General features: G+C 46.6%; 1 protein-coding gene across 4 annotated transcripts; it reads right to left on the bottom strand.

Moving 5' to 3' along the window:
- Window positions 1-16398: 16398 nt before the first annotated feature.
- ANKFY1 (ankyrin repeat and FYVE domain containing 1) lies at window positions 16399-929105 on the bottom strand. Of its 4 annotated transcripts, none has more exons than XM_069614723.1 (25): window positions 929031-929105; window positions 812957-813149; window positions 715611-715729; window positions 591293-591428; window positions 572027-572150; window positions 570515-570664; window positions 569126-569291; window positions 524607-524811; window positions 506371-506439; window positions 418195-418394; window positions 409545-409642; window positions 358064-358289; window positions 356136-356234; window positions 201984-202137; window positions 165435-165603; window positions 116661-116779; window positions 115760-115916; window positions 105490-105690; window positions 101972-102148; window positions 101023-101170; window positions 93906-93996; window positions 88910-89034; window positions 85306-85452; window positions 24244-24334; window positions 16399-17492 (listed from the first exon to the last, which is right to left on the bottom strand). In XM_069614723.1, the coding sequence occupies exons 1-25, from the start codon at window positions 929038-929040 to the stop codon at window positions 17360-17362; spliced, it is 3507 nt and encodes a 1168-aa protein (XP_069470824.1). In that variant the 5' UTR covers window positions 929041-929105; the 3' UTR covers window positions 16399-17359. The 4 variants fall into 4 exon arrangements, with proteins under 4 accessions (XP_069470824.1, XP_069470823.1, XP_069470822.1 ...); XM_069614722.1 differs by lacking the exon at window positions 929031-929105 and adding an exon at window positions 928686-928719; XM_069614721.1 differs by lacking the exon at window positions 929031-929105 and adding an exon at window positions 835114-835216.
- Between the last annotated feature and the right edge of the window lie 148845 nt (window positions 929106-1077950).

The raw sequence follows: 1077950 nt of genomic DNA on the forward strand, positions 1-1077950 counted from the left end.
TACCAAAGGAAGAGTAGTACCGAAAGGAACCTCCCCTCCATTGCTGTCCCCTAGGACAAAAAGGCAGAGGTTGACGTACTGCAGCGCTCAAAGACTTCTCTGCAGCTTTGTAGGTCGGCAACCTCTCAAGGCTCTCGTCAGCCTTGCTGCCAAACAGATGAACACCATCAAAGGGCATGTTCAGAAGACGGGATTGCACATCAGGAGCAAACCTGATGTGCAATCCTGACAACCATGCACACCTGCGTATCACGGTGCTCGCAGCCATGGACCGGTTGACACAGTCTGCCATGTCCAAACCTGACTGAAGGGATTCGCACATGGCATCCTTGCCGTCTTGCACGAGGGCTAGAAAACCATACCCTCCTTCCCTTTTGGGAATATGCTCAGCCGCTAAAAGACGTACAGTTCCACAGAGTGTGTGTGTAAATCTCGCTAAAGCACAAGTGGAGTTTGCTGACTTCAACGCCATACCCCCAGCTGAAAATACCTTCCTCGCCCAACCATTGAAGCACTTATGTCCCTATCAGGAGGGATGGTAGGGTATGCAGCCTGCTTCGAGGAGGCCGTAGCCGCCTGCAACACCAAACTCTCCGGAGTAGGGTGCGTCAATAAGTAGCAGGGGTCACTACTGGATGGGCGGTATTTCTTCGGAAGCGATTTATAAACTGCCGGTAGACTCTCCGGAGCAGTCCAAGTTGCCACCACCCTCCTTTGCAAAGCCATGTGAAACAGCAACACTGGGTCAGTGGGCGGACCTTGATCCAGGATGTCCGTCGAATCATCCTGAGCAAAATCAACAGGTGGAGCAGACCAGCCCAAGTATTCTGTCACCCTTGACATGAGACGCCGATAGGAGGAATCTGCATGAGCCATAGGCTCAGGTCAACCAAACTCCACCTCCGGAGAGCTATCAAGGCCACTAGCGTCATGCAATGACTGACGAGTTCCTCCATCTGACTATGCCCAGACAAAAAGGGCATCAGGGACATCAGGAGGCACAGGCAAGGCCATCTCCTCATCACACAGTTCCTCAACCTCTGAAATATCCTGTAAAGGTTGGAAAAACTCCAATCTAGGAGGAGGAACAGAATAGGGCTCAAAAACAGGCCTCATAGACTTACTGATAGCCTTCCTCGAAGGTTCCACAGCCCTCAGAGGCACCCCGTCAAATCCTCCACAAACGGCGTCGAGGGCGCCAAAGGAATTGGCGTTGACGTCGACCGAGGCGCCGACGGCTTCGAAGACTTTTTCGAGGATGGAGCCCCGAGAGTGTCCCTCGACGGACACGGCGCCGATGGCGTCGATTACTTCTTCGAAGCAAACACGTTTGTAAAAAAAACAGAACTGAGGCTACGGGCGCCGTGCTTCCTATATATAACATCCAGTGATGTCGACCCTCGACGGAGGCCCTCGAGGGACAACGGATCGACGCCATTGACGCAGGACGCCCTCTGCCGAAAATTTTCCAAAGCAACACAGCTGTGGACATTACCTGTCAGATGTGGAATACGTCGGAGGACACAACCCCCTCGAACAGGAGTTACAGATAAGCTACTTATCCATTCTCCAGCATTGGATCTTTCATAGATTCACATGCTGTGAGTAGATTACAAAGCAGTATTAAAACCCAAAGGAAGGGCGGAGGCAAGCTCCATCCAGAAACCTACCAGAGGATACTAAATGTACACAAACATGTTCTGAAGAACATACTAGCCAACAGTGCGCACTGCTGCGGAATCTATCGACACAGTAGAACTTGGTGAACGTGTGCACCGATCTCCAGGTGGCAGCACTGCAAATGACTAGCAGCAGAATCCCAGAGAGAAAAGCAGAAGTAGCAGCCACCTTTCCTGGTGCACACGGGCCAAGGTATCCAGTGATGTTAACAAATAACATTTTTAACGAAACAAATACCAAAAATCTGTGAATTTCTTAAAAAATATATATATGGGGGTGGGGCTTGGGACCCTCCAAATTAAAATAATGTTAAAAAAAATATTTTTTCGCCATTTCATTTTCGGTAAAAATGTTTTAGTTGTTAACGAAAAATGTTACATCACATGGAACCACAGACAAATGTCACAAAAAGCTAGTCCATTTGACGGAAGTACTTTGTATGAGCAACGTAGTACTTAAGGGCTCGTACTACGTCCAAGGAATGTAACAACGGTTTCGGCAGACGATGTAGATGTGCCAAAGACCACTGGTAAAAACACTGGCTCATTAAATTGAAACGTGGATGGAAGCTTTGGCAAAAACATAGGGTTAGTGCGTAGGATGAATTTAGCCTTCTGAATTGTCAAACGAGAAGCTTTGATAGAAAAAGCTTGGATTTCACCCACTCTACAGGCTGATGTCATGGCAACTAAAACAGCAGTCTTGCAAGAGAGATGTTTGAGGGAAGTCTTGTGAAGAGGCTCAAAAAAAGTGGTGTTATAAGCCTTGACAGGACAACGTTCAATTCCAGTGAAGGTGCTGTACGCCCGACAGGCAGGAAAGACCTAAATAAACAACACAAAAATATCTTTACCAACCATTGAGGCCAAAGGGAAGAAACGCAAGGGGCGCAGTTGTACTTGGATATAGCGGCCAAATGCACCTTAATAGAGGAGTGTGCCAGACCTGCTTGTGCCAGAGATAGTAGATATGGCGTTCTGCACCCGGGCAATATGAGGCTGTATAATGTTGGCTTCTGCACCACACCTGAAATGCTTCCATTTACTCCTTAAACATGCCAAAGTGGACTGAGCGTGAGCCAGAACCTCCAGACAGACTTGTGGTAGTGCGATTGATTCGAACTCTTAGGAACACAGGTGCCAGGCCATCAGATTGAGTGAGAATGTGTCATGATGAAGCACCGATGCCTGGTTCCTGGATAGCAGACCTTGGTGTAATTTCAGCCTGGGTGGCGTTGCCGCTGCATGGGCCACTAATATCAGTTTGCCCCACTATAGTCTGAAAGTGTTGATGACTTGCGCCACTAGCGGGATTGGAGGGTATGCGTACAGGAATTTCCCCTCCCATTGAAATGCAAAGACGCCCCCTAAGCTCTCGGGGTGGGGAAACCTGCTGGCGAAGCATTTGCACCACTTGTTGTTGTAGGTTGAAAAGAGGTCTATATCTGGCATGTCCCAATTCTGGAACATTTTGTGAAGCTAATCATCGTGAAATTCCCACTCATGAGCATAGCTCCCTGCTGAGAGAGTCTGCTATGGTGTTTTAACTGCCTGGAAGGTGGAAGGGAAAAAGAAACATCTGGTGCTGCAAGGCCCAGTGCCACAGGGACTGAGCCTCCTTTGACAACTGCAGGGGTCTTGTCCCACACAACTTGCGGATATAAAACATGGACATGATGTTGTCCGTAACGATCTGCACCACTTTCTTTGTAAGAAGAGGGAGGAAGGACTGCAAATGCTGCAATGATACGTTCTCAGGAACCAGGCTGCTAGGTTTAGATTCTCTGGAGACAGGGGAACCACTGCCCCTCCTTGCTGTGTGAGCAGAATCGGCCCTTGAGACGCTAGCCTCACGAGATCCGAATACCAAACCCTGGCTGGCCACTGAGGCACTACCAGGATGAGGGGAAGGCATTGCACCTCTCTTATCTTGGGCATGACTCTTCGGATTAGCAGAGTTGGCTGGAACGCATATGCCCAAAGGTGGCTCTACTGCAGGTGAAAAGCATCCCCCAGAGAGCTGCTGGCCCTGCCCATCCGGTATGTGAATTAATCGTCGCACGTTCTGTTGTGCTTTGTGGCGAACAGGTCCACTTTCGGATGGCCCCACGCCCAAAATAAGTCGCTCAGAGCCTAGGAACATAACTGCCACTCAGAATTGTCCTCTCCCAGCCTGCTGAGTCTGTCCGCTTCCACATTGCTGTCCTCTGGAAGATTGACTGCTGTCTGATATTGTATGATAGCCCACTCCCAAACCTGGATTGACAGCCTGCATAGGGGCAGATCTGGTTCCCCTTGCTTGTTGATGTAACAAATACACGTGGAACTGTCTGTTGAATACAGACTGTTCTGTACGTGGCCAGCGGTAGGAAGGCCCTGAGCGCTAACTGTATTGCCTCCAGTTATAGCACATTCATGTGGCTGTGTCTGTCCGTGCATGTCCACAGGCCATGTACTGAGTGGATGTCTGGGGTGGCACCCCTAGACCTCAAGTGATGAATCGATAGTGATTGTCAATTACTCTGTTGCCTGGAGGAAGGGCATACCCATGGAAAGGCTGCTCTCCTGCTTCCACCATAACAGGTCCTGGTGGAGCTTTGCCGGTATGGTGATTGAGCTGAACTGAGAGCGTTTCTCTTGGTTCCATGCAGCTGCCAGGTGTAACTGAATTATCCTCACTCTGAGCCTGGTAAAGGGGATTGCTAGTAGGCAAGCCGCCATGATTCCGAACAAGACCTGGATCCACCAGGTGGTCGTGGCTGTCCAGCTGAGTAAGTGCCCAATGGCTGTCCTCAAGGAATGGATCCTCTCTGGTGTAGGGTAAATCCTCTGCTACTGCATATCCCACAGCAGGCCCAGGAATACTAAGGGCTGCAGCTGAGAATTGAGCTGGTTGATAGAAAACCCCAGATCTTTCAAAATGTCCATGAGACGTTCTGTCATAAATTGGACCGCCCCAGGTGACGTAACTCTGATCAGCCAGTGGTCCAGGTACGGGTAGACACGGTGACATTCTGTCCTGAGGATGGAGGCTATGGCATTCATCAATCTGGTAAAGACCCGACGGGTTGAATTCAACCCGAACGGGAGTACTTTGTCCTGGACATGGCGCCCCATAACCATGAACATGAGATATGAACGACGAGGCTGCCAAATCAGGACATGCAGATAAGCATCCTTGAGGCCCAGGGAACACATCCAATTTCCCTCACACCGAAATTCTGTGATCAGTGCTTGCATGACCATCTTGAATTTATAAAGGGGTAGGTACAGGTTGAGGAAAGTTAAATCGAAGGCCTGCCTGGTTCTTCTTTTGAATCACGAAAATTCTTGAAAAAAAGACTATCCTCTGTGAGAGGGGGGACCTCCTCCACTGCTCTGTTGCTGATTAGAATGAAGATTTTTGCTAAAAGAGTGGGAGCCCCAATCTATAAGGGAGCAGGGGGGTGGGGAGAGAGAGCGCGTACCGAAGGTAGAGGGAGCCAGAAACCTGTTGGAGACCACCAAGACGATCCAGGGGTCTGCAAAGTGTGTACGCCATGTCAAAACATGAGAGGCAAGCCTGCCCCCTGGAGAGCTGTGGACGCGGAAGCCCTCCTCATTGTTTCTTTCACCTCTGAGGGTGGTGCTTTGGAGAGGGGACTGAAGAAAAACCTTGTTTAAGGGACGTTGCTGCTTGAACCTATAAAGGCTGGGTGACCAGTCGGGCTGGTGCATTCTGCGTTTCTGAAAGACCCTGAACCCCCCGAAAGGTTCTACCTCTGTCCGACCTCGTTAGCGCCTGCCCAAAACATTTTGGAGCTGGGCTTGGCCTATCAGCCATGATTTAGCCGTCTGGGAACTGGCTTTATTTTTTTATTAAGCTCATCATCTGTCGAGGAGTGGAATAAGTCCACACCCTCGAACGGAAGGTCCAGAATTTGCTCTTGAGCATAGGGGTTGAACTTTGTGGCCCTCATCCAGGCTGAACGCAGCATACCAGTGGCGATGCAGATATTCCTCCCCAAGATATCTATGTGGGCCATTGCTGCCTCCATGATACCTTGAGCAACTAATTTGGCCTCAGTCAATCCTTATTTAAACGCTGCATGTTTGTGCAAAGGTAGCTCTGGGAGGAATTCAGCTATCTCTATCCATAGGCACTGGTTTGCCGCTGCAAGCATGGCGTCCACATTAGCCTGTCTAAAGTGCAGCCCCGCATTTAGGTAGACCTTTTTGCCAAAGGCTTTAAGCGTCCTGTCCTCCTTTGCCAACAGCGATGAGGTTGTGCTAGAGGAAGTAGAAGCTTGTGGCTTTGAATACATCGATGCAGCTGCTATTACAGAGGTGTGAGGCTGAGCAAACTTAAGTAGGGTGTCACCATCCGCTTGCCTAAATTTGGTATCAAGCCTTTTGTTGGTATGTTGCGTAGTATGAGGCTTTGTCCAGCCCTTTTTGGGCAAAGACTCAACATCCTTCTGGAGAGGAATACCTGACCTGGTGGAAGCTCTGAGTGTTAAGACCTCAGCTAGTATCCACGCCTCAGGCTGCTTCTGCTGGGGCTGTGCGATACCCAGGCACTCAGCTAACCCTGCCAGCCTGTCATGTTAGGCATAAGCAGACGTGGACGCATCTCCGTCGTAGTCCTCATCTGTATCTGCTCTCCCGATCACTACCTTGAAAGTCAGTCACCTTGGAATCCGTGGTATAATCTGTATTTAGCACCTGTGGGACAGAGGGGGGGGGGCCTCTGGAACCTGTTGCCGGAACGGGTCTGCCCTCTGGGTAGGCTGATGAGGCTCCAGAACTGGAGCTGGAGGAGGTGCAGGAATCGGGGCATGGGAGGCCGAGCTTGCACCGCAGCCCATGGTAACACCAAAGCCAGCGGCAGAGGAGACATCTCTTTTATGAGGCCCTTTAGAATTCCAACCATCTGCTGGGACTTTATGAGGCTCAGACATTTTTTCAAAGAACTGCTCTTTACACACTGGGGAGCACAATCTGGTGCCACTGGGAATGTGGGCTGAGCCCTGCCGGACCCCTACCTGGCTTGCATGGAGCATCCTTCTCTTAATGCTCCCTTGTGCTGCCTTATTGGCACAGACTGTATTCTCCCACAAACTAAACTCATTCATAACTAGTAAAGTTCTTTTCACATGCCTGACCCAGGGAAGGCTTTTGCTGCCCTACAGACTCAAACAGGGAGTCACAGCATCTCGATATTTACCGAGGCCTTCTGTGCCCCACAACGTAATCCAGTACAGCACTGGGTGTGTGGAGGCTGCTTCTCCAATTTGTTACCGATAATGAAGGTACAGGGTAAGCCGTGCACCACGCCATCTGAGGGGTGTGCATGGGTGTCCACTCGACCCTAGGTGGGAATTCTTGTCTTGGCATGAAGGGCGTACTGCCCTGGGTGGTTTAAGGTTGGAGCGGGCGCACCTCGTGCCGTGGCATCATTTTGTCACCTGGAGCCACCATCTTGTTTGGCTGAGCAGGAAAGCATGAGAACTCTGCGTCCAGTGACGTACCTGCACAAGCAGGCACCTGTTTGCCTTCAAGCGTAGGCTCGGTACTTGTCTGAACCTCAGGTGGAGACCTGGGAGGCCTCTATATTTTAAGAGGAAAGGCTTTTTTTAAATGAAAAAGGGTTCTGTTGCTGTCCCTAGCGGGGGAAGCCCACTGAGTTTGGAGGAAAGGGGCCAGGACGTAGCAGTACACCTTGGATAAATACAGCAGAGCAATCAGGTCCTTTTTCAATAGACATGGGATGGAAGTTGTTTCACCAGCCATTGAGCTATATCAAAAACAAGCGATTACTACAGCCCTGTTGGTGTGGAACCCAGGGGATATACCAACGTGCAGAACCTGGGTCAGGAAGGAAAATAAGTTCCTAAAGAACCATCTCATGCTACCTCAGGGTTCGCCTAATCCATTAGTACATTTAGAAACTAACGTGCAACTAATCGGAGAAGCCGCCTCCACTCATCCAGTGCTGTAGTGGATTAAGTTGAGGAGCAGAGAAGGTGTTGGTAAATATCGAGATGCCATGACTCATCTTTTGAGTCTGGAGGGCGGCAAACACCTTCCCTGGGTCAGGCATGTGAAAAGATTTTTACTAGTTATGAATGAGTCCGTTTGAGGAAGAATACAGTCGGTGTGCATTTTACTATGTGTATTTTAGTTGTGTAAACGTTTTATTATTAATTATTTGTGTTGGTTAAACATAACCTTTACAAAATCCAAAGTTAAATACAAAAAATAGAATAAAACAGAATTATAAATTGTAAAAAAAACAGAACAAAACATACATTATCACTACTGACTCAAGAAATCAAACTAAGGAAACTATACAAAACAGAACAGACCAAACACATTTCATATATCAAAAAATGAAGTCCCATCTATTAAAAGCATACATATCTAGCGATAGTACACGTATATATCTGAAAATGAATTCATTCTATTGCTCTGCATTACGAACCTCACTATTACACCTCACTATTACATAAAGGTAATATCATGAATAGCATCAGCAATCATTATAAATGGCTCCTGACTATACCCCTGCAGCATTCCTTACGGATTATTCATTTCAACCTCAATGTTCCATTCTCCACAGGCAACGGTGAGGTAATTTCATACTTTTTTGCTGTCAATTTACAGATGTTATTCAAAAATCGCACAACAGCAATCTGGAAATGCAACATTTCCCACCAAAGCCAATCAAGGTTTACATGTCCTGTATTGTACACAAACTTTTCAAAACATCCTATGCGTTCCTATCTCAATGCGGTACAGTCAATCAATAGATGTTGCAGGGATTTGGTTAAGACCATTGACTCCACAGAACCTGCACAATGACGGAGTACCCCTTCCCTGATCCCGCAAGTCTGTAATTTCTCTAGTCAACATCACGTTAAATCTGAAACGCATAAAATCTTCGTCACAGTCGTTTATCTGGAAATGTGGTCAAATATGGCTCCAAAGTCCTCCCTCTTTTGGAATACGAAACCAGCTGCTGATAAAGACGGGTTTTAAGAACCTTGCTGACTGCATTACTCCAATCCATATACTCAGCAAGTTTTTTCACTTTATCCGGATTAAAAATTAGGAGCTCACAAAATACCTCCAATTTTGTCAAGAATTCCAAGCACACTGCTTTCAAAACCCTCAAGTAACCAGAGGAGCCATTCCGTAAGCCACTCCCCATTAGATCATATAGGGTAGCTTTCGGGCTGGTAATCATCTTTCTAAAGAGGGAGACCCTACGCCACATGACCACATTTCCCATTGAAAGTAACCCCATTGCGTCCAGAGGAACACACTTGGGTAGACAATTCAGAACCGACCTCAATATACGTGCTTCATATTTCGGTAATTCCTATAGTAGCTCTAAGCAGTAGCAAACGTGGTATTATCTTGCACTTGTAGTAGCGTAGAGTTGGTAAAAAGGAAAATTTCCCCAATTTTTTATACATTTCTTTTATCTGAGCTATTTGCGATCCAACCTTCTCTTATAGGTATTGTTGACAGTGTGCTTTCTTTGTATCACCAAAGATGGGAAAGCCTAGGTAGAGTATAGACAGCCTTATTACCAATCTTTCGTGATTCAGGTACCAAGAGTACTTTAGCTCCCCCAGACCTAAAGGGGAGTCGCAAGATGACTGTTTTTTTTTAGGATTAATCAATAGACAATTGGTCAATGTGTAGTCTCTGAATGCGGTCAGCAGATGTTCCAATCCCCGGGGAGTGTGATCAAAAAGCATGAAGTCATCAGCATAAGCTGTCCAACTGATCTTAATTCCCTCGACCTTAGGTGATGCAAATGCCGCTGCCTCAAGCCCGACATTGGCGTCAGACACATAACTATTAGAAATAGTCGGCGCAAACATACACCCTTGGCATAGGCCATTTAACGTGCTAATGGGAATGGAGAGCGCAGCAGAGTTATTAAGCCGTACTTGTAGCTTTGACCCCCGCTTGTAGATGATACAAAATTGAGAGTAAAGAGGAAGGAAGACCAATTTGCTTTAGCTTACCCCAAAGAATGTTTATATCTATCATATCAAACGCCATTGTGAGATCTATAGAGGCTACGTAGATGGGAACACTGTTGGCTTTCCAGGCTTTATTTTGGAGTATCTTCAGCAACAAACGACCCGCATCTGTCCCAACGTTTTTTCCGAAAGCCAAATTGGAACTTAGACAAGATGTTATTTGTATCCAACCACTCTTGGATGCGTTTTGAAACTAGACCAGATAAGATTTTTGAATCTGCATCCAATTGTGCAATCAGCCTATGGCGGGGCACGCGGTGTCTCCTTTCTTATACACCGGAACTATATATTGTAAATATGCCAGGTTCCAGGTATAGTCCGTACGGATACAATGGGCCTCATTACAAGTTTGCCGGTCCGGGAACTACGGTACTGGTAAGCTTGCCAGTACTGTAGTTCCTGGACCGGCAAACTATGAGTTGAGCTCACGGGTGCCTTTCTGCCCGCCAGGTCGGATCTGGCAGACAGAAAGGCACCCGCGAGCACAGCATGTCGGATGCACCGGCACCGTTATAAACGGTGCCGGTGAATCCGACCTCCCCATTCCATTCAGCCCTATGGGGCGGAATGGGGAGCATCTTTTTTTCTGGTGCCCGCAAATGGGCAATTAACGTGTCCGGCGGGGCCAGAATGCTCCGGTAATTGCCCATTCACAGGTGCCGGAAAATATTCCAAGCCAAACTTGTAATGAGGCCAAATGTCTCTGAAGAGCATTAAGAGAATTTTCGACCACAAGTTCACGTTTTCTTTAAAGATAACATTAGCCAAACCATTTGGCCAGCTGCCCTAGACATTGAAGCCTTCCGTAACAGGGTTTTTATGTCCTCCTGTAAGATTACAAAATTCCACGCTGAATTTATAACTGACAGTGGAAGATGACAACAGTTCTTCGAGGGAGCATATAATACACTGAAATGACTGTCCCATTGGGCTTCCGAAATATAAGAAGATTGCACAGTAGCTTGGGATAGGATCTTACTGTTTACCAGTGCCCAGAACGTTCTAGAGGAATTATCCCTTAGGGTGGTAAGCATATTTTCTATGTGCTATGCGGATGACACTCAGCTCATTTTCAGGCTACCCTCAGCCACCTCTTCTCCCTCCCTCATCTCGGACTGTCTGTCCGCCATCCAGGAGTGGTGTACCACCAATGATCACTGCCTTAATGCCAGTAAGACAGAGATTCTCCTCATCGGCACACCCGCTCCCTCCTTTCCTGTCACTCTCTGGCCGGTCTCTCTTGGCCCTCTTCCTGCTCCCACCTGTGAGGCTTAAAACCTCGGGGTCAACTTCGACTCCACACTCTCCTTCTCTCGTCACATCTCTGACATCTCTAAGTCGTCACACTACCAGCTGCACCTCCTCAGAGGTATTCTTCCTTTCCTCTCCTTCCCCCAGAGGCTCACCGTCTCCAAAGCTCTGGTTCTCTCTAGGCTTGACCACTGCAACAGTCTCTTTCTAAATCTGCAACTCATCCAGAACAGGATTGCGAGACTTGTTCTTGGCCTCAAGCCCAGGGATCGTATCTCTCCAGGGCTGAAATCTCTGCACTGGATCCCAGAGGCTGCGAGGATTAAGTTCAAAACCCTCTGCATTGTCCAGAACACCTTCTGGGGCCCAGGGCCTCAATACCTTCAACCCTCTCTGCCTAAATATCTTTGTTCTCGAGCTCTTCGCTCATCCACCTCCCACTCCCTCAGGGTCAGTCGCTTCTCCAAGCAACGAGTTGGTGGTAGAGCTCTTTCTTCGGCTGGGGCCTCCCTCTGGAACAGCCTCCCTGCCTCCCTGAAACTTGAGGAAAATCCTCTCCGGTTCCGGAAGCACCTCAAAACCTTTCTCTTTGCTTCTGCTTTTTCTCCTCCTCTCACTTGCTGACTTCCTGGCTGATACTGAAACTGAACTGGTTACCTGGCCACCCTCTGATCTCGGGCAAGGGTCCCCTCCCCTGCCAGTCGCACCCCAGCACTGGGGACTGTTTTCTATTCCGTACAGTCCCACTATCAGCACTTGACACAGGATGTCTGCACTAACTCTTGCACTTGCGACCTGCTGGCCGTACTTACTTATTGTCTATGTATTCTATTATCACATGTTTCACACTGTCCCCTCACCCAGCCCCCCGCACATTCTCCTTTCCCCCTTCCCATGTACTTGCGTGATCTGAATGACACCTGGCCTAGTAGGATCACAGTCTGTGGTCACTCTGTTCCCCCTCCCTTGCCTCATCGCGCCTTGAAACACTTGTGTATAGGCACGTTATAAATGCCAGCCTAATAGAGGGAGGCTCAGTGACTCTTCATTTTATTCTTCCAATTGTTATTGACCTTTTTTTAACACCTCTTTCTCTGTCGAGGAAAGGCCCATCTTCGCAAGATACCTCAACTCCTTTAATCTACGACTTTTCAGATGCTTCACAATGGGGTCATAAATATGAACATGTTTACTTTTCCCTCCATTAAGTTATAAAGGGTACGCTGTGTTTTTTATGGTGGTTTGCACATAATGGAAAAAGGTATCGGAGGTATAAAGAGTTAACGTCTTACCTATTTTAGAGGTTATAAAATCAGACAGGAAGACAGCATTTGTTTTAACCACGTTGTCCTTATGCCACACTATGCGAGTCTGGGCTGGATTAACAAAGTAGAGAGGGATACGTCCCATAACACTTTTTCCCTCAATCCCCATCAAACATCAACGCCAACATTTTGTGGTCACTATAATCAGTCCCTGTTTGATGAAATGAAACAGCTAAATCCAACAAAGGTTTCGAAAGATATATGTAGTGTATTGTAGAAGAGAGATTTGCATTAAACCATGTTGATGGGTCCAACAAAATGCTATGTAGATCACTAGCATTGTACAGTCCCCAATCCTCAAAGAAATTGCCCCAGTCTCCCCTGCACCAATTTATGTGTACAACCTGGGAATCCCCCCTACACTGGGGTTATTTGGGGAAGAGGTTAGTATATCCAATTGTCTTCCGGTTGAGTTTCCTCCTTTCCTGTACCCAGGTATTTCCACATTTAAATCACCCACAGCAATAATGAGGTCAGAGCATAATTCATGACATTCTTCTAATATGTGGCCAAGAGTGACCAGGGAATCAATCAAATTGGTGTTGAGACTCCAATATATGTTAACCACTAAAATACTACATGGGGCCAAGTTATATTCTAGCTGCACCAATATGGCTAAACACCACATTGGAATACGAAAAAACTTTATCACTGTCGATCCCACATCCATTTGGACTGCGACAGAGGGCCTTCCTCTAGGCCCCTTAGATGCTAGCTCAGAGTAAACTATGAATCCATCTAAAGCATAAATCGCAATAAACCAGGTCTCCTGCAGACAAACAACAGAGAATTTCAATAAACTGGAACACAATTCTGGTGATTTTTTTAAAAACCAATTGCCCCTCGATTTTCCAAGACAGTAGGGCAAATTTACTCTCTGTGTTAACTATTCGGTTTCAGACCCTCAAAATATATGATAGAATCCCGTAGGGTCATTGCAAGCCACCGTAGACTGGAGTTGTCAGTAAACGTTTTATGAACTATATGGTTCTTATAGCGAATAAAGTCTGAATTGAAATGAAGGAATCCACCTCTCAGACTCCCTCAACTCTCCCCATCACTATTGACTCTCCATCTTCGTCCTCTTAGATCTCCCTTCTCCTCACCCTCTCCTTAAGTATCAGAAACTTAAATCGATTGCCTCATATCTGTTGAACCCATCTTTCTCAATTTTAAGGCACTATGATCACTGCACTTTTATCCCCCGATGGTGGGTGTCCATGTCTCAGATCTTCTTTTCACCTTTACACTTCCTCCCTCTGCAGTTATCTTCTTGTTCAGGTTTCCCATCAATAATTTGCTGATGACATACAAATCATCATTATATTTTCAGCCTTCATACCGGTGAACTATCGTCCAGCCTCTCTGTCTCTTTACCATACATCATTCGATGGCTCTTAGTGCCTAATGCTCAATTCCCCCCCCCCCCCGCAACTGTTCTGTCCTTCTATTCCCAGTTTCCTTTCACCCTAATGTGCTTTTCCCAAAAGGATTGCAACCTTATGGTCGTTTTTTTTTGGAAACCATCTTCAGCAGTTCAACAATGGACTGTCATGGAGGCTAGGATGAACATCTTAACCGTGCAGGAACTTTGCATGCTGCTTACCCATCATTCCACCAAAACATTACTCTCCATTACTCTTACTTTTCTCACTCATCTTGGATACTGCTTGAGCATGCACACCTCTCTACCCCTTTGCTATTCTGAACAAAGTACTGAACGTTATTTTTGGAACACCCCATAACCTCTCTAATCCTCTTCCGCCACCTCAGTGAAGATTGGCTATACACTATTGATCTCCTTCTCTTCTTTGAACCCATCCATTAACTTAGCCCAATTTGACTAACTGAATTTCCTGCTACTCGCTCCCTTTTACTCTTTGCCTTCAAGCACCTCTCAACCTCTCTGTACCAAGTCTCCCCAGATTGCCTTCTACGTTCCACGTACACTTTGCAGACGCCCTTCCACTGGAATCCTCGACCACTAGAAATCAAAAATATCACCAGGGTTTTACGGTTTTACATTAGCTTTAAAAGGTTCCATGTGATGTTAATGATTCAACAAATAACGAAATCTTTTATAACAAATTAAAAATAACTTACTCGTTTCCCCAGCTTTATTACACCAAGCACCCTTCCCACCCCTTTTAATCCCTTACCCACCTCCATATATACTTTAAAGAAAAATTCATATTTTTTCTTAATTTTTAATTTGTTATAAAACTGATTAGTTATTATCAATTAGTTGAAATCACTGTATACCGCTTTAAAAGACACTGCCTTGTCCATGAAAGTTCTCCCATGCATTCATCCAGCATCAGCCACTCCCCAATCACCAGCTAATCGCCCATTGTATATCTTTGTAAATAAAGTGGTTCCATGTGATAATAACAAATTTAAAGATAATAAAAACTTTTAAAACTAATCATGAATAACGAAACAATATCATTTGATTTTCTTTTTTTAAATTTGGGCCCCCCCCAAACCCAGTTTCCCTACCTTTATTAATCCCCCCAACCCCCTCACCCCTTTTAATACCTTACCCCACCCCCATATATAATTTTAACCAAAAATTCGATATTTGTCCATAATTTATTATTCGTTATAAAAGGTATTGGTTATTTTCATATAGTTATAATCACTGTATACCAATAAAGCTTAATTTCTGTAAATAGTTGATCCACCTCATCAGTAAGTTAGTCTGTTATTGTTCCCATTCTTCTATATACCAAGATTCCTCTGCCCTCAACTGTTTCCCGGGCTGTAAAAACTTTGTTGCCTACTACCGTAAAGCACCATTTTGTAAGATTGCTCAGTCCTGCTTGGCTACCTTTGACAAGACTTTATAGCAGAGGAACCCCCCATCGCTAATAAATACAAATATAATATTGGAATGTCCACCATGATAGCACAAACAAGGAGGGAAAGATGTTTGAAGTAGCAGCAAGGCGACATGAGACACTCCACAAAACACCAAAAATCATTAAATACGTTACAATCTGGATCCAGTCCATCAAAAAAGCCATTAATGTGCAAAAAAGAGCTGTAACTATTGTCTAAGTTGACCATCATGCCTTTCAGCAGCTTTGCACAAGATAAAGGAAACTGCACACATTTTGCACCCATGTATTTGCACATGTGCAGTTTCTGCCTGCACTCGAGGTTACTACTTGCCGAGTTCTACTTGTTCCTTTCGGACCAGCAGTCTTGGAACCACCTCAACCCTGCAGCTTTTCGTGTAAAGAGCAGTTCTTCCAACAACTCCGAGTTCCTGTGGGACAGAGAATTCACCCTGCTGCCACCCTTTAATGAAAGGAGGTAAATGTAGCACAGGAGAGTTTGGCAAGGAGTAATTGGAGAGCATTCCAGAAGAGCCTAGCAGTGGCTTATAAGGTCTTCTGAATGCATGGAGAACCCCAAAAGGAAGTATGACTGCCAGTAGGACAGACGCAGGGCAAGGAAGTCAGTTGGAAACTCACATATCCAATCCTACCATCATTTGATTGTGTTCAGGTGCACCTTGGTACACTTCCTATAGGACAGGGCATGTGGGGTAGACGGTCGTCTCAGGGACTTCACATTCATGACCACAAAACAGACCCGCTAGCCCTCTGTTCGATGCTGCTTTCTGAACCAGGCTATTGCCTGGCATGCTGGGGTGTCTCAAAGCTCATAGAAACAACTGTATGGTGCCAAATTAAACAACAGGTCAAAGGTGTTGCACAGTGAAAACGTTGATTGTATATTTCTAAAAAGAATATATTTCTATAAATAATTGGACCAACAGGGCATTTCTACATGGACTATCCTCCTAACGACATAAATCAATAAACCAATTGATACTTTTTTTAACGTATGGTTAGTTTTTTTACCACTAGAGATTCTTTTTTTATTCATTCTATGCCAAATAGATTTAATTGGTAACTGAAGCGAGTGACCGCTTTAACTGCAATTATCACTGACAATTATTCTGCAATGCATTCAATACCACAATCTAAATGCATCCAATTGAAAAATGCAGGTCCCACTCATTAATTTACGTTGATTTATCTTGTTACCCTTTGCCCATTTCTAATGCAAACATAAAAACAAGTTGTCGAAATGTCTGTTACATGATTGTAGCTCCAATATTTAATGTGTATAGCAAATTATTAAATTGTACACATATTTTGTATGACATTTTAGTGTTTTAAACCGTTTCACAAGAGCAAATAGAAATGTATTACCAAGAGCACTTGTACTCGATACTGGAAAGTAGGACAAGAAGAGGAATGGAAAGAATTAAATGTAGTGAGTGGGGAAAGAGGGAAATAATCTAGATGGGAAAAGCAGACTGAAAAGGGATTTCTTTTGCTACTCATAATGTAAGGAGACAATATCTGTTGATCGTTAACTGAAAGGAATAGAGATGTCTCCTGAACATGCTACAGAAAACAAGGGAGATTGCTTTACTATGGAGTTATCAAAATGTTGAATTGCAATTTTGATCACTTAATATCATACACAGATTAGTCAGGTAATAAAGCTTTCTGTTATAAGGCCACAGTTCCTTGGCTATCCTTAAAACGTAACCCTGTTTGAAAAAGTCCTCCTTTCTATGGGCAGTTCACCTTAATATCTAAGACGGAGTCTAAAACTGATGGAAAATGTGTTGTGAAGACGACGAGCAGAGGCTCAGCAGGACTTTGAGTCCACAGCCATGTGCAATGCTGACCAACATGCACCAGTTGAATCCTTCCATAATTTGTTCTGTGCAATGAAGGACAGCAGGTAAACCCTGTTACTATACGTTTTTCAGACCCTACAGCTGGGCGCACTGAAATGAACGTTATTGCTCCGTTTCCAAACGCCCAGTCCAACACATGTTAGCATTTAGCAATATTTAGCACAGCTGGATACATTTACAATCGTACACATGATTTCTTTTGGAATATATCATAGTTGGTCCTTTATGACGTCACTCTGGTGAGAAAGGAAACCATCTTCCCTCGGTCTTCTCACCCTTGCAGGGCCTGCCGACAGAGCTGTTCGCTTTGGAAGAGAATAAAAAAGTTCCTCCAGGATACTAAGAAACTCCACCAAGTGTCAGGACATCAAAGCAGATGTTGCAAACTCGAACAGGTTTGTTTAAATCAAACTTAATAATTGGTATCTCTCTAGTTGAGCACCTGTGACAGAGTAGACGCCCACAGTGCCGGCTGAGGAAGAAAAGAAACAGGAAGATAAGCGGTTATTTGTAATCTTCTTCAACAAGCACAGAAAGATCTCTAACATCTGGGGTTGTTTCTTTCGACTCCGACTAGAGTGCCACCAGTACAAGGCATCTTTGAACTATGTAAAAGTAGGACTACAAAACCTATAGCATATAAAATATACTGTTAACCTTGTACTCATTTAACTCAGTCATCGCTAAAGGATTTCTACAGAAAATATTTAAATAACAAAAACACATATACCCCGCATCCCCCACCCCCCAAGTTAAAGGCTCCAAGTTGCTTAATGCTCTTTTTATTTGATGAGCATGCTGTGCTACGTTTCAGGCCTGCAACATCCTATTCATTACCCTAATTTCAGGCACACATGGTGCTCAAGCACAAATCAAAATCAGTCCAGTTTGTTGGAACAACAAGATGGCGGATTGTCTAGGTTACCAGTCTAATAAAACACACGAGCCTAACGTTCCTGTCCCTTCTGAACACATAACACAACATACAAAGATCTTCAACATACAGCATGATGACCCTTGCAAACATTCCTCATCTTTGGCCAACATGATACGCTACCCAGCTATACATGCATATGAAATGCCACACAATCCTCAAAACACCTGCCGCTCTCTTCCATCCCACCCAAACAACTCAACCCAACCTGTCACTCTGCTCACACCCACCCAGGAATAGATGTTTTAATCCTTCCTATTTCACTGCAACACCCAATTATATATGTGTTTTCTTCCTCCGTCCCAACCACCATTGGCTCAGCTATTAAATAAGTATAAGTATCTTCATCTAGTCTTCAACCTTTTTCCCAAACAAGATTTACCTGGAAGTCCTCATCTCTGTCACTATTAACATTTTCTATCTTAGGTGCTCCTCGTAGAGTATTTACTGATGGCTTTTCAGACAGAAGCGCCCATGGCAGGGGTTTCTCCATTTCATGTTAGCTAAAGGTTTAGTCCATTTAGGATTTGCATCTGCCCCAATATCAACTGTTCTGCATGAGGTGCACTTACACTGCAACAAGGCACTGCTGCGTGCATCAAGGACCAGGAGACAAAAAAGGCCTGCAGAAAGGACCCAGCACTCGGTACATACAACTAAATGCAGACTTTGCCTCCTAGCCCTTCACACACACAGGGTAGCTACTTGCGGATAACTTAGATACACAAGACACATTGACAACAGACACTGGTTACCCCACACCCTTACAGCCAGCTCATACTCTCCAACCGCCACGACCAACGGTCAGCACTGGAACCCACAGGAACTGAACAGTCCATCACATACATTCCACACTGACACACTGCCATCACCAAGTACAAGTGCCCAGACCCACAAGACAAAGACCCAAGCTATAACATCTCTCCTTCTGTTAACAGAGACCCAAGTTCTAATATCTCTCCCTCCGTTACATTAGAGACCGAGCAAAAAGGTTAGCAAAACCTCAACACACAGAAACACCAAACTATAACAACATCTATCCCTCCGTCACCACAGAACCACCAACAGGACGGAATACTAGAAGTGACCAGCACCACTAAAACCATCTGTCCCAACCCCCGCCACATGCCCCATATGCCCACTCACAAAGTGGGTACTAAAGTAAGAAGGCGCTAAGGACGCATAAAAAGGAGAAAACAAAAGGCAGATCCAACACCAGACTAGAGCCCAGACACTGCGATGTCCGAGCACAAACAAAACCACGGGGCGTGGCAATCAGATGATAACTGTACCCCCAAACAACTGGTGCTAGAAAATGTATGAGCATCCTAAATATTCACAAAAAAGCGGTGAAACAAAGATACCACCAACAGGATGAGGCAACGATGAGCCCCCCCCACATATTCGTCCACAAAAAGGAAAGCAATAAAAACACCAGTGCCTGCAACCAGGATAACAAAATGATGAGCACCCAAAATATTCCACAACATGAAAGCAATGAAACAAAGATGACAAAGATAGAACAACCCAACTACAAGCATGTATATGAAATACACTTGCTTGTGTATGCAAACCGCAAAGGCAAATGAATGATTGTGTATGCAAACCTCAAAAGAAAAATGAATGCCCAAGCAACCATAACCACACCACTCCTGACCCGCCAAAACCTGTCCGCCAAAAACCTACACCTGGGAAGAAAGCAAATTACTCCAAACTAGAAAACCCATGGCAAATCCTTGCACCAGAACTCCCTCGAACCAGCCCCCCCAAAAAACAATGTCTCTTCCTTGCATCAAGCCCCAGCAACGTTAGTTGCCCCTATCACCATTACACTGAACCAACCGGCACATGAAACTTCCTTGGACCATGGCCTAGACACCTTAAATACCTCCAAAAGCATTACAATGAAACCAAAACGGCATCCCCTTGCACTGAACGGCCAACATACAATAGCCCCTATAATCATGTTGACAAAATTCCACCCATCACATATGACAAATAAAGAAAACCCTTCTGACATTTCCCACACTCACGCAACCAACGTGACAAAGTCCATATTGACCTTAACTCTTCCTTAGACAAGGTGGGAACAGGTCCACCCGAAACCCATGTTGCTGATGACTTATTATATTATAATTGTCTTGCTTTTTTCCCACTACCCGGCACTCACATGGCTGAGGTCATCCAAACCCAGACACCATTACGACCCAACATATTGAAATACACACCAAGTCCTTTTTTCTTTTTTAAATCACTCTGCACCCACAAGTCCAGAATGTCCAAATCCTGACATCACGGAGGGCACCTCCCCTTACTGGCTACCCCAGGATCGAGTAGCCACCTGGGGAAAACCAAACCAAAAAGCAAGATGCGAGTCCACAACACCAACACCCACACACAACTCACGCCACAACAGGCCTCAAAACCTAAGCACGATCCTGTTACTGCCCCCTAAAACTAACCTAAACCCAATAAGAGGCCAAAACAGAAAGCACAAACAATAGAAAACTGGCCTCACACCGACACAACTGATATGCTACTCGTCTTCATCCCCAACATTGAACCTCCTGAAGTCTATAAACCAGTCCCAGAAATCAGGATCAAGTGCTCTCATGTTCCAGGAAATCTTCCTGCACCTCAAACTCCCAACATGCTCTGCACAGTTGGGACTTTCGCCACTCTGCTATACCAGCCACACCACTTTGAAAAGAAAACAGGACCTCAATAACTTGCTGTCCACTGAAACCAGTCACCAACTCCAAACACCTCCTTTTCACTGCAGAAACCCTCTTGCAGCAAATTCCACCAGAACTACACTCTGCCGCAAATCCGCCCCTCATGAAACGCCTGCTCACAGGCACACAAGAAATGTCCTGAACTTCCTTTCCCTTGACCGCAGCACTGCGAACACATGCAGCATGACATTCCACGTGATGCCACCACGTCGTCACGACCACTCTGCTTGACGCCATTATTCTGCCTCCAGCTGCTGAGAACATCGGACCACCTCTGCGCTCTGTCAGAAAACGTATGGCTGCAGGTGCACCCTCAATGTCCCGGTCCTTACTTATTTGGCACCACCTTCCAGAGCACCTCAGGCCCTTCGGAAGCCTTATGGCACCAAGCGCACCCACCATTGCCTGTCCTGGCTAACTTGGCAAGACCTTCCAGAAAGCCTCAGGCACAACTCCTCGCCCCGTTCCTTGTCCTACACCAAAACTCACAACTAAGTGCAGGCTTTATTGTCTCCTGGTTCTTCATGTGGGATAGTTACAGATGGGTAACTTGGACACATTGACAACAGACACTGGTTCCCCCACACCCTTCCAGCAAGCTCCTACTCTCCAACCACCACGACCAACAGTCAACCCTGGTACCCACAGGAACAGAACACTCCATCACATACACTACTCCTTGCTGACAAGACAGGCACTCTGACATCACTAAGTACAAGTGCCCATATCCACAACATAAAGAACCAAGCTATAACTTCTCTCTCCCTGTTAACACAGAGACCAAATTAAAACATCTCTACCTCTGTTAACACAGAGAACAAAGCCATAGCAGGTTTCCCCATATCACGTAAGATAAAGGTTTAAGTCCATTTAGGATTTACATCTGTCCCTAATATCACTTGTTATGCATGAGGTGCACACTTCCACTGCCATAAGGGATTGGGTATTTTGCTTACCAACTCTCCTGTTTGGGAATCCGGAAGGCCATAGGTTCAGACGGTGCAGATTGTTCTCAATTTTGATTAACTATATCACAATTGCTTACAAATGGAATTTTAGTCCGAATGGGAAGGGCCATTGGTAAGCACTTTCTGTGCTACTGGGTTGGTCTAGGGTGGGCTGTCATATCCATTGCCAGTGATATTAAAGGCATTGTGGCGCAATGGCATCTAAATGTTGCATTTTGGAATGCCGTTGTGCGTAGTGCAGATAACAGTTGGGAATCCGTTAATTGTGCCCTTGCGGATGGACCTGTGTTGGGGTCGTCCGTGAATAAACTTGTGTTGTTCACCATAAGTGTTACTTGGGCCTTGTGACAACTTGTGTTGAGTGTGGCCCGAGATAAATCTTTGTATATTTGTAATTCACTGCTTTGAGATTTTCTTTGGCTTGGTAGCTGTACAATCACGCAAGCACGTCTACAGTGGCTTTGTTCGACTGAATCTATGTGTTGAACTGTTGGGAAGCAGTCTCTCAGATGTTTGAACGGCCATGAAGGAATATTGCCTAAAGAGCTCACGGACACAAGTCAGTATGTTCCTGTATTCGTATCATTCTTTCAGCAACCTGATCTTTATATTTTTCAAAGCTTCATACTTGTCAAACAGACCGCTTTTTCCGATCTAAGATCTTGTATGTAATCTTGCACCAGGGTGACAATTTTGGTACAGTGCAGAGGACATCTTTGTCCAAATTGACACTTTCTCAAAGCAAATCAATCTCTTTCAGTTTCTTCATTTTGTTAATCGTACTGATAAGTCAGCTCCCACATTTATTTCTTTTGATACCGCAAGGTCAAGAGTCCTACCACTGTGACTGCGGCAAGAGGCCAAATATGATTTTTTATTTCCCCAAAGCATTTACTTGACTTCACGCAGGTGAGTACAAAACCAAGGAGCCATCAGGGATACAAATGTTGAGGTTCCTAATGTCTCTCAAAATCAGGGTACACAAAGCATCCTGTTTTGTCATGGGGGTACACACACGTACACACACACACCCCTCTCCCCCCACTGCTACCTGTATAGCACAGGTAAAGGCATTACTTGGGGGTGGCTCTACAGAGCTGTTAACGTCCTGTGTAATGTGCTGCGGCCAGACTATGTCACTGACATGTGGGCGAATGTGATGCAAATTGCACTCTGAAGGGGGGCTTTCCTCACCTGCTCCGATTATTGTTAGATACGAACAGAAACTAACATCAACAAAATGAACGACAGATGCTTTATCTGATTTGGCCCTCTTAATGGGTCAGCTCAGAATCTGTGCCCGGATGCGGCTAGTGTTGAACAATGTTTGGGAATGCAAGTCAAAGACCAGGAACAAACCGTAGCAATTTCCAACGATTGTGTGGCAGCCCCAATATTTGAATGGCTGCATCCCTAGGATTGGACACTGCATTTTCTTCTCCAGCACTAAATCTCCCACTAAATGTGACCCTTCATTTCATGACGATGTGGCTTAAGTTGCAGCTTGATTAAATAGAACTGGCTCAATGGTATTGCCAATCCATTTTTTTGTTTTATAATCCGACTATATGTACACAAACACATGCACAATCAGTACCAGTTCTTTTCATCCCTACAAACCTGTGAAAGATAAAATAAAGTTCCATATGTTCGTGGGTACCTCTATGTTCAGAAGTACACGTGACCTACAAGCTCCAGATTTACATTCCACATTATAAAATGTAATGTTAAGGGTCAGCTAATAGGTAGCAAAAATGTCACAGCCACATCAAACATAGCCCACATATTCACATGACAGTTGAGCTGTTTCAAAATGTTTCTTTGAAGTACTTTGATAAAGATCAGGACAGACTACATTTCAGATACATTTTCCTTTTTTATCCTCTATAATTCTTTTCCGGCTATCAGAATATTAGCGCCCAAAATGTCTAAATCACTGTCCAGGCATAAAGCACACTGCTACCTGACTACAACTTGCTCTTCTTGCACATCATCACCTAACTTAACACCATTTCAATTCTCTCACACAACCAACTCTAGCCACATATTTAGACTCTCAGCACACAACAACCCCACACTTCACTCCGGCATATAACATATCCCTAAAATTACTGGCTATCCTGAGGTCTGTCTATTAATGTTGTAAATACTCGGTCATCATTATGTATGCAATGGCAGGCTACAGTCTAACGGAAACTCAGTAAGGTGCAGCTACCGAAAAAAAACACTCACCACTGAGACCACACACGACGTTTAGCATTTATCAAATAGTAAAGTAACCTAACATACTATACAATTGAAAAATAATATACACAAATTAAGCAGTACTTCTGTTAATTGTTGTACATTCAAGGTACAATAAATGTGCTTTATGAAGATGTTAACTGGCATGCAAAAGCTACCCATGTTTCAAGCCTTTGAAGACTGCATGCATTATATCAGACAATGCTTGCATAGAATTTAAATTTGCTTCAATAATAGCCTTGCAATAGTCAACGAGAATGATACCTTACAATAATGAAACAGTGCACGCATTCATCTTTCAGGATTCCCTTTAGGTGAATATAAGTAACAAGAAGTCTTTACCAGTGGTGTTTCCTTGTTGTGACCCCAAATTTAGCTGCACACTCATAACAGTTTGAGCCATCACACCATGGAGGTTCCTTTGTAAGCATATCTGGAGAACACAAAATATGTAAAGTAAAAGAAAAACACTGGGAGAAGCACATTTGAACCATCTGCAGCATATTCTCTTCGGTGGAACAAGATGCAAACGAAGGCCCCACAAGTATTCGTGTTAATTAGCAACCAGGTATGCTTTCTTTAAGGAGACACTCTTGAATTTTGTGGGATCACTCTAAACTGCGTGTTCTAATGACCATTCTTAAGTCCTTAAAGAAAAAAGCCGGCAGCGAGTGATACCATTCCCTCAAACTTCCCACAAAGTTTGTAACAAATATACAAAAAAATCGTAATTCGGAAAGATATCTCGTGTTCACACCATACAGTATATCTATAATTTTGCTGATATAAGTCCAATATCACTATTTCTCAAGATAATTCAGAAATGTCACTCCAAAAGATCCATTCTCATGATGTTTCACAAATTTGTATGCTTTTAATTCATCAAGGAAAAAACAGCCATCAAGGAAAAAACAGCCGACATGTGTTTCGACCACTGGTCGTTTTCAAGGCTGCACAAAATTATAAAATCATAGAATACATGGATTATTCAAAAACCATACCATACCATTTAGTGTGACATGTCAGGTCAGGATGTGGGAATGAATTCACGCCATGATCAAAAAGTATTAAGTCGATGTGAAAGGAAAAGACATAAATTAAAGCCACAAATTAGTATTTCACTCTGTACTGTCTGAAAACAACACTCTTATTTAAAACAAAGTTATAGGAGTAGCAGTTAAAATTCATGGTGTTATTCTCATACATATTCCAGATTAGTCCATATGGTGCAAATACTCCTCTTATGATCTTTACCCTTACACATAAAAACCAAAAACTTCCACACCTTGTGAAGCCATTCTAACATAACCAAAATGTGAATGTCCGAAAAAGCAAATTGTGGGTATATCTCCATTCCCATGTTAGTATAATGTTAAACAAATATATAATTCAATTTGGGCTTACCCCATATGTGTTTTTTTATTATTGACTCTCTAAATTGAGGTTAAAGTGTCAGTTGTTCACACGTGGTCTTCTCTTTGAAAACTGAAAAATCCAATCCTATTTGGAAATACCCCATAATTATTGCACGATCACTTTAAAAAATGAGAAAATCCCCAAAATTGGTATCAGGGAAAAAGGGGGCAGCTCACCCACCTGTACGGATGAGTCTGATAATTCAGATTTTAAAAATACGTTGATAACTCCCATATTGTGTTCTGTGCGATATATAGGATCCAAAGGCCAATTTTCTCCTATAAGATAATAAATTCAACTCAAATCTAAATTTAAACTGCGTATACTATTAGTACAAAATATCTGGACAAAGGCCTGGATGATTAGATTAACAATTGTATATTACCATTAATACATTTTGGCGATTATCTGAATGTTGTGTCATTACCAAAAAATGTTTTCCTTTCAAAAGAATAATATATTCAAATTATCGCCCATTCAATCAGTTGCTGCAAAAGTGAGTCTTCTCCGTGTCAGCATCTATCATTCAATAGCCTCCCGGATTGCAAATGAAGGCATGAAGACCCCTTTGTTTCTTAAACATATTGTATAGTACATACCTGGTCCAATCTGTGGGCTAAATCCCATCCATCCGCTTACTACAGAAAGCTCCCACGAGTATCGTCTCCTCTTAAATACACTGCAATGCGCGAATGAACGCGCCGCACCGTGATGACGTCACGCGTAATTGTACGCGTGACGTCAGAAGTAAACGCCTAGTATCTCTGACGTTCTATGCGGCGTCTCTTGCTGCCAGTTCCATCAGCAATATGTTAGCTTATTTGCTAAGGCTCACGCACGATTTTTATCGTTTTAAAATGTAAACAACCACTAGTTTCACTGACTTTCTAAGCGGCATTGCTTACCCCCAGCTTTATTATCAGTATGTTAGCATATATGCTAAAGCTCATGCTCGATTTTAATCTCCATACTGTGAATGAATACCACTTACATAAAGCTATCGTGATGATACAGTTCCTTTGGTTCTATATCCCCTGATACTGGTAAGCTTGGCAGTACAATATTCATATCAAATTGTCCATATCAATATAATTTCCTCGTTAGTCTAGTTCTCCAAAGATTCACTAAGCCGTTCTTGGCGCGTTTCCTCAAATAATTTGTATTCGATGGAAGCATTCTTTTAGAAAATTCTATCTTACCATTGATATATTACCTCATTCGAAAATATGTATCAACAAGGACAATAACACAAGATCTAGTTCATTAATTATTAGTGTATTCCTATGTGTATTCTACTCAGACAAATGGATTTTGCCAAACAAAAAAGTTTTGCTTTCTTAAAGGGGTATTAATGCATCTCCATTATAACCCTCCCACCATATTCACATATCTTTGTCATAATTTCATCATCCTAGAATAGGGTAGAATGGCTTCACAATGTGAAAAATATTTCATTTTACCTCATGAAATTGCTATTACTTCTTGACAATGTTTCACAAAAAAACATGCATCTCATGTTCCTTGTTAAGGCCAAATATGGTACTCTGTAAAAAAACGAGATTAGTTTACACTCCTGTTGTCTCAATTTAAGCCCAAGGTTAGCACCACGTTTCCCCATCTTCATTTGCATAAATCCAATAAATCTTATTTCCTCCTGATTATCAAGCAGCTGTTGTTCCTGCCAATGTATGGCCAATGGTGACTTTGGATCAGTATTTCTTAAACTGGCCAATTGTTCCCTTATTCGAACTCTCAATTGCTTAATAGTGCTACCAATGTACAGTTTACCGCATACAAGATAATGGCATAAACAACATAGCACCTTTTGCAATTAATGAACTCATTGATCTTGATTGTCACTCCATTAGCATCAGTAAATTAATCACAATTCGCATGAGCATATTTACAGTGGTTACAGTTGCCACATTTGAAAAAGCAATTTTTTCTACTCAGCCTAGTTTCTTTAGTGTTATCGTCCTTAACATTCAAAAAAGAAGGACTCAATTTCTGTTTAATGGTATGCACCCTTGTAAAAGTAAACTTAGGTTTTTCCGTAAGAAAAGGTAGCAGATCCTTATCAAGTCTCAAAATATCCCAATGTTTGGACACCATTCTATAAATTATAGAGGAATCCTGTGAGAATTGTGTAATAATGGAAATGTGTTCTTTTCCTGGTTTCTCTTTAACATACTCATATAGGAGTTCAGCTTGATTACACTCCTTATACTTGTCAGCTGCTTTCTTTATGCATCTCAAATTGTACCATCTATTCTTAAATCTGTCCGTCCGCAACTTAGACTCATTAAGGTAATCCAAATCCAAGCTACAATTTCTCCTGGCTCGATAACATTTCCCAGCTGGAATATTGTCAATTGTAGCCCTCTGTTGACTGCTTTGAGCATAAAGAACAGAGTTGACCTCTGTTGGTTTACGGTATGTTTTAGTTTGAATCTGCCCATTCTCTACAAACATATGTAAATCGAGAAAATCAATGTTCTGTGGACTCGCTGACCCAGTAAAGTTTTTTTTTTTTAATATATTTTTATTTTATTTTTTAAGGTCAAACAAACACACTACAACCGTTTCAAAACATAGAAAGCATCATATTTCAACACATTTTCAAACTCCCCAACTCCCCCCTCCCCCTTTAAACTAGAGCCAGTTCTCACATATCATTTACAGGAACATCACTGGGTGGCACACTACCTAGACTGCCATCAACCGGGTCCTCTGTTTCGTTGTCACCCTGGTGAGGGTTTGCCAACGAGGCCACCAATTGCCGCCAGGCCAACAAGGGCCCTACTTCTTCTTCGCCCCCCCTGGTGACCGCTTCAAACCAGACTACGGATTCAGCTTCCGCCCATCTCAAGAGGTCTGTCCACCACAACTCCACCCTGGGTCTATGGGTCGCCTTCCAGCCCATGGCGATCCTACGTTTGGCCAAGACATAGGCCAGGTCCTTCATCTTGCTTATGTGTTTCAAATGCCGGGGTCTAGGGAATAGTCCAAGCAAGCATGACCAGGCCGATTCCACATCCAGCACTACCCCCCCGCCAGCCAGTTTCGTCTTGACCTCATTCCAAAATCTATGCACCTCCGGGCAAGCCCAAAACATGTGTAGCAATCCCGTGTTCACCTCCCCACACCTGGGGCATTGCTGTATAGCTGATCCCCCCAAACTTTGCAATCTTCCCAGGGGTTAAATAAGCCCTGTGGGTAACATACAACTGAAGCTGTTGGAATCTCGCGTTATGGGACACCTTTTTATGGTACCTCTGGGCCCGTTCCCACTGCCCATCCGTCATGGGTCCTCCCACCTCCTCCTCCCAATCTTGTCTCAATTGGAGCAACTCCTTCCCTGCCCTTGCCCGCAGGAGCTCATATATCCTCGATATTTCGTGCCCGCCCTCCGATACATCGTACATGGTTTCCAGGGAGGCATCTGGATCCTCCGCGAGCACTGTCTCCGGCCATCTTTCTCTAGTCTTTTTCACCAGCCTAGTGTAGGTTATATATTGGCCACCATGTACTCCCGTCTCTTCCTGCAGCCGCTGAAGTCCACCGCCTCCCCTTCCTGCCATATGTCCCTGTTCCCAGTATCTGCGGACCGATTCAAGTAGTTGGGAGTCGCTCCCACACAGAGCCGCCAAAGGGGCCTGCTGGGAGTATGGTTCCGAGTCCCCCCCGATCTTCCATGTCCTGTGCCAGACCTCCCAGCCCAACCTCAGTAACCGCCCCCTGCCCACCAGTTTATCTCTGCCCAACCACACCACTTCCATCAGAAAGTATGGGGCTGTATCTTCGCGCAGGAGCCTGGCTTCTGCCGAATCTTCAGTCGAGAGCCACCTGGCCACATACTGCAGCTGCCCCGCCAGGTAATAGAGTTCGAAGTTAGGCAGGCCTATCCCCCCCTGTCGCACGGGTTCTGAAGCTTCCACAGAGCCACCCTCTTCCTAGAGCTGCCCCACACAAAACCCCTACACACGCTGTGAAGTTTCGCGAATAGGCTTCTATGTATCAGAAACGGGACGTTTGTAAAAAGGTGCAAGAGTCCAGGCAGGACCACCATCTTGAGCAAGGCCGCCCTCCCCATCATGGTCAGAGGCAGTCTGGACCAAAATACCATACTGTTCCTAATCCCCTCTATCGCCTTTTCCGTGTTGTGCTTGTGTTCTGTCTCGATCTTGTGGTAAATGTTTATTCCCAGATACCTAAATGTTACGGGCTGCCATGGTATCGGCAGAACAGGCAGCCTCTGCAACGGCACGTTCCTATATCTACCCAAAGGGAACAGGCTGGACTTTCCAGGGTTCACCGATATACCAGAGAGGATGGCGTACCGTTCTATCACCTCTAGGACGTACTGTAGGTTTTCTTCTGGATAGCGTAAATAAAGGAGCATATCATCCGCATATAATGATATCAAATGCTCTTCACTGGCCGTGTTTATGCCCACCTCCCCATATTGTTGACGCAGGCATATTGCCAGCGGCTCCAATGCCAGTATATATAGCATTGGTGACCAGGACATCCCTGTCTGGTCCCCCTGCCCAGTTGCCAAGAATCTGAGACCGTGGACCCTGTCTTGACCCTCGCCATCGGGGTGCTGTAAAACAACTGTACCCATCTGAGGTATCCGGGTCCCACTCCATACCCCTTCAGGACCGCTTTCAGCCAGGGCCATCGTACCGAGTCAAAGGCCTTGACCGCGTTTAACGACACTATGGCCAGCTCGCCCGTGTCCTCCTCAGTTTGGTCCATGACATGGTGTAGCCTCCGGTGGTTGTCGGTGATGTTCCTGCCCGGAACATATCCCGTCTGATCTGGGTGTATCAGTTTCTTAATCACCCTTTTCAGTCTATAAGCCAGCACCGCCGTGAGTATTTTGCTGTCCTGGTTGAGCATGGACAACGGTCTGTAAGACCCGCACTCCACGGCCGGCTTGCCTGGTTTCAAGAGTGGGATGATTACGGCCTCACGGAGAGACAACGGGAGTTCTCCCTTCTCATAGGCCTAGTTGAAAGTGGCAAGCAGTGGCTGGAGCAACTCTTGCTGGTATGTTTTGTAGAACTCGCTGGGCAGCCCATCCGAACCCGGCGCCTTGCAAGTGGGCAAGTTCCGAATCACTACCTCCAGCTCATCCGAGGTGACGAGTAGGTCCAACTCAGACCGTTCTAGATCATCTAAGGTGGGCAGCTCAATGTCCCCCAATGTGTCTAGTATGTCTTGACCCATATCCTCCCCCGTGTCCTCATACAAGTGTCTGTAAAACTTAAGGAATTCCCCATTTACCTCTTTCTGGGTGTTGCATATGCTACCTCCTTCGCCCTGAATCTCGCTAATCACCGAGCGGGGGGTCTTACTCTTGTACAGCCAAGCCAGCAATCTGCCCGGCTTATCGCCCCCTGCGTGTATCCGCTCCGTATATTTCCTGTAGCTGAGTCTGCACAGTCTATCCCAGAGTGCACTACAGGACAACTGTAGCTCCTCTACTTTAGTTCTGTTATCACGAGCGGTGCTCACGCAACACGTGAGCTCCTCCAGCTCTCTTTCCGCCTCCCGGAGCTCCCTTTCAACCCCCCCCTGTAGTCCTTTAACTTGGGAAATAGCTACCTCACGCACCACCACCTTAAACGCTTCCCACAGTGTGCCCACAGAGCTTACGCTTCCCGTGTTTTTATCAAAATATTCTTCAATGGCGTCTCTCAGGCCCTCCCGAAACCCCTCATCCTGCAGAGCCTCGGTCCTAAGTCTCCATGTAGGGATCTGCGGGCGTGGGGGCTGGTGTCTCCAGTCTACCACCAAGGGTGAGTGGTCCGACAGCACTCAGGCCTTGTATTCTGCTCCTTCTATTTCTCTCACTATCCCGGCTGTTACAAACATGTAGTCTAACCTTGTGTACAAATCATGTGGCGCTGTGTAGTGTGAGTACTGTCTATCCGTGGGATGCAGCCTCCTCCACGCATCCTCTAGGCCTAGGTCTTTCAGTAGGGTACTCAGCGCATTAGCCACCGGTGCCATTTTTCTTGCCCTATCCTTGGACCTATCCATACTGGGGTCTATGGTACAGTTAAAGTCCCCCCCCCCACACTACCGTACCCCCCGCCAGGGGGCCAAGTTTACCGTAGAGGGTCCTAAAGTAAGCCGCTGTATCGTTATTGGGGGCGTACAAATTTATGATGTGTATTTCTCTGTTTTCCAAGAGACCCGTTACCACCACCATTCTACCCTCTGGGTCCACCGTAGAATCAAGCACTCGAAACGACACGTGGGGCGCCACCCAAGTGACGACCCCTCTGGCATACGCTGAGTATGCCGCCCAAACAACGGTGCCCTTCCATTTCCTCCCGACCACCTCCAGCCTTTCCATAGTGAGGTGGGTCTCTTGCAGCAGGGCCATGTCTACGCGCATCCTCTTTAAATACATCATCACTTTGTTGCGTTTAAGATAGCTGTTGAGGCCCCGTACATTCCAGGTCACAATTCTGAGATTACCTGATGCCATCTAGTCGGTCTATCTCCGTCCCATCCCTCCCCATAATGTTCCCCATGTAGGGTCGTTTCCTGGCTCCTTCCCTACTATTAACAAACCGTGCCCCCCTCCCCGCTTCTCCAACCACACACCACTGCACACAACTCCCCCCCCCTCCCCCAACAATAGCCCAGCTCCATCCCTGGATCTCAGGCCTACCCACGTCTGGACCCGTCTCGTAACCAAGAACAAGGACCCCGCGGGGTGTCACCAATCTAACAGTGACCTAACTAAGTATACTACTATCGGGTGCAGAGGTTGCTCCCCAGGAGCTCCCAGTCATCTGTTTAGGAGAAGTGAATTCAACGGGACCCGCCGGCAGATGCTGTGACTTCCCCCTCACAAGCACAATATCAAACTATATTCTAGTCCCAATGTCATAGCTATGGCCTCACGGGAGCCTCTGCAGCGTGCTACTTATCTCCATCCGCTTCTGTCTGGGCATCCGATTTCTGTGGTCGACCTTGCATATCGAGCCATTCCATCGCGTCGCTCGGCGTCTCAAAGAAGAGGGATCTGTTCTTATGGATCACCTTTAACCTGGCGGGGTAAAGCAACATGTAGCGGTGGCCTGCCTCTCTGAGCCTCCTCTTCACCGTTCCAAAGTTCATTCGACTCCGTTGTACAAGCAGCGTGTAATCCGGATACGCTGTTATATTCGCTCACCCCCTTTCTATCGTGCCCCCTTTCCAGAAAAATTCGAGAATCTTCTCGCGGTCACGATAGTTCAAGATCTTAGCAATCAACGGCCGCAGGGGGGCTCCTGGGGCCGGTCTCCTGGTCAGGGCCCTGTGCGCCCTTTCGACCGCGAACCCCTGGGTCAGCTCTCCGCCTGTGATCTCCTGCAAAAGCATGGTTTCAACGAAATCCGTGGGGTTCGATCCTTCCATTCCCTCCGGTACCCCCACTATGCGAATGTTGTTGCGCCTGGTGCGCCGCTCCGCCTGCTCTGCTCTGTCCTCCAAATTGCCCACTCGCTGCACGAGGGCATGAAGTTCCTTGGCGTGTGTATTGCACGCCTCCACGGTCGGGGTTAACTCCTGCTCCAGTTCCCCAGTACGCTCCGCAATCGTTCGCACATCCTGGCGCAACAGGTTCACTTCTTCTCGGACCGCTCCTATCTTGAGGTTTAGGCCCTCTTGCAACTCTTTCATGGCCAGGCCCAGCTTCGTCTCCCAGGCCACCTTCAGGTCAGCAATTGCTGCCAGCACCTCCTGGATGGTACCCGGTGGGTCCGTCGCCGCCGCAGGGGTTTCTTTGCTCTTGCCCCCTTCCGCGCCCGAGGGCGACCTAGCATAGGTCTCCATCGTAGGCTGCTTGATCCGGGGTCGCACCACCTTGGAAGACATCCTGTTGCGTCGATTGAGCCCATATGCCCAGCTGTATCCTAGCGGGTTCAATCTGCTAGTCCGCCACAACCCATGGCCTCTGCAGTAGGGGCTCGCCCTTATGTTCTTGCTTTCAGCCCGAGGCGCATGCGACCCGTCTATCTGGTTGGGCTCGCCCACGTTCCGACCAACCTCGTCTTCCTCAGCTCGTCGGACCTTTTATGGCCCTTTGTCCACAGGCGGCCATCTTGGGTGCTCCCCTTCCTTTGCGCGACCTCCAACTTCTTCGGGGTCTAGTTCCGTGAATATGCAGTCCCGCCGTTGGGGAGGGCACGCACCGTATGCCCCCCACTTTCATACACCTTTAGATGCACCGTGGGCTTGAAAGTCTGCCAAAAACCATCACTTTTTTCCCAGGATCAGGATCGGATCATCGGGAGCTCCTCCAGGGAACGTCCTCTCACGTAGCCATCAAGCCACGCCCCCTGACCCAGTAAAGTTAATACCAAATTGATTTTGGTTAGTATGCGACACAAAGGTTTCAAATGATTACAGGGACCCTTTCCAAACAATTAAAACATCATCTATGAATCTCTTCCATGCTAAGAGAATTGTAGCAGAACATTTGGAGCTAATACAGCTAGGGTATGACGAGATTTCCTAACAGAGGATGAAAAAATATTCTTGACTAACACAGAACCCACTATGCCAACCCTTTATTTCTTACTTAAGATACATAAGACTTATGAAATTTTACCAACAGTCAGACCGATAATGAGTGGTATAGGGTGGGTTACAGAGGGCATGTCCCAATATCTGGATGAAGCCCTGAAACCCTATGTTGTCAAAATGAAATCCTACATTAGGGATAGTGTTAATGTCTTACAATTCTTCAAGGCCCTCAAATGGGAATCAGATTATCTTTTGGCCACTTTAGATGTTTCAGCGCTTTATACTAGTATAGACCATGAACTACAGTTCAGACACTGGACTTTACTTTTGGAAACTCATCTGCTTCTTATATGCAACACATTCATATGCTCAAAAGTTTCTTAAAATTCACTTTAGACAATAATGTTTTCATTTTCAATGAACGATACTATGCACAGGCCAAAGGGGTTGCCATGGGTGCCAAATTTGCACCATCCCTGGCAAACCTGTTTATGGCCCAATATGAAGAAACACATATTTATGACCAAGAATCGTTCAAAAACAATCTAATAGCATGTAAGAGATTCATAGATGTTTTAATTGTTTGGAAAGGGTCCCTGGAATCCTTTGAAACCTTTGTGTCGCATACTAACCAAAATCAATTTGGTATTAACTTTACTGGGTCAACGAGTCCACAGAGCATTGATTTACTCGATTTACATATGTTTGTAGAGAATGGGCAGATTCAAACTAAAACATACCGTAAACCAACGGAGGTCAACTCTGTTCTTTATGCTCAAAGCAGTCATCAGAGGGCTACAATTGACAATATTCCAGCTGCGGAATTTTATCGAACCAGGAGAAATTGTAGCTTGGATTTGGATTAACTTAATGAGTCTAAGTTGCTGACGGACAGATTTAAGAATAGATGGCACAATTTGAGATGCATAAAGAAAGCAGCTGACAAGTATAAGGAGTGTAATCAAGCTGAACTCCTATATGACCATGTTAAAGAGAAACCAGGAAAAGAACACATTTCCATTATTAGACAATTCTCACAGGATTCCTCTATACTTTATAGAATGGTGTCCAAACATTGGGATATTTTGAGACTTGATAAGGTACTGCTACCTTTTCTTACGGAAAAACCTAAGTTTACTTTTACAAGGGCACATACCATTAAACAGAAATGGAGTCCTTTTTTTTAATGTTAAGGAAGATAACACTAAAGAAACTTGGCTGAGTAGAAAAAAATTGCTTGTTCAAATGTGGCAACTGTAACCACTGTAAATATGCTCATGCGAATTGTGATTAATTTACTGATGCAAATGGAGTGACAATCAAGATCAATGAGTTCATTAATTGCAAAACGTGCTATGTTGTTTATGCCATTATCTGTGTGTGCGGTAAACTCTACATTTGTAGCACTATTAAGCAATTGAGAGTTCGAATAAGGGAACAATTGGCCAGTTTAAGAAATACTGATCCAAAGTCATCATTAGCCATACATTGGCAGGAACAACATCTGCTTGATAATCAGGAGGAAATAAGATTTATTGGACTTATGCAAATGAAGATGGGGAAAAGTGGTGCTAATCTTAGGCTTAAATTGAGACAACTAATCTGTTTTTTTACAGAGTACCATATTTGGCCTTAACAAGGATCATGAGATGCATGTTTTTTTGTGAAACATTGTCAAGAAGTAATAGCAATTTCATGAGGTAAAATGAAATATTTTTCACATTGTGAAGCCATTCTACCCTACTCTAGGATGATGAAATTATGACAAAGATATGTGAATACGGTGGGAGGATTATAATGGAGATGCATTAATGCCGCTTTAAGAAAGCAAAACTTTTTTGTTTGGCAAAATCCATTTGTCTGAGTAGAATACACATAGGAATACACTAATAATTAATGAACTGGATCTTGTGTTATTGTCCTTGTTGATACATATTTTCGAATGAGGTAATATATCAATGGTATATCAATGGTAAGATAGAATTTTCTAAAAGAATGCTTCCATCGAATACAAGTTATTTGAGAAAACGCGCCAAGAACGGCTTAGTGAATCTTTGGAGAACTAGACTAACGAGGAAATTATATTGATAAGGACAATTTGATCTGAATATTGTAGTGCCAAGCTTACCAGTATCAGGGGATATAGAACCAAAGGAACTGTATCATCACGATAGCTTTATGTAAGTGGTATTCATTCACAGTATGAAGATTAAAATTGAGCATGAGCTTTAGCATATACGCTAACATACTGCCAATAAAGCTGGGGGTAAGCAATGCCGCTTAGAAAGTCAGTGAAACTAGTGGTTGTTTACATTTTAAAAAGATAAAAATCGGGCGTGAGCCTTAGTAAATACGCTAACATACTGCTGATGGAACTGGCGGCAAGAGATGTTGCATAGAACGTCAGAGATACTAGGTGTTGTTTACTTCTGACGTCACGCGTACAATTACGCATGATGTCATCATGGTGTGGCGCGTTCATTCGCGCATTGCAGTGTATTTAAGAGGAGACGATACTCGGGGGAGCTTTCTGTAGTAAGCGGATGGATGGGATTTAGCCCACATATTGGACCAGGTATGTACTATACAATATGTTTAAGAAACAAAGGGGTCTTCATGCCTTCATTTTCAATCCGGGAGGATATTGAATGATAGATGCTGACAGGGAGGAGACTCACTTTTGAAGCAACTGATTGAATGGGAGATCATTTGAATGTATTATTCTTTTGAAAGGAAAACATTTTTTGGTAATGACACAACATTTAGATAATCGCCAAAATGTATTAATGGTAATATACAATTGTTAATCTAATCATCCAGGCATTTGTCCAGATATTTTGGACTAATAGTATACACAATTTAAATTTAGATTTGAGTTGAATTTCTTATCTTATAGGAGAAATTGGCATTTGGAGCCTATATATCGCACGGACAACAATACGGGAGTTATCAACGTATCTTTCATATCTGAATTATCAGACTCATTCGTACAGGTGGGTGAGCTGCCCCCTTTTTTCCTGATACCAATTTTGGGGATTTTCTCATTTTTTAAAGTGATCGTGCAATAATTATGGGGTATTTCCATAAGGGTTTGGATTTTTCAGTTTTCAAAGAGAAGACCACTTGTGAACAACTGACACTTTAACCTCAATTTAGAGAGTCAATAATAAAAAATCACATATGGGGTAAGCCCAAATTGAATTATATGTTTGTTTAATATTATACTAACATGAGAATGGAGATATACCCACAATTAGCTTTTTCTGATATTCACATTTTGGTTATGTTAGAATGGTTTCACAACGTGTGGAAGTTTTTGTTTTTTATGTGTAAGGGTAAAGATCATAAGAGGAGTATTTGCACCATATGGACTAATCTGGAATATGTATGAGAATACCACCATGAACTTTAACTGCTACTCCTATACCTTTGTTTTAAATAAGAGTGTTGTGTTCAGACAGTACTGAGTGAAATACTAATTTGTGGCTTTAATTTATGTCTTTTCCTTTGACATCGACTTAATACTTTTTGATCATGGCGTGAATTCATTCCCACATCCTGACCTGACATGTGGCACTATATGGTATGGTATGGTATGGTTTTTGAATAATCCATGTACTGCATGATTTTATAATTTTGTGCAGCCTTGAAAACGACCGGTGGTCGAAACACGCGTCAGCTTTTTTTCCTTGATGGCTGTTTTTTACTTGATGAATTAAAAGCATACAAATTTGTGAACCCTCATGAGAATGGATCTTTTGGAGTGACGTTTCTGCATTATCTTGAGAAATAGTGATATTGGACTTATATCAGCAAAATTATAGATACACTGTATGGTGTGAGCACGAGCTATCTTCCCGAATTACGATTTTTCTTTAAGGAGACCAATACAGTGGTTTTAGCTGGCATTCTTAATTCCCCATGGGAATGTATTGTGAAACAAATGAGTTATAAATAAATGCAGCTACTCTGCAAGCAATCACAGTGTTATTTTCTGATAAATACAAATAAACACATGCCTTCTTCTGAAGAGTCTCATCTAGGGGCATATTTTTGGTCAACCTAAAGCGACTGCAGGATTAGGTTGCTAGGAAAGCCATTAGACCAAGTGTAGTCAACCACGCTTTAAATGGCTTTGTTGCAAGTGGTAAGAATGGACTCCCTTGATTGTTGAAGCATGGCTCAGAAGCAAAATGTCTCCGTCTAGCACAGTGGTACAAACATTTTCTTATTTTAAATATATTTTTATTAGTTTCACAGTTGGAGCAACAACACTACATTTCAACATTTGGCAACCTCTGAAGAGATATATAACAATCGAATTGCAACAATTTCCCCCTCTCATCCCTCTGCTTCTTGTACATCAACTCTCCAGACTCCCTCTCTCATCTGTATTCCTCCGGGCCTCGATATGTCCGTATCAGTTACGTTTTGAAGGTCAAGGTTGGGAACGTTTGGTCAAAGTCCAAAAGAGGTGACCAGAATGCTTGGAATTGGTGGAGTTTCCCTTCTTTTGGCCACTAAAATGTCCCAGACCTTGATCCACCATCGCACTAGGGCTGGGCCTTCTACTGTTTTCCAGCAACGGGCGGTAGTGATACGCGCTGCCAGCATAATGAGTCATTAACTTCACCCGAGCTCACAATTTTGGGTATACCCCTTCACATGGCGCCCGTAGTAACAGGGTCCTTGGGCACAGCAGGAGGTGACTACCAGTAACGTCTTGGATCACCTTTATAATGTTCTCCCAGAAGGTCTGCATTGGGGGGCACTCCCACCACATATGAAAATACATGCCTTGCGCCCCACAATTCCACCAACAGGTAGGTGGGACCAAGGCCAGGAAGTGGTGAATCTGTACCAGAGGATACCACCACCGGAACAACAATTTTAATGCGCCTTCATTGTTCGTCATGCATTTGGATGAGGCACGGCCTCTGGCCCAGCTCTCCGTCCAGGCCACATCATCCAGCTGAAGGCCCAGATCCATCTCCCAACGGAACAAGTAGTCCGGGCGGCGCAGAGATAGGAGATCCTCCCGCAAGAGTCTATACCATTTTGAAATCCCTCCCTTGTGTGTGGCCTCCCCAACATTAAGCTCCAGTGGGCTCAGGGGCCGCGTGGTTCTCTCTCTTATATCGGGATGAGTAATCCAGTGGCAGAGCTGGATGTATGTGAACCTATCCGCCTTGGAGAGGTTAAATTCTGTTTTACAATCTTCGAAGGAGCGCGGGTGGCTCTCAGCTTAAAGTTGTCCCAAAGTGATTAGGCATCCACCTTTCCAATGTTTGATTGCTCCCTGCGGGACACCCGGTGTGAATGCTGGGTTGCCAAAGACTGGGGTGAGTGGTCATATCCTCTAGAGATCCTCTTTCTGCATAGATCCCCATCCCATACATTCAGAGTGGCTTTCGTCGATGATAACAGATGAGGCCATTGTTTACGCGCTAAGTGGGGAATAAAGGGTACGAAAAGAAGGGCTGGGGGCATTGAGCTTGCTCTATCTCCAACCACCTCAGCGCCGGGGTATGCGCTGTCCACATGGGTAAGTGGGATAGTTGGGTGGCTTCTGCATATTTCCATAGATTAGGGACCCCCAGGCCCCCCCAACCAGGATCCCCCCATAGTCACCCTCCCAGGGATCCTATATTTCTTCCCCCGCCAAATGAACCCCAGTAGTTTGTGTTGCAGTTTTTCTATTACAGGTTTGGGGACCTCTATTGGAGGGATGAGCAACAATATAACAACCGGGGGAGGAGGTTCATCTTAACGGCAGTGATCGGCCTACCAATGACATTTCTTGTTTCGCCCACCTTTCCAAGTACTGTTCTAATGCCTTGATCAAAGAAAGAAAGTTGGGCCCATACAAGTCCCTCAGAGGGGCCGTCAAGTGAACCCCTATATAGGCTACACAAGTTGTGTCGCAACGGATCGGGCAGCTAGCCTGGACGGCCCTTATTTTGTGTGCGGACAGGCCCACCCCCAGAGCCGCTGATTTCCCAAAATTAATGTCAAACCCATCTAACTACCCAAACGCGTGGAGATACCCGTACGACTGCCTGCAGGGAGGGGATGATGTTAGTAATAGATAAGAGCACATCATCGGCATATATTGTGATTTTATGGGGAGAGTTCTGTATCACCGGGGCCTGAATAGTATTATTCTCTCGTATGTGTTGGGCCAACGGCTCCATAATAAGTGCAAACAGGAGGGGCGACAACGGGCATCCCTGGCGCGTTCCGCAGGTTAGAGGGATTGGGGATGAACGCTCCCGATTGATCTGAAAGGAGGTATTCAGGGCGAAATAGATGACGGCTATCGCCTTTCTAAACTGAGGCCTGAAGGTGAACGCTTCCAGAGTCAGGTGAAGAAAAGACCAGTCCACCCTGTGAAATGCTTTTGTAGCCAGTAGGCCAGTTTCTGATTGTTATGCGTGGTCAGTTCAATCAGATATAACGCCTGCCTGATGTCTCCTGTTTTCCAACCCTGCATGAAGCCTGATTGATCAGAGTTAATCAGTCGGTGGAGGAGGTGGGCTAGACGATTCGCTAACACCTTTGAGTAGATGTTAGCATCAATATTCATGAGCGAGATTGGCCTATATGAGGCACAATCCTTAGGGTCCTTCCCCGGCTTCAGTACCAGAATTGTTAGAGCTTCGCCTTGAGGGAGTTACGCATCCCACCTCCCGAACTAATTAAAAAGGGACTTTAAGGGAGCAGGAAGTTGACACCTAAACAGTTTATAGAATCTAGGTGAAAAGCCATCTGGGCCCGAGGTACGAGACTTCAGGGATTTAATAACAGCTACCACTTCCTCCTTTTGGATCGGCGCTTCCAGCGCCACCCTATTCTCCTGTGTCAGCTGAGGTAGGGAAGCACTTGCAATGTATTGCCTCTGCTCTTCTATCGATCTGTCCACCTTGGCCATGTTCTCCCGAGAGTGGTTTTGTGCAATCTGTAGTTTCTCCTTTGCTCCATATTGGGTTACCCCTGCATGGTTCCGGAGGCCCGTATTAAAGTTTTGCCTCCTAGTTTTCGCTAGTTGCCTCGTCAGAAGGTGATTGGCTTTGTTACTTTTAGCATAATAAGTTTAACTGATAGCAGGGTCTGCGCTGTCTCCTCTGCATACAGGGCCTCCAGTTTATTACGTGCCACCTGAAGAGCAGCATGAACCTTCGGGACAATCCTCTCTTGTATTTGCTTTCAATTTCCCTTATCTCCTGCGCCAGGTGGGCCCTTGTCTGTTTCTTCCTTCTGTAATATGCTGCAGTGTGTGCTATTAAATGCCCTCTGATAACCGCCTTTCATGGCGTCCCAGGTTGTGGCCGGGGAGGTCAGTTGCATGGTGTTTTCTCGAAAGTACTCTTTCATTGCTTTTGCCACCTCATCTTTTAGGGAGGGCCGTAACGTTCAATATCGGGTTGTACAGGCGCCACTGTGGTCTGGATACGGGGGTCGGATTCCATGATCTAATCTGTAGTGACACCAGGGCATGATCTGTGAGAACCTTCGGGGCGATGCCCACCTTATTCGTGGAGGATAGGAGCTGGGGCGAGAACAAGAGTAAGTCAATGCGTAAGGATGTGCGGTGGACGTGCAAAATGGAGTAATCCCTTTCCTCTGGGTGCAGTAACCTCCAGGCATCCACCACACCCAGGGATCTAAACAGATGGAGGATTCCCAGTGCGATTTTATATACTCTGGGGGCTGGCGCATGTGATTTATCCTTGTCTGGGTCAGGGACCCCATTGAAGTCTCCTCCGATAATGACCTGGCCTTCTACGAATGGGAGGAGAGCGGACTCCAGGTCTACCAGAAAGCGTTCCTGGCCCTCATTCAGGGTGTAAATCGAAACCAGTGAATACAGTTGGCCCAGAAGCATCCCTTTCACACCTATAAAACGGCCACCAGGGTCCGTGATTGAGTCTAATTCATGGAACAGAACATCTTTGGCCACCAGGACAGCTGTCCCCCCTTTTTTAGTGCCTCCCGAGGCCAGGAACTGTTTCGGGAAATCTCTACTTCGGGTCTCCATGGTCCTCCGGCAGCAGGTGGGTTTCCTGGAGGAAGATCACTGCTCCCTCTAGATCTTTCAGACGTTTTAGTATGGATTTCTGCTTCACCAGTGAGTTGAGGTCTTTGGCATTCAGAGTGACGAAGTTCACCTCCTGGAAAGGCGTATCCACCCTCAACTCGGTTGACCCTACGGGGGGAGAACAGAGGGGGAGGGGTGAAATGATCAGAGGTTGCCATTCATAATATAAGGATATCTGCAAGCCCGCTCCAACTGAATTTTCCTTCAACAGAGAACTATCAAACTTTGAACTGAGTCCGAACCCTGGACTCCAAAGTGTTTTACTGCCACAGACCATCCGCAGTACACTCCAAGGGCCTCCTGGTGACATCCACCTTGGAGTTGGGCTTAGACTGTGTGAAGCCCACCCTTCCTAACTTCATATTTCCTGATTCCGTAAGCTCCGTCTGACCAGCCATCCGGGGCGTTGGGAGAGGGCCATATAAGCATCAGAGTCACCACAGCGTTCTGTGACCCGAAGTTGTGGGCTGTAGGGACCCATCATCTCCTATTTTGACTCTTCTGGCCCCTTGACCAGGTTGGGCGTCTTGTTTTCGGGGGAGGTCATCTGTATTTCCTGTGGAGGTGAGAGAGGAGCCACCTTCTTTCTCCAGTGAGGTGGGATTCAGGATTTTTCTGCATCTTCTAGATGTGCTATCGTTCGGGAGACCCCCTTGTAGGAAAACTGGACCGCAGTGGGGAACAAACAGCGATACCTAATCTTTTGATCTCGGAGGAACAGCGCGAGTGGCCTAAGGGCCCTCTGTTTCTGTATGGTCACTGCAGCTAGATAATAGAAGATCTGGAGGGTAGACCCTTGAAACGATAGTTCGTCACGAGAGCGGCCTATTGCCATTCGTCGTATAGACGGGAACTCAGGTATCACATCTGGCAGCAGTTCCGTGTCCAATACTCTGCAGGGATGCAACCTGTGGGTGCGATCCAACAAGAGTTGGGACTTTTCAAAGTGTGGCAGAAGGGATTGAAAACGGTCCGCTATGTATTCTGCCAGGTTGTGATCAGGAACCGAATCTGGCACTCCCCTAATGTGCAGGTTATTTCGCCGGGCCCTGTTCTCCAAGTCCTCCTGCTTGTACTCCAGGATCTCGTTTCTGTCCGTCATGGCACGGATCTGTTGTTGAACCTCAAGAAGCAAAGCTGCGTGCTCCCGAGTCAGGTCCTATACTTCTCCCAGTCTCTGCTCTGCATCAGTCACTCTTTGATCCGTATGCTTGAGTTTGGTGGTAAGTTCCGTCATACAGGAGAGGAATTCTGATTTGATGTCCACCATAAACGCCTGAATGTCCTCCTTGGTGGCTAATTGTCCGGTTCCTCCAGGTGATGCTTGTGGTGTAGATTTGGGTGTTTCCGGCTTCTTTCCTTTTCCCCCCAGACGCAGCATGGTGGAGATATCGCCGCGTTTCAGAGCCTTAAGGTGTTTAGCCATATTGGTGCTGTCTCTCTGCACTCTGCCGAACTCCTGTCAGTGTCAGTGTAGCAGGCACTTGGAGGGAAAGATCGCCAACCTTTGCCCTTGTTATGGGGAGCGGTCCACTTCCGGCTCTTGGCTACTGCAGCGCTCGTTGGGGTGCATCCAGGGCTTAGTGGTTTTGAGATCCGTTTTCTCTATGGTGGGGGAGGGGAGGAAGTCTTGTTTCTCCAATCCTCCAGTTACCCCTGGTCCATGCAGGGCCGTCTTGGTAGCACATGAGCTGTTCCCGCAAGTGCAGATGGCTGACGGATTCCCAGACAGTCCAGGGGCCAATACTAGGAGAAGCCATCTTCTATGTGGGCCCAAAAACGTTCCCTGCAAGAAGGTGATGGGGGAGAGCAGTCCTCCCATCCCACCGTAGGCTTCCCAAGGTTTACCGAGTTCAAATTCTGAGTGCACTGGCCAACCGGAGTTCTTATTTTACTATTCCTCCCATCAACACTCTGTGAACAGTGTGGTGTGATGGGGGGCAGCACCTTCCTCCTTACTCAGCGGGCTCAACAGTATAATACCCTCATGGGAGGATAGCTTCTCTTCTTCGGCTCCAGCCCAATTCCACCACCTGTTCACCAGCACTATAGTGCCGTCTCCCTTGGTCTTGGGGATTACAGTGTGGCACGTACCATGGGAGCCGCTGACTGATATTTCTGGCGGCGAGAGGCGTCCTCTTGGGATGCACCACTGGTGCTTCCAGCTGCGTTGTTCTGTGGGGCTTTGCATTTTTTCGCCCTGCCTGACACTGGGCTTCAGGATCAGGTATCAAGCTGTGTCCGCATGGGCTCTGCACCTCGCCAGGGGTGCAGGTCTCATGCCAATTCTTGGTGGGAGGGAGAAGCGGGATGCCTCCCGCTACTCCACGCCGGTGTTCCGGGAGAGCTGGGTCGACTCGTGGGGCTCCACCGCGCCACCGGACACTGGGTTCTTATTTAAATACCATGCGGCGGCTGCCCGGGCACTGCGCCCCACTCAGGTCTGGGTCGCACGCCTTGCCTTGGCGTGGGGGAGGAGCGGTTTGCCCCTAGCCACTTTGCGCTGGTGTTCTGGCCGCCTCACTGGAATTACAGGCACCTTCTATGAGTTAAAGTCGCCCCCTGATGCTGGGCGCGCGGTTTCCCTTGGTGTGAGATGGGGTTAAAGCCAGCCGTGGGAATCCATTATTCACCCGCTCTACAGTGGACAGCCTCTTCTTCTTTCATCTTCCGTACGTCCGTCCACCATCTTGACATGCTGGGGCTGCGGTCGCAGGCTCAACCACAGATTTCGGGCATTATTTCTACACGATTTTGTCCCGTTTTGAATCTGCTGATAAACAGTGTCTTCCTATCACGAGAGATGGCTTTAACGACGTGTATGGTCAAAGGAAAACAGGGATTATTGATCAGGCATCGGGCTTCAGATAGAGGCCATTAGCAGAGCAGCCACATCAGTGACGCTGCTGGCCACGCCCCCCAAACATTTTCTAAATGTTCACATGCAGAGGGAGCACATGTTATGTTACAGGGCTCTTGTACTGCTCCAAATAGCTACTGTAGTGGTCAGAGCCCCCAGGTGTGTTAATTACCAGTGCTTGTCTGTTCACTAACCAACTCTGTCACTGTCCTGTCAGCAAGTGCTTTGATACATTAGCCCAGAAATGTAGATACATCACAGAGGTTTGTTACGTTATGTTTAAGGTTTATAACAAGCATACGACAAAGAGAATTATGTCTAGGTGCTGCCCACAGAAGACCAGGAGATAAGAGTCTAGGAAGAATTAGAGATTGATACAAAAATAATGTGTGATGATGTGAGAAGACCTACTACCTGGCAGGGACAACTGCTATATTAGGTACTTTACGTTTTCAGAAGTAAATGCATTTGTTGCTTAATGAATTAACAGTAAAAGCATAATGGAATTGTTAACATAGACTCAGGTCACCAGGCTCTGTGCAAGTTTCTAGGCTTGAGTTAGCTGCTCTAAGTTGTATATGAAGAACAAAGAGCATAAAATGGCTGAACACACTGCTAATGGGGTTTTACTGATAGATTGGCAAAATGTTTTACATTTACTTGGGCAAGAGCTCCATAAAATCTGAAAACATATATGCGGTTGCAAGGCTAAGCTCAGATGACACTTTTTGGGTCTGGGTTTGTATTTCTATTGTGCTAGTTCTGACAAAGAACTATCACCACCATCTGTGACCTGTACAAGCTACCTCTGTCTAATAGTAGGCAAGGTAGGATGTTGTCCATCCTAGAGACCGAGGCTGAATATGGAGTAAGTTGCTTACCTGTAACTCATGTTATCCAGCATTGATATCATTCATGGATTCACATGCTTTGAATATTCCCAGTCGTCGGGCTGGGAATCCTCAGTTAGACACGTCCTACTCATTATATATAAAGAAAAAAACAGGAGTGTTTTGTATTCTCTCCATGTCCTTATGGGTGCATTTCGCCGCATCCAATGGGAGTTGAGTATCCAGCTCCAACCCTTGAGGATGTCCTCAGATTCTAACCCTGGAGTGACTACCTACAGTGTAGCCTTTATACTTGGGGCGGAGGAGGGCGCATGTTAATCCATAAAGGATACCAATGCTGGAGGACAGGAGTTACATCTAAGCAACTTACTCGTTCTCTAGCACTGGCTCTTTCATGGATTCACATGCTTTGGATAGAATACATAGCAATTCTCAGTACAATAGGACGGTGCGAAGGATAAAGGCTTACCTTACTAGAACAGGCACTGAAGGATGGGTCTTTCGACACTCTGGGCTCTGCTGCATCTTGTCCCTCTAAGCAATGGTGCCTCGTGAAGGTGTGCAGCAATGCCCAGGTAACGGCTCTGCAAATGTCTGTCAGCGGGACACCCGCCTACATGGCTATGGACACCCCGGTCGCACTGGTGGAATGGGCGCGTGCAGGTGCTTTTAGTGGCTTCTTGGCTTCTTCATGGCATTTTGCTATCATGGATGTGATCCATCTGGCTATTCCTTGTTTAAGGATGAGTTTATTTTTGCTCGATGGACGAAAAGCCACAAACAGTTGTGGTGTATGTATGAAAGACTTTGTTCTATCTAGATAGAACTTCATGGCTCCTTTCAGGTCTAGAGAATGTACAGCCACCTTCCCTCGTCACAATGTTTTTTGAAAGAAAGAGGGCAACACAATAGTGGAATGTACATGGAAGTCTGTGGGCACTTTAGGAATACAGTGCGGGTTTGTCTTCAGAATCACTTTGTCTTCAGTAAACCGGAGGTATGGTTCGTTGATCGACAGTGCTTGCAGATCTGAAATTCTCCCGGAAGAAGTGATGGCCACTAAAAAGGCTACTTCCCAGAAGACGTATTTTATATGTGCCGTAATTAGCAGCTGGAATGGTGGCTTCCTGAGCCCTGTTAGTAATGTATTGAGGCTCCACAGTGGTGGGATTTTCTTCACAGGTGGATAGGTACGAAATGAGCTTTTCATGAAATGTTTGACAATCCTTTCACTGAATAGAGAAGCACAATCTCTTCTTCTATTGTATCTAGAGATAGCTGCTAGATGTACACGGATAGATGTATGTCGAGTGGAATTGGGCATTTCTCTGACATGTGTAGGAGGTCCAAGTACCATAGCGGTCATGGCCACGCTGGAGCAATGAGGATAATGCGGCAGGAGTACATTGTCATCATCTAGACTATTATGTGTACTACTCGGATCAGGGAAAGGCGTATGTGAACAGGTCTTTCAAAACAGTGTGAAAGCGTCTTCCAGTGAATTTGACGGTGGATGCTTGCTGGCCAATGTTAAGAGGGATTTCTGAACTCTGACCTGGGGGGCAGAGGTTCAGAAGGCCAGCCTAATATCTTGGAACAGGGTAACCTTCTGGACAAGCCAGACCAATTAAGGTAGCATTGGCGGCGGTCAAGACTAGGTCTCAGGAGGGGTGAGGGTGACTGAAAGACCTCAATGAGCACAGAGTAAAGGACACGTACAAATCACTCCCAGTCAGGTGAATATATATTAAAAATACAAATACATTTATTCAAGGCCTTTGAGTTTCAACACAATAGTTATTGAGAATAATACTCTTAAACCAACACAATCCCACTAAAATACATATATACTAGACCAAGGGGCAGAAAGAGTTAATGCACAAAATGGGTCCACAACCTAGAAAAGGGAAGGGTAGTGCAAAGAGTCTTTAGGCAATTTTGCAGTAGTCACAATCCTAACTGAAAGGCAGTCCAGTCTCTAAGAAGAGGGGAGCCTATTACTCAAATGTACTTGCAATGCTGGCGCATGCGGTAGTGCAGATGGGCAAAAACAGGGTCCCTTGTAGGGTCTGTAGCAGCTCAGGAAGGTGGGTGAGGTGATGCAGAATAGGTTACTACTATTTGTGGAGGGTCTCCCCGTGAGGGCAGAACAGGTTCCAGGAGTTGGGAATAGTTTGATAGCTCAGGCAATCTGTGGAAAGGAGAGGGGCACTTGTGCATAAAAATGAATGAATGCGCTAGGGGCCACAGTTAAGGGTTGCAATTACTCACCAACACCCGGCACACTCAAAACCAAACTTCGGCAGTTGAGTCCACTTCAGTTGCAGGTTCAAATGCGGAAATTCTGTGACTCTGCGGCTTTCAGTAACAAAGTTATAGCGTTGATTCCCAAACAGAACAGTGGCGATTTCTCCGTTCCTGGTGGATGGATCAGGACAGTTTCACTGTAGCAGGCTTCAGGGCCCAGAGGGGCACAGCTGTAAGGCACCTGCAAAGTTAGTCACCACGGCTGGGCAACACGGTAACTGCGTGTACTCCGGTGTGGGTGCTCTCTCTTTACTCCAGACCTGGGAACGCCAAGTGTATGAAATTCGGTGTGAGAGTGCCGTGAACACAGAGCCTGCGATGTACCAACTTTCAAGGGCCTCCTCGAAACGGCGGCGGTATCGGAGCAAAGGTACTGCGCAAGCTGGTCAGCCCACTGGTTGGCCCAGGGCCACTTCCGAGAAGGCTTACTTGCAGGGTTTGATGAACATGCCGAGAATAGTTGGTCCCAGTATTCCAATGGGTCGAAGCGTCTTCACAGACCTTCTAGTTCGATCAGATGGAGAGGGGTTCAGAGGGACGACAGCGGGCTCAGAGTGCCAAACCTTCCAGCTGGTCACCAGCGGTTCCTCGACTCAGCTTCTTAGTTTCAGGATACTTGGATCCTATCCTTCATTCAGTGAGAACTCAAGAGATTGACATGGTATGGGTGTTTGGAGCCCTCTCTTATCCAGAATCTCCTTCGCGCCAAAATGAAGAGGACCCAATGAGAGATGTGTTCACATACAGGCACACCATATGTTGACCAATCACGGACCACGGCAGTCCCAGTCATTCACAGCACACCAGACTCTCTGGCACCCAGGATGTGGATTGCAACTAGACAGTCCAGCCCACATCCTGGAAGCACACACACAAGACATGCAGAAGCCTGCGAAAGCTTGCATTTCCCGGGAGAATGCATGCCCAAATAAGGACTGACCCGGGTCGGCTCGACCTGGGGAAGATGAAGGGGCAAGATGGCCAAAGGACAGGACAAAGAAACTCGTGGCATGGCCATTTTGGAGCCAGGCCACCTATTCATGCCAAACGCTGTAAATGCGGTTTACCTGGCAGGAAAGGGTTAAAACTACATGAAAAGATAAGCTGTCACCAGTCCTGCCCAAGGCACATCTGCACTTCTCCTAAAAAATCCTTTGAGAGTGTCTAGGGCCTTTAGAAATGACCGTAAAACCCAAGTGCACTATACTGTAAGGTACATTGTGCACTTGCAACATGTTGCATAAAAGTTGCAACATTGACAAGGACTAAGGGAAACAAAGTCTCCCAGTACTGACCGTCTTTAAGGGCATGTCAGTTTCCCCATAATAAAGTGAGCGAAAAGTCCAGGCGAGTGCAGCCAAAGGCTGTGCTCCACTGGCAGAGTCAGACTATGGTGTAAAACAGCAGCAAAAAGTAAGGGGTACACAACTGGAGGGAAAACTTCACATGAAATGGGAATCTTTCCTAACAGCGAAGGATTAGCATTTTTTGTTCTGTTGATTTGCGAATAAGTCTATGTTAGGGAGAATTCTCGTTTCTGTGCTAATTCCCTTCAACCTTAGAGACCCCCCTAGCTCTTTTGCTGGACTTTAGGACTTTTTAATTTTAACCCTGGAAAAGAGTGAGCCCTTTTTCTCACTCTCTCATATATTTTGATCCGATTTAAATTATCTGTTTCCTTTGTTTTTGGAGTCTGACAAACTCCATAGGCATCTACTTTTTGTATGGTGACACACAGCGCCTTCAGTGAGTGCAGTGTCACAGAGAAATCCTTTAGATTTCTCATAAGGTTTAAAGACCTTTTCTTGGGTGAACTATAGTTCCCAAGAATAGTAAAGTGAAAGTGACTACTTTTCTCTTTGTAGGTCCAGCACAACCCATCTTATGTGGAGTGCTGGGGGTTACTTAGTAGCCCCTTTCCCTGCTTACGCATGTCACATTTTTTATGTTACCCTCACTACTTTAAATGGCTGGTGACAGTGACAGTGGTTTAATTTTCTTACCATTGTGCTTTTCTACCGCAAGCTGAATCCTCCGCTGCAGTATAGCACCCATGCGTGACCATTGTGTCAAAAGGGCCCAGTCTTCTTTTTTCGCCATTTCTCATTTGTGAGGTATTTGTTGGTTTTACTCTGCGTGCCAAACCAGGTTTGAGCCCTTTGTTCGATTTGTCTTTGGCAGGATTCAGTACTGAAACCTGCCTCTAGCTCCAGTGTGTCTGGAAGGGCAGGCAGTGAGGCAGGTGCCTGAAACTCCCCTGTCCTTTGTCTTCTTGGTTACCTGAATGCACCCAGTCCTGATTGGCCGGCTGGCTGTCCTTGCAGCTCTGAGTTTTGACCACTGGGAAGAACAACCCAATGAAGAAACTGTGAACTAAGCTTGTTGCAGCCTCCTGGACCGTTGAACTGCCCGGTGAAGCCCTACTGTTGTGCTGGACTTCCTTTTTCTGATTGACAAGAGAAGCTCCGGATAGAACGACTTCTTCCCTGGGGTTAGTGGGACCAACTAACCCCGAGACAAACTTTGCTGGAAGACCTTCCCAACTGGCTGTACTTCTTTGCTGCTGCTGCAAACGAGTGCCGGGGGTTGAGAAATCTGTAGTGGAGTGCAACATCTGTAAGCCGGCCAAAAGCTCCAGGAGTCTCCTGAGGACTCCCCCCCGAAGCAGGACGACCCAAGCCCGAGTCATCTCACCAGAGTGCTGCACTCAAGGAAGCCCAACGGTGTCCAAGATCCGTGGTGGTGCTGTTTATATTTAGATTTTTATATGTGATGTTATGAATTGAATAGGAGTTTCGAAATAAGATGTGGTGAAATGCGATAAACTGTGTATAGTATGATTTGATAGATCGATTTTAACGTAATTGTGATATTGTTATTTTTGTGAAAAATAAAAATAAAATAAATAAAATGTTTAATATTTCTCCATTCCTTCGGGTGATGTTGGAGACCCCCCCCCATCCTCACGTGCTGCGTTTATTGCAGGTCTCAAGTCATGCCTGTTGGTTTTGTCTTCTGCCTCTTTGGGACGAAGACGACGGCCTATGTGTTCCTATACTCCCTGGACCTTGGTATGACTTTCTGAAACCCTGTCTTAATGCCAGTAAAATGGAGATCCTTCTCATTGGGACTTCTGCTCCCGCTTTCCTTCTCACAATCTGGCTGCCCTCCTTAAGCCCTCTTCCTTCGCCTTACTGTGAGGAAAAATACCTTGGTGTCATCTTTGACTCCACGCTCGGTTTCATTCCGCGCATCTCTGACGTGGCCAAGAGGTGCCACTACCAGCTGCACCTCCTTAAAAGTACTCTCCCTTTCTCACCTATCCCCAGAAGCTGTCTCCAGAGCTTTGGTTCTCTGTAGGCTGGACTACTGCAACAGCCTCTTTCTCAATCTGTCTTCCACTACTCTCCGCCCTCTGCAACTACTGCAAGACTTATCCTTGGCCTCAAGCCCAGGGAACGTATCTCTCCAACCCTGAAATCTCTCCACTGGCTCCCAGTGGCTGCAAGGATCAAGTTCAAGATCCCTGCATTGTCCACAAGGCTTTCTGGGGCAAGGACTTGCACTACATGCAATGCACTGTTCCTAAATACCTGCCTTCTCGAACCCTTTGCTCAGCTACCACCAACTCTCTAAGAGTCAGACACTTCTCCAGGCAGAGAGTGGGGGGTAGATCTCTCTCCTCTGCAGGTGCGCCTCCCTCTGGAATGGCCTCCCTGCCCTCTCAAACGTGAGCCGCACCACCTGAAGTTCCAGAAGCAGCTCAAAACGTTCATCTTCTCCTCTGCTTTCTCTCTCCCTCCCCTACTGACCTATCTGTCTGCCACACCGACTGGTTGCTTGGCTACCCTCAGCGTCTCACTGGGTACCAGGCTCTCCCTTGATTGCCTCCCTGCACTGCCTCTGGGCCTTCCACGCACTAGTGGCTGTAACTGTTACCTCTACAGTCCCTTGCCTCCTTTGCATTTACCGAGAGCCGCACTGCCCTGTGCTGCACTTACTCAGAGCATGGCTGCCCTGCTGTCCCCATTCCCTCTCACTGGCACGTCTCCCCACGCCCCTTCCCCTTGCACTTCTCCTTCTTGCACTTGCACAATCTGAATGACACAAGGCCTAGTAAGATCGTTTGTCTTGTCCTTCCTCCGTCTTCCCTCCCTTGTCTTGCCTAGAAACACTTGTTTACTGGCACGTTATAAATGACTTATCATATCATGTGCACAGAGGCCATCAGCTCGAAAGCATGCTCTGCAAAGCTTCAAGAACCACGTTGAGGTTCCAGACAGGGTGCGGTCTATGCACCAGAGGGAAAAGCCTAGACAACCCCCTAAGGTGGGCCTTAACCACTGGATTGGCTGCCGAAAACACATGCTCAGGGGAATTCTTTTAAGCTCCAATGGCCGCCAAATAAGTACAGAAAGTACCCACCTGAACCCCAGAAAAAGCCAGGTGTGCTGAAAAAGCCAGTACGTCATCCCGAGGACAGGTGGCAGGGTCCAGACCCTTGTCACAAGCCCAATGGCAGAACCTAGTCCATTTACTCTTACAATGGGCCCTAGTTGAGGGCCGCCTGGCCTGCTGAATGATGTCCCAGTTGTCATCCGAAAGTTGAGCATGTTGAAGCCTCAGCTGGTCAGGAACTAGGCCGCTAGCTTGGCCAGGTCTGAATGTTTCCCCTCCCCTGCCCTGCTGTAGCAGGAATCCCCTGCTGGAGATTGGAAAGTGGACGGAACCCTGGGAGCACAACTGTAGCCGATTCGAAATCCAGGGTCTCTAAGGCCAGTGGGGGGCAATCAGGATGAGGCTGCAACCTACCGAAGCCCGAAACTTGCAGAGGTCCGTTGGAGCAGAGGGGTGGGCGGGAATGCATAACACCTGCAGCTGTGCCAACAGATCTGGAAGGCATCTCCCAGATCTGCGAACCCCCAATGCTGGAACAGGGGCAACAAGGAGTCGTCGTGCATCTCCCACTCTTAGGTGTTGAACCCCAAACGGCTCAGCTAGTCCGCCTCTGCATTGCTGTCTCCCGGGAGGTGGACTGCTGAAATCCAAACCTCCTTAGCCTCCATGCAGAGGCGGGGGGAACGGGTGCCACCCTGCTTGTTCAGGTAAAACACTGTACTAGAATTGTCCGTCCTGACCAGAACAGACCTGTTCCTGATCAGGTCAAAAACGCCTTGAGGGCCAGGCCCACTGCCCTGGGCTCGAGCAGATTCATATGCAGAAGGGCTTCCAACCTGGACCATTCTTCATGAATCGTGTAGCCTTTCAGCATAGCCCCCAAGCCCGAAAGAGAGAAGTCTGTCATCACCACCACGGTCAGCTTCGATCGGGTGAAGGGGGCTCCCACTGAAACATTGCAGGCATCATCCACCAGCGAAGATCAGGCAGTAGGAGCGGTGGTATTGGTATCCTGTCCGACTGAGACCCCGTCTCCTGAACCTAACTGGCCGCCAGGTGGAGCTGAGGCAAGCGTGCTGTACAGTGAGCATGCAGGAGGCCATCAGGCCCAGAATACGCTGAAACCACCATGCTGAGCTGGTCGACTTGGCCAGAAAGTGCCCCACCGTCTTGCAGAGGGACATGAGCCTCTCGGGCATAGAGAACACCTGTTGAACCATAGTGTTCCAACGCACCCCTAGGAAGAACAGCTCCTGAGATGGGCACAACAGTGACTTTCTCTGGTTGAGGGAGAACCCCATCTGATGAAGTATATCTGCCAGTCTCTGGCAGGAGTGCGTCAGCCCCTTGGGTGACCCCGCACTCACCAGCCAGTCGTCCAAGTAAGGGTACAGATGATGGCCCTCCAAGGGGAGAAGGACCGCCACTGCGTTCATCAACTTTGTGAAGACATGAGGGGCCGAGTTCAGGCCGAAGGGCAGCACCTTGTACTGAAGGTTGAACGACATAATTGTGAACTGTAGAAACTTGTGGTTGGTAGATGGGTACGTACAGGTACACATCCTTGAAGTCCAGAGAACACATCCAGTCCCCTGCACACAGAGACTCGGCTATGTGCGCAGGAGTAGTCATCTTGAAGCCTTCCAGTGGTAGACAGATTTAGAAATGACAGATCCAGGATAACCCTCAGGCCAGTCTGTTTTTTCTTGGGTACAGCAAAAATCCTGGAATAGTACCCAGAGCCCCTGTCTGAAAAAGGAACTGTTCTATCGCCTGAATCCCCCCTTAAAAGAGCAGGGGACCCGATCTGACAAAGTGGAGAAGAGGATGGTAGTGGGAAAGGAAGTAGAAGACTGAAGCCCATGGAGACTACGGATAGGATCCATGGGTTGCTGAAAAGACGCTTCCAGGTGTCCTGAAAAAGAGCCAGAGGCCCCTCGCAGGCGAGCTGTGTTCGCCGACCTTGACGTCACTGCTTCTTGGAGTCGGAGGCGGGGGCAGAGGAGGGGTAGGGGAAAAATCAGCACAAAGTCCTCTGCTGCTTCCTCCTGTTGTCACGAGAGACCTGTAAGGCCTCTGTTTACCGCAGTCCCGAAACCCCTTCAAGCCGGAGAAAGCACAGGGTTTGAACTCAGTCCTGGTCTGGGACTGAGGGAAGGATTTCTGCCCAGGTTTTATCAAGATGGCCAAGGACTTGGCGGTTTGAGTTCTTTGTTGTCAACTCGTTATCGGTTGATGAATGAAAAAAGTCCACGCTCTCGAAGGGCAGATCTAGGATACGCTCCTGCACATTAGATGAAAACTTAGTGAGGTGCATCCATGCTGTCATTCTCATCTTGACCCCAAGACCTCTGCTGGCTGTGTCGATGTGGGAGACCGAAGACTCCATGAGCCCAGGCATCTGGCAAGACCGGCCTTGAAGGTGGCTTGCTTGTTCAAAGGGCGGTTGGGAAGTAATTCCCTGAGCTCCCGCCACAGCTTCTGTATAGCCACAGCCAAGAGGGTGTCTGCGTTGGCCTGCAGTCCTGAGATGGAATAACGGTGCTTTCCTAAAGACCCGAGGACCTTGTTCTCCTTGGAGAGACAACTGGAGGTGGCTCCCATGGAGGAAGATGACAAAGACGATGGTTTGGATATAAGGAGGCCGCAGCCACCACCGAAGAATGCGGCTGCGGGTTGGAGGCCAAGAGGATTGGCTCCCCGCTTGGCAGCCGGAATCTGCTGTCCAACTTCTTGTTCATCTGGACGATGGCCCTGGGCTTCTCCCAGACCTTTCGCGCCACCTGCAGGACATCCTTCTGGAGAGGGATACCAGACTGGATTGCGGTGCACACTCCTGCCCGAGGATCTCCCCCCCCCCCCCCAAGTGTCAGAGGGACCCCCAAGAACTCTGCCATGCCCTGAAGGTGGCCATGAAATGTCTTAACAAATGCAGAGGGTTCATCGCCCTGGGCGTCGTCATCGTCCCCCACTTTTTACAGACCGAGGGGAGTCCGGGCCCTGGGACACAGATGCGTATGGGCTCCCCTCTAAGTCCAGAACCGAAGACAGGTCCAACAGCTGTTCAGGGGGAGGCATTGGTGGTACAGGAGGTAGAGGGGATGGATAACCGGCAGAGCCAGGACCGGGGCCGGGACCGGCACTGGAAGTGGTAGCGCTGGCAGCACAGGAGGAGTACCCAGAAGAGGGGGTTGAGGAGGTGCTACCTGCGGGATGACCATCATAATATCCTTCAGGAGACCATTAATCTGAGGGGAACGCATGAGGAAGAGCGAGCGTTCAAAGAAGCAGGCCACGCAAGACGCCGGATCCCTAGGGGCCCGGCCTTCCAAGGAGCATGGTCTCGGCTTTAGATCAAAGCACTGATGTACGTGTAGTCGTAAGGCTGTGATGGGTAGATGTATCCCAGAGTAGAGTCCAGAGGCCTACACTGTAATATTCGCTGCGGCTTCAACAAGGAAGGGAGCTGGGATCATCCTGCCATTCAATGGGCAAAAGAACTGTCGGCCCTCAGCTGGATCCAAGATGCCCGCCGATCAGACAGGCACCGCCACATGCCTCTCTGCCATTTTGAAGCTTTGCACCACACCCTTGGCAGGTGGGCGTGAAGGCCCTGAGCCAAGAGAGGCCTCAGACCCGGGAGGATACAGCTTGGGTCTTGCACCCGAAGCAGAGGGGTCAACCTCAGAGATCACTCCGGGAGGCGCTGAGCCCTAAGCAGACTGTCCTAACTTGTCTTCACGAGAAGTCCTGGTGACCAAGTCCTTAAGGTGGGGCAGTGAAGAGGTGTGGAAGATCTCCTTCCACTGTGACAAACTATTCTTCAATGCCCTGTGACCAAGAGCAGTGCAAGCCGAACATGTGTCCCAGCGATGGTCAGGCCCCCAAACACTCAAGTCAGAGTGCGTGGGAGTCTGAGGCAGGTAACGAGTGGTCACATGAGGAACATCTCATGAAGCCTCCTGCAACCCGCATGCGTCAGTGGAGGCGGGGCACCAAAGGGAAGTTAAGTAAGATTGAAAAAACAAAACGGGGAGCAAGCGGAAAGCAACAAAAGTCTGCGCTGGCTGCCAGGTCCGACACCGTCCATGTGAAAAAGGGACTGAGGTGAGGTGCCAGAGGGTGGGACGTTCTCGTGCCCAAGGCTGCGCCCCACACGCTATACTAAATTTAAAGGGGAAAGTCAGTTTTCTGCTGCCAAAGGTTCCGGTACCGTCCCCAGGTTGGGGGACGCCCCATAAGGATGGAGGAAAGGGGACGGGACGTATGAGTATAGCCGGTCTCCCTCAAACAGGCATATCTAGTAGCTTATTTTGGATGTCTGTATGAAGTCTCTGCAGTGCAAACAATCATGTCTGCAGAGGAGCACTCCATTACCAATTTCCTTAAATGTGGTTTCTGCAATGTCCACCGCTATGTTGATGTTATGGTTAGAAGCCTCCTGTCCCTCATTAAGGATGGCCAAGGCTCCTTTACTTTTTCTTAGGCAAATGTTCCAGGATGGGTGCCATTTTGTTCCACATTTCGCTGTGTTAGTGAGCCATGATTGCTAAAGCGTTGGCTGCTTGGACAGTTGTTGCTCCAATGGACAAGAGCTTCTTACCGAAGGCGTCCGTCTTCCGTCCCTCGATGTCCAGACAGACTGAGCATTTGAAACCTTGTGTCTGAGCTTTTCTTCCTGCAGCTGCTGATACTACTGATTCTGGGGTAGGCTGTGCTGTAAGGCACTGGGTGTGGAGTCCAGTGCCCTACAATTTTTTTTCCAGCCTACCTTTGAGGGCCGGTTCTCAGATTGTTTTTTTCATGAGAAGAAGGCCAGCCATGATCCAAGATCGGAAATTGAGATTATTGACTTACTTCTTTTGGTATGTGAGGGACTATATTCCTCACAAGCCGTTGCCATCATTATGCAGAATGCTCCTACTTCATCAGGAGGAGATTGCTTGGTTGGCTCCTTTGGTACTGAATCCCTAGGAATGTCATTGGTATTCCAGTCGTCGTCCTCCAGCGAGACAGAGGTTGTGGAAACTGTATCCTTTGCGTCACCATCGTGTCAGTCCTAGTCAAGTCGCCCTCTTCTTGGTCATCCCGTGTGGGAGGAGTTGGTTTCCCTGGTGAATTCGGTGGGATAGGTGACCTGCGTCTTAGGGTAGGCGACCTCGCCGTCGGTAGGGTTGATCTTTAGGGTGATTTCTTAGAGCGACCTTGACTGCTGCCTAGTGTGAGGGGTCAGAAATGAGAGACGGACACAAAGTGGTGCTGTTTTCAACATTTGCCATTTTAATTAAAATGAAAAGGGGTTAGAATAAAGGCTCATCTGTCCCGATCCTAATAAGAGTGTCCCTGCCTATGAAACTAAAACTAAAGCAAGCTAACGTTGTGTCCAAAATATAGCTGACCCTCACACTAACATACACAATGAAAGGGTGCAAGTTAAATGTCTCTGTTTCCAACTCAACAAAAATGTGTAAAGTTCAAAGGTGTCGTTTGAACAAAGCAATCCTTGTGTCCAGGGGTTGGTTCCCTTTCTCTGAACTAATTCAGGAAAACTGTTGAGTGTTTTGTTGCAACAATGTTCTATTCAAGTCAATGAAAATGTCTTTTTCAAAGCACTTTTCTCAGGCTGGCAAAACAAATGTCTGTTCCATAGAACACTTTTCTCAGGAAGGAAAATATGTTTAATTCCACAATTGCTTCAAATGCTAATGTATCTCTTTCACACAACTGTTCAGAATTATAATTTCCTGGTATAATCCCCTGTCAGAAATTGCCCCCTTCTGGTTCTTGTAGATCCCCTGGTGTACTCTCCTGTCAGGTATCTCTTTCCAAAAAGGGCTAATCGCCTGATGCATATCTTTCACCAGATCTTTTCAACAATGATCACTTTGCTTTAAAATATAAACACAGTTGCACTTCTTCACTGGTTATACATTGACTCCAGGAATCACTTGTTCTAACTTCCCCCTTCCCACATATGAGAGTTTGTTCAAGTTCTGTCAGTCAACCTTTTTCTTAATATCTTTTGGCAATGGTTCCAAGTTTCCTTAAATTGACATCACATATAAGGAAAATTGTACCCCTTTTGGCCTTTAATACTACTTGGTCGGTATTCAAAATAACGCCCCAAGTATTCATTAACATGTTGGCACGTCCCTGGGTTCCCAACTCTTGTGGGTTGACTTCACCAGTGTAATGTGCAGCTGCAGCGAAGGAGTTTTGTTGGGAAGGCTTCACCTGTCAGGCAGAGTCCTCTCTGTCACGTCCCTTAGGAAGCGCTGGTCCTTGTGGTGCCGTTGGGTCCAGAGGTATGCAGCGTCCATTTTTAGACCTAAGATGGCGGCCACTGCTGTCTGTTGCAGTCTAGCTGCTCTGTTCCGACACGGCAACTCGACTCCACCCTCTCGACCAAGCACAGCATATCTGTCTCTTTCTACAACAAGCAGGCACGTTGCTACTCCTTCAAACCAACGCTACATAAGTTCGGACCTAGGCTTTGTCTATCTGTCCCTATTACTATATTGTGTGTATTTACCTTCTACTTTCTGTTTCCAGTATCAGCTCTCATTACTCCCCAGCCGTAAAACCGCTACCGCAGTATTTCCACGAGCAGTACGAACTCTCACGCTCTCAAGGGAAACTTCCAGGGTTGCCTCAGTACTTCAAACAAATTCATCCCTCGGTCACATCTGAGGTACGAAGGGAGGGCCGGCTCTTTCTTTTTTCCCTCATACGGTGAGAATTGTTCTAACGTTGTTCCCTTCCCTCTCTCAGCCAATCTTATATTTCCGCCACTCTCGACAAACAGCGGACTACCTATTTGAACCACTGTTCAGCAGCCAGTCCGTTCCTTATCACAGGTACTCCTTGTCTTCAGAGGTACACATACTTTTTCTCTCTCTCAGCCCGATTTAACTCCTTCCTTCTATCATAGCGAAGTCTCCCGAAAGCAGAGTCTCCTGATTCACGTACCATCTCTTTCCAGTCCGCTACAAGGTGTTAAACCCGTCCTGTTTCCTTTTCACCATTTAACACTGTCCGAATCTAAACCTACTAATACTTACTGTGTCTTATCCATTTTCTGATATTAGACAGTACGATGTAAACCGACCTTGAAATACAACTGCTAGAAGACACTTGAAGCATACGAATTTACAAACACGCAGGGTCTTCTTCCCCCCCGTCCCCCAGGGTTTCCCTGGGATCTCTCTCTGTCTCCGGGGCTTTTGCCATGGGGGAGGAAGGAGAGTTCAGGGGAATTCATATCAGCTTCATCTTACCTGAAATCTGGTCACAAGTGGGTCCAAGAATTCTTCTCTGTTGGTGAGTCCACTCTAAGGTTTATTTCCTTGTCATTGCCACTGATGAAGAGTGTTTCAACAAATTTGATGTTACAGTGATTACAGTTAGCAACGCCTACTAAACAAGAGAAAAGCAGTGGTTGTGACGGGAGGTGAGACTTTGAGTAGCTCCCCAATTAAGCTTAACTTCAAGATGGACCCGGCCCAACAGCAACAATTGCTGACAGCGGTTCAGTCTCTGACCGCCGAGGTACAATCATTAAAACAGGAAAATGCTATCTTACGCCAACATATGGGGAGAGCTCCTAGTTGCTCTGAGCTACCCCCTGGCCTAATTCCCGGAGGTTTATATGACAATGATCCCCATAAGCTGAAATCTTTCATTGAAGCTTGCACCGTTCAATTTTCATTTAAGGCTGCTTTCTTTCACAGTGAGAGGGATAAAGTTGGTCATATAATCTCCAATTTAACCATTCCAGCCTTAGCTTGGGCCACACCATTAGTCACTACTAATAATCCCTTATTGGATTCTTATCCGGCTTTTCTGAATAGCCTTAGGACTATGTTTAGTAGACAAGAAATCACGATCTCAGCTCAGGAACAACTCTTGGACTTTAGGCAAGGATCACAGGACCTACTGTCTTATTTCACTAGGTTTAAACAGTTGGCATCGGTCACTTCCTGGGCTGATGACGCTCTCATTACTCTTTTTAGATGAGGCCTAAATGAGGAGTTAAAGGATGAGGTGTCTCGAGTACCTCGCCCCCCCTAATCTCGCGGAATTAATCTCTATGGTAATGCAAATGGATTACCGAATACAGAAAAGACAGAGAACGTCGAAGACCCAGAAATCCACGATCTACTTTTGATTTCATCACCATTCCCGCAAGGGCTCCAACAGATGAACCGATGCAGATTGGTACAACACGAGGTCGTCTAACTCCGGAAGAACGTAACAGATGTCGACAACATAATCTTTGTGTAACGCTCACCTGATTCCCGCAGAGGCGCCGGTCTTGACTGGGTGAATGCCGTATCTTCAAAGGTGATGTGTAACACACGGTTGGCTCTTTGGGCTGGACCTCTGTGCACTGTATGTCTGACTCGAAGAGTAAGATGTCTGCAGATAGAAAATATGGGATTAATGAACTGGGGTTATTGGGTGCCTCTCTCCTCTTCCCTTTCTCTTCTCCTTTAGAACCCCAAAGGTTAACGCCCTCACCTTAGGTAAGTGAACGCCGTCTGCCTCGGGGCAGGGTGCCGTAACCAGTTTCTTCACTGGATAAGGGTGCAGGCCTCTTGACCTCAGAGGACTGCTGTCCGTCGTTAACTGCACGAACGGTAAGTTCTGGGCACTTCAAATGTCTTAAAAGTCTTTTGTAATGATATCTCTTGTTTTGCAGGGTTCCGGCAATGGCGGATGGCGGGCTGATGAGAGTTGAGGATCGAACCCGCGTGAGGAATAGAAGCGCCTGGAAGCACGTAAGTAAGCGCTTGTAGCCTGCTTCACGATGCGCACTATCTGTCCCTTTTATCTTGCAGGTACAAGTTCGGAGCTTTAGAGAAGCTGAAGGGTGCTGGAATACCCACTGGATTCGGCGTGGGAAGGAGTAATGGCACGTGAGTAATAAAGTTGCCCAATGTCTTTAAACGCACCTTCTTTTGTCTTTCAGATGCGGGATGCAGCGCCGAAGGCCTCCGGAGCGTGCAAAGAGCTGGTAAGCTTTTGTCTTTCAGATGCCGGAATGCAGTGCGAAGACCTCCGGAGCCTGCGAAGAGTAGGTAAGCCTTTGTCTTTCAGATGCCGGAATGCAGCGCGAGGCGTTGGTGACAGCCGATGGACCAGGTAAGAGATGCGCTGCCACTGAAGACCGTAGTGCTAACCTGTTCTTTCTTTGTCTTTACAGGTGCTGCTGAAGACTGGATTCCAGGATGGTAAGCCTTTGTTCCCTTAGGCCCAGGATCAGAAGCAGAAGACACGATGAGCGTTCTGCTGCAGAGAATGCAGAATAACACAAAGCAAGATTCATCCATCGGGTGTGGTTTAAATAGCCTCCTGTAGTGCTTAGATGTCTCCTTCCACAGCCACGCCTAGGTAAGAAAAGAGTTCCTGCTTTCCAGAAGAGTTCCAGTGTTCTGAACCTAGGGAGTGGCTCCTGCCCCACCCAACAGGAAAAGTAGTCCCAAACAGAAGAGGATCAGGGGTTCAACTGGCAGGTAAGTAAGCAGCATGGTCTGCTGCAGGTAAGTCCACCCAAGCATTATGAGCCCGGCGCTTCCAGCGCTGGGACTGGGCATCTTTATGAGCCTGGTGCCACTGGCGCCAGGACAGGGTCCAAAAGGTCCCAATTGGGACTGGCTGGCACTCGGAACCGGGGTTATGGGTCTGCTTCCAAGGGAGTCGGGCAAGTCCTGATCTTTTGGAAGCAGAGATCATGACACTTTGTATGTACTGTGGGGCTAGGGCTAAGGATCATGCCGTTCAGAACTGTCCCGTTACACAAGGTCGTCTAACTCCGGAAGAACGTAACAGATGTCGACAACATAATCTTTGTATGTACTGTGGGGCTAGGGCTAAGGATCATGCCGTTCAGAACTGTCCCGTTACTCCAGTGAGGAGATCGGGAAATGCTCGTTCTCTACTGTCGGGGGAACCACAGATAGGGAATTGAGAAACGGTTCCTCACCTTTTCATGTACCTTCTCAAGTCACTGAAATTCCAGATCTTCCAATGGTCGTTCTGCACATTACTCTCCGATGGGATACCGTTGAACCCGTGGATGTACCCACCTTGATCGACAGTGGAGCTGCCGGTAATTTTATAGATCTTCAGTGGGCTCAATGAGTAGGAATACCATCCTCATTAAAAATGCTAGCTATTCCAGTCGAATCAGTTGACGGAAGTCCATTGGTATCTGGTCCTATAACCAAACAAACAACCTCTACATATGAGAATAGCTTCCCATAGCGAAACCATCACTTTGGACATCATCCGGACCGCCCATTATCCAATCATACTTGGACTACCTTGGCTCAGGGTTCATAATCCATATATAGACTGGACAGCAGGAACCCTCTTTATGGGGTCTGAACATTGTATCAAATACTGCCTTTCGAGTGGTGCTTTAGGGTTTCATCCTGGACCTTCTTTGCAAGAACGTAGGCCAAATTCTGCTATCCTTAACCATATTCAAGGCATTCCAGACGTCTATCAGCCCTTTAACACGGTATTCTCTAACACTGAATATGCGGAACTCCCACCTCACCGGAGAGATGATCGAATTGATGGCAGATGCTCTTATCCCATTTGGGCGCATGTACATTTTGTCCTTGCAGGAAAAGGAAGTCCTAAAGGAATATCTGCAAAAGAACCTGCATCATGGTCTTATAGCAGAATCAACTTCCCCAGCAGGAGCTTCCTTATTTTTTGTTCCAAAAACGGATACTAAAGAACTTCGACCATGTATAGACTATCGTGGATTGAATAAGATCACAATCGCTGATAGGTATCCTATGCCTTTGATCCCTGACATACTTGAAGCCGTTCAAGGAGCTACTATCTTTACAAAATTGGACCTCCGCGGAGCTTACCACCTTATCCGAATCTGAGCTGGCGACGAATGGAAGACGGCATTCCGAACACCCTTCGGGCACTTCGAATATCGAGTCATGCCCTTTGGCCTCTCAAACACCCCTGCCGTCTTCCAGCGTTTCATGAACCACATCTTCTCAGATCTTCTTCTTCATTCGGTGATCGTTTATTTGGACGGTATTCTGATCTTCTCTTCATCCCCTTCTCAACACATTCAACATGTTATGGAGGTACTCCAAAGACTGTCCGATAACCACTTGTACTGTAAATTGGATACGTGTGCGTTCCATAAGGACAGGGTGGCATATCTGGGTTACATTTTATCTATGCAGGGAGTCTCCATGGATCCACGAAAGGTTTCTGCTATTACCAAATGGGCAACCCTTGGGAGTGTGAAGGACCTTCAGAGATTCCTCGGGTTCGCCAATTTTTTCTGGCGTTTCATCCCTAACTACTCAGAGGAGATCTTGCCTATGACCGCTCTTCTCAAGAAGGGAGTGCATTTACTTTGGTTGGATGTGGCTCAACTAGCTTTTGACAAACTATAGATGCGCCTTGTCTCTGGTCCGATTCTTCATACCCCAGACCAAACGAAGAGGTTTATTGTGGAATCAGACGCCTCTCACCATGCATTGGAAACTGTTCTGTTGCAGGAAAACAAGCAGGGGATAGAGTGTCTGGTAGCATACATGTCTAAGACTCTCTCACCTTCCGAAAGAAATTATACAGTCCTCGAAAAAGAACTGCTGGCAATCAAGCGAGCCTTTGAGGCTACTTGGAGCGTGTCATGCTATCGAAGTTCGAACAGACCATAGTAACCGTCGAGCACTACAGTATGCTCAGACTCGAAATAGTAGACAAGCCCGCTGGGCGCATTTCTTTTCCCGTATGAGATAACTTTTACATTCATACCTGGCAGAGTCAACCTCAAGACCGACGCCTTGTCAAGGAAGGATTCCACCTTTTCGAATCCTTTTCGGTGAGAGCCAATATTTCCCAAGGCTCATTTTCTGCAGATATTAACTACATTTTTACAATCCGTCTCAGAAGCTACAGCTCTGCTTCTGAGAAATAATCCTACAGTATTTAATGACTTGAAACTAGTGCTGTCCCAGGGTTGCGCCTACCGGGAGAAAGGATTGTTTTTACCATCTGAAGATCTGAGAAGGATGGTGTTGCAATTGTGTCATGACTCACGAATAGCAGGACACTGCGGAATTGCCAACACTATGGAACTGGTACAACTGCATTTTTTGTGGCCCGAATGGGCTAAGGATATCCAGGATTGTGTCTCGGCCTGTTCAATATGCCTACAAACCAAGACACAGCGTACAGCTCCCCAGGGTCTTCTTTCCAAGATGCCTGTTCCGGTCCGTCCTTGGTAATTCATATCTACCGATTTTGTGGTTGACCTACCTGTTTCCGAAGGGTGTACCGCGATAATGGTGGTCGTGGACTATTTTACAAAAATTGCCCATTTTATTCCACTTCCTCAAGTTCCCACAGCCACTCAAATGGCAAGGATATTCATCGCCCGGATTTTCTCTCTTCACGTACTCCCGGAAATTATTGTCTCGGATTGAGGACCACAGTACACCTCTCGATACTGGCGTCAGATCTGTAAGTATTTGAAGATCAATAGGGCTCTGAGCTCTGGATTCCACCCACAGACCAACGGCCAGACCGAGCGTCTCAATCAGACACTTGATGGGTACTTACGTTGCTACATTTCGGCCTCCTAAGACAATTGGTGCGAACTGTTGCCCTTGGCTGAATTCGCTTACAATAACTCAAGACATTCTGCTCTGAAGACTAGCCCATTCCATTGTTCATACAGATTTCATCCGACCTGTTTTCCTGTGGGTTTATCTTCTCCATCTAAATTTCCAGATGTTGATAGTTTACTCTTATGCATCCGGGAATGTCAGCAATCCACTCAAGCCTCTCTTCTTGCTGCCCAAGAACATGTCAAGAGTTTTGCCGATGGACGTCGCTCCCCGGCTCTGCTGCTGGCTCCGGGGGATAACGTATGGTTGGCATCCTGCTTTCTGCCCCGCAATCTGGTGCCGTCCAAATTGTCGCCCACGTTTTTTGGTCCTTTCCCTATTCTTCAACGGGCGGGATCTGCTGCTTTCCGACTTCAGCTCTCTTCCTCATGGTCCCGGATTCATCCCGTTTTTCATGTCTCCCAAATCAAGAAGGATGTGACAGATCGTTTTGCTTGACGCCGGAGTTTTCGTCCCCCTCCAATCTCTACGCCTGTGGGTCCTGAATACGAGGTTGCCGGTATTTGTGACTCCCGAATTTATCGGGGTCGTCTTCGGTATCTGGTTGATTGTTGTGGTTATTCTCCCAAAGACCGGTCTTGGGAGCCTGCTTTTGCTTTGCATGCCCCGGATTTGATTTGACGCTTCTATCGTTGTCATCCGGGTAACGCGGGTTCCCTGACCCTTCAGAGGGGGCATACTGTCACGCCCCTTAGGAAGCGCTGGTCCCTGTGGTGCCGTTGGGTCCAGAGGTATGCAGCATCCATTTTTACACCTAAGTTGGCGGCCACTGCTGTCTGTTGCAGTCTAGCTGCTCTGTTCCCACACGGCAACTCGACTCCGCCCTCTCGACCAATCACAGCATATCGGTCTCTTTCTACAACAAGCAGGCGCGTTGCTACTCCTTCAAACCAACGCTACGTAAGTAAGGACCTAGGCTTTGTCTATCTGTCCCTATTAAGATATTGTGTGTATTTACCTTCTACTTTCTGTTTCCAGTATCAGCTCTCATTACTCCCCAGCCGTAAAACCGCTATCGCAGTATTTCCACGAGCAGTACAAACTCTCACGCTCTCAAGGGAAACTTCCGGGTTGCCTCGGTACTTCAAACAAATTCATCCCTCTGTCACATCCGAGGTACGAAGGCAGGGCCGGCTCTTTCTTTTTTCCCCTCATACGGTGAGAATTGTCCAAACGTCGTTCCCTTCCCCCTCTCAGCCAATCTTATATTTACGCCACTCTCGACAAACAGCGGACTACCTATTTGAACCACTGTTCAGCGGCCAGTCCGTTCCTTATCACAGGTACTCCTGGTCATCAGAGGTACACGTACTTTTTCTCTCTCTCAGCCCGATTTAACTCCTTCCTTCTATCATAGCGAAGTCTCCCGAAAGCAGAGTCTCCTGATTCATGTACCATCTCTTTCCAGTCGCTACAAGGTGCTAAACCCATCCTGTTTCCTTTCCTCCATTTAACACTGTCTGAATCTAAACCTACTAATACTTACTGTGTCTTATCCATTTTCTGATATTAGACAGTACGATGTAAACCGACCTTGAAGTACACCTGCTAGAAGACACCGGAAGCAGACGAATTGACAGACACGCAGGGTTTTCTTCCCCCCGAGGGTTTCCCTGGGATCTCTCTCCGTCTCTGGGGCTTTTGCCATGGGGGAGGAAGGAGAGTTCAATGGAATTCATATCAGCTTCATCTTAACCTGAAATCCGGTGACAAGTGGGTCCAAGAATTCTTCTCTGTTGGTGAGTCCACTCTAAGGTTTATTTCCTTGTCATTGCATTAAAGAGTGTTTCAACAAATCTGATGTTACAGTGATTACACTCTCGGGTTCCCTTGTCAGCTTTTCACTGTTTTACTGATGGAACCATTGCCACTCCAAAGGACTGCATCTCCTCGGTCCCAAGGCGTACACCACGCTTCTAGTGGTCCCACCAGGGCACCCGCTATGCCTCTACCAGAGTTCCTCTCTCCTGGTCTGCTAAGCCTGCAGGCGGTTGCCGGTAAGCGTTTTCTTCTTCCTGCACAGCTCGTCTGTGAATCTGCCTCTGCCTTTGCATTCGCTTCCCGCTCCGCAGCTCTCCTTACCTCTCCTACTTGTCTGCAGGTGATTTCCAAGTTTAAATGTCCTACGCAGCTGATTGTGAACCTGACAATTACACTGCACGTTGCACTTGGGATCACTTTCATTCCATATTGACTCCTTGCTCCTCTTCTTCATCTAGGTATTTGAGGCTTTCTGGGACTTGGAGTCCAAAGGATTTTTAGACTGTTTTAAGTTACATTGTTGGACCCTTTTGTTTAAATGACCATCATAAACATTAGATGTTAGAGTGCTTGGTACATATGAAGAGTGAATAGATTTCTGTTCGGTTGAAGGGCTTTTCGGGGCTTTACCACTGGAGGGTTATGAATGATGACAGCATGCCATCAGGGATTCTGGGATTAAAGAGTCTTCTTCACTGGATAGGGAAGAATACTGTGTCTCTCCTGTTGGAATCGCCACTTCTCCCCGACAGCCATCTCCTTCCATGTGATCCACCCCTAGGATACCACCCAGAGGGTCAGGATCAGGTAGCAGCTGCCTTTCCCTAGTCACATGGGAGGAGATGTTAGGCTGGGGATTAGTGGTGACTCCACAGGGTTCATAACACTAGCTGCTGAATCCCTTTCCCTTCGTGGGGGAGGAGGTGGCTGAGTAGGTGGCGCTTATGGGACAGGCAGGCATTTGTCCAATTGGGCTAGCATCCATGGATGTATGCTAGGCCCTGGAGTAGGCTTTGGGCCCGGAACCTGCACCAGAACTGGTACCAGCATTGGTGTAGGCCCTTGTGGAGTTGCACTCCCTTTGGAGAAAATGAGTCATTGGATTCCGAAAACACAAGAGAGCAATCCTGTTCAAATTCGGAATCTATGTGGTATCTTATCTGGCATGAGCTCAGAAACCGGTGTTTAAGCTGGTGAAATGGATTGAGGGGAATGCAATTGTCACCCTACGCTTTAGCATCCACTTTTGCCATTGCTCGCTTATCTTTTCGTGAGGGTTTTGTTTTTTGTCCCCCTTTGATGGGGCAGCTGGTGGTATGTCACCCTGGGTTTGTTTAGTCACCAAATGATGGTTAGGTGTGATTGCTGTAACAGTAATTTTCAAAACTATAGTTGGCATCATATTTTGGGTGTTTTACCCTGTGCAGTCGTTGTCGGGCTTTCACTCAACCCTTTTTTCGTAATGTCCGTTGCAGCAGTCTTTGACGGGCAGCTTGTTGGTGTCTTCATAGACCATGTCTTGGGCCCGCTTGCAAGATCGGTCATTGACACTGTTTTAGATCCGCCGGTCATTGACTGTGTTCGCGATCCAGCTCTGTGGATGGTCGATGACGGTGCCTTTGTCCCTGCTTCTGCTGGTGGTCTTGCATGTGGTCGTTGATGGACGACCCATCGACGATGTCACAGACGCCTTTGTTGCTCATGTGAGCGGTCATGACGTTCTTGTATCTTCGACGTGAGGGTCTTAAGTCTGTGGACGGTGATCGACGAGTCTCCAGTCACAGGCCCTTTTGCCATAGTTGGTGAGGTTGTGGTCATCGACATTGTTTCATTCGGAGCCACAGTTTTATGGTGTTTCTGAAACTGTGGTTTTTGTGGTCTTTCCTCTGACCTAAATCTCCTTTTGAGGCTGGGAGGTAACCTTCTGAGATTGTCTTCCTGCTGCCACACTTTGAGGATTCTGCATCAGATGGGGGGTACTTGCCATCATTGAGTCAACACACTAGCCTCCTATGCCTAGTGTTTTTGTACTAAAAGCTTGGCATATCTCGCATTTATCTGTAGTGTGCTTGGGATATAGGCAATAAATACTTTCTTTGTGCCTGTCCCCCACAAACATTTTTCATCCCACATGTAACACAAGGGTTAAACACCAATTTGTTTAAACCTGCTCTCCATGTTAAGCACAGATCTGTATATTTATTTGATTTAAGTATTTCCAATCTGTAATAATCCAATTGAAATGTTCTCTCTGGAGAAAGGTGAGAGGACTCCACTTAACACGAAGTGTGATTAGAATCTGAGAATAGCCTTGATGGGTGAAGCTGGATATTCAACGTCCCATTGGATGAGGTTAAATACTCCCATAAGGATGTGGACAGATTGTAAAACACTCAAGTTCTTTTCTTTATATATAATAAAGTAGGAATTATGTAACTGAGGATTCCCAGCCTGATGACAGGGAACATTCAAAGCATGTGAATCCATGAAAGGTCCAATGCTGGAGAAATATGACAAACATTACATATATGTAAATGGTCTTTCTGATGCTTGTATCTGCTTAGATCCACATGCTTGTTTTAAAGTGTCTTTTTCATGAAGTATTCTAACTCCTGCTATACATTCATAGTGTCTTTTCATAGGTCTGCTACACCAGGTGGTGGGAGACCCATCAATGTCCTTGACATTCTCTTTACTGGTTTTCCGTATACTTTCTCTTCCAATTTGTCCCCTGACTTTTAATCCTTCATATTCTTAATAGTCAACTCTCCTTCGATTGGGATGTATTATAGCTTTAATATTGATGTGACACCACCACTCTTGGGGTCTCTCTATTAGGGCCTACTTCTCTCCTTCTTAGGTCTCTAGCCTTGGTGCTAGGCGTTAAATCGCATCTTTTCACAGGCTTTTGTTAAAGAATTCCAATGTTCTCCAGCACTGATACATGATAACTTTCTCAATATGTCCTTTACCTGGAGAAGCCCCTCTTTGGTGTCTTCTAATCTGATCGATAAAGGTGCTCAAACTTTCTTAAGATCTTATTTTCAAGGTTATGGATAACATTCTGTGATGAATCCAATGCAGTATCACTGTTTCTGACGGCGACGACCTCCCATGTGGCCAGGGGACAGCAGCCACTACCTGATCCTGACCGTGGGGGGCGGCTAAATAAGGGAGGATCGCATGGGAGGAGACAACCTCCTGGGAGAGGTCATGGCTTAATCGGATGAGACACGGTATCCCCCTTTCCCCCTACAGAGACGTTGCTAAGGGGGGGGGCGCTACAGTCCTGGGTCTTTTTGGTTGTAGCCCCGGATAGAAGCTCAGGGGATACAAGCAAAAGGATATCTAGCCCAAAGTCCCAACATTTCCGACATCAGCGTAGCCCCAGATCTTTTCCAGACTTAGCAACACCCCTGGCCGGATGAACCTCCCATTTATAACACTATAATGGTCTATTGTGATTCCTCCCCTGCTCCTCTTATTTCAACCTACAGACCAATCCTCCATGACTGACCTGCCATCAAAACCTATTAAGAATAATCATCCAACAGTGTTTTGTAAGTTACCGAAAGGGGACTACTATTCCGAGAAACACCATAGCACTGCGACGAGGAAGAGGAGAGGAGGAATGCAGAGCAAGAGAAGCCCAGGCACAGGCAGTGCTCTAGCTGCTGGAAGCTTGTACCTTTGCCCGGGACATTCAAATCAGGACCACCAGAAACTATGGTGGACTGCTAGTTGGAGTGGGCTGCTTCCTTCTGTGCAACCGACGGACTGAAAGAGGGCCGGTGGAGCCAACCAGCTCAGGTGCTGAGAATCAGAAGACTGTGTGAAGAAGGTTACACACAGCGATAATGTCAGAAGTCAGCACAGGCGTTCGCCGGTGACAGGAAGCAGCAATACACATATTGGAGACCTGTGCAAAGCAGAGAAGCCCAGCTGGAGCAGCGGGAAATAGGGACGCTGAAAGCCGAGGACCACGAGGAAGAAACCAACCTAAGAGTGATACCGGCAAGCTGCGAAAAGGAATGCCACGAATGGCTAGTGAGTCCCCGCTGGGACAAAGGGAACACCCGGGCGTATTGGTGAGCATGCCGCATGAGAATAATTGAACATAGCAGAATGGCGAGAGCAGAAGAGCCGTTTGCTAAACCTGAAAGAGAGAAGGGGAAAGGGTATTTTCTAAAGAAAGGACTCTTTAAAGTTTGCAAGTATAAGCCGCATATGCATGTAAGAAATACTAGCAAAACAGTTTATCACGCACAGAGTGAGTATGCCAATAAGGCCAAGGTGGTGAATTACCAAGATTGGAAGTGTAAGCGAAACACTAGCAAGCCGACATACAATGAACAGACTGAATTAGCCAATAGTGCTAATGTGGTAAATTATCAAGAGTGGAAGTGTGGACAGAGGCAATTGCAAGAGTACAATTACAAGAAGCCCTGGCAGGAGATTATACCAGGCAATTACAAGTGTGTGAATGGAAGAAGCCATGGCAGGAGAGTATACAAGGCAATTTCAAGTGTGTGAACAATAAGAAACCCTGGCAGGGGGATATACCAGACAATTACAAGTGTGTGAATATAAGAAACAGAGAAACCCTGGCGGAAGAGTACACCAGGTATCCAGACAAACCAAAGGCCAAATAAAGTTGTGTATAATTTTGGTATTGATCAAAAGAAACGACAAGGACTGTTATTTGTAAGAAAATGTGAAGAAGAATCCAGAGGAAGGGAGACACCCTCTGGAGCAAGGAACAATATTCTTGAGAGACTTTCGTTGGAGCTACCCATTTCTTTTTCATGTTTGAAAATGTCCAGAACACTGAAGACCAAATATATTATCCTTTTCACTTAAGACTTAATCTCCTTAGAATGTGAGGATCGGATCATAATAGTACTTTGGACACGGGACGATTTTTTGTTTTGGACATTTTGACACTGACAGATACAGTTCAGGTAGGGAATCATCTCTAATGCAGGGACAGCGAGGCATTTTCCCCAACCCTTTTTTATTCATCAATAAAAGGCTTTAGCCAAAACTTTGTCCAACTTGTCGTCGAGTTTCATTCCTGACACCTCACAGTTCCTTGGTATTTCTCAATATGCATATTGTGCTCTCTCACTGATTCACAGACCAACCTCCGGTTTCTCCAAATGAATGCATATGGTCTTGGTTACTTCCCCTGTCAGTGACTTCCCGGTACCTTCTGTCGATTTGGGGGTCTCCTGGTGACTCACAAGCACCCAGCGGTTCCGCTCACTGAATGCATGAAATCCCAGGTGCCTCCCCCTTCTCAGTGCCTCCCCAGAACCTTCTCTCGACACAGGTGGCTTCTCGGGGCTTAGCATCCGTATATGTTAGTTTGCTCTCTACTGGTTTCGCCGCGGACTCCCCCTCGGTGTTCTGCAGTGCTGTTGTAATCTGCGCAGGTCTGCAAACAGGGATTGTCTGTCTCCCATGTTCTCTTTGGTCCTGGCATTTTTGTTTGGGCCCCAGGCCCATCACGGATCGTCCTTGGTCACGCCACCATGTCGGACGGTCTTCCAGACTCCATTCTCACAGCTTTGTCTCTGCCGTTTGCTGCGCAGTGCATCCAGTGTCTGTCTTTGGCATTCACGCCTTCTCGAATTGCCCCAGGCTCTGCGGATCCTCACTGCTCCATCCTGCCAAGGCATATCTACGTGAGAGGGTTTCTCCTGCGTATGGCTCCCTCTCCTCCTTTGTGTGCACCTTGGATGCACACAGGTCCACGCTCAAGGGGATGTTCCCTTTTCCTCCATGTGTCTTGTTTGATCCAGCATTACCTGAAGCCAAACAAAAGGAAGGCCCATTTCCTGTTACTGAAAGTAATCACATATAGGCAGATAGTATTGCTGGTATAGGGAGTTCCTTGTGGGAATGAGAGTCCTTGTCCCCTAGAGGCGAGTCACTCCCAGTGAGATCCCGCTTGCTCAGACCCAAAGGGATTGTCTTGCAGAGCAGGCTCATCTCCCTACCCTCAAAGGGGATGGCTCCCCCCTGAGAAGAAGGGGAGAATATTCTCGATACGTCACACTATGTACCTTCTACTCCCAACAAGGGGAGGACGGGTAGGCGCCTGTGAATCTAAGCAGATACAAGCATTAGAAAGATGCTTACAGGTATGTAATGTTCGTCTTCTGAGGCCAGTGGATCTGCTTAGAATCAGATGCTTTGCACAGACTAACAAACAGTACCCGGAAAAGGAAGTGGTTTGTTAGAAGGAACAGAGGCAAACAAATGTTTTAACACTGCCTGTCCCACCTGGGAGTCATGCCATGCTTGTTTATCTACACAGTAAAGTTGTGTGAACTGAACTTCATGTAGCTGTTCTACAAATTGCTTCCAAAGGAACATTTGCAATGAAGGCTAATGTGGCACCTGTACTATGTGTAGAGTGTGCTCTAGGAGTAAATAGTAGTTCCTTGTTGGCTAACCTGCAACTCCTGCTTTATGCATTTAACTATCCATTTAGAAATGGCTGTCTTTGAGACAGGGTCCCTTCTCTGCCCACTGTGAGGGAAACAAAGAACTGGTCTGTTTTTCTAATTGGCTTTGTCCTGTTGAGGTAATACAACACAGCTCTTCCAACATCAAGTGTATGTAGAGCTCTTTCTGTAGAGTTCTGTGGGCCTTAAAAAAATGCTGGCAGTTCAATAGATTGGTTAACTTTAACTTTGGTGTGTATCGTGGGTGCGTTCTTAAGACCACCTTGTTCTTATGTACTGTGACAAAAGGCTCTGAAATGGAAAATACCGGGAGCTCACGTGCCTTCTTATCGAAGTGATAGCTATAATAAACGTGGCTCTGTATGTGAGATAGCGGAGGCTTGTCTCATGTATAGGCTCAAAAGTGGTACCCATGAGCCTACTTAAAACAAGGTTTAAATCCCATTTGGGGAATGGACTTGCAATAGGGTAATAAAGTCTTTTAACCCTCTCCATGAATGCTATCACAACCAGAATTTTCCACCATGAAACTTTACTTTGTGATGTTGTGTATGCAGAAAGTGCAGCTAAACTGACTTTTAAAGAATTAATGACTAGACCTGAGTCCAACAAGTGAAGTAGATAGTGCACTATGTTAGAAGGTGAACAGTCAATGGGATTTATATTTGACTTTCTACACCATACTAGAAATTTCTTCCATTTGTTAAAGTAGCAGTGTCAAGTGTTTGGCTTACATGCTTCTTTTAATATTTCCATGCATCTGCTAGATAAATTAAGATTATCGAACTCTATGACCTCAGGAGCCAAACTGCTAAATTGGCTGTCTCTGGATGAATGGTTGACCCTTTGTTCTCTGACAGTATGTTGTAAGGGTAGGTTAGCTTCATTGGTGGGGCAAACGGACATCCTGAGTAGGTGGTAGTACCATGTTTGATGAACTAACATTGGAGCAACTAGGATAGTTGTTAAGCACTCCTGATGCACCCTGTGGTTTACTTTGTTGCAGACTGGCATGCATGAAGAACCCTAACCAACTGATCCACAGTGCTTCTGTGAGAACCTGGAGGCATAAATGCAGAATTTAGCATTTTCTTCTGTGGCAAACAAATCTGTCTGGGTGACCCCACTGTGAGAAAAATGTGTTTAGAATGTTTGAATGTAGTTCCCACTCATGCTCCGAGGGTTGATCTTTGTTTCTGCTTAGTGTGTCGGCTATGCAGTTGTGTTCCCCAGGAATGTGTTGTGACACCATGAAAATGTCCCTCTGGACTGGGTCATCGATTCGATGCTGGACTGCACCCCCTGCTGTCAAAAAATATATTGAGATTGCAAAGCAAGATACTAATAGATCTAACATCAGGAATCCATAGGAGGGCACAATCCATTAGAATGACTGCTGAGCTGCAGTACTGCCATACTTATTTCTATACTCTGTTCCGCGCACCAGTGAGTTCTGAATTGTAATACAGTGGATATTTTAATCTCGGACAACTGTTTCCTCTTGGGCAGATTGCCTTTCACTGACTGTCTTGTGGGAGTACCAGTGTCAGGATCAAGGATTGTAATTCTTGGCTCACCTGTTTGGTCTTTGTTGTTTTCTTCTTGGTGGCTGATTTCTCCTTTTTCTTTGTAGTCCGAGTTTCGAGGAGAAAGGGGCGAATCTCCCCTGGCGCCACCCTGCTGGCTATGAAGAAATGGCAGGCTGAAACCGGGGCAATCTGCCCAGAGCGAAGGCAGTCCGCAAGGGAAAGTACTGAGGTGTTTCTTGTAGTTGCCAGATGCAGGGAGGAAGTAGTCCAGGAATGATTCCACCAAACGGCAGCCAGGAAGGAGTAGAACAGTATATGCAGATTGAAGTAATCCGCTGTGATGAAGAAGGCAACAGCCATGCGGCCAGCAGAGTGAAGAGGCACAGTCTAAGTAAGCGGCAACGCTGCCAGGGAAGCAACGGAGCCAGGAAGCACAGGTAAGGTAAGCAGCAACGTTGCCAGGGAAGCAGCGGAGCAAGGAAGCACAGGTAAGGTAAGCGGCAGTGCAGCTAGGAAGCACAGGTAAGGTAAGTGTCAATGCAACCAGGGAAGCTGCCAAGCCAGGAAGCACAAGAAGACAGCTGCAAGGCCCGGGGGCGGTACAACCAGGAAGGAACAGAGAGGAGAGAACAGGTAGCGCTGAACACGGCTGAGGCTAACAACCGAGCGTCAAGACGCACTGACACGTGGTTGTACAGCGATTATCTGATGATGCTGTGCAAACAACCCTAAAGAGTCTAGTCCGCAACCATCAAGCCTCTCAATAGCGGCGGCCATGTTGGGAGTAAAGATGGACACCGCAAGGCAATGCCAGACCTTCCAAGCTGTCCAAAGCGCTGAAACATGACAGCATGCCCCCTCCGAAAACCTGTCACACCGGGCTTGCCCGGATGGATCTGGTGAAACCGGGGGACCAAGCGTGGGGCATTGATGTTGGGTTCTGGTTCCCATGACTGATCACTGGGGGGATAGCCTTTTCATTTCACGAGATACTGCAGCCGTCCTCGTCTGTACCGAGAATCACAAATTCTTGAGACTTTGTACTCGATCTGGTCATTGGCGACGAGGGGAGGAGGGCGGACCTCGGTTCTGGTGGAAGGATGGTAGGGCTTCAGCAATGAAGTGTGGAAGACTGGGTGGATTCTCTTCCATGACACTGGAAGACGTAGTCGAAAGGCCACTGGATTGATGATCTTGGTTACAGAAAATGGTCTGTAGAAACGTGGTGATAACTTGTTGGGTCTTAGATGCCTGTGCAGGTGTCGGGAGCACAGCAAGACCTTGCTCCCGATGACGTATGCTGGAGAAGGCCGACGTTTGGTGTCAGCAAGTCTTTCGATGTCCGTCCTGGCCTTTAGTAGGTGTTCTTTGACATTCTTGTGTAAGGCCACCAGATCGGTTATCCAGGCATCGACTGAAGGGACCGTACTGGGGTAAGGTAGGAGCGTGGGAAGAATTGATGGGTGAAATCCTTGGTTGCAAAAGAAAGGACTGGTTTTCATGGCAGAATGTTCTGAACTATTCTAGGCAAACTCTGCCACCGGAAGTAGAACTGACCAATCATCCTGTACCTGGGAGGAAAAACACAGAAGATATTGTTCAAGGGTTTGGTTCACCCTCTCGGTTATCCTGTTGGTTTGAGGGTGATAGCCGGATGAGAGGGCTCATTCGATTCCCAGCAGGCGGCACAAATGTTTCCAAAACCGGAAGGTATACTGAGGACCTCCATAGGATATGATCTTGGAAGGCAGTCAGTGTAGTCTGAAGATTTCAGTTATGAAGATTCTTGCTATCTCGCTGGCAGAAGGAAGCTTCGTCAGTGGAGTGAAATGTGCCATGTGTGAAAAGAGATCGATGGTAACCATAATGGTGTGTCTGTTGGATGAAGGGAGGTCCACAATGAAATCCGTAGCTATAGTTTCCCCAAGGACGTGAAGGAAGCTCCGGTTGAAGCAGGAGTCCTGTTGGTCTTTTGTTGTCGTATTTGTTTTGATTACAAACAGCACATGTCTGAATGTAAACCTGGACTTCTAGGTAGATCTTCGACCACCAGAACTGTCTTTTGAGGTTCTGTAGGGTGGCTCTCAATCCCTGATGCCCGGAGAAGAAGGAGTCCTGACAGAGGCATAGCACTTTTTCTCTTAGGTTCTGAGTGGAGACCACGAGGGCTGTAAAGAGTTAGCCGTCCTTGGATGTCAGAACCCACGGATTGGTGCTGGAAAAGTCTCTCCATAAGGCCGAGGTTTGGGTTTTTGATCGGATCTTTTCCAAAAGCACCTCGGCAACAACCACCTTGTCAGGAAACATCCTGAGAAGAGGCAGTGGTTCATCAGCAATGAAGTCCTGGTGCCTGGATAGATCATCTGCAAGAACATTCAACGAACCAGAAATGTATGATATCTGGAACTGAAACTGGGCAAAGAAATATGCCCGGTGTGCCTGGCGGCTGTTTCTACATTACAAAGACTGGAGCACCTGCAGGTTCCTATAGTCGGTTCTTACTTGTACTGGAAAACTGGCACCTAGAAGGAGGTGACGCCAATCAGTGAAGGCTTGGCGAATAGCTAGTAACTCCTTTTCGAGGACTGAATAATGTTGTTCACTGGTGCTTAACGTCCTGAAAAGGTACGCAATGGGATATTCGAGGTCATCTTCTTGTTTTTGTTTGAAGACCGCTCTTATGGCATATTCTGAAGCATCATTCTCAACCAGGAAGGGTTTGGAAACATCCGGTTGACTTAAAATAGATTCCTGTGCTGTGCTGTCCAGCAGTCAAAAGGTGTATCTTTCTTCAGAAGCAAAACAATCGGCCGAACAAGTGATGAAAAGTTCGGAATACATTTCCTGTAGAAGTTTGCGAGGCCCAGGAAGGACTGGATCTGTTTAACCGAGGAAGGAGTAGGCCATGAGGTGACAGCAGTGACTTTGGAGGGATCTATGGCCACATCTTGAGGGCTTAGGATGAATCCCAGGTATCGCACCGTGGTGACATGAAAGGTGCATTTCTCGGGCTTGGCTAGCAAATGGTGTTCCCTCAGACATCGCAAGACTTGGGTTACATGTCCTTGGTGCAAGGCTGGATCTCTCGAGTAAACCAGTATATCATCTAGGTAGACAATAACAAACAGGGACAACATGTCCGAAAAGACCCTATCCATGAAACGCTGGAACACAGCGGGGGAAATTGGAGAGACCAAAGGGCATGACTAAATACTCAAAATGACCAAAGGGTGTTCGGAAGGCGGTCTTCCATTCATCGCTGTCCCTTATGCGAACAAGATGGTAAGCCCCTCTCAAGTCCAATTTGGTGAACAGCACGGCTCCCCGCAGGAGTTTCAGGATGTCAGCAATGAGAGGCAAGGGGTATCAGTCCTTCCGGGTGCATTGGTTTTAGGCCTCTGTAGTCCAGGCAAGGACGGAGTTCCTGGGTCTCTATTTTAAGAACAAAAAACAAAGAGGCCCCGGCGGGGGACTTAAATGCACTGATCGTACCGTTTGCCAAATTGGTGTCCAAATACTCCCAGAGAGCTCTTTTCTCGGTTTCTGACAAGACAAACATCCGACCGAATGGTATAACAGCGTTCTCATCAGTTTCGATAGCACAATACTCAGGCCTATGAGGGGGCAGGGTCTGCACAATGGCCATAGAAAATACACACTCCATTCACCCAGGTCCCACCCCAAGGGTGTACCCACAACATACAGTCACTGGGAAGGCTCCAGCCAGTCTGGCCTGGACCTCCTCATATTTGGGTAAACAACTGTGCACCGATGGCCCATTGCCCAGGGGTGTTGGGTGGGTGATTTTTATGCAGAGATGGGGTCTATTCAGGGTCAATGGTAACACACAGGGGGATTGCCCCATCCAACAACATACATGGTTTGGCCCGTTCTCCAATTCAACTATTGATTTAATGCAGGGTTAATATGCATTGAGGGAACAAGTGTTGTCATTAGAAGTATCAAAGGACAACCCACAACTCCAGTGATCATTGTGATGCTGGAAATGCATTAGAGGGACAGGGCCTCCATGTCCTTGTCCTGTACTCCCTTTTGTGTGTTCTGTGTTTTTTTCTACACAGGAGTCCATGTGGGACTCCTGGCAGTGCAGCTCTTCCTCATTTTGGTTGTGGTGAACAGACCCACAGGATATCCTTATGGCACCCATGAGTGAGGGTACAACCCTGTAACCCTAGCGTATGTTTTTGGGTACCTGTGTGTGGCCCATAGAGCAGGGTATGGGCTGGTGGCAGCTCCATGCTGAATTTGACATGTAATCCGAGTATCCTTCATTTTGGGATACCCAGGCCTTGCCATAGGAATCGGTGGATTCATGATAAGAGACACAATGGCCCATGTGGCCTCTTGGTTTCTATTACCTGTTAACTTGTTTTCCCAAAGTCCTGGGAAGCCCCGACACTGTCCCTTCCCCTGACTGGCTGTTGGGTGGAAGAACCATACATGGTTTTGTGGGGAGGTGAGCCTTCCCAGTGACTGTATGTTGTGGGTACACCCTTGGGGTGGGGCCTGGGTGAATGGAGTGTGTGACCAATATGCATTTCATGTTATGGGTGTCTGGTATCTGTGTGTGTGACACAAAGAATGAGACAGCCAGGCCCGAAACAGACATTAATGCAGTGTAGTGTGCTGATAGGCGGGGTGCTTGCCCCAGTCCACATTCCTTGTTATGGCTGTCTGGATGGAAGAGAATGGCCTGAATGCACTGTGAGCCTGATTGGCTGCCTGCCTGCATGAATGCCCTTCTGAATAATTGGCTGCCTGAGCTTCGCTCAACAGTGTGAACGAGAGACAGAACAGTATATCTGGGGACCTCTCACCAGAATTGTTCAGAAGCTAAAGTTGAAACTTGAAGTTGCTTATCCTTGAAGCCCAGCTGGAAGAAGAAGAATTGCTGCTGCTTTCTTTCGACCTGATCTGAAAGCTGTCGAGTCTGCCGAGGACTGATCCGATAGAGGACTTGGCTAGGAGACCTCTTCCCGAGCAATGAGCGAACATTCTGCAGAAAGCTAATCTTTACCAAGGCACCCTAGAAGCCAGTCCCGAAAGACTGTCGACCGGAGACGTGGACCGCAGAGGAATCCTGGAGTGAAGCACCTGGACATCGAAGTCCATCGTTGTCGACCAGGGTTCCGAGGTTTGCCGTAACCACTGGAAGCCTGTCGGGTCATGTTGCCCAGAAGCGGGGACAGCTCGACGCTGTGCTGCCAACGATCGGAGCCGCAACGATCCAACTTTGCTAAGACATTTGAAACAAAGGACTTCCTTGCCATCACCGTCCACCGCGTTGTCCCGCCGCAGAAAGTCGAGGTTGTCGACGACCCGAAGAGAATCCACCGGTGGGTTTCCCGGCAATCGAAGTCAACAAAGACACAGACCAACGAAGATCCGAAAGCCAGCCGTGGTCGAGTTCCGACCATCGACGCCAACGTCGACACCAGACGCCCGCTGCCAGGCTTACGTTCTTCATCTATCTGTTTGCAGCAACAAACTCTTGTCATCGCGGTGCACCGCATGCCTCGTCGTCGCAGGACGTCCACGACCGATCGTCAACGAGCACCACGAAGGTTGAAGCTGCTCTCTCGACGACGGTGTTCACATTTTCTTCGAGGAATCTCGACGCCCTGTGGCTCCTGCTTTAAAGGAGTTCACCCACGAGGGTTCTGTCGACGAATCGTGGAAGAAACTCTGCTAAACTCAGGTACATTGGGGTAGCAGAACATTTTAGCAGGAAAGAAGACTAAACATATACGGACTGGGCTTGTTGATGCACTTTATTTACAGGTTGCCCAGGTGGGGGGATCCTCATACAGAACTGTGTCTTGGGTAGGGACAAAGTATTCTGCCATTGTTTAACCTAACTTGTCTTCCTTCCTATGTCTGATGTTGATTCACATTGCTATTGGTCTTGTATGTCATTGAAACTTTCAGCAGCTGGTGTATTTTAAAGGAGTCAAAAGTTAACTGTGGTACCACATGGACATTGTACGTATTTATCATATTAGTATTGCCAAAGCACAAAATATATTATTGATTGTGAATATATATATTGAACTTTATTTATATAAAAAACTGTGTTATCAAATAACAGTGTGTGGACATTCCTCTGTGGGGGCTTGGGGACTCTACTGTACTTAAAAACCAGCCCGCATCACCTCCTGAGAGCCTAAACCTTGGTACAATAGGGAACCTTGGCTGGGGTGCTCTGTGCTTCTACTCTGCCATGTTGAGGGCAGGAGAACAGATTCCCCCCTCCAGACTTTACAATCATGCTCATCTACTGAGGTCTTTGTCTTGCACAGATGGGCAGTTGACAAAACCCATTTATGGGAATGTTGATCTAATAGCCACCGCAGCTGAGAATACTCTATGTAATGTAATGCAGTACGGAAGGACCCAGTCCATCAGTATCATGCCCAGAACCAGCAGATTTATAGTAAATTAATAAAAGGGGAACTCCCGAGGATTGTGGTGGATTCAAATAAAGCTTCAAACTAACTGTATTTTGGAAAAAGAACGGCTCCGGTTCTTAAGGGGTACATTTGCCCTCCCTGTCGCTTTGAATTATATGCATCTCTACCCTACGAGCCAGTGGAGTCTACATTTTGATGAGGGAGAATTAGAAGGAGTGTTCGCCATATTAAAGTCTTCCAGAGTGAGTGGTCCTGATGGGCTATCTAATTATGTCTCACAGGTTGTTTCCCGTATGTAACTCCCTACCTCCTGGAGTACTGCAATTGCTGTGCGGATTTATAAAAAGGGGAGTAGGGCATGCTGGAAAATGACTACCCAATATCCCCTTTAGACTCTGCCTCTAAAGTATTAGCAAGCTTTATATAAAGGGACCTGAATGCTTGGAAGGAGCAGAATCAGCTACTCAGTCCCTATCAGAATGGATGTAGGAGATGGGTGGGTACCTCCACTAATGGTTTTATCCTTTCTCTCTTACTAAACTCTGCTGAGATAAACAGACAATTTAAGGTGTATGTGGCTGGTGTAAGGAACTCATGGTGGTAACAGTAAAGACAGACACAAGCGATCACATTTCAAGGGTGTTTATTAAACTGTAAGTGTAGGCTGGAACCATCAAATGGAAAATAAAGCAGTCCTTGTGGCATCTTGTCAAAGTAAAAAGCCTATAGAAAAAAAGACTATTGCCAATTCCTTACAACTAATTACAGAAAGAGTGTGGGATAGGGTATTCAAATAAAGGAAAAGGTGTTCACAAATAATAAGTCAGGATGCGATTGCCTTGAGATCTCCCTTCCCACGTTTTTAGCACGGGACAATGTGGGATTCGGAGCACAGCACACCCTCAAGCCTTCCCAGCACGAGCTAACAGTTCCGTATCAGCTATCAGGTTCTTCGACAGTGAAGTCTCTTTTCAATAAAAAGTCTCTTGCCTTCAAGGCCTGATGCTCTCAACAAACAAACACAAAGTTCTGTTCTATGAACACTTTGGGTGATGGCTTCACCCATGGGTCCCCCTCTTCTGGGCGTAGACCCCTCAGAAGTTGTATTCAACAAATTAACAAGACAGTTCCTTTCTCAGTCAACTTTGGGTGATAACTTTCCACCCTTGGATCTCCCTCAGCCGAGCTCGGACCCCAGATGACAAGGGGGACACTTCCCTTCCCCCTGTCTTGCAATACTTCTTGCTTCCACAAATCTCAATGCCTTTCTAAACAGATTTTCGGGCTTTGCCCTTGATTGTCGGTTTCCCTCTGCCGGGCTCACTCTCGCCGACCTGCGTAACACACTGTTCATGTACTAATCTTCACCATGCAGGATTCACTTGCCTTCGCTTTCACAATCATCTGCGGTAAGAGTTTCCTGCGTGAGCACCCACGTGGTGCCTGACTCCTCTTTCGCTGTTTTTCCCCCTCCTTCGTTAATAGTATCTTTTGCTTTTCAAAGTTCAACTTAGCCTTCAACTACGTTTCGTTCAACACAGTTTGGTTTCTTAGTGACACTCCCCTCAACTCACCGGCTGTGATGAACCGCTTGGCTTTCTTTCTCCTTGGAGTCAAGGTTGGTACCACAGAGACAAGCGTCTCTCCCCTGCTTGGTAATCAGCGGAGGAGGGTCTTGTGTACGGTTGACATCTGTTGCAATACACGTTGGCTATTGTTGGCAGACTTATTCTTTCTGCGGATGTTCCACAGGCCTTGGTCAGAAAGGGCAAGGTCGATTCTCTCCATGTCACCATCTCAGTCCGCGCCCTCCCTCTCCTCCCAGCTCCTACGTCATGCGGTCTGCCTTGCTCGTCCTGTGCTCTTGTGTGCTCTACCTTTTATCCCTGTGGGGAAGGGTAAGGGCTGTCAGGTGTGTGTGTTTCTGGTCAAATGCCTGTCCCTGGTATTGGGACACGTCAGGTAAACTGCTATGGTAATGATAATGATGTGTTATTTATATAGCGCCTTTATCCAAAGCGCTTTACAGAGCACATATTTACATACAATTTACATACATGGTGTTAGTCCGTTACCTTTTGTGTTATGCGCAAGTATTTGTGTGGAGAAAGGGGAGGGGGGCAGTGTTTTGGACTATCCTACGTGGTAGGATGGGGACAAGGTGTTTAAAGAAGGGGGATACCGCCTCTCGCCCGGTGTCTCACTCTCCAAAAACACCCATCCAGGTGATCCTTCCTCACTGGTCCACCCCCAGGAACTGGATTCACTAGCGATGGGCCGTGCCCTGGCCACTTGGATGACACATCCCGGGGACTATATAGGGCAATACCTTCAGGTTTCTCACACTAGTCTGGATCTTATATCTGCATTCAACAAGGTGGACAGGGGCACGTTGTTGGCTAAGCTTAGTAAATGGGGGATCCCCAAGGGATTATTGACTATGTTCATTTTATTCCATTCAAATAATTCTTTGAGGGTTCGGTTAAATGCAGAGGGACTGCTTTCTAAAGAAGTCCCCGTTGACCTTGGCTTGTGCCATGGGTGTGTATTTGCCCCAACCTTATTTAATGTATACATTTTGGATTTACCACTGGTTTTTATGGATGCTCCCCTTTTTCAACCAAGATTGGGTACGCTTGAGCGCGGATGAAAAACATATGTGGACGATATCCTCTTATTAGGTGAGACTCCCACTGGACTGCAGAAGCGGTTAGATCTGACTTACAAGTACTTGAATATGAATAGTCTGGTGGTGAACCCAAAGAAGACCTCTAATTCTATGTTATAATGCACAGCAGAAACGTGCAGGTTTTTTTGTGGTCTGTGGCGGCTGAGATATAAATGGTTCTCCCTCATTTATTTATTTGCGATATCGGTTTTCTCCCAAAAGCATGTTGGATTGGTGAAGCATCGGCTAGCTATGAAAATTGAGATCTTTTTAAAGCAAATGATGGTCATATAACAAAAGTTCTGTTTTTACTCAATTTGACCTTTATTCGATTTTTAATAGACGAAAGTGATTTCCGGCTATGATGTATGGCTGTGAACTGCTCACAAAGTCTTTTTTAAAAAATGTTAATGTTATAGAAGGGAAAATCTGGTGAAAGGTACTGAGGTTACCCCCCCCTATATTCTAATAGAGACCATTAGGCTGGAACCTGGCCTGTGTTCTTGGTGGGCATATCATAAATGGTGCAAAATAAACCTTTTTTTTATATATTTCACAATGATAATCAATTCAGCATTTTTAGTAAACTTGGGGTTGGGATACAGAATCGACCTTGTGTGGCCTTGTTGCTGTTTTTTGATTAATGTCATTTTTATTTAAGTGAAATTGAGTGGGTGGTTCCCCTAGCCCCAACCTCTATCAAGAAACAACTTTGTGCTACGGACAGTGAACAATTAAGAAATGTATCTTTTTTCACCCACTTGGCTGATTGGTCTGAAACCTCACATAATATGAGCAGACCAAGACCATATATTGTGAAGGCACCTTCCAGATTGTTTCGCGATGGACTAATTAGATTCAGACTCAATTGTTTTCCCATTTTACAAGTTATTAGACCCCGTCTGGGTCTTACTGACTTTACACGTAGGTTATGTAGAAAGGAAAAACGAAAATATTTACCTTTATTAATGAACCGTGAGGCACTTTTAGTTAGGAGATTGTTTAATCAGTTTCATTTTGTAGCCTCAGAGGCAGTTTGTCCAAGTGTTCCATGGAACAGTTGGAGGACTGCTGATTCACTTGCACGCTCAATTGCTCTACCAGCACTACTGAAGGATTGTATGGACAGTTTGGGAAATGTAATATATTTTAGGGGCTCTGCCAGCAATAAGGTTACCAGTGCATGAAAACTCTGCAGATTTTTATCTTGTGGGATAAGACTTGTAACCATGAAGAACATTGTGTGCTCAAATCTTATAATGGTAGGGTGCTGAATAGGGATCAACAGGTTTTGGGAATACAAAGACCTAAATAAGCAACTTTGGGAATCAGAAAACAACATCAAGGCAAATACCATTAAAAATCAACTATCTTTAGCGTCAACTGAAAAGACAAATAGTTACCTAGAAGTCTGAAGAGAAGTTGTTTGGTGGCAACCTGGTAGTTGAAAATGTTAATCCCTTGGTTATTGTTGTCTCCAAGTCGTGCGCCTGCTCTTACAATGGCTCTGCAGAGGTTAGCATTTCCCTTCATGTAGGCTAAAAGGATGACTGAAAAGGAATAAGTTGAAGCATGCATTGTATTTAATCTATAAGAGGTCTGGCACATCAAAGCTTTACAGCAGGGCAGGGCCCTCTCTTTTATCATCACAAATAAATTGGCAATAAATATTCCATTGGAAGAGTACTGCATTGGTACTCCTGCTTAAAGAAGTAGAGAAGACCTAGAATAAAAAGATTTATATTATATTCATGAATGCTGCATTTTCTAGTAGTGCATTCTATACACAGCATGCTAGTGGAATTAATCAGACTACATTTGTACATTCCATGTGATTTACTATGAATAAATCACATTGACTTCCGTGTACCTGTAAAACAAAGAGAGAAAGAGAAAGGGCAACTACGAAGAGCAACCCCTGAGATACATTACAAAAAGCTTTTTTCAGAAATCAAGCTGTCAGCTATTAGGTAAAAAGATACATGAAGGAATGCCACAAAGCAGTATCCTTAACTGGGTCGGACAGTCACCCACAAACAGCCTAAGGTCCCAGCCCAGAGAAAGTATCCTAGGAGTGTACACATCTTGAAGATCACAGCTAAAAAATATTCTTACATAGATATGGGAGAGATGCATCATAGAGACACATATATGTGGCCCTGGGCACCCCTGAGAGCTGATGTAAAGATTTCATAATGGGGAAGCAGGATCCTATGTGGCTGTACCAGTGATGATTAGTGCCGGTTGTGACTAAGTCCCATGTTGGAGGCTGGACGTTGGAAGTGGCTGCCACCATCCACTCCATGATGCGGGCCCAGATAGTGGCATACGGTGGATCCCGAGGACCCCGCATTCCATCAATGGTATTAGGTCTAAGACCACCTAAGGAACCTTCACAAACTTTGGCCGTTTAAGACTGGCCAGCCTCTCAAGCGTCTTTTTTTGTATAAAGGTTTACTATTATATGCATGTTATGTTTGTTTGATTGATATTTGCAAATAGTTTTCTGTTATTCTTATCTGCTGTAAAACCAACAAAATATTTCTCGAAAAAAAGAACAGCTAGCGGTGATGGCCCTGTATCCACCACTGTCCAAGGGGACAGCCAGGCACCCAGTCAGAACTGCATCCAAGCAGACACACTGGTGGACAAAGACCTGAGGAGTTTCAGTTTCCTCCCAAGCAGACACACTGTCGCCTTCGTATTTGTATTTATTTATTTGTATTGCGCAGCCTGCCCACGGGCATCAGGGCGCATGTTTAGAAAGGTGGTTACAAGAAAGTGTTACAGCAGGCAGTTAGAGGTTACACTTATATATACATAAACATATATAAATTATGTACAACATTTACAGGGGTAATATACAGATGCATTATATACAAGGTAGCCGGGAAGGTGCAGCATGCAGCCAGTGTTACATAGGACTGGCCGCCATAGCGTCTTGCTCATGGAGCCAGTGTTTTGTTGCAGTTTGAAGCTTGAAACTGGGGATGATAAGTGTGTGCGCTTGTGCAGATCTTAAAGGTCTGGAGGCTGTGTGTTGGGTAAAGCGCGCTGATATGTATGCCGGTGCAGCGTTATTTTGTGCTTTGTGACTAAGAACAAGTGTTTTGAGGGCGATGCGCCGTGCAATGGGGAGCCAATGTATGTTGCGTCTGGTGGAAGAGATGTGGGCGCGCCTGGGTATGTTTAGAGCAGCCGTGATGGCGTTATTCTGGGTTACCTGTAGTTTATCAATGTTTCTTTGGCTCGTTCCGAGGTAAAGGGCGTTGCAGTAGTCAATTTTTGATAAGATGAGGGTTCTGGCGAGAATAAGGCAGTTGTCCGTTGTTAAGAAGGGACGGCAAGCTGTGATCAGTTTACACGTATACGCGGATGCTGAGACTACTGAGTTGGTTTGTCTGTTGAGTGAGAGGGTGGAATCTAGGTAAATACCGAGGGTTTTAGTGACATTAGTAACCTTGATAATGTTGCCATCAATGTTTAAGGCCTCATATTTACTGTCGAGTTTTGCGAGTTTGGGCTGAGAACCTAGGATGAGTAGCTCAGTTTTCTCGTCGTTTAGGCAAAGCCCGTGGTGGGCCATCCACGCTTCGATGGCAGTGTAGACTGCATTAAGCGCTTTGGTGTCCGTTACATAATCCCCAGTGATAGGGATGAGTATCTGGGTGTCGTCCGCATAATTTGTGTAGGTGACACCCAGATAGTCAAGAATATCAAAGAGTGGTTTCGTAAATATGTTATAGAGCGTGGGTGATACGCATGAGCCTTGATGGACTCCACAGGGGACGTGGAGCTCAATGGGAGCCTGTCAAAGATGAGAGTGAGCAGGACTTCTCCCACACAGGTTGGCAGAAGAAGGCTCAAGAAAGGGCAGACAGGCTCCATTTTAGGTAAATAGTGGCCCTTGTGTCCTTTACCGCAGCTGCGAATACAGCCTGCAAGATAAGTTTCATAAAAATCAGTAGAAAATCATCCACTACCACAGCCACTCAGATAGACTTGCCACTGTAACTAGAAAGTTACAAGAGAAAAAAGAACATGATACCATGTATCCCCTCAGCTCTCCACATAAGGTTGGGTGAGCTGATCTCACAAAAGAAAAGCATAGTTAGGATAAAAAGTATCCCCCTATCCTGGCAACATCAAGTTAGCAGAGTAAAATAAAAAGAAAACAGAGAGGGAAGCTCACTTCACAAAGTGCTTTGTTGCAATAGTAAAGAGATGCCACAAATAAATGGAGGAAAGCAGACTCTTTCAACAATAACCAAAAAGGGTTTCTGGAGTCACAGGAAATAAATGAGTAAGTGGGAGAAAAAGGTTCCCACTCATTCAAGAGAGTCAGACAAAAAATCGAATAGTCCAGCAAAAAGTGCTGGAGGACTCACAAGTGGGGAGAATTACACACAAGAAAAAAATTCAAACTAACAGTACATCATTCCAGAAGTGAACACAGGCCTCACAGTAGCAATGAGAGGGCCAGTCGGGGCATACAGCAAGAGTGCTCAGAGCAGAGTCAGACCACATCTAGAGAACACCAACATGCTGCTTATTTCAACCGTTCCTTGCTTATATTTTCTTAAGTCACCAGTCTTTGCCGCCAAGCCACTTTTCAGATCATTTGCTGAAGTACAGTACAGTGACAGACTTAAAAAAAAAATGTAAATGGGAATTAGACAGTTTTTAAACATATTTTATCTAACATAAAATTAAAAGGGTGTTAAATGCACACAATACGATGCAGCAAAAATAAGGCAGTAATTTCGAAGGGTTTTTACATATCTTGGCAACAGGAGGGCATGTTTAAATCTCTAAAAAAAAAGTTATTCTTTTTTCTTTACTGTGAAGTGACTTGGGTTAGCAATCGCTCACTGGAATGGTGTACACACCCTCGAACTTCCCCTCCACAGCAAGAAAACACTTGGGACGGTTTAACAAATTCCTTTCTTCAATTTTCAACTTATAAAACTGTTTACTGCAAAATGTAACACTGCATGTTTTGCCCACCTGTATTGCCTTCAGCATCGGGTTTATTCAAAGGGTATTCCGGCATACACTCTAAGAAGAGCTCAAACACAGCAGCTGCGTTTTCCTTCCCGTATTGGCCTAAAATGTGCAGCGGCGATTGACCCCTAATACAAATCACACAAATATGCCAATAAAATCAGTGGTTATTTAGTGCAAAAACGTAGAAAGGCTGCTTTGCATCTTATATTTAATGACACCCCCCCATCGGTACATTCATACATGCATCTATTTTCGCAAACACAGTTTAATTTGTAAATGTAAAGCGTTTCATTTTTGCCAGAAACATTACTAATTCAAACCTTCATTTAAATAACTAGATCTGATAATTAAACTGGCTCATCATGTAGGCTGATAAAGTCCCAAATAGCCTACATGTTTAAACTGCTTTTGGGTAGTGGATGGCGGTGCAAGTTCACGGCCCGATCACCAACTACAAAATTAGACCACGCAGCGTCACTGTGTTTAGTAGTTTAAATCTGTGTGATACACCGAAATGTTGTACATTTTGATATTTCTGGTAGCCAAATAAAAGCACACAGTAAGAACTGGACCATTTCACTTGAATTAGGAACAAAAACGATTAACAAACTGTCAAGGATGGCACTCTGTCAAGAGTGGCACAGGGCCCCCAGGTAGGGCTTGGGTGGCTGTGCTGATGTAAGGTGACAGATAAGTACACACAGCAGGAATCTCGTCAAGAATGAAAACTAGGCAACTGTAGTTGTGAACAGAAAGGGGCAGGAAATACAAAGATACAAACAAACTGGACTCCCTCTTGGGGTGTATGCAGATATGGAAAAAGAGTGTTCCACGGACCTTTGGAAACTCCAGCCTTCTGCACAGATTACTATTACAGAGGCCCACTCTGTCTGCTCATGGCTGGGAACAACAGCTGTGGGTGTCTGTTAAACAGAAAACACGACAAGGGGAGGGGCAGAGGTTGCCTGCCGGAAACTAACAGTCAAGCTCTGTACAAAGGATCAACATAAGACACAAGAGAGACAAGAACAGAAATAACCAGGGACAAGGAAGTCTAAGAGAAATCTAGCAGAAGGGAATGAAGGAAAAAAACAGTACAATAGAAATGGGTAAACTAAAGGGGAGGACAGAGGAGTCAAGGAAGAGAAGGACAGGGATCACGAACAAGGGGTTGCAAACAAGGAAGAGTGCAAGGGAGCAGCAGCCGGGAAAGAGGGGGGCTGCAAACAAGGAAGCAGGGCTGCAGTACCAGATGGCACAAGGTACAGAAAAACTGTAGTGGATAGCAGAGGACTGTAGTAGGCTGCAAGGCAGAGAGTCCAGAGGAGCAGGACAGAGCTGTAGTAGGCGGCAGACAGAGAGCCCAGAGAAGTAGGGCAGCAACGAGCGAACCCAAAGGAACAGGGCGTTGAGGCAGAGAGACCAGAGGGTCTGAAAGCAGAAGAGAGTAGCAGGCTGCAAGGCAGGGAGCCCAGCGGAGCAGAGCAGCAAGGAGCGAGCTCAGAGGAGTAGAGCAGCGAGGCAGGGAGTCCGGAAGGCTATGGCTGTAGGCAGCAGAGTGTAACAGGCTGCAAGGCAGGAAGCCCAGAGGAGCAGGGCTGTGAGGCAGGGAGCCCAAAAGGCTAGGGCTGTAGGCAGCAGGGTGTAGCAGGCTGCAAGGCAGGAAGCCCAGAGGAGCAGGGCTGTGAGGCAGGGAGCCCAAAAGGCTAGGGCTGTACGCAGCAGGGTGTAGCATGCTGCAAGGCAGGAAGCCCAGAGGAGCAGGGCAGTGAGGCAGGGAGCCCAAAAGGCTAGGGCTGTAGGCAGCAGGGTGTAGCAGGCTGCAAGGCAGGGAGCCCAGAAAGAGCACTGGATCAAAAGCAGGAAAATGCAGCAGAAGGAACAGCATACAAATTCGAGTCAAAAGGCAAAAAGGGGCTGGGAGGACTCTTGATGCAAGAGACTGAGCTCCTGCAGGCAGCTGCTTAAATACCGCCCTGCCCTGCACTGAGGCAGGCTAATTGGCAGCACCTGGAGCAGCACACCTGAATACAATCTGCCACCTCCCTCTCTGGTCCTGAGATGGTGGAAGCAGCACTGATCCCTAGGGCTTCTGGGGATTGTGGTTCCAATGCCGACGAATGGGAATGGTCAGGAATTGATAGCTGTAGCAAGGTGCATTGTGGTACATGTAGTTAGTTGAGTTAAATAAGAAGGCACCAAAGTGACGCAAATGGGAATTAAGTACCAAAGTGTGAATAGGGGCTGTTCCAAGAGTAAGTATTCTGAAGATAAATGAATAACAAATAGTCCATGAAGGTTGCCAATGTGTGCGCCCATGGCGCAGGCATGACACAAACACAAGTGAATTGACGGTATGATTTTATATATTGTCAGCTAATGCTCATCATGCAAAAGCACAATTTGGTGCTTACATATACCCCCAGAATGAACGAGACGCTGATAAAATCAACTAGATACATCACTCCTCAGTTTAGTTCCATTACTCAAAATAACTGGATTATACTGTATATCTTCAATGGGAAAAATGTCTGCTTCAAGTTGTTGTATCGTCTTGCTGTGATGTCATAGTAGAGGACTTTCATAACCAACAGTTGTGATGTGATTTCACAGCAGGCGAAAACAGCATTTCCCTCTTGGCGTGGCCATGATAATCTGCGGCTCCGCTGTAACAATGCGTGCCAGCTTTTGACAGTTTATCAATGTTATCGGCGTCATGCAAATATGGGCTGCTCTGCAATTGTAAGCTCGGGTGCTGCCGCTCTGATAAAATTATCAGACGAATTTTGACTATATCTGTACAAGAAGTAGAGAAAGCATTGAGGGCCCAAAAAAGTGCAAAGGCACTGGTCCTGACCTTATTTCATCAGACCTGGGCATCGATCTTGTGTAAAGTCTTCAATGCAATTATTGCTTTGAGCTCAGTGCACTCCTCGAGGAAACGATCAATCATCACCACAGTGTATAAAAAAGGGTGGTCAAGAAAGCCCTGCCAGTTATCATCCAATATCGTTGTTGGATGGAGCAGGGAAAACATTTGATAGGGTAATTCTTTGCCACCTTCAGGAATGTGTGATCAGTGATCCCCTGCGGCCTTTAGAATAAAATAGGGGGACGATTGATCAGTGCTTTATGTTATATTTGTTAATCCAGAGGCACTTTGCCCTGCAAAATCGGAAATGATATGCAGTATTTTTAGATCTACGCACAGCCTTTGACTCTGTCTTCAGAAGAGAAGTTCTGTGGAATATTCTGTCAACTCGAAATGCCCCCCCCCCCACTTGGTCATGATAGTTAGGACACTACATACCAATTCTTTGGCAGCAGTATGTTACGACCTTGGAGGTGAGGAGACGCCTGTGTTTAATGTTAATAAAGGTGTCAGACAGGGGTGTGTCCTGGCTCCCCTCCTTTTCAACTTATATATTCAGGAAACCATAGATGCCTTGATGAGAGAATGCCAGGACTTACCCAAAATGGTGGATAAGAAATACCATGCACTCTTTTAAGCAGGCGATGCGGTTATTCTTTCAACTACGCCCCAAGGCCTAAAAAAAAATCACTTAATGTTTTTCTATCAAAATGCAGAGTTCTGTTTTGAGGTAAATGCTGAGAAATCTAAAGTGATGATTTTCAAACCTAAGTTTGTAAAAAGTAGTGCCCTGACAGTCGAGGTGAATGGGGTTCCCCTGCAGCAGGCTAGGTTCCGGTTCCAGGAGACTTGTGGCTGGAACTCACAGGTAGAAAAGTTGAGAACACCACTGGGGAAATACAGTGGGGCCATCAGATCGTTTCATATTTGGAACATTAGTGGTTCAGTTTCACCAGCCCTTAACCTGTATAAAAACCAAGCCCTTGCTGCCGCTCTCTATGGCTCGGAGATCTGGGGACAAGCTGCCCCAGGGAAACTGGATCTTTGGGAACGCAAGTTTTTGAAGAAACTGCTTATACTTCCCGAAAGTGCTCCATCAGCCTTAGTATATTTAGAGCTTGATGTTAATCCACTGACGTCTCAGGTGGCCCTTAACCCTGTCTTGTACTGGATATAACTATGGCAACATGGGGTGCTGGAGAGTTATCGGGACATGCAGTCTTATCTAATGACTTTGGAGGGAGGCAAAGGTTTGGGCTGGGCTGTCCATGTTTATTTTTTGTATGCCCTTGAAGAAAGATCTTTGGGAAAATCCTATAGCTTGCTCACAACGGCTTGTGAAGGGCCTTAATGATTCTGCTAAAGATAGATCCAGGGCCCGATTGGTAATGAAAGCTCAGATCATCACGACTGGGAGAGAATAAATTGAACTGGACCTGGTGCGGGGATATCAGAAGTACTTAGATTTATTTAACCCAGGTATGAAAGATCCTTGTATTTTCAGATGAGGTCGGGAATATTCCCGGTAACCTCATTTACAAAATCATGGAATATCGTGGAGTGGGGGAAATGTCCAACGTTTGGGGCAGTATGTGAAACTTTGGTACATTTCCTACTGATTTGCCCTTGTACAAAAACTTTTGAGAAAATTGTATTTGAGACCTATCTTGAGGGTTGTAGGAGCCCGTTGTGTAGTGGAAACAGTGAGCTTTCTTAGAAAGACTGTCTCCCTGTGTTGTCTTTGCAACAGCGCAATATTTGCACAGGGCTTGACTGCAAAGAAAGAGGGCCTTTAACTATATTTTAATACTGACTGCTTTATCCCTGAATTAAGGCTCGGTAGCCTAAGTACTAGAGAAGCTGTTAAGGCCTGTTCGACTGCCAAAACGTGATTCGAGGTTGCGAGCAATGCTATCCTCTATTTTACTGCTTTTATTATGTGGTTATTATCATAATTGCCTATTAAGAAAAATGTGTTTGTATGTATTGTAAATTCGATGCTTAAAGTTTTCATACATTTTTTTTACAACAACAATTTATGGGACATGTAAATAGCTAACCCAAATGATGCACTTCAAAACAAACATATTGTAGCTGGCTGCAAGATTAATGTTAGCAAGTCACCTTAGATTAAAGGCCTCAGCATCTACTGTGCACTCCGTCAGCAGGACACGGATGTTGTTGAGACGCCCATGCATAACAGCAAGATGAAGAGCTGCAAGAGTAAACAAAGAATATCACCCTGTAGCACAACTCCTGCTGCTATCCGTAGAAAAGAGCAGAGCACAGTTTAACTTGGCGGAGCTGGGCTCCAGTGCAGAGACCATGACCCTGTGATGATCGTAGCTTTTTCACTCTTTCACTCTTAAACAACGAATTAGAAATGTTCCTTTTAAATCTGAGGCAGCATCTAGTTAGGAGGTCACGCAAACAATAATTGGAAGACATATTTCTCTCAGCCAGAAATGTAGATTATTTATGAACTAAGGGTTTTTTATTTATTTTTATTGGGTATTTAGAAATGTGCCTATAGAGCAAATGGTGTTTCAAGGCGCCACAAGACAAAAAGGGGGTGGGGGTGGGAGGGATAACAGGGATGAAGAATAACAAAAACGTCCCTACTAGGCCTTGTGTCATTCGGATCGTGCAAGTGCAGTAACAAGAAGTGCAGGGTAGTCGAGGCAGAAGTGCCGGTCATAGCAGAATGTGCCAATGCTAAGGTGGGAAGGGAAGTGCAGGTCGGAGTGGAAAGCTTGCAAGTGCTGGGGAGGGGAGGAGAAAGAGGAGGGGGGAGGAAGGGACCCCCTGGGCTAGGCAAGTGCTAAGGGAAGGCAAGGTGGACAAGTGCCAGGGTAATGGAGGGAGTGCAGGAAATGAAGGTCCACATGCTAAGTGCAGGTACACGGCTGGATCAGGCTCAGTAGAGGTACAGGTCCCACCAGGCTAGTACAGGGGGAGGGAGCCAGGTAGGGCAAGTACTGGTTTTGTGAAGGGGTGGCGGGGGGGGGGATCAGGGGAGGCCGAGGTGCCGGGGTAGACTGGACGAGGAGGGCCCGGTGCCCTGAATGACAAAGGAACCAGGCAGCTAGTCAAAAATGCGGCAGAGGGGGACATTAGCTGCGAATGGGAGAGGGAAGGAAGAAGAGAAAAGGACGGTCTTGAGAAGCTTCTGGAACTTAAGTAGATCCGGTTCAAGCCTGTGAGGGGCAGGGAGGCCATTCCAGAGGGAGGCTTCTGCAGAAGAGAGCGATCTATCTCTCCCCCCGAACCCCACAGTCTCTGCTTGGAAAAATGTCTGATCTGCAGAGAGTTGGAGCTAGAATACCAAAGGGATCTTTCCAGGGAGGTTTTTATAGCGAGAGAGTTGGATGTAGTGGGGTCCCGGGCCCCATAACGCCTTGTGTATGATGCAGAGGGTCTAGAACTTGATTCTCTCAACAACTGGGAGCCAGTGGATAGATTTTAGAGCTGGAGAGATGCGGTCCCTGGGCTTGAGGCCAAGGATAAATCTTGCAGTCCTATTCTGGATTAGTTGAAGGGTGCAAAGCTAGAAGGATTTAGGCAGATTGAGGAAGAGGCTGTTGCAGTAGTCCAGCCTGGAGAGGACCAGAGCTCTGGAGACATTGCGTTTCTCGGGCAAGGTGAGGAAAGGGAGAATGTCTCTGAGGAGGTGCAGCTAAAAGTAGGCAAGGTCCGCGATGTGAGGAGAGGAGAGGAGTTGAAGATGACAACAATGGTTTTTGCCTCACAATAGGGTGAGGGGAAGAAGCCCATGGAGGGTGGCCAGAGAGAAGGAGGTAACGAGGGAGCTGGGATCCAAATGATAAGGATGTCAGTCTTACTGGTATTAAAAAAAAGTTAAAAGGTAAGCTACATAGAGATCATTAAAAGATAAATAAAAAAACATCAGGAGTATTAAATGAGACTTGATGGGTTCTGGTGAACCACTGTCCCCTAATCTTTATTAGTGTCCACCCTTTCTTGTCGGTTATCTGCAAGGACTAATTCTAGTGCACTGGATATTGGAAAGATTTTAAAGTTGGTTAGGAAATATTAGGAAAGATTTAGCTTTTTGCAATTTTCCATCTAAAGCTCCTATTGACCCCTATTCCTTTTGCTCCGTTTTTAAAACTGTTCTGACTTGTTGAAGGGAAGTAAAGCCTTCAGCTTCACTTCCCTTTGCTTTGCTTTCATGTTGGTCATTGGTATGGGGAAAATGATGAGTCCTTTAGATGATCAGTACTGGGAAACTAGGTTATCCTCTTTAATTCTTGTACTTTTTAACATTGCAGAGAGCACCTTACAGTGCAGTGCATTGCATTGGAGATACTTTTGTATCCCTTTAGCTTTTTACATATGGGAATTTTGGTTACTTGTATATGTGTATATGTGCCTAAAGACAAGCTGGCGGCAGCTGATACATTTGTACCATTTTTGCATTATTTTAAGTGTGCACATTTGTTTTAACCGTGTATGGCTAATAAACGTGGCTAGTGCCCTAAAATGGCCATGCCATGAGATTTTAGCTTGGTTCTTTGGCAATATTTGCGGGCTTGTGTTGCGTTTGTGTGTATGTTATCTGTACCAACCTACAGCTCACATCTCCCTCCTAAGATAAGCCTGGCTGCTCTGCCAGGCTATACAACCTTGAGTGGTACAGACTTATACTAGACGTTGGGGCTCTGTATACCAAGGGGAAAGTTTTATAAAGTTCTACCATAAGTGGACCAAAATGAAAGATGGTCAGGTGAAAATCTCTTTGAAGGGCCACTGAAGAATATATTGTACTCTAAAAGGCATTAAGCCATACAATGCTAAATTGCATGCGAGAATACCCACTCATTCAGGAGAACAGATAAAAGGATCCAGGAGTCCAGCAAAACGTCCAGGGGGTGGGGGGTACGCGGGGTCTCACACGTAGAGGGGATTTGGCAAAATATGAAAAATCTCCCTGACAGTGTTTGCGGCCTAACGTGGGGGCAGATACTGTCTGGTCCCAGCCCACATCTATGCCAAAGTGTGTCTGTTGCTAGGCAGATGTGGTGGCCTGAGGGTGTCCATGACTGGACAACCCCTGTCAGTTTGAAAAGTGAAGAGCCCTATCATTGGTCGGATTGGGGCAGTTTCAGCTCGAATCCATAATAAAAGGAGGACTTTTGCAGTCATTCATCAGATTGTCATTGGAGCCAATACCCCTATGAAAAGGAGCATCCTGCTGAAGTTCAAGAACTCATCAGTGCAGCCACCCTGCATTATCTTCCATCAACCGTCCCGGAGAAGCCCTGCTCCTTTGCTGATCTTCGGAAGGCCTTAATTAGTGCTTCAACTAACAGATTGGTGGGAAGAACCTGTCTTGATCCCTGCTTAATGATCCTGCCGTTGGAAATTTCCTGAACTATCCAGTGGGCTCACCAGCGTCCGTGCTGGCTACCTTGCAGCATCAGTCTTCGTCCCGAGTTAAGACTTGGGACTCTGCAGACCCTTTGCATTTGAAACAAGAGACCTCCCCCAGAAAGTGCAGTTCTCCAGTACAAAGGAGAGGCTTTGCACGACTTGCTCCTGTTCGGGTCCACTTTTCGACATTTGTTCACAGTGACCATCACTGATCTCTGCCTGCATTGTGTCCCTGGGTCATCTGTGGTCGTTGACAATGTGATAGGGTCCTTTCCTTCATCGTGCCGTTCAGTCTATAGCCAGGAACCGTCTCGCCAGAGCGCAGAACCAACGACTAGCCGAACCTAAATCCCAACGCCAAAAGGGACCTCTCTATTAGCAAACCCCAGACCTCATCAGACAGATCCAAGACATGAGGCAAGGGGCCCAGCAATTTCAGAAACCACAGAATTGGTCCCTGAGTGAATCATACGTCAGGGGGAGTAAACATAACTGTTCCTAACCCCACATATCTGCATAGGGTTTAAAGAGCGCAAAGTCCTTCTTCTACCTCTCCCTTGCCGGACTGCGATCAGTAGAGTTCTGGTCAAGAACTCCCTGACCCCCTGAACTTTAAAACATTTGATCTTCAACTTTGAAACACTTACAACTGACTGTTGGCTTTGCCAACACTTGTTCAGACTCCTTTAAAGACACCTAGCCTCCAGAAAAGATTTGTACTGGGACTTGTGACTAAGGGCAGTAGGCCCCATCTTGTATAGATATGGAAGCAGAGGTGTTGCTGGGGGGGGCTTAGGAGGCTATAGCCCTGGGTCTTTTGGTTGTAGCCCCGGATAGAAGCTCAGGGACTACAACCAAAAGGCTATAGCTAGCCCCGAATCCCGCCAGACATTAGCTTAGCCACCGATCTTTTCCAGAACTAGCAACACCCCTGTATGGAAGAAATTGCAGCTTTCCCAGGCAACACATGACAATATGGGATTTCCTGACCTGAAAAGGCAGGAAGAAGGACCAGAAACAATGTGGCCAAAGAACAAGTGAAAAATATCATGGCACTGCCATTTTGGGACACTAGCCGCTTTTAGTAGTCAGACGTGGTAAACGTGAATGTGCACACTAAAAGTACTGCAAAAATTGTAAAAATGTAACTGCTGCCACCAGCTTGACTTTAGGCACATATAAAAGTAACCAAAAATCCCCAGTCTAAAAGAGTAGGCTGAGGTAATCCCACTGCACTGCATTTTAAGACACTGTGTGCACTGTTTAAAAAGTTTCCCAAGCAGGTAAAAAGTAAAAGACAAATGGGAGACATAGTTTCCCAGTACTTATAGCCTGAAGGACTGATCGGTTTCCCCATGACAAAATGAGCAGCTGGTTTACATTTGTGTTCTATTGTGTTGATTTGCTTTGAAATTTGATATTTCTCTGTAAAGAATTAGGACAGGTTGAAAAGCAAAAGCTTGGTGGGTCCATAGAATATGGAGGCAAAGTTGCCTAAAAAAGAAATCTTGCCTATAAACCTCTACACCTACAATGCCTGGGCCTTCCTTGACGGGGCCAAGCACAGACTATTGTATCCCCAACAGATTCCAGAACACCAGCAGTTGTCTCTGATGAGACTGGTCCTCCCAGATAAGGGCGCCAGGGGGGCACGATGGCCGTTCGTTAGCCGGGTTTGGCGTGCTGTGGTCGGGCGAGCGTTTCTCTGGAAAGCGTTTCACACGGCTTTGGGAGGACCAGTCTACAATAATTTGGAACCAACCCCCTAACTCAAATGGCCTTGAAAAAGACTTAGGTTGAAACGCGCGTCGGCTGTGTAGCGATTTACCATGTCAAAAACTGCCATTCATTTCCATTATGATGTTTTCATTGGTGCAAACTAATCATGAAATAAACAACCAAACGAATGACAAAGACCTGACTCGACCATATGTCTAAATTAATTCGCTTAACAGCGACCACTGGATTATCATATCCCACCAGCGCCTAAACTGTTCCACAAGTTTGTCATCCCCACAATTCGTCCATAATTAATGAGAACCCTGGAGTTGGTTCCCAGACAAACCAGGAACAAGGCTGCAGGCTTAATTCAGGAACAATGAAGGAAGAGGTGCGCAGGAGAAATGGGAGTCCCGCCATCAATAACTCCATCAATGCAATTCTTTACAAACCATCCTGAGAAATATCTACTTGTGACATTTGGGCACAAGGCCCCAAACCATCTTAGGGTTGGACTTTATAATAGCTAGTGGAGCTGTTCTATGATTATCTTGAAGTGTTCTATTTCAAATGAATCAGAGTACTTACCTTTGTTTTACTAGTCATCAAATCAAATGCTATTCTATTTCTCGTAAGGGTAGATGTATATATCTGTTTTATAGTGTTGGTGTGACAATATTTGACTGGTGGTTTTACTTGCTTAGTGTGTATTTCAAAGCCTAATAACCTATTGTATATTCATATACATATCCGTCTAAATGGAATTATTGTTGTTGCGCTGTGTGCACTCATTGCAGCCGTAGACCACTCTCACACCGTTCCTGAGACAAAGCGTTGCTGCTCTGCTACCCGAGCTTGATTGGGTTTGGCTAAACTCTGTCTCTACCTTCTTCACCATAATAGGGTGTTCTCCCAAAATCTCCCCCACCACCAGGCCTGGTTTTGAATATCTATCTTTAAACAGACACAGGACATTATCCTCCCTGTTCCTTTGCATCTACTGACTGATCTGTAAAGTTTTAACAACTATCTCTTCTGCAATTTGGACTGAGATTGTAATGGTCAACTTTGATTCTAGTATTTGAACACTGTATGTTTTATGTATTATGATCATATTTGTTAATTACAGGTTATCTTATTGATTTTATTAACTTGCCATGCTTTTATTTTAGAATTGTGCACTAGGAAATGCACTGATGATTTGTGTTTATTTTGATAAAACCTTAGTTAAATCAATAAAAGATTATATTACTCTACAAAGAAGAAAGTTGGTTAATGTTGGTTGAGCCCACTCAGTTTTGTATCTCAGAATGTCAAAGGGCTCAATAGAAGCTAAAAGCAATGTAAGGTTCTCTCTAATCCTGCTAGAGTCAGAGCGGATACAGTTTTTCAATCTCCATTAAAGGCATATGGCATACATACGTAATCGCATGTGCAACGTGGAGACAAGTTGTTTTAAAAGCTGAGGGGGATCTGTGTGCTACTGCACTGCAGCCTGCATCACATAATTGGTAGATTGGTAGAACTACTGTAGATAAGGAAGGCAGATTTGTCTTAGGTCTCTTTAGACAATGTTGAGCTGGTCATAGGGTTAATTTATACGCCTTGGACTGTGAGTAGTAAGTTCTTCATAAGGATATCCAATCTTCAGCCAACTGGGTGGGGAGAAAATCATACTGCGGGATACTTCCAGTCCATAATAAAGCTGCCTGGATAGATAGCACATTGACGGGTAGGGACAGGAAGAAGTCATAGTAGTGGACAAGGATGTTGCAATACATCAGGATGAGGTGTATTTAGTATTAGTGGGACAACAAATAGCTGGCTTCTAGGAAATCTCTGTTCAGATGCCTTTGGCCACAACCACACCTATTCTCCTGATGGACCACTGAATGCATACACAGCTTGGATTAACAGCCTGGACTGATCGTGAACTACAAATCCTATTCCTCTTGCTGTAGCTTACACCCATCACAGTACTGCACCACACATCCTGGAGCTCTGACAGCCTCCAATAACACAACTGCTTAACCCACAGGTTGAAGGTTTAATAGCTCCTGTTACATTATAATAATTCTAATTGAACTCAAAATCAGAGGCCAAAAACCCACTATTCTTTATTGTTTACCATTATTTCCATTCTCATCTGTCGCTCCAAAATCGACTCCGTTCTCTAAAAGTACAGAGCAGATAGTGGGTAAATCCTGCTGAGCTGCTAAGTGCAGAGCGGTTTGACGATGCTTTGTTAACTCATTCACCTTGGCACCTGCAAGAAGCTAAAACCAGAGCGAGAAAAACATTAGTAATATCATTATAAAATATTGTAAATAACCAATACTTAACATTAGAAAAGGAAAGACGATAAGTACAGCATTCTATTTGGATTGAATGCCAACTGTCTGCAACATAAATGGCTGACAAATGACAAACATGTATGTTCAAAGAATTTCAAGACCACTTTTGTCTCCCTGAAAAATGCAATAATTCCTCTGAAATAAAACCAATAAAAACATTATGTCCTTAAACAATGGTGTACATTATTATTTAAAAAATACCCTCAGCGGCCAAGACCCATGTTTAAGCAACCCAGTAGATGCGATATTAACTCTTTCATTGTGCTTTATATATTTATGTCTTAATTTGGTGCAATTTAATTGTGGATGTGGACTGGCTGTGTGATTCCTAGCAACATTTGAATTAACACTAGCTGTTTTGTTTACTTAGCAGACTTAAGAAGACAGTTGAGTAACTCAAACATGCTAAAGGAACAGGCAAGTAACTCAGTAAAGGTAATGAGAGGCAAGTGATACAGTGGAGTTAACAACAGTGTCAATTAACTCACCAAAGTTAATGAGCTATGGTTAAGAAAGCCAGTAAAGTTAATGAGCAATGGTTTCAGTAAACTAGGAGTCTCTGAAAGAGATTTTCAAGTTGTAAAGTAAAGTACATTGCCTTATTGTGCATTTTTCCTGGGTGGGAGCAGAATACGCCTTGAACCAGGATTCTACACTTTGAAAATATTACAAGGGTAATTCTCAGAGTACGAAAGCAGAGTAACATAACGTAGTCTTACATACCAAATTGCGAACAATGATTTCCGAACCAGCTTGCACAGCCAGATGAAGAGGTGTGAGCTTGGAAGCATCCTGGACCCTCGAATTAACATTCGCCTGCACACTGATCAGGAACAGCACACTCTCAATATCAGAGTTCTGGACAGCTATGTGGAGGAAGTTCCGACCCTTGTTATCCACCTACGTCAATACAGTATACACTTTAACAGGCCTGTTACGAGGTAACAAATCACTCGCAACCCAAAATAACCAGTAGAACGGGCATAAAAGGAAACTGCATCTCTGAAATCATGGAAAACAACTTGAGAATAAAAACAGGGAACGCAAAAGAAATTGTATAGTCACTTTTAAGATGGTTTGTAACGAGGTGGCAGGCCAACCCTGTCAGTAACAGTCTGCTGCTCAAGTTAAGGACCCGAGTGAAGCGAGAGTCCCTTAACGCGGGTGGTGGTGCCATCCCTGCCAGGGATGGCCCAATAATGAGTGTCATATCACAATTAGCACCCATGTAGTTCATACACGGATCTGGATTGACAGCACCGTCATCAACAAGGAAATGAACATCAGAAACTACTGCGCAGTGGTGCACCGCATGGAAAGTTTTCTTTTTTAAGTTAAACACTCCATTAGGACTCGAGTATGAACTACACTGGTTCCAAGTGGTGATGGAGGAGAGGGGAAGGAGGGGAAGGAGAAGCAGGGAAGGAAAGGGGACACAGGCCAACCTCATTCCGGCAGCTCAGAATGTGGGCTTAAACCAGAGAATTCAGCCTGCGTTCCGAGCATCCCAATTGGCCAACGCCCTCTTTCAGGGGGCTAATATGTCTTTCAGCGCCTAGGCCGGGGGCAGACATTGCCAGTAACAGCCCGCCAGCCCAAGCCATGGTAGGCCCAAGCTAAGCTCGGGCCTTGGCTAGGGCTGTGACCGATCATGTCTGCACCCCTGCCATGGGGTGAAAGCCATTCGCATCCCGCGATTTAACTGGGATGCACGTCTTTTTTGTTTTTTTCGTCTTGCGATGAGCTCATTGCGGAGTGCGTGAGCCCCGCTCCTGTGGAAAAGAAGAATAAAAAGTAAAAAAGTGGCCACTGTCATTTGAAAAGGATCTTGTTCCTTTTCTAGTTTATGCCGCGGGTGCGAGCAGTGATTACAGAATTGTGCCCGAGAAAGACATGTACTGATTGAATAATCGCTATTTCTTTCTGTCGAATGAAATGGTCACTTTACAGATCAGTTGGGCCCATCGAAAATGGACCACAGCCCTACCTTATTGCAGCATTTATTTGAGAGATATTGTTCTACTAACTAAGCTCAGATTTAACTGTCTCTTAATTGTCTGACTGGCAATCCTAATAAGAATGGAGCTCTGGGTCTGGCTTCTCTCTGCCAGTTTTGTCTTAACGCACCAGAAAATGCATTCCATGTTATTTTCATAAGCAGTAAATATAGGGCAGCTCGGTACATTTATATAATTTCACCCTTAACATTGAGTGGCATTAGGCAGTGTAGACCCACCTTTATTTATTACAATTTCTACAAGCAGTAATGGAAATAGGAAGGAAACATTTGCTCCAACCCTGATAATAACAAATAGGGAGCTTAACAGAATTTTTTACAGTAGGTGTATTAATAATTTTATTTTGCTTGATGGTATTTGTTTCGTATTTCTCTTAGGATTGTCTAATTTATTTACACTTATATAATCATGCATTAACATGGTCTTTATTTTGATCTTTTTCTGGAATCTAGTACATGTGGTTGCTTTATTAAGCCAGGTTCTGTTTTAACATATCTTGTTTTAAAGTATTTACTATTGCAAGTAACGGTTTTATGGATAGTGTATAAGCATGTTTTGACTGGCAGACAGTGGGACAAATAGAAGGACAGTAAAAAGATGTGCTAGCCTGTCTATTCGGCATATCATCGAAACAGAAGGACAACTTCAGTCTCTACTGCTCTTAATGGAACCATTAGAAAGAAAGCAGTGGACAACAACTGTATTCCTTCTTTTTATGTGCAATGAGTGATTTCATTACTATCCTTATATAATGCCCCATTCAGTGGTAAATATTCTATGTTAAAGTAATGGTGATTAACAAAAAAATATGTGCCGTGCCATGAAGAAAATAAGTAAAGAGAACACATTTAAACAGTAGGTACTTCTTGTCAAGGATTATATTCAGACACTACTAAACTTGAATTATTATACAAAGGAACTACAAACATCTACATTAAATATGAAGCAAAAGATCTCCAGCAACCCGACCAAAACGGCAACTCTGGTTTTGTCTCCACATCTAATGATATGTACATTTGGGCTTAAAAAACACAAAAGGACATTTCAGAAAACGGGCATTTTATTTTGCACATATGTGACAGGTTAGAGGACTGACCCTGTTATATATGGGGCAGCAGGGACCCTTCCTGACCTGAGGTAGGTGGTCCACCATGATGTATGCCAGAGCGGCTAATACCCCAGAGACAGGGTGAAGGAGTTGGGAGGGGTCCAGCCCCTGAACCCCCCCCTATATATGTACCTTGATTGTTGATTATGGTACCACTGCCAATCACTCAATGCCCCACACCTTACATTTTGGGCCACATTTTCTTTGCTTTATTTCAGAACGGAAAGAAGTGAAAGGAAATGAGAGGGTGAGGGGGAGAGAGTTTCTGGCAAGCACCATTTAGAACATCACTGAGCCCATTCCTGTGGGATTCTTCGCACAGGACACCCATAGGAAGCCCCCGAGGGAGTTAGTTAAATAAGGCCTTGGCCTTTATGCCCTCCACCATCACAAAGAGAAGAGGGGTTACCCGTCTCTTGCATTCATGTAAACTCTGGGAGCTAGGGAAGCCTTGATTAAGGTGAAGGTAGCCCAAAGAACTAGTTAATAAAAAAACATTATTTAAGTCTACCTGCAGTCTCAAAAGCATTCTAAAGTCAATCACAAAGTGCTATTAACAAAAACACTTGAAACATCTATCAGACTCGAGAGATTATTAGGGCCATCTGTCACACATTGAACTCCTGGAATGTTCGTTTTGCTTTCAATGTATTTTTTTTGTAAGCTCTTAATGCATAATAATCAGGACACACCATGCATGACCATTACAAAATAATATTCCCAGAAACCCATTCTAGCAATGCTTAGATTAATACAAGCAGTTCACATTAACCTACGCCCTCCCACATGGATTAAGTGAATGCTATTACAAAATAATAAAGTAAAAAGGGTTGTAGCCATTAAGTAGAAACAGGAGAATTATAAGGTTCTGTGAAACCACCCTGTGTTCGAAATTACAACCAATAAGTAAACTGCAGGGGCATCAATTGAACAAAGTGTGAAAAGCCCCCACCCGTAGTAATATCTGGTTCTTTAACCATAGAGCGGGTGTTCAGCTGTCCTTGTTTCCCACATTACGATGCCCGACCGAAATGCCTGGTGCCTTTTTAATTAGATATGCCTTACAATGAGCTCTCTTTCTCTCGGTCTCAGAATATCTGCCATACTCAACTCACCTGATCAGCGGCTCCAGACTCACGTTTCAAGATCGCCTCAGCTGCCTTGTTGTTCTTGTAAGTCATAGCACAAGCAAATGGAGTCATGCCCTGTCTGTCACGTACATTCAGCTTGATGTCAGGATGAGATATCAGTAACTGAATAATAACACGATGTTGGTTGCTAATGGCAACATGAATTGGAGCCCTCCCTTCTGCGTCCTAAAAGAAAAGAGGGAAGCTGATTAAAGAAATATGCAATGCAACCGCACAGCACAGTCAAACATGCCATGCATTCAAAAAAGGAAACAAAGCAAATGCTCCAAGAGAGACCTGACCCTTCTTAACCACATCACGTGTACAGTTAATGCACATCAGAGCACTGTGTGCTACTGTATATCGCAATTGGTTTATGAAAAGTGCATCTGCAATGCCTCTAAGCATCAAACTATTGGAGCTTTGCTTTGCATGGAGGTGGTGGTGATATGGAAAAGAAAGGTAAGAGTGGCTAAAAGCAATGTAGACACTCATTCAAGCAGCATTTTAGAATGGTCACAGGACTACACTGATCCCCTGGCTAGGCAGATGACCAGGTGCAATATTTTGTTACGTGACTACTTGTCCGTTTTCAAAGAAAGAACCCAAATGATGAATAAGTCAGGCTGTCTCTCACGTCTTTTAAAACATGTATTTTACTTTAATTATCCAACACATGTCTTGTAAAAATCTTTAACCGATTCATACAAGTAAATACAATTTTCTTTAAAAAATATCAATTTTCGTAAAGAATCAACAATTAGGAATAAAAAAAACCATGTCGCAGGTCTTTAAAAATCCAGATTACAAACTCTTTCCATTAGTCGTGAGAAAACAGACAACATGCATTTCTGTTAGAAGATTTAAAAAAAGGCCTTTTCACAGAAAGAACATTCTTGCTTGTTCTTGATTGGAAGGTCACATGGCCTAGTGAATCCCATGCCAACTTATCCCCGTCCAAAAAAGAAACCAATTCACATGAATTATGAAGAGAACCTTCTATACGGCATTTCGAGTCTTTTATGAACAGAAGAGCGAGGTTATTTCATAATCTTGTCAATGGAAGGCATGCATTATGCATTCACTGGAGTGAGCAGCTATGAGGTTGTTGGTACAGTTTAGATTCCTTGAAACAAAACAACAAGGTCTCTCTACTCGGATTGTCAACATGGGGGTCCTATAAAAGTCAGTCAAACAGTGGTCAGCAATGCATGCCCTGCCCCTCTGTGATTGAAGTGCATCTCAAACACTCAACAGCTTTCTCACAGGATACCAAAACAAGCTAAATTGAATTCCCCATCCAAATGGGGTCATATGCATTTGTCTAGTTTGATGTTTGGATGAGAACAATGATGTTACCTTGTGAACTTGTTCAAACAATATGAGACGATTGAGCTAGGCCATTCCCATAGAGGAGATACCCATCCGATTAGAGATTTGGGTGGCGGAAATTGGGTTGAAAAGGGCAGTCTTCAATGCTCTCTGGACGGCATGGAGGCTATGGATGGCTTTCATGTGGTGGGACAAGGGAGATCTAGAGACAACAATCATGTAGGCCTGCTTTGTATCTCCATGCTTGGCACACATGATTGATGATGATAGATTGTAGTGGAGCGAATAGTTCTTGCAGGTAATTAGGCTGTAGGCCTATAAGTCTTTGGTGGTGCATATGATGTTTTTTTATTGTAATCGTTATGATTCTGATCTATGGGAGTTAAGTTAATTTGGGGGATTCTACAGTAATCTAGGCAGGATAGCACTAGAGCCCTTTTGAGGTTCACCAAATGACTGCACTGTAAAAGCAGTGGGATTATCATGAGCATCAAAAATTGAAGTTTAGTACTTGAGGACAGCATTTATCTGAGAGGCTAAGAAGTAGTCCAAATCAAACATGATGCTGACGTACTTCGCTTTCTGTTCCGTGGGAGGGCCAGTTCCAAGGTGGATAAAATATGCCAGGTGCAATTAGACCAACCGTTTATTGAAATACAGCAAGGACTTCCTCACAATTGACAGCCAAGGTGGTTTTTATGAACCCCTGGAAATCTAGAAGCCAGACTATATATTGCAGGTTTAATACAATTATTTAATGTAGCTTGTGGTTTTGCATTCCAAGATCTTGCTTTGGTAAAGGGAGTAGTTTCTTACCTATAACTCCATTTCTCCAGCATTGGTATCTTTCACGGATTCACATGCTGTGAATATTTCCTGTCGTCAGGCTGGGAAACCTCAGTAACTTTAATTTAGCGTTTTCCTATGGAAAACTTTGACACTTTAGTGTCCTAACGACATTCTTTTTGGGTGCTTTAGGCTACACCAATAGGACGTCTGATATAAATAGCCCCGCCCCACGGCTTACCTTCAGATTTTAACCTCCAAAGTAGAGAGAACCTGAACCAAGGTTTGCCTGCAGGGGTGTGCGGCGGGCACATGTGAATCCATGAAAGATACAAACGCTGGAGAAATGGAGTTACAGGTAAGAAACTACTCCCTTCTACAGCATTGGATGTTTCATGGATTTGTACTCCGAGACCCCTGACCGGCCCATAGAGTCGGAGTTTGCTCAGAAGCACTTTAAGACAAGATAGCAGCACCCGTGAGATTGATGGGGTGCAGATTTATTACTCCAACACCAATCAATAAGGACAACTCAAACAGTTTGGCAAAGGGAGTCTGTTTAATGATAAGTACAGAAAACGGGGAGTTATGAATATCAGCGATGATGCGATCTTCCTTCTCGCTTCAACTCCAACGATCTTCATACAAGTTGTAACATTTATACTCAAAACCCGTCATCATTGACGTGTAACACTCAAAAGTTAAGATGCAATTCTATTGGTTAGGAAAAGGTAACTTTACTATAGGTACTATATCTGTATATGGTAACGGAGTGAGGGGATTGGGTAAACACTGTCAGGTGGGCATCTAAGCCCTTCCTCCAAAATCACTACTGCAGACGTCACTAAAAGTACAACGTCCTATTGGTTCTACTAACTATAGGACCCTAGATTATTTGGTCCATTGTGATTGGGTTGGCACCAACCCCATGCATACTTTTCTACTTTGCTTAGCAGCACGCAGAATTTTCGGCCAGGTGCGAGGTGCCCCTTAGTTACCCGGCCGTCCTCCAGTCCTTGCTACAATCAATCAGAACTTTAGCAGCCATGTGTCAATTATTTCACTGCGGTTGGCCCCAAGACTGCATCTTCTGTCTGGAAAAGGTTCTGATATCTTCTTCTGGCCTGGTGCCATGCGAAGGTGTGAGCTCTCGTCTCCTCTCTTGGCTGGTCACGTGATTCAGACACCGTGAATTTGCCCCTTTTCCATCAATTTGTGTATTTGATTTTTGTCTCACACGCCACCTGCCTTCACTTTCTTATCTTGACTTTTCAGAGGCAGGATATTCTGTTCTTAGTTTCAATTAGATGTAGCTACTGTTCGTTTCTTCTATTGGTATGACCTTGGCTCTTCTGGCACAAGTTGCCTCTGCTAAGTTTCGTTTCAGCCATCTCTTCTCTTTTTGCTTAAATGTGAAGCTTTTCTCGTATGGCCTTTAGTAACCTGGGTTGATTCTGCTTCTTGTGCTAAGTGAAATATACTTATAATAAGGTGCTTCGTTTGAGGTAGATTATGTATAATGGCGCCTGTCGCACTATTCTTCTACTAGGCATAGCAAGCCGTACTGTTTTCTTAGCTTTCTTACGGTTCCAAGCATATTTACAGGTGCAAACTGGTCGAATATCTTCATCTTGCTTACAGCTTAAACTTCTTGCATTTTGACATTGTTCTTTTACTTTAAGTTCACGATATCCTTATTCAGCGTTTCGTCTCTTTGCATCATTCTCTGGTTGTCATTTCTTCTATCTGCAAGTCAGTCCGGGCCCCTTGTGACGACACCATTCGTCTTCTATTAAGGCCTTTTTTGTTTCTTCAGGGACTGTACACAGATGATCTTCATTTCGTTTCATTTGTTGATAAGGTTTTCTCAATGGGTACCTTACTGTCCATGGTTTCCTTGGTATTGGTACGTCAATAGGTGCTGTTCTTCTAATAGGTACTGGACGGAGCCCTACTGTGGCTCTCTGCCGTTTTATTTGCTCATCATATGTCACATATCTCGGTGTGAACGTTCCTGGAATTTCAAAATGGACGATTGGAGTGCAGGCTTTATTTGGGACCTCCTCTACATATTCACATGCTGTGAATAGATTACATAGCAGTATGTCCAATGTGTGGCGGTTTATCGTAGGCAAACCAACCAATAACACCCTTTAACATGCATGAGAATAAAAAAACAGCAATTGACAGAGTAAAATAGAAAACCCCCGAAGCTGCGGGGCCTACCTTACTGAAACATGCGTTGTAGGACTGCCCGTCCCACCTGCACATCTTCCACATGTTGCTGCCCCAGACAGTAGTGTCTGGTGAAGGTATGCGGCACAGCCCAGGAAGCCGCCTGGCAAATGTCCACAAGCGGTACACCATTCCATAGCACCGCCGACACCGTGGACGGTGTCGAATGAGCCTAAGGAGTACCATCACACCAGACACAGAATCTCGCCACGATCCGGCTACACTCCCGGGAGATACCTAGATGACCAAACTCAGTGGTCAGGAGCCACGTCGCCAGGCTGAGAGATGCCGGATCGTGATGCCACACTCTGCCGTCGTCCTGAGACAGGAGATCTTGGTCCGCGCACCTAGACGAAATGGCTCTTCCACCGCTAGGTGAAGGAGATCTGAAAACCACATCTGCCTGGGCCAGAACGGGGCTAACAAGATCACCCTGCACCGGTACTTCCGTACCCCCTGGATGGTCCTCCGAATCAGTGGAAACGGGGGAAACGCATACACGAAGAGGCCCGTCCACGGGAACGAGAACGTGTCCCCACTCTTGACTCCAGATGAGCCCTTCTGCTGGCAAACTCCTGACACGGTTTGTTTTCTATCGTAGTGAACAAGTCTATCAGGGGAGACCCCCACCGTCGGAAGATTCTTGCCACCTGCTGCGTCTTCAGCTGCCACTCATGCAGCTGACTGGCGTCTCTGCTGAGCGCGTCTGCCTGAACATTCAGAACCCCCAGTAGATGGAAAGCAACAATATGGATCCCTTGAGCCAGAGACCAATACCAAACCTCCTGTGCCTCCATTGACAGGACTCGGGAATGCGTGCTGCCCAGCTTCCTCAAATAGAACATAGTGGTGGTATTGTCTGTCAAAACCCTCACCACTGCTCCTCGGATGTGCAGGAGAAACGACTTTAGGGCCCAGTGCAAAGCTCTCAATTTGAGCACATAATATATGCAACGACGTCTCCTCCCGAGACCATAGGCACCTTACCTGTGACTTGTCGAGGTGTGCCCCCAACCCCATCTGGGAAGAGCCTGCAATGATCGTGAACTGAAAATCCGGCTCCAGCAGGGGCATGCCCCGTACGGGATTGTCCGTGCAAGTCCATCAACGAAGGGCTTCCACCAACCCCTCATCGACCACCAGCTTGTCGGACCATAACCCTCACCTCTGCGACCACCTGTCTGCGAGGAACTCCTGAACTCCTGCACTGGTCTCATGAACAGGCGGCAATTGGGAAGGAGCGGGATACACAACGCCATGGCCCCCAACAGCGACATGTAACTTCGGATCAAGATCACCGTACCCCCATTCCCCACTCGCCAGCTTTGGACCGCAACTTCACCACTCTCTTGCTGGAAGGCTTTACCAGGTTGTCTTGGGTAAGAAACTGCAGCCTGAGAGACACCATTTCCCTGGATGGTGTCAAATAGGATTTTTCAAAGTTGATGGCGAATCCCAGCCGTTGCAACAGGCCCATGGTCCCCATGAGGGACTCCCTTGCCCTTTCCGGCGACCACCACCTAACCAACCAATCGTCCAGGTAGGGGTACACATGATGGCCTTCCCTGCGGAGGAAGGCAGCCACCAGAGCCAGACACTTCGTAAACATCCTGGGAGAAGACTTCAGGCCAAACGGGAGGACCCAGAACTGGTAATGATCCTCTTCGATCACAAAACGCAGGAACTTGCTGTGTTTTTGCCTCATCGGGATGTGAAAGTAGGCGTCTTGCAGATCTAACGACGCCAGGAACTCGCCCGGTTGCACCAAGCGGATGACATCTTGAAGTGTGAGCATCTTGAACTTCAGGCGTTGCAGATTCTTGTTTCATGCCCGAAGATCTATAATAGGCCTCCACTTGCCATTGGGCTTTTTCACAATGAAATATCGGGAGTACACCCCCTGACCCTGCTCCGTGAACGGAACTGGTTCTATCGCCCCTTTCGCTAGCATGAGCATCACCTCCTGCCGCAAGACTGGAAGATGTGGTTGCGCCACATACACTGGCGGAATAGGGACCGGAAGACGCCGAAACTCCGACGAGTGGCCGAGACGTACTGTATCCAGCACCCAGCGATCTGATGTTATAAATTGCCACTCGTCGACATGGTTCGCCCCCCAGCAGATTGTCCATATGGCAGTCGTTGTTGAGACTTTGACTGCCTCCCTTTAGCAGCCGAGGCTTGTGAACCTTTCTTGCGCTGAGCTTGAAAGTCTCCGCTCTTCTGAGCCGACTGGACCGAGCTCCTATAGCTTTGCGACGAGTAGCTGGAGCACCCGTAACTCCGATCTCTGGAGGAGGCAAACCGGGCATTACCAGAGGCTCCACGGAAAGCCCGAAAGGAGTGAAAAGGGTGGCCACTCTGCAGGGAACCTAAATACTTTGCTGTCTCAGTATCCTCTTTCATCCCCATCAGGGCCTCATCTATCTTCTCCCTGAACAAGTGTTCACCCTCACTGGGCATATCGATGACCTTATACTGGACATCTGGGCGATAATCCACACCATTATTGATTTGCTTAAACCCTGACTCTTCCAGGTCCACTGCAATATTGATGCTGTGGTTGGAGGCCTCCTCCCCCTCTCGAACCAACAGCATTGCCTCCTTGCGGTGTTGCTGCGAGAGATGATCGAGAATCGGGGCTAGCCTGTGTCACATCTCCCCATCATACCTGGCCATAATGGGCAAGGAATCTGCAGCTTTTACTGTAGTAGCCCCTACTGTCAGGACCTTCTTTCCAAATGCATCCTTTTTCCTGGCTTCACTGTCTGGGGGCGTGACACATTTGTGTTGGCTTCTGGCCTTACGGCTGGCTGCCGCCGAAACCACCGATTCGGGTGCGGGCTGTGACACGAGACATCTGGGGTGGACTCAGGAGCCTTGAATTTCTTTTCTAGAGGGCCCTTCACCGCAGGTTTAGGAAACGGGTGGCGCATGGTGGTCGAGAATTGGAGCCAAGAAGATCGCTTTCCGTCGCTTTCCCATATGGCCGAAGAGAAAGCAGTCCTTACGTTCTTCCTCAGGAGCCAGACCAAACTCTTGTCACGCCTTCGCCATCATGCCGTGGAACGCCCCAATTTCATCCGGCGGAGTGTTGTGCCGGGCTACTAGGCTCAGGATCCATATCCTGACGGCATCGTCCCTCGTTGGCAACGAAGACACCGTCGACAAGGTGTCACGTGGACTACTCTCTGGATCCGAATGAGGCAATTCCCCCTTTTTAGGATGACTTTGTGGAGGGTCCAACCCCACCGGCAACAGCAACTGCACCGGAGGCGACTTCCTAGGGGCCTCAACAGGCATACTTCCAAACAACAGAACCAAATGACTCTGAGGCGGTGGGTGCTTCGCATCCAGTTGCCCCAACAATTACTGGAGCGTGTTGAGCACCTGCAAGGATAGCAGGGATTGATGATTTACCAACGGGTAAATGGGCGGCCCAGCCCCCATCCCACTCAACGTCGACATCTGTGCACTCTGCAGACCCAGAGCTGACGGATTGAAAAGCGGTTCATGTTCCTCCTCCATCCCTGAGGAAACAGAATAAGCAGCCGGTTCTTGTTGCAGAATGTCCACAGGAAGCATGGGCTCAAAGCCAGCAGACTGCCACGGTCCACCTGTCGGCAACAAGCCTTCCGAATCCATCTGCGTCGACGACAACAACAATGGACCATTGTCAGTCACAGTCGTGGACGGAGCCGACGACACCACTGTCGACGACGGAAAAGCAGAATGTACCGCCACCGTCGACGAGGGAACATCCGTCGACACACTCGTCGTCGGGACCGCGGCCTCCACGGTCTTAGCCTTCACCGGTGACGCAGACTTTCTGGAAGAAGAACCGGAATGGTGCTTTGAAGAATTCTGGCTGGACGAGGACCCATGATGATCTTTAGACGAGTGCTTCGAGGAAGACTCCTTTGGCTTCGCCTGTCGTTTGTCCAACACCTTTGACTTCTCGGGCCTACCACCAGACCCCTTGGACTTGTTAGGCCGATCTGACTTGGATAGCGAGGAGCCACTCGCCCCCTTTGAATGATGCGACCTGGATGTAGAAGACTTGCTACCTCTCCCCACCTCTGACGTAGGCAACTCCGTCCGCTGCTTCTTAGCAGTGGGGGGTTTCCGCCGACGCCGCTCTTCGGTGCTCAGGGGCCTTCTCCACCCTCACCGAAGACTGGCTCCCCCGGGCCGAACCCACTTCCTCATTTAGCCAACAGATGAGCCGGCGGTTACGGTCTTTCAAAGTCTTCTGCGAAAAACCCCTGGCATATGTCGCAGGCATCCGCTGAATGATGGGGGAACAGACAACAGAGACAGTCTGTATGGCCATTCTTTCGAAGACCTTCTTTAGGCTGCAGGTAGCACAAGGCCTAAACAGAGATTTTTTTCTGGGCCACAGATGACATACTAGCCGGATACAAAACGCACATGCAAAAACATGAAGAGAAACACGAGGTGATCCCAACAGTTTGAAAACGGTTGAAATCTGAAGGCAAGCCGAGGGTGCGGGGCTATTTATATCAGACCTCCTATTGGTGTAGCCTAAAGCACCCAAAAAGAATGTTGATAGGACACTAAAGTGTCCAAGTTTTCCACAGGAAAACGCTAAGTTAAAGTTACCAAGTTTTCCCAGCCTGATGATGGGAAATATTCACAGCATGTGAATCCTTGAAAGATTCAATGCTGGATAAAGTTTCTTTGCTCTGCGGTCATGACTGCCTGTTTGAAGACCTATTGCACTGCATAATATCGGGCGAAGAGATTCATCAGCTCCGCAGTGTATGAAAAGCCACTCACACAGTGTTTGAAGGTAGACGTTAAGCACATTTCTAATGTTGATCAGAGGCCTTCATTCTGTGTGCATCTGGCAGAGGATAAGGTAGAGTCACTGGTGAGAATAAGGATGGGGAGTCCGGGAGCAGAAGTAGAGTTGAGCACACTGAGACCTCCACTTCTCTCCGTTTACATACCTTGAAGCTCTCCTCTCTTCAAAATAACCATATATTTACCTATCCCATTAATGAACCGTGTGGCTCATCTTTCTATATCCACTCTCTTTTTTCGAATGATTCATATCAGTCAGCTGTCCCCGATCCACAAAGGAGTTGTTTTTAATTCCATTGCTGGGAGGGCATGATGTTCTCACTTGCAGGGAAAATGCAGCTTAGCTAGGGGGACACGGACGTACACACGGACACACCCCCCCTGCCATGAGTCAGTCGCTTGTTTGCTAGATGACGAATCCTGAACAGTCTTTAAATCACTCTACCTCCTGTACCCACCTTAGCACTTAGATCTTAAATTAAAATATGTTTGATTTCCTCAATGCATTTTTTTTACATTGTAAAATGCTTTCACTATTGTCCATACGCAACACAGGTAATAGGAAGAGTGTGCGTGTGGATTTGGGAATTTAAGCTTAGACAAAATCAAACTTATTTTAGTGATGCAAAGTTTAGGTGGTTGTAAACCAAGAAATGCACATTATTTTCTCATGCTCTATTTGAATAACGTCCATGGTACGTAAGATCTCTGTGTAGTTTGTGTGTATGCGCTTACGCTTGATGCTCGTCTTTTAGCTACTGGAAGAGTACCGCACTGCCACCAGTCTTCATTGGGATCTGTGATCTTGGCCTAAAATGCGGTTTATAAAATATATTTGCTTTTCTACACACATCAACTTCAAAGCATCTTTTTCTTGTTGATATTTCAACAGAGGATCCTAACTCGAAAGGGCAGAGACCAAGAAAGGCAGAGTTCACAAGACCTCATGATCAGATTGCTTTGTTGAAACAACGTGTATTTGAACTAGAGAAAGGCCAAGAAAGGCAAACTCATGGTGATGATGCAGATTTCTCTTACATAAAAAAGTAATTACATTATTTAATAATGTACGCACCTGTGCATTAACATCAGCAGCAAATTCAAGAAGGCACTGCACAACCTCTTCCAGTCCCCAACACGCTGCTAAGTGCAAGGGTGTCTGCCCATCTCGGGCCTCTTCCTCTCCTTCACCATTAGGGCCTGGCTTTCTGCAACTATTGACATCGCAACCACTGAGCACATAAAAAAACACACATCATAAAAAAAGAGGGCACAGGATAAATTCACCAGTGCAAACAGGATAATTTCCATCAACTCAAAACTCATCTACGTGCATGTTACTATTCACTAACTGCAATAGTCTTGCTTTGTGACATTTCCATGTTAAAGGGGTTCTAAAAATAATAGCATTTAGCAAAGTATGCAGCACCCTCATGTGTAGGCAGATAGGCAGTATAATTGTACTTCCTTCTTAATTGCAACAGTGTACCAGGGGATCTGACAAGATTATGTTTTAGAATGGAAGGGACAAATGTTTATCACCTGAAGGGAAGATGGCCAGGGTCTTCATAGGCCTTATTTATACTCACTCAAACTGCATAAACACATTTTGTCTTTTCAGTGAGTCATTACAGATATTTACGGATATGAACACACGTGGAAGCACTCACTGGTACACCGACCACCAAGTACCAACTGACAAACTTGTAACAGTCACTAAGGCTTCAATACAAAGTTTCCTATATTACATCACTCAACTGCATTAACATTCATCTGAAGACAACATATAAGACCCATATAAATTGTACACCTTGAAAAATGAGGCCTGTCTAACAAAGAGTTTGGTAACTGCAAAGCTGCATTAGATTGCCATTTATTTCTACAATGATGCCTGCCGAAGCCAGGAGAGTTTAATTAGTAAAATACAGAGAGACAACTGTACATTAAAAGCATAAAACCTTAGGCAAGACCCTCACCTGCGAATAAGGAAGCAGGCGATTCGCTCATTGTTTTCATCAATGGCTCGGTGTAGAAGTGTCTGTAAACATCCATTTGGCCCTGAACTCCAGAAAGTAGCATCGCAGCCATGCCTTACCTGTATGGAAACGTAAACAAGTGAGATCGATCGGCATGCAGAAAACGCCAAACATATCAGCGAGGAAGCAGAGTGTCTTCCTTTACCTGGGACTCTGACAGAACACCTAATCAAAATGTGATAGTAATGGAAATAATTTCTAGCCCAATGGAACAATGAGCTGAGCATTCTATCAACGAGAACACATAGAACAAGGGTCCCTTCATTACTACAGAAACAACCACTTACTATGCTCGGAGATGGGTGCAGATGCAGGCCGTTTCATAAACAGGGAATCTGAATGTGGTTCCTTTACCTGTGAATACAACAGAGGCTGCACAGACTTCCTAAACTTGTGAGCAAATTAAAAAATGGCAACAGTTCTGTCCCAAATTGGCTGTGATACCCCTTGACTAAAAATACATAGCTAACACTATGTATGCCTGGTGTAGATTCTGGTTCCTTGGAGCAGATAGTCTTGACAGCTTTGCCAAATACCAGGGTGCTGTACTGTAGAGATCTTTCTTCTCATCATTTTGAATCATTATCAGGCATTAGGGAGATTTTTGCACAATCCCCTAAAGAGGGCCTTGTAATCATCTAACCTAAAAATAGGGCAGTGTTTATCTGCAAACAGAAAAACCAGGCTGTCGAATAGTAGTAAAAACAAAATAGTAGTCGCTGAGGCAGAACAGTTAGGCTTAACTTAAGAAGGTAGGCAGCCTGACTATGAAGTACAGTTAGTCCACACAGTTAACCAAAGAAAACACCCACACTGATATACTGAAAAATATACACTTTATTATAAACTTACAAATAGAATCTCAAGCAAGAATTTTGTTTTTTGATATGTTAAATGTACCTTATAGTAACAATAGTATATGTATAAAAACAATATGGCCAGTTAATACAAAATCCACACCTAAACTATCTTTGGTGCCATTCACCCATTGGTAAGCACATCACAGGGCTAAGGGATGGGAACAAAAAGGTGAACCCTAGAAAATTAAAATGCACAGTCAAAGTTGTGATTAGGAGGACAGGGAAGGAGAAGAGCCCACAATAGACAACACCCCCCAATCCCAGAGCTCCTCTCCACTGACAAAAGACGACATGGGGGAATGGTTTGTACAGCTACAGGACAAGTTTATGTCCACGGTACAGAACAGTTTACCTCAATGAGGAACAAAATGAAGCAGGCTGTCCAAGAGCTGCAAATAGATGTGTCCAAGCTGGAGGAAAGCACAGATACCCTGGAAAGAATAGTGCAAAATGTGGAAGAGGAAGCGACTCAGAACAGTGAAACACAGGAGCAGCTGGTACGGCTAACCCATAATCTTGAAATCCAGTGTGAAGATTTGGAAAATCGCTCCCGTAGATCTAATATCCGCATTAAATATATGCCTGAATCGGTGACAGATAAAGACCTAAAATGTGCGGTGCAAGAAGTCTTCAGAGACATAATAGAGGAACAAGAAGCGGAGAGCAGGGTGGGTCCGAAAAGAACAGGGGCCCCAGGGGAAAGACCAAGGGATGTACTAGCGGCCCTCTCATCATATCCACAAAAGGAGCAGATTCTAAGGAAGGCGAGAGAGCTAGACCACATAAGGATGAATGGGGTGGAAATCCAGTTATATCAAGATTTGACCTCAGCAACACTATTAAAAAGAAGGCAGATGGCCCCTTTGGTGAAAGAATTGGTGGCAAAAGAAATAAGATACAAGTGGACGTTTCCATTTGGACTATTATTTGAGTGGGAAGGCAAACAGAGGAGAGTGACCACCAGTGAGGAAGGTCTGCATATAATGGGCCTGCAAGCGGAGGACGACGACAATAGTGGGGCCAGGTCATTGGGGGATGCACACAAGAGACCGAGAGGGTGGGATGTTGTGCGGCAAAGAAAGAAACATAACGGCAGGGGGAAAGCAGGGCACCCATTGGGGGAAAAAAGAGTAAAAATCCACGCAAAACAGACAGCTCGCTATCAGAATTGAGTAGGCGGGAGAAGGAAATTCACAAGACTATCGGAATATCAGATAGCTGGCGGCCAGGTAGGTGACCCGGCTGGGACACAGCCCAGGCCTGAGGAAGATGCAGGGTTTAGGACCCCCTGCAAAGTTCACCCCGAGTCCAGAGAGGGCAAGAAGCGATAGGCGCAACGCCCTAGCAACCTTAGGTGCCTGGGCCCTCCTCGGGATCATAGTTGAGTTACTGTTAACGGTTGAGGGAAGTTGGGGAAATTTGGGGGAAATCGGGAGGGGGAAACTCTGGAAGAGGGAAGGGAACACAGAAAGCGGGATAAAAAGGCAAAGTCAGTAGACTTGTTGAGATGGGAAAACTCAATATTTTCTTTAAATGTTAGGGGGCTGAATTCGCCGGTGAAGAGGAAGAAACTGGAAGCTTTGGTAAAAAGGGAACAGGCGAACATTCTGCTCCTCCAGGAGACACATATAAAGGCCCATGATAGACAGAAGGTACGCCTAAGAGGGTACACGATCTGGATACAGGCGAATGCGGGCAATAAAAGAGCAGGAGTGATGATTGCAGTTAAAGGGGAATTGGGGGCGACCCTCATAGACACGCAGGTAGATGGGGAAGAGAGATACGCATTTGCAAACTGCGCAATAGAGGGTTTCCGGCTCACCCTAGCGGCAATATACTCACTGAACTCTGGGCAGGACGGATTTCTCCGAGACACGCTAAGGAAACTAGAAGGATTTGCGAAGGGAGAGACAATACTGGGGGGAGATCTAAATTTGGCCTGGCAACCAAAGCTGGACAGAAGCGCTGGGGAGACTCATGGCCAGGGGGCCCCTTCAAAAGAACTTAAACTAATGATGGAGCAGCCGGCTCTGCAGGATGTCTGGAGGGTAAAGAGGGGGCAAGCAAATGGATTCACGTATTACTCGCACATGCATAACACAATGTCGAGGATAGACTACTTCTGGGTGTCGGTGGGACTGACTGGGATGATCCAGGGAATAGATATGGGTGCTATAGCGCTGTCAGATCATGCTACGCTTTGGCTGGACATTCAGACGCCAGGTAGGGGAAGAGGTCTCTGGAAATGGAAATTACCACCCGTCATTTTAACGGACCAGGTGATGGGAGAGGCAGTTGGTGACAAAATTAAAGAATACTTCGACCAAAATGACAATGGAGAAGTACCCCTAGGGACCGTTTGAGAAGCCTTCAAGGCAGTAACTCGGGGTCACATTGTAGCACTAAAGGCTACAAAAGATGAGCAGTACTACGAATGGGAAAGAACACTAGAAAAGAAAATAACAGATATTCAAGGGGAGATCGTAGCTCACCCCACGAGAAGTCTCAAGAAGGCATTGAAACACGTGCAAGGACAGCTCGATATGCTGCGCAACAAGAAGGCAGAGAGATCCCTACTCTACCTAAAGCAACGCTACTATATAAAGGCCAACAAGGCAGACAAATACCTAGCAAGACAGCTCAGAGAAAAACAGAAATCAAGGACAATCCTGAACGTCAAAGACATACACGGAAAGACACAAACACGCAACAGGGACATAGGGGAGGTCTTCAAGGCATTCTATCAAGATCTGTATGCGACAGAACACCCGGATGAGGACCAGCAAGATAGGTTCCTACAATCCCTACACTTCCCAACAATATCAGGAGGACAAAAAGTTACTGGATTCCAGGATCACAGAACAAGAAGTCCGCAGGGCAATAGCTGACCTCCCGTCCGCAAAGGCACCAGGTCCAGATGGCTTTACGCCCCCCTTTTACAAAAAGTACTCGGACACACTTGCACCAATCTTGACAAGCCTACTAAACACAATCAAGTACAGAGGAAACTTAACTCCAACAATGAACAAGGTGAAAGTCCTGGTTTTCCATAAGGCAGGTAAAGACCCTACTCTCCCGGGCTCGTATCGCCCTATAGCCCAGATTAATTTGGATGCAAAAATATATACCAGGATACTGGCGGCCAGACTATCCCCCTCCTCCCGACCCTAATAGATACAGATCAATCAGGTTTCATCCCCGGCAGGCAAACGTACGATAACCTAAGAAGAATTATCAATCTGGTAGAAAAAATAGGTATTACTCACACACCAGCGGTACTGCTCTCACTTGACGCCGAGAAGGCCTTCGACCGGGTAGAATGCTCCATATTGTTTAAAACATTGAAACACATGGGGTTCGGAGACCACTTTATAAATATGGTCAAAGCCAACTATAATTCTCCATCGATAAGAATCGCATTGAACGGGGAAGTCACGGATAGAGTGCAAATTACAAGAGGTACGAAACAGGGATGCCCACTTTCCCCGCTCCTATATGCCATTTTTCTAGAGCCTCTCCTAATTAAGATCAGGGAATCGTTAGGGGTGAAGGGGATCGAGATGGCGGGAAGGCAGCATAAAATTATTGCATATGCAGACGATATGCTGCTGGCTTTGGCAGACCCAGGGAGATCTTTACCACACACCCTGAAAGAATTGGAGGAATTTGGGGGGATCTCTGGTCTAAAAATTAACAGGAAAAAATCAAGAGATCATGCGCCTGGAGGGAGATAAGGGGACATTTGAAGAACTGGCGGGCTCTCATGGGCTAAAAGTAGCAGAGGAGGGTATCAAGTATCTAGGGGTAACTCTCACAAGTAAGGTTGACCAGATATTTAAGAATAATTACCCACACTTATTGGCTAGGGTGAAGAAAGAACTAGATAGATGATGCCCGCTTAGGGTTTCGTGGTGGGGCAGAATCCAATCAGTTAAAATGAACATACTCCCCAGGGTCCTCTATTATTTTCACGCCCTCCCAGTAACAGTCCCAGATTCCTTTTTTAAAGCACTGTCTAAGGCCATATCGGGATATGTCTGGAACAGAAAACCCCCTAGGGTGGCCAGAGCTATCCTCACAGCACCAATCAGGGCAGGGGGTCTAGCACTCCCACATTTTAAGAAATATTATCAAGCGGCGCTACTTTGGGTCCTGAAGGAATGGCTGGGTGAAGACCAAAGGACAATATGGGCACTATAAGACAGGGCGGTAGCTAGCACCCCCCTGGAGGACCTGCTGTGGAAACGCAAACAATACAGACACCCGAACCTCAGAATCAGCGAGGTTATGAGAACCACCCTCAACGCCTGGGATGACCAAACCAAGAAGGGGCTCATGACCACCCCAAAGGCACTACAGCCCAGAGAGGCTCAAATCCATGTACCCGAAAATGTCAGAAGCTTCATGGGCCTAGTCATTGCGGCATGGGCGACCATAGCCCAAAACTGGAAAAAACAAGACCGCTTTTGGTATTCACTTGGTTACAAAAAGACTGGTCGCAAATTACCATGAAAAAGATAACGCAGCAGCTTCAGGATCAGAAGAACTCCTTCATGAAGGAATGGGGGACAGTGCTGGAGTATTTAAGGTCGGACTACATGGAACAATGGTGCCCACACAATATCAAAATATCAGACATTTACGGCACGTAAAATCTTGTCCAGAAACAAAAACGAATGGGACCCTCATCTTCCAGAGGGGAGGGTGGCGAGGGGATGAGATGGGTGTTTAATGTGTTGATGTTTGTACATGAAAATAATAAAAATACGTTTAAAAAAAAAAAAGTGTGATTAGGACCGGATGTCCCAACACCAAAACACAGTCATAGGAATTCCCATACCTCTAGAGTATAGTATTATAAGAAACACCAATGCGCCACTGTACATTAAATGTAGGACCTAAAGGGAGAAACAAGGGTTAAATATTTTAACCAGCCAAGCCAGAGGCCAAATAAATGTCACAACACACTTCGGCGTATTTCGTATTTGTATTTTATTTATTTATAGAGCGCCTGGCCCAAAGGCATCTGGGCACATGGCGTATCAATTTATGAGATTCCTAGAAGGGAGTAGTTTCTTACTTGTAACTCCATTTCTCCATCGTTGGTATCTTTCATGGATTCACATGCTGTGAATATTTCCCCGTCGTCAGGCTGGGAAACCTCTGTAACTTTAACTTAGTGTTTTCCTATGGAAGACTTTGACACTTTAGTGTTCTATCGACGTTCTTTTTGGGTGCTTTAGACCCCACCAATAGGACGTCTGGTATAAATAGCAGCGCCCCCGCGGCTTCCCTTCCGATTTTAACCTCCAAAGTAGAGGTAACCCGAACCCAGGTTTGCCTGCAGGGGCGGCTTGCGGGTGTACGTGAATCAATGAAAGATACCAACGCTGGAGAAATGGAGTTACAGGTAAGAAACTACTCCCTTCTCCAGGATTGGATCTTTCATGGATTCACATGCTTTGAATAGATTACATAGCAGTACAACCAATGTGTGGCGGTGTGTCACAGGCAAATCAACCAATACCATTTTATCACATACATCAGACAACAAACCCAGCAAGTGATATAGTAAATAGGAAAAGAACCGAAGCTGCAGGGCCTACCTTATTGAAACAGGCGTTGGAGGACCGCACGGCCCACCTGCACATCTTCCACATGTTGCTGCCCCAGACAGTAATGCCTGGTGGAGGTATGCAGCACCGCCCAGGAGGCTGCCTGGCAAATGTCCACCAGCGGTATCCCAGACCACGACGACGAGGCCGTGGACCGGGTAGAATGAGCCTTTGGAGCACCCCTCAAAGGCTTGCCAGCTTTTGTGTGACAAAACGAAATTCTAGAGGAAACCCAGCAGGAAAGTCCTTGCTTGGAGATGGACTGCCCCTTGTTGGAGGGCCCAAACGCCACAAAAAGCTGCTTTGACTTCCTAAAGTCCTGTGTGCGATTCAGATAAAACTTTAGAGCCCTCTTAACGTCCAGAGAATGCAGGGCCTGTTCCGCTGGCGTGGATGCATTAACAAAGAACAAGGGTAATGCAATAGAAGCAAGTTTGTGAAATGCCGACGGCACTTTCGGGATAAAGTGTGGGTTAGTAGCCAGGAGAACCCTTGTCCTTCATAAACCTTAGATAAGGCTGGTCAATGACCAGTGCTTGCAACTCTGACACCCGCCTGGCCGAGGTAATCGCCACTAAAAAAGCTACCTTCCACGAGAGTAACTTCAAGGGAGCCATAGACATGCGTTCAAAAGGAGGTTTCATCAAAGCCGAAAGAACTACATTGAGGTTCCACACCGGTGCAAACCTCTTCACCGGAGGAAATGTCCGAAACAACCCTTTCAGAAAATGTTTCACCAAGCGATCACTAAACAGAGGAGCAGTATGGCGTTTTCTGGTAAACCTAGAAATCGCCGCCAAATGCACCTTAATGGATGACAACGCCAGGCCTCCTTCTGCTAGGTGCAACAAGTATGGGAGAACCTGAGCCGCGGAAACGTCCAAAGGCTCAATCTAAGAATGACCCTTATACCAGTCACAGAATCTTGCCCATTTATGCCCATATAAGACATTTGTGGAAGGCGGCCTTGCTGCCTCCAAGATCCGTCGACATTCTCTGGAAATTCCTAGATGACCGAACTCATGTCAGGAGCCACGTCGCTAGGCTGAGAGATGCCGGATCGTGATGCCACACTCTGCCCTCATCCTGAGACAGGAGATCCGGATCCGCTCCCAACCAAAATGGCCCATCCACTGCCATATGAAGGCGGTCTGAAAACCACGTCTGCCTGGGCCAGAATGGGGCCACCAGAATCACCCTGCACTGGTACTTACAAATCCACTGGATGGTCCTCCGAATGAGTGGAAACGGGGGAAACGCATACGCAAAGAGGCCCATCCACTGGAACAAAAACGCATCCCCCAATGACTCGGGATGAGCCCCTCTGCTGGCAAACTCCAGGCACTGCGTGTTTTCCCTCATAGCAAACAGATCCAACGGAGGATGTCCCCATCGCCGGAAGATTCTTGCTACCTGCTGCGCCTTCAGCCTCCACTCGTGCAGCTGACTGGTGTCCCTGCTGAGCGTGTCCGCTTGAACTTTCAGAACACTGGGCAAATGGAAAGCAACAATGTTGATCCCCTGAGCTAGAGACCAATGCCAAATGTCCTGCGCCTCCTTCGACAGGACTCTGGAACATGTGCCTCCCTGCTTCCTTAAATAAAACATTGTGGTGGTATTGTCTGTTAACACCCTGTCCACCGATCCGCAGATTCGGGGAAGAAACGACTTCAGGGCTCAGTGCACCACCCTCAACTCGAGCACATTGATATGCAATGCAGTCTCCACCCGAGACCATAGGCCCCAAACCTTGGATCCCTCGAAGTGCGCCCCCCCACCCCACCCTATCTGGGAGGCGTCTGCCACGATCGTGAATTGGAACTCTGGCTCCAGCAAGGGCATGCCCCTCACAAGATTGGTTGTGAACGTCCATCATTGAACGGCGTGCACTAAGCCCTCGCCGACCACCAGCTTGTCCGACCACAATCCTCGACTTTGCGACCACCTGTCTGTGAGGAACTTCTGTACCGGCCTCATGAACAGGCGGCAATTGGGAAGAAAAGGGATACACAACGCCATGGCCCCCAACAGCGACATGTAACCTTGGACCGAGACCACTGCGCCCCCTCTCCACTCGCTTGCCTTGGAACGGAACTTTCCCACTCGCTCGCTGTAAGGCTTTACCAGATTGTCCCTGGTAAGAAACTGCGCCCGAGAAACACCAACTCTCTGGACGGCGTCAAATAAGATTTGTCGAAGTTGACGGCGAATACCAGCCGTTGCAAAAGCTGCATAGTTGCCATGAGAGACTCTTGTGCCCTTTCCTGCGACAAACCCCTCAACAACCAATCGTCCAGGAAGGGGTACACATGATGACCCTTCCTCTGGAGGAAGGCCGCTACCGGTGCCAGACACTTCGTGAACGTCCTGGGGGAAGACTTCACGCCGAATGGGAGGACCCGAAACTGATAGTGATCCTCTCCGACCACAAAATGCAGGATCTTGCAGTGTTTCCGCCTCATAGGGATGGGAAAATAGGCATCCTGCAAATCTAATGACGCCAGGAACTCGCGCCGGTTGCACTGAATGGATGACATCTTGAAGGGTGAGCATCTTGAACTTTAGGCATTGCAGATTCTTGTTCAACGCCCGAAGATCTAGAATAGGCCTCCACTTGCCGTTGGGTTTTTTCACAACGAAGTACTGGGAGTAGAGTCCCTGGCCCGGCTCCGCAACCAGAACTGGTTCCATCGCCCCTTTTTCTAGCATGAGAACCACCTCCGGCCGCATGATTGGAAGATGCGGCTGTACCACATGCACTGGCGGAATAGGGACCAGAGGACACTGGAAGTCCAATGAGTAGCCAAGACGCACTGTGTCCAGCACCCAGCAATCTGATGTTATCTTGTGCCATTCTTCGACATGGATTGCGACCCTGACCCCCAGCAGATTGTCCATATGGCAGTCATTGTTGAGCTTTTGATTGCCTTCCCTTAGCCGCAGAGGACTGCAAACCTTTCTTTCGTTGAGCTTGAAAGTTCCAGCCCTTCTGAGCCGACTGGACTGATCGCCGATAACCTTGAGACGAGTAGCTGGAGCGCTGTAACCTCAATCTCTGCTGGAGGCAAACCGGGCATTCCCAGAGGCTCCCCGAAAAGCTTGAAAGGAGCAAAAAGAGCGACCACTTTGCAAGGAACCCAAGGATTTAGCTGTCTCCGTATCCTCTTTCATTCCTTTCAGGGCCTCATCAATTTTCTCGCCAAACAAGTGTTCACCCTCACAGGGCATGTCGATGACCTTATATTGGACCTCAGGACGAACGAAAGTCTGTGCACTTCAACTAGGCCTGCCGTCGGAGCACCACCTCATTATTAATTTGTTTTAAACCTGACTCCGCCAGGTCCACAGCAATATTGATGCTGTGGTTGGAGGCCTCCTCCCCCTCTCGAACCAACAGCATTGCTTCCTTTCGGTGTTGCTCTGGAAGATGTTCAAGAATCGGGGCCAGCCGATGCCACATTTCACGATCATATCTGGCCATAATTACCAAGGAATTTGAAGCCTTCATAGTCGTAGCCCCTACGGTCAAGACCTTCTTTCCAAAGGCGTCCTGCTTCCTGACCTCACTGTCCAGAGGTTTAACACATTTATGTTGGCTCCTGGCCTTACAGCTGGCAGCCGCCGAAACCACGGACTCGGGCATGGGCTGCGACACCAGGCATCTAGGGGTAGACACGGGCGCCTTAAATTTCTCTTCAAGGCGACCCTTCACCGCCGGTTCTGGAAACGGGTGGCGCATCGTGCACAGGCCCTTCTGTTACATGTGGTCGTGAATCGGCACTGAGAAGACCGCCTTCCTTCTCTTGCCCATATGGTCGAAGAGGAAGCAGTCCTTACATTCCTCTTCAGGCGCCAGCCCAAACTCCAGACACGCTTTCGACATCATGGCATGGAACGCCTGAATATCATCCAGAGGCGATGGTTGTGCCGGACTACGTGGCTGCTCCACCTCAGGGTTCGTGTCCCACGCGCCTCACCAGGCAACCCGTCGACCACAGGCGCCGCCGGATATGGAGGAGGCGGCAACCTCACATTCAGTTGCCCCAACTAAGACTGAAGCATAGATAGCACTTGCAACGACAGCAGACACTGCTGGTTAAACAGCAGGTAAAGGGGGCGGCCCAGCCCCCACCCCACTCGACGGCCTCACATACTGCAGACCCATAGCCGACGGGTCAAACACCGGCTCCTGTTCCTCCTTCATCCCTGAAGAAACAGAAAAACATAGCTGGATCCTGCTGCAAGATGTTCTCAGGAAGTATGGACTAAAAGGCGGCGGACTGCCACGCCCCACCCGTCGTCAACAACCCTTACGATTCCATCTGCGCGACAACAGCAGTGGACCCCTGGCCATCAGAGTCGTGGACGGCGCCGACCATGGAACAGTACATTGCATCACCACTGTCGATGACGGAACATCCGTCGACAGCTCGTCATCAGAACCACGTCCCTCGGCTTCGATGTCGCCAGAGAAACAGGTTTTTTGGAAGAAGAACCGGAACGATGCTTCGAAAGACTCTCGGCTGGACGAAGACTTGTGATGGTCCCTGGACGACGAGTGCTTCGACTAAGACTCCTTTGCCCTCGCCAGGTCTTTCTCCGGCACCGTAGACTTCTCGGGCCTACCACCAGACCCCCTGGACTTGTCTGGCCGACCATGCTTGGACAACGAAGAGCTACTTGCCCCTTTCGAATGATGCGGCCTAGACGAAGACTTGCTGCCTTTCGCGACCTCTGATGCAGGCAACGCGGCCCGATGCTTCTTAGCGGGGGGGGGGGGGTGACACAGACGCCGCTCGGCGCCCTTTTCCGTTCTCCCTGAAAACTGGCTCCCCCGGGCCGAACACACTTCAGAAGCTGGGTAAGTGCCCTTGTTAAGCCAGCATATGAGCCGTTGATTACGGTCTTTCAAAGTCTTCTGCGAAAACCCCTGGCATATCTCACAGGCATCCGCTGAGTGATGGGGTAGAGACAGTAAAGACAGTCCATATGACCATCCCCTTCGTACACCTTCTTCATGCTGCAGGTAGCACAAGGCCGAAAGAGAGAGTTCAACTGGGCTACCGATGACATCCTAGCCCACGAAACAAACGCACGTGCAAAAACACAAAGAAACACAAGGTGATCCCAACAGTTTGGAGACGGTTGAAATCTGAAGGGAAGCCGTGGGGGTGGGGCTATTTATACCAGACATCCTATTGGTGGGGCCTAGAGCACCCAAAAAGAACGTCGATAGGACACTAAAGTGTCGAAGTTTTCCATAGGAAAACGCTAAATTAAAGTTACTGAGGTTTCCCAGCCTGACGGGGAAATATTCACAGCATGTGAATCCATGAAAGATCCAATGCTGGAGAAAAATAGATATCGGAGGAGGTCCTCGGGGATGGCGCATCGACGTCATCGACGCAGACGCCGAAGATTTTCCGAAGCAGCACAGCTGTGGACATTACCTGTCATATATATGGAATACGTCGGAGGACCCAATCCCCTCGAAATACTTTGAAGTTATACATTGCTATCAGGCATTGCACAGCCAGGTGTGGAACTTAAGGCTACAAATATATATATCATCAGTGGCACTTTCTAAAAATCTAGTCTTTGGCCTAAAACTCCATGTACCTAAGGGGGTCCTCGAAAAATGTCCAGAGGCAGGTAAATACCTCCAAAGTTCCTCGAGGAGAGTATCAGGTCGGTTAAAATGTTCCACATAGCAATCAGTGGGACATGGTCAGTAGGCAAAGCCACAATTATGGGCAAAATGAATACCCCAAAGGTGCAGAGGAGGCCGCAACCAACCTCTCTTGAAGAGTTCCAGTGCCAGGTTTAAGATGCACTAGCTCCGGAAAGACAAGTAGTACAACAGTATTCAGGCCAAAAGAAGTCTATGGCAAACCACGGTGGAGGTGGCCTCCAGAAACCTTTGCCGATGGACCACAGAGGCCCCTGGAGGGAAGTACCTTGAATAACTCACCAACCCAGCACCAGAGGTAGTACTCATGGTTATGGTTTATGAAACGTCAGATCAGGAAAGGAGAAACGATCCGGTGAGTACAGGTCTTTTACAGATGTGTCTAATACAAAGATGTGAGTGACTTCATGCTCCAAGACCTTAAATTAATCTTTTAATTTCATCTGGTCTTTGATAACATGAAATTATGTAACTACATGGGTTAAGAGATGAAACTCCAATACATGTGTATACTTCATAACTATTTTCCCTGGAATCAGGTAACTGCTGCGAAAATGTAACAGTAGTTCAGAGTTACTAGAAAACTAGAAATAGTCAGAATGTTACACTTACAGTCCCATGGAAGAACCGCATATGAAGACTTTAATAATAAATAAAAAAAATAACAGTTAAATACCAAAAGTACCAAGCTTGGGCCAGAGCTCACTGTACCACTAGGTGATCCAGGAAAACTTCACTGGGGCAGGTTTGGCGAGTTGCAGGTAAATTCACAGTTCCATTAGAATGAAAGTGAGAGATTTAAAATGCCATCTGCTTTAGTGGAGGGAGGTCTGTTTGACCCCCACAGATCAGATTCTGCGACGGGCAACCTGAGGGAAGGCCATGGGAGACCCCAAGAAGCATTCCGAGTTTGGAAGATAGACCAAGGACCCCAGAAGAAGTTGCTAGAGCACGTGGACCCCCATTAGAAGTCTATGGGCAATGCAGAAATGACTGGTCTCAAAAGAATCTCTATGCCCACCCCAGGACCAAAAGGTAGGCACTAACGTTGGTAGTTTTAGGGTAAATGGCTTCAGCAGCACAACATGACCCAGTAAGTATACAGTCCTTTCCCAAAGGTGTAGTTTGCAGTATTTAGAACTCTGGACCAACTAGGTCAGGAAAGGAACAAAAGGTATCTGCAGGGTCTTCACCTTCAAGCCAGGAGTTAAAAATCAGGTGAGAGAGACTTCAGGAAGAAGAGGGAATCCGAGGAAAGGGCTCCCGCCAACAAGGCCAACAAAAATAGGTAGCAGCAAGGCAGCAAATGGTCCTATGACGAAGACAACGGCTGGTGGCAGCATCTGAAACCCACACTGAATATGTTGGGGGCAGTTGAGCCTTCAACCACCTTAAGGGCTTCTGCAGTGACCCACAGCCAATCAGAATATTCTGGCAGTAAACAGCAGTATAAAGCCCCAGGAACAAGTTCTGGCGTTGAGGACTCAACCCAGCAGATGTGGGGAGACATCAGCGGCTAGGACTGGACCTCCAGAGGCAACAAAACCAAACCGGGATATGCCCAAATCGCTGTACCTAACCAGTAAGGCCAGCTAAGGGTTCAAACAGCAAGAATGTCTGAAATTGTGGCAAATATGTTCTTCAGCAGCTCAGCAGACCCTCTTCCTCCTCGCTGCAAACAGGAAACCAAGAAAGTGCAACAGGGGAAGGACCATGCACAAAGGGTCTTGCCCGGGGCCAATCAGCCAATCACTTATAAGGGCTGGGGGTTGAGAGTTGCATGACCACCTATATTGGTTGATCAGCCACCCTCACAGAAAGTGACAGGGATCTATACTGGCGTTAACAAGTTAGGAACAATATGTAGGATGCCATGATGTGCTCACAAAGAGCCCAAACATGATCAGAACGTCCATTGTGGCCTTCCTTGTGGTTATCTTGACAAAAGAAAACCCTGAGACACAAAATGTCTGAGAGCGGGTTTTTAAAAACCCCTTTAAAATCCCTTGGTACATTGGGCTATCAATGTGGTAAAATGGCTTGCACCCCTTGTGTAGCCAAAACTAAAAGTATAGCTGCCATTAACGTACTCCCTAATAAATTCACACTAGGGCAAAAATTGGTAGTTTGTGAGTCACTCCTAGTCCTGCATGCCTTAGGGGTAGCACACTACTATATACTTTATATACGTTTAACAAGGGATTTTATGGCAAGGGGACTTCAAGAGAAGTAATCAAAAAAAGAGGGGGGAAAAAGCTAAATGTTGAGGGGCCCGACAATATTGTTATGTTTACAAATTTATAAAGCGGACATCCACCAGAGGCACCTTGGCACTATTTTTCCACCCAGGCACAACGCAGCCCAGGATCCAAAACTTAACATAAGAGGGTTTTCAGGGCACATCTGAATACTAAATGGTTAGGAGTGACCCTGAGTGTTTGTGGAATACAGTTCCGTAACTTGGCAGCAGTCACTGAAAAAGCTTGACCACCATTTCCAGCAAGTCTATGGCCATAAAAGGCATGGTGCACAATACAAAGAGCCTTAAGGGCAATCCATTTGTCCACAGGGAGCCGATGCAGCCTGTGTAGCAGTGGAGAAATGTGGGCTCTGAAAGGGGAACCAGTAGCTACCATCGCCCCAAGATTCTGTAAAAATTACAAACAGCGAATAAGTTATAAGGGTTCGAGCCAGATAAAGTGAATTACAATAATCAATCCGGCTCAATACCAGAGCCACCACAACTGGAGCATGTAAAGCTGCAGGGAGGAAAGGAAGTACTTTCTGATTTTTTTTTTTTTAGATGGCAGTACCCAGACTGACAGACCGCACTAGAGAGAGAGGAAGTCCTCTTCACACCCAGATCCCTGACCACAGATACCGGAATAGGGAGAGATCCTAAAGACAGGGGCCAGAAAGCAGATGTCCAAAGGGAGGTGGCAGGAGGAGGACAGACTACTAACATTTCTGTCTAGTCCCGATTTAACTTCAGCCAGTTGTCACGCATCCAACACCCCACGGCCTCCAAGCACCCCCTAAACTGAGAAGACTGATCAGGTTCCCCCAGATTAAATTGTACAATAATGTGGGTAACATCAGGATAGAAGAAGCAACGCAGCCCATGGGAGTGGATGAGACGGACAAGTGGCTGGATGTAAATGTTCCACACCACATGCAAGAGCAGCAGAAGAAAACCGAAAAGGAGGAAGAGACAGAAATGGACTCTGTCAGAAACAAAAGAAGAGAACAAAGAAAGTACTGGGCTAGCAAGACTTTCCCCAGCCAGACGGCCCAGCATGGTGAAGTTATCAACCGTATCAAAGGCGGCTGATAGATCTAAAAGAATCAGCCCACCAACTCCACCCCGATCGAAAAGCCGTGCCAGATCATTCATAGCTGACATAAGGACACTCTCGGTACCATAACCCGGTGAAAACCAGATTGAAAAGCATCTGGTCAACTTAACACTATGTGCCTGACCTCATTCTCTAGATAACAACATAGCAGACTTAGCAGTTACTCTGCCTGCACTATACCATAACTAAAACTCTAGCCACCTATCCAGATACAGGACGCTTACACATTACACAATGCTCCTTATACTATCCTATCTAGTATACCTGGCCTCCTCACTTGCCTCACTCGCCCCATGGGAACATCTCACTATGTCGCCTCTTATAGCAACTACAATACAACAATCCACTACACAATATAACATAGCTGACAGAAACCTAAGATTACGAGCAAGACTACCCAGAATCTTTGATCCGCTCATCAAATACGAAACTAACACCACTCGAGAACCTACTCGCAAACCATTCACCCATAACCACGTTAAGCACAATAACTACCAAACTAACAAAGAAACATTTGCCTCTCCCAATGCTGCAAAAAATACTACTACACATCTTAACCGCACACCTAAACTCAAAGGAGCCTTAATAAACGCTAGATCCTTAGTCGCCCACGCCATAGAAATATCTGAAGTTATCCTGACAGAAGACTACGATTTCCTAGCCATTACAGAAACTTGGCTGCATGAGGCATCAGGCCCAGCACTATCCCTAGCTGTGCCCAATAATTATACTATCCTCAGATCGGATAGGTGCGGAGCTCGAGGTGGAGGACTAGCCATCATCGTCAAAACTAAACTCCAGATGAGACTCACCCCCTCACCAACCATTGAATCTTGTGAGATAATGTCCACCAAGACACCTACAGCTAACTCACAAACCCTTAACCTTCACTTGATATACAGACCTCCAGGTCCAATCAAGAATTTCATAGAAGACTTAACTACCATCCTATCAGAAAACCTTAAAGATACTACTCAATCAATATTACTAGGCGACCTCAATATTGGCTTTAATGATATCAACGACTTACAAGCCACAGCAGCCTCCAACACCCTAACAGAACTGGGTTACACACAAAGAGTGCTTGAGCCCACCCATATCAAAGGGAGAACCCTTGATTGGATTGCTGACCACAACTGCATTATAGCCACTCTCACCATCTCACCCCAAATCTGGTCAGATCACCATCTAATCTCATTCTCCTTGGACACTGCCACCCCCAAACTGCAACAACCGTGTGCACCTCCTGCACTTACCAGAAACAAAAAAAACATGACACTAGACAAACTACTCCCCGGCATCATGCCCACTTTGGACGCTCTACCTGACAACCTTAACCCTAACAGCCTAGTGGAAGAATTTAACAATATCATGAACAAAACTCTTGACAACATCGCACCACTCAAGCTCAGAAACAGCAAGCCAAAGAACCACCTGAACAACTGGTTCACCCCTCTCTTAAAAAATCTGAGATTAGAAAAAAGGAAATGGGAAAATACATGGAAAATTAACCCCAGCCCAGAAAATAAACTGAAATTAGCTAAAATCTCTTCTCATTACAAAAAAGAAATCATCTTAGCTAAACAAGAGACCTACAATAACAGAATCACACAAGCCAAATCAAGTACTAAAGAACTGTTCACCATACTCAGAGAACTGGAAAACCCAATAACACCTCAAGACAACTGTCTTAAAGATAAAAAGTGGTGCTCCGAAATCCAGCAAGCCCTCTCTAACAAAGTCCGAAACCTCCAAAAGAAAATAGAACTAAAACGTGAGACCCTAGTACCCAATATATTACCGCCGATCAAGACACTTCCTAACTCCAAACCCACTACGCAATTCCACTTCTCCAAAGTCTCCATACTAGAAGTAGAGAAAGTAATACTCGGTCTAAAACCGTCCAACTGCAAAGGAGACTTATGTCCAGCACAACTCATCAAAGATGCCGCACGAGATCTAGCACCATTTATCACCAAGTTAATTAATGCCTCCTTTACCACAGGCATTATCCCCAGTAACTTAAAAGAGTCCTGGGTGCTCCCACTCTTAAAAAAGGCTACTCTAGACCCCACTATACCCACTAACTATAGACCTATTACTACGGTACCGTTCCTTCTGAAGATACTGGACAAGGTGGCATATATACAAATCCAGAGCTTCCTGGAACAAAACCAACTACTAGGCTCCCGACAATCTGGCTTCCGCCCTCTTCACGGTACAGAAACTGCATTGATTGACCTGAAAGCCCAAATAGACAAAGTAAGAGATTCTGGAAAACCAGCACTCCTCCTGCTACTAGACCTATCGGCCGCTTTTGATTTAGTGGACCATAAAGTCCTATGTAACCACCTAGATTCAGCAGCACACTTCTCCACTGAGGCTATAGCATGGATACAATCCTTCCTCAGTGACCGCACCATGAGGGTTTTCTCACCTATAGCAGCTGCAGACCCCATCCCTATTACCTGCGGTGTGCCACAGGGATCATGCGTTTCACCAACGCTATATAACATATTCACTAAGCCCCTGTTTGATGATTTGGACCATCTGGGTATCAGGTATACCAACTACGCTGACGATACCCAGATCCTCCTCCCACTCACAGGGGTTTACGAAAAAGATCTAGCAATGGTGAACAAAATATACAGCATCGTTCAGGCATGGATGGCAACCCATGGCCTATGCCTGAACGATGATAAAACTGAGCTTCTTATCCTAGGCACCGCACCCCTCATCAAAAAACTAAGCTCAAACTACTCTTCCTTCATCATAGATGGGAACTGCATACAAGTTGCCAAAGAAGTTAAAACATTAGGCATCTACCTTGATTCTACCCTATCATTCTCCAAACAGGTAAACTCCCTAGCTTCCTCGACAGCCTACACATGTAAGCTCATTAGAGCAGGAAAACAATTCCTTTCCCAGCACAGTTGCCTAACATTAGCCAGAGCCCTTATCATCTCTAAACTAGATTATTGTAACGCACTGTACATAGGAGCTACTAAATCTATCATAAACAAAATCCAGATACAGCAAAACAAGGCCCTCCGAGCGGCATTGAACATCCCTAGGAGAGAACACATTACAGTAATAAGAAGGAAACACAAATGGCTCTCCACCCATGAGAAAATCAGACTCAAAACTGCATCTCTCACATACAAATCCCTACACAACAAAGCCCCCCAATATCTTAAGGACAGATTCACCAGAACACACCCCACAAGACAAACCAGACTTGCTTACACCAATCGCTTACAAGTACCACGCTTTAAACTGACCACCATAGGCGGAGCTAGCTTCCCAGTCAAAGCTGCTCAATTGTGGAACGAATTACCCACTACTGCGAGACTAGAACACTCCTTTTCCAAATTCAGGCAAATTGTAATCAACTGGCTAACGACAGCAACTGCTAATTGAACCCATGATAATGCTCACGCCTGTTTGCTACACAGTATCTGCACCATACGATTGTAAACTTGTATTGTAAACTTGCACCTGTAACTGGTAATGTCTGTAACTTGTAACTGTAACCTGTAACTTATGCTCTAAGCTGTACATATTCTTACTTTCTGCGCCCTTATACCCCAGGGTCCGGTGCGCACAATAAATTCTAAACAAACAAACAAACAAATCCAAAAAATATGAGTTCTCCAGTAAAGAGCAAAGTAATGGAAACACAAGGGCCTCCATTAATTTAATGAGAAATGGCAAAAGGGAAATAGGAATCGAGTGGCCCTAGAATACCCAAAATAGGAATTCTGACTCATTAGCTAGCATTGGACCACATAATAAAAAAGGGTTGGAGTGGCAGAGGTGCTTCAGTAGAGTCTGACTGATTACAACAAGAGGTCAGAGTTCCCAGAGATCCTAAACACCAAAGTGGAGAAAAAACAAAACGTTTAGGGGTCTCCTAATAGGGACAGCAGAATCCCCCAAAATTAGATTCTGCTGTAACACCTGGGTTTGGTTGCTTGCCCCTTACATGGAAATTATAAACATGAGGAGTTACAAATCAGGCACTGGTTGCCGATAGTATATCCCTTGAAAGGTTTGAGCATCTACAGGTTGAAGAGACAACCAAGGGCCTAAGGGGCAGGCAAGACATAACATCCTGGTAGAACACAGATCTCTTATTTATCACCAAGTAGTATTTTTCTCTGACAATACCAACTGCATTGGCTGCATGGTAGGCTTGGCTGATCCTCATCATGGGGGGAAGGAGGCAAGAGGGGAGGGATTCAAGGAATTATTCTACCTAGATCCATGGAGCAGATGGTATGAGAGAAAACTACTGGTTGAGTGGCCACCTTTCGGCTACCACCTTATGATGGGGTGAGCCAACAGACAGGGAAGGCTTTTATAAGATATGGATAACCAGTCAATGCAGGAATTACACCAGTGTCAAAGGTTACTTATAGTACAGAAATACCTCCCTCAGAAGAGATGAAACAAAGACACTTGGGTCTTAGTGTTTCGAGATTAACTCTGAGCAAAGCAAATGGGTTCACCTCTAATATCATGGGAAACGCATAACAACTATACGGTGCATTTTTGAGAACCAAAGTAAAAATCATAAAATCACACTCAATCACGAACCTATTTGGAGGTTTTTGTGATGCTTATGACTTCAGAGGAATTTGAAGCTGATGCTGCCTATCATATAGTGATAACGTGCTCCATAGATGTCTTGCTGAACTGAGAGAGGACGTAAGAACCAGATTATAGTACTCATTCTCTTCAACTGAGCACTGGGTGGCTTTTATAAAAGAAAATGCTGAGGTGGACCAAATGTCTTTTTAAGTGACTTTGCCTTAGCTTTACCAACTTTGGGATCTACCAGTGCTGCAATACGTGAGAGGTTGTCAGAAGCAGGAGTTGGACAAAGAGGTGGCATTTGCAGGAATTCTATTAATGATTATATTCAAAGAACACCTAACTGATCCTACTCTATAGGGACAGCCCTGTCTAATAACTAAAGCATGGGTGCTGGTGCTCAGGATAACTCAAAAGTTTGCCCTCTGTCCCGATCACTATAAACATAACCTGAACTAAAGATGATCGGGAGGATGACTCCCTCCTCCTGATGCACAAAGTAAACACAGTTCTCCTCCTTATACCATAGCATGAGCTTATGTAGCTCCTTCCAGACTTCTTTCCAGTTGAAAGGAAGTTTCCTTTCAACTCCTTTGGTGTTAGCAGTTTCCCAGCTATTAGCCTTGTAAACACCATTGGGACGAGGGAGATTATTCCAGATGCCCTGCGTCCAGTCTTGGATGCCAGTAGTGTTAGAGATACTACTGGGATGAGGGAGATTACTCCTGATGCTCAATGTCCAATCTTTGGGGCCAGTAGTGTTAGGGATACTATTGGGATGAGGCAGATTACTCCCGGTGCTCAAAGTCCAATCTTTGGTGCCAGTAGTGTTAGGGATACTCCTGGTGCCTATGGCTGGCCCCACTCCCTCACCGGGTCTCCAGTGTTCCCCTTTACCTTTCTCTACCACGGGACACGTCGCAGGGTCTTCCCATGGCAGTGGTTCTCCGCTCCAACCTCTCTGGCAGCTACTTCCCAACTCTTGCAGTGGCTCTGCAGTCTCCTCTCCAGTCTAACAATGTCGGCACCGTTGTCTGACATGACAGTCCACCTCCTTGAGGTTGCACCACCATTATCTATCCTTCCTCCTCCTGGTTTGCCCGCAAATGCTCGGGCTCTCACAGACTCCCTTCCCTCTGTAGCAGAGAGCTTCCAGCATGCAGCTCCACTCCTTCAGGATCTCAACTTCTCACGCAGTTCGTAGTCCTAGGAATTCACTGGTTTCACACCTGTTGCTGCTACTCCTCCACAATCCTTCTCTCCCAGTTTCTAACTCTTGGGCTTTCTATGCTGCACACCTGGTCCTCTCCTCCTCCTCTACTCATTTGTTCTTTTTATACATTGCAGCTGGTTCCTCCCAAGCGGACTGTCAAAGTCTGTTTTCAGTCTCCCCTTTTTGTCAATAGAGTGTTCTTCATGTTTCCCTGGGGCCCCTTCTTCTCAGTACTTTGGCCAGAGGCTGGAGTGATCTTCATGCTGCCTCAGGGCTTCCTCTTCTCAGTACTTTTTTCTCAGACTAGTGTAATCTTTATGTCTCCTCTGGGTTTCCTCTTCTCAGTACTTTGATGAGGTTTTGAAGAGTAACCCTGTCTGCGCACAGTGTCTGCTCACAGCCTGGACTTGACTGCACTTTACTGGTAAGGACATCACAATACATGATATCGGTACTTTCCATTGAATTATAGGGGGTAAGCATGGACCTTGGTGTTTTGAGGAAAAGAGGGTTTGGGAATTCCTGTATGGAACAGGAGTCCTTACCCCAGAAGGGGAGTCTCTCCCTGTGAGGTCCTCCTGGATGTTACCATGCCCAGGGGGAATATCTGTTAGTGGCCTCACCTCCATAGCCTCACAAAGAAGGGGTCTTCTCTGGGGAGAAGTGACGTCATCCCACGATTCGTCACAAATAGTACAGGAATCTTGTGGTGGAACAACAAGTTGCAACTATTTACTTTGCAAACTCCCGGGTACAGAGGCATCAGAACCTCGAGAAGAAATTAGACAGCAGAATTGGCATCCTTCCTCAGGGAAGAACTGCAGGAAATAGTATTGCTGAAGCACAGTAACCTAAGGATCCGTGGCTTTTGTTTTTTCTTTTTGGTAACTCCAATGACCCAAGTTGCCAGGGACCTCATACATTCATATTTTTTGTATTTATTGAAATTGTGAAGTACTTTAGCAAGAAGCACTGTTAAAAGGGCATATATATATTTTTTTTTTATTACTTGTTTATAGCCTAATATAGGCTTTTCCAAGGACAGGAAGAAACTTTTATAGCTGAATGTCGGGATAGAAGAGATAGTATAGAGTCTGTGAAGTCTGGTATCGATATTACTTTACAGATTTGAAATGTTGTCCATTGTCAGTTTTCAGGATTTTAGCTGCTGCGATGGTCCATCTGTTGTTATCGCCAGAGAGAAGACGCGTCCACCAAAGGTATTCTTCGCAGAAGTCGCAATCCACAAATAAAAGGCGAAAGGTACACCTTTCTGAGGTTTTGCGTGGCAGGACATTTTATCATTAGGTGTCTTTCGGTTTCCCGCTGGTTGGTTTCCTGGCAGAGTCTACAATCAGTTGTTACGGATTGCGATCTAATTTTCAAGATTTCTCTAGTAGGTAGAATGTTGAGTCTTGCTCTGAGAAATGTCCCTCTCAGGGCTTTATTGGGAAATTCCTTTATGTATGCCGCTACCTCTTTTCTTTTGCGCACTATTACCGGAAGATGGGTCAATAGTTTGTTGGAAGACACCTGGTCTAAGGTCTTAATCCAGTCTAGGTCTTCCATCTTAGTTTTTATCCGCAAAGGGTTTTCCATCAGATCCTTTTCCATGCAAGCTATAGTTTGGAGCAGAGCTTTGTTCTTTTCACACCAGGCTGTAAGCTGAGCGCAGGCCCCTTTAGCGGCTTCCTCTTTGATCAGTGAGTAAATGCATGGACTGTCAGGCAGCAAAAGTTTTCTGAAAAGTTGTATTCGACTATTGTTGATCATAGCTGATAGGGAAAGCAAACCAAGTTCACGGCGAATGGCAGCGATAGATGTAGACTTGGGAATGTTCAAGACTGAGCGCCAAAGGAAGCCCTCCAATTTAGGCCAAATCGTAGCTGGCATTGCCAGGCATGCATCCATGCCATATACCATTGACGGGATGACTTTAGTTTTATAAAATTGGATTGCCGGCAACAGTGAAAACCTTCCGTATTTTCTGTCAATCGTTCTTGTCTGAGCTGTAAGATTACGTATCTTGGTCCATAGGACTCGCTGCATATAGGCCTCGGTTTTGGAGCAGTCGAAGGTGACGCCCAAGTATTTAAAATATTTGACTGACTCTATCTTGTTAAGAGATAAGTATGACGACAGGTGGTCGAGTTTTCGTTGGAGCCCAATCGGGGTTTGCTCGACCAGGATCATGTCGTCAGCATATAGTAAATAAGGAACTTCCATAGTGCCTATTTTTGGAGGAAAAGCCTGAACTTGCTGCAGAGTCTTTGTAATCGCCAAGGAAGGCGGTAAAAAGGGCTGGAGCCAAAGGGAAGCCCTGTTTGACCCCTCTAAAAGAGGGTGGGCCTCATTACACGGTAGGCGGAGAACCATGGCGCTATTAGCGCCATGGTTCATGCCGGTAAAATACCGGCACCGCCTTGGTGGAAAGGGGAATTACCGCCCCATTCCAAGGTTGGCGGGGCGGTAATTCCCCCTTCCACCATTGCCCTTCCCCACTCCCATTTTTGCCCCATAGGGCATAATGGGAATGGTGAAGGCGCTAATTACGGTACCGCAAATTGCGGTACCGTAATTAGCTCCCTGGGTCCCTTTGCGGGTTGGTTTTTAACGCCTGCAAAAAGCAGGCGTTAAATACCCCAACCCGCAAAGGGACCTTGTGGTAAGGATTTACCGGTACCGGTAAAATACCGGTACCGGTAAACCCTTACCGCCTACCGTGTAATGAGGCCCGGTATCTCAGCAGAAAGCAAACCATGGTGACTTAGTCGTACTCGCATTCGAGTGTCAGTATGGAGGGCTCTGATAGGGGCCAAGATGGTTTGAGGACAATTCCAGGTGGTTAGTTTCGCCCAGAGCGTATTCCTATTCACACGGTAGAATGCTTGGGTTAGGTCCACAAAAGCAAGATACACTTTAGGTGCACCTGCTCTAACTTTGCTTTTTAGGATGTTAAGGACCATAAGATTTGCTGAAGTATTAGCGTTTTTCAGGAAGCCAGTTTGAAAAGGGTCCGCGCTGACAGATTACTTGGCCCATTGTTGGAATTTTTCAAGAAGTAATGATGCGAAGACCTTGCCGATGGTATCTAATAACGCTATTGGATGATAGATAGATGGGTCTTCTCTGGGGCCCTTCTTAAAAATGGGGACCACCACCGCCGATGTCCAAGATTTGGGAATAGTTTTGTAATCTTTGCAGCAAGCAAAGATTTGACTGAGCAGAGGCGCCCACTCTTCACGATGTTGCCTAAAATCAAAGTTGGTGAGACTGTCCGGGCCCGGAGCTTTAGAAGCTTTCAGCTTCTTGATCTTTCTGATGATGTCTTCCTTGCCTGTGAGATCTTCCCAGGGAGCTGTGGAGGTCTCTTTTCTCAACCTAGTGGAATCTTCGATAGAAGCAAAAAGGTCCTTGAAGTGGGCTACCCTTTTCTCTTCACTTACAGAATTCGTTAGGATTTCATTCACTTGGGTGGCCGAAGGTCTAATTAAAGACCAGAATCAGAATTCCTTTGTTTTTTTTAAGGCCACTATCTGGAGCATTCTCTCAGCATCTTGCTGATAAAGGTTGATTCTGTGTGATCTGAGCCATGATCTGTATTTCTTATATTCGATCTGCCATAGAGACCATGCTTCAGGAGAGTTTTGTTTTAAATTTGATCTTTTGAAGTTTCTTAGCTTACGTCTTTGTTCGACGACGGCTATGCTTTACATACGAGGGCCTTTCGCTGAGTTGGTTTTAGAAGGTAGGCGATATTTTAAAAGAAGAGTTTTATAGTCTAAGGCAGATTCATTCCCTTTGCCATCCTCTACTTCTTGCAGTTCACTGAATTCTTTCGCAAGATCAGCTATATTGGAAGATGTTATCTTAAGCCGAGTTTGTTGCTGGTTAGGTTCGATGTTTACATTCCATTAGGATTTTGGGTGCAACTAGTAGTCCAACTTGTGACCAAAAGATTGTGGTCACTTTCAACGGTCCTCAGAACTTTGAATGTAGCAAGTTGTGCCAATAACGCAGAAGAGACGAAAATATAATCAAGGGTTGCTGCAGATGAGGCTCTTTCCCAGGTTGGGAACAGGAGATCTGAAGGGCCGATGGTTGAGGCGTTGTGTACATTTCTTAAGTTCATGAGCGCCTGCCACTCCGAACCTCTCTCGCCGGTTGAAGCCCTCGACAATTTCGAGGTTGACAGGTTGTTTGGATTAGGGCATTTAGCGTTCAGGTCACCACAGATAAGAATGTTGGGCAGTTGGTGGTCAACCAAACAAAAATTCGTCAATCACTACACCCACTGTTGCACAAAACGTTTGGGTAGATTCCAGTAGAGAGTGATTACACCCAATTTGATATTTCTCTTCAGGGTATATGTGTTGTGACGGTCTCGCCTATACCCTTCCTCTTCTCAGGTTCACACTGGATCTCTGTTGCACAGATCATTTATTGAATCCTTTCTTTGCCCCACTGCTTTGTACTACATAAACAATTATGTACTTTTCTAACTTGTCTCTGACCTCTTTCTGGAGTGCTCTAGGACATTTTTTGTTAAGGTTTACTCGTAGTGTACTGGGCCAAGAAAGGGTAGATTCTTCTTGTGTGTCCTTGTCTTACCATTCGCCTTCTGGATTCATTGTCTACCTTTGTGTGTGAACGTCTCTTTTTTCCTTCAGTCTGGCTGATTCTCGTTTGTTTAAGTCACTGGGTGACTTGCAGTGTCCTTCCACCTAACCGCGGGCTATTGTGTTTTCCCCTCCAGCCCATGGTATCGTATCCCCTCCTCCCTATCCACTCCGTACCTGTCGTATTGCCGTTGCAGCCCGGTTCTCTTCTCTGCCACCTGTGGCATTCTACGTTCCCCTCAGGTAGGTCATCGGTTTCCTCAACGCGGCGCGTGCCTTACACCAGCAAAGAAATGTTATATTTCTCTTCCTCTTGTTGATATCTCTGTGGCCACTATTTATCTGGGGCGGGCTCGGCTACCTTCCTTCGGTACGGATCTACTGGTGCTTGTTTCGTTGTGGCAATTCTTCCGCAAACATGGCCTTCTTCCTGCAGTCGGATCCTTATTGTGCCCCAACCCTTATGTTCATTCTGTGCAGCTGTGCGTGAATCGTGCGCCGCCATCCCTACCCCTCCAGGGACTTGCCTCACCGTAAAACCTTGGCGTTCTTCCTTCTGAGGGAGCAAAGTATCAGGTTGCCCCTTTTGATTTCCTAACACCTGTGGTCCTCTTCCATTGCGGTGTTCACTCCCCTCCATCTCTCGTCTAACCGCTCCGGCAATGCATGCTTAGTCCGCTCCGGGCTGTTGCCGCTGCCACTTCTCCTGTACCTGTCCAGTGCTACTACTATTACTCTCCCAGTCTCTCTCCTAATCGGGTTCTCTATTCCTCCTCCAACCACTCCACACTGGACTCCGTCCTTTTTCTCTTTTATTGTTGATCTTTTGAGTAGACATGAACAAGGGACAACAGTTGCATGTCTGATCTTCAGCTCTCCCTATGGATGTAGTTTCCTCGTCCCAGTACCTCGAATCATAGGCTTCGCCTTGTAACAGTACATGTACCCATATGGTATATCAGGGCCTACCCTATGAAGTGTTGAGGGAGCTTGTGGTAGTTGCCTAATCCTTTTTCCTTCTTTCTGGGACGATGTCATCTGACTCGTCACAACGGCCTGACAGCCATTACCGGAACACAATGACATCTCCACTCTGTGTAGAAAATGTGGCAGCTGCCAAATACACATTTTCAAAGTCCGAAAACCCTCCTTACGTCTCTGCCAGTCTCTTCAGACATCAAAGGAGCCTCGGCTACACAATCTGGCCTAACACTGACAGCAGTGCACTAAGGTTATCCTGTCACCCTTCAAAAATTAAATGTTTTATTTAACATTCTGGTTGCGTCCTCGATGGAGGAATGGCTAGAAAATGATTCTTCTACTGTACAATACCTCGAAACGTCTGCAGATAAAGTGCAAAATGCTACAGAATGGGCGGTGCAGGTTATCAAAAGTACAAGAAAAAATATGAAAAACCTAATTTTGAAAATGCTCAACCTAACCATCTGTGTGCACTACTAAGAAAATTGAAGCAAATATCACCCTCAATCGATGGTATCAATGAATTCAGGAAGAAATATTTATTACCCACCCCATATAATGCACCCTTCAGTGGAATGCACAGTGAGGTCTTCCACCCTGCAAATGATGTACTTACTAGTATCATCAAACAATATATACGAATAGGCCTGGATACATCCATGCATAAACCTCACATCATACCATCAGACATAGCAAAACTACATATGTCAGAAGTATTAAACAGTGACAATACAGTCTGGTTCAAACTGCAACTGCACTGTGCGCAACGAGGACGCGAAGGCCTTCGAAACTTACCTTGCAATGTCTTCACCATTTCCGTTGATGAAAATGGAAATCAATATGAATAACGACATACAACGAGCCCACGAAAAACAACGCCACATTTTCTGATCGCTGTTGAAGTTAAAGTCCTGCATGTCCAATCTGTTCTCTGGAACTTTATACTTTTAAGCTACCTACTAATGCACCGTGTTTTTATGTGTACCCCCTGGGCCTATCAAAAGCACAACTTGCCATTGCACCTTTTTGGTATAGCACCAAACCACTTGGCAAAAATGTTCTTGGTGACTTAATGAAACCATATCGGTACAAGCTAATTTTTCACAAGTTACAAATATCATTGCATTTGTGATACAGTTATTCATTTACTCGCCAATGCTGGACTTTAAAAAAGACAGATTATGTCTGTAACAGGTCATCGTTCTGAATAATCTATCAAAAGCTATTGGCAGCGTCGTGCAAGTGAACACTCTAAATGGTCATCCATTTTATCATCTACTGGATCGCTGACTCCTGCTGATCCATCCTCTTTCATATCTAACTAAACCCACCCTTCCCCATGTCCTACCACATCCCTCAGCTCACTGTTCTACTCCCTCTGACCTTCATACATAATTCCCACTTCTCCAATTGTACAATTCCTTTTCATGGCAATTAACAGTTTAATTACTGAATTCTCATTATACATTTAGTCATATTTAAAAATGGATACCCTGGCTGCTATGCCCTTTCTTACATTTTCAAAATGTCTTCTTTCCATATTAATATGGCAATTTATCCATCACTTTTTGAAAGATTTAAACTGGTCTGTTCTTCACTATTTGTGTTAAAATGAAAAATACATTATTTTCTGTCATTACTTGCTTTTCATTGTAAATGTACAATGAATAGGAAAACTATCCTCACCCAACATCGCCACCACTAAGGCAAATCTTGTACAGTTTGCAATGCAGGCTAGTGTTTCTCCCTTTTCACCCGGCATCTCACGGCAACCATTTTCTGTACAACGGACCCAGCTCCCGAAGCGGACAGCTGAATAAGGCAAGTGCTTTTATTTTTAACTTTATGGAACGGGTGCTAATAACAATAAGCACTGGTTCTAAGTGCTGGACTGGATGGTAACGGCACCAGCGCAGGCCCTTAGAACAGGTGCTTATTACCATATTCGTGTTCACCAGAATAGGGGGGCCTCTCAGAATCTGCCCAATCAGGGTAGCAATGGAACCCAAGGGCAAGGTTTCCTAGGCATATAATATCCCTGGGACTACAGATGATGTATATGCAGAGAGTTTTGTCTCCATGCATCTACCACCTTGTCAGTCGATCACATTTTTAATGACAGCCACTTGATCCATGCCATGGAAGAAACCGCCTTTGCATGGTAGGCGATGTTCAATCTATGTGAAATGTGCATGCCTAAATATTTGTAGTTCTCGACCTGTTCTAATCTTAAACTTCCCAGTCGCCATGTGAACCTCTTCCCCACATAGGCCCCGTTACCCCTAGACATAATCTTCGACTTCCCTATGTTAACTCGAAGACCATTTAAATCAGCATATTCCAAAAGGGCATCGAGCGAACGCTGGAGGCACGTTGGAGTACGGTCAAATATGACTATCGTCTGCATAGGTAATCCAGTGTATCTTTTTGCCCCCATAGCTTGGTGGATGCTTTAGTACAGCTTCCAGGGCTGAGGCAAAATCTGCCACGTAAAAATTATACAGTGATGGAGCAAGGACACAGCCTTGCTTGAGACCAACGTTAGTATGGAACAGTTTCGTGAGTGCGCCGTCTTGTGTGAGCCTCACCCTTACCACAGTGTTATCATGCAACTGCCTCACGAAATACAGCAGCATGGAATTTAGTCCCCAGTCAGACAGTTTTCTCCAGAGTCTACCCCTGTCTATGGTGTCAAACGCTGAGCTATAATCCACAAAGCGCACATATGTTTATGTTTATTGAGTTTATATAGCGCTTTACACCAAAGCGCTTTACAGAATAACAACATGTCGCGCTCTGAAACACTTGTGTACGAGCGCGATAGAAATAAAATAGCAATATCAACAGATACATTAATGAATGAAGCATAATTTACAAACCTGAAACAAACCAGTGGAACAGTATCTAGAGCAATTTGCTCAGAGATGGGAGGGGGGAGCCCCCAGGTGACCTCCTATGCACTATGGTGGTAACAGTATCCAATATGAGGTCAACGGGAAGCGGGGGAAGGGAAGCTAGAGGGGAAGGGGTATGAGGGGGAGAGAGGTAGGGAAGGAGAGTCAGGGGGGAGTGGAGAGGAAGGGCTTCCAGGGAGGAGTGGAAAGAAGGGTAGGTGGGTGTGGAGCGGATAGAGAGAGGTAGGGAGTTCCAGTGGAGTGGGGTCAGGAGTTGGAAGGAGCGGAAGCGTGAGGAGGCACAAGGAAACTTGGGGACAGAAGGGGATATAGAGACTTGTGCCTGGATTGCGTAGCATATCTGATATGAGCGTGAGAAGCACCCAAATGGCATGTTTTGTGCTGTGCCCCTTTCTAAAGACCATCTGTGTGAAATCTAGTATGGAATTTGAACATGACAATGAGGAGAGCAGATCCAGCAACAGTCGGGAAAACATTTTCGAGCTGCTGTCCAACATGGCCACTAGGCGATAGTTGTTAGGGTGCAGTTGTGGCCCTTTCTTGTAGACTGGAATAAAAATTGATTTCCACCATGTAGGAGGGTAGCAACCCATCTCACAAACACAGAGAAATAGAGTCTGTAGTAGTTCTGCCCAATACGTAGGGTCATTCATACTTAAGAACTGAGTTACAAAACCCATTATGGCCCTTGATGATTTAGACCTCACAATTATTGAAGTTATATCTGCCTCCTTCACATAATGCCAAACCATTGAGCCTATCTTGGGGCCTATTCGCATGGGGGATTTAGGCTCAGCGGATGACCAACAATTTTCCATAGTGTGTCTTTTCAGAGATGCCACAAAGCCGGAGGGCAAGCTATTAAGGGCTTTGCTGGGTCTCCCAAACTCGGTACTTGTCGAAGCCATGTGTTTAGAACTTGGATTGCCATCCTTACACATACTTTGGCAGTTGGCTGTTTGTAAATGGTGGGGTTTTATATACTTCAGTGAGAATGGCAGTTTCCTAAACTTAATCTAGTGCCAGGGCCAACACTCTGGATGCAGTGTTTGGTTTACTGACATGCAAAAACCTGTCTTAAAACAAAGCATAGACATTGGCATGAAGGGTCTATCAGACTCACTAGGTGAAGTATATGCGATGGACTTCGAAAGGAAATCGAAGGACCATGATCGTATGAAATCTATTGAGTACATCGCAAACAGGCACAAATACAATCTTTACTCCACTCAGGGAATTAATATAAGTGCCCCACGTGATTACTTGGTTAAAATTCATTCCCCACAATTGGTGCACTTCATCCTTTCTTTGCGTCTTGAAATCCTACCAGTTTATGAAAATACAGGGGCCTGGATTGGGTTGTAAAGAAGCGAGCGGCTGTGTCGTATGTGCAAGATAAACTTGGAATCAGCAAGACACCCGCTCACGGAATGTAGCAGGTTATACCCACTCTGTGAGAAGGACTACCATGATAGTGTGGACTACACCACAGACCAGTTCTGGAGTTGTATATATGGGGCAAAATCCTTGGTCATGACCGCGGCTGCATAGCTGTTACACTTCAGACTTCACCGTCGGCATCCTTGCAGAATACATCTTCGTTACAGGCTCCTCTATGGTCCAGGTACAAGCTACCATGGCGTCTGTACAAACGTCGACGTACTCCAGGTCACCTGACACGTCTTGTACGTGGAAGACGTACAGCAAGCCACGCCCCTCTTACGACTATAAAACCACTGTCTTCCAAGGGGCTCGTTGCTGCTAATTAGCGTTACTAGCTACACGCGGTTTCATCCGTTTCTTCTTCGTGTATCCCTACACGAATCCTTATCTGAACTCCTGGTTTTGACCTTTTGCCTGAAATTGGATTGCTTCGTTGGACTCGGAACGCTTCTGGATACGGCTCTCTTCAGTGTCTTGCGGTTCTTTCCTGGTTGCCGCTCTGCACATCAATTTTGGCTGTTTTCATTCGGATCATCTCAACAACTACTCAACCATAATCGTGTACTCAGGTACATATCTATTGTCTTCCATGGACATTGTTTTCTGTTGGATTCTGGGGCATTGAGTGACTTTCCTGTGAGATTACTCTTCAGTGCATATGAACGCTTTCCTGATCTGCACCAACTCGACCCTAGTGCGTCCCTCGTGCCGTCCGGGGTTACTTACCTATACTAACTTCCCTGTTTGTTATTTTCTCCTGTCGTTGTCTCCAGAATTCTGAACTCCTTATCCTGGACTCCTCCTACTCCAATATTCTTTACTCAGGTCAGTTGTTATCAATACTATAGCTAAAGTGGGAAAAGATACTGATTTAGATTTATTCCACTCATTCGTGTTATTCTTTGTAGATTATCCCGGGGAAACGCAATTCCACTCCAATATTCATATAGGTAGTTGTTCAATCATTTACTGTTCTAATCACTTGTTTAACATCAACACATCAACACTGTCTAATATCTTGGTATTCTTTTGCAGCATTGGTATTGGCGGTGTGTGTTCTCCCTGCTCTTTTATTCAATTGACATCTCTGTCTGTTCTACTGAAACAGCAGAGAGGTACATTGTGGAAAAGAGCCCCTCTTAGAGGAAGCCTGAGTCTTGTACTCAGGGGAGCTGGGATGGAAGGCTGAATTCGGAATTCTATACTACCAACATCTCCAAGGTCGTGTTCTCCGCATCTTTGACCTATTCGGAGTGGTGAGTAACAATATCACGTATGGCAATAGGTGGAAAAACATTCGGCCATACCATGAGGCTCTCCTTTTGCAAAATAGAGGATCTTGCATATGTTTGATAATTGGATTTGTGGGATGTTTTTCCTTTCTGTAATTAATTGCCTTATCTGCACTTGATAAGGAACAGAACATAGTTGAAATGTGTTTGTTTTAATTGACAATGAGTTGATCTGTTTTTAAGTCAAAAGGTATTAACCTTTTTAATTCTTTTTAGAAAATTGGTTGTATGATCACTGTAACACTTGTAATATTTGATGTGTATAGTGTAAAGGTCACGTGACCAAAGACAATTCAATTTAAAAAAATTAAAAAATGGATTATTGTGCGTTAGTATCACCTGCTTCATTCATTTGTTAGTGTGATTAAGGCCTGGAATAAATACTGTATTCTTATACATTCCTGTCTACATTGAATTATTGTGTGCTTCACTGTGTGGACTCATTGTGCATCCCTGACGCCACTCACACTCTCCTGAGAATAGCTTTGACTAATCTCCATTGCTACCTTGATTGGAGTTTGGCTAACCTCTCAGAGTTCCCCTGTTCACTCTAACTAGGGTGGCCTCCCAAAATATGTCCACCAGGCCAGATTCTAGAAATCCAGCTTAACACTTTGTATCCCTTTTACTTTTTCCTTTAGCAACTTTTTTTTTACTTGCATGATGTGTCCAGCACATCCTGCTGGCAGCGGATATTTTTCTACCATCTTTTCATTTTACCATATAATGCCCTTTTGAGTACCATATAGTCAAAATGGCTGCGCCACATGTTTTCCACCCAGCAGAAATAGAGTCTGTAGTAGTTCTGCCCAATACGTAGGGTCATTCTTAAGAACCACGTTGCAAAACCCATCTGTGCCCATGGCCCTTGATGATTAAAACCTCACAGTTATTGAAGTTATATCTGCCTCCTTCACATAATGCCAAACCACTGAGCCTATCTTGGGGTCTTTTCGCACGGGGGATTTAAGCTCAGCGGTTGACCAACAATTTTCCACAATGTGTGTTTTCAGAGATACCATACACCATTCGTTCAGATTTGCTGACCTAATACTTCATAGGAGGTACCAGAATTTCTTAGTATCATTGGTTTTAAGGATTCTGTCATTAGTCGTCATTTGCAAGCATTTTCGTTATATTTATAAGCATGCAGCCAGCATTTATACTTGGACCTTGCTGCCCCTTTGAGCTGTTTTTGTCACTAATATGAATTAGTTCATTTTTTGTTCTATCTCGAAAAGAGGCATTTAATAGCCTTTTCCTTTTTGAAATTTCCAGATTGCAAAGAAATCCTGACCCTACTTGAATAGTTTGTTCTCGAGACTAGTTTTCTTTCATGGACATTGTACCTATCTAGCAGGCATTTCAAGTCCCAGTCATATCTACTAAGATGATCCTTGTGGGTCTCCATGCTGGTTGTCAGATTCATATTCAAATAACTAACATAAGAGAAGACCAATCTAGTCTATTCCCCTGTGAGTTTAAGGACGAATGTGTACCCAGACTCATCCAGTGCTGCTTAATTGTGGGTTGGCATTCTATGTTCAGTACAGCATGGTCACTTATGGCTATAGAGCCAGCTTGCAAATGTGGTGTGTATTTAAAAATTACTGAACAAAAATAAAATCAATGCAGCTATTGTAAGTTCCATTGGACCAAATCACCATTGGAGCCCCCAAGCTGTCGACAAGCATCTCTAGGTCAAATTCTAAAAGAGCTGCTCGCCAAGCTGGGCCCCTTGTCTGGGCTGGCAAACCTCGCTTTCCCCTTTTACCTTCAGGTAATGAGTCTGTGCAGTCCACGTTAAAGTACCAAATTAGTATAACACCCGCTCGAGGACGGCTACCACACCAGATCCATAAAGTCTCTGTAACTGCATACAGGGTGAGGTCCCCGGCGAGTGGGTCATACAGAGTTAGTATTAAAGAGTGGTTCAGGGCCCCAGAGGATTTGGAAAGGGTAGCGACCAAGAGATTTGTATGAGTAGGCCTGTCACTGTGCTCAGATAGGTCATAACCAGTTTTTGCACCGATACAGAGCCCCCCTTTTTAACCAGAGCTGCTAGGCTGTGAGCCATGCAGTAGCCATCTAGTTCAAATGGGGATGTCATCCAGGTTTCCTGCAGGGTTAAAACCTCTGCTCCGATCAAGTGAGCTAACCCTCATTGGTTTCCAAGAAAATAATTGTACCCTCTAGTATTCCAAGACACAAGCTTTAGTAGGGCCGTGTCATGAGAGGGAAAAATTCAACAGGATACGTGCTCTTGGGACCAGCAGCCCTCCAAGTCTTGTGGACGTTGCCCTAGTAACCAAGCTTTCCGGCTCTGCAATGTGACAAGGATCTGTCCCAGTTGCCCCCTGTCCCCATAGTTGGTTATTGAGGGCCGCAGGGCGAAATACTGTGAGCACAAAACCCAGAGCCAGCTGTACTTGAACATGCTTGCATATGTGCTCAATTACAATAGGTGAATGAAAGGATGCAATGACCCAGTTTGTTGCACTGTATTAGCGAGGCAATTTTAGTGAGGCTATGTCTTTGCTCGTTATTGTGCAAAGGTCAGGAATAGGGTGCAGTAATCTTAAAAGCAATTTTCTACTTTAAAAAGGGCTACTGGATGTCAGCAAGAGTTCCACCAGCTTAATACGTCGAACATCTGCATACCAGGTAGAGTCATTTTAAGAAAGACATTTGAACTGTAATATTTCAGGCACGATTGTACCAGGGAGCTGAAGTAGTGGTTATTGCTCCAAATGCAAGCACTTCATCCTGATCGGCCAAGAAAGAGTCCCTATGATGATTATTGCCTGTGTCGTGTGGTTTAATAGTGGACCCTGCTGCGTGATGAGCGTGGGAACAAGAGGTTTCCTGGGGAGGTAGAGACCGATACATGGGCCGGTTGATCAGCTCGGGATACCACCCAGTTGTCTAAAGGGTCTTGAAGCGTAACCCTGCTAACTTCACCATTGGTTAACTCAGTGATAATCAGCTATGGCCCCAGTGGTGTGAGTACTTGGGGATTAATGTTGGATTTGGGATCAGTTGGTAGCAAGCCCTCGCACTGCTGTGTTGTTTGTTTCATAATAGTCCGTTTTTTTTCCAGGTTTGCCTTGGTTTCCAGTTGTTTAGCAGGCTGAGGTAGAGGTGGATAGATCAACATAGAATGCTAGTTGCATAGGGCCGAAAAAAGTGCATGTTCCTCTGAGTCGGCAAATACTCTAACAGTATCTATCCTAGCCTCAGCAAAGTCCACAGCCTTAAGTGACCTTGAGTTCAACACAGGATTTGCACAAGGAGGGCTAGATGGACCTGCCACCCCTCAAGCAATAGTAATGACTTCTGGTGTGAGTATGACCAGTTGCGCAATTGTATGGTCTGATTTTGCAAATTTGCCAAGGGGCTTGTCTTTTTCCGCCTTGCAATGCCTACTATGACCTTCATTGTCTGTAGTGCATGACATCTGAGTTGCTTTGAATACTTTGCCCATTAGCATTTTTAGAGCTGTTTTTCTTCAGCGATGCTTGCACAGAGTCGAAACAAAGCCTCAATGTTTGACTGCAGATTGTCAAGCTTGCTGGGTTTTTACCAACATGCTTTCCTTCTCTGGGGTAGATTTCCCCGTGTTCACAGAGTGTTAGTGAGCTAGTTCATCCTCCGATTCACAATCGCTTGAGGAGAAATCAGTTGTTGAAAAGAGGTCTTCCAATTCTAAAGTGCTGGAGCGTGGCGAACCAATCACGATGTTATGGTTCAGGTTCGTAGGACCCAGAGAGTTGCAGGGTATGTTCAGGCAGTGTTTCAACAATGATTAATTGTTGTCAATGTTCGAAAAACCAGGTGAGAAATCAATCGCATTGCTCGTAGGTTTCGGTACACATTCCATGTCATTACTGGAGGCAACAGAGTTTGCCACGGGACCTTTGCCGGATTATCTTCACGCAGAGCCCATGAAAATAGTGATCTTGGGCTCCGTTGTGCCCTGAGAGCCCATAAAGTCCTTTGTGTCGTTTTTCGGGCAGGGAGGGCCTCACACATCCAGCTTGCCCACTGCTCGATTTCTTGGACGTTTACCCTTGCGCTGCGCTGTAGTGCGTAAACCATATGTGTGAGAATTAAGTTTTGGCATACCGTCTGAAAAGGAGAACCAGGGTAATGACCAGAAATATAAGGTGAGTGGTGCAGGGGCAGGGTGTAGTACTCACAGAATCAGTCATTTGTATCCACGGAGTCGCAGAACTTTCCACCTTCACTTACTGCCTTGCGCGCGCATTCGCGCTGGAGATGGCATTTTGGAGGCAGAGGTAGTCAGTTGGTGTAGCAGAGCGCCGAGCTCCCAAGCCTAAGCAAGAGAGTCAGAGCAGTAAAACATTGTGCTGGTAATCCCGGAGTTCACGGCAGAACTGTAGTCGCCTAACACTTTTCGCATTCACTTACTGCCTTCACGCATGCATTTGCACTACAGATGGCGTTTTGGATGCAGGGGTATTCAGGTGGTTCTAGCTGAGCACTGAGCTCCCAGGCCAAAGCAAGTGAGTCTGAGCAGTAAAACACCTTGCTGGCAATCCCGGAGTTCACTGCAAAACTGTAGCCACCTAACACTTTCCCCCTTCACTTACTGCCTTCGCCCAATACTCAATGATAAACATGTATACAGTCACCATAAGTACTTAAAATGCATTCAATTACTTAAATCAACAAAGGAGGTTAGTATAGTGATGCAGTAAAGAAGGAACCAAGTCACAAGTGATATTCCCCAACTAAGCAGTCCGTTCCCTAAGGAGAATGGGGCCTTGTGCCCAAAAGCCATAATGCTTCTCCACAAAATGTATCTGTAGCAGGTAAGCTACTTGTTTTGGTGATTGTTCAAAAGAAGAGTGCAACAAAGTTACTAGGTAAGTAAATTGTGTTCTTATCTTTCTGATTGTACTACTCTGGTTTGACAACCAAACAGCAGTGGAATGGAAGCATAGAAGGAGACTCGTTCTCAATGTTATTCTATGGAGGACATGGGGCGACAAATGCTCTGTTTACTTACCGCCCCTGACTCCGATTTTTCCAGGTGACTTGATGGGTCAACTGGGGTGGGGGTCACTGGAGGTTGTTTTTCCCACCATTGGTTCCCGTGAAAGGTGTCCAGAAGCTACGGGTGCAAGGATTCTTCCAGTCTGGTCCAGGAGCAGAGTGCAACCCTTGGCAATAGGAAGAATGCAGGATACACCGATGCAACCCTCTTCAGAACATTTCGCAGGAGGGGAAGGCGAGTTCCAGCAAAGGCTACCACACACAGAAGATGGAAGGCATCCCTCCAGTCACGGTCTTAGAAGTCCTTCCAGAACAGGATCCCTTGAGGTTGGGAGGCTGAATTTCGTCAGAAAAGTGACTTATACCACAAGCTGGCGACCACCAAAGTTCTTCCAAGTGCAAACCTGGAACAGTGACGGTTTTAGTGAGGATTGTCCATGGGGTGGTCCAGGAAACCTTTCGAAGGCTCAGGACAGCTGGATCCTCAAGAACACGTTGAGACTGGTTGGTCCCACCAGTCCTAGGGTTGAAGGACCACCCAGGGCCTTCGCAGATCAGGTAGTCTAATGGGGCTTCACCGGGCCAGACGCAGGAAGGGATACAAGGCCTCTTCAGGAATCTTCTTGGGAACTTCAGTTAGCTGATCGTCTACAAGAGATTCTTGGCTCCTATGCTTTTCTGAAAAAATGGCACAGGAGGAGTCCTTTTATCCAAAATCTTGCCTGGAAGCAAGTCCAAGCACAGCAATGGTAAGGATCTGCCTTAAGCCTCTCCCTTTTTTTCCCCCACCCCATCCTCGCACTCACCCCCTTCCTGCCTCCTCCTCCTCCCCCCCTCCCTCCTAGCTTTGCTCCACTTCTCTCCCCCTTCCCTCTGTCATATTGCTCTACATGGTGTTTTGTTGACTGAATCAAAATTGCAATTTGCTTCTTGTTACCGTTATTGTTATAGTAAATGTATCCTGCTGTTGTTAATGTGAAGCGCTTTGGTATAAAGCGCTATATAAGCCAAATAAATACAAATACGAAAATTCAAACAGTCAGTAGTTGTCCAATCAGGGACAACTATTGGTTTCACTCATGCCCCACACATATGGAGTGGGACCAGACAGTCCCTGACAGACACACACACACACACACACACACACACACACACATTGGCAACGAGAAATCTTTCCTAATAAAATGTACCCCAGCCGCACATCACTGTAAGGTGATGTGTGCAGCTTAAAAACAACAAGGAATCTCGCAAAAGGAGACTGGTAGCCTTAGGGACTGAACAGCACCCCTAAAGCAGATGAGCTAAGCAAGCAAGGTAAGCAAAGCAAGGAACAAGTTACTTACCTGTAACTGTTGTTCTCCAGCATGGGTCTGGCATGGATTCACATGCTCATGAATATACCCCGTTGTCAGGCCCCGTTACCAATCCTCGGTAAAGAAAAAATCAGTATCAGTTTTGTTTCTGATCTGTCTTTCTTAGTAGTAACCAATCACTGGTCTCTGGGTCATACTGCCCCCAGCCAATGACTGCCCTCTCCCTAAGCCCCTCCCCTGGCAGCCATCCTCAGATTTGGTAGCACGTAAAGTGGCAGTATGACCAAGTGAAGAGCCGCAGAGGGGTAGGAGGGAGGGTTCGCATGTGAATCCATGCGGGAGAACAACAGTTACAGGTAAGTAACTTGTTCCTTCTCCAGCATGGGGTCTGGCATGGATTCACATGCTCATTAATATAAGAATACATAGCAGTACACACATGCACAACCACAGGAGGTGGCAAAGGCTCAACATTAAGTATTACATAAGCTCAACATTAAGCAACTCTTACCTCCTCACCAGGCCCACCTTCAGGCAAACAGGTTGAGCAGCACTGCTTGGCCGACCCTGGACTCCTCCCTGGAGTCCCGATTGACGCAGTAGAATCTCATGAAGGTGTGCGTCGACCTCCACATAGCAGCCCTGCAGATGTCCAGCAGGGGCACACCAGACAAGAACGCCGTAGTAGCAGCGATCGCTCTGGTCGAATGGGCTCTCGGACGGCCGGGCAACGGTCGGTTTGCCAACCGGTGACAGTGCATGATGCAGCCGGAGAGCCATCTGGAAATGGAAGCCTTCGAGAGGGCCTTCCCTTGGTTCACAGGTCCAAAGTTCACAAAAAGCTGTGACGTCTTCCGAAAACTCTTTGTGCGGTCCACGTAGAACTTCAGCGTTCTAGCTACATCCAGCGAGTGTAAAGTCCTCTCGGCCGGCGACGAAGGTGACGGGAAGAAAACTGGTACCACCAAGGGCTCGTTGAGGTGGAAGTCCGACGGCACCTTGGGCATGAAGGAGGGGTGCGTCCTCAGCACCACCCTTGTCTCGTGGAAAGTCAAGTACAGAGGCTTGCAGGATAGGGCCTGGATCTCTCCCACCCGTTGTGCGAGGTGATGGCCACAAGGAACGCTGTTTTCCACGACAGGAACTTCAACGGTGCCGAGTGCAGAGGCTCAAATGGCGGCCCCATGAGCCTGGTCAGCACCACGTTGAGCTCCCACCCCGGGGCCGGAGCCTTCACCGGTGGGAATGATCGGAACAGTTCTTTCATAAATTCCTTAACCAGTCGATGAGACCACAAGGATGATCGTCCCGTAGTTCTGGTGTATCGGGAAATCGCTGCAAGATGGATCTTGATGGAAGCATGAGCTAGCCCCGCCTTGGCCAGCGACAGCAGGTACGGCAGCACTTGAGGGGGCGTAATTCGCAGAGGGTTAATCTTCTGTGCACGACACCTCTTCCACTTGTGTCCGTAGCACTTGAGAGTTGAGGACGCCCTGGGCTTTGCTAGCACCTCCTTGCAGTCCGTCAGGATATCGTACCCTCCAAACTCTAGTGCTGCAGGAGCCAGGCCTGCAAGTTCAGCGACTCCGGGAAGGTCCGGGAACCAGATCTGTCTCGGCCACGCCGGTGCGACGAGGTTCATCCTGCACCGGGACCTCTTGAGTTGGTTGATGAGTCGGAGCAGCAACGGCAATAGAGGGAACGCATACAGGAACAGGCCGTCCCAGGGGAACGAGAAAGCATCGCCCATGCTCCTCGGCTGGGGAAACCTGGTGGCGAACCTCTGGCACTTGGAGTTTGTCGCCGTCGCAAACAGGTCGATCTGGGGTTTGCCCCATCGTTGGAAAAGTCGATCCACTTGATCCTGACGCAGTTCCCACTCGTGGCATGAGCGCAGCTCCCTGCTGAGTGAGTCGGCGATGGTGTTCTTTATTCCTGCCAGATGGAAGGGCACCAGAAACATCCCCTGTGCGACGGCCCAGTGCCACAAGTCCTGGGCCTCCTTGCCTCCCTGCTTCCGGATGTACAACATTGTGGTGCTGTTGTCAGTTAAGATCCTCACCACCTTGCCCTTGAGGGACGGGAGAAACGACCTGAGGGCCCAGAACAATGCTCGGAGTTACAGGATGTTGATGTGGAGTGACCTCTCCTCCCGGAGCCAAAGGCCTCGCGTGTGCAGATCTCTGGTGTGCGCTCCCCATCACTCCAGGGAGGCGTCCGTCATCACCGTCTCCTGATGTGCCGGGGTCTGAAAGTCCTTGCCCGCCGGGAGATGAGCACGGGTGCCCCACCATCAAATCGTTTGGCGGAAAGCCTCGTTGGGCGGGATCCCGTCTTCGAAGCTGCCCATCGCTTGTATCCAACGGGCGTCGAGGAACTCTTGTAGAGGACGCATCCATAGCCTGTACAGGCGCACCAGATAGATGCATGAGGACATCATTCCGAGCAGGGACTTGATGGATCTCACCCTGGCCGCGTCTGTGGCCAGCAGGCGCTGCACCTTGCCCAAGATGGCCTTCGTCCTCTCCTCCGACGGAGAAGCCAATCGCGCCACTGTATCATGCTTGGCTCCCAGAAACAGTGCGACCTGCGACGGAACCAGGCGGGATTTCGAGTAGTTGATGGAGAATCCCAGATCTGTGAGCAGTTGGACGGTCTTCGCTGTGTGTTCGACGGCGAGTTCTCTTGTCCTTGCACGCATGAGCCAATCATCCAGGTAGGGGTAAACGTGGATCCCCGCAGCCGCGCCGCCACTGGTGCTAGGCACTTGGTAAATACCCTGGGTGCCGACTTCATGGCAGGGCCTTGAATTGGTAGTGCCGCCCTTGGACTACGAATCTGAGAAACTTTCGGTGTCCTTTTAGAATGGCGATGTGGAAGTAAGCATCCTCCAAGTCCAGCGACGATAGGAAGTCGCCTTCCTCCAGCTGTCCCAGCACGTGCTGGAGGGTGACCATCCTGAACTTTTGGGCCTTGATGTATTTGTTTAACCGATGCAGTTCCAGGATGGGGCGCCAACCGCCTGTCTTCTTACTGACGAGGAAGTACCTTGAGTATACTCGGAGCCCTGGAGCCTCTTCGGGTCGAGCTCAATGGCACATTTCTTGAGCATCGCCCTTACTTCTAACAGCAGTTGAGGGACGTGATTTTCCTTCCTGGCCACGGGAGTAATGCTGGGCACTTCTTTAGAAATTCGAGAGTGTGCCCGTGGGCCAGGGCATCCAGCAGCCAACAGTCGGTGGAGATGGACTCCCACACGCTGACGAACTTCGCCAGCCGGCCTCCCACCGGGGTGCTCAGTTGGGGGCCCGACGCTACGGCCGGTTCAGTCCTGCTTGGAGGCGGCTTTGCCGCCTTGGCCTCCTTGACGACGAGATCCTCCTGACTTTCCGTGTCCTCTGTAGGCCTCCTGCGACGAGGAGCGGGGCGCTTGGCGGTACGTCGAGGAGCCGCCGCCGGATCCCTTGGAGGCACCCTGTCTGCCTCCGGCGTTCCGAAAAGGGCGGCCGTCGTTGCTTCAAAACTCCCAAGGCCCGAGCTGTCTCTGTGTCGATCTTGATGGCCTGAAGTGACTCATCCACTGTTTTTCCAAACAGGTTGTTCCCGTCGAAGGGCATGTCCAAAACTCTCGTTTGCACCTCCTGGCGGAAATCTGTTGCCTGGAGCCATCCCCGCCGTCGAAGGCAAACACTGTTGCCCAACTGGCGGAACCCGGTGTCAGCAATGTCCGTGGCCACCGTTATGGCGTGGTCCGATGCCACCTCACCTTCCTGCAGGATCTCCAGGGCCTCTGACCTCTTGTCGTCCGGTAGGAAGTCCAGCAGGCGAGCGATCTTGTACCACAGCTCCCTGACGTAGCGGGCCACAATCGCTAGGGCGTTGGCCGTCTTATTTTGTCGTCGCCGCAGACGAGATGACTCGGGGTCCAGCTTCTTTCCCTCGCCGTCAGGTGGGGAGGTTGAAGTTGAGGCCGTCGCCCCCGCCGCTTTCTTCTTGGCTGCCGCTGAGACGACCGAATCCGGGGTCGGTTGTGCCCTAAGGCACAAAGGGGCAGAATCGGGGACCCGGTACTACTTCTTGTACCGATCCCTCTTGGAGGGCGTTGTGGACGGGTCCTTCAGGAGAGAAAGTCCCTCTTCCCAGATATCGTCAATCAACAGCACCGCGAGGACCGTCTTCCTCTTGGCCTCGCGCCGCTGATAGAGGAAGCCTTCCTTCTTCTGTTCTTTGGGGCAGAGCTGGAAAAGCTTGGATGCCCTGGCAATCATGGTGTGGAAGGAGCCAATTTCGTCGGGCGGGGAAGCCCGAGGGAGTGGTGATGGAAGGCCCATCCCGTCGTCACCACCGTCGTCCTCCGTCCCCGTCGTGGTCGTATCTGTTCCTGTGTCATCCCTAGGATCAGGGGAAGGAGATGAAGGCAGAGCAGGCCGCAAGGGCTGGAAAGGCGGGGGGGAGGGGGTTAACTCTCCTCCACTTGTTTGGAGGGCTTCCCGACGGGCCCGGTTCTGCTGGGTCATCCGTTGGGGTTAGAGGCAACCTTGTCCTTATCTCCGTGCATAAGGTTTGGATTGCCATCAAAATGGCCACTGAATTGTCCTGAGGCTCGGGCACTGGCTGTGACGGACACAATGGTTGCTCTTCCTGCACCACGGGAGCCTCGTCGGCGCCACCGTCACTCTCTTCGTCCGCCTCCTCTGGGTTCCTCCCGTGGGACCGGACCTCCTCGAACCTCTTGTTGAGGCCCTTCACAACTTCAACCAGCTCCTCCTCAGAGTCTGTATCCGTGTTCCTAACGGCCACAGCCTCCCACCCCCCCCTCTTTTTCCACCGGGGTCTTCACAGGGGTTTTATCGATGGGCTGAAAAGAGGATTCCCAGGGAAACTCTGGGCCCCAAGGTCGTCTCCACTGGGGTAGCCTCCAAAGGCTTTGCCAGGGCCACCGCGACTCCCTCGATAGAGGCCTTAGCCGGGTGAATCAAGGCCTTCACCACCTTGGGCGCGCTTGAGGCCTTCACCTTGGGGGAAGGTTCACCGTCCCGCTCCCCCTCGGTTGATTCCTTCGAGATCGACCGGGGCCTCTCCAGAAGCTTAGCCGGGTTCTCGGATTTTCTCTTCCCTGAGCCAGAGTGTTGGCAAGTGGTTGATGGCGTCGGTGAAAGTGCGCCCTGCCTGGCAGCCGAGGAGCCTGACCCTTCTGTGCTTTTTATTTTTTTATTTTACATTTATAAAGCGCTCACACAGCCTGCAGGCATCGAGGCGCTGTTACAGGAATTGTTTGTTTTTCTTAGTTGAGTAATTGTGTTTTTTTTTGTCTTAGTTACGTATTTATAACGCGCTTAACTACAGAGGTTTCTAAGCGCGGACCCGGGGATCGAACCTGTTGTTGCTTCGTGTCGTCTTGCTTCCAAGACGCGCACGCTGCCGCTGAGCTATCCTCCTGGTGCCCGCGGAATCGTGGTGCTTTGCCTTCTGTTGGGCCCCCGTCGCCGGGGCGCCCTCACAGGACTTAGAAGACCGCTCTGACTTCTTCTTCTCACCTGCTGGGCCCTTCTCCAGTCAGCTGGCGAGGCGGATCTGACGATCCCTCATAGTCCGTTCCGACAAGTTCTTGCAAAACGCACAGTCTTTTCCACGTGCGTTTTGTCTTCGTGAAGGCAGTAGAGACATCTCGAATGCTCATCCTCCTTGAAAACATTCTGTAATCCGCATCCAGGGCAATTCCTGAACAGCTTGGATCGGGGCGTCGAGCTTCCCTTGTCCTGGGCCATGTCCACGAGGTAGGCCTCAGATCTTCTGGAATCCTCCAAGAAGCGTAACTCGACGAAACTTCGCCCTTGAGGGGCATAGAAAATTCCGAAACGGGTCCCCGTTGATCGGAAGCAGAAACGGTGGAGCTTGAGGCTCGATTGACCAGAAAAATTAGATTAAACTCCTTGAAAAAACGCTAAACGCAGTAAAAGCTCGAGAGCTATAGCACGAGGACTCCCAACACTTGAACGTGTGGTAAAAATCTGAGGATGGCTGCAAGGGGAGGGGCTTAGGGAGAGGGCAGCCATTGGCTGAGGGCAGTATGACCCAGAGACCAGTGATTTGTTACTACTAAGAAAGACAGATCAGAAACGAAACTGATACTGATTTTTTCTTTAGCGAGGATTCCCAGCCCGACGACAGGGAATATTCATGAGCATGTGAATCCATGCCAGACCACATGCTGGAGAAATGGCTCTACTAACCTTCAAAAAGTCAGGTGAGGAGTCAGGCAATATTTAAAGGTTGGGGGGAGGGGGGTTCCACTGATGTCAATGGAGGGGAAGCTGCACACAAAAAAACTCTTAACACCTGCTGACTTGCTTAAGGAGAGTTTCCTGACATTTGTTCTGGTTTAAAGATATGACTTGGTCATACTGGCTGGGTACATTGACTTAGGCATATACACTGTTTTTCTTTTTTTTTTAGTCCAGTCTGGAATTCCTGATTACTCCCTACATCTGCTGGGTTAAGCCTTCCATCCTGGAACTGTTTCCGAGCCATTTACTGCTACATCCTGCCATTTCCAAACAGGATCTTCCACTTGGCTGTGGGCTGCTGCCGTGTTCTAGGCAGTTGCTGAGAATTGACCACCTTGACAAATCTTCAGCATGGGATGTCAGAGGGTGCCTCCAGTCATTGCTGATGTCCTGGGATTGTTTGCTGCTGTTCTGCCTTCATCCTTTGCCCACCAAGTCACGGGAGCCATCTTCCCTCACATTCCCCAAGTCTTCCTCACTGAAATGTACACTTTAAGCTTGAATGTCAATGTTGTGGGAAGGTCCTTTGTTCATTTTTTGGGTCATCTGTGATGTTGCTGCCTCAAGGTGCTAATCCCTGGTCAATGGATGCTGTAAACCGCGCCTAGAAAAGAAACCCAGTACCTACCAGGTTGTTTCAGTGTGCTGGTGCACTTTTCAGTGAGAAACCCTGATGCGAGTACATACCTTTGGGTCCTGGGGTAGGCTATTTTTTGTGATTCTCACCCTCAGAAGTCTCTTTGACCGAGGGTCAAGGTTCTTTGGAGTCAAGCGTCCACTGCATTTCCCATAGGCTTTGTTTGGGGATTGGCATGCTCTGCTGAATCTTTCTCTGGGGCTTCTAATCGTCCATCAACCTCTGAATCTCCTCTTTGGGGACTCATATGCCCTTTTCTGGGGTTGTTTGCAATGGAATCTGCACTTGTGGGGCATAAATGACTTGCCTCCGTTAAGACCCATCAGCTTTCTCACCACTGATCCCCAGGGAACATTCAATCTGTACTGGAAATCTCCAAAATTGACTCTGAGAGTACCTATGTGCGTCTGGACCCTTTTCCTGCATCCAAAAAGAGTTGAATGAGCTCTGGACCAAGAACTATAATTTTAGTACTAACCTGTTAGTACTGACCTGTGATTTTTTAATGCATTTTTGAAGTCACGCTCTGCATTTCTCTAATGGTAAATGTACTTTAACATTGTAGCTACATTTGGTGACACTAAGTACTTTTCCCCAGAAATGTTTTCCTGGAATAGCTGATGCTAAAATGTATTATTCATTCTAGGAAGTCTTTGATGAAGGTTGGGAAATGTTTCCTATTGTCTAAGGCTAGGATTGATTATCATGTAAAAAATCGTATTGTGGCAGGCCTAAATGGGAACATCAAACAACTGCTTCCCATGTGCTAGGTGAGCAGAATTCAGACTAATACCATCTACACAATAGGTTTATCTATGCCATTTCTTAAATAGTGACTACTATTTAAGAAATAGTAGGGATCAATGGTTACGATTCACTCATTTTTGTAAATTTTATATCAAGGCTAATAAATAATATTTTTGATACGTTACATTAAAATAGAGTCCTCAGAAAAAAAATTCAGTTTATTTTGGTTCGATAATACCCTGGTTCAGAATGTAGGGTTTCCCTGCGTCTTTCAGTATAGCGATTGTTGGTTAAGGCCTTAGGGATTTTTAGAATATTTGCCTGTTGACTAAAATGTCTGGGTTTCTTTCCTACCTACCTCAACCTATATGCACTAGGTGCTTATCACCAGCTGTAGGGCCTTCTACATATAAGGATGGAGGCTTGTCCCTTTTGGACACTGTAGTGACTTGTGCAGGCCCATAGGGGGCTTTACTTGCTTGTTCGGTTTTGAGGTTCCCTTGTTCTCCCCACCCTGTTAATTTATGTTGGGTGCCTACCTATAGTTGTGGACCCACATCTAGGCAGTGACGTAACGGGAGTCCTTTAAGACCATAACTTTTTTCTGATACACTGGTACCTTTTTAATAGTGTTTATTATACATAAGTCTTTATTTGACCTCTATACGTGACTTAATATGGTATATATTTTTCAGTGCATCAGTGAAGTGTGTTTTCTAGAGATCTGTGTGTGGACTCATTGTACTTTTGTATCCACCTGCTATTCCTACATGAGAGTTAGACCGTGTCACTCTGTCCATGTTACTTACCGTGAGAGGTTTATTTTTATTTGTTTGTTTGTAATGCGTCGGTAGCCCGCAGGCATCAGAGCACAGAGAGACAAATTAGAGTTAGGCAGAACGCTAGGTGGGAACTAGGGGTGGCACATTATTTGAATAGATGAGTCTTCAGGTTTTTCCTAAAGATTAACAGGTTAGGCTCTGCTCTCAAAGTACCTGGAAGATTGTTCCACTGCTGAGGTGCACGGACCGGAAAAGATTTCCCGGCTCCCGTAGTTCGGGATGCCTGGGGTATCTGTAGCTTGCCAGATGTTTGAGATCTTAGAGCCCTATTAGGGATGTATCATGTGAATTTGGTTCTAAGGTAGGATGGAGCCACTCCATACAAACATCTGTGTACTAGAGTCATGGACTTAAAGAGGATTCTCTCCTCAACTCTAAGCCAGTGGAGGGATCTTCTAGCCTCTGTCACATGACTTCTTCTATTGATCCCTTTTTACGACCCGGACTGCATTGTTCTACATTATCTGGCATTTAATGATGCATTTTTTGGAGGCTCCCAGCAGCAATGAATTACCATAGTCCAAACGTGCCAGTATAATGGTTCTGGCTATTCTGGCTGCATTATTTTCTGTCAGAAAAGGTTGCATAGCTCTCAATAACCTAATATAGTATGCGTTGTTTTTATGAAGGTCATTTGCCTGAGATTCTGATCCCAAGGACGCCTCCAGCATCATCCCAAGTGTTTTGACATGGGAGACCACCTTAATGCACGAGTCTTTAATGGTAAACTCTTCAAATTCTTTGCCGAGTTTAGCCCTTGCTTGACCAGAGCCGAAAATCATAAGCTCCATTTTTTTACTGTTCAAGCACATCCAATTATCTTCCATCCATTTGTCTATCAGATTGTAGATGGTTATAATCTTTTCCTTAGATTATTATAAGGTCTGGCTTCTATTTCTTGCCAGGTGTGTTAGCACCCTTCCCTCGCATATTAAGTTCAATGGTTGTAGTTTCTTTGAACAAAGGACGGTACAAAAACGACCTTAACAATGTGTCTGCTTAATGAGTACCTCATTTATCAAAACAATATTTCATATTTTATACAAATATAAATTTGTGTGTTTATGAGAAGCAAAGGTCCCAGTGGCCAGTACTTTGCAGCAGAAAAGTGAAGGCATTATCAGCCCCTATCATTTAAATCAAGAAATGTCTTCTATGGTTCCACAATAATTATCACACACAGGCTTTATGAATACATTTATTGATCATCTTGCATCACAGAAGGAAACAAGGAATTAATTTTCTTAAAACGATAACGAGAATACTAAAACGTCTGTTGAAATGTCTCACCAGAGTCGATGCAATATCCTCCAGCTCATTCTCCAAAGCAAGCCAAAGCGGGGGATTCCCTTTTTCATCTGGTACAGACATGTCAGCCCCACGAGTGCAAATAGCATCCACAACCAATGGTAACTGGTTTTTGATAGCTAGTTGGAGAGCAGTCTCCCTATCGCGGGTCCTACAAAGGAATGGGAACAAGGCAATGAAGCCATCCTGTGAGCAGCACTTGAAAAATGAACACAACATAAAACAGGCATTCTTTGTCAGCAATCTCCTAAACTCTGATACACAAAGTGTACACTAAGGTGGAATTGCAAATGCAATATCTTCTTTATTTGTAAAAAGATCACTTGTATTAAAATGTAAACATTAACCTGCAGATAAATCAGTTTAGGAAAAGTGAACAAAAGTATTCCAAATGCAACTAAATGAAAATGCTATTCATCCATAATAAAGGTTCCCCACTAGGAGTATTTATAGATTTGCAAAATCTTCTCTGCTAGCAAAGGGTTACTCCTCAGTCAGTTGTGACTCAAGGCTGAACTAAGGAATACTGCAGGGTTGTAGGTTTGTCCTTTTGACTTTGGGAAGATAAGTGATGAAGTTTGCAAGACATTTCCATGCTCCTATTGCAATACATTTAAATAGTATAGGCATTAGTCTTTCTGAAGTGCAGATAAGAGTGTTCAGTAAAATGTTTGCTGTTGGTATCAAGGAATGTAACTTCTATATATGAAGGCTGAGATGGAGGATGCAAGGTTCTTCCCCCTCTTCAGTACAGCTGATGCCATTGCAAACGATTGAGCTACCACTGAGGGGCCTCTATAGATTGCCTGGAAAAACCCTAATGTTTTTCATCAATCCACTACTGTGGATAAGAATGAATTATCAAGAAGTTTGATAATCACCATGCACACCTATATTTTGAGTGTATATAGTAATGATTCAAAGTAGTTAAATCAGGAATAATAAGTAATTTGAGGTGCAGGGGAGAGGTGCTCAGCCTTGGTATCTAGGCTGGAATACATACATGGAACAATAGCTTCCTATTTAAGGAAACCCGCGTCCCCTGCACACTATCAACAAGAGGCTAAAAGCCTGTATAGAAGTTTTAATAGGTACAGTCAGTAGCCTAGTAGTTTTCACAGTTTTTAAATAAATGTCATTGCTTTGCTTAGCTCACAAAGTTATTCTTAAATCATCCAATTATTTCTTGACAACTTTTCTGTTTATCCAACAAACAGTAGTTTATTCATTTTATAACAACAAATCATAAATCACAATTTAATGTGGCCCAACGCGTTTCGAGTATCAATTTTCACTCTTCATCAGGGGCAATGTGTTCTGTATTCTTAACATTCAATACAATTTCTGTAGAAAAAAGTAATAAATTAATTATCTAATGATATGTATTCATGTTTATACTTTTGAAACAAAACAAGGTACTTCATTAGTTAGATAGGAGTACAAAAAATGGCATCATCGCATGTTTTCAACCAATAACATTAGTTTAAGAGATTTAGTCTTGTAACAAAGGATGAACTTATTCACCAAATGCTTGGGAGCCTATTGAGTTTATAGACAATACCATCAATAGAATCGGAGTGTGATTAGTAACCTATTAAGAAAAAAGTGGGGAATGGTGTAACAAGATCCTGTTCCTGTGCTATTTAGACATGTAAGAACTACAATGGTGACAAATGCCAAGTCACGATGTCATGTAGGACACCCCTAGTAGTCTTTTAAAGGCATCAGTGTGAACTGGTTGTAGTATTCTAAAAAAGAGAAATAGCATGGCTATATTATAAAGAAAAGGTAGCCTTAAAGGATACTTACAGTACAAGAAGGTGACTGCTGGTAAGAGGTAGAGTATGGGCATTCTCCATCCGCACCCGAATGCCAGATAAGAGTGGTATGTATATTTATAGTCGCGAGTGACGTCACCCGCGCATGCGCGTGATGACGTCACGAGCTCCAATTCTGATTGGATTTAAGTGTAAACATGGTCGCGAGTGACGTCACCCGCGCGTGTTGCGTGATGACGTCGACGCAACCAACCAACCTCACACGAAATAATCGTGTAGAGGGAATCATGGGAATTGAAGTTTGTTTTCGCATCGTACTGTATGTCAGACGGCAGCATCTGCTAGAACGCAGAATATGTTTTCCTACTGGGAGGCAAAAGGTGGTAGTGCGCCTCGTTTGTCTGTAGATGAATCTGTATATGTATGGACGCTCCCTAGATGCACTAAATGATCGTGTATGAGTGTTTCTGTGTGTTACTCAAGGCTTGAAATAGTTGAGAAAAAGTGTTAAAAAAAGTGTTATTGCACATAATAAATGTCACTGTGACCAGTGGGAGAGTGGGCAATGTATGTCCACAACCTAACTAAGTGTTGTTAGTGAGATAGAATAAATATTCAACAAAATAATAATAATTTGGTGACCAAGTAATAAAAACAAAATAAGATAAATCGTCTTAAATACAAAAGAGACTCCCATGCATTTTTCAAAAAATGGTATCAGAACACAAATAAAACTGTGTATCTAGATGAATCTGACCCATGAATGGGTGTACATTCTAAAAATCAAAGTATACACTTGTAATAATTTTATATGTCTATTATATTCCATTTGACCCCAGAATTTGAAGGGTTTTCAACCTCTTTGGTAACAACGTGTAGTTGGACATGCTACAATTTAGGGTACTTATTGAAAATTAATTATATTAAAAAACTGTATGGTATTAAAAATCAGGGGTGGTCAAAGGAATCAACAAATAAGAGAAGAGGTGCCGTGGCTGTGTTTCCAGATAAGTATACAAGCTCACAAGAATGGACCCAAATAGTATTCCTCATTTAACCCTAAGGGGTACATGGCGTCTAGTTTTTGCATCCAATACAACTCTCTTTGGGCTAAGATTTTTTGGAGATCACCTCCTCTTGAGAGTGGGTGGACCACTTCAAGAACTAGCATTCTCATTTGTGAAATGGTATGTTTTTCATCTCGATTATGTCTGTAGACCAGTGACTTCACATTTTTTTTTCTTATGGAGGATTTGTGTTCTGTCCACCGTTCTTTTACTTTCCGGTTAGTTTTTCCAACATAATATTTTCCACAGGGACAACGAATTGCATAAATCACATTTTTGGTATCACATGTTGCGTAGTCTCTCAAATTTATTTTTTTGCCTGTGTTGGGGTGTCTCACTTGATCTCCTTTTATGATATTATTGCAATGTTAGCAGTGTAAACAGGCGAATGTACCTTTTTTCTGCTTCGTATGAGTGGTCTGTGTTGTTCTTTTTGGTTTTTCTGCTTTAATCAGTTGGTCTCTGATGTTTCTATCCCGTTTGTATGCCATCATAGGGGGATCTGGAAAGAGTTCTTTTAAAGTATTATCTGTCTGTATGATATCCCAATTTTTGTAGATGATCCTTTTGACTTGGAAACTTTGGCTTGAGTACTTTAACGTATGTATTAGATTTTTGCTTTCCTTCTTTGTATTCCCTTGGAGGAGGTCTTGTCTTTCTTGTAAGTTGGTTCTGACTATGGCTTTTTCCACCGTCTCTGTTGGGTACCCTCTTTCAAGGAATCTCTGTTTCATGATATCATATTCATTCTGAAGAGTAGATTGATCTGATGTTATCCTCTTTAGTCTTAGTAGTTGACTGTAAGGTAAGTTTTCTTTTAGATGTTTAGGATGGAAGCTGCTATGATGAAGGCAACTGTTGACATCTGTCGGTTTTCTATATATCTTTGTCTTGAGTGTTGTACCTGAGCTTTCAATTGTGACATCAAGAAAATTCACCTCCGGTCTTCCTATCTCCATGGTAAAACCGATTCGGTCATTGTAGTTGTTGAGAGATTCTGCGAATTTCACAAGTTCACTTTCAGTTCCATGCCAAATCCCAAAAATATCATCTATGTAGCGTCTCCAGCATTTGATCTTGTCTCTCCATAGTGGATTTTCTAATACAAATTTGAGCTCAAACTGGTGCATAAAAATATTTGCATACGATGGGGCCACTGATGAGCCCATTGATGTTCCAGAAATTTGTAGGTAGTATTGGCCATTATATCTAAAGTAATTATTATAGAGGAGGATGTTGATCAGTTCAATTGCAAAAACCTTTTGTATATGTACATCTGAATGCCGAAGTAAAAACCATTCCATGGCTTCCATGCCATCTTTGTGAGGGATTGAAGTATAAAGACTATTGACGTCCATTGTGAACAAGATAAGTTCTTCCTCCACTAAGTTTAAAGTGTTAATTATACCCAGAAAGTGAGTGGTATCCTTTAGGTAGGTCATGGTTTTTTGTATTGAAGGTTGTAATGCAGTGTCCAGGTAAATTGCAAGAGGTTGAAATATGCTGTTTGTTCCAGCTACTATTGGTCGAAATGGTGGATCTTCTTTGTTTTTATGTATCTTCGGTAACCCATAGAACACTGGGGTCACTGGATGTTTCTGTATAAGGAAATCAGCTGTTTTCTCACTTATCCAATCCATATCCATAGCTTTGTCAACTACATTTTTGATAAGGTCCTTAATGTTCAAAATCGGGTCATCATCTAGTGGTAAGTAGGTCTTGATGTCATTGAGAAATTTCAAACATCCTGTATTGTATAAATTAGTGTCCATTAACACTAAGGCACCTCCTTTGTCGGCTTGTTTTAAGGTCAAAGTATTATCCTCTGCTAACTGTTTAATCACCAATAGTTGATGTTTACGGATGTTGCCGGTTTTTGGTGGTTCATATTTAATACGTTTTAAATCCTTGGTAGTCTTTTGTTTGAATAAATTAATTAGTGGATGATTCACTTGTGGATGGAAGTTACTTTTGTTTTTAAGTTCCAAGTATTTATGTTTATTTACTGGTTGTAAATTATCCTCAATGTTGTTAAAAAAGACTTTCAGTTCCATTTTTCGTATTAATTTGAACAGGTTGGCATGGAACTGAAAGTGAACTTGTGAAATTCGCAGAATCTCTCAACAACTACAATGACAGAATCGGTTTTACCATGGAGATAGGAAGACCGGAGGTGAATTTTCTTGATGCCACAATTGAACGCTCAGGTACAACACTCAAGACAAAGATATATAGAAAATCGACAGATGTCAACAGTTGCCTTCATCATAGCAGTTTCCATCCTAAACATCTAAAAGAAAACTTACCTTACAGTCAACTACTAAGACTAAAGAGGATAACATCAGATCAATCTACTCTTCAGAACGAATATGATATCATGAAACAGAGATTCCTTGAAAGAGGGTACCCAACAGAGACGGTGGAAAAAGCCATAGTCAGAACCAACTTACAAGAAAGACAAGACCTCCTCCAAGGGAATACAAAGAAGGAAAGCAAATATCTAATACATACGTTAAAGTACTCAAGCCAAAGTTTCCAAGTCAAAAGGATCATCTACAAAAATTGGGATATCATACAGACAGATAATACTTTAAAAGAACTCTTTCCATATCCCCCTATGATGGCATACAAACGGGGTAGAAACATCAGAGACCAACTGATTAAAGCAGAAAAACCAAAAAGAACAACACAGACCACTCATACGAAGCAGAAAAAAGGTACATTCGCCTGTTTACACTGCCAACATTGCAATAATATCATAAAAGGAGATCAAGTGAGACACCCCAACACAGGCAAAAAAATAAATTTGAGAGACTACGCAACATGTGATACCAAAAATGTGATTTATGCAACTCGTTGTCCCTGTGGAAAATATTATGTTGGAAAAACTAACCGGAAAGTAAAAGAACGGTGGACAGAACACAAATCCTCCATAAGAACAAAAAATGTGAAGTCACCGGTCTACAGACATTATCGAGATGAAAAACATACCATTTCACAAATGAGAATGCTAGTTCTTGAAGTGGTCCACAAACTCTCAAGAGGAGGTGATCTCCAAAAAATCTTAGCCCAAAGAGAGTTGTATTGGATACAAAAACTAGACGCCATGTACCCCTTAGGGTTAAATGAGGAATACTATTTGGGTCCATTCTTGTGAGCTTGTATACTTATCTGGAAACACAGCCATGGTACCTCTTCTCTTATTTGTTGATTCCTTTGACCACCCCTGATTTTTAATACCATACAGTTTTTTAATATAATTGATTTTCAATAAGTTCCCTAAATTGTAGCATGTCCAACTACACGTTGTTACCAAAGAGGATGAAAACCCTTCAAATTCTGGGTTCAAATGGAATATAATAGACATATAAAATTATTACAAGTGTATACTTTGATTTTTAGAATGTACACCCATTCATGGGTCAGATTCATCTAGATACACAGTTTTATTTGTGTTCTGATACCATTTTTTGAAAAATGCATGGGAGTCTCTTTTGTATTTAAGACGATTTATCTCATTTTGTTTTTATTACTTGCTCACCAAATTATTATTATTTTGTTGAATATTTATTCTATCTCACTAACAACACTTAGTTAGGTTGTGGACATACATTGCCCACTCTCCCACTGGTCACAGTGACATTTATTATGTGCAATAACACTTTTTTTCAACACTTTTTCTCAACTATTTCAAGCCTTGAGTAACACACAGAAACACTCATACACGATCATTTAGTGCATCTAGGGAGCGTCCATACATATACAGATTCATCTACAGACAAACGAGGCGGACTACGACCTTTTGCCTCCCAGTAGGAAAACATATTCGGCGTTCTAGCAGATGCTGCCGTCTGACATACAGTACGATGGGAAAACAAACTTCAATTCCCATGATTCCCTCTACACGATTATTTCGTGTGAGGTTGGTCGCGTCGACGTCATCACGCAATACGCGCAGGTGACGTCACTCGCGACCATGTTTACACTTAAATCCAATCAGAATTGGAGCTTGCGACGTGACGTCATCACGCGCATGCGCGGGTGACGTCACTCGCGACTATAAATATACATACCACTCTTATCCGGCATTCGAGTGCGGATGGAGAATGCCCATACTCTACCTCTTACCAGCAGTCACCTTCTTGTACTGTAAGTATCCTTTTAAGGCTACCTTTTCTTAGGCGGCTTGACCTTTTCTATATAATATAGCCATGCTATTTCTCTTTTTTAGAATACTACAACCAGTTCACACTGATGCCTTTAAAAGACTACTGGGGGTGTCCTACATGACATCGTGAAGTGAGTCTAGGTTTTATTCTACACTTCATAAATCACCACGGTACTTGCCATTTGTCACCATTGTAGTTCTTACATGTCTAAATAGCACAGGAACAGGATCTTGTTACACCGTTCCCCACTTTTTTCTTAATAGGTTACCAATCACACTCCGATTCTATTGATGGTATTGTCTACAAACTCAATAGGCTCCCAAGCATTTGGTGAATAAGTTCATCCTTTGTTACAAGACTAAATCTCTTAAACTAATGTTATTGGTTGAAAACATGCGATGATGCCATTTTTTGTACTCCTATCTAACTAATGAAGTACCTTGTTTTGGTTCAAAAGTATAAACATGAATACATATCATTAGATAATTAATTTATTACTTTTTTCTACAGAAATTGTATTGAATGTTAAGAATACAGAACACATTGCCCCTGATGAAGAGTGAAAATTGATACTCGAAACGCGTTGGGCCACATTAAATTGTGATTTATGATTTGTTGTTATAAAATGAATAAACTACTGTTTGTTGGATAAACAGAAAAGTTGTCAAGAAATAATTGGATGATTTAAGAATAACTTTGTGAGCTAAACAAAGCAATGAAATTTATTTAAAAACTGTGAAAACTACTAGGCTACTGACTGTACCTATTAAAACTTCTATACAGGCTTTTAGCCTCTTGTTGATAGTGTGCAGGGGACGCGGGTTTCCTTAAATAGGAAACTATTGTTCCAGATAAGAATGAATTATGCCAAATCGTAACTGTGACTTAAAGCATATATAATTGTCTGAAGCTCAAGAAGCAACTATGATGATTTCACCGCAATAGGTGTAGCCACTGGGTCTAACCTGTTGGGTAGTGATTAAGAGGGTATGCAGTTATAAAATCATGGCAAAATTGTAGCATTTATAAAAAATCACGGCAAAAATGCGGTGGTTTGACCCGGTAAAGGTGTACCCCATTATACCATTTAAGGGGAGCAGGGGTTGCATGGGTTACCCCTGCTCTCCTTAAATGGTATAATGGGTCTGGTGGTTGCGGGGGTGTCCCCCGCATCCTTTACATGGATTGCGGCGGCAAAATCACTGCCTTTTTGTCTCAATGTTTTGTGTAAACGGACATTTTTGCAGGTGTCCGGACATTTCATCGACAACAATTGGTCGACAGGACATATGGTCGACGTAATTTCGTCGAAAACCAAATGGTTGATTTTTAAAAAAATTTATTTTTAAGGTTGTAGTTTAGGGAAAAAAAAGTTTTTTTAGAAATAAAAGAGGTTTGGGCGGGGAACCCCCCCCCCCCAAAAAAAAGGGTAAAAATAAAAAAAATAAAAAAATTCGACCATTTGGTTTTCGACGAAATTGGTTCGACCATTTGTCCAGTCGACCAATTTTTTTCGATGAAATGTCTGGTAACCATTTTGGCAGCGATTTTAACACATGGAACCATTAAGAGCTCTCCAATACTATCCCAGTCTCTGCTATGGTCCCTTCCTCAGCCTTTGGTAATATAAGGTCCTGTAAATTGGTTGTATTTTGCTTCATCCACGCCTTTGGAAAACTCTATCCTTGCATTTCCATGGCTGTGATTCCCTGCTTTACGTTTGAGAGGACTTCAATTGTTTTTCTGTGCTCATGGTTTGTTGTGCAAGACACATACAGTTTAGTCTCTGCAGTACAAATTCATCATCAACATCTGTCCAACACTAGCTTCTCAAACCCTTCAGCCAGGTAAGTGAATTATGTGCACATATACTTTTCATTCACACCTTCCCCCCCACTTTCCCATGCATGCCCATGCTCAGTTGGAGCACTTAGAAAAAGTTACTCACTGTAGTGACTTCTGTACTCTTAGTCCATCGTCTCCTTTCCTCCATGCGTATGTGTGTCCGTCATAGGGGACAAGATCAGAGCTCTTTTTGAACAGCACAAAAAGAGTAATTCCACATGAAGAAAATGGTGTGTAGCGCGCTAAGGCGCGGCAGCATGGGCAGGGCTAGCCCCACTAACCCAGACCACTGGCAACACACATCAGTCCTTGAAACCGCTATATGGGACTCCTGGCTACAGATCTCATTTTAGGGAGACACCGGGTGGGGCATATGGTTGAAAGGAGACTATAGACTAGGAGTACAGAAGTCACTATGGTGGGCAACTTTGACTTACTCCTACATCCCATCCGCTTTCCTCCATACTTATGGGAGATTATATACAGCTCTAATCATCCTGGGGAGGCTGAAACTAGACTTGGCTCAAACCATTTTGCAGGACTGCTTGCCCGAATGTGGCATCTGACATGGCTGCAGTGTCCATGTAGTAATGTTTGCAAAAGGTGGTGGCGAATAACAGATAGCTGCTGCTTTCAAGACCATACGGGGAAGAGCATCGACACCCTGTTCCGAACCACAGGAACCAAATGGAATCGACCCTCCCACTGTGGTTGGCACGGGGCCTTGATATTAGAGACACAGGTAACAACGAGGCAGCCAATGGGTGGGAAGAGGGATTAGGGAGAGGTTGTGTATAGGAAGGGGGACGTAGGGAAACCGGAAAGAGAGTTAGGGTAACAAGGTTGAATAGGTAGCGGAAGTTTATGAAAACGAGAAACTTGATACCTTGTAACTCAAATCTCTGCGACTTGACCTGACCCGCTTCTTGCCCAAACATATAACAGTGTCGTAGTTAAACTCGCATTTCCAGCATCGTACTTCCTATACATGTAGCATGGAACATTAACTTGCATTAGCACACTGTACATGGGTTCTCCATATATCTCCCATTGGAATAATGAACATATAATCTAGAACTAGCATTCATTCCACAAACAACATTAACAACCAAAATTAGATGGCCTAACACACAAAAGCATGATGAGCACATGGTAGTGAAATTAACTAACATAGAATGGACATGGCAAGCGTGATGAAACGCACACAACTGGGGATATCCTCACATGATTTATGTTAATGTTAAAAGACATTTGTACCGCGCACTATCACCACCAGAGTGGTCCCCTGGCGCTCTGGCGGCTCTGAAAGAGGAGGGGAGGTTGAGTTAGTGGGAGGAAGCAGGAAAAGTGCAAGAGAGCAGTGATGTGCTGTTGGCGAGCTCAGCCCGGTGGGTCCGTTGGCTGGGCCTGGGGTGTTTGCGGCCGGTAGTCATTGTGTACTGTTGTGCGAGTCTATGTGTGTTTTTGTTTTGTTGTTGCAATGTAGTGAAGTTTTTGCGGTTTGTTGTGCTGTAGGTTTTGGTTGTGTTTGCTTTGGAGTTTGAGGGGTGTATGCAGAAGGGGAAATTGTTAATAGGGTTGGTTAGTTTGCGTCTCTATCCTGAATTGAGGCGCTCGGCTTGCATAGTCTCCCCTGATCTGGGTCTGACTGGCGTACAAGGTTCCTTACTCCTATGGTCCCCACCTCTAACATGCTCTCTCATAGCTCCCCTTATCCTCCCTTCATACTCCTGTGGCCAGTGCACCTGCCAATGTCAACATCTCAGGTAGTGTGGTGATTGCCAATATCTTGACAATTCCACAACACTGTGGTACCTGGCGGTAACTATGGGGCGGGGGGAAGTGTTGGAACTCATGGCCGGGTAGGGAAAGCATGAAATGAATGACAAACAAACAAATTAAATGCTTTAAAAAAGACAGCTCTTTTCCCTAAACCTACTCGCTGTAGTATTTAGACGTGTTCAACTTCACACGTTCCCCCCAGCAACTCTCTAGTTGTCAAGGCCAATATAACTTGTACAGTTCACAGTTCTTAGGGTGTAGAAGCCAGATATTGATATTTTATATCTATTGTGCTCGTACACAAGTTATTCAGAGCGTGACAAGGCAAAAGAGTGGAACAGGGGAGAACAAAACAACTATCTTATTAGGCCCAGTGACATTGAGAACGCGCAAGTGCATGGGAGAGGGGGAGGGGAAAAGTGCATGGAAGGGGTGAGAAGGGGAAAGTGTGGAGCAAATGAGAAACATAAATAATAATAAATTAATAAATAATAACGGCAACAAACAGTGGTAGTGCAGCCAGCAAGTGGCAAGTGCTGGGTTTAAGGCAGCAGACAGGGTAGGTCTGATAAGTGCAAGAAGAAAAAGGGGCGGGATTGTATGGTACAGATACAGACCGCAGGGCAAGGGGTGGCCCGGAGGCAGTGCCGGAGGGTGGCAGTGTGAGCAGGTACCTGGGCCCGGAGGACAGAGGGTGGCCAGGTGCACGGTGCCAAGAGAGAACAGATCAGCAGGGGAGAGGGGGAGCGAAGGCAGAAGCAAAGAGGAAGGACTTGAGGTGCTTTCGGAACCGGAGATGGTTATCCTCAGGTTTTAGAGTGGCAGGGAGGCTGTTCCAGAGGGAGGCCCCAGCTGAAGACAGAAATCTAACCCCAGCTCATTTCTTTGAAAAACGACTGACCCTGAAGGAGTTGGAGGTAGAGGAGCAAAGTGCTCGAGAGGGAAGGTATTTGTAGGGAGATAGCTGAATGTATTTTGGACCCAGGCCCCAGAAAGCCTTGTGGACAATGCAGAGGGTTTTGAATTTAATCCTTGCATCCACTGGGAGCCAATGGAGAGATTTCAGAGCTAGAGAGATACAATCCCAGGGCTTGAGGCCAAGGACAAGTCTTGCAGTCCTGTTCTGGATTAGTTGCAGAGAGTAGAGGCAGGTAGATTTAGAAAGAGGCTGTTACAATAGTCCAACCTAGAGAGAACTAGAGCTTCGGAGACCATGAGCGTCTGGGGGAAGGAGAGGAAAGGCAGAGAAGGATGTGGGCAAAGAAGCAAAGTGTGGAGTCAAAGCTGACCCCGAGGTTCTTAGCCTCGCAGGTGGGGGTAGGAGGGCAGCCAAGGGATGCCGGCCAGAGAGTGAGGGCAAAGGATGGTGAAGGTGTGCCGATGAGGAGGATCTCCATCTTGCTGGCATTCAGACAAAGATCATTGGTGGCACACCAATCTTGAATGGCAGTTAGGCAATCAGAGATGAGCGAGGGAAAGGAGGTGGCCGAGGGCAGCCTGAAAATGAGTTCAGTTGAGTCAGCGTAGCACTAGAAATTTGGGCAGTAAATGGCAATGCAGTGGGCGAGAGTTGCCAGGTATTGGTTGAAAAATCAGGACGAGAGGTTAGACCCCTGGGCCACAGGCAGAGCGAAAGACAGATGATAGGAAGGACCCAAGTTGGACCTCGGAGGGTCGATCAGAGAGGAAAGAGGTCAGCCTGGCCAGAGCCTGATCAGTGATACCCAGGTTATCACTGAGATGGCTGAGCAGGTTGGAATTGTTGACCGTGTCAAAAGGCAGAAGAGAGTGAGTAGGATGAGGACAAAGGGATTGTTAGAGTCAAGGTTGGAGAGCAGAGTTTCACAGATGTTCAGGAGAGCAGTTTCCGTGCTTCTGGCAGCTCTGAATCTAGACTGGTGGACATGGAGACAGCCAACAGAATTGGAATGAAGGTTATACTGAGTTATGGTCAGCTTTTCCAGGAGTTTGCCCAGAAAGGGAGCAATGGAAATTGGGCGATAGTTAGCCGTACAAGAAGGATCAGCTGTGGGTTTCTTGAGAAGAGGATGCCATAGGGAGTGCTTCAGAGGGGAGGGGAAGGATCCTGGGGCAAAGGAGTGGTTGCAAAAATCAGCAAGGGCCGGAACAAGGGTGTCAATGTGGTCCTTGATGGTTTTAGAGGAACGGGGATGAATGTTTTGACGAGGCTTTCATAGATCGGACTTGTCTAGCGACCTCATCAGGGAAGAAAAGAGGAAAGGATGAGAAGAAGGATGGGGGGAAGAGTGGCTGAAGGAGGGTCAGCAAGCACAGACAGAGAGGAGAGAGGAGGGGTAGGGGTGGAGAGCGTAGACAGGATGTCCTGGGGTTTTGAGATAAAGTGAGAGGCAAGGGCATTGCAAAGAGCCTGGGAGGCAACAGGATGGGTAGAGACTGCAGCAGAGTTGGCCAGCTCCTTGCAGATTTTAAAGAGTTCGGCCCAGTTATTAGATGCCGCAGAGACACAAGCTTGAATGTGGACTCTCTTCTTGGTGAGGACAGAGAGTCGGTATTGCTTTTGGAGCAGGCGACAGGCCAGTTTGTCAGAGGATGAACAAGAAGCCTGCCATTTCCTCTCAGCCACCCTACACTTACGTTTAAAGTGTAGCTAGGTAGGAGTCATACCAGGAATTGCACTTGGCTTTGGACTTCAAACAGATTCTCATGACAGGGGCAAGAGCATCAAGAGTATCACAAATTGAAGAGTAGAGCAGAGACAGGGCTGTGTCAGGATGTGAGACAGCCAGAGGTGGGGGGAGAAGGTGGCGGTGAAAGCCTCAACTGACATACGCTTCATGGGCTGAATGTCCGAGAAGGTAGGTGGCAGTGTTGGGGGTAGGCTTGGCTTGGGGGGAAGAGAGGGAGAGAGGAGAGGAGGGAATAATTGCTCCAGGAGAAAGGAGTGGTCCGAGGGATGGAGAGGGCGAGGTCAGAGGAAATCAAGACATCGAGTGTGTGCCCTGCAGAGTGAGTCGGGCCAGAGGGGAGGATGGACAGGGAGCGGGAGTTGCAGAGGTCACGGAAGTGTAGAGAGGAGGAACAAGGAGAGTCTAAAAGGATATGGAGGTCACCGAGGAGGAGTTGTTGAGTGGTAGAGGTCAGGAGGGAGGAGGAGAGGTCCGCCCATTCAGAAATAAATTACTAGATTTGACAAGGAGGCCGGTAGATGATAGCCACAGTAAGCGAATTGGTAGGAGTGAGAGAGAGTGAGAGAGAGAGAGAGAGAGAGAGAGAGAGAGAGAGAGAGAGAGAGAGAGAGAGCCTACAGCCAAGGCATTCAAAAGTAGGTCTGAGTGGGAATGATAGAGGCAGGAATCCACTCAGGAAAGATCAGGGCTACCCCCCCCCACCGGACCGGGAGGATCTGGTTGCGGAGAGGATCTTGTAGCCATCAGGGAGGAGAGTGTCAAAGCTTGTGACAGAGCCGGCCATGAACCATGTCTCAGTAAGACCAAGGACATCAAGGTCTAGTTCTTCAAGAAGGTGGCAGATGCCAGAGGAGTGTTTGACAGCAGAGCAAGAGTTGAGAGTGGCAAGATGAAGAAGGTTGAGAAAGAGGAGACCTAGGCAATTGTGCCTTTGGTGTGGGCCGCACACCCCAAATACCCACTTGGGGTTAATCAATTTCTCTTTGTTTCTGAATAAATTCAAAAGTCCAACTTCAGTGATGATTCAAATGTATAGTCTTATTTAATGTTCAAAATAATATATTAATTAAGTCCATATTAATTAATTAAGTCCATAAAAATATTGTGCTTAATTGGTTAAACTTCACCAAAAAAGCTAATGCTCTCTATTGAGGCAAAACAGAAAACCCATCCGGCAAGTTATAGCCCTGCCCCCTGCTCTCGTGCTTTTGAATCTGGGGATAGCAAGGAGGAGGCTGTTACTGGATCTGAGCTGTCTGTAGGGCGCTTTGTATGTAATCGTGTTGTTGAGATATTTGGGAGATTTGTTGGCAATGCATTTGTGTGTAATACATAGGGTTTTGAAAATAATTCACACCTTGATGGGAAGCCAGTGTTTTTCCTGATAGTTGAAATGTGCTCATTCCTTTTTTATTCCCAGTGCTGCTCGGAGGGCTTTATTCTGCACGAGTTGGATTTTGGTCAGGTTAGCATTGGACGTACCTAGTAGGAGTACATTACAGTAGTCCAACTTAGAGAGTACAAGGGTTCTTGCTAACTTGATGCAGTTTTTTGGTGTGAGGAATTTATGACTTAGAGAGATGAGCTTGGTGGTGTATGAGGTGGCTGAGGAGAGGGCATTAAATTGTTTGGTCATGGATAAATTGGCATCTAGGTAGACACAGAGTTTTGACCTGTTTGCTAACTGGGATCCTGGTGCCATCGGTGGTGAAAAGGCATAAATAGGCTCAAGGGAATTTATTCTGGAGGCAGAACCAATTATGTGCAACTCGGTTTTATCGTCGTTCAGACAGACTATTGTGGGCCACCCAGTTTTGGATGAGAGCATATATTTGGTTGATATGTAAGGTGTGCTGTTCATGGTGGCCAGATAAGGGGATAAGGATCTGGGTGTCGTCAGCGAAGTTCGTGTAAATGACACCCATGCCATCCAGGGCTGCGAATAGTAGCTTTGTATAGGCATTGTAAAAAGTGGGGGAGAGGCATGATCCTTGGGGAACGCCTATGGGGACTGGTATAGGGTCAGCAGAGGCTTTGCCGATGGATACTCTTGAGGTCCTGTCTGCTAGGAAGGACTTGACCCAACTAGTGGCGTCCTTAGAGAAGTTGAAATTATTAGAGAGAGTGGCACAGAGTTTGTCGCGGTCAACCAGGTGGAACGCGGCAGAGAGGTCTATTAGCATTAGGAGACAGAGTTTGCCTGTGTCTCTGTTTGCGTCCATTTGTATTTTCAAGTCGAGGAGGGCTGTTTTAGTGCTGTGTTTGGGACGAAAGCCTGATTGTCGGTCGCCCAGTAATTGATTTTGTTCGAGGTAGTTTTGGATTTGGGGGTAAGCTATTTTGTCTATTATTTTTAGTAGGAAGGGGACCGTTGTTATTGGGCGGTAGTTAGTAGAATGGAGGAGTCTAGTGTTGGCTTTTTTAGTAGAGGAGTTGCTAGCTTTGACTCCAACCTTCCGATTGTTTTGCTATGTGAGGTGCGAAAGCCTCCAGGAGGTGTGGCGTTTAGCCGACAAGTATGTTGGTGCTCCGTTTGAGACTGCTTTGTAGAACTGAAATAGAAAGCCCCGAAAAGTAGACATAAGCACCTATCGCAGACACATTTGATCGACTACATTGGATCTTCATACCTGAAGACGCCTGTGAGGGCATCTTGGAGTAAGACACAGACAACAGATTCAAAGTTCAAAACAAACACTTTTATTAACTTTAGTGTCGGGATGTAAAAACAACTATCTTGCCCAATACTATAGTGGGATTTCCCTACCAATCCAAAACTAAGGAAAGTCAAGTTCAATTTAGGAATGAACCTGTGTTCGAAATGTATACTTGCCCTCACAACTAATCTTATACAACGTGTAGGGATGTCAGCGACAACCAAAATGGTGTTCAGCATAATAATAATGTTATAATAATTGTTCATTTATAACGCGCTCAATACCAGGAGTTGTTTCCAAGCGTGGGATCCAGATTCAAACCTCTGTTGTGCCGCGTTGTCTTGCTTCCAAGACAAACAGGTTCCCCCTAAGCTATCCTTCCTCCCTATAAAGTTCAGAGCTTGGTCCAGCTTGCAGCTCCCTTCCTCAAGTATAAAGAAGTTCTCACAAAAGTCTTAAGATTGTCTTGAGTGCCAAACCAATATAGGATTGACCAATACTTAGGGTTCCCTTCCCCAAGTTCCAGAACACAGTTCAAAACACAAAATATCCTGAGGCTCTGTCCTCAAGACAATAAGTAGTTCCAATCTCAGGGTTCCTTCCCCAAGATTATATTTCAGTGAGATTTCAATATGATGGTGTTTCCCAATGTTCTTAATGTTCGGTGCCAAACTTGCACCCTCTGCATATAACTGGTCTTTGCACCACAAAATGTTCTAGTTGGAAATGGCAGTTCAGTTAAATGCACGTTTTATAGTTCATTTCCCATAGTTCCATTAACTTTGTTTTGAAATACACATTGGATTTGCTGGCCTTGTGAAAGTTGTATTCACTTTAAAGTTGATTAAACATTGGTTTCTTTGAAGTAACACTTACTGGAAATTTCTTTTAGCATCTTTATAAGTAATGGTTTTCTTTCAGTGCAGTTTTCAAAAATATGCAGATATATTGTTTAAACATTGTTTTTCTGTTCGGCATTCAATAATGCTTCAATGTTCTTGTGTACCTCTGTTATTTTCAATGAGCTTTGTTGTAAAATATCAATGCAGTTTGCTTTTAAATGTGCCCAGCGTGCAGAGACTTTTGAAAACGTGCTCTCACCTGCACGCGACCACTCCGTAACAAAGTATTTACTCTAATTGCAGAGTTAACAAGTCTTATTGTTCACTGATTTGCAAGGATACGAATCAGAGACCTTTGAAAACGTCTCTCACCATTCACGCGACCACTCTGATACAAAATATCCTTGCACGTACGATCAAACAATTGCATACCGGGTTTCTGATTGCTTAGAAACTCATTGGCTGCTTCGTTGTGAGTTCCTGCAGCGCAGATATTCCGGCCTTCTGGTCTTTGCTTTGGGGCTCCACCTCTTATACCTCAGGCACTCCTGTGTCTGCTTCTGTCCCCAGCAGAACAAGCACCTCGAGCAATAGAAAAAGGGGCAGCCTTCCGGGCCACTCTTCCCTGAACCATAAGCGTGCTGCACACAAACAGCCCCGCATTGTTCCCCTTGGCCTCTCTGCTGCTGCAATTTCACTGCCACTGCTCCTGTCACTACCACCTCTCACACTCTCATTTGGTGGGGCTTTTTATACACCTGTAGCCCTTTAACAGGATGCAGGTGCGAGTTCACAATTAGCGCTGCCTGGCCATCATTAAGGGGACATGCCTGAACTCTACTACTCTCAGCATGTCTCTTCCTCGTCCCAGTAACTAAGTGGGGAAAGCGACTAGTCTTCATTACTCCCGGTTGCCTCTTCCTTGTCTCAGTACTTTTTGTAGTCATGTATGAGGAAGTCAGGGGAGTTGATTTGTAATATCCCCTGAAAATGCGCAAAGGGTTGGTTTGGTCATTATTAGGGAAAGGGGGTTACCATGTTTCTTCCAGGGGCATCCCACTCTCAGTCACCAAAGACTCTCTTCCACTCTTGTATTTAGCCCTTTTGGCCTTCTTCCAAGTACGTCTAAATTGAGAAAATCAATGGGACATGAATAGCAATACCCAATTACCGCACCTGGAATAAAGGTTTCTAACTGAAAGAGAGGTGGGGAATACTACGTCTCGCTCAAAGGCATCCCACTTCCAATCCCCTAGGATCGCTCCAACCTGGTGATCCTTCCTCACTTGTCCACCCCGAGGGGCGGGATCCAAGAGCAATGACCTTTCCATGGCCACCTGTGTAGAAGATCCTAAGGGAGTGGAAGTGTGAATACCCTCAGGTTTCTCACATCCCCTTCCTCTATGAGAACGGCCTCCTGCATAAGGGACTAATGTTACCGGGTCTTGAGGTGGTATTTCATATTGCAATCTTTGTTGGATCACATTCCAGTCCCATACATTGTTATTTACTCCGGATATATCATTTCGCCAGTTTTTAGAGGGGGAAAAGGAGACCTTCGAGGGACCAACTTCGTGTAACGATGACGAAGAATTCGGCAAGTCGGTTCCAATAATGGTTTCCTTAATTAACCCAGGAATAACGGCAGAAGGAAAGGTGGTAATTATCCCTTTTATTTGAATGAGAACTTTCACTTTAGAGTAGATGTCCTGATTCCCATGGACATATACTGTTTTCACTAGGGAAGCTCCCTTTAGCCCTTCAAGAGGTACTAAGTCAGCCCTAACAGCAGATTATTTACACCCCGAGTCTACTAGGGCCTGTACTGCAATTCCATTAACCACTGCCGGTTCATACGTGGATTGAGTTGCAGTAACACCCAAAAAAATATTTTGGACTTCGATCTCATTTTCGAGAAGTCACATTATTCTCCCACCATACACTCAATCTCCATGGGTTCCTCTTTTCTATTTAGGGGACAATTTCAAGCTAAGTGTTCTGGTTATCTACAAGAGAAGCGGGTCACCATTTGGGGTTTGGTTGTTCTATTCTCGTCCCTTTTCAGTTCTTCCTGGGGTTTAAATTCAGGTCTCTTTTCTATTCTTGCTTTCTCCCCATTAGGTAAATCTCTGAACCGATAGGAAGTTCCATCCTTTCTTTAGGGATGAAGTAGGGTTTAGGAGATCCTTTACTTTCTCTTGTCGGGTTTGTGTAAAGAGTGAAAATATTTGTTAGCATCAGAAAGATTCTGGGTGGACTCAATGGCTAGAGAGAGCCGGTCTGTTTAATTGCAATACCGCCGGCAGGAGCGAAGAAGGTAAAGAATTAGTAAACTGTTCCAAATGTAGGTTTCTCACACGCCATGTAATAATGAATATATAGAACATTGACTAGAGAAGGATGAAGAGGATCATCCAGCATCCAGTAGGAAAAACAAGAACACTTGCTCTCTTAGAGGACGTTCTGGCTGCCAAAAGGGGTCAAATTTTTTTTTGTATTTATTCATCTATATTTTTTTAGTTTGGGTTGGTAAAAAAATGTATTTAATAAAGAAAACAGGGGCTGGGGGGGACCCCCGCCCCCTTAAAAAAAATAAGACCCTTTTTTTCTATCCTTTGACTGTCGATCAAAAGGCATTCAATCCTTTTGTTTTCGACCCCATCACTGGCAACCGAGTTCATCGATAGAAGGGAGGTCTTAGCCCCTTCTGTATGCCTCATCCGTTATGACTCTTTATGTTTCATGTTGTTTTTGTCCAGTGAGCGCTTAGAGGCCCATGGGTGTAAAGCGTAATACAAAAAGTGAATAGATAGATAGATAGCTAGATAGGTGTGCCACACCCGCCGTCCTTGTTGAGTCAGGAGGTGCTCAGATGTAGAAATGAGAAGAGGACCCCAGCCTGAGGTTGAGAAGGTCCGAGTACCAAATGCGTGTCTGCCAATCCAGGGCTATCAAGAGTAGAGAATAATGGGTCGATGTGTGAAACTTCGGCAGTACCTTCGGAATGAGCGGAAAAGGAGGCAGCGCTATGAGAAACCAGAAGGTGTCTCACCCACTAGTCCCCGGGGACCTGTCATCCAGGTGGCCAGGACACAGCAATCGCTTTTGGATCCAGTTCCTGGGGGTGGACCAGTGCAGGAGGATCACCAGGGTGAGGGGGAGTGGGACACAGGATGGGAAGACACGGTATCCCCTTCCCTGTAACACCTTTACCCCCATCCTATCAGATAGGATACGTAGGAACTCTACCCTCCCCTCCCCTTTCCAACACAAAAACTTTCTTTTATTTTTTTAATTGATTCAGCTGAACAAAGTCCACTTTACAATATATTATTCACACATTTCAACAATATAAAAGTAAAACAAACACTTTCATACGGACAGCCCACTCTGAGGGAAAACAGACAAACACCCGAGCAGTATACCTGACGTGTCCCGATACAATGGCCAGGCGAGGTTAGGCAATTACTGACCATCAGAAAATAGAAGAGACCTAGGCTAATAAGCCTTCGGTGTGGGCTGCATACATTATGTACTCTTCCTCTCCTCCATCTCTATCTGTTGATGGTGGTAATTCCGCAAAGAACACCTTCCATTTATAAATTGAGATTTTCCACAAAAAGGTATGTTAAGACATCAAAAAGCTCCATTTTGGGCAACCCAAGAACAGTAATCTAAATAGAGGTGAATTATCCCAAATAAGAACACTTTACTCTGATCCTACCATCACTATTCGCCCAGCCAACAAGCGAGGAGTCATAGTGATACTGAATACCAACAATTACAAAATGTAATGCGAACAACAACTTGGAGATATCAACATCTATGCCAAACTCGATCATGATCCTAGTACAGAGAAAAAGACCGACCTTGAACAGATCTTAGCCTTTGCAGAAGCGATAGGATGGATCTGTTAGAAAACCAGATCTTATCTATTCACTACATATCCTCAAACACCACACCTATATGCACTTCCCAAGACACACAACAACATAAGTAAACCACCTGGAAGACCAATTGTAGCGGCCACAGAAGGGATCCTACAACTGCTTGGCACATATATTGACTATTTCCTACAACCAATCATAGAACAGACACCTAGTTATATTAAGGATACCACTCATTTTCTGTAGACACTTGAGCAAATTCAACTGACTGAGCAAGATATCCTATTTACTATAGATGTTAATAGTCTATATACAAGTATTCCACATGACCAAGGACAAGAAGCAGTTGAATAGCTATTACTACAACAAGAGTCGATAAGAGCTTCCAAAGAATTCCTGATGGTGCTTTTGAAGTTCATTTTATTGAATTCCTACTTCAAATATGACAACATATTTTACCTCCAGACATCAAGTACTGCAATGGGAGCTAGTATAGCACCAGCTTATGCTAATAGTTTCATGTACAGATTTGAGACGACGCATATTCTTGAAAATCCAGGCTGGAAACCAAACATCAAAAAATTGTTACAATACATAGACAACTATTTTAGCATCCGTCATGGGACCCAGGAGAAACTCAATGACTTCCTTGTCTACATACATAGCATTGACCAAATCATTCAATTTACAGCAGAGATTGGTGACCCAGATGTACATTACCTTCATGTAGAGATCAGAGAACAAGAACTGAATATGATAACTCTATTCACCAAAGTAACTGACAGAACAAACTACTTCATAGATCGAACTTTCATCTGCCAAAAACTCGGAAAAACATACCTTATGGGCAGATGGTCAGGATCAAGAGGATCGTAAGCAACCTGGATGAATGCGAAGAAGTAGCGAAACTACAAGAAAAATTAAGAGGAAGAGGCTAGCCCCAATAAGATCTAGAGACAGCAGCTAATAAAACAAAGATATCGCAACATGCTGATCTAATGCAGAAAAAGACCAGGCGAGCAACACCAGGGATGGTGTTTGTGTCTAAATATTCGACACAGAGTCAACAAATTAACAAAAGTATTTCTAAGCACTGGAATATCCCGACAAGTGAAAAAACATAAACATTATTTCCAGAACCATCAGTTTTTTGCCTACCAAAGAAGTAGCAATTTGAGGGACTTGCTGCTTAAAACCAGGAGCTACACATGCACAACTGTGAAAGACAAACAGCAGGGTACTTACCCATGCCTAAATTGCGGTAACTGCAATAATGTTATTAAGGGCACAACAGTATTCCATCCAAGGAGAGGAGAAAAAAAAATCAGACTAAAACAATTTGCTACCTGTTTATCAGAAAACGTAATCTACTGTATCAAATATCCCAGTGGAATATATTATGTAGGGGAAACTGCAAGGAAAGTACGCATTACGATCAATGAACATAAATCTTGCATCAGGAACAATAACATGTCCTCCGCAGTAGCAAGGCAGTTCCAGGAAAAAGACACAGTATATTATATAATAATTGAGGTTTCAGGTGCTGGAGATTATCAAAGCGAGAAGTCACAAAAGAAGACACTTAGAGAAGAAGGGCACAACGTGAAGCATATTGGATTGACAGGCTGGATGCATTAACTCCAAACAGGATTAATGAGGAGTTTGATTTGAACTGTTTTCTTTAGATGGCCCATTGTACCCAATGAGCACGCATTACTTAGCAATGAATAAATATGTCTATTGACCCCATAGATATACATTTATATTTTCCCACACATGCACATTGAGCGCCATGATAAGTAGAGCTTATTATAACCGCGTAACAATATGTAATCGCCTGAGATAGTTCTAGTATTTATTTACCTTGCCAGTAACATCATGGTAACAGTGCTATCCCTTATAATTGTCTCGATATCAGAGGCTTGTACAACTGAATAGCTGTTTGCTATAAACACTTTCGTACACATTTATCATTTGACCTTAGAACTCATCTAACATGTTTATCATCAGCAGACCTTATACATACACTCATGCTTAATGAGGGGCATATGTATCACGATCTACCCTGTAGGTGTATTATATTAGAAAGTTATATTGAAAGGTTTTATGATTGGATTTTCAATTCAAGAATTCTTGAGTTCTTAATTATGAAAACACATTCTTGTGAAGGAATAATGGGGAATTACTGTGATAGAATTTGACTCCAGTCACTTGATTTTACCCATGTAATATCGTCTCTCCAAGATGGCCGACCGTGATTACTGAACGTGTTACACGTTTGCTGTTACGACGCAGCATGTTACTACAGTTTCCCTAGCAACCAGTAAATTACTCGATGTGTTCTCGTAGCGACTTCTCACATTCATGTGGAGTGGCGAACACACAAACCAGAACGCTAGACACAGTAAGCTCATCTCAATTCTAACAGCATAATGATGAGCATCAGTATAGAAAGTGTAAACTAGTGAATTTCCTACATTTTTTACAGAGAAGCTATTCAATACAGCCGGCCGTTCTACAATGATGAACATTACCAGCATTGCAGGTCAGGAACCACATTCCAGGCTCCTGGGGACGCTAACTTATACACGTTTAACTTGCTATTGAAAAAGGCACCAATAATAAGTTGGTGACATTTCAGTTTACATGACTGGTTATTTAGTACAACACGACATTGGGAGAAGGCTATATCGGCATAGAAAAGTAATGGCATAGTGAGGAATGTGAATAATGTGCATGGACAAAAAAATAACCAATGATAATGAAGAAACTCGTAAATGTTGTTCAGAGACTTGGCTGAGGGTCCTAAGCATTGATTTCTCTTTCTGTTGTTTCTTTAAATGTTTTTTGTCGTGCTGTCCGTTTTGTGGCCCAATGTGCGTTACAACATATCTTTTTTCAGATTACTACTCTGATATTGAATATAATGGAAAAATGATTGTCTGATTACACTTTGATCTCTATGAATAATAAAGAGTGGTTACATATTTGACAACACGGTTGTGAATACTGTTCAACTATTGAATGATGATATTCAACATGACCATTTACCACATGTATTGACTACTGTTTGACTTGTATGTTTAAAGATGACCTGTATACGCCCTGAGGAAGGACTTAGATAGTCTGAAATGCATCGGATGTGGGTGCATCTGCAACTATTCTAATTAAATGTAAGCCACATTTGGCATAAAGAAGAAAAAGGAGACTGGTGTGTACTAATTTTAGATACAAAGCTTGAATCTAAGATTTAAATGAATGAACATACTGGATCCAAAAATGAAGTGGTCTTTAGGGAGTGCAGCTCACACTGAAGACTAGTTGGTCTTTGTTCTTTCTTTGTTAATGCACATAAGAGCACATATACAAGGAAATGTTCATACCATTAGCAATCCATTGGCAGACAAATATACCAAAGATCACACAGTGAGAAAAACAGTAGCAGCCATAACTGGCTCAGCTACTGCAATTGGTGAGACAATGAAAGAAGCATGTTTGGACACAGGCCAAAATGGTTTCCATGTAATTATATTTATGACAGAGAACAACAAAACAGTAGTCACTATTCTCATGAGAAAGGGAGATCATATTCAATGACTAATCCCTAATGTAGAAGACGGAGAGAGAAGCTAATAGTGCAGACCCGGATGCTGTCGGCGGGAAGCAGGCGTCTCTACCGGGTTCGCCATAGAAGGAGCTATTCGGTGGCTGGAACAAGAACAGCCAGCCCGGAGAAAGCAGAGGCACTGCGTGGTCTATAGCGGACGATAATGCAAGAGGAAGCCTGCATCGGCCGAGTTGCCTATCAAAGGAAGATGTATGCAAAAGAAGCGCAAAGCCCAAGAACGAGTCCCAGGGCAGACCGGAGCCTGCAGAGAAGGTCCCTAAAGATAGAGAAAGGAATCAGGCGGCTGGTGGGGATCAAAGGGAATGTTGGCACTTAAGGGGAAGTGTCAGAGAAGCCCAACCTGAGAATAGGAGTAGTGAAAGACCTCTAGAGAAAAAGAGAATTGAGTACATAACCCCACACTTTAGAGAGTCAAGAGAAGGGAGTCGTTTTTTACCTGTAACTACATTTCTCCAGGGTTGGTATCTTTCATGGATTCACATGCTGTGAGTATTCCCAGTTGTCAGGCTGGGAATCCCTGGTTACTTTGACTTAGTAATTTTCCTATGGAAAAACTTGACACCTTTAGTGTCCCATCAACGTCGTTTTGGGTGCGTTTGGTACCCACCAGTGGGACGTTGAGTATATAGCTCCGCCCCAGCAGCTTCCCCTCAGATTCTAACCACTCAAGCTGGAGGACATCCCACTGAAGAGGATGATTGCCTGTAGGGGGTAGGCTGGAAGGCGCATGTGAATCCATAAAAGATACCAACGCTGGAGAAATGGAGTTACAGGTAAGAAACAACTCCCTTCTCCAGCATTGGATCTTTCATGGACACATGCCGTGAGCAGATTTTGTAGCAGTATGCAGGTTAGGAGGTGGTAAATCATACTTTAAAATTATCTTCGTTAATGCGAGAAGAATACATGCGCAAGAAGAGAAAGGAAACAACCCCGGAAGCTGCAGGGCTTACCTTAATGGAACAGCCATTGAAGGAATGCTCGTCCCATCTGTACGTCTTCATCGTGTTGCTGATCTAAGCAGTAGTGCCTGGTAAATGTGTGAGGCGGAAAGGTCAGAAAAAGCCCTTTTAAGAAGAGTTTGATAGCCTGTCAATGTAAAGAAGGAAAGATCTTCTTTTCCCTGTAAACCTAGAGATTGCGGATAAGTGCACTTTGATGGAAGAGATCGCTAGACCTTCTGTAGTCAACTTAAGCAGATAAGGAAGGATCTGATGAGGTGTTATAGCTAGCTGCTGCAGGTTAGGCTGCTGTGCACACTATGCACAGCATCTTTTCCATTTTCGGCTATAGGAAATGTTGGTAGAAGGAGCTCTAGCTGCTGCTAGAATCCGCCGACATTCTTGAGGCATGTTGAAATGACTGAATTCAGAGTGGTCAGGAGCCATGCTGTTAACTTGTGAATGCCTGGGTCGTGATGAAAGATCATCCTGTTGTTCTGGGACAGAAGACTGGCATGAGATCCTAGATGGATTGGATCATCCACTGCCAGTTGCAGGAGGTCCGAGAACCAGGTCTGCCCGGGCCAGTACAGAGCTACCAGGATTATTCTGCAACAACCTTTGCATATCATCTGTATCGTTTTCCTGATGTGAAGAAGCGGGGGGAACGCGTAAGCAAACATGTTGCTCCAAGGTAACGAAAATTCATCCCCTGAGAATCGGGATGTGGAATCCTGCTGGCAAATTCCTGGCACTGCTAGAGAGGGATGACCCCAGCTTGAGAAAATCTTGGCTATCTGGATGCTGTGCAGTTGCCACTCGTGTGTCTGCGAGGAATCTGCTTGCTTGTTCTGCATCCCCGGCAAGTGGAAGATCTGAAGTAGGATGTTGTGTGCTTCTTGGGGCAAGGTGTTTGATTGCATTCCGCCTTGCTTCTGTCAATAAAACATAGTGGTCGTGTTATCGGTGAGGACGCGATCCACTGACTTTTCGATTAGAGGAAGAAAGGATTTTAGAGCCCAGTGCACTGCGTAATTCCAGCATATTGATGTGGAGGGCCGCTTCCTCGGGGTCCAGAGGCCTTTGACTTGGTGCTTGTCCAAATGAGCACCCCATCCCAACTGGGAGGCATCGGTCACAATGGCTAGATGGTAGTTTGGCTCCATCAGGGGCATTACGTTCACGATGTTGCAGGGGTATGTCCACCATTTCAGTGTGTTTGATAGAGCCCAAGAGACGGTTACTTTATCTGACCAGGAACCCCGGGTTTGGGACCATCTGGTAGCCAGAAACGTTTGCACTGGCTGCATGTGCAGCCAACAGTGGGGAATAAGCGGAATGCAAGAGGACATGGTCCCCAGGAGAGGCAGGTATGCTCGGACCGTGATTCGCTTGTTTGGCGTGAATGAGTTTGCTAGTGTTATCAATGTTTTGATTCTTTCTGAAGCGGGTCTGAGCAGACTCGGGCCTGTAAGGAATTGAATTGAGTGCCCAGGAAAACCAAGTTCCTTGAGGGAACTGTGCAGGATTTTGTATAATTTATTGAAAAGCCCAATTGTTCGAGCAGCGTTTCTATTTGGTTGAGAGAAGATGAGGCTTGTTGGTATGTTGAACCTCGAACCAGCCAAGTACGGGTAGCCGTGGTGGCCCTGTTTTTCAGAGGAAGGCTGCTACCAGTGCCAGTATGTTGTTCTTGTTTAGTCTTTGTAGATCCAGAATAGGGCGCCACGTCACGTCTGTTTTTTTGACGACGAAGTACCTCGAGTATACTCCCTTTCCTCTTGCTGAGGGAGGAACTCTTTCAATGGCTCTTTTTCTTAGCATTTGACGTATCTTGTGCTGTAAGACCTGATGGTGCGGGTGAGATACCTTTATGGGAGGTATCTTGATTTGTGCGTGCTTGAACTCCAATAAGTGGCTGTACTGGATTGCATCTAGCACCCACCTGTTTGTTATTGTTTGCCACTCCTTGAGGTGGAACGCCACATTTCCCCCACGTGTCTGCCCTGAGGCAGTCATTGTTGTGCCTTATTTTGACTACCTCTCTGGGAGGTGGCAGATCCACGCTTTCGTTGCACTTGATGCTATTCTCTGTTGCGCTGGGAGGATTGGTAATTCCGCTTGTAGCCCTGAGAATGATATCTGGGTTTACCATAGCTCTTGTCACTAGAGGCTGAGAATCTTGCATTACCTGTAGCTCCTCGAAAGGAGCGAAAGGTCCGCCTGCCCAAAAGGGCTGTAAGAGACCTAGCCATGTCTGAGTCAGCCTTCATGGCTTTACGGGCCCCATCAATTTTGTCCCCAAACAGATTTTCCCTGTCACATGGCATATCGATGACTTTGTGTTGTTCTTCTTGACTAAATCGGTGCAAGGTTGTCATCTAGGGACTACTCCATTGCAAATGTGCTTCAACCCTGTTTCAGCAAGGTCTACAGCAATATTTATACTGTAATTCGAGGCTTCCTCCCGTTCGCGCAAATGCATCATGGCCTCTTTTCTCTGCTGTTCCATCAAGTGTTCCAATAAAGGAGCCAGACGATGCCACATCTCTCGATCATATCGAGCAACTGTTACCAGGGCATTCGCTGCTTTTACCGTTGTTGCCCCAATGGTGAGAACCTTTTTTCAAAAGGCATCCATTTTCCGGTTTTCATTGTCTGGCGGAGTGGCACACTTTTGCTATGTTCGAGCCTTGCTGCCACCAAAACAACTGACTCCGGAGCAGGTTGCGAGGTGGGGCATTTCAGTGTTGTGTCTGAAGCTTTAAACTTCTTCTCCAGCCTCCCTTTAACTGTCGGCTCTGTAAAAGGATGCTTCAAAGTGCAGAGGCCGCCCTGCCAAATGTGATCCAGAATGGTTATGGAAAAAGACCGCCTTCCTGTGTTTACCAATGTGGTCGAAGGGGAAACAATCTTTCTTTTCCTCATCTGGGATCAGACGAAACTCCTGGCATGACTTAGCCATCATGTAGTGAAACGCCCCGATGTCATCAAGAGGCGAAGGTTGAACCGGGCTACCTTGCGCATCTTGGTCAGGATCAGTGTCTCACTTATTGGCTCTCCGCGGAGGTGAGGAGTATGCCCACGTCTCTACAGGGATGGGTTGTATCCCTTCGATGTTGAGAGGTAACTTGATGTTCTCCGTAAGCCTGAATTGTCTGAGCTTGAGGGAGCGGAAGCCTGGCATCAAGCTGTCCCAAAAGAGACTGCAGTGTTGCAAGGACCTGCAGGGAAAGCAGTGATTGTGTGTTTGTAAGGGGGTATTGTGTATGCCTACCGCCTATTCCAGCAGGTGTTGATGGCAGAGGAGGTGTCCGAAACCGTAGAGGTGTGTCTTCCTCTCTAGATGGTCCCTGGATAGGAGGATCAGAAGTTCCTTCTTCAGGATCTAATTCAAAGACACCTGGACATTCCTCTGGTGGAGGCTCAAAATCGGATGTAATCTCATGCTACAAAATGTCTTCTGGCAGGATATCTGGGTACTCTATCTGAGAAATTCCCAGGGGAGCCCGGTTGTGCTGCATCATGGACCCCATTGGGGCTTTCAAAATACCCTTAGGGGACCATATATTGCCTTCTGTTGGTAATTCCAAAATCTCTGTTGTGGTGTTCGACGGGCCTGTAGGCTTTTCTGCAGACTATTTCTTTTTGGTTATCGACGAGGTGGTTGTCGACTAGGTGGTCGACGAGAGACGAGCCGTAGACCCTGACGAAGATGCCATTGTCCTTGTCAATGCCGTCGTCGATGGTGCTGTTACCTGGAGCTGGGTTTCCCTCATTTACAAGGTTTAACTAAGCGAAACCCAAGCAGGGTTTTACAGCCGCAATGCTTTTGACATTCTCCGGGTAAAGCGTGAATAATTGAAGAAAGGGAGCACGGTTATTCCGTCGGTGCTGAGTCAGGCTGCCTGGGAGAATGGGAAGGGCGCCCACCAGGACGGGGGAAAGATTACCTCATAGCCAGCCTGCGTAAGATTTGCAACATAAGTGGGAAGCCAACATCCTGTACCCACTACCACTTCTGGGGAACAGCATTTGGAGTGAGCTATCACACGGCACAGCAGGCATACTTATCCAGCCAGCAGAACTCCCTGTGCACCGATTAACCTTTCGGGTTCCCACCATCTCTCTGGGACCCGTGTGATGATCTATGCTGTCCAGCATCAAGCCTCTCTGTGACCGACAACCGAGTACTTGGGATACATAGCACCGGCACCGGCAGGGTCCCCTACATGGAACCCTGATGAAGGCGGACTTGTTTCACTCCAACACCACCGAACCGTGAAGCAAACTGGGAACACTCGATCAAGTCCGTTCCTGGTTTTACAGACCCTGTTCAGTCAGTTTCTGCCACGTCGGCAAAGATATCTTTTATCCTATGACCCTGGAACATTCACTGTTCAATTGAAATGACATCCCTGTAGAACATTCACTGTTCAATTGAAATTATACCCTTATAAGGGAGCCTTTGAAACCCAGCTGACTTACCAGTGCAGGAGATCTATTGAACCTTTAGCTTGCACCCAAACTACAACTGCTAAATCTATAGTGCGAGTCCATAAGCACTTTGCTCTTCTTCTATTCAATACAAAGTACTTCTGTATTTCAGCACATGTGCCGATGAAGTAACAATTGGTAGCTGCACATTAATATGCACACCACTTGTGTCAATGAAATAATAATTGATACTTACACTTAATTTTGTATACTATGCAATGTTTTTTTATTGTATTTTTTGTGATATCACTGCAAGTTGCTATTTCTCATTTGTATGTTTCAATATTTAGTATGTCTCATTTGTCTACCACATATCTCATATGATTAGAAAATAAATAATTGTTTCCTAACACTTCAATATAGAGTCACTGTGAGTCGTTATTACCTCCAGATTCATTACTTGGATCTCTTATTTATGAGACCAAACTTTAACAATTCTCTGGACAGACCTAAAACTCTGTATCTGTCCCCCCCCCCAATATCTGGTCTTGCTTGAAATGTTTGCTGGTTAAGGGTACAAATAATTGTTCATATGCTGTCATTGGAATAGACCTCGAGGTAGACTTTTTCAATGACGACGCCAAAGAGGATTTTGTAGCAGACTTCTCTGTGCTTGTCCGTCGACGGAGAAGATGAACTGGACGGGTCCGCAGATTTTGGCGATGTGTGAGAGAGCCTTTCCCCCTCGGCTTGTCCGGTGGCACTTTCGCCAACGGGCCCTTGGAACAGTGTTTGGACCCGTATGGGACCCTTTGACACTAGCTGGTGGTTTCTTTACAGGGAAAGAGTGCTTGGTGACCTTGTCAGAGGGAGTGGTTGCTCCCCCACTCCGTGACAAGCCAACCTCAGATGCCAGATAGGCTCCTTCATTGAGCCAGCAGATTAGGCATCGGTTCATGTCCTTAAGGGTTTTTTGCGAGAAACCCCGGCAGATGTCAGAGCCGTCAGTGGAATAGTTAGGGTAGAGGCAGTAAAGATATTCCGTGTGCCTTTCCCCCTCATACACATTTTTTAGGATGCAAGTGTTGCACAGCCTCAACAAGGACTTCTTAGATCCTGAAGCTTCTATGGTTGGAACTCGAACCGTCTGTATGTCGACGTCGGTTGCACCGGATGGTAAAATTTGAAGAAATCTTTTTTCAAAGAAGTATAATTTTCTCTCAGGAGCGAAACACAAGGAATCCCACCAGCTCAGAAGATGGTTGTAATCTGAGGCGAAACTGCTGGGGTGGAGTTATACACCCAGTGTCCCTTTGGTGGGTACCAAAAGTACCCACAAAGACATTGATGGGACACTCCATTACTAAGTCAAAGTAACCACGGATTTCCCACCCTGTTGAGGGGGAATATTCACAGCATGTGAATCCATGAATTATCCAATGCTGGAGAACTATGTAAATCATCATCTTCGTGACAGTCGCTAGCAGAATAGTGAACCAGGTATGTCCAATTAGCTGAATAGAGTATTACAGGTCTGGGACCAGCGAAATCTGGGTCAAGGATCCAACTTTTACATGAACTGTTGGGAAAGAAAGAAAAGTGAGAAACAAGGATTACCAGGGGAAGGGATAATTCCACCTGGGTACCGCTGAGTGTGAAGTGATTGTGAAACCAAGATACCAGGAGAAGGGAGGCTACATATACAGGAACAAGTCAAGATCCCTGGGGAAGGGAGGTATTACCTCAGGTAAATGCAAAACCACAGTCAAGAGAAGGGAGTCATTCTCTTGGCAACTAAGAAAATGTGCAATCTAATCAAGAGGCCAGAGGAAGAGAGTAATTCCCCCTGGTTTTGCATGAGAAACAGTGAAAGCCAGAGACCAGGAGAAGGGAGCCATTCTCCAGGCAGTTGAATCTTCAAAAAGGATCAAACCACAGAATATTGTGATCCAGGGGAACAGAGAAATTCCCCCTGGAGTGAGAAAATGGAGAGCTTTCTGATTAGAGTGTTACAGGATTGACAGTCCTTTGTCTGAGAAGTATTGGTACCAGGGGAAGGGAGTCATTCCCCTTGGTTAAGAACTGTGCTACCCAGTTCAGTAGAAAAAAGTCATTTTCCTGGACCAAGAACACTGACACAACCTTCTAGTTTAGTTATAAGTGTAAGGGACAGAATTAGAAATTTTGACACGTGACAATGGAGTCTTTAATTTACAAGGACATTCTGACAGACCCATTAACACTTTTGTTGAGGTAGGGAAACCCCTCAGAGTTCGTTTTTTTCTTTATTGTCTTGGTGAATAAAAGTCTATAGCAACCACTATGCCACCTGTGTGTCAGTCTCCTACTTCTGCACCCTTACAGTGAGGAGTGTGTGTGTGTCTGTGAGGGGAAGGGCGTTGTGTAGGAATGGTGAAGGAGGGGGCGGGGGAGCAATATGGGCTTCGAGCGGTAAAACCCCCAATTTAAAAGGTGAGGGCAGGTGATATTTGCAAATATTGAATGTGCACCAAATCAGCCAAATATAATCCGTCTTTTTGGAGTGCAACGTTCAATATTCACAATTCGCATCCAGGGAAGGGCGCTCACCAATCAGTTGGCTGGAACAGCGGGTGAGAATATACATTCTCTACCCACTGTTCCAGTCAACCAAGGCCCTTCCCTGGGTGGTGACAACTTTTATTTCTCTGAATGTGGGGAGGCAATAGGGAGCATCTCCCTGTTGCCTCCCCACCCCGCCCATAACAAACCCAACCTCTTCTCCATCCCCTACCTCCCTGCCCACTTACCTGCTGGACCAGAGCTTTGTGCCCCAGTCTCGGCGCTCCCCCTGCTCCCGGTCGCCATCATAGAAGTGGAAAAGAGACTTACTCCCTTCTCCTTATGGTGGCGGCCATCCTGTCCCATCACCCCCTCCTTCAGGAAATTGGCGCTACTTGCGCAGCCAATCTCCCAAGGGGGGAAAAACATTTGCATCTCAGATAAACGCTGGGGTGCTAATGGCTTTCACCCCCCTTTTAGGGGGTGGATGTGGACAGTAATGGCTTACAGCCCTTGCCGAGACCCGGGTGGCAGGCTGTTACCAGCCATGTCTGCCCCCCACAGTGGGAGTGAAAGCCATAATATCACATAGAACCCTTCAGAGAAACTAGAAGACAACCTTGGGTGAACGTCTTTGAACTGATGACCTGACAAAGAACGATCCTAATAACAGTGAAAAAAGTATTCCCCAGAGATGGGGGTGTTCCTAGCTTTTTGGTGGGCTCCATGGGCTCAGATTCCTTATATCTCTTAAACCACCCCTCTCCCCCGCCACATTGGGTTTGTATTTGGTGTAAAGTCCTGCTTACCGTAGAGCTATCTGGGGCTTACCCAGGTTGGTCATGGACAGGCTAGTATTTCTATTCTAGGCTAATTCACCTTGGGCCTTAAGGTGGGTAGCTGTTTCATAGAACATTTCGACTTGGGCCACACTTACGTCACATTCCAAATACTACTTTTGGCTCTATACTTGCTGCTTTTTTGTCCTGAACTCCCTACCGCAGTGCTACTCATCTGTGACTATGAAGAACCTTTTTAGACACCCAGAGACTCTTACTAGATAGGAATTGTACTTCTCAAGCTAGCTACAGTGTGTTTCAGCTGCTTTATGCAGATGCTCTAACAACTTCTTCCTACTTCAGTAATTACAGTAAATTGTGGGATGAGTGTGTGAAAAGTAGTGTGCAACCCATAGTAGGTTACCAAACTGTGTGTTAGATATATGTATAGAACTATTTTTACTTACTTTTAATTGCACAAAGTGTGCCTTAGAATAATACATTAGAGTACCTTTGTACTTACCGTTCAGTTTCCTTTTATGTGCCATCTTTGTGAGTGTCAACAGTACTCCCCTACTAAATTCAGCCAAACTACTCTGCCTTGCTACCGTCAAGAGAGTTGTTAAGTTAAGCTCTAGTTGAGACAAACCTGTTGCCCCAGCTTGGCTTCCCTAAGCCCCACATCATGTGCAGATTTTGAAAAACACTCATAACATGGCTTGAGTACAGGTATGCACTTAAGATGTCTAATAACTGTGTCTAGAACCCAATAGAACCTAAATACTGGCCCAGGCCCTTCACCTAAATTAGCTTTTCCCCTTTGTGGCCCCCAAATCCGAATTGCGTGGTGATTACTTTTTCTGGCCCCATCCCTCTTGGGATTGTAAACACTTCCTAATTTGCCTGTATATAAGGTAATGTAATTTAATACACATGTATACTATGCCAATTACACAATTACAACAGCTAGTTGCTTTGCTACCTTTAATATATACCTGTGAAATGTTGACTCCCTTGTTGTGTCATGTTTAACATTGTTTGATCAGGGCTCGCTTCAAAGTTGAACACAAGAGCTCCCTTAATTTTTTTTTACTTTTTCACTGAATCTGGGAATGCTTTAATCTATGAAATTCCATAATAAAAATACCAGAGTACTGCAATGGGTGAATAACAAGAAAATGGAAGTAAAATGAAGCTGATTTTCTGGCTGGTTTCTCTAAGATTAAGAACTTCATTGCGAGTACAGCAGTGTGGTAAAAAACAGTGGTAACAGATGGTAATGCAGTTCTCGCCGCGTTATAGTACCGCCGTACTACCAGGTGTTCAGCAGTGATGGGGAGGATTTACTTCCGTCAAAAAGCTGGCAGTAAATCTGTCACTTTACAGCTGAAGAGCGGCAGAATTACCACCATGGTAATTCCGCCTAAATCCCCATGGAGTCCTGGACTCCAATAAATGGGGACTATCATCTGCCACCACTTCTAATCCGGCAGGAATCGTGCTGGACCAAGTGGCGGTAACAGTGAATATGTTTGGTGGTATTTCGCTGGATTTACTGCCGAAATACCACCAAATTTGAAATACAGCCCCAGGTCTTGGTTGATGCCTGAATAAAACATGTGTTTGTTGGCATTTTTTCATAAACAGGTTTTCATAAACAAATGAGCACATCACTTTTTAGGTTTAGTGATGAATTGTGTACAATCGTTGGTTTGTAAAAAAAAAAAAAGTACAATTCCATTTTCATTGCTTCAATTGACCCTCCTGCTGCCTTTCATTCAGTAAACAGAAATTTGCTCTGGACTAAATTGTGGAACGGCGGCTACCCGATGCTCTACTGCGTCACATTGTAAGCTTGCATGAGCAGACTTTAATTCAGTTTAGATTAAACGCTGATGGGGAATTGTCTACAGACATTCCAACTTGTTGGGGGGTCCGACAGGGGTGCATTTCTAACTTGCCTCACCTAAATTGGGAAACATGAAAGTCACTTGGCTGAGCTATGCAGACAATTTTTATTATTCGATTGCACTGAGATTGTTCTACAATGTATTTTAAAGGCTTTTAACGAATTTGCGACCAACCGTTTTTTTAAAGTAATAATGAAACAAAACTAAAATGATGCAATGCACTTTAAAGAGGAAGCTGAGCGCTTTTAAATGGTCAGTACAAAATGAAGTTCTGGAAAGATTGAACAGCTTTATATACCTCGGATTTCCCATTATGTCCAGACCGCATAAATGACAAATTAGAGAATGGGTGAATACTCCTACTTCTGGTCTGATAAATCGGACAATGCGGCTAGAAGCTCACTTTGGTAAATTTTCCATAATTATTCTACCCTGCTCCCCCTGCCTCCCTCAAGCCCACTTCTGCAGGAGTCTGTCCTACATTCTGGTTTCACCATCACCATCTTGTGGCCAATGCTGGATTTGACTTTCATGGACTTCATTGATTCACGGTGCGTCACCCTTTCTCATGGTGGCCCTGAATCATGCTGTTCCCATCTTTCATCTTGTATCCAGGCTTGCAACATTATGTGTTACTACTGACTTCTGCAATTGTATTTGCTCTCCCCTCTTGCTTCTCCATTCTTTTTGACTGCTTATTTTCTGTTCTCTCCTCCTCTCCCTTTCCCCATCTCCTCCCCTCCTCCCCTTACTTTCATCTATGCACTTACTCTATCAGAATTGTCCCTGGACCTAGTATGATAGCAACCTTGTCTGTCCCCTCCCGTTACTTGTCTCCCCTCCACCCCAATCCAGGACTATCTGAAATGTCATCAGGCCTAGTACGATAGTCGCTTGTTTTGTTCCTCCTCTCCCTTTCTGCACCACTCTCCCTCACCTTTTGTTTTCTCTGGCTCTACCAGAAATGTCATCAGGCCTAGTACAGTAGTTGCCTCTCTGTTTACATTTCCTTCCCACTCTGCCCTCCCTTCCTTATCTATGCCTTAGCTCTTGCACTATCGGAAATGTCGTCAGGCCGAGTACGATAGTTAATTTCACATCCTTACTGTTTATGGACTGTAAGAATGTCATTGTATTTTCCCTTGTTCCTTCCCTTGCCTTGAAAAGCTTTGAAACACATTGTGTATAGGCGCTATATAAATAAATTATCATATCAAACTATCATATCATTGTTTCAGAATGCAACGGCCATCAATTATACTTTTTTATTGGTCTCACAATGTACACTGGCACAAAAAAGAACTAGTCTTAAGCTCCTAGATGGCTTTCACCCCACGACTATAATTGTACCTATTGAAATTCATTAAGAAGACAATAACAATGATAAGGCACACATACTCTAATTTTTGACATAAAAATGCATCAACATAACACTTTGAAATAAGTTACAAAAGGCAATACAACTTATTATTTTGTGTATTTACAAAGCTATACAGATCTTAAATGATGGTAAATGTGTTTTTCAATTAAAAATGACCATCTTTTCCACGGTTTTCAAGAAAAGTATCCACACCAAATGAATCTGTTAATTAATCTCACCTGACGTTTATGTCAGCTTGATGTTCCAAAAGGAAAAGGGCGCTCTTGCTGTCTTGCCGCTGGATTGCCATGTGCAGTAACGTCTGCCCATCTGACATTGTGTCATTGATGGACGCACCAGACCCAAGCAGCTGTGCAGCAATGGTATGCATGCCTGTTCAATGAAAAATCAATAATAATAAAAATGTTCTCGACCTCCAGTAGATGACATGGTTTAAATCAGTATCCCTTCCATGTCTTAAGCGTAGTATTCAATCTACCCATAATCCCCTACAGTGTAGCAAGCTGGCAGTTATCGCGTGGTACTCAAACTCCTAAAACAGCACAATAAAATGGCTCATGCCCTTTGAGATGGTTATCATTGGCAATGACTATTTGATAGGCACTGAACAATGCTTTACATTGTTGAATGATACTGTGGAGCCCGTCATAAATACAGAGCCGTGGCATTGAATGCCGATATATTCTCTGGGAAGGGCACTGAAAAATGTCATAAGTCCTATAATGGCAAAAGCAAAAAAGTGCACACATCCATTTACACTGACAGAAAATACCGGAACAAATAGTTAAATGGTACACCAAATACTTTCGTAAATACTTTGATCAGTGCAATGAATATTGGTATACATGTCATGAGAAAATGATTTCTGGCATTACTCCTGCGATAAGTGGATTGACAACTGCACTGGATCCTGTGTGTTGGGCACTGGAAATCAGCATACATTCTCTGATGGGAGAATAACGAATTGGTATAAATTGTGTAAAGGGGCAATGGATATTGCAATTGGCCAGAGAGATTTAACGCTGGCTTTGATTATGTGAGGTTGGCTTTCAATTGACAATGATTACAGGTATAAATTATCTTTGCTTGCAGAATAGCTAATCAAATTTAGTGCTTTCCCTATACAGTGTTCAGCTTGCTGGAGAGAGTTACCAATCACGATAGGACTTCCTCAGACCATCATCCTCTGAGGTCAATCAACTGGATACCATTACATGTGGGTATTACTACTACCTATTACTATGGTGCTTAAAAGCATGAGGAATTTAGCATGAAGCCTCAAGTAACAATTTGACATTATTAATCAACACATATGTGACTATTAAAATGCATAAAAGCATGTTGAAAAAATAAAAAGAACTGTTCTGAACTTTTTAGGGTTGGGGAGGGGGGGCCCAACCCTAAAAAGTTCAGAACAGTTCAATAGTCAAACAGTCGGTTGCCTATGGATCCCAAGTATCTGCATTTTACAGTGATCAACAGGGTTTCTTTATTAAGATATCATTAAAACGTTTATCATCAACTAGCTCTCGTTACATTTTTCACCCTAGTCACTAAGATCTGTATGTTTCTAAGGCAGGCATACAAACATATTACATTAATACAAAACATGCTCTGTCTGACCATAAGAATTCAATGAGTTGAATCTAATACTCTTCTCTGCCCCACATAAATATCTCACAGGTGCAGACTGGACAGCTGTGCTCCTGAAGTCTCTTGTCCCACAAGACGCTAGCAGAGATTTGATCCCATGCAACCTTAGGTCCATACAACACAGAGAATAACATTAACAAAATAAACAATTCTCCTAGAAGTGCAGCAGCTTGAATAAAATCTATTCTACCAGTTTTAAGTCCATTTTCCATACAATAACCTATTATCTGGAATCGGACAGCAATTATGCACATATGTCTGCCTTTCATTGTTTTGGTCTTGTAACAAATACCCTTGCTTGGCTTTGAGAGTCAGTAGTGAGGAGACCCTGGGGCCAGGCACCCCATAGGCTTCAAGATGGTGGCCCTCGGGATTACTGCACTGCAGCCTTATCTCATAGCAGGGAACAGTTACATGGAGAATACAGGTCCCAGAATACCCCAGGTCCTCAATCAGATGTTACAACTTCTTACCTCCCTAGGCATATTTACAGCCCACATAGTAACACTGGAAGAAGGCCCCAAGACAAAGGGGGGCATCCCCCAGGTCAAAATTGGACAGGCCCCTTTAAGGGATCACTTAAATATACCTAAAACCACTATATAGGCTCCCTTAGAACTAATGGGATAAATAAGGGAATCCCTTTAAGGGAACCAAATACCAGTTATTTTGCAGTCTCTTGCAAGCTCTGCTCCGCTTGCAAGAGTGCAGTGACCACTCATTTGCATGGAGAAGAAGAGCAGGTAGGCCTACAAATTATAGGGGCAGGCAACCAGCACCAATTCCTGCCTCAGAACTGGAAACCACCATCAGGGGAAGAACGTACCAGAAAATGCCTATACCAGTAACCTAAAGAGGGAGTTAGGAACTACAAGATAGCCAGCAGCCACTGGAAACCAACTCAGACCCAGAGAACTGCAACTCGCGGGAACCCTCTGGCAAATATGCACTCCTGAGTTCCTTTACCATAATCCAAGCACTGACTATATAAAACAAGACTCCCATTGAGTCAGTGTGCCGTTTAGGCGGAAGGATGACACAGCAGGGGTAGGAAGGCTGAGTTTGGAGAGAGCTCGAGGAAGGAGTGTAAAAGAAGGTTGAAGGATTCTGGAGAAGGTGACAATAGTGTAAGTATTCTGAGGCCATAGGGGCAGATGGCCCTGGGAGATAGTAGTGACAGTAAGGAGGTGGACGTTATATTGAAAAAGGTGGGATACGCACGCCCTATCTGCTACAGACGGCGAGAGACTACCCGATTCTACCGCAGGGACCTGGACTCGTGGATTTACGAGCTGCACGCGTAACAACCTTTTCGCAAGACTTTGCGTCCACCCCCGTGGGACTACACCCACACCTAAATGCCACAACCATCTGATTCATCCAGCACTTTGGCATGCTCCGGATTTGACCATCGCGGGATTCTCTAACCCGTGTCTGACGATTTGGACACCCAGACTCTTGCCCTTGGGCAACCTGATTCGAATTCACAGGACACTCTGCATATACAATTATCCCATCCTGATGAAGGCCGATTCAAACAACAGCTACACCAGCTTAGCTCTTTTTAGGCTGAAACACAGTTGTTTTGACAGTATGATTCGTGTCCCAATATCTCACTGAAGCACCATTCATTTCAGTGACCATTGCACTTTGTATTGCAAATGCACTTTTGTTGCTCATGCTCATCCTCTGTAAATGATCATAGAGAATGTATTCGCCGTGAATTTTACATCCAAATAACACATTTTGGATGCACACCATTTGCACCATATTTTGTACGTTATATGTAACCTGTTGAGTGTCCTACGATTATTGATGTATTGATGACATATGCTTTTTATGTATTAAATTTTTCGAAACAGCAGTCCCAGTTCCTATTTGACATTCTGGACTGTCAGGAGTAAGTGTTGTTTTGGGTTCTTTAACCTTGCTCATATGTGTCTTATGAATGTTTACCTACCTGGGTAGAGCAGGGCGTCAACCAGGTGCCTTTTTTCAGATTAGTCCTTATGCACAATGGGGCTTTGCAGCGCCCAACTTTAGAGTGTATTGGATAGCAGCGCAAGCACCATATGCAGTCTTTTGGTTCACGCAGGACACACCTGCTCAGCATGTTAAACTTGAGAGGTACTCAGTGGGAGAGCGGGACGTTAGATCGCTGGTAATGCCACTGCTGTTTGCAGACCCTTGCCCGTTTGACTCTGTTAGTGTGACCACACTGGTCTGGGGCAAACTATGGAGGCTCCTGGGGCTGATCCATCCCCTCCATGGTGGCATCCCCTTGTGGAACTGTATCCCGGGCCTACCCCAGAGTATGTTGCTACAGAGCGGAAGTGGGTATGCAATGGATTTTACTATGCTACAGTATGTATATGGATGCAAATTGTATTGCAGCAGATGATATACCTGGCTTGATGCACCGCAGGTCATTGCAATGGCTCCAGTACATGGGGTTACGCGAGGTGTTTTAACGCTTATGGGCAGAGTTTCCTGTTAAGCCCCCTAACTATCCCGCACTGGATTTTTGATTGAACACGCATAGTGCCACAGGAATTGTTTCATCCTTTTATAGCCTGGTTCAGGACTGCGCATATGCGATCCCAAGCAAGACCCGAGCTAAAGGGGCGCGAGACATGAACCTTGATATCACGGACAGGACCTAGAGGGCAATGTCTGCACAGACCCGAAAGGTCTCCTACAACTCCAGGTTCCGTCTGATACAGCTCAAGGTACTTCATAGGTACTACTGCATCCCGGCCAGAAACTTCTCTCCCACGCCAATACAGGGGTTTGCCCACGATGCAGGGCAACCATAGCCGGGTACTACCATATGGTGTGGGACTGTCCAAAACTCAGGGACTATTGGAATGATGTTTGCACATTCCCCACTGACATTCTTGGACATAACCTTGTTGCCTCTCTTCTATAGTTCCTTTTCCATATATTTGAAGATCTAAGGGGTTGAGGAAAAAACTTGATAGTTTTGGTTTGCTATTGGCTATGTGCTAAATATTGCTATTGTGGCTAAAGCCCACGGCACCGACAATTGAGCAGTGGCTGCGAGCAGTTACGTGGGCTAATAACACTGAAGACCAGTGGGCGACCATTCAACCGCCAAGGTCCTGTCCGACTGAGATTTGGCAACCCGTCAAAGCATACTTGCAGTGTACGCAGGGGGGAGCTTCCCCAGATTAGCCAGGCTTCTTGAATGTTTAGTCTCATGTATGGTGCCTGCTAATTGTAAGTCAATGTCTAATGTTCCCAGTTCTTCATGTCCGTATGCGAAAAGTGTGGACCTGTCCTTTGATTCTTTTTGGTTGATTTTACGCTTCATTCCGATATATGTTGTGTTCTTTTTTTCGAAACTGTGTAACCAAATGCGTTAATATAGTAAGGTTTTGTATAACAAAAATTGGCTAATAGCAGCAACCAAAAAAAGAGCTTTGTCAGGCATCAGAAGAAGAGAAAGGTACTGTGGGGATGGAGCATGGCGGTCTAGACACTATGGATTGGCCGTGCTTTGCAAGTGCACAATCCTCCCCCACATGACATTTCTTAAAGAGGAAGCGTGCACTATGCTTGCTAAGGCTTTCGGTCCTGCCCCTGTTCAGTGAGATGTTCACTTGCTGTCTCTCCACCATCACCCCCTGAAAGTCCATCCACTTCCGCAAACCAACGAAATACCGCTTAATCGTCGCCCCCAAGCATAAACCCAAACTCAGCTCCTTGATCAAAGAACTTGCCAGAGACAACCCACGTATATCCATTTCCACCCCAGTCAGGTAGGTCCTCAGGCTTCATCATCACCACCCCCCACCTTTCCTTAACACACCAGATAGCTGCCCTCACCAAAACATGCAGCATACAGCTAAACCTCCTCCACAAGATGAGACACATCTTTTGCCCTGGCGTCTTCCGCACTGCAGTCCAAGCCCTTGTCTGATCCAAGTTGGACTTTGGAATAGCTCTGCTCGCTGGACTCCACAACAGCACCCTCATCCACCTGAAAACCAATAGAACGCAGAGCACAAACTCACCCTCCACCAACCAAAACACTGACATCTCCCCAGCCATCTCATAGTTCCACTGACTCCCCATACCTCACAGAATTGCCATCTAGGGACTCTGCATTGTAGAAAAAGCCATCCATCTCAATACCCGATTCTACTGTCACAACAAACTGAAACCTATCACCCACACAACACCAGACAAAATCTTCTATGCATTCCACACTGCAAACAAACACACGCACAAAAAAATTATTCATCCAGAGCTTGGAACTCAGTACCACTGCACATCCCCACAGCACCCTCCATCACCACTTTCTCAAAAAGCCTGAAAACATACTACTTACCCACGTCGAAGCAGGCCACCCCACCTCCGCTGCCATTGCCTGCCATTATTCTCATCTTTCCTGACTGTCCTAAAAATGTTTTGTAACTTATTCTTTTAATAGCTTTATTTCAGAAATAATACATTTCTTAAAAGCACAGCAACAATAAGAAACAAACATATATAAAGACAATCAAACATGTCTAAAAAGATTTAAAACATTCATATGCAATAAAAAAACATAAAACTTTTCTTTCTGAAATGCCATGCAGTCGAAACGTTTAACAGTCACTGTAACATCAGGAAGGGTACCCAATTTAAAAAACACCAGCGCATCATTGGAGTTTGAGATCTCATGTTCAGTCACATAATCTACGATTGATTTTCTCCAGTAAGGTACAAATAGGGGAAATAAAGCAAAAAATGCTTCTCAGCCGCCACAACGTGGACAATATCCACATTTACTCGAAATGTTTAAAACCTCTGCGTCACCTCCCACCAATTCAACCTTGTAGGGTGCTTGGAGAGCCTCTGGGTAGAGCCAGCACTGGGCAATAATTAAAATAAAATACAATAAATCAGTATCAGACTTGGCTGGAGAGGAGGCCACCAGGGGCCATGCAGCAGATGGCAGCCTAGACGCTGCTGCTCCTGACTGAACAGGCCTAGAGGGGATCTGAGCCCTCCTGCGCCCCCCTACATCACAAATAGTGGTTCTGATCCCAGAACACGCTCACACTAGAAACGGAGCGCACTCGGGCCAAGTGTGGGCTTAATTAATGAAGAGGAGCGGGGTTAGTAATCTCCCTGGTGAGAGACAGAAGCCCGGCTCCGAGGAGGAGCGCAACGTGGGAGCTACACAGCCCCGCGGAGTGAAGGCTGCAGCGCAGAATCATCTGATGCAGAGCAAGGACCCTCGGTAACTGAGGCGCTCCAAGCTAGAAACAGATTGAAATGTTCCCATTGATTGACAAGCATAGAAGCGGCGGGACTCTGAGGAGACACTTCAAGCCAGCCAGCCAGCCTGCAACGTAGCAGTGACGGGGGTGGGGGGGGGTGGGGTGGGGGGGGGGGGGGAAGAGCCCCGACAGATTGTGCAGATTGTCAGCGATCCGTCGGGCCCTGCGTTGAGAGTGCTACAGGGAGAACACTGCGGGTGATGGGGGGAAGGTGATTGTCCATGAATTGTCAGACCGTTGAAGGAGACACTGTTGATGTGCGAGACCTGACTTTATATTCGCCCAACACAATAAGCGCTCACGGACGCTGATGGGCTCACTGGCAGGATGGAGGTGTGCTACCATCTGTAATCCGGAGTGGACGCCCGGAATAGTGGGGGAGAGAATGGCCCCAATCTAAGGACTTGAACTGCTGGGGGCACCAGTAATTGAGTTAAAAGAGCAGCAAAACGCATTTGCTGTAGGAAGAGAAGCTCTCTGGCACTCAGGGAGACTTTGAGGAGCTTGTGAGGGAGTTTCCTTTGAGCCTGGTCTCAGAGGCAAATACAGATTAGGTTGTCTATATAAGTAGCCACGCCCTTGGTGAATAAGCTAACACCCAACAGGACTGGAGACCTGACATCACGGTGGGGAAAGGTGAAGCATTCTGGCACTAATGGGAGGCACCAATTGAAGGGGCCCTGCAGCCTGGGTACCGTGGTTCGAGAAGAGCTACCCCTCGACACGGTCCTTCCTGAGAAGATCCTATTGGCAGTGTAAAGAGTTCATTGGGCGACAGTGCTGCTTCGGGCTGAAGTTGGTCGACTGTGGAGTACACACTAAGGTCATCAAGAGGCCTACTAAGGCCTAGCGAACTGGAAAGAGCACAAGGGTCAGCCTTGGAGATGGCCCAGGAAGCTGATACGGAAAGGGGTCACCTCCCCACCTGGCAGACCGAGGACGTGGAAGACAACACACCCGACTTTAGGGTGAGTAGTGATCATGAGGAGGGAGGCCTCTGGCGCCACACCTCAGTCCCCATAGAAGCAGCGACAATAGATTTAACATTGCCTGATGCCACCAGTTTTATTAGGGGGGAGTTTGGTGGGACGTATGGAGGAAAGGGGACTAAGAGTATGTTAGTCACTACGGTGAGTAACTTATAGTTACTCTTACGCCCCATCCCCTTTCCTCCATACTTCATGGGCGATTACAACTGAGTGTAGCCCCAGGGTGGAGAGGAGACCCTCCTTAAGCAAACAGGTTTCTAAGAACCGCCTGTCCGAAAGCCGCGTCTGCTCTAGAGCCAGCATCCAAACAGTAGTGCTTGCAGAAAGCCGAAGGGGTGGGCCATGTGACTTGCCTGGGGACATGCCGCTGGAAAGCGATGGCCGTTGCCTTGGCTCTGACCGCGTGGGCATGCATGTTGGCCGTCAGTGGCTTGTGCTGGCCATCGTAGGCTTCTTTGATGGCCAAGACCATCGAACGGGCTAAGGAGGCCTTGTTGACCTGATCCCCTGGTCTTGATCCTCCGAAGGTGACAAAAAGAGCGTCCGACTTGCGGAAGCCCTTGGTCCTGTCCAGGTAGAATTTCAGGGCTCGCCTGACATCAAAGCAGTGCAGAACTCTCTGTGGCCATCTTTGGGTTCAGCAAAAAACGTGGGCAACACATTTTCGTTCAGATGGAATGTGGACGGCACATTAGGTAGGAATGCTGGGTGCGTCCGTAGGACTACCTTGTCCTTGGGAAACATAGTGTATGGCTCCGAGGCGACCAGCGCATGGATTTCACGGATTCTGCAAGCTGAGGTGATGCCGACTAACAAGACCGTCTTAATGGTGACCGGCCTGATGTCCGCGGACGCCATTGGTTTGAATGGTTTGTACGCCAGGGCACCCAAGACTATGTTGAGGTTCCACGCGTGGTGAAGCCTCTTGATGGCCGGGTAGAGCCTGGCGAGACCCGTCAAATGTCTCTTGACAATTGGGTTGGAAGAGGAAACACTCTCCTCCTCCGAGTTTCTGTATGCCCCAGTGGATGCAGGTAGGTGCGTCAAGTGTCTACCTGCACACCTGAATGGGTGAGATGCGCTAAAAAGGAGAGCACGTCGTCCATGGAACATGTCAGAGGGTCAGAGCCCTTCGAGTCTGCCCAGTGACAGAACCTGGTCCACTTGCTTTTATACTGGGCCCTGGTAGATTTGCTCCTGGCCCCCTGTATGACCTCTAGATTAGCCTGAGAGAGGCTGAGATGTCCTAGCGTGACCTGTTCAGGAACCACGCTGTGAGGGCTAATCTCTCTGTTGCGGGGTGTATGACCCTGCCCCCCTGCTGCGCTACAAGATGTGCTGGGCCAGTTGGCAAGCGAATGGGAGGCCTCTCCGAGAGGCTATGCAGCTCCGAAAACCATGGCCTGGCTGGCCCACCATGGAGCTATTAGGATGATGCTGAGGGGGTCGAGACTCCTTGATCTTGTTTATCACCCTGTGCATCAGGGGAGTGGGCGGAAAAGCGTATGCTGTCATTCCGTCCCATCTGATCTGAAAGGCATCGCCAAGGGACCCGTGCCCTGGCCATGCCAGGAGGCGAACAGTTTGCACTTCTTGTTGCCCCGGGAGGCAAAGAGGTTCACCTGAGTGTGACCCCATTCGCGAAAGATCTCCTGCAGCACTAGGTCGTTCAACTGCCACTCATAGTTGTCCGCTCCCAGTCTGCTGAGCCTGTCTGCCTCCAGGTTGGATTCCCCGGTAGGTGTACCGCCTTGAGGTAGATGTTCTCCAGGGCCCGCTCTCACATGCTAACTGCCAGCCTGCACAGTGGGGGGATCTGGTACCTCCCTGCTTGTTGACATAGAACATGCTGGTCGAGTTGTCCGTCTGAATGAGGACGACCTTGCCCTCGATAACCGGAAGGAAGGATCTGAGCGCCAGCCAGATGGCCCTCAATTCCAGCAAATTGATGTGGTACTCCTGCCGGGTCCCGGTGCAATGGACGCAGTGGTTGTCCATGGTGGCCCCCCCAACCCTTGAGAGAGGAGTCTGTGGTGATGGTGACCTGTGGTGTGGGTTGCCAAAAGGCTTGCCCGTCCACAGGTTGCAGTCCCTGGACCACCATGTGAGGTCCGGGTGAAGCGACAGAGGAACGTTGATCATCTCTGACTGTGCAGCTGTATACTCCTCGTCCTGAGTCTCGTGTGGGGGACGGCCAAGAGGACTGCTGCCATGAGACCCAGTAGGTGTTGGTACCACCAGGCCGAGATCACTTCTCTGCTGAGGAAGTGCGGAAGGTCCGTCTCTGCCTGGGCTGCAGCTGTGACTTCTTGAGGTTCAGTGAAAAACCCAGCTTGTGCAGTGTGTTCATAAGAGCGTGGGAAGTATGGTGCACTGCTTCCGAAGATGTAGCCCTGACAAGCCAGTCATCGAGGTATGGGTAAATGTGGTGGCCCTGCGACCTGAGGAGGGCCGCCACAGAGTTCATCAGCCTGGTAAAGACCCTGGCGTCCGAGTTGAGGCCGAAAGGAAGTACCTTATATTGGAAATGACAGCCCATGATCCTGAATCGTAGAAAGGAATGATGCGACTGCCAGATCGGGACCTGTAGGTAGGCATCCTTCAGATCCAGGGAAACATCCAGTCTCCCTTGCACAATGTCTCTGCTATCAAAGCTGGCGTAACCATCTTGAATTTTTGTAGAGGTAGGGAGAGGTTGAGGGTGGAAAGGTCCAGCACAACTCTCAGGCCCACCTGGTTCTTCTTCTGAATGGTGAAAATCCTGGAGTAAAAGCCCAAGCCTCGCTGGGAGGCTGGGACTTCCTCCACTGCCTGGCTCTCGACGAGTGACCGGATCTCCGCCAAAAGAGTTGCTGTCCCATCTGTGGGAGTGGAGGGGAGGAGGAATGAGAGGCTGGGATAGGGAGGCAGTACCCTGTGGAGACTAGAGAGAGGATCCAGGGGTCCGTGAAATTCTGGCGCCAGAAATATGCATGAATAGCAAGCCTGCTCCCCACAGGAGACACGTGGACCCGAAGCGGTGTGTCATGCCTTCTTTCCCTCTGAGGCTGTTGTGGAGCAGGGGGACTGGAAAAAGCCTTTACTCCCCCCTCTTTTTGTTGTTTGCGCCGATGCTGGGATGGCGAACGGTCAGGCTGCCTCGACCCCCGCTCTTGGATGCCGCGGAACTCTCTGTACGTACGCCCCTTCTCAGAGCGCTGCTGTGACTTGGTGTACGGTTTGGGCGTGGTCTTTGTTAGAATGGATAAAGACTTGGCAGTTTGTGAGCTGTTTTTATTTTTGTCCAGCTCCTTGTCCGTTGTGGAGTGAAAGAGGTCACCCCCTTCGAACGGAAGATCTAATATGCGTTCCTGGACGTCCGGGTTGAATTTCTTAGCATGGAGCCAGGCTGTTCTTCTCATGTCCGTGGCAATACAGATGGCACGGCCCGAGGTGTCGATATGGGCCGCAGATGACTCCATGATGTCCTGCGCCACAATCTTGGCCTCCGCCAATCCTGCCTTGAATCGCGATTGGCTTTGCGCCAGAAGCTCTGGGAGGAAATCCGCAATTTCCTGCCAGAGCCTCTGGTTAAGGGCTGCCAGCATGGAATCCGCATGTGCTTGACGCAGGTGCAAGGATGCCTTGGAATACAGCTTCTTCCCGTACGTCTCCAAGATTTTCTCCTCCTTGCCTAGCAGCGCCGCCGAGGAGGAGGCTGAGGACGACTGAGGCTTGGAGTACAGTGATGCTGCAGCGATCATCGAGGAGTGTGGCTGAGGAAGGGCCGATAGTAAGAATGTATCCCCCTCCATCTGCCTGTCCTTTGCATCCAGGCGTTTATGTAACGGCTGGACTAAGTGGGGCTTGAGCCAACCCTTCTTGGCCAAGGCAACTACGTCCTTCTGTATTGGAATCCCCGTCCGGGAAACGGGATGTAGTGTGAGGACTTCCGCGAGGACACCCTGTGCTGGTTGCTCGAACTCGGGTTGAGGAAGGCCCAAATACTCTGCCAGCCCTGCCAGATGTTTGTGGAAGGCCTTTGCTCAAGATTGCTTGTCAGGGTCCTCCTCCTCATCTGTGTCCACCTGTAGGTCCGGCACCGGAGGGGTGTGCTAGGAGCCGAGGTGCAGGAACTGGTACGGAGCCGTCTGCGCAATCGGTTGGGGGGCCGGAGCAGGCTGCTGAGGCTGAACAGGGGCCGGAGGAGCCTGTACTGGGACCTGAGGCACCGGGGCCATTGGAGGGAGCAAGTCCCTGATGGCGTCCCTGAGGATGACTCCCATCTGGGGAGACTTCATGAGCCCAAGGAACCTTTCAAAGAACCTGTCCTCGCAGGCTGGATTGCTGGTAGGCGATATTGACAGGGTAGCTGGCGACTGCTGGAGCCGTTGCTTGCTGCCATATGGACGCAGCGGGAACCTGCCTTGTGTGAAGGAAGGGTAAGCTGTAGGCCACATACCTGGTTGACACCAGTCCCACCTGGGCACACGGTCCTCCACCTGCCTTCCTTGGAGCGGCGTCGACCAAATGTCTGGATTTTCTGGCGCGGCAGCCGTTTGTCGAGCTGCCTTCCACGTGCCTGCGCCGTGTTGCTCGGCTCACTGGGCCCCACCCTGTCCAGTACTCTGGCCTACCCTGTTCCTCTGGCCGAGGCCCGGTAGGCGTTTCGCCCTCGGCCGATCTGCCGGTAGAACTGCAGAAAGGCGCCCCGTCTGACATGCTGCCTGTACTAGGGCATAGCCCCTCTGGTGAAGAACCGGTAAAAGAACCTTCCGGTCCATCAGCACTGTCACCGGGAGGATCTTCTGACCCCTCGGCCTGTCGGCTATTTGTGCTGGTACCAGGACCTGGGACGCAGTCTCCCTTGCGGAGTGCATTGGAAAAGGGCAGCCCTACCTTGGGCTTGGATCGATGGTAGACAAAGTCCTTTAGGTCCTCTGGAGGCGATCTGTGGAAGAGCTCCCTCCATCTGGCTAGTCTGTTCTTCAGAGACCTTGACGAAAGCGTGTTGCACGGGGTAGAAGCTTTCCAGCCGTGGTCAGGGCCAAGGCACCGTAGGCAGAGGGCGTGGGGGGTCTTTAGTCGGGAAGAGCCCGTCGCATGATGGACACCTGCTGAACCCTGTCAAGTCGAAGTCGACATGCGCCGGGGAGGAGCGTGACGTCGGAGGACCGAGTACCCGATTGATAAAAAGACAAAAAAGACAAAGAGAACAAGTATCCGCGCGTGGAATTACATGACCAAAGCCAAAACCAGGAGCGCTGGTGAATTTGGCCCGTTCCCGTCTATGCGGAAAAGGGGACTGGGGAGAGGCGGCGGAGGGCGGAGTAAATGCAGTGCATGCTCCCAGGGCTGCCCCCCTGCGTGCCTCTAAATTTAAAGGGGAAGAAGGCTTTTTCTGGTGAAAAAGGTTCAGTCTCCAGTCCCTTGTGAGGGATGCCCATGCAGTATGGAGGAAAGGGGACAGGACATAAGAGTATGAGGGGGATAGGCCATTCATATTCAATTCGTCAGTACACAAGTCATATTCAAAAATAGACTTAATATTGATGGATATGGACTTCAAGGCTCAGGTCAAGGAATCTCAAGTGCTTAAGATCGCGAGGTCAGAACACAATTTGGTAAGGATTTCCCTAGGAAACTGGCTTGGACAGATACCTTTGGGAGGGTGGAGGTGCAATTACTTCCTGCTTAAGGATAGGGAGCTTGCTCAAGCACTCCTCACAGCGATTAAAGAGTACTTCACAAAAAATGACAATGGAGAGGTTAAGGTGCAGATTCTCTGGGAGGAATTTAAGGCTATGACACGAGGGGTTCTCATAAGGAGGGGCTCCCAGAAACAGAAAGCAAGAAAGGAACAAGAGGAATACCTCAAGACGAAAATAGGACAGATGCAACCAGAAGGAGCCAGGGTAAATACCTTACCCCAGCAAAAGCTACTAAGCTTCGACTCTAAGGCAAAACTAAATGCCATTCTCGTCCAGGACATGAAGAAGAAATTGTTATTCTTGAAATATAAATATCACAAAAAAGTGGATAAAGCGGACAAGATTTTGGCATGGAGGTTAAGGGAGGAGGAGAACAGGGAAGCAGTCGGAGCTATTAAATGGGAAGAGGGATCTATGTTGTATGACACTGCAAGCATTGGGGGGGAGTTCGCCAAACATTATGAAGAGCTGTATACATATGAATATGTGGGCAATGATTTGCAGATCGCCACATTCCTCAACCAGCTGACTCTCCCGGCTATACCGCGGGATGCGGCTAAAAACGTAGACTCACAGATTACCCAGGATGAAGTCATACAGACCATTAAAAGGATGAAATCGGGCACAGCGCCGGGCAGTGATGGGTTCTCAATGAAAGATCTACTCTAGCCCCTTATTTGGTGAGTGTCTTTAAAGCAATAATAACGGGAGACGCCTTGCCAAACACAATAATGGAGGCAATTATAGTGGCCATACAGTGATGAATTAGAGGTGATTCTCCCAGACAAACTGGCCTGGAACCCTTTTCATGTGGCCAGGGAAAGACAGACACTTCCTGATCCTGACCCTGGGAGTAGTGTTCTGCGGAAGGATCAAATGGGGGTAGAGGGGAGGTGGCTCAGGTCAGGAGGACTGGGAGAACCCCCTTCAATAACTTCCCTAGGAACCCTACAATCCTTATGGCCTACTGTAGAATTGATGTATGTAAAGAAAAAGGTAATTTGAACATTAGGTCCCACAATGCCCACAGTACTAGGATGAGGAAGAGAGATTCAAAGGCACTATACTGCAAAGTGCAGTCTAGTGGTTCGAATGACCCACACCCGATTAGGACTATTGTATATAAGACCCCCTCAGGGGCAGGCCATCTGAAGCAGTAGAAGGCGAAGCAGGAGGTGGAGCGATTGCCGTGACTCCACGTTGTACTGGCAGCAGAAGAATAAGGAAAGCAGAGACGCCAGGGCCACCGCTGTTTGCAAAGCGGATGCTTGTTCTGAGAGGGTCTCCACCTTTGAAGACCTTGCATGCAGAGGTTGCGCGGTGGGAAGTGTTGCTGGGGAACGCTTTCCCACTTATGGCCCTGAATGCACAGGTTGTGCCGCGGTAAGCATTATTTCGAAAAGCTTTCCCCATTGTAATCTGTGCTCCGGTGGCAGGCGAGCACAGGAGTATCTCTCGAGTAAGGAACGCTCCTATCCAGGCCAGTGCGGGCTGGGGAAGTGAAACGGAGCGGTTTGCCGTGTAGAGGACAGCAGAGGAAGCAGAGGTCACTGTGGCAACGGTGGGAACGGATGCGTATGCAGCAACCAGTGAGTTCACCACTGTTCATAACCCCGGTACACTCCCTAATCGCCGACTGACCATTTGTGATAACTTTGAATACTAAACTGATGTAAAGAAGTTAAAGTGGCAGAGTGAAAGTAACTTTGAATAACGAAATGATACAAAGAAGTTGAAGTGGCAGAATAAGAACTTTGGGAACAGACAAGAAGGTTATAATTGTATTTATACAGGGCAAAGTCATTACCAAAGCCAAGAAAGGGCAATACTGAAGCAAGTTAACAAGAACCATCATTGTAAAAGCCAAGAGAGGGAAATTCAGAAGCAAGCTAATTATAATCCCTATTGCCAGCGTGAAAAAGAAGCAATAGTTGGAAAAAATTTCAAGAAGCATTGTCTAAGCCAAAGAAGAGCAAATGTGATAGGCCATTTTCAGCATTTGGTTGATGTAAGAATGGGAAAAGAAGAGTAGCAGGAGAATAGGCCTCAGGATATAAAGCATTCAGGAGGAGAGAAGCATAACTTGCATTGCATGTGGCAATCACAAGAGTGGAACAAATAGCAATAATGTGAATCATGTCTTCCCAGAAGAAGTAGTCAATCCAGCTGCTGTTGCAGAAAGTCAATACTGATGTTGCAGAAAGTCAGAAGACTTTACTGTTTGAAGTCAACTTTACCACAGAAGTACTTGTAGTAATGTTAGAAGCTTTAAGTCCTGGCAAGCGAGTATACCATGGCTGGGACTTTGTAGTGGTAGTCCTGGCAGGTTAATTGACCAGAAGAAGTCACTGAAGTACTGTGGTGTGGTTAAAGGCTGTGAAGAGAATAAATGGCAAGACCACTAAAGTATTTTGTGAACTGTTGTGGAATCATCCTGACAAAACATAGTTGTTGATACAGAAGAATTGTGGAAGTATTTTGTTTTCGAAGAAGAAGTTGTTTTGAACTCTTTGCTACAAATGGAGAGAAAAAGACTTGTCGTCTCGTTGAATTGTTGGTCAAAGTCTAAGTGAAAGACTTTTTGAGCAAGAAGAACTTTATAATCAGAACTTGGTTGCAAAATAGAACTTTTCTATTGGAACTGTTGGTTGAAAATCCTGCTTTGAATCTGAGGAAGGGGACCTCACCCAGGTTACAAGGAGAAACAGTTATTTGGTTTATTTTAGAGATAACTGTTATTTATGTTATATTTGAAGTGCCATATATTCCCTTTCTGAGTTTGTTTTATGTATATGTATGAGGGACAGATTCCTTTTGAAAGAGTGTTTCCTTTGGTTTATTTTGGATAGGCAGGTAAATCCTCTTCAGGGTGGGGAAAGTGAGGTGTTTGTCAAACCTCTTTGTGTTCATAAAAGGGCATGTTATGAAAAACCTTTACCAAGTTGTCTCCCTCACATTTCTGACCCGTCACAATATACAATGAAGGGAAGGATCTGACACGTTGCTCATCCTATTATCCAATCTCCCTGTTGAATAATGATGTGATGATTCTAGCCAAAACTCTGAGCAGTAGTATTTAGGGTCTGATCCTGTCCCTTGTCCACGGGGACCAGGTGGGCTTTATTCGGCTGAGGAGGGATCCAACTATATTAGGAAGACAATTGACATGATGCACCGTGGTCAAGCTACCGATACTGATGCATGCTTGATTGCAATAGATTTAGGAGAAGGCCTTTGATAGGGTGTAGTGGCCTTTTATGATGTCGGTTGTGGGCAAAATGGGGTTTAGGGCCAACTTAAATTGGGTGGAGGCCTTGTATGGAGGGCCCACAGCAAGGGTGCAGGTTAATGACACACTGACGGATCCCTTTAGGTTATCGAGAAGGACAAGACAGTGATGCCCCCTCTAGCCGTTACTATATGCGCTCACTATGAAGCCACTGGCCGTGTCAATTAGAGAAAAGCAGTTGATTAAAGGCATCCCCTTGTGGAGAGCTTGAGTTTAAATTGTCCCTCTATGTCAATGACATCTTAGTCTATCTCACCAATGTTAGTTCCTCGCTCCCGGAACTCTTGGCGCAAATATCTAGTTTGGCCACCTCTCAGGATGAAAAATTAATGTAGACAAGCCATGCATAATGCCCATAAGGGATGGTAGGTCCAGCCTAGATTCTCGATACATGGATATGAGGGTGGAAAAACAATACATACAATACCTGGGAGTTTGCTTGACAAGGGATCTCAAGACTTTGGCAAAAGAAAATTACGACCCCATGACAGATAAAATTAAGGCAGGTCTTAAGCGCTGGGAACCATTGATATGGATGTATGACTTCCATGAAAATGAAGGGGCTCCTCTGTCATTTTTACCGATTCTCTGCTCTCCCGACTAAACCTCTGGAAAATACTTCAGTGACTTGAATAGCACATTGAGTAGATTTGTGTGGCAGAATGAATTACAAGGCCGCCCAATTACGAGTTATGTTGGAACATGAGAGGGAGGATATGAAGCCTCAATGGACCCATCTTGAGGTTTTAGAAACACTGACTGAAAGTAAGATTTCCTTTGGGCCCTGCTTAAAGATATTCCAAGGAAACTTAGAGAACATGTTGAGGGGGTCTCAACCCGCCCCCCAGCATACCACCAAGATGACAGATGCCACCAACTGAAGCAGTCCCACAGACCATAACTGGATGACATCACCAAAGTAATCATGAAGAGGCAACATGGCTGAACACACATGTAGAGATATTAGCCAGGTGCAAAAGAGCACACATGGACTGCGTGCAGAAACCTCGAATCAACTACCATGAACGGACATGAAGGCTTGGAGAGGCCTGACACACTGATTTTGCTGAGAAACGCAAAGGAGAGCTGGCAGTGCAGTCACTGTGCCCGACCTTCCCAAGGGCTCTGGGAGAGTGTTCGAGTCAGCACAAAAGGTAAAACACTTGCAAGGGCTGGGAGCTGAAATTCTTCATAAATGCAAGCAGAGAAAATCAATTTTTATGGTCCACAGACATGTGGTCTGACCCAGGGGAAAAAGGCCCATTCATCCGAGGCAGTCAGGAATTTATGTTCTCATCCAACTGAAGACAGAAGATGCAAAAATGTAACAGCACAAAGTTGGAGACTGGAAAGACCTTGCTCAAGGCCAGAGGAGTTCGCGAAGTGATAACATTAGTGGGAAACAGGCGGTACTCTGAGACCATTCTTCCCCACCCATCATTTTTGCTCACATGCTGGTAAATTTCCCAAGTTGACAAGGATCACCCTGGCCTCCTGTGGGCGGTGCTAGGCAGAGCTACCTGATATGGCCAGACAAATCAGATCATCTGCCCCCTACAGGATATACACATACCTATAGTGTTCACCCAATCCCATCTCGCCTAGAGCCCAGGAATGTACATTTTGGTTGTGAAGTCACATCGACTTAAAACCTCACTACCAGCCTGTAATGAGTTGAGAATGCATTGGAACTGCAGTATTCTGTGTGCATGTCCCTGCTTTTTAAGATGTATTAATAAAAGAAGGAATTTGTCACATTTCTGGACTCCTCCGGTTCTTGGCATGGGCGGGGAGGGATTTCCCTCGTGCCAGCTTCTGGTTTCTAAATTCTGCTTCAATTTGGCAGCAGAGGATGACTGCTAATACCCTCAGAGACAAATGCAGTCTCCCATGCATTCCTGCCTGCTCCCCGTGGCACGTCCAGAGATCAGAAGGTGGGGGTGGCAGGCTGTGGCAGTGACGGCCAGTCTGAGAGCTTCAGCAGTTCCACAGAGTTGTTGTAAGTATAGGTCCAGCAATCTGACAAATGCAGGTGGGAGGGAACCAGGGGAAAAGCTATGTTTTTTTTGTCAGTCTTTTTGTGTTTCTGTGTAAAGGTTACCCGTTCTTTAGGTGGTCAGTTTGAGCGGTCAGCTTAGACAGTCAGGTTTACGGATGGTAAAAGAAAAAATATGATAAAAAGGTTACTTGTAAATGTAGGCCAGAAAAGAAAACAACAACCCTTTAAGTTCCAAATGAATGAACAAAAACTGATCATGGTAACTGAAATTAAATATTTAGGAGTCCTAGTGAACCAATCAGCAGTAGAAACTCCCCGGATAACGCACCTGAGAACAAAAACAGCTTCATTGGCGAGACAAGGGCTTTTCATACATAGAAAATTTGGAAAATTCTCTTTGCAACCAATTCTCATATTTTACCGCCAAAAAGTGATTGCGATCCTGAGCTACGGGAGCAAGACTATGATTAATCTTGATCAATCTATCTGGGATATCTTGGAAGGCCTCTTTAGGAGGAAAATCCTTGGACTAGCGAACTCATTCCCGATTAAAAGAATTATACATGAGATTGCAACACAATCATTAAGATCAATAGTCGAGTGGAAAAAACTCAATCTGTTCAGAAAAATGATCAATGAGGATGAAATTCCAGCATACAAACTATTCCAACGAAGAAACATTACGGTGGCGAACACGGCATTAGCATTATGGAAGGATGCAATGGAAAGCGTGATGGCAGTAAACAGTATAACAATGGAGATGCTTGTGAATCGCCCTCAATGTGCCAAAAAAAGACTACAGCGAAATGATTGGATAGCTACTCTAACAGAGAAATCAAGTTATCAGATGAACTTGCACTGTGACTTGGACAATCGCGCTATCAATGTTTTACCTGCGTATTTGAAGCAATTTACAGATAGGCAAATTAGGGACACATTTATTAGACTACGATTAAATCAACTACCGAATTGATGGCAAATAACAGCCAAATACTGAAAGAGGAAGCATTCTGTCGATTCTGTGAGAATAAACAGATGCTCGAAACTACCCATCATATCATAATGAATTGCCCTGCATTAGCCGAAAAAAGAAACTGGTTTCGAGAAATGATAACAAAACCCGGGCATAAATAAACTCACTTGCCAGGACAGATGAAATCCAATACTGTCAGGGAACAACAGGAGCATTACTACGGTTATAATTCAATTTTGGAACCATATAACCATGATGAAGAGAACTTAACCTTACTACTCATAGCAGTTTTCAATGTAGTAAGGAAGTGACCGTAGATGCTTTGGAGAGGATGGACAATGGGAAAATCTGTGTGCTAAAACCTTGCTTTTTCTTATTTCTTTTTTCTCTTTCCTTTCTCTTTCTTTTTATTATTGTGAATTTTAGTATTATATGATGTTATGGATAAATGAAAAGTTTTTTTAATAAAACTACAACATTTATAAAAAATAAAAAAATTAATATATTTATGGATGAAAAACATTAGAAAATTACAAAAAGAAATGGGTTTCCTGTGAGTTAGGCAACTTAGCTTGTTCTTGAATGAGTATATGATGGTTTACCCGGGTATATTGGTTAGCGGAAGAAGTTACCTTATATCGTGGAAGGTGGTTTTCCTCGATATTACATCATGGAGGTGCATCTCTATAAGGAAATGCTATAGAAAAAGGGACCACAAGATATATTGGATTACCCTGTTAGGAGACAGGACGGCGGCCTGTCTGTTATGCTTGTATTGTTATGTTTTGGTGTATTGTGGGGTTTGAGAGTTCCCTCAAAGTATTGGCATTTTCACTCAAAGTATTAGGTTTTATTTTTGCAGGATTTCTGACATCACATATGAGGTTACTGAAAAGGACTGAATTGGCGCTTGAATTGGCTTGAGGAGGACATGAAAGAATTGTATATTGGCCTTTGAGGGCAGAGAACACAGAGAGGGCGGTGCGTGGAGCACACCCTTGTGCATGCTGGAGAGTTAGGAGGGCTTGTTATTTTGAGAGAAGTGGGTTCAACTTTTATGCTAAATGAGAAATGCATTTTGATCCATAGTGGAGCACGGAGTTGGTGGAGGACACATTGAGGTTTTGAAGTTTTGCTAAATGAAAAAAAACATGAATTCAAAGAAATGAAATCATAATAAAGTGTGACATTATTGGGGTGGGCTCGAGAACCACGTGGAAGAATGATGGACTGGCCTAGGACGGAGGTCAAAGTGAAGGCAGTTCATGCTGTGTGTGTGTTCGGTGCATTTGAACAGTGGTGTGTGTTTTTTTTAGTGCAGTTATATATGCAGTGTGCGTTGAGGAATGCATAGAATTGTGTGTGTTATGTGGTGTGTTTTGAGAAATACAGTAATTTTGTATGTGTGTCATGCCGCGGCAGTTTGTCTGGTTAATATATGTGTCTTTTCCGTGTTTAAATGGACAGATCAGCTCTGCTCTTGTTGTGAAAAGATGGAAAACTCCCACATAGAACAGTTTCTTTTTTAAGGACTTGAAGGAGATCATATTCCTGGCGGCAGGCACTCGGAAGCCATGAGCAGTGAGGGGACGGGGGAAACTCAAGTCGGCTAAGCTGGCTTTATTTAGCCGAGAAGGCAACAGTGCATGCAGCTGATTCTTTAACCTATGTTTTGGGCAACATGAAATAAAATTAAGTAAGCAAAAGGGAATTGTATTAAGCATTTTGGTAGGGAATTAATGGGGCCAGCACCCAAAGAAGCAATGTTATTTCGAGTGACGGGGGTCTGCGAGAAGCAACACACATGGGAATTTGAACATAGGAAGAAAACAGTTTGTGAATGTGAACTTTGATTGCATGGCAAATGATGGCAGAATGACTATATATGCATTTTGGAAATGCACATGAAATGAAAGCATTGCAAAGGGCAAGGTAAAGGAGACACGGTTTGCTGGAAGGGATAGGGAGGCAACTAGAGAAATGACAGTTGCAGAGAAGGGAGGCTTAGGAGATGTGATTTGGGGAGCAGAAGAGAAGATGGTTATGGAGAGTAAGTTAAGTAAGGAGGAATTATTCCTGTTTAGTGGTTGTGATTTTAGGCACTGAACACACAAGGTTGCACATTTATATTGGGATACTGAATTACATATATTTCAACATCAGCTGATGTTCCATGTTGTTGATTTCGTTTTGAACAATTCATCAGGGCAACCACTTGTTGAAGAAGAAAATGGTATTTCAGGATTTTTTAAATGTATAACAGTACACTCCTTAGTGCCATATTTTGCAGGATTAAACTCAGTTATGTCTGCATCTAGGATTGTAGACCCTCCTGTTGCCAATTAGTTTTCTGGGGTACATAGGGTGAGCACAGGTAGAAACAGATTAGTAGGGTATGAAGCGTCCACCACAATGTATAGGAACGGGTGAGATTATAAACGGTATACATAGGGATGTGTGTGTATGTATGTGTATGGTGTTGGATAAGGCAATGTGTAGTTTTTTATTTCTACCATAATGAAGCAAAACCTTTTATATAAGGAGTAATGCAGGTCTCGGCTGACATTGTAGGTGCAACAAGTGCCAGGAAATGTTGTGGAAAATATGTTATTTATGTAGGCCTTTAAGTGCCCTTAATGCTACCCTAGAGTCTGGATCCATTGGGTTGGTTATTTCCATCAAAACTCACAAAATATATGGGTAACAATGTTGTTTTGACAATGGGGGTGGCTTGTTAGGAACAACCAGAGTGGATATTTTACTTGAATGAATTTAAGATTGTGGGTTTTAATGAGGAAGGGACAACGAAAGGAGAGCGTGTTATGGGGATAGTGTAAATGGATGTGTATGGATGAAAAGACCTCCTCTGGTTCAACAAACCATTCATTTTGATTACATAAGCAGCTCTGTTGTTTTAAGGTTGACACTGTGCCAGATATTTTTCTAGCATTTCATTCGGGTACTGCGTAGAGAGACAGAGGGGATATTTTGTGTATGTATTATTTCGCCCTTGTAGGTGCTTTTATTAGCAATGAGTGGGACACTTTAAAGTACACAAAGCAAGTACACAGAGAGAAAAGGAGAGACGCTTTGTGATTTATGGGGCGAAATCGTGCTAGGAGTTCCAGATGCACTTCAGGGCGATGAGCTGGCAAAGGAATGTTTCCCCACACACGTAGTGAGGCATCAATGGCCTCAAGAGTCAAGACAGGTCCGGGATGATACAGACATCAGGCTAGTTACCATTAAGACGGCCCTCCTGGTGGGCTCAGATATAAAATGCACGTACGTCAGCTGTGCACACAATGATAACAGGAGGGAGGGAGAATGTGGGTGTAAGATTAGGACACATTTTTCAAGCATGCAAGGAAAAAAAACAAAGGTCAAGGCAAGAGAGGGGGCGGGGTGTGAACACAACCTTCGCAGTACAGTGCATAACCACATGAACAGTATGCCCAAGATCACACAGCGATAGGCGCCTGCGCCGCGAATTGAATCCACATCACAGACAACAACGGCCATTGAAGGCACTGAGGTAAATGCAGAAAGATGCACAAGAAAAGGGGTACAAAAGGCATTGGAGGGGGGGGCACATTTGAGAGGACCATGTCCCTTTTTTTACACAACGTATGTCAGCATTCTATGGCTAGAGGAGAAAGAGGCGCGCGCCACTAAAAAGGGAAGTGGTTCCACATGAAAGACACATGCAGCCAACATGACGGGCAGAGACAAGGGGCAGACTGTCACGGATACTAACAGGAGTTTTGTTCAAAGGAAGGGCACACACAGAGAAGGAGAAGTGAGAAATTAACAAACAGCTAAAAGCAAGCTCCAGAGGTGCGATGGTGAGGGGGGGGGGCAAAGCGACTTCACTAACAAGAGATAAGAATGAGGGGGTGAAGTGGAGAATAGACCCTGCTCTTGATGAAAGAGCAAGCAGACTCGTTTGCTAGCTGGAGGCGTGTCCATACCAATTGAATGAGTATTCAACATAGGTTTTGCATATCAAGTAAAACAAAAAACAAAACAAGAGAAGGAGAGGATTTGACGCAAAGTGCACATATAGGAGGGACCAGAGCGGTGTTTCATTGGGGGTTTCTGTCAAATTTTCTTTTTGGGTTGAGAGGGAAAGGGGGCAACAATGCCAGATAATATTACTGCAACAAGAGAATAATTACAGATTGAGTGAAGGAAATCAGGTGTTTAACTGGAGACAAGATCAAGGCCAGGAAGGAGGGGCTGTAGAGAAAGCACAAAGTGTGAAATAAGAATGTCTCTGCCACTAAAGAAGCAGCACATTAAGGTAAGTAATACAACATTTTGTATATTATTAATGGACTCGGAATGCGTCAACGGGTTTAGGAATAACATTCTTTCATGTATCATCGTGGGTGCAGAACAGCAATGTAAAGAGAAGGAGCAACGCTTGAGGAGGTAGGTCATTTTGGAAGGGGAGGGTAGGTGGATAGAGATTGCAGGTAGGTAATGGGGAGGTAAAAGAAGTAAGGGAGGTCCTCTATTGGTCTCTAGAGGAAGAGAAGGAGACACAGGTAAGTAACAGAAGGGGAAGGAGATGTAGAAATGTTTTCAGTGAAAAGCATCTTTTTGTACAGGACAAGAGGCACAGATGAAGCATTGCACTTAGAAGGTGGGCCTGAACAAGAAGAATATTATCCTTTTTATGGAGTGTACACAATGTAAATAAGTTAAAATGTATGAAAATATGAAATGTTTTTGTTAATGATATGAAATGTCATGTTTATATGAGATGTGTAAATGTATTTGGAAAAGAGGCAAAATAAAATGCGCGTGAGATGGAAGGGAAACCTGTGCACACATATCTGACACCTGCATGCACTCACCTATCATCCATGCTTGTTTCAGCTTCAAGAAAGGTTAGGGAGGTAGCAGATATGGTTTGCAGGAATACCACAGCACAAACAAGATGGACAAGGGGAGAAATTCCAAGAAAGAGACAGCTCATGCAAGCCTGCCAACAAACACAGCAATTCCAAAGACTAGTTCAGCGTGAATGGAAAAAGGAAAGCATCTTGGAATTTGCTTGAAGGAAACCACCATCACATTGGCCCAGAGCACAGAAATTCCCAATTCAACATATGAAGGAGCCACAAAGCAGCAAGGCCAAGGCACCACGCGCAGGAGAAGGGGAGTAACGTTCTGCACATTGCTTCATTATGACTTTTTGTCCCCATTTGGTTTCTACTGGACAGATTAATTAAACTCAAGGATGTAGACAGAAGAAGAGCAGAAGTGGCAAGAGCTGGAAAAGGACTATGTTGCTGTCGTTTTTGTTGTGTTCTTTGTTTCTCTCATGTGGTTAATGAAACAATGGGACAGCACATGCTTCAGAGAAATTAGGAGACCACTGACATAATAAATTATGTTAAGAGTAGAAGTGAAGTGAGAATTAGGTATAAGAGATGTGAAGTAGATAAAAGGAATAGACAAATAAAACGAAGTAGATAAGTAAAAGAAAGAAGCATTAGCAGCAATTACTTAGGCAATCATAGGATTTTTTTTTTTAAATGTATTTTGTCATTTGTATAGTGCACCGAACACGGGGGCATCTGGGCGCTGGCTTACAGGGGGACAGTGGTTGCCCTAGGTTACAAGAGGTTACACTCATAGGTAATACATTAAAGGAAATGGTTATAATGGTTCAGAGCTTAAGTGATACATGCAAGTTATATAGAGCTGGATATCTAACAAGGTGGAGGTGGCAGTGCCGAGAGTTGTAGGGTTTGGTGTGTTCAGCTAAATTTGGGGGTCTTATTAGAATAGCCATGTTTTGAGGGCTTTGCGGAAAGATCAGAAAGATTTGTCAGATCTTGGGACTAGAGGGAGGTAGTTCCAGAGTTTTGCCGCGATCACCGGGAAGCTGCTTCCTCCTGATTTCTGGTGCCTGTATCTAGGGATGTCAAGTAAATGCGAGTAGGCAGCTCGAGTAGGTCTGGAGGATTATGCCTTGGAGATTTTTCTGGACAGGTAGGTGTGGGCAGTCTTTGAGATACATTTGTGGGTCAATGCTAGGATTTTAAACATGATGCGTTCTTGGACGGGGAGCTAGTGGATGTTTCGTCTAGCTGTGGAAATGTGGTCATTTTTAGAGTGGTGTAGAGCTCCTCTTACAGCATTATTTTGAATGACCTGGAGTTTTTTTTAATGTTGCGGACATTGGTACCTGTGAAGAGGGAGTTGCAGTAATCGATTCTGGATAGTATGATGGCTCTAGATAGAAAGTGTGACACAGCTGTCTGTGGATAGGAATGGCCTGTAGGCATTAATCAGTTTTGCAGTGTGTGCTGTTGCTGCCGATATGATAGCATTTACCTGTCTAGTTAGCGATAGCGTGGATTCTAGGTATACACCCAGGGTCTTTACCTCTTTGGCAACAGTGATTGTATTCCAGTCAATGGAAAAGGCTTTGTATGAGCCACTGAGTGTGTTTAACCGATGTAGTGTACCTATGAGAAGTAGTTCCGTTTTCTCATCATTTAGGCATAGTCTGTGTTGTGCCATCCAGGCCTAAATGGTTTGGCATAGTTTGTTTAGCGCATTGGAATCAGTATTATAGTTGCCAAAGATGGGTAAGAGGATTTGGGTGTCATCCGGGTAGTTAGTGTAGGTGACATCCTGGACATCGAGGAGGTCAAAGAGGGGTTTGGTGTATATATATATATATGTATATTTTAGTTCCTTTATTTGTATATAGTTTATAAAAACATTTAAAAAACAACATTAAACAAAATATTTACAAGAATTATACAACTACATTTTATAGACAGCCACAAATATACCCTGAATTACACTGTTTAATCAACCATTTACCATAAAACATTTTTCATTATTTTTATAAATGCTAGACCTCTTACTTCAATCTCATTGATTCTCTATGTAGCACCATTAACCAAAAATGTTCTCTGTGAAGCCATTCCGTATTTACCAAATCTCTAAAATAGTGTTACCTATTATTTTTTTTATTTACTTGGTTTAATTGTTACTTGAGAACTTTTACAAGGCTTTCAAATCATCAATTCATCATGACATGTCTGTTAAATTAAATAGGTACTTTTCATATGCAGGTCTGGTCAATCAAGTGAAAGTTCAGAATTTTAGAAGAAATCAGTTATTCTCCCTGTCTTAAATCAGAGTTCCTGTCTCTTGCTCCAAGCTGATGATCCGAAGGAGTGATGCTACTGCTATGACCAAAGATGTTTTTTCACTGCTTATCAGCCTGTACCACCATTCTTCCTCCTCGTTAATGTTGGAAGCCTGCAAACCTTGCCCCAGGTAGATGGTTCTTTCTTTTCTTAATCCAGGGCATGACAGTAAAAGGTGTCTGATTGTTTCGACCTGGTTTATTGTTCTGCAATGTCGACAGCCGTTGGTTGCCGATAGTCCTCTGATAGCTAGAATCTCGTGTTTTGAGGACATTCAGGTGAGCTTTCAGGAATGTAGAGCGCAGCATTTTGTCCGGGAATTTAGTCAGATATTTCCATACTTCGTGATTTTTTTTTTGGGTTCGGTGGTAAATGTGATGTTAACTTATTCTTCATTGCCACTTCATATGTTTGGATCCAGTCCCATGTTTTTAATCTTTGTTTTACTTTTGATGGGTTAATTGCCAATTCTTCCTCTGAACTACCAATTTCATCCAAAAGGTTTATGTTCTTTTTTTCCCAATTGGTTAACATCCTGTTTCTGCCGCCCTTCATTTCTTTTTTGATTATTTCAAAGACTTTTGGGCGTGGGGTTCGCAGGATCTTACCATATAGGAAAAGTGAGTAACTGGTGATAATTCCCTTTAGTGACAACAAACTTAGTTTGCTTCTAATTGAGGCTATTGGTGTAGACGCTGGGAGTTTCAGAACTTTGCGCCAGTAATATCCTTCAAGTTTATTCCAAATGTTCTCATGCGTTCCTGACATCGCCTCTACTCCATAAGAGATTATAGCAGTTACTTTAGCTTTGTAAAAATGTATTACAGGGGTAAGAGAAAATCGTCCAAATTTTTTCTCTCTTGTCTTGGTTTGCACAGTTAAGGTCTTAATCTTTGCGAACAGTGTCACCTGCATCCTATTCAGTGTAATTCCCAGTTATTTGAAACTTGTTACAATTTCTAGACGTGTCGCCTTTAGGTACCACTGTTATGTTTCAGTACGTTTAGATGTTTTTTTCCAAGATCATTATTTTTGTTTTTTCAGTATTGATTTCCAAATCATTGTCTTTTGTGTACTGAAGTAAGGCGTTTAACTGGCGTTGCAAGCCAATTGCAGTTTGGTCCAGTAGGATGATATCATCCGCGTATAGGAGACGTGTCATCTTTTCTTCCCATATGCTTGGCGGAAAGGATCTTGAGTTTTCTTCTAACTCAGTGATGTCACCCATGTAGGCGTTGTAGAGTGCCAGTGCCAGTGGGCACCCTTGTTTAACCCCTCTGGTGGTCTTAATTGATTCAGAGAGTTATCCTGCTCCGTTTAGCCTTACTCTCATGATGTTTCAGAATGCAGGGTTTCAATGGGGCCCATGAGCGAGTTTGGGCAGTTCTATTTTCTGAGTTTTTATAATAATTTCTCTCGGGTGGCCCGCCATTATTTTTGCCTTTAGTACACTAATCAACATTATATTGGCTATGGTGCCTTGGTTTTTTACGAATCCTGATTGGTATGGGTCTTGGCAACCTGCATCTTTTACCCAAGCAAGGAATTTGTCCAGAGTAGTGAGCCAAATAGTTTACCAACCACGTCCAACAGGGCTATTGGGCGGTAGATCTTCGGGCAGGTATTATCGTCTTTTTTTTAAGATCAGAACTATGTTTGCGGTTTTCCAACACCCCAGTATTGTTTTCGTGGCAACACATCTTTTGATAATTTCAAAGGTGAAGTCGGCCCATTCCTCTGGATTGGATTTCAGTTCCAGATTTGTAATCCCATCTGGCCCTGGAGCTCTTGATCTGTTGAGCTTTGTTATCTTCCTCAAAATCCAATGGTTCCGTCAATGGGTGTTGACTTAGTTCCAGGGCCGCACAAGGTCGTTCAAAGAGGTCAGGGAAGTGGCTTATCCATTTGTACTCACTGACATTGTTTAACAGAATTGCGTCAGTGGTTTTTGACGTAGATTTTATTAATGTCCAGAAGTCCCTGGATTGTCTGTTGCACACGGCGCAAAGCATTGTTTCCGAGTCCCTTTGATAGAGTACTCGCCGGTATCCTATTTGCCAAGTCTTATAAGTCTTGGTCGCTGTTGTGGCCAGTTTGATTTCCACGGTCAGTTGTTTTTTTGCTCGTCTCTTGGCTCGTCACATTATTTTTCTCTTTTCCCGTAAGGTTGAATTGTAGATGTGAAGTTGTCGATCACACGGATTACCCCACATTTTTCTTTGTTGTTGATAGGGGGAAAGTAGTGGTTGATAATCCACCATAGGAAGGCTTAAATGATGTGTTGTTAAATTGTTCGCTTCGACATACTGCTTAGTAATAGAGCTTATTGCATCTTGGGTCGATCTTAGGCGTGTGCTTTGACCACAAAGTTCTACTGAAGCTTGATGGACAAGCTGTCAGGTCGTGGGTCTCTCCACAAGGATATCAGTATGTTATGATCACTTTTATGGGTTTTTTACTTTAAATGAGGTTGCCAATGCGAATAGGTCTTTTGAAACAGATATGATCGATTATCCTTCCGAGACCATCCCTTTCCCACGATGGTGTGCAGGATTTGCTTGCCTTGGTAGTTCAGTGTAAGTTATAAAGGTCCCTGATTTCCATTAAATCTGACCATTCGAGGCCCCGGTTCTTGGGTGCTGATTTGTTCAAGTAATGCCTGTCAGGTTGTCGAACTCAGTTGTCCCTTCTCTGGTATCGGGGAAATAGCGTTGAAATCCATCGCGTTAGCCTCATCAAACACTGATGCTATTCCGCTTAGGAAAACTTTATTTGGTTGTGTTTTTGGATTCCAATAGACATTAATTAATTAATTAAATTAGCTTTTCCGGTCTTTTCGTTGAATGAGGTGTTGAACGGTTCCAGGAAAGCAGCGCTGCGTGTATTAATGTTGTAGACAGCAAGCTTTTTTTCAGACACAGGGTGCTTCCAGATCGTACTGCTATCAGTAGTCCTGAGCGAGGCCGACCCTTCAAACCTCTAACCGCAGGGGAGTTGGTAATTTCGTAACCCTCAAGGCTTTGACTGGCCATTAGCCAGGTCTCCTAGAGGCATAGTAAGTCAAAGTTTCCCAGGTTTATGCCTCCAGGTGGTGTTAAGTGTCGGTGACCTCTGGTGTGCCACGAGCCCAAAGTTAGGTATTGATCGCCATTACTTTTTCCCGAGGTTTGTTCTTTTGGTGAACAGTTGGACATTTTATTTTGTTGCTACTGTGGTAGTTGTTTCGTCAGGGCCTCTGGGATCCAAGCCCATCACTTAGTTTCTTTGTCCTTTAAGATTTATGTAGCTGAGGGTTCTTGGTGGACACCTGGTTTGTCTTGGCTAAACGTTGACTTTGAATTTTGGGAGGGGGCCGTGTGGGATTCACTCGGTGTCTAGAGTGTCTTCCCAGGTGGCTAGATCCGCTGAAGCGGTTCTGGAAATGTCTCGGTCCTCAAGATCACGTTTTATGTAGCTGCATCTTCGACCAGGCTCCTTCCTCTCTCTAGATGTTTTGCGTTCATGCTCTGAAGTGAAGTTTACTAATGAACTTTTTCAACCTTTTGCTTTATTATCAAAAGTATTGGTGTCTCTGTAGTTTGTCGATCGCCTTGTATGTTTCCTGTGACTTTCACTGGGTCGTCTTGATGTATCCTCTTTCCCCTTGCCCTGTTCATCTTGGTTAGTTTCTCTCATGTTGTATCCCAGCCTTTGCAAGTGTTCCACTGCTTAAGTAGCAAGTGTTTGACTGTTAGAGATGTAATGTGAATAAAAATGCTGTCTGTGCGGCCCTTTTGACTGAATTCAATAATATTTAGGTCTTCTGATCGCAGGGATCTCAAGAGCAAGATATGTTGGAACAGGTTAATTGTTTTTTTTCGATTGAGAATTAATGTATCCCCTTTTTCCAAGATCCGTTCGAGTTTTAGAGTCCTTGTGGACCTTGTTTTGTGGGAAAATAGTGATGACTCCCTCGTTTTGTGTCTTGAACCTGTTGTACTGACTTCAGGAGTTTGCGATCTTGAGCCAGCTCCTTTGGTGCTTTCTTTTCGTCTGATCTTATGATTCTGAACTGCTATACGGTTGTAGCTTGTTTTCCAATTGTTGCGTTCATTGCTTCGTTTTCTAGTCTCAGGGGTTCTCTTTGACGCCCACTTTTTATCTCTTGTGGGTGATGTCCCCTCAGAAGGCCTGTTTAACTTAGGCTGATCTGACCTTGAGATGATGTTTGTTCTTTTATATTCTTTTATGATTGTTTTGCGTTTGTCTTCCATGGTTAAGAAAATTGGGGATTCCGGTTCTAGTAGAGCCCTTTTGTGTTTGGGTTCCACTGATAGTGAGACTCGTTTATTAATGTCAATTTTTCTTTCCCTCTAGAATGAATCAACTAGTTCAGATTCCGAATCTCCAATGGTATACTGACTGATGTTCATTAGGTCGACTGAGGCTTTGCTCTCGTCCATTGATGGTGTCACGTTCTTTGTTTCTTGTTCTTGTGATGATTGTTGATCATTTGGTGACAGTTTCCGTTTGCCACGCAGTATTTTTCTTTGTTCAAATATGGGAGCAACTCGTTTATCTTCAGTGGCACCTCTGGAACTGTTCCCACTTGGCGTTTCATGACAGGCGAGTGGCATCCCGCTCCTTTTGTCCTCAATTAGCCACAGTGTTTTCTGTGGTTTAGCAGGGAACATTGTTAGCTTTGGTTTAGTGTTTACATTTAGTAGAGACCTAGAGCTGGGTTTTTGCACAAGTGGCTGTGTTCCTTCACTGCCATTTTTAGCGGGGGCTTTTGGTCTTTCCCCCTTTTGGTCTGTTTTTCTTTGTTTTTCTTGACCTTCAGATTTTGATTGGGGTTTGTTTAACCCTTTTGGGTTTAAAGGCGTAGGGTCTAGAAATACCGTTAAATGTGGTAAGGACGCCCTGTCCTCACATTTCTTAACGGATGTCTGGGTTTCGTTTGTTTGGGTTCCAATAGAAGAACGTGGCTTATTGTATTGAGCCAGATCTAATTGGTCTATGTCTGTAGCACAGTCTTCTCCCCGTAAGGTTGTAGTGAGGGTGCATTGATCTTTCGTGTTGGCCTTCCATGCCTTTGTCGCCATGAGGTAACCCTCTATGTATGGCAATTTTGTGTGCATTAATGCAGGCATCGTAGTGTGGTCTTTTAAGGTTTAGTTTAGCGCCTCAGAGTTTACCAAATGGTGCCAATGCAATCGTGATGGCTGACATTATTGCAAACATATCTGGTTTCTTGGAGGGCGTATCTTTGCCTGCTGTCTCATGAGGTCCCACTTGGTCGTCGATTTTGTGGTGGAGTGTTCAAGGGCGATTCCTGTTTTGTGGTTGCCACAGGGTCGGACCGTGTGTCCGAGAGCTGCGGGAAGGGAGTCAAGCTACTGGCCTGTGACTGGTTGTTTAAAGTAGGTGCCAATGTATTCTGATGCAGCTCGCTGACAATGAGTTGCCGCTGAGTCAGTGTCAGCTGCTGTTTCACAATCATAGAGGAAATCGGGGACGTCCGAGTCATACTGAGGACTTGATAAGACTTTCGTGGCGTTCAGCGGATGAATTTCCACTTGGATTTTCAGGGCTGGATTGGTTTGCAGTGTGCTATGGTCTACCATAGCAGGCACGGTAGGGCCAGCATTCTCATTTGGCAGGGATTCGTAGTCTCTCGCCACAGCGATCGATTTCAATAGTTCCTGAGGGGATACGTGACTTTGGTCGCAACCCTTCCCCTCTGTTTCGCTTAGGGGTGTTTCCCCACCGGGACCTGAAACTAAGTCGCGGGGGGAGTCCTCTCCTTTCATGGAGCTATACCTTTCAATTTGTAACCGGGAGGCCACACACGGGACTGCTGGGTCAGCCGAATATTTTTCCTGGATGTTAACAGGGCTCTTGAGCTGTGCACTCGAGACAGAGTTCTGAGGTGGCCATTCAAATACTGTCTGGTGACGATGGGGTGACCTGAGCGGGGGGATCGAGGAAGTGTTATTGCCATCGAAGGGTCCCCTCTTGCCTGACTGGTGTTTATCTGTCGTTGAGGCGGGGGTGGATGATTTTGCTGGATTGGAATGGTTATCATCAGCTGCTCTTCGCCTCTGGTGCGTCCACTCCGAAGGCAGCGTCCTTCTTCAGTGTGCTTTAGTCTTGCTGTTGCTGCCATCGTTATCAGACTGCGAGGCTGCTTAACTCTGCAACAACTCCACTATTCTCCACAAGGCAGTGTGGGACAGACCCTGCGATTACTCCCATCCACAGTGTTTGTTGTGAGAGGTTATCACAGTTAGTGATGCAGTGCATGTTTTCCGCGTGTCATAAATAATGTAAGGCGCAGAGTTGGTGTGAAATCAAGCCCCAAGTCTCATTACTCAAACTGGCTCAAAGATAGTACATCCGCAGTCACCAGTAGAGTAAACAATTATCAGAGTTAACCTATTATACAAGAGCTCAGGACATAACACTATCAAGTTAAATAGTGATTCAATTTCCCACAAGTTTGTACAATGTCTGCACATACAATTTACACCTTCTCTTCAATTGTGAATGGAATTGATTTCGTTTGTTGTAAGCACATTGAATTTAAACCTCATAAACCCTATTTTCACTTTCTTACTTGGAAATTTACACTGATACGCCCAGAATTTTTTGTGGCGATACCACTTGAGCATAAATCCGGGAATTCCAAAATCTCCAATCTATTCCTCTCCCAATCCATGTTCATATAAAATTTTTACCCCAGTTTGGCTCGTTTTCAAGGACAGTCCCACATTTTCCAAGATAGTCCTGCACTCTTCCCATAGCCCCTTAATGAACCCTACCGTATCATTTGTTCCCAGCAATTCTTATAAAGACCCCTGACGCACGGTCTTGCACTTTCTGAGCAGACATAGTTTTCTCCAGGCAACTAAACTTACAATAGATTGCAACCCGATCTCATATCCGATTACCTGCAGCGGCACACACTTGGGTAGAAAGTAAAGAATAGATCGCCTAATTATACCTTCAATACCTCTATACTCCTCCTCCATCTCTTTTGGCCAAAATGCAAGCCAATAGCAAATACTAGCAAAGGCTTTACTTTTATAGAATTCTCTACACAGTGTAAGTGAAAATGTGTTGAATTTGCAATCCAGTTGTTGCTTCATTTGATTTAACATTGCCTTTGCTTTCGATTTTAAATAATTTTAATAAAATATTTTCCTGTATTTTGCCAAAACAGGATACCTCAAAAATTGCAAATTGTCCTTTACTGTCAGCAAATTGCTATCCCAGGTCCAATTAGGCTTCCTCTCACCTATTCGCCTTCCCTTTGGCTATTCTTATTATCACTGTCTTGGCCGGGTTGATCTTTAATCACCAAAGGCTAGGATTAGTCTTTGCAGACCCACTGTTGTGGCGTCTACAAGCAAAAAATTAATCGGTTTACGCTGCCCAATTCAATTTTAAAGCACCAATTTTCAGGGAGGGCAAGTTGTTTTTATCTAGCACCTCCGCGACATCTGACACGTAAAGATTATATAAGGTTGGTCCCTTATTCTCGCTCTGTTTTACATTTCCTAGATAGTAGGCCTTCTGAGTTTATGTCACGACCCTCACCCAAAACCCCCTCTGGCAAACCCATTGGCCAGGTGGAGTCAGGACTCAGGCCTCTAGAACCTGGCATCCTCTTCCAAAACCCTCTTGGGGCCACTTCTGGCGCCTATGGCACCAGGCTCATACACCATGAAAAACATGTGCTTGGGAACTACTTAATGTGTTATCAGCCAACATGGAGGCTTCCACATAGCTTGGTTCCAAAGAACCAAGCTATGCGGTCTAGTGTTTTGGGTGTGGGAGCCTAGGGACTACTTTACCTGGACTATTTTGTTGGGGCTATTTAAACCACACCTGAGCAAGACAACACGCTTTGCGTTACTTTGCAGCTTGCAACGTGACGCTCACCGTGTCCAGCTATTTCCTCGAACCTCGGAGAAGCAGAACCTGCAAGGAGACAAAAGGAACATCATTAGCAGCAGCATCTTACCTGCAGTCTTCATCTTTAGCCACTCGCAGCTAATGAGAACAGCTTCCTCGAATTTGCACGCCTCCCGGACAGAACGACCTGAAAGAGGAAGATAGAGGCAACATTAAAGAAAGCAGTAGAGACATTTGCAAGTTATGAACTGCTCAAAAGGCTTACCTGGCTGGTCGCCTCTCGGCTGGCACCACTCCAGACATTCCACTCGCGCTGAAGAACACCGTGACCTACAAGGAAGGAAAATACAGGTTAGCAAAGGCAAGACTTCGCAGCGCTGCGCATTGCGCTTACTTACCGCATCATAGCGCTCTTAATACGCCATCATTTACCAGCGGGGCTCAACCAAACCAGTTCGCCGCGCTGAAGCTCTGCATACCTAAGGGAGAAAAGAGACATTTTTAAAAAAAGAAAGGCATGCAGGATAGCAACAAAACTAAAAAACAGCAATAAGACCTACCTGAACAATATCAAACGGGCCGGCGTCAGTGAAGTACCTGGACCGCACACGCCCATTAATGACAAGGCGCCCTTGCAAAGAAAGCAGGACGGAGAGCACGCCTAACTCTACCACAAGGTGAGGAGAGGGTCCCAGAGGGGCTGAAATCATATGGGGGTGGAGGGAGGATACTTACCTCTGTCGGTCAGCCTTGAACACAGTCCTCCTGTATTTTCAGGCAGAACCTTCCCCGCAGACCACATCTGGGCAAAGCTGAGAAGCATACCAGCGAGTAACCCGGCTGAGTGGCGTCCCTGTGGATACCAGGTGAGCGTAACAGAACGCGAAGCCTACCATAACACATCCACCTGGGCGCCATGGAGACATCAGAAATGGACCAATTGGCCCAATTACTTAGAGAGCTTTGTGCTGAGGTTCATTCTGCCCGACAAGAGACTAGTGCCCTCCGGAGAGACCTAATAGTGACCAAAGAACGCACTGAAAAGATTAGCAGGCAATACTTGCAATCACAGGCAGGACAGATGCCTCTACCTGGAAGCAATCCAACGATGCAAAACCACGCCATACCACCCACTACGGTACAGATCACGTTACCTGGAACAGTTCCCCTGGCACCACCAGAAAGGTTCTCAGGCGATCCACGGCAGTATGCGGCATTCCTCAATCAGTGTGGCCTTCATTTTCTTTGTAGGCCTGGAGCATTTCCAAATGACCAAGCTCAAGTAGCTTTTGTCTCATCATACCTGAGTGGTAGTGCAGCAGATTGGTCGGTGCGGTTGGTAACCCATGACGATCCTCTATTACATGACTTTGGGGGGTTCCAGAGAGAAATGGAAAAACGTTTTGCTCGCCATACCGAGGAACAAGCAGTAGACAATTAACTCTTGTCCCTCCGACAGGGCAATCAGGACTTGTTAACGTACATTGCTACCTTCAACAGACTGGTTGCCGATGCTAGGTGGCCAGAAAACAAAAGAACCACGTTATTCCATCGAGACTTACGAGGCGAATTAAAGGACGTCTTAGCCCAGGTGGTTGATCCACCCAGAGACTGTGCAGAATTCATAAATCTGGTCGTGCAGCTAGACCACCGGTTGCAGGACCGAAAGGCAGACCGGTCTAACACGGACCCTCGGACTGTGTATGTTCGACCAAGGGAAAACACACCCCGTGTACCTGAAAATGCTGTAGAACCCATGCAGATTGGAGGGATACGGCCTCCATTAACAAAACAAGAGCGGGACAAAAGAAGACAACAGCAGCTTTGTTTGTATTGTGGGAAACCAGGGCATTTCCAGAAGACCTGTCCAGTAAAACCCCCAAGAAGAACAGTCGGGGCCACAGAGAAGGATGAAGCTAAGGAATCGGAAAACTACGAAGCTCGACAAACGTAGAGGTCAGTTTGTCGAGTGAGAAGAAAGAGTTGCTGACCTCGCACTTTGCAATACCAGTGATCTTAATTAACCACCAACAGTCGTCAAGAATGCATGCGGTTGAAGCATACATCGATAGCGGAGCAGTGGAAATTATATTGATCAAGAACTGGCAGCAGAGATGGGGCTTCTTTTGTGTTCTAAGCCAACTATGGACAAGGTAACTACCATGGATGGGACAGAAATCGCTTCCGGACCAGTAACCCAGTGCACAGCCAGGGTAACCTTGCTGTGCCAGGACGGACATCGGGAGTCTATTTCATTTGATCTCATCAAGGCACCTCAGTTCAGGCTAATACTAGGGATGCCATGGTTGGTTGCTCACAACCCAATGATAGACTGGCAGGCACGAAAATTAACCTTCCCCGGTGACTGCTCCCCTGCCTGCTATTACCAAGAGGAGAAACCCGACGTCTGTATCTCCATGACTGCCGGAGCGACAGTATCAACCCTGGGAGCAACTGATACCTTGCCCAGTGAATACCAGGATGTTTTCCGAAAGGACCAAGCCAAAACATTGCCGCCGCACAGGCCCTATGACTGTCAGATCGACCTTGTTCCTGGTGCACAAATCCCTTGCGGCAGGATCTACGCTCTCACAGAACCAGAAAACCTTCATTTGAAATACTATTTAGACCAGTACACCTTGCAAACAGATTAATCCGTCCTTCGAAGTCCCCCACAGCCATCCTTTGTTCTTCGTACCAAAAAAGGAAAGAGACTTGAGAACCTGTATTGACTACCGCGCATTGAACCCGATCACCGTGAAGAACCGCTACCCCTTGCCACTTATTCCTGAGATGCTAGACCACGTTAAAGATGCCCAGATGTATACCAAATTGGATCTTCGAGGAGCGTACCACCTGGTCCGAGTCAGAAAAGAAGATGAATGGAAAACCGCCTTCCGTACTAAGTACGGCTTGTTTGAATATCAAGTCATGCCCTTCGGGTTATGCAACGCTCCTGCGGTATTCCAATATTTCATGAATGACGTTTTAAGGGAGTTAATTGAGGTATGCGCCTTAGTGTACATAGATGACATCTTAGTATACTCAGCCTCGAAACAAGATCATGTCAGGCACGTTCGTTCAGTCCACACCAAGCTCCGTCAACATCGCTTGTTTGCAAAGCTTGAAAAATGCTTTTTTCACGTCACCGAAGTAGAGTTTCTTGGTTTTATCCTTACTCCAGGAGGCATCAGAATGGACGTGCACAAGGGAGATGCAATTCTGAAATGGCCTTCGCCGACGTCTCTGAAAGGGGTACAAAGCATGCTGGGCTTTGCGAACTTCTACCGCCGGTTCATCCCAGACTTCTCTCAGGTTGTGCACCCAATCACAGTACTATTACGAAAATACAATAAAAAGTTTATTTGGACCGAAGAAGCAGAAAAAGCCTTTCAGGAACTTAAACAAAGATTTACCTCCGCTCCAATCCTGCGACATCCTCGTCCAGACCGCCCTTATGTCGTTGAAACTTATGCGTCCAGTCTCGCAATGGGGGCTGTCCTTTCACAGAGAGACCCGGAAACAGGCCAGCTACATCCTGTGGCCTTCTGGTCGAAAAGGTTCTCACCTCCAGAGATTAATTATGCCATCACGGACAAGGAACTCCTGGCTATCAAATCTGCCTTTAAAGCCTGGAGGCACTACCTTCTGAGGGCCAGACATACCATTACAGTCATCACAGACCACCGAAACCTGCAGCCAAGGCCCAGTCCTCGCCAATTACGGTGGGCCCTTTTCTTCACCGAATATGATTATGTAATCAAATTTCGACCAGGAGTCAGAAACGGAAAGGCAGATGCCTTATCTCGCATGGGCATAGATGAAATAGTATATACAACCCCAGACCCAGTACCTATTATACCTGAAGACAAACTCTTGGGTATCACGACAGCCTTAACACAAGCAGAACTACGGAAAGAAATCCAACGGACAATGAGTCCTGAGGCCTTCCTCGCATGGCAAACTCAAGCAGAACAATATACCATCAAGGACCATCTACCCTTTTTAGGGATCGCCTATATGTACCCAAGAAGGAATTACAACAGCATATTATTTCAAACTATCACGATTCACTGATCAAAGGGCATCCTGGGATCGCCAAAACCCTAGCTAAGGTGAAAGAGAACTTTTGGTGGCCTACCTGGCGTAAGGACATCATTCAGTATATTCAGTCCTGCGGTGTCTGCGCAAAAAATAAATCTCAGAAACAAAAACCATCTGGTCTCCTACAACCACTGGACATTCCTCCAGTTCCATGACACACTCTTTCCCTTGACTTCATTACTGATCTACCTCCAAGCAAAGGGTTCAACACCATCCTTGTAGTTGTGGACTTATTCTCGAAGATGGCCCATTTTATTCCTCTCAAAGGCCTCCCAGAAGCAGCCACTTTAGCAAAAGTGTTCCTGGAGGGCGTGGTTAAGCTATATGGCTTCCCTTCGGTTCTGGTCTCTGATTGAGGCAGCCAGTTTGTTTCAAACTTCTGGAAAAAATGTTGTGCAATGGCGCAGATCGACGTTCGGCTATCCATCAGTCACCATCCCCAAACTGATGGCCAAACCGAGAGAACCAATCAGACACTCGAGCAATATTTACGGTGCATGCTGCACCACGAACAAAGGAATTGGAAAGACCTACTATGGATAGCCGAATATGCACATAACAATTCTTTGCATTCAAGCACGGGACAAACGCCCTTCTATACCCTTTATGGCAGACATCCACATACCTCTGAACTAGACCTTCCAGCCAGCTTGGAAATGCCAGCGGTAAAGACTCTACACACACACATTACTCAGGCTTTCAAAAGGGCAAAGGAACACCTTATTCATGCCAAAGAAAAACAAAAGGGATTCGCCGACCAACACCGGAAAAAGGCCCCTGATTATCAAGTAGGAGACAAAGTTTGGTTAGCCGCTAAATTCGTACCCATCAAGGGAACCCAGACCTTTCATCCCAGATTCTTAGGACCCTATACCATTAAGGTAATTATCAACCCAGTAGCCGTGAAACTGGATTTACCACCTAATCTACAAATCCACCCGTTATTTCATGTGTCCCTCCTGAAACCAATGCAACCCGGTACACGGATTGGGACACCACCTAAACCCATACTTGTTGACGGAGAACCAGAATTCGAAGTCAAAGATATCTTGGACTCTACATACTCTAGGACCAAAGAACCAAGCTATGAGGTCTAGTGTTTTGGGTGTGGCAGCCTAGGGACTACTTTACCTGGACTATTTTGTTGGGGCTATTTAAACCACACCCGAGCAAGACAACACGCTTCGCGTTACTTTGCAGCTTGCAACGTGACGCTCACCGTGTCCAGCTATTCCCTCGAACCTCGGAGAAGCAGAACCTGCAAGGAGACAAAGGGAACATCATTAGCAGCAGCATCTTACCTGCAGTCTTCATCTTTAAACACTCGCAGCTACTGAGAACAGCTTCCTCGAATCTGCACGCCTCCCAGACAGAACGACCTGAAAGAGGAAGATAGAGGCAACATTAAAGAAAGCAGTAGAGACATTTACAAATTACAAACTGCTCAAAAGGCTTACCTGGTTGGTCGCCTCTCGGCTGGCACCACTCCGGACATTCCACTCGTGCTGCAGAACACCGCGACCTCCAAGGAAGAAAAACACAGGTTAGCAAAGGCAAGACTTCGCAGCGCTGCACATAGCGCTTACTTACCGCATCATATCGCTCTTAATGCGCCATCATTTACCGGCGGGGCTCAACCAAGCCAATTTGCCGTGCTGAAGCTCTGCATACCTAAGGGAGAAAAAAGAGACATTTTAAACAAAGAAAGGCATGCAGGATAGCAATAAAACTAAAGAACAGCAATAAGACCTACCTGAACAATATCAAACGGGCCGGCATCAGTGAAGTAACTGAACCACACTCGCCCATGAAAGACAACACACCCCTGCAAAGAAGGCAGGACGGAGAGCACGCCTAATTCTACCACAAGGCAGAACCTTCCCCGCAGACCACATCGGGGCAAAGCTGAGAAGCATACCAGCTAGTAACTCGGCTGGGTGGCGTCCATGTGGATACCAGGTGAGCGTAACAGCAGGTCTTGGAATGGGTCTCTCCTAAGAACACAGCTCGCTCACAGAACAAGAGCATTATGTTCTCTGTAACAAAGAATAGTGTCTGCGCCTTCGCAGATTGCAACTGTTGCTGAATAAATGTCTTAGAAGGTGTCATTCTCGTCATAATTGTCAATCATCGAACCCTTGCTAAGTAAGATACATTATGGGCGGTTTTTGATGTGTCACTAACTGATAATATGATGGTCTTTTTGTATATATGTTACTGTTGTAGAATGTTCACTCTCTTGCGTCTCACGAGGTCTGGGTAACACACGTTGCGAGACGTGAGATCCGGTCGGCCGACTGAGACTATTTGCTTTGCAATAAACCCTAGATTTTGGGAATTGAACCTCGTGTCTGGCGTATCAGTTCGTGTATGGTGATTGTGCATTGTTTCCTTGTGCGAGGGTCTCCAGGGCCCGTCAAAAAATGGCGCCCGAACAGGGACTCTCCCCCATTTGCTCCATCGCGTACGTTGAAATTTGAGGAAGGCGGAAAAAAAACGAATCGAGGATGAGGCCGTTGAGCCGGGATCGAGAGGTGTTTGGGGCACCCCTGTGAAAGTGATGAGACTCCTTTGCAGATCTGTACACAGCCGTTCCCTGATCGACGAGTCCGCCCAGATAGCAAGAAGGCGAGGGTCCCGAAACGAGGCAGATTGAGCCAGATACGCAGACACGACGATCCTTGGTTGCGTCTGTATACGGACGAATTGCGTCTTGAGAGATTAGTTGATTGATCAGGTGAGTCATGCCCCGATTCTTAACAGCCCTGATATTGGTTAAGAGTTGCTCTTGCAAGATCAAACGCCCAGGGTAAGGTACGAATAAGGTCAAACATGCCTGGGAAATTGTCTTCCTGTCTAGTGGGATTTTTCCACTGCTGTAGACAATCTTTGGAAACTGGCCAGGCTGCGCCACCCGTAGCATCACCAGGGTTCGAGATGTATGTGAAGTATGAGTAGGGGCAATAAAGTTTTGTGAAATTTGGCATAGGCAGACCAGACACGTAGAAGATTTGCAATGGCTGAAAGATGGGAGTTTTGAGATGTCGCGAATAGAGCATTTGGAATCAGTATTGCTGCGCAAGAAAGCACGCCCTGCGACATTTGACGTCATTAGAGTCTGGAGGAAGGAAGCTAACCTCTGCTTGAGAAGCAGAGAGAAACATGCGCGTAGGTACAAATCTAATGCAGACAGAGCGCCAGAACAGGAAGAAAAGCAGTGGGATGAGGATACTAGAAGGGCAGATAGGAGCCTTCAATTAGGCATAGAAAAAATATATCCTCAACAAGAGTTGCATGCATCAGATGAACCAATCAATAAGATTTTAAATGAGAAGAGGCAAAAACGCCCCAAAAGTAAGATTGACACAATTGCATCAGTGCCCATTGCCCAACCAGAACCCACGTTGCCACCCACCCTTCCATTTGTTCCATCTGCACCAGCCCCTCCTGAACACGTGATCCCACTCCCCCCTCCACCTACCGAGCTTGAATCCGCAGCCATCAGAGAAGGAAGCGTTGAAGAAGCGCGGCCTGCACAAAGCGTGTACGCTAGAATAACTCACAGTGCGGTCAGCAAGGAGAGAAAGAGGGAGTTGAAAGAACAAGCAAAAATATATATCGATGGAAAAGATGAGGCATCGACGCTGGGGTCGATGTATGATTATAGGAAGCTCAGTGAAAAACAGGTATTGTTGGAATGCATGGGAGAATATCTTATGTAAAGATGGAAACAATTAACTGGTATGGTGTCGCCCCAGAAGTTGCAGGATTTGAATGCCTTTTCACGACTGAGAGAAAGTGATTCAGAAATTAAGAGGCATGTGGACAGGTTATTCGAGTTTAAAGATGAACTTGATGAATTATATTCAGACATGTTTTCTGCCCCAGGGTTCCGGTACAAAGAGATGAAGAAAGGGAGACGAGGGTCAGCAACATATGTACAGCAGCGATTTTGCCCGCCATCAAAACCGGTTGGTGAAGAAATGAAAATATGTACGCGAGAAGCACTTAGATGGATAATGGATGCTAGTATTCCTATATTGGAGGTGTATGAAACGTTTGAATTGTACACAATAGAGATGCAAAGGAAAGCATTACAAGTAATGATTGAGTATTTGCAAGATAGATATGTTGAAAGAAATGACCGCTGTCCCTCTGAGTTAATGACAGTATATAAGAGAGCGTGTTTGTCCGAAACTGGAAAGACTGCTCTATCCCTTGATCTAGCTATAGTACTTAATAGAAGAGAGAGAGGAGGAAAAGCTAGTGCGATATTTCCAATGAGAGAAGTCCCTCCCACTTTCGTGCCAAAAACAGAAACTCCAGGTGTCGATGGAGCTCCAGCGCAAGTAACAGAGGCACATTACACAGCACAATATGTACATGTCCCTTTCTCTTGACAAGAGGTGAATAATATAAAACAAACTATCCCTGATATAAGAAGGAATCCGTTGGGATTCTATAAAGAAATTGAATCCTATTTATAATCGGCAATTTTTAATATGAGCGATATTGACCTATTATTCCCTGTAATTCTCCCAGCAGATATATGGAAGCAAATTAGGAATGCAGATGATCATGATAGTTTGGGTGCTACTTGGGAAAATGTAATAAAAGAGGATGCGAACAGAAAAGCTGCCGAAAAGCCATCGTCAAATATGTCAGCGTTACCGGCACGAATAGTACAGAAATTGAAGGTTATAGTACCTGAAAGAAGAATTATATGGGACAAACTAACTGCATGTGTGTAAGGCAAAGATGAGTTGGCTACTGACTATTTCAATAGAAGTGTTTACAGATTTTAGTGGCCAAGATTTAAGCACTGAACCTGGGAAAAGACTATTTGTTGACAAATATGTGAGAGGGTTGTTACCTCAAATCCAAAATTTGATAATGACATCTGAAAGTGCGTGGCAAGCAAAATCACAGAGTGAGGTATTACACATGGCCCAGTACTATGAAAATAGAGTAAATACAGAGAAATAAAAAGAGCTGCAAGATAGAGTGAATCTGAAAACGAGAGTGTTACTACAGCAGGTAGCGAATAATAATAGGGGTAGAGAAAATGCACAGGGAAGAGGGAATTACTCGAACATGCATGGAGGTCCACTTGGACTAAACCAATGTGCATACGGTAAGGAAGGGGTGTCATGCCACTTACCTGGGGTGCGGAGCGCATCTGCAGGTCCCGGCGCTTCGCGTCCTGGCGCATCTACCCCCGATACAGGTTGGGGGGACCTCGGTCATCTGCGGCTCATGCCGCTTCCGGGTTTTCCCGTTCGCGTGGTTCGCGCAGGCGCGGAAGGCCGTGTTTCGCCCTCCGCGCATGCGCCGTCCACAGAGCGCTCGGAAAGTCGCAAGCTTGCTTCCCAAGCCTCGTTTTGGGCGCATCAGCACCCGGGGACAGCACGGCTTGCGTTCCAAGCCTCCCAGGTGCTGCCTGCCCTATATTAAGGGCCAGTTTGCTTGAACAAACCGCGTCTCAACGCGGTTTGTTTCCTGATCGCGTCCTCGCCTGTGTTACTCTTGAGTAGCACCTTGTCTGCCTTCACAGCCTTTTGTTCCTTGTCCTTCCTTGTTGGTGTTTCCTTCCCTTGTCTGCCTCTGGGAGAATTCTTGCCTCATTCCTTCCTTGCCAGCAGGTTCCCTGGGCCTTCTTCTTCCCAGCTCCCTTCCTGCCTTCCAGTTCTTTCTCCTTGTTCTGCCCCAGGGTTCCTAGTCCCTCCTGCCTCCTTGCCTGTTGGTTCAGTGCCTTGCCTCCTGCCTTCTCTGGAGTTACTCTGCCTACTTATCCTTCTACTGCACCTGCCAACTTCAGTTCTCTTCATCGGTCTACTGTTATTTCTTGGAGCCTTGCTGTTGTATCCTGCTGTGGATTTTCCATCCAGTCAAGACCCGCCTTCCCTGTCAGTGCTTGCACTGTCCCGACGTCACGCAAATCAGGGAAGTGGGCATCCGTGGCGTTGGGAGCTGGTTCACCACTGACCTTGTTTGAATTCAGGGTGGGTGTTGCGCTGGTTCCTCGCGTTACACATTCAGCAACCATCAGTCAGACAGCCTGGCTACTTCACCACGACCATCAACTGGAAGTTCAGGTACTCAGCGCCCACGAGATGCTTTTCTTAACAGATTGAGATACCTGCCTTCTGATTCCAAGATGGATGAAGCCCAGGAACTTCGGGAAGAGATGCGGGCCCTTCGAGCCGAGATGACTGCGCTCCATCAAGAGAACATTGGTCTAAGACAGATGGCGGCACAAGGTACAGGGGCTACACCTCAGGTCGAAGGTGCAATGGCTCATACCGCACCTATCAAATTCGATGGAGATTCGAGACGTGTGGCCGAGTTTTGTAATCATTGTAGAATACACTTCCTCTTCAGGTCCTCCTATTTCAACTCAGACAAAGCCAAGATTGGGTATATTCTGGGTAATTTGACTGGGAATGCACTTGCTTGGGCAGCGCCTTTGGTGGCTGCCAATAGTCCCATTCTCAACGACTTTGCAGCCTTCGAAAAAGCGTTCCTAGAGGTTTTTCAATCACCCAATCTGGCTTCTGCGGCACAGAATCAATTGATGGACCTCAAGCAAGGAGCCATGGACATAATAGCCTATATTGGTTGCTTCCGACAATTGGCCACCGATTCCCAGTGGCCTGAAGTAACCCAAAAGACTCTGTTTCGTCGGGGTTTGAGAGAAGAATTTAAGGATGAATTATTACACATTCCAGAGCCCGACACCCTTCAGCAACTCGTGGAACAAGTTTTGCGGATTGATCACAGACTGGCAGAACGAAGAGGAGAGAGACGTCGAGCTGAGAGGCTGTTTCCCAGACCAGCAAACACGTCTACCGGGATTCCTGGGTCTTCGGACTCCGGTCCAGAACCCATGCAGTTGGGTGCTGTGAGGGGTCCGTTATCAGAAGCTGAACGGAAACGCCGAAGAAGTCTAAGATTATGTTTGTACTGTGGAGCCGCCGGGCATTACTTGGGTACCTGTCCTTTATGCCCCCAAAGGAAGTGGGAAAACTAGAAGACCTGTCGTCTATAGGAAAGGCAACGACAGGTCTCCCTGCACTTTCAGTCCTTTCCGGCTCCTGCTCCTTGTTTCAGCCCATGCAACCTGCTGTCTTGTTAGTTCTGGAGATCAAATTGACATGGTTAGACAAAGAGGCGAAAGTTCTTGGCTTATTGGACTGTGGAGCTTCTGGTAATTACATCGATGAAACCTTCGCAGCAAGGCATGGTATACCTTTGTTTTCCCGGAAGAATGTTCTGCCCGTGGAGGTGATTGATGGGACTCCTTTATCCTCGGGGCCAATACGTCAACATACCATGGGTCTATTTATCCAGATCAAGGAACATGGTGAAAGAATCGCACTGGACGTCATCAAATCACCTTCATATTCAGTAGTTTTGGGTTTACCGTGGCTGCTATGCCACAATCCAACTATCGAATGGGAAGCACGCACTTTGGTTTTTGCTTCCGCTCATTGCCTCCGGAATTGTTGCTTGCCTGGCAGGCCTCAGAACATCGTCACCTCCACACCTCTTACAAGAAGCAATAGTCCACCTGGTCTTTGCTCATTGTTGCCAATCCCTCAAGTGTACGACGATTTTCAGATGGTCTTTTCCGAGCCAGGGGATATACCTCTACCACCTGACAGAACATTCGATTGTTCCATTGATTTGATACCAGGTTCGGTGATACCTCATGGGAAGGTGTACGCCTTGTCCTTAACCGAGAAACAGGTCTTACAGGAATATCTGGCTGACTGCATCAAAAAGGGATACATAGCACCTTCGAAATCCCCTGCTGGTTTTCCTTTATTCTTTGTGAAGAAGAAGGAAGGTACTTTACGTCCCTGTATAGATTACCGCCAATTGAACAACATCACGCGAAAAGACAGATACCCACTGCCCTTGATCCGGAATATCATGGAATCACTTCGAACAGCTCAAGTCTTCACCAAGTTAGATCTCCGTGGAGCCTATCATCTGATCCGGATAAAGGAAGGTGATGAATGGAAGACAGCCTTCAAGACTCCATTCGGGCATTACGAATATCGGGTAATGCCATTCGGTTTGTGTAATGCCCCGGCCGTCTTCCAGCGCTTTATGGACTACATTTTTAGTGACCTGATTGGCATCTCAGTTTGGGTGTATCTGGATGATATCCTCATGTTCTCCGTTACCCAGGAACAACATGTGGAACACGTCCGAGAGGTGCTTCGACGGTTGTCCCAGAATCAACTGTACGCAAAAGCAGAGAAGTGCTCTTTTCACAAGGAAAGCATGGAGTTTTTGGGCTATGTGATCAGTGGATCAGGCATCTTCATGGATCCCGCTAAGGTACAAGCCATTCAGGACTGGAACCAACCTCTCGATCTGAAGTCCCTGCAACGGTTTTTAGGGTTCGCCAATTTCTATCGGCAGTTCATATCCCATTTCTCACAGCTAACGACTCCTTTAACTCGACTAACCAGCAGCAAAGTACCTTTTCTTTGGGATTCGCAGGCCACCATGGCCTTTGACACCTTGAAAAAAGCCTTCAGCACAGCACCCATTCTGTGTCACCCCAATGACGAGATACCATACATCGTAGAGGCAGACGTATCCGACTTCGCTGTTGGTGCTGTTCTCCTGCAGAAGCAATCCGAATCCGGCATGGAACATCCTGTGGCTTATTTCTCCCGCAAACTCACTCCTAGTGAACTGAACTATGCCGTGATTGAGAAGGAGCTGTTGGCCATAAAAGCAGCATTTGAAGAATGGAGGCATCATCTCTTCGGGGGACGGCATTCGGTGGAAGTTCGTACTGACCATCGCAATTTACAGTATTTACGTTCTCTTCAGTGCCGTACCTCTCGCCAAGCCCGATGGGCCTTCTTTTTCTCTTACTACGACTTCCACATAATTTACATTCCATGTGCTCAGAACTTGAAAGCTGATGCCTTATCCCTTTCTTTGGAAGGAGACGTTAAGAGCGACTGTAGTGACAAGCCATTGATCTCTCCGAAGCATTTTCTACTTACGCTCTCACCTCATCTCCAGACGATTGTACAGGACACCATAACAGATCGAGCTCGGGCCAGCCTCTTGAAACGACCACAGATCACTGAACGCAATGGGTTGCTTTTTTATCGGAACAGATTATATATTCCCACAGTCTCTCTTCGGACTCTTGTACTTCATGGGTTCCATGATTCCCGAGTTGGTGGACATCGTGGCATAAAGGCCACCCAAGAATTAGTATCCAGGCAATTCTGGTGGCCAGGTTGGGCCGAAGAAATTGAGCGGTATGTCAAGAGCTGTCCTGTGTGTGCCAAGACCAAGACCCCAAGGAAAAGACCATTGGGGTTACTTCATCCCACAGAGATACCTCCCTACCCATGGCATACCATTGCCGCAGATTTCATCGTTGACCTTCCTCCATCTGATGGATGTACCTGCATCATGGTGGTTGTAGACTGTCTCACCAAGACTGCCCATTTTGTCCCATTTCCCAGGATACCCACAGCATCCCAGATGGCTTTGGCGTTCTTCCAGGAAATTTACAGGCTACATGGATTACCAGAAAAGATCATATCCGATCGTGGATCCCAGTTTCTGTCCTCTTTCTGGCGTCAGTTGTGTAATCATCTAGGCATTCACAGAGCCCTGAGTTCGGGTTATCATCCACACACAAACGGCCAGACTGAGAGAACTAACCAAACTTTGGAGCACTACCTTTGGTGCTTTGCTAATGCCACTCAGACCAATTGGAGAACACATCCGGTTCTTGCTGAAGCCTCTTATAACAATGCAGAACATTCCGCTACCGGACTCAGTCCGTTTTACTGTTCTTCTGGTCAACATCCAAGATTGGTACCTTTTCATCCTGTACCACCCAGTGCAATTCCATCTGCTGATCATCTGGTCGTCACCATCCAAAAGCAACACTCGTTGGCACGCAGTACTCTTGCAGAGGCACAGGTGCGCATGAAACAACAGGCTGATAAAGGGCGCACTCCTGAACCAATTTTCCAGGTGGGAGATTTAGTCTGGTTGTCCTCTAAGAATCTTCCAGTGCGTAATCTACCTACCAAACTAGCTCCCCGTTATTTTGGCCCATTCAAGGTTACTAAGCGTTTGTCCTCTGTAGCATATCGCCTACAGTTGCCACAGTCCTGGCGGGTTCATCCTGTCTTCCATGTCTCCCTTTTGAAGCCTGCCTCTGTTGATGTCCGTGGAGTGCCCGAATTTGAAGTACAGAAGATCTGTGATTCGCGCATACGACGGGGAGTACTTCAGTACTTGGTGGACTGGAAGGGTTACCCTGCCTGTGATCGCACTTGGGAACCACGCAGTTATGTGCACGCTCCCCGTCTGGTTCGCGATTTCTATCTCCGATTACCTTGGAAACCTGGGGCTCCTGGCCTTTCTGGGAGGGGCCATAGTGTCATGCCACTTACCTAGGGTGCGGGGCGCATCTTCAGGTCCCGGCGCTTCCCGTCCTGGCGCATCTACCCCCGATACAGGTTGGGGGACCTCGGTCCTCTGCGGCTCATGCCGCTTCCGGGTTTTCCCGTTCGCGTGGTTCGCGCAGGCGCGGAAGGCCGTGTTTCGCCCTCCGCGCATGCGCCGTCCACAGAGCGCTCGGGAAGTTGCAAGCTTGCTTCCCAAGCCTCGTTTTGGGCGCGTCAGCACCCGGGGACAGCACGGCTTGCGTTCCAAGCCTCCCAGGTGCTGCCTGCCCTATATTAAGGGCCAGTTTGCTTGAACAAACCGCGTCTCAACGCGGTTTGTTTCCTGATCGCGTCCTCGCCTGTGTTACTCTTGAGTAGCACCTTGTCTGCCTTCCCAGCCTTTTGTTCCTTGTCCTTCTTTGTTGGTGTTTCCTTCCCTTGTCTGCCTCTGGGAGAATTCTTGCCTCATTCCTTCCTTGCCAGTAGGTTCCCTGGGCCTTCTTCTTCCCAGCTCCCTTCCTGCCTTCCAGTTCTTTCTCCTTGTTCTGCCCCAGGGTTCCTAGTCCCTCCTGCCTCCTTGCCTGTTGGTTCAGTGCCTTGCCTCCTGCCTTCTCTGGAGTTACTCTGCCTACTTATCCTTCTACTGCACCTGCCAACTTCAGTTCTCTTCATCGGACTACTGCTACTTCTTGGAGCCTTGCTGTTGTATCCTGCTGTGGATTTTCCATCCAGTCAAGACCCGCCTTCCCTGTCAGTGCTTGCACTGTCCCGACGTCACGCAAATCAGGGAAGTGCGCATCCGTGGCGTTGGGAGCTGGTTCACCACTGACCTTGTTTGAATTCAGGGTGGGTGTTGCGCTGGTTCCTCGCGTTACACATTCAGCAACCATCAGTCGGACAGCCTGGCTACTTCACCACGACCATCAACTGGAAGTTCAGGTACTCAGCGCCCACGAGACGCTTTTCTTAACAAGAGGTCATTTGCAGAATAGAGATGGGAATGGCCCGAGAAGACAGAACAGAGGTTGCCCGGGAGCACAGGGGAAAAATAGAAACACTAGTACACCACAAAATCAGAATAATCAAGGAAATAGCAACTAGAATCAGAACCAACATCAAAATCAACAGAATAGAGTCGAGGATGGAAATGTTTTTGATACTCAAATACATACTATTCAGGTGACTTTACATCAGATGATGTATTGTTCCGCTAGGACAGCCCAGGACAGGGGTCGGAACCAGTGCATATTCCCGTTGACCAGAAAGGACCCTACGTAGAATTCAAAGTTGGGAATAAGGAGCACACTTTTCTAGTGGACACGGGTGCACAGAAGTGCTCAATAGACCATCACTTGGTTCAAGAGATACCACTGTCAGGGCAAAAGTACGTTTCAGTAGGGCTCGCAGGCACCCCAGTAATTAGTCCCGTGTCACAGTCAGTACCCATAACACTAGGTTCATTCACTGAGTCTTGCCCGTTTCTGTTGACACAAAATTGCGGCGAGAATCTATTAGGTTTAAACTTGTTGAAAAAACTAAGTGCGGTTACTCATTGTTCTCCTGATGTGTTTTTGACGATCTCACAACAAAAATGCCAGTGTCCCAATTCTTGTCCAAACCACTGCCAATAGAGTTAAGTAAGGTACCGACTTGCATTTGGGCGATGAATGATAACGATGTTGGTTGTTTGAAAATAGAGCCGGTGAGAGTTGTTTTGAAAGAGGGAGTAACATTGCCGCGTATCGCCCAGTATAAAATTTCAGTGGAAGGAAAGAAAGCATTGAAATGCATTGTTTCAGATTTGGTTATAAGAAACGTGATTGAAGAGATTACTGGTAGCACTTGCAATAGTCCAATTCTCCCAGTTTATAAGAAAGGAGGTAATGAAATTCCATTCCGTTTCATAATTGATTTACGCATGTTGAATAAAGTAGTTGATCCCCAGTTTCCATTGGTCCCAGACGTCACTACCATTTTGACAATGATTCCAGCTTCGGCTTCATATTTTAGTGTAGTCGATCTTAAGAATGCAATTTTTAGCATTCCAGTACACCAGGATAGCAGATACCTATTTGCTTTCACACTAGGAGGGCGTTCTTTCACATTCAAACAAATTCCACAAGGTTTAACTGAGAGCCCAAGTATTTATAGCAGAGCATTAAAAGAACAACGAGATATGCTAGAGCTACCAGCGGGTTGTGTACTATTGCAATACATTGATGACTTGTTGATTGCTGCTGACTCAGAAGAAATTTGAAAAGAGGGAACAGCCATGTTGTTGATACATTTAGCATTGCATGGACATAGAGCTTCTTTTAAAAAATGTCAGTATTGTCGAAAGGAGGTGGCCTATTTGGGCTACCTACTTTCGAAAGAGGGAAGAAGACTGACACCAAAAAGAATAGAGATTATCTCTGGTATGCCTATTCCAAAGACACAGAAAGGAGTCAGAGCCATAATAGGCATGGCTTCATATTGCCGGCAGTGGATAGCGAATTTCGCAATGATTGTAAAACCAATGGTGGCATTAACAAAAAAGGATGTTGCCCTACTTTTGCCATGGAATGAGGAATGTCAGAATGCATTTGATCTGCTCAAAGTTGCTCTGTGCTCAGCTCCAGTTTTGGGCACACCAAATTATGAAAAGGTTTTTAAATTATTTGTGCATGAGAATGAGGGTTGCGCGCTGGCTGTTTTGACACAGGAACAAGGAGGAAGAAATAGACCATGCGGTTATTTTTCTTCCGCGCTGGGCCCTGTAGCATGCACTTTGCCACGTTGTTTGCGAGCTGTAGCTGCAGCTGCTGCGTCAGTAAAACAAACCGAGGGAATGGTTTTGGGGCACGCCTTATTTTGATGGTGCCCCACACAGTAGACGTTCTTTTAAAAAGAACGCAGATGCAAAATCTCACATCAGCTAGATTGACGAGATATGAAATTGTCCTGTTTGCACCACATTTTCAAATTCAGAGGTGTTGCGCTTTGAATCCTGCAGAATTAATGCCCTCTCCCAATGAAGAAGTGGGTGAGAATGAATCACCTCCCCATGATTGTTTAATGGTTACTGAGGAAGAAACAAAAGGGAGAATTGATCTAACAGACACCCCACAGAAAGAGCCAGACGGAGAACTGTTTTGTGATAGTTCCTGTTTTAAATTACCTGATGGCACGTCAACTGCTGCCTACGCCATCACGACACTAAAGAGTATTGTAGAGAGCAAAAGAATTCCATACAATTCAGCGCAGGCAGCAGAGATAATAGCATTGACAAGAGCATGTGAAATTTCTGAAAATCTAAATGTAAACATATATACTGACAGTCAGTATGCATTTGGGGTGCTGCACAATTTTGGCCGACTGGGCTGAGAGGGGATTCCTAACATCACATGGAACTAAATTCCAACATGGCCCTTTGATAGCGCGATTGATGTCTGCATTTACGTGTCCAAAGCGACTGGCAATAATGAAATGCGAGGCGCATAAGAAAATAACATGTAACGTGGGAAAAGGAAACACATTTGCAGACAAAATTGCAAAACAAACTGCCACTGATTTACACATGAAAATGTTGATAGTACAGTCACAAGAAGTGCCCTGCAAGATAGAAAATGGGATTGTCACAGTCAAAGAGATGCAGGCGGATGCAACTGCTGATGAAATAAAAGGGTGGGCTAAGGGTTCCGCAGAATTAGACTTAGAAGTTTGCTGGGTGGACAAAGAAATAGAAAGTGGATGCTGCCCAACTCCTACGTAACTGCAATGGTCACCATGGCTCACAGCCCCACTCATATATGCGTGAAAAAAATTATTCAGCATCTGCCCACAGTATCGCAGAACCCGCACATAAGAAAAAATGCTGAGAGACTAGTTCAGAATTGTATGACATGTTTGCAACACAATATTGGAAGAGGAACAGCTACTGCCCTTTGAAGTTATCCATTTTGATTTCATAGAAATAGAAAGATGTCAGAATCTAAAATACATCTTGGTGGTAGTGTGTGCGTTCAGTAAGTGGGTGGAGGCATACCCGCTGAAGGACTGCACAGCAATGAGCACAGCAAAAGTTATGCTAAAAGAATACTTTTCCCGATTCAGCCTGCCACGGGTCATATGGTCAGATAACGGCCCGCATTTTGTTGCCGCTGTGATATTACAGATCTGTGCAGGCCTTCAGATTGATAAACGATTCTATTGTGCCAGACACACGATGAGTGCTGGTCTTGTTGAACGCCAGAACGCATATTGAAAAACAAGATTAGAAAGATATGTTCAGGGAGTAAACTAAAATGGACAGATGCATTGCCTTTAGCTTTGCTGTGCATGCGCACATCTGTGCAAGCAAGGACTGGACTCTCCCCATAAGAGATCGTGATGGGGAGACCTGCTCATGTGTGGTGTGCGCCGCAGCCCAGGCGTTTGAGTGAAGTCGAATACCCTGTGCTTAGTACATATTGGAACATTTTAACGCAGAAGCTTTGTTTGATTCATCAGCAGGTACAGGAGGCTCTTCCTGTCAGATATACAGGCCCGGGGCATTGTCTGCAGCCTGGCGACTGGATCATGATAAAAACTTTGAGAGGAAGTCATCACTTGCACCGAGGTGGCAGGGGCCTTACCAGGTACTCCTGGCAAGGCAAACTGCAGTCCGTGTGGATGGTCGAAAGGTGTGGATCCATGCCACCCACAAGAATTTGATCGCCATTGAAAGAACTGGCTGATCCAGACGACCAGAAAGAAACAGCTGCCCCGACTCGAAAGACACCATTGCCAGTTCAATGCCACAAATTCTGCCTGAGCCTGAGAGAAAGCCTGAGAGGATTGCTAAAAAGGAGAAAGGGCTAAATGTGGCCCAACTTTGCCCAGCTGAATCTGCATCGTCACAGGCTGACATAAAGCCTGCTTCATCACTTGCTGCATCACAGGCTGATACTGAGCCTACATCTGGAAGTGCATCCGCACTGTTCATTGATCGCACTGTTCATTGATCACACAGTACCTGGAGCAATGAGGTACAATCTGCGTTCTCAAAATCGAAAGTGATCGAATCTTTGCGGGCTTTGTTGTTGCCTCTATTCCCATAACGGATGAATTGGGAATCAGAGGCCTAGGGAAGTGGAGCGTGGGGGTTGTACCAATCTGGGAGCTTTGGAACACGGCTTCCCAGTGCTATCTTTGAAAATACAAATCAATTTGTCGATCACCCCGTGTGAAACAAGCGGGCGCTTATGGTACAAAGGCAATTGATGATTGCTCTGGAGTCTTGAGCAATGTGCTGGAGCACGATAATCTTGCCTTACGCTTAGCAATCCAGGCTGCCGAGAACTGGCCTAAACACTTTGTTAACATTTTCGAACTTGTTGGTGTTCCAACGGATGCTGCTGCAAGAAGTATTCACGACGAACATTGTTGGAGAAGAAGAGTCACGCATAATGCCTATACCTGCTTTTGCCCCCTCCTGCACCAACGCTGATGATGTAATAAATATAGAGACTATAAAATTACCTAGAAAGAGTTGCCGGAAAAAATGTGCATTGTGAGTATACTTGCGCCAGTATTGGTGGTCCCGGTATTATGGTATTTGGAGGAAATACATCCATTAGGTGCATTTTTGCCTATTAGTAATGCCTCCGTCACAGAAAACCAGGTCCATGTAATCTCTTATACTCTGTCACCAATGGAAGAGAGACACAGGGAAGGTTATGGTAATAACACGTTACTTTTGATAATAAAGATGACGCACTCAATCCTGAACAGAAGCAATTGTTGGGTGTGCACGCATTAACCGCAACATGGTGGGAAGGGAATGGGTTGGTATGTACAACCATTGCCGCTCAGTTCAGCATGGTGTGCATTATTAAGCGCACTATTTTATGGGAAATGGAATAAGAGTGAAACGGGTCGATTAGACAGGACAAACATGTCTTTCTTTGGCATAGTTTGGGTTCAATGTTCAACTTTACACAAAATGGTTTTAAAACGCCGGCTTCTGGTAGATGCGAGTAACGGTATTACTCCCATTTTTGATAGATTTCTTCCAGCAAGTAATCCTCAAAAGTGTACTTTGTTCAGATATAGATACACTTCTGTGGACCTTATATTTATGTAGATTCTTGCGGGAGAATGATGTTGACCACCCAACAAGGAGGTTGGATCTTTTTGGGTGGTTTGTAAGCCATGATTTGTGCAAATTTGACACCAAATAAAAACGGATTTTTGAAACCAGCTCTGTTTCTTTTGCAATGATTTTTCTCTGTGAGCAGCCAAATGATGGGGTTTGGCAGTGGTCTCCTGTGTTACCACTGACATAGGCACAAAGTAGATGGTGGCCTATTTTTCAGGTTTTCACTGCGCACTTTCCGGTGGCCATTATGATGTTTCTGCTGCCAGCAATGCACAGTGATGTTGCAGGGCTTAGATTAGTGGGTTAAGACATCCCACAGAAGCAGGATTTATTGCAGGAGACATAGCAAAATAATGTATACCATTTTGGGGCCAAGCAATAAACTCTTATAATATAAAGACAATTGTCCAGAATTTTGGAGAAAACAATAAATGGAACAACGGATATATTGTATAATATGACCCTGGAAGAGAAGGAAATTAGATTAATGACATTACAGAATAGGATGGCTCTTGATATAGTTTTGGCTGATCGCGGGGGAGTTTGCAAAATCGTGGGGTCAGCGTGCTGCGTATTTGTAAGTGACTCCTCCCCTACGATTTTTGAAGCAATAAAAAAAATTACACATTATGAGTTCTGACCTCCAACCCCAACAGGCGGTTGGGAGTTGAATATAAGTTCCTGGTTTTGGGGATTAATGCACTCATGGGGATGGAAGCTAATTGCCCTTTAGGTAATAATACTCAGGATCGTTATGACATGTTGTTGTTGCATACAATGCTTGCCAGACATTTGCTCCAAAATAACTGAGGGATGTGTACACATGATAACAATGAAACAAACTCCCAAGGTGAATATGAATACAAATCACGAAATGCAAACTATGAAAGAGTTCATGTCCATTAATAATGATGATGACGATGACAATTACAGTAGTATGCATAGTTTAGAATCATATACATGGTCAGAGGAAGACGCGATGTATGGTTGATGCGTTTGGCTTACGGTCAAGAGGAGGGTTTGTTAGTCTAGAAAATACCCTACCATAGCATAGATGGTATATTATGTTCGCCGAAAACCAACTGCATCATATGCTCAGCATCGCCAGTACAGAATCGTCAGCATAACCACAGAGCGTCCATTTTGTACCAACAGAATTCACCATTTTGCCATTTTTGCTTTCCCTTGCTTTTCTGTTCAAACGCTTTGCTAAAATGGATTCTATTTCATTCTGCCCCTGTACAGAGCGAGGCCACAAGTTACACGTTGAGAGACTAGCCCAGACAGAAATACACGGTTTTCCTCCCTCACAAGTCCTTGAAAGTAAGCAGAAAGGCATTTAATCACCAAACAGGTGCCAGCTGGTCTCACTGAAATGGCAGAAACTGTAGAAATAGACAGCTGAAGGCATGAATTATACACTCTTTCACTGCCCCCCTCCCTGGGCCCCTTTAGATCAAGCCGACCTCTAGCGCACAAATAGAAATTAGGAGATAGCAGGTCTTGGAATGTGTCTTTCCTACGAACACAGCTCGCTCACAGAACAAGTGCATTATGTTCTCTGTAACAAAGAATAATGGCTGCGCCTTCGCAGATTGCAACTGTTGATGAATAAATGTCTTAGAAGGTGTCATTCTCGTCTTAATTGTCAATCACCGAACCCTTGCTAAGGAAGATACATTATGGGCGGTTTTTGATGTGTCACTAACTGATAATATGATGGTCTTTTTGTTAATATGTTACTGTTGTAGAATGTTCACTCTCTTGCGTCTCACGAGGTCTGGGTAACACACGTTGCGAGACATGAGATCCGGTCGCCCAACAGACTATTTGCTTTGCAATAAACCCTAGATTTTGGGAATTGAACCTCGTGTCTAGCGTATCAGTTTGTGTATGGTGATTGTTGATTGTGCCTTGTTTCCATGTGCAAAAAGGAGGGTGGCAGTCCAGAAAAAAAGAATTCAATCACTGGTATAACCAATGGGGGTGATCCAGGACGGCCATTGGAGCAGATGAGATGGGGTAGTGGTGTCCCGCACTCTTCCAGATAACAGTAGCTACTGACAGCAAGGGAGGAGACCCTGGTGGGACCGGCGCTCAGCTGCAGTCATACAGCCTGCAGACTGTCCCAACAAGCAAGGCTGAACTGAACACAGCAGTGGAGTCGGCAGGATGGCGCAGGAAGGCTGACCTAGACTTTTAGAAGCATAAATCTCCAACTGGGATGTGTCTAATCCACTGCATACATTGAGTGTAGCCAGATGAGGGCCTAAAAATGCACAAAAGGCGCAAATCAGAAGGAAACACTTGCAGCGGGTTAGCAGATCGGCTTCTGTCGAAGATGCCCTCCTGAAAATTGGAGGGTTCCTCTATACAGAGAAAATCTGGGAAAATTACTAAAAGCTGCATGTTTAAAAAAAAAAAAAATCACTGGATTATATGGTTCACAAATAATTTGTAAAGCTCATTTTTATAATAAAAAAATAAGTTTCGCAATCATCTCCACTATTCAAAACATAAAATAAACAAAGCTTACAGAATAACAAAAGGGTACATTAATTTGTTTTGAAAAAAAAAAAACATACATTTATTAAGTATGTCAGTTTGTGCTAAACCTGAGTTTATAGCTGGCAAACATTTAAATCACTAATAATAAATATTGATACTCAATTAGTAAAAAATATAAACACAAAACTACATCTACCATTGCATCCATTGTTCAAATAATTATAACAGCTAACTAAATTGTCATAGTAACGAGTTTGGGTCCCCCTAATCACCCCATAATGGTTTTTACACCAATATCATCATCCAAGAAACTCAAAACTGACATTAGGAAGCTTTCTGACCCTTACTGGATGCATAAACCGATGCTAGAATATACTGGATATTGGTGTGTGCAAATAAGAAGTGCAAATAAGAAGGCCAAATCTGCTCACGGGTCTTCACGGGTCTGCTCACTACAGTCATCACACAGGTTAGGTTTTTACTCAGCAGAAAAGCAACCCCAGTCCATGTGGGCCGAGCCAAAGTCTGACTTATAGTGTAGTAGTATTTATTTCTCAACTTCATTGATCATTTTTTATTTATCTGTATTCAGTTCGAAAATGAACTTAAAATTATTATTAAAGTATGAATTCATAACAATATGTTGCCAATTCATCATCTGTCATACAATTATTACAGAAAAATAAAAAATTAATACATACATGTAAGAAAGTATCTCTCAAATTCTGTAGTGGTATATATCTATGGTTTTCATGACACTTTATACATCCTAAAAACTCTTAAGGTCACATAGACTTCCAACATACCGTACACTAACAATCAACCATTAGGGCCTTCAAGGTACTTTTTTACTCAACACCACACTCTATACAGGGCAATATGAGTCGACACACTTTCAGTATTTAAACACCAAGTCCAAAATGCAGATGTTTTTATCGAGGTCATATAGAGAGGGCCTAATTTGGGGCACTCAGTAAGTGTCTTACTGTTTCAATATTTTTAGGGATCTTACATATTCGGCAGTATCGACCTTCCTTCGGGATTTTCCATTGCGCCCCACAAATAGCTCTTACAGGAATATGGTTTGCGCGCATTAACAATCTAAACCGTCGTACTTCAGGGTAAGGGCAACACAACAGATAACTTTGGGGTCTCATATACGTATGTATAACTTGTTCGACTTGACTAGAACAATGAAGTTTCTGTAAATGTTCATAGCTATTAGTCCAGTCCCATTTTTTTTTTTCAAACGACGTGTAAAAGCACCTTTTAATTTTTGAAAATACGAACTCTGTCTGAAATCTGGATTCCAATTGAACGTGCCGAACAGATCTTTCACCAATTTCATAAACCCATTATTTAATTCATGACATGCTCCAGACAGTAATTGACCGCTAATTTTGTCAATAGGGGACATGCAGGTGATGTTTTAGATTTGAAGAACAATTCTCCTCTGCGTTTGAGCGCCACAGATTTTAACGATGCCAATACCAATTTGAGCCGTACATATTTAACTGAGGCGGAAAGCGGAAGTTTCAAGAGACAACGCCAAAAAAAAACTTCCAAGTACATGTAACCACTGTAAATCCTGCATCTAAAATGCTTCCAATCTATATAACACTACAGGGCAGAACCATTGTTTATAAAGCTCAAGAATGCCTCCCAGAGAACCCAGCAAGATGTTGTGCAATGTTTTCTTCGCTCATCCGCTTCCAACTCCCTCAGGGTCAGTCGCTTCTCCAAGCAACGAGTTGGATGTAGATCTCTTTCTTCTGCTGGGGCCTCCCTCTGGAACAGCCTCCCTGAAACTTGAGGAGAACCATCTCCGGTTCCGGAAGCACCTCAAAACCTTCCTTGTTGCTTCTGCTTTCTCTCCTCCTCTCCCCTGCTGAACTCCCGGCTGAAACTGCACCGGTCACCTGGCTACCCTCTGACCGCGGGACCATGTTCCCTCCAGTTGACACCTGCATTGCCTCCCTGGCAACCCCCGCACTTGGTGACTGTTTTCTGTATCCCTACAGTCCTCTACCTGCACTTGACACCTGATATCTGCACTTAACCCATGCACTTGCCAGCAGCTGGCCGCACCTTTACTTATTGCTTTTATTTATGCTATTTATTTTTATTGTCGATCCCATGTACTGCACTGCTCCCTGCACTTTTCCCCTTCGCCTGCACTTGTGCAAACTCAATATCACCTGGCCTAGTAAGATCGTTGTCTTTGTCTTTCCTCTGTTCCCCCTCCCTTGCCACGTCGCGCCTTGAAACACTTGTGTATAGGCACGTTATAAATGCCATTTCATATCATAACCTACGTACCATGAATGACATTGGTTTAGCTCTACGTGATTTGTGTTTAACTGTCTCTGGATAACCCTTCATATTAGACATTTAAATTCCTAGATATTTGTAGGTTTCAGTATATTCAATTCGCCCAAGTTCAGTAATCAGGGGAAGCGTTTTCACACGATTAGCGGTAACAAACATGGTTTTCGTTTTTTCCAAATTGATAGTTAATCCATGCTCATCTGCACAACATGCTAGGGCATTTAACATTGATTTCATTCCGGAGTATAAATGGTCACATATAACAAGGTCATCTGCATAAAGGATGGCAGCAGCAATACATTGACCAATCTTCAGAGAACTTTTAGCAAAAAGGGTAATTCTAGCGGGAAGATCTGCAAAGTCGAGGTTACAGAGTAGGGCGGCCAAAATGCACACTTGTTTCACCCCTCTTCCTATGCTCATATTCCCAGATAAAAGTCCATTGTTACCCAAACAAATCTGTGCTGTAGTCCCTGTGTGTATGGCCACTATAATCTGAAGAAGCACCCGTAGCTTTTCCAACAATAACTCCTGATTAACTTGATCAAATGCTGCGCGGAAATCGATAAAAGTAACATATACAGATGGGCTACTTTTTAGCAATGGCACAGACTATCACGAGTCTAACAAACAGATGTTGCGAATAGTAGAACAAGTTAGTTACTAACTGTAAAGTTCTTTCGATTGGATGTTCCTCCCATGTATTCCTCATGTTAGATATCTTGTCTCCCAGCTCTGCTGCTTCGGAAAACATTTTTCACCAGAGGGCGTTGTGCTCGAAGCCGTAGAGTTGTAGTCCCTCGAGGGCCGCCATCAAGCGTCGACGTCATCCGCAGTATAAAGGGCTCGAGCCGCCCCCATTAGCTCAGTTCTGTTTTTAGTGTTAATGGTCGCATCAGTTGATCAGGCTTTCAAAGTCCTTTGGCTCTTAAGGAAGTTTGAGTGCAACTGGCGTAAACTGTACGGAGGGGTAGGTTGGGAGGGTCGATGAGGAATACGTGGGAGGAACATCCAGTCAAAAGAACGTTACAGTTGGTAAGTAACTTGTTCTTCAAATGGATTGTGTCCTCCCACGTATTCCTCATCTTAGATAGGCTCCCAAAGCAGTAAGAATTTGGAGGAGGGAGTACCAAAAATTTCAATCATGGACTGAATGAAGGACGGCTTTTGCAAAGAGGCCACCTTGATATGATGTAGAGTCCAAGCAGTAATGCTTCACAAGAGTATGCATTGACAACCAGGTGGCCGCAGCACAAATATCCTGCACTGGAACACCACTCTGAAGAGCCGTGGAAGTTGCCATGCCCCTGGTTGAATGGCCCTTAGCCCATCTGGAGGCTCCTTCCCAGCCAATTTGTAGCATTCCGAGATTGCTATAATTATCCACCTGGATAGAGTTTGCTTAGACACTCCAAGGCCCAATTTGTGTCTAGTATATCCAACAAACAGTTGGTCAAATTGTTGGAAATTTGCCAGTCTAGAAATATAGAAACTGAGAGCCCTTTTGGGTCCAGTCTGTGCAATCTCTCCTCCTCTTCACTTGCATGTGCAGGAGGGTAAAAAGAAGGTAAGGTAATCTTCTGTGACAGGTGGAAATCAGAGACTATTTTAGGTAAGAAGGATGGTTTGACCTTTAGAATGACCTTGCTCGTATGGAAAATGATGTGAGGAGGCTTACAAGAGGGTGCCTGCAACTCACCCTGCGGGCTGATGTTATAGCCATTAGCAAAACATTTTCAAAGTGAGGAGCCTTAACGGGCAAGAATGTAAAGGCTCAAAAGGGGCACACATTAGAAACTTTAAAACTAAATTTAAATCCCAGATGGGAACCTGAAAAGGCGTTGGAGGGTACACATGTCAGTCCTTTTAGAAAATGGGTAACTAAAGGCATTTTAAAATAAGAAACCTCTTCTGAGGACCGCTTGAAGATAGATAGCGCTGCCAAGTATCCTTTACTAGTGCCAGCTTGGAGCCCCAAATTGGCTAAATGTAAAAGGAAATAAAGTACTGTAGGAGTATTACATAAGAATGGATCCACATTCTTATTCCTGCACCAGATAGTGAACTTGTTCCCACGACACCGATACAAGGAAGCAAAATATACATTACGTCATCCGGATGGTCCCAATCTTTATATCTCAGCCTCTCAGAAACCATGCGTGAAGGCTGAGAGTCTTGACCTCTGGATGAAAAACCTGACCTTCCTCTTGCGAGAGAAAATCCTCTCTTTGTGGAAGACGTACTGGAGGGCAGATGGACATGTCCAGAAGGTCCGGGTACCTCGTCTTCCTGGCCCAATCCGGGGCAACTAGGATCATGGTTTCCCTGAACTTTCTCAACCTCCGTATTACATGAGGAATCACGTGGACTGGAGGAAACGCGTATAGTAGTGGAAATACCCAGTCCACCACAAACCCGTCTCCTAGAGCTCATCTTGGGGGGGGGGAATTCCCTTGAGCAGTACTGTTCGCACTTCCAGTTGCCACCGGTCACAAACAGATCCACTTGAGGGGTTCCCCAAAGGGTGAAGATCTCTTGAAGGACTTCCTGAGCTAGTTCCCACTCGTGGGAGACTGTGCTCCTCCTGCTCAGAGCGTCTGCCGCTGTGTTGTGCTCTCCGGCTAGGTGAACTGCCGATAGAGAGATTCCTTCTTGCATTGCCGAGAACCAGAGCTGCATTGCCTCTCTGCACAGTGGAAGTGATCCTACGCCTCCTATTTTGTTGAGGTAGAACATGGCCATTGTGTTGTCTGTCATTATCAGGACGTTCTATCCTCATACAGAGGGCAGAAAGGCCTTCAGCGCTAGTCTGATTGCCCTCAGCTCCAAAAGGTTGATGTGTAGTTTGGACTCTGATGGAGATCAATGACCGCTGATTGTCAGATTGTTGGTGTGGGCTCCCCACCCCGTGAGTGAGGCGTCCATCACTATCGTTATCTCCGGCCATGGTTGCGAAAAAGGTTCTCCGTTGAGGCTGTTTTCCTTGCAAGCTCACCATAGAAGATCTTGAGCCACTCTGGCCGGGACTTGCAGAAGATCTGACATCTCCCCCGAAAATTGGGACCATTGAGTCCTGAGGGCCCATTGAAGGGATCTCATTCTCAATCTGGCATCTAGCACCAGAAAAAATGCAGGATGCCATGAGGCCCAGCAACCTCAGAAATACGAAGGCCGGCAGATGTTGGGCATTCGGAAATTTTACCATCTGCAGAATGTGGTGAGCTCTCTCCTCGGGAGGCGAGGCTTTCCCTGAGGAAGTATCCAGGACTGCTCCGATGAATTGGAGTCTTTGGCGTGGAATCATTTGCGACTTCTTGTAATTGAGGGAGAAACCCAGTCTGTGTAAGAAGTGGCAGGTCATGGTCAGATGCTCCTGGGCTTGTTCGGGTGAACTTGCCCTGATTAGCCAATCGTCCAGGTAAGGGTAGACATGAATCCCCCACTCTCCTGAGACTCGCTGCCACTATAGCCATCCGCTTGGTGAAAACCCTCGGGCAGAGGTCAGCCCATATGGCAGAACCCGAAACTGATAGTGAGAACCGCCAACCGCAAATCTCAGGTACTTTCTGTGCTTGAGATGGATTGGCACATGAAAGTAAGCATCCTGAAGGTCCAACAAAACCAGCCAGTACTGAAGCTGAAGAACCTGAAGGATCTGAGAAAGGGTCACCATCTTGAACTTGTCCTTCCTGAGGAATTTGTTCAAATTTCTTAAGTCCAAGATGGGTCTCAATCCTCCGTCCTTTTTGTGAATGAGAAAATACTGGGAGTACCAACCCTATCCGCTACAGGTACATGTTCTATTGCATCTTTCTCTAGCAGGGTTGAAATCTCCTGCACAAGGAGCGGGTCTGGAATTTTGACAGAATTGGCTCCCGGTGGATGATCTTGAGGTCTTTGTTGAAAAGGAAGGCAATAACTATGGGTCACTATCTCTAGCACCCAGGCATCTGACGTAATGCCCAGCCATTCGTTCAGATACCGAGCTATCCTGCCTCCCACGGGGTCTTGTGGGTAAAGACCTCAGAGTGGCTTTGCAGCGGCTGCAAAAGCGGCTAAGGAGGAAGGGGCAGATCTAGCACCCTTCCCTCTTCCACCACAAGGGGGTTTTCTCTGTGGCCTCTTTGACTGGCCTGTCCCCTCCTTCTTCCAAAAGAGGAGTAGAAACGAAAAGCATGGCTCCTCCAGGAAGATGACCCTGCGTAGGAGTGTTGCTGAGGCTGTTTTATAGCGGCACTAAGTGATTTAGCTGCCGCTTTCGAGGTCTGCAGCTTCTCCAAGCTCTTGTCTGCCTTGCTGCCGAACAGCCTCAAGCCGACAAAGGGCATATTGAGTCATCTGGCCTGCACATGAGGTGCAAAGCTAGATTTCCTCAGCCATTCAAATCTGCGTAGGACCGTGCTAGATGCCATGGACCTGCTTATACTATCAGCAGTGTCCAATCCTGACTGGAGGCATTCCTCCGTAGCCTACTTTCCATCTTTCACTATCGCCAGGAAACCATCCCGCTCCTCACCCTGCGGGATGTGTTCAGCCGCTGATGTCATACAGTCCCACAGGGTGTATGTAAATCTTGCCAAAGTGCAAGTTACATTCGTAGATTTAAGGGCCATGCTACCCGAAGAGAAGACTTTCCCGGCCCAAGTATCAACTTTTTTGTCATCCCAGTCAGGTGGTATTGAAGGATAAGCTTACTGCCTAGTGGAGTATGCAGATTGTACCACCATGCTTTCTGGCAAGGGATGCTTAGACAGGTACTCAGGATCTGATGAGGATGGCCTGTAATTTCCCACAAACTTTTTATTTACTGCAGGCCCAAAATCTGGTGTATCCCAAGTTACCATCATCCTGTTTTGCAGAGCCTTATGGAAAGGGAGAACAGGGTCCCTTTGAGGTCCCTCATTAAGGATGTCTGTCATATCGTCCTGATCGGATCTTGGGGAAGCTGTTTTCCATCCCATGAAGTCATTGACTCTTCCCATTAGGTTTCTAGACCCAGGGTCTGCATGATCTGCAGGGTCTGGCCTCTCAAACTCTACTTCAGGGGAAGTATCTAGGCCACTGGCTATCTGAGGGCAATCATAAAGATCAGCCATCCTCAGGAACCTCCTTGGTTCCAAATCTAACCCCAGCTGAAGTAACATCCGCTTCAGAGGACTGCTCCTCGTAAACAGACAGATCTGAAAAATTCTTGCCTGGGTTGAGGATGGAAGATTTTCTCTGGTAAAGGGGGTGACATTGACCTAGGCTTAGACAAAGGCGTTGATTTTGGCATCGGGATTAAAGAAAGCCTCGACAAAGGCGTTGAAGGTGTCGATGCTATGGACGCTGGCTTTGCTGTTTTCGAAGGAGGCTATGACGTCGTCGAAGGAGGCCTCGACACTGTCGCAGAAGGTATCGAGGCCATCTTCGATGGCAGACTCGACGCTGTCGTCGAAGGCTGTGTCGAGTCGATCTTCAACGCCATTTTGTCATCCGTTACCCCTGATTTATGCACCAGTGATTTTACCCTTTTTTCATGCAGTGTCAGAGAACTTTCCCCTGATGAAACCCTCGACTTTTTGTCAGATCTCACATGCTTAGTTTTTGATCTCCCTCTGTCACCTTTGGAGTGGGCAGGGGCATGCTCTTCACGCAGCTTTTTTCGAGGGGCTCTGGGTCGCTTTCTCGAAAATTTTAAGCATCGAAGCCCTAAAGGCCTCCCATTTTTCAGGGGAATCGTGCTTGGAAGGATAGGAAATAACCCTTCTCTCAGAAGAGGAGGAAGAAGATATATGACGTCGCTTCTTTGATTTATTTGGACGAAGACAAGGCTTTCCTCGAGCGACTCTTAGACCTATATCTCCTCGACCTGTGTCGAGACTTTCCACTCGACCCTCCTGAATCTCTTTGTCTTTTCGAAGACTTATAAGATTCCCCCCCACCGCCAGCTTACCTCTCCGTTCCTTAAGAGCCTTATTGAACATAGCCTGACAGGAACCACATTCGTCGACCCGATGGTCAGGGCTCAAACACCAAAGGCAATTGCAATGGGGGTCGGTAATGGCAATTTTTCTACCACACTTTAGACATTTTTTAAAACCCGTCTTGGGTGTGGTTGGAGAAAAACTGATGTGCCATTTTGTGAGACAAAGCAGTGCTCAGAAAAAGAGAGCTGAGCGCGGCTCGAGCCCTTTGTACTGCGGATGACGTTGACGCGGCCCTCGAGGGACTACAACTCTGAGGCTTCGAGCACAACGCCCTCTGGTGACATTTATTTTCCGAAGCAGCACAGCTGGGAGACAAAATATCTAAGATGAGGAATGCGTGGGAGGACACAATCCATTCGAAATGCATCGTAGACGAAAAAACTGCCTGCAGTTCATGCAGGATTTTGTTCTCAGTGACCCATGCTTGCAGATGTTCGAGGACAAACCCAGCAAATAGCTTTCCTGTCATATCTAAAAGGGAAAGTAATCGATGATTCTCGGGGAGCAAACAATCCCTTGTTTTAAATACGGGTACATAGATGGCTTGTTTCCATAATGCAGGGATATGCCGCTCCAGACAGACTTTTGAGAACAGATCACAAAGGATAGCTGCCCATAATTCACAGTCATCTTTGAGCACAGCTGCAGATAGACCATTAGGTTCGGGCTCTGGAGTTTTTTTATTTGGTCAAATGTACAATAATTTCAGGCACACCAATGGTCATAGGCCACTTTTTAGATTTAGATTGGAAGGGTGTGTCCTTAACGGCACACTTTTTCATTTTTTCCTCAATGAAAGTGAACCATACACTCAGGGATGGGATTGGCGATAGATTTTTCTGTCAGGGGTCTAGCAAGATTGAGGATTACGCCACACCTTTTTAGTGTTCTGACTTTTAAGCGCCCCAATCCTTTTTTGTCAGTTAATAGTTTTGCCATAGTTAATAGTTAAGCCCATACGTTTCCTGTTTCTCCACCAGTTTTTATGTTGGTTTTTCATTTTATGTATTTCACTATGGGCCCCCTGTTTAGCTGTTCCCTCATTTTTCAACCTTCTAATATTCTTCCCCAACTTCCGTTTATAATTTTGAATTTCGATATTGAAAGTACCTGTATGTTTTTTGCAGCAATTACCATGATGGACTTCCTAGGTTTGCCACTTTCAAATGAAAAATCCTTAAGCCGTGCTTCCATCTCATCTCCTGTTTGTAGATCAAGAATGTAATACTTGGTAAGTATTATCTAAGCCATCTTCTTACGGGCTTTTCTAACGTTTCTTTCTGCCCACACAACACTGTTACCAGCTTGATTTGGGACCAGTCCGCTTCAAGCATATTGCTGCCTTTCCAATAGGTCGGGATAAAGAGACAAACTTAGAGTGGCATGATCTCTATACAGATTTTTAATGATAGTGTTGTAATATGCATGGGCTCGTGCATAGGCACACTGGTGGAATGTTGAGGCACGTTCTGCAATCAACATTCCACAGTGGCCGTTGAGTGAGGGGAGCCGTAGCTATAGGCAGCGGGGTCTCGTCAATAAAGAAACTTAATTGCACTTACCTGTGTCGGTGAGATTGTGTCATTGGCGACGAGGACGAGGATTTTGACGAGACCCTGTCCCACGTGTGTGCGGATCGGCTGTTTGGCTCCTTATCATCTCGGGCGCAGTCGGCGAGGACGTGGGCCGACCAACGCTGGATCCGTTGGAGCTGTTGCTGCAGGCCTGATCCAATACTAGGCCGGGCGGGCAGCTGCCCTGTGGAGGAGGGGAAGACGAGGAACTGTTCGGGTGCCCAGTCGGGTTGTTCATTCGGGGCAGCTTGCCGCCGGTTTGCCGTGAGCAGCTGGATGTGTCGAGGGGTTTGCCCAGCCGGATGTAGTGCTTCCTTTGGTTCCCTTGGCTGCAGCGGAATCTACGTGTGCGGGGGTCCAGTCGGGACCCCGCTGCGAGTGGATCGGAGGCCTGTGCGCGGAGCGCACTGCATTTGCTGTCCGCCGGCAGCTGGCCCCGCCCCCGTTGGCGTCCCTGCGCTGCGATGCTCAGCGTGGATTGAGGAACGGGGAGGGGCTGCGGTTACTGGCATTGGCAGTCCTCCCGGCAGCTGGCTCCGCCCCGACAGCGTGTCTACGCTACGCGGTTCAGCGTGGACTGTAGCCTCCTCAGCTAACGAGGAGGGGCTGCGGTGACGCCCACGCTGCTCAGCGCGGTCTGCGGTCGCTCCAAGGAAGGAGGAGGGGCTGCGGTGGCATTGCGCAGTGTGCTTTCATAGCAGCTGACTTCGGCTGCTGGCGGATGAGAGAAGACTAAGGGAGAATACCGTCAGCTACATGGCAAGTTTGAGGAGCCATTGTTCATATTTAAGGTGGATCTGGAGGGGTGTTGCTGGTAAGGTTGGGCCACACTAACCCCATTTGGCCCAGACAAGTGAAGGTTGGCAGCTCGGCTGGGGCTGGGATTGTGCAAATCTTTTGGGTACATCATTGGTTGTGACTCACCCTGTGCCAGGACCTGGCTGTACTGCATATGCATGGGGGTGGACGCTCGCAAGGCTACAGGGGAAGACATCTGTTTGCGGTCACTTTGGTTGGTGTTGTGACTTACACATTGCTGAAAAAAATAAGAAACGTGGGAGTGCACTGACACAAAGTGACAGACAGGACATTTTCTGATTATAGGGGGCACTGAAAAGCACAGTGTTGAGTAGGTTATTTTGGTGGGCACAAGGTTCTGGGTAGCAAATTCGTCCATGTTGCATACAGCTGCTAGGCCTCCACCTGCCTTTCTGCCTAACCCAGGAGAGCCGGTTGCGCCTTGGGAGCAGTGGGTAGATGCCTTTAAGGTATATTTGCGGGCTGCGGGTGGGGCAAAGTTCAACGATGATGAAAAGGAGGCTGCTTTGCTTAATTGTATTGGTACTGAGGGCTTGAGAGTTTTTCGTCACCTGCCTGGAGAGAATGTAATGGTTCAAGGGGGAGGTGAGGGGGAAATGGTTGTAAGTGCCTACGAGACGGCTTTGAAGAAACTGCAAGTACGTTTTGGAAAAAGAGTTAATGTGGTTTTAGAGCGGTATAAGTTTTTCTCTAGGGCACAAGGTTCCGCGGAAAGCATAGATTCATATGTTACAGCCTTACGTGCACTCATGGCTACATGTGGGTTCCCGGGTAACGGTGAGGAACATATAAGGGATTAGATTATGATGAAAACGTCAAATCAAAAAATTAGAGAGAGATTGTGGATTGAGAGCGATCCTTCACTTGATAAGGTTTTGGAGATTGCTAGAGCAATTGAAGCCTCCAAGGCGAGTGTACAAATTGTTACTGAAGGGGATGGAAATAGGGAGATGGTGCATGCGGTGGTGTCAAGGAGCAAGAAGGGTTTGGACAAAGGGGTCGTACAAGGGAATAGAGCATCTAAAGGTAAAGAGGTGTGCAAAAATTGTGGTTGGTCGAGTCACACGGTGGATTCGAAATCCTGTCCGGCTAGCAATGTAGAATGCAGGAAATGTAAAAGGATGGGCCATTTTGCACGAATGTGTAAAGGGCAGGTGGTCGCAAATGTAACTACAGAGGAGTTTACTATGGGGCTGGAGGGAGCATCAGGTGGTGATCCCAAACAGATTGTCATATTACATGTGGAGGGTTGTGGGCGGAAGGGTCCATGGGTGTCGGTATTGGTGGACCAGCACCCTGTGGATATGCTGGTGGATTCGGGGTCACCTTATACCCTGGTGTCTCCGGAAGTGTATCAAGAGGTTTTGGGTAAACCGATCTCTACTTTGTTGGCTCCAGACATCAGACCATATGCATATGGGCAGAGTTCCATTGACCTGCTTGGTTATAATTGGTCAAATTTCTCATTCAAAGGGAGGCAAACCTTAGGTAAATTGTATGTGGCTTCAAAAGGGACAAGTGTCTTGGGTTGGGATGAGCAGGCTGCACTAAAAATACAAATTCATCCAGGTGAAAAAGAACCGGTTCTCAGTGTCATGGAGGGAATGGAAGAGAAGGACGTAAGAGTTACCCCAACAGTGCTTATGAGTGAGTTTCCTGAGGTATTTTCAGACATCCTTGGTAAGCTTAGGGGCTTTACGCATCGCATTGGGTTGAAGAAGGGTGCAGTTCCTAGAGTTCATAAAGTGAGGGGGGTGCCAGTTTCAGTGAGGGAGGCATTTAAGGCGGAATTGACTAAGTTGCAGTCGGCAGGAATAATAGAACCTATTGAGTCCTCGGAGTGGTTGTTTCCTGTAGTTTTAGTGAAGAAGAGTGACGGCAGCATCAGAATGTGTGTAGATCTCCGGGAGTTAAACGCTAGCATATGGGTGGATTGGCATCCTTTGCCAAATATTAATGAGTTGCTGTTGACGTTGGGTGAAGCTAAATATTTTTCAACTTTTGATCTATCAACGGCGTATCACCAAATTGACCTGCACGTTGAATCTAGACCCCTTACTTCATTTGTGACTCCGTTTGGGGCGTTCAGATTTTGTCGCATGCCTTTTGGTTTGGCTTCGGCGCTGTTTCAGAGGCTGATGCAGCAGTTGTTTGGAGGGGTGGTGGGTGTCAGCTACTTTCAAGATGACATTTTGGTTTGGGGCAGCAGCAAGGAGCAACATGATGCAAGGGTAAGGAAGGTCATGCAGATTCTTAAAGAGAGAGGTCTGACTGTAAAATTAACAAAGTGTCAAGTCGGGGTGGAGGAGGTCACCTATTTGGGACACACATTGAGTTCACGAGGTGTAAGTCCAAAAAGGGAGTTGGTACAAGTGTTGAGGGATACGCCAGCTCCGGTTAATAAGGATCAGCTAAGGGCATTTTTGGGTCTTGCAGAGTATTATGTTAAATTTGTTTCAAATTACGCTGAAAAAAACAGTGGCCATGAGAGCTCTTATGAGGAAGTGTGTAAGATTTGTATGGTCTGCGGAGTGTGCGGCAGAATTTGAGTTGGTTAAGAGGGAGGTGGAGAAGGCTCCATGTCTAAAGTCATTTGACCCAAAAAATAAAACTGCGTTGACGGTGGATGCAAGTGAGGTGGGTCTAGGGGCAGTGCTAGAGCAATGCATTAAGGGTGAATGGGTCCCGGTGGCCTTTGCTTCGAGGACCTTGAGAGATGTGGAAACAAGGTACTCTGTAATTGAGAAAGAGACTTTGGCAGTGTTGTGGGCTTCAAAACATTTCAGGACATTTGTGTGGGGCATACCCTATCTGGTCAGAACGGACCATAAACCGTTGGTACAGGTATTTTCTTCCAAGGGAGTCATGGCAGTATCCCCGAGGATTGCGAGGTGGTCAGTACAGTTACAAGATTACAATTTTTCCTTGCAGTATTTTCCGGGTAAGTTTAATGTTGTTGCGGATTGTTTGTCCCGTTTGCCAGTTGTAGAGGAGGACAGTGAAGGGGGACTAGTTAAGGCGGATGATTTGCAAGAGTGTCAGGTTGCTTTGGTCACTTCTGCTGTGGAGAAGTCGGTGTGGGATCAGGAGTCTGAGGATGATCTTGAGTTAAAGTGGATTAGGGAAGGTCTGGTGAAGGGGTGGCACACTGTGAAGGAAAGGCCGGAAGGGAAAGGTCATGTCCAGGTTCTCCAGGAATTAGCCGAGGGTCCCTGGGGTGTGTCTAGGGGTAGTAGGTTGATACCCCCGATAAGTCTGAGGGGAAGAATGGTGGAAATGGCACATGAAGGTCATTTGGGCCGATCTTTGACCAAAAGGAGACTGAGAGAGGAGCATTGGTGGCCGTCAATGGACAAGGACGTGGAACAGGTGGTGAAAGAGTGTCAGGCGTGTTCTGTCAGTGATAAGAGCAAGGTACTGCATCCACAACCTGTGCATCCTGTTGAGGTTCCAGAGCAGGTATGGTCGAAATTGGCTCTGGACATTATGGGTCCGTTTGACTGTTTAGAGCCTGAGTCCAGATATATGTTGGTGTTGGTGGATTATACGTCCAGGTGGATCGAGGTGGCGGCGTGTTCAGGTGTTACGACCAATACCGTAATTGATTTTCTGAGGAAAGTATTTGACCGTGAGGGTTTACCTGCAAGTTTAGTTACGGATAATGGTGTGCAGTTCACTTCTAGAGCCATGAGAGAATTCTTGGAACAGCATGCCATTTCTCATTATAGGACAGCTCTGTACAATCCTTCTGCAAATGGTCTGGTTGAGAGGGCCGATGGCACGATTAAGTCAGCCATACAATTGGCTTTGGCCAATGGTTTGAATTGGCAGGAAGTTGTGACACAATACCTGGCTGCATATCGGAGAACTCCTGCCATGCTTACGGGAAGATCTCCATTTGAACTAATGAGGGGCAGGAAGGCAGGTACAATGTTGAGAACCCTGGCTATGGGTGGTGGTGGTCCATGCGATATGGATTTGCGAGCAATTCATCACAGCATTTTAGAGCGCCAGCAGACTATGGGGTCCTCACAAAAGAGTAGGAAGGAGTTGAATGTAAAGCCTGGGGATCAGGTGTACATAAAGAATCCAAGGATAGTTCATAAAGGATACAGTACTTTTATGCCCTCAAGGAAGGTGGTTAAAGTTGGAAAAGGGCATGTGCACTTGGAGGATGGCTCTGTCTGGAGTAAGAGGCGAGTGGTGGTGGATGGATGCAAACGTGTGGACAGGGCTGGTGTGGAATCTGAGGTGGAATCACAGGAAACAGCGCTGGATTATAATCCTGTGGGTTCACAAGCCATCGGGTGTGAACAGCAAGAGGGGGTACCAATTCCAGGTCCTGTTGATCCACAGGTCAATGTGGAATTTCAGACTGCTATGGCTCAGCAACCTGATGCAGGTCAACAAAGGGGTCATGCGGGTAGGAGCTGTGGACCTCCCGTAAAATTTAGGGATTATGTTTGTTAAGAGTAGAAGTACATTTAATGGCACCCATGCTACTTGTATTGATCTAGCTGTTAAAGAAAGTTGTATTTGATTTGACATGTCATGTGATATTTGGGTGTCCAGTCATAATATCGAAAAAATAAAGTCGAATGACAAAAAAGTCGAATCAATAATGTCGAAAAAAAAAAAGTCGAATTTGTTTTTTTATTATTTATATATTTTTTTTGGGTTTGGTAAGTAAAAAAAAGGGGTAAAATAAAAAAAAATAGAAAAAAGGGGGGTTGGGGGGAACCCCCCCATTTCGAATAAAAAACGTATTAAAAAAAAATTCGACTTTTTTTTTTTCGAGATTATTTTTTCGACATTTTGACTTTCGATTTTATTGATTTCGATTTTATGTCTAGGAACCGATATTTGTTCATTTTCCATTGTTCAAATTTGGTGTCAACATTTTTATCCAAGGGAAGAGGATATTGTCACGGCCGCCAGCGACTGGCGTTTGTGGCGAAGGTGGACGCGAGGACGCCATTAAAATGTTCCATTACGTTCCTCCTCGTCTATCAGACTCGGTCTAGTTGTTTTCAAGATGGCCGCCGCCGTTTGTATATATATCACTCGGCTGCCGGCGGTTCGGCGCGTTGCAACTGTGTTTATTTCCACGCCCTGTTGCTTGCGCTAGTTTTCCCTTCGGATAGTCTACATGCTATCTTCCTGTTATTTCATCACCTCCCGTTCCCTACGGGCCCCCCCCTTTTCTCTGTATCCTGTTTGCCTTCTCCTGTGTTTCTGTTCCCATGTTTGAATCTCTGCTGAGATTTTCTTCGCTCTAAGAGATACTGCTCTCAGATTTCTCCGTTCACTCTTGTCCTCCACCCCGAGGGGTACCTACCTGTAAACTGCCATCTCCTATTCCCTCGATTAGCGGAATCGCCGACCTTACCTATTGTCTGGGTTTTTCGGTGAAGGATCATTCAACCTACGACTGTGCTGACGACTCCCACAATCTTCACGTCTGTATTGGATCCAGGGGTTTTTTGCCGTTCCAGTGGCTTTTTCCCCTCTGGCTGTCGCGGAGGGGAGTCACCGTGGGGTTTCTTTGTCTGAGAGTCACGGTGGCTTCTTTCCGAGGTAGACCATATCTTCTAAAAAAGAAGAAGCCGTACACAGGACTTACCCGTCGGAAGAAACTGGACTATTCAGGTGAGGAGGAAGAGACTGGGGAGGGTTATAAATCGAGTGAAGACGAAGATATAGCTGATCACCTAGCAAAACCCGTAGCCAATATTGCCAGTCCTGATAGTTTCCTGATAGTTTGCAACGCCAAACAGAAAACATGGCTACGCCACAACAACTGCAAGAGCTGGTGACAGCTGTCCAAACCCTCAACGTAGAGGTCCAAACACTAAAGGCTGACAACGTGGCGCTCCAACAAAGAGTAGCTGCAAGAGAACAACAGACAACTGATTTACCCCCACTACCCCTGGTGTCAGGTAAATTCGACGGCTCGGAAAGAAAGGTTAAGGAATTCCTGGAGGCCTGTAATATTCACTTCACCTTCCGCAGGAATGCCTTTTCCACAGATCATTCCAAGGTGGGGTTCATGATCACGCACATGACGGGAAACGCCTTGGCATGGGCTACTCCATTGGTATCCCTATCAGACCCAGTGTTGCAGGACTACGCGGCCTTTAAGGAACTGCTGCGACACACCTTTTTGCGAACCGAATGCTCACACGTGGCTAGCGAAGACCTGCTGGATATACGTCAAGGGAGTACCGACTTACTATCCTATATCTCCACTTTCAAGAAACTTGCTGCAGAGGCAGGTTGGCAAGAGCAGGCCCAGTATACCATATTCCGCCGGGGCTTGCGAGAAGAGCTCAAGGATGAGCTTGCCCGGATCCCGCGCCCAGACACCTTTCTAGATCTTCAAACTGCAGTTCTAAGAATCGATTTCCGCCTGATGGAACGAAGAAACGAAAGGAAGAAGGTTCGAGGTCCACAATCTTTCTTGGATATACCCCCCGCCTCCTCCTCACCTGTATCGCGTCACGCCAGAGAGGAACCCATGCAGATCGGAAGCACCAGATCTCCGTTGACTGCCGAAGAAAAGAAGAGGAGACGTGAAGGGAACCTTTGTTTATATTGTGGGGGAGCCAACCATTTGCTGAGAGACTGTCCCGATGTGCCCCCAAGGAGATCGGGAAACGACCGCCCTCGATAGTCAGTGGAACGGACTATCGAGGGGCTACACCTTGTTCCTACACTACACTTTCGGTGGCCTCTTCTCGGATGAGCGAAGATGTACGTCTCATGGTGATAGCCATCAAACTCCGCTTCCGGAACAGAGAGGTAGAGACGCAGGCTCTACTGGATTGTGGTGCGGCTGGAAACTTCCTTGACACTTTTTGGGCTGATAAGATGGGTCTGCTAAGAATCGAGAAAAAGGAGGACCAAAAGGTTGAAGGAGTGGATGGTACACCCCTATGTTCAGGACTCATTACCCACACCACTGAGGAGATTCAGGTGTCCATATACCAGCATTCTGAAAACTTAAGGTTTGATATTATACGAGTGGCCCATTTCCCTGTCATCTTAGGAATAGGCTGGCTCAGGAAACACAACCCAACGGTGGATTGGTCTAAGAATCTACTAAGTTTCCATTCCGCCTTTTGCCTAAGAGAATGCCTTCCAGAACCAACATACACAACTGTAAAGACCATGTCTGCTGTCGAAGGCAGTACTATCCATTGCATACCAAAATGTCTTTCAGAATACAACGAAGTCTTTCAGGAGCAGACCCCCATTAGACTCCCTCCACATCGTCCAGAGGATTGTGGTATCGACCTAGTGCCAAAGGCATTAGTCCCCTTTGGGAAGATGTATTCCCTCTCAGTATCGGAGAAGGCTGTACTCCGATGCTACCTTGATGATAATTTAGCTAACGGACTCATAAGACCTTCCAAATCCCCCGCTGGGGCCTCTCTGTTTTTCATACCCAAACGGGATACCAAGGAGCTGCGGCCCTGTATCGACTATCGGGGGTTAAACAGAGTGACCATAAAAGATCGATACCCTATGCCCATTATATCAGAGATCCTAGAGGCTGTCCAAGGCTCTGTTGTGTTTACTAAACTTGATCTACGGAATGCGTATCATCTACTCCGCATAAGAACAGGAGATGAGTGGAAGACGGCGTTTCGCACCCCCTATGGGTTGTTTGAATACCAAGTCATGCCGTTTGGCCTAGTCAATGCACCATCTATTTTCCAGAGATTCATGGACCGATTGTTTTCCGACCTTCTTAACCTTAACACAGTGGTTTACCTGGATGACATTTTGGTCTTCTCACGGAGCCAGGAGGAACATACCCGACATGTCAAGGAAGTTCTGCGCAGACTACAACATCACAGTCTTCTGGTAAAACCTGAGAAATGTGCATTTGCTCAATCCTCATTGTCTTACTTGGGATTTATCCTATCCGACAAGGGGGTTACTATGGACCCAAGGAAGGTGGATGCCATCTTGTCATGGCCATCGCCTTCTTCGGTTAAGGACATTCAACGTTTCCTAGGGCTGGCAAATTTCTATAGGAAGTTCATTCCAAGTTTTTCCTTACTCACTCTTCCTATTACATCCCTTCTCAAGAAATCCACAGGCCCCTTCATCTGGTCTAGTGAGGCTGAAGAAAGCTTCCTCAGCTTAAAGCACAAGTTCTGTGCAGCTCCTATCTTGAAACAACCAGATCAGCTACTACCCTTTATCCTGGAAACTGACGCTTCTGCAGCAGCCGTAGGTGCTGTTCTTCTTCAGAGAGTCGAGGACCTAGAGCATCCGGTGGCATATTACTCAAAAACTCTAAATCCTAGCCAACGAAACTACTCAGTCATAGAGAAGGAATTACTTGCTATGAAATTGGCTTGTGTGGAATGGAGGCATTTGCTCCAAGGGAGCCTACACCCGTTCCAGATACGAACAGACCATAAAAATCTGCAAATACTCAAGCAGCAAGAGTGTTATAACACCCGCCAGGCCAGATGGGCTCATTTTTTCGCCCAGTTTGATTTTGTCATCACATTCATCCCTGGCTCTCAAAATCTAGTTGCCGATGCTCTCTCCCGCAGAGACGATGTTATCTTCCCTTACAGAAAGGAGCTTATGTTTCCTCATACCCGGATCATATCTACAGTGTCTAACTTCTTGGATGAAGTACGAGGAGCCTGCCTCCAAGAACCTGCTCTCACTATGGGAAATCAACCGGTCACCACTAAGGACGGGTTGCACTTTATCCACGGAAGACTGTTTATTCCTTCCAGTAGTCTCAGAAGACGAGTCACTCAGTGGTGCCACGATTCCAAGACTGCTGGTCACCGAGGAGTACGAGGTACTCTGGAACTTCTCCAAAGGGTTTTCATCTGGCCGAACATGAAGGCTGACACGCAAGTCTATGTTAAATCCTGTATGGTATGCTTACAAAGCAAATATTCCACCTCGAAACCTATGGGGCTGTTACAACAGGAGCCGGTTCCGCTTGGCCCCTGGAAATGCATTTCTACGGATTTTATTGTGGAGTTGCCGGTATCCCGAGGCTGTACCTGCATTATGGTAACCGTAGACGCTTTCTCGAAACTTGCACATTTTTCTCCATTGACTAAGATCCCATCCGCCTCGGTCATGGCTGACGTATTCCTAAAGGACATTTTTAGGTTGCATGGGCTTCCTCAAAAGATAGTATCAGACAGGGGCAGCCAGTATACCTCCAGATTCTGGGCAGCATTGTGCAATTCCTTGGGCGTGGAGAGAGCTCTTTCGTCGGGGTTTCATCCCCAGACAAATGGACAAACCGAGAGGTTAAACGGTACCTTAGAGCAATACTTAAGGTGTTTCATAAATAAACAGCAAGACAACTGGGTGGACCTGCTTCCCACAGCAGAGTTTGCATACAATAACGCTGTCCACACGGCTACAGGAACTAGCCCATTCTTTTGTACCTACGGATACAACCCGCAGTCCATAGTTCCGTGTTTCTGGGAGGAAACTAACGTTCCTACTTTGGAGAACACCCTTGCGCAGATCAAGGAGGCCCATAACACAGCCAGTCAGAGCCTCTCTAAGGCTAGCAGTCATTACAAAGAGCAAACGGACAAACACCGAAGTCAAGTTCCTGCCTGGGACAAAGGTTCCAAGGTCATGCTGTCCACCAAGTTCCTTCCTCGATGGGTTCGGCCTTCTAAGCTGTCACCCCGCTACATCGGACCCTTTGAGATAACTTCAAAGGTTAATCCAGTGGCCTTCCGCCTCAAGTTGCCAAAGGGACTCAGGCGGATTCATCCCGTGTTTCACTCATCTCTCTTACGCCCCTTTGTGCCAGATACCCGGAAACAAGCATCACCCAAGCTGTGTACTTTGCCAGTTCCAGCTTCCGAGGAATATGAAGTTTCTCGGATACGGGACTCCCGTTATCATCGGGGACGTCTTGAGTATCTCGTTCATTGGAAAGGATATCCTTCCTCAGAAGACACCTGGGAACCACAGTTCCATATTCACTCTCCTCAACTGTTACACAAGTTCCACCGACTACATCCAGAAAGGCCGGGTGGGAGAAGCCTTCGGAGGGGGCATACTGTCACGGCCGCCAGCGACTGGCGTTTGTGGCGAAGGTGGACGCGAGGACGCCATTAAAATGTTCCATTACGTTCCTCCTCGTCTATCAGACTCGGTCTAGTTGTTTTCAAGATGGCCGCCGCCGTTTGTATATATATCACTCGGCTGCCGGCGGTTCGGCGCGTTGCAACTGTGTTTATTTCCACGCCCTGTTGCTTGCGCTAGTTTTCCCTTCGGATAGTCTACATGCTATCTTCCTGTTATTTCATCACCTCCCGTTCCCTACGGGCCCCCCCCTTTTCTCTGTATCCTGTTTGCCTTCTCCTGTGTTTCTGTTCCCATGTTTGAATCTCTGCTGAGATTTTCTTCGCTCTAAGAGATACTGCTCTCAGATTTCTCCGTTCACTCTTGTCCTCCACCCCGAGGGGTACCTACCTGTAAACTGCCATCTCCTATTCCCTCGATTAGCGGAATCGCCGACCTTACCTATTGTCTGGGTTTTTCGGTGAAGGATCATTCAACCTACGACTGTGCTGACGACTCCCACAATCTTCACGTCTGTATTGGATCCAGGGGTTTTTTGCCGTTCCAGTGGCTTTTTCCCCTCTGGCTGTCGCGGAGGGGAGTCACCGTGGGGTTTCTTTGTCTGAGAGTCACGGTGGCTTCTTTCCGAGGTAGACCATATCTTCTAAAAAAGAAGAAGCCGTACACAGGACTTACCCGTCGGAAGAAACTGGACTATTCAGGTGAGGAGGAAGAGACTGGGGAGGGTTATAAATCGAGTGAAGACGAAGATATAGCTGATCACCTAGCAAAACCCGTAGCCAATATTGCCAGTCCTGATAGTTTCCTGATAGATATGTTGTAATATGCACGGGCTCGTGCATAGGCACACTGGTGGAATGTTGAGGCACGTTCTGCAATCAACATTCCACAGTGGCCGTTGAGTGAGGGGAGCCGTAGCTATAGGCTGCGGGGTCTCGTCAATAAAGAAACTTTATTGCACTTACCTGTGTCGGTGAGATTGTGTCAGATAGTTACATTTTTAACCGTGTTAATCAATCGGGTGTTACCACACAGATAATAAATAGTGGCCACTTTGGTCCCACACTGCACATAGTTTGTCCAGGGACATCAGCAGGTGTACGCCTATTAAGTGTAACAAGGTCCCATTGTTTCATGAATTGGAGTCAATATTTACCCTTGAAATTTACTGTCTTTTGCACCATAGTGTTGTTTGCCTCTATCGTGGTATAGGATTCCCCAGACCTAGCATTTAAGTCGCCACCTAATAATATTTCATCAGTGTCAGCATTTTCACACCAACTGGATATTATCAAATCAATATACTCAAAAACATCATGGGTGCATTTACCTCTTGGGAGATCATACACTTTTATGATGAGAATACAGTGGTTATAAGATAACCCTAGAAGTGTCAATTCCAACACCAAAGCATTATCACTGTCTCCTGGAAGCGATATGATCGAGGATTTTACTTCTTGTTTTACCCGATCGTAAGATACCCAAATGGTCGACCTTTATCACCCCTTTTGGACACAGTGTGATAGATCACGTACCCATCAAAAATAATCTTTTGCATAAGCCATGTCTCCTGAAGCATGAATAAAGGTACACTGGCTAGAATATCAAATGGTGGCCCTTTTTGTATAACGTATGAATGGCCACGAGTGTTCCAAGAAACTACCTCAAAATGTCACTTCTGTTCTATCCCTGGTAATCGCTTTCAAAGCCATTGCCACCATTTTTTTTATCATTCTTAACCAGATGGGTCTCCTGTGCAAATGTTATATCTACGTCGAAGTCAAGCAAATAGTTAAAGAGTCTGGTTTGTTTAGCAGGCATGTTTACATTGGCCACTTATGAGAACATAATCCCAATGCCTTACTCTAGTTGTCAGACCTAGTGGTACCGTATAATTCAGCAAAGTTTTGAAACTAAATCCGCGGTCACACCCCACCGAACCCCTCCTTCACTCACACCTGTACTTCCCCAAAAAAGTATTACGTTTCGCCATTAATTTAGGAAATCAACATATCCCCGCCAGCAATACCTCTCTCACCAGGGAAGGTATCTGCATATCATGCCCCAGGCTGTTCCTTAACGCAGTATGATCTAAAACAGCAAAACGGTGACTGCGGATACTCTAGAATGTAAATGTACAACATTTTAACAAACAATCAGAGAAAGCAAACTGTTCACATTTGTTATGAAAAGTGTCTTTGCCAGTGAAATGATTTATAATTCTGTGCCCTAGCTGCTAATTGTCGACCTGTTAAGAGGCCCAAACCTAGTGTTACTATTCACTCAAGACTGTTTCCTGTAGTTTGACTCGGAGCATCTGGGTTGGATAAGCTTGGTCAAAGGGGTTTCAATCCCCAGCAAGTCACAGCACTCTTGGACTGTGTTCATGACCCTGCAGTGCACATGTAAAAGGCCCACCTCTATGAGATTTGCAATTTCTGTGGGTGCTCGGTGATGGCTACTTTATTCCCTTCTATCTTTATGTGTGATTTAGTTTGCGCTGCTGTCAAAATAGCTTTTTTCTTTTAAAAAAAGGTGTTGGGGGAGATGTTTTCACATCCCATTGGTTGAGGGATGTGTAAACATTGAAACTAACGGTAGAACACTGTCACCCCGAAGGGATAGTCCAAAATCTCTCTTATGGTAGGCATAGTAGCAAACAGATCACTAACAAACTCCAAATAATACAAAACAATGCTCTCAGAACTGCACTAAGCATTCCGAGGAGAGAACATATTTCCAAGGCCAGAAGAAAAAATAAATGGCTTTCCATTAAGGATAGGATTCAATCCAAATGAGTTTCTATCACCCATTGGTAGGCAGAAACCTGTGCAGTTCCCTAAGGGACCACTGCAAAAGATTTAAGACTACAGGTGTTGGCAGTAAACCCACTTGGTAGCAGTCTGTACCACCCAGATTTACCTGGTAGCTGTGGCTGAGCAGTCAGACTTCCCTCAAGAAGAGTTAGGCAGTATGCAAAGTATACACAATAGGCACTCAGATACAACAATACAAGCAAACACTGACCAGGGCTTTGGTATCAAAGTATATAATTATTTATTTAAAAACACACTGTTTGAAACACCCCAGCACTCTTGTTGTAAAATATTCTAAACACAGTCACTATTGTAATATATACACCCCTTTTTTCCTTATCAGATAAGTCACTGTAAAACACCACTTATTTTCATACAGAGGTGAGCGCTTAACTAGATGGCACTCCAATAAGTTTGTGAGAAAGGGAGGGGAAAAAGACAGAATATGGAAATGTACACCACGCTAAGGTTCAGGAACACTGTTAGCAAGGTAGAAGAGCAAAAGTCACTGGTGAACCAAAGTCCACAGGCTGGGCCCACTCCTAGAGAGAGCAGAGCACAAATGCGCCCAAGATCACACAGTTACTCTAGGCTTAGAAAGTCTTGCAGAGAGTTCAAAAAGAGTTTAGAGGGGCTTAGGAAAGTATAGCCAGAGTGTCCCAGGCTAACCCATGTTCGACAGCCGGGGACTAAGTCTACCCCGTACAGTCGGTAGCAAGGGAAGCCAGGCGGGACACGGTACCTTAAGTGGGAAGGATCCTCCAGCTGTGGCAGTTGTTCCTGGTAGTGGGTGCAAGTTGCATCGTCGTCCAGGGGAAGAGAAGATCTCGACTTGGAGGAAAGATGAAGGTCGTTGCACTACCAGGGAAGAAACCAGCCGCGGAGTTTTCCGGTTAAAGGTGGTACCTTTGTTTCGCAGTCGTGGTAAAACGTGGTATCCCGGTTGCCGGGGTGCTTGGCACAGGCAAGGCGGCCACGAGGTACGTCGGGAAGGCGAAAAGACGGTAAAACTGGTTATCCCCACCAGTCAAAGGAAGAAGACTCTCCGGCGGGAGATCTCCTCTGTCGTTGGGAAAAGTGGTGAGACGGTCCAGCAGGGCTCCACCGGTGGTGGTGTCGTGGCAGGTCGGCTCAGCTTCTCCCTCGTCGGATTCTTAGGTCCTGTGGCGACTTCTAAAGTTCCAATCCCCAAAGCCCTGCTTTTATGCAGCAAACCCCCATTCACTCAGCCTAGCTGTCACTCAAACATGCTAAGTGGTGAGCCGGCCGGCTCACCACTTGGGCTAATCAGGACGGAGTGCGACTTTAGTTGCCTAGTAAACTCAGTCCAGGGTGCTTAAATCCCCCTCCACCCCTCCTAAGTACCCCAGACAGAGTGGCACCACTTTGGAGGGCTTCTGTGGAGAAGCCCGCCAAAAAGTGGAACAAAGGGCTCGACTTGGGTTGGAGTCACAGAAGAGAACACAAACGCCATATTAGAATCAAGTTTTGGCAAAAAATACCAACCGGAGAATTAATATTAATTAAATAAACCGGCGGTATGTTCGAGGCTACCGTAAATAATTAAATAAAGATAGTAGCCTAAAACAATGGAAAATCCCATAGGAAAATATTCGCGGTTGAATATAAAATGTAGTATCCACTGCCACCAGCCAAAACTCGATCAGGGGGGACGGAGACGTGCCCCCTCGACTAACAGACCCTGGGGCAATCGAATTGCCCCAACCAGTACGTCCACAATATGATGGTTTGTACTGGCTCTGTTCAGAATTTAAGACTAGTAAAGTCAATGGTGACTTTACATGCCCTGGGAGACAGTAGTCAGTCCCAGGGTATGGAGTCTATACTGGGGGGTCACTATGACACCCCTGTGTTACTGCACTGAGGGGGCTGTGTAACACACATCACAAAAACACATGAAGCCCTATGGAGTAAAAGACCCCATAGCCCATTAAACACATCTAGATTCAAAGAAACACACTCAAATCATGCCCAGGAGTGAGGGTAAAAGAGTCTCACTCTTGGCAGGAGAAAAAAATAAACCCCAAAAATCCAGCAAAGCTGCTGGGGGACTCACTAGGTTAGGAAATTCAGCCTAAACAGAGAATTCTCCCTAACACCCATACATGTCTAAACAATGCTGCCCCACAGTACTTACGAGATAAAATTATCAGAAAATCGTCATCACGCCCCACTAGGGCCGCCAACTCCGGTTGCATTGTAGTTCCCAGATTCAACTTGAAAAGGGTAGCTGGGAACAGCTTCTCTGTTCAGGCTGCCAATTATTGGAACGCCCTCCCTCTGCACCTCCGAACTGACCAGACCTTCCTAAATTTCAGGAAAAACACAAAACTGGCTAGCTACGAATGATATCTAATGCCACCTTGTCCACAATTCTGAGGCCATACCTGACTTCTGTACTGTTTTGATTCCTGCTTGCACTGTATGTTACCTGCTATATTGTTATATTATGCTTGTAACCTTTCCCATACTGGTCTTCACGTTGATATCGTATCTGAGCCCTAGTAGCATATTTACCGGCTATTCTGTTATATTAGGTTCGTAACTTATGCCATATCGCTCCTTTTGTATTATACCTGATTCCTGATTGCTTAATATATTACCTTTTCTATTGTTATATTATGCTTGAAACTTATTTGTGTATGTAACTGTAACCATCATAACTTTATGCAATGCGCCCAGATACCTACGGGTTTGATGCACTTTACAAATCAATAAACAAACAAGCAAAGCAGCCAGGCTTAACTTCAGGAGTGTGGAATGCTATCAGGGAAGTATAATTCATCCCTAAAATCAGCACAAAAGAATACACCACAATGGTATGCTGCCAAATAAAGACTTATTACAAGGACACATATATAATATCTATGAGGTAAACATAAAAACTCCAGACCACGGTGTAGTTATGAAAACAGTAAATGGCCAGTAAGGCCTAACACACACTTGACCCAAAAACATAAGCCGACACCTGGTAGCAGACACTGTGCATATAGACTTTCAGAAGTCAATTGAGTAGACCCACAGACGACAATATGCAGTCATTATTACCATATTCAGGGTCCAAAAGGGGCCACACAGAATTGACATACAGGTTCACAACGACGCTCTAAGCAAAAGTATTAAACATAATATACACACCACAGTGATACCACTTGGAGGTAAAAAACAGGCGAGTATACAATGTTCACAAAGCCAGGAGGGCAACCAAACTCCAGTATATGCTTTACATACAAAAGGCCCCTAGTCCCAAAAAGCATATTAAACTCGAAGGAGGGAAACATTAGCAACAAAGTGATACCATGTATATCCTAAAGGCAGGGACCCTAGACATATGGCACATTTAAGGTAAGCAAATTGCTGTGTCACGTGTAGGAGTTATAGGGAACAACAGGACAAAGTCTGTAGGATGACCTGCGGTTACTGTGAAAAGCTAGGTAAGTTCCAGTTCCTCACCACAGATATCAAGAAGAATGCAGCTGATCCCAGGGGACACCAATGGATACCCTACAGAAGAGATCCAATGCAGAGTTAGAGTCCCAGCAGCACCATGAGAAGAGAAGCACATCAGGATTCAGCCACCAAAAAAAGGCAAAGTAGAAAAGCGGTTGGCAGGGGCCTATGGAACCAGACAACCGAGGACCCGTAAAGGCGAATATATTTAATAACCCACCTACCCAAGGCACGGGAGGCAGATACTCACATTGTGCGTTTCAGAAAAGCCTGTTCCATGGAGACAAAAACAAACCGGTAAGTATGAATTTTAAAGATGGATTTCTGGCCTGGTGAACAGATTCTAGGAGGCCACCCTAGTTATGATGAACAGGGAGCTCAAACGTTAGCCAAAACACAATCAAGGTAGTGTGAGCAGCAGTTAAGGCTAAGTCTCAGGAGAGTATGAGCAGGATCAGGGCCCCTCAATGAGTCCTCACAGTATGGCACGCAATAATTCAATTAGGCAGTCAATAATAAAAGTACAGTTATTTACTCTAGGCCTTATGAACACACTGGAAAATGACTAACAGGTAGTATTATCACACAACACTCTATAATTCAAATATATATCACCAATAGGTACACTTAAAAAATGCCGGACAACGTAATCAAGCAAAGCAGGTATGTTAGAGGCCGTAAATGATGGGAACCAAATCACAAGAGCAATACCCTAACTTGAGAAGTCCAAACCCGAAGATGAATGGGACCCTGTGCTCAAACGCCACAGAGTTCATAGAGTGTTTCTCACCCGTATGAGTTCTCTTCAGAAAGGATGCAATGGGCTTGTGGTGATGATGCAAGATGCAACTAGTCGGTGAAAGAATGGAGAATAGAACGATGCAGGTCTCCATAGGCCACTTCTCTGGATGAAGGAAGGCAAGTTCCAGCAACGATCACGGTTTGCGGGCGATGATCAGCATCCTTCCAGCCGCGGTCACAGGAGCTGCTCCAGGACAGGAACCCGTGAAGGTGGAAAGCTGAAATTCAGAGCGACGAAGACTCGTGGCATAAGCTGGTGACCAACAAAGTTCCGGACTTCAATTCAGAACGGCAACAGTTTTGGTGAGGCAGGCTACGAGAGCTGCTCCGTCCACCAGGCAGTCTAGGGACGCTTCTGAAGGCTCTGAAACTAGATGCCCCACTAGTCCAAGGGCTGAAGCACCGCTCAGGCAGAGGAGGAGGACTTCAAAGGGCTAGACACAGGAAGGGATCCAGAGCCATTTCAGGAGTCTTCTTTGGATCTTCAGCTGGTTGCTATTCTTCGAGGGGTTCTTGGCTTCAATGTAGATCTGAAGAATAGCTGCAGAGGTCCTCCTTTTATCCAAAATTCAGATGGAAGCAAATCCAAGCTCACCAATGGTAAGGATCTGTAACATTCAAACAGCCAGTAGTTATGCATTCAAGAACCAGTACTTGTTTCAGATCCGCCCCAGAAGCAGACTCTCTGGCACCAAGAATGTTGACTGGGATTAGGAAGTCCCAGCCCCCTTCCTGGGCCACACACAAAGGTTCACTAGCCTGAGAAAGCAGCAACTTCCTGGGGTATGCATGACCTTATAAAGACTTTCCGAATCTGAAAAACGAGGAAGGAAGCCAAACTACAATATGGCCAAAGAACAACTGAAAATCTCATGCCACGGCTGTATTAGGGCACTAGACTTGCTTAGTAGCCATATGGGTTAAGCGCTTAGGTGCACAGCAAATATAATGCAAACACAGTAAAAACGTAACTTCCGTCATCAGCTTGTCTCTAGGCACATATATAAGTAACCAAAAATCCTGTGTGTAAAAAGCTAGGGTGATACGAAAGTATCCCCCTTGCACTGCATTGTAAGATGCTGTGTGCAATATTAAAAAATTCAAGAATTCAAAACGGAAACCAAGTTTTCCAGTACTGATAGTCTGAAGGACTGATCAGTTTCCCCATAACATGTGAACAAAAAGGCAAGGGAAGGCAATCTGAAGGCTTTACTTCCCTTCAAAAAGTCAGAGCAGGATCAAAAACAAAAAAACAGCAAAAAGAATGCTCCCATAGGGAAACTATGCAGGGAAAGTTTTTAAAAAGAAAATCTTTCCTAACATGAATCTTCTTTTGCAGGGCGAGGAGGAGGATCTGGTCGCCCAGGGAACCGTGCCCTGAGCAAATGACAACCCCAGACGCTCCAAAAGAAGAATATCTAACTTTCATTAGAATAGTAGGACCCTCAAACGCAGAGGCAAAAGCAGCAACGAGATGGCACCAGGGGAAGAGAGGTACCTGTGGGTTACAGGTCATTTGGTCGAAAATAAATGGTCGACAGGACAAATGGTCGACGCAATTTGGTTGAAAGACAAATGGTCGATTGTTTTTTTGTATTTTCACTTTTTTTTTTATTTTTTTGGGGGGGTCCCCCCAACCCCCTTTTTTTGCTAAAAAACCCTTTTGTTCCTAAACGAAAACCTGAAAAATATATATATAAATAAAAAAAAAATTCGACCATTTGTCTTTCGACCAAATTGCGTCTACCATTTGTCTGTCGACCATTTGTCTGTCGACCAAATGACTGGATGGCGTACCTGTGTACGATAGATTCCTGAGGCACAAACAGACAAACGTGGCTGGTTCACCAGTGAAAAGTGGCCCTGCAGCAGGACAATGACGGTGGCGGCAGCTCAGGAAATGCCAAAGAAGCAAATGTGACAGGATGCTGGGATCCCAACACCCTTCCCTGTGGCGGCAGCGGGATCTATGAAATCAGTGCGACCGTCATAATTACGACGGCCAAGAATGCAGACTTATTTTTTAACCCCCTTTACACCACATAAATATGCAAGGGGGAGACCCCCCGCAACACTCCCATATTAATATGATATCATATACCTCTCCCCACATATATGTGTGGTGTAAGGGGGGGGGGGGGTCTTAAAAAAAAAAACACCCTTATGGTTAACTGGTGGACGCGCCATTAAACGATTCCATGATGGAAGGCCTGCCTTGCCCAGGCAGATGAGGACAGAGTTCGAGGAAGAGCCAGGAAGTACGTCCAGCAACCAAAAACCCAAATCGGAGCTTAGCCTAAGATACATGGTCCAGCTGCAACGTCCAAACATGGTCCTGAAAATGCCAGAACGAAAAAAGCTCAGACAGGTATACTTGCTCACCTTCCAAATATCTGGTAGAACCAAGCGTAGGAACAGGATTTACCCCTATATGTACTCACCGGGGCTGGTCTAAGCCAGCCCACCAATCAGCCAGTCAATCACAGTGGCCCCAAAAACTGGAAAACACCCGGGCCCATTCCCACAGGAAGTGTAATGGACTGCTCGGGTTCAGGTTCCAGTATAAACCATCAAACCACTACTGCAGGTGAAATGTGGGCTCAGAAAGATCCCACATGTGTACAGCTGATATTTTAGGCCTGCCATATGATTTTCACGAACAGATAAAGCCCCTAAAACATGGTAGAGTAGAAATTAAAAATATTAAAAACATTAGAACCAGAGTGGCTACCAGAAAGGTACATTGGGCTACTAATGTGATCAATCGACCTGCACCCCTGATGAAGCCAAAACTAGATATTAGCTGCTACCAGCTTAACCTGTAAAACGAATTTAGGGTGATAAAATCATCCAAGGGCAAAAATAGGGAACTTAAAAAGGACCCCTGGCCTAGGAGCCCTATGGGCTGCCATATACTAAAAAGAGGGAACTGTGACAGGTGGACTTGACAAATTCCCTATAACCACCAGGATAAATCAGAAAACATCAAAAATAAAAGGGGAGGGAAATTAAAGTGTAGGTGCCCAATAAAAAATCTGCAGATACCCACAAAATGGAATTATATTCTAACAGGAGTTGAAACAGATCAAAACAACTTGTGCCAGACTGCCTTAGGTTTCGGGCCCACCCTTTGCACTGTATCAATACCAAAACCATAGGAGCAATCTGTAGGAAACCATGATCAAAACAACTTTTCCTAGAGTGCTTAGTGTAAAGGATCCTCTGCCCATCCTCTTTCAGCGATTTTACATGTATAGTACATCTGCAGGATAAAATCTCGAGGTCATCACATTTGGCAAGTATCTGCCTAGGCATACATTGGAGCGCAGCAATCACACCCTGTAATTTCATGACCATGATGGATACATCCCTGATTGCCCCCTCAGTCATATCAATTTTCTCTTAGAGAGACATCAGTTCCAGACATATTCCCCCAAAACTGTGCTTCATCTGTTCTTCTAGTGAATCAACATCTTTTCTTATATTCTGTTTTAGCTGCCCCAAACAGGTCACCAACTCTTCTTTACGGGGGTGGGGGCCATCTGTGCACCTCCGGATTATTAGTGCATAGTAGCAGACATCTTGCATGGTTCCTTCTGAGTTTTGTGCATCAGAAAGTTATCCATGCAGACCCTAAAAGCACCTCTGGTGCGGCTGGTCATCAAGGAGGATGCAGGCCCAATCCAGAGGTTGCAGTAAATTACTGTCCTCCATCTCGTACTTCCATGCTTCAGAAATTATGTCTTCACGATTAGAGAGTTAGGTTAATGCTGTTTTCCAATGTCACTATTCATTACATCCAATCTATCAGCAACTCCAAGGTGGTATGATATGATATGGCATTTATAATGTACCTATACACAAGTGTTTCAAGGCGCGACGAGGAACGGGAGGGGGAACAGAGGGAAGACCAAGACAACGATTTTACCAGGCGAGGTGAGATTGAGATCGCACAAGTGCAGGGGAGGGGGGGAAAGGGAAAGTGCGGCCGGGGGGGGGGGGGCAGTACAATACATAGGATCAACAGTAAAGAATAAATAAAATAAATATAAACAATAGGTACAGTGCGGCCAGCTTGAGGCAAGTTCAGGGGTAAGTGCAGACATCAGGCGTCAAGAGCTGGAGGGACTGTAGGAATACAGAAACAGCCCCAAGTGTAGGGGTTGGTCGGGAGGCAGTGCAGGTGTGCAGCTGGCCGGGTAGAGGACCTGGGCCCAAGATCAGAGGGTAGCCAGGTGACCAGTGCAGTTTTAGTCAAGAGTTCAGCAGGGGAGAGGAGGAGAGAAAGCAGAAGCAAAGAGGAAGGTCTTGAGGTGCTTCCGGAACCAGAGATGGTTCTCTTCAAGTTTCAGGGAGGCTGTTCCAGAGGGAGGCCCCAGCCAAAGGAAGAAATCTACCACCAACTTGTTGCTTGGAGAAGCGACTGACCCTGAGGGAGTTGGAGGCAGATGAGCAAAGAGCTCGAGAAGGAAGATATTTAGGAAGAGAGAGTTGGAGGTATTGAGGCACCACCCCCCAGAAGGCCTTGTAGACAATGCAAAGGGTTTTGAAATTAATCCTCGCAGCCACTCGGAGCCAGTGAAGAGATTTCAGTACTGGAGAGATACGATCCCTGGTCTTGAGGCCAAGGACAAGTCTTGCAGTTCTGTTTTGGATGAGTGAGAGAGGGCGGAGAGTAGAAGCAGGCAGATTTAGAAGAACAAGTTACTTTCTTACCTGGTAACGTTCTTTCGATGGGATGGTCCGACGACGTATTCCATATCTATGACATGTAATCACCACAGCTGTGCTGCTTTGGAAACTTTTTTCGGCGTCTGCGTCCTGCGTCGCTGACGTCGATGCGCCGTCGTCGAGGACCTCCTCCGACGTCCGACGTCATCCGATGTGATAAGTAGGACGCACGACGCCCGTAGCCTCAGTTGTAGTTTTTTCCCCCAGAACGTGTGACATTAGTCAACTGCCAGTCAGACACAAAGCCTTGCGGAACGTAAGCTGCAATCGCAAAAGAAATTCTGCAGCGGGGAAGGCAGGGAGGGAGCGATATGGAATACGTCGTCGGACCATCCCATCGAAAGAACGTTACCAGGTAAGAAAGTAACTTGTTCTTCGAGGGGATTGGGTCCTCCGACGTATTCCATATCTATGACAGACTCCCAAAGCAGTACCAGAACAAGGAGGAGGGAAAGAATTTAGAATCAATATTTAGAATTGCCAATCAAATAGCAGAGTAAAGGACCGCCTTGCCAAAGGCCAGATCCTGTCCTCGGATGGAATCGAGGGAATAGTGACGTACAAATGTATGTACTGAAGCCCAGGTGGCTGCATCACAGATGTTGCGAATAGGAACACCCCTCTGCAGGGCAGTAGATGCAGCCATACCCCTGGTAGAATGGGCCCGCAAGCCAGCCGGTGGGTCCTTACCCGCCAAGCGGTAACACTCCGAGATGGCCAAAATAATCCAGCGAGACAAAGTCTGTTTCGTCACAGCTTGCCCTAAACGCTTTCCAGCATAACCAATAAACAGTTGATCGTCCACTCTGACCCGGGACATGCGTGAAACATAAAAGCTTAAAGCTCTCCTAGGATCAAGCCTATGGAGCCTCTCCTCTTCCTTACCAGGATGCGGAGGAGGATAGAATGCCGGAAGAACAACCTTCTGGGCCAAATGAAATTCCGTCACTACCTTCGGAAGAAAAGAAGGACGAACTCTAAGGACAACCCTGTCCTTGTTAAATACAGTGAAGGGTGGCTTAACTGAAAGTGCCTGTAACTCACTCACTCACTCTGCGAGCGGAAGTAACCGCAACTAAAAACACAGTTTTCAGAGTTAACAGCCTCAAAGGGCAAGAATGTAAAGGCTCAAACGGAGCACCCATAAGAAGCTTAAGAACAAGGTTTAAATACCAACCGGGCACCAGGAAGGTGACGGAGGGAACACATTAGTGAGCCCTTTCAGAAACTGTGAAATTAAAGGGATTTCAAAGTAAGAACACTCTTCAGACGAGCGCTTAAAGATGGACAGCGCCGCCAGGTAACCTTTAATGGTACCCACTTGCAAGCCCCTGTGGGCCAAAGAAAGTAAAAAGGACAGAACCATGGGGATGTCACATGCAAAAGGATCCACATTCTGAACTCTGCACCAGTCGCAGAACTTACGCCAACGGCAACGGTACAGAGACTTTGTCGCTGGCCTTCGGGCCGAAAGTAACACCTCCATCACATCTTCAGGGAGGTCCCAATCCTTATACCTCAACCTTTAAGAAGCCAAGCGTGAAGGTTGAGGGATCTGACCTCTGGATGGAGAACCTGACCCCCCTCCCGTTAGAGCAGATCGTTTCGGTAGGGAAGACGACGTGGAGGGCAGATGGACAAGTCGAGAAGGTCCGGGGTACCACGTCCTCCGAGCCCACGCCGGAGCAATGAGGATCATCCGGGAACCGAACTTCCGTAACCTCCGCAGCACTTGCGGGATGACGGGGACTGGAGGAAACGCGTACAGCAGCGGGAATGACCACTCCACCACAAACACGTCTCCTAAGGCTCCTTTTGGAGGAAATTCCCGCGAGCAAAACCTTTCGCACTTCCGGTTGACACTGGAGGCGAAGAGATCCACTTGAGGGGTCCCCCAAAGGGCGAAGATCTCCAGGAGAATCTCCTGAGCCAACTCCCACTCGTGAGAGATCGTGCTCTGCCTGCTCAGAGCGTCCGCCGTCACGTTTCCGTCTCCGGCCAGATGAACTGCCGAGAACGAAACTTCCTGCCGGATGGCCCAGAACTCGAGCTGCATCGCCTCCCTGCACAGAGGAAGTGACCCTGCCCCCCCCTTTTTGTTGAGATAGCGCATGGCTACTGTGTTGTCCGTCAGGATCAGGACACTCTTTCCTCGCACAGTCGGCAGAAAAGCCTTCAGGGCTAGCCTGACGGCCCTCAGCTCCAACAGATTGATATGGAGTCTGGACTCCGACGGAGACCAACGACCGCTGACTGTCAGCCTGTTGGCATGAGCTCCCCATCCCGTGAGGGATGCATCCGTCACGATCGTCACCTCCGGCCAGGGAAGCCAAAATGGAGCCCCCTTCATCAAGTTGCCTTCGACGGCCCACCACAGGAGGTCCCGGGCGACCGAGGGCGGCACCTGAACCGGGTCCGACATCCTGCCGGAGGACTGCGACCATTGCATCTTGAGTGCCCACTGCAAAGATCTCATCCGCAGGCGAGCCTCTGGCACCAGAAGAATGCAGGATGCCATGAGGCCGAGCAACCTCAAGAACTCGAACGCTGGGAGCGTCTGGGCATGCTGAAACTTGTGCACCATCTGCTGAATGTGAAGAGCCCTCACCTGGGGAGGATAACACTGCCCCAGGGAAGTGTCGAGCACTGCTCCGATGTACTGGAGCCGCTGTGTTGGCGTAAAATGGGACTTCTTTAAATTGAGGGAGAAGCCCAGCCTGTGAAGGGAGTGGCAGGTGACAGACAGATGATCCAGGACTTGCTCGGGAGAGCTCCCCCTGATCAACCAATCGTCCAGATAGGGGTAGACGTGAATCCCCCCTTGCCTGAGGTGCGTTGCCACCACCACCATGAGCTTGGTGAAAACCCTCGGGGCGGAGGTCAATCCGAACGGCAGGACCCGAAACTGAAAGTGCGAGTCGCCAACCGCGAACCTCAGGTACTTCTTGTGCTTGGGATGGATCGGCACATGGAAGTAAGCATCCTTGAGGTTGAGAGACACCAACCAGTCATGAAGCTGAAGGGCCTGGAGGACTTGAGAGAGAGTAACCATCTTGAACTTGTCCTTCCTTAGGAGTTTGTTCAAACCGCGCAAGTCCATGATGGGTCTCAATCCCCGTCTTTCTTCGAAATCAAAAAATAAGGGGAATACCATCCCTTGTACCTCTCCGCTACAGGCACCAGTTCTATGGCGCCTTTCTCCAGCAGGGCTTGAATTTCCTGCGCAAGGAGCGGATCCGGACTCTGCAAAGAGAGGTTCCCCGGTGGATTGTCACGAGGCCTGTGCCGAAAGGGAAGACAGTAGCCGTGGGTTATGATCTCCAGAACCCACACATCTGAAGTAATGGCTTGCCACTCTACAAGATGCTGCGCCAGCCTTCCCCCAACCGGCGAACCATGGGGCATGGCCTCATGACTGAGTAGTAGCGGCTGCGGCGTTACCTGAGGGCAAAGAGGCAACTGCCCGAGCGGCCTTGGCACCACGGGTACCCTGTCGTCCACCTCTGGTACCCCTGCGTTGGCCTCTTTGACTGCCAGCTCCAGGACGAGTAATAGCGAAAGGAACCACCCCTCCATTGCTGTCCCCTAGGACGAAAAGGCGGAGATTGGCGAACTGCAGCGCCCAACGACTTCGCTGCAGCTTTTGAGGTCTGCAACTTCTCAAGGCTCTCGTCAGCCTTGCTGCCAAAAAAGTGTTCACCGTCAAAGGGCATGTTGAGGAGCCGGGACTGCACATCAGGAGCAAACCCTGACTTCCGCAACCACGCAAACCTGCGTATCAAGGTGCTCGCCGCCATGGACCTGCTGACGCATTCAGCCAAGTCCAAACCCGACTTAACAGACTCACACATGGCATCCTTACCATCCTGGACCATAGCAAGGAAACCATCCCGTTCGTCCCCTTTGGGAATATGTTCAGGCGCTAATGCAACACAGTAGAGTGTGTGTGAAACGAGACAAGGCACAAATGGAGTTGGCCGCCTGAAGCGCCATACCACCAGAAGAAAACACTTTCTTCGCCCAGCCATCAAAACGTTTGTCGTCCCTATCAGGAGGGATGGTAGGGTACAACGCCTGCTTTGCCGGGGCCGTGGCCGCCTGCACCACCAAACTCTCCGGAGTGGGGTGCCTAGTCAAGTAGCAGGGGTCACTACTGGCTGGACGGTATTTTCACAACAAGGACCTGCCCACCGCCGGGAGACTCTCCGGAGCAGTCCAAGCCGCCGCCAACCTTCTCTGTAAAGCCATATGGAACGGCAGTACCGGGTCAGTTGGGGGACCAAAATCAAGGATGTCCGTGTGATCATCCTGCACAAACTCCCCTGGGGGAGCAGACCATCCCAAGTACTCAGAAACCCTAGCCATAAGGCGTCGGTACGAGGAATCGGCATGAGAGCCAGCCTCAGGCCTACAAAACTCCACCTCCGGAGAGGTGTCCAGTCCACTGGCATCATGCAGTGACTGCGGCCCGATTTCATCTGGAACCTGACTAGGAACCAGGCGATCAGAATCCTCATCCGCCTCTGAATTATATTCCAGGTGGCGAAAAGAAGGCACCCGAGAGTGCTTGCTCTTAACCAGAGCCTTCCTAGGGGGTTCCCCCGTGCCACGGGGTACCTCCGACACGAAAGGCGTCGAGTGAATCGGCGCCGGCGTCGAGAGAACAGGCATCGGCGCCGAGAGAACAGGCATCGGCGCCGAGAGGATCGGCGTCGATGTCGAGGAGATCAGCGTCGACGTCAGATGCAGCGCCGCCAGCATCGGCGGCGTCGACACAGTCCTCGAAGCCGGAGCTCTGAGCGTGTCCTTCGACGACCTGAGCGTCGACGGCTTCGACGACTTCCTCGGAGCCGGAGCCTCGAGAAAGCCTGTCGACGCCCTCGACGCCTCAGACGTCAATGTCTTCCTCGAAGACACCACAGGTGCACACGGTCTCGTACGCGTCGAGGACCGGGACCTGGAACGGGTACGTCAAGAACGAGTCCCCTTGTCCGAACGGGACCTCTCCCGTGACTCGTGCCGACCACTCTTGCGAGCGGCATCTCTCGACCTCTCACGACCGACCCCACTCGGGGGCGCGGACGGCTTAGTACCCTGCGACTCGAGAATCGCCAGCATTTTCTTCCCAAAGGAAGCCCATTCCTCCGGCGTCGCACGGCTGGTGGGGTAAGCGACGTGCCGGGCAGAGCCCTCCGAAGAGGACCTGGAAGACGACAGGTGTCGGCGCTTCCGAGAATGCCTCGAAGAGGCTGAGGAGTGGCGAGACCGACTCCTAGAAGGAGATCCACGAGACTTCCGACGATGACGCGGAGAGTCTCCTCTCGAATCATCCGTCGAAAGCCCCGCAGACTTCGACTTCCGGGGCTTGGACACCCGACCTACCGACAACTTCTTCTTACGTTCACGTAAGGCTTTGGACGTGAGCGACTGGCAATCGATACAGTCATCCGTGTCGTGGGCCTCCCCGAGGCACCAGAGGCAGGCGTCGTGCGAGTCTGTCACCGACATCTTGGACCCACACTCCCCGCACTTCTTGAAGCCCGGACGCGGGGTCGAAGACGAAGTAGAAGACATCTTCACACGAAGGATTTTCACAAAAACGAACAGGTTCGAAGAACCGAGAAGAACAGAACTCCAAAGAGTCGAGGCGTTAACCGAGATTCACGAAGCAACACGTTCGCGGAAAAAACGGAACTGAGGCTACGGGCGTCGTGCATCCTACTTATCACATCGGATGACGTTGGAGGAGGTCCTCGACGACGGCACATCGACGTCATCGACGCAGGACACAGAAAAAAGTTTCCGAAGCAGCACAGCTGTGGTGATTACATGTCATAGATATGGAATACGTCGGAGGACCCAATCCCCTCGAAAGAGGCTGTTGCAGTAGTCCAGCCTACAGAGAACCAGAGCTCTGGAGACAGTGAGCTTCTGGGAGGAGAGGAAAGGAAGAATACCTCTGAGGAGGTGCAGCTGGTAGTGTGACTTCTTACAGACGTCCGAGATGTGAGGAGAGAAGGAGAGAGTGGAGTCGAAGATGACCCAGCGGTTTGTAGCCTCCCAGGAGGGAGAAGGAAGAGGGCCAAGAGAGGCCGCCCAGAGAGCGACAGGAAAGGAGAAAACAGGTGTGCCGATGAGGAGAATCTCTGTCTTACTGGCATTAAGGCAGAGATCGTTGGCAGCACACCACTCCTGGATAGTGGACAGACAGTCAGAGATGAGAGAAGGAGAAGAGGTGGCGGAAGGGAGTCTGAAAATGAGCCGAGTGTCATCTGCATAGCACTGAAGGTTGGGGCCGAGAGCAGCAATGGGGTGGGCAAGAAATGCCAGGTATTGGTTGGACAGCCAGGGAGAGAGGTTAGAGCCCCCTGGGAAACACCACAGGTAGAGACAGAGGAGAGGAAGGACCCAAGTTGGACCTGGGAGGGTCAATCGGACAGGAAAGAGGTCGGCCGGGCCAGGGCCTGATCAGTGATACCCAGGTTACAGGTGTCTGTAAAACTGAGATGAACCTTAGGTAAAAGCTACATCTGTAGACTTGATGTAAGCCACACTGTAGCAGGTTTCACTACTGGCACTAATAGCCTTTCATCGTCCAAACAAGGAAGGCTTCGGCTCCGTAAATCCACTAGGTTGGTGACTGGCGCAGTATAAACGCTTATTAACATAACAATGAGAGGATACATATTTACTGGGTAATCATTTAATATAACACCACTGGAAAACTGTGTTATGGATGTTTGAATGCAGACTTATCAGAGAGACATGCCAAAGGTGTGTGTATGTATATATATATATTGAAGGAAAAAACATCAGTTGCAGGGACGTTAAGGTGAGCAATACATTGCAACAAAACCCTTGAAATTGAAGGGAAAAACTTTAGTTGCAGGGATGTTCAGGTGAGAACTTAATGCAAAAAATAAATTCAGCTAAAGCCACCTTAACTTTGCACTGCCTGTTGTGCAGCCTAAGACCACAATGAGGACATCACTAATTACATGTTCTATTTTTTTTTAAAAAGAATGCGGATGCAGTGTGTTATGAGATATTTAAAACTTTGAGAACTCAATGTTTTTAGGCAATGCGCAGTGAGATTTAATTATTTGCAATGGAGCACACACTTTGTTTAAGAAGCCTTCTCCAAGCAGTACACCCTTTTTCAGCACCATCATTTTGACGTGGGCCGATTTGGCACAGGCATTCCACCACAGCGCCCTTTTTGGCAAGAAAGCCATTCCAGTGCTGCTGTTTTGGCACAAGGGCTGTTTGGGCGTGGCTGACACTGCAGCCACGTTTAAATCCCCTCATGCTAAATAAGATCACAGAACTGCACTGCAACAAGCCTCGCACCTCCCACTTGCGTTGCTTTTCTTTTAATTAAATTAATTAGTTAAATAAATTTAAAAAACCATGCAGCTTTGAACCCTGGTCTGCCAGAGCTCGAGGCCCAGCATTTAACCACTAGGCCACAATGGCTTGGTGCTTCATGGGGCATACATTTCATACATAGCCTATAATTTAATATGTACAAAGATAAAAGGCTAGGTATGAAACTAGTGAAAATCCAAACAATACCATCATTGTAGCATAATGGTTAAATTCTGTGTCTCTGATAGCAGCATTCAGCATAAATGTGATTTGTTTAATTTCATTTGGTCTGCTTTATAAAAATGCGGATGCTGCATTTGATGAGATATTCAAAACTAAGAAAACCCACGGCATTCAGGGCCGTGGACTGTCTGCCATCCATGCAGTAACCGGAACTGACCCTGCTTAGTTTCCAAGCGAGGAAGGATCCAGCCCTCTTAGGCCATGTTTCTCTAAGTGTTCTTCTAAGGGGGGGCCCATATATTGGGCCACATGGCCTTAGTGGGCTGACCCCTTCCTCACTTTGAAGCTAAGTCGGTGTGTCCCAGTTACTGCAAGGATTGGAAACCCACTGTTGCTGTCAAAATACCAGTTCATTTTATTTTTTAATTATTGACTGGGAGACTACAAATACCAGAATGCAATTCAGCAAAAGGCAAACAATTGTATCTGAGTGCAAAACCTTCAAGCACTGACAGTAGCATGGTTTAAAAAAAGTTAATAATTCAGATGCCCATTTGGTCACCCATCCATGCAGTAACCGGGATTGACCCAGCTTAGCTTCAAAGTAAGAAAAGGGCCCGCCCATTCCTCTAAGTGGTCTTGTAAGTTTGGCTCATTTATCAGGCAACATGGCTTGAGGAGGATGGCCCCTTCTCACTTTGAAGCTAAGCAGAGTCTGTCCGGGTTACTGCATGAATGGGAGACCTGGATGACAATTGAGTCACCATGGCCAGTGGGTTTTCACCCCTTATGTCACTTTAGTTATAAAAAATATCTTTATATCTTTTAATGTAACCACGGGTACCGAACTACACATACCTGCAGCTATCTATAGTCCTTTGTAACCTCGGATATAGCCGTGAATAGCGTCAAAACAGCCTGACAAAAAAGTAATGCTCCCCTGCACCCCCAGGCTATCACCAAGTGCCCCCCTCATCTGTGCCAGCTCCCCCAACTACTCAGACGGCCTCCTCACCTGCCCTGCCCTGCCCTCTTCCTTTCACCACAGAGCACACGCTCTTCTGTGACGCGGTTTGCTTTCAGATGGCGGCTATTCGCGGCAGTAGTTGAGGCTCCAGAAAGCTTTGTGTTGCAAACTCGGTCCCTGGACCCTGTCCAACTCCCGAATTTCACTCAGTGCTTTCTAGCCATCCCCACACCTCTACCGTGATGGCATTTGTATGTTTTTGACCTGAAAATAGCCTTTTACTCCGTTTCATTTTCCTATAACCTCGGCTATAGCCTCGAATATCTCTTGTATCGAGAGAAAAACAAGATGACGGTTGTTTCATTTCTGAAAACCATGATCCTGCAATGCACCATGGGAGATATAACTATCATCTTTGGGGAAGGGTGCAACCCCTTCTCCGTCAAATTTTAAAATAACCACAGGACGGGAAAACCCCAAACCATGCATGGCGTGCAAGTCAACGCTTCGTGCCCAAGTTGTTTCTGACCTGATCCAAATCCGTCCAGCGGTTTGGGCTGTGTGCTTTAGCAAAAATTGACCATTTTTGTCTATGGGGAAATTAATGGGAAGTAGGCCGCATTTTTGGAGCAAAAGAAATCTTTTCGACGCTTAATAACTTTTTGATTTTTTAATGAATCTTTACAAAACTTTGCAGTCTGGGGAGGAGGGGGTGCAGATTTTTAATCACTTTCGAAATTTCGGCCAACTCTGTTACCCGAATCAAAAGTTATTAACAATAGCATTTTGAGAGATTCCATTGTCTCAGACTCACCTTGAAAGAAAACACACACAAATACACACACAAATACACATGCACACACCCACACACACATCAATTAACATAATTCACAATACAACAATACATGCAATCATCTAAAAACAATAATTCCATTGCTCCGAAATTGGTCTAACTTTACATATTCTAGCTCCGACACAAATGATGCATATCCTTTTTCGTACAAAGTGCATCATTCAGAGAAGTTTGTGAGACCATGTCTGATAGTTTCTACTTCAGTCTTACATAACTGAAAATCATAAGCAACATTACGCCAAGCACCTGAAATGTCCAACGTATGAAACAAATTAAATCTTACTTGAATAATAATATTCCTTAATAATACACATTGAGATTTGATTAAATAGCTAAAAGGGCAGGGAAATGGAAAGCCTTGCATTACATAAATCTTATATATTTTTTTTTGCGACAGTTCATCAAATAAAATACTTCTATACCATAAATAGGCTTTCTTTTTCATATTCTTTAATGCTAGGCTTAAGTTAAAAGGCTCTTCAATTATAAAACCAATAATTTGTCAAAATGTACTACTTCAAGTTCAAATTTACTAAATGTCCATGTCTTAGTAAAACTTCCATTAATCATCTGTGCAAAATAATTCAGCAGCTAAAAAGAAATTAAAATCTTCAGCTGTACTATGCGCCACTCTTCAGGAAGTCCTCAGTGAAACAAGCACTAGCTCGCAGTTGGGAGCTTCAACAGGCACACATCAGGTAACCTTACATTTCCTCTCTAAATTCTGTCTTCGAGGCGAAGCAAACATTTCACTTCATTTTCCTCAAAGACTTCCAGAACATATAAAATGCTTGGGATAATGCAGCTCTCAAAGTTTTAAAAGGCCAGCAATAGAGTATCCCCCTTTATTAGTAATACCTTATTTAATTATTCTAGTTTAAGGTGCCCAGTTCTACAAACCTGGATAGCACATTTGCATTAAAGCAAGAATTAATAGGCATGCCCAAGTATATATATTCATTCACTACCTGAAAGGGAATCTTACCAATTTTCCATACAAATTTACATCTCTTTGTAGTGTATTCTCCAATTAGCATGATTTTCGTCTTATTTATGTTTAGCAATAAACCATTAGTTGCAGAATAGGCTACCCGAGCATTGATACTATGCTGAAGACCGACAGCGGTTCTATCTATAAGTATAGTGTCATCTGCATAAGATTACCATGTACGTGGACTGGTACTAATACAAGGTGGACAAGTATTCCACTTATCTAGGCTCTCATGCATATCTGCAACAAAAAGGTTGTAAAGCAGTGGGTGCCGCCAATACAGAGCCCTGTTTTACCCCCACATTAGTTTTTATATTAGCAGAGCAGTGCCTCTCCTAATCTAACCTCATAAGGACAGCAGTGTCTTGTTAAAGCTGCATAATCATGTAAAGCAAGGTCTTATCACATCCCTAGAAAGCTAGCTTCTTCCACAGTAGGATACTGCGCGACATGGGGTCAAAAGCAGCTGTGTAATCCACATAGCATATGTATAGTTTCCTTCCCTTTGTAACAAGTATAGATCTAATTAGGTACATCAGGGCCCATATATTATGCAATGCACCTAACCATTTACTGAAACCTGTTTGTTGATAGGGTAAAGACTTACAGGCCGATAAATGTAATTCCTCACAAAAGTGTTGCACGCGGCTGGCGCACAGCGTGCCCGTGCGAATATCTGCGCCAGCCGCGTGCGATAAAATCAATTTCCGGGCACAGCGTATTCATGGATTCTCGCCTCCAAAAGCAGACGTGGCGCAGAGTGGCGCAGCGACCCTGCAGCAGCGCCAGTTACGCCCCCAAGAACGCCCTCGCGCAAGGAAAAGCCATCAAGATCGCAAAACAATCGCAAAGGGCTGCGCCAACCCTGTACCAGTTTACCGGACTGGCAAACAGCAAACGCAAAGCGGGGAACGCGTATTACGGGTGTCGGGAACACGCGTGCGTGAGAAGTTTCACACGCGATCTGGCCTGGGGGAGCGTGTGCGTGTATTTTAGGGGTGCGCGAGAAGTATTACACGCGAATGGCCTGGGTGCGTGTATTTCAGGGGTGCGCGAGAAGTTCCACACGCGAATGGCCTGGGCGCGTGTATTTCAGGGGTGCGCGAGAAGTACTACATGCCATCGTGAAGTTCCACACGTGATCTGGCCTGGGGGAGCGTGTGCGTGTATTTCAGGGGTGCGCGAGAAGTCTCACACGCGATCCGGCCTGGGGGAGCGTGTGCGTGTATTTCAGGGGTGCGCGAGAAGTTCTACACGCGAATGGCCTGGGTGCGTGTATTTCAGGGGTGCGCGAGAAGTTCCACACGCGATTGGCCTGGGCGCGTGTATTTCAGAGGTGCGCGAGAAGTTCCACACGCGATTGGCCTGGGCGCGTGTATTTCAGAGGTGCGCGAGAAGTTCCACACGCGATTGGCCTGTGCGCGTGTATTCCAGAGGTGCGCGAGAAGTTCCACACGCGATTGGCCTGGGCGCGTGTATCTCAGGGGTGCGCAAGAAGTTCCACACATGATTGGCCTGGGTGCGTGTATCTCAGGGGTGCGCAAGAAGTTCCACACACGATTGGCCTGGGCGCGTGTATCTCAGGGGTGCGCGAGAAGTTCCACACGCGATTGGCCTGGGCGCGTGTATCTCAGGGGTGCGCAAGAAGTTCCACACACGATTGGCCTGGGCGCGTGTATCTCAGGGGTGCGCAAGAAGTTCCACACGCGATCTGGCCTGGGGGAGCGTGTGCGTGTATATCAGAGGTGTGCGAGAAGTTTCACACGCGATTGGCCTGGGCGCGTGTATTTCAGGGGTGCGCGAGAAGTTCCACACGCGATTGGCCTGGGTGCGTGTATTTCAGAGGTGCGCGAGAAGTTCCACACGCGATTGCCCTGGGCGCGTGTATTTCAGGGGTGCGCAAGAAGTTTCACATGCGATTGGGCTGCGTGCGGGTATTTCAGGGGTGCGCGGGAAGTTCCAGACGCGATCTGGCCTGGGGGAGCGTGTGCGTGTATTCCAGGGGTGTGCAGAAAGTTTTACATGCGATTTCAGCAGGGTACGTGTATTTCAGGGGTGCCGGGGATTCCTACATGTGATTTGGCAGTGTGGGTCCTCCCAGGTGTTCCCTGTACACCCTCCACGGCCCCTGCAGGCAGCCCACACCACAGGGGACTACCCTGCATCCCTGGTCATGTCCCCTTGCAGCCCTACCCCCAGCATTGCGGGGCACCTGCCAGCAGGCCCCCACTCATGTCCCACTCATGTCCCCTTGCACCCCCACCCCCAACATTGCGGGGCACCTCCCAGCAGGCCCCCACCCATGTCCAACTCATGTCCCCACCACCCCCAGCACTGTGGGGCACCTGCCAGCAGGCCCCCACCCATGACCAACTCATGTTCCCCACCACCCCCACCCCACAGCACTGTGGGGCACCTGCCAGCAGGCCCCCACCCATGTCCAACTCATGTTCCCCACCACCCCCACCCCCCAGCACTGTGGGGCACCTGCGAGCAGGCCCCCACCCATGTCCAACGCATGTTCCCCACCACTCCCACCCCCCAGCACTGTGGGGCACCTGCCAGCAGGCCCCCACCCATGTCCAACTCATGTTCCCCACCACCCCCACCCCCCAGCACTGTGGGGCACCTGCCAGCAGGCCCCCACCCATGTCCAACTCATGTTCCACACCACCCCCACCCCCCAGCACTGTGGGGTTCCCCACCACCCCCACCCCCAGCACTGTGGGGCACCTGCCAGCAGGCCCCCACCCATGTCTCCCACCACCCCCACCCCCCAGCAGTGCAGGGGCAGCCTCCAACAGGCCCCCACCCATGTCTCCCACCACCCCCACCCCCCAGCACTGTGGGGCACCTGCCAAATCATGTTCCCCAGCCAACATGTCATCACAATCTAGATCCCTGGTCCCTATGGTCAGCCTCCAAATGCAAAACACCCACCCAAGTATTGCATCCACCCACTCAGAAATGGCAATTACATGACAGAACACCAATTGCAAGTTTCGAAACAAACACATGTCCCTCACATACACCCAATGGGTGTCAGTGAATCTCAAAACCCATATCATGATATGCATGAAACCAATGAGATGATACTACACATAGAAGTTCGATAAAAAAATATGTATTAAAGGAAACATAAATAGATTCAAAAATAAAGAAACAGAAATGGGAATGTACAAAAATGAAAAGAAGCATGTCCGTGAAAAAAAGCAAAACCAAAAATCATAATCCAAAGTAATGTTGTCCAAAGTCACTGTCCACAAAAGCAAATCCAATGGGAAATAATAATTGAAAGCCATTCCTCCATGGGTAAATTGTGAAAGAAAAATAAAATCCAACAGTGAACTATGTACAGACGAACAAGCCAGGGTCCATTATCCCAACAAAAGAAATGAAACCTATCTAACAACACTAACTAATAAAATAAACTATATACAAAAATGTGGCCAATGTCCAAAAGGTCCAAAATAAATAAAAAAACAAAGGAAACCTAACACTACCTACATAACTATGTACAAGGGCAGCGGGCTAGTCTGTCGGCTCACTTTTGGATGTCCCGGCCCAGGGCATCATCGAACTCCTGCTCAATGTCCCGGAGGGGGTCCTCCTCCATGGCCCCGAGGGTCCGTCCGCAGGGCCGTCGACGTGTCCACCTCCAACCCCCAGCGGATTGCCTCGAGGCACTCGGCCCACCTCAGGGCCCTACGCATGGAGTTCTCCGCCCTGACCATTGTGAGCCGTGCCTCTTCCGCCCGCTGCCGCTCCGCATCTATGGCGTGGCCCAACCGCTGCCACACGGAAGACACTCTCTGTCCTGGGTCCTCCTGCCCTCCGGCCGATGCCTGCCCCTCCGATGTTGAAGGCCCCGAGTCTTCATGGCTCCCACCAACGTTGCTGCTGCTGCTGTGCCTCTGCCCGTGCACTGCCTCCTGCTGCCTGCACATCCTCCGCCGGCTGGGGTGCAGTCGTTGATGTGGCCACCCCTGCTGGACGTCCGACTCCCGACTGTGGCAGGGATGCCTCCTCCACCAGCCTGGCCGCACCGTCAGAGGCAGCTCCACAGGGCACCCAGGTGATTGATGGGTGGGAAGATGGCACGGAGGACGACTGGCGCATAGGGGGTTCAGTTGAGGAGGGGGTCGTAGCAAGCCCCATCAAACGGAGGAATCCGGCCTGGGTGACCTGTCCCAGCAGGCTGACGTGGTCAACGAGCCATTCGAGATGACGTGCAGTCTCCTCATGAAAAGACTGCAGGTCACCTCGCATGGCCCGTTGACGCAACGCCACACCTGTCAGGACAGGCTCAACCCGGACCCGGATAGCCACGTCCGCAGGCAGAGGAAGGCCAGTTGTGGTTTGCTCATCCCCTGCCTGAAAACGGGTCTGGACATAGGCATCCCTGCTGGTGCAAGATGATGCAGGGACAGGATCAGGGACAGGATTGCACACAGGCACCTCAGCGGCGGCCTGTGCTGCCTCCTGTCCCTGGTCCTGCACTGCACCACTAGCACCAGTGGGATCCCCACCTCCAGACCCCGTCTCTGTTGCTTGCACGGCCTCCTCCTCCACCAAACCACCCACCGACCTGGATGACTCGTGCCATCTTCCCCCGTTGGGCCCTGTGGGGTCCCAGCTGCCCCTTCTGCTGCCGAGGAGTCCAACTCCAACCTCCGCCTCTTGGACCTCCCCCCGGCAGCTGCAGCCTGGGACGCGGCACCGGACTCCTCACTCCCCGACGAGATGACAACATGGGAGGGGAGCCGGGCCTTGCGTCTCCGGCTGGCGGTGGGATCCCCGCCGCTGTGCTCCACAGCACCTTCTCCGCCCTCTTCATCAGTTGACGCTGCAGACAGGGAGAAATAAAACACAGGCATCAGGGCACTGTACAATGGACACATACACACATGACAGTTGTACATGAGTGGCATTGGCAAACCTCAGACATGCAATCACAATCCCCAACACACATGTCATTTCAACTCGCACACATGAGCCATACCACAGCCATATCGCAACTGCCAGCACCATCCATACCCATACAACAGCATGAGCAGGCAAAGCTGAGCCAGACATCACATGCAACACAGGAAGTGCACCACACATGTACACACACCACCACACTTGCATGCATGTGTACACCTTTGCCAAGTGTCGCAGTGTTCAGATGAGCATCCATGTCACATCTGCCAATCAGGCTTCCACATCCCGCTGTCACATGCATCCATGTTGCATCACTGTTGCACCCTTGTCAAATACACACAAATGCACATGTACACAGTGCTGATTCATGCAGCTAAAAACAAAATACATGCGTGTCATCACGGACATGTCTACTTACATACACATTCATCCAAACATGTGTGCCCACACAACTGCATTTGGCATGCAAGCCTACACACACAAGCACCATCCATGTCTCACACATTACAGCCCTCGCATGTGTTAGCCCCACGGCCCTGTACACCCCCACCCATACTCGACCCCATACAAACAGATGTGCAACCTGCACACTACTGAAACATCACCACACGCACAGCTCACAATCAGGGTGCATGTACACTTACCGCTCGACTCCAGACGGGTCTGCCTCTCAAGGACCTGGACGTGGAGCGCTGGGTTTATGCGTTCCAGGACCCTCATCTGATCTTCCGACAAGTGGCCCCTTGGCATCCGCTGCCTTTAAGATGCGCCGGGCCTTGTTCAGGGTCCTGGACCTGAAGTCCTCCCAGCACTTCTTGACATGTTGGAAGTCGCGGACCGCCATCCCCTCCGCGTTGATGGCAGTCACAATGTCAGTCCAGATCCGAGTCCGTCCTTCCTTGTCGGCGCGGGAACTTCCGAAGAGGGCATCATACTGCCCCAGGACTTGCTCCACCAGGACACCAACTTCGGTGGCACTGAAGCTGGTGCCCCTCTGCCTCTCTGGCCGGGGGTTGTTAGTGGTGCCAGATGTTGCAGTGCCCGACATGACAACCCCAGAGGCAGGAGTGGGTGGGCAACTGGGTCCTGGGGCTGGGCTGTGGAGCGATGGAATCCCAGTCGGGAGTCTTCAGTTCCAGCAGGGGTGGCCACAGCAACAGCACCCCTGGCTGATGTGCAGGCAGCAAATGGCAGGGCACGTGGGCAGCAGGCAGTCAGGCAGCAGCAGATGGCAGGTGGGAGCGTGCTCGGGGCTCTGGGGGGCAGTAGTTCGGCCTTCTGGGCAGGAGCGTGGTCTTCCGTGTGCTTACGCGTGGCCAGCTTGATACGGAGTGATTTGGCATGTGAAAATTCTGCACGTCAGCGTGTAATTCGAGGAAAGGCCCTTAGCGCGTAAGCGCGTCAGCACACATACGCGATTCCATTGGACCAAAGGCCCTTAGCGCGTATGCGCGTCTGTGACGTATTGCACACGGGAGTTGCTTTTCGTGGGGTGCGGTGCGTGTGTTTGCAGGCGTTGGGGTTCACATGCTATCACTTCACAGCGGGTGGGTGTTGGCTACGCGTTCTTCTACACGCAAGGCAGACGGTGAGTGGTACCCTGCTCCCCCAGGCCCGATCGCGTGTGAAACCACCCGCGAGCCCCAGAAATACACGTACCCCGCTCCCCCAGCCCTGATTGCTTGTAAAACCACCCGCGAGCCCCTGAAATACACGCGCCCAGGCCAATCGCTTGTGGAACTTCTCGCGCACCTCTGAAATACACGCACACACTCCCCAAAGCCCAATCGCGTGTGGAACTTCTCGCGCACCCCTGAAATACACGTGCCCAGGCCAATCTCGTGTGGAACTTCTCGCGCACCTCTGAAATACACGCACCCAGGCCAATCGCGTGTGGAACTTCTCGCGCACCTCTGAAATACACGCACACACTCCCCCAGGCCCAATCGCGTGTGGAACTTCTCGCGCACCTCTGAAATACACGCGCCCAGGCCAATCGCGTGTGGAACTTCTCGCGCACCCCTGAGATACACGCGCCCAGGCCAATCGCGTGTGGTACTTCTCGCGCACCTCTGAAATACACGCGCCCAGGCCAATCGCGTGTGGAACTTCTCGCGCACCCCTGAGATACACGCGCCCAGGCCAATCGCGTGTGGTACTTCTCGCGCACCCCTGGAATACACGCTGTTAGGGAGAATTCTCTGTTTAGGCTGAATTTCCCTACCTAGTGAGTCCCCCAGCAGCTTTGCTGGATTTCTGGGGTTTAATTTTTTTCTCCTGCCAAGAGTGAGACTCTTTTACCCTCACTCTTGGACATGTTGAAGTGTGTTTTCTTGGTTAAACCTTGTGTTGAATGGGCTATGGGGTCTCTTACTCCATAGGGCCTCATGTATTTTTGTGATGTGGGTCACACAGCACCCTCTGTGCCGTGACCCAGGGGTGTCCTAGGGACTCCCCAACATAGACTCCATACCCTGGGACTGACTACTGTCTCCCAGGGCATGTAAAGTCACCAAAGACTTTGCTAGTCTTGAATCCTGAACAGAACCAGTACAAACCATCATATTGTGGACGTACTGGCTGGGGCAATTCGATTGCCCCAGGGTCTGTTAGTCGAGGGGGCACGTCTCCGTCCCCCCTGATCGAGTTTTGGCTGGTGGCAGTGGAAACTACTTTTTATATTCGACCGCGAATATTTCCCTATGGGATTTCCCATTGTTTTAGGCTAACACATTTAATTATTTATTTACGGTAGCCTTAAACATACCGCCGGTTTATATATTTATTTTTATAACTCCGGTTGGGACTTTTTGCCAAAACTTGATTCTAAAATGGCGTTGGTGTTCGCCTCTGTAACTCTGACCCAAAGTGGAGCCCTTTGTTCCACTTTTGGCGGGCTTCTCCACAGAAGCCCTCCAAAGTGGTGCCACTCTGTCTGGGGTACTTAGGAGGGGTGGAGGGGGATTTAGGCACCCTGGACTGAGTTACCTTGGTAACTCAAGTCGCACTCCGTCCTGATTGGCCCAAGTGGTGAGCCGCCCGGCTCACCACTTAGCATGGTTGAGTGACAGCTAGGCTGGGTGAATGGGGGTTTGCTGCATAAAAGCAGGGCTTTGGGGACTGGGACTTCAGAAGTCGCCACAGGACCAAGAATCCGACGAGGGAAGAGCTGAGCCGACCTGCTTCGACGACACCACCCGGTGGAGCCCTGCTGAACCGTCTCACCACTTTTTTCCCGACGACCGAGGAGAACTCTTAACGGAGTGGCTCCTTCCCTTGACTGGTGGGGACAACCAGTTTTCGCCTTCTTTCCGTTCTTTGAGGTATCTCGTGGCCGCCTTGCCTGTGCCAAGCACCCCGGCAACCGGAATACCACACTTTACCCCCATACCGCGAAAGTCGGCACCAACCCTTTAACCGGAGGACTCCGCGGCTGGTTTCTTCCCGGGCAGTGCAACGACCCTCTTCTTCTGCTCTTCAGCGAGAACTTCTTCTCCCCTGACCGACGTCGAGCCCTGCTGCCACTGCCTGGAACAACTGCCACCGCTGGAGGATCCTTTCCGCTTAAGGTACTGTGTTCTGCCTGGCTTCCCTTGCTACCGACTGTACGGGGTAGATTTAGTCCCCGGCTTTCGAACCTGGGAGTGCCTGGGACACTTTGGCTAAACTTTCTGAGCCACTCTAACCTCTTTTTGACTCTTTGCAAGACTTTGAATCTCTAACTAACAGTGTGATCTTGGGCACATTTTCGCTCCGGCTACTCTAAGAGTGGGCCCTGCCTAGTGACTTTTGCTCACCTGTGACTTTATTCTTCTTTAAGCCTATTGCAAGTGCTCTGGACCTTAGAGTGGTGTGTCTAACCCATTTCTGCTTTTTCTCTCCCTTTCTTGGAAACTACTAGAGTGTCATCTAACGTTAAGCACTCACCTCTGTTTTAATTAAGTGGTGTTTACCTAGAGTTGTCTAGATAGGAGAAAGGATTGAATCTACTTTCATTATAACTGTGTTGAAGTGCTTTTACTATATTTTTGCTAGAGTGTTTTTAACGTATGTGTATTTTAAATAAATAACTATATACTTTTGAAACCAAGCTCTGGTCAGTGTTTGCTTGTGCTATTGTGTTTTGGTACATATTGTGTATACTTTACATACTGCCTAACTCTTCTTGAGAGAAGTCTGACTGCTCAGCCACAGCTACCAGGTAAATCTGGGTGGTACAGACTGCTACCAAAGGGGTTTACTGCTCTACCTGTAGTCTTAAATCTTTTGCAGTGTTCCCCAAGGGAACTGCACAGGTTTCTGCCTAACACTGGTGTACAGCGGTGGGATTTGTATTGAGTATACATTTTATTGTGCTTTAGATACCTTAGTGCAACTAACCACAAAGCTTAGCACTGAAAAAGTAAAACCTCTAACATGTCAGTTATAGAAAGCTATAGTCAAGAGTCCCTTGCAGCCAAAACTGCTGATTGTTTAAGAGTGCTCTGTAAACATAAGGATCTCCTGACTAAGGGCAAGAAAATGGAGCTGATTGAAAGATTGTTAGCTAACCAAAGTCTGGGTGATGGTTCAGAGGAACCTACCACTCCAGCAACTGTAGATGACAGTGTTGAAATTAACATGGAGCAAAATGTTGATGATTCTGAGGAAGAGTCAGAAGAGGAGGGTGAGGCTGTTGTAACTGTCCCCCCTAGGCCTCTGCCTGCTCTACCTGCTGTGCCTACTGGACCTTTACCAGGTCCCACATTTAGTCCTCAGTACTTTGAACTAGAGAAAATGAAGCTAGAATTGGAGTATAAGAAACTGAATGCTCAAACTGACAAAGAACTAAGGCTAAGGGAAATGGAGCTCAAGTATGACTTAGAAATGAAGAAATTATCTGTTGAGAATGTTTCTCTCTCTGGCTCCTCTAGAAGTTCCAGTCCTAAAAGACCCCGGATGCCTAAAGAATTGGTTGGTATGTATGAGCCTAAGTTGGATGTGTTGGATTGGTTGTCTCTGTTTGAATATAATCATGGGCTCCAGAACATCACAGGAAATGACTTACTCACCTGGTTGTTCTCTAGGCTTCCCCCTGTTGCAACTGATGTGGTAATGGAGATGGGGGAGGAGGATAGGAAGGACTATGAATGTGTGAAACTAGCTTTGATAGCTAGGTTTGGGAAGACCCCTTCCCAGTATCTTAAGAGGTTTAGGAGCCTCAAAAAGCATGATGGTACCCCTTGGGCTACCTGGGTGAGTGAATGTTTGAAAAACTTAGAGGGATGGATTAAGGGTTACAAGGTGAACACTTATGAAGGTATGAAGAATTTGTTTATGTTGGAGACTATTTATGATGCCTGCTCTCCTGAGCTCAGACAACACTTGGCTGATTCCAGGGAATTAGATTCCCGGAAACTAGCTAAGGCTGCTGACTTGTGGGTTGCCAACAGGGCCACTCACAAGGATTCTGGGGTAACTCAGAAGAAGGATGGGGAGAAACAGTCTAAAAAGGACTCCAAAGAGAATTCTAATAATTCCTATCCCAAAGAGGGCCCCAAACCACAAAATAACCAGGGTAAGCCACATGGGAAACCTAGTCAGGCTACTGTACCTTCTGGCCACAAGCCAGAAGGAGGTCAGAACAAGCCACCCTTCCAGAGAGCATTTGGACAATGCTATGTCTGTCAGGGTACTGACCATATCAAAGGAGATCCCAAGTGCAAGGGTAAACCTGCAGGGATCAGCACAGTCTCCTTAGCCTTCACTCCTGAGGATGAAGTACAGATGGCTAGTGCCCACTTTGAACTCTTTGCTGAAGAACCCTTGGGTCTTCAAGCCACTGTAAACTTAGAGCCTATGGGTCTGGTTAGTCCCCAGAATAGGGTTGTGTATAACTCCCTACCTGTTAACTCTAAGGTGTATTATGTGGACAGTGTTCTTGTCAATGGCCAGGATACTCCTGCCAGGAGAGACACTGGGGCCAGCAGAACAGTAGTGGATGAAAGCTTCTTTCAACCTGAGGATGTGGCCAAAGCACCCAAAGGTCCCACTAAGATGTCTGGAGGCCCTGTCCAAATGGTTCCTATTCTACCAGCCCTCATTCAGTGTAACAACATGACAGTGAGGATCCCTGTCAGTGTTCAGACTGAGGTACCTGGGAAGGTCCTGTTAGGGAATGACCTAAGAACTCTAGGAGTAGTGTCACATACCCCCAGGCCTCCCAGTATGGAGAAGCAGAACTTAACCAAATTGGCTAGACAGGCTACCTTGAAGGACCCTTCTAAGCCTGTGGGACCCTCTACTGAGAACCCCACTACAAGCCCTGGTGTTAGTAAGTTGACCTCTAACCCAGGCACCTTTCAGGATAGTATGCTAAGAACATGGGAGCCCCAACCAAGCTCCATCATTGTTCCCCTAGTCTCAGAGTCTCTGACTCCCCCTGCTTCTGAGGAAGAGGTGGATAGACCAACTAGGCCCCTATCTGGACCTGAGAGAACTGGTAATTCTCAGTGCTGGTGGAAAACCAGAAAAGAAAAGTCTAAGGCCAAAAACCTTCAGACTGTTGGACCTTCTACTGAAGACCCCAACTCAAATCCTAATATTAGGGGGGGAACTCCTAAAATAGGTAAGGGTAGATCTAAGAGGAAGGGGAAGCAGGTACATTGCCTAACCCCAACCCCTCCAACCAAGAGGCCTAAGACCCAACCTGCTCCCACAAGAGAGGTGGTGAGGAACCTTGGAGGCCCCTCTAGATCTAAGGGAATCCTTTATAAGGACCCCTTGAAAAAGCCTAGCATAGGTTCAGAAGTTGTACCAACTTCTGAGGGACTGGTCAACCAGATCCCCTATAACAAAAAGACTGATGTTCCTCAAAGGGTCTGTAGGTCCGTTAGCTTACAAAAGAAAACCTTTGAGTTCACCATTGAGCACAGGTCAGGGTGTCACCATCAAAATGCTGATGGACTCTCTAGGATGTATATCATCGACTAGAGGTATGAGGTTCATCCAGGAGTGGATTAAATCCTCCTGTCCCTTAGTCTGGGGGGGGCGAGTGTTAGGGAGAATTCTCTGTTTAGGCTGAATTTCCCTACCTAGTGAGTCCCCCAGCAGCTTTGCTGGATTTCTGGGGTTTAATTTTTTTCTCCTGCCAAGAGTGAGACTCTTTTACCCTCACTCTTGGACATGTTGAAGTGTGTTTTCTTGGTTAAACCTTGTGTTGAATGGGCTATGGGGTCTCTTACTCCATAGGGCCTCATGTATTTTTGTGATGTGGGTCACACAGCACCCTCTGTGCCGTGACCCAGGGGTGTCCTAGGGACTCCCCAACATAGACTCCATACCCTGGGACTGACTACTGTCTCCCAGGGCATGTAAAGTCACCAAAGACTTTGCTAGTCTTGAATCCTGAACAGAACCAGTACAAACCATCATATTGTGGACGTACTGGCTGGGGCAATTCGATTGCCCCAGGGTCTGTTAGTCGAGGGGGCACGTCTCCGTCCCCCCTGATCGAGTTTTGGCTGGTGGCAGTGGAAACTACTTTTTATATTCGACCGCGAATATTTCCCTATGGGATTTCCCATTGTTTTAGGCTAACACATTTAATTATTTATTTACGGTAGCCTTAAACATACCGCCGGTTTATATATTTATTTTTATAACTCCGGTTGGGACTTTTTGCCAAAACTTGATTCTAAAATGGCGTTGGTGTTCGCCTCTGTAACTCTGACCCAAAGTGGAGCCCTTTGTTCCACTTTTGGCGGGCTTCTCCACAGAAGCCCTCCAAAGTGGTGCCACTCTGTCTGGGGTACTTAGGAGGGGTGGAGGGGGATTTAGGCACCCTGGACTGAGTTACCTTGGTAACTCAAGTCGCACTCCGTCCTGATTGGCCCAAGTGGTGAGCCGCCCGGCTCACCACTTAGCATGGTTGAGTGACAGCTAGGCTGGGTGAATGGGGGTTTGCTGCATAAAAGCAGGGCTTTGGGGACTGGGACTTCAGAAGTCGCCACAGGACCAAGAATCCGACGAGGGAAGAGCTGAGCCGACCTGCTTCGACGACACCACCCGGTGGAGCCCTGCTGAACCGTCTCACCACTTTTTTCCCGACGACCGAGGAGAACTCTTAACGGAGTGGCTCCTTCCCTTGACTGGTGGGGACAACCAGTTTTCGCCTTCTTTCCGTTCTTTGAGGTATCTCGTGGCCGCCTTGCCTGTGCCAAGCACCCCGGCAACCGGAATACCACACTTTACCCCCATACCGCGAAAGTCGGCACCAACCCTTTAACCGGAGGACTCCGCGGCTGGTTTCTTCCCGGGCAGTGCAACGACCCTCTTCTTCTGCTCTTCAGCGAGAACTTCTTCTCCCCTGACCGACGTCGAGCCCTGCTGCCACTGCCTGGAACAACTGCCACCGCTGGAGGATCCTTTCCGCTTAAGGTACTGTGTTCTGCCTGGCTTCCCTTGCTACCGACTGTACGGGGTAGATTTAGTCCCCGGCTTTCGAACCTGGGAGTGCCTGGGACACTTTGGCTAAACTTTCTGAGCCACTCTAACCTCTTTTTGACTCTTTGCAAGACTTTGAATCTCTAACTAACAGTGTGATCTTGGGCACATTTTCGCTCCGGCTACTCTAAGAGTGGGCCCTGCCTAGTGACTTTTGCTCACCTGTGACTTTATTCTTCTTTAAGCCTATTGCAAGTGCTCTGGACCTTAGAGTGGTGTGTCTAACCCATTTCTGCTTTTTCTCTCCCTTTCTTGGAAACTACTAGAGTGTCATCTAACGTTAAGCACTCACCTCTGTTTTAATTAAGTGGTGTTTACCTAGAGTTGTCTAGATAGGAGAAAGGATTGAATCTACTTTCATTATAACTGTGTTGAAGTGCTTTTACTATATTTTTGCTAGAGTGTTTTTAACGTATGTGTATTTTAAATAAATAACTATATACTTTTGAAACCAAGCTCTGGTCAGTGTTTGCTTGTGCTATTGTGTTTTGGTACATATTGTGTATACTTTACATACTGCCTAACTCTTCTTGAGAGAAGTCTGACTGCTCAGCCACAGCTACCAGGTAAATCTGGGTGGTACAGACTGCTACCAAAGGGGTTTACTGCTCTACCTGTAGTCTTAAATCTTTTGCAGTGTTCCCCAAGGGAACTGCACAGGTTTCTGCCTAACACACGCGCCCAATCCATTTGCGTGTGGAACTTCTCACGCACCTCTGTAATACACGCACACGCTCCCTCAGGCCCAATCACGTGTGGAACTTCTCGCGCACCTCTGAAATACACGCGCCCAGGCCAATCGCGTGTGGAACTTCTCGCGTACCCCTGAGATACACGCGCCCAGGCCAAATGCGTGTGGAACTTCTCGCGCACCTCTGAAATACACGCACATGCTCCCCAAAGCCCAATCGCGTGTGGAACTTCTCGCGCACCCCTGAAATACACGCGCCCAGGCCAATCGCGTGTGGAACTTCTCGCGCACCTCTGAAATACACGCGCCCAGGCCAATCGCGTGTGGAACTTCTCGCGCACCCCTGAGATACACGCGCCCAGGCCAATCGCGTGTGGTACTTCTCGCGTACCACTGGAATACACGCGCCCAGGCCATTTGCGTGTGGAACTTCTCGCGCACCCCTGGAATACATGCGCCCAGGCCATTTGCGTGTGGAACTTCTCGCGCACCTCTGAAATACACGCGCCCAGGCCAATCGCGTGTGGAACTTCTCGCGCACCCCTGAAATACACGCGCCCAGGCCAATCGCGTGTGGAACTTCTCGCGCACCCCTGAGATACACGCGCCCAGGCCAAACGCGTGTGGAACTTCTCGCGCACCTCTGAAATACAGGCACACGCTCCCCCAGGCCCAATCGCGTGTGGAACTTCTCGCGCACCTCTGAAATACACGCGCCCAGGCCAATCGCATGTGGTACTTCTTGCGCACCCCTGGAATACACGCGCCAGGCCATTCGCGTGTGGAACTTCCCGCGCACCTCTGTAATACACTCACACGCTCCCCCAGGCCCAATCGCGTGTGGAACTTCTCGCGCACCTCTGAAATACACGCACACGCTCCCCAAAGCCCAATCGCGTGTGGAACTTCTCGCGCACCCCTGAAATACACACGCCCAGGCCAATCGCGTGTGGAACTTCTCGCACACCTCTGAAATACAAGCACCCAGGCCAATCGCGTGTGGAACTTCTCGCGCACCTCTGAAATACACGCACACACTCCCCCAGGCCCAATCGGGTGTGGAACTTCTCGCGCACCTCTGAAATACACGCGCCCAGGCCAATCGCGTGTGGAACTTCTCGCGCACCCCTGAGATACACGCGCCCAGGCCAATCGCGTGTGGTACTTCTCGCGCACCTCTGAAATACATGCGCCCAGGCCAATCGCGTGTGGAACTTCTCGCGCACCCCTGAGATACACGCGCCCATGCCAATCGCGTGTGGTACTTCTCGCGCACCCCTGGAATACACGCGCCCGGGCCATTTGCGTGTGGAACTTCTCGCGCACCTCTGTAATACACGCACACGCTCCCCCAGGCCAAATCACGTATGGAACTTCTCGCGCACCCCTGAGATACACGCGCCCAGGCCAATCGCGTGTGGTACTTCTCGCGCACCCCTGGAATACACGCGCCCAGGCCATTTGCGTGTGGTACTTCTCGCGCACCCCTGGAATACACGCACACGCTCCCCCAGGCCCAATCACATGTGGAACTTCTCGCGCACCTCTGAAATACACGCGCCCAGGCCAATCGCGTGTGGAATTTCTCGCGCACCCCTGAGATACACGCGCCCAGGCCAAATGCGTGTGGAACTTCTCGCGCACCTCTGGAATACACACGCCCAGGCCATTCGCGTGTGGAACTTCTCGCGCACCTCTGAAATACACGCGCCCAGGCCAATCGCGTGTGGAACTTCTCGCGCACCCCTGAAATACACGCGCCCAGGCCAATCGCGTGTGGAACTTCTCGCGCACCCCTGAGATACACGCGCCCAGGCCAATCGCGTGTGGAACTTCTCGCGCACCCCTGGAATACACGCGCCCAGGCCATTCGCGTGTGGAACTTCTCGCGCACCTCTGAAATACACGGACACGCTCCCCCCAGGCCCAATCGCGTGTGGAACTTCTCGCGCACCTCTGAAATACACGCGCCCAGGCCAATCGCATGTGGAACTCCTCGCGCACCCCTGAGATACACGCGCCCAGGCCAATCGCGTGTTGTACTTCTTGCGCACCCCTGGAATACACGCGCCAGGCCATTCGCGTGTGAAACTTCTCACGCACCTCTGTAATACACCCACACGCTCCCCCAGTCCCAATCGCATGTGGAACTTCTCGCGCACCTCTGAAATACATGCGCCCAGGCCAATCGCGTGTGGAACTTCTCGCGCACCCCTGGAATACACGCGCCCAGGCCATTCGCGTGTGGAACTTCTCACGCACCTCTGAAATACACGCACACGCTCCCCCAGGCCCAATCGCGTGTGGAACTTCTCGCGCACCTCTGAAATACATGCGCCCAGGCCAATCGCGTGTGGAACTTCTCGCGCACCCCTGGAATACACGCGCCCAGGCCATTCGCGTGTGGAACTTCTCACGCACCTCTGAAATACACGCACACGCTCCCCCAGGCCCAATCGCGTGTGGAACTTCTCGCGCACCTCTGAAATACACGCGCCCAGGCCAATCGCGTGTGGGACTTCTCGCGCACCCCTGAGATACACGCGCCCAGGCCAATCGCGTGTGGAACTTCTCGCGCACCCCTGGAATACACGCGCCTAGGCCATTCGCGTGTGGAACTTCTCGCGCACCTCTGAAATTCACGCACACGCTCCCCCAGGCCCAATCGCATGTGGGACATCTCGCGCACCCCTGAAATACACACGCCCACGCCAATCGCGTGTGGAACTTCACGCGCAGATTTTTTTCCTGCGCAGGGACGCTACCGCCTGCTTTCGTGTGGCGGACATGTATGGGCCTGTGCGCGTCTTTGGCCGTGCGCCGTTTTTCCCTATTCCATTCCATGAATACGTGTTGTAGGCGAGCGTGTGGGCGTTCTGCGTACTTGCCTCCTGTGCTTCCCCCGTGACGCCCACATTTTCACGAGTTGTTCCCCATTCTGCGTGAAACGCCCCGTGTTACGCCTACTTTTGTTGTGTGCGCCGCGCTATGTGCGAATTCGCTGTGGCCTTATCGCACGGCATTCGATGACCTGTGCGACAGCGTGCGCCGCACACTTTTTCAGCGCACATCCCACATTTTGCTCGTGCACGGACTTCCATGAATAGGTGTGCGCTGTTTTCTAAGCGATAATCGCACTTGCACTGCGATTTTCGCTATTTCACTGCGATCCGCACGTTTTCGCACGCGTGCGCTGTTTTTTCTGCGCACATTCATTCCATGAATCGGCCTGCAAATTTCTTAAACCTACCACTTAATTTCTTTAAAATGCATATAGCACCGATTTTGAAAATTGAATCGGTTAAAGTCAGTGACCAATAGGTACACGGATTGAGCCTACATCCTTTCTTAAATATTAGGATGAGGTTGGTCAATTTACAAAATTCTGGTATTTGACCAGTGCTCACTATTTTAACCAAAACAAATTGAAGTAAGTTTTCCCAGCAGGTGGGGCCAGCCTTAATAACCACATTAGGTATGCCATCGGGTCCAGGTGTTCTGGATGACTTTAGAGTTGTTATAATGTCCACAATATCCACAACAAAAGAGTACCTGTTACCCATGGAATCATTTCTAGACTCACAATTTCATACACATTATCACCCTGATCACTTTCCTGTTCTCTATAATAAAGACAGTTTACATGATTAATCAAATCCTGTTCCGATATAGGGTTTACTTCAATGTTATTCCGCCTTCTCATGTATTTATTAACACAAAACCAAAATGTACGGCTATCTTTAGACGTCAGAGCTGAAAAGACAATATGACAATGTGCATGATGTATGCACACTTTATGCACTTCAATCCAATTTCTATATTTAGTGCAAAGATTTTTAATGCGCTTGGCCCTTATTTTTTCATCCATAGTCAACTTTTTAGTATGTCTTACCTCAGCCCTATATTGTTTCCTCCTTGCCACTATTGCAACGTCATATACAACACCCCTCATGTTTTTAGCTGTAACACATTTTTCTTCTGGATCCCGGAAACTATACAATACTATGGATTTAATTCAAGATCCATTTAGCCATATAATCAAGGTCCACTGTGTCCCCAGTAGTTCAAGGTAGGCACAGGCTTCAGTTAAATGTCAAAACATTCTGTTACATTTATTATTTTTCAAGGACCATTTCAATCTATTTCCTTGTAAACTGCACTTCACAAAGCTTAATACCTTAACCTGCTTATCAAAAACGTCAAGATTCTTTGGTCATTTAGGCCTGTAGCCAGGGGTCAATAGTCATCAAAAACATCTCTAAGAGATTGGGACCCAAATATTATTATTCTAGCATTCAACAAGCCCTTATGCCAGGTAAAGGTGGATACTTCCGAACCCAGCAAGTAAGCTTCGCTGGGGCGAGAAATTCCAGCCCAAATCCATGCAAGAACACAGACCAATCACTATCAGATTTCAAATAAGCCACAATAATGTTATATTCATCACCTTTAAAAGGTCACACAGGCAGTGTTTACATCCCCTGCCACAACAAACTGTTGACCATGAATTCAAAACAGTTTCAACATAATTCTGCAGGTATCGCGCCTTGAAACACTTGGGTATAGGCACTTTATAAATGCCATGTCATATCGCAAAAAAACCACACCCGGGGGCAGCTGCAGAGCAAGTAAACCCCACTGGCTGCACACATACTGAGTGCCCCCAAGCACTATCTACTACCCTATTTTTCTCCATTGACACAGACTACAGTCCCTGAGGGAATTCAACCCATAGCGCTTTGAGATCATACCAATGATAAAAAAGGCGCTATATACAAATGCCCCATAACATAGCATTTAATGTGTCGCTCTCTTTCGCGACCTCATGTGCATTCCCAGCAATTTTAGCCAAGTCTAGTGGAGTTAAGATGGGCAAAGACCACTCAGTCAGCTTTATCGGAACAATTTCATCTCAACATCTAATTGATTCCTGTTGTAGTGAATACCAGATTAAGGAGCAAATTGTGATCATCAATGAAAGGAAGTGAGGAGGAATCTGGGTCACCCAGGGGCGTAGGAGGTGTGTTAACATGCAGAGGATTATGAAGGACTTGGGGTTCAATCAGTATATTTACTTCCACAAGAAAAAAAGATGGTATCTTTACCATCTGTATCTTGTTATTAGACTGTGACCTAGTAACCATCAACAAAAATGATTGCGCTTTACCATGATTTGTATATTCTGTATTTCTAATTTCCAATATTTGGCAATTCCAACTCTAATAACATAAGAAATATATTTAGGTGCCTTTGCATAATATGATTATACATATTACAGAGCTGTAATGCCCTTGAAAAAACATGCCCTTGAAGATTATAGTGACACGTGTTCGACCCATAGGTCTTTCTCAAGACGATCTCTCTAATTAAGGCACTTGCTGGTAACATGACATTCAACATTACGAAATTGAATTAAATCCAAATATCATACCATGTCATGGACATAAATTGACATTGATCACAGATCATTATATCAATTCATATTAAAAACACACAAGAAACAAAACAGGAGAAAACAGAGAAAATATTAGATACCGGCTGATTTCAATTCCCTTCAACCCAAAACACCTTGTGCCAGAGTCACAACTTGTGGTCCTCAGACCTCCAAATACCATGTAAGGTAAAGCAAGAGCATCCCGCACCACACCATTCTGCCATGCATTAAGTTCCACTAACCATAGTGTGCCTGTGTTTAATTAATATAATTTCATCTATGGTTTAGTAAGTGTCAAAGTAATGTTCCTAGTGCTATTAGTCCACAATTCTTCTGCAAAGTCAATTTCTAGGACTCACCTAGATTTTCAATAACTAACCCCATTTCTTATCAGGCATATTATCCCAACCATTGCCTCTGGGCTATATTCTGAAAGAGAGCAAATATTTTTAAACTTGCAGAGCTCCAAAACACCAAGTTTTAAGTTAGTGATAAATTGCTGAACCTCACTCACCAATGTGTTTGACCACTTGTCCTGATGTTCAGTGGTTGGTGATGTCATACGGTTCTAAAGACTGAAGTTAAATTAATATGGCTATATCTAATCATACTGGGTCCCACTGCTAGTAATTGATATAAATGGATGTCCTGTTTTAAAACTAAACTGGAATAATGAGATTAAACTATCCATATCAGCTACCTATTCTCTTTCCCAGAGTTACATTCCTCAAATCATAACAAGTTAATTAACACCTACTCAATTAGTCATTCCATACGTGAAAGATTGTCATTTTTAAAGTTTAAAATTGGATTCCCCTAGTGATTTTCATATGGCAATCCACTAGTGACTTCCAATCCTAATTATGATGCTTTGAGATTTTGCAGGTCAAAACATCACACAGATAATTCTTTACATGAAATAGATTGCAGTCCAATTGCCCATTGGTCCCGAAATTATTAATATCCCACCTCATGTACCTGCTTACCTTTATTTCAATAACTAGCAACTAACGGGCCACCATTTTGTTGCATTCTAATAAATTGGCAGTCGACCATCAGTTGGAAGACAAAGCGCAGATTCATTTTATTTGATTACTAAAGGCCAACATTGGAAAGAGAGGAGGGGATCAGAAATTGTTATTGCGTCAACTTGAATCAAGAATGATTTGTAAATTACAGAGTAAAATTATCTGACTCAACACAGATCATGAAAATAATTTGTTCCTTTAAAGACATTCATTAGGGTATCGGATAGTGATGTCTATCAACCCTGACGAGCATGATAGTTATGCATATATTATTACTTGAAGAGTCACCTAACTTTCTGCCTGTAATTTGGAGTTTTCGTCTGACAAAATATTGAAGGCGCTCTACACTGGGGCTGTGATCGGCCAACTGGGGAAGAAGCAAGACATATAGGGGATAAAAACTGGGAGGCTGGACCCCACGCCTCGGTCCTTGCGCTTCTCCCGGGGATGCCCTGCACTGGAATATGCAGAATTATTAGCTGCAAATACAGCATAACCGATATTGTATGTTTTTCACTCCTCTTGCTGTGGCAACCTTGAAAACCAGACAGTTTTACAAATGTTCACAGTGGATGAAAGCAACCCATAGAACCAGACAGTTTTTTTGCAATTTTTTTTCCAATTGTGTTTAGCCTACAAAACAAAGCTTTTCACAAATGGAAATGCAGAAGAAGATACAAAAATCAATCTTAAAACAATGGTATAACATTTGATCAATAATACAACAAAGTGGGGGGCGCTCGAGAGCCCGAGCGTGATGGTGGTGTCGCGTTGAGACTTTGCGGAAAGCAGAAGACATGCCGACTTTTACACCGGCTTTGCTTGCCAGACAAAGCATGAAACATAGAGAAGGGATGGTGCAACCTCCTGGGGTCTGATCGGTTCCCTTTATATCTCTGGAGCTGGCCTGTGGACCGAGAACAAAGAACCAGCGAGGCGGCATCGACTTGCGGTGCAATGGCGGACCCGCTGGAGTGCAAGAGTAGGAGGAGCTCCCACTCTAGAAGCCCGGGAGCGAAGGCGGACTCTGATGCCCAGATATTACTGCTGTGTAACCCGTCAGCTACTGCGAGGCTGCAGGGGTAAGGTAGGTGCTGGGCCCTGCTCACCCTGCAGTGCTCGGGCCCATAGAAAATAACGCGCATGGGAGGCTGTGTGTGCCGGGAAGGAGTGATACTTCCCCACATGTACCCGAGGCCCGGATACAGCAGGTGGCCAACGGACAACACTAGACAAGAGATCCCTGCTACCACCACACGGCCCACAGGCAGGGGCAGGGGATCACAGAAACCAGCGCGACACAGGCGGAGTGTAACGCAGCTATCTATGGGGACAAAGTAATGCTGATGGTACAATCACACTCCACGGCCTCGAGCAACGCTGTCCAAGGGCTGAAATCCTTCACACGCTGTGCTGGCAGCCCATCCGGCATGTAACTGAATGGCAAAGTGTATTCCATGCTACCACCTGGGTCACTGCACTTGAAGCTATGCTGATAAATGCATCAAAATAGTGGATGACATGGATGACCAACTCCTTGTTAACGAATACTAATGGAAAACCGGCTTACAGACACAGTCAACGCATCTAAAGCGGGTAGCCACATGGGCGCGCCATCAAAGCCGCCTCCCCCCGCTTCCTGACGGCAAACGCTGAGGGAACACCAGGCAGGCAGAACACGCCCTTCTAACCGTTTGCAGCATACACTTCTACCATATATAGCGCAACTGGAATGCCCAAGAGAGCGGCCATCAGTCAACGAGAGGGCGGTGAGGGCACAACCACAACACTGGCCGGGGCACCTGCCAAGATATACCCATACCCAGTGAACCCGGTGTGGGGGACCAGTAATGCTGGTGGCGGGAAGGGAACAAGGAGGAGGTGACGGTGCTCTGGGCCCTCTGTAGACATGTAGGAGCCGCAGCAATCACAACTGCAAACGGGCCGGATCAGCATATTCCACTCCCGCTGGCCTGCGAGGGGATATGGCAGAAACCCCTACTGGCAAAGACAAAAAAATGAATAGCATCCCAGGCTCCACTGCATTGCTTCAACGCCAAAATAATTGTGCAACACAAAAATAATTGTGCAAAATCAGTTGCAGACACTCCTAACAAAGATGAGAACGATTGGCCACAGCACGCAAGAAACTAACATCACGGTGCTGGAGATTAAACGGGACATTCAAGACATGCAAAACCGTCTCAATGCCCATGCCGAGCGCACCACGGACAATGAGCTGAGAATCAACGTGCTCGATGATAATAGCGCAACAGCCGCCACTGACCTGGATGGCCTCATTAAAGAAGTGCAACCCCCTGGAGCAAAAGTCGAGGATCAGGAAAATCGCTCCCGACGTAACAACCTTCGGATCATCAGCTTGCCGGAGATGGCAGAGGGCCCAGACCTCGATGCATATGCATATCCGCTGTTAGAAGATCACTTGCATATTCAGGACCCACGCACCTATACTATTGAAAAAATACAGAGGGCGCTGATCCTGAAGCCAGCAGTTGGAGATCGCCCGAGGCCTATAACATTGCGACTCCTCAACTTTCAACATAAAGTAGCTATCCTCTGCACTTATAGGGCGGCGGGCACAATTAGAACAGAAAGCCAGATTTTCAATGACTACTCTATGGAAGTGTCCCGCCGGAGGAAGCGGTTCGGCCCTTTATTTATCGCACTGCAAGGCACACCGCATAAATTCTACTTGAAGTTCCCAGCAGTTTGATGCATCCTTCTAGATAAAACATGGCACTCAATTGACGACCCAGAAGATGCATGGCGCCTGCTGAGACAGCGAGATCTAGTGTCTACTGCCTTTCCCCGCAATCCCGAAGAAGGCGGCTCGGCCCGCCAACCGGACGCCCCACGTGGCGTCTCCAACAGCAGTGGCGCCCATGGGGTAGGTGACAACACACAGACAGGTGGCCCAATGGCCCCGGCCCCACGGGCCCGCTGCCGCCACCTTGATGGATCCTTTTACAGATCACTCTACTCCACCTTAAGGCGACCGGATGGGGCTGCTGCAGCGAGTTCTTCATGGGATGCTATGTTTCCCTGGGAGAGCCCACCAAGCCAGGAAACTGGACCCTACCACATTAGGTAAATGAAGTCAAATGACAGATAACGCTTTTCCCTGCCTTCCCGAGGGCCCTGGCCTATTCCCGCCTCCCTCCACTGGGGCCCCCCCACACCGGAGGTGGCCACCGGTGGGCTCACCACCATGCCCGGAATTGGAGGAGAATCGACTGGTTATTCTCTTCCATCTTTCCCAGGGCATGGGCAGTTCAGAAGCTGTATTCAGCCTCTTTATACCTGTGCCAATGTTACTGTTTTGGCCTCTATGTTCACGGCCATGTTTGTTATGTTGGATATTGCAACACATGCTCACACATCATGCCTAGACACACAGCGACCCTATTTGACATCGATGCCCCCCCCACCATACCCAGCCTCAGCCGCCACATTTCAGCTTCCCATGGCTATGGCTGAGCTACGCCTTTTAACCCTTAATGTGCAAGGCTTGGGGCACCTTACCAATCAACAGGACGTCCTTAACCACCTAGGCGACACTCAATGCGATGTTGCATTCCTCCAGGAAACGCATCTCGATAGCCATGATTCGGAGAAACTGAAACAGGGTTGGGTTGGGGAGGCAGTTTACTCACCCCCCCGGGGCAATAGGGCATCACTATTCTAATCCACAAACGGCTTCCAGTCCGTACATTCCACACCGTCATCGACAAAGACAGCAGATATGTAATGTTCCAAGGCCTGATCCGCCAAAAACCCATTACTCTCCCAAATATCTATGTCCCGACCGGGGACGCACCTGCCTTTTTTAAACAGGTAATCCCAAATGCGCACAGTATATATGGGAATTCACACTTTTGGGTGGGGACTGGAATACAATTCAAGGTGTGGCACTAGATCGGCAAGGCGCAATACTATCGACCGCCCCCACCCCATGCAAGCGCAATACCCTATTCACCCTCATGTCGGATCTTAAACTCACAGATGTATGGCGGCATCTCCACCCCCTCCAGCAAGACTTCATACTGTACTCAAACTGCCACAGGTCCTACTCCAGACTAGACTACTGGTTAGCCCCAACAAGTATCCGCCCCCCATGTTCGTCAATGTCTATTCCTCCCAAGGATAGTGTCAGACCATGCACCAGTGGTCTTATATATTGGTATTACAGATGTGCCCTCTACCAAGCCAACGTGGCGCCTGAACATGAGGTCATTCACATAACCAGACATCAATAGGAAGCTAGGCAAGGACATCAACCTATTCTGGCGCACCAACCTGACCCCAGGATATTCCCCTGCTACATGCTGGGACGCATTTAAAGCCTTCTTTAGGGTACAGTGTATATCATGGTGGGCTCATAAAATGAAAGGGTGGAGACAGAGAAATTTGGCTAGAAACAGACTTTGCACTTATAGAAGCCTGACATAAGCGGACCTGCAACCGCCACACATATTCACGGCTCAACAGGCTCAGAGGGTAACTTAAGCAAGTCACAACTCAGCGAGTGCAAAAATCTTTTACTAGCTGGTCACAGACCTACTACCAGGATGCCGACAGACCTCCCCACCTAATGGCGCACCAAGCATGCCTCTCAACAAATAATACGTAATACGTATTCGGGACAAGGGGGGGGGTTACTTACAGATTAAAAAGAAACTATTTGCGGAATTTTATTGCGAATTGTATGACTAGTCTAGCCCACTCGCCCATGAGAATATCCCTACATTCCTTAACTCACTCCACCTACATTCAATCAGCGACTTACAAAAGGCTGAACTAGAGAAGCCAGTAACAGCATAAGAAATCTCCCTTGCCATCACCTCACGAGCTGGAGGTAAGGGATGTGGCCCGGATGGTATACCTATTGATCTTTATAAAATAATGAAGGCGCGCCTAGCCTCAATGCTCAAATCGGTCTTCACTGAGGCAGCAGCTAAGGGGCATCTACCGAATTCAATGATGGCGGCCAATATTATTGTTTTCCACAAGCCGGGGCGTGACCCCGAAGAATGTGGATCCTATCGGCCAAAATCCTAGCGAACTGCCTGGCAAGCAGAATCGATAAAACTACTCCCCCAGCTAATACATAAAGATCAGACTGGCTTAACTGTAAGCCGTCACTAGGTGGACAACGTTCTTCGACTCATCCAAGTCCTTGCTGGACAAGGCAGCACCAATGAGCTGCTGTTAACAATTGACGCTGAAAAAGCGTTTGATAAGGTAAGATGGAACTTCATGTTTAGTACACTAGATACCTATGGTTTCCCCCCGGCTCTGATAGGGCTTATATGACTACTTTACACCGAGCCCCAAGGCCTAGGTAATCAAGAACGGAACTCGATCAGATCAATTCAGTCTGTCCTCAGGCAACAGGCAGGGGTGCACCCTATCCCCTCTCCTATATGCATTGCTTATAGAGCCACTGGCAGAGAAACTCTGCACAGACCAATTTTGGAAAGGGGTGATCAGGGGTACGGAGGAGCACCGCATATCCTTATATCCTGATGACCTGTTGGTCTATGTACAAAACCCCTCAGTGTCACTCCCATGCCTGTATCACCTATTACAAGAATTTGGGCCCATGATGGGCTATAAAGTGAACTGGTCAAAGTCAGAGGTTCTCCCTTTTAGACCAGACATACCATGGGACCGTGGCGCGGTTGCCCCTTTTCAGCTACAACAACACGCCATCAAATATCTAGGAATTCACATCACCCCGTACATCAAATATCTCAAGAATCTAAACTATACACCGATAGTGGCAAAAATAACCAAGGATCTTACTAGATGGAACGCGCTGCTGTTGCGGATGGGACGCATTAACGCCTTCCAGATGAATTTGCTTCCAAAATTGATTTATCTCGCATTAATGCTCCCATGTGCCCCCTCGCAGAAAATGTATAAAAATATGGACAAACAACTGTCCAAATTCCTCTGGAAGGGCAAAAAAGGCAGGATTCAGTTGGATATCCTATAAGCATCTAAAAATGATGGTGGCCTAGCGGTACCAGTTTGGCATACTTATTACCAAGCCGTTCAAGTGTGCTGGGCCAAAAGATGGCTTGACACAACTGACTTGACCAGCTGGCACCAAATCGAGTTATCGCTGATGTCGCCATATACGCCAACTGAAATACTGGCCATCCCATGGAACAAACTGCCAGAGAATGTCAAAACACACCCACTACTAGGTCCAACAATAACTCAATGGCATAGAATGAGAAGATTGCTGGGAGCGGACACCCGGGTTACCCCCGCCTGGATTAGTGTGCGTGCAATACTATTGATAGGCCTAGACCACGTCCTGTATCAGCTCCAAAACTCCCGGTGGCCGGAGGTCCGGGTGACCGACCTATACGTTGGGGAGGAACTGATACGATTCCCAGAGGCCAGTACAGTACTGCAGCTCCTACAAACTGAGTAGTTGCATGACCACACCATATGTATATCACCAAGGAGGCTCTACAAGAAACCCCCACAGCAGGTGAACAGGAGATGGGACAAAGCCCTAAGCGCATTCTACACCGTCTGCACCCCTAACACCACCATTCGCAATTTCACATTATCAGCACAATGGTCTAGCGACTTAAATGACTCAATAGACACAGGCGATCTATATGACTTCTTTCAGAAGATGCCGGCAATGTCATAAAACATACGCAATAGAGAAATCCAATACAAGTTAATTCAACGGCTTTACTACAACTCTAGTAAACTTCACTGCATGGGCCTGGTACACTCCTGTGCATGTTGGTACCAGTGTGGTGGATTGGCCACGATAGGCCATATCATGTGGTCATGCCCGGGTATACAGAAGTATTGGAAACATATACATGGATTGATCTCCCGGGTCCCAAACACCACCATTGACTTTGCCCCTGTGCCCATGCTCTTTGGAACCAATGACACTGACTGGCATGCAGACCCTAATGTGAGATTTGTGGCACACGTAGTGGTATTCTCGGCCCGCAAGCTGCTAATTATGCATTGGAAGGTGGCCGAACCCCCTACCAAACAGGCTAGCCTGGGGTTGATGCTTAATGTGGGTACACTAGAATGTGAAGGGATGCGAAGGCAAGGAAGAACCTCGCAAGCGGAACAAATCGGCAAACTCATCGATATTTACATCATATGATGCATACGAATATAGGTGGTGGTGCCAGTGAAACACGGTTGCCATATCTAGGCCGGTATGTAAATCAAGTCCTAATTGCCCTGTATAGTTCTCACAAGGTATGAGTGGACAGGTGTTGTAGGCGGATGATAGTGGGGAGGTGAATTGTTTTGATGTAATGATGTATTAATGGGAGAGTCAATACAAAGTGTGGGTGGACGGGACTGGGGACATCCCCGATTATGGACTTGTGTGTCTCTTCCTCCTTATTTACCTCTACATAGGCAAACCATGAAACTAATGATGCATTGTGTTTATTTTATTTATTTTTATTTATTTGTTTCTATAGCGCCGAAGCCCGCAGGCATCAGGGCGTATTACTTGTTGATGTACTTGTTTGTTTTGGCAGCAAAATTACTAAAAAGGATGTTTAAAAAAAGAAAATAAGGTAAGTGGGCACATGAGGAGGGATATTAAAAATGTAGGGACTAATGAGCAATTGGACTGCAGGGTATTTCATGTAATGAGTTATCTGCATGAGGTTTTGACCTGCAAAATCTCAGAGCATCATAATTAGGATGGCAGTCACTAGTAAATTGATATATGAGAACCACTATGCAAATCAAATTTTGAACTTTAACATTGACAATGGAAACATTCAACAAGGAAGAAAGAGCTGTTAAAATCTTGGAAATGCTGACAAAAATGACAACTGACACAGCTGATATCAATGCCAAGTTGTACATCTCAGAAGAAAAATGCCAAGAGATTTAAACTAGGATAGATGGTCTTGATACAAAAACTACTGAGATGGATAACAAGGTATCTACTATGGCTAATGTTATTAGGGAGCTTCAACTAAATATTGAGAAGCTTACTCAAAAACTGTCTGAACACGATAATCATTCAAGGAGGAACACTACACCTGTGCCTGGCTTTCCAGAAAATGCTGAACATGGAAATCCAACTGAATTTATTCAGAAGAACCTCCCCAAAGTATTGGATCTGGATCCTCGACATTTTGTGGACATTGAAAGAGCACACAGATCCTTGGGTCCCAAACCGTCATTGGGGAAGCTGCCTCCCATTTCATTGTAACATTTTTAAAGTTTCCAATGAAGGAGATGGTGTTGAGAAAGGCACCAGAACTGAGTTACCTGTCATGGGGAGGAAACAGAATTAGGATTTTTGGAGATCTCAGTAGTGATATGGTAAGGGAAGAGGAGGCTGTTTTCTGTGGAAAAGGAGAAGGCAAGACAAAAAAAAAAAAGGAAATATTATATCATTTTTTATTGAGATTTTGGATGTTAAAATATTATTAGAGCAGTTACCGTTATAACAGTTGATCATTATTTGTTCTTCAAGTGCACATTTACAACGATGTATGGAATTCATTTTATAGGATGATTCAACCGCCTTTATTCCAATAAGAGATTAGAGAAACGAACCGCAGAACGTGGCCTACGGCACTCACATCACTGCTGTGTGTTGTTCTTAATAAGTGAATATGTAAAGCTTCTTGAGATTCTCAATGTTTCATGACTCCACAGCGCCAACAGGAGGAAACAAAGAGAAACCAGTTACACTTGTGGGCAATATGTGGATAAACTGCTATGGATTACTGGATTACGGTGAGTATGCCGATGCATTCTATGAATTGCGATGTGTCCCGAATATTTACAAATATGGCTTTCTTGCACACTGAAAATACAGTGAAACCATATAGCTATGACGTTTGTATGAGTAATAGCACTTCCCTAGCTGTCAACAAAGGGTTGTTACATAATTTAAACGCGGTGCTATGCAGAGAGTTTAGAACTTTGGAATACCACTAGACTGAGAAATGTTGCTGTTCTTTTTTTTTTTCTTCTTCCAAACCTGAAATGGGGAGTTTGTGACATTGGTATATATGCAGCCTTGCTGATTAAAAGCAGATTACATTGGCACGTAGAACAAATAGATGAAACTTTACGTTGCTGGTTGTTGTTAACTGTGCTGAATAAAACAGCAGACTTGCAGCACTACGGTGATGAAATATTATGAGCCGACACCGAGGGATGAATGCAAAAGGATGGAATACAGATTCTCCAGCATGGGGTCTGGCATGGATTCACATGCTCATGAATATTCCCCGTCGTCAGGCTGGGAATCCTCGGTAAAGAAAAAAACAGTATCAATTTTGTTTCTGATCTGTCTTTCGTAGTAGTAACCAATCACTGATCTCTGTGTCATACTGACCACAGCCAATGACTGCCCTCTACCTAAGCCCCGCCTCTGGCAGCCATCTTCAGATTTTTACCGCACGTTCAAGTGTTGGGATCCTCGTGCTATTGCTCTCGAGCGTTAGTGCTATTTTTTCACGTTTTTTTCTCAAAAACGTCGATTTTTCGGTCAAAAGAGCTTCAAGCTCCACCGTTTCTTCATCCGATCAACGGGGACCCGTGTCGGATTCGTCTACGCCCCTCAAGGGTGAAGATTTCGTCAAGCCACGCTTTTGGAGGACTCCAGAAGTTTCTCAGGCCCATCTCGGACATGGCCCAGGAGAAGGGAAGCTCGACGCCCGGAAAGCTGTTCAGGGTCTGCCCTGGATGCCAGCTTCAGAATGTCTTTAAGGAGGACGAACACTCCTTTTGTCTGTACTGCCTACATGAGGACAAGACGCACGTGGAGAAGGACTGCGTTTTGCGGCAATATGTCGGATCGGACCATGAAGGACCGCCATCAACGTCTCGCCAACTGGCTGGAAGGGAAGAGCCCGTCAGGCGAGAAGAAGAAGAAGAAATCCGAGCGGTCTTCTAAGACCTTTGAGGACGCCCCGGCGACGGGGGTCCAACACAAGGCCAAGCACGCGAGTCCGCTGGCACCGGGAGCGCCGAACGGTCGGGCTCTACGGGCGCCAGGCAGGGCGCATCCTCCCCGGCACCATCAACCACGAGCCAACGCTCTGGTTCGGGTAAGAGGAAGGCCGAGCACCCGGCGAAGCTCCTGGAGAGGCCCCGGTCGAGCTCGAAGGCCCCATCGGAGGGAGAGCGAGGCAGTGACCCTCCCCCCAAGGAGAAGGTGGTGAGTGCACCTAAGGTGGTGAAAGCTTTAATCCATCCGGCCAAGGCCTCTATCGAAGTCGCGGAGGCCCTGGCTCAGCCTGTGGAGGCTACACCAGTGGTGGCGACCTCGGGGCTCAGAGTCTCCCTGCCACCGCGGAGGGAGTCCTCTTTTATGCCCATCGACAGGACCCCCGTGAAACCTCCGACGGAGAAGAAAAAGGGGGGGCAGGAGGTTGTCGTGGATTCGGCCTCAACCTCTGAGGAAGAGCTGATCGAAGTCTTAAGCCACGGCGTTGGCGTGGAAGAAGACCAGCCCGTCGGGAGGGACCCCGACGTGGGAGACGACGATAACGTCGAGGGTGCCGACGGGGCCCCTGACCGCCCGTCGGAATCCCCTCAACCAGTGCCGCAAGACAACTCGGCGGCCATTTTGTTGGCTATACAGTCCTTATGCTCGGAGATAAGGACGAGACTGCCGTTACCACCAGCGGAGGAACCGCTCCCGACGGGGGACCCAGAGCCAGGCCCTTCTGTTAGCCCTCCCCCTAAGAGAAGAAGGATTCATCCTCCACCTCCTTTTCAGCCATCGCGCCCTGTTCAGCCCTCCTCCCCGTCCACGACTCGTGGGGATGATACGGGGACTGACACGGCCGCGACGGTTACGGACGACGAGGTTTACGACGAGGATCTGCCGTCGTCACCTCCCACCCGGGCTTCCCCGCCCGACGAGATTGGATTGTTTCACTCCATGATCGCCAGGGCATCCAAGCTTTTTCAGCTCTGCCCGGAAGAGAAGAAGAAGGAAGGTTTCCTTTATCAACGGCGCGAGGCCAAGAGGAAGACGGTCCTCTCCGTACCTCTACTGGACGATATTTGGGATGAGGGCCTCGCCCTCCTCAAGATCCCATCCATGACGCCGGCTAGAAGGGATCGGTACGAGAAGAAGTACCGGGTCCCGGAAGCAGCCCCCTTGTGCCTTCGGGCACAGCCGACCCCGGACTCGGTCGTCTCTGCGGCGGCCAGGAAGAAAGCGGGGGGTGGGGCGCGGCCTCTATGTCGACCTCCCCGCCGGACGGCGAGGGAAAGAAATTGGATACGATGGGACACAGGGTCATCTCGTCTGCAGTGACGACGATTAAGGCGGCCAACGCCTTGGCTATCGTAGCCCGCTACGACAGGGAGTTGTGGTACAAACTGGCCCCCCTGCTGGACTTCCTACCGGACGACAAGAGGGCGGATGCCCTAGAGATTTTGCAGGAAGGAGAGGTGGCGTCGAACCATGCCATTACGATTGCGACGGACATCGCTGACACTGGATTTCGCCAGTTGGGCAACGGCGTGTGCCTTAGGCGGCGTGGATGGCTCAAGGCTACTGACTTCCGTCAGGACGTGCAGACCAGAGTCTTGGACATGCCGTTCGACGGAAACAACCTGTTTGGGAAAACAGTGGACGATTCCCTTCAAGCCATCAAGGCAGACACGGAGACGGCCCGGGCTCTTGGGGTTCTCCAGCAACGGCGGCCGCCCTTTCGGAGCGGCAGAGGCAAACAGGGTGCCTCCAAAGGTTCCGGCGGCGGATTTTCCACCTACCGTCAAGCGGCCCGTTCGTCGTCGCAGGAAGCTTACAGGGGACGAGGCAAGTCAGGCGGACCCCGCCGTCGTCGCCAAGGAGGTCAAGGCGGCAAAGCCTCGTCGAAGCAGGACTGAACCGGCCGTGGGGTCGGGCCCCCACTGAAGCACCCCGGTGGGAGGCCGGCTGGCGAGCTTCGTCAGCGTGTGGGAGTCCATCTCCACCGACCGTTGGGTGCTGGACGCCCTAGCCCAGGGTCACGCGCTCGAGTTTCTAAAGAGGTGCCCGCGCGTCCCCCCTGTGGCCAGGAAAGAACATCACGTCCCTCAACTTCTCTTGGAGGTAAAGGCGATGCTCAGGAAGGGCGCAATCGAGCTCGTCCCAAAGAGGCTTCGGGGCTCCGGAGTTTACTCAAGATACTTCCTCGTGAAGAAGAAGACGGGAGGATGGCGTCCCATCCTGGACCTACGACGACTGAACAAATTCATCAAGGCACAGAAGTTCCGGATGGTCACCCTCCAACACGTCCTGGGTCAGCTGGAGGAGGGCGATTTCCTGTCGTCGTTGGATTTGGAGGATGCCTACTTCCATATTCCCATCCTAAAGGGACATCGAAAGTTTCTCAGGTTCGTGGTCCAAGGGCGTCACTATCAGTTCAGAGCCCTTCCCTTCGGACTGAGGTCGGCACCCAGGGTGTTCACCAAGTGCCCCGCACCGGTGGCGGCGCAGCTGTGCCGAGAGGGGATCCACGTCTACCCCTACCTGGACGACTGGCTCATCCGAGCGAAGACGAAGGAGCTCGCCGTGGAGCACACGGCAAGGACCGTCCAACTTCTCACGGACCTGGGATTCTCCATAAACTACGCCAAGTCCCACCTGGTGCCCGCGCAAGACGCACTGTTTCTGGGAGCGAAGCTCGACACAGTGTCGCTTCTGGCCTATCCGTCGGAGGAAAGGACGAGGGCTATTTTGGGCAAGGTGCAGCGGGTGCTGGTTGCGGACGCGGCCAGAGTGAGGTCCATCAAGTCCCTCCTCGGAATGATGTCTTCTTGCATTTACCTCATCCCCCTGTGCAGGTTCCGGATGCGCCCGTTGCAGGAGTTCCTGGATGCGCGCTGGATCCAGACGACGGGCAGCTTCGAGGAGAGGATCACACTCGACGAGAGTTTCCGACGAGCGATCCGGTGGTGGGGCACCCGCGCGCATCTGACGGCGGGCATGGACTTCCAGACCCCCGGCCACCAGGAGACAGTGACCACGGATGCCTCCCTGGAAGGGTGGGGAGCGCACACCGAAAATCTGCACGCGAGAGGCCTTTGGCTCCCGACGGAGAAGTCCCTCCATATCAACCTCCTGGAGCTCCGTGCAGTGTTTTGGGCCCCCAGGTCCTTCCTTCCGTCCCTCAAGGGCAAGGTGGTGAGGATCTTCACCGACAACACCACCACCATGTTCTACATCAGGAAACAGGGCGGAACCAGGTCCCCAGCCCTGTCCAGGGAGGCGCAGGATCTGTGGCATTGGGCCGTCGCCCAAAGGATGTTTCTGGTGCCGTTTCATCTGGCAGGGATAAAAAACACCATCGCCGACTCACTCAGCAGGGAGCTGCGCTCGTGCCACGAGTGGGAACTACGACAGGATCTAGTGGACCGCCTCTTCCGACGGTGGGGCACACCCCAGATCGATCTGTTCGCGATGGCGACGAACTCCAAGTGCCGGAGGTTCGCCAGCAGGTTTCCCCAGCCGAGGAGCATGGGCGATGCTTTCTCGTTCTCCTGGGAGGGCCCGTTTCTATACGCGTTCCCTCCATTGCCATTGCTGATCCAGCTCATCAACCAGCTCAAGCGGTCACGGTGCAGGATGATCCTCGTCGCACCTGCGTGGCCGAGGCAGATATGGTTCCAGGACCTTCTGGACTTGTCAGCGTCCCCGTCAATCAAGCTGCCAGTGGACGCGGATCTTCTCTCCAGGGAAGGAGGCGCCATCCTCCATCACGACCCGAAGTCGCTGAACTTGCAGGCCTGGCTCCTGCAGCGTTAGAGTGTGAAGGATACGACATACCGGCCGACTGCAGAGAGGTTCTTGCAAAGGCCAGGGGGCGTCCTCAACTCTTAAATGCTACGGACACAAATGGAAGAGGTTCTCTGTCTGGTGCCACGCACAGAAGATTAACCCTATACGGATTACGGCTCCCCAAGTACTGCCGTACCTACTGACGCTGGCCAAGGCTGGACTGGCGCACGCGTCCATCAAGATTCATCTTGCTGCGATCTCCCGATACACCAGAACCACGGGGCGGACGTCTTTGTGGTCTCATCGTCTGGTGAAAGAGTTCATGAAGGGACTGTTCAGATCGTTCCCGCCGATGAAGGCTCCGGCCCCGGCGTACGAGCTCAACGTGGTGCTGACCAAGCTCATGGGACCTCCGTTCGAGCCTCTGCACTCGGCTCCGTTGAAGTTCTTGTCGTGGAAAACAGCGTTTCTTGTGGCCATCACCTCCGCACGACGGGTGGGAGAGATCCAGGCCCTTTCCTGCAAGGCCCCGTACTTGACTTTTCACGACACGAGGGTAGTGCTCAGGACGCACCCCTCCTTCATGCCCAAGGTGCCGTCGGACTTCCACCTCAACGAACCCTTGGTGTTGCCTGTTTTCTTCCAGTCGCCTTCGTCGCCGGCTGAAAGGACTTTGCACTCGCTGGATGTGGCTAGAGCGCTGAAGTTCTACGTGGACCGCACGAAGTGTTTTCGGAAGACGTCACAACTCTTTGTGAACTTTGGACCTGTCAATCAGGGGAAGGCTCTCTCGAAGGCTTCCATTTCCAGATGGCTCTCCGGCTGTATCATGTACTGTCATCGGTTGGCAAACCGACCGCTGCCTGGCCGTCCGAGAGCCCATTCCACCAGTGCGATCGCAGCTACCACGGCGTTCCTATCTGGTGTGCCCTTGCTGGACATCTGCAGGGCTGCTACGTGGAGGTCGACGCACACCTTCACGAAATTCTACTGCGTCGATCGGGATTCCAGGGAGGAGTCCAGGGTCGGCCAAGCAGTGCTGCGCAACCTGTTCGCCTAAGGTGAGCCTGGTGAGGAGGTAAGATTTGCTTAATGTTGAGTTTGATGTAATGCTTAATGTTGAGCCTTTGCCACCTCCCGTGGTTGTGCATGTGTGTACTGCTATGTATTCTTTATTCATGGGCATGTGAATCCATGCCAGACCCCATGCTGGAAAAGGAACAACTTACTTACCTGTAACTGTTGTTCTCCAGCATGGGTCTGGCATGGATTCACATGCGAACCCTCCCGCCTACCCCTCTGCGGCTCTTCACTTGGTCATACTGCCACTTCACGTGCTACCAAATCTGAAGATGGCTGCCAGAGGCGGGGCTTAGGTAGAGGGCAGTCATTGGCTGTGGTCAGTATGACGCAGAGATCAGTGATTGGTTACTACTACGAAAGACAGATCAGAAACGAAACTGATACTGGTTTTTTCTTTACTGAGGATTCCCAGCCTGACGACGGGGAATATTCATGAGCATGTGAATCCATGCCAGACCCATGCTGGAGAACAACAGTTACAGGTAAGTAACTTGTTCCAACAGTCTGTGACCAGGAAAGTATCTCAGCTGTTTCTTTTTTTTTCTTTCAACTTGGGACCGAACACTAGTCACACACTTATGTATGTGGCCACATGGGTTAACGCAAGGCTACCTTGACATATACGACCGATAGAAGCTGCACTGCTTATCTGCTCTATTTTGAACACCATGATATAAAGTGAAGTAATTCACCAATTGGCGCTGAAACGAATAATTCGTTTTATGTAACATTTATTTGAAAATGCACTCTAAACGCTGCAACTTCTTTATATGCTTATGTGCTAGCCGATTACATTAAGTGAAATGGCAGAGATGAGCAATGAGATTAACTTTGTTAACAGTTTATGATTAATCGGCGAATTAATTATCTACATGTGACGATTCCCATGGCTGAGCATAATATAGAAATAGGTTTTGCTCTAGATTAACAATATCTATCTGATCCTAAAATACTGCAGCTAAAAAATATCTTAACTTGTTGGGGGGTTTATATAATTTTTCTTTTCTACTTGTTTTGAATACATACCTATTTTATGCGGGTCTTTTCCTTTATTTGTTTCATGGGACACAGCTTGACTGATCTCTATGTTGCATTATGCTGACATTTCCGAATGAGTTACGATAAGGGTGACAATATAAGTATTCACTGAATTTTAGGTGTTTTTACTAACTTGGCTCTTCGCCTTTTACTTCCAAAGTTCATAAAACTAGGGTTTAGTATGAATTTATTATGGCGTGAGGTGCACTGAAGTGTACAGTTTACATCAAATTGTTGATATTGTAAATGTAAATGCTGATTCAAACTCTACTATACGTGGAGTGGTGTGTATTAGGATTACTATTATTGGGATTTTGAGTTGTATGATTCTAGACTATGTTTATAGGGTTATAAATAATGGGATCTTTTGGAATTCTGCAAATAGCAGGATTGTATGTGTTGGATTTTATTGCATGTTTTGTGAGTTTCTTTTTTGTTTCTGTTTTATTTTAGTTATGTTGCCCATTAGATTACTGTCTGTTGTGCATAATTGTATACGAAATATGAGAGGGGTTAATTTAGACGGAATGAGGCAGGTCCCAAATTATGCAAAAGTTAGGTTGTTAAATATGAACCCCTTGGCAAGAAAAATGCTCAATTACTTTTCTGTACTTTTATTTGAATTGAGACTTATTCATGTTTGATTATCTTCCATTTTCTGTTTCCCATTTAATTTATGAGTAACTTCACCTTTCTAACTTGGAATGTGAGGGGGAATTAATTGCGCCTCAAAGAAAAGCAAAATCTATAACAAAATATGGAGAATGAGAGTAGATCTTGCTTTCCTACAAGAGACGCACATAATAGAATGTGATGAGAAAATATCACTAAATTCAAGGTACACTCAAGTGATGTTGAGCTGCAACACAACTAAACCAAGGAGTGTGTGTATTTTTATCCGAAAGGGAATAAATGTAGTAGTTGAAAAGATTGATAAAGATCTAGAAGGTAGGTTTATATTGGCAAATATTATTCTGGATAATACAAAACTCACAGTTTGTTCAATTTATGTACCCTGTGCACATGGTGCTATTTTTTTCAGGGATCTGACAATAAGTCTGCCTAACATGGGTGATGATCACATGATTTTGGCGGGTGACTTTAATTGCGTGCTAAATGATAGACTTTATCGGTCGGCTTCTTGTAGATATTCGGGACAAAAGGTAACAGATAGTTTGAGGAATATGATTGATAACTTTGACATGGTAGATGTTTGGAGGTTTAAATTCTCAGACTCCAGAAAGTTGACTTTTTACTCACCAGTGCATGATTGCTACACACGGTTGGATTCTTTTTTTAGGTCTGATACGTTACTAGATGGAGTAAAAGATGTGGATATCCAGGAAAGGAATATTTCAGACCATGCTAGTGTTCAATTGAAATGACTGTGCAAAAAAAGAGTCCGGGTTACAGGAGGTGGCGATTAAATGCATGTATTTTGAAGGATGAAACATTTTAACAGAATGTAAGGAATTACATTGAGAATTGATTTTATTGAGAATCTAGATTCTGCAGACGTCAGTATTGTATGGGACTGTTTTTAAGCGTCAATAAGAGGAGAACTGATTAGTCAGACAGCTCACATCAGGAAACCAGCAGTGGAAGAAATGAAACAATTAGAAACCTCATTGTCCACAGTTCAGAGATGTTATGCGATTTCTAAAGATGAAGAAGATCAACTTGAATTGGGTAGACTGAAAGAATTGTTGAATTTTTAAATTGACCAATAAACAGAAAAAGGTTTATTTTTACCAGGCAATCGTTTTAGCAGAATTGTGAAATAGCGGGTCGGCTTTTGTCTAGGAAACACAAACGCTATTCAAATAGATAAGAAATTATGAATATTGTTAATGATGAAGGTGTGTCCATTTTGCTAAATGAAGAGATCAGTGGATGCTTTAAATCATTCTATGGATTTCTTTACTCAGAAACCTTGTTTCCGACACATGATGATTTCAACTTATTTTTTGAGAAGATTAAGCTGCCATTATTGTCAGTGAGTAACTGTTTACAGCTGGAAGGTCAGATTTTAGAGATTGAAATTAGTACAGCCATTGCTCAATTAAAGGTAGACAAATCACCAGGCCTTGACAGAATCATGTAGAACTTTATAGGTCATTCGTAGACCAACATTCTCCAATTTCATGTAAAGTCTATAATTATTTGCTAGCAAGGGGTGAATTGTGTATAAATATGGAAAAAGCTTTAACACTAATTCCTAAGCCGGGTAAAGATCATACTAAACGTGAGAACTATCGCCCAATTTCGCTGCTGAATGTTGACATGAAAATTCTTGAGAAAATATATGTAAATAGGTTGAGGGGCTGTATTGGAGAGTTGATTCACACTTCTCAGTCCAGGTTTATTAGTCAACGATAAGGATATGATAATATTAGATCCATTATTATTACGATCACAAATAAATATGACAAATTCGAAAGCGGTGTTCATTTTTTATTAGGACGCAGAGAAAGCATTTAATAGGGTTAACTAGCTCTTTCTGAAGTATACCTTAAAGAAGATGGCCTTTGGTGTATGTTAGGGATAATTCTCATTTGTGTCTTAATACCCTTCTACCATAGAGATCCCCAGCTCTTTTGCTGGACTTTAGAACTTTTTTTGATTTTCATCCTGGAGTGAGTGAGACCTTTTCCTCACTCTCTGAAGTATTTTTCTCTGATTTGGACTCTGTTTTTCGTTTGGTTTTGGAGTCTGACAAACTCTACAGGCATCATCTTTTTATATTTTTGTATCTTTTTGTGTATCTTTTCTGTGACACTGCACCCTCAGTGCAGTGTCACAGAGAAGTCCTTTGGATTTCTGCCAAGTTTAAATACCTTCTCTTGGATAAACTACTGTTTCCAAGAGAAAAGAAGTGAAATTGACTTTACTTACCTTTTTCTCTTTGTAGACCCAGCACACACCATCTTATCTTATGTAGAGTGCTGCGGGATGGGGGGGGGGGTTATTTAGTATCCCTTTGTCTACCTTCACATGTAACATTTTTTATGTTACCCTTACTACAATTAATGGCTGGTGGCAGTGGTTTAATTTTCCTACCATTGTGTGTTTTTACTGCAGGCTGAATCCTCAGCTGCAGTACTGCACCCATGGGTGCCCATTTTGTCAAAATGGGCCTGGTCGTCTTTCTTTGCCATTTCTTGTTTGCAAGATTCTTCTTGAGATTTACTCTGCGTGGCAAACCAGCTTTGTTCATTTTGTCTTCGGCGGGATTCACGGGTGAAGCCCGCCTCCATCTCTAGCATGTCTGGCAGGGCAGGAAGCAAGGCAGGCTCCCGAAACTCCCTCTGCTGTGTCTCCTTGGTTACAGGAATGCACCCAAAGGTGATTGGCTGGCTGGCTGTCTGTCTGTCTGTCTGTCTGTCTGTCCTTGGAGGACAGCCACCCTGCTGTGTGAGTGACAACTAGGCTGCGAATGAATGGGAGAAACTTGCATAAAAGGCAAGTTCTTTTGCAAGGAAGGCAGAGTCGACCACTGGATGAATGAAACGAAAAAGAAACTGGAAGAGAAGCTTTCTGCATCCTCCTGGACTGTTGGTTTGCCCGGTGAAGAGCTGCTGCAGTGCTGAAGCTCCACATTTCGAATCGACTAGAGAAGCCCGGAAAGGACGACTTCTTCCCTTGGGTTGGTGGGACCAACTGAACCCAAGACTAACTTGACTGGAACCCCTCTCCCTGCCGGCTGTACTTCTTTGCTGCTGCTGGAACCGAGTGCCAGGGATAGGTACACCAGGAACAAGTGCATCGTCTTTAAGCCGGACCCGAGCTCCAGGAAAATCCTAAGGACTCCCGCAAAGCAGGACTACCAAAGCCTTAGCCACCTCAACAGAGTGCTGGACCCCAGAAGGAAGGGGAGCCCACAAGGTCTCCAAGAACCGCAGTGATGCTATTAGCGAGTAGCTGAAATCGCAAATTTGACGTTGATCTGGAGTAAGTCCATTGCTGCCGCCGACCTTCAAACCCTGGTGCAGGAGTCCCCAGACATCCTCCCTCTTATCCCCACGACTGAGGGCCAGAAACAACAGGATCCGCAGGACTACAACAGGAACAGAAGCCAGCTAGTCCTTTTTCTTCAGGTAGGGGTACTTACCTCTTGTTGTGTGTAGCTTGCTTGCTCTCACTGGAGACATGCATTGCCGCCCTTTGCAGAGTTGCTTCTAGCTTCGGTTTTCACAAGCATCCCAGCTTGTGGCCCAACAGTGATTCTTTTTACAACAAAACTCTCTTTAACATTGTGCAAGACTTTTGCGCTATCTTCAAGAAGTGCCTCAGCTCACCTAAAATATGCTCAATTGACAATGGCTGTCCTGGCTCCCCGCCGACTCTTCTTACACTCTGACTTTGTGTTGATCTGTCCCTCCAAAATGTCATACATAAGTTACTTGTGTAGCTTGGAAAGGGTTAACCTATATTTCATTGGGAGATTGTAAAATGCTTACCTGTTTGGAGAAACTGGTTAACCTTTGTTTCCTTCCCTAACCCATTTCCTTTTTCCACAACCTCAGTATTACATAAAGTGTTAAACTGATATATCAATGTCCACAGTGTCCTAGCAAATGAAGTCACCTCAGGGTGTAGGAAGTGTGTGTGGCATCCCAAAAGGGTATCTACTTACTTAACTGAAACTGAAGGAGTGTATTTTTGAAGTGCATATTATTGTCAGTAAGACTGAGATTCTACTCATCAGCACACCCACTCCCTCCTTCCCTGCAGCTCTCTGGCCGGCCTCCTTTGGCCCTCTTCCTGCTCCTACCTGCAAGGCAAAAAACCTCGGGATCATCTTCGACTCCACACTCTCTTTCTCTCCTCACATATCTGACGTCCCTGCACTATGGACTGTCTCTGTATCCTACAGCCCCTCCTCCCGGCACTTACCTTGCACTTGCCACCAGCTGGCCCTATTATTTATCTTGTACTCTACTAACCCTGTACTGCACTTTCCCCTTGCACTTTTCCCTTCCCCTCTACTCTTGCACTTGCGCGATCTGAATGACACCTGGCCTAGTAGGATTGTTGTCTGTCTGCCCTTGTTCCCCCCCTGCCTCGTCGCGCCTTGAACCACTTGTGAAAAGGCGCGTTACAAATGCCATATCATATCATATTGTTGCCTATTGTCCTTTCTAAAGAAGGCTTATTTTAAAACTGACTTTTAAATTAATAAATAATTATGTGAATCTCTATGTTATACCTCTGCAGCTCACATTGACCCGTCTTGAGATAAGTCTGGCTGTTCAGTCACTCTACCAACTTGTGCAGTACAGACCTATACCAAAGGTTGGGTTACCTATTGCCAAGAGGACACGGCTGGTGTAGTCTCCCACAGGGTTACTACAAACAATCTTGCCTAACAAGAGTATATTTTTTTTAATATGGTTGATTGCCTGCATAATGGAGCTTCAGCCAGGATCTGGGCTCATGGTATAATTTCAGAGGTATTTGGGTTATTTAGAGGCACAAGACAGGGGTGCCATTTGTCACCGCTTATTTTCAATAGTGCTCTTGAACCACTGATAACACTCATTCATCAGGATGTGGATTTTCATGGATTAAAAATCGGACGAGTCGCACTTTCGCAACCTCAGGTGTCATGTCTGCTTCTGAGGAACATAATGTGAAATTTTTCCATTAACAGACAATAGTTTGATGATTGATTTTGAGGGTTGGAATTGTAAATGGTCAGATGAGACAGTTACTTACTTAAACATAACTCTGATAAGAGATTTCAAAAAGATTGTTGAAGATTGTTGAGGTTAATGTTGAGAGGGTGATTCAAGTTATTAGAAAAGTTATTCGTAAGTGGAAAAATATTTCTTTGGACATATGGGGGAAGATTAGCGCATTAAAGATGACATTATTACCAAAAGACTCTATGGTATTCAGTCATGACCCTTGCCTTTTTCCAAAACAGCTTTTGAACAGGATAAAGTCTTTAAAGAATATGTATGGGAAGATAAGAAAACTAAAAGAATTCCTCAATATGTCTTGACCCCTGATGTCAAAAGTGGGGGTTTTGGATATCCGGATTGTGGTCAATATTATAGGGGGTTTGCACTAAATAAGGCTGCTTTATATTTTCATCAGACTGATGTAAATAGACCAATTTGGATGGCTATGGAGAAATGGGCAATATCTCCCTTCTGACTTGCGAGCATTTATACTATACTATGCGTAAAAATACCAAGAGTTAGAACTTTCTGGTGTTATGGAGAATTCTCATAAATGTGCCAATTCCCTTCACCTTAGAGACCCACAGCAACTTTGCTGGATTTTGAGGACTTGTTTTCTTTTACCTGGAGACAGTGTGAGCCTTGGTTCTCCACTCTCTCATGTATTTTGATGTGTGTTTTACTCTTGTGTTCTTTGATTATGGAGTTTTAGACACCTCCATAGGCATCATCTTTTTATTTGTGTCACACAGCACCCTCAGTGCAGTGACAGAGGGGAAGCCGTTTAGGCTGTCCCAATGTTTAAATACCTTCTCTGGGATAAACTACTGTTTACCAGAGAAAGCTAAATGAAATTGACTTTACTAGTCTTTTTAAATTCCTAGACCCAGCACACCCTATCTTACAATAGAGTGCTGGAGGGGTTACCTAGTATCCCCGAAGTCTAGAAACTCATGCAGCAGTCTAATGCTACCCTTTCCTCTCGAAATGGCTGGTGGCAGTGGTTTTACAACGAACTACCAGGATTTTTCCCGACCGCGAACACCGGTAGCGTTAAATCGCGGGAGCCATGTTTTTCAAGATGGTGTCTGAGCCTCCTTCGTTTAAACGGGTCCCGGTCGTCTTTTTTCACCATTTCTTTTTGGAAAGGTACTTCTAGAGTTTGTCTCTGCGTGCCAAACTAGGTTTGGTCCCTCTGTTCCTATGCCTTTGGTGGCAGGCTTCAGGACAGAAGACCGTCTCTGGCGCCGGAGTGTCTGGGGTGGGCAGGAAGTGAGAGAGGTGCCCAAAACTCCCTGTGCTTAGTCTCCTAGGAGGCCCGAATGCACTCTGGCTTGATTGGCTGGCTGACTGTCTGGCAAGGACAGCCACCCTGCTGGGTGAGTGGCAGCTAGGTAGGAATGAAAGAGAAATTTTTTTAAAAGGTGAGTCTCTTGGCTTGCATTTGTATTTTATTTATTTATAACACGCACCACCGGGCTTGGGGGCATCAGGGCGCAAAATCTGAATTATTTACATGCATAGTTGACATAGTTACATACATGTATTTACAATGGAAGTTAAGATGATGAGATATAATGGAAGAAATATGTAAATACGAGTACAGAGCATTGGGTTCAAAGCATAACATAGAAAGAATGAAACGGTTGTCATGGTATTAACACAAGTTCGGCAGGTAAAGTATGCCATAAGTTAGGAAAGTCAGAGGCAAAAACAGGTGACTGCGAAACTATAACGCATAAAGCAATAAAAGGACTGCATCATTTCTGATCAAAGAGCCATGTTTTCGTTTTCAACTTGAAGGTGTTACCAAGTATATGCACAACGCCATAATTGCTAGCAAGCGCATGGCTTTCTCACCTCCCGACTGGCTACATACTGAGGGATCTGGAAAAGCATGTTCTGAACCCTCTCGTTGGAAGGGAAGACGAGGCCGTCTTCCGTCCGAATTAGAGCTCCCAGAAATTGTTTTGTTTTACTGGGGACTAGACTGGATTTCTTTTCGTTGATTGAGAAACCCAGACTGAAAAGAAGATCTATTGTTTTTTGGGTGTTCAAAAGACATGTGGTGAGCCAGTCATCGAGGGAAGGGTAAACTGGGACGGATAGTCTGCGCAGGTGAGCTGCAGCCACTGCCAGCACTTTGGTAAACACCCTTGGCGCCGAGGCGATGCTGAAGGGGAGTACCTTGAATTGGTAATGCCTGTCCTCTACCATGAACCTTAGATATTTCCTGTGCACTGGCACCATTGAAATATGAAAGTATGCATCTTTCATGTCCAATGTTGACATGTAGTCCACCTGTTTCAGCAGTGGGATCACTTCCTGTAGTGTTACCATGCAAAACTTCTGGGGTCTTATGAACTTGTTCACTGGGTGCAAGTCTAGAACAGGGCACATGGTAAGGTCCTTTTTGGGTACAAGGAAGGACACTGAATAAATACCCTTGTTTACCTGAAGAATAGGGACGGTTTCTATGGCGTCCTTTTCCAGCAGCGCTTCCATCTCTTGATTCAGGATCTGCAGATGGTCCGGTGAAAGGCACCGTGAGCGCGGCGGTCTGAACTGTGGAGGTCGGGCAAATTCCACGCAGTACCTGTGGGCGACCGTTTTTATGACCCGCTGGTCTGAAGTTATCCCCTCCCATGCCGTGAGGAAAGATGTTAATCGCCCCCCTGACCGGGGTGACATGGGAGGGGACCTGGATCTGGTGGTCATTTTTGACCAGAGGCTGCGGCTCCTCTAGGATTGGGGCCTCTACTTTTGCCATTACCGCGTCGCTGACCCCTTGAAGGATAGTATGCGGGGCTTCCTGAAGTTTGTCCTGTGTTGAAATTCCCTGTGCCATAGTTGTTTTGACCTGCACGGGACTGCCCTCGAAAGGACCACCAAGGTGTTACCTCTCTGGGGGGAAGGTTTTTGTGTGATCTGCTGCAGAGACTTAAGAGTCTCATGCTCCTTCTTGGCTGTTTCCAATGCCTCATCAACCGCTTTCCCGAAGAGGTTAGCTTCCCCAATAGGCTTATTGATGAGAGACGCCTGCGTTTCGGGTTTAAACCCTGAAGTACGCAGCCAAGCGTGTCTTTTTAGTAAGGTCCCTTGGCCCAGAGACCTGCCTGCTGTTTCTGCGGGGTCCAGGGTCTTTTTAATCACATTTTGGTTAACTTGTCTTCCCTCGACTATAATAGCGAGAAGTTTAGCTCTGACTGGTTCTGGAACCTCTTGGAGGCCTTCCTGGAGCAGATTCCACTGAGCGTCAGCATAGCTCGCCAATAGCATGGATTTATTGGCTATTCATGTAGTGTATGCGGCCGCCGAGGTAACTCGTTTGCCTAGAGCATACAGTCTCTTGGATTCCTTGTCTGGAGGTGCCTCCCCCGTGGCAAGGGGTACCCCTGCCCTTTTGTGGGTGGTAGTTACTACCAGCGAGTCGGGGATGGCGTGCCCTTTAATGTATAGAGGTTCGGATCGAGATGGCCGAAACAATTTTTCAACTCTTGGGTTCACTGCCCGGGTTTGAGCTGGTGTTACCAAGGAGGGGGCCAACCTTCTCTTGACCGAGTTAAGGAGGGTAATGGCTTGGCTAGATGGAGATTTTTCCTTAAGGATATCCTCTATAAAATCCTGTTCAGGCACGGCCTCTTGAGTCAAGATCTGAAAATGTTCTGCTGCCGTTTTCAGCATAGAGTTGAAGGCCATCTGGTCATCAACCGGTGAGGCCTGACGAACTGGAGTGGACGGAGCGGAGTCCAAACACAATACATCAGTATCTTGATCTTGATCCTGATGTGGCAATGCCCATGGGTCCGTTCCCTCCTGCTGGGTTTCTTCCCAATTGTCTCTGGTACCCTGCTGTTCCTCCTCATAAATTTAGTAGAAATAAAGCCTCTTCCTCTTCATTGTAAATGTCCCTATCGGTGTCCAAGTGGACAATGTCTTCATGCTGGACTGGGACAGAAGGCTGATCTTCTTGATAGTGAGAAGAAATATGAAGGTTAGGCTCTCCATGAAACCTTTTCGGGGATGGGTGATCAGAAAAACTGATAATTCTCTCCAGCCGGTCCATACACCCTTCGAATTTCTCTAGTCCATTTAGAGGACCCAGACGGGCCTACGGGAGGAAAAACGTTGTCTTCTGCCCTACAGAGTCGAAAAGAGTCTCTTAGGGTGTCATCAAGAGGCTCTTGGCTATCTTCATAAGTATCGTGAGAATCGGGGTCCCAAACAGCATCTGAAGATTATTCCGCGGCTTGCCCCATGATTTTAGGCGGCACCGGGATAAGTCCCACTGCCGCCGTAATCCTCTCGGTGCTGTCTTCGATAACCGCTCAATCGGTGTGAGATAATTGCTCCGATGGTCTATCGGTAGGTAATTTACCTTCCGCGGCGTTAGGGGGCCTAGCGGTCGGTTTTTCGACTAGCGGCCTAGTCGTAACTTTCAGGCCTACCGCGGCCTTTGGGACCGTTGCAGCGTCGGATTTCCATGCTTCGGCGTGTGGAGTTTTTGGAGTAGCGCCCTTACTTGATTTAGATTGCCCAGTCGCAAGACGCTGTTGCGGATGAGGGAAAAGGCTTTGGATCTGCGTGATTCGAGGAAACGGTTGACATTTTCAGCAGCCCTGTTGGCGCTCTCACCTTTTTCAACGAGGACGTTGAAACCGGTGTAGGGGTTGTATGTTTAGTGTGATGCGTATGTACGCCTTTGTCGCTGGGTGTTGTCCCTGCAGCGAGACCAGAGTCAGGCCTTAAAGGGTCAGGGATGGGCGTGGCAGATCTAGAAGTGTCCGCTTTGAGGTCTATTACATCCGCAACGGATGTTTGGTCATCTAAGGTGCCCCCGTCACTCTCAGCGGGTGTGGCGGTGGGGGAATGGGGTTCCACCCGCGACATACCGTCCGCGGCCCACCGCTCCACACATCGCTCCTTAAGGGTCTTAGGCCGAAGGAGTTTGCAGGCCGCACACCGCTTTTCCTCGTGCTCTAGGGGGAGACAGGCGTTGCACATCCTGTGTGCGGCCTTCCAAGGATATCTGACCCTACACTTAGCCCAGAACCTAAAAGGAGTCCTTTCCATAGCCAAAGGGGAAGATGACCAGACCAAAAGGGTAAAAAGGGGAAAGGAGGAAAGACATACTGAAAATATGGCCACCCCGACCCCACTCTCCCTACTGTAAAGGTCGGCCAGAGGGCCCGACCACGTGGAAAGTCCAGCCGCTGGATCTTAGGCGCCGAAATCCACCGCCGTAGACGAATCAGCCCGCAGTTTTCGTCAAATATCTTCTTGTGACTGAACGGGGAATAACCGACAAGTCGGTATGGAAGATAAACAATGTGTATTTTGAAAGAGCTCCGCTATAGGGCGACCAGTTATCTGGGTGGAAAAAAACAATCTGAGGGACCTCGGCGCGTGAGGGATTTTGGGTACACTACACGTCACATTATGGATAGTGTTACAGACACGCCTATGCCGACGTCCCCTTTCTGTCCCCGAAAGACAAGATGCAATACTCCGCAGTTACCAATGGATGTCGGACTATATGCACAGCATGTGATTCTAAGCAGATTAACAAGCATCAGAAAATACATTATTGTATTGGAAGAGTTAGATATTGAAGGACAATGAACATAGGAGATGTTCTTGAAATGAATCAGATCCTTACCTTTGAGAGATTGCAGACACAATATGGACTAAACAAGAAAGACAGATTTAATTAATTGTAAACTTTGTTGAATCAAAGGATAGATATATCTAATACACCTTTGGCTGATAGACTAGATCTTTTCCAGATTTATGACTGCCCACCCAGGATGGGTTCGACCTTTCTTAAGCTCATGCCGGTTTTGTCGGATGTGGTTGATTGTTGGGAGCGTTTAAGGTCAATATGGTCAGTTGAAATGAATTGTGATTTGTCCGAAAGTGAGAGGGAAATGATAGCTGAAGAAGTAAACTTAATGAAATTGGATCTCAAACTGAGGTTGAGGAGACAAAAAATGATATGTAGGTTGTATTGGACTCCGGAGAGAAAGCAATTACTAGTTCTCCAGGATGATAATCACGGCTGGGGTTGTGGGGAAGGAGGAGGAAACCTTTTACACATGTTATGGGGATGTTCGAGTTAGGTTGTTTTGGAGAGAAGTACTTGATCTGATCGAATTGATTGTGAATAATGAGGTTTTGCGATGCTCCCACTACACATTACTGAGGTTGAGTAGATGCTATATGGAAGTGGATTATTATTTGAGGCTGTGGGTTGTCAGAGAGTTGATGGTTGCACAAAAGCAGATACTAAAAGTATGGAAAACAAGGAAAAAGCTGCAAATTGATTCTTGGTTGGTTGAGTGAGTTAGTTGTATTATCCACATATGAAAAGGTGCTGCTTAAGTGAAGAGATTGCTATGATGATTATGTCAATATTTGAACATCCTTCAATGATTTATATGGTAAATCTGATGGTTGATTTGTTTAATGGTTCTTAACTATATGTTTGTACACAACTGGCTCTATTGATTTATTTATGTATATGTGAGTATATATATATATATATTAAAGAAAACAGAGGAGAGGGGACGGACCGCACTCTCCGTGGACCCAGTAAAATCCTGCAATCCCAGAAGGGAAGGGAAAGAAATATAGCTCACACGGAATAATAGGAAGTCATTTTAATGAAAAATAACTGCACATAATGTGCAGAGCAAACGGCTGGGGAAACAGCAAAACAAACAGAGGCAGGACGCCTAGGGCACGGCCCGCTTACAACGCATTTCATGCTCAACGGAGCGCTTGATCACGTAACGTGTAATGGGTTAAGTTTCATATATGCATACGCCTTAATCATAAGTAATCTTAATATACCAATACATGCCGTAAGCGTAATGTATGTACTGGGGAAGAGACGGGTCTATTCAAGCAAAAATAGCTGCATTAGGACAAGTAAAGTGCTTAGTGCGTAAACATCGTACAAAGTGCAAAAGTGTATAGCAGCAATAGTAAGGAAAAAAGGGGGTAAAGGGATAAAAGGGAAAAGAAAGGCAAAGGGAATAAAAGGGATCACAGTTACATTCTCTACAGCAAGAATAATGCGTACAGTGCTCTACGTCCATGGGTGCACTTTTCATACAATCTCAAAGATTTAGGAACAACCATGCTCTCTTAAAAAGAAGAGCATGGCACAAAATCTGTGCAACCATGGACAGCTGGAGAATCGTAAACAAATAGATCCACAATAAATTGCAAAGTGCATTAACCCTAAAATGCCCCAATTTTGGAAGCAAAACATCCTTCCTCATAAACCTTTGAGAGCAGCCAGGTGGTACATGCATGCTTGATAGGCCCGTGCAATATTTGATTAAAAATCCACATATAAAAAAATAATAATAATATGAATATAAATGTATCATCCCCCAGTCATACATATTTTGGGTTTTTGAAGGCGCAACAAGATGCATAACAGGGTAAAACACGTTAAAGGGATCCTATGTATACTGTGTAAAAAATATGTTGATCTTAATAATCAATATTAAAATATATATATATATACATCCTACTACGGTACATGTTAAAACCAATAATTATACAAGATAGGCCAGCAAATTTCATGAAGTAACAACCATAAAAAATCATTAAAAATCATAACAAATCATAAAAAATAGTACGTTCTGGCAAAAGGGGATATTCTTAATAGCTAGAGGTAAGTGAGGACTCTAAGATACCGAGATCAAAGTATCTGAGGGGTCATCCAAGACATCCGAGGTAGCGAAAATCACACACCAATACATGAAAAATGACATCCAGTGTAAACTATTAGGTCCCCAGGAAGGTATACAATTCTTCATCTAAATTATGACCCCTAGGTTTCTTAGTCTCAAGGTCCAGTATAGATTTGGTCTCCAGTTGCCTCAGCAATAACTCCCGATTGCCACCTCTGGGTGATTTGGGCACTGTGCGGATCCCAAAGAAAGAAAAACCCTCCAATTTGCTGTCATGTTGGGACTGAAAATGTAAAGCCATCGGATAATTGGAATCAATATTTCTAATGGCTCGAATATGCTGAAGTATTCTTAGTTTCAATTTCCCTTTGGTACTGCCCACATACCACATGTTGCACGGACAACGCAGAACATAAACCACATGATCAGTATCGCAAGCGATTCTGGAAGCGATCTTGATGTTACTGCCCAAAATGGGATGGGTGTAATGACTTTTGTTAACAGCATGAATACATGCTTTACATTTGGAGCATTTATAAAAACCGCAAGGTTTGGTGTTAAACCAAGTATTAGTCATTGCATTGTCTATAGGTCTCATAAAACTGGGAACTAATGTGTCTTTAAATGAGGTAGACCGCCGAAAAGTGATGTTAATGCGGTCACCCAGAATAGCAATCATGTGTTCATCAGATTTTAGAACATGCCAGTGACGCTGCATGACTTGGCGAATGCTGTGCGATTTAACTCTGAATGTTAAAATGAGACGTGTTTCATTAGTCTTAGTGGTGATATGTTCAGAATCGTCCTGCAACAATAGCTGGGAGCGGTCCATACTTTTCGCTTTCAAAAAAGCTCTCTCCAAAATGTTCTTAGGGTAACCCCGTTGTTTAAATCTATTGGCCATGAGGGCACATTCGCAATCAAAGGTTTCAATCTTTGTATTTTTTCTTTTCTCCTTTCTTTTAGTTGTGTTTGTTAGTTTTGTTTGTCTGTTTGTTGGGATGGGTTTTTATTTATAATATATAGATAATATATAGATTAGTTGAATTGTAGTTCTCTGTGTGCCTTTCAGCTAATATGAATTATGTATTATTGGAGAGTATTGCATTGAATTTACTCTGTTTATCACTTGTTCTTGAAAATGTAAATACATTTTATTTTAAAAACATTGGCAATCTTTCAAGTAGGGGAGGACTGATTGAATAGGTGTTAGTTAACTTGTTATGATTTGAGGAATGAAACTCTGGGAAAGAGAATAGGTAGCTGATATGGGTAGTTTAATCTCATTATTCCAGTACAGTCTGACATCCATTTATATCAATTACTGGCAGTGGGACCCGGTATGATTAGATCTGACAGTATTAATTTAACTTCAGTCTTTAGTTCCGTATGACATCACCAACCACTGAACATCAGGACAAGTGGTCAAACCCATTGGTGGGTGAGGTTCAGTACTTTATCACTAGCTTAAACCTTGGTGTTTTGGAGCTCTGCAGGTGTACAGTTATTTGCTCTTTTTCAGACTATTGCTCAGAGGCAATGGTTGGGATGATATGCCTGATAAGAAATGTGCTAAATTATAGAAATTCTAGGTGAGTTCTAGAAATTGACTTTGCATAGGAATTAGGGACTAATACCACTAGGAACATAACTGTGGCATTTACTAATCCATAGATGGAATGATATCAATTAGGCACAGGCACAATATGGTGAGTGGAACCTAGTGCATGTCATAGGTATGTGGCGGGGGTTGCTCTTGCTTTACCCTACATGGGTGTTTTTGGTTGAAGGCAATGAAGTAACATAATTGAAATCAGCCGATATCTGATGTTTTCTCTGTTTCTCCTGTTTTGTTTCTTTTGTGTTTTTAATATGAATCGCTGTAATGATCTGTGATCAATGTCAATTTAGGTCCATGACATGGTATGATATTTGGATATGATTGAATTTCGTAATGTTGAATGTCATGTTACCAGCAAGTGCCTTGATTAGAGAGATGGTCTTGAGAAAGACCTAGGGGTCGAAGCACGTGTCTACTATAATCATATGGGCATGTTTTTTCAAGGGCATTAACAGCTCTGTAATATGTATAATCATATTATGTAAAGGCATGTAAATATATGTCTTATGTTATGATAAGAGTTAGAATTGGCAATTATTGGAAATTACAAATCCAGGAAATACAAATCACGATAAAGCGCAATCATTTTTGTTGATGGTTACTAGGTCGCACTCTAACAAGATACAGATGGGAAAGATAGCATCTTTTTTTCCTGTGGAAATAAATATAATGATTGAACCTTCAGTCCTCTGTAATCCTCTGCATGTTAACACACCTTCTCCTATGCCCTTGGGCGACCCAGATTCCTCCTCACTTCCTTCAACTGATGACAACAATTTGCTCCTTAATCTGGTATTCACTACAACAGGAATCAATTGGATGTTGAGAGAAAATTGTCCCGATAAAGCTCATTTTTGAAGATCGTTACTAGGTCGTGATTTTACGAAATAGGTGTGGGGCAACACCTGTATCAACTAAGGTTGCAGCTAACCATCCCATTGTCAGATTAAAGGGTACCTTAGTGCACGTTTACCCTAACATTACCCAAAGTTTGTTATTAGACTGCTTCACAGAGTCCTGCAAATGTTCTGAAGTAACGGCAATTGCTCCGGATCGTTATTACCTGCCCCTTTCAGTGTATTAGGGCTTAGCTGCAGTTTTACACAGAGTACTGCGTATTTGCTATTTACGAGCTTGAGCTGGCATTGCTGAACCCTGTACAAGCCCCAGTGAATGCTGTAATAAAATCAGGAAAGCCCGGTTTGATAAGTTTTACAGCTGCTTATAAATAAGCTGGTGCGTCAGCAGCAGTTCAGAAGAGCGTTTCACAAACAAGTACACAGCAATAAAAGTCAGTATATAATAAATACCGACAGCCACTTACATCGTCTGGCTCCATAGAAGCATAAATACGGGAGAGCTCTAGGCTGCCAGAATGCCCGACTGCACTTAGCTTCGCAACAGGCACCACGTCTTTGATGTTCTGCAGCGTCAATAATACCCAAATCCACGTCAGAAAAGCAACGAGTTGGATAGCTTCAAGCCGCTCAAAGCGGCAGAGATCCAACAAAGGTGGTTAGGTAAAATGTCAGCCCAAATTCAATGACAGGAACACACTGCAGCACACAGTCTGCCAGCAGAACCCAGCCCGACTGCACTTAGCTGTATATAAATGTTAACTCTTTTAAGTGGTGTTGATAATGACCTCTCTCTTCTGGAAGATGGTGTCACTGCCCTTGCAACAAAAATAAATCCAAACTAGTTAGGTCTTCTAACTGCAGTAAACTCTGATAAGATTACTAAATGTTTTATTAATGGTTGGCTGATATTTTCTGAAAACGTACCTGTCCACAATGCCAGTCCCAGCACGGTCTGGTCCCTGGAGTCCTTAAGACTGAAGTCCGGAATGATTTGCAAGTTGTTGGTAGCATGAAGAGCATTTGCTATCAAAATAAGAAAAACATTTGAAAAGAATTATAGAACCAAGACAGACACCTGTTTTACAAATGAAACTTGGGGCAATGCATCAGAACGCATGAAGCACAAATAAAAAAAAATAAACAAAATAAAGAGACACAGAAGTGTGCACATTGAGCAAAAGGTTGGAAGGGCAAGATTCAGTGCAAGACAGTTTGGAAATTAGTAACATTAAGAGAGATCTCGGGAGGTAGTGAGGGTGTCCTTATATTAGACAGGCAGGCATGAGGAAACAATGGCATTGTCAATCCAGGGCAAAAATCCACCCTCCATATGTGTCTGCTATGGCCATCATGACACTCAAAGAATCATACATTGCTAAGACTTAGCCATGCTATATTAAAACACCATTCATTTTTGTATCCTTCAATTATGGAAGTTTTATATTATTTGAGAATTGTATTGTCTGAAAAACAGGACCTTAAGATGAAAGAATAATACATTCAACCCTTGAGAAATCTTGAATAGAAGAAAATCACAGCATTTCGCCCTCGGTTCATTGTTTTATCTATTTCCTTATTCTAGAATTTCTATGGCATCAAGCATGCCACCTGAGGATGGCTTTGGGCCTTCCAGCCATTACAAACAATACTAAAGCATATTGAATCTGCAAGAAAGCAACAGTTATATAGAATCGACCAAAAGATGCAGCACCAAAGGATGCAGAGATGAGCAACACGCAAAAAACAAGGGGGGTCCTGAGAGTCCCTCTGCCGGACAGTAGTCCCGGTTGCAAGAGACTTACCCAGAGTCTTTAGCTCACTATCTTTCACAGAGCAGAAATATCCAAAACATATCAGTCTTTGTTCTGCCCTAGGGCAGTCCAACACTGAAATGCTAGGCAATTCTCCTCTGAACGAGAATACCAACAGCAACCCCAGACACGTGTTTGGTGGCTGTACTTTCCTAAACCCTGTTCTTGAAGACTTGGTCTTTCATGAACCTTCTTCTAACTACCTTGGTGGGGGAGGTCTTGATGGGTCTTTTGTCTTTAGCGGGCTTCCCTTGGAAAGCCCACCAAGACTCCATGCATGAAAGGACAATAATGGGCGATGGGGGAACGAAACTCGTCTTGGTCTTTGTCCTGAAGTTGGAACCAGTTTGTGCTGGGAGGCTGGCTGTCCACATTGGACAGTCACCACCCTAAGTTTGAATGGATGCATAACTGGTGATTGGTGGGCTCAGCCAGTAGTCCTGCATAAAAAAACGAGGGTCCCGGAGCAGACTCTCTCACTGGAATTGAAAATCCGAAGATGGAGGACGTCCTCAGCCTCAGCCACTTCCAGCGACCGCCGGATCCGTCTGATTAACTGCTGCAGTCAGAACCTCAACTTCTATGCGACAGGGAAGTCCCGAAGTGGACAACTTCCTCCCATGGATTAGAATTTTGTGCCCTACCTGTAAGAGCTGCAACCTCCACAGCTCACAAATGCCGGGGTCCTGTTCCATTTTGCGGTGCAACTTCTTTCCGAAGCGCAATTTTGTCTGCAACTTTGCAGGCATCCTACTGGAACTCCAAAGGCTGGAACCTGCTCCTGAAAGTCCCCTCAGCCGAGACAAGGACCAAGAACCGGAGCAAAGTCTACCGCACGACAACCAACCTTCAACCAAGCCTTCACTACAGCCCTCATCCCTCCTAGACTAAGCCTGGCTGCTCAGCCATTGTTACCAAATATTTTTGATGAGTTCAGGCTAAACCTTATGGGTGGCCCCCTGTTCATCCAAGGAGGGCTTTCTAAAGTCTTGTCTCAGACAGGACTTTGGCAAAATCCTGTAACACCTCGCTTCCACAGACCTTTTTGCTCCAGAATGACCGTTACCACATCTGGATGGTTGTGGGCTATGGCCAGGTGAAGAGGTGTCTGGATGAAGACAGAATCCACCGGACTGGAAGGCAAAGAGCCTTTAGCAACAGGCAGTGCTTCTTCAGTCTGGATGTTCGGATTTGCTCCTTGTTGGAGTAATTCTGCAGTTAGGTTAGCAAGACCATGTCGGCAAGCTGTATGGAGTGGGGTTTCACCCTAAACAAAAAGAAAAAACATTGTAAGCAATTATTACATCACATGGTGCCACATTGTCACATATGGAACAACTAACTGATTGTGCATAAATCAGAACTAAATGCAAAAACAAAAACATTACTTATGTTTTACTGAACAGGCAATGCATACGGTAGTCAGTAATGGTATATTTCCACTGGCGTTGGCAAACGCGCAGAGCGCACAACACATCTGCATATTGCTTAGTAAAGTGAATGCAACTGTAAAGGCAGTTTTTGTACCACCCTCTGTTGAGGGTGTTACAATCAGTACCCCTAGCGAGAAGGCCAACACATCTGATACGAAAGGAAAGCCAAACCTCTCTTAAGGTAGGTGAAGTGAACAGGAAGACGAGGCTTAACTCTCAGGTAGGCGTAATAGGCTGATAGAAAGGTACAATTAGTCCACACAAATATATCTCTAAAAAAAAACACCAGACTGATATACGGAAAAGTATATACTTTAATAATGTCATATATATAAAACTATCAGTTCAGATAAGTACTTGGGTAATAATACAAAGTACAAAAAAGATAACAAGCATATAACAAAATGAATGCCTATATGTGGGCCCTCTACCAGAGGTGAGCACCCAACTTAAAATAACAGGGAAACTAGGCACCCATAAGACCTATTAAGCAAATAAGTACCCTATTGTCCGCCACACAAATGTACAAATGTATAGTGACCTAAAGATGCAACCCTAATATATATATATATATGATACATTACTCACTGTAATCGTATTTCTGATGCTTGTATCTGCTTAGATTCACATGCTGTGCATAGGCCCCATCTAGTGGAAGCTGCAGAGTATTACAGGTGTTGTTTTCGAAACTCGCAAAAAGGGACGTCGACAGGACGTGCCAGTAATACTATCTCTAGTGTGACATCCACTGTACCCATGGTCCTTCACGCATCGAGGTCCCTCAGATTGTTACTTTTCTGACATGAGGTAGCATGAAGAGTAGCGCCAGTACAGTTGTATCCAAGCAAATACATATCAGACAAGCTCATACGCATCCATGTGCCTTCCCTCCGAGGGGAGGAAGGGTGGACGCATGTGAATCGAAGCAGATACAAGCATCAGAAATACGATTACAGTGAGTAATGTATCCCTGCTGAGGCTTGGAGAATATGCTTAGATCACATGCTCTGCATAGATTAACAAGCAGTGTTAGAAGAAGGTGGTGGGATGTGAGAAGGTTCATGGGCGAAGAGGCGTCTTAGAACCGCTTGTCCCACCTGCATATCTGTCTTGGAATGAGTGTCAATGCAGTAATGCTGAGTCAAAGTGTGTACTGAGCTCAATGTAGCTGCTTTGCAAATGCTGTCTTGATGAACATTTCCAATGAAAGCCAGAGCGGCTCCTATGATCCTTGTGGAGTGAGCTCTGGGTGTGAGAGTTAGTGTCTGTTTGATGGGGAATAGCACAATTCTATACATCTGACTATCCACCTGGAGATGGCATCTTTTGAAATGCGGTCTCCTTCTCTGCCTGGTGCTATGGAGACAAACAGTTTTTCTGTTTTTCTTAGCAGTCTGGTCTTGTTTACATAGTAGAGGACCGCCCTTCTCACATCTAGTGTGTGGAGTTTTACCTCAGCTGGTGGGGTTCTGAAAGCAAGCCGGTAGCTCAAAATACTGGTGTACGTGAAACTTAGCGATGAATTTAGCGGAGAACCTAGGGTGAGTACGTAAAACCAGCTTGTCTTTGTGTATGATAAAGAAAGGAACCTGCACTGACAATGCTTCTATTTCACGAACTCTTCTTATGGAAGTAATAGCCACCAAGAAGGCAGTTTTGTAAGTCAGGTGTTTAAGACTAGACTTATGCATCGGCTTGAAAGGAGGTCCCATGAGCTTAGCAAGTACAACATTGAGATCCGATCCTGGCGGCAGGTTTGAAATTGGAGGGTGGAGTCTCTTTACTCCCTCCATGAATGCTTTGATGACAGGCACCTTCCACCGTGAGACCTTATTGTGTGAGGTGGTATAGGCTGACAAGGCCGCCAGCTGGACCTTTAAGGAGTTGAATACTAACCCCAAATCTAGCAGGAGGAGCATTTAAGTTAGAATGTGGGAAGGAGTACATTCTATAGGGTTAATTTGTTTAGACTGGCACCAAATTACAAATCTCCTCCACTTGTCGAAATAACAGCGCCTAGTGTTAGGCTTTCTTGCTTCCTTCAAGATGTCCATACACCTCTGTGATAGGTTAAGATGTCCGAACTCTATGACTCAGGAGCCATGCTGCCAAGTTTATTGAGGGAGGTTGAGGGTGCACTTTTAGTCCCCTGTGCCGAGTGAGCAGATTGTACGGGCACAGGAGCTTGATGGGATCGCACATCGCCAGTTTGCGCAGATGTGGATACCAAGGTTCTCTTGCCAACATAGGAGCAACTAGGATGAGTGTCACTTGTTCCTTGTGGATCTTGTTCACCACCTTCCTCATGAGAGGTGTTGGGGGGGAAAAGCACAAGCACATTTCCCTGACCAGTTCATCCATAGGGTGTTCCCACTGGAGCCTGGCTGGGGGAACCTGGACGCGATGTCTGGGCATTGACTGTTTTCGCTTGTAGCAAACAAGTCTATTGTGGGGGAAACCCCATTGAGAGAAGAGGTGCTCTACGACCCCTGCATGTAGTCGCCATTTGTGTTCCTCTGGTAGGGAATCTCTGCTCAGTGAGTCTGCCAGAGAGTTGAGCTCCACTGGAACGTGCTGTGACGAAAGGAACATTTTCCGTTTGCGTGCCCATCTCCAAATTTGTTACGCAAGGCTAGACAGATTCGGAGAACGTGTGCCCCCATGTTTGTTGATGTAAAACATTGCAGTAGTGCTGTCTGTCAGGGCTTGCACAGATTGGTTCGCTAGCTGAAACTCGAATGCTTTAAGGGCCTTGAATACTGCCAGTAGTTCAAGTAGATTGAAGTGATTCTGTGCTGCCGCATTAGACGGTTCCTAGTGAAAGTTTCGAATGCCATAGTTTCGAATGGCAAAGTTTCGAAAAAAAGGCATTGAAAAAATGCATTAAAAAAAATACAAGTTGATGGGGGGGGGGCCCAACCCTTGTTTTTTTAGCCCTTAAAAACCACTAAAGTAAAAAAAAAAAAACTTTACCTAAAAAAAATGCAGTTTTTCGATGCATTGTTTTCTAAACTTTGGTATTCGAAACAATGCATTCGAAACAATGCCTGGATACCCATGAGACCACAGACCCTGAGTTGTGTGGCGAAGGTAACGAGCGCCACACCCGGCGGGTTAGGCATCTGTCGTGACAATCGCTTGTACTTCCGGATTCGTGGAAGGGTTTCCCCTTCAGCAGATTTTCTCTTGTCCACCAGCGAAGATTTTGTACTAGTGTTGGCGAAACGACCACTAGATCATCCCACTGACCACTTGCCTGAGACCACCTTTTCACCTACCACTCCTGCATGAGTCACATGCGCACGTGTGGTACCAGGTAAATGCAAGATGCCATTATGCCTAGCAAACGCAAGGCTTTGCGCACCCTTATCTGGCAGCAGGCCTGATAATGCACTATTTGCAGTAACATGGTTTGGACTCTTTCCTCTGATGGAAAGTCCAAACCCTCTTCTGTGTTTATGACAGCTCCTAGGAACTGTTTGGTCGTGCTTGGCACTAGGCTTTGTTTTTTTCTCGTTGATGAAGAAGCCCAATTGAAGGAGAAGGTTAATAGTTCTTTGAATGTTTTGCCTGCAAATTAGGGGACACTCCCCTGTAATCAGCCAGTCGTCCAGGTAAGGGTACACTGGGATTGCCTCCCAGCGCAGGATTGCTGCCACCACCGCCAATACCTTTGTGAATACCCTTGGAGCAGATACTATTCCGAAGTGCAGCACTTTGAATTGGTAGTGCTGGTTCACTATCCTGAAACGCAAGAATCTTCTGTGCGCTGGGAACATTGAAATATGAAAATAGGCATCTTTCATATCCAGTGTTGCCATGTAATCCCCCTTTTTTAGCAGAGGGATTACCTCTTGTAGAGTAGTCATGGGCAACTTTTTTGGCTTGACATATTTGTTTGCAGGGCCTAAATCTAATACTGGGCACATTGGTTAGATCTTTCTTTGGCACAAGGAAGTAAGTTGAATAAATACCCTTGTTTACCTGGTTGGCTGGGATGATTTCTATGGTGTCCTTTTGGAGCAGTGTGGCGATTTCCTCGAGGAGGATGCGCTGGTCTTCTTTGGAGTGGGTTTTTTTGGCGTGGGGGTGGCTCCGGGGTCACTCAAGGAGCTCTATACAATATTTGCCCGCTATGGTGGACAGCACCCATCGGTCTGAGGTGATTCCCTCCCATGCTTGGGTGAAGTTGGAAATGTGCCCTCCTACTGGAGAGGCATGGGAGGGCACCTGAAGCAGGATGTTACTGTTTCTGAGGTAAGGTACCACCTCTGGAGGAGGGATCCCTTCCGCAAACGCATGATCTGCGCGGTCCTCTCTGGTAATTCCGAGAGGCTTGGCCTTGATTGTTCCCTGATTTTGGTTATAGCTGGAATCCCTCTGGGAAAATTTTCTGTGTGAGCGACGACAATTGCTGTTTCCCCTCTGCCAGGAGGTTTATTAGTCAATTGACCCAATGATTACAGTGTATCATATTCTTCCTTGGCTGTCTTCAAGGCGTCCTCGACGGCCTTGCCAAAGAGTATATTGGGCTCGACGGACATGTTAATGAGAGTGGCCTGCGTCTCTGGCTTAAACCCGGATTGGCGTAACCAAGCGTGATGCTTAATAATGGTTCCCTCAGCTATGATTCTGCCGGCGTTGTCTGAGGAGGCAAGACTCCTCTTTAGCAAGCAGCTTGAAACTGCCCTTCCTTCTGAAGCCACCAGTGCTAACCAAGACTTGAGGGGTTCCGGGGCTGAGTAGAGAAAAGCTGAGACCTCATCCAATTTGTGGCAGTTGAAATGAGGAGAAAGCTAATTGTATTTTGTGGGAGGGAGAGAAGCACTGTCCATTTTTCTAAACCTGCTGCCATTTACTCTGAATCACATTTTGGGAATCATTTTGTATAGCTTTAGAAATACTTTGTAACTTAGATTTACCTTTGTGTGTTTAAAAGTATTTTCTGACATTTCTGCAACGAGCAAGCACTCGTATTTTGTCTTCCTGCTGCATTTATTTTTGAACTACAGGTTCTGGGAACTACAGCTCCCAAGAGCACTTGCTGCCTATTTTTGGATACGTCAGGCTCCTTCAGCGCCGGCGCTTTCAGGGGCAAGCCGGTCTGCGCCGGTCCCGCCGGCCTCCTTTATCTATCCCTAAGGCACTCGTGGCCCAGGAGAAAGCTAATTGTATTTTGTGGGAGGGAGAGAAGCACTGTCCATTTTTCTAAACCTGCTGCCATTTACTCTGAATCACATTTTGGGAATCATTTCGTATAGCTTCAGAAATACTTTGTAACTTAGATTTACCTTTGTGTGTTTAAAAGTATTTTCTGACATTTCTGCAACGAGCAAGCACTCGTATTTTGTCTTCCTGCTGCATTTATTTTTGAACTACAGGCTCTGGGAACTACAGCTCCCAAGAGCACTTGCTGCCTATTTTTGGATACGTCAGGCGCTTTCAGGGGCAAGCCGGTCTGCGCCGGTCCTCGCCGTCCGCGGCGTTCAGGGCGGAAAGTGCTGCCCGTCTCCCCATAGACCGGTGTAACATCCTCACAGGTAATCATGGGTTTGCTCCCCCTCGACAAGCTCGCGCTAGATCTCAGTAAGCTTGCGCGCATTAACCTGGTCCAAAAAGCGGTAGAAACTGCCCTTAACCGAGTCAGTCAGGACTCAAAGGAAAAAGCAGCCATCAAAAGGCCCCCCCAAGAAAGAAAAATTGACCGTTCCCCCCCGGAACAGTCCAGAGTTTCACCCCTCAAATAAGCTAGACCTAAAAATATGCTTGCTTAACACGCGTTCTCTCAATAAACATGCACAATGTGTTCATGACAGGATTGTCAATGAACAAATAGACATCTTCTGCATAACTGAAACCTGGCTCAAGGACCCTATCGGCCCCACCTGCGACATCGCAGTGCCGGAAGGCTACTCCATCTTCTACTCAAACAGAGAAGAAGGCCAGGGGGGTGGTGTAGCAGTCATCGCAAGAGACTCTATACATATGTTTCCCAGCAGCATAGCATGTACAGGCTGTGAAATACTGCACCTCAAACACACCCCTACGGCTAACAGTAGTTTAAACTTGATTGTCCTATACAGGCCCCCAACGTCCACCCCAGAATTCAACGACGAAATAACGCATCAACTCAATATGCTTAAAGGACCCAACACAGCCACACTAGTCATGGGCGACTTTAACTGCTGGTTTGGCGATACAAAAGACAAAGAAGCTAGTAAACTTCAAAGATCCCTAAACAACATTGACTTTGAGATCAACAACCAAGAGCCCACAATGGACAACGGCCATCTTCTTGACTGGGTCGTCTCTAACAATCTCGAAACCCGAGAGTTTAAGACTGAACCCTGCATTTGGTCAGACCATCATAGCATATCCTTCCACATCACCCTGCCTCTTCCCAAACCCAAAACCCCTAACTGCCCGACCCTTTTGACACACCGTAACTACAAAAACATTGATAGGAACCACCTCATACAATGCCTAGCTGAGGTGGATAAAAACCAAACCGAGAATGACTCCTGCGAAACAACGTTAGCAAATCTACTTAGTCACCTCGAGAAACTCACAGACCAAATTGCCCCCCTTCAAACTAAATCAACTAGACCCACCCAAAAAAAACCACAATGGTTCTCCAAAGAACTTGCAGAACAAAAAAAGGACAAACGAAACAGAGAAAATGTATGGCTAAAAAATCCTTCATCAGCCAATAAAGCCCGCTGGAAGGAAAGCGAAATAATATATAAACATATGATAACCGAGGCCAAAAAAAAACTTCTATAACGAACAGATTTCTACAGCCACCAATTCCACCAGCAAACTATTCAATATCCTTAAATCCATAGAAAAACCCAAAGCCATTACCCCTCCTTTCCTACCCTCTAAAGAAGAATGCGATGCCACCCAGATCGCCTTCAACAAAATTTCAAAAGCCAGGGACGCCATCATAAATTCCCTGACCAACAAAAAAACGACAGTTACTCTGCCAGCTGAGACTGCAACAGCAGGTATTGGAACTTTCAAGTTCACAGAGATCAACAACAGTGAAATGATCAAAGTACTGGCGACCATGAAACCCACGACCTGTGCAGAGAATATCATTCCACCTAAGATAATATTGGACAACATAGACATTTTCGCCCCCATCCTGACAAAGATCATTAATGCCTCTTTTAGAGACCAGGAAGTCCCTAATGCCATCAAAAAAGTCACAGTAACCCCCTCTGGTAAAAAAACCCAATCTCGACCAACGCGATCCGAATAATCTCAGACCCATAACAAACTGCAACTTCATCCTCAAAATCATGGATAAGATACGCCACCATGCAGCTCCAGGCACACGTAGAGGAATCTAATTCCCTCCACCCACAGCAGTCTGGTTTTCGCCCCGCACACAGTACCGAGACGGCCATGTTAGATCTGCAGACCAAAATGCTCGGTATTATTGACAAGGGTAAGACAGGCCTCCTCGTTCTACTCGACCTCAGCGCCGCATTTGATCTCCTCGACCATAACCTACTCCAGAATGCGCTAAAAAAGACCAACTGCTCTGATGAGGCCATCAGATGGATAATGTCCTTTCTAAAAAACAGAATATCCAGAGTGCACTGGGGGGACAAGTTCTCCCTCGAAAAAGAAATCCTCTGTGGAGTTCCCCAAGGGGCCAGTATGTCACCCCTACTGTTCAATCTTTACTTAAAATACCTATGCCTTGTTCTAGACCACAAACACCTATTTCACTAACTATGCTGACGACACACAGCTTGTATTCGAACTAAGTGGCAATTATCAGAAAGATAGCGAGCAACTTACCACGATATACAACCACGTGGAGCAATGGATGGACTCTAATTGGATGTGCCTAAACAGAAAAAAAACGGAACTCATGATTTTCGGCTCATCCTCTGCTCGTGCTAAGCTACCCTCATCCTACACATCCTTCCACATTAAAGATACCCCCATTCCGGTCCTAAGCAAGGTTAAAACCCTAGGTATGCTGCTAGAAGCATCGTTGGGTGCGGACGCCCAAGTACAGTTCATCAAAAAAAACTGTGCCTACCACCTCCGTCTAATAAAAGCCATCAGACCTTTCATATCCGAGGAAAATTGTGCGACCATAGCAAGAGCCACCATCTTATCGCACCTTGACTATGGCAACGCTCTAGTCCTGGGTGCCTCCAAGCAATGCCTACAAAGCTACCAAATTGTACAGAACAACGCGGTAAGAATTGTCAAGCTCAAAACTAAAACAGAACATATCAGCAACTCCAGAAGGGAGCTTCATTGGCTGAAAATCGAAGATAGGGTGCATTTCAAAACCTTAACCATCGTTCACAGATGCATCTACGGAAAGGCACCAACCTACTTAAAAACTAGGATGAAACCATACGTTCCTAATAGAACACTGAGATCATCCCAACTTGTTAAAATTGCTACCTCACCTCACAAAGTCAAAAGTGGCTTAGGCTTTCCAACCCTTGCAGCCAACCTTTGGAACAACCTACCAGACCACCTTAGACTGGAAACCAACTACTCGCGTTTTCGCAAACAGGTAAAAACCTATATCTTCAAATAAACGGCCATCACGGCATATACCTCAGTTAGCTTAATTCTGTGTGACTGTCCCGTCTGCTCTGTCTAATCACTATCTGTTCCGTCCGTTCTCGTGTCCTTGTTTCTGCGCCCCGAGGCTCGCGAGCTACCGGCGCAATATAAATATTAAATAAAATAAAATATTAAATAAAATAAAATAAATGGCTAATAAGTAAGAGTTATTAGCTATTCTCGTCTGGAATGCAGCGGAAGAGGCAACCTTTGTGCCCATTGTGTATAGCCTTTTAGTTTCCTTGTCTGGAGGAGCCTCACAGGAGGCTAGGGGAGTACCTGCTCTTTTTCTTGTCGTAGTAACGACAAGCGAGTCAGGCTTTAGCTGCCCCCTGATGTACAGCGGATCTGATGGAGCAGGTATGAAAACTTTTTCTATGCAGGGGTTCACTGCTCGTGTCTGATTAGGTGTTACCAGCAAGGGTTTTACTCGCTGGACAGACTTTAGTAGGGGAATACATTGAGATACAGCCTTCTTATCTCCCAAGATCTTGTCAATGAAATCCTTGTCCTGTGGATCCTCTTGGGAAAAGCTCAGTCGCTTTGATGAGAACTTTGTTCAGAAGAGACCGATTATCTATGGGTGAGTCTACAACAGGGGGGTCCTTATCAACTGGGGAGTCGATGTTGTACATGTATCTGGATCACCCTAATTGTCCTCATTATCCCCATAATAAGGGTCTGCGGCTTCTTCGCTATAGAGGCCTTCATGATGAGTGTCCGGGTCATATATGCTGATGACAGTGGGCTCTTGTTCTAGCTCACCGGGGCGAGACCTCTTAGCAGGGGGTTGAACAGGGTTCTGAGACCCAGAGGCCGCTGTTGTGTGTGGGGGGGGGGTGGTGGAGTGAAAACTTGTGAAGTAGCTAGGGTCTTTTTCATAAAACTTTGCCATGAAGGACATTCTTCTCATGACCCTATCTATATCTTCAGCTGACCATTGGGCAGAGCTAGAAATGACCATTGGTTGAGGTGTGAGACCTAAATCTCCTGGAGTAGGTGGAACTATAGTAGAAGGCGTAACCTTTTTCTTTAAGGCTGAAGACAGTGAACCCTGCACCTGAAGTTCTTTACTCTTGTGAGGGGACCTATCTCTCTGTGATTTATCCCTATGAGGGGTCTTGGAAGAGCTCTTCTTAGACTCCTTGACTTAACAAGGCCTTCTGGGACGTGCTTTTTAACTAAATGGGCTGGTCCGGCCTTTTTGCTTTTTTTTACCGCAATCGCAGAAGAACGTCGAATCTCAGCTACGGTCAGATCCGAAGTGTCGTCAGCTAACTCACGACCTTCAGGAATGCGTTTATCCACAACGTCTTTTCTGTCTTTTGACAGTCTGGGCCAGTCATGTGGTGATCTCGATCTGGAATGAGCAGAGGATAGTGATTGAACGGACCTCTCCTTAGACGTTGTGCGTTGCCGTTTGCTCGACACGTGTGTCGAGTCTCGGCCGTGGGTTGTGTGTTTGGTGGAGGGGGTAGTGAGAGCACTTTCGCCGCCGGGTGTCATCTCCGTAACAAGGCCACCGGCCTGTCTGTTGGGGTCAGGGGCCTGCGCTTGGGAAACTGGAGTAACTCCGTTGCCTTCGGATACCGTGGCATTGCTGCCGTTGCTGAAGGCACCCTCCACTTCCATGGCCTCGAGCTGCCTGGCGTGGTGGGCCCAGCATTCAGTTAAGCGGTCCGTCAATGTCTTGGGTTTGAAGAGTCTACACGCTCGACAGGAACCCTCGATGTGGTCCAGAGGGAGAGTAATCTATCCCTTCTGAGTCTTGTGGAATCTGCTTAGATCACACGCTGTGCATAGATTAGCGAGCAGTGTTAGGAGAAGGTGGTGGGTTGTGAGAAGGTTCATGGACAAATAGATGTTTTAGAACCGCTTTTCCCACCTGTGTATCTGTCTTGGAATGGGTGTCAATGCAGTGGTGCCGAGTGAAAGTGTCTCCTGAGCTCCATGTAACTACTTTGCAAATGCTGTCTAAGGGGACATTTGCAAGAAATGCCAGAGTAGCTCCTGTGCTCCTTGTGGAGTGAGCTCTTGGCGTGAAAGGCAGTGTCTGACAGAGAATAGCACAGTTGTATGCATCTGACTATCCATCTGGAGACGGCATTCTTAGGAATGTGGTCTCCTTCTCTGCCTGGGGCTATGGAGACAAACAGTCTGTTTTTCTTAGCGGTCTGGTCTTGTTTACATAGTAAAGGACCGTCCTCATAACATCTAGTGTATGGAGTTTTATCTCAGCTGAGCATTTTGTGTTCTGGAAAAAAGCCGGAAGCTCAAAGGACTGCTTCACATGAAATTTAGAGATGAATTTAGGAAAGAACCTAGGGTGAGTACGTAAAACCAGTTTGTCCTTGTGTATGACAAAGAAAGGATCTTGTAACGACAATGCTTGCAATTCACTAACTCTTCTTATGGAAGTAATAGCAACTAAGAAGGCAGTCAGGTGTTTAACACTTGACTTGTGCATCAGCTCCAAAGGGTGTCCCATGAGCTTAGCAAGTACTACATTGAGATCCCATCCTGGCGATGGGTTTGAAATTGGAGGGTGGAGTCTCTTTACTCCCTCCATGAATGCTTTGATGACCGGCACTTTCCACTACAATACTTTATTGTGGGAGGTGGTGTAAGCCGACAAGGCTGCCTGTTGAATACTAACCCCAAGTATAGCAAGTGGAGTATATAGTTTAGAATGTGGGATGGGGTGCATTCTATGGGTTTTGTTTAGACTTGCACCAAATTACAAATCGCCTCCACTAGTCGAAATAACAGTGTCTAGTGTTTGGCTTTCGTGCCTCCTCGAGGATACCCACACACCTCTGTCGTAGGTTAAGATGTCCGAACTCTATGAGTTCATCGAGTGAGTTTACGGGTGCACTGTTAATCCCCTGTGTTGAGTGAGTAAATTGGTCTTGCACAGGAGTTTGATGGGATCGCACATCGCCATGTTTGGGCAGATGAGGATACCATGTCTGCCTTGCCCATATAGGAGCAACTAGGATGAGCGTCACTTGTTCCTTGTGGATCTTGTTCACCACTTTGTTCATGAGAGGAGTCGAGGGTAAAAAGCTTAAGCAAATCTTCCTGATCATTTCATCAATAGGGCGTTCCGCTTGGAGCCTGGTTAGGGGAACCTGGATGCGTAGTTTGGGCATCGTTTGTTTTCTCTTGTAGCGAACAAGTCTAGCGTGGGGAAACCCCATAGAGAGAAGAGGTGATCTACGACCTTTGTAACTAGTTGCCAATCGCGCTCCTCTGGTAGGGGATCGCTGCTCAGTGAGTCAGCTAGAGAGTTGAGTTCCCCTGGAACGTGTTGTGAGGATAGGAATATTTTCAGTTTGAATGCCCATTTCCAAATTTGTTGTGCTAGTTTGGACAGATTTGGAGAACATGTGCCCCCCTGTTTGTTGGTGTAAAACATCACTGTAGTGCCGTCGGTGAGGACTTGCACTGACTGGTTTGCTAGGTGTATCTTGATTTGCCTGAAGGGCCATGAACACTGCCAGTAGTTCCAGCAGATTGATGTGGTTCTGTGCCGTTGCACGTGTGCTGTGTGATGACGGTGATGAGCGCCCCACCCGGCGAAAGACGAGTCTGTCGTAACTATCACCTGCACTTCTGGATCGTGGAAGGGTTTTCCCTTCAACAGATTTTCCTTTGTCCACCAGCGAAGGTTTTGTACTAGTGTTGGCGAAACGACCACTAGATCGTCCCACTGACCGATTGCCTGAGACCACAGTTTCGCCAACCATTCCTGCATGGGTGGTAGGCGTGCGTGCGGTACCAGGTAAATGCAAGATGCCATCATGCCTGGCAAACGTATAGCTTTGCATACGCTTATCTGGTGGCTGGCCTGATAATGAGATATTGCCAGAAACATATTTTGGACTCTTTCCTCTGACAGGAAGACTAACCCCTCTTTTGAGTCTATTACAGCTCCTAGGAACTGTTTGGCACTAGGCTTGATTTGCACAGCATGTGATCTAAGCAGATTCCACAAGCCTCAGAAATATATGACATGCATTACTTACCGTAATATCATTTCTGATGATTGTATCTGCTTAGATTCACATGCTATGCATATAGTCTGACATCTAGTGGTAACCGCAGAGTATTACATCTGGTCTTTCGAGGATCGAAAGGGGACGTTGGCATAGGTGTGTCTGAATCTATCCCTAACATGACGTGTAGTGTACTCAGAAACCCTCACGCATCGAGGTCCCTCCGATTATATTTTTTCTGCCGTGAGGAATCCTTATGACTATTGTGAGCGAGTACAGAAAGAGAGAAGTAGTAAGATGTCTATGTTCCTTCCATCCGAGCGGGGAGAGATGGGGGTCTCATGTGAATCTAAGCAGATACAATCATCAAAAATGCTATTAAGGTAAGTAATGCATGTCTTCTGATGCTTGTTAATCTGCTTAGAATCACATGCCGTGCATAGACTGCTGAGCAGTACCCGGAGTTGGAGGTGGGATGTGAGACGGAACAGTAGTGAAAAGATATCTTAGTACTGCTTGTCCCACCTGAGAATCAGACCTAGAGTGAGTGTCTAGGCAATAGTGTGTTGTAAAGGTGTGTACAGAACTCCAGGTCGCCGCTTTGCAAATGGACTCGAGAGGAACATTTGTAATGAATGCTATGGAAGCCCCTGTGCCTCGAGTAGAGCATGCTCTAGGCTTGAAGGGCAGTTCTCTCTTGGCAAGTTTGTAGCAGAGTGTGATGCAGTTGACAATCCATTTATAGATAGGTGATTTAGAGACAGGGTCCCCTTCTCTACCAGCTGCCACTGAAACGAAAAACTGGTTTGTTTTCCTTAGTGGTTTAGTTCTTTCCAGAAAGTACATGACTGCCCTGCGCACATCTAGTGTGTGTAGGCTTTTTTCTGCCACATTGGTAGGGTTCTGGAAGAATGTAGGCAGTTCTATAGACTGGTTCACATGGAACTTTGAAATGAATTTAGGTGCAAACCTTGGGTGAGTGCGCAGAACTACCTTATCTCTGTCAATTTTAACAAAAGGGTATAGAATGGAAAGGGCCTGTAGTTCACTAACTCTTTATATGGAAGTGACTGCCACTAGGAAGGCTGTCTTGTAAGTCAGTGCTTTTCAGCTTGCTTTGTGCATAGGTTCAAAGGGAGACCCCATAAGTTTGGTTAACACCACATTAAGGTCCATCCGGGAGCCAGGTTGGAAATGGGAGGATACATTCTCTTAACCCCTTCCATAAAAGCTTTAATCATTGGGATTGTCCACCAAGACACTTTCTGCTGAGACGTAGTGTAGGCTGAAAGTGCAGCTAGGTGAGTTGAATACAAGACCCGAATCCAGCAGGTGAGTCAAGTATTACACAATATTTGTAGGGGAACATTCAATGGGATTAATGTCCTTGGTATTACACCATATGACAAAGCGTTTCCATTTATTGGAGTAGCAATGTATGGTGTTAGGTTCCGATGCCTCTCTGAGCATATCCATGCATCTCTGAGGAAGCTGGAGATGCCCAAACTCGAAGATTTCAGGAGCCAGGCCGCTAAGTTGAGAGTCTGCAGGCATGGATGGAGTGTTCCCCCACCCCCCGCCCCAGTCCTGAGACAACATGTTGTAAGGGCAAGGCAGCTTCATCAGAGTGAAGAGAGACATTTCCATCAGATGGGAGAACCAGGATGGCGCGCCCATAATGGGGCCACCAAGATCATGGTCACTGGTTCCTGGTGCATCTTGTGCACAATATTGTTGATTAGGGGCTTCGGGGGGGGGGGCGTAAACAAATCTCCCTGACCATGTTATCCAGAGACCATTCCCCTTGGACTGGTTCTGAGGGTAGCTGGAGGCATAATATGGGCATTGTGAGTTTTCCAGAGTTGCTAACAAGTCTATCTCTGGGAAACCCCATTCTGCGAAAACGTTGGAGACTATGTCTTTGTGTAGTCGTCATTCATACTCTAGGGGCAGTGGGAAATCTCAGCTGAGCACGTCTGCCAGAAGATTGAGTTCCCCTGGAACGTGTTGAGACAATAGAAACATCTTTTGTTTGAGAGCCCACTTCCAAATGTTTTGAGAAAGTTTGCACAGCCCTGGCGAATGAGTGCCCCCCTGCTTGTTTAGTTAGTACATGGCTGTGGTGCTGTACGTGAGGACCAGTACTGTCTTCCCCTGTAGCTGCGTCTGAAAGGCTTTCAGTACTTTGAACACCGCTAGTAGTTCCAATAGATTTATGTGGTTGGACGCTACCGCTGGGGGGCAAACCCTGTGCGCCGTCTGAGGAAGAAGGTGAGCTGCCCACCCTGTGAGGGATGCATCCGTCGTGAGAGTGGCTTCTACTGCTGGGGTGGTGAAGGTCTTCTCCTTCAAGAGGTTTTCGCTCGACCACCACTTCGGAGAGAGAACGAAGGCTACCGAGAAAACCACTAGATCGTCCCATAGTCCACTGGACTGACACCATTGGCTGTTTAGCCACTCTTGCATGGGGCGCATGAGGAACCAAGTAAATGCAGGACCAAATCATACCTAGCAGTCGCATGGCCTTGCGTACCGTCACCTCGCGACCGGCTACATACTGAGGGATCTGAAACAGCATCTTATGAACCCTCTCTTTGGAGGGGAAGACGAGCCTGTCTTCTGTCCGAATAATAGCCCCTAGAAACTGCTTGACTTGACTGTAGTTGAGGCTGGATTTCTTCTCATTTATGGAGAATACCAGACTGAATAAAAGGTTGACAGTCCTTCTAGTGTTTGCTAGGCATGTTTTGTAGGGACCCCCGCCCTTTTTCTCGTAGTCGTGCCCGCCAGAGAGTCTGGTGTAGCATGACCTCTGATATTTAGCGGATTTGTTTGGGAGGGCCGAAATAGTTTCTCCACTCTGGGATTAACAGCTGTAGTCTGAGAGGGTGTTAATAAAGAGGGGGATATACGCCTCTTGATGGAATTGAGAAGGGGAATAGCTTGGCTAGCCGGAGGCTTCTCTTTTCGAAATCGGAGTCAATAACAGCCTCCTCTGTGGCTATCTGGAAGTGCTCTGCCGCCTTCCTGAGAATGGCATCAAACGCCATTTGGTCGCCCACAGAAGAAGCCTGACGCACAGGGGAAGACGATGGAGAGTCAAGGCCAATGGCATCCTGGTCCGGGGTTGGAGTTGGGGATAGCCATGGTGGGTTCTCACCAACAGGTTGGTCATCGCCTCAATTCGGGGTGTGATCATGAGGATCATCGAAAAAATCATCCCCCTGTGTTTAAGGGTCCTGTGCATAAGGGTCAGGAGGAACCTCTTCAGGGTCTGAAAGATCGAAGAACTCCTCATGGAGAGGGTCTACGATCCTCTGGTATTTAGTTACTGATGGTACAGCATAAGGGATATCTTCACAATGTCTTTTTGGGGTAAACCTCTCTGAAAAATTGACCCATTTTTCTAGCCTGTTCATACAGCCCTCACATTTCTCCCTAGTTCATTTAGATGACCCAGAAGTGTCTAAAGGGGGAAAGGAATCCTCTAGAGGATCCTGTAGTCTAGAACGTCAAACTTTTTCAGTGAGAGTCTTAGACAAAGACTGGGGACTCTCTGTAAAGTCCTGATGCTCTTTAGGGCGGTCTGGCATCTCTTTTGACGTACTTTTAGGCCTATCGCGACCTTCCGGGCGCTCGGATGGGTCTTTCGACTTATCTTTGTGTTTACCAGCCGCCGAGACAATCTTTGCGAGGTTTTCGCTGATGCTCAGCGTTACGGGATGGTGTTTAGGCTGAGAGGGCGGCTGCGTGACAAAACCTTCGGCGCAACCAGAGTTTTCTTAAGCGTCTTAGAAAGCGCGTTGGTGTGGGATTTGGTGCTGGTGCCCTTATTTACAGAATGTCCGGACGCATGCCGCTGATGCGTTTGTGTGGAGGGCTGCCGAACCTGTGAACCGGCGGGTGTCGCAGAGGAACCAGACTCACCCATTGGCGCCTTTGACCGCTATGATGGAGAGACCGAATCGGTAGCGGGGGTTGTGTGTTTAGTCAAATGTGATGTGGGTGCGTCCCCGTAGCCGGAGTGTAACCTCCCCATAGCAGGACTTGCGTCATGCCTATCGGGGCCGGGGATGGACGGCTTGGAGCGAGTGTGCTCCGTTGTCAGGTCAATGGCGTCTTTGTCAACGCCATGGTCGTCGCTATGGACCTCATCGCTTTCGCCGGCTGTGGCGGCAGGGGAGCTACCCTCGGCCTGCGACATTGCATAGGCCGCCCAACGTTTTACACAATGCTCCTTTATGGTCTTAGGACAAAGGATCTTACAGTGCCGACAGGACGCTTCAATGTGGTTGAGGGGAAGACACTTATTGCACTGAGAGTGCTTGTCTTCCCAGGGAAATGTTCCCTTACAGGAAGGGCAAAATGTAAATGGAGTCCTGTCCATAGCGCAGGGAAACAGAAGTGACGACAATACCAAAGTGGCAAAGAGAGGGGAGAAGGAAAGACATTCTTAAAATAAAGGAACCCCCAGACCCCACTCTCCCTACTGTGTCGGCCGGCCAGAGGCCCGGCCACGCAGTTGACAGCGTTGACCGCAACTCCAGCCGTGGAAGTCTGTTGTTCTGCCTTCAGCGGTGGTTCAGTAATCATCGAAGAGGGGACAAATGTATAAATGACAAAAGGTTGGGATTTTTACAAATTGCAATTTTTGATAGAGCTTTGCATAAAGCAACCAGCAAGCTGGGCGGAGGAAACCAATCTGAGGGACCTCGACGAGTGAGGGTCTCTGGGTACACTACACGTTAGGGATAGTGTTACAGACACGCCTATGCCGACGTCCCCTTTCGATCCTCGAAAGACAAGATGCAATACTCTGCAGTTACCACTAGATGTCGGACTATATGCACAGCATGTGATTCTAAGCAGATTAACAAGCATCAGAAATATATATATGGAAGGCCCTAGACCTGATGGTGAGCACCCAACACATGGTAGGGAGGGGAACAACAAGGCAAAATAAAGGATTTAAGTAGAAGAAAAATATAGTATAACCATACCTAAGGCCTATAAAAAGAATCGTCATTCATTAGAACTTTTTATTAAATTAATTCTCAAGTACATATCAATATATGTACGTGTGCATTATGGTCAGAGTATGGCACCAGTAAAAATCATAGCCAAAGGCTTCCAAGAATTAACCACATTTTAGACACAAATGCCTTCTTCACGCAGTTCAAGGAAAAATATACACATTGTTACACAAATTGGTCACAGTGTTAAATGTACACTCACTAAAATAGAACACAAGAGCGTAGAGTCAAACGGCTACCCCTCTTTTTAACACACAGGAGGTGCAAAACCTACAGAAGACTAGCTATTATTGGAAACTAGCCAGTTGATCACGTTACTTACTCTTAAGTCAGGTCCCCTCCCCCCCCGTGAACAAAAAAGAGGGTTGTTTTGCCCCATTTTTTCTGTCACTCACTATAATATAAATGTATGGTATGACTTTAAACTGAATATAAAATCAGAGGTAAGTGCTAAAATATAAAACTTGTTCCATAGCTCACTGGACCCCTTGTGGGCCCAGAAAAAAATGTCCAGGGGCCGCTAAGTAGATGTAAGAAGTGAAAGGACAATCTGCTTTAATAGAGGTACACCGCTCTACCCCAAAGGGGAAGATTCTGTGAAGGGCACGCTCAGGGAAGGCCAAAGCAGACCCCAAGGAAGTGTTCCAGAAGTCGAGAGATGGACTTTACAGCCACAGAACAAGTAGCAAAACAGCCCCTGATTTGATTTCTTTTTTATATAGCGCATAAAGCCCAGAGGCATCTAGGCGCTTAACTTAAGAATATCGTTACAGTAAGTGCAGGAAGCCAATGAATTAAAAAAGATACAGAAAGGCATACAATTGATTTGTAAAGTGAAAAAATACACGCTTAGGACAGCTCGCCTCTTGTTGCGGGGAACTACATTACAGTACATATCAGGGACATACATATGAGGGACATAGTAGATGTATTGAATACATACTTGGGAAAGCTCACCTCTTGTTGCGGGAAGCTACATCAAAATACATATGGGACATAGGTGTATTGAATACATACTTGGGAAAGCTCATCTCTTGTTGCGGGGAACTACATCAAAATACATATGGGACATAGCAGGTGTATTGAATACATACTTGGGAGAGCTCACCTCTTGTTGTGGGGAACTGCATCAAAATCTATACGAGACATAGTCAGTACATTAAGTACATTATTGGGAGAGCACGCCTCTTGTTGGGGATAGTTGATAGGAGGTATGCATACATGACATAGCATAAATGGTGATATAGTACATACTAAGGAGGGTGCAATCTAGGATTAGAAGGCCATGTCAGGCAGACATGAGAACACAGTGAAAGGGAGAAACAACGTGGCAAAGGTCATCGCGTCAGGATAGGCAGTGAGCTATCGGGCCACCAGCATGACGGTAAAGAGTTACATGTAAGCAGCAATAGTATATTGTTGTTTTAGGATCATATGACACAGTAAACATGTGATTATACTAAAGAGGTGAGTCCAGTTGTGACTAAGAGAGTGGGGTACGAGGTATGGATAGGCAGATATGGCATGCATACAGGTCATACAAAGCAATGATAATGAGGCTGATATGGGAGTAATTGTATCAATGATCATGAATAGAGAACTTGATGAGGTAAGCGAGGTTGGTTTACGGGATTAGTGCAGGCTAGTTAACCCAATGTGCATTAGGTCGAGTATCTCAAATAAATCGCTCACCCAAGGACCCAAAAGTTAAGTTACTCACGTAGGAGGTTTTGGCAAAAGCTTCAGGATTTGATTGCCAAGGACTTGAACCATGAGCCAGCGACAATCCCAGCGACTCAGAAAAGGAACAAAGGATCTTCCAAGGACCTGGCTCGTCCAGCCTGAATTGGAGATTAAGACCAGGAAGACCCTAGGAAGACGTAGGAACCAGGGAATACAGCTCACAGCATCTCAACAAACAAAAGAAGGCAGAAGCACCATAGCAAGTGGTCCCAGGTCAGGGGCAACTGCTGTAGGCACCTTTGGGCATCCAGAGCTGACGATCTGGTGGAGTGATTATGTTTCAAGTCCCCTCTGGCACCAGCAGCGACCCACAGCAAAGGTGATCCTGCTAGTAAACGGCAGAATGCAGCAGTAAACTGCACTTAGCAAGTATTGCCAAGCAAGGGCTTTAATAATGGCAAAAAGGGTAGGAATGAGTGGGAAAACTCCTTCAAAAAAGCCACCTCCAACTTACAGGAACAAGAGCGAGCAAGAGGGGCAGAACAAAGCCTAAATATCCTTGCACAAAGGCGCTGGCCCAAGTGTAGCCAGCAAATCACCAAAAAGCGCTGGGGGGCTGGGATCAAGGGACAGATGATCAACAATACTGGTTGGTCAGTAGGACACCACTTACCCTTAGCCACCCCAATAGGAAGTGTGAGGGATTAGTGTAGGGACTGGATATACACGATTTAACTGTAGCGCAAATGAACGCAGCGGAAAACTTTGCATAACAACATTATTGAATCCCGCTTTACCCCTACCTGCAGCCCCGGCTCCCCACTTACCTTAGTTGTTGCCACTTACATTCTCTCCCATATCGATCCTCCTCTCGCGCCTTCTGCATGCGACTTATGTCTCCTACCCCTAAAATGGGTAGGGACTGCCGTCACAGTTTGCTTTTTTTAAAAAGTTAATGTCCCTCTCCGCACTCCTTCCTTGGGAAGCGGGAGATATACCACAGCCACTGAATCCCATTATAACGAACATGGGGAGCGGGGAACCCACGTTCGATATAATGGGCTTCCGTTTTTTTTATGCCAAATGCTTTTTTTTGCGCATCCGCCATTTTCGTCCGGTCGAGACCTATACTGGCATACTCCAGTTAAGAGCAATAGGGAGGCTGCCACTGTGGACTGTTAGTTTAAAGGATATTTATACCACACACAATCACCACCTGAGTGGTGCTCTGGCAAATCTGAAAAACAAGAAGGTATGGTTGTGTTTTGTTTAGCGTTTGAGAGGTGTAAACAGAGGGATGAGTTTTTTTGTGGGATTGGTTAGTTGGTGGTGCTTTATTCTACTCCCTCAGTTTATCAACTCCACCCCCCTCAGTTTTGGCTACCAGAGGCACATATCCCTTCTAGTAACATGCGCTAGGGGGTCTCCCTCCTATATTCTGTGCTGAGTTGTGGGTTGTTAGCAGGGCTATTTAGTGGCGATGCCTCCTCCACCCACCCCCCCGCCCGTGTTCGGACTAATGGATGTCTACACTGCTTTGCCCCCTGGCATATCCTGATGTCCAGCCACCAACACCTCCCTGGGCCCCTTGAGGAGGTTTGGGGGCCTCTTCCCTGTGCCCTTGAGCTCCCTGGGGCCTGTGGTTATCTGTTCGGTCACCACTCTTTCCCTTCCATTCTAATGTCCTCTGTCTGTGGGTCAACTTTAGACGTTCCTTTCTCCCTCCTTAGGTTCTGGAAGGGCTCTCTATGGGAACGGGTGCACCCGTGTTGCCCTCCCCTTCCGAGGTCTCTCTACTTCCCTTCACTTTATCGTGTTCTGGCCTAGTCAGATATGATATGGCATTTATAACGCGCCTATACACACGTGTTTTAAGGCGCGACGAGGCAAGGAAGGGGGAACAGAGGGAGGATAGAGACAACAATCTTGCTAGGGCGAGTGACAGAGATCGTGCAAGTGCAAAGGAGGGGAAAAATGCCAGGGAAAAGGGGAGGGGTCGGTGCTGTACATGGGATCAAAACACTAACAAGAAGTGCGGCTAGCAGGTGGCAGGTGCAAGGGTAAGTGCAAAAAGCAGTTGTCCAAAAGTGCAGGTAGGGGGACTGTAGGGTTAAAGATAAAGACCCAAGTGCAAGGGTTGCTGGGAGGCAGTGCGGGTGTGCAACCGGGCGGGCAGGGACCTGGACCCGAAATCACAGGGTAGCCATGTGACCAGTGCAGTATCAGACAGGAAATCAGCAGGGTAGAGGAAGAGAGAAGGCAGAAGCAAAGAGGAAGGTCTTGAGGTGGTTCCAGAACCGGAGATGGTTCTCAAGTTTCAGAGAGGGAGGGAGGTTGTTCCAGAGGGAGGCCCCAGATGAAGAAAGAGATCTACCACCAACTCGTGGCTTGGAGAAGCGACTGACCCGGAGAGAGTTGAAGGTGGAAGAGCGAAGAGATGGAGTAGGAAGGTATTTACAAAGAGAGAGTTGGAGGTATTGAGGACCGAGGCCCCAGAAGGCCTTGTGGACAACACAGAGGGTCTTGAACTTAATCGTTGCAGCCACTGGGAGCCAATGCAGAGATTTCAGTAGCATTACGTGGGTTATGGGTATTGCTAATTTGTTTTCATTCGATTCCGAGTTGAAAAGCCAGGTTTTTAGGAGTTTTGGGAATTTTACATGGTCCTTCATGTTTTGTATTTCTCTCGAGAGGGAGTTCCAAATTTTAGCGGCTAGGCAAAAGAATGCTGATCTACCAAGTTGTTTCCTTGTGTATGGTTTCGGTTCCAGATGGATGTTGTTGGTGGATCTGAGTATTCTGGTCAGCTGGTAAATGGTGACTTTCTTTTGTAAGAATTCTGCTCCTTGACCGTGGATTTCTCTACATGTCATGCACATTGTTTTGAATGTAATTCGTTTTTTGACTGCCAGCAAATGTAGCATCTTTAGCGCTGGAGTGAAGTGGTCCCTTCTTGAGAGTTTGAGAAGTCTGGGCGCTGTATACGTTGGAGTTTCTTCAACAGATAATCCGGCATTCCGAGGTAGAGGCTGTTGTCATAGTCTATCCTGGACATAATGAGGGAGATGATGGCCAGTCTTTTGTGCATAAAGGAGAGGAATGGTAGAATCTTTTTGATCATGTGCAGGTGGAAGAAGCATTTCTTGATTATTGCTTTTACTTGTGGTTCTAGGGTAAGCTCATTGTCCATTAGGATTCCAAGGTTTTTCACTATTTTGGATGGTGTGGGCACTGTTCCCAGTTCTGTGAGCCATGGAATGTATTGGTCACTTCCCTGGTTTTTGGATATAATCATGATTTCTGTCTTGGCCAAGTTGACTTTGAGGATGTTTATGTTCATCCATTCATAGAGTTCTTTGAGACCGTCTACTAGCGTTGTTTTCTCCTCTTGTACATCTTCGATTTGGATGTCAACTGCATAGTTGTAGCAAGTGAGGCTGTGCCGTTTAATGAGGTTGATTAGTGGAGTCATGTAGATGTTGAAGAGGAGTGGGAATAGGGAGGATTCTTGTGGTACTCCACAGGTGGTGTGCCGTGGCATGGATTTGAATGGTTTTATCCATACTGTTTCTTTTCTTTCAGATAGGAAAGATTTAATCCACCACAGCATTGTGTCGATGATCCCCATTTCTTCCAGTCTCTTGATGAGGATGTTGTGGCTGAATGTGTCGAACGTTGCAAAGAGGTCGAGTAGTATCAGTGCCAAGTTTGTGTTGATATGGGGGGCGTGGCTTGATGGCCGCGTAGAAGGACGTGCTCTGGAGGAGCTCCCATGATCCGACATCGATCCTAGGATAGAAATGCAGTTTGCAGATATACTAGACTGCCAACAGCATACCCACGGACTTGTGAATAGATGGAGCTTATGCTGGGCATTGAGAGACTGCAAGCAGTGATATTATGAGCAAGATGTGGCGTTTTGAAGAAAGTTGGGTGCCCGCGTTGGAAGGAAGGTCAAGATGGCCGGCGGCACACAAAGGGTCATAAACTGACCACGGTGCCACGATCAGGAAATTCTGCGGCTGTGGCTGGGCTCGCGCCTGCAGTGGTGCTGCACTGCTGGAGGGGACTCGCCCAGGGGAGACAAGACACTGCAAGTTGAGGGGACCCGCGGGACGCACCCGGCTGGATCCTGGAACAGGCACAGTAGCCCGCAACGAGAGGTGGCATGGTGAGGGTTGGCGCTGCCCCCGACCGCTGAGCACTGAGGAGTGCTTGTGAGGCAAAGAGGCGGTGACACCGAGGAGCGCTGTCGGCGCAGGGACCCGGGCCTTCGATGCTGAGGGAGTCGCACCAGACGGCTGCCTGGGCCCGGCTGAGGCATTGAACCGGGGCCCAATTGGTGGACCCGGCCGGACCCTGATGCGGGCACTGCGGCCCGCAACGTGACATGAGGTGACATGGTGGGAGTAGGTGCTGCCCCCGATTGCTGAGCACTGGGGAGTGCCCGCTGGGCCCGGAAGCGGCAGCACCGAGGAGTGCGGCCGACACAGGGACCCTGCGTGCGCGGTTGGTGCCTGCCTCAGTGCAGCAGGCTGAGGCGGGTGCGGCCCAGCACTGCCCCCCGGAGATCTGACTACATACCTCGCCGGCTTGACGGGGGCGATCTCTGCCCTCCTGGCTCCCGGGCCTCGCGAGGGCTCCTCCTACGGCTGCAGTGCGCGGACCTTCAGGTCCATCTATTCCTGGGACGAGAACCCCACTGGAGTCTGGGCCCTGGAGATCTAATACACCGGCAGTGCAAATAATTTTCGGAACCTTGACACGGTTCGCGCCTGGTGTAGGCGGGACCGAGCTGGAGTCGTAGGAACCCTCCAGCCACAGTTCTGGCAGTGGCAGTAAAACCTAGGCTCCCCGGCCGGGCCTGCACTGCGTGTGATGCAAAATTATAGCAGTAGTCCCTGAGGCTGGCGAGAGGGAGTGAGCGGCAGTGGCTGCATACATACACTCTGTGAAACAGATCTCGGGTACAAGGAGTGAGAGGCATCAAAGGGGCTGAGTACAATCCAATACAGATGCCCCACAAGATCTAAGACACTGCAAGCTAAGCTGTTGGTGGGGGGTGCAGCGGCCAGACCTATGAGGAGTGACGAAATACAGGAGACCAGGCACACTCCGGGGGGCCGCCTCCGAGGAACATTGGAGGCTGAGTAGGCCACGATACCTGGGGGCCTAAAAGGGACACCCAGAGCGTTTTTACCAGGGCGCAGCCACTGAAGCAAGACGATAAGGGCGTATAACTTTGAAGCACTAGCTGGCCCCCAGACACGGTGTCATGCGGCCCCCCTGGCCGAGGGGGGTGTGGAAACACCTGAGGCAAGACCACAGGCCAGATGGGGGCTCATGGAGTACAGGAGTGGGAGAGCGTTGGGTCAGCAGATGGACGCGACCACCAGCTACTGATAGAAACATATTGGGGGCCTGGGGAGCGACACTGTGTGAGCGCAGGTACGTGGGAGGACACAGCCCATCCTAAGTGTGGGGCGAGCAACAAGGGAGACCAAACTGGGCCTAGCAATGGACCAACTGAAAGTGGGTCTGGACCTCAAAATCGGAGCGGTCCAGGAGGAAGTCAATCTGTTGAGACAGGACGTGCGCACGCTAGCGGAGCGCACTGGGAACCTGGAAAAGGAGATGGCCCCGAATATGCGGATCGGAACTTCATGCCCTTGTGCAGCGCGTGGGCAACTTGGAGAACAGGGCGGAGGAGGCGGAAGGGCGCGCCAGACGCAATAACATTCGTATTGTGGGCCTGCCGGAGGGAATGGAAGGGCCCAACCCAACAGAATACGTAGAATTCATGCTTCTGCAGGAAATAACTGGCGGAGCACTGACCCAGGGGTTTGCAGTAGAGAGGGTGCACAGGGCCTTGAAAAGGAGACCGCCCCCGGGGATTGCAAAGATTTTGAACTATTGGTATCGGGAAAAGATACTAGAATTTTTCCGGAAGGTAAGAACGATAGAAAGGGGGCCGTCGAAAATCACGGCGTACCCGGACTACACTTTGCACGTACAACGCAGTGGATGAACTTTGGGGCGGTGAAAAGGAGGTTGAGAGAGGCCGGTCACCGATACATGTTGCTCTATCCGGCCAAATTGAAAGTGTTCTATAAGAACAAAACTCTGTTCTTCGAGACGCCGCAGGATGCTATGGACTGGCTGGACACACAGGGTCGCCCTCAGGAACGGGACATCCAGACGGGAGCCGCAGAAGATAAGTAGCATGCAGATGGGTCATCCCTGGTGATTTGACACAGGACACTGGGACTTGAATTTAGTTTTTAAATAAAGCTTGTGGGGAGTGTGTTGCAGCAAATTTATGCAGCCAAAGTAATTGAACAGTGTCAAAATAAAGCTTGTGGGGAATATGTTGCAGTAAATATGGGCTGGTAGGATCCGTTGGAAGCAACTATCCCATTTAGACAAATGGTAGCTCCAGAGAGACAATCCTCGAAACCCTTAGTAGTATATTTAGTTAGGTCACTGTTAGATCAGTGACGCCCCGCAGGGTCCCAGTTCTCGACTCTGAGATAGGACCAGACGCGGGTGGGCCTGAGATCCAGGGATGGAGCTGGGCATTTGTTGGGGTTGGGGTGGGAGGGGGGAGGGGAAGGGTTGTGTGCAGTGGGGAAGCGTTTCGGGAAGGGAGGGGGAGTTGTTGAAGATGGGCGGGCCAAGAGTCGGACAACGGGTCATCAGGGAAGACATTGGAGGGGAGGATAGAGGGGAAGTACTTCGAGTAGATGGCGACGGGTAATCTCAGAGTGGTGACCTGGAATGTGCGGGCCTCAACAGTTATCTAAAATGCAAAAAAGTGATGATGTATTTAAAGAGGATGCGCATTGACATAGCCTTGTTACAAGAGACCCACCTCACCAAGGAGAAGCTGGAGGTGGTCAGGAGGAAATGGAAGGGTAATGTCATAGGTGCCACATATTCGGCATATGCAAGAGGGGTGATCACTTGGGTGGCACCGCAAGTGCCGTTTCTGCTGCTCGGCTCCACAATAGACCCAGAGGGCAGAATGGTGGTGGTGGCGGAAATCCTGGAAAAGAGGGAGGTGAACATCATAAATCTGTATGCCCCTAAGCATGATATAGCGGCATATTTTAGGTCCCTATACAGTAAAATTAGCCCCCTGCTGGGTGGCGCGATGATGTGGGGAGGGGACTTCAATTGCACCCTGAACCCCAGGATTGATAGGTCAGATGACAAATTAGGAAAGCCGGCACCAGCAGCTAAAGCATTATGGACACAATTGACAGACCTCGGTCTGGAGGATGTGTGGAGAAGGCTACACCCAATGGATAGGCAGTATTCGCATTATGCAGCGCCACATGACCTGTATACATGGTTGGATTACGTGTTTGCTGCGGCGGAGATAGCGGGAAAAATGGTGGGGGCCGAATACAAGGCCAGGGTATTATCTGACCACTCGCCTCTGGTAGTAGAGTGGCAACATCAACCCCCCAGAGCGCCTATCCCGACATGGAGGCTCAGAACTGAGGCTCTACAGGATGCGGAATTTCGAGAGGATCTGAGGGAGGCCATCGAGGAGTACTTTGAAATCAATACGGGCAGTGTACACTCTGTGGGAACAATATGGGAAGCGTTTAAGGTGGTGGTGCATGGGGTAGCCATATCAAAAACCAAAGGGCTCCAAGGGGGTATAGAACGGGAACTGCTGGAAACAGAAAGAGAGCTGGAGGGCCTTACTCGAAATGAGGAGACCGCCCGAGGGGACAGCGCTAAAATAAAAGACTTACAGTTAGCTTGTAGTGAACTCTGGGACAGACTATGCAAATTAAATTATAAGAAATATACGGAGAGGTTACATGCAGGGGGAGACAAACCAGGTAGACTATTGGCCCGGCTATACAAAAATGAGACCCCCTGTACAGTGATAAGAGAGATCAGGGATGCGGAAGGTCGAATTTATAACACCTAGGAGGGGGTAAACGGGGAGTTCCTCAAGTACTATAAACGATTATATGAGGATACAGGAGAAGATGCGAGCCAGGAAATACTAGAAACAATAGAGGATATGGGGCTGCCCACCTTGGATGACCTAGAACGTGCAGACTTAGACTCCCCCTTTGCCTTGGACGAACTGGAGACGGTGATACAGCACCTCCCCACATGTAAAGCGCCCGGGTTGGACGGTTTACCTAGCGAATTTTATAAAACATATAAGCAGGAGCTACTCCAGCCGCTGCCATGTTTAATGAAGCCTATGAGCGGGGGGAACTGCCGGCGTCCCTCCGCGAGGCAGTGATCGTCCCACTCCTGAAACCAGGTAAGCCGGACATGGACTGCGAGTCCTATAAGCCCTAGTCTATGCTTAATCAGGATAGCAAAATACTCACGGCGGTGCTAGCCAACAGGCTAAAGAGGGTAATCGGCAAGTTGATACACACAGACCAAACGGGTTATGTCCCTGGCAGAAATATCACAAATAACCACAGGAGGCTGCACCATATCATTGATCAACCTAAGGAAGACTCAGGCGAGATGGCTATTGTGTCGCTAGACGCAGTAAAAGCCTTCGATTCGGTGTGGTGGCCGTGGTTGAAATTGACCTTGAAAGGATATGGAATGGGACCAGTATATACCGGATGGGTCCAGTTGCTATATAGCTCTCCGATTGCGAAAGTTAAAACTGGACCCACAATCTCAGACAAATGGCAACTCAGCAGGGGGACCAGACAGGGTTGCCCATGGTCACCCATGTTCTATATCCTGGCATTAGAGCCACTAGCAATATGCCTGCGGCAACGGATCCGCACGACAAGGGGCACACATCTGATATCACTGTATGCAGATGATATGCTTCTCTCTTTGCGCTACCCGGAAGAAAATCTGCAACATGTGCTGGAGGTGATGGACCGATACGCCACCCTTTCGGCATATCGGTTAACCCTGGCAAGTCTAGCTTGTTCCCCTTGGGAAGGTATAGGTGCAACCCATCGGCGAGGCTGCCCGTCCTGCAAATACCCTGGCAGACTGTGTCATTCAAGTACCTGGGGGTGAATATTTACCATAAGATAGAGCTAGAGCACAAGCACAATACAGAGAAGGCGATTGAGGGTATTAGGAATAGTATGACGTTCTGGTCCAGGTTGCCCCTGGCCATGATGGGGAGAGCGGCTCTGCTCAAAATGGTCGTTCTGCCCAGACTCTTGCACTTCTTTGTGAATGTCCCATACCTGATCCCCAGACGCCTCTTCGTGAGACTTCATGGCATGTGCAGGGGCTTTATATGGGGAAACTCTAGGAATAGGGTGGCCCTGTGAAAGCTACAGAACACTTGTGACAAGGGGGGCATAAACCTGCCTAACTTTGAACTGTATTACTTGGCGGGACAGCTGTTGTATGTGGCTAGATGGTTGTCTGCGGAGGACTCGGCAGAAGCCAGGCTTTCGCAGGGTGAATCAGCCCCATACTTTTTAAGAGAGACAGTGTGGATGCATAAAACCAAGATGGTGGGGAGGGGAAGATTATTGGAGTTGGGCTGGGAAGTTTGGCGCAGAGTATGGAAAACGGTGGGCGTCCCAGACCCGCTCTCACAGCAGGTCCCGCTTGTGGCTCTATGCGGGGATGATCCCCAATTGTTCGAAACGGTCCGCAGATACTGGGAACCGGAGGGCCTAGCCACCATCAGAGACATTTGGAAGGAAGGAGAGGTATTGGAGTTTCAGAGGTTGCAGGAGGAGACAGGGGTGCATAGCGGCCAATATATCACATACATCAGGCTCTTGAAACGGGTAAGGGGAAGGTGGCCTGAGACGGCACTGGCGGAATAACCTGAAGCCACCCTGGAAACGCTGTATGACATCTGAGAGGGTGGACATGAAATATCTAGGATATACGAGCTCTTAAGAGCGAAGGTAGAGAGGGAGCTACTTCAGTTTAGGCATGACTGGGAGGAGGAGATGGGAGAACCCATGACAGACGGACAATGGGATAGAGTTCAGAGGTACCATAAAAAGGTGTCCCGGAATGCGAGACTCCAGCAGATCCAGCTGTACATTACCCACAGAGCCTATCTGATCCCTGGAAGAATAGCCAGGTTTGGAGGCTCAGCCATACAGAAGTGCCCCAGGTGTGGAGAGGAGGAGGCAGGGTTGCTGCGCATGTTCTGGGCTTGCCCAGAGGTGCATATATTCTGGGAGGAAATAAAGATGAAAATGGCCAGAGGGTGGGGTGTGGTGTTGGATGTGGGGTCTGCTGGGGCATGCATGCTTGGGAATTTCCCCAGGCCACGTGATCTAAAGCATGTTAATAAAATGAAAGACCTGGCATATGTCCTGACCAAGCGCAGGATTGCAATGTGTTGGAAGGCGGCCCATAGGTCTAGAGTGGAGACATGGTGGGCGGACCTCCTGAGATGGGCAGAGGCAGAAACTGCGTTTTGGTTTGAAGCCGCCACCAGGGGGGGAGGAGAGGAAGTGGGTGCCCTAATAGCCTGGAGGCAACTGGTGGCCTCATTGGCCACCCCCACCAGGCCAGTCATGAAATAGAAGACTCAGATGAGTCAATAAGCAGTGAGATTCCCGAAAATGTTCACGAAGATGACACCAATGAAACAGCTCGAGTTTGTGGGGAGGGAGGGGGGAGGACAGGAAACGTATAATGTGTTGATTTGACATTGATTATGGACATCCAAAAATGTAATGTTTGGTGTGATGTTTTAAAAAACAAAATAATTGTTTATATAAAAAAAAAAAGTTTGTGTTGATATCTGCATTGGTCTTTAGGTCATCCCAGATAGAGAGAAATGCAGTCTCAGCCACTCTCATGGGTCTGAAGCCGACTTGTGCCTGGTCGAATAGTTGGTGGTTTTCGACGTGTTTGCTCGTAGACATTACGTCTCTAGCAGTTTTTGTGGATAGGGAATGTTTGATATCTGGCTGTAATTAGAGGTCTTCCACATCTCCCGTTGTATCCTTGAGGAGTGTATGTACGCACATTTGGAAGCCTGCGGTACTCTCCCCGTTGAGAGCGATTGTTGACGAGGTTTCTGTGGCATTCCAATGGTGTGCTCTGTGTAAGGATTGATTTATAGATGTCTGGTGGGAAGGGGTTTGTTGCTATGTTTGACAAGCTTGAGGAATCTCTCTCCTGTTATTTGGGTGAATCGTTGCAGGTCGTTCAGTGGCTCCAGGGTAGGTGGGGCATGGTTCACAGTCTGCTTCATTGGTCCGATGTATTTAAGTGATTTTTAGGTGGTCCTCGAGATCATTGCATAGGTTTTGTGAAGGTACCGGTGTGTTATTGCCTCCAGGTGGATTTCTCCTCTCATTTGCAATGTTGAAAAGTTCTTTCTGGGCGTTGGTGGCTTTTGTGATTCGGTTGTCGTAGTATTTCTTTTTGGCTTTGAGGATTTCCTTTCTGTATGCTCTGATTTGCTTTTGATAGCTTATTCCATTTGCCTGGTCATAGTTTTTCTCTATTCTAGTTCACGTTTCCAGTCTGTTTTGTTCTTTGTATTGAAGTGGGGTGTAAACCATCTTGCCACTGCTTTCTTTTGTGATGGGATGAAGTGTTATTCCGGGGAGATGCCGTCTATTGTTTTGGAGATCCATTTCTGGGTTAGGTCTGCTTTTTCGTCTAGGTCCATTATGTCCAGGTTTGCAGTTGATGGTTTAGAGGATTCCAATTGTTCTTTTAAGTTATGGCTTTTGATGGTATTGCAGTTTGTTTTCCAAATTGCGGGGAGCTTTTGGAGCTGTTTGGGTGCTTTAGCTGGTAGTTGTATCACAAACGATATTATGAGGTGGTGGCTCCATAGTACGTGTATTGGTGACGCAGTTGAGATCAGATTTTTGTTGGCAAAGATTGCATCAAGAGTGTGTCCTGCTGTGTGTGGTGTTCTTTTAACCATGTGGCATAGTTTCATTGTCTCGAGCTGGTTAATTAGTGATTTCTGCGAGTTTGCATTCTCTTCGCCAAACCATATGTTTAAGTCCCTGACGATTATCAGGTAATCGTGTTTGATGGCCAGGTTTGCGATTGCTTCTATGAATGTGTCTACGAAGGTTGTATCGTAGGTCGGTGGTCTATAGAGGAGTATGAATGTGAGTTTGTTTTTGAGTTCGCCGTCAGGTGAAGGACGAGCAATTCAGATTCTGCTGTTCAGCGGGTCATCTGTTTTTATTTTCAGATGTTCTTTGTAGGCTATCGCAAGTCCTCCTCCTCTTTTTCCTTTTCTGTTTACCTGTGTGCATTTGAAGTTGTCGGGTAGACAGCTGTGTAGTGCGACTTTGTAGTTGTCATCTAACCAGGTTTCTGTGACGAATAAGAGGTCTATTCCACTGTCGTAGAGTAGATCGTCGATCTCTGTAGCATGTTTGGACATTGATCTTGCGTTGATTAGATTGCAGTGCATTCTTTTAACAGTGCTTTGCTTTGTTCTTGGTTTTGTTTTATGGTGGTCTTGTTGGCCAGTTTCTCTGCTACTCTCAGGATGGGAGGTGCGTTCAGTAGGGTCTGTTTTGCCATTTAGTAGATCATCTAGGTTTTGTATTGGGTTCCTGATTTCTTCAGTTTCCTCTTCTGTATCTCGCCGTCGTTGCTGTTGGTGCCCTAGAGTTTTGGCGATATATGGAGTGAGGGTATCGTTTTCCCCCTTGTTCCTTCCAGATGTTTCTGGTCTTTTACTGTGCGGTCCTGGTGTCTTGCTGGAGTGTCTAGCATTGTTGGTGGTTGTGAATTGTTCTGGTGGGTGGTCCGTCGCAAGGTATGGTGTTTGGTATAAAGAGTTTCCCCTTATTTTAGAGTTTGTTCCATTTGCTTTCATGCTTATGGGTATGTGTTAGTTGTGTCTGTGTTTGATGGCATAGTGTCATGGTGTGGTTCCATATGATTTATTCTTTCTCCTAGTTTTCTGTTGCATAGTCCCATTGTGTGTCGTGGCACATTGTGGTCCTTTGGCGTCTTCTGGTTTAATCATACAAAGTGGCCATTTGGGATAAAGGAACATCCTGAAACACAAAGTGGCTGAGAGCAGAATAAAAAGAATAAAAAAAACAAATTGGTACCCAGAGTGCTCCAGACAAGATTTGGAAGTGGGAGTATTTTACTGCCAATTTTTCAAGGTTGGGAGTAAAATGATTTTTAGGGAGTCCAGTTCCCAACGAGAGAGTTTTTTTTTTCATAACATTTTATTTGGTTTTACCTATAGGCAATACATATATCACAACAGCAATCGCAGAACAGCAATCATTCAATATGAATTAGCAAAAGCTACTCATGGGAGGACTGGAGTGCGGGGAGCTAAAACGTTAGAATGGCCACTACTGACCATGGTCTGTCCTGTCCTTTTTCGCCAAGTGGATTGTGTGGCGATGGATAGCTATGGTGTGAGGCCGTGGTTCAATACAGCGGGCTGCTTTGGAGCCATCTTGTTAACGGAGGCCTCCTGGTGAGGGCTGGGAACCTGGCGGCGTAACCCATGAATGGGCCCCATATGTTTAGAGCTCTATTCAAGGAGCCTGACCGGATCGCAGTGATTCTTTCGGCCACCACTATATCCCAGCATTTCACCCACCAAAGTGCCACGGAGGGGCCCTCTTTATTTTTCCACACCCGGGCCATTGCTATTTTTGCTGCTAGGAGTAGACACGTGTATAGTCTGGGGATTTGGCCTGATATTGGGAATGCTCCGTCGCCTGTGCTGCCTAGAAGGATGATTCCAGGGTCCCGTGGGATGGTGAAGCCTGAGATTTCCTTGATGTGTTTGAGTATCTCTTTCCAATAACTTTCCGCTTTCGGACATGACCACACCATGTGTAGCAGTGATCCGGTAGTCGGGCACCCCCTTCTCTGTTTGTAATGCATTGTGAGCTTTTGTGTAGCCTGGCACAGATTTTCCCCCATTCCTCGACTTCAATTTCTTTTCCCAGGTCCTTTTCCCATTCGATCATGTATCTTTCCTTTTTCGAGGGGTCTGCCCTGTCTAGGAGTCGATACAGGGTCGAGATTCTGCCTTTGCTTGTAGGGGTTGTTAATGATAGTTCCAAGGCTGTTAGTTCTCTGGAGCATTTCTCCCTGGTTACTCTGTGGGACATCCAGTGTTGGATTTGGGCGTAGTGGAATCTCTCACCTTCACCCACTCCGAATTTTTCTTTGCATCTTTCAAATGAAATGGGTGCTCCTGCTTCCAGGAAGTCACTGGTCTTATGTAAGCCACCTGCCATCCAGGGTTGGAAGCCATGAGCCGATAGACCTGGGGAGAAATCAGGGTTGTTCCAGATGGGAGTTGGGGGGCTAGCGAGCCGCGGATGTGCCATTTCCGGGCTGCTTCCTTCCAGCAGCGGGCTGTCGATATTGTTGGCAGCAGCGGGCCGCTGTTTGCTTGTGGTTTTACAGGTGGAAGGTGTGGGAGGGATGATGGTGCCACCGGACACCAAGATTCTTCGATGTGTGTCCACTTCGGTCTATCTGTTTCTTGGGCCCATGCGAAGGCGTGAGAGAGTTGCGCTGCTAGGGTGTATCTAGCAAGATCCGGTACTCCCAGACCTCCCTGCAGAATTCCTCTCATCATTATTCGTTTGGCTATACAAGGTTACCCCCCGCCCCCCCATACGAATGCTTGGATTTGCTTTTGCAGGGCTGCGAGGGCTGGACCCAGGATGTTGATTGGGAGTGCTGTGCAATGGTATAGCCATCTGGGGATCAGATTCATTTTGATGGCTGTGATTCTGCCAAACCATGATATTTGCTGTGGCTTCCACCTTTTGAGATCTTTTTGGAGATCTTTGATCAGTTGCGGGAAGTTGCTTGAATATAGGCGCAGTGGGTCATTGGGGATGTGAGCCCCGAGATAATCGATTGGGCCTGATGACCATGGGATTGGCATTAGGGGGCTGAGTGTGTCTTTTTCCTGTCTAGAGAGATTCATCGGTAGTGCTACGGATTTGGATAGGTTTACCCTGAACCCTGATAGAGTCCCGAATTCTGAAATTTCATCCCATATAGCACCCAGGGACGATGCCAGGTTTGTTGCCGTTATTAGAACATCGTCAGCGTATAGCGCAATTTTATATTCATGGCCTCCCACGGACAACCCACTTATGTTCGTATTTTGCCTGATTCTTGCTGCAAATGGCTCCATGGAGAGAGCAAAGATTAGGGGGGAGAGTAGGCAACCCTGTCTAGTGCCCCTGGATATGTGGATTTTGCTAGACCTTGTGCCGTTGACCCGCAGCTCTGTGGTGGGAGAATGATAGTTAGCCATTACCCATGTGGTAAAGTTCGGCCCAAAGCCCATGTGTGTCACGACTGCCCGGATGTACCCCCAGTCAACCAGGTCAAAGGCCTTATGTGCGTCTAAGGATATGGCGGCCATTCCTACCTTTAATTTGTGGGCACTCTTGATGATGTTGATCGTCCTTCTAATATTGTCATAGGTACTTCTCCCAGGGATGAATCCTGTTTGGTCTTGATCAATTAGGGTTGGTAGAGCTGGTGCCAGTCTGTTGGCCAGTACTTTGGCAAAAATCTTCCCGTCGATATTTAGGAGTGAGATAGGCCGGTACGAGGCAGCTAGTTCGGGGTCTTTTTCAGGTTTGTGTAGCAGGATTGTGATGGATTCAGCCATTGAGTCGGTTGTTGACTTCGAGGTAAGGAAAGAGTTAAATAGGGCCGACATCTGAGGTGCTAGAATTCTGGCATATTTTTTGTAGAAATTTGCGGATAATCCGTCATGGCCCGGGGCGGCTGATTTGAGAGATTTGATGGCGTCTATGATTTCTTCAGTAGAGATGGGTAGTTCTAGGGAGTCCAAAAGGGTAGTGTCCCGGGAGGGCATGGTGCTTAGATATTCTGCTAGATTATCTAGTGCCGTGGGTTCTCCTGACATGATTGATTTGTGGTGCTTCAATAGTTCTTCGATTTTCTCTGTATCAGAGTAGAGCATTTGTCCATCATCCCTTCTTAGTTTCAAAATGTTGTTTCGGTGCGGACTTTTTTCAGTTTTTGCGCTAGGACCTTGTTTGCTTTGTTCCCTTTGCTGTAGTAGAATTGCTTTGTAATTGCTAATGCTTTCGTTGTGCGGTTGGCGCAATGCATCTGCAGCGCTGTTTTCGCTTTCCTCAGGGCTCTCTCCGTTTTCCTGGAGTTGTGTGATTTCAATTCGTTCTCTAATTGCTTTACTTTTTCCTCCAGCTTGGCAGCCATGATGTTCGAGACTCTTCTCTATTCTGCCCCGGCACTAATCAGTGTGCCTCTGACGACCGCTTTCAAGGCATCCCAGATAATGTTGATGGAAGAATGCTCCGTCGTGTTTTCTTTGAAATAATTGGAGATAGTTTCTTCAGTTTCCGTTCGGATGCATTCATCTAATAGCAATGAGTCGTTAAGTTTCCAATGCCTTTGAAGGGGCTGCTTTTGGCCTGAGATTACTAGATTCACAGATACTGGAGCGTGGTCCGATATTATGCAGGTGTGGATTTCTGCGCTGTTAAGACATGGGAACAGGACACCCAATAGGAGTATGAGATCAATTCTTGAAAAGCCTTTATGCACACATGAGTAGTGAGTGTAGTCCCTTGCGGTGCCATTGAATAGCCTCCATGCATTGACAGATTCGGTTTCTCTTAGCAATTTGGCTATTGCTAGTGCTTGCACGAAGTCTGTGTTCGTAGGGGGCAGAGTTTTATCTAATTGTGGGTTTGGCATGCAGTTGAAATCACCACTTATGATCAGATGGCCTTCACGGAAGGCTAGAATGGTCGGAATTAGCTTTGCGATAAGGTTGGCCTGAGATGTATTGGGGCCGTAAACTGAGACAATGGTTAAAGGCAGTTCTTCAAACAGGCCCTTTAGAAGGAGGAAGCGGTCTTCTGGGTCTCTTTTTATGGTGATTTTTGATAGTGGGACTTTGTAGCTTAGTAGGATTGCAACTCCTCTCTTCTTCTGTCCGGAGGAGGCAAAGTATGCTCTGTGTTTATATCTATTGAATCTTACTCGGGATTCATCTTCCTGCAATAGGTGAGTTTCTTGGAGCAGTACGATGACGCCCGATAACTGACCCAGTCTGTGTTCTACTGATTTACGCTTTCTTGGCGAGTTCAGGCCCTGGACATTCCACGTGAGTATCATTATTTCACTTGTATCGGCCATTGGTATACAATTTAGGGTCCGGTGTGTCGTTGGCCTTGCTCTCGCTCCTGGGCCAAGAGCCTGTTAGCGGTGATCACTTGCTGTGTTGGTCTGCTGGAAGCTTAGTTGCTGGTGCGATATGCTGTGTGGATGACTGTGAAGCCAGAACCTGTGGGGCTCGGATTGCTCCTCTCCAGGTTGGCTGCCATGATAGTTTATCTCCCCCTTAACCCCTCCCCCCAAACTTGAACTGGTAGTAGAACCATTGTCCTGCTGCCACTGGAGAACTGGTGGCACCAAGGCGCCTAACGATGGCCAACTGGGCCGATGATCCGAATTCTTTTGGAGCTCATCCTTGCTCCCGCACTGTTGGCGTGAATGAGAGTTGATGTCTCTGGAGGCTTTCTCCCCACGAGATTGAATTGCCAGGACTCGGCTAAGTTCTTGCCAGGTTGGTCATCCCAGCAAGGTGTCTTTCTTAGGGGGACCCCGGAGTCTTCGTCTTCTGCCGGCTTTTGACCATTCCCCTGTGGGAGGCTTTTCCGAGGGGGTCGGGTCGGTTCTTCTGGTTCCAACTCCCCGTCAGACTTTCTGAGGCCCATGAATTTATCCGCCTCTTTAGGCGTGTGAATTTGCCTCAGGGCTCCTTCGCATTTAAATTTGACCGAGGTCGGGAAACCCCATTGATACGGGATCTTTCTGTCTCGTAGCCATTCCGTTAGAGGTCGCATGATTTTCCGCTTTTGGAGTGTGGAGGCGGCTAGGTCCTGATAGAGCGAGATTGTGGAGCCCTGGAACGTGATCTGGTGCATTTGCCCCGCCTCGAGCATAATCTCTTCTTTCATTTGAAAGAAATGGATTCTAACTAGTACATCCGGTGTGAATGTGGATTCCCTTCTTGGGGAGGTTCTGTGCACCCTGTCCAGCTCCAAGGGTGCGCTGTCTGGAAGTGTAATTATAAATCTAAGTAGATTTGTTACATAGCTTTTTCATTCAGCATCTGGTATGGAGGATGGTATTCCTCGTAAGCAGATGTTATTCCTCTGAGAGCGGTTCTCTGCGTCCTCCTGTTTTGCCTCTAGGAGGTTGCATCTTGCCTCTAAGGCCGCGATCCTGTCTCTGTCCTGATCGATTTCAAATCTTTGGTTAAAGACCTCCGCTTCAAGCTCGGCCGTTCGGTGTTCTACTTCTCCCACCCGCCCGTTTAGAGAGTTAATTTTCTTAGTGACGACTTCTGCGCTTTTTTGGATTTCTTTAGTCAGGGCTGACAGTAGGTCTTGCAGGTCGGCTTTAGTGACCGATTGGGATAGGCACTGGGTTGATGCCGGTGCTGCAGACATGGGGGCGTTGGGGGGGATCTTCTGGTAGGTCCCCCTTTCTGGATCTCTCCGTAGTAGTGTTCGCTAACAGGGAGACAATGTCCACTTGCCTAGAGGCCTTGCCGCTTCTTGACATCTTGGTGCTGCTGGGTCACTGTGGCAGGTCTTTCTGCGTGGGATTAATGCTAGTATACCACAGGGGGAGAGTGCGGCAGGCCTCGGCGTGCAGTAAGAAGGATCCCAATGACCTGAGAAAGTGCGGTGGACTTATAGGCAGACGGGAATGGGGGGTGAAGCTGCGGCTAGGCCAGTGGTGCCCCTCTCGTTCAGTGTTGTTCGGTGGGCTGTTATTGATGATTTGGGCGGGCAATCCTCCCCTCTCCTCACCTTAAAGATGTCAGTGCTGTTCTGACGTGTTTTCCAAGAGGTATGAGGACTCTGTGTCGACCCGCAAGTTTGCGGCTTTTCAGGCCCAGTGAGATATGATCCGGGCGATCTGTGCTGGTGTAGGTTCACTGCGTACCGACGAATGCTGGGCTGAAGGTCTGGGTGCAATCCGGCCGTGGCTTGCGGGGTGAAGTGGGAGAAGCGTCGTGGTAGGTACCCCCGGCTGGGCTTGGAGATTTGGTTGGCAGGAGGGCAGTCGCTAGGGGTGAGCGGATGAGATCCCCAGGCAGGGGCACGATGTTCTCCGCTTGCCGTTCCCCACCTCCTGGAGGAGGGGCAACTCCGTCCCGGCCGACCACAGCCAGTTCCCCCCGTGCAGGATAGAAGGGAGGTAGTGGGGAAGAAAGCCAGGGCCGGGAGGCAACTCGACATAGAGTCGCATCAGTCCCGAACAGCTTCTGGTAAAGTTGGCTCAGTTCTATGCAGGTCCACAGTCCTATGTGCGATGGTCTGTCTCCGGGGCTGTGCGGGATGATTGGGGTTGTCGCGGCTTCAGGGCGTGAGAGTGCTGGAGTCAGTGCGGGCTGGAGAGCTGTGTGCGCTAGGCGGCTTTGTTTGCTTTAGCGCGCCAGCCCCACCCCCACACGGAGGTACTCCTCTGTTTGCGCTCCCCGGCCGCCATCTTGGTTACGAGCGGGGACCCGTGTGAAAGAAATTGCCGAAACTTCATAATCCGGCCACGACACAGGGTCCCTCTCGGTAGAGAGCTCCTGGAGGTATTCATGCAATGGTCGTTTTAGTTTCTCTCCATAACGGAGTCTGGAAGCGGCGTTTGCAGCAGCGGCGCGGTGGGCCTCTCAGGAGCTCCTAAGAAGCCATTCCACTTGTGGTGGCTCCAAGTCACGCCCCTCCCCCAACGAGAGTATTTCATAATTTAGTAAAATATGTTTTAACTGGAAAACTAAAATGTTTTTGAAATATGTATATCTTTGAAACTAGTTATTCGTGCACATTAAAAGATACAGGTCTACTTCTTCCAATCAGGCATTTATCAAATTAGTTTCTTCCTATGGTTCTGCGTTCACTACTGGTCCAAACATATCCATGGAGCTGTGAGGGTGGTAACAGGGGCACAAGGTTCTACATGTCTATTTCCTATTTTTAGTTGGGAGTAATTTTACTCCTCATCTTGATTTATTTAGACAGTGAAAGTGGCCGATACACCCCTTATCTGTAGGGCTGGGTACCCCAGTGACTTTTAAAAAGGTCCAGGGACTTATTGTAACGCTCACCTGATTCCCACGGAGGCGCTGATCCTGGCTGGGCTGCTATCGTTTCTTCAATGGAGAAGCGTAGAGCTCGGACGACTCTCAGGACTGGGCTTCCTCTTATCGAATGTCTGACTTGCAGGGTAAGTTTTCTGCAGGTGGAAGAAAAAGGGTTAATCACCGTTTGATGGGATTCCTTCTCCCACCAATCGCCAGTTTCTCCCACAGCCTAGCTTTCTACTTGTCTCGGCGAGCTCTCACCTTAGGCGTATAAATGCTGAGCTCTCCATCCTGCGTCTGGTGCAGGGGTGCGTGGATTCCAGTTACGTCACTGGATGAGTTCAGTGTTGAGGCTCAAGTCTTTTGCGGCCTTAGTTGTGGCACTGGTGCTGGGATGCCGAAGAGCGATGCCGCCGTTACTGCACAAGCGGATGCCTGTGTGTATACTGTAGTCTTTAGGCTTTAAAAGATGGGCACCTCAATAATGTCCCTTTTCCTTTGTTTCAGGCCTCGGGATGCTGTGGGCGTAGTTTTCCGTTGCCGCTGCACGTGCCGATGCACGCAAGTATAATGTTCGTTGGCCGCTTTTAACGGCACCTCTAATAATGTCCTTTTTCTAGTTTTCAGGTGCCGGGATGCTGCGGGCTTTATATCCGTTGCCACTGCACATGCCAATGCACGTAAGTATAATGATCGTTGGCCGCTTTTAATGGCACCTCTAATAATGTCCTTTTTCTAATTTCCAGGTGCCGGGATGCTGCGGTTGATGCGGCCGCTTCTGCGCGTGCAAAAACTGGTAAGTTAAGATGAATGCGACTGCCTTCACCCGAACCCCTTCTTAATTATGTCCTTTGCCTTTCAGGTGCAGAGAAGCTGCCGAAGAGAAGGCCGCGGTTAGCTCCGTTGCAATCACGGATGGATCAGGTAAGCGGGTGCGGCTGCGAGTGAGTTGCACTTTTCTAACCTTATGTTTATTCTTTGCAGGTTTTGCCGGTGACTGGATTCCGGGATCTGGTAAGTATTGTTCTGTGTCTTTCTTCATCCACAGGTTGCTGCGCGGAAGCTGAAGATGACTCTGGACCTGGAATGCAGGAGCCGACTCGGTGAGCGTCCTGCTGCTGCTGCAGAATAACGCGAAGCACGTGTTTTCCATCGGGCGTGGTTTAAATAGCAGAGAAGTGCTTCCAGTGTGTGTTCTTCCACCGGTTCCACCCAGGTAAGAAAAGAGTTCCTGAATGGAGGGAATAGTTCCTCCCAGCCCTGATGGCTGGGGACTTCAACCAGACTGGATTGTTCTGGGTAAATATGCAGCATGGTCTGCCTCAGGTAAGTCCACCCAAGCATTATTACACTGTTTATCAATATGAGCCCGGCGCCTATGGCACCGGGACTGAAACCCTTCATGAGCCTGGCGCCAAAGGCGCCAGGACACGGTCCAAAGGGCCCCTGTAGGGGTCTGCTGGGTCCGGAGTAGTGGAAGACGGGTCTGCTTCCGAGGGCACTGGGCCAGTCCTGGCCCCTCGGGAGTAGCGCCCACGACACTTATACTGGCTTAAACCAGTTAGGACCAACATGAGGGCTGCTATGAAGATTCCCACATTAGCCTACTGCATAGTCACCTAGACCAAGGAAAGTTCAAACACACAACATGGATGAGAGCACGATTTAAAAACCCATTGGCCCAAATGCCTACCAAAAAGGTACATTGGGCTACCAACACAGTAAAATGGCTTGGAAACTTGGTGAAGCCAAAACTCAAGTTCAGCTGCCACCAACCTACTCACTAAAATAAATGCAGGGTGATAAAATCACCTGAAGGCATAAATGAGGAGCCTGAAAGGCAAACCTGATACGGGATGCCAAAGGGGCGACCCAATACCATATGCCTTATATAAGGAAAAAAGGGACGTAACTGCAGAAAGATTTCACGAAAGGTCCCTCTGGCCAGCCAAAAGATATCAAAGAACCAAACAAGTCAGGGTGAAAAAGCAAAAAGTTGAAGGACCCCAAAAGATTGCCCTTAGAATTCCCAAAGTAGGAATTCCGATTTAACAGTAACAAAACCAGTCTTTATTTTTTACATTCAATGTCATACCAGTTTTCCCTCCTTAACATTTCATAGTTGGATAGAAGAGCATGGCTTACTCACAAATGTAAAACTTAAGGTCTTCAAAAGCTTACTATCAGTTTATTTGATAATTATCTACATAGGATGGGAAATATAGTGTCATTAAGCACTGACATAGTCTTCTCTTGATCTATCAGGCCCATCTGAATTATTGTAGATTATTAGTTACCTCTGTGAGAAACCTGAAGGTGTCTCATGCCCTAGTCCCTGGGGATCTGTCATCGCTATTGGATCCAGTTCCTGGGGGTGGACCAGTGCGTGAGGATCACCTGGATGGGGGGTCTTCGGGGAGTGGAAGTGGGACACCGAAGGGTGAGACGTGGTATCCCCTTTCCTGTAACACCTTTCCCCCATCCAACCAGGTAGGATACCAGGAAGCTCAGCTCCCTTCCCCAACCATTTCCGACACAAACACTTTCTCACAGACAGTTAATCGTGAGCAACAATGGACTAACACCAGAGCCGTATATCTGACATGTCCCAACGCCTTAGTCATACAAGGTCAGACAATTACTAATCATTGCACACACCTGACTCCCATCACACTTCCCTACACAGATAAAAGGCAGAGCACGAAAGCACACAATGAGCAAGGAACAGCACACGCGGAAGCAGCAGTTCCAAGGTGGCGATTTAACACGACGAGAAAGGCAGCGACACCGGAGACGCTTGCAAGGAGGGAAGTACCCTTGACCTCTAGGAACCACTATTTACACGAGCCTTGGAAAGTGAAAAGCCTAAGACAAGGAACCGAAGCTGAGCAGACCTACGTTGTGCATCGAAGGTATCTGGGCGCTCCCATGTCGATAACCCAGGCCGGGAGGAGGTATTGCCGTAGTGGTACTGTCCTTGGATCCTGCAAGAAAGCCGCCCCAGTAAAAGCAACACAGGAGGTGAGTCGGAAAAACGATAAAAAATCACCCTATTTTTCAATCAAGGTTGCAAGCGGCAACATTGTATGAAGAATTCTACAAAGGACTGTGTTTGAACGGTTGTGTTGAGAGGTGCGAATAATTGGAAGTTTAAGGAGTGAATTAACTGTTGAAAGCTAAATCGGACACCAAATACATAATGGTTGGGCACCCGAGGGGGTGCTCATTCGAAGGTCTCTGTTGGGTATAGAACTAAAGGAGAAATACATTGTCAGAAAGCAACTTTGAATCAAAGTGGTCCTGTGACGGGTCCAGCAAAAAAAACCTGTGCACAATCAAAGTCCTCGATAAGTATAAAGTGGAACTTACAATTGGTCCGAGCCCGACTGAGGGAGACTAGTTGAATGTGAAGAAGGATCTGAACCCGGCTGAGGGGGATGCGGGGCGAACTGTGAGTCACCCAAGAAGGAAAAGTGAACTTACAATTGGTCTGAGCCCAGCTGAGGGAGACTAGTTGAATGTGAAGAAGGATCTAAACCCGGTTGAGGGGGATACGGGGTGAACCATAAGTCACCCGAGAAGGAATAGTTTTTGAACTACAAGAAAAGGGGATCTGACCCCGGCAGAGGGGGATCCAGGGAGAAACCTCAGAAATTGTTTAGTTATAAGAAGAAATGAACTTTCTACGTTTTTGTTTTGCACATCAGGCCCTCTGAAACAAGATACTTTGATGGAAAAGAGACTTGAGCACAGAAGGCCCTGATATTGGAACTGCCATTATATCCTCGTACCACAGAGGTCAGAGTGTGCGCTTTGCTCAGAGTGAACTGCCTTACCCTGTGCTTAAAACGCGGGGAAGGGAGGCCAACGGCCCAAGATACTAAGTATCCTAAGTGGTCCCAACTAAGAGTTTAAATCGCCTAATTATTGTATACTCACTCTTTCCCTTCCCCACTGCCGCATCTGAGGATGGTAAACCATTACATGATGCATTAATCGTATCACCGTCTTCACCAGTAAGGGATGTTCTGCCATACACATTAGACAACAACATTTGAAAAATCAGAAGGAAACCAAATCCTCTGAGTCTGAATGTCTGTGGAGCCTGAGTCAATACATATAAGTAACATTCAACCTAAAATCAATTCATTTTAATAGCCACCCCAACTGGGTGTCCACAAGCACCCTTCACAGCGGGGATACTGAAAATGTACTAGTACAACTGGTGAATTGGTAATAAAGACCAAGTTTCTTGAAAGCAGATGAGATGCGCGTCCTAGATTAATGATTTCCAACCTGAACTAATACGCTTATTATTAATGCCAGAAATGTCCCAGGGCATGTGTTTAAAAGTTACACCCTCCAACGCATCCCCCAATTGCATGGAGTTATTCAGCGACACCACAAACTTGTCAGTAGTAGGGTTTGCTGCAATTCCTGAGTGCTTGCGATTGAGTGAAACTCTCAGGGACGGTATCAGGTAATATTATCGCCACCAAAAATATCGCCGTACATATGTTCGTCGAGAACGGCCATAGGCGATATTTTTGGTGGGGATAATTTATGGGGTAAATGGATGGGGGGGGTTTACAGGGGTGTCCCCCGCTCCCTTTTAAAATATATGTGGGTTGCGGGGGTGTCCCCGCAGGTTCCATGGGGTGATATTGCCGCAAAAATATGGCAAAACTTTTGTATGGCGATATTTTTGCGGCGATATGATCACATGGAACCTCAGGGACTAGTCTTGTGATTATGACAGTAGTTGACACTCGCTCCTATCCGAGGATCAAAATCACCTTAATCCAATACACACATTAAAGCCAGCCATATTCTCAAAAGATCTAGGGATAAGTTTAGAAGCCCCACTTAAAAAAACAAAGAAATTTCCTTGTGACCATAATCAAACCTCATCTTATTAATAGAATCAATCTGTGATCTAATAGGTACGTCAATACCACCTACATCTGCCCAGTAACAGTGCTTTGGGTGCTGCCGCAGACTGAAGGCATCGATGTATGAGTAAGAATATGTAGATTTGTTTTCAAGTGTAGTGGGTTCCTTGTTGTGCGGTTGGCAATAACAGTAAAGTAATGGTTTATTGGAGTCAGTTTGCTTAGGAGTAGATTTGAAAAAGGAGCTGCGTCTTTGTCTATAGATGACTGACCAGCAGTGGTCTTTTGGGTAGGTGCAAAGGGATTTCCCTCATTTAGGATGCCACTATCTGTACTTGAGGCTCTCACAATCACCTGAATCGCCCGAACTGGACGCATTGGACACTCTTTGCTTCTCTCTCAAAAGCTGTTTGATCACTTGTAAATCACCTGTTAAGACAGTAAGAGAATGCTTCACACTGAACTTCCACCTTGAGTGAAGAGACAGACTGCATATGTAATGCAGCCCCATTATTCAAAAGTTGTATAAAAAGCAAACTTCCTGCCTTATTGCATCATTAATAGTAACATTGGATTCATCGGACCACTCTCTCCCTGGGAGTAAACATTGAGCTGCTGCACAGAGGGAAGAGGGTTTATGGTGGCTACCTTCAAGAATACAAGCCCCATCCTTATTGCCATTGGCGGTTGCACGCAAAACAATGTGTACAAGAGTATGACCCTTCCTTGCAATACCAGAATTTCCCAAGCAAAGAACAAGTATGTGCAAGAAAGACCGGGGGAGAGTTCCTGCAAAATTAGTAATCCCTTTCCTCATTCCTATGTTAATGAAGTGTTATTTGTATAGCAATTTTGCCAGAGTGCTTTACATAGACCAGACTTACATACAATATCACCCAACCAAAGTTGGTACTCATTTATTGACCTCGGAAGGATGAAAGGCTGAGTTGGCCTTGCTGCGATTCCCACTTATCCTAGCCATTCTGAACAACTGCGCCCCACTGCATAACGACCCCACCGTCTTAGTGGACACCTTCAACAAAACTTTGCTCAAAGCTATTGACACCATAGCTCCGCTTAAACTACGGAAAGCTAAACAACGAGCCCATCTGAACTCGTGGTTTACTCTGCAACTTAGAGCGATGCGCAAAGAAAAACGCAAGGCGGAAGCACTTTGGAAAAGTCTTCCTTGTGCTTCCAACAGAGACAACCTTTTCATCGTATCCCTTAATTACAAGGAAGCGAACATACAAGCAAAAAAATGTAACTTACAACCAGCGTACCTCGCAAGCTGAATCCAACACGAAGGAGTTATTCAAAATTCTCAAAGAATTAGAATCCCCTTCGCCCATCCCAGATACCTGCAGCAAAGACAGCTCATGGTGCAATAATATCCAAAATGCTCTTCTCTCCAAAATAACCACCATACAAGCCAAAATCAATGCCAAGCAAAACTCTCTCCTTACTTCTTCCCTAACCAAACTCCCTGCACCTCAGACGGCCACCACCTTGATCCAGCCTCCATTTAGCTTTGTACCCCTCTCTATCCCAGAGGTTGAAAAAATCATCAGTAATCTTAAGCCTTCGAATTGCCAAGGTGATTCCTGCCCTGCACCGATCATCAAGGATAACGGCTCATGACCTTGCTCCCTTTATTACCGCCTTCATTAACTCCTCATTTCACTCTGGAATTGTCCCTAACAATCTGAAGGACACATGGGTCATCCCCTTGCTGAAAAAACCTACTTTGGATCCGTCCATACCTACCAACTTCAGACCCATCACCACGGTCCCGTTCCTTCTAAAAATCTTAGATAGAGCAGCCTACCTACAGATACAGAAGTATCTGGAAACGAACAATCTACTCGGCACAAGACAATCTGGCTTCAGGACGGGACAGAAACAGCCCTATTAGATCTCAAAACGCAAATTGAGGACTTTAAAGACAATGGCAAACTAGCCCTCCTACTACTCTTGGATCTTTCTGCAGCTTTCGATTTGGTCAATCACCAAATCCTTTGCCAACATTTGAAATCAGCTGCCCACTTTTCGGAAAAAGACACTAATTGGATTAGCTCCTTCTTAGATAAGAGACACATGAGAGTAGTCTCACCCACCGCATCGGCTGATCCATCCCCTGTCCCCTGCGGAGTTCCACAAGTGTTGTGTGTATCGCCTACAATTTACAATGTATTTACCAAACCTTTGTTTGATGTGCTTGACTATCTGGGTGTCACCTACACTAACTACGCTGATGACACCCAGATACTCATCCCCATCACTGGTGACTACATCGTAGATTCCAAAGCTCTGAACGACATCTACCAAGTTGTCCAAGCCTGGATGGCCCAACACGAGCTCTGTCTCAATGACGACAAGACATAGCTCCTCATCCTGGGCACCCAACAAAGACTTAATACGTTGGACCCCTCGTTCAGTTCCTTCAATATCGATGGCAACTCCATCAAAGTGGCCAAAGATACTAAAACCTTAGGAATCTACCTCGATTCTACACTCTCCCTAAATAGACAAACTAATGCAGTTGTTGCTGCTTCGGCTTACACTTGCAAGCGGATCACAGCTTTCCACCCATTCCCCTCCACTCAGAACTGCATTATCCTTGCTAGGACACTGGTTATGTCCAAACTTGATTATTGCAATGCACATTATCAAGGTACTAACCAACGCAACCTCAACAAACTCCAGATCCTCAAAACATGCTATTAGAGCGGCCTTCAACATTCCTAGATCTGCTCATATAACTGAAACCAGGAAGAGCCTACACTGGCTCTCTGTTGCCCAAAGGATATCACTCAAATCCCTGACCCTTACTCACAAATGTGTTAGCAACCAGGCCCCCATCTACCTAGCCTCTCGATTCTCTCAGTACACACCTTCACAGTCACTCAGATCTTCCCAAGCACACAGTCTCACGATCCCCAGATACAAGCTACAGACAGCCGGAGGTGTTAGCTTCCCAGTCCTTGCTGCCAAACTCTGGAATTCACTGCCACTCACCATTAGAACCTTGCCATACCTTATTCAGACACAAAGCCAAGCTCTGGTTATCCGCTACATCTGACCAACTGCCTTCGCAGGCCATCTGATCCTATCCACCTTCTCTCCCCCTGCTACCTTGCATGCCAACTTGCACTGCTTTGTACTTTATTGCCTTGTGATTTTAATTGATTGATTGTAACTGTATCCATGCTAATCATGTCCCTATTTGCCATAAAATATGCGCCTGGTTGCCCTCGGGCCTGGTGCGCTATACAAATAAATAAAATACAAATACAAACCTGCGACCTGCAGATCACACACAGATCCCAGCAGCAAGTGCTCAACCCACTGAGCTATCTTACAACTGGTTAGCTGTCATACTCTGAAAACTGCCAAAGCATTGTTCCCTAGGAGTGGTTATGGTTGAAGTGGACAGTTGCTAAAAAAGAAAAGTGCTTGCAGTGTAAACCTCATGTGATATAGAAAGTCAATATTATACTTCTAATGCGCTCAGATACCTATGTTCCTTAGTAATGTCATAGCCTTACTGATTTTCTTTATACAAAAATAAATAAATAAAAAAATAACACCTGGTTGGCTTAAACATGCAAAACCCTGCAGTTCCCTCTGATTTACAACCTTTTTCCATGCAAAAGAAGCAGAAAGATGATCCAACAGGAGCTTCTTGTCTCAGCCATTAATGATTACAAGAAAAGAAAACCATAAAACCCCTTTAAACACTGTTGGCTATTTATTTATTTATTCAAATTTATAGAGCACGCAACAGCTCGTGGGCATCGTGGCACTAGTACATGAAGGCTTAACTGGTTACAATTGGATGCAAACCTGGTCACAGGTAATGACATAGGTACATATACTTGGTTACAGGACAATAAAAGACATGACCATGCATGCATAACGGAGGTTACTTGAAGAGGGTGGTTTTCAGAGTTTTGCAGAAGGCAATGAGGGACATTTTAGCTCTTAGGGAGTGAGGAAGTGCGTTCCAAAGCCTGGAGGCTATGGCAGGGAATCCTAAGCCTCCGGCATTCATTCTTTTGAATGGAGGGATGTGGAGTTGATTGGCGTGTTGTCTTCTTATTGGGCATGTGGCGGTGGCTCTGGTGATGACTTCAGATAGGTATGGCGGTGCAGAGAGACAGGCATTTGTGAGTGAGTGTGAGGATTTTTAAATCAACTCTTTCCTCCACAGGGAGCCAGTGGGCAGCTCGTCTTGCTTGGGAGATGTGGTCTCTTCTATGGATGTTAAGGGCTGCTCAGAGCGCATTATTTTAAAATATCTGTAACTTGTTGAAATTTTTAGTTGACGTTCCTGCCAGGAGGGCATTACAACAAATCGAGTTTAACTCCGATCGTGGCTCTAGCGATGGCGAGGTGGTTTTGGCTGGTTAGGAATGGTTTTATGGCATTGATGAGTTTGGTGGTGTGGGCAGCAGCAGAGGAGATGGTGCTGACCTGGCGGTTCATGGACAGAGAGGAGTCTAGGTAGACTCCTAGAGTTTTTACAGAGGATGAGACGGGTATGATGGAATTGTCAATGTTTACATTTTCATATTTTTTATTGAGTTTGGGAAGGATTTTCTTGGTACCTAAGGGGATTAACTCTGTGTTGTCTCCGTTGAGGCAGAGGCTGTTTGTTGCCATCCATGTTTGGACAGTATTGTAAATTTGTAGGAGGGCTGCTTTGTCTTGGTCGTAATCGCCTGTGAGGGGAAGGAGCATCTGCATATCGTCAGCTTAGTTTGTGTACGATATGCCAAGCGAGTCCAGTTTGTCGAAAAGGGGTTTAGTGAATAGGTTGTATAGGGTAGGAGCGGTGCAGGATCCTTGGGGAAATCCACAGTGGATGGTAATAGGGTCAGCATTGGCCTGGTCGGAGTATACTTTCATAGCCCTGCCCTCCAGGAAGGAGGTTATCCAGGAGGTGGCGTGAGAGGAGAAATGGGCTGTGTTTGTTAGATGGGAGGTGAGGATGTCGTGGTCGACCAAATCAAACGCAGTGGAGAGGTCTAGAAGCAGCAGGAGGGCTGGTTTGCCTCTGTCCATTATCTCCTGTGATTTGGTTTTTTAGGTCAAGGAGGGCAGTTTCTGTGCCGTGAGCTTTGCAGAAACCTGATTGTCTCTTGCCTAAGATGGCATTGGACTCAAGGTAATGTTGGATCTGTTTGTGGGCAACTTTGGAGAGAATTTTAAGAAGGAAGGGGACAGTGGTTATGGGTCGATAGTTGTTGGGGCTTGTTGGATCTAGAGATTTTTTTATATAAGTAGCCGTACCCATGCTTCCTTAAGACTTTGTGGTACAGTCTCTGTGGTGAAGGATGCATTGATAAATGCTGTGATGATAGGGGATAGGGCGTCAGCGCATTCTTTGATTGTAGGCGGGCCGATGTCTCCTTTGCATGTGTATGGTTTGATGTGTTTGATAAGGTCAATGACCTCTGATTCTGTGACTTCTCTGAAGGAGAAGAGGGGGATGGGATTGTGGAGAGGGGAAGGAGTGGGTGATGGTATACCATCAGGTTTGGGTAGGGTAGCTTGTTGTGATAGGATTTTGTTTTGTAGAAGTTTGATTTTGTTCAGAAGGGCATCCTGAATACTGGAGCATCAAGCTTTGTCTTTGACGATTACGTCTGGGTTGGTGGTGGGTGTGATGAGGTCTTTGAAAATGGCAAACACTTCCTTGGACTTAGAATTTGCAGAGGAGATGCGCTGGTTGAGAGCCTCAGATTTAGCTTTAAAGATGGCTTTTTTGTAAATGGAGGAGATCCTTTTAAATTCTGTAAGGATGAGATAATTGGGCGTAGATTGCCAAGTGGCTAGGGCGAGGTGTTTGGAGGAACGTAGGGTGGATAGTTCTTCTGTGTACCATGAGTTGGTGTGCACAGATTCTTTTTTCTTTTTTGTCTTCGATAGAGGCTATAGTATCAATGGCTTTGGTGAGGGTGTGGGAGTAGATGTTGGCGAGGATGGTGGGATTATTGGAAAAAGGGGGTTTAAGTTCTGGAGTATCTAGGTGAGGGAGGAGGTTAAGATTAGTCCTTTTTTTGGAACTTCTAGCTTTGGCGGTGGGACGTTACAGAGTGTTTTGGTGGTATGGACGGTAGGGATAGTGAATTGTATGCATTGGTGATCCGTTCACAGCTGGGCCAAGATGGAGAAGATGGCTGAGGAGCAGTTATGGTCAACGAGCCAGTCTATGGTGCGTCCTTTGCAGTTGTGGGTTCTGTGATTTTGTGGGTGAAACCTAGGTCGGAGAGCTCTTTGGTTAGAGCTGCGGCTATCTAGTGATTTGTTTGTATTCCTTAGCCTAATGATGAGGGATACTGTAAGCAATTATGCTGAGTGCTACAGAATGTAACTTTTATCTATTTGCTCCAATTTGCAGAATGATTCCAGCTGTAGAGTATGAAGCGAAGACATTGCATGCTTTCTGCTCATCTTGTGTTGTTGGTTTACCCATTTTCCTGATCCTTTTGTTGTCTTTTCCCGAGGCTTGCTCACTTGATTCAGTCACGCAGGTAATGTCAGTGACTTACAGGTCACTTCCAACTCACTCGGTCTTCCCTAATTGGAAGAATCACTTGTCTGAGAACATGTTCCTATGTGAATGGTAAATTAGATACTAATTAGATACTAAATTAGATACTAAAAGTCATATCTGGTATCAAAATCACCTTTCTTTAAGTGAATGTGCAACACGTTGTGAAATCCTTTTTGAAAAGCTTCTAGTAGCTTGACAAACTGATTTTGGCCACACACCATATACAGCTTTCTTTCTTACCCATTTGTTTTTGTGGTTGACCTTTGCTCCGTGGGTCGCCAGGAAGAGAGAAGCTGCTTCATTCCCTGCTCCTGCAGCTCTCTGAAGAAGGCAGTTTCCTACAGGGACATTGTGACATCATGAAAACATGCACTGTTAGAAAATGTAGTAATACAAATCTAGTTGTATAGGTTTGATTTAAGCATTCTTTCTGGACAATTACCAAATGCATAAAGTCACGTTTTATTTTAAATGCAATACATTTAAAACATGATCAAGTTTGAAAAACAAGCTTTCCATCATGTGTTGAACCATTACAAAGAAAGTGGCCCTCAACACAGATCTATGAAAAAAGTGACGCTTACCCTCAAGAGTATCAATGGGTTCTACTCTAAGCAGATAAGCTGGTAACGGCTAAACCAACACAGCTATTGTCAAACTTTCATGAGTTTCCTAAATGACATGACAAAGACATGGTCCAAAGCAGGAGGTTTGTTCAGCCAAGCATATGCTTGCCCAAAGCAAAATGGAAATAATTAACGATGTATGTTCTCTGGTTCCAGAAATGGTTTCTCAGGTTTTCCTTCAGTTGGGTCTGCCTGGGAAGCAGCTCTAGTAAAGGACTCCATTGACTTATTGAGCCTGAACACAAGGGGTCATAAGTCCTTTAGATTGGAAAGTAGGGGAGACTATATCTTGAAATCTTTTGACCTGGTTGTTTTGCAGGAAACGTGGCTCCAGGTTCCATTTGGGGTCGATGGCTATACCGTCTTCCAACAATTGGCGGTGGGAGGGGTTGTTGGCCGTCCATCCGGGGGTCTGTGTATTGCCTGCAAGAATGAAATGTTCTTGCAATCTGTTCTTTTGTCTAATGATACGCTGGGCCTTTTGCTGTGAGGGTGGTTTCAAACATGGAAAAGGGCTCTTTATAATGGATTATTGCATCTATTGGAATCACATGAAGGAGGATCTCTCGAGCTTTCATCGTCTCTGTCGGACCTCTTTTTTCTCTGGTCTGAGCAATTTCCAGACTATGATTTGTTGGTAATGGGTGATTTTAATGCCAAGTGTATACAGACTCGAGTACCAGGGTCTTTGAATCTCAAATTACCTTCTATGAAAGGGGTTGCATGGAAGAATGTCCTCTCGGACTGGGAACTATGGATGGTTAATGGTTCAATTAAGGTGGATATCCCTCCGGCGCCTAACTGCTTTTCAACTATTGATTATTTGTATCTGTCTAGACCCTTATTTAGAAAATGTTCCAACTTTAGTATTATAGATGGATCTCCCAGTGACCATGCTATTCTGAAGGCAGTTTTCAGGATAAAACCACAAGGGGCGGTCCAGCGCTATGTCGAAGATCTGGTTGTGAATAAGGGGGTGGGGGAATATAGTTTCGAGATGGGCAAAATAACTCCTGACATTTCTGGTCATTAGTGGGATCCTATGATAAACCGGATCATAATGAGCAGGACGGTATTATTCAAGAACAGGTGTGGATCGAGCACTTCAGTGGACTTTATGCTTCTGTCCAAGTATCGAGTACCAGGATCGATACATATATAGGTTGGTCCTTGTCATTTACTGAAGAGGAAATTAAAGGTCTAATAAATAATGTGTCCTCCTCCAGAGCCCCGGGTCCCAATGGCTTGAGTAATATGGTTCTTAAATCAGACTCGGATACCTGGGCCCCGGCTCTGGCGGCCTTATTTAAAGGCATTATAAATAGCAAGCAATTTCCGAGTCCTTGGAGGAGGGCGTCTGTAATCCCTATTTTTAAAAAGGGTGATTGCTCGGATCCCTCCAAGTACCATCCTATTTCGTTATTAGGTGCGAATGGGAAAATATTTGTGGGGCTGGTCCTTAGAAATTTAGAAACCTGGGCTAACTCACAGGGGATAATCTCAAAATACCAAACATGGTGTAGGAGAGGTCTGTCAACAGGCATAAATGGCCTGGTCATAAACACGGTTAGTACTGAAGCAATATCTAGGGGTGGGCAATCTTTGTTTGGGGCATGGATTTACCTGCCCAGGCTTTTGATACTGTGAATCGAGACCGCCTCTGGATGAAGCTGAGAGAGTGGGGTTTGCCTGATAATTTACTGGCAATCTTGACTGAACTTTACAACTCTTTTGTGCCTACGTGCAATACCTCATTGTTCCAAGAAAAAAATCTGTGTTCACAGGTTATTGAGGAAACTACGATTAAAAATGTTCTTTGACGCCCAACCCGAAATGGATCCAAGACCAACTGAAGACACCATGCTAGAGATACGCCCTAATAGCACGTTTGACCCCCAAATACAAAATTCTATTCTGAATTTATTTGAGAAAAGTGTTTTACAGGACCTAAGCAAAATAAATTACAAGAGGAAAACACCCACCAACATTAAGAATTGTCAACTAGATTTAATAGACGAGCTTGCCAAGAGCGAAGAGATCACTATCAAACCGGCTGACAAGGGGCGGGGCAATTGTGATTATGGATACACCATTCTATCTAAAAAGATGCACTGAACTTCTCAGTGACACTGACACCTATGCAATACTTGATAGGGATCCACTACCAGAAATCAGAATACTAATTAATAAGACTTTACTGAAAGCAAAGGAGAATGAATGGATTAATGACAAAACATATCAATTCCTCATTAACTCTCGTCCGATTACACCAGTCTTTTATGGGCTCCCTAAGATTCATAAAGACAAACTGAATCTGCCACTTAGATCCATCGTAGCTGGTACCGAGAGCGTGTTTGATCCTCTGGCTATCTACATTGACAAACTACTATAACCAGTTAAACAAGCTACATCCACCTATTTAAAGGACACAACAGATTTCCTGAACGGTCTTAAAGATTTTTCAGTCATCAGTTCCGACTGTATACTCTTCAGTCTAGATGTATGCAGCCTATATACTTCAATCCCCCATGGTGAGGGTATGGAGTCTGTTGAATAGTTACTCCTCAACAATCCTGGGATCAAAGGGAATCCACAATTTATCTTAGAACTACTTGGCTTGATCCTCTACAACAGTTACTTCAGATTCAAGGGCAAATACTTTTTACAGACCTCAGGTACATCAATGGGCTCATCGATGGCACCCGTCTATGCGAATACTTTTATGTTTCAGTTTGAAAGTCAACACGTACTGGAACACCCAATCTGGTCACCTTACATCGTAACATGGAAGAGGTTTATTGACGATATTTTTTGCATCTGGTGTGGCACACAGGAAGAACTAAAAGGTTTTTTGAATACATCAACCTTGTGCATCCAAGAATCAAGTTTACCATTGAAATTGGTAACCCTTACTTACACTTTCTGGACATAAATTTGAACATCATTAACAATAAAATTGCTACATCTATCTACCATGAGCCAACTGATGCCAATAATTTGTTGCACTATTCAAGCTTCCATCCAAGAGCTATGCTTCAAAGCCTACCATATAGTCAAATCTTGAGACTTAAAAGAATTATCTCGGATCCAGAAGACCTGGACAAAGAATGTACAAACCTTGTCAGCAAATTTCAAAATAGAGGATATCCCCCAGAGATCCTAGAAGAAGCCAAAAACAGAGTCAGAGAAATTACACGTACTGACCTACTAAGAACTAAATCAAATGTGAAAGACATTCCACTGTTGTTTATATCCAAATTCTCCAGACAAAGCTTTCAGATCTCAAGATGTATAAAAAAACATTGGAACATATTACACAACGATCAAACTTTGCAAAAACTATTTCCTACTCCACCGATGATGTGTCTTAAAAGAGGAAAGAACATCAGAGATAAGCTTGTGAAAGCAGAAAAAATCCCCAAGGATAATCAACAATTCTTAACTACTAAAAAGTTGGGAACCTTCCCCTGCTTGGGATGCACACACTGCAACAACGTGATTAAAGGTGATGTCGTGACTCATCCGAGAAATTTACAAAAGATCAAGCTTAGACATTAGTCCACATGCCTTTCATCTGGAGTGATCTACCTATTAAAATGCCCTTGTGGAAAAGTCTATGTAGGCCAGACTACACGACCGATCAAACTGAGATTGACAGAACATAAGTCGAATATCAGATGCAATAACCAGTACTCACCAGTGGCTCGCCACTTCAATTCACAAAAGCACTCTATTGCACAATAAAAATTTCAGGTACTTGAAGTCGTCAAACGACCCACAAGAGGAGGTGATTACCAGTCCGTCCCATTAAAAAGAGAGGCATACTGGATCGATAAAATTGGCTCCTTGCAGCCTTGGGGTTTGAACGAGGACTTTACCTTAAATTGCTTCCTGTGATCTAGAAGCAATACAAAACTAGTGACAGACCTGTAATATTGGGAATTAGAACCAAATGTGTCTAGTTATGTCTATAAATTACTATGTAATTGGGTTATATAGTATTTTTTACTGTTTCACATTGACAAACTGTATGTCTGAATTTATGTAGATACCTAACTGAGTACTGCTGGACTATGTCCAAGGAAGTTTACATATGTTGCGGAAATTAGGTACATAGTATGATGTATTGTGCTCTAACTTATCTAAATTGAACTTTGAATCAGCCACAACTTTGATTCATGATTGGCTTGACTACTCACCGTTCTGACGGCTTGACACTATTAGACCTATCATTTTCCTATCGCCCCCACCGCCTCTACTTACAGGAGGGGACATATTTTTATCATTTTTATCAACTTTATATTACTTTCTTAACATTTTGGATGACCATTTCTTCTTTCATTTTGACTTCCTTTTATGACCATCTGGTCTATACAGTAATTTTTCTTTGCTAGCTTTCCGCCTTATTACTCTTCAGTGAGTATAGCTCCATTCTTCTTTGACCATTTTAAAATGGCCGTACTTTTATCTAGTAATCTTAGTCCTTTCTTTACTGACTTTACAGTAATCCTAGTCCTTTCTTTACTGACACTACCCATGATCCTCCATGGCGCATGGCGTTTCTATGGCTGCTATGGAAGGACGGAGAACCGTGAATCCGATTCAGCTCTGAAAATAGATCCTGTACAGATTGTTCTTTCCTGCACTCTAGGTAAGCATCTCCACATTTTCACTTATGCTAGACACGTATCCGTCTCTAGGATATTTCACTTTTTAAACCACATTCCCTTACTCTGCAGGCGCCTTTGCACGCTTGTTGCCGCGCTCACTGTGACCTGGACTTGTCTCTACAGCAATACTGCTGAATTGATATTCCTCCAGCTGTCTACTGAGCTAGACGCACCATTGAGGTACTTGTTATAGCAACTTCTTATTTATTAACCAGAATTGTCTGTGCCAGTTTCATTCACTGACCTCTTGATCCATTTCCTAACCCATATACATAGGTTGGACTTCTGAATGCTGCCACCATTCGCTAGCATAATATTGAGTTTCACCGCTCATCTTTATTTCATCACGCTTCATTTTTTGGTACGTCTATTCGTTTAGTTTCCAGTTAATAGATTTGCTAAGTAGTTTTTCGTTTTATACAGACCCTTTTTCCCCCTTCTTTTCATTTATTTTCAGACATAGCGCGTTGTGCGTGGCTTTCTGAATATCGACAATAGTCATCCCCTCTTAACACTTCGTTTGCTTGAGATTGGAACCAGTAATATACACTGTTAATTATATATTTCTTCTTTACATTTCTTTTTTATCATTTCTTACTCTATTCAATATTCATGCTTCTATCACAACCCACGGTTACTTACAACCGGTGACCCTGAAAACAGCAATTGAATGACTCTGTTGCCAGTCCCACAGAATGAGGAGTACACAGCCAATGTTCATGTTTTCATGAACAACATTATACTAACCTAATCACTATATAAGAACAAGTTATGTAATTTTGAATTTCGGTTAACAAGGAGATTCAGTATTATCAAAAGCCATGGAGAATTACATATGTACATTATGTAACTGTATAATTCACTGAAATTGAATAATAGTTTTTGTTTTTTACAAGCAGCTGAATGAATGTTTTCTCTTTGTGTTAAGAATCCAATTTGGGCCATATGAAGAAGAGGAAAGCATCCTCGAAATGCGTCGCCAAGTGAATTGGACTCCATATGTATACATCTCTTTCTTCAGAAAAAATCCTTTTTCGCTTTTCATTTTTTCTCTCTAAACTTGATGTGATCTTTTGATACCATTTGTGCTTCTTTATGTTGTAAATTTTATTTCGAAAGAATTGAATCACATTATTTGTGATATAAAAAATGTTTTTGTATAATTTTATCTATTGACATTTCTCTTTATGAAGTATTACTCCTTAAACATTCTGTTGATGTATAAAAATAACAGTATTGGACTTGATCCAAACATTCAAAAGTGTGCAGGGGACGGGAGGATTCCTAGGTTGAATCCTTTTCTTTTTTCCTTGAACTTTACAACAACACAGATATGCAAGTTAGACTTGATAGTGCTGGGATCCTCTCTAAACTGATTGTAATAACTAGGGGTGTTCAGCAGGGCTGTATATTAGCTCACTTTTTGTTCAAGCTGTTTTTGGACGATTTAGTAAAAGGTTACTTAACGAGGCATTGGCCAGACTAAAACTAGGAACTATTAACATCAGTTGGCTTGCATGTGCAGACAATATTGTAATATTGGACAAGACCCTGACTGGCCTGCAGAGGTTGCTGACAGCGTTTCAAACGTATGCAGAGATGAATGGCCTGAAGACCAACCCAGATAAATCAAGAATTTCGATTTTCAAACACTCTCGAAGGGCAAGCAAGTCCTTCGGTTGGTGCTTGGATAATCAAAGAATTCCAGTGGTGAAAGAGATTACATACCTTGATTCTATAGTAAGAGCTTACCCTAATACTGGGTTGGTAGCTACTGCTGTCAGGGTCTCAGATAAAGAGAATCTTAAGTAAATGCTGCAAATTCTCTCGGACTCCCCTGACTAGGTATTATAATGATAAGGTCGTCCCAGCCTTGTTTTATGGTCTAGTAACTAATCCCCAATCTTATTACATCGATTGGGAGAGGCTGGAGGGTATTCTCTGAAGGCGGGTGTTGAGTTTACCCAACTGTGTGCCAATAGCTAGCCTGAGGTATGAGCTGGGTCTGAAATCACTAAGGGCGTTGTCTTGAATGGAGCTGGATTCCTCAATACCGGCTGATCTTGACCTCCCCCTGTCCCCGCCACTCACCCGAGTTCCCTTTATGAAGATCTTCTAGTAACTCTAAGGGGCATGTCCAATCAATATTTGAATAATTTGGAAAACCTCCGCATTAAAATTCTAGCTGAAGCAGATTGTGAGGAAGCCATACTGAATCAAAATCTGGATAAGGCCAAAGAGCTCTTAAAACAAATGGATTGGATTATAACAATCACCGATATGAGATCTTGCAGGCTGTTTGCTTCTTTTACATTAAATGACATTAACTTTACATTAGTTGACATGTTGGCATTGTAGGCCTATATTCATATATTTCACCCTATATTCATAGGCCTACGATGCCAACACACCTGACAACATTTCTGGACCCAATTATTAGTGCAGATTTCTTACGATTTAGACTTAATCTTCTACCAACTCTGGAAATTAAGCATATCTGAGATTCTCTAGGTACACCTAACTCGGGCTGTAATAATTGTGGGGGTGTAAATACTCAGTCCCTGAGGCATTTGCTGATTGATTGCCTTGGGACCTTGGAGTTGAGGATCCTAATGTTGGCAAGATTGCCTCCTCGAAACTGATGGCTGAGCATGGACTGTTTTTGGCATAGATTGCCCTCGGGTAATGAAGTTTTAACTATTGAAGTAGTAAAACCTTTGAAGGAGTGGAATTTATTAAAACTCCTGAAAGAATAGAGAGCAATTACACTATTTGATTTGTTATTGTCGCGTCTTAATCATAATTAATTTTTCGGTTGAATCGTTTTGTTATATAGATCAGTACCTATTTGTTTCTTTTATTTTATTTGTGTCTCTTATTTGTTTTTTTTAAAGGAAAATGTTTTATTAAGGCACTTCTGTTTATATTATGAAAAGTGTGTTCAGTTGTTTCAGGTATATGTTTGTTTTATTTGGTACATGTTCTTTTGTGAAAAGTCAAATTTTAAGGAAGGTGTTTTTTTGACTATATCACAATAAAAAAATTAAAAAGTTTCCTAAATGTAGACTATCCTTAAAGCTATGGGAATTATCTTCTAATTTTTAGTAAGCGCACAAAATGAAAGGTCTGCTTTCCTGACATCCTGTTTTTGACATTAACCTTTCCCCTTAGGTTGTGTGATGTAATAAGGTTACCTTTAATAAAATAAGCAGAGCATTTGCTGTAACAAAACACTGTTATACCCGAATAAGGACAAAGATAATGACACCTGACCTACCAAAATGTTCACTCTGAGGCATTGTACACAAGGCACCTAGCTACGATGGGAACATCTCTGCTTATGCCGCACCAGCTTAAGATGGGTATAGGCCAATTGGTGGCGGTTAACGGGTTCTTCAGAATGTTTTTAGTTTTAGGGAGGCAAAACGTGTACCAAATGGCTATAGAGCTGAACATAGGGGTCCCCTCACCTATAGTGTATTTTCACTTTGGCGCAAATGAAAAATGAAAAGTACCTAAATGTACAGTCAAGTTCTTGTTTGATCATTGCATGCACCTCATGCGCCTTATCATGAATACAAACCTCACGTTTACCTGTTACTGTGTCAGGTGCATCTGTGTTGCTTCCTCGTTTGATAAGTTTTGCCGCAAAGCTATTCTCATCAAATGACGTTCCGTTCACTACAGGGACATCATCAAAGGGATTTACTGACTGGTCCGAAGAGACTGTGATATACTGTACTGCAAGCCATAGTGGTGTGCTTCCATCATGGTCCTTTAGTTCTAAATCTAGTCTAACACAAATGATTTATGAATTGGTAAAAGATTTACACAAACTGTACACATTTCATTTAGTTCAGAAACCAATAAAACAGCAGGTGAGTGCTATTGCCATAACTGCACAATACGGTTTTACAGTGGGACAGTGTAATAATACAACAATGTTATTATGGGAACAGAGAACGTAACATTAGAAAAAGTCCTCTAAAGAGGAGATAGATAGAAAATATTGCATCTAAGCTAATGAAACACACAAAGGACCACCCAAAGACAGTAGATTAGTGGAACAGAACACTGATAAAGGCTAGGAGTATCGGCTAACACAAAGATATAAAAAAAACTGCTCACTCTCTGACAAGTAATCATGGGATGGTTTGACTAACCACAGGGTATGGGACCATATCCATCAGCTGCAAAATCATTAGCAGCCTGCATACACTATGTCTAAACATACACTTACAAATATGCTGGGGAGTGGAGTTGGCATTTCACATAAAGCACCTCCATTTAGTTCAGGTCTTCCACAAATCTGATGATGATTATAAGGGGGCACTGCTTTATGGAGTCTCGCCACTGTGAAGGCATTAAGAACAGACACAGACAATCGAGTAAAACTTGGGTCACAAACTTGTATTCGTATTAAAAGAAGGTTGTGAAAATACCTAACTTGACCAACACTAAGGTGGGATTTCCCTACCTAAATGAAACTAGAGTCTTTGTCAGGAAGTCCAAAGCAAATATCTGTCTGAGTCCAAAACCTATACTGCCCTCACAACTAATTGAATATAACGTGTAGGGATGTCATGTCACGACCCTCGCCCAAAACCCCTCTGGCAAACCCATTGGCCAGGTGGAGGCAGGACTCGGGCCTCTAGAGCCTGGCATCCTCTTCAAAAGCCCTCATGGTGCCAGTCCTGCTATTGCCTATGGCGCCAGGTTCATACACCATGAATACACAATGTGCTTGGGAACTACTTCATAATTGTCAGCCAACATGGAGGCATCCACATAGCTTAGTTCCTAAGAACCAAGCTATGCGGTCTAGTGTTTTGGGTGTGGTAGCCTAGGGACTACTTTTCCTAGACTATTTTATTGGGGCTATTTAAACCACACCCGAGCAAGACAACACGCTTCACGTTACTTTGCAGCTTGCAGCGTGATGCTCACCGTGTCCAGCTATTCCCTCGAACCTCGGAGAAGCTGAACCTGCAAGGAGACAAAAGGAACATCATTAGCAGCAGCATCTCACCTGCAGTCTTCATCTTTAAAAACTCCCAGCTACTGAGAACAGCTTCCTCAAATCTGCACACCTCCCCGACAGAACAACCTGAAAGAGGAAGATAGAGGCAACATTAAAGAAAGCAGTAGAGACATTTACAAATTACGAAGTGCTCAAAAGGCTTACCTGGCTGGTCGCCTCTCGGCTGGCATCACTCCGGACATTCCACTCGCGCTGAAGAACACCGCGACCTACAAGGAAGGAAAACACAGGTTAGCAAAGGTAAGCCTTCGCAGCGCTGCGCATAGCGCTTACTTACTGCATCATAGCGCTCTTAATGCGCCAACATTTACCAGCGGGGCTCAACCAAGCCAGTTTGCCGTGCTAAAGCTCTGCATACCTAAGGGAGAAAAAAAGAGACATTTTAAACAAAGAAAGGCATGCAGGATAGCAACAAAACTAAAGAACAGCAATAAGACCTACCTGAACAATATCAAACGGGCCGGCATCAGTGAAGTAACTGGACCACACTCGCCCATGAAAGACAACGCGCCCCTGCAAAGAAGGCAGGACGGAGAGCACGCCTAATTCTACCACAAGGCAGAACCTTCCCCGCAGACCACATCAGGGCAAAGCTGAGAAGAATACCAGCGAGTAACCCGGCTGGGGGGCGTCCCTGTGGATACCAGGTGAGCGTAACATGTCAGCATCAAAATGAGAAGTGTTCAAACTAAAGTTCAGAGCTTCTTCCAGCTTGTGGTTGGAAAAGAGGTTTTCCCTTCCCCAAGATTCGGGTTTGGTTCACTTGGTCAAAAAGAGGGGTTACCTTCCCCCACACTTTCAAGTCTCTCAATGTTCCAAAACTAACACAATTCTTTAGGAAACCCATAAACTTTTCTGGAAGCTTTGCCTTTCATCAATTTGACCAATATCACAAAAGTTCAGTTCATTAATATCAAATCACCCACGTTTCTCCTTGACAGTCAAACACAAGCTTACGGGTGAGTCACATGGCTTTTCTTGGCTTTTCATGGGTGTAATCGGTCTAGTTGCAGTTGTCGGACCACACAGTCCACCCATTTCAGGTCACACAACCGACACACCTTACATGCTTCTTCTTCACAGTTACACTGCACCTGCTTCAGCTTCACAGTGGTATTGGGTTTTCCTCTTGATACTCTCTCAAGACTTGTTTTGCCACCATTCACTTGTTACACTTTCAGATATTCTTAAAGCTGTTGCCATTGCTTATTCTTTCAGTATGCACAGTTCTTTATATTCTTATGGCACTTGCCAATGCCTGTTTTCTTTGGTTTATGCAATTCACAGTTCCTTTGTATAAGGGAATATTATCAACTGCTGGCAATTCATATTGCATTCAATCACACTTGCTTTCTTTGAGTTAGGTATTCATAATATAAGGCTTCATTTCATTCCATTCAAACACATTGCATAACTTGCCATCAAATGCCCAGTTTACTCCCCTGCTGGGAATTTGCAGCCTGCTCACCGGCGGTTTCATATTTTTCAAATACTTCAATTTCCTAGGCCTTTTCATGGCCTCCTCAATTCCATTTAATTCACAGTTCAGTTTTCATTCTGGTTACAGTGCCCTACTAAAAACCTATGAAATTCACTAACAAAAAACGTTGTTAAAGGGATGTCATGGTTAAGTTGCACTAGCAAAAATCTATGAAATTCAATGGAAAAACATTATGGTTGCGGGTAACCGAAATTCACCAGTTATGGTAAGCTAAGCATCCATAACATGCGCCAACAGTGTGCACTGCAAGGACTAACACCCATGACATCAAATATACCATCACAAATCTCATTGATGACATCACATGTGTGGCTCCCTCTTTTTTGTTCACTGGGGTACAGAAACCAGAATGATGGGTTGGACCAGTTATTGTTCACATGACAGAAACCAGAAAGAATTATAAGTAGTTTCTGTTTTGCATGTCATTGATGGCATGGCTGCTAACAGGGAAAATGATACTTCCAGTGTGTGGCAAGACACATTGGTACTTGGGTCCCTGCTGCCACTTGTTAGGAAAAATGTTTCTTTTTGCAAATGTCCTTCAATTAAGCACAGGGGTAACATGTTTGTCTTGGAAGCAAGACAACATAGAGCTTCACGGGTGGGAATACCTGTCCGGCGCATAGCGGCTGGTTTACGGCATGAAGTGCGATACAAAAAGTTCAATTCATTATTTATTAATTCACATCTATGGACACTCCAGCTTTCTGCTATGGCTTAAAAGCTTACCTAACATTTGGAGGCAAGTACAATCTTTTTGCATTACTTTCCTTGCTAAACTCACTTCTTTTAGGGGCACTGATAATCCTAAATGGTTACCAATGCAGGGGCTTGTGCAAGATTCCTTTGTTGCTTTACTGTACCACACACCACCTTTCAGGTAAGTGCATGAGGGGTAGTATGTACCACTTTCTCATTTGTGTTACCTTTTTGGATGCGTTCAGGACGGGCTAGTGGCAGTGGATTATTTTCTACATTTTTTAATTGTACTTGCATGCAGGTTTATTTTTTCACCACATACTCAAAATGGCCATGCTATGCAGTTTTCACCCTGTCCTTTGGCCCTCTTCCTGCTCTCTCGGGTCAGGAAATGCCAGATGGCATGCACTTTCGTGGGCTCCAGCTTGACAAAGTGGAGGTGTGTGCACCTTGGCCGCATATAGTGGCCGGGACTGTTTATCCGAATCCCTACTCCAGCCAGGGGGTGACTGTTTCTGGGCAGATGCGGTGCAAGAGGTTGCCCATGCTTGGACACACCCCTTGCACATTTGAATGGTGCAGTCTCTTACAATTGATGGTTTGAGGAACTCCCAGCCTGACATTGGGATAAAATTAGGAGTCCTGCAGCCATTCCAGAGAGTGCCAACTGGAGTCAAGAACCCGAAAAAAGAGGTGCATTGTGTTGCAGACCGAAAGACTGCTGTTGAGAACAACCAGCAGTGCCCGCAACCAAGACCTGGTGAAGCCCTGCATCTCTTGCAACAATCCAAGAAGATCCTTGTTGGTACTTTGACCCTTGGGTTGTTGGGATCAACCTGTCTGGGCCCATGCACCAAAAACCAGCCCCGAAAATTGTCAGACATGTCCCAGGGTTATTGTTTGGGCTGCTGAGCTTCACACACAGTTTTTTCAGTGCATCCATCACAGTTCTGAGTTGCATCTTGGGACGCCGCAGGCCATAAAGCTTGTGGTCCAAGACATCTCTCCTGCTGTAGCTGCTCTCCTGCATGAAGAGATTGCTTCTTCCTGGAGCTGTGTCGTCTTTGCCCTACGAGTGTCGCCTTGCCTGCCACCCTGATTTGGGTAACTTTGTTGCAGCCCACCTCTGTCATGCCCTGGGGTCTGCTCATATCATGGGACCTGCTGTGGCTGCTGTCCTGAGGTGCTTGGGCAGTCCTGCTGGAAGAATCTTGTAATTATCTTGCTGTAGCGCTATATAGCCAGACCCAGTCCCAAAGCCATAACCAGCTACTGCATCATTGACTCCTTGGACCCCTATCAAAAGAAGCGAGTGGCCCCATGGCAGTGAGTGACCTGGGGGTGGGTCAACTCAGGAAAACTGAGTTCAGTGCGCAATCTTGCATACTTGTTTTCTGCCCCTGCCGCCATGGGAAATGCATGGGCATTAAGTCCACTCCCTAAATCTAGCTTGCCTGGTTGTAATCAATGGAGTTGTGGCCAAAGGATCCCCCCAGTTTAACCCCTAGTACGGTGGGATTGGGAAGAGTACTGCTAAAGTGCATTAAATTACCTACAGTCCTTTTAAGTGTCTTACATCTGGAACGTGTACTCACTTGTTGGCTTTGCCAACACTTGTCCTGTGACTTAAGACGTCAAACTCTCTAGACAGGTACTCTCCTGAAACAGTGACTGTTTTAAAGGTAATAGGCCTACCTTGCTGTTAGCGAAGAACTGCTTAAGATCTAAGGGTCTTATAATCTTAAGGCAGTGTATATATTTCTTGATTGCATTGCACTTTTCTCTTCACTTTACTGCTTATAGTTTTACTTGTTTCAATTATCTTGAACTATTTTTACTTTTTTAAGTGTGGTTGATCTCACTTTCAGTTCACCATGTGTGTGTCTGTGTGTGTCTGATATCTGTAATCGTCTTTCTGATGCTTGTATCTGCTTCGATTCACATGCTTTGCATAGACTAATATCTAGTGGCTGGTGCAGAGTATTTCATGATTGGTTTTCAAAATAAAAAAAGGACACTGACAGGGTGTGTTTGTAATACTATCCCTTCTGTGACGCGTCAAGGTCCTCAGATTGTTTTATTTGTGACCTGAGGTTGCATGAAGTGTGTAGTAAAAGGATAAAAAATGTGAAGAGGTTGCCTAGGTACCTTCTACTCCCAATGAGGGGAGAAGGCTGGGCGCATGTGAATCCAAGCAGATACAAGCATCAGAAAGACGATTACAGGCATGTAATGTTTGTCTTCTGAGGATTGTGGATCTACTTAGAAACATGCTTTGCATAGACTTCCAAGCAGTACCAGGAGAAGCAGGTGGGTTGTTGGAAGGAAAAGAGGAAAACAAATGTTTTAACACAGCCTGTCCCACCCGAGAGTCACCCGTTGCTTGTGTGTCTACACAGTAATGTTGAGTGTGAACTTAACTCCACGTAGCTGCTGCACAGATTGCCTTCAAAGGAACATTTGCAATGGAGGCCAATGTGGCACCTGTACAACATGTAGAGTGTGCTCTAGGTATAAATGGTAGTTCCTTGTTGGATAACCTGTAGAACTGCTGTATGCATTTTACTATCCATTTAGAAATGGCTGCCTTTACAGGGTCCCCTTCCCTTCCGGCAGCTAGGGAAATAAAGAACTGGTCTGTTTTCCTGATTGGCTATGTTTTGTTGAGGTAGTACATGACAGCTCTCCTAACATCTAGTGTATGGAGTGCTCACTCTCCAGAGTATTGCGGGTCCTGACAGAACACTGGTAATTTTAATAGATTGGTTGACATGGAATTTTGAAATGATCTTAGGTGCGAAACGTGGGTGCATTCTTAAGACCACCTTATTTTTATGTATTGTGATGAAAGGTTCTGTATTGGACAATGCCTGGAGCTCACTTACCCTTCTTATGGAAGCAACAGCTATAAGAAATGCGTCTTTGTAAGTGAGATCTTTGAGTCGTGCCTTATGCATAGGCTCAAAAGGGGGAGCCATGAGCATACTTAGAACAATGTTTAAATCCAATCCTGGGGGTGGATTTGCAAAGCAGGATCTATTCTTTTGACCCCTATGATGAAGGCTTTCTCGACTGGAATCCTCCACCATGAAACCTTGCTTTGTGATGATGTGTATGCCGATAGCACAGCTAAATAGACTTTTAAGGAATTAAAGACCAGGCCTGAGTCCAACAAGTGAAGTAGATAGTGTACTATGTCAGATGGTGAATAGTCAACAGGGTTTACATTTGACTTTGTACACCATACTACAAATCGTTTCCATTTATTAAAGTAGCAGCGTTAGGTTTACGTGCTTCCTTTAATAATTCCATGCATCCGCTAGGTGAGATGGCCGAACTCTATGACCTCAGGAGCCATACAGCTAGGTTGGTTGTCTGTGGATGAAGGGTTGACCCTTGATTCTGTGACAGCATGTTGTAAGGGAAGGTTAGATCCATTGGTGGGCAAATTGACACTCTGAGTAGGTGGGAGTACCATATTTGACGTTCCACATTGGAGCAACTAGGATCATTGTCAAGTACTGCTGATGCATTTTGTGGATTATTCTGTTCAAGAATGCAAGAAAAGTGTATGCAAATATCCCTGACCAACTGATCCACAGTGAGTTCCCCTTTGATCACTTCTGCAGAAACCTGGATACGTAAGTGTGGCATCATTGCGTTTTCTTCTGTGGCAAACATATCTATGGCTGGATGACCCCCCCCCCCCATCATGAGAACATGTTCTCTACAATGGTTGAATGTAGTTCCCACTCGTGTTCCGAGGGTTGATTTGTGTTCCTGCTTAGTGTGTCTGCTAGGCAGTTGTGTCCCCCCGGAACGTGTGGTCACATGAGGAAAATGTCTCTCTTGAGGGTCCATTTCCAGATTTTCTGAGCTAGTCTGGACTGATTTAAAGAGTGTGTGAACTTTGTTTGTTGATTTTTTTTTTTAAACTTTATTTTTGGTTTGCATATCACATCACACATGCTTCAAATTCCCTCTTACATTTCTTTTGATTGTTCTGTGGTTATGGATTGATAAGTTTTATTATGAGTTCATTCACTATCAGAGTTCTCCATGTCCGGTGGGGTGGCGCCAAAATATGTTCTGAACGGAGACCAAATATCCTTCGGTCTACAGGGAGGGGTTACCATTCCTACATAAGTTTCCTCACATTCATTGATGTACATTACAGTTCTAATGAACTGTTCTGTGCGTGGGGCATGGTTGCTCTTCCAATTTTGTAGAATACATTTCTTGGCTGCTGCACAGGCCACGTTACACAGTCTCCTGTTTTTTTCTGAAGTTTTCCCTATATCGCTGAAGAGGTATTTTTGAGGTTTGAGCTGCGCTGGGATTTGTGTTATCTCTTCTAGGATTTTAGCAACTTCACGCCAGAATTTGGCTATCAGGGGGTAGGCCCAGTACATGTGGTACGCATCCGCAGAGGTGGTGTTGCATTTCGGGCAGCTTCCGGATGTAGATTTGTGGAATTTTGCCATTCTGGTTGGGGTGTAATGGAGTTTATTCAGTATTTTAAACTGTATGAGTCTTCGGCCTGCATTCAGTGACACTTGCTTAGTATGGAGACAGTACCTGGACCATGTTCCTTCTTCTATTGTTGCCCCCATGTCTTTTTCCCATGAGGCCTTGATGTTGTTGGACGATTTCGTGTGTGTTTGAACTATGTTATATAGTATGGACACCCCTGCACCTATTTGTGAGTACAATGTTTGATAGCATGGGTGTTCGGGCGGTTCTAGTGGGAATGTTGGCCATCGTTTCTTGAATGCTGCCTTCATACGGTGGTATTACAGGGTAACAATTTGGTTTCTCCCTACTGTTTCCGCAAAATCCTGTGGAGTCACGAATCTGCCGTCTGGGAACATGTCTTTGATTTTGAACTTGTATTCCGGGAGCCAGTTCTTTTTATGCTAATGTCGTATGTTGGTTTGATGCCTGGAAAGTTCCATAATGGGGCTTGTGAGTTATAGGGTGTTTCAATTTGGAGCTGATTGCGGCACATGCCGTGATTGTGCAAGACGCAGGGTCACATTTACACTCGTCTCTGTGAGATTTCGTGAAAATTATTGCTCTTAGGTCTGATGGACGAACCGAGTGGCGTTCTATGGGGACATGTGGTCTCTTTTCGGTGGGATTTTGCCAGTATTTTGCATATTGTGTCTGCGCTACTTGATAATACAGTTCAAAGTTGGGTGCGGCGAAGCCCCCCATTTCGTAGGGTTCTATTAGTTTGTCTCATTTCAGCCTATTAGCTCCGCCGTTCCATATGAAGGTGGCCGCCATAGAGTGTAGGTTTTCAAAGAACGGTTTGCCTGGCCATATTGGAACGTTGCTAAAGATATACAGGAGTTTAGGGAGCACTACCATTTTGAGCACTGCGACTCGACCTGCAAGTGATAAGGGAAGTTTAGTCCAGATTTGGAGTTTGGCATGGATGGTCGGTAGTGTGGATTCATAGTTATCAATATATAAAGAGATTTTGTCTCTAGATACGAGGATGCCTAAGTATCTGATATGGTCGGGGGCCCATCTCAAACCATAGGATTGTGTCGGACAGATCGTGGCCTGGGTCATATTTAGTTGTGTTGATTTTGTAGCCGGAGTGTGCAGTGAAGTCTTCCATCACTGCCAATGTCGGTGCTAGAATTGTTTCTGGTTCATGAATGTACAATAGTGCGTCGTCTGCGTATAGTGAGATGGATTGATAGGTGCCGGCCATCTTTATGCCCCTGAGTACTTGTTCCAGTCTGATCGCAGCCGCTACCGGCTCAATCGTGAGGGCGAAAAAAATGGGGGGAAATGGACATCCATGTCTAGTGCCCCTGTGTAGAGTGAAGTGGGTAGATAGCGTGCGGTTTGTTAGGACCTTAGCTTTGGGTGCTTTGTAGAGCAGTCTAACACATTGTTTAAAGTATGGGCCGAATCCGAATTTGTTTAGGACCTCAAACATGTATATCCATGAAACTGAGTCGAACGCTTTTTCAGCGTCCAATGATACTGCCACCGCCTGGACCCCCTGTTTGATCTGCGCCATGACGCCAAATAGTCTGCGTAGGTTTAGAGCTGTGGACCTCGTTGGGATGAAGCCGCACTGGTCAGGATGTATTAGTGTGGTCATTTTGGACTATAGTCTGTTAGCAAGTACTTTTGCGTATATTTTAGCGTCTGTGTTTATCAGGGAGAGTGGGCGGTAGGAGGAGCGCTCGTGTGCACAGCGTCTAGGTTTCAGCAGTACCGTTATGACTGCCTCCGTCATTGTGTCAGGGAGTGAGCCAGAACTCATGGCTTCCTCCCGCACTAGGGTTAGTACTGGGGCGAGTATCGTGGAGTATGTTTTATAGAGTTCAGAACTCAGGCCGTCTGGTCCTGGGGTTTTGGCCGCTGCTAGTGATTTGATCGCCTCGGCAATCTCTTCACTTGTGATTTGTTGTTCAAGGATCCGGGTGTCTTCTAACAAGAGTTTGGGGAGGTCGATCGTGCTAAGATATTGTTTTATTTCTTCCTGCGTGCGTGTGTCATGGTTGGCACATAAATTGTTATAGTAGTCCGCAAATTCAGTGTTAATGTCTTCTTCCCCATGTACTGCTATTCCCTCGTTTGACAGGATACTAGTGATTGGGGAGTGGCTGCGTGTATTCTGTAATAGGCGAGCCAGATGGTGTCCCACTCTGTTACCTTCTCCGTATCTACGGGCTCTGATTGGCGTAGCCATGTATTGTTGCTCCTTGGTGGTTAGGTCGTTGAAGTTTTGAAGATAGGAATTGATATCAGCCAGTGTGCGCTTATCATGTGTTGCCGTATAGGTGGTTTCAAGCGTCGTCAGGTGTGCTTCTGTTCTATCTAGTTCTGTTCTGACGGATTTGAGGAGTCCAGTGGTTCTGGAGATTAAGTTGCCCCGCACTCAGACCTTGAATGTTTGCCATACGGTGGACCATTTGCTTACTGATCCTTTATTCAATTGAAAGAATTCCTCCATGTCCACATGTAGCGATTCTACAATGTTCGGGTCTTTGAATATATTTGGGGGCATTTTCCATCGCGGGGTAGGGCACTTAATGTTGTGCATGGATACCTCAATTGTGACCGGGGAGTGATCAGAGAGTGTGCGAGGGAGGGTTTCACAGTGGTCAACTGTATTAATTAAAGGAGAGGAGATGAACCAATAATCTATTCTGGATTCCGTGTCATGTACTGAAGAGTAGAACGTGTATTGTCTATCAGTTGGATGAATCCCTCTCCATGCGTCAGTCAGGGCCAATTCCTCCAGGGTCTGATGTATAATAGTGGCCGCTCTGGTGAGGTTCCTTTACATCAAGGATAGTATTGAAGTCCTCCCCCCCTCGCCCCAGAGTACCGATGTGTCTAGCGTGGGACCGATTTCATCTAGTAGATGGATATAGAACTCAAGGTCATCTACGTTCGGGCCATAGGTGTTGACCAGTACTAGTTTCTCACCTGCCACCTCACCCCATACTATGACAAATCTGCCCAGCGTTTCTATTTTGCTTTTTTCAGTGGAAAATCCCAGCGAGGGGTGGATTAATATAAGAACACCTCTATTCTGGAACGAATATTCTGTATAGTGTCTGTTTTTGCCCCATTGCCGTAAAATGTTTTCGTTAGTTTCTCGCAAAGCAATGCATTCCTGAAGCATGGAGATGTGTGGACGGTGTCTGTTGTTATATGCCCCTGAGTTGCTGGCCTTTGTCCTGTTATTTAGTCCATGGATATTCCAGGTAAGCATTTTGAGTTTTAACCCAGCGGGTGGTTCTGCTTTTTGCGCAATTGTGATAGGTACCAATCGAGTTTGAGGAGGGAGGAGATGTCTTTAAGGGGATCGGCGCGTGATTCAGTGATTGCATTTTTAAACTCGAACAAACCAGTTAACCTCTTCTCCTGAAGCCCAACTGGGGGTTTCGAAGGAAGTGACAGTGTTCTTGAACAACGAAACAGTCCCATTTCGACTACTCCACCCCCACCCCCATTATCGGACCCAACTTGATGATGATCCCTTCTTACAAACTTGTGGTCTCACCCGAGGAGGAGACGAGTACTGCGATGTCACCTTCCTGTTCGTGCACGTCTCATCCGGCTTCATTTAATCTCAATGAACTGTGATACCCCTTTTGCCATTTCGAATACTAGAGTATGAACGAGGAGTGAGATGGAGCTGCAATCGCTTATAGGGCTTTTCGAGGGCTATACTGGTCGCTGCAGGCCATTTTGGTCGAGTTTGTGTTCTCCAGGAGGGAGAGGAATTGAGGCCTCCACGTATGCCAGTGCTGCGGTGGGAGACTCGAAGAAGTGCGCCCGGCCGCCGTGCTGTATGCGCAGTTTTGTGGGGAACAGCAGAGCATACGGGACTTGTCTCAATCGTAGCTGGCGCTTGATGGACTCGTAGGATCGTCTTTCAGTTTGGACTCCCGCTGAAAAATCGGGATATATATGGATGTTGTCATTTTCGTGTTTTAGGGGCCCCTTTACCCTAGCCAGTTTCAGGATTAAGTCCCTGTCTCTATAGTTCAACAGTTTGGCAATGATCATCCGGGGAGGGGCCCCTGGCTTGGGTGGAGGAGCAAGAGGGCGGTGTGCACGTTCGACCAGAAATTGTGGGGAGAATGATTCTTCGCCAAGGAGGGATTTCAGGAGGGTTTCGATTTGGGACTCCATGGGACCTTTACAAAAGGATTCTGAAAGACCAACAATACGTATGTTGTTCCTGCTCGACCTCGATTCCACGTCCTCGCACGTGTCCCGAAGTTTATTCATTTCCCCTTTCAGGAGCGCAAAGTAATGTGTGTTTTGGTGCGTTGAGTCTTTGTTTGCGCTGATCCTATTCTCAGCATCTGTGATTCTAGCACTTTCTTTGTCCACCCGAGCCTTGAGGGAGCCTATTGTCGAGACAATGTCATCAAATTTGACGTTGATCGCGAAGAATCCGTTTTGCACCGTGGTGAGGAGCTGGTCGAGCTTAGAATCATCTGAGGCCGAGGGTGAGGGTTCTGGTGGTGGAGCCAGGATTTCAGAGGTGGCTTGCGAGTTCGTGAAGGAATCCATTGGTCCGGTTTTCCTGTTTTTGACTACGTTCTTTCCAGGCATCCCAGGGGTCTTTCTTGCGACAAGCTTAGTAGGGATGGCGGGAAAGGCTGTGCGGTCAGGTTCAAATTTATTTGCAGTGAGATATGGGGTTTCGCAGGCGCTGGTCAAATCACAGGGTGACCTCGAGGCCTGCTAAGTTAGAATTGTGGTTTTTATCCCTTCCTTGTCGCTCTATTTTGCGGTAGTTGGTAGCAGAACCCACCTCAGCTGTCCCCTCGGGGCAGGGTTTTTCACTTGGTTTTGCCTGCGATGTCGATTGTTTAGCCCAGTATTGACTCCTTTAGTTTTGATCTTGACAGGTGTTACGGGTTTGGTTAGCGTGGTTGGCCACCACTTTTCAGAGTGGGCTGTGTCCTCTCACGTATCCCGCACTGTTAGGGCAGTTCTGGGCTGCTAAGGATATTTTGCCTTCCAGATAGTAGTGCCTCGGGGGCGAAGTGTGGCATTTATATTTCCTCACAACATATGCCAGTGAGCTTTGCAGATAGGAGGTTTCCCCCTGTTTCGGGGGTGTTGTAATGTTGGGGTGTAGTGCTTGTGCCCAAGAGCACTGTCTCCCCTCTGTATAGCGTTGTATCTGTGCCTAGCGCTCTTGTGTCACATATGGGTCCAGCTGGGTGGGATCCCCTACTTTGGCTTGGGATGAGATGCAAAGGGCACTTGGTGCCCAAATGGTCCGGTGCTCGCTTGAATTCCGGTATGTTGGGTTATTTCAGTCTCCACCAGCCCATATGTCTGCTTATGCAATCACCTGTGTTGATGCTGGAGGGGTTGCTTTGATATCTGTCTCGGCGCGCTACTGGGGAGAGGATCGAATATCTATGTTCCGTTTTGCTGTATTGTTTCAACTTGCTGTCGGGTTGGTGGGATAGAGTAATGTCAGTTGAGCTTTCGGCCTCTGCAGTTTGATGTCTCCCAGGAGGGCGGCCCCTCCCGCGGCGCGAGAGCCAGTGCTGCCACAGAGGCTCCGGTGAGCGCGGAGGGCGCGGGAGGTGTGTCAGGTTGCTCGCGTATGGCCCGCCAGAGGACTGCAATGTGGGGGGGGTGCAGGGTGGGGGTAGCGCCGCTCCCACCGGGTAAAGTCTGCCTTGATCTCCGTTTCTTCTCTCTGGAGTCCCCCCGCACTCGCTGTGGCCCGGATCAGTGAAGTCCTCGCTCCGCTGGGATGACTCTGTCCCCGGGGAGGCCCGCGCGCGGGCAAGAGCCGTGGCTTACATGTAGTTTCTTTTGGAACTGCGGGACGGGCCGGAGCTCCTCCTCTCTACCCCCGGCTATATTTGGGGATGCAGTGACCGTTTTCGCCTGTTCTTGCGGTCAGAGGTGCAGGTGTATCTGGTGATAACAGCTCCGCAGTTTTTGTGGTTCGGGGGGGTTCGTTTACAGGGTATTTTGGACCAGGATTTATCGCCGGAGAGGAGCTCTCCTGTTAAGCGGCCATCTTGGTGCGCAGCAGCGTCCCCTCCAACTTTGTTGATTTTACGTTACAGGCTCTTATACTGCGCACTATTGCTACCTGCATGATTTCTTGGAGCTCTGGCAGATCTGTAAACCAAGGGGAATGGGGGTAAGTTAGTGGGGCAGAGTGGGATAAAAGAGCAAGAGAGCTGTGATGTGCTGTTGGCAGCTTCAGTTCGGTTGACATCGTTCACTGAGGGTAGGTGTGTTTTTCGGTTGGTAGCCGCCATGTGCTGTTGGGAGAGGCTATGTGTGGTTTGTTTTGTTGTGGTGCAGTGAAGCACATTCAGTTGGTTGTGCTGCAGAGGTATGGTTGTGTTTAGTTCAGAGTTTGAGAGATGTAGAAGGGTGAGTTTTTCAGTAGGGTTGGTTAGTGGCAGTATCCTTTCCTACCCCCGCTGTTTTGATTAACTGTGGCCCATATCCCTTCCCCTGTTGTACATTCTGGTGTGCTACAATTACCCCTCCTATGTTGTGTGCAGAAGTGTGGTTGTTTTAATAGGGTTAGCGGCAGTACTTTTTCTACCCCCAATGTTCTTAATGAGTGCCACCCATATCCCCTCCCCTCTAGTATATTTTGGTGTGCAGCAATTACCACCCCCACAGGTTCCTCCAGGAGCTATGTGCTCCTTGTGCCCTGTGGTCCATCCGTTCCGAGATCGGGACACATCTCTCTCCCCTTTTTCCATCTAAGTCCCTCTTATCTATGTAACACATGGTGGTTGTGCGGTCTGTGATAACAAGTATATTCTTCCCTGCTAGATGATGCGGAAAGCTTGTAGTGCCTTGTACACTACTAGCAACTCTAGAACATTGATGTACTTTTTTGCTAGTGTTTGTGTCCACATGCCGTGCGCTGTAGGCAATGCACTCCCCAACCAGAAAGAGATGCGTCTGTTATGATTGTGACGTATGTTGGTGGGATGACAAAGGGTTTTCCTTTTAACAAGTTGTCCTTTGTCCACCATTGAAGCGCTGACACCAATGTCTGTGAAACTGCCACTAGATCGTCACAATTCCTTTGCGCCTGCAACCATTTTTTCACTAACCACTCCTGTATTGGACGCAGGTGTAACCTTGCATGTGGTACAATGAAGATGCATGATGCCATCATACCAAGAAGGCGCATTACCTTTTTGAATGTTATCTGACGACCGACTGTATAACATGGGATTTGTAGTCGAATGTTTTGGACCTCTCATTGGAAGGAAAGACTAAAGAATCTTCAATTTTAATTTTTACTGTTGATAGAAAATCCTATTTGATGCAGAAGGTTTATTGCCTCCTGCATATGATGCTGACATATTGGTGGTGTGTTTCCTGTTATAAACCAGTCATCCAGATAACAGTTGTGAGGGGTCAGAAATGAGACGAGGACACAAGGTTGTCATGTTTTTATCAAAGATATTTCTTGAATGAAAAAGGGTTGGGAAAATGCCTCTCTGACCCTATGCTAAAGAGGAGCTTCTCTACCTATAAACTAAGTATCTATTTGTCAGGATGTCAATAACTGAAAAGTCGTCTGTGTCCAAAATGTCCGATCCTGACCCTCACACTACAAATAAAAATGATAAAATGTGTAGGGAAAAATATCTTCAATGGGTAACTGGCAAAAAGTGTTCACAAATAAGGCAAGAATAATTCCAAAGAAAATGTTGTCCAAGGTGGAAGGCATTGGTTCCAGAGGGTTGACCCTTCCCCTGGATTCTTAAATGAAAATAGTCTCTTGTTTAACAGTTCTTTTGCTTCTTGCTTGGTTTCACAATACTCCTGTTCGTGCAAAAACGTCGGTAACAGTCTTTCTTCAATGTGTCTTTCTCCTTGAATTAGGAAACACAATCTTTCTTTAACATCAGTCTTTCCTTGACTTAGACAACAAATATCAATCTTTCCTTTGTTCAACAAACACACAGTGTTTATTTAACGTTTCTAGAGGGCTTGCAAATTACTTGGTATACTCCCCTGCCAGGTTTCTTTATGCAATGCCCACAGCCTGGTGTACTCACCTGCCAGGAGTCTTTCTGCAACATCAGCTGCCTGGTATACTCCCCTGCCCGAACTTCACATGAGTTTTACAGTTTCTCAGTATTACAAATACTGCGTATGTTGGTCTTGGTTTCTCATATACATTTCATTTGTGGCAATGTTTTCCCCCGCATCTGCATTTTAAGTATTCATAGTTCTTTGTGGTTTGCACTTTGCTCTGTCTGTATTCAGTTAATCCTTCAAATTGCTGTTGGTGCGATTGCTAGAACGCTCCGGGGTTCCCACTGGCTTTGGGAAGACTCACCAGCATTCTGCAGCATCTCCGGTCTGTTATGCGCTTCTGCTGCCGGCTGCTTTCACCCGCCTTCCAAGCTGGAGTGTGTAGACTTTCTTCTGGCCAGCTCCACGATAACACGCCTGCTTTCTCTCAGGAACCGGAATGGAGAACCCCATCTTCTTGACTTACTGAGCGCACAGGACCTCTCTCGCAGCTCCCAGAGGCTCCACAGCACCTCGGTCTTCAGTACAGCATTTCCCCTTCTCATGCTCCAGCCTCCTCTGCTTTGTCACACTGGTATGCACTCTTTGCGTTCCTGCATTTCAGGACAGGAGTCAGCTTCTTCTCCTGCACTGGCTCTCCGAATAGGGCGCCCGCTGTGTTTAAAATGTCCCACGCACAGGTGATTTGAAATAATAACTAGACTGCTCACAGTCTTTCAGGTTCTCAGTATCTTGCACAAACTGCTGCATCCTCCTCGTCTCAGTACTAGGAGATTTCTGCGAGTTGAAGTCCAAAGATGACATTGGATTGGAATAGTTATTTTTACTGGTTTTATAAAAAGGTACTTTGGAAGAAAAAGGTGTTGTGTTGAGACTGTGATTTTGTCATGGTTATGTATGGGATCAGATAAATAGGAAGAAGAGAGATTCTTACTTCTTCTGCAAGGGGGAACATGCAGTTAGCAGTATTCCATGAGGGTCTTTGGTATTAGAGTGTCCTCCTCATGGAAAATGGTCTTCGATATTCGGGGTCTTACTCAGGGGAGAGGGGGAGTTACAGCGTCTCATCCAATGAAGTCATGAGATCTCCCCGGTAGTTGTCTCCTCTCATGTGATCCTCCCTCATGGAACCGCATCCAGGGTTAGGATCAGGTAGCGGCTGCCGTCCCCTGGCCACATGGGAGGAGGTTACTGCCTGGGAATTTGTGATGACTCCACTGGATTTATCACAGGGTACACTGGGATTGTCAGCATAGGTTTGCTGCTATTATTGCTAGTATCTTTGTAAATACCCGAGAGGCTGACGCAATACTTTGGTAGTGTGTGGACTTCACTTTGAATCTTATGTACTTACGGTGAGCTGGCAACACAGAAATATGAAAGTATGCATCTTTCATATCCAGTGTTGACATGTAGACTCCTCTTTTGAGCAAAGGAATGACTTCCTGTAATGTGGTCATTCTGAACTTCTGAGGTTTGACATATGTGTTTGCCGGTCTTAAATACAGTATGGAACGTTTGGTCTGGTCTTTCTTTGGAACAAGGAAGTGCGCAGAATAAAACCCCTTGTTTACCTCTGACTGAGGGACAAGCTCTATGGCTCCTTTTGGCAGTAGAGCTTCAATTTCTGCCTGGAGAATTTGTTGGTGTTCTAGAGACATCTTCCTGTATCTTGGTGGATGATCACGCAGTACTTGTAGGAATTCCACACAATATCCGTCTTTCCCAGTTGACAATACCCACTTGTCTGATGTCATCCCCTCCCATTCTGTGTTATGCGACCCCTTACCAGGTGTGATATGAAAGGGGACCTGAAGCAGAGAGTCATTGTTTGGTGGGAGTAGCCAAAGCTATGGCGGTTAGGCCTCTACCTCTGTGTTAGGGAGAATTCTCTCTTTAGGCTGAATTTCCTAACCTAGTGAGTCCCCCAGCAGCTTTGCTGGATTTATGGAGTTGGTTTTTTCCTCCTGCCAAGAGTGAGACTCTTTCTCCCACTCTTGGACATGATTTATGGTATTCCTTTGATTGGTAATGTGTTTTATGGGCTATGGGGTCCTTTACTCCATAGGGTCTCATGTGTTTTTCCTATGTGTGTTACACAGCACCCTCCGTGCAGTAACACAGGGGTGTCATAGTGACACCCCACCATAGACTCCATACCCTGGGACTGACTACTGTCTCCCAGGGCATGTAAAGTCACCATTGGCTTTACTAGTCCCAAATTATTAACAGAAACCAGTACAAACCATCATACTGTGGACGTACTGGTCGGGGCAATTCGATTGCCCCGGGGTCTGTTAGTCGAGGGGGCACGTCTCCGTCCCCCCTGATCGAGTTTTGGCTGGTGGCAGTGTAAACTACTTTTAATATTCGACCGCGAATATTTTCCTATGGGATTTTCCCATTGTTCGATGCTACCAACTTTAATTATTTAATTCTCATAGCCTCGAACATACCGCCGGTTTATTTAATTAATATTCATTCTCCGGTTGGTAGGTTGGTATTTTTTGCCAAGACTCAATTCTAAAATGGCGTTTGTGTTCTCTTCTGTGACTCCAACCCAAGTCGAGCCCTTTGTTCCACTTTTTGGCGGGCTTTTCCACAGAAGCCTCCAAAAGTGGTACCACTCTGTCTGGTTACCACAGGGGGTGTGGGAGGGCGTTTAGGCACCCTGGACTGAGTTACCGTGGTAACTCAAGTCGCACTCTTGTGTGATTGGCCCAAGTGGTGAGCCGGCCGGCTCACCACTTAGCATGTTTGAGTGACAGCTAGGCTGAGTGAATGGGGGTTTTCTGCATAAAAGCAGGGCTTTGGGGACTGGAACTTCAGAAGTCACCACAGGACCTGAGAATCCGACGAGGGTGAAGCTGAGCCGACCTACTACGACGACACCACCGGTGGAGCCCTGTGGAACCGACTCACCACTTCCCGACGACAGAGAAGATCTCCCGGCTGGAGAGGCTTCTTCCCCTGACTGGTGGGCACAACCAGTTTACCTTTCTTTCTTCGCACCTCAGCCCGGTTTGTGGTCGAACTGCCCGTGCCAAGCACCCCGGCAGCCGGATAGCCACTCACCACTGAACCGCGAATCAACAGACCGCTCCTTGTACCTGAGAAACTCCGCGGCTGGTTTCTTCCCTGGCAGTGCAACGGGCCCCTGTCTTCCTCCACGACGAGATCCTCTCTTCCCCCGGACGAAGCACCGACTTGCACCCGCTGCCAGGAACAACTGCCCCTGCTGGAGCGTTCTCACCACTTTAAGGTACCGTGTCCGCCAGGCCTCCCTTTCTAAAGATTGCAACAAGGTAATAATAACTCCTTAACCTTCTGGACTGGGCTGGCCGCCTTGACCCTCTAACTGGTCCCTTTTCTTTGATCCAACTTCTTTTTGAACCATTACAAGACTTTTGTGCACTGCAACCGTGTGACCTTGGACACATTTCGTTTGGATCCTCTTAAAGCAGATCCGGCCTACTAACTCTGAATTCACGGTTTTACTTTGCCTTCCTCTCTTGCTATGTTCTTGTAAAAGTGTTGGGATCTGTTACAATTTGTTCTCTGCTTTTCTCTCCCTTTTTAAAAACGAACTATTAGAGTGCCATCTACGTTAAGCGCTCACCGCTGTCTGAAAATAAGTGGGGCTTTATTTAAGACTTGTCTAGTATTCTTTTAAGGGAGTGTATATCTTTTAGTGACCGTGTTTTTGAATTGCTTACTATTAGTGCCTGTGTGTTTTCCTAGATGTGGTTTTAAATAAATAATTATATCTCTTTTACACCAAGGCCTGGTCAGTGTTTACTTGTTCTATTGTGTGCTCTTGACCTATTGTGAATACTCTGTATACTGCCTAACTCTTCTTGAGGGAAGTCTGACTGCTCAGCCACAGCTACCAAGTGAATCTGTGTGGTACAGACTGCTACCAAGTGGGTTTACTGCCAAACACCTGTAGTCCTAAATCTTTTGCAGTGGTCCCAGAGGGAACTGCACAGGTTTCTGCCTAACACTCTGCTACGCCCTTGACTGAATTTCCCTGAAAGGACGATTGTGAAGCTGGTAATTGTCCTTGATTGCTGTACCAGGAGCTTGAGCCTGTTCCTGATGTGTAGGTCGACTGGGCTGAGGGTCTTGTGTATACCTGTCTGCGAAAGTACAGCCGTTGCCACATGACCCCCTTTGCTGGAAGGGTTTATTTGCTATCTGCCCCAGGGTTTTAAGTGTCTTGTGTTCTTTTTTTGTCTGTTTTGAGGGCAGCATTTACTGCCTTGCCGAACAGGACATTATCCTTGACTGGCATTATAATTAACATGGCCTGAGTCTCTGGTTTAAACCCAGAATTTGAGCCATGCTTGGCTTTTTATAAGTGTTCCCTCTGCCACTATTCAACCGGCTGTATCTGCAGCATCCAGAGTATTCTTTATCATGGCATTTCCTGTCTGCTTGCCTTCAGATAAGGTCTTAAGTATTTCAGACCATTATTAAAACTGGCCACAAGGGCAGTATTAGCGATACACATTTGAAATGTGGCAAATGTTACTACCTTCCTCCCAAGAGGGTATATCTTCTTGCTCTCCTTATCTGATGGGGCCTCAGAAGTGACTAAGGTGGTACCAGCCCCTTTGCAGGTAGGTGGTAGTTACCACCAGAGATTCCTGCTATAAGTGACCCTTAATAAAAAGTGGGTCTGTGAGTGCTGGCTTAAAGTGTTTCTCTATAAGCGGGTTGACAGCCCTGGTGTGTGCTGGAGTAGAAAGAGAAGGTAATAAATGTCGTTTATCAGATTGTAACAAAGGGATATACCAACCTATTTGTTTCTTTTCGTTGAGAATGGCATCAACAAAGTCAGTATCCTCTTTAGACTCATGTGTCGATTTTAAAGAAATCTGCTGCCTTCTTTAGGAGGTGGTCATTATATAGCAAGAGGATGAAATAGGATCATTGGTGAGTTCCGGACATGGAACTGCATAATCTTCAGGCTCTGTGCCAGGTTCATCATCTAAACAAACATCATCTTCACCCGCATCTAGCTCAACAATGTGCTCTTCATAAGTGTCAGTGGGTTCTAAGCTAGGTGTTTTAGATGGAGGTTCTCTATCCACTTGAACTATACGCTTATGCTTTACTGGATGTTTCTCCAGGAATTCCATAAAGGAAGCCATCTTGTTAAGCTTGACCTCAAACCTATCCTTAGTCCAACCACTATCAGAGGGAATGTCTTGGAGAGCGAAGATTATTTCCTCCTATTGACTTCCCTGTGTCTTGTTTTTTAGTCTATCCATGAAAAGGGAGGTTGTTCCTGTGATCGGACCCTGGTGTTTGAACAGGTTGGATGCCTTGGTGACTGTGAAGGTATTTTAGGCACGGACCCACTTTTGCTCGGCGTATGTTTGGACTTTGGGACATACATCAAGAGCGAAGCACTGGGCACAGAAGTTCTGGTGCTGTCTTTAAACTTTGAGTGCGTTGAAACGTGTGGCGAGGGTGAGGTGCAATTCTGTTTGTATACAACAAAGCGTTTTTCTGAGCCCACACCTCACCCGCCGCCCCCGATCCTAACATGTGCTTTATATGTGTGCCTATGTCACCAGGGGAAGCCTCAATAACAATGGGGGATGCCTGCCATTCTGAGCTGGCGACTGGACTTGGAATCTTCGTTTTCCTGATCAGATGTCTCCCCGGTGTCATTAAAATTGATCAGAACTGTCCTGTTCTTCAGATACCTCCACACCGGCGGGGTATTCCGTTGATGCCTCGTTTGCTTCGCGTATGCTCCCCAGCGCTTTGAACGCCAATCTTTAAGTGTTTTCGGCTTGAAGCACTTACACGCTTGACGTTTAGTCTCCGGAAGATCTCTATGAAGACAATGGTTACACACGCTCCAAGGGAAATTTTAGATAACACAATGGGAAAAAATGTAAAAGGAGCCTTCTCCATTATTAACGCTGAGGGACAGCGAGACGAAACGCATTATGGGGAAACGTGTGGAGACACTCTCTAAAAATATACTAAAGGTTTTCCCCCACTCTCCCTAACGTGTAGGCTGAAGCCTGTAGAGTGGTAGTCCGTCAGCGAGGTTCCGGAATCCTTGGTCATTGCAAAGAAGCTGTCGAGAGCCACAGGTTGCATTGAGCGTGATCGCTGAAGAAGGTAATCTGAAGAGTTATTACAATTAAAGTAATATAAATCTAAAGGCTCAGTGACTAGCAGTAACTCAAACTGGAATCTGCGAAACGCGACCAACACAATGGCGGAAAAAACAATCTGAGGACCTAGAAGCGTGAAGGATCATGGGTACAGTACATGTCACAGTAGGGATAGTATTACAAATACGTCCAGTCAACGTGCTTTTTCGATTTCGAAAGCAAGTCATGTACTCTGCACCAACCACTGCATGTCAGCCTATGCAAAGCATGTGATTCTAAGCAGGTCCACGAGCCGCAGAAATGTATATGTATATATATGGGATACATTGCTCACCGTAATCGTATTTCTGATGCTTGTATCTGCTTAGATTCACATGTTGTGCATAGGCCGACATCTAGTGGAAGATGTGGAGTATTACAGTTGTTGTTTTTGAAACCCGAAAAGGGATGTGGACAGGGCATGCCAGTAATACTATCCCTAGTGTGACGTCCACTGTACCCATGATCCCTCACACATCGAGGTCCTTCAGATTATTTTTCTGACATGAGGTAGCATGAGGTGTAGCGTGAGTACAATTGTATCCAAGCAGATACTCATCAGACAAGCTTGTAAACATCCATGTGCCTTCTCTCCCAGGGGAGGAAGGGTGGATAGCATTTGAATCTAAGCAGATACAAGCATCAGAAATACGATTACGGTGAGCAATGTATCCCTTCTGAGGCTTGTGGAATCTGCTTAGATCACATGCTGTGCATAGATTAGCGAGCCGTGTTAGAAGAAGGTGGTGGGATGTGAGAAGGTTCATGGGCGAACAGATGTCTTAGAAACGCTTGTCCCACCTGTGTATCTGTCTTGGAATGCCTGTCAATGTTGTAATGCTGAGTGAAAGTGTGTATTGAGCTCCATGTAGCTGCTTTGCAAATGCTGTCTAGAGGGACATTTGAAATGAAAGCCAGAGTGGCTCCTGTGCTCCTTGTGGAGTGAGCCCTCGGCGTAAAAGGCAGTGTCTTGTTTGATAGGGAATAGCACAATTGTATACATCTGACTATCCACCTAGAGATGGCATTCTTCGAAATGCGATCGCCTTCTCTGCCTGGTGCTATGGAGACAAACAGTTGATCTGTTTTTCTTAGCGGTCTGGTCTTGTCTACATTGTAGAGGACCGCTCTCCACACATCTATAGTGTGTGGAGTTTTACCTCAGCTGAGCTGGTGGGTTCCTGGAAGAAAGCCGGTAACTCAATAGACTGGTTTACATGAAATTTGGAGATGAACTTGGGGGAGAACATAGGGCGAGTACGTAAAACCAGCTTGTCTTTGTGAACAACAAAGAAAGGATCCTGCACTGACAATGCTTGTATTTCACTAACTCTTCTTATGGAAGTGATAGCCACTAAGAAGGCAGTTTTATATATCAGGTGTTTGAGACTAGACTTATGCATCGGCTCGAAAGGGGGTCCAATGAGCTTAGCGAATACAACTTTGGCATCCCCATCCTGGCGGTGGGTTTGAAATTCGAGGGTGGAGTCTCTTTATCCCTTCCATGAATGCCTTGATGACAGGTAACTTCCACCATGAAACTTTTTGTGGCAGGTGGTATAGGCTGACAAAGCCACCTGGTGGACCTTTAAGGAGTTGAATACTAACCCCGCATTTAGCAAGTGGAGCATGTAAGTTAGAATGTGTGAAGGGGTACATTCTATGTGGTTAATTTGTTTGGACTGGCACCAAATCACAAATCTCCTCCACTTGTCAAAATAACAGTGCCTAGTGTTAGGCTTCCTTGATACCTTCAAGATATCCATACATCTCTGTAGCAGATTAAGATGTCCAATGTCTATGACCTCAGGAGCCATGCTGCCAAGTTCAGTGAGTGAGGTCAAGGGTGCACTGTTAGGCCCCCGTGCTGAGTGAGCAGATTGTACAGGCAGGGGAGTGTGATGGGATCGCACATCGCCAGATTGCGCAGATGTGGATACCAGGGTTGTCTTGCCCACATAGGAGCAACTAGCATGAGCATCACCTGTTCTTTGTGGATCTTGTTCACTACCTTCCTCATTAGAGGTGTAGGGGGAAAAGCATAAGCAAATTCCCCTGACCAGTTCATCCATACAGCGTTCCCCTTGGAGCCTGGCGGTGGGAACCTGGACACGAAGTCTGGGCATTGCTTGTTTTCATTTGTAGCGAACAAGTCTATTGTGGGGAAACCCCATTGAGTGAAGAGGTGTTCTACGACTCCTGCGTGAAGTTGCCATTCGTGTTTTTTCTGGTAGGGGATCTCTGCTCAATGAGTCTGCGAGAGAGTTGAATTCCCCTGGAATGTGCTGTGACGATAGGAATATTTTCCGTTTGAGTGCCCATTTCCAAATTTGTTGCGCAAGCCTGGACAGATTTGGAGAACGTGTGCCCCCCTGTTTGTTGATGTAAAACATTGCTGTAGTGCTGTCTGCAGGACTTGCACCGATTGGTTCACTAGGTGAGACTCGAACACCTGTACGGCTTTGAATATTGCCAGGAGTTCTAGTAGATTGATGTGATTCTGTGCTGCCACATGAGACCGCAGACCCTGAGCTGTGTGGTGAAGCGAGTGAGGCATCCGACGTGACAATCGCTTGTACTTCCGGATCGCAGAAGGGTTTCCCCTTCAACAGGTTTTCTCTTGTCCACCAGCGAAGATTTTGTACTAGTGTTGGCGAAACAACCACTAGATCGTCCCACTGACCACTTGCCTGAGACCACCGTTTGCCAACCACTCCCTGCATGGGTCGCATGCACAGGCGCGCGTGATGTACCAGGTAAATGCAAGATGCCATCATGCCTAGCAAACACATAGCTTGGTGTACCCTTATCTGGCGTCCGGCCTGATAATGCGGAATTTGCAGTAACAGGTTTTGGACTCTTTCCTCTGACGGAAAGACCAACCCCTCTTGAGTGTTTAAGACAGCTCCTAGGAACTGTTTGGTCGTGCTTGCCACTAAACTTGATCTTTTCTCGTTGATGGAAAAGCCTAATTGAAAGGTTGATAGTTCTTTGAATGTTTTTTCTGCAAATTATGGGAAACTCCCCTGTAATCAGCCAGTCGTCCAAGTAAGTGTACACTAGGAAGCGACCTTTCTGCTCATGGTGTAAATTCTTTTGCTTTCCTTGTCAGGCGGGGCCTCAGAGGAAGCTAGGTGAGTACCAGCCCTTTTCCTTGTTGTAGTTACAACCAATGAATCGGGCTTTAGTTGCCCCCTGATATACAGCGGGTCAGATGGGGCAGGTCTAAACAGTTATGCGGGAATTCACTGCCCGCGTAAGATTAGGGGTCTCCAGCGATGGCTGTATTTTTCGCTGAATGTTGAGGAGTGGGATAAACTGTGTAGCAGCATTTTTTATCTCCAAGAATTTCTTCTACAAAATCCTTATCTTGTTGTACCTCTTGAGTCTCTAATTGAAAATGCTCTGCCGCTTTGACTAGCACCTCATTCAGAAGGGGTTGTTTGTCAATTGGGGAGTCCATGACCAGTGGGTGACTCTATGGGATACATATTTGCCTCATGGGTCAACCTCAGGGTCTTCACCATCCCCGTAATAAGGGTCTGCTGCATCATCCCCATAATAAGGGTCTGCTGCCTCTTGGATACAGAAGTCTTCATGGTCAGAGTCCGGGTCATAGAGATCAATGAATGTGCTCTGCAATGGAATCTCGGGGCGAGACCTCTTAGCAGGGGGCTGTGCAGGTAGAACAGAGATCTGCGACCCAGACGGTGCTGTAGTGGGGGAGTGGACTGGAAACTTTGAAAATAGGCAGGGTCCTTTTCATAGTAGTTGGCCATGAAGGACATCCTCCTCATGACCCTGTCTACATCCTCCGCCGACCATTGTGCCGAGCTAGGGATGACCAATGGTTGGGAAGGGAGCCCTAGATTTTCATCTTTTGGAGGAAGTAATACAGGATCTTTAGGCCTAGCCTCTTGAGATTTTTTTTCATGAGGGGTGGCCCTAGGCTCCTGAGATCTCCCCCTATGAGGTGTTTTTTTTTTCTTATGAGTGTTTTATTCTCCATGAGGGGTCTCTTTGAGGACTTCTTCTTGGGCTCTTTCTCCCTACTTTGGCTCCCTGGAGTGTGTTTAACAGACGGTTTGGGGCCTAGCACCTGAATTGACGCAGAACGTTGAATTTCGGGTGTGGACTGAACCGGAGCCTCATCCGCGGACGATCGGCCCTCGGTGGGAATTATTTGCGCAACGTCTGTACCGTCCTTTGACGGTCGGGACCTGTGATGCAGCGATCAAGAACGAGCGTGCCCAGAGGACAGAGTTTCCACTGACCTTTCCCTGGACGTAGTGCGTTGCCGTCCGCTTGACACGTGTGTCGAGTCTCGGCCTCGGGTTGTGTGCTTAGTGATAGATGAAGTGTTCGCGCTTCCGCCCCCGGGTGTTGTCCCCATAACAAGGCCGCCGGCCTGTCGTCCGGGGCCTGCGCTTGGGTAGCCAAAGCCACCCCATTGCCTTCACTGTCAGAAACCGCAGCGTTGCTGCCATCACTCACAGCACCTTCTACTTCCATGGCCTCGAGTTGCCTGCTGTAGTGGGCCCAGCGTTTGGTAGATCGGTCCTTCAAAGTCTTGGGCTTGAAGAACCTACAAGCCTGACAAGAACCCTTGATGTGGTCTCTCGGGAGACACAAGTTACAGACTAGGTGTTTATCGACCCAGGGAAATTTCCTATTGCATTTGGGGCAGAATTTAAAGGGGTCTTGTCCATAACGAAAAGATGTGACAGCTAGGCGAATGTAGTGCAAGAAAAGGGGCATTAACAATCTGTAATTACCTCCCCCGTCTCTCCCTACTGCTTGGGACGAAAGCCCATAGCGGCCTTCCAAACTGATCCATCGCTGAAGTCTTTCGATGGTTGTTTTTCTTGTCCTTCACCAGCGTCTGTATGTCAATAGTCAGTGATATAAAGAACAGAAAGAAGGAACTCTTGGTAATTTGGTAAACGTAAATGGCCATCAGCCGAAAGAAGAACTCCGCTCTAAGCGTCCGTCTAGAATGGCAGAAAAAACAATCTGAGGGACCTCGACGTGTGAGGGCTCATGGGTACAGTGGACATCACACTAGGGATAGTATTACTGGCCAGCCCTGTCGACGTCCCTTTTCGAGTTTCGAAAACAACAACTGTAATACTCTGCAGCTTCCAATAGATTTCGGCCTATGCACAGCATGTGATCTAAGCAGATTACACGAGCCTCAGAAATATATATACATATATGTAACTGTCTTTCTGATGGTTGGATCTGCTTAGATTCACATGCACTTCATAAGCCAACATCTAGTGGTTAGGACGAAAAGGGACGTCAACTGGGCGTTACTGTAATACTATCCCTGCTGTGACATGTACTGTACCCATGATCCTTCAAGCGTGGAGATCCTCAGATTAAAAAAAAAAGTCCCCTGACCTGAGGTTGCGTGCAGTACATTGTGAAGTGTGAATGAGAATAATTGTTTGAAAAACCTCACATAACTTACATGTGGTCTATGATGCTTCTACACCCAACGAGAAGAGGTTGGGTGGGCACATTTGAATCTAAGCAGATACAAGCTCCTGAGGCTTGTGGATCTGCTTAGAATCACATGCTTTGCATTGATTAGCAAGCAGTACTAGGAGAAAGAGGTGGGTTGTTAGAAGGAACAGAGACAAATATCTTAGCATTGCTTGTCCCCACTTGTGAGTCATTCCTGGTGTGTGTGTCAACACAATAATGTTGTGCAAAGGTGTGTATTGAACTCCAGGTGGCTGCTCTGCAAATTGGTTCCATTGGCACGTTAGCAATAAATGCTAATGTAGCCCCTTTTGCACATATGGAGTGAGCTTTAGGTGTAAAAGGCATTGTCGTGTTTGACAATGTGTAACAGTGCTGGGTGCACCTTACAACCCATCTAGAAATAGTAACCTTTGCGAAAGGGTCCCCTTCTCTTTCGCTGCTAAGGAAATAAAGAACTGTTTTGTTGTCCTGAGTGGTTTAGGTTTGTTGAGGTAGTTTGTGCATGACTGCTCTTCGAACATCCAGAGTTTGGAGTGCCCTTTCTCTTGAATTTTGTTGGTTCTGAAAGAAAGCAAGCAGTTCAATTGATTGGCTGACATGATATTTAGAAATCTATTTGGGTACAAATCGTGGATGTGTTCTTAAAAACACTTTGTTTTTGTGTATTGTGACAAAAGGTCCTGCTACAGATAATTCCTGAAGCTCACTTGCCCTACGAATATATGTGATCGCTATGAGAAAAGCGACTTGGTGAGTGAGATCTTGTAGGCTTGCTTTATGCATTGGATCAAAAGGGTGGCCCATGAGCTTGCTTAGGACAATATTTAAATCCAAACCAGGGAATGGGTTTGAAATTGACAGGTAACTTGGTTTGACGCCTTCCATGAAGGCTTTCACAACAGGGTAGTGCACTGTATGTGATGGAGAAAAGCCAATAGGGTTGTAAGGAATGCATGGTGGCAATAGTTAGACACAAGTGACCACAGTTCAAGGGTGTTTATTGAACATTTTCAAGGGTGTTATAAATGCCTATGTAAACCTAAATCTACAGATGGGAACAAGCTATGACCATCAAATCATAATAATGCAGTCCTAGTGGAGTCTTGTCAAATGAAAAGGGCCTATACTAAAAAACGTATTTCGGATCCTTACCAGTAAGTTACAAAATAATGTTGGGTAATGTTCATGAAAAAGAAAGAAGTGTTAACAAAATAATATGTCAGGGTGCTCTGGCGGTTGGCTTCCCTTCCCCACGTTATTCAGCACGGGGCAAGGTGGGTCACTCGAGCTAAGCACACACTCTGGCTTCTGCGGCACAAAGATACAGTTACATTTTCCCAGTTCAAGACCTTCGGTGTCCAAGTCTCTTTACTTCTCGCAAGTCTCTTGATGCAGAGGGCATGCTGTACCAGAAACAGCACATACATTTTCTCTTTAACATTCTTGGGTGTTCACCCTGGATCCCTGTTAGGGAGAATTTTCATTTCTGTGTTAATTCCCTTCAACCTTAGAGACCAGCAGTGCTTTTGCTGGACTCAGGACTTTTACATTTTAACCCTGGATTGAGTGAGACATTTTTCTCACTCTCTCATGTATTTATACCTGATTTGGATTGTGTGTTTTCACCGTTTTTGCAGTCTGACAAACTCCATAGGCATCTGCTTTTTCATTGTTGACACCCAGAACCTTCAGTGCAGTGTCACTGAGAAATTATTTAGATTTCTCTTAAGGTTTAAATACCTTTTCTTGAGTGAACTACAGTTTACAAGAAGGGTAAAGTGAAATTGACTTTACTTACCTTTTCTCTTTTTGGGTCCTGCACGCCCCATCTTATGTGGAGTGCTGGGCGGTTACTTAGTAGCCCCTTATCCTACATGTGCATGTAACATTTTTATGTTACCCTCCCTACTTTAAATGGCTGGTGGCAGTGGTTTACCTTTTCCTACCATTGTGCTTTTTTACCGCAGGCTGAACCCTCAGCTGCATTACAGCACCCATAGGTGAGCATTTTGTCAAAATGGCCTCAGTCTTCTTTTTTTCGCTGTTTTCTTTTTGTGAGATCTATCTTGGGTTTTACTCTGTGCGTTGAGACAGGTTTGAGGGACTTGTTTGTCTTGCCTTTGGCGGGCTTCAGCCCTGAAGCCCACCCCTGGCTCCAGTGTGTCTCGAAGGACAGGATGTGAGGAAGGGTCCCGAAAACTCCCCCGTCCTTTGTCTCTAGGAATGCCTGAATGCAACTAGTCCTGATTGGCTGGCTGACTATCCTTTCAGGACAGCCACTCTGCTGTGTGATTGACAGCCGAGGCTGTGTATGAATGGGAAAAACAAGCTTAAAAGGCGAGGGTTTTGGGACTACAGGCAGAGTTGACCACTGGGAGAAACACCCAACGGAGAAACAAGAACGAATCTTGCAGCAACCTCCTGGACCCTTGAATTGCCCGGTGAAGCCCTTCTGCTGTGCTGACCTCCTTTTTCAGCTCGACAGAGAAGCTCTGGATGGGACAACTTCTCGCCTTGGGTTAGTGGGACCAACTAACCCCAAGACGAACTGCACTCGACCACCATCCCTGACTTGCTGTGCCTCTCATTGCTGTGGGAGCCCAATGCCAGAAGTCGAGTGTCCGTAGTCGAGGGCAATGTCTGCCGCGGAACGAATATGGCTAGAAGCTACAGGAGCCTCCTAAGGACCCTCCAGAAGCAGGACCTCCAGATCCAGATCCCCTCACCAGAGTGCAGGAACAAAGGAGCAAGGAAAGCCTGACTGGTGTCCTTGATCCGCTTCAGTGCTGTTTGCTAAGTGCTGAAACCTGTTAAGTACCGCTGATATGAAAAGAGCCTGTAGCTGCCGACAACCTCCTGGGTACTGCCACAGGAGCCCTCCAGACGTCCTCCCTCTTGTTCCCATGACTGAGGCTCAGGAACCAGGGTCTGCACCGCTGTAGCAAGATGGAATCCAGCTGGACCACTCTTCTTCTAACCAGAGGTAATGTTTAAGCTTGGGGTACTTACCTTATTGCCTTTAGCTGCGCTTTTCTCATTGGGGAATTGCATTGGCTACCTTTTTCGAGTTGATTTCAACTCCCTTCTCACAGGCTAAACAGCTTGTGACCCTACAAGGGATTTTTCTGTACTCTCTAACTTTGTGCATGACTTTTATCCAAGAAGCGCATCAGATCGGCTGTTGTGGCTCCCTAAAGGCACTCTTCTAAATCCATCGACTATAATACTGTTTGTTCCTCATAGGTGGTAGCTTGTTGTATACTGGTACTGCTGGGAAAGGCTTATCTAGACTTCATTGGAGGATTCAGTTGTCCTCACAACTACTGAGAAATTGTTCTAACCTGTTTTACTTCCCTAACCCTTTCCTTTCTGCAACTCAGAGTCTACAAAAGTATATTAGTGTGAAATATAAATGCAAAGACTATCCTTGTGATTGAAGTCACCTCAGGGTTTAAAAGTAGTATATGCAGCATATCCGAAGATTATCCACTGGCTTTATTTGACCCTGAAAAGTAATTTTAAAGTATATTTGAATTGTTACAACGAATTACAATTTTAAAAGAATGCTTATTTAAACTGACGTTAAATAAATAACTATTTATAACTGAAACCTTTAGTGTAAGTGTTAATTGGCTACTTGCATTTACGAATTTCAATTGTACAGATCACATTTGCCCCTCTTGAAATAGGCCTGGCTGCTCAGTCACACTACCAACTTGTGTAGTACAGACCTATACCAAAAGGTGGGTTACCTAATATCAAGCAGGTAAGTGTTGTGTAGTCTCACACAGTGTGCATGCACCAATTCTTACCCAACAATCCCCCTCTGCCGGCGTCAGATCCTTTTCATAAGCACAAAAGTTCCACATTGGATCCCCCTCTGCGGGCTCAGATCCCAGATCCCTTTCGCAAACAAAAATAAAAGTTCAACGTTGGAGGCTTAGATCCTTTTCATACTCAAAGTTCAATTAGTCTCCCTCAGCCGGGCTCGGACCAATTTGGATTTACTTTAAACTATCAAAGACTTTCGAATGTGCACAGGGTTTAGCTTGACCCGTTGCATGACCACTTCGATCTCAATTCTTCTCTCACACTCAGCATCAGATGGATACCTATCAGAGACTCTTGAGATAAGCCTGGCTGATAAGTCACACTACCACCTTGTATAGTACAGACCTATACCAAAAGGTGGGTTACCTAATACCAAGCAGATAAGTGTTGTGTAGTCTCACACAGTTTGACTGAACCAATATTTACCCAACACTGGCGGCAGGTGGTGAGATTGGCATAGAGTGGTTACATTGACTATTTGTTGTACATGTACTCAACTAAACCAGCCACAAGGCTAAGCTCCACCAAAAAGTTAAGCAACCTGTAACATGCCTAATATGGATAACTAACGAGTTAGCCCTCACTAGCCTGACTGTAGATCAACTGAAAGATCAGTGTAAAGCTAGGCGTCTGCCTCTGAAAGGAAGAAAATGTGGATTAATGACAAGGTTGTTAAATCCCCAAAGTATGGATAGTAGGCCTGCAACACCTAATAACCAAAATGATGTGGAAGATCATGATGAGGATGCTAGTTTAGAGTCAAACTCCAACCTGCAAGAAGAGTCAGAGGGGGCAGAGGAGTCTCCAGAAGGGAGTCAACCTCCTCCACAGCCTGCTCCTGTACCTCAGTCACTTCCTATCGTGACCCCACAAGGTCCAAATCGAAGCCCAGAATATATTTCACTTGAGAGTCTACGATTAGAATTGAAATTCAAAAAGCTTGACGTACAATCCGAAAACAAACATCAGGAGGTGAAACTCAAAGAAAGAAATGCAGCATGAAATGCAAATGAAAAAGAGGTCTATTGATTCTGCTTCACTTTCAGGGTCTTCTAGGTCTGCTGAGGCCTTGTCTGCCTAAAGAAGCAGTGAGTATGTATGATCCTAAACTTCATGTGTTGGATTGGTTGAGTACGTTTTAATACACCTATGGTCATCAAGGAATAAGTGGGAATGATTTGATTCCATGGCTCATGTCTAGGCTTCCCGTGAATGGCTGTGATGCTGTTATGGATTTGGGTGCCAGTGACAGATAGGACTATAAGTCAGTTAAGCTGGCATTAATAGACAGATTTGGGAAGACTCCTTCCCTGTACCTTAAGAGGTTTAGGACCCTAAAAAGACTGATGGTACCCCTTGGGCTACCTGGGTATGTGAATGGTTGAAGAACGTATATGGTTGGGTTAAATGTTACAGAGTAAACTCCTTTGAAGGAATGAGAAACCTTTTTTTACTTGAATCTATTTTTGAAGCCTGCTCTCCTGAGGTGAGAAAGCACTTGGCTGACTCCAAGGAAATTGATCCTAAGAAGCTAGCCCAAGCTGCTGATTTATGGGTGGCCAACAGGGCCACTCATAAGGATTTGGGGGCTACTCAGAAGAAGGAAGAGGGGAAGCAGCACAAGAAAGAGGGCAAAGAGAATTCTAATTCCAACCATCCAAAAGAGGGCCCCCCCAAACATAACAGGGGTAGATCCCAGGGGAAACCTGGTAGGTATAGTGAACCCTCTAGTGCCAAACCAGAAGGAGGGCAACATCAACCCCCATTCCAGAGAACATTTGGAAAATATTTTGTATGTGAGTCTGTAGACCATGTGAAAGGGGATCCCAGATGTAAGAGTAACTCTTCAGGGGTCCACACTGTCTCCTTAGCCTTCATCCCTGAGGGAGGAGCACAAATGGCAAGTGCACACTTTCAACTACTGGCTGAAGACGCAATTGGAGATCAAGCCAGCATATCTTTAGTGACCGTGGGTCTGTGGTAACAACAGCATGTGGATGTTTGTAACACCATTCCAGATAACACCAAAGAATATTGTAAGGACAGTCTTCTTGTAGAATGCCAGGAGACTCCTGCAATAAGAGAACCTGGGGCAAGCATAACAGTGGTTGAGGTTGATGAACGTTTTTTCCAATCTGCGGATGTAGCATAGGCACCCAAAAGTCCCACTAAACTTGCATCCAGTGCAATAACAGGATCCCTTTTAGCATACAGAATGAAGTACTACAGGAATTTCATAGAGAAGTATGGGGCCTTAGCTTTTCCCTTAAATGTTATCTCCTCACCCAAATTCCCCATGAAGGTCAGGTGGAATGAGGAGTGCAATAAGGCTTTTGAAGGACTGAAGAAAGCCATTTGTCAAGCACCAGTCTTGAGAGCTCCTGTTTATAACCAATCCTTCATTGTACAGGAAGATGCTTCTAATGCAGAGATAGGCGCAGCGTTGAGCCAACTGGATGTGAAAGGCAGGGAACAGCCTATCTGCTTCATCAGCAGGAAGCCGAAGGACCATGAGACAAGGTAGGCAATCATAGAACGTGAATGTTTTGCCATTATGTGATCACTGAAGAAGTTTAGGCCATGATTGTATGGTTCTACTTTTATTATTCAGACTGACCACCAACCCTTGAGATGGTTAATGCAGATGAAGGGGGAGAATCCAAAATGGTCAATCAGCCTCCAAGGGTTTGATTTTACTATAGAACACAGGTCAGGGTGTAATCACCAAAATGCTCATGTTCTCTCCAGAAAGTACGACCGACTGAAATAAGCGATTCATTCAGGAGCGGATTAATCCTCCTGTCCTTTAGGAGGGGGGGGGGGGTTGAGAGGTGAGTGTTAGAGTGAATTTTCATTTCTGTGCTAATTACCTTCAACCATAGAGACCCCTGGCTCTTTTGCTGGACTTAGGACTTTTTAATTTGAACACTGGAGTGAGTAAGACCTTTTTCTCACTCTCTCATGTGTTTTTACCCGATTTGGATTTTGTGTTTTCACTGTTTTTGGAGTCTGACAAACTCCATAGGCATCAGCTTTTGGTATGGTGACGCATAGAACCACACAGAACCTTCAGAGCAGTGTCACTGAGAAATACTTTAGATTTCTCTTAAGGTTTAAATACCTTTTGTTTGGTGAATTACAGTTCCCAAGGGTACAGTGAAATTGACTTTACCTACCTTTTCTCTTTGTGGGTCCTGCACACCCCATCTAATGTGGCGTGCTGGGAGGTTACTTAGTAGCCCCTTATCCTACATTTGCAGGTAATATTTTTATGTTACCCTCACTCCTTTAAATGGCTGGTGGCAGTGGTTTACTTTTTCCTACTACCATTGTACTTTTTTACTGCAGACTGAACCCTCAGGTGCAGAACAGCACCCATGGGTGACCATTTAGTCAAAATGGCCCCCGTCTTCTCTTTTCGCCATGTTTGGTTTGTGAGGTCTTTCTTGGGTTTTACTCTGTGTGTTGAGACAGGTTTGAGCACTTAGTCTTGCCTTGGCTGGGCTTCAGCCCTGAAGCCTGCCCCGGCTCCAGCGTGTCTGGAAGGACAGGATGTGGGGGAGGGTACCAAAACTTCCCTGTCCTTTGTCTCTAGGAATGCCTCAATGCAACTAGTCCTGATTGTCTGGCTGAGTGTCCTTGCCAACTGTATGACAGATCCCCGGGGACTAGATGGTGAGACACCTTAAGGTTTCTCACAGGGTTGACTTCTAATTCTTGATACCATACAACAGAACGCTTGCATTTGTTAAAATAGGAGTGTCTAGTGCTGGGTTACGGGCCTCTTTTAGAATTTCCATGCATCTGGTAGGCAAATTAAGGTGACCAAAATCTATGGCTTCTGGAGGCAGTCTGCTAAATTGGCTACCTGTGGCTGATGATGAACGGTTGAACCCTGATTCTGCGACAACATTTTGTAAGACCATGGTAGTTTCATTGGTGGGTAGATGGCCATTTTGAGGAGGTATGAAAACCATGTCTAACTAAACCACATCAGACCCATTAGGAGCATTGTTCATTTCTCTTGATGCATCTTGTGCATTACCCTGTTCAGCAGTGGTGTTGGAGGAAAAGCGAAAGCTAATATTTCAGACCAACTGATCCACAGTGCGTTCCACCTGGATCCCCCCTGTGGGAACCTGGAGGTGTAGTTTAGGCATTGTCTCGGGAGGATAGCTCAGGGGCAACATGCTCGCCTTGGAAGCAAGACGACACAGAGCACCACAGGTTTGATCCTCAGGTCCGCGCTTAGAAACCTCTGGGTATTAAGCACGTTATAAATAACCTATCATATCATATGGCATTTTCTTTTGTGGCAAATAGATCTAGGTCTGGTTTCCCCCAATGTTTAAAAACACTGTCTAGAAAGTCCAAATGTAACTCCCACTTTTGCTCTGAGGGCCGATATGCATTTCTGCTTAGCCTGTCTGCTAGGCAGTTCTGTTCCCCTGGAACATGTTGAGATTGGAGGTGTATTCCTTTCTGGAGGCTCCAGTTACAGATCTTGTGTGCTACTCTGCACAGACTGAGGGAGTGAGTCCCGCCCTGTTTGTGTAAAACATTGCTGCTGTACTGTCAGCAATGATTAGCACAGTCTTCCTAATGAAAAGAAACTGGAAAGCTTGTAGCGCCTTGAAAACTGCTAGCAACTCCAGGGTGTTGATATGTTTTGTGGCTAGTTTGCGTGACCACATGCATTGTGCTGTGTGGTGGAGACAATGGGCTTCCCAGCCTGAAAGTGATGCATCTGTTGTGATCGTAAGGTGTGTCGGTGGATTGATAAAATGTATGCCCTGTAACATGTTTTTCTTGTCCACCATTGAAGGGACGATACCAGTGTTTGCGAAACGACCACTAGATCATCCCAACTGCCCTCTACCTGTGACCGTTGTTTCGCTAACCACTCTTGCATTGGACGCATACGAAGCCTTGCATGTGGTACGATGAACATGCAGGAAGCCATCATGCCGAGAAGGCGCATAGACTTTCTGACTGTTATCTGTCGACCAGCTGTATAACAAGGTGTCTGTTGTGTAAGGTTTTGGACCCTCTCGTTGGAGGGGAACACCAAGGTGTCTTTTGTCCTAATGGCAGCCCCTAAAAATTGTTTTTGTTGATGGTGACTAGGCTTGACTTCTTTTCATTGATGGAAAAGCCTAGTTTGTGCAGAAGATGTATAGTGTTCTATCTATTGATATCCATTGATTTTTTTCCTGTTATTTGACATCCCAGATAAGGGTACACTACAATGCTGTCCCTGCGTAGGTGTGCTGCCACTCCCGCTAGTAACTTTGTAAGTATACGAGGGGTTGATCCAATCCCAAAGGGGAGCAGTTTGAATTGATATTGCTCTTGTTTCACCTTCAACCATAGGTGTTCTCGATGTATGGGCAGCATTGAAATAGGAAATTATGCATCTTTTATATCTAGTGATGCCATAAAGTCCCCTTCTTTAAGCAGTGGGATGGACTTCTTAAATTCAGGATGACAATGCTTCATGTGGCTTTACACCTGTGTTTGCTGGTCTGAGATCTAGCACTGGCCGTTTTGTCAAATCTTTCTTTGGTACAAGTACACAGAATAAAATCCTCGTTTACCTCTGATGGTGGCAGGGGTTCTATGGCTCCCTTTTGTAGAGGTATCTGTATTTCCTCTGGGAAAATATGCAGATGTTCTGCTTATATTCTTCTGTGTCTTGGTGGGTGAGCACACTGTTACACTTGAAATTCGATACAACATCCGTCTTTTACCGTAGACAGCACCCGCTTGTCTGTGCTGATCCCCCGCCCATCCGTGGACTAATATATTATGTGACCCCCTACCGGGGTGACAAGTGAGAGGACCTGGAACAAGGGAGTCATTGCTTTGTGGAAGTGGTCGAACCTCTTGGGGTTTGGCCTCTCCCTCGGCCCCATCTGAACTGTCTTGGAACCGTGGAATGTGAGGTAGATGAATGACCTTGGTTTCTGAACCAAGAGGAGGAGGAACCTGCACCAGAGGCATACATTGCCTGAGTTGTAGATTTTGAATAGCCTTGGCCACAAACACATTGCCAGCCCGATAGAGCTCCCCTCTGCTGAAAAGGACAGTTAGAAATTTGATCAAGTGTCTTCAGCGGATCATGGTCTTTTTTGCTGCTTCCAGGTCCTGATCAACCGCTTTGCCAAACAGAACTTCATTTTCAATTGGCATATTTAAAAGGGTAGCTTGGGTTTCAGCCAAAAAACCTGTATTACGCAGCCACGCATATCTTTTTAGTATTGTGCCTTCCTCAATGATTTTACCATTGGTGTCTACTTCGTCTAGGGTGTTTTTAAGTACTGCATTCGAAGTTTGTTTCCCTTGAATAAGGCCTTAAGTATTTCAAATTTTAGTGACTCTTGGATGTTATCTGTAAGTTCCTCGACATGGTCCCATGAGCCCCATAAAAGCTAGCCATCAAGTCTGTGCTGTGTTGTTGTGTTGTTGGCAATGCGCAACTGATATGCTGTAGAAGCTGCCACTTTGTTGCCTAAAGCAAAAGGTTTTTGCTCTCCTTGTGAGCACAGCCCTGAGATGTAGCTAAAGGGGTGCGCCTCCACTCTTCTGTGTTGTGGTAACGACAAGCGGGTCTGGTTTGACGTGATCCCTGATAAAGAGGGGATCAGTAGGCACTGGTTGAAATCTTTGTTAACTGCAGTGGTTACTACTGGAGTTTTTAAGGAGGGTTCTAGCTGTCTTTTTATAGATTTAAATAGCGGACCTACTGGCTTATTTCCTTGTTTTCAATGAGGAAGCCAACAAAATCCCTGTCCTCCTCGGATTCATGTGTGTATTTTAAAATAAAGTGCAGCTGTTTTAAGTAGGTCATTGTAATAGATTATCATCAATGGGTGAAGATTAAATGGGGTCCTCAACATCTGGTGAGGGCACAGAGAGGTCATCTAGGCCTGTACCTGTGTTATTGTTGCCAAAATCCTCATACTCATCTGAAAGAAGCTCTATTTCAAGTGGCTCCCCATAAGGAGCAGGCTGTTCAGTTCTTGCCTTTTTAGATGGCATCTCATCTTCTACCATTCCCTGTTTGTGTTGAAGAGGGTGTTTTTCCAGGAACTCCACAAATGAAGCCATTTTATTCATGGTGGCGTAGGTGTTGTGGTGGGAAAATATCCTCCTCTGTTTTGCCCTGTTCTAGTGGTTGTCTCTTTTTTTAGACTATCAGACAAGGTGGAAGTCGCTTCAACGTGTGTGTGCTTTCTTTTTCAACATGCATCAAAAAACTAGTTTTCAACGTATGATGTTCTGTTTTAGACATGGAATCCTTCAGTGAGGAGGCAGTCAGCGCAGTCCCACGCGTTGAGCGCAGAATGCTAGGAGCAGGTGTCCTTTGTTCAACCGACCTAGGAGGCGCAGAGGTAGTCTTCTCCACTAAGGAGTTTGGCCGCTTTGACATGAGCATCAAAGAAGGTCTAGTGGGCGAAGTGCGTTTAGACCCTGTAATGTGTTTCGATTTACTCGGTGGTCCTGCAGAAGGTGCAGATTCATGAGCTGGGTTAGTGATTTTGACCTTGTCGCAAGGTGAAGTCTCCACATCAGAGCGCAACGCTTGGCGTTTGGAGCTGGGGACTGGCCTGCGGGAATCTTGGGATTCCCGATCAGATCTCTCTTTGGGTCCCGAAACGGTACCAGAGCTGGCCTGTTCTTGCTCAGACTCTTCCACTCCAGCGGGTTAGTCCGAAGATGCCTCAGCCTAGACCGCAGAACCCGCCCAGCGTTTTGACTGCCAATCCTTTAGTGTTTTAGGCTTAAAAAGCCTACACGATCGGCATTTGTCTTCCCGATGATCTCGAGGAAGGCAATAACTGCAGGCCTTATGAGTGTCTCATAACAGAAATTTTTGTTGCACATGGGTCAAAAGTTAAAGTGGGTTTTCTCCATGTTGGACAGCGAGATAAGGAATATTATAGGAGAAATGTACAGGGGCAGTCTCCATGACTGTAAATGTACATGTATTTCCCCCACTCTCCCTACTGTGAAAGCTGAGGCCATTAGTTGTAGTCCGTTTAGGCCAAAATGACGGGAACAAAATGTTTGAATGCGTGATTTGGCCGATTTACGGGCGTTCGAAAATTTCAAACAGCGGAATAGTTCGATCAGATCACGCATTCAGTGCTGGGGGCTGTGGAGGTGTCCCCGGCACCCTTGCTCACTATATTGTGAGCAGGGGTTGCGGGGAATCCCCACAGCCATCCCCTAAAAAAAAGGGAAAAAAAGGGCTGCAGGGGTGTCTCCGAGACCCCTGCGCTCACTATACTTTGAGCGGGGTGTCCCGCAGTCCCCCCAAAAAAATAAAAAATAACGGCTGCGGGGGTGTCCCCTGAAACCCCCCGCTCATTATACTATTCAGTATAGTGAGCGGGGGTTGTGGGGGCCATCCCCACAGCTGATCCAACCAAAAATAGGATAGGACCCTGCCGCGCCGGTTCCTGATCATGGAGTGAAAGGGAACAGGCGTTGCAGGGACACGCCGAGACGGAATGCAAGGTAAGCAGGGAGGTGGGGGGGGTGGGTGGTGTTGTGTTGGGGGTGGGTGTGGGGGTATGGGTTGGGGTTTGGGTAACTCTGAAATGTTCAGGGGAGAAAAGACTGAAGAGTATTTTGAAACAAATATTTTCTATCTTTTCTCCCTCGAACATTTCCGCTTTGGACATTCAACCCCAAATCTTTGTAGTCATCGACTGCAGATACATGAAGGTGGTAGACGTCTGGTGCAATTGTGTTCTCTGCGGTTTTTGTGCTCCGACATGAGATAATGGCAGGACGGTTTAAGTAATTAACTATTTTTATATCTATATAAAACTCAAAGTGCGGTCGATAACAAGCGATAGCACTTCCAGAATCCAATGGCGGAAAAAACAATATGAGGACCTCAACGCATGATGGCTCTTAGGTACAGTACACATCACGGATTGTATTACATTGACGCCCAGTTAACGGCCCTTTTTGAAATCGAAAAACCTTGTCAGCCTTTGAAAAGCATGTTATTCTAAGCAGATCAGAATAGAACAGCCATTGTAGCCACAGTCTCAAAGCTGGTGTTTAAGAACGATACCTGACCCGCCTATCTCTTTTTCAAATTGCTTGAATTCTTTCCCTGCGCCCAGCATCTCCACCACCCCCCACTCCCTGTACTGATTTGCACCCACTCCTTTTGGCCCCTTCTAAAACCAAACCACAGGCACTCTTTGATATCACTTGGCTTCATTTTTCTCTGGTCCTTTGTGTGAGATGGTATGATTTTCCATCTATTTCTCTGCACTTTGTAATGTGATTCTGAGTTGGTGTGGAGGAATGAATGGACTGCAGTGATAGGCATACCTCTACCTGGTGCCACAGAGATCAACATATTAATATGCTGTACAAAGTTGCCTAATATATATATATATATATATATGATACATTACTCACCGTAATCATATTTCCGATACTCGTATCTGCTTAGATCACATGCTATGCATAGGCTGACATCTAGTGGAAGCTGCAGAGTATTACAGTTGTTGTTTTCGAAATGCGAAAAGGGACGTCAACAGGGCCAGTAATACTATCCCTAGTGTGATGTCCACTGTACCCATGGTGCTTCACGCGTCGAGGTCCCTCAGATTGTTTTTTTCCGCCATTGTGAGCGGTCGCACTAAGTGGAGTTCAATTTTGGCTAACGCAATTTGCTTTTGCTAAGTTTAAAGATAGTTTCTCTTTCTGTCCTTTTACGCCCAAAGCCGTGCTCTCGACGCAGTGAAGATCAAGAAAAAGGACAAGCTTCCGTCAGACAAAGTCAACTTTTGATAGACCTTGGCCTAGGCCCTTACAGTAGGGAGAGTGGGGGGCGGTCATTATACAATGTATTTTTCCTCCCCTTCCCCTTATCGCCCGGCTGCCTTCCCCAGACATGGATAAGACACCCTTTAAATTCTGCTCAAATTGTAATAAAAAATGTCCGTGGATCGACAAACTCAGGGTCTGTAACCTTGATTTAAACTATGACCACAACGAAGGGCACTGTCGAGCTTGTAAGATCTTTCAACCCAAGATGATTAAAGATTGCAGAACAAAGCGCTGGGCCCATCACGCCATGCAGGCCGAGACCGCCATGGACGTGGAGGGAGCCTCCATTGACGGCAACGACGCTACCTTTTCGGACGGCGAGGGTGACGGGTACAGACACGTTCCCAAGCGCTAGTCCCAGACCCTGGGAGACAGGCTGGCGCCTCTGTTGTGGGGACTACAGCCGGCGGCAAGAGCACTACATCTTCCCATCACACTAAGCACACAATCTGCGGCGATGTGTCTGCTCCGCCAGACAAACGCCGAGATTTGGCGTCTAGGGGCAGATCAGTTTCCCTGTCCTTTGGGCACTCCAAGTCACGGTCACCTCATGACAGGACCCATAAGAAAAAAGACTCCTCCCACAAAACTTCTACAACCGAACACCGAACGTCGGCTGACGCGGCAAAGGTCCTTCCCAGTGCCGAAACTCAATGCATTTTGTCAAAACCAGTAGGAAAGCCTATAGAATCAGGGCTATCACACCTGATTCAAAAACATGTCCCAGAAACCCTTATTAGAGGTTCTAATTCCAAAAAATCTTCCTCTAAGAGCCCAAATCATAAGGGCAAGTCTCAGAAGACCAAGATCCATAAAGAAAAATCTCAGTGGGTGGAGGACACTGTAACTGCCCCACAGGAGGAGGAAGAGTATGTCCCACAAGTTGAGGGGGAGAGTCCATTAAGTGAGGCCCTACATAATAAAGATCTAACCCAAACACCTACTTTACCTTACTCTGGGGTCTTCCCCAGCTCAGCTAAGTGGTCATCAGAAGACATAGCTAGAGTTATGTCTAGAATGTCTTTCTTTGCAGATTTCTTTGAAACAAATCCAAATGCTTTAGAAGGTTTTCAAAATACACCTCCAACTGACCAGGCCTCAAGCTCTCGGCCCAGGTATTCCACTATTCAACCCCTGGTTCCATTCCAACCTCCAACTAAAAGGTCTCGCACTGCAGACCTTTATGACATGCATGAGATACAGAAGGAAATCAGGAGGATCAGGAGGAGGATGAATACTATGATGGGGATGATGATGGTGATAATAATGACGATGAGTCAGAGGTTTACACTTTAGACTCTTCTATTCCACAAAACTCCCCCTTACCTGATTCCCCAGTGGATAATCAGCCAGTCTTTAATGCCCAGTCTTTAATGATCTATTAATCAAAGCAGCTGGGCACTTCGGAATTGAAACCCACAAAACTCAGCAAGACAAGGATTTTGCAGAGGATATGCTAGGGGACAAAAAAGCTGCCCACATTAAAGTCAGTTCAAAGGAGGATCCAACCCTCTCTTGAAACGCCCAATCAAACCACGTCAGTCAATCCACAAATAGGAAAACGAATAGAAAAACTATTCCGGCCAGCACCACCTGATCCATTATATATCAGAGGACAGCTTAAACCAGATTCACTAGTAGTTACAACTACCCGGAAGAGGGCGAGTACACCTCTAGCTATGCACAGCATGTGATCTAAGCAGATACTACAAGCCTTAGAAATATATATGATACATTACTCACCATAAGCTTATTTCTGATGCTTGTATCTGCTTAGATTCACATGCAATGCATAAGCCACCATCTAGTGGTAGCTGTGGAGTATTACATATTTTGTTTTCAAAACTCAAAATTTAATAGTTACTCACCATAGTGACTAACGTACTCTTAGTCCATAGTCCCCTGTCCTCCATAATTGATGGGCGTCCGTCGCGAGGGATGGGAGACAAACTTTTTCACCAGAAAAATCTTCTACCCCTTTAAATTTAGAGGCGCGGTCTTGGGGGCATGCGTCCGCCTGACTCCACCCACCAACGCCACTACTAATCCCCAATTACGTGTCGACAATATTCAGCATTGCCTAATGACGCCAATATTATTAGGAGGGAGGGTGGTGGGACGTATGGAGGAAAGGGGACTATGGACTAAGATATGTTAGTCACTACGGTAACTATTAATTACTCTTACGTCCCGTCCCCGTTCCTCCATACTGTATGGGCGAAAACAACTGAATGTAGCCGCAGGGTGGAGAGGAGACCCTCCTTAAGAAAACAGGCTTCTTAGAACCGCCTGCCCGAAATCCGCGTCTGACCTTGAGGCGGAGTCCAAACAGTAGTGCTTACAGAAAGCCGAAGTGGTGGCCCAGGTAGCCGCCCTGCTGATGACCTGCCACAGCACATGCCGTTGAAACGCGATGGCCGTGGCCTTGGCTCTGACCGCATGGGCATGCAAGTTAGCTGGCACTGGCTTGTGCTGCCCCTCATAGGCCTCTTTGATGGCCACGACCATCCACCTTACTATGGAGGCCTTGGAAGCCTGATAACCAGGCCTTGACCCCCCCGAAAATGACAAACAGGGCGTCCGACTTGCGGAAGACATTGGTCCTCTGAGGCTCATTGTCTGGGTCGGCGAAGAAAGTGGGTAAAACTATCTCCTCGTCGAGATGGAAGGAGGGGGTCATCTTGGGTAAGAACACAGGGTGCGCTTGCAGGACCACCTTATCCTTGTGAAAGGTAGTGTAGGGCTCTATGCCACCAGAGCCTGGATCTCACCGACTCTGCGAGCGGAGGTGAGGCCCACGAGCAGAGCTGTCTTTATGGTGACCAGCCTAACGGTTTGTGCGCAAAAGTGCCCAACAGGGTGTGGTTTCTTTATAGGCGGGTAGAGCCTGTGGAGGCCCGCCAGATGTTGCTTGACCCCCGGGTTGGAGGAGGAGAAGAGGCCCTCCTCCGAATTCCTGTAAGCCCCTATGGCTGCCAGATAGGTGTGGCATATGTCCACCTGTACGCCGGAGTGGGCAAGGTGTGCCGAGAAGGAGAGCATGTCGTCCAAGATGCACTTAAGAGGGTCGATCTCAATAGAGTCGGCCCAATGACAGAATCCATTTACTCTTTTATTAGCTCCTAGTAGCCTTGCTTCAGCACCCTGGATGATCTCTAGGTTAGCCTGAGATAGGCTCAAGTGTTTCAGAGTGACCTGCTCAGGAACCAAGCTGCGAGGGCTAGTTTGTGAGGAGCGGGGTGGAGTACCCTGCCCCCCTGCTGGGCCAGGAGAGGAGCTGCGCCCAGCGGTAGGTGAACGGGTGGCCTGTCCGATAGGCTGAGTAGCTCGGTCTCGCCTGCCACCATGGAGCTATCAAAATGATGCTGAGGTGACAAGATTGCTTTATCTTGCAGATCACCCTGTGGACCAGGGGTTTGCGCGGGAAGATGTATGCCGTCATGTCGTTCCACCGTATCTGGAATGCGTCGCCCAGAGAGCCGGAGGCCTGCTCGGATACGAACTTCTGGCATTTCCTTTTGTCCTGGTAGGCGAACAGGTCCACTTGGGGATGCCCCCACCTAAGGAAGATCTCCTTCAGTACTAGGTTGTTCAATTGCCACTCGCAATTGTTCGCCCCTAGTCTGCTGAGCCTGTCCGCATCCAGGTTGGACTCCCCCGGTAGGTGGACGGCAGTGAGGTAGATGTTCTTCTCCAGTGCCCACTCCCACATGCTGACGGCTGGGTTGCGCAGTGGATGGGATCTGGTACCCCCCCTGCTTGTTGACAGTACATGCTGTTGGAGTTGTCCGTCTGGATACGAACTGTCTTGCCCTCTATAAGAGGGAGAAAGGCCTTGAGAGCCAGCCATATGGCCTTCACTTCCAGCCAATTGATGTGGGACTCCTGCTCCTGCCGAGTCCAGACTCCATGGACACTGTGGCTGTCCAGAGTGGCTCCCCAGCCCACTAGAGAGGAGTCCGTAGTAACAGTGACCTGAGGGGCCGACTGCCATAAGGGATTGCCCTGCCGAAGGTTCCAGTCTGCAGACCACCACATGAGGTCCAACTGGAGAAAGAGAGGAATGTTGACTGGTTCCGCTGGGGAGCCCCTCTCCCGATTCCATGAGGCTGCGAAGTGCAGCTGTAATCTCCTCATCTTGAGTCTTGTGTGGGTTACGGCCAACAGTAACGCTGCCATTACACCCAACAGGTGTTGGTACCACCAGGCCGAGGTGACTGCCCTGGTGAGGAAGTGAGAGGTGGCTCTCTTGATGGCCGCCATCTTGTCCTCTTAGGGAAAGACTCTCACGGAGCTTGTGTCCCAGATGAGGCCCAGGAAGGGCAGGGTCTGCGTGGGTTGCAATTGAGACTTCTTGAGATTGATAGTCAACCCCAGGTCGTGGAGTGTGTTCATCAGTGCAGAGGAGGTATGGTGAACCGCTTCCGGAGATGTGGCCCGGACGAGCCAGTCGTCCAGGTATGGGTAGACATGGAGGGCCGCCACTGCATTCATTAACTGGTAAATACCCTGGGAGCTGAGTTGAGGAAACAAAGTAGCACTTTGTATTGGAAATGGCAGCCCATGATGCTGAACCGCAGTAAGGAACGATGCGGCTGCCAAATCGGAACGTGTGACACGCGTCCTTCAGATCCAGGGAGCACATCCAGTCTCCCCTGTCCAGTGTTTCCGCAATGAGTGCTGGCGTAACCATCTTGAATTTTTGCAGAGGAAGGAAGAGATTGAGGGTGGAAAGGTCCAAAACAACTCTCAGTCCAGCACGGTTCTTCTGTATGGTGGAAATCCTGGAATAAAAGCCCAATCCTCGCTGGGAGGCTGGGACTTCTTCCACAGCCTGACTCTCGACGAGCAACCGGATCGCCGCCATCAGAGTTGCTGTACCAATCTGTAGGGGAGGAGAGGAAGGGACCAGTAGGCAGTACCTCGTGGAGACCACAGATAGGATCCAGGGGTCTGAAAAGTTCTGGCACCAAAATTGCATTTGAAAGGCAAGCCTAACCCCCACCGGAGACACATGGACCCGAAGGAACTCTTTCCCTCTGAGGCTGTTGCGGAGAAGGGGGATTAAAAAAATCCCTATGCCCCCCTTTTTGTTGTTTCCTCCGGTGCAGACACAGAGAACGGTCAGGTGGACTCCATGATGTCCTGCGCTACCAGCGCGCTTAGCTCTGCGCCGGAAGTTCTGCAAGGAAGTCCGCAATTTCCTGCCAGAGCCTTTGGTTAACGGCTGCCAGCATGGCATCCGCATTGGCTTGACGCAGGTGCAAGGAGGCGTTGGAGTACAGCTTTTTCCTCCATACGCCTCCAAGATCTTCTCCTCCTTGCCTAGCAGCGCCGAGGACGAGGTGTCCGAGGAAGACTGAGGCTTGGACTAGAGTGACGCTGCGGCAATCACGGAAGAGTACGGTTGAGGATGCGCCGAAAGCAAGAGTGTATCCCCCCATCCATCTGCCTTTACTTGGCGTTGAGGCGCCCATTGACAGGTTGGGCTGAGTGTGGCTTGAGCCACCCCTTCTTGGCCAGGGCAACAAAATCTTTCTGCATCAGGATCCCCATTTTGGTAGGGGGCCTTAGGGTGAGGACTTCTGCCAAGAGCCCTCCTCAGGCTACTCTACCTCGGGCTGAGGAAGGGCCAAATATTCTGCCAAAGCTGCAAGGTGTTCGAGTAAGGCCCTGGCTAAGATGGTGTGTCGGGGTCCTCCTCCTCGTCGTGTCCACCAGTGCGCTCAGAGGGTCCCGAGTTTGAGGTGGAGTACTGTGGGATGTGGTGTGGATACGGGAGCCGGTCGCTGCTGCGGAGGCTGGTGTGGAACGGCCTGTACTGTGGGAGGCAGGAGAGTCAAGAGTCGATGGAGCCGGCTGGGGTGGGGGACGGGGGCTGCGCTGGGGCTTGTGGCGCCAGAGTCATAGGAGGAATGACTATGGGTGCCGGTGGAGTGACCGGATGGAGCATGTGCAAGATAGTATCCCGAAGGATGGCCCCCATCTAGGAAGTTTGCATCAACGATAGGAACCTTTCGAAGAACCTGTCTTCAGAGGCTGAAGCAATGGCAGGTGATATTGACGGAGTGGCTGGAGGCTGCTGGGGCCGGGGCACACTCTGCCTGGGGTGCAGGGGAAACCTGCTCTGCGCTGCTGATGGATAAGCTGTAGGCCACATACCTGGTTGATACCAGTCCCACCTTATAACTTGTTCCTCTACCTACTCCGTTACAAGGGGAGCTATCGGACGAGCAGCCATCTTATTTGGTGCGGCGGCCATTTTGTCAATCTGCATGTCACGTGCCGAAGATGTGGTGCCTGGCTCACTGGACCCAGCATCATCCAAGACGTTTGGTGTTGGAACATAAGGCCTATCCTGCACCTCACGATGGGACTTGGAAGGCGTATTGCCCTCGGCAGAGCTGCCGGTAGTGCTGCGCGATGGCGACCCCTCAGACATGATGCCGGTATTAGGCAGTTGCCCCTCGGGAGTAACCCTGGTAAAAGAATCTTGCGGTCTCTCAGCACTGACACTGGAAGGAACCGGAGACCCCTCTAGCTGGACTAGCCTCGGTAGGTGTGCTGGTGTGAGAACCCGAAAGGTTCCTCCCACTCGGGCGCTTCTTTGGGAAGGAGTCACCCTTACAGGGTGCAATGGTAAATAGAGGCCTTGCCTTTGGCCTCGAGCGATGTTTGATGAAGTTCTTTAGGTCCTCCGGAGGGGACTTCTGGAAGAGCTCCCTCCACCAAGCTAGCCTGTTCAGTGCACGTGGGGTCAGTGCGTCACACACGGAACAAGTTTCCCCAGCCATGGTCGGGGCCAAGGCACCGGAGGCAAAGAGCGTATGGATCAGACGTAGGGAAGAGCCCCTCGCAGGCTGGACACATGCTGAAACCCGCTGAAGTCAACATTAGCCGGGGAGGAGCGGGGTGTCGGATGACCAAGTACCTAATTGAAAAGAAAAAGACAAAGATAGAAGAATATCCGGGGAAGAGTGCGTGGTATTACATGGCCGAAGACAAACCCAGGAGCGCTGGTAAATTGGGCCCATTCGCGTTGACGCGGAAAAGGGGACTGAGGAGTGGCGCCGGTAGGCGGAGTCAGGCGAGCGCATGCTCCCAGGGCCTAACCTCTAAATTTAAAAGGGAAGAAGATTTTTCTGGTGAAAAATGTTCTGTCTCCCGAGGGACGCCCATACAGTATGGAGGAAAGGGGGCGGGACGTAAGAGTAAGGGACGTCGGCAGGGCTTGCGAGTAATACTATGCCTAGTGTGACATCTACTGTACCCATGGTCATTCACACGTGCAGGTCCCTCAGATTGCTTTGTTTCTGACATGAGGTAGCATGAAGTGTAGGCTGAGTACCGATGCAATAAAGCAGATGATAGCAGATAAAGCCAGAGAAACATTTATGCACCTTCGACTCCGCAGGAGAGGAAGGGTGTGCGCATGTGAATCTAAGCAGATACAAGCATCAGAAATACAATTACGGTGAGTAATGTATCCCTTCTGAGGCTTGTGGAATCTGCTTAGATCACATGCTATGAATAGACTAGCAAGCAGCCTCTGGAGAAGGTGGTGGATTGTGAGAAGTTACAGCGGCAAATAGAGGTTTTAGCACTGCTGGTCCCATCTGTGAATCTGCTTTAGAATGTGTGTCAGTGAAATAGTGGCCAGTAAGAATCTGCGAAGAGTTCCATGTAGATGTTTTGCAAATGGCGTCTAGTTGGATGTTTGCAATGAAGGCCAAAGTAGCTCATGGTAGAGTGAGCGCTTGGTGTGAAAGGCAGAGTTTTGGTGATAGAGAGTAGCAGAGCTGTATGCATTTCACTATCCATCTGGAGATGGCGTTTTTTGAAGCATTGTCACCTTCCCTGCCAGGTGCTGTGGAGACAAACAGTTGGTCTGTTTTTCTTAGCGGTCTCATCTTGTTTACGTAGTAAAGGACTGCCCTCCTTACATCTAGTGTATGGAGTTTTATCTCAGCTGAGCTTGAAGGGTTTTGAAAGAAAGCTGGTAGTTCAATGAACTGGTTGACATGGAACTTGCATATGAACTTGGGTGAAAACCTAGGGTGTGTTCTTAGTACCAACCTGTCTTTGTGGATAACAAAGAAGGGGTTTTGCACTGACAAAGCTTGTAGTTCACTGACTCTTGTGGAGGTGATAGCCACCAGAAAAGCCGTTTTGTACGCAAGGTGGTTAAGGCTGGACTTGTGCATGGGCTCAAAGGAGGGTCCTATGAGCTTTGCAAGTACCATGTTTAGGCTCCACCCCCTGGAGGCGGGTTTGAAATTGGACGGTAAATTCTCTTAACTCCCTCCATGAATGCCTTAATGCCAGGGATCTTCCATCAGCTCACTTTGCTTTGAGAAGTGGTGTACGCGGAAAGATTCGCTAGGTGAAACTTGATGGAGTTAAATACTAGCTTGGCGTCTAGTAAGCGGAGGATGTAATGGAGAATGTGTGATGAGTACATTCTATCGGGTTTATATTTTTTGACTGGCACCATATTACACACCTTTTCCATTTGTTAAAATAACAGTGGCTGGTGTTCGGTTTGCGTGCCTCCTTGAGGATGTCCATACACCTTTGAGGTAGTTTTAAATGGTCCAATTCTATGACTTCAGGAGCCAAGCTGACAAGTTCATAGACTGAGGTTGTGGGTGGAACGTTGTCCCCCCGTTCTGCGTGAGCATGTTGTAGGGGCACAGGAGTTTGATTGGATCGCACATCCACAGTTTGCGCAGATGTGGAAACCAAGGTTGTCTCGCCCACATAGGAGCAACTAGGATTAGTGTCACTTTTTCCTTGTACATTTTGTTCACCAACCTGCTCAGTAGCGGAGTTGGGGGAAAAGTCATGCAAATTTCCCTTACCAGTACATCCACAGGGCGTTCCCCTTGGACCGGTGTTGGGGAAACCTGTATGCGAACTCTGGGCATTGCGTGTTTTTGCTTGTGGAGAACAAGTCTAAAGGGGGGTAACCCCATAGGGAGAAGGTATCATTTAGGATGTTTCAGACAAGCTGCCACTCGTGCTCTTCGGGTAGAGGATCTCTGCTTAATGAGTCTGCCAGAGGATTGAGTTCCCCTGGAACATGTTGCGATGTGAGAAACATATCCTGCTTGAGTGCCCACTTCCACATTTTTTGTGCTAGCATGGACAGACTTTGGGTGTGTGTGCCCCCCTGGTTGTTTATGTAAAACATGGCAGTGGTGCTGTCCGTGGGGACTTTTACTATCTGACCTGACAGGTGCACTTGGAAAGCTTGCAGGTCTTTGAGCACTGCTAATAGATCCAAAAGGTTTAAGTGATTTTGGGCTGTGATCTGCGTCCACAGGCCATGTGCTGTGTGGTGAAGGTAATGGGCTCCCCACCCGGTGAGAGATGCGTCTGTTGTGACAACTGCTGGCACTGTAGGGTTGTGAAAAGGTTTTTCCTTTAACAGGTTGTTAGGCAGAAACCTGTGCAGTTCCCTTTGGGAACACTGCTAAGGATTTAGGACTACAGGTGTTAGCAGTAAACCCACTTGGTAGCAGTCTGTACCACCCAGATTTACCGGGTAGCTGTGGCTGAGCAGTCAGACTTCCCTCAAGAAGAGTTAGGCAGTATGCAAAGTATACACAATAGGCACTCAGATACAACAATACAAGCAAACACTGACCAGAGCTTTGGTATCAAAGTATATAATTATTTATTTAAAAACACACTGTTTGAAACACTCCAGCACTCTTATTGTAAAACACTCTAAACACAGTTACTATTATAATATATACAACCCTTGTTCCTTATCAGAGAAGTCTTAGTTAACACCACTTATTTCCATACAGAGGTGATCGCTTAACTATAGATGGCACTCCAATAAGTTTATGAAGAAGGGAGGGAAAAAAACTGAATATGGGAAGATACACCACTCCAAGCTTTAGGAACACTATTAGCAAGGCAGAAGAGCAAAAGTCACTTGTGAGCCAAAGTCCATAGGCTGGGCCCACTCTTAGAGAGAGCAGAGCACAAATGCGCCCAAGATCACACAGTTACACTAGGCTTAGAAAGTCTTGCAGAGAGTTCGAAAAGAATTTAGAGAGGCTCAGAAAAGTTTAGCCAGGGTGTCCCAGGCTAACCCAGGTTCGAAAGCCGGGGGCTAAATCTACCCCATACAGTCGGTGGCAAGGGAAGCCAGGCGGGACACGGTATCTTAAGTGGGAAGGATCCTCCAGCGGTGGCAGTTGTTCCTGGCAGCGGGTGCAAGTCTCGTCGTCGTCCAGGGGAAGAGAAGATCTCGACTTGGAGGAAAGATGTAGGTCGTTGCACTGCCAGGGAAGAAACCAGCTGCGGAGTTTTCCGGTTAAAGGTATTACCCTTTAATTTGCGGTCGTGGTAAAACGTGGTATCCCGGTTGCCGGGGTGCTTGGCACAGGCAAGGCGGCCACGAGATATGTCGGGAAGGCGAAAAGACGGTGAAACTGGTTATCCCCACCAGTCAAAGGAAGAAGACTCTCCGGCGGGAGATCTCCTCTGTCATTGGGAAAAGTGGTGAGACGGTCCAGCAGGGCTCCACCGGGGGCGTCGTCGTGGCAGGTCGGCTCAGCTTCTCCCTCGTCGGATTCTTAGGTCCTGTGGCGACTTCTGAAGTTCCAGTCCCCAAAGCCCTGCTTTTATGCAGAAAACTCCCATTCACTCAGCCTAGCTGTCACTCAAACATGCTAAGTGGTGAGCCGGCCGGCTCACCACTTGGGCTAATCAGGACGGAGTGCGACTTGAGTTGCCTAGGCAACTCAGTCCAGGGTGCCTAAATCCCCCTCGACCCCTCCTAAGTACCCCAGACAGAGTGGCACCACTTTGGAGGGCTTCTGTGGAGAAGCCCGCCAAAAAGTGGAACAAAGGCCTCGACTTGGGTTGGAGTCACAGAAGAGAACACAAACGCCATTTTAGAACCGAGTTTTGGCAAAAAATACCAACCGGAGAATTAATATTAATTAAATAAACCGGCGGTATGTTCGAGGCTATCGTAATTAAATAAATAAAGATAGTAGCCTCGAACAATGGGAAAATCCCATAGAGAAATATTTGCGGTTGAATATAAAAAGTAGTATCCACTGCCACCAGCCAAAACTCGATCAGGGGGGACGGAGACGTGCCCCCTCGACTAACAGACCCCGGGGCAATCGAATTGCCCCAGCCAGTACGTCCACAATATGATGGTTTGTACTGGTTCTGTTCAGAATTCAAGACTAGTAAAGTCAATGGTGACTTTACATGCCCTTGGAGACAGTAGTCAGTCCCAGGGTATGGAGTCTATACTGGGGGGTCACTATGACACCCCTGTGTTACTGCACTGAGGGTGCTGTGTAACACATATCACAAAAACACATGAAGCCCTATGGAGTAAAAGACCCCATAGCCCATTAAACACATCTAGAGTCAAAGAAACACACTCAAATCATGCCCAAGAGTGAGGGTAAAAGAGTCTCACTCTTGGCAGGAGAAAAAAATAAACCCCACAAATCCAGCAAAGCTGCTGGGGGACTCACAAGGTTAGGAAATTCAGCCTAAACAGAGAATGCTCCCTAACACAGGTTTTCCTTTGTCCACTGGCGTAGTGCTTGAACTATGGTTAGCGAAACAACCACTAGATCGTCCCACTGACCGCTTTCCTGAGACCACTGTTTCGCTAACAACTCTTGCATTGTACAAGCGCATTGCTTTACGTACAGTTATTTGGCGACCGGTTAGATACTGACATTTGCAGCAGTATCTTTGGCACGCTTTCGTTTGATGAAAAGACTAGACCCTCTTCTGTCTTTATGAAATTTCCTAAGAACTGTTTGTCTTGCTTGGAACAAGACTTGATTTTTTCTAGTTGATTGAGAATCCCAATTGGAACAGGCAGTTGATTGTTCTTTGGGTATTTTGCTAGCAAATGTGAGGGGATTCCCCTGTTATCAGCCAGTCGTCCAGATAAGAGTACACTGGGATTGACTTTCTGCGTAGAGCGCTGCCACTACCGCTAGTACCCTGGTGAATACCCTTGGAGCAGAGGCCATGCCGAAGGGTAGCACCCTGAATTGGTAGTGCTGGTTTGCTATTTTGAAATGCAAGAACCTTCTGTGTGCTGGGAACATTGAAATATGAAAGTATGCATCTTTCATATCCAAGGTTGCCATGTAGTTCCCGTTTTAGCAGTGGGATTACCTCCTGTAGCGTTGTCATGCAGAATTTTTGTGGCTCAACATAGGTGTTTGCAGGGTGCAGGTCTAAGACAGGGCGCATTGTTGTCTTTTTTCGGCACAAGGAGGAAGTACATTGAATAAATACCCTTGTTTACCTGGTTTGCCGGGACGATTTCTATGGCGTTCTTCAGAAGCAGTGCCTTCTTGCGAAGTGTGTCTTTGTCTTGACGTGTGGTTGGCTGCCGTCTGGATCAGCTCTATGCAATACCACCCCCCAGCCACGGTGGAAAGTACCCACTTGTCCGAAGTGATCCCCTCTCATGCTTGGGTAAAGTATGAAATATGACCTCCTAATGGAGTGGCATGGGAGGGGAACCCGTACCGGGTGATCATTTCTTAAGGGGGGGGGTTAAGCCCCCTCTTGAGGTGGGAGGGTCTGCCCCTACTTTGAGAACTTGTTTGGCCTCTTTGAAAACCCTGCTGTGAGGGCTGCCCTTGTGAGGAAGCCCAGGACGAACCTTGGCCACTGTGATTGTAATTAGAGGCCTGTTGGGAGTTTTGTCCTCTGAAACGGTGAGAGTTAGAGCCCCCTCTTTGCCCAAATGGTTTGTTGGCGAGTTGCCCTAGGGATTTGAGGGTGTCCTATTCCTCTTTTGCACTTTTGAGAGCATCCTCCACTGCTTTGACAAACAAAGCGTTGGGTTCAGTGGGCATGTTTAGGAGGGTTGCCTGGATTTCTAATTTGAAGCCTGATTGCTGAACCATGCATGGTGTTTAATCAGTGTGCCTTCTGCCACGATTCTTCCCGCATTGTCTGCTGTGTCCAAGTTGTCTTTAAGGATGCAGATGGCTACCTGTTCCCTCTCAGCGATGGTGAGCGAGATCCGTTTTCAGGCGCTCTGGGTCCATCTGTTGAGCGATTTCATCCCACTTGTGGCAATTATAACTGGCTAAAAGCGTCATGTTATTAGCTATCCTTGTTTGGTAGGGTTCAGAGGAAGCTACCTTACTGCCCAGGGTATAGATTTTGTTAGTCTCCTTGTCAGGAGGGGCTTCGGCAGAGCCCAGAGGGGTTCCCACCCTCTTTCTTGTAGTAGTAACTACTAAAGAGTCAGGCTTTAGCTGCCCCTAATGTATAAGAGGTTTAAGAGGCTGGTCTGAACATTTTCTCGATGCGCGGGTTGACTGCCTGTGTCAAATTGGGTGTAAGCAGAGAGGGCTGGATGAGTGTCTGTAACGATTGTAATAGGGGGATGAATTGGGTTGCCAATTTTTTATCCCTAAGGACGTCCTCCACAAATTCTTTTGACGACTTCGGCTTCTTGTGTGTCCATTTTGAAGTGCTCTGCAGCCTATAGGAGCAGGTAATTATATTGCAACTGGTTGTCTACCGGGGAGTCAGCCACCGGTGGGTTGGTGTGATCTGGGGACTGGATGACGTATACGTTGTCACCATAATATTGGTCCAAGGCCACCGTGTCCCCTTCGTCCTCCGGGCCTATGTATGTGGCAGGGTCATGGGAGCCTTACATGCTATGGTAATAAGTGTCTTGCCCTAAGTCCTGATGTGACGGGATGGTAGCCGACATGGTGTCTAGGCAGGCTTTTTTGGCAGGGGGCTAAGTGGTAGCTGTCCCGCTCTGGAGGGGTCCTTGAACGTTTCTGAGGACCTTGGGGTGGTTGTCAAAGAAATGTATAAATCAGGACATTCTGCTTATAACTTAATAGAATTTTTCTGTGGTCTATTGCAAGGAGCTTGGCAATACAGAGGGAGCAGGAGGAGCAGGTGTAGGTGGGGCTCTGGGACAGGTTTTCTTATGGTGCATAGCCCCTGAAAAAGTGCCCTCTGGGGTAGTGTAATCCCTGCTTTTAGTAGCTTGTACTCTTTTGACCTTAGGCGTCGAAGACTTATGGTTTTTAATTGGGTATCGGAAACGTGTTTTTTAATGAACCTGCTTATTTTCAAGCTCTTTGCACATTTTCTCAAGGCTGTCGATGTATCTTTTTTCGCTCAGTCGTCGGCACCCGAGGACTTTGCAGGTTTAGACGTGTGTCGGAAACTGACTTTATTGTCTGTTTTGGCGGCCTGTCGTGTGGTAATCATGACGCGATGGCCCAGAGGACAGGGAAAATGAGGACCTCTGCCTCAACGCCGCATGCAGCCTATCGGTCAACGACATGATCGACTTTCGGCCGTGGGGGGTGTGCTTTGTGTGATGTAACATGGTACTGCTTGAGCCACCGGGTGGTCCCTATGGAGGCAAAGGTTACACACTCGGTGTGAATCCTTCTAGGGAAACTTCCTGTTACCGGAAGGACTGAATTTAAAAGGAGTTTTTTCCATCGTGTATAAAGATGGCAGACTGGCGGAATACAAGGGAGTTTAGGGGAATATGCATTCTCCAAGTTAGATGAAATATGTACCTCCCCACGCTCTCCCTACTGTACAGGGCCGAGGCCCGTTGGGACCTAGATAGGCTGCAGACAAAGTTCTTCTAAACGGGTGTTGTCGTCAACGGATGGTCTGGTCTTCGAGAGCCGTTGCCGGAGATCTTGCGGTGTACGGTTGTCAAAAGAACAAAAATAAAGTCTAACTTTAAACTAAGTAATGGCGTCAGACAAGAAGGAACTCTGCGATATGCAGCCGACTACTAGGGCGGAAAAAACAATCTGAGGGACCTCGACAAGTGAAAGACCATGGGTACAGTGGACGTCACACTAGGGTTAGTATTACTGGCACGCCCTGTCGACGTCCCTTTTCCAGTTTCAAAAACAAAAAATGTAATACTCCGCGGCTACCACTAGATGTCGACCTATGCATAGCATGTGATCTAAGTAGATCCACAAGCCTCAGAAATGATATACATTACTCACCGTAATCGTATTTCTGATGCTTGTATCTGCTTAGATTCACATGCTGTGCATAGGCTGACATCTAGTGGAAGCTGCAGAGTATTACAGTTGTTTTCGAAACTCGAAAAGGGACGTCGACAGGGCATGCCAGTAATACTATCCCTAGTGTGACGTCCACGATACCCATGATCCCTCACGCCTCGAGGTCCCTCAGAATGTTATTTTTCTGACATGAGGTATCATGAGGTGTAGCGTGAGTACAGTTGTATCCAAGCAGATACGTATCAGACAAGCTCATAAGAATCCATGCGCCTTCTCTCTGAGGGGAGGAAGGGTGGGTCGCATGTGAATCTAAGCAGAAACAAGCATCAGAAATACGATTACAGTGAGTAATGTATCCCTTCTGAGGCTTGTGGAATCTGCTTAGAGCACATGCTGTGCATAGATTAGCGAGCAGTGGAAGAAGCAGGAGGTGGGATGTGAGAAGGTTCATGAGCAAATAAATGTCTTAGAACTGTTTGTCCCACTTGTGTATCTGTCTTGGAATGAGTGTCAATGTAGTAGTGCTGAGTGAAAGTATGTATTGAGCTCCATGTAGCTGCTTTGCAAATACTGTCTAAGGGGACATTTGCAACGAAAGCCAGAGTGGCTCCAGTACCTCTTGTGGAGTGGGCCCTTGGCGTAAAAAGGCAGTGTTTTCTCTGATAGGGAATAGCATAGTTGGATACATCTGACTATCCACCTAGAGATGGCATTCTTAGAGATGAGGTCACCTTCTCTGCCTGGCACTATGGAGACAAACAGTTGATCTGTCTTTCTTAGCGGTCTGGTCTTGTCTACGTAGTCTAGGACCGCTCTCCTCACATCTAGTGTGTGGAGTTTTACCTCAGCAGAGCTTTTGGGCTCCTAGAAGAAAGCAGGTAGCTCAATAGACTGGTTTACATGAAATTTGGAGATGAATTTAGGTGAGAACCTAGGGCGAGTACGTAAAACCAGCTTGTCCTTATGTATAATAAAGAAAGGATCCTGCACTGACAATGCTTTGATTTCACAAACCCTTCTTATGGAAGTAATAGCTACTAAGAAGGCAGTTTTAGAAGTCAGGTGTTTGAGACTAAACTTGTGCATAAGCTCGAATGGGGGTCCCATGAGCTTAGCAAGTACCACATTGAGGTCCCAACCTGGCAGTGGGTTCGAAATTGGAGGGTGGAGTCTATTTTTACCCCTTCCATAAATACTTTGATAACTGGTACCTTCCACCATGAGATCTTATTATGGGAAGTGGTGTAAGCTGACAAGGCCGCCAGGTGGACCTTTAGGGAGTTGAACACTAACCCTGCATCTAGCAAGTGGAGCATATTGGTTAGAATGTTATATGGAGTACAATCTATGGGGTTGATCTGCTTAGTCTGGCACCAAATTACAAATCGTCTCCATTTGTCAAAATAGCAGTGCCTAGTGTTAGGTTTTCTTGATTCTTTCAAGATACCCATGCATCTTTGCGGTAGATTAAGATGCCCGAACTCTATGACTTCAGGAGCCATGCTGCCAAGATCATTGAGTGTGGTTGAGGGTGCACTGTTAGTCCCTCGTGCTGGGTGAGTAGGTTGCACTGGCACGGGAGCTTGATGGGATCGCACATCGCCAGTTTGCACAGATGTGGATACCACAGTTGTCTTGCCCACATAGTAGCAACTAGGATAAGCATCATCATTTCCTTGTGTAACTTGTTCACCACCTTCCTCATGAGAGGAGTTTGGGAGAAAAGCGTAAGCAAATTTCCCTGACCAGTTCATCCATAGGGCGTTCCCTTTGGCGCTTGTCTGGGGGAACCTGGACGCGAAGTCTGGGCATTGACGATTTTCGCTTGTGGCGAATAAGTCTATAGTTGGGGCAACCCCATTGAGAGAAGAGGTGTTCTATGACTTCTTCGTGTAGACGCCAATCGTGTTCCTCTGGTAGCGGATCTCTGCTCAATGAGTCTGCTAGAGCATTGAGTTCCCCTGGAACATGTTGTGATGACAGGAACATTTTCCGTCTGAGTGCCCATTTCCAGATTTTCTGTGCAAGTCTGGATAGATTTGGAGAACACGTACCCCCCCGTTTGTTGATATAAAACATTGCTGTGGTGCTGTCTGTTAGGATCTGCACCGACAGGTTTGTAAAATGGGGTTCGAATGCCTGCAGGCTTTGAATACTGCCAGAAGTTCCAGCACATTGATGTGGTTCTGAGCTGCAGTGTGCGATCACAGACCCTGAGCTGTGTGGTGAAGGTAGTGAGCCCCCCACCCTGCCATTGAGGCGTCCGGTTGTTACCACTGCCTGTATCTGTGGGTCGTAGAAGGGTTTCCCTTTCATCAGGTTATCTCTGGTACACCAGCAAAGATTTTGTACAAGTGTTGGCGAAATGACCACTACATCGTCTCACTGACTGCTTGCTTGAGACCACTGTTTCGCCAACCACTCCTGTATGGGACGCATGCGCAGGCGCGCGTGAGGTTCCAGGTAGATGCAAGATGTCATCATGCCTATTAAACGCATTGCTTTGCGCATCCTTATCTGGCGGCCGGCCTGATATATGGTATTTGATGTAACACATTTTTTACTCTTTCCTCTGAAGGAAAGACCAACCCTTCCTCTGTGCTTAGGATAGCTCCTAGGAACGGTTTGGAAGTGCTTGGCACTAGGCTTGATTTTTTCTCGTTGATTGAGAAGCCCAATTGAAAGAGGAGGTTGATCCTCGTTTGGATGGTTTGTCTGAAAATCAGAGGCGATTCCCCTGTTACGAGCCAGTCGTCCAGTTAAGGGTACACTGGGATTGCTCCCCTGCGCAGGTGCGCTGCCACTACCGCCAGTACCTTTGTTAATACCCTTGGAGCTGAGGCTATTCCAAAGGGCAGCACTTTGGTAGTGCTTGTTCGCTATCTTGAAACGCAAGAATCTTCTGTGCGCTGGAAACACTGAAATATGAAAATAGGCATCTTTCATATCCAGTGTTGCCATGTAATCCCCCTTTTTTACTAGCAGGATTACCTCTCGTAGCGTAGTCATGCAGAACTTTTGTGGCTCGACATACTTGTTTGCAGGGCGTAAATCTAATACAGGGCGGATTGTTAGATCTTTCTTTGGCACAAGGAAGTAAGTTGAATAAATACCCTTGTTTACCTGGTTGGTTGGGACCACTTCTATGGCGTCCTTTAATAGAAGCGTTGTTATTTCTTCTAGAAGGATCCGCTGATGTTCTTCTGAGTGGATTTTTTGGTGTGGGGGGTGGTCGTGAGGACGTTGAAGTTATTCTATGCAGTAGCCCCCTGCTACCGTGGACAGCACCCATCTGTCCAAAGTGATACCATCCCATGCGTGGGTGAAGTTGGAAATGCGTCCTCCTACTGGAGATGCATGGGAGGGTACCTGGAGCGGAATGTCACTTGCTCTGAGGTGGGGTGCCACCTCGAGCAGGGCGTCTGCCTCGACCCCTGCGTTGTCCTCTGGGATAGCCTTGGAAGGCTTGTCCTTGATTATTCCTATAGGAACCTTGGGCTTGATTGTAGCCAGATCCTCTTTGTGAATTTTGGCCCCAAAAACGGCGAAAAATTACTGTTACCCCTTTGATCAGTGGGCCTGTTTGTGAGCTGACCTAAAGATTTTAGAGTGTCATACTCGTCCTTTGCTGTCTTAAGTGCATCTTCCACAGCCTTGCCGAAGAGCACATTAGGTTCCATTGGCATCTTTATTAGAGTGGCTTGTGTGGCTCTGGCAAAGCAAGAATTGTGAGAACCTTGTACTGGTTATGCATGAACACTGCCATCCACCTGGAAGAATTAATCTTCGACATCTATAATATACTTTCAATGGAACCCTCTGCTTCCCCGCCCCGTCTGCCACCAGTTTATGGCTGAATAGAATTTGGAGCAAAAAAATCATCTTGAAGGCTTACATCAGAAGGAAAAGGTTAACAAATCTTGGTCTTAGATGGTTCTGAGTCCTCCCTAAACATGTGTCTACTTGAAAAAAGTAAAAGCCTAAGCGTAGTTCTGCTTCTAGGAACAGTAATATACCTCCTAGGAGAACTCTTAGACATCGATCCATAGTTTGGGTGAAACTGGATGCAAGTACCTGAGAGACTGAGTTACAGGTGAAGGAGGTAGTATGAGCATCTACTTGATCACAAACCAAAGGGCTTCACATCATGTTCCTCCAAAGCTGAAAGGAACTGCATTCTATGATCACTAGTTTGAGGCACATCATTATTCTTTCTTTTGCTCCGCTGGAGAAATATATATGCAAAGAACTTTTGTTGAACTCTGGTATCTGCATTTTTGTTTGCTTGAAGATCGGCCCCATCAACTGATGTGGTCAAATACACTCTAAAAATCAGGCAAAATTCAATGGTCACCCTGAAGTGAAGTTTTTTGAGAGACTTCAATGATAATCGCTGCAGTTGTATAGCGTGGATAAGCATCATTGTTGGAGTCCACAAACAGGGTCTCTGATTAGTGCTTTGCAATGATCTAATCTAATGCATGAAACAACAAAGCACTTCAAAAAGAAATGCTGGCCAGTATTCCATGGTCAGGTTGCTTTTAAAATCAAATTCAACTGATACATTGCTCAAGTCATTTCACAGAGACAGAATCATAGAAGAAATAAACTTTGGCCTGGTTTAAGTTCAGCAATTGAAAGCACTTGCCAATGAGGTGCACATTTCCGGATTGATCTAGGGGCAGAACAATGTTGAAGGAAAAAGTGACTTACCTGTAACTGTTATTCTACAGCATGGGTCTGGCATGGATTCACATGCTCATGAATATTCCCCGCCATCAGGCTGGGAATCCTCGGTAAAGAAAAAATCTGTTTCTGTTTCACTTCTGAACTGTCTTTCTCCTAACAATCAATCACTGGACTCTGGGTCATACTGCCCCCAGCCAATGACTGCCCTCTACCCAAGCCCCTCCTCTGGCAGCCATCTTCAGATTTGGTAACACAAAGTGGCAGGAGGACCAAGAGAAGAGCCGCAGAGGGGTAGGCGGGAGGGTTCGGATGTGAATCCATGCCAGACCCATGCTGGAGAACAACAGTTACAGGTAAGTAACTTGTTCCTTCTCCAGCATGGGGTCTGGCATGGATTCACATGCTCATGAATAAAGAATGCATAGCAGCACACACATGCACAACCACGGGAGGTGGTGTTAGGCAGAAACCTGTGCAGTTCCCTCTGGGACCACTGCAAAAGATTTAAGACTACAGGCGTTTGGCAGTAAACCCACTTGGTAGCAGTCTGTACCACAAAGATTCACTTGGTAGCTGTGGCAGAGCAGTCAGACTTCCCTCAAGAAGATTTAGGCAGTATACAGAGTATTCACAATAGGTCAAAAGAACACAGTAGAACAAGTAAACACTAACCAGGGCTTGGTGTAAAAGAGATATAATTATTTATTTAAAACCACATCTAGGAAAACACACAGGCACTAATAGTAAGCAATTCAAAAACACGGTCACTAAAAGATATACACTCCCTTAGAAGAATTTTAGACAAGTCTTAAGTAAAGCCCCACTTATTTTCAGACAGCGGTGAGCGCTTAACGCAGATGGCACTCTAATAATTCGTTTTTAAAAAGGGAGGGAAAAGCAGAGTATAATTTGAAACAGATCCCAACACTTTCACAAGAACACAACAAGAGAGGAAGGCAAAGTAAAACCGTGAAGTTAGAGTTCAGAAGGCCGGATCCACTTTAAGAGGATCAGAACGAAATGTGTCCAAGGTCACATGGTTGAAGTGCACAAAAGTCTTGAAAAGGTTCAGAAAGAGTTGGACCAAAGAAAGGGACCAGTTAGATGGTCAAGGCGGCCAGCCCAGTCCAGAAGGTTAAGGGATTATTATTATCTTGTAGCAATCTTTAGAAAGGGAGGCCTGGCGGACACGGTACCTTAAAGTGGTGAGAATACTCCAGCGGGGGCAGTTGTTCCTGGCAGCAGATGCAAGTCGGTACTTCGTCCAGGGGAAGAGAGGATCTCGTTGGGGAGGAAGACAGGAGTCTGTTGCACTGCAAGGGAAGAAACCAGCCGCGGAGTTCTCAGGTAAAAGGAGCGGTCCTTTTATTCGCGGTCCAGTGGTAAGTGGCTATCCGGTTGCTGGGGTGCTTGGCACGGGCAATTCGACCACAAGACGTCCTGGGATGAGAGGAAAAGAAGGTAAACTGGTTGTGCCCACCAGTCAGGGGAAGAAGCTTCTCCAGCCGGGAGATCTTCTCTGTCGTCGGGAAGTGGTGAGTCGGTTCCGCAGGGCTCCACCGGTGGTGTCGTCGTGGTAGGTCGGCTCAGCTTCTCCCTCGTCGGATTCTCAGGTCCTGTGGCGACATCTGAAGTTCCAGTCCCCAAAGCCCTGATTTTATGCAGCACACCCCTATTCACTCAGCCTAGCTGTCAATCAAACATGCTAAGTGGTGAGCCGGCCGGCTCACCACTTGGGCCAATCACACAAGAGTGCGACTTGAGTTACCAAGGTAACTCAGTCCAGGGTGCCTAAACCCCCTCCCACGCCCCCTGTGGTACCCAGACAGAGTGGCACCACTTTTGGAGGCTTCTGTGGAGAAGCCCGCCAAAAAGTGGAACAAAGGCTCGACTTGGGTTGGAGTCACAGAAGAGAACACAAACGCCATTTTAGAATCGAGTCCTGGCAAAAAATACCAACCGGCGAATTAATATTAAATAAATAAACCGGCGGTATGTTCGAGGCTATGAGAATTAAATAATTAAAGTTGGTAGCCTCGAACAATGGGAAAATCCCATAGGGATATATTCGCGGTCGAATATAAAAAGTAGTATCCACTGCCACCAGCCAAAACTCGATCAGGGGGGACGGAGACATGCCCCCTCGACTAACAGACCCCGGGGCAATCGAATTGCCCCGACCAGTACGTCCACAATATGATGGTTTGTACTGGTTTCTGTTCATAATTTGGGACTAGTAAAGCCAATGGTGACTTTACATGCCCTGGGAGACAGTAGTCAGTCCCAGGATATGGAGTCTATGGTGGGGTGTCACTATGACACCCCTGTGTCACTGCACGGAGGGTGCTGTGTAACACATAGTAAAAACACATGAGGCCCTATGGGGTAAAGGACCCCATAGCCCATAAAACACAAACAGTCAAAGGAACACCATATATCATGTCCAAGAGTGGGAGAAAAAGAGTCTCACTCTTGGCAGGAGAAAAAAACAAACTCCAGAAATCCAGCAAAGCTGCTGGGGGACTCACTAGGTTAGGAAATTCAGCCTAAAGAGAGAATTCTCCCTAACAGGTGGAAAGGCTCAACATTAAGCATCTCTTACCTCCTCACCAGGCTCACCTTCAAGCGAACAGGTTGCGCAGCACTGCTTGGCTGACTCTGGACTCCTCTCTGTAATCCCTGTCAACGCAGTAGAACTTTGTGAAGGGGTGTGTCGACCTCCATGTAGCAGCCCTGCAGATGTCAAGCAGGGGCACACCAGACAGGAAAGCCGTAGTTGCAGCGACGGCTGTGGTCGAGTCGACTCACGGACGGCCAGGCAACGGTCGGTTCACCAACCAGTGACAATGGGTAACGCAGCCAGAGAGCCACCTGGAACTGGAAGCCTTGGAGAGGGCCTTCCCATGGTGCACAGGGCCAAAGTTCACAAAAAGTTGCGACGTCTTCCGTTAACTCTTTGTGTGGTCCACATAGAACTTCAGCGCTCTAGCCACATCAAGCGATTGCAAACTCCTCAGCCGGCGACAAAGGCGTCGGGAAGAATACATGTAACACCAAGGGCTCGTTTAGATGAAAGTCCGACGGCACCTTGGGCATGATGGAGGGGTGCGTCCGCACCACCACCCTAGTCTCGCGGAATGTCAAATAAGGTGGTTTACAAGAAGGCCTGGATCTCTCCCACTCGTCGTGCAGAGGTGATGGCCACAAGAAAACCTGTTTTCCACGACAAACATTTCAGTGGTGCCGAATGCATAGGCGGAGGACCCATGAGCCTAGTCAGCACCACATTAAGCTCCCACGCCAGGGCCGGGGCCGGAGCCTTCACCGGTGGGAACGAGCGGAAATAGTCCCTTGACAAACCTTGACCAAACAATGCGACCATAAGGATGATCGTCCAGGAGATCTGGTGTAGCGGGAAATAGGCGCCAGATGAACTTTGATGGAAGCATGGGCCAGTCCTGCCTTGGCCAACAAAAACAAATACGGAAGCACCTGCGGAGCAGTAACCCGTAGAGGGTCGATCTTCTGGGTACGGCACCAAACGGCGAACCTCTTCCATTTGTGCTGTAGCATTTGATAGTAGATGAAGTTCTGGTCTTGGCGAGCACATTCTTACAACCCGCTGGGAGATCGTAGCCCCCAAACTCTAGTGCTGCAGGCGCCAGGCCTTCAGGTTCAGCGATCCTGGGTCGTGGGGCAGAATCACCCCTCCTTCCCTGACGAGAAGATCTGTAACCGACGGAAGCTTGACTGGAGGGGAAGCTGACATGTCCAGAAGGTCCGGGTACCATACCTGTCTCGGCAGAACAGGTGATCCACTTGGTCCTGCCCACTCGTGGCAAGAGCGTAGCTCCCCGAGAGAGTCGGCGATGGTGTTCTTCACTCCTGCTAAATGAAACGGGATGAGGAGAGCGCCGGGGATCTGGTGACCCACTGCTTCTGGATGTAGAACATTGTGGTGGTGTTGTCTGTGAAGACCCGTACCACCTTGCCTTTGAGGGACGGCAGGAAGGACTTGAGGGCCCAAAACACTGCCCGCAGCTCCAACACGTTGATGTGCAACGACTTCTCCTCCGGTAGCCACAGGCCTCTTACATGAAAACTTCCAGAATGCGTTCCCCATCCTTCCAGGGATGCGTCTGCCGTGACCGTCTCCTGATGAGGTGGGGTCTAGAAATGTGCGCCTGCGGACAGATGTGTGCGCACTCCCCACCACCATATCGTTTGACAGAAACTCTCGCCGAGTGAAATCTTGTCCTCGAAGCTCCCTGTCACTTGTATCCAACGGGCGTCGAGGAACTCCTGCAGCGGACGCATTTGTAGCCTGCACAGCTAAATGAGGTATATGCATGTCGACATCATGCCGAGTAGGGACTTGATGGACCACACCCTTATGACCTTCAGGGCCAACAGCTGTTGTACCTTGCCCAGGATGGCCGCAATCCTCTCCTCCGACGGAAACGGCAGGCACGACACTGTGTTAAGCCGGGCTCCCAGAAACAGTGCGTCCTGCGATGGAGTCAAGCAGGACTTTGCAAAATGTATCGAGAACCCCAGGTCCGTCAGGAGTTGGACTGTCTTCGTTGTGTGGTCGACGGCGATGTCTTGATTTCGCCCAGATGAGCCAGTCATCCAGGTACGGGTACACGTGGCTCTGTCGTAGACGCAGCTGCGCCTTCACTGGGGCCAGGCACTTAGTGAACACTTGTGGTGCTGACTTCAACCCGAAGGGAAGGGCCTTGAACTGGTAATGTTGTCCTTGAACTACTAAGCGTAGGTACTTGCGGTGTCCCTTGTGTATGGGGATGTGAAAATATGCATCTTCCAAGTCCAGCGACAATAGAAAATCCCCCTCTTCCAGCTGTCCTAGCACATGCTGAAGAGTCACCATCCAAAACTTTTGGGACTTGATGTACTTGTTCAGACGGCGGAGGTCCAGAATGGGCCTCCAACTGGCAGTCTTCTTTCTGACAAGGAAATAACGAGAATACACTCTGGAGGCCCAGAGCCTCTTTCGGGCGAGTTCGATCGCCCCCTTTCTTAACATGGCCCGTACCTCCAGCAGCAGCTGGGGGACGTGGTTTTCCTGACGGGCCACGGGTGGTATCAGTGGCCACTTCCATTGGAACTCTAGGGTGTGTCCGTGGGTGAGAGGGTCCAGCACCCAACAGTCGGTGGAGATGGTCTTCCACACGCTGACGAAGTTCGCTACGCGGCCTCCCACCTGCGTGCATGGGTGGGGGCCCGACTCCACGGCCGGTTCAATCGTGTTTCGATGTTGAAGCGCCGCCTTGGGGGGTCTTGGCAACGATGACGTCCACATCCAGACTTGGCGCGGCCCCTGTAGGTCTCCTGAGAGCGGGTGGCTGACGGTAGGACGAGACACCTCCTCCAAATCCTTTAGAGGAACTTTGGGATTTCCCTCCAGAAGTCCGTAAGGACGGCCGTCTCAGTGTCCACTTTGATGGCTTGCAGCCCCCGAAGGGCATGTCCAACACCATCGAATGAACATCCTGGCGGAAATGAGTGGCCCTCAGCCAGCCTCACTGACAAAGGCAAATGCTGTTGCCCATTTGGCGGAATCCCGTATCGGCAATGTCCGTAGCCACTGTAATGGCGTGGTCCGAAGCCACCTCGCCTTCCTGTAGAATCTCCAATGCTTCAGCCCTCTTGGCGTCGGGAAGGAAGTCCAGGAGGGGGGCCACCTTGAACCAAAGTTCCCTGTCATAACGCGCCACAACGGCGAGGGCGTTAGCGGCCTTGATGGTCGCCGCCGCCGACGGGATCACTCTCTGCCCCATGGCATCCAACTTCTTCCCCTCACTGTCCGGGGGGAGGAGGCCGCCGACGAGGATGAGCCCGAAGACGACTTCTTGGCCGGCACCAAAACCACAGAGTTTGGAGATGGCTGGGACCATAAGCACTTGGTCGCAGAGTCCGGCACTCTGTATTTCTTCTCGTAGCAATCCTTCCTCGCCGGAGCCGACGAAGGATTCCTCATGAGGGACAACCCCTCATTCCAAATGTCATCCAATAAAGGGATCGAAAGCACGGTCTTCATCTTCACCTCATGGCGCTGGTAAACGAAATCCTCTTTCTTGTTCTCCGAGACGATCTGGAAGAGCTCTGAAGCCCATCATGGGGTGGAACGAGCCAATCTCGTCGGGCAGTGACTATCTGGCCGGCGGAGACGGGAGATCACCCAGGCCGCCGCCGTCGTCCGTGCTCGTCGTTGCCGTGTCCAGGCAGGACGGGAGTGGGGTGGGTTGTCGAGGGGTGAAAAGGCGGCGGAGGGGTGTGAACTCTCCTCCTCTTGGATGGTGGTTCCTCTGACGGCGCAAGGAGCATCCTTGTCTGGATTTCCGAGCACAGGGTATGCAGAGCCGTCAGAATGTCCACTGAGAAATCCACAAGAGGCTGCTGGGTGGAGGTGATGGGGACCGGGGCCTTTGCGGCTTAGGCAGGTCTGCTCCATCATCACCGCCCTGTTGCTCCTTGTCGGTCTCTTCGTCGTCGCCCTCGTCGGGATCGCAACCATCGAGCCTGCTCTCGACGCATCTCCCCTCCTGGAGGACCAGGAGGCTGGTGAGCTCTTTCTCTGAGGAAATGTCCGAGCCCTGGAGGACTACGTGCCCCCCCTTCTCTGCGACCAAGGGAGACGGTTTCAGTGAAATGATGGGCATCATCTTCTCCGGAGTCTTTTCGATGGGCTGGAAGGAGGACTACCTTCGCGGGGCTTCATCTGATGCACCTGGGCCTTTGCAGTCCTGGCCGAGTCCGCGGCCTTCCATTAAGGGGAGAGTCGTGGCCCCGCTCCCTCTAGGCCCTCTCCATCGGGCCGGTTTGGATCTTTCTCCAAAAGCTTACCCGGATGGTCCGACTTCCTCTTCTTTGAAGAACTTGAGCGTTGGCTTGTGGTCGAAGGTGCTAGAGACGCTGAACTCGCCCGGACCGCCGAGGAGCCTGCTTCAACGGTGCTCCCATAGGCAATGAACTTGCGGTGCTTAGCCTTATGTTGGGCCCCCACGGGAGGGGCACCCTCAAAAATCTTAGAAGACTGCTCAGCTTTCTTCTTCTGGGCAGGGGAGGCATTCTGCCGGGACTAACCCAGAGCGGGGGGCCTTGGCCTGCAGCCACTCGTTGAGGCACTAATGTAAGGTGGCCTGCGTGCGCGGCACCATCTCCCGACAAGCTATGCAGTCCTCCTCCACATGCGTCTGGTCCGAATGCAGGCAGTAGAGGCACAAGGTATGTCCATTGTCCCAAAAGCTTGAAGAGAGGCGCCAAGTCCTCCTCCTCCTCCTCCATGACACGCGGTGTAGGCCTCGAAGAAGCTTTTGAATCCTCCAAGAAGAAATTTGATGAAATTCCACCCTGGAGGGGTGGTGAAGAATCCGAAAATGGTTCCCCGTTAAACGGAAGGCTGATCGGTGGATTTTGAGACTCGATTGACTAAATAAATAGAGCAAAACTCTTAGAAAAATCGCAAAGCGCAGTAAAAGCTCGAGTGCTATAGCACAAGGACTCCCAACACTTGAACGTGCGGTAACAATCTGAAGATGGCTGCCAGAGGAGGGGCTTAGGTAGAGGGCAGTCATTGGCTGGGGGCAGTATGACCCAGAGGTCAGTGATTGGTTGTCAGGAGAAAGACAGTTCAGAAGTGAAACAAACAGATTTTTTCTTTACCGAGGATTCCCAGCAAGACGGCAGGGCATATTCATGAGCATGTGAATCCATGCCAGACCCCATGCTGGGGAAGTGAGCTTGCTTTGGGTCGGGGGAGTGGGGAAGCAAGAGGAAGGAGTTGTGTGTGGACTGCAAAGGAACTGCAGGCCTGAGGACAGACAGGAAGGGGAAGGGGGTTGAGGGAGGCAAAGGAGGTCTTCCAACAAATCAAAAAGGGAAAGGAGAAGGGGAGGAGGAAGGGAAAGGGGGCGGGGCAAGGACAAAGGTTGGGTATGTGTCCACCTCAAACTAAATGAACAAACGGAAGAGAATGGTGGGCCAGGGGACAGAGTTGCAGGGGTGACACCCTACAAGCAGGAAAGAAGGGAGATGGCAGCAGAAAAAGCCAGGTCATGCAGCAAAAGGAAGAGGGGAAAGGAGTCAGAGTGATGAACAACATTGTATTAAAAAGTGGCGATAACTATGAAAATAATACATGGGGGATGAGCAATCGGGATATTCGACTAAACATATAGCCACCCGCTCCCTTTCAATCGATCAAGGAGCAGGTGAGTACGCCCACCCATCCGCGCCCCTCTTGCCTGTAATTTTACTGTAATTGGTGTAATTGGTGTGCCCAGGCCCCGCGTCTCCCGGCCTCCCCTCCTGGTTCTCGCTCGCCCGCCCTCCTCCCAGCGCTCCTCCCAACCCCTGATTGGCTGCATCCAAGTTGTTTCCTGAGTCTAGGGACCCGTGCTGAAGCACTCGCTCCCTTTCAATCGATCAAGGAGCAGGTGAGTGCGCCCACCCACCCGCGCCCCTCTTGCCTGTAATTTTACTGTAATTGGTGTGCCCAGGCCCCGCGTTGCCCCGTGTCTCCCGGCCTCCCCTCCTGGTTCTCGCTCGCCCGCCCTCCTCCCAGCCCGCCCCCCACCCCTGATTGGCTGCATCCAAGTTGTTTCCTGAGTCTAGCGACCCGTGCTGAAGCACCCGCTCCCTTTCAATCGATCAAGGAGCAGGTGAGTGCGCCCACCCATCCGCGCCCCTCCTGCCAGTAATTTTACTGTAATTGGTGTGCCCAGGCCCCGCGTTGCCCCGTGTCTCCCGGCCTCCCCTCCTGGTTCTCGCTCGCCCGCCCTCCTCCCAGCCCGCCCCCCACCCCTGATTGGCTGCATCCAAGTTGTTTCCTGAGTCTAGCGACCCGTGCTGAAGCACCCGCTCCCTTTCAATCGATCAAGGAGCAGGTGAGTGCACCCACCCATCCGTGCCCCTCTTGCCTGTAGTTTTACTGTAATTTTACTGTAATTGGTGTGCCCAGGCCCCGCGTTGCCCCGTGTCTCCCGGCCTCCCCTCCTGGTTCTCGCTCGCCCGCCCTCCTCCCAGCCCGTTCCCCACCCCTGATTGGCTGCATCCAAGTTGTTTCCTGAGTCTAGCGACCCGTGCTGAAGCACCCGCTCCCTTTCAATCGATCAAGGAGCAGGTGAGTGCGCCCACCCATCCGCGCCTCTCTTGCCTGTAATTTTACTGTCATTTTACTGTAATTGGTGTGCCCAGGCCACGCGTTGCCCCGTGTCTCCCGGCCTCCCCTCCTGGTTCTCGCTCGTCCGCCCACCTCTCAGCCCGCCTCCCGACCCGCCCATCCCGCCCTTCATCACTGGTCCTCCCAGGACAGCCCTCTGCCCGGCAGCCCTCAGCGGCTAAGGGCCCCAAGGCCAAGGGCGGCTCCAACAGAGGTGGCTCCAGGAGTGTCAGCAGGTGTCCGCAGGGGAAGCCAAGGAAGCCACCAGACACCAACAAAACCGTAAGTGTTGGCTTGGGTGGGGGATAGAGCAATTACTCTACTCCAGAAAGCTCCTGCCACTCTAACCTACCTCACAATAGCCCGCAGTATAATGTCAACCAATGATTGTTAACATACGCCGCACTTAGATGGAATCTCTAAAAACCTCGCTGAGAAAGTTGAATTTAGAAGTGTACCCAATTGCATTTGAAGTTGCTTCCAATAGCCTCTCTGAAAAAAGTTGAATTTAGAAGCGTACCCAATTGCATTTAGAAGTGTACCCAATTGCACTTAGTAGTTGCGCCCAACAGTACCCAATTGCATTTAGAAGTTGCGCCCAAAAGGCTCTCTGAGAAAGTTGAATTTAGAAGTGTACCCAATTGCATTTGAAGTTGCGCCCAATAGCCTCTCTGAGAAAGTTGAATTTAGAAGTATACCCAATTGCATTTAGAAGTTGCGCCCAATAGCCTCTCTGAGAAAGTTGAATTTAGAAGTGTACCCAATTGCATTTGAAGTTGCGCCCAATAGCCTCACTGAGAAAGTTGAATTTAGAAGTGTACCCAACTGCATTTGGAAGCTGCACCCAAGAGCCTCTCTGAGAAACTTGATTTTTAGAAGTGTACCCAATTGCATTTGAAGTTGCGCCCAATAGCCTCTCTGAGAAAGTTGAATTTAGAAGTGTACCCAATTGCATTTAGAAGTTGCGCCCAACAGCCTCTCTAAGAAAGTTGAAGTTAGAAGTGTACCCAATTGCATTGAACTGCGTGACAAACATAATATGCTTTGGAATGCAGGGAACGTTTAAAAAACATACACCATACCACACCCCACGCTTACTCTCTCCCTTACACCACCACTCAACTAGAACACAGATACTATGACACCATTCGGTATAACTGTTCTCATATCTACATCTCCCGCTCACCCCACATCACTCTATGTAAACACTGCTGGTTTCACACCCCCCAGCCAGGCGTTCTCCTCAGGCCTAACGCAGCCACACTCGTTCTGGATAAAGCCGGCTACAGCGAACACATACTCCTGATCTCTCATCCACGACACCTACCGCTATGAAGCAGCTACCACCTGAATTCCGCACCAGCTGCACACATACCTGGTGCGCACACGCACTTTTTTGACTCTCTCTACTCTCTCTACTGACCCGAACTTCGGTTCCCAAGGGCGTTCAACCTACCAGCGCCTTCAGACCATACCAATGGTATATAAGGCGCTATATAAATGCAAAATAACATAACATAACAATGTCACATTCCATGATGTAACCTGGATGAAAAAAAAGCTAACTTTAGAACTTGGTGGGATTAAATCACATAGAACCATGCTGAGCATAGGATTAGTGCTGTAAAGATTGGGCAGTGTGAATGCATCACGAAGTAGACACAGACAACTGAATAAGATTTGGGATCTAAGGTATTATTGACTAAAAAAGAGGATTGGAAAAAAGCCAATCTTGCCCTATGCGAAGGAGGGATTTCCCTACTTGAATAAAACTAATGATATCTGTGTCAGGAAGTCCAAAGCAAACGTCTGTGTCTAAAACCTATACTTGTTCTCACATCTAATGGTTTGCAATGTGTAGGGATGTCAGCAACAAATAAGAAGTGGTCAAATAAAAGTTCAGAACCTCATCCAGCTCTTGGATGGAAAAGGGGTTTCCCTTCCACAAGGTTCAAAGAGTTCACTTCACAAAAGAGGGGTTCCCTTCCCCAAGCTTTCAAGTCTGTCAATGTTCCAAAATAACACAATTCCCTAGGATATTCAATGTTCCAAAATAACACAGTTCCTTGGGACACTTCCCAACTCTCAGAGTATGGCTACTTTTCACCAGTTTACAAAGTTCAGTTCCTTTGTTTCAATTCACACAGGTGTTCCTTAATTCAATTACAAAGTGTCTTTTCCTTAGGTGGGTGTATTCGGTCTAGGTGGTGTAGTTGTCGGACCAAACGGTCCACCCATTACAGGTCACGCAACCGACACACCTTACTTTGATTTGCTTCACAGATATCTTGCCACAGTTTCAGCTTCACACAAAGCCTTGACTTATTATTCTTTCAAGTGCCCTTGAAGCTTAATTGTTGCTTCTTTTATCACCATTCACTTGATTAGTAACTTTCACTTGCAATGGACACCGGCTTCCCAGTACACTCCTCCTGCTAGGAACCTAAGTTCGAAGTTCTTTTACACAAGCCACCATAAGCTTCCCAGTAGACACTCCTGCTAGGAAACGTATTCACTGTTTCAGGCTTGACTCTTGGCAATGCTCCCTTGACTCTTGGCAATGCTCGTTTGCCTCTTGAAAAAGGTTCATCCCAATCATTCACTTATGCCTGCTTATTTGGCTTTGCTTATTACCATTGCTTTTCATGTCAGTTCATAACCAATTCACTTCACTGGGATCACCATTTCCTCGGTTTCTGTCACAGTTCATTACTTTGTTGTATGTATTCTGTATTTTACCCAAATTGACTTAAGTAAGGGAATTCACTTAGTGTCTGTTTCTTTTATCTGTCATATATGGCAAAAATCCCATTGAAACCCATGTCGGTATGCCCCTGGGGCTCCCAGGGCCACTGGGCAGACTCACTGGTGTTGCTTGGAGTGTCTAACATCGGGTATGGGGCTGCAGCATTGGTCGTTTCTCTGGGAAGCGTTCTTTATCCTGCTGGCCCTCCCGCAACCTGGTGCACAGCTTCTCTCTTGCTGACTGGTATATCCAATGTACCTCACTGTCTCCACTAGCTCCTTCTCTGCTGTGGTTCGTTCGACAGTGCTCCTTCGGTTCTCACCCGGCCTCTCCAGATGATTCTCCAGTTCAGAGGGAAGCTACAGCTCTCCTCTGCAGGGCTTTCTCGCGCCATGCTGCTTTCCACCTGGCTTCCTGCTGGGATTAGTCTGCATGCCTCTACGGCTTCTCTGGACTTCTCATGGTTTCTCTCCCACACAACGGCTCTCTCGTTCAGCTCTCTCTCCTTCCAGCACTGGCCTTTAAATATCCTGCCAGCTTGATACATACTCTGCAACTAGACTGCGCAGGGTTAGTTCAGTAGTCTGTTGTCAGTCTTTGTTGCATCTTCCTCATCCCAGTACCAAAGTGGTGTTTGTGTGTGTGAGAATCAATAAAGTATGGCTCTGGTGTGTCTCTTCCTCGTCCCAGTACCCGACTGGTGTTTACTGGTGGATATTCTAGGTAAAAGATAGGGAAGGGATTGGTAATAACCTACAAAGGTCTGGGGGATATTAGATTCATTTGGAAGGGGAAATGGGGAATACTGTGTCTCACCCAAGAGTGCCTCATCCCCATTCCCAAAGTCTCCTACACCCTGGTGATCCTCCCTCGCATATCCACAGCCAGGGTCGGGATCCGACAGCGATTGCCTTTCCCTGGCCACCTTGGAGTAGGAGATGTTTGGGAAAGACGGGAGGACGTCCTGAGATTCCTCACAGCAGGCTGATGCCTACCCGATTCTCTTCCTCTGAAACCTCTCTGGTGTTGGTATGCGGGTCTGGGCTCACTGGGAGCAGAAGTTGAAGACACAAAGGATTTGCAGACTGGGGATCTGAATGTTCAAACACATCTAGTGCCAATACGGGAGCTGAAACAACTCACCCACAGCAAAATAGTCATCTAGGAAAATTAGTTTCCTGGAAAATTCTTTCTTGATATTTGATTTTCATAAACCTAACAAAAGATTGCCTGAGGCACACCCTTCCCAACCCTGTCTAGAAGCTATGAATGATTAGATACCAAAAGCGCAATGTGGCATTGCAGCAATGACAGATGGGGTACTGCAGCAAACCTCTGGTTAGAGTGCTTTTGCCAGAGATTTAGTCTGATGGCACATAAGGATGGTACATGTAATCAAACCGCTATACCATCATTTGTATAAATTACCCAAGTATTTTTCTCTTTTTTCTTGCAGTCTTTAAACCTCTAAGTATTGGGCAAGAGTATTCCCAAACTTTAAGAGCAGAGCCTGCTTTAATTTTTCAAAATCTTTTCTCTCAGGCTTCAACAACTCTATAAGAGCACTGCAGCCATTCCGGGGAAGTCTGCTGAGAAGCCAAGCCTTCTTGTCAGACGCAATCACCACCACACAAACATACATAAACGCAGTTAACCAATCATCAATTATGTAATTCTTCTCATCATAAACATTCAAAAAGATCCTTAGGAAATCTTGGATGATAGAAGGACCCAGAACCATTCCCAGACCATTTAGATGAGCCTCAACACCTATTCATTCTGGCCAACTTCAGCTCGAATACTCTGTCCTTCTATATCAACCTTATCTGACTCCATCCTTGCTTTGTATTTGAGTGCCATTTCTTTGAGCCTCATCTCAAATCAAAAATAATTTCTGCTTCAGATGTGGTAATGGAGGATTGAGAAGACATCTCTTCAGTCTCGCTTGTGCCATCTGTGGATCCAGAACAACACAACCATTACTACTGCTAGACCCTGGCTCCAGCATCGTCTATACCACTAGCAACAGGCAAAACATGTTTCCTATTGTTTCCAGGTGATCTATTAGATTCTGCATTAGATCAACTTTTATACCAGAGGTAGATCAACCCTTTTCTGCATATGTTTTTTTTAGATATTCATCTATGCATTGCAAGAGTAGTACTAATGTATGTTTACATACTGTAATATAGGTTGTGTAACTTTTACAGGCTAAAACCTTTCAAGCTTAGAGCTCTGTGTACCAAGTCCAACCCTAAGATGGTTTGGGGCCTTGTATTAAAAAAAGTCACCAGTTCAAAAGTAGATGATTTGCAGGTAGGAAAACTAGCAAATTCACCTACCATCAACAGTTACGCCTCTACAGGACTAAAGTACTCAAAGCAAAGAAAGCACACCACTCCAAACACATCGATTTGGTGAATCACAGTGAAAGGGGAATGTAGAATATCATTAAAGAATTCAAAAACCTGACAGTCTGCAAAGCAACTCCTACCCCTAAACAAGAGCTCTGTGACCAGATGGCCCCCGAGGATCCATATCCCCCACCAATCTTTACAAATCGATCATGAAATCTCCAGACATAGTGCCCATCTTCCTATCCCCCCTCAACGACTATCAGCAGCGGAAGAGTCCCAGCTGAGTTAAAATCTGCACACATCAGACCTTTGCTTAAAAAGCAGAGAGCTGCCCCATATGACCCAGCCAGCTATCGCCCCATATCAAACACCCCTTTCATTGGGAAACGTCTGGAAAAATTCATAAATGGTCAACTCAGGAATTTCCTATAAACAAACTTCGGAATGAGGCAGAGCACAGATTTCGACCTCCAAAGAGTACAGAATTGGTTCTGTGCTCTATCTGGGATACACTTAAAAACAATGCGGATGAAGACAGAGTGCGCTCATCCTGCTAGACATCTCAGCTGCTTTTGACACTATCAGTCACAAGATCCTCCTAAAAAGACTGGAAGATATTGGTATCAAGGACACGGCTCTATGCAGAATCACCCCCTTCCTCACAGGTAGAACAGTGGTAGTACCACTATCACGGATCCCTATAATTCCTGGCCTTGCCCACTAACATGTGGAGTACCCCAAGGATCCACACTCTCAGCTTGTTTTGAACATCTACAGGACAACCCTACTAGACATCAATAAATCTGGTATCTTCTGCTACAGCTATGCGGATGACACACAAATAATCAACAAATTTGTAAACTACCCGTCACCAAACGCCCCACACATAAAAAAAGTGCCTTGCACAGATGGATGTGTGGATAACAGCAAACTGACAAACTCAACCCTAAAAACAGAACTGATGCTCTCAAACGCTTCAGGTTCTAATTCCACCACAATCCCTTGGCCTGACGAGATAGGCCCTTGTCCAAACCAGTCAACCATAGCAAGAAATCTTGGACAACGCCTGTACTCTTGACCCAAAGTTCAGAGCCATCATCGGAAGCTTTTTCACCCAGCAGCAAATGGTACGCCACATTTTACCTTATTTAACGTTCACCGACACGGCCATAGCAATAATTTCTATAATGCTATCAAAACTAGACTACGCAAACAGCATCTAGCTTAGACTCCTAGATTATCTAAGGAGGAAACTTCAAAGACTTCAAAATGCAGCAGCAAGACTACTTCTCAGAATGGAGCAATTTGAACATATGTCAACATTCTGTATTCTCCACTGGCCACCCATCAAAAAAAGGGTTAATTTCAATCCCTTGTGCATCGCCCATCATTAATACAACAGAGGGGGCCTTCCTCCTTCAGAAGCAAGTTTCAACATTACACTCCCTCCAGAACACTTTGGTCCAAGCAGTGCTGCACTAGTACTAGCCCCCACCTTCAACATTAAAAAGTAAGGCAGATCCTTTTTTTCAGTTCTGGCCATGGAACTGTGGAACACCCTACCCAAATCTCTCTGCCTGCAAAAAAACAACCCGGCTTTCAGGAAACCGCTCAAGACTTGGCATTTCAACCAACCACTTTGAAAGAAATGAAGACTATCAACCAGTTCATACATCCTCTGCTGCAAGACATTGGTCTGCACCTTATTCTCAGTGAAATCTACAACCCCTTCACTCCCCTCCCCCTCTACTCATCCCTCAACAAACTCCTCACTACTAAAATCTAGCATCCTTACACCTCCCAACTTCATCAGATGACCTTCAGGTCTACCGTACTTAACAGATTCAGACCACATCCATCTGCTATCATCAACCATGGTGTCAATGTTTGCACTCCACAATCCGGGGGCTGCCCATAGGGCTAACCGGCCCGGGTGGAACCCACGACAAACAGATTTTCATATCAGCACACGGGTAACTGATACTGCCGACCTACATTCAACACCATCAAAGGTTTTTGCATCTGCCTTCCCGCTATCCGACTAACACACTCTGCCGTCTGCTCTCACATTGCCATGCACAGCAGTGTTATACAAGACCAATTTACATTACACACTGGATGCAACTAGTTATCCTGAGGGATCTGTTCCTGCAGTTATCTTCAAACTAAAGTTTAAACAAGGTAAATTACCATCTTTAAGGCTCTGAGCAATTACAGGTAAACAGCAGTGCTCGTGAAGATGGCAATGCTTAGCTCCACTGTCTAAATATGCTGCGATACCTGCAGCAGAGAGTACTTTAGTTTATTCCAAAATGTATTCTGAATGCTTTTATCTTACACTTAAATTGTTTCCTCCACAGAACAATCAGTCAGACAATATTTGCAGTAGACGTATCAATCTGATAGAATTTCCAGCAAGGCCTAAATGGTTTAACAGGATTTTTTCAAGTCTGCTTCTGTATGCAGTGGTGTAACCCTGGAAAGAGCCCTTAGAAGTACATATTATATTCTGTTGCTCCATCTTTTCATGGCTTTAGAGTGCACAGATTTTCCCTTTCCATCGACCGAAAACAGGATTCTGTATTCAGGACCTTAATAGTCTGGAAAGTGTAGGTTCAGATGACCCTACTGGAACAGGATCAGATCCAGCAGATGCTTGTAAAGCAAAGCAATTGCTAGACAGTGGAATATTATTTGCCAAACCTTTACGTGCACCATCAATCATTGTTGCATCAGGCAGAGATTTGAGCTAATTGGTACTCGTGTCAAAGTGTTCTCTGTTTATCTGTCCAGCACAGTTGGCAATAACAGCAGCACCATGCGGATTGTTGGCGGCAGCAGCAACTGAGTACTATCTAGCAGCACATTTGTTCGAGCTGCAATCTTGTGGTAAGCAATCTCTGGCGTGCCTTGACTCAAAAGATCCTTAATCAAATCTGGACTTTTCTCTAAAAAATGTTTATCCCAGATGCTTTCTTCCCTCAAATAGGTGAATGCTCGGGTAAGCTCTTTTAGGCATTGAAGAAGCAGTGCAACTTGTAGTTCTGTGCCAAATAGATCTGGTGTAGAGCAATCCCCCCCCCCTTCCCACTGCTCGGAGTAGTAGTCTTCTAGTGATGCCTTATTACAGAGCACAGAACTATCCTCATGAGACGCTGAACCTGGTGATTATGAGTCACAGAAACAGTGCTTGAGTTGAGATCTATGAGACTTTTGTTCGCTGGAGGAGCCAACTGGACAGGGAAATGCGAAGTCTTACAAGGGGCCTCACTGTTGAGGCTTGTAAAGTTGGTACTCTTAGTCGCTGGATTCTTGCCAACATGAGTCCCCTGGAATAGTCCATACAGCGCTACCACATTTTTATGATAATGAGAATGATTGGTGGCATTAAGCTGCCAGATTGACCTTAGTGCTATCATTCGCTACGACAGTTATAGCACTACCAGGTTAATAAAACGAAGCGCCCAGTCTCAGCGAGATCAAATCCAAAAGATAATCCATTTTTGCACCCAGGCGGTCCACAATTGAGTAATGATACAAAAGAAGCTGAACACTAAATTCAGCAGAGTCTGGTGGAGTCTGTGTGGAGACTACATGTTCTACTGGAGCGTGCTTACTTTGTTACTTTGTATCCAGTTTGGAGTCTGCTTTCCGTTTCTACACCTTGGAAGGCAGACCTTTTTTCATAAAAACCTATCTTACCCGCGGAGCGACGCTGAGTCAGCAGAGTCTGGTTGGAGGCTGTGTGGAGGGGACGGCACGTGTGAGCGACCCAAGATGGATGGCTGTCACAACTGGGCCGCGCACCAGACAGCGCGCTAAAACGGACCTGTCGCACTCCCCTGTCCCTCCATTTCGCGCCGAGCCTTCCCCGTCGCTCTGTAAACAGGGGCAGAGGAAATCAACGACAACACGAGAGCGGCATGCAAAATCCTCGGTGCGTACTCTTTCCGCTGACAATGCAGAAGTATTTAAAGATCTTTTACGTGAACCAGGCGGCGGCTGAGAGATTGGATGAAACACCTATGGGGGGTACATTTTTACCCGCAAGTTCAGATGGACGCACTAACGATAATGAGAGGTTAAGAGACAATTAATCACAGATATGAACGAGAATGAAAATGATGATGTACTTCCTGATACGAAGGAGAAAAACTCTCCAGATAACATTGACACTCGACTTCATAAGTCCAAAAGCGAGGATGTACATAATGAGAACCGGAACAAGTGATCCCAGGCAGACAGGATTTGTAAAGAAAGTAGGAACAAATATCAACATGCTCAAATTGGAAGCAATGAAAGACAGAACCACGACTCATGCGGCCTTCATTGACCTACAACTTGCGTTCAACGCCGTCTACAGAACAACGCTTTGGGAAACACTTAACAGCTGAAAGTGCCCAAAGGAAATCTTAGAACCAATCAAAGTGTTGTACACTAATACTTCAATAAAAATGAGATTATCCCAAAACGGCCATTCATCGACAGAAATTCAAACATGGAATGGATTAAAGCAGGGATGCCCCTTAGAGGCAACTTTGTTCAATCTTTTTATATCAGACTTTGCAGGCAGTCAAAAGGACATAGTTGCTAACCCTCCAAAATTTAACAACACGCAATTAGCATACTTTTTGTATGCCGATGACTTGGTCATTCTTGATGGAACCCAAGTAGATTCGCAAAAAATAATGTATGCATTGAAAAAGTATGTCAAAGCAAACAAGCTCATGATTAATGTAAACAAATCTCAAGTTATGACCCTCACAAGTCATCCAACCATGAAAATAAAACATTGGCAATATTTCTAGAAGGAAAAAACTAGAAACAGTGACTTTAATTAAATATCTGGGTGTTCTGATAAATCAGTCTGAAATGGAAAAAGAATGGACAGAGCAACTAAAGGAGAAAGCTTTGTCATTAGCATGACAAGGAATGGTCCTGCATCGCAAGTACGGAACATACTCAATGATGCCGATTATCGCCTTTTATAGACAGAAAAAAATGGCTATTCTGACATATGGTTCGGAAACTATGCTAAATGCACCTTGAGATCTTTAGTTACTTAGAAGGGATAGTTTGGACAAAGATCTTGTCCCTGCCCCCTGCATATCCAGCCCCGGCAATACACTTTGAATTGACGTTACAATCAATGGAATCAGTTAAGAATTGGAAACTTCTAACTCTTTACATAAGGACGTTGATAGAAGACGACATCCCAGCAGTTGAATTTCTATGCCAGAAAAACATTGTCAAGACAAACAGTGCATGTCTCCAAATAATGCAACAAGACGATATAAATGTAGATATGCTGGTCAACCGCCCTCAGAAAGCAAAAATTAGACTTCAAATAAATTACTGGATCTGAACATTACAGCAAAAGGCACAATATCAACTTGTGCTCAATTTTGAACTTATGGCACGAGCAGTGAACCAATTGCCTCAGTATTTGCAAAGATTTCCGGACCGAGTAATGCGAGACACCTTTCTGAGGCTACGGCTTAACCTGCTTCCGACTAGAGAAGTATTGGCCAAGTCTAAACAGCTGCCAGTGACATTGGCTTTCTGCAGATTTTGCCTCCAACAAGACGAAATCAAGACTTTACATCATATTATTATGGAGTACACGGCGCTTGAAGGAAAACAACAATTGTTCAACGAGATGTTGCCTCAAATGAGAGTGCAAGGCGAATCAAGACTGCGTTGGGCCCAAATTCTAAGCGGAAACAACAGAATGTTGACATTCAGAGTCATGCACTTCTGGAACTCTATAATCTCTGTGCACCAGGACCCCAACCGGCCCATAAAGCTGGGGGTTGCCCAATAGCACTTTAAGATGGAATAGCAGCACCCGTGAGCTGGATGGGGATGCAGATTAATACTCAAGCATCAAATCAATAATCACAATTCAATGGTTTGGCAAAGGGAGTCCGTTTAATGACAAGTACAAACAACAGGGAGTTTCATGAATATCAGCAGTTGCGTGATCTTCCTTCTTGCTTCACAACTCCAACGAACTTCATAAAAAACACATAATTTATACTAAAAACTCGTCATCACTGACGTGTAACGCTTAAAAGTTGGCATGCAATTCTATTGGTATCTAGGAAGGTAACTTTAATATAGGTACTATATCTGTATATGGTAATGGAGTAAAGGGATTGGGTAAACACAGTCAGGTGGGGCATCTAAGCCCTTCCTTCAAAATGGCTACTGTAGATGTCACCAAGAGTACGACGTTCCATTGGTCCTACTAACTATACGACCCTAGATTACTTGGTCCACTATGATTGGGTTGGCACCAACCCCACTCATACCTTTCCATTTTGCCTAGCAGCATGCAGAATAGTCGGCCAGGTGCAGGGTGCCCTTCAGCTCCCCCGGCCTTCCCCCAATTATTGCTACAATCAATCACTGCTTCAATGGTCATGTGTCAATTAGTTCACTGTGGTTGGCCTCGAGACTGTGTCTCCTGTCTGGAACAGTTCTGATATCTTCGCCTGGCCCACTGCCATGCGTAGGTGTGAATGTCCCCCTTCTCCTCGCTCGGCTGGTCACGTGATTCAGACACCGTAAATTTGCCTTTTTCTCCATGTAATTCGTGTATTTGATTTTCGTTTTGGCCACCACCTGCCTTCTGCTTCTTATCTTGACCTTTCTGAGCAGGATATTCTGTTCTTTGCTTCATTAATTGTAGCTACTGTTTGTCTATTTTAGCTGATATGACCTTGGCTTTTTGGCACGATTTGTCTCTGCTGAGTTTCGCTTCTGCCTTTTATTCTTGATTTGTTAAATATCAAGCTCTCCTCATGCGGCCTCCAGTAACCTTTGGTTGATTCTGCTCTTTTGCATAATGGAAGTATACTTATATAACGTGCTTCTTTTGAGGTAGATATGTATAGGTGGCACTTGCCGCAAACTATCTTACTACTAAGCATAGCAAGCTGCACGATTTTCTTAGCTTTCTTGCGGTTCCAAGCATATGTACATGCGTAAACTGGTCAAATATCTTCGTCATGCTCATGGCATAAGCTTCTTACATTTGAAATCGTCCTTTTACTTTAGGTTCGCGATGTCCCTTATTCATGGCGTTTCGTCTCTTTTTATCATTCTCAGGTCGTTATATCTTCTATATGTGAGTCAGTCCGGGTTCTTGTGGCATCACCATTCGTCTTCCATTAAGACCTTTTTGGCTTCTTCAGGGACTGTACTCAGACGATCTTCATTCCGTTTATTTTGTTGATATGGTTTTCTCAATGGATACCCTACGGTCCATGTTTTCTTCAGTGTCAGTACGCCAATAGGTGTGGTTCTTCTAATTGGTACTGGACAGAGCACTGCTGCGGCTCTCTGCTGGTTTATTTGCTCATCATACATCACATACTTCGGCGTGAACGTTCCGGGTACTTAAAAATGGATGGTTGAAGTGCGGGCCGTGCTTGGGACCTCCTCTCCATCTCCTCAAGTCATAAAGGGACAAATAACAGACTTTCAATTCATAAGATTGCTTTCCAGTTGGAAGTAGAAACAATTTGTATTTTAAAAGAAATAAATGATCAATTAGTTGAGTGAAAAGATTTTTAATAAACTATAACATTCAATAAAAATAAATAAAAAAAAATTCAGCCAAAATATTGTCAGCAGCATTGGCGGTGGTAGCAGTACTAATGGCACTAGATGACCAGTCACGTCAGTGTTGCAGCAAACACCAGGTCTTCAAGTTGCGGGATTCTATTTGTCACGTTATCCACAACGGTCTGAAAGCTACCCTTATTTTTGTTCAGGACAGAATCAGCCTTATTGCCCCCGGTAGGCTTTGGCAACATGGCTCAGAACAGAGCAATCCTGATCAGCTACTTTACTCATTTCTCCTAGGGGATTTTTATCACCCGAGTCTAGGTAGCTCCCAATGAAGCAAAAAGACCCAATGGATTCAGTTAAGATGTTGCATGGAACCTGGTGGGGGGCATAGAAAGCCAGGCTTGCATCAGAGCCCCACCATACTCTCAGCTCCTCCAGCCCCCCGATCCTCCAAGAAGCAAGGCATGGTGCTGTAACAAAGACTTACGCCGGATCTGTGCTCCTTCAGATGGTTCAGATAAAAGAAGTTGTTAAAACTGTGGGGATTCTGATAGCTGCCGGTCATAAAAAATAGGGGGCAACTGAGCTTCTCCAGAGATTGGGAGAGGCGTAGTGCTTTGGCTTCGCAGGATACGGCGCAGCTTGGTTTGGGACGGCAGCAGAGGAGGCAATGCTGCTTGGTAAGCCCCGATGTTTCCTCTGGTTTTGTGTTAATGCAATGCTCTTGATAATGCAGTTATTGAATATATTGGTGCAGACACCTAGATCACCTATGTTCACCTTCCGCCGCCTCGCCAATTTGGATGCAAAGTTTAGCGAAGTTGCCAGGCAACGATGCAAACTTCATAAGGACCTCCTCAGTCCTCCTTGCATGTCTTTGGCACGGTCATGTGCGTGTCTACCGATTATTTCAAGGCTTCCTCATATTCCCAGTAGATTCAATCTGTTGCTCGGCACGGATCTGCAATGTCACTCTCCCGATCTCGACTTCATGGGTTTTGTCCCTTGCAAGCCCACTTTTCCACCTCCCCAGTTGCAGCTACGTTTATCCACTAGGTGAAGTTGACTCAAATTGTCCATCAGCAACCCTTGCCACAGTGAACCATTTCCTTTTCCTGCAGTTGCGCCCAGCGCGTCCAAGCTTAGCCACCTCGGCTTCCTAGGCAGGCACTCCCTATTTCTGTGTATCTGCATTCCATTACGATCCACTAATATCGGGTAAGCGCGCAGTTACGGCCCCCTCTTGTTTTACTGATTCACAGTCAGTTTATATTGATTTGTTGCAATTGCAGCTCTTGGTCTTTGCACACTCTAAACCATTCCACATTGGGACTTTGCCGAATTCCACCAGTGGATGGCACTCGTCATGATGTGTGATGTGCTCTGCAAATATCCATTGAGTACGGGGTTCCCTGACAGTACCTCTGACTGGGCTAAATCCTCTGTCGGGTAAGCGTGTGGGATTCCCCATTGGCATTTGCTTCTTGTTCTCAAAGTACTTAAAAAATGTCTAATCCGCAGCGCTCTCAATTGGTGCAGACTAATGCTACATTATATTGTGTTTTTTAGAATCCAGATTGGGGAAGAGGTCTCCCCGTTGTCGTCCACCCACCTAAGACATTTAGAACGGAATTCTTCTTCATGCCCTTAGCATGCTTCTCCTGTCGAGACAAACTGTAAGTGGAATTTAACCATCTGACTTTCTCAACAGCTTATTTATCACCTATCCTGATTCCAGAGTTTTGGGACAACGATGTTTCTATACTTATACTACTATGGTGGCATTTTTGTAGGTGTCTCCTTTCTTTCATGACAAGGCATTCCATTCACAGAACAGTCTTGGAACAATGAATACCACGAACATTTGTTGGGCTTTTTTTGGTCATTCTTATCAAACATTAGGTATTAGTTTCCCCCTAACACACTGATTTCTGTTGTGTGTTCTTAATCCACAGGACCCCCGTGAGTCGCCTGTCACTGGACAAGAACAAGATTTCTTGGACAATTGAAACATAGATTTTCCAGTCCTGATGAAAACCAGCCCTACCATAGAGACATGGTTGAAACTAGTGCAGGGTGGATTTAATTAGGACCCCACATGAGCTTGTTACAGAAGACTAAGATTTGATGTTGTCTCTTTTAGTAGACTGTTCTGAGTGCAAAATGTAATTTGTTGCATTGATGTTATGGAACTACAACTTTAAAAATGGATTGAGTTGTTTAAGTATCTATTATGATTTCTTGATTAAATTAATTCAGGAATTGATTGTGTGTATGTTACATGTTTTGTATTTATTTATTTATTTATTTATTTATTCGCATTTGTTAAGCGCACAGAATCAGCCCTGAGGCATCGTGGCGCTGGTTACAGAATAGCGCTGGTTACAGGGAAAGCGCGTCTTAGTTACAGCATACAGAGGCATACATGCATACAGTTTGGGCAGTAGCAATAGTTAGCAGTGTGTGCCTGAATGGCAGTAGGTAGAGGAATTTTAGTTAAAGAGAGAGGTTTTGAGTTTTTTTCTAAACGCTGTGAGGGAGCCTTCTGCTCTTAGAGCGTGGGGGAGATTATTCCAAAGTTTTGGTGCTATGTAGGGGAAACCCAGCCCCCCGGCTGTAATCTTGTGGATGCGTGGTACAGTGAGTTGGTTAGTGTAGCAGAGTCTGGTAGGTCTGGATGAGGTCTGTCTGAGAATGGTGTCTGAGAGATATGATGGTGCAGTGTGGTGGATACATTTGTGGGTAGTAGTCAGTACCTTGAAGGTGATGCGTTCTTTGACAGGGAGCCAGTGAACTGATTGCCTTGCCAGTGAGATGTGGTCCCTTTTGGAGATGTTTAATGCTGCTCTTAGAGCGTTATTTTGGGTGACCTGGAGTTTGTTTAGGTTTTTTTCAGAGGTGCCGGCTAGAAGTGCATTGCAATAGTCAAGTTTAGCGCCTATGGTAGCTCTTGCTATTGAAAGGCAGTTTTCTTTGGAAAGGAATGGTTTAATGGCGTTGATGAGTTTAGTGCTTAGTGCAGATGCGGAGACAATGGCACTAACTTGTTTGTCCATGGACAGGGTTGCATCAATGTAGACCCCTAGCGTTTTCACAGAGGATAGGACTGGGATAGTGCAGTTGTCGATGTTGAAATTGGCATAGCAGCTGTCTAGCCTGGCCAGTGTGGATTTTTGGCCGAGGATAAGGATTTCAGTCTTATCCCCGTTAAGACATAGGCCGTTAGTGGCCATCCAGGCTTGAATGGTGGCATATATGAGTTTTAGAGCTAGGGCGTCTTTGTGGTATGAGCCTGATAGAGGGAGGAGCACTTGGGTGTCGTCGGCGTAGTTGGTGTAGGCAATCCCAAGTGCATCAAGTTTCTCGAATAGGGGCTTAGTGAATAGATTGTAAAGCGTAGGTGCTGTACAGGAGCCTTGAGGGACACCGCAGTGTATTATGGATGGTGTTGCGCTCGAAATGTTTGAAAAGACTTTCATGGCCCTCCCTTCAAGAAATGAGGTTATCCAGGAGGTGGCTTGGTCAGAGAAATGTGCGGAGTGGGAGAGGTGTGAGGTGAGGGTCTTGTGGTCCACTAGGTCGAATGCCGCAGAGAGGTCGAGGTTGTGTGACCTTGTCGACCAGGCAAGGACAGGATTTAGTTTGTTGATTTACTTGCGAGGTAGGGGACTTTGATTTTTGTAATCATTGACACATGTATGACATTATTTGTTGTTTGGGGAGACGCCAATTTTTGGATAAAGTGAAATGTTTGTTTTATTATAGTTTGTAGTGCATCTTTCCTCAACCTTGGACACTCTTGTTGCATTCCATGATTATTAGCCCTAGTGTTTAGGTTGTCAATGGGGTCAACCGACCTTGGGTTTTACAATAAAGAATAAAGAAACATAAAGAGATGGTCACCAGAGGTCTGCACCTAACGTACTACCTTCTAGGTGGTATTGGTGCAGCCTAGCAGCCTTACTCACGAATCAGCAGTCAAATACATTTTCACACCTCTGCAAAAACACACACCAGAATACTTGCCAGATCTGGCTGGTATAGCAGCGTGTCCTGCAGCATGCTCCATGGACCAGTTGTCCACAACCATTCACAGTGTGTGGCAATATGTGGCGTGTTCAGCACCACTACAGCGTGCAGTGTCATTGTACTGATACAGGTTGCACTCCAGGCCCACAGCCTAGACGTGGTTTCAGCTGGTGAAAATCAGTCCTGTTCTGTCATTAGGTGTATACATATGTTCAAAATTGGGGCTGAGGAGGGATACCCTTGAATCCCAGGGATCCATGCTGGAAGCATTTATTAATGGCTCCAGCACTCTAGGAACTCAAAGGTTTCAGGTATGCAATTCTTGTTTTACTTCCAAACAATGCCTATATCATACTTGACTAAAACGTTATAATCACATGAACTCCATATTGTATGCTGTGGTTTCGCTGCCATGAAACTGCATGTTTGCATTTTAAACGTGCTGTTTTTACAGTGGTCGTTTGTCTTTTTTTTTAAACGTAAATGTGTTGGGTGACTTGGGGGTGGTGGGTGACAGGATGAGGTGGTGGGGTGGGTTAGACTGGGGTCTGGGGAGGACCCCCGATAAAAAAAATTAAACGACGTAAACTACCACGGTGAAAACTGCATGTTTAAAATGCAAACTAGAAATTTCACGGTGGCGAAAACACGTAGCACCGCTCCATATATACATATACCTGTTAGCATGCAGACGACACGATAAAAGGCCTCAGTGGGAAAAACACATGTCTCATGTTTTTTTTCAAAATAGAACTGATAAAAATAAAAGAAACAATCAAAATACAAACTAGTTCTTCAGGCTACCTTTTTGAAGTTCTCACAATTGGATTTACCAAGTGGATGTAGCACTGATATACGTATAAATACCCCACCATTGTGAGGTACACGTCAATGTCCATACAAATAAAAAGGTACATGAGTTTTCCAATGACACAGGTAAATAGAGGCTTATTATGCACATCTCAACATCATGTCCATCAAATACTCACTGTTTGCACTCGAGAAGCTGGTGAAAAACCTGCTCATTTTTTGAAATAATTGATGCATGTAATGGTGTCCTATGGAGAAATAAAAACAAACAAATCAGTTATTATCGAAAAGCAAACAAGCCAAATTGTTTAAAAAAAAACAAATGACATACCTATCACATAGGATCTGCAGCTGTTATCTGTTTTATATTCACAAGCTATGCATTATAGTGATAACTAATGGTAGACTTGTATGTTTTGTGAGAAACAATGATTGGGAGTCATTCATAGGGATTTTTATAATGCGATTCCTTTATGACAACAACCATAAACTTACAATGCGCCACACATCACTGTTCACATTTTGACAACTCTTTGCACACAAATGATTATGAAAGTCTCTATGTATATTCCTTCAACCTCACAAGAAGGCTGGGCAGGTTGGATCAAAATCTAGAATGATATCCATCTCAATGCTATTACTACAAGTAGGTGATTCTTGTTATCCGGCTTCAATCTGTGCTTTAACTATTTTTGCCACTATGATGACGGTTTTGAGTTTAATGAGGTACTAAGTAAATTATTGAGCTTTTCTTACCCCGCTGACATTGCCAGGCTTCCATTCAAATAATTGCAGTAATGTTCATTATAGTCAACTTCACTGTTAATTTGCAAATATCCTGCAATGGGATATTTAAAAAGAAAGCCACTCTAGCTAAGTTACCACTAAGTGCATTATGCACTTGGGGCTAACATGCAACAGCCTGTTTGCTTATATAACAATGTATTATGATATTCCTGACTTGTATGGTCCATTTTCAAAAGAGTGACCAAATGCTACAAATAAGTTCTGTTTTTTTCTAACTCTAACGCACCAATGCGTTTGGACATAAAAAACGTGGCCGCTTCTTTCAGCAGAAGGTGCTGGATCATTAAATACATTTGGTAATTCAATTGCATGATTAGCATGCAAGGTAGAAATTACATTTAGCATGAGATCATTTTAGGAGGTATCAGAAGGAATACCCTATTTTATTGACTTTGATAAAAGGTTCTTCCCCAGACAAGGTCTGCAACACATTCATCCATCTTAGTGAAGTGATTGGTATAAATTAAATGGCACTGTTAGGATAGCTATTTGATGCAACACTGAAGCATGGATTTAAGGTGTAGTTCTAGATGTTTGAAGACTAACACATTTAGTTGCCATTTTAATGCAAGTAGCTTTGAAGGCAGAAAACTACTTTTCAAACCACTAAAACTGGCAGTGGCGCAGCACCTATTTATGCTAATCAAAAGAAGAACAAGTTACTTACCAAACTGGTAACATTCTTTCGATGGAATGTTCCTCCGACGTAGTGCACATCTATGACATGTAATGTCCACAGCTGTGCACTTCGGAAACTTTTCAGCAGAGGGCGTCTTGCGTCGATGGCGTTCAGCCGATGTCCCTCGAGGGCCTCCGTCGAGGGTCAACTTCGCCGGATGTTATATATAGGACGCACGGCTCCCGTTGCCTCAGTTTCGTTTTTTTCCCCAGAACGTGCAACACCAGTCTCCTGCCAGTATAACAGCCTATAGCCTTGTGGAAATGGAAGCTGTAATCACAAACGAAATTCTCCAGAGGGGCAGGCTGGGAGGGCGATGTGGAATACGTCAGAGGAACATCCCATCGAAAGAATGTTACCAGTTTGGTAAGTAACTTGTTCTTCGAAGGGATTGTGTCCTCCGACGTATTCCACATCTATGACAGACTCCCAAAGCAGTACCACACTATGGAGGAGGGAAATAATTTAGCCTGTAAAATTTAGAGTACCCAATCAAATGGCTGACTAGAGGACTGCCTTACCAAAGGCCAAATCCTGGCCATGGATGGAGTCCAAGGAAAAGTGTTTTACAAACGTATGGACCGAGGCCCATGTGGCTGCTTCACAAATATTCCGAATAGGAACACCCCTTTGTAGAGCAGTGGAGGCAGCCACACCCCTAGTAGAGTGAACCCGTAATCCTACCGGAGGGTCCTTCCCCGCCAAACGGTAGCACTCAGTGATAGGCAAAACAATCCATCTGGACAAGGTCTGTTTGAAAACAGCCTGACCCAAGCAGTTTCCAGCATAACCTACAAAGAGCTGAGAGTCCACTCTGACCCGGAACATACGTGAACGATAAAAGCTCAAAGCTCTCCTAGGATCCAAACTATGGAGCCTCTACTCTTCTTTACCAGGATGCAGAGGAGGATAAAAAGCCAGAAGAATCACCTTCTGGCTCAAATGAAATTCAGATACAACCTTCGGAATAAACGAAGGCCGCACTCGCAGGACAACCCTGTCCTTGTGGAAAACAGTAAAGGCTGGCTTGGCAGAGAGTGCCTTCAATTCACTCACTCAGCAGGCGGAAGTAACCGCAACCAAAAACACAGTTTTAAAAGACAACAGTCTCAACGGACAAGAGTGTAAGGGCTCAAACAGAGCTCCCATCAGAAACTTTAAAACCAAATTCAAATCCCAACCCGGCACCTGGAAAGGGGACGGTGGAAACACATTAGACAGCCCTTTCAGAAACTGTGAAACCAAAGGATTTTTAAAGTAACTACACTCTTCAGACGTGCACATAAATATAGACAGCGTTGCCAGGTAATCCTTAATGGTACCCACTTGAAGGCCCCTGTGGGCTAAAGAAAGCAGAAAAGACAACACCATTGGAAGGAACACTGGAAAGGATCCACATTCTGACCCCTGCACCAATCGCAGAACTTCCGCCAACGGCAATGTTACAGGGATTTTGTTGCGGGCCGCCTGGCCGAAACCAACACCTCCATCACGTCATCCGGGAGGTCCCAATCCTTGTATCTCAACCTTTCAGATACCAAGCATGAAGGTTGAGAGACCTGACCTCTGGATGGAGAACCTGACCCCCCTCCCGTGAGAGCAGATCGTCTCGGTAGGGAAGACGATGTGTAGGGCAGATGGACATGTCGAGAAGGTCCGGGTACCACACTCTCCTGGCCCAATCCGGAGCAATGAGGATCATTCGGGAACCGAACCTCCGTAACCCCCGCAACACCTGAGGAATGACAGGGACTGGAGGAAACGCGTACAGCAGTGGAAAGGACCACTCCACTACAAACGCGCCCCCTAAGGCTCCTCTTGGCGGAAATTCCTGTGAGCAGAATCTCTCGCACTTCAGGTTGACGCTGGTGGCGAAGACATCCACTTGCGGGGTACCCCAAAGGGCGAAGATCTCCAAAAGGACTTCCTGAGCCAACTCGCACTCGCGAGAGACTGTGCTCTGCCTGCTCAGAGCTTCTGCCGCCGCGTTTTCATCTCCGGCCAGATTAACTGCCGAGATCAATATTTCCTGTTGGATGGCCCAGAACCAGAGCTGCATCGCCTCCCTGCATAACGGGAGTGACCCTGCCCTCCACCTTTTTGTTGAGGTAATGCATGGCCACTGTGTTGTCCGTCATAATCAGGACAGTCTTCCCCCACACAGAGGGCAGAAAAGCCTTCAAGGCCAGCCTGATGGCTCTCAGCTCTAACAGATTGATGTGGAGTCTGGACTCCGACGGAGCCAACGGCCGCTGGCTGTCAACTCATTGGCATGAGCACCCCATCATGTGAGGGATGCATCCGTCATGATCGTCACCTCCGGCCATGGTTGCCAAAACGGTGCCCCCTTCACTTCATCAGATTTCCTTCGTCAGCCCACCATAGAAGATCCTGAGCCACCGAGAGTGGAATCTGAACGGGACCCGACATCTTGCCGGAGAACTGCGACCACTGCATCTTGAGAGCCCACTGCAGGGATCTTATCCGCAGTCTAGCCTCTAGCACCAGAAAAATGCAGGACGCCATGAGGATGAGCAACTTTAAGAATTCTAAAGCCGGGAGACTCTGGGCACATTGAAACTTGTCCACCATCTGCAGAATGTGATGAGCCCTCACCTGGGGAGGCGAACACTACCCCAGGGACGTGTCGAGCACTGCTCCGATATATTGGAGCTGCTGGGAAAGTGTCAAATGCGACTTCTTTAAATTTAGGGAGAAGCACAGCTTGTGAAGGGAATGGCAGGTGACGGAGAATGCGCCCTTATCAGCCAATTGTCCAGGTAGGGGTAGATGTGAATCCCCCCCTCTCCTGAGGTACGCTGCCACAACCACCATCAGCTTGGTGAAGACCCTCAGGGCGGAGGTCAATCTGAATGGCAGGACCCGAAACTGAAAGTGCGAGTCGCCAGCCGCGAACCTCAGGTACTTGGGATGAAACAGCACATGAAAGTAAGCATCCTTGAGGTTAAGAGACACCAACCAATCCTGAAGTTGAAGGGCCTGGAGGACCTGAGAAAGAGTGACCATCTTGAACTTGTCCTTCCTTAGAAGCTTGTTCAACCAACGCAAGTCCATGATGGGTCTCAATTCCCCGTCTTTCTTGGGGATTAAAAAATAAGGAGAATACCATCCCTTGTTTCTCTACGCTAGAGGCTACAGTTCTATGGCACCTTTCTCCAGCAGGGATAGGATTTCCTGCGCAAGGAGAGGATCTGGATGCTTCAAAGAGAGCTTCCCCAGTGTATTATCACGAGGCCACTGAAGGAAAGGAAGGCAGTAGCCGTGGGCTATGATATCCAGAACCCACCCATCTGAAGTAATGGCACGCCATTCTCCAAGATTCTGCGCAAGTCTGCCCCCAACCGGCGAACCATGGGACATGGCCTCATGACTGATCTGGAGCGGCTGCGGCAGTGCCTGAGGGCAAAGAGGTAACTGCCCGAGCGGCTTTGGCACCCCAAGTACCTCGTCCACCATGGGTACCCTTATGTTGGCCCCTTTGATTGGCAGCTCCTCTCGATCTACCAAACGAGGAGTAGAAACGAAAAGGAACCTCCCCTCCATTGCTGTCCCCTAGGACGAAAAGGTGGAGGTTGACGTACTGCAGCGCTCAAAGACTTCGCTGAAGCTTTGGAGGTCTGCAACCTCTCAAGGCTCTCGTCAGCCTTGCTGCCAATAAATGAACGCCATCAAAGGGCATGTTCAGAAGACGGGCTTGCACATCAGGAGCAAACCCCGACTTCCGCAAACACGCAAATCTGCGCAGGACAGTCTGCCGTGTCCAAACCCGACTGGAGGGATTCACACACAGCATCCTTGCCGTCACGCAGGAAGCCATCCCTTTCCTCCCCCTCGGGAATTTGCTCAGCCGCTAAGGAAGCACAGTTTCACAGAGTGTGTGTAAATCTTGCCAAGGCACATGTGGAGTTGGCAGCTTTCAGTGCCATGCTCCCTGAAGAAAAAGACCTTCCGAGCCCATCCGTCGAAGCTTTTGTCGTCCCTTTCCGGAGGGATGGTAGGGTACGCCTTCTGCCTCGAGGTGGCCGTAGCCGCCTGCACCAACAAACTCTCCGGAATGGGGTGAGTAGACAAATAGCTGGGGTTGCTAACAGATGGCAGTACTTTTTTGACAAATTCCTATTGACCGCCGGAAGTGAATCCGGGGCACCCTTTTTTGCAATGTAAGATGGAAGGGCAATACCGGGTCAGAGGGGGGACCTTGGTCCAAGATGTCAGTAAGGTCATCCTGAATAAAATCCTCAGGAGGACTCGATCACCCCAGTTATTTGGCAGCCCTAGACATGAGCCGCCTGTAGGAAGATTCTGCATGAGCCCCAGGGTCAGGCCTACCAAACTCAACTTCCGGAGAAGTATCCAGGACACTGGCATCATGGAGGGTCTGCCTCAACTCCTCCAAGGGACTGTCACCCAACAATCCCGGAGTGTCATCCTGAGAAGCAGGGTCTTCAATCTCCGACCGTTCCTCTTCTTCAAATATGTCAGGCAAAGGTTCAGAAAACCCAATCAAAGTGACAGAAGAGGGCCTGGGGCCCAATACCAGCCTCCCAGATGTAGAGGAAGCCCCATGAAACTCCCCAGACACATTACTGATGGCGCAGAGGGCCTCGACACTGAAGTCATCGAAAACATAGACGTCGAGACCGCCAGGGACTTCGACGCTGGAATCCGCGCCACGGGTGTTGATGCCGAGACCTTCTGCGTTGATGCCGCCACAGGCGTGGGCTGATAGGACGGGAAAGCATCTTCCGAGTCCGACTGGCCCGGCGCCGAACGAGTTGACTCCTGCATCGGTACCTCCACAGCGCTGTTTGAATAAGCGTATAATTGAACAAGCAATCTGCTTGGTTTGGGTTCTTCACCTATGCCCGAGACCGTGGTCCACCGGGAATCATTTCTCATTCACAGCCATGACCTGAGTTCAACCACACAACCTTTGATCCAAGTTAGTGACCGTTCCCTTGGATGAATCCTGTTTCTTTATATACGCCGAAAGACGTTATCCATTTCTTCAGAATCTTTTTTGAATAGAAACACTATAAAGACACAAGAATCTGTGAATTATCTATTGTCTGCCCCTGATGAAGAGTGAAAGCTCGAAACGCGTAGGGCCATCTAATTAAGAACACATTTCAAGTTCTTGTGTCAAATTTGGAAATTGTCACTCATTAATTTTTTTGTATGAACAAATCTGTCTTTACCTATTGTATAGAACTAAGGTACCAAAAACCAAATAACTGCATATGGTCATATCCATATGGTTAAATTATCTATCTGTTTTCACAGATCTCAGACAGTGTGCAGGGGACGGGAGTTCCCCATCTTGGCATATGTTTAGATCCCACCCTGGTGCGGCTGAACCACTAGAGGTTAGATTGTTTGACTCCTTCCATGAAAGACGTAACTACTGGTACTTTGCACAATATCATCATGCTGTGATGTGGTCTTAGTTGCTAAATTAACTTAAAGTGAATTGTAAACGGGGCTCTAGTACAACAGGTATAGCAGGTAGATGACCACTTCCTTTGCTCCAATAAACTATAGACTGGGGAAACCCAATTTTACTACCTGAGTAGTAGCTCTACCTTTTATTAGGAAAGTAATATTGTTATACATTAGAGGTAGTTAGCTCATATCAACAACTTACAGTCAACATTCATTAAATTTGCGCTGTAAAAATTACAAAATTATTATTTTATTTTTCTCAAATTTTTTTTATTGGCATTTCTTTAAACATAAAACATCGGGACTCTCATCCCCCTTCACACCCCTCTACCTCTGCACTGGTTGTCAATCTTGCTGTTCTTCTGCGTTCCCTAGATGGATCAATCTTACCCTGTGAACATGTCCAGAATACGTAGGTTGTGAGGACACCATTGGAGCATGTAGTCGCTTTGCAGATATTCAATGGTGTCTCCCCAGTCCGTTGCAAAGCGCCGTTTGTCCCCTTGGAGATTATATGGGATTCTCTCCATTGCTACATAGGTCCATATCCTGTGGAGCCATTCTTGTGTGGTTGGAGGGGTCTTTTGTTTTCATTTCTGTGCAATTGCTAGCCACGCAGCTATTAGAAGGCCCATAAAGTTCAGTTTTTGCATCTTGGTGAGAGTCTTATCTCGAGGGGGCCACATGCCAGACATCCATACTACTTCTCCTAGGCTATCTGTGCCTTTGAACAGTTCTTGCATTTGCTTCCTCACTTCCGCCCAAAAGTGTTGTAGTTCTTTACAGTCCCACCAGATGTGTCTCCATGTTCCCATTGTGTTGCATCCCCTCCAGCATTTCCCTTGTACTGTCGGGAACATTTTGTGCAGTCTTTCCGGGGTGTAATGCCATTTGATCATTACTTAGGTCCAAGCTTCCCTCGTTTGTATCGCTCGTGTCCATTTTGGGATTATTAGCCAGAGGTATGTCCATTGTTCCCTCGCAATTTCCCATTTTTTCATGTAGTGTAATGTTATATTTTCTTCCTGGACGTTTATGAATTTGTATAGGGTGGATACGAATTTCCTTTCACCCGTCTGGGTCAGCATGTACGTCTCAAATGGAGTGAGATCCCTTGTCAATGCCTTGGTGATTCTTGGCGATGTGAGCCAGTGGAGGATTTGTTCATACTGGAACCTGTCCTTTTCCGTGAGGCCTAGCAGCTCCTGGCAGTCTGCGAATGTTCTGATCTGCAGTCCCTCGAACATGTCTCCCACTTTTGTGCAGCCCGCGTCTCGCCATTTCTGGAATGTTCCTTTTTCCACGCCGGGGGGGGAAGGGAATAGTTTCTTACCTGTAACTCCATTTCTCCAGCATTGGTATCTTTCATGGATTCACATGCTTTGAATATTCCCCGTCGTCAGGCTGGGAATCCCCGGTACATTATATAGACCCTTTCCCGTAGGAAAACTTTTTCGACGCTTATGCGTCCTATCCACCTCGTTTTGTATCATGCGTGCCCGTACCGTCAGGACGTCATGATATAAATACAAGCCCCGCCCCCGCGCTCCCTCATATTTCGGCCCCCAAAGCAGTGGGGAAACCGGTTTGCATGATCAGGGGAGGCAGGTGGGCGCATGTGAATCCATGAAAGATACCAATGCTGGAGAAATGGAGTTACAGGTAAGAAACTATTCCCTTCTCCAGCATTGGATCTTTCATGGATTCACATGCTTTGAATAGATTACATAGCAGTACCACCCCCAAGAGGAGGCGTGCATGCAAACCCATATACTTTTTTCACAAAGGCCGTTCCCTATGATCATGTATACATCAGTAATAGTTAACATAGGAAAACGAACCACATACAGTCATAAATTCCACAGGATGCAACCCCGCAGCCGGGGCTTACCTTATTGGAATAGGTGTCGAAGCACTGTCTGTCCCATCCGGGTGTCTTCGGCATGTTGCTGCGACAGGCAGTAATGGCGGGTAAAGGTGTGTGTAGCCGCCCAGGTAGCCGCCATGCATATGTCCCCTAGAGGGACTCCGGCCCACAGTGCCGTCGACGATGCCGCTGCTCTAGTTGAATGAGCTCTTGGCCGTCGTAGAAGAGGCTTCCCTGCCCTGGAATGGCAGTACGAAATGGTAGATGACACCCATCTTGATAGTCCTTGCTTTGAAATGGCTTTTCCTCTAGCACCCACACCATAGGCCACGAACAGCTGTCTCGTTTCTCTGAACGGTTGCGTACGATGAAGATAAAACTTGAGAGCCCTTTTTACATCCAATGTGTGTAGCACGCGCTCCGCTCCCGAGCATGGCTCCGGAAAAAACGTAGGCAACACGATAGAAGAATGTTTATGAAACACCGAAGGAGCTTTTGGTATGAACTGTGGGTTAGTGGCTAGGACTACCTTGGTCTTGAAAAATCGTAAGTATGGTGGGTCCACCATTAGAGCCTGAACTTCTGAAATACGTCGGGCTGAAGTGATGGCCACCAGGAAGGCCAATTTCCACGACAGAAACTTTAGAGACGATGATGACATTGGCTCAAAAGGAGGTTTCATAAGAGACGTTAAGACCAGATTGAGGCTCCACTCCGGTGGAAATTTCTTCTCTGGAGGGAAACTCCGAAAGAGGCCTTTAAGGAAGTGCTTAATCAGGCGGTCGCTGAACAATGGTGCCGAGTGCCGTCGACGAGTAAACCTGGAAATGGCTGCTAGGTGTACTTTTATTGACGACACCGACAGGCCCTTTTGAGCTAATAACAGCAAGTATGGAAGGAGCTGTTCCGGCTTAATCGATTGCGGGGCCAAACCTGGTTGATCCTCACACCATTGACAGAAACTTTTCCATTTGTACGCGTATGAGGCGTTTGTGGAAGGTGCTCTTGCCGCTTGCAGGATACGTCGACAGTCCTCCGGAATCGTTAGCCGACCAAATTCGGCGAAGTCAGGAGCCAGGCCGTCAACTTGAGGCTGTCCGGGTCGTGATGCCAAACGACACCCTCCTGTCGAGACAGAAGGTCGGGGGTCTTCTGGAATCTCATCGGTTCCGCCACCGCTAAGTGTAGTAGGTCTGAAAACCACACCTGTCTGGCCCAGTATGGGGCCACCAGAATTACCCGACATGGGTACCTGAGGATCCATTGCAACGTCCTCCGGACAAGGGGAAAAGGAGGGAATGCGTACAGGAATTTGTTCGTCCATGGGAATGAGAACGCATCCCCCAGTGAGCCCTGCTGAGGCCATCTGCTTGCGTACTGATGGCATTTCTTGTTGTTCTTCGTTGCAAACAGGTCTATGGAAGGGCGTCCCCATTCCTTGAATACCTGTTGAAGTTGTTGGTCGTTCAGCACCCATTCGTGAACTTCGTTCATTTCTCTGCTGAGGGCATCGGCTTCCACGTTTTTCACTCCTGGTAGGTGAAACGCTAAGATTTGCATGTTGTGTTGCAGGGCCCAATGCCAGATTTTCTGTGCCTCCGTCGATAGGGACCTGGAACGTGTCCCTCCTTGCTTCCTCAAGTAGAACATCGTAGTGGTGTTGTCCGTCATGACACGCACCACCGAGTCCCTCAGTTGCGGAAGAAAAGACTTCAGAGCCCATCGCACTGCTCTCAGTTCTAGCAGGTTGATATGCAGGGAGGACTCCTGCAAAGACCACTGGCCTTGTACCTGTAACGTATCCAGATGAGCTCCCCATCCGCTCAGCGATGCATCCGTCACCACCGTCTTTTGGAACTCTGGTTCCAGTAGAGGCATCCCTTTCGTTAGATGAGTAGACACTTTCCACCAGCCGAGTGCTTGAACTAGTTGTTTGTCGACGACCAGTCTGTCGGACCAGCGACCTCTGCTCTGCGCCCAACGGTCCGCTAGAAATTCCTGGCAAGGCCTCATAAACAGACGGCAGTTGTTTATTAACGGAATGCAGGACGACATGGTCCCTAGCAGGGACATGTACTTGCGCACAGAGACCGTGGTACCGCCTCTCCATTCCGACGCCTTGTTTTGAAGTTTTTGAATTCTTTCGCTGGATGGTTTCACCAGGCTTGTGTGTGTATGAAACTCCGCTCCTAGAAAGACCAAGGTCCTCGAAGGCTCTACTGAGGACTTGTTGAAGTTTATTGCGAAGCCCAGTTCCTGTAAGATGGACATTGTGGCTCGTAGACTGTCTCGTGTTTGTTCCTTGGATGACCCTCTGACTAGCCAGTCGTCTAGATATGGATAGACATGATGACCATCCTTCCTTAAATGGGCCGCTATAGGGGCCAAGCACTTGGTGAACGTCCTGGGGGAGGACTTGAGCCCGAACCGGAGGACCTTGAACTGAAAATGCTTTCTCCCGACGACGAATCTTAAATATCTCCTGTGTCGTGGGCGTATTGGGATGTGAAAATAAGCATCCTGAAGGTCTAGTGATGATAGATAGTCCATGGGTTGCACCGATCTGATAACCTCTTGGAGTTTTAGCATTTTGAATTTTTGGCTCTTTAGCCACTTGTTGAGTACCCTCAGGTCGAGAATGGGCCTCCATTTGCCGTTTGGCTTTTTGACAACAAAGAACCTGGAATAAACTCCTTGTCCTTCCTGTGCCACAGGAACTCTCTCTACCGCCCCTTTTCGCAACATAAGCGCTGCCTCTTGTCGTAGGATTTGGAGGTGGGGCTGTGTCGAGAATAAAGGCGGAAGACGCGGAGGCTTGTCTTTGAATTGCAGCGCATGACCCATGCGAATCGTGTCTAGGACCCATCGATCTTTGGTGATGCATTTCCATCGGTCGAAGTGATGAGAGACTCGACCCCCCAGGACGTTCCGAAGGCCGTCATTGGTTGCTGGTTTGCTTGTTCTTCGTTGACGACGGACCTGAGCCTCGCCGCCTGGAGGCTTGATAGTCCCTGCTTCTTCGTGCCGACTGGGACGCTCGTCTGAACCCTTGTGAAGAGTACGAGGGCCTGTTAAATCCATGGTCCCTCGAAGCTCCAAAGCGGGAGTTTCCAGAAGCACCTCTGAAGGGGCGAAAAGAGCGAAAATTTCTACCCGTTTGAAGGGCGCCGAGGGACCTAGCAGTATCCGTGTCTTCTTTCATCCCTTTCATCAACCTTTTCTCCAAACAGGTGTTCCCCTTCGCATGGCATGTCCAGGACTTTGTACTGTACTTCAGGATGGAAAGTAGTACATTTGAGCCACGCTCGTCGACGAAGCACTACTCCATGGTTGATTTGTTTGAAACCAGACTCTGCTAGGTCAACGGCGATATTAATAGCGTGGTTCGAGGCCTCTTCGCCGTCCCGCACCAGTAACATAGCTGCTTTCCGGTGTTCGTCTGGCAGGTGTTCTAGGATAGGGGCTAATTTGTGCCACATTTCCCTATCATATCGTGACACGATCGCTAAGGAATTGGCTGCTCTTCCCGTCGTCGCTCCGACCGAGAGCACCTTCTTTCCAAAGGCGTCCTGCCTCCTAGCCTCGCTTTCCGGTGGCGTTGAACATTTTTGCTGGACCCTGGCCTTCCTAGCCGCTGCCGCGGACACCACCGAGTCAGACAGAGGCTGTGATGTTAGACATTTTGGAGTGGACTCCGGAGCTTTAAACTTTTTCTCGATCCGTCCCTTTATGGCTGGTTCCGAGAACGGATGGCGCATCGTCTTGAGACCTTCTTGCCACACGTGGTCAAGGATTGGGATGGCAAATACCGATTTTCTCCTTTGACCCATATGGTCAAAAAGGAAACAGTCTTTCCTCTGCTCCTCAGGAATCAAGCCGAATTCGGAACACGCTTTCCCCATCATTGCATGGAAGGCTCCCACATCATCAGGGGGAGATGGCTGTGTCTGGCTCCTCGTAGACTCCAATTCTACATCCGAATTCCATGTCGGGTCCCTCAACGGTGACAGGGAGATGTCTGACCCCGAGTCATCCCGTATAGAGTCGGACTCCGACAACTCACCCTCCTCCTGAGCTCGAGGACGATCTTTCACCGCCTGGGGAGCCGATGGGTGTTTCGTCGTCGAGCGAGCCGTACAAGTTTGCTCGTCGACGGAAGGAACAGACAAAAGTGACGATGATGTCCCAGGCTGAGGGAACTGCGTATCCAGCCGCTGTAGTAGCTTCTGAAGAGTATTAAGCACATCCAGAGACAAAACCGTCTGGGGGGTCAGTAACGTGGATGATATAGGTACCATACCCCCGCTCGCACTCGTCGTCGTCGACGTTGAAGGCCGTAAGCCTAAATCCGATGGCTGCAGAACCATGTCACCTTCCCCTTCCGCCGAGCAGGCCGTGTCTGGCTGCAGTAAGACCTCAGGGGGGATCGGGTCATAGACCTCAGGCAGTCAAGCCATAGACTGAGTCTCCGTCGACGAAGGAATCCCAACCGCTGCTGCTTGAACGGTAATAGGCATCGTCAATGACACCGAGGTCGACGAGCAAGTCGTCGCCGTCGAGCCCTTAGACTTCGTCGTCGATTTCGATGCCGACTTCCCGGCTGAAGCTTCTCGACTCACGGAAGACCTGGGACGGTCCCCTGAGGAGGATTTAGACAGCGCTAGCCTCTCCGTCTTAGATGATGAGGAGGAGGAGGGCTTTTTATGTGATGAGGAGGATCCAGCATGTTTCCCCTTATGCTTGTCCTCAGCGCGAATTTCTGCTGGCCGCACCTTCTTCGATGGAGGCTCCGACTTGCTCCTGGAGGCCGTGGAGCCAACTTCCGAAGCCGGGTAGGCATCCGCTCCGTCATTAAGCCAGTCGACCAGCCTTCTTTTACGGTCCTTAAGGGTTTTTTGGGAGAAAACCTGGCATATCTCACATGTATCCGCCGTGTGGTGCGGGTGGAGACAGTAGATACAGTCCATGTGGCCGTCTCCTTCATAAACCTTTTTGAGGCCACAGGTTGCACACGGGCGAAATAACGCCTTTCCAGACATAATTCTCCAGAATTTGAACTTCACTGACGCGAAACAGACAAGAACAACCTAGTTTTCACTAGTAGTAAACACGAGGATCCCACTACTTTGAAAGACGGTTAAAATCTGAGGGAGCGCGGGGGCGGGGCTTGTATTTATATCATGACGTCCTGACGGTACGGGCACGCATGATACAAAACGAGGTGGATAGGACGCATAAGCGTCAAAAAAGTTTTCCTACGGGAAAGGGTCTATATAATGTACCGGGGATTCCCAGCCTGACGACGGGGAATATTCAAAGCATGTGAATCCATGAAAGATCCAATGCTGGAGAAGTCTGGGTTATTAAACATTGGTATGAATGGGGCTGGGTCTATCGTGAGCGTTTTTTTGGTTGCTTTGTCCCAAATTTCCATGGTGGTGCTCATAACTTCACTTATTTTGATGTTTTGGTGTCTGTGCTCGGGTTTCCTCCATAGGAGGTGTCACAAATTTGATCTTGCTACTGCTCTATCCTGCGCTTCCCACCATTTTTCTGATGAGTCTTTGATCCATTCGTTTAGGACCCATAATTGTGCCGCCTCGTAGTATTTCCTAAAGTGGGGGAGCGCCATACCTCCATCTGCTTTATGCGCCGTGAGAGCCTGTTGTGACAATCTCGGTGACTGACCCTGCCATATATATTTGGTTATTGTTTTGGTGAGAGTCTTGAAGAAGGACTTCGGTAATCGAGTGGGGAGAGCTTGGAAATAATACAGCAGTCTGGGAAGGATCGTCATTTTAATGACCGTAATTCTGCCCCACCAAGAGATTGACAACGGGTTCCATCTGTCCAGATCTCTTTTAACATTGTCTAGGAGTTTTGTGTAGTTCCCCTTGTAGAGGTTTTTCATGGTTGGAGTCAATGTCACTCCCAGGTATCTCACGCCTTCTTCTGCCGTTTGTAGTCGTAGGTCTTTTGTAGTCTCGTAAATCTCCTCTATATCTCCCACCAGGGCCATTACCGACGATTTTTGTTTATTTATTTGTAGTCCGGATATTGCTCCATATTCTTCTATCTGCTGAATTAGTAGGGGTAGGGTCTTGATTGGTTCTGTAAGGGTCATCATCATATCATCTGCGTAGGCGGTTGTTTTATGCATATGGCCTCCCATTTCTATGCCCTTTATGTCTGGGGCCGCTCTGATCTTTGCCAGAAAGGGTTTGAGGAATATTGCGTAGAGTAGGGGTGATAGGGGGCACCCCTGCTTGGTGCCCCTTCCTATTTTGATGGGGTTCGACAATTCCCCATTGACTGCGATCCTGGCCATTGGTGAAATGTAATTGGCTCCGATCATCTTTATGAAATCATTGCCTATTCCCATTTTACGTAGAATCGCGAACAGCATGGACCATTCTACTCGATCGAATGCTTTTTCCGCATCAATCGAAATAATTGCTGATGGAATTTCCATGATTCCCGCTTTCTCTATAAGATGCACGATACGCCTAATGTTGTCGTGGGTTTTTCTGTTGGGGATAAACCCCGATTGTTCTTGGTGGATCAGCTTAGGGAGCAGGGGAGCTAACCTGTTGGCTATTACTTTTGTGTAGAGTTTTGCGTCCACGTTGATTAGGGCTATTGGGCGGTATGAGCTCGGGTTTTCCGGATCTTTTCCTTTTTTGTGGAAGACAAGTATTTTTGCTTCATTCATGGAGGGTGCGATGTTGTTCGAATTCTTGAAAGTGTTGAATAGGTTTGTTAGATAGGGCGTTAATATGTCCGCAAATGTTTTGTAGAAAGCCGCCGTAAAGCCGTCCGGTCCGGTCGCTTTATTTTTGGGAAGATCCCTTATAGCTTTAGTGACCTCTTCAGTCGTTATCGGTTGTTCAAGGGCTGCTTTTTCAGCTGGTGTTACTGTAGGAATTGATATATCTTTTAGGTATGCCTCCTGTTCCTTTTCATTTGGGTGCTGTGAAGTATATAGGTTCTGGTAGAAGTCCCGGAATATTTCTTTGATATCTTCCGATTGTGTTTTCTTTTCTCCCTGTCCATTTTAATAATCAATTTAATTGAAAACACATTAGCTTAAAAAAGCGTTGGGCCAATTCCCATTCACTTGGCATAAAACAATTACACGCTGTCTAAAAAACAGTCCATTTAGTCGTGACACTTTAAGTTAGAAGCAATCTAGTAACATCTGTCTAGTTGACGGGTATTTGATTCGGTGACCAGGGCAGGGAGCATTTGCTAACTTGCACTGTTCATGGAACCTCTATTAGGGTAACTATTTTGTCAGTCTGGTACTTTATCTATGTTTTGTGTGTATTATGTGTTCCTATGTGAGGCAGGAAGTTCAATTCTAAACACTACCAACAAGATTCATCAACGTAAGAAATATGCACTGATAGAACGCTCCAATGTTGTTGTGGTTGCTGTTTTTTTACTGTAACACTTGCAGATACAGTGACAGCACTCCTGAAGAAAGTTCCGTATAAATCCTAGAGAACTGAAACATGTCGAGTTTTCTCTATCTAGATAAGCTCAGGCCCCCCTTGAGCTTAAAAGAAAATACGATTTAAGTTTGTCAGGATGTACCTTGTTTTTCATATACAGTTCTCTCAAAGGGTTAGCATCAGAGACTTTCCAAAACGCCAGGTTATTTTCTCCTCCTAAGCGTGACCACTCCAAGCCTTAAACCCTCTCTTTGGTTTTCTTGCTCTTGACTTTTTCCTTCAGGGGCTTTCTGTACCCCTCCTTTCTTGTTCCCCTCTTGTTTTCTTGGCTTTCTTTCTTATGCCCACTGGCACCTTTCTTTCCTTTACCTGCAAACGTGCACTCTCCGCTTCGTGCCCACTGGCACCTTTCTTTCCTTCGCTTGCACACTTGCGCTTTCTTTACCTCTCCGTGCCCACTGGCACCTTCTTCCACTATGCTGGGTCGTTTGCACCCTTCTCTCTCTTTTCGGGTCGCTTTAATGATGTCCTTTTCCTTGGCGTCCCTTGCGCGCTCTGCTTTCTGACTTTCTCTCACTTTCTCTCAAACTATTTCTCAATGTCCTTTCTCTACTAGTTTCCGTTTCTATCCCCTTTTCTGCCCCGTGCCGCTTCATACATGTTCTTCTGCTTTTTTTTCACACACACACACACACACACCCCCCCCCAAGCGGGGTGACAACCGGCCCCTCTTGGTTGTGCAGGGCTAAGGCCAGGGTCTCACCACCTGCCTCTCAGACACTCTTGAGGCCTGCAGCCACCCCAAGGGAACGAACAATGTTTTACCCACCAACAGCAGCCTGAAGATGTTATGCTCCGGCTCTCTGGAGACACGGCTACCTGGTCATGCTGCAGCCCCTCAGAAACTCTGGGCCAGCGTCACGGAGCAGAGAGCAGCATCTCTGCTGCTCTCTGTTCTGTGGCTTCTCTGGTCCAAACAACGTACCCAGCTCGGTCCTTCAGCTGTGCAGAACCACACCTTTTATAGTTGGAAAAGCAGTCAAGTGGAGTCAGGTGTGTGTGATAATTAGGGAAAGCCTGACTCTGCCTGACTAGCAATGTGACAACTTAAGTTCTTACTACGGCCAGCTTTCCTTATATTCCCCATGTTATACCTATGGGAAACCTGCACTACATCCGGATGCCTCTTCCACGTCCCAGTATTTGTTGGGCACGGAGAGGGGGTAATGGTATGGGTTTGAAAATGCCCCCTGAAAGTGGAGGGAAAGGGGTTTGGGGTAGAATGAGATTGAAGGGGAGATTGCGTTCCCGCTGCCCCTCCAAGGAGCGGTCTTGATTCATAAGACAATCTTTTAATGTTGTCTGCGGAGTGATTATAGGAAAGGAGCCTTGAGGAGGTTCATGACTCTGACAGTTAGAGGATGGAGGAATCTGAATACAGGAACTCTGCCCTTGTGTCACTTGGGTCTTCTTCCTTCCCTTTTCCAGGGAACTGACTCCCCTCTTTCTCTCCTTTGGGTCACAAATGACAGGATATGAATCACAGGCCACGACTCCTGAATAAAAGTTGTAGGAATCAACATAGCCCATCAAGGCATCCGGGATACTGCATCTGACCTAGGGTATCCCCCTTCAGACAACCCTGGGTTCCTCTACCCAGGTGATCCTCCTTCGCTGGTCCACCCCCAGGGTTGGGATCCAAGAGTGATGGCCCTCCCCTGGCCACCTGAAAAAGGACTTTCAGGGTTTAAATGGGAGAACACCCCTAGGTTTCTCACAAAGGACTGCAGTTTTTAGTTCTATCCCAGAGTTAACGGGTGTGCAAGATACTAAGAGGGTACAACAGGTGTTACTTACAGTTACATCTCATCTTGATTACTGTAGTTCAGATTTACTATGGAGCAGCCAAGAAATTACTAAAAGATCCTAATCTCGTAGGAAACCTTACTGACAAAAAGAGTTTGATATTCTATTTTTAAACTCTGAACACCAGAGAGTCTGACAACATCAGCCAATCAAACCAAACACCCGATTTAGATACGTCTTTAAATATGACAAAAGTAAAATTAGAAAAGCCCAAGAAAAGATGCAGTAGAAAACCCCATAACATGTCTTAAGAACCATATGAACAATGACAGAACTCACCGGCCTTTGCTGTCTTGCATGTTTGGGTTGGCTCCTGCCTGTGAAAGTGATTCAGCAATCTGTGCCATTTCAAACATCACATCAGGCGAGCATTTCTTGGGGCATTTTGATGCTACAAGATGCAGCGGTGTCTCCTGATTTCCCACAGTAGCAGCATTTACGCAGGCTCCATTTTTAATGAGAAAATTGGCAGAGAAAGGATCGTCTTTTGCAGAAAAATAGACAACAAAAGATGAGTAGTTTGGAAATTGCAGTCTGTATTGTAATCAAATAGCATTAGCAGCAACTATACAACCTGTTTTCCGTTTAATGAACGTTTAGGAAACTACAATACATAAGAATTACAAAGATCATTTTTTAATAGTGTAAAACAGACAATTGTACAGAACAGTGGTAATAATTCAGGCATGCTCTTGCTGAGCGGACATTAATTAAAGACATGATAAAAAGAAAAACGCGGCTCTATAAACATTCTTTGCATTTATTTGCCCCCTTACTATATACCGTACCTAAACTTACCATCTATATTTTTATGGCAAGAAATATGGCACAAAAAATGTGCTTAATTGACCTTTGGCAACAGTGGGTGATAACAAAAATTTAACTGTTTTAATTGTCACATATTTCTAAAAACTGAAGGTTTCTCACATGGTTCCATAATTACATCATGTGGCGCCTTGAAGTGGTCTTTTGTGGTATGAGGCGGCATGACACAAAAGCTAGGCCTTCTTCCCACTAGCATGAATTTACAATGATACAGAGTAACTGTCCTGATTTATCTTTTAGATTTAATGGTATAAAAGCATGGATATAAAATTGTACATTCATGGTATTGATTCCGAGGCATATAAGAGAGCCTAATCTATTAGCAATGTTAAAATAAAATATTGAATGTCAGACTGAGATAGAGATCTACATTTCAAAGTTAACATGAAATTCATCATATACATTTCTCTTATTGGCTGCCAGAGAAGAACAAGTTACTTCTTACCTGGTAACGTTCTTTCGATGGGATGTTCCTCCAACGTATTCCTTATCTTTGATAATTTGTCTCCAGCTTGCTGGCCTCGGAAACATTTTTCTCACTAGAGGGCGCTGCACATCGGCGTCCGTCGAGTTGGTGTCCCTCGACAGCCACCGTATCGGCGCTGACGTCACCATGCCCATAAATAGCCACGCGCAGCGTCCGTTGCTCAGTTCCGTTTTGTAGCATAAGATAAGTCCTGCATGAATTGGTTATTGACTTTGAAGGAGCGTAAACTGCAACCACAAGGGAAGTATTACTGCGGGGATGGATGGGAAGGGCGATAAGGAATACGTCGGAGGAACATCCCATCGAAAGAACGTTAGCAGGTAAGAAGTAACTTGTTCTTCGAAGGGATTGTGTCCTCCGACGTATTCCTTATCTTTGATAGACTCCCATAGCAGTGGTGTGTGATTGGAGGTGGGAATAAAAACGCCATGTTTCCCTTTAGGAATGAACAGAATGTAATATGGCTTTGCCAAACCTAGTCTCTTGACTAGAAGAGGAATCCAGGTTGTAAAATCTTGTGAAGGTATGTGCGGACGACCATGTGGCAGCCGCACATATGTCTCGAACGGGAACCCCTCTTTGGAGGGCCGAAGAGGCTGCGATACCCCTGGTTGAATGAGCCCTAAGATTTTGAGGCGGCTCTTTCCCTGCTAGTTTGCAACATTCCAGAATGGCCAAAATAATCCATCTGGAAATGGTCTGTTTTGTTATCGGTAGTCCCAATTTGTGTCCCGAGTAACCTACGAACAGTTGGTCTGCTTGCCTAATCCTAGCAAGTCTGCTCATGTAAAAGCTAAAAGCCCGCCTTGGGTCCAGCCTATGTAGCCTTTCTTCCTCTTTCCCCGGATGGGGAGGAGGATAGAATGAAGGTAAGGTAATTTTCTGAGTGATGAAGAATTCAGAAACCACCTTTGGGAGGAAATTAGGCTTCACCTGTAGGACAACTTTGTCTTTGTGAAAAATTGTATGAGGGGGTTCACAAGATAGAGTTTGTAATTTGCTCACGCTTATAGCAGATGTTAGTGCCACTAATAAGACAGTTTTAAGGGTGAGAAATCTTAGCGAACAAGAGTGGAATGGTTTGAAAGGATTCAGAAAAAATACAGGAAACTCCAGGACTCAGCGCCAGTGTAAAAATGGATTGTTTAATGACACAATCTGTTGCACATAGTTGTGTGCATACGACAGAAAAACGCCCTCTACTCGATAACGCTTTTCGGCTACCACAAGCCTTTATCAAATAGGGCTACATTCGTTATTACAACCAAATTATATAGCTTATATATATGTAGCATATGCAAATTGAATATTTACAAACATTTTGCACATTAACATTCGACAGAGAAACAAGGGTTGGTGAAGGGGAGGATTGAGTGGGTTGGGAAAATGGTTGCTTCACTGGACTGCATCTCATTGATTTCTTTCTTAATGGTCTCAATTCCTTCCACTGCTCTCTTGTTTTCTCTAGTAGCATGTTCAATTAAAAGATCCATCATTTTCATGGAGCTATTACTCAAGTTAGCTTCCCAAGCTTCTGCTAAATCTTTGTCTTGGTCATTATTGAAGTTGGGGAAGATAAGGATTCTCAATCCCCTTGGTATTCGATCATTCTGTACATAATTCTCCAGGGAGACCTTTTCCCAATATTTGTCTATTTCTTGTTTAGATATTCTTTCCAATTTAATAACTTTTTGAACGTAAGTCTTCCCTTTTTGGTACAATGTTGGAGAAGGCATGAGTCATGTCTCCCCGTTCGGTGAAAAGATTATTTGTGTCTTCCTCTCGATTCCTGAGATTGGCGGCCATCTTGAGGTAAAAAGTGATGGGTCTGCCTTATTGTCAACTTCCGAAACACAAGGTTTCAAATTGCAAGAAAATGGGGCTTATTTAGTTTGAAGTTGCTCCAGTAGACGACTCCTCACAATCCCTTATAGAAGTCAAATGACGGAAAATAGTGATTGCACTATATTGTCATCAAAAGTCACCGGTCACTGGATTTGGACGGATACTAAGCCCATACCGTCCACAAGGTAACAGAAAAAATACAGGAAACTCCAGGACTCAGCGCCAGTGTAAAAATGGATTGTTTAATGACACAATCTGTTGCACATAGTTGTGTGCATACGACAGAAAAATGCCCTCTACTCGATAACGCGTTTCGGCTCCCACGAGCCTTTATCAAATCAGGGCTACATTAGTTATTACAACCAAATTATATACATAAATAAAGCAAACAGTACAATTGTCAAATGTCTGGTTCAATTACACGTGTAGCATATGCAAATTGAATATTTACAAACATTTCGCACATTAACATTCGACAGAGAAACAAGGGTTGGCGAAGGGGAGGATTGAGTGGGTTGGGAAAATGGTTGCTTCACTGGACTGCATCTCATTGATTTCTTTCTTAATGGTCTCAATTCCTTCCACTGCTCTCTTGTGTTCTCTAGTAGCATGTTCAATTAAAAGATCCATCCTTTTCAAGGAGCTATTACTCAAGTTAGCTTCCCAAGCTTCTGCTAAATCTTTGTCATAGGACAACTTTGTCTTTATGAAAAATTGTATGAGGGGGTTTACAAGATAGAGCTTGTAATTTGCTCATGCTTCTAGCAGATGTTAGTGCCACTAATAAGACAGTTTTAAGGGTGAGAAATCTTAGCGAACAAGAGTGGAGTGGTTCGAAAGGAGTACCCATCAGGAAATTTAAAGGGATACTCTAGTAAAAAATGTTATTTCAAAAATAGATAGGCCACATTAAAAAAAAAATACTAGCATCCTCCGTTTTAAAACTTCCTATGTAAAATTTTGAGCTATTCAAGCTCAAAATTCGAAAAAGCAAGCACAGGGGGGGCCGCCATTTTGTGAAATGGAGGCCCTCCTGTGCTGGCTTTTGCTTTTGCGGCGCTAATGAAGGAAAAGCCAGCCAGCTGTAGTAAACAAAGTCTACCGCTGGGTGGCTTTCCCTTCATTAGTGCCGGGACTTGGAGGACGCGGACCGGAGACCAGAGCAGGAAAGCTGCAGCTGAATCTCGGTAAGTGCTATTTATTTCTTTTACAAAAAATAAGCACTAGCTGCAGTTTTTTTTCTACGTTTTCCGGGCTGGAGGAGCCCGGAAAACTTAGAAATAAAACCGCAGCTTTAAAAACGTTGTATTTATGTTTGCGGTCGCTTTTGAAGCGACCGCAAACATAAATACAACGTTATTGTGTTGGAAAACGCTGCGGTTTTAAAACCGCAGCGTTTTCCAACACAACCGTGTTGTGTCTGCCTGAATCTGCTTTTCCATTTGGGGCTCTCGGGCTCCCCGTGGGGAGCCCGAGAGCCCCAAATGGAAAAGCAGATTCAGGCAGACACAACGCGGCATTGCAGAAAACAACCGCGTTGTGTCTGCCTGAATCTGCTTTTCCATTTGGGGCTCTCGGGCTCCCCAAGGGGAGCCCGAGAGCCCCAAATGGAAAAGAAGATTCAGGCAGACAACGTAGCATTTCCCATTTGGGGCTCTCGGGCTCCCCACGGGGAGCCCGAGAGCCCCAAATGGGAAATCAGCTGCAGGTAGAAACACTACGCGGCATGTAAACATAACCGCGTGTGTTTCTGCCTGCTGTGGCTTTCACTTTGGGTCTCCGGTGCTCCTGGGAGCACCGGAGACCCAAAGTGATAGCCACAGCAGGCAGAAACACACGCGGTTGTGTTGGAAAACGCTGCGGTTTTTCGTTCCAAGTTTCTCAGGCTCCTCCGAGCCGGAGGAGCCTGAGAAACTTGGACCGAAAAACCGCAGCGTTTTCCAACACAATAACGTTGTATTTATGTTTGCGGTCGCTTCAAAAGCGACCGCAAACATAAATACAACGTTTTTATTTCTAAGTTTTCCGGGCTCCTCCAGCCCGGAAAACTTAGAAAAAAAACCGCAGCTAGTGCTTATTTTTTGTAAAAAAAATAAATAGCACCTACCGAGATTCAGCTGCAGCTTTCCTGCTCTGGTCTCCGGTCCGCGTCCTCCGAGTCCCGGCACTAATGAAGGGAAAGCCACCCAGCGGTAGACTTTGTTTACTACAGCTGGCTGGCTTTTCCTTCATTAGTGCCGCAAAAGCCAGCACAGGAGGGCCTCCATTTCACAAAATGGCGGCGCCCTTGTGCTTGCTTTTGAGCTTAAATATCTCAAAATTTTACATAGGAAGTTTTAAAACGGAGGATGCTAGTATTTTTTTTTAATGTGGCCTATCTATTTTTGAAATAAAATTTTTTACTAGAGTATCCCTTTAAGACTACATTTAAGTCCCATAAGGGAACTTGGAATGGTCTTGGAGGATAGACATTAGTTAATCCCTTTACAAATTGTATTACTAAGGGTAATTTGAAATACGATGGCTCCTCTGCAGTGCGATTGAAGATCGATAGCGCTGCGAGATAGCCCTTGATAGTGCCAACTTGAAGGCCTGAATTTGCTAAATAGAGTAGAAAGGATAACACCGTTGGTGTACCACATGAAAAGGGGTCGATATTCTCTTCTCTACACCAGCTGCAAAATGTGTTCCAACGGCAGCGGTATAAAGACTTTGTTGCTGGCCTTCTGGCCGAAATCAACACCTCCATGACGTCATCAGGGAGGTCCCAATCCTTGTATCTCAACCTTTCAGAAGCCAAGCGTGAAGGTTGAGGGTTCTGATGTCTGGATGGAGAACCTAACCTCCCTTCTGTGAGAGAAGATTCTCCTTGAGTGGAAGGCGAATTAGAAGGCAGATGGACATGTCCAGAAGGTCCGGGTACCACGTTCTCCTGGCCCAGTCTGGGGCAATTAGGATCATGATCCTCCGGGATCTTCTCAACCTCCTGATCATTTGAGGAATGACAGGGACTGGTGGAAACACGTACAGGAGTGGAAACACCCAGTCCACTACGAACGCGTCCCCTAGAGCTCCTCTCGGGGGAAATTCCCTTGAACAAAACAGATCACACGTCCTGTTGGTACTGGTGGCGAACAGATCCACTTGAGGGGTTCCCCAAAGGGCAAAGATCTCCTGAAGGACTTCCTGAGCTAGTTCCCACTCATGGGAGACTGTGCCCTGCCTGCTCAGAGCGTCCGCCATCAAGTTCTTCTCTCCGGCTAGGTGAACTGCCGATAGAAAGATTTCTTCTTGAATTGCCCAAAACCAGAGCTGCATTGCCTCTCTGCACAGTGGCAGTGATCCTACGCCTCCTCTTTTGTTGAGGTAGTGCATGGCCACTGTGTTGTCCGTCATTATCAGGACATTTTTCCCCTGTACAGATGGCCGAAAAGCCTTCAGCGCTAGTCTGATTGCTCTCAGCTCTAACAGGTTGATATGTAGTCTGGACTCCGATGGAGACCAACGACCGCTGATGGTCAAATCGTTGGTATGGGCTCCCCACCCCGTGAGTGAGGCATCTGTGACTACTGTTATCTCCGGCCATGGTTGCCAAAACAGTTCTCCCTTCAAGATGTTTTCCTGGCAGGCCCACCACTGAAGGTCTCAAGCCACCTTGTTCGGAACCTGAAGGAGGTCTGTCATTCTCCCTGAGAATTGCGACCACTGAGTTCTCAGTGCCCACTGAAGAGATCTCATTCTCAGGCGAGCCTCTGGCACAAGGAAGATGCAGGATGCTATGAGGCCTAGCAACCTCAAAAAGTCAAAGGCTGGGAGACGTTGGGCATTTTGAAACTTGGTGACCATCTGCAGAATATCTTGAGCCCTCACCTCTGGTGGCGAGGCTTTTCCCAGGGAAGTGTCCAGGACCGCTCCAATGAACTGGAGTCTCTGTGATGGTATCATCTGTGACTTCTTTAAGTAGAGGGAGAAGCCCAGTTTGTGAAGGAAGTGGCAGACATAATCTAGCTGGATCTGAGCTTGTTCCGGAGATACAGCTCTGATCAGCCAATCGTCCAGGCAGGGGTAGACATGAATCCCTCCCCTCCTTAGACTTGCAGCCACTAGCGACATTAACTTGATGAAGGCCCTCGGGGCGGAGGTCAGCCCAAATGGCAGAACTCGAAATTGATAATGAGAGCCGCCAATTGCGAACCTCAGCTATTTTCTGTGCTTGAGATGGATTGGCACATGGAAATAAGCATCCTGGAGGTCCAGAGATACCAGCCAGTCCTGGAGCTGAAGGGCCTGAAGGATCTGAGAGAGAGTTACCATCTTGAACGTGTCCTTCCTGAGGAACTTGTTCAATTCACGTAAGTCCAAGATAGGTCTCAGTCCTCCGTCTTTCTTCGGTATGAGAAAGTAGGGGGAGTACCAGCCCTTGTTCCTCTCCGCTACAAGTACCGGTTCTATGGCACCTTTCTCTAGCAGGTCTACAATTTCCTGCAAGAGGAGCGGATCTGGAACTTTCAGAGAGCTGTTACCTGGTGGTTGACTCTGAGAGATGCGTAGAAAAGGCAGGCAGTAACCTTGGGCAATTGTCTTCAATGCCCAAGCATCTGAAGTAATAGCCTGCCATTCCGTCAGATGTTGAGTTAACCTGCCCCCTACTGGTGTCTTGTGAGGAGATTCCTCAGAGCGGTTTGGAGGCGGCTGATGCAGATGCCAAGGGTAAAGAGGCACCTGCTGCTGCAGCTTTTGTATTTTTAACCCGTCCACCTCGGGTGAATCTTTTCTGACCCCTTTGAACCGGCCATCCTCTCCCTCTTCGACTGCGGAATAGAAGCGAAAGGACTTACCTCTCCAAGAGGTTCCTGAGGGGCGATATGGTGTCTGACGGATTGCAGCTCCCAGGGATTTTGCTGCTGCCTTTGATGTTTGTAGCTTTTCTAAACTGTCATCCGCCTTCATACCAAACAAAGAAGAGCCGTCAAAGGGCATATTCAAGAGTCTGCTTTGCACATCTGGAGCAAAACCAGACTTTCGCAACCAAGCAAATCTCCGGGTTGTTGTACTTGCCGCCATGGCCCTGCTGATGCTGTCAGCAGAATCGATGCCAGTTTGAAGGGATTCGCACATTGCGTCTGTTACGATGGGTCTCCGACGCGGTTTGTTATGGAACCGCTGGCGGCTTCAACCAAAGTTGCGGCTTTGTTCATCCAACATGGCACCTGTGCTCGGAGTCAATGCTCTAGTTGTCAGGACGGGAGACGGAAGCGAAGCTCCGCCTCCTATTCCGGAAACGCTACAAGAATCCACTTCTCCTGGACAACAACGCGTTGCTACTGCTATCAGAGGCTTCGCTCCGTGAGTTGCCGTTAGAAACCTTATGTTACTATTTACTTAGAACCTTTGAATCTACTAACCCTTGATTTCTCTCCTTTCATTTTCGAGCAGGGAAGCCCCGCCTCCTCTGTCACCCACGCTTGCGTTACCGACTCCATTCGGCCACCGAGAGCGGTGTGTCTCAACCTCCACTCTTGTAAGCTCCTTTCCGTTTTGTACCCGCTAACCGGATTTATAGGCCAGGCCTCTCCCCCTCTAAATTTCTCTTTCCTTATTCCTCCCAAAGAAACCCAGCTTTTCAGGGTGCCATCCCGCTCCTTCTCAGAACCCCGTTTGGAATCCATCTCTAAAGGCACACACACATACAAACAGCGATTGGAAATCCTCTGCCGATACCCAGTTCCTACCACTCGCTCCCAGTGGCTCTCAACCAGGTATTACTACTCTCATCCAACACTCACAGAAAATCCGCTATCATCACCTTCGCTAACTTCTATACGTTTATTCCCAGTTTTTCCTGAGCCTGATACTTCATAGAAGAACCACTTACCTACCGTTAGAAGACATCATCCCGCAAGATCTTTGAGAGTTTAAAACCAGCTCTACACCCAGCGCTCTCTACCGGCCACCGGGTTTTCTTCCCCACAAGGGTTTCCCGGGAGTCTCCTTTCGATACCTGAGTTGGAAGGTGTCGGAAGCTGGTTCCAGGTAGATCTATCTATTCTACATTTCGGAACGAAGACAAGGTAGGTCTTGTTGTGTTGTTCTTGCCGGCGAGTTTGCATGTGGGGATTCTCCAGAGAGTAAAGAGTTGAATTGTAACAGTTAGCAACGCCCAGAAAAAAAAGAAGCTCTGGAGGACTCACAGGGGAAGCTCAACGGGCATTAACAATGGAACAACAACTACAACAAATGATGGCCTCCATGCAGACCCTTTCTGCAGAGGTCCAACAGTTAAAATTAGAAAATACTGCATTGCGACAACAAGGGGGACAGGCAGCCCGGAGCTCAGAAGTCCCTCCCGGGCCTTTACCAGGCGGTCGATTTGATGGCAATCCCCAGGCCGTGAAAGAATTCCTTGAATGTTGCACCATGCAGTTTGCCTTTAAGGCAGCCTTTTTTCCCACGGACAGAGACAAAGTGGGCCATATGATTGCACAAATGACAGGAGCAGCCTTAGCATGGGCCACTCCTTTAGTCACCAATAACAACCCCATTTTGGACTCCTATCCGGCATTTTGTAACAGTATCCGCAGTATGTTCAGCAGACAAGAGGTGGTTGTCGCCTCTCAGGAAAGGCTCCTTGATTTAAAACAAGGGAACCTGGATATCCTAGCCTATATAACTACCTTCAAAAGGATGGCCGCCGACACCTCTTGGGCAGACGATGCATTGATAACCCTCTTTAGAAGAGGGTTATCGGAAGAACTAAAAGACGAGGTGTCTCGAGTCCCGAGACCTTCCAATCTGACTGAATTTATTGCCCTAGTGATGCAGTTAGATTATAGGCTCCAGGAAAGGAACAGAGAAAAACGAAGAGGAAAGAACCCTAGATACCATATGGAATCCTTTTCTTCTCCTCATAAATCGAATACTAGTGAGGAGCCCATGCAATTAGGTAACGCAAGGGGTCCTCTCTCCCCTGCAGAACGTGCACGGAGAAAAACACAAGGATTGTGTATGCATTGTGGATCAAGCAGTCATACTGTTAAAGAATGTACGGTTGCACCCCCGAGGAAACCGGGAAACGCCAATGCCCGACCGTAAAGGGGACAACGGCTTCGGGTTCTTCAACTACTATTAGTCCCCTTCCAAATTTCACCATCAGTCCTTCTACCCTAGCAGATGGAAACACCATGATTACTTTAGGTGTTTCATTGGCTTGGGATAACATGTCTCTTGTTAACGTTCCCGCCTTAATAGACAGCGGAGCCGCGGGCAACTTTATCGATGATGTTTGGGCAAGAAAACATGGTATCCCACGTACTACCAAGACCATGGCCATCCCTGTGGAAAGCGTGGACGGTAGCCCTCTTATATCTGGGCCCATTAAGGATCACACAAGAGCCTTAAAAATGACGGTGGTCTCCCATCATGAGAACATTGAGCTAGACATCATTAAGACCGCTCATTATCCGGTAATTTTAGGAATCCCGTGGTTAAGGGTCCATAACCCCTATATCAACTGGACGGCGGGTACTCTTTTCTTAGGTTCCGAACAGTGTGTTCACGGTCACCTTTCAGCTAAACCCCCTTCACCAAATCCTGAGCAGGAAGCAGGGATTGCCAATACCATAGTAAACGAAGTCTCTTCCCTACCGGCAGAATACCACTCATTCCGTTCTATCTTTTCTCAGTCTGAGTTATCAGAACTTCCCCCTCACCGGAGGGACGATTGTGCGATAGACCTCATCCCAGATCGTCCACTTCCTTTCGGGAGAATGTACATCCTATCAGCCAAAGAAAAGGAAGTTCTAAAAGAATATCTACACACACATATCAAGAACGGTCTGATTTCTGAGTCCACTTCCCCCGCAGCCGCTTCATTATTTTTTATACCAAAAAAAGACACCACCGAGCTCCGTCCTTGCATCGACTTTAGGGGTTTAAACAAGATCACCATCCCGGACAAATACCCCATGCCTCTCATCCCCGATATATTAGAAGCAGTGCAAGGAGCCAAAGTTTACACCAAGCTTGACCTAAGAGGAGCCTACCACCTGATTCGAATAAAGGCTGGAGACGAATGGAAGACGGCTTTTCGCACACCGTTTGGTCATTACCAGTATCGAGTCATGCCGTTTGGACTTATAAATGCCCCAGCAGTATTTCAAAGATTTATGGATCACATTTTTGCAGACATCAGCTTACATTATGTTATCATTTATCTGGATGACATCTTGATTTTTTCTTCTACCTGGAAAGAACATGTTTTACATGTAAAGGAAGTGTTAACGCGGCTACAACAGAATCATCTGTTCTGTAAACTGGAGAAGTGTGAATTTCACAAAACCACCATTTTCTACTTAGGCTACGTTCTTTCTCAACAAGGTATTGTTATGGATCCTGGTAAGATATCGGCAATCACGGAATGGCCCTCTCCCCGATCTATTAAAGACATTCAACGATTCCTAGGTTTCGCTAACTTTTATAGAAGATTCATCCCACATTTCTCCTTGCTGACCAAACCCCTAACGTATCTGCTGAAAAAAGACATCCCATTTGTTTGGGCCGCTGAGACACAGAGATCATTTGAACAACTGAAGATTCTCTTTACTCAGGCTACTATTATAACGGTACCAGATCAACGACGACGATTAATTGTGGAGTCCGACGCATCCCAGTATGCCTTAGGGGCCGTCTTGCTTCAACCAGACGAGCAGAACATAGAAAGACCAGTGTCTTATTTATCCAAGACTCTCTCACCGGCTGAACTTCACTACACAGTGTTGGAGAAAGAACTCCTAGCCATCAAACGGGCTTTTGAAGAATGGCGCACCTTCTTCTAGGGGCCCAACACCCTATAGAGGTCAGAACTGACCATCATAACCTCCGAACTTTACAGTACACACAAACCTGCAATAGCCGGCAGGCCCGATGGGCCCATTTCTTTTCTCCATATCGAATCAAATTCACTTTTGTTCCAGGAAACACCAATTTGAAGGCAGATGCTTTATCCAGAAAGACTCCCCAAGAAAAGGTCCCTTTTAAACCTGAACCTATGTTTCCAAGGACAATGTCCGTACCTGTAGTCCATCTCTTTCTGCAAAAATTGGAAGACAAGTCCAAAGACCTCGAGATCCTAGACTCTACCCTACTATCGACTCATGGATTAACGAGAAGCCAAGGTCTTCTGTTCAAAGGGGAAAAAGTCTACGTTCCTGATCCCGAACTCCAAAAAGAAGTGTTACGATTGTGCCATGATTCTCAGGCGGCAGGACATCGAGGGTTTACTAATACCCTGGAACTCATTCAGAGACATTTTTGGTGGCCTTCGGTATGCACTGATGTGCGAGACTATATTGCTTCCTGCACTGTCTGTCTGCAGACCAAGACACCTCAGTGTTCCCCTTTAGGAGAATTGGTGACCCCTCTACTACCGGTCAAACCCTGGCAGATAATCTCTACTGATTTCATAGTGGATCTACCCCTTTCTAAGGGGTGTAACACCATCATGGTCACCGTGGACAGTTTAACTAAAATGGCTCATTTTATCCCTTTGCCTACTATTCCCTCAGCAGCCATTATGGCACGGGTTTTTTTGGAACGCAGCTTCTCTCTTCACGGCCTCCCAGAAATTATAATTTCTGATAGAGGACCGCAGTATACTTCGAGGTATTGGAAATGAATCTGTCAGGCTTTGGCAATTTCGAGAGCATTAAGCTCCGGCTTTCACCCGCAAACCAACGGGCAGACGGAGCGGCTGAATCAGACCCTGGAAGGGTACCTTCGCTGTTATGTCTCTTCAGCCCAAGACAACTGGAAGGATCTGCTACCCTTAGCAGAATTCGCCTATAACAATACGGCGCATTCTTCCATCAAAGCCAGTCCCTTCTTTTGCACATATGGATTTCATCCTACAATCTTTCCTCATGTGACCTCCGCCCTTACCAAATTCCCGGATATAGACGCTTTGATCGATACCATTCAACAAGGCCATATCAAAGCAGGTCTGGCCCTACAAGAAGCCCAGACCAGGAGCAAGAAACAAGCCGACAGACATCGGACTCCTACCCCACAATTCGACATCGGGGATCATGTGTGGCTGGCCAGCAAGTTTCTCCCCAGGCGACTCATTCCCTCTAAGCTGTCACCCAAATATTTCAGTCCTTTTCCCATCATTGCCAGATTCGGACCTGTGGCCTTCAAACTCAGGCTCCCTAGGTCTTGGAGTCGCATTCATCCCACCTTTCACGTCTCACAGCTAAAACCAGATGGTCGTAACCAATTCCACCGTTCTACGCGGTTCTCCCCCTCCTGTGATGACGGACTCGGGTCCGGAGTATGAGATTTCGGGGATCTGTGACTCCCGTTACCATAGAGGGGTTCTTCAATACCTGGTGGACTGGAAGGGTTGTTCCCCGTCCGACCGCTCCTGGGAACCTGCATCCGCGGTTCATGCTCCGCGGTTGGTTCGTGCTTTTTATCACTTCCACCCGGGTAAGTCGGGATTTTCCTCCCTTGGAAGGGGGCATACTGTTACGATGGGTCTCTGACGCGGTTTGTTATGGAACCACTGGCGGCTTCAACCAAAGTTGCGGCTTTGTTCATCCAACATGGCGCCTGTGCTCGGAGTCAATGCTCTAGTTGTCAGGACGGGAGACGGAAGCGAAGCTCCGCCTCCCATCCCGGAAACGCTACAAGAATCCACATCTCCTGGACAACAACGCGTTGCTACTGCTATCAGAGGCTTCGCTCTGTGAGTTGCCGTTAGAAACCTTACGTTACTATTTCCTTAGAACCTTTGAATCTACTAACCCTTGATTTCTCTCCTTTCATTTTCAAGCAGGGAAGCCCCGCCTCCTCTGTCACCCACGCTTGCGTTACCGACTCCATTCGGCCACCGAGAGCGGTGTGTCTCAACCTCCACTCTTGTAAGCTCCTTTCCGTTTTGTACCCGGTAACCGGACTTATAGGTCAGGCCTCTCCCCCTCTAAATTTCTCTTTCCTTATTCCTCCCAAAGAAACCCAGCTTTTCAGCGTGCCATCCCGCTCCTTCTCGGAACCCCGTTTGGAATCCATCTCTAAAGGCACACACACATACAAACAGCGATTGGAAATCCTCTGCCGATACCCAGTTCCTACCACTCGCTCCCAGTGGCTCTCAACCAGGTATTACTACTCGCATCCAACACTCACAGGAAATCCGCTATCATCATCTTCGCTAACTTCTATACGTTTATTCCCAGTTTTTCCTGAGCCTGATACTTCATAGAAGAACCACTTACCTACCGTTAGAAGACATCATCCCGCAAGATCTTTGAGAGTTTGAAACCAGCTCTACACCCAGCGCTCTCTACCGGCCACCGGGTTTTCTTCCCCACGAGGGTTTCCCGGGGGTCTCCTTTCGATACCTGAGTTGGAAGGTGTCGGAAGCTGGTTCCAGGTAGATCTATTCTACATTTTAGAACGAAGACAAGGTAGGCCTTGTTGTGTTGTTCTTGCCGGCGAGTTTGCATGTGGGGATTCTCCAGAGAGTAAAGAGTTGAATTGTAACAGCGTCTTTACCATCCTTAATGATGTTTAGAAACGCTTCCCTTTCTTCTCCCTCTGGGAGGCAGCAAGCCGCTGATGAAGCACACTCCCAAAGTGTGTGGCTGAACCTTGCGAGCGTACAAGTAGCATTGATGGATTTCAATGCCCTGCTACATGCAGAAAATACTTTTTTGGCCATAGAGTCATATCTCTTGTCATCCCTGTCCTGTGGAACAGTAGGGTAAACCGATTTACTACCTGATGAAGTTGCTGCCTGAACGACCAGACTCTCCGGAGTTGGGCGTCTGGATAAATATTCAGGGTCAGCAGTAGACACCCTATATTTGGCTGATAATTTTTTGTTAACTGCCGGGATAACCTCAGGGGTTTCCCAGTTTGCCAATATTTTCCTTTGTAATGCTGCATGAAATGGCACCACAGGATCCTCCTGTGGACCTTTAACCAAAATGTCTGTGAGGTCGTCTTGCTGAAAAGCAGGTGAGGGTGTAGACCACCCCATAAACTCTATTATCCTTGCCATCAAGGTTCTATAAGGGGTTTCAGCATGTTCCCTGGGTCTGGTTTGGCAAATTCCACTCTGGGGAAGTGTCCAACCCACTTGCTTCATGTAAGGATTCTTGGAGGTCTTTTAACCTTTCTTCCTCAGAGGTAAATTCCTCTGGTACAGAAGTTGCAGATCCCTGCAACTCAAAAGGTCATTCCTGATCCGAATTCTCCCCTTCTTCATAAATAGATGATAAGGCTCTGGAATGATCAGATCTTGGAAATGGTATAAATCCCATTTCCAGAGCAAAAGGGGCCAAATTCGTCATAATTGGCTGAGAAAACGTCGACGTCGCCGAAGCGGACGTAAAGGCTTCGAAGCCGTCAAGAAAATTGGTAGAGGCCTCAAGGAACTCGAGTGTATCGGAATTCTACTCAAGGTTGTCGACGACATTCTCGTGATCAAGGCTCTGGGTATGGCCACTGGCTGTGAGGTGGCCGTGGGTTTGTCCTTTCTCGGCGTCGAAGACGGCGTCGAATCGACTGACCTGTGCGTCGAAGAACCCTTCAATAATGGCGTCGAAGACGCAGATCTATGCGTCGAAGGGACTTTCGACGATGGCGTCGAAGACGCGACCTTGCCTTTGCTCGAGGGTTTGTGGGGCTCTCGAGTAGCTTCTTTCGCCGGGTGCTGCGACGCGCAGCGTTTTGATTTTTCGGGTCTTTCACCCAGGGTATCACCCTCAGCAGTCTTCGAGGGGGTGGAGGCCGCTTTCTCGAAGAAGCTAAGCATCTTTTTCCTGAATTCCTCCCACTCAGCCTGAGAGCTATGTTTTGTGGGGCAGGAGACCCTTTTTGGGGAAACGGAAGAAGACGAGGAAGGGGAACTTTGACGTCTCTTTTTTGAATGCTTAGATCTCGAAGAGTGATGGGAAGTGCTTCGAGACCTAGAACGAGAATGTCTTTTGTGATGGCGAGGAGACGAATGTCTCGACTCCGCCAAGGAAACTTTCGAAGAAGTTTTAACTGCCTTACCTCTCTCGAGCTTCCCCTTACGCTCCTTCAAGGCTTTCGCCGTCATGGACATGCAGTCCTCGCACTCCGAACAATGGTGCTCGAATCCCAGGCACCACAAACAGATCCTGTGAGGATCCGTCAACGACATTTTCTTTCCACAGTCTCGACATTTTTTGAAGCCGGACCGTGGAGTCGTCATCGAGTACGAGTCGGTATTCTCGAGGAATAATGAAGTATAATTGACTGAAGAACTGAGCGACGATATTCCGAGGCACCACGAAGCGCGGGAAAACGGAACCGAGCAACGGACACTGCGCATGGCTATTTATGGGCATGGTGACGTCGGCGCCGATACGGTGGCTGTCGAGGGACACCAACTCGACGGAGGCTGATGCGCAGCGCCCTCTGCTGAGAAAAATGTTTCCGAGGCCAGCAAGCTGGAAACGAATTATCAAAGATAAGGAATACGTCGGAGGACACAATCCCTTCGAAAGGGTATATTATGTTCTCATTTACGCCACTAAAGTAATTGTTGTGTATATAGGCATCAGGTCTGGATTTAGTGCATGGGACTCACTTTGAAGCAGTGGGGTCCTAGTTGCACCTAGTTAATACAAGGTGGACATGCCACATGGCAAATATCTAAGCTCCAAAATGCTCAATTAACAATTTGAAGTAATGAACATAGAGTACACATAATTATAGCGACAGGTGTTTCCCGTTTAGGAGTCTAAATCGAACTAACATTCTGTCATAGTTTTGTCCTGTTTTTGTTTGTTTGTAAATCTGTTTTCAGTGTCATTTCATCAAATTCTAATGACCACATCCGAGTAGAGAAAAAGCATAAAAAGATTAACTTCCAACATTAACAATACCCGTATTAATATAATGAATACCAGAGTGAAGATTTCCAGTGGAAGGGTTGACAGATTTAAAGACTTAAGTTAATTTCATTTAACGTCTCTCATAATTACCAGTATCAAATCTACCCTATTGCACACCCGGGTGCACATCTGTACAACACTTGATGTGGTTAACTAAAGAATGGTAAAGCTAAGAAACCATATTCCTCTGAATCAGAAAAACCTAGCTGAATGATGAATCACTACAATCTATAGATGAAAATTATACTTACTATTAATCCCATCAGCATTACTACACAACACAATAATGTAGTCAAACTGGTCAGCCCTCACCTGGGTTGGACACAAAGATATGGATCAAGTGTTGGCTACGTGAACAAAGGCAGGCTGTAATGGTCATTAGAATAGTGTTATTACTGGTATGTTATATATGGAGGACCCACAAGAGTCACATACTGAGACCAGTGTTTAAAATAATTATTATGGACATAAAAAAAATCAAATCTATTTGCTTGTTTCAATAATAGACAATGGGAAAGAACGTAAACTGCAGAGCAAATTTAACAATTACAAAAATATCTAGAAAGATGTCAATGCCTGCTTGGTGCAAAGGGTGTTTTGATTTGACGGAGAAGCGGTCCTTAAAATGGCGGCTGCCGGCCCGTGGCCTTGAGCCGGGCAGAGCCGTGACTACTACCGGTCTGCAGGGAGCAGAATCGAGGCTGGTGTAGTGAGCCCACAGCACATCCCTGACGGATGCGACGGGGAAAGAGCCTTGCAAGTGGCATTCGACTGGGTGAGCTGGGTTTTTATGAGGGAGGTCTTTGCAATTCTGGGGATGCATCAGAGGTGGACTGCCTCGATGATAGCCCTGTAACCTGGGCCGACGGCCAGGGTGGTGGTCAATGGGGTGAAGTCACAGACCTTCCCCTGCGACGAGGTACGTGTCAGGGATGCCCTCTCACTGTTGATTTACACATCAGTCATGGTCGTCGAGGGTTCGGGATTGTGAGGGGATTAAGGGACTCACGGTGGGGGGATTTGATTGCAAGATTAGCCCGTTTGGGAATGATGAGTTTGGAGCAGTATGGGAGGCTATCGGGGTTCAAGGTTAATATGGCGAAGGCAGTGGTGCTCCCGGTGGGGGGGTTGACAGAGGAGGAAAGAAAATACATTGTGAGGTTAGCGTTTAAGGTACAGGAAGACACCTTCCGTTACCTAGGGATTTAGGTGACACACTGTGCAGAGGATCTTTTCCCTGGGAACTTCCTACCCCTGTGGTCAACCATAAAGCAGGATCTGGAGGGATGGTCGAAATTGGGACTGTCATGGCTGGCACGCTTAAACTGCATAAAGATGGTGGTGCTCCCCAAATTCCTGTTCCCATTCCAGATGTTGCCCATAGAGATCCCAACATCATTCTTTGCCGAGGTGAAGGTTGTCATGCTGAGATTCCTTGGGGAGGGGGAGGGCCTAGACATAGGGTTGCCTATAGAACTTTAATCCTGCCAAAAGAGGAAGGGGGTGTGGGGTTACCGGACCTGGCAACGTACTACATGGCGGCTCAGCTTCGGGTCCTAGTGGACCATTTCGATCCATCCCCAAACAAGCAATGGGTGGCAATCGACAATGAAATACTGGCCTGGTCACGCTAGATGACTGGTTGAGGATCCCTAGAGCCTGAATGCTGAAGAGAGTGCTCCACGATTTTGGGGGTATTGTGGTCCATATGGAGGGAGGGGACAATAGATGGCTCATGACGTGGCCCTCTCCCCTGACCTGTATTTGGGCCAGCCCCCCCTGGAGGGACGGGATAGCGGAGCCTTTGGTATTTCAACCCTGGTACGAGGCTGGTTTAAGCAGGGCAGGGCAGATGTGGGAGGGGGGAAACTTTCATCACTTTGAGCAGGCTGGAGGAGGCTCTGGGACTTCATAATTTATCGCCTTTCTGCTTCTTACAACTGAAGGGGGCTCTGACGGAAGCCAGGTGGGGGATGAACTTGAAGAGAGAATTGACAAGCTTGGAGACATTTTTGATTACGCACAGGGGATCTAAGGGGCTCATAGCTGGAATGTATAAAAGGATTTTAATGGCAAGCCCTCAGGAACCTGCTTCCGTTGTGGATCAAGCGGGGGCAGGACCTGGGCAGGGACATTGAGGACAAACTGGTGGTACAAATGTGCAGGAGGGCGGGTCGATCCACAAACTCACTCCAATACAGGCATGAAGACCTAACGCTCCTGCACAGATGGCACTAGCTCCCTGCGATGATTGCCCGAATGAGGGAGGGATATGACCCATGCTGTTGGAAATGTCACAGGGAGAGCGGAGACTATATCCACATGTGGTGGACGTGCCCAGAGATACAGGTGTACTGGAGAGAGGTCTGATCTTGTATAAAGTGGGTGGATGGAATTCAAAAGGACCTCTCGTCCTGGCTTCTCCTGTTTGGGGTAATAGTGGAGGAGGAGTTAGGTGTAGAAGAGGGGCCTATGTTCCAGATCATGATGGTAGCCGCTAGATGCTGCTTGGCTTAGCAGTGGAAAAACCTGCGAATGCCGACCGAAAAAGAATGGGTTTCAAAGATTCGATCCATTTATGATATGGAATATCTCACCCATCTCTTAGAGGAAACCTAATCCGACAGTGGGCCTGTGGCTCCCCTTTTTTGAAAAATATGGGCGATGAGGTAGAAAAGGGAACAAAGAGGGGCTGACGGCAGAGGGTGTCCTGTCCACCAGAGGGGTGTTCAACATCTCAAGCCCAAATAGGTGCTCCAAAAAACAGATTGCACTTCAGGCTGAGCTCTCAGACTCCTGGTCGAGCGTGTCCTGAATTCACCTGGATGGTAATGCGATATCATCCTTTGCTGGAACTTGGAGGAGACAATTACACTTCGCTACACTGAGTGGTTGGGAGGGGAGAGTTTAAGTAAGGGTTGGGGTATTTGGTGAATGCAATGTTGCTGACAGGTGTTATCAGCAAAATGCCAATAAAGTTTAGTTTTGAGAAAAAAAAATGGATCTAGATGTTCTAAAAACACTTTTGCTGGGCCTGGAGGTCGATAACCAAAAAAACTTTTATAGCATTCGTTTGAGAACACCATATACAAGCATGTCACATCTGGGCGGAAGCATCCCATTCCAATGTTTCTAGGTGGGACATTTGCACTGAAGATGTGTGTATTACTGCCACCCGTACCCCTCTTTTGTTGGTCCTATTAATGAACGGAATGGTATATTCCTCCGGAAACAACCAATGAAAAGAGACTGGGATTACTAATTGAACCATGTCTCGGTGATAAACCGACAATCCAACTCATGCTCTTCGATGAAATCATTAATCTCATGCATGTGACTAACTGCTGGTCTAACATTTAATTGTGCCACCTTAAGTGAGCCCTCCATCGGTCTTAACGACTCAAAAGTATTATTATCTGTACATTTACCTATGCCCAAATCCCTAATTCTATTAAGGTCCAGAGGGTGAAGTGGCCTATGTCAATATTGAGCTCCCGCAAAATGGGGCCAGTGACTAGAGGCAAGCTCATAGCTCCACACTAACCCCGGTCTCCCTTAATACAAGTAAGTCTCAATGGGCACACAGACAAGACAAAATTTACCAGATATCGTTCACAAAAATCTCGGGCAGCGTTTCACACTGATTGCCGTAAACAGGCCTAAACAGGCTTTGTTTCAGCTCTTCGTGCTAACGCGAGCCAATTAAGGCGTGCATCGCCTCCCGCGTCATGCGGCGAGGCTGCGCACCAAAAGGGGTGCTGGGCAACATAGTTTGCCAATCGCAGGATTCAGTACCCCTCAACCTCTTACTTGCCCGTATGAAGCCGAGACAGATTTCACACAGCCGCCTTGATACAGCGGGACTCCCCCCACCCCAACAGTGTTAAAAATCAATATTATAACAATTATTTAAAACTAAAGTTCAAACTGTTAAAATATAAACGAACACAACTCCAGGCAGTGTAAATCTCTAGGAGTACTGTGAGAAACCTGAAGGTGTCTCAAACCGCTAGTCCCTGGGGATCTGTCATCCAGGTGGCCGGGACATGGCCATCGCTTTTGGATCCAGTTCCTGGGGGTGGACAGTCTGGGAGGATCACCTGGATGAGGGGTCTTCGGGGAGTGGGACACCGGATGGTGAGACGCGGTATCCCCTTTCCTGTAACACCTTTTCCCCATCCTATCACGTGGAATACCTAGGAAATTAAACCCCTATCCCCCTTTCTCGACACAAACACTTTCTCATGAACAGCTCTCTGTGAGCGAAAAAAGGGATTAACACCAGAGCTGTATACCTGACATGTACCAATACAATGGTCAGGCAAGGTCAGGCAATTACTGATCATTACACATACCTGACTTCCATCACACTTCCCCACACGGATAAAAGGTGGAGCATGCAAGCACAACTGAGCAAGGAAAAACCTATGAGGAAGCAGCAGTTCCAAGATGGCAGTTTAATACAAGGAGAAAGATGGCGAGTCCAGAGAGGGTTGAAAGACGGGAAGTGCCCTTGACCTTTTCAGACCATTACTTTCGTGAACCTTGGAAAATAAATAACCTAAGACCGGGGACTAAAGCTTAAGAACCTGTATTATGTGTCGGAGGTACCCGGGGCTCTCCTGTCTCGATAACCAAGGCAGGAAGCAGCGTTTACCACATAGTGCTGTCCTTGGCTCCTACAACAAAGCAGCGCCAGTACAGACAGGTCAGCCGGTGAGTCGGAGAGACTGATACTAGACCAGCCTGTGTTAGAACCAAGGTTGCAAGCGGCAACATTGTATGAACAAATCTATGAAATGTATGAACAAATCTAAAGAGAACAGTGTGTGAAGCGTATGTGACGAGGCAGCGACTGAACTTTGGAGGCCAAGAAAGATACCGTAGACAGTGTGGTGTGGCGACACATGGGTGCTCATTCGAAGGTCTCTGTTAGGTATCCAACTTGTTGGCAACTGTGAAAAGGGAATTTTGAGATTAAAGTGTTACTGTAATGGTTCAAGCTAAACCCAGTGCACATTCAATAGTCTTTGAAGGTTTAATGCACAATGAAATTGGTCTGAGCCCGGCTAGTTGTGTAAGAGGAAGGATCTGAGCCCAGCTGAGGAGGATCCGGGGTGAACCGCGAGTCACCCGAGAAAGAATATCCCCTGAATATTGTAAAAAAGGGTGATCCAGGGTGATCCACCTGAATGGAGTACTTATAAGAGGAAAGGAACTTTGTGTTTTGTTTTTGTACATCAGGCCCTCTGAAGTAAAGAGACATGGGCACAGAAGGCCCTGAAGCTGGTAATGGAACTGTATCCTCTTGCCGAAGAAGCCAGAGTGTGTGCTTTGCCTTGTCCCGTGCTGAAAGCGTGGGGAAAGGAGGCCAACGGCCTGAATATCCTGACATATCATTTTGTGAACACTTTTCTAATTCATGAACACTACCCCACACTATTTGTATTTAGAGGTAAGGATTGGCAATAGATTTTTTTAGTTTGGGCCCTTTTATTTTGACGAGAGTCCACTCAGACTGCATTACTATTATTTGATGGTCGTAGCTTGCTCCCATCTGTAGATTTGGGATTAGATAGGAGTTTATCACACCTTTGCTGAAGTGCAAAAAACACCCTTGAACTATGGTCACTTGTCTCAGTTTCGCCCGAACGTCCCGTCCTGTCCTTTAGACTTTCCGTCCTTTACCTCCATGTGGGAACTGGCGGTTTTCTCCCGTCCCAGGTCATCGTAGTAAGAAGGGGTAAATGATCAGATGACACATTTCCCAGGTAATTGGTGTCTGTGGATTAGACATAATGTTCCCTACCAACCAACATATAGTCTATTCTAGAGAAGTTCCCGTGAGGACTTGAGTAAAAGGAGTAACCACTCTCTGCTCTGTGATTTTCCCTCCAGGGTTTCTCTAGGTCCACTACCACAGCATTTAGTGATGTTGAGGAGCAGTGTTTAAAAAGGCCTGATGTGTCTGATCTGTCCACCTGTGGATCCAGAAAGCAATTAAAATCTCACCATACGAGAATATCAAACCTATATCCTCCAGCTAATTTCACCACTCCCTTAAAGTAACTCATTATTTTCATTTGGTGCATAGGAGTTAACCAAGCAGATATCATGTCCCTCCATGCTTCCAACTAAGACCAGGGTGAACCCTTACTCATCCCCCAACTGTTTGTCAATTCCAACAGGCGTCCGTTTTGGGTTCGATGTGTGTACCCCTTTAGCAAACGAGGAGAAGTTAGATTCATATATCTATCCTCCCCACATTCGACATAGACTCTCAAGATCAGCTGTCAGGAGATGCATTTCCTGCAGGAGGGCAATCTGCATCCCATGTCTCTTCAGGTAATCCTCTGCCCTCCTCTTCCCTGCATTGCTCTATCCGCTGACCTTCCATGTACTAATCGTATCCTGTTAGGGTTACGCACCATCATTAAGCTTAGCCCTCATGTCCCTACCATACCAGAGCTCATGCATCCCAAAGATCCACCTGCCTTTCCTCATACCACCAACAGAAAAGCTCCAACTCCCTTCCCTTCATCCCCAACCCCAACCTCTCCTCCTGCCACCCTTATCTCCCTCCGCACATCACCAACTCCCCCATACCCAACCATCGGAAACTACGCCCCACCAACCGCTCTGCAACCTCCACCCACAGAACCCTGAGGGGGTTTAGGTCACTGACCTGTGGGGGGGGGGAAGCCCGGCTGCCAGTCACCACTGCAGATACGCCCTTCAACATAAGGGGAGAATCCACAAACCTAAATCATCTGTCCAAAATCATATTTGTCCCGACTGCAAAGTTTCCAAACCGTTCACTTGACTACACATTGTATCCGTTCTGGACTCCAGCCAGTCCCAGACCACCTTTGCAGATTGAAAAAAAATAGCACATCCCCTCGGCGACCACGCACAAGTTAGCTAGAAAAAACATCATGTGCCGAATGTTTTCTTCTGTAGTTTCCTTCGCACAGAGACAAAAGATCGCCACATCTTCTGGACCTCCTGTGTGAAGTCTGGGAAGATCATGATCTTGGCCGAGCCTAAAGTGAAGGCTCACGCAGCTCGAGCTTAGTGTAAAACCGTGTTCCTCTCCTTGAAGTTCAACATTTTCACCACAATTGATCCCGGAGCGGTGCCTGAAGGGGGACATCTCCCCGGCACCCAGTATGCCCTCTCAATTATGAACAATCTTAAGAGTCCCTGTATCCGGAAGGTGTCCACCTACAGTTTCTACAAGAATAGTTACATACACTGATCTTCCTCTCCCTCCGGGATCCCAATCACTCGTACATTACAGCGCCTGGATCGTCCTTCTGCATCTTCCACCGTGAATTACAGTGATTTTGAGGCCATTGCCAACCCTTTCACCTCGGTCTAAAAGAGCAGTAGAGAGTCTTCAATGCCACGGACGCTCTGTTCCACCGTGGCTACCCTCTTGGTCACTTGCTGTAGATCGGCCCTCAGTAAGGAGACATCTGTGCCCACCTCTTGGATCTTTACTTCCAGTGAAAATCTGGACTCCTGGATGACCGCCATGAGATGTTCCATGGTAATTCCTGCTGAGCCGGCAGCCATCGCCCCGGGATCACCTCTTGTCAGCGACTGACTTTTAATGAGTTTACCTTTGGCCCCCACATATTGTTTCATCTTCTGCTGACCCTTCACCATAGTGCTCAGATCTGGCAACTTATGTTATCCCATGCAGGCGGTACCAATATTACACACTGCAAGTCTCTTGGGGCACCAGGGCTCCAGCCGTGGGCTCGTCTTCCTCCTTTGTTTGGTGGGTTCACTAGCAGTCACTGTTAGGGCAAACATGTTGTCCCGTTGTCCATCCGAGGCCCTCATCCCTTTGTCCACCATCCCCAGACAAGCCAGCAGGGATATCTGCTTCTGTCTGCAGCCTCCCTTTGACCCCCTCCTATGCGTCCATGTGGTTCCTCTCTTGGGGCCCAGCACCACTGCCTGGCCCCTTCGTGTCACAGGCAAGACCATTCCTCCCAGTCTCTACAGTTTCCAATCAATGCAATCCCCCCCAGTCGGTGGGGGCCTCTTCAGCATTTTTGGTTGGGTGGCAGGGCAGGCCTCTCCCACATGACCAATGTCCCAAGGTGAGGCCGCCGGTACACAGGTCCCTCACCGGCAGCGATAGTAGGAGCAGCATTCCGGCATGGGCCAGGTGGTCAGGGGGGAGCAGTGGTCACTTTCTCCAAGCCGCTCATCTTGTATCCACCACCTCACAATCATCAGCAAAGACTCAAGAAGGAAGAAAGGGAGCCAACACCATAGTTGAGGTCTCAAGGCTTGAAAAGTAGGCACCACCCCACTAATGGGTGAAGTCGCGAATAGGGAATTGGGGACCTGTACACTGCTCTCGAATGTCCAACCACAAGCAATTATGTCTACCCAAGCAAGGTGAAATTTGATTTAGATTTCCTGCCAACCCCTCATGGCCCAGCCACCCCACATACAACATTAGGAGGCATAGGTTTAATTAGTAAGGACTGAGTGGTCACTTTTATGGGAAAACTTGAATTCATATCTAATCATCCCAACAGCATTGAAGGGGAAAATATTTGTACTGAAAAACTTTGACCATGTCACTGAGGCCAGGTAAACATTCAAATAGTTCATGTTTCATCTATTGGCAGAATGGGGTGCTGGTAAGCAGCGTGAGGATGAGGATCTAAGCTCCGCTGTGGCCGTACATATCCTGACGGACATATCCTGCAGTCGGCCGATTTTCGCCAAAATGTCTATCAACATTATAATCGGAAGGTGTCCTCCATGTATTGTGCCACCCAGCAGGCTGCAGATGAGGCGAGATCGAGGGGTAAACGGCCTGAAACGGAGTGCACCCAGTGCCGGGCACCATCTTGGCAGAACTATGGGATAGAAGCAGACCACGCGTCCCAGCAAACTAAAACGGGTAATGGGCATGTCAGAGATGGTGGTGGGAGCAACATTGTGTGAGTCCCTTGATTATTGATCGACGACCCACTGTGCTGTCTGAGGAACACAAGGGGAGGCCTCACCAGATCGGGGACGGACCAAGGTAGGACCCCACAGCGAGGAATCTGGTAAGGAGATAGCGTAGTGTAAAGAGAGGAGAAGCGTAGTAGAAGAAGGGAGACTCTCCATTTATAAAGACACCTGCGGCAGCCGGAGCAGAGGGGGAACCACAGATGGGTAACGAGATAACTTGGTGCAAGGACCGCTAGAATAAATAACATCTCGGGACCCCGGAGGTGAAAAACGGAAACAAGAGGACGCGGCACTGAGGCATCGGGGAAACTATCCCCTGCCAGTAAGCTTCAAAATTAAGGAGCAGGTACCCAATAGGTCGACACACATGACCTGCAATATGGAGGCTGTGAAACCTGTACACCAGCTAATCAGGGGCTAAAATCAACGGGAAGCGGGAACCGCCACACAACAGGACACTCACAGGCAGGACGAACAGAGGAAGGTACTTGGAGGCATTGATAACAGGAGTCCCCAAGGCATGCAGAGAAAATGATCATTATACACTTGGGAGGACCGGGAGAGCCAGAAGACTGAACACACTATGGATGCAGTAAGCAGAACTCTCCCCAGAACGTAAGGTGGGGTCGGAGAAGTAACATATCGAAACTAGATTATAGCCCACAGCTACGGGGGACGAATTGCAGACAAGCAGGTCGGAACAGGCCCTAGGCTATACATCAGTAACCGGATTGACACACACAGAAAAAGAACAATAAGGGGACAGAGAACCAAAAAATAGGTAAATAAATCCGTAAGACACCACAAGGAACCAGTCAGGCAATTAACAGAGAACGACAGGGATGCACCCTTGCCTGAGTCACGAACAATCTCCAGCACAATTGTGAAAAGCCAACAGAGAATGGAAGCATTTGTAGGAGCTAAACCTAAAACAGCCAGGCAGACCCAGGACCAGAAGGAAGGAGATCCAAAAACATTGACGGAGTCAGACGGAGTGACCGTAGAGAACCTCATGACGGCCATAATGAGACAAGGAAGGCACTTGAAACTAGGATCCAAGAAGTAGGTACAGATGTATCACTGGTTGGGGCAGACCTGGGGAAAATGAACGACAGAGTGGCATCAGCGGAGCAGCCAATAAGTGACCTGGAAGATGTAGTGGAATCCATGCGAAAAAAAATCCAGGGGCTCGTGGGGGCAACAGAGACCCGCAAAGAGCAGAGGATGCAGAAGGAAGTTGCAGAAGATGCAACATCCGGACAATAGGAGTGCCAGAAAGGAAGAAAGGGGACAACACAGAGCTCTTCATGGAAAAATTCATATTGGATACACTGCAACTCTGCACCCTTTCCAAGTTGTTCACAGTCGCAAGAGCATATTGGGTACTGGGCCGTCCACCACCCCCGGGTGCACCACCTTGGGCTAGAATAGCTAAGCTACTTAACTTCAAGGACCGGGACGCAATCCTAAAGGAGGCACAGAAGCTGTGGAGCATACAGATAGAGAATGCGCTGATCTTGTTATTCCCAGACTTCACGCAAGAAGTACAGAGACATAGATGATCGTTTGACTCAGTTAAACAGAAGCTCCAGGAACAAGGCCTAAGATACATGAGGTTCTTTCCGGCCAAACTGAAGGTGCTAGCAGATTTGCACTCCTTACAGCCAACGAAGCCTGGTCCTGGATAGAATCCAAGTACGGACAGACTGATAACTCTGAGACACAGGGCTCCAGGGAGAATAAAAAATGATGACGGCACAAGGAGTACAATATCACGGTAATGAAGGGGGAAAAGTAAAAGAAAACAGAAAAGAGTCAGGAGGGGGTACTGAGAAACATTTTTTGAGAATACGGAATAAGACACCAAATCGCTGAGGGAGAAATGCTAGAATCGGAGGCCGACCTTGAGCGTTAAGGCCAAGCCCCAGACCGGAGTCCCTTAAACCTCGCAGTTACAAACGAGACCGAAGGCTCGAACAGTCCAACCAGTATCTTTCAAGATGTTCAGTGAAGGGGACCAGTCACAGTTTAAAGCAGGAATGACCTCCTGCAGGAAAAATATGGGGGAATGGGCAACTAGAGGGGGGGGGGGCTGGGAGGGTGGGAGTGATGGAGAGAAGGGGAAAAAGGAAAATCAAGAGGGAAAGACAGCGCAATCTTACCTGAGATAACAGTCCAGCAACAGGTTAATGCTAAGAAAAGCGACTGGTATGACCGAGGTATGATTCAGGGCGGGCCAGTTGGATAGCAGATGGGCACGGACAAGGATGCAAGGGGCAAATGTGGTTCCTCCAAGGGGGTGGGGGGTTTCAGGGGAACGATATCCCCGAACACACTAGATTTTGATAAAGATATTGTATTTATTGTATTTATTTTGTTTATATAGCGCTTTACACCAAATTAATAGAATAAAATGAAATAAAAATTGAAGCAAATTGCAAACATGAAACAAGCCAACAAAACAGTATGTAGGGCAATTTACATTGGTCAATAAACTAGGAAGGAAGGGGGAGGAAAGAGGAGAGATGAGGGAGACAGGACAGAGGAATTAAAATGGAGTAGTTAGGGAATGGGAGGAAGCATAAGAGGAAAAGGAGCGGGTGGGGAGCGGTAAGTAGGGAAAAGATGAGGGAGGTGAGAGAAGTAAGGGAGGTAAGGTGGGCTGTCAGGGTGGGGAATGGAATGAAGAGATTTCAAGGAGGCGCGAAGGAGGAGTAGATGGGGATGAAGCGGATAGAGAGAGGTAGAGAGTTCCAATGTAGGGGGGGCAAAGAGCTGAGCTGGGGGTCGCGTAACTAGTTAGGAACTAGATAGGAGAGAGACAATGAACTGGAGCGGGCACCGCTATTACTTCTTGTTTCTTCAAAAATTGGTTCCAGATACTGCTGTATTTTGGGGTGCAGCCCACTAAATCATGCTACCATGCGTCAGCACGATAAGAGTGAACTGTGTGAGAAAAGACCTAGGCAAACTTGCCTGCGGTGTGGGCCGCACACCCTTAAATCCCAATTGGGTTTCAAAAAGAGTTCAGTGCTCTGTTAGTCAACATTAATGAGTCGTTGATTATTGAGTTTGGTGGTTTATTTAAAGTGCCAGTAAGCAATCATTTCTGTGATGGGCAACATTACCCAAAAAATGGCCAATGCATTTCGGACTCAACAGTCCTTCATCGGGGCCTATCTAATCAAGATTTTTTGGCCAAACATAAGACATAAGTGTCAGTTAAATCAATCGTACAAAAGCCAGCATAGTCCAAAATTAACCACGTTATAACACATAAAATGAAAAATCAACAGGGTCCCACATACACAGAAACATATAAAGAAAAACAGAAAAACAGAAGAGAGAGTCAGAAATATAATACATAAACATTTTCACATAAACATCGTGTTGTGCATCTTCACATTTTACAATGTTTCATGCGATTTTCTGTTATGCCAGTACCCAAATGTCCATTCAATGTTAGAAATACTGATACACCTTGTGTGTTAAATACTCTACTAACAAGTAATGGCTGTCCTGTGGTATCTAATATTGATTAAACCAGTCGGATTTAGAATTCCCGTTGACCCGCTCAAAACGAGTGCTTATGCTCATATTACTGTGTTTAGAATACATGCGTGATGTTAAAGTGCCTATATTGTGAACAGATCAAAATTGCTGACCTTTGTTGGTTTATCCAAACTCAAAAAGCTTTTAGTTCAATGTGCGGCGCAGCCGCTTCACATCACGTACACAAGTCAGCCTGTATCAAAAAATGACATAAAATCGAGTGTTCCGTCAGCCCGTTTGCATCTGCTTTTATACTCTAAACCTTTCTGCAACGTGGATAAGCTAGTCTACCATTTAGCGCTTACCTTGTGTTTAGTGCTGCAGTGCGGGAGACGTGCCTCGCTGAGTCATGATACTCTGTCAAATCACTACCTAAGTAAACACTAAGCTGTGTTCAAAGTGAGGCTTAGGTTACTATGGTAATGCCTCATCCAAGATGGAGTCCTGTCTATGAAAAAGATGCCATCTTGCTTGGGGCTAATTCTAACTGTAAACAAGTGGATGCTGCATGCGATTGGACTATTGTGACATGCTGCAGACGTAATGTCTGGCAAACAGTAAAAATGAGGATTATGTGTACTATATTGGTACCCTTAATTATATTGAAAAATCAAGAAATAAACAAATAAAATTTACATGATAATGAAATTGCTGCAACATGATAAAATAGTCATATAAACACGTGAAAAAACACATTATATAAAAAAACATTACAGAAACACATATATAACTAATTAGTAAGTCAGCTTGTGCTGATCAGATGTCGGAATACCGTCCGTAGGGAATGATCTCAACCTCACTTCTGCATGCAGTACGTGCTGGTCCTGCTTGGTCAATCACTAATACCATGGTGTCTACTTATAGAAAACAGTTCAAATCCAATTCTTCGTTCATTCCCCTGGCTGATAAACTGTCCAGCCGATCTATCCAGTACGCCTCTCTTTGTTGACGTCTTCTTCGCGGATCGATGCCTGGTTGCTGGTTGCTTAATACTTCCAATATTTTGAATCTTAGCTGGGCTACCGTATGCTTCTTTTGGTTAAAATGTCTAGCCACTGCTGAGTTTGGATTCCTATTTCGAATACAGGACTTATGTTCACTCATCCTGGTTTTCAGCTTTCGTCCAGTTTCTCCTACGTAATAAAGTCCACAAGGACAGCGTATGCAGTATATGCAATTCTCAGAGTCACATGTCCCGAAATCTCTAAGTTGGATCTTTTCTCCTGTGTGGGGGGTGTGATACTGTGTTCCCCTTGATGACACTATTACAATTGTTGCACTTCAGACATGGGTAGGTACATTGTTGTTTATATTTTTGTTTCTTCCCTTTAGTGTCTCTTGTGTTGACCAGTAGATCACTTAAATTGTTTGAGCGCTGGTATGCAAACGCTGGTTTAGTTTGGAATAAGGACGTTGTACGTTCATCACTGGTGAGTATTGCCCAATGTTTGGTGATGCATTTCTTAATTCGTGCACTCTGAGTCGAAAATTTAGACAAATATACTATTGTAGGGGTTTCTTTTTTGGGTTTCCCTTCCAGTATATTCTCTCTGGTTCTAGCTGTCACTTTCGAAGATGCCTCATCTAATTCTTCTTGGTGGTATCCTCGTTTGGATAATTTGTTTTCCAATTTGCGTAGTTCATGGTGAAGTTCTTTTGGATCACTAATGATTCTTTTCAATCGTAGCATCTGTCCATAGGGTAAGTTCCGTAGCGTTTTCTGAGGATGAAAGCTCATACGATGTAGCAAATTATTCCTGTCGGTGGGTTTAGTGTACAGTGAGGTCGTGATCTGTCGTTGATTCGCCTTTACTTCAACATCAAGATAGTGGATATTGGGATTTCCTATTTCTGCGGTGAACTGTATTCGTGAATCAATCTGATTTAGATATGTCAAGAATTCCTTTAATGCTTCAGTGGATCCCTTCCATATCCCGAAAATATCATCTATGTACCTCACCCACACTTTCAGTTGGTCATTCCATTTCTGTATTTCCAAAATATGTTCGGTTTCAAACCGATGCATAAATGCGTTGGCATACGCTGGTGCCATTGTGGCTCCCATGGCGGTTCCTGATATCTGCAGATAGTGTTCTTTCTCATAGGTGAAGTAGGAATTCATGGAGATAAAAGTGAGTAATTTCAGTATAAATTCCTTATACGCTCCTCCTGTAATACGCTGTTTTCTTGGTTGCTAAGGGTCCTGTCTGAGATATTTACTACGAGGTTGTCCGTGCTTGGTGTCTCGTTTGGAACCCGGGTCCTTTTCCTCTTGCCCCTCCTCGTTCTTTTCTTCCTCTGCTGTTGTCTAAAAAAGGCTGGCTATTCCTTCTTGCTCTGGGTCCGCCTTCTGTTGTCAAATCGCCACTTCCTGATGCTGTTGGTTGATTTTGTGGATTTTCTTCTCTGCTTGAGTCTGTGTCTGAACTACTCAGAGCAAGAAGGAATAGCCAGCCTTTTTTAGACAACAGCAGAGGAAGAAAAGAACGAGGAGGGGCAAGAGGAAAAGGACCCAGGATCCAAACGAGACACCAAGCACGGACAACCTCGTAGTAAATATCTCAGACAGGACCCTTAGCAACCAAGAAAACAGCGTATTACAAAAGGGGCTCAAATTTGTACCAACCTACGGAACTAATTTATTTAACACCAAGATTGAGCTACATAAACTCACACGAAAACTAAAATTAAAGGTATTCTTTGCAGAAATGGAGAATGAGCAACAATCCGATAGAGATACATCAGAGTTAGTAGAATTCAAGCCTAAAAGTACTTTTGTAGCTCCAATTACAGTTCCTGCAGTCGACATCTTTGAAAAAATGGTTCTCGCAGACCTAAAAAAGATACATTTCGGTACGCCCAAATACAAGAATCTCAGCAGAGGTGAAATGGCCATCATCAAAGGCTTATACATGGATGACAAAATAACTATAAGGCTGGCTGACAAAGGAGGGGCATTAGTTATCCAGAATACAGCAGACTATAAAAAAGAATGCTTACGACAACTAGGAGATCGCCAGATCTGTGCCAAAATAGATCATGATCCGACGAACAGAATCAAAACGGACCTTGAGGCAGTTCTCACAAGAGCAGAAGAATTGGGCATGATTACGCACAAAACCAAACAATTCCTGCAGAACCCAAGACCTAAAACTCCACATTTTTATTCACTCCCTAAGATACACAAAAATCTCAACAACCCACCCGGAAGACCAATTGTCGCAGCGACAGGAGGGATATTACAACCTTTGGAAACCTACATCGACTACTTTTTACAGCTGATCATACAAAAAACTTCTACATATGTTAAAGACAGTAATAATTTCTTAAACATCCTGGAACAGATCCAACTAGAAGAACAAGATATTCTGTTCACCATTGATGTGAATAGCCTCTATACGAGCATACGCCATGACTTAGGACAGGCAGCAGTGGAATGGCTTTTACTTAAGGAAGACAACATAGGAGCGTATAAGGAATTTATACTGACATTACTCACTTTTATCTCCATGAATTCCTACTTCACCTATGAGAAAGAACACTATCTGCAGATATCAGGAACCTCCATGGGAGCTACAATGGCACCAGCGTATGCCAACGCATTTATGCATCGGTTTGAAACCGAACATATTTTGAAAATACAGAAATGGAATGACCAACTGAAAGTGTGGGTGAGGTACATAGATGATATTTTCGGGATATGGAAGGGATCCACTGAAGCATTAAAGGAATTCTTGACATATCTAAATCAGATTGATTCACGAATACAGTTCACCGCAGAAATAGGAAATCCCAATATCCACGACCTTGATGTTGAAGTAAAGGTGAATCAACTACAGATCACGACCTCACTGTACACTAAGCCCACCGACAGGAATAATTTGCTACATCGTATGAGCTTTCATCCTCAGAAAACGCTACGGAACTTACCCTATGGACAGATGCTACGATTGAAAAGAATCATTTGTGATCCAGAAGAACTTCACCATGAACTACGCAAATTGGAAAACAAATTATCCAAACGAGGATACCACCAAGAAGAATTAGATGAGGCATCTTCGAAAGTGACAGCTAGAACCAGAGAGAATATACTGGAAGGGAAACCCAAAAAAGAAGCCCCTACAATAGTATATGTGTGTAAATTTTCGACTCAGAGTGCACGAATTAAGAAATGCATCACCAAACATTGGGCAATACTCACCAGTGATGAACGTACAACGTCCTTATTCCAAACTAAACAAGTGTTTGCATACCAGCGCTCAAACAATTTACGTGATCTACTAGTCAACACAAGAGACACTGAAGGGAAGAAACAAAAATATAAACAACAAGGTACCTACCCATGTCTGAACTGCAACAATTGTAATAGTGTCATCAAGGGGAACACAGTATCACACCCCCACACAGGAGAAAAGATCCAACTTAGAGATTTCGGGACATGTGACTCTGAAAATTGCATATACTGCATTCGCTGTCCTTGTGGACTTTATTATGTAGGAGAAACTGGACGAAAGCTGAAAACCAGGATGGGTGAACATAAGTCCTGTATACGAAATAGGAATCCAAACTCAGCAGTGGCTAGACATTTTAACCAAAAAAAGCATACGGTAGCCCAGCTAAGATTCCAAATATTGGAAGTACTAAGCAACCAGCAACCAGGCATCGATCCGCGAAGAAGACGTCAACAAAGAGAGGCGTACTGAATAGATCGGCTGGACAGTTTATCACCCAGGGGATTGAATGAAGAATTGGATTTGAACTGTTTTCTACAAGTAGACACCATGGTATTAGTGATTGACCAAGCAGGACCAGCACGTACTGCATGCAGAAGTGAGGTTGAGATCATTCCCTACAGACGATATTCCGACATCTGATCAGCACAAGCTGACTTACTAATTAGTTATATATGTGTTTCTGTAATGTTTTTTTATATAATGTGTTTTTTCACGTGTTTATATGACTATTTCATCATGTTGCAGCAATTTCATTATCATGTAAATGTTATTTGTTTATTTCTTGATTTTTCAATATAATTAAGGGTACCAATATAGTACACATAATCCTCATTTTTACTGTTTGCCAGACATTATGTCTGCAGCATGTCACAATAGTCCAATCGCATGCAGCATCCACTTGTTTACAGTTAGAATTAGCCCCAAGCAAGATAGCGTCTTTTTCATAGACAGGACTCCATCTTGGAGGAGGCATTACCATAGTAACCTAAGCCTCACTTTGAACACAGCTTAGTGTTTACTTAGGTAGTGATTTGACAGAGTATCATGACTCAGCAAGGCACGTCTCCCGCGCTCCAGCACTAAACACAAGGTAAGCGCTAAATGGCAGACTAGCTTATCCACGTTGCAGAAAGGTTTAGAGTATAAAAGCAGATGCAAACGGGCTGACGGCACACTCGATTTTATGTCATTATTTGATACAGGCTGACTTGTGTACGTGATGTGAAGCGGCTGCGCCGCACATTGAACTAAAAGCTTTTTGAGTTTGGATAAGCCAGCAAAGGTCAGCAATTTTTATCTGTTCACAATATAGGCACTTTAACATCACGAATGTATTCTAAACACAGTAATATGAGCATAAGAACTCGTTTTGAGCGGGTCAACAGGAATTCTAAATCCGACTGGTTTAATCAATATTAGATACCACAGGACAGCCATTACTTGTTAGTAGAGTATTTAACACACAAGGTGTATCAGTATTTCTAACATTGAATGGACATTTGGGTACTGGCATAACAGAAAATCGCATGAAACATTGTAAAATGTGAAGATGCACAACACGATGTTTATGTGAAAATGTTTATGTATTATATTGCTGACTCTCTCTTCTGTTTTTCCGTTTTTCTTTATATGTTTCTCTGTATGTGGGACCCTGTTGATTTTTCATTTTATGTGTTATAACGTGGTTAATTTTGGACTATGCTGGCTTTTGTACGATTGATTTAACTGACACTTATGTCTTATGTTTGGCCAAAAAATCTTGATTAGATAGGCCCAGATGAAGGACTGTTGAGTCCGAAATGCATTGGCCATTTTTTGGGTAATGTTGCCCACCACAAAAATGATTGCTTACTGGCACTTTAAATAAACCACCAAACTCAAGAATCAAAGCCTCATTAATGTTGACTAACAGAGCACTGAACTCTTTTTGAAACCCAATTGGGATTTAAGGGTGTGCGGCCCACACCGCAGGCAAGTTTGCCTAGGTCTTTTCTCACACAGGAACTAGATAGGAACCTGGAACACACAAGGCCTGGGTAACAGATCTAAGCGATCCTGTGTTATGCAATTTCTATGCAGATACTGCATTCAAGTGGCATTATTACAGTAGACGCATTTAATCGAAGCTGATCTTATAGACCCGCAACAGAGATGGGGAGGCACATTGGTGGGAACGTCATACTCATATTCGAGGGGGGTACTGATCTGAGTGGATACCAAAGTACCACTAAAGCGGGAAACCGCTAAGGGAGACAATGAAGGATGCACATTTATGATACGGGGTAACTTAGAAGGGCACAACTTCTGCATAGTAAACTCGTATGCGCCAAATATAGATAACAATGACTACTTTCAAAGGGTGGGGGAATTCATGGGCACAGACAGAGCAGATATTTGTATTTGGGGTGGGGGGCTTAATTGTTATCTAGACCCAGACATGGACCGGACAGGAACATGGGTCTCCTAACACCCCCGATCAACACGCTCCCTCAACAGAATGGTGTTAGAATTAAATTTGCAGGATTATGGAGGGGGTGACACAGGGACGATAGGGAATATTCATTCTATTCACCAGTGCACGGGACACAATCATCTAGATTACCTATATACAGGACCAGAGAAGGTACAAAGATTCTCCCAGACGGAATACCTGGGGGAAAGTGCTATCCGATCATGCTCTCCTGGTCACGTCACTGTAGATAGGATGATGACGCCCAGCGATACCAAATTGGAAGTTAACAATAGAGTTGCTGAAAGCAAGGGCATTTAATACAACTCAGAGAGGAGATTGTTTCTTTCCTGGGGAACAACAAGAACTCAGTGGACAGGGTGAGTGTGGTGTGGGAAGCCCTTAAAGTAACAGTGAGAGGGGTGTGCATATCTAAGTTGGTGGGAATCAGAAAGACTTTCTCCCGAAAACTAAAAGATTCAGAGAGAATAATTAGGGATCTATAGATGGAAATGGGTACGGGAAAGGAGGTGGGCCACGGTCTGGCAATGGCTATCACAGCTCAACACTTACATCAAGAAGCTCTGTCCAAATTTGATAGGAATCACTATACCAAAGGAATGCATGGCGACGGAGACAAAGCGGGTCAGTAACTAGCGTGGCTGATCCAAAAGGAACATCCGAGAGGGGCAATAATGCACATTTATGACAGTAAGGGATCCAGAGTAGCCACACAACAACAGATCAATAGGGTCTTCCACGAATATTATATTACACTATACTCAAGCGAGGGAACGTATTTGGAAGAGGAGGCCTCGGACCTGCTAGAAATAGCGCACATGCCCAAACAGTCGGAACCCCAGAGGGAGATGTTGGAAGCACACAGAGGTTTGGGAAATCGAGTGGGCTTTAAAAACAATGCAGACTGGTAAATTTCCAGGTACGGATGGCCTACTTGTGGAATACTATTTGGAATATATTGCTCCCAGTGCTAAAGAAAATCTACGCTGAGTCGATGAGAGAAGCACTGATCACGGTTATCCTGAAACCCTGGAAAGATCCCACAGACTGTGGATCATACAGACCCATATCGCTACTAAATGTTGACACGACAATACTAGGGAAGATAATAGCAATGAGACTGGAGAAAGGAGTTCTTAATATAATACACCCGGAGAAATGGGGTTTTATAGGGCGATGGTGGGGGGGAACACCTCCATGAATATCAGGAGACTACACGTTATTGTGGAACAGGTACAACATTCAGAGGAGGAAATGGCATTAGATGCCACAAAGGCCTTTGATTCAGTGGAGTGGAAGTGGCTGTTTAAAGTCCTAGAAGGGATTGGGATGGTACCTCAAATATTACAGTGGATTCAGCTATTGTACGCAAACCCCCAAGCACGGGTTAACACAGGCGATTGGATATCTGGGAAATGGACACTAGAAAGAGGCACCCGCCAAGGATGCCCGGCTTTGCTAATACTGTTCAGCCTAGCACTAGAACCTCTGGCGGGATATTTTAGACACTATATACAGGAGACAGGGATTAGAGTCTGCGGTTTAATACACAATATATCATTATACACAGATGATGAGCTAATATATGTGAGCAACCCCAGGACGAATGTTCTGGTAATATTAGAGGTACAAGCTAACTTCAGCGTGAATAAGGAAAAATCCCTAGTGTTCCCGTTAGGATCCATGCGCACACAACTGGCGGATTCACTCCCGCAATGGGGGATTTGTTGGGAACTGGAATTCTTCCGCAATCTGGGGATCACAATTTTCCATGAAATAGTGGAGACCTTTTGATGTTTAACACCGGGAGAGCAATGTCCAGCATAGGCGATTCAATAACATTTTGTAAATCCTTGCCACTCTCCCGGATGGGAAAAATAGGCCTGTGTAAAATGGTGATACGACCCAGATTGCTCTATTACTTCATCAATATTCCGTATAAGATCAAGAGAGTGTTCTTTAAAATTCTAGATACTAACACAGGGTATTTCTTTGGGGTTCAAACAGGAGAAGGGTGGGGTTAACTACTTTGCAGAGACTGTATATAGAAGGGGGACTTACCTTGCCAGATTTTGAGGCCTATTGTGCAGCAGCCCAACTGCAAACAGTCTCCAACTTGGTAGACACACTGGAAGGGGACTTGAGACGACTATTAGGGAATTTTACAACACATAGGAAAGGGATTGAATTGTTGTTGGACCCAATGGCAAGTACGGGAAGGAGCAACATATACACAGTACCAAGGGAAATCTGGAAGCAGACACTAGGGAAATTACAGAGCCACCAACCGTATAACCCAGACCTACCGCTGCGCTTTCACCCAGCGCTAAGGGGAATATTGACTAATCTCGATTGGTCTAGATTACGAGATAGAGGGTGCACGAGACTGGGGGATCTCTATGAGGAAGGAAAATTGCTGCCATTCCAAGAATGGCGCCTAAGATATGAGATGCCCGAGAGGTTTTCTTGAGCTATGCCCGAATTGTGAGAAGAATTGCTGCCCTGTGGGAGGAGACCCCGATGGAACCAGAACACAGCTCCCTAATGCACCAGATGCTAAACGCAAATCACAGTAGAGGGCTGATCTCACGCCTGTACCAGCAGATGGGGGAACAAAAGACACTCTTGGAATTGGGTGTTAAGGCAAAATGGGAACGGGATGTTGTGGAAGAGATATCCGAAGAGCAATGGGCCAATATATGGGAACAAACTCGTAAAGTGCCAAGAAACGCCAGGTTCAGGCTCAAACAGTACAATTTAATTCACAGAGTACATATGACACCATCCAGGCTCCACATGATTAACCCGCAACACCCACTTACTCTAGATGTAAGGAGGCCTAGGTTGGCTTTTGGCATATGATTTGGGACTGCCCAATGATCAGGATATTCATGGAGGAAGTAATGAGTAAGACCAACTCCTGGGCCCATAGTGAGTACACCTGCACACCAGAAACATGCTTATGGGGGATACTACCTGGAGGGAAGAGAACCAAGACCAAAAGGAAAATAGTGGCCTTCTTGCTCATATTAGCCAAACGCAGGATTGCAATCTTGTGAAAAAACCCATGGGGCCCATCGACCTAGTTATGGAGGAAAAACGCACATCTTTGGGGGAAGGCAGAGATGGAGTTATTAAGGGATCAGACCCCAACAGACCCAGGGGAAGATAAGGCAATGGACTGGGGACAAATGTGAATACTCCTGATTTACATTCACCATGATGGGAGACGCAAAGGAACAGATCTATCGCGAGACAAATGTTAGTCTCCATCAGAAATTGAGCTAGATATAGAGTTGTTGTTCTGCATTATTGCTGCCGACCTGGCTGCTCGCACCTGTTTGGTAAACAGGCGTAGAGTTTTATAACCCTGTACCTCGGACTGTAACATTTAAATTGTACGTTGCATATTCTAGGTGTACATTTTATGGCTTTAAATGTTTGCATTTAAGTAATGTTTGATGAGTTGCGGTGTTGCGCGCACTTGCTGAGAATGTAACTGAAGCTGTCATTTCTTCTTTAATAAACAAATATATACAAAACAAATCAATTGGCAGAATTAAAATCGAGGAAGTAAAAGGTGCCTTGACATTCTGAAAAATGCTGCAGTGTGGATCCAAACTATTTCATCAAACGTGCAAATGTTGGGCAGCAGAGAAGAGCTGGTTCCTCGGATATCAGAACAAATTAGGTTTGGCAGAAGGCAGCGTTCCTTCAAGAGGGTAGACTTCTGTAATAATCTTTCAACTTAATTGTAAAAACTGTAATACAAGTATTGTTTTAAGTAGGACTTGTGCTCTTTTGGAATATGTATTAGCAACCAAGAGGTGATGTGGACTGGCCTACTTCCAATGACGAAGCTCAGAATGTAGACATTTCCCTCAAGATGATAGCATTACACTCATGCGGGGGCTAGATTGCAGGTCCATACATGCAATCTAGCCCCCTCATGAGCGTAATGCTATCATCTTCATTCCGGGGATCCTACCATCGCCCAGACCCAACAAAAGCATATCCGTCACCCCCTTCCTCACCCATTTTCCTGCTCTCCGATACCTTATCTTTCAGCTGCCTCTCCGGGTGACCTCGCTCACCCCACACCTTCACCCTTCATAGATGGACGCCACGGAAACGGAGAAGTGACTAGGAGTAGTTCCATCTTTTTCCTTGGTGAACTTTCTCTTTTGTTGTGCCTATGTGATAAGGCCTGCGTATAGGCCCTGTCAGGGGAGAGCCCACCCAAACAACCCGCAGTGCCCGCGTGCGTGTGTACAGGCCCCATCCCCTTCCCCTTCCCACCTTACCTTTGATGAAGTCGGATTCCCAGCCACAAGATAACACTGATGGGGAGAAGCCGCAATGAGCAGCAGCTGAAGGAAGCCATCACGCAGCAACAGCCGCACTTTGCCGCAGGATGCTGCAAGCTGCATAACACCAGCCGCAAAAGAAAGGGATGCAGGAGAGACTCTACGAGTCTACGCAGCATCCAGAAATAGAACCATATTAACGAAACTCCCACCTGAATGAACATTAAAAGGCCCACCAGAAGGCCTTATCAAATGGGGACTCCAGAACCTCATAAGTCTTACTTTCTTTGTAAGAGATAATGCAAGAAAAGGAGGTGGGGATAACAAGCCCTTTTTGAAGCCTACCTAAGCACTTCCCAGCCACACACCCTTGAGCCAGTTGAGTGACTGGACAGGATCAGTGTCCAATCCTGGGAGGGGTGGGGTATTTAAGGAGGTGCGTGCAAGTTGTGCAGTGTGGGTTAGTTGGGTGAGGACAGAAGATGGACAACAGAGACCAGAGGAGGCGAAAGGAGTGAGGAGGCTATTAGTTAGAGGGAGTCTGTGGAATGTTTGGGTTTGAAAGTAAGGAGTGTGAAACAGCGATCGAGTAGTAGTAGTAGTTGGGAGTAGTGATAGATTCAGGAAGTGGTAGTTGAGAGTAGTGTACGGTAGTAAGTGGTAGCAACAGTAGGGAGAGAAAGAGTTAGTGACAATAGTAGTGGTAGTAGGAACAGCGAAGAGGAAGTTGTGGTAGAAGTGGTAACAGTAGAGTGGGAGTAGAAGTTGTAGTAGTAGTGAAGAGGAAGGAAGGAGATAGTAGCAGAGGTATTGTAGTAGAGTGGTGGTGGAGAGGAGGACTAGAAGAGTGGCAACATCTAAGGGCAGAGGTAGGAAGGCAAAGTGTGAGAGCAGAGGAGGATGGGTAACAATCTGGAGTCCAATGCAGAGAAGGGTGAGGGGAGGCTGTTTGCGCATGGAGAACAAGTGGAACTGGGTGGAAGGGAGCACCAACCCATAGCTCCCAAAGAGGGAATCATACAAATACTGCGACTCCAAAATGTCGCTTATACCGAGTACGGCGCCTTTGCGCCATACTAATATCCGACCCCCATTACTCGAACTAATTGAAGCAGGGGTTGCAAGGGTGTCCCCTGCATCCATTACAAGGTAGCGGGGGACACGAAAGGGTAAAGAAAAAAAAGAGAAAACCCCCCACCTGCAGTGCCAAGAAGAACCCACAGGTGGGACATGACCCCGCAGGGATCGAGGGAAGTCGGCGGCACACTTCTGTGTGTGCTGTCGTTAAGGTAAGTGGCCGGGGCAGTGGGGTTAGGGGGATACGGGCTATAGTGGTCTATCAGATCACTGCTCTGCACAGTAATGGTCGTCAACATTTTCATTGGCGGAATTATGGGCGGCGCAGTGATCTCATAGATTCCCATAGAGTACTAAGCATGGCTAGTTCAGGGACAACTAGAAGACCGCTCTGGAGGTAGCCAGCCACCGTTTTAGCGATACCCCTTTTAGCCTAAGGAAAAAATGCTGACAGCAGAGGCCGCCTTGCGATATTACTAACACCCTGTTACGGATGACTGAGCTAGGGAGGAGGAAAAGGTAGTTCAGTTGTTAGAGAGGGACTACTCTAGCGCCAAACATCGTAAGAGCCCAGTAGGCCCTAACACCTATTTCAAATGTTGGAATAGCTACCATAAAGACCCTTGAAACATATTCCCATCTCTGGTGTGGTTCTTTGTGGCGGGCACCTGGTCACAAATAAGTTAAAAAAAGATATTGTCATTGTATATCAACTGCCTGGTAAGTTACCACAGGGGACCATGTAACTTTGTTCCCCGGCTGCTACCAGGGCTTAAAGTCCCCCCCCCGCCCTGGGGGCTATTGCTAAATGATCACATGGATTCTCCCAATCAGAAGGCATAGAATGTAGACCATGACTACCATTGCTACTTTGGAATGTTGACAGATCCAATGCAATGAAAAAAAGGCAATAATGGCTGATATAAGTCTTCTGACACAACATTCCAATATATTTCCTTTGTATTCCCTCGTTTTAAAAGATTACTCACCCATTGCTGGAGGAATATTCCAGTAGCATTAATGCCCCCTCCATGGGAACTAGCAGGTGGTAATGTCTCTTGGCCATCTTTAAAGCCTGGAGGGCCCAGGACCTTTACCACCTGATAATGCCCTCTGACTGAGCAGTATTGCTTAAGTAGTTACCTCATTCTAAACATTCTGAATTCAGCAACAGCCTGAAAAGTAGCAGACAATTATCTTCATCTTCTATAAAAAAAAAAGATCTAATCACAAGAACGGAAAGCGGTTGCCCAGAAACATTTTCCTTCAATGTATTTGGGAATTCCATAGAAGAGCAATGCCAGTACATTTCCCAGTAAAAATAAAACAAAGCCTCTCCAAGAATAAAATATGGGAAATCCATAAACAAATACACATAATCAATTACTTAGTTTTACCACTAAGTGCTAATGGTCTCAGAAAGGCATTATCAACAAAGGTAATAAACCTCCACTTTTTAGCGCTTAGCTTTGCCTCATGTCCAAATCGGGGGAGAGGCAACTATCCATCGATAAGGACCACTTCGGCAATCTATAAACCTTACGCATTTAATGATGCTTTGTTCAATGTTGTTCCTACAAGAGCAAATCTGTACAAGCAGCAGCATTTCAAAAGTTACATTAGCTGTAGTTAGGAACAATATAAAGACTGAAACAAATCAAAACAAAGAACCCTGCACTTCACACAAGTACTGCAAAAGAACTGTGTGATGTATCATTGTCAAATAGATCTTAGTTATTAAGCAGATGAACCTTATTAAATCTAATCAGGATCAAGAAAAATGTATGACTTCACAGCTTGAGTTAAATAAAACATTACATTTTTATGAAAATGATGAAGTAGTTGTGATTGAGGATTACTTAATCCATATTTGTATCCCCTTATGAGTCACAGTGTTGATTCTGCTATTATGCATCCAAATGTTGCTTTTTCACTTAGTGTTTTGTGGCTATTACTTGAGGTATTCTTTGGGTAAATACATTTTTGAATAAAATATTTGAGGCAACATCGCCAGGGCTAAGCATTAAAACATTTCAAGGTGCCTTGAGGTCTATAATTCACTTTGAAAATACTTCAGTGCCACTACTATATTCACCTTGACATTACTAAAAAAGTATGCTGTGTGAACCATGAGTCGGGACCACATCCTAAATTCCATGGGAGGCATGATATATGGGTTAAAGCTCGCCACCAAGACATGTTTCATGAAGTAGAATTGAAAGCTTGGCACACCAAAGAACTTTTCAAGTTAAATCTCACTGAGGCTTAAACAATGAATTCATGTCCTCTATCGATGCTACCTGGAACAAATAATTGTGTTTTTCAACTGTTAAAAGTTGCAAAAATACAATAATCAATAAAATAAATTGTTGGCAGATGTTGGTAACCTGTGTGCATTAATATATTGGATCAGAAGCTGCATGCCTATTGAAGGAGACTTATCTCTTATGTCTTTTTGCTAGCAAATAGTGGTTTGGTATTCCAAATCAAAATAATCTAACAAAATCCAAAGATAAATTCAATCTAATATTCAGATTTTAACATTTCTTCTATGGTGTCCCTTGGTATCCTCTATTTCTCATACAATCTGATTAGTATCCTTTAGTTTTATTTCCTAATGTGGGATCTTTTGGTATCCTCTACATGTATTTTGATCTGATATAGCTCTTCATCAAGATTGCTAAATATCTTATTAATTATTGGGGGAAGATGTAGTAAAAATACAGAAGGACCTCATAATAGCACTATATAATACAAGTCAGATAATGACACCAAACAAGTAATTAGCGAGACCACTTAGAGTTGATATCAATGAACTAAGAAGTACGTCATAGTAAAAACAAATGTTTTAAAAGTACATGTATTTTGTGGGTGTTTTCTTGGATTTCGTACATTGAATCAATGAAAAACAAATCAGAAGATCAGTTTGCATTTATATTTGGATTTTGTTATAGCGATAATGCGGATAATCTGTACACATGGAGTTCAACCTAGTGGTGAAAGGTAACAGACCTGTCTTCCTATCTTCGGGTGAGCTCTGCTGACAAGATTTTCTTTTCGAGAGAATGGGTATTCATCAGTTCTCACCTCTTTGGATAGCTTTATGAAGAAGACTCCATCCTTTATTGTCTACCATGTCCACATCTGCTTTATTGTTAACCAGCGTAGTTGCAATGCTCTCCAGTTTCCGCGAAAGAGCCAGATCCAAGGCCAGATCACCATTTTTATCCAGTTCATTTAATTTCCCAGGCAACTTAACGAAACAAATACAATTGTTGATTTGAATTACTTTAAGAACAGGCCACAAAGATAAGCGATTCAAACCTTCCAATACAAATTTTTAATATTTATATAGTTTGCAGCAGAAAAGTAGCCGGTGCATTCAGCAGATGTACAGAAAGCATGGATTGATATATTTTAATGTTTTTTATCGAAATGAAAATCTGTACAAAATTCAATAGTGCTTTTGGTATATATTTGCATTAAAAAATGTATTGCGGTTTTAACAGTGCACTTCAATGAAAATCAAAAATGTATCAACTTGACTAACATAACCCTTTAACTAACCTTAGGATGTATTTTTACCTCCTAATTCCAACAGAAACTCACTGAATTCCTAAAACGAAAGGGTTAAATATCTAGCAGTGCCAACAGGTAAGAAAATAATATCACAAAATTGGAAAACAGGGGGAACAGATCCAATCCTAAAATGAGCATGGCTCTGCAGCATGTTATGCCATCATACTTTCAAAGCACCCTTTCTAAATGGGAGCAATGTGCAATCCATGGGCAGTAATATCAGCAATTAAGAAACAATAAGACATATGGGCTCCATCCTAAAGCAGCCTTTGAGACATGAATAGTGCATAGTAAAATAAGCAGTTAACATACCATTAATAATCTAACTGGAATACGTTACTATGACCTAGGTATGAAAGAGGACACTGGAAAGGACTGCACTCCAAATGCTTTACCTATTGCAAAATACACTTAAATAACTTAGAGACATTATATAAGAACCAGGGATGGGGCAATGTGGTTAATAAATAAGGGCAAAATATTCTGTGCCAAGAATTCACATATGACTGGCATCAACAGTACATTTGCAACAAGCAGTGTAACTCAATGTATCCATCATCTCCGCATTTTTAAATGATCACCATCTATGACAATATTTGCAAGACTGGCATCTCTAACTGTTTAGAGATGTAGTTTGTTCATTCAAAATAACATGAACTTTTCACCTATAATAATTTCTTTCCTAGACTTATCAACATTTTCCAGTCGCATTAACAAAACTATCCAAATAGGTCTTTATTTCACACACAATTTCCTCTCAACTTAATTGATGTCGTAACTGCACAATTAGCTCCGATCTATAAAATAATCTATGTAGAAAATAATCTATGTAGGTTAGATGCACAAACCTATCGTGCCATGATAACATTGGAGACAATGTTGAAAAACATACCATACCTGTGAATCCATTTCAATCAGATACAAAAATACAACATCTTCCCTTTCCACTTTAATGGCTTTGTGCAAGGGATACTCTGTCTTGGATTTGATCATTTTGTACAAAAGTTGAGCACTCATACTGCTGAAATCCTCTTTACGCAAGTCATCCTGTAAAGGAATTCACAAAAAGATATCAAAGAGCAACCATGTTGAGCAACTGTAGAGGATGCAGTACTTTGAGTAGACATAGGCAAACAGATATTCAAATAAATGCTTTACATCATCAGCTGTGGCAAAGCATATATTACAAGTTTTATTGTATTTAGTGTTCAGATTTTGTTCTAGAATGTATTAATTCTAAAAGGAGGACTTGCTTTCTCTGTGTGATAAAACGATGTAATGGCACATGACAATGATCCATCTGCCATTCTGAAAGAAAACGGTTTGTGGGGAAAATCTTAGCGAGCCAAAAACATGTGAGCCACATGTCTGCAATAAACAGAGAACACAGGAATACCGATTTAAATTCTGTGCCAAAGAGCAACATGATTGCCACATTTGAAGCACTATCAATTTTACTTTAGTGAAACGACAAAGAGGGTTTCACTCATGTAGCTGGAACCTTGCAGTGTCCGCTCCCTGTAAGGACTTCAACTGATGAGATTGGATCGCACGTTCACAAACAGAGCAGTCGAATGGGGCATTTTGCACTATTTTCAGATGTCGACCGTACAAAGGATGCCTTGACAGACAGTGAATCCTTAATGACAGCTTGGGAAACAACAGCATTAGCCATCACAATTTGCTTTGAGAAACTATGGTTTCTCGCCTGCTTAGTTGTGTTTAACCTGGTTCTGTGCCATGCTACACTTTGACCTCTGTGCCTTCACAGCATGGCTTCAAATGATTTGCAGCACCCAATAGAAAAATAATATTCGAGTGCCACTCTTTATTGCTTCTCCAGATATTGTACATATGTTTGCCTTATTCACTAACTACCTTCAAATTGTCCTTCACACTCATCTTATGACTGATCATTATTCTTCGTCCTAATTTGCTATGCATTTTCATCTTTGAGCTCTCCTCCATTTTCTTGCATTAAGTCCTGTCATGCCGAGAGCTTTGGAACAACTGGTGCATTCAAGGTAAATTTAAAATATTGAAGAATGGTGGACCAATCAAATCGTTCTATGTCTAGGCAGATTGTTTCATCTTGTATCGGAGAAGATTCCTAGAAAGTCAGATATTGACAATAAACAGTTACTTACAGATTCAAGGTTCTTTGGAATGATTGATCACTAAATAAGCTGTTAAATTAAAAAAACAATTGTATGTTTATACAGTGAAATATTGTAAACATATACGTGAAAACAAAACCTACCAATTAAACGAAGAAGAGAGTGTGCTCCAAATATGTGTCTGTTTCTTCGGGTGTCTAACATTGATTGTGCCATTATATGTAGGTGACTGCTTATGAATTCTTTTTTTTGCACTTTCAAAGTATTTACTTGCCAAAGAGGTTGCACTTACCCAATGACTTGCAATGATTTCCGCACAGTAGTTCAGCAATGTATTGGCATTTAATTCCTCGGCAGTCTGGTAGAATCGAATGCAATTCCTGACATTTACCAAGGACATCACTCCCTTTTCACACCTATAAACACAAAAACAATATTCTTCTGTGGACAGTGATGTTTGGTAGGAAAGGAAGGTTATCATTGAGATTTTTAGAGTATTACAATTTATCCCACAGGTTATTAAGTATCATCTAGACTGGAAATAAGTCACAATGCAATTGATGTGGTTATTTGCATATAGTCAGGATGCTTATGATTGATGGGAGTAAAGAAATAGGACAATGAGAGCAATTTTATAAAGGAAGAAGTTGATTTAACAGTGGATGAAATCTTGCTCGAAGAGCAGTTTTGTGATTATTATTAATTCCACACGGTAGGATAATAATTTTTAAAACCATTACAAAAAAACACACTGTTTGACATCGGGGAAGAGTAATCAACAGAGCCATATTTCTTAGGATTGTACCACTATAAATGTGGGAGAGCTGCATGGGAGGGTAACAAGTAAATCACATTATCTCTGGCAGGGCGAGTTACTGTAGCAGTGTTTGTTTACTGAAACAGCTAACAAAAAGGTCAAACTGAGTAATTAGCATAGCAAAAAGACTGCTGACAAGGTACTTTAACACATCTAATTAGCATTCATAAACTACTCAGACCTCAGCATTTAAAAACAGATCTGTTATCTTTTATAAAAGAACTGACACACTATCCATTTTATCCTACTCAATAAAAATGCCTCAACTGTTAGACGTTTCCAAGTTTTCCTCTGACTTCTGGGTCTATGGTAACTGCTGTTCATTCCTTCCCCAGGCATGGGTCCATGTCCGACTCCCCGATTTGGAAAGATTAGCATTTATGAGTTATGTTCCCTCCAGTTGAGGACCTCCCCCAACACTTTGCTGCTGTTTAAACACCATAGTCTGAATTTGCCAGTAAAGCACAGCCTTCAGCTGCACTACACTGGGCTTTCGCTCACTTTGTTATGGGGAAACTGACATGCCCTTAAAGACAGTCAGTAGTGGGAGACTGTGTTTCCCTTAGTCCTTTCCAATGGTGCAACTTTTCTGCAACATGTTACAAGTGCACAATGTACCTTACAGGACAGTGCACTTAGGTCTTCCTTTTGTTTTCAGAGGCCCTAGACTCCCTCAAAGGATTTTTTAGGAGAAGTGCAGATGTGCCTTGGACAGGGCTGGTGGCAGCTTATATTTTCGCATATTTTTAACCCTTTCATGGCATGCAAACCGCGTGTACCGCAGTATGAACAGGAAGGTGGCCTGGCTCCAAAATGGCCATGCCACAAGGTTCTTTGTCCTGCCCTTACATCTTGCCCCTTTGTCTTCCCCAGGTCGAGTCAACACAAGTCCGTCCTTATTTGGGCATGCATTCTCCAGCGAAACGCCACGCTTTCTCCTATTTCCAATACACATCCTGGGTGCCAGAGAGTCTGGTGTGCTGTGAATGACTGGGACCACCGTAGTCCGCGATTGGGCCACGCATGGTGTGCCTCTATGTGAGCAGATCTCCCATTGGGTCCTCTTTGTTTTGGCGCAAAGGAGATTCTGGATAAGAGAAGGCCCCAAACATCCACACCAGGTCGATCTCTTGAGTTCTCAATGAACCTAGGATAGGATCCAAGTATCCTGAAACTAAGAAGCTGAGCCGAGGAACCGCTGGTGACCCGCTAGAAGGTTTGGCACCCTGAGCCAGCTGTTGTCCCGCTGGACACCTCTGCATCTGATCGAACTAAAAGGTCTGCAAAGATGTTTCGACCCACTGGAACAGTGGGACCAACTATTCTCGCCACCTTCATCAAACCCTGCAAGTAAGCCTTCTCAGAAGTGTCCCTGGGCCAACAAGTGCGCTGATGAGCTTGCGCAGGACATTTGCCTTAACACCGCCGCCGTTTCGTGGAAACCCTTGAAACTTGGTACATTTCAAGCTCTGTGTTCACAGCACTCTCACATACACTTGGCATTCCCAGGTCTGGAATAAAGAGAGAGCAGCCGAACAGGAGAACACACAGTTACCGTGTCGCCCAGCCGTGGTGACGAACTTGGCAGGTTCCTTGCTGCTGTGCCCTGAAGCCTGCTACAGTGAAACTGGCCTGATCCATTCACCAGGAGCGGAGAAATCACCACTGTCCTGCCAGGAAATCATTGCTGTAACTTCGCAGCTGAAAGCCGCACAATAGCAGAATTTGAACCTGCAACCAAAGTGGACTTGACTGCCGTAGTTTGGTCCGGAGTGCGCCGGGGGTCGGTGAGTACCTGCAACCCTTACTGGTGGCCCCTAGTGCATACATCAACGTTTACGCACGAGTGTCCCCTAAGGGTCACTCGCCTTTCTACAGGTAGCCTGTGCTACCACCCCATTCCCAACTCCTGGAAACTGTTCTGCCCTCTTGGGGAGACCCTCCACGAATAGTGGGAACTTATTCTACATTGTGTCACCCACTTTCCTGAGCTGCTACAGCCCCTGCAAGAGACCCTGTTGTCGCCCTTCTGCACTATCGCCTGCACCAGCAATTGAAATTACAGACTGCCTCTCATTTAGGGTTAATTTAATCAAGAACTGCCTAAAGACCGTTTGCACTTACCGTTGCCTTCCCTTTTAGGTTGTGGACCCATTCTGTGCTTATAACCCTTTAGACCACTTTGTATTGTATGGGATACATTATTCACCTTAATCGTATTTCTGATGCTAGTATCTGCTTAGCTTCACATGCTGTGCATAGGCCGACATCTAGTGGACGCTGCAGAGTATTACAGTTGTTGTTTTCGAAACTCAAAAAGGGACGTTGACAGGGCATGCCAGTAATACTATCCCTAGTGTGATGTCCACTGTACCCATGATCCCTCACGCGTCGAGGTACCTCAGATTGTTATTCTTCTGACATGAGGTAGCATGAGGTGTAGCGCGAGTACAGTTGTATCCAAGAAGATACGTATCAGACAAGCTCATAAGCATCCATGCGCCTTCTCTCCGAGTAGAGGAAGGGTGGGACGCATGTGAATCTAAGCAGATACAAGCATCAGAAATACGATTACGGTGAGTAAGGTATCTCTTCTGAGGCTTATGGAATCTGCTTAGATCACATGCTGTGCATAGATTAGCGAGCAGCAGAAGGAGGAGGTGGGATTTGAGAAGGTTCATCAGCGAATAAGTGTCTTAGAACCACTTGTCCCACTTGTGTATCTGTCTTGGAATGAGTGTCAATGCAGTAGTGCTGAGTGAAAGTATGTATTATGTATTAAGCTCCATGTAGCTGCTTTGCAAATACTGTCTAAGGGGACATTTGCAATGAAAGCCAGAGTGGCTCCAGTACCTCTTGTGGAGTGGGCCCTTGGTGTAAAAGGCAGTGTTTTATCTGATAGGGAATAGCACAGTTGGATACATCTGACTATCCACCTAGAGATGGCATTCTTAGAGATGCGGTCACCTTCTCTGCCTGGCGCTATGGAAACAAACAGTTGATCTGTCTTTCTTAAGGGTCTGGTCTTCTCTACGTAGTAGAGGACTGCTCTCCTCACATCTAATGTGTGGAGTTTTACCTCAGCAGAGCTTTTGGGCTCCTGGAAGAAAGCCAGTAGTTCAATAGACTGGTTTACATTAAATTTGGAGATTAATTTAGGTGAGAACCTAGGGTGAGTATGAAAAACCAGCTTGTCCTTATGTATAGTAAAGAAAGGATCCTGCACTGACAATGCTTGGATTTCACTAACCCTTCTTATGGAAGCGATAGCTACTAAGAAGGCTGTTTTATAAATCAGGTGTTTGAGACTAGACTTGTGCATAGGCTTGAATGGGGGGTCCCATGAGCTTAGCGAGTACCACATTGAGGTCCCAACCTGGCCGTGGGTTAGAAATTGGAGGGTGGAGTCTCTTTACCCCTTCCATAAATGCCTTGATGACTGGTACCTTCCACCATGAGACCTTATTATAGGAAGTGGTGTAGGCTGACAAGGCCGCAAGGTGGACTTTTAGGGAGTTGAACACTAACCTTGCATCTAGCAAGTGGAGCATATAGGTTAGAATGTTAGAAGGAGTACAATCTATGAGGTTGATCTGCTTCGTCTGGCACCAAATTCCTAATCTTTTCCATTTGTCAAAATAACAGTCACTAGGTGTTTGGTTTTCTTGATTCTTTCAAGATATCCATGCATCTTTGCGATAGATTGAGATGCCCGAATGCTATGACTTTGGGAGCCATGCTTCCAAGTTTATTGAGTGTGGTTGTGGGTGCACTGTTAGTCCCTCGTGCTGGGTGTGTAGGTTGTACTGGCACAGGAGCTTGATAGGATCGCACATCGCCAGTTTTTGCAGATTTGGATACCACGGTTGTCTTGTCCACGTACGAACAACTAGGATAAGTGTCATCGGTTCCTTGTGTAACTTGTTCACCACTTTCCTCATGAGAGGAGTTGGGGGAAAAGCGTAAGCAAATTTCCCTGACCAGCTCATCCATAGGGCGTTCCCCTTGGAGCCTGGCTGGGGGAACCTGGACGCGAAGTCTGGGCCATTGACGATTTTCACTTGTGGTGAATAAGTCTATAGTTGGGGAAACCCCATTGCGAGAAGAGGTGTTCTAGGACTCCTTCGTGTAGACGCCACTCATGTTCCTCTGGTAGGGGATCTCTGCTCAATGAGTCTGCTAGAGCGTTGTGTTCCCCTGGAACATGTTGTGATGGCAGGATCATCTTCCGTTTGAGTGCCCATTTCCAGATTCTCTGTGCAAGTCTGGACAGATTTGGAGAACGTGTACTCCCCTGTTTGTTGACATCAAACATTGCTGTAGTGCTGTCTGTTAGGACCTGCACCGGTAGGTTTGTTAAATGAGGTTCGAATGCCTGAAGGGCTTTGAATACTGCCAGAAGTACCAGCACATTGATGTGGTTCTGAGCTGCAGTGTGAGACCACAGACCCTGAGCTGTGTGGTGAAGGTAGTGAGCACCCCACCCTGCCAGTGAGGCGTCCGTTGTGACCACTGCCTGTACACCTCTGGCTAATAGAAAGGTTTCCCTTTCGTTAGGTTTTCTCTTATCCACCAGCGAAGATTTTGTACAAGTGCTGGCGAAACTATCACTATATCGTCTCACTGACCGCTTGCTTGAGACCACTGTTTTGCCAACCACTCCTGTATGGGACGCATGCGCAGGCGCGCATGAGGAACCAGGTAAATGCAAGATGCCATCATGCCTATTAAACACATTGCTTTGCGCACCCTTATCTGGCGGCCGCCCTGATAATGTGGAATTTGCACCAACACATTTTTTACTCTTTCCTCTGAAGGAAAGACCAATCCTTCCTCTTAAGACAGCTCCTAGGAACTGTTTTGAAGTGCTTTGCACTAGGCTTGATTTTTTTTTATCGTTGATCGAGAAGCCCAATTGAAAGAGGAGGTTGATTGTTGTCTGGATATTTTGTCTGCAAATCAGAGGTGATTCCCCTGTTATGAGCCAGTCGTCCAGGTAAGCGTACCCTGGGATTGCTCCCCTGCGCAGGTGCGCTGCCACTACCGCCACTCCCTTTGTGAATACCCTTGAAGCAAGGCTATTCCAAAGGGCAGCACTTTGAATTGGTAGTGCTTGTTCGCTATCTTGAAACGCAAGAATATTCTGTGCACTGGGAAAATTGAAATATGAAAATAGGCATCTTTCATGTCCAGTGTTGTCATGTAATACCCCCTTTTTAGTAGCGGGATTACCTCTTGTAGCGTAGTCATGCGGAACCTTTGTGACTTCACATATTTGTTTGCAGGGCATAAATCTAATACAGGGCGCATTGTTAGATCTTTCTTTGGCACAAGGAAGTAAGTTGAATAAATATCTCTGTGTACCTGGTTGGCTGGGACCACTTCTATGGCGTCCTTTAATAGAACTGTAGTTATCTCTTCTAGAAGGATCCGCTGATGTTCTTCTGAGTGGATTTTCTGTCGTGGGGGGTGGTCATGAGGACGTTGAAGTAGTTCTATACAGTAGCCCCCTGCTACCGTGGACAGCACCCATCTGTCCGCAGTGATACCCTCCCATGCATGGGTGAAGTTGGAAATGCATCCTCCTACTGGAGATGCATGGGAGGGTACCTGGAGTGGAATGTCACTTGCTATGAGGTGGGGTGCCACCTCAAGCAGGGCCTCTGCCCCGACCACAACCTCTGTGTTGTCCTCTGGGATAGCCTTGGAAGGCTTGTCCTTGATTATTCCCCCAGGAGGAGCCTTGCCCTTGATTGTAGCCGGATCCTCTTTGTGAATTTTGGCCCCGAAAACGGCGAAAATGACTGTTACCTCTCTGACCAGTAGGCTTGTTTGTGAGCTGACCTAAACATTTTAGAATGTCATACTCGTCCTTTGCTGTTTTTAGTGCGTCTTCCACGGCCTTACCGAAGAGCACGTTAGGTTCCACTGGCATATTTATTAGAGTGGGTTGTGTTTCTGGCCTAAAGCCTGACCGACGGAGCCATGCATGCCTCTTTTTAACAGTCCCCTCTACAATGACTCTTCCGTCATTGTCCGCTGCATCGAAATTTGATATAAGGAGACAGGTAGATACAGCCCTTCCATCTGCTGCCACCCGAGCTAGTTTTGATTTGCGTGCCTCCGGGGCGGATGAAAGTAACGCAGAAATGTCTTCCCACTTATGCCAATTATAACTAGCCAAAAGGGTTCAGTCGTTGGCTATCCTGGTTTGATAGGCCACAGAGGAGGCAACCTTTCTGCCCATGGCATATATCTTTTTGCTTTCCTTATCCGGTGGAGCCTCGGAGGAAGCAAGGGGTATGCCTGCTGTTTTTCTAGTTGTGGTAACAACCAATGAGTCTGGTCTTAATTGGCATTTAATATATAAAGGGTCTGATGGTGCTGGCCTGAATAATTTTTCCACAGGCGGGTTAACGGCCCGTGTGAGATTGGGTGCTTCTAAGGATGGCTGTATCCCACGTTGCACCGATTTAAGTAGTGTGATAAACTGGCCTACTGTCCTTTTGTCCCCCAGTATTTGTTCTGCGAAGTCTCTATCCCCCTGTACCTCCTGTGTGTCAATTTGGAAGTGTTCCGCCGCTTTGGCTAATACTTCATTGAGGAGGGGTTAATTATCAACAGGGGAATCGACAACTGGAGTGTCTTGATGAAGAGGGGAATCTATGGAGTACATGTTAGCCTCCTGGTATGCCTCTGGGTCCTAGTCATCCCCATAATAAGGTTAATCTGTATCCTCTTCATTAAGTTGACGGTCAGATGCCTCCACAAAGGAGAGATCTTCTTGGTCTTCTTGTTCTAATTCAGGGTCATATAAATCTGTAACCGTACCTTGTAAGGGGACATTAGAGCAAGACCTCTTAGAAGGGGGTTGAGTGGGTAAGGCAGAGGCGTGAGAGCCAGAAGGGGCTGAGGTGGGAGGAGTGGAGTGGAAACTCTGAAAGTAATGTTTTTTTTTTTTTTTTAAAAATTGGCCATGAAGGTCATTCTTCGCATTACCCTATCAATATCTTGGGAAGATCATTCCTTTGAACTTGGGATCACAATAGATTGACTAAGTCCTCACCAGTGGGAGGTATAATTGTAGGTCTAGAGTCCTTAGGTTTTTCTATGGCCTTGGATAATATTCCCTTCTGTGGCGTCTTCTCCCTACGAGTGCTCTTGTCCCTATGAGGGGTTTTAGAGGACTTCTTGTGATGTTTTTCCTCACCATGGGGCCCAGAGAAGTGTTTCACAGACTTCTTGGGGCCTGCCGCTTTATCCGACGTCGAGCGTCGAATTTTGGGTGTGGGAGCCAAGGCTTCATCCGTGGACGATTGACCTTCAGAAGGAGTTTTTTGAGCGACACCCTTGCCGTTTTTCGACGGTTGAACCCTGTCGTGTGGCGATCTTGATCGAGATTGCCCAGAGGACCGGGACTCCGTGGACCTTTCTCGGGGTGTCGAACGTTGTCGAGTGTTCGACTCCTTTGTCAAATCTCGACTGGGGCTTATGTGCTTGGTGGTGTGCGCTTTTGTAGCGCTGCCACCGCCGGGTATAGTCCCCACATCATGGCCGCCAGCCTGTCCTACGGGGTCAGGGTCTGCACTCGAGTATCTGAAGCTACTCCGTTGCCTTTGCCGTCCGATAGTGCAGCGTTGCTGCCATCGCTAAAGGTTCCCCTCTACCTCCATGGCCTCGAGTTGCCTGGCATAGTGGTCCCAGCGTTTTGTGGAGCAGTCCTTTAACGTCTTAGGCTTGAAGAGCCTGCACGCTCGACAAGACGTTTCGACATGGTCTCTTGGGAGACACAAATTACAAACTAAGTGTTTGTCCATCCACAGGGATTTTCGGTTACACATAGGGCAAAATTGAAATGGTGTATTTTCCATAATTATGGGTTATGGAGATGGCAGCTTGGCGAACAAAGTATAGGAAGGGGAGAATATGCATTCTAAAATGGCCTCCCCCCTCTCTCCCTACTGTCTGGGCCGAGGCCTGGGGCGGCCTTCCAAGGCCGAACGGTCCATTGCAGTGGTCTCCGAAGGGCAGTTTTCTTTCTTCACCGGCGTGGTGTTTCGGCAGTCGATGAAAGGATAGAAAGAAATACTATCGTAATTGTGAAAAGTTAATGGCTTATTTCCCGAAAGGAACTCCGCTATACGCGTCCGTCTAGCATAGCGGAAAAAACAATCTGAAGGACCTCGACGCGTGAGGGATCATGGGTACAGTGGACGTCACACTAGGGATAGTATTAATAGCACGCCCTGTCGACGTCCCTTTTCGAGTTTCGAAAACAACAGTAATACTGCACCGATTCCACTAGATGTCAGCCTATGCACAGCATGTGATCTAAGCAGATTCCACAAGCCTCAGAAATATGTTACAGTAGTGTCGTACTGGTTTGATGCATTACTGTTGAATAATTACTTTGTGTTGAAGTTCAAAGGCCTTGAATAAATGTACATGCATTTTTAATATCTATACACCTGACTGGACGCGATTTGTTGTGTCCTTTACTCTGTGTGATCATTGATGTCTTTCAGTCCCCCTCACTCCTCCTGAGACCTAGTCTTGACCGCCTCCAATGCTACCTTGCTTGATCTGGCTTGTCCAGAAGGTTACCCTGTTCCAAGAAACTAGGCTGGCCTTCTGAACCTCTGCACAACAACAATCAGAGAATCTGGTTTTGTGGGGGGAGGGGTGTGGGGGGGATTATATCCTAGACATTTACATACAGCAACAGTTACATCACACAACAACACTTTCTAGGAGCATATTCAAATGCAATTTGGAAACCCAAGTTAAATCTTTACAATCAATGTGTACCCTGTAGACTTCCCTAGGCAGAACAACACCCTGTCCCTGGTGGGAGTCGCTGTCCCTAAGAAGGGGGAGGTGCAACGCCTATCTTCTGAACCTCTGCCCACCAGGTCAGAGTTCAGAAATCCATTTTAACATCCCCCACAAGTCGCATAGCAACTTTTGTGCCAGAGTTGCAATATTCTCCCCAGCACCTGAAAATTAATCTAAATCTTGAACAACATTAATAATTAACTACATTCTTTACAAAGTCCTGGGTGTGCGCACTAGATTACTAAAGTTCCCCTACAAGATGGTGCCCACAATCACTACAGTAGGAGTTTGCTTCTATGTGATGAAGAGACAATGGCCATCTACCCACGGGCTGGTCCTAGGTCCACACCTGTGACAAAATTACTACTGCTCTGCAGGAGTAGGGACGAGTGGTGAAAACAACTCCTACTCAACCGCAAACTACTAATAAAACAGCAGTGAACCCCCAATCAAAAAGGTGAAACAGGCACAGCGTGACAGGTATGACTCCTTTGGCTCTCATTGTAATGCAGGCCAGGGGCAGGCTATACTCTTTAGGGCACGCTAAACGTATATATGTCTCAGGAGGATAGCTCAGCGGTAATGTGCTCCCCTTGGAAGCAAGATGACACAGAGCCACAGAGGTTCGATCCCAGGGTCTGCTCTTGAAACCTCTGGGTATTAAGAGCGTTATAAATAACCTATCATATCATATACTATTTTGCTATATATTACTATTTTATATGTGTGCAGGCTTTACTCCTCAGGAGGGATGAAAGCTAGTACAGAAGCAAATCAAACAATAATACTGTGGTACCAAAATAAAATAATGTCCAATCAAAAATAGGGTACTGTAATTAAACTAGGAAATACACAAAACAAATACCAATTAAAATACTAATAAACCAAACATATAAGGGAAAAACCTGAGAATGCAGACTTTGGAATAAATGGGGCACTCTGGGTTTGAAGACAGGGGTGCACAGGCAATGATTTAATCAGCAATTGTTCAAGATATTGAAGATTCTTTTTTAAAAAAGTAGAGTGTGGGGTCTTACAAGTTACTAGGCTCTTTAAGCTGGGCCAGGAGGACAGAATGAGCTCAAATACCTCTTGGTACTTGTGTGTTGGGGTTCAACAGCATCAAGATAGGCTTCTAGGTGCTTTAAATGGATTCAGTTTGCAACAAGATCGATCATGTCAGTGATTCCCACTGGACCATGAGCCAAGATAGTTTAGTCGGCTCAAAAAAGTGCAGTCATGTTGCAGTGATTGGCTTGAATTGGGTGAAGAAACCACGTTGTGATGGTTCATGTAGGCTCAAGGAGCTCCAACGGCGCAATGCTGTTCTTCTACAAAAAATAACCTCCAAAACGCTGGAGCACAGGCAGGCGATGGGTCGTGGTACCAGCTCAACAGCAGATCCATACAGTGTCAAGTTTTCAAGGTAGATCTTGGTGCTTGCAGCGGCTCAACAAAACATCTTGAAGTAGTCAAGCCAGCTCGGAAAATGGTTTGAAGCTGGAAAATAGCGTCCATTGCTGGTGCCTGACTTCTGGGAGCCCTGTCTAGGGTCTTCACAGACCAGGCAAGTTCTTACTTCTGTGTCTCCCAACAGTAATGTTTGAAGAGAGCACTTGCAGGGTTTTGTCGCCTCCAGTGAGCACGTCCTGGTTATCAATGGTCACAGTTGCAGTATGTCTTGTCTAGGCAGAAGTCCCCCCAAATGTTCCTTTGGGACAGTTAAGTGGAAGAGCTCGTCTTCCTGGAAGATTTGTCTTAACCCTTATGGAAGAAGACTTTGAAGTAAACCTATACTCCCAAAAGAGTTCTAGTGCAATCCCTACATCTTTCAGAGTCCAAAGACAAATCAACAAAGGATGGGATCTGCCCCCTTATATAGTCAAAAGGCATAGACTGGTTCCCTTTTAGCTTTCTGTAACAGGTCTAATACTGACCACTGTTTCATCATCTTTTTTGCCTGGTGATGTCTGTCATACCAAGAATGCTTTGTCTGCAGGAAATGGGAACTGGAAGTTTGGAGCCGTAAGAAAGTCCAAGATGGTGGGACCCTTTTGTACAATGAAGCTCTGTCCTGGCGTACTCTTCACTGTGCCCCATGCCATGGTCTGCATACATCAAAACATCTCCAGTAGTCAGCACCCTGGTGTGTAAGCTACTCACCAAGGGAGAGGTCCAATGCCTCATAGAATGTGTCAATTCTTTGCAGGGAGATCAAGGAGAGGGCTTCCTGGGTGGGAACCACATGCTTGCTTTGGGTAGACCCAGCCACAACACCAAATACACACACAGTCTGTCATTAATGTGTCACTGCCCACCAAGTTAAAAATCAAATTACATCAATTGCTTGGGGCTATATAATTATTTACTCCCAGTAGCAAGCATGTCAAAACTAGACATGGTTTATATTTAGTTATTAATCAAACTGCCACCAGACAGATTAAGGTAAAAGTAATCCCTTATCTGTTGAAACTTTGCTTTCCAGCAGGCTGTTTTCACAAATGCACATGTGACCTTTGAACCTGCCATGTTGCCACACCAAGGCAGCTGCTGGGAGATGTGTGCAGATAGTCACAGCAGAGGTACATGTACCAACTACACTTTTTAGCATGACATTATGAGAGGAAACTTAATTAGCAGAGCTTGCTGTGAGGGGGCAGAAATGAGAGGCAGACACAAAGTGGTAATGCTCTCAACATCAGACGTCTTTGTTAAAAGAAAAGGGTTGGATAAAGGCCTCTCTGTCCCTATCCTAAAGAGAGTTTCCCTACCTATGAATGGATTACTAAAGATCAGTCTGTGTCTTGTTGTCAAAATTAAGTAAAATGTCCTTTTACCCAAAATATATCTGACCCCCACACTAGAAATGAAACAAATAAGAAGTGTAAGGTAAATTGTCTCTGGTGTAGATTTAGCCAAAAAGTGTTCAAATGCAAAACAAACAGATATATTCAACAAAATGATTTCCTCCAAGGATACATCCTTGGATCCAAAGGATGGTTCCCTTCCTCTGGATTATTCTCAGAAAGGATGGTGAAAGTGTTTTTCAAATAATGTTCTCTTAAGAATAGTAAGAATATTTCATGTGGGATGGCTAAGGCGTCTTTTCCAAACAATGTTCTCTTTTGTACAACAAACAATCTAAGGATGACAAAAATGTCTCTTCCACACAATATCCTTCTTTGCATGGCGTAAGTGTCTCTTTTGTATGTGTACCAACTTCTCAATGACAACTTCCTGGTATACTCCCCTTCCAGGTATCTATTCACAATGTCCTTTTCTTTCATATGCTTCACAAGGATAACCTGGTGTATTCCCCTGCCAGGAATCCCCCTTTGGATTTTATAGATGCCCTGGTATACTCTCCTGCCAGGCATCTCTGGCTCAGTGCCTGAAGTACTTTACCAGGACTTCTTCCAATCTTTCAGAATAGCACAGTTATATTCCTGCACTGTCTATACTTTATTGGCTTTAGATATTGCTTGTTCCACTTTTCTCCATGTTGGCATATTGGCATTTCATATATGGAGTCTTGTTCCCGTTAACTACTTCACCAATGTTCATTTGCTTGTGGCAATATTTGCAATATGGCAATATTTGTTCCACCGTTCCCCATATTTGCATCTCTGATATAGAGACTTGAAAACATTCTGGGTTTTAACTTCTTCATTAACAATTATCTGCTTGTAATAATCTTTGCTCAGACTTTCCCCGTCTCGACATTTCATGCATGAGGATATTTGTGCAAATTCAGTTTGCTTTATTTGGGCGGTATTCAAAATGAACTTTCAATTGTTTCTGTGCCTGTCGGTACACACCGGGGTTCCCATTATCACTGCGCCAACTCACCAGTGTTTTCCAACCCGTGGCACACGGCTGCGGCAAAGTCCTTACTCAGGAATGGCATTGCAGACCCTGTTTCAGCTTCCCACCGGCTCTGTGTTCATTTGCCGGTGAAGCTTTACGGTAGGACTGCTCTCTGGACAGTGTCGCCGCTGCTGCCGGTTCTGAAGTGGCTCTTCCCTGGTGCCTGCCCCACTTCCCTGGGGCTTCTGCCACTCAGTTAAGGAAGGCTGACAAGCGGCAGCTTGAAAGGCTCTGCCGTCTGCTGCACAGTGCATCTGACTTCACTTGCAGTTCCGCTTCCTGCATCACCCGCTCTGCTCTCCGACTTGAAAGTGCATTTTTTCAATGTCCCTCGCAGATGATCTACACGAATATAGCCTGCATCATCTGCAGCACATCCCTCTAAAGGGTAATGCCCGACCAGACAGTGGTGCGCTTCCCCAAGACCACTGTGAGCACCCCAGACTCCTGATGGGCTTCCTCAGGAAGAGGGATCCCCCCCAAGTACTCAGCCAGGCCCTGAAGGTGGTCATGAAAGGCCTTAACGGATGCCGAGGGCTTGTCGTCCTGGGGGCGTCAACCTCGTCCCCGTACTTTCTTTTTATCACAGGCTGAGGGGAATCCAGGCCCTGGGACACAGGTGCTGCAGGAGTCCTCTCTAGGTCCGGACCCGGAGACAAGTCCAGTGGCTGTTGAGGGGGAGGAGATGGTGGTACAGGAGGAGGTGGGGGGGCTCAGTACGACTGGTAAGGCCTGGACTGGAGAAGGGACTGGGAGCGCAGGAGAAACAGCGAGAGGAGAGGGCCGAGGCAGCACCACCTGCGGGAGGACCTCTTTCACAATGCCCTTTAGGACCGCCTTCATTTGAGGGGAACGCATGAGGAAGAGGAAGCGTTCGAAGAAGCGGTCCGCATAAGCCACCTGGTCGCTAGGGGCACTGCCCTCCGAGGCGCTGGTCCTCCGCTCCTGATTGAAGCACTGAGGCGCCTAGCCGTAGGGCTGTGATGGGTAGATGGGTATCCCCCTGAGGAAACCAGAATCCTGCACCACAGGATCCACTGCCACTTCAAGAGGGAAGGGGGCTGAGTCGTCCTGCGAAGCCCACTCGATGAGCGAATTGACTGGCAGGCCCTGAGCCGAAGCCAAAATGGACGCCCGCCTGGCAGGCTCTGACACGTGCTGCTCCGCCAATTTGAATCCTAGCGCCACACCTTGGGCGGCAGGGCGTGGAGGCCCTGAGCTAGGAGACGCCTCAGTCACAGGAGGTTACAGCTTGGCCCGAAGCAGAGGCGTCGACCTCAGAGATCCCTCTGGTAGGCGCTGAGCCCTCAGCCGAATGGCAGATAGTCAAAATGCCCTGGACAACGGCCTCAGAGCGAGCTCTGGTAGGCTGGAAGCCCTAGGTACCTGCACCAGTAGCCGTGCTGTATCTAGCAGATAAACTACTCTGAGGTAGCACTCGACGATCCCTTACCCCTCTGGGTAGAAGAAGAGGACGAGCCTGATCGTCCTTCTGAGGACAGCCTGGTAGGGTCCTTTGACCCCTCAGATTGGGAGCCGGTAGCCCGGAAGGCCTAATTTCTGCCCATGTACTGCCCGGAAGAAGCCCTGTGCCCTGGGCCTCTCGACTTGGGAGCCGATAGCTGTAGAGGCCTCGGGCCTGCCGGAACCTAAATGTGAGAAATCCAGATCCGTGGGAACCTCGGGGAAAGAGTCTCTGTGTTTTGTAGCAAGCATCAATTTTCCTATTTACATGCTGCCCGGAATGAAGTTTTTCCCAGGCCTTGCAGGCTTCAGCAAGCACATCCTTTTGAAGGAAAAAGCCAGTACGCTCCTGTGTCATAAGAGTTAAGGCTCCTGAAAGAGCTCCTTCTTTTGGAGCCAGAGCCTCGGGTATTGGAATACCCAACAACGCTATCATATCCACGACCCGGTCATGAAAAGCTCTGACAGAATGGGACGGGTCTTCGCTTTCCTGGTCCGCTTGGTCCTCATCAGTTTTGGCGGGAACAGAAAACTGATCCACAGCAAGTGGTACCTCAGACACCATGGGCATAGTCTGTGCAACTGGCATCTTAAGCAATGGTGAAAGTGGAGGAAGATGTGGCAGTGTAGGAGGGAGGCCCCCCTGGAAGAGGAGGGGGCGGCACTACTACCGAAACCTGCTATTGGGTAGGAGGAGCAGGATGCGATTCGAGAGGCTTAGGATACATTTCTTTGAATAGATCCTTAAAGTATGCCTTCATCGGGTCAGAGTGCATAGGGGCCTGGAATTTGCCAAAAAACGCATCCTCAGAGGAAGGCCTAGGCACAGGAGTGGGTAGAGGACTCTGAAGGTGCATACCCCAGGATTGCAAAGAGGCCGATTGCCAGGATGGCCCTCCACCAACGGGATCGATGTAAACCAAAGGTGCGAGACTGTATGTGGCAGCGGAAAACAAGCACGCCAATCCATTGGCGGGCGGAACAGATTCCTTTTGCCCACATTGTGTGTAAAAGGCTGCTCAGCCTCCAAAACAGGCCTCTCGGTACCAGCCGTTCAGAATACTGGTGTGAGAGAGGTTGTCAAAATTGCCGCCTCAGACCACGTGGGTTAGGCCGGCATTTTGTTAATGCCTGAAGTGAACTGCGTCACAGGTGTCAGTGAAGCCATTGTCACCACAGGGGCATCAAGGGACTTTTTATCTGTTTTAGCCCTCTGCAGAGCCAGTGCTAGTAGATCTAGAGCGCTTTTGAGACCATTTAGATTCTGCTGAAGAATTAGCCCTCAGTGAGGGAACCTCGACAGGGCCGGTACTTGAAGACTTAAAGCGTTGCCGTCCTCCTTTGCCCCCTCAGCAGGATCGGTGCGACCACTGGATTGTTTGTTGGAAGGCTTAGGGTCACCCCCGTAGCCAGAGCCCTCGGAGGGGACCCCTCGATCTTGCTGGTTTTAATTATAGCCCCTAGTCGTAGATCCTCGGGGGTAACCCTGGTGCCTTCAGTCGCTGTACAGAAAATCTCAAGACTAGTCTTGGTACGTTTAGTTTCAGACTTGGAAACCTCAGGAATTACCCTGGTGAAAACAGCCCCATAAATGCTGGGCCTAACTTTAGCCCCCAAATGGGTAATCTTGGATGAAGATCTGATCCTGACAGCCCCCTTACAGGGGACCTCGGAGCAACCTCCAGAGTCCAGGTTAAATCCCTTTTTGGCCACCTCAGGGAGTGCCCTGGTACTAGAGCCACTTGGGCCCCTCCCAGAACACCCCAGAAAGAAGTCCCCTGGCCGCTGTGCCCTAAAAAGGAAGGAATTTACCGGACGCTCCCTTTTTTCTTCGATGAACTGCTGTTTAGTTTAGTTTATTACTTGTAAAGCGCACCAAATCCTGAGGTATCTGGGCGCTAACGTCAGTGTAAATGCGGAGGAGGAATCTGTTGGAACACCTCCTCCCACCTCACAAGCCAACATCAGAGTGCACGGACAGAGAGGGAGTCGCAGTAGAAGCAAGAGTCCCACCCGTGTTCCGGGGCCAAGCAGTCCAGACAGAGAATGAAGATCCACCCTCATGAAACTATGTTCGCACGAAGAACAGGACACGAATCTCAGATGCTACGGCATAGATGGAAGAAAAAAGACTGGAACCAGAGCAGGAATATGAAGGACAAGGGCACAAAAAAGAAAAAACTCCCTAAAATGCAAGTGCGTCTGACCCCAACCGCGTGGAGAAAAGAACTGAAGGGTGATGCGCAGTGCGGAGCTCAGGAAGGCGGGACTACGGTCACATGCAGTGGCCCGTAAAATAATAAAAGAACAAAAAGTTATTTTTGATGCTTCAAATGTGCTGCGGGAGTATGGTGTATCCAATCAACAGCCCAAAGGAGGAAGGTGGTGGCGTAAAACGGAGCCAAAGGAGAGACCCTTCCATTGCCGAAACCTCCAAAGAGCCAAGCGTGTCGAAAGAGAAACACGGTACAAACCAGAGAATCATCCAGACTAACCACAGAGAAGAGAAAGAGAACGCTGACCCGGTGACGCAGAACCCCTTCAATACAGGGACATGAGAGAGCGAGATACCCGGGGAGCGAGGCGCAAAGAGGGAAGATCCCTTGGGGATCCTGCATCCTAGTCCCAGTGATTGGCAAAACTATATCAAGTGTGAAGATCACTCGGAGAACCCTGCATACTCGTCCCAGTAATTTGTCAAAAGTATATAAAGAGTGAATATCGCACTTGAGGACCCTGCATCCTCACCTCGGTGATTAGCAAAAGGGCATAAAGAGCGAAGATCATCCAGGGAGCAGATATACTCATCCCAGTGAGTGGCCAAAGTGTACTAACCACTTAGGAATACGTGATATGTACTATTGTGAATGGCAAGACTGTCAAAGGAATAAGAATCTAAGAGAGACTTTATTCTGAGAAGAAGAAAAGCATTTGGCGAAATAGGGGGAATAAATACAAAAAGGTCTGGGAAAAACCATTGAAAGAATTGAAGGAGCTATTTCAAGGAATAGCGAAAAATATTCGAACATATCCTATAGAAGAGGCATGTGTGGAAAAGCATCCCCCAGGCAAAGGGAGTCATTCTCCTGGCCTTTTGTTTTGTATTAATAGTGGTAGTGTCTGTCTAACAGAGGATTGACTATTAAGTTTGGACTTCACCCCTGACCACGAGCATCCTAGTTTAGTTTTGTTAGGTAGGGAATCCTATAGATTAGGGCTAGGGAGGCATTTTCATTATTATTTAAATAAAAACAAGTTGAACAGGGCACATTATTGTTCATCTCCTCCTCCTGAACTACCACAATACCCAAACCACTCTGCTAGTCTTCAAAATGTGCTGGCCAGGTTTCCAGGCTAAACCAGTTTTAGTGTTGATAAAATAAATACACTTTAATAATAGTGAGGCCTGTTTGACCAGCTGTCCCTTTTGCCTGAGGGCCAAGGTGCAGAGTTGAGGAGCACAGTACTTGTTTATTTACAATAGATATAAAGGTAAGCCCACTCTAGCCACAGTATATCTGCTTCCATTATGCATCCTCAATTTCTGTCTTCATTTCACCTCCATATGCAATATGGGACAGATGGTCTTGGGTCATTTCAAATGAATACATTACGGGATTTTGACCCCCCACTATGATGTTAATGTTTTACTTAGTTCATTATTGTTAACCATTCTTACTATGGGAGTGTTTGAAATGCTCTTGCCCAAAATCTCATTTCTGATGCTCTACTTGAACTATTTTTATAGTTTGTCAATTAGTTGGTTACGCTGCATAAAAATCATTGTCAATAAAAACATACCATACAGAAAGTACGTAAAACCGGTCATGTCCATTCGGTATTGAAAGGCAGCATAGAGGAATTGGTTGAGGACGAACAAAATCACCAGTAAAATTAATTTTAAAATGTTCAAGGGTTGATCCCTCCTATAGGACCAATGCTGTAGGGGCTGTAAAAGTGCTTTTTTCAGATGCACTTCACATAAGATTTTTTAGTTCTGTCCCCTCTGGTCAACAAATGCTTTTTCACATGGTGTTTATTTTGGGTAATCGATCCACGGAAAACAGCATTTCACAGTGATCAGTGGGGTCCATATACACAGACTTCACCAGCAAATGGTCACTTTCTTTGATGGTTCACTACACAAACAATTTTCTGAAGTATAAACACACACTTTGCCTAAAGAATAGTAGTTGTCATTCAAGTCTGCCATTCTATTCTTTTATTTTTAAATATTCCATAGCACACCTGAAACAATACAGGACTAATTTGGCTGTGGATAAGGTCTTGCTAGCTGCTGCTCATTTACCTGCTGTCAACACGGTCACCAGCACTGCATTCCAAGTGGGGGCAGGTGTCCTTAAGCGGCTTCAACCGTCTCACAAACAATTTCGTAAAATGAGAATTTGCTTGAATCTCTAGAAGGTATCTATGCCTCATTTGAGAAACTGCTTAGTGTAAGGAGTCGTGCTCTTGTAATATACACATTAGCAGTAATGGCATTTGATTTCAAAATGATTGTCTTTATAAAAGTGTAGACCCAGAAATCATCTAGGGCACTTTACCATTACTTGCCTTTCCCGAAGAAGCTGTAGCTGAAACCGATTGGCGAGCTTCATCAGCTCTGTCAAGAAAACATCATCTTCTCTCAGGTCCAACTCATCTGTGTAAGTCCAACGCAGCAATGACATGGTCACCTCAGGGTTGGCATCTGGAAAAAATGACAATATGCAGATTTTTAACAATCAAAAACAGAGAATAATGGAAACGAGTTCACTGGTGTGTTTAAGAATTAGTGTCACTCCAAATAAACGTTATTGACAAAATCAAATATTTGAAATTCTTCAAAAGCAATCGTGGTCAGTACATGGCGAAAGAAATTAATGTTTAAACAAACTGTAAAGAGCTCCTTTTTCATTTCTATTTGTATTCAGTACATCACACACAGCAAAATACAATCAAAGAAAACATCAAAAGACCATTTACAAGAAGCAAATATTTTTTTCTTTCTCATTTCGGGAGAGGAGAAATTTACTATGAAGTCCCCTTCCTGATTCTTGGCACCAGCAAGGTGGTGACTCATTCCAATGGAAGTTGGGCCAAGGGGTGGTATCTTAAGGATCCCCTGGTCATCCTACCTTGGTCCCCGTAACATTTCATGAGACAAATCGCAGTCCTGCAGCACAGGCCAGTTTTGGGCAGCTAGTTATTCCACAACCCACCAGCCAAATAGGGCAGGCAAGCCCTAAAAGCTTTGACCATGCACACACCTCTTGTGAGCACCCAGAGGGCAAGACTAAGTCAGCCTGAAGCTTCCCTAGAGCACATCAAAATCTCTAACAGAGAAAAAGTCGGCTTTCACGTTTAGGGAAATTGCCTCTCTTCACCAAACTATGGTAGCAACTTTTTTGATACTGTTGCACCTTCACTGGTTACATGAATAGATTTACATTAATAGATGAATTCTATAATGTTTGCAGGATCCACAGTGACCTACTTTGTTCTGGGGATACCTTGTTGCTAGTTTGTGATTTAGTGGCCACTAGAGTTCAGCACGGGAGGGAAAGATGCAGAAGCATTTTTCTTGGCAAGAGATTCTCACAACAATATTCATATTTTTTCACATGCTCAGTAAAAACGTGTTTGAAAAGTTTACCCATGTGTGTTTCCAGCCTCTAGACCACATGCTGGAAACATCAAATAGCTCAGCACAGCACAGGCATCACTAGGAAGGATCAGGGGAGAAAGATTTAAAACCAAGATAGGAGTCAGGGAAGGTATTGGCTTGGTCCAGCCCTCTGACTCTAAAGCAAGCTTAGGTGCACTCAGTAATAACCACCAATCCCATTCCTCAACAACTGAAGCCCTAGACACAAACTCCCACTAGAAGTCCCACTCAGATGGAGGATGGAACAGATTATAAAAGTACCCATACCCAGTTGCTCATGTTGGTTTTTAGGAATGGGAGGTTTGCATTTGGAGACGATTGGAGACTATAGGAACATGACAGAAGTAGAGGCTGGTGAAACGAAGTAGAGCGAAAACATTGCAGCAGTTGAGCAAAGGCGGAGTTGTTGAGAGGGAAGATGGTCAAGGATTAGGCGGTGACTTCAGGAGGTAAGAGGACAGCTAGAGGTGGTAGACAAGTAGAAGGTGGCCAGAGCAATGAGTGAGATGATCATCTTCTGCTAGGTCTGTTAATTACCTACAGACAGATGGCCCAAGATGATGTTGATTTCATTCCCTTTAACTTCCTCTTTGGCCATCCAGTCAGTGGCCCCTTGGCTGTGGTGAAGGAAGATTAGGAAACCACCACGCCTTCTCCTGCCTTAAATGTGGTGGACTATGTACTAGACCTTCGGACAATGATTGCACTGGTATGGGCAGTCAGATAGTCGGTCAGATAACAGTCTACTGACGCAGGTTTGAATCCCGGCAGGGCCAACTCCGCCTTTCATCCTTCCAATGTTGATAAAATGAGTACCATGCGGTGGGTAATTATACCAACTGTTATTACAGTGCTTTGATGAGCTAGTGCTATGTACAAAACTGATATTGTTATTATTATCAATATTATTATTAGAAGACCTAAGGTTGATTTCTTTCTTCTAGACGAGAAGTATTTGTCATGAGCCTATGAAGAATAGAGCTTTACAGTACAAATGGACTGGTCCTTAAAAAGTTGTTTCCAAACTTTGTGACATACATTGTTAGTGAATTTGGAAAATCGCAAGCAGGCTCCAAGAATCTTCCCCATAAATTGACTAAAGGCATTCATTCCCAGGATTGAAACGGGAGTCCTATTCTTGGTCTCAGACGGAGAGGAAGTGGAAAATGAACATTATCAGTTCTGCTCCAGAGCAGCCCTTCTAATGTCTCTGTGGAAGGGATATCACTCCACCATTGGCCCCACAGAAATTGTTGGGAGGACAAAGGCTTGGTTTTGAAATGTTTCTTCCTTTTCTCAGTCTTCCCAAGAATCACACCCTGGAATCAAAAGGACATTGACGAAAGTGTGCCTGTGAAACGCATGGCCTATGGGATGTCAGATAAAGTAATGGCCTACATCAGGGTCGAGGTGAACAAGAGTTTGGATCTTCGTGTGACGGAGCCCTTTAATAGTCCTTGGTCCATCTAAGTAATTCTGGTACTGTAAAGGAGAAGTCAAGTACCCCCACCAAAAGCTCTGCCCCATGTTGCCTATATGTTGGGAACCGGAAATTGCGACACGTGCAGTGCAGATACCAGTGAGGATGCCTGTACTGCAAAGAATCCTTGAAACAAGGTATCCATTAAGAAAACCATATATGCATTCACAAAGATATGATGGCCTTCTGGACAAAGTCCCGGAAGAAGTGTGAAAATGAGTGAGAAAGAAGACTGGTGACGTCACATGAAGCAGAGCTGACGCACCCAGAAAAGATGCACAAGGCAAATGAACATAAACATTCTATAAGATCTGAAGAGGAGGTGTTAAAGATGAACAACATTTCGGGCTCGAGATGAAGATGCTCATGCTACAGAAATGCTGAAGAAAATGTGAAATCAGTTTACACTTGTACAGATGCAGTAACGTAAGAAGACAAAGTGATCTTAAGGCTGGCTATGTAGTGAATAGTTTGCGGCGATGCGCCAACGTATATACACAGGAATGTGCAGAATCTGGATGTTCTACGATGCACTTTATCAAGGCTTGAAACACTGTGATAAGAAAGGGTTTCAGTGTGGCACAGTTGGAAGATAGCTGATGGCGAAGGAGACATTCAAGCAAGGCTTAGCTGGCCCACCACCAAGAAGTCGAGGCCACCATGAGCCTGGTTGTCCATCCAGTAGTTACATGAATGTGAGAAAGAAAATACCTTCTGTTTGAGGTGGAATGGAAAAACACTGAAGGCGTCAAGAGTTCATTATTTAATAGTATTAAATGGAGCAAAGAGCTTGAGAACGAGGTCTCCAGTCACATGATCAGATCAAAAATAGACATTGGGTCTGGGGGCGCTGTTGAGCTGCCAAGCAAGATGGCCGCTTGACAGAGGAGCTCCTGCCATACAGAATCCTTATTTGCAATAAATCCGGTTATGCCTTTGAACTTGAGGTCCTGCTGATATCAGTTGTCTGAACGTGGATTGGTGAGCCTGTTGTCCAAATCCTGGCCAGAACCGGTGTCTGTGCACTGGGTGCCGAGACCTTGCGAATCCTACGCAATTGAGGGCGGATGAGTGTGGAGACGACGCAGTATTCTTCCCGTGCTGAGCTGGGCTCTTGCTGCAACTGACGGTGAACACTGTCCACAGCACCTACACAATATATGGATATTTATGCTTGGTGACGGAGTGATTAGCCCGACATTCCGTTTCGTGCAGTACCTGGATTACTCTTCACCGCGTACTGTGCCCTTGACTTGTGTGGGCGGCGTGGAGCCTGAAGATCACCGCTGCACTGGGGTGCTTCCTGGTCGCTCGGCCGACCCTATGCACTGCGGTGCCCAGCTGGCGGACTGTGCGGAGTTAGCATCCCCCGTGGCTCTGAGTGCACTACCTGAGCCCTACTGGGGTCGGCACTTGTCTGGCCGTGCTGCCGCCGCGGACTTGGTCTGTTTTGGACCGGCCTGCCCACGCGCGTAACACCGGGTATGCGTGGTGCTTGCCCAGCTGACAAGCCTGCTGCTGCGGCCCGTGGCCGATTGCTGTGGACTACTACACTAGACCCGACGGCCTCTCTGTGGGCAACGGCATATGTGGAGATCTCCGTGCCTATTGAACAAACGAGGATTGTCCACGGTAGTGGAGCATTAATCTAACAGAACTCCGGCGTGCCTTTGCAGTAAGTGTGGATCTGGGTAGGGGCTGAAGAGTGGCCCTGTGTGTACACTGGGATTCTTGGCTTGTGGACTATGACACTGTGAGCATGCAATAACTATTGTAGTGTGAATTTAACGGCGCTGGGGGCGTTGATTACACTAGCTGCTTTCCCTGATCTTTCGTCGCTGGCGCGTTGCTGGTTTCTCTGCCACCGTTCAAACCTTCCCCACGTAGTGGATCCTTGGTCACCTAGCTTGGGCCGATGCTGTGCCACTCCATTGCTGTGAATTGGGCAAGCAGCTATGCTGTAGTTGAGCCACCTTCCGCTTGGCCCCTCTGCAGATTCCTGCAAGCGGCTTGCTCTGGACTCCTCCGCTGGCCATTGCCTGGGCTGCCCCTGGCTGGCGGGTCCATCGCCCTTTCTTCACTTTCACCATCCTGAGCCCTGCCCTTGCTGGTTCGCGGTCCATATTGCAGCCGTGCACCTCCTGTCGCTGCCCTGTGGTCCTACTGGGAATGTATTGACTGGCTTGTTGACACCCTGCCGGGCCCAGTATTCTCCTACCCCCGGCTGTAGTTTGCGCCTGGGCTGTGGCTGTGCCTGGGCAGCTTGCAGCGGCACCTCCATCGTCACCCTTGCCTTCCTGGCTTGGTAACCTTGATCCTGAATCATGACCAAGGGTGCTACATCCAAAAAGAAGGGCCCCATGGACACCTATACCAGCACCCCAGCTAAATCCCCTGTCCCTGTGGCTGACACTCCGGCGGACGAACAATCACTTCCCCCTACGACATCGAGGGAGGACCACCTGCTTGCAACTGTACAGAAGAACAAGTTACTCTCTTACCTGGTAACGTTCTTTCGATGGGATGGTCCGACGACTTATTCCATATCGCTGACAGTAATCACCACAGCTGTCATAGATATGGAATACGTCAGAGGACCCAATCCCCTCGAAGAACAAGTTACTCTCTTACCTGGTAACGTTCTTTCGATGGGATGGTCCGACGACATATTCCATATCTATGACAGCTGTGGTGATTACTGTCAGCGATATGGAATACGTCGGAGGACCCAATCCCCTCGAATGGTTTTCTTGCGATAAATATCAAGTTGGATGATATAGTGTCCACCATAAGCTCACTAAAGTCAAAATGGAAAAAGAAGGGGCTTGCATCACTGAGGTTGAATCCAGGGTTAGGGAAACAGAAGATCAGATTGCAAACCATGTCGTGATATTGCACATCTCCAACAGGAATTTAGCAAAGTTCGGAATAAATGCGACAACCTTGAATCGCGGTCACTCCGCAATAACATTAGGATTGTCGGAATCCTGGATTCGGCTTGCAAGGGCCCGATGGAGCAATTTACGGAAAACCTGCTAAGACCCTGTTTGGCCCATCCAGGTTCTCAAAACATTTCCTAGTGGAAAGGGCGCCGCGGGTCCTTGCCCCGGTTCCTAAAGTGGGCGCCCCCCCTGTACAACCGTGGCAAGACTACTCAATTACCGCGACAGAGACCTGATTCTACGGCTGGCACGGGAGCACGGCGCACTGCGCTTTGAATCCTCTGAAATCCATATTTACCCAGACTTTGCAACGGCAGTGCTCTATCGGCGTAAGTCATTTGATCCTGTCAAACTGCTGTGGCTGAGACAAGGGCAGTATGCTCTACTATATCCAGTCAAACTCTGCTTTCAGTACGGGGGCAGGGCTAATTTCTTTGAGGTTCCGGGAGATGCTATGGCATATATAGAAGGCAACATTCCTATCCCGCTACCACAAAGAGACCACGACGCCCGGGGTGGCTCCCCGTCTCATGATGGTGCCCCTAACATAATGAACAATGATTGACGGTACCAGGCTATGCTGACTTATCTGTGTTCTTAACAAAAGGCTTAACCTTATCTGGCGCTGGGGCTGTTATTTGTTTGTTGGCCGCTATTAGGGCTCCCAGGCGGTCTCGCAGTGCACCCCATGGAGTTTATTGTTTTTTTTCTGACTGGGAATGCATTGTCAATTTGGGGGAGATGATGAGGGTGGTGGGACATAGTGGGGTTGTATTTCTTTATAAAGTCTTGCGACTAGTTTGTCCAGGAGGTATTGCAATGCCAGGCTGTTCAGACTTTGTTTCGAGACTGTTCCCTCAAAAGTTTAAGTTAAGTGAAGACCTCTTCAATAGTAATAATTGCGTCTTGTTCCTGCTAAATGGTTTGCAAATACAGTGTTTAACTCATACTGACTAAGAGTGGAATGAATGCTAATCTTACTTTTTTGTCTTGGAATGTGCGCAGCCTCAACCATCCCATTAAAGCCCGCAAAGTGACAGCATATATAAACAGATGCTCCCACAAAATAGTAATGCTACAGGAGATGCATACGCTGGGGCCCACTAATGAATTGTTCGCTAAACCCTGGGGTACTCAGCGATATTATACCAGCTATTCTTCTCAATCACGTGGGGTGCTCACTCTTATACACTGCTCCATACAATTTCAGGAATTTAAAAGCAGCATTGACCCGCTGGGGAGATATGTAATAGTATGGGGCTCCTTGCTTGCTGTTAGAGTAGTGCTTGTCAACACATATGGCCCTAATGTCGATGACCCCCATTACTTCGCCTGGATACTTGATCTACTTGCTGATGGCCCACATGTACACATTATATGGGGGGGGGGGTGATTTTAACCTTTTTCTATTTTATTTTTATTGGTTTTTGACAAAACAAAACATAACCATCACACCCAACATTTTCAGTTACAATTTCTTTTAGCGCACATTTGCATGTTATTTGTTAATGCCTTCCCCCCCTGCCCCCATTTTAACTCGAGCTTTCGCCTCACTCTCCGGGCTTCCCTTCTCTTGGGGTTAATCCCCTCCGCTGCTCTCGGGCGTGCCGCCTTCACTGGAGTCGGCCCGGGAGGGTCCTGACAGTGTGGCCACCATTTGTCTCCATGCTATCAGAGGTCCTAATTCATCACCCCCCCCCCCCCTGTTAGCTGTCTCATACCATGCTACTGTCTCGGCGTCTGCCCATTTCAAGAGATCATTCCACCATACCTCTAATCTGGGTCTGCCGGCTGCTTTCCGGCTCATGGCTATTCTCCTTTTGGCCAAAATGTAGGCCAGGTCCTTGAGTTTGCATACGTGTTTCAGGTTGCGTGGTCTAGTGAATCCCCCCATCATGCACGCCCACACCGAGGTGATTTTAACCTTATACTTGATTGTGCCCTGGATCGCTCTAGGGACACGCAGAGGGAGCTCACTGCAGCGGGCCGATGTTGACAAACGTGATGTCCCATTTAGGACTCAATGACCCATGGCGCAGTCGTAACCCAACCAAACGAGAGTACTCTTCTACTCCACAGTGCACGATGCACATTCTAGAATTGACCTGTGACTCATACCTGCCTCGCTTGTGCCGAGGATGCAGGATTCCGCAATTTATTCACAAACTTTGTCAGACCATTCCCCCATCACATTGTCAATTGAGTGGTTTTCCCTAGCAACTCCTCGCCCTCTCTGGTGCATGCCCCGAGGTGCTTATCGGACTTGGTGTTTCATGAAAGACTGCACACTGAGTCGGCAGACTTTTCTCATAGGAATATAGAATCGGTTTCCCAGACGAGTACGATATGGGAGGGCTTCAAGGTGTGGATCAGAGGAGAGATCATCTCCAATGCATCTGGGATGCTACGAGAGACAAGAAAGAAGCTCACAGAGGTTAAGGCTGGACTAAAAAGTCAAGAGGGCGAATATGCGCACACACGCGTGATAGGGCACTACGGGGCTGTATTAAAGGGAATCTCTTGAGGTTCCAAGAGCTGGCGAACCAGGAGGTCTGGCTACTGTACCACCCTATCCAGGCCAGAAGGTATCATCTGGCACGGGGGGTCCGTGGGGAACCAAGTACACTGCACATTAAAGAGTTTCTCATCGGGCGATATTCTTAATTCCCCTGGGGCAGTGAATACAGAACGCTCTAGTAAAACTCGGACGATGTTCCCCCGGGGAGCTAGAGCACTAGCTTGACTCGATTCCGCTCCTCCAGCTGAATGGGGAGGCATATTGGGCATTAAATATTCCCCTAACCATAGAGGAGATTGGGGAATCTATTAAATCCCTCCCCTCAGGTAAGGCTCCCGGCCCTGATGGGCTCGGGATTGAATTATATAAGGAGCTGAGCACGGTCCTGGCCCCTCATCTACTCAGCACTTGGGAAGAAGCACTGCATAGCGGTACACTGCCCGCCCATCAATGTCGGAAGCACTAATTACGGTGCTGTTGAAACCTAACAGGCCCCCTAAAGAGATGGGATCCTACCAGCCGCTCTCTTTAATTAATTCCGATACTAAAGTCCTAGCTAAACTATTAGCGACAAGATTACTCCCACATATGCCAGACCTTGTACATCCGGACCAATCGGGGTTCGTATAACTTGCGTAGACTCTTTGGTATAATCTCACAATTAGACCCAAGCTCACAAGCTGTGGCTGCCTGCTTAGATGCAGAAAAGGCGTTTGATTCGGTATTGTGGCCATTTTTATTCTCAGTTCTCCACCTTATGGAACTGGGTGAGTTTTTTATCCAATGTGTCAAGCTCCTTTATTCTTCACCAAAAGCGAGGGTCAGGACCGGATCCACAATATCCCCAATATTTTTGCTCGTTTTGGTTACCCACCAGGCTGGCCCCTGTCACCGTTGCTTTTTGCCCTTACTATAGAGCCTCTCGCCACCATTTTGCACCTTTGTCACATAAATCATGGACTTTGTATGACAGGCACCACGCATGTAATTTCTTTGAATGCGGATGACTCACTGTTATAAACTCGATAACAAACCTTTCCCTGATACTTCAAGAAGTACGCAAATTCACTATATTCTCAGGGTACTGCATAATCGAAGCCAAGTCAGAACTGTTCCCACTAAATGAAGCCACGACCCGCCCCGGCAGACCTTCAAGGGTTCAGATGGGCACAGGATAGCATGAAACATTTAGGATTCGTTGTCTCGTGACAGCAGCAAACATTACTACTCTAGAACCATTGGAAATATGTACATACCCTCACCAACAAATTGAAACTATGGGCCAGGCTGCCGATATCACTATATGACAGACTCTCCCTGTTGAAAAAGGTGGTGGTCCCCAAGTTACTCTACTATTTCGTCAATATTCCTATATGGCCTGGGAGTTTTTTTTTATAAACTCTGTTCACTGCCGATAGGCTTCTGTTGGGGGGCGGATACTCCTCGTATTAAATGGGAAGCCATGACTAGACCATACGAGCAAGGTGGTTAGCAGGCACCCGATTTTGAACTCTACTACGAAGTAGCCCAGGTGCACTTTGCTAGCCATTGGTATGCACCACACGCCCGCCCAATACACACAAATCTTGAGAGATATAGTGCTGCCCCCACCTGCCTCTGCACTATTGTTCTTGCCAACAAACATCCTGACACTTGTACGTTCGACCCGGTTCATGCTACCACTTAGCAAGCCCCGGCCACCTGGTGCCTTCTTGCTTCCTGTTCTTTTTCACCACTTAGCAAGCCACGCCCACCTGGGGCCTTCTTGCTTGCCACTCTGTTCCCCTACTTAAGGAGCCCTCCAGCATCTTTTCCTTTGCAGATGGGGAGCAGGTGCAAGTGGATCTAGGTCACCTGGCCTAAGCCCCGCCCACCTGGTACCTTCTTGCCTGCTGCTTTTTTTCACTACTTAACAAGCCCCGCCCACCTGGTGCCTTCCTTCACCATCACTGTCTTGTGGCCAATGCAGGATTTGACTTTTATGGACTTCATTCATTCATGGTGAGTCACTCTTTCTCAACTCTCATGCTGGACTTCCTTCGCATCTTGTACTCATGGTGGTCCTGAATCATGCTGTTCCCATCTTCATCGTGTATCCTGGCTTGCAACATTATGTGTTACTAATGACTTCTGCAATTGTATTCGCTCTCCACTCTTGCTTCTCCACTCTTTTTGACTGCTTACTCTCTTTTCTCTCCTCCTTTCCGTTCTCCCTTTTCCTATCTCCTCCCCTTACTTTCTTCTATGCACTTACTCTATCAGAATTGTCCTTGGACCTAATATGATAGCAACCTCGTCTGTTTCCTCCACCCTCCCATTACTGTTTTTTTCCTCCCCACCACGCCTCCAGCACTATCTTAAATGTCGTCAGGCCTAGTATGATAGTCGCTTGTTTTGTTCCTCCCCTCCCTTTCTGTACCCCTCTCCGTCACCTTTTGTTTTTCTCTGGCTCTACCAGAAATGTCATCAGGCCTAGTACGGTAGTTGCCTGTCTGTTTCCATTTCCTTCCCACTCTCCCCCTCCCTTCCTTATCTATGTCTTAGCTCTTGCACTAATTGAAATGTCGTCAGGCCGAGTACGACAGTTAATTTCACATCCTTACTGTTCATGGCCTGTAAGAATGTGGCTGTATTTTCCCTTGTTCCCTCCCTTGCCTTGAAGCGCTTTGAAACACATTGTGTATAGGCGCTATATAAATAAACAATCATATCATATCATACCGTCAATGCTTGGTCTAGGGTATTCAAGAGGTTGCAGATCCCGGAGACATATGCAGGCTCTATTCCTTTGTGGAGATGTCCCGGACTTCCCTCCACGTACGACAAAACCATCAGGGAGGGGTGGGATCCTACAGGTGCAATGACCTTGCAATACCTCTTCCCTGAGGGCACTTATGTAACCATACCAGCCTTTACCGAAAAACTGGGAGGGGGTCCCACTAGAATGCTGCAATATTACAGAATTAGAGCGGCGGTCAGATCAAAATGGTCATTTCCCAAGGAGCCTGACGCGTGCCAGCCCCTGGAATTGGTTGTGAAAACGTGGTATACTCGAGGGCTCATTTCCACACTCTATAAGAAATGTCAGGATATACAGGTGCTGCCAGGTTCTGCCACAATGAGCTGCGAGGAGAATTTGGGAGCCCATCTGCATGACACCAGGTGGACTCGCTGGTGTCGTCTCACTAAAGAGGTCTCATTAAATGCCAGACATTTCATCATTCAATTTAAAGTGCTAAATAGGTTGCATTACACCCCTGAGAAGGTCTCTAAATGTGCCCCCTTGGTTAACCCTAGCTGTTCCAAATGTCACAAGGACATTGCAGACACGTATCATATGTTCTGGTCCTGTCCCCATGTCGCCCAGTTTTGAGTGGAAGTGGCTGAAATTCCCAGTGTGTGTACTAATGTTCCTCCGATGTTGACATTCCCCAAATATTTATTTGAAGATATAGGAAAGATCTCAGTTAGAAAGAGGCGACTCTTTAACTTAGGTTGTCTGATTGCGAAGAAATGCATTCCACTCAAAAGGAAGTCCAAGACTGCACCGAAGATAGATATGTGGTTGAGGGAAATGACTCATGTGGTGTCTGTGAAGAAACATATATATCGCTGATCACTCCGTCCTGCAGGCCTAAAAATATTTGGGAACCATTTCAAGAATTTTTACGAAGTTCACTGACTAGCACGGATTGATTAACGCGGATTGATTAAGTTTGATTTAGCGCATGTACCTAAACTGTACCTGTGTGATATTGCTTATGTAGCTATGCCAAATAGCAGAATGACACATTGATATGTTCAAATCCTTTCAATTGGATGTCTCTCACAGTTGAATAAATAACGTTTATTTTAAAAAAAAATAGACATTGGGTCGAGCAACACTGAAACCAAGAAGATACTCCCTTTTATTCTCAGGCACAGAGAGCTTCTGCAAGGCCAAGCTCAAAGCCTTAATTGATTGGCAGACTGCAAGAGTGATGAAAGATGTTGGGCTAATTAGGAGGGGCGGCACAATCACGCTGACACTCCCTGCACCTGGAGTGGTAGCCTGCGTGCTGCTGGCGTGTGGAATATTCCAAAAGGGTACACGGGTGCCAAACCAATTGTAGAGGGCCACATAACAGAGAGCCCTATAGTTTGTGTAACCATTGGATCGTCGTATATTTTGGACGATGAAGATGACTTGCACTAGAGATGGGTTTAGCTGTTCACCTGATGTTAGAGACCCAATCACTTCCCCTGTTAGTATGGAACATATATTTAGATGTTCCTTGAGGGTCTATCACATCCCCATGTAGGTTTTAGTAGTTTGCCATGTAGTGTGACGTCACTTATGACGAGTTTTGATTACAAAAGTTGTGTTTTTTATAGAATGCGTTGAGAGAAATCGAGCGAACATCCGTTGATGTCCGTTGTAACGCCCTGTTTTAGATCATTGCAAATAAAACAGACAAAGTTTTGCCAACTTCCTGAGTTGGTTTGATTATTGATGTTTGAGTAAATTCTGCATCCCCATCCATCTGTAAGTATTGCTACCTCGTCTGAAAGAGCCCTACGTCTATGGGTTCACGTGGTAGCAGAGAGAGGATAGTTAAAGATCCATCGGCCAGTAGGCTTATAAGGGTCTCAGAAATATCGGATGTCCTCTGTCATTTAGCGGGAGGACTGCAAGGCTTCCTGTGGATAGCGGCCAAAACCAAGTTCTTGCAAGACAAACAAAGCAGGTGGGACGGGTCCCTCTTTCACTGAATTCCCCTCCCAGTTTCTACAGGCAGTTGAGTGGACCAAAGGCTGAGGTGGCTTGTTGAGGAGGAGACGATCCCAAGGGTCAGGAGCTGAAAAACGAATGGTGAGTAGATTGAGAAAGGTGGCAAAAATAATTGAGCCTTAAGTGGGGCAAGTGATAATGGGGAGAAAGTAACAGAGGGTTGGTGGTGTATGTAGTTATTGACGAAGAGTGTCAAGTTATGAGGAACGATCCATAAAATAAGCCCAAAATCCTTTGTCCAGGGACGTCTAGAAAGAGTTGTTTAAAATCCAAGTGGATAAATATAGGCACAAACAGATCTGTTAAAGAAAACAAGTCACCCTCCGATCTGAGTAATTTTAGGGGCTCGAGTAGCCACATGGAGCGTTGGCAGAGATATATGTTGGGGCCGGCCTGTCAGTCTGTTTGTGTGTTTTACGTGTTAATGAAATGATTAAATGTTGAAGAGCGACAACTAATAGGTTGTGGTAAAAGGCTGAGAGTAGATCATTTATTTAGTTATTAAAGGTATTGACTGAAGTAAAGTGAGACAAAGGTTTGGAGCTGCAACGTTTGGTGCACGCTCATATTGTATTATTTTTCTGAAAAGTATTTTCTGTGCAAAATAACTAAGTATTGACTGTCGATTGTAACTTGTCATGATGGAGGATGTTACTCCGCTCATGCACCTGTGCAAACAGCTGCCAAAACATGCACCCAAGCTTAAGCAGTATAGTGCAGAATGGGTTAAAGGCATGGCAGATAAAATGTTCATGCCATGTCCACAAGGGGGATCATTGTCAAAAGCAGTTTTGCAACATATGACCACATACTTGCACGCTGCGTACATGGGAAAGAAGTTGGAAAAAACGTTAGCTAGCCTAGAGCTTTGTAAGATGTACCAGGAGGAACGGGAAGACCCGTCTCCTGAAGAATGGATGCTTAACCAGTGTAATGAGGGGGGTGCTGAGCCTTCTGCTTTCCCTACCACGCCTGAAGTAAATGGCGATAGTACGAAAGACGAAGGAGTGAGTCCATTAAGGGATCTTAAAGCAGCAGCAGGATACAGTGCTCCGACACATGAGCCGCATGCTTGTAGCAGTGATGAGAGTCCAGAAAAAACTCCAGAAAGGGATGTGATCTCTAAAGTCTTACGGGACAAAGAGAGAAGTGAACGACCGAGTAGGACTCTAGATATAGAACGAAAAATTACGAGATGGAAAGGAGAAAAGGACAAATCTGATGAGATAGCGCTCATACAGAACTAATGGATGTGCAGTCAGATATTGCTCAAACTTGATGGGAAAAGCATCGATGAAGTATGGAAAGGGGAAGATTAAGACGAGCAAGATAAAAAAAAAGTCAAGGAACGAGAGAGCGATTGAAAGACGAGGCTAAAAGAAAGAGTAGACATAGACGGGAACAAATGTATCAGGAAGAGCAGCTAAGAAAGGAATAAAGAGCGGAATAACAAAGAAAACATGACAATAGGCAGAGAGCAATCAAAGAACAAGACAGGCTAGAAAAGAGAAGGGAAGAAGAGAAAGAACAAAATGAAGAGATAAAAGAACACAAAGACTAAGATGAGGAGGTGCGTAGGGCAAATGAAAGAAGGGAAGCAAAAAGATAGGAAGAGGAAAGGATTAGGGAGGAAGCAAAGAAACGAAGAGAATTCGATGAGGAAATGGAATGAAATAGAAGGCAGAGGACACGCAACATTGATCGCATTGAAAGGGAATTAATGGAACCAAATCCAGTAACGCAGGAGAGGACATAGAGGAGTTCCTCCCATCACAAGAACCTATTCCAGGATCTCTAGAGTAAATCTACAGGAGGATTTTGAGATAGGAAATATCAGACAGAATCGAAAAGGCTTTTCATGAGATGAGGGCAAAAGGTGAATCAAGAAATAAAGGGAAAGACGATCGATCTGAAATTACCCAGTCAAGAGGCAAGGAGGGAGGCCTGTTTAGCGTCAAGCATAGTGCCCTGGACAGGTTAACTTTAAATAGAGACGAGACGGAGGACAGTCATACAAGTTGGGCACAGTATATGTCAGACGAAGAAAGGGAAACCTTCCGTGGGTAGGAGGGAGCAAGTGCGTGTGGTCATGAGGGATGTTTTCAGACAGACAAAGAAGTGAGATTGTCAGACTTGGACCTGCCTAAAGAAAGGACACCAGAGCCTATGGCATACCCAGAGCGACCTAAAAGGCGATCTCTTAGTGAGAGGGGGGAATCGCCACCATATGCGAGTGTCATGATGCATACCCCCGGGCATCCAGACCACGTCCATCAGCCCCGGGAGCAGGCATCATGTTGCCTTGAGAAAACCCAGCAACCCCTGTTAGGGGCTGTCTGGGTTCAGTCCTGGCGCCAGGCTCATACTGGACATCAATCCTGGCGCCATAGGCGCTAGGCTCATAGGTGCACACTTACCTGATGCAGACCATGCTGCAAAAAGATCCAAGTCCATGTGAGGCCTGGAAGGGACTACTTTACCTTGGGGACTATTTTGTTACTCGGGTAAGGTCGGGGAGGAATACCTACCTGGGACTACTTTGGAGGCTATTTAAACCATGCCCGAAGAGCAGCACACGCTTCGCGTTAATCTGCATCCAGCAGCGTAATGTTCACCGTGCCAGCAGCAGCATCCAGCCTTCTGCCACGCCCGCCTCGAACTTGGAGCACCTAGAAAGAAGGAAAGAAGCAAAGATTAGAACAAGAGTATTACCTGATTTCTTACCTGATTCCGGATTCATTGCATCTTCAAACCAGAGGAAAGACTTTGTTTTAAACGCGTCACATCGCCAGCAGCAGCGTGGCGCCATACTCACCGGTCCACGCAGCATCTCTTCGATCCGGCGCTGTCTCCATCTTTACATCGCCGAATCCCGGCACCTAAGGGGGACAAGAAACAACAAGGTGAGCAGAGAGAACAGACAGAGACAATCTCTTTAGCTGCCGCAGGTATTATCCATCAGCACGCCACATCTTCTTATGCCGCACCTGTAAGATAAGGAGAAAGCAGCAAGTTTAACCCTTGGCATTATTTACCGGACAGTGTTGGGTAACACAGACTTTTACCGGAGCGCTTTCAGCTGTCAATCTTCTAACTGGGTCAAAGCTGCAAGATAAAAAGAGGAATTGGACAGGAGTGAATTCCAGACATTTTGAACTCTTACGAACTATGTACTTACGGCTCTTCGCCAGGACCTTTTGGAGTCAGGATTCGTCTACAACTCTTCCAATATCTCCAGGCCAGTGAAGTAACTGGTCATTAACGCGCCCCTGCATGCTTCGCAGGATGGAGGGCTCATCCTTCAAGAATATAAGGTGAGATTCCTGAGAGGGCACTTCAGAGGTGATTAGTGGGGAGGACAGTGGGGATGCTATCACTTGAATCCACAAGTGGCTAAATCCATCTCTCCACTTGTAGGAGAATATTTCTACGGGTCAAGCAGACAAGATTAGGAGGGCAGATCCAGTCAGTCATCGCTGCACTACGCATCACGTGGGTGGAGGCCTCAGCAGTCCTGGTCCGACCGACGCCCCGGTGGGAGCCAGGTGAGCGTAACAGCGAGCAGGCTGAGGTCATTACCAGGAAGAAAGCGAACAGGAACCATTTTCCGTGCTATGAACAGGCAGGCGATGGGAGAGGATTGCGATTTTGGGTCTTTGCAGTTTCCCTCGTTAGAAAAAGAAGGGGCCAGACCACAGTATATCCCGTGGCCCCAGATGGATAAGGATAACATAAGATGTAAGCTCCTGAGTTTGACTTCGGGTGCTGGGAAATGGATCGATGAATTAGAGAAAATGACAGGAGGAAACAAGGTAGCTATAGGGGACATTAAGGGTCTTCTAGCAGCTATTCGTGGGGAGAGGACATTTGGACGAGAGCAGGCTATGCAAGTGTCACAACACAGAACACAGCGTACGATGGGGCGACGTTTGATAATTTGAGAGCAGCAGTCTGGAGAGTGTTTAGAGTACAATATTCTGATACGTCAGATATGGGTGCAATTATGGCAGGTAAGATGCAGGAAGGCGAGGATCCGCTAGCTTACATTCAGAATTTTGAAGAGCAGTGGGCTTTGGAAACTCGCAAGCCATGGGGAAAATCGATACCTGTATTTCATCATATTCGATGTCGGGGATTGCCAGACCAGGTACAGAGACAGCTCAAGAAGCCGGTGGCTATGGACGCAGAGCCATGGCCAGAAGAACAAGTTACTTTCTTACCTGGTAATGTTCTTTCGACGGGATGTTCCTCCGACGTATTCCTTATCTTTCATATACGTTTCCAGCTTGCTGGCCACGGAAATTTTTTCTCTATAGAGGGCGCTGCGCGTCGATGTCCGCCGAGTCGATCTCCCTCGACGGCCACCGTATCAGCGCCGACGTCACCATGCCCATAAATAGACACGCGCTGCGTCCGTTGCTCAGTTCCGTTTTGTAGTATAAGAAAGACATGCCTGAATTGGTTAGTAACCTTGAAGAAGCGAAAGCTGCAACCACAAGGGAAGTTATCATTGCGGGGATGGATGGGAGGGGCAATAAGGAATACGTCGGAGGAACATCCCGTCGAAAGAACGTTACCAGGTAAGAAAGTAACTTGTTCTTCGAAGGGATTGTGTCCTCCGACGTATTCCTTATCTTTGATAGACTCCCGTAGCAGTGGTATGTAATTGGAGGAGGGAGTGATAGTGTTATATATCCCTTTAGGGATGGACCGAGTGTAATACGGCTTTGCCAAATCTGGTCTCTTGAGCAGTGGAGGAATCCAGGTTGTAAAATTTTGTGTATGTGCGGACGACCATGTGGCAGCCGCACATATGTCCCGGACCGGTACCCCTCTCTGGAGAGCCGAAGAAGCTGCGATACACCTGGTTGAATGAGCCCTGAGGTTTTGGGGAGGCTCTTTCCCTGCTAGTCTATAACATTCCAGGATGGCCAAGATAATCCACCCGGAGATGCTTTGTTTTGTTATGGGTAGTCCCAACTTGTAACCTGAGTATCCTACAAACAGCTGGTCTGCTTGCCTGATTCTAGCCATTCTGCTGATGTAAAAGCTGAGAGCTCGCCTAGGGTCCAGCCTGTGTAGCCTTTCCTCCTCTTTCCCTGGATGGGGAGGAGGGTAGAATGAAGGCAAGGTAATTTTCTGAGTAATATGGAATTCAGAAACTACCTTTGGGAGAAAATTAGGCTTCACCTGGAGGACAACGTTGTCCTTGTGGAAGATTGTATGTGGGGGTTTACAGGAGAGAGCTTGAAGCTCACTCACCCTTCTAGCCGATGTTAGTGCTACAAGTAGGACAGTTTTAAGTGTGAGAAATCTTAACGCGCAAGAGTGAAGTGGCTCGAATGGAGTGCCCATTAAGAAGTTTAAGACTAAATTTAAGTCCCATAATGGAACCTGGAATGGTTTTGGAGGGTAAACATTAGTCAGACCCTTGAGAAATTGTACCACTAGAGGAATTTTGAAATACGATGGTTCCTCCGCAGTGCGCTTGAAGATAGAAAGCGCTGCGAGATAGCCTTTTACAGTGCCAACTTGAAGGCCTGAGTTTGCCAAGTAGAGTAGAAACAATAGCACCGTTGGTGTACCGCATGAAAAAGGGTTGATATTCTCTTCCCTGCACCAGCTGCAAAACTTGTTCCAACGGCAGCGGTATAAAGACTTTGTTGCTGGTCTTCTGGCCGAAAGCAACCCCTCTATGACGTTATCAGGGAGATCCCAATCCTTGTACCTCAACCTTTCAGAAGCCAAGCGTGAAGGTTGAGGGTTCTGATGTCTGGATGGAGAACCTGACCTCCCTTCTACGAGAGAAGATTCTCTCTGAGTGGAAGACGGATTGGAGGACAGATGGACATATCTAGAAGGTCTGGGTACCACGTTCCCCTGGCCCAGTCCGGGGCAATTAGGATCATGGTTTTCCGGAATCTTCTCAACCTCCTGATCATTTGAGGAATAACAGGGACTGGTGGAAACGTGTAAAGGAGTGGAAACACCCAGTCCACTACGAACGCGTCTCCCAGAGCTCCTCTCGGGGGAAATTCCCTTGAACAGAACAGATCGCACTTCCTGTTGGTGCTTGTGCCGAACAGATCCACCTGAGGGGTTCCCCAAAGGGCGAAGATCTCTTGAAGGACTTCCTGAGCTAGCTCCCATTCGTGGGAAACTGTGCTCTGCCTGCTCAGAGTGTCCGCTGTCAAATTCTTCTCTCTGGCTAGATGGACTGCCGATAGAAAGATTCCTTCCCGAATTGCCCAAAACTAGAGCTGCATTGCCTCTCTGCACAGTGGTAGTGAACCTACGCCTCCTCTCTTGTTGAGGTAGTGCATGGCCACCGTGTTGTCCGTCATTATCAGGACATTTCTCCCATGTACTGATGGCAGGAAAGCTTTCAGCGCTAATCTAATCGCTCTCAGCTCTAATAGGTTGATATGTCGTCTGGACTCCGATGGAGACCAACGACCACTGATGGTCAAGTCGTTGGCATGGGCTCCCCACCCTGTGAGCGAGGCGTCTGTGACTACTGTTATCTCTGGCCATGGTTGCCAAAACAGTTCTCCTCTCAAGATGTTCTCTGAATAGGCCCACCACTGAAGGTCGTGGGCTACCTTGTCCGGAATCCGGAGGAGGTCTGACATTCTCCCTGAGCATTGTGACCACTGACTTCTCAGTGCCCACTGAAGAGATCTCATTCTCAGGCGAGCCTCTGGCACAAGGAAGATGCAGGATGACATGAGGCCTAGCAACCTCAAAAAGTCGAAGGCTGGGAGACGTTGGACATTTTGAAACTTGGTGACCATCTGTAGAATATCTTGAGCCCTCACCTCTGGTGGCGAGGCTTTTCCCAGGGAAGTGTCCAGGACCGCGCCAATGAACTGGAGTCTCTGAGATGGTATCATCTGTGACTTCTTTAAATTGAGGGAGAAGCCCAGTCTGTGAAGGAAGAGGCAGACATAATCTAGCTGGGCCCGGGCCTGTTCCGAAGATACGGCCCTGATCAGCCAATCGTCCAGGTAGGGATAGACGTGGATCCCTTCCCTCCTTGGACTCGCCGCCACTACCGACATCAGCTTGGTGAAGACCCTCGGGGCGGAGGTCAGCCCAAATGGCAGAACTCGAAATTGATAATGAGAGTTGCCAATTGCGAACCTCAGGTATTTCCTGTGCTTGAGATGGATTGGCACATGGAAATAAGCATCCTGAAGGTCCAGAGATACCAGCCAGTCCTGGAGCTGGAGGGCCTGAAGGATCTGAGAGAGAGTTACCATCTTGAACTTGTCCTTCCTGAGGAACTTGTTCAATTCTCTTAAATCCAGGATGGGTCTCAGTCCTCCGTCCTTCTTTGGTATGAGAAAGTAGGGGGGAGTACCAGCCCTTGTTCCTGTCCGCTACAGGTACCGGTTCTATGGCACCTTTCTCTAGCAGGTCCATAATTTCCTGCAAGAGGAGCGGATCTGGAACTCTTTGGGAGCTGTTCCCCGGTGGATGACTCTGAGGGATGTGTAGAAAGGGTAGGCAGTAACCTTGGGCAACTGTCTCCAACGCCCAAGCATCTGACGTTATAGCCTGCCATTCTGTCAGATGGTAAGTTAACCTGCCCCCTACAGGTGTCTTGTGTGCAAAGGCCTCACAGTCTTTTGGGGGCGGCTGATGCAGATGCCGAGGGTAAAGAGGCACCTGCTGCTGCTGCGGTCTTAGTATCTTTGACCCGTCCACCTCGGGTGGATCTTCTTTGGCCCCTGTGAGCCGGCTGTCCTCTGCCTTTTCCGAATGCGGAATAATAGCGAAAGGACTTTCCTCTTCCAGAGGTTCCTGAGGGGCGAAAAGGAGTTTGGCGGATAGCAGCTCCTAAGGATTTTGCTGCTACTTTAGAAGTCTGTAACTTTTCCAGACTGTCATCAGCCTTTTTTCCGAATAACGAAGAGCCGTCAAAGAGCATATTCAAAAGTCTGGCCTGTACATCTGTACATCTGGAGCAAAGCCAGACTTTGGTAACCACGCATGCCTGCGGATTGTTGTACTAGCCGCCATGGCCCTGCCGATACTGTCAGCGGAATCGATGCCAGTTTGAAGAGACTCGCACATGGCATCTTTGCCATCTTGAATGATGTTAAGGAAGGCTTCCTTCTCCTCTCCATCGGGTATGCAGTCAGCCGCTGATGAAGCACACTCCCATAATGTGTGACTGAACCTGGCGAGCGTACAGGTGGCGTTGATGGACTTCAACGCCATACTACAGGCAGAGAAGACTTTCTTTGCCATAGGGTCGCACCTCTTGTCATCCCTGTCCTGTGGGACAGTAGAGTAAGCAGTCCTACTGCTGGATGAAGTTGCCGCTTGAAGCTCTCTGGGGTCGGGTGTTTTGACAGGTATTCAGGGTCAGCAGCCGCTACCCTATACTTTGGGAGTCTCCCAATTGGAAGCAATTTTTCTTTGTAGGGCTGCATGGAAGGGGACCACCGGGTCCTCCTGTGGGCCTTTGTCCAATATATCCGTTAGATCATCCTGTTGGAAAACAGGTGAAGGCGCAGACCAACCCATAAACTCAATTATTCTTGCCATCAGGGTTCTATATGGTGTTTCTGCATGTTCCCCTGGGTCTGGCTTTACGAATTCCACTTCTGGGGAAGTGTCAAGTCCACTGGCCCCATGAAGTGAGTCCTGTAGTTCCTTCAGCCTCCTTTCTTCAGAGGTGAAATCCTCTGCAGCAGGCAGTGAGGATCTCTGTAAACCAAAAGATTCTTGGTCAGTCTTCTCTTTCTTCATAAATTGAAGAAAGAGCAGGGTATTCTCTCTGAAATGGAGTAAAGCCCATCTCTAGGGCTGAAGGAGCCAAACTCGTCGTTATCGGATGAGAAAATGTCGACGTCATCGACGCCGATGTAACCGGCCTCGAAGGCGCCGAAAATGGCATCGAAAAAACTGGAAGGGGCCTCGAAGATTTCGAGAGGATCGGGATCCTACTCGAGGGCATCGACGACGGTCTCGGCGTCGTGCCGCAGGCCCTTGAAAACACCGTTGGCTGTGGAGCCTTGGTCCTCTCTTTCATCGGCGTCGGCGTCGACGATGGCGTCGAGTCGATCGACCGATGCATCGAGGAAATCAACGTCTTTGACAACGGCGTCGATGGCGCCGACCCGTGTGTCGAGGGAATCTTCGACGACGGCAAAGGAACCCTCGACGACGGCATCGAAGACGGTGCCTTCTTACCCGATGGCTCATGGCGCTCTCGGGTGGAATGTTTCGCCGGGTGCTGCGACTCGCAGAGTTTTGATTTTTTGGGTTTTTCAACCGGGGTATCACCCTCAGCTGTCTTCGAGGGGGTCGAGGCCGCATTCTCGAAGACGCTTAACATTTTCTTTCTGAATTCCTCCCACTCGGTTTGAGAACTGTGTTTGGTGGGACGGGAAACTCTTTCTGGAGACACCGAAGACGACGAGGAATGGGACCGTCGACGTCTCTTTTTCGAGTGTCTAGATCTCGACGAAGGAACAAGTTACTTACCTGTAACTGTTGTTCTCCAGCACGGGTCTGGCATGGATTCACATGCTCATGAATATTCCCCGTCGTCAGGATGGGAATCCTCGGTAAAGAAAAAATCAGTATCAGTTTCGTTTCTGATCTGTCTTTCGTAGTAGTAACCAATCACTGATCTCTGCGTCATACTGACCACAGCCAATGACTGCCCTCTACCTAAGCCCCGCCCCTGGCAGCCATCTTCAGATTTGGTAGCACGTGAAGTGTCAGTATGACCAAGTGAAGAGCCGCAGAGGGGTAGGCGGGAGGGTTCGCATGTGAATCCATGCCTGACCCATGCTGGAGAACAACAGTTACAGGTAAGTAACTTGTTCCTTCTCCAGCATGGGGTCTGGCATGGATTCACATGCTCATGAATAAAGAATACATAGCAGTACACACATGCACAACCACGGGAGGTGGCAAAGTCTCAACATTAAGCATTACATCAAACTCAACATTAAGCAATTCTTACCTCCTCACCAGGCTCACCTTAGGCGAACAGGTTGCCCGATCGACGCAGTAGAATTTCGTGAAGGTGTGCGTCGACCTCCACGTAGCAGCCCTGCAGATGTCCAGCAAGGGCACACCAGATAGGAACGCCGTGGTAGCTGCGATCGCTCTGGTGGAATGGGCTCTCGGACAGCCAGGCAGCGGTCGGTTTGCCAACCGATGACAGTACATGATACAGCCGGAGAGCCATCTGGAAATGGAAGCCTTCGAGAGAGCCTTCCCCTGATTGACAGGTCCAAAGTTCACAAAGAGTTGTGACGTCTTCCGAAAACACTTCATGCTTTCCACGTAGAACCTAAGCGCTCTAGCCACATCCAGCGAGTGCAAAGTCCTTTCAGCCGGCGACGAAGGCGACGGGAAGAAAACAGGCAACACCAAGGGTTCGTTGAGGTGGAAGTCCGACGGCACCTTGGGCATGAAGGAGAGGTGCGTCCTGAGCACTACCCTCATGTCGTGAAAAGTCAAGTACGGGGCCTTGCAGGAAAGGGCCTGGATCTCTCCCACCCGTAGTGCGGAGGTGATGGCCACAAGAAACGCTGTCTTCCAAGACAAGAACTTCAACGGAGCCGAGTTCAGAGGCTCGAACGGAGGTCCCATGAGCTTGGTCAGCACCACGTTAAGCTCCCACGCCGGGGCCAGAGCCTTCAACGGCGGGAACGATCTGAACAGTCCCTTCATGAACTCTTTCACCAGACGATGAGACCACAAAGACGTCCACCCTGTGGTTCTGGTGTATCGGGAGATCGCAGCAAGATGAATCTTGATGGACGCGTGCGCCAGTCCAGCTTTGGCCAGCGTCAGTAGGTACGGCAGTACTTGGGGAGCCGTAATCCGAAGAGGGTTAATCTTCTGTGCGTGGCACCAGACAGAGAACCTCTTCCATTTGTGTCCGTAGCATTTAAGAGTTGAGGACGCCCTGGCCTTTGCAAGAACCTCTCTGCAGTCGGCCGGTATGTCGTATCCTCCAAACTCTAACGCTGCAGGAGCCAGGCCTGCAAGTTCAGCGACTTCGGGTCGTGATGGAGGATGGCGCCTCCTTCCCTGGAGAGAAGATCCGCGTCCACTGGCAGCTTGATTGACGGGGACGCTGACAAGTCCAGAAGGTCCGGGAACCATATCTGCCTCGGCCACGCAGGTGCGACGAGGATCATCCTGCACCGTGACCTCTTGAGCTGGTTGATGAGCCGGATCAGCAATGGCAATGGAGGGAACGCGTATAGAAACAGGCCCTCCCAGGGGGACGAGAAAGCATCGCCCATGCTCCTCGGCTAGGGAAACCTGCTGGCGAACCTCCGGCACTTGGAGTTCGTCGCCGTCGCAAACAGATCGATCTGGGGTGTGCCCCACCGTCGGAAGAGGCGGTCCACTAGATCCTGTCGTAGTTCCCACTCGTGGCACGAGCGCAGCTCCCTGCTGAGTGAGTCGGCGATGGTGTTTTTTATCCCTGCCAGATGAAACGGCACCAGAAACATCCCTTGTGCGACGGCCCAATGCCACAGCTCCTGCGCCTCCATGGACAGGGCTGGGGACCTGGTTCCGCCCCATTTCCTGATGTAGAACATGGTGGTGGTGTTGTCAGTGAAGATCCTCACCACCTTGCCCTTGAGGGACGGAAGAAAGGACCTGAGGGCCCAAAACACTGCACGGAGCTCCAGGACGTTGATATGGAGGGACTTCTCCGTCGGGAGCCAAAGGCCTCTCGCGTGCAGATTTTCGGTGTGCGCTCCCCACCCTTCCAGGGAGGCATCCGTGGTCACTGTCTCCTGGTGGCCGGGGGTCTGGAAGTCCATGCCCGCCGTCAGATGCGCGCGGGTGCCCCACCACCGGATCGCTCGTCGGAAACTCTCGTCGAGTGTGATCCTCTCCTCTAAGCTGCCCGTCGTCTGGATCCAGCGCGCGTCCAGGAACTCCTGCAACGGGCGCATCCGGAGCCTGCACAGCGGATGAGGTAAATGCAAGAAGACATCATTCCGAGGAGGGACTTGATGGACCTCACTCTGGCCGCGTCCGCAACCAGCATCCGCTGCACCTTGCCCAAGATGGCCCTCGTCCTTTCCTCCGACGGAGAGGCCAGAAGCGACACTGTGTCGAGCTTCGCTCCCAGAAACAGTGCGTCTTGCGCGGGCACCAGGTGGGACTTGCCGTAGTTTATGGAGAATCCCAGGTCCGTGAGAAGTTGGACGGTCCTTGCCGTGTGCTCCACGGCGAGCTCCTTCGTCTTCGCTCGGATGAGCCAGTCGTCCAGGTAGGGGTAGACGTGGATCCCCTCTCGGCGCAGCTGCGCCGCCACCGGTGCGAGGCACTTGGTGAACACCCTGGGTGCCGACCTCAGTCCGAAGGGAAGGGCTCTGAACTGGTAGTGACGCCCTTGGACCACGAACCTGAGAAACTTTCGGTGTCCCTTTAGGATGGGAATATGGAAGTAGGCATCCTCCAAATCCAACGATGACAGGAAATCGCCCTCCTCCAGCTGACCCAGGACGTGTTGGAGGGTGACCATCCGGAACTTCTGTGCCTTGATGAATTTGTTCAGTCGTCGTAGGTCCAGGATGGGACGCCATCCTCCCGTCTTCTTCTTCACAAGGAAGTATCTTGAGTAAACTCCGGAGCCCCGAAGCCTCTTTGGGACGAGCTCAATGGCGCCCTTCTTGAGCATCACCTTTACCTCCAAGAGAAGTTGAGGGACGTGATGTTCTTTCCTGGCCACAGGGGGGACGCGCGGGCACCTCTTTAGAAACTCGAGCGCGTGACCCTGAGCTAGGGTGTCCAGCACCCAACGGTCGGTGGAGATGGACTCCCACACGCTGACGAAGCTCGCCAGCCGGCCTCCCACCGGGGTGCTTCGGTGGGGGCCCGATCCCACGGCCGGTTCAGTCCTGCTTCGACTAGGCTTTGCCGCCTTGTCCTCCTTGGCGACGACGGCGGGGTACGCCTGACTTGCCTCGTCCCCTGTAAGCTTCCTGCGACGACGACCGGGCCGCTTGACGGTAGGTGGAAAATCCGCTGCCGGAACCTTTGGAGGCCCCCTGTTTGCCTCCGCCGCTCCGAAAGGGCGGCCGCTGTTGCTGGAGAACCCCAAGAGCCCGGGCCGTCTCCGTGTCTGCCTTGATGGCTTGAAGGGAATCGTCCACTGTTTTCCCAAACCGGTTGTTTCCGTCGAACAGCATGTCCAAGACTCTGGTCTGCACGTCCTGACGGAAGTCAGTAGCCTTGAGCCATCCACGCCGCCTAAGGCACACGCCGTTGCCCAACTGGCGAAATCCAGTGTCAGTGATGTCCGTCGCAATCCTAATGGCGTGGTCTGACGCCACCTCTTCTTCCTGCAAGATCTCTAGGGCTTCAGCCCTCTTGTCGTCCGGTAGGAAGTCCAGCAGGGGGGCCAGTTTGTACCACAACTCCCTGTCGTAGCGGGCTACGATAGCCAAGCCGTTGGCCGCCTTAATCGTCGTCGCTGCAGATGAGATGACTCTGCGTCCCATCGTATCTAATTTCTTTCCCTCGCCGTCCGGCGGGGAGGACGACGTAGAGGCTGCGCCCCCCCCGCTTTCTTCCTGGCCGCCGCGGAGACGACCGAGTCCGGGGTCAGCTGTGCCCGGAGGCACAAGGGGGACGCGTCCGGGACCCGGTACTTCTTCTCGTACCGATCCCTTCTAGCCGGCGTCGTGGATGGGTTCTTGAGGAGGGCAAGGCCCTCATCCCAAATATCGTCCAGTAGAGGTACAGAGAGGACCGTCTTCCTCTTGGCCTCGCGCCGTTGATAAAGGAAACCTTCCTTCTTCTTCTCTTCCGGGCAGAGCTGGAAAAGCTCGGATGCCCTGGCGATCATGGAGTGAAACGATCCAATCTCGTCGGGCGGGGAAGCCCGGGTGGGAGGTGACGACGGCAGATCCTCGTCGTAAACCTCGTCGTCCATACCCGTCGCGGCCGTGTCAGTCCCCGTATCATCCCCACGAGTCGTGGACGGGGAGGAGGGCTGAACAGGGCGCGATGGCTGAAAAGGAGGTGGAGGATGAATCCTTCTTCTCTTAGGGGGAGGGCTCCCAGAAGGGCCTGGCTCCGGTTCTCCTTGGGGGGAGGGTCACTGCCTCGCTCCCCCTCCGATGGGGCCTTCGAGCTCGACCGGGGTCTCTCCAGGAGCTTCGCCAGGTGCTCGGCCTTCCTGTTACCCGAACCAGAGCGTTGGCTCGTGGTTGATGGTGCCGGGGAGGATGCGCCCTGCCTGGCGCCCGTAGAGCCCGACCGTTCGGCGCTCCCGGTGCCAGCGGACTCGCGGTGCTTGGCCTTGTGTTGGACCCCCGTCGCCGGGGCGTCCTCAAAGGTCTTAGAAGACCGCTCGGACTTCTTCTTCTCGCCTGACGGGCTCTTCCCTTCCAGCCAGTTGGCGAGACGTTGATGGCGGTCCTTCATGGTCCGCTCCGACATATTGCCGCAAAACGCACAGTCCTTCTCCACGTGCGTCTTGTCCTCATGTAGGCAGTCAAGACAAAGGGAGTGTTCGTCCTCCTTAAAGGCATTCTGAAGCTGGCATCCAGGGCAGACCCTGAACAGCTTTCCGGGCGTCGAGCTTCCCTTCTCCTGGGCCATGTCCGAGATGGGCCTGAGAAACTTCTGGAGTCCTCCAAAAGCGTGGCTCGACGAAATCTTCACCCTTGAGGGGCGTAGACGAATCCGACACGGGTCCCCGTTGATCGGATGAAGAAACGGTGGAGCTTGAGGCTCTTTTGACCGAAAAATAGAAGGTTTTTGAGAAAAAACGTGAAAAAATAGCACTAACGCTCGAGAGCAATAGCACGAGGATCCCAACACTTGAACGTGCGGTAAAAATCTGAAGATGGCTGCCAGGGGCGGGGCTTAGGTAGAGGGCAGTCATTGGCTGTGGTCAGTATGACGCAGAGATCAGTGATTGGTTACTACTACGAAAGACAGATCAGAAACGAAACTGATACTGATTTTTTCTTTACCGAGGATTCCCAGCCTGACGACGGGGAATATTCATGAGCATGTGAATCCATGCCAGACCCCATGCTGGAGAATGGTGGGAGCTGCTTTGAGATCTAGAATGGGAGTGTTTTCGACGGCGAGGAGACGAATGCCTCGACTCGGCCGACGAAACCTTCAAGGAGGTTTTGGCTGACTTACCTCTCTCGAGCTTCCCCTTTCGCTCCTTCAGGGCTTTCGCCGTCATGGACATACAGTGATCACACTCCGAACAATGGTGCTCGGACCCCAAGCACCATAAACAGACCCTGTGTGGATCCGGTATTGACATGTTTTTACCACAGTCTCGACATTTCTTGAAGCCGGATCGCGGCGTCGTCGGTTCTGATGAAGAAGCCATCGAGAACGATGAGGAATATTCGTCGAATTAGATATAGATTAACCGACTGAACTGAGCAACGACGTTCCGAGGCCCCACAAAGCGCGGAAAAACAGAACTGAGCAACGGACGCAGCGCGTGTCTATTTATGGGCATGGTGACGTCGGCGCGGATACGGTGGCCGTCGAGGGACATCGACTCGGCGGACGTGGACGCGCAGCGCCCTCTACAGAGAAAAAATTTCCGAGGCCAGCAAGCTGGAAACGTATATCAAAGATAAGGAATACGTCGGAGGACACAATCCCTTCGAAATACAGCTGACCATTGTGCATCATTGCCGATTGTTACAGGAGAAAAATCGAAATAGAGAAGATGCTAGGAAGACTGAGGAAGCTAAATTAGTACAGAAGAAGCTGTCGAAATATGCTATAGAAGGGGCGATGCTGACTAGTGGAGAAGGGCCAGGATCACAGCAGACAACAGGTATTCCGCAGGTGAATAACCAACGGCAGTCGGATCAAGGAGGGAATGGATTTATGCCAAGAGGCAAGAGAGGCTTCCACGGAAGAGGAGGCTTTCAGAATAAATCAGGGACATTTTCAGAATAACCAAGGTGGTTTTCAGATTATGCAGAATGATAATCAAGGCATGCAGGGAGGGCAAGTTAGGAGATTCCCTCCTTTGTGTTGGACATTTGGTATGACTGGGCACATTGAACGAACATGTGGGAGCCAAGGGTTTGTACAGAATGGGCAATTCTCAAGAGGGGGGACAGCTTATCCTCGAGCATATAGCCCACAAAGTTGGGATGGGTTCACCCAAGATCAGACAGCGCATCCAGGACAAGTGCCGCAAACACAGCAGGCTTTTCAACCACAGAAAGCACCATTGAATCCACCGCAAGGGCAGTCACAGCATGCACCCATGCAGATACAGCAGAGCGCAAACACAGGACAGTTACTGACTCCTAGAGTAGGGGGTGTCACTGTCATGGGAGGGTATCCTTTTACAGGTGCGGGAATAAGTATGTACCCATAATAGGACAGCTCGCAGGGTGACTTGATGTGTTCAGTACTATCGGTGACGCCCAATCCTCAAGAGGAACAGAGGTTTGATGTTACCATAGGGGGCCTTTTCTTTTTTGGTAGACACAGGGGCAACTCGCTCATGTATCCTTGGGGGAACATTTTCGTTATTGGGAAATGTCATGAATGCTCGGGGGTTATCTGGAGCTTGCAGTAGAGTTCCTTTTACTGAAAAATTGCCTGTCTATATAGGAGAATGCGATACGTCTGTCCCATTGTTGTATTCAAGGCAGACACCAGTTAATACTGGGCTGAGATTTAATGACAAAGTTAAATATGACGATTTCTTTCACTGATGAAGCCATAGTGTGTTCAACGGCAGGAATAGATAAGCCATAGTGTGTTCAACGGCAGGAATAGATTATTTAAATGTGGGCGAATTTATAATGGCATTTGCAGGGCAAATAGCTCTATGGGGAACGCTGTTAAAGCCAAGGGTATACGGATGTCTCAAAGAGCTTCTGCTTATGAGAGAGTTATATCAAATCCAGCGATCAAAATAGTCCGGTGCAAAATGGTGAACCCTGCCACGTTTGTAGCTGAACCACTGGCAAAGGATAAACAAGTGCATGATTGCTCAAATTATGAGGAGTTCTATGACGAGATCCGCAGAGTGAAGGAAAATGCTCTAGCAGCAGGGGAGATTCTCGATGATTCTTCAAAGATCGATCAAACTGATGGAGAAAGGCATTCAGGCACTGCTGTGGTAAGAGACAGAGCCAATGGGGAATTTGAGGTAGTAGCAAGTGCGAGACTACCGTCTAATTTTTCAGCACAGGCTGCAGAATTAGTGGCTCTTATTGTCAAGCTCGAGAATCATGCAGACCAGGAAGTAACAGTGTAAAGTGACTCCGCCTACCTGACTTCAACCGTGCACGCAGGTCTAGCATATAGGAAAAGGAGGGGCTACCTCCGAGCAGATGGCACTCCAGTGCAAGACGCTGCGTTATTGGTTAGGCTTATTAAAGCACTACAACTCCCAGTAGCCATTGCAATAGTTAAGTGTGCAGCGCACACTAAAAGAACAGATTTTATTTCACGCAGAAATCAAGCCGCAGATGAAGAGGCCAAACGAGTTGCATACTCTTCTGATATTTTTCATTTTTATACGCCCGATGTGAATGAAGAAATAGTTGTGATGTTGGTTGTGAATGAAAGCTTTAATCACTTATCACAAGCACAGTTAGTGGAAGTTCAAGGTGGAGGTCCACAGCAAGAGAAAGAGCTGTGGACGCGCAGGGGGTGTTCTTTATCATCATCAGTTAAGATTATTCGAAAAACAAAATCCATAAACGGTTCTTTATCCCCTTACGATGCATTGTGGCGACAAGACATTACTGGTAAACCGGTGATGCCTGTAGCCTTATTAAGGGTGGCGTTAGAACAGCTACACTACCCTGCGCATGTCACTAGGGAGAGTCTCTCCAGAAACTATTGTGGAGGACTGGTTTGTACCGAACCTGTTAGAACACATTGCTTTTTATGTAGTAAATTGCATCGTATGTCAAAAAATTACTGCTGGGCACACGCTGCGAACAGTCAGACGAGTAATTCCTCAAGCAAATGGCCCGTTTCAGCTTTTACATATTGACTATGTTGATATGCTGCAGGTCTGTAATGGATATAGGTATATGATAGTGGTAGTGTACCCCTTCTGAAGGTGGATCGAGGCTGGTCCATGCACACACCTGAATGCCACTTGCGCTGCAAAGTTTTTAGTCCGAGAAGTATTTCTAGATGGGGAGTATGTGAGGTGCGGAGATCAGATAATGGCCCCTATTTTATGAATGAGGTATCTGAACAGATTAGCTTCTTACTTGGCATAAAGCACAAGTGTTCTTCTGCTCATAACACGTCATTGAACGGGATATGTGAGGGACTCAATGGTCTGCTTAAAGAGAGAATAGCTAAATTGAAATTAACACTGAAAAAGGGGTGGCTGCATTGCCTGCCCCTTGCATTATATGCATTAAGAAATCAGCCAGGCCCTGACCACCACCTCAGACCCCATGAATTAGTTACAGGGAGGCAAATGTGAATTCCTCTAACTCATCCATCGAAGACTAGAAGTGATGTCCATACAACTGCAGAATTGTTAGAAGATGAGCTACGTTCTTACTTAACATGTTTGACGGCCAGTATCTTTCATTTCAGATCAAGTCAAGCGAACGGGGTGTCGGTCTCAAAACACAAATGAAGACCATACAGCAACCGGAATTAAAGGACTGTGTTTACCAAAACTATTTATTGGAGATAAGTTTTTAATCAGAAATTTCACACAGAAGTGGCACGAGCTCCGTTTCAGCAGCCCTTTCATTGTGGAGGATATAACTCTGTCAGAAATCAAAGTCCTAGGGAGGCGAGCTTGTATACACCAAGGGGATGTGGAAGTCTATGCTGGAGGGCCGACGCACCCTCAACCCATTTGGAAGCAAGTCAAGAAGTTGTTCAGCACATGCAGACTAGATCGATAACGAGGAAAAGGACGCAGAGACTGTCCAGTAGACAAATAAAAGTGTACATTTAGATTGTGGCTCTCCTGAGACACTCTTTGTAGCACCCAAGCAAGGAGCGAAGAAGTTACTGTTCTTGAGCCACAGGAGTTTGCTGACATTGGACTATGGAGTGCAGAAGTAAAACAAAACATGCCAGATTTTGACTTTTTGTTAGATGACTGGAAGAGGGAGCAGTTCCCCGACTTGTTTCTCACTGAATTTCTTTTTGGAGGTGCCTATGGTGTTAACCGATGTTGATATACACAGCCTATTTGCTGTCTTCATATTTACACTCATAGCTTACCCTGCTCTTGTTGGGAGGTGCACCGACATGCATGCTTTTATCCAGGATCCTAAGAATGGCCCGACTATTAGACATTTATTGGCAGCAATTATAGAGCAGATCAGACTATTGCCTGAACATCTTTCCGGAAGTACAGCTGGTCCCGTCTAATGACGATGCCCACAAACTACTTGCTATGATCTTCTACTATTTGCTTCAAGTTCACCCCCATCTTGTTTGGCGAGACACCAATACTTTTGAGTTTATGCGAGATCCTATAAATCGTCCAGCAATTAGCCAGTTACTAGTGGAGATCGTAGGGCAAATTCGACAACTACCGGAGCATCTGATGAGTTTGCCTGAATAAAACAGGTTTTTTCTTCCTTAAAAGTAATCACAGGCAAACGTGGTCCATAGAGCATATTGCAGGTCCGGAAAGTGAGCAAGGTTACCGACATGTCAAAAGACATTGATGGTGGAGTCTCATGTATTGGTGCATAATATATGCCTGTTCTACGTTCATCATTTTTATTCTGATTCTGCTAATCCACACTGCATATTTTATTGGTCCCAAGAAAGCAGTGGTTTCTTTGATCCTTACCACTCCAGTCACCTTGGCAGAACTAGACATTGTGAGAAACCAAGGCCTTATGTGATTGTCCTTACTCCAGTAGCCCATGAAAAGGCACCATTTTCTCTGACAAGTGTCCCTAGAAATCCTTTTGCTTGAAGGACTCTCACAGATATCCTTACTGAGCGCCAGATTCTTAGAGACAAACAAAGAAAGAGACCTAAGAGAAGTGCAAGGGAGGATGATTATGAATTAAATAATTACTCAGACAGTACAGCACATTTGGGGAACAACATGTGGTATCAGCACATGAAAGAAGTGGGAGAGAGACTTCTGAGGAGGATTGCTATGTATGCGCACTCCTGCCTTATGCTATGGGTAAGTCTAAAATATTAATAGCTATTGAAATAGATGTTCAAACGGCTCATTGCCTTACTCACCTTGCACTCTGCCATACAAGAGGTCAATTCCAGGGCCGAACAGCATCTTTGATATGGATGACAGAATGGACAGCACCAGACGAAGATGATTATGAACAAGATTTGAAGACAAAAGCGAGCGGACACACCAAAAATCATGTGATAAATATGAACAGCCTGGTATGAAGGGAGCTGGAATTCAATGGGAAGTAAACGGAAGACTCAATTGTCCAGGGAAGACTGAAGAAGAAATTTAAAGCAGCAAGGAAAGAGGCCAGATACAGATCTGGGAACAGTACCTTCTCCAGACAGTTGGGAAGAAGGTGCAGTCATATGCAGAGCTGTGGCAGTACAAGTGTAAAAAGGATGCAAACCTCTCTGGCCGAGGCTTTAAAAAACTCTGACGTGGGTCAAAGACAAAGGAGGTCCATTGCTGATAGTGACTCTGGCGAGTGCAGAGCTATGTTTCAGAAACAATGGCACAAGAAAAGTTGGAGAGAATCAACAGTGCAGACGAATATTTGATGTGCCAGGAATGAAGGACGGGGCAGTTGTGATAATTGATCACTATTGGGCCTGTCGATCCAGAGCTTACATGAAGCTGCCCAGAGATTGGTGAGGACTATGTTCTATAGTGATCACTCATGTTCCAGCGTTAGCGATTCCTAAAAGTGACGAACGTTGGCAAATTTCGTAAAGCAGATGCTCACCTGAGGAAGAAGAGATCTGCTGAGCTCTTGAATCGGATGAAGAGGGAGAACTATTTCTCAGCCAAATTGATAGAAGCTTTTGATGCCATTCTATATGAACATAGATCAGACTTCAGCAATATTCACGACAATCTTTATGCCTAGGATCCTGGTGATGACGAATGCCAAATGGTTACAGATAACCAGATGGGAGCTTCTGCAGATGATCAACACCACCACAAAGGGATTCAATGCAATCAAGGAAGAGCTGAGAGCCATAAAACTGATGACTCTTCAGAATAGATATTTCCTGGACATGATTACATCTATGGATGGAGGTGTTTGTGCCAAAATCGGAGAATCATGTTGCACATTCATACCTCCTCATGATGACGAGAATGGCACCTTGACGAAGGCCAAAACGATGCTGAAGAACCTACACGTCAAATGAAAGACAAAGTGGAAGACATTGTTGATGACAGTTGGTTTGGGTCAATCTTCTCGTGGGTTCCACAATGGATGGCAAACATTTTCAAGATGCTTGGAGCCCTCTTGGTGGTGATCATGTTTGGATTCTGTGTGATCAGGATAATAATCGCACAATGCAAGAAGACTGCAAAGAAAGCAGTAGGAATGAAGATTGTGATTGATGTTGAATCAGGATTTGAACCTAAAGAGCTGACAGATGAAGAAATCAGAGATTATGTAAAGGCCAGTATCCATGCACTTGAGGGAACGAAGTTCCTGTACCCAAAGAACCACAAGTAGTATGTGGGAAGATGGATCTACTGCAGTTCCAGTGGATGCCTGAAAGGAGTCAAAGATATGGGTCCCAAAGATGCACTTCTTCAGATGAGGATGTCTTGATGTGAAGACTGGAGAGAGTGGTCGATGAATCGCCCCGAAGTGGGGGGGGGGGGGTAGAGGAGGAGTCAAGTACCCCCACCAAAAGCTCCATCCCTCATGTTGCCTATATGTTGGGAACCGGAAATTGCGACATTTGCAGTACCAGTGAGGATGCCTGTACCGCAAAGAATCCTTGAAACAAGGTATCCATTGAGAAATCTATGTATGCATTCACAAAGATATGATGACCTTCTGGACAAAGTCCTGGAAGAAGTGTGAAAATGAGTGGGAAAGAAGATTGGTGACGTCACATGAAGCAGAGTTGACGCACCCAGAAAAGATGCACGAGGCGAAAGAACAAACATTCTATAAGACCTGAAGAGAAGGTGTTAAAGATGAGCAACATTTCGGGCTTGAGATGAAGATGCTCATGCTACAGAAATGCTCAAGAAAATGCAAGAATCAGTTTACACTTGTACAGACGCAGTAACACAAGTAGACGAAGTGATCTTAAGGCTGACTACGTAGTAAATAGTTTGTGGCGATGCGCCAACGTATATACATAGGAATGTATAGAATCTGGATGTTCCACGATGCACTTTAGCAAGGCTTGAAACCCTGTGATTGGTAAGGGTTTCAGTGTGGCGCAGTTGGAAAATAGTTGATGGCGAAGGAGAAATTCAAGAAAGGCTTGGCTGGCTTAGCACCAAGAAGTTGAGGCCACTGTGAGCCTGGTTGTCCATCCAGTAGTTACATGAACGCGAGGAAGAAACAAACTTCTGTTTGAGGTGGAATGGGAAAACACTGAAGGTGTCAAGAGTTCATCATTTAATAGTATTAAATGCAGCAAAGAGCTTGGGAACGCGGTCTCCAGTCACATGGTCAGATCAAAATAGACATTGGGTCGAGCTACACCGAAACCAAGAAGATACTCCCTTTTATTCTCAGGCACAGAGAGCTTCTGCAAGGCCAAGTTCAAAGCCCTAATTGACTGGCAGACTGCAGGAGTGATGATAGATGTTGGGCTAATTAGGAGGGGAGGCATGATCACGCCGACCCTTCCTAGCCTGCTTGATGCTAGCGTGTGGAATATTCCAGATGGGTACAAGGGTACCAAACCAATTGTAGAGGGCCACATAACAGAGAGCCCTATAGTTTGTGTAACCAATGGATCGTCGTATATTTTGTGACGATGAAGATGACTTGCACTACAGGAGGGCTTCGTTGTCCACCTGATGTTAGAGACCCAATCACTTCCCCAGTTAGTATGGAACGTATACTTAGATGTTCCTTGAGAGCCTATCACATCCGAAAGTACATTTTAGTAGTTTGCCACGAAGTGTGACGTCACTTATGACGAGTTTAGATTATAAAAGTTGTGTTTTTTATAGAATATTTTGAGAGAAATCGAGCCAACATCCGTTGATGTCCGTTAGATAATTGCAAATAAAACAGACACATTTTTGCCGACTTCCTAAGTCGGTTTGATTATTGATGTTTTAGTTAATTCTGCATCCCCATCCATCTCCAAGTATTGCTACCTAGTCTTAAAGTGCCCTAAATCTATGGGTTCAGTACCAACATAAGGATGAAAAGATTTAATATTCTGTGTAGCCTATAGAGCTCTGAATGCTCTCACCAAGACAGATGCCCACCCTCTTCCAATGAACTGATGAGCTACTGGACAACCAGGAGGCACCAAGTAAAATCGTCAGGGAGAAGGTGAAAATAATGTTGCACCTAGGTGTAAATGAGAGATCCTACAGTGAGCGGTCCACTCCTATTGTACTGGTGCCAATAACTAGCGATTTTGTACTGACTTTCGAAAGCTGAAGGAAATGTTGAAGGTTGATTACTACACCATGCCCTGGATTGTGGAACTGTTGGAAACTCTGGGAGTTGCCTGCATCTCAATGTTGACCTCACACAAAAGGGGTATTGGCAAGTTCCCCTTAATCAAGATGCCAAGCAAAAGCTGCTTTTCCAACACCTGAAGGACCCTTCCAATTTATAGTGCTGCCGTTTGGCCTCCCTGGGGCTCACGTTCTATTTCAGTGGGTAATGGACTGCATCCTAATGCCCTGCCAACGTCAGACAATCGCTGGGGCCTACTTGGAAGACACTGTATTATATGGCAAGGCGTGGGAGGATCACCTTAGACACCTGGCAGTGGTCTACAATCAATTAAAAAGGGCCCACCTGGCAAAATGTGAACTGGTCCAGTGCTCTGTAAAATATCTTGGATTTTAGGTTGGGACTGGGTTGGTGCTGCCTCATCACAGTAAGGTGAAGGCTATCCAAAGCGTACCATGACTCCTAACAAAAGAGAACATTCAAGTTTTTATGGGGCTGGTAGGATACTACTAAAGATGCATACCTAACCTTTCAGAACTGGCAAAACGCCTGGTGGATAAACTCACCAAAACCCACCCAACCTTGTATGCTGGGAACAAGGGGCCCAAACAGCTTTTGTAAAACGTAAGGCCCACCTTTGTAAGAGTCTGGTATTCAGCATGCCAGACTTTGCATGGGAAGTCCTGCTCCAATTTAATGCCTCCACGGTGGGGCTGGCGGCTGCCTTATCTCCCGTTCAAGACGGGGAAGAGAAATCCATATTGTATATTAGCCGCAAGCTCTTCCCTAGGGAGAAACATGATCAAGTAGTGGAACTAGATTGCTTGAGAGTAAAAGGGGTCATACAAAGTCTACACACTCAACTAACTGGTCACTGGTTTGAATTATTACCTAACTTGCCCCTTTAGTGTGGATGGCCTAGAACAAGGACATCAAACCTCACATCCAAAGATGGTTCTTGACCATCCAGACATGACAAATATGACCTTTTCAGTAATTGTATTTCTGATGCTTGTGTGTGCTCAGATTAACATGCTTTTCATAGGCAGACATCTTTTGGTTGGTGCAAAGCATTACACTATTTCTTTTCAAACTCGAAAATAGGACGTCGATGGGGTGTTCCTGTAATACTATCCCTACTGTCACAAGAACAGTACCCATGACCCTTCTAGAAATACTCGTTTTCAATAAAACACAAGGTCGGTGTGAAGCAGTACAATGTTGATTTTCTGTCTCAGTATTCTCAGGTAGATGTATGTTTCGAGGAAGGGGACCAGAAGAAAGAGTGGAGGTGTTCAACAGCGCCAGGGACCCGACCCTGTCAACAGGGGATGAAGACCTCAGACAACCTGGGGTAGGAGGCCTACCGGTGTGTTTGCCAGAGCCAGTCCTACCCCAGAGGCGGGGTGTAGGATTTGGGAGGGCCCAGTCTACTTCCCTTCAACCTGTGCCTGGTTGCAACTGTCAAGTATCACTTGTTATCACCCAATTCCTACTGGCCCTGTTCTGGCCAGTGCTCTTTTTCCTCTCATCCAGGACTACAGGTCTAAGAAGCCCATAAGGCAGAGGAGAGAATGAGCAACCCACCAGCGAGAGAGCTGGCAGTAAAGAACAGGGCTGAAGAGTGGTGGCCGAAGAGAGGTGCACGCTGGCACCAAAGAAGTTCCAGGACATGAAAACAAATACTTTGGGATTGATTGTGGTTCTTGCGGGCCACCAATGCAGAATTACAGTGGACCTGCGCTATAGAGACCATTTGCATAAGAACTTTGAAAATGTCTGTCAAGGGCCGCAAGTGCCCAATTCCGGTGGACCTGTGCTGGAGAAGGCGGCATTTACAGTCTGTACTGTAACGACCCTGTACACAAACAGAATAGAGATTGGCCCGATGAACCAGGTGGGCTCCAGGATCAATGGCTGGGGGAGCATAAAAGGGGACAATGAAAACTGGGGCATGTGGGTTGCTCAGGCGAGAGTAGTGGAGAGGGGAGAATAGTAGAGTGCACTGTGGAGAGTGGAGACGAGCGGAGAGGGGAGTAGTAGTTGAAGGGGAGGGAAGAGTAGTAGAGTGGAGAGAAGAGAGTAAAAGTGAGGGAGAGTAGCAACAGATGGAAGAACATCAGAGAAAGAGAGAGAAGGGTAGAAAGAAAAGGAACGAGTAGAATAAAGAGAAAGAAAGGATGGATGGAACGAACATCAGGGTGAGGAGTTCAAGAGCGTGAGAGTTGCAGACCAAGTGTGACCTGGGTTATTTGAGAGGCACGATTACTTGAGATGTATGCTTTTTGCGAGAACACAGGTTAGGATCTGCCTAGGAATACCTGGAGTGAGCCGGATATAAGGAAATTGCTTTTAGGCCATCACTAACAGCCAGCCAGATCGTAGATAGAAGGAACGGCTTCTTCAACCGTAATTGGACAATAATCATTAACAACGCATGTGTAATAGCCATTATCTGGGATGATCGCCAGACACCAATCAATGCAGTAATAAGGAGCAACATGGCAGCCTAAAGGTTCTGAAAACATGCGGATGTGGAAGTGTTGCATTTTAAATTTAAACCACTTATTTCTTCTCTGTAATGGAACGCCATATGCGATCAGAAATTGATGATGGAAGATAACTTTCTTTGAAGAATGCAAAGACTGGGATTAATCGATCAATTACCAGAATAAGCATTATAAGATCACTGTTCACAGTTCAACAAAAAATTAGAACCATGCGATGTTCGCTAGCTTCAACCTCTATTGGAAAAAGTTACCCATGTTTTTGTGGACTTAATTACCTCTTTTCAGCGTTATGTCAAAATTAAAGTACTTGTTACGCTCCCGACTATTGTAGTTTTATTCAAAATAAAAATGTTATCGTTTTTGTGAAAAGAAACAAAAGTTTTGCGTCTTTTGTGGGTGTGTGTGTTTATGTTGCCGGTTCTGTGCTGCATTAGATAATGTTATGTCGTTGGTGATGGCAGGTTCCGTTTGGCTACCCTGCACACTAACGTCATTAAAATAGGTGGAGCTCATCATGAGCGTCTAGTGATGTCAGCGCTAGGGGCGGGTGATCTGAATTAGTGCCGCTTGGGCACTTGAAGTTACGGCGATGGATCAACGGATAAGATTAGCACAACATGGCGGTACCCGACCTGTCGTTTTCGCTTTGTGTTAAAGTGAGAAAAACTCTGGCAAATTGCATTGGAATTTTTTAAAGAATGATCGATGTATGCTCCAAAATACATGCCATCGATTGGCCCAATAAAAGCTCTGACCGAACTAACACTAACAGAAGAAAACATCTGCAAGAACCAAGTAATGAACAATTAGAGATGCAGAAAATCTATTCAAGGTGGAGTGAACAAGTCTCTAGAGGCCACAAGGAGTCATGACACCCAGCATAATTATAATTGAATATCAGTCCTGTGGGCTCGGGGGAGCGACAGCACAGCATCTTTGGAGGTGCGCTTTCAGTGCGCACGTATGCATGGCCAGCGGCTGGAAGGATTAGAGGAGCACAAGTGAATCGGCGGCGGGCGCCGGGCCCGCAGTGCAGACAGACCAAATGCTGGGGGAGTCACAGTAAAGCGAACGAGCGCTGCACTGGGCACATGGGGCTGGCTGCAACATAATAGCAGTGGCCCCTTTGCCTGGCGAGAAAGAGAGAGCGGCAGGAGCAGCACGCACGACGGCTGGGGATAAGACTTTGCACAGGAGTGGTGTATGAGATGGACTAAAGGGGCTGCCTGCAGCCCAACATTGAAGCCCCACACGACAAACAACACTGTAACCTGGGCTGCCTGTGGATGGTGCGGTGGCCAGTGCTGTGGGGCGAGCCAGCACACAGAGGATAAGGCACGGTCCTGGGGGCTGCCTCCAAGGAGTATCGGAGGCTGCGCAGACCACAACACTGAGGGGCCAAGAGACGTATTGATGCATATATAAGACCCTGGGAGAGGTAGGGGGGTGTGAGAGGACACCCGCAGCACACGTGCCAGCGGCGGCGAGTGGTGGATTCAGGAAGAGACTTAGTACATGCGCCCTGGCCTGCTAACTCCAGAGATGGTGGGACCTCATTGTAAGCCACATTTGGTAGACAGCAGAGGCTGATCCGGGACAATTGCTGGTCCCCAGATACATTGTGAGGCGGCCTCCTCAGCTTAGGAGCGGGGGGACAATACCTTGGGCTGGACTGGGGCTTGGATGGCATGAGGGCCAACAGGGAGCCGTGGTGGGAGAGCGCCAGGCCTACGGGGGCACATGACTACTGGCCACTGTGGGATTGCAGCAGAGACCGGCGGTGCTGCACTGCGTGGGTGCAAGTGCGCAGGAGGACGCAGCCCATTCTTGGTGGGGGGCGAGCAGTAAAGACACACTTGAACACAGCTCTGTCGGCTCCTGCACCGCCAGGAGTGGCCTGGCGCCACGTAGACTTCCCGCACACGGGCGGTGCTGCTAGCTTTTGCCCGGACTCCATAGCAAGATGTCTTCCAAAATTGTGAGGCCCAAGAACAAGCAGTCCACACTGGAGACCTACGCTAAGTCGCCCCCGGCGCAGAGGGGGGCAAAAGTAAAGACACTAGTATGACAGTAGCGGAGGCACCGGGCACGATCCAGGAAGTGCTGGCAGCGATAGCAGATCTGAAAGTTGCCTGGGAGACTAAACTGGGCTTGGCAATGAACGAATTGCAAGTGGGCCTGGACCTCAAAATTGGTGCGGTCCAGGAAGAAGTTAATTTGCTGAGACAGGACGTGCGTACGATTGCAGAGCGCACTGGAAACTTGGAAAAGGAGATGGCCCCGAACACGGCAACGTGCGCCGCCCATGGATCGGAGCTCCATGCCCCTGTGCAGCGGGTGGGCAACCTGGAATACAGGGAGGAGGAGGCAGAAGGTTGCGCCCGACGCAATAACATTCGTATTGTTGGCCTGCCGGAAGGAATGGAGGGACCTAATCCGACAGAATATGTGGAAACCATGCTCCTGCAGGAGATAAAAGGTGGAGCACTGACCCAGGGGTTTGCAGGTGAGAGGGCGCACAGGGCCTTGACGAGAAGACCGCCCCAGTAGCCCCCCCGCGGCCGCTGATCGCAAAGATTCTGAATTACCGGGATCGGGAAAAGATACTTGAATTTTTCCGGACGGGGGGAACGATCAAAAGGGGGCCGGCGAAAATCACGGCGTACCCGGATTATACTTTGCACGTACAGCGCAGCAGGATGAACTATGGGGCGGTGAAAAGAAGGTTGAGAGATGCCGGCCACCGCTACATGTTGCTCTACCCAGCCAAATTGAAAGTGGTCTACAAAAACAAAACTCTGTTTTTCTAGACGCCGAAGGACGCTATGGAATGGCTGGATTTGCAGGGTCGCCCTCAGGATGTCCAGACGGGAGTTGCAGAAGATAAGTAGTATGCAGTCGAGTCATCTTTGGTGACGTAGATAAGACATTGGGACTTGAACATAGAGTTAAATAAAGCCTGTGGGGCATGTGCAGTAGCAAATAAGCGCTGGCGGGCCCCGGTGGGTGCAACTATTCCATTTGGATAAGTGGGAGCTCCTGGGAGGTAATCCTTGAACCCCTTAGTATTATACTTAGTTAGGTCACTGTTAGATCGGTGACGCCCCGCGGGGTCCTAGTCTTCGGCTTCGAGATAGGACCAGACGTGGGTGGGCCTGAGATCCAGGGATGGAGCTGAGCATTTTTTTGGGGTTGGGTAGGGTGGGGGGAGGGGAAGGGTTGTGTGCAGTGGGGTGGAGTTTTGGGAAGGGGGGAGTTGTGGATGGGGGGAGGGTTAAGAGTCAGACAGTGGGCTATCAGGGAAGACATCGGAGGGGAGGGGGGAGAGGGAGTACACCGAGTAGATGGCATCGGGTAATCTCAGAGTGGTGACCTGGAATGTGCGGAGCCTTAATAGTTATTATTTTTTTTTTTTTAATTCTCTTTATTAAATTTTCCAACAACTGTAACAAGCCCCAAAGAACTCCCCTCTCCCTACCCTCCCCCCCTCGGTGCTGGTGCAAAATCGTGTGGTTAATCGTCCCATCCAAGCGTTTAATCGGAGTCACTCCAGGTCCAGGAGTCTCGAGCGTTGTTGGCGCCAGCCAATCCTAAAGTCATCCCTGATAAAGGTAAGGACCTCCCCCCACTCAATTGCAAAGTCCTGTATTGCGTTGTTCATCGCATAGGAGGCCCATTCCATTGCAACTAACTCCCAAACTTTACGTAGCCAGTCTTGGAACATTGGGACACTTGCGCCTCTCCATCTTTGTGCGATGATTGTCATTGCCGCCAGAGTGAGCATCACCCTCGCCCTCTCCCTACCCCTTGGGCCGCCTGTCGCTGTTGCTGGCTTTAATCCTAATAGAGACCATTCCGGGGGTATGCCTCCCTCTGCCCCAAACGCTTGTTCCATTGCCTGTTTGATGTCTTCCCAGAACGGGGCTATTTTTGGGCATCTCCACCAGATGTGTTCCGCAGTCCCCTCCTGGCCGCATCCCCTCCAGCAAGTTCTTGATGACCCTCGGTAAATCCTATGCAGGTGAGCCGGAGTGTAGTGCCATCCGTACAATATCTTGTACCATGTTTCCCGGGTTTGCAAGGCTCTCGCCAATTTGGGGATTTTCCTCCATAGCTTTTCCCACTCCGTTTTCTCTATTTCCCTGCCCAGTATGCTTTCCCATCTTCCCATATACGCCCATTGCGGCCTAGCGGTTGCGTCATCCAGGATCTTGTAGAGCTGCGAGATGAGGCCCTTCGAGCCATCATTGGTCATCTTCTGTTCGAGTGACCCTACCCCCCATGTCGGAGTTCAACGCCGTGATTGTATTCCTTGAGGCGGCCCCCCCGAAGAGGCGGGCCAGCAGTACATCAGCCTTGTTCCCCCTGGCATAGAATTTTTGCCGCACAAAGAGTAGGGCTCCCTCTGCCTTTTTAGTACGGAGAACCCTAGCTGTCCCACCGCCCTTCTGTAGTTCCTCTGATTGGACCTACTGGGATTTGTTGCCACTCTACCCCTCGCCTCCTCGACCTCTGCCTCCAGCCAGGACTCCAGTGCCTGGAGCTGTTTCTGTCTTTGTGCCTTGGCTGCAATGATTTCTCCCCTCATCGTAGCCTTGAAAGCATCCCATCTTGTACCTTCTCCCGTGTCCCCTCTCTTGTTGTTAATGAAGAACTCTCATCTTGCCCTCTATCTCCTCCCTTACCAAAGGGTCTCTCAGTAAGTGTTCTGGGTATTTCCAGCCCCATAATCCCCCTCTCCTCACTCCCAGTTCCAGCTGCATTGACAATATTTTGTGATCAGCTATTCCCAACGGCCCCACCTCCACCTCCTTAACTCTACCCACCAGGTTGGCCGAGACCCAGATATAGTCAATTCTAGATTGTGTCCCGTGGACCTCGGAGAGAAAGGTGTAGCCGTCTGCGTCCCCCTTCAGTTCCCTCCAGACATCTCTCATACCCATGTTCGCCACTTTGTCCCTTAGTTCGGCCGAGGCCACAGCCCCAACCCCTAGATTCCTAGGTGCTCCTGATCTATCCTTAGCTTTGTCCCATGCAATGTTAAGGTCGCCCATTATGACTATCTGGCCCCTTGCCCAGTCGCCTATTCTCCCCATAAGGTCGCGGAGGAAGTGGTCCTGCCCCGTGTTAGGCGCGTAAATGACCCCTATTGTGAAGAACTCCTCGGCAATTTTGCCTTTCACAAGTACAAATCTGCCCACTTTATCTTTTAGGGTGTCTTCCATGCGACAATTCACAGTGCCTCTGATAGCCAGCGCCACCCCCCCGCTTTCGTGGGCCCGGACGCCTGAAATACCTGGTCAAACCCTCTCAGCCTCAGGCGGCCCTGATCTTTCCGGATTAGATGCGTTTCTTGCAGCCCCAGAAAGTCTGGTTTACCCCGCTTTGTGAATTGCTCCAACTGTTTTCTCTTCTGCGGAGTATTGAGGCCCCTGACGTTATGTGTTACCCATTTGAATTGTGAAGAAACTGGCGCTCTCGCCTATCATGGCCCCTTGTCCCATCCTCTCCTCCCCCTGTTTGCACTCCTCTAGTTACTCTGGAGCGTGAACCACTTTTACTTCGCCCCTTGGACAGCACCTTAAAAGAAACCCCCGCCAGCCCCCTTACCCCCACCCCCCTCCCAATCCCCGTGGCCTTAACATTAGGCCTTCCCGCCTCCCTCCCTTCCTCTCTAGCCTCCCTTGCTCTTAGAGATCCCATGATGTTTGCTCACAGCTCCTTCTCTTCTCCTCGTGTTCCAATACAGCCTTTTTATTGTCCACCATCCCCTAAGATCAGTCGAACATCAAGTCAGTCCTCCTTGTCCCTGAGACTCTCCTCCTCTGCAGGCTCCATTGCCCCCCCGGGGGCCTTCGCCGTGCGGGTCTCCTCCTTTTCCCCTCGCATGCCATCGACCATTCCCATGGCTTGGGTCGTGCTCCGCCGCCTGCCTCCTGTGAGCCATTCGGGCCCACCACCCTACCGGCCCTCGTGCAAGTCCCGATCTAGATCCAAATGGAGTATGTCCGCCCCCTCCTGCATCGTGGTTATGCGCCTCTGGGAGCAGGCCCACTCAAAGACTAGGCCGAAGGGGAAGTTCCATTTATACCTGATCCCCTTTTCCTTCAGTTTGGCAGTGAGTGGTGCCCATTGTCGCCTTTTGAGCAGAGTGCTGCTAGCCAGGTCTTGGTACAGTTCAATGCGTTGGTCGTTGAAGGTGATCGGCTCTTTTTGTCTGGCGGCCCTGAGAACTGCTTCATTTTGAGCATATCATGTAAATGCGGCTAAAACATCCCAAGGCCTGGACTTAGGGTTCTTGTTGAGGAATCCCACCCTGTTGACCCTGTCCAGCTCGAACCGGTCAGGCGAGGGCTCTGCATATATCCCTTGAACCGTCTCCTTCAGGTCCCTATCTTGTATCGTTTCTGGCAGAAATTTCAGCCTGATGTTGATCCTGCGGGACCCGTTTTCCATGTCTTCCATTCTAATTTCCAAGTTCCGCGTTGCCATGTCGAGCCTCTCGATTGCTTCGCTGTTCTCCGTGGCTTCCCTGCCTACCTCTTGCAGGCCTTTTTCCACTATATCAGTTCTCTCCCCCAGCTGAGTCACTTCTTGTTTGATTTCCGCCATTGCTTGATTAATGTCCGAGCGGATCAGCTGAAATTGTTCTTGGAATGTCTTCCCCAGTGACGCTTGAAGTGAGAGCAGCTCCCCGCGCAAGTCCTGCCGTGAGATCGATCCGGCCGCTTCCGAGGTCTCCGTGTGCTCCACGGTTCCCCCCTGTGTGGTCCCTCGGCCGTCGGCTGCATCTTTGCTTGCCCATAGAGTTATAATGTGGCCGGGGGCCTCCCCCTGGGGTTGTCCCCCTTTGTTCCCCTTGCTTTTGTTTTTGGCTGCCATGGTTGCGGGACCAGGGCCCCGTCTGCCCCCTTCTCCTGAGTTCGCTATCAGCCGGGCTAGGCCAACCTTATGCCAGGGGGAGCACGTCTCAGCCCTGATCCCAACCGTTTCTCGGCGCGTTGGCGCGCTCCATATTATGCTGGGGGGGAGCAGGTGTCTGGCCCGGGCACCCCGGTGTCTCAGCGTGTGGCCAGGGTGGGGGGGCAGATGTTAGTCCCCGGTGCCCCCATTCCGCGTCGTCCCCAGGAGGGCAATCCTCAGTCCCGGGCACCCCCTGACAGTGCCGTAGGTGGGGGGTCCTCCGTGCCAAGAGTAGAGGCCTCCCCTCCGCAGCCGTGCCCAACCCGAGGGGTCAACGCGGACCGGGTCCCACAACCCCCACCGCTTACTGCCTTTTGGTGCCGCACCTCCAGCCGCCGTCAGTTCAGGCCGCTCCACTGCCTCGGGGAGGGTTCTGGGGGGCTGCTCCCGTCCTAGTCCGATGTCGGCGTTCGCCTGGGGCCCCGGTGATGGGTGTCGCCGTGTTTTCGTCCGCTGGCCGCGCGGCTCCCCAGGGGCCGCCGATTTCCCTCCTCCTTGCGGCCGGGTCCGACTGCCGCAGCCCCCTGGGGGGCGCAGAGACGCGCCGATCCCGTCGCTCGCTGGTCGGTGAGGGGGGGCCCAATACAACGGGGCTCCGACCGCTCCCCCTGTACTGCTCTGCTACTTCCACTGCGTGGGGGGGAAGCGGGAGCGGGGACGCCGTTCCCTTCCCGCGTTCGTACGCAAGGCCCCTCAGGCCCGCGGGGTTCAGGTGTATGTCGGGTTGACGAACTCTGCTGCTATCCACGGCCGCTTCCAAGCGCGGGAGGGTCCAAACCGCCCAGGCTCTCCGCTCTCCAATGCGTAGCGGGGTGTTGGAACCGCCACAAAGGTTGAAGGGACAGGAGTGCCGTCGACACACGTCTACCTGGTGTCGGCGGCCATCTTGGAATCCTTAATAGTTATTTAAAACGCAACAAAGTGATGATGTATTTAAGGAGGATGCGCATTGACGTAGCCTTGCTACAGGAGACCCACCTCATCAAGGAGAAGTTGGAGGTGGTCAGAAGAAAATGGAAGGGTAATGTCATAGGTGCAGCATATTCGGCATATGGAAGGGGAGTGATCACCTGGGTGGCACCGCATTTTCCGTTCCAGTTGCTCAGCTCTATAATAGACCCAGAGAGCAGAATGGTGGTGGTGGCGGGACTCCTGTAAAATAGGGAGGTGAATATTATAAATCTGTATGCCCCTAACCACGATACAGGGGCATACTTTAGGTCCCTATACAGTAATGTTAGCCCCCTGGTGGGTGGCGCGGTGGTGTGGGAGGGGACTTCAATTGCACCCTGAACCCCAGGATGGATAGGTCAGATGATAAATCAGTAATGCCGGCGCCAGCGGCTAAAGCATTGAGGAGGCTATTGTCAGACCTCGGTCTGGAGGACGTGTGGAGAAGGCTACACCCAACGGATAGGCAGTATTCACAAAATGCAGCGCCACATGACCTGCACACGAGGTTGGACTACGTGTTCATAGCAGCGGAAATAGCCGGGGAAATGGTGGGGGCCGAATATAAGGCCAGGGTATTATCCGACCATTCGCCTCTGGTCGTAGAGTGGCGATATCAACCCCCCAGAGCGCGTATCCCGACATGGAGGCTCAGAACTGAGGCGCTTCTGGATGCGGAATTATGAGAGGATTTGAGGGAGGCCATCGAAGAATACTTTGAAATTAACACGGGCAGTGTACGCTCTGTGGGAACAGTTTGGGAGGCATTCAAGGTAGTGGTGCGTGGGGTAGCCATATCAAAATCTAAAGGGCTCCAAGGGGGTATTGTACGGGAATTGCAAGAAACAGAAAGAGAGCTACAGGGCCTTACTCAATGTGGGGCGACTGCCCGAGAGAACAGCGCCAAGATAAGGGACTTGCAGATAGTCTATCCCAGAGTTCGCCGCAAGCTATGTAAATTAAACTATAAGAAATACACAGAGAGGTTGCATGCAGGGGGGGATAAGCCGGGTAGATTACTGGCCTGGCTATACAAAAATGAGACCCCCCGTTCGGTGATCAGAGAGGTCAGGGATGCGGAAGGTCAAATCTGTGACACCCAGGAGGGGGTAAACGGGGAGTTCCTCAAATACTATAGACGATAATATGAAGACACAGGGGAGGATATGAGCCAGGAAATACTGGAAACAATTGAGGATACGGGGCTGCCCACCTTGGATACCTTAGAACGAGCGGATTTGGACGCCCCCATTACCCCGGACGAACTGGAGGCAGTGATCCACCACCTCCCTACATGTAAAGCACCCGGGTCGGATGGGTTACCCAGCGAGTTTTATAAAACATATAAGCAGGAGCTCCTCCAGCCGCTGCTGGCCATGTTTAATGAAGCTTATGAGCGGGGGGGAACTGCCGGCGTCCCTCCGCGAGGCAGTGATCGTCCCGCTCCTGAAACCAGGTAAACCGGAGGTGGAATGTGGGTCCTACAGGCCCCTGTCCATGCTTAATCAGGACAGCAAAATACCCATGGCAGTGCTAGCTAACAGTCTGAAGAGGGTAATCAGTAAGTTGATACACCCAGACCAAACGTGTTATGTCCCCGGCAGAAATATTACATACAACCACAGGAGGCTGCACCATATCATTGATCAGACCAAGGAAGACTCGAGCGAGATGGCCAGTGTGTCGTTGGACGCGGTTAAAGCCTTTGATTCAGTGCGGTGGCCATGGATGAAAGCGGTTATGGAATGGGTCCAGGATATATTCGATGGGTCCAGTTGTTATACAGCTCTCCGATTGCGAGAGTTAAAACTGGACCCACAATTCCAGATAAATGGCAATTTAGCAGGGGGACCAGACAGGGTTGCCCCAGGTCACCCAAGTTATATATCCTGGCATTAGAACCGCTGGCAATATGCCTGCAGCAACAATAAGGGGAGGTGGGGATTTACACGACAGGTGGCACACACCTGATATCATTGTTATGCCGATGATATACTCCTCTACTTGCGCTTTCCGGAGGAAAACCTGCAATATGTGTTGGAGGTGATGGATCATTACGCCACCCTCTCGGGCATATCAGTGAACCCGGGGAAATCTAGCTTGTTCCCCTTGGGGAGGTACAGGAGCACCCCATCGGAGAGGCTACCAGTCCTGTAGATACCCTGGCAGACTGTGACATTCAGGTATCTGGGCGTGAACATTTACCATAAGATAGAAACAGAGCACAAACATAATACAGAGAAAGCGATCGAGGGAATTAGGAATAGAATGGCGTTCTGGTCTAGATTACCCCTAGCCATGATGGGGAGAGCAGCTCTGATTAAAATGGTTGTTTTGCCCAGACTCCTACACTTTTTTGTGAATGTCCCGTACCTGATCCTCAGACGCTTTTTTGTGAGACTCCATAGCATGCGCAGGGGATTCATATGGGGCAACTCCAGGAGCAGGGTGGCCCTGCGGAAGCTTCAGAACACTTGTGAAAGGGGGGCATAAACCTGCCAAATGTTTAATTGTATTACTTGGCAGGACAGCTGCTGTATGTGGCCAGGTAGTTGTCCGCGGATGACTCGGCGGAAGCTAGGCTTTTGCAGGGTGACTCAGCCCCATACTTCTTAAGAGAGACGGTGTGGATGTATAAGACTGATGGTGGGGAGGGGAACACTTCTGGTTCTGGGCTGGGAAGTTTGGCGCAGGGCATGGAAAGTGGTGGGCGATCCAGACCTGCTCTCTCAGCAGGTTCCGCTGGTGGCGCTGTGTGGACATGACCCCCAATTGTTCGATGCGGTCTGCAGATACTGGGAACCGGTGGGCCTGGCCACCCTCGGAGATATATGACAGGAAGGGGAGGTATTGGAGTTTCAGAGGTTGCAGGAGGAGACAGGGGTACATCGAGGCCAATACATCACATATATTAGGCTCATTAAACGGGTAAGAGGAAGGTGGCCTGAGACGGTGCTAGCGGAAGAACCCGATGCCGCCCTGGAAATGATGCATGATGTCTCGCAGGGTGGGCATGAAATATCCAGGATATATGAGCTCTTAAGAGCAAAGGCAGAGAGGGAATTGCCCCAGTTGAGGAATGATTGGGAGGAGGAGATGGGGGAACCCATGACAGATGGACAGTGGGATAGAGCCCAAAGGTACCATAAAAAGGTGTCCCGGAATGCGAGACTCCAGCAGATCCAGCTGTACGTCACCCAAAGGCCTATCTGACTCCTGGAAGAATAGCTAGGTTTGGAGGCTCAGCCATACAGATGCCCCAGGTGCGGTGAGGAGGAGGCAGGGTTGCTGCACGTGTTCTGGGCTTGCCCAGAGGTGCATAGATTCTGGGCGGAAATAAAGATGAAAATGGCCGGGGGGGGTGTGGTGCTGGATGTGGGGTCAGCTGGGGCATGCATGCTTGGGAATTTCCCCAGGCCACGTAATTTAAAGCATATTAAGAAAATGAAGGATCTGGCCTACATCCTGGCCAAGCGCAGGATTGCAATGTGCTGGAAGGCGGCCCACAGGCCTAGAGTGGAGACTTGGTGGGCAGACCTCCTTAGATGGGCAGAAGCAGAAACTGCGGTTTGAAGCTGCCACCAGGGGGGGAGAAGAGTAAGTGGGCCCCCTGATAGCCTGGAGGCAGCTAGTGACTTCAATGGCAACCCCTCACCAGGCCAATCATGAATCTGAAGACACAGATGAGTCGACAAGTACCGAGATTCCCGAAACAGCTCACAAAGATGACACTGATGAAACAGCTCGAGTTGGGGGGAAGGACGGGAGATATATAATGTGCGGGTGAGACATTGATTATGGTACGTCCATAAAGTTGTAATGTTTGGTGTGTTTAAAAAAATAATAAAAATTGTTTAAAAAAAAATATATATATTAAAGAGAAACCTTGAGAATCTTGATTTCCCTGAAGATCTGCTAAAAAGTTTAATGCTGCAAAATAAGGATGATTGTGAAGCTGTTAAAGCAGTTTAAGTTGGAGGCTACCACTGAAGCACGTTCTGTTTTGTGAAACGCTGTTCAGGCAGGGGAGTATACCCAGATGGCAAACCTTTGAAGTATTAGGCCTGGCATGGGAGTAAACCAGGTAGCGGTTGATGAAGTGCTGAAAAGTGGTCCTAACAAAAGACAATTTATGGTATTTGTGGTGCTGAAGGAAGAACTGTATAAACCTGCCGTAGAGGAGTTACATTTCTTCAAAAATATTCAGCTGTGCCAAATCATCCCGACAAAGAGAATTATTGTTGCTTATGTGAAGAAGATAATTCTGAGACTCATTCTTGCTCAAAGATGAGAAAGAACAGTCTATTTTCTTTGGAATATCATTGAAGTGTCAGAAGAACAAGTTACTTTCTTACCTGGTAACGTTCTTTCGATGGGATGGTCCGACGACGTATTCCATATCTATGACATGTAATCACCACAGCTGTGCTGCTTCGGAAACTTTTTTCGGCGTCTGCGTCCTGCGTCGATGACGTCGATGCGCCGTCGTCGAGGACCTCATCCGACGTCATCCGATGTGATAAGTAGGACGCACGACGCCCCTAGCCTCAGTTGTAGTTTTTTCCCCCAGAACGTGTGACATTAGTCAACTGCCAGTCAGACACAAAGCCTTGCGGAACGTAAGCTGCAATCGCAAAAGAAATTCTGCAGCGGGGAAGGCAGGGCGGGAGCGATATGGAATACGTCGTCGGACCATCCCATCGAAAGAACGTTACCAGGTAAGAAAGTAACTTGTTCTTCGAGGGGATTGGGTCCTTCGACGTATTCCATATCTATGACAGACTCCCAAAGCAGTACCACAGCAAGGAGGAGGGAAAGAATTTAGAATCAAAATTTAGAATAGCCAATCAAATAGCAGAGCAAAGGACCGTCTTGCCAAAGGCCAGATCCTGTCCTCAGATGGAATCGAGGAAATAGTGACGTACAAATGTATGTACTGAAGCCCAGGTGGCTGCATCACAGATGTTGCGAATAGGAACACCCCTCTGCAGGGCAGTAGATGCAGCCATACCCCTGGTAGAATGGGCCCGCAAGCCAGCCGGTGGGTCCTTACCCGCCAAGCCGTAACACTCCGAGATGGCCAAAATAATCCAGCGAGACAAAGTCTGTTTCGTCACAGCTTGCCCCAAACGCTTTCCAGCGTAACCAATAAAGAGTTGATCGTCCACTCTGACCCGGGACATGCGTGAAACATAAAAGCTTAAACCTCTCCTAGGATCAAGCCTATGGAGCCTCTCCTCTTCCTTACCAGGATGCGGAGGAGGATAGAATGCCGGAAGAACAACCTTCTGGGCCAAATGAAATTCCGTCACTACCTTCGGAAGAAAAGAAGGACGAACTCTAAGGACAACCCTGTCCTTGTGAAATACAGTGAAGGGTGGCTTAACTGAAAGTGCCTGTAACTCACTCACTCTGCGAGCGGAAGTAACCGCAACTAAAAACACAGTTTTCAGAGTTAACAGCCTCAAAGGGCAAGAATGTAAAGGCTCTAACGGAGCACCCATAAGAAACTTAAGAACAAGATTTAAATCCCAACCGGGCACCAGGAAAGGTGACGGAGGGAACACATTAGTGAGCCCTTTCAAAAACTGTGAAATTAAAGGGATTTTAAAGTAAGAACACTCTTCAGACGAGCGCTTAAAGATGGACAGCGCCGCCAGGTAACCTTTAATGGTACCCACTTGCAAGCCCCTGTGGGCCAAAGAAAGTAAAAAGGACAGAACCATGGGGATGTCACATGCAAAAGGATCCACATTCTGAACTCTGCACCAGTCGCAGAACTTACGCCAACTGCAACGGTACAGAGACTTTGTTGCTGGCCTTCGGGCCGAAAGCAACACCTCCATCACGTCTTCAGGGAGGTCCCAATCCTTATACCTCAACCTTTCAGAAGCCAAGCGTGACGGTTGAGGGATCTGACCTCTGGATGGAGAACCTGACCCCCCTCCCGTGAGAGCAGATCGTCTCGGTAGGGAAGACGACGTGGAGGGCAGATGGACAAGTCGAGAAGGTCCGGGTACCACGTCCTCCGAGCCCACGCCGGAGCAATGAGGATCATCCGGGAACCGAACTTCCGTAACCTCCACAGCACTTGCGGGATGACAGGGACTGGATGAAACGCGTACAGCAGCGGGAATGACCACTCCACCACGAACGCGTCTCCTAAGGCTCCTTTTGGAGGAAATTCCCGCAAGCAAAACCTTTCGCACTTCCGGTTGACACTGGAGGCGAAGAGATCCACTTGAGGGGTCCCCCAAAGGGCGAAGATCTCCAGGAGAATCTCCTGAGCCAACTCCCACTCATGAGAGATCGCGCTCTGCATGCTCAGAGCGTCCGCCGTCACGTTTTCGTCTCCGGCCAGATGAACTGCCGAGATCGAAACTTCCTGCTGGATGGCCCAGAACTCGAGCTGCATCGCCTCCCTGCACAGAGGAAGTGACCCTGCCCCCCCCCCTTTTTGTTGAGGTAGGGCATGGCCACTGTGTTGTCCGTCAGGATCAGGACACTCTTTCCTCGCACAGTCGGCAGAAAAGCCTTCAGGGCTAGCCTGACGGCCCTCAGCTCCAACAGATTGATATGGAGTCTGGACTCCGACAGAGACCAACGACCGCTGACTGTCAGCCCGTTGGCATGAGCTCCCCATCCCGTGAGGGATGCATCCGTCACGATCGTCACCTCCGGCCAGGGAAGCCAAAATGGAGCCCCCTTCATCAAGTTGCCTTCGACGGCCCACCACAGAAGGTCCCGGGCGACCGAGGGCGGCACCTGAACCGGGTCCGACATCCTGCCGGAGGACTGCGACCATTGCGTCTTGAGTGCCCACTGCAAAGATCTCATCCGCAGGCGAGCCTCTGGCACCAGAAGAATGCAGGATGCCATGAGGCCGAGCAACCTCAAGAACTCGAACGCTGGGAGCGTCTGGGCATGCTGAAACTTGTGCACCATCTTCTGAATGTGAAGAGCCCTCACCTGGGGAGGAAAACACTGCCCCAGGGAAGTGTCGAGCACTGCTCCGATGTACTGGAGCCGCTGTGTTGGCGTCAAATGGGACTTCTTTAAATTGAGGGAGAAGCCCAGCCTGTGAAGGGAGTAGGAGGTGACGGACAGATGATCCAGGACTTGCTCGGGAGAGCTCCCCCTGATCAACCAATCGTCCAGGTAGGGGTAGACGTGAATCCCCCCTTGCCTGAGATGCGCTGCCACCACCACCATGAGCTTGGTGAAAACCCTCGGGGCAGAGGTCAATCCGAACGGCAGGACCCTAAACTGAAAGTGCGAGTCGCCAACCGCAAACCTCAGGTACTTCTTGTGCTTGGGATGGATCGGCACATGGAAGTAAGCATCCTTGAGGTCGAGTGACACCAACCAGTCCTGAAGCTGAAGGGCCTGGAGGACTTGAGAGAGAGTAACCATCTTGAACTTGTCCTTCCTGAGGAGTTTGTTCAAACCGCTCAAGTCCATGATGGGTCTCAATCCCCCGTCTTTCTTCAAAATCAAAAAATAAGGGGAATACCATCCCTTGTTCCTTTCCGCTACAGGCACCAGTTCTATGGCGCCTTTCTCCAGCAGGGCTTGAATTTCCTGCGCAAGGAGCGGATCCGGACTCTGCAAAGAGAGGTTCCCCGGTGGATTGTCGCGAGGCCTGTGCCGAAAGGGAAGACAGTAGCCGTGGGTTATGATCTCCAGAACCCACACATCTGAAGTAATGGCTTGCCACTCTACAAGATGCTTAGCCAGCCTTGCCCCAACCGGCGAACCATGGGACATGGCCTCATGACTGAGTGGGAGCGGCTGCGGCGTTACCTGAGGGCAAAGAGACAACTGCCCGAGCGGCCTTGGCACCACGGGTGCCCTGTCGTCCACCTCTGGTACCCCTGCGTTGGCCTCTTTGACTGCCAGCTCCTCTCGCTTTACTGAAGGAGTAATAGCGAAAGGAACCACCCCTCCACTGCTGTCCCCTAGGACAAAAAGGCGGAGGTTGGCGAACTGCAGCGCCCAATGACTTCGCTGCAGCTTTTGAGGTCTGCAACCTCTCAAGGCTCTCGTCAGCCTTGCTGCCAAAAAGGTGTTCACCGTCAAAGGGCATGTTGAGGAGCCGGGACTGCACATCAGGAGCAAACCCCGACTTCCGCAACCACGCAAACCTGCGTATCACGGTGCTCGCCGCCATGGACCTACTGACGCATTCAGCTAAGTCCAAACCCGACTGAACGGACTCACACATGGCATCCTTACCATCCTGGACCATAGCAAGGAAACCATCCCGTTCGTCCCCTTCGGGAATATGTTCAGCCGCTAACGCAACACAGTTCCACAGAGTGTGTGTGAAACGAGGAAAGGCACAAATGGAGTTGGCCGCCTGAAGCGCCATACCACCAGAAGAAAACACTTTCTTCGCCCAGCCATCAAAACGTTTATCGTCCCTATCAGGAGGGATGGTAGGGTACGACGCCTGCTTTGCCGGGGCCGTGGCCGCCTGCACCACCAAACTCTCCGGAGTGGGGTGCCTGGTCAAGTAGCAGGGGTCGCTCCTGGCTGGACGGTATTTTCGCGACAAAGATCTGCCCACCGCCGGGAGACTCTCCGGAGCAGTCCAAGCCACCGCCACCCTTCTCTGTAAAGCCATATGGAACGGCAGTACCGGGTCAGTTGGGGGACCAACATCAAGGATGTCCGTTAGATCATTCTGCACAAACTCCCCTGGGGGAGCAGACCATCCCAAGTACTCAGAAAACCTAGCCATAAGGCGCTGGTACGAGGAAACGGCATGAGAGCCAGGCTCAGGCGTACAAAACTCCACCTCCGGAGAGGTGTCCAGCCTCAAATCGTCAAACTGACTATGGCCCGAGACAATTTCATCTGGAACCTGACTAGGAACCAGGCCATCAGAATCCTCATCCGCCTCTGAAATATATTCCAGGTGGCGAAAAGAAGGCACCCTTGAGTGCTTGCTCTTAACCAGAGCCTTCCTAGGGGGTTCCCCCGTGCCCCGGGGTACCTCCGACACGAAAGGCGTCGATGGCGTCGAGCGAATCGGCGCCGGCGTCGAGAGAACAGGCATCGGCGCCGAGAGGAACGGCGTCGATGTCGAGGAAATCGGCGTCAACGTCGAGGAAATCAGCGTCAACGTCGAGGAAATCGGCGTCGACGTCAGATGCAGCGCCGCCAGCATCGGCAGCGGCGACACAGCCCTCGAAGCTGGAGCCCCGAGCGTGTCCTTCGACGACCTGAACATCGACGACTTCCTCGGAGCCGAAGCCTCGAGAAAGCCTGTCGACGCCCTTGACGCCTCAGACGTCGATGTCTTCCTCGAAGACCTCACAGGTGCACACGGTCTCGAACGCGTCGAGGACCGGGACCTGGAACGGGTACGTCGAGAACGAGTCTCCTTGTCCGAACGGGACCTCTCCCGTGACTCGTGCCGACCACTCTTGCGAGCGGTGTCTCTCGACCTCTCACGACCGACCCCACTCGGGGGCGCGGACGGCTTAGTACCCTGCGACTCAAGAATCGCCAACATTTTCTTCCCGAAGGAAGCCCATTCCTCCGGCGTCGCACGGCTGGTGGGGTAAGCGACGTGCCGGGCAGAGTCATCTGAAGAGGACCTGGAAGACGACCGGTGTCGGCGCTTCCGAGAATGCCTCGAAGAGGCTGAGGAGTGGCGAGACCGACTCCTAGAAGGAGACCCACGAGACTTCCGACGATGACGCGGAGAGTCACCCCTCGAATCATCCGTCGAAAGCCCCGCAGACTTCGACTTCCGGGGCTTGGACACCCGACCTACCGACAACTTCTTCTTACGTTTGCGTAAGGCTTTGGACGTGAGCGACTGGCAGTCGATACAGTCATCCGTGTCGTGGGCCTCCCTGAGGCACCAGAGGCAGGCGTTGTGCGAGTCCGTCACCGACATCTTGGACCCACACTCCCCGCACTTCTTGAAACCCGGACGCGGGGTCGAAGACTAAGTAGAAGACATCTTCACACGAAGGATTTTCACAAAAACGAACAGGTTCGAAGAACCAAGAAGAACAGAACTGCAAAGAGTCGAGGCGTTCACCGAGATTCACTAAGCAACACGTTCGCGGAAAAAACGGAACTGAGGCTAGGGGCGTCGTGCGTCCTACTTATCACATCGGATGACGTCGGACGAGGTCCTCGACGACGGCGCATCGACGTCATCGACGCAGGAGCCGAAAAAAGTTTCCGAAGCAGCACAGCTGTGGTGATAACATGTCATAGATATGGAATACGTCGGAGGACCCAATCCCCTCGAACTTTCTGTTATCAAATTGAAGTAATAAAGTACTGTGTTGGAACGTTGTTACAAAAAAAAAAAATTATAATTGAATCAAATAGTAGTAAATAGAAGGTCGAGATTGACGTGCTTGCTTCACACGTAATTCAGAAGTCAAAAACAAGGGTAATTCATTAAGCTCTAGATGAAGATAATGGTGTACCTACATTCCCTTAAAAGTCCCACAATAGAGAACATGCTTCAAGGTTAACTACAAAGAAGCCTTGGCTTAGATCTGGACGTTACTCTCGGCACCCAGGGTCCATTTTGCTTACGTGCTGCTAACGAGCCAAAAGTAAAAGGTTGGGAAAGCATGCCAACCAATCAGAGGGCCTATGTAGCAACATTCTATACTTTGTTGCAGAGACAACCCCTGCCATTAGTTTGCTATAATCAGTATTAAACTTATTTAGAGGTGGTTCACAGCTTGCCTAACAGACCAGAGGCAGCCAATGGTGTCACTAACACTTATACATAATATAGGTATATGTTCCATTAACCAAACCCTCCCTTCAATAGGTTTTACAGTTTGCCATGTAGGAGGATGTCATAGCTGACGCACATCGAGGTATAAAGCCTTTCTATAATCAAGTTTGAGTATGAATGTGTAGACTACAGCGTGTTGTTCCCCAGATTGCCCTACTTGGTTTCATGCTAATAATAAAGTAGCACTTTGCCATATTGTTTTTTTGTCTTTAGGGTTATTTTGGTCCGAGATCTTTTATTGGTAATCCCATCTAGAACACAAGATGCTTCAAGGTGCTAGAGCACAGGGTGTTTGTGTAGTGGAGCGGGAGGAGAGTAGGAGGAGGTGGGTAGTGGTAGGAGGAGGAGAGCAGGAGGAGGAGAAAAGTAGTAGTACTGGATGGAGACTAGTGGTAGTAGGGGGAGTGAAATAGTGGTAGTAGTGGAAGGAGAGTAGTGTTAGTAGTGGGAGGGGGGTAGTTGTTTGGGAGCAGTAGCAGTTGTGTGAAAGGAGTAAATAGAAGGTTAGAGACGGAGTTGCAGTAGAAGAGGAGTTGTAGGGAAGGCAGAGTTGTAGAGGAGGAGGAGGAGTGGTAGTTATAGAGTGAGAGGAGAAGGGTTACATCGAAGGGTGGAGGCAGGAGGAAGGTGGAGTAAAACATCAGAGGGACAGAAGGTCAGTGGGAAAGAGGAGAAGAAGGCAGAGTAAAAGGGCAAGGAGAGTGCGAGTATTACTGGTCTTGGGCAGATCCAATAGAGTAAGTGCATGCACCATGACTAGCTCCCCGTAGAACATTAAGCGGGGCTAGAGTAGGGACAGCTAGGAAGTCTTTGAAAGAGTTGTGAGCCTGTATTCAGGGAAAGCACCTCCGCTCCGCAGAAGATCAAATATTAACGAGTGGGGGGTACTGATTTCTAGTACTAACCAGCAGTTACGGACACCTGGGCTATGGTGGGCATCCCATGAGAGACAAGAGGGACAGCCCTAGTGCCACCAACCCCAAAAGCCCCATTTCAACCCGGAACGAGTGCACAAAGAACATATGCTAATTTCCTACTGTAAACTATCCACAAAACCTGTGAAACTTTCCCAACGTCTCTGAGAATCATTATACCAAATGTGACACACAACAAATGTAAGAACCTCCACTCTAATACCAGATCTGTACTGGGATCCAAAATTGACCCTGGCAATTCTTTTCATAGTGGCAGAATATTACACTAGGAGAGACCGCCAAACCCCTATAAGCAGGGTTTGGGAGATTCACCTACAAGAGCATATTGAAAAATGGGTCCAAATAGTGAACTGTGAAGCATAATTTCCCTGCTACGGGGTTTTAGAAAAGTTAAATGGAACTAAAAATGTGCATAATATTGGTAAGAGTGGGTTATAACATACTGGAAGCCCTTCAAAGGTATGTGTGAGAGTAAGAAATGGAAGACAGTAGTCCAAGTGCATGGAAAACGTTAACAGAAGAAAATGGGGGTACCCACAGAAAAGAGGTCCAATAGGCATTGGCCCACTGGGAAATCTCCAGAGTTTTCTGTAGGCCAGTTTACAGCGGTTTAAAACTCCTAGTAGCTAAGCTCTACTGAGGGAATACCATCTGGTATGTTCGAAATGAAAGTGGCCTATTAGAGCAGCATCAGTGAGCTTTAGGAGCATTTCCTTTAATAAAAACTGGTGGTTTTCAAACCTGAGCAGGTTAACGGCTCCAAATTTAGAACTTTTCCCCATGCATGATTATACCAGAAAATGAATACATAAACTCAAATTAATGTGTACTAGATGATGGTAGCAAATACCTCAAGGTACTTGCAAGACATTTGGGACAGGCTCTGTGGATCTCAATTAACTCTTTTGGTTGGCTAGCTAAACATTCATTAAGAATGCAGCCTTTGGATAATCTGTGAAAGCCAGAACCAACCAGCCCAGAGGTGGAATGGCCCTGATCTTTCTGGAGTGGGTCCCTGCTTGCGTCATTCCTACGCAGGCCTACTCCTCCTTTGAATGCCTGGTCTGCAGATTCTCCATCTCTCCGGGCCTCTCTCTGACTGTGGCCACCATCTGCGGGCCACCGGACCAGGTCGCCCTCTTCCTCTCAGAATGGCCTGACCAGTCTTCCTTTCTCCTTGCCTCGACCTTTCAACATCTCCTCCTCTGAGACCTTAACAGCCACCTGGATGCTTCTAATCCCTCCTCTGGGCTCTTCCACAACTTCTGCAACTCTCCCACCCTCTGCATCCTACCCTCTGGTCCGACACACTCTGCTGGACACATCTTGGATTTTCTCATCTCCTCAGACATCTCCCCTCTCTAACACTCTCCCCACTCCTCTCCCTTGGACTGACCGCTTTCTGCTCTCCTCTCACTTGAAACTTCTCGTCCCTCAAGCAAAGCCTAACCCCACACAGCCACCCTCCTTCTCAGTCATTTGGCCCATGAAGCGAGTGTCAGTGGATGCCTTTGCCTCTACTTTCTCTGCTCCTCCCACTCCTACGGCTGACTCACACTCTGACACAGCCCTCTCTAACCTGCATCTTTTTATCTCCAACACTCTGGACATCCTTGGCCCCGTCATGAGAATCTGTCTGAGGCCTACCTCCAAGTACAACTCTTTGTATGACTCTGACCTTGCTGCCCTGAAATGCAAGTGCAGGGTGGCTGAGAGGAAGTGGAGGGCTTCGGGTGCATCCTCTGACAAACTGGCCGACCGCCTGCTCCAAAGGAAATACAGACTCTCTGTCCATATCCAAATGTGCGTCCCTGCAGCCTCTAACAACTCGGCCGAACTCAATCTGCAAGGAGCTGGCCAATCCTACTGCAGTCTCCACCTCTCCTGTTCCCTCCCAAACCCTCTGTACAGCTCTGTCTTCTCATTTCACCACAAAAACTCAGAACATGCTGTCCTCACTTTCCTCATCCTCCCCCTCTACCTCTCTCAGGACCCCTTTGGCTGCCTCTCCCTCTCCTCTTCCTTTTTCCTCCTTCTCGACAACTCTGATCTAGGAAAGTATTGTCCAAACAGGTGCTCCACTGCTCTTCCAGAACCATCAAGGTCCACATTGCCACCCTTGCTCCAGCCTTGGCAGATTTCTGCAGTCACTCTTTCACCACTGGATCGTCCCCTCTCTCCTCAAGCACTCCCTTGTGCACATCCTCCTAAAAAAGCCTTCTGCCGATCCTCCCTTTCCAGCAAACTACCACCTCATTTCTATCAATCCTTTCCTGGGCAAACTCCTGGAAAAGGTGACCATCTCCCAGCTTACTCTCCACACTGAATCTGTCAGTTGTCTCCATGACCACCAGTCTGGCTTCAGAGCAGTCAGAGGCACGGAAACTTCTCTCCTGAACCCCCATGAAGATCTGCTCTCTAATCTTGACTCGAGCTCTCCCTCTGTCCTCATCCTTCTTGACTTTTCCTCTGCTTGCTGCTTTCGACACGGTCAATCACACCACCCTGATCAACCGATTCCGTGTGAACCTGGGCATCACGGATCAGGCCCTAGAGTGGCTAACCTCCTTCCTCCTGGACTGACCCTCCCAGGTCCAACTTGGGTCTTGTCTTTATATATGGGATACATTACTCACCGTAATCGTATTTCTGATGCTTGTATCTGCTTAGATTCACATGCTGTGCATAGGCCGACATCTAGTGGAAGCTGCGGAGTATTACAGTTTGTTTTTCGAAACTCGAAAATGGGCGTCGACACAGGCGTGCCAGTAATACTATCCCTAGTGTGACGTCCACTGTACCCAAGATCCCTCACGCGTCTAGGATCCTTAGATTGTATTTTTTCTGACATGAGGAAGCATGAGGAGTAGCGTGAGTACTGATAATCCAAGCAGATAGACAGAAAGGTAAGACTACCAGCAATCATGCGCCTTCTCTCGGAGGGGAGGAAGGGTGGGTCGCATGTGAATCTAAGCAGATACAAGCATCAGAAATACGATTACGGTGAGTAATGTATCCCTTCTGAGGCTTGTGGAATCTGCTTAGATCACATGCTGTGCATAGATTAGCGAGCAGTACCAGAAGAAGGAGGTGGGATGTGAGAAGAGTCATGAGCAAACAGGTGTCTCAGAACCGCTTGTCCCACTTGTGTATCTGTCTTGGAATGAGTGTCAATGCAGTAATGCTGAGTAAAAGTGTGAATAGAGCTCCAAGTAGCTGCTTTGCAAATGGTGTCGAGGGGAACATTTGCAATGAAAGCCAGAGTGGCCCCAATGCCTCTAGTAGAGTGGGCTCTTGGCGTAAAAGGCAGAGTTTTTTCAGAAAGAGAGTAACACAGCTGTATACAGTTGATAATCCACTTCGAGATAGCGCCCTTAGAGACGCGATCTCCCTCTCTGCCTGTAGCTACGGAGACAAACAGTTGATCTGTTTTCCTTAGCGGTCTGGTTTTGTTTACATAGTAGAGGACCGCCCTACGCACATCTAGGGTGTGTAGTTTCACCTCAGCCGAGCTTTGCGGGTTCTGGAAGAAAGCCGGAAGCTCGATGGACTGGTTTACATGGAATTTAGATATAAATTTAGGTGAGAACCTAGGGTGTGTGCGTAAAACCAGTTTGTCTTTGTGGATAGTAAAGAAAGGATCCTGCACTGACAGAGCCTGAATTTCACTGACCCTTCTTATAGAGGTAATGGCTACTAAGAAGGCCGTTTTATAAGTCAGGTGTTTGAGACTACTTTTATGCATGGGTTCGAAAGGGGGGCCCATGAGCTTAGCTAGCACCACATTGAGGTCCCATCCTGGCGGTGGGTTCGAAATAGGAGGGTGAAGTCTCTTTACTCCTTCCATGAAGGCTTTAACTACTGGTACTTTCCACCACAATACCTTGTTATGGGATGTGGTGTAAGCCGAGAGGGCTGCCAGGTGTACTTTCAGAGAGTTAAAAACCAAACCTGCGTCCAGCAGGTGGAGCATGTATGTTACAACGTTGGAAGGAGTGCAATCAACTGGGTTGATTTGTTTATTCTGGCACCAAATAACGAATCTCTTCCACTTGTCAAAGTAACAGTGCCTTGTGTTTGGTTTCCTGGATTCTTTTAGGATGTCCATACACCTCTGTGGTAAATTGAGATGGCCAAACTCTATGACTTCAGGAGCCATGCTGCCAGGTTCATTGAGTTGGGTTCCTGGTGCACTGTTTGACCTTGTTGCTGGGACAGTAGGTTGTACCAGGCTGGGAGTTTGATGGGCTCGCACACCGCCATCCTGCGTAGGTGTGGAAACCATGGTTGTCTCGCCCACATGGGAGCAACTAGGATGAGCGTCATCGATTCCTTGTTCATCTTGTACACCACCTTCCTGATGAGAGGAGTTGGTGGAAAAGCGTACGCAAACATCCCTGACCAGTTCATCCACAGAGCGTTCCCTTGGGAGTCTGGCTGGGGGAACCTGGATGCAAATCCTGGGCATTGTTTGTTTTCGCTTGTGGCGAATAGGTCTATAGTGGGGAAACTCCACTGAGAGAAGAGATCCTCTACGATATCTCTGTGAAGGACCCATTCGTGTTCTTCTGGGAGGGAGTCTCTGCTTAGGGCATCCGCTAGGGAATTGAGCTCCCCTGGAACATGTTGTGATGACAGGAAGATGTTCCGTCTGAGTGCCCATATCCAGATTTTCTGGGCAAGCTTGGACAGATTTGGGGAACGAGTCCCTCCTTGTTTGTTCAGATAGAACATGGCTGTCGTGCTGTCCGTCCGGATCTGCACCGACAAGTTTAGCAGATGGGGCTCGAACGCCCGAAGCGCTCGGAATACTGCCAGAAGTTCCAGCAGGTTGATGTGGTTCTTGGCTACTGAGTGAGACCAGAGACCCTGAGCTGTGTGGTGGAGATGGTGAGCTCCCCACCCAGTCAGGCATGCATCTGTAGTCACCACTGCTTGTACTTCGGGATCGTAAAAGGGTTTTCCCCTTGCGAGATTCTCTCTTGTCCACCAGTGTAAGCTCTGTACGAGTGTTGGCGAAACGACCACTAGATCGTCCCACTGACCACTTGCCTGAGACCACTGTTTCGCCAACCATTCCTGCATGGGACGCATGCGCAGACGCGCGTGGGGGACCAGGTAAATGCATGACGCCATCATGCCCAGTAACCGCATTGCTTTGCGTACCGTTATTTGTTGACCTGACTGATAATGTGGAATCTGCAGTAGTATATTCCGAATTCTCTCTTCCGAAGGGAAGGTCAACCCTTTCTGAGTATCTAGGATTGCTCCTAGTAACTGTTTTGAGGTGCTTGGCACCAGACTTGACTTCTTCTCGTTGATAGAGAAGCCTAATTCGTGGAGGAGGTCGATAGTCCTCTGAATGTTTGACCTGCAAATTCCTGGGGTTTCCCCCGTTATGAGCCAGTCGTCCAGATAAGGGTACACTGGGATTGCCTCCCTGCGTAGGTGTGCAGCTGCCACCGCCAGTACCTTGGTGAATACCCTTGGTGCTGAAGCTATCCCGAAGGGCAGTACCTTGAATTGGTAGTGGCGACTGTCTACCTTGAAGCGCAAGTATTTTCTGTGGGCTGGGAGCATGGAAATATGAAAATAAGCATCTTTCATATCCAAGGTTGCCATGTACTCCCCCTTTTTTAGGAGGGGGATTACCTCTTGTAGCGTGGTCATACGGAATTTTTGGGGCTTGACATACTTGTTGGCAGGCCGTAAGTCCAATACTGGGCGCATTGTCAAATCTTTCTTTGGCACAAGGAAGTAAGTTGAATAGATACCCTTGTTTACCTGGTGTCCTGGGACGAGTTCTATCGCGTCCTTTTCTAGCAGAATGGCGATCTCCTCGAGAAGGATCTTCTGATGTTCTAAGGAGTGTATTCTTTGTCGTGGAGGGTGGTTCCGGGGACGCTGCAGTAATTCTATACAATATCCTGTGGACGCTGTTGACAGCACCCATCTGTCTGAGGTGATCCCTTCCCAAGCCTGGGTGAAGTTGGAAATGCGTCCCCCTACTGGGGTTGCGTGAGAAGGGACCCTGAACTGAGCGTCACTGCTTTGGTGGAGGCGTGCCCCCTCCCTTGTTGGGGCTGCCTCTGCCTCTTCCACGACCTCTCTTGTTACCCCTGCCGTAACTTTGGGTAGACTGCTGGTTGTTGTTCCATTGTGTACCCTGTCCTTGGGCATAGTTGCCTCTTTGTGAATTTTGGCCGCGTGGGCGACGAAAATTACTATTCCCCCTCTGGTTAGGGGGTTTGTTGGTAAGCTGGCCAAGGGATTTGAGAGTCTCGTACTCGTCCTTGGCATATTTAAGTGCGTCTTCGACCGCTTTCCCAAACAATAGATCGGGTTCCACCGGCTTGTCTATTAATGAAGCCTGGGTTTCTGTTTTGAACCCCGACTGCCGTAACCACGCATGTCTCTTGATAACAGTACCTTCTGCTATCAATCTTCCTGCGTTGTCCGCGGCGTCGAAAGTTGCTTTTAATATGCAACCAGACACGGCTCTCCCTTCTGCCGAGATCCGAGCCAACTGGCCCTTTAACGGTTCAGGAGCAGAGGCTATGAGCGCCGCGACCTCTTCCCATTGATGGCAGTTGTAACTTGCCAATAGGGTGGTGGAGTTTGCGATCCTTGCTTGGTAGGCGGACGTTGAGGCTACCTTCCTGCCAAACCCGTACAGTCTTTTGCTCTCCTTGTCGGGAGGAGCTTCTGACGACGATAAGGGTGTCCCAGCCCTCTTCCGAGTGTTGGTAACCACTAGGGAGTCTGGTTTAAGATGTCCTCTTATATAAAGAGGGTCAGACTGGGCTGCCCGAAAAAGTTTTTCGACTCTAGGGTTGACGGCTCTGGTGAGGTTAGGATTCACCAGGGATGGGTCTATTCTACGTTGGATGGATTTAAGGATAGGGATGGTCTGAGCGACCGGCCTCCTCTCTCCCACCAACTCTTCTGCGAAGTCCCTTTCCTCCTGTACACCGTGGGTGTCGATGTGAAAATGTTCTGCTGCGCGAGCGAGAACTTCATTAAGGAGGGGCTGGTTATCAACTGGCGAGTCGGTAACTGGGGCTTCGCTCTCTACCGGGGAATCTACTCTGTAAATTTCCTGCTCATCTTCTACCTCCTCCAGGTCCTCATCATCCGCATAGTATTCAGTCCCGGTTTGGTCCTCCATAATTGTAAACTCCTGGTCCCCTTCAGGGAAAGGCTGTCCTTGGTATCTGGGGTGTGGAGTAGAGTATGGAGTAGAGTAAGGCTGCACCTCGAAGGGTTCAGGTCTTTCGAACCGGGCCTTTTTACTTAGGGGGATAGGATCAGAGGAGCCTGAGGGTGTGGCCCCTTGAGGGTCATACGAAAGGAAATGTTCTGGGTTTTTGTCATAAAAATCAGCTAAGGAAGACATCCTTGACATGACCCTGTCTATGTCTTCACTGGACCATTCTTTGGAACAGGGTATGACTTTAGTAGGCAACTTAGAGGACTTATCAAGGGTACCCTTGCTGGATGTTGATGTCCCAGTAGATTTATGTGTGTCTGTCTACTTAGGGTGGAAGGATGGTCTTACAGGAGTGGAAGGCTGTGCTTTCCGCTGTTTCCCCCCCTCCCCGTGCGTGGAAAAATGTTTTCCCTGCCCCTTGGAGGCCCCAGAGACTTTCGACGCCTGGCGTCGAGGGTCGGGAGAGGTAACTTGTTTCGAGCGTGGGGCCTCGCTGGTGTTAACTGCGGCCTCGGTCTCCTGGAGCGCGGCCTGGGGGTGGAAGTCGTCTTCGTCTTCCGACGATCGAACTTCCGTTAATCTAGGGAGCGAGGCACTCTTGGCAAGAGTGGATGATTGCCTTGCGTCATGAGGCGATCTCGATCGAGAGCGCCCAGAGGACACCGAGTCGGACCGTTCTATCTGTGCCTCTTTCCGAGAAATCGACGTCGTCGAGGTTCGGTTGGGCTTAGTGTGTTTAGTGTGTGTAGGGTGTGTAGCGCTTGCGCCGCCGGGGGTCTTCCCCATAGCCGCCCTGCCGGACAACCTTCGGAGGTCGGGGACCTGCGCTCGGCAGTCTTTCGACACCGTAATGCCCTCGCCGTCCGAAAGTACGGCGTCGCTGCCATCGCTGAAGGCGCCCTCCGCTGCCATGGCCGCCTGCCTGGCGTGGTGGGCCCAACGCTTTGTCGAACGGTTCTTAAGTGTCTTAGGCTTAAACCTACTACACGCTCTGCAGTTCGCTTCGGGGTGGTCCCTTGGCAAGCAGAGATTGCACGTGGCGTGCCTGTCGACCCAAGGGTATTTGCGGTTGCACTTGGGGCAGAATTGGAAAGGGGTACCCTCCATACGCACCTTGAGGCAGCGGGCTGGTAAGTGTAGGAAATATATAAGGTGTACCTATATACCAAGAGTGAAGAGTATGTACCACCCCCCACTGTCCCTACTTGCAGGGCCGAGGCCAGAGGCCTTCCGAGGCCCAGATCCATCGTGCAGCAGCCGACGGTCGATGTCTTCTCCAGCTGTCGTCGAGGGTCGACGTTGGGGTGGGGAAGGATGTCAATAAATAATTTTAAACTTCAATAATTAGCAAAAGTATGGCTAAGGCCAGGGGACTCCGCAAGATGCTTCCGACCAGTATGGCGGAAAAAAACAATCTGAGGATCCTAGACGCGTGAGGGATCTTGGGTACAGTGGACGTCACACTAGGGATAGTATTACTGGCACGCCTGTGTCGACGCCCATTTTCGAGTTTCAAAAAACAAACTGTAATACTGCGCAGCTTCCACTAGATGTCGGCCTATGCACAGCATGTGATCTAAGCAGATTCCACAAGCCTCAGAAATATATATATATATATATATATATATATATATATATATATATATATATATATATATATATATATATATCTTCTCCCCCCTTTTTCTTCCCCCTTTTTTTCTCTCTCTCTCTCTCTCTCTCTCTCTCTCTCCCCCCCTCTCTCTCTTCCTCTCTCTCTTCCTCTCTCCCTCCCTCTCTCCCTCCCTCTCTCCCTCTCTCCCCTCCCCTCCCCTCCGGTGTCCTCCCAGGGTTCTATGGTCTCACCCTGGCTCTTCAATGTCTATCCGGCCCCTTTGGCCGACTGATCTCCACCTTCGATTCTAACTTTCAGTGTTATGCGGATGACACTCAGCTCTCTTTTAGGCTTCCCTCATCCTCCTCTCCTCCCTCGCTCATTCCGCAATTCAGGATTGATGTGCCTCCAACGATCTTAAAACAGAGATCCTTCTCATTGGGACCCCTGCTCCCGCTTTCCCTCTCTGAATCTGGTTGCTGCGGAAAACCAGAGGGTGTTTCACAACCTAGTCCTCGGGGATCCCGTACTCAGGTGGCTAGGGAAAGAGCATTGCTTTTGGATCCCGACCCTGGGGGTGGACAAGTAAGGGAGGATCTCCTAGGTAGGGGGTCCTCAGGGAGTGGGGGAGAAGCACCTGACGGTGAGACATGGTAGCCCCCTTTTCCCACAGCCCATCTAACCCCTGTCCCTACCTATTTTCTGGGAAACTAGAGGTCCCATAATTTCTCCGCACTTCACGTGGACAACACTACTGAGCTGCGGAAAATGAGGGATGAGGCCAGGAAGATTACATTTAATGACTTGCAATGGCTCTGTGCATTTAATGAAATCAGGCAGAGTCAGGCACGTGATCCTAACTACACACACCTGCCACTTGTTAACACTCCCTATCAGGATAAAAGGTGGCACGCACACGCACCTGCTGAGTGCGGCTGAGTACAAGTAGGAGCAGCTCTTCCGGGGCTGAGGCGAACCAGGCTGTCGAAGTTGGAAGGCCAAGGGGCTGATCGGCAATTGCGGAGAATGAGAGAGAGCCAGGCAAGAATTCCATACTTTCGGAAAACTGTAAGTGTTCCAAGACTGAAAGCGATTGACAAGAAAGGATATACCTACAAAGTGCTTCAAGGCGGTCCGCTCCCCTCCTGGGTGAACGACGAAGTCGGGAAGGAGCTGAGGAGGTATTGGTAACGGCCTTGACTGCTACACGAAAGGCGTTGAACAAAGAAACCCAATCAACACGACCAATGAGTTATCGAAGGCAACAAAGCCCCGGTTTGTGCTGAAGATAAATGCAACTGTAACAAGAGTTGAAGGTTGTGCGTGTGCCGATAAATGCGTAGTGGAAAAGACAATTGCTGAATTGTGATGAGACTATACAAAGTAACAGAGTGGTCCTGCGAGGCGGAATCGCACATTCGAAAGTCTCTGTAAAATGGTTGAAGTTGTGATAAAGCAGGAAACGAAGGTGAGAAAGTAACTGCGATGTTGATTGAGTGAAAAACCGAAGTATATGAACTTTAAATACGCCAAGAGGGCAAAGTAAAAAACGAAAATTCCAAGGAACTACATGTACCAAGAAGCATTGGTACTGAGAGTTGTTGATGATTGTTACATTGTTTAAATAGAGGTCAACAAGGTCATGCAGAGGTCTACGTGAAATCCTTGCAGTTTTGAAAGTCTTCGACAGTAAAAGTAAAATAAGATAAAAGATGTATGAAACAAAACTTTGGAAAGGGAATCCCACAAAGAGAAAAGAGGGTTTGAGCCTGTCGTAGGGAGACCCATGTGAGAAGTGAAATTACAAACGTTTGTGAAAAGAAAGACAGGCTCGAGCACGGCAGAGGGAAGCCTGTGTTGAACTGTGGTAAAGCAGTTAAGAGTTGAATTGTGCATTTGTGGCAAGGTAGACAAAGCCTAAAGAACCTGTTGAACTGTCAAAAGCTCAAAGCCCAAGCCTGAACTTTTGAATTGTACCAGTAAGCCAACGTGTGTTTTTGAACATGGGCAAGGGAGTTGTTGCCTAAACCATTCTGACATTTCTTTTGAGACACTATTTTTCCTTTTTATATCCCCTTTACACATTTGTCATTTGAGAAGGAGCACAAGGTTAGTTTATTATTTTGTTTTATTATTATTTTTTTTAGTATAGGCCTTTTTACTTTTACCAGACTGCCTAGGACTTGTTTGTTATTTGTTTAATGGTCGAGATTATGCCCATTGTAGAGGTAAGGTCAAATGCAAAATAAAAGGTTTTTGAAACTTGCATCTATTGTGTCTGTGTCTGCTGTTGATACCATGCCTTCATTACACCGCCCTCCTTGGGCCCTCTACCATCGCCTTCCTGTGAGGCAATAAATCTTGGTGTCATCTTCAACACCACTTTCTCCTTCTCTCCTCATATCACGGGCCTAGCCAAAAAGGCCCACTTACAGCTGCACCTCCACAGAGGGATTCTACCATTTCTCACTTTCCCCCAGAGGCTCACTGTCTCCAGATCCCTGGTTCTCTCAGGCTGGACTACTGCAACAGCCTCTTTCCCAATCAACATACCGCTACACTTCGCCCCTTGCAACTGATCCAGAACAGGGCTGCAATCCTTATCCTTGGCCTCAAGTCCAGGGACCATATCTCTCCAGCCCTGAAATCTCTCCACCAGCTCCCGGTGGCAGCAAGGTTCAAGTTCAAGACCCCCTGCATCGTCCACAAGGCTTTCAGGGGTCGGGGCCCGCACTACACCCAAATCATTCTTCCGAAATACCTTCCTCCTAGAGCCCTTCGATCAGCTACCTCCAACTCTCTGAGGGTCAGACGCTTTCCCAGGCAGAGAGTGGGGGGTAGATACCTCTCCATTGCAGGTGTCTCCCTCTGGAAATGCCCCCCTGCCCCTCTCAGACTTGAGCCAGAACACCTGAAGTTCCGGAAGCAGCTCAAGACCCTCCCTTTGCACCGCTGCCTTCTCTCTCTCGCATCCTTGCTAACTTACATGTCTGCTGCACTGACTGGTTGATTGGTACCCTCAGAGTCTCACTGGGTACCAGACTCAATCATGATCAGTCTGCTTGCACTGCCCTTGGGGCTGTAACTGTAATGCCTACAGCCCCCCTCCCTCCTTGCACTTACTCAGAATAATGCAGCCATGAGCGCACTTCCCCCTTACCATCTCCCCTGCACTTCCCCCGCTTCCTTCCCCCTGCACTTCTCTTAGTTGCACTTGCGTATCTGAATGACACAAGGCCTAGTAGGATTGTTTGTCCGGTCTTCCCCTCCCTTGTATTGTGGTGCCTAGAAACACTTGTGTATAGGCACGTTATAAATGCCAGATCATATCAACAATAATTAAAAAGTGCAATTTTAGGAAACAATACATGCAAACAAAAACTTGTCAGCCATATTAACCAGATTAGCAAAGCAGCCTTCTCATTGAGGGCTCATTTATTATGTTGAGTTCATGGCAGTTGTTGGGAGAGGCACAGGCACACAAATGGCTTTCACACTAGCTTTTCCATAAGACAAATCTGAAGAAAGGAGATGCGCCAACAAACAAAATGTTATGGGTAAAACCAAAATCAATTTTTCATTTGTGAGATAAAACTACTTTTCATAGTTTTCCAGGGATTGAAATATCCCTTCAAACCTTGCAATGCCCTCAACGCATTTGGCTTGCCCACAAAGGATCATGCTTGGAATTAGTGTTTGTGATTTCAGGCCAAGCGCTTTGTTCTTGTCAAGACAACAAGAGTGGATAATGAGTGCATTTATTGCAACATATTTATTCCATCAATGTAACATTGAAGATGAAATTCCTGATTGTTATATTAAATGCTATACAACTTAATAAGAAAACAATTTGTTAATTGTTGTTAAAGGCACACACCTTGACACACTCCTTTAAGCCTATACTAAGAAGCCTTCTAAAACAGGCCATTCAGTGCCCAGCATGACCCTCCATGAAAACACACACTCCAGGTTGGCAAACCGTGTCAGACAGGTTCTGTATACATAGGCCTGGTAGTAGTAGTTAGAAAAGATTTTCTTTTAGCTGCTTTCCTCCCATAGACTCCGATTGGACTATATTTTTGCTATTGTTTGACCGCTGACCTGAATTTATGGATGCAAGTAAAGCCTTATAATTCACTTCCATTGTTTATGCTCATTCTCATCGTGAAATAGATCAGTCCCTAAGACTATCAGTACTTGGAGACTATGTCTCCTTTAGTGGATTGCTTGTATTTTTAAAGCTGTACACATCACATCACCTTAAAGTGAAATGCGGTTAGGATACTTTGTACCCTTATATTGTTTCCTTTTGTAACTTTGTGGTTACAATTAAAATGTGTCCAGGATGGGCTAGTGGCAGCAGAAATTTCTCTGCCATGTTTTTGACTTTTTACCCGTGCGCTTTTGCATTTTACTGCATAATGCCATCAAGGGTACCATATACTATATAACATTTCCATATGAAACAATTTTGGTTATATGTGATTTTACTTAAGGTAAAATCAGAGTGGTAAATTTCAGAGTGACCAAATTAAAGAAAAAATGTTGAACAGTTTATTTTTTCTTTGGGGTGGTCCCCCCCCCCCCAAATCCCGTTTTTCAACCCTTTTTACTCCACACCCCAACCGCATCCCCACCCATTCTAACCCCTTATCCCACTACCATATATATATTTAATTTAAATGTTCTGTATTTTTTGGGTATTTTGGCTTTCGGTGAAACTTGCCACGCATATTATTTTCGGTAAAAAGACTGGGTACCAAGAATTTTGCCTATCCTTTGCCCATTTTGTACTTGGCCTTCTTCCTGCCCTCTCGGGTCTGGAATTGCCATATTGGAAAGCCCTTTCCAGGGCACAGCCTCTGCATGGCGGGATGCAGGGGCTGGGACTGTCTCTGGTCCCATTACACATCTGAGTCATAGAGTATCTGTTGCTGGGCAGGTTTTGGCCAGTGGATGTCCACGATTGGACAGCTCCTGCTAGTTTGAATGGTGCAGATCCTTGCCATTTGTGGAAATGGTGGCAACTACAGTGCAAATCCTGCATAAAAGGAAAACTCCTGCAACCATTCGATAGATCATTATTGGGTCCAAGACCTCTGCGAAGAAGTGCAGCTGGCTGATAACCCGAGGATTACCTTTGCAGCTGACCAGCATAGCCTCCAGCTAAGTACCGGTGAAACCCTGCTCCTCTGTCCTGATCTCAAGAAGGTCATCGTCAGTGCTTGGCCCACTGGACCGGTGGGAACAACTGGTTATGACCCCTGCTTGAGGGTCCATGCCTGCTGGGAAGAATCGCAGTAATCAGCCAATTCTTCCCAGCGGGGAGCCTTTCCTTGTGAGGCTAGGGAGGTGCCCCCGCTACGTGATATCCTCCATAGGGTTAGCAGCAAGAGGGACCTCACCAGGAGAGACTCTCCCCCTGCACCCGCCTGGGATAACTCGCTTTCCTTTCCAACCAGGCCTATCTTGTTGGGAGAGAACAATAGAAATCTTTATGCATCTGTAATGGTAACATTGTATCTAAAAATTAGTACATGCCTGGTACTATGACTCAGAAACCCACTTATGTCAAGCTGGCTGTTAAGAGACCTAAACAGTCCTTATGCATTTGTCAATGTAATGTTCTCTCTGAAGAGAACCCTATACCAAATACTGGAAAGAAGAGTGACCGATGCAGATCAATTACTCCACCATCAAGTACTGTGAAGAAGAGGAGCAATGGAGTATTAGAAAATATTCAAGAGAAAGAGGAAAACGACTTTCAAATGATGCTGGAAAAGCCCCAGAGCAGCAGCAAAAAAAGGGGAGGCGACAAAGATGTGACAAGAGAGGATACCTGGAAGTTTCAAACCAGATAGCGAGAAGAAGCTGGTAACCACGGGGAAGGGTGGCTGCAGAACCCAGAGAGGATCTATGCAGAATCGAGCTGCCCAAGAGAAGGCTGTCTAGACAGGGCTAGAACGGTGGTAAACTGGGAAGAAGGGAGAGAAGTCACTGCTTTACTGACACCGTTAAAGTGTCGGCATAAGGGAGCAGATCTGACCAGAAAAGAAGAATCTGACCCGTCCTGGAAGACACAGGCTTGGCAAAGAATGGGAACGGTGTGACACCACATTGCTAAGCAGGTGAGAGGAAAGCGGGAGAACCAGGGATAAAGGCATTCATCAGGCACAGCAAACTTGGTGCATATATAAAAAATTAATATAACGATTGGGGTAAGCCCCTTCGTCTCAGTGGAGGAGATGCATATAATGAAGGGTATACCAACACAGAGATCAGAGCAATAAATATAATCTAGCTACACAGCATACGCGTCCCAGTGAAAGAGTGGAAAGCAAAGAGACTATGCATCACTTTTGTGGTAATCGTACGCATCCCAGTAACAAAGTGGAAAGTAGTCCCAGTAAGGACACAAGCAGATGGAGTGGGTGACCGGCCCAGGGAAAGTGAGAAACCCCTAACCAAAACCGAGACCACTCATCCAGAAGCACGTTGGAAGGTCCTTCCGGAAGAAGGTATCCTGACAAGAAGTAGAGTAACTGTGAAAATGAACGCTGACCCAGTGACGAAGCCTCACAATAAGAAGTAATGGAGGGAGTGGGAGACCAGGGGAGGAAGGCAGTGACAATAATTGGCAGATAAATAATTGTTACAGTTGGAGCAATTCTATTGTAGTGATTGGAATGATATTCCTTGTTACAGCGGGGAACAGAGTAATATTAAGACAAAGAACCACTGCAGGACTTTTAATACCTGTTCCAGTAAGAACACAAGTAATCCAGAGAGCAAGAACCGTTACTGGGGAAATCGTACTCATCCCAATGAGAGACTGAAAAGTCAAGAGACTGAACAGTAGTACTTGTCCTTGGCCTCAAGCCCAGGGACCGTATCTCTCCAGGACTGAAATCTCTACACTGGCTCCGAGTGGCTGCGAGGATTAAGTTCAAAACCCTCTGCATTGTCCACAAGGCCTTCTGTGGCCTGGGGCCTAAATACCTTCAACTCTCTCTTCCTAAATATCTTCCTTCCCGAGACCTTCGCTCATCCGTCTCCAACTCCCTCAGGGTCAGCCGCTTCTCGAAGCAACGAGCTGGGGGTAGATCTCTCTCCGCGGCAGGGGCCTCCCTCTGGAACAGCCTTCCTGCCTCCCTGAAACTTGAGGAGAACCATCTCCGGTTCCGGAAGCACCTCAAAACCTTCCTCTTTGCTTCTGCTTTCTCTCTCCCTCTCCCCTGCTAAATTCTTCACTGAAACTGCACTGAATCTGCAACTGGGCCACTCTCAGCGACCTCGGTCCCGGGCCCAGCCACTCTCCACTTGCACTGCCTCCCTGGCAACCCCTGCACTGCGGGACTGTCTCTGTATCCCTACAGCCCCCCCCTTCCCAGCACTTGTCTGCACTTACCTTGCACTTGCCACCAGCTGGCCCTATTTATTTATTTTTATTCTACTTACTTTGTACTGCTCTTCCACCCTCCCCTTCCCCTTGCACTTATTCCCTTCCCCCTACCCCTCCACTTGCGCGATCTGAATGACACCTGACCTAGTAGGATCGTTGTCTGTCTTCCCCTTGTTCCCCCCCTCCCTGCCTCGTCGCGCCTTGAAACACTTGTGTATAGGCGCGTTACAAATGCTATGCCATATCATATCATACTCACCAAGTGAGAGAGAGACTAAACCAAGTACTGTAAATCATTATTTGGACCATCCAACTCATCTCAGTGATACAGTGAAAAAATAAGTAAGCAAGAGAATTAGCTACGACAATGGGGTCTGGATCATCAGAAAAACAGTGAATCAGAGAGAGAAGAGATACCAAAGAGGGAGAGGCTTTGTACCGCAGTAGAAGAGGCTCAAAGGAGTCCCAGGGAAAGGCAAAGAGTCCCAAACACAAGGAGCCTCCAACGCCTGGAGAAGGGGAGGCGAAGAGGCTTAAAGAGCTCCCTAAACTAACTGAATGAACTGACACAAAAGATAACTACGGGTTAGCTGAAAATTGTGTATTGAATCTCATCTTAAGTTAAGAAAGCTATGCCAGCAGAGTGGATTTCATTCTCCTGGACTTTATTTTTGAACTTAGTGATGGGGTCAGAATAATTTAGACCTCATTAAAGATGACTAGTACCCTAGTTTAGTTGGTAGGGAAACCCATAGAAGAGTGAGGTCTTGTCTTCATTATTTAAATAAAAGCAATATCAAAATGCCAAGTTTTGGTCTGTCATCTTCTTCTGACCCTACACACTGCTGAGCCTTTGGAAGTATCCCTGAACCACCCGGTGGACTGACCATCTCTCTCTCTCTCTCTCCTTTGTTACCTTGCTGCAGCTGTCACCGGTCTGAGTGCATCCTTGGAATTTGGAACAACTTCAGCATGTGCTACAAGACGTCTGTACCTGCATTTTCACCCTCCAGGCCCAACAGAAGCTGTGCAGGGCCCATTCCTTTGATAGCAAACTGGAGATTACCTGTCACCGCCTGACTGTGATGACTCCTGCTAAATCTACCTTCTTCACTCCCTGGAAGTCTCCTGCTCTACAGAAGTCCTTGTCATTTCAAGCCAAGGGTGTCCAGCTGGCCTGTCTCTGGAACCATTATATTGGTGCTGCGACTGAACAAAGCTAAATCCTGGACTGGGAAATGTCCTCTGCACACAAGACCCCCGAAACTCACTCAACTGGACCAAGCCTAGAAGTAAGGGGGCCCATTGGATTCTGGAACCTTGGAAGTGGTCTCTGGAAAAATCAGGGTTGTATGGGCATAAAAACCTGGCCCCATTTCTCACTTGCCCAAGATTGGTAGTTGTCTGGTCAAGGATCCCCCTGGTCATCCTGGGGCTGGACAATATGGTCCAAAAGTCATATCTCAATATTTTCAGGCTAAATGGCGATATATACAATATATAGCTCGATATTGTTTATGTGGGTTAAATGCTCGGTTGTAAGCGAACTACATGTGATATGCCAACAGTACTAATACTGAACAGTAAATACAAAACACATCTCTAACATGTCAGTTAACCTCATCCTAAAATTGCAATTGATTTAAAAGTACATCATCTAAACAATGGCAATACTAACAAAAACATTTAAGTAGTATACATATCCCCATTTGCACTGAAGTAGGCATTAAGTAACATTTTGTCATATTGATTTGTCATCTTAATTTAATGGGTGACAGATATATATATCTCGATGTTAACGATTAATAACGTTACTCACCATAGTGACTACCTTACTCCTAGTCCATAGTTCCCTTTCCTCCATACTTTTGGGACATTCCATCCTGCGGGACGGGACAAAGCACTTTTGAAGCATGAAAAATATGTTTTGGCCTCCTTTTATTTGTACGCGGGGCCACCGTGCGTGGCTGTAGCCCTGCCTTCCTGAGCCCCGCTCATGCATTTCGCCCTGCAGTCCTTTTCTATCGCCAAAGTTGAAGGACAATTTTAGCAAATAGAGGAAACTTTTTAGAGGGGAAGGCGGGCGGGCATATAAAGGAAAGGGGACTATGGACTAGGAGTAAGGTAGTCACTATAGTGAGAAACTTTATTATACTCCCGACCCCTTTCCTACATACTTTTGGGAGATTCCCAAGCATTGACCTGTGAAATGGGTGGATGGAAATAGTTTACAGAAAAAGGGTTGTGAGCACTGCCTGGCCAAACTGGGCATCAGCCCAGGAACTGAGATCAAGGCAATAGTGCTTCCAGAAGGCCGAAGGCGAGAACCATGTAGCTGCTTTGGCAAAGGTCTCCAATGGGACATATTTTTGAAAAGTGACAGCCGCTGCTTTCCCGCATACTAGATGCATGCGAATACCTTCTGGAGCTTGCAGGCCTTGTACCGTATAAGCTTCCGAGATACGCAAAGCAATCCAGCGTGAGATGGAAGCCTTGGAGGCAGGGGGTTCCTTTCGGATTCCCAAAGGTAACAGAGTTGAGAAGAGCCTCTGAGGTCGCTTGTTCTCTTTAGTTAAAACTTCAGTGCATGCCTAATGCCCAAGTTATGTGGGGGTGGGGGGGGGAAGGAAGGAAGGAAGGAAGGAAGGAAGGAAGGAAGGGGAGGAAGGAAGGAAGGAAGGAAGGGGAGGAAGAAAGGAAGGGGGGAGAGAAGGAAGGAAGGAAGGGGGAGTGAAGGAAGGAAGGGGGAAGGAAGGAAGGGAAGGAAGGAAGGGGGAGAGAAGGAAGGAAGGGGGAAGGAAGGAAGAAAGGAAGAAAGGGAGGAAGGGAGGAAGGGAGGAAGGGAGGGGGAAGGGAAGAAGGAAGGAAGGGGGAAGGGAAGGAAGGAAGGGGGAAGAGAAGGAAGGAAGGAAGGGGGAAGAGAAGGAAGGGAAGGAAGGGAAAAGGAAGGAAGGAAGGAAGGGAAGGAAGGGGGAAGAGAAGGAAGGGAAGGAAGGGGGAAGAGAAGGAAGGGAAGGAAGGGAAAAGGAAGGAAGGAAGGAAGGGAAGGAAGGGAAAAGGAAGGAAGGAAGGAAGGAAGGAAGGGAAGGAAGGGAAAAGGAAGGAAGGAAGGAAGGAAGGAAGGGGGAAGAGAAGGAAGGGGGAGGGGGAAGAGAAGGAAGGGGGGAGAAGGAAGGAAGGAGGAGAAGGAAGGGGGAGGGGGAAGGAAGGAAGGAAGGAAGGAAGGAAGGAAGGAAGGAAGGAAGGAAGGAAGGAAGGAAGGAAGGAAGGAAGGAAGGAAGGAAGGAAGGAAGGAAGGAAGGAAGGAAGGAAGGAAGGAAGGAAGGAAGGAAGGAAGGAAGGAAGGAAGGAAGGAAGGAAAGATGCAGAGCACCCCCTTATCCTTATGAAAAACCAAGAAAGGATGGTCAGTAGAGAGGGCTTGCAGCTCACTTATTCTTCTGGCCGATGTAGCCGCTATCAAAAAGGCCACTTTCCAGGTGAGGAACTTGAGTTCTACCGTGGCCAGTGGCTCAAGATGTTTGTGACAGAGAGCAGTGAGGACCACATTGAGATCCCATTTAGGATGAGGTAGCCTGATTGGAGGAAAAAAGGTGAAGCAGCCCAGCAAAATGTCTCTTCATAACCGGATCCGTCAGGGTGAAAGAACAATCATCCATGGTAAGGTAGGCCCCAATGGCAGACAAATAAGTTCTGGACGACAAAATGTGGATGCCTGTGGCCGCTAGATGTCATATGAACGACAGGACACAGTCAATAGATGCTAGACGAGGGTTAAGCTGCTTGGCAAGGCACCAGTCACAGAACTGAAGCCATTTGCTTTTGTGCTGGGCTCTTTTTTGAAGGTTTGCGGGCTGCCTGAATTATATGCATATCGTCTTTGGAGAGCCTAAACTGTGCTGAGGATTTGAACTCAGGAACCATGCTTCTAAGCTGAAGGATTGTGGGGAGGGATGACACACCTGTTGCTTGCTCTGGTGCAAAAGATTGGGGATCTGCAGCAACCTGATTTGGTCGTGTATGTACAGATGCTGCAGTTCCGAGAACCAGAACCTGGCTGGAGCTATGAGCAGCAGCGTGCAATTGATGGCACTCCTGAGTTTCCAGAGCGATCAATGAATCAATGGCAGAGGAGGTAAGGCATACGCTAGCATGTTGTCCCACAAATCTCGAGCACATCCCCCCCAAGAAAGATGCACCAAGTCCCTGGAGGCATAGCATGGAAGCTTTTGTTGGCTGACGTCGCGAACAGGTCCACCGTCTGAGTGCCCCACTGAGAGAAAAGGTGGCAAAGAACATTCTCGTTGATCTCCCACACGTGGTTCGCCACAGACTGATGGCTGAGGGAATGCGCCGCAATATTGTGCTGCCCCGGGATGTGCACTGCCTGTAGCCAGATATTGTTCTACACTGCCTATTCCCAGATCTGGATGGCTAGGTTCACAAGTGGCAGAGCCCTGGTGCCCCCCATTTGTTCACATAGAACATAGCCAACAAATTGTCTACGTGTATTCTCACTACTTTGCTTACAATGGAAGGCCAAAAGGCTTTTAACGCTAGAAACACTCCCGAGCGCTTGAGGTAAATGATACAAGACATCCTGTCCTGAGGTGTCCATAGGTCGAAAACCTCCAGATGATTTGACATAGCACCCCAGCCCAGAAGGAAGGAGTCTGGTGTTATTGTGACTTGCGATGAAGGCGTCTGAAAGTAGGCTCTCACTGAGAGGTTGACAGGAGTTGACCACCACTGGAGACCCGCCAGCATAGATGATGGGATTGCTATCATTTGGGAGTCTGGGTCTGAAGCTTGAGACCAATTGTTCCCAAAGTGCTAGCTGTGGGCGCCTCATTTTTAGCTTTGCAAAAGGAAGAGCCAGAACACATGAGGCCATGAGGGCCAGGAGCCTTTGAAACCACCGGGTTGATCTGTGGGACAAGCTAAAAAACAGTCGGCAAGTGACTGACAAGTCCGCTATCCTGTCCTCCGTTAGAAAGAGTTTGGCTTTGATGGTGTCCCAGCAGAAACCCAAGGAAATCAGATTTTGAAAAACCGTCATCAGTTTACCAACATGCCAAGCGGAAGTGGTGCGTAAGTGGTGTTTTCGGTGACAGTACTGGCTGGAGAAAATTCTCACAGTGAACTCTTACTGCTGGCCCCTTAAGCAGCGTGGAGGCAGAGCTGCTGTGGGCCAATGACTTCTGCTGCTTAAAAGCACCTACTCCCGCATACATGGTGCGTAAGTGGTGTTTTCGGTGTTAGCCGGTGAGGGCTGTTGTCTTACCCAGTCTGTAAAACTTTTACTTAATTTTGCCCTTAGGAGCTGCCCGACGATGAAGAGGTTGACCGGCGAACAACAGGAAGCTGTGGGTGAGTTGCCAGGGTCCAGGACGAGAGTGCAGGTGAGACAGCGAGTCAACTCGCTACTGACGAAATACCCTCCGCTCTCTACCTCACAAACTTACTTCGAATCTAAGACAATCACGCCTTCCTTTTAGTGCTCGCGAGCAAAGGGGCTTGGCCGTGGATTTAAACTCGCCAACAGCGAATTCCAGACTAATAAAAGAGCGTAAGCTAAAGAGAGCAAACGACTCACCTCCCCTTGAAAATGTCAGAAAGCAGGCAGCGAACATGGGTGTGGGAATAGGAGGGGAGGGGACCTCTGAACTTGCCATCATAAGTATACCGTCTAATCTACTGACAGAACTACACAAGGGGTCGAAGGAAGGGAGGAACGTACCGAGGATCACCTCCTTCCCTCGTTGCCACCGGGTACCAATTCAATAACGGACCTCCCTTCCCCGGTTCACACAACTGAGTTGCTGCTGGGTGAGAATGAACAAGGGGCAATTGGCAACTGGTTTCCACTCCAGAAGCACTGATATTGCAGGATTTACCCAAGCGGGAGCCTGGTGACTAACTGAAAACTGCAGAGGAGAGTAATGGAGGTAATGGCGGTGTCCAGGACAGGTATGAAATCTGCAACAGGGGACGGTGAAAGATCTTCCCTCTAAGCCCCCCTTTTCTTGGATACCGCAGGATTCATCTTTGCAGGTATCCAAGAGGCAATTCATATCTGAAGGGAGTGGTAAGGGAGGGAATGATGCAACTCCCCTGACTTCAGGAAATGTAACGACTCTGCCTAATCAGATGCAAGTTACAGAAGGGAATGCCAACGCAGCTAACTCGACAGAGTCCTTAAATCAAACTATACTGGTGGCAACATCTAAAGGCTGTAATTCAAAAGAAGCTGCCGAAAGAATTTGGGACAGGGTGACGGAACAACACGAGTACAACATGCGGGAAAAACTCCATCAAACATCAATCCCAGGCATGAAAGCAAATGAAGAAATAATAGACCAGATCAGTGACCCGGCAAACTCAACCTGGGAGGATGCGGACGATTGGGAAGTCTTTGAGGAAACCCCGCTGGTGACCGACGGGGTTGAAGAGCCGGGTAAAGAAAACTCACCGACAGGAAACCTAGAGTTTAATGAACTGGAGAATGGAAAAGAAAACAGAGAGACTGGGGTGAAAGGTATAATCACAGGTGATTCGCCACCATACAATCCAAACTTTGGTGAACAAACGGACAAAGATGCCACCCAAGAGGTAGTAGTCGCAGGGGGAGTCTTGGGAGACTCGGGCCAGGCAAGAAGTGTGGAAAATGATGAAAATGAACTAGCCCTAAATAAGACAGTGGACAGAGAAAAAAGGACTTAAGCAATTCAATGCTGGCGGAAAAACTCATAAAAGATATTTCAGCCCTCACAGGCAAAATAGCCTGAGAGAAACGGAAAAGTCTTTCATTCATTAAAGACAAGATTGCAACACTAGACGTGGAATCTAGCCCTACCATACAAATAGGGGATGCAAAAAGGAGCGCCAAATCTGGTTCAGGACTATCCTTCCCTAGTCTAAACTTAGGTAAACATCAAGCTACTCAAGCATCGAACAAAATACTGATAGATGAGGACATGTTATTGAAAACAGAGGAAAAGTTTAGTAAGGATAGGATGGATGAATTAGTCCACATCCAAAATACTGTCAAGGCAGCGCTAACCATAGCGGTCTCCCCTTTCCTTAAACTGTATGAGAATATAAATGAATCCCTACAAGAGGTACTTATGATCAATGTTAAATCTAAGGATCAGATGTGTGAACTGGAACGTTTCATGAAAAGAATTGAACAAAGATTAGATAAAGAAGCAGAAAAAACCCATGTATGGCAAAACCGCCTAAGTGATCTGGCGAGAAGAGAGTCAAATGACAAATCACTCTTAATGGAGGCGGTGGTAGAAGATTGTAAGTGGATGAGGAGTCTATACAAAACAGAAAATGATCGAAGCATCCAAGTTCTGAGTGCGGGAATCCGAATGGGAGAAAGCTGCTGAGAAAGGCAAACCCGGGAACCTGTGGCCAGTGGGAAAAATTCTGATGTGAGAAATCAGAGCAAGATCGATAGCAGACCAGAAGGTGGTCCGCTCCGACTGGCAAAAGGCAAGTCTAACATGCTGATAGGGAATGAATGCAGAGGAAAGTCAAAGGGCCAAGACCAAACGGTATCCATACCGCAGCAAACTCCTGATGATTTAGCCAAATCAAGCTTCCCGATCTTCCAGGGTACCAACTCAGCAGGGAAACCCCTGACTGAGTGAGAGAATGTAAACCATCTGGCTCAGAAGGTAAATAAGAGGGGGAAAACATCAAAAAATCAAGTAATTAATCCGAAGACAAATGGATCAAGGTCTTTCCTAAGAAACATAAGAACACCACCAAGATTGGAGGAAACACAATGCGCTAAAAAGTCCAGAAGAGAAATGATAATTGAAAGAAACCCCCAAGAGATTCTCGCTCTCGATGAATCCTGTATGATGAATAACAGCATAGAAGCTGATGACTCTCTGGTCTCTGAAGCTTGTCTGAGTGTTCTCATTGAAGTCATGGAAAAAGAGGAAGAGGAGTGGGATGGCTTTAGTCCTTCAGAATGGCAAGAAATTGAAATACAGGTACGAGAACTGCCAGTTGAAGACACCAGTGAGAATCCCCTCCGGACAAGTAGCAAGAAGGGCAATAATGATGGGAAAAAGACGAACACCTGCCCAAAGGGGAAAGATAAAAGCTGCGTAGGAAACTAGGAAAGGAAAAATTCGGAAGATTTCTTAACACTAGAAGATAAAAGGAAAGGATGCGAAAAAGAAATGAGATCAAAATCAAAAGAGAAGACTAAACAGATCGATGCAAAAAAGGGCAGGATAGGTCTGATCCCATACCACGAGAAAGGTGGTGGAGCGTGTAGAAGAGGTAAAAAGAGCCGAAAAATGATACAAAGTGAAGTTATACTGAAGGACACAAAGAAGGTACTTCTAAATCGTGAAAAGGTGGTGACTCTTTAGGCAGATTCCTGTCCTGCGCTTCATCTCCTCAGATGACATTTAAATTGTGGAATTCGTCAATGAAAGGAGGCTAGAATTGGTGGTTCTGCATCTAAGAACTCGAATGATTAAAGAATCTCTATTAGAGATGAAGGATAAATTCACCCTATTGGGTTATGAGCTGACTGAATTCAAAGGCCATGACAGGAATTTTGAAAAAGTCTCGAATGCTGCAAAGGAAAAAGGACAAGTTAAGCTAATTAGAAGAGATCGATCTGTGAGAAGGATGGACGATAAGCCACGGGATGGCAAGGAAAGTCCCCTGCCTCTTAAAGACAGAAAATGTAGAAAAGGGGATAGGAAGGGAACCCCGGGAAAAAAAGAAGATAAACAAGAGCCTCAGAAGGAAACCGAAGAAGTCCCAAAAATTGTTACACTATCAAGGGAAGAAGGAAAAAAGGCCAGTTTTACCATTGACAACTCTAGAAAGCAATTAAAAGTAATAAAAACCACACAGCAAAGGGAACAAATGGATGCAGATTGGTCATGGATGGCTGAAGTGTAAGTTGCGAAAAAGAAACAATAGATTGAAAGGGAAGACAAGTTTAAAAAAGTGCAAATTGACTCATGGAACACCCGGGGATTCAAGCATCTGTACACAGGGGAAGACAACTTTCTAGGGCAATACGAAATCATTTGCCTGCAAGAGACGTGGGTAAGGGAGAAACCAATGTGTGATAGATACGAAGTTTACATAAACCCCGCAAGCAAAGGTGAAAAGGGGAGGCCCTTTGTGGGTCTATTAACCATGGTAAAACCAGTGAATTGCAAGTGCTGCAGCATCAGATCCCAAACCCCTTTGTACAGATTCTTAAAATCAAGAAATGCTTGGAGAAGCAGGAGGTGAAGATCCTCCTAATTAACACCTATTGGCGTGAAAATAAGTGTCCCACGGAAAAATATATAAATGATATCATGGAGGAATTTGATAAGTCTATGATAGAAGAACAAAACCAAATTATTGTCTGTGGTGACCTCAATATTAAACTGCTAAATAAGGAAGGAAAGCCAAAGACGGATCTACATCTGGGAGACGAAGAGAAGCGATGGAAAAATGAAATGGAAACACGTTGCATGAGGATGCTAAATGGCTCGATTATGGGGGACCCCCAAGGTGCTGACACTTGGTTCAGTGGTATAAATAGTGCATGTTTAGACTACTTTCTCGTGGCAGGAAGTACCTTGCAATGTATTAAATCTTTTGTAGTGAAAAAACAACTAGCCAGTGACCATGCCCTGCTAGAAATTGAAATGGAAAGGCTAGTAGGAAGGGTTGAAAGAACTAAATTAACCCCAGTTGAAGTAACATGGGGACTAAATAAATTAAGAATAAAGCAACAGGTGCTTCCAAAACTGGTAGGGCGATTTGGAACCCATGTCGTTAGCAACCCTGGCAGGGTTGAATACAGAGGGGCTATTGAAAGAATTTGAAATAAAAAATGACCCAAGTAAGACTTCAATGGCAAGTAGGAAACACGTCTATAATAAAGAGCTGGTTGCGAAAAGGAAAGAATACAGAGCCCAACTACTCTGACTACAAAGGAGTGATGGTCTCAATAAAGTGGCGGCAATAAGAAGATGCAAACAAACATAAGAACTGGGGGACAAGCTAAAGAACAGTCGGCAAGTGACTGACAAGTCCGCTATCCTGTCCTCCGTTAGAAAGATTTTGGCTTTGATGGTGTCCCAGCAGAAACCCAAGGAAATCAGATTTTGAAAAACCGTCATCAGTTTACCAACATGCCAAGCGGAAGTGGTGCGGAAGTGGTGTTTTCGGTGACAGTACTGGCTGGAGAAAATTCTCACAGTGAACTCTTACTGCTGGCCCCTTAAGCAGCATGGAGGCAGAGCTGATGTGGGCCGATGACTTCTGCTGCTTAAAAGCACCTACTTCCGCATACATGGTGCGTAAGTGGTGTTTTCGGTGTTTGCCAGTGAGGGCTGTTGTCTTACCCAGTCTGTAAAACTTTGACTTAAATTTTGCCCTGAGGAGCTGCCCGACGATGAAGAGGTTGACCGGCGAACAACAGGAAGCTGTGGGTGAGTTGCCAGGGTCCAGGACGAGACTGCAGGTGAGACAGCGAGTCAACTTGCTACTGACGAAATACCCTCCGCTCTCTACCTCACAAATTTACTTCGAATGTAAGACAATCACGCCTTCCTTTTAGTGCTCGCGAGCAAAGGGGCTTGGCCGTGGATTTAAACTCACCAACAGCGAATTCCAGACTAATAAAAGAGCCTAAGCTAAAGAGAGCAAACGACTCACTTCCCCTTGAAAATGTCAGAAAGCAGGCACCAAACAAGGGTGTGGGAATAGGAGGGGAGGGGACCTCTGAACTTGCCATCATAAGTATACCGTCTAATCTACTGACGGAAGTACACAAGGGGTCGAAGGAAGGGAGGAACGTACCGAGGATCACCTCCTTCCCTCGTTGCCACCGGGTACCAATTCAATAACGGACCTCCCTTCCCCGGTTCACACAACTGAGTTGCTGCTGGGTGAGAATGAACAAGGGGCAATTGGCAACTGGTTTCCACTCCAGAAGCACTGATATTGCAGGACTTACCCAAGCGGGAGCCTGGTGACCAACTGAAAACTGCAGAGGAGAGTAATGGAGGTAATGGCGGTGACCAGGACAGGTATGAAATCTGCAACAGGGGAATGTGAAAGATCTTCCCTCTAAGCCACCCTTTTCTTGGATACCGCAGGATTCATCTCGGCAGGTATCCAAGAGGCAATTCATATCTGAAGGGAGTGGTAAGGGAGGGAATGATGCAACTCCCATGACTTCAGGAAATGTAACGACTCTGCCTAATCAGATGCAAGTTACAGAAGGGAATGCCAATGCAGCTAACTCGATAGAGTCCTTAGAGGCGGCAATAAGAAGATGCAAACAAACATAAGAACTGGCTCAGGTCCACTAGGGCAAAAAGAGTCCAGTGTGACACGGAAAGAATGCTGGCAGCCGTCCACGTTTTGCAGCTCAAGGCACTTATTAAAAAGGGGGACGACTTTCAAGCAGCAGTGGTGGTAACCAACCAAGTTTCAGAGGAACGTTGTGTCAATTATTACACAACCCTATTCCAGTGGAAGGAAGCCATAAATTACCAAGAAAAGGGGACCAATCCGAATGCATGGTCAATAAAATTTGACCGTGCAGAAATATTATGGAGGATTAAAAAACATCAAGGGCAGCAGGGCTAGATGGCATCACGAATCAGATGCTTAAAGAAAACAATGAAAGCTGGACAGATCTGAGATACCTACTATTCAGACAAGTAAAGAAAACAAGAACTATACCATGATCTTGGAAGGACGCAATAATAGTCCCGATCTTTAAAAAGGGGTATCGTAGCGAACCTAGAAATTACAGGCCAATAGCACTACTTGATTCTATTGCCAAACTTTTTGCGTCTATCCTCCTAAGAGATCTCAAAGGCTGGGCAACGAAGGCGGACATCTTAGACAAACGGCAAATGGCTTTCATGTGTGGAGTGGGCACATCCCTTAATTTATTTATCTTGAATTTGTTGAAACAACGAGCCCTGGAATCCAAGGGTAAAATCTATCTTGGTTTCATAGATTTAGAACAAGCGTTCAATGGCATAAGCCGCAAACTATTATGGGCCAAATTAAAGGGATGGAATTGCCCGCAGGACCTGTTAGAAGCTATACAACCTCTTTATACGGACACGACAATACAGGTCCAATTATCAAGGGACGGTTCCAGAAGTAGGAAGATTCACACCTTCAGGGGGATTAAACAAGGACGCGCCCTGGCACCTTTCTTGTTTGCACTCTACCTGGCAGATATGAATGAATCTCAAAAGAACATCAGGGCCTTTCCACCAAAGATGGAAGAAGGAGAGATCCTGTGGATCCTATACGCGGACGATCTGGTTTTTTATTGATTTGACCGCAATAGGAATCCAGAGGCGATTGGAAGCATTCAAAATCTACTTAGATGGAAATGACATGAAGATCAACATAAAGAAATCAAAGGTGTTAATAATGAAATCATCATGTTGTAACCCGAAAAAGCTCAAAGCCTTTAAATGGACCATTGAAAACCAACCGCTGGAAGTAGTTGATTCAATAATCTACCTTGGAAAACGAATCAATAAAAATGTAAACTAACTAGGCCACTACCTGTTCATCAGGGAAACATTATTAAAATTAACCAACCAGGGGAGAGCGTTACATCATTGATATGGGGCTTTCTCCTTGATTCCAACTCTCACCTTCTACAAGCAGAAGGTGGTAGCAGTTTTAACGTATGGAGTCGAGGCACTTGTAAATCTCTCTTGGAAAATATGGGGAATATGCAAAGCTTTTTTCTGGAGGAAGATCCGAAGGTTACTGAATTCCGTGTCCGTAAACACAATAAGACATGAACTAAGACTTCAATCACTGACATCAATAGTCATGTGGAAATCCATCTCTCTCTTTCGGAAATGTGACTTATACTCACCGCCCGCACCTTTTGAGATATTAATGAGCTCAGTAACAACAAAGGATAAAAATCTGCCGAGGTGGAAAGTGCGATGCAAAGAACATTTAGACATATACAACATTGAGATAGAAACTTTAAAAGGAAACCCCAATAAGGTCAAAAAGACCTTGCAAGAAAAAGACTGGGAAGAAACCATAGAATTGAAAAGTAAGAACAAACTTTGTACCAACATCATATGGGAACAGAAAAAAGTAAATTAACTACCGGCATACTTGAGGAAATTCCCGTCTGCTCACTACAGAGATTTATTGCTGCGAGGTAGACTGAACATTCTGGCCTCGAGAGAAGTACTGCTAATGAGAAAACAAATCAAACCCCAGGAAGCGGTCTGCCGCTTCTGTAAAGATCAGGAATCAGTTGAAACAATCAGGCATTTGATGTTGAATTGCACTTCTCTAAGGTAGCAAAGAATAAAGGCTGTGGGGATCTACTTCCAGGTGTGTGATCCCAATCAGGAAGAACACTGGGAGAGTATAATAACTGCTGATAAAATTGGTCGAACGATTGATGCCTTGAAATTTGTAGAGAAATTGCTGAAAGAAACTAAGGCCTGATGATAATTAGAGGAAAAGACTGGAAGTCCGGAAGATCGAAGGCCACCAAATTAATCAAATAGGGAAGCGATTGTCTCGTTAACCAATAAAACATTTTAAAAAAAAAAAAGTTGTTGGAGAAGGCAATGAAGATTGTTCACTGCACTCTGTGGACAGTGACTCCGAAGCAGCCAATCGTCTAAATATGGATAGACGTGGATACCCTGGAGCCTAAGGAACGCTGCAATGACCACCATCATTTTTGTAAAGACCTGTGGTGCTGAACTGAGACCAAAGGGGAGGACTCGATATTGGAAATGTTCCGTCTCTACTGAGAAGCGAAGGAATTTGCGGTGTTGAGGCCATATCAGGATATGCATATAAGCATCCTGGAGATCCACCACGCTGAGCCAATCGACCTTACGAGGAGAGGATCTGATCTGGTTGGGCGTCATCATCTTGAATTTCTTTTAGGGAAGGGAAAGGTTGAAGTTGGACAGGTCTAGGATAGTGCGCCGGCCAGCCTGGTTGGGTTTGGGCACTGAACAGACGGGAATACAAGCCCTCCCCTCGTTCCGATGGAGGGACACGCTCCACCACCCCGAGGGGGGTGAGAAGGTGGGGTATCTGGAAGGGGTAGCCGAAAACCCGCTCTAGCGACAGACAAAACCCACTGGTCGCCTGTTATGGTCTCCACGCCTCCAGATGAGACAAAATCCTTCCTCCCACCAGAGACTTCTGGGACCGATGAGAAACATAGTTTTGTAGATTTATCGGAGGCAAGGGCTCCTGTAGCCGAAGAGGAGGCTGAGGACCGGGAGAAAAAACAGCCACCTTGTCTTTGTTGTTTGTGTCGCGGCCCACTGGAGGAACGATCAGTCTAGTGCGCTCTTCCATCCTGAACCCCTCTGAAACCGGAAAAGGCTCTTGATCGGGATTCCAATTTCTGACTATATGTTTTAGACGGTGCAGGTTTTGCTAAAACAGATAACGATTTGGCCGTTAGCGTACTCGCTTTTGTTTTGTTAAGTTCCTAGTTAGTGGAGGAATGGAAAAGCTCTTTCCCCTCAAAGGGAAGGTCAAGCACCTGTTCTTGGACCTCCCTTCAAAACTTGGGAGCGTGGAGCCATGCCTGGCGGGATACATCAACCCCGACATAAGGCCTTGGGCTGTAGTGTCCACGTGATGGGCTGCAGCCCGAGCAGATCCTGACCCAACACCCTGGCATCAGATAGGCCTTCTTTAAAGTCCTCCAGCTTGTCTTGAGGAATACAGTCTTGGAATTCCGACAATTCCTTCCATAATTTCAGGTTGGCTGCCGCAAGTATGACCTCAGTGTTTGGCTGACGTAGCTGAAGCCCTGCATTAGCAAAAACGTTTTTGCCAATATTGTTGAGGATTTTGTCTTTCTTAGACAATACATGTGAGGCAGTGGTGGAGGAGGAGGTGGAGGAGGAGGAAGGCAGCCTGATTGTAGATTAGAGGAAGGAAGTGGACAGGAAGCTAGAGGAATATTTCTGATGGCTGGAGCTTATAGCGAGCATCAATTGTCTTGTTAATGCGATACATGGTATAGGGTTTTTCCCAAACATTTCGGGCTTCTGCAAGCACGTCTTTCTGAAGAAATAGACCTGAGCGCTGTGGTGACTTTAAAGTCATGGCCCCCGCGGGAGAGTTCCCTCCTGTAGGGCTGGGGAATCCAGGATTGCAATTTCTAGCAACACCATGATATCCAAAACCCTGTCATGAAGCGCTCTGATGGAATGGTGCGGGTCCTCATTATCTTCGTCCATCTGCCGCTCGTCCTTTTTGGTGGGAACTGAAGGTTTGCCCAAAGGACGTGGTCCATCAGGCCTCTTTAGTTCAGGTTGCTGCACAACAGGAGTTGGCAACACCAAAGAAAGTAGGGGCAATGGAGGCAGGGGAGGCACTGGAGGAGGCTGCCATGCTGGAAATGGAAGAGGCAATTGTGGTGCCTGCTGAAGCAGTGGAGGAGCGGACTGAGGCTCGAGAGGCTTAGGGCACATATTCTTGAAGAGATTCCTAAAATATGCCGGTAGAGGAAATCGAGCGCCAGTCGATTGTCAGCCTAAAAGGATTTCTGCTATCCAGGCTGGGCAATGAAAAGGGAGTTTCGGCCCTGATCCCATGTTCTCCCGATCGCATAGGTTGGGCCACCGTTTTGTCACTCCCTGTGGATATATGAATCACAGGCTTATGTGAGGCCATTGTCACCAAAGGTATTACAGGAGCTTTGGAGTCAATTTTAGCCCTTTGTGAGGGAACCTCGGCAGAGCCGGTACTGGAAGACCTCGGACGTTTGTCCGCCTTATTGGCCCTGGAATCGACTTTAGCCCCTTTGAGGGGAACCTCAGACTGACGCTGTCATGATGCCTACCCCCGGGGACCCAGACCAAGTCCAGCAACCCCGGAAGCAGGCATCAAGTTACCCCAAGCAAGCCCAACAACCCCTACTAGGGGCTATTTGAGTGCAGTCCTGGCGCCTATGGCGCCAGGCTCAAATGGAGAGTCAGTCCTGGCGCCATAGGCGCCAGGCTCATAGATTAAAACTTACCTGATGCAGACCATGCTGCAAACTTACCTGATGCAGACCATGCTGCAAGAGCTCCAAGCCAAAAGAGGCTTGGAAGGGACTATTTTACCTAGGGACTATTTTTTTAGTCGGGTGGCGCTGGGGAGGAATACTTACCTGGGACTACTTTGGAGGCTATTTAAACCACACCCGAAGAGCAGCACACGCTTCGCGTTATTCTGCATCCAGCAGCGTAACGCTCACCGTGCCTGCAAGTCTGCATCCAGTCTTCTGCCACGCCCGCCTCGAGTTTGGAGCTCCTAGAAAAAGGGAGAAAGAAGGAGAAAAGGTTAGAACAAGAGCAATACCTTTGATCCTTACCTGAATTCCTGATTCATGGCGCCTTTGAGCTGGAAGAAAGAAGGTATTTTATGCGCGTCGCCTCGCCTGCTGCAGCGTCGCGCTGAACTCACCGGCCTTCGCAGCATCTTCACATTTCACCGCATCCTCCTGCATGTTCCCGCCACACTCCGGCACCTAAGGAGAAGACAAGAACAGCAAGGTGAGCCAAGGGAATACACAGAGGAATACCCCCAATAGACTTACCTGATTTTACCACCCGGGGTACTATTCTTCTTCACGGGTCGGCGCAGCTTCCGCTGCATCCTAGCCGAACCCCGGCCCCTAAGGGGAAACAAAAGGAGAGCAAGGTGAAACAAGGGACTAACAAGGGGAACCGTCCTCACCACAAAAGACTTACCTGATTTTACCGCCGGAGGCATTATTCCCAGAGACTTCATACTTTCTCTCAGCGCCTGAATAAGGGAGAAAGCAACAGGTTACATATGGACATTATTTTATCGAACAGTGTTGGATAATACAAATCCTTACCAGAACGTTACCGGTTGCCACGAGGAACTCTTCAGTAAGGTCAAGCTGCAACCTGCAAGGAATCGGACAAGAGTGAAAGTCAGGCACTTGAACTCTTACAAACTTCATACTTAAAGCGTCTTGCCGGGAATATCAGAGTCAATATTGTCCTGGAACTCACCAATTCCTTCGAGCCAGTGAAGCAACTAACTGGTTATCTACGCGCCCCTGCGCTCAATGCAGGATGGAGAGCTCATCTTTTCAAATCATCAGGTGAGACTATAAGAGGGGACAGCCAAGGTGATCAGTGGGAGAACAACGCGGTGGGGGGGATTTACGCTCAACTCCACGGGTGGTTAATTCCCTTTCTCCACTTGCAGAAGAATATTCCTACGGGCCAAGCAAACGAAGCTAGGTGGGCCAGTCCAGTCCTTCATCTCGGCCCTACGCGTCACATAGGTGGAGATCGCAGCAGTCCAGTCCAGATCGACGCCTCTATGGGAGCCAGGTGAGCGTAACAGAACACGAAGCCTACCTACAAATTCCCACCCAGGCGTTATGGATACCTCAGAGACTGACCAGTTGGCCCAATTAATAGGGGAACTGAGGGCTGAAGTGTATTCCGCCCGTCAAGAAACCAATGTCCTTGCAAAGCCAGGCTGGACAAGCACCCTACCTGGTTCCGGGGGAAATCCAGCTCCCGTGTTATCGAATAACCCTGTGCAAATAAACCTACCTGGAAATATTCCATTAGCTCCACCCGAACGCTTTGCTGGAGATCCCAAAAGGTTCGCCGTGTTTATGAACCAATGCCGATTGCACTTTTTATGCAGACCTGGAGCCTTCCCAAACGATCAAGCCAAGGTAGCCTTTGTATTGTCATATCTCAGCGGCAGGGCAGCTGATTGGTCAATTCCACTAGTTACTCAGGATGACCCAATTCTTCAGGATTTTCAGGGCTTCCAAACGAGCATGGAAAGACTACTTGCCCGGCACTCCCAAGGACAGGCCCTGGATAACGAACTTTTGTCCCTACGACAGGATAACCAAGACCTTCTATCTTACATAGCGACTTTTAATAGATTGATAGTGGAAACTGGATGGCCTGAGGTAAAACGAATCACGTTATTTCATCGAGGGCTTCAAGGAGAACTCAAGGATGTCTTGGCTCAAGTCGTGAACACACCTCAAGACTGTGCCGAATATATAGACTTAGTGGTCCAGTTAGAACATAAAGGCTGATCGAGCCAAGTTTGAGAACAGGGTGTTGGTCAAAACCCACGCTAACCCCAAAGGAGCAGAGGCTTCAGAACCCATGCAAATCGGGAGGGGTTAAAGGAGCCTTAACCCAGAAGGAAAGAGAAAGGAGACGGCAAATGCAATTGTGTCTATATTGTGGAACTTTGTATTTGTATTTGTTTTTGTTTATTTATAAGGCGCAAACCATCAGGCCCGTGGGCATCAGGGCGCAATTTGTACAAAGTTGCAGAAAAAAATACAGGCAATAAATTACATTACAGAGTTTACAGTAACAGCATATTAACCATCTTTCTAGTTACATATATTACATAGATTACAGTGCCACTAGGAATACCAGGATATACCCTAGGGTGTACAGTAACAGTACGGCGGTAGCAGGCCAGAAATAGTATCAGAGGAAGCGGATCAGAGTATGTAAAACAGACGCCGAGCATGTCTTATTGCTGATCAAAGAGCCATGATTTGGTTTTGGTCTTAAAGGTGTTGAAAAAATCTTCAGCTCTGATAGTGGCAGGGAGGGTGTTCCATAGTTTAGAGGCTAGGACAGGGAAGCTGGTGCCCCCCGCTTTTTGAAGCTTAAACCTAGGGATCGACAGACAATGAGTCTGGGCAGTTCTTAGTGGTCTAACGGTAGAGTGGCGAGATAACCGACTACAGAGATAGATCAGGGCTTTGTTGGCCAGGCATTTGTGCGTTAGGGCAAGTGTTTTTAAGGAGATTCTCTGTTTGACAGGTAACCACTTTACGTTGGTTCTGGCTTCTGAAATGTGGTGGTTGCGGGGGATGTTCAAGGCCGCTCGAATGGCGTTATTTTGGGTAGTTTGGAGTTTGCTCAAGTTCTCTTGGCTGGTACCTAAGTAAAGAAGAGCACTGCAATAATCAATCTTAGCCATAATGAGGGTTCTAGCTAGTGTGACACTGTTGGGGGTGGTACGAAACGGTCTGCAGGCTGCAATCAGTTTGCACGTGTAAGCAGAGGCAGACCTAACTGCATTTATTTGTCTGGATAAGGATAGGGTGGAGTCGAGGTAAAAGCCTAACGTTTTGGTGTTTTTTGAGACTAGTATGGTATTACCGTCTATGGTGAATGACTGATAAGACGGTTCCAGTTTGTTCAGGCGTTGTGAGGTACCCAGGATAAGGAGCTCTGTCTTATCGTCATTTAGACATAGCTGGTGTTGGCCCTTCCAGGCTTGGATGACCAGGTAGATGTCATTGATGGCCTTGGTGTCAGCTGAATAATCACCTGAGATGGGAATGAGTATCTCTGGGTGTCATCCGCATAGTTGGTGTAGGAGACACCCAGATAGTCAAGCACATCAAAGAGTGGTTTCGTAAAGATGTTGTAAAGTGTAGGTGACACGCAAGAACCCTGAGGTTCACCGCAGTGTATAGGGGAGGGGTCCGCAGCTGCGGATGGTGCAAAGACCCTCATGGATCTGTTGCTCAAAAAGGATTTGATCCATGCCGCAGCGGAGGAGGAGAAGTTGGCAGCAGAGTGGAGGTGCCTGCAAAGGATCTGGTGGTTGACCAAATCAAATGCGGCGGAGAGGTCGAGGAGTAATAGCATTTCTAATTTGCCCTTGTCTTTCAATACTTCAATCTGGGTTTTTAGGTCTCTTAGAGCAGTTTCGGTCCCGTGTCTGGGCCAAAATCCGGATTGTCGTAGACCTAGCAGATTGTTGGATTCCAAGTAGTTTTGGATCTGAATGTAAGCTGCGCGGTCCAGGATCTTAAGCAAAAACGGTACTGTAGTGATCGGTCGGAATTTCGTAGGTATGCTTAGGTCAAGGGAAGGTTTTTTGAGTAACGGGATCACCCACGCGTCCTTAAGGTTGTCCGGGACAATACCTTCTGGGCATTTTCTACGGGATTGCCCTGTAAAACCACCCAAGAAGGTGGTAGGAGCTGCTGATAAAAGCCAGATGGAGTCAGACTCGGGAAACGACCACGCCCGACAAACGTAGAGGTCCGCTTGCCGAGCTTGAAGAAGGATACTCGGACCTCGCATTTCATCATACCAATGGTCCTCGTAGATCCAGGGCAGCCATCGTGTATGCACGCAGTAAGGGCATACATTGATAGCGGGGCCATAGGAAACTATGTGGACTACGAATTGGCTTCCAGGATGAATCTGCCTCTCTGCCGAAAAACCACCTCAGATGTCATCACCACAGTTGATGGAACTGAAATTGCCTCTGGGCCTGTAACTCATTCCACCGCAGAGATGACATTATTGGGTCCGGATGGGCATCGAGAGGCTATTGTGTTTGATCTAATCAAGGCCCCACAGTTCCAAATAATACTTTGGATACCTTGGTTGGAAACACATAATCCTTGTATTGATTGGCGAGAGAAGAGAATAACCTTCCCGGATTGTGCGCAAACCTGTTACCCAAAGAAAAATCTGAGCGCAGGCCTGGCCACAGTAACCACAGCAGTCATGCAACTACCTCCTGAATACCAAGAATTCCAGGATGTCTTCCAAAAAGAACAGGCAAACGCCTTACCTCCTCACAGATCGTACGATTGCCAAATCAATCTCATACCCAGTGCACAACCCCCTTGTAGCAGGATCTATGCCCTTACGGAACCTGAGAACCTTCACCTACGACAATATTTAGACCAGTAACTTGCCAATGGCTTTATCCGCCCATCTAAGTCCCCTGCATCTTCAGCTTTGTTCTTCGTGCCCAAAAAGGAAGGGGACCTCAGAACATGCATAGACTACCGCGCATTGAACCAGATAACTGTTAAGAACCGATACCCATTGCCTCTGATCCCTGAACTACTAGACCAAGTGAAGGACACTTGCATATACACTAAATTAGATCTCCGGGGGGCATACCATCTGGTACGTGTAAAAGAGGGCGACGAATGGAAGACTGCTTTCCGCACAAAGTATGGGTTATTCGAATACCAGGTGATGCCTTTCGGGTTGTGCAATGCACCTGCAGCCTTCTAATACTTCATGAACGATGTCCTTCGTGAACTCATTGACGTTTGTGTTGTCATATATATCGATGATATTCTAGTATACTCCTTCAGAATCTGACCATGTGAAGCACGTCCGAGCAGTCCTCCAGAAATTGCGCCAGCACAAACTATATGCAAAACTGGAAAAATGTGTTTTTCATGCCACAGAAGTTGAATTCCTTGGGTTTATCTTGACCCCAAAGGGAGTCCGAATGAACTCACGAAAGGTGGACGCAATCCTTAAGTGGCCATCACCAAGTTCAGTTAAAGGAGTACAAAGTATGCTTGGCTTTGCCAATTTCTACCGCAGATTCATCCCGGATTCTTCACATGTTGTACATCCCATCACAGCACTCTTGCGAAAAAATAAATGCTTTATGTGGACTGAAGAAGCTGAAAATGCCTTCCAAGAGCTGAAAGCGAAATTCACGTCTGCACCTGAATTAAAGCACCCGCGCCCTGAACTTCCATACATAGTGGAACCTGATGCATCCAGTCTAGTCTGGGAGCTGTCCTGTCTCAAAAGGACCCTGAAACTGGCCAGCTTCACCCAGTAGCGTTTTGGTCCAGAAAGTTCCCGGCACCCGAGTTAAACTATGCGGTTACCGATAAGGAGTTATTAGCCATTAAATCCGCCTTCAAGGCTTGGCGGCACTATCTTCTCGGTGCCAGGCATACCATTACTGTGATCACCGATCACTGGAACTTACAGTATTTAAAGACAGCCAAGGCCCAATCGTCACGTCAACTCGGATGGGCATTGTTCTTTGCCGAGTTCGATTTCGTGATAACCTATCGACCAAGTTGTAAGAATGGTAAAGCACACGCCTTATCCCGAATAGGGATGGGAGAGGCAGAAGTGAACCCTGAACCAGTACCTATAATTCCCGAACAAAGGATTCTTGGCATGACTACTCTACAGACTCTAGAGGACATTCAGGTAAAGATCCAGCAACTCTTTGATTCTACAGCCTTGCAGGACTGGGTAAAGAAAGGCCCGGACTACTCTGTCACCAATGATCTGCCTTATTACCAAGGACGGCTATTTCTGCCACACAAGGAACTACAAGAGCTAGTCATTTCCCATTATCATAATACCCTAATGGAGGGGCACCCAGGTATTACAAAAACTGAAGCTAAAATTAAAAGACAATTCTGGTGGCCCACCTGGCGAAAGGATATTAAATCATTTGTGATGTCTTGTGGCATTTGCAGCCAAAACAAAAGTCAAAAGAAAAAACCAGCTGGACTCTTACAACCTTTAGACATTCCGCCTACACCATGGCACACCTTATCGTTAGACTTTATTACTGATCTACCCCCATGCAATGGATTGAACACCATTCTAGATATTGTGGATCTTTTTTCCAAGATGGCCCACTTTATTCCTTTAAAGGGATTACCTTCTGCTTCAATCCTGGCCAAGGAGTTCCTCGAAAACATTGTTCGCATACACGGATTTCCGTCCGTGTTGGTCTCTGACCAGGGCAGTCAATTCATTTCACATTTTTGGAAAAAATGCTGTCAATTGGCGCAAATCGATGTGAGGTTATCAACCAGTCACCACCCCCAGACCGATGGTCAAACGGAGAGGACCAACCAGACCCTCGAACAATACCTACGTTGTATGTTACATCAGACGGAGAGTAATTGGAAAGACATTCTTTGGATCGCCGTATATGCATACAATAATTCAGTACACTCTGGAACTGGACAAAGCCCCTTTTATACCTTATATGGGCACCATCCTCGAACCTCAGACCTTGACTCACCCCAACACTTAGAAATGCCCGCAGTGGACCATCTGCACGCTACGATTACACAAGCCTTTAAGGAAGCAACTACACATTTAAAACAGGCGAAAGAAAAATACAAGAAAGATGCTGATCGGCATAGAAGTGATTCTCCACAATACCAAATAGGGGACCAAGTATGGTTAGCCACAAAACATATTCCTCTAAAGGGGACGCAGAGCTTTAACCCCAGATATTTGGGACCTTACTCTATTAAGGCCATTATCAACCCGGTGGCTGTCAAGTTGGACTTACCTGCTAATATGCAAATTCATCCCGTCTTTCATGTGTCACTTTTGAAGCCAGTACAACCAGGGACAAGACTAACCAAGCCACCAGACCCCATCCTTGTAGACGGAGAACCCGAATTTGAAGTTAAGAACATCCTGGACTCCAAGCTGATAAAGTCAAAACTTTTTTATTTAATCGACTGGAAAGGTTACGGACCACAGGAAAGGTCATGGGAACCTAGTGACCATGTTCATGCACCCCGATTGGTGAAAAAATTCCAACCGAAATTTCCCAGACAAACCGAAACCACAGGGAAGAACGACTTTAGGAGGGGCCTTGGGGGGGGGTGGGGGGGCAGTGCTGTCATGATGCCTACCCCCGGGGACCCAGACCAAGTCCAGCAACCCCTGAAGCAGGCATTCAGTTACCTCAAGCAAGTCCAACAACCCCTGCTAGGGGCTATTTGGGTGCCAGGCTCATATGGAGAGTCAGTCCTGGCGCCTATGGCGCCAGGCTCATAACCTGATGCAGACCATGCTGCAAACTTACCTGATGCAGACCATGCTGCAAGAGCTCCAAGCCAAAAGAGGCTTGGAAGGGACTATTTTACCTAGGGACTATTTTTTTATTCGGGTGGGGCTGGGGAGGAATACTTACCTGGGACTACTTTAGAGGCTATTTAAACCACGCCTGAAGAGCAGCACACGCTTTGCGTTATTCTGCATCCAGCAGCGTAACGCTCACCGTGCCTGCAAGTCTGCATCCAGTCTTCTGCCACGCCGCCTCGAGTTTGGAGCTCTTAGAAAAAGGGAGAAAGAAGGAGAAAAGGTTAGAACAAGAGTAATACCTTTGATCCTTACCTGAATTCCCGATTCATCGCGCCTTCGAGCTGGAAGAAAGAAGTTATTTTATGCGCGTCGCCTCGCCCGCTGTAGCGCCGCGCTGAACTCACCGGCCTTCGCAGCATCTTCACATTTCACCGAATCCTCCTGCATGTTCCCGCCGCACTCCGGCACCTAAGCAGAAGACAAGAACAGCAAGGTGAGCCAAGGGAATACTCAGAGGAATACCCCTCATAGACTTACCTGATTTTACCGCCGGAGGCATTATTCCCCGAGACTTCATACTTTCTCTCACCGCCTGAATAAGGGAGAAAGCAACAGGTTACATATGGACATTATTTTATCGAACAGTGTTGGATAATACAAATCCTTACCAGAACATTACCGGTTGCCACGAGGAACTCTTCAGTAAGGTCAAGCTGCAACCTGCAAGGAATCGGACAAGAGTGAAAGTCAGGCACTTGAACTCTTACGAACTAAATACTTACGGCGTCTTGCCGGGAATATCGGAGACAATATTGTCCTGGAACTCACCAATTCCTTCGAATAAGTGAAGCAACTGGTTATCTACGCACCCCTGCGCTCAATGCAGGATGGAGAGCTCATCTTTTCAAATCATCAGGTGAGACTGTAAGAGGGGACAGCCAAGGTGATCAGTGGGAGAACAACGGGGTGGGGGGATTTACGCTCAACTCCACGGGTGGTTAATTCCCTTTCTCCACTTGCAGAAGAATATTCCTACGGGCCAAGCAAACGATGCTAGGTGGGCCAGTCCAGTCCGTCATTACGGCCCTACGCGTCACATTGGTGGAGATCGCAGCAGTCCAGTCCAGATCGACACCTCTGTGGGAGCCAGGTGAGCGTAACAGACGCCTGGTGTCACGACCCCGAGAATGGGGGTACCCTCAGTTTTGCTGGTTTTCTTTGTAGCCCCTATTTGGGGATCCTTGGGAGCGAGCCTGATAATTTTAGCCCTTTTCCAGGGAACCTCGAGAAGAATCTTGGTACGTTTAGCCTCCAACTGTGGATGCTCTGGAGTTACCCCGGTAGAATTTGGCCTGGAACGGGGAATCTCGGGGGTATCCTTAGCCCCTTGATGGGGAATCCGGCTACTCCGGTATCGAGGTTAGATCCCTTTCGGGATACTTCAGGGTAAGCCCTGGTAAGGCTAGAGCCGTTAAGGCCCCTCCCAGCACCAGATGACCCTGGGAAAGAGTCAGTTGGCTAGGGTGCCCTAAAAAGTAAGGAACTTACCGGACAATTCCTCTTCTCTGCGATTAACCGTTGAAGGTGAGCCAGAGGTAACCGCTGTAACAAGTCTTCCCATCTAACAAGCCTCCGCTGCAGTCCACGAACGGATAGCGAGTCACAGTAGAGAGAAGAAGCCACCCGATGTCCGGGGCGTAAGCACTTCAGACAAAGAGAATGAGGATCCACCTACACGAAGCGACACTCACAAGAACAGGACACAAAACCCTCTCTGCTCTGGCATAGACAGGGATGAAAATGACTGCGGAACCGGAGCAGGAAGAGTTGAAGGACAAGCTGGGAAAAAACTAAAATCCCCAAGATGTAACTGCGTCCGACCCATACCGCACGGATAAAAGGACTAAAAGGCAATGCGCTGGGCGGGGCTCAGGAAGGCAGGGCTACAGCCAAGCGCGGTGGTCCTGCGTAAAAATAAAAGAACAACAAATATTTTTGATGCTTTAAAAGTGCTCCGGTCCCATTCTGCAGGACCGAATGTCCCAAAAGTATGAGGAAAGGGGATGGGACAAGGAGTAATTGTCTAATCCTATATCCCTTTTGAAAATATATCGCTGTATCTCCAAAACTCAATATATCGTCCATCCCTAGGCCCTTCCCCAAGAGTGGCGGACTGGGAGAGACATTTACCTGAACTTTTCCTGAATTGTGGAACACTTAACCGCAACCACTGGCATTTCACAAACTGGTGACTCTAGGACACTAGAACCCATTTCATATCAGGGCTGGACTTAATAAGGTTCAGGGTTCTAATTCTAAGATTCCTCATAAGTGTGCTACATTATTTTTCTACTTGATTTCTTACTTGTCTTTACTTATTTTGAATGTACTGTCTTTCTAACTCGTCACTGGCTTTACCATCTATAGTTATTGAAAGTATTTCATTTTAATGCCAATTATTGATTAACCGTCTCAAATGCAAAGTGTAGGGGTTTTCTGCAGAAATTCACTCCCCCGCCCCCAGTGGTGGATCTATATATGTATATGGTAGTAGTTGTGCAATAATACCTACCCAAGGTTTTCATTGCTTAGAATGCATCTTAAAGTCCTAGCAAATAAGTGAATATTTGTATACTTCTCTGTCCAACTGGAATTATTGGCATGCTCTGTGTGCGTCTCATTGTAGCACCAGACCACTCGCACACCATCCAGAGTCCAAGTCTTGGGGCCTCATTACACGGTAGGCGGTAGGGATTTAACGTTACCGGTAATGAAATACCGGTAACGTTAAATCCCCATGCGAATGACGACCCGACACACCGCTATTAGCGGCACCGCTAAGTACGGTGCCACTAATAGCGGGCAGTCCGCGTGCGCGCGACCCACCATCCCGTAAATTATGCCATGCCGCTATTAGCACAGCATCACAAGTTGAGCGGACACGCCAATAGCGGCATGGTAAAGCCCCCCAAACCCCTTACCGCCATGGCGCAAATACCAGCATCGCGAACCACACGTTAAGAGAACTGAGCAGTGTTCCCACCTGCCACAGGTGGACACAATCAGCACAGGTGAAGGCAATGGAGACTGTGGCAGCACAAAAGGAGCACACCACACCCTTCACACACCCCTTCCAACACCAAGATGGTTCCAATACTAGCAGCATTACATGGGCTGGAGGACATGATTGCAGCGCAGCTGCAACAACAACAGGCAGCACAAAGAAGACACAGGGGGAGGAAGAGGAGGGCAAGACAGGCACAGCAAGCACCACCACGGCACCTAATCATACCACAGAGGCACCCACCAATCCCCAGGATCAGAGCCAGTCCATTTAACCTAACCCCTGAGCAGATACACACCCTGTACCGTCACGACCGGGATACCATCACCAGCATCGTGGACATGATACACAATGACATTGTGAGTCTCATAGACATCAGAACTGCCATCCCCCCTCTACTCAAGGTGGTAACTGTGCTCCACTTCCTGGCCACAGGCACCTACCAGCATACAGTGGCCCAGATGCATGGCATCTCCCAACCAGTATTCTCACGCATGCCGAATCAGGTACTTGATGCCCTCCTGAAGCATGCACCTGAACACATATCCATGCCACGGACTGCCCAGGAGATTGCAAACACCAAAGTTGGATTCTATTCACTGGCAGGCATCCCAAGTTGCATCAGGGTCATCGACTGTACACATGTGGAATTGGTGGTCCCACATCGCAATTAAGTGGTCTACCGAAACAGGAAGCAATTCCACTCCATCAATGTCCAAATGGTATGTGACGCCAACAAGATAATCACACATTGCTGTGCCCGATTTCCCGGATCAACCCATGACTCCATGGTCCTGCGGAACTCAACTATCCCACGCTACATGGAGCGACAAACCGCACAACGTTCGTGGCTACTTGGTGAGTAGCAGGGCAAGCACATGACAGTGTGATTGGGGGTGGGGGGAGAGAAACATACTCCAACTGGGTGTGATTGGGGGGGGGGAAACATACTCCAACTGGGTGTGATGGGGGGGGGGGAGAAACATACTCCAACTGGGTGTAGCTTGTCATCTGTCTGGGAAATGCACATAAAGATGTACGCCAATTTCCATCTGGGAAGGCCGCAACGTACTAGAGATGAACCGACATGCAAGTATGAGCTACACTACACACCAGCAATTCCAGGTCTAGTAGCATCAAACATCCATTCACATACACATTGCACAACATTGTACGCCACAAAATGGCCAGAATCCATACGTGCCATGAAGATAGTCATCCGGAATCAGTCCAGCACAACATCAATAATGCAATGTGCCGTATGATGCATGCAAAAGGATCAGCCCTAGCCATACACATTGCATTTCACCACGCACCTTTACCACCACTGAAGTGATGCCTCACTGCATGGCAACATCTATGTTGGAATGGCAGTAGAACAACAGTGAGGAACAAAATCTGCCTGGGCCCAGGGACACCTAAGACCTCGCCTCACCCAGGACATGTCAATTACTGTTGCAGACAGATTGCTGTCACACGGACCATCTGCATGTATGCCATTGACTGTGTACTGGAATCACTATGCAATGTCAATGTGTGTGATATGAACAGGCTGCTCTGCAGGTGAACAGTAACAGGACCCCATTCGTTCCCCCATACAGGTGATGCGGGATATCCCCTGAAGAGCTGGCTCCTCACACCTGTACGGAACCCACAGAACAGGCACGAAGAGGAATGCAATCGTGCACATACCCGTACCCGCATCGTGATCGGACAGACTTTTGAAATCACGGTTTAGGTGCATTAGCAGGTCTGGTGGCGCTCTCCTGTATGGCCATGAGAAAGTGGCCAAGATCACCATGGCATGTATCATGCTGCACAATATGTGTATTAGACAGAATGTGCCACTGCCCCCTGACGTTGAAATAGAAGCACCTGATGAGGATGATGAAGCTGATGAGGACGGAAGCGAAGGGGATGCAGGAAATGCAAGAGGGGATGGCCAGGAGGGAGGTGCTGTGAGACAGCATCTGATCAACCAAATATTCTGAGGGACATGTTTTGGTACTGTCACATGGACACGGGTAGTGATGCACTGGTGTATGTTTAGAAGTACGCAATGAACACTGTCTCCAATAAAGTACACAAACACAATGAAGATGTCCAAGCCTGTGTTTTGATTAGACATCAGTGTATTAAGTAACGGAAAGATAAAAAAGTGCATGTCCCCAAACATCCCACCACCCTTCCCCCCAAGCCCCACTACAGACCCATAACACCCTTCCCCCCACCCCCCACAACAGTTCCTCATGTGTCTGCCATGTTTGCGTTGGCCCATGCACACAGAGGAATCGCCATTAACCCCCTATTGGCCATTGTCTGTAGCAGCATTTGGAGGATGGCCAGACGTGCGCCTGGTGGTGTGTGTTGAGCGGCGGAGGGGGCTTGTCTGTGTTGAGCCGGCAGGTGACGATGGGGCAGACTGTCCTGGTTGTGAGAAGTGGCGGTCCATTGTGTTGGCTATGTGAGTAAAGACATCCCTGAGCCTGGATATCTCGTCACACAGCCTGTCAGTACAGGCGTCCATCCTCTCAGTGGAGTGCCTTGCCGTCTCCACAATATCCTCCCTGAGATGCGCAGCCTCCTCAACATGCTGGCCAACCAGCACAGTCAGTTCCTGTTGACGCTGTAGGATGGTGGGCAGATGGAGGGCAGTGCTGGGTGATGGTGTACTGGATGCTGTGCCCTCAGATGTATCTATTGCAGCAGGTGAAGCCGCCATGGGGGACATTATGGCTGGAATGTTGTCCTCAACAGTAACATCAGACCCAGGTGTCTGGAATGGTGCTGGCTCTGGGGTGTGCATCTCCATTGGGCCAACTATAGTATCCTCAGGATCAGATAGGGGGGCAGTGGCGGCTGCCTCTCCAGCTGAGCTTGCCGCAGCTGATGGTGGGCCCTCGGTGGCTGGTATTGGTGGCTGTGGGTTCACCTCCGGTGGTGGGGCTGCAGTTTGTGGTGCAGCTACTTCTGCCCTGGCAGTGGCACTCCTACGATGTTTCACACTCATCCGGTGTGACCTTCCCCCTTGCCCCTTGATGTTGTGGGGGTGTCCTCCGAGTCCTGTGCCCTTGGCCTCTTACTCGTAGCTGGTGCCTGGGATGCATTTGCGGAATCCTCACCATCTGTATGTGAGCCTGTCAGGGACAAGAAGGGGGATGGCATTGGTTGTGTTTCAATATACTTAATGCAGAATACATCAATGATGCAGTTGTGGCCATTGGGACTTAGTAGTTGTGGATGCAGGTGATGTGCCAATTCAGTGCCTCATCCATGCATGGTTGTGTTTGGCACTTGTCTCTGGTGATGTGTTTGTGTTTGGGTCTGACACTGACATGGTGCGGGATGGATGCATGTGTGGATGTGTGTCCATGCATGAGAGGATTCTGTGCTCACATATGGGGGGGAACAGTACATTCACATAGCATCCTGTCATGTGTACACTCACCTCCATCCGAAGTGGTACCCACGCCTAGCTCCATGGTGCCTACTCCCTCAATGGATTCCACAGCGATTCGGTTTCCACAGGTCTCCTCCCATTCTTTTAGTCTGATGGGTGAACCAGCTCCACCTGCACTGGCTATTCGGTGGTTTTCGGCTTGGATGCCCCTCACCCGCAGTCTGAGGTCGTCCCACCTTTTCCTGCACTCACGCACAGTGCGGGTGCTGGTGCCCACTGCACTGACTTTCACCGCAACTTTTTCCCAGATGGCGTTTTTTTTTAAGTAGTGTAGGCCGCCGCATGTCATTGGCAAAAACAACCTCAGCATTGTCAGCCAGGGTCTGGGTCAGCATGTTCAACTCCTCTGCTGTAAATGTTTCTTTGCGCTGCCTGTCAGTGCTTTTTTTGAATGCCTTGGGCACGTTGAAGGTGTCCCGGATGATTTTCAACAGCTAACGACTCCAAACAGGTCCAGGGGAAAGAGGATGGCAATGGATTGTGTTTTTGAAGATGGCCGCCGTGCTCTTTCCCGTTCCTGTGCGATGAAGCTATTTCCGGTTCCGCAATTTAACGGTCACCGCTAATTGCGGTGACCGCTATTTGCATGCAGCAGGAGGGCGGAGGTGCAATCTGCACTTTCGTCGAGGGCGGTAAGTGACTTTTTTGGGTCTTTACCGCCATGGCGGTAGGGGATTTACCGGCATGGCGCTATGCTCGTGTCCGCGTACTCGTAATGGTACGCTATCAGCGCCCTCTTGCGAGGGCGGATACGTTGATAGCGCCATGCCGGTATTTTGAGGTTTTTACCGCACAACGTGTAATGAGGCCCTTACTCTTCTGCTACACTACCTTAATTGGTTGGCTAGACTTCAATGCCTTTACTGATCACTATAATAGGTTGGGCTCTCAGAATGCACCCTGAGGGTTGATTTTGAAAATCCATCTCAACAGCACTGTTCCTTTATCACACAAGTTGCAGAGCCCTTATCTTTATCCCACGTTAGCCAAAAAGGTTCTCGAGTCAGACGCTAAAGAAAACACAATTTACCTACACAGAGCCTCTACACAAAATCCACCATCTTGAACCCAGAAGATATTGCATAAGAGTGACTACCCGATCAGCGCCTTGTAAATAATACACTAAAGACTACCTCTTCCTTGTTTATTTGTGCTGGAAAAAGCTTCCTGTAACAAATTATCAAGTTTAAAAGAAGATGCTAGACAGACTCACATGAAATGCCCACCAAATTCGAGGCAAGCGCCAATCAGATTTTAGTCCAAAACATAGAGCCTGGCCTAATGGATGCATTGGATAACAATGTCAAAAAAAGGAATAGAGGTTCCTAAGCATGCTTCTACTCCTGCACCTCTTGGCAACCTTCAACACGGTAAAACACAACCTCCTGCTGCCAAAGATATACTCTGCGGTCAACATCTCTGCCCCCCCTAAAGTGGTTTAGGTCCTTCCTCTCCAAACAGAACCAGAGCATGAGAATGAGCACCATTCTCTCTACCACCATCAGTGACCTCTTGTGTCCCTTAAGGATTTCACTCCAGTTTGGATGACGAGGCATTTTTTGTACCACCCTCTACCAAGGTCACTATAAACATTAACCCCAACGGCAGGCAAACACACCTGACAAGAGGAAGGCATACCTCTCTTAAGGTAGGTAACATCTACATATTGACAGAGCTAAACTCTCAGGTAGGGGTAGCAAACTGACACAAAGCTACAATTATTCCACACACATCTCTAGAAATTAAACAACATTGGTATATGCGATCAAAGAACAAGTTACTTCTTACCTTGCAACGTTCTTTCGACGGGATGTTCCTCCGACGTATTCCTCATCTTAGATATCTCCTTCCAGCTCTGCTGGCCTCGGAAAATTTTTTCTCTCTAGAGGGCGCTGCGCGTCAAACTCCTCCGAGTCGATGTCCCTCGACAGCCGCCGTATCGACGTCGACGCCATCCTGCATATAAAGGCCGCGCGCAGCGTCCGTTGCTCAGTTCCGTTTTGTAGCCCACAATAATACTTTCTGGACTAAACTAATCACCCTGAAGGAGCGTAAGCTGCAACAACAAGGGAAGTAGAACTGCGGGGATGGATGGGAGGGTCGATGAGGAATACATCGGAGGAACATCCCGTCGAAAGAACGTTACAAGGTAAGAAGTAACTTGTTCTTCGAAGGGATTGTGTCCTCCGACGTATTTCTCATCTTAGATAGGCTCCCATAGCAGTATTCTATTATCGGAGGAGGGAGTACTGACTTCACGCTGTCTTCTATTGATGAATAGAATGCAGTACAGCCCTTCCAAACCTAGTCTCTTGACTGGAGGAGGAATCCAAATTGTAAAAACGTGTAAAGGTATGGACAGACGACCATGTAGCGGCCGCACAGATGTCTTTAACCAGCACGCCTCTTTTGAGGGCCGATGAAGCTGCAATACCTCTGGTCGAATGAGCCCTAAGGTTTTGAGGGGGCTCTTTCCCTGCCAGTTTATAACATTCCAGAATGGCTAGAATGATCCATCTGGAAATGGTCTGCTTAGTTATTGGTAACCCCAGCTTGTGACCTGCGTAACCTACAAACAGCTGGTCTGCCTGTCTTATCCTGGCTAGTCTACTGATGTAAAAACTTAAAGCCCTCCTAGGGTCTAGCCTGTGTAACCTCTCTTCCTCTTTCCCCGGGTGAGGAGGAGGATAGAAAGATGGTAGGGTAATCTTCTGAGTGATATGGAATTCAGAAACCACCTTTGGGAGGAAATTAGGCTTCACTTGCAGGACAACTTTGTCTTTGTGAAATATTGTGTGAGGGGGTTTACAAGAAAGAGCTTGTAATTCGAAAGGTGTGCCCATCAGGAAAGTTAGTACTAAGTTTAAATCCCATAGGGGAACTTGGAATGGTCTTGGGGGATAAACATTGGTTAACCCCTTTAGAAACTGTATTACCAAGGGTAATTTGAAATAGGATGGTTCTTCCGCAGTACGCTTAAAGATGGATAGCGCTGCGAGATAGCCCTTAATGGTGCCAACTTGAAGGCCTGAATTTGCCAAATATAGTAGGAAGGACAAAGCCATTGGTGTACCACATGAAAAAGGGTCGATATTCTGTTCTCTACACCAGCTGCAAAATCTGTTCCAACGGCAGCGGTATAAAGACTTTGTTGCTGGCCTCCTTGCCGAAAGCAACACCTCCATAACATCATCAGGGAGGTCCCAATCCTTGTACCTCAACCTTTCAGAAGCCAAGCGTGAAGGTTGAGGGTTTTGATGTCTGGATGGAGAACCTGACCTCCCTTCTGTGAGAGTAGGTTCTCTCTGAGTGGAAGTCGAATTGGAGGGCAGATGGACAAGTCTAGAAGGTCCGGGTACCACGTTCTCCTGGCCCAATCCGGGGCAATTAGGATCATGGTTCGCCGGAATCTTCTCAACCTCCTGATCATTTGAGGAATGACAGGGACCGGTAGGAACGCGTACAGAAGCAGAAACTCCCAGTTCACTATGAACGCGTCTCCCAGAGCTCCTCTCGGGGGAAATTCCCTTGAGCAGAACAGGTCGCATTTCCTGTTTAGGCTGGTGGCGAACAGATCTACCTGAGGGGTTCCCCAAAGGGCGAAGATCTCTTGAAGGACTTCCTGAGCTAGCTCCCACTCGTGGGAGACTGTGTTCTGCCTGCTCAGAGCGTCCGCTGTCAAGTTCTTCTCTCCGGCTAGGTGAACTGCTGATAGAGAGATTCCTTCTCGGATTGCCCAAAACCAGAGCTGCATCGCCTCTCTGCACAGGGGTAGTGATCCTACGCCTCCTCTTTTGTTGAGGTAATGCATGGCCACCGTGTTGTCCGTCATTATCAGGACGTTCTTCCCTTGTACAGCTGGCAGGAACGCCTTCAGCGCAAGTCTGATGGCTCTCAGCTCTAACAGGTTGATATGTAGTCTGGACTCAGATGGAGACCAACGACCGCTGATGGTCAAGTCGTTGCGTGGGCTCCCCACCCCGTGAGTGAGGCATCCGTGACTACTGTTACCTCCGGCCAGGGTTGCCAAAACTGTTCTCCTTTCAGAATGTTCTCCTGACAGGCCCACCACTGAAGGTCTCGAGCCACCCTGCCGGGAACCTGAAGAAGATCTGTCATTCTCCCTGAGAATTGTGACCACTGAGTCCTCAGTGCCCACTGGAGGGATCTCATTCTCAGGCGAGCCTCTGGCACTAGGAAAATGCAGGATGCCATGAGGCCTAGCAACCTCAAAAAGTCGAAGGCTGGGAGACGTTGGGCATGTTGGAACTTGGTAACCAGCTATAGAATATCTTGAGCCCTCACCTCTAGTGGCGAGGCTTTTCCCAGGGAAGTGTCCAGGATCGCTCCTGTGAATTGGAGTCTCTGCGATGGTATCATTTGTGACTTCTTTAAATTGAGGGAGAAGCCCAGTCTGTGAAGGAAGTGGCACACGTGATTTAGCTGGATCTGAGCTTGTTCCGAAGAAACAGCCCTGATCAACCAATCGTCCAGGTAGGGGTAGACGTGAATCCCTTCCCTCCTTAGACTTGCAGCCACTACCGACATTAACTTGGTGAAGACCCTCGGGGCGGAGGTCAGCCCAAATGGCAGCACTCGAAATTGATAGTGAGAGTTGCCAATTGCGAACCTCAGGTATTTCCTGTGTTTGAGATGGATAGGCACATGGAAATAAGCATCCTGAATGTCCAGAGATACCAACCAGTCCTGGAACTGAAGGGCCTGGAGGATCTGAGAAAGAGTGACCATCTTGAATTTGTCTTTTCTGAGGAATTTGTTCAATTCTCGCAAGTCCAAGATGGGTCTCAGTCCTCCGTCTTTCTTTGGAATGAGAAAGTAAGGGGAGTACCAGCCCTTGTTCCTCTCCGCTACAGGTACCGTTTCTATGGCACCTTTCTCTAGCAGGTCCAAAATTTCCTGCAAGAGGAGCGGATCTGGAGATTTCCGAGAGCTGATCCCCGGTGGATGACTCTGAGGTATACGTAGGAAAGGCAGGCAGTAACCTTGGGCAACTGTTTCCAATGCCCAAGCATCTGACGTGATAGCCTGCCATACCGCCAGATGTTGAGTCAACCTGCCTCCTACAGGTGTCCTCTGAGGGAAGTCCTCAGAGTGGTTTTGGGGCGGCTGATGCAGATGCCGATGGTAAAGAGGCACCTGCTGTTGCTGCGGCTTTTGAATATCTACCCCGTCCACCTCGGGTAGTTCTTCTTTGTTCCCTTTGAGCCGGTCGTCCTCTACCTCTTCCGAATGCGGAGTAGAAGCAAAAGGACTTGCCCCTCGCAGAGATTCCTGTGGGACGAAAGGGAGTCTGACGGATTGCAGCTCCTAGGGATTTTGCTGCTGCTTTTGAAGTTTGCAGTTTCTCTAAACTGTCATCCGCCTTTTTCCCGAACAAAGAAGAGCCATCGAATGGCATGTTCAAGAGCCTGGCTTGCACATCTGGGGCAAAACCAGACTTTCTCAACCAAGCGAATCTCCTGGTTGATGTACTTGCCGCCATTGCTCTGCTGATACTGTCAGCCGAATCAATGCCCGTCTGGAGGGATTCGCACATAGCGTCTTTACCGTCCTGTATAATATTCAGGAATGCATCCCTTTCTTCTCCCTCCGGGATGCAGTCAGCCGCTGTAGAAGCACACTCCCAAAGTGTATGGCTGAACCTAGCAAGGGTGCAAGTAGCATTAACAGATTTTAACACCATGCTACATGCTGAAAAGACTTTCTTTGCCATAGCATCATATTTTTTATCGTCCCTGTCCTGTGGGACGGTAGGATAAGCCGTTTTGACATCGGTAGAGGATGCTGCCTGTACCACCAGACTTTCTGGGGATGGGTGTTTAGACAAAAACTCCGGGTCTGTAGAAGATACCCTGTACTTTGTAGACAGTTTTTTATTTACTGCTGGTACTACATCTGGGGTTTCCCAGTTTATCATGATCTTCCTCTGAAGAGCTTTATGAAAAGGCACCACAGGATCCTCCTGTGGGCCTTTGTCAATAATATCCGTGAGGTCATCTTGTTGGAAAGATTCTGAAGGTGCAGACCACCCCATGAACTCTGTGATCCTGGCCATTAAGGCTCTATAGGGGGTTTCAGCATGCTCCCCCGGGTCTGGCCTAGCAAACTCCACCTCAGGGGAAGTGTCTAACCCACTTGCCTCATGTAAGGAATCATGAAGATCCTTTAACCTGCGTTCTTCAGAGGAAATGTCCTCTCTAATTGGGGTTACAGGTCCCTGCAACTCAAATGTGTCTTCCTGTTCAGACAATTCACCCTCTTCCAAAATTGAGGACATAGTTCTCAATTGTTCTGAACTCATAAAGGGAGTAAATCCCATTTCCAAGGCAGAGGGAGCCGAACTTGTCATTATCGGCCTTGAAAACGTCGATGTCGTCGACGCCGACGTCGAAGGCTTCGAGCGTGGCGTCGAAAACAAAGGCGGAGGCCTCGAAGACCTCGACAGAATTGGAATTCTACTCGACAATCTCGAAGCCATCGACGTTGAGGACCTGGGGATAGTCACTGGGTGTGTCGTAACCGTGACTTTTCTTGGCGTCGATGCCGGTGTCGAAGCTGGCGTCGAGTCGACAGACCCGTGTGTCGAAGGTCCCTTCGACAACGGCGTCGAAGACATCGACCTCGACGGAACCTTCGAGGAAGGTTTGGAGGTCATAGTCCTACTCGAGGGTTCGAGACGCGCTCGAGAGGTTTCCTTTGCCGGGTACTGCGACTCGCTGCGTTTTTGACCTTGGGGTCTTTCGACCAGAGCATCGCTCTCGGCAGTCTTCGAGGGGGTCGAGGCCGCTTTCTCGAAGGCGCTCATCATATTTTTGCGGAATTCCTCCCATTCAGCCCGGGAACTATGTTTCGTGGGGCAAGGGATTCTTTTTGGCGAAACAGAGGAAGAGGAAGACGGAGAAGGGGATCTTCGACGTCTCCTCTTCGAGTGCTTCGATCTCGAGGAGTGATGAGACCCACTCCGAGACCTGGAGCGCGAATGGTGACGAGGAGACGAGTGTCTCGACTTCGTCGACGAAGAAGAAGCTTTAAAAGTCTTACCTTTCTCCAGCTTCCCCCTACGCTCCTTCAGGGCCTTAGCTGTCATGGACATACAGTCCTCGCATTCCCAACAATGGTGTTCAGCTCCCAAACACCACAGACAAACTCTGTGAGGGTCAGTCAGCGACATCTTTTTCCCACAATCTCGGCATTTTTTGAAGCCGGATCGAGGAGTTGTCGGTTCCGACGAGGAAGCCATCGAGTACGGATCGAATAACTCGAAGTAAATAGGATTAATCTGACAAGAACTGAGCAACGGTATTCCGAGGCACCGAGTAAGCGCGGAAAAACGGAACTGAGCAACGGACGCTGCGCGCAGCCTTTATAGGCAGGATGACGTCGACGTCGATACGGCGGCTGTCGAGGGAAATCGACTCGGAGGACGTTGACGCGCAGCGCCCTCTAGAGAGAAAATTTTTTCCGAGGCCAGCAGAGCTGGAAGGAGATATCTAAGATGAGGAATACGTCGGAGGACACAATCCCTTCGAACAAGAGTATTCATAACTTCTTCCAGGTGCGTGCCACCCCCTTTGAGGCTAGAGAGGCGAGTCCGCTCTGGTTACATACAAGACCATTCTTAAAGGGATATTCCCTTTTCCTTCAGGCATTGTGGTTGATCCAGCATTGCCTGGAGCCAAACAAAGGGAGGCTATGTTTTCCATTAGAGCTCTTTCCCCTAAGGCAGAGTTACTCCCACTGAGCTCCCTCAGTGGGAGTGACTCTGTAAGGGTCTGGGCAAGTGGGACCTCACTGGAAGTGACTCTGCCTTAGGGGCAAGAGCTCTAATGGAAAACATAGCCTCCTTGTGTTTGGCTCCAGGAAAATGTATTGCTCTCCCCCGAAAAGTGCACGAAACAACCATAAACCATCAATGCAATTACAGAGCAAATACTTTGAACCATAAACGGACAGACACAATAACTCACAGCCACGCACTCTTAGAAGATAATAAGCTCTTTACGGCTATTTATTCAAAGCTTACGCGTACATAGAAATAACTCACAAGAATAATATGGACATAAATCACAGAATAAGTAAAGAAGTCAAAAAGAAATACATCACTGTGAGCGTAACAGAATTCCTCATCTCGTCCAGAAGCGGCTGGAAGACCCCGGGAACAGCCAGGCCGAGAGCACCACAGCTCACAGGAAGGCCGGACGTAAGCGTCCTTCTCCGGCTGAAGTCTCACCTGACCACCTCCGGGCTTCCGCATATATACACACTCCACAAAGGGGAGTTAATTCTCGAACATTCTGGAAATTGCACTTGCGCAGTTGAGGAACAGCCGTTGGTTGCCAGCTCGGTCAATCGAGAGCTCCCCCCAAGAAGCGCAGGGCCTCCCTTCTCTAAAAACATGCTCCACGGAGAACAGTAGTAAGCCATAACAACGTTAGCTTTCCCAGCAGAAATGGCCTTGACCGCATACCAGGTTGGGAAAAGCATGTTTGTCTCAGCACTGTGAATCTAACACTCAGCAAAATGTGTTCAGCGTTTCACTGCGGTATGAAGTAAATATCCAACATGGCTCCGAGCGCTCCCAGAATGCATTGCACACCCGCGCCATTTTGGATCAAGCATCAATCAAGCATAACAGCAATGCTGGATCAAACACAATACCTGAAGGAAAAGGGAATATCCCTTTAAGAACTGACTTGTATGTAACCAGGACGAGTGGAACACAGGAGAGAAGAGAGAGCCATATGCATGGGAAGCACTCTGAAGTAGCTACGCCTTGGAGGGGCGGAGCAGACTGGAGATGCAGAGCCTGTGGCAATCTGAGAAGCGAAGAATGCTAGGTCCAGCAACCCGAACAGCAGAAAAGCTGCTGGGAGGATGGAGAGTGGAGGACCGTTCCATGTGGTGGTGTGACCACGAAGCACCATGGTGGGCTTAGGGACCGTCCAACTATGCCGACAGCTGTAGAGGCAGGAGACCTGAGACCTCACGTCGGCAAACACTCGCAGAGTGCGGCAAATCACAGAAGCACCAAGAGGGGAGCGGTTGGGAAGGCTGGAGTGCAGAGAGGACCAACCGAAGTAGGAAACCCGTAACAGCACCAGTGACAAACTAAGAAGGGGTGGAATGAAGAAGGGGTAGGCCGCCCGGGGCACATATCTAATGGAACTTGGGAAAACTATGTTACGGATGTTCTAACATTGAGAAAGCATAAAGATGTATATCCCAAGAAGCCAAGGAAAGCGAGTGACGATATTAAGCATGAGGCTTTGAGAAGGCCTGAAAGAGTATCTTCTGAATGAGGGACGAACTGGCTAAAGGTAAATATTGAAGAGTGGCGGAATCCCTTAATGCAAGACTGTGAGAAGCAATGTGAGTCAAGACTCATAGAAGGAGCCTAGCAGAGAGATTCCCAGGAGTTGTGGTGCTTCATACATAATACGAATATACCAGAGACCAGAAGGATCAACTGGAAAGAGAGTGAGATAGTCAAAGTAAAGATAAGGACTTAAGAAACCCATTAAGAAAACTGTTACACCAGCAGAAAAACAGGACCTATGAGTAGTTGGCAGGAGCTACAGGAGCTCATAACTCAGACATTGAGAACTGGAAGAGACCATCATAATGAACTTGATTCTAGAGGATGACCTTTTTTTCATCTGGTGTATTTATGAACTAAGTGAACCCTGAAGTGACAGACAGCCGACAGGAAGCAGCCAAGAGAGAGACATTCTTTAGGCAAACTTTATTAGGTTTAGTGGTACGGTCGGTCAGGTAGATTAGGTTTTTGGACAGAGGACATTTTATTTTGTTGGACTTCCTGACAACAGAGAGGCAGCTTAGTTAGTTTGATAGTGTAAGGAAGCCATGGTATCAACAGTAGACACAGACACAGGTAATGCAAGTTTCAAAAACGTTTATTTTGGTATTGCGAGTTGGGAGAGTTCCTAAACGGCCCTAAAGCTATAATGAGAGTAGTCTCGACCATTGTTTGTTCATTTGTTTGTTTGGTTATTTATTTAGTATGGCGCACAAAACCCAGGGGTAACACGGCGCAACAGAGAGCAGGAGGAGAAGGTTACATAGGAACTTAGTATTAAGTTACATAGGAACTTTCCATTAAACAAAGGCAAAACAAATCCAAGACAGTCTAGTCAAAAAAAAAAGAAAAAAAAGGCCAATACCAAAAAAAAAAGGCAAATCTTACCCTCACTCTCAAACGACAAATGTGAAAAGGAGATATGAAAAAGAAAATCGTTTCTCAAAAGAAATGTCAGAATGGCTTCGGTAAATACGTGATAATTTCCTTCACCAAGTTCAAAGCACAGGGTTTCAAGAGTTCTGGAACTAGTGGGTGGGTGGCACAGTTCTGCAAATATGGCACACTTTGACTTACTGCACGATTCAGTTCAGGCTTGGGCTTCAAGCTTTTCACAGTTCAACATGTTCTTTAGGCTTTCTCGGCCTTAATGTACAGTTTAAATCTTGACGTTTTACTTTATCACAATTCAACATAGGCTTCCCTCCGTCGGGTTCGAGCCGGTCTTTATTTTGATAAACTTCCAATTCCACTTCTCATGTGGGTTTACCTCTGCCAGGGCTCGAACACTCTTTTATCTTTCTCCTTTTTAACTTTCACAGTTCAAATACATTTCACTTTTCCCGCCATCGGGTTCGAACCCGTAATTTCACTTTGCGAGGTTCCCTTCCCCAAGCTTCATTTCACATAACTTTTATCTTATTTAACTTTTAACTGTCTTAAGACTTTCGAAACTGTAAGGATTTTACATAGACCTCTGCAGGACCGCTTCGACCTTCCTTCTTTCAAACAATTTAACAATCTTCATGAACCCTCTTCTACACCAATGCTTTTTGGTAGTTTTAGTTTCTTTGTATCACAGTTCCTTTAGTTGCCCTCCTGGCGTGCTTAAAGATCATATACTTTGCTTTTCACTCAATGAACTTTCACTCAGTATTGCAGTTACCTTCTTGCCTTTGTTTCCTGTTTTATCGCAACATTTTAAAGGGACTTTCGATTGTGCGATTCCGCCTCGCAGGACCACTCTGTTACTTTGTATATTCACGTTCAGTTCAACAGTTTCTTTTCCATTAAGCGTTTATCGGCACACGTGCAATCTTCAGCTCTTGATACAGTTTCACTTGTTTTTAACACAAACCAGGCTTTTGTTGCATTCGGTAACTCAACAGTCGTGTTAACTGGCTTTCTTTCTTCAACGCCTTTCATGTAACAGTCAAGGATTTTACCAATACCTCATCTGCTCCTCCCCAACTCTGTCGTTCACCCGGAAGGAGAGCAGGCTGCGTCGAAGCACTTCAAAAGTAATATCCTTTCTTCTCATTTGGCTTCACTTTTTGAACGCTTACGATTTTCAGAAAGTATGGAACTCTCGCCTGGCTTTCTCTCGTTTTCCTCAACTGTTGATCATCCCTTGGCCTTCCAATTTCTATAGCCTGGTTCACTTAGACCCAGGAAGAGCTGCTCCTTCTTGTGCCCAGCCTCGCTCAGAGTGTACCTGTGAGTGCCACCTTTTATCCTGATGGGGAGAGTTAATAATTGGCAGGTGTGTGTGTAGTTAGGATTAAGTGCCTGACTCTGCCTAGTCTCATTAAAGAAACAGAGCCATAGGCAAGTCACTAGAGGTAATATTCCTAGCCACAGTCCTCATCTTTCTCGGGTCAGTAGTGTTGTCAGTATAGAGAGGGGAGGAATTATGGGAGCTGTAGTTTCCCATAAAATAGGTTGGGACAGGGGTTAGATGGGAAGGGGGATACCATGTCCCGCCATCAGGTGCTTCTCCCCCACTCCCAAAGGACCCCCTGCCCAGGGGATCCTCCCTTGCTTGTCCGCCCCCAGGGTCGGGATCCAAAAGCGATGGCCCTCCCCTGGCCAACTGAGTACAGGATCCCTGTCGGACCCGGTTGTATAACACCTTCTGATTTTCACAACAGGTAGGGAACATGCCTATAGCAATAGTGCAAGGTAGGATTGTCTTCATTATTTTAAATATACCGGACAGTAATTTCCAGTCTGTGTCGAACTCTTTCCGACCCACCACATATATCAAAAAATATGCACTCTATTAAGTCACACACAGAAATCTATTAGGTTGAAATGACAATGTATAATATACAACTTCACGAACCGCGCTGCAATGATCGCATTCCAAAAACAGAGCCTGCACTATAAGAATAGAAGCAACACAATGACATTGTAAGCAACGGGAACGCGAACAGGGAAATTTACCTTGGGCACACTGACCCGCCATCTAGTAACAGTAAAGACAAAGCAAATTCCACAACAAGAGGATTGAAAGATTTAAGATGCGCACATCGCAGGATGATTTTGAATTAAGATGCATAGGACAAGATGTCCTTTTCAATGATGAGCTAATGGAATATCCAAGAGACACAGGGGTGTAGTGCACTGAAGAGGCGACACTGACCGTGTACTATAACTAATAAGAAGAAACATGATATTTTTTATTCGAAGTCCTGAGGAAGACCTTCAAGAGGTCTAAACACGTGTCGGCTATGTGTTTTAACCTACATTAAATTAAACGGATTACATAATAATGACTAGTTATGTGTGGACAGTGGTTTATTGAAACTTTAGTAAGACAGACAGTTTTAGACCAACTAGGATTGTAGACAAGTACAACAGACTAAGTAGGAGTTAAGGGGCGCATGGAGTATTGCTAAAACTTTTCTTAAAGTTTATTTTTTGTTGACCTTGGGCTAAGGTCAATCGCATACATGCATGCTTGTACCCCCCAACTCGAATAACTCAAATAGTCACTGAGATCTTAAAGGTATCTCGCTCAACCAGATAACAGCCCCCTCTCTACTTTCTTATATTATACCTCATTGTGGAAACTTTGCACTCACCACTAGCGATTGGCTACTGATTTCTTTTTTTTTGTGTTTGTGACTTTGATAATTTTTAAAAATTGCACGATGGTCTTCGTTAGACTTGTGTTTTTCAGTCAGTCTTTTTGATTTTCTTCTCCATGTAGAGACAGAATTTTGACTTTTTCTTCGAGTGCTAGGCTTGGTAGGAATTTTGCGGTGGCAATAGTTAGAGATGTATTGTCTCCACTCATCATCCAGTTCCACCAGGATTCTTCGTCCAGTGTAAGCTGTTTGTGCCTGTGTGGTTGTAGGTACGTGGTCCTTAGTTTTGCAGTCCCTGGGCATGATAAGAGGAGGTGCCGCACTGTCTCGACCTGGGCTGAATTCTTGCAGTAGAGGCACATGTTGCTCACCGATTGTTTCCGAAAAAATAGGACTTTGTTCGTTTTCAAGACGTTTAAGCGGGCTCCTAGGTAAGTTGTACGTAGTGCCCTGTCAGGAAACTTTTTTAAATAGTTGCAAACCTCGTCCACTTTTTGAGTATTCAATGTCAGGTGGGTGGTTGATTTATACTCCTTTGATTTTTCCAGTGTCTCGATCCAGTCCCAGATTTTATGTTTTTCTTTAACTTTGTCCGGTTCGCGTTCAAGGTCCCATTGGGAGCTTCCGATTGTGTACACCAGGTCTAAGTGACTTTTTAGCCAGGCTGCCATCATCCGGCTTTTCCCACTGGTCATTTCTTTGTAAATGATATCGAGTATTTTTGGCCTAGGCTTTCTTAAGATTTTTCCCAGGAATAGCAGGCTGTTCCTCTCTACCACAAATTTCAATGATGACAGGCTGAGTTCCTTTCTGATTACAGCCATAAGGGTTGAGGTTTGTAACTTTAAGACCTTGTGCCAGAATAGGCCTTCGAGTTTGATCCAGAATGTAGATGGTAATTGCGGCATTGCCTCGGCAGCGTATTCAGATAGCTGGGGTTGCTTTAGCTTTATAGAAGTTTATCACCGGTATAAGTGAGAACTTACAAAACTTTCTTTGCAAGATCGAAGCTTGTGCTGCCAGTGTTGTTGTATTTGCGTAGAGATGCTCCTGCATAGTCATTTCTATGCTGCTGCAGGATAATTTGACTCCCAGGTAGGTGAGGCTTTTCACTATTTCCAGCTTCTCTGAATTCATGAACCAATGTGATTGTCTTGTCTTTTGTGTTGTACTTCCAATGATCATCACCTTTGTTTTGTTTACGTTGAGGTCTAGGTCATTTATCTTTAAGTATGCCGAAAGACTATTTAACTGGCGCTCTAATCCAATGGCTGTTTGATCAAAGAGGATTATGTCATCCACGTAAAGGAGCTTTGTGACCTTGGACTCTCCTATTGTCAGAGGAAAAGAACGGTGTAATTTTCTGTGTCGACGATGTCAGCCATGTAAGCGTTATATAAAGCTGGGGCCATGGGACAGCCGTGTTTGACCCCTCTCAATGTCGTTATGGGGTCAGATAGCTGGCCTGCTGCGCTTAGGCGCACTCTCATTGAAGTGTTGCGATGTAAGGTTTTGATTGGCTCCAAGATAGCAGCTGGACATCTGACTTTCTTCAATTTTAGCCACAGTTTTTCCCTGTTCACGCCATCGAATGCCTGGACAAGGTCTATAGAGGCTATGGATATTTTTGGGTGACCCTCCTTGACGTTGGCTTACAGGATGCTGATCAGCATGATGTTAATCGATGTGCCCAGGTTTTTTACAAACCCTGATCTGCTGTTTTTGATTCTTTCTGCCAGTCGTGGAATGCGTCCATGATGAAAGACCCAAATAGCTTGCCTATGACATCGAGCAACGCTATTGGCCTGTAGTTTTTAGGGTCATTCTTAGGTCCCTTCTTGTGAATCGGGACTATGTTGGCCGTTTTCCAGGATCCAGGTATGTTTCTTGTGGCAAGACAATTGTTGAAATTCTCAAGGATCAACATTGCCCATTCCTCCGGGTCCTTTTTTAGGTGTATTTAAGAGATTCCATCAGGGCCCGGGGCTCTTGAGTTGTTCAGCCTTTTAATCTTTTCCAAGATAGTTGGTTTGTCATATGCGATTGCCCATGCAAAAGGGACTAGTTTTACAGCGTTAGGTGGGCCGGCTGTTGGGGGTTTGAATAAGTTGGTGTCTTCACTGACACTTAAGTATTGCTGTATCTGTGGTGGTTGTTGTGTCTTTAACTATAGACCAGAGGTCTTTGGAGTTTCTAATGCAAATTGCACGTAGCTTTACCTCAGAGTCGTGTTGGTAGAGTCAGCTACGAGAAGTCCGTAACCAAGTTTTGTAGCTTCTTCTTATTTCAGCCGCTAGCGCTACGTTTTGTTGTGATGGATGGATTTGCGCACGCCTTGTGGCTTTTCGCGTGCTTGCCTTCCTCGCCCTGAGCTCCTCGTTGGATCTATGCAGATGAGGTTTGTCTAGGCCAGTTTTTACTGGCCTTTGGAGTAGGTAAGGGCAGAGGAGCGGGTAGTAGTCCAGGTTTGATGGTCCCTGTACGTCAGTATTGAGGATGTGCTGTCCCTTGTAGCTTGTCGTGGTCCGGGTGATTGCTTCTTTTGTCAGCTTTAGCCTGGTCCCTTGAGAGTTAACTTTGACCTCCTGATTCATTGTCAGGTGTGTTTCTTTAGTGTTTCTTTAGATGCAGGCCATGATGCTGTTAAGAGGTTATGGTGACTACAGGTTGTTTTCATCACTTTGAATGAGTCGATGACTACTGATATTTGACTCTTTGCAAGTGAGAAATTGTATGGTGTATGTATAGAATTTAGGTGGCAAGTGGCTAGTAGCTTGTGACTTGAATTTTTGCCCCGGATATACATTATTAAAAAGATACAAAGTACACTATAAACAAACAGTAATGTCTAACAAGGAATCTCCTAACCCCACTGTCGATATATGGGCCCATGACCACAGGTAAGCCCCCAACATAAATTAACAAAGAGAAGGAGAACCAGCGAACCACCCCAAGTCTAACCAGCAAGTAAAGCCCCCTATGGGCCTTCACAATGTTCTGCCGTGTCCTACAGACAAAACCCACCCCTGGTATATGTGGAAGGCCCTGGATCTGGTGGTCAGGAACTAAAACATATAGGGAGGGGATGGAAGAAAAGGGATGTAGATGTTTTTACCCACCAGAAAAATACTCAAAAAATCCCTAAGGTTTACAACAATGATCCACAGAAATACCCCTCCATACCACTTAGAGGACAGAATAATACAATTAATGCAAATTCACATATGATAATACCTTACAGTCATAGAGTAGGAAATAGTTTCAAACCAAAGCCAAAAGCTTTGAAGAATTAATAAAACATTTACTTTACTCATACATTTCAGGGAAAAATATTTATAAAGTCGTCAAGATGAGCTACAATGTTAATAATACAGTCCCATTGGAGAAATGCAGAGTATGCGTTTAAAAATTGATTAAAACTCAAAGGGGAGTACCATTATTATAATACTTGGTATAGAACTCACCGAAACCCTTCTGGATCCAGGACACATTTCCAAGGGCATGGGAGTACCTCAGAGTCAATTTTACAGAATTCAAGTGCAGGCTTGAGGTTCCACAAGAAACCATTTGAGTAAAGACAACGGGCCATCAGATTTAGTGACTAAGACAGTTCTGCCCCACTGGTACGGGTTCTGTGGCAAGACACCCTAGGTAAAGCCAGAAGACCCCCAAAAAAGTGGTCACAAGGTCAATGGACAGACCGTAGGAGCAGAGGAGAACCCCCAAGTCTATGGAAGTGTTTTAGAGATTTACCTGAAAAGAATCTCAACCCCGGACCAGAAGGTCCAAAGCCAAAGTAGCAATAGATGGAAGCAGGGGCAGGACATGGCTGGGCCTAAATACCTTTGTAACATGGGGCTGGCCGAAGGGCAGCCAGGTAAAGGTAGCTGGGGGGAAAGGGTCAGATGGCTAACCATTCTGGTTTGTCAGTTGAACTACCACTTAGGCATAGCAACCCCCACAGGAAGCGAGAGCCCATGGACCTATACTGGCCTAAACCAGTTAGGACCAATATGAAGGCTGCGATTGTGGGCTCACTGAAAACCCATGGGAACGAACAAACATTTTAGATCACCTTATGGTTGCCCTGGACAAATGAAACCCTAAAACACAAAATGTCTCAGAGCAGGATTTAAAAAATATTGGTTATTCACTGGCTACCAAAAAGGTACATTGGGCTATCAATGTGGTAAAATGGCTTGCAGCCCTGGTGAAGCCAAAACAAGTCTAGCTGACACCAATGTACTCTCTAAAACCTATGAACCTAGGGCAAACATGTGGTGCCTGAGTTGCACCCAACACAATATAAAAAAGGGCCGTAATGGCAGGATAAACTCAGGGAAAGTACACTTGGCCACAGAAAAGAAGTAATTGATAAAACAAAATGTGCGGAAAAACAGTTGAGGGGACCTAAAAATTGACATAGAATCCCCAAAAATAGGAATTCTGACTTACACTGAATAATACCTTATATGCAGGATTGCCAGCATACCAGGTTCACATTTTGCAAATGGTACACATTATGCTGGTAGGCACATTTTCTGCTTATGAAACACCAGCGACAATCCTCCTATCTCAGACAATTACATTAGCTCAAAAGCCACTCTAGTACAGTCATCAAAGTACTGTTTCTCAATTACAAATGTCTTAAGGGTAATGCTCCAGATATCTCCAAGCAAACCTCAACTCAACCAACAGCTCCCCACCTACACATTGTGCTTCCATCAAGCCAACTAAGTTATACATCCTAGAATCAATTACAAAAATCACAGAGATGGGCGTTTCTTCTACATTTTCTATGCCCACTGTGTAAGGAATGTCTAAACGTTACCATATAAATGATCAACAGACCAAATCTTATACAGCTCAGAGAATCATATACATAAAAATATATACTCTGTAACCGTGCAACTGCTACCCATGTCTGTAAAGCATGTTACTTTGTGTGTCTCATTCTAAAAATGACCCCACCCCCAGGCATCTGCAATATTTTGTAAGCTACTAAAATCAATGTAGAGCTGAAAAAAAACAAATCAAGCATTACTATTCTAAATCAGGGGTTTCCCTTGATCTTGGCTACTTCATGGATGTCAAAACAGAACCACCCTGCTCATTGCTTTGTAATATTTGAAGAATTTATTTTTGTGGGATTTGCTTTCTTGTCCTAAAAATTAGTATTCGGGCCAATCACAAATCAATTTGATTTAGACTATAATTACATAGAGTACTTTGTCACCAGAGAGGATAATTGTGTGTCATATATCGTACCAATTCAGAGTCTGTACATCCTACCCTTCAAGCAAGCATTCACTTATTTTCTTCAAAATCCTACAGAGCTGAACGACAAGTAGAATGCCACGACTATTACTATGAGGTACAATACCTACAGTAGACTGCTTTTAATCCTTGTATATGCAGTCATGTCTCTTGTTTTGTAGATGCATTAGAGCTATCCACAAAACACAAGACACAAACTTAACTGCCATATAAATACTGGGTTTTGCAGTCAGCCTTTTAGGTGTGCTGTCAAACAGATTCCATGTATACAAAGACAATGGCGCAACATATATCAAATCTTAACCGGACCCACGCCATACGAACATGCTCTTTTGAGTCTGAGTGCCCTTCAACTGTGATTGCATTCTAGAGTGAAGATGATCACTAGTATACCATAAAATAGGTTGACCTACAAAAACTATTAACACTTAACAGTGTAAGCTGTCCATCACTTAGTGAGAGAGACGACACAAGCAAAGTGACTATGTAAATGAAAAGTGTGCAGTAGAACAATAATGTTTGCTGGAAGTGTATGCCTTCAAAGATGTAAAGGATGTAGAATGTAGATGATATCTATGGGGCTATTTGGATGGTATGAAGGAAACCTGCACCAAACCATATTTAAAAATGATCAAGCAGAGAAAGGTGGCTAGTGTTGCATAAGCTAGGTCAAGGATTCGATGCTGAAGCTGGGCAGTGTACAAGTGACAATATGTTCAGGTGTGTCTAGTGGCAAAAAAGTTTGGTTTGGGAGAGGATGACAAAGTAAGGATATAGAACCTCGCAGGGAGAAAACACCATATACACATGGAAACAGGAAGTTGTAGGTGGACTGCAAAATGATGCCAAGTTAAACACTACTGCTGGCTAACAACAAAAGTCCCAGAACAGGGTTGATGTTTATATGCAGGCCTTTTTTGGTTTCAAATTCTGCTTTATTGCTTAACAAACAGTGCAACATTAGTATGTTGACAAATGAAATGCCATAACCAATAATGGCCGAAAACGTAAACAATTCTCAACATGAAGTTATTAGCAACTCAATGTGTGCTGCTCATTGTCGGGGGAGGGTAAGCACCAACCTGTCAAAGCAAGAAGACCGTTTTCATTTTCAATGAGCACAATCTACAATGGATAAAAAAGTAAATTGCACATGGGCTAACCTGACAGATCCAGTTCCTTGATTGATGCCAGGTTGGCCAAGCTCCATGCCTCACTGCGAGCCGCCAGGACAAACTTGTGAGCACTTATATGTTGGTCACCAACCTTGATCTTCAAATCACTGATAACAATAACACAGAAAAAACAGTTCACTAATTAAAAAATAATACAATATATACTGTACGCCTCATCAACAAATATGTGACACAAGTATAGAAAGAGAAAGACATTAATTAATGAATGGATTTATTCCATCACATAAAACGTTTTATGTAGATCTTTATTTCCTGAAATTAGGTTACACAAAATGGATGAGGGACTGATAGTTATTTGAGCAAGCTTTGATGAGCAATAGGGAGAGCAGCAAGACTGTTTAGGTTCTTGTATCAAAAAGGTACCAGCAAAGAAACTAGAAACAATAACTTCTTGAACAATTTATGCTAACAAAGTGTAGTCATAGCACATCTTTCGGAGTTCAGAATTATCGAGAGAAGACACAAGAATATAAATCTAAAAATAAAAACACATGTTCGCCAACCACCTAAAGTGGGTCAAGGTTAGAATATTTCAAAAACTAAATACAAATATCATGCGTGACTGAGACAGGCACACACTGTTTTTTTTGGTGACCATTTGTGCAACAGAAATCCTTCATGGGAACTTGTGAGATAGGTGGAGGACGTATCTTTATGTAGTTGGCCAATTAACGAAATGGTACCTTTTAGAAAACAAATACATTTCCTATATTTTTTCTATCATTAAGAATACAATTTAAACGTTTGAAATGGTTTATTGAGAAAGCCCACGTCTGGCATGTGTGTGCCGCATGGGGCCATTATCCTAGAACAAGGGTAGTAGGTTCACATACAAACTGCAACCTGATAACCAACCCACACATAAGGAGTATCTTTCTCATGATTTGGCTCTTCTAAGCACAATGGAAGCCTTACAACTGATACTTCTTCATGAAGGGATACAACTGATGCACCTCTGCAAGGAATACCATTTTATAGTAGGACTAGACTGTCAGTAGGTTTTGTTTTTTCAGTAATCTCAGAAATTATTAGTTTCTACCCCAAGCAAAATAAATTTAGTCACATGTATATGAAAACAACCAACAGAGTATTCAATACTGTCATACCATTTAAGGGACCAGGGAATCATTAACATTTGCGGTTAGTGATTAACATGTAAAAGTGCTGGAGGGGCAGGGGGTGGAAGAAAGGGGGTAGGCTGTAAAGAGTAGTAGTCAGGAGGGAAACTGGGCTTGATAGGTTTGTGGAAGTATCCTCAGGGTTATTGAGAATGTGCTCCTTGGAAAGGAGGGTCTGGATTTCTATTCTGAATTGCATAAGAATGGAGTGAGCCTTGTGTTGACTAATTGGAGGTTCACCATCTTGGGCCTAAGATTGCTTGTTTCTTAGTTCTTTCTTTTTACATTTCTGCTGCCCTAGTCTGGCTAGGCCCCGTCTTCTGGTAATGTGTCAAATGCCAGAGATTGGGCGTTTGTAAGATAGGAGGGTGGGTGCATAGTGACAGCGGGCTTTAGGATAATGTGCACATATGGTGGTAGTCGGTGACATTCAATGAATGTTGTCAATATGGTCTCCTATTAGCAGAGACCTTTGAGTGAGCAGATAGGATCAGGGACTGTGCAGTGGCTCTGAAGTTGGGGTTAAATAGGAATGGGTTGATTTTCCACAAGACAGTAGTTGGTACCATGCTATCTGGGTTTTCCTCAGTATTTGTGTATTGAAGGAAAGGTAGCCGTCGGTCCTTATGCAATCTCAGAAACCTAGAGCATGGTGTCATGAAGTTCATGACAGACAGGTCTGCCTGTCGCTTATGGAGAGTGTCATGAAAGAGTTGTCAATTGTAGTTTTCCAATCTCTTTCAAAGGGACACCCAGCGCATCTGCTACTGTGGGTATGTAGCTAGTCTGCACCATCTAGAGTAGGGAGCTTAGAAGGCAGTTAGTGTAGAGCAAAGGTGTTGTTCAAAAATAATAAAGGTAATTCACCGTAGTGACTACCTTACTCCTAGACCATAGTCCCCTTTCCTCCATACGCCCACCCGCCGTCCCCTCTAAAATGTTTCCGCTGTTATTGCTTAAAGGTCATAGACCTGGCGATAGAAAAGGACTGATGGGAGATTCATACTTATGGGAGATTCCCAAGCACTCCTCACAGGAATTACGGGTGGATGGAAACTCCTTACTGAAACAGGTTCCTAAGCAGAGCTTGACCAAACTGAGCATCAGCCCTGGAGCTCAAGTTCAGACAGTAATGCTTACAAAAAGTCGATGGGGAGGCCCACGTAGCCGCGTTCTCAATGGTCTCCCAGGAAACATATATTTGGAAGGCAACGGCAGCCGCCTTGCCCCGCACAAGATGAGCATGAATCCCCTTTGGGGCCCGAAGACCCTGAATGGTATACGCCTCAGAAATACAGGCAGCGATCCATCGGGAGATGGTCACTTTCGAGGCCGGCTTTCCTTGCGGATTTCCGAAGGTCACAAAAAGCTGCAAAGAGTTCCTAAGCTCAGATGTTCTGTCCAGATAGACCTTAAGGGCTCTTCTAACATCCAGGCAGTGCAGAACCCTTTCGGTCTCTGAGGCCGGGTCTGGGAAATAGACAGGCAATGAAATTGACTGATTCAAATGAAAATCAGAGACCACCTTCGGTGGGATTCGTCCTCAGGACAACCTTATCCTTATGAAAAGTAAGGAATGGATGCTCCACCGACAAGGCCTGAAGCTCACTTACACGCCTTGCCGAAGTCACAGCAATACAAAAAGGTCACTTTCCATGAAAGGTACTTAAAATCGACAGTAGCAATGGGCTCAAAGGGCTACTGACAAGGCCGTAAGGACCACATTCAAATCCCACCTTGGATGCAGGTTGCGAACAGGAGGATAAAGATGCGTCAGGCCCGCAAAGTGTCTTTTAATGACAGGATTAGACAGTGAAAACGAGCACTAGTCAGTGGACAAATAAGCGGCAACAACCGATAAATAAGTCCTGCAGGGCAAGACATGGATGCCAGACTCTGCCAGATGTGAAACAAAGGACAGGACCATGTCGATAGTAGAATCCCTCGGGTCCAGCTGCTTAGCCAAACATCAGTGGCAGAAACAAAGCCGTTTACTTCTATACTGAGATCTTGTAGAGGGCTTCCTGGCCGCCTGAATGATGCGCATGTTATCTGTGGACAAATTGAAACGCTCTAAAGATCTGAACTCAGGCACCAGGCCGCTAAGTTGAACGATTGTGGGGAGGGGTGCCACATCTGCTGATCGCTCTGATGAAGCAGATCAGGGACCAGCGGAAGCTTGAGCGGCAGGCACACCGATAGATGCTAAAGCTCCGAAAACCAAAACATGGCCGGCCACCAAGGAGCTATGAACAGCAGGGAGCAATTCACTGTGTTCCTTAGCTTGCAAAGCTCCCAATGGATCAGAGGAAGGGGCAGAAAAGCATAGGCCTTCATGTTGTGCCATGGAATCTCGAGAGCATCCCCCAGAGAGGAGGCTCCGAGCCCATTCCTGGAGGCATACAGGGGAAGCTTCCTGTTTGTAGATGTTGCAAAGAGTTCCACCTCTGGAGTGCCCCAACAGCGAAAAATATCCGAGAGGATCTCTGTGTTCAGATCCTACTCGTAGCTGACAATTGTTCGTCGGCTGAGGGCATCTGCAGTGACATTCAGCTGGCCCAGGATGTGTACTGCTACCAACCAGATACCATGCCGAATGGCCCATTCCCAAATCTGGATGGCCAGATCCACAAGAGGAGACCTGGTACCCCCCTGCTTATTGATATAGAACATGGACACCGCATTTTTCGTGCGGACACGGATCGCCCTGTTGACAATGCCTATTTTGAACGCTTTCAGCACCAGGAATATCCTCAAGAGCTCCAGATAATACTCCAGATAATATATATGAACCTATCTGTCCTGTGGCGACCAAAGATCGAAAACCTGAACATGATCCAGCGTCGCACCCCAACCCAAAAGGGAGGCATCCGTTGTGACAGTCAAAAGTGGGCAAGGGTCTTGGAAGGGAGCAAACACCGACAGATTGCCTAGGGACGACCACCACAAGAGGTCCACCCTCATGAAAGGTGGAACCAGTATCATTTTGGAATCTGGGTCCACTGCTTGAAGCCATGAGCTCCGAAAAGCCATCTGTGTCTGCCTCATCTTGAGACGAGCAAGAAGAAGAGCTAGCACGCACGAAGCCATGAGGCCCAGAAGCCTCTGGAATCACCAGGCCGACATGCTCTCCGACTGCATAAACACCTGACACGTGGCCAACAGATCCACCATTCTGTCCCCAGACAGGCACACTCTGCAATCGATCGTGTTCCAACGAAAACCCAGGAAGATCAAGTCCTGAGAGACCGTCATGGAGGATTTCCGCCAGTTCACCGACGGCCCAAGGTGGAACATGAGCTGGATGAGAGACTGAAGGTTGCTTTAGGCTTTCAGTGGACAAGGGATGCGCAGCAGCCAATCATCCAAAAACGGATACACATGGATACCCTCTAGCCGAAGATAAGCTGCGATGATCAACATCATCTTCGTAAAGACACGAGGTACCGAGCTGAGACCAAATGGGGGCACATGAAACTGGAAATGCTCCTCCCACATGGAAAACCGTAGGTATTTCCGATGCGGGCTCCAAATGAGGATATGCATATAAGCATCCTGAAGGTCCACCACGCTGAGCCAGTCGCCCTTCTGTATAGAGGACTTTATCTGACAGGGGTGATCATCTTGAATTTCTCTTGGGGGAGAGAAAGGTTGAACTGGGAAAGGTCTAGGATGGTGCGCAGGCTAGCCTGGTTGGGATTGGGCACCGTAAACAGACGGGAGTAGAAGCCCTCCCCTCGCTCCCCCAGGGGAATGGGTTCCACCGCCTTGAGATCCAGAAGCTTCTGGACTTCGGCTGTGAGGTAGGGCGTCCCCGACTGCTGGAAGGGAGGGTTGAAGGGTGAGCTAGGGGGAAGGGGCAAGCAGAAGCCACCCGAGCAACAGACAAGACCCACCGATCCTCGGTGATGGTCTGCCACGCCTCCCAGTGAGACGTAATGCGCTCTCCCACCGGGGTCTTGTGCGAGCGCTGAAAAAACCTCCTTTAGCGGGTTTCTCGGTGGTGAGACCCCCAGATCCTGAGGAGGAGGCAGAGGACCAAGAGAAAAATCGGCCTCGCTGCTGACACCGACGGGAGTTTCCATCTGGAGGATCGACTCTACATGTCTTTCAATCCAGAAACCCCCAAAAACCAGAGGAGGACTGAGGCTGTGAGGGCGTTCTCTGAGCCCTGAAAAGAGGTTTCGCCAGAACGGACAGGGACTTGGCTGTCTGGGTGCTGTCCTTAGTCTTAGTCAGCTCTACATCCGTTGATGAGTGGAACAGTTATTTGCCATCAAAGGGCAGGTCCAGAACTTTATCCTGAACCTCCCTTGAAAACTTTGTGGCATGAAGCCAAGCCTGACGAGAGGTATCCACGCCAAGCATGAGGCCCCGAGCCGAGGTGTCACCATGATGCGTCGCAGCCTCAAGCATACCCTGCGCCAGGACTCTGGCATCTGACAAGCCAGCCTTAAAATCATCCAGCTTGTCCGCAGGAATGAACTCCTCAAATTCCGACAGACCTTTCCACATTTTCATATTCGCCCCCACTAATATGAGCTCTGCGTCCGCCTGGCGCAACTGCAGGGCCGAATTAGCAAAGTTCTTCCTCCCCAAAGAGTCAAGCAGCTTGTCCTCTTTGGCCAGAACCTGAGCCGCTGCTGTAGACGACGCTGAAGCCGGTCTGGATTGTAGCGTGGCGGCCGCCACCACTGTGGAGGAAGGGAGCGGGCAAGATACTAAGGCTACCTCCTCCGAAGTATGAAGCCTATAACGAGCGTCAATCTTTTTATTAACATGCAGTCCAGAGTGTGGTTTATCCCAGACCTTGCGGACCTCGGCCAAAACGTCCTTCTGGAAGAACAAGCCAGTGCGCTCCGGAGAAGACAAGGTGAATGTCTTGCGGAGGGGGTGCCTCAGGTACTGGAACATCCAGAAGAGCCATCATGTCCAGTACCCGGTCATGGAACGCCCTAATCCCCTTGCACGTCATCCAACGCGTTCGGGTCCACCTGCGTCACACATCTGGCTCTGCCAAAGACTTTTATTGGAGACAAGGGAGGCAGGGGCGGAAGGGCTGGAGGTGGGCCAACCGGTAGAGGTGGAACAGCTGCCAGAACAACTGGTGCTACGACAGGAACCGTCGGCACATGATTCGGCACTGGAGGGCAGGTTTCCTTAAAAAGACCTCTGAAATACTTCTTCATGGGATCAGAGTGCATGAGCTTCTGAAATTTTTCAAAAAAAGCATCCTCTGCTGAAGGCTTAGACACTGGGGCGGGCGGAGGCCTCTTATGAGAGGAGTAGCTACAGGGCTGCAGGGGAGAGGCCTGCCAAGAAGGGCCCTCTCCAGCCGGAGTAACATAGATCAATGGCGCAGATGCCACAAGAAGCGAGACCGTGTGCAGTAATGGCATCCGAGCATTCCAGTCTTAAAATGGACGAAACGGCGCACAAGGAAAACGATGTTCACCTGAAAAAATGCTCCCAGCACCCAACGCTGATTGCGTAGGTGTAAGGGAAAAGTGCAAAAAGGCCACCGTAGTTCACTATGGGCACCATTTTGTCAGCGCCTGAGGAGAACTGCGTCACATGTGTGAGTGAGGCAGGGGTCTCCACAGATGGGTCAGGGGTCTTGACTTTAGCCTTGACACAAGGAACCTAGGCAGAGCTGGTACTGTGTGGCCTAGGATGTTTCTGAGACATACTATCAGCCAAATTAGCCTCTAAAGGAGGACCCTTGGCCACGCCGGTAACAGAGGAATTATAGTCAGCGACCTCACTGTGTGCCGCCTCGACAGAACCGGTACCACCACCAGGGCGGGAACGATGAGGAATCCACCTCACCGACAAGACCTTAACAGGCCTCTCAGTTCTGTCGGTCACCTTAGCCTCAGACAGAGGAACCTCGGGCCCGAGTCTGGTAACGGCTCCCTCACGAGGGGCCTTGAACCTGGGTTTGGTAGAGAAAGCCTCTACCGAGGCCTTAGGGCGTGCCGCGATGTCTGTTTGGGACGCTCCAGACAAGGAGACCTCAAAGCAAGCTCCGGTACCCCCAGCCTCAGTATAACTGGGCCGTTGAATACCCCCCACAGGAGGGGCCTCGGATTGTAATCCGGTGTAGGAAGGCCCCTCACGGAGGCCCTCGGAGAAAACTGTGGTACCCTTTTTAGGCCTGAAAGGCACCTCAGGGGAAATCCCGGTAACAGAGCTTTTGAAGCCCCTCCTGGACCGGGAAGACCCTGGAAAGGAGTCCCCCGGTCGGGGTGCCTTAAAACTAAAGAACTTACCAGGCGTCTCTTCTTTTCGTCGATGAAACTCTGAAAATGCAGGGGAGGTAACGTGCTGAAACACCTCCTCCCACCTCTCCAGACGACGTTGAAGTGCCCGGACCGAAAGGGAATCGCAGTAGGAGCACGAGTCACACCGGTGATCCGGACCCAAAAACTCTAAAGTAAGAGGATGGGAATTGGCTCTAGCGAAGCGTCGCTAGCAAGAAGAACAAGAAGGAAAATCTAACCGAACTATCAAAGACGGACTACTACGCGACCGCTAAACCGGAGCAGGAGAGGACGACACTAGAAGGAAAAAATCTTCCGAAGATGCAAGTACGTCCAGTCCCGAACGTGCGGAGAAAAGGACTGATGGGCGATGCGCTGGGCAGAGCTAAGGAGGGCGGGGTTATGGCCACGTGTGGTACCCCATGTAAAAAGAGGGGAAGGACACATTTTTGAAAAATGTGATGCTTTTTACAAAGTGCTCCGGTCCCGCCACACAGGACGGAAGACTGTACATAAGTATGGAGGAAAGGGGACAGGACGTAGGAGTAAGATATTTACAGGACTTAAGTCAGGTCATAGAGTTCTGCGTATCAGCTACCAATCCTCGTGTCCAAGGAGACAATGCCCAGAAGTACTGGACATCATCACCCTGGTCCAGCCCCAGATAGAGCAAACATTAGCAGGGCTTTGTGCGCAATGCACACTTTATGGTGAAGGGCGGGCAAGAGATACAAGGGATATTCGGCCCCTAAATCGATAGAAAAGAAAACACAGTCCCATACAAATCGCTTAGGGAAGACTTGTCTCGCCTCTGTGGTCACTGTGCATATTTGTTGGGTCCCAGGTTCAAAAGCGATCACTGCGAGTTGTCTTTCGGTTACTCTGGTGACCCGAGATGGTTCCGAGTACATCCAGATTCTGTCCCACAGTGAAGAAGAGGCCCTCAACACAGTTGACCGATGCACATCTTGCATTGATCCTGACAGGGTCAGGAGGAACTCAGCAGCTCGTGGGATCGACTTTGGGCTACCTTCTTGGGAAGGTCAGCAAAGCGGGTTACCAGCATTATAGCAGGGACCTGAGGATGTACACTAAGTGTTCCAGCCATTATGCAAGAAGGAAGTACTTGCAGTGAAGCAAAGCTGGATCCAGGACTGGAGAAAAAGCAAAGATGCACGCTACAATGACTGAAAACAGGTGATAAACCTCAAGCACGACAAGGAAGGTACCTTTGTAGAGATCTTCGATATCGAACAGAGGTTCAAGGTTCATGAAGTAGAAGAGTTGACTGAGCCAATGCTGGTTTCCTCAGCAGTTCTGCAGCGTCCCTCGGATGTCGTCTTCTTCAGATCTCTACAGCCCCTTAGGTCGACTCGAATTCTGGATCTTGCTCCCCTCTTTATATCCTGAATTCATGCTGGGGCTGATGCATGTCCTCCAATATGGACACTTGCAACATTTAAATGTGGACGTAGATGCCCATTGTGAGCAGCCAGCCACTACGAATCTGCCCAGTAATGCCTCTGCAGGACTATGAATTGGGGAAAGACATTGCCCCTCCCCAATTCCTGCCAGCTCACTCACATAATCTAACCTTTTCAGGCTTTCTGCAAGACATCCATCATGGTGTATGAAAAAAGGGGCCCGTCCCCAAGACAAGGCGCAAGAACGGCCATCTTGAACAGAACAACTTGCAAAACTAGAAGGGTAACAATGAAACAGCTGCCACCAGCCTGTTTGAAAGATGCCTGGGTAAAAGAACAGAAATGTTACTTAGGACAACAAAATAAGGGGACACACAGTTTCCTTAAAGCACTCCATGTAAGATGGCTTGGGTTGCCTTGTGCTGAAAGAGTAAAAACGCATTTCATAAAAAGGAGATGACTTCACCTGCAGTGGTAGACACATGGTCTACCCAGTGCGTTCAAAACAACATTGTAAAAGGCACCCGAGAATTTCCTAGCAGCACACCGCACATAATGGGGATTGCAGGCATAGGAAAACAAAAGGTTAGAAGTCTCCCCACAGTGGAAACCCATAAACACGGCGCAGGGTCCCCAAAACAAAAGTGATTGCAGGAGATGCGCAAGATTAAAAAAAGGCTCACTCATCTTCAAGGTCAGTGAAAATGTTCAGCGTCCAGCAGTCGTGCTGGGAGCATCAAAGAAGAGGGCAAGATATACAAAAAAGTACATCTCCCCAACAACTGTCTTGCAAGTGGGGGCTATTCACGTGAGCCCCACTGAATCCTAAGAGAGAACTTTGGTAACTAAACTCCCCATAAGTAGTCCAAACTGATTGCACACTTTGAATTCTTGTTCAATACTAGTTCTTAGGATAGGGCTGGACTGCTTATGTATATATCTAAGGTTGGTGTGCCATATTCCAACTGCCCCTCTGCTGGGTAATGATGATTGGTTCAATAACTGTATTTAGACCTAAAGGGGTGCCAACCAATAGACACACATACCACTACTGCATTAAGCAAAGTCTGATGTGAGTAAACTACCTTTAAACATGGAAACCTTCACAACACACGTTGTAGATAAAGCAAGCTTACATTTGACAAACTTAAGGAATCGTCCGTTGCTCTGTGTCTAAGTGCCACAGGCCCCAAAGCCGAGTTAGTTCAAAGTATTCATATTTACAAGGCAATCTTCTACCTCTTCAGCACCTCAAAGTTTATGTTGGGTGACACCTGCTATTTTTTAATCAAACACTTTCATACTCTATAATATTTTCTTAAATAGCACTGTACCCAAGCTTACACCAGTGTTCTGTGACGAATTCAGGGAATTGGGGCAAAGGAACGCCATCTAGGGGACAGGGCAAGCTGGATTCCAATGGGAGTGAACCCATTCCCTTGGCGAACAAGGAATGCCAAGAAAGGGATTCCATTCATCCTCCCTCCAGCAAAGTCCCCTGTGTGTATTGGCTATATGGGGATTTGTGGGGATTTAGCAATATTATTGTACTGTTGACCTTTAGAAATGGCTGGTGTGGTTTCTGACTCTTGTATCAGACATTCATTACGAGAAACACAATCATTAGAACATCCAATCTCTGTGTAGGTTGAATCATAAAGACAACGCAGGAGCAACATCAAAGGAGAAGAAACCGGAAGAGGAATTACCGTGGAACAAACAAGGAGAAGAAACGTCCCCCTAGAGAGCAGATCCAAGCAGCAGGGCAATGCGGAAGGCATTTGAAGCAGTGGAGCAAAGGAACCTGGGGAACAATGCCAGCTCCAAACCGGTCTGGGGCCAGTCGGGCTCGGCCGAGCGAAAGGAGAAGCAATGCCTACGCCAAAAGTGGTTACATGAAACGGAGAAGCAGAGGACGACCACGTGAGGAACACAGGAAAAGGCCAACCCACAATCCTGCAACAATTGAAGAGAACACCTTCTCCGAGGAACGCTGCCAAAACAAACAAGGTACACATCTGCCCCTGGGAGGACAGGAAGACCAGGCAAAGCCTCATGGTGAGGTGAGAAACGTGAGAACCCTTAGCAGGGTGAAGGCCAAACCACTCTAAGAAGGGGTGAGATCCAAAGCCACATGTCAGACTGAGAAACAAGGGAGCCCATGGCACGGTGAACGTCCAACAATCCCAGGAAGGGGTCAGGAATTCAAAACCCCGGAGTGAGGTGAGAAGCCAAAGAACCCTTGGCAGTGTGAAAGCCAAATGATCCCAAGTCAGGGCAAGAGACACACAAACCGAAGAATTGTGAAAGAATACACAATCCTGAGTCAAGGACTCATCATTCTGGTGGCAAAGTCAAGGACTGCTATACATGATCACAAGGAAGACTCAAAAGACATTTTGACCCGAACTTTAAACTACCCTAGTGTGGTGTGCTGAAGTGAGGCGTGTGAAGGCATCATGAAGCAAGACACAGAACACAGATTCAAAGGTCAAACAAAATATGTTTATTAACTTAAATTTCAGGATGGTGTAAGGCCTAACTTGCCTATGCTAAATTGGGTTTTCCCTACCTAAAGAAACTAAGGATAGTCAGAGCCAGGAAGTTCAACTTAAAAGCCTGTCTGTGTCCAAAACCTATACTTGCCCTCACAGCTAAAGCTAAACAATGTGTAGGGATGTCAGCAACAAAATAAATCGTGTTCCAAATAAAGTTCTGAGCTTCTTAAAGCTCTTGGCTTATTTTCCAGCTCACCTTCCCAAGATCAAAAATAGTTCCAAAAGGTCTTGGGGTTCCCTTCCTCAAGAAGATAACAGTTCCAAAAATGGCTCGGGGTTCCTTTCCCCAAGGCAACAATGCAGTTCACAATGTCTTGGGTTTCCCTTCCCCGAGACATCAGCTCTTCCGTTTTGCCAATAAACAATCAGTTCAAGTATCTCAATTCTCAGAACCTGTTCCAGGTTAACCTTACAATCCTCCAGGCTCTTCAATAAGTTTATACAGACTGCTATCTTCCATATTAACTTCAGCAATCCAATTCAAAAGTGAGGATTTTTTACTTTTACTATCCTTAGCTTTTCCAGACAGGGTATGCTCGGTCTAGGGACAGTTACAGGTCACAAAACCAATAATGCCAGGTTCTCTTGCCCAAATAGGTGTCTTTTCTACTACACCTGGGCTTTGGTTCAGGTTCCCTGTGGCTTCTCCTTTACAGTCTCTTGGCTTTGCCACAGTGTATTCTTTCACACAATTCACTCTGTGGCACTCACTCTCGTTCACCATCTTGCTTTCACAATCTTCATTAGTACTCATTACTTGCTTTTCACTTTATTCATGACATTTCATCCTTTGCTTTTCAATGTTCATTACGTGTATTTCACACTGGCTTTCGTTTAATTCACAGGCTTATTAAAGGTTTCCTTTAGTTCGGAATTCAATAATGCGGGCTTTGTATTTCAGTTCATTTACTTATAAATGTGCTTTTGCTCGTAATGTTCCAACACCCCTCACTTTGGGTTCACCATTACCTGCACACATATTTCCATTCAGCCGGCATCCTCATATGATTTCTGGAATTTATAAATGATGTCATTTGTATGATGTGCTGTTTGTGAATTTTTTGAATCAATCATTTGTGGTAAATATGTGTGTATCTATGAATACAAATAGCCCTGAGCAAGACCTAGGTTTGTAAGTTTGACACACGTGTCGACGGTGGCTACTCAGTAAAAATTAGCTGTTGATTTACAAAAACGTATTAGTACTAATTAGAGTTGTTTGTCGTTAGAGACCCTAACAATTAGATCCCTAGGCATCCTCATATGCCCTACGGTAATCCAGGAGCGACATAGTGCAAGTGTTCTCTCTGATTCAGTCACCGGTCCTCGGCGGCTCCACCGGGCGGTCTCTCTCCACGTTCTCAGCTCCGTGCACACTTCCCCAGAGCTCTGTGAGAAGCGCTCACCTGCTACGAATCTCGCTGTGGGTTGCTGGTAGCTCCACTCCTCGCTCACGGATGCTACCGGTGGCCTGCATCACTTGTAAGTCCTCTGTTCCCCACAGCTCTGGCTGTGGGCACCAGCTGAGGGCACTGTGTCAGCCTTGACCTTCTCACGGCCCACCCTGGCCCCGCTGTCATGGTCTCTCCTTGGCAATTGCCAGCGTCCTGGCCTCCAGGAGGACCTTCGTTGACAGCCCTCCTCTCTGCAGGAATTCTCCCATCTCAGGCCCGTCTCCACCGACCCGGCGTCTCACCTGCAAGGTTTCGACTTGCATGCTGTCGGCTCCACCTTTTATGCACCTTTCACCTATTAACAGGTTGTAGGTCCGAGCCATTGTGTGTAATTGCCGGACCATAATTATTGGTGTTCTCTGGACATGCCAGACCCTCACAATAGTTTTCAGGCCTCTTCCCTCGTCTCATTACCAGAGTTTTGTAACTGCATGTTAGTGTGCACAACTCCTAGTCGCCTCTTTGTCGTCCCAGTACTAGAGTGGTATGACTGAGGGGAAATAAGGGGGAAGTGATTGGCAACAACTTATAAAAAGGTAGGGGAGGGTAAAGTTTACTATTACAAGGGAAAGGGCGGCACCATGTGTCGCCTACAGACATACTTTCCCCAATCCCCAAGGACTCTCCACCCAGTTTATCCTCCTTCACATCTCCACCCCCAGGGTCAGGATCCAAAGGCGATGGCCTTTCCCTGGCCACCTAAGAAGAGGGAGTAGGTGTGAGTATGCCATCAGGTTTCTCACAGAAGTCGGAGACATAGGTGGCATTTCAGTATGATTTTTTTTTGTTTAAAGAAAGAAAAAAACACCTACCTTTCCCTAGTTCTAGAAGGTGGTCCCTACCTAACCAAGGAATAACTGGGGTGCTCGTTATCAGGGTGGGAGTCCAAATAAATATCAGTCCTCTGTCCAAAAATCTCCTCTACTCTAGACCCAAACAACAGAAATACACCTAAATGATACCAAGAGAAAGACTCCTTTCCCTGGTTTGGTAAAGATCAGTCCTAGGGGTAATGTTCAAGAGTCTTTATTTCATTTCAGTTCTTCTTCTTGAAGAGAAAAGGCCAGGAGAAGGACTCCCTTCTACTGGCTCCACATGTTTAACCTTCTCTTGACAGTCCTTTACAACCTTTAGCTTCAGATTCAACAAATGCAACCCAGGAGAATGACTCCCTTCTCCTGGTTCCGTGACTCAAAGTGCTCTTCTATCTCTTTTTTACAATAGTTCTTATGAGGCCTAATAGCTTCCTCTAGGCTACTTTGAGGGCTCTTGTGAATGTATCATACTCTTTATCTCTGATTTTCACAGTCTTGTCCCACTTACTGAGATGAGGGATACTGCTCCCGAGGCTCTGTTCACTTTTGTCAATGAAAAGGAGATTCCTTCGAAGATGTTCTTGCCAACTGCTCTTACCCTTACTGCAATTACTGGGGTGAGGGAGATCACTCCTGAGGCTTTCTTCACATGCCTCTACTCCTCTAATGGGTCTCCGGTAGCTCCTGCACCTTTTCTTTGGTTAGAGCACCTCGCTGGTTCTCCCTGGGGTGTTGGGCTTCTGTGTTCCCAGTGAACGTTTGTTTGGCTTTGCTCTTGCCTCTCTGAGGTCCCGATGTGTGTCTGCAGGCGTTCCGGGCAGGCATATCGGTGTAGTTGTGGGACCACTCGGTACACCTCCCCGAGGTCCGCCACCGTCTCCCTGATACAAGCTTCCAGATTGGCTTGCTCTTGCTCGGCCATAGAAGGACTCGTCTTGTCTGCGGCCTGCGCCCTCCCAGAGCCTGGGTTGCTCCTGCAACATCCAGCCTTCTCTCCCAGTTCGAATATCCCAGGCTGACCAGGCTTCACACCAGTTGCTCTCTTCACTGAGTCCTTCTTTGCGTTTTATATTCTTGGGCTGGGACATCCCCAGAGGAGTGCCACAGTCCTTCAATCGGGCCTATTTGTGTATTCTTCTTGTCTCCTTGGGACCATCTCATCCCAGTATCTTTCACATGAGTGCTCTGCATGACTCGGTGAATGTTGTTCTTTTCAATATCTTCATAATACAAATCCTGTTTATACTGAGTGTTCATATTGATGGGGTCTAATCTTACAGGAAGAAGCAAAGGAGTGCACAATAGTACAGTCAGCCTGAACCTCGGCAGATCTTAAGGGTTTCATAGTTTTTAGGGAAGGAGGATTAGGGAGTTCCATCATGGAACAGGAGTCCTTGTGCCCATAATAGGGAAGCCTCTCCCTGTGAGGTCCTCCTGCTTTTTACCATCCTAAGGTATCAGCCTCACCTCCCTAACCTCACAGGGAAAGGCTCTCTCCCTGGGGAGAAGCGATGAGATCCTGTGAATCGTCACGCCAGGCCAGGTGCAAGGCATGAAAACTGGTTGATGGACAATTGGGTGGGGGTTCAGAAGCAAAACACTATTTCCGCCATTGAGGAAGGCATGCTTTAGATGACCTGTTCTGGTCAACTTTATGTTAGTCCTTTTTTCATTAGTGGGAGGCTCAGCACTTAGGTTAGATCCGGCTTTTGGGAGTGGGGACTGTGCTAGGTTTGTAAGAATTACTGACTTAGCAAAGATAATTCTTCTCTTTTTTTGTCAGATAGGGCCAAGTTACACCTTAGAGGCAGAGAAAGTATAGACCTTTTTTAATTTAAAATAAAAGTCCCTTTGAACAACAATTACCTCTTGTCTGCCTCCTGTGTCTGACTTGCCACAATTCTCAAGCGTGCAGTCATGTAATATTTACTTGCTTCAGTGCTGTTCATATTATTTTGCTGTGCAACTCATCAAATTGTAACTGTACTTCAATAAACACCAATCTGCATCTATTCTATTATCCTACTTGCCCTCATTTACACTTCCATTGTCATGCTGTGGATCTGCCTCTAAAATAATCTTGTGCATCTTATTGTTGTTTCCCGATCTATCTATCACTGAAGACAACTTTCCCAATCTTTGCTCATCATGTAATAACTCCCAAATGTCCCTAGGGCTCTGTTTATAATGGAGAACGTTTCTACATATTTCCTTCCTAGATTTAGCAAGGTCCACCCATGCCGTGAAGTCTGGACCCCCTTTCCTTCTCCCACATAGAGCCAATCTGCTTTCGACCAGTGTCACCGGAAGGTTGTAAAAATGTTTACTAATTTGATCAAGGCATCTAAGAACAATGAGCAGAACTGTGTGTGGATCTAACTTGAAATTATATCTCATCCAACCTTCACCCAGAATTCCTGGATTTGGGCATAAATCGCATTGTAAATGATAAAATGTCACCTCTGTGTGACTACAAATAATACTGTTGGCACTATGCTCCAAAGAAAAAAAAGAAATCACAAATGGAGTGAGATATGAGCAGGTCATTAGAGGACAATGGATGATACGAAATCCTGCATTCAAAGTTACTTTCTGGAGAAGCGTACATGCATTTTCACATTCTTCATTCTCCCTTTTACACTCTAGACCGATCGCTTTTTTTAACCCTGATTTGTGTGAAGCTGGCCGTCGTGTCGTGAAAGATCATGTTACAAAGGTTCATAATCTTTTTTCTGCCGTTTCCTGCTTGTATAATGTATGTCAGAGTTGCGAGTGTCCGGGGGTTCCGTCAGGGGAGTTCTTCCATCTTGCATGATTTTGCTATAGCTCAACATATTAGTGATCATTCGTGGATGGCCATTTCATTGCACATCTAGTTACTTGTACCTACCGTCTACATACAGGTCACAGAGTGGCCCATTAATTTGGTATCCAGTTGATAACATTCTCTGCATCTTGCTCTATGCGGAATAGCATGCATTCACATTAAGCGGGGCTCCAACATTTGCAAGCTAGTTTATAGCTGGGCAGGAACTTGCAATTTTCATAAGGGTAGAAGTGGCACCAAATAGTATGTCAGATACTTTAATTCCCTCATACTTAAACATATTTAGGTCTTTAACACTTCTATAGGGTCCTTTGCTGGCCCAGGATAACTTTGCTAGAATGGCCCTCCACTTCAGAAAGAAGAAATCCAAAAAGGGATGTTGGCAAGCAGATGCATCACTTTGGGGAAAATTAGCATCTTTTAAGTGCCACTCTCCCAGCCATCCCTATGGGCAACTCTATCCACTTTTACACATTCACTTATAATATGTACACTGATGCACTTGTATTTGCTCTAAATGTAACTAGAATAGTCTCAAACGTCTGTACCTAATTATTTTAATTGCTGCAGCTATAACAACAGAGCTGGCATATTGTTCTGGCAATGAATTTAGTATATTGGTATATCGGTATATTATTCAGGAAGTATATTTCCAATTTAGTCCATTATATTTTGGTTAGGCTATTAGGTTGCGCTTAAGTGGCCACCTATAAGACAAAATCATTGCATTGGAGAACAGACATGCAATGATGGTTGCTGAAGGGAACTTTGCTAGTGGAAGGAGTTGCCTCCAGTTATCTTGGGGAGCAGATGTAAAACAGCAGGCATACTGCTTTATCACCTGTTTAAGTCATTCTGTTAGGTCCTCTGCTTGGGGTAGAATGATTAACTTGAAACCCCAATATGTCAGTAGAGCATGCCAAAGCATAGCTGTAAACTGAGATCCCTGATACAGTAACCAGACAGGTAACCCATGGAGGTGGACAATGTGGTTTATTATCAGATGGACCAAGCATTCTGCAGGCTGGAGTACTGTGAGGGGTATAAAATGCCCCATCTGAGAGTACTTGTCAGCCACTTCCCAGATAAGAGGGTGCATATGTGTGACAAGGGCAAATTAGTGATGACATCTGTGGTTAGGATCGCCAGACGCTGTCAGGTACTTCCAACCGTTTCAAGTGTCTAGTGGGTGGTTGTCTGTTTCTGTTGTGTTGTGCATAGACTGTGCATTCATGTACATAGTGAAAGGGTGCCGAGGAAGGAGGCTGACACAAAGTTGGCATGTTTGGGGTTAAAGACTTTTACTAAACAAGAAAGCACGATGATAACCTATCTATCCCTATTCCTATTCCTGGGAGGAGTTTCCCTGCCTCAACTAGAGATAAGGTGTCTGCCAGGGTGTTCCCTTTCCCTGCGTTCTAGTCCTTGGTTTGTTGAAACAGTACCCAGATCTTAGAAAATATCTCCGGGAGAATGGTTCCCTTCCCCTGATAGTAAAGTTCCAAACACTACTTTCTTGATGGGTCAGGAGAATGTCTCAGATAGCTCGGGGGAATTTACCCAGGCTTTACTGCAGGTCTGGGTTACAAGTGGGTTACAAGGAGAATGACTCCCTTCTCCTGAGAATAACTCCCTTCTCCTGGTATCTTGCTATCAGTTCCTTACAACCAGTGGGAATGACCCCTTTCCCCATGGCTTCTTTTCATTACGCTTCACACCACCTACAACACCCAATTATGAGTTTTTAGGAGAGTCTGCAACAGTGCCTTCTCTTCTTCTTTAATCTGGCTCACCTGGTTTACTTCCCTGCCAAGAGGAAGATGACTCATATTACTTTCTTGCTTCGGGTCCCAGACAGTGGGTTTATCCTTGCCACTGTCGTGAGGAACTCTCCCTGCCAATTTCTCTTTATGGTGCCACGCAATCACATAGGTTGCATAGGGGTCTAAGAACAACTGCATGCCTCCTCTGGGTAGGCTGCACTGCATCCCCTCTGGGTCTCCCGTGCTGCCCTTTACCTTGTTGGAGTTTTCAGCACGTAGCTGGGGCTTTCTGGGATAGCAAGCCTTAGTTTCGGCTTCTCTGGTGTCTTGCTTGACCTCTGGTAGTGCAGCAGCGTTCCAGGCTGCTGTCCGCGTACATTGTTGATTTGTATACAATGTTGTCAGCAGTGTCTGGGCCCACTGTTTAAGTCCTTCATCTGTTTCACAGGTTTCATCTGTACGCTCTGCAGGGGCCAACTCGTCCCAGTACTTGGATTACCTAGATTCCTGTTCTTCTCAGTACTTTTAAAAACCCTGAGCCTTATGACAGTACATAGGTCTACTGTCTACAAAGAGGTTAGCAGAGGGAGCAGAGGCTAGGGTATGTGTGGGGTGTGATGTTCTTATAAGGGCTATGCCCTAGATGGTCACCCTTATCCCTCCCCATAGATCCTCCCGCATTATACCACCCCAGGGGGACTATCGGATAGCAGCCTCACCTCCCTGGCCCCATGCGAAAGGGCTCCTTCAGGGAGAAGTGATGACATCTAGTAAATCGTCACAATAGGCTTTGACATCTTGTGGCATGTGGGGCCACTAGAACTATAGTTTCACCATCTCTTTAGTCTTGTTTTGTCTGTGGTAGCCACAGAGCCTGGAATACCACTAAGGGAGTTTGCTAGAGGAGCATTTAGACAATTGTGTAAGTATGAAGGCAGAACGCTGGGTGCTCCTTTAAAAACTTGATAACTTTGGGGGCTTAGAGGGGTACCCTGAGATGCTTTTCCAATCAACAACGCTCATGTGGTGGTGACCTGCAAAAGGCTATAAACTAGGTAGGGGGCCCAACGGGTTCTAGGAGTAGGATCGGGTACAGGACAAAGCATCTGCTTTCACTTGTGTCGAGCTGGAAGGACAAAATGTAGTTGAAGCTAATTAAAAAAAAAATCACATTCCAACAGGCATGCCTATGACCGAGCCTCTCTGCCCTCCTGGGGGAACATTAGGTTTTTGTGAAGCTTCCTTCAGCAGATGCTGCCATTGGATGAATCTGTTCATGATGGCTAGAAATGTGTGATCAAAGATGGAGTAATTAAATTCTGCTGGGGTAATCTTTTATGAAAGCTACAGGATGAAAAAATCCAACCTGTCTTTTTTTAGATGACACTGCTCTTAGCCCCACAAGGAGGGCTTGGCTTCTAGTACAAAAGGGTGACTAGTGCAGGATTGGATCAAGACAGGGCTGAACATGAGGCTTCCTTGAGCTGATTAAGGCTTCCTCTATATCATCCTTACAAACAAAGGGAACAGGCTTCTAAGTCAATTGATTAAAGGGTTGTGCCATTCGAGAATAGTCTTTGACAAGTCTCAGATTAAGGAGGGCAATTCCCAAGAATCACTGTAATGCCAACAGACTGGTAGATATGGGCCACTCTGGGATGGTGTTAAAGCTTCCTGTGGTCCAGAGAGCAGATAGCTAAAAATAACTCCACCTTCTTCATGTGGAACTGGCACTTTTCAACTTTGCATAAACTGACTTCCACACTTTTGCTGAATTCAACTTAGCCGATTTCTTCACCACTTTTTTTTACCTCCAAACTATAAATGTAATTATGGGTTTGGTATAAAGAGGAGGGTGGGGTTGAAAGTGGGTGGGGGCTCTCCCCCGCTTTATGAGGTAAAAGAAAGTGGTAAAATCAGGGGGTGAGGGGGTCAAGGTTGCCCAAAAAATAAATGAAATAAAACCGGGAAACACTCATAGATCTGCATAAACACTGTGTTTTAGCATTCGGTGCAGTATTTCCTCTACGTGGCAGACATGGTAATTTGCATTGTGGGAGTAGATCTGAGTATATCATCCAGATACACAGCTACATAAACTCTGCTTATATCACGGAACACATTATGATAAGTGTTGGAAGGTGACAGGAGCATTACAGAGGCTAAAGGGCATGATGGTACACACAAAGTGGCCATAGTTGGTCTTGATTGGGGTCTTCCATTAATTTCCTCTTCTGATTTCATTCCAGACTGTACACAGTTCGTATATCCAGCTTAGTGAACAGGAGGCATCTAAAACATGTTCAATAAAGTTGGGAATTAACAGTTGTGGCTACCGGTCCTTGACTGTGATCAGATTTAACTCACAGTAGGGCATGCATGGCTGAAGCTCTCTGGCTTTTATTTTTACAAAAGAGATTGGGGCACCAGTGGGCGATGTCAATGTTCACATGGAACCTTTTTGCAAGCCTTTCTCTACAAAAGCTATTACAACTTGTTCTTTGAGAAACAAGAAGTACATTTGTCTACGTGGAGTCCTCATTTCCATTGTGTGGTCTATTGGGCAATCGTAGGTGGGGTGTGACGGTAGCTTCTCAGCTGCCACTGGTGAGAACATCTCCACGGATGCTTGATACAGGCGAAATCCCAATCAGAGTGGCTGCTAGAGCAGAACTTTATTTTTGGGGGCTCTGTTGTCCCATTTATGGAACCCCCTAAACATTATGTTTTCCCTTTTGATTTTTTAGGATCACTGACTCCTTTTTGTGGTTAGAGGGGCTTCTACTGAATTCCCCCCTTCTTCTGCAACCCTTTTTCACTGTATGTCTTTTGAGTAGTCCATGTGGCTCCTACCTAGGACAAGGATGCTTTTTAAGCATTTTTTTGGCCCTTAGGACTGGTGACAGCTGTCATTTAGCTTTGGTTTCAACAGGGGCCCAGACGATATTACAGCATTAGCAGACTAATGAACCCTTATGGCTGCCACTGGGGTACTAATGTATTTTTCTAAAGTTAAAATCTCGGGCCAATTTGTTTTTGAGCCTTTCCTTTGCTTAGAGAAACCACAAGGTAGGCCTAAAATGACTGTATTGCAAAATGAGTTCGCTCTGAGCTGATCCCTGCACCCCCTCCCCCAATAGTGGTTTGGCCTGGTTTAGGCTGGTCCGTGGCACTAGACATAACAAAACACAAACTGTGTGGGTGGACCCGAGTGATTGGTTGCTTTTGGTGCCAGCCTGATCGGTTGGTCACCAAAACATTTGAGTAGCTACCTTTTGTTGTGATTGGAGGGCTGACTTAAGCTATCCCTTCAGTGGCTGGGTATATCTATGGGAGACCCTGACCCTTACTCAACTCAAATAGGATGACGAAGATTGTTTACCTACTGCTGGAAGATTTTGCTTTAAAGCTGTGCTGCTGCTTTGAAGGGCCATGTCTGGCCATAGAGGCTGGGTCCAAAGTCCTTTTCCGTTGCTCAGTTTAATAAAGTTACTCACCATAGTGACTACCTTACTCCTAGTCCATAGTCCCCTTTCCTCCATACTTATGGGACATTCCTCTGTCGTGTGGGACGGGACTGGAGCACTTTGTAAAAAGCATCACATTTTTCAAAAATGTGTCCTTCGTCTTTTTTTACGCAGGGAACCACATGCGGCCGTAACCCCGCCCTCCTTAGCTCCGCCCAGCGCAGCGCCCATCAGTCCTTTTCTAGCACCAGGTCTAAGACCTTTAAGCAATAACAGAGGAAACCTTTCAGAGGGGACGGCGGGCGGGCGTAGGGAGGAAAGGGGACTATGGACTAGGAGTAAGGTAGTCACTACGGTGAGTAACTCTATTATACTCCAACGTCCCGTCCCCTTTCCTACATACTTATGGTAGATTCCCAAGCACTCCTCACAGGAATTACGGGTGGATGGAAACTCCTTTGTACTCCGGAGACCCCGGCCGGTCCATAGAGCCGAGGTTTGCTCCGAAGTACTTTAATACAAGATAGCTGCACCTTTGAGATGGATGGGTGTGCAGATTTATTACTCCAACACCAATCAACAAGGACAACTCAATGGTTTGGCAAAGGGAGTCCGTTTAATGACAAGTACAAAAACAGGGAGTCATAGAAATCAGCAGTGATGTGATAGTTCATCTCGCTGCAACTCCAACGAACTTCATACAAGCAGTGACATTTATACTCAAAACTCGTCATAATTGACGTGTAACACTCAAAAGTTAAAATGCAATTCTATTGGTTAGGAAAAGGTAACTTTAATATAGATACTATATCTGTATATGGTAATGAAGTGAGGGGATTGGGTAAACACTGTCAGGTGGGCGTCTAAGCCCTTCCTTCAAATATGACTACTGTAGACGTCACTAAAAGTATGATGTCCCATTGGTTCTACTAGCTATATGACCCTAGATTAGTTGGTCCATTGTGAGTGGGTTGGCACCAACCCCATCCATAAATTTCCACTTTGCTTAGCAGCACGCAGAACGGTCAGCCAGGTGCAGGGTGCCCCTCAGCTACCCGGCCTTCCTCCAATTAAGGTTACAATCAATCATCGCTTCAGCAACTATGTGTCAATTATTTTACTGTGGTTGGCCTTGAAACTGCATCTTCTGTCTGGAAAAGTTCTGATACCTCTGCCTGGGCGGATGCCAAGCGTAGGTGTGAACCCGTGCTCCTTCTCGCTCTGTTGGTCACGTGCAACCCACACCGTGAATTTGTCTAGTTTCTCTTAATTTGTGCCTTTAATTCTTATTCAGCTTGCCACCTGCCTCCGTCTCCTCATCTCGACCTTTCAAGGACAGGATATTCTGTTCTTAAGTTTCAATTATATGTAGCTACTGTTTGTTTCTTCTTTTGCGATGACCTTGGCTCTACTGGCAAGAGTTACATCTGCTGAGTTTCGATTCAGCCGTCTCTTCTCGTTTTGCTAGAATATGAATCATGTCTTGTTTGGCCTCTAGTAACCTGAGTTGATTCTGCTTTTCGTGCAAAGTGGAATCGCACTTATAATAATGTGCTTCGTTTTGAGGTGGATTATGTATAATGGTGCTTGCCGCGCTATTCTTCTACTTAGCATAGCAAGCTGCACTGATTTCTTAGCTTTCTTGTGGTTACAAGCATATGTACAGGCGTTAGCTGGTTGAATATCTTCATCCTGATTACAGTTTAAGCTTCTTTATATTTCAACATCGTTCTCATCTTCTAGGTTCACAATATCTTTATTCATGGCGTTTCGTCTCTGTATGTCATTTTTTGGTTGTCATTTCTTCTATCTTTGAGTCTGTCCGGGCCCTCTTGACATCACCATTCTTCTTCCATTAAGGCCTTTTTGGTTTCTTCCGGGACGGTACTTAGGCAATCTTCGTTTCGTCTCATATGCTGGTAGGGTTTTCTTAATGGATACCTTACTGTCCATGGTTTTCTGGATACTGGGACTTCAATAGGCGTTGTTCTTCTGATAGGTACTGGGCAGAGCCCTACTGCGGCTCTCTGCTGGTTTATTTTCTCACCATACGTCACATATCTCGGTGTGAACGTTGCTGGTACTTCAAAATGGGCGACTGGAGTGCAGGCTTTATTTGGGACCTCCTCTACACTCCGCCCTCTGGGCGATTCATCGACCACTTTCACCTCCGTCTTTGGATTCAACTTACTCGATTAGTCTGTATTTATTTTTACTCCATCGCCTGGGTTCATCCCTTCTTCATCCTCTGCATCTATACATGATGGTTTGAAGAAGTGTCTTTTTGGAGTCCATATCTTTATTACTCCCTTCAGGCTTCCTGCCATTCTTACATGTTCATCTTTATTCCATGTCATTAATTGGCATTGTCCATTTGGGCTACAGTAAACCCATCTTCCCACATAATTTCTGTGTTTCCTGGGATAGAGAAACTTTGTACCTTCTGATGCGTGCCTGCTGGCCTTCACAAAGTCTCTTATTTCTTCATCAGTCAGGTCTTTGGGCTTCCATCCTGGCTTGACCTCAATCATCATTTTCATCCCAATGGCTTTTTTCGCAGTTTTCTGGCATTGCGAGATTATTATCTTGATAACGCAAAATCCTAGTAATATCATCACTAGCAGGGCTCCCAGAAACATGAATATGTCTGCCATCCATTGTGGGACCCACGAGAATAGTGTTCCAATCCAGCTATCATCATCAACTTCGTCAGTTTCGTCGATCATCTGGTTCTGTAGCTTCGTCAGCATACCTATGGCTTCTGTTAAAGTTCCATTTTCCTCATCGTGAGCTGGTATAAATGTGCAACATAATACTCCAATGTTTGCACAAACTCCTCCATCCATAGCTGTGATCATGTCAAGGACATATCTGTTCTGGAGAGTCATCAATCGGATGGCTCTTAACTCTTCCTTGATCGCATTGAATCCTTTTATGGTCGTGTTGATCATCTGCAGTAACTCCCATCTGGTTATCTGCAACCATTTAGTATTTACTCCAACTTGGATTCTTGGCACGAAGAGCGTTGTGAACACTGATGAGGTGAGGCTGAACAGCCTGTGTTTGGGACATTTGATTTCTCCTCACTGTACTCAGGAGGTAGGAGAAATTGTTCGGCAATGACAGAGAGCAGTTGTCTTATTGTCTTTCATTTTCAGGATCTTCAAGAAAGTCAGTGACATTGGCGAGCCTCCCTACCAATGATGGGTATGATCTTAGCACTAGATCAAAATAGGTGACCACATCCTTGGCAATGTCACTACTGCGGGACACCATAAGTGATTCCGAATCGGGTCTCGGTATGGAATGAGTCGGGATACTGTAGTTGCTTCCAATGTAAGTGTTCTCGGTCAAAATTTGGAATATTCTTTTCTCATCAAGGCTTAAGTGTGCCTCAGTCCAAAGTTCAGTAGTCAACAGACTTTGGTGTGGCTTGTATGTGCAATTTTCTTCTTCACCCTGCAACTAGGATGCACAGTGTGTCCATTTTTTATGTCCTTGTCCCCTTTTTTGCTTAGTGGAAGTGTCCAATTTAAACGACAACTTGCAAAAAGTTCTTTGTCTTTGTCTGGCTGGGCATGCGTCCTTCTTCCTGGTCATGGATCTTGTCTGCACGTGCTGTGGTTCTTCCCCGTTGCTCGTTGATTCCTCTCATTGGGGTGCAGGCAGGGGGCCTTCTCCGATGTAAGGTTTGAGATCGCCGAGGAAAATCCAAGCTCTCCTGCCTTGTAGTTTCACTGCGGATGGAGTGCAGTCCTCCACTGTAAAAAGACCGTTGAATCTTTGCTCGTCCCACTTTTTCCTTGTGTGATTCTTCACAAGGACGGTGTCTCCAAGGAAGACGGGTGGAACACATAAACCTTGAACTTGGTCTGATGTAGTATCTCCTTCTGTGTTCTGTGCTGCTCTGCACCCTTTTCGACGTCGCTGGAGCTGGTCTGAAATTACAGTAAGGCAAGATGTCATGCGGTTCAAATAGTTTTGCATTTCAGACCCTAAAACTTCTCCTGTTGATTGGGCATCACATCTAGCTCGGGGTGTCAGAGGAGTTCTCATTCTTCTTCCTGTGCTTATCTCGTGTGGCGTAAGATGGTCGGAACCGGGTTGGTTCCGAAATGTATACAGTGCCAGTGCAAGGCAGTGCAACCATCCCTTCTTTAGAGTAAGCTTCAACTTGGATATCCTTTCCTTTAACAAGCCGTTGAGCTTCTCACAGATTCTGTTACCTTGGGGATGATACGCCGGCAAGAACTTGGGATTTATACCAAGCAGCAAGCTAATCTGTTCAAATATTGTATTAACAAAGTGAGGGCCATTATCTGATCTCATGACTTCGCACACCCACCACCTGGGGAACACTTCCCTCACTAAACATTTGGCCACACAGGTAGAGTCTGGGTGTGTACATGGACCTGCTTCAATCCATCTAGAGAATGGACACACCACAACAATTAAGTATCTGTACCCGTTACATACTTGAATCATGTCAACGTAGTCGACATGCAAGTGCTGAAAAGGCCGATTTGGCCTGGGGATGACTCCTCTCATTACTTTTAATGTGTGCCCAGCCGTGAATTGCTGGCAGATTATACAGTTTACCATAAAGAATGCAACGTGCTCTGCTAAATTCAGTATGAACCAGTCTTCGGCGAGCGTTGCTGCTAGATTCTCTTTTGTCATATGTGCTCGATAATGTAGCTGCTCCAGCGCTATTTTTAATAAGGCTACAGGTATTACTGGTTTACCAGTGCTGTCTTGTCGCCACAAGCTGTCAGAGAAGTTTAAACAACACCCTTGACGTTTCCACAGGTTCTTCTCTTCCTGTGGTGTCTCCCCTTGGAGTTCCATTAGCTGTGTTTGCCCCAAATTACTGTAAAAATCATTTGCTCATTGGCATGGATAACTTCTACTGCCATGATCGTCTCACTTTTGGATGCCATACGCTTGGCTTCCATGTCTGCTGCTTGATTCCTGCGTGAGATAAAATCTGTCCCCTTGGTGTGGGTGGCGCATTTCACGACCGCTATACCCACTGGGAGCTGTAGTGCCTTAATGAGCCTGTCTAATAAGGCTGCGTGCTGTACTGGCATGCCGTCCGCTCGGAGGTAGCCCCTCCTTTTCCAGCGCACTAATCCTGCATGCACTGTTGACGTCACATAGGCGGAGTCACTGTACATTGTTACTTCCTGGTCTGCGTGATTCTCAATGGCAAGTATCAACCCCAATAATTACGCAGCCTGTGCTGAATAATTAGATGGTATTCGTGCACTAAGAAGCACTAGAAATTCTCCATTTGCTGTGTGCTTCATCACAGCAATGCCAGTGTTGCTTTGCCCATCATTTTGGCCGATCCTCGAAGACCTGGCAATAAAGACAATCTCTCCTTCTGCCAAGGCATTTTCTTTCACCCTGGGGATTTCATCATAGAATTCTTCATAATTTGCACAGTCATGTATCGGCTCTCCTTCAGTGACTGACTCTGCTATAAAAATTGCTGGGTTCGCTATCTTACATCAGACTATTTTGATCGATGGATTCGATATGATATGATCACTTCATAAGCAGAAGCTCTCTGAGATGTCAATGTGCCCTTTGGTTTTTCTAAGATAGCAAATAGTGAGTGCTCGACGTACAATGTCATGGAGCATCCCATCACAATGGTCGTAGCCTTCTGTATGGCGAACGCTGTGGCAGCTAAACTTTGTTCGCGCGGAAAATGACCTCTCATTACTGAGTCCAAATTCCCACTGTAATATGCCAGGCACTTGTACCCCAATGTGGTCCTCTGTGTGAGTACTGCCGTCATGACGCTGCCATTCGTGTATGAAAACAGGTAAAATTCCTCTGCATAATTGGGAATCCCGAGAACTGGTGCTGTGCAAATAGCTCTTTTGAGTTCAGCAAATCCTTTCTCCATGGTCTCAGACCATTCAATCTTTTCTTTCATTACTTGGGCCTTCTTTAGGGCCTGAAGTAAAGGCTTAGTTTAAGAGCTGTAGTCGAATAACCATACCCTAACATAGTTGCATAGGCCTAAAAAGCTTTGCATCTGCTTTATCGTGTGTGGCTCAGCCGTGTTCAGTATGGCTTCTGCCCTTTCTGGAGTCACTCTCTTTCCCTCATGTGAGATCAGCTGGCCTATGTACAGCACTTCTTGTAGACAATATTGTAACTTTTCTTTGTCAACTGTATATCCTTTCTCAGCCAGTATAGTTAATAGCTGAACAGAATCGTGCCTGCATTGCTCTTTTGTTGTGCTGCAAATTAAGACGTCATCCACGTATTGCAGGATGACACTTTCTAATGCAATATTGCTCAAGTCCATCTGCAGGACTCGGTTGAAAATAGAAGGAGACTCATAGTACCCCTGTGGCAGCCTCGTGCTTTTCAGACGCATTTGTCTAAACGTGAATGACGTCCAATCTTGTGAGTCACAGTGCAACGGGATTGAGAAAAATGCATTTTTAAGGTCAATCACTGTGAAATATTTTGCCTCAACTGGTATGTTACATAGAATTGTAGACGAGTTAGGGACTAGAGGGAACTCGGCCTCAACAATATCATTTATTGGGCGTGAATCCTGGATTTAACGCCAAGACTCTCCCTTTGATTTTTTGATCGGATAAACCACAGTAAAGCATGACGACTCCGACGTCACTAAGATGCCCTGTTCCATCATTGCAGAAATTGTCTTAAAAATCCCTTCATCTGCCTCTCTGTACATGGGAAATTTTGGGCTTTTGGTAGAATTGCTCCTGGTTTCAGTTTAATCTTCACTTCTCCAATCCCCTTCAAGAGGCCTACGTCAAAGGGGCCTGTAGTCCATACTGAGACAGGCACCTTGGCCATATCGTCATCAAAATATTCAGGACGATTTTGTGCCAACATCGTTCTCCGAGGTACTTCTCTTTTAATCTTTTTTACCCAATGTGAGACTCACTTACACCATTGTCTCTCCCATATCTGTTTACTCTTCAAACAGATCGTCATCGGTGACGTCAGTCAATCGATATCCTCCTTCACTGGCTATTACTGAGCACCATTGTTGGCCCTCGTCATCATAACCATCAATCAAGGCCACTCTCCCTCGAACTGCCGCTGTGTGTATCATCAAGGGAAATACTTGTCCTTTCTCCTCATGCATTGGTACTCTGGGTCTGAATAAGAACTCATCAGGGGTACTCATGATTTTGTCTGTAAGGCCTGGCAATCCTGCCATAAGCACACGCATACGTGAACATTTCTGGCTCTAATGGTTTGTCCCTCATGGCTATGTGTCCTGAGTATGCCCTAATCATTTTGCATATATTTGAGTAGTGCATTCCTGGAGTGGAACATACTATGCCCTCCTCCATAAACGAGATTGTCATGTTTAACTTTGTCATTAAATCTCAACCCAAAATTTTTACTGGGATCTGTCGAGAATATAATAAAGGTACATTCATTTCACATTCTTCTATGCAGACTGGAAGTGCATTTGTGAAGGGAACACGACTGGTAGCTCCTGTAAAACTCTGAGTATTTATGGCCTCGCCGGACAAAGAAAACTTGCCTTCATGCATGCACAAGGGTGTTGCACCCGTGTCAACTAAGAAGGAATATTCTTTAGCCCTTATAACGACATCCACCCTAGGTTCCCTGTGAGGGTCTGGTGTCACTGATAGGATAGAACACATCAGGGTTCCCAGTGAGTGTCCTAGTTCATATACAAATTTGGCCCACTGTGTAATTGTGGATTTCCCCCATGTCCATGGTTACTTCCCATTCCAGGGTTCGGAGTCTGCCCTGTGCTCATCGTCTGTGATAATTGCAATGGCACCTGTTGGGATTGTCCTTGTGCAAAATTGCCCAGGCTCTGAGTTTGCATGCCTTGTTGCCCTCCTGGCGCTTGTTGCACTGTGTGATTCTGTGCAATACCCTGCTGTAAAAATGCAGGTGGATTCGTCATGCCTGCTCCTGTCCCTTGGTCGTTCTGCATCATGCCTTGGTTTCTGCATGTGCGCGCCAAGTGCCCTGTCATTCCACACAGCCAACATACTGGCGGTGGTCGGATCATTTGCCCGTTTGACATGTCTTGGTTACCATTTTGCATATTTTGAAAACCTCCTCGATTATTTTGGAAACCCCCCTGATTGCTCTGCCTTCCTCTTCCCCTACATCCTCTTCCCCTGGGGTAAAATCCAGTACTGCTCTGATTATTCTGCTGTGGATTAGTCACCTGCTGCATGCTTGATTCAGCTGCGCTAGTTATCATGGCTCCCTCAAGAGCATATTTTGACAATTTCTTTTGCACCAATTTCGCTTCCTCACCCTTCCCTGCAGCTTCTTTTTTGCGATTCTTTTCTTGCAGCAGTCTGCAATAATGTGCGATGGTCAACTGTATTTCAGCCCAAGGCTTGGCCTCATTTCCCACCAATTTCTTGAGTTGTTTCTGCACCAGCTCTGGCAGCCCTTGGCACAATATATGGTAAAACACACGGATATATTTCGTCCAAGATTCATGAGTTTCGAGTACCCAAGTGTCTTGAAATTTCTGTATGTAAATTAACAGATCCTCAAACTCTTTCATTTTTCGTGTCATTATAGCTCCCATATTGGAAGTATCTGGGTACAGCACTCGTAGCGCTTTCCATACTGCGGCTCTACAATTGTTTAATGGAGCTCCGTCATGCGAGGTATTGATTGTGGTTACAGCAAGGTAGCCTGCTCGTGCCCACACATCGTCTGCTCTCTCACCAAGTATGGCGATTAGGAGACCTTTGATGTTCCCTAGGTCTAACGTGTTTCCCCCTGTCATTTTTTCTAACTCATGTATCTACTTTCCGGCTCCCGATGTCAGCATTGGAAGCTTGTTTTTGAAATTTTCTCGATCCATGTGTGGCCATGGAATATATTGCGGCCTTACTCCCCCTTTCTCAAGCAACGGAAATTGGGATGCATAACCCGCTCTCTCTTCTCTCATTGTTCTTCTGTCTATTGCAGGGATAATATTCCCGCATCACCGTCTTCCTGGCAATGTCCTGAGCCTGTCTACATAGGGCGGTGAAGACAGCCCCCTCTGACCATGAGATACTTCTTCATGTCGGTCAGACTCTGTGGCTGACTCTGATGCCCTTGGTGCAGACTTGCTAGTGTCGGGCCATCTTATTCCTTTTTACCTGGGGAGTCATCTTTCGCTCCGTCTCTCTTCCTCGTTTTCCTCACGCTCCTCCCTTTCTGAGTCGGACATTGTCTGTCCCCAACTAGTGCCACTTCTTGTGTCCTCCTTACTCCTACTTATTTCTAATCTATCCAGGGATAGTTCTCGATTCCTACTACTTCGGGAGACATCCTCAGTGTCGTACAGCTGTGTGCTCTCCAGGCACTCGTCTTCCCCCTCCCCTTGGGGTGTTTGTTCTAACCCCATTTCATCATATATTCTATCTATCGTTTCTCTGATGGTTCTGGTGTCGAAGTCATCTTCCATATTTGCCCTAGACGTGCCTGGTACTGAATCGTACGCAGGGAAGAATTCTTCTATATCTTCCCAATCTACTACTGGATCAGGTTTTTTACCCTCTCTCCCCAGATATTCAAGATCGCGTGCTCTCTGTCTCTGCTTACTTTCTATGTCGTCATCAAATTCTCTGTGCTTACTCGCTGTCAGGCTTTATCTTCAATCTGGATGTTGTCCGCGGAAGCTGCTGAACCCCCACAATCCCCTTTGGATGATAACCTATCAACTGATAGCAAAAGTTTTGAAAGGGGCACCTAGGGGTCCCTCGCAATATGGAAACAAGGCAATAACCATACACGAAAGGATGCGCCAGACACGAGGTTCAAATTCCCAATGCTAGGGTTTATTGCAAGCAAAATAGTCCCAATTGGCCAACTGTGGTCTCACGCCCCGCAACGTGTATTCTCTAGACCTCGAGGGACGCAAGAGAGCGAATTACGTACATCAGTTACATATATACAAAATGCATATCATACAATCAGCTATGTCATGTTTAACACCCCCCTTTTATTAAGTTTCTTTGAACTCGGGATGATGATGGACATTTCCGACAAGTATGACAATTATGACACTTTCGATGTCTATTCTAGTAACAATGTGTAATTTAGAAAGTGCGGAGGCATCTTCTAGTTGTTGAACAGAACACGGTGCTTCTGTTCTTGGAAGCAAGCTGCACACGGGGGAAGAGCCACATTCCAAGCTTTGCTATCTATGAGGTGCTATTCGTGTCCTGGGAGCCGACACGCTCTAAAGGGTTTTGTGAGGGGGGCCGTAAGAAGAGCATAATCTAAGCCTTTAGCTGCTTTATTCTAACATATTCTACCACAGTACGAGACTGGCTGGCAGCTGTGAAATGATTAAATGCCCTGCAGCTCTCCCTCAAGGTTACAGAGAGGGAGCGTGGGCTTTCCTTTCTGGGCTACTCATGAGGAGTTTCAACGAACTCCTCAGTCCCGCGACCTTGCCCTTTCATATTCAGACAACAATGTTAACAGTTGAGCAGAGTAAGCAGAATTCGCAAGAATTGCAAGCTGCAAAGCAGTTTTAGACAGAAAGCAATGAGCAATGGTTAACAAGCAAAATGGCGATTCTGGCTATGTTTAAAATGGCCGCTTGTTCGTCAAGTATAGCAGTCTGTATTTCTATAATTCTGTGCATAAAACGGTTGGCCTTCGGTCATGAAGATACGTATTTCATTAAAATGAAGGGTATTCACTTTTCCAGATTGACAAACCCTCCTTTTGGCCGTATGCCAAACGTCTTATTCATTCATTGTATCCTCCTCTGATGAGGATAAGTCTGGGGTATCTATGTCTGAACCTTTCATGCTATCATGAGCATCATCTTCATCATTAATGTCTATAGCCATGAATTGTTTTACTGTTTTTGTTTCATCAGTGTCTCTGTTATTTCGGCCATGCGTTTGTTTTCCTCTCGACACCATGTGCATACATCCCTTAGTACATCCCTCAGTTGTCTCAGTGCAAACTATTGGTAGGCATTGTATGCAACAGCAACATGTTATGAATATACCAAGTACCACCATTAGTATCGAAATTAGCTTCCATCCCCAGGACCGCAATAGTCCCCACAACCAGGATCCGATCCCCCAACCCCCTTCTTCAGTAGAGAGTGTGGAACTTAGGACATGTAATTTCCGGATTGCTTTAAATATCCTAGGAGAGTAATCATCTATAAACACACAGCATGCAGTTTTTACGAGTTTGCAAACTCCCCCACGATCACCTAATATAATATCGAGAGCCATCCTGTTTTGTAGTGCCATTAGTCTTATTCCTTTCTCTTCTAACGTCATATTGAATAAAATATCCGTTGTTGAATCTATTGTATTTTTTAATATTCTAGACAGTTTTCTTATATTATAGGAATTTTCTATTTGGGCCAAGAATGGTATAAACGATTTGGCTATATCTATTGCTATCATTCCATCTTCACTACTCCTTTGAGTTCTACCTTTTGTTCGTCTGGCTACTTCTGCTGTCTCCAAGAGGAACACTCCTGGAAACAGTAGACCTAGGTAGCATGTACCTCCCCAGTTCCTAGGTAACCATGGATATGCTTTTGCCCCACATATAAAGTAAACAGGGTCCCCTACGTACACGGGTTCTATTTCGTGCTTTAAAACCACTGTGTTCAGGCAGCTGCTAAACATTCCTACTTTATAGGAACCTTTTTTCTTTAAACATAGGGGAGCAGTTTTGGGGCTGTGATCCACTGTATAGGCAGGGGGCACAGCATCTTTATTCTATTCATCCCTCATTCGAAATGTCATTACTGATGTTTCTTCTGTTGGCGGGGTCGGTCTATTCTGCCTATGTAATCTATCTAGTCTTGTTGTCTTTCGTGTATTTTTACTCATGGGATCTGGTAAAAACACGCGAGCTTTGTGGAATATGGAACAACCCACAGGTCTCATGATCACTTCCTCAAATTCATTCATATTGGTCTCATCTAGCTGACCCGTATTACTCTTGTTCCATTTCCCAAAGAACATTGCACTCAACGATACTTCACATGAATAAACCAATGATAACGGTTGTACATACCAGCCTATCCCTTTTCCCACCGTGCTGTGGTAAATGGGCACAAACCCAGCAATCTTTTTTCTTTAAAACCGCATGGGTCATGTTCATGATGAGCAACAATGTATTGTTGCCATATCCTTCTCTATGTCTTTCTTCCATTGGGGACAAAGTACCAGTGATTAAATGAACCAGGCTTTCAGTAGCTGCTTTTGGCAAAAGTGTTTCTAATGGGTGCACGGACTCCAGGAACCATAGTGTAATAGCTGTTATTGTTGGTACTACCATACTTAAGAAACACAGGACCAATGTCCAAATCAGTACCTTATTCCTTTTACCATGCTTTTTCCCTAAATTTACAGTCTCTAAAACTATCATCTTTTCAGCAGGGGTGCAGGAGGAGGCTGAAACCGGTCTTAATTTGTTCTTCATCGTCCTTATTCTTGCTGGCAAAGTTCGTCGCAAATGTCTCTCGTTCTTGATGCCAGAAAAGTTCAACGAAAATGTCACAGTTCAATTCTGCCAACCCTTTCACAGCCTAGATCACTTATCCACTCCGAGCAAGATTAGTTGTTCTTTCTCCCACTGCTCAGATGATTTCTGAACAATTCTTTATTGATAGAGTACTATGTGCATCCAGCTTGTCCTGCTCTGGCTTAGGACACATATACTCTATCAGCCTTAGTACTTATGTGCGTCCAGCTTGTCCTGCTCTGGCTCCTGACACATGTACTTTATTATAAGCGCACAGAGGAGCCGTGAGTCTTGAATTGTCCGACTTGCACAACTCTCACACTTCTCTCCTCTACGCCCCTGGCTCCTACTCCGTCCGTGAGTGGAACCAAAGGCAAAAGAAAAGCACCATAGATCTGTGGATCACTTTGCCTGTCGAGGCCGCAAATTATACCATTTCACTCCTTGTATTGTATGATCCTTGAATAGTGCCGTTGCACTTCCAGTATCAGGCTCAGTGTCAGCCTGCGGCACAATGATGGGTAGCGATGAGCGCCGTGGCAATGATGTAGTTTCTTTCTTTGGCTTTGGTGCGTTTGCAGAAACTGGTGGGCGCCAAAGGGGTACACACGTTGTTTCTGCTGGTGTTTGCAATGCAGAGTTTGTATCGCTCGGCAGTGATGTTGTTTCTGCTGAGCAACGTTGGGGCACTTTTCGCCCTTTCCCCTTTCTGGCAGCCTCCTCGGGCTCTGTTTCGAGTTTCACTTCTCGCTTAGGCTTTGTTTCAACTTTCACTTCTCGCTCAGGCTGATGCTGTGGCAGTGGACTGGCAACAGTTTCTTTCGTTTCCGAGACCGTTTCCTTTCTCTGGTCGTCGTAAGTTGTCAGCAGTCCTGGGAATCTTTTGGCATGTGTCGCATGGATCCATGCCTTGCGACCGTCCACTCGAATGGCTGTTTGCGTCGCCAAAAGTACTTGGTAGGGGCCTTGCCACCTGGGTGCTAATGCGGTCTCCCGCTCAAAGTTCTTAATCAGGACCCAGCTTCCAGGCTCCAGCGAGTGCCCCGGTCCGGTGTATCGCACTGGTAACGCCTCCTGCACCTGCTGATGAATCAAACGCAACTTCTGCATTAAAAGGCCACAGTACGTGCTTAACACAGGATGCTCGACCTCACATAATCTTTTGGGCTGCGGTGCGCACCATACATTTGCCGGTCTCCCCATTATAATTTCATAGGGGGAGAGCCCAGTTTTAGCCTGCACAGACGTGCACATGCACAATAGCGCTAGGGGTAATGCATCCACCCAGCTCAACTTGCTCCCAGCACAGATTTTAGCTATCTTTGACTTTAAGATACCGTTATGTCTCTCAACAAGCCCGGCAGAACTGGGATGCCTGGAACTGTGGAATCGTTTCTCTATCTGTAGACCTGCACAGATCTGTAGTACTACTGCGCCCACAAAGTGTGGGCCGTTATCTGACCACAGGACACGGGGCAGCCCGAACCGGGAGAAATACTCTTTCAACATTACTTTTGCCGTTGACATGGCAGTACAGTCTTTTAAAGGATATGCTTCCATCCACTTGCTAAATGCACAAATCACCACTAACACATATTTGTAGTTCTGGCACCTTTCCATTTCTATGAAATCAAAATGGATCACCTCGAATGGCATAGAGGGTGGGCCAAAACTACCTACTGGAGGCACGGTTCCCTTCCCTACATTGTGTTGCAGGCACGTAATACAATTCTGCACTAGCCTTTCTGCATTCTTTTTTATGTGCTCATTTTTCCATACTGTGGATAAATGCTGTACCATCTTCTTCGCGCAAATGTGGGTAGGGCTATGCGCCACGTAACAATTTGGCAACATCCAGTTCTTGGTCTCTTTGTCCACCCAACATCCTTCCAAATCTAACTCAGCAGAGCCCTCAGCCCACCCCTGAATCTCTTCGGTCGTGGCCTCAGCCTGCATTTCTTTGACTGTGGCAACTCCATTCTCTATCATACAAGGTACTTCCTCTGTTTGTACTGTCATCATTCTAGTACTCAAATCAGTGGCTGTTTGTTTCGCAATCCTGTCTGCAAATGCGTTTCCCTCTCCCACTTTACATGTTACTTTTTTATGCGCCTCGCATTTTACTATAGCTAAGCGCTTTGGAAACGTGAGTGCAGACAACAATCGTACAATCAAAGGGCCATGCTGAATCCTGGCCCCATGTGATGTCAAGAAACCCCTCTTAGCCCAGAGTCGGCCAAAGTTATGAACCACGCCAAAGGCGTACTGGCTGTCAGTATAAATATTTACGTTGAAATTCTCAGAGAGTTCAAAAGCTCTAGTCAAGGCTATAATTTCTGCGGCTTGTGCCGAATTGTAGGGGATTCTTCTGCTTTCCACAACCCTTTCTAGAGTAGTAATCGCATATGCGGCCGTTGATGTGCCATCAGGTAATTTAAAACAAGAGCCGTCACAAAACAACTCCCCATCTGGCTCTTTCTGTGGGGATGTCGCTCAAGTCAACTCTTCCCTTTGTTTCTTCTTCAGTGACCATTAAACAATCATGGGGTAGTGATTCGTTGTCACCAATTTCTGCTATGGGCAGTGGCATTAATTCTGCAGGATTCAATGCGCTACACCTCATAATTTGGATGTGGGGTGCAACAAGATGAGCTCATATCTTGTTAGTCTAGCAGAGGTGAGGTGTTGCGTCTGTGTTCTGTTTAATAGAACGTCTATGGCATGTGGCTGTGGCACTATCAGAATTAAAGTATGCCCCAATACCATTCCTTCCGTTTGTTTCACTGACGCAGCAGCCTCTGCAACAGATCGCAAACATCGTGGTAGTGCGCGCGCTACAGGGTCCAGCACGGAAGAATAATAGCCGCACAGCCTATTTCTTCCACCTTGTTCCTGTGTCAAAACCGCCAATGCACATCCTTCACTCTCACTCACAAATAGTCTAAAGATCTTTTTATAGTTAGGAGTGCCTAAAACTGGCGCAGCACACAATGCAGCTTTCAATTGCTCAAACGCTTTCTAACATTCCTCATCCCACTGTAAAGGCATCACTGCATCCTTTTTAGTTAATTTTATCATCGGCTTCACAATCAACGCAAAATTACTGATCCACTGCCGACAATAAGAGGCCATGCCTATTACAGCTCTCACTCCTTTTTGAGTTTTTGGAATAGGCATACTAGAAATACTTTCTATGCGTTCTGGTGTTAATCTTCTCCATTCTTTCGAAGAACAAGTTACTTTCTTACCTGGTAACGTTCTTTCGATGGGATGGTCCGACGACGTATTCCATATCTATGACATGTAATCACCACAGCTGTGCTGCTTCGGAAACTTTTTTCGGCGTCTGCATCCTGCGTCGATGTGCCGTCGTCGAGGACCTCCTCCGACGTCCGACGTCATCCAATGTGATAAGTAGGACGCCCGTAGCCTCAGTTGTAGTTTTTTCCCCCAGAACGTGTGACATTAGTCAACTGCCAGTTAGACACAAAGCCTTGCGGAACGTAAGCTGCAATCGCAAAAGAAATTCTGCAGCGGGGAAGGCAGGGCGGGAGCGATATGGAATACGTCGTCGGACCATCCCATCGAAAGAACGTTACCAGGTAAGAAAGTAACTTGTTCTTCGAGGGGATTGGGTCCTCCGACGTATTCCATATCTATGACAGACTCCCAAAGCAGTACCAGAGCAAGGAGGAGGGAAAGAATTTAGAATCAAAATTTAGAATTGCCAATCAAATAGCAGAGCAAAGGACTGCCTTGCCAAAGGCCAGATCCTGTCCTCGGATGGAATCGAGGTAATAGTGACGTACAAATGTATGTACTGAAGCCCAGGTGGCTGCATCACAGATGTTGCGAATAGGAACACCCCTCTGCAGGGCAGTAGATGCAGCCATACCCCTGGTACAATGGGCCCGCAAGCCAGCCGGAGGGTCCTTACCCGCCAAGCGGTAACACTCCGAGATGGCCAAAATAATCCAGCGAGACAAAGTCTGTTTCGTCACAGCTTGCCCCAAACGCTTTCCAGCGTAACCAATAAAGAGTTGATCGTCCACTCTGACCCGGGACATGCGTGAAACATAAAAGCTTAAAGCTCTCCTAGGATCAAGTCTATGGAGCCTCTCCTCTTCCTTACCAGGATGCGGAGGAGGATAGAATGCCGGAAGAACAACCTTCTGTGCCAAATGAAATTCCGTCACTACCTTCGGAAGAAAAGAAGGACGAACTCTAAGGACAACCCTGTCCATGTGAAATACAGTGAAGGGTGGCTTAACTGAAAATGCCTGTAACTCACTCACTCTGCGAGCGGAAGTAACCGCAACTAAAAACACAGTTTTCAGAGTTAACAGCCTCAAAGGGCAAGAATGTAAAGGCTCAAACGGAGCACACATAAGAAACTTAAGAACAAGGTTTAAATCCCAACCGGGCAGCAGGAAAGGTGACGGAGGGAACACATTAGTGAGCCCTTTCAGAAACTGTGAAATTAAAGGGATTTTAAAGTAAGAACACTCTTCAGACGAGCGCTTAAAGATGGACAGCGCCGCCAGGTAACCTTTAACGGTACCCACTTGCAAGCCCCTGTGGGCCAAAGAAAGTAAAAAGGACAGAACCATGGGGATGTCACATGCAAAAGGATCCACATTCTGAACCCTGCACCAGTCGCAGAACTTACGCCAACTGCAACGGTACAGAGACTTTGTTGCCGGCCTTCGGGCCGAAAGCAACACCTCCATCACGTCTTCAGGGAGGTCCCAATCCTTATACCTCAACCTTTCAGAAGCCAAGCGTGAAGGTTGAGGGATCTGACCTCTGGATGGAGAACCTGACCCCCCTCCCGTGAGAGCAGATCGTCCCGGTAGGGAAGATAACGTGGAGGGCAGAGGGACAAGTTGAGAAGGTCCGGATACCACGTCCTCCGAGTCCAGGCCGGAGCAATGAGGATCATCCGGGCACCGAACTTCCGTAACCTCCGCAGCACTTGCGGGATGACGGGGACTGGAGGAAACGCGTACAGCAGCGGGAATGACCACTCCACCACGAACGCGTCTCCTAAGGCTCCTTTTGGAGGAAATTCCCGCGAGCAAAACCTTTCGCACTTCCGGTTGACACTGGAGGCGAAGAGATCCACTTGAGGGGTCCCCCAAAGGGCGAAGAGCTCCAGGAGAATCTCCTGAGCCAACTCCCACTCGTGAGAGATCGCGCTCTGCCTGCTCAGAGCGTCCGCCGTCACGTTTTCGTCTCCGGCCAGATGAACTGCCGAGATCGAAACTTCCTGCTGGATGGCCCAGAACTCGAGCTGCATCGCCTCCCTGCACAGAGGAAGTGACCCTGCCCCCCCCTTTTTGTTGAGGTAGGGCATGGCCACTGTGTTGTCCGTCAGGATCAGGACACTCTTTCCTCGCACAGTCGGCAGAAAAGCCTTCAGGGCTAGCCTGACGGCCCTCAGCTCCAACCGATTGATATGGAGTCTGGACTCCGACGGAGACCAACGACCGTTGACTGTCAGCCCGTTGGCATGAGCTCCCCATCCCGTGAGGGATGCATCCGTCACGATCGTCACCTGCGGCCAGGGAAGCCAAAATGGAGCCCCCTTCATCAAGTTGCCTTCGACGGCCCACCACAGAAGGTCCCGGGCGACCGAGGGCGGCACCTGAACCGGGTCCGACATCCTGCCGGAGGACTGCGACCATTGCGTCTTGAGTGCCCACTGCAAAGATCTCATCCGTAGGCGAGCCTCTGGCACCAGAAGAATGCAGGATGCCATGAGGCCGAGCAACCTCAAGAACTCGAACGCTGGGAGCGTCTGGGCATGCTGAAACTTGTGCACCATCTGCTGAATGTGAAGAGCCCTCACCTGGGGAGGAAAACACTGCCCCAGGGAAGTGTCAAGCACTGCTCCGATGTACTGGAGCCGCTGTGTTGGCGTCAAATGGGACTTCTTTAAATTGAGGGAGAAGCCCAGCCTGTGAAGGGAGTGGCAGGTGACGGACAGATGATCCAGGATATGCTCGGGAGAGCTCCCCCTGATAAACCAATCGTCCAGGTAGGGGTAGACGTGAATCCCCCCTTGCCTGAGATGCGCTGCCACCACCACCATGAGCTTGGTGAAAACCCTCGGGGCGGAGGTCAATCCGAACGGCAGGACCCGAAACTGAAAGTGCGAGTCGCCAACCGCGAACCTCAGGTACTTCTTGTGCTTGGGATGGATCGGCACATGGAAGTAAGCATCCTTGAGGTCGAGTGACACCAACCAGTCCTGAAGCTGAAGGGCCTGGAGGACTTGAGAGAGAGTAACCATCTTGAACTTGTCCTTCCTGAGGAGTTTGTTCAAACCGCGCAAGTCCATGATGGGTCTCAATCCCCCGCCTTTCTTCGAAATCAAAAAATAAGGGGAATACCATCCCTTGTTCCTCTCCGCTACAGGCACCAGTTCTATGGCGCCTTTCTCCAGCAAGGCTTGAATTTCCTGCGCAAGGAGCGGATCCGGACTCTGCAAAGAGAGGTTCCCCGGTGGATTGTCGCGAGGCCTGTGCCGAAAGGGAAGACAGTAGCCGTGGGTTATGATCTCCAGAACCCACACATCTGAAGTAATGGCTTGTCACTCTACAAGATGCTGTGCCAGCCTTCCCCCAACCGACGAACCATGGGACATGGCCTCATGACTGAGTGGGAGCGGCTGTGGCGTTACCTGAGGGCAAAGAGGCACTGCCCGAGCGGCCTTGGCACCACGGGTACCCTGTCGTCCACCTCTGGTACCCCTGCGTTGGCCTCTTTGACTGCCAGCTCCTCTCGCTTTACTGAAGGAGTAATAGCGAAAGGAACCACCCCTCCACTGCTGTCCCCTAGGACAAAAAGGCAGAGGTTGGCGAACTGCAGCACCCAACGACTTCGCTGCAGCTTTTGAGGTCTGCAACCTCTCAAGGCTCTCGTCAGCCTTGCTGCCAAAAAGGTGTTCACCGTCAAAGGGCATGTTGAGGAGCCGGGACTGCACATCAGGAGCAAACCCCGACTTCCGCAACCACGCAAACCTGCGTATCACGGTGCTCGCCGCCATGGACCTACTGACGCATTCAGCTAAGTCCAAACCCGACTGAACGGACTCACACATGGCATCCTTACCATCCTGGACCATAGCAAGGAAACCATCCCGTTCGCCCCCTTCGGGAATATGTTCAGCCGCTAACGCAACACAGTTCCACAGAGTGTGTGTGAAACGAGACAAGGCACAAATGGAGTTGGCCGCCTGAAGCGCCATACCACCAGAAGAAAACACTTTCTTCGCACAGCCATCAAAACGTTTGTCGTCCCTATCAGGAGGGATGGTAGGGTACGACGCCTGCACCACCAAACTCTTCGGAGTGGGGTGCCTGGTCAAGTAGCAGGGGTCGCTACTGGCTGGACGGTATTTTCGCGACAAGGATCTGCCCACCGCCGGGAGACTCTCCGGAGCAGTCCAAGCCGCCGCCACCCTTCTCTGTAAAGCCATATGGAACGGCAGTACCGGTTCAGTTGGGGGACCAACATCAAGGATGTCCGTTAGATCATCCTGCACAAACTCCCCTGGGGGAGCAGACCATCCCAAGTACTCAGAAACCCTGGCCATAAGGCGCCGGTACGAGGAATCGGCATGAGAGCCAGGCTCAGGCCTACAAAACTCCACCTCCGGAGAGGTGTCCAGTCCACTGGCATCATGCAGTGACTGCCTCAAATCGTCAAACTGACTATGGCCCGAGACAATTTCATCTGGAACCTGACTAGGAACCAGGCCATCAGAATCCTCATCCGCCTCTGAAATATATTCCATGTGGCGAAAAGAAGGCACCCGAGAGTGCCTGCTCTTAACCAGAGCCTTCCTAGGGGGTTCCCCCGTGCCACGTGGGACCTCCGACCCGAAAGGCGTCGATGGCATCGAGCGAATCGGCGCTGGCGTCGAGGAAATCGGCGTCGACGTCAGATGCAGCGCCGCCAGCTTCGGCGGCGTCGACACAGCCCTCAAAGCCGGAGCCCCGAGCGTGTCCTTCGACGACCTGAGCGTCGACGACTTCCTCGGAGCCTCGAGAAAGCCCGTTGACGCCCTCGACGCCTCAGATGTCGATGTCTTCCTCGAAGACCTCACAGGTGCACACGGTCTCGAACGCGTCGAGGACCGGGACCTGGAACGGGTACGTTGAGAACGAGTCTCCTTGTCCGAACGGGACCTCTCCCGTGACTCGTGCCGACCACTCTTGCGAGCGGTGTCTCTCGACCTCTCACGACCGACCCCACTCGGGGGCGCGGACGACTTAGTACCCTGCGACTCAAGAATCGCCAGCATTTTCTTCCCGAAGGAAGCCCATTCCTCCGGCGTCGCACGGCTGGTGGGGTAAGCGACGTGCCGGGCAGAGTCCTCCGAAGAGGACCTGGAAGACGATTGGTGTCGGCGCTTCCGAGAATGCCTCGAAGAGGCTGAGGAGTGGCGAGACCAATTCCTAGAAGGAGACCCACGAGACTTCCGATGATGATGCGGAGAGTCACCCCTCGAATCATCCGTCGAAAGCCCCACAGATCTCGACTTCCGGGGCTTGGACACCCGACCTACCGACAACTTCTTCTTACGTTCGCGTAAGGCTTTGGACGTGAGCGACTGGCAGTCAGATACAGTCATCCGTGTCGTGGGCCTCCCCGAGGCACCAGAGGCAGGCGTCGTGCGAGTCCGTCACTGACATCTTGGACCCACACTCCCCGCACTTCTTGAAGCCCGGACGCGGGGTCGAAGACGAAGTAGAAGACATCTTCACACGAAGGATTTTCACGAAAACGAACAGATTCGAAGAACCGAGAAGAACAGAACTCCAAAGAGTCGAAGCGTTAACCGAGATTCACGAAGCAACACGTTCGCGGAAAAAAACGGAACTGAGGCTACGGGCGTCGTGCGTCCTACTTATCAAATCGGATGACGTCGGACGTCAGAGGAGGTCCTCAACGACGGCGCATCGACGTCATCGATGCAGGACGCAGACGCCGAAAAAAGTTTCCGAAGCAGCACAGCTGTGGTGATTACATGTCATAGATATGGAATACGTCGGAGGACCCAATCCCCTCGAAAGTAGGTAACCCAAATAAGACACCTCCTTTTGATTATACTGGAATTTCTTCAAACTCGCCTTGTGACCATGGGTCGCTAGGTGTGTCAATAGTAATATAGTACTTTCTTTGCAGATCTCTTTTGTGTCAGCAGCTAGTAATAAGTCATCTATGTACTGCAAGAGTATGCAACCTGTTGGTAGTTCTAGCATATCTAGCTGTTCTTTTAGTGCCCTGCTGTAAATGCTCGGGCTTTCTGTGTATCCTTGTGGAATGCGTGTGAATGTGAATGATCGCCCTCCTAGAGTGAACGCGAACAGATATCTACTGCTTTTATCCACTGGAATGCTAAAGAACGCGTTCTTCAAATCAACTACACTAAAGTATTCCGCAATGGCCGGTATCATTGTCAGTATTGTTGTGACATCTGGGACCAAAGGGAGTTGTGGGTCTACCACTTTGTTCAATGCGCGCAGATCAATTATGAAACCATATGGTACTTCATTGCCTCCTTTCTTGTAAACTGGAAGAATCGGGCTGTTGCACGTGCTACCTGCAATTTCTTCAACCACCCCCAATCTCACCAGGTCAGTAACAATACTCTTTAATCCCTTCTCACCTTCAACAGAAATTTTATACTGGGGAATTCGTGGTAATGTAACACCTTCTTTCAAAGTTATTTTTGCTGGCTCCATTTTCAAGCATCCTACATCATTATCATGCATTGCCTACCGACAGGTTGGTACTCTACTTAGCTCTTCTGGTAACACTTTTGACATAAATTCCATCATCGGTGCATCGTGAGGCCAAATCGTGAGGAGCACCCCATCTGCCGTACAATGTATAACTGCCCCCAATTTTCTCAACAAATTTAATCCTAGCAAGTTCTCCCCACAATTTTCTGTCAGAAGAAATGGACACTGTTCCGTAAATGGTCCTATTGTAATTGGGACAGCTTCAGACATGGGGTTAATTACTGGTGTACCTGCGAACCCTACAGAAACATTCTTTTGCCCCGACAGTGGGATCTCCGGAACCAAGTGGTGGTGTATCGAACACCTCTGTGCCACTGTATCTACAAGGAAACGGTGCTCCTTATTCCCGACTCTCATTTCTATGTAGGGTCCTCTCTGATTCACGGGAATAGACACTAGTTCCGACCCCTGCCGTGGGCTGTCCTATTGCGAAAATAACACATCGTCCGATGTGTAGTCACCGCTGCCGCTATAATACGTGTTTGGCTGTGTATCAAAAATATTCCCATTTCCCCCTCGGTGTCCTCCACTCTGATCATTTCTCTGTTGGCCCTGCCCGCCCTGATTTTGGTTTGGAACACTTTGGTTCAATGCCTGGTTCTGTGAGAGCTTGGTTTTGACCATAGGATTGGTTTTGATTACCTCCATTGGTATATCCCTGTTGCTGCTGCATGCTATTTCTGCTTGGGCCATTTGACCCCTGATGTCCTCTATGAGGCCTTCTCTGGCCAAACCCACCTCTATTCTGTAGGTGCTGGCATTGCGCTCGCCAGTGTCCTTCCTCTTTACAGTACGCACATTGATTTAATCCCAATGACACCCTGTGCATATTATTCAAATTTCCTCTGCCTTGTGCATTTCCTCTACCTCTATTGTATCCAATTACCTGCTGCAGTAACACGCTCGTTTTTAAATTTACTCTATCCTTCATCTCTCTTTCTTTCGCCACATTTACCCTGTTCTCGTAATATTGGGCTATGTGCAATATCTCACTCACCGGTTTTGCTGCCCAGGCACTTTCCGACGCCATTAACATATCTTGAATTGGTAATATTAGTCACCTCACATATTTATCAACAAATAGCCTTTTCCCTGACTCTGTGCTCACATCCTGCCCACTGAAGTCTGTGAATACTCCTTCAAATCTATTGAAATAATCCGTTACTGGCTCATCCTTGCCCTGTACACATGTAGTTAATTTGTCCCACTGAATCTTTTTTTCTGGAATTATTTCCCCCAATCTCTGCATTATCCGTTCTGGTGGATCTGCCATGCGGGTTCCCGGATTTTCCCCTACTTTTTTATTTTTGTCCTCCAATAGTAACTCCGCCCATGTGGCGCCAAAAGCCCCCACGTCATCTACCGTCCTTATCGGTTTCCATATATCTGCTGGCAAAATGACTGGGAAAATCAAATCTATATCGCTCATAGTAAGCACTGCTGATCTCAGGGTTGACTCTACTTCCTTGTAGAAACCTGCTGGATTCTTTCTTATATCGGGAATCGTCTGTTTTATAGTATTCACCTCTTGCCTAGAAAAGGGGACATGCACATACTGGGTGGTGAAATGGGCTGGTGTTACCTGCGCCCCTACTGTTCCCGTTGCAGGGACCTCTACTTTTGGTATAAACGTGGGCGGAACCTCTCTCATTGGAAATGCTTCACTCACGATCCCGCCCCCTTCTCTTAGGTTCAATAGTATTCCTAAGTCCAGTGATAGGCCTGTTTCTCCTGTACTTCGCTCAAATGCTCTCTTGTATACCGCTAGTATCTCAGGTGGGCTAGCCTTATTGTTTTTTATATCCTTCTCTATCAAATGTTCAGCCATCGATTGCAGTGCCTTTCTTTTCATTGGCATGGAATATTCGTCAAATAGGTCATGTATGACCATTTTTGGGATACTAGGATTCGACACCCACTTTATCGCTTCCCGTATACATACTTTCAGCTTGTCGCCCCTCTGTACAGATGACATTGAATGTCTCCGCTGTATGTATGGTTCTACCGTCTGTAACGCTCACATGGTTCCCACGGGGGCGCTGGTCTAGTCTGGATTGCTGTGGCCTCTTCTAGCGTGATGAGCAGGACCCGGAACACCGATTGGACAGGACCTCCAAATCGTGCTTGCCTGGCCCGTAGGAATATCCTTCTGCAGATGAGAAAGGGGATTAATAGTCTGCAGAATAGTGTGCTAGCTCCCCCCTTTCCCCCTTCCCCCTTCGTTCCTCTCTAACTTCCTCCAAACCCCGGTTTAAGCTCACCTTATGGTTTGGAAGGATGAACTCTCCATCCTGCTTCTGGTGCAGGGGTGCGTGTTCGTCCAGTTACTTCACTGGTTTTCAGAATGGCGCTGGCAAAATCCACTTGACTTTCCTGAGCGATGCGCCGTAAGTATGAAAGTTCAAAGTTCAAGGGAGGCCCCCTTTATGTTGTCTTTCTAACCTGTGATCTGTCCTTTATTTCAGGTGCAGAATGAAGGCGATGCGTCGAGGGGTTAAACTGCCGAGGTGAGTAGTGATGAGGGCGATCCCTCTAAATGTCCTTATCATTCCCCAGAAATGTCTCTTGTCCTTTCCCCATAGGGGCTGGGGTACAGTACCTGCCAACGGGTCGGCGCCGACCCGAAATGTGGAAGAAAAGCCGGTAAGTATTATGGCTGTTAATCAGGCTTTCCTTCTGTGTTCCTTCTGCTCACCTTTTGTTTCTTCCTTTCTCCCATAGGTGCAGAGATGTGGCGTCCGATGCTGACAGCCACGATGGAGCCGGGAGATGTCTTGAGGACAGGTGAGTGTAGCGTGGCGCTGCAGCGAGCAACGCAATGCTTTTAAATGGAAGTCTTTCTTCAGGGATGCTGGCGAGAAGATTCCGGATGCAGGTAAGAAGTTTGAAATAGTCCTTGGTTTTCACCTTTCTCTTCTCTTCCTTCCTTCCAGGTCTTCCAGGTTCGAGGCGGGCGTGGCTGGAGTCCAGGAGCAGGAGCAGACACGGTGAGTGTTAAGCTGCAGGAAGCAGAACAACGCGAAGCATGAGCTGCTGTCTGGGCGTGGCTTAAATAGCCTCCAAAGAAGTCCCAGGTATGTATCCTTCTCCAACTAGGTATGTATCCTTCCCTGGCCACGCTCGAGTGAAAAAATAGTCCCTATGAAAAAATAGTCCCTTTCAGGTCTCAGGGAGGCCTGAAGCGTGCAGCATGGTCTGCATCAGGTAAGTGCACAAAACACCTCCCTTTATGAGCCTGGCGCCTATGGCGCCAGGACTGATGTCCAACATGAGCCTGGCGCCAAAGGCGCCAGGACTGAGTCCAAAGAGCCCCTATAAGGGGCCGCTGGGCTTTTACCCAAGGGCATGATGCCTGCTTCCGGGGGTGCTGGGCCTGGCCTGGTGCTCCGGGGGTAGGCATCATGACAGCACTCCCCCCCCAAGGCCCCTCCCAAGGTTGTTCCTTCTGGAGGTTTCGGTTTGTTTGGGAAATTCCGATGGAACCTTTTTACCAGCCAAGGTGCATGTACGTGATCACTGGGTTCCCAAGACCTTTCCTGAGGCCCGTACCCTTTCCAATCAATTAGATAGAAAAGTTTTGATTTTGAGATCTTAGAATCCAAAATGTTCTTCACCTCGAATTCAGGCTCCCCATCTATCTGAATCGGTTCTGGTGGCTTTGTTAATCTGGTTCCTGGGTGCACTGGTTTCAAAGGTGACACATGAAAAACAGGGTGAATCCGCATGTGAGCTGGTAGATCGAGCTTGACTGCCACTGGGTTGATTATAGCTTTGATCGAGTAAGGGCCTAAATACCTTGGATTAAAAGTTCGAGGCCCCTTGAATGATAGGTGTTTGGTAGCCAACCATACTTGATCCCCTATTTGGTATGGAGGCGCCTCTCTTCGATGCAGATCCGCATTCTTTTTGTATTTCCCTTTCGCATGTTGCAAATGTGCAGTTGCATCCTTGAAGGCTTGAGTAATCGAAGAATGCAAATGGTCCACTGCGGGCATTTCAAGGCTCAGAGGTGAGTCCAAGTCTGAAGTACGAGGGTGATGTTCATATAGGGTATAAAAGGGGCTCTGACCAGTTCCAGAGTGTATTGAGTTATTGTATGCATATTCTGCCACCCATAAAATGTCCTTCCAATTACCCTCCGATTGGTGCAACATACATCGTAGATATTGTTCAAGGGTCTGGTTCGTTCGCTCCGTCTGACCATCGGTCTGTGGGTGGTGGCTGGTCGAGAGTCTTACGTCGATGTGTGCCAGTTGACAACACTTTTTCCAAAAATGAGAAATAAACTGGCTTCCCCGATCGGAGACTAGTATGGACGGGAATCCATGCAAACGGATGATATTTTCGAGGAATTCTTTGGCAAGAACAAAGGCTGAAGGTAATCCTTTCAACGGAATAAAGTGGGCCATTTTGGAAAATAAATCCACCACGACCAGAATAGTATTGTGACCATTACAAGAGGGCAGGTCCGTGATAAAATCTAGTGACAGGGTGTGCCAAGGTGCTGGTGGAATGTCTAAGGGCTGAAGAAGACCGGCGGGTCTTGTCTTTTGACCTTTGTTTTGGGCACAAACTCCATAGGACATCACGAAAGATTTAATATCCTTTCGCCAGGAAGGCCACCAGAATTATCGTTTAACCTTTTCCTCTGTTTTGGCAATGCCAGGATGTCCTTCCATCAGGGTATCATGATGACGGGAAATAACCAGTTCTTGCAATTCCTTTTCTGGCAAAAATAAGCGTCCTTGGAAGTAAGGTAAGCCATCCTTGACTGAAAAGTTAGACCCCCTTTTGATCCAATCCTGCAAGGCTGAAGAGTCCAGGAATTGTTTCACTCGTGCTTGAATGTCTTCAAGGGTTTGTAAAGTAGTTATCCCCAAAATTCTTTGTTCGGGAATTATCGGCACAGGTTCTGAGTTTGTGTCTATTTCTTCCATTCCAATTCGGGATAGAGCATCCGCCTTACCATTCTTATAGCCGGGGCGGTAGGTGATTACAAAATCGAACTAAGCAAAGAACAAAGTCCATCTGAGCTGTCGAGACGATTGAGCCTTGGCAGTTTTTAAATATTGTAAATTTCGGTGATCAGTGATCACGGTGATGGTATGCCGGGCGCCGAGGAGATAATGCCGCCAAGCCTTGAAGGCGGACTTAATGGCTAATAGTTCCTTATCGGTGATCGCATAATTTATCTCCGGCGGCGAGAACTTTCTGGACCAAAATGCTACGGGGTGCAGTTGGTTGGTTTCAGGGTCTCTCTGAGACAGGACAGCTCCCATGGCTAAGCTGGACGCGTCGGTTTCGACTATATATGGAAGATCGGGACGCGGGTGCTTCAAAATAGGTGCGGACGTGAACTTAGCTTTCAACTCCTGAAAGGCCTGTTCGGCTTCCTCGGTCCATTCAAAACGTTTATTTTTTCGCAAGAGTGCAGTGATGGGTTGCACCACACGTGAAAACTCCGGGATAAACCTGCGATAAAAGTTGGCAAAACCAAGCATGCTTTGGACACCTTTCACCGAACTAGGTGATGGCCATTTGAGGATGGCATCCACTTTCCGTGAATCCATTCGGACCCCTTTTGGTGTCAGGATGAATCCGAGAAACTCAACCTCGGTGGTATGGAAAACACATTTTTCCAGCTTGGCAAACAGTTTGTGCTGGCGCAGTTTCTTAGGACGGCCCTGACATGCTTTCTGTGATCAGATTCCGAAGAGGAGTACACAAGAATGTCATCGATATACACGACAACACAGACATCGATGAGTTCCCGAAGGACATCGTTCATGAAGAATTGGAAGGCTGCAGGCGCGTTGCACAACCCGAAAGGCATCACCTGGTATTCAAATAGTCCATATTTTGTACGGAAGGCCGTTTTCCATTCGTCGCATTCTTTTACTCGTACCAGATGATAAGCCCCCCGTAGATCTAACTTGGTGTATACGCAAGCGTCCTTCACCTGGTCAAGGAGTTCAGGGATCAGAGGCAGAGGGTAACGATTTTTAACAGTTATCTGGTTCAATGCGCGGTAATCGATACAAGTTCTAAGGTCGCCGTCTTTTTTAGGCACGAAGAACAAAGCTGAGGATGCCAGGGACTTTGACGGGCGAATGAAACCATTGGCGAGGTATTGATCTAAATATTGTCTCAAATGCAGATTCTCTGGTTCAGTAAGGGCGTAAATCCTGCTACAAGGGGGTTGTGCACCGGGCGCCAGATCGATTTGGCAATCGTACGATCTGTGGGGAGGTAACGTGTTGGCCTGTTCCTTTTGGAAGACGTCCTGAAAGTCTTGGTACTCTGGAGGTAGTTGCACGGGGACAGAGGTTACTGATGCTAGAATAATCTTTGAATTTTCTGGGTAGCAGGTTTGTGCACAATCCGGGAAGGTTATTCTCTTCGCTCGCCAATCAATTCGAGGATTATGTGTCTCTAACCAAGGGATTCCGAGAATAAGCTGAAACTGTGGAGCCTTGATTACATCAAACACAACTGCCTCCCGATGGGCATCCGGACCTACAAGTGTCACCTCAGCTGTGGAATGTGTTACCGGTCCAGAGGCAATTTCGGTTCCATCTACTGTGGTGATGACATCTTTGTTGGTTTTAGGACGCAGAGGGAGGTTTATCCTAGAGACCAATTCTCGATCCACATAGTTTCCTATAGCCCCGCTATCGATGTATGCCTTTATAGCATGCAACCGTTTAGGCTGTTCCGGATCTACGAAGACCATTGGCACAATGAAATACGAGGTCTGAGAGTTAGTTTTCAAGCTCGGCAAGCGGACCCCTACGCTTGCCGGGCGTGGTCGTTTCCCGATACAGAGTTTCCATGGATTTTATCAGCGGCTCCTACCACCTTCTTGGGCGGCTTAACCGGGCAATCTCGTAGAAAGTGTACAGAGGACCCACAATAAAGGCATAATTGCATCTGTCGTCTTCTTTCCCGTTCCTTTTGAGTTAGGGGTCCTTTAACACCTCCGATTTGCATAGGCTCCGAGGCATCAGCCCCCTTGGGGTTAGCGTGGGTCTTGGCCAACACCCGGGTTTCAAACTTGGACCGATCTGCTTTTCTGTTTTGCAGCCTGTGATCCAATTGGACCACTAAGTCTATATATTCAGTGCATTCCTGGGGCGGATTTACAACTTGTGCCAGGACATCTTTAAGTTCTCCGCGTAGACCTCGATAGAATAACGTGATTCTTTTATCCTCTGGCCAACCAGTTTCCACAATTAGTCTATTGAAGGTTGCAATGTAGGATAGAAGGTCTTGATTGCCCTGTTGCAGAGATAGAAGTTCGTCATCCAGAGCCTGTCCCTGGGAGTGTTGAGCAAATAACCTTTCCATGCTTGTTTGAAATCCTTGAAAATCACGAAGAATCGGGTCATCTTGAGTTACTAGTGGGACTGACCAATCGGCAGCACAGCCGCTGAGATATGACAACACAAAGGCTACCTTGGTCTGATCATTAAGGAAGGCCCCAGGTCTGCACAGGAAGTGCAAACGACATTGATTCATGAATACGGCGAATCGTTTGGGGTCCCCAGCAAAGCGTTCAGGTGGGGCCAGCGGCATGTTTCCAGGTAGATTAATCTGCACCGGGTTACTGGAAACCACAGGAGCGGGGTTCCCCCCGGAACCGGGTAAAGGAGTTTGTCCAGCTTGACCTTGCAAAAGCTGTCTAGCCAGGTCATCAGCTCTATCCTTTATTACAATCACTTCCCTCCTGAGGGCACTAGTCTCTTGATGAGCGGCGTGTACTTCGGCCCGTAATTCCCCCAGTAATTGGGCCAACTGGTCAGTTTCGGAAGTTTCCATAGCGCCTGGGTGGGAATTTGTAGTAAGGCTTCGCGTTCTGTAACGCTCACCTGGTTCCCACGGGGGCGCTGGTCTAGTCTGGATTGCTGTAGCCTCTTCTAGCGTGATGCGCAGGACCCGGAACACCAATTGGACAGGACCTCCAAATCGTGCTTGCCTGGCCCGTAGGAATATCCTTCTGCAGATGAGAAAGGGGATTAACAGTCTGCAGAATAGTGTGCTAGCTCCCCCCTTTCCCCCTTCCCCCTTCGTTCCTCTCTAACTTCCTCCAAACCCCGGTTTAAGCTCACCTTATGGTTTGGAAGGATGAACTCTCCATCCTGCTTCTGGTGCAGGGGCGCGTGTTCGTCCAGTTACTTCACTGGTTTTCAGAATGGCGCTGGCAAAATCCACTTGACTTTCCTGAGCGATGCGCCGTAAGTATGAAAGTTCAAAGTTCAAGTGAGGCCCCCTTTATGTTGTCTTTCTAACCTGTGATCTGTCCTTTATTTCAAGTACAGAATGAAGGCGATGCGTCGAGGGGTTAAACTGCCGAGGTGAGTAGTGATGAGGGCGATCCCTCTAAATGTCCTTATTCCCCAGAAATGTCTCTTGTCCTTTCCCCATAGGGGCCGGGGTACGGTACCTGCCAACGGGGTGGCGCCGACCCGAAATGTGGAAGAAAAGACGGTAAGTATTATGGCTGTTAATCAGGCTTTCCTTCTGTGTTCCTTCTGCTCACCTTTTGTTTCTTCCTCTCTCCCCTAGGTGCAGAGATGTGGCGTCCGATGCTGACAGCCACGATGGAGCCGGGAGATGTCTCTAGGACAGGTGAGTGAAGCGTGGCGCTGCAGCGAGCAACGCAATGCTTTTAAATGGAAGTCTTTCTTCAGGGATGCTGGCGAGAAGATTCTGGATGCAGGTAAGAAGTTTGAAATAGTCCTTGGTTTTCACCTTACTCTTCTCTTCCTTCCTTGCAGGTCTTCCAGGTTCCAGGCGGGCGTGGCTGGAGTCCAGGAGCAGGAGCAGACACGGTGAGCGTTAAGCTGCAGGAAGCAGAACAACGCGAAGCATGAGCTGCTGTCTGGGCGTGGCTTAAATAGCCTCCAAAGAAGTCCCAGGTATGTATCCTTCCCCAACTAGGTATGTATCCTTCCCTGGCCACGCTCGAGTAAAAAAATAGTCCCTATGAAAAAATAGTCCCTTTCAGGTCTCAGGGAGGCCTGAAGCGTGCAGCATGGTCTGCATCAGGTAAGTGCACAAAACACCTCCCTTTATGAGCCTGGCGCCTATGGCGCCAGGACTGATGTCCAACATGAGCCTGGCGCCAAAGGCGCCAGGACTGAGTCCAAAGAGCCCCTATAAGGGGCCGCTGGGCTTTTACCCGAGGGCATGATGCCTGCTTCCGGGGGTGCTGGGCCTGGCCTGGTGCTCCGGGGGTAGGCATCATGACACCGTCCCTCTCCCAACTCTTCTAATATACCAACCCCTGTATCCATGTGCAGCAAACATTTCAGCATACTCATTATCCATCTCATTTTTAAGATCAAAAAGTTCATTCACATGTTCCTTTACTTCTTCATCTTTTATTCTACAACATGCTAATTGGTTCAAATCTAACAATCGCTGTGGCGGTAATTTCTCAAGTAACTTTTTCCATTCTCCCACCAAAAATGTCCCCATGCATTCCAACACTACCTGTCTCTCGTTGCTTCTTCGGTACTCATATAATGAGGCCAAAGCTGCCGTCCCATCATTTCCTTCTATGTACATTTCTGCCTCTTGCTGTAATTCAATCTTTCTTTCTTTGCTGATCGCGATGCAAGTTACCCGTCCAAATCCTGTTTCTTCAGCCCCGCCTCTCCCCTTCCCGGTCTCAATTTCTACTTCGGGAGGGGCGGATGGTGCTGAATCTGTCTCTGGAGTGGGAGGTGCGGATGGGACAAGTGACACTGGTGGCATCTGTGAAGGGCCTTCCTGGGTGCTGGGAAATTGTGCGTCTGCGGTCTGTGCTTGTGGGAGGGCTCGAGCTGTGGTTGGGGCGTGGGTTAATGCTTGCGTGAGGGGGAAGTGCTTGGGCTTTGGGAGGGGGTATGAGAGCTACTGGTTGGGCCTGCGCAGTCACTACTGGCGTGTTTGGTTTCGATCCTGGTTTTGGGCCTCGACCCGTATGGGTTAGCAAATGTTCCATTAATTCGTCTGCTATGTGTAGTTCCTGCTGCGGGTATATTCCTTCTATGTTCATTTGCTCATGTCTCCCTTCTCGTCTTAGACTTGCCGTCCACTCCTCCTCGTCTTTTTCTTCTGCTACCTCAAGCTTCGATTTGTGCCTACGCGCATGCTTCTCTCTACTCCTAAATCGGAGCATTGCTTCCCTCATCCAATCTTTGATAGTCTCAAAAGCTGCGGGTCGCGCTTTTTTCCTTATCAACACCCTTTCTAGGTTATCTATCCTCGCAATCTCAATGCACCATTAATCGGCCACTGATGGTCCTGTTGCTTTCTAGTTTGCCTATGCCAAATTTCACAAAATATTATCGCACCCACACCATATTTTGCATACATGTCATAAGCCGGCGTTCCCCCAGGCGGTGCACTTTGGCCATTTTCCAAGGACTGTCTACCACAGCGGAAAAGCCCCGCTAAAGTGGACAGTACTCCAGGCATGTTTGGTTAACTAACCTTAACCTGGACGTTTGAATTTGCAAAATCAACACTCTACCAAAAATCAGGTTTTCGTTTGAATCGGGGAATGACTGACCTGATAAAACAAATCGCCTGTCCTGACGCAACCTCTCCCAACGTCGTGTCTGCGCTTCTCTGGCCTCTGTCTCGTTTCGGGACCCCCGCCTCCTTTGCCCTCTGGCCCGGTACGTCGATCAGGGATCAGATGTGTGCAGATCTGCGAAGGAATCTCTCCTCACTTCTACAGGGCGCCCCGTACACCTCTTGATCCCGGCTCGATCGTCCCGTCCTCGCCGTTCTTCCGCCTTTACTCCGTTACAACATATACGAAGGGGCAAGTGGGGGAGGGTCCCTATTCGAGCGCCATCTTGAAAGGGGCCCCTAGGGGTCCCTCGCGATATGGAAACAAGGCAATAACCATACACGAAAGGATGCGCCAGACACGAGGTTCAAATTCCCAATGCTGGGGTTTATTGCAAGCAAAATAGTCCCAATTGGCCAACTGTGGTCTCACGCACCGCGACGTGTATTCTCTAGACCTCGAGGGACGCAAGAGAGCGAATTACGTACATCAGTTACATATATACAAAATGCATATCATACAATCAGCTATGTCATGTTTAACACCCCCCTTTTATTAAGTTTCTTTGAACTCGGGATGATGATGGACATTTCCGACGAGTATGACAATTATGACACTTTCGATGTCTATTCTAGTAACAATGTGTAATTTAGAAAGTGCGGAGGCATCTTCTAGTTGTTGAACAGAACACGGTGCTTCTGTTCTTGGAAGCAACCTGCACACGGGGGAAGAGCCACATTCCAAGCTTTGCTATCTATGAGGTGCTATTCGTGTCCTGGGAGCCGACACGCTCTAAAGGGTTTTGTGAGGGGGGCCGTAAGAAGAGCATAATTGAAGCCTTTAGCTGCTTTATTCTAACATATTCTACCACAGTACGAGACTGGCTGGCAGCTGTGAAATGATTAAATGCCCTGCAGCTCTCCCTCAAGGCTACAGAGAGGGAGCGTGGCCATTCCTTTCTGGGCTACTCATGAGGAGTTTCAACGAACTCCTCAGTCCCGCGACCTTGCCCTTTCATATTCAGACAACAATGTTAACAGTTGAGCAGAGTAAGCAGAATTCGCAAGAATTGCAATCTGCAAAGCAGTTTTAGACAGAAAGCAATGAGCAATGGTTAACAAGCAAAATGGCGATTCTGGCTACGTTTAAAATGGCCGCTTGTTCGTCAAGTATAGCAGTCCGTATTTCTATAATTCTGTGCATAAGACGGTTGGCCTTCGGCCATGAAGATACGTCTATCATTCAAATGAAGGGTATTCACTTTTCCAGATTGACAGTTTAGCTGATAGCATCCCCAAGGGAAAGGGGGAAAATGGGACAAAATAATAAACTTCAGGTAGCTCAGCTTCTACATCACTCAACCTGTAGAAAATAAGAAGAGAGAAACTTTAATCACTAACCTTTCTTTTTCTAGGTTCTGATTTCTCTTATTAAACTAAAAACTCAGAATTAAAATAAGAAATACACATCCATACCTGAATATCCTCTTTTGATAACTTAGAAGATGATAATTCTTACTGATAAATAGTAGTGTGTCTCTGTCACTATTTCTATCTTCTTTACATCCTGTGCTGGAATGCTGCTGTCTGATTCATTCAGTAAGTTCATGAATTAGTTTAAATGCAGTTCTTATTCCATAATAGACACACCTGTCTTCAACACTAGAATAGTTTGAGATAGATTCTCTATTTTCAGGCACTAACTAATAGTGTTCCAATGCAGAATAATTATTTGGATTGAATTATAATATTTCAAGTCTCTCTTAATGTGAAAAGAGCTAATTCAATCCTTATCTCTGAAGTTCTGCACTTGTGTGTAATTTTAACACTTCTTGTATCTTCAAATGTAATTCACGTGTGTTAAAGACAACAGAATGCACTTAGATAGTTGGTTTCATGCGCATGCGTAAAAAATAAACACTCTACTTCTGAAATAGTTCGCGCATGTTAAAACAAAGTGTTCATTAACTGAGTTAATGCGCAATCGTGAAAGTAAAGAATTCTTCCTTTTTATCTTCTTACATAGGTCACGCAAGAAAAAAGAAACTAGTGTTCATTTAGAATGATTCTTGCACATGTGTGAACAGGGAAAACGTCCACCAGGTCTTACTTCGCGCGCATGCGTAGAAGATCAGTATTCTTGCGCATGCGTTAAAGGGAAAGCGTCCACCAGGCAAAGTCTTACTTCACGCGCATGCGTAGAAGTTCAGTATTCTTTCTTTTCAATTTCATTTTAGATTGCGAAGGAAAAAGAAAAGAACTTTGTTCCGTTCCTTATAAAACTCCTTATGAAGGCTGACTGGCAATGAACGCGCGCATAGATTAGAATGTTGGTAAAAAAAAAGCCAGACGCTAATAAAAGCACTGAAAGAAAAGACAGTGCTCTAAATTACATCAAAGAGCCATTAAACACGATGCATAACAGCTCATGCTCAACTAGGCATGCGCTAAATATGTACACAGTTCTTGAATGAAAAAACTGTTAAAAAAAAATCTTAATAAATGTCTTTTAAGAATATAGACTAAACAATTCCTTAAACAAAATCTTTTTATAAAAAAGAAAAAAACAGGAAACAGGAAAATAAGCTATATTATGGAAATTAATTCCTCACAAAGCTATGAACAGAGTTCAGATTAAAGTAATGTCACTTAGCTTGCTTCTTTCTGTTCTCCAACACTCTCCTGATCCAAATAACATAGACCTTAACATAAAGGCCCAGCTTACATCTCCAAATCTTCAGAACTCCAATACATACGACCTTCCTGCTGGACTGCTGACAATGAAAGGCAGTTTAGAATGTTCCATCAATGCCTTTCTTTTACATCTGACCAATCACTGATCTATTTTGAAGTCTCCATTTTGGCTTGGGAAGTTCTCCACACATTGCACTTCAAGGTTAAGGCCAAAACCATAACTGGTATTAATCATATGCTCACTCTACCACATTCAACCAAGCCCCATTAAACCTGACACTCGCCTCTTCTCTTACTCTTTCTTTTTCCTTTTTCTTTTCATTTCATTTCTTCATTCATCTGCCCTTCGAATTTCCTCATCTCTTTGTCTCTTTATTCTTTTCTCACGTATCCTTTGCTCTTCCTCTAACCTTTGCTGTTCCTGTCTGTCTCGATTATTGGCTGCTCTTGGTTTGAGATCGAGCTGTCTCTCTTGCTCTTCGCGATATAGCTGTTCTCGCCTTGGTCTGTCTTTCTTTCTTATTCTTTTGTCTCTCAATTCCTTCTCTTTTCCCTTTCCCTGTACATCCTCTATCCTTTCTTTTTGTTTTGCGTCATCAATGCCATTGCCATCAAGTTTTAATAAAATGTGTCCTCCGATCCATTAGTTTTTTGCGAATGCTATCTCATCAGTTCTATCTTCGTTTCCCTTCCATCTTTTCCCTTCTCTCTCCTTGTCCAGAGGTGCACTTGTCTGTGCCTGATCTCTTCTATCATCATTGTGTCTCCCCTTGTCCCGTGGGACTGTGGAGGTAATATTATTCTCCTTATCTTTCCCTTAATTTTCATCACTACTTTGCAAAGGTGACTCATATGCTGGGTTGCTGTACCCCGTGGCTGCTTTAAGTTCTCTCAGCGGGTATAATCCCTCATCCTTACTTTCTTCAACTTTCTTTTCGGATGGGGCAGGTGGCGCAGTAGGCATCTCACCCCCCTCTGTGCATACATTAAGTATCCAATCTATTGGCGGCTCCTCTTCCTTTCCCTATTCATACATTTTCCAAAACTCCAGAACAGCAAGGCGTTTTTCTAGCTTTTTGCCCGTGTAGGTGGCATGCAAATATGTCGTCATATGTTGCAAGACGGTTTTAGATAAGGACCCACCTTGTGGCCATAGTATAAACATTTTGTGGGTAGTCCCTTTAACCCACTCTGTACTGTATTTCTTCAGTTTGGGTGCGTTTTTCGGCAACTGTTTGCATAAGTGTGTCAATGGGGTTATGTCCTCCATGCTCAAATCTGTTCCCTTTCCTCTTATATAGCACTGGTCAATACTTTTGTGTTCCAACAATATGAGCGAGCACCAAACACTGCAAGCTCCAATCCAAATTTTCACAAAATGTTATACCTTCTAATTTACTCCAAAAACATCAATTCATATGCGATTTTATCTCAGCTGTTAAATCGCGTAAAATTAAAATCAGTTTTCTGAAAGAAAATTTTTGATATATGGCGTCACAAGAAAAAAACATGTAAGACAGATGCTTGACAGACTAGACGAACACCAGCTGGTCACAGTTATCTCTGCCTCTAATCATTGGCCCTTCATGGAGTCTAAACCTACCCCTTTCATGACGTCTTTAACCGTTGTGGTAGTCTAATCGTTCCCCCTTTAGTTGGGACACTGGGTACACGTTTCTTCTAGCCGATTGTATTAAAAGTGTAGGACTAAGGCGAATCCTCTTACTTCTCAGGTGTCCCCCCCGGTAACCTCTCTCTTCTCGGGTGTCCTCCCCGGTAACCTTTATTTACTTCATTATTCTCAAGTAATTATCCCCTTATATATATATATACAGTCTTCTCTACTTCCAACTATATTTAGTTTTCTCCCGCCTCCCTCCATTGCCTTTTCCCTTTACTTGTTCTAAAGCATGCACTTTTGCCAGAACATTTAGTCTTTTTCACTCACCGTTCGCATGGTTCCTCTCTGGACCCTCGGGATCACCGCCTTTGTTACCGCCTTCTTCGTTTTTTCGCCCGCTCAGCTCCCCGTAGGAATGGCAAGGGATGTGGTGGGGAACACGGGTCCCTTCAGGCCCTGGTCTGCAGTCTTCTTTTATACTACCACAGTCTAAGGGGAGCTTCACTGCCTACTCAGCCGAAGGGCAAAGGACTCCTGACATTGCCGAAGACCCAGAGTTACTTTATGTCGACAGTCAATAGGTGTCTTATTCTAACCAATAATCGATTATCGATAAACCATCCTCTCTGCTACCAAGTGTACTCCGGAGACCCTCTGCCGGCCCGTAGAGCCGAGGTTTGCTCCAAAGTACTTTAAGACAAGATAGCTGCACCTTTGAGATGGATGGGGGTGCAGATTTATTACTCCAACACCAATCAATAAGGACAACTCAATGGTTTGGCAAAGGGAGTCCGTTTAATGACAAGTACAAAAAACGGGAAGTCATAGAAATCAGCAGTGATGTGATGTGATAGTCCGTCTCGCTTCAACTCCAATGAACTTCATACAAGCATTGACATTTATACTCAAAACCCGTCATAATTGACGTGTAACACTCAAAAGTTAACATGCAATTCTTTTGGTTAGGAAAAGGTAACTTTAATATAGGTACTATATCTGTATATGGTAAAGGAGTGAGGGGATTGGGTAAACACTGTCAGGTGGGCGTCTAAGCCCTTCCTTCAAATATGACTACTGTAGACGTCACTAAAAGTACGACATCCTATTGGTTCTACTAACTATAGGACCCTAGATTATTTGGTCCATTGTGATTGGGTTGGCACCAACCCCATCCATAAATGTCCACTTTGCTTAGCAGTACGCAGAACGGTCAGCCAGGTGCAGGGTGCCCCTCAGCTACCCGGCCTTCCTCCAATTAAGGTTACAATCAATCATCGCTTCAGCAACTATGTGTCAATTATTTTACTGTGGATGGTCTCGAAACTGCATCTTCTGTCTGGAAAGTAGGTGTGAACCCGTGCTCCTTCTCGCTAGGCTGGTGACGTGCTACCCACACCGTGAATTTGTCTAGTTTCTCTCAATTTGTGCATTTAATTCTTATTCAGCTTGCCACCTGCCTACGCCTCCTTATCTCAACCTTTCAAGGACGGGATATTCTGTTCTTAAGTTTCAATTATATGTAGCTAATGTTAGTTTCTTCTATTGGTATGACCTTGGATCTACTGGCACGAGTTGTATCTGCTGAGTTTCGATTCAGCAGTCTCTTCTCGTTTTGCTAGAATATGAATCTCGTCTTGTTTGGCCTCTAGTAACTTGAGTTGATTCTGCTTTTCATGCAAAGTGGAATCGCACTTATAATACTGTGCTTCATTTTGAGGTAGATTATGTATAATGGCGCTTGTCGCGCTATTCTTCTACTTAGCATAGCAAGCTGCACTGTTTTCTTAGCTTTATTGTGGTTCCAAGCGTATGTACAGGCATTCGCTGGTTGAATATCTTCATCCTGCTTACAGCTTAAGCTTCTTTGCATTTCAACATCGTTCTCATCTTCTAGGTTCACGATATCTTTATTCATGGCGTTTCGTCTCTGTGTGTCATTTTTTTGGTTGTCATTTCTTCTATCTGTGAGTCTGTCCGGGCCCTCTTGATGTCACCATTCGTCTTCCATTAAGGCCTTTTTGGTTTCTTCTGGGACGGTACTTAGGCAATCTTCATTTCGTCTCATACGCTGGTAGGGTTTTCTTAATGGATACCTTACTTTCCATGGTTTTCTGGGTACTGGGACTTCAATAGGCATTGTTCTTCTGATAGGTACTGGGCAGAGCCCTACTGCAGCTCTCTGCTGGTTTATTTTCTCATCATGCATCACGTATCTCGGTGTGAACGTTCCTGGTACTTCAAAATGGGCGACTGGAGTGCAGGCTTTATTTGGGACCTCCTCTACACGTTACTGAAACAGGTTCCTAAGCACAGCTTGACCGAACTGAGCATCAGCCTTGGAGCTCAGGTCCAGACAGTAGTGCTTACAAAAAGCCGACGGGGTGGCCCACGTAGCCGCTTTAGCGATGGTCTCCCAAGGAACATATTTTTAGAAGGCAGCGGCAGCCGCCTTGCCCCGCATTAATTCCCTTTGGGGCCCGAAGACCCTGAATGGTATACGCCTCAGAAATACAAGCAGCGATCCATCGAGAGATGGTTGCTTTCGAGGCCGGCTTTCCTTGCGGATTTCCGAAGGTCACAAAAAGCTGCAAAGAGTTCCTAAGCTCAGATGTTCTGTCCAGATAGAACTTAAGGGCTCTTCAAACGTCCAGGCAGTGCAGAACCCTTTTGGCCTCTGAGGCCGGGTCTGGAAAGAAGACATGAAATTAAATCGTCTGATCCAAATGAAAATCAGAGACCACCTTCGGAAGAAAGGAGGGATTCGTCTGCAGAACAACCTTATCCTTATGAAAAGTAAGGAATGGATGCTCTACCGACAAGGGCTGAAGCTCACTTACAAGCCTTGCCGAAGTCACAGCAATCAACAAGGACACTTTCCACAAAAAGGTACTTAAAATCAACAGTAGCCATGGGCTCAAAAGGCTTATGACACAAGGCCATAAGGACCACATTCAAATTCATCCTTGGATGCAAGTTGCGAACAGGAGGATAAAGATGCATCAGGCCCGCAAAGTGTCTTTTAATGACTGGATTAGACAGTGAAATCTAGCACTGGTCAGTGGACAAATAAGCAGCAACAGCAGATAAATAAGTCCTGCAGGACAAGACGTGAATGCCAGACTCTGCCAGATGTGAGACAAAAGGCAGGACCATGTCGATAGTAGCCTTCCTGGGGTCCAGCTGCTTAGCCAAACACCAGTGTCAGAACGGTAGCCATTTACTTCTATACTGAGATCTTGTAGAGGGTTTCCTGGCTGCCTGAATGATGTGCATGTTATCCACGGACAAATTGAAATGCTCTAAAGATCTGAACTCGGGCACCAGGCCGCCAAGCTGAACGATTGTGGGGAGGGGTGCCACAGCTGCTGATCGCTCTGATGAAGCAGATCGGGGACCAGTGGAAGCTTGTGCGGCCCGCACACCGACAGATGCTGAAGCTCCGAAAACCAAAACCTGGCCGGCCACCAAGGGGCTAAGAACAGCAGGGAGCAATTCACTGTGTTCCTTAGATTGCAAAGCGCCCGATGGATCAGAGGAAGGGGCGGAAAAGCGTAGGCCTTCGTGTTGTGCCATGGAATTTTGAGAGCATCCCCCAGTGAGGAGGCTCCAGCCCATTCCTGGAGCCATGCAGGGGAAGCTTCCTGTTTGTAGACGTTTCAAAAGAGGTCCACTTCTGGAGTGCCCCAACAGTGAAAAATATCCGAAAGGATCTCCGTGTTCAATTCCCACTCGTAGCTGACAATTGCTCGTCGGCTGAGGGCATACGCAGTGACATTCAGCTGGCCCGGGATGTGTACTGCTACCAGCCAGATACCATGCTGAATGGCCCAATCCACAAGGAGGAGACCTGGTACCCCCCCCTGCTTGTTGAAATAGAACAAGGACACTGCATTGTCTGTGCGGACACGGATCACCTTGTTGACAATGCCTGGTTTGAATGCTTTCAGCGCCAGGAATATCACCAGCAGCTCCAGATAATTTATATGAAGCTGTCTGTCCTGTGGCGACCAAAGATCGAAAAACCTGAAGATGATCCAGCGTTGCACCCCAACTCAGAAGGGAGGAATACGTTGTGACAGTCAATAGTGGGCAAGGGTCCTGGAAGGGAGCGCCCACCGACAGATTGCTGAGAGACCACCACCACAAGAGGTCCGCCCTCATGAAAGGTGGAAAGAGTATAATTTTGGAATCTGGGTCCACTGCTTGAAGCCATGAGCTTCGAAGAGCCATCTGCGTCCGCCTCTTCTTGAGGCAAGCAAGAGGAAGAGCCAGCACGCACAAAGCCATGAGGCCCAGAAGCCTCTGGAACCACCATGCGGACATGATCTCCAACTGCATAAACACATCTTCCTCCCCAAAGAGTCAAGCAGCTTGTCCTCTTTGGCCAGAACCTGAGCCGCTGCTGTAGACGACTCTTAAGCAGGTCTGGATTGTAGCGTGGCGGCCACCACCACTGTGGAGTAAGGGAGCGGGCAAGACGCTAAGGTTACCTTCTCCGAAGTATGAAGCCTATAACAAGCGTCAATCTTTTTGTTAACGTCCAGTCCAGAGTGTGGCTTATCCCAGACCTTGCGGACCTCGGCCAAGACGTCCTTCTGGAAGAACAAACTGGTGCGCTCCTGAGGAGACAAGGTGAACTCCCCAGAAAGCACCCCTTCCTTGGGAGGGGGTGCCTCAGGTACTGGAACAGCCAGAAGAGCCATCATGTCCAGTACCCGGTCATGAAACGCCCAACAGAGCGGGGCTGGTCATCGCCATCCTGATCCCCTTGCGTGTCATCCAACGCGTCCGGATCGACCTCCGTCACATCCGGCTCCGCCGAAGACTTGTCTATTGGAGACAAGGGAGGCAGGGGCGGAAGGGCTGAAATGGACCAACCGGTAGAGGTGGAACAGCTGCCGGAACAACCGGTGCTACGACAGGGTCAGCCTGCACAGGATTCGGCACTGGAGGGCAGATTTCCTTAAAAAGACCACTGAAATACTCCTTCAGAAGTCAGAGTGCATGAGATTTTGAAATTTTCCGAAAAGGCATCCTCCGCCGAAGGCTTAGAGACTGGGGCGGGCGGAGGCCTCATGAGAGGAGTAGCTCCAGGGCCGCAAGGGAGAGGCCTGCTGTCAAGGCGAAGTCCGTCCCAACGCAGAAGTAGCAAGAACTCCTACCTCCCCTTGACGGTCTTGGCGCCTGGATTGGTTTAAACTCAGGTCACCGCGACCCTCACGGGGAAAGAGGGTTAGGGTCCACGGATTGGATGGGTTTCGGGGTTATAGGGTCACCGGATCGAGGGTTAGGGAGAGGTTATGGATAGGATAGGGGTTATTGGGGTTAAAGTGCTTTTCTCAGCTTTCTTGAGTCTGAGCTTTTTTCCTTTTGATTAGCAGCTTTTTGCATTTGAGCTTTCATTCATGCGTTCATATCTCATGCATGCATTAACCCTTAGACTGGAGTCCAACACTCTGTTTTTGTCCTCATTCACAGAGTTTGCCCCAACCTTGGGTTTCTTTAGACACAGTATTCTGTTTTGAGTTCAATATTCAGATTCTACATATACTAGATTCATTACAAGATTCACAACATTAATTCTAATACAATGCTTTGGTCACATTAATGCACTTAGCTCTGGTCTTCCCAAGTGCTTCTTCCGCCCGCCGACTCCGCTGACTGTGAGCTGGGAAATCAGGTCTCTGAAGGTGGCGGTAAACTCCTGACAAAAAAGGAGATAATTAGCTTTGCCCCTTTTACACCTTCTGGCTTTTCATGAGTACTCGTAATAGCGAATCCGGAATCGAACTGCACGCAACAGGCGAGCACCAAGTTACGTTGACACTCGCAACCGGCAAGTGCACATCTCATGCAGTTTAGTGGGTTAATGATTAGTTCAGAACCATTCACGGGTCTCCCCCGAAGTTTAAGAGATTCCCAATTGTTATTGGTACCGGAGCCTTTTTCCGACTTTAATATCCCTTTAGCAAGCGTTAAATAGCAGACAATGTACTTATCTTTGCGGTCGCGGGGCCTGGAAGTGTATCCGGCAGCGAGGGCGGCCCCGCGAGAAGCTTCGCTGGAGCTTGGTCAAATGCGTCCTCTCGGTAGCTGAATCGAGCACGGACAAACTTTCGGGTGCTGCGCATGAGCGATAGCCTCCTCGCGCATGCGCGTTCTGTCGGGCGTTGTCCTGGGCGTTTCCTGGGCCGGCTGGGCTGTAGTCCATGGCCCGAGGCTGCTGGGAAGTGTAGTCTTCCTTGGGCTCTGCCTCCTGCACACCTTTTACCCCCACACCTGGAGCACCTACACTGGGGACAAAGGTGACAACGACTTAAGGAGGTTCCTCCCACTACCCCAGCAACCCCCTTACCCTTGTTTTGGCCTCGGGGACGTGGCTTGGACCGGGGGTTTATGACACCTGCCAAGAAGGGCCCTCTCCAGAACGGATTAACATAGATCAATGGCGAAGATGCTGCAGGAAGCGAGACCGTGTGCGGTAATGGCATCCAAGCGGTCCAGTCAGAAATTGGACGAAACGGCGAACAAGGAAATTGATGTTCACCTGAAAAAATGCTCCCATCACCCAACGCCGATGGCGTAGGTGTAGGTGTAAGGGAAGAGTCCAAAATGGCTGCCGTAGTTCGCGCGGGAACGGGTGCCATTCTGACAGCGCCTGAGGAGAACTGCGTCACATGTGCAAGTAATGCAGGGGTCTTCACAGATGGGCCTAGGGTCTTCACTTTAGCCTTGACACAAGGAACCTCGGCAGAACCGGTACTGTGTGGCCTCGGATGTTTCTGAGACATACTATCAGCCAAATTAGTCTCTAAAAGAGGAACCTCGATCACGCCGGTAACAGAGGAATTACGGTCAGCGACAAGACCTTCACAGGCCTCTCAGTTCTGTCGGTCACCTTAGCCTCAGACAGAGGAACCTCGGACCCAAGTCCGGTAACAGCTCCATCACGAGGGGCCTCGAACCTTGGTTCGGTACAGAAAGCCTCAACTGAGGCCTCAGGGCGCGCCCCAGTGTCTGTATGGGAAGCTCCAGACGGTACCCCCAGTCTCAGTATAACTGGGCCGTTGAATAGCCCCCACAGGAGGGGCCTCGGATTGTAATCCGGTGTAGGCAGGCCCCTTACGGAGGCCCTCTGAGAAAACTCTGGTACCTTGTTTAGACCTGAAAGGCACCTCAGGGGAAACCCCGGTAACAGCTTTTGAAGCACCTCCCGGACCGGGAAGGAGTCCCCCGGTCGGGGTGCCCTAAAAACTAAAGAACTTAGCGGGTGTCCCTTCTTCTCGTCGATGAAACTCTGAAAATGCAGGGGAGGTATGCACTGAAACACCTCCTCCCACCGCTCCAGATGACGTTGAAGTGCCAGGACCGAAAGTTAATCGCAGTAGAAGCACGAGTACCACTGGTGATCCGGACCCGAACACTCTAAACAAAGAGGATGGGGATCTGCCCTAGCGAAGCGTCGCTCGCAAGAAGAACAAGAGGGAAAATCTAACCGAACCGGCATAGACGGACTACTACGCGACCGCTAAACCAGAGCAGGAGAGAAGAATACTGGAAGGAAAAAATCTTCTGAAGATGCAAGTGCGTCCAGTTCCGAACGTGCGGAAAAAAGGACTGATGGGCGATGCGCTGGGCCGAGCTAAGGAGGGCGGAGTTACGGCTGCGTGCAGTACCCCACGTAAAAGGAGAGGAAGGACACATTTTTGAAAAATGTGATGCTTTTTACAAAGTGCTCCGGTCCCGTCCCACAGGACGAGGAATGTTCCATAAGTATGGAGGAAAGGGGACGGGACGTAGGAGTATTCCCATTTTTGGCTACTGGATGTGTTTTATGAGCTGGCCTTCATCACCCCCTGGTCCTTCTCTCTAGATGTGCTGGATTTCATCCCTGTGAGCGAATGCCGTCCGAGAAGCCTGAGCCTTTTTTTTTTTTATTTATAATCAAAATAAAAAGATGCAGCTAATTCTTTTCTGAAAGTAGGATCTTCTAATCTGAATCCCCTTTCAAATGCTCCATACCAAAAAGTAAAGTGCACAAATGTACCCTTCTGTGACTGTCTACGGTCATTCTCCAGCCGCTCCCTTACAGGGGTTACATGGTAGGGCCAATGGTCACATGTACATTCCTGAACACAGCTTCTAACCCAAAGTTTAAGCAGGCAGGAGTGGATTTTTTACTGTAAGCACCCACAATTCAAAATATCATAATTGTATGACACCCAGAAGCCCAATAGCGACTGGTAACAAATAAAAATAAGCCCTCCCTAGTTTTGACATGGTGGCTACTGGGATTACACAATTATGCAGCTACAAGCATTTTGTTCATTTGGTTGTCAGCTTGGTGGACAGAGACTCATTCATGACAGAGCCTAGTGTGTATTCAAGTTTTCTGGGCTGTCTTTACGCGTAACACCATGTGAGTCCCACACAGGTAACACTCCTTTTGATCCCCATAAAAGTTTGTTCACGTCCTCCAGGGAACAAAAACCCACCCATAGGGTTCAACTGGAAGCCAGTGCTTCAAAGACAGTCATTACAATGGCCACAACCCCTCACCAGGCTGCCGATTACTGGAGTCCTTTTGATGTAAGCAGGCAAAGTTAGAGTAGTCCATGTAAAAGCTTCAGTGCACAAAGTGGCCCCACCATCTTGGAATTTGCTAGAGCTACAAAACTTTCTGTCCCACGCCCCATTTCCTGCAGACAAAGTACTCTGGGACCGACATCTCATAGCAGTGGACTATTGTTACAGCAGTAAGGATTGCACCTGTTAAAGAAAGTTAGAAGAGAACTAATCCACTGTGGACCTTTACTTATGTAAGGAAGGGGGTCCCCCCGGCCCATTAGTTAATTCACCTTTCGACCATTCTTAAAAAAGGTTTTTATCTGGAACCTGATTGGGAGTTCAGTCTACCCCAAAGTCCTCTGCTAGACACGTGAATATCAGGAGCCCAAAGAACGAGGAAATCTCTTCTCCATGACCATCCCAAGGTCTTATTTGGGATGATCACCTGGGTGGACAAGGTCTACTGCAACTAAGACCACTGGTACCCAGGACCTGGCTCACTGGAGGCGACAGAGCTCTGCGAGTGCTCTCTATAGACCTTTCTGGTTGGTAAGGGCAGAGGAATGGCCTTCCCTTGCCCCTCACATCCTGTACTGGGTTTTCCCAGCAAGCAAAGCACCAAGGAAGTGATCCCTGGCTCTACCTGCATCTCCAAACCATCTCAATGCCAGTTTGGACACCTTCAATGTCATCCAAGATGCAACCAACCTCCTCCACAGTCTGAGTTTCGTTTGACGCCAAAGCTCTGCCGTCTCTTCATCCAAGATCGACTGAGTCTTCTAGCGTCCCCAACTCGACATTGCCTGCCTAGCCACTAGCCTTTTCAGGCTCTAAGACGTCACTGCTGCAGTACCACGATGCTATGTTGAGCCAGTTGGTTGTTAAACCCACATTTTCTGCTTTTCTGTGCCCAAGACCAGACTGTCTTCCAGAACTGCAGACCCGAAATCACCTGCTGTCCTCCAGCATCTTCGACCTGCAAACCACTTCTGTGTCATTAAATTGCATTGATGTTGTTCCCTGAGTCGACCTTGGATCGGCCCCAAAATCACCCAGACTCCCGTTTTTATGCCAACAAGTGGCCCAAAGCAAGAATAAAGATTCTCATAGTGGTTCTGTTTGTCTGGCTGCCTTAAAGGGCCCTAGTGACTTGTAAGACCAACTCTCTACCTTTTTTAAAAGACATCTCTATGTCATGCCTGCATGCCATATGCCCAGACACCAGAGATCTCACGCCCACACGGCTCATAGAACAGCCAAGCCATTCTATACCCAATGGAGTCTCTTCAGCAAACTCCCGGGGAAGCGTACTTTTTACTTAAAGCACGCGCGAACTACATTCTTCTTCTACATGCGCATTGTCAGGGATACAGGGAAATGCTTTCTGTTTCATTCATTCAGGGCATGTCACGTGGTGCTATTGAAGACGTACGCGTATTACGCGAGTCTTCACGTGACTCGTATTTAAACCCGGAAGGGTTTCTGATCCTTGCTTCTGATCGTTTTCGGTTCGGAGCTTGGAGTTTGTGTCCCGCAGCTCTGGCTTTTTTCCTTGCGACTACTGCATCGCATCCTTGGCAGTTTCAGTACTCCCGTTCATCTCGGAGTATTCAGCAGGTTGCTGTCATTCCACCGCTTTCCTCAGAGGTGCTACGTAAGTCTGCTAACTACGCTCCATTTCCATCGGGAGCCGTCGGCTCATTCCACGGCTGACTCTTTCACTGCGTTCCTCAGCGGTGCCACGAAATCAACTAACAACGCTCCATTCCCATCTGGAGCCGTCAGCTCATTCTACGGCTGACTCTTTTACTGCATTCCTCAGCGGTGCAACAAACTCAACTAACAACGCTCCATTCCCATCTGGAGCCGTCGGCCCGTCCAACTGCCGACAATTCCACCGCATTCCTCAGCGGTGCAACGTTTCAACAGCCACCCAAATGCTCCATTTCCATTCGGAGCCCTGGCTGAACAATCAGCTTCAACACTGCATCGCGTGTCTCCACGGTCCATCTTCACAGTTCATTATTCCCACGCTACCCAGAGCGTAATCCTTTCTTTCAAGCTGTGCTTCCTTCTAACCTTCAAACTCACTGGTTCATTTAGGGCTAACCTGTCATCTCACATAAGGGACCTTGTCTACCATCATCCAACCTCCTCTTGGGTCTTCCATACAGGACTAGTGCACAGAACTTTAAGGACGCTATCTTCAGTGCACCAACCCGACTCTAGTGCGGCCCTCGTTCCGTTCGGGTTAGTTCCCGTACTAATTACCTTCCCTAACTCGTTGCTTCTTGGAAGACCTGTGGACTTTGGATTCTCCTGGGGATTGTTACATTCACAGGTTAGTGTTGCTCAGAAAGATTAACAAGTTAAGATTGCAATTGGTTTATACTAAAGTCACTCTCCTCTGTTTTTACAGTCCTGTGATCTTGGTCTCTTACACGCCCTTTCCACTAATTACTCTCTTTAGCTGTAATTTCACCGAGCTAGAGAGTGACATTAGTTGGAAGGTCTAAATTCAACGGACGTGGTCCTACTCCTCTGCACTTCGGGGCGATTCCAATTGTATCCTTTTTATTTGGTGTACTAGTGGTATTGTAACACTCTAATAACTGACATTTGATGCTGAAATAAAAGCCTGCGCATCCCAGTCTTCAGCTCAGTGTGCTCCTTTACTCCGAAGTCTGCGTTTTCCTTTACTGCAGTGGGTTGCAGTGTTTTTCAATAGTTTGTATTTATGTCTTGTATAAATTGTACATTAAAAAAGTACCTGTTTTTATAGAACGCTGGTTGAAAATAATAGTTTTGGGTACCCACATTCTATTGTTGTTTGGTTTGCTTTTCAACCAGCTCACACCTTTCTTGAAGTGTATAGCCTGCCCTTGGCCTACGCTACTGCAAAAGGTGAAGGAGGTATACCTGTCGGGCTGTGCCTATTTCATCATTATGATTAGGATACAGCTAGTTAAGTAGTAGTAAGGGGCCGAGTAGACCCTTCAGAACAACTTATCCCTGTACTCCTGCAGAGCAATAATCATTTCATCACAGTCCCGTGTTTGGACCATTCCTGGGCCTTTTTTCCTGTTATCGAGGAACAAACGGATCACTCATGACTCTGGTAGATTGGTGAACACTATTAGAAAGCAGCGACAGCACAGACCCAACAGCAACATGAGGCACAAAATTCTGAGCGTCCCTTCCCTCGGAGCCCCCCCAGCCTTTATACCCACCAGGCCACATACTTTGCAATGTAAAGGGCGGTCCCAACAGGTCAACGTTGCATACTAAATTTATCTTGCTAACAAAGAACAGAGCCTCACTATATCAGCCTTTGACAGCAGCTCCGCTCTTTCATGTAAGCCAGTGTTATGTTAATGGTTACCTGTACCGCACACTATCACCATAAGAGTGGCCCCTGGCGCTCTGGCAGATCTGAAAAAGGGAAGTGTGAAACAGGGAGGCTGTGGGAGCGGTTAGTAGGGTGCAGTGGGAATAGTAAAGTGAAATATGATGTTCTGTTGGCAGTTTCAGTTAGGTTTGCATCGTTCGCTGAGCTTAGGTGCGATTTTTGAGTCTGAACGATTCCCATGTGCTGTTGTGCATGGTTATGTGTTGTTTGTATGTTGTTTCAGTGTGGTGAAGTATGCGGTTTGCTGTGCAAAGATGTGGTCGTCCGAGTTTCTGTAGGAGAAGGGTTTGCAGAAATATTAGGTTTTAGTATTGGGTTAGCAGTTTTTTTTTTCTTCTTCCTTACCTGTTTGGTTTGGTTTCTGTGATCGGCATCTATGACCATCATGTGTGCTTTGATATCGTTTGGCATCCTAGTCGGTAGGTATGCTGCGGTGTGGTAAAGATCTTCTGTAGAAGTCTAGCAGTATGTGGACATGGGTTGTGGAGGTGTGTTCCCCCCCGCCTTAGGGTTAGAGATTGTTCGGTTAGGACGGTTATGGCTCGCTCCCTTGACTTCTAGTGGGGGTCCCTGCCTACTGTGGAATTCCTCTGTAAGCTTGGCGGTGTTTGTGCAAGAGAGGTCCAAATTATCATCCCTACGCCCACCAGTTGGGGATGGTTAGGTAATGGATTGTAGGTCCCTCCCTGTGCTTTCTGTTTCTGCCAGAATTTGATACCTACTCGTTCCCTTCTGATTCTGGGGTGAAGAGGGTGAGACTCCTCGACAGTGGGAGAAAGGCCTGGGTTTCACAAAAGGCAGATCTAAACACAGCTAAGTTTGAGATTCCTAGACAGCAGGGAAAGGACTAGGCTTCACAATATGAAGGGCATTTAAGTTCGCTTTGATTTCCACTGTTCTTCCCAGAAGATGTTACGGGCGTGTGTGATTGGTGCAATTATTGCACGTGTTTGGCTGATTTTGATATGCTTATGTTGTGTAGGTAATAAGTGAGGAAGGGCTTTTTGGAATACAGTGATTGCCGTTCTCCCCACCCAGACGACAATTATCTTGTCAGCTGCTGCTCGTTGATGGCTGGCTACTGGCTTCTTAGGCGAACACAGGCGAACACAGGCAAACACAGTCTGGAGCTGCTTCTTTGGGAGCTGCCCTTTGCCTTGGGGTCCCTTAGTCAAAGGTACTTCATGGGCAGCGGGCTGCCCTACGGAGTGTGGTTAAGAGCCTGCCTCCTGGAGGGAGACAGCCCATCACAGACAAGGGGAAGGGGAGAGGTCACACAGGTGCGGCAGAGAAATAAAAAAAAGTCCAGAAGGCAAGTGGAAATGACTGCCAGGAGCAAGGCAGAGACAAACCTGACTATTCTAACCAATTGCAAGGTGGAAGGGCGGGGACTGGGAGAAAGCCAGAGACCAAAAGGACTAGACCCCAGGGACTGCACACTCTAGATGCAGGCCAGCTCAGAAAAACAGGGTGAGAAGCCTCAGAAACACAAGAGAAACCCACCAGAATAGCACAAACTGGTCAAAAAACGATTGAAAAACACACTCAAACCCCTCCACAGGAACACATGAAACAGGCCAAAAACAGATTACAATCAATGTACAACTACTCACCGAGCATCAACCAGCCCCTAAGGCTGCTTCCCAAGTGGGTTCCCTAGGAGATCCTTCGAGATTGCAGTCCAGAAGGCAAGTGAGGTTACCCTGTTGTAAGGTTGTCAAGGTACACGCCTTAAAGATTACCATACAATTTCAGGCAAGCAAGAGCGTTCGTGATGTGACAACGTCTGCTCCCCTGTGCTGCTTTTTTTAAGCAGCGAGAGCCTAGATCCTTCTTGTATATGCTATGTTATGTTGAATTATATTGCACACCGCTACCATTTGCAAGGAGAATGGGGTATGATATGATAGTTTATTTATATAGTGCCTATACACAATGTGTTTCAAAGCGCTTCAAGGCAAGGAAGGGAACAAGGGAAAATACAACGACATTCTAACAGGCCATGAACAGTAAGGATGTGAAATTAACTATCGTACTCCGTCTGACGACATTTCAGATAGTGCAAGTGCTAAGACATAGATAAGGAAGGGAGGGGGTGAGTGGGAAGGAAATGGAAACAGACAGGCGACTACCGTACTAAGCCTGACGACATTTCTGGTAGAGCTGGAGGAAAACAAAAGGTGAGGGAGAGGGGTGCAGAAAGGGAGGGGAGGAACAAAACAAGTGACTATCGTACTAGGCCTGACAACGTTTCAGATAGTGCTGGAGGGCAGGGGGGCAACAGTAAGGGGATAGGGGAGCGACAGACGAGGTTGCTATCATAGTAGGTCCAGGGACAATTCTGATAGAGTAAGTGCATAGAAGAAAGTAAGGGGAAGAGGGGAGGAAATAGGAAAAGGGAGAGGGGAGAGGAGGAGAGAACAGAGAGTAAGCAGTCAAAAAGAGTGGAGAAGCAAGAGAGGAGAGAGAATACAATTGCAGAAGTCAGTAGTAACACATAATGTTGCAAGCCAGGATACAAGATGAAGATGGAACAGCATGATTCAGGGCCACCATGAGTACAAGATGCAAAGGAAGTCCAGCATGAGAGTTGAGAAAGGGTGACGCACCGTGAATCAATGAAGTCCATAAAAGTAAAATCCAGCAATGGCCACAAGATGGTGATGGTGAAACCAGAATGTATCAGGGCAGACTCCTGTGTGCAGGAAGGGGGGGAAGTGGGGGACGGTGCACAAGGGAACAACACGGGAGGACCAGAGAGGGTGGGGGATGGCCTTTTGGGACAGAGGGTGTAAACGCATGTTGGTGCATGCTTACCTGCTGTCTTAGCAGGGGGTCGGACCCTGGATCCTCCTGGTCCGAACAGGTCCAAAAAGCAATAGCCCTTTTGTTTAACTGCCCTTCACTTTGGACGCCCGGGCGAGAGACGCCCTTCATCTAAGAGTTAAGAGCAGGAAGGAAGAGGCAGGGCTAAGAAGGTGGGTGGGGCTTAGGCCAGGGGACCTAGATCCACTTACACCTGCTCCCCAGCTGCAAAGGAAAAGAGGCTGGAGGGCTCCTTAAGTAGGGAAAAGTGCGGCAAGCAGGAAGGCACCAGGTGGGCGGGGCTTTCTAAGTGGTGAAAAGGAGCGGCAAGCAGGAAGGCACCAGGTGGTTGGGGCTTAGGCCAGGTGACCTAGATCCACTTACACCTTCTCCCCAGCTGCAAAGGAAAAGAGGCTGGAGGGATCCTTAAGTAGGGAAAAGAGCGGCAAGCAGGAAGGTACCAGGTGGGCGGGGCTTGCTAAGTGGTGAAAAGGAGCAGCAAGCAGGAAGACACCAGGTGGGCGGGGCTTAGGCCAGTGATCTAGAGCCACTTACACCTGCTCCCCAGCTGCAAAGGAAAAGAGACTGGAGGGCTCCTGAAGTAGGGAAAAGAGCGGCAAGCAGGAAGGCACCAGGTGGGTGGGGCTTAGGCCAGGTGACCTAGATCCACTTACACCTGCTCCCTAGCTGCAAAGGAAAAGAGGCTGGAAGGCTCCTTAAGTAGGGAAAAGCGCGGCAAGCAGGAAGGCACCAGGTGGGCGGGGCTTTCTAAGTGGTGAAAAGGAGCGGCAAGCAGGAAGGCACCAGGTGGGAGGGGCTTGCTAAGTGGTAAAAAGGAGCGGCAAGCAGGAACACACCAGGTGGGCGGGGCTTAGGCCAGTGTCCTAGATCCACTTACACCTGCTCCCCAGCTGCAGGGTAGTTAGTAGTTAATGTTTTTTTTTTTATTGTCAGTTCCTGGATCCATACTGTCCCATAATTGCCTTGGGTCCAGTATCTAGGTTATAGAAGGGGCACGTTTTTATACTTGTCTCAGTGAATTGAATAGCCAGTTTTTCAGTCGTTTTCTGAATATGCCAAAAGGGAAACACGTCGGAAGTGAGGGATGCGAAAGTGAGCGTTCCACCAAGCTACCTGAAAGGATTTCATTACAAAGACATGCGTAGTAATTCGTACAGTGTCCGCCTCTGATAACGCTGTTTAAACATGGGTGGTTACAGGGCATAGTCACTATAATACTGCAGGGCCAGGCACAGGCAGTACATAACATTTTAATTTCCCAATTATCCTCCACACTCTTGTACCCTTTTGGTCATAGTGTCTTCAGGTAGAAAGTCTCTGCCATCCAGAATGGTGGAAGGGCACCAGTATGCCACCTCTGCTCTGCCTTTGGGCCATCTTGTGTTCACTATATCGTTTTTCTCATCTTCGAACAGTTTTCTGCTGACTGGCTTCTCCGTTTGCCCATCAAGCTGTCCAGGTGCCTTTGGCCGGGTTCCTCCTCCGTCCTGGTGCCTTGTCCGCTGTTGCTTTCATTCCTGGCTAGTGGTGACCCTCCTGCGAAGGCAGAATTTTCTTCTTTTGGGTGATTTCGGTCATCGTAGGTCCCGGGTTGAAGTCACCGGCTGACTGGATCCTGTAACTCCACCTGAAAGAGAAGATTTTTGTTTACCCGTTTGTATCGGTGTTCCTGAGCCATGTGCTCCCAAACAGGCACTGTGAGTACTTACTTTTGCACCCTAGTCTGGGGAATATTCTCTGATCTTACCATCAGAGGTGCCTTGGGTAGGTGGTCATGCATTTCTGCAGTTACCCTACTACCTCGGTTGGCCACTGACTTACATTGGCCGAAACTTTTCTTCCTGTGGCTTTTGGGTGTCGAACTTGTCACTGGAAGATTTATACAGTGTCTCCTATGGCATACCCCCGGATTGGTTTCTGCCTTCTCCACATCTGTGTGTTTAGAACTTAAGACTTATGGGACTTTTCCCCATAACCACAGCTCTGCCTACAGGGTGTTGCATTATTTCCTATGGGGAACTTTGAACCACTTGGAAAACGTATTCAAATGACTTTGAATGCACTTTTGTACATAGAAATATTTCCTGGTCCCCTGGAGCTTTAGGCCAAGAGACTGGAAATGTGTACTATATCTAACTGTTGGTTGTTTTTTTGACACCCACCCGTTAGCCTAAAAAGTATTGTGCATACCACCAGGTAATGGGCATTAATTTAGTTTAGGAGTGAGCAGGGTCCATCTATGGCAGATTACTTTTTTTATGCACGCAGTGTAACTACGTGTTCTGTTTAACCTATAGTACTCATTTCACATTATAGATACTCTGTGTATGTTTTTATATTAAAGTGCCAATTTTTTGGTATACCAGTGTGATGTATTTTCCGGGGGGCAACTATAGGAAATAACTGTATTTCACAACTAGCCTACCTCCTGCCTCGCGCTAAGCACGATTGCTCTGCCATATCTACCATTGTAAAAGCTGCGAGGCGAAGGCCCGAGGAAAAGGCCACTTCAGGAGCTCTCATCTGCTCTGCTGCGAGTGCAAGAGCAGCCTTGGAGCAGGAAGAACGCTCCTTCCGCCATCAGAACTGCGATAAATTGCCCACTGCTGCCTTCATCTGAAGAAAAACGGAAAATGCCTGATACGGCACACGAGGAGTCTGCTGGCCTCACCAAGATGGCCGCCATCGTAGCCGTAGCAACATATGGAAACAAACATTGCCGCCGGAATCTCACCACTGCAGCCCGAGGTCCCAATAGGCCCGTGGGGTCTGCCAGCCCCTCCCCTACTGCTTTAAAGGTAGTGGGAGGCGACCGACAGGAAAAGCCGCAAGGCAAAGGCCCGAGGAAAAGGCCACTTCAGGAGCTCTCATCTGCTCTGCTGCGAGAGCACGAGCAGCCTTGGAACAGAAAAACCGCTCCTTCCTCCATCAGCACTGCGATGAATTGGCCATTGCTGCCTTCATCTGAAGAAAAACGGAAAATGCCTGATACGGCACACAAGGAGTCTGCTGGCCTCACCAAGATGGCCGCCCCCGTCGCAACATATGGAAACAAACATTGCCGCTGGAATCTCACCGCCGCAGCCGGAGGTCACAATAGGCCCGTGGAGACTGCCAGCCCCTCCCCTACTGCTTTAACGGTAGTGGGAGGCGACCGATAGGCAAAGCCGCGAGGCAAAGGCCCGAGGAAAAGCCCACTTCAGGAGCTCTCATCTGCTCTCTGCTGTTCGAGGGTGCGCTGCTCACTTCCAGGTAAGAGCCCCTCTCCTCAGCGGCTCATCGTCACGCTGACCCGCAGCCTCAACCGCCTACGCGCCAGCACAGCAACCCCGCCTGCATCCAGTCTACCCTTGTCTCCCAGCCTCAGAAATGAGCGCTTATGCACTAGGCTTACCCTTCCATTCACTACAATCCATATGCTGACCTCCCCATGGCGGCTAGCAACGCCCCCCCTTATCCCACCTTCTCCTCTGCGCCCCCTCCTCACTTGGCCCTTCCACCAATCCCAAGGTCGCGAGCACCCATACCAACCACCGAAATACTCCACACAGGTCAAAAACCGCCTCCTGCTTGTCGCCCAGCATTGATAAGCTGTGGCTCCCCGCAAGGAGCTGGCAATACCACACAGAAACCCGCCATGAACTATCACAAGCTACTATAAACACTCTGTCTGCAGCCAACACTACACACTTGACAGAACTCTATGTGTACCCCCCCACAGTGAATGATGTTCATGCATGCCCTCCCACCACTGCCACTATGAATCATGCTATATGTGCCACCCCCGCAATTGTGAATCATGTTATGTGCGCCACCACTACAAATGCCAATCATGCTATATGTGCCACCCCTGCAATTGTGAACCATGCTATGTGCGCCACCACTTCAAATGCCAATCATGCTATATGTGCCACCCCTGCAATTGTGAACCATGCTAAGTGCACTACCACTACAAATGCCAATCATCCTATGTGTGCCACCCCTGCAATTGTGAACCATGCTAAGTGCGCCACCACTACGAATGCCAATCATGCTATATGTGCCACCCCTGCAATTGTGAACCATGCTAAGTGCGCTACCACTATAAATGCCAATCATGCTATATGTGCCACCCCTGCAATTGTAAACCATGACATGTGTGCCACCCCTGCAAATGTGAATCATGCTGAGGGCGCCTCCCCTGCAAATGTGAATCATGCTGAGGGCGCTGCCACCAACGGTATCAATGCGGGGCATGCCAGCCTGCCTAAGGGTCCACCCCCCCGCTACCCAGCACGATCAATACCGCCTCTGCACCTACCCCAAAATCAGAGAACCTTAGCACATCAACTATACTCAGATGTGCCCTCATCAATGCGCGTTCACTCGCTGCGCATGCTTTAGACATCCATGACCTTCTTTGCGACTCCGACCTCGACCTACTATTTGTCAGTGAGACGTGGCTTCACGAAGCCTCTGGCCCAACACTGTCCCTTGCCCTACCCGAGGGTTACACAATTTTTAGACAAGACCGGAAATCCCAAAAAGGAGGGGGGGTTGCTCTGATCGCTAAGCAATCCATCCCCATCAGAAGAATCCAAGGAGACCTAGGCCCGAGCTGTGACTACATGCTGATCAAAATCAACCCCTCTCCCAGTTGTACCATCACCGCTCATGTCACCTACCGCACACCAGGACCAGCTACAGACTTCCAGGAAGCACTCCTGCACATCCTCTGCGACAATCTTAAGGAATCCACCATGCCCATCCTCCTTGGGGACATGAATCTCGGCCTCCATGACCCCTCAAATGGGAATGCCTCCTCCCTCAACAACGCCCACACCACACTCTGCTTCAAACAAGCATTGTCAGAACCGACCCACAATAAAGGTCGCACCCTGGACTGGATTGCCCAACACAACTGTCCACTATCTAGTCCAGCCGTCACCACCATCCCTTGGTCAGACCACGCGGCCATACACTTCAATCTTATCTATGCTGAAGTCCCAACCACCAGCCAAGAGACTCTGCCACCCGCCCTCACCAGGAGCGCTAAGCAACTCACTAAGGAAAGGCTACTCCCACATCTCCAGGTTCCAGAACTTCAGCATCCATTCACTAATAATCCAGACACCCTCTCAACCACCTACAACCTCATCATCTCTAAAGCCATAGACACTATTCCCGCTCTTAAGCAAAGAAAAGCCAAACCCATTAGACAAACTAACTCATGGTATACCCAGGATCTCCTGAAAGTACGTTCACAAAAATGTTCAGCTCTCGCTGCCTGGCAAGCGAAACCTAATGAAGTCACCAAACTCACTTTTAAAAACATCGCTAAACAATACAAATCCGCCATCATCACAGCCAAAGCGAGCTCCTTCAACTCTAGGATAGCCAACGCTAAATCTGGGTCCAAAGAAATCTTTGCAATCTTCAGAGAACTAGAGACCCCCACTCTCCCTGCCAACCCCTTAAACAAAGATAAAGTATGATGCAACAGCATTGAAGAAGCCATGCTCAATAAACTGAACACCCTCCAAGACAAAATTATCAGCCACCAAAAAGCCTTAACGCTACAACTTTCCGATCTTCACCAGAACTCCCATGATGAAATTCCAGCCTTCTCATTCCAAGAGATGACAGAAGGGGAAGTCCTCACCATACTAAACTCAATCAAGCCTTCCAACTGTAAGGGGGACTCATGCCCTGCCCAGCTCATCAAGGACAGAGCCCCGACTTTAGCACTGTTCTTCACTGCCTTCACCACCGCTTCCTTCCAATGAAACCAAGTGCCCTCCTGCCTCAAAGAAGCCTGGGTGCGCCCACTGCTGAAGAAACCTACACTTGACCCTAAATCTCCAGCAAACTACAGGCCCATCACGACGGTCCCCTTCCCACTGAAGATTTTGGACAAAGCAGCATACAGCCAAGTCCGAAAATACCTAGAAACGCATCATTTGCTTGGCCTCCGACAGTCAGGCTTTCGACCCAACCATGGCACAGAAACCGCACGATTAGACCTCAAAAACCAAATTGATGACCTCAGATACGTGGGCAAACCGGCACTCCTACTCCTCAACCTCTCAGGGGCATTCGACCTGGTGGACCATGAGACCCTCTGCCACCACTTCTCAACGGCTGGCAATTTCTCACCAAATGCCACTGCATGGATTGCATCCTTTCTCAGCGGGAGAGCAATGAAAGTCTTTTCAGACCAAGCTTGCACACACCCACATCTAATCAAGTGTCGGGTTCCTCAAGGGTCTTGCATCTCGCCCACCTTGTAAAACCTTTTCACTAGATCCCTATTCAAATACCTCGATCTGATGGGTATTTCATCCACCAACTATGCAGACGACACGCAGGTCCTCATCCCCCCCGTCAGGCGACTACGAGGCAGACCACAAAACCCTCAAATCCATTTACACCACCATCCAGACCTGGATGGCCAAAAACTGGCTCTGCCTCAACAGCAAAAATACTGAACTTCTCATCATCGGCTCTCCAACCACAATAAAAAAAATGGGTCCCCAATATGACTACTTTCTCATAGACAGCTCTCGTATTCTTGTATCCCAGTCAGTCAAAACAATGGGAGTCTACCTGGATTCCAACCTCACCATGACAAGACAGGTGAATGCTATCTCATCAGCGGCAGCCTACCACTCAAAACTTATCACTGCTGCCAGGCTCTTCCTAACGCAACAAAACTCCCTTACCATTGCCAGAGCAATCATAGGATCTTGCCTAGACTACTGCAACGCCCTCCTACTAGGCACATCAGCTAGGAACATCAAGAAACTTCAAACAGTGCAGAACAATGCTCTCAGAGTAGCCACAGGGATCTCTAAAAGAGAATACATCTCGGCCACCAGAAAATCCGTCCACTGGCTGCCCGTTAAAGAACGCATAATCTTTAAATACCTTGCTCTGACCCACAAATGTCGCCACTACACAGCACCTCGCTACCTCGCGCAAAGATTCTCTGCGCCCCCATCAAGCAGACCTGCTAGATCTAGTCAAACCAACGGTCTTTCTATTCCTAAAAGGCTCAGGATTAGAGCAGGCGGCTCTAGCTTACCAGTCCTAGCGGCGACCAACTGGAACATACTACCTCCCGCCTTCAGAGGCATTGAATCCCACAGTCTTCAGAAAAGCTTTAAAAACCCTGTTCTTCGTGTAAGCCGTTCGCTCGTCATGCCTACCTGTAAGGCATATGACCATTGGAGCACTGCCTGTAAAAATGTATAACTTATGACCATTGCAACACTACCTGTAAAAATGTATAATTTATGCTTACCCCAACCCCTGTAACTAAGTCACATTCTTGAAACAGCGCTGCGATGCCTCCGGGCTGCCAGGCGCTTTACAAATATAAAAATAAAATAAAATAAAAATTGTAGACTATGAACAGTTTGGTCTTACTTTTTGTTGAAAACCCTGTCTTGTGATTAGATTGAGGGCTTTGAAAAACATTCCCGAAACAGCAGAAACCGCAGAGAGGCATCTTGGGGCTTCCATGGGAGTCTTGTGTGAGAAACCCGAGAGCGTTCTTGCATCTACTCCCCTTGGATCCTCTGCGCAAGTGGCCAGGGAAAGGCCATCGCTTTTGGATCCTGACCCTGGGGCTGGAGAAGCGAGGGAGAATCACCTGGGTAGAGGGTCCTTGGGGTTTGGGAATGAGATGTTCTCAGGCGAGACACAGTATTCAGCATTTCCCTTCCAGAAAGAACCCTCTACTCCAGAGGCAGTTATAGGATACTATTACCCATGTCCCATTTACCAAGAAATCACCAGTCCAGATGCACCAGAAAGAGGGTGAAAAGGATAAAGGGTAAGATAGATGGGACATGGTATCCACCTTTTCCTATTGACAAACAACCTAACCCTCCCCCGACCTTTATGGATTATTATAAGTCAGCTGCCCCCCATATTTCCTCATGTGACACTTGAAAGTACTGAGACGAGGAAGAGGCAGCTGAGAGTGATGAACACGATACCTGTTCACCACTCTGGTACAGAGATGAAGAAGATGCCTGTAAAATGTTCCGAGGGTCATGCATGTCCCCTTAACCATGGTGAGGCAAATTTAATCGAAGCACACCTGCAACCTATTACAGGGTTGCAGGTGTATAAAGGATGGATAAGAAAGCAACACAGTGAGAAGGGGGAGCAAGAGGGGCACCAAAAAGAACAGCAGGGAACTGCGTTCGAAGAGAGGTGGACCGTGGAAGGAAACTGCTGTGGGCCGGTCTGCTATGTAGAGAATGCTGAGACGCTGGGAACTGAAGGTAGAGTGGGTCCCAGGCAGCATGGCGTGGAAGCCGGGGCTCCGTGGACCGAACTAAGGGCAATCAGTTTCCCTTACATTTGAAGTGCTTGTTTCCCTGTGTGAAGCCGGTGACACAGAAGTCCCAGAGGGGCAGGATTTGGACCCCTGGAAGCAGGAACCAAAGGCTGTGTATTCTGTGCTGCTGTAAGAGCTGTCAAGGTGACCAGTGAGTTTCTAGCAAACGAGAAACGCGGTGCATGAAGGTTGGAACATTACCACTATTAACAAATACTTTGTATTCGAGTGGTCGTGTGTCTCAGGGAACAAGTTTTTGAAGATTTCCGATCAAAGACTATTTCCATTGTTGAAGAGTGAAGTGTAAATACATTGTATCGGAGTGGTCGTGTGACTCAGGGAGCATGTTTTCGAAAGTCTCCGAGTGGTGAGCATTTCAATTGAAGACAAATAAATGAATGTTGAACTGTGTTAACATCGGGAAGAATAGAAAAGGCCTCTCAAGCCCCATTAACGTTTATTGAATACCGAACTGAATAAAATACTTTTGAAATGAATTACTGACAATTGAATTCCAAAGTGAATGGAACTTTGAAATTAAGCACATCTACTATGTTGAAATCCAAAGTGAATGAATCTAATGCAAGGGGAATTTCGAAGTGAGCAGAATCTCACAATTAAGTAAAACTAATGGAACTTTAAAATTGAGTCAAGGAAAGGGCATATTGAATCCTGAATAGAGGAAACCTTCAAATGGCATGAATATACATTGAAGGACATTTTTGTGAGGAAATCAAAGTCTTGGGGAAGGGAACCCCCGGACTGCAAGAATTACCTATGTTAACATGAGGACAGAACCTCAAGATTTGTTAATATTTGAACTGTAGTACTTGGAAGAATTGCGTTACTTGAAAGAATTGTGGTACTTGGACCTTGGGGAAAGGAAACCCAAGGATTGTTTAAAACTGTACCATCCTGAACCTAAGAAAGGTAAAACTTTGAGACTTTGTGTCGAACTAGTTTACACTTGGGGAAGGGAGTTGAATGGAAGCTGTGAGAGGGAAGAAGATCCGATTTTTATTTTGAATACTGTTTCTTTGGTTGCTGACATCCCTACACATTGTATAGATTTAGTTGTAAGGGCAAGTATAGGTGATGGACACAGACAGACTTAAGTTGAACTCTTTGATTCAGGCTTTCCTTAGCTCCTTTAGTTAGGGAAATCCCACCTTAGCATAGAGCAAGTTAGGCCTTTTACCATACTGAGATTTAAGCTAATAAAGTGATTTATTTTTAATATTGAATATTGAATTATTTTGTTGCTTAACCCAGTCAATGCTCGATTGTGAGAGGTTTACCAAGTCATCCCCAGAATCCCTTGTAGATTGGGGGCATCGATGTGTTCAAAATGGATGAACTTCTAATGATCTTGAATGCACATATGCACAGCAATGGTTAAGTGCATGATCTCCCCAGGGGTTAAGGAGAACCAACTAAGGAAGATATTGGCTAAGGCTGAGGATTTAGAAATGAGAGCATTGGGTGACTCCTGTGAACTCTAAATCCATACAGTTGCCCCACATCCAAAAGGTGGCAACTGTCAATGGGGCTCTAGTTCCTACAAACTTAACAGGTAGGTAGGAAGGCGCAGAAGGGGTAGTTTAAGAAGCAAATCGAGGACCGAGGAGAGAATTAGAAATGCTCCAAGTTCGCATCATTTCTGAGCATAGGCGTTTCCTGAACTCAATAAAGGACAGTCTTGTGAAGTGACACTTGTTTCCAGAGTACATGCAGGGGATCTCCAAGCGTCTCTTTTTTCTGCTCTTGCTAAGAGGACAGTAGTGTTGACCAATCGCAATAGGGGTAGGTTCTTCCCGCAAGCTCGGTCTTCATGGGAACTGATGGGCTGACCAGAAAAGGAAGCAACATCTTTGGCCTGCCCTCAGGTTATTGGCAGATTACCTTAGCTCACCGTACCACGGAGAAAACTGCATTTTCAACTCCAGAAGCCATTCATCAGTTTAGGTTAATGCCTCTGAAATTGAAGAACGCACCTGCCAACAGCTGGTCGTCATGGTCTGAATGGGCTCAATTAAGTCTGTAATGGCATATCTGAACAATAAAGCAGTATTTAGTTGGAAATGGGATGAACAGGTTTTCCACCTCAGAAGGGTGCTGCAGGCTCTTCAACAAACCACCCCGACTACGAAGGTTTCCAAATGTGAAACTGGTCAATGTTCAGTGGTTTACATTGGAAAGGAGGTAGGAAGTGGAAAGATCCAGCACCTGTCCAATAGGTACAGGCTGTACAAATCTGGGAGACTGAACAAACTGTGGGACTACCTGAGAATTACCAAAACTTCGTGGCAGACTATGGGGTCGTAGCAGGACAGCTTACTGTAAAAACTTCTCTCAAGCACCGTAAAAACTTAGTTTGGACCTCGAGGAATGTGACAAGGCCTCCCAGGGAGTAAATGAAACCAAATGCCAGGTACTGGTTCCCAGAGACCCTGATTACCAGAGAACCTTTATTGCACAAACCGATGCTTCAGAAGCAGGCAGAGGTACAGTCTTGCCTCAACTGGATGTGAATTGTAGGAAACGCTCACTGTGTTTCATCACTGGACAGCCTTCAGGAACAAAGCTCAGAAGGGCAACTACAGAATAGAATGTGTTGCCATAGTGGAGCTTCTCATTTAAAATCCAGATTGACTACATGCCCCTAAAATAGATAATGACATGAAGGTAAAGAATCCTAAAATGCTCAGCTCCGTTATCCTTCAGCTTCAGAGCTTTGACTTCAAGGCAATGGCCAGGAACAAAACACTGTAGCACTGATAGTCTGTCCAGTAAGTATGACCAATTGGAAAAGCAAATCCATCCAAGGGTAGATTAGATCCCCTTGTCCTTATTAACCTCACTCAGTAGCTCACCTCATTTTGTATTTGGGTACTGGTTAAACGTTGGGGCCACTAGTGCCGGCAGACTCACTCCCCCCAAAGACGCATTGTGCAGCACTACAACCTTCCTTTTGGACAGTAGTGTGGGGAACATTTGATCTCCCTTTCTTTTTACTTTAAAATAATTTTCCCTTAACCAGTGTAGCACAGACTGGCTGGAGATAGTGGTACCTTCCATGTACACTTCTTGGCTGCACTTCTTCAGCATGAAGTAAGAGAAGTTAAGATCCATGCAGTGGCTATTTTACCACAACAGTAACCAAAATGGCTAACTTTAAGCACTATATTTTTGGCTTGCAGGCTTTGTTGGCAGTCTTCCTCCAAGGCAGCTATAGGAAATGGACATACGTGGTAATTCTCTTCTCAGGCTCTGTCCAGAGCTCAAGAAGTTGCATTTGTGTGTTGGAAACTGGTTTTCGACTGGGCAAGGAGTCCTGGACATCCGAATCCACTTTCAAACCAGAGTAAAGTCATGACTGTAGCTGAGCTGGCTATCCACGATTGGGTAAGCACTCAAGAGTACAAATATGACTGGCCCTCTCAAAGGTGAGCTGGGGCCACTTACATGCCAGGTTCCTCTATATCAGGAGGGGATCTGGAGCCATTCAGGAGGTCGACCACTGAAATTGAGGATCTGAAGCACGAGATGCAAGGAAGCTGTTGCTGTGACATGTGCTGTCAAAGCCAACTTCTGGAGGATGAAGCTCTGCTCTTTATCGATGAAGGGAGACCAGCACAGTGTATACCTCCCTTGAACTGGTGGGCACAACCAGTATACTGTCTTGCACTGTGCTAATGGTCCTCTCAGAGCTAGTAGTAGCCGTTGGGCTGCAGCTGCCCTGTACCATCCACAGTGCTGGGACACCTGTGTAGCCTCCAGTGCTGCGACAAGTGAACTCTCTGAGGGACTTGACCTCCAATGTTCTGCTGCTGCTGCTGCTCTCCACCATGACCAGGGGCTTTGCAGGATCCAAAGTCCTTTATACACACTCAGCAATGCCTGCAGACCGTTGCATGTCACAAAGACTGTTTTCTTCACCTGCTGCATTTTCATGGTCCTCCTTCGTTGCAGATACTACACAGAGGTCCTACATCTTGACAAGAGTCTAGCTTTGTGATTCAAGATCTAAGACGTCGCAAAGGGAGTCAAACCTCAGCACCCGCAAACTCTGGACCAAGGCGACAACCAATGGCAAGAACAGTCATTTCCAGTGGCCCGACTTCCCAGACTTAAGTTGTTAGTCTTCTTGGTCAGGGTTTGAGACGCCAGGCTGAATACCCATTTGTGGCTCCCTTGTTCCTCAATGACTTCAACATGGTGTAATGTCCTACCCTGCAGCTAACCCTGCCTTACATTTGGTGGTGGAAACTGGGTATAGGAATCCTATGTTGGGACCTACTCAGACACCGGGGATAGGTAGCTGCATTCTTCCTCAACAGGAAACCTGTAAGAAAATTCTTACACATTTTCATTAAATATCATACTTTACTATGGCATTGAGCCCCATTAAAGTGTATGTTTGAACTATACTTTGGTTACCTATCTTGAACTCTAGTTGAAAACTGTTGCCTGGGACATGGTTTGTCATGAGTTAGAGGCACACCTCATCCTTTGTTCCATGAGGGTGCTTACTCACAGCGGACTAGGATGCTTTGGCCACTACACAATGTGCCTCCCAGAGTACAGACAAAGAGGGATTCCCTGGACTTATCACACTCTCCGAGGTACGGTAATATGATTTCCCTATAGAGAACGCCAGAATTTCAGACAGCAGAACTGGACTAGAAGTCCCAGCTGCTGCATTTCCTAAAAAGGGACAATTCACAGAGCGAAGGTAAAACAGAACCGTACATCCTTAACAGAAGCAATATACCTGTGCACACAAGAAGGGTGAGTCCAAGTCAGCTGAGAACTGTGCGGTCAGGTTGGAATGCCAGAACTGTCAGACCAGCGAAAATGGCATCCGTTGAGGACTGCGGAGCCGCAAAAACACACAGGGAATTCCAAGGTGGAGCAGTGCACATTTAAAGTTGCAGAACCAGTCATTAAGAGCATGGAGACCAATTTACGACACACCCAATAGGAAGCAGCGACTAATAATGGTATCAAGACCCAATAATAATCCATTAGAGAAGGGGTCAAACAGGGGAACCAATAAGGTTTACCTAAGGGAAAGACAAATCATGGGCTGACTTACAAAGACCAACTTGAGTGTAAAAGAAAAGCTGGTGGATGCCAGAAAACTGCACAAGTCAGCAGGAAGAGATATGTGCTGCTCAGAGCTCCCTGTTGGAATAGGGAGACTGCTACCTGGAACGAGAAAGCCTACCTGCTGACAGCAATCCAGCAGATGCTCTCCCAGCTACAAGGCAGAAGCAGAAGGCCGGTTGACTAGGATCTTCAATGAAAAGTGTGGGAAAGAAGCATTAGAAAGAGAAAACGCTGGCAAGAGGGCCATAATATCAACTACCTACCAAGGACCCTGACTGGGTGGAGGGAGAAATACTCTTTACAACATGAAAAAACAAACCTTATGTGGTGGAGGGAAAGGAAGCCACCATCCCAAACCCAAAGGCAGGGGAAGGAGCAAGTACCCTAGCCCATGAGAAGAGTATGTTCTGAGATGAGAGAAAAGCGCATGGATAAACCTAAAGATTAAAGATAAGGCAAACTACTGCGAGGGGTCTAAAGAAGAGACATACCATGGGCAGGGTTAAGCCACCAAAAAAACAGAGAAGTCTAGAAAAGAGAGACAGTGAAAGGGACTATAGAAGATAAAGACCATGGAGAGGTCTGTAGAAGTCATAAGACCATAGAGAGGTCGGACATCAGAGTACACCCTGGAGGGTTGTCCAGGGAAACATTTTTGGCATTTGTAGATTAGACCTGAACATTGGTAGATTAGGTTTGTTGAACCTTAGTTGGCCAAGACTTGGACAGGGTGTGCAAGAATCTACTAGCCCACTCGCATTGGCGAGAAGATTTTATGAAGGGCAAGTACCATTTGCATAGAACTCAACCTTGCTGGCAATTATGGGGATGTTTGAAACCTTTGACATTTACTGCAAACAGTTTTGTTTGCAGTTAATGTCAAATAAAGGTTTCATTGTGCATGGATGGCCTTTGGGTGAGAGTATTGCACCAAATGGGAAGTGTGCTTATGGTGACATGCACCATTTTACAGAAAGCACTGGTACATATTTTGTCACACATCACCATGAGGGGGAGTGCATTTCTCTTAGGTAGAGTATGGAAACTAAGGAACGCGCCCTGCAAGTCAAATACCACGCAATACCACACTGTGGGATATAATATCAACTATTATCTCAGTGCTCAGAGTCCTGTGGGCTTGTAGTTCTATATATAACTAAATATTACTATTATTATTATAAATGGGATTTTTAAGAATTTGCAAGACCCATTTGTACATTTCTTTTTGGAAGCATAGGCAGGAGGCTACATGACTTAATAAGAGTTTGGACTTTTCATGTTGAACACTACTTTTTGGTTTTCTTTCGATAGACTAGAGTGTCTCTGGAGTGACAGGGACTTGTTAAGAGTGGGTTTAACACTTATGTTCTTTGGAAGCTGCGTCCACATGAGCTGGAAAACTCCACCTTGCGTTTCCCGTCCTTGATACGGTTTTACAGAGTTACTCATTTCTACATGGGTTTACTTGCATGTAATCTCAGGTTAATGCATACATGTTAATAAATAGGTATATTTTTGATGTCAGGTCAGACGGTTTATCATGCAGCTTAGATTCAGCCTGCTACCAACACTAGCTAGCAGAGGTCCTTGGTTTCACATACCTGTGGAGGAACGATTATGCAGGTTGTGTGGCCTAACTATTGAGACAACTAGGCATCTATTGACAAACTGTAAAATGCTTAATGACCTATATATGAAGGGATTTGGCAGATTGGATTATGATCTGTATTTTATCCTCTCTGATCAATTCTGGAGTAACATTTATGCTGGCCCCAATCTTGTGATGAATTTTACCTTGTTTTTATATATGGCAAGCCATTTTTAAAAAATTGTATTTACTTACTGTTTTTATATTAATGAGATTGAAAACATATATATTTTGTGTCTTGTGTTAAAGGTTTAAATTAAACAAATACACTCATAAATAAATAATAAATAATATGTTTGATGTGCACCTGTTTGGGTAATCTATTGCTTAAAAACAATGTGTACGTAAACTGTACTTACACCACTCCCTGATTTCCCGATTTCCTTAGTCCACTGATCATCACACGTATCAAGGTAGAGTTTGGCTAGACATTGTACAAACCTTGCAGGTCAAAAGGGCAGGCTTCTGAGAACCCTACACTAATACTGTCAGCTGAAAAACCCTCCTAAAACAGAACCTAAAAACCCCTAAAATAAATCTATGAGATGATAAACGTGTCATGTGTCCAGCCCTCAAAATCTGCACTCACTGCTAGACATTGGCTAGTTACAACTGACTCTTGGACAGTGCGAAACTCTGTGCTGTGGGAATGTGGATAATTGAGGGGAGAGTAACTTAATACAGAATGTAAAAGAAAATTAATAAGGGGTCAAATCTACAAGAAACAAATGTGAAAGGCCAAGAATCTAAAGCAATTCCCACCACTGATTCGAACACATTTCCTCCAGCTCAAGAAGATGTAAAAAAGAGTGAGTTAAATGTGTATACAGTGCAAAATTTGCATGAGATTCAAAGCAGTCAGGAGAGGATAGAAACTGTGAATTTAAGGGTCGGGTGCAACGTGTATCGACAGAGCTGCATGCGAGTCTCGGGAAATGGAAGCACACAAAGGTGGGGATGAAGGTTGAGGTTTATATTTGTGAAATAGTTTTGATCCTATTGCTACGCAATCCTAAAACTAGACATCTAGGAGTGCAGAGTGAGTAGCAAAGATAAAGGATTAAAGTAACTGGTAAATAACGCTGAATAAATAGCAACTTTCAAAGATTATATGCTGCAGTATATCATACCCATCACTGCAATTAACTTGTTTGAGGGATCGCCTAGAGTACTTATTTTTAGATTATAAAATCCTTTCTTTTGAATGGTCAGTAAAGAGATAAAAATGTGCGACAATGCTAAGGTTTGTTTGTTTATTTGTTTATTCACCTAATTACTCGCACCAGACCCAGAGGCAATAGGGCGCAACAATATGCAGATGCAAAGCTTACATAGTTATACAATATAAGGATATACAAATATAATGGCAGTTGCAGTAGATACAGAGCGCAGTTCAGAGTGCAAATAGGAAGCTATATAGTTACAATAATATCTAATGTACAAATATACAATTTAAGGATGATTCGCTCTGGTGAACCCTCAGACTCACAGGTAGAGTAGAGACATAAATGGCTATAAGTTTCAAAAGTAGACAAAGTTCAAATATACAAATTACAAGATGTTCCACTACCATGTAGCAATAGACTCACAAATGGAGCAAATTCCACTTGTGCTTCAGAGGTAACATGCCGTTATGTAAGGGATAGTGAGTGAGCGGCCAGCAGGGGTAGGAGACTATGGGTCGGTCAAGATGATATGTTTGATAACATTTTTCCTGAAGTGTAGGAAAGGTTGGTCCCTACGCAGATCTTGAGGAATAGTATTCCATAGTTCGCTGCCTTTACAGGGAAACTGTTGCCACCGATAGTGGCAAGTCTAAATCTAGGTATAGTCAGACAATTAGTATTGCCAGCTCTAGTTGGCATAGTAGAGATTCTTCTTTGGAATTTATCTGACAGGTAGCTAGGGGCAGCATTATTAAGGGCTTTGTGCGTCAAAGACAGCGTCTTAAGCTGAATTTTGTTGCTTCTGGATAGCCATTTATGTTGGCATCTGAGGGATGAAATATGAATTCTTTTATTAGTACCTAAGGCTGCTCTTAAGGCATTATTTTGTAATATCTGGAGCTTCCGAATAGTAGTTTTATTGGCCCCACTGTAAAGGGCGTTACAGTAGTCAATTCTGGAGAGTATTAAGGCTCTGGCCAGAATCAGCCAACTGTCCTGCGAAAGGAAGGGTTCAGCTGCTCTTAGCAACTTGCAGGTGTGAGCCGTGGATGAATTAAGTGATTTTAGTTGTTTGTCAAAAGACAGTGTGGAATCCAAATAGAAACCAAGGGTTTTTACCTCCTTGGAGACTTTAATAGTGTTCCCGTCATTATTAAATGAGGCAAACTCCTGTCCTATTTTTTTGATGTTGGCCTGTGAACCCAAAATCAACAGCTTAGTCTTATCATCGTTCAAGCATAGGCCATGAGTGGCCATCCATGCTTGGATGATAAGATATACCTTGTTCACCAACTCTGTGTCCTTACTGTGATCCCCAGAAAGCGGGAGGAGAATCCGAGTGTCGTCTGCATAGTTTATGTAAGTGACACCCAGAAGGTCCAGATCATCAAACAAGAGTTTGGTGAAAATATTGTAGAGTGTTGGCGAGACACAGGAGCCCTGCGGAACACCGCACTGAATAGGGGTCGGGTCAGCGGCTGCCGATGGGGAGAAAACTCTCATCGCTCTCTCGCTCAGGAAGGATTCAGTCCATCGCATAGCTTCCTGGGAGAAGTTGGCAGCTGAGTCAAGGTGTCTGCAGAGAACCCTAGGATCGACCAGATCAACTGCTCGTCTATTTGTGATTTTAAATCATTAAGGCCGTTTCCGTTCTGTGTAGTGGGTGAAAGCCAGATTGTCTATTGCCTAGTAGTTTGTGCCGTTCAAGATGTTGTTGAATTTGATTATAGGCAGCTTTGTCCAATATTTTAAGTAGAAATGGAACTGTGGTGATCCGATGGTAATTGGTCGGGATGCGGGGATCTAGTGTCTGTTTCTTGAGGAGAGGGAGCACCCAAGATTGTTTAAGATTAGCTGGGATAGTTCCTGATGCGAAGGAGGCATTGATTAGTTTAGTAATGAATGGAGATAATTCTCTAGCAGCATCTTTTATAAGTTGTGCTGGGCAAATGTCGCCTTTGCAGTTGGAGGGCTTCAGTGACAGAATTATTTTTTCTACTTCCAGAATAGACATTTTAGAAAAATGGAATGTATTATTGTGTGCTTTCAGTGAGGCACGAGGCAGAGGGTTTTTTGACGCGCACTGTAGATTTAATGCTTCTTTTTTCTGCTGAATTTTGTTAGCTAGCGCCTGCTGGATGTCTGCACACCAGGTTTTGTCTTTCGTGCAGATATCAGGAATCGCTATGGGAGATTCTAATTCTTTTATAATAGAGAAGAGTTCTTTCATACTGGAGTTTGATTTAGCAATATGCTCATCGTAAGAATTACGTTTGGCTCGGCAAAGTACTTTCTTATGTCGCTCCCTCGTATTTTCTGAATAACTGGCTAACTTGAAGGTCTTTCAAACCTGTAATCGAGGTTGGCAAAAGCAAAGGAGAGGATCATTAATAGACAGTGCATCAGGGGTTAACTGAGATCCTGTGAAATGGAAATAAGCAAGTGAAAACCTAGAAGAGGTTCAAAATGTATTTATTTATCGGTCATTTATATAGCACCTATACACTTAAACAAGCGTTTCAAAGGGCTCCAACGCAGGGAGGGTTACAAGGATTGACATTCTTAAGAGTCGTTGGTACATTTGAATGTGCAAGTGGAATGCGTTCAATGGTACAACATCTGACAGGAGGAATACAAACTGTTACCAGACAAAAATGTGTGCATGTGCCTGACGGCCGTTACAATAATGCAAGTTCTTTACACGAAAAGAGTGAGAGGGGAGGGGGGTGATGTAGGGTAGGACGAACATAGCAAGTAAGTGCAAAAGACACAGAGTAGATGAGGGGAGAGTGGGATGGGAGAGGCATAATAGCACGTCCAGAAAGCACCTAGAGTCGATGTTATGCACAGGCACACTAACACATGAAAAAAGAAAAGTGGCTCAAATATAGTGTCAATGTTAATCGAAGTAGGTGAGCTGCCAACTCACAAGTGAATCTGCTGAATGACATGCATTCTGGTGTGTCATACAGGGAGGTCACAGAGAGCCCAAAGTCCAGGTGAAAACAAGATGTGCTGCGGTGGAAGGAGAGAAAAAAGGGAGACCCACGTTCCAGCCAGGCCCGGAAAGGGGCCTTAGATTGTGGGACTTGGAGGTGGCCCAGCATGTGATTGCCGGCTCGCCTGTTTGGTCATGAAGATTGTAGAAGGGACCAATCACAAGCGAGCAGGCTCAGGGACAAGCACACCAGCTTTGCTGGAAACGGCGTCGCCCATGATGGAGGAAGTGCTGGTATAGGGAAAGAAGATGGTGTTCTGAACACCAGTCTTGCAATGAAGCAGCAGTTGAAAACGTAGGTGGAAATATTATTTTGTTTCAATGAAAACGCGGAGATGTTGAGCAAAAGAAAAGGATTTCAAACAGGTGCCCAGTGTGTATCGCGATCAGTCCCCATATTAGCCCAGAGAGCTTACCTTCAGAGAAGTGGTGGCAGAGGGGGGATCCATAGGCCTCCAGGCCACGAGTATGGAGAGGAGCCCATCAGCATCAGGGACAACGGGAAGTGAGGATCTTGTATGCATTGTGCCCTCCCTCCCAAGGACATGTGACCTGAATGAAGTCTACTTGTTTCTTCAGAGTGTTCTAGGTATAATGTCAACATTATCAAATGTGAAGTTCTGTTAAAGTATTCAAGAGCATTATGTACATATTGGATGTATGATGGAATACAACATGTTGAAAATCGTGAAATGTACAGGATCTTCAAGTTTAAATGAGAGAACAGAGTGCTGCATTAGGTAGGATATATTTTATTTATAGCGCGCCTATACATAAGTGTTTCAAGGTGCAGCAAGGCAAGGGAAGGGAACAAGGGAGGACAAGACAACGATCTTTCTAGGCCAAGTGACACTGAGATTGCACAAGTGTTGGGGAGAGGGGAGGGGGGGGAAGCACCAGGGGAAGGGGAGTAGGAGAAGTGTGAGACATAGGAGAAGACATAAAAGAGAAGTGCGGCCAACAAGGGGCGGTGCAGGGGTTAAGTGCAGACAGTAGGGGTTAGATAAGTACAAGTAGGGGGGCAGTAGGGTTGCAGATACAGCCCCAGTGCAGGGGTACCAAAGGCAGTGCAGGTGTGCAACTGGGAGGGCAGGAATGGTCTACCTGGCCACTCTGGCCTGTGACTCAGAGGGTAGCCAGGTAGACCAGTGCAGTATCAGACATGAGATCAGCAAAGAAGTGGGAGGCAGAAGCAAAAAGTAAAGTCTTGAGCTGCTTACGGAACCAGAGATGGTTCAGCTCAAGTTTCAGAGAGACAGGGAGGCTGCTCCACAGGGAAGCGCCGGCCGAAGATAGAGATCTGCCCCCAGCTCGCTGCTTAGAAAAGCGCCTGACTCTCAGGGAGTTAATGGAGTGAAGAGCTTATTGAAGGAAGATACTTCTGAAGAGAAAGCTGGAGATAACTTGGTCCCAGGCCCCAGAAGGCCTTGTGGATAATGCAAAGGGCCTTGCATTTGATCCTTGCATCCACTGGGAGACAATTGAAAGATTTCAGTGCTGGAGAGATGCGATCCCTGGGCTTAAGGCCAAGGACAAGTCTTGCAGTCCTGTTCTGGATGAGTTGCAGAGGACAGAGAGTAGAGGTGGATAGATTTAAAAAGAGGCTGTTACAGTAGTCAAGCCTAGAGAGAACCAGAGCTCTGGAGACAGTGAGCTTCTGGGGGAAGGAGAGGAAAGGAAGAATACCTCTGAGGAGGAGCAGTTGGTAATTTGACTTCTTAGAGACTTTGGAAATGTGAGGATAGAAAGAGGGTGTGGTGTCAAAGATAACTCTGAGGTTCCTAGCCTCACATGTGGGAGGGGGAAGAGGGCCAAAGGGGGCTGGCCAGAGAGTGGAGGGAAAAGAGGGGTGCAGTTGTGCCGATGAGGAGGAACTCTCTCTTGCTGGTATTCAGGCAGAGTTCATTGGTGGAGCACTACTCCTGGATTGCAGACAGACAGTCAGGGATGAGGGAAGGAGAAGAGGAGGCAGAGGGGAGGCTGAAGGCGAGCTGGGTATCATCCGCATAGCACTGGAAGTTGGAGCAGAGATCAGCAATGCGGTGTGCGACAGGTGCCAGGTATTGGTTGAACAACCAGGGAGAAAGGTTAGACCCCTGGGGAACACCAAAGGTGGAGAGAGAGATAGAGGAGAGGAAGGACCCAAGTTGGACCTGCAAGGGTGGTTCAGAGAGGAAAGAAGTCAGCCAGGCCACAGCCTGATCAGTGATACCCAGGTTATCACGGAGACGGTTGAGCAGGATGGCATGGTTGACCGTGTCAAAGGCAGAGGAGAGATCAAGCAGGATGAGGACAGAGGGGAGATTAGCATCAAGGTTGGAGAGCAGGTCTCCACGAATGTTCAGGAGAGCAGTTTCCGTGCTTCTCGCTGCTCTGAAGCCACACTGATGGTCATGGAGACAGCCAACAGTTTCACTGTAAAGATTAAGCTGGGAGATGGCCAGCTTTTCCAGGAGTTTGCCCAGGAAAGGAGTGATCGAGATTGGGTGATAATTAGCCGGAAGGGAGGGGTCGGCTGAGGGTTTCTTGAAAAGAGGGTACATAAGAGAGTGCTTCGGGGGAAAGGGAAAGTTCCAGAGGTGAAAGAGTGGTTGCAGAAGACAGCCATGGCTGGAGTGAGGGTGTCAATGTGGTCCTTGATGATTTTAGAACAACAGGGAAGAACCTGTTTTGATGAGGTTTTCATAGATCGTACTTGTCTAGAAACCGTGTCGGGGGGAGAAGAGAGGTCATAAATTAAGTTCAAAACCATCGTGCAAGAATTGCCAGTTTATTTCTGGAAAGGGTAAACTAACGAGACATATTTAAAGGACAAGAGGAAAAGCGAAATCGGAGCTAGAGTTGCATCAACTGGAATTGCACCAGTGCCAGCTTTCTGTGCTGTGGTTACCTGAAACGCAATTCTGGATTACAACATTCCAGCGAACCCATCAAAGGGTCAAAGCCTTTCTTAGGCGCTTATACAGCAAGAAAAATACTGTTTAAAAACGTCCTTTTTCAGAGCCAGCATATTCCAAAGGACACATGTGATGGCCTGCAAATATTACTTGCAAGCATTCTTGCAGGAACAAGAAGGCAAATGGGCACTTCATGTGTGCCCACCAGAAAAAAAAACATGATGCACTTAGGAATTCTGAACTTTTTGAATAACACTTTTAAATACCACACCCATCTAAATATAAAAATGTTGCTCAAGGCCACTTGTGCAGACACAATCACATGGGGTCTAAAACAATCCATGGGGATGGTCTATTTAGCAATCAAAGGAATATATACATCTCATAAACAGCTTTATTAGTATACATCAATTATTCTCCATCTAAAAAATAAAAGCAATTCTTACAAAACAATAAATCGTAAACACAAACACTTAAAAAATGTTTACATCCTAGAAAATACTAACACTTTCCACAAGACTATTAATAATAGACACATTAAAAATATTTCCACGTAAAATAGAATTGTAGAGTGCATATATAGTACAAGATGTTTTATTGTATTCGTTTCGGCAAGAAGACAACATTGATGACTTACTCAGGACCAATGAAATTAACTATTAAATACCACAGCCTAATAAAAAACAAACATTTAGTTTGAACTGTGACATCACTAATCAAAAGACTATGCCTTACCTCAGCGGTATTCATTGTGGTTATGCATATTCCTCATATAAGAGGACACAACCTTCCTCACAGCTAACACCAAATAGTAATGCCACGGCTATGTTCAAAAAGAAATATACTACAGTCCAAGTTGCAACTACTGATTAAAAAAAGTTAGAATAAAAAAAGAAACTCGAACTCTAAAAGTTGAGATACATTTTACCACCATTTTCTATTTCTTTTTTTATATTTGCTATTCTTCATGCTTATTAATACAAAAAGGCAAATACACCACCACGTGGTGCCCTTTTTTCAATGTGTCACTAAAACAATCATGTGCTGCTTGTGACTGGGAAAAGATATTAAATTGGCTGATGGTGTCACTGGTTTGTGACTGTCCAGTTGTGATCCCACTCAGTTTTCTTGGACCTCAGTTCATCACCTCGGCTTTAAAGCAATAAAAATATCCTGCAAAAAGGTTACAACTGTATGGAGGGATCCCCTGTGCGTGAACGTCCTGGATATTTTTGAAAGCACAATCCTTCAAAAGCAGGATCAGGAGAAAACAGAGCAGAGGAATTTTATTATGCCAGCATTACTCAAAACACATTGTTTACATCACCAATTCAGAGAAGCCTGGAGCTACAAAAGCCCCTTCACAAATGAACCATTGAAGATCACACCCAAAGGACGTTGGCACAAGATTTTGTCAATACAGGATATATATTGTGTGCAAGACGTAGTATCCTGTGTGCCTTACCTGTAGTGCTCCTGCTGGTAGAGCTCAGCCACAATAGTGAGAAGTCGACTGATGAATGAATCGCTGGAGCTTTCTTTGTTGGCTTGAGCGGCAAGTAGAGTACATTTCTTCTCAGTCTCTGCCAGTTTCTGCTGCATCTTGACATATTCTTGCCGGAGAAGGGCCAGATGTTTCTTCAGCTTGGCCACTTCCTCTGTTAGGAGGGAGATTCACATCAGTTGTATTAGCACTACAAGTCGCTGCAGGCTGGACTATTTAGCAATCACTGGTACAATCTCACTTCAAGGGTTATGTTTTTGTTAATTGGATGAACCACTGACTTGAGAGAACGAAAAGAACAAAGATATCCTATACTACACACAGGAAATCAATGTACTGGATGTGCAGTCTTCCATGTAATGTTTCAAAATAATTAATCAGATCATGAAAACTTCCTTTCAGTTGCTTCCGGAAGCTAAGTCGGCATTCAAATAAAATACCCTGCTAATAATTAAAGAAAACCTTTTGTAGAGACCAGCCAAACGCTTTGAACTATGAATACATCAGAATGGTTGAAGATTTCTTGAAAAGGCTGTCAGTGCATAATATGATATGATAGGTTATTTATAATGCGCTTAATACCCAGAGGATTCTAAGCGTGGACCTGGGGATAGAACTTGTGGTGCTGCATGTCGTCTTGCTTCCAAGGCGAGCATGTTACCCCTGAGCTATGCTCCCGAGACGAACAAAAAAGTTGCAGCTTTCAATCACCATAAAATCATGCATTAAGGAAACAAAATAAGATGTAAAACAAACTTAAAGGAGAGACAGAATATGATCAAAAGAGGGACAGAAAAGAATTATCCGTTGGGTTGGGAACGTCAAGTACCTTGGCCTTAAGTTAAGCAAGAAGACATTTTGCTACAAGTAATGCACAAAGGGCTGTACTATTACCAATCGTTGATACTCGAAAAGTTTAACTTAATTTGCACATAACAAACATTTCAACAACTCTCAGTTGGATGTAATTGGAACCCCGAAAGACTGTTTTAGGAGGCTTTCTGAGTCCAGCATTGACAACTTAGTGAAATCATGCTGTCCTATCACTTGGCCATTCACATTCATGGGTGCTGTGAAGGCATCATAAAGCAAGACACAGACAACAGATTCAAAGTTTAAACAAAATTGCTTTATAAACACAAATGTCAGGCTGGATGAAGGCTAACTTGCCCTATACTAAGGTGGGATTTCCCTACCTAAACGGAACTAAGGAAATTCTCAGTGAGAAAGTTCAACTTAAAAGTCTGTCTGTGTCCAACACCTATTCCTGCCCTCACAACTAAATCTAAACAATGTGTAGGGATGTCAACAATAAAAAAAATGGTGATTAAAATATAGTTCTGAGCTTCTTTGAGCTCTCAGCTTGCATTTCAGCTCCCCTTTCGCAGGTTCAAGAAAGTTCCACAAATCCTTGTGGTTCCCTTCCCCAAGTTCAAGACAGTTGCACAAATCCTTGGGGTTCCCTTCCCAAGGTTCAAGGCAACACAGTTCCAAACAAAGGGGTCTTGAGGTTCCCGTCCTCAAGACAGCACCAAAGTTCAGTAAGTCTCAGGTTTCCCTTCCCCAAGACTTCAACTTGCCAACATATACTTCGTCTCAGTCTTTCAATATTCAAAACAACTCATGATCCACTTGACACTCCTTCTGGATTGCATTAACAGTTCAATCAGATTACTCCTTCTTGGTTTACTTCAAGAATGTCTTTGGCTTTCACAATTGAGGGTTACCGGGTCTAGGCGCAGTTGTCAGACCACACGGTCCACCCATGACAGGTTGTGCAACCAGGAACCCTAGGCTTTTTAGGCCCCACAGGTTCGTCTGTATCTGACCCTGTGTGCATGTCCACACTTGCTTTGCTTCTTCTCATCAGCCTCTCGCCTTTATGTGAAGGTTTCACCCTCACTTAGCTTCTCCTTGTCAGCATATTGGCTTCGCTACAATGTGTTACATATCCTTTGTCAATCTTTGGCCTTGCCACACTGTATTCATGTGTAAAGTTCACTTTGTGGTGGATTTATTTCTTCCCCACCTTTCAGTCATGCTCTTTCGCAATCTTCCACACTTGCAATCTTATCTCATGCGTTGCTTTCAAATGAGCAATTTCACATTCATCTGTCATCAGGTCGTAGTTTTGCCCATGAAGTTTTCATTCAGTTCGGTATTCAATATTGGTGATCGTTTGCTTTGCCGCTTCACTTTTCTCCCAAACCGTGGCTTCCGGTTTGTTTCATTGTGAACGTACTATTCAGTTCTTTCGGCATTCAGCACTCGTCTGGCTTCCACACAGCCCCCCAAGAGCGCCAGGGTTTCGAGTGACGTTCCCCTTCACTCACTGGTCCCTGGCGTTCCCTCGGGGAAGCTGCGCTGTTCCTTTTCTGCTCCGCCTGCTGACTTTCCTTCATCCGTGAGCCCCACTCGCACTTCGGACGCTCTTCTGTTCCTGCAAGCAGCTCCGCTTCCATTCCGCAGATGCTGGCGGCTACTTTGTTTCCTTTTCATTGCCCGCAGCTCCAGCTGCGTATCTCAGACCACAGAGGCTCCCACACGTGATTTTCCTACGGTACAACTTGACCTGGGCTCCACAGTTCCTCTGGGTCATATGCTGGCGTCCTAGCTCTCCTGCAGGACCCACCACGGTTGCCTCCTCGCAAATATGAGCCCCTGCTGGTCCCTTTGCTGCTGGTTTCCTCCCTTCTTATACAACTGCAACCACTTGACAGGTTGCAGGTGTGAGTTCCCAATTTTAGTTACCTGACTGCAACTTTGTATTTCCTCTTTTTCCTTCTTATTTTTCTTTTCTTTTTTTGTGAAACTGTTTTAATGAGTTGCGAGAAATGTCAAGTTTTGTGAAAAGTAGAATTTTATTTTTTTTGACTACATCACAACAAACAAAAATGTTTTGGAAATCATTGGAGGAGAACTTGGGACATGTCCGACCTTTACAATAATCTGCTCTTCCTCGTCTCAGTACTAGAGTGGTGAAATGATTTACTAGTGGTCACTACTCTTAGTGGTCTCTTCCTCGTCCCAGTATTGTAGTAGTTTGAATGAGGGAAATGATGGGAAATGTTTCACAATAGCCCATAAAGGCCGGGCAGGGTTAGGTTGGTTCTCATAAAGGAAAGGGAGATACCATGTCTCACCTGTGAATACCCTCTTCCCAACCCACAAGGACCCTGCACCCCGGTGATCCTCCACCCCCATGGTCGGGATCCGAAAGTGATGGCCTTTCCCTGGCCACCTGAGAAGAGGATCCAGGGGGACTAGGAATGAGGATACCCTCAGGTTTCTCACAGTGCCCAATTTTGATTTTCAATGCGCAGGCAGAACTTTCTCCATCCTCTCCTTTAATTACTGCAGTACTAAGAGTGCAGCCCATGTGTATCAAAAGGCAATATTATTTCATCTGTAGCAACAAAGACACTGCACACAGTCTCAGGAAGTAAATTCTGCAACTAAAAAGTGCAAAAAGCTCGCAGGAAACTTTGCCACTGTATCAACTTTCTGGGGAGAAGGGACTTTAATGAAGCAATCCTTGACCAGTGGGAAGTGACACAATCAAATGAATCTGTGCTAGGGCTAACTTTAGTTTATGTTACATTCAGCATTCTTTCAATACAAAACGTGATGGCTGAAAGCGGAGTGGGGGTTAAATTAATCATATCCACTGGCCTTCCACATCTCAACGTTCCCTAGCATCATAATATTAGCCAGTTTGCGCCAATACAGAAGAGGGGCAAACCAGTCATGGACCTGCCAAAAATAGGAACAGTCCAGTCCAAAGTACTAGGCCATTTTGCATGGGTACACAAGCAACCTCAGATGTGCTTTGACATTGTTGGATGCAATCATCGAGGTCCATATGGGACCCACGTCTGAACATACATGTCCACACTTAAGGGAACAAGCTAAAACAAAAAAGAGATGGATGGGAGTCCTGTGACCTATCACAACATCTGCCATGTGTCTTGGCAGTCTTCCATACCATGCATGCCAGTCTTGCTTCCGCCACCAATGAGAGCAATCTTGCCCAAAATGCTAGACCACAAAGAAGGTCTGTGATTACTTGTGTACCCGTGCAGAGGACACATGCCCTGGCATGGACAGCTCCTTTTGGTGGCAGGACCAAGTCAGATTTGCTAATATCGGTGCCCTTTCTGCAATGGCATAGAAGGAATAACAAATGATGGTCAAGAAGGCTACCCATGGAGCAAGCAAATAGGTTATGATTAACTTAAATTCTTGAATCCATCACTTTTCGATTTTAATTGGCTTGTCCCTCAGATTTCCATTTGAGATGTACAAACTTTATTGTTTTGCTTATCCTTAAGAAGGTGACCCACAGAATAGATTTTCTAAATACAATTTGTAAAGTGCCTAAATTGTTTGATGCATCTGCTGCATAAATCTGTAGGAAAGCGGCAGGTCACATGTTTGTAGGCTGGAGGAGCTGGCAAAGCAGTTCATCCTCAGGAGGCTGAAAAACTTAAGTTACAATTAGTTGGCTCATGCCCTCTTCTCTGGGAAGAGAAAGCTGCAGGTAGAGGTGTTAATCCATGGTTCATTGTAAAAATTAAACTAGCGCTCTGGGCATGGGAGTCAACTTATAGATTTACCAAAGTTGGGGTTATGGCTCAAACCTAAAACAGAACCTTTGCCTAAACTGGAAGTGGCTTCACAGGAAAGGATGGGTGCCTGTGCACTCTTATTCGTACCTTTCTAGTCCGGACAAAATAATGCCTTTGCCCCATATCAAGCAGTCCTAAATAAGCACAAATAATCTAAAAGGAAATTAAATAAATCATTGATTGTGTCAAAATCATACAAAAACAAAGCACTCAAGCTTTCCTGGATGAGGGCTGATGGGTTTTGCAAGTTGTACCTTTTTAGCTCACATTTTGCATCATTGTAGAGTACTTGAAATGTTATATCCACACTATAAAGATGGGACTGCAAGTAGGAAAATGCAATGTGACAGGAGCCTAACATCCAGGGCTGTGTGATCCTATGATACATGTGTGGTACCATCACTTGCTCCTACTAATTGTTTGTTGCAGGAATGTATCTTAATGTTAAGCATTGGTTCTAGACAGATTGCATTGCCACTAAACATACAGTGTGTTACAAAAATCAACTGGTGGCTTTCATTTCATTGATTCATTTGCTTTATTTTGGCAGTTGTCACAGCATCTAACACATAAAACAAATGTGGATATAAATACCAAAGAACAATAATAAAAAAAGGGCCTTAATAGCCCAAATAGAGCGTCCATGGAAGTCAAAACGTAGCACAATAGCATTCGGGACTGACATGAAAGCAGTGGTTCTAAAACTCTGGGTCAATCAAACAAATGTATAAGCCACTAATGAAATGCAAGTCCACGGCCCATAACTGCCCTTCTTAAAATATAGGGTAATATTTACAAAGCAAAAACAAATACCTTAATTACACAAACCATTTAAGGCCCGATATAGAAGTACCATTCCCGATTCATGTCAACAATTAAACTGACCTATATGCATCAGTTAAACAGTGGGTGCATAATCTAAAAATAACCAATCCTATCCACTCAAGGCGTGATGTGAAAGTGCCATTCCTAAACACACATCATCAATTAAGCGGCCATGTATACATCAATTAAAGTGCATGTGCGTAACCTAAAATTACCTTTCCCAATTTACGTGGTAAATATTGAGTAGTGAGGGTACAGTTACAGCACTTCTTTCGATTACCCTTGCTGTTAAGTAACTCTGTGAGCCCCCTTCTCCTATTCCCCATAGGTAAGAGATTAGATAGTCAAATAATCATGTTCTATTCCTCGATTGCTGCACCCACAGTTTCGCTCAATACATTATTTTCCTATGAGCTAATATTTGTCAATACATATTAAAGTCGGACTTCCAAGATGGCCGCCGGGGTGAGAACACTTTGAGGCAGTGCTCTCCACAACCCCACCACCCTGGAATAGCTAAAATCCCCTCCCCAGGAAAAATGTTTAGCAAAAGGGAAAAGCCGGAGTGAGACCGACACTGGGGAAAGTACCTGAACCGGGGACGAGGGGAGAACGTGGCAAGTGGCGTCAGCGAGGCCGGGACGGCAGCCGCACGGGATCGGCGCAGGGAGTGCCAGTTGGAGGGATGCTGAGGAGCAGAGAGGGTCCAGAGGCAAATCTGGCCAGGACCAACATAAAAACCCCACACCCTAGTGGAGGGGCAGCCCGGATAACCGAGCAGGGGACCAGAGCCGCGGCCCCAAGCAGACAGAGCGGGAGACGCTATCAACCGGAGCAGCCTGGGAGCAGTGAAGTGGAGGAGGCACCTGAGCCGGCCCGTGGCAAAGGGGAGAAAAGACAAGAGCGGAGCCAGCCGGCAGGGGGGAGCAGGAAGACTAGCCGAGTGGCACTGTAGCAGGAAGTGAGCGGGACCAGCTCGAGACCCGCTGGCAGAGAGGCAGAGGCAGAGAAAGCAAAGTGGGAATAACCCACAAACCGGAAGCAGTTAGGCGGCTCCGGTCAATCGGGAGCAGTGAAACAGCAAAGAAGCAAGCCTGAAGCAAAGGAGGACGGAGGAGCGCAGGGTTGACCAGGAGGCAGACCCTCCAACAAGCAGGACGGAGCCGCAGTAGAGACACAGTAAGCAGGCAAGCTCTTACCAAGCTCTGTAACGGTCAGATCTCCCAACCAGGTAGCGTGGAAGGTTGAGGGAAGCCACAAGCCTAAAACAGGGGGGGCAAAGATCAGTGGCACTGTAAAATGTCATTCCACAGAGCAGTGATAGCAAGTCAGAGGGAGCTGCAGTAGAGGAGGGAAAACTCTGGACATTTAAGGAAGAAGGCTAATCTGTGGAACCCCATGCCCCATCTAGCACAACAGGGGACAGAAAAGAAAGGAGAGCAACGGTGCAGGAGCCGTAGACTGGCTCCACAAAAGCAGGGGGCCAAAGGGGAGCACCCCTCGGGCAGTGAATAACGGGAGAAGAGGGCAGGAAGGAGCAGGCCAAGGGGCCCAAATCTGAAGTAAAGAAGGGGAGGCATTAAGATCCTCTCCTCCCCCAATAAGGCACAAGGGCAATCCAGGAATTATTGCGTCCCCCGCCATCAAAGCAAGAAAAAGTGAACATTAAAATCAGGGCAGGGAATCAAGAGGAAAGGTAACAGCAAGACAGCGACACCAGACGGAGATTGGCAACCCTTGACCGGATACCCCGGAGACCAGTAAAGATGTCAAAAAACAAAGGGAAGGACCTTCAGACCCCCACGAAGCGGAGTAAAAAGAACCTTGAAGGGACAGTACAGAAAATGTGCAGGAAAGAGGGGGATCACAGCCAGAAAGCAACATGGGGGCAGACAAGAGTGAGAAGAACCCCCTGCGGGAGGAGAGCCAAGAAGAAAGAGGGGTCACAAAAGAATTTATGGAACAATGGCTTTCAGAACTTCAGAGACAGGTTGGCAAAAGTGATGGAAGCACAAATGAACAAAATGAAAGACGAACGGATGGTAGCACTAAATGAGGTAAAAAGTGAATTAAATACACTGGAAGCAAGAGTAGACACGAATGAAACGGCCCTACAGGAGCTGGCAGACGACGCCCACGAAGCGGAGGACATAGTGGAGCACCTTGCCAGGGCCACGTATAACCTAGAAATCCAGACCAAAGACTTTTAAAACAGGTCACGGAGGGTAAACATCAGGGTCAAGGCAATTCCGGAAACAGTGGGTGATGCAGAGCTGCAACAATCAGTGAAACAAATATTTGCAATGCTGATCAATGTCCCAGTCCCAGACAAAATCCTGATAGACAGGATACACAGAGTGGGACCAAAGAGGATTGAGCCAGGAGCAAGACCACAAGATGTCCTGGGAGATATGCACAAATATACACAGAAGGAAAAAATGTTGGTGGCAGTCAGGCGTACTGAGGACTTCAAATTCAATACAGCTACGATCCAGCTATATCAGGATCTCTCCCAGATTGTGCTCACCAAGAGAAGACAGAAGCACCCGATAGTGCAAGAGTTAATGAAGCGTGGCATTAGATATAAATGGACTTTCCGATTCGGCCTCTTGTTCGCAGTGGATAAAAGGCAGAGTAGAATCACTAAAATAGAAGAAGGGGCGGACATACTAGGCATAGAGGTGCAACCGGAACAGAGTGACTAGCAGGGCCCAGGAAAGGACCACCCAAAAAGGAAGGCATGGGAATGGTTGACGCAAGAGTCAAAGAGGAAAGCAAGGAAAAGGAGGGGCTCACTAGGCCAGAGAACGCCGAAAAAAACTCAGCTCCCGACTCTGAGCCCATGGAAAGAAGTACCATTAAATAATCTACAATGGTTCTGAGAAAAAGTAAGTGCGCACAGGGAGGGGTAAAAGCAGCGTGAGCGGTGGGGTGGGTGAGGAGAAGGGAGGAATCTTGGTTCGTACATGGGTCAGGGAAGACCAGCTAAAGGGGGTGCTGGGGGAGGAAAGGCTTTTAACACTGAAGGAAAGAGTTGGGGGGGGTGGCTAGAGGCCGGTTGAGCCACCCCAGGGATGGAAAAGGGGGGGGGGGGGGGCAGGTCTGGTGGTGTCCAAATATGCCAACCATGAAAAGTGAACACACAAAATACATATAAACAATGGCTAAGTATAGATCTCTAAAAATGATATCCCTAAATATAAAAGGGCTGAACTTGCCACCTAAAAGGAAAGAAATTGAGCAATTTCTAGCAAGGGAAGCCCCAGACTTAATGCCCCTGCAGGAAACACATAGAGGAGAAAGATAAACACAGAATTAGAATACGGGTCTATGACCGAATACAACAATCAAATAACCCGGGGAAGAAAGTGGGTACTCTTATTGCAATGAAAAATAACATAGACCTGAGAGTCATGGGAACGAGCAGAGACACTAACGGCAGATTCATAGCAGTAACTCTCCAGGGAGGGGGAGATAATAACCCTAGCCTCACTTTACGCTCCCAATAAGGGACAAGATCGCTGTATATAAGCAATGGTGGAAAAACTAGAAGGGTTCGCCAACGGAAACATAATATTTGCAGGAGACTTCAATCTAGCGTGGCACCCAGCGAGGGACAGGAGTGCTAGAATTTCCCACACCCAAAACAAACCGTTGAAGGAACTACAGGGAAAAATTGAAAATTTGGCATTAGTGGACACATGGAGGGAAAAGAAGGGGGATTCCAGGGTTTACAATTTCTACTCCTATGTGCACAGAACGGCTTCTAGAATAAATTATATGTGGGTGTCACGCTCCCTGTTAGGAAAAGTGACGGACATGGCGGTGGGGGCCATCACCCTATCGGATCACGCCTCCATCATCCCGACAATCACAACCAAAACAATTAGCAGGGCTTTGGAGATGAAGGTACCCAGCACATATTTTCAAGGATGAGATCCTTAGGGGAGAACTGAGGGAGGGGATAGATCAATACTTCCAAGCAAATGAAACCCAGGAGGTAGACCCACGTATAATTTGGGACGCATTCAAGGCTACTATAAGAGGGAAAATAATAGCAATAAAGGTACAGAGGGACAAGGGAACTAGGAAATTAGAAGAGGACCTTGAAGAGAAGCTGAAGACAATTGTGCTTAAAATGGCTGACAGGCCCTCAGGGGAGATTAGAAGGGAATACAGGACGGTCAGAGGACAATGTGAAACACTACAAACTAGCAGAGCAGAGAGGTCCCTTATGCACCTTAAACAGAAGTACTATATTAAGGCAAATAAGGCGGGCAAACTTTTGGGGAGAATGCCAAGGAAAGAGGAAAAAGAAAGAACCATTCTAAAAATTAAGACGGCATAGAGGGAGATGCGAACAGATCTTAAATGAATTAAGAAGGAATTTGAGAAATTTTATGGGGAAGTATACAAAACAGAAGACCCAGAGGAGGAGGGCCAGGCTGAATACCTAAAAAATGGCAAATTGCCACAAGGAAGGGAGGAACTAGAGAAGAAGATTTCTAGAGAAGAAGTGTACGTGGTAATCTCTGCACTCCCCATCCAATAAAGCCCCGGGCCCCGAGGGCTTCACAACAGAATTTTATAAGACATACAAAGAGATCTTGGCCCCACGCCTTGCCTCCCTGTGCAATAACTTTGGGGGTGGCTGAGGGATAACACCTTCAATGGAAGAAGGAAAAGTGGTATTATTGCCTAAACCAGGGAAGGATCATACAACACGTGGCGCAAACAGGCCGATTGCCCTTATTAACCTGGATGCAAAAATGTATACCAAGATCCTGGCAAATCGATTAGAAACCCTACTCCCTGGGCTAATAGACGCGGATCAATCAGGATTTATACATGGGAAGCAAACTCATGATATCTGTATTCTTACCTTGTCTCTACAGGAGCGTAAATTGCCTGAAAACTCTTTGGGCTGCAAATAATGGATAAAAGGGGGTCCCCCTGTGTCAACGACAGAATAAAGAATATGGAATGATACTAATGTGAACTCAAAACTCTAAGGGGGGGCTCCACCCACCCTGCTGTGAACTCTTACAATAGTTTGGGTGCCTGCTTCCCTTCTCACCTGTGATTTTGTTTTGGGGCGCTCTCTGTCATGCTATCGTCCAGGGGTGCGTTGATATTGAGGCAAGACTTCTCCAGAATGAAGATTGCTAAGGCGCCTCTGAAGTGGTAAGTATCTTGAAATTCTGAACTTTGCTGTCATCTTTTTGTGTAGTAGTCTCTGGGGACAATAGTGTCTGAGTGATGGATTCTCTGGTAAATGTCTAATCTCTTTTTTCTTTCTCTCTCTCTCTCTTTTGCAGGTTTGAAGAGAGAAAAAAGTCACACGTGAAGATTCACGGGTGTCTTAATGAACACCACAAAGTCTTGTTTTTCTCCTGAGGTGAGGGTGCGCGCGTATCGAGGAAGACGCGCAGTGATGCTGGACTTCCTGACCTGCTGCAGGTGTTCGGCGTGGCCATTTCTTGGAAACTCGGAAAATAAATTCTTCAAAGAATGCGGTAAGTAAGCGCGTAGTTTTACATCTTTCAGCGTTCTGTGATTTAATGTCTCTTTTAACCTAAATACCTTGTCTTGCAGGTTGACGGAATGTCGGAGGTCGAAGAACAACGTAGTGGTCCGTGATGCGGAAACACGGAGAAGAGCTCCGCTTACTATGAAAACAGCTGCTGTGAGAATTCTTATCAGGTACATAGAATCTTTGGTCTGTGGAAACTTTCAAGTAACTCGATAAGTTAATTACATGACTTTTATTTGCCATGACAGGTCCGTGAACAGAGCGCCGTTAAGCGTTGCAACGCTGTCAGCGTAACCAGCGCGAAGCACAAGCGGGGCTTATATAGTCCTCCAATAAAAAACACTAGTTCCTTCATGCTACTCTGTCCGTGCCCACAAGGCGGTCATGTTGGGAGAAACCTTCTACCATAGAAGCTCTTTGGGGGCCCCCTGTGGATTCTAACACTGATGAAAGGGAGGAATGTCTGGCACGCCATGCTACTAACCATCTTGTCCCTGCATGTCTGCACAATGAACCCTTGCAAGCCTGCATAAATGGTTCCAGACCCTTGACCCTCGAGGTGATCATGACAGACCCCCCTAACCCCACCGCCGCCCCAGGCCCCTCCTAAGGATGGACCTTCCGGCCCTGGCTTAGTGGATGGTTTTGATGAAACCTTTTAAGTAGTTGGGGAGCATGAATGTTTTTGCTGGGTTCCCACGTTCTGTCTTGCTGGCCAAACCTCTTCCAATCTACTAGGTAAAACAACTTCCCCGGACTATATTTGAATCTAAAATATCTTTCAATTCAAACTCAGGCTCCCCCTCAACCATCACTGGGTCTGGGGATTCTTGCACTCTGGTCCTAGGGCACACTGGTTTCAATAGGGAGACATGAAACACAGGATGTATCCTCATATGAGGTGGGAGAATCAACTTCAATGCTACAGGGTTGATGATTGCTTCCACTGGAAATGGGCCCAAACATTGAGGTTGGAACTTTTGCAGCCCCTTAAGAGCGATATGCCTGGAAGCTAACCACACCTTATCCCCCATCTGATAACTCAGAGTGTCTCGCCTGTGCTTATCTGCACATTTCTTCTGACTCTCTTTGGCTGCTGCCAGATGTGCTTCTTCTTTAGCTCGGGTGATGTTTTCATGCAAATTCTGCACCGCAGGCATCTCTAAAGGCTCTGGTGGATCGAAAGCTGAGGCTCGTGGATAGCAACCATTCAGGATGTAAAAGGGAGTACAGCCGGTAGATGCGTGCTCAGAATTGTTATAACCGTACTCAGCAATCCAAAGCAGACCCACCCAAGTCTCCTTTTACCCACATGGGAGATGACCAGGTTAGCACTGCTTCTACCTTCCGGTTATCCATCTGAATGCCCTGTGGTAATAAAAAAAAATCTCAGGAATTCCACAGCGGTCACATGGAAAGAGCAGTTCTCAAGTTTAACGTACAGTTGATGTCGCAACTTGGTAAGTACAGCTCGAAAATGGGCAATGTGTTCCTGATCTGAAGCTGAGTACATCAATATATCATATCAATATACACCACAGCGCATGTCTAACAACTCCTGTACACGTCGTTCATGAAATTTTGGAAGGCTGCAGGGGCATCGCACAGGCATCACTTGATACTCGTACAATCCATAACGGGTGCGGAAAGCGGTCTTCCACTAATCACCTTTCTTAACCCTCACCAGATGGTAAGCTCCTTGAAGGTCTAACTTGGTGAAAACTTTAGCATGCTTAACTTGGTCCAACAACACCGGAAGTGGGTATCTGTTTTTCACTGTGATCTGTTTGAGCGCACAGTAATCTATGCAGGTGTGAAGGTCGCCTTCCTTCTTCGGCACGAAGAATAGGGGAGAGGCTGCAGGCGATTTCAAAGGTCTGATTAATCCATTAGCAAGGTACTTATCAAGGTATGCCTTCAAATGCGTGTTTTCTTGCTCAGTCAGGGCACAGATCCAACTGCACGGGACTTGGGATCCAGGTAGCAGATCAATCTGGCAATCGTATGGTCGATGCAGTGGTAAAACATTGGCTTGTTCCTTCTCAAAAACGTCCTGGAAATCTCGATATTCCGGGGTAGGATGCCCAGTAATCCCAGTGTAGGGCCTCCTCTTCGTACAGCCTGTACCTGGTTTCCTGAGTCTACCCCATTCTAGAACAGGAGTTATTGCACTCTTCTGCGATAGCCTAGGTCTGGGCGCGCCAATCAATGTGCGGGTTGTGTTCTTCTAACCATGGAATTCCTAAAATAACTTTGAACTGCGGAGCACTGATTATGTCAAACAAAATCTTTTCTCGATGTCCATCCTGGCAAAGCAAGGTACAAACCTCCATGCACTGCGTCACTGGTCCCGATATTAGCTGAGTACCGTCTACAGCTGTAACGTTTTCAACCACTGGCTTAGGGTAAACAGTGATATTAATCTTGTTTGCAAGGTTCGTGATCCATGTAATTGCCAATCGCAATGCTGTCCACGTATGCTTCTAACGCATGTAGTTTGGAGGGTTGTTGGTGGCCAATCAGGATGACGGGTACAACGAATTGAGAGATCTGAGATTCCTTCGTCTGGCTCGATAAGCAGACCTCTATGCATGCTGGCCGTTGGAGTTTGCCACCTGATTTTCCTTTTCAGCCTTATCCAAGGCACCTACAGGTTTCCAGGGAGGTTTCACTGGACAATCCCGAAGGAAATGTCCTGCCGAACCACAATAGAGGCATAAGTGCTGTTGTCTTCTTTTTTTCCTTTCCACCTTCGAGATGAGGCCCCAAATTCTGGCCCTGCACCTCGAATTCCAGCTTCCACCTGGCAACGAGCAAAGGATCACCTGCGCTTTGCATGCATACTCCTAACTACTCATGGACATGAGGAGCAAGCGCCACTTCATTTGATCAGCAAGCCCATCGAAACTTACTGCAAGTAGCCTCCTCTGCCTTCTCTCCTATCTGGCCTTCTCACTGCAGAGAGACCTGTGGAGTCTCAAATTCGCCATTGCCATGCGGTATGGAAAGCTTGAGTCCCCGTTCCTCATAGCTGACCTAAAATGGCAACTGCATCTCTGTGCATCTTTGTTTACTGTGTTGCTAAGAAACACTAAGCGTCACTTGGCTTATAAACCAATACCCGACGCCGGCAGGCGGAAGCCGGCCCTTCTGCACAAGGCCCGCTGCTGAAGAGCCTGTTTGCTCCTGTCTGCTAACGGAGCGGATTGCAGACCACTTACCCCTCTGCAACTGCCATTTCTGAGGTAAGCCTCGCACCACTAGAGTATTGCCCGATACGTGCACTCCTTTGGTCATAACTTGTCTGCTGCACGTGCGCCGCCGACACACCGAAACTACAGACGTTCCCAACTACCTAGCCGACATCGCCAGAAGTCTCCTACAACATGCTTCACTCTTTTTTTTCATAGATCAGACCTCAGACGCCCAATCGACCCTAGTCCTCTCAAGCAATGCCTGCAACCAAGGCTTAAATTGCTATGCTATTAGCCCACGCCTTTAAGCTCATCTCCCCTTGCCCTTACTATACTAGTATTGCATCTAGCCCTATATCCATGTGGCCACTGTACCCAATCGTAGTCCATGTGATTCCTATACTCAGCCATCAATCCAGCTAGCCCATGTTAACTTTCAGCCCATGTCTCGCATCTTTCCCAGGCCCGGCATTCAGCCTATGTTCTGCAGTTATCCTATATCTAGCTTTCGGCCTATATTTTTGTATCTTAACTACTTTTGCATTTATATTGTGATTTATTCCCAAAACTGGGCCAGAAAACAAGTCATAGCACTTATTTAGTACTCCTAACTTCCTTTTTCTTATGTTTGTAGTGCCCTTAAGTGCAACACGTGTTTCGGCTAAAGAAAGCCTTTCTCAAAGCAGGGCAAATACTCGTATTAAAGCAGGTTAAACCCCCTGAGTCCTGAAAAAATATCAGGATGCGTTCAGGTACGCACTGGTCTGTTTCCAAGGAGTATTTTCCCAGCTTTGAGAAAGGCTTTCTTTAGCCAAAACACATGTCGCACTTAAGGGCACTACAAACAAAATAAAAAGGAAGTTATGAGTACTAAATAAGTGCTATGACTTGTTTTCTGGCACTGTTTTGGGAATCAATCACAATTCAGTTGTCTAATGGCGGTTTCTGGCTGTATCCACTTTCTACAAAACCCGACAGTTTGAAGAGTATACTAATTCATCAGTTAACTTAATATTACCAACCTAACATAACAGGCCAATACAGAGGAGTCGCCGTACAACCAGCTTACTAAAGCCAGACACACTTTTCCCTCTTCAATTACTTTTGCATTTAGCCTATGTCGTGCATACAGCCCATGACTTGCATCCTGCCCATATTTTTGTATCCCGACTACTTTTGCATTTAGCCTATGTCGTGCATATAGCTCATGTTCTGCTTCTGGTATATATTTTTGTATTCTGATTACTTTTTGCATTTAGCCCAGTTTGTGCATATAGCTCTTGTCTTGCATCCCGACTATATATTTGCATTTTGACTACATTTTGCATCCAGCCTAGGTCGCGCAGTTTTCCTATGTCTTGCCCCTTGCCAACTTATTGTATTTAGCATACATCATGCTTTTAGCCTAAATCTCGCATTTAGCCTATGTCCTTGGCAGTATTGCATAAAAACCCATGCACCTGTTAGTACCACAGTCACCAACATTTAGGAGACTTCTGTACTAGTTCTTAGGGTCACGCTAGCTGTGCACTGGCACCAACCTACCAGATCTTAGCAATGCTCCAGCCTTTAATTAGCATACTATACTCAGCTCGACCACGTCTTCCAATACTATGGCAGCACCTACCTGTACTAGCTCCACATCTATCCACTATAAACACCCAGGATCGAATGCCCTATCTCTGCCACAGAGAGACATCCCCAACTTATCCATGACTGATAAACTACCTCCATCTCACAAGGTTACACCTACAACCTTCCTACCACAGTTGGCCCGAACAGTCACCAAACCTAACAATCTGAATTTACTTACTCCCTCTTATCCTCCTATACCATCTCCTGTCCAATGGATCCAACTATATGCCTCCAAACCCACGCCCAACCAACCCAGCGCCACGAAAACTAGAAATGCTAGACTAGAATATGGACTCCCCAGAACCAGCTACTCGCTACTCAAAAGCATCAACAAAAACCTTGCCAAAGCCACCCTCTCACGCCCAAATCAGGCACGTATACCTGACAACACTGCAAATCCCAGCAACAATAGCTTGACAACTAGCTTAGCCCCAGTGTCCATAACATGCCGTAGATGGGGACTTATCAATGCTAGATCACGTACAGCCCATGCACTCGATATCTGTGACCTCATCACCGCTAATGATCTAGACTTCTTAGCCATTACAGAGACCTGGCTCCAGCCCATTTCCAGTCCTCTGCTCTCACTGGCCATTCTGGACAAATACACCATCATTAGGCAGGACAGGACTTCCACAAAAGGTGGAGGGGTTGCCTTTATCTCAAAAACAACACTCTGACTAAGGCCTGGCCCCAATTCAACCTTCCCCTCAGGAGAACTCCTCACGATCAAGCTACCTATGTCGCCCACGCAAACCATAACCGTTCACCTTATGTACAGGCCACCATTTGCCCTATCCTCCTTCGAGGAAGACATAACCTCACTCCTCACAGCTAACAAAGCCAGGTTTGCAAGTGATGTTCCTGGGAGACTTTAACCTAGGTCTTCATGATCCTAAAGATACCAACTAACTCACAATTGCTAATAGTATCTCAGAGCTAGGCTTCACACAACGTATCTCCCAACCTACACACATAAAAGGTAGACTTCTAGATTGGATAACTGACATCATCTGCAATATTTGCATCCTGTCTAGCCACCCATTTGCCTAGTCCGACCATCACACTATTCTCTTCTCATTACAAGATGCCAAACCCTTCAACGTAGACAAGCCTATGGCACCCCCTAAACTCTCCAGAAATACGCCCAATATAACTGCTGAAAAATTAATTCCACTCCTCAAGCCCCTCACTAACCTTGCCACTTCGAATATCGACCCAACCTCTCTAGTGGACTCATACAATACCACCATTCTGAATGCCATCAACATGATCGCTCTATTAAAATTGCGGAAAGCCAAACCGCGTTCAGACTTAAACACCTGGTTCTCCCCCCAACTTAGAACCTTGTGCAAGAATAAAAGAGCCGCAGAAGACTCCTGGAAAAGGCTCCCTTCGGCAGCGAACAAAGAGATCTTCCTAACAACTGCATCCAACTACAAAACAGCAATTTGCCTAGCCAAAAGGAATTCCTACAATGATCGAATCTCCAAAGCTAAATCTAACACTAAAGAATTATTTATCATCCTAAGAAAGATTTAAACCCCTTCTGCGCCACCTGTAACATCCACTAAAGACTTTACATGGTGCACTAATATTCAGGCAGCACTCTCTGACAAAATCGAGCTTCTACAAACTAAAATAGAGAAAAAGAGAGCTAGCCTGACCACCAACACTGCCCTTCTGGCAAGTCAAACTTCCCCACCTGACAAAGAAGATCTGTTCAATTTCACTCCTCTCACCACCAAGGATGTTGAAGATATAATATTAAGTCTTAAAGCATCTAGATGCCTAGGCAATGTCTGCCCAGCCACAATTATTAAAGAGTCAGCAAAAGAGCTAGCGCCCTTTATCACAACCCTCATCAATGCTTCCTTCGCATCCAACACAGTACCAAAGAATCTGAAGGATGCTTGGGTCATGCCACTTCAGAAGAAACCTACCCTTGACCCTAACACTCCAATGAATTATAGACCAATCACAACTGTGCCCTTTCTCCTTAAAATTTTAGACAGGGCTGCCAATCTACAAATTCAGCATTACCTGGAAAGCAAAAACCTACTAGGACTTTGTCAATCAGGTTTCCGACCTAGACATGGCACAGAGACAGCCCTGTTAGACTTAGTAACACAAATGGAGTTCATAAAAGACAAAGGCAATGTGGCACTCTTCCTGTTACTAGATCTATCTGCGGCTGTCGACGTGGTGGACCACAAAGTCCTATGCAAACACCTCTCATCCGCAGCACACTTCTCTGACGAAGCCACCACGTGGATTCAGTCCTTCTTAAACAATAGAACCACTGGAGTCTTTTCTCCCTCTGCCTCCGCCTCCCCAGTCCCTGTCATCTGCGGAGTCCCCCAAGGATCATGCACCTCACCTACCTTATACAACTTTTTCACGAAGCCCCTCTTTGACGACTTAGACCGTTTGGGTGTCTCCTACACAAACTATGCGGATGACACCCAAATCCTTATTCCTATCTCTGTCGACGACCATACAGACTCCAAGCACCTAAATGACATCTACCAAATCATCCAAGCCTGGATGGCCAAACACGGTCTATGCCTTAATGACGACAAAACGGAGCTGCTCCTCGTAGGTACTCATGCCAGACTCAACAGACTTGACAAACAATTCAATACCTTCAATATTGATTGTAACATTATTATGGTCGGAAAAGATGTAAAAACGTTCAGGTATCTACATTGACTCCTCCACTTCCCTGACAAGACAAATTAACGCAACTGCCTCTACCACTGCTTACACATGCCAGCTTATAAACGCCTGCAGACCTTTTCGGACTACAGGTAACTGCATCGCCCTAGCCAGAACCCTAGTCTTATCCAAAATGGACTACTGCAACGCCCTCTACCTCGGTACTAACAAACACAAAATAAATAAGCTTCAAATCTTCCAAAATAATGCACTCAGATCAGCAACTAACCACCCCAGATCTCACCACATCACAGAGCTAAGGTGCAGTGTACACTGGCTGTCTGTCTCTCAAAGAATCAAACTCAAAACCCTCTTGCTTACATTCAAATGCTTACACAACCTAGCACCTAAATACCTGAGTGATACAGTCACATGGAAATCCTCAGACCAACCTACCAGATCCTCATATTCCAACTGCCTGATCATTCCAGGTTCAAGCTCCAAAAGGCAGGTGGCAGTAGTTGCCCAGTCCTTGCAGCCAAAATATGGAACTCACTACCAGCAACTCTCAGAGCCGAAACCTCCTTCAATATTTTCAGAAATCATGCAATTTCCTGGCTCAGATTGTCTGACCAGCCACCCTGTTAAACCTTCGACACTGATTACACCTGTCAATTGCATCACTCTCTTACCGTGTATATATTCTTCTGTGATTAACTGCTCGTCTTTGTAAATTACAGTATAACTATTAACTTTGATTCTTTGTAAATTACCCACTGTAGGACTTTGTAATTACCTTGCTATACCAATATAAGAAATGCGCCCAGATGCCTAAGGGCTTGGTGCGCTATTTAAATAAAATACAATACAATGGCAATCCCCACTTAAGTACCAATGCCCTTTTTCCCAAAAATATGCAAACACACACATGCCTTTATTTGGGGGCAAATGAAACCAAGAATCTCACATAAACTGATGCTGCAACTCAGGAACAAAGGGGGAAATGGGAGAACCCGACCAGGTAGCATATTATAGGGCAGCCCAAATCAGAGTGTTGAGAGATTGGGCTAAGATAGACAGAGGGGAAAAAGTGGAGGGAAATGGACAGAGAGGTGGTGGGTACATATCTGGAAAAGGTGCTGTGGCTACCCCAGGAGGACAGACACCGTAACATGTATTGTAGTGATATTGAATCCTTGGTGGGGCAAACGTGGGACGAGGTAGTAAAGTGATCCAAAACCACAAGATTCCCCTTGCCACCAGACTTTTGACATATGGCAGGAAAGGCGATGTCGGTTGCTAAGGGATCTGTATGAAGGCGAGGAGGCCAAATCCTTTCTTTAATGTAAAAGTGACTTTGAAGTGGAAGAAGGGGAAAGAGGTCATTATGCCCAACTGAGACACTGGGCCCAAAATCCCAAAGTAAAGGAGGCAGCGACATGTGAACTAACCCTGTCCGAGAAATGTGTAACCACTAATGCAGGGGACACACATCTAGTAGGGGCATTATACAAACGGATCAAAGAAGGCGAGCAACCCGGGGAAAGACAGTTCATGAGCAACTGGGAAAAGGAAGTTCAACAAGAAATCGATACAGAGCACTGGCAAAACCTGTGGGTAAATATACCCAAACTGGCACACTTGCTGCAAATTCGGGAAATCTGGACATAAATTATGTATCAATGGCACCTCACTCCTAGTAGACTGTCCAAAATCTACCAAACATCATCCAAAGCTTGCTGGAGAGGCTGCGGGGAGGAAGGAACTTGGGGACAAATATGGTGGCAATGCCCAGCAATCAAACCTTTTAGGGGGATGATTCAAGAAGCGATTAAAGACATGCTGGGCATAGAAAAGAAAGCAAACAAAGGGCTCTTTATAATGAGGTTAGATGGGGAACAAGAAAACCTACCCACAAAAGCCCAGCAGAAAATAAATGCAATTCTGGCGATGGCCGGGGCCTTGCTAGTGGACAGCAAATGGAAAGCAAAAGAGGCACCCATGGAACACGAATGGGCGAGTAAAATTTAGAACCTGGCAGCCATGGAGAAAGTAACATACACACTCAGGGGGGATTACCAGAAATGTCTCATGGAGTGGGACCTGGTGATGCAAATTCTAATGAAGGACTCCAGGAGAGCCTGGTACCCAAGGAAGATGAACCTGCTGGGACTGGTCTGAAGAGCATTTCCCCACTAGAGGCAGGGAAGCAATATCGGAGAAAAGATGGAAGGAGAAAGAAAGAACGGTCAACAAAGAGTAAGGAAAAATCAGGCAGAAGGAACTCTGGTATAAGAAGGGACAGCGACGACGAAAAGGATCTACAGGAGGAAACAGACCAAGACACCAAGATGGAGGGGGAAGTGTTGGGGGGAAGGTTCAATGTGTTATAGTATATTGTGTATAAGAAATGCCAATAAAACATTAGATGAAAAAAATACGTATTAAAGTCTACGACCGTTAAGACATTTAATAAACCAAATTACAATGTGGCTATTCTAAAACTTAATTACCTCTTCTATTATACACCCTTAATTGCAGCAGTAAACCCAGGTTACGCATCTTCTGCAAGCTTTTTCATTCTTAAACCCCAGGCACGTTCCAAATAATATGCCTCTGTTGATGTAATATTTATCTGATCAGTCAACCTGCGGAACGTCTCCACTTTGCCGATGCTTCAAGCTATTTTCGCGTATATTGCTATAGGCCGAGCAGAGAAATAAGAAATATTGCATGTCCTCTGCTTTATCAGGACAGTCATGGGGGTTGCTGTTCTACTTATTCATTGGTGTCTCCACAGGTAAGATTTCAAATATGTTGATCTCTGGGCTGTCGGATAAATATTATCATTAAGGTCTGTCGGAAAGTCCGGTCTCACTGCAGTCTCCTCCACATGGTGACAGGAAGGGCAGGTTTTCTTTTAAAGAAAATGGGTTTACTTTGTAAAAGTCTAGCTTTCAGAGCAAACGACAACACATGATCTTTAAAATTATGCATTTTGTTACACACTAGTAAGCCCCCGCTTGAGCAATCTACAGTACTACATCAAGTACTAGATCAAAGTACTACATCAAGTGAGAATTTCACTGAGATGAAATTCCCCCCTCCCTGACATCTTAATGCCTACGCCCAGAACTTTACATACAGTTTTGATCAAAATAAATCACCAGCCAGAAAAAAAGCTACAGGTACATGCAGCTCCCATACTATTATTCATTGATCACATGGCGTAAACATCTATCAACCACGTAGTCAGTGCCACAGTCTATGGGCCAAGATGAGGGTTCCTGCCCCGGTGCTAAAGATATATGGGGCAGCTAACCCCTTACAGCCCCTCCCACTTGAAACCTGGTGGCTCTGTCCACACTGGTTGTCTTTCCAGGGGAAAAATACAACTCAAGCTCTCCTGCCTCACACACAAAAATGCCTGTCTGAGAAAACAGAAGATGGTAGGTCAAACAATGGTACAAGTACACCATACATCAATCTCCAAAATACTCTGATCTACAAATAAAGTACAACTAGGTGGCCACCTTTATCTAAAGTTGTTGCAACAACGTGGAATGGTGTTTATTACTTTTACGGTGCACTTCAAGCCTCAACTAATTTAGGAAAATATGAAAATTGCTGCTCTTTCAATCATACCTGTTATGTCTATTAAGAATTGTTCATTGCAATGTCTGACATGAAATGTATATTTTATATACATGAAGGCTTGCACCCCGACTCATTGGTGGTTCCAGGTTTACTCCTAATACAACGATAAAGAAACGCTGCAATGAAAAAAGCCACAAGGTAATCAGTCTGCCATCTTTGTTCATAAGTGCTATTACTACCACAGTTCCATGGCACATCAAATATAAGTTTATTTCGATTGCAAAAAAAAAAAAAGACACTAATAAAAAAAGAGCAGCGAATGAGAACACCGCAAACCCATATTAAGTATTACTCAATCCTAAAAATTCACATAAAGCAGTCAGATAGAATGAAATATAAAATATTGTAAACATGTATAAAGAACACCCCCTACTCACACACCCATACAGCCTACATAGAACTCCATCCTATTTGGGGGTCAATAAGAAAGCCTTTTCGAATAGGCAAAGCCTCTTGACTAAAATAATCTAACGCCCACGCTATGCCTATCTTGCAGCATGAGGCAATTGGGCAACGCAGGCTTGAATTGGCAGACCTCTCCACTGTTTGAAACTGCCATTAGTGTCCTCAATCAGAAATATCAGCTGGGTAGAAGAAAGGGCAATGCCACCGAGATTCCAAATCAAGGGGCACGTGCGAGACTCAATCTCCTTCCCTGTCCACTTTTCTACAACCTTATTCAGGCGAAGGAGCTTCAATTGTATTCAGGTATTCAAACAGGGGGATGCACCACCGTACATTTTTTACTGATGACATCCTGTGACACGGAATAAGAAGGACGTGCATCGTGCGGAGGAGATCCTGCTAATCCCTCACTGGCATTCTGGTCTACACCCAATCTCGCAGCTGGTGTCTACTCTGTAGAGCGCTTCCCATGCTTTCCTCAGAACAAGCCGATCGTACGTTTTGCCTGGTAACTGCTATACTCTTATTCACAGGTACTGGCATTGGTGCAATTTGGCGCCCTTGACAAACTAACAAGATCCCGCAATTGTATACTCGAGCAGACTAATGATAGGTTTTGCATAAGGGAACCGATATTTTACTGATTTAGCACTATTGTGATTTCAAAAGGACTATAAAGGCCCAAATGTTTTAAATGTAACTGTGTAAGAAACATTTAAAAGAAAACACTTAGGACCGAATTATCATTTTTGGAAGTACCATTAACATGCAGAATTCGAAATACTGCCCGTTTATCATTTATGCCAAATTAGAAGTCATGGTGTATTTCTTGGATAATTAGCATATGCCGAATCCGGGTGAACCACCTTCCAAACATATGGAAGCCTTAATGTTCGACTTCAGCAAGCCTGGAGTATTGGCACTTGGGTTGAGCAAGTCTACAGAAAACTGCAAAAGTCACAATTTGGCCATGCCTTCAGTCACAGGGCTTACCGGGTGGTAAATCCTCGTTGTCCGAGTTCGCACCAGAGTGCAGCAAGGGCCTTTACCCAAGGGTGGAGGGTCCAGTACCCACAATGTGCGAGCCATTATTAACACCTGCACCAAACAGCAGGTAGCAAATTGCATTGTTTGCCGTGCTTCTCAAATAAAAAGACGCTCGCAAGCATTTTTTCAATGCAAAGAAAAAATATTTAGAAAAAAGGAGCTCCTTTTGTAATCCAAGAGACCGAAGAAGCATGCTCGTTTGTAACATGCAACAACCAATTCCACAAGCACAACTGAATCAACAGTAGACGCAGAAAAAAATGACAGGGCATTATGGTTAATTAACAGAATAGGTGGGTTTTATGGGCTTTCCTGAAAGAGGTCAGGCGGGTAAACAGGTGAACCTTAAGCATGCCACATCATTGGAGGGTGGTTGGAAAATCTAGGACTGCCTGGGTGTCAACACAAGGTGTAGCTTGGACCGAGCACTCTCACAGCTTTGCATCATGAGGGTTATTAGTTATTATGAACATTGGTGTTCTGCTGGTTCCCACAGGCGATTAGGTTAACTGGTTTGCTTTGAGCAGCCTCCCAAAAACCACAAACCTTAACGTGGGAGGTATTGTCACGAATGGCACTCTAATAAGAGTGGCACAAGACGCCCAGAAGAGTTTGGGTGCTGAAATAAAGTGGACAGATAGGAACACACACAGCGGAAAGGAAAGGGAGGGAAGAGTAGCAAGGGAAAAGGTACAGAGTGAATACCCTCTTGGGGTGTATGCAGAATAGGAAAAGAGTATTCCACGAACCTTGGAAATACTCTAGCCTTCTGCACAGTTTGCTATAACAGAGTCCCACGCTGTTTGCTCATAACTTGGAACAGCAGCTATGGGTGTCTGTGATATAGAAACGAGACAAGGGAAGGGGCAGAGGTTGACTGATGGGAACCAGCAGACAAGCTCTGTACAAAGGGTCTACAAACAGTACAAGAGAAGATACAACAGACAAATCCAGGAAAGGAGATGATAGCAAACTAGCAGAAGGATAGGAAGGGAAAGTCGAGTAACAGGATATGATAACAGAGGACAGAAAGGAAGGTGGAGAGCTCAGAGGAGCAGGAAGGCAATGAGTAAGCCCACAAGAGTGGGACGGTAAGGTAGAAATATCAGAGGAAAAGGGCTTAGGGCAACAGAGTAAAGCAGACTGCACGGCAAGGATCCCAGAAGGGCCGTGCAGTAAGGAGTGAACCCTGAGGGGCAGGGCCGCCGAATGTAGAAGGTTGCAGAGGGCTGTAGAGGGCTGCTAGGCCGAGGACCCAGCGGGGAAAAAGGTAGGGGGTAGGCAGCGGAGCGTGATAAGCTGCAAGTAGGAAGCCCAGAGGACAAGGGCTGTTTGCAGCCGGAGAAAGGTAGGCTGTAGAGCAGGGAGCCCAGAGGACAAGGGCTACGGCAGCCGGAGTGAGGAAGGCTGCAGAGCAGGGAGCCCAGAGGACAAGGGCAAAGGCAGCCGGAGAGAAGCAGGCTGCAGAGCAGGGAGCCCAGAGGACAAGGGCAAAGGCAGCCGGAGAGAGGCAGGCTGCAGAGCAGGGAGCCCTGAGGACAAGGGCTAAGGCTGGAAAGCAGCAGAGCGTGATACGCTGTAATGTGGAGAGCCCGGCAGGGCAAGGGCAGAGACTGGAAGGCAGCAGAGCGTGATCCGCTGCAATGTGGAGAGCCCGGCAGGGCAAGGGCGGAGACTGGAAGGCAGCAGAGCGTGATCAGCTGCAGTGTGGAGAGCCCGGCAGGGCAAGGGCGGAGACTGGAAGGCAGCAGAGCATGATCCGCTGCAGTGTGGAGAGCCCAGAGGAGCAGGGATGAGAGGCAGGGAGCCTGGAAGGCTATGACTGGAGGCAGCAGGGTGGAGCAAGCAACAAGGCAGGGAGTCCAAAAGGCTAGGGCTGTAGGCAGCAGGGTGTAACAAGCTGCAAGGCAGGGTCCAAGCAGGAGAGAAGGTAAACAGCATACAAGGATCCGAAGACAATCGTGAAAGGTGGAGGAAGGACTCTCAGATGCAAGAGACCGAGCCACTGCAGGCAGCCGCCTTTATACTGCCTAGCCCAGCACAGAGGCAGGCCAATTGGTTTCACCTGGCGAATCACACCTGCAGGCAATCGGCCACCTCCCTTTCTGTTCCTGGGCTGGTGGAAGCAGGACCAGACTCTAAGGCTTCTGGGGGGTGTAGTTCCATAGAAACCCAATTGGAACGGCCAGGAAACAATGCTTGCGGCCAGGTGCATTATGGTATGTGTAGTTAGATGACTATAATCATTAAGTAGTAAAGTCCAAATGGAGCATAAATGGATGTGCCCATGGCGCAGGCATGACAGGTATAGACTCATTAGGTATTTCGGCACTATGCTCATACATTCATTGGTTTTAGTATAACTGCACTATGCTCATACATTCATTGGTCTTAGTATAATTGCGGGGTCTTTAGTTGCTCTCGCAACTGTATATATAATTAAATGCTCAATGGAAATAACACTATAAATACAAGAAAGTCTGATGAAATCCTCAACGTGTCGCCATGGGATTTTAACTTTTAGAGCCTTAGCAGGGAACAAGGAGTCCAGAATTAAGATTCAAATGGCAAGATAATTTACAAAGCACATATTGATCAATCTTAACAAGCTAGAAAAATAAGGCATTCGGTTCTGTCCATCTATAACTAAAGCCCAAAAGATATTTCATGTTACATGTTGGAACCATCCATCTCATCTCAAACCTGTTTTTGCCCGTCGATGTGTTTCGGCCCCATCTATATCAACTTGCAAGTCAACCTACAGTTCATGTGGGAGCGGGGGCAGCTGAATAAGCCTAGCATGCCTGAAATGTCTCAGAGTGGTGTTCTCAACAGGTTCCCCCTCGCAGAAGCAGGTTGCCTGAATAACTCTCGCTTGCCACATTTTCCCAACGCTGAATCAGACGGCATTCAGAAATAATCATTCCCTTTGTGCGAGTAAGCCAAGTCATTTTGTTTTTAACAGAACACAACAATTTTGAACTTTTCCCTGTTGTATTCAAGGTCTGAAACAAAACAAATGCATACAATAATGAATTTTCAGAAGAACTTTTTACATATTGACCAGTTCTACAAGATAAGCATTCACATTAGTTGGCACTCTCTAAACTGCAAAACTGCTCTAATGCAACACAAACCTGCCTCTTTGACATTAGTTATCAAAAATCTTGACAGAGGTCAAGAAAGGGATATGGGGGTGGCAAGAGTAAAACATTGCATACCTTTATCATTCACGAAAATATAAAAACGGAGTCACGCAGCTATAAATGTTACATAGCGAGTGAAATGTTAAGCTCTGAGAGAATCATACTGGAAAAATTGTGTTATTGCGCTTATGTGAAGAAGCAGCAATGAAACGGTAACAATGAAAGGAAAAAACTAAATCACAAAAAGGAGCATTGGACTATCATTTGCACTACTGAAACTGTGCAACACCCTCTCACAAATACATCAATTGTATGCAAAGGATAAAGTTTACAAAACTTGACAGACTTTTTTAAAATCAAGAGAATTAATGGTTTTAAATCGAAACCTTATACACCCATGTGATACGTGTAATAACACAGAAAACCTGTACAATTCAACAGTCTAATTCAAACACTTTCAAACATGTTCAGCATTTACAAAAATGCCACCCAGCCCCCACCGAAAACACCTTAACCACATGTAGACTCTAGTCAATTAATGTAAATGCCCCTTTAGATTTCGTTAAAGTCCTGGTTGTTCTGTTATTTTGAGCTTACTCTTTAAAAAGGCCTTTTTCCAGTTCTTTCCTAAAATGCATAATTGTCAGGATTAAACTCACTTGCAGTGCATTCATGCATCCGATTCCAAAAGAGTCAGATTTCAAAGTATGTTTCATAATTATAAAACTTTATTTCAGCATTTGTCATAAAAGGCATCAGCCTAAACGTACAGTTGCACAAAATCAAAATTATTTGCAAAATATTTTTTTTATTATCTCAGACTCTAGTAGATTTATCATGTACACATTTCCCAAAACAACAATCTCGACTATTGGCTATTGATTGACATTTAAAAAAAGAGGATTTACAGTTTCAATGTTTTTCAGGATTGTTCTCTAGTCTGCAGAAACCGTCCGTTCTAGCTATTTCTAACTGTGGCCCAATCATTTCTAACAAGTTCACCATAAATTTCAGAAAACACGGATGAAACTAGTAGATAAGGCTGCAAAGTATGAAAGTTAGGAAGGCAGCTTACAAATTCTTTAGTGCTATGGAATAATTAAAGGGGGCTGATACTTGGATTCCAATCCCAAAGTGTGGCTTTATTTGTAGATTTCTTTGCTAATTTAAAGCAAATATTCCTTTCTCAGAGTAAAGTCAATGTTGTGAAAAAATTGTTGTTTTAATTCGCAGATTCTATTTAGTTTGGGTTTGTTCCCCGATATTACGACTTCGTGTTGGTAGTCTTTTCATCATTCGCTTCCATGATTTTTAGGAAGAGGGTTCCTCTATGCATCTTAAATTCGGTACTTCAATAGGTCAAACCGAGTTCACATGTTAATAAGGCCAGAGGTATGCTCTGAGGTAGCCAAAAGCACAGTCGCTAACGTCTTGCTTCCAGTTGATTAAGAAAAACAAGAGAATGGCTAGGAATGACATGCATTACTTACCTTAATAGCATTTCTGATGATTATATCTGCTTAGATTCACATGTTGTGCATATAGTCCGACATCCAGTGGTAACCGCAGAGTACTGCATCTTGTCTTTCGAGGATCGAAAAGGGACGTCGACATGGGCGTGCCTGTAACACTAACCCTAACTTGACGAGTAGTGTACCCAAAATCCCTCACGCGTCGAGGTCCCTCAGATTGTATTTATTTTGCCGTGAGGGAGCCTTATGACTATCATGAGTGAGTACATAAAAGAGAGAGAAAGTAGTTAGACCACACCCGACTGGGGAGGAAGGGTGGGCGCATGTGAATACAATCATCAGAAATGCTATTACGGTAAGTAATGCATGTCTTCTGATGCTTGTTAATCTGCTTTGAATCACATGCTGTGCATAGACTAGCGAGCAGTACCTGGAGTTGGAGGTGGGTTGTGAAAAGGAACAGTAGTGAAAAGATATTTTAGTACTGCTTGTCCCACCTGAGAATCAGACCTAGAATGAGTGTCTAGGCAATAGTGTTTTGTAAAGGTGTCTACAGAACTCCAGGTTGCCGCTTTGCAAATGGACTCTAGGGGAACATTTGCAATGAATGCTATGGAAGCCCCAGTGCCTCGAGTAGTGTGTGCTCTAGGCTTGAAGGGCAGTTCTCACTTAGCAAGAGTGTAACAGAGTGTGATGCAATTGACAATCCACCTTTTGATGGCTGATTTAGAGACAGGATCTCCTTCTCTACCTGTAACGCTCACCTTGTATCCACAGGGACGCCACCCGACTGGTCTGGGATGCTTCTGGGACCGCTGCACCTTTCCCGGGGACTCGCACTGCCGAGGGCTGGTTCTGGATGACAGGAGTTCGGTTTTAGCTACAACACCTACTCTCGGAGCCCACCTTCCCCGTGCTCCCCTTGCGACCGCCCCTTGGAGCCTTTCTCACCTTTTGTTTCGATAAGGTGCGCTCTTCGTCCTGCCGTGTTGCGCAACGGGCGCGTCGTAGCTGGGCATCGTTCCGCCGAGTTACTTCACTGGCGTGGCCCGGGAGTCCAGACCGGCTGCGACTCCACTCTTGAGGTAAGTCTCTAATCTGGCTAAAAATGAATGTCCGTAATTGTAGTTGCCCCGGTTGACCTTCATCTTCTTTCTTGTTGATGCAGAAGGGGTGATGGAGACGTCGAGTTGATATAGAGGGCTGAGCTCGAGAAGGTAAGAGAAAGTGCAGGGCGCGGCACTAGGAGCGTCCTTTGGGTAAGGCTAACCTGTGCTGTCTTTCCTCGCAGGTCACCAAATGATTCCTGGAAGAATGTGGCCAGATGGAAACAGGGTGTCGGATGGAAGAGGCCCGTACAGCGGTAGACTTCCAGGAGAGCTTGGCAAGTAAGCAGAGCCTGGAGGCGATGGAGCAGATGGATGATCGCTTACTAATTGTCCTCTTCTCGTCTCTCCTCTCTAGGATGTTGCTGGAAGATAAATTCCAGGGAAGATTCCGGATTGACAGAGGAGCAAGATGCAGAGCAGGTAAGGATGAATAACGTGGTTCTTCTTCTTCTCTCGCCCATGCAGGCAAAAGGTGCTGAGCAGGACCCGGTGAACGTCACGCTGCAAGAGCAGAATAACGCGAAGCCGGTGCCTCAACTCAGGCTTGGTTTAAATAGCCAGCAGCTATCCCAGGTGCCTTCTGGGCGGGCCACGCCCTGGATGCTAGACTGCATGCTGCAGTTCCACATTGATCCTTGTGGGGGCAGCCATGTTGGTCCATTGCCCAATGAAAACTTCACCTGGAATATGAGCCTGGCGCCAAGACTGTCTCCAGGGTACCCGAGAGAGGCATGATTGGGCCCTTGGGGCCTTGTAGAAATACTGTGGCGAGGGCCAGAGGCCCCGAGTTCCCTGGCCAGGGTTTAAGGTCATGACACTCACTACCAGCTGCCACTGAAACAAAAAACTGGTTTGTCTTTCTTAGTGGTCTAGTTATTTCTAGGTAAAACATGACTGCCCTACGCACATCTAATGCGTGTAGACTTGTTTCGGCAACGTTAGTGGGGTTCTGGAAGAAAGTTGGCATTTCGATTGATTGGTTCACATGGAACCTAGAAATAAATGTAAGCTCAAATCGAGGGTGAGTGCCCAGAACCACCTTATCTCTGTGGACTGTAACGAAAGGGTCTAGAACTGAAAGGGCCTGTAGTTCATTAACTCTTCTAATAGAAGTGATAGCCACTAGGAAGGCTGTTTTATAGGTAAGATCCGTGAGACTTGCCTTACGCATAAGTTCAAAAGGAGACCCCATAAGTCTAGTCAATACCACATTTAGGTCCCATCCGGGAGCCGGGTTAGAAATGGGGGGATGAATCCTTTTAACACCTTCCATGAAAGCCTTAATAACTGTTATTTTCCACCACAACACCTTCTGTTGTGACATAGTGTAAGCTGAGAGAGCAGCTAAGTGAACTTTCAGGGAATAAAAAAACGAGTCTAGTAAGTGAGTCAGGTATAATACAATGTGTGTAGGAGAGCAGTCAATGGTATTGGCGCCCTTGGAATTGCACCAGATAAAGTGCTTCCATTTACTGGAGTATCAATATTGAGTGGTAAGTTTTCTGGCCTCCCTAAATATGTCCATGCATCTCTGAGAAAGTTGGAGATGCCGAACTCTATGACCTCAGGAGCCAGGCCGCTAAGTTCAGAGTTTGCGGGCATTGGTGCAGTGTTTACCCCTTGTCCTGAGATAGTATGTTGTATGGGCAAGGTAGTTTCATTGGAGGAGATAGGGACATCTCCATCAGATGAGAGAACCAGGGTTGGCGGGCCCACATGAAGGCAGAAGCAAAGAGGAAGGTCTTCAGGTGCTTCCGGAACCGGAGATGGTTCTCCTCAAGTTTCAGAGTGACAGGGAGGCTGTTCCAGAGGGATGCCCGAGCCGAAGACAGATCTACCTCCAGCACATTTCTTTGAGAAACGACTGACCCTGAGTGATTTGGAGACGGATGAGGGAAGAGCTCGAGAGGTTAGGTATTTGCAGAGGGAGAGTTGAAGATAAGTTGGACCCAGGCCCCAGAAAGCCTTGCAGACAATGCAAAGGGTTTTGAATTTAATCCTTGCAGCCACTGGGAGCCAATGAAGAGATTTCAGGGATGGAGAGTTAAGATCTCACGGCTTGAGGCCCAGGACAAGTCTTGCAGTCCTGTTCTGGATGTGTTTCAAAAGGGAGGAGAGTAGAAGCAGGTAGATTTACAAAGAGGCTGCTGCAATAATCCATCCTAGAGAGAACCAGGGCTCGAGATACACTGAACTTCTGAGGGAAGGAGAGGAAAGGCAGAATACCTTGGAGGAGGTACAGTGGAAGTTTTACCTTTTAGAGACATCCGAGATTTGTGGGCAGAGAAGGAAAGCGTGGAGTCAAAGATGACCCTGAGGTTCTTAGACTCGCAGGTGGGGGCAGGAGGAGGGCCATCGGAGGCCGGTCAGAGGGTGACAGGAAAGGAGAGTGAAGTTGTGCCGACGAGGAGGAGCTCTGTCTTACTGGCATTAAGGCAGAGATTGTTGGCGGCACACCACTCCTGAATAGCAGATAGGCAATCGGAGATGAGAAGAAGAAGAGGTGGCTGAGGGAAGCCTGAAAATGAGTTGTGTCATCCCCATAGCACTGAAAATTGAAGAAGAATGAGGCAATGCGATGGGCGAGAGTTGCCAGGTATTGGTTGAAAAGCCAGGGAGAGAGGTTAGACCCCTGGGGAACACCGCAGGTAGAGAGGGAGATAGAGGAAAGGAAGGACCCAAGTTGGACCTGGGCGGGAGAGGAAAGAAGTCAGCCGGGCCAGAGCATGATCAATCATACCCAGGTTGTCACAGAGACGGTTCAGCAGGATGCTATGGTTGACTGTGTCGAAGGCAGAAGAGATCGAGTAGGATGAGGACAGAAGGCATGTTAGAGTCAAGGTTGGAGAGTAGGTCTTCACGGATGTTCAGGGGAGCAGTTTCGGTGCTTCTGGCAGCTGTAAAGCCAGATTGATGGTCATGGAGACAACCAACAGAATCGAGTGGAGGTTAAGCTGCGAGATGGCAAGTTTTTCCAAGAGTTTGCCCAGAAAAGGTGCGATGGAGATTGGGCGATATTTTGCCGCGCAACCAGGGTCCACTGTGGGTTTCTTGAGAAGAGGGTGCACAAGAGTGCTTCAGAGGGGAGGGGAAGGCTCAGGTGGAGAAGGAGTAATTGCAGAAGTCGGCGAGGCCAGGAGCAAGGGTATCAATGCGTTCCTTGATGGTTTTGGAGGAACAGGGAAGAACCTGTTTTGATGAGACTTCCATAGATCAGACTTGTCTGGAAACCTCGTCAGGGGAGAAAAGAGGAAAGAAAGAGAAAAAGGGCAGGGGGGGGGCTGCAAGAGGGCCAGAGTTCACAGAAGGAGAAGGCAGAAGAGGGGGAGGGGACGTGAGGGTGGACAGGATGTCCTGGGTTTTAGAAATGAAGTAATACCATACTTGGCAACTCTTGCCTACTGCATTTCCATCTTCTGCTCCAACCTCCTATGCTACGCTGACGACACCCAACTCATTTTCAGACTTCCCTCTGCCACCTCCTCTCCCTCCCTCATCTCTGACTGTGTAATCGCTATTCAAAATTGGTGTTCCGCCAATGATCTCAGTTTAAATGCTAATAAAACTGAGATCCTCCTCATCGGCACACCCTCTCCATCCTTTCCCCTTACTCTCTGGCCTGCCTCCCTTGGCCCTCCTCCTGCTGCTACCTGCGAAGCAAAGAACCTCGGGGTTATCTTTGACTCCACACTATCCTTCTCCTCACACATCTCTGAAGTCTCAAAAAATCTAACTTCTTACTACACCTGCTCAGAGCTACCTTTCCCTTCCTCTCCTTCCCATAGAAACTCACGGTCTCTCAAGCTCTGATTCTCTCTAGGCTGGACTACTGTAACAGCCTCTTTCTAATGCTACCTGCCTCCACTCTCCGCCCTCTACAGCTAATCCAGAACAGGACTGTGAGACTTGTCCTTGGCCTCAAGCCCTGGGATTGTATCTCTCCAGCACTGAAATCCCTCCATTGGCTCCCAGTGGATGCAAAGATTAAATTTAAAACCCTTTACATTGTCCACAAGGCTTTCTGGGGCCTGGGTCCAAAATACCTTCAAGTATCCCTCCGTAAATACCTCCCTTCTCGAGCCCTTCGCTCCTCTAGCTCTAACTCCCTCAGGGTCAGCAGTTTTTCTAAGAAACGTGCAGGGGGCAGGTCTTCGGCCGGGGCTTCCCTTTGGAACGGCCTCCCTGCCACCCTGAAACTTGAGGAAAACCATCTAGGGTTCCGGAAGCTCCTGAAGACCTTCCTCTTCGCATCTGCCTTTGCCACTCTCCTTCCCTGTTGATCTGCTTTCTCTTCTCGGCACTGCCTCATCAGCCAACAGGGCCCTTTCGGGCTCAGTTACCTGCCCACCCGGATACCCTCCGGCACTGCGTCCCGGCCATCCCTCCACTGGGGTCTGTTATCTGTACCCTTACAGTACCCACTCCACTTGTCTTCTGCACTTATCAGATGTTACCCTATCTGACTTGCCCTTCACTGGCTGCACTACCACTGCTCTTGATCACCTTTATTTATTCATTTATTTATCCACCAACTTATTATTTATCTTGTTTCTCCAATGCCTTGCACTTCTCATTCCCAGCTCCCTTTCTCCCTTGCACTTTCCCCCTTTCCCTTTCCCATGCACTTGCACGTTCTCAATGTCACTGGGCCTAGTAAGATCGTTTGTTTTTGTTTTCTCCCCTGCTCCCCCTCCCTTTGCCTGGTCGCGCTCTGAAACATCTGTTTATGAGCGCGATATAAATAAAATATCATATCCTAAGTAAGATGCAAAGGCCATGCAAATGGTCTGCGAGGCGATAGAAGAGGTAGAGGTTACAACAGGGTTGGCCAGCTCCTTGCAGATTTGGAAGAGTTTGCAGAGTTATTAGATGCCGCAGAGACACTGGCTTGGATGTGGGGTCTCTTCTTAGTATGAATAGAGAGTCGGTATTGCCTTTGGAGCAGGCGGCAGGCCAGTTTGTCAGAGAATGAACAATAAGCCCTCCATTTCCTCTGAGCCACCCTGCACTTACATTTAAGGGTAGCTAGGTCAGAGTCGTACCAAGAATTACACTTGGCTTTGGGCTTCATGACAGGGGCAAGAGCATCAAGAGTATCAGGGATAGAAGAGGAGAGCTTGGAAAGAGCTGTGTCAAGATGCAAGTCAGCCGGAGGAGGAGAAGGGGAGTTAGGGGGTGGCGGCAAAAGCCTCAACTGACACATGCTTCATGGGTTGGATGTCCGAGAAGGTAGGTGGCAGTGTTGGGGTTCGCTTGGCTTGGGGGATAGAGAGGGTGAGATAGGAGGAGAGGAGGGAGTGATCGCTCCAGGAGAGAGGAGTGGTCAGAGGGATGGAGAGGGGTAGGTCAGAGGAGATCAAAGCATCAAGCGTGTGCCCTGCAGAGTGAGTCGGGCCAGAAGGGAAGATAAAAAGGGAGAGGGAATCACAGAGGTCACGAAAGAGTACAGACAAGGAACAGGGAGAATCTAGATGAATATTCAGGTCACCAAGAAGGAGGAGTTGAGTGGTAGAGGACAGGAGGGAGGAAGAGAGGTCTGCCCACTCAGTGAGGAAAGAGATGATCTGACCAGGAGGCCGATAGATAGTATCCAGGGTAAGAGAGTTGTCAGGAGAGAGAAAAAGCCTGCAGACAAGGCATTTGAAAGAGGAAAAGGTCTGCATGGGAATGATAGAGGCAGGGATCCACTCAGCGAAGATCAGGGCTACAACCCCTCCAGACCGGGTGGATCAGGGTACGGAGAGGATTTTGTAGCCATCAGGGAGGAGAGTGTCAAGGCTCGTGACAGAGCTGGCTGTGAACCAAGTCTCAGTGAGACCGAGGGCATTGAGGTTGAATTCATTCGAAGAGGCGACACATGTCAGAGGAGTGTTTGACAGCAGAGCGAGAGTTCAGAGTGGCAGGATGAAGGTTGCCAGCCTTAAAGGCCTTCCGGGAGGGGTATAAATCGGAGGTAAGGCCTGCAGAGGTGTGGAAGCAGCCCGAGGGGGGGGGGGGGGCAGAAGGGGAGGGAAGAGAGGGCAAGGTAGCCAAAGGGGGGGGGGGCGGAGGGGTGAGACAGGGAAGCAGTGGAGGGGAGAGAAGGGACAGCAGGAGATGAAAGGAAATTGATGAGGCGAGAGAAGTGCCTATCAAAGAGTAGGAGATTGGCCCGAGGGCCTTTGACTATGACGGTGCCATTTAGGTAGACATTAATGATGACCTTGGAGTCGTCAAAGTGGGCCTTGAGGGCTTTCCAGTGGGTGTCACTATTAATGGGAGAGGAGGAGAATTTCAATGTTGTTAATCAGTTCGGTATTCAATAGAAATTGGTGGGGCTTGAGATTCAATTTATATTCAACCCGATGTTCAATATTCATTTGTTTTACTTTAATTGAAATGCCCAGCACTCAGAGACTTTCGAAAAAGTTCCATGGAAATGATCTTAAACCGAAACGTTCAAATACGCTCTCTCTGAGACACACGACCACTCGGATACAAAGCATTTATCAACAATGGAACTTTTCAGGCATTCATGCACCGGGTTTATCATTTGACAGAAACTCACTTGTCACTTTGGTAGCTTTCCCAGCAGCCTGGAGCACACAGCCTTCTGCTGTCAGGGGTCCAACTCCTGCCCCTCAGACACTCCTGTGTCGGCTTCTTGACAAAGGGGGGCAAGCACTTTTAAACAAGGAAAAGGGGAAATATCTCCACACAGCTCCCTTCTCGGCTCTCAGTCCGTTCCACAGAGCGTCAGCTCCCACACCATCCTTCCTGGGACCCGCTTTCTCTGTAGCCCCCAGCATCTTGGTATGCTGCACATGGCTGATCGACCCACAGCAGTTTCCTCCAGCGGCCCAACTCTCTTCAAACCAGGTTCCCTGATGATCGCACAGTCATCCTTGCTGCTGCTACTTGCGTCGCTTTCTCCATCTCATTTTATACACCTGCAACCCTTCAACAGGTTGCAGGTGTGCATTCCCAATTACGTTTACCTGATCCTGATTAAGGGGACATATCTGACCTTCATAATACTTTGCATGCATCTTCTTCGTCCGAGTACTAAAGTGGTGAAATGGCACAGTGTTAACTACTTTCAGCTGCCTCTTCCTCGTCTCAGTACTGTAAGTGTCACATGAGGGGAAACGAGGGGAGTATGGGTGGAATAAATTAAGCTCAAGGGGAGGGACTAATCCTTTAAAAGTCAGGTGTTTTCAGAGAGCTAGATGGGTTTCTGAAAAGACATTGTAGGCTACGTCACGACATCCTGAGGGGCCAGAGCGTAAAGGACCACTAATCACAGGAATTGAACTGCCTGGGTAAGAGAGCAAGCAGAAAATATAATGACTAGGCCAAGACTGCAATTCTAGTCTATGGGCCCAAAAATGAACGCTTTGCCAATTTTTCCAAATTCCCGTTTTTAATGTTTGCTGCAATAATTTGGAGGCAACACTAATTCGCAGATACCATTTCATTGAAAGAAATAAACTAATGGGGCTAAAACTTGTTACTCTGCCAATCTTTCCAAATTCGAATTTTGTGGGCTGTTTCAATATTTTGGGTGTTGAAACAAGCAATTTGTACCCATATTTGCAACGTATGTTTTTCTTTTTCCATGGTTACACCATTAAGGGACACCACAATATATTTTTGTGCGGCTACCTTTTCAACTTTCCATTGCTGATCTTGGTGCACATGTCGTCACAGTGTCCAACTATAAACCATGTTGCCCCACGTATTCCTTTGGCCAGGTCAAGTGGATGCATGAACGCACAGTGAAAGGGTAAGAGGAACTCTTGCAGAAGGATTTTAAATGATTTATTTATAATCTTTTCATCTATGGCTGTAGTAGATTGATTTTGGGTGTTTTTAGTTAACTGCCCATAGAAGCCATGGACCTTTGACAGAATATATTTTAACCATTTCCATCTAAGGGGTTATTTAGAGCTTTGTCTGAATAACCTCACCCATCACAATGAGAGTATTATTTTAAGTTGTCTTAGCCACAATGGCTACACACATGCTTTTGATTGGTCTTAGGTTGTTTTTACATTTTGGAAATTAATAGAATAGTATGATGTCAGGTATCTACTCAACTACTTCACTGCTAATATTGGGAACAGTATATTGTTTGACTTTTATGCTCATATGTTATCTCTATGAGAGAATATATATAAAATGCTAAACAATACAGTTGGAAATAGAAACATTAAGAATGTTCTAATAATAAAATACACTATTAAAAGTGAAAATGCTTGTGGTTTGTTGATAAAAATGTAAAGAAGATATTGACAGCGTCTAATGTTTATCAGACACACATGGGTAATAGGTACTAGTACACAGACACTCTAGAGCAGGGGTATCCAACTTTTGCATTAGCAAGAGCTACTTGTAGTTAAAGGCCAATAGGCGAGAGCTTCTGGCGAGAGTTACTGGGTTGGTGAGGTCCATCAGTATGAGAATTTGTACCAAAATTAGTTTTTGAGTGATTGCCCTTAATACACAGGTTTTCAAACTGCGGGGCGCGCCCCCCGGCCCCAGGGGGGCGCCAGAGCCCAGCATGCAATGTAAAAAAAAAATGTTTTATTTTTATTTTTTTAAGATTTGAGGAAATGGGAAGGGGTATGGATATTCAGTCCTTTAGTCACATTAGTCACAGACTGCCTGAATAGCACCCAATGGGTTGTTTTTTGTTCAATGGTAAACAAATGGTGATATTTAAAGAATATTTATTCAGCAACAATGGTCAAAACTACTAGCTGCATAGTGAAGTAATTCCTCAAACTGGCCCACATTGGCCAAAAAAGTGGCCCATTTTGACTGGCCTACACTAGCATTTTGTATTTTTGGTACAGTCATCGCCCTATTGCCCTATAGGCCAGTCCAAGTCTGCCGGCTCATCCATAATGGGTGAGGGGGCGTCCACCCACTGGCCACCTCACCCATTACGGAGGAGCCAAGGAGCCAGCCTAGTGAAAGAATGAGCCCTCCCTCAGCTGCTTTTTCCAGCTGAGGGAGTGCTCCTGGGCTGGCTTAACTGTCAAAGGGAAACACTGTTTGCCTTTGACAGTTCATTTCCCCAGCCACACATGATCACTGAGCCATGCAACGCTGGGGGTGTTTTGCTTCGCCAGCCTTGCATAGCTCATTGGAAATGCTGGCTGGGCACTGCATGTATGTATGTATGTGCGAGGGTGTGCTCCTACGCCTCCTCGCACATACGGGCAGAGCAACCTGGAGCGGGGCATTTTAGCAACCACGCGCAGGTCCCTGCAGAAGGTACGTTTATGGCGATTTATTTTTTATTTAAATGTGTATGGATGTGTGTATGCTTGTGTTATGGGACTGTGGTGGGAGCAGGATGGGCGGCAACACTGGGATAGTGGTGGGAGTAGGGTGAGGAGAGCCCAGGGTCTGTACTGGGAGTAGGATGCAGTGACGGCACGCAAAAGTTCATAGCGATTTCTACATACCGTCCATCTGGCACTTTTGGGGGGCCCGTCCTGCCCAAACTTTGCTCAGGGGGGTCCAGGGCCAAAAAAGTTTGAAGACCACTGCCTTAATACATAAAAAGGGAATAACATATGCATTAACCATGATCTTAACGACATATTTTTGGGTGGTAGACGTCTCCTATAAACTGTCACACATATCAGAATGTAGGAAACCGACCGAGACATTCAAAGTGAAGGCTGACACTGCATACTATCCACCAGTGCTCAGTAAATTGTGCAGCTTGAAACAGCAACAGCACTCAGATACTGTCAGGCAGGATCAAAGTTTTGATTTCAGAAAGTTCATGTTGGAAAAAGGCAGATGTGCAGATTGGCAATCACATTGGCAGATAATACAGATACCCTCCTTGTCAACAATCACAGCCCAAGCTTTGTTTCACATGGCATGCAGATTTTTTTGCACCCCCTTCCCTTTGTAATCAGCCAGCATTTGCACCTCTTGGCGACAATGGCTTCAACAAACATTTCCCATTCACTTTTGCTATTGATAGTTAAGCCCTTGTGGGAACACTGCTCTGACCCTTCAAATCCAGATGCAGCCCCTTGTCTCACCATGCAAACAGCATTTGAATGATTGCTTTTCAGGAAGAGGAGACGGGAGGGCAGGGGAAGAGGCTCAGGCACTTCAGACACCAAAATAAACATAGTGCTCATCACCAGTGGCCCACAATCTACTGGTTGGGGACCCTGGATCTAGAGGAAAACCCACAACAATATTTCTGTCCAATAGTAAACGCATCAGGTACTCATGGGTGGTAGTTTCTAACTAACATGCAGAGAGCCAATTTTCTCCAGAGCCTTGCTTTGGATACAGCACTGTTCTTTGCCGCAAAACGTGCTCCAGCCCCAGGCAGGCTTTATGATCATCTTTGTGATGAAGGTCAGTCTCTGACATGCAGGGGATGATGTAAATCATGACACTCTTGCCCCAATCGCCAGGCAATGGTGACCATCTAAACAAGATTTTGCAGTGATTCCTCCTTAGATCCAGTGACAAAGTGACATTGGACAAAATCCCTTTACAATTTAGGCGATTCTGGAGACCAGAGATGAGCACCCGATCTTTAATGTGCAACCTGTAGAAGAAAAATTGGGATCCCTGAAAGCCCCAAGTTCCTGTGCTTCATCTCCCAGAGTAGATTCTGTCAAAAGCTTCCACCTTGCCGGATGCCAGAGTCAGGGTGAGCCACTTCATGACCCTGGTTCAGATTTTCACCTTTTTTTTGTGATGGTCATGCTTTTTCCCTTGTTGAGACCTGTTTCAGCCACTGTTGCATTGAGTGACCCTCTCTCTTTGGGAAGAAGAGTGGCCCACAAGATACATGAGGAGCTATTTGTAAATGGTACATGGGGTGGTGGGATTTCCCAGGGCACCCCACATTCCCCAAGGTAACGTGCACCATAGTGAGAAGAGTGGGCCAATGCCCAGCATGTCGACTAATTGTGGAAGAGTATTAGATCAGAGCATCCCCTCTTAAGAAATTACAAAGATTTTCCAAAACTCAATCAAGTGGCTTTAAACCCCCTCTCACACAATGGCAATATCCAGCAGGGCGCCACGCTTTTGCTTTCAATGGAAACCCAGTTCATCATCCCAGAGACAAGAGGCAAGGTATGCCGAGTACCACTCTGACAAGAAGTAAATACTCAATATACACTTCCCTCACACACTAACAGTACCACCTCTTTAGCCAAGCCAGAACATCAGTGTAATCTCCAACCCACACACCCTTTCAAAAGCAGAGCTTACACTTAAACAAACACTTACATACCACGAAATCACACGGGAAACACCAACTTGAAATTTCGAAGGAAAAAGGAATTAAGATGGCTCCATGGATTAAAAATCATCAAGCTTAAAAAACTTTACCTACTGCGAAGGATGGCTTCAGTAACTGCCAGACTTCTGAAGGATGGTTCAGGTCAATTAAACAAAATATCAAAATCACTTATTTTATTGTGGTCAGGGAGCTTCCTTCTTAACCTCCATCCAGTGCGCTCCCTCCACCCTCCCTACCCGGTTCCATGTCTTAAAATCGCAGCAAAAATGGCTGTGAATACAAAATATCGTGGCAAAAATGCTGTGGTTTTGCTGCCAAAATCCTGTAAAGGATGCGGGGGACACCTCCGCAACCCCCGACCCGTTATACCATTTAAGGGAAGCGGGGGACACCCCCCGCAACCCCTGCTCCCCTTAAATAGTATAATGGGGTACACCTTTACCGGGTCAAACCACAGCAATTTTATTACCTGATACCCCCTGCCCCAGGTGTCTCTAGCACCAGGTCTTCCAGCTAGTGATTGGTAACAGCTAATATTTAAAGCAGGCTGTAGGTGATGGCCTAAAGGGAAAAAGCCTCATCATCTGGTTCCTTCTAGGGATGAGGGTTGCCCCAACCTAAAACTCCCCCGGTTTTTCAACAGGAAATTATGTTTGTTTTATGCCGATAACAGACACCCTGAACCATTCTCTCAAGCACATGCTCCTTCTCTCTGATCTCACTACACCTGCCTCCTCACCATTTACACTCTCTCTGGCGTACTCCTCTCCATTCTCCACCTTCTCTCACGCTTTGGTATTCCTGATCACCTGTTCTGTCCCTCTGATGTCTGCATTCTCACCGCTCTACGCAACACTTCTCACCACTCTCAAGCACCCAGTCCCCCATCTATGCTACTGTGCCCCAATCATACCATACACTCTCCGTCTATCTCTTCCAACTACCCCTTTTGCTTCACTCCGCCTCACCACTACCACCTTGAACTCTCTGCACCTCCTTATCATAGACTCTATCAGACCGTAATTCTCCCTATGCTTTCTCTCCTCCTCTCTGCCTTTACTCTCCCTTCACCCTTACACTTTCCATCCCCCTCACCATTCTCACAAACAATACCTCACCTGAAATCTACATCAATTCCATCACCAACTCTTCTGAACTATGCTCCATGGTCTGTCCTCTGCATCGTCTCACGGATTACCAACACGCCTCCTCACTCTACAACACAAAGTCTCTTATTCACTCGCCTTTTAAATTGTTCTCTTCCTGGTTCTATCCCTCTCCGCATGCCCCTTCGATTGGTTCCAGTGTGCAACTGACTCTGTGGCCTTATTTGTAGCTATTCTTTCCACAGGCGTGGATTACACCAGTGCAAAGCTTTAAAAAAAAAAGAAAAGAATAATAAATAAATGAGACATGCCCCATTTCAGCAACCACTTGGAGGGTGGCAGCCAGGTACTCAGGCTGCTCGTGTTCCTTGTAGCTTTCTTCATGTGCTAGTAAGTTTTGCTTCCAATTTGGTTTGGAATAGGATTTCTGTGTCTCTCCCTGCTCCCTTGCAGTCTCTTCTCACTCTGAGTTCATTTGCTGTTGTCCCAACATGCACCTTGGGTCCGCTTGGGATTGTTAGGTCAGGTGTTGGCCATCTCATCTCCGTTTGAGAAGAAAAACCCCAATCCATTCCATTTCTTTTTTCGATTCCATCCAGTCTCGGGGTCTGGGCTTTCTTGGTTGTACCCAGATGCATTCTGAGTTGATTTTGTGAAAAATAAAAATGGAATTTTGGAAAGAACAAGTACTGGCAGGCACCATGTGACAGAGCGGTACCCACTTTAACATTCAAGGCACGTGAGCGGGATCACTGTTCCCACCCTGAAAGGACCCAGTCCGGGACCCTGTGTCACTAAAAACAAAACAAAAATAAAACCAAAAAAGCAGCAAACCAAGAAATGGGACAAACGGGCTGCTCACCAAACACAACCACATTTACTATGCTTTCATTTATGTACAGGAACTCCTGGAGTTATTACACACTGCCTCCTCTCTCATGCCAGAGACTGGCAATGACCACACCAGTGACAGATAATGTGCAGGCCAATCGTAGAGCTCCACCCTGTTAGCACTACTTATAAGCTGCTACAGCCTGAAGCTCCCCGCTAGTACATTGAGGTCTGAACAACTTGCAGCTTGAACCAATTTTGAACTGCTCTCTGCTTTTCTGATTAGTTCTGCCTTGCCAGTGATTGTATACTGCTTCTGTGCTGCCTTGCTCTACTTTCTCCAGCGCTGCCTTTTAATGCACTGCCCTTGTCCTTCTTATCCTGCCAGTTTCCTTGCTCTTTTTCCTTTCTATTTGTCCCAGCAGCTTCCAGCCTCTGCGACATTTACCATTTCTCTAAAGCTTCCTACCCCTGCTCCTTCTGCAAAGTATCTGCCGTACCCTCGTCTGCTCCCCGTTATGCTCTTTTCCTGATCTCTATATAGCCTCAAGACATCGGACTCCATGGGGAATTTCCATGTAGGTACATCCCCCACCTTACCGTCGTAATTCGTAGCATGGTGGTGCCGTAATGTTGTGGTAATGGAATTACTGTCCATTTTTACCACACCTCTGTACTCACAACCAGGGCCATGGTTCCAAACCCTACTTGATTACCATCTTGGTCCACCCTTTCCTGCTGTTTCATTGTCATTTGCCTTGCCTGTTCTTTCTTTTTGTTCGCTCTCTTGCTGTACGCTCTTGACTGTCCCTTTGCAAGAATTTAGCAGTCTCAAAACGAAACCTCTCTTTCTTCCGGCTTCTCTTCTAGAACCATATACATTCTAAGGGCAATCCAGAGGTTAAAATGAAGTTACATTTGAGATGTTGTGGTTAGACACTTTCATTACAGCGGTCGGATTGTTCACAAAATATTGAGGTCTGTATTTTTCGATTAGTTATGATGATCGTAGTGCACAGAAAATCATTTTATTGGCAGAACATATACGTTTTAAATAATAGATTGTATAAAATCAACAGCTATTATGGAATGGCAGATCATTCTCTTCACTGGCAGTCCAAATGAGTGGTATGTCATTGATGAGGCAGCGTTTTTATGAGGCAAGTGGCAATGTAGTAGTTCTCCATGAACAGGTTGGCATACTGGGACAATGGGCCTCATTACGCATCCGGCAGTAACCCTGCTGGTGCTACCGGCTAGGTTGCCGCCGGATACGTAATAAATTGCCAGCACCTGACCTCCCCGTGCCATCGGCTCATTACGAGTCCGGCGGCTGGGAAGTCAGGCAGCAGTATATTTGCTAATCCCCATTCCCATAGTCATATTGGACTATATGGGAGTGGGGACACGGGAGCACCGGCAAGGTTAGCAACGGTGCCGGTGCTCCCATGAAGCGTCTGCCTACCGTGGCTCCTGCAGATGGCAGGGTCAGACATGTCGGGCACAGCAGCCACGGCAGGCAGACTCATAGTTTGCCGGTCCAGAAACAAAGGGTGCCAGTAAGCTCACCGGCACCCTTGTTTCCAGACCGCCAAACTTATAATGAGGCTCTATATCAGTGTTCCCATTGATTTTACCATTGTATGTAGGTAAAGGTTTTCAAATGCGTAGTGGTGTGCAGCGGCGGCAGCTGAAACTGTAAACCAGTGGCATTGAAATCTTTCACCATAACAGGTGTGAGCGAGGTTCTAATAATTTAATTAAATGATGGCACGGATTCGAGAAAATGTGTCTAAAAAGCCATGAAATGTAGAATTCGTTTTCTATGGGGAACACAAGAAATACATCAGTAGATGTAGGTCACCAACAGTACACAGGAGCCTTCCACAATGCATTGTCACATTGGCTGTGTCAAAAACAAATCATAAAGGCCCTGTCTCACTAATATATACAAGGATTGCCCACAGTAAAAACACATTACATTTTCGTGTTGCTTCTGCCCAAAATAATAAAGCTCATCTCAAGAATATAATTTCATACTGGATGTGTCCAAATACAAAAATGGGGCTCGTCTCTACAGTGTATGCAATTGCCACCCCCTACATTGTTATCCTGTTGTACCAAACAAATATCATAAAGTCCAGTCTGAACATTATGTTGCAAAATTGTCAATGTAAAACACATTTTTATGTTGGCTAACGTATCCTGTGGTTTCACTGACGAAAATCATTTTGAAGTAATTTACTTCAAAATTATTACTTTGAAAAATATATGGAGTTGTGTGTTTAGGGGTAAAAAGGTGGTGGAGAGAGGCTAGGGTAGGGGTAGTAGGGAAGGGGGGCGTTGTGGGGGATCCATCTAATTGAAAAAATGAATTCAAAGTAACATTTTGCAGCAATCACTTCGAAAGTAAATTAGCTCTAAGTGATTTCCTACGGTGAAATTACATGGAACAGTTGGCTATGCCGAAAGAAAATCATACAGCCTGTCTCAGCACACACTAGTCCCCCCACCATTTCAAGCCGGGTGTGTCCCAAGAAGATTGTCACTTTCATGCTGCTCGTTGCCCCAGTTGAACAAGTTAGTTACCAACTGTAACATTCTTTCAATTGGATGTTTCTCCCACGTATTCGTCATCTTAGATATTCGTATCTTCCAGCTTTGCTGCTTCGGGAAAACATTTCCCCCAGAGGGCGCTGTGCTTGAGGTCACGGCATCGACGTCATCCACAGTATAAAGGGCTCTAGCCGCGCCCGTTGGCTTCAGTTCTGTTTTTACAATATGGAGTGCATAAGAAGACCAGGCATTCATTGACCTCGAGCTCTTAATGAATTTAGAGAACAATTAGCGTAAACTGTATGACGTGGTAGCCTGGGTGGGTCGATGAGAAATACGTGGGAGGAACATCCAATCGAAAGAACGTTACAGCTGTAAAGTAATTTGTTCTTTGAATGGATTGTGTCCTCCCACGTATTCCTCATCTTAGATAGGCTCCCAAAGCAGTATGAATTCGGAGGAGGAAGTACCAGAAATGTTATTCATGAACCGTGTGAAGGATGGCTTTTGCAAAAAGGCCACGTTGAGATGATGTTGAGTCCAAGCCATAGTGCTTCACGAAGGTGTGCATTGACAACCAGGTGGCCGCTGCACAAATATCTTGCAACGGGACACCCCTCTGAAGAGCCGTTGAAGTCGCCATGCCCCTAGTTGAATGGGCCCTCAGCCTATCTGGAGACTCTTTACCGGCCAATTTATAGCATTCAGTAATTGCCAAAATTATCCATCTGGACAGCGTCTGTTTTGATACCGCTAGACCCAATTTGGAGATATAGAAACTGAGAGCCCTTTTCGGGTCCAGTCTGAGTAGCCTTTCTTCCTCCTTACTTGCATGCAGAGGATAGAAAGAAGGTAAGATAATTTTCTGTGACAGGTAGAAGTCAGAGAATATTTTTGGGAAAAAAAGTTTGACCTTAAGAGTAACTTTGTCCCTATCGAAAATGGTGTGAGGAGGCTTACAAGAAAGCACCTGCAACTCACTCACCCTACAGGCTGATGTAATTGCCACTAGCAGAATTGTTTTCAAAGTGAGGAGCCTTAACAGGCAAGAATGTAATGGCTCAAAAGGGATACATGCGAGAAATTTTAGAACTAAATTTTAATCCCAGATGGGAACCTGAAAGGGTGTTGGAGGGTACACATTTGTGAGCCCTTTCAGAAATTGAATAACGAAGGGCATTTTAAAATAGGATACCTCTTCTGAGGAGCGCTTAAAAATAGAAAACGCTGCCAAGTATCCCTTTATAGTGCCCACTTGGAGCCCCAAATTGGCCAAGTGTAACAGGAAAGAGTACCATAGGAGTATTACATAGGAATGGGTCCACATTCTTTTCCCTGCACCAGTCATTGAACTTGTTCCAACAACACTGGTACAAGGATTTTGTTGCTAGCCTTCTGGCCGAAAGCAAAATCTCCATCACGTCATCCGGGAGGTCCCAATCCTTATACCTCAACCTCTCAGAAACCACGCGTGAAGGTTGAGCGTTTTGACGTCGGGATGGAGAACTCTACCTTCTTCTTGCGAGAGGAGATCCTCTCTTTGTGGAAGACGCATTAAAGGGCAGATGCACATGTCCAAAAGGTCCAGGTACCCTGCTCTCCTGACCCAATCAGGATCATGGTCTTCTTGAACTTTCTCAACCTCCCGATTACATCAGGAATCACGGGGACTGGAGGAAACGCGTACAGGAGTGGAAATTCCCAGTCCACTACAAACGCATCCTCTAGAGCTCCTCTTGGAGGAAATTCCCTTGAGCAATACAGTTCGCACTTCCGATTCACCTTTGTGGCAAACAGATCCACTTGAGCGGTTCCCCAAAGGGTGAAGATCTCTTGAAGGACTTCCTGAGCGAGTTCCCACTCGTGGGAGACTGTGCTCTGCCTGCTGAGAGCATCCACCGCCTTGTTCTTCTCTCCGGCTAGGAGAACTGCTGAGAGAGAGATTCCTTCTTGTGTTGCCCAGAACCAGAGCTGCATTGCCTCCCTGCACAGTGGTAGTGACCCTACTACACCTCTCTTGTTGAGGTAGTACATGGCCACTGTTGTCCGTCATTATCAGGACATTCTTTACCAGTACAAATGGCAGGAAGGCCTTCATCGCTAATCCGATTGCCCTCAGCTCCAAAAGGTTGATGTGTATATTGGACTCCGATGGAGACCAACGACCAGTGATTGTCAGATCGTTGGTGTGAGCTCCCCACCCTGTGAGTGAGGCATCCGTCACTACAGTTATCACTGGCCATGGTTGCCAAAAAGATTCTCCTCTGAGGATATTGTCTTTGCAAGCCCACCATAGCAGATCTTGAGCCACTGTGGTCAGGACTTGTAAAAGATCTGACATATCCCCCGAAAACTGGGGCCATTGAGTCCTGAGGGACCATTGAAGGGTTCTCATCCTCAATCTGGCCTCTAGCACCAGAAAAACACAGGATGCCACGAGGTCGAGCAAACTCAGAAAATCAAAGGCCGGCAGATGTTGGCCATTCTGAAAATGTATTATCATCTTCAGAATGTGGTGAGCTCTCTCCTCGGGAGGCGAGGCTTCGCCTGAGGAAGTATCCAGGACTGCTCCGATGAATTGGAGCTTTTGGAGTGGAATCATTTGTGACTTCTTGTAATTGAGGGAGAAGCCCAGTCTGTGCAAGAAGTGGCAGGTCATGGTCAGATGTTCCGGGGCTCGTTCGGGTGAACTTGACCCGATTAACCAATCGTCCGGGTAATGGCAGATGTGAATCCCCCCCTCTCCTGAGACTCGCTGCCACCACCCTTGGGCGGAAGTCAGCCCAAATGACAGAACTCGAAAATGATAATGAGAACCGCCAATCGCGAACCTCAGGTACTTTCTGTGCTTGAGATGGATCGGCACATGAAAGTAAGGATCCTGAAGGTCCAATGAAACCAACCAGTCTTGGAGTTGGAGAGCCTGAAGGATCTGAGAAAGGGTCACCATCTTCAACTTGTCCTTCCTGAGGTATTTGTTCAAATTTCTTAAGTCCAAGATGGGTCTCAAGCCTCCGTCCTTCTTGGGAATGAGAAAATAAGGGGAGTACCAACCCTTGTTCCTCTCCACTACAGGTACATGTTCTATTGCACCGTTCTCTAGCAGGGTTACAATCTCCTGCACAAGGAGCGGGTGTGGAATTTTGATAGAGCTGACTCCCGCTGGATGGTCCTGAGGCCTTTGTCGAAACGGAAGACAGTAACCATGGGCCACTGTTTCTAGTGCCCAGGCATCTGAAGTAATGCCCCGCCATTCTTTCAGATACCGAGTGATCCTGCCTCCCACCGGGGTCTTGTGGGTCAAGGCCTCAGAGTGGCTTTGCAGCGGCTGCATCAGTGGCTGAGTGGACAGTTGCTGCTGCTGGGGCTGATCTAACACTCTTTCCTCTTCCACCACAAGGACATTTTCTTTGTTGTCCTTTTTGACTGGCCTGTCCTTTCCCTCTCTCAAATGAGTAGAATCGAAAAGGACGGTTCCTCCAGGAAGATGAACCCGAGTAGGAGTGTTGTTGAGGCTGGTCTCATAGAGACGCTAAGTTATTTAGCCGCCGCTTTCGAGGTCTGCAGCTTTTCTAAACTTTCGTCCGCCTTGCTGCCAAACAACCTCAAGCCGTCAAAAGGCCTATTGAGTAATCTGGATTACACATCCGGTGCAAAACCAGACTTCCTCAGCCATGCAAATCTGTGCAGGACTGTGCTAGATGCCATGGACCTGCTTATGCTGTCAGCAGTGTCCAATCCTGATGGAGGCATTCCCCCATAGCCTCCTTTCCATCTCTGACATTGCAAGGAAACCTTCCCGTTCCTCCCCTTCAGGAATGTGTTCAGCCGCTGCCGTCATACAATCCCACAAGGTGTAAGTGAACCTTGCAAGGGTGCAAGTGACATTCATTGATTTTAAGGCCATCCTGCACGAAGAAAAACCTTTCGGGCCCAGGCATCCATTGTTTTGTCGTCCCTATCCAGGGGGATCAAAGGGTAGGCCGAATGCCTAGTAGATGTGGCCGCCTGCACCAGTAAGCTCTAAAGCGAGAGATGTTTTGCTAGGTATTCCGGGTCAGAAGAGAAAGGCCTGTACTTCCCTACACATTTTTTGTTTATAGCTGGAGCCTTCGATACAGTCGAGAGAAGGTGTTGACGTCATCTTCAAAGTCGGCTTCGAGAGCGCCTTCGATAGATGCGTCAAAGTATCCTTCGACATCGACTTCTATTGCGGGTGGATTCCCGGCGCCATCTTGTTAGTCGTCTGCTCCAATTCATGCACCAATAGGTCTGATCGTTCTTTGCAAGGTGTCGGGGAAATTTCTCCCGACGACACCCTGGACGACTTATCGTCGGATTTTGCGCATCTGGTCTTTGACCTCCCGCTGTCACTTCTGGAGTGAGATGGGGCATGGTCTCCAAGCGGCTTTTTCGAGGGGGTCTGGGCTGCGTTCACGAAAATGTTCATCATCGAGGCCCTGAAGGCCTCCCATTTTTTGGGGGAAGTCATGTTTTGAAGTGTATGAGATGACCCCTGCGTCAGCCGACGAGGAAGAGGACGAAGGAGATCGGTGTCGTCTTTTCTTCGATTTTTTAGATGAAGAAGAGGAAGATTTCCTCGAACGACTTCTTGATCTCGATTTCCTCGACCTATACCGGGATTTCTCACTCGATTCTCTCAATTCTTTTTTCTTTCTCGAAGAAGACTTAGAGGATTCCTCCTCCACCGCCAGTTTACCTCTACGCTCCTTAAGAGCCTTGTTGGTCATAGCTTGACAGGAACTGCACTCGTCGTCCCGATGGTCAGGGCCTAAACACCAGAGGCAATTTCGATGGTGGTTGGTGATCGACATCTTCTTCCCGCACTTCTGACATTTCTTAAAGCCAGTTTTGGGCGTGGAAGGATTCGACGAGGAAGACATTTTGCAGAAAACTGAAGTGCCGTTTTCGTGACACGAAGCAGAGCTATCGGAAAAACGGAACTGAAGCCAACAGGCGCGTCTCGAGCCCTTTATACTGCGGATGACGTTGACGCTCGACGGCAGCCCTCGAGGGACATCGATGCCGCGACCTCGAGCACACCGCCCTCTGGTGGAAAAAGATTTCCAAAGCAGCAAGGCTGGAAGATATGAATATCTAAGATGAGGAATATGTGGAAGGACACAATCCATTCAAAGTGCCCCACTTGGCTCTTGATGCCAACCGTCTGCCCCACAGGAGATAGCACCTTGGGATGAAAAGCTTGTCCTCCAAAGGAATGCAGCGAGGCACATTTTGTATGTTGGGTGGGGGACATATGTGTCTGTGGGTTGGGGCGCCCAGGGGGTAGGGGGTGAGATGGGAGAGGATATTTAACCTCCGTCTGCTTCACCGCTCTACCAACACACAGCAGGCGTCATGGTCCTCTGGAAACCCCTCAAAGAAAAGTGAGATTCAGAGATCATTTTGAATGCATGTACTGAAAGATTTCTCCTTGCTTCCAAGAAATGTTTTGTAATGGGTTGGTCAGTGTTGGTGAAAATGAATGTGTTTCCAACGGGTTTTCACATAATTCTGCCGGTTTTTAAAGGGTTTTCTTGAAGAATTTCCTAGCTCATCAAATGCTCAAACCCTCTTGAATTCCCTCCGTTGGCAGAGGGCCTATGTATGGGTGTCATCTTTCAGTAAACACATTTTTATTGTGACAGGTATTAATGTAAACCCACCTGTTGCTTTTAAAGGCTTTCCAGGTGTGCATGCTGCCCTCGTTATTTATTTTTTATATTTTCTATTGTATTTTGGTTGAGAAAATTCACCCTTAACAAAACATTTTCATTAGACATTTTTATACAGCAATTGCAAATGAATAAAATCAAGAGTTTAAACATAGCCATAAAAAGAGTCAAATCTCATCTTACACAAATCTTCACATTGCCAAAAAATAAAATAAATACAAATTGCAAATATAAATACGAATGCAAATATAAAATTCTGTAAACTTTGCTGACTCCTTTTTCAACCATCCAGATTTAAAGATCTTAGAAAACGAATCACTGATAAACATTGGGAAATAGATTCCCCCACTAGGCATCTCTGCCACAGATATTCGCTTTCCAGAAAAGACTGAGAATGGACACATTTCTTAAAAATCAGTGCTCGCCTAGGCAATAAATGTGGGCAGTATATTATAAAATGCTTCAAAGTCTCAGGCTCCTCCAGATTATTACAAAACCTGCAATGCCCCATGCCCATCCGGTGTGGATTACGCCGCCTAACAATTTCTCCCGTTAGATATAGATTCCGTCGAAATCTACAAAATTCCAATCTTGCTAGAGGACAGGGGAAAAGATTAAGAGGAAACGCCAGAGTCCCTAGTCATTCATGGTTGAACTGTAAATGTCTCAGACTTGAATCCAGCTTCTATTGTCTTAATCCAATCCCCTTGTTGCAGAGCACCATTTACCCCACCTGGATTAGACTGCAGATCTTCTACTGATCGTCCAATTTCCGACAAGACCATTGCCCTGCTCTCTACATTCACCCTCTGCAAGGTCAGAGTATAAGGAATCCTGTGGAGGATTTAAGATTCTATATAGAAGCTGCAGATACTTCCATTTGGCTCTACACGCCAATGAGTTGAAACCCAACTCAAATCCACAACCTTGCCTTCATAGGATTTGAGTAGAAGGGTCAATGAGTATCTGCAGTACTTCAGTTTTATTTTCAGCATTTTAGAGGCCATAAGTGTGGCCTTATGCATTAACCAATCAAAGTGTTGCCCCTTACAATGTGTATTTAAAATAGGAAATCCCAAATAGACCATACTCCCCCACTCCCTAGATAGCCTGTGAATTCAAATACCAGGAGAAAGGCTTCCCACTACTTTGTTTAGCTATCGTCAAGATCTTAGTTTTGGAGATGTTAATTTTTAGGGAGTTTGCAACTGCACATTCAGCACACGCAGTGATAAGTCAAAATCAAAAAGTAGAAAATCATCTGCATATAAATAGGTAGGTAACATGTGTACAGGGCTCGCAAAATCTACTAGCCCACTAGCACTGGTGAGTTACTTTTATTCAGGGCGAGTACCATTTGCATTATACTCTACCTTGATGGCGTGTATGGGGATGTTAGAAACTTATTTTTAATTTACTGCAAACACCCTTTGTTTGCAGTAAATAGCAAATACAGGTTTCACTGTGCATGCTTGACAGCATTGCAGGAAATATCAAGTGTGCTTATGGCGACATGCATCATTTTACAAAAAGCACTGATAAATATGTCACTAGTCACCTTGGGACAAGTGCATTTCTCTTATGTCGAGTATGTAAACTAAGGAACTCGCCCTGCAGTTCTAGTGGGATTTTTAAGAATTTGCAAGGGCTGTGTGTAGTGCCTATTTTTGGAGAGACCAATGATCTACCTTTAAGATGCTCTTCTACATCCGACACGTATGGGTTAAAAAGGCAGGGTGCAAGAATGCATCCCTGCCTCAGTCCTGTATGAGTTTCAGTGGCCCTAGACAGTATTCCTTGTTGATCCAGTCTCACTTGGGCCTTGGGTCTGCCCATGCACCCCTACTATCAGTCTAAGCAGATTCAGGGGGATGCCCCAGTCATATCATTTTCAACGTATTCCTATTTACCAGGTTGAAAGCAAAGCTAAGGTCTATCGATGCCACCTAGACCTTATTATATCTGCCATTCCAGACCTTGTCCTGAAAGCATTTCTAGACTAAGCTGTTTCAGCTGGTAGCATGCACTCACCTGAATCCGTTTTTTTCTTTCCAGATTCTTCCAATGCCTGCAGCCAATCTTCCAGATGTCGCAGCAATATACTGGCAACAATCTTGCTGTTGGCGTCCAATAAAGTTATGGGACGATAACAGCATGGGTCCGATATTAGACCCTTCTTTTGATGAATTGGAAATATATCTGATGTTCACCAGGAGGGCCGATAGGTAGCCTTTTCGATAATATCTTTGAAGAGTGGAGTAATTAAGGAAGCCCTGAGTAACGAGTACTGAGTACTGTCGTTACTGAGTCGTTACTGAGTCGTTACTGAGTACAGTAACGAGTAACTGAGTACCTTTAAACAGAAGATCAGACAAGTTGTTCGAACCTGGGGCCCTTGAATTACTGAATTTAACAATAATTTCTCCTACTGAGAGCTGATTTTAAATAAACTATCCGAGCCATCCTTACCCAATCGTTCTTGGATAGGTGAAAGAACACCATTTTCGATCGAGAAAAGAGACTGGTGGGTCTACCCCAAACTGCCTCTTCCACCGTGTTTGACTGCAAAACCGATTGGCTACCTTCCAGTGAATTCCTAACTCTCTGAAAATTACTGACATCATTATGCCAAAGTAATTTTAGCATAAGTTCTGCGTTGTTTTGCTTTAACCTAGCCTGTTGTTTGCACCAATTTCTATATTGTATAATGCGCCCGATTGCCTTATCCTGCGCCTTCACTGCAATATTTCTTATTAATATGCTGTTAATCTTTTGCAGCTTAACACGTTTAATGTTTTCTATGTTTACATTATATATATATATATATAATCTTTCTTGCCAACGGCCCAGATTTTGGAGCAAATTCATGTGTGCTTTTTGGTATTACCCAAACTGATCTTTTACAAACGATTGTATGGTAAATCTTTCAGAATTTGGCCAGTACCATTCGATCATTTGTATCCCCAACTCCCCATGTTTTGGTAGTGATGGCTTTTGAGGGTAGTGGGGGACGGGAAGAAAAAATAAAATGAAAAGCGGACCCTGCGGCGTAAATTCCGGCACTCGTAGGAGGGACGGATTTGTACACCGCAGGGTTAGAAGATGAGCGGACAGCGAATAGGTAAGTAGGGAATGGGTGTGGGAGTGTATGGGGTGGGTGGTGGTATTTTTAGTTTGAGCGGGTTTGGCTGCAGCAAAATTCGCTTTGTGGCCGAATTGACCACAGTCAATTCAGCCGCGAAAATTCTGCCAAACCCAAACCGTATGCATCTTGCTTTTTGGCCCATTCTCTCCATTCTGGGCCCGAGGGCTGTACTAGAGCTCTACAATACCACCTGGTAACCTTACTAGGCAATTGGAGCGCATGGAATGGGTCTGGAAAGGAGATGTGAAAATGTGGATTATTCCCTTTGAAAGCTTATGGGGCGCATACCAACTGAGGATAACGGGATAGCGAATTATCTACCATTGAACCTATAGCCACTTGGACCACTTGTGGTCACTGCTACTACATAGACTGAAACAGCTCTGATATTTTTCCCCCAGATATCGGAACTCAGAAACGAGCCTAAAATAAGGATAGTATCACATCCTTCTTATGAGAAATCATCAGTACGCTGCGAGATCCCTGCAATCCATAGATGAGTTAAGACTTCTTGATCAACTCTTCAATACAGAAACAATCTACGACACACAGCGAGATTATCTATTTCCATCGCACTCGATTGTTACCGATAATCTGAAGTACATTGGCTGATCTGAGACAATTGCAGTTCATTCAAAGACATTGAAACTTGTGCTGAACACGCACCACTGTCCTCTCACAGTACTTGTTTTATCGAAATCCAGAAGGTAGGTCTCCTACTCTTTACCACTTTAGTGCAGACAATTATGAAGTGTTCACGCTCTAATCTTACCACAAAAACAGATTACATACTCGGTTAACCTCCATAATAGGTGGATATTTTCCATCCTTCATTAAGAAAACTGTTTAAAGATTATTCCAAGAAGAATCTCTGAGACTATGGTGTCATCCTGCTGTCATTAAAGTGAAGTTCAGTTTTAAAATGATTCATATCCTATTTAGAATTCTGGTAACATAATACCATAGCCATCACTCAATAAAAATTGACTGAATTACTGTTTCACTTATCTTGTAGATTGTACACAACGCTTGAAGATTTACTTTAGCACACGCTGTTAAAGATCTGTTGCTCTTGATGAAGGGATTACTCTCCCGAAACACGTAGAGCTCCTTTTTATTCACTTGTTAATTGAAGCAAAAGAATTATTTTTTTATTAAAAACAGACATTCACACACTTGATGTGTTCTACTTATGATTTGCTCTAGATTTAATGATTCTTAACACTTATTAGCAGCCTGGACGGTGGAGCCAGCCAATCAGGTGGCTAGGAACGCGGGCTTGAACCGTTAGTACAAAAACCACATTGCTGCCGCCATCTCCACTCTCCCCAACCCCCACTCTACGTCCCATTTCTTTTTCACCCCCACCCCACCTACTTACCTTATTTCGGTGGCGGCAGGTGCCGCCACTGCATCTGCTCCTTCTCTTTGCCCCCTAGCTGGCCGCCATGAAAAGGGAAGAGGGGCTCTGTACGGAGGCCTGCCTTCCCTTTCCATGGTGCCAAGTATTTTCATTCCTACAGCAGGACGCTGCGCGCATCCCGCTGTAGGAAGGAAAATCCTTTTTTTAGCACCCCGGGTTACCGCTTTGGCAACCCGGAGTGCTAATGGCTTCATCCCCCATTGCAGGAGCTGGAACGGGGGGATAACGGCCCACAGCCCTCGTTATCTTCGGCTGCCGGGCCGTTATCCCTCGTTCAAGACCCTGGAACAGGGGATGAACGCCACCAGAATATTCAAAACATTTGACGGACTAGGTTCAGTAAACATGGTCTGCAAGGGACGGGTGTGTCTGTCACTGAAGGACACTATTCTTTCTTGATTTATATGCAGATTATTCCCAGAGGAGCCCAGCATCCACTAAGGGGGCCCAGGCTCTACAACAACCCAAGAGTTCTTAAAATGTTTGCTGGCATGGCATAACGGCTGCTCAGCAGCAGCTTCATGGATGTGTCCTCAGCAGGAACATGCCAAATGAAAGCCACCCTAACTTGGAAGTGTCTTCAGGGTCATCCTCATATCCCCATTTTAGAAAAGTCCATTTAGGGCAGAGGGGCACCTTCAGTGTTGCTTTTAGAGCCAACTTGTGCTTAAATTGCTGGATGGAAGAAAAGATTCCTTCCACACTCCTCAGTGCTCCGAGGTGGCCTTACTGTGGCTTTAAGCTCTTCACAGAACACAATTGTTGTCTTCTTTCCATCTAGGGCAGAGGTCTTCAAACTACGGGGCGCCGCCGCATTCCAGGGGGAGGGGAGGTGCTGGGGGGGGCGAGACCCCAGCCTGAAATGTAAAAAAAAGAAGAAAAAGAAAAAGTACAAATATATGATTTTATATATATATATTTAAATGGAGGAAATGAGCAGGGGTGGCTCACAGGGTCGGACTGGAGCATAAAACTACTGTCTCGGGCACCAATGAAAAAGTGGCCCACAGTTGCAAATGGCAATTCATTCCTTCAGTGACAGACTTTTGTATATTACCGAAAGGGGTGTTTTTTTTGCTAAAATGTAAGCAAATTGTGATATTTGAAGAATATTTATTCAGCAACAATGGTCAAAGCTACTAATTGCATAGTGAAGTATGTCTCCACCCTACCCAACTATCTTTCAGGCCATGCTTTAGTCTCTTTCTTCCTCACTCCCCTTGCCTCTCCGCCCCCTCCCCCCTCTCTCTCCATCAGTTTCTCTCAACGTGACCTCCCCAACTTCAACCCTTCTCACTTTTACGATACCTGTCCCTCCTCCCTCCCCGCTCTCCTTCACTTCTCTTCTCTCCTCTCTCGGCTAATGAAGCTTTATCCACTCTATCCTTCACCCTCTCCTCTAATCTTGATCAATTGCACCCTCCCTCCTCCTTCTGCCCCTCCCGCAAACCCTGGCTTTCCCTCACCTTCTGTCAATGTGTCGCTTTCTCCTACGCCTTGAAAGACGTTGGCTCAAACACCGCTCACCTGCAAATCAAGCCTCCTACTTCTCTTACCACTCTCTTTACGACTCCTGCCTTTGCTCAGCCAAACCTTCCTACTTCTCTAACCTTCTCCACTCTCAATCTTCTCAACACCGTTGAATCTTCCAAACCTTAACTTGTCTTCTCTCGCCTCCCACTCCTGACCATTCTTCTTCCTCTTCTCTTTCCCCCTCTGACTTTGCTGACTTTTCCTCAAAGATACTCACCCTACGCGAAAATATTCTATGCTCCCCCCTCTTACTCTCCTCCTTCCCCATCTCATTCCACCCCTTCCTCCTACATGTCTAATTTCTCCCGTCACTCACTGTTTCCCTTCTCCTGTCCAAAAATCACCCTACTGCTGCCCCTTCTGATCCTCTCCCCACCCCTTCGATTCCTAAAATCTACCCTCTCCTCATACCCTACCTCACCTCTTTCTTCAACATCTGTCTCACTACCGCTACCTTTCCATCAGCTTTCAAACATGCTACCATCATCCCTATCCTGAAAAAAAACACTGCTAACCCCTCCTGGCCTCTAACTCTCTTCTCCCATTCCTATAGTCCATTCCCAACTCTCAGCATTTGTCTCCAACCTCTCTCTCCTCCCCCCTACTCAATTTGGATTCCGCCCCAAACTTTCCACTGAAACGGCTCTCACCTCTGTTCTCAACTCCCTCCTCTCTGCTCGCTACTCCAAGCAATCCTCTGTTCTCATTCTACTAGACCTCTCTGCTACCTTTGACACTGTTGATCACCCTTACTCCTCAATACTCTTTCCTCCTTTGGTCTCAAAGAATCTGTCCTCAACTGGCTCTCCTACCTTTCCAACCGCTCCTTCCCTACCCACTCACTTGACTTTGGCATTCCCCAAGGCTCTGTGCTTGATCCTTTCCACCTTTCTCGCCCCAATCATCTCTTCCTTTGGTATCTCTTACCATTTCTACGCTGATGACACCCAGCTTTTCCTCTCCTCCTCTTCCTTTTCTTCTCCTTCTCTTCCTTCACTCCTGACATTCACCTCAAACTCTCTTGCTGCTATCAAAAACTGGATGTCCTCTCACTTTCTCACCCTTAACACGGACAAAACTGAAGTCTTATTTCTTCCTGCTAACACTCTTCCTCCTCCCTCTCCCCCCTTTTTATCCTCTCCCCCCTGCTAATCTCCCCATTTCTGCCTCTGTACGCATTCTAGGCTTCCACTTCGACTCCAACCTCTCCTTTATTCACCATACCTCTCTTACCTCCAGTGCTTGTTGCTACAACCTTTATAATGTTCCCAAAATCCGATCCTCCCTCACATTCCATGCCACCAAACTCTTAATTTCTTCCCTCATCTTCTCATCTATTCTACTGTTCTGCTCTCCCTTTTGGCCTCAATGCCCTCTCATCTTGCCCCCCTCAAATCACTCTGCAATCCGCACTCTTTGCTCCCTCTCTCCTCATGACTATCTCCTCCTCGCTTTCCTCTCTTGGTTGGCTTTGCTTTCACTCACAACTTAAATTCAACTTCCTATGTTGTGTGTTTAAGTCTCTTTATGACCTTGCCCCTCCCTACCTTTCCTCCCTCCTCTCTTTCTACTCTCCCTCTCACCCCCTCCGCTTTGCTGACCACTTCCTTCTCACGGTACCTCCCTCACCCTGTGCCCCTTCCTTTCCTTTCAGCTCCTTGCCCCTCTACCTCTTCCTATGTGCTCTATCTCCTCTTACTCTTCTTTCCGCTCCTCCTTAAAATCCCACCTTCTTTACCCCCCCCTCCTGGCTGCTCCTTACTACTTCCCTCATGCCTTTCCCCTATCCAGGTTTTTAATCCTATGAACTCAGCAAATTGTTCTACATACTGTTCTTGATTATTTAACTCATGTCTTGTACTTACTGCTTCTATTGTATTCTTGTTTTAATGTAAAGCGCTTTGGTTTAAAGCGCTATATAACATTTTAATAAATACAAGTAACTCATCAAACTGACCCACATTGGCCAAAAAAGTGGCCCATTTTGACCCAAAAAACGGGCCCACACTAGCATTATTTGGTACGGGCATTGCCCTATAGGCCAGTCCGAGCCTGGCGACTCATCCATAATGGGTGAGGGGGCATCAACACAGTGGGCCCCCTCATCCATTATGGGGGACCCGAGGAGCCAGCCAATGAAACACTGAGCACTCCCTCGGCTGCTTTTTCTATCTGAGGGAGTGCTCCTAGGCTAGCTGAACTGTCAAAGGGAAACACTGTTTCCCTTTGACAGTTCCGTCCCCAGCCGCACATGTTCACTGAGCCATGCAAGGCTGCGGGCGTGTTGCTTTGCATAGTTCATTGGAAATGCTGGCTGGGGGACTGCATGTCTGTGTGTGCGAGGAGGAGGTCCGGCGCCTCCTCGCACATAAGGATGGAGCAGCCTGGAGCAGGGCTTTTCCACATCCATGCGCAGTCCCGTGCAGGCGCCTGCTTCCCAATTCCTGTTCGTGGATGCACGTGTGTGTATGTCTCTGCATTTGGTGAGGGGGGGGGGGGGCTTTTGTTGCGCAACACCTCCTACCAACCTGTCAAAATCAGCTGTCCTTCTGAGGCTCTGTGGAGCCCAGGGGAAAGGGATGGTAATTTTTTTACTTGCCATCTATCATAGATGTCCACTAAAAAATATGCCTACCCACTGGTCCCACAGCGTTATTTGCAAACTGTTTGGCTTTTTACCTAATTTTTTTTTAAGTATGCTCTAAAATGCAACAGCTTAATCCATTATTTTAAAACAATTCACAGAGAGGGTAAACTCCCCCTCCCCCACACCCCCATTGGCCCTGGGACTGTGCAGGGAGGGGAACAGGGTGGGGGAGCACAGGGTCTGTGGTGGGGGAGTCCAGGGACTGGGTAAGAGTGGGATGAAGGAGCCCAGAGACTGTGATGGCAGCAGCTTGGAGAACCCAGTGTCTTTACTGGGAGTAGGGTGCGGTCACGGCACGCGATAGTTATTACCCATTTGGACTTACTGTCCATGTGGCATTTTTGGAGGGGGCCCGGCCTGCCCACATTTTGCTCGGTGGGGCAGTTAAGTTTGAAGACCACTGATCTAGGGCCAGCCTAACACATTTACTCTGTCCATCTCACTCACTTGGCTTTGGATACCAACAACCTTCACCTCCCTTTGAATTGCTCTTCTCCGGGTTTAACTTTCTCAGTTGGTTTAGCAAGGGACAGAGGTAGGGTAATGTTGCATCTTTGTTCTGGTCACAGGGGGCGCACACAGCAGCTGCACAGTTAGGGGCGAGAGTGGGGTATTTATACCGCCTTTGTGCTCCTGGGTGCTATACCATAGAGCACATATGGAAACTGCACATTTATGGCTGATTGTGGAGCATTTGTACTACCTTGGGCTGTGCTTCAGGGCGCAATACCATAAGGCATATGTATAAGTTTCACAGAGTTTATTGTGGGGTATTTGCACTGTCCTGTGCCACACCATAGGGCACTAGCATACAGTCCTTCCTCTACTACTTTGATCATTATTCAATGGCATTATATGTTATAAAGAGCATCCTGGGTGTGGCTCCCTCATGCCCATGCCTAGCAACGCAGGCCTCTCTTTCTTTTCTGGGATCTATTCTAGCAAAAGCAGAAACCCAACCCAGAGCATATTGGAAGGCTTGAGACACCTTGGCCCCTCATACATTCAATCACTTCAGGCCTCAACCAGTTTTACAAACAAAGAACCAATTATTCTACCAATTGTTTACACAACACAGAGACCTCACCTTCCTCAAGAGCTGACATACGCCCATTCAGCGGATAAACACCATCACACACCTACTTTTTCCTAGCTACATCACTGCTCCCGATGTCTGTCAAAGACTTTACCCGCTTTCCAGCCCCCTTTTCTTATCCTCACTCCTCAGACTAAGGTCTGATCATCCCTGGAGGGTGCAGAATAAATCTACTTTTCGGACAAGTCAGGCCCTCTGAGACCACTATGGTGGGGGTTGTTTGGTGCAGTACAAAAGTTTCATAACACAACATTTAGCTATACATCCACAGTTCAGCTCCAATGTCGCTCTCTTTGCCCAGGTTTCGCCCTTTGTAGTCATCACTATCACGGTTCTACCGCAATGTCTCTTTCAGTACTTCTGTGCTTCCCTAGTGTCATTCACTATGCCCAAAATCTGTCCAATGTCTCATCAGCCCCCAATAATGTAGTTCTCTGGAATAAAACAGATACATTCTGTGAACATTCCCAGTGTCCTGACCTCCATCCTATAAATCCAACATGGCTGCGCAACTCACTTTTTAAATTCACCCACTCGCCTGCCTAGCTCCCCTTTCATCCTCCCCTCTCCGCTGAACACTGTAGTGCAGACTATGCCCCTCTTTTGGCACCCATCTATTAACTCCCCCCAGTCTCATCCATTGTCCCAAACGCCTTTCTTCCATTCCTTCAGCCTCGTGCCTTCTTTAAAGGTCACCTCCTCTTTTTCCTACCTCCCTCTCATAGATCATATAATGCTGCCTTTTCAGACACATCCCTTTCCACTTACTCCCCCTTGTCTTCTCCTATCCCTTTCTCGTATTCTCCTCCCCGAGTTGTCCCACCCACTCAGGGCCCCCTCCTTAGTCCAACACTTGTGATCTGTGCTGATGCCTGCCTTTAATTCAGCATACTCTTCGACAGCTCCCTCCTACATTATAGTCTACTCTTGTTATACCAACCCTTCAAGTTAGAATCATCATACTTTGCCACACTTCTCCAACTCTTCCTTCACTTAGTCTCAACTCCCGACCTGCATTGTCTCATTTGTCCCAAAGTATCCCCTTTTGCTTCATGGTTCAGCCACTGTGGAACTTACCCTTCCATCTTCTTCTGGCTTCTTGATCAACGCTCTCTTTCCCCCTACTGGACTATGCCCCTCTGTCTATAGGACAGACACCATTATACTGCAGGAGAGTCAGAAGAATCTCCTTATCTTTGAGACTGTGCTTACTGCCACTCTATTTGACTTTCCTTTAAACGTCTCACCACCCGCTTTGTGCTCTTTTCCCTGCCGTGTGTCTTGAATCGGCGCTTAATCCCCCTTATTTACCAAGCTCCTTACCTGTGTCTCCCACAATTGCCCAGACCTTTACTGCAACATTTCCTAGTCTCCTACCTGTATCCATCTCCTTGGGGGATGCCAGTGTCCTCATAGTTGAGCCTTCCTGGGTCAAATCCCACAAAAGAAGGACTTGATGGAATACCATCAACCTCAAAGCTTGCTCGCCCGCCAATACCAATGCAGTTAATTTGCTAGAATACCACAAGTTTGATTTACTTGATCTATTAGTGTCTTGGTTCTCCAATAATTACACATCACTGGTTGAGAATTTGCTGCTTGAATTGTAAAAGATTCCAGTTTGCAAAAGGATAAACGAACCTGGATGAGGCATTTCCTCAGTATTTCCTTCCTCTAACCTTTCCAACCACTGTTATCCACCCCACCCCACCAACGCCCTTTGAATTCTTTGTTTGCAAATGTTTTAATCGATCCGAATGGGAGACTCACAATCATCTTGATTTACCAACCTCGATGTTGGTAAAAATAACTCTTCCCAGGAATGGGCCAATTCCCAACCTTTCAAATTGGCATCTCAACCCGCTGCAGAACTTATGCCGCACAATGCTACATTTCTAATCTTTACAGCAGTATGCAACTTGCCTACCAGATCCAGGACTGGATGATTGACAATAGCGATCTAATGCCATGAAGACTGAAATAATCTACATTGGTATCCCTATTCCCCTTCAACTTCCTTTTGAGTGGTCTTCTGATCTTGGAACTCCACATACGATCTAATTAGCAAAACAAAAAAAGTTATTTTCAACAATCCTCTGTAGAGCAATGCAATAAATAGTCACAATTTCTGATCCATGCCCTATGGTTGATCCTTTCTCTCCGGAATAGGACTCAAAGAATCCAGGTAGCATGTGCCATGGCTTGCTCACGCCTGTATTTTTGTAATAGCTTATTTTTGGGCCTATTTAAAAATCCCATCCAGCAAACTTGAACAATACTGAACAGAGCAACCAGGTTTAATCTGGGCCTCCAACCTTCGACCACAGCACACCCACACTGCTCTCCTTGCATTGGTCCTGTTGTTGCACAAATTAGTTTCAAAGTAACAAGGGCTAGGCCTACCTCAGACAAAAGGTAAATAAAAACCTTCCCACTGGAGCCAGATATCGGCAGGCTCAAGGTAATTGGTAGTCGGTGCCTTCAGGTAGAAGGAGGGTGGCAAAACTGTTCATGCAGTTAGAGATTCTCCTAATAAAATTTGGAGAAACATAAGAATGGCAGAGAATCATGTGCATTTCTGCAAAAAACATTAAGAAATCAATTTTAGGATATCATTTGGACTACACTCTTGACCACCCCTGCTTGGATACACTTGCCACTAGTGAGTGATAATGGACGCTTGTCATTTGATGAACTGGTGTTCAAGCCAGGCGGCTTTTATGCCTCGCTACTAGCTTGCAACTTGAAACATTTACCCAATACAGCCTGTCTTTTTAGTCTCCCATGTATATTTTGGCCTTTGCTTATATTTCTTTTTTTCATGGCTTATGCACTTCCCTACCTTCTGTTTAGAATGTATAGCACTTCTCCCTTTCACATCCCTTTCATTTACCATTTTCATTTATGTATTAATATGGATTTGTCCCTGCATCCTTCCCTTGCACTTAAATGATCTGAGTTTTTCCAAAGCCTGTGACGATTCTATTTTCTTTCCTGTCCCCTTTGCTTTGGAGGCATTACACAAGGTGACAGATCCTGGTTGGTACCATATGAAAACACCTCGGGACCCAAAGTTCGCCCTTGCTATGCTACTGCTGCCCTATCTATACGTTCGTCCACTGGCATCAACAAGCCAAATATTAAAGCATGAATGGGCTCTTAACCTTCAATCCCCATCACTAATACTGTAGTTTCTTGCCAAGTAAATTTGTTCTTTTGAGTACTGGATTGTACTTTCGTTCATTAGGTACCATAATTCATTTATTATAATATTCATCATGCAATTGTAGACTTTGCTATTAGCTCTTATTCTACGTCCTTCCGAAGATAGGTTCCTTAGTATTACTGTCTATTTCTTTCTTTCTAGAAATGTACCTTCAAGCATTGCCATCAGCCATGAACGCCCCATTCATCTACCTGCATCTACTCATGAACCCTTTTCCAAACTCTGTTAAACTCGATGCAATCCATAAAGGTTGAACTACAATTTCATGCATTACAGAACTATAAATACAATGTTGGTATCTGTGCAGACCACATTCCTCTTGTAGCTCTCACTGCCCCTGTCCTGGCCTAATATCGCACTATGTGCCTAAATTGTACCCCATGTGATCATGGCATAGTTGAGTCCCAATACTGCTGTGTCCATGTTCTGCCCCGAAGTGTCTTTCAGCACCTCAGTTATCTGTAAACTTCCTGTTCTGGGCTCATGTTCGACCCTGTAGTGTCTCAGTGCATCTGGTCTGCCCCAGTTTTCTCTCAGAGCCCATGTTTTGCCCCCAGGTGACCTTCACTGCCAATATTCTGCCCGAATTTTGCTCCGAGTGGGCAAAGCTTCCATGCGCACATTAAGAGAGTTAATGGTGTAGTAGCATTCTACAGACAGTAGTCAGGAGTAGTCCTCCTGAAAATGTTGCAATGTTAATTCTTTATGTCGTGTCACTTGCTGAATCTTTTCTTAATCATTATTTAAAACATTACTTTTTGTTACTTGAAGAATACAATAAAAACCAAAGGAGTCGATTCTCTTACCAATAACACATCAAGCCGGTGTCAGCAGCTAGATAGAATAAGAGTTATGCATAGCTACAGTTCCAGGAGGTCAGCCCAGACGTCAGCTCCAGTCCCATTTCCCCTTTAATACTCAGGAAGCCAAGAATAACAATTGAGGAACATAGAGCGAGTGCGGACAACAGCAATTGCTGTTTGGATGCCCTGTGAAATGGTTTCAAGTATTGTCACTCGCCGAAAAGCAAGAAATTGGAAAGGATCACTCTCTTACCGACATAGACTCCAAAACTTCTGAAGGGCCAGTACCATTTGCATGGTTCTCAACCTTGCAGACGAATACGTGGGTGTTAAAAACATTTGTCATTTACTGCAAATAAAGTTGAGGCAAGTACATTTCTCTTAGGTGGAGTATAAACTAAGGTACCCGCCCTGCAGATCGCAGGGGATTTTTGAGTATTTGCTAGGCCTGGAGCACCTTGGTTGGCTCCTCATTGGAAACAGGGGAGAACACAAGGGTTAGGGGATTACAATGCAGGATGTTAGTGTTCAGTAGGTCGCCGATAAACATGCAGTCCCCCTCAATTACTGCATATGTGTTGCAGATGAACAACACTTTTCCGATTCTTCTTTTTTCTGTTACTCATATTGGTGGTTGAAATGGCAGGGTTTTCAAATGCCATTTGTACTCTGCAACTGCATCCTGGTTCTCAACTCTTGTTCCTGCGCTGCTAGCTCTTAAACTGCCGAGCCTCAGATTTCTTGAGTAATAACGAAGGTCCATCAAGACACCCAAGAGATTCCAATTTGTCTGGGTACAACTTGTGCAGCTATTTTTAGAGTCCAGATATTAGCTTGTCTATTCCCAGATATCCCGCAGATAACGATGTAGGGGTCCAAATTCCTCTATGGTACTACATCTAGTCAAGCCTTTTTACACCAACTGAGACATCGTCAGATAATGCCACCACAGAGCGGCACAAACTTTCAGACTGCAGGTAATTTAGTAGCATACAAAGGGTCTGAGGTTGTTAATTAAGATTGTGGATAGTGGGAAGGAGAACTGAGCTGTCCAATTACAGAAGGGGAGTGGGGACATATGTGGCAAGTGGACTATAAGTGTAAGTTAGACCCTTAGGTAAGGCTTATACATCAGAACATTTTAGGACGGCTGTATTTGATACCTGAACGTTTGTGCAAGTTGGGGTTGTTAGATGGTGAGATATGTTGGGGTTGTGGAAAAGAAAAGGGAACACTTGCTCATATGTTATGGTATTTCTCCCGAACGCAGAAGTGCTGGTGTGAGGTGTTGGATAGAATGAACATGATCTTATCAATTAGGTTTCCAAGAAAGCCATTGCAGGTGTTGTTATCGGATAATGGGCAATGTAAAACTGCTTGGCTGTTTGGGAATTGGATCAACAAAGTACTTGTGATAGCGGTGAAGCTGATTTTGAAAGTGTAGAAAACAAGGAAAAAACTACAAGTTGGATAAATGATGCCTTGGTACTGTCTAACTTTGAGCGAGTCATGTTTCAGAGGCAGGGTAGAAAGGAGAATTATATGGATCTTTAGGCGCCCTTTAATGACTTCTATGGTTGTTGAGCGTTAGATTGAGTATTGTGTACTTTCAAGAAATCTAGAAATGGAGTGATATGGTAATACTGTCCTTTGTGTGTTTTTTTTTTGCATCTAAAGGTTTGTTCTGTGTTCTTGTCCAATGTATATCTAGATCGGACTGTTGTATTAACATTACTTAGGAGGGAAGAATATTGCCCTACTGGGTCAATGGAAAAAGGGAAAGCAAACTTATAGCTGACCGAGCAGGGTAACGGATAACTTATTGGCTGCTAATGTAAAGATGTATTATTTATATTGTACGAAGTATTCATTGTTGTATTCTTCCATACTCTTCTTTGAAAACATTAAAATAAAGTTGATGGGGAAAAAAAAAAGATTGTGGCTATTGTAATAAATATGATGTGTGTTGGGCATGTAAGAAACCCGAGGCGTTTCTCCCATACTATTCCTGGGGATCCCTGACTCAGGTGGCCAGAGGAGGGCCATCGCTCTTGGATCACAACCCTGCGGGCGGACTAGCGAGGGAGGATCATCTAAGAAAGGGACCATTGGAGACTGTGGGAGGAACGCCCTCGGGCGAGACATGGTGTCTCCCCCGTTCCAATACATACCTACCCGACATCCCCTCGATCATCATGGGATATTATTACCCAAAAACCATTCACCCACAACAATACATCGGCCCCGTGACCCTGACAAAAACCCAAATGGTTTTTCCATGATCCCTAAGAAAAACTACAACTCCCACAATCTCTTCATCCACTATAAAAACCCAAAGACCGAAACTAGGAAGATTGCCTATAATGATAAGCAACGGCCCTGTCCCACTAATAAGAACAAGCAGGGTCATGTGCTCAGTTAACATTACGCCCACTGTGCCTTTGGGAAATATGTGCAGTGCCATTACATGTAGCCCCAAACCCCCATTTTTTAACAATACCAAGAAGAAGAAAAAGGGAACTATGAAGATTACTCATAGGAACCAATGCACCAGGGATTCATATGGACAGTCACCATTTTGTCCCGATAATGAGGCCAGGCAAGGTTAGGCCTCCCTCCCCAATCATTCCAACCTGAAACCTGTTAAGCCTCCCAGTCAGTATAAAAGGCAGAGCATACAGGCACACTTTGAGCGAGCTGGGGGGACCGAGAAGATTGTGCTGTCCAGAGGAGCCAAGGAGAAGTTGCAGAGAGACCCTAGGATGGAACCCTGAGAAGGAGGATAGGCTGCCAAGTCACTGGGCCTGTGAGTGCAGGAGGCTGTAGTGAGGCAAGAGAGCTGTGCTTCCAGGCAGCAAGACCAGGGGCAGCTGGAGCTATCCGACAGGACCCAAGCCAAGGCTCATCCCCTGGGTGTAACATTAAAACCCAGGCCTCTGAGTGGCAGGTGGGACGACCCTGATCCCAGGAAAGCCCCATTAGAAACCCCACAACTCCCAGAACCTGCAGAATGCCGTTTTGGGGAGCTGGCAAAGTGGGAGCGAAATAGAGATCGATGCATTGTGGACCTTGAAGTCCAGAGAATATTTTATTGAACTTTTGTGCAAATTGAGTGGGTCCAAGCACAACTGACGGAAACCCATGCGAGATGCTAAAGGAGGGGTCTGAGCCCAACTGAGGGAGACACGTGTGAAAAGTTAAAGAAGGAGTCCGAGCCATACAGAGGGAGACCATTGAGAATTGGAGCAGGATGGAACACGAGAAGGAGCAGAACTTCTGGGGCAAAGGTGAACCCACTGGAGCGTAACGAACGATCAAGGTACCAGAGCGAAGGGTTGTGAAACCCTGAAGTTCCCTGCAGGAGGTAGTTGGCTCCGGAAAACATGGAGAGTCAAATCCCAGACAAGAAGAGTGCATTGTGTACTAAGGACGCCATCAACCCTCCTGTGTGAACGATAAAGTTGGGGAGGCAAGGCCAAGCTTGTGGTAATAACTGACTCCTGAATTGAAGCCACAAAGTGAGCGAACGCTGAAATGTTTGAAGAGGAAGATTTCTTTGAACTTTTGCTTATGGTACAGAACTACCAAGAGACACTGGGGCAAATAACAAGGAGAGTGGAAGTGAAAGTCAAAGTGGTCCTGCAGAGGTCCATAGTAAATACCTTGCACATTCGAAAGTCTTCAACATCAGTGAAAGGTTCGAGCCCGACTGAGGGAGGCCTGGAATGTGAAATAAGTTAGGGGAAGGGAACGCCTAACGAATGTAAATAAAGCATGAGGAAGGGAACCCCTGCAAGTGCTGCAATCGCGAGTTCTGAGCGTGGCTGAGGGAGATCTACGTTGAATCAGGTACGTTTTGCTTTGTGAGGTCCGAGCCCGACAGAGTGAGACTTACGTGAACCTTTTGTTGAGCTACTATTTATTGATGTCCGAGCCCGATAGAGGGAGACTTCTGTGAACTTTTCATTGAACTGTGAAAGAACTCTGGTGAACTGGAAAACCAGTTACTTTAACGTGGAAGGCCAAGCAGCCTCGATCAACGTTTTGAACTGCTTCTTCATAACCTGAGCCAGAGGGTGTCATCCTGCCTATGGGGGGGGGACGCCTTATTTTGTGCTGTCCAAAGTGGAAAGGAGAGCTAACTCAGCCATCTTGATTCTTTATAACACTGACTTTTCTTTGCATACATATTCCCCTTTACACACTTTTTGTATACGAGATAGGGCAGGCATTAGGTTTTGTTAGTATAGGCCATTTTGATTTGACAGAGACTGTCTAGGACTGGGTTTTCTTTATTATTTGATGGTAGAGACTACTCCCATCTTAGCTATAAGGCAAAGTAGGAGTTTTTCCAAACCCCACAAATCTAATAAAGGTTTTGAAATTGTATCACTTGTGTCAGTGTCATACTTGTGATACCATGTCTCCCTTACAGGTAATAAATAAAATATCTATTCACGAATGAAGAGATTACCTTAGAAATCCCACCAGTACAAACAAATATAGGCACATAAGTTACGCAGTAAGAAATACGGCACACTTTCAATAAAGAAGCTGTGAGGCAGGCACGGTATCAAGAGAGACACCGACTCAAAAAACAGTTTGAAAACCTTTATTATAAAACTTTGTAGGGTTGGTGTAATGCCTAACTGGCCTATAGGGTTGTTCCTGCAACTGATGCTTATAAAGGCCGTCGATATCCGTAAATCCAAAACCAAAGTCTGTCTGTGTCCAAACCTATGCTTACCCTCACTCTTAAAACAAATGTGATGTTAGGCCTTCTTAAAGAAAAATGGTGGTTCAAAAAGAAATGTAACCCAGGGCTAGTTTCAGGTTGCCTTACCATCAGGTTTAGTTCTGTCAGTTTAAAAATAGTTCAAAGCAAAAATGGGTGCCCTTGGGATCTTCCAGGTAGGGCTCTTGTAGCAGGACAATGCCGTTCACAATGGATCTGGGTCTCTTGGGGTTCCCTTCCCCAAGCTCTGATTCCTCTGGTTCCAAAACAAAAGAGTCACAGTTCCTTTTAGGCCTCTCAGGTTTCCCTTCCGCAAGCCTCGGCCTTTCTATCCATCTATATTGTTCTTTGTATCACGCCATTCGCCCATAGGCCTCAAGGCGCTCACATAGACATAAAACCAACATATAATATGGGATACTAAACATTCAGTAGAGAAAGGTCAGACAGTCCAGAGTAAGGTGAACTCTGATTAACTACACCGTACCTCCATCAAATAGCAATGGACGCATGTCTTCAGCTGTTTTTTAAAAAGAGCAATGGACGCACAATTGTTAAGGTCGAGAGGGAGAGTATTCCAAATGGTAGGTGCCCAAAAATTAAAGCTCGCTCCGCCAATCCTCGAGAGTGATTTGTGGCTGATACAACAGTTTATTTCCATTTGAACTAAGGGTTCTTCTTAAGACGGTTCGTTTAATCCTGTTGGCAAGTTAGCTGGGTGAATTTCCTGATAAGCATTTGTACACCAAAACTGCGCCTTTAAATTTGATTTGCTGCTCAACAGGGAGCCAGTGCAGCTGCCTCCTGGCAGATGAGATCTTTGAGCGTCGACTCAAACCATACACAGCCCTGACAGTTCCATTTTGAATTATTTGCAGCTTCTTTAGGTTTGTTTCGGATGTACCCATCAGGAGGCTGTTGCAAGAGTCCAGTTTTGTGTTTATGATTGCACCAGCAATCATAGCTCTATTCAATTCTGACAGATACGGACAAATTTGCCAGAGGAGGTTTGTGTAGAAGGCACCTACAACAATGTCTTTTACAGTTTCTTTGGGGCCTCTCAGGGTTGCCTTCCACAAGCATAGGCCTGTCATGTATCACAGAGTTCACTTAAAAGTTCACAAACACAACACCAAAGGTCACCTTGTCAGGGTGCACCTCTCAAAGCACAGTTCTTTCTGGTGAGGTCGCAACAACCTTTCATTCACTTTGGGGGATTTCGCTCCCACTTCACTCCGTGTAGCACCCCATTTTCCCACCTTTTATCAAGTGGCACTGTACACCTTCTTTGGTCAACACCAGGGCAGTATCAGAGACTTTCGAGACTGCAGGGCTTTTGCTCCTCCCTATGCGCGACCACTGATTCCTGGACCCCCGTTCTTACATTTTTTTGTCCATCCAGGACTCTTGCACACTTCTCAGGCACCTTCTACCTTTCTGGGCCTCCTGCTCTCGCTCTCACTCTCACTGTCATGAAACTCACTGAGTAGCGTGGCGCTGGTGAGCAGTTTCCTCAGAATGTGTGTGTCGAGGTCAGGGTCTCACCACCTGCCCCTCAAGACACCCCTGGGACCTGCACACGTCCTAGGAGAACAACCACTGGCCTGGATACAGCCAACAGGACGCAGCTTTCCTCAATCCGGCCTCCTGGAGACACAGCTCCCTCACCACGCTGCAACTCCTCGGACACACCGGGTCAACATCCTGGCACCCCATTCTCCTCCAGATCCTTCGGGCTCCCCCAGCTGAAGCCTCCTGTTCACCGGCTTCCACGATCCATTCAGCAACCCCATCTTGCTCATTCACTCTGGAAGAATTCAACCTTTTATACCTTAACTGAGGGTCAATTGGAGTCAGGCGTGTATGGTTGGTGTCAAGTGCCTGACCCTGCCTGACTCTATTAAGGGGACATGTCGGTGGTAGAATGTAGGCCTCTCCATTCATCGTCCTCATCACAGTACTTTTCACATGGGTAATCTTCCTAACTCTCGGTTGCCTCTTCCTCGTTCCAGTACATATTGGAGATGGGGAGGGGGAAACAGGAAAAGACAAATATTTATAGGATGAATAATCATAGGGTGATTGACAGAGGAGCAAGGGGAATCCCCTGACCCTGTTTTTATACAACTGGAGTGATTACCCTTTTGTTTGGTTACTCCTTACCACTGGTACCCTGCCATGAAAGCACTGGTCTTGACAGCACCCTCTATGGTATGAAACGGGGAAAGATAAATAGGTGTCAAGGTCAAAGCCAGGCTTTTGTCTCATCTGACCCTCCTCACTGCTTGCTTCTGCTCGGGAACAAGATTTCAGCCTCGCCCTTGGATCAGGACAGTGGGACCTGCATATCCCATGAAGGCGTCAGGGACATCTTCCTCACCTGTCGTCGCGTTGGGATACCACATCTGATCTGGGGTCTTCCAATGGGCGCAACCCCGGACTCGCCTACCCAGGAGATCCTCCCTCGCTCGTCCAACCCCAGGATTGGGATCCAAAAGCGATGACCATCCCCTGGCCACCTGAACAGAGGATTCTCGGGGTCTACATTGAAGAATACCCCCAGGTTTCTCACATAGCCTACAACTTCCTTTCTAGTAATCACTGTCATTTTGTCACAATTATCCTGCTATGTGCCTCGTCTATTTGAAGATTTCAAATGCCATTTGTGGGAAGCATGCTAGATTTGCAAAAGAAGACTCCCAGGGCAATGCTGCTGTCAGCACAGTTAACGAGGCACATGGGACCAAGAAAATGATGAAGCATACCAGGCCCAATTTAGAAGAAAACAACATTAGTCACAGACTGGCGAGTATGCTGTAGGGTTATATTTTAAGTATTAAACCAATCCTGAAAAAACAGAACTATCTGCTTCACTATACATTGATTTCCAGTAATTATACATAAACAACAATTTAACTGTAGGTATATCCTGTTTTTTTTCAATGTTAATAGTCCCAGTCTTGATTAATCTGCCCTTTTACATTACACATACAGCACTCGTCACAGCTAGATTATTCAATTAGCATATTCAGACAATACATTTTAACATTATAGAGGGCTTGAAATTGCTGGCAGCTGTTTATCTTCTGCTTCTAGCCTAGGAGAGCATGGTTAACTTGAAATCAACAGCTACCGAAGAGCTACTTTTGGCTTCTCTGGCCAAATGGTGCCTTTGAAACATGCATATGTGACACTAAATTTGAGAATGTTAATAAGTAGACATATCGAGTACACATTTCAACATAATGAATCAAACATAATGGGCAAAAAATGAAAGTGTGCATCTCCTGTCGAAGTTAGATTCGGAGTGTGCCGAGTACTTGCTCCTGGTTCCCCATCCGTAGCTCCATCCTATTGGATGATGACACCAGATACCCAGGTGCGGCTTTTAGTTCATGTCTTTAAATCCTAATTTCGAACCCCGATTATATTTTGTCATAATCAAAAGTTGCTTTTATTGAAACAATTAAATACATGTGTTGTTAAAAGGGACAAAGCTTTGGCATACAGTGTCAAAAAACATTTTGTTAACCCTAATATTAATTATTGAGAGGTGATAGTTTTCAGAGTAAAGCCTCTTCATTCAAAAACAATGCAGCATTAAGAACCATAAGTGCAAGCAATAGTAATTGAAACCCTTGTTCTATTAGCTCGATTAGATCCGATTTTTTATTAGATTAGATTATTAACACTTTAGGCTGATTTAGGTTTCCGTGACAGAAAATGGAAAAATAGTGTATCCAAATGAACAAACAAAAATAAAATCCAATAAATACATTAAATACAATTCTTCAAAAAGATAATGGTTAAAATGCATCAGGAAGACCATGAGGCCCTAAAATTACTTAAAGGGCCATAACAGGGGGCATGGCTGTGCAGCGAATTGTGTAGATGCCAGACTCATGAGCTCTGATACTCTGAGGCTGAGCTAGAGAGCTGAGGTTTGAGCACCCCTCTACCTCCCAAACTAGCTGCAACACGAACTGAGGGCTGGAGCGGGTTGTGGCCCGATGAAGAGATCTTCGGATCCCTGCGCGATCAAGATGGCAGCTGGGTGCCGGAGGAGGAGCACCTAATGCGACACCCTGCAAGGAGAGACAACCCCCACACAAGATGAAGATCTGGAGCTGCCCTGGGGAGATAGGAGTTGCTTACTGAGGACCGAGCGGGCTTCTCCGCACTTGGGAGAATCGCTTCGCCAGCAGCTTGCAAGAAAAAGAACTGCCGACGAAAGGGGGAAGGGAGCATCCACAGCGACGATAAACCAGCCGCTGATAGAGCAAGAGCCATCGTTCAAGGGGGCGCCTCTACAAGTTAGCGCCCAGGTGCATGCTCCTGCCATTTCCCCCTTGAGTGAAGATACACTAGACGCACCAGCGACGAGAGTGGATCTCTGGGCCATGATCCAGGAATTGAAGCAAGAGATTCAGGTGAGCTCAGACAGGTTGGTGGGCACAATTGCTGACCTTATTTAGGTCTGCAAAGTCTTGTCTTGACGAGCTGGAGGCCGCAACGGGGGAGCAAGCCCACGAGCAGGCCCTTCTGTCGGATAGGATGGAGGGCCTCGAGCAACAACTAGAGGCCATCATGGTTAAACACAATAGGACACAGAAAACCGCTCCAGGCATAATATTGGCATTTGTGGAATCCTGAAGCAGTCTTGAATCAGGACCCAAAGTCTTACGTGGAAAATCAGTTTCATTCCCTGCTGCAGTCACCAGACAGTGAAAAAATAAGCCTAGACCAAGCAGCTAGAGTCTACCCAGCATTCTAAAGTCAGAAACAACAGGGGATGAGGGACACTTGGAAGCAAAAAGGGGTCCGGTTTCAAGACTCCAAACTGGTTCTGTTTCAAGACCTGTCCCAGGCCACCCTCTTTAGACGCAAATGCTTGAATGTGGTGTGATGAATCTGATGATGCCATCACTCCTTTTCACGAGGTAGCCTCTTCTCATGTGGCCAGGGGAAGAAGACCGCTACCTGATCCTGACCCTGGGGGTGGCTCTATGAGGGAGGACCATATGGGGGAGGCGACCATCAGGGGGATAACACAGCATCACCAGAAACCGCCACATAGCCCCCCGCCCCCATTCCCTTGATGGCAAATTGTGGCACCCCCCCCGAACCTCTAACCAAGTCTACTTCAAGTATTCCACCATACCCCCTAAAGACTAGGTTAACAACTGAGACGAGGAAGAAGCAGGGGGCAGTGATGATTACCCCAATGAAGTTCAATGTCACCTTTCTCAACATGTGTTGTATGAGATAAGGGCAGGGAACCCTCTTTTTTGAAGGGGGCTTGACTCCAGAGGTTTAGGTCAAAATTGTAGAGAGAAAGTAGAGTCAAAAGCTACCCTTGTCATTAATGCTCTGGTAGTTTTCTTTAGTAAGCAGTGGAGCTAAGGTAGCGTGTGTCGGTTAGCTCTTACAAGGAACACACATGGTTTGCTGTGCCGAGTTCCCCAATTTCCTGGCTTTCAAGAACAGGTTGAGTGGAAATGGAAAAAAATTATTTTGATGTGGTTATCAACCGTTTTGAGAGAGGTAGGCGATTTTGGCTATTTTTGCCAATTGGACATGCATGGACGGAATGGAAGACAAGGGTAGGAAAGCCGAATCGGAGGACAGAAAGGCATATATTTCTGAAAAGTAGACAAAATTCCAAGTTTAGGAAGGGGTGATTTGTGTAGGTCAGGTAACAACTAGGTAGGGGAAACTGCCATCGGTTGGGGGAAAAGCAGGAAAATGACCGAAAAAAAGGTATGTGTTGGACATGGTTGGCTTGGTACGGCAATGGCTTCTATGAATTTTGAGAAAAGCAATGCTCCGGTACATTCTCTCGACTCTTGCAGCTAGGAGAGCACACATTTTTTGTAGTGTTTTACAAAACAAGCATTACCACAAGCCAAACACTGAGCCACGGTTCACAGGAGTTATACGCTCACAGCCTGACCAGACGCACTTAGCATGTGTAAATCGGGAAAACCAATGTGGTGAGGAACGGCAAGCATACATTTTTCGAAAGAGCACAGGCAGACCTTTTCAAGGGTAAGTGACTTGTGCAGGTTACAAAAGTGTATGGTGGCTAAAGCAGCGACTAAATGTAGGTCACATTTGGGAAATTAAAGGGTTGTGAGACAAAGGGCACCAGCAAATGGGTCAAAACGTTATGAAAACCACACAAACACAACACATGGCCTACCGTCCCGCATTCCCACAGGTGTCCCGATGAAAACGGTACCTCACATGTGTGGGTGCACCTACCTGGCTGCCAAGGGGAAAGCCTAAAACACAAGTAACCCCCAGTCTGTTTGCAGAGGGGAATCTCAGCCATTCTGCCGACCGGCACAACATACAGATATGGGCCTCGGGTGTCCAAGCCACCAAGGAAAACAGGGAACCCCATGCATTTCCGAAAAGAGGACACCCGTGGGAATCCGCAGAGGTATGATTTGCGCACATCGCCCCAGAATTTATTACCCAGACACCCCCGCAAAGTCCGAAATGTGGGGAAAAAAACGCATTTTCCGCACATTTCGCTCGGCGCACCCATCGAAACACGCCCCCAACAACACATGGCCTACCGTCCCGCGTTCCCACAGGTGTCCCGATGAAAACGGTACCTCACATGTGTGGGTGCACCTACCTGGGCCCGAAGGAAGAAGGCTAAACCACTGCTATCCCCCCCAAAGGGTTTGGGGAGCCAACCTACAGATTTAGGCCTGGGGTGTTGCAGCCACCAAGAAAAACAGGGACCCCCATGCATTTCTGAAAAGAAGACACACGTGGGAATCCGCAGAGGTATGATTTGTGCAAATCTCCCCAGAATTTATTACCCAGACACCCCTGCAAAGTCCGAAATGTGGGAAAATAAATGCATTTTCTGCACATTTTGCTCGGCTCACCCATCGAAACACGCCCCCAACAACACATGGCCTACCTTCCCGCGTCCCCACACGTGTCCCGATGAAAACGGTACCTCACATGTGTGGGTGCACCTAGCGGGGGCGCAAAAGGAAAAGGGTAACCCACTGGTAACCCCAAGCCTTTCGCCACTACCCATTTTGTTCATGTGGGCAACCTACAGATTTGGGCCTAGGGTGTCGAAGCCAGCAAGGAAAACTGGGAACCCCACGTAATTTCTAAAAGAGGACACCCGTGGGAACCCACACATGGCCAAATTGGAGGGGCGGCCCATCTCATGTAGCCCTCCCCAGGGGCAGATAATGGGGGGGGCTGTCCTGCACTCCTCCGTGGGCTCAGGCGTTCGTTCCTAGGAGCAGATATCTGGTCCCAGGGAGGGCTGCATGACATGGCACCCACTCCATTGCTGCTGGGGGGGAGGGGGGTCAATGCCCCATCCCATTAGAAACTTCCCAGACCCTTTGGGGTGCCCCACAGCCCCCCCTAAAAAGCGTTCCACCATTTTCCATGTTTTCTTTGTTTATGAAACTTGCCCTGGTGCAGAGGGGCACATTGGTGTGCCAATCTGGCCCCGGGGTGCCCAAACCTTACTGCCCCACCCACTGGGGGGCCTGTCCTACCATTTGTGGTGGCCCTCTCCTGACCCACACCGAACGGAGGGGGGGCACATCATGCAGCCCTTCCTAGGAGGCTCAGGGAGAGCAGCATGAGGTGTCCCCCCCAGCCATTTGGGGTGGGGGGGAGAAGCCCTTCCTAGGAGGCTCAGGGAGGGCAGCATGAGGTGTCCCCCCAGTCATTTGGGGTTGGGGGAGAGGGCCACCACAAAAGGGGGGGCAGGACCCCCAATAGATGGGACAGTAGGGTTTGGGCACCTTGGGGGCAGATTGCCACACTAATGTGGCCATCTGCACCAAGCAAAGTTTGGGGTGGGGGAATGGGGGCCACCCCCGTTGCAGTACATCATTCGCTGCCAATTTAGGATGCCCCTCAGCCCCCCCCTAAAAAGCAGCCTATGAATTTGTATTATTTTTTTTGTTTACCCAACTTCGCTTGGTGCAGATGGCCACATTAGTGTGGCAATCTGCCCCCAGGGTGCCCAAACACTACTGCCCCATCTATTGGGGGTCCTGCCCCACCTTTTGTGGTGGCCCTCTCCCCCCACCCCAAATGCTTGGCAGGGGCACCTCATGCAGGCCTCCCTGGGCCTCCTGCAAACGGCTGCGTGAGGTACACCCCACCTCCATTTGGTCTTGCGAGATAGCTCGTGCTTATCGGCACCTTGTTTTGAGCGATCCCTGCAAAGCACTCTGGCACTCCGCAAACTCTAACAGAAGTGGATATATCGCCTTGACTCGGTCAAAGACGGCCTCAATATATCCATTGAATGGAATCTCTTCTTCAATAAGTGACCTACTTCTAACTTTACAAACTTTAAATCTTGTGCCACACCAATACGGCCCATACCCATTTCTCACCTTACAACCCTTAAAACTCTGTGCCACACCAATACACCTACTTGAGAAGCTGTATTGTGTTACACACCTGTGCTTAAGCCCCCTATTTTGAACCATAAATAAGACACATATATGCCCATATAGCCCAGTCCTAGTCCTGAGTCATCCACTTTGTTATGTAACTACTTTAGCAACAATTCCTTGTCCATGAGTTTTTTGTCTCTTAGCCTGCTAACTGCGGTTTTCATGTTTGGGCTCAAATCATTATGAACTATTTATGTGCATGATTTTGAATACTTCTCATACTGCCATCTAAAAGGCTAACTGTATGTCACAAGATAATTATGTACAGCAATGACTGTCCCTGATTTTGTTAATTGCAGTGCCTTTCATGTTCGGCTTTAACCATTAAGAGTCCACCTATATATGCACGTGCATGTTTCTGCACACTCCTTATACTGTATGTCATAAGGTATATATGACAACAACTTACAATACTTATCCATTATCTGTAAAGATTTTTTGTATTGTAGATGTATTATCACAAAATTTCTCTTTTTAAACGAATAACGTGTAAACACGGGATACACAATTCAATGTGACATCAAGGAAAACATGCATTCCTCGTTTGCTACATGTTGCTATTAATCAATACTCGTTGCATTTAAAACTCCACGACAGCATGTTTTTCCTTCCGACTCATAGACATCTATTTTAGGTCCTTTTTCTTCTTTTTCTTTTTCATTTACCCGAGTAAATCCGACTTCAATCTCAACCTATACAGCAAACGACGACCATGCGCTGTTTCACTATCACTACTCTCCCAACGCATGCGCCTCGAATGAGTCCCACTGACTCAACATATTTATACGCGGTGCTTGTCCATACGCATGCGTCGGTAGCAGACAACACCGGGAGTCTACTACACAGCTCTCCTGCAGAGATAAGCTCCACTTCGCTCGTTGCTAAAAAAAAACTTCTGCTCTTTGGCAATCACTGTCCATAATTGAAGTAGGCACCTACAACCGTAGCTGCTCATTGTCCTTTATTCCATCCACATGACGGCAGCCTCTTATTACAAGCGCATCACGGATAATTATTAAAATAACAGCTTAGTTTGAAAATTACGTAAGAAACACTATCACTTGTATGGGTTTTTCTGCTGCCTCGAACCATCCAGGTCACACACAAGATGCCCCCAATCCATACTGTCACCCGATCGCTCTGGTCACAGCCACACTGGTTTTTGCTCCCATTTGACCAACACCCAGCACCCTGACTAGCTCTTCTCACTGCACCAGCTTGCTAATATACTCGCACATCCTTACCTCTACCTATTTACTTAGCTTACCAGCATGCAATAAACTTGCACACCCTTACCTCTGCAGAAAGTTTCCCTGCGACTTATTCCACATTTTGCTTACCCCTCCTCCTCCGTATACCACGGCTTCATTCCATACTCCAGATAGAGATCTCCTGTCTCATCTTGCCTTACCTGGATCCCGTTCCAGCCACACCAGGCAAACTAGCTAATTATCCCTGTTTTATTCGTTCATTTGCTGAAACACCAATTACATTGGGTTCTTCTAAATTGTTGCAGAGACCACCAGTCCAGAGATATATTCAACAACTGGCCACCTAACGACTTTTAGCCATGACGCTCCCACTACCCTAAGTATGTTTTCTTTCCGCAGTGTCCCCTTGTGAACACATTCTGTAATATTTTGTCCATTAATACCCCATCCCTTATCTTACTACCTGTAGGTGCCTGGCACTCTTCTAGCACCATTGTGCTCCAAGTTTTTCCCAGTCCTGAAGACAGTCCGGTGCAACACCCAGCAGTTTTCCATCTCTTCAACCGCTGGCAGCTCCATCCACCCACCGTACTAGAAACACCTGATTCATGTGTGTCAACAATGTTTACGTGTTGCCTCAATATTAGCAATACATGAAACTACAGTCACTTCAGATGTACTAACCCACCTATATGCATAATCACTTGAGATTTGTATACAATGTTTTTTCCTGTGCCTAAAATGGCATATGTCACTGTTTTAAACATTTATTTTTGAGAAATCAATATTATGTTTGTAAACAATTTAACTCCCTCGTGTTCCTTGTAAGAGCTAACCGACACACGCTACCTTAGCTCCACTGCTTACTAAAGAAAACTACCAGAGCGTTAATGACAAGGGTAGCTTTTGACTCTACTTTCTCTCTACACCTTTCTCAACATCACATCAGAAACGAGAACCATGAGCAGCGGTCTAGTCGCTGTGAAAAGACCATTGGCCCGAAATGGCTTAAAACCATGCCGGGAAGAGGAGCATGAAAACCTGCTCTCTACTCTAGTCTTCCTTCTATCCTCACCCTCCTTGTTCTTTCCTCTGCTTTCAACACGGTTAATCACTCCCATCCTAAGCAATCATCTCTGTGACAACCTGGGCCTCACAGATCAGGCCGTAGCCTGGTTCACCAGCTTCCTCCAGGATCGACCCTCACAGGTCCGACTTAGGCCCTTTCTCTCCACTACCTCCTTCTCCACATGCAGTGTCCCCCAGAGCTCTAACCTCTCACCCTGGCTTTTGAACTTTTACTTGGCACCCCTGGCCCACCTCATCTCTACCTTCTCCTCTAACTTTCAGTGTTATGCGGATGACACTCAGCTCTCAATCAGGCTCCCCTCAGCCTCCTCTCCCGCTCATTCCTGACGGTCTATCCGCAATTGAGAAATGGTGCGTCTCCAACGATCTCTGCATTAATGCAATTAAGACTAAGCTCCTTCTCATCGGGACACCTGCTCTTGCTTTTACTCTGGCCGCCCTCCTTGGACCCTCTCCCTGCGCCTTCCTGCAAGGCAAAAAACCTTGATGTCATCTTCGACTCCACTCTCTCCTTCTCGCCTCATATCACGGACCTCTCTAAGAAGTCTCACTACCAGCTGCACATCCTCAGAGGTTTTCTTCCTTTTCTCACTTTCCCCCAGAAGCTCACTGTCTCCAGAGACCTGGTTTTCTCTAGGCTTGACTACTGGAACAGCGTCTTTCTAAATATACCTGCCTCTACTCTTCCATCTCTGCAACTAGTCAAGAACAAGATTGCAAGACTTCTCCTTGGCCTCAAGCCCAGAGATCGTATCTCTCCAGCCCTGAAATCTCTCCACTGGCTCCCGGTGGCTGCAAGGATCAAGTTCTGCTTTTTCCCAAGTCTATCTGGGGCCGTGGACCACACTACATCCAACTCTCTCTTCCTAAGCACTTTCCTTCTCCAACCCTTCGCTCATCCACCTCCAACTCCCTGAGGGTCAGGCGCTTCTCCAGGCAGAGAGTGAGGGGTAGATCTCTCTTCTCGGCTGGTGCCTCCCTCTGGAACCATCTTGCTGCCTCTCTCAAACCTGAGCAGGACCATATCTCTGATGTACACATCTGCTGAGCTAACTGGTTATCTGGGCACCCTCTGAACCTTAATGGGCACCAGGCTCCTACGTGACCAGTAGCCCATGCACCACCTCCGGGCACGCATATGCAACCCTACAGTCCCCTGCCTCCTTAAAACGTACTCAGAGCTGGCGGCACTGAGCTTTGCCCTATTGCACTTCCCTCCTCCGCCCCCCTGGCACTTCTCTCCCTTGCCCTTGAATGACAGGGCCTAGTAAGATCATTTGTTTTGTCCTCCCCTTGTCTCCCCTTCTTGTCTTGTCGCGCCTAGAAACACTTGTGTACAGGCAAGGAAGCAAGTCGTGCTTCTTGAAGGGTACCAAGGCTGGGAGGCTGTCCAGAGTGCAGACGCTGACAGAAACAGGGAGGGTTGTGGGAGCCGGAGAAACGCCTAACTTGCAGTCGGGAAAAGCAAGAATCCATGAATAGAAAGCAGTGACCCCAGGGAAAGGGTTGAGATGCCAAAGCATTGCCAGGCAGTGTCACAAAGCCCCTAGACAGTGGGACTCGGGTCTGGGGCCCTCAACACAAACTTGGTGAAGACCCAGGAGGGAAACCAGAGAGAGACATTGTAGGGGTGTTACAGTATTGATTTCTTGACAGTATGATAACCTTTTCGCCAAATGCCGATATACCATGGTTATCGCAGTATTGCATGCTTACTTAACAGTAATCATAAATAATATTTTGATATACTCAAAGACTCACACCACAAACAAGACTGGACCAAGAAGTTGTCTTTTCATATCAATGTATATTACTTTAACTATGCAGAGCCAAATCTGGACAGAGTGTGGTGGTCCAATGCGAATTTGTTTTACAAAATACAAACTTAACATAACTGTTTATACCGGTTAGAAGGCCAATGACAGGAAACGTGAAGTGAACTTTAGATGAGTTGATCCTATGGTAGTTTTGGTGAAAACATTTTTTTCTTTTTTGCACTACCAGGGAAAAGAGGCACTGCACCCATGCTGTGATAAAAGTCAGAGTAGGCAGGCACCCAGGGCCGTTGGAGCACTTCAGAATACTTTAACCTGAAATGTAGCCTAACGCATTTGGGGGCTTTGTGGTGACTGACAAAACTCAGTAGTTTCTCTGACTCGTCATGCATTCTACATTCAGCATAGTAGCTCTCCCTCTGGCATTCTTCTTCTACCGTGTGCTGCAGAAGACAAAAACATGTCCCTGCCTCGATATTCTGCATGCTGCAAAATCAAGGAGGTTGATTATTTGCTGGCCAAGGGCAGACCTCTCAAACAGGTGTTTAGATCAGACATTATCCTTTAGTGGGGGGATCAGGGGGATGCGAGTACCCTTGGAGATTAGTAATGTTAATGCACAATGTCTCATTAGGCAAATTCAATGCTAAAACTAGTCAAATGAAAGTTTGCAATACGCATTAGGAAACATTCTCCATTTTAATCTATGCACCTCACAGTGGGCTCCTTTACCACTCTTGCACTGAATTCATGCTTTGCATTCCTTGTAATAGATTGTGTGATTGGGTATGTGTGGTTCGGGGACCGGGTATACAAAACCGCTTCAACTGAAACAACTTCAACCAACACAAAAAACACACTTTTTTCACTGGCCTTTTGCATTTTAAAAAAAAAAACCTTAAACTACACCACCATTTTAATTCATTTTTGTTGTTAACATATTATGTAAGCAGTTTTCACTGCTGTAAGCAAGTCTGCATTTTGAAATGTGCCCCCGGGTTTTAGCCGGCCATGCATGAATCCATAAGAAAACTGACGAATTGATCTTTCTTGGCAATCACTAACTGATCCTCTTGAGTGGAAGAGGGGCTAGTTAAAGCGCAAACACGCATGACCAGTCACAGACCATCCCTTTCAAAACCAGTCGGGGATATAATTTACTAAGTAAAATATTTTGGGACCAAAGGCCAATTGACGCCCTCTTGCAACGATCAGTCAGAAAAGGCTGGTTTGCTAACAGTGCAACTGATCTGATTTATGGAAAAACGTGACTCAGCGGGTTATGCGTGACTACATAACTGGAACTTTTTCTGCAAATGCAAGCTCTTATAACAGGTTTATGCAGACAAAAACTTTGATGCAAAATAGCATGAAAGAAATTGAAAAGCAAAGACTTTGTTATTTCAAAATAGGGTTCTTCAAAATAAAACCGAATTTGAATTAAATCAGGCGTTGTAAATGAGGAGGGAGTCAAAATGCGTCAATACATGGTGCTTCAAGCATTGTCGGCATCATCACATGGCACCTTTTAGGCATTGTTATGGAGAAAACTATGCAATATTACTATAAGCACAAGTTGAGTGCGGTATACAGATTTATTTTTACATTAAAAGGTAAAATGTTATTACATTTTGTGATGTTCTCAACAACGTCCGGCACTCAACAACAATATGTAACACAATGTCATGAAGCATTGTTTCTCTGTCCCCCTTCGTCTCCCCTACACCCTAATCGCCCCCCCTCCACCCCTTTGGGAGTAAACTCAGGCATCACAATGCAAAACCAATCCCAGTCCGAAGGCATTAATGAACCAAAGGAGATTAAGCAACTTAATTTAGGGCAGGTTAAGGGCTCTCAATCGTGTTGGGCACGGTAGGGCGTTGAAGTCTCTAAAAAGTTTTTTTTTAAAACTAGCCCAAACAGACAAATGTCATAAGAGAGTTCCTCATATTAGCTGTAGGTTTTTCCATGGCTAGGGTGTTCCAAACTTTGTCCAGCCACAGATCAACACAGGGCGATTCGGGTGTCATCCAGACCGGCAAGAAAGAAAGTTTGGCTGCCAGCAGCTCCCCAGATGTGCACTGCTGTTATAACAGGTCGTAAAGGAGCAGGATGCAAAGCAGGTGGTCCCCCGGGATCTCTGCTCCAATCATGTCGTTTAGTTTGGACCAGATCTCCAGCCAAAAATCTTGTATTACTGGATAGTCCCACAAAATATGCAGCAAGGTGCCTTTCTGTAAGGAAGACATGCTATCAAACAGCGAAGACAGAAACAAATGATCACAGTTCAAGGGTGTTCATTGAACTTCAATTAGGTTTGAAAAACGCCCATTAAATCCTAAATGTAAAGATGGGAGCAAGCTACTACCAGCAAATAATAAACGCAGTCCTAATAGAGTCTGGTCAAAATAAAAGGGCCAATACTAATAAACCTATTGCCAAGCCTTACCTCTAAATGGTGTGGGAAACAATGTTATACAAAAGAAAAGTGTTCAAGAAATGATATTAGCTTCCCTTCCCCAGGTTTTCAGCACAGGACGAGGCAGCACACTCGAGCTTAGCACATACTCTGGCTTTTCTAGCATGAGGGTGCAGTTCAAAATCTCTGTATCGGACTTTCTGTGCCAAAGTCTCTTTGCTATTCAAAGTCTCTTATTTCAGAGGGCCTGATATGACAAACATTCAAAGTTCCTTTCTCCTCAGGATTCTCATATGCATAACCTCTCTGGTGATTCACTGTTCAGGCTGGGGCCCCCTCAGCCGGGCTTAGACCCACTTTATCACAAAACCTTCAATTGGTCTTCCTCCACCGGGCTTGGACCAAATTTATCTAAATTTTCCAAACTTTCTTTACAATATCAAAATCGAAGACTTTCGACTGTGCGCAGGATTTTGCTTGACCCCTCGTCGCAGGACCACTTCGATTAACAATTCTTTGTTCTCTTTTTAATGTAACCCTTTAACTTTCACTTCTGCCACTTCTCAGCTGGATACCTTACAGAGACCTTCGATTAAGCACCCACGCAGTGCCAGACGACTCTGTCAAAGGTATTGTATCAAAGTCTCTTCAAAGTTCAAACACTCATCAGTAGTTCAACTTTTACTTGCGCCTTTTCTAACACGTATTTTTTTAAAAACTTTCTTTATTGGTTTTTACATGAAATAACAAACAGGCCATGCGCCGGCAGCAGTGAAGTTCCCAAAACTACCCACCTCTCCTTTTCCCTGTAGCCGAGTCGAACCCAGGAATATCGGGCGGCAACCAGGATCACACATTCCTGCTGGTTTCTTCTCGAAGTGGAGGAGAGCGCCGGTTTGAAACCAGGGACAAAGTCTGTGAAGAGAATGTATCTGCAGTGGATTTCAGATATGATATGCAGGGGCCCCAGATGTCTGGGGGGCAGGCATGCAGAGGTAATGTCTTTATGAATCACATTTCTACATCCTGGCAGTAAGTAACGTCATTTAGCCAGCGCTGTAGGCTTGGAGGAGGTCCGTGCCCCCAGTTGATGCGATCCTTCTGCGTGCTAGGACTAACAGAAGGTTTGCCAGTCTCCGTTCAGCTTCTGGAAGGTGCTCGATTAGGCCTAGGAGTGCCAAAATGGGTTTGGATTCCAGTAGCGTCTCTATAATTGCTGAGATTTTCTCAAGTACCCGGGTCCAAAACAATGAGATGCTTGGGCATGACCATGCTAGGTGTAAGAAATCTGCATCTGAAGCCCCGCAGTGGCTGCATGCTGCCGATATTGTTGTGCGTGGAGTTGGTGTATGGTACACTTGGTGGAGGTAATCAAAGTGGATTTGTTTGCATCTTGTATTGATATCTACTTTCTGGGTAAGTCGCAATATGTAGTCCAAGTCATCGTCTGCTATCATTGTGTCTAGGGTTTCTCCCATCTCCTTCTGGGGTTTGCGGGTGGTAGTGTTGTTTCGGTCAGGAGTGACCTATAGATTCTGGAGACCAGTCGTCCTTCACCTTGGGATTTATCAACCCATGGAGAAGCTGCCATGTGGGTGGTTGTAGTGGGAAGGTGGCAAGGCTAGGAGGGCATGGGCCTTTTTTGGTGATTTCGGTATGTGGCCATTCAATGGCTTGTACCTTTTTTGTTACATGAGATATCTCGGCCAAATTTGGGTACTTTTTTCCCCACATGTAGGCAGTCGTAACACCACCCAGGAATCCTAGGTTGCTGTAGGGGGGTGAGAGAAAATAAGCAAAAAGGGCAAACATTTTGGGTTTTTTCAAAGAAATGCCAATAAAATGATGTACAAAGAAGCCTGTGGTTTTTTCCTTGTAAGAGCTAGGAACAAATGGATTGCGGTGCTGAATTCCCTAATTTCCTGGCTTTCAAGAACAGGTTGAGTGGAAACGAAAAAACATTTTGATGTGGTTATCAACCGTTTTGTGAGAGGTAGGCGATTTTGGCCAATTGGACATGCATGGACGGAATGGAAGAAAAGGGTAGGAAAGCCGAATTGGAGGACAGAAAGGCATATATTTCTGAAAAGAAGACAGAATTCCAAGTTTAGGAAGGGGTGATTTGCATAGGTCGGGCAACAACTAGGTAGGGGGGAAAAGGCCATGGATTGGGGGAAAAGCGGGAAGAGGACCGTAAAAAAAAAGGTATGTGTTGGACATGGTTGGCTTGGTACGGCAATGGCTTCTATGAATTTTGAGAAAAGCAATACTCCGCTACATTCCCCCCGACTCTTGCAGTTAGGAAAGCGCACATTTTTTGTAGTGTTTTACAAAACAAGCAGTACCACAAGCCAAACACTGAGCCATGGTACACAGGAGTTTTATGCTTACATCCTGAACAGATGCACTTAGCATGTGTAAATCAGGAAAACCAATGTGGTGAGGAACGGCAAGCATACTTTTTTTGAAAGAGCACAGGCAGGCCTTTTCAAGGGTAGGTGACTTGTGCAGGTTACAAAAGTGTATGGTGCCTAAAGCAGCGACTAAATATAGGACACATTTGGGAAATTAAAGGGTTGTGTGCCAAAGGGCACCAGCAAATGGGTCAAAACGTTATAAAAACCACACAAACACAACAAATGTTATACCTTCCCGCGTTCCCATAGGTGTCCCGATGAAAACGGTATCTCACATGTGTGGGTGCACCTACCTGGGCGCCAAGGGGAAAGCCTAAAACACAAGTAACCCCAAGTCTGTTTTCACACCTGAATTTCACACGCTCTACAGACGGGCACACCATACAGATATGGGCCTCGGGTGTCCAAGCCACCAAGGAAAACAGGGAACCCCATGCATTTCCGAAAAGAGGACACCCGTGGGAATCCGCAGAGGTATGATTTGTGCAAATCGGCCCAGAATATATTATATATGTGCCCCCATGCTTTAGGGGACAGGGGGGGTGAGGGCTGCTTACTGTAAGCAGCCCCCCTCCGCCCCACGTCACAAACGTTTCCCTGGTGTCTAGTGAGCATCGTTGTTAAGGGGAGAATCTTCAGTTTCCAACAACACCTCCCTCGATCTCAGGCTTGAAATACAGCCTGGGATCGAGGGGGCGAAAGGCGAACACTCACCTTCTATTTTTACTTTCAGTTTCACGCCGAAGTGCTTTACGCATGCCGATGTGAAACTGAAGGTAATCCAGCCCGCTGGCAGTGAGGGGTGGACCTCCCCCTCACATAGCCCGGGGGTTGGATTACAGTTTTGAGAGTGCCAAAAAGGACGAGCTATCTCGTCCTTGGCACTGCGTATGCAATTCCAAGGACGAGATTACTCGCCCTTGGCACTTAAGGGGTTAAGGAGATAAGTCTGTATTAGGCGCATTCTTCTTTTGGTTTACCGGCCTTGTGGAGGAGGATTATATTGACCATGCTGAGAGTTGGTGGTAGCCTCCCTGTCATCAGGGCCTCATCGTACACCTGCAGTAGGAGAAGGGCCAGTAGTTGTGCAAAGGTTTTGCAGACTTCGCCTGTTAGGCCATCTGAGCCAGGAGCCTTTGTGTTAGGTAGTCCTTTAATTGCTTTGAGAATTTCATCTAAAAAGGTAATAGGCTTGTTGAGTGGTTCTTGGAGTTCGGTGCTCGTCCAATAAAGTTCGATGTTATCTAGGTATCGGGCCAGGTCGGTTGAATCGGCGGTGTAGTAGGTATTGTACAGCTTTTGATAAAACTTGCAAAAGGTTTTCACCATTTCTTCTTCGGTGTACACAAGATCGCTGTTTTGGTCGTAAATCCTTTCGAACAGGGTAGGTTTTCTTTCGGCTGCCACGAGAGTTGCCAAGAGGGCTCCAGGTTTCTGTCCTTTGCCATATTGGCGTATTTTGTGGTTTCTGGTCAGGAATTTCACCTCTCTTTCTGCTGTGCCTCTGAAAGTTTCTAGTTCTGTTTTGAGTGCTGCTAAGGATTGAGGATCGGTTGACGTCGAGTATTCATGTTTGAGTTCTTTGAGTCGTGCTTCGGTCGAAGCCAGTTCTCTCCTTAACAGCTTCAAAATCCTGTTCTCTTTTGCCAGGCATATCCCCGACATAGCATTTTAGCGCTTCCCAGAATGTGCCTGCCGACGCTATAGAACCTTGGTTTATTTCAATAAAGGATAGTATCTCGGCTCGGAGCTCATCTGCGAAGACTTGGTCTTGGAGGGCTCCTGGTTTGAACCTCCAATGCGGTTTGTTTTTACTGCCACTTGGTGTTTTACATTCAAGGGTTACTGCTGAGTGGTCTGATGGGGTTCTGGGCAGGATTTGGCTCTGCCCCCAGTGAAATTGACTGTGGGAGGACACAAGGAGGTAGTCAAGTCACAAGCTGGTTTTGTGGACCCATGAATGATATGTACATTTGCGGGTCTCCCAGTGTTTATGGTTGTAGATCACATATTTCTGCGATTTGCAGGCTAGCCTTGGAGGAAGGGGGCATTGAGTTATGGGATTTATCTTTTTTGGGGATCTAATGGTGTGTTTAAGTCACCTCCCCAGATAATTGTGGCCGTTCCAGCTGTTTCCAGATGTGTCATCACCCAATCGTAGTTATTCGGTCTGTCAGTATTTCGGAGTTCACAAGGATGATTTCTTTGCCCTCTACGATCCCTCGCACCAGAAGTGTCCTGCCTTCTGGGTCTTTTTCTGTTGATACTAGTCTGAACTTTTGTCAATTAAGATGGCGACCCCTCTGGCAAAGGAGGAGTAGGAGGCAAAATATCTATGGCAGCCCCAGTCCCGGGTCTAGCTATTTTCAGAGCTAGGGAGAAGGTGCATCTCCTGGATCAGGGCCACATCAATTTTGTGCCTCGCAGGTATCGAATTATTTTACGTGTTTTGGTTGGCTGGTTGCCTCCCCTAATGTTCCATGTGGCTAGGTTGAACTTGTTGGTTGATCTCCATCTCTTTGATGGAGTTCCTGGTACCTTCTGTGCCCGTGACTGTGATGCGGTGTCCTCTTATTGTCTGTCGGTTGATGGCCCTTTGGCGGTCTGATGTGGCGTGAAACTGAATTCTGATGGGGTCTGGTATTGGGTGACCGGACCTCGATTGGTGCATGTTTGGAACTGTGAGCCTTCATCGTCTGGGCAACCCCCAACTCGCCCTCGTCCTCCCTCCCATTTACACGGGCAACCCCCAACATGCCCATACCCCACCCTAGTCACAACATAGTGGATTTTGCTGCACTTGGGGCGCTAGTGGCTTTCCAAATAGTAAGGCTCCCTTCCAGCTTTGTGTTTACTCTTCCTGCGCGTGTTCGAGTTCTGGATAGTGGAGCGAGGTCGGGTGTAGAGCGACTTCATGGTGGATTTTTCCTCATACAGTCTCTTCTAGGCAGTCATGGGTTATTGTCTGCTGGTTTGCAGCCGGCCCAATCAAGGAAGGAGTTTGCGTCTTCTGGTGTATTAAAGAACTGTGCTCTTCCCTCGTATTGGATTCGTAGTTTAGCTGGAAATAGCATTGAATAGAGCAGTTGGTTGTCTTGTAATGTACATTTCACTCCTGCAAAGGATCTTCTTTGGGCTTGTACCGCCGGTGAGAAGTCCGGGAATAGCTGGATGTTGTTGCGGTCGTATTGGAGTTCTCCTTTCTCCCTGGCCAGGCATAGGATGGTGTTGCAGTCTTTATAGTTTAGAGCCGAGCTATAACTGGTCTCGGGGCGGCTCCAGGGATCGGACGGGCAGTGGGGACACTGTGGGTTCTCTCGATCACGAAAAGTTGTGAAAGAGCCGATGTTCCGAACAGATCCTCCATCTTCTTAGGACTTTGTTGCTCACGGACCTCGACCAGCCTTTGGTTATTACGCAGAGAGCTTCTCTCCAAATCCTCATTTTTGTGTGATGACGGCTTTCATTTGTCCCTCAAGTGTAGAGAGCCTAGCTGTGAGTGAACTTGAGTTGTCGTCAAGGGGTGCAACGAGTTGCTCTATCGCGTCTAGCCTGTCACCATGCTTGTCTAATTGATGCTGTAGTTGGTCTACCTTTGAGGACAAGACATCCATTTTATTGTCTAGGTTGCCAATGCCAGCTTTCAGCTCTAGTAGGATTTCTCTTATGTCGGTGTTCATAGTTGGTGCCTCATCTTCTTCTATGGCCTCGGTGTGCGATTCGGATCTGTCACCGGTCTTGGCCGTTGACCCGGTCTCAAAGTTAAGCTTCCGTTGGGATTTGTCGTTTTTCCCATGTTGGAAGGTCCAAGGTTTTTTACTGGATAACTGGAGGTCTTGGGTGTCTCCCCTCGGTGGTTGGTTTATCGCGTGCGATCTCGCAGAGGTGCTATTTGGCTGGTAGTGGTGAGTGGGCTGAGGTGTGCGGGTCGATATTTGCACTGCAGTAGGCTGAAGCCGCCGAACTAACTGGAGGTTGGGAGTGCAGAGTTTTGCGGTAGGGTAAAGGCGCCAGTGGGGTGCCAATTTCACAGTTGTCAGAGCGGGAGCGATCGGGGGTTGAGGAGGGGATTGTTGCTAGTGGTCGCCTGGTCGGGTAGATGTGTAGGGCAAGATCACCCTTGTTTGCAGTGCAGTTCATTCCTGTGCTGGTTGGTGCTGCATTTTATTATATGTGTCTCGCTGCCGCCTGAGTGTAGTTCAGTGATCTTTTACAGTTTATTACTTGTGGTGTGTACCACTCGGTCTCCTCCGGAATGTACCTTGTGGGCAGTTTTTGCCCCGTTGGGTCATGCTGTGGGCACCAGTGTACTATGGCGCGGCTGTCAATCCCCTACCAGGTGTCAGGGACTGCTTAGGGTTCCCACCTGCTGCCTCTACTGCAATGGTTGCTTCAATGCTGGTGTAGTTGCGGGTGGCAGGAGCAGGGTCCCCTTCAGGGCATGTCCCAGAAGCCCAGATCTAGGGCGTGCGGGGGTTGCTGGTGTTCACGTTGTGTCCAGTTTAAGCGAGGCCGCGGAAGGGCCCGGTTCGGCACCCCCCAGGTAGGGCTGTGTGTTATGCAGCTGGCCGACCGTCTCCACCCGCTCGGGCTCCGTTGCAAGTGGAGAGGAGCGGGTGGACAGCTTATGGGGGTAGTGGATCTCACCTCTCTACGCCACACAAGTCTGCTCACCGGGGCGATGTTGGCCGATTCCCCCCGGAAGGCCTAGCAACTAAACTTTACTGCAAACAGATTCATCCCACATAGAATATAGACATGAAACAAAGGGCCATGGTGAGATCATCTGTGGAGACCTAACTACTGAAGATTGTACTACAAAAGCAGAAACCACTGAAATGGAAATGAAGCAGGCAGAGAATTTAACTACTCCACTGACCTCATTAAGGAACAGAGCTGCAAGAGCAAAACTGATATGGCAACAGATGCTCAACTCACTGAATAGTGAGACCAGAAATGTGACCACTGCCCAACAACCGGAGAACCAATGCGCGGCACAGCTATCCCTTGGCATAACAGAAATTGAATCCCTCATGTCCAACCATGAGAAGGGAAATGCAGTGTTCGTACTAACTCTACCGACACAGATTTGTTCTGATAATGTGGAAATGACATTGGCTCTGTGCCAGCGTGAGTTTCTCACCTCAGCTTAACCTATGTCATGACCTATAAAAGGAATGCTTTCAAGACAACCAATTGCTGAACCATTGAACCCCACCATACCACTAATCGGTTCTGATACTGAACACAATGGATTGAACCTCAAAGAATTTCCAAAGAGCGAGAAAGAAGATGGCCAAGATCTCTATGCTGGCCCTTTCCTCAAGTTGTACGAGTCCTACAGCGATGCAATTAGAGAAATCAAGCAACACTATTAGCGCTCATCAATACAAAAACAATTCATATGGAAGCTTTCGAAAACAAAATTCAATTAAGACTGGATACAGAAGCAGAGATATCAGCACAATGGCAACCACGCGTATTTGATATTGCAAGATCAGACGACAATCATAAAGCCAATAGGTCATCTGTCCTGATGAATACGATTAAAACACTGCCGCGAAAACAACCAAAGACGAGAGATGAACAAGGAGCACATGGAGATGATAGCAAATTAATTCATGGAAATACTACATAAGAAAACCGATAAAAGAAATCTGGAACACTCCACTGCCCATGAAGTTATAGATCTGGAAGTGCCTAAAAAGTCAAGACAAAATACAAAAATCAACTAAAACGCCTGGAGTAGGATCTGAAAAACCTTCATCAATGCAAGAGAGAGAACTCAAGAATGAGAAAACAAAGAATGACGAACCCGAACAAACAGAACAAACTCTTGCCACCAACGGTACCAAAAGAAATTGCAAAACTGGTGACAACAGCGGATCTGGGAAATAAACAAAACAAAGACGTCTCGTCAACAAGAAGAGACTACAATGAATGAGAACCATGCAACATTCTCTATATTTGAAGCTTCTCAAAAAAAGAAGAAACTAAATCTTGCATCAACTTAGAAAAACCAAATCCAAAGGAAAAAAACAAACCACCAAGGTGGAAATCTGGTATGAAGGGATCTCGTACTTTCCTAAGAAATCTAAATACACCTGTTGACACTATGAAACATGCAACCAAAAATGTGAACAAAAAGGATGAGCAAACAATGACACTCAAACTCGATATAAAATAGGTGGAAGTAAAATCCAGCCTATCCAAGGAGGAACAGGGACTTTATATATCGGAAGAAGAGGAGGGTCCGATTACCCTAAAAGGGTATCAGGTAATATCGCCATATATATGGTCGCCGTAAATAATATCGCTGCAAAAATGTTGTGGCGATATTATTGCAATAATGTCGCCACAAAAAACGGCCATTTTTCTGCGATATTTTTGCATGGCGATATTTATGGGGTGACATTATTACATGGAACCCCTAAAAGATGGCATCATTGTCATAGATGAGGAGATATACTATGAATCAGATGAAGAACAGAGCAGACAGCATTCTTCTAGGATTGACACAGATTTAACATGAAGATATTTCGGACACAGAGCTGGAAAATTCTGTTGGGGACACTACGCCATCTACGGCTAAAATAGAGCAACATGACATACTTGCAGTCTTGCAGGCCCAGCGTTTCCTCACTTTATCACAAAAACGCTGTTAAACGATCAAAGCCCAAGAACAGCAACTTAACTCTTGAAGGCATCGAGAGAGAGACGAAGAATTGCAAATATTACCTATTTTTGGAGGACCCTCGACCAAAATCCTCTGCTAGTGTCATAGTTATCAAGAGTCTGGTGAATAGGGAGGATGGCCTGATCCTAAACAGAACTAATGTACTCCGACTTTTGCATGCGATACCCAACTTACAATTCGTTAAGACTGACATCAAGGTACTTGAATTTATACATGAAGGAAGAACTGATTGGGTAGCAATACATCTAAAGTCACAAAGGACTGCAACGATCATATTAGAATTTAAGTCTGCCTTCCTATCATTGGGGTACGACCTTACAACCAATATGACAAGAAACATGAGGCTTACAAAGGACCCCTTTTTGAAACTCTACTAGGAGTCCACTAAAGACCAAGAGGATTAACCCCTGCTATATTCAGGACCACTCCTCTTCAACGACTACTTGTTTTGACAAGACTAGGTAACTAATCAACCTAGAATTGCCTTACAAAATCAAATTATTCTAGAAGTCCTTTTAGCATTTATAGCTTACCTTCTTTTTGTTTTTCTTGGCCCACTTCTACAGCTACAGATAAACCATCCAAGTGTGTCATTTTACACTTTCAACAGGAACTATCAACAAATGTTATATGTATTTAGAACACGTCCTGTTTGATTTTGATTTCTGCTTGTTTACTGTTTTTTACTGTAACTATTTAGATACAGTGACACTACTCCTGAAGAAAGCTCTGAGAACAATCAGAGAACTGAAACATGTGGAGTCTTCCCCAACTAGTTTAACATCTTCTAGTTAGTAGAAAATAACTACCTCCTAATAGGGCACAATAGATCAGGGTAAGGTAGCATAAGGCTCCTGCAAAGATCATAAAATCTACGTTCAGCCTGCTAGATATTTGCTATCAGCTCGTTTTATAATCTATGTGTCACAAACTAAATTGTCTGTTTTTAGACAGTGTGTAATTGTTTTACTATGTGAACTGTATGGGATTGTCCCATCAAAAAACTTTTATAAAAATTTGCAATGCATTTTTCTAAAATTCTAAAACTATTGAATATTAATAAATGAAATTTGTACTATCTACAGCATTGATTTAATGTATACTGACTGTATAATGTGTGATATGAGCCAACTACCTCCAACGTCTTTTAAAAAAAAAATATATTACAAAGGTCCCCGACAGAACCTGATGCGACCAGACAAAAAAATCAGAGGACGTTGGCGAAGAAGCCTGAGAAAAGACGAACATCAAAGGAGAGGGACATTGACAGCATAGCATGTACATGAGAATAAAATTTGACTCCGCTGTTGCCGCACAACCAAGAGAAATTGAGATGTCAAAGAGGCCAGAAGAATCAGAAAAACGCATCTGCGCTGGAAAAAAAACAACCAGACCGTCAAAAAAAACGCATACATAACTGACTCACCACTGAATGTGCCATGGAAACTGTGTTCATGGAACACGCAGGGATCAGTGCACTTGTTTGAGGAAGAAAATCAAGATATGAAAGTTTGACATAATATGCCTCCAAGAAACTTGGGTCAGCAAACAGCCTATTTGTGATGGCTACATAACATGAATTCAGCCATAACAAGAGCAAAAAGACAGCCATCCTCTGGATTGCTCAGCCTAATTAAATCTGCAGTTAACCTCGGCCTTATCGAGGTACATAATCCCAATAACTGTAATAGAATCAGCATGCAGCGATCATACTTCTCTACCTAAGAACAGCAAAAAGTCCAGTGGGAAGATATTGGGACTCTTTAACCTATACTGGAATCCTGCAGCAATCAACCATAACATCTTCATCGAAACCGTTTTTTCAAGCATTGATGAATTATGGAGACAACATGAAAATCTGAAATCATCCTTTGTGGAGACTTGAATATGCACCTGTTCACTAACAAATGAACGATGATAGGGCAAAATAAACTGCTGTTGAAAGCCCAAATATGGGATGATGGAGTCAACACAAAGAGCTATTGGGTTAATAATAATAATAATAATTGGCCATCTGGGGTATCCAGCCTGCATCTACCTGGAAAAAAGGACAATCTGAGGCCTAACTAGATTACATTTTTGTATTATAATCCCTATGGCCCAACATCAACCAGATGAAGATTGCTCGAACCTTAACCAGTGATCATCATGAACTAACAATGACATGGAAAGACAACCAACATAGATTGGTCACTCAGAGGCTCCCAAGACTTGAGTTGAACTATGGGAAAAATAGGCTTTGCATTACAAACGACCAAATACAGGAGCTAACAGAAACTTTCCTCAAAGTACAAATGAGGGACGGCGAAAAACTTGAATACAAGTGGCTTCTCCGACCATTCGGATGCACAAACTGCAAACCGAGGACACAGCGACTAACAAAATCATGTCTATAATAAAGAAACGGCTATCAAGAAGAAACTCTGAGAACAGATAAAATCGGTCCAGCACTACAACATTGAGGATCGTAGGAGGCATATTTGGAAACCTTTAAGCAAAATTATAAGAATTGGCAACGTGATACACGTGCAATACGTGCACAAAATGATGCCAAATGCATGCTCTGTGCCCTAATCAATGCAATACCCGAGATCTATGGAAACTTTTTAATGGACTGGACAAGACCAGAACACAGATCTACTAATCTCAGACATGCCAGAAGCCATATGGATAGCTTACTTTACCCAGCTCTTCGCTAACACAAAGGAGCTTCCTATACATCTCGAACACCAAACCAAAAAGAAATTGGAGATAGAATGATCATATGAAGAAATCTTAACACACATTAAAACAACTCAACTCATTGCGTGTGCCAGGCCCAGACGGACTCAACAATGCAATCTTGAAAACAAACCTGCAAGCCTGGTCCAAACTCTGCAAACAGATGTTCAGACTCATGATGGAACGCAAACAAATCCTGACCACCTGGAAAGCGGCAATTCTGATCCCGTTCTTCAAAAAAGGCAAAATATTCGCCCCATTTTTCTGCAACGTCTGACAGAATGGGCGATTGCAGAAAACATGCGAGACGCAAGACAGACAGGATTCATAAAAGGTGTTGGCACTAATATCAATTTGATGATTCTCAAATCCTAAAACTCAAAGCAATAAGAACAAGAATACAGATCCTTGCAGTGTTCATAGACTTCCAACTTGCATTCGATAGTGTGAACCGCCAGAAACTATGGCTGAAATTAAGCGCGTGGAATTGCCCGACAGAGTTATTGGAAGCGATCAAAGCGATGCCCCTGGGCTGTTGCACGCTCTACAAATCCAAATAAATTATAATACCACCATAAGAGTAAGGCTATCACAAATGGGGCAGTCTCGAGGAAATACCAACATGGAATGGTCTGAAGCAGGGGTGTCCGCTTGCAGCCACCCTACTCAGCCTATACATTTGGGACCTGGAAACCGTGCAACATCCAATAACTGCTAACTCACCAGTTCGAACCGGGATCCCTGTATCATGGATATTGTACGCGGGTGACCTCGTTTTGCTGGACAGAACACAAGTGGGTTTGCAAAGGCGCATTAATGCTCCAACGACCTACACAGAAACAAATAACCATCAACACGTCAAAATCCCAATCTCTGACCCTTGCATGTCAACCAGAGAAAAAGAAGAGAGATCTGACAAAATATCTTAACTAGAGCATGTTAAAACTACGAAATTTGCGAGTATCTGCGAAAAAGAATGGATCGACCTGCGTGCCAAAACTGAATCCTTAGTCCGACAAGGTATGATACTCAATAAAAAATATAGGAGGTTCTCATTAAAGCCACTTATTGCTTTTTACTGACAGAAGGTAGCAGCGATACTTACCTATGGAAGTGAAACAATATTAATTCTTTCGTGGCAGATCTGGGACATCCTGGAAAGCAGTTTCTGGAGGAAAATGCTCTGTCCATGTAAGTCTTTCCCAGTCTAACGAATACTTTTTGAATTAGCGCTGCAGTCCAGGCACTCGATTGTAACATGGAAATCCCTAGATCTATTTGGAAAAATTCTAATGGAAGACAACTTGCCGCCGATCAATCTACTACGATCTCGTCCAAAATTATCACATGGTGCAATTCTTAATGTATGCAAAGAAGCTTTCATAAAGATGATGGGCATTATAGATGCCACAGAGGAAATGCTGCATCAACGACCCATCCAAGTGAAAAAGTGTATAAAGTGCAATGACTGGATCAAGACCATGGCTGCGAAATCTTAATACCAACTGTCGATTAACTGTCTATATGACTGCAGAGCAATAAATCAAGTACCTAACTATTTGAACCTCCTTCCGTGCCAACAGACCCGGGATATGTTTCTTCGTAGGCGCCTTAACTTATTGTATTGTATATTTACCTAACTTACTACCCACAAAGAGGTTCTATCACAAACTAAACAAATACTGGCCAGATCGAATATCTCACTTCTGCAGGGCCGAATCCCAACCTGAAACTCTTTACCATATCATCATGGAGTGCACAGTCCTTGATAATGAAAGAAGAATTTACTACGCTACACTTCCCCCGGAAGCTACTGCATTATGTAGCGAAGAGAGCTGGGCAATCCTAATGTTGGGTAGACATAAGAGTCTCAGATTTAGAGCAGTACAATTCTGGAGAGAAATTGTAAGAAAGACTTGACTGGAGTGTACCAGTATCTGATATACACTGACTTCACATTTTGTGGTTTAGTTTCTTTTTTTTGTCTTTAGTTGCCTTCTTTTTAACCTCTGTGTGATATAACCTGATGAAACTGGAGACGATAATGAAAAGGTAACAAACTAAATCATTTAATAAAAAAATAAAAATAATTGAGAGAACGACTTGGGGTAGAAGACAATCAAAACCGTGTCTTGAAGGATCCAATAAGTGTAATACATGCGTTTGACTTCAATTTAACCACAGCCCGAATATATTTAGGTTAACTCTTAAAGGGACAGGTGATCGAGGCCCAAAGGAATACCAAGGGGGTTGGAGGGGTGAGGGTGAAATCAGGCTTTTATCATGAGCTTCAAAATAATTACGTACAACATTCGGGGGCTACACTCTCCTGAAAATGTAGCAGACAAGGATCTTCCTTGAGACGTGAGAAACCAAACTTTCTCGCCCTTCAAGAAACCCATATGTTTAGAAAAGATGAAACACAAATTAGACTGCAAGGGTACCCGCAGATTTTACAGGAAAATATGGCTGAGAACAAAGTGGGGGTTCTGATCGCATTTAGGAATAATCCTGAACTGGTGATTTGGGAGGTACTTATTTGTAAAATTCCACATTAAAAAGGGAAGTGAAATAGAACCCTCTCAAGGGGACCCGGACAATTTGAACAAGCCTTGTAAAGGACCTACGGGTTGAAACACGTGTCGGCTGACCTCACACAAACAACTCTATGAGACAGAAATAAACGTTTGCACTATCAAAAAGGAAACTGTGTGGAAAATCAATTTCTTTAACAAAAAGAACAAAAAAAACATAACAAATGCAAGGTATCCAGGAGCAACCTCTTATCCCCCCTGTAGTACGTGATCTAATGAGGTGTGGGCTTCACCTCAACATAAACCTGTGACCTTGCAAACAACATTGATCAGAATCTTACTATACAAAACTAGAGCTCAGCAAGGCTGGTTCAAATCCTAGGGCCACTCCTTTTGTTCAGCTTTTATAATTCACCCGCAAAAAGCGGGCATGTAACAGCGTCAATGGACGAAGCTTAACTGGTAGTACTCACGAAACCGAGCAAAGACCTGGAACGGTGTGGGTCGTATATGCCAATAACGCAAATTAATATTGACGCAAAAAGTTACACCAAGATACTAGCCACACGAATGGAGGACAGACTTCATATATTAATAAGGGCCGATCAAGCTGGGTTTATAAAGAACCGCCAGACCTCGAAAATGTAAGAAAGGTATGCCACCTAATGGAGAAAGTGGAGCAAAGGGGTATCCCTGCAATACTCCTTGCTTTAGACGCTGAAAAAGCATTCGATAGGGTGGAATGGCCTTTTTTCTTTCAAACAATGCATAAAATGGGGTTTGGCTAGCGTTTCTTGCAGAGGATACAGGCAAACAATCAAACCTCAACCTTGCGGCTATCAATTAATGGGCAATTATCATGCCTGATATGCTTAGAGAGTGGTACCAGACAGGGATGCCCCCTGTCCCCACTGCTTTATGTATTATAGCTAGAACCCTTTCTACAAAATATATGGGAGGCGTTGAGTGCTAAGGGGATCCAATTTGGAGAAACAGAACACAAAATAAGGTCATTTGCCGATGACATGCTACCAGTCATATCCGACCCGGGCGATTCTCAAAAAGCAATAGTATCGAAAGGGACTTATATAATGGGGGGTATGGCCGCAATAAAAATGGAGACTTTACCACGGTTCCTTTATTATTTTCAGACGTTAACAGTCACAATGCCTAAGACTTTTTTTAAAATCAATCAACCGTATCTTATCCGCCTTTGTTTAGCAGAATAAAAGACATTGAGAGCCTTGCAGACTTTGAGATCATCGAAGAATAGAGGAGGGATGGCCTTCCCGGATTTTAGAACCCATTACTGGACGGCACAGTTGAGGATTGAAACAGCGGTTGGCAAGAGATGATAGCAAATATTGGGTCGCCATGGACAGGCCTGTGGTGGGTGCTCCATTAGCCGAGATTCTCTGGTTACCTAGAGCCAAACGCCCTCTGAGCATGAAGGCATCACGAATAACGGTACTGGTAAGTGATCTATGGGATGAACTGGTGAAACAAAAATACGTAACGATCCCGGGGCCTTTTACACCAATATTTGGGAACCCTCAATTTACCTCACGGATCAAGACTAAAGCTTTTGTAAAATGGAAGGAGGGGGATCTGTACAAGGCTTAAAGATCTAACACTAGGCCAAGAAATTAAAACTTGAACAATGCAAACAATTCTTTAATCTCTCGGAAAAAGGCCGACTTAGCTATTATCAGCTTTGACATTGGGCCCAGTGCCCCCCAAATAAAGCTCAAGTGGGTACACAGCATACAGCATTTGAAAAATATTACATCACACACGGGGGATACTCACTTGATCTCATCATTTTGCACTTTGTTTAGTGAGGGTGGGGGGGCCCGAGAGAAGTGGCTATACATGACCAAATGGGAAGGTACTTTAGATCATCCAATAGCAGCGGAGGAATGGGAATCACTCTGGGTTAATATGTCGAAACTGACACGGTCTATCCACCTAAGGGAACTGTGGTTCAAAACTCGTACTCAATGGCACTACACCCCGGAGAGACTTAATATGATTTTCAAAAGGGACACCATTGGTTTGTTGGTGTAATTGCAAGAAAAGGGGCGCAGGGGGTAGGCTTCATGTATGGTGGTCGTGTCCAGCTCTACAGCCATTCTGAGCCAGGTTAATAGGAACATACAGGAAGTTTTGGGCAAATGTTTACTGAGCCTTGGTCAAAAAAACTTGAACTCACATAAAAAAGCATTAGTCATTCTGATGCTGACGGCCCAACTTGTGAACGGACAAACTAGAAGAAGGAGGCGGCACCAATTTACCATGAGTGGCTATACAAACTTACAAACTTGAGGAAATATTAGCCATGCAATGGGTGACTTACAAAAGGGATGGTAGTAAGTTTAGGTCGGACTGGGGCATATTGCTGGACTATTTGAAGGACGACTATCAAATGTATCTATGCCCACAGAATATTAGGCTTTTGGACATTGCCTACGGGCCCAATAATATATGGAACATAAGATGCATGCATTACTAAAGTCTTGTTATACTACTAACAGTACTGCTGGTCCTGTTTTCTAGAAGATGTGGGGTAAAGACCAATGTGTCTCAACTTCATATATTTTTTTTTGAAAGACACTCATGCAATTCCATTCCTAAAATGTAGGTTGTTACATAATGCATGATTAGATTATTGATACTGTAAAATACTGCATCATCTCCAAAGTTTAGGTTAGTGTATCTAAATTTAATTGTGTCAACTAGATTTCATTTTGTTGGGGAAGATGCATTAGATTAACAAGCGAACACTTTGAAAATGTACATGATCAAATGTTTTTGATGGAAAACCTAGTTCTGTAACCTGCAGGTTGCATACATTTTGCAACTGGTGCTTAACCCATACTCCTTGACATTCTATATTATTGCTCAGTTGCTTTATACCAGGTACCCTGAAATTGCGATGACCACAAACTACAATATTCCATTTAGTTTGCCCAGTTCTCTGCCTGCTACGCAATCCACTCTGCTTAGTCTCCTTCTTTTTGCTTACATAATGAATACACAAAGCAAACCAGATGCTTACACAAAGTAGCAATCAATAGTTCCCTCCAATCTGTACATCTACAGATCTATTGCAATACCAAAACAGTGTAGTTGGCCTCCAGAGCTCGTTTTGCTTTAGGACGATGATTGCATTATGTATTAGCACCTGCAGGAGACACCTGTCCAAACTGTTTTCAGAGCATTTTTATCATATCATCTATTTATATGAGTCCATTCATGCAGCTAACCTCTTACATTTTACAGACTCTCAGTTGTGGCTCGCAAAGTTTTTTTGCCCACTCGAATGGTAAATTTTGTGACGGGCCAGTAGCATTTACAAGAGATGTTTGAAACTTTTATGCAACATTTACTTTGTTTGCAGTAAATGTCAAACAAAGTTTCACTGTGCATGGCTGGCCTCTTGGTGGCAGCGGTGTGCCAAACAAAGCAGGTTTGTAGTGGCATGCACCAATATACACAAGTTACATTTTAAATTTGTTGTCCTCCAAATTATGAAAAATGTGGCATGCATTTACCTTATATATGCACATTAGCCATGTGCCAGATGGACAAGTATCAAACAACAATGTTTCCACTGGCACATTGTGCAATAATATAGGTGACACTAAAATTAAATATTGCCGATAAATATGATGCATGGTGGCATCAAACACAAACCTCACTTGTACAAAAAGCAGTGCATGCAAATTATTTTAAAAACGAAAGTTTTATATGCACCGCTACTTATTTGTCCATTATGCTCCTACTAGCTGGATAAAGGAACACAGAATATGACAATTTTCTCCAGGTCACAAACACAGTTCAATTATTTTACTGAATACATTTGTCAGCTAGGAAAAGTATCTGAAGACAATGACACTACTAGAAGGACCGTTTCCGAAAAATAATTTGCATGGTGGCAACACAAATCTTGCATGCATTAAAATAAGCCTGCTGTAACCACAGCAGGCTCATGAGGCAACATTTGCGCACAGTCAAGGACTGCGTCCTGCCTATATTACTAAGGAGGTCTCATCCCTTCAGCACCTCCTAGGCCTCCACACCACAGCTCAAAGCAACTGGCGAGCGACAATTTGGGGTGCAGCGAGCAACATGTTGTCCCAATCTACATGTTGGGGGATCACTGCTGATACACCCATAGCGTTAAGGGGAGTTTTGGAGAGGGTGTGGGCACGAGGGTACAGCCGAGCATATCTGGTGGAGGTGTCCGAAAATCGTTCCATTCTGGGAGGAAGTGCAGAGGGGGCAAGACCAGGCATTTGGGGAAGGAGGGAGTAGATCTCCGGAACAGGTCCTACTGGGTCTGCAGGTTGGCGGGACAGCAGGAGAACCTCGCAGTAGAGAAAGAGCAAGAGTGATATTGACACTTGCAGCTATGACACTAATTGGTCAGAGATGGAGGAGTGTTACTGGCTGCGGAGGCTGTGGGACAGTCGCTCTGGAGTGGGCGACCTATGCTATGAACGGGGAGTTATCGAAATTTGCTTGGGATTGGGGAGAGATGCTGGCCTTCCTAAAACGATTATAGGGTAATCTGGTGCCCCCAACACCTCAAGATCCTAGACCTGCAGTAAGCTCAATGAACTCGCCCAAGAGAGAGCGGCCCTGGAAAGAAGGGGAAAATCGCCGTGGGGGAGTGTAGGAGGGGAGGAAGGTTAGGGGAATTGTTCTCTTTTTTTTCCTATGTTCATGTTATAAACTCAATAAAGAGATGTTAAAAAAAAAAGAGAAGATGTTAAGGTGGAACTGGAGAGACTTAAGAAAGAGAGTAAAAGATGTAGATGCATGGATATTTCCAATAATTGTAACTAGGAATCATGAAGGTAAAAATGTGCATGGACCTGAGAGATATGAATAAGGCGATTGTGGTGGGAAAGTATCCTTTGCCAGTAATATCTGAAATGTTAAATTTGATAGGTAATGCCGATACATATGCCACTATTGATCTAGCAGCAGCATATCAAATTCCATTAAGAGTACAAAAAGTACACGTTTATAGCCCCATTTGGTATAGCAGTATTTCAACAGATAACGTTGCACATGTTTGGTGAGATGACTGGGGTGCAAGTGCACCAGGATGATATTCTAGTATGTGGACAGGAAGAAAAACAACATAATAGAAGATTGTGTATGGTGTTGAAGCGATTGGAAGAAAGAAAAGGGATTTACAGTGGAGCATACCAAGTGCAGATTTGGCAGACAAGATGTAGGTTATTCAGGTCGCACCTTGTCTATGGGCGGATACAGGCCAGAGAATGAAAACTATGAAGGCAAAAGAGGAAGCTCCTTGTCCTAGTAATAAAGAGGAATTACACTCTTGTTTGGATTTGGCGGAGTATAACAATTGATTCATACAATGTTTTGCAGAGATTACTCATTCTTTAAAGGGAGCTCACGAAATACAATGCTAGGCTTTAATGAAAAGAACCTATCACATGCTATAAAAGAGATTAAGAATGTTATAACAGGATCCCCCTTAGTAGGAGGATTTGTACCGGAAAGGAAATTCATAATTATAGTTGATGCAAGTTGCAAAGGCTTGGGTGCAGTTATCTCGGAATAATGGGGATCGAGAAAGAATAACAATGTTTGCATCAAGAGCAGTAACTGTTATTGAAAGCAAATTGTTAGGGTGTTGTTGGGGAGTGGAACATTTTAGCATATGCTTGGGGAGAAGAATTAGTGACGAGGACGGGTCAAACTATTAGTAGAGGTTATGACAGTGCGAGGAATGTCAAAGGCAACCCCAAGAATTGCTAGGTTAGGACTGATGTTGATGGAATACAATTGTGAGGGAGTATTTGACAGGAAGGAGAAATGATGTGCCGTATTTCCCGTCTAGGATGCCATTAGCTGTGTGTGGTACAGAAGAGCTGGTGGAAGGGTTAGAGGAGCAAGTGTGAGGTATTGGGGAAAAGTTAAGAAGTAATGAGTGGGATGAATATTGTTAGGAAGATGAATTGCTGAATAAAGTGGAGGAATGGATTTACAAAGGATGGCAAGAGAAAGACTCACAAGAAGAAAGGAAAAAAATTGTATTTTATGGTTAAAAAAAGAGTTATCTGTTGAAAATGGATGGATTTAAAGGTAATGCCTACTAGAAAGGTGAGATTACAGATTATCCAATTGACACATGAGTGTCATCCTGGGTTGCTGTAAGTATGAAAAAAAGAGAGGAGTATTGGTGGCCGGCAAAAAAAACACAGATTGAGCGGATATTAAATATGCATGCAACCTTGTGCAAACTATGACAAGAATTTGGTCACAAACAAATTACCATTGAATCCCATTCTAGTACCTAAAGGACCATGAATGGAGTGAGGAATTGATGTTCTAGATCCTTATGAAGGGTTAGGACAAGGGGACAGATTTCTGTTGGTCTTGATGGACAGATATTCATGTTGGCCGGAGGTTGCTGTTGTGAATAAAGTAATGTTCTCACATTGGGATTTGGGCAATTTTATTTGTAATGGTTTCTTAAAAAACAAAGATTTTATCATACTTTTGTTGTCTGTCATAAAAGGCTGTCCTCAAAGTGAAGCAATATTGACTTTAATGAGTTTCCTTTGAGGGCAGGTTTTTCTTAAAAGGCCCCCACTGATCCCTAGTTGAAGTCTTCACTGGGGGGTGGTGGGTGTGTTTACTACGTCTAGGACCTTGGGTCCTCACATCAGTTTCTTTTTATTCTTCTTTCATATTTTTCTTTTTCCTCCTTTTGTTTGATGTGAATATAGAGAATTTTTCTCCATATCTCTGTGTATTAGGTACACAATAGTGATCCTTGATCAGTCCTTGTCTTCATTAAGGTTGACCAAACTGTATTCTAGCATCTTGCGTTTGATTGTGCAGATACAGTATTGCAATGAGCCGACCGGTTTCAGTGGTAAAAGACCACTTTCATCAGGGCTGGGACAGCTGGCCAAAAATGACACAGTGAGAAATAGGAGTGGCTAGGTTTAGCTTCTTCAGTTGAGTGGGACCAGTCTGTTAGAATACAGAACGGGGAGGGAGAGGGAAAAGAGACACAGCTTGGTGATGAGTGTTACAGTGGCTACATGTGTGCTTTTGTCACCTAGTGTGGTAATGGGCTTACCCTCAGCTTGTATATCTTCTCTCCTTGAGAAAGGTCCTAGGTGTGAGACTGTAAGACTTCAGTCCCACTGCAGTTGCCAGGCATATTTCAGACTTCTGCACCAAGTACCTGGATGTAAACCAAAGTAGGTTTTTAACAATCAAGGTACCTGTTTTTATGAGATAACTTTCATAGCATACTAGATTACTTGTAATGTTCACAGGGAACATAGATGTACCAACACATCACTAGTTGGGTGTGTTTCTGAGGTACATGGGTACCAGACCCGGTAGGTGGCAGACACAGGGGTGTTGTACCCAATTGCAAATGTATACAGGAAAACACATGGACGTAGTGTTATTAGGAATATCCACTCTATGGTTAAGGATATTGTCACTAAGAGTCGTAGGAAAAAGTCACTGATTAATAACACAGCTGGACATACCTGTTGTCCCCTTTGCTGTGCTCGCGGGTGATTTCCAGGCGAGTAAATAATTCGGGTGGAGCGTTACATCAGGCACCACACTGGATGAGACCGAATGGAAAAGAGTACAATGAATGGACGCAGTTGTCTGTGCCTCTTGTTTGTAAAGTGACTGTTTTGGGAGTAAATAAGGGCATTCAGAATGTGGAAGGAGCTTCCTCGTTTTACCTGAATCTTGAAATGTAGTAGGAGCCTGGTGTGCATCCAGAAGTACGAATACATTTTTTCTTGTGGGATGGCGGCACCGGGACAACAGACGGACTTGCAGAGAGGGAGCACTCGATTCGAACTCGCGGTATCACGTGATAAAGTCTGAAACGCTTTACCCTTTGCATCAAATGCTCTGTGCGTTACGGAGTGGGAGTGGCTATGCGGGTTCGAAGCTGTATGGGGGTTGTAATTAGCGTTGCCCAGAGATGGGCTAACGCGCTCGAGGATACTCTGAGGTTGCCGTCAATGCACAGAGACCCAAGTGTGTGTCTGAGACCATAACTGGAAAACTAACAGTCTTAAAGTTAACTGAATGTCGTGCCAAAGATGTGGGTAATTACATATACTTAAATGGGACACAACATACATATAGATGAAATGATATAAAAAAATGGAAAAAATTATCAGCGTCAGTCTGTGTGCGTGAATCTGACAGCATCTGTGTCAGTCCGCGCGCACGCACCTGGCAGTATCTATGAAGCCAGCAGTGTTTGTAATACACGGTCAGGGTGGTTTCAAGACTAGAGAGGGAGTTCAGGACTGGAGATGCAATAAGGCCCTGCCCCTCTGCTCTGCCAGATTGACAAAATAGATGATAAAACAAATTTGAATATAAACATGAATATGACCAGATTAATCAACAAATCAACAGAAAAGTACATTTGAAATTGTCAAAAGTGACTGAATGGGTGGATAAACCCACATTGCGTCGGGACAGTTTGAATAACCAAACTCCTTGGCAACATACTCTAATGACCAATGGTGGGGGTAAACACACTAATGCCCTCTTTTTCAGGTGGTTTTTTTTGGGTCCCGATATTGGGGTACTGGCTGGTTCATATAACGGTTGTAGTATTAATAACAAACTGGATCAAAATCCCCCCTTGTTCTTCATAATGTTGCGAGGGTTTGCCAGGATGTTGGTTCATTCAAACCCTTGGTGTCTGTTTTCAATCTGAATATCCATTGCTGCTCGTGGCGGTATAGTAGGTCATGGAGATTCCCTCCTCTCGATGGGGTGTTTACTCTCTCGATGATGGACCAGGTAAAGTTATCTGGAGCATGGTTTTTGCTGGAATAAAGTAATGTCAAGGAAGATTATTGCATTTTCTTAATACGATTTTTAGGAGAGAAGGAAATCCTGAATTTACGCTTAGTGACAATTGACCTGAATTTAGAGCAAAAGAAAATCAAAGAATTTTGAGACAAGATGGAAGTTCTCATCGTTATATCACCCAGAAATGAATGGCATGGTGCAAAGGGTGATTGGGAAGTGTGTACAACTAGCTTTAGCCAATGGAATGGACCGGGGGCTTTGAGTGAGTCAATTTGAAGCATTAAAGTGACTCCATACAGGGGTTTCGCTTTTCCGTTTCATGAGGGGTAGAGATCCCAAGAGTATGTTTTCGCCTGCATGGTTAAATAAAAAATTGGCAATTAGATAGACAAAGGATTTGTTGCTGTAAGATGTTGGAAACTCAGAGAATACAAGGATTACCATGAAAAGAGGTTTATGTGAAGTATAAAAAGAGGCAGGAATAAGATTCATGTGGCAGAGTTGAGAAAATAAAATGGGGAAGGAAAGGTAGAAAAGGGAATATTGAAATATTCTGGTCCTGTGAACGTTTTGGAGTGTTTTAAGAGTTTGGTTAGAGGGAAGAGGTTATGGAACCTGAATAGAATAGTCTGGTGAAAATGGAGGAAAAAAAGATTGAAGAGAGAATGGGATCGTACAACAGGGTTTGGCATAGATAGTGGCAATGCCAATGATGGTGGTAATGCCAGTGGAGGCGGAGTGGCGGAGAAAGAACAAGTGGTGCTCAACGGATATGATCAGGGAAGAGATGAGGAACTTATGAGAAGGAGTGCGAGGGTTCAGAAACTGCCAAATAAATTACAGGGATATGTGGTTTATACAAAATAATGTAGGGATGATTAGAGTTAGTCTAGTTGGTTGTATTAACTGTCTTTCAATGCATATATGTTCTCCTTTTGTTGTGCGTTATATTTTTTGTTGTATGGGGAAGGGATGTGTAGCGATCAGAGTGGGGAATTCCAAAGGAGCTGGTTGAGGAAGACAGAAGCATTTGCACTGCTCAGGGGGGAAGGCGTAGTGGCCTCTGTGGGGTTTACTTGAATGATACATACTTCTTCAGTGAAAGGAAGATAAAAAAACGACATAAACGACATAACTGTGTGATCCCCATCTTTCAGTCATCAGCATGTGGAAATGTAAATAGAATGATTGGAACACTGTGACAAATCGAGGAATACGTCACTTCTACCCAGGGGAGAGCATTTCAATGTGAGGATAGGGAGGTGAGCCTGCTATGCATTACCCTGTCCCTAGTGGTAGAGGCAGGCGGGACCTCACCGGGAGAGACTCCCTCTCTGGGTACCAGGACTCCAATTTCTCAGGAGGAACTCCATAAACAAAAGTATAACTACCCCATCGTCATTAAAATCCTATGAATAAAGACATGAAGAACAAATCAGCATTTGTTATTGTCAAACAAATACATTCTTGGCGTCTATGAAAGAAAACTGGGATGAAGAAGATAGTTGAAAACATACCGAGTACGTGTCCAAAAGAAGGGCTTTGACAAGATGCCAGAGAAGCCCCATGAGTACGTCATAAAACTGAGATGCGTGGCCCTTGGACGAGAGAGAACCGTCATACTCATTGAGAATACCTTGAGAGAGCCTCATTACTGAGACCCCTTACTCATTCCAGCCAAGATAAAATATTGGGAATACCGGAAGAGAGAGAATCATCAACTCTCAGAAGACTGCTTTGGAAAAACACTAGCAGGCACCTCCGGTGCAAAGTTTGATGGTAAGGATTGATTAAAGCAAGCCGAAAGAGTTCCTATGAGGCTGTGTTTTGGGTGGGGTGGGGCAGGAAATGGGGGGGGGGGGGAAATGGCATAGGGATTAGCATGGCCAGTCAATGGGTGGGCAGATAACCAAACACCTTAAAGCTTTGTGTCCCTCATATTCCATTATTCCCTACTTGTACTCTAATGCAATAGTTTTGGCTTATAGGTGGCAAAGAGCCACCTAATAGCCCAAACTAAAAAACAGACTCTCTTGTTGCATATCCAAATACGCTTTGTGGACTTCATTTCCTCTAAAATGAGTACATAACGTTACAACTGCCAAATAATGAGGGACATACCCAGTTATTATGATTGCATTATCTTGCATGTGAAGCTGTACCTGGCATATTAACTTGAACCCACAGATATCTAGCTGTACCATGCCATGAAACGTTATGACTGTGTAAGTGTGTATCAAAATAAAAAAAATATGTCGAATCATACTGGCGTCAGCATGGTACGGTCCTATGCGCAAAATAAAAGGGGTAGTTTCCTTATACAGCGTATTTCAAAATAATGCAATATGGATTATTTTTCTATTCAACATCACAAATGTATATCAAATTGAAATACGGCACATAAACAGCAGTAAAGTTCACCGAATCTGCCAATTGTTATTGTGCACAAAATATTAATCCTTCTCTCTATGCGGCGACATTAAAACTAATATGTTCTAATGGTGTGATTAATAATTTAAACCGCCCTCCCGATGTTTGCCTCAAGAATGGAAAATAAAAGGAATTAGCACAGAAAGCAATAAACCATCATAAACACACGGTTCTAAAAAAATCAATACATTTCGTAACTTTTGCACTTTGTGAAAACAGGGTATATAGAAATACTGTAGGAGAATTGTTACGGGCCAAGTCTCGGGAAAAGGGGAGATGAACTCAAAAAGGAGGCACTATAACCCTAACTAGATTACAACAGAACGAACAAATACATTTGTTAATTGCTGTTTTTTCTTACAAATCTGTGTCCGGCAGTGTTTCCGACCAGAGTAACCAATAAGGAGGTTTTGAGATTACAGCTCTAGCCACAGCTCCTATCGGGAAGATGACTCGACACCATTTTTGGCGACGCTGCACTTTAAACTTTCGTTTCTGGTTAAATCACGAGTTTGCTTCCTGCCGGAACCATGTTGTCAAAGAGGCACAATTCCCAACAGAGCTGCTCTCCCGGAAACCTGGAAATGGAGGGTGGATACACTCTCTCCCACTTTTGAGCAGAAGGTGTAGAGAATAAAAGCTTTCCCCACTACCGTTTGAGCTTGCAAAGATGGGAATTGGAGTTTTGTCTACAACTACACACAAGGGGCGAGATGAATACACATGTAACCAGAAAGGAGGGCTTCCCATCCCATCAGAAGGGAGGGCTTCCCATCCCATCATACATACCAGTCTACAGAAGCTGAATCTGCCCAGGAGCCGTGCCCTCAAAAAGTTTCTTAAAAAACAAAGATCATACCGTAAACAAATCAAAACTTTCGAGGGGTGAAGGTTCACCAACTTTGTTGTGAATTTTGTTCAGGAAACAATTCGTGGACCTTTTACACATGTATTTCACGACAAACTGCCCTTTCAATGACTAGTTAGTTTGAAATATTTTAGTCAGGAAATTTCTTAGAATGCATACTGCAGAAATTGACTTTGACCAGTGATCAAAACGGCACCTATAAGAAGCGTGTGAAAGCGACTCAGGATTTTTGATACTACTCCCCTTCTAAAGCCATGCCCTCTGGTGCAGCCAACAGACGGACACAGTCTGCCTTAAAGACAAAAGTGTGGTGTGGCGGACCCATCACATGCCATTTTTAGTTTGGGTTATTAGGTGTCGCCTGCGACACTGATATTAGAGCACAGATATGAATAATTGGCATACAAGGAGGGACACAGGTGTTTGGTTATTGGCCCACCCACTGACTGCCCATGACCATGCTACTCCCCATGGACATTCTCACCCAGTTCCGACCCCTCCTCCCCGCCCCCAACTAAAACACCACCTCATGGGAGCTCTTTGAGCTTACTTTAATCAAGCCGTGTCATCAAACTTTGCACTTGTGCCTGCCAGTGGTTTTTCAAGGCAGCCTTCTGAGAGAATTACTTAATTGGAGTCGTAAACCTACTAATGGTGTATTAAAAATAGTTAAACCAGGTTGCCTTCAGCTACTCGATAGCACTCAGCATATCCTCCAATTAAGTCATGTTAAAAACAAGCATTGGCAAAGCCAGCAGATTTGACGTTTGTAGAAGTATTATGGATTTGCCAGGTACTGCCATTAGATGTCCAGGTACTTGCAACATTTTGCACCTGCAACCATTAATGGCCAGCTAATACCACTACGAGTGTGCCTGGCAAACGCCTTTGCCATGCCTACAGAAAAGCCCAAACTGTTGGCATTGTAAATCCTATCTCTACTCCCAAAAAATAAATACACCTTTTTAAAGTGTACGCCAGGGTCTGCAAACGGTGGCTATCCAGATATTTGTACCTACTATGGTCCCTCACCATGCTCGAAGCTAGCTTGGGATGATGGCAGTTGTAGCCCTTAACATCTGACGAGACAAAGGTTACAGATCTGTATGCCATCGGTAACTGGAATACACAGCCTTGACATTGCTTGTTAAAGTGACTGGCTTCACTGAAGTTGCATATGTGGTTCCCCACTTTCCCCTTGCTCCACACCTTGTCGCTCTGACATAGCTTGTTTGCAAGCAGCAGGTTACAAAAGGCAAAACACCACAAGCAAATCACGTTAATTCACTTAGGGGAAGACGCACTCTGCTTGATGCTGTAGTTCAGAGATCAAAATTGGTGGGAGCAATTTGGGTCCTGGTTGTGTTATAGAACGGCATGGTTAGCTTGAGAGAAAATGCTACCAGGCGCTACTTTTAACTCCGCAGTACGAGAACAAGTATGTGAGTGAGACAGTAAATGCACTTTGGGGAATTTGTACAGAGGTGCATTAAGTAACCTTTGAAAGACAACCCATAATCGGGATGATTTCAATACCTTCATTGATCATTATTTTATGGAAGAGAGCATGCCTTCACCAGTAGATTACAATCTGTGTGCTGCTTGTTGTTTTCTCACACAGCACGGTGGAGGGGGCATGAAGAAATCTACCATTTCCCGCATCCACTCCTTGTTAGATTACCACAAGCATCTTTGCCTGCACTGAATTTTCACGCAGGCGAAGTTGCTCAAATACCCATGTAATACCACATGTTTTATTACATTTAATGCTCTGACCAATTTGCACTTCACACAGAGTGAATATGTTTGCTACCATACCCAAAGTGTAGACATTCTGCAAAAGAAACTTGTTCCAACTGAGTTTTGCAGTAAGTATTCCTTCTGTGTTCAAACAACCACAGCCAACAAATGTTTCGACCTATACACAGGTCTTTATCAAGGGTGTTAAAACAATGTGGCACACCTAAGCCTAACAACTCGGTTAATATAGGTAAGCATTAATCTATATCTTACAACTCTACACTAGAAATCTAGTTCAACTCTTTTCTGAGTGGGCTCTTTCCAGCAGGCTCATCTCAACATTACCATACTGTGGTCCAGACTATAATTGTCTTTAAGATCGCTACAAGTTTTCTTTCAAATAACTTCTTCATCAGGTATGGATGGGACTAGGTTCTTATCATTTCTACAATTTGGTTATGGTAGCAAACCGATTCACTCATTGTATGAAGCGCAAATTTGTCAGAGCATATGTAATTGATCCTTTTCAGTAACGTTGGGCACCGCCACACCGGTGTTCAGACCAGTGCTGCACCACCTGATGATTGTTTGAATTGCAATTTTTGGCAGTGTCCTAACGTGTGGAAACCCATACTTTAATGCACATGATTTTTGAACCTGCAGAAACCAGGCAGATTCCAGGGAGGTGGGGGGGTATAGGAGAGGGGGGTGTCACGGAAAATGCTATCTGCCACAAAGAGAAATGAGACAGCATTTGCAATGCTTTTTGGAAATGGTTGTAATTATAACACAGAAAACCATTAGGCCTCCCTAGATATACAGATTACATTTACACCCATTCATAATAATAATCCATATTGCATGAAGTGGACTGCTATCATGTAAATTTACATGAAGAGATTCAACCTAACAGTTGTTGGTAGACCATAGGGCACCACTTAATTAAGAATGTTAGAAGTGCTATGAAGCAGCAAGCTACGGGGTGAGTAGCACACAACCGGATGCTACATATACCAAAGTGCAAGCGTCAAGAAAAAACACCCCACTGCAGGCACTCCATGCACAAAAGAAATATTAAAGCTTACATATAATGCATCAAGTTTATCATCATCATAAACTGGCAAGGGTTATTTCAGTTTGCATAGACACTGAACTCTCCAGTGAAATTATTAGCGACTTGTAATAACTGAACATCAAATCATAGTGTGCATATCGCATTCATAAATCAAAATGACGACTGCCACAATTAACAGGAAGAAACTGCTAACTACATGGCCACATGTTTCACCCACAACAATACAACAAGAGCACAAGGGCAATTTAATGACACAGTGGTTCAGCCCTACAACAAGCAATGGACACTAGCAGACCAAGGAACCCGTGTGTCACTTCAAACTCTCCTCAAGCAAAAAAAGACTACTCAGTCCATGTACCAATTAGGTACTGAGTAACAGTTTCCAACAGTAGATGTAGATACATGTAATTTTATTAAACACAATTTTTTTTTCTTTTATTTTTTTAGAATTTTGAATCTTCAGTAAATCTTAAAAACAACATACAAAAGCCTCATCATAAAACATTCAGTGTATTACATAGGTGTGAACAACAAACATTTCACATAATCTAAAACCAAAATATCCCTCGTGTAAATATTACAATGTTAAAAAAAGACCTTACAGTAGACTATCGCCTACTGAAGGTTAAAACTACCTAAAGTGCAAAAAAAATTGGTAAAGTGAACATCAGCAATAAAGTGCAAGAAAACGTTGGAAATACAGCTAAGGGTCGATATTAATGTGGGTTACCTTTTGGCTTAATGGTCCTGTCTGAATCTATCCTTTGCTAACGAAAGGTAACAAACCTAAATCAATATGTTATTCTCAACACTGCCACAGGGTCCAGTGTCTACAAAGCCATCTGGCCCTTTTCCAAGGCAAGAGTCCAAATCATAGCGTCTAAAAACTTTAACAGTAATGTTTTATTTCTAGATTCCTTATGATATCAAGCTGTTTACCAAAAATGTGCAATATCATCAATGTGGGACAAGTCTTCAGACAGGGCTGGTTCCCATGAGCATTATTGTTTAGTGGTTAGCCCTGGTCCATTAAGCGACCTTTAGGCAATAGTTTCCTCTGCCTTGATGAGCTCAGCTGCGTGCGACTTCCGTTCGTCAAAGAAAAGCCTTTAAAGATGTCCTTTGCATCCAATGTAAAGGCTCCATTAAAATGAGCTCCAAAAGTGTAATGGATAAAAAGTTATAGGTCGCCTGTCCGGTTATGCATTACTTGCTAGTTTTCCAAAGGTAGCTCACCTTTACTGCCTAACACCAAGAAGCCGTCTTTAGCTCTTTTTCGTCAAATCTTTATCTCAATCGATGAAGTTATCAACACGAGAATCATGCTCAAGGGAAAACTTAGGACGGCCATTCACTTTTTCTCATTTCACAGAAACAAATCAAGCACACAAAATGTAACATTTACATTTTTGTTTAAACGGACTCTACATCCTAAAGTAGAACAGCAAGAAGCCATTTACAAAATCTAAGGTACAAATTAAAACATACTCTACAAATGTACAGAACCGAATACAATTAAAATAAGTAACAACGCTGCAGACACGGTGTTAGAATAAAAAGAAATCAGAAGAATATGCACATCCTAGTAGTTTTAATTCCGTTCTAATACTTAAAGGGGAGAGGAGAAAACAGGCAAGGATAGCGATAGACAGTTGCAATCGTGCTGGCCAGTAACAGTATCTGCCTTACGACATCATAATTCGTTCAGCTTTAGAACAGTTGACAAACGGAACACACGTTGAGACATTTGCGATTGCCTAACTCGGGCAACTGCCTGCGCATATCACTGGTGTATCTTTCCCGGCCATCTCTTTGCAAAGCCACGTTTATAACTAACCAGCACCTCTTGGCTGATCTCTATTTAGAAAGGAACATTTAGATAACATGCATTTATTCCTTAACTTTGTTTAACTTTTACATTTTCCCCAACCATATTCCACTGAAATGTTAAATGCAAGCATTTCCCCTGGGTCATCAAAAACGTTGGCATGCGTGGGAATCCAGACCTAAAGCATGATCTCCCATCCTCTCCCAAAGTGGAAGGTTTACACGGAAGGGGTGGCGTACGAGTTTGCTGAAGACAGGATGGGTCTATATGCAGAGGAGCATAGTTCCAGGCACGGAAATCAGAGCTGGGGAGATGGACGAGGACGATTCTATCTGTGCTTACAACTCGACACAGACTACATGGGGTACGAAGGGTGGGGCCAGGCATGGCTGTCAGGTTGGTTGACCTCCGTCACTTGCCCCTCTCCTAGTGCCCTGAGGAGGCAGCACCAGGAGTAACGCGCGTGCTCCCCACAACCCCTGAAACCCGAGCCCCTGCCATACACTGAGCAAACAAACTGTACCTTCCGCCATGATGGGTCCAGGCCGATCTCGCGAGACCTACGCAAGCACCCACAACCTGCAGCGAGCTGGATAGTAGGTCTCGCGAGATCTGAGGATGGGGCGGGATAAGGGGATGCGCTTTGTGGATACGGCTCTCAGTCCAGAGATTTCTGTGTGTGTGAAATAGGAGCCAGAATACCCTAATAGAGGACTTTTGAAGGTGTGTACCCTACACACCCGCAAGAAAATAGTAAGCGCCACAAGCTGGGTGTGCACTTCATTAACAACAACCGGACACACTTACTGGCGTGTGCTTACCGCCACCCAGAGGATAGAAGTCAGAATGCAGGCAGTCCTCTTATAATACAAGTATTTACTATGGGGCCATGATAAAGGGGATAATAAAAAGGTGGGCGTCTCTGATGCCCCCTCATCACATAAAAGGGTATTTACTAACACTTTCCTGAATTAAAACATATATTTTCACATTGAAGTTGGAACTGGGTAGAATTTTAAAAAACAACTTTATAAGGTTAGCACTGGTGGACGTGGTGTTTCTGGAAAGCCCTTGGAGGTATTCCAAAAGCATTGCATCTACCAGGGCTAAACTGAATGTTGTGGATTTTTATTAAATACCATCGGTGCAGTAGTAACTGCCGGAATTTCACACAAACAAATCAGCACAATTCTATATGAAACCCTTAGTGAATGTAGAATTAGGAAATTATGGACGATGAAAATGTAGACAGTAGATAAAGCCAATATGATTAAACAAGGGGCACTACATGTGTGCTATTTTCCTGCAGGGAATGCCAGAGCCACTTCATGCATGGAAACGAATAGCGGTATTGTACAACGATCTGTGCATTTGTTTAATTATTAAGGGCAAAAGGAGTACCAGCAGCTTAGAGTTGGCTGAGCAGCAGTACAACTCTGTGAGGTGTGCTCCAAGCCACGGGGCGGGCTGGAGGAGTGGCGCTGCGCGGGCCCTGGCTCGCAGCGCCGGAATAAGACGTGGACATAACTCTGTGGATTTCTGGATCGGGAACTGCCAAATTGGCGGGTTCCTCCTCCCTTTATTGTCTTGTCCACCTGACCTCTGTCACGAGGACATCACATCCCTTTTCATCTTCAGGAAAACAAAACACCATATGAACCTGGATAACTGACTGTAATGTTCTCTGTCCGTGCTGGGTACTGTTGGTGCTCTCCCGCTGACTGGTGGGACTCGCCTTGCTTCTCAGTCTCTTTTTAGCCTGTAGATTCTGTTCAGTACGTAGCCTTCTAGTCGAGTTGACGGTGCCGGTCGTTTCCGGAGCGAGTAGTGAGTCCCTCGCTCTTGGGCGGTGTGGCGGGTCCGGTTGTGTCTTCCTCTCCTTGTATATCTGTGTTTGTTTGCAGCTTGTACTCGCTTCTCCCCTCTTTTTCTCTGGAGTTTTTGGGACTGTCTTTCGGGGGAGTTTCTCTTGGGAGGTTGGTTTCCTCTTTGACTTTTCCCATTGCGTTGGTGGGATTTTCTGGAAATGTGAGACGTTCCTAGTCACTGTCTCTTGTCCTCGGGTGGCGGAGGCAAGGCTGTGCTCTCGGTGTGATATTGTCCATGGTGCAGAATCATAGGGAAGGGACATCTTTCCTTTTTGACTTCTGTTCTTCACGTGCACTGTGTCTCCTATCTGTATTTCACTGGGGGAAGCTCTTCTAGCCTTGTCTTCTTTGGCATTGTGCCTTTGCCTCTTGGCCTCGATCGCTTCTAGGTCAACCTGTGGCGGTGTCCAGGAGTGGTGTATAGGTAGGCTTCCTTGGATGGGAACCCCGAACATCATGGCTGCTGGGCTGGCTTGTGTAGCTGAGTGGGGGGTTAGTTGTTAGGCACAGAAGAACCTGTAGAGCTCTGGGAGCCACGGCCGGCCTTTGTCTTTGGTGATTCTTACAGTCTTGTTGATTGAAGCCATGAATCTTTCAGCGTCCCCATTGGCTTGTGGCCAGTATGGGGTGTTGTGAAAGTGGCGTATTCCCAGGTTGTTCATGAATGTTCGGAATCCTTTGCTTGTGAAGGGAGGTCCATTGTCGCTTCTGATTGAGGATGGGATGCCATGCGTCGCAAACATGTTCTCTAGAGCCGTGGTCACGGATATGGCGTCTGTGGAGGCGACTGGCTCCACCTCTGGATATCTGGTGTGTTCATCGATTGCGACCAGTAGGTATGATTCGTTTGCAATTGTGCAGAAGTCGACGCTTATGGCGTCCCATCAGCAGTCGCTCCGGGGGAGGGGTGGCAAATCATGGGTTCCGGCGGTCCAGGTCTGTGTGTGTGGACAGGCAGGCTGTGCAGGCTTTTACTGGCGATATGACTTTGTGCTGCATGTGTGGTAGCCATACCCGGGACTTAAGGAAGGCTTGTGTCTTCACTATCCCCTGGTGCCCTTCATGTGCCAGTCTGAGGGCTCTCTCGTGGAGGGATGCAGGTAGCACGATCCTGTGCCCTTTTAGGATCAGAACGTCTAGTGAGACAGAGAGCTTGTGGCGTATCCCGAAAAGGGCTTGCAGTAGTTCTTGTGCTGCGGGTTTCTTCTGTGTTACTGCTGTTAGGAAGGTTTTCCATTCACCTGACAGGATTGCTGCCTTCGCGTGTTGTAGGCATGGGTACTTTTCTGTTTCTGCTTGGATTTCCTCAATTTTCATGGTCTTGGGTCTGGCGCAGGCGACAATGTGGCATACATGTTCATCTGTCACTCTCACAGCTTCACATTCGTTGTTGGTGGCTGGGCGCGGGTGTCGTGACAAAAAGTCTGCTGGGTTATCGGCACCCGCACAGTATTGGACGTTCAGATCAAATTGTTGGAGTTGTAACAGCAAGCGTTCGATTCTGGCCGGGGGTGTGGTGCTGATCCTCGGAAGATGGAGGTGAGCGGCTTGTGGTGTGTCAATATTTTCACTGGGTGTCCTAGGATGTACACGTGGAAGTGTTTGCACCCCTAGATGATCGCAAGCGCCTCTTTTTCAATGTGGGTGTGGTTTCTTTCTGTTGGCGTGAGCGCCCTACTCACAAAGGCAATGGTGTAGACAGTACCTTCTTTGTCCTTCTGTGTTAGTACTGCTCCGAGCCCTACTGGACTAGTATCGACCAATAGTTCCGTCGTGTGGGAGAGTTCAAAATGGTGGCATCACTGGAGAGGGAGTCTTTGATCTTTTTGAATGCTTGTTCTTGTTCTGTTCCCCACTCCCAGGGGCCCTTGGCTTTGGTGAGTTCACGCAGAGGGGTGGCAGACGTGGCCAAGCCTGGAATAAAATGGCCACAGTATGTGGCCATGCCTAGAAAACTGCGGACTTTGGTTGCTGTCGTCGGTGCTTGCGCATTCTTGATGTCATAGACTTTGCTGGGGTCTGGCGACACTCCGTGCTCATTAAAAACATAGCCAAAAAAGCTTAGTGAGCGTTTTCCGAATTTGCATTTCTCCTTGCGGAGCGTGAGCCCAGAGTCTTCTAGTCTTTGGAGGGTGGCTGCAAGCCGCTTGGTGTGTTCGGCTTCCATTTTGCCATAGACTAAGATATCGTCGCTGATGTTGGTCACACCTGGTAGGTCTTGTAGGACTTTCCTTAACTCGTGTTGAAACACTTCTGCTGCCGAGGAGATGCTGAAGTTGAGGCGTCGGTAGCGTCGAAGACCTAGGTGTGAGGAGAACGTGGTGATGTACCGTGAGTCTTTTGCAAGGCGGATCTGGTGGTAGCCTGATCTGAGGTCAGATCAACGATCAGTTCATCAATTGTTGGGGTGATGTGTCTCTCTCTGTTACGATGGGTCTCCGACGCGGTCTATTATGGAATCGCTGGCGGCTTCAACCAAAGTTGCGGCTGTGTTCCTCCAACATGGCGCCTATACTCGGTGTCAATGGTCTAGTTGTCAGGACGGGAGACGGAAGCGAAGCTCCGCCTCCCATCCCGGAAACACTACAAGAATCCACGGCTCCTGAACAACAACGCGTTGCTACTGCTATCAGAGGCTTCGCTTCGTGAGTTGCCGCTAGGAACCTCTCATTACTATTGCCTTAGAACCTTTGCATCTACTAACCCTTGATTTCTCTCCTTTCCTTTTCGAGCAGAGAAGCCCCTCCTCCTCTGTCAACCACGCTTGCATTATCGACTCCATTCGACCACCGGTGTGTCTCAGCCTTCACTCATGTAAGCTTCTTTCCGCTTTACACCCGGTTATCAGATATATAGTTCAGACCTTTCTAAATTACTCTTTCCTTATTCCTCCCAAAGAAACACAGTTTTTCAGTTTACCGTCCTGCTCCGTATCGGAACCCCGTCTGGGATCCATCTTTAAAGGCACACACTCTTACAAACAGCGATCGGAAATCCTCTACCGACACCCAGTCCCTACCACTTGCAGGTATTATCATTCTCATCCAACCCTCATAGGAAGTCCGACACCATTACCTTCGCTAACTTCTATACGTTTATTCCCAGATCTCTACTGAGCCTGATACTTCCTAGACAACGACTTACTTACCATTAGAAGACTTCATTCCGCAAGATCTTTGAGAGTTTGAAACCAGCTTTGCACCCAACGCTCTCTACCGGCAGCCGGGTTTTCTCCCCCACAAGGGTTTCCCGGGAGTCTCCTTTCGATACCTGAGTTAGAAGGGGTCGGAAGCAGGTTCCAGGTAGATGTATCCTTTCTTCATGTTTGGACGAAGACAAGGTAGGCCTTGTTGTATTGTTTTTACCGACGAGTTCGCATGTGGGGATTTTTCCAGAGAGTAAAAAGATAAAGAGTAACACTCTCGCCCAATTGCCGCGTTGGGGAGCCGCATGTCAATGCAAATGTGGACTGCGTTCGGCTCTTTTGGTTTGGCTGTGACTACCATTGGGGAGACCCACGGGGTAGGTCCTGATGTTTTTTCGATGATTCTCAGGTCCTGAAGCTTCTTAAGCTCTGCTTCCACTGCGGCTCTCATGTGGAATGGTGCCCTACTGTGGCACACTGCTCGTGATTCGATGGTGGGGTCGATGTGGAGTTTCACCGACCTGCCCTTGAGACAGCCAATTCCTGGGTAAGAGGTTCTTGTGTTTCTCTAGTCGATGTTCTTTGCAGCCGATTGTACTGCCAGGTTGAACTGGATGACTTCCAGGCGTTCTGCAGTTGCGCAGCTGAGGAGTGTCTCAATACCGGCATCAACAACATAGATGCGGGTCTTGCGGCTGATCCCATGGTGGGAGAGGGTTGTTTTAAAATGGCCTGTAGGCAGGGGCGTTTTGCTGCCATATGCGTAAAGCAGGGCGGATCGCCATCGAAGCATGAGTTTTGGGTCGAGTTTGTTGAATTTAGACAATGACATGACGTTTACAGTGGCTCCGGTGTCGATCATCATTATTACTGGTGTTCCGTTCACTAATATGGTGCATCGTTGCGACCGGGTCTTGCCTGACGGGTTCCCATGCCTGGGTTTCACTGTCGAAACATGTGTACCTTCTCCCTCCTGTAGATGCGGTGTTTGTCGGCGTGGTTTGGGGACATGTCTCTGCCGGACTGCTCCTCGTCGCTGCTAGGGCTGTCGGTGTCGTCACCGTCGATGGCCCGGGCCCTGCGACTTCTATTGCTGTGCTGTCTTTTCGAAGATTCTCTGTGCTCTCTTCTCCCGGGCTGGGCAGGGGGTCTGCAGGGTCCTGCTTCGCCTCTGTGGTGCGGGGTGGCTTCTCGCTGCGTGTAGTCTTTTGGTTGTCTGCAGCTCAGGCACACCGATGCAGAGTGATTGAGTTTTCCACATTTGTGACACGTGGTGCGTACGCTGGGCACGAGTCCTTCCTGCTGTGTTGTCCTCCGCACCATATGCAGTCTTTCGGCCTTGCGGCGGGTTGGTTCTGCCGGGGTCTTTGTTGTCTCAGGGCATTGACTGCTGCAGTGTCACACTTGGACAGTTTTGTGTCTAGTGGTAGGCGATTTATGATCTTTTCCATCTCCGTAGCATGTTCGTCAGTCTGTTCCCGAAGTCGCCCTATGGACAGGATTGTGTCCAGTGGAAGATCTGACTCTGCCAGAATGGTGCGTCTCAGTTTGTCTGAAGATAGGCCGTGTAGGACTTATTGTCTTACTGAAACTTCCTCGTTTGGGAAGTCACAGGCCAGCGCCATTTATCTCAGGCAGCTGTGGAAGTCGTCTAAGCTCTCTTGCGGACGTTGTCTGGCTTGGCTCATCTTGAATCTCTCAAAGTCAGCACTGACTTTTGGCTTGATATTCTTTGTGAGTACCGCCTTTGCGGTCTCATAATCATCTTCCGTACCTCAGTTTGGTAGGGCGTTGAATATGCAGCGTGCCATTGTGCCTAGGTTGAGCATGAGGAATGCTCTTTTCAGTTCTTTCCTGTCAACTTTCCGTGTGAGGAGACTGAGCTCAAATTGTTGCATCCACAGTTCCCATCTGAAGCAGTGCGTGGTCCAAAGGGTTGGAAGGGCTGCATGAATGTCCCTTGAGTCGTGTCTAGCCACGTGCAGGTGTCTGGATTGTGAGCTTGTAGCCTCTGCGGGGTCGTGATGTCGTCCGTCATGCTGTGGCACTCTCAGGCTTGTCAGTGCGGTGGTCTTGTGTCTTGTGCCTCCTCCACTCTGGGTGATTGGTGTATGTGGAGCCACTTCTTGTGTGGCCGTCTGTGGTGCCGCCTTTGGCTGTCTGAGGGTGGGGGGGTGAGTGCCCAGGCAAAAGTCGTGTCTGGGCCTTTTTGTTTGGGGCCACTGGTGTATGCAGTAGGGCTTGATGTCCTTTTACAGTTGTAGTCCCCTTTGGTGTGGGGCTGTGGCCTAGGGCTTGTGGTGCTTGCGCGCGTGAGCTCTGACCTTGTGTGCCAGTCTCTGAGTTGAGCCACGTGGTGTGCTCTTGATGCTGTGTTGCAGCTTGTGTGTTTGGCTCGCTTCCTTAGAGCGCTTGTGGCCACGTGGTTTTGGGGCTTCTGTGCTCTTGGCACGCCGGACGAAAGAGTTCTTGTTTGTTTGAGCAAAAAAGAAACAATCTTATTTATTTAATTATTTATTTATTTAGTGGTGCGAGCCGGCGCCTATGCTGAGGGCACCTTTGATGTGGCTCACGTGTGTGTCGCAGCTGAAGGGGGCGTTGTTTTAATCCCCCCTCCCTTTCCTGGGCGCAGCGCACTTACTTCTGTGCGATGACACGTGTTTTTATTTTTACTCCGCTTCTCCCAGGCTTCCCCTCCGTGTGGCACGAGTAGCTCAGCAGGCCATGGGGTTGCCCGTGCGGCGCGGTCGTTGGCCGGTCCTGGAGTCCCGCCTCATCACCAGTGTGAGTTGTGCTCCAGGCCACGGGGCGGGCTGGAGGAGTGGCGCTGCGCGGGCACTGGCTCGCAGCGCCGGAATAAGACGCGGACACACCTCTGTGGATTACTGGAGCGGGAACTGCCAAATTGGTGGGCTCCTCCTCCATTTATTGTCTTGTCCACGTGACCTCTGTCACGTGGACATCACAAACGCCACCCTTCCCTTCGTTTTCTACCACTAAGATCCTGCACGTCCTGTCACCAGGAACATTTCCCTTTTTGGTGCAGGACTAGCTGACCACATCACCACATATTAATTAGAAACAGAACACTGTAGACCATACAATTCCCAGTCATTTGTACCAGGCAAATATTTGATCACGTCAAGTACTCTGCAGTACTTTTCTAGGAGAAGGAGAGGCAATCTAATCTCTCATCAGGAAGGGGTTTTGGGGCTATTTTTATTTCAGGCGACTTCTGTTTTTCAAGAGGGTGTCCATGTGTTTGTGATTTAGTTTTATCTTCATCAAATCTCCTAGTTGTTGTTGAATCTCGCAGCATTTAACCAAAGATTCCGATATGAAAACAAGCAGCAATGGTAGGGACAAGAGTTTTTTTTCGTACAACAGTGGAGAAATGCGTTGAGAAACTAGCGTAGTATCGCTGGCTCCAAATTAGGGCAACCAAATGGTTTTCATAGGGCTATACAAAATTACCCTCATATGGTAAAGTAACATGATACATTTAGTTGGATACATTACTTATTTTTGTATTATTGTTACGACTGAAATAATTCAACCTTTCAATACACAATTTAAAAACAAACACTGATCTACAATTTATACAGAAGTCAAAAACTTAAAAGCTTAATTCAGTTGATCTCATACAATTAGCAAAATTATTACAATTACAAAAGTTCCAAGGATAATAAAAGCTTTACCACTGCTTAAATCACTGCGGTACGATGGCCATTAAACATTTTTTCCCCATAACATATCTGCCATTAAGCATCCATAATTCTTAAAACAATTCTGTAAAAACAACTTTCTTCGAGATATTAAATTGGTACACACAAATGCTTCAAAGTTTAAATTTCCTTTTCATTTTTGCATAACCGACACCCTCGCTGATTTATAGGCCACTTTAACATAGATCCTAAAACCTCCCTAGTTGGCCAGAGATTAAAACGCAATCTTAAAAACAATAATCTGTATTTAGGGCAAGGGAACCTCAGGAGGTATGACTGAATTTGATTGAGAGGTTTCATTTGAAAATGACCCATTCTGAAGATCTTGTATTCAAAACATTGTTCCCATGTTATTCTCCAATCGTAGAGCCATCATTTAAATTTAGCTCAATCTGGGTTAGTTAAAAGTAGATCTAAGGTGATATCAGCTTCTAGCATAATACCCAAACAAGCTTTATTTCAAGTCTGCATAGAAACATCCGAGTTAGCTTCTAATGAACTGGCCATGGACGGAATTATTGTCGTCGTTTTGTTCCGATTTAGAATACATTTTCTAAGCATAGTCAAAGTCCACCATTTATACATAATACTTAATGATAAGAGCCCTAACTCATGATGCATTATTTGGATTGTCAGACTTAAAGGAAGAGATAGCACATTGTTTCAGTAGAGACCCTCTATGGTACTCCAATCCGGCATACACTCAATAATTTTAGTCTTAGCCCCATACATTAAAATCGGTACCACCTTTTGTTTATAAAAAGTAATAAGGGAATAGCATGAGAATTTCCCATAATTTCTTTGAATCATTCGCCCATGTGCTAACGCGATTTGCATCTTATGCCTAATTTCAGCTCTATATGGGGCTTCCTGAGTATTATTGTTGGTATTAATGCCCAGATAACAGTATTTATCCATTATTAGCAGAGGCTTTTTATATAGAAGCCATTTGAATGAGACCCTCTTGTGAGGCTTATTAGTTGATAACATAAGAATATATTCGATTTCAGGGGGGGCGTGGCTTGGAGCCGTGGCGTTCAGTATGGCTTCTTAGGAGTTCCTGGCACTGACACGCCATCGACTGTATTTACATTGACAGTTCGAAGGGCAGTAACATACCAAGAACCAGCACAAGAGGCAAGAAAGCGGGAGGGAGGAAGCCGGACCTCCAACACCCAGAGCGAAGGACGCCATGCAGCACTTGGGGTGTCCCGATGGCCGAGGCTCACGGGGGGCGCTCATTGGGAACTACATGCAGCAATCACAAATAGGCTGTGATACAGGACCCAGCAGTTGGAGGGCGTGCTAAGGTTTCAGAGAAGCGACTGACTGAAAAGGCGCCGGAAGAGCAGCCCCATGCAGGGATTCAGGACTTCAGCTGGGTGTGGCATGTAGCCCCGGGTTGCAGATGGAACTCCGAGACACAACATAGGTGCATGCTGGGGGATGCGGCAGAGGAGCATGAGACACTGTAGGCATACGAAGAAGCGCCATCTCCCGACCCGGTGTATGCGGCAAAGTTAAGTGGGCTCCCTGTGGTCTGAGTCCCAGGTAGAGACTGCCGCAAGGAGTACTACGCAGCTACTAGCAAGTGCATTGCAGCCCAGGATCCGGGGAACGGGGACTACGCTGCAACGGCCACCCGCAGCACTTCTAAACAAACAGATCCCTCCTGCAATGATCCGGGCGGCTTCACCGGGCATCCGGGGGGTGCCTCCCACTAGCAATTACCTCTCGACCCAGACCTCACCGAGGGTGTGGAACACGCGTCCATCCGCGCAGCAGAGCTGGAAGGGAGGCCTGCTCCCATTGCAAACAGAGTCGGCTCCCCCGACAGGCGGACTCACAAAGCAACAATAGAGCCTGTGGCTGAATCACAGTAGCCATGCTACGCATAACCCTGGGCACAACGGGCTCCGCCTCCACTGTCCAAAGCCACCGCATGAGGATGGAGCAAAACATGGAGGCCACACAGATCATGTCACACTAATCGCTGCAGCCGCAGAGGTCCCAGCTTGCTGGGCTCCCACATTACTATAGCAGCTTCAAGCCGGCTCACTGAGACACTGAAATCACCAGATCCAGTGGTGAAAGGAAGCCTCTCAACCCTTCGGGGGACCCTCTGCTGCTGGGTTGGCCCACACATCTACCCGACCCCTGGGGCCCTTGATGGAAGTGACCCTAGTAATCCAGAGGATCAGCTTGGCCCGTCGCCTGGTGCCGCGACCGGGATTGTGTCCCTGGACTCTCGGGTGTGCCCTAAATTCTCTGCAGGCTCTCACGGCTGACCTACACGCACATGACACAGCATCATCTCCCGTGGGCAATTCAGGACAGGTGATTAGGCTACGAGGCAAGCACACTTCAGAAGCTCCCACTTCTTGGCATATTCAGAACACCTGGGCACACAGCAGCCCCTGTGCCCCATATCACAAACAGGGACAGCACAGTGGGGCATTACCCTAGCGCTGCCCTGTGAGTGCCCCTGGGGCAACAATGGCAAAGAGCGCAAAGAACACTAAGCAGTCCGACGTCTCCACACTGCTGGGACTCTCGCCCCCGACAAAGCAAAAAAGGGCGAGCTTATGGAGGCACAGCTGGGTGAGGGAGTTGCGACCACCAGCGGCTGCACCTCCACGCAAGCAGTAACAAAATTAGACCTCCAGGAACTGCTGACAGCAATTACTAGGGAGTACCAGAAGGGAGGAACTGATGAAGAAAATATCCACCCTGGATAGGCGTATTGCGGAAGTGGAAAATAGAACGGTGGAGCTGGAAAACAACTTTCGAGGTTGGCGAGGGGGCGAACAGGTTAGCAGCCCTCGATGCACGTTGTGAGGCCCTAGAACTAAAGCAAGAAGATGCGGAAAACCGCTCTAGATGGAATAATATCTGCCTGCAGGGCATTCCCACCTCGGTCTCGGACGCAGAACTAGCAGATTTCACCAAGGACCTGTTTTGTTTCATACTAACACTTCCTGACATCGCCCCACTGGAGATTGACAGAGTGCATCTCACCAGGACCAAACAAGCCTTCGCCACTCCCCCGGATGTGCTACCAAGGGTGCATTTCTATAAGGTGAAATAGGAAATAATGCAGGAGTCAAGGAACTCTAATAAACATATACAGTTCAGGGATGCAACCATCCTGCCTTATCAAGACCTAGCAAACAGTACTCTACTAAAAAGGAAAGCCTTAAAGCACATGACTGAATGGCGGAGGGAACGGAAGGTCCCATACCGCTGGGGTTTACCCACATCGCTGAACTTTACCTGGGAGGGCAAGCAATGGCAAGTTCATAATTCAAGGGAGGTGGAAAAACTCCTGTGCCCCGTGGAGGGGGCGAGGAAATCGGAGCAACGCAACATGCACCCACTGAGAGAGCCCCTTTAGCGGGCAGGTCCCGGGTGGAATGTAGGTGCAGGATCCGGGGCCCTCCCGGGAAGACCAAGAAACCAGACAAATTGACCTTTTACAATTGACCTTTTGCACAATTGGCCTAATTATAGTGGTCCTAATTAACATTCTGCACAATTGACCTTGATATTCCTTTAGTTATTTTATATATGTATTGGGTGGGTTTTGGATTATAAATAATAATAAAGGGGATTGGGTGGGGGGTTGCAGGTTTTTTTGGATTGGATGGGAGGTTGCAGGGGGGTTTCCCCCCACATATATGTCCTAATTGACCTTCTAAATTAGGTAAATTCTCTTGAGGTCAATTCTCCCGAGGTCAATTGTGAAAAGGTCAATTAGTATAAAACCGACTGAACGGTTGCTCCAGGCTATTGGCAGGTTTACGGGCCATTGTTATCCGGTCACCCAGTGCTGGATCTCTTCCATGCCGCTGGGTCCTGTGAAAGTAATTGCATGATGATCGGACCAAGGGACTGGTTGGTTGGAGAGGATGGAGATGGGGCAGTTAAGGTCAGAAAGCCAATCCAGAGTACAGCCGTTGGGGTGGATAGGAGTAGCCACGCAGTGGTTGAAGCCTAGGGCACTAAGTGAGTTAGCTAGGGAGGTGGCATTTTGGTCAGTGGGGTCATTGAGTCCTAGGTTGAGATCTCAAAGGAGGATACATTTAGAGGTAGGTTTAATGTTGGTGTTTAGGGTGTAGAGGTGGTCTTCTTTGAATGAGTGTAACAGGCCTGGCGGGTGGTATATTAGGTGGAGCGTGATTGTGTTGTTTTCTGAGAGTGGCAATTTGTCTGTGCGTATATCACAGAGGGTCGATAATGTGTTTGTTTAATGGGCAGAGAGTCTCTAAATATTAGAGCTATTCCTCCTCTTCTAGAGTCAATTCTGTTACTCCGGATGATGGAAAAGCTAGGGAGTTGTGCAATGGACAAGGCAGGGCCAGAGGAGGCATGGAGCAAGTCTCTGTGACTGCTAATAGGTCCAAGTTATTGGCTATAACGAGGTCGTGGATGTCCAAGGGGTAAGCCTGGATGGATATTGCATTAACTAGTGTGCAAGTTAGGGGTGCTGTTGGCTTAGATGAGTGTTGTCTTGGGTTGGATTTGTTGTTATGGGCTTTGTAGGGCAAACAGGGCACAGGGAGTATCCTGCCACTGTTGTCTAGGGTTGTTTTCTTAGGGTCTATTATGTTGTTTGAAGCTGCTGAATGTGTTCGTTTGTGGAGTGGGATTATATCTTTGGCAAGTGTGGCGGGGGTGTGAATGTAGTCGGTGCAGGACCTTGGTCTTGCATTACGCTTGGAGGTGACAATGGGGAGAAAAGAGGGAGGAGGTGAGGGGAGGCAGAAGGATCATGTGCGGAGGCGAGTATGTCTAGCTAAGCCTAGTACTGGCATGAGGGTCATGGTGATCATGGATTGCTTGGTGGTGTCGGCCTGTAATTGAATGGCGGGCATGGTGAAGTTGGTAGGAAGGTGAGGGCATGGGTATGGCTATGGGCAAGAGGCGGGAGAGAAGGTGTAGTTGACTTCTGTTGAGGGTTTCATTGGGAGTGGCCTGGAGGAGCACAAAGGTTTGGATGTCGAGGATGGCATAGCTTTCTGTGGGCCATTGCATGTGGTGTAACACCCGTGGATGAGGGGCCTTTTGCAATGTAAATGGTTCGTCATTAGAGTGCTTGTAGTGGAGAAGGGGGCAGTAGTAGGCCGGTCGTTTGTCATGTTGGGTCTCTACTGGTTGCTTGCTGTGGCTTTTGAGCATGAATGGGGGCAGGGTTGTGGATTATGTGTAACCATTTCCTTGCTTTAATACTGAGCGGTCAAACTCTAGTCTGCATGTTTAAGTCTCTTGCTTTTATCACAGAGCTTATATTGGGTTCCAAGAGAATCAAATTAACATCTCCTGTACCCCGTCCAAAAATAGATCATCTGCGATTGAGATGGGGTTCCAATACATATTCAGTAATGTATAGTTTCCAATAGAGCAAACCAAATTGGTTAACTGCGTAAATGGGTTTGGTGACGCCCAAGGCTCTAAGGCTCCCCCGCCCATGGTCATTTTACAGGCTGTTAGCAAGCCTGCCGCAGGCTGCCCTCTTGTGGCTTTTGTCACCTGCACCAGGGAGATAGCATAACGATCCCAAACAGGAGGGTTCAGAAGCCATATCTCCTGGAGCATAATCATTTCTAGCCCCCGACCCCCAATGGTTTGTCTTTTTCCGAAAGGAGGTGCTTAAACACTCTAGTGTTCCAAACTGCTATTTTTAGAATCCTGACTTCTTTTATAGCTGGCAGTTATTCTAACAAACTCCGACTCTTCCCCGCTAGTAGTGCCGGGAGCCAGGACCAGACCGAATCCTCTTGATTCTGAATTCTCTCGGAAGAGTCAATATGAGTAGTATACAATGATACCTTTCCTCATCAAACAAGCCTTGACAGCTTTCCACGCCCCTTTAGGGCGGGATATCCGGTCCCTATGATGTCATATCCTGGGCGTGCCCCCTGGGGCTTCCCCCGGAAGTTCTGCCTGGGCAAAATCCTGTCCCGGAAGTGATGTAGATGTGTTTAACAGGCCCCGGGTCCTTAGCGGGGGTGTCCCACCGGATGTGACATCATGGGGGCTATCGGGAAGGTCCCCCCAAGGGTTGGGGCCCCAGGGGGACTTCCTCCGGATGCCCCCCAAAGGACCGGAAGTGTGGAGCGGGGTTTTGAAGGGTGGGGCATGGCGTGCAGGGTGTATATATACAGAAACGTATTGGGGGATGAACAAGCCGTTCCTGAAGCCTTGGAAAAAAAAAACGAAAACTCAAAAGACCTCAATACCAGGAATTATGAAGCGCTACAGCTACTACTCTAAGGACAATACAGCTGCTGAGGATTTGAAAACCCTTCAAAAATATTACAGCCCTGAAAGTCCGCCGGCGCTATCCGTCGATGAGGGTCCTGATGACGCAGCGGCTGTGGGTACATTATGTGAGCATTTTGATATGTTGAATCTTGGGAGTGGGAAACAGCTGGGTGCCATCGACTCCGGTGTGGATGACGCCTACACCGATGCAAACTATGTGGATATGGATGAGGCTGTTAAGGCTCTGGAGGAGACCCTGTATGAAGATCTGAATGTTTTAGAGCAACTGTTTCCAGAGGCCGCAATAACCTCGACGGTAGACACAGCATCTGATGAAGACAAGCTGTTTATGGACGTTACTAGCTCCTCTATGCTGGAAGATGTTGGTTCTGAAACATTGACTATGGTAAGTAATGAAGTATGACGATGTGGGTGTTTGTGTGTGTGAAAAAACCTGTGAAAACACATGCTCAAGAGCTAAACTTCTTTCTTTTTTGAATTGTAGAAAACGCCAGATAACCATAACGAAACTGTGGGCCTGAACAACTCGTTTAACGCCGTCAATTATTATTGCGTGTGCTGTTCAAAAAGGATCGAAAGTTCAGCATTCCCAGTCGGTGATAAGTGTAAGAAATGCGATACTTTGAAACGTTTTGAAAGTTCTGATGAGGAAGAAGATGATAACATAACCCTTTTGGAGACTGTAACGGCTCAAGCGTTTGCGGCGGCTGTTGTGAAAACGTGTTTGAAGCGGGACTATTACCGATGGTGTGAAGGGCATAAATACGGATACCCGCAACAGGATGCTCATGATTGTTTACTCCCGAATTATCAATCTGTAGCAATACGGGCGATATGTCAGATGTTGAAGTCATATAACGTTTATCAGATGCTTAAAAAGGTTTATAAAACCATGGGTATGCGTGTACATGCGAGTGTCGGGGGCCTGTTAACAAAAACAATCTTGGAAATTCAAACGTGTCGCAAGCCTGAGAAAAAAATGAAATCTTTACGCCTGGCAGGCCCCGTGATTTTTAGAAACCATATAACCCGTTTAATACAGAGAGACTTTTCTAGCCTGTACAGGTTGAGGAGTAACCCGCAGAGGTGTCCAGTTCCGCAAAAGCTTATTTTTTAAAAAGATGAAAACACAATAATACTGCTCCTTATATGTGTACCGTTGTTTCTAGGGTAACGTTTCTGGAGGAAAAACTGGACGTGTGGAGATGCCTGTACGACTGTGTGGGCAAAAACTTTTATACGCTCTGTGGAAGGCGAGAATAGCGGTAAACACCCCACCCTGGCTGTGGCGTTTTGATGTACCGAGATTTCAAGATGCACGGATGTGTCAAAGTGTAATTTGTAGCACCATCAAGATGTCGGTGTGTGATGAATACAGTTCTGTATTCCGATACAACTGGGGTTCTTTATACATGGGCCCTAGAACCGTTTTGAGGCACCACGTGGCTGAAATGTATGCAAGATTCCTACGCCTTAAAGGTCTTGTTTTACAGGCCTCTGAACTATCTGAACTATTAAATGCTACAAGTGTCTGGTGTCTACAGAGTTACAGGCGGGGTAACCACTTTGATGTGTATAGCCTGTTATATGATGTGTCCAATAAAATATCAGGGGTGGTAACTGTTCGACACCCCGTACATGTATACCAAACAGTATAAAGAAAAATTAAATAAAACGCCATACACCAACCCTGCGTCTGCTTATTTTTTTGTAGTGCATCAATGGCTAACAACACACGTTCAAGATTGCATGAATGCTATTATGATAAATCTGGTGTTGGGAGTTATGGGGGTGTTGATGCGCTTTATCGAAAATTACAGCGTGATAAACACCCACGCGCGGATAAACCATCACGCGTGGAGCTATTAAGACATTGCTATCCGGCCAGGAGACGTATACCCTTCATAAAAATGCTAGAAAACCTTTTAAAAGAAGAATGACCATTGTCGCGTCGGCAGGTATGCAGTGGCAGGCAGACCTGGCGGATGTTTCTAACCTTGAAAAGCAGAACGATGGTGCACGGTACATTCTGACAGTGATAGATGTTTTATCAAAATATGCATTTGCAGAGGCCTTGTGGGATAAGACTGGTTCAAGAGTGGCGGCGGCCTTCAAACATATCTTCAGCAAGGGTCGCGTACCTGTAAAATTACAAACTGATGCCGGTAAGGAATTTCTGAATATGCCCCTGCAAAACCTTCTAAAGCACCACGGCGTGCATCATTTTATAACCCACACGGAAGTTAAAGCGGCGGTTGTTGAGCGTTTTAATAGAACCCTAAAATCTAAACTATGGAGATATTTCACAGCCTATAATACACAACGCTATGTGGATATATTACAGACATTTATCGATGTGTATAATGACAGCTACCACCGGTCTATTAAAATGCCTCCCCGGGCTGTAACCTCTGAAAACTCATTATCAGCGTGGCGAAACCTGTAGGCTGGACGGCTATCGGAGAAGATCAAGAAAGCATCCTTTTGCGTAGGGGACCACGTCCGAGTATCCAAGTTAAAAGGTGTCTTTACAAAAGGCTACCAACAGTCCTTTACTGACGAAATTTTCATAGTGGCAAAAGCATCTGTGAAAGAGGGGGTATACATATATCAGCTGAATGATTATGCTGGTGAAGTTGTAAGCGGTAATTTCTACACAGAGGAGTTACAAAAGGTGATCGACGATCCCCAGCGTCTTTATAATTATTCAGAGTAAAGGTAAGGGGACTAAGAAACAGCACCTGGTAAAATGGCACGGATGGCCTGAGAAATTCAACAGTTGGGTCAACGCGGCCTCTCTAGAGGATCTAAAAAGCAGATACGATCCCTGAGAAGAAGAAGAAGATGGAAAACACCGGCTTTTATATCACCTTGCCCAGTAACGCCTCTTAGATATATTCCCCAAAAACGAAATATCGGATTATTCTGTTAAACTGGCTAAACCCGTTAATTTACAAGGTCCGTGGGAAGCGGGGTTGATGGAGATTCAGTACCCCCATACCTGGGACACCCTGGACAAAAGAGATTCCTGGTATACCATCAGACGTGTAGAATCTGCTGAATTGATAAATGTGGGTTTTCCTCACTGCTTCTACCCCACAATACAGGCGCTGCTAGATACTATCAACAAATCAATCGCGAGTCTCGAGCGCTATGCAGATATACACCTGTTTCTAAATAACTCACGCCGTAAAGTATTTGTAAGATCACCCAATCTTACCGTGGAGTTTATATGTAGCGGGAAACTCTCGATGGTGTTGGGGGAACGTTCAGCATATAAAAAATAATACTAAAAATACGGACAAAACACGTGCAGATATTGATGGTGGATTTTACAGCCTCATGATCTACAGCGATATAGTAGAATACCAAAGGGTTGGTGACTCATATGCCCCCCTGATGCGGACTGCACAAGTCAAGGGCGAAAATAACGGCATTGTTAATATACAATACATGAAGCCTGATTATATTCCTGTTTCTAAGTGTCATTTTGATACCATCAACATCCAGATAAGGGACGATCAGGGAGATCTGGTCTCATTTAAATACGGGAAGGTCCTGGTGAAACTACACCTGCGCCCTAGACGCGAGAGAGACAATTAGAAAATGGTAATCATGAAGAATTACGGGGAGCCGCACGCTTATAGGGATTATTACCGCAGACAGGCCGGTTATGGAAATCAGCCCTACTTCCAAGGTGCGCCTGTGATGTATGGTGAGGGGCTAGGAAGTATTTTTAGAAGTCTTTTTCGGAGAGCCATGCCCTTCCTGCGCAAAGGGTTTGAATTAGCCAAGCCGCATATGAAAACAGCTGCTACAAACATTGCTAAGGATGTGGTGTCTACTGCAACAACCTCCATCGCAAATTGTTTCAACCAACCAGCACAAGAGGGCTCTGGTCTGGTTTACGTGGGTAAAAGCCCTGCAAAAAGAAAAAGGCGAGCTTCGCGCCGGCGGGGGCCTCCGAAGCCGCATAAAAAACGAAGAACAACCACCAAAGCCGCTCAGAAGAGAAAGCGCACGTCAAAGAACAGACGGGTCAAGCGAAATAAAAACAGACCCGGCATCCATATTTTCTAAAAGATAGCCTTTATCCACTGTGCCTCGGGGGAATGTGTGAAATCGGAACTAGATCTGTTTGTCGTGCCCCCGACACAGACAAGCATCGAAAACAGTTTTTTCATGGAAGTTGCGCCCCTAGCGGCACTATCACCATTAGCCCCCATCAAGTTTTACATATCGGGCTCAACAGAGACGTACCTTGATTTGAATGACACCTTGCTCTACCTAACTTGCAGAATAACAAAAGAGGATGGGACGGCTATCGGTGCAGCGGCGAAGGTGGCCACGATTGCCTATCCGGTGGCCACCCTTTTCAACCAGGTGGACATCACTCTAGGTGATCGCATGATTACACAGAGCGACAATATGTATGCCTATAGAGCGTATATTGAAAGCATTCTGAACTACAGCAATGACACTTTGGACACCCAGCTGACTGCAGGGCTTTTTTATAAGGACACGGCAGGGCATATGGAGGATTATGCTCTAAATGGAAACAACAAGGGCTTTATAAAGAGATCAGCGTATGCGACAGGTAGCAGAAACTTTGATTTACTAGGGCGTCTACACTCGGATCTGTTTTCCAGGAGAAGCTGATGGTGAATGGTGTTGATCTGAAAATTAAACTCTCGCGAAATAAAGATGCTTTCTGTTTGAACAGTGATGATGCCGAAGCCTACAAACTGGTAATAGTATCAGCGAGTTTATTCATTAAAAGGGTCAACGTGTCACCGATGGTCAGACTCGCGCATGCTGATGCTCTACAAGTATCTAACTTGAAATACCCTGTGGAGAGGACCTCCTTGAAAATCTTCAGTGTACCAGCGGGCAGCCGTGTCACCAGTCAAGATAACTTATTCTTGGGACAGCTACCTAAAATAATCGTTATTGGCTTTGTGGATTGTGGGTAACACCGCTTTTTCAGGGGATTACGCAAGCAATCCTTTTAATTTTAAACATTACAACATTAACTACGCCGCCCTTTTAAAGGATGGGGTCGTCATCCCCGCCAAAGCCTACAGCCCTAGTTTTCAACAGAAAAATACAATTAGGGAGTATCTGGGACTAGTCTCCATCAGCGGCAAGCACATGCGCGATAAAGGATTTGTGATACCACGTGACGACTATGATGGTGGCTACACCTTGCTGGCTTTTGATTTGAGACCCGATAATGCATCATCAGGACATTATAATCTGATTAGGAATGGCAATTTACGACTTGAGGTCCGGTTTGCTGCAAATTTACCAAGTACTATGAATCTCATTATTATGGCCCTATTTGACTCTGTCATAGAACTCAACAACCAGCGACAGGTGCTGTACGATATGTAATGGAGACCTACCAGATCATGCATTTCCTGCGAAAAGACAAACATGCTGTGAAAACATTTCGAGGCGTGTATTCGTGTGATAACATTCCATGGGGTATACCGGGGAAGCTGCCCATCAGCTTTGTTGTGAACACCGACCCCCAGCATCAAGAAGGAACACATTGGATAGCTATGTTTATAGACACTGTTGCAATAACTGTTTTTGATAGTCTGGGGTGTTTCCCAAGCCACCCTATATATGACGGCGATCTACTGGACTATGTTAAACATATAGCACCCATAGTACATTATAATAGAGCACAGGTGCAGCATTCTGAAGCCGTGACATGTGGGCAGCATGCTTGCTACTTTGTATCTAAAATGTCTGAGAAACAGGCACTGCGGGCTGTTATGCAAACCTACTCTCTTGATCTCAGGCAGAATGATCGGATGGTGACGGCTTTTGTGAACAAACGTAAATATCGCCGGCCACCTGTAAATGTATATAGTTTTTGCCAGAAATGTAAGTGTGTTAATAATCAGTAAATATGTGTACAGGGCTAAATAAAAACATCTTGTACTTTTAAACAACCGTCTCCTTCTTACTTGTGTCATGTTTAATATATTTTTTTAAACAAACAAAATGTTGTACTAGCCATGCTTGAAATAATTAGACACAAAACGTATGGTTGGTATAAATAATAATGTTCTTTTATTACAAACAGAACCTTTGTTTATACAGGCTGTAGTGGGTATAGATATAAAGACATTTATATAAACACGTATTTTATTACAAACAGCGCATTTGTTTAATCAACAGGTGTGCGTATACTTATAAAAAACAGATACATAAACCATATACATATACATATGACAAAGGTTAAAAGCTGTTCTTAAAATTAAGAGAAAACACAGTTACACACTAAACCAGGCCTCGTGTTTGGATTTATTTTTCTTTCTTCTTCTCTTTATGGAAATATCTAGGGACTCAACATCCTCAGACGTGGTTTTAACACCAGTGTCTTTCAATGTCTCAAGCAGCTTGCGATGCCCCATGTTTCCCACTAAAGTGGCAGGAATGTTTAAGTCCGCAGCAAATTGCATGAACAGATCCCAGCCTCTAGGCTTTTTGTGTCTTCCAAAGGCCCGTGGGTTGGTAATGCTGCGAACTAAATCATGGACATTTGAACCTTTGACAGGCGTACCTTTATATACAAACTCCCCCTTTGCGTTCCAGGGTACCAGCCCCTGCTCACTGGTCATCTTGTTCAACAATAATTTCGCATTCTTACGATAACGGGGGTTAATGGTATTCAGGATTTCAGAGACCAGGGGATCAGAAACGGGGTGTCCGGGATTTGTGTTGCCGAGACTCGTAGGCTCTTCAGGGGGCATGTACAATGTTAGTTTGTTCTTCTCATTGGTGGCTTGTCTAAAATGTGTTAAGTATTTCTGGAGAATCGCGGAATAGAGGGTAACCTTGTCGTAGTCTGATAAATCATGCCGACGTAGGACATCTTGCATTTCAGAATCGATCCGGAGGGTTGCTGATTTTCGAATATTAGGTTCTTCCCTGTTATGAGTGCTCAGACCATCCAGCTGACGCTTGTCAACCAGATACATCTTCTGACTGTGCTCCATTAACCGCCCCCTAGAAGCCTGGTGATCAGAGGCAATGCAAGGCCTAGGAGTGCTCCTATGAAACCTCTGGATTGTTTTAAAAGCTTTCTTTTAACTTTTATGGAGGCCCGCTTGTTACCCAGCTTCTTGAGGATTAGCTTCTTCTTTTTTAAGATACCTAGTTGACGGCCGGATAGCGGTACGTTCCCCCTGACGGTATTGAAGGCAATCTCGGCTATAGCCGATACTAGATCATCAGACGCCGAGCACAGAATGGCCCTGCGTTGCTGGGGCGGTGCCGTTACTAGCATTTTAAGGAGAGCGTAGTTCCGGCGTATACATGCCGTCATGATGGTCGGTCACTGGTACTAATGAGGTCTGTTTTGCACCTCACTGGGTTTTTCTAGAGGGCTTCTGTATGTAGACGACCGGTAAATCCGGGTGGAAAATACCCGTGCGCAGTCGGTAGTCCTCTAAGGTGTTTGTCTTTAAATCCACCAATAAGTAGTCATAAGGTTTACGGGTAGCGTCTTCAAAGGCCTCCATGAAAAATCGGCTGTTACCCGGATACATCTGGCGTGCTAGAACCGAGAGTTGTTGTTTATCTCTGGGGTTCTTAAAGAGAATGATATAACTGGCGTTTAGAGTTATCGAGCGGTTGCCCTTGTAGAATAAATTCTGTACAATGTAGCAGATACTAAGGCTCCTATGATGTGAGTATTGGGTAAAAGGCTTTTCCAATTCGGGGCTCTGACCGCCCTCCATCACGAGATCATCTACGATAATCATGTTAATAAGGTTTGGTGGTAGCAACCGATCATCATTCAGAGTCTCTGGTAACCCCTCCACAAACTTCAGATGCAGTATTTTAGAGGCCAGTTCGTTATACAAGTTCTGCCAGCACGAATAAAACCAGATGACATTATCAGGTGGGGCCGACATGGTGGTGCGGGCATTTTCTAGGAGCTGTTTGATAAAATAACTTTTACCGCAGCTGGAAGGACCCGCTAGCACGCATGAAAAAGGTTGTTGAAGGCGCGTGTCCATCATACACGATGCTTCCTTTTCAGTAACCGTAGGGTAATGTTTTGTAGTCGTTTTTGAGCACCCTTTTATCAAACACCACCCTCAAAGTCTTCTGCAGTGTCTGGGTGCTGATCTCCCAGCGTTTTTTCTCCCGCACTATGGATGGCTGCTGCACTACAATAGATTTGATGGTGTTTTCTAAAGTGTACTCACGCACCAGCTCTTTCAAACGGTCAAAATTGATCTTCAAGCTGTTGCTGACGTTCAAAGTGATGCCTTTTACTTTCATACAGACCGCCCCTGAGGATGTGCGATAGGAATATGTTTTGGGACCTGCAGAAACAAATTCTATAATGTGCTCACCAGGAGCTAATTCACTTGTTAGATTACCCAGATAATCACCCAATGGGGGATTCTCCCGGCCGGGGGCGCTAACAAAAATAACCGATTCGGTGTCGTGGTACAGACACCTCTCCTGGAGAGCATCCATGACTGTATAAAGTTCCAGACGGGCATGAGCTGTTCTGAAACAGGCGATGAATATGTTTATATTGTTGGAACACGTAGGGTACTCCTCAGCGTATTTCCAACAGAGGCATGCCGTTTCCTCATCTATAAACTGCAGGCTTGAAATGTCATAACCTGCGTCAAAAAGATAGGCTGTCAACTTATCAGGGTCGGTTATAATATATGTGTTTGGTAAATCTGTTCTCTGAGCAAATTTACCCCATAAGGAATTTAAGCACAGCTTGGCTAGCTGCCGTCTGGAAGGGTTATTCTCGATGAATTCTGGTCTTAAACGGATACCCTGATATGTGTATTAGTCATCTATGTACTTCTGGCGGGCTGCGGGGTCATCGCAGCCCTCGGGGTATCCTGAAGCTTCTTATTTGCTCCGCAGGAACATACGAATGTACTCGCAAAAGAGTTCTACCGTAATGTTCTCAAAGTGCCATATTTCATGGATCTTCCCCAGACGGTACCCTTTCTGCAAGGCTACTTCTAACTCGACGGTACACCAGGTACCCGTGATCGAGCGTTCCTCATCGCTATGTGTGCATTTTTCAGTCTGTTTTGACTCTGCACAAGCCATGCACAATGGGAACACGAGCTTACCAGAAATCCTCTGAGGGAGGACCGGAAAATAAAGCTTCTTAGGGGGGTACACCTGGCATTTGATCAGTCCAAAATACTGCTTAATATCCCCAAAATTTTCATAGATGATCCGTGGGTGTCCTAAAGGATAGGGTTTTGAATGATTGATAAAGGAGTAGAGGCTGGTGAAGTCTAAGTAGTGTATCTTCTCACCAGGGGCTGTTTCGTGGTAGAGCTTGATGGCATTAGTCCTACCTCCAAAAAGAGCGTCACGCGGTTCTAGGGGTTCTGGTAAATTCTTATGCTTGAGAAAAATCTTTAAATCAGAATCTTTTTTCAACATTTCGGTCCACTCATGCTCCCAAAGCGTAATAACGCGCAGACCCCTGGTCTCAAGAAAATTCTTTTTTAAAAGAGTTCTCCTGTAAAGATGATCATACGTACACGCCGTCAGGGTGTTATAGTCATCTTTCTTATAACATTGTGGACACCCGTGATAAAAACACCCATTAAACTCATAGGCCATCTGCACACCGTTTAAAGACGCATAGCCGTCTAGAAAATAGGGTCCGATCTTTTTCTCTCCTCCGCGCAGGGCATGTTGTATAGGTGTCTTGATCTGTTCAGACATATACATTAGCCACTGGATGGAGGGTGTGAAAAATCGTTTCTGGCATCCATGATACATGTCTGGGGGTATGAGGGCTATTGTTTCAGACTTTAGAAACAGTTGCTTGTATATATGCATACACATGCTAGCCAGGGTGATGAATGTAAAGGGATCTACATATGTAACAAAATGTATCTTCATCTCGGGGTTTTCAGGATCATCCATAGTGTGGACCTGTCGGGTCATGTCTATGATGCCGTCTCGAAAACTGTTGCAGGCTGTTCTCAAAATATTGACGTCTTCACGACGATAGGTTTTTAGTTCTCTCTTAAAATCAAAAACCTGTGTTCGGGCCTCCGTATACCATTTAAGAAACGCCTCCTTGTCATCAGGCATCATGTATTCTGACCCATAACACTCCATAGGGGGGATGGCTCCCACATAGCTCTGATTCTGTACCGTATTAAAGAAATGGGGGAAATACCCTTTGGACCCAGGGAAGCCAAAAGCCTTAGGCAGTTTGCTTAATTTCATGGGTAGAAAATTCAAACTGTCGATACAGCGGATTTTAAGGTCTGGCACAGCGAGGAGTTTCAACTTTGCACCCTGAGTTATCAGCTTGACGTCGACTCTCTCTTTAATCAGTTGTTGTATTATGAAGAAGCCATCGTAGCCCTGACTGTTGTGTGCCAAAAAGCTATACCCGTGGAATTTTTTTGTCAGAAATGTTGTAATGAAGCGGCTGACGCAGTCAATTCCAGCGAATGACCAACTGTCGTCACGAGTCAGATGCCTGGCATAGATATAGTTGAGTATGTGTATGCCGGTCTCCTGCATGCACTCCATATCAAAGATTATGTAATTCCCGATTTTGGCTATTTCTTTCGGGTGTGTCATATAACACTGGTGTTCATCCACGGAGACCACTTCTACATCACAGCGGGGACATATCCGACCCTTACATTCATGATTGGCCTTTATAAAACGGCCACAGGAACTGCAGTCTGTTTTAAGATGACATACGACTGTACCTTGAGCCGCCTTTTCAACATGTTGTTGAAGACAGTCTTTGGATCGGGCAAATGTTTTACATCGGGGACATTTAAAGCCTGATTCACTGGTCACCACGCAACCGTCTCTCTGACACATGTTACAGTGTAAGTGGCACCTGTGAGCGGTTTAATTGCTGTATATGTGACAACAATGCGGGCATAAATTGCGAGAGTCTAGGAAACTCTGAAGGTTTAAGATTCCATAATAGTGCTGCTCGTGGTGTAAAATATATATAGTGTTCTTATTCACATTGTCACCTGCCGGGAAGTATTTCCAAACCCTGTCCTCATTATACAGGATTTTGATAGGCACACCAAAGTGATCCTCAAATAAACGCAGATCATTAAAACCAACCATAACATCACGCGGTATACCCAATACGCTGTGAACCTCCATAGCTCTTGCCTGAATGTATCCATCCGTAACGGTTCTAGGCTCTAGCAGGCCTATAATGCTTGCAGCCATACATATGTTCAGGTCCCCGTAATTAAAATCCAACAGCCAGCGTTTCTTCTTGGAAACCACCATACTGTAAAGGGTTTTCTTCAGGGGTCTGTACACACCACCCTCTCTAGCCCTGACAACCACCGACACGAGTCTCAAGGGCTCGGTTACGACCAGTTCCGCCTTACTTTGTAGCAGTTTTCCAATGTTTTCTAGAAACTGCAAAACATCAAAGGTCTGCCGAAACGATCGCCTGGTGAAAAGAGGCCTGTTTAAAAGAGTGCTGTCTAGGCGTATCTGGACAAAATCGTTAGGCCCAACCGTTTCAAGAATCTGAGAGATGAGCCTTTCAGTAGTTTCTGTGATCACTAAGAGACCTTGACCGGTTGATCTTAACCTATCCAGATTTATAAAGCGGAACACCTCATAGTGTTCAATGCTTCGAAACTTTGGTAGATCTCGCTGGTATGTGCCCATACTCTGCAAGAAAACCGTGTCAGTTTCATCTGGAGGGGGTGTGTTTTGGGGTTGAGCCTCTAAATCTTTAAGGGCTCGCTGCATGATTATCATTTTAGCTTTTCTTAGGCGTTTGAGAAACATTTTACGCTGCCTGAGGGTTTGAAGCCATTTTAAACGGCGTGCCGGTAAATCTTTTAAAGAGATACCTCGTTTTTTAACAATGTATGAGGGGGTGTTTGTGTTTTCCAACACTGGCCGCAGTGTTTCGGGTGCAGCATTTAAGCAGGACTCGGATGTACCCATCCCAGGGTCCACCCCTGTGCTTAAAGGCTCTGGGGGTTCTGCAAAACCAGGCCGGGGCGGTATATGCTTTTGTAGCGCCCATTTCTTTTCAAGTTTGTTTTTAAGAGTTGGTGGTGTGTTCTTTTTCATCCTTTTTTTAGCTATGGTGTTCACCCTGTTTTTAGAATCCCTAGCGAAAAGGGCTTGTTTGGCCTTAGACACGCGCTTACGCATGTCTACTAGATGTTTTTTACCAAACAGATGTCTCAAGCGCCAGGCCTGGCGTCATAATCTAGAGCTGTTATGCAGGCCAGATAAGTGTTTTTCCTTTCGCAGTTTTTTTAAACCGGGGGCCCGAAATAACTCTTTTACAACGTGTCCCTTTTTAGAAGCACGTATATTTACAAAACTGTTGGCTGTGTTGAGATTCACAGGCGCTGGGTTATTTAAGGGTTGTATTTTCGAATCTGTACAATAAATGACGAGTATGCGTCTTTGTTGGTTTATACCGTTGGGCCCCCTGTAGGACAGATCAAGGGGTTTCGGGGAATATCCTGTTTCACGGATGACAGATGCATATCCGCAGTTTTGAGACCCTATTTTTATGGGGGAATCTGAAATTATTATAATAGGCGTCGCCTCTAGGACGGCCCTGGTGTTAGGTTGAACACCCCCACCTTCTAGAGCTTCAGAAGTCCTAATAGATCTCTCGGTGTTAGGGACCGTAGGTGTGTATGCCTGGGGTGGTGTTATATCTCTACAGCCCGGGGGCCACAAGAGCTGATGACCAGAGCCTATGCGGATGGGGATTGCTGGAGAGTACACAGGAGGCGTTGTGATCTCACCCCAAGCCGGAGACCCCTGTGGCGGACTATCATAGACTATGCGGTTGGGGATCGTTGGGGAGTACAAATGAGGGGGTGGGCTCTGACCACAGCTGGGGGTCTAACCGTCCCTCTGTCTAAAAGGTTTTTGGAGCCCACTACCGGGAGCCCCGGGCCCGGTATAAGCGCACCAACTGTCTGTGTCTCCTGGGGAGATACAGCATTCACATGTGCTACAGGTATGAGTGATTCAATAGGCAGTGGTATATGATTGTTGGGAACAATAATACATTGGGGGTTAATGGGTACTACAACGTTTGCAACCCCTTGAGACACCCGCCCCCTTTTAAGCGAAAAGCCCCTGTTTTTATTTAAAATTAACTTGTTTGCAGACCCTTGAGACACCCGCCCCCTTTCAAGAGATAAGCCTCTGTTTTTATTTAAAATGAACTTGTTTGCAGACCCTTGAGACACCCGCCCCCTTTTAAGCGCTAAGCCCTGCTTTTCATTTAAAAGGAGCTTTACTGCCCCATCTAACACATCATTACAAACAGCGGCTTTATACAACAGCGGTGTAGGCGGCTGACCTGCAACTGGAGGGGTTCGAGCTGTCGGGGTCACAGTGGACGGCTGCGCTCTAACTTCTTTCTCAACAGCAGCAGCACACGCCCCTAAAATAAAAGAAAAAAAACAGTTTTAGTTTTATATTAAAGACCAAGTAATACATTACGGCACATTGTTCAGGTAAAACTCAAGGTATACGAACCCCTTTAAAATATTAAGAGAAACTGTTTGATAAAAATTAGGCCTGTGCAGCACTCTGTAAAACCCCACAACAGACCGAGCATGTTCTTCTAAAGACACGCTGAAATACTAACGATACCTGCTATGGAAAAAAACAGTAGCTCTCAGTGATCCTTTAAGCATACTTACATTCTGTACCCCAGCCAGGGTGCTTCCTTTTTAATGACGGGTTCGCCGCAGGTGTTGGGTTGGTCCAGCGGTCTGGGGATCTGAGGAGGGTCGTGATGCCGTTGGTCCTACAATGGGTGTATCTGCAATAAAAACCAAAGAAAACAGTTACCACCAGGTTCTACATCAAATCGTCACATGGCAGACCTATGCTTCAAATACATAATCATGTTTTACACTAAAGACTCAATTTGTGGAAAGCATCAGGACTCCTATAAAAAAAAAAAGCATACATGCTTTACAGGGTTCAGCTATAATAATTACCTGCTACAAGAGCCGATGCCTCTCACACATCTGCAGAAGCAGCGCCCGCATGGATCACCGCTAGAAAATAAGGAAACAACATATGTTATTGTAAATACCCATTATTAAATAACTATAATCATCTTATGCTCGTGCCATAAAACTACATTATGTATATTAATAACAGTTACTAATAACATCTGTATTAAAAGTACACACCGGCGGTATCGATACTAGGAATTCTGTATTCTGCCAAGAGGTCGATAAGTGCTTCGGAATTTATACATGCTTCTTCCAAGGAGGCATCCCATGCAGCATAGCCATCTGCTGGAAGCAATAAATAAAATAAATAGATACATAAATAAGCCTCGGGTCTCCCATACTGCAAATGCCCAAACCTTGGGGGTAGCAGACACCCGCACGCACAAGAAGCACAACACCCCCTGCTTGGGGCCCTTATTAACTGTGGACCCTTGGGGATCAACTCGATGGGGACCTGGACGGGGAGGCTAATAGTTCTGCCCCGCCTTGATGCATAACATTCTTTAAAATGTACAATATACCACACATTTTATCAAAAAAAACTTTATCCCTAGTGTGCGGGTCAAACCATGTCACAAAAGAAATGAATGGCCATTTTGCAAATGTGGAATACTTTTTTTTCGTTGGTGCCTGAGACACTCTTATGGCCCAGGCATACCCCAGCCAACCCATGGTTCTGGGTTGGGGCTAGTCGCTTTGACCGGGGTTGATGAATAAATATTATTTAAAAACCCAAAGTGCCCCATTGTGGTGTTTCCTTGTGCTAGTTTTATCAAACAATAACATCAAACATAGTGCAAATGCCTTCCAGAGTTATTTCAAAACAGCTTTCTGAAAGTTAATGGCTTAATTGGAGCAGTAAATATGCTCCTGTTGTAAAATAAAATGCCTAAACCAGGTGTGCCATCATCCCTTTGATTTATAAAGAACAGGGTGTCTACTTCGATGAATGCCTGTAACCCGCGGGACCTTTAAAGCTTCTGTAAACCTTTATTTATTTATTTTTGTCTTAAAAGAACATGCATGTCTTTTAAAAATGAATGCGGTATTCCTCACGTGTGTTTTATAGATACTTTAAACCAGGGCACAAGACAGGGTAGATGAGAAACATTGACTGGCCACTTTGAATTTATGAGCTAAAGTCGACCTCGTGTATCAAACATCAGACGGCTTGCCTCCAGACACATCACCAGTGCACTATAGAGCATGATGAAAAATAAACAACTAAAAGTTAAATGGCCCATTTTGGTACTGCAATATCCAGGGAAAACATTTGTATTCGGCCTTGTATTTTAAAGCATGCCCACTTTTTAACCTTTTCAGAAACACGATCAGAAGAAAATATCCTTGCTTGGTTTTGTGAGTGTGTTGATTTTATGGAAGGCAAATGCCATTCAGCCTGTGAAATTTGGGTGGTTATGCAAAGCCAATTTAATAAAATGTGCATAATTCACATAAATTGCACAGGACGAATGGCCTTTTGTTTTTGTGCCCCCCCCCACTTTAGATTGTATTTATTTTTTAGCTGTAAAGTTGGGGCTCTGCAGCTGCTGTTTGCGGCTGCAGAGCCCCTTATTTCCAGGATGGGTTTTTTTTTTTAAATGGTCGTGGAGCTGCGAATTTACGCAGCTCTCCGGCCTCTGGAACACGTGTGGCACATATGCCCCCACCCTCCACCCATGGATCAGGGAGGGGGCCCATTTTTAAATGAGTCCTGGAGGGGTGAACAGGAATGGCTAGGCCCTGTTCACCCCTCCAGAACGAGCACAGTGAACAGCCTCAGCGCTGCCTGATGCCAGAGTCCCAGGCAAGCGTGTTTCAATAGATAAGGATTATCTTATCTATTGAAAAGCGCTTGCCTGGGGCTCTGGCATCGAGTGCGGTGTGTTTGTTCACCAGCCCCGAGCAGCACAACATCAGAGGCACAATGTGCGCCTCTTGCTAAAGATACACGTTTTTCTTTTTAAAAAGAAATACAGACTTGTATTTGCTGTCATCTTAATGCGGATACAAGTCTGTATTTCTTTACAAAAGAAAGACGTGTATCAGCGGTTTGCAGAGGTCATCCACCCATGTAGATGCTAATGCAGCTACAATGGGCAGATGATGGCTGCAAACCGCAAACATCTTAATGCAAATAGCCTGCGATGGTGCGGGCTGCATTAGGGGCGCCTGGTCCATAGAGCTTTAGAGGAGCTGGGCCCCCAGGACCTCATAAGGAGGCCTGGCTCATGAAAGGGGGCTGTCAAGGGGCTACACTTAAGGCACGTTTGGAGGGGAATGATGGTTTGAGCAGTAATACTTAAACCCCGTCGCCTCCAAACGCTACTTGTGTGTGTGTAGCGCCTAGACAACCCCCTTTCAAGGGCTAGGACTACTTTTCATAAATGCAGCCCTATCTCATGAAAGAGGGATGCCAAGGCGCTACATTTAAGGTGCATTTGGTGTAGCGCCTAGACACCCGCGTTCATGAGATAGGGCTGCATTTATGAAAAGCAGTCCTAGCTCTTGAAAGGGGGTTGTCTAAGCGCTACACACACACAAGTAGCGTCTGGAGGAGACTGGGGGTTTAAATGTTACTGCTCAAAGAAGCACATATTATAATTCATTCATCACTGCCTAAAATGCGCTTAAATTGTAAAAAATAAAAGACATTTCAGATGTGTGCTATTGTGCTTGCCTGGCAATGCCCCCCTACTACAACAACAAGATAAAACAGGGAACACTGCAGTTTCCAATGGGCGCATAATCTTGACAAGGGGACCAGAGCCCCAAAGACAAACAAAGACACCCGCAAAACCGGGACACCTCAGCACACCCCGCCACTGGGTCCCATGGCTATGCATGCACAATACAAATGGCCACATTATTATCATTATTATTATTATTATTATTTTTTCAAAAGACAGGCCAGACTGGCAATTGTTTTTTAAAAAGCTAATACGGTGCAACTACACATATGTCTTTAAAGCACCACACGCTGACCATTGTTTTAAACATAGCGGCCCCCAGCATTTACCCCAGAGTCTAACAAACAAACATATTTTGTACCTATGCACATGTATATATTTTTAAACACAGTGGCATGTCAATAATTGAATATAAAAGATAGTACCTGGGGCAGGACTAAAATCTAGCACAGCCCCTAGTGAAAGGTCTGGGAAGAGGTCCTGTAGATAAATTAGGAAAAGTTAGCATTTTACATAAAACTAATGGAGGCTGCAGCATGTCAGAGTTTATAGACCCCTTACCTGATAGTTTGTCTGATCCTGCTCCTGCATGGTAGCTGTAACGAGCACGATGACTTCACACACACACACACACTGGGTCTGCAGCTGGTTAATTCTTAACAGGCGTCGCACAAGGGCTGACAACAGTTAAGCCACCCCTCTTTATAATGGTATCTCAAAAGTGGCGGGCTTTGCAGATATCTGTGAAATTAACTCCAGATGGTCACCAGCTTCTGCCACTCAAGATAAGGCCCTAGGACTTTGAGACCGGATCTAAGGGTGTTGGGGGAAGGGGAGGTCTGGGGGATGCATGGTCAGCCGGATACCATCCTCCCGGAAATTTCAAGGGCTCCTCCACCGCCTGGGGCTGCATGGGTGTGTCAACATCCCCCGGAAATTCAAAGTGATCCATCAGAGCTGCCCCTCGGGGCTCAGACCACAGCACTTCCACCCCACCCATCCTGCTGAGGGCTGCAAGAACAGACCATGCCGGCACCGAGGCCCTTTCCGGCCTCCCCTGGAATTTCAGAGATCAACAGCATGTCCGCTGGGCCTGTTCCTGTTGAATTACAGCTGTAACACCACAGGGCTGGGCCCAACATCTTCTTTTGAGCTCTCTCTATATATATAGATGGCTGGAGGGGTGTGTGGTGAACATGGCTTGCGCAGACCCTTGTGCATGTCATGTTGCAGCCTGAGTGCCTGGAAAAGGACAGAGACCTCCACCGATGGCCCAGTATTCACAAATGGACCCTTGCAGAACCATAGGGTCTTGCTTCACAAGCCTGTTGGACTCAGACCCATCACCCCAAAATGTATTATGAATATTATTCATAAATTATTATTTTTCTTTTTTTTTTAATGTTTTCTCCCCAGCATAACAGGCCGGAAAATTATGAAATATGAATTTTTATAATCATAAAAAAATAATAAATATTCAATAATTTCCCATTTTTTCATATAATTACAAATGTATTTTCGATTTTTTTTTAAATTTTATTTTTATTTTTCTAATTCTTACCTGTCTTATTATAAGTGTAGACACCCTGCCACCCTATACTCAAGACCCTCTTTAACACAGCCACCCCTGGTCAACGCCCAAAGCTTCAATCTTATGTATACCTTACCGCACCTGCCCGGTCGTGCTGATGCTGTTTAATCAGAATTTCAACCCGGTCCTCAGGATTGGCTTGGACCTACAGCCAAAACACTGCTATATATATATATACACCCTGCACGCCACACCCCACCCTTCAAAACCCCGCTCCACACTTCCGGTTCTTTGGGGGGCATCCGGAGGAAGTCCTCTTGGGGCCCCAACCCTTGGGGGGACTTTCCCGATAGCCCCCATGATGTCACATCCGGTGGGACACCCCCGCTAAGGACCCGGGGCCTGTTAAACACATCTACATCACTTCCGGGACAGGATTTTGCCCAGGCAGAACTTCCGGGGAAGCCCCAGGGGGCACTCCCAGGATATGACGTCATAGGGACCGGATATCCCGCCCTAAAGGGGCGTCGAAAGCTGTCAAGGCTTGTTTGATGAGGAAAGGTATCATTGTATACTACTAATATGACCTTTTAGCTGCTCCCTGGAAACAGGCAACCCTTGCTGCTGGTGCTATGGATGTCTTCGCCCTCTGGGGGGAATAAGAAGGATCATCCCTCCTCCGACTTGGGGGGCGGGGGGCTAATCTATTGCCATCTTTTATCATGAACTTCTGATGAAATAAAAGGTTTCTAGCCCCCATCAACGCATTTGCCACTAACTGAGATGGGATTTTCATTCTGACCCTGTCCAAGTCCAAGTCACTGATGAACTCGACCTGGGCAATGTCTACAGATTGAATCACCTCCAATTCCGGAATTTCAGTTATCAGTGCCAATATACACGTCCTATTCAAAACAAAATCCTCATCAAATCCCCCTCTGGCTTCCAGCGTCAGACTGTGCATTTTTACTAGGATTTCTCTTTAAGTGCGGCCCAATTGATTGCCCCTGCTCCAAGGAAGAATGTGAATCTCGCCTTCTTTGCTTATATCCCCTTACATTTTTCCCCTTCTGTTGCTCAAAATCTTCACCTCTTCTCTGGCAGTCCTCACTCTGCAGCGATCTGCCTTCCCTCGGCGAACTTCCCTCGCTTTGCCTTTGGTTGGGCTCTTTATGCTCTTTTATTAGGCGATTTCTTTTGTTGCTGTATTGTGAAAAATTCTTCCAAAGGGAGGGAGTTCCTATGGTACACCTTTTTGGCTGAATTAAATATAATCCCTTTGTGTTGGTGCCTATGGGGGCATTTCCTAGTTTGCAATGCAGCGGTGTGACGAATCAACATCCGGGGTACCAGTGGTCCAGGGATGAATATCGGCTTCTAAACCATCAATCAACCCCACACCTATAGTACACCAGAAGGGATCCAAACAGATTGGAATACAAGTAAATTATAAGACCCCCCTTGTCCAATTATTGGTAACTTGGACAGAACGGCAGGCTTATCTCTGCAAGCTCGTGGACCGTTGGTTAGTTGCAAACAGCGAAAATACAATTATAATCCAATGATAAAAGCGCCTGTCCAGTCAAGGTTGTATACAAATATCTACTTTATTATTACTACAACAGATAGTTCTAGCACACTACAATTACAAGCCACACTGTAAAGGAACAGAGAAGACAGACAGTTTCACAAAGGGAAGCACTTTGCATACTGACAGGAGGGTAGTTGGTAAAGCAATCAGTCTTACTGTGCAAGGTTATTTTGTTCCCAGCACCAAAGGGGCAAACGGTCTTAACTGTCTCTAGGGGCCTTCAGAGAAGGACCAAGGGTTTAGAACCACCAAGTACCTGGTGCTGAAGACGTTTTTGGTGCTAGACGGCGTTGAGGCAGTTCCAGGGTGCTTTGCAGCAAGTGTGACAGAGTTTAGCGGTGGAAGACAGCTGCGGGTACCAGGCGGCAGGCAGTTCGGCAAGCGAGGCTGTCCGGTGCGGTGACTCGGGGCCAAGAATCTTTGTCTCTGTGCTAGTTGGCGGATCTGGAATGCTGGTCGAGGCGTCTCAGGTGGCTCTGGTGACTGCTGCATGACAACAGTCAGCAGTGCAGACCGATGCGGTTTGAGGACTCGACTGTCTCGAAATTGTCCTTATAAAGATGAACACTGGATGATGCTTGTGTGGCATTCTTCCTAGCTTCTTTGCAGGGCTCGTGTCCTTTCAAGACGGATGGGCCAAAGCTCGGGAGGGTGTTAGAATGCAACAGGCTTGTTCTTTGTCTAGAGACTCTTTGGCATCTCCTTCTATTCCCTGGGAGATGTTTAGGGGAGGGATCTTGCTTACCCTTCGAACTCCTGGCCTTCTTCACTGGCTGGAGATATAAAGTAGATTGTACCTTCAGCTCGGGTCCAAATTAGTCCTTCTTCTTACTCCTTGCAAAGTCTACAGATTATCTGATCAGTGAGGGGCTCAGCGCTCTTTTAAAGCCAAACGGGGCCCAGGGATTGGTGTAGGCCAGGCCTAACTTAAGTGAGCCAATCCTGGGTCTCCACCAACAATATTCAGTGATGCTTCAGGTCAGAACCAGGGCGCTTGACAACAGACAGTGGAAAGATGACAACATATACTTCTAAGTCCCACCCATCTTCCTGTCTGCTGTAAATCAAAGCAAATGCCTAATTAACTGAGCCCTATGCAGGGCTTTATCACAACATGGGCCTCCTTTGAAGTAGGGGGTTGCAGGCAGACCTTCGTCTCCTACAATTCACATACTTCCCTGCTCTGAAAGGAGTGGTTCCAGACAGGATGTTCACTGCCCTTTCATACCAAGGAGGGGTGTTAGTACCAAGTTGACACATTGCATTACAAAGAGGTGTTGGCGTTTGGTCTCCATTGTCACTTTCTGCACCCAGGCCTTTACTGCGGCCTGCTAATTAACATTCTTCAGTATTTGCCGCCACCAGCAAGGTTTGACAAAGGAGTTGCAAATCCATGGGGCCTTGAAATTCTAATCAGGCTGCCCACAGCCAAAGGCTTTTGATGTACCCACGGCTGTCAGATGTCAGCTTCACATTACAGAGGAGGGCATTGCTGGTCAGCTGTGTCCTCTCAGAGTACAAGACTATTTTTCTGTTGTGCATTGAGCATGGAAAATATGTGCGGGAATGGCCCTACATATTTTCGTAGGTTGTTCTCCCATCATTCATTCTTTTAAATAAACAAAAAAAGTCCAGATGAGCGCACACCCCGACCCCTCCCACACCTTGTATGGCACAGGTTCCTTATTTTTGGAGTTACAGGTGACCACGAGACAGCCAATGGAGCGGGGGGGATTAGGAAGAGGTTGTGGATAGGTATGGGGGTTTTAGGGAAACCAAGAAGAGGGTTAAGGAATGTAATTGAATAGGGTGAGGGAGTTTAGAGAAGGATTTCTGTACGTTTTTGCTACCTTTAATTGTGACTTCACCCAAACTCTGCTGTATGATTCCTTAGTAACCTATCCTGTTCCATCTACAAACTGTTTTCCCTGCTGACTCTACCTTCACACATCATGCATAGTTCAGCCCCTGACCTAAGCATCGAAATAATTTGAGGAGTCCTGAACTCCAATATGAACTCTGGCAAACGGGTCCAAACAAACATGGCATAAGAGATGGATTTCTGAGTACAAGCAACATGAACATGACAAAACTCATGAAATAAGCACACATGATAACATGAAATGAAGGCAACCGAATATGAGCACAAGGACAAACAATGCAAGCTACGCAATCAAATGTTCCAAACGGGTCCAAACAAACATGGCATAAGAGATGGATTTCTGAGTACAAGCAACATGAACATGACAAAACTCATGAAATAGGCACACATGATAACATGAAATGAAGGCAACCGAATATGAGCACAAGGACAAACAATGCAAGCTACGCAATCAAATGTTCCATACGTGTCTTCCCAATTTGTATAGTCATGTGTTAACTTCACAGATAATATACCCATAAACTTTTGCAGTTCTTTCATACAGCAGTCGAGTTACTTACCTGAGCCCGGGAGCCCTGTGGGGCATACTGGGCGAATGGTGTGCAGAGTTGACTCAGCCTGACTGTGCGCCGTAAGTTCACTTCCGGGCCTGGCTCGGAAAGCAGTCTGTCCATGTTTGTCTGCCGGTGTCAAGTCACAGCATACTGGCGTTCAGTTAAACAGCCAGCCGGAGCAGCCTTGATGCCCCAATGATTACAGCAGTACCCGGAATGAATAAAGTTCACCGCCGTAGACCAAGGAAATCAGGATTCTCATGCACCCACCACCGCCTCTGCCAGCACCTTGCACGGTCAGAGATGGGTCTTATAAGCCCCTGAAGACTCAACATGCAGCACTTTACGTGGACCCCCAGACTTCTGGGTAATGTAGTCCAGGGGCCTAAAGAGATCTAACACCAGGGCTTATTAGTTCACCCTTTATGGCTACGGCCAGAATAGTAAGCCCCCACAATCCTGACAACTCGCCTGCCAGGATGAATCTCCTAACACTACTACAAGTACTCTGTGATGAGGCTTGCTTCAGACTTTCCACATTTAGATACTTGATGTGGAAGTTTAATCAAAGAAAACTGCTTCTTAGAAAAGTTTGACTTTCAACAACAACATTGGAGTTCACAACTTCTTCTATAAGGTATAATATACATTGACAATGTTTCTTCCACTGATTTGTTTGCCTCATGCAATGCAGGTTATATTCCTCTTCCCTCTTGATGATTTCTACATGGAGGGCTTCTCTCCCGCTACCTTGGGGTTCCTTCTACAATACTATTTAGCTGTTGGTGATGTTTCTTTTTCAAGTTTCCCTCATTAGGAAAGCTGTATCCCCTTTCTTCGGCTTAGGCAATGCTGGGTATCATTTTCTCTTTTAGGTAATCTCCCTTTGTGTAGATTACATTTGTTTTGTTCAAATTGTGTCCCCTCTTTACATTGGCAATGGTGGTTAAAATGTCTATGCGCTCAGTCTTTCTCAATATAAGCTTTATGCCAAAATTGCTTTAATTCTTTAGTTTGGTATTCAAAAAGGTTGGTTTGAGCCAGCACTCTATTGCGGAGTGCCCTGGAGTTACCTAACGAAGGCCAACTCAGTGTCGTTTCCCTGCACTTCAGTTGGACCTGTTGCTGCTTCAACTTCTTTTGTCGTCAGGACCTGGGCGTCAGACAGCTCCAGTCGCACTCCCATTTCTCGCGTCTTCTGTAAAGGGAGCCTGCTTTGCTCGTCGCATACTCGGGTGAATGCCAACCACCAGACTAGGACATAGGATTAGGAGAGCTTTTCTCTCCTACGGGACAGCTAGTCTCAGCAATGCTTTTCGCTGCACGATCTCTGCTTTTCGGATTTCCGACTCCTACAACTGTTGGCACTGCGTCCCACTGGAAACACAGTGGTGGCTCCGGCGTCTTCTTCCTTCTGCTGCTCCCACTGCTGCTGTCTAATGGCCTGTACATGAAGCAGCCTTAAATATTTAAAAGTCTTGCTCAGGTGTGGGTCTTTAGAACCACTAGACCGCACACTACAGTTCTGCACCTCTGAGCCCCTCTTCCTCGCCTCGGTAACTAGAGCATTATGGGACTTCAAATCCCTAATGTTCTGATTAATTTTAACCTTATCTAATTCACTCTGTTTTAACGTTTTATTGGATGTACCTTTAGGGAAGGCTTTCATAGGAAGGATTGGTTGGTTCTTGGTTTTATAATTCCAACCTAAGGGGCGATCATAGCTATTAGAAGTATTGGTATTGATTCTCTGATCCATACATATATCATTCCCAGGTTGACCATAAGGATTTTCACCACTGACAATCTGGGTAATTCTGTGAAGGCAAGCCTTCCTATGACAACAAGACATTAGGTATTCTAGTATTATGGAAACCTCAACTTCCAAAGATGAATACTGCGTCTCCCCTAACAGTCATACTATTCCCTTGGCGGTCTTTTCCTAACAGGTGATCCACCCAGCCAATACCATCCCCAGGGTTAGGACTAAGTAGCAGAGCCCTTCCCTGGACCCCTGGGAGGTGGCTTTAGGCTGGGATTCGGTGAGGACTCTGTAGGATTCATCACAATGGTCAGCCCAGTTGAGCTGTATAGGTGGAGTTTGAGGATGCAGTGAATACAAGATTGAGAGTGCTGCTTTTGGTATGGATAGGACCAGTAAGGAGTTGCATAAAGTGGAGGGTGTCCAGGTGATCAATGAGAGCTTATTTGGTTTTCTTGGTTGCTTGCGTTCCTGGCACATTGAGGTTTCCTGGGAAGAGATGGGTCGGGAGGATAGCTCAGGGGCAAAGCATTTGTCTTGGAAGCAAGACAATGCAGAGCAACACAGGTTCAAATCCTGGTCCCGCACTTAGAGATCAGTCTCCGGTATTAACTGCGTTATAAAAGATTAATGAATTTTAATGGAATGGTGGACAGTTTATGCAGTGATGAGAGCAGAAAGTGACATGTCTAGCACTCTATGGATTTGAGGGGTGAGGGATACTGGAGCGTACATGCCCACGACGGATTGTAGATGACTACGAGTGCCCTATTGGACTACTCAGTATGATTGACTTGCTGGATGCTGCAGTCGGCAGAGACAAGGATGTCCAGGATGTAGACATAGGTAGGGGCAAACCAGGGTTCATTCTGTAGAGTGCATCTGGTTGTGCATGTTGATGATAACAGCCACGTCTGCTGCATGGAGTACAAAGGAGCGAGCATGAGGCCGCATGTGCGTTTGGATGGAGTAGGCTGGGTGGTTTTAAGTGGGATGTTGAGATTCTATATGTGAAAGCTGTGCTGCTGCTTGGTGTGTGCTGCAAGTGTGTGTGTGTGAGTTGGGTTGGGATAGGGAGTGAAGCACATGGAGGCAGCTGATGTTATTTGGGGTGTATTGCACAGGGATTCTTTCTAGCCTTTGGCCCTTTCCAGATGTTCTACTGGTTGGATCCCTTGCCTAAGTCAGGCTTTTGCCCTGGACACCCGCAAAAGGGACATCCTAGTGTGGAATGTTTTAAATGCATGGCGTGGGAGTAGCAACACAGAGGGAGGAGAGGCAGGAAGCAGTCACAGTAGCAAGGTTAAAACAAAAAAAGAGGGAAATATGTACAACAAGCACAAACAAAGGGTTTTAAAGACTGGGAAGGTCAGGACCCACAAAGAAAGTGATGGTTGAAAGAAGGTACACAAGCAGGGGTGGAGGCGGGAAGGAAAACCTCTGCTGTCAAGCACTCCTCTGACATCTGTCACCTCCTCGAAGAACTTGACCTGGATGTCCTAGCTCTCGCCTATACATAGCTCTGCCATTTGCATACAATGATTTTAAATGTATGCAAATGTATATGATGAATATTAATGAGCTATGTTCCAAAAACCTGTCAGGTTGGCAGCCTTTGAGGTCTGGAGTTGTACAGCACATTGGTTTCAACATAGGAAATAAAGTTGTGGCATAAGCATCCAAGGCTCCTATGAAGTTGGGTCTATGCCTCAAGATTCCCAGTCCTGTGCCCACTAATGTGCTTCACAACTGTTCTGGAGACAGAGCAGCTTTTGCCCGCTCGGCTGAAAGGCCAAAGGTACCAGTTGGGATATCTGTTAGTTTGAGGGATAAACCAGTACATTTGGAACTGGGCTGAGACCACCAACTCCTACCAGCCACCATTTTCAGAGTAGCGCTTATAGAATCAGATTTCAAAATCCATATAAAGCCAATATGCTGAGCCAGGACCTGTTGTCTATAGGAGTGCAACCCACTTTCCAGAGCTGGCACATAGGGTTATGTTTCTAACTGGCATCTATACTGTAGACTGTATTAGCAGGAGATGAGAGTTGTAAATTCAGTCCTCCCACTTGATCAGCTTTCTGCGACCTTGGGTAAATCACTCTGAGCACAAGTTTCAGCTAATCCTAGAAACCCACTAAAAGCCAGTATTAGATGCAATATGAAAATTGGATGTGAACATCTATATTAGATTGAGAAAAATGACAAACAGCACATTTCAAATCTGATGTTGGATGTAATCTACATTAAGAAAACTGCAAACATTCCTAGATTGAATAAGAGTATCAGATGGGTTAAATATTGCCCATAATTCCAGCAAGTCATATCCCAGTCTTGCTACCTTCCAGCCAGACCCTAGTCACACACTCCTTCCAGGCAGACCATTTTGGAAACTTGGATTGAATTACCTCCATGTCCCGCTTCCTTGTTCCAGTACTTACTTGTGAGGCAACGTTACTCCTCTACAGGAACCCTTCTATTTTCATAAACGCTGCTCACCCCACCTCTCCTGGGAGCATACCCTGAACTGACTGCCAACAGTTAAAAAATGTTTCTGCCTCTGTCACCCTAGGCAGAGGTAAGGAGTTGGAGAAGGCTCACACTGTTTGCATCAGTTGCTTAGCTACAGGCACACAGCGTCCCAAGACCTTCCCACGCCACTCATTTTTGTATTTAAGGCACAAGGGGAGTTTGCAGTAGGTTTATCTTCCCTTGAAAGCCCTGCTTGCTGATACACATTAGAATGTGAAAACCTACAGAGAAAAGGCGCCACCTAGAGCAGGTGCAGCCCGCCCCATCCAGAGGCCTGGAAATAGGAAGAGGCATGAGAGGCTCTCCCAAAAAACACTTTTGGAGATTTAAGGAAAGCTACTAAAGGGGAAGTATGAGGAGCGGGCATAGGCGTTTGATGAGTCTGTCTATTCCCTAGGGGGAAGGACAGAATGGTAAATACCTGATAAAGAGGCAGTGGCCTTGGTACTGGCTAAAGAGACCCAGTTCATGGGGTTTCTGGAATCAGACACTGCAGCTACATATAGGACTGTGCAGGCCCTCCCACCTCAGTTCCGACATATCCTAAGGGTTGAGCTCCCCTTGCATACAGAAGTCAAGAACAACGTATTAACAAATAGAATGAACCAGACAATATATTGGTTCCCAGATTTCTAGCCAAGCTTTATCCACTAAAAGGAGAAGAAATGTCTATTGCATAGAATATACTAATGGCCATGATTCTCCCTAGCCTGGTGGTGAGATCCTTCATGGCCCAAATACCCATCACAAGAAAGGTGCTGTGGAAATTCCTTTTGAGGGTCGAATACCTTTTGGAGACTCAATTGAAGGCAAAGGGCCTCATTACACGTAGTGCGGTAAGGGTTTACCGGTACCGGTAAGGGCTCCGGTACCGGTAAACCCTTACCGCCTTACTACGAGGTCCCTTTGCGGATTGCTACTTTAACGCCTGCTTTTTAGCAGGCGTTAAAAACCAACCCGCAAAGGGACCAGGGTGCTAATTACGGTACTGCAATTTGCGGCACCGTAATTAGCGCCTTCCCAATTCCCATAGAGCCCTATGGGGCAAAAATGGGAATGGGGAAGGGCAATGGAGGAAGGCGGAATTACCGCCTTCCCAACCTTGGAATAGGGCGGTAATTCCCCTTTCCTCCAAGGCGGTACCGGTAAATTACCAGCATGAACCATGGTGCTAATAGCACCATGGTTTACCGCACTACGTGTAATGAGGCCCAAACTACCTTGTGTGTTTGTTGATAAACATGCTGGGAAACTCAGAAGGAAGATGGTTCCAAAGCCTAGGAAATCCTTCTCTGCCAAGGCTTCGGGGCAAGGCTCCCGCAGGTATACAGGTTATGGACATGAATGGCAGATTGAACTGGTATTACCCAAATTGACCTTTTACAATTGACCTTTTGTCCTTATTGACCTAATTATAGTGGTCCTAATTGACCCTCTGCACAATTGACCTTTATATTACTTTAGTTCTTTTATATATGTATTGGCTTGGTTTTGGATTATAAATTATATAAGGGGATTGGTTGGATTGTTGCAGGGGTTTCTGGATTGAGTGGGGGTGTTGCAGGGGGTTTCCCCCAGCATATATGTCCTAATTGACCTTTTGAATTAGGTCAATTCTCCAGAGGTCAATTGTGAAAATGTCAATTAGTATACATCCAATTAAGCACCCTTAATCCCCCTTGAAGAAGCAAAAATCCTGACACCGGGCCAATGGGTGGGCCCCTCATTTTGTATCAGGAGTGTATTCACTACTATTATCTGGTAAAAGAGCCTTCAATTCCCTTTTGCACTCGAGCACACCTCAAGGTCGTCACACATCCTCTAACATGATATAAACTTGTGCCACTGCAAGAATGTTCGATGGCCAATAACGGGCAGCCCTTCTTCCCTCCCTATCAAGTTTTCTGAATCTAAACACCTCTTAAATTTACATGCATACCCTCACGCATCCACAGCCCGTCCACTCTCCAACATGCACAAACGCTAGAATTTACCAACACACACAAAGGTATTGCTGCCGTAACATGCAGAAATTCACTCACTCGCATCAACCTGCACATTAATAAACATGCACTTTAGGAAACCACACCTATTGTCTTTGGTAATGTTTGCCTTGAGGATGCCAGAGTCTGTTCCGCTTGGCAATGGACCTAATGTATTGCCATTCTCCATAGGGCCCACAGTTTAGCAGTGAAGAGGATCTACCACTCGGATGTCTACCATGCACAGCTGTCATCGATATGGTCTCCACTGTGATGCGTTTATTTCCTAGTAACACATGCCAGGTAGGAACAGATGTATGTCCCATGCGAGTCCAGCTTGATGAACAAAGCTTATTTCAAACTATTTCGGTAATGAGAAGTCCATTAAAACCCAGTCAGTAGAATACAGCTAAGCAGAAATGATAGCTGTAGACTTGGTCTCTGTTCCTCTGGAACCTCGGCACAGGTCTACCACTCGCCTCTCCCTTGAAGGACGCCGACTATTTATTTCATGCCTTTTGCAGAGGCAGACCTGAATTTGCATCCTGCTTCACGTGACTGGTAATTCTGCACTCCTCAATCCAATAAGGTTTGGCTGAGATCAATTCTGCACTGCATGGACTACTATAAATTCACAGGGAAGTATATGAGGGTGAGGCACAGCGTGCTTGGTGTCACCAATGGAAAGTATTAGATGCTTTCAGCTTGCCCTCACCCTTACAATGTCACTCCCCCTGTGCTGTGCCCAAATCTCCCAACCCGCGGTCCTTAACAGTGCAGAGGTCTGGAAAATGAGTGCTGCACCCCGATTCCAGACTGCAAACCTGTCCCACTGCCATTGGCCGGAGAGGCGCATGCCCGGGAGCAATTTTGTGTTGGTAGCTGCCTGGTGGGAGTCGGAGTACATTACAGAAATAGATGGTGGATGATTAGCAAATTCCTTTAGGTTTCTTCTGCAAAAGGCAAAACCAGCATCGCTTTGCAATGCGCATACATGTGGATGTGACTGCATCAGAAATCTGCGACATCAAGCTTCACTGTGCACATGGCAAACATTCTCTAGAGAGCTAGTAATTATCCCAGGTGGATTTCAAAAGAATAGGGTAGGTTAGGTGATTTGGGCTGCTGTTTCCTTTTCTGTGTTAATCAGTCAATAGCTGGCTTAATCTCCATAGTCTGAATGGCGGATTTGTCAAATCATGCCAGTTTCAGGTCCATGTGATCACAGAAGCCTTATACATTTCCTACCAAGGTTTCTGGGCAATTGATGATCCAAAGGTCTTTCCCACCTCTGGATTTTCCACAAGCAACCGTTTCCCAGAAAGTTTTGATCTGGTTTATTTACCTCTGTGCGAATTGCCTTTGCAGGCATCACTTTTGCCTTCTAGACGCCCAGCTCTTTCTTTTGTCACGCAGCCTTCACCAAACAAGGTAATCATGTAACGTCAAATAGATTTTTAATCTCATTATGGTGGACTGTGCAGGCTGGCCTTGATTGCCAATTGACTAAGTAGCCAACTAGATGCTCAGGCTCAATTTTGTGTACATTACAATCATCGTTTTCCTCAGACTTTCAACCTTGAGCAGCATTAGTTTGACCTGATCCACATCTGAGGGACCTGAAACTTCCCTACATCTTGGTTTTATTCCTCATCTGTAGCGGTGGTTCTTAGGTAGGAAGTACATTAATTTCTGTGCAATGTAGGTATTCATGAAATTGTAGAAGATGGGATTGTAATCACTTACCATTCCCTCAGTGAATGTCATGTGCCAGCATTCAGAGAAATGTGCCAGGAAGAGAACATTATCCATGCGAGAACCAGCCCTGTCATTGCAAAAAGGGTCTACTAGGCTGATCTTTCAGTTGCACCATATGGACTGATCTTGGTCCCATTTTGTTCACTGAAGCATGCAAGTAATTTGCATTGTTCGCTTGGACATGGAGCGCATGCTTAAGAATGGGAACTCCTACCAATCTCAGTGCTCTAGATAATTATCTTCTGGGCCGCCGTCTTGGCAAGGTTGGGAATACAACATTTCTCACAGCAACAGCTAACTCAGGTATTTGAACTTTCCTGTTGTCAAGTGGATACTATTTCTGCCCCCTTGGTGGATTTGATCAATGACGCTAATTGGTTTTATGTATCAAGGATCTTTAAGGAGGTGGAGTGGGATAGCAGGAGTGCAAGGTTCCTATTGCTAAAGCGCTTGTGCAAGACTGATTAATGAAACACTGCCCTGCATGTGGGCATTAAGAACAATGTGGGGATTTGTGGCACTCATGTCAGAAATAATCATCCCAGATTGTGGGTAGGCGGCTGGCATATTGGTTAGTGGCCAGAGTGAATGTATTTGATGCAAGTGGATGCTTGTCATGCTTTCAGGTGTAGTGATGTGAGGCAGATGGTGCCTGCAGGGGGCTGGTGTAACTTGTGTTCCTTCAGGGAGGAGGCTGAGAGCTATATGTTGGGTCAATAGTCTAGTCAGTGACAAGCCAGAGCCTACATGTAAGACGCAATTCGAGTTCATTAATGAGTCCACTGGTAAATTACAGTCCTTGAAAACCAGGCCTGGCCCAGTGGTGCAGAGGAACACTCTGGTTCAGTGGCATGTGCCCTGGCTTATGTCTGGGCTTTGCTTTCTCTTGTCTCATGCTCAGTTATTAATGACAGTTCGTCTTTACTGATAGGTTTGGGGGTGTCATGTTTACACACGGTCTCCATGTGATTTTGCCGAGTCCTGTGTTTTCTTAAGCTCTTGTAGAGCCAGCTCTTAGGCACTTTCAATAATCCAACCCAACATGGTTGCGTAATGTGCAGACTCCTTTGGGAATCAAATGCTAGTTGTTAAAATGACATTTGCTTTTGAAATGTGGCACTATCAAAAAGCAGGGTTACTTAATCTGTGCACTAGCCAGGATAACTTGAATCCTCTTCTGTTGTATTTTCTGGCCAATTGCATGTTCCCACATTGCCCTTTGGTGCACCCTACTGCCATCTTTTACAGCGGGAGGCAACTGCATTTTGGGAAGGCATGCAGAGGTTTCTCAGAAGAACCTGTTGGCAATTTACGGAGGGCCCAACCTTAAGAAAGCCACTACAACCCCGCTCGTGGATAGAAGAGCATGCAAACAGGCAGTACTTAGTGTGACATTCGTAATTAGCCCAGAGGACACCCGTGGTCAGTCCTTGCCCCCCGACCCCCGTACCTGGAAGGGACCACAGATCACAGGTCTTGATGGTTCGGGTTCTCGGCATGCACTCTCGAGCCCCGGTTACGCCCACTTTATTGCCTGTGCTCACATGACATCATCATATAGCTGTGAAGCATAACTTACTGTCAACATGACAAGCATACATGTAAAAACACATGAACATTATGTGATCCCAACGTGGGCAATACAGAGAAATGCAAGTTTGTTTCAGCTCTGGTCCATGATGTAGTCTTTGAACCTCACTGGGCACCTCCGGCCTTCTCGGCGGGGGTATCGTTCTTCTCTCGCGGGATCAACCCTCTCTCTTTCCAAGTCACCTCGCACCACTTCTGGATCCCCAGGGTCTTCTTCCGGAGGCTGTTCTCTGTTCTCAGTCCGGTCCAGGGAAGTTTCCTCTCTGAGCTCTCTATGTTGTTCCTCTTTTCCAACTTTTCTGAAGAAGCATTAATTCCTTGCCACCAACACACTCTGGTCGGCAGCGGTCACCATGGACCCTTTCACTTGCGTTACTCCCATGGGAGTGGGTTCATAGTTGAGGGACAGTTTCCCTTCTGGACGGCGGTTTTTCACCAGGACCGTATCGCCCACTTCAATGTCTGGTGGTCTGAGCTGGCGCTTGACATTTTTCCCTTCGTTGTGCGCTAGCCTGTCCTCAGACGTCTTCTGGTCATCGATGACACTCGGCAGTCAGTCATCCGTCTCGGGAATGAGCCGCCTCTGGCATCTATTGAATAGAGCTTTGGCTGGGGGCACTGCTGTAGATGTCATGATCCACAGAACACGCCCCTTTTGGACTTCCTGGTCCCTATCACAACGGGGCTTGCACTCCTTGGTACTCCCAACATGGCCTTCTAACGTGGTACGCCTTCCACCAGCCTCCACGTCGGACGTAGCACATTCTACAAATAGACCACGCCCCTGCGGCCCCACGCATCTCAACCCTATCGCTGGTAGTGGCTAGACATGTGCTCCGTAGTTCATTGAACTATTCTCCTGTTCCTGGTTCCCGGACCCTCTAAATCCCATCTCCCTTCCTCTCTCTTCTCTCTATCTTGCTTCCCGGATTTCGTGTATCGTCTTCGCGTACACCTTCCTCGTTTCCTGGACTTTCCAGAGCCTCCGAGTATCCCGGAACACTGAACGCACCCTGGAGCCAGAAGAGGCTCACGCGGGCTTGTACAAAACCCGATCCGTGCGCAAGAAGACTCCTCCCAAGAAATCCTGCAAGGATCGATCTCAGGTGAGAAAGGGGGAAATCCGTGACAGTTTGAGATGCCAAACGACCGAAGTTGAATTTAACATGGAAGCGGCCGTTCAGGATCTCATACGTGGCATGCAAGAATTAACGACCAAGGTGCAGAATTTAAAGGTGGAAAACGCTGCATTGAAACAATTAGTTTTGTTCCGTGATTCTGCCACAAAGGAAAGCGTACTACTGGGCGGCATTGTAGACAAATACAATGGGTCTGCAAAAACCCTTCGTGGATTCCTTGATTCCTGTTTAGTCCACTTTACCTTTAAGCCCTACTACTTTTCAACTCCCAGGGCTAAGGTGGGCTTTATAATCTCACACCTCTCCGGAAATGCACTAACCTGGGCTACACCTTTGGTCAATTCTGGAGATGCCCTCCTGGATGATTACGATGGATTTATACAGGCCCTAAGACCATGTTTGACCTCCCACAACAGGTCTATAGCGCCCAGGAACGTCTACTTGATTTTCAGCAAGGATCCCAGGACATGCTTACATATGTAACTCGATTCAAACAGTTGCCTAAGGAAGCGGATTGGTCTTCAGAAGCAAGTTTTACTCTTTTCCGAAGGGGCTTAAATGAGGAGATCAAGGACGAACTAGCCAGAGTGGCTCGCCCAAGTTAATTCCAGGCCCTTATGGATCTTGCCATGCAGATAGACTTTCGTATCCAGGAAAGGAAGGCAGAGAAGAAAAAGTCCAAGATACCCTTCCAGAAGGTATCCTTTGAGACCTCATCGAAACCTGACCCTACTCCAGTCTCTGTCAATGATCCAGAACCCATGCAAATAGGGGCTTTCCGTGAACCCATATCCCCGCAAGAAAGGATGAGAAGGATCCATACAGGGTTATGTATGTATTGTGCCTCGGATAAACACCTAGTTAGAGAGTGCCCTCTAGCCCCTCCACGGCGTTCGGGAAATGCCAGCTCCCTATCCTAGATGGAGCAAGGCTTTGGGAGAGAGATGTTTGCTCCACATCTATTCCATCCTTGAACTCTCCTGGACAGAACAACCTAGTGATTCTACAGGCCTTCCTATCGCCATTCAAGAATGAGACCTACCCCATTTTGGCCTTGGTGGATTGTGGAGCTATGGGAATATTCATTGATCAAGATTGGGTCTTTAGCCACCACATTCCATACGAAACACGAAACATCATGCAACCTGTGGAGGCGATCGATGGAAGACCTCTCACTTCAGGACCTATAACCTTACAGACCAAAGAGATCCAACTCTCGTTAAACCATCACCGAGAGGTGATCAAATTTGACATCATTAAGTCGGCTCATTACCCCATGGCACTGGGCATTCCCTGGTTACAGAAACACAATCCATATATCAACTGGGCAGCAGGATCCTTGTTTCTTGGTTCTGAGTTTTCATGTCTCACTGTCTATTCCTGGATTCCTCCTTGACATCCTCCGAAAACACGCCAATAGACCAGCAAGGCCCACTCATGGTTTCTATTATCATACAGGTTCCTAAGGCCTATCAGGAATACGCTGATGTGTTTTCAACTGCTATAGTCCAGGTCCTACCCCCTCACAGACCTGAAGACTGCGCTATAGATACAGAACCTTCAGCAGTGATTCCTTTTGGAAGGATGTTCATTCTATCTGAACCGGAAAAAAGGGCCCTTCGAGAATACTTGGATACTAACCTTGAAAATGGCACCATAAGACCATCTAAATCCCCAGCTGGAGCTTTGTTGTTTTTTGTTCCCAAGAAAGACACTAAAGAGCTTAGACCTTGTCTTGATTATCGTGGATTAAATCAATGCGCCCTCGAGGACCGCTACCCCTTGCCCTTAATCTCTGATATCCTAGAAGCGGTGAGAGGAGCTGTAATCTTCACGAAATTGGATCTCAGAGGTGCCTACCATCTGATCCGTATTAGGGAAGGAGACGAATGGAAAACAGCCTTTAGAACACCTTTTGGTCACTTTGAATACTTGGTCATGCCCTTCGGACTTGCTAATGCCCCGCGGTCTTCCAACGTTTAATGGATAGGGTGTTTTCTGACATGCTGTTCCTCTTCGTCATCGTTTACCTGGACAATATCTTGATTTACTGCAAGGACCTTCTAAAGCATGAAGAGCATGTAAAGGCAGTCTTACAACGGCTACGTGAACATAAACTCCTAGCTAAACCCGAGAAATGCCTTTTTCATGTCACTTCTGTTCATTACCTAGGATTTGTCCTTGGTCCATAAGGAATTGGAATGGACCATTCAAAGGTAAAAGCCATACTATTTTAACCAGTTCCCACTTCTGTGAAACAGATTCAATCCTTCCTGGGGCTTGCCAATTTCTACCGGACGTTCATACCGTCCTTTTCTGAGATAGTTCAACCGATCATTGCTCTCTTGAAGAAAGATACTCCCTTTCTCTGGACCTCAGCTCAAGACAAGGCATTCCAACGATTGAAAACAGAGTTTACTCAAGCCCCCACCCTAGCTCAACCCGATATTAATCGACCATTCCTAGTGGAGACGGATGCCTCTAACTACACTATAGGAGCAGTGTTAAAGCAGGAATTCCAGGACAAATTGGAGCACCCCATTGCTTACCTTTCACGAACCCTAATTCCCAGCGAGATTCATTATTCCGTCTTGGAAAAGGAGCTGTTAGCCATCTGCCAAGCCTTCACAGAATGGCGGCATCTACTTCTGGGAGCTAAACATCCTGTCCAGGTCCGTACGGACCATCAAAATCTCCAGGTTCTACAATCTTTGGAGTGTAGGAACAGTCGTCAAGCCCATTGGGCCTTCTTCTTTGCCCAGTACCAGTTCCACATCCATCATGTCCCTGGATCACAGAACATAATTGCTGACGCCTTATCTCGACGTCCTGATTACGAAACTCTTGAAGATCAGGCCTACCCAAAGATGTTTCCCCACACAATCTTTGTAGCCCAAGCAGTCAGTCTCCTGGAAGATATTCGAATGCAAACCCAGTCCTCTGAGATCTGGAAAGAATTCACTGGGAAAAAAAAAATCAGTGGAGTCTTGGAACTAGAGACAGGTACCTGTTCCAGCACAATGCCCTGGTCATTCCCACATAGAGACTGCAACTACGGATCATTAACCTCTGTCATGACACTCTTCACTCCGGGCACCGTGGCATCACCAACACCCTCGGTCTAATACAAAGACAATTTTGGTGGCATAAAATGAAAATTGACGTTCAACGGTACAGTCAAGCCTGTGCAGTCTGCAATCAAAACAAGCATGATAACAAGAAACCGGCAGGTCTCCTATTTCAACCTATGTTCACTTTATCGTGGAATTACCACCATCTAGGGGCTATACGACTATCATGGTCACTATTGGTTTATTCACCCACATGGCCCATTTTACACCCGTATACATGTTGCCATCTTCCTCAGAACTCGCTGGCATTTTCCTGGAACATATATTTCGCATTCATGGACTCCCTTCCAAGATCATATCAGACCGAGGACCTCAATATGTCTCACAATTCTGGAAACATCTATGTCGCATTCTAGGAATCCAACGTGCCCTCTCATCAGGTTACCACCCACAGACTAACGGAGCTACGGAACGTGTGAACCAGACCCTGGAACAATAGCTTTGTTGTTTTGCCACCAAGGTACAGGACGACTGGTCGCTCCTTATACCCGTGGCTGAATTCGCCTACAACAATTCTGATCACTCGGCAGTCAAGACCATCCCCTTTAATTGCAGCCAAGGATTCCACCCGTCAGTTCTACCTTCCATTCTCCCACATCCCACACCAGTACCAACCGTTGACTCCTGGATTGAAACTCTCATCAACGTACACAAGGAAGCCAAAGAACATTTAGAAAAGGCCCGAACACACACTAAGCGTTATGCGGATACCAAAAGAAGACCAGGGCCTTCTTATGCTGTCGATGATCAAGTCTGGCTGTCCTCAAAACTATTGCCTCAACATTTACGACCAAACAAACTGGCCCCCCGATACTATGGCCCCTTTTCCATAAAGGAAATCATAAACCCAGTCTCATTCCGGCTCAAGTTGCCAGACTCCTGGAAGAATATTCATCCAGTTTTTCACACTTCTTTATTAAAACCTTACATCCGATCCTCCTGGAAATCCTGCAGAGCCAACCCCGTGGTTGTGGACGACCAGCTGGAATATGAAGTTTCCAGAATATGCGACTCCAGGTATAAACGGGGTGAACTCCAATACCTGGTCGAGTGGAAAGGATATCCTCCTAGTGAAAGAACCTGGGAACCAATTTCTAATCTGAATACCCCTCGATTGCTCAGAAGGTATCATCTCATGCACCCCGGCAAACCTGGTGGAACAGGTTTTGGAGGAGGCATGCTGTCATGATCCACAGAACACGCCCCTTTTGGACTTCCTCGTCCCTATCACAACGGGGCTTGCACTCCTTGGTACTCCCAACATGGCCGTCTAACGTAGTACGCCTTCCACCAGCCTCCACGTCGGACGTAGCACATTCTACAAATAGACCACACCCCTGCGGCCCCTGCGCGTCTGAATGCTATCGCTGGTAGTGGCTAGACGTGTGCTCCGTAGTTCTCTGTACTATTCTCCTGTTCCTGGTTCCCAGACTCTCTAAATCCCATCTCCCTTCCTCCCTCTTCTCTCTACCTTGCTTCCTGGATTTTGTGTGCCGTCTTTGCGTACACCTTCCTCGTTTCCTGGACTTTCCGGAGCCTCAGAGTATCCCGGAACACTGAACGCACGCTGGAGCCAGAAGAGGCTCGCGCGGGCTTGTACAAAACCTGATCCGTGCGCGAGAAGACTCCTCCCAAGAAATCCTGCAAGGATCGATCTCAGGTGAGAAAGGGGGAAATCTGTGACAGTGGATTGGTGGGGGGTAGATTGGTACTCCCTGAGGAACTGGCACAGGGTTCTTTTTAGCTCTTGTCCTTGTGCCATGCAAATATTTTATTGAGCATACGCATAAAACGCTCAGCCTCTCCATGCGCTCTCGGCCACCCAGGTTTCACTTTTCTATGTGTGATGCCGCAGTCCGTCATGAATTCTGAAAAATTCCTTCCCTGAAACGGTGGTCCATTATCAGAGCATATCACTCGTGGGAACCCATGGGTCACGAACACCTTTTCCATTACTTGAATGATTTGTTCACAGGACGTTGACTCAACCAGTTCTACCTCTGGGTATCTTGAACACTGGTCGATCATCACCAGAAAGTACATTCCTCTCCCTGTCGACCCAAAATCCACAAGCACTGTGTCCCAGGAGTTGTTGCTTCTCGCCATTGACTCAATGCTGAGTTCCTTGTTGATGGGGGCGGCTGCTTGGCACCAGACACACCTGCTAACGTACTCGTCCACCTTTGCCTCGAGCCCTCGGAACCACACCTTGGGGCGCAGCCTCGTCTTGGTGTTCGCTGTGGCCTGGTGGCCGCAGTGGGTCAGTTCTATTACTCTTGTGACCAGCATCTTTGGGATTACTATCTGACGGCCCCTTAGTATCAATCCTTCTGCAGTTCTAGAAAGTTGTTGGATGTGCCACAACTGTTCTAGTTCGCGTTGAATGTCCTTGTCTTTGCGAGCTGTGCCAGATAGTGTCGACCTCCATTCGCCACTAACAATGGCATCCTGAATGAACCGGAAGCATTAATCTTCCCTTGAGGCCCCTGCCACTTCTTCCAGTGTCAGGGCTACGGGTTTCGCTGAGTCCACCACTAGGCAGACATGTTCCTCACTGTGCAAAGTCGTAGTTGCTTCCTGACCGCTGCCGCACCTGGGATGTCGCGACAGGTTGTCCGCCGGGTTGTGGGTTCTCAGTGTGCAGTGTAACTTCACTCCATACTCCATGAGAGCTAGCACCCACCTCTATATCCTGGGTGGTAGTTTGGATGAGGAACCCACCAGGATTGGAATTAGTGGCTTGTAGTCAGTGATCACAGACATGGGTTTTCCTAGAATATAGATGCGGAAATGCCGACAGCCCCACAAGACGGCCAGCGCCTCCCTCTCAATCTGCGAGTACCTTTGTTCTGCCGCTGTAAGTGCCTTGCTGGCATAGGCGATGGGTCTCATTTGTCCTTGGGTGTCCGCCTGAAGGAGTATTGTCACTATCCCGACCGGGCTGGCATCTACAATTAGTTCGGACACCTTCCCGGGATCGAAGAACGCCATGGTTTCACCGCCTGTGAGTGCCTCCTTTATGGTGTCAAAAGCCTTCTGTTCCATACCTGACCATGTCCAGGCGGTGTCCTCCTGGTAAGGGTCCAGAGAGGCTTTGAGAGGGTTGCCGACACGTGTTTCAACCTGAAGGTCGTCCTCGAGGCGAATTCTTCAATTAGCGAATTCCTGGTGTTGTTAAGTATAGACACTTCACCAGGATATTCGCTATCAAGGAGATAACGCAGGATCAAGCCTGTTCAAGTATGAAGCAATAGGTATTTGTACCTTGTAATTTAGGAATATTGAGCCACAATTCCTGTCAGCGCCAAAACACTTTGACAATTGGATTATTGCAAATCCTATTGGGGGACAGTAAAGGAGGAAATGTCATGAGGGATACAAGGATATAGTATTATTAGATACAATCTCAATTGTGGCGATTGCTTAGAATTTGGTGTTAACGCGGAATATCCTGGTGAAGCATCTATACTTAACAGCACCAGGAATTCGCTAATTGAAGAATTCGCCATGAGGACGACCTTCAGGTCGAAACACGTGTTGGCTGTGTTGGATTTTGTCAATAAATCAAGAGACACGTCTGATTAACACACTGATCAAGGATCTGTGTACTTTATTGAGTGTAGAGTGAAGAATGGTTCAAGGGTTATAGCGCTAATGAGCAACATACTCTCTTTCAGTTTCATAAACTACACAGAATGGCGGTCGGAATGTTCCTGCATGGGTAGCGTGGTCAGGCTTTGCCCCCCTGTACCTGGAAGGAGACACAGGACACAGAGTTTGACCGTTCGGGTTCCCGGCACGCACTCGCGAGCCCCGGGTACGCCCAATTTACTGTCTGCGCATGCACGACAGCGAACATTGCCGTCGTGCTCACATGACATCGTCACACTCAGCAGAGAAAAACAAGCCAACCTTCACTTGTAAGTGTCCTGGCGTTCACCCCAGCTATAGAACAGGTGGTTTGTGGGCATTCAGGGCTCTGGCTAACACGGCACACTTTGGCTGCATTGAGACACTCATTTTATTTCTGAGCGTTATATTTTTTAATAGAATTACAGTATGCTAATATGTTAGAACAATTAGCAGCAGCCACTTATGGCATTTTAGGTTACATGAAAAGGGAAAGCCTGATGTCTATATTTGCTTAAGGTTGGGCCTATGTGACCACACAGGTTTGTCAACCCTTTAGTCAAGACTGACTCCAGGAGCCAGTTGAACATGCTTGCCCTTTTATAGGAACTGGCCTCCCTGCAGTATAAACGCATTTGGCACGAGCCATTCTTTCTTTAAATCTCTGCCTGAATGAACCCCTTTAGCATCTGATCTATGTACTCTGTCCCCATTGAACCAGCTGGGAAGTCTTGCCAGATGAAAGGGCATGACTTTCTGGATTTTTGCTACAACTCCCCACACACTCGATGCTGCACCCTATGGATCTCAGATGGATGAAGCATTTCCTGGCCAGTGATTAGATTGTGTCTCATTCTGGAATAAATCCTTGTTAAATGCATGTTTAAGCGTGGAGGAGAAAATTGTTGATTTAGAGCTACCTGCAACTAACTTAAGTGCCTCACCTTGTATGTTCAATAACTCTCCTAAAGAATCAGGGGAGCAAGGATTAGAAGGAAGTGACATGCCCATGGATGAGCAATTCCCGACCTCAAGACAGTTTGATTCTGTATGACATCATCAGCCTGGAAGTTAGGAGTCATTTTCTTGTACTGGTGGAAATCACAAAGGTATTACATGCCATTACTCATCAGAGATCTGTAGAAATCAAAGTTCTTACTCGTTCCGCTAAAAGTTGTGTATCTGAGCCCGGCCTAGAGGGAGATGCTGATTTGGTACAGGAAAAAAATAAAAAGAAATCAGGCCTCAAGGCATGCTGGCTCACTGAAAGTTCTGCAAAAGATTCTGTGTGCGACCCAGTTAAGGGAAAGGCAGCCTACCGACATTGTTACTGTTGAAGTAGACAATGTAATCATTGCAGACTCACAACCCAACCAAGATGAGAATCTGACAAAAGAGACGAGAGCAGAAATTGAGGTGGAACCCTGTGAACAAGGGGCTTCACATAATTCATGTGTAGTTAAGAAAAAGAACAAAGACATCACACGATTTTTTGTGTGAGACCAAGACCATGAGTTGGTTGATTAATCTTTTGACGGAGAGGATACAGTGGTTTCCCCTGTTTTAGTCAAGAGTGAAATTATGACAGGGGCTGGGGGGGGAGGTGACCCCAGATTTTGAGATTCACATATCACTGAGTGTAAATATTGGGAAGAAGTATTTGAGCTTTGTTGATGATACTCTTACGGGGGTGTAGTTCATAGAGGGAGTTACCATTATGCATGAGGTTCAACGCTATCTTTAGAGATGAAGTGGAGTCGCAGATGAACAGCGCTCGCATTTTAGCAATCTTAAAGGGGACTCCATCTTTATCAGTAATTTCATCTGCAGACTTAAAATGAATTGAATTAGATGATGATCTGTTTAATGAATACACAGTACATTTTTATTCTGAGTTGCCTAGTTAGGAATGCTCATGAGGATTTGATAATGAGAGGCTATGATACCCAGGTACCAAAACAGGAGGGTTGCAGAGGGTTTGATAGTTTGGATTTTAAGGGCAGGTGGGATGATAAGGTTTTTAATTATAAGGAGGTATGCCTTTTAAGTTGGAATATTAGAGTTTTAATAGTTTCTTGAATACTGAAATGATGGAAAAAGTAAAGGTGTGCGTTTACAAGAAACATGGCTATCCAATGCTCCTTCTATTGACCGTTTTATGACTTTCATAAAACAAGCGAGAAAGGGGTATAGCGGGCGATCCTTGGGTGGACTATTAATCGCTATTAAAAACTCAGTCCTGGCTTTAAAAGCTGGAGAAGATGAATATTGACTCAATTTTGGTGGTCGAAGTGGAATCTGTAAGGGAAGGCATTTTGAATAATTTGCTATTGGTTAATCTTTATTGCAACCCGTCCATAACTAGGGATAGAGAGGTTTGGACAAAGTTAGATAGAATCTTATTAGGGTGGATGACCCAGAACCCTTCCGCTTTGATAATCTCCACCAGTGATTTTAATGGTCAGTGCCCAGATGTGAGTTTAGAGGATATGTAGCCTAATAGAACCCCAGCCCCCTCGGCCCCCGTGGACCAACAGATTCATTCCCCCTTAGGAGGCGCGATTCTAGAGGTTTATGATGGGCAAGTTTTGTGTGCAAGTGGAACTTGTATAGGCTGAATGGAAATGTGAGGGGAGACAGTCCTATACAGGTGACTTGGTTGGTGCCTTTTTCAAGTTCCATAATTGATTTTGTGTACGTTCCCCACTTGGTTAGACAGAATTGTATCTCTCGAGGTTTTGCAGAGTGCTAGGAGTGATTATGTTGCTTTACTGTTGAAATTCAAGTTGGATGTGGGGATATTTGGGGGTTACAGTCAGATTGTAAAGATGTACGTGTTAACAATGTGGAGAACTAGAGTAAAACAAAGAAATGTAGAGAAGGGTACGTTCAGTGCAAGAGTAGAAAATACATGGTACAGTTGGTGTGAGAAGGTGAAGTGGTCCAAATGCACACGGTGGGCCTATCTGGCCACTTTGACTGCGTGGAAACAGGAGATGGGCCGGGAAAGCTGTCGGAGTCAAAAGCCGGTGGCTGATTCCCATTATCATAATTAGGACTTCATTATTAGAGAGAGCAGAAGAGGAAGTTACGTAAACAGTTAACGCAAATAATGGTAGACTGTACACTAGGTCCGGTTGAGAAATTTCAAGAATGCAGGAGATTCAAACAGTAAAAAAAATTGGCCGAAACTACATACAAGTCAGACGTTCTTAAATAAGAATCAGAATAAGATTTTTTTAAACTGGACAATTTTGATGCAAGTGGTGTTTGGTGGCTCTTGAACACCGCTATTAAGTCACTGAGCCCCTGCCAATTAAATTGTGTTGGGGGGACATAATGGGTAGCGTTCTACTCAAATGTATTCGCAAAACTGCCATCTTCTGGATCACTTTAGGGAATCTACTCGGACTGTTTGGGAACTAGATTTTGATTTCAATGACCTGGTGGAAACTTCGTCTAAATTCTAAAAGACTCAAGTGCGGTTGAGGGCAGTTATTCTTTTGCAACTGTACATCTAGTTTGCACAAAATGTAATGAATCCCATCTCCTCTCCTGGTCATATTCTATTGTGGTTCCCATCTATAAAAAATAAATACATACTTCACCTAGTAATTATTGACCAATATTATTAATAGATACCTCATGTAAGATTCTAGCTAGCTTTGTACTGAAAGATTTGACATGTTGGGTGGAAAGTACCCACAGACTCAGTTTATTCCAAACAAGTTTCAGAAGGGGATCTTCCTTGAATGACCTCATTCTTTCATTGATTTTGACTAGAGAGAAAGTAGGCCGCAGGAAACCTCTTTACTTGGCCAGCCTGGACATGTCCTCATCGTTCCATAGAGTGGATAGAAATAGGCTGTGGTTTAAACTGAGTAATTGGAACATACCAGACGGACTCCTGAATATGCTCCTATTGTTCCATTCCAATAATAAATTGAAGGTAAAACTAAATTCTGAAGGGCTACTATCTCAGGACGTAGGGGTAGAGTACAGTTTAAGGCAAGGTTGTGTCCTGGCCCCAAGTCTCTTTAATTTATACGTATCGGATCTGGCCTTTAGGGAGGTTTCCCATTTTCCTCCAAAAATTGGGTGCTATGGAAATAGGTTGGCTGGCCTATGCAGATGATTTTATTTTTTGGTCACTATCCTATAGGGTTGAAGGCTGACCTGTATGGAGAGTAATGCTGCAAACTATTTACTTATTAATTGATCTAAATGGCATATTATGGCACATAAGAAAATGGCTAAGGGTAAACACTTGGATTGGTATATTTATGGCACTAAGATTGCAGTGGTTGATAATATAATTTATTTGGGGTTTATCATTGCAACCAAAAAGCAGCTCTTTCTTGTGAAGGAAAAACCGGAAGTGAAAATTGAGGCTCTTATTCTACAAATTAAGTGAATGCAGAGAAAGTTCTGATTTTAATCTGCATTACCCTTCATCTAATTTTTTAAGGCCAAAGTCCCTCGCTCTATTTTATACAGTCTTGACTTGCTTCCCAATAGTATTGGAAACAGCTTGTGAGGGGAAAATTTGGCGTTCGATATTACATTTGTCCCTGTCTGTCCCCACCAGAGCAATTTGTATCGAACTCTTGGTGAAACCTATATAAAGTGAACAAAACGGCAACTATATTTCAAAATTAGAGGGGAGCAAGGCCAGAACCCATTTGCTGAATTGGGAAGTCCTTCAGAGAAAAAACAGACTAATTCCTAAATGGGTTTAAGAAGGGGTGTGCAGAATTTCTACGGCAGGCAGATATAAACCTAGAGTGGAAAGAATCAGTAATCATTTATTTATTTATTATCCATTATACAGTTAATACAACTCAACGTTTAATAAGTCACCTTGTCTATAACCAGTAAAAAAGAGAAGATAATAAAACCATGTAAAAAATAACATTTCCACGTAAAACCAAATAAAAGGCATGTCAAAGAATCATCACAAACTTTCTCTAGAAAATGGTAAAATGGATAGTGTGTGCCTCGTGGCTTCCGTATATGTACCAAAGTTCTTCCCTGGGATTAGAATTTTCAAGTTCTGCAGCCCTTAAAGCGGTCCGCCGAAGGTTCGCGAGAGAAGGACATTTGGTCAACAGAGGTTTTGTAGTTTCCAATAAACCGTCACCACAAAGACGACAGTCTATTTTCTCTGGATATGTTCGACCAAGCTTCAGTTATCTCGAGGGACTTTACAACGTTGAACTTTATTTTAATGTAATGCCACACCAACGAGTTTCCCACAAAATGATCAACATAGATAGGAAGGGCCGCCTATTCCAAAATGTAGTCGATAAATACTGCAGAATTACTCTTTGAGGCCAGATCTGTGAGAAGTTGGTCATAATTAGTCCCAGATATTGTATCCTTCATAATTTTTTTAATATTTTTTAAATGGCAGCTGATAACATTCTCTGGGACCACTCAAGCCAGCTATCTGCTATTGTCTTAAATTTCACAATGCAACTAACCAGCATGGAACCAATTATATGCATTACCACATCATAGATCAGCCCAGAAAGGTTAGTACTAGAGCTATTTTTCAGTTTCCCATACCTGTTAAGGCAAAATAGACATCATTTCACATATATCAGGTAAATAGCAAATTCCAAAAACACCAGTTCAGAGGCTGTGCGAGTAAGAAGTCGAATAAGTCTCTTCAGTATATTGCTCCCTAGTTTAATCAACTCTGCTAGATTTTTAAAGGCCCAAACCTCTGCACCATACAATATAGTGGAAAGAATTTTGGCTTGATGTAGATGTATCAAGACTCCCAGCGAGTAACCACAACCCTTACTTGCAAAGGAGCTAATACCCCCGCCAATCCGGGCAGTGTGCCTTGTCCATTTTTCAAGGTGCTGCGTGCCCCTCAATTCAGGGTCTAAATAAATGCCTAAGTACTTATACTCAGAGACCACTTTGAGTACCCTCCCTGCCCACATACCAGCTCACCCTTTTCACCTTTTTCAAAGTTGGGGAGAAGACCATTACCTTATTTTTAGTGATGTTCACTACCAAAGAGTTTAGATCTGTATCCACGTTTAGGCAATCCAAGGATGCCTGCAGACCTTGACGGTAAAGGCCAAGTAAGACAAGGTCATCTGCATATTCCATCCATTGGAGGGGAGTGTGACCTAATTTCGGTGGAATGTATTGTTGGTTGTTAATAGTCTCATCAGGATCTGACAAGTAAAGATTAAACAAGATCTTGGCCAAAATGCAGCCTTGCATTAAGAAGTATGGCCCACCCTGTCGTCCTACCATGTTGGTTCAGTCAGACCTTAATCCTATTATGCCTGTGGAGTTGTATAATCATCTTTAATAGACCAGGAGGGATATTCTAGTTGGTCAACTTAGTCCATAGCCTACCGCTATCTACGGTGTGGAATGCCACGCTTGGATCGATAAAAGCCACGTACACCGCATTGTTCCTTATGGTCCATGTTTGTTGAATAGAGGTGACCAAGGCCAGGCCATTTACAATAGTATTTAGGCCTTTTCGGAACCCCGTCTGATTGATGGGAATAACATACTTAGTTTCAGCTCATGCCCATAGCTCATTCAATAAAACACGAATAAATATTTTTTCTAGGCATCTAACATTGCCAATAGTCGGTAATTACGGGGATCCGCAAGTCTTCCCCTTTTGAACACTGGGACAATTATACTATCTCTCTATGAGAATGGAATGGCCCAAGTCAGACCAATCCAACAAAACAGCCCCTTAACATTTTAGGACTTGGCTGTTATGCTTTATATTAAACTGCCTACATTCACTAGAGCTGGTGGGGCCTCGTTTAGGGGTGTCCGGGCTCCAATAGGAATTGCAGACTGTGCAAGAGGGGCGAGGAAGAGACTGTGCATCATTTAATTATAAATTGTGAGGTCTTGTTACCAAGACACATGTTTTATTCTAGTTGTTTTATATATTCAAATTCTGCTGTGGAAATGGTTGCTGTGTAGTAAGTATATACATCTTTAAATGTTGCTTTGTTTGCATTTTGAAAATAAATCTTTGCACTGTAAGGTGATATCTCCACACAAACCAAATTGCTTTTAAGTTTGGGGGATTGATTTTACTGAAATTAGTATTGTGAGGAGGTTGATGGATTATGCATTGGGTTTTATTGTGTGATTGTATACGAGTATTGGAAATGTTCTGAATCACATACGACAGTCATATGATTTTACTGTTATTATGTAATGCATTTGTGAAAGGTTTTAATGAAAAACTAAAAGACAATAAATACATTGTAGAATATTTATCCTTTTTACTACATCCAAGTCCCTTCAAAAGGAACTATCCCCAACCTAGCTCCCTTGTGAGCTACACAAGGTCAGTCGCACAGTGTTGTCTGCACATTTGGCCAGCATCAGAACACCACTATCTACATTGCGGTTGTGACTTTCCACGTGCATCCTGGATGCATATGCCAGTGTATGAGCTTACCAGAATCATTCAAACCCCCATCCCCAAAAAGCTCCCGATTTAGTGGACGGTATTTTTGCCCCATTCCTCGTGCACGCCTTGTCCCCCCACATGCAACTCCAAGCTCAATTGAGCCTCTCACAATGATAGTGCCAAGAAACCTCCCTCCCCCTCTCAGGTCAATGAAAACGTGTATTTATTTTTATTATGATTGCACTGTTTAATGTATTTGCAGGTTGTTAAGACCTGTTTTTGACTTTCGTCATCTGATGTTGTGGTCAACATTGGTTTCGGCCTGTCATACACCTGTTGCCTGGGGTGAGTTGAACAGGCTGAACAGATAAGAGAAGAGGTTTGGGGAGGATTGGGAGGGTGGAGCAAAGAAGGAGCAGTACTGATTATGGGGTCTGCTGCTGTGGAGACCATAGCAGCAAGCGGTCCTGCTGTGCCACTCATACAAGGACCAACACAAACGGCGCTCCTGCAATTGACAGTAGGCACCCGTAGGACATGGGCCTGACCTTACCTGCCAGAATGGAGGAAAGCAGGGAGACGTTTGGCATCCCAGCGACCTGGGAAAACAACTGGACTTGCAGATTAATCTGTCCCAGATCTAAAAGATCAAGCAGTAGTGGCCGCTCTTTCCCAGTGCATGCCTCCACAGCGTGGAACTCTCTCCCTGCGGATCTTCCTGTGCAAAGGAACTTTTCGGTGTTCCACGAGACTGAAGACTCTCCTCTTCACCCGATGTGTCCTGTTATCCTTAAGTTGTCTAATGTCTTTTTGTGCACTTTTACGCCTTTGGGTTTAGGCGCGTTGCACATTTTAAAAAGTAAAGCCATATACACCTGGTATTCGGTGGATGCCTGGAGGAGAATGGGTGTTAGGAGACTGGGGAGGGGGAGAAAAGGAGTGCATGTCAGCTAATATACCGGCTGGCAATATAGAATCCCTGTTATAGCCATCCAGAACACAGCAAGGTAGTGTTGACATTTGGGCAACATCTCAAAGTAAAAACTGGGAGCAAGGGGATCACCGTCGACTGTAGGTGGACTGCCACTGTGTTAGGGTTTTTAGGTATACCTCTTGTTAAGAACTAGAAGCCAACAGGCTATGGTCAAGATTGGGCCGAAAGGGTATAAAAATGTGTACATGTATTACAATGTTATTGTAGAGCATAAAGAGTTTATAATAAGGCAGACTGCCACTGCCTCCTGATAGATGTAGAATTGAAGTCGCATAGTTAACATAGACTCCTAAGGTTGTGTGCTTGCTCCAGCTGTGTCTGTTGCACTGTCAGAGCTCTTGGAAATGGAGAGAGGTAAGAGTGGAAGAGGTGGCCACAGTCTCTTATGGAAGGCATTAACCAACGAGTAACACAAGATGCTCTTGGAGCTGTGACTGGGAAAATAATGTTGCCATCGATTTAGGCAGTAGGGGCACAGTCTGCAACTGGATCAACCTCCAGTACTCACCTCGGGCACAATTAAAAGGTGTGCTATGGGGTTAGGGGTAAGGAGCCCCTGCCTGGTGACGGAGGTACTTCAACACTGGTTTAAAGTGCTGAACTATTGGTAAAACCCACCAGACACACATTCCTCTTTGTGGGCAGAATGTCACACAGGTGGTAAGTGATCATTTATAAAAGGATATTAGCCCACTCTAGCTAACATTCTCTTATTGCAGGTTTCCCTAACACACCTGTACAATGGATCTGGTTGGTTTGGTGTGGAGGGTGGATGAAGTGGTCTCCCTTTGATCAGGTAGTAGGTCCTTGCTGCACAACCAAAGTAAAAATATCCTGTGCTGTGCTCACAATACACAAGCCATGTTAATACTGCACAGCAAGTTCTTACTCCCGGGGAGCATTTTTGGGACTGTAGCGCATTTCAACACAGATAACCCATTGAAACTCACACATCACCTTGTTCATCTCTTTAATTTGTGACAAAGTCCCCTGCCTAAATTTGGGGACCAACAGTAGGGTGGTCCAGGGGGCAGGGTCTCACACCAAGCTAGTGGGCTAGAGGAAGAGAATCCCTCTCACAATCCTAACAGGGGACCCCACATTAAGGGATGGGATACTCACAGGAGGAGTTATACCCCAAACACGTTAATCTTCTCTTAAAGCAGAGATGACCAGATAGCTGTCCAGCCCCCAAACCGAACTCGAAAAACTAGCGCAGGAAAATAAGCTTCACCCTTCAAGGGACCAAGAATGCAACATTTCAAAGTTAAAGCCTAGCAAACAAATCCATTCCTTCCGCCGGCAATAGTAATACACAAAACATTTCTTCACACACACACACACACACACACACACACACACACACACACACACGCACGCACGCACGCACACGCACACACACACACACACACACACACACACACACACACACACACACACACGCTCCGCTAATAAAAGGGGCTCTGCTGGCACGTCAAGGGCAGTGCAGCAGAGCCCCAGGAAGCAGCAACTCGTGTCTGTGTCGTTTCTTTGTGTGTCTCCGCCGCGTGGTGCAGCCTGTTCTTGGAGCCCCGTCCTGGGTGCCCCCAGTGCCGAGGCTGCTAACGCTGGGGTGATCCCCAGCCTTGTGGCAACTGGTCCGGTGATCCAGACAGAGCAGGGTGCTCCCTGCCTGCAATCCGCTGCTGGATTGCAGCGTGCCTGTGTCGAATCGGGTGCTCCCGATACTGTATGTGGCCCGCCCCGGTGACCGGAGGCGGGCCACCACACCCCATACAGGTCAACTGCCCTTTCTAAAATCCAAGATGGAGCTATGCCTTCACGTAATCATAGGCCAACTCCCTTCCAAAGCACATGACCACCAACACATTGCCCAATCACAGCGCAACCCAGCCTCAATACACAGGTGTTTCTGCATATCATTAGCCATCACACAAGGTGGAAGAAACCTGTACTATAAAAAGCAGAGAGTCCAATCATGCAGTGTGGGGAGCTCAAGGAGGAGTTGGGCGGGGGGAGAGGGGAGCAGGAGAGAATTGGAGGAAGAGTCTAAAGGATGTTGGTGCTAGAGGGAATGTAATCTGGGAGTTGGAGGAACATTGGGTAGCATCTGTAGAGAGAAAGAGGACGAAAAACACCATCTGGAGTAATACAGACAAGGAACATCTCCTCTCAGCTCATTCCCAGCTCCAGCTCTCGCACTGATTTTCCTCAGTAAACTATTTCCACATGGACTTGTTACATGCTCCTTGGATCATACACACTACGTGCTGCCCCCAGCTCGAGGGTGCAGCTCTGCCACTATGAGACCTGTTATTTATCGCTCATGCTTATCTACGTTCTTCATATCATAAGTTTTGTACTTCTGGGTCTCATTACCTTTCTTGTAACCATCCTGCAATGGTATAATTCATTCATAGCCTTGATATTCTTGCGACCTGCAAACTTGTATTTCACCGTCAACCCATATTTCATTTCCTGCCTGTAACTGTAGCCTTCACCCAGCTGCCTTAAGTCTTTGTGCTTTTTACTCAAAAATCTTTCCTATACTGCCCACATGTACGCCCATTGTAGCCCCCCACACCATGAGGGGAGACTTTACCGGACTGTGCATGAGACAAGGCTTTGCTAGAATGTGCTTTCATACTTATATTGTCACTAATGTTTGCTTACATACCTGATGTAGCTCTCATGGCACGAGGCAAGGCTTCGGTAGTATGTGCGTTCATACTTATATTGTCACTAATGTTTGCTTACATACCTGATGTAGCCTGCCGTACCATGAGGCAAGGCTTTGCTAGAATGTACTTTCATTCTTACATTGTCACTAATGTTTGCTTACATACCTGCTGTAGACCCCCATACTATGATGCGAGGATTTGCTAGAATGTGCTTTCATACTTATATGGTCACTAATGTTTGCTTACATACCTGCTGTAGACCCCCATACTATGATGCGAGGATTTGCTAGAATGTGCTTTCATACTTATATGGTCACTAATGTTTGCTTACATACCTGATGTAGCTTCCGTAGCATGAGGCAAGGCTTCGGTAGTATGTGCGTTCATACTTATATTGTCACTAATGTTTGCTTACATACCTGCTGTAGACCCCCATACTATGATGCGAGGATTTGCTAGAATGTGCTTTCATACTTATATGGTCACTAATGTTTGCTTACATACCTGATGTAGCTTCCGTAGCATGAGGCAAGGCTTCGGTAGTATGTGCGTTCATACTTATATTGTCACTAATGTTTGCTTACATACCTGCTGTAGACCCCCATACTATGATGCGAGGATTTGCTAGAATGTGCTTTCATACTTATTTTGTCACTCATACTTGCTTACATACCTGATGTCGCCCCCTCCCCCCTGTACCATGAGGCGAGGCTCTGCTAGTTTGTTTTACCACCTGTAGGTATAACATGTATGAGTGAGCTTGCCCTTTTAAGAATGTCACTTCACACGCCCTGATGCCTGAGGTTTTGATGCGCTGCGATAAATGCTAAATAAATCAATCAAATAAAGCCATTCACATCAGTGGCAAAGACAGGATGATACAGATACTATCCCTGAGGAGGCGGGAGGAGAATATGTACCACTTTCTGGTGAGAAAAGGGAGACCAGGTTGGCCAATGAATAATCTAGAGGCAACAGGTGGCAATACGAGACATTGCAATCTTACCAGGGGTCTTGGTGTTTACAATGGGCTTGGGGTGGGTCAGCAAAGATGTTTTCCATGGACAAGGCCACCAGAGCAGGAGGTGGTCATTAGACAGAGCATCCCAGGCCAATGTGCACGATCCTGGGAAAGTGAGCTAATGCTGGAAAGACCCACCCAGTGCCTTGACCTCCTGGAGGCAACCTTCAGACTCATGAAGGACCCTGATGCAAAGGACAGCTACAGTGGAAGCAGCTCCAGGTGATGTCCGCCGGGGAAGCAAGTAGTCTGCAGCCGCCAACCTGCTCAACCATTCAGGTAGGTGGTCGGTGGGAGCAGCACTTATGGCACCCCACTAAACTGACCCACTCCCCCCTCTCAATTCATGCCAGTAAATTGTAATGTTTAGTCTTGCCGCACATCTCCCCAGGAAAGTCTAATTCTTAGTATTACTGCTGTGTTGAAAACGAGGACTTTTTCCCTCTTTTTAGGAAAGTTGAATCTGGTTGTGGTAACTGTGGTACTGTTAACTGTTTCATTAGGCTTTTCCCACTCCCTAGGTCCCCATCCCGTTGTGAGTACCTTGTACTGTTGAGTGTACCCGTCTGCTCTTTCGATGTGTTCCCTTCTGTGGGACCCCCCCCGCACAACTGTGATGTGCGGCGCTGGGGTGTGCGTCCCTCTTTCTTTCGATTCCTCCTCCTACTTCCTCTCACACCCTCTATGGTGCTTTCCGTTTCCCCCAACTTCTCTAACTGCTACTCTATCTCCTATCCTATCCCTCTCACTAAGTCGGGTAGGAAGAAGTTCAAGAGGGACATCCTGGTCTCAAATCCATGCCTCCCTATCGCCGATACCTTCATCAGCGCTTTTTCCAGATAGACTCTTAAGACATCCTCTTTGTTGTACCCTCTCCAGACCTATGGACACCCTCATGTGGACTCTGTTCTTTCCCTTTTCCTCCACTCCCATTAATGGTGGCACTCGGTGGGAGGTCCTCTTGGCCTCCTTCCACTCCTCCAAGACCATCATTAATGTCTATCTGAATGGCACCTTTTTGGTCCAGGCCCTCAGTCCAATCTCCTCCTTTTTGATAGGCGTCTTCCGCGATCAACTTCCTTCCTTTTCCTGTTAGCACATCTCTGGCTCCTCCGCCTCCTCTTTCTACCAGCTCTGCCCACTTTCTGGCCCCTCTACCACTTCCACGGGGCGTACCTCTAGCCTATACCCCACCACAGAAGTCTTTCAATTTGGCAACCTGCTCCACGTCACCACTCTCAACTCTTGCTTTGCTGTCAAACACTCCTCTGACATCTGCCACCTCCTCGAAAAAGTTGACCTGGATGTCCTTGCTCTTACCGAGACATGGTTCATGGCCAGTTCTGTCACGGGCTTTGACACACTCCTCCCTGATGGCCCTCTCCAAAACCAGAACCAACCACCCTGGAAGTGGAGTAGCTCTGATCTTTCCGGAGTGGGTCCCTGCTTCTGTCATTCCTACGCAGGCCTACTCCTCCATTGAATGTCTGGTCTGCAGGCTATCTCTCCTTGTCTCTCTTTGACTGTGGCCACCATCTACAGGCCACCTGGCCTAGTCGCCCTCTTCCTCTCAGAGTAGGCGGAGCTCTCCTCCTCTCTCCTTGCCTCTACCTCTCAACTTCTCCTCCTGCGAAGCCTCAACATCCACCTGGATGCTTCTAATCCCTGCTCTGGGCTCTTTCGGATCCTCTGCGACTCTCTCCATTCTACTCTCTGGGCTGACGCACTCTGCTGGACACACCTTGGATGGTCTCATCTCCTCAGACATCCCCCTCTCTAACCCTCTCATCACTCATCCCTATTGGACCGACCACTTTCTGCTTTCCTCTCACTTGAAATGCTGTCCCTCAGGCAAAGCTCACCCCAGCACTGCCACCTACCTTCTTGGTCATTCCACCCATGAAGCGTGTGTCAGTGGATGTCTGTGCCTCTACTTTCTCTGCTTCTACTACTCCTGCGGCCGACTCACACTCTGACCCAGCCCTCTCTAACCTGCATCTTTCTATCTCTAACACACTGGACATCCTTGCCCGTCATGAGAATCTGTCTGAAGCCTACTTCCAAGTGCAACTCTTGGTATGACTCAGACCTCATTGCCCTGAAACGCAAGTGCAGGGTGGCTGAGGAGCAGTGGGGGGCTGCGGGTGCATCCTCTGATAAAACTGGCCTGCCGCTTGCTCCAAAGGCAATATAGACTCTCCTTCATGTCCAAGAAGGGAGTCCACATCCAAGCCTGCACCTTCTAACAACACGGCCACACTCTTTGAAATCTGCAAGGAGCTGGCCAATCCTTCAGCAGTCTCAGCCTCTCCTGTTCCCTCCCAGGCCCTCGTATGGCCCTAGCTTCTCACTTCACCACTAAAACTTAGGACATCCTGTCCTCGCTCTCCTCCTCCAACCTCTCTCGCCCCACACTCTTGCTTACTCTCTTGTCTCCATGACCATCAGTCTGGCTTAAAGGAGCCAAAGAAACTGCTCTTCTGAACACCCATGAAGATCTGCTCTATAATCTTGACTCCAGCCTTCCTTCTGTCCTCATCCTCCTTGACCTTTCCTCTGCGTTGAACATGGTCAATCATGCCATCCTGATCAAGCACCCCCCCCACCTTTTTCTTTCGGCCCCCTGCCCACACAAGCTGGGTCGAAACTGTAACACTTCATGCACTTGCACTAGGAGAAACGCTGTCAGGCCTTGTGTGCTAGTTTTCTGTTTAGATCATTCAGAAAACTTCAAGGCCTAAGAATGTTTACTGTGTTCCCTTCCCGCTTTGAAGCACTACACCTGTGTATAAGCGCTGTACAAATAAACAATTACAATTTGCTCTGTGAGAACCTGGGCATATGGATCAGGCCCTGGGGTGGTTGACCTCCTTCCTCCTGCACCGACCCTCCCAGGTCCAATTTGGATCCTTTCTCTCCACTACCTCTGTTTCCACATGCAGTGTTCCACAGGCCTCTTCACTGTCTACGTGGCCACTTTGGCCCACCTGATCTCTACCTTCTCCTCTAACTTTCAGTGTTATGCGGATGACACCTCGGCTCTCCTCCAGGCTCCTCTCTGCCTCCGCCTTCTCTCTCGCTCATTCCAGACTGTCTATCCATGATTCAGGATTGGTGTGCCTCCAACGATCTCTGCTTTAATGCCAGTAAGACAGAGATCCTTCTCATTGGGAACCCTGCTCCCGCTTTCCCACTCTCACTCTGGCCACCCTCCTTGGGCCCTCTTCCTTCGCCTTCTTGTGAGGCAAAAAAACCTTGGTGCCATCTTTAACTCCAATCTCTCCTCGCATCACAGACCATGACAAGAAGGTCCACTACAAGCTGCACCTCCTCAGAGGAATTCTTCCTTTTCTCACTTTCCCCCAGAAGCTCACTATCTCCAGAGCCCTTGGTTCTCTGTAGGCTGGACTACTGCAACAGCCTCTTTCTCAATCTGTCTTCCTCTACTCTCTGCAACTAATCCAGAACAGGACTGAAAGACTTATCCTTGGCCTCATGCCCAGGGACCGTACATCTCTCCAGCCCCGAAATCTCTCCAGTGGCTGCAAGGATCAAGTTCAAGACCCGCTGCATCATCCACAAGGCTTTCTGGGGCTGGGACCTGCACTACATCCAGCTCTCAACCTTCTTGAGCCCTTCGCTCAGCTACCTCCAACTCTCTGAGGGTCAGACACTTCTCCAGGCAGAGTGCGTGGTAGATCTCTCTCCTCTGCAGGTGCCTCCCTCCGGAACTGCCTCCATGCCCCTCTCAAAATTGAGCCGGATCACCTGATGTTCCCGGAAGCAGCTCAAGACCTTCCTTTTCTCCTCTGCTTTCTCTTTGTCCCTCTCTTGCTAACCTACCTGTCTGCTGCGTTGACTGTGTTACTTGGTTACCTTCAGAGTCACACTGGGTACCAAGGTCCTCCATGGTCAGTCTCCCCTGCACTGCCTCCGGGCCTAGTGTGCTTTTAGGTGGGCTATAGCCCTTACAGCCCCCTGCCTCCTGCACTAACCCAGAGCAGCGCTGCCCTTGCCACACTTACTCAGAGCAATGTTGCCCGATTGCACTCCTCCTTCCCCTACACATGCACGATCCGAATGGCATAATGCCTAGTAAGATCATGTGTCCTGTCCTCTCTCCCTTGTCACACCTAGAAACACTTCTCTACAGGCACGTTATAAATGACTTATATCATATCCAGGCCTAGAATTGCCCATCTGCAGACGGCCTGACACTATACTCAACCAACAAAAGTCCAGGAATCCCACAAACCTACAGCCCAAAGACAAGGGTCATAAATTGGACATTAGAGTAGCAGGACACGGTCCTCCTTGCTGGAACTATTATAAAATAGTTTATGAACTATAGAAATATCCCAATATTACTTTTGTTGCAGTTGTCAGAAAAATATTTTCTTTTGTTAAAACATATCCCAATGTCAGCCTCTTTGTGGCTCCTACCAGCAACCCTGTGACGGACATAATGCATAAACTTCATGATAACGTGATAAAGAGATTTCTTGAATTGCAGAACAGTTCAACCTCTTGTCCTATTTATTTCCATGACAGCGGGTCTTGTATTAGTTTCATCAGAATGAGATGGCAGCCCCATTGCAAAATTCTGCATTCAAACCCATACTATGGGCTCTGCCATTGCTCACCTGTTGTAGATGACCTTTGCCAGATATCATGTTGGTCGCTCTTTCAGCCATGTTTGATTAAAGACAACCTAGTTGACTAGACTACCAGAGGTTCTCTTTAATCAGACACTCATCTCATGTGTACTTTCCTTGCACAATTGTGATGCCAGAATTGTGGGTGATGCATTTGTTCCTTTCCGGAACGTGGGCACAACTTCTTTATTTGCCCTACCCAGGTGGTTTGTACTTTAACATATCAACTAGTTGGATCAAGACTTACACAGTTCCCCTGAATCCATTTGTGTTTCTAAAAGCAAGATCGCCAATCTTCTTCGGGGGCGCAAACCAGGGTATCTTCAACGACTCTTTGGAAGACTGCCAACATTTTTCTGCCAAGTACATATATGGTTGTTTCTTATGGAGTACTCTGTTTTGCACCACTGGATTAAAGGGCATGGCAATTTCAGCAACATCCTCCAACTTCCATGAATTGGAATTCTTCTCACAGACAAACTGGTATTTGGCATACACTTTAAATTTCTGATTGGTGTTAACAAATGATGGCTACTCAACCCGGACCCTTCTTTTCCATTTTCGGCTCGGCTCAAACAGTCCCCAATTTTCAATTAATACAAGAGCATATCACAGAGGTCATGCATTGTTTAACCCATTAGCAACATGTTTGTGGGTATAACAGTTCTCAATGAAGTGTCCGAGAACTGCACGGGCAACAAGAGTAAGGGTTCGCATTTGTGCTCGCTGTTTAAAATACAAGACAATTCATTGATACAATGCATAAATCCTACAACACAAGTTACATCTTATAGCAAATCCCAGCAACACCTCTTACTGAAGCAGTTGGTTGCACTCACCATGTACTGTATCGTGCAACCCTGAAACTAGTGTCCTGGAGTCATCTGGAACTTGCCCTTATGCCTCCACTTTAGTGGTATGCCATTTGGCCTATTGTGCAGATTAACCTAAAGCATGCATGTGACTTTTTTTGAGTAATTCATTTAAAATATCCAGGTCTCAAGGGTGCCGAATGTATTCGGTCTAAACGAATGATAAAGCCACTAATTCATCTGTGCCCCCCACTGCCTGCCTGAAGCAACCATGGTCCTTAGAGGGGGGAGGGGGGGTTGGAGGGGTTGGGGGCCTTGCTGTTCCCAGAGTTCTCCAAACGGGAGGCTTCTCTCAAAATGCTTGTAACTGGCACCTTGCCTAAGATGCGCCTCAGAAGGAGTGAGACACTGCCATTGGTGTATTAGCCTCTTCAGTTGCACTTCCGCTCTCATCTTCATTTGTTTTTTACCCAGCAAGATCAGGGGCCATTTGCTTGGAGGCACATAGCGGAATCTTGATTTAAAGGGCCTCTGAAGGTGACTGCATTCATACTTTTCCAGTCCCATACGCTGTATGTAATACTTTACAAAGTTACCGTTATACCCCGGGGTGGAAGGAAAAGAAGACTTGCCTGCCCTGTGGCCTCTAAAGGGTGGAAACACTCCTATCTGTATTTGCGCGTGCAATTTTCTGTTTCATTTCATGCATAAAAATCAGCGAGGCTGGTCTAAAAATGATAATCTGATCTTGGATCTGCATACATTTTGAGGTACAGTTTGGGAGTTAACAGGGGAGTTCACAGAGATTAACAAGAACATTTAGTTGCTGTCCTCTATCCCTCTTAAACCCCCCGCTCCCCCCTCCACACCACCTCCCAACACCTTTACTCATTCTACTTTATATTTTAATACCATTAATGATTCGAGCTTGTTGCATTGAATAATAGGAACACCAGCTGGTAAGTAAGCAAAGAGAGGGAACGAAAGAAAGAGTAGGGACATGTATGTAACACTATTTTTCTTTTACTTGTTATTCTTGGGCACGTGTTAGACTGTTAACATAATTTTAAATGTGATTCATGCTTAGTAGGCAGCATTAATTCAACTGCAGGTGATTTTGCAAGTTAGCATTTCTAAGCTCAATAGATATGCGGTACTGTTATCTGTCTGGATATACAGATCCTCAACGTTGAGCAAGGCATTTCCTGTCAAAGCAGGGGGTGGGGCGAATGGGGAGTTAAAAGTTTGCTCTCCCCAGAACGTGTCCCTTAGAAATTCACTTCGATTAGGACCCCAATCACTGAGGTCAATTTGGAAGATCAAATTATTTACTAGATAGTCTGGTTAAGATGATGAAAAGCGCCAGTGCATTTAAGTAAACAACTACTGTCACCTCTGCTCTCCCTACCTTGCACTAGGATCTTAAACCTGTCTTTGTATACGCTCTCCCTCCACCATTGTTATTGCATTTTGCCACATGCTGTATTTAGCTACTAGCTACTCTGCCACCTTTTTCTAATCGCCTAGATGTGCATGTGGTTATACAGTTATCAGGGATTCACCTTTCCAGGGATTCACCTTGCCTTTTGACTATGGCGCCAACACGCCTTTAGATACCCAATACAATACTATTCACTAGCACCAGCAGATAAGGCAGGAGCAGGTTATTAGTTAGGTGCCTGCCGTCCCCAACTAAATCTCTACTACATGTATGATTCTTCTATGCCAACACCTGTAGCGGCAACACGCCACCAATTCACTGCCTCCACCACCTTTTATCCAAGGTATGCATAGAAGTAACTTTACAGCTAACTACGCACACCCAGCACACACCACTATGCATTGGCTCCTGATCTCTCTCATTCGTATATTGCACATTTGCACTGGGTTCAGGACCTACCAGCACAACATGTAACTGATCACCTGCAACCCACCTACCGTGTCCCACACCTCTCCTCCTACTCGTGAAACATTCAGTACCTACATGCCTTGGCTTAATACTGACACCATGGCATGTGTTAACCCCTACCTGAATGATCCTGCCCTTTGGCTTCAACACTTCGCTACCAAACCAACACCGAATCAACCTTGTTCTACCTCTAGCAGAAATTTTAGACTGAGAACCAGAGTCATCCCTACAAAATGGTGCTCATACCCGAGGGCTAATAGCAGAGTACCCTCATATCATGACATCACTAAAAGCATCCCTATCCAAGCTAAACCATCACTTTACCACCCCAGTACCATCCCCAGAAACCTAAGACTAGGATCTAGACTGCGTAATAAAACCTCTCTCCCACACCCACTCAAAAGCAGCAAATAATCGCTGCTTCACATCAATCCCACAAATACTGTCAACGACATAGGCATCACCCCTGTTACCAACAATATGCCTGCTACTCACCCTTCCATTCAGAAAACTTCATCGAAAGACACGTTGATCAAGGAACCCCTGGTCAATGCTAGATCCCTCCCAGTCCATGCTTTGGACATTGCAGACTTCATAACTTCTGAAAACTTCGACCTCCCTGCTGTCACGGAAACATGGTTACATGCTGCATCAGGCCCATCCCTGGCCTTGGCCATTCCAGACAAATATGCTATCATCAGATGCAATAGAAACACCAACCAAGTGAAAGGAGGCAGCATCGCCGTCCTCTATAAGAACACTATCGACTTCTCACCACTAATGCTAAACCTAATTCGCAAAGTATAATACTCAGAGATTTTAATCTCGGTTTCAAAGACCCCTTGAACACCAATGCCCTTGACTTAGCTAGCACATTATCTGATCTTGGCTACACCCACCACATTCACGAGCCCACACATAATAAAGGAAGAACCCTTGACTGGCTCGCTGACCTCAATTGCATAACCAATCTGATATCCATCACACCTTGCATTTGGTCAGATCACCACAAAATAACCTTTTCCATCAATGCCACAACACACTGTCCCAATCCGAACATTGCCCCGGCTACCCACACCCGGAATAAGAAAGACATTACTACAGATAAACTTCTCCCAATAATTCAGCCTCTTCTCAATAAAACACCTTCTTCCTCAGACCCCACAGTCCTAGTGGATATGTATAATCGCTCAATACTGAAAGCATTAAATACCATTGCCCCTTTAAAATTGCGCAAACCCAAACCACAATCTCACCTTAACTCCTGGTTTACTCCGCACCTACGAGAGTTGCGTAAAGCTAAGAGAAATGCTGAGGCACACTGGAAAAATTGCCCTTCTGAAACTAATAAAAGTACATTGACTACAGCCTCTTCCAACTATAAAGAAGCCATCATTCTTGCCAAAAAAAGACACCTATAATAAACTAATCCCACACGCTGAATCTAACACAAAAGAACTGTTCAAGATACTTAAAGACTTGGAATCTCCTATTGCTCCCACTGCCAAATGTATTACGGATGCCCTATGATGTACCAACATCCAAAAGGCTCTCCTTGATAAAATATCGATTACAAACTAAAATGAATGCCAAAAAATGTAATCTACTTATAGATCCTGAATCCAAACCAGTTGCGTACAATACCACCACTCCTGAGTTCTCATGCAAACCATTCAACTTCTCACCTCTGTCAACGTGGGAAGTGGAAAACATCAGGAAGCTTAAACCGTCCAAATTTCAAGGTGACTTATGCCCTGCACCTGTCATTAAAGCAGCTGCACATGATCTCGCTCCTCTCATCACAAACCTTATCAACGCTTCCTTTAAAATCAGAATTGTGCCAGATAACCTAAAAGACGCCTGGGTCATCCCTTTAATCAAAAAACTCACACTTGACCCGAGTAACCCTTCCAACTACAGGCCTACCACAACGGTGCCTTTCTTACTAAAATTACTAGACCGGGCTGCCTACTTTCAAATACAGGCCCATCTAGAAACTAACAATCTCTTGGGACTCGGGCAATCAGGCTTCCGACCCAGACATGGAACGGAAACTGCTATGATCGACCTTATAACACAAATCCATGACATAAAAGATAAGGCTAAATTAGCCCTCCTACTATTGCTTGACCTGTCAGCTGCTTTTGACTTGGTCAACTATCAAACTCTCTGCCACCACTTGAAAACAGCTGCACACTTCTCTGACTCAGCAACTTTTTGGATTAGATCTTTCCTTGCAAATAGAACTATGAGGGTCTTCTCACCGACTGCCTCTGTGTTACGCTCACCTGGTATCCACGGGGACGCCACCCAGCCAGTTGGTCGCTGATGCTCTTCTCAACGATTCCCTGGTGCGGTTCTCGGTGGAATTCCACCTGGAAATGAAGACTATGTTTAGGATTGGACGACCAAGGTAAGCTTTCCCCCGCCTCCCTTGTGATTTCAGCCCATCGGGTTCTCTTCTCACCTTGTTATTGAAGTTGGTGGGCTCTACGTCCTGCTTTCTGGGCAGGGGCGCGTTGTCTTTCGTGGGCGCGTGCGGTCCAGTTACTTCACTGACAGCGGCCCAAGTAATGTCTTTCAGGTAGGTCTTATTGCGATTTATGGCGTTGTTATTCTTGCATGCCTTTTCTCTGTTCGATAATGTCTCTTTTTATTCTCCCTTAGGTGCACGGAGCGTCCGCTTGGCGAACTGGGTAGGCTGGTTTTCACCGGTGAATGATGGCGCACAAAAGCGCTATGATGCGGTAAGTAGGCGCTTTGCACAGCGCAGCAATGTCTTGTCTTCACTGAACTGTGTTTTTTCTTTTTCGTAGGTCGCGGTGTGCTCCCAGTGCGGGTGGAGTTCTGGAGCTTTACCGGTCAAAAACAACCCGCCAGGTAAGTCTCTTAGCGATTTGTGGTTGAAATGTCTCTACTACCTTCTTTAATGATGCCTTTCTTCCTTTCTCAGGGCCTTCGATCCGGGCGGCGAACCCTCCAAACGGAGCTGCCCAGGAGCTGCGAGCAGTGAAGGATGGAGATTGCAGGTAAGATTCTGCTGCTAATGATGTTCTTTGTTTTTTTCTGCAGGTCTGGATCTTGCCAGGCTCATGAGAAGCTGGACACGGTGAGTGTCACGTTGCTAGTAGCAAAGTAACGCGAAGCGTGTTGTCTTGTTCGGGTGTGGTTTAAATAGCCTCTGCAAAGTAGTCCAGGTAAAGTAGTCCCTAAGCCACCACACCCAAAACACTATACCACATAGCTTGGTTCTAGGAATCAAGCTATGTGGATGCCTCCATGTTGCTGAAAGCCTAAATAAAGTAGTTCCTTAAGCAGATGTCTTTCCCAGTTTATGAGCCTGGCGCCAAAGGCGCCAGGACTGGCCCCAAGAGGGCCTGCGAAACAGATGCCAGGCCTTATTTGCGAGGCAAAGTCTGATTCCACCTGGCCAATGGGCTTGCCAGTGGGGATCAGGGCTGAGGGTTGTGACACTCTGCTGAACCCTCTCCAGTACTCTGTGGAGTCCCGCAAGGGTCATGCGTCTCCCCTACGCTTCATAATGTCTTTACAAAGCCTCTCTTCAACATCCTTCGATCATCTGGGTGTCACATATACCAATTACGCTGATGACACCCAGATACTCGTTCCCATCACTGGAGACCACGCAATAGACACAAGCTCTCAACGAAATCTACTCAGTAATCCAAGCCTGGATGGCACATCACAGACTCTGCTTAAACAATGAAAAAAATGAGTTGCTAATCCTCGGCTCTCACGTTAGCCTCAACAAGCTTGACTCTGCCTTCAAATCGTTCACCATCGATGGAAACAATATCAAGGTCTCTAATAACATGAAAACCCTTGGCATTTACTTTGACGCCACAGTATCCTTCACCAGACAAACGAACACTGTGGTATCAGAATACACTTGCAAACTAATCACCGCATGCAGACCCTTTCTCACGACATCCAACTGTATCACGCTTGCCAGAAACTTAGTTATGTCCAAAATTGATTATTGCAATGCCCTCAACATCCCGAAGAAGTCCCACATATCGGACACCAGACGCAACCTGCACTGGCTGTCTGTCGAGCACAGAATCTCCCTTAAAACACTTGCTTTAACACACAAAGCAATGGCGAATCTGGCCCCAGTTTACCTCACCGACAGACTCTCCACACATGCTTCCACAAGGCCACTTGGAGCCGCTCAAGCTCACACCATGTCCATCCCAAAATTCTGGTGGTTCCGGCTTCCCTGTTCTGGCAGCCAAGCTATGGAACACGCTTCCTCCTTCCCTCAGATCAGAACCTTCCTTCCAATCATTCAAGAGTAACCACAAACGTTGGCTCCAGGAATTTGATCTTGCTAGGCAATACCCACAAGTTTAGCCTTCTTGACTGGGATTACTAGGGGGTCTCTTGCTATCCACATTTCCCGCCCTCTCTAGCCCCCTCCTGCATTGTAATTTTTTTATGTGGCATTGCCACTTGCTGCTACCTGTTTTTTTAAACCTGTTTTTGTATTGTACTAACTTATTCACTACTGTGTATTGCCTGTCTCCACTTTGTAACCTCTGTACCTACAATATATATTTGCGTAACACTATGTTTTGCTACACATGCGCCCAAATGCCCCAGGGCCAGGAGCATTTTACAAATAAAATAAATACCAATACAACCAACTAGCAGAAGAAAGATAGAAAGTGGCAAAGCCACAGTTTAGGCTTAATTTTCCAAGCACAGCAAAAGAAAGGCAATAGGTTTGGAGAGGGCGTAACAACCCCAATCAATGAGGAACATTATAGATAAAATGGAACTAGTAATAAAGATCATTTGGCAGGATTTGAAACAGGGAATGCCACCATCTGGAAGGGGAGGAGATTACCAAATAACATTGAAAATGCATTTCCCCAAATCAATCAAGATGACTGAATAAAGAAAATATTTCTGAAGAAACAGTATGTGATGCCCAGAAACGTTCACGAATATTTCACATTGTACAGGGCTTGAAATCACTGGGAGCTATTTAGCCCCTGCTTCTAGCCTAGGAGAGCCTGCTTATCTGGACACCAAAAGCTAGCAGGAGCTACTTTTGGCTCCTGGGGCAAACCAGTGCCCTACAAACATACCTATGTGGCATTAACTTTCTGTATCTGGATAAGTGTATAAAGAACAGTTAGACAATTCCAGAAGACATTCAAAGCATAATGAATCATACACAAATGGACACAAATGTAAAGTTTGCATCTCACGCAAAAGCTAGATTTGCGGCACTTCAAGTGTTAGCTCTTGACTCTCTATGGGTAGCTTGGCCGATACCTAGGAGCTAGCTTTAGCTTCTGCTAAAGAAATCTTAATTTCGACCCTGTTGTTGAAAACATCCCTCTGAAGAATAGATGTGACAAATCCCAAGGTATTGCCACTGCTTCCATGTGGGAGATCCCTTTCGATGAGGTCAAGGGGGTGAGGTCACTACCAATAGTCCCCCTGGGGGGTGGTACTCAGTGGGTGGATCTCATGAGGAGGGAAGTCCTCCATGAGACCAGTAACACTCGCCTTGAGAGAACAGGGTATTCACCTCCTTTGTTTCAATCCCCTCCTTCCTTTCACCCCACTCATGGCCCTCTGGGTCCCAACACCTCTATGTAACCCTGTAGCATAGAGGATCCCATTCAGACAGAATATACTGGGACGAGGAAGAGAGGGGCTTACCTAGCTAAAGTAAAAACAATCAAAGATGTGAAGAAGATCAAGTAAGGAGACTAAAGTCCACCACAGAACCAACACACACAGTGCAGTCTGTTTCAATAAAAAGTGAGGAAGGATTATGTGCAAGCGGAGGGCACAAAACAAGTTAAACAATTGCATGTCGATATCCTGAGGGATAGAAAGGGATAAACAAATTGAAAGCACTGGAACAAACTTTGTAAAACTTCCCAAGTGGAACAGTACCTGGCAGGAGAACACATCAGGTCTGTTCAGTAAGATATTGAGTAAAGCTCGGGTGCAAATCTTGCAAATCAGTGTCTGGGACCCATGTGAAGAAACAGAAAGGGATAACAAATGAACTGAAAAAGCTGTATTAACCCTTACAAAGAGTTCTACGTTCAACAGTATCTGACAGAAGAGAATACCAGATCTGTTCAGTGGGGTATTGAGGAAAGCTGGGGTAGAGCCCCCACAAAAACAGCACACAAGTGTCTGGGACCTGCACGAAGAAGCAGAGGAATAACGAATGAACTTTAAAACCTGAATTAACCCTTACAAAGTGTTCTACATGGAACAGTACCTGGCAGGAGAGTACACATGTTCTGTTCAACTGGACATTGAGTAAAGTAGGGAATGAGAACCCACATCAGCCAAAAACAAGGGGCCCATACGTTTGGGAGAGCCTGAGAGAATATAAAGGGGTCTGGGACCCACACAGAGGAAACAGCAGTTGAAGTACTAGTCAAGGTGACACCGAGATATCGCAGAGGGATCTGGTACTTATGTAAGAAAGAAAGAGCACTACATGAGACTGACAAAAGGGTCGAGGATGCATTGCCCACGGAAGTTAAGTCTGGCACACTGGAAGTTTAAGTTGGGGAAGGGTCTTTCTCATCTGATAGAAGGAAAGTCTATTTTGTGATAAGAAGGTCTACCGTTAAGTCTGGCAGGAGAGTGAACCAGACTTAACATACCGTTTGTGAACTGAAGAGACAAGGAAGAGGCTCCCCCTCGATACTTGGAATTTGTGTTTGAAGAATAAGTCATTGCATATTTTCTTCAAGAACTGAACACTTTGACCCCACCCAACATCATACCGGAATCCCCCACATCCCACCTACTCGCTTCAACTTCTCAAAAATCTCTATTGTGGAGGTTGAAAAACGTATACTATCACTCAAACCTTCTAATTGCCAGGGCGACCAATGTCCAGCCCAGCTTATTAAGGATGCAGCGAGGGATCTGCTTCCCTTTATATCCAAGCTCATCAACGCCTCATTCACATCAGGTATCCCACGCAACCTTAAAGAATCATGGGTAACTCCCTCTGTTAAAGAAACAAATCTTAGACTCAGCAATTCCATCTAACTACTGACCCATTACTACAGTACCCTTTTCTCCTTAAAATACTAGATAAGGTTGCATATTTACAAATTCAAATATATCTGGAGCTTCACCACCTATTAGGAGCTCGCTAATCAGGCTTCCGCCTACAACATGGAACGGAAACTGCACGGATTGACCTCATGGCTCAAATCGACGAACTCACAGACAATGAGAAATCAACCCTCCTTCTCCTCCTTGACCTTTCGGCTGCATTTGACCTTGTGGATCACAAGGTCCTATGCAGCCATCTAGATTCAGCTCTTCACTTTTCCAAGAAGGCCATAGTCTGGATCGAATCTTTCCTGAGTGACATGACTATGAGGGTCTTCTCTTCCTCAGCAGCTGCAGACCCCATCCCTATCACTTGCGGAGTACCTCAGGGATCTTGTGTCTCGCCCACCCTCTACAACATATTCACTAAGCCCCCTTTCAATGATTTGGACCATCTTGGTATCACCTACACCAACTATGCAGTTGATACCCAGGTTCTCCTTCCACTTCCTTCCTTGCCTGAATGATGACAAAACTGAGCTCATCATCCTGGGGACCCCTTCTAATCTAAAAAAACAAGGCCACGAATATAACCCCTTCATAATGACGGTAACCTCATCAAAGTCACCAATGAGGTAAAGATTTTAGGCTTCTAACTCGATTCCACTCTCACCTTCACCAAACAAGTCAATTCCATGGCATCTGCCACTGCATACACATGCAAACTAAGAGCTGGCAAACCATTTCTATCCAATAACAGCTGCATCATTCTGGCTAGAGCCCTCACCCTGTCCAAATTGGACTACTGTAAAGCCCTCTACATTGGTTCTAACAAATATATTATCAGAAGAATCCAAACTCTCCAAAATAGCACCCTCAGAGCAGCCCTCGGCGTACCAAGGAGAGAGCACATCTCTGAGATTAGGCGACAAAATAACTGGCTTTCTACCAACGACAAAATCCAGCTAAAAACCGCCTTGCTTACTCATAAAGCTCTAAACAATGCCGCGCCCAGTTATCTCACTAAAAGATTCCACAGAAGAACTTCAACTAAGCCCACTCGTTTAGTTAATACCAACTGCATTACCATTCATAGATTTAAACAATCTAAGATCGGGGGAGTAGCTTTCCTGTCAAAGCTGCTCAACTCTGGAACTCCCTGCCGCCATCCCTTCATGCAGATCAATCATGTCTAAACTTTAGACAGAACTGCATCAGCTGGCTCAAGACAACGGACCACTAAGTCCTGAACTCCTTACTACATTGTATATAGCTTTAAAGTTCTTGCTACTAAGATATTTGTATAGTGTTTTTGTGTGTACCATTATGCTCTATATTTGATAACTTGCAACTGCCATTTATTGATTGTTTGACCTTGCCATCTTCCTTTGTAACCTAAGCTTTGAGCCTTCTTGTAACCACTGCGCCCTGATATCTTTGGGTCCGGCACGCAATATAAATAAAAAAACAAACAAACACTATAACCAGAATGAGAGTTGGATCAAGAAGACGCCTAGTTTTCCTTAGCTAGTTTAGCTGTAAGGGACAGAAATAGGTTTGGACACAGGACACTTTATTTTACAAGACTGCTCCTAGCTATCTCATGGAAAAGATACATCGTTATCAACCAACTCGGTCTCTAAGATTAGAAGACAAACATCTGTTAATTGTTCCACCTGCCTAGTGTGTGTCCATAGGAGATTGTAGACTCTCTAATTTCGGACCAACATTTTGGAACAGTCTTCCACTTGACCTAAGAAGGTTATCCCTGCCAGTTTTTTTTTTTAAAACCCAAAACTGTTTAAATAGATTTCAGAAGTATCTTTTTTGGAAAGAGTAGAGGAAGCATTAAGCACTCACATACTGATTGAGCTATTACTCTCATGTTTGCAACATCCGCGCTGTGATTAGATTTATTTTGTGATACAAGCGCTATACAAATTACCTCAATCAATCAAGACATCCCAATGATGTCAGTGTTTTTGTTGAGACAGGGCACCCCCTCATAGAAACGGGGCAAAATATGTTTTTCCTTTTCTTTATTTTAATAATACAAGTCTTTGCTAACAAACATGCCACCACTGTGTCAGACTCGTATTTCTGCACCCTTACAATAGACTTAGTGTTGACAGATGATGGAAATGACTTGGATAGTGTTGGAGAAATGGGCTCAAATTTCACATACCCCATTCGACCGACCCAAAAATAAAACTAGTTCAAAGGCCAAAAGTAGAATAGGATCCACTGAAAAAGATTGCCAAAGTAAAGGGCACCAAAAAAAGGAATGTATCAGTAACAATCTGAGAAACCAGAGATATGGAACAAGTTACTTACCTGTAACTATGGTTCTCCGGCATGGGTCTGGCATGGATTCACAGGCTCATGAATACTCCCCGTCATGAGGCCAGGAATCCTTGGTAAAAGAAAAAACTTTCAATTTCACTTACAAACTATATTTCTCCTTTAAACCAATCACTGTCCTCTGGTTCATACTGCCCCCATGCCATGACCGTCCTCTCCCTAAACTCCTTCACTGGCAGCCAACTTCAGATTTGGTAAGCATGTAAAGTGGCACTACGACCAAGAAGAGCCGCAGAGGGGTTGGGAGGGAGGGTTTGCATGTGAATCCATGCCAGACCCATGCTGGAAAACAATAGTTACAGGTAAGTAACTTGTTCCTTCTCCATCATGGAGTCTGGCATGGATTCACATGCTCATGATTAATGAATACATAGCAGTAAAACATTACACAACCATGGGAGGTGGCAAGGCTCCATAGAAGCAAATTAACTCTCACCTCTGGAACAGACTCCCCTCAAGCGAACAAGTTGCCTAGCACTGCTTGTCTGACTCTGGACTCCACTCTGGACTCCTCCCTGGAATTCCTGTCCATGCAGTAGAACTTCATGAAGGTGTGTATGGACCTCCACGTACCAACCCTGCAGATGTCCAGCAGGGGCACACCAGACAGGAACACTGTAGTTGCAGCGATTGCTCTGGTGGAGTGGGCTCACAGACGGCCGGGAAGGGGTCGATTCACCAACCAATGACAGTGCGTGATGCAGCCGGAGAGCCATCTTGAGATGGAAGCCTTGGACAAGGCCGTCCCATGGTTCACAGGACCAAAGTTCACAAATGACTGTGAAGTCTTCCGAAATCTCTTTGTGCGTGTCACATAGAACTTCAGGGCATGAGCAATGTCCAGCAAGTACAAGGCCCTTTCAGCCAGTGACAAAGGCTTCAGGAAAAACACAGGTAACACCAAAGGCTTGTTGAGGTGGAATTCTGATAAAACTTCAGCATGAAAGAGGGGTGCGTCCGCAGCACCACCCTCGATTCGTGGAAAGTCAGATATGGCTGTTAGGGCCTGGATATCACCCATTCTGGCAACGGTGATGGCCACAAGGAAAACCGTTTTCCACGAGAGGAATGAGATGGGCCTGGTGCATAGGCTCAAATGGGGCCCCCACGAGCCTCATCACACCACATCGAGTTTCCACGCCGGGGCCTTCCCCGGCGGGAAAGGTCGTAACAGTCCTTTATGGAACTCCTTGATGAGTCGATGAGACCAAAGTGAAGATCTTCCTGGAGACCTGGTGTAGCGGGAAATAGCCGTCCGATGTACTTTGATGGAGACGTGCGCCAGTCTGGCCTTGGCCTAGGATAGCAAGTATGGCAGAATCTGCAGGGTTGTGACTCTCAGAGGGGTAATCTTCTGAGACCAGGACCACATTGCGAAACGCTTCCATTTGTGACCAAAGCACTTCAAAGTCAACTTGGCAAGGACCTCCCTCATATCCTTTAGTGCTGCAGGAGCCAAGCCCTCAGGTTTCGCGATCCTCGGTTGTGGTGAAGGATTGCACCTCCTCCTTCGTGAGAAGATCCTGAACCACTGGCAGCTTGCCCGGTGGCGACACTGACAGGCTGATAAGGTCCAGGTACCAAATCTGCCTCTGCCATGCCAGGGCGATGAGTATCATCCTGCATTGGCATTGTCTGAGTGTGTTGATGACTCGTAGCAAAGAGGCAACAGAGGAAACTTGTACAGAAACAGGCTTTCCCATGGGAAGGAGAACACGTCCCTCAGGCTCCTCGGTTGGTGAAATCTTCTGGCAAACTTCAGGCATTTGGAGTTCGCTGTTGTCACAAGCAAATCGATCTGGTGTCTGCCCCACTTAACGAAGATGTGGTCCACCTGGTCCTGCTGAAGTTCCCACTTGTGGCAGGAGCACAATTCCCTGCTGAGGGAGTCTGCAATGGTGTTCTTGACTCCCGCCAGGTAATGAGGAACATCCCCTGTCTAATAGCCCAGTGCCACAAGTCCTGCGCCTCTTTGGAGAGTGCTGGGGATCGAGTGCCCCCCCTGCTTCCTGATGTAGAACATCGTGGTGGTTTTGTCCATGAAGATCCTCACTACCTTGCCTTTTAGAGATGGGAGGAATGACTTGAGGGCCCAGAACAATGCCCTTAGCTCCAGAATATTTATATGGCGATCCTTCTCCTCCGGCAGGCACAGTCCTTTGGTGTGCAGATGTCCAGTGTGGGCTCCCCAGTCTTCCAGGTAAGCGTCTGTGGTGACCGTCTACTGATGTGGGGTTGAAACCCTGTACCTCAGGTGATGTTAGAGTGAACGCCCCACCACCCTATCGCCCGACGGAATTTCCATCGAGCAGGATTTTGTCTGTAAAGCTTCCAGACACCTTATCCAGTGAGCATCCAGGAACTCCTGAAGAGGTTGCATCCATTACCTGCAGAGCTGATAAGGTAGATGAAAAAGACTTCATGCCAAGCAGCGACTTGATGGCCCACACTGTGGAGTTCTTCATTGACAACAGCCTTTGCACTTTCCCCTGAATGGCCACCACACTCCTCCAAGGGCGACGCCAGGCAGGAGACTGTGTGGAGTCTGGCTCTTAGGAACAGCGCATTCTGTGATGGACTCAAGCAGGACTTTGGATAATTGATGGAGAATCCCAGATCCGTCAGCAGCTGAATGTTCATCTCCGAGTTTCTGACGGCTAACTCTCATGAGCAGGCCCAGATGAGCCAGTCGAGGTACGGGTACACATGTATCACCCATAGGCAGGCTTCCACCAGTGCAAGGCACTTCGTGAACACTCTGAGCCGAAAGGAAGGACTTTGAACTGGTAGTGCCGTCACTGCACTACAAAGCGCATAAACCTTTGGTGTTTCTTGTGAATGGAGACATGGAAGAAGGCATCCTCCACGTCCAGCGACATCAAGAAGTCTCCTTTTTCCAGTTGGCCGAGCATGTGCTGCAACGTGACCATTCTGAAACTTCTGGGACTTGAGGTACTTGTTCAGATGTCGCAGGTCTAGAATGGGCCTCCAGCCCCGATGTTCTTTTTTTTTAACACTTTCTTTATTAGGTGCTTGACATTACGACAAGGCAGCTGTAACAACAGTACATATATGGCAGTATCAACTCAGCATTGACCACATGGCAAAACAATGATACATTTCATTACATGAGCACGTAACATAGCAGAAAGTAAGAGCATATATGGTCATAAAAAAAGACCAGTTATTGGGTGCAAAGGGGTTCAGGGGGGATTGCCTCTCCCAGTCCATCAGCAAGTGATTGCAGGTATGCCCAAAAGGGGGTTGAAATGCAAGGAGCCTGCCGCAGGCCAGTTGTTGGGAAATTCAGCGTTCCTCTAGATCTGATGCCCAGGTAATATCGCAAAGCCACTGTTTTAAAGTGGAGCCAGCATGTCTCAGACATAACAGCAGTATACAACGCACTGCAAGAATCATGCAAATGCTAGCAAGTTTGTAATGGGTCGCCGAGGTAGCAAAAACTCAGGGCACAGCTCAATAGCACACCTTGCAGACTGATTGTCGCAGAGTAGGCACTGTAGATTTGTGGTGTGCACTGCAAGGATACGTGCTACACCATGCGAAGGTCACAAAATCAGGTGGCCATTTAGCTTCGTGCGTTCAGCCCCCCAGTTCTTTTTGACAAAAAAGTGGAATAGACTCTGGAGCCCAAGAGTCATTGGGGGACTAGCTCCTCCTCCAAAAGCAGAGGGATCCGCGGACACCTGTGCTGAAACTCCAAGTTATGTCCTTGGGCAAGAGCATCCAGCACTCATCTGTTGGTGGTGATCTTTTCCCACTCGCTGACAAAACCAGTCAGGCGGCATCCCACTAGTGTGCACAGGTGGGGGATTGACGTCCTGGCTGGTTCAGGCTTGCTTCGACACCAGCGTCCTGCATTGCAGGCGACGGCGGCACCAACTTCCTCCCCCTTAGGCCTGGAAGCGGCCTGTGTAGGCTTCTGGAGTCATGGACCTGGAAGGCTGACAGCACGAGGAAAAAAAAATTGACAACCTGCTCGACTTACCTCTGGAGGAGCTAATGGACGATCGGTGGTGCTGGAGCATACCCAGGGAACAGGCAGTCTCCATATCCACCTTCATGGCCTGTAGGGACTTGTTGACGACCTTCCCAAAAAGGTTATCTCCATCAAAAGGCATGTCCAGTACCCTTGCCTGGATCTCCTTGTGGAAATTCGTGGCCTTCAACCAACCCGGACGACTAAGGCAGACACATCTGCCATAACCCAGTGTCAGCAATGTCCAAAGCCACTTTGATGCCATGATACAATGCCACCTCTCCCTCCTGGAAGAGAGTGATCACCTCCATCCTCTTGTCGTCAGGGAGGAACTCCAGAATCAGCCCCAGCTTGTACCACAGCTCCGTGTCGTATCTGGCTAGGATCACCAGTGCGTTTGCCACCTTGATGGTGGACGCTGTGGTGTAAATGACCTTCCTTCCCATGGCGTCCATCATCTTCCCCTCGCTGTCCAGAGGGACCGAAGACTATGAGGACGGGTTAGCCGACGATATCCTTGCAGCTGCTGAAACCACAGAATCTGGCGTTGATTGCAACCTCAGGCACCTGGGTACAGATTCCGGCACCTGGTACTTCTCCAGCCTATCCCGTTTGGCAGGAGCCGTGCAAGGGTTCTCCTCGCACACGTCGTCCAGAAGGGGCAGCGCCATGATAGTCTTCCTCTTTGCCTTGCGCCTCTGGTACAGGAAACCCTCCTTCTTGGTTTCCTTGGGAACAAGCTGGAAAATCTCGGAGGCTCTGGCGACCATGGAATGGAACGGCTCCACCTCATCCTGTGGGGACGCCCTCGGCTGCGGGGACCCGCTGCAACAATATAGTCGTCACCATGGCCGTATCAGTCCACTGGGGCATAGGGTGCCCTGCGCGGATGCGGGGGCATGGGATGATGCTTCCTTTTCTTTGCTAGAGGCTGATCAGGGGCCTGAGGGGGCCATAGGAACCCAGCCCTGCGGCATCCTCTTCTGGATCACCGACACCAAAGTGTGGGGGGTCAACAGGATGTCCAGCAATTCATCCCTCGGCTGAGCTGGCGTGATGGGAACACTAGGCCCGCACTGTTGTCCACTTCCACGTCCTTGTGGACCATGTGTAAGGACTCCAGGTCCTCATCATTCATGGACGAAACTTCCATGGCCTGGAGCACTGCCTGGGGCTGGTCTGGGGCCTCCTTCCCTCCCCTTCACCTTTTTCCACCCTGAGGGGTTGGTGCCGGGCTCAGAGATGGCATCCTCTTCTGTGGCGTGCCAGCAGACTTTTCCAAAGTCACTGCAGCGGTTTCTTGCCTCAGAGGCCCCGTTTGCCTTCGTGACAGCAGCCACCACCAGCTCTATCGTGGGCTTTCTTGAGCAGTTTGGCGGTCTTCTCCTCTGTCCCTGGCTTCTCTGGCAGCTTAGCCGGGTTGGACGATTTTCTTTTTGAGGAGGAGCTCGATCGCTGGCTGGCAATTGGGGCACATTGTGATGTTGATCGTGCCCTGTCCATCGTAGGACCCTCTTGCGCAGCGATCCCCAGTGAACCCGGACTTGCAGTGATTGGCCTTGTCTTGGGCCCTCACAGATGAGGCGCAAAGGACTTATAAGCCCACTCCTCAGGCCGGCCAGCCCTGGGTGAGGCATGACCCTGCCCAGAGCACGGGGCAGAGGCCTTGGCGTTCAGCCACACTGCCAGTCTACTGTGCCCATCCTTCATTGTCTTCTTGGAGAAGGCGAGACAGATCTTACACTCTCCTTTATGGTCTGGATGAAGACAGAGGCATTGCAAGTGAGTCCTCCACAAGCACGTTCCGTAGCCCGCACTTGTTGCAGGGCTTGAAGAGGGATATCCCTTCCTTCTTCTCCATCATGGTCGGAGGGTGTGAAATAGCCCGATGGCCTTCTGGAAACTTCGACAATCTTCTCCCTTGAGAGGCACTGAAATTCACTGACAATGGATCTCCACTGTCGGCAGATGGAGAGAAGAGCACACCGGCCCTTTTGGAACAAAAGAAATAGAACCTTTTTTCATCTAAAATAACGAAAAAAATAGAAGTAGCTAGCAAAGCAAACCAGAGTATTCCCGACACTGAAGCGTGCTGTAAAAAATCTGAAAATGGCTGCTAGAGGAGGTCCTTAGGGAGAGGACTGTCATTGGATGGGGGCAGAATGACCCAGAGGACCGGGATTGGTTGAAAGGAGAAGTTTTCGTTACTTACCTGTAACTGTATTTCTCCAGCATTGGTATCTTTCATAGATTCAGATGCTTGAATATTCCCAGTCATCAGACTGGGAATCCTCAGTGATTTAAATAATAATTAAAACATTAAATATATATGCATTATTTCCATAAAAATACAAGGTAGATTGCCCCTGATGGCCTACGAGCCATTCACTTGTGTAGTCCCTCCATCTCACTTTGGTCCTTATAGCCCTAACCAATGAAGTGGCAGGGTTTATGCTCTGCCCCCAGCAGCCATCTTCAGATTTTGAGCCGTAGAAGAATACAGGAAGGATAGCTGCGGGAAGAGGGAGCAGCCTCTTAGGGAAGGCGGGCGGGCGCATGTGAATCTATAAAAGATACCAATGCTGGAGAAATACAGTTACAGGTAAGTAACTAAAACTTCTCCAGCATTGGATCTTTCTTAGATTCAGATGCTTCAATAGAATACCAAGCAGTTAGGCTATGCCCATATCATAAGTACATTCTGCAAATCCTTCTACTCGCCTTAATATACAAGTAAAAGGTTACATTAAACCGGGAAGGCGGGAAGAGAATGCTGCTTCTACCTTACGCAAAGAGATGGCGAAGAACCGCTTGTCCAACTGCAGACTCTTTGCTGGCATCTTCTGCCAGGCAGTAATGTTTGGCGAACGTATGCAGAGTGCTCCAGGTTGTGGCTCTTGTAGATGTCTTTCAAAGGTACTTCAGCATGGAAAGCAACCGAAGCTGCCCTCCCTCTGGTGGAGTGAGTTGAAGGCGGTCCAGCCAGTGGATCGTCTTTTGACTGATGGCAGTGGCCGATACATTGGGAAACCCAATGTGCCAAACTTTGCTTTGAGATGTGCTATCCTTTAGTCCGGCAGCAAATGCAATGAAGAGTCAAGTCGAGGAGCGGAATTCTTTAGTTCTCTGTAGAACTTTAGGACCCTTGCAACATCGAGTGCGTGTAAGGACCTCTCTGCATTGGAAGAGTGATTCATGAAAAAGGTAGGAAAAACAATGCGCCGGTTGAGCGTAATTTCTGACAGTACCTCGGGTAAACATTTTGGGTGTGTCCTTAGTATGACAAGGTCTCTTAGAAACGAGGTGAAAGGAGGCTCTGAAGACAGGGCCTGCAGCTCTCTAATCCTCCTGGCTGACTTGATAGCTACCAAGAAAGCTGCTTTCCAGGATAAAAATTTAAAGTCACACCTGTGAATTGGTTTGTATGGTGGCTCCATCGGCGCTGCTAGAACCGTGTTCAGGCTCCATGTAGGAACCGGTGTAGGAGTTGGCGGGAAAGTATGCATCAATCCTTTTAAGAATATTTTGATAGCCGGTTTGGAGAGTAAATGTTGACCAGAGTTAGTCGTGGATGCCGATATGGCGGACAAATGAACCTTGATGGAAGAAAGGGAAAGCCCTGCTTTCGCTAGGTGCAACAGGTACGGTAATATTTGCTCGATGGATGCAGAGAGCGGGTTCACTGGTTACCACTTGGTAAAACGGTTCCATTTCTGAATGTAGGTTGTTCGTGTAGACGGGGCCGCAGAGGCCTTAATTACATCCCTGCATCCTGCAGGAAGATTCAGATCGATTAATTTTCGCTGCTCAGGAACCATGCATGCAGTGACAGGCTCGCTGGGTCCTGGTGGAGCAACTTCCGACCTTGTTGCGTTAAGAGGCTCTGATGAACTTTGAGGCGAATCAGAGGGCCTCAAGACAGGTGGTGCAGGGTTGGATATCAAACCTGGCGAGCCCAATCCGGTGCTATCAGGATCATGAAGCAGGCCTGTTCTTTCAGTCTGCGTATCACTCTCGCTATGAGTGTGGACTGGACAGGCAAATTCCTTTATGCCTTCCCTCTTATCCCAGAGAAGGCGTCCTCCCCTATCGAGAGGTGTTCCGGATACCTGGAGGCGAACCTGTGGCATTTTTTGTTGGCCTTGGTGGCAAAAAGGTTTATCTGTGGACATCCCCACATGTGGAAAATCTGCCGGGTTTCTGCTTCATCCAGCTCCCATTCGTGGGATGCTGAAAGAAAACTCTGCTTAACTTGTCTGCCAGGACATTGTCCACTCCCAGTAGATGTTTTGCCTTGATATGGACCTAGAGATGCAAAGCCCAGGTCCATAGCTTGAGCCTCTTGCGATAGCAATTCCGACCTCGTTCCCCCTTGTTTGTTCGTGTAGTGCATTAAGGTCGTGTTGTCTATTTGAACAGTCACCGCTTGTCCTGTCAGTACCGGCAGGAAGGCTTTCAGCGCCCATGGAATTGCACTGAGCTCTAACACATTTCTTGGGGGGACCAAGTGCCCTTGGTTTGTAGATCTGCTAAGTGTGCTCCCCAGCCCAATAACGAGGCATCCGTCCCGAGGAGAAGGGTTGGCGTTGGAACCTGGAAAGGCATTCCCCATAGCAGGTTCTGAGGTAAGCTCCACCATCAGAGGGCTTTGAGAAAGGCTGCTGGTAGTTGTATGCTATCTTCCCATGAGCCAATTGCCTGCTTCCATTGGTGGTCCAGGGTCTCTTGGATTGGCCTCATGTGCAGCCTGCAATTTGGTATGAGGAATATGCACGAGGACATCATGCCCAGGAGCGATTTGAGGGCACGAACCGTGGTCACCCTGTTGCTTTGAAACCATGAAGACCGATGAGTTAAGTGCAGACATTCTGTCCGCCGATGTCATGACCATGGCCTTGGGACTCGGGGTCTCTGGGCCCCACCACAATACTCCTACAGGGCTCCAAGAGCCCAATCATGGCCCTCTCGGCTCTCCTGGCGCCAGGCTCATGTGGCAGATGGAGCTCCCATTGGGAAATGGACCAACATGGCTGCCCCCTTTGGGTTCAGTTCGGGAACCGAACCATGCTGTCTAGCATCTTGGGCGTGGACCATCCTGAAGGCACCTGGGATACCTGTAGGCAATTTAAGCCACGCCTGAACTTCTGCACGCGCTTCGCGTTGCTCTGCGCTCACAGCGTGATGTTCACTGTGAGCTGCCTGCAGCTTTCCAGGCCTGCATCTGCAAAGAAGACCAGAAACACTGTTATCCATTCTTACCTGTTCGGCAATCCAGCTCCTCGTGTTCCAGTGTCTTCCCTGGAGTTCATCTTCGCCCGGAAGCAACATCCTGGGGGAAAAAGAGAGAAGAAGACATCATTAGTAAGCGTTCGCTTTCCGTTTCCAGCATCTTGCGGAATCGCGCTTACCTTGCAAAGTGCTGTTGGTATTCGACGGCAGTCTGGACTCCTTCCATCCTGCATTCAACGTCCTTCCGATCGCACTTCATCTGTAACATCGCAGCGACCTGCAAGGAAAGAACAATACAGGTTAGCCCGACTACAAAAAAGCACATAGCGGTGCGCCCTGCACATTCACTTACCATCACGAGCACTGCCCTTTCCATCAGCTCGACATCATCACCATCCTTTCTGCACTTACAAGAGAAAGGGGATTAATCAGGGCAAATACAATTACAGACACATACTACTTAAGAAATATAGACTTACCTCAAGAGCGGAGTCGCAGCAGGTCTGGACTCCAGGGCCCGCGCCAATGAAGCAACTAGGCAGCCAACCACAACGCCCCCTGCACAGAACTGCAGGACAGAGAGCGCATCTTTCCTAAACTCAAGGTGAGGAATACTATGAGGGGTCGCTGGGGACATCAGGGAGGCCCTGGAACTAGGAGATTGTAGGCTCAAAATGAACTCCTGTCTTCCAGAATAGATTCTTGGCAGAACGGGTACCCGAGGAAGGCGGGTCCAAGTCGGAGGCAATCCAGCTAGGTCGAGGGGCGTTCCTGTGGATACAAGGTGAGCGTTACAGCCGATGGTCTTACTCTGGGTATGCTTTTGTTGATTTCCGCCCCCAGAAACAGCACTGTCTTGTTGGGAACGAGATAGGATTTCTCTTTGTTTATCGAAAACCCTAACTCCTTCAAGAGTTTTGTTCTCTCCACTGCGGTGCAAGCCAGTCTGAGTGAGCTGGCCATTATGAACCAATCGTCTAAATATGTGAAGATTTCCGTCCCTGACTCTGAGGTATGCTGCCACCAGTGCCAGGCACTTGGTAAATACTCTTGGTGCTGATTTTAGGCTGAACGGGAGGACACAGAACTGAAAATGTGACTCCCCTACGGCGAACCTGAGAAATTGCCTGTGGGCAGGATGAATGGGAACGTGGAAAATGCGTCCTCCATGTCGAGGGTGGCCAGGAAGTCATGTTGCTTGAGACACGGGAGAACGTTCTGAAAAGACATCTTGAATTTGATGCGTTTGATAAACTCAATCCAGAATCGGTCTCCACTGACCGCTCTTTTTCTTCACCAGAAAGAACCGGGAGTAGAAGCCGCGTCCCCTTTGTGGGTATGGTACCGGCTCTATAGCTGCTTTTAGGAGCAGCTTGTGAACCTCCAGCATCACCTGCTTTGGATGATGCACTTTGCGCGGAACGGGGGCAAGGGACACAGGTTGGTCCAGGAATTCAAAGGTGTGACCTTTGCAGACCACCTGTAGCACCCACTTGTCTGATGTTATTTTTAGCCAATGCTGATAAAAACAGCTTACTCTCACGCCCACTGGGGTGCGTCGTGAGAGAGGAGGATGAAGATAGTCAGTTTTGCTTGCTCTGGGCCTTGGCGTGGTTGGAGCCACGCTTGCCCCTATGGGTGTACCTGTTTGATGACTGATGGTACCTGTCTTGAAAGGTGTTACGCTGCATCTTTTGATTATAGGAGGGGCGGCTGAAACCCCTATACTTTGAGGATGCACCTCGAAAGGATCTACGATCTTGGTCCTTAAGAGAACTGAATGCACGTGCCGTATCGGTATCAGCTTTAATACCCTTGAGATGGTTGTTGATCTTTTTACCAGAGAGGTCTTGCCCATCGAAGGGCACATCTAAGATCTGAGCCTGAACCTCTGGTGTAAAGTTCGAATCTTTCATCCAGGCTTGTCTTCTCAAGACTGTACCATGGGCCATTTGTCTGAAACCCGACTGCTATGTCAACAGCCGTGTCGATCATATGTTCGGAGGTGGCCACGCCATCCAATACGATTGCTTTGGCTTCTTCTTGTAGCTCCGCAGGCAAATGTTTGGTCAGTTTGGATATACGGAGCCACAGCTCATGGTCTAGCCGTGCCGTCATGGCCAGGGTGTTTCCAGCCACGATAGTGAGCTAGGCTAAAGATACCTTCCGGCCCATGACCTCCAACTTAAGTCCTTCCTTGTCCAGTGGAGCTGAAAGAGGTGAGGATGGATTAGCCAACCTTTTCCTGGATGCGACTGTTATGACGGAATCCAGTTTGGTATGCCCCCTTAGGCATAATGGTGCCGTGTCCGGTGCCTTATACTTCTTCTCCGGCCTTGAAACGAGGGCCGGTGTGGACAATGGTGTAGCCAAAATGTTTGCTCCAGTGTCCCATATAGTCTCCAAAAGAGGAATCGAAGTGACTGTTCTTCTACGTTTGTCTCTATGTTCATAGAGCACTGATTTTTTCTCTTCTGATGTCACTTGTAAATTAAAGAGGTCCGCCGCTTTACCAATTATGGTATGAAAAGACACTAGATCGTCTGGTGGTGAAGCGTCTCCTGGGGGGTACTTCTCACTAGGCTTCTCTACAATGTAACCGTCCCACTTGCTCTGCACGTCTGGCTCCTGAGTAATCTCCCCCTCTTCAGGGTCTGAAAAATCCCTGATAGGATCTTCTTGCCGGAAACGGATGCAGTGGAAGGGACTGTCGTGGGGTCCCTTGTGGGTGGTCTTGGCATAGGAGATGATCTAGAAGGGGAAACCCTTGTCGGGGAAGCACTGAGCATCCTGCTCCTGGACCTGCGGGGAGGTTCCAGTGAGCATGCTCTCTTCTGAGGTCTGCTCCTGTTAGGAGAGCTTCTTGGAGAATTATGAGGCAGTGACAACTGCCTTCGAGGAGATCTTTTCATCGGTGTAGAGGAAGGATGCCCCTGTCTCTCATGCCTATTGAATTTGTCAATGATCCTCTGCATCGAAAGCATGACTTCTGGATCATGTGGGTCTGTGGGTTCTCCTGGAGTGGGATTCCAGGGAGGACTGTTCTCCTTGGGAGTGATGGTCGGTTGCCCAGGAGTGAGTTCGGAATCCAAGAAATCTTCCTGTAGGATGATGTCAGGAAGTTCTGCCATTTCTTTTAAAGGAGATAGTTGAGCTCCTATTGGTAGAATGAGGTCTTCCGGTATACGTAGACCTGAGTCCATTGGTTCGAATGACTCGCTTTCCTTGGAGGGCGTGTCAAGGATACCCGTGGACTGTGCTTTGGACTTGTTTTTCTCCATTGACGAGAGGTCAGTAGTCATCAACGGTACCTTTGTCGATGATGGTTTGGACTTCGTCGACAAGGATGTCTTTGACAAGGGCTTCGTGGACGAAGAGGGTGTTGTAGACGGATGGTGCTCCTTGAGCATCGATGATAGCTTCGTTGACGAGTGGCGAGATTCTTTTGTCGACGACTGCTTGTAAGTGGCCGATTCCGACGAAGCCTTCATCATGGATGATGAGGTTTGATGAGTCGTCGTTGACGTCTTGGGTTACGTCGACAGTTTACTCGTCGACGGGCCTCCATCGCTGGTGCCGCTCGTAGATGGTGTTTTCGATGACGACTGCCCCTCTGGAATTTTTGAAAACGTCCCCTTACCTTTGGAGGAGGTTTTCTCGTCCGGGTGCTTTTTCATTTGGTCTCCAGAAGCAAGGGGTAGAGATAGAGATGACAATTTCATCTTTTTCTTGCTCCCATATGAGGGAGGGGAGCTTCTTTCCACAGACGCGGCCATTCTTTTTGAAGTTTGCGTCTCTGGAGGCTTCAAAGACAGTACAGGGGCTGTTTTAGCTGATTCTTCATCAAAAGAGTGTCCTCTAGATTCCAAATGTAGAAGGTGTCTTCTAGGTCTGTCCTGGAGAGTTTTGTTAGAAAATGTCTCACAAATATCACATTTGTGAATTTCATGTGGATAGAGACAGTAAATGCACTGCTCATGAGGGTCTTTCATGTAGACCAGCTTCTTCTTGCATCTAACAGTCCCTGAAAAGGGAAGGCTTCTTGGTAGAGGCGTGCGCCAGTCTGGCCTTGGGGAAGTATGGATGAACCTGCAGAGCTGTGACCCTCAGGGGTAATCTTCTGAGATCAGCACCACGTAACAAAATGCTTTGACTTGTGACTGTAGCACTTCAAAGTCGATGATGCCCTTGCCTTGGCGAGGAGCTTCCTGCAGTCCTCAGGTAACTCATATCTTCTAAACTCTAAGGTTCCAGGGTCATGATGCAGGATTGTGCCTCCTTCTCTTGTGAGAAGACCCAGAACCACTGGCAGCTTGACAGGCTGAGACGGTCCAGTTACCAAATATGCCGCTCCCACACCGGGGCCATCAGTATCATCTTGCATGGACACTGTCCAAGTGTGTTGAGGACTTGTGGCAGGATAGGGAATGGGCGGGGTGGGGGACAACATGTACGGAACAGCCCTTCCCACAGGAAGGAGAACGTGCTCCGCAGCTAGTGGAACCTGCTGGCAAACATCTGGGGGCCTGCCTCACTTGACAAACAGGCAGTCCACTTGAACCTGACAAAGCTCCCACTCTTGGCAGGAGCGCAGTTCCCTGCTGAGGGAGTCTGCAATGGTGTTCGACTCCTGCCACGGGGACGAGGAACATCCCCTTTTCGACGGCCATGCGCCACAGCGCCAGGGCATCAAGTGCCCCCCCCCCCATGTTTCCTGATGTAGAACATGGTGGCAGAGGTGTCCATAAAGATCCTCACCACCTTGCCTTTCGGAGACAGGAGGAACGACTTGAAGGCCCATTGCTCCAGGATGTTGATATGAACGTCGTCCCCGTTTGGCAGCCTGCGGGCAACGCTGTCCACCGCTACAGTAGGCCTGGGAACGGCCTCTGTAAGCTTCCTGAGTTGTGGGTCTTTCCCCTGGAGGAGCAAAAAGAAGAGCAGGGCTACTGGGGAGTGTCCAGGGAACGGGCCATCTAAACTTTGATGGCCTGGAGGGAATCACTGATGACCTTCCCAAACAGATTCAGTCAAAGGGCATGTTCACCTTGGTGACGAAGGCTGACACTGTTGCCCATTTGTCAGAACCCCATGTCAGAGAAGTCCAATGCCACTGTGATGGCGTGATCCAACGCCACTTCCCCATTCTGGAAGAGAGCGATTGCTTCCATCTTCTTATCGTCGGGGAGGAACTCCAGAATCGGCCCCAGCTTGTACCACAACGCCCTGTCATACCTGGGCAGGATTGCCAGTGCGTTGGCCGCCGTGATAGTGGACGCCGCTGTGTAAATCACCTTTCTTTCCCACAGTGTTCATCCTCTTCCCCCTCATTGTCTGGAGGGACCAATCAACGAGGACAGGTTGGCCGACCGTTTCCTCACAATGGCCGATACCACCGAATCTGGTGATAGCTGCAAACTCAGGCACTTGGGTGCGAAGTCCGGTACCCTATATTTCTTCTCCAGCCTATCCCATTTGACTGGAGCCGAACTCTTGCACTCACACCTCTGGTACAAGAAACCCTCCTTGGTTTTCTAGAGCACCAACTGGAATAGCTCGGAGGCTCTGGCGATCATTGAGTGGAATGATCCCACCTCATCCGGTGGGGACACCTTATGTGGAGCATCCAAATGTGGATATTCATAGTCTGCTGCAACAATACTCTCATCATCCGTGGCTGTATCTGTCCCAGTGTGTGCTGGGGGAGAAGTGATCCAACGTAGTGGCAGAGGCTGAAGTAGGGGTATCGGATGATGCATCCTCTTCGGGGATCTGGGGGACCAAAGGTACCAGAGCCGGCGGCATTCTCATCTCTGTGTAGAGTCGAAAGAATATCCAAGGAAATGTCCCTTGGGTGAGATGGCAGGACAGGAAAACTAGGCCCTGCGCCGTAGTCAGCGTCGTCCTCCTCTTAAACGTCCTTGTGGACCGTATTCAAGGACTCCTGATCTTTGTTGTCCCTGGACAAGACCACTCCATGGCTTGGGCAATAGCCTGGGAGGGCTGTTTTTGGGCCTCCTCTCTTCATCCCTCCTCCCACCCCCAGCGGGTCTTGAACCAGAGCCTGCGCTGGTTCAACCCCTTCTGGCATGCTTGCAGACTTTGCCAAAATCACTTTGGCGGTGTCGCCCCTTGGGGGTAGGGACACCTGGGCCATGGGGGGGGCTACCCTCACAGGATCAGCACTCTTAGCTGTCGTGGAAGTGGCGGTCGTCAACTGAGTCACCAACAGGATTTTAGCCTGTGCCAGTTGAGCCTGCTTGGGCTGTTCAGCCCTCTTCTCCTCCGTCCGCAGCTGCTCAGATTTCTCACATAGTTGAGGTGTGGTAAATGACTTCCTCTTTGAAGAGGAGCTTGATTGTCAGCTGGCAATGGAGGGTGATACTGATCGCGCCCTATCCACGGTGGGACCCGCTTCTGCAGCAAACTCAGACTTGCGGCTCTTGGCCTCATCTTGGCCCCCATGGATGAGGCGCCCTCAAAGGACTTCGAAGACCGCTCATCGGACCCGCCTGTCCTGGGTGAGGTATGTCCCTGCTTGGAGCACGGGTCAGAGGCCTTGGCGTTAAGCCATCCAACCAACCTACTATGTCTGTCCTTCGTTATCTTCTTGAAGAAACCAAGGCATATCTCGCACTCTACCTCCTTGTGGTCTGGGTGCAGGCAGTAGAGGAATTGCAGGTGCTGGTCTTCCACAAACCTGTTCCGCAGCCCGCATTTGGTGCAGGGCATGGGGACTTTCCCTCCTTCTCCTCAGCGGAGGGCTCGAAGTAGGCCCAAAGGCCTTATAGAATTTTTGCCAATCTTCGCCCTTGAGGGGCAAGAGACTTCAGACAATGGATCCCCGATGTCGGCAGATGAAGGAAAGAGCACACAGGGTTCTTTGAAATAAAAATAGAAATGTTTGTCAAAAACAAGAAAAAACATACAAAATAGCTCTGAGAGCAAACTCGAGGACTCCCAACACTGAAGCATGCAGTAAAAATCAGAGGATGGCTGCCAGAGGAGGGGCTTGGGGAGAGGACTGTCATTGGTTGGAGGAAGTATGACCCAGAGGACAGTGATTGGTTTAGAGGAGAAATACAGTATTTAAGTGAAAGTTACACTTTTCTTTTACTGAGGACTCCCAGCCTGACAACAGGGAATATTCATGAGCATGTGAATCCATGCCAGACCCCATGCTGGAGAAATACCTCACCATTCTTTCAGATGCTGTGATAGTCTGCTTCTCACCAGGGTGTCATGAGTCAAGACCTCAGAGTGGTTTTGAGTTGGCTGAAGCAGTGGCTGATGTTAAAGACGCCGCAGCTTGGCTGGGTTTTGCACCTCTCCCGCGGCCACCATGACGGAATTTTCTATGTCCTCTTTGACCAGCCTGTCCTTTCGCTCTTCCAACTGAGGAGTAGTAGCGAAAAGACCTACCCCTCCAAGATGTTCCGCTGGGGTGAAAAGGCTGTGGCTGCATGACTATTGTACTTAAGGACTTGGCTGCAGCCTTTGAGGTCTGCAGCTTTTCAAGGCTTTCATCAGCCTTATTTCCAAATAAATGGGAGCCGTCAAAGGGCATTTTAAGGAGTCTGGATTGTACATCAGGTGCAAATCCCAACTTCCTCAACCACACAAATCTGTGTATGACCATGTTTGCTGCCATTGCCCTGCTGTCACTGTCAGCAGTGTCCAGACCCAATTGCAGGCACTCGCACATGGCCTCCTTTCCAGCCCTTATCAGGTTCATGAAGCTGTCGCTTTCCTCACCCAAAGGGATGTGATCAGCCACCATCACTATGCAGTCCCACAGGGTGAATGTAAACTTTGCAAGGGCACATGTGTAATTTAATAAAGTTACTCACCGTAGTGACTACCTTACTCCAAGTGCATAGTCCCCTTTCCTCCATACTTTTGGGACATTCTGTCCTGTGGGACGGGACCAGAGCACTTTTGTAAAAAAGCATCAAATTGAAAATGTGTCCTCTTTTTACGCGGGGTACCGCACACAGCTGTAACCCCGCCCTCCTTAGCTCCGTCCCACACATCGCCCATCAGCACTTTTCTATTGCCAGGTCTGAGACCATTTAAGCAATAATAGAGGATACTTATTAGAGGCGATGGGCAGTGGGTGGGCGAATGGAGGAAATGGGACTATGGACTACGAGTAAGGTAGTCACTACGGTAACTTCATTATACTCCTACGTCCCGTCCCCTTTCCGAGATTACCAAGCACTCCTTACAGAATAACGGGTGGATGGAACTCCTTTATTGAAAGAGGTTTTTAAGAACAGCTTGCCCAAACTGAGCATCAGCCCTGGAGCTCAGATCTAAGCAGTAATGTTTCACAAAAACTGATGCGAAGCCCATGTAGCTGCTTTGACAATGGTTTCCCAGGGAACATATTTTTGGAAGGCAATGGCAGCTGCCTTGCCCCGCACAAGATGGGCATGAATTCCCTTTGGAGACTGAAGGCCCTCAACGGTATAAGCCTTAGAGATACAGGAAGCAATCCATCGGGAGATAGTTGCTTTCGTGGCCGCGTCTCCAAAGGTCACCAAGAATTGGGAAGAGCTCCGAAGATTAGATGTTCTGTCCAAATAAAACTTAAGAGCTCACCTTACATCCAAATTATGCAGAACCCTCTCAGCATCTTAAGCTGGTTCTGGGAAGAAGACTGGTAAGGAAATAGACTGGTTCAGATGAAGGAAAGAAGGACTGTTCTGGAGGACAACCTTATCCTTCTGAAAGGTGAGGAATGGATGCTCTACCAACAAGCCCTGAAGCTCGCTTGCACGCCTTGCCGAAATCACCACAATCAGAAAGGCCATTTTCCATTAAATGAATTTCAAGTCTGCCGTAGCCATGGGTTCGAAGGGTTTATGGTATAAAGCAGTAAGGACCACATTCAGATCCCACTTGGGATGCGGGTTGTGCACAAGTGGATATAGATGCAATAGACCTCCAAAGTGCCTTTTAATGACAGGGTTTGTCAAAGAAAAGGAGCAAGAGTCCGTGGACAGGTAAGCAGCAATAGCCGACAAATAAGTCCTACAAGACAAGACATGCATGCCCGAAGCTGCCAGATGAGAAATGTAAGCCAGGACCGTATCGATGACAGCTTCTCTGGGGTCCAGCTTTTTTCCTAAACACCAGTGACAGAGACGGAGCCATTTTCTCCTATCCCGAGACCTTGTCCAAGGCTTTCTAGCTGCCAGGATGATAATTGAAGCCTTCTAAAGATTTGAACTCAGGCACCAGGCCGCCAAGCTGAACAATTGTGGGGAGGGGTGCCACATCTGTTGATTGCTCTGTTGAAGCAGGTCAGGAATCAGCGGAGGCCTGATCGGTGAGCAGACTGACAGATGCTGAAGCTCCCAAAACCAGAATCTGGTTGGCCACCACGGGGCTATGAACAGGAGAGTGCAATTCGACGTGTTCCTGAGTTTGCATAGCGCCCAGTGAATCAGAGGAAGAGGTGGGAAGGCATAGGCCCTCGTGTTGTGCCACGGAATCTCAAGAGCATCCCCCAGGGAAGAAGCTCTGAACCAGTTCTGGAAGCATAAAGAGGACATTTCTTGTTCAAAGATGTCGCAAAGAGGTCCACTTCTGGAGTACCCCAATGGCGAAAAAGATTAGAGAGGATCTCCGTTTTCAGTTCCCACTCATAGCTGCCCACCGCTCGCTGGCTGAGAGAGTCTGCCGTTACATTCAGCTGGCCCAGAATGTGTACCGCCAACAGCCAAACACTGTGCTGAATGGCTCATTCCCAAATCTGAATGGCTAGATCTACAAGAGGAGGTGACATGGTACCCACCTGCTTGTTGACGTAAAACATGGGTACCGCATTGTCCCTGCGGATGAAGGCCACCTTGTTCACAATCCCTGGCTTCAATGCTTTGAGCACCAGGAAAATCACCAGAAGTTCCGGATAATTTATGTGAAATTGTCTGTCCTGCAGCGACCACAGGTCAAAAACATGAAGATGATCCATCCTCGCGCCCTACCCGATAAGGGAGGAGTCTGTCGTAATGGTCACCTGAGGGAAGGGCCCCTGAAAAGGCACACCCACTGACAGATTGCTGGAAGAAGACCACCAAAGGAGATCGGTCATCATGTAGGGTGGAACAGGAATCATTTTGGTGTCCGGGTCCACTCCCTGAAGCCAGGAGCTCCTAAGAGCCAACTGCGTAAGTCGCATCTTGAGACGTGTCAGGGGAAGAGCAAGCACGCACGAGGCCATGAGGCCCAGAAGCCTCTGGCATCACCAGGCGGACATGCTCTCCGACTGAATGAAGACTTGACACGTGGTCAACAGATCCACCATTGTGTCCACTGTCAAGTAGACCCTGCAGTCAATCGTGTTCCAACGGAAACCCCGGAATATCAGGTCCTGAGAGATCATCATGGAGGATTTCTGCCACTTCACCGACAGCCCAAGACTGAACAAAAACAGAAGGAGAGACTGAAGATTGCTCGAGGTGGTCACCGGAAAGGGACTGCACAGAAGCCAGTCATCCAAATATGGATACACATGAATACCCTGTAGCCTTAAAAAATCCACAATGACTGACATCATCTTTGTGAAGAGACACGGCACAGAGCGGAGACCAAAAGGGAGCCCTCTAAACTGATAGTGCTCCTCTCCCAGGGAGAACCGCAGATATTTCCGATGTGGGCTCCAGATCAGGATATGCATATAAGCATCCTGAAGGTCCACAACACTGAGCCAGTCGCCCTTCTGAAGAGAGGACTTTATTGGCCAGGGAATAATCATCTTGAATTTCTCTTGGGGAAGAGGAAGGTTGAACTGGGAAAGGTCTAGAATGGTGCGCAGGCCAGCCTGGTTGGGTTTTGGCACTGTAAACAGACGAGAGTAGAAGCCCTCTCCTCGTTTCCCTAGGGGAACGGGTTCTATCACCCACCGGTCGTCAGTGAGTTTGCCACGCCTCCAGATGAGACTAGATTCGTCCTCCCACCGGAGTCTCGTGCGAGCGCCCAAAAATATAATTTTGCAGACTTTTTGGCAGAGAGACTACCTGTCCCTGAAATGGAGGCTAAAGACTGAGAGAAAAACCAACCTCATTGCTGTCTCCGATAGGAATTACCCCTTGGCGGATCAGTCCGAGACCTGCGGTCCTGGAACCCTCTGAAGCCTGAGGAGGACAGAGACTGGGAACCAGATCTCTGAGCGTTGACTGGAGGCTTCACTAACAGCGACAGAGACTTGGCAGTTTGCATGCTCGCCTTAGTCTTGGTGAGCTTGTCATCGGTTGAAGAATGAAACAGCTCTTTGCCATCAAGAGGCAGGTCCAGAACTTTATCTTGGACCTCCTTCGAAAACTTAGTTGCATGAAGCCAATCTTGACGAGAGGTTTCCACCCCCAGCATGAGGCCTCGAGCCAAGGTGTCGACATGGTGCGCAGCAGCCTCCAGCATATCCTGCGCCAACACCCTGGCGTCTGATAGACCGCCCATGAAGTCTTCCAATCTGTCAGCCAGAATTAACTCTTAGAAGTCAGCTAAATCCCTCCACAGTTTCATATTCGCCTCTGCTAAAATGAGCTCTGTGTTAGCCTGACGCAACTGCAGCGCCGAGTTGGCAAAAATCTTCTTGCCCAAGGAATCGAGTAATTTGTCCTCCTTGGACAGAACCTGAGCCGCAGCTGCAGAAGTCGCAGAGGCCGGCTTGGATTGCAGAGTGGCAGCCACTACCACCGGCGAGGACGGGAGCGGACATGATGCCACGGCTACTTCCTCAGAGGTGTGAAGCCTGTAACGGGCGTCAATCCTTTTATTTATGTGTAGCCTGGCGTGGGGCTTATCCCAGACCTTGCGGGCCTTGGCCAGGACATCCCTCTGAAGGAACAGGCCAGTGCGCTCCTGTGGAGACAAGGTTAGCGCCCCCAAAAGCACCCCTTCCTGCTGAGCATGTGCCTCAGGCACTGGTATGTCCAGGAGTGACATGTCCAGTACCTGGTCATGAAATGCTCTAACAGAGCGGGCTGGTCTTCTCTATCCTGATATGCCAAGGGGTCGTCTGGAGCTTTTGGATCCCCCGACTGCGACGCTACAGGTGTCAGATTGATATCACGCTCTGCCGGAGGAGGGCCGGGAGGCAGAGGAGGTGCTACCGCCTGGGCGACAGGTGCCATGACAGGGGGGGCAGATTTCCATAAAAAGGCCCTAAAAGTACTCCCTCATGGGATCAGAACTCAGACTATGACATTTGCCAAAAAAGGCACCCTCTGCCGAGACCTCAAGCACTGGAATGGGCAGAGGCCTCTCATGAGGAGCCCCACAAACGCAGTGAAGAGGACTGCCAAAAGGCCGCCAACAACCGGGTCTACATAGACCAATGGGGCAGATGTAGGGGGAAGCAAGACCGAATTTGGTAGTGGCATCCGAGCACGCCAGTCATAGGAAGGGTGGAACGGATTTGCACTGTCGCGTGGAAAAGTTTGTCCATCAAAAAGAATGTTCCCAGCCCAGAACGGCCATCATTTTGTGAACATCTGAGGAGAACTGCGTCACATGTGATGAGGGAGTTGACTCCACAGACTGGTCAGGGGACTTGACTGAAATTTTAGCCTTGATACAAGGAACCGCAGCAGAGCCGGTTCTATGGGGCCTTGGATGTTTACTGGACAGCCCATCCCTTGAATTAGCCTCCAAAAGGAGGAACCTCAGCAAAGCCAGTAACAGAGGAGTTACAATCGACAACCTCTCCCTGTGCCCCCTCAACAGAACTGGTAACACTGCGAGCGTGGGAAAGTTGAGGAATCCACCTCAAAGAGAAGACCTTAACAGGCCTCTCAGTTCTGTTGGTACACACCTTAGCCTCGTTAAGAGGAACCTCAGAACAGAGTCCAGTCTTAATAGCTCCCCCGAGAGGGGCCTCGAACCATGGTTCTGTAGAGAAAGCCTCAACAGAGGCCTCAGGGCGCACCCCAGTGCCTGTGCGGGAAGCTCCTAACAAGGAGGCCTCAGAGTGAATTCCGGTACCCAACACCTCAGCAAAACTATGCTGGCTATTAGCACCTGATCGGTGAACCTCGGATCGTGATCCGGTACAGGCAGGCCCCTTGCAGAAACCCTCAGAGAAAACCCTGGTACACCCATTAGGCCTGCGAGGCACCTGAGGGATAACCCCGGTAGCAGAGCTTTTGAAGCCCCTCCCGGACCTGGAGGACCCCGGGAAGGAGTCCCCCGGCCACGGTACCCTGAAAAGTAAAGAACTTACCAGGCGTCTCTTCTTTCCATCAATGAAGAGTTGGAAATGGGATGGAGAAACCTTCTGGAAGATTTCTTCCCACCTACGAAGACGACATTGAAGTGCCCGGACCAAAAAGGAGTCGCAGAAGAAACACGAGTCCCAACGCTGATCAGGACCCAGACACTCCAAGCAGAGAGAATGGGGATCCGCCCTAGCGAAGCTCGCAAGAGAAACAAGTGGCAAATACCAGACGCTCCTGCATAGACGGAGGACTACGTGACCGCAGAACAGGAGCAGGAGAGAAGGACAACGGGAAAGAAAAAAGGTCTTCCCGGTGATGCTAGTGCATCCAGCCCTGACCGCGCAAAGAAAAGGACTGAAGGGCGATGTGCAGGGCGGGGTTACAGCTGCGTGCGGTACCCTGCATAAAAAGAGAAGGACACATTTTCAATTTGATGCTTTTTTACAAAAGTGCTCCTGTCCCATCCCACAGGACGTAATGTCCCAAAAGTATTGAGGAAAGGGGACAGGACGTAGGAGTAAATAGACTTTAAAGCCATGTTGCTAGCAGAAAAAACTTTCTTTGCCCAAGAATCAATGCGTTTGTGATGCCTATCAGGGGGGTATGGTTGGGTACGCAGCTTGCTTGAAGGCAGGTGTAGCTGCTTGTACTACTAGGCTTTCCGGAGTTGGATGTATGGACAGATAGCAAGGGTTGCTACTGGATGGCCTGTATTTTATTTGTCAGATTGTTTACTACCGGGCTGGACTCTGGAGCCTCCCAGTTTGCTGCAACCCTTTTTTTGCAGTGCCACATGGAATGGTAATATTGGGTCATTTGAGGACCTTTGTCCAATAGGTCAGTCAGGTCGTCTTGTTCAAAAGCAGGAGCTGGTCTACTCCATCCAAGGAATTCAACCACTCTAACATTAGGCTTCTGTAAAATGCAGCTGCATGATCTGGTTTCCCAAAATCTAGTTCTGGGGAGGTGTCCACCTCACTACCTGTTAGTAGGGTATCATGTAGTTCCCTAACCCTGGTCTCTTCTGAAATGAAACATTCAGGTATGTTAGTATTCTTGTTTGAATACTTAGAGTATCCAATTGGAGATCACATGAAGGAGTATCTTCCGAGGTTTCATAGTTCTCATATATAGATGCCAAGGATCTAAAGAAATCCTTTTCATGTAAAAGGTTTTAAAACCTTTTCCTGGCTTTTTTGTGGTAAAGTTGTGGAAGAATGTACAATCACATCAATGTTTTACATCAGCGTGGACATCAGTGGCGTTGACGGCTTGACTTTGGTCTTGTGCTTCGAGGGAATGAACACTCGACTCAGCAGTTTCTTCGACAATTCCGGGTAGTCTTATGCTTATGACCCGGGCTCGAGGGCACACAGGGTTTTGCCTTGGCCTCATGCTTTTCATCGACTGTAGAATGACCACCTTTCTTATGCTTCTTGGTAGACGGACCTGATCCTCGAAGATTTTACACATCTTATCCTACAGAGTTCCCACTCCTCTTTGGAGGAAGATTTAGTCAGGCAGACTATGCTCCTTTATGAGGAAGGTGATATATTTTTTTTGATGACAAGGAGTGTCTGCTCCTCGACTCGTGGGATGACCCAAATTTATATGGATTGGATGGGGATTTGGGGACAATCCTACCCACCAACAGTTTAGCTTTGCGCTCTTTCAAGGCCTTACCTGTCATTGATTGACAGGATCGACAGTCGGTTACATGCTCGACACCCAAACCCCAGATACATATCTTATGCAGGTCTGTGAAGGACATTTTGGTGCTGCATTTTAGCAATTTCTTTAACCCTGTCTTTGGAGTGTTCGGAGCTGAAGATGAGACCATTTTCTCTACATTTTCAAAGAAAACTGAAGCGCGCTATAATTCTGGAAGCAATCGCATCCGCAGAAAAACTGAACTGAAGCTAACGGGCGCTGTGCATGGTATATGTATTCGACACTCAAGTCAGCCGAGATGGTAGCCCTCAAGGGACATCAAGTTGACCGTCTCAATGCACAGCGCCTTCTGCCGAGAGAAACATATTTCCAAAGCTGCTGCAGCTGAAAAAAAAGATATCGTAAGATGAGGAATACATGGGAGGACACAATCCATTCGAATGGATAAATAAAGCTACAACCATATTTGTTCTCAACATATATGGATTTATATATTTTTATGCTTGGAAGATTATTTTGTACATTTCTAAATATCTCTACAAAATAGAGTATTCTTTAAAACCAAATAACTATTTCGATCAACTAAAGCTGGAAGGATATTTGGTTAAGGGCCTTATGTTGCAGACTGGTCTCAAATCCCAGCTTCACAATCATCAAGTGTGGGATCCTTGGCAAATCGTTTTATCTGTCAGAATTACAAGTTGCCCACAAGCATTCAGTTGACATGTACGCTACACAAAAAAGCTCACTCAAGGTACTGCTTCATATATAATAATGATAATGCGACTTGCTAATCTCCATATCAAAGTTATTTGTCGCTCTGCTTACTTTAAAAACTTTTGTAATGTAACTTACAATCATCACATTGAGTATCTAAAGCTACATATGAGCTCATTGTCTGTATCACTTCCAGCAATGTCAATGCATATGCAAATTAGCAGAAGCTTCATACATTTTTTTGCACAGCCATGCAAATTATAAATATGGCGACTTCCAATGGAAAGCAAAGTTCACGTGTCACGAAAGTTGAATGTCAGCATGCCCATCAAGTTCCCATCACATGGCATGTGCATTATTTAAAAAAAGACCAGCCTACACTTCACATGCATGGTCTGCACTTTAGAACCTGGCAATAGAAGGGTTAACCATAATCTTAACTTTTGGTGCGGTCATTGAATTTAAATGTGTCCAGATGGTAACATGTACAATACCCACAGCAACACATACCATGAAACCACAGCTTTGCATGAGCAATGCAGACTTAAACATGCACAGAGATCTCACCTTATATGTACACACACAGGCTTTCATTTGCAGCATAGCTTTTCAGGCACACAAACTATAGAATGCACATGTGCACACCCAGCCTTTCTCATCCTTTTAGATGCATGCAGGCAATAGGCTTGCATGTGCACAAGCAAAAGGCTATCATATTTAAGGCCATTGAAGTCTGAGTGGAACATAGAGCTGAGAAAATGGGGGCAGCGAAGAGAGGGGACTTGGAAGACAATTGATTTAGGAAGCAAGATGTAAGAGAAAGAAATAGATGAAATAAGAGCCTCTCAGAAGAGATAAAAGGAGATGGGCAAAAGAGAAAGTTATATGGTCTGGTGGATACATGAGAGAAATGTGAACAAAAAGGCGTAAACCATCAATAAAGGGTGCAAAAGTGAGCAAAAAAAATGAAATAAGAAAAATGCTGGGGAAAAGAGGTGGAAGAAATGACGGATCAGAGAGAAGGGCCATCTCATTTAGTACCATCCTGACTCCCTCCCAATATTTACAGTGGAAGACAGACACGCTCTCACAGTTTCCATCAGCCAAAGTGCTCATTAAAGGTAAATAATGGGGTCAGCCTGCAGCATGGATCTGTTCTTTCCTTTGCATAGGCCCTGTACTATTCTGGAGCTTGGTGCAAAGAATAAACATGCTCATTTTCTCTGAAATTACATCGCAGTTAGTGCAACATGATTTATAAAATGAAAAGCAATTAATCATTATTATCTACCGAATTGCGATACCGGTTATTTTAGGCCTTGCTTTCCCTCACCCCCACTTCCTTTCTCACCTTGCCCCCCGCCCCCCTCTCAGCTTTCCTACTCTAACTCTGCTCATAATCTTGGTGCCCTCTTTGATTCTTCCCTTTCCATCTCAGATCTCACTCACTGCGCATAATTGCCGGTCATCAGACTAGTCCTTTCTTGCATCTAAACTCTAATCTCTGCTTTAATCTTCTCTAAGATAGACTACTGTTCCGCCCTCTGAATTGGTCTTCCTAAAGCACATCACACCCCTCTTCGATCTACCTATAATTCAATTCAGCTCCTTTTCAGGCCCTCTTTGTGACTCTATTCCTCCTCCTTTGTTAACTGCTTCTATTCGAATCGTGGCTCCTGTTTCACCATCTGTCCATTTTATTTATTTTTTATTATTTGTGTTTAATCAAAAAAGATGTTTACAAGGACGTGAAAAGAAAAATCTCGCATGAACTGCTGCAGTTCTCAATTTTTTTCATGGCATGCTTCAGGTTGCTTGCCGTTGCAATAGTCCATCCAGTCTTTTCCCCGGAGATCAGGCATCTCCACCATTTTTCCTCTTTGCAGAAACTGGAATCGGAGAACATCAGAATCAGGTATGCCTGTCTAAGAGATCTAGTTTCCAAGCAGGACAGTAGCAGGTGCCTTATTGTCTCACGTTGGTGCTGGTCTGCACACAGCCTACACTCATTTGATTTTGAAATGGATCTCATTTCCAAAATTTCATGTGTAGGGAGAAGGTTTAATTGGACTCTCATGAAAGTATTTCTCAAAGTCTTATTTGGGAATCTTTTGATATAGCCTTGTACTTCATTTAGTTTCTTTACTGTCATAAGGAGATGGGTCACCAGTTTGTTTTTTGCAGCTTTCTCTTGGGTGTTAATCCAATCCAATTCCTCAATTTTTTTCTTAACTCTCAATGGGTTTGAAATTAAGTCTTCCCCGGGCGATTGATTCCAACAGAAGTTTTTTCATGGCAGCAGAGTTGTTTAGCATTCTGCATTGGCCTCCTTCGATCTCCTGAGCAATCAAATGGTAAGTAGGCAGGCTTTCTTGCATCAAGGTTTTTCTGTGAAGTTGGATGCTGCTAGATTGTGCCAGTGCTGATAGTGAGAGCAGACCTAGTTCCCGTTTTATGACTGTAATAGAAGTTGATTTAGGAAGATTAAGTACTGATCCCCAAAGGTAACCTTCCAACTTCGGCCATATTTTGTCTGGGATGTTAGGGGTTGCATCCATCCCATAGAGAATAGATGGGACTACCTTGGTTTGTAGAATTGTATTGTGGGAAGTAATGAAAACCTGCCGAATTTTTTATCGATCACTATGGTTTGCGGTGTGAGGTTTCGAATCTTGTGCCATAAAGCTGATTGCATTTTGGATTCTGATCTCGAGCTGTCGATCATGACCCCCAGATATTTAAATTGATGGACTATTTCAATTTTTGATCCTTCTAGCATCCGTTTTCAGTTTTTTTTAACAACTTTTCTAGGATCATAATTTTTATTTTTTCCTTGTGTATTTCTAAGTTGTTGACTCATATAGTTTGCAAGTTTGTTCAATTGTCTTTGAAGACCGACCAGGGTTTGATCCAGGAGGATCAAATCGTCTGCATAAAGCATACAGGAGATGTTAGAATCACCTATTTTTTTAGGGAATGATCTTAATGTTGTCTCACTTTCTTTAAAGTCACTGCAATAAACAACGCCGGAGCCAGAGGGCAGCCCTGTTTTACCCCCCTTTTAGTGGAGGTTTCTTCTGACAGAAGGCCGCGTTTGCTGAGACGCACGCGCTTTGAGGTATTGTTGTGCAGTGCAGTTAAGGGCCCCAAAATTGAGAGTGGGCATTTCCAGGCTTTCAGTTTGTTCCACAATTTCTCACTGTCCACTTGGTCGAACGCCTGCGTCAGATTGATGAACGCTAGGAAGACCCTGGGGGAACCTTCCTTGATCTTACTTTTAATTATGCTTAAGAGCATAATATTTATTGAGGTGCCCGAGTTCTTCATGAAACCGGTTTGAAAAGGATCTGCACATGGCGAGACTCTGGCCCATGCTTTACATCTTGTCAAAAGCAGTGATGCAAAAACTTTCCCAATGACATCTAAAAGGGCGATAGTTTTTGGATCTTCTCTCTTGCCTTTTTTAAAAAAATTGGCACCACCACCATGAAGTCCATGAAATCGGAATGAACTTCAAGTCTTTGCATCGTTTGAAGACCTTACTAATAAAGATCGCCCATTCTTCAGGATGAAGTTTGAGGTCGATGTTTGTCAAGCCGGCGGGGCCTGGGGCTCTAGAAGTTTTTAGTTTGCAGATGACTCTTTTGATGTCCTCCTCGTCTGTTAGGTCTTCCCAGGCTATGTGTGTTTTCTTCTCTGTTGGAGGATTAATACCGCCCGGAGGCTTGAAAAGTTTCGTAAAATGACTTACCCATGTCTCTTCATCTACAGAGTTTGTTAACACCTAGTCAGTTTGAACATCAGTTTTCGTTATTAGAACCCAGAATCACGAGATTTCTTGCCACTGGCGATCTTTAACATTTCCTCAGCGTCATGTTGGTATAGGCTGATCCGATGGTTTTTAAGCCTTGACATATTTCTTTGTCTCCTCGCGGAGAATGTTTCGCAATTGGCTAGAGTTGTTTTTCAATGCCGCTCTTTTTGGTTGTCTTAGCTTGCGCCTTTTTTCGACTAACATCTTATTGTAGTTGTGCTTTTTCTCTAGTGTCAGATTTTGCGATGATTTTTGGCCAACTTTGTATACAGCTAGCAGTGGCTGGTAGTTTACTGCTGTTATGGATTTTCGATCATCTCTGCTAGGTGATTGCCTTGTGTACTTTTTTGTAATGTCTAGTATGTTACTCGCCGTAAATCGAAGGCGATTTTGTTGGTTATTTGCCTCAATGTAGGACTTATATGTTGGTCTCAATGAAGTCGTCGTGACCCATGACATACTAAACAGGTTATGGTCACACACTTTTGTTCTTGTAACATTGAAGGCTGAAATGATTGGTAGCGGCGCACGCGAGACAAAGATATAGTCCAATGTGGCCATAGATTTGTCTCTCTCCCAAGTTGGGATCTGAACATTTTCTCCGTTTAAAAGGGCAGCATTATAAAAGTTCTGAGAGTCCATTAGTTCTGACCATTGCGCCCCTCGTTCATCTGAAGGAGATCCAGTCTTTTCTGCCGTATCGCTGTGACTAGGATGGATACATGTCGCATTTAATTCACCGCAAATAATTATGTGTTACCTGGTGGTCTACATAGATTTCATCAATTACTTCTGCTAACAGAGTGCAAAGGTTTCTGTTGATAATTCTTTGGGGGTTCCAATATGCGGTGATTGTGGCCAAAGGAGTCGTCATATTTCCTGAGTGCGGGCTACAATGTTCCCAGGTTACTAGAGTAGATAGCTGACAGTATGATGCCAAAAGCTTCTTTGCCAGAGCCTGCATGTACGGCGAACAGAAGGCCCGAGGAATGACGACCCATTGGGCCAGCGCGATTTCTATGGCGAAATTGTCTAGCGATGGTTTTTCGACCAGCCAGGTCTCCTGAAGGCAAAGCATATCCGGCTGGTCAAATGCAGATAGCCTCTAGTGTTCCAAGACCCCATTTTTTTATGTTCTTATTGGAGAGTTGTCACTGAAATGGGGTCAATTTCGGGAGACGCCCGACTTTGGTCGGCATACTGCTATTTCGTTGGTTTATTTTTTAGGGCTTTTGGGAGCCAAGCCCATAGACCTTTTTTTTCCTTTTCAGTGCTGACTTAGCTTGACCTATCTTTTAGGGCCATTTTGGAGCCAGGGACACTCAAGTTTGCTTTTAAGGACGACGGGCCTTTTGGGAACCTCTTTAGGTCGTACAAATCTTTTCCCCTCGTGCTGTCTCTTTCTGTCGAATTAGTTTTTCTTGCTTCTAATCTTTCCTCTTCTATTATAGTTCACTTTGATGCTCCTATGTCCGATTTCTGTGTTTGTGAGTAATTAGGCCTCAGCCTTGTATCAGTGTCTGTTCGAGAGTGATTCCTGGATCTGTAGTTTTTATATAGAGACTCAGTTCTAGATACGTAGCGAGATTTAGGAGTCTCGGCACCCAGTCTCTTAGTCGATTGTTACTTTCAGAGTGATTCCCTCTTAATTGGGTAAGTCGATATCCCAATTGTTGGAGATCCATGTCGACTTCTTTGGATACGTCTTTCACCATAGCGGCCTTTATATGTAAATAGGATTTTGCTTTGTGATCCCTGTGGTATGGTTCGACCCATGTGAATTCTTCCATCCTTAGCGATTTTAGTTTACGAATTTTGCTGAGAAGGTGTAGAATAGTTTTTCTATTCAAAACCACATCTTCGTCATTGTCAGTTTCTTGTTCTAATTTAAAAATTCGGGTTTTGGTAGAGTGTGTGTGTTGTACTTTCCACCTTGTACTCGGTTTTTACATACATTATCTCAGATTCTCGATCAGGATTTTTCCGAGATGAAGGATAGTGAGCCGAGTGGTTTGAACTTGACAATGTATCTGTGCTTGGTCTTCTATTGGATACACTCCTGCTTTTAGCTTCCTTTTCAGGTTGCACTTTCGTGAGCTTTGGGCAGTCACTTTTCTGGGTCCGCTTGGGTGAAGATTGGTTTTTACGCTGAGTTGGTGTTTCTGTCACTTTGTCCCGTCTTCTTGACATTTTAGACACGGAAGTCCAGGTTGCAGGATGGCCTACATTTTTGCAGTTTTCTTCCAAAGTCGTGAATGGCATCGCACAATTTTCTTTATCGGTAATGTGAATTGCCAACGACAAATCTTCCCCGATCAGGAGAATTTCAGGTTGCTCCGGTTTCAATGGTGAAGAAGTTTCCTCCGGCAGTATTTCAAGGCTGGGAGAGAAGTGTTGGGTTATTTCCATTAAAGACTTATCTGCCAAAAAATCGTCAACTGTTTTTGGAGATTTATCTAGGTGCTCAATTTTTCTTTCATTTGTGCGGTCTTTTAGGATATTTGCCTCACTCAATTCCTTTAGTACTGTCTGTTGCTAAGCGTTCAGACGAGGGACTATTTTTTGGGGGCTTTTTTCTTGTTCAGTTTTATCTGCAGCTGCAAGGCAGAGTGTGACTTGTCGTTTCTTGCCCTTTCGAGGGTTTGCTTTTATTTTTATCTTTTTGAAAATTGAAAAGTATTTATATGCTTCCACCTGATTCTGCTTTACCCCCTGCTGTTTAGCTTTCGGTCTAGTCTCAGGATTGGGTGTTTTTGAAAGGTTTTTACTGATTAAAGGGCGTGTTATTTGGGTTATGTCGAGATCTAGGTTGTCACATTTGGCTAGCTTGTTGGCAGTATGTTGGGTCTTTTCTTCACTTGTCAAAACCCCCTCTTGCGAGGTAGTTTTCAAATAGGATGTCCCCGGTGGCGATTGTGTGTGTTTCCATTTCTTTAGTGGATTTCAGGGGCACCAGGGAATAGATTTTCACTTCAGCTTGTTTGAGGAGGAAATGTTTCTCCCATGCTGTTCAATGGATTTTTGTTCCAGAGCTGTTATGTATCCTTCTAAGAAGATAAGCTTCGTATGCATCATTGCAATGATGGTTGTATGGTCCTTCAGGGTGTCGTTTAACGACTCAGAGCTTGCTGAAGGGCGCCAATGCAATGGTTACTGCTGACATGATAGTCAGAAGGTCTAGTTTCTTCGATGGTGTATCTTTCGGTGCTGTAGAAGGAATTTCAGACAGTCTTCTGTTTCTAGGCGGTGTACATGCCGAAGAATTTATGCAGTGATTTTCCATGCTGGTCTGATCAGTTTGGCAGACTTCATCTTGCATCTCCGTCGGTAGGGGCCTCCGACGCTCCAGCTTGTCAAACTGAGGGGATGGAACTTGGTAGTTGGCTTTTACTGGTGGAACCAGGGGGATTGCTATAGAAGCACCTTCTTCAATTGAGCACATTATCTCTGTTTTCCGAGCTTTATTTGCTGGCTGTTTTTCCTGCACCGCCTCTAATATTTTAGCGTCTGATAGTTCCAGCGATAGGTCGAGTTTTCTTTTATATTGCTTCTTGAAAAAATCTTTCAGAGCGTTCGATATAGGTATTGGTAAGTCTTTCTTACCCATTTCTGTTTTTCAGCTTTGTTGTTTTTTAGTTCTCGGGCTATTGCTTTCATGTTCCCCTCTCGCAAACTGACCAGGTTGTGCTTTCACCTTTCCTCTGTTATTTGTTAGTCCTTGTTTACATGGCTTGGTTGTTGTAGGATTGTTCAAGATACACTTTGTACCCGTCGTGGTATGATTTTGAGCCCGGTTTATTTTTTTCAGGCATTTGCGCAGTGTAGCCTCTATAAAACAATCTGTCTGTATCTGTTTGTTTCATCTGATATATAACTGGGATTTGTACAATTCTTTGTGGCTGAATTTGATTGGTCACAGAACCCTGTGGCTCCTTCGATTTCTGTGTGGACTAATGCCACAGTGTTCAAGCAAGACGTCCTTACTGGAGTTCCTTCCTTACTTGTGTTGGCCAGGGATGCTTCTGTCCTGGGCAAACTCGATTAAGAGGCTAGGGTCTCCACCTCTTTGTCCGCCTCGGAAATCTCGAGAGTACCGAGGAAGATACTCCTTTTTCCGGTATGCCGTTTTTTCTTGCGTCTTGCGTTTTACAAGCCTCCAGGTGCGCTGTATGATCGATTCTTTGAGGTTTCAGCGGGAGTTGAGGCCGGCGAGCCCGTTTGATATTCAATAGTAGATAAACGCTGCAGGCCCCTGTCGGCATTTTCATCAGCCACGGCCATAGGGACTGTGGATGGTACGTCGAAGATGTTTTTGTAGATGTTTTCTCAGGAGTGTCCACAACCTGCAACAGGCCAACCACTTGCAGAAACGCCAGCGACCAGGACGAACCGGGGTTAGCATCAAAGGTGGAGTGGATATTACTTCCCGCCTGTGGCAGTGATGTTTTGTCATGGCAGGGGCTGAAGCTCCTCAAGCAACATCCTTCGGCTTTGTCCGCCGGCATGTTTCTCAATGTTGCTCTCCTCAAGGCGATATCAGCGGCAGACAGCACAGCATCAATTCACCTTCCAGCAACTGCCAGTGACTGGCAAGGACTGCAGACAGCTCTGCAGCCATAGGAAGGGTTGTATGGGTCCACCCACAGGCAATAGAGAGCAACAGCAGACTCTCCAACAGAAATTAAAAGGAATGTAGCACGACTGCCAAGGACTGCAGTCACCTATCATTTATTGTTAATTTGTAATGCGCCTATACAAAAGTGTTTTGAGGTGCAACCATGCAGGGAGGGAATGGGGAGGGGAGAACAAGTGCACCCAGAGAGCTGGGGTAAGTGCTGAGAGAATGACACCCTCATGGGTCATTGACCAAGTGCAGTGGCGATGAGGCAAGTGCAAGCGAACTGGCGAGGGTGCCAGGGACCAGTGAGACTCTGAGGTGCACCAGACGGCCAGTGGAAAAAGGAGGGAGAGAGGGATAGAGGGGGGAAGAGAGAAAGAAAAGGAAGAGGAGAAGAGGAATGTCTTAAGAAGTTTTTTCAGAACTTCAGGAGACCAAGCTCAAGAGGCAGGTAAGCGGGGAGGCTATTCCAGAGAGAGGCCCCTGCAGAGGATAAAGATCTGCCTCCAAATCTCTGCTTTCATTTCAGAAGCTGCTCACTTGCAGAAGGTTGGAGATAGATGAGTGGAGGGCTCGGAAGGACAGTATTTAGGTAGGCAGTGTTGCAGATAGGTAGGTCCCAGGCCCCAGAAAGCCATGTGCACAATGCAGATGGTCTTGAACTTGATCCTTGCAGCAACAGGGAGCCAGTGGAGGGATTTCAGCGCCGGAGAGATGCAGTCCCTGGGCTTGAGGCCAAGGATAAATCTTGTGGTTCTGTTCTGGCTGAGCTGCAGAGGGCGCAGAGCAGAGGCAGAGAGGTTGAGAAAGAGACTGTTACATTAGTCCAGCCTTGAGAGAACCAGGGCTCTAGAGACAGTGAGCCGCTGGGGGAAGGTGAGAAAAGGAAGAGGACCTCTAAGGAGATGCAGCTGGTAGTTGGATTTTGTTTAGAGATGTCCAAAATGTGGGTGGACAAGTAGAGCGTGGAGTCAAAGATGAACCCAAGGTTTTTTACCTCAAAGGTGGGTGCAGGCGCAGGGCAATGAAGGCCGGCCACAATGAGTGGGAAAGCGGGAGCAGGGGCCCCAATGCAAACAATCTCAGTCTTACTGGTGTTGAGTCAGAGGTCGTTTGCTGCACAGCAGGACTGAATTGCGGACAGTCAGATATGAGCGAGGTAGAGGTGGCTGAGGGTAGCCTGAAGGAGAGTTGCATGTCATCCGCTTAACACTGGAAGTTAGAGATGAAAGTGGCAATCGCACATGCCAGGGCCACCATGTAAACATTGAAGAACCAGGGAGAGAGGTTAGAACCCTGGGGAACGCCACAGGTTGAAAGAGTGATAGAGACAAAGGATCCAAGTTCCATCTGTGATGGGTGGTCAGAAAAGAAGGAGGTTATCCATGTCAGACCTGTGATTCCCAGGGTGTCACAGACGTGCGATAAGGATGTTGTGGTCTACCGTGTCAAAAGCAGAGGAGAGTTCAAGAAGAATGAGGACAGAGAGAGTGTTAGTGTCAAGATATGCAAGCAGGTCTTCACAGGTGTTCAGAAGAGCAGTTTCCATGCCTCTGGATGCTCTAAAGCCAGACTGATGGTCGTGGAAGCAACCAGCAGATTCAGTGTGTAGGGTAAGCTGAGAGATGGACAATTTCTCCAGGTGTTTGACAAGGAAAGGAGTGATGGAGATACGACAGTAATTTGCCGGAATGGAGGGGTCAGCAGAGGGTTTCTTAAACAGGGGGCGCACAAGGCAGTGCTTAAGAGAAGTTGGAAAAATTCCAGTGGCAAAAGAAAGATTGCAGAGATCAGCCAAGGTGGGAGCGAGAGAGTCAATGTTATCCTTAAAGGTTTTGGAGGGGCAGAGGTCCACATTGTCTTTAAATGTGTTCACAGGCTTGCTCCATAACACCATTCTTCTCTAGCTATCTTCTATTATCCTACTCACTTTCTTCGTTCAATGTACCTTCAGTCTCGTTTCCTAAACCTCCCTGCACATTCTCTTTTTGTTACTTGCCCCCTTTCACTGGAATTCTCTACCTGTTGCCATCGCTCTTCTACCCATCACATTTTACAGACTACTTAAACCCATCTTTTGTCTCTTCTCCCGAATCCCAATATTTGATCAATATTTTTGTGCTCCCATCACTTCATTATTTGTATATGCCATTCTTTCTGTATGTTAAGTGCTTTGGCAATAGTGCCATGTAAATCCAAATTCCTCTTCTTTTGTGAAAAGTAGTCTTTGCCATTTTATGACCTGTGGATGTAAATTAATAGATATGGGTCAAGGGCTTCTTAATATCACAGTGTGTGTTCATGACCCGCACCCTCACCCTACATTTAGATTTGAAGTTGGGAAATCTATTCCTGTTGCATTAGGACAGTCTCCATCTACTTAACGCAAATAACTGGCAAATAATAAACTAGGCTTTTCTGGATAAAGAGGTGGTTGGCCTAGGTTGTAAGCCAAATTACTATCTCCAAGATAAGAGTTTGGAGATACAATGACCAAAAGGAGCATTGCCAAAACAATAACAGGTATAGAAAAGAGATTCCTGCAGTTTCACGTAAGTGTGCTCAAATGCTGAACTAGTGATACTCTAATGAGGGAAGAGAGTTTAATTTGTGAGCCAAAAAGTGTGGTAAGTCCCTGCAACCAAATGGAATCCCTCCAGAGCTCTTAAAATAGATTTACAATCTAACCACTGCTCCATCTATTCAAGGCCACATGCGCATTGGGAATAGCAGCTCAGACATGGCAAGCATCAAACATTGTACCTTTTTACAAAAATAGTGACAAGGAGGGATGCCCCGGACAATTAACCCATTCCCTTTTCAGACATCACAGACTAACATCTTTGGAAAGAACACCCTCTTGAGATTGTAAAGCTGGAAGACCAATAACATCCATCAACAGGCAGGCTTTGATAAATACTCACACATAATGTACATGCACTTTAGATTACACTGATTTCTTCAGAACGCTGATTTTCTAAGGAGGACAGCAGATTTACCTAGCTTTAATATATCTAAAGAGCATATTTAGTAAAGTAGTAACAATGTCCCTTGGAATGCCCTAAGAAAGCCCTACAAGACTTGAGAGTTCCTGCCTTTAGGGGCAATAATCAGGCTGCAATTAAATAATTCTACTTCAGTTAGATGGGGCATCAGATGGTGTGAGGCCCCCTTACTTCAGAGTGGAGAAGGTAGTGAGACAAGTTATATATCAGCACCATCCCCATTTTGTTTATACATACATTAATCAAAGTAGTAACTTCCTTCCTCCCCTGAAGCCACCTCCCTAAAAATGGATCAGCATCCTGCTATTCACAGACAACACTGTACTCATTACACAAACAAGTGGCCCAAGAAAACATTTGACAAGCTATGCAATGCCAAAGTGATGGAAATGAACTAACAAGATCAAACAAATGGTTTTTGGTAAAAGCATGTAAAGAAGCTGAAGATATTGTCCTCCAGAGAAGAAGAGCATCATGTTACAAAATGTAATGTGTAGCTAATCAAAATTAGTAATATTTGGAACCATAATTGGCAAATAGTAAAGAGTGACTTGGTAATAGCACAGAATAGTTGAGCAGTGAGCAACTTTATACACTCTTATGGGAGTAAAGCGATCAGACCTGCTTTGAAGGTATTCAAGATGCAAGGGCAACAAGCAGCATTCCATGGGGTGGCTGCCCAGTTAAAGATCTTGTTGGGGCAGTACACTTGCATAAAATGCCCACATTGTTTGGTGCAGCTTGTGTTAAACTGGATGAGCAAAGGGCACCCAGCAGTATTAAAACCTCTAATATATTGGATTCATCTTTGGCTGGATACACATTTAGAAACCTATATGTAAGCCTTGTTAGACATCTTGGTGGGGGGCGGGGGTCAATGCTACCATGTGCAAAACATGTAAGAAATCTGTAGGGAAATTGATAGAGAGTTGAACGACCCCCGAAACCAACACTGCCTGATTAGAAGTCAAAGAATAAAAAAAGAGTGGCCATATGTCATCAAAGCCTCTTACGCCAGAAATACCTCTCACACAAAAGTTGGTTATCAAAAATGTCTAGATACTACACAACCATCTAAAAGCATACACTGTCAAACTGTATTTAGGTATTCCAGTAGTGGCTACATTTACAAAATAGGAAATCATGACCAGTGCCATTTCTGTGTACATTCTGAAGAGACACTAGAACATTTGTTTAGCTGCCCGAACTATGAAGGCATTCGGAGATTCCATTTATGGAAGTGTCCAAATAATTAAATTGGGAAACTAGGTTTGTATGTAAACCTAGTGCGTACACAGAAGTAATCTTAGCAATGTAAACTTACTTGAAGGCATGGTCACGAAGAGAAAATAGAATCAAGTTGTTAGCATATCCAGTCGCATGGAATAGCCATGCCCTGGTTGGACAAGGTTTCATAAAAATATTACCTAAAAGTCTTCGTAGCATGGGGTGACTTGTGAACTACGAAGGTTAATCGAATTATATGTATGCAACAAGTCATAAGAATTTAAAAACACTCTTGGCTTTATTGTAAAGATGTTAGCACCCCAAACCAATTCTTTTACTTTACATTGGTGTACAAAAAACTTGAACAGGTCTGGTCAAGATACAGTGGGCCTGGTGTTCAAAGCGTTTTTCAATGGAATTGTCTAGTAATGTTCTTGTTGTACATTACTTATCAGTTTGGTGGCGGTCTGTGGAATGTGAGGGTACCATTGGAATGTGATGGTGTCATGTGGAGTGTTGGTATGGTTTGAATGATGTGTGAGGTGGACAGTTAAGAGTGACCTGAGCTAGTGTGTGGCTGAGCCAGTGTAATTCTCCCTATGCTACACTAAGGGTTGTGGTGTACAATGGAGCAGGAATAAACGCAATGAACTTACCTGATGTCTAGAACCATACTGGAGTGTGAAGAACCCATCTTCCATTATTTCAGATTGTACCATTGTAAAACCTTTGTAAATTAGACCCATTGTGTGGAATCATAAGTATTTTTGATTGCTTCAATATATTTTAATGGCTAGATTGATTCTGCCATTTTATACTGAAGTTTGTAATGAGTATTTCTGCATGTGATGATTTGTATATATTTACTGTGCTTTTGTGTTTGCATCCAAAATAGAGGGTACATTAAAAAAAAAACTACAGATGTATTATCAGATATTCACACATGGAGATCTGTATTGTCCTCTCAGCCAACCAGAATGTTTAGAGTGCAGTCAATAACTGGTATAGACTACATTCGGTCTTCAGATGCAGACAGGGTAAAAACAACGCAATTTCCAGGCAAGACATTTCAGAAACTTGCTTTCTGGGATCTTGTTTTCTGCTGCAACAATCTATTTAAACACAAAAGCTAAAACATTGGAAACAGCTTTCACTTTCTTATAAAGAAACAGTTTACTTTTAATGATACCTAATGCATGCTCAAGTTAAACCTGTTCCATTTCAATAAAGTTGCAATTGAAAGGCTTAACTTACGAAGACAACTGTTATTCAAACAGTACAAAATAAACCGCATTTAATTTACTAACTTAGTTTGTCAATTTATTTTACTCAGTTTTGAAAAGTACAAGTGTTTTACTCCACTAACAAAACTCAAAAACACATATTGCTACCACCACCATGTGCTAAATCTTATAGACCTCAAGAGAGGTCATTATCGCTTGGAATAATTATCCCTACCCCAATTTATGGCCCAAAGCGAAGTGTGGAGAGGAAACCATATTTGCAAGCATCATTTATGCTCTGGTGCTTTTGGAATCATGTATACGACGTGGAAGCAAACATTAAGCCTTGAGGATATAGATGGACTTTTAGGACCTTGGCTGCCCCAACATAAAAGTAATCTAAATCTAGGCAAGCCATTAGTTATTCATTGAATGCAAATCAATTCTTTATGCAAGTACCATTGCACAAAAGTCTAAGGTGAGTTTCATCTTTCGAGGCTTCTAACCCTTAACTTCTTTTTCTACCCACTTTTTTTACTCACCAACTTTGCTGCTTCCCCAGCATACAGTGCACACAAAATCTTGTTATTAAATAATGTTATTTGTGTGCTCATCAGCTTTCTGTCGAATCTAATGAATAATCTGCATAAAGCCAATGCTGGCTTGCATCAACCTAAGTGGATATGGTTCGGGCAGAGGTTGATGGGGAAAGACCAAACAGAATGACTGAAGACAAGAGTGCAAGAAGAGACTGAAGGCCACATCTCTCCCCTGTGTGAACTGTGTGACGACATGGCAAAGAGAAGGGTTTACAGAAATTACTTTATTAAGCAGGTGCAACCAAATCAGGGTTTAAAGAATAAAGCAAAATATTCAAACGTAAAGGCATTAGAAGTACATCTCTGAGTGAATAATGCAAACTGAAGGTAGCCTCGAGTATTGAGAAAACAAATTCCCAAAATACTAAACCCCTAAAGTAAGCTCGCCCTGGACAACTAATCCTTGAACTTAAAGAGGTTTCCTGAATCATACGTCCCTAAAAATGAGTTGTCAGAATAGCCAAATCAAATGGTGTAATGAAGAACATAAACTTAAATACCTTCACTTGGGTGAAATGTATTGTGGGTACAATATCAAACTTCCCACATCACAAAAATCCAAAAGTTCAAAAAGGTCTTACGGTTTGCTCAGAAAGATAAACAGCGCTGCATACGTGAAACACTCAAACTGGGACCTGTAGTTGCCTTCTAGCTGCAGGACCTCTTAGGTGAGGAAATCAGCTGGGTCCTGTGCTTTGGTTCCATCTCCATCCTTTGGATAAGTCATATGTCTCTCTCGTGGAGTGACTCCTCTTTCCTTCAGGAGCCTATCTTCCTTACCTTTCTAGTCTCTGCCTTCTTTGCCCTTCCTGTCCTCACAGGACCTGGATGGTTGCCCGTCTCCTTTTCAGGGGATCTTTGCTTTTGCCCCCTTTCTCCTCAGGGGTCCTGCTTCTGTCCTGATCCCATTACCAGGATTTAAGCAAGGTTTTGCCTTAACCTCTTCTCAGGCGGGTCATCTTTTTCACCTTTTTTGCTGTAGGGGTATTGCTTCACCCTGGGTTAATGAGTCTTCTCAGGCTTCTCAAGAGTGTCAGCTCTTCCACCCTTTTGGTTTAGGTGGGGATGCAGGGGTACTCTACTTCCCCCTGGATCAATCCAGTTTCTTCAGGCTAGTACAGGCTCCTTCACCCAGGCAGCATCTCCTCCTTCTGGATACAACTCCTCTTCCATTCACCAGCGTCCGGAGAGGGATCTATGTGATTTCACTGAACCGAAAAGTTTGACTCCCAAAAGTCCATATTTTTTTTCTTTTTTCAATTTTCTGCAAAAATATGTGGTGGGGAACTCCCCATGCCCCTAAACCTTTTTTTTATTCCCTTTACCCCCTATATATATATATATATATATATATATATATATATATATATATATAAGGAAAACGGGGGGGGGGTCGGACTTTTGGGAGTAGGTGATTTTACACAATACCCCGGCGACTACACAGAACCGGTCCCTGATTGAAACAAGTTCAGAATGAGCTGGCTCTGTTTCTGTAGCCAGACTCCTCATCCTGTAGGCTGCTTATTAGAGGAAAGCCCAGCTTTACCGGATTGGGTGGTTTGGTGTTACCACCCTGGCCCTCCTGTGTTAGGCTCCCTTTCTTTTGGTGTGTTGGGCTTCTATTATTTCAACTGTAGATTCCGTTTCTTTATCTGCCTTTTGTATTATTGTTTTATCCTGGGCTCCTTTTAAATATGTGTCTGATCCTTGGGCTCAGGTTTTTATTTTATTAATGTAAGTAGCCTTTCTCCAGCACAGGATCTGGCACGGATTCACATGCTCATGAATATTCAGCCTTGGCAGGCTGGGAATCCTCAGTAAAAGAAAAAACAGTTTCACTTTAAAACTGTATTTCTCCTCTAAACCAATCACTGTCCACTGGGTCATACCTCCCGCATCCAATGACATTCCTCTACCTATGCCCCACATCTGGCAGCCATCTTCAGATTTTTACTGCATGCTTCAGTGTTGGGAATCCTAGATTTGCTCTCGGAGCTATTTGTACATTTTTGAGGAGAAAAGTTAAATTTTTGTTCCAAAGAGCCCATGTGCTCTTTTCCTCATCTGCCGGCAACAGGGATCTGTTGTCGGTGAAGCACCGGGCCCGCAAGGTCGGAGATTCATCAAGGTTTTTAGAAGGCCATCTCGGGCCTACTTTGTGTCCTCCGACCAGGACGGCGGAAAGGTCCCTCTTCAGATCCTGCACCAAATACGGTCTACAGAAAAGGTTTGTGGAAGACCAGCACCTACAATGGCTCTACTGCCTACACCCAGACCATAAGGAAGTAGAGGACGAAATATGCCTCAGTTTCTCTGAGAAAATGACGAAAGACAGGCATAGTAGGCTGGCAGCATGGCTTAACTCGAACAAGGCCTCTGCCTCGAGCAGGGACATGCCTCTTCCAGGATCGGCCAGTCCGAAGAGCGGTCTTCCAAGTCCTTAGAGGTCGCCCCATCCATGGGGCAACAAGATAAGGCCAAGATCTGCAAGTATGAGTCCACCAGGTTTGCCGCTGTCGCGGGTTCCAAGTTGGATAAGGCGCGATCAGCATCGCCTTCCGCCTCCAATGCCAGCCTACCATCCAGCTCCTCTTCAAAGAGGATGTCATTCACCACGGCTAAGCTATGGGATAAATCGGATAAGCCAAGGACAGTAGAGGAGAAAAAGGCTGCGCAGCCCAAGCAGGCTCAACCAGCACAGAAAGTCATCGACATCTATTCCTACTACAGCGCTGATCCTATGAGGGTGGCTCCTGCAGTGCTGAAAGTATCCCTACCCCTCACAACATGATACTACCGCTAAAGCTGAGGCACTCCAGAGGGGGTAAAGGCACCCGCCCAGATCCTGGATCAGACCCCCCTGCCCCCACAGGAAAGAAAATGGGGGGGCAAGGAGGCCCCGAAACAGTCCTCCTAGGTCGCTGTTCAACCTAAGGATGTCTCATTCACGGACGACGATCCAGAGTGTGTGCATACGGTCCATGAGGACAGCAGCAGCGCAGGGCCTAGTTTTCCTTAACTTCTCAGCCATGGGACATTTCCTTGAATATTCAACCAACCATCCACACCTTGGTGTCGGAGATCCAGCTGAGGTTGCCCCCGGCACCCGGAGTACCTCAGGCTCCTGATCAGCTTACACCGAAAAAAGAGGAAGCGTCATCCGACACCCCCGTATCAACCCCCTGCACCACGTTGGGCCCAAACTCCCCCAGCGGGCCCATAGACAGGTACTGCGATGGATACGGTCACAAGTACGGATGAAGACTTTGTCCCAGCAGACAACGACACGCCACATTTGAATGCTCCTCAGAGCTTGCACACCGGACAAGGTAGGATCATTCCACTCCATGATCGCCAGGGCCTCCAAGCTATTCCAGCTGGTTCCCAAGGAAGGAAGGAGGGCTTCTTTTATCAAAGGCGAGAGGCCAAAAGGAAGACTATCATGGCAGTGCCTTCTCTGGATGATATATGGGAGGAGGGCCTAGCCCTCAAAGAACCCTTGCGTGGCTCCAGCCAAGCGGGATAGGCTGTAGAAGTATAGGGTGCCGGACTCTGCACTCAAGTGCCCGAGGTCGCAACATTCACCAGACTCAGAGCCGTCAGCAGCCATGAGGAAACGGTAGGCTAACCCGGCATCGTCATCAGTGCCTCCAGACAGTGAGGGAAAAAGGATGGACGCCATGGGGAAGAAAGTGATCTACACAGCAGTGTCCACAATAGGCGGCCAACACCTTGGCCATCGTAGCCAGGTACGACATGGAATTGTGGTCCAAGCTCAGACCGATTCTGGCACTCCTCGACGATAAGATGAAACCCTCGCCCTCTTTCAGGAAGGGGAGGTGGCGTTGGATCATGCCATCACGGTGGAAATGGACACAGGTTTCCGGCGAATGGGGGAGGTGCGTGAGGGGGCACGGGTAGACGGTGTGCCTTTGTCAGCAGGATGGATGAAGGCCACTAACTTCCGCCAGGAGGTCCAAGCGAAGCTGCTGGACATGCCTTTCGACAGAGACAATCTGTTTGGGAAGGTGGTCAGTAGCACTGCTCGTCTTCTTTTCACTCCTCCAGGGGAAAATCAAGGTCATCAAAGGGTTTCTCCACGTCTTACAGACAGCCTTCCCGCTCCTCAACGCAAAAGCCTACAGCGGCCGCTCCCAGGTCTATGGTAGCGGAGGACAGCGTCGTCGTTGCACGCAGGGCAGGACGCCGGCACCCAAAGCAAGCTTGAACCGGCCAAGATGTTGGGTCCCCACTCGTATACCCCAGTGGGAGGCCAGTTGACCAGGTTGATCAGCGAGTGGAGGAAAATCACCACCAACAGATGGGAGCTGGATGCTCTTGCCCAGGGGCACACCTTGGTGTTCCAACGCAGGGCAGGAGTCCTCGTATTCCATCGGTTCCTCGGCAGGAGCAGCACATCCCTGAGCTCCTGCAAGAGGTGTGAGCCATGTTACAAAAAGGGGCGATAGCACTTGTTCCCCAACGGCTCCAGGACTACGGGGGCCATTAGCGATACTTTCTAGTCAGAAAGAAGACAGGGGGCTGGAGACCCATGCTGGACCTATGCCTCTGAACAAATAATTAAAATACCAAAAATTCAGGATGGTCACATTGCAACACGTGATTGGCCAAATGGAAAGAGGGAATTTGACGTCCTTGGACCTGGAGGACGCCCATTTCCATGTCCCCATTCACAAGAAACAGACAATTTCTATTTTTCGTGGTGCAGGGCCAGCACTACCAGTTCAAGGCCCTACCATTCAGCTTGAAGTCGGCCCCATGAGTGCTCACAAAATGCCTGGCACCGGTGTCAGCCCATCTACAGGACACACGTATATCCATACTCCGACGATTTGCTGATATGCGCCAGCTTGTGGGAGCTGACCAACGAACACACGAAGGCGACCATCTGATTGACAATTTCTGGGATTCGCCATCAACTATCCGAAGTCCTGCTTAACACCCTCGCAGAATGTGCTGTTACTCAGCGCCAGACTCAACACAGAGGTTTGCATGGTGTCGCCCTTGGAGGAGAGGCTAGCAGCCATTCAAGGAAGGGTGTAGCGGCTGTCATCAGCAAAGATGGCTACAGTGCAGGCCATCAAGACGTTACTAGGCATGATTTCGTCCTGCATCTATCGTGTCCATCTCTGCAGGTTGCAGATGCGACCCATACAGGAATCTGGAAGATTCACAGACAAGATCGCTCTGAACAAGGAGTACCGGTGGGTGATAAGAGTGGTGTGGGTCCACGCCCACATCGTCCAAGACACAGGATTTCAACTCCCCGCCCCCCATACCAGGACACAGTCAACACAGACGCCTCCCTGGAAGGTTGGGGAGTGCACACCGAATGTCTGCACGCCAAAGGCCTGTGGCTGCCGGAGGAGAAGGATCTGCACATCAACATCCTGGAGCTACAGGCAGTGTTCTGGTCCCTAAAGTTGTTCCTACAGTCTCTGAAAGGCAACGTGGTTAGGACCTTCACGGACAACACCACCATGCTCTACATCAGGAAGCAGGGAGGCACTATCCCCAGCGCTCTCCGAAAGCACAGAACTTGTGGCACTGGGCCATCTGATGGGATGTTCCTTGTCTCTCTCCACCTGGCGGGAGTCAAAAACACCATTGCAAATTCCCTCAGCAGGAAAATGCACTCCTGCCACGAGTGGGAACTTCTTCAGGATCAGGTGGACCACATGTTCGTCAAATGGGGGCAGACCCAAGATTGATCCGTTTCCCATGGCCGCGAACTCCAAATGCCAGAAGTTTGCCAGCAGATTCCACCAGCCGAGGCACCTGGGGGACACCTTCTCCTTCCCGTGGGAAGGGCTGTTTCTATACACGTTCCCTCCATTCCCTCTCCAACACGCTCAGTGGCCGAGGCAGATTTGGTATCCGGATCGTCTCAGCCCATCAGCGTCGCCTCCAGTCAAGTTGCCAGTTTTTCTGGATCTGCTCACAAGAGAAGAGGTGCAATCCTTCATCACCACTGAACCTAAGGTTTGGCTCCTGCAGCCTTAGAGTTAGAAGGTTATGAGTTTCCCACAGATTGCAGGAAAGTCCTGGCCAAGGCGTCATCAACTCTGAAGTACTACGGCGATAAGTGGAAGCGTTTTGCTACATGATGCTATTTGCAGAAAATTACCCCTCTCAGTGTCACAGCTCCACAGATTCTTCCGTACTTGCTGTAATTGGCAAAAGCTGAGCTGGCTCACGCATCCATCAAGGTACAACTGGCGGCAATCTCACGTTGCACCAGATCCCCAGGGAGATCCTTGCTGTGGTCCCATAGACTCAAGGAGTTTCTCAAAGGACTTTTCCAATGTTTCCCACCGGTGAAGGCTCCTGCACCACCGTGGGAACTCAACCTGATTCTGACGAGGTTCATGGGGCTCCCTTAGAGCCTATGCATCAGGCCCCACTCAAATTTCTCTCGACGGCTTTCCTTGTGGCCATCACCTCTGCCACACGTGTGGGTGAGATCCACACCCTGTCCTGCAAGCATCCGTACCAGACTTTCCACGAATCAAGGCTGGTACTGCGTACACATCCCTCTTTCATGGCAAAGGTCCCGTCAGAAGTCCACCTAAACGAGCCTTTGGTGTTGCCCATTTTCTTCCTGAAAATGTATTCACCGGTGGAGAGGGCCTTGCACTGGCTGGACGTTGCTCGAGCCTTGAAGTTATATGTGACACGCACAAAGATTTCAGAAGACTCCAACTGTTTGTGAACTTTGGTCCTGTGAACCATGGAAAGGCCTTGTCCAAGGCTTCCATTTCGAGGTGGCTCTCTGGTTGCATCATGCACTCATCGGCTGGTGAACCAACCACTTCCGGGTCATCCAAGAGCCCACGCCACCAGAGCGATCGCTGAGACAACAGCATTCCTTTCTGGTGTGCCCCTGCAGGGTTGCTACGTGGAGGTCCATGCACATCTTCATGAAGTTCTACTGCGTCAACAGGGATTCCAGGGAGGTGTCCAGAGTCGGGCAAGTAGCGCTACGCAACCCGTTAGCTCAAGGTGAGTCTGTTCCAGAGGTAAGCAGTAATTGATTCTTTTCAGCCTTGCCACCTCCTGTGGTTGTGTAATGTTGTACTGCTGTGGATTCGTTATTCATGAGCATGGAAATCCATGCCAGACCCCATGCTGGAGAAGGAACAAGTTACTTACCTGTAACTATTGTTCTTCAGCATGGGTCTGGTAAGGATTCACATGTGACCCCGCCCTGGCTCTTCTTGGCCATACTGCTACTTTACATGCTTACCAAATCTGGAGCTGGCTGCCAGAGGCAGGGCTTAGGGAGAGGACTGTCATTGGATGGGGGCAGTATGACCCAGAGGACAGTGATTGGTTTAGCTGAGAAATACAGTTTTAAAATGAAACTTTTCTTTTACCAAAGAGTCCTAGCCTGACAAAGGGGGAATATTCATGCACATATGAATCCATGCCAGACTCATGCTGGAGAACAATAGTTATAGCTAAGCAACTTAAACCTTACATTTCCCCAGGTTTCTCTATGGGGATTTGAAACCAAGCCCTCGCATAGGCTCCATCTTTTCCAAAAATCCGGAACTTCTCGTGGCGCGGTTGAAGGAAAAGACAAAGTGCTTTCCTCTGAGGTCCTACAGTGTCTCTCCACCAAACTCCATCACCTATTTCCATCTCCCAGAGCAGAGGACACCGCCATGCCGAGGGGTGAATGCCCATTTCTTCCTCCATGTGTCTTGAGGTGCACAACTGCTGTCGTCATCTCGCTCCAGTGGGCAGTGCTGCTGCGGCCAGGCAGTCCTGGGTAAGTCCCTTTTGGGGATTGCAGCCCTGTGATTCACCACAACCACCAATCACTACCTCACTTGCTGTGCATTTGTGCTCTGCTCCACTCTTTGACCTCCACAGCATCTTTTTGGGGACGGAACGCCAATGCTTTAATGAACCAGTGACAGCAGCTTTAGTCTGGGGATGCTCAGACTGACCAATACACAACCAAAGCACTCGGAATGTGCAACAAGTCACAAACACGACTAGCATGCACAACCTCATTGCCATGCCATGTGTCCTTTGCATTTTATTATTAAACAACAAGATCAACTTTCCAAAAACTCCACTCCATGTTGGGCAAACACTTACCTCGTCTATACCCTTTCTCCCACCCACCATCAAAATTTCTCTTCCTACCCCACTTCCACTGTTCTCCTTATCTCTCTGCTACAACCTTGAAGTTTATTTTGACAGTGAAATATGGTTCGCCTTTATTAATGCCCACTCCAGACACCCACACAAACAGCTGAACATAGTAGAATCCAAGCAAGCTAAGATGGTGAACACCACTAGTGCTCAAACATTACTAGGGCAAAAGCTTTCCAACATGTTCTTCGCTACTTCTCCCAAGACCTAGAAATAGTCCATAATATTGCTATTTAACTATCCAAGATACCAGCTCCCCCTTCTTAGAGAAGGCATATGGATTACAACAGATCCCTCAAACTACCACACAACAACTTGAAAGAACCATCTACTTCAAACATCATTGCGTAGCCTCCCACCCCATTCCCCATGCTGCAGCCATTCCTAAACTCTAACTTCACAGGGACAGCTCATTCCCCAAGAGTAATTTTCCCTCCTTTCACTGTGACCAATGGAATACACTTGCAAAGCCACAGGTCTACTGCATCCTTGAATATCTTGGAACACATCTGAAAAAGTGTCTACTTCAACATAAGGATTCACAGTAATTTTTGCAACCCTACAGTAGCCACCACATTGACTGAGCATCCTCTCAACTCCTGGGAACAGTTTCTTTTATAGCACTAGAAAATCACAGCAACCCTAGCAGAATAAACACTAAATAAAAAATTTAAATAACAGTATAATTCAGTAATAACCAAAAAGTGATTTGTAAGTGTTTAAAAAGTCGACCACGGCAAGTGCCAATTCCTTCAAGAGACAACCTTAATATCACTGCAGACGGCATTTGTTGAAAGATTTGCTCTCTGGGTTAACCACCTTAAAAGGAATCCATTTTCCAGCGCAGCACAATGTATTGCAAATTACAGCATTAACAGCAATTTAGCTTTCTTTCCAAAGGTCCCAAAAATCATCCATCTAACTGCAAGAGCAGGATTCGAAATGGAGGACAGCATGGAGTTATGTAGCCCCTATTTGTAGCCCATAAGAGGCTGGCTATCTTGACAGCAACAGCTACCAGGAGCCAATTTTGTCTCCCCAGGCCAACGGATGCTGAACAAACACCCTTGTGAATTTAAATGTATTTGGGACCATCTAAAAATAAAGAGAGATCAATACACCATTTAAAGCATAAGGGGTCATAAATAGAGGACAAAATGATATGTTTGCATCTTATGTGGCAGTTAGATTTGAGAAATGCTACAAACCATTGCCTGGTTCAACAGTGGTAGCTTCTGGACACCCAGTAGCTGCTTTTAGCTCCTACTTACACAATGCTAATTTCATGCCTTGAAGACCAAGTATTGACAATATCAGACTGTGCTTCATTAAGCTTTTGGCCCGTCAATGGCACCAAGAATCCTTTTTAGGATCCAAGAATGATCGCCTGTCCATGATGAACAAAGGAAGCTGCGCTGTCTTGGTTACGTTGAAATGGTTGCTTTTTCACATTTGACATCCTACTTGCCGCCGTCAGTGGCAGTCCTTCCCTCTTTAGATTTGGTGTCCTTTGATGCAAAGAGGTAAGGCCTGTTCTTCCAGGTAGCCACTGTGCAAGCCAAATGTAAATATCAGGTGGGCACTGGGGTCACCCACAGAGCCAGGTCTCAGGGGGAAAAAAAACCTTGGAGGGGCAGGGGAGGGGTCACCCCTAAGAGAAGATGAAGCATCCGAGTGAAGGTGGATGTCCGACTGAAAACTCCACGAGACGAGGGGAGGGGAGGTGGCCAGCAAGGCAGGGCGGGCGAACCCGCATAAGCATTCAAAGAAGAGCGAGAAATGGAAACAGCCGACTCGGCGGCCAGTGGGAGAATCAGCAGGAAGCTGAAACGTGCGAACTCGCGAAAGCAAAAAGGTAAGGAGAAGAGAAATAGGAGGCTGCTCAGGAGCCAGCGGAAGGAACGAGGAAGGGCGAACGAGGGTGAGCGGGAGTCCAAGGTAACCAGAGAAGGGACACGGGAGAGGGCAAGTAGTCAAAGGGCAAGGAGCACCGAGCAAAGGAAAATAGCAGGACAGAACAAAACTAGCGTACCACAATTAAACAATTGCAACGCAAGGCTTACCCAGAATGGAGAGCTTTTTATTTCCAGGTAGCTGGTTGAGTGAAAGGACATACGCGTGCTGATCAGATCATGCAATACGGACATGCAGTCACCATCTTGGACTGGGAAGATACCCAGTATCGGTTCCAAAGGGCAATGCTATCCGAGAGCGGCCAAGAAGGGGTGAGCATGACATCAACCAATGGTTGTGTAGATGGAATTTGTGCACAAGACGGCTAGCATCAACAAAGTTGGATGGCTCACAGGACGTTTCAGCACTTGAGTAACCCTTCCAGTGAATCAAGTATTGCAAAGCACCCCGATAATACATGGAATTGCAGATCTTGTTCACTTCTTATTCCTCAGCATAATCTTCCCGAGGGGGAACAATGCTGTGTCAGGTTCCTCCTGTAAAGGGCTTTAGAAGAGAAATATGAAAAACCGGATGAATTTGGTTCCAGGAATGGGGTAATTTAAGCTTGTAAAACACAGGGTTAACTGCTTTTAGTACAGAAACTGGTCCAAAGTATCTCTGGGAAAACTTCCCAGGTTGGAGTCTTCGGGGAAGATACTGGGAGTATAGCCAAACCAAATCCCCTCTCTGGTATCCTTCTGGTCCTCTTCTCTTGCGGTCAGCATATTTTTTGTTGGTATTTTGTGAGTCCTGCAAGGCTTGGAGGGTCTAATGTTGTATGTCGTAAAGAAGTTCCAGATGTTGCTCCACCAAAGGCACTGTGGTGATCAAGGTAGTACGTTTCGGAAACCAGCTGGGATGGAACCCATAAGAAAAACAAAAACGGCGTTTTGCCTATGGCAGAGTGTTAGTGTATGAAAACTCTGCTAACGATAACAGACATCCAGTTTTCTTGGGACAGGTTGGTGAAGCACCATAGGTACTGTTCAAGTGTCTGATTCAGACATTCAGTCTGGCCATTGGGTCTCTGGATGGTAACCGGAAGACATGTTTGGAGGTACCTAGCTTCTTGCACATAGCTCCCCGGAATTTAGAGGTATATTGCACACCCAGATCGGATATAATGGAGTCTGGAAGACTGCAGCCAAAAAAGACTTTCAGAAAGACTGTACTCATTTCCTCTGCTGTGGGGATCTTCCTTAGGCCAGAGAAATTAGCTAGCTTGGTCTCGGTGTCGATTGTTACCATAATCACTGTACACCCTTGGGATTCAGGACGGTCAACGATATAGTCTGTGGATATACTCTGCCATGGTCGAGAAGGCAAGGAAGGAGAACAGAGCTGACCCACTGGTAACTGTCAGGGTGTCTTATTTTGGTTACAAAGCAGGTTTTTATATACTCTAACATCCTTGGACAAGTTAGGCCACCAGAAGTACCAAGGTTGCTTTGTGGTCCAGAAGACCTGCCACCAATGACCCATGACCTAGTTATAATATTTCTTGGCAGAAGGCTGAGGCTGGCACATAGATTGTGGAAAAAGTCATTCTTGAATGTAAGTGAGTGTGTTTTAAGCCATCTCCAAGTGGATTACTGGTTGTGACATTCTGGAGTTGTAGCCAAGGCTCAATGGTATACACGAATGAAGTAACAGGAAACATCTGGCCATGTGTGGGTCTTTGCTCGCTGGTGTAACCATTCCGGGATAAAAGGCACGCATTTACATTCTTGCAGCCGGGAATATAGGGTGTGCCCAGCGTGCCTATCTGCTATTTTGACATTTGTAGTTTTGTAAGGACATTAAGTTCTAGTGGTCTGTCCGAATCTGTGGGTTGTTGGGCTCCAAGGAGGTGGTGGCTCCATTCCAAAGAAGCCAACTTGATGGCAAGCAGCTCCTTTTCCAGAACCGAATAGTTACTTTCCACTGCAGACATGGTCTTGCCAAAGAAGGCCAAGGGGTGCCTGTCAAGGTCTCCAAATCGTTGCTTTAGCACAGCACCTATTGCCGAATCGGAAGCATCAGATTTCAGGATAAAGTCACACTGACAGTCAGGCTGTCTTAGAAGGGGTGCTGTCGTGAACGGTGTCCAGCCAAAGGTTCGACACCAAAAGGATCGAATGACCAAAGGGTCGAATTTCTTTTTAAAAATATTGTATTTTTTTGGGTTTTCATATAGTAAAAAGAAAAGTGGTTTTTGCACCAAAAACAGGGGTTTGTCCCCCCTCACCCCAAAAAAAAAAATAAAGAAATACTGTCATGCGACGCATTTCTACCTGGCGTCTGTGGCCCCGATTCCGATTACGCACTTCCTAATTCCTGTCATGTCTTTCACGTCACGTCCACTTAACGGTCTAGTCTTTTCCGTTTAAGCGAACGTGGCGTTATTTAAGCCACACCCTATCTTCCTTCTGTGCGTTGCAACCCTTTCCGGTCAGCTGTGCTTTCTTTTGCTGCCACGGTTTGCTATATGCTGTTTTCGGGCTCAGCTGAGCTTTCCTCCCTCTACTCCTCCTCCTCCTCCTTTCGGGTTCCGTTTTCCAGGACCTGTCTCTCTCTATTTTTCTTCTTATTCTTTGGTTTATGAGCCATCTTGTTTGCTTGCAGTTTTTCCGCTATTTTGTTGTGGGAGTTATTGCATTTCCTGTTATTCCTTCCTCGCTTTCTATTACTGATATTGGCTGATTTCCGCTGAGTTCTATTGCTACATCCTCCATCAGGATTCCCACCTGCCGTTGTGATTTCCCGGGGTTTTTGCCTACACTTGGCTTTTTTCCCCCTTTTCCGGTCTCTCCCGGGAAGGGGTCACAGTCAGGGCGTTTATATCGTTCTCACTGTGGCTTCTTCTCGTGGGAGATATCCGCAACAAAGAAAAAAAGAAAAGGACTACAGAGCGCATCGAACTCTCAGATCTATTGAAGAGGACTCTGATTCAACAGGTGAGGAGGGAAGTGGGGATATTGACATCGAGATTGCTGACAGTTTGCAACGCCACCAAACATCAAGAATGGCTACTCCTGAGCAAGTGCAAGAGTTAATAGCTGCGGTTCAAAATCTTTCCCTCGAAATGCAAAACATGAAAGCTGAAAATAACCTTTTGAAACAAATGGTGTCGGCACGCGAACCACCCACAACAGATCTACCTCCTATGTCTTTGTCCTCTGGGAAGTATGATGGGTCTCCTAAGACCCTAAAAGAATTCCTTGATGCTGGCAGGGTGTATTTTTCATTTAGAACCCACACCTATGCTTCATATCATGCTAAAGTCGGGTTTCTAATATCAAACATGACAGGGAATGCTCTTGCTTGGGCTACCCCTCTAGTTACAGGATCCGACCCAGTTCTCCAAAATTTCGATACCTTTGTGGATCTAGTAAAACGCACATTCGAGAGACCAGAAGTATCTATGGCAGCAGGGGAAGACATGCTAGACATTCGGCAGGGTCAAGCCAATGTGTTGTCTTACATTTCCTCTTTCAAAAGACTGGCATTGGAGACTGGTTGGTCAGAGCAATCTCAATTTATATTATTTCGCCGAGGCCTCAAAGTGGAACTCAAAGACGAATTGGCTCATTTTCCTCATCCTGCCTCATTTCCGGATCTGATGACTGCCGCGCTTCAGATGGAATTCAGGATGCAAGAAAGGCGGCAGGAGAGACGCAAGACACGCCCCTCTTTTACAAGAACCTCCTCACCTCCTTCAGCTTCACTCAAACTTAAGTGACGAACCCATGCAAATCCGAGCTACTCGTCGGTCCCTGACCTCTGAAGAAAGGAAAAGGAGAAGGGAACTTGGCCTGTGCTTCGGATCGTCATTCAGTACATACCTGTACAGAATTGCCTCATAAACCGGCGGAAAACACAAACCCTTGTACCTAAAAGGGATGGGTTATCGAGGGCAATCTTCCAGTCCCTATGTTACTATGTCAATTGATTCTTCAGATCCCTCAGAAGATTCACGGCTGATGGTATTAACAGTAAAAGTTACCATTCATGGCAATCAACTGTAGACTCTGGCACTTTTAGATTGTGGTGCGGCAGGAAATTTTGCTGATACACTCTGGGTGGACAAAGTTGGAGCAAAGCAAGTTGATCGCAGACACGGCCAAAAGGTTGAGGGGGTGGACGGTACACCATTGAGTTCTGGACTCATTGTACAAACAACTGAACCTCTGCCTCTCACCATTTTTCAGCATTCAGAAGTCATCATATTCAACATTATCAGGGCAGCTCATTTTCCTCTGATTTTATGGATCTCCTGGTTACGTCAACATAATCCCAACATCGACTGGAAATCCAACAGTTTGCATTTCAATTCCAATTATTGCCAAACACATTGTTTCAAGGACACACCTTATCAGAAGGTAAAGATCCATCCCACCACTCTTCACACGACCACTGGAGTACACTCTCTTGACAAAGTTTCAGAGGATTACCAATTAGTATTTGCAGAAGCTACTCCCATGTCGTTACCTTCTCACAGACCCGAGGACTGCGCCATTGTTCTGGCTCCCAACGCTCTCGTACCTTTTGGCAGGATGTTTGCGTTCTCAAAAACTGAAAAGGAAGTACTACGGAAATACTTGGACGATAACCTGTGTAATGGTCTCATTAGACCTTCAAAGTCCCCGGCAGGTGCTCCTTTGTTCTTTATCCCCGAACGGGATTCCAAAGACCTCATGCCATGCATTGATTATATGGGACTTAAAGTAACTCTCAAGGGCATATACCCCATGCTGCTGATCCCAGACATCTTGGAATCCGTACAAGGAGCAACGGTTTTCTCAAAGTTGGATCTGCGTAACGCTTATCATTTACTCAGAGTACGTCCCGAAGATAAATGGAAAACTGCGTTCAGAACACCATTTGGCCTATATGAATACTAAGTGATGCCCTTCGAACTAGTGAATGCTCCCGCGATTTTCCAAAGGTTTATCGACCGCATCTTCTCAGATTTGTTATTCGTGTCTGTTGTCGTTTACCTTGACGACATACTGGTTTTCTCTCAGACCATGCCAGAACATCTACTACATCTCAAAGTAGTACTGCAGCGACTCAAAAGGCATAAACTATTAGTCAAAAGGGAAAAGTGGGTTTTTGGAGTTTCATCTGTACCCTACTTGGGATTTATTCTTTCATCTCAAGGAGTTCAAATGGACTAAAAGAAGGTCGATGCCATCCTACAATGGCCAGCTCCTTCATCTGTTAAGGAAATACAGCGATTCCTGGGCTTGGCAAATTTTTACAGGTGATTTATACCAGGGTTCCCGAACATCGTTCTACCCATCACCAGTTTACTAAAGAAGTCAGCCACGCCTTTTTTTCCTGGGACACTCAGGCTGAAGAAAGTTTTCAACTTTTGAAGAAAAGTTTCTGTAGTGCTTCCATCCTACATCAGCCAGATCAAAGGACACCTTTTATCCTTGAGACAGATGCGTCAGCTGCAGCCATAGGAGCAGTTTTATTACAGGAACACGACAATACAGAACATCCAATAGCCTATTTGTCAAAGACTCTTACAACAAGTCAACGGAATTATTATGTTATTGAAAGAGAACTGTTGGCCATGAAAAAGGCTTGCGAAGTTTGGAGACGACATCTACAAGGGAATTGCCACCCCTTCACAATTCAAACTGATCACAAAAATGTAAAGGTGTTACAGTCAATGGATTGCATAAACTCCAGACAAGCAAGATGGGCACATTTCTTTTCACAATACGATTTCCAGATTACTTACATCCCCGGAAGTCAGAATACCTTGGCTGATGCTCTATCCAGAAAGACACTTGCCTCCCAGACAGCCTCTTCCTACCCTGAAAAACTGTTTCCAAGGAATCGGATAGTGGCTACCATCACCTCATTTTTTCAACAGATTAGAGAAGCAGCTTCCTCTCAACCGGAGCCCCATGGCATGACTGAACGTGGTGGCCTGTTCTTCAAAGATAAAAAGATATGGGTACCATCCAAGACCCTCCAGAAAGACATCTTGTCTTGGTGCCATGATCACAAAACAGCAGACCATAGAGGGCAAGCCAGCACCTTAGACTTGATAAGAAGAGCCTTCTATTGGCAGGGTTTGTTGGAGGATGTTAAACGGTAGGTCAGGACCTGCAAAGTCTGTTGTCAGAGCAAAAACAGTACTATGAGGCCTCTTGGATTGTTACAACAAGACACCATTCCTGACCGCCCGTGGAGTCATATATCCACAGATTTCATTGTGGACTTACCACCCTCACAGGGACACACATGTATAATGGTGACTATCGATTCTGTCACCAAGATGGCCCATTTTTCTCCGCTCCCAGGTCTCCCAACTGCTGATAGCATGGCATTGGTTTTCATAAAAGACATTTTTAGACTCCATGGTCTCCCAGACAAAATCATATCTGACCGGGGGAGTCAATATGTCTCTGAATTCTGGAAATCGCTTTGTGCTGATCTTAACATTCAGCGTGCTTTATCGTCTGGATTTCATTCCCACACGAATGGCCAGACGGAACGCTTGAATGCCACCTTGGAACAATACTTATGCAGTTACACGAACTTAGAACAAGACAACTGGGTGGAACTTTTGCCAACGGCAGCATTCGCCTATAACAATGCCAGCCATTCAGCAAGTGGGATGTCTCCTTTCTACTGTTCATGTGGTTTTCATCCCCGAGCCATTATTCCTCTCTCGCCCTTTCAACCTACCCTTCCGGCGGTTGCCGAAACACTGTCCAGGTTAAAAGATACTCAAGAAAAAGCAAAGTTAAACCTGAATGACAGTTTACAAGTCTATAAGAAACAGGCCGATCAACACCGGCAGGTGGTTCCTGATTGGAAAGTGGGCTCTAAAGTGTGGTTATCCACTAAATAACTCCCAAGATGGTCTCGTCAGTCTAAACTCTCCCCTCAGTTCATTGGACCGTCCTATCACTGAGAAAATCAATCCAGTGGCATTCCGTCTAAAATTACCACATGCATTGAGACGGATCCACCCGGTGTTTCATGCTTCACTTCTTAAGAGTGCCGATCAGTCTCACAAGGCTCAATCTTTGGCTATTTTTTCTCACTCCCCTGATTCATCTGAATACGAGGTTTCCCAGTTGTTGGATTCTAGGTATCGCAAAGGGCGCCTGGAATACCTGGTCCATTGGAAGGGTTTTTCTCATACGGAGGACTCTTGGGAACCTCGTTCACATATCCATGGCCCAATACTTCTAAGAAAGTTTCATCGATTACATCCTGGTAAACCGGGGGTCTGGGTCTTGGAAGGGGGCATACTGTCATGCGACGCATTTCTACCTGGCGTCTGTGGCCCCGATTCTGATTATGCACTTCCTAATTCCTGTCACGTCTTTCACGTCACGTCCACTTAACGGTCTAGTCTTTTCAGTTTAAGTGAACGTGGCGTTATTTAAGCCTTCTTTGCGTTTCAACCCTTTCCGGTCAGCTGTGCTTTCTTTTGCTGCCGCGGTTTGCTATATGCGGTTGTCTGGCTCCGCTGAGCTTTCCTCCCTCTACTCCTCCTCCTCCTCCTTTCGGGTTCCGGTTTCCTGGACCTGTCTCTATTTTTCTTCTTATTCTTTGGTTTATGAACCATCTTGTTTGCTTGCAGTTTTTCCGATTATTTTGTTATCGGAGTTATTGCATTTCCTACACTTCCCGTTTCCTGTTATTCCTTCCTCGCTTTCTATTACTGAGATTTGCTGATTTCCGCTGAGTTCTATTGCTACATCCTCCATCAGGATTCCCACCTGCTGTTGTGATTTCCTGGGGTTTTTGCCTACACTTGGCTTTTTTTCCCCCTTTTCCAGTCTCTCCTGGGAGGGGGTCACGGTCAGGGCGTTTATATCGTTCTCACTGTGGCTTCTTCTCGTGGGAGATATCCGCAACAAAGAAAAAAAGAAAAGGACTACAGAGCGCATCAAACTCTCAGCTCTATTGAAGAGGGCTCTGATTCAACAGGTGAGGAGGTGGAGGAGGGAAGCGGGGTATATTGACATCGAGATTGCTGAAAATTCGACCCTTTGGGTTTCGGTCCTTTGCATTCAAACATTTGACCTAGAACCGTCATGACCAGTGCTTTTAAATCTTCAAAGGCCTTATGAGCTGTATCAGACCAGACTAACTTTGTATCCGATTAATTTAGTCAGAGGAAGTACTGTTTCAGAAAAGTTTCTAATGAATTTTCGATAGAAGTTGGCCATACCAAGAAACCTCTGGAGTTCTTTTATCGAGCAAGGAGCAGGCATCTGAAGTACTGCCGTTACTTTCCTTGCGTCCAATGGAAACTCCATCCCTAGAAAGAACGTAACCCAGATAGCCACATATGAAACATTGAACTGGCATTCTTCCAATGGGACTTTTAAATGTTGAGCCTGCAACCTCTCCAGCACCTGGCGAACGTGCTTATGGTCTTCCTGGGTGGCTGAGAAAACTAGGATGGAAGATATACCACGACTAAGTGCATAAGTAAGTCAGCAAAGACATGATCCATGTACCGCTGGAAAACTGCTGGAGCGTTGGCAGCCCCAAAAGCCTTCACCTGGCATTGAAGGTGCCCAAAAAGCAGTTTTCCACTTGTCACCCTTCTTTATCCGTATCAAATGATAGGCATCCCGAAGGTCCAGTTTGGTGTATACTCTTGCATTTTGGACTGCTTCAAAATATCAGGAATCAGCAGCAAAGGGTACTTATCCTTCTTGATGATTCTGTTCAGACCCCTGTAATCAATACAGGGTCTTCGTTCTGTCAACTCCTTGGGAACAAAAACAAGGACGCCCCTCCAGCAGATTTGAACTTCATAAGGAATACATTATGTAGGTGTTCGAGATACTGACACAAGGCTTTCTTCCACTGGAGAGAGTAGGAACATTCTGCTGAAAGGGATCGTAGAGCCGGGTAAAAGATCTATGGCACAGTCGTCAAGGCCTGTGGGGTGGCAAGGTCTTCTGTTCATCCGAACCAAAGATGTCCTGGAATGCAGCGTACTTGGCAGGAAGAATGGAAGCAACGGAAGACACAAACTTGGAATCGTGTTCAGAAGCTGAAGTCCACTACGACAAGTAACTGGAGTGAAGCTCAACCTTGAACCCTGCTGGACGAGAAGAATTGCTGTTGCACTCCTTCGCAATCTGAAAGCTGCTGTGTTTCAAGAACTGACCCAGAGAGGACCTGGTAAGGTGCCCTCTTTCCGAGCTACGAGGGACCGTAGTGCACAGCTGATTTTTGCCTAAGCTCTCTGGTAGACAGACCTTCGACAGGCTGCTGACCTGATACAGAGACTGCTGCGGAACTCCAAGGAGAAGCGCCCGCACTGTTATACACCACTGTCGCCGACCAAAGCCGCCGTGCTCCCGTTGCCTAAGGACTTCTTTGATCCAAGGACGCTCTTGCCCGCATCGTCGCCGCTGTATACTGCTGGAGAAGGCCTGACCGTCGACACGCCGAGGAGTATCCACCGGTGAGTTTCCCGCCACCCAAAGACCACAGAGATGTCGACGACTTGACACCCTTGCTGGGCCACAGTTCTTCAACTCTGCGGTCCAGAACTATCGACACTGAGGTGCCCCGCACGCCTCTTCCTTGCAGGATGTTTACGATTCCCCGTCAACGAGCACCACTAGGAACGATGCGGCCACTTCACCGTCGTAGCTCGACCTGTTCTCCGTCAGACGTTCGACGACCCGCGACTCCTGCCTGAAAGGGAGGACACTCAAGAAGGGCTGTCGATTTCCCCGACGCGGAACGCTACAACACCAAGGTACTTTGGGGTTGCAGAACTATTGGGAAGTCTAAGGGTGAACAATATATGGACTGGGCTTGTATCTTTCTTCTACATGTTACCCAGGTGAGGGGAATCTCCACACAGAGCTGTGTTTAACGGTAGTTACCAGCATTCTGCCTATTGCTCCACCACCTTGCTTTCCTTCCTCTCTCTACTGCTGGTTGCCTCTTTATTTTGATCTGTGTGTCATTCTGACTGTATGCACTTTAATAAGGTTGAGTAACGTTAGTGGTACCACTTTAGAACTGTACATATTTACCATTGTTGATTTTCAGAGCACAAAGTGAGTTATCGTGTATATGACTTTGAATATTAATTATATAAAGTCTGTTTTGACCAATAGGTGCTTGGGGACTACACTGTACTTAAGAACCAGCTCGCATCACCTCCCGAGAAGTTAGGCCTTGATTGCTCAACTACGTTACCATAATAGAGAATCTTGGCAGGGGTCTCTGTGCCTCCCCTCAATCATATATAGAGCGGAAGTGCAGACCCCCCCCTCCAGTCTTTACACATTGCTGGTCCATAAACAGGCCAGCTGCCCTCAAATCTACCATAGCAAGCGTAGATATCTTCTCTTGTCCAGGAAAAGAGACAGATCCGGAGGATCAGCAGTTCTGACTTAGAAGGCATACCAGAATCTGTAGTCTTGGGACGAGTCTTAGACTCCCGAACGTAGGTCCCTACTACGAGCAGGAGCTGAAGTTCCCCGACTTGTGAGGAGGGTCCAAAGGGCAATCCCTGACCAGGTGTTAGAGGCGCAATACATACACAAGTGACTGTTCCTACGTCTTGTACTTTCTTCACTGGTCAAAGGACTTCAAGGAGTTCATATCTGCATGGGCTCCTACTGTTCTTCTGCTCTGAAACAGAGGGAGGTTGAAAGGCCCTAGGAATTGGGGTCCTAGTCAATCTTTGCTCTAGTTTTCGCTCCACGAGTCGGTGGTCAATCTGGAGAACCAATTCCAGGAAGGAAGCAGATCTAGGAATGCGGGCGAGCTCATCTTTCAGTTCCTCCAATAGATCCTTCTAAACAAGGTTATACAAGCCTCTTCTGGCCAGACAGTCTGGCGGGCTAGTTGTTTGAATTTGGTCACATTGGTGAGGACATCCAAGGTGCCTTGTGTGAAATCCAACAATGAGTCCTGTTTGGTGTAGGTGAGCTCAGGATGGTCGAAGATGCAAGCAAAAGCCTCCATAAGGTTTATGTAGTCGAGTATGGGATTTCCGGCCACTACCAAGGGGATGGCCCAAGACAGGGCACTCCCAGTCAGGTGGAAGATGACAAAGCCAACTTGTGAGCGCTCAGTGGGAAAGGCAGCCTGTTTAAAGGTGAATGCCACCGTACAAGCATCAAGGAACTCCTTGTACCACTTTGGTTCTCAGCAGTATTTCTCTATGGATGGACAACTGTACTGAGCCAGGTCTGTGGATGGGCCCCTTTGTACCAGGGCCTGACATAATACCGCATTTTCCACCTTCAGGTTCTGCATTTCCAGGGACAGTCCTTGTACAGCTGCCACAAGTTCCTGTACTTGTTCCACGGCTTCGCTCTTCTTTTTCCTTGGGCATTGCAAACGGTCAGTGACAGTCCTTACCTCTTTAGATTTAGTTGCCATTTGATGCGAAGAGGTAAGGCCTGTCCTTCCAAGTAGCCACTGTGCAACCCAAATGTAAGTAGCAGGTGGGCACTGGGGCCACCCAGAGAGCCAGGTCTCAGGGGAAAAACCCCTTGAGGGGTGTGTGGGGGGGGACCCAGAAGAGAAGATTAAGCCTCCCAGGTAATGTGAAAGTCCAACTGAAAACTCCACGAGGAGTTGCAGTAGAGGCAAAATTCCAGGAAAAAAGAGGTTTAACTGCAACTGAGGAAGAGGGAGGGCTCAGCAGAGAGTGAAAGCAGCCGACGCGGGAGCCAGCAGGAGAGACCAGCAAGGCAGGGTGGGAGAAACCCATTCAGATAAGAGCGAGAAATGGAAACAGGCAGCCAGCAGGAGAATCAGCTAGTGAATGACCCTGTGCAACCCACAAGCAAAAAAACTAGATCACCACATTTTTAAGCCAGGTAAAGGCAAAAAACAGACAAGTAACCTTTTTGATGCCCAGGCTTTCTTCCGCCATCAAGTGAATCCAGTGGTTTTTACTGTATTCATTTTGTTAACCTCTTCTGCTAGCCAGGCTTATGTCACTACCTAAAGAGAGGCATTCTTAGACAAGAACCTTAACTTTGCCCAAATACTGCTACTGCCCATTAAGTGCTTGGTCTTGTGAAGAGTGGCCGAGTGTGTTTCTCTTACAACAATCTAGATGAAATCTAGATGATTGGTTAAGTGTATTGACTGGTCTGCACACTTACCTACGGAAGTAGAATCACCAGTGTATAATCAATGGACAACTCCATTCTGTGGACAGACTACTAATAAACTGACCATTTAAACAGATTTCATTTGAATTGGTTTAGGAAAAACATCTACCACCCTTATTGGCTTTGATCCCAGTGTTTGGAGGCTTCCCAATCGGTCTTTATAAAAAAAAAACTATTGGGGACTAGATAACTTAGCCAACTGGATTCCTTGCCTAAGAAATGAGAGGCTCTGCAGAATAAGCACCAAAAATAGAAAGGAGCATCTTGAAGGTGATTAGAGTGGTGTTAGTTGTATGCCCAGTGTCCATCTCAGTTTTGAAGCACCTGCAATAGTTTCACTATCATTAGATTGAATAGGTTGCACTGACAAGGTGTCAGCACAGGCTGGGGAGAGAAAACGCTTCTCCAAAGACAATTACTTACCTTTCTGTTGAGACTTTCCTCCTAGGGATTCCCCATCTATGATATCCATCTCCCAGCACCAGCTGCTCTTAAGAAATATTTCTGACAGTGGGGGCGGAGGGTAGAGGGGGGGGGTGGGTGCTCAGCGGAGTTCCACTCTAAGCACCCAACTTGACATCAGGGCCAGTATATATGTAGAGGCCTCTGACACTGAGGGACCGCAGAACTAAGCTGTACTAGCTACCCCAAGAGGGGCAGTTAGGGAGAGTGATGAGGAATCCATGGGCTAAACTTCCAACAGAAAGAACATTACTGAAAAGAAAGTAATTTGTTCTTCTAATGGACTGCTTCCTCCCACATGATAGCATCACTGTCATGATTCCTGCCCCTCATGTCCCCAGCCCTCCAAGATGTCAGGCTGGAGCCAGGCCATGATCACCTACATGGCCCTCAAGGGCCTCTCCATCCCTCCAAAGACCCACTTGGAGTCAGACATGGCACTTGTGGCACCAGACTCACTCACTCCCATAGGATAACATTGGGGATTAGACTTGTACTGCATTGATGGGGACAAGATGGATGCCCCCACATATTTCGGTTCCAAGAACTGCATGTGCGGTCTAGTCTTTTGGGTGTGGTTCAGGCCAGAGACACCTGGTATACCCAGAGACTATTTAAGCCACACCCAGGCTGAGAAACATACTTTGCGTTTTCTGTACCTGCAGCGCGACACTCACCGTGTTTGGATCGGTCTTCAGTAGGCCTGTATCTATCTTCTGCGCTCAGCTCCTGCAAGAACTAGAACACTGTTAGGAACAGCCTTACCTTGTAGCGCTTCTGCCCATCATTCATCGCTCCTTCTGTTCTGCGGGCATCTTCGGCGGGGTCATTCCCATCCCGGCACGCCGCTTCCTAAGGAAAAGGGAAAAGAACAGAAAAAAGGCATTAGTAAGCATTCTGCAAATCTTCGCTTATTTTTAAATACTGTACGAGCTCCAAACGCTTACCTGAGTCCCAGCCGCTCTGGGGGAACTCTTGTCTCCGGAACTTCTAATCCATCTGCAAGAGGGAAAAGACATTCCAGGTTAGCATGGAAACATCTAGAGGCGCCGCATACCGCGCATACCCACCGCATTTGTTCTTTATAACCGGAATCCACGCTGAAAACGTTGCGGTACCTAAAAGACACAGAAAAAGAACTCAGTTCAATGCAAATACGAAAGGGGTACATCGCGCTCTCACTCACCTTCAGCGCTACTCATCTCAGCAGCATGCTGCCATCCCCGGACGCCGGCCATCATCTAAGGAAGGAAAGGAACGAAGTTAGAGAACTGTTCAAAAGACTCATTATACTTATCTGTCGGACTCTTGCCAGTGAAGTAACTAGGCAGCAACGAGCCTGCATCAATCAACGCACCCCTGTGCTGAAAGAAGGACGGAGAGCACACTATCCACGAAAACATGGTGAGCTGTGGATCAAAGGGAAGGGTTGGACCCCGGGGAAGAAGGGGTTCAAGCACACAGAGACAATAGGGAGTTAAACTCTACAAATCCTGTGTTTCATGCCCAGTCTCCAGTCGAATAGCCTCCAGGGAAGGGTTCAAGGTCGTAAGAGGTCAGAACAGGCTGAGTGACGTCCCTGTGGATACCAGGTGAGCGTTACAGAACACAAAGCCTCACATCAAAATCCACCTGGGCGTCATGGAAACGTCAGAAACCGACCAGTTAGCCCACATGTTGGGGCAGCTACGTTCCGAGGTACATGCAGCCAGGCAGGAGACCAACACCCTGAGAGAGAGCTGATAGTAGCCAAAGAACGCACTGATGATTTAAGCCGGCAACTTCTCCAGTCACAAGCAGGGCATGCACCATTGCCGGGAAGCGTGCCCTCGATGTCAGCGCCATCAGCCAATCCCGTTCAGATAACCCTTCCTGGGGCAGTTCCCTTGGCCCTGCCCGCACGATTTATGGGGGATCCCAACCATTTTGCAACGTTCATGAACCAGTGCCGCCTGCACTTACTTTGTAGGCCAGGGGCCTTTCCGAATGACCAATCACAGGTCGCTTTTGTGCTATCCTACCTGAGTGGTAGCGCCGCGGACTGGTCTGTACCCTTTGTGGCCCAAGACGATACTTTGCTGCATGACTTCAGGGGCTTTCAGCAGGAGATGGAAAAGCTGTTCGCCCGTCGTACTCATGGGCAGGCATTAGACAACGAACTTCTGTCCTTACGCCAAGGGAATCAAGACCTATTAACATACATAGCCACATTCAATAGACTCGTAGTTGAAGCAGAATGGCCAGTGGAGAAGAGAACCACGTTATTTCATCAGGGCTTGCGGGGGGAGCTCAAGGATGTTCTTGCACAAGTAGTGAACCCCCCAAAAGACTGCTCATAATTCATTGACCTTGTTGTTCAACTGGATCATAGGTTGCAGGACCGAATAGCAGATCGAACCAGACCGGACCCTCGCCCTATGTATATGCGTTCAAAGGACAATATTGCCCGCACAACGGAAGGTTCAGGAGAACCAATGGAAATCGGTGGGGTCAGATCCCCTTTGACTAAAGCGTAAAGGGATAACAGGAGACAGCAGCAGTTATGTCTGTACTGTGGAAGGTCAGGTCATTTCCTTAAAGAGTGCCCTGTGAAGCCACCGAGGACGACGGTAGGGGCCATGGACAAGGAAGATCCCATCAAGGAATCGGAAAACTCCCCAGCCCGGCAATTGTAGGGGTCCACTTGTCGAGCGAAGAAAGTGAACTACAGACCTACCATTTTGCACTGTGGTCTTGATCAATCACCAACAATGATCTCGGATGCACGCAGTAAGAGCGTACAGACAGTGGAGCCATTGGGAATTACATCGACCAGGATCTTGCGGCAAAGATGGGGCTTCCGTTACGCCCTAAATCAACCACCGACACTGTTACCACTGTCGACGGCACAGAAATAGCTTCTGGTCCAGTATCCCAATGCACTGCAGCTTTAACCCTTCTGTGCCAGGATGGACACCAAGAATCTATCGTTTTCAACCTCATTAAGGCACCACAGTTCCGGTTGATTTTGGGAATGCCATGGTTGGTAGCTCACAATCCTCGAATCGATTGGCGAGCAAAAGAATTGGCCTTTCCCGAGACTTGCGCCCACACATGTTATCGCCAAGAGAAACAACCAATAGACACCAGAACCTCCACGCTTGCGACTGTGGCAATCGGCACCCTACCAAGTGAATACCAGGACTTTCAAGATGTCTTTCAGAAAGAACAGGCTAATACCCTGCCACTGCAAAGACCATACGATTGCCAAATCGACCCGATACCCGGTGCACAAATCCCTTATGGGCGAATTTACGCACTCACAGAACCAGAAAACCAGCACCTGAAGGCCTATCTTGACCAATACCTGGCCAACGGGTTCATCCGTCCCTCGAAGTCTCCAGCAGCCAGTCCTCTATTCTTCGTACCGAAAAAGGAGGGGGCACTTGAGAACGTGCATCGACTATCGCGCATTGAACCAGAATACCGTATAAAAAAAAAAAAGACATCGCTACCCCCTGCCACTGTTCCCTGAATTCAAATCTACACAAAACTAGACCTGAGGGGGGCATATCACCTTGTTTGCGTAAAACAGGGACGAAAGGAAAACCGCTTTTCGTACCAAATACGGCTTGTACGAATATCAA

The sequence above is a fragment of the Ambystoma mexicanum genome, chromosome 9 (assembly GCF_040938575.1).
Source record: "Ambystoma mexicanum isolate Mex_15411 chromosome 9, UKY_AmexF1_1, whole genome shotgun sequence".
Classification (NCBI taxonomy): Eukaryota; Metazoa; Chordata; class Amphibia; order Caudata; family Ambystomatidae; genus Ambystoma; species Ambystoma mexicanum.

Excerpts from the sequence above, each read along its gene's own strand:
- ANKFY1 (XM_069614721.1), bottom strand. The coding sequence starts at position 835,177 with ATGTATATAAAATATACATTTCATGTCAGACATTGCAATGAACAATTC. Across the intron at positions 165,604-201,983 it reads CAAGCTGACATAAACGTCAG|GACCCGCGATAGGGAGACTG; the intron begins GTGAGATTAATT and ends ATTCCTTTGTAG. Across the intron at positions 115,917-116,660 it reads GCCTGCTTCCTTATTCGCAG|TGGTTGCGATGTCAATAGTT; the intron begins GTGAGGGTCTTG and ends TTATGTGCTCAG.